The sequence below is a fragment of the Podarcis pityusensis genome (assembly GCF_964106645.2).
Source record: "Podarcis pityusensis genome assembly, chromosome: 6".
Taxonomy (NCBI): Eukaryota; Metazoa; Chordata; class Lepidosauria; order Squamata; family Lacertidae; genus Podarcis; species Podarcis pityusensis.
Genome location: NC_138030.1, coordinates 93,101,848 through 94,191,058, shown reverse-complemented (window position 1 = coordinate 94,191,058; position 1,089,211 = coordinate 93,101,848). Strand labels below are relative to the sequence as shown.

Below are 1,089,211 nucleotides of genomic sequence, written 5' to 3'. Positions count from 1 at the left end.
AGCCTCTTGGGCTTGCCAATCAGAAGGTTGGCGGTTCGAATCCCCATGACAGGGTGAGCTCCCGTTGCCCCTCCCAGCTCCTGCCATCCTAGCAATTCGAAAGCATACTGGCATGAGTAGATAAATAAGTACAGCTGCGGCGGGAAGGTAAACGGCATTTCCATGCACGCTGGCACTTGTCATTGTCCTCCATGCACCAGTAGCGGTTTACAATATGATAATCTTTATTGTCATTGTCCCATACAGAACAACGAAATTGAAAAATCTACATAAAACATTCAAAACCCAACAAGCCTGCTATCCCAGCTATCCCAACCTGATTAGCCCCCTAAAAACTCTGATACCCTATTTTTAATACAATATACTCCCGTAGAGAAACGTTTAAAACCAAAATCGCATTTGGGTAGAAGCTGTTTCTCAGGCGGCTAGTCCTAGTCTTTATAACCCTGTACCTTCTTCCAGAAGGCAGAAGCTGAAAGAGATCATTTTCGGGTTGCACACTATCCTGCGCTATCTCTGCAGCTTTCTTATGGCACCTGGAAGCATAGATTTGATGAAGGTGGGAAGAGTACACCCAATTATTCTCTCCGCAGTCTTTACAACCCTGGACAGCATTGTTTTTTCCCTGGCCGTGCAGCTCCCAAAACACACACACAGACCATAAGTTAATACACTCTCCACTGTACAATGGTAAAATGCCATCAACAGGTCCTTTGAAAGATTGTTTTTCCGGAGGATTCTCAGAAAATATAACCTCTGAAAATCATGCTGGCCACATGACCTGGAAAACTGTCTGTGGACAAATGCCGGCTCCCTCAGCCTGAAAGCGAGATGAGCGCCGCAACCCCATAGTCACCTTTGACTGGACTTAACCATCCAAGGGTCCTTTACTTTTACCTTTTATTCCCTGGTACCAAAGCCTGCCCCACCCATTTCCCCACATTTGAGATCAGAACAAGAGGAAAGCAGTGTAACCATAGTAGTAGTCTTGACAGGATCCAAAATGAGGATTTTGCAATTCATTTATTTGTTTGGAACTCTGAATGCTTCCACCGCATAATAACTCTTTCATTTCAACAAAAAATAGCAAAACTCAAAAACAGCACACAATTCTGTAGTGGTGACTATTTCTTGTTCCAGTCAAAACTGTGTTCTTAAAAGGTACTGCCAGCTGGAAGCCTGATCAATTTTTAACACACATAAATGAGTTAGTAGTTTGGGCGCACCTGCCATTACTGCCTCCTGCCAATTATTGTCCTTTTAAAACCAAATGCTCCGGTAATAATAATTTTTAAAAGCTTCTGTCTCCGTCACTATGTGAAAAGGCCTACAGAAGTGATAAAGAAATTGACAGCTGTCAACACGGGAAAATGTCACAATATGGCTTTTAATCTATTCAAGGCTTTTCATGCTTTTCTGATACTGCAAGGGGTGGGGCACCCCAGACTCCAACATTCTCATTCTCAAGGTAGAAATGCCCAGTGAATCTCTGGGGAAGGGTTTGTAAACTCTCTGATGCATTCCAAAAATCATTAGGACTAAACAAATGTATACCCACTGAGGATTCATGGAATCCTGTGAGCCAGTGTGGTGTAGTGGTTCAGAGCGGTGGACTCGTAATCTGGTGAACCAGGTTCGATTCCCCGCTCCTCCACATGCAGCTGCTGGGTGACCTTGGGCCAGTCACACTTCTCTGAAGTCTCTCAGCCCCACTCACCTCCCAGAGTGTTTGTTGTGGGAGAGGAAGGGAAAGGAGAATGTTAGCCGCTTTGAGACTCCTTCGGGTAGTGATAAAGCGGGATATCAAATCCAAACTCCTCCTCCTCCTCTTCTTCTTCTTTTGTGGTGTTTGCAGCCCAATCAGAAACACGTGTTTTGCTAGACAAGCACAGAGGCTTCTTAAATTTCCTAGAGAGGACCGTCTGTGTGATGACTTCACCTGCCTCCTCTGGTGGAGAATTCTGTAACAAAGGAGGTAAACTTTTATACAGTGGTACCTCGGGTTAAGTACTTAATTCGTTCTGGAGGTCTGTTCTTAACCTGAAGCACCACTTTAGCTAATGGGGCCTCCTGCTGCCGCTGTACTGCCGGAGCACAATTTCTGTTCTCATCCTGAAGCAAAGTTCTTAACCTGAAGCACTATTTCTGGGTTAGCGGAGTCTGTAACCTGAAGCCTATGTAACCTGAGGTACCACTGTACTTCCTCCTGCCTCTGAGGAGACTCTTTTCCTACCATGCTTCCAAGCTAAGCAGATGTGTTTTGCTGAAGCTTCTGCTTTTAGCAATGTTTGTTGACACTATGAACAGAATATAATTTTTTAATTAAAAGTATTTTAGCAACAGCCAACTAATCTAGTGGGCATCACAACATCCTGTGATCAAGATTTTCACATGTCAAATGAACTACTTCCTTTTGTCTTCCCTGAACCAGCTGCCGCTCAGTTTCTGTCAGTGACTCTGCAGGCTGGCAGGGAAAGCAGAATTATCTTTATCTGTTCCACTATTCCCGGTTTTATCAACCTGCTTCATATTTTCCTAAGCCCAAAAGCCTAATGAATCACACGGAATAAAGTTCTCAATTGCTGGACTTTGCTGAAGTTATCTCACTGGTTAGACTTCATGATATTGTTACGAAAGTTGGGTGCCACCCCCTCTCTCTGCAAGTTTCCAGGGGGTTCCAGGCACTCACCCAGGGTCTGTGTTGCTTTGGAGAATAGAGACATGGCAGAGACTGTCGTAGTTTATTCACCTATTTACACCTTCAGTCCAGATCTTGCAGCACAGTTATTTCATGAGGGGCTTGTCACCCACAGTAGTGAAGCCATGGAGTCCAAGACATCTCTCCCAGCCAGCCTTCCACCAAACTGCCCAAGATGAATCTTTCTGTTTTTGTTTTCCCATTCTTCCCAGCACACCTTGCTAAATACTCTCTTTCCTGTCACTTCGAACCCACACCCCATCACCATGGCAACCTCTGTCAGCCCAAGCTCTCCGATAGGCCATCAACCCTTTTGTCATGTTAATGCCTCTATCCCAGGTGAGGCCCTGGCTTGGAAAGTGGCCTGTACTTTTCCACTGACCACTAATCTTCTCTTCAATACTCCAGATAATCAAAATCCTACCATTTATTAATTTCTAGGTTTTAGGGGGGTCCCCCCGAATCTGTAGGTAAAGGTAAAGGACCCCTGGGCGGTTAAAGGTAAAGGGACCCCTGACCGTTAGGTCCAGTCACGGATGACTCTGGGGTTGCAGCACTCATCTCGCTTTATTGGCTGAGGGAGCCGGGTCATGTGGCCAGCATGGCTAAGCTGGCGAACTGTTTCTGGTGAACCAGAGCAGCGCATGAAAAAGTCGTTTACCTTCCCGCCAGAGCGGGATCTACTTGCACTTTGATGTGCTTTTGAACTGCTAGGTGAGCAGGGACCGAGCAATGGGAGCTCACACGTTAAAGCAGAGGCAGTTACTCCTTTTAGCCCAAGGGCCTCTGACAGACACATGCCAGCACCAGGTGTGGCCCATAGTGTGGTTAAAATGCGTATGATGAGACATGATACAGGTACCCCCTCCTCCCCTAGTCCATTCAGGTCATCTGAGAGGGCCTCCCTTCATCCAATGGCCAGTCTGAAGACTGGAAAGAGCCAATCAACATCACCTTCAGAGTGCTGGGGTGCCCCTCCCCAATGCCTTGTCCAATATATATTTGCCAGAGCTGCCAAAATTGGTGGGGGCAGAGAAAAGATTGCTTGGGGGAGGCTGATCAGGCCACCCAACTAGGGATTAACCACCTGCAGCTCTTCATATAGTGCAAAGCCCAGCCTAACCACCAAATGCACACTTTTGTTCTTTTGCAATGCAAAAACAAAAGCTGTTTGGTTTTTTTCAAATGTTCAAGGAAATTGATATAGTTGCTTTCATTTAGATGATTAATCAGGGAATACGCATAGCCAATGAACAAAGTTTCTGGCAATTGCCTATGGGAGTTCTATAGGTGCGGCTAGGAGCAGAGCTGGTAATTATGCTGCTCCCGTTTTATTTATCTGAATGCATTATTTATGCCTTTTCACAAAGTTCCATTCTTTTAATATACTACTGTGTATTAAAGGGACAACCGTTTGAAATCTAATCAGTTTGAAGACTGAGTTAAGAGTCATTTTAAGCGCCATATTTCTCAGTGGGAGCCCCAGTCAATTCCCCCCACCCCACCCCCCAGTATGCTTTTTGGAGGAAATGTTTGGCTTTCTGTTACTGATTTGCAGATCCATTCAAATAACATTGGGCTTGGTTGGGGGATATAATAGAATTTTGTGCATGGGACACAGTCATTGCTGTTCTGCTTTAAGCGGGGAATGGAAAAGCAGACTTCTGGAATCCAAATAAATAACATTCTAGAGCCATTTGATCAGTTCCCCTTTTTCCAACCCCTAATAATAATAATAATAATAATAATAATAATAATATAATAATAATAATAATAATACCTTTATTGTCAATGTACAACCTGTGTACAGTGAAATTAACCGAGCCTCCCCCTCCCCACAAACACTCAGTCTCTTTGCACTCTGTGCTTGTCGCACAACACACTGTTGTAAACAAAAATTTCCCCTTATGGGGTATCCAAGAGCCCATATAGAGTCCTTACATGGGTTCCCTATCGGTAGGAGAGAATAACAGGCCAACCAGAGAATACTGAGAAGCAAAGCAGCTAGTAACCTTGATCTTTATTGATCTGTTGCAACAGGGTGCTCCCCTCACCCACAGGAGAGAAGAGGGACCCAGAAAAATGGCCCTCAAGGCCTTATAAAGACTTTTGAAATTGCCACCCTGTAGATCAAGACCACCCCTCAGATACATCACACCTACATCACAGAAAAGGCGGTCTAAAACAGAAATTTGAATATTGTTTTTCTCCTGTTGTTGTTTATCTCCTGTCTGGCAGGTTACTTGATTGGATTGCCTGGGGAGCCTGGCCATTCTTTTGTAGTGATAAATACTTATTTCCTGGGCCACACCCTATTCATATCTTAAATTGTCCTTAAGACAGGATTTGTGAGGAAAGAGACAATGGGGAGGTTTCCCACTTTGACCTTGCAGAGAAAACATTTGGTCAGTTTAGGAATCAAAATGGTTCCAGGTTGGTCTTCCTGTGCTGATCTATGTACGTGCTTAGTTGGTACACCTATGAACATTATCATATATCTAAGACTATAAAATTCCTATCACAACCCCAACCCCAAAAGTATGCATGAGTAGGTGAAGTCTGCACCTCGTACCACATTGTGCAAACACATCCATACACATATTGTTCCAAACAACACACACCCTTTTCGGGAGCTCAAAGCCGCAGCATATGAAAGCGCTGCCATCTTGTGTGTATTGAGGCATGGGGGGATTTTCATTGGAACCAAGGTGTAGGGGGGTGGTAAAGGTCCTCCCTCCACTCACAAACATTATTGTTCCCCTCTCACCCATGGCAATTTAAGGGGGTGATGAGAGAAAATACTTTGGTGTATTGGAAAAATGCCCAGTTACCGTGATAGACTGATTCTTAAAGGTAAAGGTACCCCTGACCGTTAGGTCCAGTCGCAGACGACTCTGGGGTTGCGCGCTCATCTCGCTCTATAGGCCGAGGGAGCCGGTGTTTGTCCGCAGACAGCTTCCGGGTCATGTGGCCAGCATGACTAAGCCACGTCTGGTGAACCAGAGCAGCGCACAGAAACGCCGTAGACCTTCCTGCCGGAGTGGTACCTATTTATCTACTTGCACTTGACATGCTTTTGAACTGCTAGGTGGGATGCGGGTGGCGCTGTGGTCTAAACCACAGAGCCTAGGGCATGCCGATCAGAAGGTGGGCGGTTAGAATCCCCGCGATGGGGTGAGCCCCCGTTGCTTGGTCCCTGCTCCTGCCAACCTAGACTGATTCTTAGAGGGATGGAAATAGGAAATAGCTAGAGGCCATTCTCACCCTGCGTATACCCTGTAGGATGGGTCATCTCTCCCCTCCCCCCTCCCTGCCAGGAAGTTACACAGCTGTGCCACTGGGCATAAAATAAATAAAAGAAGTCAGGTTTGGTGAGGCAGGGGGAGCTGAATAGGGGAAACACGGGAGAAGAATGCTTTGATTCCTGTGGTATGCAGACGTCCCATAACAATGGACTGAAAAGAAGCATATTTGCTCCACAAAAAAAATGTGATGTAGGTGCAAGCGAAAGTGTTTCCTTTCCACAGTAAACGGCCAGTTGTGCTGGCAGCCTTAGACTTAAAATAAGGAGTCATGTTCAGCCTGTTTCTCCCGATGCCAAAGCAAATGGGGCTAGTCATATGATTAATTATGTGTTTTGAATCTCAAAACCAAATACACATGCTGGGAGAAATTCTCATTGATCTGTTGAATGGAACTTGCATCCAAGTAAGCATGTTTGAAATCAATTGGAGCCAGAACTGTGAACACTAAACAAAAGGAAAGAAATCCTCTGTTGGTCATACCTGCAGGGCCAGTTGGTGCAGGACTCAAATGGGGGGGGGGCTGGTTCTTTACTGCCAGGACCTGGCAAGGGCTGTGGCCATTGGGCAACCCTCATACCTACAGGACCGCCTCTCCCAGTATGCCCCACGGAGGACCTTAAGGTCCATAAATAGCAACACCCTAGTAGTCCCTAAGGAAGTTAGATTAGTCTCAACCAGAGCCAGGGCCTTCTCAACACTGGCTCCGGCCTGGTGGAACGCTGTGTCTCACGAGACCAGGGCCCTGCAGGATCTGATTTCTTTCCACAGGGCCTGTAAGACAGAGTTGTTCCGCCTGGCCTTTGGCTTGGAGCCAATTTGATTCCCTCCCCCTCTTTCTTTTTTCCTTTCTCCTCCTGTGAAGAGGCTGCATCTTAATGTTTTAATGTTGTATTTTAATCTTGTTTTTTAAATTGTATTTTAATCAACTTGTTTTTATTATTGGTTGCTAGCTGCCCTGAGCCCGGTCTTGGCTGGGGAGTATAAATAAAAATTATTATTATTATTATTATTATTATTATTATTATTATCATCTGATTCTAGGCCTGGAGGGATGTGCTTGAAATACAGTGGGCAGTAAGGGTGCGAAACAGTTCTGTGTATATCCCAAATTACGAGGCAGATTGGGGTCATTTGGGAAAGTTCTCACATTTCTGAGTTGGCTCACACCACTAACAAGGGTGGAATCTACGCACATATAAAAAACCATTCTGAAAATGCTTTTTTTTAAAAAAGTGTTTTAAAAAAGACATTGAATTTCCCATGAGGCTCACCATCGCCATCTAGCATCACATTGTATATCGTGCTTTAAACACACTTGAAGCGTTTTATTTGCAGCCGTATAGCTGAGTCCCAGGTGGATCAGAGGCTCTCTTCTGAGTTGCTGCCGAATGAAAGGAAGAGGCGGCAAGGAAACTCCTGCTGGATAGAGATGCTTGCCTCTTCCTGCTGCTTTTCTCAAATCTTTCTGGGAGCTCTGTGCAGCAGGCTGCTGCAAGACGCTCTTGGAGAAGTTTCAAAAAACAGCAGGAAGAGGCTTGGGGCTGACTTTATTTCCTTCCTCTTAGCAACGCAACTAGATCCCTAGGTGAGTTAGCCTGAAGTTGAACGCCAGTGGGAGAAGGCTGGGAGAGGGGAATTATCTGACTGGCACAAACATTCCCCCCCCCTCTCCCCTAGGCTCCAATATTCCTCACTTCAGGCCCTCTCCCCATTTTTTGTCCCCCGCAAGAGCACTTCTTCTTTTTTGTAAATAACTTTTTATTAATTATTTCCAAAAATAATAATCAATAAAATAAAGCTACCATCTAACATTTATAGTTCTAATAAAAAACCCTACTATTTTACAAACCTTCTTACCGATCAGAAGGTTGGCGGTTCGAATCCCCACGACGGGGTGAGCTCCCGTTGCTCGGTCCCTGCTCCTGCCAACCTAGCAGTTCAAAAGCATTTCAAAGTGCAAGTAGATAAATAGGTACCGCTCCGGCGGGAAGGTAAACGGCGTTTTCGTGTGCTGCTCTGGTTTGCCAGAAGCGGCTTAATCATGCTGGCCACATGACCCGGAAAAACTGTCTGCAGACAAACGTTGGCTCCCTCGGCCAATAAAGCGAGATGAGCGCCGCAACCCCAGAGTCGTCCACGACTGTACCTAATGGTCAGGGGTCCCTTTACCTTTTAAACCTCAAGATTTCCTTCCACTCCCTTCTACCGGTTCTTTACATCTTACATCACTCTCTGCATTTTGTTATCATTTTTATTCACTTGGTACACCTTTACATTCTCTACTATTTTACTCTGCTTACAAGTGCTTAATCTAAACATGCCAATGTACCAGATTGTTTACAGTATTTCTGCACATACACAACAAATTTCCCCATTCTTTTTTAAACACAAGAGCGCTTTCGATCAGGAGAAGGGCGAGTGCCACTGGACCAACTACACAAAACAGCACACACACCCTCCACTGTCCCGAGAAAACCCCTTAATCCCAGTTTTATTGCATTTTATTCTTTAGTGGATTTACAAAAAGAAAAACACACACCAATAAATATATTTAAGAAAGGGACAAGATTAGACGTGGATGCACAAAGCTTTTCTTCAATAATCATCATCATCATCATCATCATCATCAAGACTCCTTGTGCTCCGCTCTGCTGCCCCTTTCTTCCCACCCAGGGCAGCCCTGCCCTCTGCCTGCTCCACAGAGCTGGTGCTTCACACAGGGTTGGGCCTCAATGGCAGCAGCCTCTCCTTCTCCAGCAGCCGTTATGAGCTGCCCAAGTGACGAGGTCAGCAGCAGTGGCCATGGAGAGGCAACAGGATGCTCCTTTGCAGCTAGCACTGCCATTGCTGCCACTATTCGGGACAAACTCTGGCTCATCCCCCTCCCCAAGCTCAGTGCAGGTGGAGCTGCCAGAGGAAATAGGGACATTCTGTAATTCTAGGACTTTCACGGGAGAATCGGGATACTTGGAAGGTATGCTCTCCTCTGTTTCATTATTACAGATATTATGCAAATCTGACGTTGTGGGAGAACCACTGTAGTCATTGTTTTGAAATTGGGCAGGCTTTAGGGATGATCATGCTTCCAGTTGTATCCAATTCTGATAAAAACAGAAAAAGTTACAGAATTTGTTTGGAAAAAATCAAACTGCGTGAAACCCCATGGATGTTGTTGTTGTTGTTTAGTCATTTAGTCGCGTCCGACCCTTCATGACTCCATGGACCAGAGCACGCCAGGCACTCCTGTCTTCCACTGCCTCCCGCAGTTTGGTCAAACTCATGTTAGTAGCCCTGGATGTATCTTCCTGCAAAACAGAAACTTTTCTTCAAGTGTATTTACATCTACACCTGTCCGTCTCACCCTGAAGACTCTCAGCCTTCTTCCTTAAAGAGGCAGCACACAATAGAGTTGCCTTCTTTATGTACAAAGCTATTCCTTTCTTCATGTGAAGTTCAAGCTTCATGTGAAGCTTGAAGTTTTAACACAACCTGTCTCAGACTGTTTGTCAAGCCACAATGAGGTTCCTCGCTCAAGCCCAAGAATCTTTGGTCCTTTCTTCACTACTGGGGCAGCTGGTCAAAAAGAAGAGACCATGGACAGTTCAAGCTACCAAGCAGAAATCTCTTAAGTGGCACTACACTAGCTAGGGAGTCAGGTGATCATGGGGAACCAATAACATTTTGCTTCCACAAAGTCTTCATGGCTTCTTGGTGCCCTTCAGTCTGAGCAACAAGTTGATCAGCAAGGGCACTCACTTCCATATTGACTCTTATTAGGCAATCCCCATGCCTGCCTTTTCACCCATCGGCTTCTCACAACTTGTCCTATTGTCTCATATTCACCTCTTGGCCTTCTGCTCTGGTTTTGGCCTTTTGCCTGTCCATAGACTTCACAGCCAGGTGCCCCATCTGTCTTGGCAGCTTGAGCCCTCCGTTATTTCTGGAGCCTGGTTATGTCACATTTGCAGAGTATTTGAGAGTTGGGAATGTAACATAGGGAAGGACCCTGGAAGCTGCATTGTAGAAAGCCAGGTCATTGGTCCATCTAGTTAAATATCGTCAACATGATCCAGCAGTGGCTTTATAGGGATTGGGGCAGGAGTCGTTCCAAGCCCTACCTGGAGATACCAAGGGATTGAACCACCTGGGCCTTTTTACATTCAAAGTATGTCTTCTACAACTCAGCTACAGCCCTTTCAGCAACCCACTTTTAAAACTTAACAGTTATAACTATCTCTTCCTTTTAGACATACTTGTCCCGACTCCAACTTAGAACAATATTCAAATGAGACCACAGAACTGGACTCAATTAATGTGCCATTTTAATAGCTCAACTGTGAGTACAGTAGAATAAATTCAAGGTTGGTTGGTTCGTTAACTGTACAAAACTATAAAGATGCCAGATCACTTAGGTTTGGGAGCTGCTTCTTCTTCTTCTTTTACAATCAAGTGGCATATTTTTTTGCTAAGTAAATACATACATACATACATACATACATACATACATACAGTGGCCTTTTCATGGCATAGCTCTGTTATTCCTTTAATGGTCAGGGCAAAAGAACAGTACGATCCTCATGAAGTTAAGCCCTTTCTTAAATAGGGCTCAATCAATCAATCTTTATTGCAGTCAAAGACCAGACAGCAAAGTTAACAACAACAGCAACAACAACATATGCCACTTCTGCATTGTAATGGTTCTAGGGGTTGCTTGTGCGTAAGCCGGTGCAAACACCTGGCTGGGTTGCCTGAGTGAACCTTTTCTGTCCGGACAGCCACTCACCCATGGCTGTCTCAATCGCTGGCAGAATCCGTCAGTGGGCGTTTCTTAAACTTCTTCCAGCAAAGAAGCTCTTTGACGCCTAGTCTCCTCCTACTCTCTCTGCGCGAAAGCCTTCTGCGCAAGGAGGGCGTAGGCAGCGGAGGACCCCTACTCTCCCTGCTGGTCCCCGGCAAGGAGTCATGGGACCGCCTCGCCGCTTCCCCCATCTGCCCCCCTTCTCCACTGGTGCTACGCTGATTCTCTTCCCCAGAAGATGGGCTGCCTCTCCCAATCCCGGGACGCTCTCTGGAATCCCTCTGGAGCTTGCTCTCTCCCTCCGGCACTGATGGCAGTTCCCTGACATGCATGAAGAAGCAGATGTAATTAAAAATTCCCTATAAACTTATTTACATTAAAAAAAAACACTCCTTCAGCTAAAATCTGTATTCCAGAGATTAAAATTAAATGGGGGTGTTATTTACAAAGGGCAGGAGGGCAGTTGACCACGCTCACTCCACTTCTGCTTATTCCTCAGAAGCACCTCTGAAGGCCTCTCCTGGAAAGGAGAGTTATTTTACCGACTCTCTAAGGTGAGGAGACTGCAAATCTTGGGTTTTTTTAGGTGGAGACACTATGAACATAATTAATGCTTTCAGAACCTTGAGGCAAGATTGCTTTAATGCACTCTGTGCAGGTCTGCCATTAATGACTATCCAAAAGCTTTAGTGACTCACATCCTGACAACAAGGGACAATGCCAGGAGGATATTGTCATGGATCTAGGGTACCAGAGTCTTGTTAGTTAATGGTGGAAATTAATAAACAGCAGTATTTCATTAATATTTGGGACATGAAGGGAAATACAAGCTGCAGAACTGCGGCAGGCAAGAAATTCCTGGGTTAGCTTATGCAAACTAGCCTGGCTGGGTAGCTAAGTGCAGAGCAAATGAGAAACAATGGGGAGCCGGGTGCTGGACTGTTTAAGACAATTGGCAATGCAAAGACCATCCCTCCCTTCTGCTGGGAGGAGTGGACAAAAAAATGAGATTTCAAAGGTTGCCAAGGTGACAGTGGGGGGCATGATGTCACAGGAAAATTTGTCCTTTTTGAAATTTAAATGTACAGTGGTGCCTCGCAAGACGAAATTAATCCATTCCGCGAGTATCTTCGTCTAGCGGTTTTTTCGTCTTGCGAAGCAACCCTATTAGCGGCTTAGTGGCTTAGCGCTATTAGCGGTTTAGCAGCTATTAAAGGCTTAGCGGATTAGCGGATTAGCGGATTAGCTGCTAAAAGGCTATTAAAGGCTTAGCGGCTTAGAAAAAGGGGGGGGGGAGCAAAAAAAAAATCTCAAGACTCGCAAGACATTTTCGTCTTGCGAAGCAAGCCCATAGGGAAATTCGTCCTGTGAAGTGCATTGAAAACGGAAAACCCTTTCGTCTAGCGGGTTTTCCGTCTTGCGAGTCATTCGTCTTGCGGGGCACCACTGTATTCTGGGAACAAGAAGGAAGAAGTAGATAGAACCATATTGGTGCTGGCTGGAGGAGGTTGCACCAAGAGATGGGGAGTCATGACTGACTACTACTTTGGACCCAAGCTTGCTGAAGCTATGAGAGGGGCAAGGAGCAACACGCTTGGGGTATAATGTTCAGCACCCCCTTCACTGAAGACTCCAGGTGTAAGTACGTGTTACAATAAATCACATTTCTTAAAGACACTAGCTTCCACTGTGCCTCGATTTTCCCAATGGAAACAAAACCCTGGGAAAGCTCCTGGAACAATTTTATGGTAACAATTTTATTCTATTGCTCCAGCATCTGCACTTGTCTCTCCTTTGCAAATGAAGCAACATGAAACCAACATTTCATGCATCAAGTTTCACAGGGCACAGTATTTTCTTGAGTTCAGTCTGTACGTGCTTTAAAATAATAATTTTAAAAGCTCCAGTGAATATCAAAGAGAGGATCTTTTCAACTTTTTGCTTCAGGTGCAAAAATGTCTAGGGTTAGAAATGAAAATCAAGTTTCTAGGTTTTATTCTAAGCAACTTAACACACCAATTTATTTCCCACCCCATCCCCAATCTCTTTATGTTTCAGTCTGATTCACTCTGACCAGTTAGGAGGAGAGATATACTGTAAATTAAATTGAAATATATAAATAAAAGATGGTGCAAAACCAGCTGCAGCTCCACAATGATGTCCCAGTCAGATTTCTGCATTCTTTGGTAGGCTCTTTGAAGATAATTCAGAAGCTGCTTGTGTGCTTGCTGGAGCTGAGAGTCCAGAACTTAGCACACTTGTTTCGGCACAACTGCACTGACTGCATTTTAGCTTTTAAACACAATTCAGAGTGCTGACTATTACTGTGGTAATGATCTAGGTGGCTTAAGGCTGCAAAGGGCTTTATAGTTTAATCTAAAACTTAAAGGTAAAAGTAAAGGACCCCTGGACGGTTAAGTCCAGTCAAAGGCGACTATGGGGTTGCGGCGCTCATCTCGTTTCAGGCCGAGGGAACCGGCGTTTGTCCGCAGACAGATTTCCGGGTCATGGGGCCATCATGCGCTTCTGGCGCAACGGAACACCGTAATGGAAACCAGAGTGCACAGAAACACCATTTACCTTCCTGCCACAGTGGTACCTATTTATCTACTTGCACTGGCATGCTTTCAAACTGCTAGGTTGGCAGGCACTGGGACAGAGAAACGGGAGCTCACCCAGTCTTGTGGATTCGAACCGCCATCCTTCCGATCAGCAAGCTCAAGAGGCTCAGTGGTTTATAACACAGCGACACTTAAAACAACTATATTAAATACTGCTTTTCAAACAGTGCAAAACTCTGATGCTCCATAGCATTACTTGTTATTCTCATTTGATTTTCTATGATTTTGGGGGGTGAATTTGTGGTAAGTGTCTGTCCACTTTTCTTTGTTTGCAATATGGCACAAGCTAGATAACATTCAGAATAATTGTTCAATTTTTGATTATGTGGGGAAACTCAGTTTATTTATATACTGCATTTTCCACAAATACTTTGCGCTCAAAGCAATTCTCAGAATATTATATATATTCATATAACATGTACAGTATGTCTAAAAAGATCATCAGGACAAAAAGCACACATCGAAAGAGAACCTTAGAAAGACACAATATAAAATCATTAAGAAGCAAAATGGCCATGGGGTGCTTGCAGCCAATGCTAGTGGGGTGGTTTGTTCCCCCAGCACTCAGACCCAGAAAACAGAAGCAAGGTGTCCACCTCAGAACACAGACCAATAAGTGTCCACATCTGGGCAGCTCCCCCAGCAGCTGTGTGATTCTAGACCCAAGATATGGGCAAGCCTGGCTGGTGTGTAGAACCACCAGTGTAGAACCACCTTGGACAGAACTCTCCCATATATTGGCAGAAACCGAAGAGATAATTTAATTACAATAACAGAATAATCGTAAGAAATGAAAGAATACATTACAACAACCAGGCTCTCCCCACCATGTGTATGTGCGCGCACACACACACACAGCCTATAGCCCCCAACCCCATCAGCCCTGGCCAGTGCAGTAAATGGTCAGGAAGACAGGAGCCACATACATAATTCTTAAGAAGGATGTAGGCAAACTGGTGAGCAATGAAGATAACAAAGAGGTTATCAATTGTTCTATGTATGAGGAAGGTTAATGCATCAGGCATTGTGCATTGGGTCATTCTTCAGGTGCCTTTAAAACACTGAGGCTACAATTAAACAATTCAGACAGAACTGTGCCTGCACCAAGGTCAACAAGCAACTCTGGCTCAATAGGCAGAAGATGCTCTCTTAACAATTGGTCATCCCCTGTACTCAGCCTGGAGGTGTCAACATAACCAAGGTCATCAACTCTGCTACATTAGTCATTTTCTTCACCAAATAAGGAGAAGCCCTTGTAGACACAGGAGGATGAAGAATGCCTGTTCAACTGTTGTCATAAAGAAAAAGTTATTTCCTGACACATCCTTTCTTTCTGTCTTTACTTTTACCCTCCAGAAGCATCTATGTTATAAATTGATTACTGGTATCTGAATTGGTGAGAGCCAACAAGGCCTGCCACTGTGACTGACACCTTGTCTACATGTAATTTAAGCACTGTTGGATCTGTTTCATTAGGGGATGGGGTGCAAAATAACAGTCAACATTTCTTATGAATTTGGGATCTGGCCAACTTTTGAAATTTAGATTTTGAGGTGTAGATTTCTCCCTGTTGCAATTTTCTAGGGTTCCGCGGTGTGTGCCTCTTGAGCATGGAAGTTCCATTTAGCTCTCAAGGTTAGTGGTAGCTAATAGAACTATCTTCCATATATGAAGCCTTGCATTGCAAGCTAAAGGCAAAGTAAATCTCACCTTAGGTTGGACCAGAAAGTTCTACTCCCATTCCCCAAAGATGTACAATATCGACAGTGTGGGGCTTGGGTTCCACATCACCCAGAGCTCCTCTAGGCCCTAGTAAAGGAGTCGAGGGCAGGGCACCTGAGGAGAACCACAAAATGGTGTCACCCACTCCATTTCCCTCACCAGAGAAGAAGGGGAATCAAGATCTCAATCCGGCTCTGCTGCCCGTGTGGATCCTGCCACCTGAGACAGTCACCTCACATTGCCTCTTTGGTCTTGGCCTAGGGGAACCTCCCAGTTATTCAGATAATGAATAACTTCCCCCCATTAAATTGACTGATCTCTTTCCCCCTGGCACTCCCTGAAGTGTTACTAGGTATTCTAAGCTCAGAGAGGGATGTGGATGTGAATTGCCCAGCAACTGGCAAGAGCTGTGTGGTCTGCCCTCTTTCATCACTGCTTCGTTCCCACACTTGTATAGACTAATCTTGTTGTCGTTTAGTCGTTTAGTCCTGTCCGACTCTTCGTGACCCCATGGACCAGAGCACTCCAGGCACTTCTGTCTTCCACTGCCTCCCGCAGTTTGGTCAGGTTCATGTTTGTAGCTTCAAAGACACTATCCAACCATCTCGTCCTCTGTCGTCCCCTTCTCCTTGCGCCCTCCATCTTTCCCATCATCAGGGTCTTTTCCAGGGAGTCTTCTCTTCTCATGAGGTGGCCAAAGTACTGGAGCCTCAGCTTCAGGATCTGTCCTTCCAGTGAGCACTCAGGGCTGATTTCCTTAAGAATGGATAGGTTTGTTCTTCTTGCAGTCCATGGGACTCTCAAGAGTCTCCTCCAGCACTAGAATTCAAAAGCATCAATTCTTTGGCGATCAGCCTTCTTTATGGTCCAGCTCTCACTTCCATACATCACTACTGGGAAAACCATAGCTTTTACTATACGGACCTTTGTTGGCAAGGTGATGTCTCTGCTTTTTAAGATGCTGCCTAGGTTTGTCATTGCTTTTCTCCCAAGAAGCAGGGGTCTTTTAATTTCATGGCTGCTGTCACCATCTGCAGTGATCCTCAGTAGCATGTTGGACGCCTTTGCATATGTATTTGGAAATAGGTCTCAAAGAGTATGTCCTGGCCCTCCCTTTCCCATTTTCAAATCCCAAAACTACCAACTAACCCTGAATTTCCTTCTTTTTTAAAAAAACAAAACAAAAGCCAACAGCCAACAACCCAAAACTCCCCACGGTTTACAGATTTCTGTTTATATCAGTGGGCAGCTTTGCTTTGTAAGAAGTCAAGGTCAGAAGCAAAAGGAGGAGGTGTGGGGAAGAAAGGAAAAACAGAGCGTGTAGCCAAAACTTTTCGTCCTTTCCCTTACATTCTGAACATCTGGTTCCCATGAGCCACTTGGCTAATCCTAATGTTTAATTCTTTGATGTCCCCTAAATCTCCGAATCGTTTCTGTTCCCAGACCTTCCAAAGCCTTAATCTTCACCACTGTCCTTTGCTTCCCAGGCAGAATCAAAGCGCTCTTCTCACCTCCCTCTGCTCAAGTTGATATCTTAGCTTCCTCTTTCTCTTACATTTGAGAAAGAAAGGGGGAAACAGGGAGATTTTGCTGTGCCATTTTTGACATTCTAAGACCGGGGCTGTGATGGTGTTTTACCAGCCTTTGAGAAGAGAATGAGGGGTAATAGGCAGGGTCTCAATGCCCTCCCACCCTAAAGTATTCTGACAGCAATTCTGTTGCTACAGAATGTCCCCTTATGCCTTTTGCCTTTAGGTTGACAACTTGAGGAGCCAAATATTGCTTCCCAGGAGGCCAAACTTGGCCCAAGGCCTTTCAGTTGTTAACTGACCCTAAAATAACAACACTGAGGGGCTCTTCTCTCACCTCTACTGGAAAATGTTGTTATCATGCTCTTTATCTGAAAGTTGCAGCAATAGCCCCTTCATGATCTGCTAGTGACCAACAATGGGGAACAAGGGAACATTTATTTAGGTCTGTATCCATTTGGGGGGGGGGTGGAGTTCTGGCACTATAGAACTATAGATGTCAGGGGTGCCAACTTTAATAAAATATTGTGGGGGCCCAGGTAAGGCCCACCCCACATAATCAACCACATGATGCAGTGCACACACAACATTTGAATGGGAATGCCCGGCCCCCTCAAATGTTTTATTGTGGGAACCAAAGTCCCCACGGCCCCTAGGAGTTGGCTCCTACGACAGCTGTTATTTTTAAGATGCAAGGCCTGCTTCCATACAATCTGTTCACCAAGCGCCTGTTCTGATTTGTGTGCAGGAAAGTTTTATGGTGTTGTATCAAACAAGAGCTATCCCACACTTTCCAAAGTATTTTCCCATCACAAAAAATCCAATGGGGGGCAGGGCAGGTGTTTGCTCCAAGTGGGCAACCTGAATTTGCTGGTATGCACTGTGGTCTAAACCACAGAGCCTAGGGCTTGCCAATCAGAAGGTTGGCAGTTCAAATCCCCGTGACGGGGTGAGCTCCCATTCCTCGGTTCCACTCCTGCCAACCTAGCAGTTCGAAAGCACGCCAGTGCAAGTAGATAAATAGGTACCACTCCGGCGGGAAGGTAAATGGCGTTTCCGTGCGCTGCTCTGGTTCGCCAGAAGTGGCTTAGTCATGCTGGCCACATGACCCGGAAGCTGTACACCGGCTCCCTCGGCCAATAAAGCGAGATGACCGCCGCAACCACAGAGTCGGCCACGACTGGACCTAATGGTCAGGGGTCCCTTTACCTTTAACTGAATCCCGCCCCGAAATATGACTGCTCAGGAAGCAGCTCAAGTCTCTCTAGTCCCCAACCTGGTGCCCCTGAAGACCTTCCTTGGATACCCAAGTATTTGAACACCAGGCAACAGGGGTCCCTGGAGCCCTAAATAACTTCTGCCTCCTAACCCCCCTTAGTGCACCCCAACTTAGATGCTTCTAACTTATTTCCTGGAATCTCCTTAGTTTGCTCTTTCTTTCCTCGTAGCAACCAGGATTCATCCTTCCTGTGGTGGGTTCATCTGGGATAAAGAACACCCTTAGGAGTTATTTCTGTAAATACTACTATTATACAGTAAGTGTAGGTGGATTTTAAAGACCCCCATCCCCATGAAAGTGTGAAAACTTTGCAAAGAACCTTAGGCATGTCTCCTGCTGTGCAGAAGCTAAAGAACACATTAAGAATTCACCATATAGTTAACATACATTACAATGGTACACACATCTACTTTAAAGTAAGTTTATTTGTGTTTAATGAGGCTTACTCCCAGGTAAGTGGGTACAGGATGGCAGCCTAGGCTTTGTATTAGAGTTGGCATTGAAGGAAAGAGGTTTCTTGTGCCTTTAACAGCTGCATGGGAGGCAGAAATCCAAGAACTTAAGACTTCTATAATATGGAAATATAATTATGAGGATAGCTTCACCATGATAGCACTCTCTCTAGTTTTGTGTTACGCAATGCCCTCGACAGCATCCATGTTGTGTTGTGACGTGCTTTCCATGACAATCGTTCCGTGACCGGCACCCACAGCACTTTCTCAAAATTGAAAGCATGGCCATTGGTGCTGAAGGGTTGCACCCCCCAATTTAGAGGTGCCACACTCCATATTCTGAAGTGTATACTTGCCCCCAATCCTGAGCCACTGTTTTGAATCTGACTTCTCTTGTCTTGGTGGACTTAGAGGTTGCAGCAAGAAGGAAGAGAGAGGATGAACCTTGCCCACTGTGTGGCTTGGGTCAGAGAGACCCATTTTCAAATCACTGGGTAACCTGACCATAGTCCTGCTACTCCCCCACCCCTCACTGAGCCTACCTCACAGGGCAGTTGTGTGTGCATGGTGGGGGGAGATATGAACCATTGTGTGAAGTCCTGGGTTCTTTGGAGGGAGGCTGGGATACAAGCACAATAATCTCAGATAAACAAAGTCTGAATAAACAGCTTCTAAAGTAATCTTGGGTATTCCACATTTGCATAAGCTAGCATATAATGTACCCATTTCTGCCACCAGGCCTCTCCCGGCTTGGTACAGTTCCTCTCTCCCCACAGGATTCTGAGTTTTTAGAAGCGCAGGCAACCATAGCCTTGAAAATACCCTTCAAAAATTAAAGGATTGAATTAATGTAGGAAATACTGATTCGGGAAAGAGGCTACGTTTTCCCACTAGTGAAAGTTCTCTTCCTCTGCCATAAAAAGGGCTTATGATTCTCCCCAATTAAAGAGCTGTTGGTGTCCCCTCCCCCGCCCCATGCCACCTGCAAAGTTCCTATTTTTCAGCCTTCACGGGAGAAAGACATCCTGTTTTTGTGTCCCTTTTTGCCTTCTAGAGGAGACTCTATTTCCTAGTCATTGTGGGCTTTTTTACTTTGAAATTTCTCTGGCAAAGGAGATACTTGGCAACTTTGTTAAGACTGTTCCATCAGTCTCCTGGATCCATTAAACCGCACTCTCCTACTGCACACCACCACTGACCCAAGATTACAACAATCATAGAATTATAGAGTTGGAAGGGACCACTAGGGTCATCTAGTCCACCCCTGCAAAGCAGGAATCTTTTGCCCAACATAGGGCTCAAACCCACCACCCTGAGATTAAGAGTCTCGTGCTCTGCCGAATGGCCCATTGTAGGAGCTAAATATTTAACACTTAGTTTTGCACAGTGCTTTTTAGAGCATTCAAAACACTTCACACGTATTATGTCACAGACTCAGCAACCCTGGAGGGTAGGACAAGACCTGCCAAGAAAAACAAAGAACTTATTTATGTATGCTACAACAGCGGCAAGAGTCTTGATAGTACAAGGGTGGATGAATGAGGAAATCCCAACGAAAGAAGAGTGGCAAGAAAAATTGATGAGCTACACAGAGCTGGCTAAATTGACATACAAACTGCGGTACAAGGACAACTGCGACTTTAAGGAAGAATGGGAGCTTTTTACAATTTATCTAAAAAGACAACAAAATGAATTGGACTCCTTGGCAGGTTTTGAATAAACATACACAAATTTATTAGTTGATAACATGGTAGATAGATAATGTAAGGATATGTATAATTTTTTAACATGCAGAGAATAATATGTGCTGAGAAATCAGAGAGAGGAGATGAGGGAAGTCTGGGGGGGGAGGGAGGGTTTGAAGGGGGGGAAAGGGGGAAAAATAACGAATATGATATGTTTTGATAATTTGTTATGTTGAAATTGTTAATAAAAACTTTTTTTAAAAAAAACAACAACCCTGTAGGGTAGACCCCATACTGCAAATTAAGGAATTGTAGAATTGTAGAGTTAGAAGGGATCCCAAGGGCCTCCTAGTCCAGCCCCCTGCAACGGTCATATTTGCAATCCTGGGATCTTGGAAAATGTTTTTATATTGCAAACAAGTAGCATGCCTAACACCAGCTGATAAACTCATGGCAGATTTGAACCAGATCACACACCTCAGCCATTTGGCTACTGTGCTACACCAAAATCAAGGAGACCCACATGAGGTTTAGTGGTGTCAAAACTTTTTTCAAAGAGGGCCATATTTGATGAAGTGAAAAGACTGAAGTTGTTGAGCTTTTTTAGCGTTGAAATTGTTGAGGGTTTTTTGGGGGGATTTTACCCCAGGAAAGAAACTGCCACAGGGGCTACATTAAACCAACCGACGGGCAGGATTAGGCCCCCGGAACGGACTTGCCTGATATTACACACAACAAGTGGTGGTGAGGCATATTTAATGTAGTGCTTTTGTGGACCTGTGATTTTAGAACATGTGCGACCAGAAAGTATATGTACAAAGGTATTGGAAAGGGTAGCATCTGAATGTGTGCACTGAAGGATGAGAAGCATGGATTTGTGTTAGGTGCCCTGGGCATGTCCAGACGACTTTAACCCATTTTAAGCCCCGTTAATGTCTATGGGAGAGTTAGGCACGTGCTCAAACTTCTCCCAATGGGAGTCCACAGGACTTTGGGCTACATTTCGCTGCTCTCTCTTCTCGGGTGCTTGCGTTTCCTGATCGTAGGCTGCCCCTTGCAAACAAGAGCAAGGCTGCATCTGGAACACCCTCCTAAAAATAAATTTAAAAAATACAGCCCCGACCAGCGAACGATGCCCTTCTTTCTCCCTGGAGAGCTAGAGGTTTTGAGCAGTTTCTCGCCGCCTGGCCCTCGCTTTCCTCCTGCCTGCAAAGATCCGTCTGGCTGATGCTTCGCGTTTGCTCTCTTCTCTGCTCTCGACGGCGGGCTCCCTTCCCAAGCCAAATCTGTTTCGATATTTCAGGAGCAGCAGGAGGAGGTGCCGAGAGAGCAGGCCCCCCCCCGCACCCCAAATCTCCCCCCGCTCTCTGATCCCTCTGCGGTCGAGTCAGGCGAGACTTAACCCTTCCGTCGCCGGCCCTATCCCAGCCGGAGCAGCTCTTCGCTCCAAAACAAGGCGGCGGCAGCAGCGAGAAGTTCCTCTCCGCCGCGCCAGGCAAGAAGCGGCAGCCGAGCCGCAGCTCGAGAGAGAGAGAGAGAGAGATCCACGGCCAACCCCCCCGTCCGGTGCGAGGCTCCCGGGCCAATCAGGGCCGCGCAGAGAGCCCGAGCGAGGACCCCATTGGCCGCGAGAGCCGCATCCCTCAAAGCGAGGCGGGCGGCGGCGGAGGGAGGCCGGCAGCCTTGGGCTCTGGGAAGCACTTTCCGCGAGGGAGCCGGCAGGTGAGGCGCTCCGAGGTGGCGTCGGCGGCTTCGGCGGCGTCCAGGAAGAGCCGCGGCCGCGCTCAGAGCCCCAGCATGGGCGGGGGGGCGGCGGCGCGCCGCGGGGCCGGGGCTTGCCGCTTGCCGGGCGCCTTCTCCTCCCCGAGTCGGGGGCCCCTTCTTCCTCCCCCGCGGAGCCCGAAGGGCAGCAGCAGGTAGGGAGCCAAGGAAGGAAGGCAGGCAGGCAGGCAGGCAGGCAGGCGCCGGCTGCCCCGCCACTCCGCCCCAGCTCCGCCGTCCCCGCCCGCCCGCCCGCCCGCCTCTCCCGCTCTCCGCCGGAGGCAACCCCGACGCTCCGCGGGAGCCGCGCCGCCCGGGATGCGGACGGGCAGCGCCCGCGCGGCGGCCCGGCGGAGCCTGCGCCGGCCAGGACCTCGCGGGGCAGCTGCCCAGGGCCGCCGTCGATGCCTCCGCCCGTCGCGCCGAACTTCTCCCGGAAGGCCGTGAGGAGGAGGAGGAGGAGAGCCAGGCGGCGGCGGCGCCGGGATCCCGCGCTCGGCGGCCTCTCTGGATTGCGCCGTGGAGTTGCGCCTCTCCGCCGCCTTCCGCGCCGTCCCTCCAGCGCTGCGGGGTAAGTCTCCAAAGTTCCTGCGAACTCTCCTTCGCCGGGGCTGCGCGGGCTGGGTCCGGCGGGGGGCAAAGAGGGCACGGGGGCGGGGGGCACCTAATGCGCGGGACCGAGGAAGCGACCTGGGCACCGTCGGGGCGGGCAGCGTGGGGTGCCTAGGGATGGCGCACCTGTCTGTCTTGGAGTCCCAGGGATGGTGCCCCCAGCAAGGGGGGGGGGCAGCTGGCAGGGCTCTTGCGCAGCAGCACCTGCGTGGTCCGAGTGCTCCCGGAGAGGCTGGGGATCCGGCCGTGGTAGGGATCGGGCCGCAGTTGGCTGCGGAGGATGGGGGACATGCCGGCGGATCGAGTCCACGGTTAATTGCCGCTCCCGGTTAGCTGGCACCCATCCCCAGCCAGGTCTGTGTCTGCAGGGCATGTTTTCCATTGGAGGTGGGGGTGGAAGCAGGCAGGGAATCTGTGTGTTGGGGGGGGTATCCACCCCAGCCCCATTCTAAGATTGATTCCTATTTGCCATAGGGAAGAAAGAAGGTGCAAGCACTTAGTTTCGCATGGAGCTCAGAGTCAGATGTGAAGGCTCAGTCGTGGCACCTGTAATCATGAGCTACCGAATGTCCATTACCAGGCCAGGTAGCTGCAGCCTCCATCTTCCCCCCCTGGGATGATGGGTTAGGACCTGTCAGGACCTGAGGGTGGGGCATGCTTCCAGGTGAATCTTGAGCCCTAGCATCTTCGGTTGTGGTGAGGGTTTTGGCCATTTTTATAGCTCCCAAACAAATTGTAATGGAAGTTTGGCCAAATGAAATTAACTTTTTCCCCCCTCCCGGAAGGGGCAGTGGCAGAAAGGTTGGTTGTTAGCCCTTGAACATGTGGCAACATGCAATTCATGAGTTCTACATTCTAAGTTTCAGGGCTGCTAATTCCATCTCCTTCCCCAGTATTAAGATACCATGTAAATCAGCCCTTCCCAATTCAGTTCAGAAGACAGAATCTTCCTTCCCCATCAGCTCACCCACCCTGCAGTGCTCTTTGCTGACAAAATAGGATCCACCGAAATATCTGCTTTCAGTTAGAATAAGAAATCTCCCCTTCTTGTCTGCTAAGGAAGTAAAACCACTTGGATTCTACAGATTTAACCATCTTTTGTATCCCTCCTCCACCATGCCAAAAGATCAGATGCCCTGTTCTGAGGAAATCCTGGGTCTAATCTCAGTAGATACCCCTCTGTCCTGAGAACAGCCACCTCCTGAAAACCACAGTTGTGGAGACCATCGATAACAATTCATTCTGCAGGCTAGCAGTGAGCATAGTTGATAAGCAAGTTGGATGAAATGTATATATTTTATTGCCCATACTAAATTTACATCCAACATTGCACATTAGCCCTCTCTGGTTGTCGGCAGAGAATAAGAGAGCAATAAAGTCGCCACGCTTGATGTTAAAATTCTGAACATGGGAGGGTTTTTTCTTGTTTTAAATCAGTTGTTTTGTGTCTGTTTAAAAAGAAGCTCAAGTTGTTGGCATGGCAATGTGAATACAAGCTTTGTGGGTTACAGGGAAATATCCGTTTTAAAGTGGATATTCATATGGTGTTTGGCAGGGCTTGCCGCTGGACTCCATGTAAGTTCCTTTCTTAATTGGTTTGCTCAGTACCAGATCAGCAGCTCTTATTTCATGTAATGTAAGGATCATTTCACACATTATGTAGACTAGGCATACCTGGGCTTGCCACCAAGTGTAGACTTAATAAGAAGAGAAGGCTAATAACCGTTCCCTGATGAGAGACGATATAAATACTTGACAGCACACCAAGAACATCTTAGGTGTATATCTAAAAATGTGTGAAGTGGTCACATTTTGTTAAACCCAGAGCCCTGGTGTTCGCTTAATAGGGAGGTGGCTTGCATCCTTCTACTTTCGGAGGGGATAAATGTAAAATGAGAGTAAAGTACACATAATGACATGGGTTTAGTCGGCTCCAGTGGGCATTTTCAATTAATTCATTAGGCTATTGTTAAGCATAAGTGCTTGCCGTGGTGTGGAGTGGTTGTTTTGCCTCCCTTCAGACCAGGCATTCTGTTAAGTATGAGCTTAATGGAACGAGGAGAGGTGGGTGGCTGTAAAGCTCTCCTGTGCTGTTGCCGGTGGAGGGAGGGCAAAGAGTTCAAATACCCTGGTAGCCAGGATCTCCCAAAGCAAGGGCTCTGACGCCCCCGTAGCTGAGAAGTGGGAGGAGAGAAGATGGCAGATGATGTCAGGGAGGAATTTTGGCTGCCTGCTTCTTTCCCTAGCCGAAAGTATGTGAGAGGGGCAGACAGTGCAGTAAGTCTTGTTCTTGTTTTGTCTCCCCCCCCCCCCCGAGCTTTTGAACATTCATGAGCTATAAGGCAGATATTCAACAGGTGATGTTTTTCAGCATGGAGATGCAGGTGGAGGTGTTGAACTTCGGTCTATTGTGTATCTAGAGTTAAAGGCAAAGAGTGGGGTGGGGAAAACAATATGCGATGGAAACCAGATATTAAACCAGTTCTGCGTGTTATCAGGTTAGGGGTGTTTAATGCCAGGGTTCATATAGGCACAAACTTTCAGCAAGGATTTCGGTTTACCTTTTTGGTGAAATAAATGGTATCCCTTGTTTATAGGTATTGCAGGTGTTGGCGAATCCCTCTAAATAACTGAAGCAATGAGAGAAATGGGTACACACCCCAATTCTGCCACGACCAAATCAGTTGTTTAATTCTTCCCTGTTCCTTAATAGCAAGGGTGTGTGTGTGTGTTGGTTTGTGTTTTTTGTTTTGTTTTTTTCTAGTTTATATTATGCATTTTGTGTATTTATCTTGTATTTGTATGCTGTAAACCTCCCTGAGATCTACGGGTGAAGGACAGTATACAAATTTAATAAATAAAATAAAATAAAAAATAACTGGCCACTTTGCAGTTGAGGATGGATGACCTACGGCTTGTAACAGTGCAGCATATGTGATTATTCATCACACACACTTTGTGTGTGCAGTAGAGTAAAGCTGACCACTCTCTCATGGTTTTCTCTGCTTCCATGATGGCTTTGGAGACGGTGTAACATTTACAGACAGTAATAAAGCCTGCCAGTTTGACAGAGAATTCCTTATACGTTGTTGAATCTGGTCTTGTGCCCCAAAAGCATTGATTTATCTGAGGGTAGGTGCCCTCTTTCCCCAAACTGCACAGGCCTGTGGTCTTTGCAATGTTGTGTGATGCACCCCTTCTTTTTCAATTACCCATCCTCAAACACAGATATTCCCCCTCTGGCTCTTTCTCTTGTACAGTTTCTGACTGCTGTTCCTCACATTCTGGCTTGAAAACTGCTGGCTGATCCAGCACATGGGACAAATGTCTCATCTGCCAAATAGATGGACTGGGGCCTGGTGTTACCATCAGTTGGACTTGTTTGGTTCCAAGGGCCACATTTGACCTCGGTGCAACAAAGAAAGCTAATTTTTGACCTTGGTGCAACAAGGAAAGCTAATTCTCAGGATAGTTGCAAGAGCATGCAAACTGCACAGACCTCTATCACAGCGTTAGAAGCAAGAGGAGGAGCACCCCCATACCTTGATAACCTTGTAGAACGGAGAGCCCTGGGTGGAAAGGCTCCTCTCATCCTTGCATGACATTCAGCACCTGCCAAAATTCCTATTTCCCCATAGTTATTCATTCCCATACAAATTCTCGTTCTGCTGCATCTCTGATTGGTTCACTGGTCCTTTACAATGGCAGCCTCTGTTGGGGCGTTGGCTATTCTGACACAGTCTTGCATTGGCCCTGATTGGACGATTCAGGCACCCCAGATGTGTAAATGCAACAGATGCCTACAAAGAAAGGCTGCTTGCTGTATCTCCAATAGGGAGAGATGCATATATTTAATGGGGGCTCTTGCAAAAACAGTGGTGCACTGAAGGATGGACCTTCTTACACACTCCAGAAATATTTTCCCCAAGATATAAGCGTATAGCATGCATTCAGTTTGAATTGAGAAACAAATAGTTATCAGTTATCTGTACTCTATGAAAAAGTGCACCAATTGTTCCCTGGCAGTTTATGGCTTAGGTCTGCTGAATTACTACACCAAAGTGTGCTTACTCTTCTCTAGGTACAGGGACCAGATGGATGCCATTTTTGGATTTCAAGAGGTGGGGAGCCACATTCAGCAAGATCCAAAGGCTTTGTTTTGGATACATTCAAAGATGAACTGCTTAGTCAGTATATAGGACCATTTAATTCATTATAGCAATTGTGACTTAACGGGTAGATGAGAGATATAGGTGATTGTGGTCTGAAGCATCAGGGTGGGGTAGGGTCTGCCCACACCTTCAGTGGTACCTCTGGCAAAATGTAGTGTGTGCACATGTCTCTTTTTGTAAGCATCAGTCTCTTGTCAGTCTTAAATAGTCTGGGCTTCTCAGCTGTGAAAGGTGCAATCTGGATAATAATAGTACAAGGGTGTCTAAAAGTCATAATCAGGTTGACAATGACAGCCCCAAATGTCAATAATAATAATATGCTGCTGCTAGATTGTTACACACACACACACATTGTATTACAGATTTGGAGCTCAAGCCACGTGGAAATTCTACTGCACAGTTCTCATCGAACAGAATGGGAGCAATGCAAAGTAATTCTCACTCAGGACAATGGAGCTTGTGCAGGAGAACTCCCTTGTGGATTGGTGCTTCCATCGCATGAACACCGGAAAAATGGACAGTGTTAAAGAGGAGCTTAAATGTGCAGATCATTAAAATACTGGCCTACAGACCTGGCTGTTCATATTGCACTCCCTTCCACCTCCCAGTCAAATTACGCATCAAGAGAACTCGGGTTCTGCAATTAATAGAAATGATATTAATCAGTCAGATGTACAGTAAGTGCATCTGCCAATTTTACATGGGACCGTTTTATTTATGCTTTGTTTTGAATCCCCTATCTTTGACACCTTCCAGCAAAGAGCACAAAGGGGTAGAAATCTATGTAGAATCTGGATAGTCAAGCGTTCTACAGTTGGAATGTAATTATGAACTTAAGTAGCCCCTTCACCTTGAACCCTGGAGCTTTTTAAGGCTCTCCTAGGGGTGCAGACCTTGGGCCTGTGGGCCACAGGTGAACTTCCAGGCCAACTCTTGGGAGTCCCTCCAGGCCATGCCCACCCCCCCGCCCCACCCAGCTATGATCCTCACCAATTTGGTTCAGCCACCCTCCCCAAGTGCTTTTGCTTGGCTAAATTTGTGTCTTTGAACTGTGATGACAACATGCCTCATTTGCCAGGATGGAGTTACCTGTTCATAGGGTCTCATGGCAACATATGAAGCTGCCTTGAACAATCAGTCCTTTTAGCTCAGTATTGTCTATTGTGTCTGGCCCAGTATACCTGAAGGAGCATCTCCACCCCCATCGTTCTGCCTGGATATTGAGATCCAGCACTGAGGGCCTTCTGGCAGTTCCCTCACTGCAAGAAGCGAATTTAGAGGGAACCAGGCAGAGGGCCTTCTTGGTAGTGGCGCCCACCCTGTGGAACGCCCTCCCATCAGATGTCAAAGAAATAAACAACTATTAGACTTTAGAAGACATCTGAAGGCAGACCTGTTTAGGGAAGCTTTTAATACTGGATGAATCTTTGCATTTTAATATTGTGTTGGAAGCCACCCAGAGTGGCTGGGGAAACCTAGCCAGATAGGCGGGGTATAAATAATATATAATATCTCCAGGCAGATGCTCCGCCACTGAACTAAGACCCTTCCTCAAAAGGACCTCTACAGAAACACCTGGTTTTCGTACAGCTGGAATGTTATATTTCTTGCTGTGTCCACAGTTTGGCCTGGCCCAACACTTGTCTATGCCCCTCCAGGACGTTATCCATGAGGGAATGTCACCCTCAGGCTAAAAAAAGGTTTTCTGGCCTTGTTGTAGACTTAAAAAAATAAATGCAAGTGTGAGGATAAGTAATTGGATTTTCTGCTAATCAACATTCAATTTTTGGAGAATTCATATTGTGGGTCATTCACTAGATAGTGAACAAAGCTTGTGAGATAATGCAGGTGGCAAACAACTCTGTTTATTGCATTAGTTTATTCAGCTGGGACAGGAGAAATCATATAAAAGTTTAGCTTTGAGGCAGACAAAACAGAGACTCCCTACAAACTGTAGTTGTTCTGTAATATAGGATGCCAACAATGGGATCATGTGCTCCCTGCCTCCCCCTCTAGAGTAAATCCCCTCTATTCTCCACCTGTTTGCACTGTCTGTTTTTTCTCATCCTATGTGCACCATGGACATGCTTTTAAATAGCCCCTAGTCTCTGGTGCTCATCTTTGGAAAACCACACTTGGCCCCAATTTTCTCCCTTTTAGGGAGTGCCTTCTTAACATTTTGTTAGGGTAAGTTGCTAGCGTTGTGTTGTTCTCCAGGGTTCTGCTGTGGGGTCTCTATATCTGCAAGTGGGTTGGGGGTCACTGAGTTGACTAGAAATAGTGGTGCTCTTCAGGAATCACATGGGGTCTCAAGACAGAAAGAAGAACAAAAGTGTTCTCCTTTGCTTTCTCCAAAAGGAACCCCTTCCCAGATGAGAGGGAGCAAGAAGGATGTGGCGGGAAACTCTGGTTCAAATGTTTGCTTGCACCATCTCTCTTGCAGGATTGTGCATAGATAAAATAGCAGGCAGGGAAACCACTCGTTTATTTATTCATTCCATTTATACCCTCCCTTTTCTCCAAGGAGATCAAGGCAGTGGACATTGTTCTCCTTGCGCCACTTTCCTCACAACAACCATGTGAGGTTGGGTAGCTGGAGGGACCATGATCATCCAGTGAGCTTCATGGCTGAGCGGGGATGTGAACCTCGGTCAGTCACACTTGACTCTCCCACCTGAAATCCTTAGAAGAAGGGAGTTTAGGAATACTTACCATGAATGCTTAGGGTGTTGGTGTAACTGCATGTGCTCAGGTGCTGGATTTAATGCGTTGGCATTAGAAGTGCATGCTACTCTGTTGGCAGGGAAGAGGCAAGGCCCAGCATTATTCCCTCGCGCTCAGGCTGCTGGTATTTAAATGAACTGGCATTTTTCTTTCGGAAGAGGCAGCTCGGAAAGGCTCCATCGCCTTCAAAACAAGATGTTTACGGAGCATTGCCAGAGGGCAAAATAAATGAGTTTCCTGCGTCATCCAACTCCTTCCTATCCTCTCTCAGGAGGGACCAGTAATTCGCTGTGGAGCTTTCCATCCCCTTGGGGGAGGTGTCAGGAGGCCCGCTGCTCCCAGGCACGCAAACAAGAGCCACGGCAAGGCCAGGGGAGTTCAGGGTTCCCTGGGCTTTCTAGGATGAGACGCTGCTCCTCAGTTCATCCTTGGCATGATGAGTGCATGCGTATAACCTCTCTCTCTCTCTCTCTCTCTCTCTCTCTCTCTCTCTCTCTCTGTCTCTCCACACCCCACCACTTTCCCTCTCTTTTGGAAAGACAGCATATCTCTGTGGCCCACTGTGTCCCTAAAGCTGTGTTTACATTACTGCTTGCCCAGGCTGCAGCACACTCCCATTGCTGACGTGTGAAACTGCACACGCAGACATTATCCATCAGCATCCTGTAGCTTCTTGAGAAATACTCCTGTTTGATGTGCTCAACCACCTTCCACCAGTTAGAAAATGGAAGCCACAGCTAAGGGCTGGTCCACACTTCTGCTTGTCTCTTGCTTAGAAAGTATGGGTCTGAGCAAGTTTTTCACTTGACCCACTCCTTCGCGATAGATTGGAACAAACTTATTTTCTTTTTTCAATTTACACCTTTTTTGGATTATATTTTACATGCATTCATCATTTTGCCATAATCTTATATGGACTTCCCAACCTATCCTTCACTGACATCCCCTTTCACCTTCCTTATTTTGCTACATCTCTTTTCCTTTACCCTCCTTCTTCATCCCTTCCCATCACTTACCTCGTCCTGTCTACTGCTGGTCATAGGCTCATCCTACTTGCGAGTTCACCTTCATGCTGTCTTCCTTTAAATATTCTTCAAGGCATTCCCACTCGCTTCTAGATTGGAAGAACTAGAACTTCAGTCCGGGGAAAACTTGGATGGCCATTTGCTCTGATTGAGTGCTAAGGAGCGGTTTTCCATGGGGGGAAGTAGCGGGACAAGAGGAAGCATGGAAAGCCATTAGTTGAGTGGTGTACATTTTAGGCAGCCATTGCGCATTGGCAGAGTGCAGCTTCAGCGAACTGAATTTTGATTCAGGGAAATGAGAGGTAATGGGCATCAGGGAAAGACATCTCTGCCCCCTCCTTCTTGTCTGTTGAGCAACGTAAGATTGCAGTGGTGTAGGGAACGACCTTCCCAGCTTTTCAAGCTACACATGTGTATCACATCTTCAGTCTCAAGAGCGGGGGGCAGAACTTCTCTGTCATGTGCAGCCCAATGTTATGCATGTTTCCCCCAAAGTAAGTTCTGCTGGTTTGGTTTGCACATTAAGGTCAACGAGGGTGGACTTTGGCAATCTCTCTTAATATGGCACCCTATGTGAGGCCAAAAATGCATATTTCAATTTTTTACCCCCTTAGCTCAGCATCCTGTGGGGGGAACCTCACGCACCACCACCCTAGATCCAGCGCTGATGGTGGGGCTCACTGGGGCGCTGGGTAAACGTGCTGACTTCCAGAAAGAAGACTGGAACTGTTTTGCTGCTTCCCAGTTTAGCTCAGCAGTGTGTGTTATCCAAAGATGGAAGCTACAGATTGTGTTTAACGATGACAGAGTTTAACTGCAATCTTGAGGTTCAGATGACACACAAAGCCAAACCTTGGCTTAGCTAGAAGAATCTTCAGTCTCCTCCCTGACGAATATGTTCATTCACACTAAACCACAGTTTGACTTGATGAATGCAGCCACTGAGCTCTGTGGAACTTATCATCACAAAAGTGTTCATAGCCTCCCAGCAATCCTGCAATGTCGATTCCTGCAGTGCTGTTCCTGTTCTACAACGAGGAACTGAGGCTGGAGAAAATGTGGCCAGGTGTGAAAAAGGACAGGCTCTGTCTTGATACTTGCATAGAAGACATAATTTCAGCAGGTATAGCTTACACGGCAAAATGCACTTTCTGGAATTCCCTTTTACACAAGTATTAGGCTGAGCAACAGCCTGTCCTCTTTTGGACCTTACAACCCTATTTTGCTTCTTAAGTCTTTGGGGGAGCTTGCTGGGAAAGCTCTTTGGGTGACTTTCAGGGGTCCTCCAGGGCTTGAGGCAGAAGTCTTTTCCAGAGCTACCTGGAGATGCCTGGGACTGAACACCTTGCAATAAAATTCAACAATGGAATGAAGAGCGTAGATTTGCATCATCTTGATGGTTATATTTATATAGTGCCCATCAATCTGCATGACACATTACAGAGCTTCGTAAGCAATAAAGAAATGGACCGGTCCCTGCCTCCGCAGAACCTGCAATCTAAAATGAACGCTGAGGGAGGGAGGGAGGGAGGGGGTAGGAGAGGCAAGAAGATGAAAGGATGATTGTGAGCAAATGCAGTTACAGGGATTTAAGCTTAATTACAGTTGGAGAGGAAGGTTAAGGAATTAAACCAAAGGCCTAGGGATAAAGATGGGGTTTGGAGGGGGGAGGGGCACCTCATCATGTCCAGAGAATGAGTTCTTTGCAGAGGAGGCAACAGTGGGGAACAGGCAGAATTCTGCTACAAAGGGACAACAGTTGGTTAGCCAAGGATATCAGAGCAGAGATGCGCAGAATTACAAAGGGAGGCAAGGACTAAGACAGGGTGGAACTTGGTCTCCCGTTCCTTCTTCCAAGCGAAATATGGGGGGCAGGTAAACCCCACCTCAAATAATTGATCACAAGACGTGGCGCATGCACACCATTTGAATGGCAATGCCCATCAACTTGGGGGGGGGCACCCCACAAATATTTTATTGGGGGGACTGAAGGGACCTTGGTGTCATGGACTTGGCTCCTATTCTGCCAAGGTAGCCAGGGTGGCATGGACGAGCTGAAACCGTTTGACCGTTGCAGCAGCCCTGTGAGGCAGGTTAGGCTGAGAGAAAGGGGCTTGCCCAAGTCCATGCAGTGAGCTTTGTGGCAGCATCAGGATTTGAACTCAGGCCCTTCCTGTTCCAGCTCTCTATCCATTACACTTCTGTAGCTTTTTCAGTTAATTCCAGTTGCAGAATTTTGGGGATTTACGTTCCATTTTAACAAATAGAATAACCAAACTTTCCAAACCCATTGGATTCTGGAGTTTCTGCTGCTGCATCTTCTGCTGTAGCCAATGTGTAGCCCTTGTCTTGCCTTTAATAATACCTAAGTGCTGCTCTGATGAATATATTCTACCACATTACAGGGCGAACTGCATTGCTCAAAGCGGTGAGTTGTGCACTGTAATCCCAACAAGTCTTGTGAGCTTAGTTGGGTCTCAGGAACAATCCTTGGGAAAGCTGGAGCAAGGCGCATGATGCCATGCCTTTTGTCGACCAGCAGGGGCCAGCCTTCCCTCTCAGTCTGTGCGCTCTTGCTGTGTCTAAGCATGTTTTTCTGTTAGGAGTTTGCTCAGAAATTGTTTCTTCTGGAAGAAGCAGAAACCTGAAGTGGGTTGCTGAAGCCAGTCTTTAGCCTTAGGCAAACAGCAGACTTCTTCCAGTCCTTTACTGTCTCCCATTCTATGCATCCTTTCTCAAAATGAGGCTTCTTAAAATTGGACGTGGCAATTTTACAAGAACTTGAGACAGTGATACCATCCCCATAACCATTCATAGCATTTGTGTAGCTCTTTATAATATACAAAGTGCTTCATATACCTTGCACAACTTACATAACCTACTTGCAATGGAGGTGGGTTTTCTCAATCCCAAATGGCTTTGGGGCAAACTGAGTGGCTTGCTTAAGGCCGTTGAATAAGTTCATTGCAGAAATCCATTTCAAACTGAGGCTGCCTTAAATCATAGTTTCTTAGCTGCTATACTGTACCAGGTTTCATTTTCTGGACTTGCTGTTGGGTCCTGTTTCTAGTGCTGAGACTCCCCTCCAAGTAGACTCCATTTTACACCACTCAGTTGCATGGAGTCCCTCAACTCTCCACGACTCTTTGCTAGCTGACTGCAAAATAAAATAATTTGAAGGTTAACTTACTCGACTGCAGAAATGCAGATCTAGAGCTTGGCTGGCTGAATTCATATTGTTTAGCCTTTTCTTGTCTGCCCAACACCCGTACCCCCCAATCTTGCAAAGGCACAGGTAGGGTGTGACCCTCAAACACTTAAGCACCCACTAACCATTTATGAAACAAGCTCTCCTTACAACTGAAAAAGCCCAAGGAGATGGCCTCATCTTCTTCCATTGTGCATCCACAATGTTTTACTATCAGTCTTTGCATAGGTTGTGCTGTGTCTGATAAGTGGTTTGGTGCAAAGAGTGTTCGCACTGTTTTAGTGACAACCCTACTTCTACCTCCTGAATTAACCCATGAAGAACCAAATGGCTTGGTAGTGCAACAAGGGTGGGGTCACATGGCTCAGGTGCGCTTGCCTGCAACCTGGATATGAGCACAAACTGGGCGCCACAGACAGTGTCATGGGTCAAGAGTTCTGTTTAAATAATGCGAGCTCACGTAACGTGCTTTCGCTCGGACACTCGAGGACGGCAGCATGCCAGGAAGACCCAGCCTTGTTGTGGCCTTCTCACTGACCTGCACAGTTAAGCACATTCAACCACTGGAGGAAGAGAAAACCAGAGCTACATGATATTTGAAAGCAGCAGCTGGCAGGATTTTTCAAATAACCAATTACATATATTCAATATGTGTGGCAGGATCCTAAATTGGAGGAAGTGGATGTACTTCCAGAAGATGGGACTTGATTCTCAGAAGGAGCACGGAGGCCTCTAAGGAGAGCTACTCAATTGGACTTCCATTGACTTTTTCCTTTCAACCTAACATACTGTCAGTACCTAAAAGAGACCTTGAGAGCCAGTGTGGTGTAGTGGTTAAGAGCGGTAGTCTCGTAATCTGGGGAACCCGGTTCGCTTTCCCGCTCCCCCACATGCAGCTGCTGGGTGACCTTGGGCCAGTCACACTTCTCTGAAGTCTCTCAGCCCCACTCACCTCACAGAGTGTTTGTTGTGGGGAAGGAAGGGAAAGGAGAATGTCACCTAAGGGTGGAGGTAGAATTCAGTAACAGCTAGTTTTGGTGTTTGCAGGGATGGGGGTTACGCCTCTTCTCCTTTGCAGGAAGCCTTGGTGCAAGCTGAATCCTGCAAAAGACCTGAAAGGGTCTAATTTGAATGACTCCTACCTCTGCCTAAGAATCTTACCAGATGCAGAGAAAGATTGCTTTAACAATAGCCTTTCCCTCCTCCTCCTCCTCCTCCTGGCCTTTTTTTTTTGTTTTGTTTTAACCATCTAACCTATTTAGGAGTTATGAGGAACTTGGGCATTCCTCTAATAAATGTTTTGGATTTTTTCTTATGGGCCAGCATGGCCACATTTGCTTTTTGTAATTGTTCTTGGGGTTTTTTTTGAGACCTTTAAAATAGGGGGTGCCCGAGGAGGAGGAGACACAGCGCTGCTGTTGGTGAAACAGCGGGGGGGGGGAGGGAGCTGCTTGAATGCTGATGGAGGGAGGCTCATCTAGCAAGGGAAATGAGGAGGATAAATGCCCTCTGGATGTAATTTGCCCAGTTCATGTTGGTGGCAGTGAAGAAATAGGTATAAAAGGAGCAGTTGTGGATGCCAAGATCCAAGTTTGGGGCAAGTACTGTTAGATGAGAGAACCCCAGGAGAGATTTAAAATCACAAAACATGCAGCAAAGTAAAGCGTGGAAACATGGGCTGTTAAACCTTTAAAATATGCTGTGGTGACTTCCAAATCTTCCTTCTTCCCTTAGCATAGAAAAAGACCATTTGTTTAGTAAGTTAAGAATGGTTGACTTACAAACTCTTCGAAGGTTAGATTCATGGGCTTTTCCATACAGCACTCAAAAAAAGTTGTGCAGGCAGTAAAACTTGGCATAGTTACAGTTGTGAAAGTTCCTAAATTATTGGTATAGGAACTCAAGAGTAACTTGTAAGAGCCATGAGGTCTGAGCTTGGAGCAACTTCTCTGATAGCTGGAGGGAACAGAGGTTTGATTATCTAATCCCTCCAATGTGAGCTAAGCTTGGCAGGACAGTTTACTCTACGGTTTTAACCCCTTCATGCATTAATTAGACTTAAGCATGTTGGTTATATGAGGCTGGTTAATCCACAGTTCATGCATCCTGTCAACAATTTCTTTCTCTCCATCAACCCCCTTCATAACTGCAGTCAATTTTAAACAGCAGAACCTAATACAGCGGACCCTCTGGATACAAACTTTATTTGTTCTGGGGGTCCGTCCCCACCCCAAAAATAATGTTAATAGAGGCACGCTTCTGTGCATGCGCACAGCACGAATGAGCACTTCTGTGCATGCATGCACGGTGAAACCCAGAAGTATACACTTCCGGGTTTGCCGTGGTCGTAACCCGAAGATTCTGTATCCAGAGGGATACGTAAGTAGAGGTACGACTGTAGTAGTATAAAATGAACTTCTGTCAGGTGGTTGTAGCTGTGGCAACTTTTTCATGATGCCTTATTTGCCTTACGTGGCAAACGTGGGGGGCCAATCAGGTGGGTTCTTCTTTCTCGCGTCATTCCCAGACAGGCAGTTTGGCCCTGTCCTTGCAGTTGCCTTGTTGCCTGCGGACCTCTGCCGCATGGGATTGCTTTGTGCAAAAGTTGCTGAATGGCCTCTGGGGGAGTTCTCCTACACAAGCCTTCTTCATGAGGCAAGACAGGGAGGCCATTAAAGGTGGTCAAGTGGGAGACAACTCTGAATAGGGTGCAATCCATCTTATCCTTGTACAGTATTCCGGTGGGCTGTACCTCTCAAGTTAAGGTGTGTAGGGTCTGTGTGCAATTTCGGTTTCTCCACGAGTCACCAAAATGTCTTGGGTAAGGAATCTTCAAGTTCTCCTCAACTTTTTTTCTTTATCTTAAGGCTAGCTTTGGGGGCCATTTCAGCACAGGGGAAGACTGCTGCTTCCCCCTCATAAATTTAAGTGGACAAGTCAGAACTCTTTTTGCTTCCTTTAAAATTCCTTCCAATTATTATCCTGGGTGCGACTCTCCCCCCCTTTTTAAAATTAGGAGGCAGTTCTAAGCTGTAATTTTCCAAAAGCTAGGTATGATCCTGCTTCCTTTCTGAAGGTGATAGCACTGATATCCCTGGAGATGTACAGTATACCATGGCACCGCCTGGATTTCCAATTATTAAGGCATTAGCTAATTGTCAGGGCGATTAGCATTGATTTTTGTCATGCTACATCCATTTCCTGAATCAGCTTCTGCAGTCAATTAAGAATACTTTAACCAGGGGCCAGACACCTTGTTGGACATGCAATGGACTGGAAACCCAGCTTGCAAAAAGAAGGGAAGCGCAGTGCGTGCCATTAACTTTATTGCAGCAAGGTGAATTTATACCGCCACAGGCACTGTGGAACAACTGCTCTTGTGCCCCTTGAGGCAAGAAAGGTCTGGCTTCTAGTGTCTCATTTTCCAGCCTATCTCTAGAATTGCCAAGTTGCAACTCAGAAGTCACGCCTGTTCCATTTAGCAGCACTGCTGCAAGAGAAGATACGGTAGTTTTGCTATTCTCTCCTGGCTTAGTTGCTCCACCCCAGACAAACCATCACTGTACAGCTGGCGAGTGAAGCCCCATTCACTTCTACTGTGTTCCTTTCGAGGTGCTATAGCTCTCCCGCCCTGTGGTCACTGTCCTATCTGCAGAAGCAAAGTGGGACGGGAGGGTTTTACTGAGGATGAGGCAGTTCCTGGGGCAAAAAGGGGATCAGAGGGTTGTCCCTTACACATCACAAAAAAGAAGGCACAGATTTGCCCCAGGTTTGTATATGCCAATTCACAAGCACATATGCATATTTAGAAACAATCACCATAAATTGAATAGAAATAGAATACATCTCACCTCTAGTGGGAGAGGCTGGGTCCAGTTGACCTGAGTGCCTGCTCAGTCTGTTGCTCAAGTGCTAAGTACCGATGGGAAACTTCAAGTTCATTCCCCCCTTGCTGGTTCTGCCTTCTGATGGTCCTTTAAATTGGACTTGGGCCTGACAGCCTTTCAAATGAAGGACCGTCCTCTAATAAGTAGGGCACAGTGTCATGGCTGCCCTAATGTGACCGGCAGCAATGGCAAACTCTTCCATTGCACTAGAACTAGTTAAGGTAAGTGGCAGTTGGACCTTCTGATCCTTCTTCTTATGCCTGCTATGCTGCCAAAAGAAGAGTCCTACCTGTTCCAGACTGGGATGTGGGTGGCACTGTGGTCTAAACCACTGAGCCTGGGGCTTGCTGATCAGAAGGTTGGCGGTTCGAATCCCCGTGACGGGGTGAGCTCCCGTTGCTCTGCCCTTGCTCCTGCCAACTTAGCAGTTCGAAAGCATGTCAAAGTGCAAGTAGATAAATAGGTACCACTCCAGTGGGAAGGTAAATGACATTTCCGTGTGCTGCTCTGGTTTCTCCAGAAGAGGCTTAGTCATGCTGGCCACATGACCTGGAAAAACTGTCTGTGGACAAACGGCTTCCTCGGCCAGTAAAGCGAGATGAGCACCGCAACCCCAGAGTAGTTCATGACTGGACTTAACTGTCCGGGGTCCTTTACCTTTTCACCTTTTCCAGCAGGTGGAATGAAATGCAGAATGGGAGAAGTTGTTGCTGTACCACTTTTCACTGCCACCGAGCTGTTAAAAAGACAGATGAGATTTCTGGATTGTTCTATTGCATTACTTACACGCATTAGCGTCTTTTTAGTATTGTCGCAACGTTGGTGGGTGGACCCAGTGATGGAGGAACAGCCAGGTTCAGATAGTGTGGCCAGTGCCACCTGGCCTCAGCTAGAGCTGCAGACATGTAATCATGGGCAGAGGGGCAGCTGACCTGCTTGTTTGGTCTGGGCAGGGGCAAGAAGACTGGCACTCCCCTCCATTGGATAGCAGCAGCATTCCACGTTTTCTTCTAGATCCTTGTTTTCTCGTCCTTGTACTTTTTGTGCTTTCCACCTCATGGTCTTGAACACCCAAGAATCTCAGATGACTTTGCTTTTAGGAATACAAGATGCCACCTGCTTCTTCCATTGCTCTCACCAGCATTAGCTTGCACAATAGTTTCCACAGGCACACCCACCCCTTTCTGGCAAGCTTGCACAAGAATTTGTGTGTGGAGCTGTCAGCCGATATATTCCTACCCCCATCCCCAGGAAATAAACTAGATATGAGGAAGGTTCAGGATAATGGTCCACACCCGTGGAACTATAACATCTGGCTTGAAAAATTAAACGCAATATATTTGCATGGCTTCCCTGAGCTAGGGACTTGATCTTTCTACTCACCAATATTAACTGCACTGCTGAAATTGCAGTGACTAGGAATGGCTTTTTTGGCTGTCATTTAAGAGTGTTATAGTGCTGTAGCAGTGCAATGCATTAAAATAACATGCATCGCAGTGATATAACACCTTCATTTAAGTGGTATTTCAGTTTTTGTTTTTGTTTTTTTAAAAAAAGTCTGAAAGGAAAGTGTTTCAGCACCAATTAAAAGATCAATTAAACATATCTGTGAGGTGGAGAAATGGCACCCACTGCACTAGTGAGAAAGAACATATAAAGAGCCCTGCTGGATCCGGCCAAAGGCCCATCTGGTCCAAAATCCTGTTCTCATTGTAGACAGCCAAATGTCTGGGGGAAGCCCGCAAGTTTTCCTTTGTCTGCAGGAGGCATGGGGAACCTGTGGCTCCACAAGACATTGTTGGATTAAAACTTCCGTCATCCCTGACAGCTGGCTATTGGGGGGTCAAGTCCAACAGCAATCATGTCCTCACATCTGCCCATCCTACCTGTGATGTTGAAAACACCCCACTTCCTATAAACCCCGAAGGATCTGTCATTGTGGGTCCTGAGAGTCGGTGTATCCCACTTTTGCTTGCAAAACAAAAGAACGTGGAAACAAACAGCCTGCTTTGATTTTTGGCCCGAGTTACAGTTGCTAAGGCAGCTTTAAATGAATCCAAAAGTTGCTGAGGCAAACCCTTTGTCAGAGGGTTGCTGCATATTCAAATGAAACCTTATTCAAAGAGAATGCAGAAGTGCATTCTTCAGGGTCGAGTCAGGGCTTTGTACTTGGGTAAAACAGCCTGTTTTGAAAGTGTTCTCCGGCCCCTGCTGGGATGCTCGGCTGGCAGCTCTAGAGGGGGGTAGGTGTGCATGTGATGTGTGAGCCCCTTTTGAGTCTATTTGCCTACCACAACCAGTCTGTAATATTGGTGTTTTCTCTCCCACTGCCTCCGGAGGCAGAGTGATTTCATTTTGATTATTTGGCTGACAACACACAACCCGATGTGTGTGTGTGTGTAATATATATATATATATATATCGCAGCTTCAGGATATATTTCCTGAAGCTGGGAGTTAATTAGCAGCTGCCGGGTAGGAAGAAAGCACACAGCTTGAAAGGACTTGATGATTCAGGTCTGCAGGATTCAGCAATTTGACATTCTAATCCGGCTATTTTTCACCTTAAAGCCCAACCAAGCCAGCAATGAGGTTCTTTTATTGTTCCCCGGCTGCTGCGTTGTTCAACCTTGTCTCTTTTCTGAACTCAAGTTGGGCCATGTGTGGAATTGAAGGCCCTCTTTCCCACAGAGTTTGAAAATGCTGGAATTCTGAATTCACATGGAGTAAGCCAGCTTCTGGTGCCATCATTGTTCCAGTCCCTGGAGAAGGTGGTGCTGGCATTTCATCTATCTGGTTGGTTTCCATTTTTGAAGGTTTACATCTTTTGTTGCGCAATCAGATATGGGATTCTGTTGATGTACCAGCCCTAGAGGAATGGTGGGACCTCAGTATTAATGCCATGATTGCTTTGACAGGGGTGACTCAGGACTTTGTGGCTGCCATGAGAACCATGCAAGTATCACAACCTGTCATTGCCAAACCCATGCAGAAGGACACATTCTTGGCTTTGTTTTCTTAACCGGATGGGGCTGGTGGTCTACAACTGTACAGGAGAAAACAAGCCTGGTTTTAGGAGGCATAGGGCCCCCCAATATTTTTTTTTAAAAAAAGAGTGGAGCAAAGGGCAAAGATCCACTTGTAGATATAAAGGTAAAGGTAAAGGGACCCCTGACCATTAGGTCCAGTCGTGACCGACTCTGGGGTTGCAGCGCTCATCTCGCTTTATTGGCCAAGGGAGCCGGCGTACAGCTTCCGGGTCATGTGGCCAGCATGACTAAGCCGCTTTTGGCAAACCAGAGCAGCACACGGAAACGCCGTTTACCTTCCCGCAGGAGCGGTACCTATTTATCTACTTGCACTTTGACGTGCTTTCGAACTGGTAGGTGGGCAGGAGCTGGGACCAAGCAACAGGAGCTCACCCCGTCACGGGGATTCGAACCGCCAACCTTCTGATCGGCAAGTCCTAGGCTCTGTTGTTTAACTCACAGCGCCACCCGCGTCCCTACTTGTAGATATATTCAGTATTTAAAAGGCAATATTTAAATGTGGAGCTGCCCTTGGGTCTGGTCTGGAAGCTTCAGCTAGTGCAGAATGCTAAGTCTACTAGAGTGGTGATGGGAACAGACTGTCGTCCGCACATGACATCCAGTTTTAAAAGACCTGCCCTGGCTTCCCATCTGCTGCCAGGCTAGGTTCAGGATTCTTATAGAAACCTGCCTTGCAACACAGCCCACTGAACCTACTCTTAGGTCTCCACAGTACTAAAAATATGTCTCAATGGTCATTATGTGTTGGCCACGCAATTGATGGGTGATTTCATTTCTAGCAGTCTAATCTATTTGCTTCTTCTTTCTCCAAATGTCATCAGATGCACTGGATATGAAATACAAAATACGTTTGTATTGTGATATGAAACGAGCACAGGATTTCCATTATGCTAAAACCCACCAGTAGCTGCAGATAAATGCCTCCAAGCAACAATTGTAAAAGCCCAAATCCTAGCTGCAGCTCATCTCTCCTTGTCATGGGTATAGTTGACACCTTATCCAGGCAAATTATGAGTAGTCCAGCCATTTGCCACATCAGAAGGACAAAAGAAGGTCATCAGTGGACTTTATAGCACCCGCCTTCCTCCTTTAAGCTAGAACTGCACATAAGAGCTTCAACCCCCCCCCCCCAAAAAAAAGGGCTTGTAGGAAAATAATGTTTTCCCGCTTATACAAATTTGTGCTCTGATTTCCCCGTGCCAAGGGAAATTCCTTATCTGGCATCAAAACAGCGTAAGCATCACGGCAGTGTAAATTGCACCATACTGACGGAAGATGTATTGTTTCATTCAGCCCTCCAAAGTGGTGAATGCATCATCTGGGGCTTGTCATCCATACAATATTTATTGTCCTCCATTTGGGATTCTGCTTCTTATGAGAAGCATATGGACAAAGGATTTCTGTAATGTGTTTCCCACCCATTGTGGACAAGACTTCCAAAATAAGAAGGGCTGGATCCAACAAAGTCATTGCATTAGTGCAGCAACTTCCACTTTCGCTATGAAACTTCCTTTCTCCTTCCACATCTTGGCTGTGAGTCCTGAAAGACCTTTTCCCTGCCTTGCAGGCTTTTTTCTTCATCTGGCCTGGGAGGGTGGGGCCCAGACTGACTCCAGCTACAAAAGCTGAGGCTGCTGAACAGACTCTTGGGATGGGGTATTGTTTGGGGGGAGGGAGGGACTTGCTGCTATTAATTGAAATTATTAGTTTTTGTATATTTATTTTAGAGCTTATTATGCTTTATGTGGGGACGCGGGTGGCACTGTGGGTAAAACTTCAGCGCCTAGGACTTGCCGATCACATGGTCGGCGGTTCGAATCCCCGCGGCGGGGTGCGCTCCCGTCGTTCGGTCCCAGCTCCTGCCCACCTAGCAGTTCGAAAGCACCCTTAAGTGCAAGTAGATAAATAGGTACCGCTTTATAGCGGGAAGGTAAACAGCGTTTCCGTGTGCTGCTCTGGTGCCGGTTCGCCAGAGCAGCTTCGTCACGCTGGCCACGTGACCCAGAAGTGTCTGCGGACAGCGCTGGCTCCCGGCCTCTAGAATGAGATGAGCGCACAATCCTAGAGTCTGTCAAGACTGGCCCGTACGGACAGGGGTACCTTTACCTTTACCTTATGCTTTATGGGGAAATCGTTTGATTTGTGTATTTTTTTATGTTTTATTTCTTGTTTATGACTACTTATGTTATGTTGTAATTATGTATTTTTTCATGTTGTAAGCCTCCTTGAGCATGGTTTGAACTATGGAAAGGCAACACAAAAATAAAATTATGTATGTATGTATGTATGTGACTCCACACAAACCTCAAATCTGCTTTGGAGCATTGGTGGGACCCTGAGAGCAAAGGGCGGGGTGTTCAAAAGAAGGAAAAGTTCCATTGCATGAGTGGAAATTGCTCTGCTTCTGCAGTGTCTTTGTTAAACACAGTCCAAAGAGTCCATAAAAATCCAAAGACGTGTGAAGTGGGCGAGGGTACTGCCATAGGCTATTTTTTACCACCTTCAGCTTCCTTAAGTGAAACTTCGTTGGACTGCAGTGGCTGTTTACTGCCTTTTGTTTTTCTTTCTAGTAGCCTTCTCCGTGGAATTCATTGCGGGATCGGGAAACACAGCCACAGGGGGAAGGTGTCACTGTGCAGAATGCTCTGAGTGGGGGGGGGGGGGACTGGTGTTGGACCTTGAAGGCGTCTTCACAGAACTTGCTTTGTCGGGGGTGGCCACTTTGCGGTGGACATGTGGTCCCATTTCCCACATCTCACACACTTTGCCTGCTCTCTGGCCATGTTCTTCCAGCTGCCTGCACTGCAGATGGTGTTTTGGGAGTTGCACTGCCTTTAGAGAGGCAAGAAACATGTCAGCGTGAGGTATAGCAACACGACAGAGGCCTAGTTTTCAGGGTCAAGCTAGACCTGTGAAAAGTTTCTGGACTTCTTTCTGTTTTGTTTTGTTTTGAACTTAAATGCAGCTTAGAGGAGATGCCAGGTTTAGTGGAGGGGTGGCGCAGGAGTCAATGTTTGCCCCTCTCACTGTTTTACTGTCAAACTCACTCTCCCAAAGCTGTTTCTTAAGGTAAAGGTAAAGGGACCCCTGATGGTTAGGTCCATTCGCGGACGACTCTGGTGTTGCGGCGCTCGTCTCACTTTACTGGCCAAGGGAGCTGGTGTTTGTCCACAGACAGCTTCTGGGTCATGTGGCCAGCATGACTAAGCTGCTTCTGGCGAACCAGAGCAGCTCACGGAAACGCCGTTTACCTTCCCGCCGGAGTGGTACCTATTTATCTGCTTGCACTTTGACGTGCTTTCGAACTGCTAGGTTGGCAGGAGCAGGGACCGAAGAATGGGAGCTCACCCTGTCGCGGGGATTCAAACTGCCGACCTTCTGATCGGCAAGCCCTAGGCTCTGTGGTTTAACCCACAGCACCACCCACTGTCTCTGGGAATACAGCTTATGAGAGAGGAGATATTGAGTAGACCGATAGCAGGAGGGGGGAAAGGTTAAGTAGTTCCTCTCCTACCATTCCTTGATTTAAATTTACAGCCTTCCAATATCCCCCCCCCCCCCGATTAAAAATGTCAGAAGACTTTTTGGCTTATAGGTTCAGATTCTGGGCATCCAGGCTGTGCAAATGAGAGATGGGCAGACCCTATGGAAGCAAACAGTAATGCACCTAACCTGTGAGCCAAGCTTGATAATGCGCAGGAGATGAGTGAACTCCCATCATTGTTTTATCAGAAAAAAGCCTTCGGCCCCTGCCCTGAGATTCATTTCAGCATGGAACCATTTAGGAAGCTCGTCTGATATTGTGGGTGGGTGTGGGTGTGCCATTTAAAGAGGCCATTCATGTTGCAAATCAGAGGCTACTTGTCATTAATCCCTCAGCTGAGCCTGAAAATAGGGATCTTTCAATTGGCATTAGAAAGGGCATTTGCTGCTGAATAGAAGTTACTTGTGATGTTAGTAGCAGGATATATTAAATGTTGTGTGGAGCCTTCCGTTGTAGTTCCACTCCCAGGTAATTTGCATGAAAAGGCTCTGGTGTGGGAGGACGGTCCCCGCACCCTGCAGTATTGCCCCCTCTCCCACATGCAGAGAAGTTCTCCAGTTGTTCGACCAGAGCTTCTTTTCCCCAGAGACGAAATGTGGGACCATGTGCGTGCAATGCATATGCTATTACCACTGGGCTATGGGTCCTTCCCCTGCCTCCCCACCTGATCCTGCTCTTCCTCAACTCATCCTTTTCTGCCTGGTCCTTGATTGTTCCTCAGCTAGCCATCGGGGAGCTCTCTCCAGCAGGCTGCAGCTTACGTGCCATCTGTTGGATTTGGCACCCTCCTCCTTTGCCTTTCAGGCTCCCCTTTGCAGAGATGGCCATACCTCCTGGGGACGGGAGGCAGGGAGGGCCAGTGTTTGCTGTTCTCTTCTTGTCTGCCGGATTCTCAAGTGACCGAGCAGCATCCAACATGATGTCGGAAATATCCGAAGCCTATTTCTAGGAGAACAGATGGGCGTCGTGCTGTGACAAGGGAGAAAGTGCAGCTGGGTGAACAGGAAATATAGGATTTATATAAAAGAGGATAAAAATATATGTATTAGAAATAGTAGAGCGACAGAATCTAGATGCTGCTCTTCATTCTTTAATTTTGACTTGAGGAGGCCAAATTACAGCTCCAAGAATCTGGGCTGGAGTCTGGGGAAAATGGGGACACTCTAAAAACCATACTAATAGGCTGAAATTAAGGAAAGGAAATGCATAAAATGGCTATCAGGAACCATTTCCTAGCAGTCCAAGCCACTAGACCGTGGAATTAGCTCCCTGGGGAAGCAGACGAATCCCTGTTGCTACAGTCGTTTAGAACTGGACAAGTGGAAGCAGGAGGAGAGAGCAGCGCTTGGGGACCAATCCTGCATTAGCCACAGGAGAAATGGATCAGATCGGGGTTTTTGTTAACCTCTAATTTCTGCTACCCCACCCCTGCTGCTTCCTATTAGTCTGAAATGAAACAAAAATCATTAGCAGACAGATTTTTTTTGTCACTGGGATTGGGACTCGCTGGGTCTGAAAGTGACTCAGAGTAGCGTGAGAGTTGATGTGTCATCTGGATGGACCTGAGTTATGAGTCTGCTGGTGCTTGTTCCACATTTCACCTGCGCCATGAACTCAGTGGATGGCCTTGGGAAAGCCTTGGGGATTCTCACAGTTCCCCACCTGCAATATGCGTGCAATAATGCCACCTACTTTGCAAGGTTGTTGTAAGGAAGGCAGTGAACATGAAATGCTTTGCGCTCTCTGCAGTGCACTTGGTTCTTACTGTATTGAAAGCAGAAGGGGCAGAGTTGCATATGGTTGGGTGACTCGAGGAAGAGGGACAGGAATGCGGTGCTCTTGATAGGGACTGCCAGCAGGTGCATATTGTCCAGCAAGGTACCTTGGGTTAAGAACTTAATTTGTTCCGGAGGTCCATTCTTAACCTGAAACTGTTCTTAATCTGAAGTACCACTTTAGCTAATGGGGCCTCCTGCTGCCGCTGCACTGCCGGAACACGATTTCTGTTCTCATCCTGAAGCAAAGTTCCTAACCTGAGGTACTATTCTGGGTTAGTGGAGTCTGTAACCTGAAGCGTATGTAACCTGAAGCGTCTGTAACCTGAGGTACCACTGTATTGTGCTTGAAGGGTAAGTGGAACCCACATATTGACCGTATTTACACAAATCTAATGCGCCATCAAATCTAACGCGCACCTCAATTTTCAGAACCTTGAAACAAAAGAAGTATTTGCTGGTGCCATTAAATCTAATGTGCACGCTAATTTTCATGACGTAAATTGGCCAAAAAAGTTCACATTGTATTTGAGTAAATGCGGTATTTTGTTTGTTTGTTTGTTTGTTTGCTTGTATGTGTTTTGGCAGAGAGAAGAATGGTCACATGCCTAAACAGCGGGAATTCAGCCTGCCTGTGTGCAGAGGGGCCTAAGCAGATGGGGAGCCTCTTAAGCACAGTAAGAGGGAGAGTTGGTGTCATTGCAGTCCTCTTGTCAGCCCAGAGATCTGAAGCCATGGGAGCTCCCCCACCCCTGTCTGCCCCAGAGCCCAATGCCCCCTCCTCTTTCTCCCCATTCAAATATTTACACACTCTCTTCCTGCCTGGAGTCTGCATCCATGTGGCCTGACCACGGTCCTTTGAGCTTTACTTGCGAGCAAGTCACACTGTGGAGCTTCCTCTCACATGAATGTGAATAGGATTGCAACCTTGCGGTGCTCTACTTAGTACCTGCCATTACCTTCGCCTCTCGCTACCCCTGGTTTTGCCTTCCACCAGCTGCTTGGCTTTTTGCCCCGTAGCCTCTGGGTTCACCAGCTGCCACTGGCCCATGGCCCTGTGAGAAAGCTGAGGGAAAGAGGTGAAATTGGGTAGTTCTACCAACAAGGTTTGCTGATCCCGCCTGTATTTTTGCTGGTCAAAAGAATGCAGATCACTGCATTTAGTGGGTTACCTAATGTGGTATGACGATTCAGTTGTGCAACACCAATTTGGGGTTGTTGTTGTTGTTGTTCAGACCAGGAGAAGTGGGGCAGAATGGAGCTACATCCAAAACCACTTGACAGGGAGGAAAGTCTGGGGTAGTTATTATTAGTTTATCCTGTTTTGTTGTGTCCGCTCCAGGAAAGATTCTAGCTTTGGATTCATCGCTGCCATTCCAAACCTGTAATGCCCAATGCCCAATGTTGAGGCTTTACACTCTCTTTCACCTGCAGCTTCAGCAAGTACAGAAGGGGCCTCTGTGGTGGTAGAGCCCAGCAGAGGAAATGCCTTCCCACATCTGCTCCAGTGACGCAGATCAGTGGCACAGACTGTCCTGTACATTTTGTCTAAAGCAAAAACTGAAGACAATTTTGAAGCTTCCTGGCTGTGCAAAAGATTCAGGGGAATTTCAGAGAAGCGAAAGGAGTTTCTGTAGGACTAGGAAATGCCTGAAGTGTGTTGGAAGGATTGCGCATCGCTACTTTGAACAAGCATGTCAAACCAACTGCTTTTCAAGCTGGTGCTTTGTAGTGGCCCAGAGGCCGAGAGACAGAGATGGATGTAAGAAATCCCCTTGCTCAAAACCTTGCCTCGGCCATAACCCACTAGGCGGCCTCTCGCTGGCCTCTGGGAAATCATTCTCTCACAGCTCCCATTTGCAAAATGGGGATAATAATAAGATCGCCCTACCTTACAAGGTTATGCAATGATAATGCACATGAAATGCTCTAAACACTTTCCAGTGATATATACACACAGACATAAAGCCAAGTGGTGGTGATTTTGTCCTGGAATTGGTGCAGGGGGGCAAACGTTTTCCTTGTACCCCCCTCCCAATTATTTTTAAAAATTCATATGTTCTAATCTTAACATTTCCAAGTCCTTTGGAATAGGATAGCTACCATTTTCTGGTGTGGGAGACTTAACTGCAATGTTCCCCTATGACAAAGGTGGCATTGGAAGTCTCTAGGACTGCATCTGTTCCTGGTTATGCAAAATGTGAGGGCCCTGCCTCCAGGCACCATCATTCAAGTTAAATACTGTATGGTCTGTGCATCCTCCCCCACGGGTCTATGTGGTCAGTAAAAGAAGGAAGTTCCAGCCAAGTGATTTGGAGCAAAACAGCGGTCAGTAGAGCATGCAGTGGCAAAGCAAGGTCAGATGGTACCCGGTGTGGAAAATTTATTGCCACCCCCCCCACACACACACATTGAATTTTTTCACCTGCAAAAATGGTTTGACTTTATTTCATACTTTTGGGGGGAGCCAGAGTTGTTGAGCCAATGGGAAGCCTGCACACACCAAACCCGCCCATGAGACCATTATCTTTATTGTTGCACAACAGGTCCCCACAGAAGTAGGAACCCCGAGCATGGGGTGACACCCTCTTTTAAAACTTCCCTCTTTTCCCCCAGAATCCACTTAGAGCAGCATTATTGATACATCATCACTACATCACTAGCATGTCGCAAATGATGCGGGTGGTGCTGTGATCTAAACCACAGAGCCTAGGGCTTGCCGATTGGAAGGTCAGCAGTTTGAATCCCCGCAACGGGGTGAGCTCCTGTTGCTCGGTCCCTGCTCCTGCCAACCTAGCAGTTTGAAAGCATGTCAAGTGCAAGTAGATAAATAGGTACCGCTCTGGCGGGAAGGTAAATGGTGTTTCCGTGCGCTGCTCTGGTTCGCCAGAAGCGGCTTAGTCATGCTGGCCACATGACCCGGAAGCTGCACACCGGCTCCCTCGGCCAATAAAGCTAGATGAACGCCGCAACCTCCGAGTCGTCCGTGACTGGACCTAATGGTCAGGGGTCTCTTTACCTTTACCTTTATGCAATTTTACACACATTTTGCTTACCAAGCAAAGCTAAATCATATTAACCTAACCAAAATATCTTTTGAATTTCCAAGTCATGTCACAACTTTTTTAGAATTTTCAGAATTTGAAAGCTGAAAAAGGCAACATGGCCTACTGCCCCGCAGTAGCCTTTTTACATCAGAGAACATGCATGTTACGGTACTTGCTTTTGTGTAACTGTTGTCCTGTCTAGTCTGGCCTTAAGGGGCTGAGCAAGCTGGCAAGACCCTGCACCCTGGGAGCCAGAGCGGCAGTCATTTTTAGCTCTCCTCATCAGGGATGTGTCTTGCCACCCTACCCACCTGTATTCCAGGCTTTGAAAAGCTGAACTGTGCTGTTAATGAGCTGCCAAGCAAGTGTTACCACCAGCCAAGCAGTTCTAAGATCTATAAATAAAAATTGCAATTTTGAGGTGCTGGCTGGCTGGCGGTTTTCCAAAAGGCTGTATACACTGTATGCATCTCCTCTCTGTGTGCACAAGTGGAGAAAGGGGGGTGGACTGGTAAAATGGATGGGGAAGAGGGCTTTAATGGGGGCTCCGGTCAAACAAAGGAGACTTTTATCTTGGTCCTCAAAAAGGGCACATTTTAAACCAGGCAGAAAATAGATCTGGGGGTGTGTGTGTGAGAGAGAGGTGGAGATATTCATAGCAGGGTGATGTATGGTAACAGCATTTCATGTGGTTGGTTTTTTTTTTAATGGCCAAACCTTAGTGAGCATCGGCCCAAAATGTAGGTAATGCTGAGGAAGAATGCCCACCTGTGGTCTGAATGTGAGGTCGCCAACTTCTCTGCCATGCCAGAACGGTGTCCCTGGATTTCAAAGAGCGGCAGTGGGAGAGAGGGAGGAAGCACCCAGTGGACTTGGCAAGCAGTGGGAAGCCCTAGAGGCGGAGGAGCACAGACCCAAGTGTCTTGCCTAAGAAGCAGCAGGTAGCAATTTTACTTCCATCACTGCTTAATTTAGTTATATATACTGTTCTGTGTCATAATGTGTTGTTTAAATCGGGGCTGAATGGGAGACTGTGGATCTGGTTCGCAGCACGGTTTTAGCTGATCTCTGCTGCTAATCCTGCCATGTTCAGTGTGGCTGTTGTTGCTCAATTTAACTTACAGTGAACACAGTTTTCAAAATGTATATTACAGAAATGAGTGATTGCACACTTCAAAGTTGCATCTATATTGGCTTTTGGACATAATGTCACAGCCACGCCTGAGTGCGCCCTAGTTGTGTGGACATCACAACTACATGGGTCTGACCTATTAGAGAACTTAACCACTCATGAAAGCACTTTGATTGGATAATGTTTGCTTCTGGAAACTTTACAGAAAGATGCTACAAGAGGTTGAAGTGTGAAATGTACCGTGTAGTTGTTTTCATGTGCAACTTCTGCAGCTGATGTCAAAGATAGCTGCTGTTCTGGTTTTTAGTTTTTTGCTGCTTTTTCCTGGAAGCCTTTTCCTCCATGCAGATTTCAATGAACCCCTTGCTTCCTTCTATCATGACAGGTTGTGTGGCAAAATATATTTCAGCCTGGAAAACAATGACTCTGATAATGCCGGAGCTCAGAAAAAATAACCATTCAATCTAGCAAACACTGAGAAAGAATAGGAATGCTATGAATAGCACAAGGATTAACAGAACACAGCGTAATGGTTTTACTGTTAAATGAAATATAAGTAGCGCTCTCTCTCTCTCTCTCTCTCTCTCTCTCATGTGTGTGTGTATTAACCCCCCCCCCCAGCAAACATCAGACAATCGCTTAGCTTAGCCTACCTCACAGGGTTGCTGTGAGGATGAAATGGGGAGAAGGAGAACCATGTACACCACCCTGAGATCCTTGGAAGATAAAGATGGTGCATAAATGTAATTAAAAGCAACAACTCTTTTGCCTTTATCATTGTGGGACACCACAAGAAGCCTTTTGCCATGCAAAAGAGTCTTAGTCCTGTGCATTCTCTGCTGCCCCTGTTCTAGGGCAGTGTTCAGGGATGCTATTGCATGGAGAATTCAGCCCCAACAGCGCCTTGGACTTTTCTTTGTGCAGCTGTGCATGGATTTTATGCCAGCGTGCCAAAGGCTTTCTCTGCATTGATCCTTGCACAAAGGGGGACAGGGGCCACAGCTGAGCAACAGAGCTCATGGCTTGTGTGCCAAAGATCTCCGGCTCATCTGGTAGCATCTCCAAGATACCAGGCGGCAAGGATGGGCAGGACCTCTGGGTGAAGGGATGCAGCTCAGTGAATATGTGCATGCAAAACGCCCCTGGTTCAACCCCTCAGATCTCCAGGTTGGGGTGGGAAGAGGCTCCTGTCTGAAATCTTGGAAAACTTCTGCCTGCCAGGCTGCCCCAACCTGGTACCATGTGTGTGCAGCTGATGGGGGCTGGTATTGCAAGCATTGGAGGTTGCAAGCCTTGGGGGAATATTCATTTGCCTACCGATGCCAGAATGTCTGTGTTATCACCTACAACCTTTGTGGGTGGCCAATGTTAGGAATGTAGCCATCTCTGTCTGTACTTTCTGCATGTGCTTTACTTTTCTGATTACATCCCGTCCCACCCCACCCCCACCGCCAACCATGTGCTGGTGCACAGCAACACACTCCTGCGACTCAAGATAACACTTCAGGCACTTTAGGCTTAATGCTCCCAACGTACAAACGGCGAATTTAAACAGGTACAGGCAGAGCCTTGGGCAAGTGATTGTCAAAAGCCATGGGATGAATTGCAGCAGTTTAAAAGCAACATTTATAAAGGTCATTAGTAATTTTGAATGCTCAGTTTAACCTCATAAAGGGACTGGATTTCCAAGGTACCAGGTTTTGTGAAAACCTCGGTTTTAACTAGACTGTATTGCTAGCAGTAGTATAATAAGAGTGGGACAGTACTGGCCATGGTTGCGACCCGGACAGGGGCAAAAATGTGAAACATCACATGTTATAAAGGCATTAAAATAAATACTGTATTATTCTGGGTTCACTATGGAATAATATTGCATATTTTCAAGATGTAGATGAAAAGCTAGGTACTTGGTTGCTCAAAGGCTTAGTGAGGTCAGGAGTTCAGACTGCATTGAATAATTGCAGCTGCTATAAACTCTGAATACTGGTAGTGGGCAAGGAGAGTATGAATCAGGGCAACTGCTTTAGATTCCACAGTGGTCAGATATCTACCTAGTAACTTGTGAGCAGGAGCAGTCTTTATCAGCAGTGCAAACTTCAGTTTTCAACAGCAGAACCTGAAAGTTTCCTGAGTATTTGCAACGTTTAGGCCACTGAAGATGTCAACAAGGTTGAATGAAACACCTGACAACTAGAGTTACTGCTCACTATTTAAGGCCATACTCATTATTTGACAAAATGTTCTTAATGTGTTAAAATTTTTGGCATTGTAAACAATCTAGTTTTATTTGCTTTTGAGTCCTTTGTGCATGAGGGGCTTTAAGTAAAGCATTTTAGAATCATTCCCCCCCCCCCGACTTTCATATTGTTTTCTAGATTCCATTGGTCAGGAACATTTATCCCTTTGTTTTAGATTCTGGGGGAGGTTATCGAATTGGGAGTCTGTTCTGGATGCAGACATTTGTGTCCTTTTCCTGGGGACCTGGATCCAAAGAGCTACTTCCCATGGGGTGCTTGTGCTCCTTTAGTGGATTTTATTATTTTTTTGTCCATCCCATACCACAAATTGCTTTTGAAACCCTCAGATTCAGGAGCAGTTTGCCACAAGTCACAAGAGCCTGTTGTTGTTGTTTAGTCGTTTAGTCGTGTCCAACTCTTTGTGACCCCATGGACCAGAGCATGCCAGGCACTCCTGTCTTCCACTGCCTCCCGCAGTTTCGTCAAATTCATGTTCGTAGCTTCGAGAACACTGTCCAACCATCTCGTCCTCTGTCGTCCCCTTCTCCTTGTGCCCTCCATCTTTCCCAACATCAGGGTCTTTTCCAGGGAGTCTTCTCTTCTCATGAGGTGGCCAAAGTATTGGAACCTCAGCTTCAGGATCTGTCCTTCCAGTGAGCACTCAGGGCTGATTTCTTTCAGAATGGATAGGTTTGATCTTCTTGCAGTCCATGAGACTCTCAAGAGTCTCCTCCAGCACCAGAATTCAAAAGCATCAATTCTTCGGCGATCAGCCTTCTTTATGGTCCAGCTCTACATGACAAAAGCAAACCTAAATGGTGGGAGCTGCCCTCTGGGGTCTCGTGGCCTCTGCACCCTCCTGGCATGATTCACCCCCCCAGTGGCCTTTTATTTCCACTCTCCCCTAGTTTCTGATGTAAATCTTCACTCAGTCCTTCCCTGGCTGGGATGGGGGCGGAATTAGGTGGTTTGCCTCTAGTGCAGAAATGCATTGGACCAGCCCTGCAGACAATCCATGGGGCTGACTGTGGGAGCTTGTATGGGTCCTCCTTACGCATGCAAGTGTTTTTTGCAGTATCCACATGATGTCCAAGCATCAAATTGCCAGCCTGCACTTCTTCCCCCTTTTATCTGTTTTTCCTCCTTTTGCGAGGAAGCTAAAAACAACATCATTCAACTCTTGCCAGTGACCTGTTCAAATCATCTCAGCAGGCTGTTTGCATATTAAGCTAGCAACCTGTTTCTAGTCCACATACATGTAGTTTATACTGTGTTCTTGGCAACGCACAAGTGTTAAAGGATTTAAATGTCTGAAAATATCTATGACTAGGCTTTATGCCTAGGCAAATTGTCCAGCAAGTTATAAATAGTTATCATCAACAGACTCCTGAACAAAAGCTCAATTTTTCTTCCTTAGGACCAGATTTTCAACTTCCCATTAGGTTGCCAAAATCAATGGCCAGATGATCAAATTGCTCACTGGGTTGTAAATCACCCCTTTAAATGAAATAGATTGCGGTAGCTCCTTCCTGGTCCTGGGTCCCGGTTACAATTAAGATGGCAGCAGATACATATTAGACTGAAAATAATGATAAGAAGGATGGTCACTCTGTAAGGAAAATGCAAGAACTGTAACACTCTGATGGGGATGTTCATGAATATGAGCAATCGCCCGTGCAAAATATACAATGGAGACAAATGGGGGGAGATTAAAATAATAAATGTTAATGATGCAAAAATAATGAGGCTGGAGTATAATGTGCTGTACGAGGCATAAGAGTAAGACAAAACTATAAGTAATGAAAAGCAAAGTTAATCCTATAGCTTAATTGGAAATAATGCTCACTTCTAAATCTTACACGCTTTGGTTGTCGGGCTCTGTAGGGTTGCTACCAAGTTTCCCAGACTCCGGGTGGGCGGGGTATAAATAATAAATTATTATTAATTATTATTAATTATTACTACTTGTTCTTTAATCATCAGTTGGGCAAAGAGAAAAAGCAGCTGGAACAGGTAGTTGTGGGGCCATCTCTTAAGAACAGTGGGGTGAATCTTTGGTCTGGGGACCAAAGGCAGGACTCCCCCAAGCCAGAACTCATAGTGACCCTCCTCTGCACCCCCCGTGGGTACTTTCGCCTGGCCGGAATGTGTGAAGAGATACCTGTGTAGGAACCTGTTGCTTCTGCATGGCTGAAACTAGACTCTGCCAGTCCCTGGCCTGCAGGGCCCCCCCCTCCCAGAAAGGTTGCCCACAAAGAAAGGTGGTCCTTGTGCTCAGAAAAGTTTCCCACCCCTGCCTTCAGCCATCAAGGTGATTGTCCCCATTAATACCATCTGTCCATGGAAGCAGAAGGGGGGGGGGGGAGGGCAGGGCGGAGAAACATTTGCCTCTCCCAAGCAGGCCTTCTTTCAGTCCCACCTGGGCCTGATGAGGTCATTTCTCTGCTCAAACAGAGCTGGTGCTAACTTCTAGTAGGGAGATGAGACAGCAACCCCACCCAGCTCCAGTAGCTCTGAGGTGCCATTTCATAGAATCATGGAGTTGGAAGAGACCACAAGGGCCATCGAGTCCAACCCCCTGCCAAGCAGGAAACACCATCAGAGCACTCCTGACATATGGTTGTCAAGCCTCTGCTTAAAGACCTCCAAAGAAGGAGACTCCACCACACTCCTTGGCAGCAAATTCCACTGTCAAACAGCTCTTACTGTCAGGAAGTTCTTCCTAATGTTTAGGTGGAATCTTCTTTCTTGTAGTTTGGATCCATTGCTCCGTGTCCGCTTCTCTGGAGCAGCAGAAAACAACCTTTCTCCCTCCTCTATGTGACATCCTTTGATATATTTGAACATGGCTATCATATCACCCCTTAACCTCCTCTTCTCCAGGCTAAACATGCCCAGCTCCCTTAGCCGTTCCTCATAAGGCATCGTTTCCAGGCCTCTGACCATTTTGGTTGCCCTCCTCTGGACACGTTCCAGTTTGTCAGTGTCCTTCTTGAACTGTGGTGCCCAGAACTGGACACAGTACTTCAGGTGAGGTCTGACCAGAGCAGTATACAGTGGCACTATTTCTTCCCTTGATTTGGTGGATTCCGTCGGCTTCCACAGCCCATGAACCAGTCCCTAGATGTGATGGAGCAGCATCTCAACCCCTGATGTTCCCGGGGTGGTGCGTTGGCCCTACTTTGGCAAGCAATAGTGAACTCTCTCTTTTTTGACCCCTGAGGAAACACAAAGCTGGTGGACAATTCAGAGGAAATTATTACTCTCCACTTTGGCCTTTTGCTCCCTGGCTCACTCCACCCAACCCTTGGCTTCATGGGTTGGTATTCAGGTAGCAAGGACAGGTCATGAGAGTTCAGCCTGAAGTTTCAAAGTTTTAGCCTTCAAAGGCAGAGATAAAATCTCAGGTTGAAGGCTGGAGCCATAGAAGAGAAGAAGAGCTTGGATTTGATATCCCACTTTATCACTACCCTAAGGAGTCTCAAACCAGCAAACAATCTCCTTTCCCTTCCTCCCACACAAGAAACACTCTGTGAGGTGGGTGGGGCTGAGAGACTTCAGAGAAGTGTGACTAGCCCAAGGTCACCCAGCAGCTGCATGTGGAAGAGCGGAGATGCGAACCCGGTTCACCAGATTACGAGTCTACCGCTCTTAACCATTACACCACACTGGCATCCCATAGGGACGGCATGCTCTTCTCTCCTTGGTTTGAGGGCTTCTGTTTTTGCTCTGTCCTCGTGTTAGTAAAGCCTTTTCTCTGAACAACCAGGCAGAGCCAATATTTGTCCTCAGCCCCACCAGGTGCTGATCCCAACGAGTGCTGTACCCCCAGTGAGCTTTGCTCCCGCCTAGAAGTTCCCACTGCCTGCCCTAAGAGGTACCACTCATAAGTGTGGGGCTATGCCTCTGGCAACCATATACCCTGGACCTTCATCCTGTGGAGGAACTAGCTAGTTGAGAGGGGTCCCAAGTGGTGGAGCTTCTGGAAGGTGTCAGGAAAAGCTGGAACTATGCCAGCAGTTAATATGAAGATACGTCTTTTGTTAAGTTGGGGCTGCTCTGCACACCCTTTCTATGGATCATATATCATGATTTGTGGTGTTGAGGCTATTCGTGTGGCTATACACGTCCATTTCATTTGTATCAGCCGTAGTTTTTGTTGCACAGTAGCACAAGAATGCCCCTCCAGATGGCAGAAATGTGGAAACATTGGGCAAGTGTAACAAAACAACTAATAAATAAAATGGAAAGGCGTGCCGATGTCCCAGTATAAATCCAATGGCCCAAATAGTGTTTCTTGACTGAGTATGAGTGTGTTTTAATGGTTTGAGTAACAACACATTGTTACCGTATTGTTAAAGCTATGGTTTTCCCAGTAGTGATGTATGGAAGTGAGAACTGGACCATAAAGAAGGCTGATAGCCGAAGAATTGATGCTTTTGAATTATGGTGCTGGAGGAGACTCTTGAGAGTCCCATGGACTGCAAGAAGATCAAACCTCTCCATTCTGAAGGAAATCAGCCCTGAGTGCTCACTGGAAGGACAGATCATGAAGCTGAGGCTCCAATACTTTGGCCACCTCATGAGAAGAGAAGACTCCCTGGAAAAGACCCCGATGCTGGGAAAGATGGAGGGCACAAGGATCAGGGGACGACAGAGGACGAGATGGTGGGACAGTGTTCTCGAAGCTACGAACATGAATTTGAGAAATTCTGGGAGGCAGTGGAAGACAGGAGTGCCTGGCGTGCTCTGGTCCAGGGGGTCACGAAGAGTCAGACAAGACTAAATGACAACAACACATCCTGGAAAGGCTCACAGCCCTTTCTCTTTGTTTCAGGGGAACTGTCAGCCCAAGGAAGGATGCCTGAATTATAGGAATAAGACACGTTCTCCTACCCTCTCATTCCAACAGCCCTTGTGCTCACTAAAGAGGCGACTTGGGGCTAAGATAGAGAGGACTCTTCTCCAAAGGAAAGGAAAATGTGTTTTAAATCCCTTGGAGGGCTGTGAGGTCAAACCTAGGAATAGCGCAATCCTTTCATCTAGGCCTGCTGGTAATTACAGAGATGCTGATCAGGAAGCTCCATTTTGCACTTAAAATTGCAAGCCGGGTTCAACTTCTGTGCACGAAAGATTTCCACATTGGAATTGTGGGGCTTAAAAGACAGAGTGAAATCTCTCTGAGTTTATGAGGGAGACCATTAATCGCTCTGAGCTGAAATTTAAATAAAATCTGAGCCTTTTGAGATTGTCTAGCAACTGTAACAGGCTTTCCTTATAGCAGAAATGAAGTGAATTGGGTTGTCCATACCCACGCAGGAAAAACGGCTGTTGCTGTTTAACTGTCTTTGTGGGTCTTCTGCTGCGATGTCATGGCACCAAAGGGTTTTTGTGGACCCCCAAGATCTCACTCTGCCCTCCCATTTTAATTAAATATATATATATATATATATATTTTAAAAAATATATAGTTCCCATAGGTATCCCACTGTGCCCTCCAGAAGACCCCCTTAAAAAATATTTTAAAAATAGTATTATTATTTTTAAAAAATGTTCACCATTGCTCTGTTGTGATTCTTTGATGTCAAAACATGATTGAGCCCCAACCCCACCCACCCAGCTCTCCACAAAGAGGTGGCAAAACTTTGGCTTTTCTACTGGACCAGCAAAGCACCACCCTAGGAAGCCCAGTTGTCAGCTGCCAGGATTGTGCAGCTTGTGAGTTTATTTCCTTTTCTCCTCGGTGGCCGGTGCTGCTGGGCCCTCAGGGGAGAGATGATCACTGCTGTGTTGAATTGTTTGTCACATTTTCCGTTTGGCTGCCTCAGAGTCCCCAGGGGAGTTCATTGCGCCAGGGCCCACAGGAGGTGAGAGCCGCTCCCTGTTTGCATGCGCGGCGGCGGCAGCAGCAGCAGGAAAAACAGCAGGGCGAAGCTTCAGCTTGGAATGAGCTGTCTCCGCCAGACAGTGGTTCTCTGGCGGTGGCAGCATGGGTTTGGTGCCCGGAGCGCAAGGCAGCGTTCTGGTGGCAGCACACAGGTGACAGGCTCTTAATGAAAAAAGGGGTCCCTAGGCATGGACTTTTTAAGGGAAAAAAGAAAAAGGCAGCAGTTTGCGCTTGACAGAAACAGCCATGTGCGGAGGGACGGGGCAAAGCCCTACAGGTCTCCTGTATCCATCCTCTCTCAGCAGGCTTGGCTGAACAGCATTTAAGAAGGAACCTGGAAGTGATGTGGAGAGTCTCCCAACTGTTTTTGTGTTTGTTCAACTTTTAACACAGCCCATGAAAGATTTGGCCAGAAAGATGGTGCATATGTGCGTATGCTTGCTGGCTTGCTTAACCCTTTCCCTGCAGCCGTTTTTACAATTAAAAATCTCCCTCACCATCTGTTTTCGCACCCACGCGTAGATTCTTCTGTGGGGAGTAAAGCAGCTTGGAAAAGGTGATTTTAATAAGGCGGACAACCCACGAGGAATTTTTTTAAGCCTCCCCCTCTCCCCTTGCTACTCTGTTTATATTTGAAGCCAGCTTGGCCAATAATGATAGGGGAAAGGCTTTGAGGTGGAGCCCAAGACATCCGGAAGGCCTGCACCGGTCTTCAGAGACCTACATTGGCTCCCAGTACGTTTCTGAGCACAATTCAAAGTGTTGGTGCTGACCTTTAAAGCCCTAAACGGCCTCTGCCCAGTATACCTGAAGGAGCGTCTCCACCCCCATTGTTCCCACTGAGGTCCAGCGCCAAGGGCCTTCTGGCGGTTCCTTCACTGCGAGAAGCCAAGTTACAGAGAACCAGGCAGAGGGCCTTCTTGGTAGTGGCGCCCGCCCTGTGGAACGCCCTCCCACCAGATGTCAAAGAGAACAACAACTTCCAGACTTTTAGACGACATCTGAAGGCAGCCCTGTTTAGGGAAGCTTTTAATGTTTGAGGCATTACTGTATTTTAATATTGTGTTGGAAGCTGCCCAGAGTGGCTGGGGAAACCCAGCCAGATGGGCAGGGTATAAATAAAAAATTATTATTATTATTATTATTACTACTACTACTACTACTTTGGCTAACCCTGCTGTAAAGTATTTAGCCTACTCATACCTCTTCCCTGATTGAATGCTAGAAAAATATTTAATGAAAGCTGAGATTTCCAGGATCCCAACTTTCTGTCCTTGATGTCCCATTTGGCATTTGCACCCCGAGGCCATAGCACAGGGGTCAGCAAACTTTTTCAGCAGGGGGCTGGTCCACTGTCCCTTGTGGGGGGCCGGACTATATTTGGGCGGGGGGAAATGAATGAATTCCTGTGCCCCACAAATAACCCAGAGATGCATTTTAAACAAAAGCACACGTTCTACTCATGTCAAAACACCAGGCAGGCCCCACAAATAACCCAGAGATGCATTTTAAATAAACGGACACGTTCTACGCTGATTCCCGGACCGTCCGCAGGCCGGATTTAGAAGGCGATTGGGCCGGATCCAGCTCCCGGGCCTAGTTTACCTACCCATGCCATAGCAGAATGGAATACATGCAGCCTGGTTCGTGGCCCACCTGGTCTGGCTGGCCTCAATTATTGGCTATGTGTGAGTGCAAGCCCCATTTTGAAATAGCCTTAGAAATTGCTCCCTAAGCTGTGCGTTATATGAAATAGTTTCTCTCATCCTGTACTTGGCTGGAGCTGGACCAGCCAGCATGTGGCAGGTCAAGGTTAAGGTGTGTTGGCTGTGTGGTCAGGAGGAGACTCGCAGCAGGGATAGGTGGGGATGTTGGAAGCCAGTAATAACACCCGGTGGCAATGGCCATGTTGTATGTGTGTAGGAAGAGAAGGAGCAGCAAGGGGTAATGAAGGCTTTGATGGAGATTCAGCGGAAGAGCCAGGTGGGGATCCAGAAATGAAATAGCAGGGAGTGCATTGACATGCATTAGTAGAGTCCAGGACTGAAATGGCAGGAGGAGTGGGGTGGAGGGAGGTCATGAACAGCATGCGCTAGCAGAGCCATTTGAGGTCCTTTATAAGAGAACAGCAGGACAGTTACCAGGCACATCCAAAATGTATTATTAGAGCTTCATGGGAGCCAAGGACTGGCATTTTTCTGTGGGCTTTTGGATCAGGTCTATGCTGCACAGCCAGAGGTTGTGTGCAAGAGAATTGGCTCCGGGATCAGCCTGCCATACATACTGTGCATGACTCAAGTGCAAAGTTAATGCAACATATGGAAATAATACCTAGTGTTCCAGCAACTGTTTTCCACCCACTTCCTCATAGTTCTACCCAATTCCGGGGCATCTTGGCTGGCATTTATTTAAAGAGGAGCCATGTTTTCCATGGAAGTCCCAGCACTCTTGTGCCCCCTGGCTCTGCTCCTATGTGAGTCAAGTAGCGGTTAAGAAACAGCTCTTCCTAACCTGCCTTGGAATTCTGTGTTGCCAGGGGCATCTTAAGCATATCCGGCGCCATGGTGCAGAGCTCCCTCTGGCGCCCACCCACCCTCCCGTTTCCCAGAGTTTTTTTAGGGAGGATGGCACTGCCGGCAGGGCTGGAGGAGGCGGGCAGTGGTTGGAGGGCAGCTCCTCTGGCGGGGAAGAGGCGGAGGCTGGACCCAGCACCTCCCGGCTCAGCTGGACGCTTCGTGCCACGGTGGCCACGGCAGATGGAGGCTCCGGGTGTGGCGCTGCTTCGGTGCGGCATGGCGGAGGCGGGCGAGGGTGGCGAGCTGATGCCGGGAGGTGCCGCATCCAGCCTCCGGCTCTTCCATGGCGCCCTCCAGAACTTGGTGCCCTGTGCCACCAGCTCTATGGGTAAGACGGCCCTGTGCGCAGCAGCTCCCCTCCCCTTCCCCACCCCAAATTCCAGGACTGTACCAGGCTCTCCTCAACTGCAGCCCTCCCCCCTCTGACTCACTCTGAATATGGCTAAATCAGTGCCATCCTCAGGACAAAGGGAGATCCTGGGGATGGGGTGGGGGGGTGGGGGAAATCAGCTCCTGCCTTCAGGCAAGGCAAGGCAAGGAATTGCATAATGGATTTCTCTGTTACCTACAGGGAAAGGTTTTGTGCGCACTCATTCACAACAAGGCTGCTGCACAGATCAATGTAGGCTTGTATGCACCCCAAGTCCGCCCTTATAGTAATAGTCTGCCAACCGAAAAGCAAGCCTTGGAAGGTGTGCTGCTCTTGCTATATTTGCATTCGAATGGCAAGCCACATGCTGTGATTGACATGTCTTGTTTCTCGCACTTTGAGCGGTTTATTACGGAAGGTGGTGATGGAGATCCTGTTTGCAGGTTTTGCATTTACTCTTCTGGCAGAGCTCTGCTTGCTACCCCCCCCCCCCCCCCGTGATGCTTCTTGCTCTGTGGGGGGCCTGCTTCAACCAAGGAGCCCATAAAGGTTAGTGGGCTGTTTGAAAGCCAGACTACAGCATGTGAATCAATTAGAGCTGATTGTAATACTTCTTTGCTGAAGCAACATGGCTGAGTAAAACTAAAGAATATTCCACTGGGGAGCAGGAGTCAATTTTCGTTAAAGCGCCTTGATTCCCCCCCCCCCGCCCTTTCCTGTGAATAAAATGGAATGGGAAAAACATCATTTTACAATAACATTTGCCCAGTGATGTGCATGTAGCTGGGTCAGAGTTTAATAGAATTGTTTATTTATTTCTATCCTTCACCTTCAACAGGGTGGCTAGCAGAGTAACAAGAAAGAAAACAGAACAATAAATAAATATTAATAATAATACAAATTAATGCACTAACAGCAGATTGAAAACAATGAACTAAAAAAGCAACAGTCAGTTAAAACAGATGGTGTTCATAAAAATCCGAGGGCCTCAGCAAACTTACTGAATGAGTTCTGAGTGAGCAATGAATTAATGTATAGTATTTGGAACTGTTTTACAACTTTGGCATGCATTTCTTTAATAGTAGCAGGAATTACTGGCAGTGGAAGAGCACTTGGGTCTTGCACTGATAAAAAGTAGGAAACAAAAATAATGAACAAAGAGAATGAATTACAGTACATAATCATAGAGCAACACATATGATGGATCGCAATGAATTTAATAACCAAACAAATGAAGTTGCAATAGCAGAATTAAATTTACCAACTACATTTTTTAAAATAAAATTGCTCATCACTACCAGGTCTTGATTTAGTGTCTTCCTTAGCTCCCAGTTTGAAACGTTAAAAAAATCCAAAAACAGAATGGACATTCTGAATTTTAAAAATAACATGTAACGAATCAGAACAGATTTTTAAAAACTAGTTAATTTTTATGAAATACTCAAAAACATGATGGTTTATACCTGCAGGAAGGCTCTGATAAACATTTTCTCATTAATATCTCCTGACACATTATGTTGTACTTTCTCAATTGACCGAAATTTTCTGTATCATTCGTTCCCTATTTGGACAGAAATCTTCCATGACAGAGATTACAGTTCTGCACTCGAGCAAATGTGGCTTGATGAAACCGCTAATCTGATCAAAAGTGAAGGTGAGGCAGCTGTTGGGGATGGGGGAACCAAGCCACTCTTTTCTCCTGAGAGCAGCAAAGAACTGTCAGGCCTTCCTTCTTAACCTGTCAGCTGACTAAACTGGCTCCTAACAGCATCAAACTGTTTGGACCAGGGACAGAGAGCCAGTGGGCCTCTCGTTGGGTGTGGTTGGACTCTGACTCCCATCAGCCCCACTCAACAAAGTCAACGGTCATGGATGATGGGGACAGTAGTCCGACAACATTGTTCTCCATCCCTGGTCTAGAGTTGGAGACCTTTTTCTGATGTACAGCTTGCTAGCCACTGATTCCGGACTGAGAAACCTCTCAAGGCAGCTGCTCCATGCTGCCCCCGCCCCCCACCGGCTTTTGTGCCAATGCCTGCAGCAGCTTTTGTTTTAATATGCAGGGATTTGCTCAATCTCGTTCTTCCTTTCCATTTATCCCGTGTTCTTAAGAAATTGTGTTGCTGTTTTTCTCCTGCTACTTTTCCCCAAAGCAAGCCTGCATACCAATTAAACCAGAATGGAGTGGCAGCTATGCTGCTGCTATTCTGGTACAACCTCCATGACGTCCTAGACACATATCCAGCCCAGAAAAGGATAAGGTAGGATAGGATAAGGTGAAATCGTGAAATCAGTAGAATGGAAATAAACCTCATAATGGGAAATTAAAAGAAACTTTATTGGATGTTAATGACAATATGAATTAAAATGTAAAATACAATCAAGGTAACTAATTGTATCTGTAAATGAATATAGACAAACAATAAGACATGTATAGGGACTTGGGTAGTGCTGTGGGTTAAACCACAGAGCTTAGGACTTGCTGATCAGAAGGTCGGCAGTTCGAATCCCCGTGACGGGGTGAGCTCCCTTTGCTTGGTCCCTGCTCCTGCCAACCTAGCAGTTCGAAAGCACATCAAAGTGCAAGTAGATAAATAGGCACCACTCCAGCGGGAAGGTAAACAGTGTTTCCGTGCGCTGCTGTGGTTCGCCAGAAGCGGCTTAGTCATGCTGGCCACATGACCCGGAAGCTGTACGCCAGCTCTCTCGGCCAATAAAGCGAGATGAGCACCGCAACCCCAGAGTCGTTCACAACTGGACCTAATGGTCAGGGGTCCCTTTACCTTTACCTTTAAGGCATGTATATACAGAAATATTTATTTGTATATAGACACTGTACAGATAAAGTTGAAAGAAGAACAACAATATACAAAATCGATAAAGACAATGTGAGAATCTTAGAGACGACATAAAAAAGCCAGAAGAAGGAAGGTGGGAAGTCAACTTGGAGTAAATGTAAATGTAATGTGTATATGTATAGTATGTAATAATAAAATCAATAAAGATTATCTTCAAAAAAAAAAAGGAGGGTGGCGGTGGCAAAGCACACCCTGCAAAGAAAACACGCCACATGGTAACACCACCAGGGCCCACTGGTCACGGGCTCTGTGTGCCACTTGTACGCCAGGGTAGGAGAATGCCAAGGCAGCATGTCTCCAGGGCAACTTCTGCCCCTGTCCCACGTACAGCTATCACTGCAGCGCCTCTCCCCAGTGGGGAAATAAATACAGGAAAAAATCAACAATTTGGCAAACACAGAATCAATTCAATATTGCCCCCTCCCCAAATGAATAAATGTAGGCTTAAGAACAGAAAGCAAAACAGGTGTTAACCAACAATAAAGTTTGTGGTGCTGGCCTTGCCGCACTCCAAGGAGTCTGGCTTAAATGCAGTTCAGAGGGGAGGACTCAAAGATGACATACAGCTGGCTCCCATATCCCTACTCCCGAGGAGACTGACAGCAGCAAAAAGCAAATGTCAGGGAGGGTAATGATGGCAAGTCTCTTCCCCAGCCTCCTGGAAGTACCAGCTGCTGGTGCAGGTCTTCTTGCAAGCAAAGAAACAACAGATGTGACAAAGTTATAGCCCTTTTTTGAAGGGCATCAGGGGTGGAGTAGGTACATCTTGAGATTGCTAGCCTGTCACCTGAGTAGAGAGTTCCGTTCAGATTTTAAGCTGCTAAAGCAAGGGACTATTCCCACCCCCAATCTAACTCTGCCTATGCACTGCATATTGATGGTCCATATAAATAAATGAATAGTAGCAGTGATGGTGGTAAAGGTCCCAGAATTCGTTCTATTCTTGCTCCTGTTTTTTCTGGAGTGGGTGGGAAAACAAAACGTTTGTACTTTGAGGAAAGAACAGAATCACACACAGACTCGGAACTAAAGACTCCTGTGAGCAGATTTTCAAATGCTTCTCATCTACAACCGGGATGAGATTTATACGCGAAGCAAAGTTGCTATCACACCAACCTCCTTGAAATAATCTACACATCTATTTTAGTTCTGAAATAGAAGTTGAATTCTGCAGGGGGCAGGGAAATGCTGCCCCAGACTGGGAGTGAGAGATGCTCCTTCAGCTGTTTGTTTATATTGTGTTTGTTTGCTTTGTCTGTCTGGGATTTATTTATTTTATTTGTCTAGCTGGTTTGGCAACTGGCGCTGTGATCCTGACAAATTATTCCCGTTGCTGTCAATCAGCATTTCATTTCCTCAGCAACTGAGGCCTTAGAACAAAAGAAATAAGCCCTTCGCTTTTGCAGGGCGCGTGATGCGCAGAATTGGGGTTGACAGTATTTTATTTTTAAAAAGGCTGGTGCTCTGGGAGGTGGGGGCATGGCAGGTGCCCTCTTGCAGAACAAGTGGGGCATAACTAAGTGACAGATGGCTGGCAGGTAGAGAGGACTCTGCCCCAGAAGAGGAAGAGAAGCCGCTTGTGATGGATACATGCTGGATAAATTTGGGGGTTGTTTGAGAAATGCAGTGGTTCTGTTGCTGTGTCAGGATAAGCAAGGCTTGAGACTACCAAGTGGCTGGGGGCATCTCAGCCCACATACATGCAATGGATTGGTACCGACCAAATCATACTCAGGGTAGACCCAACAGAATTAATGGACCCAAGCTAGTCATGCCATTGAGTGTCAATGGGTCCGTCCTGAGTTATAATATAGGCTTATCCCAGGGGTTGGCAAAGTTATTGTGGCTTGGGCCAGTTCACGGTCCTGCAGACACCGCGGTGGGCTGGAGTGCATGCGCACGCATGCTTAAACGCTATTTCCAGCACAGAGGAGGTGTGCACAGCTTCCCATTGGCTGCAGGAGCTTCTTGCAGCCAATGGGAAGCCAGCCAGTGTTGCGGAAGGCGGTCCCCCCTCTGCTCCACACTGGTTTAGTGTGGCGCACTGGAGCCAACTGAGCAGGCAGCGGGGGTCCATGGGCCAGTTAAACGACCCCCATGAGCCACTTGTGGCCCATGGGCCTTAGGTTGCCGACCCTTGGCTTATGCTATAGGCCTATTAGAAGTGGAGCTGCTAATTTTCAAGCAGCCACTGCAGTTGTGACCTGTTTGAAGAAGCTGCTGTAGCTGTGCCTTTAAGAACAGCTGGTGTGATGGCAATCAGAGGTTTGTGCATGCTGAATGGGGAGTGGGACTGTGCCTCCTGGCTTCTGCCTAATAATCCAACAGCCAGCCCCCAGGTGCTCTGTACTATGCCATCAGAAAAGGCTGCCTTTACCTACCTGCTTAGTCCGATATGTGCATAGATCAGGAGGTGGGGCCACTGGGGGTGCTGATGGATGTTGGTGGCAGGACCGCCCCTTCCATGCATTCCTTGAATCCGTGTGTGAGGGAACATCTTGAAAGTCCTAAAGGCCATCTCTCATGCTTTGAAAAACTTCACCTGCCTATTTCTGAGCGCCAGGTTGCTCTTAAAAGGCAAGAGGCCAGGCCAGGCCACACACCTGGTCAGTTGTCAGCCTAAATTGTACAGATGACTGAGTTAAATGTATGGGAAGTGTAATGATGCTTCGAGCTATGCTGTGCAAGTGCTTAGTGCTTGCTATGACCTGAGGGAGCATTGCCTCAGGTGTCTAGCCTGGGATATTTATATTTATATGGAGATGATGCAGATGAGTAGCAGAGAACTTGGTTTGCATGTGGGAGCTCCTGGGTTCATTCTCTGGTAGTTCTAGTTAAAGAGTCTCAGGCACCAGGCTGGGACGATTGTTGCTGAAATCCCTGGAGACCTGCAGTCTCTAGGAGGGGCTGGCCATACAGGACTCAATGGTCCCATTGTCTTGGAGAAAGTTGGAACAGGTGAGGCTGGATGGACCAGGGGGCTGGCTCAGTATAAGACAACTTCATACATTCACTGCAGCTCTCTTTCAGCTGTAGCACCTGAACCCTCTTAGGGGAAAAAGCATAGGAACATTGGCACTTTGCTTCTACCCTATCTTTTTACCCCAGATGGTCCCGCATGAACAACAAACTCACGAAGCACTTGCAGTATGGAGACCACAAGGGCAAGTAAGCACTCCACTTGGGATCTATGTGCTTTAGTCAGTCAAGCCTGGTGCCCCCGGGAACTTCAAAGGCCCCTAATGGATCTGACCCAGCAGTGCTGCCACTTGCTGCCCCTCGATGGCTGTTTCAGCAGTGGGCATGCGCCAGTCCTGCTTTTGAATGGGAGTGAAGGTTGGCTCCCATCTGCCCTCCTCAGGTGGCAGAGTTCCTCAGGTGGTAGTTGGACCCCGTGTTGTTTACTCTGTTTTTATTCTGCTTTTAAGAGAATGACTGTCTCCCAAAGTGGCTTACCTCAATAAAAAGGGGATTGACCCTACCGAAAGACAAGCTGCAAGCGTTCAGCTTGGTGGGTCACGAGGTTGTGCAGCTGTGCCCTAGGCATTGCTCAGCACCTTGTTTGGATAAGTCATGACCCATCTTCTTTTCCTTGTGCCTTCTCAGTGCAGGAAATCCTGAAGGAGCGCCGAGAGGGAAGGAGTGGTGAGAGAATGAAGAAGCCAACCGAGCAGGAGAAGCATGAGGTGGCAGCGCAGCGCTCAGTTTAACGGGCTCTGGCTGATGGTCCCATGGGTGTCCTCAGTATTGGTCCTGACTCTGGGGTGCTGGGGGCTGGCTGCAGCTGTTGCTACACCACACGAACAGCATGCCTCCACACCCTCCTCCAGCCAAGTGCCACTGGACTGGCTGCTCACTGATCGAGGACCATTTCACCGCGCCCCAGAGTATGTTGACTTCATGGAGCGCTTTCGGCAAGGTTTCGCCACCAGGTACAGGATCTACAGGTAAGCCAAAGAGACGGGCCAGGATTCAAACCTGGGCTCATGGTTTGTCCCACTTCAAACAAACCATTAACTTGGCTTGCTGGGATGGGACAAACCATAAGCCCAGGTTCACACATCAATGCTAAACTAATCCACGTCTTGCTTCGTTCTGGGCAGAACCATATCAGCAGGAGGTAGAGAGAGCAGCAAAGTGTCTGCAGTTTGCTCTCCAGGCCCCAACACACTTCCTTGCTTGTGGCACTGCTATGTGCAAATTAGGCCATTCACTACAATAGCCCCCTTTTCCTTCCTAAGGGGAAAAATTGCATTGTGAGTAACTTGGCACAAATGATTCACCGAATGCCAATGTGGAGGGGCAATATGGTGTCTTGTAAACAAGGCATGGAAGTCATAGGGATAGGAAGGTTGCTTAGTCCCATGCCAGACCTTTGGCCAGCCAGCTCAGCATTGTCTACACTGACCAGTCACTTGTCACCACACATCTCACCTTATGGACTGAAAGGGCTTACCGTAGATTCCGGCATATAAGACAACTTTTTAACCCTGGAAAAGAGTTAAAAAGTCAGGGGTCGTCTTATATGCCGGGTATGGGTGGTGCGGAGCAGAGCCCCCCCCCCCCCCGCTGCGGCGGCGGCTCCGAAGCAGCCGCAGGGGCGGCGGGCTCCGCTCCGTGCTGGGCGGCTTTCTCCTGGCGCGGAGCTGCCCAGCGTATTATGCGACTGGGCTTATAAGACGAACCCCCAAATTGCAGCTGCCAATTTGGGGGGTCGTCTAATAAGCCCAGTCGCCTAATACGCCGGAATCTACGGTATATAGAAATGGATTGAGTCCCTGTATTTCTAGACAGACTTCATCCCAAGAGGATTTCAGGGCAGCAGACAGCAAACCAGTACAATATTTCTTCACGTTTAGATTAAACAGACACAATCTCAGTTCGCCCCTAAACAAACTCCTAACAAATCAAGGTAAAAGGGGTTTTTTGGAGGGGGGCAATGAAAAGCTGGTAATGAGGGGAACAATCTGACGGGAGTTCACAATTGGGACACAGTGACAGAAGAAGAAGACACAGCCTTGGGTCCCCACAGAACATACCATTGATGCAGGCAGGACTTGAAGGAGGCCTCTGGTTCACTTAAGTTAAGAGGAGCTGAAGGAGGAGATTTTGCCCTGTGCTACTTTGTGGGAGGGAAGTGTGTCCTTTGGATATTCTGCCAGGTACCAAAATGTGTGAAGCTGGCCCTGATGGAGATCAGACGCTAGTCCCCCTGTGAACTACAACAGAGGGACAATCAAGTTCTCAACTTCTACTCCTTTCCCATCATTTAGGCTTATGTCCTCCCCCTGTCCTCACATCTATGGGTTGGTTACTTCACTACATTTAGGGATGATGGAGAAATATGTTCACATTTTAATGCAAATCTGCTTAACTTGCATATCCCAAACCAATCACAAACTGAAATGCAGCAATCCTTGAAAAGCCACACTTCTCTGAATTGTGTGATGAGGTTCTCCAATCCTGTACATATTTGGGAAGAGTACGTACAATAGTGCATGGTAGGGGAAAACATACAAAAATGCATTATAGTAGGAAAAAAATGTTTTTAAAAATGTGTGCATTAGACAAAATGTGTACAATGGGCAAATCTATCCATTCCTAACTACACTGCGGTTTAGTGGAGATTTTTGCTGGAAGGGAGAAGTCAGCAGCAATAGCCCAGAGGCAAAACCTGTCCTGGATAGCATGATATTATGTTGCTAGGCAGCCCCAGCAGCAATATGCCCCTTTCTTTGGATCCAGGAAAAAGGTTGGCTCCGACCAAACCGAACCATTATGGCAACTCAGCCACAGAACTGAAGGCCAGCAGAAGTTAACCTTTTAATTGTTCCATCTCAGTAGGGTTTCAGATGCTTATCGTTCATATTGATAAACGGGCACTTCCTTAAATCTGGACTGGGTTTGCATTTTGCTTCTGACTTTTGGCCATGAACCTATATAGAGGAGGTGTTTCTCAAACCTTTTGAACTCAGGGTCCTCTTCTAAACTTACTCTACTCACACCCTCTCTCAGCAGCAGATTCTCTATAGATGAGCTTGCAAAGATGGTTGCCTCCAATGCTCATACACCTGCTGCTGTGAAATTGAGATACTCAGCTCAGCACTAGCCTTAGGAGAGGAACGGAATACAATCTTGTTGGCCCGTCTTAAAACCATACATAGGGAACCACCTTAACAAAGCTGTAGCTTTTCCCTCAGATAATGGGGCAATGGAGATGTTGTCACTTCTATAAATCCATTCTGTATCTGTATGGATCCCCTTATTGTCTTTGCTGGTGGGAAAGAAGCGTACTACCAGCTTCAGGATCTTATCCCTTCCAGGAGTATTGTGTGCACACAATATTCTACAGCAGCTTTCCCCATCCCTGCTATCTAGGGATGATGGGAGTTGTAGTTCAGCAACATCGGAGGAACCAAGTTTGAGAAAGTCTGCTCTACAGCGTGGTTGGGGAAATTCAGGCCTGGGGGGCTAAATCTGACCCTCGAGGCATCTGAATGTGGCCTGAATAAATCTCCCCAGGCTGCACACCCTCATTCTTCCAGTTTTGCACTCTGAATGCCTCAGCCTGGTCATAATGTGAACTCTGATTGTGCCCTTTGCTTGCCTAGAGGGAGGATGGAGAGGGGTGTGAGACTGTACGGTGGTCAAGTTGACATCCATTGCCCTGCCTGCTTTTGTCCCTGACAGCATGTGGCCCTTGGAAAGCTGCCCAGAAGGCACTGTGGCCCTTGGGAAAGGGCTCCATACCCCTGCTCTAGAGACGATATCCCGCTAGGGAGGTTCATCTGACAGTATGAGAACCACTGCCACTGGGGAAAGGAGGGGTGATCTTTGAAGCCCTGTGAGAACAAAACGAAACAAAATGCATGGGTTGGGGGAGGCTTAAAGTGTAACCCATGAAATGCCCCCATTTGGAATGCTGTTTATCAGACTCAGAACTGGCATAAAGCGCTGCTGGGCAACAGCTTGATTGTCAACATTTCAGAGATTGGCTTGAATAGACTTCATGGTGATGTCACTAGGAAAGATTGTCATAAATATTTCAGTGGCTGTTCTCAGAGAAAATGAGCAAAGCCGGTTGTACGAGGCAGGATCAGTGGTTCAGTTGGTTTGTTTTTGTTTGTTTTAATAAAACAACAACAACAATGGGTTATGGTAGTTTGCTTGCTTTACTCACTTGACTTTCTCATTTTGGCAAGCTGCAACGGAACTATCCAGGCATCAAAATTAGATTGGAAAAGCAATCATTTTAGATTGACAATTCCGTTGGTGACAGGGGAGCTGTCAGCTGTGCTCCCTCCTAGGAGGGATTTAAAAATTCACTTTTATTCTCGTGCCTGTCACCTCTCTGTGCTCTTAATTGTGGTGGCTGTTTTCAGTGCAAGCTACTTCCGTCAGGACCCTAAAATACAATGACAACGGAAAAGCTTGCGCCAAAGTACTATTAGTAACAGCAGTAACAGAAATGTAATGATAAATAAAACATAAAATAAGGATCTTTTTGTGGACACTTCCATTTGAACAAACTGATTTAAGGTTCTTACAAAGCAGTATTGAACAGGCACTCACAGCCTGAACTGCAGGAGGAGAGAGACTGGCTGGACCAAATATAACAGAGGCGCAAGATAGCAGCAACGCAGTTGGCCTGGCTGCACATGAGATTTAAAAAGGTAAAGGGACCCCTGACCATTAGGTCCAGTCATGGATGACTCTGGGGTTGCGGCACTCATCTCGCTTTAGTGGCCGAGGGAGCCAGCGTACAGCTTCCGGGTCATGTGGCCAGCATGACCAAGCCGCTTCTGGCGAACCAGAGCAGCGCACGGAAACACCGTTTACCTTCCTGCCGGAGTGGTGCCTATTTAGCTATTTGCGCTTTGACGTGCTTTCGAACTGCTAGGTTGGCAGGAGCAGTGACCGAGCAACAGGAGCTCACCCCGTCACGGGGATTCGAACCATTGACCTTCTGATCAGCAAGTCCTAGGCTCTGTGGTTTAACCCACAGCGCCACCCGCGTCCCTATGCACATGAGATTTACCATATCAAAATTAGCCCTATATAAACCTAACTCTGACTTTTGAGAATATTGCCGGTATTATATCATCATCAGTGCTGGTTGATCCCTCTTCGCCATTGAGTCATTTATTAAGCAGGTGACATCATTACCATGTTTTCAACGCCTGCTTAAAAAAAATTGTTTAGGCAAGTCTACCCCGATATGTAATTTTATTATCTATATTCATTTGAAAAAGTGTTGGTTTTATCTATATTTTGATAATTTGATTATGTCTCCTTGTTTATAAAGTTTTATTTCATTGGTATTTTCTGATGAGGTTTTTTGGGGGGGTTATTTTTTGTTAGAGGGTTGTTGTTTTTAATTAAGTGGTATATAATTATTGCTCAATAAATACATTTAACAACACACATTAACTTATTAAATACAGTGGTAGCTTCTTCCAGGGGTGGGGGGTGGTACACCATTTTGTGGTCCACCTCAGGTGCCAAAATGTCTTGGGCCTGATTCTGCCTGATTCCACCAGGGGCTGTTGGGCCACTGAAACACTAGCTTGGTGTGCCAGATCCCTAGGGTTTGCCCTTGATAGCATAAGCTACTCAAGTGATGCTCCAAATTTTTAAAAATGATACACACTGGTGGGCACCTGAGTTGTTGAAGGAATGCACCCTGTTGGTGTATTTGCAGAACATACAATGTCCGCAGTGATGGACTGGAGCTCCAAACTGGGTAAACAGTTGAAATGAGGGTTGAATATGTTTGCCAGCATGAATCGACCAGCCTTGAGTGTCCCTTGTCCTTTGCTCTGCAGTTATAGGTTTCCTTTCACAGCTTGGTACGTCTTGTTGCAAATGCCAATAGTTAGGCATACGGCATTGCAAACATTTATTTGCGTAACCGAAAGGCAAAGTGCAAGTGTTTCTATTCAGAACATTCAGAACTTTCTGAAGAAGAGTATTTCTTTCTAACCTCCTGAACTTCAAATTTGGCTGATGTGATATTCTTAGGATAGCCACAATTCAAAATAGGATTTTTGGAATAGTCTCTGAATTGAAGTGCCTAAGCCAGGGGTGCCCAAACTTTTCTCAAAGAGGGCAAGATTTGATGAAGTGAACATGTGTGAGGGCTGACCAAAGTTGTTGAGCTTTTACATATACTGCCACGGGGGCTGGATTAAATCAACCAGTGGGCCAGATTACGCCCCCAAAACGGACTTTGGACATGCCTGACCCAAGCCAAATAAATTGTCCAGAGGTTAACTGTGGCTGATGTGACTAGAAGATCTTAAATAGGAATTCATTTCTCTTGGAAGCACCTGCCTCCCTTGATCACTAGATCATCCACAAAAGCTCAGTCTGCCATCATCCTACAGAGGCTCAGATTGGAAGGTCACACTTCCTTTGAGTTGACCTGTTCAAAAAGATTCCTTGTTCCTCCACTAGATGATAACCACACAATTGATACAGTACCACCTCCCAATATAGTGCATCTCTTGATGCTCCAAGAGAAAAGGTCTCAATGGTTAATTTTTCAACTCTTGTAGAACTGCTTTCTGTAAGGAAGCCAGGACTGCTAATAAAATAAAGATTTACAGGGAGATAAATTAAATGTGCAGTTAAGATACTGCTTTGGGCATCTGGAGGAAATGGCCACTGTGATTATTATTTTTGTGCCAGACTCTGGCACTGTTCTGTTTAGGGAAAGGAGACAGGGCTGTGGATGAAACTGGGAGGCACTGAAGCTGTTCCAGTTTAGATGGTTTTCCCAGATCAGAAGCTTCCATTTTGAATTTGCTTCCATGGGAAGATAATTCCAGGGTATTTATTTATTTAGTTACAAACTTGCAACACTATTTAAAATCACAGCAGGATTAACATTTATAATGAAATAGACATTCCATAACTACTTCAGTATTAAAACTCAGATATACATTAACCCCTAAAAGCCATCAAAGGGGAGGGGAGTCCCAAGGTCCTCTTAAACATTGGCAGGGATGAGGCCTGCCAAATCTCAGAAGGAACTACTTCCAAAACTGTGGAGCCACTGCTGAGATGACTATATTATGAGTACACATCAACCTGACTGTCTTTACCAGTGGGCACATAAACAAGCCCTCCAATGCCAAACTCAAGGAACAGACTCATGGTGGGTTGGTGGGTTTGGGTCAGGTGGCTGGTCTCCTACCATTCAGGGCTTTAAAGGTTATAACCAGCAATGGCAATGGCAGCCAATTCAGTTGGTACCATTTTAGGTGTAATATATTCCAGTAGCTCAGTGCCAACCAGCAGCTGAAATCTGTACCAGCTGACAGTCTCCAAAGGCCCCACCACTTAGAACAGGCTTCCTCAAACTCGGCCCTCCAGATGTTTTTGGCCTACGATTCCCATGATCCCTAGCTAGCAGGACCAGTGGTCAGGGATGATGGGAACTGTAGTCTCAAAACATCTGGAGGGCCGAGTTTGATGAAGCCTGACCTAGAAAGCATAGCACTTCAGAAAAATCACAAGCTATAACTAAGATTAGTTCTTGGTATATTTCTCGTAGTTTGTCTCGGGGACAGAAACCGTAAGCCTGGGTTAGACAAACAAGAAAAGGATAATTCTGGTTTGGTAATTACTGTTGATCAGGATTCAGAAATGTTTAACACTCAACCTTTTCAAATTGCACAAGCTTCGTTCTCTATAAATGTCTTTCCATGTTATGTCAAAAGCTCAAGGCAAATTGCCCTGTATCTATGTTTCATCCTCACAGCAGACCTGTGAGGCTGTCAGTGCCTTGCGGCAAGAGCCCAGTTTGGTGCTTTAAAAATACCCTGCTTCTAAATATTGCAATTTCATGTATGGGAAGCTTCAGATTTGGAGAAATATTGGTTACCATTTTAGCTTTAGTTACAGGGCCGTTTTCTTGGAACAGGAGTTAAAAGTTAAATGGAAATAAAGAAGTCAGTGGAGGGCATTAGCCACAGCAGTGATGCAAAGACAAGCATAAGCCTGTCTACTTAATAATAACAGTATTTATATTTCACCTTAGAGCGCACAAAGCATTTCAAGTATCTTGTTGTAATCCCTACCATAACCTTGTAAGGTAAAGGTAAAGGTAAAGGTAAAGGTAAAGGTAAAGGTAAAGGTATCCCTGACCGTTAGGTCCATTCGCAGATGACTCTGGGGTTGTGCGCTCATCTCTCTCTATAGGCCGAGGGAGCTGGCCTTTGTCTGCAGACAGCTTCCAGGTCATGTGGCCAGCATGACTAAGCGGCTTCTGGCGAAACCAGAGCAGTGCACGGAAACACTGTTTACCTTCCGCTGGAGCGGTACCTATTTATCTACTAGCACTTTGACTTGCTTTCGAACTGCTAAGGTTGGCAGGAGCTGGGACCGAGCAACGGGAGCTCACTCCATCGCGGGAATTTGAACCTCCGACCTTCTGATCGGCAAGCACAAGAGGCTCAGTGCTTTAGACCACAGCGCCACCTGCATAGAATCATATTATTAACCCCATATTGCAGTTGGATAAGCTGAGGGGGTGGCTTGCCTAAGGAACCTTGTGAGTTCCTGGCAAGGCAAGATGGAAACCGCAGGCATCCTGATTCATTGCTATTGTTGCTCAGCTAGTACACTACATCAGCTCTCAAGCACTATTAATCAGGAGGAACCTGATATTTTTGTATTTCTGTAAACATCTGTGTCTGAGCCAAGCAGCAATGCCCTGTTAACCAGGTGAGGCATGGAATCCGTTCCTTGTTCTGTGACTGTCTTGCAGCTAGGAGCGAGACAGCAGCCAAGATGGGTGGCATTTGGGGACTTGTCCCAGAAGTTCCCTGCTCTCCTCTGGGAGGAAGCAAGTGCCAAGATCAATCCCCACAAGCCGAAGAGAGAAGGGAACCTGCTGTTTTCTGGCATCCAATACAAGCATCAGTAGTGGCTGGGGATTGTCTCAGTGCATTACCTCATTGAGGGGAAGCAGACTGAATGGTCCTGAGGTGGTGGTTGGGGCGCGGTGTGCCACACCGGTCTGCTTTTCTCTGCACTGATGATAATAATAAAAATAATTGCACCGGCAGTCAGAAGAACTAGAAGTCCCTGGACAGCGTGTAAAATGGCAGAATCATTGATTCTCTGTCCAGATCATTTTAGTGAGTGATTCCTGACGTGGTGGGGCAGAGCCAGAGAGCCAACCTCCTGCCATCTGCGTTGCTTTTGCTCACTTTGATGGGGCTGGGGTGGAGCAGGGCAGCAAGGAGATTGGGGCTGGGGGGGGAGGCACACACACTGGTGGAAGCACCAGTTTGGTTCTGCTGGTGCATCTGTGCAGCCTTAGCTGTGTTTCTGCTCTGCTCTGCTCCACTCCAGCCCTATCTAGGTAAGGTGAAATATCTCCAAAGTTGGGAGGGTGGTTTCATGGCTCTGGTCAACCTTCCCAGATGCTACTGATTTTAGTTGAAAGGGTGTGGCAGGGCAATCGGCTTTGACCTATCACTTACCTTTTTCGACACATCTGTGGAACGATAATTTCAAGCACTCTACGTGAAGCTACCTTTGAAAGTGACTCGGAAACCACAACTAATCCAGAATGTGGCAACTAGACTGGTGCCGGGGAGTGGCTACCAGGACCACATAACACCAGTCCTAAAGGTTCTTCATCGGCTTCCAGTGCATTTCTGAGCACAATTCAAAGTGTTGGTGCCGAACTTTAAAGCTCTAAATGGCCTTGACCCAGTATGCCTGAAGGAGTGTCTCCACCCCAATCACTCAGCTCAGATACTGAGGTCCTCCTCTGAGGGTCTTCCACTGGTTCCCTCACTGCGAGAAGCGAAATTACAGGGAACCAGGCAGAGGGCCTTCTCGGTAGTGGCACCCGCCCTGTAGAACACCCTCCCTTCAGATGTCAAGGAAATAAACAACTGTCTGACTTTTAGAAGACATCTGAAGGCAGCCCTGTATCGGGAAGTTTTTAATGTCTGGTGTTTTATTATGTTTCAAAATATGCTGTAAGCTGCCCAGAGTGGCTGGGGAAATCGAGCCAGATGGGCGGGGTATAAATAATAAAATTATTATTATTATTATTATTATTATTATTATTAACCACCAGACCTGTAGGAGGATTGTATATGACCTAGCTAGTTTTCTAGTTGTAGTTTTGCCTATTAAAAAAGAATGGGTAGAATCCCATATGATTGACTGCCTCCATGATTTAGAATAATGAAGGGCAGATGAAGAATTCCTGTAGCAGGAGGACTTGTCAATTCTGTTGTTAAAGTGTTGGGCTAATTACAAACTGGCAAGAACCTGTTGCTTTCATAATGAAAGTTAAAGCTATCATCATGTAAAATATATTGGATATATATTGGATATCGCAGTGGGTTGTTCTATTCATATGTTTTAATCCTATTTTGAGGCGTGTCCCGGCTTTTCCATTGCATTGTTATATGACTGATGGTGGCCTTTGGCTAAGCAATAAAGATTTGACATCTGGGGTTGGTGGATTCGCATAATGCGTAGACTAAAGCCCTCTCCAGGAGTTACGTTTTTAATATTTGTTTTTAATATTTGTTTGCTATATGTAAGTCTCCTTGAGCCCTTCAGATATAAGGTGATGTGTAAATAAAGTAGCAAAAATTGTAAGAATAATAAAGAAAATATGTGTGAAAGCAGCAGCAGGGATGGGCATGTCATCACTTGGTTTTAGTTTCTGTCACCTTCCAAATTGTTCAGAGTTCTAAAAATGGGAGGAGCCTCCATGGTAAGGTTACCAGATTTTTTTTCAGTGAATCTGGGGACACAATAAATAAATAAATAAATAAATAAATAAATAAATAAATAAATGTTTGTTGATGCTGCAGTGATGGCGTTGGCAGAGGGGCGGCTGCCACCTTGACCTCAACCACCACGTTTCCCCTTCCTCCAAGGTTTCTATCTCCTTTCTTCATGAGCCTGAGCTCATGTTGTTGGTTCTTTGGTGGTGGTGGTGGTGGTGGGGAAGTGGTGTGCAGTGGGTCAGGTATGGTAGGCGGAGAAGGAGGGCCGAGAGCAGCGGCACTGGCGAGACTCAGGCAGTGCGATTCCTCCCTTCCTATCGGAGCAGCCCCAATCCCATTCCTACTTGCGTGCAAGCAGGAGTGGGTGGGGATCCCTCAGCTGGGAAGGGAGGCTTCCCGTTGCCTGACTGAGATATCCCTGCCCCCTCTTGCTTGCACGCAAGTAGGAGTTGGGAGGCTGTTCCGATAGGCAGCACAAAGCCTCCCTTCACAGCTTAGTTGCTGGGGGTCAGAGAAGATGGAGGCAGCCCAGAAGCTGCATCTTTGAGCCCCTGCACCACCATCATAGGGGGACTTCCGAGCAGCTCCTGAAGCCAGCCAGAGCCAACTGCTCCGGGCTGCTGAGACTGCCACCGCTGCATTTCCCCAGGACATTAGATGAACTCCGGGGACATTCCAGGGATGGAATTTGTCTGGGGACTTATTCGCAAATCCGGGGACTGTCCCCAGGAAATGGGGACGCCTGGTAACCCTACTCCATGGACACAAAAGTGTCTCCCCCTCCCCCCGGTGCAGAAAATCACCACCTGCAAGTTGGACGGCAGTAGACCTCGCAACAGAGTGTCCTGACATTCAACCATTCCATGGAATATTCAGTCATAAGGTAGTGGCCTCCTTCAGGATGGTCTGTCCCTGGAAGGAGTAAATAAATTTGGTGATGCTACATGTATCAGCTGCATCTGTTGGTGCTTTTATGTTCCTATCTCTCCATGTGCTGGTGAACTTGGGGGGGAAGTTACAACTAGAGGCAAGAATCAGCATGACTGGTGGAACAGCAATGTTTGCAGTGCAAAACGAATACCCCCCCAAAAAATGTCCAGAAGACAGCTTCCCCCACCCCCACCCCCACCCAAAAAACCCTTGCTAATAATGACTGAGCATGCTTAATAGCTACAGAATATTGAGTGACAGCTAGAAAAGAAAAAACAGAATGTGTATGTGTGAGACAGAGAGAGATAAAGAGAGGGAATTGGAATACTCTGCTTGCAGGGAATGGCTGAAACCCTCCCTTCAGTCCCTTCTTAGAGCACTCTTTTTAGGGGAGAAGACACGCTGCAACATTTTGTTTTAGGCCCCTCTTGGGTCTGGGTTACTGTGTTCTTGGCCGTAGACTTACTGGGCAACCCACATGAGCTAATGAGGAGGCCATTGATTCAGCCACACTCAATCATGGTGTTTTTTTTTTTGTATTTGTCAACTTCCCTAAAGGGCACTTTATTTGCCCTGCTCAAGTTTTGTTTCCAGCCTCCCCCACTCTGCTGCTCTTGTTTGTGTAGGTTGATGTGATTTGGCATCATTTGCAGATTTCTAGCCAGTGGGAAGGTAGAGGCACGGGGGCATCGCAAGTCATGATGGACGAGCTTCTGCGGAGTTCTGAGCCTGGCAGTTTTTCACGGTTCTTGCTCACAAGCTGCCTCGTTCTAATCAGCCCTGTCAATTCCTCACTTTAATGAGCATCACCAAAGCCCACCTGATTATTCCTGAAAGAATGGTGTGTTTGGCCCTTCCCCAGCTTACGAAAACCCTAATAGCCAGGATGTGGCTTGGGGAAATGAATGCACACAGGGAGGAAAGAGATGCTGAAAGGCAGTGCGTCTGACAACAACAACAGCATCGCTGGCGCCAGTGCCTGAGCTGGGTCTGTTCTCTTAAGCCCTGGCCTTGAGAGAGTTGGGTTCTCCCCGCACCTTCTCTGCCTGCCTGCACACACACACCCTTTCTGCTGTGGGATACCCACACCCACAGGCTCTCTTGAGAGGCTTCTGGCGACAGAAATGGGGCAGGAAGAGTCAACTCTGTCGGACTAGAGCGGCCTTAATCTTTCTGTTCCTCTGCAGCAGGCAGGCTGCTAACCCTTTGTGAGTGGGGTTTTTGTTTGTTTCAGAGAGACAGAAGCGCAGGTGAACTTAGGCCAGCCTTAGCCACTGCAGATTCCTCCCTTTCTTAACCTTTGCCACAGCCTTTTAACAGGGCAATGCAATACTTAACTCAGACCAACACTGCTACTTTTTGATGGTCTCATTTCTCTCTCTTTCCCGCCACAGTTTTCCTAGTGGCTTGTTCAGCAGTGAGTGTTTCCAGGAGTTGAGAACAAAGGCGTTACACTAGGGTTGGGCACAGCTTTGGCAACTTTCTGTGGTGATGTCAGAACTGACGTATTAAAACCCAAGAGTCCTGTTGGATCCAGCTGGGGCCTTGCCTAGCCCAGAATCTTTTTCCATCCCTGGCTCTGTTGTTTTGAGAAGTTCAAGGGCAGGGCAGGAAGGTACCAGCCCCCTCCCATGGTATCTGGGATTATAGGTTATGTATATGCCAGCAGTCACATTTGCATGTTGTTGCACACATCAAAGAGGGGGTGGGGATATCTCCACACAATGCACATTACCTGTTTGGTTTCCCTACATCTGGAACCAACTCCTCCTCTTCAACCTGCCACCTGCACATGCACAATGACTATCTGAAACACGCACACCTCAGCTTCGCTGTGAAGTGAATGTGGCTCATGTTTTCAATGGGATGGAAGCTGGTTTCAGGCAAATGCATTAAACAGCAGTACACGCAGGTCTCTCTATCCGAACACAGAGCATTCTCAGGAAATAGTTTGTTAGACAAGCTTCTTCTTCTTCTTTGGCGACCACTCGTGGCCAGGTAAGATTGTCTTCCATGAACACGGTCTTAACAGTTACAGTGGTACCTCAGGTTAAGTACTTAATTCGTTCCGGAGGTCCGTACTTAACCTGAAACTGTTCTTAACCTGAAGCACCACTTTAGCTAATGGGGCCTCCTGCTGCCACTGTGCTGCCGAAGCACAATTTCTGTGCTCATCCTGAAGCAAAGTTCTTAACCTGAAGCACTATTTCTGGGTTCGTGGAGTCTGTAACCTGAAGCGTATGTAACCTGAAGCGTATGTAATTCTGGATCCACACGTTCTTTCATAGTGGGGACATAGGTTTCCAGGCGGGAGTTGATCACTGTGAGGGTTTGCCAAGTGTGTCTTCTTCTTAGCATGCTTTTTCCTTTTGTCCTGAGTTTGAGCCTCTTCAAAGTCCATGACACCTTTGGTAAAGACTGTTCTCCAATTGGAGCGCTCGCAGACCAGTGTTTCCCAATTGCCAGTGTTTATACTAAAAGGAAAAAAAAAGGTTTGCTTTGAGTGAGTCTCTAAACCTCGTTTGTTGACCACTAGTATTACACTTTCCATTTTTAAGTTCAGAATAGAGTAGGGCCTGCAAGACGGAGCTGTTCTGCCAGGTCTTTGATCAGGGTCCAGTCTGACCCCCCTCTTTTTACAAGACCTTGCATATACAGTGGTGCCCCGCAAGACGAATGCCTCGCAAGACGAAAAACTCGCTAGACGAAAGAGTTTTCCGTTTTTTGAGTCATTCCGCAAGACAAATTTCCCTATGGGCTTGCTTCGCAAGACGAAACGTCTTGCGAGTTCTTGCGAGTTTGTTTCCTTTTTCTTAAAGCCGCTAAGCCGCTAAGCCGTTAATAGCCGCTAAGCCGTTAATAGCCGCTAAGCCGCTAATAGGGTTGCTTCGCAAGACGAAAAAACCGCAAGACGAAGAGACTCGCAGAACGGATTAATTTCGTCTTGCGAGGCACCACTGTAAGTGGCCTCTCTAACTTTTCTCAGTGGCTCATACAAATAACTGAGCCTGGTGAGCACTTAATGTTCCCAACCCTTATAGTTATAAATTGTGGGCTTGCCATCTGATTTATTCTGATTTTAAGCTGATTTTAAGCTGATTTTAAGCTGTATTTCAGTCAATTGCTGGATTTTATGTTTTAATGTATTATATACTTTGATGTTAGCTGCCCTGAGCCCAGTTTGGCCAGGGAGGGCAGGATATAAATTTATTATTATTATTATTATTATTATTATTATTATTATTATTAATTTGGAAGACAAATAAAGGCATTCTCGGGAAATAGTTTCTTAGCTGAGGATTCACATAGCAAGTCTATGATTTCCATTTATTCCTATGGGAAAATTTCTAATGCATTCCTGACCACAAAATTTTAACCCAGTAAAACATTCTGAAACCTTGCAAAAAGCAAACAAGGAAGGAAAAATCTGTCTTATTTGTCTGATCTCTCCCCCTTCCTCCCACCACACAAAAACTTAGGATTGTTTAAGCTGCTTATTTGGTCTGAGTACTTCATGCAGTGCCAACAAAGGTCCGTATAGGGAAAGCCATGGTGTTCCCAGTAGTGATGTATGGAAGTGAAAGCTGGACCATAAAGAAGGCTGATCGCTGAAGAATGGATGCTTTTGAATTCTGGTGCTGGAGGAAACTCTTGAGAGTCCCATGGACTGCAAGAAGATCAAACGCATCCATTCTTAAGGAAATCAGCCCTGAGTGCTCACTGGAAGGAGAGATCCTGAAGCTGAGGCTCCAATACTTTGGCCACCTCATGAGAAGAGATGACTCCCTGGAAAAGACTCTGATGTTGGGAAAGATGGAGGGCACAAGGAGAAGGGGACGACAGAGGACGAGATGGTTGGACAGTGTTCTTGAAGCTACCAGCATGAGTTTGACCAAACTGCGGGAGGCAGTGGAAGACAGGAGTGGCTGGCATGCTCTGGTCCATGGGGGCACGAAGAGTTGGACACAACTAAACGACTAAACAACAACAACTACACGCAGGTCCTGCTGTTTGGATATCTGAATCTGAAGTATGTATAGTGAGGTTACTCATGTTTGGATAGCTGAAATTCCATCTAACAAGTGTTGGGATAGCAGGACCTGCATATATTTTTCAAGATAGATATGTATTGTGGCTAACACAATGTGTAAATGGCTCCAAGCAGCAGGAGTGGGAGCACACTGGAGCCGAAGTAAATGATAATGTGTACCCAGGCATAATGTCTCTGAGCACCAGCCCACCATTGGTAAACTTTCCATTCCCAGTCGCCTCCCCAACCTCCTCCTGTCTTTCACTTATTGGTTATCATGCAGAGCACTCAAAAGAGGAATGGAAACACAACATTTGAATCGGTGAATGTTGAGAGTCATCTAAACGTCATTGTCAATGTTTTATTGTGTATCCAAAAGTGGGGGAAACAGATTAATCTGCAGCTGGTTAGCATTCACATGTGAATGTCAATAATCACTAAACTTTGTACATTCAGTATAACATACATAAATAGGTGTGTTTATCTATTTATTTAGATTTATATTCCATCTCACAGGATGGGTAACAACAGCAAAATAATAATAATAATAATAATAATAATAATAATAATTCCATCAGATCTCTCCACTATTTCCCAATCTATATTTAAAAGGATTTTAATAAGATTTTGAGGGTTTTATTCTAATGCACTTTTTTTTAAAAAAAAAAGTAAGTTGCCCTGAAGGATTTTTAGTGAAAATGAGCAAATAGATAAACCCACTGTACTGGCATGGATTCAAAACGGCAGATACTTTTCATAGCAGGATATTGACTGGTCCCTTGTCAATGATGCACCAGACTTAAAAAGAGCTCTGTTGCGAGATTCACCGAATAGATTGTATTGGTTAAGAGATATGCTCATTTTGTTGCTGCCACTGCCATGTGGTAGTAACTATCAAACTATGTTGTATGAAAAAATAAATAAACCCACCTTCTGTATTGTGTGTGAGCACACTGGAGATGCAACGATGCAGAAGAACTGCAGTTTGCACAAAGTTTGTGCCCAGGACAAATCTCAGTGACTTGAACAGAAACCAAAATTGGTGGGATTTAATTTTTATTCTTAACATTTTAAGAAATAAGTTTTCCAGGTTGAAGAGTGAATTGTGCATTCAGTTATAATTAAGTAAAACATGTTCCTCAACTACCAGGTGTTTGGAGAAACTGGCTTAAGGGTTTGCAATCTCACAACTGTCATTTGAGCCTAAACTCTGCTCCACTCCACTTTTAGCCTGGTTTAAAACTTAGTTTGGCAGCTGCGTGGGTGGCATGCTCAGAAGTCTTAGGACTCTGTGTTATTGCTGGCTTTGCCAGCCATGCGCTATACTCCCTTGCTTCTCCTCCATCTTTCCCAATCAGACTTAATTAAAGTGTTTGCAAGCCACAGCCTGGTTTTAATTACAGTGAAATTGTCAAGATTAGAATGAAATTGGCCGATCATTGTTTACAGCTTCATTGTTAGGGGACACAGCAGGCTGCTGAAATCATCTCCATGCCAGCCATCATAGTGTGAAGAATATGTGAAGCCTCTTAAGTGGAGGTCTGGTTGGCACGTAGCTCATGACTTGTTCCACAGGCAGCAGATGTTAAACTGATATGTATAAAATTGCTGAGTGTCAACACGTTTATCTTTGGCCGAGATCTCAATACAAAGAATGGCCTGATAGGTGGCCCAAAACAGGTACTGCTTTTGTTAATTACATTTTTGCCTCACCGCTCTTCCCTCAAGGTGCCATACGCAAGGTACGCCTCTGTCTCCCCAATCTCAGTGCAATCTTGTGAGACAGGTCAGACTGAGAGAGAGCGAGATTGCCCCAAGGTCAAACTGAAGTAAATAATCAGAATTTAAAGTGAATCATCTGGAGTAAAGCCTATATTTTGCACACAGGAAGACTTAAAAACTAAACTCCGAAATGGCTCTCAGTGTAAAAGCTGTTTCATAAATGGGGGCCTTTTTTTATAAGCCAAGGTCTAGTGTGAAGGAAGATACAACTCCAGTCACAGTGGTACAAGTATCCTTAAGGTGTCAACGTGCAAAAAGGGCAGCAGGGCTGCTGGGCTTCTAAAGGAGAAGAGATTTTGTCAGGTTGGCTTCTTGGGACTTGGTGGTGATGGAAATCCACATAGTCTGGTTTCATGCAATGACCAGACTCAAATGGAACTGTACTGATAATGGCAGAAGTAGACACAATTATGAACCTGGCAAATAGAGGACTACACATTCTTCCCCTGCCAGTTTCCCCATCCCCCTCTCCAAGACAAAAATGGTTCCTTTCAGGTGGGGTAGGAGTAACTAGCAGCAGAGAGGTATCACTAAAATGCAGGAAGCCTTTCGGTTTCTCCTTCACTGTAAATTATGTTCCTGAGCTTGCTCAAGAGCCTAATTTCCCACCAGGCAGCATGGAATTTGCAGTTTCCATTGTCTCCTGAGTTGAATCAATAGGCAGCGGAAATAGCAAATCCCATGGTCTCTAGTCATTGTTTTCTTCCTGTAAGAACCCAAGAGAGCAGGGATGGGGAAACTTTGCCCCTCTAGATGTTGTTCAGCTATGTTTCCCACAGTCCCTGCCCGTTGGCCATGCCAGGCGGGACTGATGGAAGCAAAGCAGTATCCAGAGCATCACCTTTGTAGCTGAGGAAGAACTGCATCAAACCCTTTAAAAGGCAAGCCAATGTCTTCGTGGTTTAGCTTGACAACCGTAACATAGGACGAAGCAGATGTGTAGTCGTCTTGTTGTTACTCTTAAGTGGTTTTGCTTGCTAGCCTATTTTATCCTGCCTTGGGGGAAGGAAAAGAGTAGCCGTGCAAATATATGCCCTTTATCCCCTTTTATAATTTGGGGCACTTTATCAGATCTACAGATTGCCAGTATTTACTGTGGTGTATAGACTGCCTTGTATAAATCTCTCTAATGTCCTATCCATCTGGAAAGCTGGTTCATACAGATGGGGTATGGATCAGAAATATTCCTTGAAGGAATAGGATCAAACTGATGTGAACTGAATTCCTCCAGCACTCTTGGCCTAGTGCCACTATGTGTTTCTACAAGCTGTTGGCATCATTCATTTCTGGTTGTAGCAATCAGCGTTGCTGTCAAGGTACTAGGCACGAAAATGAAGTCTTCAACAGAGTTGCCATCACATTTGTCTGAAACAAAAATATTGATGGGAATTTGGAGGTTCCTGCTTAGGCAAAACATCCAAGGAATTCCTAAGGAAGCAATAAGAATGTTTCAGTAAGACTAAGGAAATTTATTGGTAATGGTGTTTCATACATCTTTACCTAAAGCCAACCAAAAACACAATTGCAGGTTCTCAGTTGAACTGTTATTGTGAATGTTATCTTCTGCCTCTTACCAGCGTTGCATGTCCTGTTTGGGCTGGTGAAGCAACTCTCCACGCAGTGGGGAAAATGATAATAGCTGCAAAATTTAAATGTCCAGGTGAATTTGGAGGTTTCTGCTCAGGGGGAGCAGATGAGGAATTTTGAGGGAAGGGGGGGGAGGAAAGGAAAACAGAAAATAATTTAGAGTGTGGCTCTATGTTTATGCAGAAAAGTCTAATTGAGCTCAATGGGACTTAATCCCTAGTAAGTATACTTAGGTCTGTAGTCTTAACTGCATTTTTTTTCCAGGGTGTTTTCTGTAAACCCCTGGTTTTCAGAACACTTTGCATGTAATATTTTCAGTTGCTGTTGTTTATTGTTGTTTTCCGGAGATGTCTGTACTGTCAGGTAAGTAAAGTGTGTGAATTGGTATTACATGTTTGTGTGAGTTGGATCCCATCTTGGAAGCATCATACATACAAGGGTGTGGTGAGGAGTATTAGCATAAGAAGCTGCCTTATACTTGGTCCATCTAGCTCAGTATGATTCATTTGATTCAGAACAGCTTTTCAGTGTCTTTGGCAGGGCTCACTTCCCCCTCTGGAACATTTTAAATTAAGCCTGCAATCTTCACACTGCAATACCTGTGCTTAAGATTGGGTTCATACAGAAACGCAGAACACTCAGAATATTGTGCAGAATTCTCTAGTGCATCAGCCTTCTTCAGGCTTTCTGTCTTTGTGTTAGGGAAGTCGGTGAAGGAAGAGGTGGACCGTAGAGACTAGTGTGCAACTTGGTCCCCATCCCTCTCCCAGTCTCACTTAGAGCAGGACTGGCCTGAGGTGGACTGAGGCAACCATCTTGGGGGGGGGGGTGGAATCCCAAGGGCCAGCGCCCCCCCCCTGCCACCGGAGGAGCGAGGAGAAGTGGTGGCTTCTGGTGAGATCTTGTGAGACTCTTGCAGATATTGCCACCGCTTCTCCCTTCTCCTGCAACCCTACCACTGTTGCCACTGGGGAAGCAAGGATCAGTGGCTGCATCTTCTGGGTTCTTTTACTCCTGGAGGCGCCTTGTGTGTTTTAGAAGCCTGGAAAATCAGGGTTCTGAATTGTGTCAAGGAGCCCCCACATGCATAGGAGGCTCCCCACTTTGGGACGTCACCCTCCAACTTGTGAGGATGGCTGGAGTAGTAATGGAAGTGGAACTAGTGTGCTCGCCCCTGTTGACCCCACTCCCCATGTGTATACTTAACTCACGACAGACAGTCTGTATTTGAGTTATCTTCAGAGGGTCCTTTATCCCCTTATTCCTAGATGCTGGAAACGTGCTCCTTCTTTATATTAGGAAAAACCAGGCCTGGATCCTGGATACAGTTATAATTGTGCTTACTTTGCCATTACTGTTTTCTTGGCTTTCTCCTCCAGAGAATTTGCTCGCTGGAAGGTGAATAATTTGGCATTGGAAAGGAAAGATTTCTTCAGCTTGCCTCTGCCCCTGGCTCCAGAATTCATCCGCAACATTCGCCTTCTGGGGCGTCGGCCCAGCCTCCAGCAGATCACCGAGAACCTGATTAAAAAATACGGGACCCATTTCCTGCTCTCTGCCACACTTGGAGGTGAATGCTCCCCTTTCTTCCCATGTGTTTTCTCTCTTAAATTCAAAAACTATAGTCTTTAGCCACATCGCCCGAGTACCTGAATTAAGTGTTGTGTTTTTATATTAAAAAAATGTGTTCCAGGCACACCGATATCTCTGTACTACTGTAACAGTTTTATTAATTTATTCATTTGTTTAATTTATGTCCCACTCTTCCTCTTCAAGGAGTTCAAGGTGTGTATCGGTTGTGAGATTGCAGATTGTCAACGTGGGAACAAAAGCTCCTCATCGTGTGTACTCAGAATTAAGTTGCATTGAGTTCAGTGGGGCTTGCTTCCAATTAACAGCCTTACAGTCCCATGCACTGTATCTTTACTCAGAAGCGGGTCCCATTATACAGTGGGGAGGGGAGTTGGTTACTCCCAAGAAAGTGTGCAAAGGATTGCAGCCAGGCAGTTCGATTCCATTGTATCCATTGTACAAAATGTCCTTGCTGTGCCAGCGCCTAGGCTGGCACCCAGTGCACAGTTGATCATACGATGGCAACCATCGAGCTGCAAGCAGTATGCCTGGTGGTAATGCCCACAACCCTCTTGAACAGAGTCTACGACGATAGTTTTGCGACCCTACAAGTCATGGCACCTTCCCCTGACAACAGTTACAGTCATACTACATCACCTGTCCCCTGGTCATCATAGTGCCACATCTCAGCAGACTGACACGCAGCCCACAGGCAGCAGTGCCATGAGTGTGTCGCAGGCAACTCTTCACAGCTTCGTCAGCAAGGGGAATAAGAAAAAGAAAGATCAGGCTGAACCTCTCGGGAGGCCTCTGTGCTGGCACCACAGCTCAGCAACCAATAGTGCTGCTCATACAACAGGGTTCAAATTGTTCAAATTCCTCTTCCCAGCCCAAGCATTATGGCCACACACGTATTTTCAGCTCAAGGCAGAACTGGCATGGAGAAGCAGCCACACATTTCAAAGCCTGACGGAAACAAACATTGACTCCAGAGTCTTTTACGCAAAGGTCAACATGGCCCTTTTGCAAAGTTGTGCCCTCCATATGTTTTGGACCCAACTACCAAAGCCAGCCTAGACCGAAGCTTAGGGAAGGTGAAGTCTGAAATATCTCTAGGGCAGCCGGTAGGGGAAGGCGGCCAAGAGCCCTACTCTTCAACACAGCTTCCGGATACTACTGATTTCTATGCACATATATTTATGGGCACTCAGTGGGGAGGCCATGTTGAATGGAAAAGTGCAAAGGTGGATAAAACTGGCCTGGCATGGGGAAAATCCAGGCTCCCCACACTCAAGAGCCACTCCATGACTTCTTAGTCACAGAGGCGGGCATGTATCACTGCCATCCTGGCTTTAGTGGGTGCCCCGCCCCATCCTGCACTTGCTACCGCTGGTCATATTTTGTTTTGCTTATTAAAATCTATATACCATTTTTCATACATAATAGCCAAGTGGTATACAAAAAAAAATACCAAAAATAATAATAAAACTCAAATTAAGTCAATGGTAGGAAACTAAAAGGAAATGAAATCCAACTGGCCCTGCAAGGTCAGGAAAGGCCTCCACGAATGTGTTTTCTTCAAGTACTGAAATTGCATTTGGAGCACAGGCAGTTCCACAGGAAGGCTGCCGCTACAGCAGTGTTTCTCAAAAAAAGTTCTCTGGGCCACACTTTTGGAATAAAAATTGGCTCACACCACACCAAATTTTTAATTGATAAAAAATACACCTGAAAACAAAAAGAAACAACTCCTAGCAGCACTTGATTTATAACATAAAACACAACTACTTAAAATATCATCACAGGGCGTCCGGAAAGTATAAAATAATGCAGCTACATAACAACATGAATCCTTCGTGAACTATAATATTGGATTGTTCTTGAATCTTCCTGCCACATCCTTTGAGAAGCGCTGCAGCGAACCTCTGCAGGTCGCAGCCTTGCCAGGTTGGCCTCATCCGACGATCTTGGTGGGGTGAGAGGCACTTTGTCTGGTAAGCTTGATCCCCAGTGCATTGTGTGCACCAGCACAGGCAGATTACAAAGAGGCCCCCTTGGCTCTGTGGGACAGCACAGACTCCACAAGCCCAAGGACCAGGTCTTCCCACCACTAACTCTCCATCAGACCAAGCACAAGACTGTGGTCCAAAGCAGATGAAATGTTTACTTACCATGAGAAAAGCCACAATGGGCAGTCACAGGAGTTGCTTAGTCTGTTCTGTTTTTGTACAGCCCTCCCAGCCTTCCCATAACAGCCCTGCGCTGAGAGAAGGCACATTGCCAAAGGTGAGGGAGCTCCATGGATGAGCTGTACCATCCTGGCTCTTTGTGGTGTTATGGTGGGCTGTTTCTCTTTGCTGAAGCCACCCGCACCCCTTCTCAGTCTTCCCATGTGTCTCCCCACGCCTCTTGTCACACCCAGCAACTTTGGGAACCTCACGTGGGGCGTTGGGGTCCGCTGAATCGCCCTTTCCCCATAATCTGGCAACAAAGTTCTCACACTAATACAAATTGGCGTGAAGACTTTGTTATTATTGATTAAAGCCGTAGTTCAAGGCAGGGCTTAAAGTAGTGGTATGGATTTTTAGAAATCCATAAGTCATGTCTACTAATAGCAACAAAACAAGCTTGCCAGACAGCTAAAGACAATTAGTGACATTTTGCTGTGCAAGTGACCAATTGGCTTAAATAATACCTCCTCACTTGCCAAGGCTGCTTTTTCCTCTCCCCTCCTTAGTCTGAACGTGTGTTTTCTGTGTTTTGATCTTCTGTAGGTCTATTAAAAGTCCACTGTGGAACTGCTGTTGACACCCATATATAGAATTAGCATGTTCAAGTTATAAATGGATCTGATTGTGTGTGTGTGTGTGTGTGTGTGTGTGTGTGTGTAGAAATTGCCCAGAGGCAGGAGGATATCCTCAGTTTTAAATGTGTTTGTGGGAGGGGGGCTATTGTTTTGTTGTTTTTGTTTTAATTTTTTTTTTTATCTTGTGAACTGTCCTGAGATCTTCTAATGAAGGGCAGTATATAAATCACAATCATAGCCATAATCATAATCATTGTTAATTTATTCAATGAGAGTTGGCTTAAATGGACCTTCCATAGAAGACACCTAGGGTGCTTTATAAAGCTTGAAGTATGGGCACCAACAAGCATTATGGGGCTCAAGACCAGGAACTGTGTGGATCACGAGTTGGTTCATTCCCCCCCAGTGCCACCAAGGGGACTGGTCAAAGGAAGGAATGGCCAGCCTTGAGTTGGAAGGGATCACAAGGGTCATCTAGTCCAACCCCCTACAGTGCATGAATCTTTTTGCCCAATGTAGGGTTCAAACCCACAACCCAGAGATTAAGAGTCTCATGCTCTACTGACTGAGCTATCTATGTTTCTAGAACACTGCTGGAACAGCCTGAAATCCTCTTGATCTGGAGAGTCAGGTGACAAGCAAGGAGCCAATCAGATGCCAGTCCCTGATACAGAACTTCTGGATTTGCCGCGTTCCTCTGCCAAAATTATCCGTATAGTTGAGGGAGGACACCAGGTTTATTAATTTATTAAAACATTTCTATCCGAAGGAATGCAGGTGGCGTTGTGGGTTAAAGCACAGAGCCTAGGACTTGCCGATCAGAAGGTGCTGTCACCTTTGTGGGGCTAAGCTTTGACTCACCTGCTAAAGGTATTTGCCCACCTGTGGACTCCAGATATGGACTGGTGACCATTGAAGGACTTGAGCCAGGGGGAGTGAATTAGCTTTTGGGAGATTGTGGGTGAAGCGAGTCCGCCGGAAAACAAAGCCGTGAGCCTCACATAACAGACAAGGAGAGGCAAGGGGTGATCGTGATGGGATGGTAGTCAACTTTTCAACATTTTCCAGGGACCTGGCTCTGGTTGAAGCTCTCCTGTGAGATGTGCGTTTTGTCCCTTCGTTAAGCTGGTGATTGGACAGTCACCCAAAAGGGACACTGAGCCCAGAGCATCTGAGTCCTGATGGGCAGCTCATTAAACACTGTGCCTCATGCCTTTGCAGGAGAAGAGTCCCTGACCATTTTTGTGGACAAACGCAAGCTCAGTCGGAAAGCGGAAGCCAGCGGCCTGGCAGGAAGTGGTGGGAGCAATGCCACCGTCTCCTTGGAAACCCTGCACCAGCTGGCAGCCTCATACTTCATTGATCGGGAGAGCACTCTGCGGCGCCTCCATCACATCCAGATAGCAACAGCTGCCATCAAGGTAACCCTGGAGGCGAGCCAAAAGGCAGGGGGATGTTCCGTAGCACATGAAGCCGTTGGCTTCCAAGGCATCTCTGTGTAGAGCGTGTTGCTGCAATCTAGGCCTTGATTGGGTCACCACTTCAGCATCAGGGGGAAAAGAGAGAGAGCAGAATAGGCCACAGATTTGCATAAAACGTGCATCTGCTAATTTATATGTGAAGGTGTAAATTTAGCAGTGATAACTATGATGCAGTGCCCCCTATGCAGCTTCCCAATTCATCTGATTCTTCCTCTTCAAGAATAATAATTTAATAATATTTTTAAATTTATATCCCGCCCATCTTGCTGGGTTTCCCCAGCCACTGTGGGCGGCTTACAACATATAAAAACCCCACAACAAAGCATCAAATATTAAAAAACAAAATATCCTATACAAGCAACAAACAAACCAATAAATCAATAGAAACCCATAATAACAATAACAATAATAAACAGTTCACAGTTATACCCAAATTAAAATAACCGCCAACCCCAACTAAGCATTTAAACAACATCAACCCGACAAAAACAAAACAGAGGAACCAACATTAGAAACATTTTAAAACATCTTCGAAAGAGGGAGGAGATTGCCCCGGTTAAGGTTCCATATGAACAGGCCTCTGCTGTTACTGGGAATGAGTGGGAGGGGCCCATGTTTGCTCCTCCCCCTCATGCACACCATCTTGGACTGGTCTTGCTTGAGAAGTTTTGGCTAAACTTAGGACTTGTAACAGGGGTGATTTGCGGGGAGCAAAATTTTGCATTTGAGGGGGTTTGCTATTGGCGGCAGCCGCTGTGGCCAAAAATGGTGGTAGCACTGGGTCTTGTCCCAGGGCTCACTGCCTGTCATTTCTCAGAATGAAACTCAATCATGAGGTAGTTTGCTTCCTGGGGAGTGGGGGAGATGGCAACTCTCTCCGTTAAATGCAGGGGGGGCTTGTGCGGTATCCATCCTTCCTCCCCACCCCAAATACTCTGCAGCAATGCTGTCTGCTGGGAGGCCACTGCAGAGGAGGTCTGAGGAAAAGAAGGAAAAGAAACTGCACAGCTGACAACAACAACAACAACAACAACAACAACAACAACAACAACAATAATAATTTATTATTTATACCCCGCCCATCTGGCTGGGTTTCCCCAGCCACTCTGGTTGGCTTCCAACAAAATATTAAAATACAATAGTCCGTCAAACATTAAAAGCTTTCCTAAACAGGGCTGCCTTCAGAGGTCTTCACACAACCGATTACTGAAAAATTGCCTTTCTGTCCTATTTTTGCTGCTTGAAATTGGAACTGCAGGTTGGGTGTGTGTGTGTGTGTGTGTGTGTTTGTTTGTTTGTTTGTGTGGGGGGTGGGGGTGGGGGGTAGAGTATTGCATTCCAAGATATGAGTATGGGCTGTGAGTATAATAGAGAGGAGGTTTGGCACTGGTTATTACTTATATCACAGTAAACACAGTATATACAGAATGTCCTTTTTGTTGTTGTTGAGGGTGGTTTATTGTGCGTGGCATAAGCAAGATACATACCACAAGGGACCCTTGGAGGATTCACAGAAAAACCATCTCACGCTTTTGAAGGATCCACATCCATCAGGACACGTCGTCTTGTATGAGGGATGGAGCAGGTTTCATTCTTGCTGTGAAATTGTCCCCATTAAACAGAGGAAAGTGATGGGGTTGTAGGTGCTTAGCACACCGCCTGCCCCTGTTGATCGCAGGTATAGAGGAGCATTCAAGCCTGCTCCTTTCTATGTCATCCCATTCCAGATTTGGTTCCTCGGTCACATGACAGTGTGGCAGGATATTGGAAAATGGGAGGTATCCTAATCATGACCTCGTTCTTTGAGTGCAGATCGTTATGTAACCAAAATGGCACCATCTTCCTATGAGATGGAGAGATCAGCAGGGCTTGCAGATGTGCAAAACATATGGGGGGGAGCCCAAAGGGCAGGGGTCAGCAGTTGTTTGACCCTGCTAGGGCACTTGCTGATCAGCCTCACCCAAGACTGCACCCCAGAGCCAAAGTCAAGAAATCCCTTTCCCAGCCCCACTAACTGATTTTCTTTTCCTTTTTTGGGGGGGGGCAGGATTCCAATCCCCCAGCTCCCTCCAACAATGTACTGCAACAGTCAGACTCAGACCAGAAAAGGCGCTTGTTTTCCTGTTCCATTTCATTTTGTGCAACAACTCTGCTTTTATCTCCCCCCCCTTAGCCACTCTCCCCCTGCCTGCCTGCCTGCCTGCCTGCCTGCCTGCCTGCCTGCCCACCCGCCCCATCACATATGCCTGGATTTTAATTTGCAGGTTGCTTAAGCAAGGCTGCCATCCCTGAGATCTGCTACCCAGCTCTGCAATTATAAACCTATCGCTTTAGTCAGCCTTCCCCTCTCCCATTCCACTCCCCCCCCGCCAAGGAAACAGGAGGGGCAGCAAGCAGGGAGTCAGACCACAATTGGCGCCTTTGTGCTATTTGTGGGAAATCGGCCATGCTAATGATGGTGAGCTTTCATGGGGGGGCGGTGGCTAGAGGCAGGGCTGTTCTCCATCAGCAGGCCAATTACTGCACAATTATTCCTCCTTTTTAGAAGCAAAGTGGCCTCTTGCATTCTCATAAGCCTGGAGTGCTTGGCTCAAGTTTTACTGTTTCAAAGCGCTCTCTCTCTCTCTCTGTTTTGTCGCATTTAATGTCACTTTTTGTTGGATTTCTGTGTTTATACACCCACCCACAGTTTGAGGATGTTGAGGGTAATTCAGTGTAAACAGGGCCAGCTCATAAGGTTTCAATGTCCAGTGTAGAAAATCCAAATGTCCTCTCCCCCGCTAGTTGAACATGGGTCCCATCCACCAGCAATGTTTTGCCTGCGAGGCTCAATTGAAACAAACATGAGCTGTGCAAGAATCCACACTCTTCCTGTGCTTCTCCCATTCATTTTGATGAGACTTGCACAGGAGAAAGTCCTGGTGGATTGTGCCCACTGGCACATATCTCTCTGTCTCTCACTCTGCTGGCCTTAACGGCACACAAAATCTGCTTCCATGCTTTGTCGTAGGACCGCTTCTGTGTGCAAAATGGCTCAAACCATACGAAACTCAAACCATACAAAAATGCAAATCAATGTATACAAGCAATTATGCCTGGCTTAACCCCAGCTCCCGGCAAGCCAGCCTAAATAGTAGTTTCAAAATATCGCTGGCTAAGCTTCTAAAGATTGCATGATTTCCCTCCATCTGGAGCTTAAGTCTTGTGCACGTGGAGATACACACTTTCGCCTTCTTGGAACGTGTTTCTATCTCTGCCTCTCTGTTCACCCCATTGTTTGTGGCTTTAGAGATGACTACTAAAATGTGAGGTGGCTAGGCTGAAGTCACGCTAACGCTCATAGTTAACACACACACACACACACACACACACACACACTTTCTTGGAGGACTTGAATGGAGGGTTTTTGTTTAAGGACCAAAAGAAATGCAGTTGTGAGGAGGGGGTGGTGTGAATGTGAGCAGAGCAATAGAGGATCTTGAAAATACATGGGGTATTTCTCCACTGGGAGAAAACCAGCCTTTGGGGAGGGTGAGGGTCGAAGAGAACATTGGGAAAGGGCTCTACTTTCCAGGTAGAATGGTAGAATTGTAGAGTTGGAAGGGACCATGAGGATTGTCTAGTCCAGCTCCTTCAGCAGCTGTCCCATATGGGTATCGAACCTGCAACCTTGGCATTACTAGCACCAAATTCTGTCATCAAAACATATGCACACAATTCAATCTAATGTTCAGAGCAGGTATGTTAAGGATGGGCAAAGGTCCTTTTATCTTTGCATTTCAGTTGTTTATGGTAAAGCTGCCCTCTTCTATTGCTTAGGTCACTGAAACCAGAACGGGGCCACTTGGCTGCAGTAACTACGACAACCTGGATTCTGTGAGCTCTGTTCTTGTCCAGAGCCCTGAGAACAAAGTTCAACTTCTCGGTAAGGATTTTTCTCCTCCCACCTTTCTGGAATTGCATCCACATTATCCACTGGACACTAACTGGACTCATCTTCTAACTTGCTCACAAGGTGGAAATAGCAATCCTAAGTTTAAATGCATTTGTCTTGGTGTGTTGCTTGTTCCTGGCTCACAATCTTCACCTCCTTTCCATGGCAGAAGGCCTCAGAACGGGAACGGAGTTAGATCACTCTGCACCCTGAGTTGGAGGCTTAAGCCCAGCTGCCATGGCTAGAACTGTTTCCTGGCCCAAGGCAGATTCTGCATAGGGATCCCTTCATTTATATCTAACTTACCTTCAGCTCTGATCACACTCAAAATCAATCAGCGGATGCGCCTTTAAGTCATGGATCATGCAGACTCTTGCACGCCTGCTGACCACCCGGGTGAGTCATATGACTGCACCACATACACAGAAACAAAGTTATTTGAATGTGTGTGTTCTTTCATTGAAGAACACACAGTGCTTGTGTATGTTACAGGGGTAAATTGGGGTTAAATACTGAGGATTCTGCATATTTTTATGAAGATGTGGGGAAAATCCATAATCAATAAGAATCAACAAGAAGTTTGGAATATCATCCATTCAGTGCTTTTTAAAAACAAACAAACACACTAATGGATGCTATAGAATCATGGACCAAAGACATGAAGTACATCATTTTGTTAATATGTGTTGCCTCCAGTAAATTTTGTATATTGCCCATGCAATGTTCTGTCAGGCAACTGGACTAGTTTTGTCTACTCTTGCTGAAGATAGCATATTCAGACAGAGGCCATGTCCAGGACTTCTCCCTGAGGTCCATTTTAGCCAGAGAAGCTGGAGCTTGCCTGTGCCTGTGATCATCTGCTGCTCTGCTGTGGAAGTCAGAGTCCTCCCTTGGTTCACTGTCTTTTGATGTGTGCACAGTCACCAGGGCTTGTCCTCAGTCTCCAGCCAACTCACTTTAAGCATGTGCAGGTGTGGGAATTTTCAGTATACGCACAAACAGATAAAACTCACAAATCAATGGAGTTATGTTCTTTTGCAACATCTAAAGGGCAGATATCATGAAAGAAGCCATTGTTCCATAGGGTGTTCCATAGGTCGAAAAAATCTGCTAGGGAAGTGAGTGTAGCTCTTCGGTTTCCATACGGGGTGCCAACTTGAATAAAATATTGTGGGGGCCCAGGTAAGCCCCGCCCCACGTAATCAATCACATGATGCGGTGCAAGCACACCATTTGAATGGCAGTGCCCATCACCTTTGGGAGGGCCCCTCAAATATTTTATTGGGGGGTCAACACCCCCTTGGCCCCTAGGAGGTGGCTCCTAAGTTTCCATAGTACCTGTTTTTCCTTAATGCAGATATGGCTGAGCTGAGGTCTGTAATGTCTCTGCCTACTTTTCGCAGGCCTGCAAGCCCTGTTGCCCGAGTACTTGCGTGAACGCTTTGTGGCTGCTGCCTTGAGCTACATCACCTGCAATTCGGAGGGGGAGCTGATATGCCGAGAGAATGACTGCTGGTGTTACTGTGGGTTCGGTTTCCCACAATGTAACTGCCCTGAGGCTGACATCCAGGCTATGGAACAGAGCCTTTTTCAGATCCAGGGAGTTTGGGAGAACCACAACCAACAGTTTCGGGAATCAGGTGAGTTTGGGAAACGTGGGTCTCATGGGGAACGGCACGATGGGTGGATGATTGCCCACATCCAGTTGACTCAGCAAGGAAGGAGGATGACAGGTGACTGAGGCAAGGAGCCATTCACTGTTGCACCTCTCTTGTGAACAGCCTGGCAGAGAATGCAGATGAGCCAGAAGACGAAGGAAGCGGTGAAGGCAGGCCTTGTGGGATGCCAGCCACTGCAACAACCACAAGAAGGGCAGGCAAATTTACTAAGTGAACCAGAGAAGACTAGGAAAATGAGGGGAGGCAAAGATTGGCTGAGTGTGTGGTGATGGAGCTAAGCTTGAAGATAAACGTCTGGAAAGGGAGAAAGACAGCAGGAGGAACTGGAAGCAATTTTGGGAACCTCCTTTAAACTCAGTTGAAAACCAGAACCTATAGTTTGTAAAAAGAGCCAGCTAGGAGGTGCTTGACCATTGATGGTTATTGACATCTGGAGGTCAACCAGCTGAACCTGAGGGAGAGTGGCAGTTCTGGGGCTCTGAGGACTTCCTTAAGTAAATTAGCAGCAGTGGCTTTTCCTAAACTTTTATGTTAGAAGAAGGTAGACACAGCATTATTTTTTAGAGTCGTGGGGCTAATTCAAATGTGTCATCAATGTGTTCAGTACAAATAGATCTTTTCCAGTCCCCAGGTTAATTCTGCATATTTCCAGCATGGTCAGTTAGGAAAAACAAAATGTTCATGATCATACTACAAGTAAAACAGCTGCTGAGAACAGCTTAAACATATAACCACTAAATCGGTGTATTATAAAACCAGAAATAAATTGATCAGAAGATAAGTATGAACCTTATCAAGGCAAATAAATAGATAAATACACATGCAAAGCAGTTATTTTAATAATAGCCAAAGAAGAAGAAGAAGAAGAAGAAGAAGAAGAAGAAGAAGAAGAAGAAGAAGACTCATCTGCTGATATAATTTTCAGTAAAAAAAAAAGTGCTTTAAAGGTAGCTGAAATCATGAAGAAAGTCTGCGGGGAAAACACTATTGGCTGACAGGAGTGTTTCATCACCCCTTTGTTCCTGCAGCTACTGCTGAACGTTTGAAACTATTTTGTTGGATTTTTAGGCCCACCCCCCCACCCCCGGTCCTTTCATAGCTCTCATGTCACCTGTTAAGCTCTTAGGTGAGCAAATTGGAGAAAGATGGTGACTGTTCCTCCAGCTGCTGTTACTCATTGGGCTTCCTCTAGTTTTTCCTGACAAATCTGCTGTCACTTTGTGTGGAGCGCAAAAGTCTTTTTTGTGTGTGTGCTTTTCAGCAGGCTTTTTGAGGCTGAGAAGTTTTCAGCCCTTATTTTGGTGGGAGATATGGAGGGGGCCAGTAGTGATGTATGGAAGTGAGAGCTGGACCATCAATAAGGCTGATCGCCGAAGAATGGATGCTTTTGAATTCTGGTGCTGGAGGAGACTCTTGAGAGTCCCATGGACTGCAAGAAGATCAAACCTCTCCATTCTTAAGGAAATCAGCCCTGAGTGCTCACTGGAAGGACAGATCCTGAAGCTGAGGCTCCAATACTTTGGCCACCTCATGAGAAGAGAAGACTCCCTGGAAAAGACCCTGATGTTGGGAAAGATGGAGGGCACAAGGAGAAGGGAACGACAGAGGACAAGATGGTTGGATAGTGTTCTCGAAGCTACCAGCATGAGTTTGACCAAACTGCAGGAGGCAGTGGAAGACAGGAGTGCCTGGCGTGCTCTGGTCCATGGGGTCACAAAGAGTCAGACACGACTAAACAACTAAACAACAACAAATGAAGGGGGCACCAAGGAAGCCCTTCTTCACCCCCGCCACTAAGGATCTGGGGAGGGTGGAGAGGTGGAGGACAGAAGGCAGGAGAAGGCACTGGTTGTACTGGGTGAATGCAAGACTTCTGCAGCTCCCAAGAAAGTGATGGCACAGTCATCAGGTAAAGGCAGGAGAGAGGCAGTAAAAGTGCAACTAATTAGCAATAGCTGGAGCAGAGTTCCACTTCCCTCTGTTCTAAAAGAATTCTACTTGCTCCTTCAGGGCTTGCAGGATTTTGAGGCCTGACAGATGACAGCAAAGCTATAAAAAATGAAAAGAAAGTAAGAAAGAAACCCAATAGAAGGCAAAATCTTAGTGATAGCTGGGGAAACAAAATGGGGAGGTCCTACCAGCCAATGCTGGCAAGGAGGAGTAGAGGCTGCAATCTGTGATTTTGCAAGGCTAACGTTTTCTTGGAAATGGTGAATTCTAAAGTAGCAATCCTTGTTCTTCTAATTACTGAGTATGTGATTCAATGGTACTATGGGGCTGAAATAAGTGGCATAGCGTGGGTTGCCGGCGCCCAGGGCGGGGCAAGTGTTGCGCCGCCTCCAATGGACCGGGCAATGGTCCCTTCACCAACCAGAGTCTAATCAAGGGAGTCTCTCCTTGCAAACTCATCCCAACCTGGGAGCAGAGATAAGGCACAGAAACACGAAAACAGGAACACCACTGTGTTGCCTCGCCCTCCTGCCTTTGCAGTGAGGCACTCTGGGCAATGCACGTGGCTCTGGCAGTGCTTTCTGACCTTCCTCTTCAGTGGGCAGCAGCGGCACCCTCCCCTCCCTCCCAGCTGTCCCAGGGTGTCCCCTCACTGGCCATGAGGAGGAGGAAGAGGAGGAGGAGGAGGAGGAGGAGGAGGAGGCAGCGCCACCCCAACCCCAAAGGCCCAGCCTGGGCAGAGCTTGCTTCCCACAGCTCTGGCCTCAATGAGGGAACTTGTTGTGGGGGCAGCTGATTGCGCCCCCTCAGAAATTTGCACCCAAAAGAGTCATGGCTCCCTTGCCCTCCCATGCTATGTTGTGGGCTGAAATGAAAATATGAAAGCTAACAGAACTTGCCATTCCTTTCCACAAACAGAGGTTGATTGGAAAGAGATAAGAGGAGTACAGGGAGACAGTGGACAACCCTCCATCACGGAAGAGTGGAGCCTTGCAAAAGGCACTGGTTATTAACATAATCCTCACACTTTTTTCGAAATTAATCTGGGTTATGAGTGGGGCTGGGCTGAATTCTTAAAAAAAAACATTTGACCTGTAAATTTCTACTTTTGTTTTTAAAATGGTATCTTAGTTTTCTGTTATTTATATGGTGCCATCATTTCGCGAGGTGCTTTACAGAGCAACAGTGGCGGGGGATTGGGGGAGACAGGCCCTGCCCCTTGGAGCTTACAGTCTTAAATTCAACACAGGAGGGAGCTGCAAAGCAAGGTGGATGGAAGGATAACAGAGGAGGAAAAAGAATATATTCAGTTCAGTTGCACATATTTGGGATGGGCTGATGACATTTTTATTCACTGTAAATATGGGTTAATCTAAAAACAAAGTTAGTCAATACTATAGCCTCAAATACAGGATACTTACAGAGTTTATAAAAAGCATGCGGACATCCCAGCTCCTAAAACAAGAGACAAAATATTGGATTCATCTTCAATAACATTAATCCGACAAAAAATGTTTTTCCAATAATTTATTTCCCAATACTGTCTGAATTTCCAAAGAATGTCAAGGTGATGGTGTGATATATATATATATATATATTCTTCCTTTCCTACAATCTAATATGGGATGTCAGATTTAATAAATCTGTTGTAAGCCAGCAGTTATTTCACCACGGCTGTATGGCTGGAGATTAACGCTGCCACCCTGTGCACATGGGGACTGTCAGCGGCTGAAGGAGAGGCAAAATAAGTCAAGGCTTCGCAAGTAGAGGCAGGCAGCCTGTAGCTCTTGCCTCCCAACGTGTTTGCCTGCAATCTCTTCCTGTCTCCTCTGCTGGTCTCCATGGGCAGAGCCCAGCTTATAGGTGGCGCCGGATGCAGTGTGCCACGTGCAGTCAGCTTCTGAGCCTATGCATACAAGATACAATCCAAAGAGCTTAAAAAACAGATGAAAACAAAACAGAAAACAGCAGATACTGTATATTTGGGAGGGGGAGAGACACACAGAGAGAAACAAAAAAAGATGCCTGTTCACCCAGCTGGGAAAGTCTGTCGGGGCAAAAATTTCTTCAGTTGTTTCCAGAAAGTAGATGTCTGTTGTGTCTTGACAAGGAACGTTGCAGCAATTGTAAAGAAATGCAATGGTTTTCCTAGAATCATAGAATTGGAAGAGACCATGAGGGTCATCTAGTGCAATCCTCTGCAATGTAGGAATTTTCTTTTGCTCAAAGTAGGGCTTGAACCCACAGCCCTGAGGTAAGGGTCTCCTGCTCTACAGACTGAGCTACCCACTCTGTTCTATATTTGCTATATAATTTAATCAGTCCCCCCCCCCAAGTATTTCAAAATACGAAATATTCTGAAATAGCAATTAATGGGAAACAACCTTGCGTTCACTTCTGTCATCCTCACTGTGAGATAGTGGTTTAAAGACACAGTCCTTCTCCAAATGGAGCGTTAGCAGGGAATATATATATCACTGCTGCATAATTTGCCTCTGAATAACAGATACCAAAATGTACTGGGAAACAACAAGTAACTGCGTTCACACCTACCTGGTTTTGCCTGTTGCAGTCTAGGCTGATGATGGTTCAGCCCTCTATTTTTGCATTTGTCCCCTAGGGTACAGCCAGGTCGTTCACACACCCTCAAGCGCCTTCTGCGTCTTTTTCTTGGAGCATCTAAGGCAGCCTTTCTCAACCTGTGGGTCCCCAGATGTTGTTGAACTACAACTCCCATCACCCCTAGCTAGTGAGGCCAGAGCTCAGGGATGATGGAAGTTGTAGTCCAACAACATCTGGGGACCCACAGGTTGAGAACCAATGATCTAAGGGCTTACTCTCCCCAGGGCACCACCTGCAGCCCTTTTTTGCTTCTGCTGAGAGAGTGCACTGTGGGTATGTCACAAGGAGTGGCATGGAAGAGTCTCTGCACAGAAGAAGCATGGATAGGGAGAGGAGGGCTATGCTGTAGCTCAGTCAAGCTCCTCTGCACCCTGTTCTTTCTGAAAAGGGAGAGAAGGATTAGAGTCCCAGGTGACTCATAGAACCATAGAATTGTGGAGTTGGAAGGGACCCCAATGGTCATCTAGTCCAAGCCCCTGCAATGCAGGAATCTCAGCTAAAGCATCCATGACAGATGGCCACCCAACCTCTGCTTAAAAACCTCAGGAGGGAGATTCCACAACCTCCTGGAATCAAATGATAAAACTGCCCCATTTCCATTGTTACTCGAGTTTGCTATGTGCCAGGGATTTTTTTCCCTTGGAGGAGCCCCAAAGCGATACAGACCAGGTCAAGATTTACCACTTGGTCCTCTACCTTCTTAAAGGAGTGGTGACTTTCCAGGTGTTGAGTGTTGCTTTCCAGTGCTCTCCTTCCTGCTGACATCCTGTTCTGTCTTGGCAGAGGAACTACAGTCCCTGGTGAAGAAGTTCCCTGTGGACCACTTCTTGAACTTAACAGCCATCTCCCAGTACTGGGCAATGGATCCTGATATTCAGCACCGCTATCAGAAGTTGGGCAGCACCTTGAAGATGCTCTCCAAGAAGACCCATCGGATTGTCCGGCGTCTTTTCAATCTGGCCAAACGCTGCCACAGGCAACCTCGCTTCAGACTTCCCAAGGAGAGGTCTGGTATATTTTTTGGACAGCTTTGCTTGGGCACAATCCAGTACAAAGATAGATGTGCCTCCAGCCCGCTATGTTCTGTGTGCTGAAGCATGTCTAAACTCTGTCTGGATTGTGGTCGTTTTCTCTTGGGGTTCAAGTGGGAAGGATCTAGTATCTAATATGGAATCTGAAGCCCCCAAGAGGCTTAGTGTTCTACATGTTACACAGACTGGGAAGGAGCTGCATACATGCATGTATATACATACATACAGATAGATGATAGATAGATAGATGATAGATAGATAGATAGATAGATAGATGATAGATGATAGATAGATGATAGATGATAGATGATAGATGATAGATAGATAGATAGATAGAGATAGATAGATAGATAGATAGATAGATGATAGATAGATGATAGATGATAGATGATAGATGATAGATGATAGATAGATAGATAGATAGATAGATAGATAGATAGATATAGATAGATAGATAGATGATAGATAGATGATAGATGATAGATGATAGATAGAGATAGATAGATAGATAGATAGATAGATGATAGATAGATGATAGATAGATAGATAGATAGATAGATAGATAGATAGATGATAGATAGATATAGATAGATGATAGATAGATAGATGATAGAGATGATAGATAGATAGATAGATAGATAGATAGATGATAGATAGATAGATAGATAGATAGATAGATAGATAGATGATAGATAGATAGATATACACATATACACATATACACATATACACATGCACACACACATCACTGCCCATCTGAAGGAGCCAACAGCTCCCCTGTTTCCTGACATGCCCCAAACTAGGGATTGAATTATGCAACCCAGGAGCTGCGTATACCTCAGTTTCATTTATTTCCCGCCCACAACTGCCAATGGTAGGGTTGATTTTTTTTATTTTTAACAGGAGGGCAGGATCCTGGCCACCCCACCCTGCACCCTCCTCCCCAACTTAGTGAGTCTAAAATAATAATTAACAAGAGTAATTGTTTCTTATTTATGCAAAAGTGCAATGTGAACATTTTAGCTCAAAGCCTGCTGCTCACACTTATCATTTCCTTTGGATCACGACTGATTCCTTTTTCCTATATGCGGCACAGAAAGGCAGGGAAAAAGGGGCCAGCTCCTTCTCATCCCTAGAGCAGGCTTCTCCCATAATTACATAAAGGGATTTCAGGTGACTGAGTTCCATCAAACACTACCAGCCACTGGCAACTTGCCAGTTTACCACCTGCGGAGAAGGTTTCATAATTACAGAACACATGCATGCATCCCTCTCAAGTGGAATTCCAGCCCCCTGGTTTTCTATGTGGAAAGGGTGTATACTTTATGCAGTACTAAGGTTTACTGCAGAAGGATTTTGCTTTCTTTTTTTAGGGGGTGATTGAAACATGGGAAATGGTTCAGACTAATTATACACGTCTTTGCTGTGTTGATGCAAAGTTAACTTTTCATCTGCTTTGTGCCTTCTTCTGTCAGGCCCTTGACCTACTGGTGGAGCCATGCTCAGTCCCTCCTCTATTGCAGTGAGACCTCTGTGCCAGGAACGTTTGTGGAAGAAAGCCACAGCTGCAGCTGCCCCCATGACCAGCCCTCCTGCCAGGGGACTATCCCATGTGCCTTGGGCGAAGGACCAGGATGTGCCGCCTGTGCAGAGGACAACGCCACCCAGTGTGGGTCCTGCAACTATGGCTATGTGCTCACCCTGGGACTGTGCCGCCCAGAGGTGGCTGAGTCCCTGGAGCACTATATAGGTTTGGAGACTGACTTGCAGGACTTGGAACTCAAGTACCTTTTGCAGAAGCGGGACAGCCGCATTGAAGTGCACTCCATCTTCATCAGCAATGACATGCGCCTGGGGACCTGGTTTGACCCCTCCTGGAGGAAGAGGATGCTGGTAACCCTGAAGAGCAACAAGTACAAGCCAGGCTTGGTCCACCTCATGCTGGCCCTCTCCCTCCAGATCTGTCTCACCAAGAACAGCACCCTGGAGCCAGTCATGGCAATCTATGTCAACCCATTTGGGGGCAGCCACTCAGAGAGCTGGTTCATGCCCACCAATGAAACTGGCTTTCCCGACTGGGAAAGGACTAACGTGGATGCCTCTGGCCAGTGCCAAAACTGGACCCTCACTTTAGGCAGCAAGTGGAAGACCTTCTTTGAGACAGTCCATGTCTACCTGAGGAGTCGCATCAAGTCTCTCAACGACAGCTCAAACGAAACCATATTTTATGAGCCTTTGGAGATGGATTCTTCCAAGAACCTAGGCTACATGAGGATCAATAGCTTGCAGGTTTTTGGCTACAGCCTGCCCTTTGAGTCTGATGCCATCCGGGACCTTGTCCTCCAGCTGGATTACCCGTATACTCAAGGCTCTCAAGACTCTGCTATATTGCAACTGATTGAGATCAGGGACCGGGTAAACCGCCTCTCTCCACCTGGGAAAACCCGCCTTGATCTTTTCTCTTGCTTGCTCCGGCACAGGCTCAAGCTGGCCAATAACGAGGTAAGTCGCATCCAGTCCACCCTGCAGGCCTTCAATGCCAAATTGCCAAACCCAGTGGAGTATGAGACTGGTAAATTGTGCAGCTAGCCTTGGGAGTGGGGCAGGGCTGTTCTTGTAGCTCCCGGAGGGGAGGACTGGGGAATGAGAAGCTGAGACTTCCAAAGGCCTTACTTTCATGCCAGCCGTGCTCTTCGGCGAGACAGCCAGCTGCCAGCCTGGAAGACTCCAGCGTTTGCAGACTCTGTGGCACCAAACCCGGGGATGAGATGCGGCACAAATCTCTGGCACGACAGCAGCTAAGAAGAGACCAAATGGCAGGGCTGCTGCTGCAAACGTCTTGCTTCAGTTGCTGAGGAGTCTGCCTTGCATCCTCTCTTTTCTTGCAGGCTGCGTTTGTGGAGCATGCAAGAAAATGTACAGGCCGACGAAGAAACCAGGAGATGGAGACATAGAAGGGAGAGGGAGAGAGACATGACCGAGGGCTGAACTTGTGGGAATGGCACTAAAGACTTGGCCTTTGTGATCTGGTCAGCAGCCCTTAAACACACGGAGAGAGGAGCAGCAAAAGGATTGAACGAGGATTCTGTCAAGTGCTTCGAAAACACCCACTTAGGAGAACCGTTCTTTGGCCCTTGCCTCCCCTGGCGCAGTTTACTTTTGTATTGTTTTTATGGGTGTTTCTAACAATGTCATCGCCTTTACATTCTCCGCATTACTTTCTAAAGCTGCCACCCCAAGCACGCTTTCTTGGACATTAGTGGAAGTCCGTTTCTCGCACCAGTGAAACTTGCTCCTCTTTAAGGAATGAGTTTAAGAACACAGTGCCGAGCCCTGATTTCAGCTGCCTGACCACCACCTGGGGTCCACAGTTTTGCTTTGTTTCCTGATCCACCCCTTTGGGGTGAGATCTTTTCAGTAACTGGTGAGTGGTAGCGTTTGGCACATGAAAAGTGTACCTAAATTGCCCCTTTCTCTCAACCATCCCCAGGGAACACGTCACCCTCTTCTGTTCCATTCACATCACATGGTCCTGTCACACAAAGCTAATTTCACCAGGGGGGAAATACACTTTTGAAGAGTGTTCCCAGTGGCACACAGGCAGTTTTTAAATGGGTATTCAGAGCCCAATGGATGATTGGCCTTTCAAGCATTTATTTATTATGTATTGGTTTTAACTGATTGGCTTAAAAAAAAAAAAGTATTTCTGCTTTTGCATTTTTTAAAATTTGAGTGGGATGTTCATTTTCAGTTGACTCCTCCAGCTGAGTTACACATCTTATCCAAACGTTTGTTTTAATATATTTTGTAAGGGGTGGGATGAGGGAGAAATTGTTATGTTATGTTTTGGTTTGGTTTGGTTTGGTTTTTTTGGAGGGGGAAAAAGGGAAAGCAGTAAACAAATCAAAATAGACTAAATGGCTTCTTTAATAGATGGAGTGTGTGTGTGTGTAAGTGCAAAGACATCTGGGTGCAAAGAAATAGGTCTTCTCTTCTTCTTTGGCGATCACTCGTAGCTGAGTAAGATTGTCTTCCATAAACACGGGTTTTAACAGTGAGTCCCTAAGTGACTGTGGTGGCCAATTCTGGATCCACATGTCCTTCTACAGTGGAGACATTGGTTTCTGGGTGGGAGTTGATCACGGTGTGGATTTGCCAAGCGTGCCTTCCTCTTAGCATGTTTCTCCCTTGCTTCCTGAGTTCGAGTGTCTTCAAAGCCCATGACACCTTTGGTAAAGGCTGTTCTCCAACTAGAGCCCTTGCAGGCCAGTGTTTCCCAGTTGTCAGTATTTATACTACATTTTTTTAGATTTGCCTTGAGACAGTCTTTAAACCTCTTTTGTTGACCACCAGCATTACGCTTTTCATTTTTAAGTTTGGAATAGAGTAGTTGCTTTGGAAGATGATCATCAGGCATCCGCACAACATGCCCAGTCCAACAAAGTTGATGTTGAAGAATCATTGCTTCAACACTGGTGATCTTTGCTTCTTCCAGTACACTGATATTAGTTCACCTGTCTTCCCAAGTGATGTGTAAAAATCTTCGAGACACCGTTGATGGAATCTTTCGAGGAGTAGTATGATATGATAGAAATATGTAGTATGGGGTAGATGTGTTTGCAAATTTACACTCATACAAATGTTTATTCCAGCAGTAACTTGGGCACTGAGGCACCTCTCCTCTGAACTGTCAGTTTACTCCCCCCTGAAGTAGTAGAGATGAAGTTGTTGCTGGAGTAAACTAGCACCATTTGAATGTGGGAGCACAACTTTACCTTTCCAGGGAACTGATACTGAATGCTGGGCACTGGGTGAAAAATGTAAAAATGATGATAAGGGAGCTAGATAAATATCGTCTCACACAGTGTATCCCACTATTTCACCAAGAAGATCAAAGGGCCATTTTTTTTTAGCCTCAAAGCAACCTCTCTGGTAGTAGGTGACATTGAGAGTTGGCAATTTATCCACAACCATCTGGTAACATTTTGCCAAAGCAAGTAAATGAATGTTCTAACAGCCACCTGATCAGCTACAGTTTTATGGCATGTTAAAGGCCTAATATGAAAAGCCAATGAGAGTTTTGTGGGAGGAAAAAACGAAACCCTGTGACCCATTAGTGTGGGGTACATAATAAAAGAATTAGCAGCATGCCAAGATTCAAAACACAGGGCTAAACTCACTCTCCAGCAAGAGAGAGCCCTGAGTAGCAGTAGAGTCACAAACACAGTGGTATAGTGTTAGGAATATAGGTTGCTTGACCCTTTTATCCCATTTAGTCCACTTTCAAACAGTGCTCCTCTCTTTCTACCCCTCTTGCAATGAAGAGACCACACATTGTTAAGTAAGTTTTAAAAGCTGTACTTACAAAATTTTCCAAATGTCAGATGGATGCATTTATTCAAGCAGCAGCAAGGAGAACACAGGCAGAATATTATTGAATAGAAAACACAGAAACATAATTTCAAACACATGCTCTGAGCTTGCAAGCTTACTTAGGCACAATTACATGACATAGAGGGAGAGGGAACAGGAAGAGAAGGCTTCACTTCCTCCCTCATCAGAGAAGAGGGAGTGTGACTTAGCTGAGTCTAGGAATCCAGCTCTGTTGTCTTAACCCCTTCATGCACTAACTAGCACTCCTGCATATTTATGTTTGACTGCAATCTCCCACAAGCCCCACTCCCAATTGATTTTGTGGCTTGTCTTACTCCCTAACCACCACAATATGTAGCAGGGGCCAGAATGCAACCCTGCTGTTCTGTCCTGTCTTCTGTACTCTGCTGTATTCCTGCAAGCTAAACTTCACCTTCTCTGAGTTGAAGCTGAAATCCCTGAGAGATGCTGAGATTAGCAATTAAACTGCTCCCTTAGCTGATGCTGGAGGACCTAACCATCTCATAAGAAAACATACCTGCTCTCTTGCTGCATATCCCGGTTATTCCCCCTCTAGTACACACAGCTGCTACGGTGTGTGTGTGCCAAGAATGACCCGCTGCTGTGACTTTGCCAGGCAGCTGCACACTCTCATTGTATCCTTGTAATACACACTTGCTGCTTGTTCCAGCTACACCCCAGGAGAACTCACCTGCCTGCCATGAAATTGAACACAGCACTGCATCCAATTAAAATTCTCTAGGAGTGCCAGGGGGGTGGGTGTTTTTTGCACTGTTTGCAGAACATGTTTGTGTTAACAGTCCAGGTTTATGCCATGGAATCATGAAGTATCCTGATAGATCATCACAGCCGTTCAGTTTCCTATAAACAAAGGGTGCATTGTAATTAAAGCAAGCCTCATAGCTACTTGGCTTTTTCTTGGAAACTACCAGGTAAGGGATTTCACACCCTCTTAAAAACTCCATTGCTGAGGTTTTTTTTTAGCTCAGGGGTGGCCCAGGTGGCAAAATGAGCCCCTACTCAAGTTCTATCCAGCCCCCTTTAATATTTTTCACTTCCTTGGAACCACACTCACTTTATTCACATGTTTACTAGCTATGTTTTTTTACTGGAATGCTTGTGACTCCTTCTGTTGCATCCTAGCTCGTGGAAGTCTTTCCTTCTGCATTTGCTTTTCCTTTTCCATTTGAAGCCCTGAAATAGTCCAATGTTACATGCTGAACTTTCATGCATCAGTGCTTGTGTCAGAACACCAACCCACAGTGGGCAACGTCAGGCAAGATTCAGCCTGCACACTGTCACCCAGATGTGGGTGGAAAATGCCAGGAGACCAGTCGTACCAAACTACCTTGCACAATAGGTCACAGTGGATCAGGTGATACTCTCTGACCCACTGGGAAAGCTTCCAGGTCCGGCTTGCTGAGATCTGCTCTTGCCATACACAGGTCTGCCTCTGTCCCAAAGCTCAGTCTGATTGCCTAGGAAAAATGTTTTGGGTGGTCCCAGGGTGTTAGATACCTTCATGTAAATCCCTACTTGGAGAGCCTTAAGTGTTGATGTGTGTGTGGATCAAGGTTTGTGTTTTCTTGTTCATGTTTTCTTCTCCATTGGAAGAGAAGCTGGGACTTCACTGATTTCTCTTAACATTTATTTCAAGTGGGTATCTATCAATCTATCATCTATCTATCTATCTATCTATCTATCTATCACCTATCTATCTATCTATCTATCTATCTATCTATCACCTATCTATCTATCTATCTATCTATCTATCTATCATCTATCTATCATCTATCTATTTATCAAAGCTGGCAGGCTGACTGTGACAATAATAGAAATATGATTTAGACATAAATTAACACAATAAAGCATAAAGCCATCACAAAGCAGCTAAAGTATTTCTAATACTGAGTCCAGTTCTGGGCACCACAATTTAAGAAGGATGTTGACAAGCTGGAACATGTGCAGAGGAGGGCAACCAAGATTATCAAGGGTCTGGAAACCAAACCTTATGAGGAGTGCTTGAAGGAGCTGGGTTTATGTTTAGCCTGGAAAAGAGGAGACTGAGAGGAGATATGATATTCACATGGAAGACGGAGCAAGCTTATTTTCTCCTGCTCTGGAAAGTAGGACTCAAACCAGTGCCTTCCAAGTTACAAGAAAGGAGATTCCGACTAAACAGCAGGAAGAACTTTATGATGGTAAGAGCTATTTGATAGTGAAATGGACTTCCTTGGGCGGTGGTGGACTCTCTTTGGAGGTTTTTAAGCAGAGGTTGGGTGGTCACCTGTAATGGATGCCTTTAGTTGAGATTTGTGCCTTGCAGGGGGTTGGACTAGATCATCCTTGGGGCCCCTTCGATTCCATGAAAAAGACAAGAATCAAGACCCTTAAATGTTCCTTGTGCCCAATGGCATTTTAGAGGAGAGTGTTTGCTTGCTTGCTTGCTTGCTTGCTTGTTTGTTGCAACCCTCCAAAAAACCCACCAAATCAGGTCTTCTCTTGAGAGGGCGTTCAACTTCCAAGGGATTTGTGCAGAATGCAGTACTCCTGCATAGAAGAAGGAAGGAAGGAAGGAAGGAAGGAAGGAAGGAAGGAAGGAAGGAAGGGCGGGCTTCAGGAGCTCTTACTGGAAGGAGCTTTCATTGGGATGGAAATTCTTTCAAGCCTGAAGGGTCTTGCACGCCTTTCCTCCAACCCACTGAGGAATACCATTGCCCTGACCTCACTTTGCTGAGTGCCCACAAGACAGGAACACAAGAAGCGGCCTTATGCAAAGTCAGACCTAGCACAGGAATGGGGGAACCTGCGGCCTTCTAAAAGTTGTTACTGCATCTCCCATTGGCCCCAGGCACGAAGACCAATGCTCACGGATGATGAGAGTCGTAGTCCGCAGCAACTTCTTCAGTTTACCTGTCCCAGATCAAGCTCACTATTGTCAGCACTGATAGCAGCAGGCTTCCCAGCCTTTCAGATGGGGCTTTCTTAGCTCTGCCTGGAGATGCTGGGGATTGCAACTGGGCCTGATCCATGAGCCCTTCCCAAAGGAGACCATGAGTAGCACAGAACAGGTGCAGCTTTCAGATAGTGAGGGTTGGATCGGGCTGCGGAGGCTGTGGGACTAGTGATGGGTGAACTCCAGGCACAATTCAGATTAAGACTGGCCATGCCAAACCATGCTGTGAAATGTTAGCTGCCCCTGCCCCCGCCAGTTTTAAAATGCATTCATTACTGTTGCCTCCCTTGAATCCCTAAACCTGCTTACCTGGTGGCTGATGCAATTCAAGGTTGGGCAATGCCGTGTGTGCTTTGCAAATCGATGCACAGCTTGGCTAATACAATTAATCATTTTCTTGAATCAGTTCCTCATCTTAAGAGGATTCAGTATAGTTTCAAAAGTGCTGCAGAAATGCTTAACCCCAAAGTTGCTGTATTATTAGCTTCCGAAAAGGCTTAAGAAGCCCATGGACCCAGCCGAGGGTGAGGCTAGGTCTTGAACCTACATTATCATAGATGATTCCAGTAGGCACACTTTCATTCCTTTGCTTGGGACAAAATAATGCACCAAGTAGGCACGAACACAGTGCAGAATTGTTTTATTTAATCAGAACACAACAATGGAAAATTTAAGCTATAGCATCTGCAGTCAAATTTTTAATAGTCCTGGCTGAACCATAGCAAGATATCTATTTTTATGTTGAGATGACTAAGCAAACCAAATTTTCATTTTTAAAAATATAATCAGACAAGCTGAGGGACTGCATGGATAAGACAGTGGGAAAACTTCCACTGCAAGTTGCAGAATAGTGTGAGACTAATGGATGAGCTCCTTGTTCCCTGGGCTCTGCCTCTCAGTGTAGGGCACTGACCTCTAGAGAGTAAGCCCAGGTGAGTTCATCAAACCCCAAACCTGAGTGGTGTAATGTGCAGCCAAGAGCAATCATTTTACTTCTTCCATGACATGTCTGGACTTGTTTTAATGGAGGTGGGGATTGGGGCCTAAGAATGCACACCTCACACTGCACCTTCCCTGCCCCTATCCTGAGAAAAGCATAAAGCTATACAAGGCTGTCCTGAAGGGTGTCCAGGAGGGGCATTTAGGAGAGAGGAGGAAATGCTTCTACAGTGGTAAGGTAAAGGTAAAGGGACCCCTGACCATTAGGTCCAGTCGTGGCTGACTCTGGGGTTGCGGCGTTCATCTTGCTTTATTGGCCGAGGGAGCCGACGTACAGCTTCCGGGTCATGTGGCCAGCATGACTAAGCCACTTCTGGCGAACCAGAGCAGCACACAGAAATGCCATTTACCTTCCCGCCAGAGCGGTACCTATTTATCTACTTGCACTTTGAGGTGCTTTCGAACTGCTTGGGTTAAGTCTACAGTGGTACCTCGGGTTAAGAACTTAATTCGTTCTGGAGGTCCGTTCTTAGCCTGAAACTGTTCTTAACCTGAAGAACCACTTTAGCTAATGGGGCCTCCCGCTGCCACTGCGCTGCCGGAGCACGATTTCTGTTCTCATCCTGAAGCAAAGTTCTTAATCTGAGGTACTATTTCTGGGTTAGCGGAGTCTGTAACTGAAGCGTCTGTAACCTGAAGCATATGTAACCCGAGGTACCACTGTACTCTGATCCTCAGAACTCAGAACCTCCAGCCTTAGAATGGCAATGTAACACCGAATGCCAAATATATGCTAGGGAGTTGGGGCAGAAGGAGGGGCTCTGCTCAGGTTATGCTTGTGGGGTTCATTCATTCATTCATTAACAGTATATGTATTTAATGTCAGTTTTGGTGCAGATTAAAAAAAAATTGCAGCTTAATGTGCAAATGGAAGAGAACAGATTTATGGGCAAACATACAGGAAAAGGAAAGAGAAAGAGATTCATTCATCAAGCCCTACAGCTCTACAACAAAATGGCTTCATAGTATCGTATCTCAAGGAGGCAGCCCTACCATTGGTTGAGCAAAGGTGAAGCACATGTTTTGCCTTTTTATTTGATTGCATTTAAAATTTACCTCTCATAAGTTATCAAACGTAAAAAGTTGGGTTAAGTAAGTATGGTAAGCACTTTAAGATCATTTGGCATTACCTTCTTAAAGATAGATCAAAAAGCAAAAGCATTGCAGCGGGTTGGTCTGGATGACCCTCCAGGTCCCTTCGAACTCCACAGGTCTATGATGAAGGTATTCCACCGTTGCCATGCTTGAAGGCAAAAAGAAGGAAGACTTATCCTTCAGAAAAGAGGCACCAACTTCCATGTCTTTCTGGACAAAACGGAGAGTGTGGCAGTTCAAGCACAGGAAGGCTTTGTGATGGCCCTTAAGTCTAAGTCCTTAAAGTACCCCAATTTCCCAGCTTTTGGCTAATTCTAAGTTGTAGGTGGTTGCAAATGAATGGTTGTCTAAAGGCTTTGAACTAAATGCTTTTCCATCTGAACGACTTTTACAGCCTCCTTTTGTTGGCAGAATACAGCAGGAAGAGGCCAATGTGAATCTATGGAAGAGAGAAATAAGTGCTATGCTGTTAAACTGTATTCAGAAGTCCGGCATCTTAAAATGCAAGGCTGCACCATCACCCCTTCGCACATTGGTGCTACCTGACACCAGCTTCTTTAGTTGGGAGATATAAACAGTGTTTTCATGTTCCCTGTTTTGAGAAACGAGATCAATAAGAATACAGCTGAGACATACTCTCAAGCAAAGTGTTGGTTGAAGAGGAAAAAACAGGCATAAAAGGAGAATTTCTGGATGCCAAGATCCAAGTTTGGGGCAAGTCCTTTTTGGTGGGAGAATCCCAGCAGAGATTGAAAATCACAAAATATGCAGCAGTAAAGAGTTGGAATATAGGCTGTTAGACCTTTAAAATATTCACTCCTAAGTTCCTTCCAAAGTATCCATTTGAAAGAAACCACACATTTTGTAAGTTTATAAAATGGTTTACTTACAAACTCTTCAAAGGTCAGATTAATGTGCTTCATAATAGGTTGCACAGGCAATGAAACTTAGCTGTTACAAAGTGATGAAAGTTCCTACATTATTAGTATAGGAATTAAGGAATGGCTTGTTAGAGCCATGGGGCTTAACCAGCTCAGAACCTCTTCGCACACCGAGCTTCTCAGATTCCTGGGGGAGAGAGGAGGACAAAGACTAGTTCCTCCCAAGGTGGAACATAGCTAAGCCTGGCAGGACAGCTTACTTTGTGATATTAACCCCTTCATGCCTTAATTAGACTTAAGCTTGTTGGCTATATGAGACTAGTTATCCCACACAAAGGATGGTGCAGATAGACTGGTGATGGGAAACCTGTGGAGGTTGATGGACTATGGCTCCTATCAGTCCTGACTACTGGTTATGGTGGTTGGGGCTGATGGGACTTTTTTCCAACAATATCTGGAGAGAACATCATTTCCCTGATGTAGATAGATTAGTGGTGGGGAATTTGTGGCTACCCAGATGTTGTTGGGCTCCAACTCTCATCAGCTCCAGCTACTATGGGCAATAAGAGTTGTGCTCCAGCAACATCTGGGAGGCCACAGATGCCTCACTGGTGGTGTGGAATCTGTAGATAGCACTGATCCTGCTCTTGTCCTTTTAACAACGGCCTGATGTGCAGAAATTTTCCATCTCCTTTATGTTATGTTAGGAAAAGTTTCATCTGCAAGTCTCTAAGACACAAGTGGAGCCCAGGTAGTGGTTGGGAAAGCAATCCTAGACCTGGAATACGGATATTCATGAGCTGAGCAACCTGAAGCTGGCACAATAGCCGAACATGCCCCCTGCAAAAAAGCAACTCAACACTTCAATCAAATTTTCACCCTAGTTCTTTTATTGAACACCAGCACAATTTTAGCTTTGTATGTCACCTTGAGCTAAAACTCAAATTGTAAAATACAAACAAGCACAGAGAGGTGTTCTGTCACCACTGAATCCCATCCTTATTTTTGGCATGTGCGGAGAAAGGAAGAGAATTGATCGAGATTGCAAGGGTGGGCGGGGAGTGCCCACCTTCTTTTGCAAGAGGGAACTGTAAATCTGTGCAGGAAAATTTGTCTGAACTTTAAAGTTGCTTCATGACCTGCAAAAATCCTCCTTCCCCAGGCACCGTCTGACCCAGCCAATCCGGGAGACCCTTTTAAGTCTGCCTGTGAGCTTGCGGGCTGCTGTGTGCTGGCTTTGACCAGCGGGGGTTATTCTTCATCCACTTAGCCCAGCTCTTGTGCTGTATGTTTTAACATGCTAGGGAAGTTAAGCCAGCCAGAGCCCCAACATCTGCTGCCAGCTGATATGATACATCTCTTGATGACTGTCAGAGCTGCTGCTGCTGTCGGCATCACTATCCAGAGAATAAATTTTATGGTGGGATATTATGGACTCAGGGAGTCAATTTTGCATGCCGTTTAGGGCAGCAGAACAGGATTTGAGGAGCTCTGGCTCGTGAGGCACAATTCAGTGGAAAGTTCCTTTGGACAACCGCCCCATTCCAGCACCTTTGTGCAGTCCCCGTTCATAGAAAGGGGGCAGGAGAAGTTCTCCCTGACATGTCCCATGAAGGCGAAGTAAAACATCCCCACAATCTTTATACAGAGGTAAAGGTAAATGGACCCCTGACCATTAGGTCCAGTCGTGACCGACTCTGGGGTTGCTGCACTCATCTCACTTTATTGGCTTTATTCCGGGTCATGTGGCCAGCATGACTAAGCTGCCTCTGGCGAACCAGAGGAGCACATGGAAACGCCGTTTACCTTCCCGCCAGAGTGGTACCTATTTATCTACTTGTACTTTGACGTGCTTTCGAACTGCTAGGTTGGCAGGAGCAGGGACCGAGCAACGGGCGCTCACCCTGTCACGGGGATTCAAACCACCAACCTTCTGATCGGCAGGTCCTAGGTTCTGTGGTTTAACCCACAGCGCCACCTGCGTCCCTCGGGTTAAGTACTTAATTCGTTCTGGAGGTCCGTACTTAACCTGAAACTGTTCTTAACCTGAAGCACCACTTTAGCTAATGGGGCCTCCTGCTGCTGCCGCGCCACCAGAGCACAATCTTTGTTCTTATCCTGAAGCAAAGTTCTTAACCTGAAGCACTATTTCTGGGTTAGCGGAGTCTGTAACCTGAAGCGTATGTAACCCGAGGTGCCACTGTATATGGTGGGTTTTCATAGGATCATGGAATTTAAGAGGTGGAAGGGACTTGGTGCAAGAAGTCCCTGAGGCTGCAATCCTGAACATGCTTATTACAGATAACGTCTCATACAACTCAGAGGGACTCCTGGATAGACGTGTCCAGGATTGTGCCATCAGTAGCCTTAGACAAACAATTCTGTCTCTTCCTCGGCCTCAGTCCCTCATTTGCTGATGGACATTTTGCTGGGAAGAATGTGCCATTGCAGTGACGAACAAAGTGAATACCATTGCGATCTTTGGAATGCTTGGATTTATTTCCATTCAAGAAAAAAGATATTCTTAACAAAAGCTGGTACTGTAAAAAGTTACCCTTCATGCTTTGTTTCTTATTCGGGGGTGGGGGGGCGGACACAATGATAGGCCACAATGATACGTAACCTCTGCACTGAGGCAGAAACTGGTAACTACTGAAACTGCTAGAGATGGCCCCCTGATGAGAAATCAGCAAGGAGAGTGGATGCCTGCAAGGCTCTTCTCCTCAAAGAATGCTTTTAATGTTGCTTCTTAATTTCTTTGAAATAATATCAAAGCAGCAAAGGCAGGCAATTCGTTCTCAGCAAACATTATTTGGCTGTTCTCTAAAAGCGATGATTTAGAAATTGCACTAGGTGGCTGCTGGGGTCAGACCGCTGCTGTGAGAAGTTAAAAAACAACAGCGCTGACCTCTGAGCCACAGAACAAAAAGTCTACTTGCTTCCAGAGATTGGCAGCATCTCTCGGGCCAGACTCTCACCAGCAGCAGATGAGGTGGTAAAACTAGTGCTTTTTCCTGGGGCTACTCAAGTGTACGGGACGCGGGTGGCGCTGTGGGTTAAACCACAGAGCCTAGGGCTTGCTGATCAGAAGGTCGGCGGTTCGAATCCCCACGACGGGGTGAGCTCCCGTTGCTCGGTCCCTGCTCCTGCCAACCTAGCAGTTCGAAAACACTTCAGAGTGCAAGTAGATACATAGGTACCGCTCCAGCAGGAAGGTAAATGGCATTTCCGTGCTCTGCTCTGGTTCGCCAGAAGCTGCTTAGTCATGCTGGCCACATGACCTGGAAGCTGTACACCGGCTCCCTTGGCTAATAAAGTGAGATGAGCGGCGCAACCCCAGAGTCAGTCACGACTGAACCTAATGGTCAGGGGTCCCTTAACCTTTACTCAAGTGTACACAGTACTGACACCTCCCCACCCCCATGTTAAAAGTGTGGCACTTACTGTAACAATTTCATGGTGAGTACCGGCACCTTTCCCCCTCCCCCCCCAAAAAAAGCACTGGGTAAAACTATGCCTGGCAAGGGCAGCCCGTCCCATTTCACCGCCTAAGGCAAAATGGTAAGGTGCCACCCCCAGCTCCACCCACCCACCTGCCAAAGCGTCACTTATCTCACCAGAGGAATGAGAAGCAGCACAGCAGCAAGATCTCACACAAAGCCCCGCGAGATCTCACGAGATTTCGTGGGACTCTCATGGGAGCTCACCTGAAGCCACTCCCGCCATGTCTCGATTCTTCATCAGGTGAGGTGCCCTCAGGGATTCCGCTGCCCACAGGAGCTGCTTCAGTCTGCCTCATGGGAGGGCTGGCCCCAGACTCTGCATGGGAGGGCTGGCCCCAGACTCTCCATGACCTTCTAGCTTTTGATGCACCAAGATGTTCTTTTTCTTTTTGAACGGGGAAGGTAACAGGTAGCTAGCTCCTCATATGCACTCCTACTGTCTGAAGTGGTACAGACCACAGAGCAAGACTGCCACCTCATCCAGGAAGTATTTTTTAAGGGAGAGGGGAGGGTTCAAGGCAGTCAAAACAGGATGTTACCTACTTTTAAGGCATATTTTAACACCAGCTAGTTTAATGGGTAAATGTAAAAGTTATACGCCTTTTCCCCCTGACATGGTATTGAAGGTAACCCAAGCAACATCTTACTTTCCTCGTGAATTATATATAGCTGTTAATGCAAAATCAGTTCATGCTGAAAACATGTTTTAATTACATATTTTATGTGCAATATATGTGCTTGCTGACAGTTTACAAAACACAAATTTACAAAACACATGGCGTTGTATATGTTTGCTCAGAAATAAGCCTCCCTGAGCTCAGCGCAATGAGGGGCAGAGACCTAGGAAAAGAGCTGTGCATTGCACTAATAGGTCTTGAAGAACAAAAAGGGGACATTTTGCCCTTCACCGTAACAGAAAGGTGTCTACCTGCTCTACAAATTTCTGAGATGCAGGAATTTAGCAGGTGATGCTTTTCTTGGGATGGGAAGTTTCAGTAGGCCTGCTCTGAGTAGGACTTAGTCAGATGCCACGCAAAGCAGTGGGAAAGCTTCTCTGAGAAATCCCCACCCGCCACCCAGGCTGCTTGCTAAGGCCGCAGGAGCTGGGCCACTGCAAAAGAGCTGGCAACCCAACGCCCAGGGGCACCATAACCATTTATCCATCCACGTTTCCATCCCACTCGAGGTGGACAGGAATCAAAAGCAACTTTTGAGGGAAGTGACTGGCTGATTAGCTGAGCCGTGTGCCTGACAGGCTGTGGAGTGAGAGGGAGGAGAGGCTGGGAAGGCGGATTAGCCACCCCTCTCTCCCAGGAGGGGGTCTTGACAGCACTGTCAATAGACGAAACCTGCCAGTTGACAGCTTGCAAGAGCGCTTGGAGAGTTTCTGCTATTTCTTCACCTCCCCATCTCTTTTGCGGCTGTTGTTGTAGGTCTCAGAACCTGACTGGAATGTTAAGAAGTGCTTGTTACAAAGCTTGAGTGGTTCTATTTATACTTGCTTCAGCTCTCCGCCCTGCCTCTCTGATGGCAGCTGCCCCAATGTCCAAGGGAGAAGAAGCTGCTTACCAAGGCAGGCTGATGGCCACATGCGAAGAAACACCTTTGACTCAAGACTCTGCAGGGAGAAAGAGAGACGCCCTTAGCACAGCATTGCCAGATCACAACGCAGAGATTCTCACTGTACCTTTACAATTAGCCTCTGAATTGGGAGACGGAGGCAGACACAGCTCCCCACCACACCTATTCTCTCTCTGCTCCTTCCACCCAGCAGCCAGTAGACAGAAGGACTTGAGGCGGCAGCTGGGTGGGGTGAGGAAGAGGATGAAGGGGAACAGCTGTCTTGCCTCTGATTAAACACTGAATTTAAAAGTGTAGCACAATCCATGGTTTGCGAGGGATCTGGTAGTCTAACCTCAGGGTATTCTTAACAAATCTCCTGGGCTGATAAATATTTGAACATGCATTGATGCCTACTCCTTCTAGACTATTTTGCGGATGGGATTCAACTGCATAATGGCAAGTTCAGGTTGCACAATTGAAGTGATTTGGTGCTATTTGTACGGGGGTCAGACAGCGGAATATGGATCCCTATGTCCCACATGTGGGGTGAATAACAAAAGGATTGGCTGGGTGTTTGGATTCAAAACATGGGGCTAAAACAGGGGTCAGCAAACTTTTTCAGCAGGGGGCCGGTCCACTGTCCCTCAGACCTTGGGGGGTGGGGTGAACTATATTTTGAAAGAAAAAAAAATACAAAGATGTTATTTTTGTTCCAAACACTTCAGGTATTGGACAGAACGGAGTGCTTTCAGAAGTGGCAGAGAGACATTTCTAAATTTATCTGGCAGGGCAAAAAGCCCAGAATTAAGTTTAAGATTTTAACCGATACGAAAGAAAGAGGGGGCTTTGCCCTGCCAGATTTAAAGTTGTATTACGAGGCCGCAGCGTTCTGCTGGCTAAAAGACTGGCTACTTCTTGAAGACACTGACGTGTTGGATTTGGAAGGGTTTAACAATGCTTTTGGATGGCATGCATACTTATGGTATGACAAGGTTAAAGCAAATAAGGCCTTTAAGAACCATATTGTCAGAAAATCACTGTTTAATGTCTGGACAAAATATAAAGACTTGTTGGAAAATAAAACTCCAAGGTGGCTTTCACCTTTGGAAGCTAAGGCCCGAAAAAGACCCAATATGGAGGCTAAATGGCCAAAATATTGGGAAATACTAGAAAAAGATGGAGACAACTGGAAATTGCAGAGTTTGGAGAAAATGAAGGATAAAGTGTGAGACTGGCTACATTACGCTCAGATTAAAGAAGTTTTTAAAAATGACAAGAAACTAGGGTTCCAGGTGGAGAAATCGAAACTAGAAACAGAATTGTTAGAACCAAAGACTAAGGTACTTTCAAGGATGTATAACTTGCTGTTAAAATGGAATACACAAGATGAATTGGTTAAATCGGCTATGATAAGGTGGGCACAGGACATTGGGTATAACATTATGTTTGAGGACTGGGAAAGGTTGTGGAGTACTGGATTGAACTTTACTGCATGTAATGCTTTGAAAGAAAATGTAATGAAAATGATATATAGATGGTATATGACCCCAGTCAAACTTGCAAAAATTTACCACCTGTCTGATAATAGGTGTTGGAAATGTAAAGAGAGTGAAGGAACATTCTTCCACCTCTGGTGGACCTGCCCTAAAGTGAAGGCGTTCTGGGAAATGATTTATAATGAACTGAAAAAGGTATTTAAGTATACCTTCACAAAGAAACCAGAGGCCTTTCTTTTGGGTATTGTCGGCCAAGGGGTGGTAAAGAAGGACCGGACATTTTTTATGTATGCAACAACAGCAGCGAGGATACTACTTGCAAAGCACTGGAAAGTTCAAGATCTACCCACACTGGAAGAATGGCAGATGCAACTGATAGACTACATGGAACTGGCTGAGATGACCGGCAGAATTCGTGACCTGGGAGAAGAGAAGTTGGAGGAGGATTGGAAGAAATTTAAGAACTATCTACAAAAACATTGCAATTTGAGTGAATGCTAAGCAGGATGCTAGATCATAAATAGATTGAGCACCACTAACTTAGATGATTTAAGAAAATAAGTGAGATTGAGAAAATATAACTCTTTTTGAGAACTATAAGATTATGAATATATAGAAGGGATATAAGAATGCAAATAAGATAATAAATTGCTGGTAAAAGTTATAACGATGAAAGTGGGAGCGGGAGATGTGAGGAAGTCCAAAAAAAAATGTGAAACTATGTTAAGATATTTGTTATATTGCCTGTTACATTTATTCTTATTCTAAATTCCAATAAATATTATTTAAAAAAAATGAAAGAAAAAAAATAACGAATTCCTATGCCCCACAAATAACCCAGAGAGCATTTTAAATAAAAGGACACATTCTACTCATGTTAAAACACCAGGCAGGTCCCACAAATAACCCAGAGATGCATTTTAAATAAAAGGACACATTCTACTCATGTAAAAACATGCTGATTCCCGGAGCATTCGTGGGCTAGATTTAGAAGGTGATTGGGCCTGATCCAGCCCCCGGGCCTTAATTTGCCTACCATGGGCTAAACTTACTCTCCAGCAGGAGAGAGAGACCCCAGTAGCAGAGTTTAAACACATAAAAGTCAAGAAGCAGTATAGCGCTGGGAATATAGGTTGTTAAACTCCATAATCTCATTTAATCCCAAAACAGTGCTCCTCTATTTCTACCCCTTTTGCAATGAACAGACCACACACTGGGCTCTACCATCGCCATCGATCCCCGGCATTGAATGTGTTGGCCTAGTGTGGGGCTCTGAGGTGAGCTTGGCTGTCTGGCTGGTGTACCGGCCACCTAGCGCACCAGCAGCCACCCTGTCAGGCCTACTGGAGGCGGTGGCCGGCTGGGCCTTGGAGTTCCCTAACCTATTGGTATTGGGGGACTTCAACATCCATGCTGATGCCACTCCCTCCTCACAGGCTCTGGACCTGGTGTCTTCCATGGCAACACTAGGGCTCTCCCAGTTTGTTTCAGGCCCCACACATCAAGCAGGCCACACGCTGGATTTGATCTTTGGCGTAGGTATAGATGTGATCATGTCTCCTTCAATTAAGGTGCCATGGTCTGATCACTACGCTCTGAAAGCCAGGATTGACTTTCCACCCCCACCCTGCTTAGGTGGCGAGCCGATTTGGGCTCGCCCGCAGAGGCTGATGGACCCTGATAGATTCCGTCAAGCCTTGCGGGACCTTGCTCCCCCTGGCGACTCATTGACTGAGCTTGTTGAGGGCTGGAATACCCAGCTCCTGGCAGCCATAGATGAGATCGCACCTAAGCGCCCTCTGCGACTCCGCAGAAACCGGGCTCCCTGGTTTACCGAGGAGCTTCGGAAAATGAAGCGGGACCTCAGACAGCTAGAGCGAGTATGGCGGGGTGCCCGTGACGGAGCCTCAAGAACATCTTATAGGGTTTTTATGAAAACCTATGAGATGGCGGTGAAGGCCGCTAAGAAGTCTTACTTCTCGGCCTCCATTGCATCCGCTAGCTCTCGCCCGGCGCAATTATTTAGTATAATTAGGTCTTTAACGTCCCTTGAAGGACAGCCAAATTTAAATAACAATCTGACACACAGCTGTGAGGCATTTGCGAGCTTTTTTGCGGAGAAGGTCCTGTTGCTCCGCCATGACCTCCCTGCCAATTTGGATACAATAAAGGAACTGGAGGCCCCTCGACTGTCCTCGGGTCCAGTATTGGACCACTTTGATCGGATATCCCCAGCCGATGTGGACAGACTCCTCCGAGCTGGAAAGCCCACCACCTGTCCTCTTGACCCGTGCCCGTCTTGGCTGATTAGAGCGTGTCCAGACGAGGTGCGGGCCCCCCTGGGGGATATCATCAATTTGTCCCTTGGCACCGGGATATTTCCAGGGGAATTGAAGGAGGCAGTGGTGCGCCCGCTCTTAAAGAAAACATCATTAGATCCCTTAGATCTATCCAATTACCGCCCGGTTTCGAATCTTCCATTCCTGGGTAAGGTGATTGAGAGAGCGGTTGCTGAACAGCTTGGTAGGTTTCTGGATGAAACATCGGCTCTGGATCCATTCCAGTCTGGCTTCCGCGCTGGTCATGGGACCGAGACGGCTCTGGTCGCCCTAACAGATGATCTCCGCAGGCAGCTGGATCGAGGCGGGTCGGGGCTGCTGATTCTTCTAGACCTGTCAGCAGCCTTCGACATGGTTGATCACGAACTCCTGGACCACCGCCTTGCCGACGTGGGGATCCAGGGCACAGTCCTTCAATGGCTGCGCTCGTTTCTCTCTGGTCGGGGACAGAGGGTGGCGCTTGGGGGGGAATTGTCATCCCGCCACTCCTTGGTGTGTGGAGTGCCTCAGGGTGCGATACTCTCCCCGATGCTTTTTAACATCTTTATGCGCCCCCTCGCCCAGCTTGTCCGGAGTTTTGGGCTGGGTTGCCATCAGTATGCCGATGACACCCAACTCTATCTGTTGATGGATGGCCATCCTGACTCGGCCCCAGACACACTGACCAGATGTTTGGAAGCTGTGGCTGGATGGTTACGTGGAAGCCGATTGAAGTTAAATCCTTCGAAGACAGAGGTCCTCTGGCTGGGACGGGACGATATGGGATTGGGGGGGCAACTCCCATCTCTTGCGGGGGTGCAATTAGTGCCAGCACCGTCCGTTAAGAGTCTGGGTGTAATCTTCGATACCTCCCTCTCTATGGAGGCGCAGATTACAGCTATAACAAAGGCGGCATTTTTTCATCTCCGCCAAGCTAAGCAGTTGGCCCCTTATCTCTCTCGCCCTGACCTAGCCACTGTGATCCACGCGACGGTCACCTCCAGACTGGATTATTGTAACTCGCTCTACGTGGGGCTGCCCTTGAGACTGACCCAGAAACTCCAGCGGGTGCAGAATGCCGCGGCAAGACTCCTTATGGGGTCTTCGCTGCGAGATCACATTCATCCGGTACTATACCAGCTGCACTGGCTCCCGGTGGAGTACAGGATCAGGTTTAAGGTGCTGGTTTTAACCTTTAAAGCCCTATACGGCCTAGGACCCTCGTACCTACGGGACCGCCTCTCCTGGTATGCCCCACAGAGGAACCTACGGTCTGCAAATAAAAACATCCTGAAGGTCCCAGGCCTCAGAGAGGTTAGGCTGGCCTCAACTAGAGCCAGGGCTTTCTCAGCTGCGGCTCCAATCTGGTGGAACGCTCTGTCACAAGAGACTAGGGCCCTGCGGGACCTGACATCTTTCCGCAGGGCCTGCAAGACAGAGTTGTTCCGCCAGGCCTTTGGTCAGGGCCCAGCCTGACTCCCACCTCCGGCAACCTGCACAGAACTTTGCTTAACGGTTGCCATTAATTTGATTTTAATTAATTTTTATAATGAAATGTTTTAGAATGTTGGATTATTTGATTGTTTGATTATTTGTTTGTTGTTAGCCGCCCTGAGCCTGGCTTTGGCTGGGGAGGGCGGGATATAAATAAAATTTATTATTATTATTATTATTATTGTTTAAAATGCTTTACTTACAAAATGTTCCAAATGTCAGAGTCATGCATCTATCCAAGCAGCAAGAAGAGCAAAGGCAGAATACTCTCGGATAGAAATTATGGAAAGATAGCTTCAAACACGTAGTTTGGAGCTCACTTTGGCATGTTCCATGACATGGAAAGAGACAGAATAGGAAGTGAGCGCTTCATTTCCTCTCTGTCAGAGGAGAAAGCATGAACCAGCTGGAATCCAGCTCTATTATATTAACCCCTTCATGCACTAACTAGCACTCATGCATAGTTATGTCTGACCGCAATTTCCCACACTATTGCGCAATAACAACACCTCAACACCTTCCTTCACTTTTGGCAGTAAGAAAAGTGATATAGAAATGCACTGGGAAGTATGGGGTAGCAATTGCTTAACACAATATTGTGTAGCACCCCTGCAAGTGAAGAAGAATGAACCTCAAAAAACAGCCAACATTTTATAACCTACCTGCAAACTTTGAGTAGATAAATCAGGTTGGATGCTCCATAACTGGGTTGTTTGGAAGCAACCCAAGAGTGAATATTTTGTGGAGGATCAGCTTCAGAGGGTACTGAGGTCAAGGTTCCAAGACCAGGACTGGAAAACAACCCACTTCCCCAAGAGCACAGCACTTCTCGTAAGAGTGTCACTGCTGGATCAGATAAAAAAATGGTCTGGTCCAGCACCCTGCTCCTAAACAGATAGTTAAACAGATGCCCTTTGGAATGCTACAAATAGGAATCAAAAACTGGGCAACTGCCACCAGTCCGCGACTCCCGAGCCTCCCCAATCAGTCAAAACAAAGGGGGGGCAGGAGATTGGGGGAGGCTCGGGAGTCACGGGCAGGCAGTGCGCCGTTGCCCAGTTTTTAAAAAACTCTGCACATTTATATTTCACAGGGTGCGAAATAAGGGCTTTGCACCTTGCCCAGCAGAGAAACCGCACGTCTTGTGGCCCTCCTGGACAACGCCCGCCCGCCTGTGACCTCCGAGCCTCTCCCGTTCTGTCAAAACAAAGGGGGCAGGGGGCAGGAGAACTGTTGGCAGTGTAACTACCAGGTAACACTTGGCAAACTACAACAGATAGACAAAATAATTGGTCAGTACAACTTGTAGATTGGAGTGTCAATCTAACACCCCCCCCCCCCTTTCTGAAATATTGCAATTACAAAAAGCTGATAAACGTATGAATGTAAGAGTCATATTGCAAAAACAATATGGGGGATAGGGTGGCTTTAGCTAAAGCCTCCTTAGATCTGTCACCTTCAGCTGGCTTAGATGGAAGGTACAGAAATATGCCAGAGCCTTAAATCCTTGTGGTTTAGACCAAGCTGAAGACCTTCCACGTGGGATTCTATACTTTTATATAATGTTTCGAGAGAGCAGGGGTGCCCAAACTTTTTTCAAAGAGGGCCAGATTTGATGAAGTGAACATGCATGAAGGCCGACCAAAGGTGTTGAGCTTTTTTTTAGGATTGAAGTTGTTGACCTTTTTTTTAGAACCCAGAGAAGGAACTGCCCGTGGGGACCAGATTAAACTGATCAGAGGGCCGGATTAAGCCCCGCAAATGGACTTTGGACATGCCTGCGAGAGAATGAAATCTGAGACAGATTTTCAGGAAAGTTGAGTTTCATATTCTGGGTGGACAAGAGAAATATAAAGCTATGGAAAATGTATGTTTTCTATAGGCAGAAATTGAGAAGAGACAAACATTCTTAAGAGATAATGCTGTCAAGGAGATACAGAATTTCAAGTATATTCTGGTTTTACATACTTATATTCAGATTTGCATCACTTATGGTTTATTTCATTTTAATCTTTTTAATAACTTTCTCCCCTTTTACAGGACAATGTGTGATAGTGAGGGGCCTAAAAAGTGATCTCATGGTATAATTGAAGATATATTTAGTATGCCTAATGGTATGAATGGAGATGTGCATGTCCTGAAGATAAAAATAAAGATGAAGATAGGGCTTGTTTGATTCTGAAGAAAACAGGAAAGATGGACTGTTGAACTAGCTAATAGAATGTACAAAATAGGATGGACAAGCAGGGTGTGCCAGATGCTTGGATGAGTCAGAGGACATGCAGAGGACATGCTCAGACAAGTCACCTCTGGGTTGACCCAGAGGAAGAGCTGGGCTGGTTTTGTTTTGTTTTTAATGTGTGTGCCTGGCCCAGCAGACAGCAGCCACTGTTCTCAAAAGACATGTTGGGACAAATAACTACAGTATTCATAACTATTTGGGGAATCAGCATGATGACAGCTATCATCTAGTCCAACCCCCCGCAATACAAGACAATACGGGGATCAAACCTGAAACTATATCATGGCTGGGAAGTCCCTGGCACAGTTGCATTACTCACCTGCTGCAGAGGTAGCCGCCCAACAGACTCTTATGAAAGACTGATCACCTTTCTTAATGGGTCCAACCATCCAGTATGTATGAATGAAAGGAGTGAATGAGTCCTTATTAGCTATTACCTGTTAATTAATAAAGGGTTGTATTCTGAAGAGATTTGTGTCATTCTGTCTTTCTTGAAAACGCTCTGACCTAAAAGAATCTCCTGTCATCGATTTTTATGACAATAGGCCAAGGAAATTCAGCACTGTTCATGTTATAATTCATTTGTGCCCAGGTTAATTATTCATTATTATTTCTGCTACCTTGTCTTACTTCTGTACTGTTACTTCTATACTGTTTTGCAATGGTCTTGGGACTAGAAACAAATAAAGGAATTGGAATTGGAATCGCTTGGCAACCAACCCCCGCTTGCCAGCCACAAGATTATTGCGGCAGCTTCCTTCATCAAAATCGTGCAATTTGTGTTTTGTTTTCCTGTTGAAGACTGTTTAATGGCAAGAGACGCATGGAGGATCACACACAGTTTGATGCATTAGTATTTCCTTCTTCCTGCTCTTAATAGCCTTCTGTTGTCTCCAGTGGAGCCATTCCTTAACCTCTTGCTGGCCTACATTTGTTCTATTTTCTGCCACCCTCCAAGTCATGAGAAATTCTTTCGCCCGGTCTCTTGGATTCTCTTGGAGATTGCCGGTGGCATTTTTAGTATGAGAGAAATTTGTGCTCTCTGGCTTAGAGGCAGGTTTTTCTCCCCCCTCTCCCAGATTTTCACAAATCCTCAACACGGCTCTGCAATGGGACTGAGATAAAGCACACCATCAGCTGGTTCCTGTGTGAGGTAACTGTTGCTGGACTGTACCACAGCAGACTTCAGGGCCAGAGGTGAGAGGGGTGTCTAATGCCTGGTTGCTGCTTTATCTAGATTCACCTACTGCCCCTGCTGCATGTAGGCTTCACAACTGACCAGCAGAGGGAAATCACTATTTTAGCTAGCATGTGTGTGTCATAGAGTAAAAACCAGCCAGGAGCATGCTCATATACAGGGGCAAGGGAAGGGGTGTGTGGTGAGTGCAAGCCTCCCTGGGTGTCACCACTGGGGGGGGGGTTGACAAAATGCCGGCCGGCACTCACTACTGCACCTGCAGTGCTCCCGAGACACACATCTCTCATGGGAGAGACGCAGTGGCTTGGGCGCACACAGGCTCCACGCTGTCCAAATGGTCCACCCGCTGCCTCCCCCCAGCTTTAGGGTGGCTGAGTGGGAGGAGGGAGGAGGACTCCGGAGGCCCCGCGGTGCGCCCTGCCCCTATGGGCGGCTCACCCCACCCCTGGGCGTGCTGCCCCAGGTGCCTGAGCAGCTTCCTCCGCCACTGCTCATATAGTGCACATGCTTGAACCTTGTATCTCAGGTACCAGATCACTGTATTCACTACCATTGTACATGCAGTTCCCTACACAGGTTTCACTGTGTCAAGGAAGGCAGGGGATCCAAAGTCTAGCACTGAGCAACATACTAGCAGGATTGGTTTCACACTCACTTTTCCATGCATTGCCCCAGGATGAACTCCCAGCCCAACCCAGATACCAGAATTCCTGAAATCGAACATGGGCAAGACTTCTGGTATGGAAGCAAGAAGCCTAGGCTTAGAACCATGCTGCGCACCATGCAACAATGTTGCGTCCTTTGCCAGCGCCTGGGGCACATGCACAAATGCACATATGCCCACTGGGAGGGACCAGGGGCAGAGTTTGGAGGGTGAACGAAACCTGGCACGCCAACCCAGCCCTTGCCAAAATAAATAAATGTATCAAGGTCTGTGCCCATCACAGCAGCATTAAAAACACAAGGTATCTACTGGCGCAAGTCTTCCTTGTGTCAGATTCCCAGCATGTTACGTTCCTAACCAGTTACTGCTGTTGGTGTCATTGGCATGTGGCTAACTGGGGTTCCTGTGCTAAGCAAGTTGTGTTGTGCCCCATCCCACGTTTGTGCGGGGAAAACATAGCATACTGTGCATAACATTGACGGGATCACCCTCGTATACAAAATGTGATCAAGGTCTCCAAGAATTCTAAGGATGGTAGAGAGGCAGGACTTGTTTTTGCAAAAGCCAATGGTGTTTACATGGTTCATGTGCCAACATGGAACATTGCCTCCTGTGCTATGTTACACATAGGGCAGAGAATCATAGGCCTGTTCACTGCCTTGCAAAAATGATCAACACCATTTCAGTGAATGGATGAACGGTGCCTGTAGCTTCTCTCCAATGGGCAAACCAACCTGGCTGTTGATGCAGAACACACCTGGCATTTAGATATGTGGTCTTTGCCACTAGCAGGATATTTTTAGACTATGCACCAAGCCCTTTGCTAAGTAATTATTCTGTTGAGCATTGTCAGCCAAAGTTGCTTTCTCCCCAGCGTAAGAGCAGCTTTATGGAAAGATGAACTCTAATCTCTGTGTTTTCCTCCGTGGCAGTGAGCTTGAACTAACCACTTCAGTACAAATTCCCCAGGTTGTTATTTCATATTATGTTAATGCAAGTTCTTACAATATTGACTGCAAAGAGCTTCACAAAAGCCTGCACACCAATGGGAAATTCTTCTCAGGGTGAATGAGAGAGACGCTCAGATCTTTTTGATCTGGAACAGATTCCTCTGTTCCAGGAGTGACCCTGGCTTAATCCGTCTTCAGTTCAGCTAGGCCCTGTGGATGTTCAGTGTCAATAAGACAGGCTTCTGCTATGCTTAAAGCTTTGGATTGTGCCTGTAGAAAGCAAGGGGAAGCCTGGCAGCTGTTCGCTTTTAGTTTTGAAAAGTTCAAGCAGCAGTGGGAAAGGGAGGCTGTCAGTCAGCATTTTTTGCATGTTTAGATATGTTTAGATATCACACACACATGCTCCTCACACTAAGCCACTCTACAATATCTGTGTTGCTGTTTCACTCGCATATAGAGGATGGATTTAGATAGATTGTTAATGATCAATTCTTAGCACTGTTGACTGCAATGCATTGCGGAGAACCTATTGTAGTGATTCGAGGAGACTTTGACTGGTTCCCCATTTTGCTTCTGGGTGCAATTTGAAGTGGGTTATTTTTAGAAAAAGAAAATAAATAACCGCACAAACCATCAAATTATGCACGGTGGAGAAAAGGGACTATTATTACCCAGATGCTCCTAATACTTCCCACACCTGCATAATGTTTTAAAGAGATTTGCACAACTGCAAGTGATGCGTTAACCACCATGAGTCGTTTGACCCCCAGTTTTCTAAAAGGGGTTTTTTTGGGACATTTCCTTGTTCAGGCAAGCCTGCCAAGCTCTTTCCCAGATGGCCTCTAGAATTACAACAGCATGTTTTCATTTTGTTAGGCATTTGTGCTATTGCCATTACATTTTATTTCTTATTTGGTTATTTTGCTTATTGTTATTTTATGTTTTTGAACATTAGCAGGTTTTATGGCCGTACAAGCTGCCTTGTGGGGAGGGGTTTTTCTTGAGTCTGAAAGGCAGGATGGAAAATTAATTGATGTGGTAGCATGCAAGCCTCCTTCCCTATTAAGAGAACTCCTGGCGTATGTTGGGCACATGCCAAAACAGGCAACGGCTCATAGGCAGGTTGTTATGCGGCAAGTGGGAAAATATGTTGTCCAGGGTCACAAACCATACTTCCATAAGTCTAAGGGAGGTTTGGGCAGGTGTGTATGTATCTATACAAATATATACACACGTACAAACATCACCGCCATGTGAAACATATGGGAGTTTAAAGCGCAACTTGTGAGATGGCACAGAACAGAAGGGGTTGCAGTTCCAAGAACAGAGCAGTGTCGAAAACAGCACTGAACACATCTAAAGCCACTCTTTGGGTCCTGACTATGAATGTGTTGTGGCAGATCTTGGGGTCTCAAATTTCACCGGCACCCCGTGGGATGCCAAAATTCGGCACCCCTGTGTCTCTCTCGCTCCATTGTAAATCATAGTTGTGGCGCCCCCAGTGCCCCCCGCCCTGAGGCTCTGCACCCAGTGCAACCAAACCGGTTGCACTCCTCTACATCTGCCTCTGGCTATGGATCCATCTTGTAATTACGCTGATGCTCACATGCAGCATGAAGTGGTATAATCCTGGAAGATATTTACCATTTGATTCTGCTAAGTGAATAAACTGCCCTTGAGCGGTGCTTACAAGAGAGGGAAGGCGAGTGGGGTGAACCCTTGCATGAGATCTTTGGTGTTGGTCGGCGTGTGTTATTTGCCTGTGGCAGCAAAGCCTGCTCGAGGTCTCTGTGGAGGCTCAGAGGTTGTACAGAGTGGGTTGAGCTCTCCATTCTCATTGGCAGGGCCGGCCCAACCATGAGGCAGAGTGCAGCAGTTGCCTCAGGTGGCAGAATCCCACAGAATGGTGCCCCTGAAAGCACCCTGCCCACCCCGCCAGGGTCATGCAGCTGTGGCTTCTGGTGAGATCTTATGAAACTCTTGTGAGGAGGAGAAGAAGAAGGAGAAGAAGAGGAGGAGTAGGAGTTTGGACTTGATATCCTGCCTTTCACTCCCCTTAAGAAGTCTCAAAGCGGCCAACAATCTCCTTTCCCTTCCTCCCCCACAACAAACACTCTGTGAGGTGAGTGAGGCTGAGAGATTTCAAAGAAGTGTGACTGGCCCAAGGTCACCAACAGCTGCATGTGGAGGAGCAGGGAATCAAACCCAGTTCACCAGATTATGAGTCCACCGCTCTTAACCACTACACGATGCTTGCTTTCATGGAACTCTTGTAAGATCTCCCAGGAGCTGCTGCTGTGTGACCTCAGTAAGCAAGGCGGGTGGTGTGAGGGAGGGGTGGCACCTTCCTGTTTTGCCTCAGACAGCAAAATGGGACGGGCTCCCCCATCTTCATGGTCGCCTCTTCTAGCAGCTTCTTCAAACCCAGCCTAGCTACAACTGCATTTGAAAGCTTTGTGCTATAAGGCTTACAGGGAGACTTGTTGAGTCATCTTCCTGGATTAGATGAACTTGCACACTTCCTGAATGGGCATTCAAACTTTTAGATTGGACTCTCTCCTCCCTGCCCATCTGTGCGGATAACACGTTTCTTATTAAGCCCTGCAGTGGGCACAATGTATTCTCTGCAAAATACACGGAAAGGGCAGCCCATTGATCGGGATAATTTTGGTTGCTGCATGAAGGCAGACTCAATAGCAATGGCAGCGACCTCAGGCTACGGGGCCATTCATTATGTGCAGGGTTGAAATGGCTCCCTTTTTACAGCCGCAGGGGGAAATTTCCCTGTGATGAATCACAATGTACTTAGGTAGCTTCTCCAAGAGGAAAATCTAGTTGTTGCTACCAGGTATAGAAGAAAGGGATCCGGATAAAAATAGGAACTCGTCCCAACCTTATCATTTGTTTTGCACTGCCTGATGTGAAGGGGGAGCAGCAGGAGGTGAATAACAGCCTTCTGACTCAGGGTGCAACATCCCCTTTGAGCTTTTGTGATTTGTGTGTGCAATTCGATTTAAGTGGTAAAAGGAAGTGAGATGGAAAACAAACTTCCACTATATTTGATATAGGCCCTGTCTCTGATGATACCTGATCGTTAACTGTAATCAGTCTGAATTTAGAGACACACCCATATAGGCTGGGAGACAGGAATTGCAAGAGGAGCCCTGATCAGAGACATAACGTTTCCCAAGCCAATGCAATGGTGGAACCTCTAGCGCTCAGCTGAATTGCAGGCAGGGGCTAAAAATGGCACTCCGTGAAATGTGGCTTCCTTTTTAGGAGTGGCTAAAGGGATGCGGGTGGCACTGTGGGTTAAACCACAGAGCCTAGGACTTGCCGATCAGAAGGTTGGCGATTCGAATCCCCGTGATGGGGTGAGCTCCCATTGCTCGGCCCCAGCTCCTGCCAACCTAGCAGTTCGAAAGCACGTCAAAGGTAAACGGCGTTTCCATGCACTGCTCTGGGTCGCCAGAAGTGGCTTAGTCATGCCGGCCACATGACCCGGAAGCTGTACGCCAGCTCCCTTGGCCAATAAAGCGAGATGAGCGTCGCAACCCCAGAGTCGGCCACGACTGGACCTAATGGTCAGGGGTCCCTTTACCTTTACCTAAAGGGAACTATTTCCCATTAGAGGGCAACCAGTCTCCCACATCACAATCCAGGCACACTTCGTTGAATATTTGAGGCAGAATATGGATGTTGGTGTACTGCAGATGGGTGACGTTGGCAATCCAATGTGCCTTGCTCTTCGTGTTCTGCCATGGCTTGCCATTCATACTGACCAGGGCTGGCCCTACCATTAGGCACCAGAGAGGCAGCCACCTCAGGTGGTAGATGCTGGGGAGTGGAACAGAGTTGTCTGTGCCATGCAGCCCACCCTCCATCTTCTAAGCTAGCCTGCTGACTTCAGATGCCATGGAAGACACTGGCCCATCGCTAGCATCAAAGTAAGATTCAGCTACCAATCTGGACAGCTTTGAGACGTTGCATGGGGGAGGGCACCACCTTGTTCTTTGCCTTGGAAAGCAAAATGTCTTGAGCCAAATCTGATAACCCCACACAACCAGTACTGAATCTGCAGTGCAGTGTGGGAAGGCAAGCAGTGTTGGCTCAGTTGCCTTCCTCAGTGGCAATGTGTCCTCTTTGCCTGCAAGTGAAGTAGCAGAAGAGGGAAAGAAAGGCTGAAGAAAGGTGCAAAAAATGTATTGAAGAGTGAAATGTGGGGGGGTGTTTTGCTAGCACTTCATGCTCCCTTGAAACAGCAACTTTCACAGCAAGGAATAAGATCACCACCACCATCATCATTTCAGGAAAGAAATCAAATCAGCACAGTGCCAGGAAACTATTCTCTTTTTAATTTTATTAAAAGTCATTATTTTTTTGTGATGGACAAACTCCTTTCAGCTCAGTTTGAAATTGGATCAGCAGTTACAAGTTTTATTGGAGAATGTGCCCAAAAATAATAATCGTTTCCCCCACAAGACCTCAAAATTGTCTTGCAATATTATCTGCACCTCATCACATTGCCGTATCATTTTTAACTGTCCCTAAAAAGTGTATATACGTTTCTTTCAAGAGAAAACTGGCCCCCGTTTGTAAGGTTCTAGCCCACAAAATCCCCTGAGCAGTTACACTACAGTAACTGAGCTTGTTTAACTGAAGTATGAGAAGCTACCCACCCAGTCACACACAGTTTGATGCTAAGACATTGCCTTGGACTGGATAATAGAAGTTTGTTCTTTTAGTATAATGTATTATGAAAAGTCTCAATAAATTATTATTATTATTATTATTATTATTATTATTATTATTATTTATTTTAAAAGGATCGTAAGCAGAGCAAGCAGAAGGAAACTCTCACAAACGGCGCTTTGTTATCCACTCCCTCCATCTAGGCCCCTCTGCTTGTTTCAGGAGCCAACTGACTGTGGTAGATTAATGGGTATCATAATATTGAAGTATTAGCCTACTAAAGCTTGGAGTGGATACCTTTGTCTTTCCCCAATGAGGCAGCTGTGAGGACTGAAGGCCCCTTCCTGCAGCTGCCTAAGTCCTCTCCTTTCCAGGGTTTTCCCCAAGCAATCAGAGACTACTTCTGCCCACAACCAAACTCCCCGCTGCTCTTTTCACTTCTCTGCTTGTTCTGGGAGACCAGTGGGGAGGGAAGCTGGTCACAGCAGGAGGGGGAGACTCCTGGGATTCTTCAGCCGCCTGACAGCTCTTTCTCCTGGCTCCCCTTGCCTCCAGCTCCCTGAATCAGAACTGCTCTCTGCCCCAGTCGCCTCTTCAGCTTCTGACACCAGTCTGCTTCCTCTTCTCCCTCTGACCACTCACTGTGACTCTGAGCCTTCTCCCCCTGGGGGTTCCCTTGGGGGTTCACCAGCTGCTGCCTCTTACCACTCCTCTGCAGCTGTCCAGACATGACATCTTGTCTGCAAAAGCCTTTCAAGAGGGCCAGGCAACCCCCCCAGAAGAAGCACATCACTGGGTACAGATTGCCTATTGCAGTGGGGGAATTGCTCAGAATGAGGTGCAGGCATCTGTGGTGGAGCATTTGCAAGATGGTTTTGCCCCTCATTGGGCAATTCGCCCAGCAACTCCCAACACCCTGCCCCATCTTGCTGAACGGAGTCCCTCTGACCATCTGGAGGGGCTGTGTGGAGAGAGGAACAAAGTCCCCTTGCACAAGCCTCTTTATGTGGCTTAGGATCTAGCCCCCAGAAGCCTCAGTATTAAAGTAAAAATTCCTTGCTTTTTGCTGCAGCTTCAATAGCAAAGGCATCTAATTAGTATTCGGCAAGAAGGCTTTTAGGAGGAAAGGTGTTGACCTCATCATAAACTTTAGGGAATGGAACAGTAGGCGAAAAGCTAACAGTAATGATAGAAGAGCCTTTACATAAAGCTGTGGGTCATTTGCGCTGAGTGCCTCCCTCTGTTTGTTCAATTTAAATGGATTGACCTTTGGTGCAATATGGGGTGGCTGCTATTTTTGGCTGGAAAGACAAACCAGCCAACGAGAGAAAGGGGACAGACTTGGGGTTATGGGGAGGGGGGTTAAACAAGATTTCCAAGTACCATTTAAATAGGCCTCAGATCACACATAGTTCATTCCCCCCCCCTTTTTTTAAAGTGTGATACAGTGGGAGGGAAGAGCACCAAGTTGATTAACGCTTTCCCTGTAGGCCATTGCTCTTAGCAAAATAATTCCCACTATGTGAAATTTTCCCACCAGAGGGAGTAAATACAGGATTTCCTATGGGGAGGGTATATCATTGCACATTATGGCTGCACTGAAACTGTCAATCATCTATCTCCCCACAAGCCATGGCTGCGGTCAGTTTCATGACACCCACCTAATCACTGCATTTCACTTTTCAAAAACCCCCACAGATTGTCAAAAGGCACAAGTGGACTTCATGTTCTCTGAGCCAAATGATGGGCTGTGTTTGCATTTGCATTGGTAGGATAATTTTTAATGGTTTTAAAACTAAGTGAAACTCAACTTTTTCCCACATGGAATGAGTTCTGAGACACAGAAGGAACATGGATTCCTGTCCTTGCTACTAACTTTGCTCGGGGGAAGATGCACAGATATGCTACTACCTAATTACAGCGATGTCAAAATCCAAGATTTTTACACTGTTTCCTGCGGACAGCTACCACTTCTGCCCTGAAGGAGACAGAAACAGAGAGAGTGTGTCAATATGAACCAGGAAGTCACATCTTCAGACAATGGGTCTGTCATTCTTTCCTTTCTCTGCGGATAAAAGGAAGCCATTTACCTTCTGCTGTGGGGTAGAACAAAGAAGAAGGGCTTGCTATCAGATTGGCTCTGGAATCCATGGGGAGTGGGTCTGCAGCTCAGGGGTGTAGCATGTGCTCCTATAGGGGTCCAAGTTCAACCCTTAGCATATATCTCCAGTGAAAGGGATCCCTGGCAATCTGCCCCAAATATTGGAGAGTTGCTGCTAGTGAGCATGTCCAACACAGGCCTAAATTGACCAAGGGGATGATATTATTTAAAGTAACTCCTTCTGTCCAGATCCCAGAACACACAGGTTCCCTTAGCAGGCCCAGAGGCAGAAGCAGCTGGAAGCTCCAGCACAGAATAGTCAAAACCTGTTGTTGTTTAGTCGTTTAGTCGTGTCCGACTCTTCGTGACCCCATGGAACAGAGCACACCAGGCCCTCCTGTCTTCCACTGCCTCCCACAGTTTGGTCAAACTCATGCTGGTAGCTTCAAGAACACTGTCCAACCATCTCGTCCTCTGTCGTCCCCTTCTCCTTGTGCCCTCCATCTTTCCCAACATCAGGGTCTTTTCCAGGGAGTCTTCTCTTCTCATGAGGTGGCCAAAGTATTGGAGCCTCAGCTTCAGGATCTGTCCTTCCAGTGAGCACTCAGGGCTGATTTCCTTCAGAATGGATAGGTTTGATCTTCTTGCAGCCCATGGGACTCTCAAGAGTCTCCTCCAGCACCATAATTCAAAAGCATCAATTCTTCGGCGATCAGCCTTCTTTATGGTCCAGCTCTCACTTCCATACATCACTATTGGGAAAACCATAGCTTTAACTATACGGACCTTTGTTGGCAAGGTGATGTCTCTGCTTTTTAAGATGCTGTCTAGGTTTGTCATTGCTTTTCTCCCAAGAAGCAGGCATCTTTTAATTTCCTGACTGCTGTCACCGTCTGCAGTGACCATGGAGCCCAAGAAAGTAAAATCTCTCACTGCCTCCATTTCTTCCCCTTCCATTTGCCAGGAGGCGATGGGCCCAGTGGCCATGATCTTCATTTTTTTGATGTTGAGCTTCAGACCATATTTTGTGCTCTCCTCTTTCACCCTCATTAAAAGGTTCTTTAATTCCTCCTCACTTTCTGCCATCAAGGTTGTGTCATCTGCATATCTGAGGTTGTTGATATTTCTTCCGGCAATCTTAATTCCGGCTTGGGATTCATCCAGCCCAGCCTTTTGCATGATGAATTCTGCATATAAGTTAAATAAGCAGGGAGACAATATACAGCCTTGTCGTACTCCTTTCCCAGTTTTGAACCAATCAGTTGTTCCATATCCAGTTCTAACTGTAGCTTCTTGTCCCACATAGAGATTTCTCAGGAGACAGATGAGGTGATCAGGCACTCCCATTTCTTTAAGAACTTGCCATAGTTTGCTGTGGTCGACACAGTCAAAGGCTTTTGCATAGTCAATGAAGCAGAAGTAGATGTCTTTCTGGAACTCTCTAGCTTTCTCCACAATGCAGCGCATGTTTGCAATTTGTTTCTCTGGTTCCTCTGCCCCTTTGAAATCCAGCTTGCACTTCTGGGTGTTCTCGGCCCACGTACTGCTTGAGCCTTCCTTGTAGAATTTTAAGCATAACCTTGCTAGTGTGTGAAATAAGTGCAATTGTGCGGTAGTTGGAGCATTCTTTGGCACTGCCCTTCTTTGGGATTGGGATGTAGACTGATCTTCTCCAATCCTCTGGCCACTGCTGAGTTTTCCAAACTTGCTGGCATATTGAGTGTAGCACCTTAACAGCATCACCTTTTAAAATTTTAAATAGTTCAGCTGGAACTAGTCAAAACCTAAGTAAGCATTATATATGCAGCAGACAGCAAAGCTGCCTTTCATGTGGAGGATGACCATAAGAATATAAATCAGTGTCCGAATATATATGTGTTTGAGGCAGTGTCCTATGTTCCTAAGCATGGGCACCCAGGGAGGCTGCATAACGTTGGCCACTAGATAGGCAATTTCTAGAACAAAAGAAAGGATCCTTGCAGACACCTCTCAATCACCTCAATAAGAGTGACAAAACCGCTGCACCCCACCTATGAGAATTTCATTGAGATTTCCCCTCTCCTTTGGTGATTTTTGAATGCAATTTCTCTTCTCATTCATTGATAGAGAATGGTAAGAGAACTGCAAGGGAAATTTTAGCACAGTGCTCATCTTCTCTGCTCCACCTGTGACAAGTTCTTAATGCAGGAATCTTGCTCTGAGACACATTAAGCTCAACTTGTTATTCTCGATCCAGTTGAATCTGTAAAAAAAGCAAACAAAGAAACGCCAAGCTGTATGCATTTTTTAAAGACACACAATCAAGGCAAACTCTCCAACAACTTTGCATAATGCATGGCTAGGACACCTATCCATTAAACATGATCTCTGAGAGCAACCTTGGAGAGGCAACTTTGAAATGGAAGGGAGAAAATGTCACCTCAGGGAGGGGGCATGGAGGAGGAAAGCAGAATTGGGAAACAGAGAACTAGGAGGAAAGTGAACTTTAATTGTACTAGAGTGTTAAGTATATATATTTTTCCAAGGAAGAGTCTGTTTTTATTCATCCAGCTGCTTCCCTATGCACAATATCAATAACCTCAATATAGAGGATGCTGGGACACAGCTCATGCTACAGGACCATCTACCACTCTTCCACCAACCTTTATCTGGGCCTTTTTGTTCATCTGGCTGCACATAACCTCACTTTCCCCCCATCTTCACAAACTTACAGCCTTATCTTTCATTGGCTTTGAACATGCCCACCTGTCTTGTCTTCTGCAACAAAGGTGCTTGTATAGTAGCTCCTGTCCCTCTCAGCTTTTCATTAAGATGCTGCACACCTGGCAAAGCTAAAAGTGTATATTGCAAGGTTCGCCAGGCTGTCAAGATCTGGCCTGTTCGGGATTGCTTTAAAAAGGCCTCAAAGCTGTACAGAGACAAAGAATGGACCAGCGAGGGGCAAAAAAAGAATACACATGCCTGTTCTGAAAACAAACTACAAGGCACAAAGTGCTGAATATCGTGGGAACAAGAAATGATGCTTAAGAACGCAAGAAGAGCCTGCTGAAGCAAGCCTATCTAATCCAGCATCCTGTTCTCACATAGCAAGCATGGTTGGTAACACTTCATAGCCCTCTTCTCCTTGAATCTGTCTAATCCTCTTTTAAAGCCGTCCAGTTTGGCCATCACTTCCTCCTGGGGGAACGAGTTCCATAGCTTGCCTATGTGCTGCTTTTATCTATCCTAAAGCTTCCAACGTTCAGCGTCATTGGATGTCCACAAGTTCTAGCCCAGGCACCCCCAACCTGTGGCCCTCCAGATGTTTTGGCCTACAACTCCCATGATCCCTAGCTAACAGGACCAGTGGTCAGGGATGATGGGAATTGTAATCCAGAACATCTGGAGGGCCGAAGGTTGGGAATGCCTGTTGCAGTGTTTTGCTTATTTGGATAACGGTTATTGGCGAGTGCAAAGAGATGCTTGATGGTGCAGGGGACATGGGCCAGGGTCCAAAAAGGGTGGATAATATGACTTCTTAGAATGACAGACATAAAGCAATAGAGTCAGCAAGTCTCTTAACAGGTTCTGGGCAGAGGGGGAACTCAGTTTGAGTTCTGACAATGGCATCCTTGCTCACAGCGATATCCATGCGTGTGTGAGAGAGATTTGCCTGGCTGGGCACTGCTTGACTCCTTCATGAACCCAGCATTCCCAATTCACCCCCAAAAGGAAATGGTTTCCTCTGAATCAAAGGCACCAACAGGGTTCTTCAGAGTGTTTGAATTTTACTTCTCTGGGAAAAATAACAACAACAAACCCACAGCTAATGGCAAGCAGGTTTCTGGCAGTGCTATGATCTCCTTCAGCATGCGATTTTCTCTTCTTCTTCTTCTTTTTTGAAAAATGTGCTTTTGTAATGGCAGGTTTTTGACATACAGTACCAGAGGTGGATTGACACTAGGACTAAGCCAAAAGCTATTTATTGTTTTTCACAAACATTTTGACAGTAGGGAGGGTGGGTGGAAGAATGTCACCACTCCTGGCATTTCTTTCATCACTCCTGGCAAAAGAAAAGAAAAAACACGTTGCTTGTTCATTTATATTGCGATCTGTTGCCCTTGCTCACAGTTGCCACAATTTCCCCTCAGTAACCAAATATGATTAGTTGTTAATCTTTTATTTACTGACGTCTGTCAGAATTACTATTAGTCAAGATGAGGATGCGGGAATGAGAGCACCATCTGCGAGAGAATGGATAGCTAAAATCTGGGACTTCGCATTCATCTATATGAGAGGGTCAGCAGCAAGAAAATGTCTTTATGGAGATATGGAGTCTCTTTATAAAGTACTGGAGCAGTAAAGAACCCCTAAATATTGATCTGAATGCTTGATTTTAGAACAGAATGTTTTTCTATGTTCAGTTCTAGATAGCATTTTTACTTTTACTTTTGGCATTAAACTGCTTTGGCCGCCTTGTATGATGGGAGAGAGATGGGGGAAATGTGTCTCTGTTAATTCTTCTCAACCTCTCAGTGGCTTTCAATACCATTGACCATGGTATCCTTCAGGAGTGGCTGTCCAAGTTGGGGGGGGGGGGTGGCACTGCTTTGCAGTGGTTCTGGTCCTACTTGAATTGAGTTTTCAGCTCTGTGGAGCCTTCAGTGTGGAGTTCCACAGGGTTCGATCCTATCCCTTATGGCTAGGCTGTTCAACATCTACGTGAAACCACTGAGTGAGGTCATCCAGAGGTTTGGAGTATGTTGTCAGCAAGATGCTGATGACGCTCAGCTCAACTTCTCCTTTACATCTGCAGGTGAGGCAGTGGAAGTGCTGGACCTTGCCTTGCCTCGGTAATGGACTGGATGAGAGCCAACAAAATGAAACTCAATCCAGATTAGCCTGAGGCACTGTTAGTGGGTGGTTCCCTAGACCAGATGGGTGGGAGATGGCCTGCTCTTGAGACTCTCAGGTGGCCTCAGCGGCTCAGAGTGCCTTCCATCAGCTTTGGCTGGTGGACCAGCTGTGCCACATGTAGGATAGGTTTAGATATAAATCTACAGATTTAATCCTCAATCATTCTCTCACAATCTTTCCCCCCACTCTTTCTAGGCACAGAAGGAGGGTCAGGGTGGTTTGTTTTTGGGTTTTTTGCCTCAGAGCTTTCCCTGCTAAAACCTGCTGTTTTGCACTCAATCAGAGTAAGTATCAATTTGAGTTTCCCACAGATTACAGTTTGCTTCGAATCAGCTTTAAAGAGTGGGTTTTAAAGGAGAAAACTCTCTAGAGCAAAATGCGGGGGGGGGGGGGGCACTCAAACACGGAGCTTTAAAACGTGGACCATGCCCGGAAAGAGTGAATGAAAGGTAAATGTGGATACGGTATCTTTCAGCACAAGCTCTCTGCATTTTTTTGTGTTCAAAAAGCAGCAAATGTTAATCAACCACTATTTTAAAAATGTTTCCTTTCTTCTTTTAGATGCCATGGCCGGACCTGCGCACCCTCTGTGTTTGCAAACCTGCAATGCTTAGGTTTTTGCTTTTTCCTTAGCTCCAGTTTACATTCATATTTGCATAAATTAATAATTTATCATTTTTATTGACATGTTTTAGGTGGATAGTCCTTTATTTTGTGCATACAGTCATACCTCAGGTTACAGACGCTTCAGGTTGCGTGTTTTCAGGTTGTACACCGCACCAAACCCGGAAGTACCGGAATGGGTTACTTCTGGGTTTCGGCCCTTGCGCATGCATAGAAACACTAAATTGCACTTTGTGCATGTGCAGAAGCGCTGAATTGTGACCCGCAGGTGAGCAGACACACTGCAAACACTGCGGGTTGCAAATGTCCCTCCCGCACGGATCACGTTCGCAACCCGAGCACCCACTGTATAAGGTAAAAAGGTAAAGGACCGCTGGATGGTTAAGTCCAGTCAAAGGTAACTATGGGGTGTGGTACTCATCTCGCTTTTCAGGTCTAGGGAGCTGGCGTTTGTCTACAGACAGCTTTCCGGTTCATGTGGCCAGCAGAACTAAACCACTTCTGGTGCAACGGAACACCGTGACGGAAACCAGAGCGCACAGAAATGCCATTTACCTTCCCACCGCAGCGGTACCTATTTATCTACTTGCACTGGTGTGTTTTTGAACTGCTATGTTGGCAGGAGCTGGGACAGAGCAATGGGAGCTCACTCCATCATGCAGATTCGAACTGCTGACCTTCTGATTGGCAAGCCCAAGAGGCTCAGTGGTTTAGACCACAGCACCACCCACGTCCCCCATTTGTGCATATATTGCAGACTCTTGCTTGATGTGAAATGCAGAATAAGCGAGTCTTCTTCAGCCCTCCAGATTTTGGGGGAAATGAAGCACCATGACAACTACTGTTGTATCATCTCTGCCTTTTTACTGCTGGCTAAATTTGCCCTCCCCCTTGCCTGTTGTTTTCCCTGCCTGTCTCCTTGCTTTGCCACATGTCACTTAGGGCTCTCTGTTCTGTGCCTCGCTGGAGAGCTCAAATAAAAAAGGGCAGAGCAGGAAGTGGGAGCAAGAGAGGCTTTTGAGCAGAGATCTCATTAATCACAGCTCCACTTGCGCCAGGGCCTGCCATAATGGACTCACTGTCTCTTTGGAACACAAGAAGCCCCCAGGGAGGGAAAGGTGGCTGGATAAGAGTCCTCAAAACTTTTATAAAGGTCCAAAAAAGAGAAGTGTGTGTGCATGCACACACACACACACACACACACACACACACAGCTGCAAATGTGCTGAAGTTGCGTATGACAACCTGAACAGCAGGAAAACACTCATGCCTGCCAATTAACAAGGAACTGGAGCTAATTTGCCACCTGTACTGCACTTCTGAGTTTGTCAGGGAGAAGGGGTGGAGGGAAGAGAGAAAGAAGCCAGCAAGCCCTTCATCTTTGCTCACAGCTTCACAGGATGTGTCAGGCAATGCAATTCGTGGGGGGTGGGGAGGAAAGAGAGTCTCATAACAACAGCAACAGAAAAAGCTCCCTACATACCTGACACTTCCAAGGAAGCCAAAGGAATACACCTGGAAAAAAAGGGGGCAAGTTTTACAAACACAGGAGAGAGATTATTGAAATCGAGCCTTTGCAGCCCCGATAATTCCCTTGTTACCTGTAAATGCTCTAATGGCCATTTCTGCTATTTGTAAGAAGGGCATTGAGACAAATGTGTTTAATTTTGTTTCTTTGTTTGCTGCTTCTATCATACACTCAAGAAACAGATTAGAAACTTTCCAGAAAATCAAACTAGTGAGAGGCTGACTCACCCAACTTTGTGTCTGAATTAATTTAGAATAATCAGAGTAAGATACATGCCTTGGATAGTCGGGAAATGTATGCATGCTCCAGATTGGATCTGAAGTAAGCTGAGTTCCTAGGCTGTGCTATGTTGTGTGCAAGCAACGTTACTGACATACGCCTGGTTCTATGAAGCACAACAGGGTCAATGCTTGCTGTACAATTCCACGGATCCCTCTGCAGGCCAGGGAATGGGGATGCCAGTCCAGCGAATTCCATGGCAGCAGGCACAGGAACCCCTCTGGCTGAGCATGGCTGCCACTGTTTTCCCAGAGTGATTTCCATGGTCTGCTTGCCACCTCAGCTTGCTGTTAATAGTCTCTGTCCTGCTTTTCAGTTTTGCTGGGGGCAGGGGCACCATGGGGGGGGGCAGGGGCAAGGCCTCCCAAATTTCCCTTCAATATTCTGCAGTCTGTGGCAGGCCCCATTGGGACTTCCCATGGCCACAACAGGCCCCTTCACGCCTACCTACAGCCACAGTGGACCCTGCTGGGCCTCCTCCCAGCACATGTGTCATGCGCACTCCATAACCCCCAAAGTTGGGCAGAACCCGGCATGTGTAGCTGCCGATCTGAGTCCTGTTTTGTGCAGATTTTTTGAAGGGATGCACAAAAAATCTGCATTTTAAGTACAGTGGTACCTTGGGTTACATACACTTCAGGTTACAGTCTCTGCTAACCCATAAATAGTACCTCAGGTTAAGAACGTTGCTTCAGGATGAGAACAGAAATCGTGCTTCGGCGGCGCAGCGGCAGCAGGAGGCCCCATTAGCTAAAGTGGTGCTTTAGGTTAAGAACAGTTTCAGGTTAAGAATGGACCTCCGGAACGAATTAAGTTCTTAACCTGAGGTACCACTGTATATGGACTTTTAATGTAATGCATATTTTCTATGGTTTTTTATGCTCGCCCACCCTGCATATTGTTTATGTAAAATACATATTTGGGTTTGCACCTTTTCTGCACTGAAACTGCATTGCAAAATTCAGAGACGAGCATAATCTGGCTGGGAGTTGCTTCTCCAGCTGCAAGAAAATTCAGGAGTGTCAGATTGGGTCAGTCCACAGCAAATCGGGTCCTCCCTTAAAGAGGCCTGGACAACCAACACCCTGCGTTGTGGGTGGGTACGATTGGTCAGCCACAACACCCGATTGGTAAGTCCCTTGAAGCTGGATACAATCTGGCCAATGGGACGCAGTCCAAAAGGTTTGAGGGACCTATTTATGCCCATGCACATGATCCAGAGCTTCCTCTTTCGGTGTGTGCATTTGGAACACCCGCCAACCTCTCCCTAATTTTAGGGCTATTGCGCTTGACCTTGCTATGCCGATGTGTGTTGTCTGTTGTTGGGACAGGGGCACGGCAGGAATCTTCCCCACTTGGCTGATTGGCTGCTGCCATTTGGGTTTCGCAAATCGTCACAACTTGTAAGGTTGCGGATAGGCTCTGGTTCAGATGATAGGGATGGGAGAACGCTTTCGCCATCCCTATGTGGAGGGTATTCCATTAAAGGAATCCAGGGACTCGATGGTTTGGTCAACCCCTGTGAGGGGGTTGTGCCCGTGCCTGAGTGCAGGGAGACATTTGGGTGGTGGAGATAGCCTGTTCCCAGCTTTCCGCTTATCCAGGTGTTCACCCTTGGCTGACCTATGCTGGTGCCCTGGGTCAGCGCTACCTGCATGGCAGGGAGCTAGTCGAACCAGAGCCTATGCAACCAGTCACTTTCTGTAATCAATAAAGTTGTGGCCTAAATTCTGCCAAAAACCAAACCAAAATTTTGAGTCAAGTGTGAATTTATTTAGGGGGGAGGTTTCTGGGTCTGAACACGCAAAAAGTCAAGTGGATGAATTCCTCCTCCATCCCTATATCCCGCTCCATTTTGAGAAGCCACACAGCTTGCCCAGTTAATCATCCCTACAGTGTATTCATCATATTGTTTACCTAGCAACACCTATCTCTCCAGTTGTCAACAATTAGCTAATCGCTGCTCATTCATACTTGATTACTCTTAAATGCTCTGGCTGGAGCTCATGTCCCATCTTTTCTGGAGTCACCTCAACTTAAGAGCACTTAATGAAGATCAACCTTCATTAGAAAGGCAAAATGGGAAAGTTGTTTTAATATATACTTCTGTGGCGTGGCTTAGTACAAACCCTTTCTCTTGTCCTCTTTATTATCAATAAGTCACAAGCAATTGGGGGGGGGTTCTTTCCCATCTCTAAAGGCATTATAAACTGGGGCTAAAATTATGTGGGAGAATTCATTATATATTCTGGAAAGTTGTTTGCCTATCCACTGTGCATTTGGACAAGGATCATAACCAAATTCTGCATGATGGTTCCTGAGACTGAGGAGCAGATTTTTATCTATATTTGGATATCATTTTTAATCAAGATGGTGGGCTGAACCTTTCAAAACTGTACTAATTTTAAGCACTAATTTCAAAACTTTGAATTGGACCCAGAAACTAATTGGTAGCCAGTGCAATCAGACCATAATCGGTGTAATATGCTCAAACCAGTGAGCAACCTCACCGCTGAATTCTGCACTAGCTGAAATTTTCAAACTGTTTTCAGAGGCAGCCCTTAGTATAACGCGTTGCAGTAATTAACCTCAAGGTTACCAGACAATAGACAACAGTAGTTAGGCTAGATAAGGGCACAGCTGGTCCACCAGCCGAAGCTGATGGAAGGCACTCTGAGCCACTGAGGCTACCTGAGCCTTGTGACAGCAAAGGATCCAGGAGTACCCTCAAGCTACAAACCTGCTCCTTCAGAGAAAGTGTAACCCCATCAAGAGCAGGTGATCTCCCACCCATCTGGTCTAGAGAACTACCCACTAACTGTGCCTGTCTTATCTCAATTGAGTTTCAGTTTGTTGGCTCTCATCCAGCCCATTACCGAGGCAAGACACTGGTCCAGCACTTCCACTGCCTCACCGGCAGATGTAAAGGAGAAATAGAGCTGAGTGTCATCAGCGTATTGCTGACAATGTACTTCTAGCCCACATGTACGAGACAAAAGTAATTAGGCTGTGAAACCTTTTTAGCAGAGTAAAAACCCTTATAATTTTTGCAGTTTATTAAAGCTTAGGCCTGTTATCCTATTTGTGGTCTGTAGGCCTTCCCCACTTCACCCCAAAACAGAGAATGAGCCCCATGTTTTTAGTAAAATAAATTGAAAAAGAGTTCACTTACATTTCAACGAAGGCAGCAAATACAGCAAAGTAGTGTGCAGAGAAATAAGTTACGATAAAATAAAAGTTGGTAGTCTTAGCTAACATAGCTGAAAACAGGGACTTTAGCCATACATGTCTGGTCAGGTTGGAGGCATAGTAGAAAGATAAGAATCACAGGCAGAAGGAAATATAAAGGATTGTCTCCTTTGTTACAGGGTTCCCACCCAGAGGAGGCAAAGGAAGAGAGGGTCCTCTCTAGAAAGTTCAAGAACTCTCTCCTGTGCTTGTCTAGCAAAACATGCATTTGGGCTTTCGGCTGCACACGCCACAAAGGTAAGTGTGGATAAGCCCGTAATGACATCAATTGGAAATAATCCGTAACTACAGTTTCAAACTACATTAGGACATAGGTTCAACTCCTTTGGGCTACTGTAATCTACACGTGCCTGCCAGCACGTGTAGACGCAAAGTCAGAAAAGCTAAAGCACATAATGAACTCAGGCTTGCTAGAGAGGTCAAAAGCAACAAAAAAGGCTTTTATGGGTATGTTCGTAGCAAAAGGAAGAACAAAGAAACAGTGGGGTCACTCAGAGGAGAAGATGGTGAAATGCAAACAGGGGACACAGAAAGGGCTGAACTCCTCAATGCCTTCTTTGCCTCAGTCTTCTCCGATAAAGAAAACAATGCCCGACCTGAAGAATTTGGAGCAAATGATTCAGCAAAGGAAACACAGCCCAGAATAACTAAGGAGATAGTACGAGAATACTTGGCTAGTTTAGATGTATTCAAGTCTCCAGGGCCAGATGAACTGCATCCAAGAGTATTAAAAGAACTGGCAGATGTGATCTCAGAACTACTGGCAGTCATCTTTGAGAATTCCTGGAGAACAGGCGAAGTCCCGGCAGACTGGAGGAGGGCAAATGTTGTCCCTATTTTCAAAAAGGGGAAAAGAGAGGACCCAAATAATTACCGCCCAGTCAGTCTGACATCAATACCAGGGAAGATTCTGGAGCAGATCATTAAGCAAACAGTCTGTGAGCACCTAGAAAGGAATGCTGTGATCACCAATAGTCAGCATGGATTTCTGAAAAATAAGTCATGTCAGACTAACCTGATCTCGTTTTTTGACAGAATTACAAGCCTGGTAGATGAAGGGAACGCACTGGATGTAGCCTACCTTGATTTCAGCAAGGCATTTGACAAGGTGCCCCATGATATTCTTGTAAAGAAGCTGGTAAAATGCGGTCTTGACTATGCTACCACTCAGTGGATTTGTAACTGGCTGACTGACCGAACCCAAAGGGTGCTCATCAATGGTTCCTCTTCATCCTGGAGAAGAGTGACTAGTGGGGTGCCACAGGGTTCTGTCTTGGGCCCTGTCTTATTCAACATCTTTATCAACGACTTGGATGATGGACTCAAAGGCATCCTGATCAAATTTGCAGATGACACCAAACTGGGAGGGGTGGCTAACACCCCAGAGGACAGGATCACACTTCAAAACGACCTTGACAGATTAGAGAACTGGGCCAAAACAAACAAGATGAATTTTAACAGGGAGAAATGTAAAGTATTGCACTTGGGCAAAAAAAAAAAAAAAAAAAAAAAAAAAAAAAAAAAAAGAGAGAGAGAGAGAGGCACAAATACAAGATGGGTGACACCTGGCTTGAGAGCAGTACATGTGAAAAGGATCTAGGAGTCTTGGTTGACCACAAACTTGACATGAGCCAACAGTGTGACGCGGCAGCTAAAAAAGCCAATGCAATTCTGGGCTGCATCAATAGGAGTATAGCATCTAGATCAAGGGAAGTAATAGTGCCACTGTATTCTGCTCTGGTCAGACCTCACCTGGAGTACTGTGTCCAGTTCTGGGCACCACAGTTCAAGAAGGACACTGACAAACTGGAGCGTGTCCAGAGGAGGGCAACCAAAATGGTCAAAGGCCTGGAAACGATGCCTTATGAGGAACGGCTAAGGGAGCTGGGCATGTTTAGCCTGGAGAAGAGAAGGTTAAGGGGTGATATGATAGCCATGTTCAAATATATAAAAGGATGTCACATAGAGGAGGGAGAAAGGTTGTTTTCTGCTGCTCCAGAGAAGCGGACACGGAGCAATGGATCCAAACTACAAGAAAGAAGATTCCACCTAAACATTAGGAAGAACTTCCTGACAGTAAGAGCTGTTCGACAGTGGAATTTGCTGCCAAGGAGTGTGGTGGAGTCTCCTTCTTTGGAGGTCTTTAAGCAGAGGCTTGACAACCATATGTCAGGAGTGCTCTGATGGTGTTTCCTGCTTGGCAGGGGGTTGGACTCGATGGCCCTTGTGGTCTCTTCCAACTCTATGATTCTATGATTCTAATCCTTTGCACACTTTTTTTGGGAGTAAGCCCCGTTGAACACAGTGGCATTTACTTTTGAGTAGATATACATAGAATTGTACTATAACTTAGCACTGTTTCGTTATTTTATCATGATGAAAATATCTTAGGAATGCTAAAAGTTCCTAAAATGGAAGGAGTCTGGCATGGAGCTGTGCAGTGAGCTTTTATTAAAGACACCCCGGGTTATACCCAATGGATCCAGTTGTAGATCCAACCCCAGCCCACATTCCCCACTCTCTCTTGGCATCGCCAGCCTTTCTGGGTGTTAAGGAGATAAAAAGGGAAAAGGTCCGTGTTTGCTGTCCTGAGATCCTAAAAGGAAGGTGCAGAAGAATGCAATGGGGGTACCATTTTTAAATGATCCTGTGTACAACAGAGCAAAACAAAAACCACAAACATTAAGCTCTTGCACAATGAAAGCTAGCAGGACAGGGAGAAATGTTCTTGCAGAGCTCTCTTCCTGGCTGTGATGTTGCTCCACGTGAGGCATTATTAATATGTCTTCCCCTCTCTGCAAACCAAAGTGGTACTGTACAATATTCTCTCTCTCTCTCTCTCTCTCTCTCTCTCTCTCTCTCTCTCTCTCTCACACACACACACACACACACACACACCATACTGTACAACAACATTCCCACCTGAGTCTGCTGTGCATATAGATCCAGCCATTTTCCCAGGAGCAAAACAAAGTTCATCCAGCCTTGGGCAGATGGAATAGTCTAAGATAGAAGCAGAATCCAGAGGCAAAATGTCTGACCACTGCATAACGAACGGGTAACAACTGGCGGCATTTGCTGCACTACAAATTGATTGTCTGGAAAGGCCCTCAAGGGAATCTGAGCAGACCCCTCATCAGAGGGAGCAGCAGCTAAAACAAAAAAGGGTCTCAAGAGAATTCCCCAGAGACCTTTTATTTCAAGTGTTCTTTTCTCCAGCCGTGGAAATTCACACGTTTCCAGAAGCTTTGAAATAAAGCCTCCCGAGCATTCCTTTCTCAAAATTATTTGAACATTACTAGGGTAGAAGGGGCACGGCTCCACCAACCTCAGCCCGCCCTTAGCCAGCCCCCACCTGCCTGCTTTCTGACTTACATCTAATCTCAGGGGTGTCACTGCCTATTGTCTTCCTCCTCTTGAGTCTGTGTTGCCATTACAGTGGTGCCTCGCAAGACGAAATTAATTCATTCCGCAAGTCTCTTCGTCTTGCGAGTTTTTCGTCTTGCGATGCACGGTTTCCCATAGGAATGCATTGAAAATCAATTAATGCGTTCCTAGGGAAACCGCCTTCAGACCAGGTCCGGGGACAGTCTGTCCCCGGACCTCTTCTGAAGGCTGGGGGGGGGGGCAAGGGCTTTTCTTCCCACCCCCAGCATTTTAAAAAACCCCGGGACAGCGGAGGACTTCTCCGCTGTCCGGGCGATCTTAAAATGCTGGCGGGCAGCATTTTAAAATCGCCCCGGGACAGCGGAGGACTTCTCCGCTGTCCGGGGCGATTTAAAAGCCCCTGGGAAGGCAGGCAGGGGGGACAAAGACTTTTGCCCCCCGCCAGCCTTCAGAAGAGGTCCTGGGGAATTCTCTTGAGACCCTTTTTTGTTTTAGCTGCCGCCCCCCGCCCGCCTTCAGAAGGTGTTCCCTCCCCCCTGCCCGGCTTCGGAGCACCGTTCCGAAGCCGGGCGGCGGCGGCAGGTGTTCCCTCCCCCCCGCCCGGCTTCGGAGCACCGTTCCGAAGCCGGGCGGCGGCGGGAGGTCTTCCCTCCCCCCCGCCCGGCTTCGGAGCACCGTTCCGAAGCCGGGCGGCGGTGGGAGGTCTTCCCTCCCCCCCGGCCGGCTTCGGAGCACCGTTCCGAAGCCGGGCGGCGGGGGGAGGTCTTCCCTCCCCCCCGGCCGGCTTCGGAGCACCGTTCCGAAGCCGGGCGGCGGCGGGAGGTCTTCCCTCCCCCCCGCCCGGCTTCGGAGCACCGTTCCGAAGCCGGGCGGCGGCGGCAGGTGTTCCCTCCCCCCCCGCCCGGCTTCGGAGGAGCCTTCCGAAGCCCGGCGGCGGCGGGAGGTGTTCCCTCCCCCCCGCCCGGCTTCGGAGGAGCCTTCCGAAGCCCGGCGGCGGCGGGAGGTGTTCCCGCCCCACCGCCCGGCTTCGGAGGAGCCTTCCGAAGCCCGGCGGCGGCGGGAGGAGGTGTCCCCGCCCCACCGCCAGGCTTCGGAGGAGGTCCGAGGACAGTGGGGAAGACGCGCTGCGCTTCCCCGCTGTCCCTGAGATTTCCCTATGGGCTGTCGTCTTGCGAAGCAAGCCCATAGGGAAATTCGTTTTGCGAAGCGCCTCCAAAACGGAAAACCCTTTCGTCTAGCGGGTTTTCCGTCTTGCGAGGCGTTCGTCTTGCGGGGTACCACTGTATAGCACTTGGGGGTGGGGTGGGGGGAACTAGAATGAGTTTGCTCTGGCTTCAGCTACTGTTGTCTTCTGCCCCACCAGTCGCAGTGGGTTCCAGCTACCACGGCAGCCAGCCACGTCCAGGAAACTCCATCTTCCCCTCCCTCTCTCCTCAAGAGCCAGTCAGCATTTCACGGGCCATGTTTAGCGTTTATTGGGATGTTTTGGGTTCCTCAGTTAGGCTCCTTCCAAATATTTTTTTATACTTCTGCAAACCTTGGGGTTCCCCCCTCCCCAACCTGCTGATACCTCTCCTCTCATGTATATATGTTGCTGTTTTGGCAACATAAGGACTTGAGGACATCATCATCATCACTACTACAGTATATATAATATAATATATAATATATAATAATGTATATATAATATATAATATATAATAATGATACCTTATGATGGAGGCAATGGGTAGATCTGTTTTGAAGAAACCTTCCAACTTGTGAAGAAGTGGGAAATGTTTTTTTTTTTCCATTTTGGGGTCTGAGTAGATGAAGTAGATAGTTGCTATTGAGGATATGAACTGAAGACAAAATTCGGTTTAGATCCGACTTTGGAAAGTAGGCTGATTTGGCCTAGAGTGCTACAGAGGGCACTCGCTTTGCCTGGATCCAGAAGTTCACTTTCAAGGCTTCATATGTCTCTCCATTGTCTTGTGATAATGTTTTGACAGTGATGGGTGAAGTTTACAGGCACAGGAACCCTTTCTGGGTGGATGAGGCCTACCAGATCTCGTACAATAATTGTGTTATCTTTGGCAGAATTGGAGGAACTCTGAAAGCGTAGTTGTTCTTTTTAGGGGATGAACCCTACCAAATTTCAGATGGATAGATGCAGGGGGTTCTGTGTGAAAGGATGCTTTAGAGCTTGGAAGGGGAAACAGGATATGTTCACTCACTCCCACTGTGGTTTTCTGGAGAATTTGTTTGAAAATGGCAGACCTGATAGAAATGACCCTAGGTATGTAACCTGCAAAACCTCAGATGGATAGGTGTGGAGGTTAAGGAGCTATGATGAATGAATGGTGATGAATAAAACTGTTCATTTTTGTTCTATGCTTAAATTTGATTGGAAGTAAAAAGAAAAAAAAGAAGAGTTCCTGAGAGGAAGTTAATTATAGAAATGATTAAAATCCAAATAGATTTGTTTGCTGAGAAAGTAATCACATAGGCCTGGTTTCTACAAGTAGACTAGAGCTAGAGCTGTCAGTCACAAATTGACACCCCTTCTGTCCCTTCTCCCTGCCTTATGTTTTCCTTAGATGGGGAACTTGGGGGGGGGGCAATCCATCCCTTTTAATAGGAACATTATCTCTGTACCCCTCTGAATCTCCAGACTGATCCCGGACCTTCAAGAAGTCAAGAGCCTGAATTGGTTAAGGCTTCTTTGAAAGACACCCCATTTACTTCAGACAAGCCCCGCTTTGGTTTGGGATTTGTCTGAAATGAATGCACACCCCTCATCAGGGGAAAAGTGGGCAGTTTCTGTGCAACTCCTGGCGGCGGTTGATGTCTTGGCCCATTCTAGTCAGGCATGGGAGTGTCTGGCATGGGAGGCTGAGGCTGGAAATGCTTGAGGAATTCATTCACTACACATGTTGAAGTGAATTGACCAGAAAGATGCCCCCTCAATTAATTGTGGTTCTGGGCCATCCACTCCTCGCTTCATTAGTGAAGAGGATCTTCATTTACAGTCTGGGAGCAGAAGAGAGAAACTCTACCCGCTCTTCTGGACCTTTCCTTGGCTCCTGGTATCACCAGCTGTTACATCTATCTGGGCTCACTGTCAGACTGCTCCAGTTTTCCCTAACCATTTGAACTCAGATTACTTTAGCTATGTAGCTTGCGACTACTGTAGTTGACAGTTGTCCTGCCAGACACCTATGTGAAGCTGTTGGAAGAAGCTTGCTTTGGGGTTAGAAGTACAGTGTAAGCAGTACGTTGGTGACAACCAACTCCACTTTTTCCATATGCCAGCTAGTCCAAGGGTGGGTGCATGAGCTTCCTGCTGAGCCAGGACGCACAAAACACTTGCTGGCACCCAGAGTAGCTGCCAGGGCACCTTTCAGCCTGCCCTTTTTCCTGCTACCCACAAGGATCCACCAAACTCACCTGGGGCAGGAGAAGGAAAAGGTGGCAGAGGCAAGGGTTTTGAGCACCTGTGTTTTGCATGGGCTTGCATGGAACATATGCAGAACAGGAATCCTCTGTTCCTGCTTGAAGGGTAGAGTCTCTTTGGGATGAGCAAAGAGACGCATGTATATGGTTTCTTGCCACAATTACTGGAGTTGGTTTCTTTCCTTATTTCTGGGGCAGGATTGGTTTTTTGTCTTTTTCTGTTGAAAATGCGCTTTCTGTAGACAAATGCCTCTATAAACGTTATCACTTTTCCTAAAGTGTTGAAAGCCGAAGGAAAAGGAGGGTTTCATTCAAAGTCTTGTTTGATGACTGGCAAATAGGTGAATGTATGAATCATGAGACTAACAGTTAATTAACAACTCTAATAAAAATTGAAGAGGACAATTGAAACAATGGCCAGAATGAGAGGAGCTGTGAAGCAATATGTGACTCAGTGTTAAATATATAAAAATGCAGTGAAAATATGGACAGGCCACCATTTGGGTTGTACTCCTCCTGGAGGAGGGGACGCGGGTGGCGCTGTGGGTTAAACCACAGAGCCTAGGACTTACTAATCAGAAGGTCGACGGTTCGAATCCCCGCGATGGGGTGAGCTCCCGTTGCTCGGTCCCTGCTCCTGCCAACCCAGCAGTTTGAAAGCACATCAAAGTGCAAGTAGATAAATAGGTACCACTCTGGCAGGTAGGTAAACGCTGTTTCCATGCGCTGCTCTGGTTCGCCAGAAGCGGCTTAGTCATGCTGGCTACATGACCCGGAAGCTGTACGCCGGCTCCTTCGGCCAATAAAGTGATATGAGCGCCGCAACCCCAGAGTCGGCCACAACTGGACCTAATTGTCAGGGGTCCCTTTACCTTTACCTTTACCTCCTGGAGGAGCAAAATTCACAGTTTGGGATTGCAGTTAGATCTGCCTTGAGGAAGTATCCTCAGGTATCCTCTGTAGCTCATAACCATTTCAGCTTTAGTTGGTCCACCTACTGCATCTGTTCCTGGGAAAAGGAGATGCGGCCATCTCGGTTGTATTACTGCGGTGCATGCCATGTGGGGCTGCCTTTGAAGACTGCAAAGGAACGATACTTAATACGAAACACAGCAGTTTGGCTGCTAACTAGTACAAATAATAGTTTGTTCCCAGGCATAATTCAGAGAGCAAGTTTTGACACAGAGCAAGTTTTAACACAGAAAGCTCTAGAAAGGGCTTGAGACTCTGGTATCCAAAGTACCTCCTGTTCCTCCATGACCCCAAACTCACATTATCACAGTTTGGTGGTCATGCTAAACAGGGTCTTCTCTGTCATGGCCCATCACCTAGTTTTGCTGCTCATGGCTCTGTTTATTGTGCTTTTCATAGGCGGTTGTGATTCCCCCCTTTATACTATGAGCTAACTCATGACCCCTTGATAAGAGGTAAAGCAGGAATATGGTCCAATAAATAAATCAGCGGTAGCGTTTAATTTTTAAAAGGTAGAACATAAATCTTTTGCCATATTGAGGTCATAATGAGTCCACAGAATAGATTGCTATAGTCTTAAAGGGTTGCGGTTGCCCAACTTTATTTATTTATTTATTTATTTATTTATTTTATCGTGGTTCAGGCTTTTGCTCTCCATCATCTTCTTCCGTTACACAAATAAAAAATACCGTAACTTCAGAGAAGACAGCCCTGAAGGGCCAGTTTGTAAAGAAATAAGGCTAGAAAACGGAGAGAAGTTCTGTCTTTCATATATACAGCTATCAATATTAAACAGACGTAATTGGTGCCTTTGGGATACCATTTTTCCCCCCACTCTCAAGGAATTTCTAATGATTAATGCATGCCTGAGGTACCGCCAGCTTAGTGCGAATTCTGTGACATGCCTGGTGTCCAAATTGGAGGCCATTAATTATTCTTTTTATTGCGGACAAAAGTAAAGGAAAAGCTGTGCAAAAGATTTTTCTTCTTCTTCTTCTTCTTCTTCTTCTTCTTCTTCTTCTTCTTCTTCTTCTTCTTCTTCTTCACCTGCCATTTGGTGCTGCTTTGGATGATGTCACTGGAATCTTGATGCATTCATCCAAGTTTCTGTGTGAAAAAGAGCTTCTTTTCAAGGCGTTATCATTATGGCCGTCCCACAGTTGAAACATTTCTGTTAATATATCAGCGGCTTTTTCTGTGATTAATTGACTGATTATATTTAAAGATATTTTCAGGTGTCAGGTCAGGGAAACCAGGCCTGAGGATACGGCACAGGTTGGCAGGCTGCGGACACAACAAATAGCCTGGTGCACACATAGTCAACCAAGTGATGATCTGCAGTGATGTCCAGCCCTGAGTGGAACTGAGAACCCAAACAACGGGAAGTCAGTAGTTCCAGATTCCCCAGGCAGGCAGAACAAAGCCAGACAAAATATTGTACCTTGAATTAGGAGCAAGAACCATAGATACTAGCACTCCTGCAGATGAGGTGGTGGCGTTTGGTGCAGGATTAAGATGGGGGGTGGTTTCACATCAAGTCCAAGAAAGTTCCACCCCCCTCTTGACACCTGTCCTGGATCTGGCTGCTCTTAGTGGTACTTCGCTCCTCTTTGCCCTTGCTTCCACTTGGCATGCAACGGTCCCCCAGCACACCTTGCCCCGCCATCTCTGCGGCACCTTCACCAAGCATGGCTTGCTCTGCACTCCCAACATCCTACGTCACTCCCTGTGGGAATGTTCAGGGATGCAGGAGAGGATATATTGTTTGATTATAGCCTTTCCAACTTGTGTTAACAAGTTCACAATTTAGCAGAGTAACATTCCCCTTTTAAACTTACAGTGGATGCGTTTGCTCAGGCTCGCTAAAGCCTCTATAATAACTCTTCTGATATTTTCCCAATATTCCCTCATAAAAGATAAGACACAACAGAGTCTTCTATAAAAGTATAAAAAGAGTTTAGTCACAGTCTGTTCACAATCAGATCCCAGAAAGCAGACTTCGCTTAGAAAAGTATCATACACCTGGAAACTATCTCATAAGGAGACAGTCCTTCTGTCCTCTCTTGGTGAAAGCCAAGAGAGCATCTTTGGCTAAGCAGATGTTGCTTCTTCGATGCATGTAGTCCAAGAAGAGAGAGATGGCTGCCCTGCCCTGTGCTTTTGTCGTCACCTGCACAGGTGAGGCCACACCCACCTCTAGTCACATGCAGAGGAAGTCTGTTCCAGCCCAGAAGGAAACAGGAAGTTTACCTGCTGGCTGGACAAACATTCCTCCCCATGTGTAAACATGTTCACTCTAGGAATGTTGTACTTGACTGCTCTTGTGTTTCACATCCCACACTCCCTTGGTCCTCACAATACTTCTCTTTCTCCTGCCTATCCTGGACAGTTGTGCCGACACTTGGGGTTGCATTTTCTCTCCTTAAATAGGGCACTGCTATTAGGGCAGATTCCAATCTGAGTTAGCTACAGGTGCAGGGACTGTTCTTCCAGTCCCATCTTAGCCTGGCCAGGCACAGCTGCGAGCATTTATTCAATAATAATAATAATAGTACATTTTATTTATATCCTGCCCTCCCCAGCCAAAGCCGGGCTCAGGGCGGCTAACAACAATAAAACAGTACAAAAGTACAGCACAAACAACACTCTAAAACCATTCATTATAAAATTAATTCAGGCATTCCCCACCTTTGTTTAGCTATCATTCTGCACAGGCTGCTGACGGCATTCATGCAGCCTCTCACTCCTTCTCCTAAGCATGCCTATGGACCAATCATTAGAGTGTTGCAGCCGAGGTGTGACCCAAAGACCCAGACAGGATGGACCAGGACCTGAATTCGTCTTCTGCCTCAGGAGCTGCCATTGGTGGAGGACTCTGTCTCTGAAGGCCATGACAGGTAACCTCTCCCCCAGCAACAGTTGCTGAAATGGAGGCTGTCAGTTAGCCCAAGAGTCTTTTCATGTGAAGGCCGTTTCGGATTACCTGTAAAGGACTCGGGAGCACAGGCCCATGACACCTATTTATGTATGCTACTTTATATGTGAAGATTCCTCTGGGCAAACTAAGATGGACAGTGGCTTCACTGTAAGCAAATGAATAAGCGAGGAAATGGGACTGGAGACTCAGGGCCTGCTGCAGAAGACCATGGGCCAAGCCACCCTCAAGTTCCAAAGTCTCAAAGTTAGGATCAAGGTGACCTTTCCAAGTGTTGAGAACAAGCCCAGGAAATGAATTCCATATTTCTGCAGTGTATTGGTGTGTATTTGTATGTCTGCGCCTACACACCTTGCAACAATTTTCAGGGGAAATAGGTAAGATTTAGATGACCTCTTAACAAGCCATTCATATATTTCTTCCTTTTTCTTTCTTTCTATGATCTCTTCCTTACTCACTTTCATATTACAAATTATGTACATTCTGGACCAGACTTCTTGTAACCTTAACTCCATCCACCCGCCCACAATGCCGTCATTATTAGCAACACTATTACCAATGGTATCATTACTGTCTACTGGCATTAGGCATTTCTTCAGACCAGTTGCCAACTACTAATTATGGGAGGCTATTAGGTGGGCGTTAACTTGCTGGCTCGATGAGATTTGGTACAATAAGATTTGTGGACCCTTCCCCCGCCCTGCTTAATTGCATCAGGCTGCTGCTCACAAACGCCAGGGTGTGAGTTCATTTGCTATATTGTGCAACACTTCAAGCAGTACTTTGCAGTGGCAGGCACTATCCATCTGGGCGATCTATAAAGCTGCATCTTCTCTGTAGGTGCCTATGAGTTACCTACATGCGTCAAACTGGAGGCAGTTCAGTTCATAAAAGGGAGGAAATCGAAACACTCACCTTTGCCCTAACTATGGGGCAGCATAAGGGGAAAGGCTAAAGCTACCATCTAATGCACAGGGATCTCCAGGCATTAAGGGTCCCATCTTACACAATGTGGGGCTGCCCCCTACCCTTTCTGCAGAAGGCACAACCACCTGTGTTGAAGGCCTCTTCACACATAGAGCTGTCTGCACAAAGGCTTCAGTGTGATCCAGAACCCCAACCACACAGGATTCCAGGTCATGGAGAAGCGTCCATGCAAACGGCTGTATTCACAGAAGTCCCCCAGTACAGACCCCTGTGCTGTTTGTGTAAGGGCTATACAGTATGGCTACTTGGTCTATGCACATGGCCCACACTGACTAAAATGGGAGCATTACTGCCTAAGAGGGTTTAAATCTCACTGAAAGCGCTTCTTAGCAAGCAGGGATATGATGAGGCCAAACCAGTAACTCCTCCAAGGTAAATGGGATTGCAATCCTATTCATGTCTATTCAGGAGCAATCCCCATTGATTTCAACAGGCCTTATGCCCAGTGGGTTAAGAATGACAGCATGGGTGCCGCAGAAAGGGAGGTGAGGCATGCAAAAACTCACAATATATACTGTAGCTTTTGGTAAAATTTTATTTCTGGCCTTGCCTCAATTTGGTGGGCAAGTGCAACAGGAAAAGGAGGCAGACATAATAGTTGATGTGGCCTGAGCTTGCTCTGTGTACTGATTCAGAATAAGACGTTTCTTTAAAACCATCTCTGTGCATGTTCAAATGCACTGTGCACCTTGAAATGCAGGGGGAATGATCACGGTGTTGGGTAATTGCTGCTCTGCCTCAGGTGGCAAAATGTTTGGGGCCAATGTGGTCACCTAAGGGATTCATCTCCTGCTCTGCAGAGGTATCAGGATGTTGGCCGTTGGGAGACACACACGCGCACACACACACACACACACACACACACACACACAATGTTTTCATCCTTAAAAGTTACTTCCTAGTGGAAGAGCTGTGCCTGGTCTGTGCTCTTCAACCTCTCTGCCAGCCAGCTCTCTGCAGCCTCTATCTTATGCTAGGGGTAGACAACAGAGCGTCTCTGGATATTGTTGGACTACAACTTCCATTAGCTCCAACCAGCAGTGGTCAAGGCTGATGAGAGCTGCAACATCCAGGGGAGGGGAGCAGCCATGTTGGCGACCTACTGTCCCCAGCACCTAAACATTCAAACAGGGAGGTAGGAGCCAGGGGTCTGGGGCCAAAACCCGTCACGGCTGTCAAATGCAGCCTCTTCCCTGCCGTGCTAAAGTTTAGTAAAGCAAACCGTCTGCTGACTCTCTGGGTGAATCATTTGCTGTTGAATGTTTTTCTTTTTGTTGTCACTTTGATTATTCTCTCTGCTCACCCCCCGCCCCTCCCCAGCTTTTGAATGCTTTAATTTTTTGTTGCTATCTGTTTTGGATTATTTATGGAAGAAAAGTGGGACACAAACATTCAGAATAAATGAATAAGTGTTACATCATGTCACACTACGAGGGAGAGAAGAGAAGAGCCATCAGCTCCCCACGTCAGCTGAAACGCACAGATCCAGCCAGAGAGAGGGAGACCTTGCCGCTTCTGTCCCCTAACCCTTTTTAAAACTAGTACCTGCCCCCACCTCTCCCTGTCCACCCCCCACCCGGTTCCTTTGACTCTTCTGTCTGAAAAATTTAACTTGCTCTAGGTTACATAATGGGCTCCTTTGGGGAGAGAGGATTCATCTGGTTGGTTTGAGTGTGGAACAAGCTGCCAGAATGAAATAATAATGGCTGGTGTACACAAAAACCCAATTAAAGGGAGATGGCAGTTAGCAGAGGGAGGAAGTACAGCGAGTTCCAAGCCGGACACATTTTTATTCCTGTCACACACCTACGAGCCGCTCCCTTTCCAGAGCCAGCTTCAGTTCCAGTCCTGAGGAAGCCCAGCACCAGAATCTAACCATCAGCAGAAATCTGTTTGGGCTGAGGGGGTCTCTGGGGTTTAAAGAGGCCAGTTGGGGTTTCACTTACAGCTGAATGAAAGAATCCCCTCTTTGCCAGAACCCAAAGTGAAACCCAGCAGTGAAACCCATTCTTAATTATATCATGTCACAATAAGACCTTTGGGGGTTCAGAGTGGTTTATCTTAACACAGAGGGGTGATTGACATGACTTCCAAATATAGCTGGCACACTTTTATTTAGTTCATTTTCTAGCCAACGTCCATCAAATTCTCCACAAAATCTACCTCTGCCAACGCTGAATATCTTCTAAATGTTTGAAGCAAATGTGGGAGTTCCTGCTCTTACAAAACACATAATGAATTCCTAAGGTAAATACCTTCAGTAAGACTAGAACGATCTGGAGAGTGGGTGCTGGGGGTTCGAAGGCTCAGCAGTATTATTTGATTGTTGACATGCGGAGGTACTTATTATTCATTATTTTGTGACTGATATTCTTTAGTACAGTATTTGAAAACTGACTTGAAATGTTACTTATGCTTCATCGTTGACATGTACCAGTAGAAGGCTGTTGCAGCATTTTTGCTTGTTGCAGCAGAAGCAACAAAGATACATGTGAGGTGGAGGTGTCTAGTACACAAAAGTCGTAATAAAACAATTTCTTCCATTTAAGGACATGTATCAATGACAGCTCATGTTTCGTGATATTTGATACCCAATAGAAACCAAACAGGAGACTGTGCAACAAGGGTAAAACATTCAAATATCATATTTTGAATTCACATTTTCTAAAACAATAGAATGCTCCCAAATGTTTCACTTCTGTCATGTAGAATTAAATCCTCATCCTATTATTTTTATTGGATTTGTTTTGTAGCAAGCAGCAAAGATGGTGACTTCAAGGAAGAGATGTATGTTTGTGGAATGGAGTGCCTAATCTTTCCATGGGCTTTCATAAAGCTTCGTGACAATTGGTATATATACAAACTGGGTGATCTTCAACTATTTTTTTCTTAGTAGAGTAGACCAATTGAAATTAATGGACCTAACTTAGTCACGTTCATTAATTTCAGGGGGTTTGTTCAGAATAAAATTTAGCTGAATGCCACTCAATGTCTGCCCTTAGTTTTTGCAAAAACAGAATCATTGTGCGACACGGCAGGTGGCTGCATAGAGAATCCTCACCAAGGCTCAGACTGGAGAGAAGACCAAGCCTGGGTGCGATTAATTTGGCCTTTCCCTCTGGATTAATAAATGCTATAATGAATTTAATCCTAGACTCCTGAGTCATTTTAATTTTTCCTTGACTGGACAGTTATGTGTCTAATGGAGCAGAACAATCACTAGACAAAGTAAGAGGGAGCTGGCCGCTGGGAGTGTGTGTTCAATCACAAATGGCAGCCACTCTGCACAAACTGCCATTTCTGCCTTAATTATTGAACTAGGGTTTAATTACTCCCCTGATGACCAAACTGCTATACTCCAAAAGCAGGAGATTTAGGCTTGGATGTTTTTACTCGGTTGCATTATGCACCATTATCTCACGCCACCACATTTCAGAAGTGACAACAGAGACCCTCCTGCATACTTGTGGAATTATTCTGAGCCTCCTCCACTATTACACAGCCCCAAAGGCTGCCTCCTGTTTGCTATGCTCATTTATTTTGCCGTAGCCTGTCCTATACTGGCTTCTGATGTTGGGAGTAAACCCTCTATCCAGTTTCCTTCTCTCCACTTAGCTGGCAGTAGCAGCTGGTGGTGCCACCCTCACGAAACTGGCATTACTACAGCTTACCTGAATGGCGCTGGGGTGAGGTTGTGCAGACACACTAGTGGAACCAACCCTTGCCAGTGTGTCCTGGGCAGCTCTAACCTTGCTGCCACCCTGCCCCACCCCAGTGGCGTCCACGTAAGCCACAGTGATTCTGGTGTCATAAGAGCGGCTCCACTTACTGCATTGGCCGCTGCTGGTAGCTAAACACGCAAACTTTTAAACCTGGCATTAGATGGCATTACACCCTGCTGAAAGTAAATGACATAATAATCATATAGAGGACTTAGCTCTCCACATGCCAGCCTTTATGTCAACAAACAGCACCATCCATGCACAAGAGGTACCAGCAGGCTTAGGAACACCTAGGGGTTTGCAAAAGCACAAAACATATTTCGACTCAGAGCCGTCTTTCCCATTGGGCTTAGTGGTGCATTGCGCCAGAGCCCTGGCCTTTCAGGGGCGCCCCAGTGAGTGGGGGAGCTGTGCGGCTTTGCCGGCGGCTTCCCCTTTCCCTGCATGCCCGCCAGCTGCGCCTGGTCAACCATATGGCTGGCAGGCGTGCAGCTTGTCTCCCAAGCTTCCGTGGTGGGAGAGCGATCCCTGCAGAGGCTTAGGATGGAAGCTGTGCCCCGCCAACTATATGGCTGGTGGGCTTCCGCAGGAGGAGAGCGATCCCCGCAGAGGCTTGGGAAAAGGTCAACAACTCTGGGAAACAGGGGGTGGGGGTGGAGAGATCTTTGCACCACCGCACTGGCTATGCTTAAGACGGCTCTGTTTTGACTAGAACTAGACTAGACTAGACTAGACTAGAGGTGTGGTGGAGATCCTAAACAGCCCAGTGAGAACTGCGCATACTCAGTGACCATAGAATCCTGACTCTTAGTGGGGAAAATGGAAAATTGTGTGGACATGGCAACGGAATGGTGTCTTTGCAAAGGAGACGAACAGGCTGCATACACTTCATGCCTAAGAAAAACACTCCAAGCACATTCCCCCCCTCAAAGAATTGTGGGCACTGTAGTTTGTTAAGGGTAGCTGGGAATTGGAACTACAGTGCCTAGAATTCATTGAGGGGGAAATGTGCTTTGAGTATACTTCTTGCCATTCCCACAGTGGGCCTCCTTTGTGCCACGTGTATGGCAAGCAAGCAAGGGACCAATCCTGCCCTTCCAATGCTCTCACATCACTCAAAGATGGCTTACAGCAGATGAAAGCAATAAAACCAAATGATAACTGTATACAAACCAATAAAACAAAGACAGGCACAGCAAATAAAAATCATCTAAAAATGAGGCATTCCCCCCATTATTTCCAGCTCATGCCGAGTGCCTGTGAGTATGCATGCTTCCTTGAATGCCATAGGTATACGGTCTGTTTGTGTACCTCATGAATGATGCTCAGATGGGCACAGCGTGTGGCAGCATATGAATTTAGCCCCCTGCACCCGGCTCCAAAACTATGAGAGCCTCATAAATGAAATGAGCAGGGAGAAAGAGATTACATTTACCCATCATTTCAGCCCATTGTGTTGCTTGAATGGTGAGTCAATTTTTAAAACTGTTTTCCTAGCCTCAGGGCAGCCAGCCTTTTGAATTAGCAATCAGCAATCCCCACCAAAACGAGCCTGACACAAATGAGTATGCTTGGTGCAAACACTGCTAAATCAGTTACTCTGTTCTTGTTAATTCTTTTCTTTTTGCATTTCTGTTTCTCCCTCTGTTAGAGCAGCTTTTTGTTAAGGAATCCTAGAAGGCTTCCTGTTCAGGGCCTTGGTGCTCTGTGACCAGGGGGCAATTTCTGATTGGTCCCTGAAATGCCACTGGGGGACAGTAGTCTTTATGACTGATTTGTGGACATTTAGGGCCAGGCTGCATCCTGGTAGCTCCTCTTCTACATCTAAGTCACCCATGGAAACAAGAGAGGAGGCAGCAGCAGAATCTCCAACTCATTTTTCCCCTCTCCATTGATAGTTCACCGGTGAGAATTTTCAGTTTGAAGGAGGGGGGGAGAATAAAGAGTGTGAACAGGCGACAGCTCCCATCCTATTTTTGCTGCTATTGCTGCCCATTTTGCAGCAGCCAGTTACTGAACACATCCCCATGGCTGCAACTTCATCCCACAAGTTCTTTGGAAATGGCACTGCATCTTAATGGGGTGGTAATTTAGGACAACAGTTGCTACCTGTCAGTGGGAAGACCACTGCCTGGACACCACTCCTATTTCATCTGCCTCCCCCCTCCCACCTGCTTGAATCATTAAAAAAAAAAATCTAGAATCTTTTCTCCTCCTTTTGTAATACTTAGTACCATCCAATGGAGTTTTGGGCAAAGAAAAGCAAGTGTGGATGTGGATGGCTTTAAAAGAGGTTTTGGCAAAATTATTGAGAAGAAGAAGAGTCTGGATTTGATGTCCTGCTTTATCACTACCCAAAGGAGTCTCAAAGTGGCTAACATTCTCCTTTCCCTCCCCCCCCCACCACAACAAACACCCTGTGAGGTGGGTAATGCTGAGAGACTTCAAAGAAGTGTGACTGGCCCAAGGTCACCCAGCAGCTGCATGTGGAGGAGCGGGGAAGCGAACCCGGTTCACCAGATTACGAGTCCACCGCTCTTAACCACTACACCACACTGGCACACTGAGAATAAGACCACCAATGGCAACAGGCCACAGTGGTTCTATTTCTCTTCCACCCCCTCTCTGGCAGAGGCATCATGGCTCTGAACATCAGTCGCTGAGAATCACAACTCATTCCAGGACAGAGTGTATGTTCTATTATGTTCTATTTGTAATATTGTTGTCTTCTTTTTTGTAAGGCATCTAGGGACTATTTATCGATGGGTGGTCATAAAATAGCAACAGCAGCAATAACCACAACAAAATCTTAATCTGAAAAAACAGTTCATTATAAGATAAATTAATCAGGCTCCTGATGGCTTCTGGCAATTGAAGGAATCAGGTTAGGGTGGAGACAGAACTGTGAACATATAATTTCATCCTGTCTTTCTTTTCTTTTCTGCATATGACCCGGTTTTCCTTCCCCTTTTCTCTTACCCTTATGCATTTTGGCTTTATTCCTAGAATGGAAATCTGTGGACAGAGCCTGTCTTAAATTCTAATTCTGGAACAGCAGTTAGAAATCTCATTAATATTTTTTTCTAGATCAATTCAGGACTTACGGATACTTTTGGGACTCTTTGCATGCTGCTGGTGTCATTGTGCAATGCAAATGGGCAACCGAAGAAGCCCAGAGGCATCTTATTGATTTATATTATTATTATTATTATTATTATTATTATTATTATTATTATTATTATTATTTTATAAAATTCACACACCACTTGGTTGTAAAAACAAACAGACCTCAAGGCGGTTTACAAAAGGATAAAACAATAAAACCGAGAAAAATTCACAACCTTACTTCAAAACATTTTTGTTGTTTAGTCGTTTGGTCATGTCCGACTCCTCGTGACCCACTTCAAAACATACAAAGGTACAAATATTAAAACAGATTAATGTTACCTCAGCTTTCTAAGCATCTGGGGAGCCTTGTCAAAGCAAGAATGTTTTTAGCAGGGGCCCGGGGGAGGGGGGAACCCTGCTTGATCTCCATAGGCAGGGAGTTTCAGAGTTTAGGTACTGCCACACCAAACAATCCAGTTCTTACAAATGCAGAATGAGTATCACAGTACATGGTGCCACAGTTCTGACAGTCGCAGCAGTGAAGTACACACACGTGGAGTAAGTCAATCTCGAAAAGACTGAGCAATTTGAAGGTTCTTAAACAGAGGCTGGATGGCATCTGTCATGGATGCTTTAGCTGAGATTCCTGCATTGCAGAGGCATAGCTGTCAATGTTTCCCTTTTCTTAAGGGAAATTCCCTTATTCCGAATAGGATTCCTCGCAAGAAAAGGGAAAAGTTGATAGCTATTTGCAGAGGGTTGGACGGGATGACATTTGGGGTCCCTTCCAACTCCACAATTCTGTGATTCTATGATTTCAGCCCTTTGTGGGCCTGTTTTCAATGTCTGGCTATTTAAGCAAAAAGTCCAGCATGGGCACAAATGGGCCTCCAGAATCATATTCTGGATTTCCAGATTCCAGAAGCAAGGCTACCACAAATGTGCCCCTATACCAGTCCCTGTGCAGTGAATGGCAGAAGGAGAGCAATGAATGACCTTAGCGCTGCCATTTGTACATCTTCCCAGTTGGAAAAGATGGAAATGAGAGAGAGCTGAGCTACATGATGAACAGAATCACGTGGTGTAACTCTCGATGAGCTGGATCACTTTAGCGCTCATTTGGGATTGCGTGTTCGAATGCTTCCTCTGTAAAAAAAAAAAAAAAAAAAAAAAAATTCAAACAAGACCCCGGTCCCCACCTCTGGATATAAAAAATGGGCAAGTCAAGATATTAAAAACTGACTCAGCATTTCTGTGCAGCTCAGAATCTCAGGAGACCATCCATGTTATCATGTTTTTTTGGGGGGCTGCCCCTCTTATCCCTCTTTGGACGGTTCCAGTGTCATCAGGGCCATTTTGAACAGGGCAAGGAAACAGTGGAAGCAGATGCACAAGGCACCTTCGTATTATTGTTCCATTTGTTGCGGATATTGTGAAAACTGGCAAAGTGCTCCCTGCAGTCCTTTGTGCAGATTCTATTGCTTGAGACAATTGGATTTAAGTTTTCTGTCTTGCTCTTTCATTCCCCATTTCACCAAAGTGCTGCAGGCGACATTTTTCTCTCTCTTCCCCCTCTGCGCGTGGACGTCCTGCATTTTCCAAGTTAGTTTTCCATGTTGTTATTGCTAACCGAGCAGTCTAAAATTATAGCCTGTTGAAGTGTCTGGGCCTGGAGAGTTGAATGGGATTCCATAAATCTTTGGCCATACGCAGGAGCTTTGACTGTTTAGCCGATACTCGGCCAAACGGTCTGCTGAGCTAAATTGCCGTGTCTCTCCTTCAGCAGAGCTGCCTTGATGAACACCGGCTGATGGTCTGGCCATCCCCTCTGGGAAATGGCTCGACTTTTATGAGTTGGGGCAGCAGACATTTCTGGATGGTGGGCTCAGTGACTGAACTGGAGATTACCCCAATTAGATTCCACTAGCATTTATCTACCAGTCCTGCCAAGCACTAAAAGCTGTTTAATGATCAAGGGGCTCAGAGAAAAGCACTTCAATGTTCTCTCCACTTAACACATAGATATCTCCCCACCACCACCACCACTCCCTGTGCGCATAGTGAAGGTTTCTCTTTGAAAAAAATAATAATATATTTGACCAGAATCTCCCTTGACACTCTCATCTACTTCTTTGTGGTTTCTGAACGGCTGATTACCAGAATTCACAGGCCAGAAGGATCAATACCGTTGCGAAGCAAGTTGTAGGTCTTGATCTTTTATGCAACAAATCGAGCTTTATGTTGCTTTGGTTCCACCCAGGACTGAGATGAAATCCTTTGTTTTCTTTTTTCAGCACCCCCTGGGAGAGGGCTTGCTTGCTCATTTACCCTGGCTTCTTTCTTTCACTCAATTGTCCACACTAGCTCTCACTGATGTCATCACATAATCAAATCTGGCTATGAAGCATTATGAACGTATCCTATTCGTGGTGCCATTAGTTCCAGAATACCCTGGTGACTAATCCAGGAAGAAGAATACAGCTAGGAAAAGAATGGCACTCAATGGGATAGAAAAAGGGTGACTATTTAAAACACAAGCAGTGTGTGCTTTGGGAAGTATTCCCATTACCCCAGAAAACCCTAGTTTCTACCTGAAAATCAAGATTGGGGAATACTCAACAAAGTCCTAATTCCATGAGAAAGGCTATTTCAGGATTTCCCAATGTGATAAAGGAACATTTCATTTTCTTCCACCGAGGAACCCAAGACAGCTTATATGGAATTCTAAGGCAGTCTCCCCTTCAGGCACTGAGCAGACCCAGACTTGTTTCCCCTCATGCGCCTTCAGAGAAGATCCTGGAAGAGTGAAAAATGTGGAATGGAAAAGAAATTCAGTGCAGATCACATTTCACTGCAGACCTACCTAATTCACATTTCAGTGCATGAACTGAAGCACCGCTATCCAAAATCCGCACGTCTCTGAATTTCGTAACACAGTTCTCAAAATAAAACAAAAATCCAGACATTAGAAAAATGTGCATTAAAACTTGCATATTAGTGAAAACAGCAAACAGAAATAAATATTAGGAGAAATTGATTGGAAAAAAAATGAGTATATTAGGCATAATCACATACAAATGTGTGTATCAGGAGAAGTGTGCAGTAAAATTCAGGTGAACTTCCCTGAAGACTTAAAAAAATATATTCACAATCTAATGTGGAAACATCAAGAAAGGAATTTAAGATTAGAAAAAATGAGAACTGAGAGAAATCAAAACTGACAGATGTGTCCATTCCTACCAAAGCTAGTTCCATGGAATTGGGGACATGATATGCTATGGTGAATGAAACACACATATATGTTTGACATTTTAAACTCTTGCACATCTCATTTCCCCAAGCAGAGTCACATGCTAGAAACTGTGAGAGCCAGTTCCAAAGACAGACAATATGGTACCAGCAATAAAGGCCCCATTCACAGATAAACTCCCCTATTCCTATGAAAAAAGAAGCTGAGAGCCACCCTGGGTGCACTTTTCCTTGCAGAATTTACACAGAAGTAGGCCTGTAACCTAGTCTTTCAGATTTATTGTCACCTAAGCTGTAGTCAACAATGTCCCCAAATTTCAGCAACTCCTCCATCCATTTCCTCGATGACTACAGTCTAATGCATACTAATAATACATATAAAAGCTGTTCCCCACAATTCTGTGGTAGCAACTTATTTTTAATTTGCTCATTAACTCTTGGGTTCCCTAACATTGCGACTTCTCCTGGAAGTCCTTGTGTGCTTAGTGAATTTTTGACACAAAATGGACCAATCTCATTTCTTATTCCTGACTTTATTCCTCATGTCTGTTACCTAGAACACCCATTCCGAACCAAAAGGAGAGTAGAACTAACGACCTGTAACCCAAGTTGTGCTTTTAGTCTCACTCTTGCCAGCCCTGCTCACGACTTGGAATTGCTAAACAGACTCTTCCCTGACTTACATGATGTCCTACATCCAACGTGTTGTTTATTTTCCACAAAGTCCTGGTGCCCAAGGGCAGAATTGTGTTATTGTTATATACCTGGAGGTTGTCAAAGCCATTCTGCATTAACCTCAAAGCCTTGTCTCTTCTCTGCTGGCTCTGACTCTTGCTCTACGTGAGTCAAGAGATTCTGCTCCTTAATCATTTCTGGAGGGTTTCATGGTCAGATCTTTTGATCAGATCTTGCATCATCCCAAGATCTTTTGATCAGATCTTGTATTTCTAAGTCATTTCTAGGGCTGCCAGCAGTCGTGGCAAAGCCTAAGAATGGGTCCCTCTAGCCTGCCAGCATGACAGGGCAGTGATTTGTGGGTTCACGATATTTATTATTGTTGCTGTTATTAATAAAGTGCCCTCATGGTACGTGGCACTTTTCAGAGTGGCATAATCAAGGTCCTGCTTTCTGTGGGAGGGAGGGAGGGAGGAAAGCAGCCAAGAGTGTGGAAAGATGATACATCCCAAAGTCATATTCCATGCTCACCTTTTGTTCATAGGTGCTGAGGAAGAATGCCCTCCTCCCTCTGTTCTGAACAGATCACACCCAAATTTCAAATGGACCTGCCTCCCAAATTTTGACATCTACTGCCTCATGTGCAGCAGTCAGTGGCTCACTTCATCCTTGGCTGCTCTATTCTCCTACATCTCTGCCTTTCTTCTCCTCTCACCTTCTTATTTTTTATTTTACAACCTTATGCCCCATTCTCCACATTTCCACATCGGTTTGTGATTTGCTTTTTATAAAACAAGTTCTCATGAAAATCCACCAGCATTTTCTGTGAATTTCTCCTAATAGGCACAGTTTCGCAAAACCATTTCTCCTGAAACAATGCATTTTGTATGTTATTTTCATGAATATGAGCATTTTTTGGTATTCGTTATTATTATGAATAATACTTATTTGTAACTTACTACGGCACAAAGGGAGTTGAGAGCCAGAAACTGTGGGATGAAGCAAGAAGCAAGCTGGAGGTAAGACTGGAGAGAAATCAAAGGATGCAGAGATGCCTCGGAGTTCAAGGTGGCCTTGTTGCTCAAGCAAGATGTATTCCAACCCTTTCTGGGCAGGAGGATGACCAGCCAGGGTAGGTGGGTCTGACCAGGACTTCAGGATGCTAAAATGTCTTGGTAGATGCCACCAACATATGGTCCAATGGCTCAACATACAAGACAGCTGCCCACAGGTTTTAGCTCTAGATCTATGGTTATTTTGCATCGTTTTGATTGATGTCTTTTTATGTATTGTACTTTTATATGAATGTGTGTTAATGTCGTTCTCCACCTTGGAGGCCTTTGGGCTAAAAAGTGGTAGGCAAACGAACCACACCATGTATACTGTGGCTTTTAAGCTGTAAAATTGATTTTTTAATATATTTTAATTTTAATTTTAGTGTAAATGCTCTAAACTGCCCTGGGAGCTGAATTGATGAAGGTCAGATTAAAAATTTAATGAATGAAGAAGCAAATACAAAAATACCAAATAAAATAAGGTTCCCAGTTCAAGACTTGGCAGCTCCTGACGTTTCCCCTGGGTCCTAAAGCACGCCTGATTTCCATGGCTCTCCCTCAATCCTTCCATTCACCTACTTCTTTTCGTGATGTGAGGCACCATAGCCATCCCACAGGAGATATGGGAAGGGCAAGGGTTCATTTGTATGTGTCTCCTGTTTGGTAATTTTTTGTTTCTCTAAGCAAGAAATGCAAGCTTAATACTCTCTGTACTCTTTGGTATTTAGATAAAAAATGCATCCCCTCCCCCCCTCAAAGGACCCCGTTGCTGTGGCAACCAAGCAAGAGGGTGCAGGAAATGCAGCCATCACAGTCTGATGTGAATTTCAGACAGAGGGATTGCTGGAAAGGTAGAGAAGACAACTGTAATGAGGCCACTGCAAGTTTAATTGATGCCTCTTTGTCTAGTTTTTCTTTGAGTGGAGAAATGGAGCAAACCATCACTGGAAGACGGCGAGGGGAGTATTAACCATGGTGTATTTCATTGCCACAGACTGGTCAATGCAATCTGCTTTATGCATCAGAAACATCAGAAACATTAACCTTAAACTGCAGTCTTCCCTCAAATCGGAACATCTGCCATCAATAGGAACTGCTCTGTCAATGCACTTTGCTTGTTGATGTGCAAATGTGAGGGTACGTGGGCTTGTTTACTGTCCTGCATGCAGCCATATTTCTCTCTTGGGTCCAGGTGGCTCAGTCTGTGGCATCTGGAAACAGTGCCATGTGTGCCTGCTGGGGCTGTGGGCTGCCCCAGAAATGGGAAGTCAGGAGTTTGGGGAGTGCGAACAAGGTCCCGAGTTGTGGTTGGCAGCCAGAAATGGAGAAGAGAAAAAGATGGAGCCTGAAAGGGGCACTGGTCTTGAAAGATTGCAGGCTAATCACTGAGATGACTTGAACAGTGCCTGCAAAATGGCCTATCCTGGGACTGCAGGCCCATGGCAAAGCTTTCTCAAGAGGAAAGGAGGAATGGCTCAGCAGAGTGTAAGAAACTGCGGAATCATACCAAAAGCCCAACTAGTCTAGCATCCTGAACTCACAGGGACCAAGCAGAAGTTTTTGGGAAGCCTGGAAGCCTGCCCTGAGTGCCAAAGTGCTTTCCTTCCTTTGTTATTTCCAGCAGCTGGTGTTCAGAAGCATACTGACTCCAACACTGAAGGTAGAAACGTTGCGATCATGGCTAGTTGTCATTGATAGCCTTGTCCTCCATGAATTTCCCTAAGCTCCTCTTAAGGTGATCCAACTTGGTGGCCATCACTACTTGTGGGAGCCTCTCAAATATTGCATGTTGCCTGATGGCTTTGTGTTGGCTGTCTGAATAAGCACAGACTCGTGTGTTATATCTAATTTCCTGGGACTGCATGATACTTACCCATATCAAACATCCATGTGCGTGCATATTTATAGAGCAAGGCCGGCCAGCCCCAGGAACACTAAGATGGCCACATCTCCACGCTGTTTTTGCCCCCTTTCATGGAAGGCATTTTATAAAAATTCAGTGTGCATCATTTATTCATTTGGATACTAATTTATTCACTTGGTTTTCTAGCTCACTCCATTGCAGGCTGCAGGCTGCAGTTTCAAACTCCAACACAAGAATATCTGATAAGATCAAGTCGGAAGATGATAAAGTGCTAAAACAGCCGAGCCATTAAATGCATGACCTTGGTTATAAACGCTGGCCCCAATAACAATGTTCTCCAACAGTTTTGAAAGATACTCAGGACAATCTCCAGTATATATCTTGGAGGAGGGGAGGGTGTTTGAGGCTGCAGAAATTGCTGAGGCTGTGACTCTTGGACACCAGCATGTGCTGCACTGCTCATAAGAGCAGATCTCTCCAGCAAGAGAAGAGAAGGACTGAGAAGTGGAAGAGTAACATGTAGCTCAATCTTTAGACCAAGGCTTTGGGGAGTTTTCAGGCAAAAGGAAGTTCCATGTTTTTGGGGAGGAGGACGCATGGAGCAGTCATGCAGATGATATCTCTATGGCCTGGCGGGTGTTTACCATGGGTCCAGGCAGTACAACGTTAGACTCACTTGACTAAACGTTTCTCCTATGGATGGGGCAAGACTTTGAAAGAAGAGGACAGAAGAGAGCACAGACTTCCACAAAATGTGTCCATGCTAATTTATATGTGTACATGCAAATTTAGAAATGATTGCCCAAATTTAAATAAAAAAAGAGTGCCTCTTACGCTCCCTCCTGCTCTCTGTTCTGATGGTTCTCTGTCTTTACCTTGGAGTTGGTCTGGGCACTGGCGGAGGAAGAGGAGTGCGGGGGGAGTACACCGCCCCTGGCAGCGCGATCCTGGCAGGGTGCCATTGTGGCTGCCCTCCCGCCTGCGCTGGGCACCCCGCCCCTGCAGGTGGCACACCCCACCCCCAGGATACAGACCACGCCCCTGCGGGTGGCACGACCCGCCCCCAGGATGCATCCCAGCCCCACCCCTGCCTGCTCTCCACCCCCCGGTGTTGGAGCATGAAGCTTCGCCACTGGGTCTGGGTAGCCCTTCAAATGCCTAGAAAGGATTGTCTTCTGGGAACCTTTCAGATAGAGGACTGCCTTCTGTAAAGTAGGGCGCATGGCCACCCTATGTTGAATGGTCCTTCTGAGTCAGGTGGAATCACCTTTGAGCTGGACCGCTCTTGGACTTGGATTCCCACTTTGTTGTGTCAGGCAAAGCAGACCGCCTCCGACATTTCCCTGCCCCCACTTCCACCTTCCTCAAGGGGGAAAAGGTGAGCACCCACTGATTACCACTGATTGCAGATGGACTTGATAGCACTAGTGATGAGTCAACTCGACTTGATTCAGAATCAGTACAGTAATTATAAGTTTTCTCGGGGAACTTTTTTTGGATTCTTTTCTCAACCGAGCTGTCATATTGACATGTGTGCAGCATTGATTGTGAACCCTGTCATATTCCGACAATGGCAGAGAGGCACTTGGAAATTCAACCCTTTCACCTTACTAAGCAAGCATGCTCACAACACAGCTGAGCATCAAGAGCAGGACAACTTCACACTCCAAATCAGGGTGCTTATGAACTTTGGCAACATCTTTGGATAAAACAGCAATAAGCAAGTAGAGTTGTTGTTGCTGCTGTTTTTTTTAAAGTGGAGTTATAGCTGAAATTGATCTCAGAGGTTACCAGGCCCAACTCATGACACCGTGGGTAAGTATGATATACTAAACCCGACAGATTCTTATTCAGCCATTCTTTTGAACATTTCCAAGGAAGGAGATCCCACAGCATCTCTACGAAGTGATTATTTTATGGATTTCTAACCTGCCTTTGAGACTGTATATTCAATTTTGCCTGTGCTTAAAATACTTAACGATAGCAAAATCTTTCTTCTTGTGATGGGCAGTTGATGTTCTGTGTTTTTCTTTGCATTCTTCAGAGTACTATAGTCACATAGTCAAAATGGAGGGGAATGGAATATTTTGCATGCATTTCAAATTGGCTGATGTTATGGATTTGATTTTGGATTCTTTTCCTGATTTTGCTTTGAATTTCTAGACGTACTTTTACGGGGCAGTATTAAAATACTGTGTCCCATCAGTGCAAGGATTTCTACTTGTGCAATGAGACTGAGGCTTTCCCACCTCTTCTCCCCACCGCATGCATTCTGTGCCCTGCCTAAATCTGGTTCGGAGGGTGGGGGGAACACATAGAACAGATTTTGGGGAGTTCAAGGGGAGAAGAGGATGAGAGCTGTTGGGATACTGCCAGGGAGATAAAGTCCATCATGGCCCCAAGCCGTCTGCCGGACGACCCATCGATCTCCCGTAGGCACACAGTATCAGCAATTAGCGACATGAGTTTCTAGAAAATAGCTTGCCACATTCCAGAGCTCATGCACACTCTATCAGCAGATAATTCACAGCAGAAGTTGCACGCAGGAGAGCATTATTTACAAGTTTTATTCAGCGTTGATCAGAACAAAGAAAAACATGACTGCCTGCATCAGTGTCTCCAGACACAGAGAGAAAACGAAAGCAATAGAAAACATAAACATCCTGCAAACAGGAAATGCACAGACTCTGTGACTCACAAAGCCTGCTCCCTTTTAAGGTGGAACGGAAATATCCTAACAAGAGCACCTCATTGCACAAGAAGAACTCCTTGCCCTGATGGACTGAGAGACTTGGTGCTATTACTGGATTCCACCCTTGGACTCAATTTTTTTTTACCCAAACATGAACCTACATATATACTCCTAAAATATTTATTATAGCATAAAGCTTCAAACTGCATATAACGCCCCCCAACCCATCATTGTTTACATTCACATGAGAAATTCTGCCCTCTGATTAATTTAAGCCCTAGTCAACATTCCTTTCCTACTTTCTCCCCTATTTTTCTCCAGGCTAAGTAATTTATTGATTGATTAATTTATGCACACCATTTACATGTCATACCATAACAAGAAGTTATTTCGCCAGCTTACAACAAAAAATGAAAAAATAATTTCCAGCTAGTATTCCTATGTTACAATGTTGCATGATGCAGCACAAAACTTAAGCAGCTGAACACAAAGTAAATTAAACACTTTTACCAGTTTACTGTAGAATCAAGAGGTCAAGATGCGTTTTAAAAGCCTGATTTTAAAACGGTTGCGTCAATAAAAAAGGTCTTCATTGGTGCTGCAAAGACACCAGAGTACCAGCCAATTTGGTTTACCTGAGCCACCTGCTGCATCTCACCTGGAGTGGGAACACAACAAATCTCAAGAGACAGGGGCTGGGGGTTCTGACCAGCAGTTTCATAGACCTGCCCCCTCCGTTTTAGCTCAGTTTAAAATTATGGTACATCCTTTGTTTTCTTTGATCTACACTGTGCTGCTTTTGCTTTTACATGTTTTTATAATCACATAAATTGTTTTGCATGTTTTAAATTGTATGTTTATAATGTTACAACTTGCCCTGGGAACTTATAGTGAAGAAATCTTAGAAATAAATTAAGCAGTCGGAGGACTTTATAGCGGAGGTTTGAAATGGGAACTTATAAGTGGTTTAGAACCCACACCCTTAATTTCCATTGGGCACACATTCTCTCTTATCATCCACATAGGTCTTGTCTAAATTGTATGACTTCCCATTTGTCAACTCCTTGAATAATGGTTTTCTATATTTGAATTCTGTCTGAAATGACTGTGGTGTAGTTGATCATAAAATTTAGATCTCAAAATTTAGTAGTTTACTGAATTTTCAATATACATTTGGACTTTGGCAAAAGTGCTGATCATTTTTCGGGAACATTTCTGACAGCATTGAAAAACTGCTCCCCAGCACACCTTGTGAATATGTTCACATATTAATTTAAACTGCCATTGCTAGCCCTTATTTGGCCCCGGCTGCATGATCAGGTAGCCACTGTGATTTTTATTTACTGGTGTCTGGGGTTGCCATCCTTTTGGATATAGCATTGTAACTGCATCCTGTTCACTGTGAGATTCTCTGATCCGATGGAATCCTCCTGGTGATTAATTCAGGAAAAGTAAGATGAAGAAAAGGTCCATATAGTAAAAGCTATGGCTTTCCCAGTAGTGATGTATGGAAGTGAGAGCTGGACCATAAAGAAGGCTGATCACCGAAGAATTGATGCTTTTGAATTATGGTGCTGGAGGAAACTCTTGAGAGTCCCATGGACTGCAAGAAGATCAAACCTATCCATTCTGAAGGAAATCAGCCCTGAGTGCTCACTGGAAGGACAGACCCTGAAGCTGAGACTCCAATACTTTGGCCACCTCATGAGAAGAGAAGACTCCCTGGAAAAGACCCTGATGCTGGGAAAGATGGAGGGCACAAGGAGAAGGGGACGACAAAGGACGAGATGGCTGGATAGTGTTCGCGAAGCTACCAGCATGAGTTTGACCAAACTGTGGGAGGCCGTGGAAGACAGGAGTACCTGGCATGTTCTGGTCCACGGGGTCACAAAGAGTCAGACACGACTAAACGACCAAACAAAAACAACAACAAGATGAAGAAGGCAGAATAGCTGGTGATGGGGACAGGCACAGGAGGAGAAAAAACTCTACTTAAATAAGATTGGGGAAAAGGATGATGAATCCCTGTAGTACTGATATTCAAAACAATGTGCTTGTGCTTCTACATACATACATTTTCTTTTGCATTATTTACCATTGACATTATTAGTTGGGAAAATGATTACACTTCTTTAATCCAATTTTACAGCACATTGTTTCCACTTCCTTTTGGCTCGGCAGGGGTTCATGCTGGAGCTTGGATACTAAAGGAAGGTTTGTTTTAAAACTGCTGGGAATTGTGCCACTGTGAACAAGTATTTAGAAGTTTCCAGCGAGAGCTGAAAGAGAAATACACCCAGACACATACAGTCCATAAAACTGCAGTCTGTTTCTCCTCTAATTGGTAATAAATGTAAATGTTTAGTTATGCCTGGCTGGGGAGCTATGAACAACACATCTGTCTGGCTGTTTTCTCTGTCTTCACAAGGACTGCAGCGTTTATGCCATCTGTAGCTGAAGGTATGGAGAGCGAGCAGGCAGCCAGCAGCTGGAAGGATAAAAGCCAGTTTATATGCTTGAAAGAGAGATGGATATTGGTTTTGGGAGGTGAAGAGGAGTGAGAAACACAGGAAGGAGGAAGGGGGGGGAGGTGGTTCTGGACAGTTAAAGACCCAGGGTAGGAGCCAATGGAATCAGAAGAGACCAGAGCAGACAGTGAGATCAAGGAAGTGGAGTCCACAATGCTCTGTGACATGGAGAGTGGTTTTCTTCAGGAAATGATGGGAATGCTAGTGCATTAATTGCCTTATGTTTCCAGGACTGAAACTGATACTGAAAACAGATTTTTTATTTTTTATTTTTTAGGAGGGCTAAGCTTTGATGAATTCTGGATCTAGCTAAGTCCATGTGTCAAATACCGTATTTTTTGCACCATAACACTCACTTTTTTCCTCCTAGAAAGTAAGGGGAAATGTCTGTGCGTGTTATGGAGGGAATGCCTATGGGTGGCGTGCCTACGGATTTTCCTCCTCTAAAAACTACGTGCGTGTTATGGTCGGGTGCGTGTTATAGAGCGAAAAATACGGTATATGTGATTTTCCACTTCCAGGGCAAAAAATTCTGTGGCAGATAGATGTCCCAAACACACAGCAGGTTTGAGAATATAATTGTCAGGTTGCCCCCACCTCTCCAAAAAGAATGGCTAGATTTACAAGGTGATGTGCACTTAAGTGAATTGTGCATGGGTTGCATAACGATTCTTATCTATACTATACTGCTCCGAGAGGTATCAGTGTTCTTTAATTAGGGGCACTATGGGCAACTGAGCCTGTTGCAGATAGCAATGTCCATATGATGAGCAACTATTATGTGAGTCTGCATTGTAAAGGTACCATAGCTGCTTTTGTGCATGAGTGCTCCAAATATACAACATCATTATGCAGGAAGGCAAACATATCTGTACAAAAGAAGGGAAAATGTAAGTATGCTCCTAGCTCTAGCCATGAGCCAGAATCCAGTGGGTTAACAGGCAGAGCTAATGTTATAGAGATAGGAAAATAAAGTGAAATAGCTATTGAGAAATAAAAATTTCTACAAGTTGTTTATGGACTGCATTGGTGCATTCTCTAGTTTTAGTTGTTATATATGACATAACTTCTGTCTGTTGCTGTCCTTTGTGCTGAAGACTGCTTGTTCTGTGTGGTATTTGTAAGATCACCTGACCTTTTTATGTAGTACAGTGGCACCTCAGGTTACATACGCTTCAGGTTACATACGCTTCAGGTTACAGACTCCGCTAACCCAGAAATAGTGCTTCAGGTTAAGAACTTTGCTTCAGGATAAGAACAGAAATCGTGCTCCGGCGGTGTGGCGGCAGCAGGAGGTCCCATTAGCTAAAGCTAAGGTTAAGAACAGTTTCAGGTTAAGAACGGACCTCCAGAACGAATTAAATACTTAACCCAAGGTACCACTGTATGTCTGTTTCCTGCATCTTCTTTTATGTGCATCAGTTCCACAATATTGAGAAAGAGTCTGGTTAACTTATTTTTTTGTTATGGAATGTCTAGATACTGTTTTACGATATACGATATACCCATTTATTTTTATTTATTTATTTATTTATTTATTTATTTATTTATTTATTTATCTTTATTGCCATTGTCCCATGCAGAACAATGAAATTGAAAAACTACATAAAACATTAAAACCCCCCTAAAAACTCTGAAACCCCATTTTAAAATACACAGTACTATAGAGACCCCTTATGCTGCGTTTAGAACCAGAATTGCATTTGCGTAGAAACTCTTTCTGAGGTGGCTAGTCCTGGCCTTTATAACCCTATACCTTCTTCCAGAAGGCAGAAGGTGAAAGAGAAGCCTATGAGCGGCAGGCATAATGTGTCGCTTTATAATTTGAGCACTGATGTACATTTTGTCTTCATTCAGTATTCCTGGTGGCGAGGCCTGTTGAAATGTAACATTTCTAGTTTGCTGATCTCTAATTGCCTCTCCCACACCACTCTTATTCTGACATTGCTTTCCCTTACTTTGAAGGATGGGTAGATTCTTCCTGTTGGGCTTTGAACTCCTTTTCTCGATTCAGTCTGAAATCCATATCTTTATTGATCAAAACACTTTTCTTAGTGTGACGACTGCTTGGAAGAAAGTGTAGTTGCTGCTTTTGGACCCTGTCAGGGGGCAGTCCTGGGAAATGTTCTGCAGACAAGTTCTATGAAAAAGAATGGTGTTTGCAATTATTTCAGCCAGGAGCGCGTAGAGAGCTGATCAATCCTTCTGCTTGGGAACATAAAAGAGGATCACCTGCTGAGGTCAGGAGTGAAACATTCCCAGTGGGAGACAGCTACAGCCTTTGGTTCATTAAGAGGAGAGTGGCTGCGCCTTCTGCTGCGGCATCTGGTATCAGCCACTTCTAGATCAGGCCATTGGGCCAAGCCTTCATGGGAAAAGACATTAGGGAATCAATGCCCTTGATTGCTTTAGCTGGACTTTCCTGGGTTTTGCACTGTTCCAGGTGCGGTCCAGTGCAGAGTGTTAAATCACAGAGCTACAGAAGTAATTCCATAAGCTATGAGCTGTGAGAAGAAAAATTGGCACAGTGTTAATCAGGATGTTGTCAAGAGTGGGAGGGCTACCAGTGCTTCAATTTTTTAAGACTCAGCCCGGCACAGAAGTTATGTTGTCTGCTCTTTCATTCTGCAATCTGCAGCTGCTCATTGGTGAGGGAAAGGCACTCTACACTTGTCCAGAGGTGATACCTATGCTACAGTTTGCTTTATATCTGCTTCTTTAAAGGAAGAGCATGACTGGTGTTCAAATTACATATATACGACCCCAATTTCCTTCCATTTTAGCCAACCCATGTCCCCTGTAGCTGGAGTGGGGAGAGACATCACAGAAGGTAAACTCATTCCTCTGCTGCCCCCTGTAAATTGAACAGTGGACACGGTCTGCTTAAAGGAAAATAAATAGTCACTAGGAGTTTAGTTGCTTACCAAGGATCACTTTCCATCTTACATTTTCAGCTGCATACATAGAGATGTTTTAAGTAGACGCCTATAGAGAGGATGTGCCAGACATGTGCAATCAAACTCACCAGTAAACTGATAATTCGCTATGGTGCATTTACTCCATGCGATGGGAAATGGCCTCAAGTGGTTGGCTTGGAGGTCAGCTATTCAAAGGAAAGGGGGAGTGAGCCACTGAATCACTCTTGTATGGAATGACTTGGGCTTCTGCTCTTAGCAGCTATCCATTAGTATCATCTCCCACCCAAAATGATGAAGAAACTACACAAATTAAAAGAGAAAATAATAATAAGTAGAGTGAGGATGCAGCTGTGCCCAACATGTTCCCAGCTGGGCATGATGCACACCTTGTAGTGTTTGTCACTGTAACTGGCTTGTGCACAGTATAATGTTACATGGGAAGATATTTGTAAGATGTAAGGCATAGTGAGCGCAAGGGGGTGGGAATGAGAGAGGGAGAGAACATTGGAGTGTGCCTGTATTCTTACTGGCTGAGAGTGAAGTGTGACAGATGAGGTGGGTGGGGAGAAAGAGGGAGGGAGGGAGGGAGGGAGGGAGGGAGAAAGAAAAGGGTGGCTGGTGTGGGTGCTGTGGTGTAGTGGTTAGAGTAGGACGGATCAGATAGGATGAGGATTAAGAATTGATTTGATATAGAAATATTTGCATATCACTTTTCCAACAAATGTTGAGCTTGCGATAATCACATTAACAAAACAGCAGGCATTGCAATCACAAACACATACCATATTAAATACAGCAAACAACAAGAAATTCATCAAAATAGTTAATGCAATTCAATAAGGTCATCATAACTCATAGTTAGATAAGATAAAACTTTATTTGCATTAGCCAATGGCCATAGCAACAGTAAAACATTACAGTATGCAGAGAAAAGGAAATTTGATATAAGAGCACAATTTAAAGTCCTGAATCATAGCATTGCAAGGATACTTTCTGATCACATGCATTAAATCCAGGAAAAAAATATGGACTAGCTGTGCCCTGTTGGTTACCAAATGCATGGCTTTGCAACACTGAAATGGATAGAAGGCTCACTCACTGTAGGTGAACTTACATTTACAAAACTATTTGGGGTGGGTGGCCAAGGTCAGAGCAGGCTGGTGGTCAGCTTCAGACGTGGTTGGAGGAAAAGGATTATCTGGACCCATAAGAACATCTTATGGAATGCAAACTTCCCAAACACAGTTACTGAAAAGAGTTCCTATAAGAAGCCACTCTGGGTGCAATCCTCAATGAAACGAGAAGACTTTTGCATAGCAGCACTGCTAGGGGGACTGCGCATTAAGTGTGCAGTCCTGGTAATCCTTAGCTCCATAGCGGCTGGTAGCAGCTGGTTTCAAGCACTCTTCATCTAATTCAATGAAAACGAGACATTTGAGTGAATGAAGATAATTTAATAATGAATGGCTCTAACTTATCGGGAAAGCTCTCCATTCCTTTTTGACAGCCGCTGCCTCTAAGTGCAATTTAATAAGGGACTCGCAGTCATTTGGCATGGAAACAAATGCTTACTGCAAGGAAGACGACCCAGCCATTCCCCAGCAAGCTGACACCATTTCCAAAGCAGCACAAACACAAGGGTGTGTGTAAAATACCCTACAGCGGTAACAAAACCTCATCCTCCGTAGTTGAGATGTGATTAAATATAAAATCAGCTTTGAGAAATCCTGTGGCTCATAACAAACAAGGCAGATGTCTGCCAACGAGACCTGGTGTTTGCAACTCTGAAAACTGGAGATGCCTGAAAATGTCCAGGAGGGAATTCCCACTACAGGTTAAATGTGAGTTCAAACTGGCCTTTGCTGGCAGGATGGAATTCAAGGCTCTATATCATTTTCTTCATTGGTCTGAGGGCAGGACAAGATCTGAGTCTTGACTTGAAGGGTGTGCTGAAAATTGGATCCCTGCGTCAACTCCTGCGCCACCTCCCAAAATGTTTAGGCAGATTTGCCATGTTCCCCAAGCCTTCGTCCAGAACATCTTTGCTGGCAGGCCAAGCACAACAGAGCACTACTGGTGACTCTGACTGAACCTATAGATAAAAAAGGAAGAGTTAGATGCTAAAGTCTCAAAAAATCAGAAGCTTAACTGACAGTAGATGGGTGGCGCTGTGGTCTAAACCATTGAGCCTGGGGCTTGCCAATCAGAAGGCTGGCGGTTCAAATCCCCACGATGGGGTGAGCTCCCATTGCTCGGTCCCTGCTCCTGCCAACCTAGCAGTTCGAAAGCACATCAAAATGCAAGTAGATAAATAGGTACCACTCTGGCGGGAAGGTAAACGGCATTTCCGTGCGCTGCTCTGGTTTGCCACATGAACCAGAACCTGTCTGCGGACAAACGCTGGCTCCCTCGGCCAGTAAAGCGAGATGAGTGCCACAACCCTAGAGTTTTCCATGACTTGACTTAATGGTCAGGGGTCCCTTTACCTTTACCTGACAGTAACTCATTCTTTCAGTGTGGCTGCCTCTGCTCTGCAGAACAGCATTTTTGTCAAGATGTGACTGGTGCCCAGAGGCATAACTGGGGTCCCTTGCACCCTTGGCAAGGAGCTGTAACAGCCCCCCCAAAAAAACAATTTACCACAATAGCCATGTTAGAAATTACTACATTTTACATGCAGCACTCGAGGCATCTGAGATGAGGGTGAGACGAAGAGGAAGGGTGAAAAAATCCACATGCCTTTGTGCCGCAGTTTGAGAAGGACCAGAAGCTTCTCCTGCGTTTGATCTCGCTGCAATAGTATTGGTGTGTCGCCACACACTCATGTCACACACTCTATAGTCTGAGAGGCACTTTTTGCTTCCCCCGCCCTCTGATATCCCTCTGTAGTTTGTGGAAACAAGTGAAGGCATTTTTATTTTGACAAGCTTTTCCATCTAGATTCCATCTTGCGTTTGTTTTGTGTTGTTCTTAAACCTATACTTTGATGTTCTTGTACTGTTTTAGAAACTGTTTTTGCTGCTTTTAAGGATATGTTAGTAAATTGCCTTGGAGCATATACCTGGAACTGATGCACAAATAAATTAGATAAAGATGGTGATAATGAGTTTTCTAATAGCATGTAGGGAGTATTTGAAAGTGTGTGTGTGTGTGTGTGTGTGTGTGTGTGTGTGTGTGTGAAGACAGGAAGCAGCATAGATGTGGTTAGGGCTATCAATTGATTTAAAAAATCTTAAATTGATTGGCCTATTCAGTGATTAATCAATTAAATGTAAATAAGTTAGCATGGTTCAAAAACCACAACTGTCTTGTGGATATACTGAAAAAAGTGCACAATGACTTGTGATTTATTGAACACATTTACCCTCCCTTTTTTTGGTAGAAAACAGGGCTGTCTTTAATACCTTCTTTTTCTTTCCGCATAACAGTAACACAGTAAAGCCAAACAAAACTTTTAGTGCACCCTTAACACAGCACAACAAATTAAAACTGGCTCCAATCAATTAATTAGATAAAACTTGATTAAGTTACTATGTAAACCAATTAAAGTTTGCAGCCCTATCAATACTATTTTTGAACAGCCATGGAACGCAGCACAAATCCTTTCCCCTAATCTTGTTCGCAAACTGTCATATGCAGGACTGAACATCTGATGCCCAGGAGGCTTGGCTAGGGGGTCTTGTGGGGTCTCCAGCCTCTTCAAATTGTACTCCAATAACCTCATATTTGTATGACCTTTCCCCCCACCCCCTTGCTAGCAGGACAGTCCTAGAGAATGGAAAGTGAGGCCGATATACCAAACCCTCTGCTATTTGCAGCCACACATCTCCAGGCATGCCCTGATAGCAGGTTCGAGGCAGAGGAAGGAAAGCAAAGGCATGGCAAGGTAGGCATGTCAGGGTGTTCCAAGAATGGGGGGACAGGAAAACTTTGGACAGGAGGAGGAAGAAGAAAGACAAGGTGTCCTGAAGAGTGTGCCCCTTCCACCTAAGACATTAGTCCTCCTGCCTTTCATCATCACCTTATCCATGGAAAGTAATGGCATCTCCTGAAGATGTTTCAGTCCCAGCCCTGCACAATCCTTGCAGCTGCTCCACCTTCCCTGCTCTCCACGACCCAGTGCTCTTATGTAGCATCACCTGCAATGGAACCAGGAAGTGGAAGAAGCAGCCTGTGTTAAGATGAGGAGGTTCTGTTTTCCTTTCCTTGTGCTCTCCTGCTGGTGCCTATTTTCTCTTGATGGTACTTCAGGACACTCTTTAGTTGATTTAACCCAGGCAACTGTTGGTTGGGGTTGCTTTCCTTCTTACTCCCTCCTTTCTTGTCCATCAGTTTTCTTCTTGTTATTGTTGTTTAGTTGTTTAGTCATGTCCGACTCTTCGTGACCCCATGGACCAGAGCACGCCAGGCACTCCTGTCTTCCACTGCCTCCCGCAGTTTGGTCAAACTCATGCTGGTAGCTTCGAGAACACTATCCAACCATCTCATCCTCTGTCGTCCCCTTCTCCTTGTGCCCTCCATCTTTCCCAACATCAGGGTCTTTTCCAGGCAGTCTTCTCTTTTCATGAGATGGCCAAAGTGTTGGAGCCTCAGCTTCAGGATCTGTCCTTCCAGTGAGCACTCAGGGCTGATTTCCTTAAGAATGAATCATAGAATCATAGAATCATAGAGTTGGAAGAGACCACAAGGGCCATCGAGTCCAACCCCCTGCCAAGCAGGAAACACCACCAGAGCACTCCTGACATATGGTTGTCAAGCCTCTGCTTAAAGACCTCCAAAGAAGGAGACTCCACCACACTCCTTGGCAGCAAATTCCACTGTCGAACAGCTCTTACTGTCAGGAAGTTCTTCCTAATGTTTAGGTGGAATCTTCTTTCTTGCAGTTTGGATCCATTGCTCCGTGTCCGCTTCTCTGGAGCAGCAGAAAACAACCTTTCTCCCTCCTCTATGTGACATCCTTTTATATATTTTAACATGGCTATCATATCACCCCTTAACCTCCTCTTCTCCAGGCTAAACATGCCCAGCTCCCTTAGCCGTTCCTCATAAGGCATCGTTTCCAGGCCTTTGACCATTTTGATTGCCCTCCTCTGGACATGTTCCAGTTTGTCAGTGTCCTTCTTGAACTGTGGTGCCCAGAACTGGACACAGTACTCCAGGTGAGGTCTGACCAGAGCAGAATACAGTGGCACTATTACTTCCCTTGATCTAGATGCTATACTCCTATTGATGAAATTGATGAATGGATAGGTTTGATCTTCTTGCAGTCCATGGGACTCTCAAGAGTCTCCTCCAGCACCAGAATTCAAAAGCATCAATTCTTCGGCGATCAGCCTTCTTTATGGTCCAGCTCTCACTTCCATACATCACTACAGGGAAAACCATGGCTTTAACTATACGGACCTTTGTCGGCAAGGTGGTGTCTCTGCTTTCTTCTTGAGGAGAGTCTTTCCTGAATGGCCACCCTGGATCTCCTCCTTCTCAATTCTTTTGTCTTGCTTAGCTTGAAACGTTTTTCCATGGCACCATGTCTTCCAGCAAATGTCTCTCTTTTGTCATTCCCGCTCTCTCCATCCTTTGGGTGGGGAAGTAACTGGGCAGGTTCCCTTCTTTCTGCACATGGCAGTTATCAGCCTCTTTCCTCCTCCTTCTGTCTCATCTTTTGACTTTGATGCCCTTCATTTTTGCTCTGTGACAGATTCAGAGATGCAGCAGTCCTTCTTTGCTATTGTTGTTTGTCTTAATTTCTCACTGATTTCCTGGTTATCATCTTTCATGTCTTCTACTAACTGGAGTTAGGGAAATTTAAATATACATATTGATTACATTTACAATCTTCAGGTGTAAAATTGCCTCTGTTTGTTCAGCTCTTCAGCCTTGTTCCTTTCCCTGCCTGAGCAACAAAATTTGTTAACCACACTCTTCATTTTGTTAGTTCAGCTGTATGTTCTCCTTTGGAAACGAACCCAGTTACCCAGTTACTGTGATGCAAGTTACCATGGTGATGATCACTGCCCCTTCCTCCCTTTCCTGGCACTCTGCTACAGCAAGGACCCTGGGAATATAACTTTTCCAAGGTACCCAACATCCTCAGCATGTCTGCCCTCCCCTTTTTGTCTTTCTCTTTTCAGCCAGTGCTCTGCTGTATTTTCATTTCATTTTATTTTTGTCTCTAAACTCTGGGAAATCACTTCTGCTAACCAGCTTTCAGATAATCAGACTTGCTTCCGTTCTTTTCAGTCTAATGAACAGAGGCGCCAAGTTGCATTAAAATTGGGGGTGGCCATCATGTGGGTGGGTGGGAGATACATTGGCCTGGCGTCTCCCACCCACCTGATGCTCATGGTCCACAGTCTTACCTCAGTGAGGCCTCCCCCTCCTCCTTCATGTTACCTGCTGAGGCGCTTGGTCGTGTTCCTTCGAAATTGCCAGCGCACCTTCCCAGAAGGTGCCCTGGCGATCGTCAAGTCGCTTTGCTGCTCTGTGTCCCTGGTGGAAATTGCCAGTGCATAATATTGAGGGGGCCCAGCCCCCTCCTTGAAATTTTTTTTGGGGGGGGCTCAGCCCCTTGGCCCCCCCCCCAGATGGTGTCCCTGCTAATAAAACAGATATGCTTTCTGTTGCTGCTGTTCTTCTGTCTGTCACAGGTGTGGGGAACCTTTGACTCTCCAGATGTTGCAAAGCTACAACTCCCATCACCCCTGGCAGGCATGAGCAATGGAAGGGATGATGGGAGTTGCAGTTCAGCAACATCTGGAGAGTCAAAGGTTCCCCACACCTGCTCTTTCATGTCCCCCCCCTCTAAATTTAGGAGTCTCAAACCTCTGCTCCAGCTCTTGGTCCATTTTCATTGCCCTTTAATAATAATAATAATAATAATAATAATAATAATAATAATAGTAATAATTTATTATTTATACCCCGCCTATCTGGCTGGGTTTCCCCAGCCACTCTGGCGGTTTCCAACAGAACACCAAAATACAATAACCTATTAAACATTAAAAGCTTCCCTCAACAGGGCTGCCTTCAGATGTCTTCTAAAAGTCAGGTAGTTGTTTTTCTCTTTGACATCTGGTGGGAGGGTGTTCCACAGGGCGGGTGCCACTACCGAGAAGGCCCTCTGCCTGGTTCCCTGTAACTTGGCTTCTCGCAGCAAGGGAAGTGCCAGAAGGCCCTCGGCCCTGGACCTCAGTGTCCGGGCAGAACCTCTTTTGAGGTGTGGGAACAGTACACATGGGGTGGTATCAAGTGCTAGTCCTACTCAGAGCAGTAGACCTATTGAACCAACTTACAGTCATTAATTTCAGTGGGTCTACTCTGATAAGGATGCAACCCATTATTCCAAGTATAGTTGCACTATAGTTGTGTGAAGGTATTACACAAGTGACAGCTTTATTCTCAACTCTTTTTCTGAAAATTCATAGCAAAGAATCTGCCTTTTAAAATAAAAAATCTGCTGTATCCGTACATTTCTTTTCATTTTTTATTGCATTTGCTCCTCCTCCCTTCTTGTATTCATTTAAAAATTATTTGTCTATGTTTGGCACTGCTGCTCCTGCCTGTTTTTAATCACTTTTTTCCTATAGCCACACATGCCAAAGATCACATCTGTTGCCCTGTGCCTCCATCTGTTTAATTTGGCAGCGCCTTATCTTCGGAACTCAATGCCCCAGGACACTCATATGACCCAGTTGCTCTCACCCATTAAGAAGGGTGTCAGAACATACCTGTTTCACATGCCTCTTCCAATTAATGGAGATATCTTCTTCCTCCCTAAACTCTTCTCTTTTAAATCTCTGTGTTTTTTGTCTGATTGATTAGGCTCACAGTACCTTGATTAATTTAAAACTTGGTGGCATTTTGATCGTGCCTAATAAAGGTCACTGTAGTCGGGTGGCTTTTGGGTTTTCTACTTTTGTGCTACTGCTAAATACAGAACAAAGATCAGTTGGAAAATGTTGCTGTTTCCTGCTCCAGGGGTGGTTGAGGACAGCGTGGCATTTTTCAAGGCAGCAAGTGGCGCAGAGTGTGTTTGAAGCACCTGCCCAGTTGGCGCCATTTCCATGCATGGCACTCAAGAGAGTCCATAGGTGCTATACAGAAGTGGTGAATGATGTGTGTTGCTGCCCTCTGTTGCCCAGGACTGGGATTCCTGGAGGTTATTTCATACGCTGTTGACTTAAATTCGTTCTTTGGAAGGCAGGAGACAAGACCTGCTCCATCATCGTGTGTCATGTGGTCCTATTATTCAATGCTCTGAGAACCTGAAGTGCTTATAGAACAGTGATTACATAATCACATGAGCACTCTTCCAGAGTATTTCTCATTACAGTGGTACCTCAGGTTAAGTACTTAATTCATTCCGGAGGTCCGTTCTTAACCTGAAACTGTTCTTAACCTGAAGCACCACTTTAGCTAATGGGGCCTCCCGCTGCTGCCATGCCACCGGAGCACAATTTCTGTTCTCATCCTGAAGCAAAGTTCTTAACCCGAGGTACTATTTCTGGGTTAGCGGAGTCTGTAACCTGAAGCGTCTGTAACCTGAAGCGTATGTAACCCGAGCTACCACTTTATATCTATTTGAAAAAAATATTGGTTAATGAAGAAATTGCATATCTTTCTACTTACAAGTGTTGAACTAATTGGCTGATGAAGAATTCAATGAAACAGTAGTTGTTATCCGGAAACACTCTTCAGCAGAGTTCAGAGTTGGACATCAGAATTGGACATTTGCTGATTATACAAAGCTTCACACCTTGCTCTCCGCCAGGTAAAGTCTGGCACCGTGATTCATTTAAGGACTTTCAGATACTTTCAAAGACTTCAGTTTGTTTGTTCTGATGTTTTGAATTATTCCATAAGTTGTCCACATTGTTATTGTTTCTGGCCATCGTGTTGCTTTTGATATTGCGTGCTTATAGATTTGGCATACAAGCTGGGACTGGTGCGTTTTCTTCCACTATTGATTTCAGTGTGGTGTAGTGGTTAAGAGTGGTAGACTCATAATCTGGTGAACCGGGTTTGATTCCCTGCTCCTCCACATGCTGCTGCTGGGTGACCTTGGGCTAGTCACACTTCTCTGAAGTCTCTCAGCCTCACTCACCTCACAGAGTGTTTGTTGTGGGGGAGGAAGGGAAAGGAGAATGTTAGCCACTTTGAGACACCTTCGGGTAGGGATAAAGCGGGATATCAAATCCAAACTCCTCCTCCTCCTCCTCCTCCTCCTCCTCCTCCTCCTCCTCCTCCTCTTCTTCTTCTTCTTCTTCTTCTTCTTCTGCTTCTTCTTCTTCTTCTTCCTCCTCCTTCTCCTCTTCCTCTTCTTGACTGCCTTTGCAGACATAGAGGATGATGCTTTGAAAGCAGATGGCAATGCAGATCCAAGTTGCCCCCCCCAAAAAAAATTACTATCCATTTGTGGGTAACAAAACAGTGTGTTGGCAGTTTTTCAGGCGTGTGTTGTCAATTTGGGGTGCATGAGGACAACTGGCCACCACCAGAGGAGCCCCTCTTGGCAGTCCCCTCCCCCAATGCTCCTCTGAGGGATGTTCCATCATTACCTGGTGGCATTCTGGGGCAAAATTGGCAGCTGTCAGCTGTCAGAAGAAGCACTTCTTCTGCTGCCACAACTGTCATCATGGAAGATGTATCAGTGATGAAGAAAAGCAAAAGAGGGTGAATGCCTTCACCCACTTTCATCCCATTCAGCCAAAATTCTGGGATATATAGATAGAGATGTGGCCCAAGCTTAGCAGAAGGTCTCAGGTTCAGCCCTCAACAACCACACTTAAAGAATCTTAGGCAGCTGAACTGGGGGAAATCTTGTCCCGAGACTGTGGACTGCTGCTATTGCTCAGGGCAGACAAAGCAGAGCTGGACTGAGCTGCAATGTTTGGTGCCATGTTGAATTGGGTCTTGTGACTTTTCAGATGAGCCTGACTTGAAACGATGTTCATACCCTGCTTCTCCCCCACTGCTCCATCTTCCTTGCCCATTCTCTCAAGTTTACTCCCAAACCAAACCCCACCTTAAGCTGGGGGAATTGTGCTGGGCTTTTCCTTTGGTATTGTTGTATCCATACCAATTTTGCCCTCTCATGGGGGGCGGGGCATGATCAAAATGTTCACCTTCCCAAAATCAGAACTATATTTTAGTCATGTTTCTGAAGCTGACCAGTGCACCGTTGTGGCCTTTAACGAAATCATACTTCACATTCCGACTCAAGATTATATCTCATCTGCATGATCCATAAATCTGGACTGCAAACTTTTTATTTATTTTTATTTTGCCAGATTAAAAATAAACTGGAGTATCCCATTGACTTCAAAGGAATGTAAGCATCCTTAACTGTGCGTTAGACTGTGCCCATGTGTAATAATGAAGTTTTTTTTGCAAAATTACACTCCAGGCAGATTTCAGAATTTTATATGCTTTTTTATTTGAACAGCTTGAATTTATGCTGTTGGAAAGCTGAAAAGTTATAAATAGAAGCATAACCTGCCAATATCAAGATATACTAAAAAGACAGGGAAACATTTCCTCATCCGAGACATTTTGCTGAAAATGTTTAGTATTTTCTCCCCCTACCCACTCCAACCTGTTTCTCAAAGTACAAGGCAAGCGAGGCCTTTCTGATTAAATCCCGGCTCTGTAATTAACGACGGAAGAATTTCCTTGATGGATCACAACAAGCGACCATCTGGACTAACGTTCCGTTTCCAGCAGTGAAAGTTTGGGAAGCTCTAAAGCAGAGAGCAAAGGACCTTTCCCTTTGTTGTCTGTCTGCTCCATCTGGCATTCAGAGGTATACTGCCTCTCTACACGGAGCTCTGTTCAAATATCAGGGCAGGTAGCCGCTGGTTGAGTTATCCTACACAAATGTGAGGATTAATCTATCCATTGCAGATAGCACCAATTACAGGCAGAATGTGTGTGTGTGGTGTAGAAACACGCATTTGCTGCTGAAAATAGGCAGTGAAGGGATCTTGGGGATGGCTAGGAAGCGACTTGCAGCCTGATCCAAGCTCTCCGTATGACCAAGTTCCTTTATACTGCATCAGATATTCACAGATCAAACTCAGCACCGTCTCCTGTGCAGAGCACCAGCTCCCCAGGGACTCACAGCTGAGATATTTTCAAGCACCTTTCACTTGAGATGCCATGGGCTGAACCTGTGAGCAAGCAAAGCCATGGCCCAAATTGCTGTGAACAAGCGTTACAGAGTTTTGAGGCCAAGGTGGAGGTTCTTGGTTGGAAGAACCACCTGAGGAATTTCTTTTCTTTTTTTTTATAAGACATTTATTAAGATTTTTTAAAATATTACAATAAAAATGAGAGGAAAAAAATGACAAAAATACAAAATAAAAATAGTTAAAAACACACAGATTTTCCATTACTTATTTTCCTTTGACTTATTTCCCGGACCTCCTCATACCTCCCTTTTTTGTATTCCACTTCAATCTGTTGGTTCAGCAAATCCTTTAAAAGTAATAATATTAAATTTTTACCTATTTATAACCCTTTTTTCATATTCCCTTAAAGCATTACAGCTGGAAACCACTTAATTACTATCCAACATCATTCTAACATTCATTAATTTTACAATATTTCTGTAGATAATCTTTAAATTTCTTCCAATCTTCTTCCACCGACTCTTCTCCCTGGTCTCGGATTCTGCCCGTCATTTCTGCCAGTTCCATATAGTCCATCAGCTTCATCTGCCATTCTCCACCTGAGGAATTTCAAAGATGGTAGGATGCGTTTTTAAAGGATCAAGGACAAATCTTAAGGGTGCTCCGCACTCGCCCACAAACTTAGTTGATAAATAAACTATCGTCTGTATTGGATGGTGGAAAACACAAACCTTCGGCTGATCTGTCTCAAAATAGCACTTGCCCTTTTGAAATAGCATCACATTGTTGGCTCACATTTAATTTATGGTCCCATGGATATGCCTTGGCAGCACTCCTGCTTAGCAAATTATTCCACATCTTGTATAAACTGGTGTGTCGTTTGGCATCGGCAGGTAGGGTTGCCAAGTATTCAATTTTGCCGAAGGCATCCGGAAAATTACAAGCATGACCTGAATCAGGGACCAAGCCTTGGAGCAGCCAGGGAATGTCTCAAATGCATGTAAGATGTTGAGCTGTGGAGGACGGGGAGAGAAATAATGATCAGTTGGATTATTCCAGTTCAACTGACAATTGGCTTCTCTGTGACGATATTAAAAAACTATTGCATAAGGCAGTCACCTCCTTGGTAGACGTAGCTCTGAATGGAAGGACACGCAGATGTCCCAGGTTCAATGCCTTCCTTCTCCAGGTAGGCCAGGAAAAAAACTCTGCCTAAAACCCTGGCAGCTCCCTAAACTAGGGGTTGCAGGTGGAAGGTCACACCTCAGTGAAGAGCTGGAGCTTCAGATTAAATCTACTATTCTTTCATTCATATTGTGTTAGAAACTTAACCAGAGACTTGTCCAATGCATATTGCTTACAGCAAAGCCAAAACAAAAACAACACTCCATTTCAAGCCACTGTGACACGAAATTCACGCTAAGATTTCCAACTTGCCGTGTGATAATTCGGTTTATCCCAAAGGAGCCCAGAGCAGAGGCACATTAGCATCAAATGTAATTGCAAAGTTGATGGTTGGACGAGGGTTTTCGTTAACAACATGCATCAACACAAAATGCGCTTTGGACCACGATCTTGTCGTCATGTGATTTGGAGCAATCAAATCCATCTTAATGGATGTAGCTCTTATGAGCTGGAAATTGTGTCCTTCTGCCGATATCCTAAAAGAATAAGCAGCAACTGAGTAATAGCCAGTAGACTGTTCCTGCCCCCTTCCCTTAGCTAAAGGGAGGGTGGTAGAAGGATTATTAACTATGGAGGTTATGTTTATCTGAAATATACTTGGAGTCCTGTAGTGATTTCATGCTCTTTATTGCAGCTTGTAAAACAGTGATTGACTTGCCCCCCAAACCTCAGGCTTTTATATACATTATTTACACAATGAGTTCCATCTGATTGGCTGATTCTGCTTCCCCCCTGGAGCCTGATTGGTCTTTTCCTGCAGGCCAATCTGTTGTTGCATTCTAGGATCCTACTTGCCTATTGTTCTAGGACCCAAGCTTAGTACATAACATTATCCCAGTTTTTTCAATGATCTTGCAAGCTTTTGTACTCCTTCAGAATCTCTTGGGAGAGACAACAGAGGGACAAGAGAAATGAGTGTGTGCACCACAAGAAACAATGCCTGAAGACATTGCCTGGCTCCAACCTGGCTCTCTGAAAAGAATCTGTGTAACTCAGAGATCCATGTGCTGCTACACTGGCTGGGGCTAAACTTCATCACATACTGTAAATAATAATAAAAATTAAAGTCATTTTCCAAAATAAAGGATGGATGTGTCAACCAAACATACAACATCAAAATAAAATATACAGCCACAAGTAAGGCTGTCAATAGTTTTCATTTATACATATAAATAAAGATTAGCCTTGGCTGATCAAAACATGCTCTGCTCTCTGTTGTGCATGAATTGTTGGAGCGGTTAGTGATGTTCCCCCATTAAAATATATGAAGAACGGAAACCACATTTCAGGAACATTGTCTTGTTGAATAACCTCTCCTGCCACTCTGCTCTAATGTGTGAGCTTTCATGCTGTCGCGGGCAGCCAGATTCTGGAAAACCAGCCCTGGATTGGAGCACCATTCATGGCTTTATATTCTATTCATGGTTTTATTTCTATCCTAGGAGTTGCCAGCAAAAAGATAAGTCAATCTTTATTCAGAAGAGGATTTTGAGCATATTTAACCACAGGCAACAAAGCTAACAGGGGTCTGTTAATGTTGTATAATGTTGTCTGGCACGTTCCTGAACAATTGTAGCAAAAACTCAGTGACTACAGGGGCAGGGCCACCAATAAGAATAAGAATAAGAATAATAGTTTATATGCTGCCCATCTGAATGAGTTGCCCCAGTCTCTCTGGGCAGCTTCCAACAAAATATTTAAAAACAAAAAACCTAGAAACATTAGAAAACTCTCTGTACAGGGCCATCTTCAGATGCCTTCTAAAAGTCATTCTTATATCCTACAGTGATTCTCTCTCCTGGCCACCTGGGCAACAGTCAGGGGTCCAGGTCTTATTCAGTCATGCAGGTCATGCAGGTAGTTCATATAGCTTGCCTGACCCACATAGGATACCAACTCTGCTCTAGAATGGAACTTCAGAACTGTTTCTCATTCCACTTTAACTCCAAGCCCAAGCTCATCAAGGTTGGAAGCAAGTGCATTTTGTTTCTGGAGAGAGCATCAAACAAAAATCTTCAAGGACAGTCGAGGGCCTGTTTGTACCTGGCTGGGATGCGAGCTTCACTGCCAATGTTCTGATCTGTGCCACTTGGAACCAAATAACATGATGTTCCCACATTTCTTCTGTTATTTGTTATTGTTTTCCATTTCCACAGAGGTATCTGATCCAATACATGCCCCTTTATCACGTTGTTTGAATGTGCTGGCGTTTATTCCATGGGTAGCAACAGAGATGGTCTCTTACTCTTCTTTCTTGAGAATGATTCCATTTTTGCCATGGAATAAACCTTGTGAGATACACAAAGGTTTGCTGAAGCCGTGCCAAATGTATGGAAATCAGGGATAAAAATTGGCATATTCTCCATCTCCACTGATTCCAGTTCCAGAGCACGCCTATTATAAATTTTGAAGTTGGAACAAATTCTGCAAGTTGGACAATTTATAGACGATGTGTCACTTTTCCTGCATGCAGTATTCTGCTGTGCAGCGAGTTTTGCTACTTTTTATTTGAGACATTTGTTCCAAGATTCCATGCTGCTTCAGATTCAGGGGGGGGGGGGGGGTGGATGACGACCCAAGGCCTTCATCACCACACATTATGGAATTCCCTGCAAAACACAGTAAGGACATGCTTACATGGCTTCAAGTAGGAATTAGACAGATTTGTGGCTGATAAGTCTGTCAAAAGATATAAGTCATGATAGCCCAATGGAACCTTCCTGTTGAGTTGCAGTGCACCTCTCAATACCAGGAGCTGGGAAGACAATTACCTTCATGTCTTGTTTATGTAGGGACGCGGTTGGTGCTGTGGGTTAAACCACAGAGCCTAGGACTTGCCGATCAGAAGGTCGGCAGTTCGAATCCTTGCGACGGGAGCTCCCGTTGCTCGGTCCCTGCTCCTGCCAACCTAGCAGTTCGAAAGCACGTCAAAGTGCAAGTAGATCAAAAGGTACCGCTCTTGCAAGAGGGTAAACAGTGTTTCCATGCGCTGCTCTGGTTCACCAGAAAGCGGCTTAGTCATGCTGGCCACATGACCTGGAAGCTGTACGCCGGCTCCCTTGGCCAATAAAGTGAGATGAGCGCCACAACCCCAGAGTCGGCCATGACTGGATCTAATGGTCAGGGGTCCCTTTACCTTTACCTTGTTTATGTACTTTCTAGAAACATCTGGCTGGTCAGCAGGATTGCTGGTCTTGGTGGATGGAGGGTTGATCTGATTCAGTGGGGCTCTTCTTATAATAGTTAAGTGAAACCTCTGACTACCAGTTGCTGAGGGAGAAACATGGAATGGTTGTTGTCAAAGCATCTGATGGGGTGCTGTGGGAAACCAGAGACTGCATTTGTGGGACACGCACAAAACACAAACACTCCTATACTATTATCCTACCCCGTCCATTCTAAAAATAATGTGGTGTAAGCAGATGCATCCCCTAGAATCTAGAAAACTAATCCAGACCCTTCACTGGCACTTAGGTCCTAGTGCATGGTTTTGATTGTGGAGTCTGGTCCAAGCTGGACCCACAGCGGGTGGACCACTTAAAATCCAGTATCCAACCTAGATTGTGCCAGAGACAGAATGAAAAATTAAATATATTGATGATATAATTTACAGAAATCAACTAAGGCCTCAGATGTATGCACATTTAACCCGGGATTGGGCCAAACTGAACACACTGGAACATAAATGCACTAGACTGGGCTGTAAGTCACTCCCACTGAAAAAAGAGTGAGCACTGTATCATTTGCAAATACTTCAAGTACCATTTTGAGCTGGATTACCAGATGCAACACAGGAGGTAATAATAGTCTTCTATTTGGCATTGGTTTGGTCTCTGCTGGAGTACTTGCACTGAGACTGAAGGACTGGGCCTGTGGATTTTAAAAATAAACTGGAGAGAATTCAGAAAAGAGGAATCTGCACAGCTGGTCACTAAGGCAATTGAAGGAAGAACACACAGCTGTGGATTTATGTTGCAGCAAAGGAGAGCTTGTGCTGGATACCAGGCGATGCTTCCTAGCTGTTACAATTGGGCAATGGAAGACTTTATCCAGGGGAATGGTGAGATTGCTTCAATCACTGAGATTTTTCAGAGTATTCGATTCAGGGATAATTTGGGTCACAAGAATCTTGTTACTGCACTGCATTAGATGGCCCAAAATGTTTTGGATCTGTAATTCTGTAGCAAGAATTGACACAACCCATCCAGCAGTTCATCCAGCCAGTGTGGTGTAGTGGTTAAGAGTGGTAGACTTTTATAGAGTGGTAATCTGGTGAACCGGGTTCGTGTCGCCGCTCCTCCACATGCAGCTGCTGGGTGACCTTTGGCTAGTCACACTTCTTTGAAGTCTATCAGCCCCACTCACCTCACAGAGTGTTTGTTGTGGGGGAGGAAGGGAAAGGAGAATGTTAGCCACTTTGAGACTCCTGAAGGTAGTGAAAGGTGGGATATCAAATCCAAACTCTTTTTCTTCTTCTTCTACCTGAAAGACTCCAGAAACCCAGTGTTCATCCCATTCCTCCCAATGGTGATAAAGCGGGGTATCAAATCCAAACTCTTCTTCAGTTCTGGGCGCTCTTCCTCATTTCAGAAGAGGCAGGAGAACTTCCCAGTTGAAGGTATCTATCTCTCTATAGAATTTTAATGATGTGTACTTCACTTGTTGATATTATTAAAACAATATACAATGCCTTTTTGTATGTTATTTTTCACTAATATATCCACATGTAATCATAGTATTATGCATTTCTGCACACATTACTTGGCTGGAGATTTCTATTGCAAAATTCAGATCCTATTTTTAATCCACCAATAGAGATCACATTTGGCGTGCACACAATGGGTGAGAAAGTTTAAGTGTTTCAGTAGTTCTCCCTGAGATCAGTGTTTCACTTTGCCTGGATTGTGTATGTGTTACAAAGTAGGATCCATCCAACCATGCTATTTGCTACACTAACATGTAGACCTGATTCACTCGTTATGAAAGGACTTGGTGCTGTTACGGACTTCGTGCTGCTCCCCACATCTAACGATGCATCTTCAGCTGGGCTCATCACCATTTATCACAAAAATCTCCATTAAAGTTTCTTTAAATAAATGCACCACTGCATTAACTGGAATTGGGTGATAAAGTTTTTTCCAATCAATGCAAGTTTCAGTTTTAAAATTAGGTGAAATTTAAATTAATGGTTACTTGACGGTAAACGAGATCCCTCACTTCCTGGTCCCGTGTAAATCAGTCATTTCAGAAGAAACACCATAAAATGCATGAGTACTGCTCTGCCTGAGTCAACTGAACCCAATGGCTTTGCCCATATGCTCTGCCCCATCCCTTCAGATTGACTAGACAAAACTGCAGCACTAGTTAGAAGGAGGACTTAACCCTGCGGCAGCATGCAGTCCATGTGCTTTTATTTTCATATGCTGCCTTGAGTACCTTGGTAGAACAGATGAAAAAATAAAATAGTTTCTCCCTATTCCAGTCTGATCCTTCCTACCATTTATATAGCACTTACATATTTGCAATAATTTGCCCTCACAAAACCCTTGTGGGATAGGTCATTGAGGTTGAAAGACTGTAGCTTGCTAAAGACTGCACTCTGAGACGTGGTTCTCGCATGCGTGCACATCACTTGACCTCTCATCACTTGATGAGTAAACACTTGGGCTTGCTTCACATGGTTTTCATGTGTGTTTCTTATCTTGTTTACGAATGACAACAGGATGTGTGAACCGAATCCATTGAAACATGTGTTCACACTAGGTGATATGAAATAAGTCTGTGCTGAATTACATAGATAGGGCCTAAGCCACTCATAGGGATGTGGGTGGTGCTGTGGGTTAAACCACTGAGCCTCTTGGGCTTGCCGATCAGAAGGTTGGCAGTTCTAATCCCTGCGACAGGGTGAGTTCCCGTTGCTTGGTCCCAGCTCCTGCCAACCTAGCAGTTCGAAAGCATGTCAAAGTGCAAGTAGATAAATAGGTACCACTCCGGCGGGAAGGTAAATGGCATTTCCATGCGCTGCTCTGGTTTTGCCAGAACCGGCTTAGTCATGCTGGCCACATGACCTGGAAAAACTGTCTGCGGACAAACGCCGGCTCCCTCAGCCTGTAAAGCGAGATGAGCGCCGCAACCCCAGAGTCGTCTGCGGCTGGACTTAATTGTCAGGGGTCCTTTACCTTTACCTTTTAAAGCCACTCATATATTTTTAGATGAAAACCATCACCTTCAAGTTGTGCCTGGGAAATAATGGGAGATCAATACAGATCCTGGAGCACATGTGTAATATGTTTTCAGCAATGGTAGCATTCTGCACCAATTAAAGTTTCTACATGCTCATCAAGAGCAGCCCCACATTACAGAAGTCTAGCCTGGCCTTGAGTTTAAACAGGCATGAATGATGCTCACTAGGTCCTTGGCAGTGTAGAAAGCAATGAGGACCAATTATACACAGGGTACCATAAGACTTTAACTCTAGCTGGGAGATTTCACAGGTTCAGATTACACAACTTTGCTTTTCAATCTCTTAAGACTTTTTTTATCAGCCGCATTGAATTTTATTAACAGGGGTACAGCTTTTTTTTAATGAAGTACGGCCCTTAGATCCTCTTTATATTGTGTAATCTCATATCTCCAACTCTTTATCCAAATGAAGCATAAAGCATTTACAGCTGTATTCTCCATCTCGCCAACTGGGGAATGCATTCATTTGCAGTAACACGGCATTCAATGGAGTAGAAAATAAGCTCAGAAAATTGCTCTCTCTGTGAAGCTCTATCAATAAATTGGAGAAACCCATTTGGATTCAACTGACCGATCTCTTTGGTTTGACAAAAATTAATGTGGCCAGCCATCGGTATGAAGTTAGCAAAGCAGAAGGCTGTCTCTCAAAGTTGCAGCCTGCTCAGTAAACATTCATGCCGAGAGGATCAGGAGTGTAAAAATTAGGACTACAGCAATTTATCATTGCCATCGCCCTATATACTAAATGGGAACTCAGTTTCCTTATTCTAATTTCCTATGAAGTAGAATGGTGCCCCAGCCACCCTCACACACACAGGTGGGAGATATCAGCAGGCTTGGGGGTCCAGAAGTTCAGCCCAATGAGGACTAAGCATGGAATACTGGGCGGCTGTTTGGGGAGGGTGTGCAAAATGGGGTTGTGGTGATGGACTGGCTGGCACCAGGAACAGGAGCACTCTGGACTACGGCATTTAGTTGTTGGGAACACTTGTACATACTATGCCAAAACCTCATTGTGCATGCACAGGCTTGGGGAAAGCCCATAGTGTGTAGAATTGGAGGGGGGTCTTTAGAAAAGCCACATTGCTAAGCAGGGTACCCTGTAAAAACGGCAACAACATGCACAATAGCCATGGATCATTAAGTCAGTCGGAAACAAAACTGATCAGTGGTGAAGGAATCAGCTGGCTGGCTGAAAGGGAATGGTGAAGGGGAGATTATGGTCATAGTGGCCCTTGTTGTTGTTGTTTAGTCGTTTAGTCGTGTCTGACTCTTCGTGACCCCATGGACCAGAGCACGCCAGGCACTCCTGTCTTCCACTGCCTCCCACAGTTTGGTCAAACTCATGTTGGTAGCTTTGAGAACACTGTCCAACCATCTCGTCCTCTGTCGTCCCCTTCTCCTTGTGCCCTCCATCTTTCCCAACATCAGGGTCTTTTCCAGGGAGTCTTCTCTTCTCATGAGGTGGCCAAAGTATTGGAGCCTCAGCTTCACGATCTGTCCTTCCAGTGAGCACTCAGGGCTGATTTCCTTCAGAATGGATTGATCTTCTCGCAGTCCATGGGACTCTCAAGAGTCTCCTCCAGCACCATAATTCAAAAGCATCAATTCTTCTGCAATCAGCCTTCTTTATGGTCCAGCTCTCACTTCCATACATCACTATTGGGAAAACCACAGCTTTAACTATACGGACCTTTGTTGGCAAGGTGATGTCTCTGCTTTTTAAGATGCTGTCTAGGTTTGTCATTGCTTTTCTCATGGTAGCCCTAGAAGCTTCAAAATGCCTCTGATCAGCTGGCTGGCAGGCAAGACTAGCTAACTGACAGAGAAGTCCAGGAGTGCAGAGGGAGAGTGGAAGACATAATGTGTCTCTTCCTCCATTGCCCCATTTCCCTCCTTCTCCTCCTGCCTCCAACAGAAATAAGCAAAGAGGGTAGAGGACGAGACCCATACAAAAAGGACAGAGGAGAGCATCTCATTGACCCCAAAAGTATGGGAACTCTTTTTAGAGATGACTAGGATGTGGGGCAGTGGGGCCTGAAAATACCTAACCCACCGGGGAATTCTGAATGTTTGCCTAGACCTCTGCCCCAGGGCTCTTCATACATCGAGGAGGTGAACACGTACAGGCACATGCAGGGGTACAACCCAAACATTTCATGCCTTAGATAAGGGCAGCTTGAAACCAGCTCTGTCAGATCAGGGACATAGAGATGGCCACATACTCGTACGGCACATAGGACAGACACAGGCCACCCTAAAACAAACTTTTAAAAAATGAAATAAAATGGTTATCCAATTTGTATTGTATTAAAAGGTGGGTCTCCTGGGAAAAGGGTCTGGACTTCCAGCAAAATGGGGGCAGGGGCACCTGTCACTTTTAGATGATATAAAATAGGTGTTTAAAATAAGTATTTTTCTAACCCAGAATGGTTCTTTTAACAAACTAGAGGGCTTTACAAAGTACTTGAGGTAAGAGGTTAATTGGAGCCCCCTCCCCCTTCTGTTCCTTTCTTGAGCCGTGGTTTTGCTGTGCCCTACATTCCTGAATTCTGGCTTATCTTGGGGGGGGCCAATTTCTAAACATAGCTCCAGAATTGAGGCTTGCACATTTTGCTTCAATTCAGTTCATTTGCACACACACACACACACACACACACACACACACCCCTCTGGTGTTACCTGTGCACATAGGTACTTTGATATGGTTGTATCAATATCAATATTATTTTTCTGTGCTGTTTTACTAATATGCTTATCTGAACAGTACAGCACAGCATCAAAAATGGCTCAGTGCTATGATATGCATCTAGATATCAAGATCCAGATCTCACTGAGTTTGCTGGTTGTTGTGCTATATCAAAGTGCACATTCACATTAATTGTGTGTGTATGTGTGCAGCGCCCGCACTGTGGGGAAACATGACTGCACTGAAAGCTACAACAAACAGTTCATGCAGAGCCCCAGCAACAAAATTTGAAAAGAAAAAATGTCACAGAGAAGAACTTATGCAATGGGTTCCACTTTGGAAACAAGACCAAGTAATTCAGAACTATCTAGTCATGTGGAAGTTACATTTTTTTAAAAATCTCTTTTTAGCTACTGTTGGTTTTAATCTTTTCTGGAGTAATTTCAAATACCTGTTTTTTAACTGTTTCTCTGTTGAGAATTTTAATGCTTTATTTTATATTTTTGTAAACCACTTTTTACAAATGTACTTTTTTAAACAATCAAGTGGTATAGACATTTTGTTAAATAAAGAAAAATAAATAAATAACTCCCAGGATAGGGCAGGGGGAAAAAATTCAGATGAAAAGGATTTGGGGAGCTTGGGATGAACAGGACTCTAACACTCAGCACGGGCTCTGGGCAGCTGAGTGTAAGGAGAGACAAAAGCAGCAGCAGATGAGACAAAGCTGGTTTGTCTACAACATCTAGTCAGAGCTGGCAGCAAGCCTGGGGAAAATATCTACCTGGAAACTCATTTTAGTCCTGCCTTATATGTGAATAGTGAACACATGAAGGGGACGTCTAGAAAATGCCTGGCCTGCCCCCACCCTTAGATGCCAACGCAAGCACTAGCTGATGTGTGGTTGGTGTGGCTGATTACATTTTGGCCAGGGGTGTGACTGGTATGTGCAGTGGCATTTGGGGGGGGCAAACTGGGCACCCTCTTGGAAGCCCCCCCCCCGCCCCGCACACATTCAGCAACCCCCTGTACTGAAAAACTGAACTACCAAACCGCAATCCATTTGAAAAAACCACTGACACTCGAACTTCTGATACCTCAACATAGTTCTTTTCTGAATTAAAATTGGATTAAAATTAAAATTGCTATTCCACTCTTTTCATTCCGAGAAGATTTACTTTTAGATCACATGAGACTAAGAGCTAGCCACTTTCAGAGAAGCTCATTCCCTGTACTTTAGTGTGTGTGACGCTGGGTGCCTCACCATAGTAAAGGTAAAGGACCCCTGACAGTTAAATCCAGTCACGGACGACTCTGGGATTGTGGCGCTCGTCTCGCTTTACTGGCCGAGGAAGCTGGCATTTGTCTGCAGACAGCTTCCGGGTCATGTGGCCAGCATGACTGAGCCGCTTCTGGCAAAACCAGAGTAGCGTACGGAAACGCCATTTACCTTCCCGCCAGAGAAGGTATTTATGTACTTGAACTTTGACGTGCTTTCGAACTGCTAGGTTGGCAGGAGCAGGGACCGAGCAACGGGAGCTCACCCCATCACAGGGATTCGAACCGCCGACCTTCTGATTGGCAAGCCCAGAGGCTCAGTGGTTTAGACCACAGCACCACCCGTGCAACACCTTAGGGCAGGTCATGTTGCTGTGCCTCTGCCTAGAGATACCGGATTTTTCGCTCTATAACACACACCCGACCATAACACGCACATAGTTTTTAGAGGAGGAAAATCCGTAGGCATGCCACCCGTAGGCATTCCCTCCATAACACGCATAGACATTTCCCCTTACTTTTTAGGAGGAAAAAAGTGAGTGTTATGGTGCAAAAAATACGGTATTTGCACATTCCCATCCAATACAAAGATGCAGCAGAATTACCCATTTCCTGTGCTCCAGCAGAGGCTCATCAGAACAACATACTGCAATACCAAATCATTGCATCCAGGCGTGCCAACTCTAGGAAGCAGAGATGTCTTCAGCCCCCTCGATATTTTCAGGGGCCCGGCGTGACATTGCCCAAGGCTAGACTGGTCAGGTGATGCAGTGGGAACCAACACTGTGCCAGCCAGGGCAGCCTTTGGCTCAGCCACACCAGTTCCCGCAGGCCGCATGACTTCTGGCCAGGCCATGCCAGACCCCACAGCAGCGAGAGTCATGCATGATGTCGTGTGTCACACATGTGATATCACACATGCGTGCCACGTGCCGCTGCTCCCCCAAGTATAAATCACACATTATACTTAACTAGAAAGGACGCTGCAAAATGGCACAACTTAAAACAAAAAGCAACACAAGATTTAAAAGAAATATGCAGAATATGAAGTTACTGATTCTTGGGAAAGGAAGCGCTTGCCAACTTTACAAGCTCCACATATCAACCCTGCGCCTCTGATTTTATCATACGGAAGCCCAGCATCGTACAGAGATTGGGCACTTCGGGCTCAAAGAAGTCTTAAATCAAACATATTTAAACCTCATGGCACACTATCATCCTGTTTATGACATTCACTGTTGCAGAGTTTGGGAATGACTGTCGTATGTAGACAATATAGACCTGGATTAGGGATTGGGTGACCCTGCACATGTTTTTAGACTCCATGAGGCCTGGCCATGATGGAGCAATGAACAGGCAATTTCAAAAGGCTATGGCAGGCATAGGCAAACTCGGCCCTCCAGATGTTTTGGGACTACAACTCCCACCATCCCTGACCATTGGTCCTGTTAGCTAGGGATGATGGGAGTTGTAGTCCCAAAACATCTGGAGGGCTGAGTTTGCCTATGTCTGGGCTATGGCTTTAAAATGTTTTTATAATGTTTGTTTTTAGAAGCCACACACCAGCTTTGGGGGGTGGGAAGGAAATCATGAATCTAAACAAATAATGAAGAGGATGATAAATGCATTGACTTTAATAAAGTTTTACCACTGACTGGTCTCTTGCTATTAATTAATACATTGTTGTAGTTCTGTTTGGGGTGATACTTGGGTTTATTGGGTGGAAATTTATTTTAAGCTCTGAAAACAGGCCATAAAACTGGAAATATGTTTTGAAGCTTAAGGCTAATTGCCTCAAGGATCCCGCAGGGACCCATTGGGAGCCTGTACTTTTTCTTCCTTTAATTCCCTCCATTCCTTAATGATGTGTCCAAAGTTTATAATACGATAATAGTACAATTATAAGAAGCTAATTTTGGGCTTTCCACTCCTGCGGCTCTTCTTCATAAATTTGGGAGGTTTAACACTTAAGAGATACTTATGTGTGATTCTACATCAAACAATTATGGTATAGAGAAAGGCTGCAAAACTGAAGCTGAATTTGGGAGGAATGGGATGAACACTGGGTTTCTGGAGTCTTTCAGGTAGAAGAAGAAGAAGAAGAGTTTGGATTTGATATCCCGCCTTTCACTCCCCTTCAGGAGTCTCAAAGCGGCTAACATTCTCCTTTCCCTTCCTCCCCCACAACAAACACTCTGTGAAATGAGTGGGGCTGAGAGGCTTCAGAGAAGTGTGACTGGCCCAAGGTCACCCAGCAGCTGCATGTGGAGGAGCGGGGAATCGAACCTGGTTCACCAGATTACGAGACTACCGCTCTTAACCACCACACCACACTGGCTCTTTCACACAGGTAGCAGCTGAGAAGGCTCATCTAGAATGTGAACCAGTTCAAAATGGAAATAATAATAATAATAATACCCCACCCAAGTGGAATAACAGGGGCTGATCTGCTTCAGCACAAATTCGATGTTGGGGGAGAAAGGTTTGTTAAGCATTATAGCACTTCAAATGCTTTTGAAATGGACATGTATCAAAGGTATTTAAGAAAAAGGTTCTAGCTGGGTGCTATGCATGACTGCCCTTTGCCTCTTAAGTGACATGATCACTAGAATAAAGTGACAAATTGTCTCATTTCAGACAATGCAGCACGAAATAAAAGTTGAAATTTTTGTAAAGCGTTCCTGACAAAAGCGTTTTCTTTTGTAAAAATTGTCATTAGTGCTTTGCTTCAGTCAGTCTAAGTGATAGATTCACCTTAAAAATTATCTACACACCGGCACCTATTATGAAACCTGAACTCCCAACTTTACATTTGTCAGGTTCATTAATTGTTTTAACATTTGTTAGGGGGGCTAGGCCAGTACATTTCTGCTGGGGAGCTACTTGAATCCCTGAACACAGAATAATATCAAAATAAAAAAATCCTTCCAGTAGCACCTTTAAGACCAACTTAAAGGTGCTACTGGAAGGATTTTTTTATTTTGACTATGGCAGACCAACACGGCTACCTATCTGTAACAGAATAATATCGAGAGAGTGAGAGAGGTTATTTGCTAGCCTTCTCTCTAAAATGCTATTTTTTTCTGTGTTCAGGGACATTTTAAAGGATCATTAAAATATGTGATCTACCCAGAGCTGATAAAAAATGTCCTCCTGAAATTCTCCACTCTATGGAGGCTGCACCACCAATTAGCTTCTGGGCCCAATCCAAAGAGCTGGTTTTGACCTATACACCCTAAAACCAACTCAGGACCACAAGACCTCGAGGTCCACCTCTTCCCAGATGAACCACCGCAGACCCTGCGATCATCACCTGAGGTCCTTCTTTGGGTGCCTCCTCCACAAGAGGTCTGGAAGGCAGGGTCAGAGGAAGGTGGGCAGTGGGGGCGGTCCGCCCCAGGTGTCACCACTGAGGGGCATGACAAAATGCCAGGCAGCACTCACCGCAGGGCCTGCAGTGAGCCACATGTCTCTCCTGGGAGTGACATTTTGTGACAGGAACTGTGAGAAGGTGTCAGGGAACTGGGGGCTGAGAAGAGGGAAATGGTGGGAAAATACAGAGATAAGCCACCGATCGTAAGTAGTTGCACCTCATCAGAGGGGGAGGATGACGAAGGGATGTCAGGAAGCAATGAATCAGGGAGGGGGGAGCAATTTCCGGGGCTTAGCTCTTCACGTAAAAGAGCAAGGAAAAGGGGAAGGCTCCGGAAGTGGCTATGCTAGAGAAAACGAAAGGAACATTCAGTCTCTGCATCTGATACCGAATGAGCCGGACGTGCTCTGAGAGCTCTGTGTGTAAATAGGAAAATGGACCTAATAAACCTGTAAAACTGGCTGGAGGCGTGGACTCTTATCTCTTCTAGCACCCACCAATCATCCTTGACAGAAGGGGTAGTGATGACTTGTGAAGTTCTTCATTCCAAAGAGTTTCCTCACCACCTTGACAGTCTGGTGTTCTGGAAGCAAAACATGGGCCAGGTCTTTAACATCAGCCGTCAGGAGCACTTCAGCCGTTTTTGAGTTTCTGCCCTGTTTTTGAGTTTGTTTTAAACAGCTTATCTCGTATTCCTTTGTAAGTTTTTCTTAAAACCTTTTTTGTAAACTCAGGGAAGTGTTTCAGCCCTGCTCTTGAGTTTGCTGGAAATCATTGAAAACCATTTAAGGTTTATAATGTTCTCTTAAATAGGGCTATGTTTAAAACTTGTCATTGAGGTTTTTATACCTTTTTTGTAAACTCAAAGAAGCGTCTCAGCTCTGCTCTTGAGTTTGTTTGATATCACTTAAAATCATTTAAGGTTTAAAATTCTTTATTTCCTTCTGAGGAAACTGATTAGTTCAGTGAAACAAGTTTTGTAGCTGGCATCTCGTTAAGTCTTTGTTTAATTCTAGGTTAATTTTGCCAAATTCTTTTTTGATTTTTGTTATTCAATTCTATAGTCAATTACCTCTTGTTTCAGGGATTTTCACGGAAATTCTTTCGTTTTGTTTTGTGTAATTTCTTCCGTGACTGTCTTTTTTTCACAGGTGGATGGGCCAGGCAGGGACACTTTAAGTGAAGCTGACCTTCACTCAGGGGCGTAGCAAGGGGGGGCGGTCCGACCTGGTGTCACCACTGAGGGAGGCTTGCCTCACACCTTTATTATACACCTTTAGGCACCAGGCGAAAATGTTCTTCTTCAACCAGGCCTTGGGCTGATTAACATGCAATGTCCTTTTAAACGTGTTTGTGGGAGGGGAGTTATGGGTTTGTTTTGTTCTTGTTTCTATTACGTATTTTGTGCTTTTGTTTTGTATGTTTATGCTGATTAATAATAATAATAATAAGGGCCAAACTCCTCCAGCCAGCCATCTTCCAATGGCTGTGATTCTCTGCCCTTGCTAATGCTCTGTAATGCCATGATGTAATGTAATTCTGAGGGCCTGCAGGGGGTGCTATTTCTACCACTCCAGATTGCCCTCAGAACATTGGTATGTCACAGGGGAGGGGAACCTCATGCCCAGCGACGAAAGGAGTCCCCCCAGGGCTTTCTATCCGGCCCTCAGAACTCTCCCCGGGCTGCACCCATCACTGGCCCTGCATCTCACCTGAGTGGCTTTGCCTGGCTGGAATGTGTCCTTAAACCCACAAATACCTCTTGCTTGGGTGGCTGCAGGACACTAACTTACTGTACAAACAAATTACCGTATTTTTCGCTCCATAAGACAAACTTTTTTCCTCTTAAAATCTAGGGGGAAATGTCTGTGTGTCTTATGGAGCGAATGTGTGGTCCCTGGGGCTGGGGGGTGGGGAACCCGGGCTTCCCTCGCCAGCCCCAACAACCTCTGGGAGCAGCGGGAAGGCTGCGCTCAGCCTTTCCACTGCTCCCCAACCTGCTCTTTGGGGATGGCGGTGGCTTTCCCAGGGCTGGCGGTGAGGGAAGCTCAGCTTTCCCCACTGCAAGCCCCACAAGTGAAAGGAACCCAAGGCTATCTGGAGAGCGAGAGGGGTCAGTGCGCTGCGCTCCGGAGGCTTCAGGTTCCTTTCGCTGAAGGGTAGGTGCCCCTTCAGCTAAGGCGCAGTGCCCCTTCAGCTAAGCGAGAGGAGAAATGGAAGGGGCTCCATTTCTCCTGCCGCTTCGCTGAAGGGGTGCTGCGCAGAGAGGGGGAACTTCCCCCCCTTGTTCTCCCCCTCTAAAACAAAGTGCGTCCTATAGAGCGAAAAATACGGTACATCCACATTGCCTCACCCACTTTTGCCTCTGGCCCTACCCATGTGGCCCCCAGAAGGGAGTGTGTGGCCCTCAAGCTGAAAAAGGCGGCAGGCCTCTGCTGGGGTGGGTGCCTGTTTAGGAGGCAGATTCCCCAAGGAGCAGTGAGCAGTGAGTCCACCCAAAAAGTAAAAAGGAAATGAACGTGAAGCCATAGCCATCACTGCTGAAACTCTCAGCAGCCAATAACCAAAATCACTTAACCTGGCTCCCTCCATTTGCTGCCTGCAAACAGGCCAAGATTCCCATTCATTCCTAGCTGGGATGCCAGTGTAGGAAGTTTCCATGTCCTTTGCCTCCTTCCCATGGTTCTTCTTAAGAAGTATTACTGGGGTAAAGGTAAAGGTACCCCTGCCCGTACGGGCCAGTCTTGACAGACTCTAGGGTTGTGCACCCATCTCACTTAAGAGGCCGGGGCCAGCGCTGTCCGGAGACACTTCCGGGTCACATGGCCAGCGTGACGAAGCTGCTCTGGCGAGCCAGCACCAGCGCAGCACACGGAAACGCCGTTTACCTTCCCGCTATAAAGCGGTACCTATTTATCTACTTGCCCTTAAGAGTGCTTTTGAACTGCTAGGTGGGCAGGAGCTGGGACCTAACGACGGGAGCTCACCCCGCCACGGGGATTCAAACCGCCGAGCATGCGATCGGCAAGCCCTAGGCACTGAGGTTTTACCCACAGCGCCACCCGCGTCCCCCAGCATTACTGGGGTAAATCCAGCCAAATGAGAGCAACTCCCAACTCCTTCAGTAGCACACAAATCAGATGTAAGAACCCGCACTGAAACAAAAAAAACCCTGTCCGAATTACATCAGCAGAGATGGTCCCTTTGGCGTTACTGCGGTGTCGTAGTTAGTACAAGTTCTGCTGGCTTCATGCCTTGGCTCAGGAAAGAGCACTGGACTGTAGGTCACCCAGATGTGCAGGGAGATTAGTCTTTCTGACATAGATTCCTCTCCCTTTGCTTCCTATTCGTCTGCTCTCGACTTTACCCAGCTCTGATTAAGCATGCAGTTTAAAACGGAAAAGAGAGCATCGCTGGAGCTGCTGCTTTGATGATGGCAGGGTAGCGCCTCTTTAACAAGTTGGTTTTTCATTTATTTGCCCAGTAATTGGGGAAATATTCACATTGGTGGGCTTATCTCTCTTAAAAATGCACGGCTGCTGCTGTGCCCCATTCTCTCTTCACCTTCAAGCTCACATCAAATGTGGGACAGAAAAAGGCCACCTCGCGTGGCCTTCAGTAAAACGCTGCTTCCCCGCCTCCTGTTTTTCTTTTAAAACTTTGCGGTAGCCTATCCTGCGCTGATTTAAAAGAATGGATGGTGTTTGCCTCTGTGCTCTTCAATGATGACAAGATATGGGGAAACTATAGGCGACAACCTTTCCTGAATTTAAATGTCTGATCTGCAATAGGCAAAACTAGTTCATGCAGGGCCAGCCCAAGACATTTCACGGCCTGAGGCAAACAAGAACATGCCCCCCTGCCAAGCAACCTGTCTCGCTTGTTGAACAGTCCCCAGGTGATAACTATCACCCCCGTGATCACAGGCACATCCTCTTAATCATTTTTTAAGTGTACTTGTTCAGTGTTTTCAAGTGCACATTGAGAAGTGGGTTAGGCTTAATATGATTTCTAGAGTCTGTTCCAGCCCTATAATGCTATGATTCCAATCATAGCAAAAGCCCCAGATCTTTGCACTGTGACAGTGCAGTTTAAAGTAATAGTGAGGGTTTTTACGCGGGTGGGGGAGAAAATCCCCATGCATAGAATTTGTCTGAGGGAGTTTAAAAAACACTCAACCCCCCCCCCAACCTAGCCTCCGTGCCTGAAACAAAAACCAATGGGACTGATAATATTCAAAATACAAAACTAACCTTTTTATTACTTTATACTCATTATTGAAAAATAAAAAGTACAAAATTGCAAGTGCACAGAGTAAGATAAGACACAAAAAAGAAGAAACAATAAATAGTACTCATGCATACCCTGCAACATTTGTCCTATTCAACAACAACAACAATAATAAATAATATTTTTATTTATATGCCAACCATTAAACATTTAACAACATGCCTATACAGGGCTGCCTTCATATGTCTTCTAAAGGTTGTATAGTTACTTATTCCCTTGGCTAAGGGGTCGCATAACTCCATACCCTCCAACATTTCTCCAATGAAAATAGGGACATCCCACGGAAAAGTGGGACATTCTGGGATCGAATCAGAAACCGGGACAGCTGCTGTAAATGCAGGACTGTCCCTGGAAAATAGGGACACTTGGAGGGTCTGCCCATGTAGAAAACATGTACAGTGGTACCTCGGGTTACATACGCTTTAGGTTACAGACTCCGCTAACCCAGAAATATTAACTTTGCTTCAGGATGAGAACAGAAATCGTGCTCCAGGGGCACGGCGGCAGCAGGAGGCCCCATTAGCTAAAGTGGTGCTTCAGGCTAAGTATAGTTTCAGGTTAAGAATGGACCTCCAGAACGAATTAAGTACTTAACCCGAGGTACCACTGTACTGCAAAATTAAGCCTTTCTCTGACAAATGGAGCTATTAGAGCTTAAGAACAAGTGCAGATATTGTCTTATTCTCATGATGTTCCTTCACCCTTTAGAATCTTGAGCCGTTCACCAAATCTTCCCTTTATTCGCGTCTTTATGTGGGCAAAGGAGGAATGCAAACAAGAAAGGCAGAAGCAGGGCATGGCGTATCGGGAGGTATTTGTGTGATACCTCTTGTCTGACTCAGTCAAATCAGCTGCCTTTATGATTAGCCGGGATTGCTTCTCCACCAGCACATAACTATAGCCAGAAAATTGCAAACAGATTCCTGAGCTTTAATTGCCACTTACTTTGTGGATGATTACTATACCTTCCTGTTTGGCTTCGCACCAGAAGGAAACATATGGGTCTCCATCGAAAACCTTTCAGAACGAGGGGAAAGAAGAAGAAAGGATTAAGAGCAGATCTGAAAAGAGATTTGTGCAAGGAAAGAGAAAAAAGAACGAAAGAAAACAGGTGTGAGGGTGGGGTGCGCGGGAGGAAGCCAGTTTCAGGGCTAGAAGGTGTAAGCTGGCAGCGGACTCAAGGAATCAATATAGCTTAGTGCCAGGCAAGAAAGCAGCCCACTGTGGTCTTTATGAAGGAAGGAATGCGGAGAAGAACAGCCAAACAAAGTTTTAAAAGACCAGTGGAATATGAAGGCTATCTAGGCCCCAATAAACTCTGGGATTTAGATGCTGTGAACATGTAAGCAGAGCAATTTCGTTGGCCTTTTACAACTTAGGTAAATAATTTATGGAAGCAGTCCTCCTCCCCCTCCCCCATCATATAAAAGGGCCATAAAAATATATTCATCGTATAAAAAGCTGTGCTCTTAACAACAAGTTGCAAACTTGTGTGTCTACTCCTGATCACATAAAGCTGGCAGCTTGAAGGCTTCAAACAGCTCCCTCCCTCTTCTTACAGGGTGTCGAGAATCAAGAGCAGTGTTTTAAGTGTGGAAATTGGCCTTCAGTTCTCATTACATGTGGGAACTTCATGGATTACTAACTCCCCATTAGCAATTGCATGCCCTTCCAAGTGAAGCTCTGCCTGCAAGTGATGCTTATTAATTAAGTCTGGAGCTCTGTGGAGGGATTTAGGGCACTGGTTAAAGAAAAGAAGTTTTAGGGATGTAGATACAGGAGGAGGTCAAGTCACAGGGCCCTAGGATCAGCCTTGCCAGAATGCTGGCAATCTTTTCTTGCCACCTGGAGACCTAGCAAATTATGGACCAACCAGCTGTTCCCCATACCAATAGGGCAGAAGTGGGTATAACTTATGTTGCCCAGACCACCATAATAACCTACTCATTCCACTGTCACACATGTGCAAGCTCTCTCTCTCTCTCTCTCTCTCTCTCTCTCTCTCTCACACACACACACACACACACAAAATTGGGGAAGAGATGTGTTTAAAAACAGAAATCACACTTCCTCCCCTTCCACTCTCATTCACACACTTGTGCATATATGTGCCCATCCTTACACACACAATTGGTGAAAGAAAGAGGGCAGAGGGAGAGAAACACACACACACACACACACACACACACACACACACTCTCACACAGAGTTATAGCCCATTATTGGCGTAGAGAGCAAGATCAGTTCACAGAGTGGGCATGATAGGGAATAAATCCTGACACAGACACTGTCTAAATGGATTACAAGGCAGTTAGCTTAGCTGCATCATCAAAATCGTAGTACTTGCCATATCCATTATTAATTTCCAGGGCTGGCCCACTGGGAAACAATTTCTGTGGCTCAAAATGCCCTCCATTTCTTTCTTTTGGGCACTGAATAATTGGGAAAAAATGTTTATCTGTTCATGTATCAACATGCCCTTGATTTTGACCAAATTCTGATTGAATATGTGGTATAGGGCATGATCACAGTCTTTCTATGATCCCTCATTGGCTGATATTGGTCATGTTGCCAGTCCAGGAAGCACTGATGTCTCTCCCAACTGATTTCCCTGAGCAGCAGCACCGTATATCCAAATAAAATGAGTGATAATGTCACCACCCCAGTTCCTAATTGTCTGGGACCATCTATGTAAACATTTTAGGAATGAGATAGAAGCAGTAACTAGGTAGAAGGACATCACTGATGCTGCCGTAGCTAAAACAGACAGTAACACCAAACAGAATTTTTAAAAAGTGGTGAATATTCACATTTGGGGTGTATGGGGTGTTAGAGGAGGAGGAGTACCTCAGCTCCCACCTGTGACTCCTAGACGTTGTCAGCATGCGACAGCGGCCACATCACAGGAACAGCTTTGACTGGCTTGCTAAACCAGGTGAGGGGAACCAAAGGGTCTCAAACCCTTGGTTAGTTAGGGACTTACCCTGCATGCGAAGACAGGCTCCGGCAGATTGAGCAGATGAGACCAATAGTGGGTCCAACAGTCAAGAAAGCAGTTTCTGCACATGCTGTAGATGGAAATGAGGGGCCGATGGGGCTCAGAGCCCATCTAGAAGAATGAAAACTCTGATCACAAACCTCTGCTGCCTTGTGGGATATCTTTGGGAGAAGAAAAGGAACCCTACACAAATCCGGACTGGAGCCTCTAAGACGGTTGGATGGTGTCTTGTATTTTTTAATATTAATCTTTATTGGTTTAAAATCAGCACACACACACACAAAGAACATTTAGAAGGGAAATTTGATCTGCACTAAATCTTGTTTGTATTTTTTTCCCTTATTTCAATTCAATAGATATTTGAAGCATTCTAAAGTTTTTATATGGGGACACTGTACTTTTAGATACTGTCTATGCATCTCCCACTCCTCTTTAAACTTTTGGGTTGACCAATCTCTATTTTCCCCTTGTCATATATGCTAATTCCATATATTCTAACAGTTTTACTTGCCACTCCTCTTTTGATGGAATTTTATCTCCCTTCCACCCCTTAACAACCAGCATCCTTGCTGCCGTTGTAGCATATAAAAGATTCTTCTTTTCTTTCTTGGGATATCTGGTGCCATTATACCTAAGAGGAAGGCTTCCGGTTTTTTGTTAAACGTTATCTTGAACAATTTTTTAAATTCATTATATATGAGGTCCCAAAAGTTTTTTTTATTTTCCTGCAACCCCACCACATGTGGTATAACGTTCCCTCTAACTCTCTGCACCTCTAGCATAAATTCGAGTTGGTTCTATACATTTTTGATAGTTTACTGGGGGTGATGTACCACCTGTATATCACCTGGATGGTGTCTTGTATGCTTCCTTTTGGCAACTCCTGCAGCTCAGCTGGTGTGAAATGTCTTGCTCTGCTTTCCTTTGCATAACATCAGTGAGGCAGAGAGCAGGGTCTTGTCATCTGGGCAGCCCAGCCCCTCCATACATACCTCCTAGGCTTGCACCCCAGAGCAAAAACAACACAGTTTGACTTCACACCTGGGGGAGCACTTCATTGTCTCTTGAGACAGATTGTTGCCAACGACAAAAAAATTATCACAATCAAATTGTTTTCTGCCCCTTGGAAATAATTTGTTTTCATAAAGAATGGCAATGACTATTTTGTATTTTCATATCTAATTATTGGGGGGGGGGGGAGAGAGAACATACAGTGGTACCTCGAGTTACAGATGCTTCAGGTTACATACGCTTCAGGTTGCAGACTCTGCTAACCCAGGAATAGTGCCTCAGGTTAAGAACTTTGCTTCAGGGTGAGAACAGAAATCGTGCTCCGGCGGCACGGCGGCAGCGGGAGGCCCCATTAGCTAAAGTGGTGCTTCAGGTTAAGAACAGTTTCAGGTTAAGAACGGACCTCCAGAACGAATTAAGTACTTAACCCGAGGTACCACCGTATGGGACAGAACGGCTTATTGATGAGTATGACGCAGGGCACAGACAATCCTTCACATGAACAATGGGAACCTTTGCCTTTGCCTTTCCCTTCCCAAGCTCAACTGCATAACCCTAAAGGTAAGAAACTAAAAAGAAAAAAGACCATATCATAAAAACAACCAAATTATCTTACAAATCCTATTACTTTGTGTCAGAGCTGCTTCCAGATCCTAGCTCACAGAGGATCACGCTAGCCAGCGATCATTAAATAAAAGTCTTTATTGAGTTACAGTTTCCATTCTCAAGCTGCTGCGTGCAACTCTACGTCTCATGGTTAGATCGGCGAAGCTCCATCTGAGTCTCCGCCCCTTGTACACCAACTTAATATCCTAGCCTTGCTCCACCTTTTCCGCCTGACTGTTCTTCTCTGGGTCCCTCTGCCCCCCGGGGTCTCTTCCTTCCGGGATTCCTCTGACGCTGACGCTGACCCCCCTGACTCTTCTCCCTCCTTTCGGCGGGCTTTAGGACCTGGCTCCCTTTCCGGGCTGCCTACTGCGCCACCTTCCTGTGCATTTGAACTTGGCGCGCGCGCCCAACCTTCCACCTTCCGTCTGACCGTTTCTTCGCTCCCCGATGGAGGTGTGGCCACTCCTGACTCGTGCCCTCCCCCCTGTTGTGAGCTGCCAGCGCTTGATCCCTGGCGCCCTTCCTCTTCCCTGCTCTCTGGCGGTGACGCTGGTCCCGATTTCCAACTGCTCCCCTCTGAGTCCCCTCTGGCTCTATCTTCCTGGGGTGTCCCCCTAGGCTCCCCCCTTGCCCTGGCCACTGGTGCTCCTTTCTGTGAATCTTCTGATTCACTGGAAAGACTCGGAGATCTCGGGTCGTCGTCATCACTCATCTTTTCTTCTGCCTCCTCCCCCTCGCTCTCTGTTTCCTCCCTTGCCCTTGCCTCTGCTCCTGAACCCCTGACACTTTGGAAGTCGAGTTGCTTCTGAGATTGGCAACCCTATAAAAAGCTACCAAATTTTTTGTCAGATATTCTCTTCGTGCTGGAACTTCTTTTGGAAAGACTGAGAGGGGGAGGGAGGGAGGAGTGAGTGTGCGCACATGCCAGTTCTTATAGCTCCTTTCTAGTTCTGAGCTCCTGCTGATGCTGTAAATTTTAACAATCTCGTTTTTATAACCGTAGTCTGTACTGTGCTCCTCTGTTCTTTTCTTTGGTGTTATCCCCCAAATACCTCATCAGGCACTCAGGCCACAGAAGCTGGTTTTAATACCTGTCTGAACTATTTTTTAAAAAAAATAGAAAAAGGTTCCCTAGTTTATGCCATCTTGGAGATTTTGATCATGTTCCTTCTGTAATATTTAATCTCTGCCAGTGCTGCTGAGTTTATGGCTCAAAAACTCTGGTGAGCAGGCGAGCTCTGAGTTCTGGAACTGTGCTGAATACAGCAAGAGAAATGCAATCTATATACAGCTAGAGAAACATGTGCTTTAAAATTCATAGCCCATTCTGTAGGGCTGGTTAAGCGAGTGAGCTGCAAAGCTGGTTCAAACGCTACCTCTGTCAAAAAAAACCCACCAACAACAAAAACAAGACACACCACCCTCACCAGGTTGCTGTATTCAAACCATCACCCTCCTAGTCAAAATATTCAGCTGCAAGCCGCACTTGGACCTGATCGGGTGACAATATGACAACCAAAATATTCTAGAGTACAGAAAGGAGCAGGTGGGGAAATGCCATGAAATTGTCCAACTTTCTGTGCCCTAACCTGGGCTATTCTGTCCCCATTGCAATGGATTTCTGTAGCTAGGAGGAAGGCAAAGAAGCAAAGGGGGAAATGTGAACTGCGAATTCTGAAGGGCAAAATGGAAATCACTTTAGTGCATCCTAGTGCAAAATTAGATGCAAACTTCCAAGTGCATCCAAGCGCAGAGGAGTAAAAGTGGTGTATTCACAGAACACAACCCAGCTAAGGCATCCCAAAAGCCAATACCACTCCCAGAAACATGCAGTGATCCACAGAACCATAGGCTGCCCAGCTCACACTTTGCTCACAACTCAACCATTCTCACTTGATGTGCAGAAATTAGCAGGTGATAATGCTCACCTCTGTGCTGGGTGTGGGGAACGGACTTCACCTTCACCAGGTTGTTGTTGTTTGGTTAGCAGGCAACTACGGTACGTAGCATTATGCAACACTGCACAGACATCACTCTCAATATACTCTGAAATGATGGAGTGAAATTTTCATGTACCTTTTGTAAAGTCTGATTGCTGATGTGAAGAACTGTATGGTTCATTTTTACCAGGTGCCTTCTTAGGCTGCAAGCTATAATCGATTTTAATGCTGCAATCTTGCATTAATGCCGCAATGAATCCATTGAAGCTTGAACTGCATATTTAAAAAGCATATTGGTTAATCAGGAATGTCGCATGCCTTGTGTAACAGACTCTTCAATAGTGATATCATATTCTCCCACCCACCCACCTCAAAATTACTCTTGCATGAACAAAAGAATTCTGAACTTGGTTTGCAGATACTGAAGTCACAGGAAATTAAGGGTGACTCAATGGATTATTTTAAAAATTAATCTTTATTACCTTCCACTCTCAGGCTGCTAATAAAAAAAAAAATCTGTTTCAACAGCCTCTATAAAAACTTGTCTACAAAGCAGAAGGATGGAGGAGAGTCGATATTAAATAAGACTCAGGATAGCGGGTTGTAAGAACAATGTAATTGGGAGAACATCGCAGATTAAATGAAAATTTGCATACATTTGAAATCTAGCCAGTTTTGACAATCAGGGACTTAGCAAATCGCCCTCAAATTGCTAGCATATTTCTACCCTTTACCAAGAAGAAGAGCTCAAATATTACCCCAGTGTATACCTTCTGGGAATGGCTGGTACTTAAAAGAACATTAATATATTTGAGTTTGCAAAGCTACTTTTTAAAAACTAGAAACTCACAACTTATTACTGAAATTTCACCAGTCAGCCTCCTAAACTGTGAAATTTACCTCAAGCCTGATTCATGACAAAAAATCATGAATTAAATTCTGAAACTCTAGTTTATATTTCACATTTCTACGAGGAAATCAAAATTTGAAACATGGAATGATAATTTCTCTCTCAAATTTTCTTGTTCACCAGGTGTCCTGCATGACATAAAAGCATAAGAGTATTGGTGAATCAGATCAATAGCATAATCCTATACATGTCTGTGCAAAAGTAAGTTGCACTCAGTTCAGTGGGGCAAACTATCAAGTAAGTTGGCATAATTTGAGTTAGGCTGGCATGTTGGTCAGTCAACTAGGCAAAAAAATGTCACTTGATCCTCTGACCATGGAAAAATACTTTTGAATATTTAGTTACGCTTTTAGTTTCATTTTGATATAATTTGCTACGAAGTGCAGAACCACCTAACCCTGTGGCAATCAAGGGTAAGCATAGCGGAATAAGAAAGCTTTGCCTCTGGCTTCCTGCTCTAATCTTTAGGCACCAGGCAAAAACATCGCCCCATAGCCAGGCCTTTTAAACTGGGTGTGGGGAGGGATCGTTTTTGTTTCTTACTGTGTTGTGCATTTCTGTGTTTTATACCGTAAATCGCCCTGTGATCCTTGGAAGAAGGGGGATATAGAAATTTAATAAAATAAATAAATCAGTAAAGAAATAAGAAATAAGAAGTAGGTTCCCTTGGAGCCCCAGACACACGGTGCAGCTGAGAAACAGGAGCCCTGAAGGAATGGGGGCCAAGAACAATCTAGCCAACTCTGGAGATAGGTTTCCATATGTGGCTTTGGTTTTGAAAAAGGGAAAGCTATTGCATCATGAGGACTATCTATCTGTCGTGGGAATTTGGGGGCGGTCTCTAACTGTACAAGGGATGTAGGTGGTGCTGTGGGTTAAACCACAGAGCCTAGGACTTGATCAGAAGGTTGGTGGTTCGAATCCCCGTGACGGGGTGAGCTCATGTTGCCAACCTAGCAGTTTGAAAGCACATCAAAGTGCAAGTAGATAAATAGGCACTGCTCAGGTAGGAAGGTAAATGGCGTTTCCGTGCGCTGCTCTGGTTCGCCAGAAGCGGCTTAGTCATGCTGGCCACATGACCCGGAAGCTGTACGCCGGCTCCCTCGGCCAATAAAGCGAGATGAGCACCGCAACCCCAGAGTCGTCCGCGACTGGACCTAATGGTCAGGGGTCCCTTTACCTTTACCTTTACTCCAACTGTACAGTTTAGTAATTTTAACATGGTCCCTGAGGGGCAAAGGCATTTCCTTTAGGTTAGTTTCACCTTCCAACCTGTTCATTAGCAGTTGTTAGTCATGCCCAGGCAAGTACCACAAGAAGCCTTGACTTGGCTCTCATAAAATCTGCCATCCCTGCTCTAGTGGGTGTTTGTGGAGTTCTTCCAGGTGAGAAATATTACAAGGGCGGAGGGGAATTTTCTCTTTATCCATGTTGATATTGATGCACATTTTACTATCTACCAAATATCCCCGCCCCTTCTGTTTTTCTCAGGTAATTATCATTTCCCCCTTCATTGTTCCCATCTTGTATAGTCCTGTTACATTTTCTCAATATTCCCTTTCCATGATCATCTTCTCTTTATTGAACCAAAAGAATCTCTGGAAGTAACCAGTGAATTATATTTCATTACTGAGAGTGCAGTGAACATGAATGTAAATACAACAGCTATTATATGTTCTACAATGGTTCTTGATACAGAGAGAGAGAGAGAAAATGCTTTATAGATGGACAGAGAGTCAGTGTAAGGTCTGTCTTAATTTAGATATGGGAATTATTTGCCATCTCAACAGGCTGGGTAGAAAAAGCCATGAAGCTTATTACCTGCGCAAGAAACATGCATAATTTGCCTCAACATGAAATGTGAGTTTATTAAGCTAATCCAAAGTGGCTTCAGGCAATTTTTTAGTTCTTCCTCAGTTCCCTGATCCATAAAATGGGAACAACCACCTAGTTGGAGGGGATAGGAAACCTTTCTTCCATGATGGCAGAGTTCAGCCTGACCATGACCCCAAAGGGGCCATATATGAGGAAGAGATGTGAGACCCTGAGATCTTGTGCAAATTCTTTATAAATGACTTGGAAGAAGGAATTGAGGTGATGCTCATCAAATCTGCAGAGGACACCAAACTGGGAGGAGTAGCTAATGCCACAGAAAACAGATTAGGGACTGGTAACAGATTGGAGAACTGGGCCCAAACTAACAAAATGAATTTCAATAGGGGCAATTGTGAGGTTCTGCATTTAGGCAGGAATAACCAAATGCACAAGAATAAGATGGGGAGCACCTGGCTTACTAGCAGTACGTGTGAAAAGGATCTAGGGGTCTTGGTGGACCACAAGCTTAACATGAGTCAACAGTATGATGCAGCAGCAAAAAAAGCTAACGCTATTCTAGGCTGCAGATCAAGGGAAATGATAGTACCACTCTATTCTGCCTTGGGCAGACCACACCTGGGATACTGTGTCCAGTTCCAGGTGCCACAATTTAAGATGGATAGTGACAAGCTGGAATGTGTGCAGACGAGGGCGACCAAGATAATCAAGGATCTGAAACCCAAGCCTTACGAGGAACAGTCAAGGGAGTTGGATATGTTTAACCTGGAAAAGAGGAAACTAAGAGAAGATATGATAGCCATCTTCAGATATCTACAGGGCTGTCACATGAAAGCTGGAGCATACTAATTTTCTTTGGCTCTGGAGGCTCAGACCCAAACCAGTGGATTCAAGTTATGAGAAAGGAGATTCCGACTAAACATCACAAAGAACTTTCTGAGAGTAAGAGCTGTTTGACAGTGGAACAGACTCCCTCAGGACGTTGTGAACTCTTCTTCCTTGGAGGTTTTTAAGCAGAGGTTGGATGGCCATCTGTCCTGGATGCTTTAGATGAGATTCCTACATTGCAGTGGATTGGACTAGATGACTCTTGGTGTCACTTCCAACTCTAGAATTCTATGATTCTAAGCAGGAATCCAGAAATATCTACTGTTGCCGTAAGGAGTCCTATGGACACCTCACTGTACCTGGGCCCCTTCACCTTCAAGAGCTAAGGTGGCACTGGGCCCTGCAAGAAGTCCTGAGCCCACAAGTAACTGCTCAGGGTTCTACTGACAAGGAGGCAGAAGCCATGGAAGAACCGGGATGCAGATGATGTCCAAATGCCATTGAACTCCAGTTCCCAGCAGCCAGCAAGGCCAATAGTCAGGGACAGGAAGAGTTGAAGTCTAATAACTCCTGGAGAGGAACAGGTTCCCCACCCCAGATGCAAACCTTCCAGTCTCCTCTGGGATAACAGTTCCCTAGAGGGCTCCCATAGGCAACTTCAAGTCTGGGTGCACCAACCAACACCCTTAAATTAAGGATCTGGCTGGATTTGAGCAATTGCCCCTTCTGCAGCAGAACCCCACCCCTGCATCCTCCCCCATCTCACACCTTCATTCAGCTTTAAGCCATCAGGGCAAATAAGTATACAGATGTCAGTGGTGCTGTTGGTGCAGGTTTGATGGGCATTAGAGACTGCTTGCTGAGCATAAGCCTGAGATGCACAGGCCATTCCAGCTCAGGCCTCTGGTTGTAAGCAAGGCACCTCGTCTTGTCCCTCCCCTCCCCAACCCGGCGTGAAGGGAGGAGGTGGTTTTCTGAGTCCCTCTCTTTGACTTTGATTGATGGCACTGTGCTGGATTGCCAGTGAGGTAGAAAATTAGAGGGAGATCGTTTCAGATACAGGCCCATCCAGGCTGTATGCTGTGTCCATAAATGTATACAGCTCATCCCTCTGGGAACTCTCCCTCCAGCCTTTAACCTCATTATTCACAGTGCTGAACTGGAAAACAGGCAAATACCCCTTCCTTCCTTTTTCTGTTGTTTTGTTGTTGTTGTTGTTGTTGCTGCTGCTGCTGCTGCTGCTGTTGTGTATGTATTTGCATCTCCTCCAAAGGTGTATGCCTCTCTCTCTCTCTCTCTCTCTCTCTCTCTCTCTCTCTCCTTGGTAAAGGTAAAGGTAAAGGGACCCCTGACCTTTAGGTCCAGTTGCAGACGACTCTGGGGTTGCGGTGCTCATCTTGCTTTACTGGCCAGCGTACAGCTTCCGGCTCATGTGGCCAGCATAACTAAGCCGCTTCTGGCGAACCAGAGCAGCGCACGGAAACGCCGTTTACCTTCCCTCCGGAGCGTTACCTATTTATCTACTTGCACTTTGACGTGCTTTCAAACTGCTAGGTGGGCAGGAGCTGGGACCAAACAACAGGAACTCACTCCATTGCTGGGATTCGAACTGCTGACATTCTGATTGGCAAGCCCTAGGCTCTGTGGTTTAGACCACAGTGCCAAAGGTGATGCTAATATATGGTTGCCATGAAGGTCTATATGCTTATCCTCCCCTACGTAAAATCCAAATATTCTCTGTGGCGTGCACATTCTCTGAACAAGCATCATGGTTGGGAATATCATCTGAACCATGAAAAAGTGACTTCTATAAGTGGAAGAGAATGTGCAGTCAGCTGTGCAAACCTATGCATGTTTACTTGGAAGTAAATTTCATTGTGGCCAAAGGGGACACATGTAACGTGTAACAATGATGCAAATCTGTGCTATATTGTTGACACAGATGGAATGGGGAGCACAGTCAGTGGCTGGTAATGATACCCATGTATTGTAGAACAAATGATTTAGATCTGCACTCTGAAAGCTGTATATTTGGATAGCAAATTTGTATGAAAGAAGAAGAGGAGGAGGAGGAGGAGGAGGAGGAGGAGGAGGAGGAGGAGTAGTTTAGATTTGATATCCCGCTTTATCACTACCTGAAGGAGTCTCAAAGCGGCTAACATTCTCCTTTCCCTTCCTCCCCTACAACAAACACTCTGTGAGGTGAGGGAGGCTGGAGAGACTTCAGAGAAGTGTGACTAGCCCAAGGTCACCCAGCGGCTGCATGTGGAGCAGCGGAGACGCAAACAGCTGCATATTCCTGTATTGCAGAAGGTTAGACTTGATGATCCTCAGGGTCCCTTCCAAATCTACAATTCTATGATTTTATCAGCATGCAGTGCCAGTATGTAGAAAAGTGGAAGTACTCTCACATAACACAGCTTCCCACACATTTCCTTTGGGAATGGTTTTATTGCTAAAAAGTAAAGGCCAGATGCCTTTCCAGCAATGGCAGGATTCTGTCATTAGCACCCATCAACTCCAATTGATAGCAACTGAAATGTCAAGAAGAATCTGTCATCACCCCCCCCCCTTCACTCCTGCTTCCTTTCCCTGGTGTGATTGTCTATCTTGCGGTTTCTGCATAGGATCTTGTATACTCAGAATTCACCCATATAGACTGTAGCTTATGTAAATATGTGCTACCAGTTATGAGAAGTGTTATCAGGACATCTCTGTCAACCCTTGCCTTGTGGACCGAGTCCTACAATAGTTCATACTTGAACAGAACAATAACAGAGAAATGTTTTTGAAAGTCTTCATTTTGAGTCCACGTATACTTTTGCACTGCTTTGCAAATCAGTTCAGCCCTCACATAAATATGCACTGTACTGGATGAGGGACTTGCTTCATGGGCAAAGATTCTGTTCCTTTAACAGTGTTATTCAACAGGTTAGCTTTTCTCTGCAATGGCATCTTCATGCCTGCAAAAACTGTACCTACTGAATTTCTGACAACCAAGCAGCAGTTAAAAGAATATATGCCCTAAAAGCATGTCAGCCTTGCATGGCATAATCTATTTTGGAAGCGTATTTGTATTTTCATCATTTAGGGGAGGGGAGGTGAGAAGGGACTGCAAGGAGCCAGTTTTCATAAAGGTTCCTATTAAATTTTGCATATTCAGAACTGCATAACACATTTCAGACTGTGAACTCATACAGAAGAAGATTGATGACACCCACGGTGAATGCCTTACTGTTTGCAAAGAAATTAGGCAAATCACATGAGCTGGTACGGGTCAAGGTTTGTCCATTGCAGATCAAACACCACAGAGGGAACTTCCATCCACCTGACACACACACACACACACACACACACAATCACACAACATGACCTTCAGTGACATCTCTGCACATGTCCACCTTTGAGTCATCAAATGCTGCAAATGTTTGTCTGAATCAGGCCTATGTAAACAATTGTATGACAAAAATGTTTCAGTTGCTTTTCTGACAGTAATCCAATGAAAAGCATGTAATCTCTCATCTATAGTCCAGAAGTGGACGGAAACCCACTTGATAATGCTGCCCAATTTGGCTACTACTGACTCTGTGCCTACTTCAAAATCTAAAAGGAATCTCCAGCGTTGCTAATATAATGATTTATTATATTTTTCTTTACCTCTGCTTCCTGCCTCAGCCATATGTTCCAATTAGTGATAGAGACAGATTTTTTAAAATGGTAGTTTTAGATTTTCAAACAGAGATTGGTCCTTGCTTCTTTGTCCCAATGTAACTTGCTGCAATCTGAGACCTTTCGCACTCAGTATAAATAGATGAAAGCATGGATTCCATCTCTTGCAGTGTTACATCTGGCAAATGCAGCCTTGTGTGGGTTGGTGTCAGGATTTGGACCAGGACTGCAGTGCTGGGGGAGAAGACTATGGTACGGTTTTCCTGGTTCTCTTCCAAAGTTGCTATTTGCTCTGCTGGGTAAAACAGGCAGCTTTGCATATGCCAAATTCTCTCTATCTCACTGATTTTGATGGTGGCAGCAAAAAGTGGGGGGAAGACACAACACTGGGGTGGGTAGAGCCCAGCACTCTGGTGGGGATGCAAATTTGTCCCCTTTGAAGAGCAGAAAGGGACATTTCCCTGCTGAAATACAAGAGGCCTCATCAGGGCTGGCATTCCACTTGCACCTGCTCAGGTAAGCTGAACTTCTGGTGTCATTGTTTCACCTGTTTGTCAACTGTTCTATTGTTATGCTCTTTAATTGTCTTACTGTATATTTTAAATTGGGATGTATCCTTGCCCCAATGGAATTGCTGTTGCGTATTTTAATTACGTACTGATTTTACAGATCCATGTTGGCATACACACACACACACACACACACACACACACACACACACAATCTATAATTAAGAACAGCAGCTCCCTAGTCTCAGGTGATCAGCTGAAGAGGGGGAACTGTGCACATGTGCACTAGGTGTGAAGTAGTGATCTACTAGTGCATGTGAGAAGGTGTGTTTGAGGGTGTTAGGTAGCCATGCCCACCAGAGGCATGTGGCCTCCAGAAGGTTGCTCCAGGGTGAATGTGGCCCTTGGAGCAAAGTTAGCCACCCCTGTGCTAGTGATTCCTTGAGTTAGGAAGCTTTACAGAGCTAAATTAAAAGACACCTGCTTCTTGGGAGAAAAGTGATGACAAACCTAGACAGCATCTTAAAAAGCAGAGACATCACCTTGCTGACAAAGGTCCATATAGTTAAAGCTATGGTTTTCCCAGTAGTGATGTATGGAAGTGAGAGCTGGACCATAAAGAAGGCTGGTCGCCAAAGAATTGATGCTTTTGAATTATGGTGCTGGAGGAGACTCTTGAGAGTCCCATGGACTGCAAGAAGATCAAACCTCTCCATTCTGAAGGAAATCAGCCCTGTGTGGTCACTGGAAGGACAGATCCTGAAGCTGAGGGTCCAATACTTTGGCCACCTCATGAGAAGAGAAGACTCCCTGGAAAAGACCCTGATGTTGGGAAAGATTGAGGGCACAAGGAGAAGGGGACGACAGAGGACGAGATGGTGGGACAGTGTTCTCGAAGCTACTAACATGAGTTTGACCAAACTGCGGGAGGCAGTGGAAGACAAGAGTGGCTGGCGTGCTCTTGTCCATGGGGTCACGAAGAGTCGGACACGACTAAACGACTAAACAACAACAACAGAGGTAGGATGCTGATGCTGATGCTGATGCTATTTATACCCCACCCTTCTGGCTGGGTCCCCTAAGCCTAAGTTATTGGGCTGCACAGCTTCAGAGTGCTATGGGGCTTACCCATTAGTCGCTGGAATCTTTAAAATGTGCTTTGCTTTGCTGGAGTTGAAGTTAGTGCCTAGAACGTGGACAAAATAATAGACTGATTTTGCAGCTCACAATGTTGTGAGTCAATTTAGAACTGGGGGGGGGGGGGAGATCAGATTTTCTCCCTCTGAGAGATCTCTAAAAATGCATGTAATTGGTGACCCATTTCTGATTCGAACTGAAGGGAGTTTGCCCATCGCTTCTTCTAACCAACATGGAGACAAATGAAGCCAGATGGACGCACACACAGGAGACGTGTTCTGACATACATTTCCCTGCTATTGGCCCTTCTGCTAGGCACAAACTGGAAGAGGCAATCTGATGAACATTTAAAACATCACTGACCGTTTTATCCAGGTGGATACGTCCTGTCCTTGTTTACACCCACTCAGCCTCCCCCACCCCCACGAAAAAAAGAAACTGCACTCCATGGAGTTACTCAAGTATAGAACAGAACCAAGCCACAAGAAAGACCTCTGAAAGGCATCTTGGCATTTGGAAAAAGCGACGAGAGAGGGAGACGGATGAATATACAGGGCAGCGTAGCATGCGGGTCTGCTCAAATCAATCAGATAGAATGGAAATCTATGGCACAAAGCTTGCAATTACACACATATCCCTTTCAGGAACATTTGTTATGGCTGCTTTTAGTGTCAGCGCCGCTGCTCGGGGGGGAAGCGAGGGATCATTAGCAAGGAGCCGTCAGCAGAAATGCTTCCCTCGCCGACCCTTAGGCTCCGCTGTTCCTCAGAGCTGAGCGTGCAGGAGTTCCTCAGCCAAGGCCAAGTGGATTCTGTCAGGGGAGGCAAATCTTTGGCTGTGGCTACTAGCCAGGGCTATTTTTCAAAAAAATAGGTACTGGAACTCACCACAAACACCTCCCCCATTCTCAGAGGTGCTGAAACTGAGCGGGGGGGGGCTGTTATGAGTGATGGTGGTGAATGTCAACACTGCCCAGTATACCTGAAGGAGCGTCTCCACCCCCATCGTTCTGCCCAGATGCTGAGGTCTAGCGGCGAGGGCCTTCTGGCGGTTCCCTCATTGTGAGAAGCAAAGCTACAGGGAACCAGGCAGAGGGCCTTCTCCGTGGTGGCGCCTGCCCTGTGGAACGCCCTCCCATCAGATGTCAAAGAGATAAACAACCACCTGACATTCAGAAGACATCTGAAGGCAGCCCTGTTCAGGGAAGTTCTTAATGTGTGACATCTTAGTGTATTTTTGGTCTTTGTTGGAAGCCACACAGAGTGGCTAGGGAAACCCAGCCAGATAGGCGGGGTACAAATAATAAATTATTATTATTATAAATATGCAGGTGGCAGTTTTGGAAAGGGAAATGGAAGGGAACAGCCTTCATTTAGAAGATGCCTGATTCAGCAACAGTCGCTGCCACCACTGCCTGGCATGTCAAAGGCCTGATGTGAGGTGGTGAGGCCCACTTCAGACTGGGCATGAGTTTCAACGAGTTGCTGCTGGCCTGAGGGGAGAGAGACTTTCTGCAGGCAATGGCTTTCCCACCTGCTCTGCCCCCCTCCAGCCCCCCGGGGAGCCTTTCCCAGACCATGATTTTGAGAAGAGCAAAAGCAGCTGGGAAGAAAGGAGCTGAGGGGTAGGTTTTTTTTAAATATAAAAACAAAAATATTTTTATAAGTTGTGTGTCCTTGTTTCTCAATTTGATCCTTTTACATGATTTTGTGGTATTTTATGCATTGTCATTTGCTGGTATTTTTTATTGATTATAAATTCATAATTCTTTATTGCAATTGATAAGTGTAAACTGTTTAATTATTATTTGATGCTGTTTAGTTTTACTGTTTACTATTGGATTCTAATGGATTGTTGAATTTTGCTTTATTTTATATATGTTGTTTGTTTTTAAAGTTATTGTGATTTTTTGTATTGGATCAGATTGTTGCTATTAATGTTTGATATTTTATTATTATTTTTATGTGTGTTGGAAGCTGCTCAGAGTGGCTGGGTATAAACAACAACAACAATTGCTACTACTATGATTATTGCTATTATTATTATTAGATCCAAACCCAAATTAATTAACTTCTCTGAGCAGGTTCCATTTCAAATCTAGCTCAGGAAACTGGCCCATCAAAAGCTGGTGACAGCCAGGGCTGGCTCAGCCAGTAGGCTGCCATAGGGGGAAGATGTGGTGGCCACATGGCCTGCCCTGCTGCTCTCAGATGGGGTAGAGCAGGTATAGGGAAACCTTTGGCCCTCCATTTGCTGCTGAATTGCATCTCCAATCAGCCCCAGCACAAATGGCCCATGGCCAGGGATGATGGGAGCAGTAGCCGGAGACCATTGGCTGTGAGTCTTGCTGGAGCTGCCCCCTGCCTGGCAGGCTGGCCACTTCCATCTGACCCAGGAGGGTGGGGTCCAGACTGACCATTTGACCATTTCTTAACCTGAAACTGTTCTTAACCTGAAGCACCACTTTAGCTAATGGAGTCTCCCGCTGCCGCTGCCCGATTTCTGTTCTCGTCCTGAAGCAAAGTTCTTAACCCGAGGTAATATTTCTGGGTTAGCGGAATCTGTAACCTGAAGCGTATGTAACCCGAGGTACCACTGTAAGTTGTTTTAAGGAGAGAGGGAATTGGCTGCCCTGGGAGTGGGCCTCAGCCAAGAGAATGGCTGGGGCATATTCCACAGGTGGGGGGGATGCACTGAGATACCCAATCTCAGTGATCATGGGCAGGAGGAGGAGTTATGCAAGGACCAGAGCATGTCATTACTGAGGAGGCAGGTTTAGTCGTTGTCTGGAGACTATCCCTGCCTCAGGGTCTGGTCTTGACCGGAAGGATACTGGAATCAACAAGGAAGACCCACATGACCTTAAGGTGCTGCTGTGCAATGCCAGGTCAATGATCCACAAGACCACTGCCATTCATGACTTGATTACAGATGGAGATATTGACCTGGCATGTGTAACAGAGGTTGGACATGGCAGATGGGACTGCTTCTCCGCTAGGTCGTTGTTTGTCTGCCAGGTTTCTCTGACACACAGCAACCCAGGGCATGTGGGTGAAGACAGGGGTTGCTGTGATTTTTACAACGTTATTAGTTTTCACCAGGCATCCTATTAAAGAGACCCAGTACATGAGGGGACATTCAAATATTCAATACCCTGGTCTGCAGACCAAAATGATACAGGTTAGCATAGTGACATCAGGCTAGGCATCCAGCTCTAGACAACATGGCTACCTGGCTAGGTACTCATCCCATTGGTGTAGGAGCCAAAGTCCTACATATTCAAAGCAAAGACTGATCTACTGCTAACTTCTTTTAGGCCCTGGTTTTATATATGCTGACACATTATGGTGCACTCCACCTCCTATCTTCAACATGAAGGGGTATAAGCAAAGGGAAAGTGTCATATGCCTTTGGTGGCCAGCAAGTTCCAGCTTTAGCAAAAATTGAAGTGCATTTGAGGGAATCCTCCAAGGAATGACAAGGAAGGGTGCAAGGGTTTCCTGTGGAGGAAGGGAGTTCCATACAGCCTTCTCCAACCTGGTGCTCTCCAGATGTTTTGGAATACAACTCCCATGAGCCTCAGCCAGCAAGACAGTGCATGATGAGAGATGAAGGCCAAAACATCTGGAAGGCACCATGCTAGGGAGGGCTGCTATAGAGTTTCAATGATGGTGAACTCTGAAGTTAGTCAAAACATCCACAGGAATTCTATTTTTATTTAAACAAATATTATCAACAGGATTAGAACATTCATCAAGAGTAGGCATCCCCAAACTTGGCCCTCCAGCTGTTTTGGGACTACAGTTACCATCATCCTTGACCACTGGTCCTGTTAGCTAGGGATGATGGGAGTTGTAGTCCCAAAACAGCTGGAGGGCTGAGTTTGGGGGTGGCTGATGAAGAGGGTATTGCCCACTTCTACATATTGTATTTTTTCAGGTGTCAGATTTTTGACCAACTCTAGAAAAAGTTATTGCAGGATTTGCTGTATTAGATTCAAGGTTGGCCAATGAGAATTAAGCTTTTTTACACTATGAATGAAACATATATTTCAGTTATGTTTGCTCTTGCTGCTGCTAAAGCCAGGTCTGGAGTTTTATCAGCATGCATGGTAAATCTTTAAAGGGTTTCTTTAGCGAGTCATTTGTGGGTTTTTATGTACTTCTGGGTTGTTTCATTTTTAATTCTTCCTTTGACTTTCTTGGTTGAACAAGTAAACAGATACATATGTATTACATGATAGTACACTCACAATCAGGCTGTCTCTGGGCAACCAGGTATTCTCCCAAATGGCCTCTTCTTAATGCCTCCCTAAATCAATGGGAGATCAGCAGCAGAAGCAGCAAACATTAGGAGGAGAACTCTCCCTTCCCACGGAGCAATTTGTATTCAGCACCAGCCATTCGGGGTTGGGGAGGGGAGGCTTCAGTCCAATAGCACATTTGTATATTCACTGAGGCGTACTCCTAGCTCTGCAGACTCTTGACAGCTGCAGATAGCAAGCCCATTTTTCATAAGGTGAGTAGGAAAGGAGGGAGGGGGGAGAGAGAGAGAGGGAGGGAGAAAGAGAGAGAGAGAGAGAGACTGTGTGTAACCAGTTAAAGGAAGACAGAGTAAACATTACCTGGAAATGGCAGTGGCCTCCAAGCAGTCATGCAGGCTGGAATGTGGGAGAACAGAAGAGGAATTAACTCTTGGATAATGAAATATATATTTCATGTTCACGAAAGTGGAAGGTTCATTCATGTTGGTGCTAGCAGCACCTGTGAATCTTTCAGTGGAAATGATAGCATGGAGAAATGGGGAAGCAGAGCGGACTTTAAAAGTCAAATAAATTAATGGCAGAGGAAAGGATAATCACAACATTGCAGCTTTTGTGCTGTATGCTATTTTTGCTGCGAACAAAAGTAATCCAAATGGATTCAAAAAAACCGCTGCTCTCTTTCAAACAAACTTCTGCTTTTTGCTGAGTGGTTTTCTCAAGTTCTGCATGGAAATGGATCACCTCTCCACCCCACAAAGCAGGCATCTTCAACACAGTATCTTCAGCGCAGGGACTCTCCATTTGTTGCAACCTCCTATCTCCATCTATCTGCACTCACACATGCACATATAACCCAAGCATTTATAGTTGACCCAAACTTGTTCCCCGTCAACTACATCCAACCCAGCCCTGCAATGGGTTCCCATGGTAGCCTTTTAATACATATTGAACCTGACTTACTGTAGAAGAAGAAGAAGAGGAGGAGGAGGAGGAGGAGGAGGAGGAGGAGGAGGAGGAGTTTGGATTTGATATCCCGCTTTATCACTACTTGAAGGAGTCTCAAAGCAGCTAACATTCTCCTTTCCCTTCCTCCCCCACAACAAGCACTCTGTGAGGTGAGTGGGGCTGAGAGACTCCAGAGAAGTGTGACTGGCCCAAGGTCACCCAGCAGCTGCATGTGGAGGAGCGGAGACCCGAACCTGGTTCACCAGATTACAAGACTATCGCTCTTAACCACTACACCACACAGGCTCTGCAATCCTTTTGACCCAACTGAACATTCGGAATTATAAATTTTGGTGCATACAAATTCTGGGTTAGGCTACTGAAATATACTTGGAGTCGAGTGTGAATTTCATGCTCTTTATTCAGCTCATAGTAGCAATGAATGAAACTTTCCCCAAAACGTCTAGCTATATATACATTATTTACACAATGGGCCCCGCGTGATTGGTTAATTCCGGGCTGCTCCTATAGGCCAATCAGGTTGCAGATTCACCTCCTCCAGAAGCCTGATTGGCTGCTCCTGCAAGCCAATCAGGTCGCTGATTCACTTCCACCTGGATTGGGTGGCTTCTGCGGACCAATCAGATTGCTGCATTCTGGATCCTATTGTTCTAGGATTCAGCTCAGTACATAAGAGCTACAAAGTACCAGACTGTAGATTTGGATTTTCATCCCTTTGCTATGTATTGATATTACAGGTGACGTTAATGCATTGTCTCTAAAGCCAGCCTTGCTTAACAGGATGGCTTACAGAATGTCTGCAATCACATGCAATCTCTTGTCTGTTACAATCAAAGCTGCTAAAAATGATTACCTTGTGGTTTGCTGCCAGTTGGGCAGGAAACTGGTCTGGCCTGCTGCTGTTGCTACTGTTCCCTGCACAGAAGTCTGATATGCAGAAATCAGAAGGCAAAACCCTTCATGGTTTACAGCTAAACATCCCCACTTGTTGCTTACAAATGTTCATGGATCAAGGTGGCCTTTAAAAGAGACACCTGCAGGTGTCGGTTCAAGAGTTGGGAAGCGTACCTGCGGTTTCCAGGTACACTGTTCTTTGGGAACCTGTGGTCATCCTGAAGTTCTTGGACTCCATCAGCCTCTTGGACTCCATCAGCAATGGATTGTGGGAGTTATAGTACAGCGATGGATTCCTTATAACCACCTGGACTATAAGGTGGTGCAAATATTGATTTATAAGCCAGGACATTTCCTGGGAAATCACAACCATTCCCAACTTTGGGCCAGTCACCATGTCTCAGCCTAATTGTGCAGCTAAGATGGGAGAGGGGAAACATGTATACTACCCTAAGCTTCTTGGAGGCAAGGAGAAATATAACTATTAAAATGCAGTTGTATAACATTGTTGCTGAACTCTGGAGCTTTTGCAATCCTTGAGTATCTGGTCTCTGATTCTTGATCTGATCCCATATTTTGAACCCCAAATCTGTATGACAAAGTAACTCTAAATATTGTATCCCAAAGCAGTCACATTGATAAAAATAGCAAAAGCAACCATTTTCAGCAGCGATGAAAAACAACTTCACTTTCGACTGCATGATGGTACTTCTTGTAAAACTGTTCAATTAGTCACTTAACTTGGTCCAGTATATAACTACAGTGGTACCTCAGGTTTAGTACTTAATTCATTCTGGAGGTCTGTTCTTAACCTGAAACTGTTCTTAACCTGAAGCACTACTTTATCTAATGGGGCCTCCCGCTGCCGCTGCGCCACTGGAGCACGATTTCTGTTCTCAATCCTGAAACAAAGTTCTTAACCCGAGGTACTATTTCTGAGCTAGCGGAGTCTGTAACCTGAAGCGTATGTAACCTGAGGTACCACTGTAAACCTGGTGGTACTGAACCGTATTATTTACAACTATCCAGGGTTGTGACATCATCCCAATCATTGTGTGGTCTTTGATTAGGTGGCACTGCCACCTAATTACTACAATTACAAGTATTACAATTACTGCAGGAAGCACAAAGAATCAGCAATGAAGGAAAGCAAAGGCCAAAGTGTACTGAAAGTTGGTGAATGTTTGGTGGTGAAAATGTCTGCTTTTCTCGGGGGGGGGGTGTTATACCAAATTATGCTACTCAAACTGTGCTCTTCTGAAATATTTTGAATTTGCTTACACTTAATTTTATTTTGTGTAACTTATAATTTGATATTGAGTATGTTAGGTTAGGGACGCGGGTGGCGCTGTGGGTAAAACCTCAGCGCCTAGGACTTGCCGATTGCATGGTTGGCGGTTCGAATCCCCGCGGCGGGGTGAGCTCCCGTTGCTCGGTCCCAGCTCCTGCCCACCTAGCAGTTCGAAAGCACAATTAAGTGCGAGTAGATAAATAGGTACCGCTTTCTAGCAGGAAGGTAAACGGCGTTCCGTGTGCTGCTCTGGTGCCGGTTCGCCGGAGCAGTTTCGTCACGCTGGCCACGTGACCCGGAAGTGTCTGCGGACAGCGCTGGCTCCCGGCCTCTAGAGTGAGATGAGCGCACAACCCTAGAGTCTGGCAAGACTGGCCCGTACGGGCAGGGGTACCTTTACCTTTACCTTTTTATGTTAGGTTAGAAGCAAGATATAATTAGAAATCCCTGTTGTACTGTCTGCTTAGCAGTGTAGCTTTCATCTATTTACCATAGTCTTATTTCTTCTAATCCTGAATTTATTCTTATTTGATATCTTTGGTGGGGGAGGTGGGGAATTCTTCTGTTCTGAAGCCTGACATCATCTCAGAATGCACAGGTAGAAGCATCAAACCTGCACAATAAATCAGCAAAAGAGAAGATGAGGGCTTATACACAGGACTGTGAGAAAACCAGTAATCTGTAGCAATGGGCGCCCATCGGGTGAAATTGTCAGTCAATCAAAGGATAAATGGGGACTGGGCAATCAGTAAAAGAGACAATTCTGAGAGAAAATTTGGAGCAACCTCTATTAAAGAAACTTAGCCTCTGGAAATGGAAATGGAACATTTGAACAATATGCTTAACAGGTAGATAAAACAAATCAAGAGGTGTGCATGAGAAAGGAGCAGGGTATACTACTCTGCACACATTTTTGGCTACTTGAATCTCATTAGTTTCAAGGGGATTGCAGCCATTTTATCCTAAATTGTAGGCATTTTGGGTGGCATTCAACAGAGTTTCTCCCAAGTTATTCATGTTCATTAATTTCAATGGGTCTACCCTGAATAAATCTTAGTTGTATACCACCCATTGTATATTTGTTTTAATTCTACTCAGGCACTTGGGATGAGATGGAGTTATAATTAACTTATCAAACAGCAAACAGTAGGAACCATATTCCTCCCACATCCCCTGACTAATGGGGGTAAATTTGGGGGAACCCCTAAATTGTCACCCAGTTCATATAATTCAGTGCAGTGCCTAGTACAGGCTTGTAAAGGTTATTGAAGGGCAAGTAGCCCAAGAAGACACCAAATTACACATGCCATGTGGCAGAGAAGAACATATTGAGCTAGAGGGCCTTCTAATAGATTCCAGATGCAAGAAACAGCTGCCTGTTCCATGCATCAAGGGAACGGCTGAAGATAAAATATCAGAGGATGTACACAGGCAGTCGATGCCCATATTTAGGTTGATTTTGATAAAATGAAGCAAAGATAAGTGGATGCACACTAGCTCAGATCTCCCTTCTGTCTTTCTTATTTCTGGCAATAACACAGTACAGTGAGGAATTCCATTGATACAAAGCAATTGGAGCTTCTAAAGTGTCAATATTAGCCAGAGATGGCCAGGCTAACCTTTGCCACCTGGGATTCCTGAGCAAGCTGCTCTTTTTCCTGCTTTCCACTTTCCCGATGGGTAGCAAATTTCAGTGCAGCATTTTAGAGCAACTGAGGCCTAAAAAGTACTTTTTGTAAAATCTTACAGTACAAATATAGGGTTAGTAGTATGGTAGCAGCCATAATAATAATAATAATAATAATAATAATAATAATAATAATATATTATTTATACCCCGCCCATCTGGCTGAGTTTCCCCAGCTACTCTGGACGGTTCCCAATCGAGTGTTAAAAACAATATTAAATATTAAAAACTTCCCTAAACAGGGCTGCCTTCAGATGTCTTCTAAAAGTCTGGTAGTTGTTTATCTCTTTGACATCTGATGGGAGGGTGTTCCACAGGGCGGGCGCCACTACCGAGAAGGCCCTCTGCCTGATTCCCTGTAACCTCACTTCTCGCAGCGAGGGAACCGCCAGAAGGCCCTCGGTGCTGGACCTCAGTGTCCGGGCTGAATGATGGGGGTGAAGATGCTCCTTCAGCTATACTGGACCGAGGCCATTTAGAGCTTTAAAGGTCAGCACCAACACTTTGAATTGTGCTTGGAAACATACTGGGAACCAATGTAGATCTCTCAGGACCGGTATTATGTGGTCCCGGCGGCCACTCCCAGTCACCAGTCTAGCTGCCGCATTCTGGATTAATTGCAGTTTCCGGGTCACCTTCAAAGGTAGCCCCACATAGAGCGCATTGCAGTAGTCCAAGCAGGAGTAGTCAAGCACCAATAGCAGCATTACAAGGGTTGAGACAGCAGCATCAGTTTCCCCAAAGCAGGTTGCTTCACGATAGCCAGCTAACTGTAAAATACAGGGCTCTTTTGCTTCCCCTGAGTAGGATCAAACTGCAAAACTTGTTCCTTCAAACCTAGGGAGGTGGCAAAGCACACATTTCAATGGTTTGGAGGACCCACCAGCTGTCAATTAAACAAGAACCTTCAGCTAGCAATTCAGTGTTGTGCAGTTACTGACTCACACTTGCATGCATGAAAGGGTTAACCTAAGCCCTGAGCTCAAGATAGCAGAGTGGCCCCTGCTCCCAACCGCTTCTCCGTCTTTTTCTCTTCATGTTTCCTGGAACAAGTGAAGAAGGAGCCATGGCCTGCAAGTGAACTGAATCTCTCCAAAAAGGAGATTGGTGACCTGCATATTTTCTAACTCAAAGATTGCATAATCCTTTTTGTAAGTAATTTGGAAACTTTTTTTTTGTCTTTATTTTACTGCCAGCAGATGCTGTTGCTCTTAACTTCTGAAAGTTTGATGAGCAAAATATTCATTTATTTGCAAAGCTAAGTGTCTGTGATTTATTCTAGTCTAAGTGTCCCCATGAGGGGAAATGTTTGTTTAAATGTGGATATGGGCAGATGTAAATCTAACCAGGTTTTAATGTGCTTGGAGCAATCGCCATTGTGTTAACTCTACTACTGGAGAGTAGGAAATAGAGGTCCCAGATGTGTGGAAACAAGTACAAGACCAGAAGCTGATGCTTTCTATGTTTGAGCTCAAGGAGAAACAGACAAATTTGAGAATTTGGGGAGTATCTGAACTAGAAAAAGACTCTTTGATAGACTATCTTACAGAGGAATTTGCAGCTTATTGGAACCGGGATCTGCAAAAAGAGGAGTATAAAATTGTGAGAGCCCTTAGACTTGGAAGAGGAGGGAAGAAGGAGAAGAACAGAATAAGAGACTGTTTGATTACACTCCGATCCAAAGAAGAGAGGGATAAAATCTTGAGTTGGCATTACGAGGAGGCCTTGGCAATACACCAATTTAGAGTGGAGATATTTAAAGATATCCCTAAATATCTTTTAGATTTGAGATTTAACTTCAGAGATCTGGTTGAACTGTTGAGAAGGAACAAAATCAACTTTCGGTGGGAATTTCCTCAAGGCTTATCCTTTAGTTTTAAAGGAAGGAAAATAAAGATAAGATCAGTAGAAGATAAAACAAAGTTCCTGTATAACCACGAAGAAGACCTACAGAAGGGAATTGGAAAAGAGCCAATAATACCGGAAAGAGGATCATCAGACAGAGGATTGGAGCAAAGAGTACGGGAGAGAGCATCACCAAGAAAAGATACCCTGGACATTTCAGCATTGTCCTTTGGACTGGACTCCCCTGTTAACGAGCCAACGTTACCACCAACAGAAGAGGAGCAAGCTCTGGGGGAAGTTGGGGGAGCACCAAAGTAGCCACAGGATGGCGCTGCAGGCCTTGAGTTGGAATGTGAATGGCCTCAACAGTTCGGAAAAAAGGCGAAGAGTGTTTCATTTATTGAAAAAAGAGTAATTGGACTTGATTTGTCTACAAGAAACGCATGTGACAAGGTTACACAGGAAATTATTAAGTAATAAAAAATTAGGCCAAGAATTTATCTCATCGGATAAAGTTTAAAAAAGAGGAGTGGTTCTTTATGCAAAGGAGAGCCTATCACCTAAATTTGTCTTTAAAGATGAACAAGGAAGATTTGTAGCAATTGAAATCCAAACACAAGGAGATAAATTTTTGATAATAGGTATTTATGCACCAAATGAAGGGAAATCGGAATTCTTTAAAAAGCTACATGAAATCTTGATGGACTATTTGGACTACAATATGATTCTGATGGGAGATATGAATGGTGTAGTATCCACAAACATGGATAAGGCGCAAAGACAAATAATTACTAAGGATGGAAGACTACCAAAAACATTTTTTGACATGACTGAAAATATGGACTTAATTGACATTTGGAGAATGAAGAACCCTCTGGGAAGAGAGGGAACTTTCTTCTCTGAGGCTAAAATGACATGGACAAGAATTGACCAAATCTGGGTAACTAGAGGATTGGCTCCAAAGATTAGCAAAGTTGAAATCTGCCCTAAGACCAGCTCTGATCATAATGCTGTGAGGATGGAAATGAAATTAACGCCAACTGGTTCCTTTAGATGGAGGATGAATGACTTTTTGTTTAGGAATGATGAATTTACTAAAAAGGCCCAAAAAACTTTGAGAGATTATTTTGAGATAAACATGAATACTACAGTGGAAAAAAGAGTAATCTGGGATGCAAGTAAAGCCGCCATGAGAGGTTTTTTGATACAACAGAATGCAATTAAGAAGAGAATGCAAAATGAGAAGAAAGATAAATTTTTGGAAAAAATAAAGGAAGGAGAGAAGAAACTGAGGGTGAAACCAAAGTCTCAGGAGATTTTGAAAGAAATAAAGCTATATCAAGTACAATATATGAAAATGAATCAGGAAATAGAATGGAAGATTAAACAGATGAGACAAAAGACATTTGAATCGGCAAATAAGTGTGGGAAATTGCTGGCTTGGCAATTGAAAAAAAGACAAAAATTAAATACCATTACAAATCTGGAAGTGGAAGGAAAGAATATACAGAATCCAGTGGAAATCAGAAAGTGCTTCCAGAGGTATTTCAAACAACTATATACACAAGAAAAGCAGAATGAAATGGACATTGATAAATTCTTGAAAATAAATGGACTACAAAAAATTTCCCAAGAAAATAAATTAATGCTGGATTACAAAATAATGGAGCAGGAAGTAGAAGGGGCCATTCAGAACTTGCAATTGGGTAAATCTCCAGGACCGGATGGACTGACTTCTAGATACTACAGAACTTTGAAAGAATGGTTAATACAACCTTTAAATGAAGTCTGTAATGAAATATTGGAAGGGAAAAGGGCACCAGAGTCGTGGAAGGAAGCTTACATCACACTTATACCAAAATCAGAGACTGAAAAGACGCAGCTTAAGAACTACCGCCCCATATCACTGCTTAATGTGGATTATAAAATTTTTGCAGATATTTTGGCCAGAAGATTGAAAAAGGTGTTAGCAGAAGAAATTCATAAAGACCAAGCGGGTTTTCTCCCAGGCAGACATTTGTCTGACAATACAAGGAATATAATTAATATTTTAGAAAAGTTACAAGTGAAGATTAATACTAAAGCAGTTTTTATCTTTGTGGATGCGGAGAAAGCCTTTGACAATATTTCCTGGAGTTTTATGAAAAAGAACTTATTGGGGATGGGGGTTGGTCAAGGTTTTGGAAATGGTATAGGTGCAATTTACTCAGAACAAAAGGCTAAATTAATTGTGAACAATGTAGTGACGGAAGAATTTAAGATTGAGGAAGGAACACAACAAGGTTGCCCAATCTCTCCATTGCTGTTTATATCGGTCCTGGAGGTTTTGCTAAATATGATTAGAAGGGACCAGTTGGTAAAAGGTATCCAAGTGGGAACCAAACAGTATAAATTAAAAGCATTTGCGGACGATTTGGTATTGACTTTACAGGAGCCAGAATCAAGCACTAAAAGAGTATTAGAACTGATCCAAGAATTTGGTCAGGTAGCAGGTTTTAAGTTGAATAAGACGAAAACTAAAGTTTTAGAGAAAAATCTAAATGAGTTTGAGAGAGATAAGTTCCAGAAGGAGACAGGATTGACATTGGTTAAGAAAGTGAAATACTTAGGGGTTAATATGACTGCTAAGAATGTGAATTTATTTAAGGATAACTATGAAAAATGTTGGACGGAAGTGAAAAAGGATCTAGAAATATGGTCAAATTTGAAGTTATCGTTGCTAGGCCGAATTGCTGTGATAAAAATGAATGTGTTGCCAAGAATGCTGTTTTTGTTCCAAACATTGCAAATTTTGGACACAATGGATTGTCTCAAGAAGTGGCAGAGAGATATCTCTAGATTTGTCTTGGCAGGGCAAGAAGCCTCGTATAAAATTTAAAATATTAACAGATGCCAAAGAAAGAGGTGGATTTGCCCTGCCAGACCTCAAACTTTATTATGAATCAGCCACATTTTGTTGGCTGAGAGAATGGATGCTTCTTGAAAACACGGATGTGTTGGATTTGGAAGGTTTTAACAATGTATTTGGTTGGCATGCATATTTGTGGTATGATAAGGTCAAAGCACATAAAGCGTTTAAAAGCCACATTGTTAGAAAAGCACTGTTTAATGTTTGGGTAAGATATAAGGATTTGTTAGAAAGTAAAACCCCAAGATGGTTGTCATCAATGGAAGCAAAGGCTCAGAAAAAACTCAATATGGAGGCCAAATGGCCGAAGTATTGTGAAAGTTTGGAACAAGAGGGAGACAGACTAAAACTGCAAAGTTTTGAAAAACTAAAAAATAAAGTGCGAGACTGGCTCCATTATTATCAAATAATGGAAGTTTATAATGGGGGGGGGGGAAATAGGCTTCCAAGTGGAAAAATCAAAATTGGAAACAGAATTGTTAGACTCTAAAGTTAAGAATTTGTCAAGAATGTATAATTTGCTGTTGAAATGGAATACACAAGATGAAATGGTGAAATCTGCTATGATTAAATGGGCACAAGACGTTGGATATAACATTATGATGGCTGACTGGGAAAAGTTATGGACCACAGGTATGAAGTTTACGGCATGTAATGCCTTAAAAGAGAATTTAGTGAAAATGATTTATAGGTGGTACATAACACCAGTCAAGCTTGCAAAAATCTATCATCTGCCTGATAATAAATGTTGGAAATGCAAGGAGACTGAAGGTACTTTCTTTCACCTTTGGTGGACATGCCCAAAGATTAAGGCATTCTGGGAAATGATCTATAATGAAATGAAAAAAGGTATTTAAATATACCTTCTTGAAGAAACCAGAGGCCTTTCTCCTGGGCATTGTCGGCCAATTGGTGCCAAAGAAGGATAGAACTTTTTTTATGTATGCTACGACAGCAGCAAGAATACTTATTGCAAAGCACTGGAAGACACAAGATCTACCTACCCAGGAAGAATGGCAGATGAAGATGATGGACTATATGGAACTGGCGGAAATGACTGGCAGAATCCGAGACCAGCGAGAAGAGTCGGTGGAAGAAGATTGGAAAAAATTTAAAGTATATTTACGGAAATATTGTAAAATTAATGAATGTTAGAAGGAAGCTGGAAAGAAGGTATATGGCTTTAGTAGAAAGGTTATTAAGAATTAAGTAAAAATAGATTGATTATGGGTAAAGGTGTAAAATTTAAGGCTAAATTGTGTTAAGATAAATTACGGAACTAAATTTGAGAAAGGGAAAGGACTTGCTGAAACAACTAATTGAACTAGAACACAAAAAGGGAGGTGTGAGGAAGTCAAGGAAATAAGCAAATGAAAGATAAGGAAATGAAAATATTGGTTTTTTTCCGTTTTTTTCTCTTCATTTAATGTTTTTGCTTTTTAAAAGTTTTTGTTTTTCCTTTTTTTAAATGTCTTGATGTATTGTAATTGTTGTTGTTTTTTACTGTATTTTTTTCTTTTTTATTTACTTTTGAAGTTTTGTAACTTTTTATTGTTTGTTTTTCTTATATCTGTATTTGTTAAACCCTAATAAATATTTTTTTTTTTTTTTTTAAAAAGAGAGAGTAGGAATCTCTTCCAAACCTCTTGCTCAATATACAACACCCTAGCTCTAGGGACAGGAGTGAGGAACCAGGTTCTCCAGATTCTTCAGGATAACATTTCTCACCATCCCTAGTCATTGACCATGCTGGTTGGGGCCGATGGAAGCTGGAACCCCACCCAAGTCAGGTTTATCTCCTCAGTTTCCAAAGTAGAGTAGTACACCGTATAGCAGCATTAAAGATATTCTTAGCTTATGATCAGTTGCAACAATGCAAATATTTCTAATATGATAAAATGTTCGGCAGCATATGATGCAAAGTGTGCCCTGGGTTCAGACATGACAAACAGTCCAGCAGGAAAATCTCCTGCACAAGAGTGTGTTTAGCTCTTACACATTTCTATGGGGTTGCACCCCTCTCACTAATTTGACCCAAGCTGCGGTTGTCACAAATGAAGTATTTATGAACTGATTTCATCTATAATGATCCCAGTGCAACATCCCAATCCTGCAAAGCCAATGTAACTGCCAGCTGGTACCCTTCCAAGTTTGTTTGGTTTTTTTTAATGATATTTATTAAAATTTCAAAGGATACAAAAATTACACAAAAACAAAACAAAAACAAAAAGTAAAAATACCAAAAAATAAAAATACAAGAAAATAGAAAATACAGAAAAAAGAATAAAGAAAAAACAAAACAAATTCATTATTTTCAGACCCTTAACTGTCGTTGCCTTCTTTCTTAGACCTCCTCCTCCTCCCTTCCTTTGTATTCTAGTTATTAATTATCCCAGCAAATCCTTTCCTTTCCATGTTTCAAAAAATTCTATCATTACATTACCCTCGACTAATTTAGTCCTATCTTTCTATAATAAAATAAACCTTAAAGTTTAAAACTTAAGTCTTAACCTTACCAGCTTCTTCTGTTCATAATATTCTTTCATAATTCTTTATGCATCTTTACTAAAGCCAGGTAATTTCTTCCAACATTTTTCTATCATTCATCAACTTTGTAAAACATTCTAATAATAAAGAAAAAGAGAAAGAAAAATATAGACAAGTCCAATCTTTATCCAACGTCCCTTCCTCCTGGTTCCGGGATTTGTCAGTCCTTATTCCTCAGTCTAACCCGGTGACCTTATGTCCGAGGCCCTCAGGTCACTTCCATGGCCCTTCCGCGGCTCTTCTTCATACTTATAGCTGTAATTTCCCTTATCTCCTCGTAATAACTCCAGCTTAACAACGTTTCTTGCTCGTGGTAACTCCAACTTAGTAATGTTTTTAACCCTTCTCGTCAGATCAGACCCTTTTCCGTATTCATCGCTGCATTCCATGTAGTATTTAAAAGCATGTTTCAAGGGCCCTCCAAAGTTGAGGGCCCCCACAGTCCCAAACATATCGCAGCCCATTACCATATTTAAAAAGTCCAGACATCCCAACATAGGGGGGTCAATCCTGGTACCCTTCCAATCCTGGTACCCTTCCAAGTTTGGCCCACTTTTTCAAAGCCTTGCAGATGAGAAAAGGGGTTGTATCCATTGTTGTGAACTTCAAAACAGCCCTTGAGAGCCAGTGCAGAGTAGTGGTTAAGAGCGGTAGTCTCGTAATCTGGGGAACCGGGTTCGTGTCTCCGCTCCTCCACATGCAGCTGCTGGGTGACCTTGGGCCACTCACACTTCTTTGAAGTCTCTCAGCCCCACTGAGTTTGGATTTGATATCCCGCTTTATCACTACCCAAAGGAGTCTCAAAGTGGCTAACATTCTCCTTTCCCCTCCTCCCCCACCACAAACACTCTGTGAGGTGAGTGGGGCTGAGAGACTTCAGAGAAGTGTCAACCAAGTTGCCAACCAAGGATGCACAGAACTGCTTTCAAGTTTCCATAGACATCTGGGTGGCCACTGCGAGAACAGGATGCTGGAGCAGATGGGCCATTGGTCTGATCCAGCAGGCTCTTTGCGTTCTTAAAATTGGTTATTGAATGTCCCTTGGGAATGATATCCTAGATCAATCCACATTGTTCACAAGAGTTGTATAGCCCTTCTGAATGAAAAGAGCCAGAACTTGTCAAGACAAAGAGGGCAAAGGGGCTGCAAGGAGACACATGACTTCCCTGCAAGAATCCTGGGAACTACAGTATGTTAATGGGGTTGGAAATGGTAACTCTGTGAGGACAAAACTACAGTTCCCAAGATTCTTTGGGGGAAGTCATGTGCTTTAAACCTATGGTGTGATTCCGCCTAAGGAAACTATGCTGCAGCAATATTTCAGAAGGCTCTCCTTGATCAGTGCTAGAGCAAGGCTTAAGCCAGGGATGGGGAACCCGTGGCCCTTCAGGTGTTGACAAACTACAACTCTCATCAGCCCTTACCATTGGCCATGCTGTCTGAGGCTGATGGGAATTGGAGTCGAACAACATCTGGAATCCAACAACATCTGGAAGGGCACACATTCCTCATCCCTGACTTAAGGCTACCTGGTCCCCATTCTTAGACCTGAACCCAGTGTCCCTTTGCTTTGCGTGCAGAATGCTTCCTGTCTGCAGAATGTATTCCTCACAGCAAAGACACTGGCTCATCCACTATCCTTCACTCACCCTCTGGCCTTGGTGCTGAACAGAACACAGGGGGAAGTCGTAGTTTCTGGAGAAACTTTCCTAGCTATCAGCATCTTAATAAGAAATGTGAGTTGGCAATCTGACTGCGAAGGAGTCAAGAGAGGAGAGAGCGATGTGCTCCATTCACTACTGCTGACAGCTTGTTTCATGCAGAGATTTCAATCACATGCTGAGGAGGGGAGAATTGTCCAGTTGAGTTTTATCCATTTCCTTATAGGACTGCCTGTAAAGAAAAACAAAACAACAAAACCCCATCTCTTAAAACGTGATGGTTTAAAGCATGCTTTGTTCTGCATGTTGCATTTGTCTCTGGGGATGCTTGTCTTCAACTCGCAGCGAGTGCTAAGTAGAATCTTAATGAAACGATTCGCAGAACTCAGCCCCTCAGAGTTGATTCAAAGTTTACCTGTTTCTTTTCTTGAGATTAATACTCACATATGAAATAGAAGTTGAAATCTACCACCAAAGCCTGAAAATATGAAGGGATCATGCAGCAAAGAGCTGCCGTATGTGTTGGGCTTCTGAACAGTGGGGTGAGAAGCTCTGTCTTCCTGTGTGCTTTCAAAGCCCAGCAAACTTTTCTCCTAGGATGAGAGAAATGGTAGGGAGAAGGAGGGGGTTTCACCCTTCCCTCACTCGTCTCTCTTCCTCTCAAGCCTACCCCTACCAAAGACCCAACCCACCCCCCAAAAACCCCAGCTTTCACACCAGCAATGGGACTAGGCCCATGTTTCTGTGTCAACATAAGTCTGGAGCCTGGACAGTGTGTGGGGTGGTGGGATTGAAGACAGAAAGGGGAATCAGAACATGTAGTTCATCTGGAAAAAAGAAACACCCTCACTCTAAGATTCCTATATGAACAGACATTTACAGGTGGTTTGAAAATATATGGCAACTTCCAATATATGCACATGCCTATATTTACATAGGGCTTTAAACATATTTTACTTTTATGTAGAGTGTATCTGTATTGTGCATTGTTCTTTTTGATATAGTCACGCTGGTGGTGCTGTGATCTAAACCACAGAGCCTAGGGCTTGCTGATCAGAAGATCAGCAGTTCGAATCCCTGCAACGGGGTGAGCTTCGGTTGCTCTGCCCCTGCTCCTGCCCACCTAGCAGTTCGAAAGCACATCAAAGTGCAAGTAGATAAATAGGTACTGCTCCAGTGGGAAGGTAAACAGTGTTTCCGTGCGCTGCTCTGGTTCGCCACAAGTGGCTTAGTCATGCTGGCCACATGACCCGGAAACTGCACGCCGGCTCCCTCGGCTAGTAAAGCGAGATGAGTGCGCAACCCCAGAGTCGTCCGCGACAGGACCTAACGGTCAGGGGTACCTTTACCTTTACCTTACAGACTAATTAAATTAATTTTATTCTATTAAGGTATGAAAGGAGGGAATTGGTGCTGGGTGACCTCCCCTCTGCAAGGCCCTTATTCCCTTCTGATGCCTTGAATGCTGAAACATGCAACGCTTGAGTACTCAGTATCAGGTACCCTGGAAGCCAGACTTAGTTGGGGAAGCTTTAGCTACTTGAGGTGAAGGAAAAACTGGCACCCCAAGCTCATTCTACATATAGATGACAAATTGATTAGCAGTTGTATCTTACTTAACTGGGGCTGAGTGGAAGTTGCTCAGAAAAGTAATTTCTGACACATGCTCTGCCCTCAGTACCTAAAAGCTGCCCACTCACCACCCCACTGGGTGTCTATTTGCTACATGTTGCAGAACGTTGGGTGGGCAGGAACCTCTAGGGGACAGCCAGGACTATGGCAGTACCTCGCAACACCTGCTGCCTAGGGCATATGCCTCATTCAACCTAGTTCTGATAGGGCCAGGATCACTCCAAACAAAACAAAACAAAACACAACAAACCCTAAATGGGTGTGCCTACCTTTCCCCTGCAATCCTCTTCCATCTTCCCCAGGCAACATCAACGACACTTTTCTATGGGGGAGGAAGTAACAGACAGATGTGAGTTGCTAACTGGGATAGATACACACCCCATAAGTCTTCTGACACATCCATAAAATTTACCCATGAATTCAAGCTCATGGGTAGCAACATAGTGGTTATATCATCAAGGGCAACTCCAAGTGAGTAACTTGCTCCAACACAGACTGGCAAAGCACTAAGGCCCCAGGAATCTCTTCCTCCAGTCTCCCCAAATCCACCTCTTTGGCCTAAGACTGTGAATCTATAGGAGACAAACTTCTGATCTGAAGGCAAGCATTTCTTCACCTTTATGTAGTCTCCTTGTAGGAAGCACTTATTTCCCCTTGTTTGGGTGTGGGTGGGTGACATCTACAAGAGTCCCGTCTCAAGCTCTGCAGACTCCAGACCACTGGCCTCAGGTTCTGAGGGTTCTAGACTACAGACTATAGACTACAAGCATCAAGAACCTTAATTGGTAGTGAAGCAGCCTGAAACTTGGCCATCTTCTCTGCCTCTGACTTTCAGCATGATGCCAGGGCCATGCCAGTAAGACTGCGTGTTTGTGTGGAAGGAAGGAAGGAAGATAGATGAGAGAGAGAGAGAGAGAGAGAGAGAGAGAGAGAGAGAGAGATATTCTGGGGAATCCAACTTTTTAACCACTTTCCAGATAGTGCACCCTATCTATATGCATGGAATCACTGAAGGCTAACAACCCTGACCCTTCAGAGTGAAAGTTGTCTGTGCTATAAATTATTATGTCTAACTGACAGGAAAGGTAAAGCAAAATGGGAAGTGAGAAGAATGGAATGTAGCAAAAAGAAAAAGGCCTGGAATGTGAATGAGGGTGTAACAGTAGTAGAGGGATCAAATAAAAGGAAGAATGGCAGGGAAAATGTCCAGAGAGTCTTTAGGAATGTGTGCTGCTCCCTGGCTCCCCTTCACAGCTCTCCTGGCAAACAGAAATGTGCTGATGCTATGCAAACAAGGCCTGGAGGAAAAGGGAAGATGCTAATGGATCTTCCGACTGAGCTATAAATACACAGGTGGTCAAGGTTTCGCAAAGAGGCATGGCGGGGGCAGGGAGGAGCCAGAAGAGTTTTTCTTTTAAAAAAAATATTAGAAGAATTTCATTTATGAAAAGATGGTGTGACAAAAAGAAAGAAGAAAGGGAGTGAGAATGAAAAAGAGAAAAAATATTCAGTCCATTCATTAGTATACAGGCGTAATTAATCTTATTCTCCTAATACACACATAGTTATCAATAACATATTCTGAGTAAACTCATTCCAGATATCATTGTATTTATCCAAAGAAAGTCTGAGTCTATAAGCTGTCCATTCATATGTTGCCAACACTGTCATGTTGTCAAGCCATTGATAAAGTAGAATTGTATCTCTGTTCTTCCAATTCATCAGTATCAGTCTCTTTGCCACCATTGGGGAGCCAGAAAAGTCTTTACCCTTGATGGTGTATAGTCAGAAAGTTTTCAGCTGTGCAAGAACTAGGGGCGTGAGCCCTTTTGCGTCCCTCAAATATTTTTGGGGTGGTCCCAGCTCTCCCTCCCACCATGTCCCAAAAAACATGGAGGCAAAGCACAGAGCTGAGCACAGTGGTCAGCTCTTCCTCCTCCTCCTCCTCCTAGAATCATAGAATCATAGAGTTGGAAGAGACCACAAGGGCCATCGAGTCCAACCCCCTGCCAAGCAGGAAACACCATCAGAGCACTCCTGACATATGGTTGTCAAGCCTCTGCTTAAAGACCTCCAAAGAAGGAGACTCCACCACACTCCTTGGCAGCAAATTCCACTGTCAAACAGCTCTTACTGTCAGGAAGTTCTTCCTAATGTTTAGGTGGAATCTTCTTTCTTGTAGTTTGGATCCATTGCTCCGTGTCTGCTTCTCTGGAGCAGCAGAAAACAACCTTTCTCCCTCCTCTATGTGACATCCTTTGATATATTTGAACATAGCTATCATATCACCCCTTAACCTCCTCTTCTCCAGGCTAAACATGCCCAGCTCCCTTAGCCTTTCCTCATAAGGCATCGTTCCCAGGCCTTTGACCATTTTGGTTGCCCTCCTCTGGACACGTTCCAGTTTGTCAGTGTCCTTCTTGAACTGTGGTGCCCAGAACTGGACACAGTACTCCAGGTGAGGTCTGACCAGAGCAGAATACAGTGGCACTATTACTTCCCTTGATCTAGATGCTATACTCCTATTGATGAGGCCCAGAATTGCATTGGCTTTTTTAGCTGCCGCGTCACACTGTTGGCTCATGTCAAGTTTGTGGTCAACCAAGACTCCTAGATCCTTTTCACATGTACTGCTCTCAAGCCAGGTGTCACCCATCTTGTATTTGTGCCTCTCCTTTTTTTTGCCCAAGTGCAATACTTTACATTTCTCCCTGTTAAAATTCATCTTGTTTGTTTTTGCCCAGTTCTCTAATCTGTCAAGGTCGTTTTGAAGTGTGATCCTGTCCTCTGGGGTGTTAGCCACCCCTCCTAGTTTGGTGTCATCTGCAAATTTGATCAGGATGCCCTTGAGTCCATCATCACTGCCATGTCACTGCCCCCATCGGACTCATAATCTAGTGCCTCTGGCAAGAAGAGAAAGCTCTGCTGATGCATGAGAAACTGGACCAGTCAGGTTAAAAGTCGGCAAGCTTTTTATCTATAGGCCTTCCTACCAGTGCATTGGCCTCATGGGTCTCATGAGTAAGCAGCAGGCGTCCTTTATAATGTGCATTGCTGATGATTTGTGCTCATGATGCTATTGGGGTGGTTATATGTGATCATACTTTCAGCACCATTTGCACCTACAAAAGTTTCAGGGCGGTTATGTTGCTTCAGCTGCAGCCAGTGCATGGGCCATAGTCTCCTGCTAAAACCCTGTAACTTTTCATACTACAAATGTTCCGTTCTATCTATCTATCTATCTAGCCCTGCTTCTCTTGTGCAGTTGGCCAAAAGTGCCCCTCCAGCTGGCAATAATGGAGAAGCACTGCAGAACAACTAATAAAACAAAAATATGCACGGCCAGCTCATAAACAAATCTACCGCTAACACACCATTATTGCATCAATGACATGTTACAGAGTACACTCACAAGAACACAATCTAGTCCGAAAGGGTCCTTGCTCCATACATTTTGTTTCTCTTCTTGTCTTGATCTCCGCTCTAAACTGTTCTAGTTTAAGCAGGCAAAACAAAGCAAAAATGAGGAGGTGAGTGGATTCTTTAACAACTGGGCTGGGCTGCAAAGTGCTATTGCTTTGCTTCACAGCTGTTTCCGGCATCTGGCCATGCCAAGTGCTTAAGCTTTAGCAGCTGACATGGTTTCCTTTGTTAGCAGCTTCACGCTTCTGTTCGCATCCGTCACAGGCAAGGTCCAGGCCAGCACAGCCCATCTGGGTGTGTGGTGTACTTCATCTATGTCAAGTTCCTCCAGCTAATGAAAATACTTCTCCAGAGTGAAAACTGTACTTTGCAATCCCAGCCTATCTGTGATTGAAGTCTAAACTCCTTGAAATTCTTGGCTAAAACCTAAATAGCACTCCAAGATTAGGATGATAGATGCTTCGCTCCCCAGAGCTTGACAGTTAATGGTTCTGAAAAGAAACCTCCAGATGTTTGCTGTGTTGGTGTCCTGGAAATCCATTTCACCTCCATGTGTGTTCCCTGTGCAGCCTGGGAACCAAAGGTTCTTCTCCCATGATTCAACCCTCCCTTCATCCACGAGGTCACCGTGTATCTCCCAGCCTCCGCTTCTAACGCTGAAGGCTCGCCTCCTGCTCGCCAGGTCTGCAGCCAATTAGAGGGAACAAATGGCTCTGAATGAGCACAGGTGGTAGCCGACCTCCTGCTGTTGGGTGTATGAGAGCTGGCTTCTCATCAAGATGGAGCGCAGGTGCTTTGCAGTTCATTATCATTAAGAGAGGGAAGTTGTGGGAGGCGGAAGATGGAGACAGTAAAAGGCGCTGGAGCCACTGGGTGGGAAGGGGATGCCAGGGAGGAGGAGGAGGAGGAGAATACCTAAAACATTTCCATTTTAGACAATTGACTTTGTTATGCCTCTGTGCTCCAAGGTGTTCTGTGAACCCCTGAAGCAAATATTAGAGGGGAGTAATGGATGGTGTGTTAAATCTGGACATGGAAACACAGCTTCAGATTCATGGTGAGCTATGCAGGCCTTTTTTGCACATCGCAGAGGGAAAACTGCAGGTTTGCTGAAGTGGAGCTCTCCTCAACCTGGTGCCCTCCAGAATGTTTTGGACCCCTAGCAGCACCTGCCAGCATGCCTGGGAGCTGTAGTTCAAAACATCTGGAGGGCACCAGGTTGGGGGTGGCTGCTGCAGTGGTGAAGGTACCAAATTACAAACCAGAAAAATTATCCCACTTCTGAGCTCATCTCTTAGGTCACCCACTCTCTCTTAGTCCCCACTATGCAATACTGGCCTACCTTGCAAGGGCTCATGCAAATCATTGCAACAAAATAATAATAATAATAATAATAATTTATTATTTATACCCCGCCCATCTGGCTGGGTTTCCCCAGCCACTCTGGGCGGCTTCCAAAAGAATATTAAAATACTATGTTACATCAAACATTAAAAGCTTCCCTAAACAGGGCTGCCTTCAGATGTCTTCTAAAAGTCTGGTAGTTGTTGTTCTCTTTGACATCTGGTGGGAGGGCGTTCCACAGGGAGGGCGCCACTACCGAGAAGGCCCTCTGCCTGGTTCCCTGTAACTTGGCTTCTCGCAGTGAGGGAACCGCCAGAAGGCCCTCGGTGCTGGACCTCAGTGTCCGGGTAGAACGATGGAGGTGGAGACGCTCCTTCAGGTATACTGGACCGAGGCCGTTTAGGGCTTTAAAGGTCAGCACCAACACTTTGAATTGTGCTCGGAAACGTACTGGGAGCCAATGTAGGTCTTTCAAGACCGGTGTTATATGGTCTCGGCGGCCGCTCCCAGTCACCAGTCTGGCTGCTGCATTCTGGATTAGTTGTAGTTTCCGGGTCACCTTCAAAGGTAGCCCCACGTAGAGCGCATTGCAGTAGTCCAAGCGGGAGATAACCAGAGCATGCACCACTCTGGCGAGGCAGTCCGCGGGCAGATAGGGTCTCAGCCTACGTACCAGATGGAGCTGGTACACAGCTGCCCTGGACACGGATTTAACCTGTGCCTCCATGGACAGCTGTGAGTCCAAAATGACTCCCAGGCTGCGCACCTGGTCCTTCAGGGGCACGGTTACCCCATTCAGGACCAGGGAATCCCCCACACCTGCCCGCCTCCTGTCCCCCAGAAACAGTACTTCTGTCTTGTCAGGATTCAATCTCAATCTGTTTGCCGCCATCCATCCTCCAACCGCCTCCAGACACTCACACAGGACTGTCACCGCCTTCACTGGTTCTGATTTGAAAGAAAGGTAGAGCTGGGTATCATCTGCATACTGATGAACACCCAGCCCAAACCCCCTGATGATCTCTCCCAGCGGCTGCATGTAGATGTTGAAAAGCATGGGGGAGAGGACAGAACCCTGAGGCACCCCACAAGTGAGAGCCCAGGGGTCTGAACACTCATCCCCCACCACCACTTTCTGAACACGGCCCAGGAGGAAGGAGCGGAACCACTGTATGACAGTGCCCCCAGCTCCCAGCCCCTCAAGACGGTCCAGAAGGATGTTATGGTCGATGGTATCAAACGCCGCTGAGAGATCCAGCAGAACTAGGAAACAGCTCTCACCTTTGTCCCTAGCCCGCCGGAGATCATCAACCAGTGCGACCAAGGCAGTTTCAGTCCCGTGATGAGGCCTGAATCCCGATTGGAAGGGATCCAAATGGTCCGCTTCTTCCAGGCGTGTGTGGAAAATGTGTGTGGAATGTCATGCACACTCTAAAAGTGCAAGCGAAATACCAAGTACTGTGATTGCCGTTATTCTTCAAGTCAGCCAATCCTGGCGCACCAAAACGTAGGCCAAGCTGCATGTTGTCACATTCACACTTTACAGCATTTAGTTGCAAACTTAAAATATTTCAGATGCATATTTAAATACCTTGGCCAAGTTCTTCTCTTTTAGCCAGACCAGTGCTTAGTTATCTACACAAACAGGTGCCAGGGGGTGAACTGTCCAGTCTCCTGCAGATGGTTTGCCATGTGATCCTGGCTCTGCATTTGATCTTTCACATGTGTTACTCATGTGTTATTTGGAGTGTGCTCATGCCTCTTTCCTCCAACAGCTGTGTGTTGCCCCATTGAGTGAGCTCCTGCTTGTGTAGGGCTTTCTCAGGATTGGTACACTCAGTTCCTCAGGGGCACCTGCACATGAGATGGAGCTTGTGCATTGTGGGTTTCATAATAGCTCTACACAGGGCTGCCCTTGAAGCTGTCCCAGAAACTCCAGCGGGTGCAGAATGCTGCAGCGAGGCTCCTCACGGGGTCTCTGCCATGGGAGCATATTCACCCAGTGCTTTTCAAACTGCACTGGCTCCTGGTGGAGTACAGGGTCAGATTTAAGGTGCTGGTTTTGACCTTTAAAGCCCTTCACGGCCTAGGACCCTCATACCTATGGGACCGCCTCTCCTGGTATGCCCCGCGGAGGACCTTAAGGTCCATAAATGGCAACACCTTAGAGGTCCTGGGCCCTAAGGATTGTCAGATTAGCCTCAACCAGAGCCAGGGCCTTTTCAGCACTGGCTCTGGCCTGGTGGAACGCTGTGTCTCATGGGACCAGGGCCCGCAGGATCTGATTTCTTTCCGTAGGGCCTGTAAGACAGAGTTGTTCCGCCTGGCCTTTGGCTTGGAATCAACTTGATTCCCTTCCCCTCTTTCCTTTTTCCTTTTTCCTTTCTACTTCTGTGACGGAACTCCTATTTGGGGACTTCCCTGGCTTTTTTCTGGTCCACGTAGGACCAGTCTGGATAGTTGGCCTTGGTGAAGATTTGACGTTTTCATCCCCAAAAAGTTTTTGATTTGAGTTTCTACTGAAATGAGGCTGCATTTTAATGTTGCATTTTAATCTTGTTTTTAAGTTGTATTTTAATCAATTGTTTTTATACCTGGTGTTAGCCACCCTGAGCCTGGTCTTGACTGGGGAGGGCGGGGTATAAATAAAATTTATTATTATTTTTATAAAGAACTACAGGTTGTTTCAGGGAGGAGACACAGCCCCATCCCAACAATACACAGTTATGCCTTAAACACAGTTAAAAGAGTGGAGCTCCTCTCTTCTTCCTGCCTTTTCTCCTTTGAAATATATGTTCAAAAAGAAACAAAATGTTGGTGATGGAACAGGTGGTGAAATCCACTTTCAGTGGCCTAGGGTGTTGTTAAACACTCAGTGTGGGTTGCCTGATTGGGTGCTGTGACAGGCTCCTTTTGCGAGGAATGCTGGATCATTGCCCCTAAATTGGCACCAACTGAATGAATCATAGAATCCTTGAATTGTAGAGTTGGAAGGGACCCAAGGATCATCTAGTCCAACTGTACAGTGGTGCCTCGCAAGACGAAATTAATCCGTTCCGCGAGTCTCTTCGTCTTGCGGTTTTTTCGTCTTGCGAAGCACGGCTATTAGCGGCTTAGCGGCTTTAAGAAAAAGGAAACAAACTCGCAAGAACTCGCAAGACATTTCATCTTGCGAAGCAAGCCCATAGGGAGATTCGTCTTGCGGAACGACTCAAAAAATGGAAAACTCTTTCGTCTTGCGCGTTTTTCGTCTTGCGAGGCATTCGTCTTGCGAGGTACCACTGTACTGTAATGCAGTATTCTCAGCTAAAGCATCCATGGCAGATGGCCATCCAACCTCTGCTTAAAAACCTCCAAGGAAGGAGAGTCCATCACCTTCAGAGGGAGTTCGTTCCATTGCTGAACAGCTCTTACCGGCAGAAAGTTCTTCCTGATGTTTAGTTGGAATCAACTTTATTGTAACTTGAAGCCTTTGGTCTTACCCTTTGGAGCAAGAGAAAGCAAGTTTGCTCCATCGTCCATGTGACAGCCTTTTAGATATTTGAAGGTTGCTTTCATATCTCCTCTCCGTCTCCTCTTATCCAGGCGAAACATACCCAGCTCCCTCAACTGTTTCCACATCCTTGATCATATCCGTCGTTGTCCTCTGCACACTATTACTTCCCTTGATCTGGACACTTTACTTCTGTTGACACAGCCTAGAATAGCTCTTTTCTTTTTCTTTTTCTGCTGCTGCTGCATCACACTGTTAACCCTGGTTAAGCTTCTGGTCTACTATGACCCCTAGATCCTTTTCACATGTACTACTAGCAATCCCAGTGCCCCCCCCCATTTTATATTTGTGCAGCTGGTTATTCCTGCCTAAGTGCAGAACCTTACATTTGTCGCTATTGAAATTCATTTTGTTAACATGTGCCCAGTTCTCCAATCCGTTAAGGTCATTTTGAATTTTGACTCTGTCTTCTGTAGCATTAGCTACCGCTCCCAGTTTGGTGTCATCTGCAAATTTGATGAGCATCCTCTCGATTCCTTCATCCAAGTCATTTATAAAGAGGTTGAACATCAAGGGGTCCAGGACAGAACCCTGCAGCCCCCCACTTGCCACTTTTCCCCAGGATGACAAGGAACCTTTAATGAGTACTCTTTGGGTTTGGTCAGCCAACCACCTAACTGTTGTCCAGCCCACACTTTACCAGCTTCACCATAAGAATATCACAGGGGACTTTGTCAAAAGCCTTACTGAAATCAGGATACAGTACATCCACAGCACTGCTTTTCACAGTGATTAACGTACCTGCTTCCCATAGTCATTTGCATTTTTTGCTCTTTGTGGAGGTCATCTAGCCTGCAGGCACCTCTTTTTATTTCATTATTTCCTTCTGAGCCCCCTACCCAACACCCATCCCGACTAATATAACTAATAATGTCAGAAACCACATCTGTGCATCATGCAAAGACTTCATGATCTTTGGGAGAGCCCCATGGAAATGCTACTCTTGATGGCCCTGCCTCAAGGAAAGAAATTAAGAAAACAGGAGGGGTGGATGGAGCTTTCTAATTATACGCAATTAGCTCTAATTAATGCTCACATACTGTGCCTGGCACTCCAGAAGTGGAAGAGTCATGCCGGTGACTTTGCAGCCTGCTACTTAAACAGTCTGGTGTCTCCTTTGTGTGTCTCCTTTGGCAGCTTGGAGCCAAATTAGCTGACCTTCAGGGAAGGGGGGGAACCAGTTAGCAGAGGACCCCCCCAAAAAATTGCTCTTAAAGAGTTTTAAAACACACACACCTTATGCTCTTCTGCAACGTTTGGTCATGATTACTTGGTATCTTAAGGCACGTGAAAAGACACCAAGAGGCATTTGAACAGGTGACCACTTTTGCTTATGCTGGAAAGTAGGAGAAACATCGCTATAAGGTTACAATAGTAGAAATAGTATTTGTCCAGCCCTGGCGAATACTGAATATCATTGCATATCAACTACTGCATACAAAAATCAAATAAACAGAAAACATTCTGCAAAGATTTGAATACTAAGAGAACTTCCAAAGAATAGGCAACATCCAAATCCACAAAAAGAGAACTTTAGGCTGGAAATGACTTTTTTGGGGGGGTAGAAAGCCAAGGCTGCATTCAGGAGTGTGAGGTATTCACTGAGAAGAGGGTTTTCGTGTGTGTTTTTAAATTTGCATTTTATTTATTTGTTAATATTCTTATATTACATCAGTAAACGTTGTCATATTACAATACAGGACTTATTATAATATACTTTCCAACATGTATACATAAATTATATACAAATTTTATATACCTAGAAAGAAAATGAAACAAATAAAAGAAAGAACAAAGAGAAAAAACAAAAACACCCCCCCCAAATCATATACATACCAACACACTAGACTTTTTGTCTATCCCGTTGTATATTCCTTTTTTACAAATGAATGTACTCTTATTATTGTATATTTCTTTACATATTATCTAATGCATTCCTATATCAATATGTGCTCTTAGTCTTATTTCTCAACTCAGTCTCACTCCAATGTCAATCAAATGCTAGCATAGATAGCAAACCTCTACTGTATTTTTGAACATATGGTTTATATCTATCCCACTTTTCCATAAATTTTTGTTTTGAATTGCCTCTCAGGGTATTTGTTAACTGCGCCATTTCAGCAAATTATTGTAGCTTGTAATGCCAGTCTGTTATTGTCAGGGCTTCTTGTTCCTTCCACCCCTTTGCCACCAAAGTCCAAGCTGGGGCCGTTGCATATAAGAATACCTCCCTAAAGGGCTTCGGGATGTCCCTGCCAATGATGCTTAACAGAAATGCCTCTGGTCTTTTAAAAAAATTATTCCAAACATTTTTTTCAACTCCTCATAAATTAAGCCCCAGAACACTTGGATCTTCCTACATGTCCACCACATATGATACATGTTGCCATTAGTCCCACCACACCTCCAACAAGTATTCACTAAATTTTTATACATCTTCGATAGTCTTGAGGGGGTGAGATACCATCTGGGCTGCATCTTTAACATATTTTCTTTGATGTTATAACACGCCGTAAATTTCATATTTGTTCTCCAAAGCTCTTCCCATTCGGTCATGATTATTGGACTTCCAGTGTCCTGTGCTCATCTAATCATTGTTGCCTTAACCTCCTCCTCCTTAACTTCCCATTCCAGGAGGAGTCAATATATTATCAAAATTACCCTGATTTTATTATTTATTAATTCTGTTTCGAGTTTAGAGGGCTGATTATCAAATCCAATCTTTTTATCTTGTTTAAATATTTCATATATTTGATGGTATTCCAACCAACCAGAAAGCTGGTCTTTTATCTCCTCATATTTTCTAAATTTAATCTGGCCGTCCTCTTCTAACAATAAAGCATTATATGTTATCCATTCTCCTTTCATGTTTTTCTTTTTTTACCACATTTGATTCAACTGGCGAAATCCATCTTGGGGTTTTGTTTAGGACCAAGTATCAGTGGGGTGACAGCAGTCACGAAATTAAGACGCCTGCTTCTTGGGAGGAAAGCAATGACAAACCTAGACAGCATCTTAAAAAGCAGAGACATCACCTTGCCAACAAAGGTCCGTATAGTTAAAGCTATGGTTTTCCCAGTAGTGATGTATGGAAGTGAGAGCTGGACCATAAAGAAGGCTGGTTGCCGAAGAATTGATGCTTTTGAATTCTGGTGCTGGAGGAGACTCTTGAGAGTCCCATGGACTGCAAGAAGATCAAACCTCTCCATTCTGAAGGAAATCAGCCCTGAGTGCTCACTGGAAGGACAGATCGTGAAGCTGAGGCTCCAGTACTTTGACCACCTCATGAGAAGAGAAGGCTCCCTGGAAAAGACCCTGATGTTGGGAAAGATTGAGGGCACAAGGAGAAGGGGACGACAGAGGACGAGATGGTGGGACAGTGTTCTCGAAGCTACCAGCATGAGTTTGACCAAACTGCAGGAGGCAGTGGTAGACAGGAGTGCCTGGCGTGCTCTGGTCCATGGGGTCACGAAGAGTCGGACACGACTAAACAACAACAACAAAGTATCAGTGGAGAAGCTGAAGTTTACATGCTGTATGGTTGACTATAGTATGGTGAGCTAGCATCGTAAAGGGTTGGGGCATCTCTCTGTCTTCTTGTATCTTCATAAGGTTTACTTCTAAGGCCAGAAGAACTATATTATAGTAGATCAGTTTGTGATGTACCAGTATATCTTAAAGTTAATGTAGCTAGTGTGCTTATGCTTGACTTGTGCCACAAGACAATAAAGACTTTATACTTTGTATTGAACTGAGTGGGAAATGAGTTTTCTGAACTGGGAACTCTAGGAAAAGGGTCACTACTGGAAAGCAAGAAAACTCTAACGTTTTGCTGGAAGACTCTGCAGGAGCTGTGCATACTCTGCAGATCACACTGGTCAAAGTGTGGTGTAGTATCAAGAACAAATGGTGGGCCCAAGTCTAACAGGTTATGGGCCGACTGACTTCTACAAGTCTAACAAGCCGTTGGCTAGAGAAAAGTGTTTTGGGCTTAAATATGCTTCCATTGTAGATACAGTTACTATGGGACTTATTAGGAGAGCAATAAATGGAATGAATGAACTTGGAGACAACCTCCGCCTCCAGCAATGGAGTGCTTTCTCCCTGATATGAAACTACCCCTCATGGTTCTGATCAATGCTATTTCCCTCTGTATCCATCATTATGAATTTTCTGCCACCTAATTAACCCAGTGCTAGAAGCCTTAAAAAATAGTTTAAGCAGTGTACTGTGAAACTCTCCTGTTATCAAAATACAACAATAGTGCTCTGTTGAAAGACGAAAAACTTACTGCCCTTGCCACTTCTCATTTCAGCTGCTTTCACCCGAAACTCCAGGCATTAGCCATGAATTGCTATCCTTGAACCCAAAGCTTTCTAATCCAGCAAGGGGTGTTTTTGTTACTTTCTCTTTATGGGTGCATCCACATCCATTGATGGAAACCCTCTGGAAGCCCCTTCACTGGTCAGGTGTAAAGTTCAGCAGACAAAATTTCTCAAATGACATTTTATCCTGCAAAAATGTCTGAGTTTTTTCTTTTTCTCTCCTTGCTCCCCAAGAAAAAGTATGCCACTTTGAAGAACATTAACTGAACATTTTTTTGTGGCAGATGCCATTTTCCTCACCTCATCATGCTGCAGAATGACACTAGGTCTGGTCGTTGTGGAGGCTGCAAAATGCAGGTTGTCAGCACTGTTGCTCATTCTACCATTTGCAGTGTCGCGCACGTGTGCGCGCACAAACACACACCTCTTTAGGGGATAAAAGAAAGAAGCTGTGCTACTGCCATTGCTGGTGGTGAGCATTGCCTTCAAGAAATTCCACCCCCACCCCCATTTCTGTGACCACAAGAAGGACAGAAAATTTCAAGAGGCCATTTGCAAACAGCTCATGACACCAGCCTCTCCCTTGTAGTTACTGGCCTGATACTGGTTTCGTTGGCAAAAGATGGGGAGAGACACAGGCAGCTGGTGTGGGAGAAGAGGAGGATAAAAAGTCAGTGAGAGAGATCTAACTGGAAACAAGCATGAAGACCAAGGATGGGGCAAGTTGAAGGAGTATGCAGAAGAGAATGGGAAGCCTGCATAGAGATTTGCGGAGAGCGACCTTGACACATCGCCCTGCTTGTTTTAGAAATTAAGCCTGCTCATTCCATTCAATCTGCTTTGTTGCCTGCTGCATTACACCGAACAGAAGCATTCCATCTGAAATTATGCCAGGGGAGTGAATGAAAGGTTAATGCAGCAATTAAAAACAGTATGAATATTGCAGTGCTAGTATAGCTCCCTATCCAGCAAACAGGTCTAATTCAATGTAAGCCTGTTAAACGTGAGACAGTAATGAGTTCAGCTAATTGAGTGTGTGCTGAGCAAGTCAGCAATCTGCAAGTACTCTCAAAAAGCTACAAAACAAAACCATCCCTACATTGCTTCCTACCTATAAAGGCATAAGGATTTTTTTAAGGAGTCGGGGACAAAAGGAAGGTAAGACATGGTGAATACTGCTTATCTACCTTTCATAAAGGTGCCTTGCATACTGTGGGGTGTAAAAACTACAAGAGGACCCAACACCAAGTTCCTTCTTGGGCTCCTTCCTAGTCAAAAGGTTGAGCACCCCTTGGACGCTACCTGCCAGAGGTTTAGAATCATATGGAAAGCACCAAGCTTTTCCCATCTCCCCTTCTCATCAGAGGCACAGCTAGGATCCCATGAGCATCAGCATGCCCCTCCACCACCCAAAAAAATCACTTTGACACAATAGCCACATTAGAAATTATTACATTTTACATGAGCCAAGTACTCAAAGCATCCAGAGTGAAGGCAAGGCGGAAAGCCTAAGGAATCTGTACACTTTGAGCTACAGTGGGCACAAAGTATAGGAAGCTTCTCCTGCGTTTGATCTTGCAGCAACAGTGGTGGCGCAATGCCACACACGCACACACAGGTCATACACGCCATAGCCTGATAGATTTTTTTGGGGGGGGGGGGTTGGAGCCAGTTTTGCCGACTCCCAGATACGCCTCTATTTCTCATCATGATGGGACAAAGGGCTCAACTGCATTATGTTGCTTGCTCTTGACCACAGGGTTTTTCTTGCAGCAACGGTCAGTGCTGGGGAGGGATGGGACCCTGGCATGGTGGATCGTGGGGCTTCAGCCCTTTGCACCATGAGATCAGAACAAGCAGCATGATGCTGAGCTGGCAGCTGGACCAGGAAGATTTTCCTCTGGAAAAGTGCTGAGAGCCTGATTCTGGCAGCCTCACTCTCTCCACAAGAGTGGTATCCGAGTTCACATTAATTCTCTTGTTGACTGCCAAATATGAGTTATGTCCTTGTGCAGTGAAATAAATAAATACACTCAGGATTGGGCAGAAGTACCACCTGTCCACATAGACACAATTGGAGCGTTCCAACAGCTATGGGGTGGATTGTGGCACCTCTGTGGGCCACCGCCTGGACCAATTTGGGACATGATTGCACCGATTTCCAATGAGATCTCGTGGAAATCATGCACGATTCTGAGGAGTGTTTGAGAACTCACACGGTTTTGGTGCAATCTCACCTAAAATCAGCACCGTTGCCCAGTTAGCTGCAAGGCTATTGATTGCGAAAAATTGGAAAAGTGGTATAATACTGGCAAAAACAGAGTGGCTTGCCAAATTATTGGAGTATTACATTATATCCAAAACAATGGGAGAAATTGGAAGGATCTCAAAAGAGTAGACAGACAAGGACTGGAAGGTGTTTAAAGGATATTTGCAAAATCATATTGAAAAATCAGAACTCCTATTAGAATAAATAAGTTCCGTTATAAATACTGAAATACTAAATAAGATGGATAACAACGTGTAACAGAAAAAGTAGTAGAAAGTTGGTTTAAAAGTGTGAAAGAAAGTAATAGAAGTGGAAAGAAATTGCAATTGAGTAGATTGGAAGTCTAACACAAGGGCGGGGTGAGGGGTGAGGGGTGAGGGGTGGTGGTGGTCAAAGGAATTATGTGTGGGATTGAGTGTGGGTATGTATGAATATTTGTATGATTGTATGAAATGTATGTTTGTCTGTATATTTGTAATATGTATGTATCAATGTTGAACTATTTTAATAAAATAGAATAAAATATTTTTTTAAAAAAATAAAAATAAAATCAGCACCGTCGCCGGCAGCGCTTCCGTCAAGCAGTGAAATGGGGTGCACCATCCCTGACCCCACCATGTAAGCCCTTACTGGCACTCTGAATTGGTGCAGCCCAGAACAGCTTTACTCCTTAATATGAGGAACCAGGGTGAGTTTGAACACTTGGAAGTACCAGTACTTGCAGGCTAGATTTACATGGCATGCAGATGGTGAATATGTGAAACGTACACTCTCAGAATACAAAAGCACATGGCTATACACAGCAAATGACTGAAGACAAAGGGCATGGTTGTTCGGATCTCCAACAGCCCACATGGAACAAAGCCATGAAGCAGCTGTTAACAACCTTTCCATCCCTCCATGACCTTCATCACATATGTGTAATGTGGCTCTCAAGCTTGCAGGGGGCCAATATGTATTTGACTGTAGTTTATGCTACAACCAGAAACCTCTTACTGGGCCTGTGGGGATACTGCTAAAAGATGAAAGGGAAGCAGGCAAGGGTGTTCACATCCCATCATGCATTTTCTGGCTGCCATCTGAAATAAAAGCATTTCATCACAGGGTGTCACCCATTCTTTATCGTGCACAAGCACACCCTTCCATTATTATTATTTTTTGCATGCTGCTGCAAAGTGTCTGCTCTGCAGTCTATTGCAATAAACATGCCAGAGTAATTAATGTCTTTACAACTTATTACAGTCCTCAGATAATTAATCACAAAAGCTAAACATGCGGTCTCACCCTCCTAATGTGTTAATGCTCTAATTATTATGCCTCAATTAAGGGGAAGTCAGTGCTCCTTACGTACAAGTGCATGTTTAATAAGGGCGCTTGAGTGCAGGCAGGCTGGGGAGGAAGGAGGAGATATGCACGAGGAGGGGGAGAGGGAGAGAGGGGGCCATGTGATTCTTAATGAGGTTTCATGCGTGGCTTTAGGCAAAGAACTGACAGCCCCGATCTTGAATCTCACACTTGGCTGCGTGTGGAACTCGGAGCCATCTGCGGTGCCTTTGCACTCCGTCTCCCTTGCCAGGATATTTTTAGGAGTGGTGACATTTGTGCGTGAAGAAGGTGGAGCCTGTCAGATGAGCTGTAAAACGCCAAATCTGGTAGGGCTGCGACTCGAGGGGGGTCACTGGTTTGTCCAGGCTGCCTACCAATCAGGACTAGGCCACTGTTAGGCAGAACCCAGTTTTCTATCACTTTGTCTCATCCACCCATCCTTATTATTATTATTATTATTATTATTATTCATGCGTGCTCTCAGGTAGGCTCCGCCCCTTTTACTATGCGAAGAGAGGACCAGAGTGAAGACTGCTCACTCACGGTCCACTCTGCTGGCTCCGCCTCCCCCCGCCACAGATGGGTTCATCTGAACTGAGGTTAGATGGGAATCTCAAAGGGCTGTGATGTGGGGAGGCAGACCAGGAACTTCTGCTGGTGTCTCAGGGATTGGGGGTGCCGCACACGGCCATGCAAAGGGTGCCCCCCGGTTGATGGGAGAGCGGTTATTATTATTATTATTACTATTATTTATTAAATTTCTATACTGCCCTTTATCCAAACTTTTTTTTTTTTTACACTTATTCCCCACCTCCAAGGAACTTCAAGCTGATGTACACGGTTCTCCTGTTCCCCTAGTTTCCCCTCACAACTCTCCCCCACCCCCATAAGGTAGGTCAGGCTGAGAGACAGCAACTAGCCCAGGATCACTGGTTCATCAAATCACATCAAATCATGGCTATGTAGGGATTTAAACCAAAATGCAGCTACCCACTGAAATCCTTGCCTCTGGGTTTTGCAAGGCAGTTCTCCAGCCAAATGTGGGATGCGGGTGGCGCTGTGGTCTAAACCCCTGATCCTCTTGGGCTTGCCGATCAGAAGGTCGGCGGTTCAAATCCCCATGATGGGGTGAGCTCCCGTTGCTCGGTCCCAGCTCCTGCCAACCTAGCAGTTTGAAAGCACGCTAGTGCAAGTAGATAAATAGGTACCGCTCCAGCGGGAAGGTAAACGGCGTTTCCGTGCACTCTGGTACTCGTCATGGTCCTCTGTGCACCAGTAGCGATTTAGTCATGCTGGCCACATGACCCGGAAAGCTGTCTGTGGACGAACGCTGGCTCCCTTGGCCTGAAAGCAAGAGGAGCGCCGCAACCCCATAGTCGCCTTTGACTGTCCAGGGGTCCTTTACCTTTAACTTTTACCAACCAAATGTGTATATGTAGTGTGTGAAATGAGAAATTGAGGGTTTCTCCCTCTCTGCATCAGGCCTCAGACTTGCTGCATGTTCAAGACCTATTTCTGGTTGTGTGAATTTGGCCAGAGTTGTTCGTCTATGTGGTGTACATGGAAGTGGTTTACCCACACATGCTCATTTGATGACAGCAGGATCAATGGGGATTTGCATGCACACTATGAATGGGCCATCACAGATCAGACACCACAGAGAGAGGCTGATATCACCTTAAACTCTGACCTCTTCAATAGAGTCACTTCACACATTCTGCTGCAAGTCATTGGGTGTAAACTGAATGTATGAACTGGTCCTCAGTGGCTGGAAATGCTGAAATTTCAGACAGATGGAGAACTATAGTAGTATTTTGGTAACAGTTTCAGAAATCTAAAAATGACTTTTGCTGGGAACTTTATAGCTGCCATAGTACAATCATATTATACAGCTGGAGGATTCACTTCAGCAGGCTCAATCCTAGTATGAAAAATATTTTAAGAGGTCAAACTTAAAAGGTTATTTTTCAGTGTGGGGACTGAAAATTAACCCTCCTCCTCCCAAGAAGCCAGTAAAATGAAGAAAAGACTCCGGCTGGGCTACAGTGGGGAAGCAGGCACTTGGTCAGTAAACAGAGCCTAGTTGGGCACCTTTTTTATTTAGGGGACCATCATTTGAATTGAGTGAGAGCTGAACACTTGCTCTGCCTACTAGAGTGGCCAGATGAAAAAGATGACAGTGTTTCTGCATCCTTAATAGTGCAGAAACCCTAACAAAAATAAGTAATTTGCCTTTAGGATCACACCTGGGGACTGGAAAATAGCCAATGTAACAACAGTTTTGTAAAAGAGAACCAGGGGATCCTGGAAATTACAGCCTAGTTAGCTTAATGTCTGCTCTGGGAAAACTAGTGAAGAATATGCTCAAATATAAAATAACCAAGCATATAGAAGAACAAGCCTTGCTGAAGTAGAGCCAGCATGGCCTCTGAAAGGGTAAATCCTGTCTCATTAACCTATTAAGAGTTCTTTGAGAGTGTCAACAAGCACATAGACATGATCCTGTTGACATAGTGTACTTGGAATTTCAAAAAGCTTCCAACAAAATACCTCATGAAAAGTCCTGAGTAAACATAACAGTCACAGAATAAGAGGTGGGGGCCTCTTGAGGATCAGGAACTGTTTAAGTAACAGGAAGTGGAGAGCAGAAATATATGGACAGTTCATTCAGTGGAGGTTTGTAGAAAGCACATTCTTTTGGTTTCAAGAATATGCTTGAAAGTATTGTGCAATACCTGTTGAAATGGCAAAAAAACAATATGGTTGGTGAATATCCCAGGTGACCTCAGGGGCAAGGAGGGGAGGGGGAAAGGGTGAGATTGAAAAAAAGTCACAGAAACGACTCTAAACATTAAATAGTGCCAAATGCCCCCCCCTTCCCTTTTCAATAACATTTTAGGACAAGCTGAGTCTTTATGAAAGGAATGGCCTCCAGTTGAACTGCCATGAAACTGGGCCGCTGATACTAAATATCATAAAGGTCACAGAACAGTTTTTAAACAGATCTCTGGGGAAATGCTGAAAGGAGCGAAACATCTTTATTCAGCCCACCTACAACATGCCATGCCGTGTTACAATTTTTTTTTAAGTACTTCCAAGGCAATGCTGAGGTTTTGTTTGGTTTAGTTAAGATGAGAATTCAGCAAAATTCTGAGAATTGGGATCTCTGAATGATGGGTGTTGCACAGGTTGCACATCGGTTTGGTAAATGTGTATTAGATATGTTCACATTAAAGTGTTAAGCCAATGAATTTCTTCCCCGTCCCTAGTCTGAGCATGTTATGGAGTCATCTTGCGGAAACTAGGCAGATCTAGGTGTGCTCTGTGCCTGAGGAGGCAAGCTTGAGGAATCTGACATTCGCACATTTGCAGATGGAATATCCTGAACGTGAACGAGTGAGCAGATTGGAGCTTAGCTATCACACAGATTTTGCACAAATGTTACAATGGAATTCTCAGCAGGTTGATAAATAAAGGTGTGTGTGGGTGTGTGGGTGTGTGTGGAGAGAGAGAGAGAGAGAGATTTAAATACATATTGAAATAATATTTAAATATGTATTTTGGAAGGATTTAAAAACAAACAAACCTCATATTAATGCAGAAATGGAACAGAATGAAAGCTGAACCATCTGCTATGGATCAGAAGCAAACGGTTTTGCCATTCTCTTTGGGCAAGTGGGAGACCACTTGGGTCTCCCATGTATGTGGGAAAATGATGGGGGGGAAGATAGAATATAAGCATACGAACACGAACTAACTGGTCATATTTTCATTATGCATGTGAGGGACATCCAGCGGTGGTGAAGCAACCACTGCCTCCTGCCCCCCACTCTGTTGCTGCATGTGGGAGGCAGGAATTTTTTAATTTGCTCTCTCACTGACTGCAATGGGAGGGAGCTAACTATGCCAGCCCCAGGTTTGGCACAGCGCTGTACCACTTCTGTTCAGGAAGCGAAGAGGATTAGGAGAAGGCCTCTTCATTCCATTGCAGCATCCCTTGTTTCTCTCCACTCCAATGGCAGAACAAAGACACCAGCTGAGCTTCCTGAAGGCAGGTCAGAGGATTCCTCGCAGTGAAAGCATTTCTCGTCCTCCTCCTCCTCCTCCTCCTCCTCCACCCACTCCAGCAGCAGACAATGGTTGAATGTGTTAGGCTGTGGGTTCTAGGCCAATGAAAAGCTGTAATGGTACCATTCTGCTTGGGCCTGCTGCCCTCACTAATCCTCTGGGAAAGACGGCACCTGGCTTTTCATCTGGTGTCTTGAAAACCTGCTGAAAATAAGTAGACGCTGAAAAGAATATGCATGATTTAATATTTTTTAATATTCCATACACGGTGCCCATTTTGCACTCCCTGTCCAGGTTGCCCCTGTCACCATTCCCCTACCCTGGCCATACTTCTGACAGACCCAAGCCTTAAATCCTGGATTAGGGTCCTGGTGGCAAGCCTGCAGCCTTTCCTTTATTTCCATGAAAGTTGCGAATTGAATTCTTTTCCCCTACCGCAGAAACGCTCCAAAATTCTCCATGCAGTACAGTGACAGCTGTGAAGCCCTCTCTAGTTACACCATTAATTTTATCCTTGTTTACCAGCATTAATTTTAATATCCTTCTTGGGCACTAGCGCTCTGTGACACCAGTTGGAGCAAAGTCCTGCTTCATTTGCCTTCTGCAGGACGGTTGGGTAATTATTTTGTTTGCTGTCCCCTGGCACTGAGACACACACATGTCTGTGCTTTGGCTGATCATGTGTTTTGCTTGGGCCAAGACGAGCACAAGTTCTGCCATGGCTGCGGCTGCAGTAATAAAGCAACCATCTCACCCAAGAATGGGAAATTCCCCGTGATTTATTTGCTTGCTGACAGGACATAGTTCTTTATCCAGTTTGAACAACTTAACAGTAGATGGTACCAAGTAATCTATTCTGATAACAGAAGGCAAACTGTTCTGGGTCTGAGGGGGAGGGAGAGAGAGAGAGAGAGAGACAGAGAGAGAGAGAGAGAGAGAGAGAGAGAGAGAGAGGGAGAGAGAGAGAGAAGACAATGTGATCTGTTTTACCAGATCTGTGAAATATCATACTGTCCCTACTTAATAGGAGGGTTCTCATTTTCTGCTACCTGTCCCTGGTAAATCACTGTCCTAATTTATTTCCCTTATTGCATTTTTTAAAAAAGGAAATGTTGGGGATGCATTTTCAAAGATCTATGTGTAACTCATGGGCACCAGAGTTCTGTGCTGGTCACATGTTTCTGTGACAATCCAAATTAAAAAGGTGGAGCTTCTTATTCCTGCCTAGCCAGGGAGATGCCACAATGCCACACAACAAATCAGATTTAGCTACCTGACACTGTTAGAAAGCAGTGAAAGCAGTGCTTTCTGTCATCACTCTCCATGGGTTGAACACTTTTGCTCTTGTTCACAGTCCCCCTCTCCAAGAAATCACCCCAAAAGAAAGGGACTTTTTCTGCCGCTGGTGAAAACTTTCACAAGTGCTCTTCTGACTTTGGCTCAGCCAAAGTCTCCATCCTTTCTCTTGAGTCTCTAGAATTTAAATATCTGTTGGAGGAGACAGATGCATCTTGATCCACATGTACATAAGCACAAAATGCCAGCGCCCCGACTCCCACTCATCCTCCCATAATTGCCTCTCCGGACAGTAAATGTCTGCATTGCAGCTATTCTGCAACAGCTTTCCATTGTTCAGCATCCTATTTGACATTCTTAGGGGGGGGGTGTACAGTTTCAAAGAAAAGTCTAGTGGTGATTTTACTTACCCCTGATTCAGCAGCCAATACACAACAGGCTTTTGCACTGAATATAAAGCAGTCCTGGGCCAAAGTATAGAATCCAGTTTGGGATTTTTTGGAGGGTTTTTGTTTTTTTCCAGGGACAGGGTAGAAAAAGCACCCAAAGGCTTGGTGATCTTCAGGGGGTGGGAGCATCTCTCCCTTTCTTTTACCAAGAATGCCCTTGGGAATGACACTAATTCATGGCATAGCATCATTCTCATTGGGCTATTCTCAATAGTGAATGCTTCCTAGAGTTCCCTGGGAAGAGGAATTGAAGGTTAAGCCACTCTGAGAATGATAGCTCTGCGAGGGAATTAGGGGGTCTCCTAACAACTCCAGCAATTTGGAAAACTCAGCAGTGGCCAGAGGATTGGTGAAGATCAGTCTACATCCCAATCCCAAAGAAGGGCAGTGCCAAAGAATGCTCCAACTAATGCACAATTGCACTCATTTCACATTTCATGGCCACTGGTCCTATCACCTCCTGGCAAATAGAAGGGGAAGAAATGGAGGCAGTGAGAGATTTTACTTTTTTGGGCTCTGTGATCACTGCAGATGGTGACAGTAGTCAAGAAATTAAATGACACCTGCTTCTTGGGAGAAAAGTGATGACAAACCTAGACAGCATCTTAAAAAGCAGAGACATCACCTTGCCAACAAAGGTCCGCATAGTTAAAGCTATGGTTTTCCCAGTAGTGATGTATGGAAGTGAGAGCTGGACCATAAAGAAGGCTGGTTGCCGAAGAATTGATGCTTTTGAATTCTGGTGCTGGAGGAGACTCTTGAAAGTCCCATGGACTGCAAGAAGATCAAACCTATCCATTCTTAAGGAAATCAGCCCTGAGTGCTCCCTGGAAGGACAGATCGTGAAGCTGAGGCTCCAATACTTTGGCCACCTCATGAGAAGAGAAGACCCTGATGTTGGGAAAGTTTGAGGGCACAAGGAGAAGGGGATGACAGAGGACGAGATGGTTGGACAGGGTTCTCGAAGCTACCAGCATGAGTTTGACCAAACTGTGGGAGGCAATGGAAGACAGGAGTGCCTGGCATGCTCTGGTCCATGGGGTCACGAAGAGTCGGACACGACTAAACGACTAAACAACAAATAACAACTCTCATCACCTGTAAACAAATTATAGTTCCCAGGATTCTTGAGGGAAGCCATGACTGTTTAAAGTGGTATGAAACTGCTTTAAATGCATTGTGCAGATAGTGCCTGGAGCCCCTCCAACATAGCAGTCTGTTTGTACAAGGCAACAGTCTGATGCCTTCAGGACAGGAGGAAGGAACCCTATGTCACTCTAGGTGTTGTTGGACTACAAGTCACACCATTTCCCCTATTTGCCATGGCTGGAGCTGATGGGAATTGGAGACCAACAAACAGGAGTAGGTAGGGCGAATTCCAGCCGGGGTCCCAGGAAAAGGAAGGTAACCCACATTCTCAGAAGAACAAGCTATGTACATATTTTTGCTGCTGCTGCTGCTTGATGGTTTTATTGTTTTGAGATTTGGTGGAGCATTTTGTTTCATGCATTATACTGTCAGCCTACTACCTTTTTAAAAGTGTTGTTTGGCTTTAATTTGTATGTGTTCTCTGCCCTGGGAACTTTGGGCTACAAAAGTTCCAAATACATCTTCGCCCCTCCTGTACAAGGTCAATTGCAGGGTGTGAAAGTGATGCCCTTCTGCTTGTCCCCGGTATCTGGTGTTTTCCATCATTTAGTGGCCCTGTGTTGTGGTTGTGCAATTGATTTCCCATGTACTTCAGCTGGATGTATGCAAGGGTACATTGCTGCAACACTGCCACAATATTGCAGGGGTTTGCAAGTTATTGGACCCAGCCTACCACTTTAACCTATAGTCCTTTGTTGGTCGTCAAATAAAAGTAGATATTGTGCTTCTCTGAGTCATTATAATAGGGTTAAGATCCCACTGGTTACAGTATTTTAAGTCAGTTTATTTTCCCACAGATACCAGAGAGGGAATCCATTTAAACCTTGTGTTCCTTGTGCTGAACGTCAGACAGAGGTACATCTGATATTTGCTTCTTTGCGTCAGAAACACACCTTTTGCTTGAGAAACAGTGGAGATGGGAGAGGCAGCAACCAATAGCACAAAGGACTGGGACGAGTTTATCACTGCAAACAATAGTGTGGTGAAATTAAATTCCTTTCCTGTGCGTGAATTGTGTTCAAGTATTTCCCAGTCTCCTTACATTTTCAAAACATTGCTTACATTCTTGGGCAGAAAGTAGCTTTAATAAGGCTTTGCTTAGCTGTGGTTGAAACAGGTGGGATCCTTCTTTGGCTCATGTTATATTGTCAGGTGGCAGTGAGTTTGAGAAAGATATCCCTGGGCTGTCACCTATTAAAGCATTTTGATTGATTAATCATCTGTGTTTGGATTAATTTGTGTCCCTATGCAGGCTGCTTTTGTCCATGGAGTTTTCTTGGCAGGGATACTGGAGTGGCTTGCTGGTTCCTGCTCCAGGTGGATCATGTTTAGTCAAAACTCTCCACTATGACCTGTCCGTCTTGAGTGGCCCTGCACAGCATAGCTCATAGCTTCTCTGAATTATTCAAGTCCCTTCGCCACGACAAGGCAGTGATCCATGAAGGAGGAGACTCTTGAGAGTCCCATGGACTGCAAGGAGATCAAACGTATCCATTCTGAAGGAAATCAGCCCCGAGTGCTCACTGGAAGGACAGATCCTGAAGCTGAGGCTCCAATACTTTGGCCACCTCATGAGAAGAGAAGAGTCCCTGGAAAAGACTCTGATGTTGGGAAAGATGGAGGGCACAAGGAGAAGGGGATGATGGAGGACGAGATGGTTGGACAGTGTTCTTGAAGCTACAAACATGAGTCTGACCAAACTGCGGGAGACAGTGGAAGACAGGAGTGCCTGGCGTGCTCTGGTCCAGGGGGTCACGAAGAGGCGGACACGACTAAACAACTAAACAACAACAACAATGCAGGCTAACTTCATGTAGACCCCATTACACACCGTGGGACTTACCAAAAAGTCGCACAGTGTAGGATAACAGAACATTGCCAGCAGCTGCATGGGAACAGAACAGTGAGTTTCTGCAGTTAGTTGGAAATATTCAAGCAAATGATCATCACAGGGGAGCTGATACTGCTTAAAGATCAGCAATGCTGAGTCCTTGATGGCTCCCCCATGCTGAACTTCTGTGCTTGTAATTAAACAAATATTACAAGTCTCCTGTGATATTTCTCTGTAAAAGGGAACTAATCGTTTTAAAGGCTGCCAAAACAAGATCATTGATATGAACGAATGTTTCATGGATCTAGTCCTCAACATTTTGGGCTGTCACTCTCTAGCATGGCTAAGAAACAGAATGCAGGATGAGGCTACAAAGATAACAGTAGGTTTCATTCTTAACAGCTGGAATGAACGGCTGCCACTCATTCCTATGGAGAAAGTAAAATGCTGTATTTGGATCACAACGCAGTGGAGCCAAAGCTTGTCATGACAACAGAATTCCTGCAACACCTTTGCCCCCGCCAGGCACATACATCCTTCCCATCATAGGTGATGGGCATTTCACAAGTTTCCTTATAAATCTCAGACATCATCTTCCTTAATTAAAGCTCAGTGATGGCACAGGTTATTAGTTCTGGGTGATAACGCCATTAATTCCCCACATTACAGCTTTATTGCAGTAGAATTTAGCTCAGCACCACTCCATTAGCTGCCAACTGGTGCCCTGATCCTAAACATTAGTGTCACTGTTTCTGCCAGCATTAAGGCTTCATTGTCGGATGTTGCAAAGCCATTGCTATTGTCACATGTGCCATGAAAACATTGTAAAATATTTGATCTATTGGGACAAGTTGGACTATAAAATAAGAAATAATGCAATCCCTTTAAATGATAGCTTACTCTGAATTTCCCCCAGATGAAACACAGTGCCACAAACCTGAAAGAGTACAAGATAATTCACTTAGAAAAAGCAGTAGGGGGAGTTGTTGAAGTTCAGATTTTAAACTCATCAGGACAGAGATCTGTCTGTTTTGCACATACCTTGCTGGATGTGAAAACAAAGAAACAAATGTTGATGAACACTCCTCTTTCCTTATTCCATCCAGCTGCCCCAAACCTGACAGTGTTGGATTAGGTTTATGAAATTCCTTTGGTTTGCTTCTCAACCTGCTTTAGGACTGCACTGTAAAAACGCAAAACATTATTTAAAAAAAAATTGATCACATATAAAAATGACCTTTACAGAAGGCAAAACACATTTACTGGAAGATACAAAAATCCAGGGGTGAGGGGGAAAAACCCAGGCAATCATTAGCAATAGCAACACTAAGTATGTATGTGGCACTTTAGAATGTTTAAAGGTACTTTAGAACAATCCTGGTAAGATAATTTGCTGTATTGTTGTTGTTGTTGTTGTTGTTGTTGTTGTTGTTGTTGTTTATCCCCATCTTGCAGAGAGAAAACTGAGGTGCAAAGAGTTCCTTCCTTAAGGGTGCTTTAGTGAGTTCATAGAGGTAAGATTTGAACTTGGGACATCCTGGATTTAAGCTTTTCTCTTTTTGGTTATTATGATCCTCTGATACATGAAAAACTGGTACATGGTGACTGGAACCTGAATTATTGAGAAGCACAGAAAGCAGATTTCTTCTCCTCATGTGCTCCTGGTCGCAGGGCAGACATTTTGGCAGCCGAGATGAACCACAAAATGGTGTCCCTCCATGCCAGGGAAGAAGCGGGGAGTGAAGTTAGATATTGGGAATGTGCACTCTGTGTGTGTGAAATAAACCTTACCCAAAAGTTAGGTCTCCATGGGGGGTGAAGGATCACGTTCTGAATCAGGCTGAGTGAGTGCAGAGCCCAGGAGACCCCAGAAAACAGCCCACCCCTACATTTCCTTCCCGGGATGGGAAGAGACCAGCAGTATCTCCTATTCACTGAAAGGCTACTCTAGAGGTGGCATGGGGGGGACGGGACTCTAGATCCAGCCACCAAGGAGGATGCTGCAGCCGTTGCTGCCACGGGAAAGTGGGTGCTGCATTCCTTGGAGACTGGACTTGCTGCCCCTGTGGACACTGGCGGAGGAACGGAGGGGGCGGGAGGAGCGCACCACCCCTTGCACCATCAGGGAGAGGGGTACCATTGCGGCCGCACCCCCAGACACGCACTGTGCACACCCCCACCAAACCGAGCAATACGCCCCCGTGGGCAGCATGCCATGCCCCAAGGATGCATGTCATGCCCCCACAGGCAATGTGCCATGCCCCCAGAGTGCGCACCAGCACACCACTGCCTGTGGAGCCTCCCACCTGAGGCAATTGCCTCACCTTGCCTCACGGATGGGCCGGCCCTGTTATCACCTCTCTCCCACCCCCACACCTTCAGTTTGGATCCCAGAGAAGCTCGCTGGCTCCTAAACTTTGCACCCCTGGCTGGACCTGAGTCGTTTATCAGTTGTCACTCTGGAGCTATTGGCACACAGGGCAACAATTTTGTGTGTGTGTGTGTGTGTGTGTGTGTGTGTGTGTGTGTGTGTGGATGCCACTCCCTCCCAGCTTCAGAGCAGGGATATGATCCAACACCCTGGGGCCGAGGTCCCTTCACCCTCCCCCAATAAAAAAATTGAGGGGGTTGCCCCCCTCAGTGTTGATGGGCATTGCCACTCAAATGGTTGCATGCCTTGTGTTCAGTTATGCAGGGCGGGGTTCCACCCCACCCCACAGTCTATTCAAGTTGGCACCCCAGCCCCACGGATTGCAACAGGGGAGGAAAGGGTCCATCTCTCCCTCTCTGTCTGCTGTAATCCCAGGATTGACTGATTGATTCATTTATTTGAAAGATGTATAACCTGCCCTTCATTAAGCTGATGGAGGCGGGGTGCAACAAAAACAACATGACAACCTTTCTAAAACACTGACAGCAAAAATATTAAAATGCTTTAAAAAATCCTTCAAAATAATTGTATTAATTATAAAAATAACCTCTCTCTCTCTCTCTCTCTCTCTCTCTCTCTCTCTCTCTCTCTCACACACACACACACACACACACACCTGATGCTGTTTGCATTTTTTAACACCTGCATTTACCTGTGAGTAATTTCGACCTCTGTGTGCAGGACAGAAATACAGTAGAGGCTCCCAAACAGCATTCTTATGTGACGTGAAACAAGTGTGGGGTGGAGGGGACCACTGCCTCCCCCCTGAATGACACCTTATTCTACACTATCAAACAATTCCATGATCATACACACCACAGCTGCCCTATATGTTTAAAGAGAATTTAAAGCACATGGTTTCCCCGAAAGAATCATGGGAACTGTAGTTTACCCCCCCCCACCACCACTCCCAGCACCCTTAATATACTACAGTTCTCAGGATTCTTGGGGGAAGACATGTGCTTTACATGTACGACATGGATGTGCAAAGCCGTTAATTTCAACCCACCCCTCGCTATGCTTGGCCAGCTTCTCCCATGGCTCTAAACGTAAGTGGCTGGTGTGTTAATGAGGCATCATCTATGAGCCATCAGAGGATCACGGGCGTGGAAGAAGAAGAAGAAACTCCCCAAGCCAGCCTGTTCAATTCTTGTCTCAAGAGTCAATTAATAAGTTCTCATTAAGCCAAAACAAACATAATGGAAACCGTGACAAGAAACATAACTTACAACTGGAAAGCAGTTTCCACAGGTATTTATTTGTTCCTTCAGGCCAAGGTCATATATCTCCCACGTGGACCATAGCTATTCTTGGGCACTCAACGCATGCTGATTTCACCTACTAGTTTTCTGATCCATCTTCCTGTCCCATTTGGAAGTGACCAACTTAAAAGTTGCTCCCTGCCCTCCCCTTGCCTTTCATGTTGTTGTTGTTTTTCATTTTCTCCCTTTCAGGTCATTTTGCAGACTAGACGTCCTCTGGCTTTCCATACAGCTTGCCTACCGTTATCCTACAGTTTGACCTTATGCCATAGCTGTCAAAGTTTCCCTTTTTTTAAAGGGAAATTCCCTTATTCTGAATAGGATTCCTCGCAAGAAAAGGGAAACGTTGACAGCTATGCCTTATGCTGTTTTATTTAGAAATAAGTCCTAATGAAATCTAGTCCTGATCTTCATGGAATCGTAGAATTGACTAGAATTCATCTAGTCCAAGCCCCGGCAATGCAGGAATCTCAACTAAAGCATCCATGACAGATGGCCATCCAACCTCTGATTAAAAACCTCCAAGGAAGGAGAGTCCACAACCTCCTGGGGGAGACCGTTCCACTGTCAAACAGCTCTCACTGTCACAAAGTTCTTCCTGATGTTTAGTCAGAATCTCCTTTCTTGTAACTTGAGGCCATTGGTACTGGTCCTACCATCCAGAGCCAGAGAAAACAAGATTGCCCCATCATCCTTAGGGCTGCCCTTTAGATATTTGAGGATGGCTATGATATCTCCTCTCAGTCTCCTCTTATCCTGGCATAATAATAATAATACTAATAATACCCTTATTGTCATTGTACAACCTGTGTACAATGAAATTAAATGAGCCTCCCTCCCCACCCCCCAATACTCAATCTCTTATTGAACAACACACTACCTCGCAAGTCAATTTCGCTATGCTATTTTCCATTCAACAGCCTAACAGCCCATGGATAGAAGCTATTTTTTAGCCTGTTGGTACAGCTGATTATACTTCTATATCTCCTGGCCGAGGGTAGAAGATTAAAGAGGTGATGGCCGGGGTGTGAGTCATCCCTGAGAATTTTTCTCACTCTCCTAAGGCAACGATCCCTTGCCATGTCATCTAGGGAACTCAAGGGACAGCCCAAGTCTCTGTAGAAACTTTCTGTCTGTGGCTGTCAGGCCAGCATACCACACTGTAATACAATATGAAAGGACGCTTTCTATTGTGGACCAGTAAAAGGAGGTCATCAATTGTTGTTTAACATTATTGTTTCACAAGACCCTAAGGAAATGGAGTTTCTGTTGAGCCTTTCTCTCCACCTGAGTTATGTTGATTTTCCAAGTGAGGTCACTAAGGTAAACTCACAGGAATTTAAACATACCCAACTTCCTCAAACGTTCCTCACAAGACTCCCCTGTACCTTGTCTTCCCTCTTTGGCCTGCCAGCCCATTTTTATCCAAGCCCCACCCCCCAACTGGCATCATATATGATGCCATATATGTTGGGCAGGTAGAGATGTCACTGGGCCAAAGGAGGTGCTTTGCAGAGCCCTGTGGACAGACTGGTGAGCAGCAGTTGGCAAATGTTGATCTTGAAGTAGACCCTCCAAGTGTCCCTATTTTCCAGTGACAGTGATTTAGAGACTCCATCCCAGTTTCTGATTTGATCCCAGAATGTCCTGTTTTTCCTTAGGATGTCTCTGTTGTCATTGGAGAAATGTTGGAGGGTATGGAGTTATCTGACCCCCCTGAGCCACCTGAAGGCAGATAAGTTTTTTAAAAATGTTTAATGTTTTATTTTGTTTTTATATATATTGGAAGCAGTCCAAAGTCGCTGGTGCAACCCAGTCAGATGGGTGGGGTGTAGATAGCAAAATGATTACTATGGAATGGGATGTCCCAATTTTCACTGGAGAAATTTTGGAGGGTTTGACACAAGCACTGACAAGGATCAGCTGATCACTGGGGTTTGTTTGTTTGTTTGTTGCAATAAATGTTATTTAAATTTGAAAGAAAATATGCAAAGGTTAATATCAAATATCTTTTTATGAACCAAAAGGAAAGAAGAAGAAAGAAAAAAAGAACTCCTGATTCTTTGTTTGTCAGCTTTTTATAGAAAATTATTAAAAACACCCACTCCTAGACAATGCCCAACAATTCCACTTTCTATAAACCAATATTTTCTTCAGTCCTCAAACCCAGATACCATAACTTCATTTTCTTTTCCATGCAAAAAGTCTATCAGCATTTTCCAACCTTCAGTAAATTTTGACAATTGTTTTTCTCTGATTAAACCCACCAGCTTTGCCATTTAAGCTAAGTTCAATAGTTTTAACAACCATTCCTTCGTTGTAGGTAATGATGAATAATTCCATCTTTGTGCATATAAAAGTCTCACCCCGGTGATGATCTGATCATCAGGGTTTGCATAGCACTAGGCGTGGAAGCCCTGGACTTGCATAGAGCCCCATACAGACGACCACGAGCTGATATTTGGGACTTCCCTGCACTGTGCAAAATACCACCTGATGTCTCTGGTGTCTCAGGTGACTGAAGGTGTGTGCCCCTCCCAGCTGTCAAACATGGCCCATGGGGTGTGTGGATTCCCAGCTGGAGAAGATCCAGAACACCTCAAAATGCAGTCCCAAAATGTGTTCTGCAGCCTCCTTCCCAACCAGGAAAAAGGACATGGCTATAAATGCAGGGCAATCAAAAGAGGAAGGAGAGGGAAGCCTCCTGCCAGGTGACGTCAGAAGTGAAACATCAATATTGGCTTCTGTGCTTTGTAAATCTCCCGCTAATAAGGCTGCACTGTCAGAGGTAGATTTTAATAACAGCTATGGAGGAATAATTGGAAGTGTAGCCAGCTGATGTCCGCGACTGGAAATAAATTAAGCTCCCCTCAGTGTCCGCTGCCCACATGCCCAGCGCTGAAATCCAGTGTCGGGTACAGAAAAGAAGTAACAATAGATCACACAAGAAAGTGGGCAGCAGGATTGGATTTTCTATAAAGCTTATTTAATTCACAGTATGCTATACTGTATGCTATAGGTATGCTATAAAGAAAGTCCCCAGCAAACGGGGGCCACTACTGTGGTATACAATTATTCCAAAATGTTGGTCTTTGCACCCGGAGCCAGGCCCCTCCATAGCTTTATACAGTCCAGAAGATGGCGGCATGCCCTTCACAGCTGAAGCAAACGTGTTTAGACCACGCAAGATGGTTGCAATGTACACAATAGCCTAAGGCAGTCATTTGCAAGTCTGGGAGAGAGCAGCAGCAGCAGCAACGGCAAAAGTAATGAAATAATTCAAGAGTCCTCTGAGCCCCCAACCCCTGCTCATACAGAGACTGCCTGCCACTGGTCTTGTCTCCTTCCATTATTCTCGAAGCAAATGAGTCTGCTTTCTCTTGCCGCTGGTTGTGCAGCACGAAGGATCATGCAGTCAGCTCTTCATAAAGAGGCAGCAGAAACTCCTGCTCATAGAGGAGGTTGCCCAGTGCATGAGCCACAGCTCTCGCAGTCTGCAGCTTCTGCGTTGCCATCATAGTGGTGTTGGTGGTAAGATGTCAGGCAGCAGAAACCAGGCTCAGACTCACCCCTTTCCTTGATGCGCCTGTCACTCCCAGTACATCGTACAATTTCAGCCTTGCCTATTGTCTTCTGGGGCAAAAGGAAAAACGAATGAGTGCTGAGCCAAGTGTTCACCAGGTTCCATTTTGCCTTAAATTACAATCTCATGCTCTTTTTCCCAAGGCTATTTATAAGTGTTCAAAGCCACTTATTTTCCTTCCTCTGCCCCTGTGATGTACTGATGTTACTAAGGGAAAATTAGAAGTCCGTTAGAAAAAGGGCTTCCTGTGCTGGCCTCATGGGAGATCGTATCCAAATGGGAATCGCCTTCAGCTACCCTGAATATCTAAAAAGCAAATGTTTGAAATAATAAAAATTAAGTAATTGTTTTTCAGCCATTGTGCAACGATCCCAGGAGAAATTGCCAAAAGAGGGAAGAGCACATTTTTTTAAATGAAGTTTTCACCCCCAAAAAAATCGCCCTTCATATTGGCTCAACCCTATAATGAATACAGTAGGGACAAAGGGAGCTGAAGTCAAAAGCAGATGGAAGCAGGTCTGTGTTCTCTGTATTTCTATTTAGATTATACACTCTTTGGGGTGTGTGCTTAAATTGCTCAGGCAGCAGTATTTAAATAACAAAACAATAAAAATACCAAATGCCTGAACATAGATCATAAATGAATTTGCTCCCCTCAAATCTCCTCTGATAATTTCACTGTTGGTTATCCTATTATGGGGTGTCTTCTGAAGATGATAGTATCCGCCTTTGATGTGTATCTTACATGCACAATGATATTTGACTCCAGTATATGATTCTGGATGCAACTGACATGCTTTTTATATTTGACAATATCTGATAATAAATTAAAATTTACCAACATTTGACAGCTGACATGCAATAGAGGTTTGCATTTGACAGCTCATATATACCGGTAATTAGTATTTGCTGATGAATGGTAGCTGATATGCAATTGTGGTAATATTTCTTTTCTTATGCCATAATAGTGTGTGAAATTAACAGCTTCTTAGACTTTAATTATATTTTCTTTGTTGTAATGCAGATATGCCAATCTTTGAACACGCATGCTTCTTTCACTCCTATTGAAACCCCCAACAATTCCCGTTTTCTCCCATTCAATATTGTTTGTCCAATGTGACTCCTGACAAAACCAGATGCAAATAAGTCTAAAGCACACACATTATGAACCGGGATATTAAAAAATCCACACTCTAAATTCAGATTTGAATTCTCGTTTGGAAATGTCACTTTCAATATCCAAAGGGGCAAATGTTGGTGATTTTTTGTTCTTTTTTGGTAATGCGTAAATAAGCATTTGCCCCCAGTCCTCATCTGTACAACTGCCTCTGTTGGTTTGCGCAAAAGCTAGCAGAGGGGATGCATTCGAAGCCAGGCCTGAGAAAACGGGCCAAGGATATGGTGCCAATATCGTTCAGTCCAGCAGTGGTGCTCAAATTGATTTCCTTGCTGTGTAGCTGTTTCAACCTATTTTCTTTGTCGCTGATTAAACCGCTTTCTACAGGAAGCTGAATGCCCCAATACCTTCATAATAACTAGAGAGCAGGAAGGGATTAGTTTTCCCTCCTGCAATTTCTCGGCTATCCATTTTGGAAGGCTTTATTTAGGCCAGGCGTAAATCTTAAGGGATTTACGATTGCAGGGGGCAGAAATGCCAACAGCTGCGGTCTGCTGTTGTAATCTTAACCACTTTATATATAAAAAAAATTAGCTGATAAAATTGTGAGAGACTTCCAACCTTTTGCTTAGGCATGTCTTATCAATCATTTCCTTTTAGTGATTAGCTCTGCTTGCTACGGTCACCAAGGCCCTGGCCCCAAGATCCCAAGAAGTATTTGAAAGATGTGATTTCACAGGGTAACTTATTTGGCTATGGATTTGTGAGGAGGAGGAGGGGGCCCATCCTGGAGGGGCAACTGGGAAAGACGCAGGAGAAGGCAGAAGCACAGTTTTAACTTAGGACTGAACCAAATTATCACCAAAGCCAATGCTTTAGAACAAAAGCAGAGTATGGGATACGAACTGTCACCTGGGGGGGGAACCACCCCCAAATGTGCCTTTAAATGTGCTGCTTCCTTGCCTGTCAGCAAACTTTGTAAGTACAGAAGAAGCAAGTTGCAGAACTGCGGGTGGAAAGAGGGAGAGCTGTCCATCTGCCCAAGCCAGCCTTTGCCCAAATGGCACCTTAAAGTTGCTGTGGACTTCAACTCCCATTTGAGCCAAAGAGATGCGAGCTGTAAGTTCCAAACATTTGGAGGGCACCAAGCAAAACTGGAAAGAGCTCCAGTTCAAGGGGCAAGCTTTGTGCACGTGCAGAGTTTCTCCCTTTAGAGTGGGGTCCAGGTTTGCAGCCCATGAACAAACAGCTGGTGGTTTGGGCTTGTGACTAAAACTATTCCACTTAGATTATACTGAAGATTCACTTACACTGGATTTATCATTAATTTCCCTCTTGAGACTGGAAGGTTGCTTTGATTATCAAAAGTTTGATGATCTGGCCAACTAAGCTTGCAGGTTGATATGGAACATAATCCACTGGGACAATCTCCTATTTAAGCCCCATTGAAACAAAAAGCAGTAGCCTCTCTCTGCAAGCCACCACCCCCAAACCATTCCGCCCTGTGGAATACCCTCCCATCAGATGTCAAAGAGATAAACAACTACCTGACATTCAGAAGACATCTGAAGGCAGCCCTGTCCAAGGGAAGTTTTTAATGTGTGACATTTTAGTTTATTTTTTGTCTCTGTGGAAGCCGCCCAGAGTGGCTGGGGAAACCCAGCCAGATGGGCGGGGTACAAATAATAAATTATTATTATTATTATTATTATTATTATTATTATTATTATTACATGGGTGGAACAAGGAGCAAACAGAGCAAAGCTGTTAACATCACACGGCTCACAGACTGTAAGAAGTTGTGTTTGTGTCCGGGATTCAGATGAAAAATAGGGAAACTGTTTTGAATTGGCATAATTTATATACGTGTTCAACAATAACAAAAAAAATAATAATCCTGCCTTGTCAAATATGCACAGTTTGACAAGAAAATAACAACTCACCAAGATCCAGTTCAGCCTTACAAAATAAAAACTGAGGAAAAGGAGGAGGAGGAGATGATTGCTGGGCCAGTCAATCATCTGATATTTCTTTGGCGTGAGCTTGATCCTGTATTCCGGATTCTCCTCTAAATCATTCCAGTTTTGGAGGAGGCATGAGTTTTGCTACGTGTGTCTGTGGGGGATTTTAATAATAATAAAAAGGAAAGCAATGATGCTCAAATGCCCATGTTATGAATGGTGCCCCTCAGAACCTTTTCTCTTCATGCTACAACATCTGTCACCTCATCTTTATGTCAGGCAAATGTAATGCAAAACGCATCTCAAAATGAATATCACAAGTAGCTGAGATATTCCATTTTTAATTGCTTTTGGAGAGAAGAGGGCTTACGCAAGGTATTTGTGCAAGATCGGTGCTTCATTTGCGCTGAGCCTCACTACGATTTAGCAGCGGGGGCTCTTTCAAAGCCCTGGAACTTAATCTCTCATCCTGCATATTTTACTAGGACTCATTTTCTCTGCACCTGTAGGCTTCTTTGCATAATAGATTTATATCCTATTTCTTCTGGGACATGCAAGGGGCTGAGGCACACCCAAGAGCAGAAGTCACAAGAGCAAATCGTATAGAGTTGCCCACTGACCCGTGTCAAGCTGCGCAGCAGCGAAGACTGTTTGTAACGATGAGAGATCTGTGTCCTGCTTTCCTGGGCAACATAGGTGCCGGGTTCCACCCAACTTTAGGGGGCCATTGCGCACGTGTGACATCATATGCATGACACATCAAGGGTGACATCACACTGCAGGAGCAGGCTGCAAGCAGAATGGATCTTGCTGGTGTTGTGAGACAGATAAGGCTCTCATTTTATTAGGAAGAGATCCTAGACTGACCTTACTGTGACTCACCTGGACAGCAACAACAACCCATCAGTATAGGTGAGAACTACTACAATATATTAATACAATTGATATATTGATACAAATTGATAGCAGGAGATATGAGAATCATCCTCTGGCAAATAAAGCTGGAGCTGGAAGTCCTTTGGCAGGAGCAATGGGAAACATAGGCTGAATCTGGCTCCTTCTTCAGCTGCTGGCCAGCAACTTCAAATATTGCCTATATGACCTGGGTAGGGATGGAGCAGAAATTCAATTCAGTTCATAATTTAAAAGCTGAACTTCTCCAATGTGTGCTTCCCAAACCCGTAGGAGAACTAAAACACAAGCATCCTTCAAAATTCACACTCATCTGAATATGTAATCACACAGGTGTTACAAAAATGCATAGATCTGGAGGGAATGTAAATAAAAAGGATAAATAGTGAAAATAGCATACAGAAACGCACCATGTTGGGGAAAATTGCTGGCACAGATCTGTACGTCACTTAAAACTGCACACAAATTGCTGCAGAAATGTGGGGAGCAGAATTTCTGATTAGAAAAATGAGAAACTGAGAGAACCAAAATTGACAGATACTTCTATCCCTAGTTCTGAGTGCCTGAACAGGAAAGTATCCCTGTTCAAGAAAGCCATAATATGTATAAATATATCATTACTAGCAGCCGTTGGATTCAGTTCTTTAGACTGACCACCAAGTTTAACTTTTGTCCTGATGGCAATGCTTGTTATAGTTGTTGTGATATAACAAACAAACAGCACTTTGAGAGGTTGTCTATACCTGGAAAAAAAACAATATGCAGTATTTTGGAAATATATTCACATCACATCCATGTTTTACCAGATTCCATTCCGTATGAATGGATGTCCACTTGCACAGCGTCCGGGCATTAGGGCCATGCGTTTGTTTCATAATGAATGAAAAACGAAAACAAATGGGTCTGTGTCATTTAATTTGTTACTCGTAAAGAAAGAAATGCCAGAGTGACAAATGAATTTGAAATGTTATGAATTTATTATGTGAAGTGTTCTCTGAGCAGCCGGAATAGCTAAGGTCTAGAGAGGAAGGGGATGGGGAGGGAGGAAAAAAGCGAGTAACCTTGGTCCTGCTTAAGCACCAATCTCTGCTCACAAAGAGCAAAATAAGTAAACAACCTCCAAAGGGGTTTGTAAGGGCTCCAGGGACCACCAGGCAAGCCTAGCAGTGGTTCTGAACAGAACCAGCCCACCATGAGGCAGACTCAAGTATCAGCCTTGCGGTGGGGGGGGGGATGGACAGACCTTCCTGTTTCACATCAGGTAGTAAAATGGGATGGTCCACCCCTGTTCCTGAGTCTTGGGAGAAGAAAGCCATGGATGCAGACATTTTAGAAATAGACTGCCTGGTCTCTTAACATTCCCTTCCTGGGCAAGGTGGCTGAGAGAATGGTAGCCCGCAAAGTGCAGGTGTGCCTTGAAGAAGCAGGTTCTCTAGAGCCATTCCAGCCTGATTTCAGGCCCAGTTTGAGCACCTTAGTTGCCGTGGTTGGTCATCTCTATCAGGTGAAAGACAGAGAGAGTGGGACCCTGTTAGTTATCCTTGATCTCATAGCGACTTTTGACATTGTTGACCAGGGTGCACAGAAGCCTAGGCACCAAGGAGTCTTCAGCCCCCCATAAAATATTTGAGGGGGCCAGTTCCCCCCAAAGTTAATGGGCATTGCCATTGACATTGTGTGTATGCACTGCATCATGTGATCTAATTATGCAGGGTGAGGTTTACCTCCCCCCCCCCCCAATATTTTATTCAAGTTGGCACCCCGGCCATAGTGTCCTTCTGAAACAATCATTGTGGAATGCCCCCCCCCCAAGTGAAGTGTGTCTGTCTTCCTCATTATTAACATTCAGGAGGAATTCAAGAATATTCCTGTTCACCCTGGTACCCTATGGCTAAAAGATACTGTGCCTAGCAACCTTGAACTTGTTAGCACTTACTTCTTCTTCTTCTTTGGCGATCACTCGTAGCCGAGTAAGATTGTCTTCCATAAACACAGTTTTAACAATGAGTTCGTAAGTGACTGTGGAGGCCAATTCTGGATCCACACGTCCTTCCACAGTGGGACATAGGTTTCCAGGCGGGAGTTGATCACGGTGTGGATTTCCCAAGCATGCCTTCCTCTTAGCACGTTTCTCCCTTTCGTCCTGAATTCGAGTGTCTTCAAAGTCCATGACACCTTTGGTAAAGGCTGTTCTCCAACTGGAGCGCTCACAGGCCAGTGTTTCCCAGTTGTCGGTGTTTATACTACATTTTTTTAGATGTGCCTTGAGACAGTCTTTAAATCTCTTTCGTTGACCAACAGCATTACACTTTCCATTTTTAAGTTCGGAATAGAATAGTTGCCTAGCAACCTTGAACTTATTAGCACTTGTTATATACATACGTACATACATACACACATACTATTTCTTTGGTGTTTTCTTGTTTGCCACCCTGGGCTCCTTTGAAAGGAAGGGTGAGATGGAAATTTAATGAATGAATGAGTGAATGTCAGGGATTGGGAAGGCTCCAAGGGAGTGGGTGGAAACATTAGTGGTGCCAGAGGCTGATCCAGGAGTAGCGATTTATGGGCTTTCATGCCTCCCACAAGGCAAGATGTGCCAGGAGCAGAGGGGGTGTTATGTACTAAACTTGGATCCTAGAACAATAGGCAGGTAGGATCCTAGAATGCAACAACCTGAGGAAGTTTATCAGCCTATTAGACTAATAGGATACTAGGATGCAACAACTGATTGGCCGGCAGCAGCAGCCCAATCAGGCCCCAGGAGGGAAACATAATCAACCACTGAGATGGTACTCATTGTGTAAATAATGTATATAAAGCCTGAGGTTTGGGGAGGAATTCAATCACTGTTCCTATGAGCTGAAATAAAGAGCATGGAATTACTACTCGACTGAGTATATTTCAGGGGGAAACAGTGCCTGAAGGGAGGTTGGATAGCAGCGTCCCCTCCAGCACTGTCTCCCAGAACTAGGAGGGGGTTGAAGAGGCAAGCGCAGCAAGAATTTCAGTGTAGGAGTTGCAGGATGCTTCTGTTTGCACCGTCAAACTATGGTACTTGAGTTTGTGTGATGACATGGTTGCTCCAACAGCCCACCTTGGAGCACAAGTTCAGAGAGGGGCACCAGCTGCCAAACCACCAGAAGCATTTTGTGTCCATCTCAGGAACTATTGTAAGTTCATGGTTTGTCAATAAAGAATAAAAGTACCATACGTCTGTCCTTCTTCGGCTGAAAACCAAGAATCTGTCTAACCAAGATGAAGGGAAACTTCCTAATCCAGAAAAAAAAAAGTTATAGATTCTCCTGCCCTATGTTCCTTGAATTATTATTATTTCAAAAACAGTGACATTTTTGTGACAAAAAAAGAAGAGGCTTCCTCATATGCCTTGGGTATTTAATGCAAATGGCCACATTTACATGGAGCACCTGAAATATTTTGGAGGAAGTCTTTTTTTATTGTTGCAAAAAACCATATACCATCAGCCCTAGAAGTCTTCCAAGCTAAACCCCCAGCACAGCTACTATACGGGGCTCAGATTTGGACTGGTAACCACCTTAGCACTTTGGAAGCTATTCAATCAAAGTTTCTAAGGCAGATTTTTTTCTGTACTGCCATGCATCCCAAACGCATCATTTAGACTGGAGGCAAGTCTCCCTTCAGCAGAAGTATGGACTTGGCAAAGAACTCTTAACTTCTGGCTCTGCCTAAACTCAAATCCCCCTGGTTTACTATCCCTAGTATTTCAAGACTTCCATAAAAGTGCCTGGCTTAAAACTGTCTATCAAAAACTTCACTCTTGTGGCCTATCCCCACAACACCTACTCACTATGGGCCCCACTAAAGCAAACAGTCTAATTGGTCAACATCTAAGAGATATCGAGCATCAGAACAACCTGGCCACTATAAGGAAATTCTGCCCTTGGTATGTTCAGTATCCACCTCTCCATTTTGATTCTCTGGCCCCATATCTGCACAAACTTATTATCCCAAAATACAGACGTGCTTTTACACTTGCAAGGCTGGATGTTTTGCCATCTGTGGTACTTGAGGGTCGATTCCAAAAGATCCTGCCTGTCTTTGCCCCTGTGGAGATGGTAGCACCGAAACAGCGGCACACATCCTCCTGTCCTGTTCTCTCTACAAAGACCTGAGGAACGAGATCATCACCCCACTCGTACTAACCATCCCAGGGCGCTCAACTACTGCCACAATGTCCTTTCTTCTATCAGATCAAAATGAGCAGATAACAGCAAAGGTTGCTAGGTTCATAGCAGGGACAATCAGAATAAGTGACTGCTGATTCAGGACTTTAGATTGTGCTTTTATATCAAATTTCCTTTTCTGCGTATACTGTAATGTTTTACTGTTGATATGGCCATTGGCTAATGCGAATAAAGTTTTATCTCTCTCTCATTGTTGCAAAAATGTCAGTTGGATTGAATGGCGATGAGGACTAGCAAGACCAAGAACCAAAAGTGCGTAGGAGGAGGCAGCTGTGGTACCAAGAAAAAGAGCAGCAATCAGGGCATCCAAGGGTATCCAAAAGCATTCGAGACAAAGGTAAACATTTGCAAGGCGAGTATGTTTTGGGTAGTTTGTTGGGCTGCGTCAAACACGCTAATTTGTAGGAGAATAGCGTAATTCAAGACGATGTGGTGCCCTGTGCATTTGTTACTGCTCAGGGATATTCCTTATGTGAAGCTCAAAAGTTGATTGCCTATTTTGCATGTTCCTCAGAGAGTCCCTTCTCCTATGCAATAGTTAAGGTTGGCAGAATAAGTTCCCCTCTTCAAACCGTGACCCTTTCAAGATCTACCACAAGTTTATTCTCACTCGTACTGTTACCAAAGCAACTTGGATTTTCTGCAGATGCAGTCCCAGGTTAGGGACAATAACATCTTTTTGAAACTTCTGCTTCTGTAGTCAAATCTCCAGTCATAGACCTGCTTCAAAGAGTGCTGCTCCTTAATGTATAACTCACAGCAGCCTTGTTGTAGTTAATGTTCATCCTTGGATTATTTTATATTTAATAACTTGTCCCCTTGCTTTTATTCACTCGTCTGATGGTAATCCAAAGTCCCCATGGCAGGGCTGACTAATCTTCTCATTTTAATCAGCAGAAATCGGCAGTATTCTCAACTGGTTCAAATCTGTCTACCTGCTTTAGGCTGCAAATATTTCAGCAATGCTTGCTTGGGCTGGCTGAAGATCAAGGGTGATGCTTTTCTTTTAGAAAGAATATATTTATGATATGCATTTTTAAAAAAGAAACAAATACTTCTGCAAAAGCCTGTTGAATAAAATGACTAAGCAAGCCAGTCTCCCATGTCATGTAGAATAATAAGGAAGTCTGTCGCATAAAAATGAACAGTGAGTTAATCCCACATGTATGTCTTAAATCTTCTTCCCTAAACTTGGAAGGATGTTCAACACAGAATTAAAGAGCCCTTTTGAAAAAAATAAATAAATAATCACATCTGATCCTCTTTCTATGAATTTGCACTGGCACTAGCAAGATGAGGTTTACAGAAGAGGGGATTATTCTTTTGAACTTGGTCTTTGCTATCAACAGAGACACACTGAATCAGAGGGCTGAAGGGAAGTGGATTATTATCTTGTCAGACCGTAGGGGGTGTCAGGATTCCCCCCCTCCCCATTAAACCACATTCACATTATGCCACAAGGCCTTTCATCCTCCCATTTGAGTGCAACACAGAGAGAGGAGGCACACAGCAGGTTCCTTCAAGAGATGTCTGCTCTGCCATCAATGATACAGCAGACCCTCCAAGGGTCCCTGTTTTCCAGGGACAGCCCTGATTTAGAGAAGCCGTCCCGGTTTCTGATTTGATCCCGGAATGTCCCGCTTTTCCTATTTTCATTGGAGAAATGCTGGAGGGTATGGAATTATCTGACACCCGAGCCATCTGAAGGCAATCCTGTGTAGGGAAGCTTTTTTTAAAAAAAAATGTTTAATGTTTTATTATGATTTTATATTTGTTGCAAAGTGCCCAGAGTGGCTGAGGCAACCCAGTGTAAGGTGTGTGGGGTATAAATAGTAAACTTATCATTATGGAATGGGAAGTCCCTGTTTTCCTCAGAGAAATGTTGGAGGGTATGGAACACACACCTGGGTTACTGCAAGTGCCAGGGCCTCGCCCAGGGTCTGCCTCAAAGGTGAGGTCCAGTGCTCCTTTGGTACCCAGAATTGACTGAGCACCTTCCAGACTTCCCCACAGATAAAAATTGGGAGAATGCACAGAAGAGCAGCCCAGGCCTGAGTCCAATTTATAGCTTCTGTGGTAGGAGCAAGGAGCAGGCAAAGTGAAGTGGCTGCCTCCGGCAGCAGAATCCCACTGCATGACCCTGGTAAGCGAGGCTTGGGTAGGGGGCAGGGGTAGCACCTTCCCATCTGCCCCTGGCAAGGAGGGAGGGGCCAGACAGCTGACCTGGCATGAACCCCTTCCTCAATTACTTCAGTGGATTCAAATGCTGTCAAACAAAGCTACCATACTTTTCCGTGTATAAGATGAGGTTTCTTTACTATAAAATAATCTTTAAAAAGGGACGCGGGTGGTGCTGTGGTCTAAACCACAGAGCCTAGGGCTTGCCGATCGGAAGGTTGGCGGTTTGAATCCCCGTGACAGGGTGAGCTCCCGTTGCTCGGTCCCTGCTCCTGCCAACCTAGCAGTTCAAAAGCACATCAACTGCAAGTAGATAAATAGGTACCACTCCGGCGGGAAGGCAAACGACATTTCTGCGCACTGCTCTGGTTCATCAGAAGCAGAAGCAGAAGTCATGCTGGCCACATGACTCGGAAGCTCCCTCAGCCAATAAAGCCAGATGAGTGCCGCAACCCCAGAGTCGTCCGTGACTGGACCTAATGGTCAGGGGTACCTTTACCCTTACCTTTTTAATGTTAAAAAACAGGGGTCGTCTTATACATGGATATTGCATAGGGGAGACAGGTGATTGGTTGTCAGCGGTGAAGGGCTGCTTTGGCTTGGCTGCTGCTGTGGTTATTGAGTGGGTGTGTGGTTGCTGCAGCAAGTGCTGCTGCAGATTGGCTGACACTGCGGCAATTGGGCATGTGATTACCGGCTGCTGTTGGCGAGTGGGGACACGCTTGCTGTCTTCAGCAACGTGAGCCATTGTCAGCGTTTGCCATTCAGGTCAGTGATTTTCGGCACCCCCCCCCCCAAAAAAAGGCTCAACAACTCTGGGCCATTTCCCCCCATTTTCTCAAATTTGAGTCCCCAAAAATAGAGGTCATCTTATACATGGGGGCATGTTATACATGGAAAAATATGGTAACTCCCTGGCTTAGACTTCTAAGGTGATGGTTACTACACATTATTAAAAGCAAGACACTTACCCTGAATAACCACAGATGAGGGTTAGAAATTGAGGACACCCAACAAAGCTGAGTGGCACTAAATTCAGGACAACTGGGCATGCATTTAATTCCCCACTTTCTCCCCATTAAAGTGTATCACATTCACGGAAGCCAAGAGAGACTCTGTAAGAGTTCTCCATTTTACTTTCCAGGGAGCAGGGAGCTGCCACCTCTTATGCTGAAGAAAGTCACAACGGATCAAAGCATTAAGTGAGATTCTGCACAGTGTTCAGTAGATCAGACAGCCCTTCTTTAGCTGCTTTGCAGGTCCATGTGCAACCCTTACTGACATTTGGTGATACAGTCAAGAAATGCACCAACCACTGGCCCAAAGACCTTTTTGTCTCTTGCTTGCTGGACGGTTTGCTAGCCCAGGGTGGAGAAGGGAAGTAGAATTTCCAAATAGTTCTTCCCCACTATGGCTGGCACTGTTGACAGATGAAGCCACACGGCATTTCCCAGGAGTCAGTAGGCTAACGTTGTGAACTGGGAGGGAACGTCTGGAAAACAGATGGGCTTTATCTGAAAACTCATCAAGAAAGCTCATAAATAAATACTGAGCTGTTTCCAGATCAAGCTGAGGGCAGTTTGCACATCACAAAAACAATGGGAGTTTAAATGCTTTTTCCAGTTTATAAACTGTTCCCGTGATCAGGATATGGCCTGAGCTTCAGGGGAGGGGAGAGAAGGTAAATTGACATGGAATTGGAATTCATCCGAACCTTCCCAAGAAAACCTATCGTAACATGGTGGATTTGATCTATATCCATAAAACATATTGTCTGAAACAGTCCAGAGTTATAGGTATTAATATGCAAATAGTGGTTTCCCATTTTAATATCTCAAGGTTATTCTGGGTGCAATCAGCAAAATGCAAAGGAGCTTTCAGCAAGAGAAATGAAGTGCGCGCACATGCATGTGCTCTCTCTCTCTCTCTCTCTCTCTCTCTGAGCCCAAGAGAAGCCTTCTATTCAAGGGCCAGTCACAAAGGTTGAGGTAGTGAAGCCCATAACTCAGCAACTCGGCAGTCAAGAGAGAGTTATAGACCCTTTTGGAAACACGGCGTGCAGGAAATGTATAGCCCGATGCCACGGGGTATGGAATTAATTTCCAGCTCATCATAAAAAATGCAGGGCAGGCACTGCTTACGAGTGCATTTAAAAGCCCCTCGCTTCCAAAAGGAATGCAGCAGAAGAAAGAAGGACTCCTTGGTTAAAATTCTGCATGGAGGAAAGGTGGAAGTTCGGGAAGTGGGTGGGACTATACTCAGGGAAGAAAGGTGCATGGTGTAGGGAAAGGAGGAAATGTGTTGTGCTTCCCAAAGGCTGAATCAGGTTGACCACAGTGCAAAATAAGCTCCTAGAATCATAGAATCATAGAGTTGGAAGAGACCACAAGGGCCATCGAGTCCAACCCCCTGCCAAGCAGGAAACACCATCAGAGCACTCCTGACATATGGTTGTGAAGCCTCTGCTTAAAGACCTCCAAAGAAGGAGACTCCACTACACTCCTTGGCAGCAAATTCCACTGTCGAACACTGTCGAAGCTGCTGAAGTAGATAAAACTTACCGTATTTTGCGCTCCATAACACGCACCTGACCATAAGACACACCCAGTTTTTAGAGGGGGAATGCAAGAAAAAAAATATTCTTTAAGGGGTGCGCTTAGCAGAGCCTGTCTGCATCCCAGGCTCTGCTCAGTGCTCCCTTTCACGAGCTGCGTGGAGCATGTGTGCGGCACTTGTAGGCTTTTCCCTGAGGAAAAGGCCCTTCTCCCTCCTCAGGGAAAAGCCCCCAAGAGCCACACACACGCTCCGCACGGCTCTTTAAAGGGAGCGCGGCTCTTGGGGGCTTTTCTGGGAGGTGGGGGAAGGGACTGAGGGGCTAAGCCAGAAGCTAGAACAGCAAGAGGGAGCGCTGCGCAATGATCCCTCTTGCTGTTCTGGCTTCTGGGATAGCTGCGCAGCCTGCATTCGCTCCATAAGACACACACACATTTCCCCTTACTTTTTAGGAGGGAAAAAGTGCGTCTTATAGAGCGAAAAATACGGTAGGTCAGATCCAGCTGGGCTCTCCTTACAGTCATCTGACATTTACTCCAAGCCTGGTCTCAGCTTATCGGGGAACAAGCATCACCATGAGAGCACACAGCTTTGCTTGGCAGGGGGTTGGACTCGATGGCCCTTGTGGTCTCTTCCAACTCTATGATTCTATTATCTATGATTGAAATACTGAATGTTACCCAGCAGAATCCTGTGAACCTTTCACGATCAGGTTTCTGGTGCCCATGAATACAGAGTAGGGAAATGAAAATTCTTAGGAGTGTAGCATAATTCACACATATTATTCTGAGGTTCACATTTTACATGGGGAAACTCGTACCTGAAAAGCCATCCTCTACAACTACAAGCTGGGGGAAACTCTCTGCCTGTAGATCTTAGAAAGTCTGTGTACAGAGTGTATCCACAGCAGTGACCAGAGGAGGGATGACTGCTGAAAGGAGTGCCAATTTGCATAAAATACTGGGAAGCCCAGGTAAGCCCTGACCCAAATAATTGATCACGATACTGGGAAGCCCAGGGAAGCCCTGACCCAAATAATTGATCACATGATGTGATGCACATACAGCATTTGAATGGCAATGCCTATGAATTGGGGAGGGGGGCAGGCTCCTCAGATATTTTATTGGGAGGCCAAAGATCTCACCAAAGATCCCTCGGCCCCTAGGAGTTAGCTCCTTATGGCTGCTGGAAGGGGTGCAGAATGAATAAACACCATGGTGCACTTGCATCAGCACAATCAGGCACCTTCCTATACCCTAGCTGCAACAAAACATGTCTCTCCCATATTGGTCTCCTACAGTCACAGCAGGTGCTGTAAATCTACAGTAGTTTGACTTCACCTTCGAAGACACACTCTTCAAGACTGTCTCCCAAGACTGATGGATGCCAACCAACCAACCAACCTGTGCACAGAGTACTGGGCAAGATGGATCAGTGGTCTGGCTCAGTTTGAGGCAGTTTCTCATGTTCACAGGGCTTCTTGTTGGGTTAGTGTTGTTCACTCTGCTCAGGACTGCACAGTTCCACCAAGGTGAAGGATGTTGTACCCAACACAGAACATAGCTTCCTGATTTTGCTGGTTGAAGGAGTGATTGTTATTGAAAAACTCGTATATTTCAGACTTGGAAGGTCATGATAATATATTTGGCTGGCACGCATATTTGTGGCATGAAAAGGTGAAAGTTCATAAAGGATATACAAGCCATATAATTAGGAAAAAATTGTACAGAGTATGGGGTAAATATAAAAATTTATTGGAGACAAAAACACCACTTTGGCTTTCACCAAAGCGGTGAAGAAGAAAAAGATGGTGGAAAGCTGGATAATCTATAGAAATTTGTTAAGAGAGGAAGGTGGAGAATTAAAATTAAAAGAGTTTAAGGATTTGTCAGGAATGTTAACCACACGGATGCAATATCATCAGCTGAATGAAGTATTTAAAAAGGATATGAAATGGGGGTTTGGAGGACAAATATCTCAACTAGAGAAAGACCTGTTAGATTGTAAAGTTAAAGTGATGTCTAAAATGTATAAGATGTTATTGGAATGGGAGACAAAAGACAAACAAGTGAGATCTTCAGTGATATATTGGGCAATAGATATTGGTCATAATATAGAAATGGAGGCATGGGAACAATTTTGGAATATGGATATAAAATTTAAAGCATGCTACAGTTTAAGAGAAAACTATATGAAAATGTTATATAGATTGTACTTAACACCTAGTACATTGGCAAAAATGTACAAATTAAAATCGAGAAAGTATTGGAAATGTAAGGTAAGAAAGAAGGTACCTTTTTCTATATGTGATGGTCTTGCAATAAGGTTAAAGCTTACTGGGAAATGATATATAATGAATTGAAAAAGATGATCAAGGTAACATTTGTAAAAAAAAAAAATCAGAAGCTTTTCTTTTGTGGATAATGGAATTAGAGCTACCTAAGCAATACAGAAATTTATTCATGTATACAACTACAACCGCAAGAATGATATTTGCCCAAAAATTGAAAGAATAGGAAGTTCTGACAAGAAAAGAATGGTTAAAATAATGAAATATGCAGAAATAGCAAAACTTACTGGAATAATTAGAAATCAAGACAACAAACTTTTTATTAAGGAAAAGAAATAGAAATGATTTATTGAATATTTACAAATTGTAAATAGATTTAGACATTTGAAGGACTACTGTAAAAACTTGCAGTTTTAAAAACACATATAATAATAAAGGAATAAAAAGAATAAGACAAGATAAATTAGGATATGCAGGGAAAGATGAAAATAACTTTAAGGAACTGCAGAAAGAGGGGGAGGGATGATGAAGCTTAAAATGTTAGAAGTATTGTTGAATGACTTGTGGAATCCCAATTTTCACTTTTTAAAAAGTACAACTTCCTAGCTCTTATGGTCATGAAGATATGCTTGAAAAGTGTGTGGACAATTATCTGCTGGAAATCTCAGAAGGCGTGAGGTAGGGGCAAGGAAGACTGAATACAATTTCCGGCAGCTACAAATGATACTTGGCTTGCAAAGCTTCTTGCCTCTCATGTGTAACAAAACTGGAACAGTGCAAATTGGAGAATGAATTATGTAAAATAAGGCAAATTATGCACATTTGCTCAATTTGCATAATTTATATAGGTTGCAGAATTCACTTTCCCCCCATTGCACAGAATTATAATATCTGTACACACAGCCCTGACTATACTCCGGTACTTATTTTTAAGTTTCTCTGTCTTTGCAAAGTGCCCTGAGGATGGTCCATTTCCCCCTTTTAATCTATTGTCAGCAGAAAGCACTTTCCCCATTTAGCTGATGCCGACTCCATCATACATTATCCTCCTATCATCTCCCTGAAAATCTATATTTCCCTAAAAACAACACAGCCAAAAGTATCGTACAGATTGTTCTGTGCTACATTTTGCCTCTTGCTTTGTTTACGGGGGAAACTCAAAGATTTATAGGCATGGTGATGAATTATAGAAAAGCATACAAACATGTTTTACGGATCCGTGTGCTGAGTGCCCAAGACCCATAGACATCTGGAGGAATTAGTTGCCGGAAATTAATAGAGTTTGTCTTTTGCTTGATAAGCTCCGGGGGCTGGAATGAATTGTGGGAAGAAGAAGCCATTTGGGGCTGTTTGCTCTTCCTTGCAATGACTCCTGGGGAAAAAGGGCTGTGAAGGTGGAAACATGGACAGAACCTTCTTGTGCACTTTGAATCTGAATCTGAAACTGGCAACGGGAGCCATTCTTGGTGTTTCAGTTAGAGAAATTGATAAAAACTCTATGCTTACGATTGCTGCAAATTTAATTGTATTGTTTTATTGTTTGGTAGTTTGCTACCCTGGGCTCACTTGGGAGGAGGTACAAGATAGAAATTTAATCAAACAAATATATTAGAGGACAAGTTTGACTCAATTCTTTGGTTGCTGCCAGCCTCCTTACCCAAGTCAACAGTCCTAAAGGAAGGAGCACAGCAAGCTAGTGGATTCCCTCGCCTGACAAGAAGAGTTTGGATTTGATATCCCGCTTTATCACTACCCTAAGGAGTCTCGAAGCAGCTAACATTCTTCTTTCCCTTCCTCCCCCACAACAAACACTCTGTGAGGTGAGTGAGGCTGAGAGACTTCAGAGAAGTGTGACTAGCCCAAGGTCACCAACAGCTGCATGTGGAGGAGTGGGGAATCGAACCTGGTTCACCAGATTACGAGTCCACCGCTCTGAACCACTACACCACACTGGCTCTTCAGAGAGGGGACTCTAAAGCAGGCATGGCCAAACTTGGCCCTCCAGATGCTTTGGGACTACAACTCCCATCATCCCTAGCTAACAGGGCCAGTGGTCCCCAACTCCTTCAGTTGTTCCTTATGAGGCTTGGTTTCCAGACCTTGATAATCTTAGTTGCCCTCCTTTGCTCACATTCCAGCTTGCCGACATCCTTCTTAACATCCTGTGACATACAGAACTGGATACATTATTCCATGTGTGGTCTGATCAAGGCACAATAGAATGGTACTATTACTCCCCTTGATCTGGACACTACTGTTGAGGCAGGCTAGTTTAGCATTAGGTTTTTTTTGTTGTTGTTGCTGCTGCTGCATCACACTGTGGACTCGTGTTAAGCTTGTAGTCTAAGACCCCTAGATCCTTTTCCCATGTACTACTGGCAAGCCAGATGTCCCCATCTTCTATCTGTGCAGCTGGTTCTTCTTGCCTAAGATTAAATCCTTGCTTCCCGTAATAATGGTCTTTGCTACTTCCCAAACTACTTTTTCTGGAGTTGCCCCTGGCTGAGTGAGTTGGAAAGTCTTTGCCTTCAGAGACTGTACATTGTTTGCTTAATCGTTTATCTAAATCACTTATTGGTCACATGACATTCAGAATACACAGTGGCATACAGAATATAATGCATAAAAAACAATGTAAAACAATGCCATAGTATTTCAGTACAACTTCCAGTGACCAATAATGTATCTTGGCCAACATTAATAAACTGAAAATTACATTATGTTATGCCTTTCTTCAATGAGCTCAAAGAGAAGAAGAAGAAGAGTTTGGAGTTGATATCTCGCTTTATCACTACCCTAAGGAGTCTCGAAGCAGCTAATAATCTCCTTTCCCTTCCTCCCCCACAACAAACACTCTGTGAGGTGAGTAGGGCTGAGAGACTTCAGAAAAGTGTGACTAGCCCAAGGTCACCCAGCAGCTGCATGTGGAGGAGCAGGGAAGCGAACCCGGTTCACCAGATTATGAGTCCACCACTCTTAACCACTACACCACACTGACTCTATAAGCAGTATATATGGTTCTCTCCTCTTCACCTCATTTTATCCTCACAACAGCTAAGAAATAGTAGCTGACCCCAAAACAGCTAATGACCTTTATGGCTGAATTTTGTACCTGGGTATCTCCTGTTGTGGTCTGGAATCTAACCGCACGGACTCTCATTCTAAGCGAAAGAATTGCATGATTACTATCAGCATATCTCTTCTGCTCAAGGACTGTTATCCCCCAAGATCACCCCCTCATTCACCTTTAGCTTGACTTTTATGGGGTTAGAAAAGCAGACGGGTTTGCAGAGAAATTCAGAAGATATTCTGCGCAGATACTTGGGAAAAACACAGAACAAGTATAAAGCCACAATATATTTTTCAGTTTTTTCTAAGTATCTGGAGAGAATATATTTTGAACTCTCAGCTAACCCATCTGCTTTTCAAATGGAGGACCCTTTGCCTGCAATATGCAGCCTGGAGCATATTGCTTATAATGGGGAGGGGTGAGGATCCTGCTGCTGTAGTCCTCTTCAGAGCTTAGAGGAAGGGAAGGAGGTGAGGGAGGTGGTGGGGCACAGCCACCAAAGCACTGAATTAAAAAGATTAGTATTATCATCATTACAGTATATTGTGTCCCGTGAACAGCTTGTCATAGAACTGCGCTTGGATGTATGGAACACACTGTGGCAATTAATAGTAAAGGGAGATGGGAAAAGGTTTCTCTCAATATTTTCTGTGCTTAGAACTCTGTACCTAAGAAAGGTTGCTCTCAAATACTATCTGCAGTAAATTCCTGTGCTAATCCTGTGCTAATCTTACTTCTGCAAATTTTGGCCAGACAGTTAGCACACCGCCAGTGACTGCTTGCAAAATTTGGCTGACAGGTCAAAAGTTCGTTTCCTGCCTAGCCAGCTAGCAAGAAACCGCTGCTGTTAGCAATAACTAACCAGACCTACTAAATTTGGCTGGCGGGTCAAAAGTGCAGATTTAACCAGGCCTGCTAAAGAGGCCCCTTTTCCTGTCTTATGCTTACTAATGCAAAGATAAGAAAAGACACGTGTACGAAGGAGAGGGGAAGGAATGTTTAGCAAGCAATAAAATGTGTTTAGCAAGCAATATAGATGTGCCATGTAAGGGAATAATTTGAGAAGGTATGGGAGGGGGGAAGAGTGCTCAGAGAGTATAAGAAAGTTTGCTGAAGTGTCTTGCTTTACAGCCAGTATATTTTCAGGAGCTATCCAGCTGGTTGTCTCTGTGTACAGATATTGTCTCTGTGCACAGATTTCAATAAACTTTTTCTCCAAAGAAGATTTTGCTTTCCTGGTACTTTTGTTCCCTCCAAGGTCCGGGGATGGCGTGGCTGATGGATCCCTAGGTAAATAAGGCTTCATTTCTTTGGGGGCTCGTCCGGGATAAGCCCTCTCCCCAATACGGACCGGAGGGCCAGGCTCAACCAAGGTGAACAGCTCAGCAGCGTTTGCAGGCTCCCGTGCGCACCCCACCTGTTTCGTGGGGGGAGCCAGCCACACTGTCCTGCAGTGGAGACATCTTGTTGAGGGAGAAAAACAAAGAGGACGGCGCCGAGGGGACAGGTCCGCAGCGGAAAAAGGTAAGCCCAAGGGAAAGGGCGTGGGCCCCCAAGGAAAAGGGGGGCGAGGTCTGATCAGCCTCACCTGGTTGGGCAGTAGAGTGCCAGCCACCAGGAATAAGGGGATTGGTTGCGCAGTAGAGTGCCAGCCACCAGGAATAAGGGGATTGGTTGTGCAGTAGAGTGCCACCAGCAAAAATTTGGAACAGAAGAAGGAGGGAAAATTATTTTGGTGTGTTTTGAGTATTGCATGCTGAAATTATTTTGGTGTGTTTAGTGTGTTACATGTTGAAATTATATTGGTGTGTTTTGTATGTTGTATGTTGCATGTCAAGATACTCTAGTGGCTGAATTGTCAAGTGTGGGCCAGGGCTTAGTGTCCCCCTTGGCCGAGCGATTGTAGGTCTGTTGTGTGTGAAGTATCTGGAAGAAATGGGTTCTGGCCAAAGTAAAAGTACCCCTTTGAAATGCTTTTGGGGATTCAAGCTGATGAGAGGGGAGGATGAGGGCATTGTGTAAATTAGATTGGCCCACCCCAAAATAACAAATTGGCCGTCCATCAGGACCCTTGATTTGCAACTCATTAATCCATTATATCAGAACATTTTGAATGTCCACCCTGATCAAATCCCCTACATTTCCACATGGAAGACCAATGTGGAACAGAACCCCCCCCCCCCTGGCTGAAGTCATGCTGCCAAAAAGTCTCAGGCAGCCGTATCTGCTCAGTCAGGAAGACAGGAGGACAACCCCCCAGTCCTCCAGGATTCAGAGAGGGAAGAAGATAAAAGTTTTGATGCCCCACCACCTCATGCCCCGGCAACAGCCCTGGCACCACCCCCGCCACAGGGAACAGATGGCCCAGCCCCCAATCCCGTGGACAATGCATTGGTAGACCTGGGCGAGGATGGAGAAAGGGAGGAACGAGAAGAGGATGGTGAGGATGATGAATTTGTAAAAAGATTAGTTAAGTTGATAGGTGATAATAAGAACAGGCAGAACGTTTGAGAAAGTATGTGGAACCTTATGCAGGAGAAGTGGACGTCAGTCCCCATATGTTAAAAACAGCGGGATGTGTAGGGGAACAGAGAAGAAAGTGGCAGAAAGAGTGGGGAAGGCAGTGAAAAGAGTGACCCTCCATAGGGCACATAAAACACAGGAGGAGGGCGCGGCCAGAGTGATGCCTCTCCATAGAGTGTATGACCCTCCGGCCCCCACGGGACCTAACGGGGTGGTGCCCAATAGAACTTATACAGTTCAACATGTCCCCTCCTCTAGTGCAGATGTTTGTAATTGGAAGAACCAAAACCCTTCATTTGAAGAAAACCCTGCCAAAATCATTAAGCTGTTTGAGGGAATTTTTTTTAAAAACATACAACCCCACTTTTTATGATGTGCAATATTTGATGGATGCCCTGCTAGCTACAGAGGAGGAGGATAGGCGAATTCATGCTGAAGCCCGAGCACACATGAGAGCGCAGGGGGCAGGAGATCAAGCTGTTGCAACAGGATATCCTGAAACTACACTGAATTGGGATTATCAGACCATTGAAGGGCAAAATACCCTCACCACTTATCGCCAGAATGTCTTAAGTGGCATGAGGAGGGCAGCCAGAAAACTCACCAACTTTGTGGAGGCCAGAGAAATAGTGCAAGGAACAGAGGAGGCCCCTGGAGCCTACTTAAAGAAGCTGAAGGAAGCCTACCGCCAGTATATCCATGCCCCTATCATAAAAACTGCCTTTGTAGCCCAAGCAGCGCCCGATATTTGCCGAAAATCCAGATGGGCCACACCCTGAAATGGATGTTAGAAAATAGCCCAAACCACTTATAATCAGAGAGAGGAAGAGGCCCAGAAGAAAAAAGGAGAAGTACCAGGCAAAGAAGTTGATGGCCCTGAAGACGGGAGGTCCACCGTTAGAAGAAGAAGAGGAGGGCGAGGCCGCTTAGGAAAGAGTCAGCGTGCCATCTGCCGAAAGGCACCTATTTCCTCTCCCAGGCTAAAATGAGGAAATGTCAGATGCTACTACATCCGCGTTAGAAATTCCAAGTCACCACAACCCTCAACCCAGCTGCCCTATTACCGGTAGGAGTAGGTGAGGAGCCCACGCATGATTGCATTGAAGTAATGGATGAGGTGTATTCTAGCAGGCCTGACCTTAAAGATGAAGCAGACCCCCAGTGGCCATCATGGTTTATGGATGGAAGCAGCTTCATTGAGACTGGACAGCGGAAGGCAGGTTATGCAGTGGTAGCCCTGGAAGACCAGGTGATCGAAGCAAAGTCACCCCCGCCTGGAACATCGGCCCAGCTGGCAGAGCTAACTGCGCTTACCAGAGCCCTGAGCCTGGCAAAGGGACAGATGCCCATGGAGCCTTATGGAAAGAAAGAGGTTTGCTTACCTCCAGAGGAAGCCAGGTGGCCCACCCACAAGCCTTGTTGAACCTTCTGGATGCTGTATGGGAGCCCGAGGCAGTGGCAGTTATCCATTGTTATGGACACAAGACTGGACCAGGAGAAGTGGCCAGAGGAAACCGATTGGCAGACAGAGTGGCCAAGGAAGCAGCCCAAGAACTGGCCCCCGCCTCGGTTATTGGAGCACTGGTCCCAGAAGAAATTTTAAGCACCACTGACAAGCCAGCTTATACGAAGCAGGAAAGGGACACTGCAGACGCTCAGGAGCTGACATTGTCCAAAGAAGGATGGTACCTTACCCCTGATGACAGGATATGGATTCCAGAGTCCCTTTCTCGGCAGGTTACTCAGAGATACCATGATTCAACCCACATACGACCAGATGCTACAACCAAGCGGCTGGAGAAATGCTTCTATATAGCCCACCTCTACCAACTGGCAGCCCAGATTTCCAGGAAATGCCTGCTGTGTCAAAAGAATAACCCCAGAACCGGACCACTGGCTCCCCCAGGGATTCAGCATAGTGGAACTGCACCTATGGAAGATCTTGTTGTGGACTTTACTGAATTACCCCGTTGTGGACTACACCGCTACCTGCTGGTGGCAGTGTGCACCTACACCGGATGGGCCGAAGCATGGCCAACAAAGACTGAAAAGGCATTTGAAGTAACCAGGTGCCTGCTTAGGGAAATCATCCCTCGCTATGGATTGCCAAGGTCCATAGGATCTGACAATGGACCAGCATTTGTTCATGCAGTCCTACAGGGACTGGCAAAAGCGCTCCAGATCAACTGGAAGCTGCATACTGCTTATAGACCCCAGAGTTCTGGAAAGGTAGAGAGAATGAACAGGACTCTAAAGAATCAGCTGTCCAAGCTGACACAGGAAACCGGGTCTAATTGGGTGACCATGTTGCCCTTGGCATTACTCAGGGTCCGCAGTCTCCCGTCAAAGCGAACCCACCTGTCACCCTTTGAAATTGTGCTTGGGAGACCGGTCCCATATGTCAGAATGTTGTCCCCACATGCTGGTCAGGATATGCAATTGAATAATTAAGTCCAGATATTCTTCCGAGTTTTCTTTTGTCTCGACAGGTGGACCCAGGCTCGCAACCCCTGTGTGTTGGCTGCATCAGTTCGAGCCAGGTGATGAAGTGTGGGTAAACGATTGGGCACGGACGCAGCTACAACCGTGCTGGAACCTTATACCGTCCTGCTCTCCACACCCACCGCCGTGAAATTCGCCGGCATCACCCCTTGGGTCCACCACACCAGAGTGACCACTATAGATTGAACTGTGCAGTTAAATCCTGATTAACCCCTTCGGCTGACCATCTCCAGACCCTCCGCTGATGACCGCTCTGCTGATATCACACCGGAAGCTGATATCTCAACGCACAGCTGAAGAAATGGATGGGAGGGACGCCCGCGGGCAGCGTCCCCAACGTGAAAACCCGTGCCGGGACTGATCCAGGAAGTCCACCAGGACATTTAATACTTTCATAAGGACTTTCTCTTTTCCTTTTTTTTTTCTGTTATATTCTGTATTGATTTGCTCTATGCCCCACAGCCCTGACCCTACCGAGCCATACCGCCCTTACTGGCCTGCTGGCCTCTGCTACGACTGGTTCGTCTTGCCGGTGGTAAGAGATGGCGTGCTCATTGACTACTGGAAACGGGTTTGATGAGGTTACTATACCAACCTCATCTGATGGACCAGGTTCTAATCTTAATCCAGGCGTTAGATGGGACGGAACCTATCTTAATGCAAGTATTGCAGGGGTGGGAGCCTTAACCAGGTGTGCATTGAAATTGCTAAACAAGTGCCAGTAAGAATTGCCACCCCAGGATTTCAGCTTCCATATGCTCTGGTCAGTAGGGAGGCAGCACGAGAGTTCAATCCACCCAACAGGGTTAGTAGAAAAGTTGACCCACATAGTGGGAGCATCAGCTCACCGGTGGGCTCTCATCCTTGAGGCTCAACAGGTAATCGGGCACAAATATCAGTGGGCTCTTCAACAATGAGCACACCCCCTGAATATTGCTGGGAGGAACCATGGAGTGATTGGGGGTGGTGGATGGGAGTTATTTCAACTGCCCTTGCCACATGGATGTGTCTCTTTTTCTGCTGGCATGAGCGTCATAGGCTCTGCGGGAGACGACGACCCGATCCTTCTATCCCCTTGATGATCCTCCTAGTGTTCCTCGTTCTCCTAGTTGCAGGAGACAAGGAAGGTGCTGCACCTGGTGAACATGGTCAGATGGGGACTAGATTATTGAGTAAAATATCACGAGGAGAAAATTATCATAAGATGTGGAAAGACAATATTTATATCAAGGATATGTTTAAGTTCACCACAATGTTAAATCTCTCCAATTGTTGGCTGTGTATGCACATGCCACCTTATGCTAAATGGCCAGGTTTGATGCTACATGGAATTCCCATTGGTAACATCTTCAACATAGGGAGGAGTTTGTGTGCTAGTTCATTTTCATTGCTGTATGTTTATCCCAGATAATAATGTCAGCATTTCGGCCACAATTGACCACATGGAAACAATGATAGCTGAAAACCCGCTAAAAACTACAGAAGGTGATCCATGGAATTGGTTATATTCTTGGTTGCCCGATGGTGGATGGATGGGGAGGATATTTAGTATGGTGATAGGCCCAATAATGCTTCTATTGCTTTTTTGCTTTTGTATTCCCTGCTTGATGCAATGCTTGCAGAATATGATGGGAAAGATGATGTCTCGCATGATGGGACCTCGCGTGATTGCTGTAATGAGAGAATATAGACCCCTACCTCAGAACGAATCTAAGTAATAGATTGTTCAAAAGAAGAGGAGGGAGTAAAGGGAGATGGGAAAAGGTTTCTCTCAATATTTTCTGTGCTTAGAACTCTGTACCTAAGAAAGGTTGCTCTCAAATACTATCTGCAGTAAATTCCTGTGCTAATCCTGTGCTAATCTTACTTCTGCAAATTTTGGCCAGACAGTTAGCACACCGCCAGTGACTGCTTGCAAAATTTGGCTGACAGGTCAAAAGTTCGTTTCCTGCCTAGCCAGCTAGCAAGAAACCGCTGCTGTTAGCAATAACTAACCAGACCTACTAAATTTGGCTGGCGGGTCAAAAGTGCAGATTTAACCAGGCCTGCTAAAGAGGCCCCTTTTCCTGTCTTATGCTTACTAATGCAAAGATAAGAAAAGACACGTGTACGAAGGAGAGGGGAAGGAATGTTTAGCAAGCAATAAAATGTGTTTAGCAAGCAATATAGATGTGCCATGTAAGGGAATAATTTGAGAAGGTATGGGAGGGGGGAAGAGTGCTCAGAGAGTATAAGAAAGTTTGCTGAAGTGTCTTGCTTTACAGCCAGTATATTTTCAGGAGCTATCCAGCTGGTTGTCTCTGTGTACAGATATTGTCTCTGTGCACAGATTTCAATAAACTTTTTCTCCAAAGAAGATTTTGCTTTCCTGGTACTTTTGTTCCCTCCAAGGTCCGGGGATGGCGTGGCTGATGGATCCCTAGGTAAATAAGGCTTCAATAGCACAATTAAAACAGAGTGCCATTCACATATTCCAAGTTTTCAATCGACAGCCTCTATTCAGAAGTTTTGTTTCATTTTAAAATTGCTCTGTCCCAATGGTTTGAAATTAGGAAGATGCAGAATAGTCTCCATTTTTCAGGTCTTCAGGGTAAAAACTAGGGGGGGGTTTTCCATGCAAATTTTTCCAAGGAGGCACTTGTAAAGGTAAAGGGACCCCTGACCATTAGGTCCAGTTGTGACTGACTCTGGGGTTGCAGCGCTCATCTCGCTTTATTGGCCGAGGGAGCTGGCGTACAGCTTCCGGGTCATGTGGCCAGCATGACTAAGCCGCTTCTGGCGAACCAGAGCAGTGCACGGAAACACCATTTACCTTCCCGCCGGAGCAGTACCTATTTATCTACTTGTGACGTGCTTTCGAACTGCTAGGTTGGCAGGAGCAGGGATCGAGCAACGGGAGCTCACCCCATTGCGGGGATTTGAACCGCCAACCTTCTGATCGGCAAGTCCTAGGCTCTGTGGTTTAACTCACAGCGCCACCTGCGTCCCTCAAAGAGGCACTTAGATGGAATGAAAAGATGAATATTTAGACATTCTTGCTTGACACCATGCTTCCTGGCAGCACTTGCTGCTTTGACTCCATTCTTTTCTGGCTGCTTCTGTCCATTTCACATTTTTCAATATTAAGTACAATTCTCCACATTTCCACATCTATTTGTGATCTTTATAATATTAAAAAGACCTCATGGAAATTCGTTAGCAAGTTGTTGTTTTTTTTAATGATATTTATTAAGGTTTCCAAAAAAAGATTACATATATAAGAAAAAGAAAAATAGAAAAAAGAAAAAATACAAAATACAGAAAAAATAAAAGAGACTTAAAAAACAAATCAATCTTTCCATACCTTACATTTCATTTACTTGTTTCCCTGACCTCCTCTCGCCTCCCTTTTTTGTATTCCAGTTCAGTTAATTAATTCAGCAATTCCTTTCCCTCTTTATTTTTATCTTAATCCTTTAACTTAATATATTATAACTTTAGATTCTCACCTGTTAACAATCCATTTTTACATACACCTTTATAACATTGCTGCTAAAACCACTTAACTTCATTCTGACATCATTCTAACATTCATTAATTTTGCAGTATTTCTGTAAATAGTCTTTAAATTTCTTCCAATCTTCTTCCACCGACTCTTCTCCCTGGTCTCGGATTCTGCCAGTCATTTCCGCCAGTTCCATGTAGTCCATCACCTTCATCTGCCATTCTTCCAGAGTGGGTAAATCTTGTATCTTCCAATACTTTGCAATAAGTATTCTTGCTGCTGTTGTGGCATACATAAAGAAAGTTCTGTCCTTCTTTGGCACCATTTGGCCGACTATGCCCAACAGGAAGGCCTCTGGTTTCTTTAGAAAGGTATATTTAAATACCTTTTTTAGTTCATTATAGATCATCTCCCAGAAAGCCTTAATCTTTGGGCACGTCCACCAAAGGTGAAAGAATGTACCTTCGTTTTCCTTACATTTCCAACATTTATTATCGGGCAAATGATAGATTTTTGCAAGCTTGACTGGTGTCATGTACCACCTGTAAATCATTTTCATAATATTCTCTCTTAAGGCATTACATGCCGTAAACTTCATACCTGCGGTCCATAACTGTTCCCAGTCAGCCATCATTATATTATGTCCAACATCTTGTGCCCATTTAATCATAGCAGATTTCACCATTTCATCCTGAGTATTCCATTTCAACAGCAAGTTATACATCTTTGACAAAATCTTGGTTTTGGGTTCTAACAGTTCTGTTTCCAATTTTGATTTTTCCACCTGGAAGCCAATTTTCTTGTCCAAATTATATGCCTCCATTATCTGATAATAATGGAGCCAATCTCGCACTTTATTTTTTAGTTTTTCAAAGCTCTGCAGTTTCAATCTGTCTCCCTCTTGTTCGGAAATTCGTTAGCAATTGAGTGCAAATTTCTTCCGATATACACATTTTTGCAAAGCTGCCCCCCCCCCCCACAATATAATGCATTTTCCTATGTTCTTGCCACTACTATATATGCAGTTGTATGTACACTTTACCTTAGTATATGCGTTTTTGTAAACATAACTTGACCAGAGAACTGGATTGCGAAACCTGGAGAAGTGTGAATTTTTAAGGATGACTTGTTTCAGTCCACATAGTGTTTGGGAAAGCGCAAATTAGGTAGATTCACTTTTAAAGGGCAATTGAAGTGAGTGCACAAGCAGTTGGAGGCTGGCAAAAGTGCTCAAATATTATCACAGTAAGGAGGAGGCAGTGCTGAAAATTTAGTGAAAACTAAACCAGGTTGAGGTGTACTTCTCTCCTGCCACTTATGCTTCAATTCTGGCTTATTTAACCTGCTATTTCCCACTTTGAACATCACAGGAAACTTTGGTCTAAATAAGCCCCAACAGGAGTACCGAGGCCAGGAAGGGAGGGACATGCAAGCACACAGCTGAATCTTGGGCCAATGCACCATGGTTTACTAGCCTGGGATTATTATATCTAACCTGGCCTGTCTGCAGTTTCAGTTCAGCCCTTGTCTGAATGCATGGGAACTGTCCACCACCTCACATAAAGCTGAGAGAAGTAGAGAGACACCTAAAGCTGCCTTCAGTATCAAGCCAGATCCCTTGGTACTGCTGCAACCATCATTCTCAGTCCAGAATCTTCACTATTGGCTAAGAAGCTTGAAGTAAAAAAGTCAAATGCCATAGAATGCCAACCATTTGCTAATACGCTTAGCCAAAGCAACATCTATTGATCCTGATTGCCTGGAATTGCACTTCAAAAGGCCTAGGTGACATTTCCAAGGAGATACAAGATATTTTCAAGTCAATTAGAGGCATCAGAGGATTTGTGCAAATGGGTCACGTTCACCTTAAAGGAATGTCAGCAGAGGATAGGAAATGAATTAAGCACCTTTTATATGCTGGGAAACAAATCCCTTAATGGCCCAGAACATCAGAAAGGACACCGGGGTCTTCCAAGGCGCACTGGAAGTGTTTCTGAGGAAATCACTACATGCTTCTCCTGCAGGGCTGTTTGTGCTTTAAAGGGAACCAGTGCTGACCTTCCCAGCAGATGGGAGCTGTCCATGGTACTAAAATGGGGATTGAAGCACAACTCTGTCTGTACATTGGGCAGGCAGAGGTGTTGTTCCCCTTCATCCCAGATGTGTGGGGTCTCTATTAACTCAGTCGCAATAACCAGGACAAGTGTTGGTTAACCAAAGCACAAAGCAAGCCTTGGGCACAACAATGATTTATAGATTAAGGTGATATCATTGGATCACAACACAGTAGGCATTTGGGAGTGCTGGAACCTTTCATTGATCTCTCAACAGAGTGTACCCCACTTTGAAGGAACACATAGCTACGTTTAGCAGGAGGCGGCAATTTCTCTCTCTCTGTGCACCCACTTGGCTTCCAACCTTCTTACTCTCTTGGTTTTGCAGGAGAAACAGTGGGATGTCTCTGGGGAGTGCAAGGTGGCTTCAGTTACCCTCTTTGGTGAGCAGAGTGTCTGGGAGACTGAGCTGCAAGTCTGAAGTCCTTGATTTGCATCTTGCTTCTGCCACAAACTCATCAGCATCAGTGAAAGGGTCTGGGGCACAAACAGAATTAGAACCAGTTTTATGTTTACTGACTTATAAGAATAAGGTACCTGCACATTTAAGAGAGCTAATACTGTATATAATAGTTGCCACCGGGCTCCATTATGCAAAATATTGGAGAAAGTCTAAAATTCTGTGAGCATGTCATTGTGGCATAATGCCTATATAAGAGGTAACAAGGGTTCACAGAAGCATAACAAATGTATACACAATATATACACAATTGGGAAACTTTTATTAATTTTTGGCAAGAGCTCGGAGGGTGGCAACACAAGAACAGGGTTTTTCTGCAGTACCTCCCTGTTTCTGGAATGTTTGTCTGGTGCCTTCATTATACATCTTTAGGCACTAGGTGAGAACGTTCCTCTTCAAACAGGCCTTTGGCTGATTCACTCTCAATCTCAAACCTTTATTGTCATATAGAAAAAATTCTGAAAGGCTCAGTACAATAAAATCACTCAGCAGAATCCGCATCTAACAAATATAATACTCTTGTATAACATTCACGAATTCTCACTGCATGTTGCAGAAACCCGGCTACTATCTAGCTTTGGCTGATTAATATTCTACAGCCTTTTAAATGTGTTGTGGGAGGGGCAGTTTTCGTTTTGTTTTGGATTTCACTATCTATTTTGTGCTTTTATCCTGTATTTTTATCTTGTGAACCACCCTGAGATCTTCGGATTTATTAATAAATAATAAAAAATAATAAGAAGAAATTATCTGCAGTTAAACGGGGTCCTCGTGTTTGAAAAGATTGGAACCACAGTAGATTCCATGCTCCCTTTATGTTCAGTTTGCAATGCATTGCTCAACCTTTTTACTGTACCTCTCTCTTCCTTTTTCACTTGGAAAGCAGAGAGGAAGGAGGGAGCTTGTAGATCCTTTGTGCTCCTGCTCCCTGGAAACCTGTTAAATGGGCACATAAATATAATATGCTCACGCAGTGACTTGTCTCGCCCCAAATTAATTCTGTCTCTTGACTGGGGAAGAAATGCAGCTTGCACCCTGTATAAAATGGTTCCCTTATAAGTAATTCACTAAGGGAAAGGAATATTGCATTGGCAGAAAAACAGGATATAGATCTGGTAAGTAAATAAAGTAGTTACTAAATATCTGACACTCTCTCTCACTTTACAGGCTACCCGGAATTTCACAGCACTCTGGCTTGTTTCATTAAGATGCCTCCTTGATTTCAGAGCTGATGGTTATTCTTGGGTCTGGTCGAGATATGTCATTCATTTTTAATGGTGAAGATCTCATTCATATGAGTGATGAGTAGCAAGCCATCCTCTACCAAAGAAGGGGAAAAGATGTTGCTTGTGTATGTTGCTTGAAGGCCTGCAGTGCTGAGCCCTGGGAAGAAGCCCCACCAGAAAAGGGTTGCAATTCGGAGAAGATGCACAAGAGAAATACAACCTGCTCCTTAATCCCTTATCCCCATGTAAGAAAACAAAATGAAGTGCTTCTATCTTCCACTTCATCCCAGGGCAGGGCGGAGCTGCAGGTGAGAATTTCTGGTCCGTGCATGCAGGATTTCTCACCTGTGGCCCCCAGCTTTGCACACACACGCATGAGTCCTTTTAGGGGCCCCTGACATCACATCTGCACCAGGCTCCAGCCATCAAACCTTTGGGTGGTCCTGCAAAGCTGGGCACGGCACAGTGGCAGGTGGGGAAGATGCAGCTAAGGCACTCCTCACCCAGGATGCTATTTTTCCTAGGGGCAGCACTGGCTGGAAGGGTGGAATCATGGAATGCTAGGAGCTGGTTTTTGCAGGCACACGTGAGACTTGCCACAAAAGTTGCATTCTGTGGCCCCTGAGCACACACAGTCTGCATTGGGCTGTTTTGCAGGAACTCTCCCTCCTTTAGTTATGCCTGACAACAAACCCTAACTATTGAGTTCTTTTGCCCCATCTTTTTGTGCCTGCCAAACAGCCATGTCATGATTATGATAATATTTTATTTTCTTGCTAATTATGCTGCTTTAAATGTGCATTTTATATTTGACTTCACTTAGCAATTTTTTATTATTTTTTATTTCTTGAAATGTTTACGGGTGTGTTTTTTGTTAACTTTGCTTGTGTTGAATATGCATTCTGTAGTTGACCTCCTTTGTAATGTTTTATTTTGAAATCTTTAAGATAATATTTTAGTTTTCTGTTAATTATGTTGCTTTGACTGTATACTCTATATTTGACCTTCAGATTGTTTTATTGATGTTTCATTGATGTTTTAATATTCTGTAAACCGCTTTGAGATTTTTCTTAAAAATATAGAAATGATATAAATAAAATAATAATAATAATAATAATAATAATAATAATAATAATAATAATAATTGTTTTAAAAAAACAACCTCTGGATTCTCCCAACCATATTGTGTGTGTATACATCTGCACATCACACCTGAGCAAATAGAAATGGTCGTGGTGGTGTTAATGATATAGATGTAAGATGGTTTAAGGCAATTCTATCTTGGTTTAGATAGCAGAATCACTTACAGTTTTCTGCTGTGTTGGAAGCAAAATCCCTGCCTGCTCAGGGACACCAGCTCAAGTATAATTAAGACCCTGGATTTTGAAAGGAGTGAATTGACCCAATTTATAACTTACGTTTGAGGTCATCTCTTTCTCTTTCTTTCTTTCTTGCTTGCTTGCTTGCTTGCTTGCTTGCTTGCTGCATATCAGAGCAGAGAGAACCTGAACACATGTCATCCTTCCTGACTTTGAGACAGACTTCCAAACATCTTTCTAATTTGGCTTTTTGACAAAGGCATTTGCCCACTGATTTGGCATCTAGAATCAGCATTGTAACCCAGAATTCCATGCTGGCACATACCCTACACAGGGCTGCATAGATTAAATATTAGCAGCAGCTGAGGGCTCAGTTCTCCTTTTCATGATCAGCTGAAATTTTCTAAGCAAGCACAGCTTGATTTTGGGGGGTTGAAACATTGGAAGGGATTCTATCCTTTCTTTAGCTTTCTGCCACTGATTTGCCTTTTCAAAAAGACTACGAAACAATTTTATGAGTCTGTGAAATGTGGTCACTGTGAGAGTTTGCACTTGTTTTCCATTTTACAGCTTCTGCCCAAGTGTATGAATGAACTGTGGTAAGAAGAGGGGATCTAGAATGTAAATCTAAACTGATTCCAGAGACCAAACTAAAACCAAACCAAAAACTAAACACTTGGAAATAATCCCTGTGGAAGTCAGTGTGAATACACCATACCTTTAAAGAGGCAGCGGGAGGCCCCATTAGCTAAAGTGGTGCTTCAGGTTAAAAACAGTTTCTGGTTAAGAACGGACCTCCGGAACGAATTAAGTACTCAACCCGAGGTACCACTGTACTGCTGTCAAGCCAGGTGTACCCCCTTCATCCCCAGCAGGCAAGACGGTTGAAAGCCAGGCCCATTCTGCTGAGTGGAATCACTTGCTCTCCTGCTCATGGTTTCTATGGTTCCTTCATCCAAGCAATTGGTACCTCCTCTACTTCGGATTCTGTCTCCTTGCTTTGCTTCTGCTTCTGTGCTAGTCCGACAGAGAGGGATGGAGAGGAAAAGATCTGCCTTCAGACCCCGATGAAATCAATAAGGAGTTGTTCTTTCAACTGAAGACGACAGCTTGTGTTTATAAGCCTGCAGGCTGCTTGTGGAATAAATAATTCTTCTGACGAAAAGCCTGTAGGCAGAGGGTCTAGAATCCCTTTGTGAGTTGAGAAGGAAAGCTTTGACATACATTTCCCTGCAGAGATTCTGCCAATTTCCCATGCAACAAATAGAGAAGCAAAGAATAGTGACTGGTGTTTCAGGTCAGAAGGTCTAAGATTTTGGCCATATCTATACCGCCCCCATTGTTCAGCCCGGACACTGAGGTCCTCCTTCGAGGGCCTTCCGCTGGTTCCCTCATTGCAAGAAGTGAGGTTACAGGGGAACCAGGCATAGGGCCTTCTCAGTAGTGGTACCCGCCCTATGGAACACCCTCCCATCAGATGTCAAGGAAATTAACAACTACCTGACTTTTAGAAAACATCTGAAGGCAGCCCTGTTTAGGGAAGTTTTTAATGTTTGATTCTATTTTTAATATTCTGTTGGGAGGCTCCCAGAGTGGCTGGGGAAACCCAGCCAGATGGGCGGGATATAAATAATTGTTGTTGTTGTTGTTGTTGTTGTTGTTGTTGTTGTTGTTGAATTCTTAAAATGGTTTAATAGAATTTTCTTAACCCCTGGAAGCATTGGGAACAGTAATACTGTGCAGGGAGGGGTCTCTAACAAATGATTCTCAGAAGCATCACCAAAAAACCTCCCAGGATTCTTTGATGGAGACCAGGACAGTTAAACTGGTATAGAAGTTACACAGATACAAATTTGTAGTGTAAATCAATATTGTCTTTGAGTTTTAGAAGTCAGTCTGATTGTTGGTTGGGAGGCTTACAAGACCAAAAAAAATGTTGTTGTTGTTGCTGCTGCTGCTGCTTTCAACACTGTAGCATTTGCTTGATGAATTCCTCTATCGATTGCTGTAAAATCATTTTGTAACCCTCTATGGTGAAAAGCAGTCTATAAATATTGGAAATAAATAAATTTCTTGTGGTTATTGTTGGCATCTGTATGTCTTGGGAGACAATAGGAAAGTGTGCCTTTGAGTCAAACCATTGGAGAGTTACAGCACCTGCTGTGGCTGTAAAGACAGATAAGGGAAAGACATGTTTTGTTGCAACTGGGACAGATGAAGGCATCCAGTTGTGCTAATGTTTCTTCCTTCTGCGCTCCTCCCAGGGGTCATTGCTCCTCTGGTCATTGTTGTGGATACACAACCTGACTGACTGTCTCCAGACATTGGGGTTGTCTGCAAGGGATTCCCACATGGTGGAGTTGATGTTGCCAACCTTCATGTCGTGTTTGCAGACATCTTTGTAACACAGAGTGGTCTGCCAATGGGCCTGGTGCCTGAAGCCAGCTCCCTGTAGAGTACATCATTGGGGATTCGGCAGTCTTCCATTCTGTGAACATTTCCAAGCAAGCGTGGACGTCACTGAGACAGAAATGTGAACATGCTGGAGATGTGGGCAAGGGAGGAGCATATCTCTGTTTGAGACTCTGCCCTGCCATGCGCTGCCCAAAATCTTCCTGATGCAGCACATGGGGAAGGCGTTGAGGCATCACTCCTGTCAGGTGTAAGTTGCCCACATCTCCCTACTGTAAAGCAGCTTGCTCATCACTCAAGCCTGGTAGACTCTCATCTTGGTATTGGTTGTAAGTAACAAATTAGGGATGCTCAGAAGCCCACTTCTTCAGCTTCTGATGCAAAGACCTGCCTTCATTTAGCTGCTGAACTACCCTGCTGGGCATTCAGAAGTTTGTGCATTTGATACCAAGTGAGGACTCCCTCAGTGTGGGAGTGATGCTCCACCTATGCTGAGGCACACCTTGCACCCGGCATGCAACAGTGTGCCCAAGAGCCTTCCACCCCCACTCTCCCTGAACTCTAGCCTCTTGGCCAGAAGACAGGGTTTCCCCCTGACCCTTTGGAGCTATGGAGGTAAGGCTCCGCTTGTGCTGAGGCACACCTCACACCCGGCATGCCACAGCGTGCCAAGGAGCCTTCACCCACGCTCCATGAACATGTGGCTTCTTGGCTACCAAACAGGGTTTTTCGCCTGACCGGTTGTCCTCTCACAGATTTGGTTACTAGACCTAACGCTTGGCTGGAGCATGACAAGGGGACGCAGATGTAATCCAGTATCGGAGAACATTTTGGGGAAACACCTGCTAACACATGTATTTGCTGGTGCTGGAAATGTGCTTAGATGGAGATACGTCATGTTCAGAGTGGTTTCACTACTGTTTCCAATTTTTGACTTCTCTTAATAAAAGGAGCCTCTGCACAGCTAGTCGGCAGCCTGCTTGAAGCATGCTTGCCAACTTGCTCCTGCACAGCTCACCTGCATCCAACCTCCCATCTCCTCCATTATTCCTACACCTCAGATTTCAAAATTTATCACATTCATAATTCTAATAATTTCTAATTTAAAAGGCTTCCGGCTTTCAGGTCCCCCAACCTTTATATCTTATAGAAGAGCAGCTCAAAAAATGTTGGGCTTTCCATAGATCATTATTTGGTTGACTTTCATAGAATCATAGTATTATTTAGTTGGGAGGAACCCCGAGAGTCGTCTGGTCCAACCCCTTGCAATGTAGGAATCTCAACTAAAGAGCCCATGACAAATGGTCATCCACCCCCTGCTTAAAAATCTCCAAGGAAGGAGAGTCCACCACCCGCAAAGGAGCCCATTCCACTGTCCAACAACTCTTACTGTCAGAAAATTCCTCCTGGTGTTTAGTTGGAATCTCCTTTCTTGTAACTTGAGGCCATTGGTACTGGTCCTACCATCCAGAGCCAGAGAAAACAAGCTTGCGCCATCTGTTGGAAACAGGGGTGAAAAGCCAGCTGGCTTGGCCCCAGATGGAGCGTCTCACCTCTCAGTCTTGCCGCTGCAGAGATCCATCAATCATCCTCGTCCAGGTTTAGGATTAGGATTAGGGGTAGGGGTAGGGGCAGGGGTAGGGTTAGGGTAAGGGTAAGGGGAGGGTTTAGGGTTAGGGTTAGGGGTGGTTAGTGTTAGGGTTAAGGTTATGGTTGTGGTTGGGGTTGGGGTTGGGGTTGGGCTTGGGCTTGGGATTGGGGTTGGGCTTGGGTTTGGGGTTAGGGGTAGGGGTAGGGGTAGGATTGACAGTAGGATTATGGTTAGGGTGAGGGTTACGTTTAGGGTTCGGTTAAGTTTAGGGTTAGGGTTGTGGATAGGGTTAGGGTGAGGGTTGAGGTTAGGGTTAGGGTTAAGGTTAGGGTTAGGGTTAGGGTTAGGGTTGTTTTGAGGTTCGGGTTCGGGTTGAGGTTCGGGTTCGGGTTAGGGGTAGGGGTAGGGGTAGGGTTAGGGTTCGGGTTAGAGGTAGGGGTAGGGGTTGGGTTGGGTTGGGTTGGGTTGAGGTTAGGGTTAGGGTTAGGGTTAGGGTTAGGGTTAGGGTTAGGGTTGGGTTTGGGTTTGGGTTTGGGTTTGGGTTTGGGTTTGGGTTTGGGTTTGGGTTTGGGTTTGGGTTTGGGTTTGGGTTAGTTTTAGGGGTAGGGCTATGGTTAGGGGTAGAATTAGGGTTAGGGGTACGGTTTGGGTTAGGGTTAGGGTTGAGGTTAGTGTCAGGGTTAGGGTTAATGTTAGGGTTAGGGTTACGGTTAGGGGTACGGTTAGGATTAGGGTAAGGGTTAGGGTAGAGGTTACAGTTAGGGTTATTGTTAGGGTTGGGTTTGGGGTTTGGGTTGAGGTTAGGGTTTGGGTTGTGAATAGGATTATGGTTAGGGTTACGTTTAGGGTTGGGTTAAGGTTAGGGTTAGGGTTGAGGTTAGGGTTAGGGTTAGGGTTAGGGATGGGGATAGGGTTAGCATTGAGATTAGGGTTAGGGTTGAGATTAGGGTTAGGGTTTGGGTTAAGGCAAAAGTTAGGGTTGGGGATAGGGTTAGGGTTACGCTTACGCTTAGGGTTGAGGATAGGGTTAGGAATAGGGTTAGGATTGAGGGTAGGGTTATGGTTAGGGTTGAGGTTCGGGTTACGGTTAGATTTTGGTTAGGGTTAGGGTTAGGGTTAGGGGTTGGATTGAGGTTAAGGTTAGGGTTGAGGTTACGGTTATGGTTACATATAGGGTTAGGGTTTATGTTAGGGTTAGGGTTAGGGTTAGGTTTTGGGTTAGGATTGAGGTTATGGTTAGGCTTAGGCTTAGGGTTAGGTTTGGGTTTGGATTTTGGTTTCGGTTAATTTTAGGGGTAGGGCTATGGTTAGGGGTTGAATTAGGGTTAGGGGTAGGGTTTGGGTTAGGATTGAGGATAGTTTCAGGTTTAGGGTAAGGGTTGGGGTTGGGGTTAGGGTTAGGGTTAGGGTTAGGGTTAGGGTTAGGGTTAGGGTTAGGGTTAGGGTTAAGGTTAGGGTTATTGTTAGGGTTTGGGTTTGGGTTAGGTTTTCGGTTAGTGTAAGGGTTAGGGTTAGGGTTAGGGTTAGGGTTAGGGTTAGGGTTCGATTTGGGATTGGTATTTGTATTGGGGTTGGGTTTTGGTTAGCATTAGGGGTAGGGGAAGGGGTAGAGTTAGGGTTAAAGTCAGGGTAAGGGTTAGGGTTGAGGTTAGGGTTAGGGTTAGGGTTAGGGTTAGGGTTAGGGTTAGGGTTAGGGTTGAGCTTAGGGTTAGGGTCATTGTTAGGGTTTGGTTTGGGATTTAGGTTGAGGTTAGGGTTAGGGTTAAGGCTAAGGTTAAGGTTAAGGTTAAGGCTGGGTTAGGGTTAGGGTTAGGGTTAGGGTTAGGGTTAGGGTTAAGGTTAAGGTTAGTGTTAGTGTTAGGGTTAGGGTTAGGGTTAGGGTTAGGGTTAGGGTTAGGGGCAATGTTAGGGTTAGGGTTAAGGTTAGGGTTAGGGTTAGGGTTAGGGTTAAGGTTAGGGTTGGGGTTGGGGTTGGGGTTAGGGTTAGGATGGGGTTAGGGTTAGGGTTAGGGTTAGGGTTAGGGTTAGGGTTGAAGATAGGCTTTTGGCTAGGGTTAGGGTTACGTTTAGGGTTGGGTTTAGGTTAAGTTTAGGGTTAGGGTTGAGGTTTCGGTTAGGGTTAGGGGTAGCGGTAGTTTTTTACGATTAGGGCTAGGGCTAGGGTTACACTTAGGGTTGAGGATAGGGTTAGGGTTCAGGTTCGGGTTGAGGTTTCGGTTAGGGTTAGGGTTAGCGGTAGTTTTTACGATTAGGGCTAGGGCTAGGGCTAGGGTTACAGTTAGGGTTGAGGATAGGGTTAGGGTTCAGGTTCGAGTAAGGGTTAGGGTTAGGGTTAGGGTTAGGTTTGGGTTTGGGTTTGGGTTTGGGTTTGGGTTTGGGTTTGGGTTTGGGTTTGGGTTTGGGTTTGGGTTTGGGTTTGGGTTTGGGTTTGGGTTTGGGTTTGGGTTTGGGTTTGGGTTAGTTTTAGGGGTAGGGTTTGGGTTAGGGTTGAGGATACTTTCAGGGTTAGGGTGAGGGTGAGGGTTAGGGTTACATTTGAGTTAGGGTTAGGGTTAGGGTTAGGGTTAGGGTTAGGGTTAGGCTTACGGTTACGGTTAGGGTTAGGGTTGAGGTAGGGTTAGGGTTAGGGTTAGGGTTAGGATTTGATTTGAGTTGGGATTGGGATTGGTTATTGGTTAGCATTAGGAGTAGGGGTTAGGGTTAGGGTTAGGGTTAGGGTTAGGGTTAGGGTTAGGGTTAGGGTTAAGGTTAGGGTTAGGCTTAGGCTTAGGTTATGGGTTAGGATTGAGGTTATGATTAGGGTTAGGGTTAGGGTTAGGGTTAGGGTTAGGGTTAAGGTTAATGTTAGGGTTAGGGTTAGGGTTAGTGTTGAGCTTCGGGTTAGGGTTAGGGTTAGGTTTTGGGTTGAGTTTAGGATTAGGTTTATTGTTAGTGTTGGGTTAGGGTTAGGGTTAGGGTTAACGTTAAGGTTAGGGTTAGGCTTAGGGTTAGGTTATGGGTTAGGATTGAGGTTATGATTAGGGTTAGGGTTAGGCTTAGGGTTACGGTTAAGGTTAATGTTAGGGCAAGGCTTAGGGTTATGGTTGAGTTTAGGGTTATTGTTAGAACTAGGGTTAGGGTTAGTGTTGAGCTTCGGGTTAGGGTTAGGGTTAGTGTCAGGGCTGCCTCAAGTCTCAGCTCACAAAAGACCAACGCCAATCTCTTCTTATATACAAAAGTGTTTATTGCAGTTCATTGTTTGCTTCACATCCGAGGCGCGCAGCCCCACGTCTGTTACGCTTAGACCGTTGAAGTCCCCTCTGAGTCAGTCCCTCCCCTGCACCAGTTTAAGAAGCTTGCGCTGCTCCACCTCTTCCTCTCTTTCCTTTTCCGCAGGGTCTTCCTGCCCCCTGGGGTTTCGCCCCTCCTGGATTCCCCTGACGCGGAATCCCCAGACTGCTCTTCCCCCCTCCTGCGGGCTTTAGGACCTGGCTCTTCCTCCGGGCTCCCTGTACTTCCGCGCGCCTCTACATTTGAACTTGGCGCGCGCGCCCAACCTCTAACCTTCCTTTTGACAGTTACACTACTCCCCTCCCCTTCCGGGAGGGTGGCTTGCTCCGACCTCCCTCCCTTCTCTGCTGCCGGAGCTGCTTCCCCTGATACACTGGAACCTCCACCCCCTTCGCTGCACTCTGGCGGGGAGGCTGGTCCTGACGCCCAGCTGCCACTTTGGGATCCCCTGCTGGCCCCCTGTTCCTGACACGTCCCCCCTGGGGCTCCCCTGGCCCTGACCACCGGCGCCCCCTTCTGGGAATCCTCTGATTCGCTGGAAAGACTCATGGAATCTCTTGAGTCATTGTCATCCTCTTCCTCGCTGTCCTGGGATTCATCCCCATCGCTCTCCATCTCCTGCCTACCCTGTGCCTCTGTCCCTGAACCCCTGACAATTAGGTTTTGGGTTGAGCTTAGGATTAGGTTTATTGTTAGTGTTGGGTTTGGGGTTTGGGGTTTGGGTGGAGGTTAGGGTTAGGGTTAGGGTTAGGGATAGTGTCAGGGCTGCCTCAAGTCTCAGCTCACAAAAGACCAACGCCTTTCTTTTCTTATATACAAAAGTGTTTATTGCAGTTCATTGTTTGTTTCAGATCCGAGGCGCGCAGCCCTACGTCTGCTAGGCTTAGACCGCTGAAGTCCCTTCTGAATCCGTCCCTCCCCTGCACCAGTTTAAGAGGCTTGCGCTGCTCCACCTCTTTCTCTCTTTCCTTTTCTGCAGGGTCTTCCTGCCCGCTGGGGTTTCGCCCCTCCTGGATTCCTCTGACGCGGAATCCCCAGACTGCTCTTGCCCCCTCCTGCGGGCTTTGGGACCTGGCCCCTCCTCCGGGCTCCCTGTACTTCCGCGCGCCTCCACATTTGAACTTGGCGCGCGCGCCCAACCTCTAACCTTCCTTTTAACAGCTACACTACTCCCTTCACTACTCCCCTCCCCTTCCGGGAGGGTGGCTTGCTCCGACCTCCCTCCTTTCTCTGCTGCCGGAGCCGCTTCCCCTGATACACTGGAACCTCCACCCCCTTCGCTGCACTCTGGCGGGGAGGCTGGTCCTGACGCCCAGCTGCCACTTTGGGATCCCCCGCTGGCCCCCTGCTCCTGACACGTTCCCCCTGGGGCTCCCCTGGCCTTGACCACCGGCGCCCCCTTCTGGGAATCCTCTGATTCGCTGGAAAGACTCATGGAATCTCTTGAGTCATTGTCATCCTCTTCCTCGCTGTCCTGGGACTCATCCCCATCGCTCTCCATCTCCTGCCTACCCTGTGCCTCTGTCCCTGAACCCCTGACAGTTAGGGTTAGAGTAAGGGTTAGGGTTAGGGTAAGGGTTGGGTTTGGGTTTGGGTTTGGGTTTGGGTTTGGGTTTGGGTTTGGGTTTGGGTTTGGGTTTGGGTTTGGGTTTGGGTTGAGGATAGGGTTATGCTTAGGGTTAGGGGTTCTTTTGAGGTTAGGGTTAGAGTTGAGGTCAGGGTTAGGTTTGGGTTTAGGGGTATGGGTAGGGGTAGGGGTTGGAGTAGGGGTAGGGGTAGGGGTAGGGGTTAGGGTTAGGGTTAGGGTTAGTGTCAGGGCTGCCTCAAGTCTCAGCTCACAAAAGACCAACGCCTATCTCTTCTTATATACAAAAGTGTTTATTGCAGTTCATTGTTTGCTTCACATCCGAGGCGCGGAGCCCTACGTCTGTTACGCTTAGACCGCTGAAGTCCCCTCTGAGTCAGTCCCTCCCCTGCACCAGTTTAAGAGGCTTGCGCTGCTCCACCTCTTTCTCTCTTTCCTTTTCCGCAGGGTCTTCCTGCCCGCTGGGGTTTCGCCCCTCCTGGATTCCTCTGACGCGGAATCCCCAGACTGCTCTTGTCCCCTCCTGCGGGCTTTGGGACCTGGCCCCTCCTCCGGGCTCCCTGTACTTCCGCGCGCCTCCACATTTGAACTTGGCGCGCGCGCCCAACCTCTAACCTTCCTTTTAACAGCTACACTACTCCCTTCACTACTCCCCTCCCCTTCCGGGAGGGTGGCTTGCTCCGACCTCCCTCCTTTCTCTACTGCCGGAGCCGCCTCCCCTGATACACTGGAACCTCCACCCCCTTCACTGCACTCTGGCGGGGAGGCTGGTCCTGATGCCCAGCTGCCACTTTGGGATCCCCCGCTGGCCCCCTGCTCCTGACACGTCCCCCCTGGGGCTCCCCTGGCCTTGACCACCGGCGCCCCCTTCTGGGAATCCTCTGATTCGCTGGAAAGACTCATGGAATCTCAAGAGTCATTGTCATCCTCTTCCTCGCTGTCCTGGGATTCATCCCCATCGCTCTCCATCTCCTGCCTACCCTGTGCCTCTGTCCCTGAACCCCTGACATCCATCCCCCCCTCGAAGCCCCCCCTTCCCCCCTCCCGCTGCTCGGGCGCAGGTTCCGGGAGCTCCGTTGTAGCGGGGGTAGATGCTGGATACAGTTCATCGACGTCGATCTCCTCTGCTTCCAGTTCAGTGTATGCGTGCTCGAAACCGGGGTCCTCCCCCAACACATCCAAACCCTTCCCGCCCCCTGTTACTTCAGGCGATGCTGCTTGCCAAGGCCCCCTTCGCCACCCCACTTCTGGTTGATCGTCCCACCAATAAGAGCGGTCCGTGTCCACCCCCGAGCACGATCCCCTTGGAGGGCTCGATTCCGGCGTGGTCTCCTCTGCGGAGGAGAACCCCCGGAAGGTGCTGCCTGAAAGTGTGGGCGTAAAAAGCCAGTCGTCAAAATACTCCTCTGGCATGGGCCTGTGTGGGAAGAGTGCATGGAACTCGTCTTTAAGAAGAGGTTCCTCCAGAGCATAATCTGGCACCCAACTGTTGGCGCTGGCCGGGGTACCTTCCCTGGCGAGGAGGTATTCCACTCCCTCCTCCCCCCATCTCGAGTCCAGAATTTCCGTGACCTCGTTGAGTGTCGGGGTCCTCGGTGACTTCCCCCCCCCGGTGACTCTCTACGTGGGTCTGGTGCCGTCCCTGGCTCCTGAAATCTGTGTGGGGCCTTGTAGGGTGTAAGCACCGACCTATGAAAGACCGGGTGCATTCGGGAACCTTCTGGGAGGGTCAACCGAAAAGCTACGGGATTGATCCTGCCCTCAACTTGGTATGGCCCTAGCTGTTTGTGTCCTAGCTTCTTCTTAGCTAACCACTTGGCCGGCACCGCCTGGGCTGCTAACCATACCCAGTCCCCCACCTGGATGTCTTCTCCTGCCCTCCTGTGCCTGTCTGCCTGCACTTTGTAGGCGTGTTTAGCTAGTTCCAAGTGCCGTCGTAGCTCCTCGTGGACCTCCTGCAATTCTGCTGCTAAATGCTCAGCTCCCTGCGACTCCCCCTGCGTCGTTGTCTCCAACGCCGGGAAGGTTCTGGGATGTCGCCCATTGTTGGCGAAGAACGGTGTCACCCCCGTTGACGCGTGCTTCGTGTTGTTGTAGGCAAACTCGGCCATCGGCAAGTAGTCCACCCAAGTTGCAGGCTTTTGATTGGCGTAACATCGCAGGTACTGCTGCATGATGGCGTTGACCCTCTCCGCTTGGCCGTTGGTTTGCGGGTGTCTCGCCGACGCTAAGTTGATCTTGACATTCAGGATGCCCAGGAGCTTCTGCCAGAAACTGGAAATGAATTGGCGACCCCGGTCGGACAGGATGGACCGCGGTAAGCCGTGCACCCGGAACACGTGGTCTATGAACAGCTTGGCGGTCTGTTCCGCTGTTGCCACCTTCGCGCAAGGAATGAAGTGCGCCATCTTGGTGAACAGGTCTACAACCACAAGCACCGCCGTCTTGCCCCGCGAACTGGGCAGATCAGTAACAAAGTCCAGCGCCACCCTTTCCCACGGCTGTAGTGGCGTCTCCAGCGGTTCCAGCAATCCCGCTGGCTTCTTGTGCACTGGCTTGGACCTCTGACAAGTGTCACACCTGGCGACGTAATCCGTGACCTCTCCCCGCATCTGGGGCCACCAAAAGTCTCTGGCTACTAAGTCCGCCGTCTTTTCTTTGCCGAAGTGACCCGCGCTGGGTGCGTCGTGTAACTGCTGTAAAACCTTCGCGCGGAGATCGTCTCCCGGCACGTAGAGAGCACCTTTGCGGGTCAGCAGGCCGTCGCGTATCTGGAATTCGCCGTCCTTTGCTGTCCCTCTTCGCACCTCCTCCATCTTGGATTGTGCGAACGGATCCGTCTGTAGCGCGCGTCGTACCGCGTCCAGGTCCACGGCGGCGGAAGCGCACGCCCACGCTTGCGGTGCGAAAATGTGCCTGGCTGCCACTGGTGCCGCTTCCTCGAGATACTGCGGTTTCCTGGAGAGCGCATCCGCTATGACGTTGTTGTCTCCCGGCATATACTCTATCCGGAAATCGAAATCCGCAAAGAACTCCGCCCATCTCATGTGCCTCTGGCTCTGGAGCTTCGCCGTGCGCCAATACTCTAGGTTCTTGTGGTCCGTGCGGACCTGCACGGTGTGCTTGGCTCCAATAAGGAAGTGCCGCCACGCCTTGAAAGCCGCGTGGATGGCCAACAACTCCCTGTCCCAGATGGTGTAGTTCTGTTCCGACTTGCTGAGCTTCCGGGAATAGAAAGCGCAGGGCCTCCAGTTCCCTTGCGGATCTTCCTGCAAGAGGACGGCCCCCACTGCTCTGTCAGATGCGTCAGTCTCAACCCGCATGGGCCTGCCGGGATTCACGTGTAGCAGCTGGTCTTCGGACGCGAAGAGACTCTTAAGTCTCCTGAAGGACTGCTCCGCCTGGTCCGTCCAGGTGAACTTTTTCTTCTTGGAACTGAGGGTGTCCGTGATAGCTGCCGTCTCTTTCGCGAAACCCCTGATGAACTTGCGGTAAAAGTTGGCGAAACCGACGAACCTCTGGACCTCCTTCCGATTGCGCGGGCTATTCCAGTCCAACACCGCGCGGACTTTGGCGCTGTCCATGGCTAGTCCCTTGTCGGACAGCCGGTAGCCCAGGAAATCCACCTCCGTCACGTCGAACTGGCACTTCTCCAGTTTGGCGTAGAGTCTGTGCTCCCGTAGCCTCTGCAGGACCTCCTTTACGTCTCTCTCGTGAGTCTCCTGCGATTCTGAGAAGATCAGAATGTCGTCGAGGAAGCATACGCACTTCTTGTAGAGGAGTCCTGCTAGCACGTGGTGCATGAATGCTTGGAAACAGTGGGAGCCATTTTGGAGACCAAACGGCATAACTCTGTATTCATAGGTGCCCAGCGGCGTGAACATGGCCGTCTTCCACTCGTCACCTTCCCTCATGCGTATTAGATTGTATGCTCCGCGTAGATCCAACTTGGTGAAGATCCTCCCCTTCCTCACCGTCGCGAGCAGGTCGTCAATCTTGGGCATGGGGAAGGCCTTGGGCTTTGTCATCGAGTTGATGGCCCTATAGTCCACAATGAGCCTTTTTGGGGGCGTGTCCTTCTTCTTCACGAAAAACACAGGACTGCCTCCCACGGCCTTGGATTCTCGGATGAATCCCCGCTTCAAATTGTGATCTATGAACTCCCGGAGTTCCTGCATCTCATCTTCAGACATGGAATACAGCTTCGCAGTCGGCAGCGTCGCCCCTGGTAAGAGGTCAATTGCACAGTCGTAGGGCCGGTGGGGTGGTAATTGGTCAGCTTCCTTTTCGCAGAAGACCTCCAAAAACGCCTTGTACTTGTGGGGCACTGCCTGCACCATGCCTAGATGCAACTGTTGCCCTTCCTCCTGGCCCTCCTCCTCCTGGCCGGTCTGGATGCAATGTTGTGCGCAGTAGGACGAGCCAAAGGTGAGCTGCCGCTGGTACCACGCTAATGATGGGCTGTGTCTATCCAGCCAACTCATGCCTAACACTATAGGCGTGTCTGACAGTTGGGTGACATTGAAACTGATGACCTCGCGATGATTCCCAATTTTCAGCAGCATGGGTGGCGTCTGTTGTACCACTTGCCCACCCAGCAACTTTCTGCCATCTACCGTGACGACGTTCAGAGGCAGCGTGGCTGGTAGTAGCGCTATGCGATGCTGCTTGATGAACTGCATCCCCACGAAGTCTGCGTTGCTCCCTGAGTCAATCGTAATGGGGACTTCCAGGGTGAGTCCATTAGGTAGCTGGAGAGTAGCAGTGAGCTGCACCACTGGCTTGGGTGGTAAGGGGTCTGTAGGCTGCAAAAGCGCTGGGGACTGCTTCACTGACTTGCCTGGCGGAGCCCCAGCATCTCTGCTTCCAGCCAGGCATTCTCGTTTCCCTGAAACTGTTCTCCTTGGAACGCTTCCCCTGTTACTGTTGCTAAGGCTGCAGTGTGCTTCTGAAGCCTCTGGGGACACTCTTTAGCCATGTGCTGTGCACTGTCACAGATGTAACACTTCCTGGTCCCTCTAGGAGGCTTCGCCTTGACTGCTCCGGACGCTGAGGCTCCGGCAGCTGTCTGAGCCTTTGCACGACCCAGCTCCATTGGTTCCTCCCCTCCCTTCAGCATAGGCGAGGGATTTGTACGTCCCAGATCCCTGGGAAGAAGAAAAGGAGGCGCTCTAGCTGGTGGGCGGACGTGACGCCCCTCCTCACTGTGCCAAGGGCGTTCTTCGTGGCGCACCCCTATCGTGAGTGCCCTCTGCACGACGTCTGCTAGGGTTTGAGGTCTGTCTCCCCTAGCCAGCTCATCTTTTACTGAGCCATGAAGCCCCTCCCAGAACAAGTCTCTCACTGCCAGGGAGTCCTTTTCCCAGCCCAGCACATTCAGCAATGCAAAAAAGCGAGAATGGTACTGACGCACTGTAGCCTTGCCCTGCCGCAATCCATGCATCTCCTGGCGCGCCACATCAACGTCAACGGTAGATTGGAAGCAAGCGTCCATGGCTTTGATAAATTCGTCAGAGTCCCTGCGGGCAGGACCATCTTCGCGCCACAAATTGCGTAACCAGGCTCTAGCTTCCCCATGCAAATGGGACACAATAAAGCCTACTTTCTCCTCCTCATCTTTGAAGTCTTTTCGAAGCAAATGCAGCGCGTATACGACGTCTGCTCTGAAATTGGGATAATGCTTCAGGTTCCCATCGAAGTGGGCTACTAAATTGCCCCCCCTCCGTCCGAGTCCGATTCCCTCTGATCTGGACCCCGGGAACCCCTGTTTGCACGCCTGATCCCACCTGGCTTGCAGATCCTGGCATCGCGCTTCTGCTTCGGCAACTGTCTTCTGAGAGACCCGTACTGCAACGGAGAGTTCAGCGACTGCGTTTTGCAGGGTCGTTATCTGCTCCTCAGTAGTCATGTCTGCCAAACTTCGTGAGCTTTGCAAAAAAAATTTTTTTGCGGTTTGTGAGAGGGGACTTACTGTCAAGGCTGCCTCAAGTCTCAGCTCACAAAAGACCAACGCCTGTCTCTTCTTATATACAAAAGTTTTTATTGCAGTTCATTGTTTGCTTCACATCCGAGGCGCGCAGCCCTACGTCTGCTAGACTTAGACCGCTGAAGTCCCCTCTGAATCCGTCCCTCCCCTGCACCAGTTTAAGAGGCTTGCGCTGCTCCACCTCTTTCTCTCTTTCCTTTTCCGCAGGGTCTTTCTGCCCGCTGGGGTTTCGCCCCTCCTGGATTCCTCTGACGCGGAATCAGACTGCTCTTGCCCCCTCCTGCGGGCTTTGGGACCTGGCCCCTCCTCCGGGCTCCCTGTACTTCCGCGCGCCTCTACATTTGAACTTGGCGCGCGCGCCCAACCTGTAACCTTCCTTTTGACAGCTACACTACTCCCTTCACTACTCCCCTCCCCTTCCGGGAGGGTGGCTTGCTCCGACCTCCCTCCTTTCTCTGCTGCCGGAGCCGCTTCCCCTGATACACTGAAACCTCCACCCCCTTCGCTGCACTCTGGCGGGGAGGCTGGTCCTGACGCCCAGCTGCCACTTTGGGATCCCCCGCTGGCCCCCTGCTCCTGACACGTCCCCCCTGGGGCTCCCCTGGCCTTGACCACCGGCGCCCCCTTCTGGGAATCCTCTGATTCGCTGGAAAGACTCATGGAATCTCTTGAGTCATTGTCATCCTCTTGCTCGCTGTCCTGGGATTCATCCCCATCGCTCTCCATCTCCTGCCTACCCTGTGCCTCTGTCCCTGAACCCCTGACAGTTGGGTTTGGGGTTTGGGTTGAGTTTAGGGTTAGGGTTACGGTTTGGGTTACGGTTAGGGTTGTGGATAGGATTATGGTTAGGGTTAGGGTTACGTTTAGGGTTGGGTTAAGTTTAGGGTTAGGGTTGAGGTTAGGGTTAGTGTTAGGGTTAGGGTTAGGGATAGGGTTAGCGTTGAGATTAGGGTTAGTGTTTGGGTTAAGGCTACAGTTAGGGTTGGGGATAGGGTTGGGGTTAGGGTTGAAATTACGGTTAGGGTTACATATAGGGTTAGGGTTGATGTTAGGGTTAGGGTTAGGGTTAACGTTAGGGTTTGGGTTAGGGTTAGGGTTAGGGTTAGGTTGGGGTTAGGGTTAGGGTTAGGGTTAGGGTTAGGGTTAGGGTAGGGTTTAGGGTTAGGGTTAGGGTTAGGGTTAGGGTTAGGGTTGAGGTTAGGGTTAGGGTTAGGGTTAGGGTTAGGGTTACTATTAGGGTTTGGTTTTGGGTTTGTGTTGAGGTTAGGGTTAGGGTTAGGGTTAGGGTTAGGGTTGGGGTTGGGGTTGGGGTTAGGGTTAGGGTTAGGGTTAGGATTACGGTTAGGGGCAGGGGAAGGGGAAGGGGTAGGGGTAGGGGTAGGTGTAGGGGTGAGGTTAGGGTTCGGGTTAGGGTTGAAGTTAGGTTTAAGGTTTAGGGTTAGGGTTAGGGTTAAGGTTATGGTTAGGGTTATTTTTAGTGTTAGGATTGGGGTTTGGGTTGAGGTTATGGTTAGGGGTAGGGGTTTGGTTGAGGTTAGGGTTAGGTTTGGGTTTTGGTTTTGGTTTTAGGGGTAGGGTTATGGTTAGGGGTAGAATTAGGTTTAGGGGTAGAGTTTGGGTTAGGGTTAGTGTCAGGGGTTCAGGGACAGAGGCACAGGGTAGGCAGGAGATGGAGAGCGATGGGGATGAATCCCAGGACAGCGAGGAAGAGGATGACAATGACTCAAGAGATTCCATGAGTCTTTCCAGCGAATCAGAGGATTCCCAGAAGGGGGCGCCGGTGGTCAAGGCCAGGGGAGCCCCAGGGGGGACTTGTCAGGAGCAGGGGGCCAGCGGGGGATCCCAAAGTGGCAGCTGGGCGTCAGGACCAGCCTCCCCGCCAGAGTGCAGCGAAGGGGGTGGAGGTTCCAGTGTATCAGGGGAGGCGGCTCCGGCAGTAGAGAAAGGAGGGAGGTCGGAGCAAGCCACACTCCCGGAAGGGGAGGGGAGTAGTGAAGGGAGTAGCGTAGCTGTCAAAAGGAAAGTTAGAGGTTGGGGGCGCGCGCCAAGTTCAAATGTAGAGGCGCGCGGAAATACAGGGAGCCCGGAGGAGGGGCCAGGTCCCAAAGCCCGCAGGAGGGGGCAAGAGCAGTCTGATTCCGCGTCGGAGGAATCCAGGCGGGGCGAAACCCCAGCGGGCAGAAAGACCCTGCGGAAAAGGAAAGAGAGAAAGAGGTGGAGCAGCGCAAGGCTCTTAAACTGGTGCAGGGCAGGGACAGATTCAGAAGGGACTTCAGCGGTCTAAGCCTAGCAGACGTAGGGCTGCGCGCCTCGGATCTGAAGCAAACAATGAACTGCAATAAAAACTTTTGTATATAAGAAAAGGAAGGCGTTGGTCTTTTGTGAGCTGAGACTTGAGGCAGCCTTGACAGTTAGGGTTAGGGTTAGGGTTGAGGTTAGTGTTAGCGTTAGCGTTAGGTTTAGGGTTAGGGTTAGGGTTACGTTTAGGGCTATGGTTATGGTTACGTTTAGGATTAGGGTAAGTGTTCGAGATGAGGTTAGGGTTAGGGTTAGGGTTAGGGTTAGGGTTAGGGTTAGATTTCGATTTGCGTTTGGGTTTGGGTTGAGGTTAGGTTTAGGGTTATTATTAGGGTTGGGTTTGGGGCTTGGGTTGAGGTTAGGGTTAGGTTTAGAGTTAGGGGTAGTGGTAGTGGTAGTGGTTAGGGTTGGGGTTAGGGTTAGGGTTAGGGTTACGGTTAGGGGTAGGGGAAGGGGTAGGGTTGAGGTTATGGTTAGGGTTACGTAAAGTGTTTCGGTTGATGTTAGGGTTAGATTTAGTGTCAGGTTTGAGGTTGAAGTTAAGGTTAGGTTTAGGGTTTGGATTGAGGTTATGGTTTGGGTTTGGGTTTGGGTTTGGGTTCGAGTTTGGGTTTGGGTTCGGGGTAGTGGTTAGTGTTAGTGTTAGGGTTAGAGTTATGGTTAAGCTTCGGGTTAGGGTTAGGGCTAGGGTTAAGGCTAGGGTTAGCATTGCGGTTATGGTTAGGGTTAGGGTTCTGCTTAAGGCTTGGGTTCCAGACCCTTGATAATCTTGGTTGCTCTCCTTTGCTCACATTCCAGCTTCTCAATATCCTTCTGAAATTGTGGCGCCCAGAACTGGACACATTATGCCAAGTGTGGTCTGAGCAAGGCAGAATAGATCAGTGCTATTACTTCTCTTGTTCTGGACACTACTTCTGCTGAGGGAGTCTAGAGTAGCATTAGCTTTTCTTTTTGCTTCTCACACTATTGACTCATTTTAAGCTTATGGTCTACTAAGACCCCCAGATGCTTTTCACATGTACTACTGGCAAGTCAGGTGTTCCCCATATTATATTTATGCAGCTGGTTCTTCCTGCTTTAGTGTAAAATCTGACATTTGTGCCCCTTGTAATTCATTTTGTTAGTTTGGGCCTAGTCCCTTAAGGTCATCTTAGATCCTGATTCTGTCTTCTGCATTATTAGCTATCCCTCCCAGTTTGGTGTCACCTGCAAATTTGATGAACTTCTCCTTAATTCCTTCATCCAAGTTATTTATAAAGACATGGACCTAGGACAAAACCCTGAGACAGCACCCCATTTGTCACTTTTTTCCAGGATGATGAGGGTTAGGCTCGTTCCTCCGCCGCCGACAGCAGCAAAGGAGGAGGAGGAGGAAGGAGCAGCCCCAAAGGACCCTCACTTGAGTATAAGCCCAGGGGGGCTTTTTCAGCATAAAAAATGTGCTGAAAAAGTTGACTTATACTCGAGTATATACGGTATGTGTTTTAGCAGCTGGTGTTGACATCAAGCTGGTTACCTGGGTCTTCTTTTTTCCCCCTTTTGGAAGATGGGTACACCATTTGCCCACCTCCAATCTGCAGGGACCTCACCTGTTCGCCAAGAATTTCTTCAAGGTGTCTGTCAACCACCAAAGGCTAATTAAATAAGAGTGAACAAACCTATACCACCTAATGCTCTGTGTGTGTCTTGTATGTGTCCCACAAGGTTAGAAAACTGAGGCATCACTGCAGAATATTGTAAAGATCTATACCAACCTTCACCAACCATTGTCTGGAGTTACTGTCTGCGGGCCGGATTTAGAAGGCGATTGGGCCGGATCCGGCCCCCAGGCCTTAGTTTGCCTACCCATGATCCACACTAATCACTTGACCAGCAGAAGGAGAGTGATTGATCAGCTGCCTTGGACTCTAGAAGTTTAGCAATGCTTTAGGTATAGGAGGGAGGCAAAACAGTGTTTTGAGCAGCAGGTGTGAAAGAACTCTAGTCTACTTTGCCTATGGTTGCTCAGGTTTCTGAATGCTATTGTGTGCACATACAGCTTTCACAACTGATCGCTGGACCAGGTTGGCACCTTGACAGTGACAACTGCATATCTAGCTGGCCATCAGCCAGCTTATCAAGAGAGCAGCAGCAGCATAGCTTGGCTGTCATCCTATGACGTGTTGGGCAGCCTATCAAGGGTATTTTTTTCCCTCTCTTTCTCTCTCCCTCCTACCACCCGCTGCTGTATAGAAACTAGTCATGGTGACCTGACATGGTGGATCCATTTCTCACTATAGCTCCTGCACTCACAGGCCAGTGACAAGGTTAATGCAACCTGCTCCTAAAGAATGCTGATTTGTTGCTAAGGGGATGAATGCCAGGGAAATAAAAGACAGGAGTGTTCACAGCTCTTAGTCCTGTCCAGTATGATTGCCACAAGAAAGGAAGACATCATTCAGAGCAATAGTTTTAAGAATCAGGAAGGTTTTATACCATGCCTGTGAAGGGAAAGAGGAAGAAATCCAGCACCCAGCTTTGCCTAGATGGTAGGATTGCTTGTGTGGTTTTTCTCTTTGCAAAAAGCACACACAGAGCGCTCGGCTCTTTTTTACAGAGGCTTTTTGGTTTTTCATGAGGACCAGTACAGAGAGAAGGTGCACATTCAGAAATAAGGTCCACACACACCCATGCAGGGAGAAAACCCACCTTGTTGCACTCCCTGGACCACGGATTCTCTTCCAGGAGCATCTTTGAAGCCCTAGTCCACAACAGATTCAACACCGTTTCCCCAGCTCTTAAACCCTTATTCCTAATTGCAGTGACGTGTGAAAACGTCACTGTGAGCAAAAAAGCTAATACAGTGGTATCTACTGGCAGAGGAAGAGGAGTGCGGGGGGAGCACACCGCCCCTGGCAGCGCAATCCCGGTGGGGTACCATTGCGGCTGCCCCCCCACCCGCACTGGGCACCACGCGCCCAGGAGATGCGCCACGACCTTGTGGGCAGCGTGCCACGCCCCCGGGATGCACACCAGCCCCGCCCTGCCTGCTCTCTGCCCCCCGGTGCCGGAGCATGAAGCTCTGCCACTGGTGGTATCTCGGGTTACAAACACTTCGGGTTACAAACGCTTCGGGTTACAAACTCCACTAACCCGGAAGTAGTTACCTCGGGTTGCGAACTTTACCCCAGGATGAGACCCAGGCACCAGCCAACTAAGACTGTGAACAGCAAGAAATAGGCATGGAAAAAGTAACAAGCGTCAGAGAGCATGCCATCTGGCATAGGGCTGTTGCTTGGCAGACATTTCTGATATTTTGAATCACTATGAGTTTGTGTTGAATTGTATTAGTTGTTGGATTAACTTGTCACTGGAATAAATGCCATTGAACAAAATTCCCAGCCCTACCTGGAGGCACTGTAAAGTGAACTATGGATTTTTTGCATGGAAAATAAAGGTAAAGGTAAAGGGACCACTGATCGTTAGGTCCAATTGCGGACAACTCTGGGGTTGCGGCGCTCATCTTGCTTTACTGGCCGAGGGAGCCGACATACAGCTTCCGGGTCATGTGGCCAGCATGACTAAGCCACTTGCGGTGAACCAGAGCAGCGCACGGAAACGCCGTTTACCTTCCCACCGGAGCAGTACCTAGTTATCTACTTGCACTTTGACGTGCTTTCGAACTGCTAGGTTGGCAGGAGCAGGGACCGAGCAACGGGAGCTCACTCCGTCGCGGGGATTCGAACCGCCGACCTTCTGATTGGCAAGTCCTAGGCTCTGTGGTTTAGACCACAGCGCCACCCTGCATGGAAAATAACTGCATGCAAATAATGCCCTTCTTCCTCGGCAGCAACACCTTTAGCTTAGGTATATAGATGCACCACTCACACATTCTCTTTACTCCCCTAAATGAGTCTCACAAAGTGTGTAGATCCCATGAGGACAGGGCTGTCTCCAATTTCCCCCAAAACTACGCTCTGCTTGCTAACTGAGATGCATCTGGGCTGGAGCTCAAATGACTGACTTCTCCAGAGAAAACAAATTCCCCTCACACAGAAAAGAAGAGGGAGAAGGGTTCTAGTCTACCTTTCTCCATGACTTGCCAGCAGTTTCCTATGTGCATGGATCTATCTATTTCCACTGATGGGTATTCAGTTAGGTGAACCTTCACCATCAGCCTGAAGTTGTAGAGTTCAAGCACAGGTTTATTATCGCCTTAATTTAAACCCCACCAGTCTACTACCCTTAGTAGCACAAGATTGTCATGAGAGCGCTTGGACTTAAAAGTGCCAACCAAAAGCTTTACTTTTCTGGTTTATCATCACAACAGTTATTAACACTGGGCTTCAGTAAGGCAAATAATTTAATTAGACAGTGCCTATATGATATCGAGCGACAGAACAATTTGGCCACAATAAGGAAATTTTGTCCATGGTATGATTATTTTCCACCTAGTCATTTTGACACTTTGGCACTCTATTTGCAAAATTTAACAATTCCAAAATACAGACGTGCTTTCACTTTCGCATGATTGAATATACTGCCTTCGACTGTACTTGAAGGTTGATTTCAAAAAATTTGCTGGAAAAACGGTTATGTCCATGTGGAGATGACAGTACTGAGTCAGTGGCTCATGTGCTTCTGGCTTGCAATCTTTATAAAGATTTGAGGAGTGAGGTTATTACCCCTCTATTATTGTCTGTGCCAGGTTGCTCAACCATTCCTGCTGTGTCCTTTCTTCTAGCAAATCAAGATGATCAGGTGACAGCAAAACCTGCAAGGTTTTTAGCAGGGGCAATTAGAATAAGATCTATTACTTGATTATTGATGTAAACCTCCAAAAAGTATTTTGTATAGTTAAGTTTTTACCTCTATCTTCAGTAGATTTTATTTTATTTTATTTTATTTTATTTTATTTTATTTTATTTTATTTTATTTTATTTTATTTTATTGCTATGGCTAGTGGCTGATGCAAATAATGATTCTTCTTCTTCTTCTCAAAGATAGCCAGGATTAAGCCATGATGATATTTGAGCCTCCTTGATTTCCTGGTGCACTTCCTTTCTCCAGTTTAGCTGACTACTTGGACCAAAGCACAGCCATGTTTGGCACTGCTGGTGGTTGGCTTTTTGTGGGTTTTTAAAAAACCGCTTCACAGCTGAAGGTCGGCTTACACAGGCAGGCAGGCGTTCATTGGAAATGTTCAGCCAATCTATCTCAGCTAGACTTAATCAATAACCTAATAGATGGTGGACTTCCTGACAAGGAAGAAAAAAGTCAGCAGGAAAGATGTGGATTTGCTGCCTTCCTAGCTACTGTGCTGACCTGCTGCTAATGTCCAACTGGGCATAGTAAACTTCGTTTGTAGATTCCTGCTTTTGTCTTGTCCTCACAGCGTGTCAGGGCTGGTGCTACAGCCTCTGAGTTTGTCCTTCTTACAGTTCACATAGGGCTGAGTCCCATGTTCTCCTCCTAATGAGAGGGAACGTGTGATTCCCCCATCCCAAAACACAGATATTTCCTTTAAAATGTAAAAATCCACCCAGATGGACATGTTGGCCCGCCAAAAGAGGATATGTCTGGGTTTTCCCGGACGTATGGCAACCCTAGATTCTGAGCACTTATCTGCCTCTTCTGGAATCCCAAACAAAAGGAGCAGACTTCCACCTGCAGGTGAAACAAAGGGCTAGGGTGACTTTCACAGCTCAATATGGTTTCCTCTTATCTCCTCATATTCTCATGAGAAAGAGGAACAGCAGCAGCAACTACATACTGACCCCTAAGCAGCAGTGCCTCACATATTCTGACAGTGGACAAAAATGCCTGATTAGCATGCCAACCATTGGTTCATCTGCATGCAAACTAAGTGCTCTACTGCCAGGCCATGTCCCTCCTCCAAATCTTAAGTGGAGAGCAGCAATTCCTACCCAGTAGTCAAGGTGCTGCTGTTTTAGCCCCAAGACAACCACAACAGTGCTAGCTGTGATAAGTGGGACCTGCAAGCAGATGTTGCTGTGGATCCTCGCTCCCTAACAAGGAAGCTCCTGCCAAGAATTCCAGCCAGCCTGATGATGTTGGACTACAACTCCCATGTTCCCTTACCATGAAGGTGGTCTCAGGGCTGGTACTGGTGCAAGCTAGGAAGCCACAAGTCTCTGCTGTAAGCTGCAAGAGGATCAAGCAGGCTAATGCACCTCAGCTCTATTTTATTTGTATTTATTTTTCCTCATTTGAGAGACACTGAGCGTACTGGAAGCCATTGAGGATCCTCAGACTATCACCACTGGGTTTTGTGTTTGCTAGTTTGCTCAGTGTTTTGTGCCTCAGAGTTTCTCAAAGTTTATGAATCCCCCACCCACATACCACAGTCATGACACTCCTGCACAGTGTGCAAAGATTCTTGCACACAATAGTGTGTTTCACAGAGTCTGCAGGATGTTGGAATGTCCCCACATTCCAGGATCCTGCTCTATTGGTGTCATTTTTCTGCTTAGACTGCAGCCTCTAACTAGAGAGTAAGCCACATTAAACACAGTGGGACTTTCTTCTGAGGAGTCAGGGTTAGGATTGCAGTGAGAGTCCTAAAATGCTGGCAAACACACATTCTCTTGCCCCCAGTGCACTGCTGCCACTGCCAACACCACCACTAAGGTGAGCTGTTTCCTCTACAAGCTGGAATCCTAACCCTATTTTCCTGGGAGTGAGCCTCATGGAACTGAGTGGGACTTGCTTCAGAGCAGATATGAGTCCTCAAGCACCCAGCACCACTATTGTTTGTTTCCTGTTTCGTCTCCTGTTATGTACTGAAGTTCTCACCCTGGGCCAGGAGGGGGATACTGTAGTTCAGGTCCACATATGCAAATAAGGGATTGAAAGTGACGTTCAGTGATTGGATAGTTACAGAAAGTTGTTACAGTTACGTTGTACTGGAGCTCTATATAAGCAGGCTGGCTGAACCCTTCAGTTCAGTTCTGTTCTGACCTGTGAATAAACAAGAGCTGCTTGGAGAATCACTGTGTCGTCTGATATGTTCACCCACAACTTAACATCTCCCATGGCAGATGTGGAGATAATCAGCATAAAAGAGAGCCACACAGAAAATCCAACAGACATTCAGTTAAACAAGAATAAAAAGGACATTCTATACAAGATCTCAAAGTAGCTGTCATATTACAAAAGAATTTCAGAAATAGACTGGAAAGAGAAGTTGCTGAATTGCAACTTATTACCAAACTTAAAACCATGGAGAGACCTGGTCTGAATAGAGACATTGGATTCTTATCTCATGATAAGATAAAGCTATTTTTAGCAATCTCACCACTTGCTTTTTCCTGTAAGACCAATTGCAGTCATTAACAGTCCTCAACAGCTTTACCACACCTATCAGCCAATTACCCATTCCCACCACCCTTCTGAGTAATACCCCTCCCCACCCTCTCACTATATATAAGGGTCTGGTGACTTCTGTTTCAGTGTATCTGAAGAAGTGTGCATGCACACGAAAGCTCATACCAAGAACAAACTTAGTCGGTCTCTAAGGTGCTGCTGGAAGGATTTTTTTATTTTGTTAAGAATAAAAAAGGCAAGGGAAGCAGAGCCAAATGAGAAAATCCAGGTTAAAAGTTCATTCTGGAAATTGGTATTGCAAGATCTCCTGTGCAGAGGAGAAAAGTGGTCTGTTTGATCTTTTTAAAAAATAAAATAAAAAAGTTTTGAGATTGCTTTTTACAGGCATAAGTGCCTATCCCTAGCTGGAGACTAGCAGCACCCCCTCTCCAAGAATTCAGGTAACCCCCCCCCCCCAGTCTCTTGAGAGGTTTGCCTCGGAGAGCATGAAGGTGACAACCATCTCCTGCAGTTTTCCCCAAACATTTGGTAATTGGAGATTTAAAGCCAAACAATTCAATTTAGCTTTAATGCCTTCTGGCCACTGAGAGACTTATCCTCCGATGGATTTGCCTAATCCCTTTTTTAAACAGGCCATTTAAATTAGTGGCTATCACCATGTTCTGTGATAATGAATGTTATAATTATGCGCTGAGTGAAGAAGTCCTATCCCCACATCCCCTTCCTCTGTGAGCCAGGATTCCAAGGAGATGCTCTCAGGAAAAACAGTGCATCACATCAATTCTATCCTCCCAGGGTTGAAAGTGTAAAACGGCACAAGGGTTGTGTGGAGGAGATCATCCTGTCAAGGGAAAATATTTCCCCAAGCTCCTGATAAGAAATTGTCATCTTGGCCCCATCAGCCCTAGACATTTAAAGCAGTATCATACCAATTTAAACAGCCATGTTTACTCCCCTTTCCATGAATCTTGGAAGCTATGGGTGACCATAGAATCATAGACTTGTAGTGTTGGAAGGGACCCCAAGGGTCATCTATTCCAACCCCCTGCAATGCAGGAATCTCAACTAAAGCACCCATGACAGATGGCCACCCAACCTCTGCTTAAAAACCTCCAGTGAAGGAAGGAGTCCACCTAAGGCAGTGCATTCCACTGTGGAACAGCTCTTAGTGTCAGAAAGTTCTTTTATGAGTTTATATTTTAGAAACATTGCTATGAATACATTAATAAGTAGGTAAGGTAGTCTTCCGCCACCTGGCACACTCCACATGTTGTAAACTACAGCACACCAATAGTCCCAGCCAGTGCTCAGGGATGATGGGAGTTGCGTGGTGAGTTCCCGCCCCCCCCAGTCGAAATAAAGACACATGACACAATTATTTAAGGTTAATGGGCTAAATATGGCCACAACTTTATTGGTTACAAGTGATGAGCGGTATTAGCTTAGGCATTGGTCCTAACCGACTATTTCCGACTTCAGCCCATCCGCTTGAAGTCCAGGAAGGGTTAACCACCAGTAGGGGGAGTCCTGCTGATGCACAGCAACTAGGAACTCCCCCAGGGTCACCGCTAGGGGGCGTGCCTTAGGCCCTCACCTCCCCAGGCTTCGGACAGGGCCACGCCCCCCGGAATCCTTTATCAGACTACCCTTCAATATGTGGGGCAGGTGATGGCGCTTCCTCCCCTCTTCCATCTACATAATAATACCAATACCAATGCCTAACCGCCAATACCAAGGAAGTTGTGGCGATTTGCTACGAGGTAGGCGAAAAACCAAGTGGCTGGTGCCAATTTGCCAAGTGGAAAAAATTCCTACTAGGCCCCTTAACGGCGACCAACCGAGGTCCATAGCAAGGTCAAAGACGAAAACCTTAAAGGGCGGGAGGGTGGAAAACTGGAGCAGCTGGAGGTGGCAAAAGAGGGAGATCCCCGACCGCGCCTGTGTTAAATAGGACAGGCCATGCCCCCCAAGCCAGCTGATTGGCTGCCCAGGGGATGACGCGGCCGGGGATTCTCTCAGTCGCACGGAGGGGGCGTGAAGCCCGCAACACCACCTCCTTTTGTAGGCGGAAGTGGCTTTATAGTCCAAAACATCTGGAGGGCACCAGGTTGGGGGGGCCTGGTTTAAGGGCAAAATTTCATGCACAGGACTTGTGTAACTGCTTCTTCAAAATGGGGGGAAGATCAGTTTTTTATTTTGTTTTGTTTTGGACAGGCATCAAATGTGAAATCTCAGGAGGTGTCAATTGTCAGAACTTGTCAATTAATAAATGCCATTGTACATCACCCTTCTATCAAATGCTGCCCAGTTCCAAACACAATTGCATGTCAGCTATCAAACGCCATCAAATATCAACTATTGAAATCAAATATCAGCTGTCAGATGCTGGTATCAACCACCTGATAGAATATTCAACTGCTCTGAAAATATTTAACTGTTACCGGAAAAATCCAAGGGCTCCCTTGGACAAAAAGTAAAGACACCAACCAGAGTAAATTGGAGCAAAACAGCAGCCTGTAGGCTTGGCCTTTATTGAACTGTTGCAACAGGGTGTTCCCCTCACTTGCAGGAGAGAGGAAAGACACAGAAAATGGTGTGCAAGACCTTATAAAAACTTTTGAAATTCCCACCCTCTAGGTCAAGCCCACCCCCAGAAACATCATGCATACATTACAGAAAGGAGGGGTTGAGGGAGGAGTTGTGGTGGTAACCTGAGTATCCTGTCACCTGGCTGGTTCCCCTCTACCCCTCCCCATGAGTCATTTTCTGAAGACAAAAGGTAGTCGCAGTTTCCTGCCCCCTGAGGGAAGATCTGATCATTGTCCTTTGTTCCAGTCCATGCTGAATCCACTCCCATATGCAAGTTCTTTGTGATCTTGATGGTCTTCTGTCTAGGACCATCAGGGTTGGCATAGCAACTGGGCAGGGCTCCTGTGGATGTGCTGGGATCTTCAAGGGATTATGGCTGGCCTGTATCAAACCCATTTTGTAGTCCTTCCTTCATGGAGTAAAATAAAAGTGGAACAGTGCAAATCCGATGTATGGTTGATTTTCTATGAATTTATAACAGAAGCGTAGCGTATGTAGTGTGTGAGTGTGTGTGAAGTTTGTACAAACTGAATGATGGGGGGGGGTTTCCTGCTGCAACATCAAACTTTTGGAAGACAATTTGAGTGAGCAAAAAGGAGTCCTTTTCATATCATTAGCAAAAAAAGGTCTCGGCAAAACCTTTCATTTCTGACTCAGGCCTGGCAAATATATCCCTCTGTAGTCTTGAGGCTAGACTCCTGTAGAAATCCACAGGGCCTTTTGATTTATGTTCAGAAGCTGCCGTTGCTGCCAAACTCAGCAGTCAGCTTTGCAGCAGGAACCCATCCCTCAGATCATGCCTGTAGTTTAAGGTTGTCTTTCAGTTAGGAGAGCACCCATATGATAATGGCACCTTAAGCTGTGGGAGAAATTCAGGGTTGTGCTATGTTGATTGTTCCACAGGTGCAAGCATTTGAGACTCCTTCAGGCAGTGATAAAGCAGGATATCAAATCCAAACTCTTCTTCTTCTTTCTTCTTGGCAGGTGGAACGATACCCATTCTCCTCTCACTGTGCACTGTTCTGTGGGTTCTCCCCCCAACCCAATTTCAGGGGGCTTGGGGCACATGGGGGAAGGAAGCAGGTAAACCACAGGTACAAGTGGAAGTCCTTGTGTGGGCTTCTGTTGACGGGACTTGTTAGGTGAATCTCGCCCTACGTGTTCAAGAAGGGACACTGTCAAGGACTCTAGGGAACAAGCCACAAACCTCAGACTCTGAAGCTTGGAACCAGCTTAGGGAACTGCCCAGCTTTCTTCAGGTGCAGAAAGCTTGTGCAACATCAACCCCTGCAGGCAGCATGAAGTCTCTTGATTGACCAGGCCCAGGGGAAATGCAAGGAACGTGTAAAACCTTTATGTCAAATCCTGTAGTAGTTTCAGAGACACACATGCTCAGAACTTCTCTTATTTTATCACATTCCATCTGCTCTTACCATATTATCAGACTGTTGATGCTGTGGATTGAAATTGTTTTTATTCTACCCCATCTTGGGATCGCTTCACGAGGAAGACTGGGCTACAAGCTATTTATAATTAAATAAATAAGTAAATGTGCACGTAGACTTCGCTGTTCAGCTCTATAGCTTTAAAAGGGGTTGTATTTGCCTCCAGCCATCACAATGGGGGCAAGGGAAACATTTACATAAATAAGTAAGCGATGGAAAAATGAAGCTCAGTAACTAAAGGAGGCAGCCACCGTCCTACAGGGATGAACAGCATTTCTTGCTCAATTACAAAGAGGCATTATCTAGTGAGGTAGATTTGCCGCTTCTGGCTGTGGCTTCACACCAAGTGCAGCAGAAATAAGCATCAGATACTTAACTAGGGTGCCTGTCTCCCTGGAGTGCAAGCAAATTACCAATTAGCCAAAGGCTGCTTGGTCAGAGATGGGACTGGTCTCCGCCACAGGGAGCACCTGCTTGTTGGTAATCTAATGCACATGGAGACAAATTCTTTATCCAGACATAATTAGAATGGGAGGGGGTGTTTGTTTGGTTTTTTTACAATGTTGCTGCAGTAAATGGGAGAGATAGGCAGAGCTACACATTACACTCAATGCTAAGAGCCCTTTCCACACACATTAGAGGAGGCAGGACTTTACTCTGCTGGCAGCGCACATTGGAAAAGGATAAGAACAGCTGTATGCACTTAGGCCTTCCAAGAGTACGAGATGCCTGCACATGCAAATGCAATACAAGTAGGTGCCCCTTTTCAGATGCCTTACTCAGTGAACATATGGCACAGCCAGGGCCTGTAAGATACCATTTGCATGTGAAGAAATGCATGAAATGCACTGTAGCTTCTGCATCATATAAGCACCAGATCATGTCCTGTTTTGGGATATATGCTATTGAACCAGATGAGGACAGGGCACATTGCAGAGGCTCAGCCCCAGAATCTGAGCCCTAGTACAGTGGTACCTCTGGTTAAGAACTTAATTCGTTCTGGAGGTCCGTTCTTAACCTGAAACTGTTCTTAACCTGAAGCACCACTTTAGCTAATGGGGCCTCCTGCTGCAGCCACACTACCGGAGCACGATTTCTGTTCTCATCCTGATGCAAAGTTCTTAACCCAAGGTAATATTTCTGGGTTAGTGGAGTCTGTAACCTGAAGCATCTGTAACCCGAGGTACCACTGTATATCTGTTGGGAATAAAAAGTGGAGTTTGAGTAACCACAAGTCTTGGTTGACCACAAACTTGACATGAGCCAACAGTGTGACGCGGCAGCTAAAAAAGCCAATGCAATTCTGGGCTGCATCAATAGGAGTATAGCATCTAGATCAAGGGAAGTAATAGTGCCACTGTATTCTGCTCTGGTCAGACCTCACCTGGAGTACTGTGTCCAGTTCTGGGCACCACAGTTCAAGAAGGACACTGACAAACTGGAACGTGTCCAGAGGAGGGCAACCAAAATGGTCAAAGGCCTGGAAACGATGCCTTATGAGGAACGGCTAAGGGAGCTGGGCATGTTTAGCCTGGAGAAGAGGAGGTTAAGGGGTGATATGATAGCCATGTTCAAATATATAAAAGGATGTCACATAGAGGAGGGAGAAAGGTTGTTTTCTGCTGCTCCAGAGAAGCGGACACGGAGCAATGGATCCAAACTACAAGAAAGAAGATTCCACCTAAACATTAGGAAGAACTTCCTGACAGTGAGAGCTGTTCGACACTGGAATTTGCTGCCAAGGAGTGTGGTGGAGTCTCCTTCTTTGGAGGTCTTTAAGCAGAGGCTTGACAACCATATGTCAGGAGTGCTCTGATGGTGTTTCCTGCTTGGCAGGGGGTTGGACTCGATGGCCCTTGTGGTCTCTTCCAGCTCTATGATTCTATGATTCTATGATTCTAAGCCAACCAGAACCAGAAATTGAGGTCCAAGTGTTGTCATTACAGCTGTTAAGCATGGACACAGGGTTAGACTTTTTCCATTAAGGGGAGGGCATGCCTGCTCTGTTCTGTGGTCCTGTCTCTTCTTATGTTCTTTTGGCTGTGGCAGCCATTTTGTGTTATGTCACATTCCCACAGCAGCTATTTTGTGACTGACACCCACCCAGCTTTTTCTCCAAATACCAAATGTGTAAAGGTAAAGGTAAAGGGACCCCTGACAGTTAAGTCCAGTCATGAACGACTCTGGGGTTGCGCACTCATCTCACTTTACTGGCCGAGGGAGCCCATGTTTGCCCGCAGACAGTTTTTCCGGGTTATGTGGCCAGCATGACTAAGCTGCTTCTGGCAAAACCGGAACAGCACACGGAAATGCCATTTACCTTCCCGCCAGAACGGTACCTATTTATCTACTTACACTTTGACATGCTTTCGAACTGCTAGGTTGGCAGGAGCAGGGACCGAGCAACAGGAGCTCACCCCGTCGCGGGGATTCGAACCGGTGACCTTCTGATCGGCAAGCCCAAGAGGCTCAGTGGTTTAGACCACAGCGCCACCCGCTAAAGTCCACTGTACACTGTACACTGATCCAAATGGCTGGCGACCCTTGTTAGCCATTCTAGACCTGAGGCATCTATCTTTCTATAGATAAAGCATTGCAGGATTTTATTATATTTTATTTTATTTTTGTTCATGAAGGAGGAGTTGGAGAAAAACTAATCATTGCTTGGTACTAGAAGCTGTTTGTTTGTTTGTTTGTTTGCTTGCTTGCTTGCTTGCTTGCTTGCTTGTTTTTAAGTCTGATCCTCAGCTTTATTGTTTGGGAGTTTCTCCTCTCTTTCTGCTGTTTTCCCCGTACTTAAGAAGGGTCATAGATGCGAACAGCTGGGGAAAACTCTAAGCAAACAAACCGTACCAAGGGAGAATGCTTCCTGGGGCACACAATGCCTTTAGCTCACACATGATTAGCTGAGTGGAATGAAGGTGTAAAATGCAATTACTTCTCTCATACACAGTTCCCCAGTTTTATTTTATTTGAGGGGGGAGCAAGAAGATGCTACAGATGTCAGCCATGATTTACTCCAACACATCATCTGACTCACAGCAGGTATAAATCTCCCATACCCAACACAATCATGTTAAGATTTTAAGTGCTCCTGGTATGTGTGTATGGGGAGCGGGAGAAAGTTCTCAAGTGCACACACCCCTCTCCAGTCCAGAAGCACCAGGGTAAGAAAACAGCATTCCTCTCAGTACACTTGAAGCAGTACAATTGCTGCTAGAGATGGAATAAAAGAAAGGGAGCAGAATTTGTTTATATCCTCCTTGAAAACAGCAGCAAGATTTTTTCGACTCCATCCACATCCTTCTTTATTGATCTTTGGGCAATTTCAGAGCATCAGCACTATTGTGGCTCAATTTCAACAACATGATTCACTCCATAAAGAAATATAGATATTTCTGGGTAAACACTCCAGGCACAAAGATTGTTGGACATTGCTAAATCCGTAGTGGGCAGAGAGTGTGGTGGGAGATTCACCTGAAGCTGGTAGCATTGAGCATGGGAACACGGTAGAGGACTGTGCAAAACAGGGGTGGATTAGAGGCACTAGAACAGGGATCAGCAAACTTTTTCAGCAGGGGGCCGGTCCACTGGCCCTCAGACCTTGTGGAGGGCCGGACTATATTTTGGGGAGAAAATATCAACAAATTCCTATGCCCCACAAATAACCCAGAGATGCAATTTAAATAAAAGGACACATTCTACTCATGTAAAAACACACTGATTTCTGGACTGTCTGCAGGCCGGATCTAGAAGGCGATTGGGCCAGATCTGGCCCCCAGGCCTTAGTTTGCCTACCCATGCACTAGAATGAACTGTGCTCAGAGCCAGGATCCTGGTATTGGGAGCAGCCCTGGAAGAATTTGAGCAAAGCAGCCCTTCTTGTCCCACTTCCTGACCCCTTCCTTTCAACAAACAGGGGATGCAGAGAAAAATGGGAACATGGGAAACTGCCTTTGGTCAGACCATTGGTGCATCTGATTGGCCACAAACCACCGCTGGAAGGAAAAGGCCAGAGTGAAGCTGCAAAGTTTAAAAAATTGAACCATAAAGAATACATATCACTCAGGCACCTCTTAATGGTTTGATAGCAAAGAGCAAGAGACAAAACTGCTCCACCCCTCCATTCCAATTATGGAGGTGATGTAAAAATTGGGTTTGGCTTTTGCTGCACCACTCCCCATGGGGCTCTGAGTCCCCTAAGTCCACGATCGGTCAGAGAAGAATGGATAGAGGCAGGATCCAGTGGAAAGCAAGGCAGCTATTTATTTTTCTGTTGCAACAGAGTTCTCTCTTTTCCTTCCGAGGAGGGAGAGACCCTGAACAAAATTGTTTACTTCCCCCACAAAAAGCCCCTAGACCCATTTCTCTGCAATTTGGTGGGCTCAGTGCAGCTTGGAGGGGCCCTGTGCCTTTATGTTTTGTCCACAAGGAAAAAAATTACAGCCATTTTTATGATATGATGAGTTTAAAGGGAGGGGGCTACCCTGATTAAATGCACTAGGATTTAGTAATAGAATTAATCAAGGTTTGATCAAACTGCCAAATGCAGAAACCCCCGGATTTAGTTCTGCTACGAAGCCAAGCCAGCTCAGCAGAGCTAGCTGGATGGTCCATTAGCAAGGGACAAAGGCCCGTGATGGTCCATCCAGGGAACCCTCAAAGAGCAAGGCTGTGTCAGCCAAAGGGGAGCAGATTCGCTTCTTTTCTGGGCGCTAGTGAGCAGAGGGAAAGGCCAGGTTGAGGGTTGCAACTTTGAATGGCGTAGGCTGGGGGGAGTTCCTTAGAGCTGGTTAGCAAGAAGGAGAAGGAAAGGCAGAATTGCACGTGAGCTGGGGATGACGGATGGAGGGTGGCTCTTTTTTTCTTTTTACTGTCCTTTGAAGCCAGACCCTCATGGGATGTGAATGGTCTGCAATCCCTCCATCTCAGGGCAGGTTGTATATGTGTGTAAATAAAACTGTTATGTACTGAAGTTCTCACCCTGGGCCAGCAGGGGGATACTGTAGATAATTATGCAAATGAAGGATCGAAAATGACGTTCAGTGATTGGATAGTTTTAGAAAGTTGCTACAGTAATGTTGTACTGGAGCTCTATATAAGCAGGCTGACTGAGCCCTTCAGTTCAGTTCTGTCCTGGCCTGTGAATAAACAAGAACTGTTTGAAGAATCGCTGTGTTGTCTGATATGTTCACCCACAACTTAACAAAAACCATGTATCGTAAAGACACCAGTCTCTGTGGCACCTTATTCCCCAAAGGAAACACAAAGTCTGGAACCCCTGGAATCTCACGTGTAGCAATTGTCTCTGTTACAGGGAAAGGGAACCACGGAGCTTCATTTTATACAGATCAGCTCACACCCCAGAACACATATCCAATGGAGAGAGCGCAGAGCAACTCGGAAACATTTGATTTTTATTTTTTAAAATGCAAGATACAAATACAAGATGAATTCTGAGGCCCATGCACACTTCTTGGGCGTGGGGGGGGGGTTCCTTCCCTGCAAAAGTTTGCACTATCTATGCAGATACCAGTGGCAGAACTAGCCAGTTCCATGTCATGCAGGGAACAGGGCTAGTTGACATGGCCCTACTTAGGCATGGATAGAGGACATGAGCAGCTTCTCCTGTTTACAGCTTGGGGTTTTTCAGCAACTGAATGTTGACCAAGAGCGCAGCTTTAGTGAGAGAAACGAAAGGTCAGTTTGTGTGGAAGAAAAATGATGTGACAACAGCTGCAATGGGAGGAATGCCCACAGTGTGTCTCATGACCTGTCGCTTCATGTGTATGTGTTCTCATGCAAGCACAAACATTGGCTATGCCCATTTTTGCTTTGGTCATGCCCACCGTTGGCATGTGGCCCTTGGAGGCTTGGCTAAGAGCATATGTGGGCCCCAAGCCAAAAGGCTAACTACTCCTACTGTAGGCAATTTGACCACACACTCTACCTTCTGGCAAGCTGGCAGGCAGTTGCATAGCTAGCCGCTTGGGTGCCTGGTGTGCGTCCTACAGCCGGGGACAGGGTGAGCCTCCCATGGGGGCGGGGTGAGCTGTGTGGAGCCTCTCCGCTGCCTGCCCCTCAGCTGTAGGGCGGCTGAGGGAGAGGCGGTGGGCAGATGCAAGCCCCACGCTGCCGTTTCAAGCAGCACTGAGCCTGCAGGCGCCCAAGCCACCACGTCACACCCAGGAGAGATGCATGGCTCGGGCACACTGCAGGCCCCACGGTAAGTGCCAGCCCCCATGGTGTGGAGCCCAGTGCCAGCCACGTTTTGTTACGTTTCTTGACTGAACTAAAAAGTCTTGTGAGCCCAATTTTTTTTAACTCATATTTTTGTCACCCTCCTCAGTGATGACACCCGGGGCGGCCCGCACCCCCGCACCCCCCTTCCTCTGCCACTGCTGCCAGGACATTAGTGAAATTTGGTTCACTCCTACTGCTTTGCTTCTTCTGTGGGTGACAAAAGGGAAGGGGCATTTTATATCCCACAACACAGATGGCAGCCCAAGTGCTGCAATACTGCCAGAGATTAGTACTGAGTAAGAAATTAACAGGTTTGAAATCACAAATCATGCCTTAACCAACTGGAAAAGATGAATCGAGCAACTTAGTCAAAGCCGAATGAAGCTCATTGCAGTGCTAAAAAGGTATGAATTGGAATTTGTCAAATGTCTTGGATATGAGACGTTCATTTGATAAGCACGTTTCATGGCTGCCAGATAATGTATTAGAGGGCTGAAATGCTGCGTTATTTGAATTCAGATTGTGCAACATAGTTCTTTGTATATAACATATTCTCAGTGAAATGCTTTTGTGATTGTTGGAATATTTTGCGTATCCATCAGGTATTTGGCATTAGGATGCTATAGAGTTTTTGTCCTTCTTTGGCTAGCTGAAATCGCCTCCTCATTTCACAGCTCCCTTTGAGGGGAGGCTGGGTGATTTTGGGGTGGGTCCATTTCTGCTTACCAAATCTTTTCAATGCTCTATGGGGGGGTCAGTTTCCCAGAATGCTGCGTTCCAAGGATTCTCTCCCCGCCCCCTACCACAACGCACTTTAGAATGGGACATTTTGGGAATTCTAAAACTGTTGGCCACTAGTGTTGAAGAAACTGAAAAGTGTGTGTCCCTCCTCCAAAAAGTGAGAGAGAGGTGGAAGCTTTGCTCCCTTCCTTTTTGCTCGGCCCTCCCCATATGTGGAATGAACTTTCAGGCTTCCATAAAGCTTGGCCCAGCTCTAGTTGGAAAACTCTTGAAGATCAATTAACATTGAAAAGTAATTATGTCACCAAAGGCCAAAACTGCCTTTTGTCTGGCCTATGGGGAAAGGCTGTATTTTTGTTTTGTTTTTTTGAGATTGTGCTTTCTGTTGTTGTAAGACACCTTTAGTGTTGCATTTACACCACAAGACTGAGATATAATTGTATAGACATATATATCCTTAAGTTTTCTTCTAATAGGAACAGAAGTGAAATACTACACAAGACCATCCTGCTTTCAGGCTGACCAGGCTGCATGTACATAAGTTCGAAATGCCTTACCCCCATGGTCTGCTTGAACACAATGCTAAATGCATCGATGGCAAATCACATCGGCACTTTGTTTTGTTTGTTTAATAGTAAGATCAGGGCAGCAGCCCAAATTTCATTGGAATGTTTCCTCCCCAGGTATGATGCTGATTAAAATAGACCCATGCTACACCTGGCAAAGGGGACGCGGGTGGCGCTGTGGTCTAAACCACAGAGCCTACGGCTTGCCGATCAGAAGGTCGGCAGTTCAAATCTCCGCGACGGGGTGAGCTCCCATTGCTCGGTCCCAGCTCCTGCCAACCTAGCAGTTCGAAAGCACGTCAAAGTGCAAGTAGATAAATAGGTACCGCTCCGGCAGGAAGGTAAACGGCGTTTCCATGCACTGCTTTCTGGTTCTCCAGAAGCGGCTTAGTCATGCTGGCCACATGACCTGGAAGCTGTACGCCGGCTCTCTCGGCCAATAAAGCGAGATGAGCGCCGCAACCCCAGGGTTGGTCACGACTGGACCTAATGGTCAGGGGTCCCTTTACCTTTACCTTACACCTGGCAATAGAAAAAAAGCTCCCATTTGTGCAAGTAGAAGAGGCCTATTTCCCTGTTGTTAATTGCAGTGTAGCAGGGCTGGGGGAGGCATTGGGAACAAGCAGCAGCTATCCAGGGTTTCAGACAAATGTTTCTCTCCTAGCCCTATTTTGAAGTAGGGGGAGAATCAAACCTGGGATCTTCTGTTGGCGAGGCAGGTGCTCTGCCACTATAGTCAGAAAGCTTCTCTGAGTTTTGGCAAAAGCTCAGGGATTGCAGAGTTATATTGCTTCCATGGCACATGAGCTTCCCTATGGGCCACTTCAGGGACTACACTTATTTGGGGAATTAAACATCAGCCTTGAAGTCTTGTCTTATATAATCCAGCTAAACTGCGTTTGGTGTGCAGGACTTTGAGAGAGCAAGAACAGGAGTGGAGGCGGAGGTGCAATTTGGAGAAGTAGTTGAAAGCTCACAAAAACATGGGGGTGCTTTTTGACAGCAACAAAAACGAAAACAAAGCTTTAAAAGATGGTTTTAACTCAGTTCTGTGTGGGCCAATTCTCGATGGTTTATCATAAGGAGGGAGTGATATGGCACATCAGCGCACACAAGCCAGCATTATGAGCCAGGAGAGAACATTCAGAAAACTCAAGCTTTTTCCTCAACATTCATCAATTGAGCCCATAAATACAGAGCTGGAGTCTAAACTGAGCTGTGGAGAGTTCACCCATCACTATCTGGAACCTTTTAAATATCACAGATGCTGTATTTATTAGGTAGAACTTCTAAAAGCTTTTTGCTGCATTTGGCTTGGCAGGTTAACTTTTGGCAAGACTAGAGCAGTTTAGCCCAGTAGAGACATCTTGATAATTAGCAGAAAGAACCTAATTCAAGGAGGCTGGTTGGGGTGAGGAGATTCACCCTGATGGGGATTCAGACTCCATGCGATTACTCCACACGAGCACACCTCCACTCCTGACCTGTTGCACAAACTGTACAAACTGTGACTATTGAGACAGACAATTAATTACTAAGACTACTCAGCATGCATGTCAGAGGCACACATCCCTTTGCTTAGAAAGAAAGTCGGGTTTGTACAGATAATCTTGATTTTGCTTGCCAGTTTTACCGGGAATCTTAGAGGGCATTTAGAGGGGAAGATCAAGAGGCAGAAGGAAATTGTGCTTAAAAACTTTCCCAAGATGAGGGAAACGTGCTATTGGGAACGCAGGCTTCCCTTGTGAGGTCTAAGCCCTGTCAAAGCGTTACAGTTGACTGTCCTCACAGCAAATGAGGACTAGTGCAATAAGCTCCACTTCTTATGTTGCCATCACCACTGTCTTTGAGTTGGAGGCAAAGTCTGCAGCAGGGACTGAAGTCTGAAGTCTCTTCTTCTCCCTGAACATTTTAAAGGTAAAGGTAAAGGACCCCTGACAGTTAAGTCCAGTTGCGAACGACTCTGGGGTTGCGGCGCTCATCTCGCTTTACGGGCTGAGGGAGCCGACGTTTGTCTGCAGACAGTTTTTCCAGGTCTTGTGGCCAGCATGACTAAACTGCTTCTGGTGAAACCAGAGCAGCGCACGGAAACACCATTTACCTTCTTGCTGGAGCAGTACCTATTTATCTACTTGCACTGGCTTGCTTTCAAACTGCTAGGTTGGCAGGAGCTGGGACCGAACAGCAGGAGCTCACCCCATCGTGGGGATTCAAACTGCCGACCTTCCAAGCCCTAGGCTCAGAGGTTTATACCACAGCATAACCCGCGTCCCTCTGAACTTTTTATAACCCTGCAAAACTGGGGTTCTACTTACTTAGGCCCTTAAAATATACTGCTTCTTTCATTTTAATCGAATATATCCCAGGAGCAGAACCGTAAACACTGATGAGAATCCTGCCCTCTTTGCTGAAACCTCTTCTTCCTCTTTCACTTGAAATTGGAAATAATAGCCCTGATCAGCAGGGGCAAAGTGAAGGAACAGGCCAGCCAATAGAAGTGCCATCCTTCAATTTTATTGTATGCATACAGGCTACAGAGTTAATTTGAGTAACGTACAGTCTTCAGATAATTTGCTATTGACTCAAGAGTGATTTTAGCTATTCAGTCCATTTGCTATTCACTTTACAAGCAGCAGCCAAAGCTATGGCTGTTTCTTTCTGTAACGTAAAGTCCGCTAATAGAAAATTGATAGGCATGTTCTACCAGGGGTAGCCAACCCCTTCAGATGCTCTTGAAATGAGCCCCAGCCATCATGGTCAGGGGTGAACAGGGAGGAGGGAAGCCACCAGTGGGAAGGTCTCAGTTCAGCTTTGGAAATCACAAATGCTACATGCCTGCATCTTTGAGAAAAACAAATACAAAATTCTAATGCTTCAGAGCTTACGCCAAAGCAATTAGGTAATTAACAATACATATCAAAAGAATAAGTGAACATGTAATATTGCTGCCCCGCAAGACATGCTAGTAGGGCAAGTATACTTAAAAAAGAAATAAAATGAAATAGCAATGAAGAGAGGTAATTAAACCAATCCAAAAGGGAGCAACATTAATCATGGATCCATAAAATCTTGACTGGAGCTTATTCATTCCCTCTATTTCTGATGTCCAGGCTTTGAGTGTCAGTTGCTTGTGGGGCCAAAATGGCACCACTGACCCACAAGAGCGACTGGAATAACCCCAAGCACTGCAGAAGTACAAATACTTGTGGTGGGGATCCAAGGCCCCCAAACAGACCAAGAAGGACTGTGTGCTTAGTGGCCAGATAACAGAATGGGGTGCTGAATGGGAAACTGAGGGAGCAGGAATGGAATTGTGTGGCTGCAATCCTCCACGCTGCAGCATTTTGTTGCAGGGTCCACTTATCTAAGTAATCAATGATCCCCAGGCTTGTATTATTTCTTTATATCCATGGCTAAAAACTGTTTGGTTAACCAAAGTTAGTTGTGTACATATCTTATTTAATTTGCATCTGATGTATTCATGTATAAAAACATGCGCTAGCTTGCTTAAACACACATGTGTCAGTCATCGGGAGGCATAAGAAGCAACTAGCCTTCTGACAGCTTCCTTGCCTAGCTGCCTGATAGCACCCTTACAAGCCACAAGTAGCCAGGAGAGTAGCTGTTTACAAGCCTAGTTTTGCCCAAGGGTAGTGGTACATTGGGACACAGGTGGCGCTGTGGTCTAAACCACTGAGCCTCTTGGACTTGCCGATCAGAAGGTCAGCAGTTCGAATCCCCGCAACGGGGTGAGCTCCCGTTGCTCAGTCCCTGCTCCTGCCAACCTAGCAGTTCAAAAGCACGTCAAAGTGCAAGTAGATAAATAGGTACCACTCCAGCGGGAAGGTAAACAGCGTTTCTGTGCGCTGCTCTGGTTCGCCAGAAGTGGCTTAGTCATGCTGGCCACATGACCCAGAAAAACTGTCTGCGGACAAATGCAGGCTCCCTCGGCCAGTAAAGCGAGATGAGCGCCACAACCCCAGAATTGTCTGTGACTAAACTGTCAGGTGTACTTTACCTTTTTAGTGGCACATTACAAGACAGGGAAGGGGCTGACTGCAGGCAAACTTGGAAGAAAACATTGGGACAGAAGGCTCCTAGCTTGGGAATGTAAGACAAACACACACACACACACACACACACACACACACACACTTGTTTTGACTACCACCCCATTATTTAGCTGATGTCATAAACCGATGCGCAGAAGGACCACCGTTCCAAAAACATAGCGGAAGTCGGGCAAAGGCTGCTTAAGCAACAGGGGGAAAAGATCCAGGATTTTCTTGCAGCAGGAAGAGTAGTGTGCTGTGATGATCTTGGAAGGGATTTGCATAAGAGGTTGATATTTAGGTGGGATTGAGTAAGAAGAATCAATAACCCTAAGTAGTTACTCCTGGGCACAACTGTGCCGTGGAGGGAGGGGGGTTGGCAGCAGTGGTGGAGCTTCATGCTCCGGCACTTGGGGGGCAGAGAGCAGGCAGGGGCGGGGCTGGCGCACGTCCCTGGGGCGTGGCACACAGCCTGCAGGGGCGTGGCGGCCAGCGCGGGCGGGAGGGCAGCCATGATGGCACCCCACTGGGATCCTGCTGCCAGGGTGGTCCACTCCCCTCAGACCCCTCTTCCTCTGCCAGTGGTTGGCAACAGCAGGGCTATCGCTACTTGATGGTAGACTAGATGACGGGCAGGTAACCATTCCAAGAACTCTCCTCCGGCCTTCACCAGAGCTCCCACCTGAAGGCGCACCTGTGGATCCATGCAGGGTGCAAAAGAAGTCAAGATTAAAAACCAGGACAGATCTTACTGCCTGGAAGTGCACTGCCTGCTGCCCTGAGCAAAGGAGAAGCCCTTTCCCAGAGAGAGGATGTCATCTGCCACGAGGTTGGTGCTCAGCAGCAGTTTCTGATATTTTGAATTACTTTGTTGAATTAATTTAATCATGTGCTGAATTGGTTGTGGTTTGCTTTTATTTACTCCCCCCCCCCAAAAAAAATATTAGTTTTCTCTTATAACACAAAGACAAAAACACAAAAGAAAAACATTACGTTTGACACAACATAAAAACTTAACAACAATAAAAACACACAAAATAAAAGAATTTTTTCTTCTTATTATTCCCTGGTGTATTTACATTGCTAAAAGACTTCCTCGACACCCTCCCATCTGGATTTCATCCTATTACATATTTAGCAGTTCCCAATTTCATATTTATAACATCAGTATCTTCTTTCATTACAAACTTCTTAACCTTCCTTCCAATTTTCATCCATGATAATCTTTATTATTAATCTTTTTCTATCCCTTAGCTTAATCTGTTACTTCTAGGGATTTCCTAATTATCTTATATTACAGTATCTCACTAAATATTCTTTAAATTTCTTCCAGTCTTCTTGTGTTTCCTCCTCTTTCTGGTTGCGGATTCTTCCAGTCAGGTCAGCCAGCTCCGAAAAGGCCTATCATCTTCATCGCCATTCTTCTATTGTCGGTATTTCTTGCAATTTCCAATTTTTGGCTAATAAAAGTCTTGCTGCTGTAATGGCATGCAAAAACAGTCTAACATCCTTCTTGGGCAATTCGGGTCCTGTTATTCCAAGTAGAAAGGCTTCTGGTTTCTTAATAAATGTATTTTTTCAACATTTTTAAAAATTCATTACAAATCTTTTCCCAGAAGTCTTTCACCTTGGGACACGTCCACCACATATGAAAAAAGTGCCTTCTTTCTCTTTACATTTCCAACATAAATTATCATTAGTGTGGTAGATTTTTGCTAGTTTCACCGGGGTTAGGTACCATCTATACATCATTTTCATAATATTTTCTTTTAATACAGTACATGCCGTGAACTTAACCCCTTTCTTCCATAACCTCTCCCAATCTTCCATCATTATATTGTGACCCACATCTTTTGCCCAATCAGTCATAACAGATTTAACTTGTTCATCCTTTGTATGCCATTCCAACAATAAATTATACATTTTAGAGAGATTTTTAACATTTGTATCTATCAATTCTGTTTCCAATTTGGATTTTTCAGTTGCAAAACCATTTTTCTTATCAAGTTTATACAATTCATTAATCTGAGGATATTGTAGCCATCCCCCCAGTTTATCTTTAATTTGATCAAATGGTCTCAGTTTTAATCCATCCTTATTTTCATTATAAATCATTATATCTCAACCATTTGGTCTCCGTATTCAATTTTTTCTGGGCCTTGGCCTCCATCGGTGATAGCCACCTGGGTGTTTTTCTTTCTAGGAGATCTTTATATCTTATCCAGACATTATAAAGAGCTTTTCTAATTACATGATTCTTAAACCCTTTATGTGCCGATATCTTATCATACCATAGATATGCATGCCAACCGAATACATTGTCAAAACCCTCCAAGTCTAACACATCCGCATTCTCAAGTTGTATCCAATCCTTAATCCAGCAGAAGGCCACCGCTTCAAAGTAAATCTTTAAGTCTGGCAGGGAGAATCCCCCTCTTTCTTTTGAATCCGTTAATCATTTATATTTATTTCTGGGTTTTTTCCCTTGCCAGATAAATTTAGATAGTGTCTTCTGCCATTCCTTAAAACATCTTACATTGTCAATGATAGGTATTGTGTGGAATAAAAACAACATTTTTTGCAATACATTCATCTTTATCAGTGATATTCGGCCCATTATAGACAATTTTAAATTAGACCAAATCTCCAAATCTCTCTTAATTTCATTTCATAATTTCTCATAATTGTCTTTATAAAGATTCAAATTTTTCCCAGGTAAGTTCACACCCAGATATTTTACTTTTTTAACAAACACAAGGCCCGTTTTGTCCTGGAGGATTTTCCTCTCCTCATTATCTAATTCCCCCCCCCCAACACATTGCTTTTGCTTTTATTTAATTTAAAACCCGCTACTTGTCCGAACTCCTGTATCAGATCCAGGGCTTTTATTTACATGCTATTGTGTTTGTTAGTGCAGTGATTGCGATGTTTGTTGTTTTGTTAATGATACTGTGATTATTGAGAGCCGCTTTGAGCTCAACATTTTTGGTTGGAAAAGCGGAATATAAATATCAAATCAAACCTCTAGTGGCAAGCAGATCCCACCCTCCTTTGAATATCCCAAAGAGGCAGAGAGGAAAGGCGATCTCCAGGTTGCCACGCATTACGAGAGTAATGCGTGTGGCAGTCACACAGGGTCCCCGGACGTTTCACCGTCTATTGATCCCTGTGCCACCACTTTATTTCTTGCTGCCACCACCCAGGCCCTACCTGGTACAATACTGAGTCCAGTCAGGGTTAAATTGGAACATAAACTTTTGTTTATTTATTGCAGTTTAACAAACATGTGGTTTCATAAACGGTATTGGTCCATTACAATCATAGGGTGCCTATCCAGTCCTATAACTTACGCTACCTGCTCTCACTCACTAAACCACCTCTCAGATATTTACTTGTCTTCCTAGCCCTTAACTGTTCCTGACTCAGCTTATTTCGCTACACTAACTCAACCTACCCACAAACTCCATCCCAATTCAGTCCCACTCCAACCAACCACCCAACTCCCAATGAACTCCCCCCCCAGTTGGTTTTATAGTCCCTCTGACTCCACCCCCCTGGGTTCTGATTGGGTAACCTGTTTAACTATTTCTTCTCCAGCACTCTCATATGTTAACGTCACATAGTGTGACACATAGGCACTGGGAAGTGGTCCTGTTAAGATACTGAGACAGAAGTGAGTAGATGGAACAAAAGGAGATATCAGTAGTAGCAGAGAAAGCAAGAACAGGAAAAAGGACAAGGCAGGAAATGACATATATGCAGTACAAGCAAAACGCTGCCGACTTCCAAAATGACATTTCACCCAACTTTTATCAATCAATTTATAGCACTGACAAAACGTTGTGGGACGTTCCAGCAAAATATGCAATTCACTTTTACCACTGCATAAAGGGAGGGGCGGGGATACAGCTAGCACTCAGCAGAAACTACTCATATCTGTCTGAAATTTGTTATCCCTTCTTGCAGAAATCTTCCCATGAACATTTCCATTGCCTTCACTTGTCCTCTGATAAAAGCATCACTAAGTCAACTGTATTTGGCTATGTGGCCTTGTGACACCGTGACTGGGTGGGGTCAGACATGTGAAAGAAGGAATGATAAGCAGCAATAGTAATGAGCAGGACAAAAAAGGGCACAGGTGTTTTGCAGGGGGGAAACCAGTCTGCCAAAATTGCTAGTTTTTACCCAAAAATGGAAAGTAAAGAATATTCAGCATAGCTCTGCATACACCCAAGGCTGGTGGGATGAGGAGGCAGATGTCAACAAGGGGAAATATCGGGGGCAGAAGGAAGGACCCCCAAATAAATGGAAATAGTACAGTAACTCTCTTGTAGACATGGAAGTGTTATTTGCCTTCCATATCTCTGGTCTTTCTAAGCTACACCAGAATCACTGCCAAGCTCAGAAATCTTGTTTCCCTTCCTACGTCCAAAGAAAAAGAGAAGAGAAATTAACACAAGCACTTAAGGCTACAAGACGCTTTGGCAGCCCTGCCCTTTGACCCTTCCTCAAACCCATACATTATTTAACAAAGAGGAACATATAAATGAGATGGAACAATGGCTAGAGAGCCAGGGTGTGAGATATATATATATATATATATATATATATATATAGTTTTTCAAACCTTTGCCCATTAGTTTTGTTTCTTATTTAGGACATGGCATTAATCATGCTAATATTTTACAGCCTGGCTTCACACTTTAGTCATTACTTTAATCAAAGCCATCAGTGTAGGAAAGAACAGGCTACCAGGTGGGAATAGTAGCTGTCGCTCGCTGTTAATTACTTTGCATTTTACAGCAATCAGCAGCAGGGGCTGAGATCATAATAAATTCATGACTTATGGGCCCATAAAATCATTACCGTAGGAAAATACGTTTTATCGGGGATTCGTCGGGCCGCTGTTCAGAGACAGATTTCTGGAAGGAAGTGACACCCATGAAATTAAACCAACCCTTGCAGTCAGCAGAAATGCAAATGTTGGCACAAACAGAGCCAGGGCAGGTTTGTACATTGGGGAATAGGGGCGGGGGCGTGTGGATGGAGCAGGAGCCCAAACAGCTGGGAAGAGTGGGCAGGTGTGGCTGGGAGCCAAGGCACACGAGGCAGGAGAAAGGGAAACGGAAGCTGGGAAGAGAGAAGGACAGAAAGGAAACAACCGATATGTCATGGGAGAGGCGGGGACTGCAGTCAAGGATGAATACAGATGCAATGTCTTACAGCGGTGAAGGTGATTTTGCATCTCCTCAAGGAAAAATACATTTTTCTGGTCCTGGGTGAGGCTTCAAAGTTCAACTATTTACAAAGGTTTCCACTACTTGGCTGGCAGTGGAGAGTGTCTATTGGCCAGCACCAGTAAAATCACCAACCATCCTCCCCGCACTGCATACACAAAATCCCCAGACCTTAATTTCTAACTTATAAAATAATACTTGTATATTGTAATACGTGCTTGTAAAAAGCACTTCAGTTGAAGTAATGATGAAGTCAAATAGTCTCTCAATTAGGTCATTTATTTGAGAGTGGCTGTGATTTAATTAATTTTAATTTTAATTATTTTTAAATTAATTTTATTAGGTATTTGCTTAATACCTAACTTATTGTCCAGGTATGCAACTATATTGGGGTGGGACCTGGAGTCTGAGCACCTACAATGCAGGAATGTTACTTGAGGGCTTCACCATTTCCATGATGTCTCAATGAACAGGTTTTGTTGGGTAGATGGTTGATTCATCTCCAGGAAGTTGAGCACATAAGTCATCCATATAGAATTGCTTTTAAATCTTAAAAAAATAAAATGATTACCTGTGAGCAAACTGGAGTAGTATGTTAGAAATGGCCCCAAGTCAGAGCCAAGGGTGCAACTACCTTGCTCTCTAAACACCCCATTGTGTGTATCTGAAAGTGGCTACAGTTTACAGATACAGCACCCCAACAGCTGAAACTGAAACTTCATAATAGTTTACTTCCTAATAGTAGTCAAAGGCAACAGCTGCTTAGGACACTGTCTCAAGCAGTGACAGATGGAGAAGAATTAGTGATGGCAGCCGAAAAAAGCATCCCTCAACACACTTCAGTCAAACCTGAGGTCACCAGAGCAAACCCAGGTGATTTCCCCTTAATAGAGGCCAACATCAGAGCCACATACTTCTCATTAGGTATGGCTTCCTCTTAATAATTTGTGTAGCAATGTCAAATTACAAATAATTGCCAGAATAAATGCAAGGACAGTAAGTTTACACTGTTCAGTCATTCTTGCTTTTGAAATAATATTGTACTTCCCTGCTCCTGGATAAAAGGTTTATTGCTTCCTTAATTGTTTGCTTGGACTCTAAATGTTTTGCCGCTGCATCCTCTGTGGTATTAAAATCAAGAAGAGGGACTGGTGAATATTAAGGCCAATTGTACTAGGAATAATCTGTTAACAGTGTGTGGTGGAGTTTTGTATTTGTAATTATTGTACATTGCTGTAAGCATTAGCAGAGAGGAGATACCTAAATTGTCATATGCCTGGAACTCCCTGTCCCAATTCATGGGAAGCTGTGAATACTTCTTTTTAAACTCCCTTGGTTTTCTCTGAAGCTGACATCCTTAGTCTTGACCCCATAGCTGAAGCCCAGTACAGTGGTACCTCGGGTTAAGAACTTAATTCATTCCGGAGGTCCATTCTTAACCTGAAACTGTTCTTAACCTGAGGTACCACTTTAGCTAATGGGGCCTCCTGCTGCCGCCGCGCCGCCAGAGCACGATTTCTGTTCTCATCCTGAAGCAAAGTTCTTAACCCGAGGTACTATTTCTGGGTTAGCAGAGTCTGTAACCTGAAGCATCTGTAACCCGAGGTACCACTGTACATGTAACTATTTGCTCACTTTTCCCCCTGGTTACCATCATCTCTCTTCCAATAATAATAATAATAATAATAATAATAATAATAATAATAATATATTATTTATACCCCGCCCATCTGGCTGGGTTTCCCCAGCCACTCTGGGCGGCTTCCAACAGAACACTAAAATACAATAACCTGTTAACCATTAAAAGCTTCCCTCAACAGGGCTGCCTTCAGATGTCATCTAAAAGTCTGGTAGTTGTTTTTCTCTCTCTCTTTTTTTTTTTTAATAATTTTTTATTAAGGTTTTAAACAGAAAAAAAAGAAAAACAACACACACAAAAAACAATACACAATTTAACAATAAAAACACAAAACATAACAATTAAAAACAAACTCTCTTTTCCATTCCCAATTTTAAATTACTTATTTTCTGGACTTCCTCATACCTCTCTCTTTTGTATTCCAATCTACATTATTTGTCCAGCAGTTTCTTTTCCACTTTTTTAAACCCAATCTTTAGTTTAATAAAATATTAAAATATATAACTTCAACTTTTTTAAGCCTAATCCTTATTCTTAATGTCATATACCTTTAAATTTTTCCCTTTTATTATCAAATTTCCATTTCTTTAAACATCTTTAATCTTGATCTTTAATCTTAATCTCTCCTTAACTTTAACCTGTACAGCTGGAAACCACTTATTTTCAATCCAACATCATTCTAACATTCCTTAATTTTGCAGTGTTTCTGAAGATAGTCTTTGAATTTCTTCCAGTCTTCCTCCACCAACTCTTCTCCCTGGTCACGGATTCTACCAGTCATTTCCGCCAATTCCATATAGTCCATAAGTTTCATCTGCCATTCCTCCAGCGTGGGAAGTTCTTGTGTCTTCCAATACTTTGCGATAAGTATTCTTGCTGCTGTTGTTGCATACATAAAGAAAGTTCTATCCTTTTTTAACACCATTTGGCCCACTATGCCCAGGAGAAAGGCCTCTGGTTTCTTAGGAAAGGTATACTTAAATACCTTTTTTAATTCATTATATATCTTTTCCCAGAAAGCCTTAATCTTTGGGCACGTCCACCAAAGGTGAAAAAATGTACCTTCAGTTTCTTTACATTTCCAACATTTGTTATCGGGCAAGTGATAGATTTTCGCAAGCTTGACTGGGGTTATGTACCACCTGTATATCATTTTCATAATATTCTCTCTTAAGGCATTACATGCCGTAAATTTCATACCTGTGGTCCATAACTGTTCCCAGTCAGCAAACATAATGTTATGTCCAACGTCCTGTGCCCATTTAATCATAGCCGATTTTACCGTTTCATCTTGAGTATTCCATTTCAGCAGCAAGTTATACATTCTTGACAAATTCTTAGTTTTGGGTTCTAACAATTCTGTTTCTAATTTGGATCTTTCCACCTGGAAGCCAATTTTCCTGTCCAATTTAAATGCCTCCATTATCTGATAATAATGAAGCCAGTCTCGCACTTTGTTTTTTAATTTTTCAAAACTCTGCAATTTCAGTCTATCTCCGTCTTGTTCCAAAATTTCCCAATATTTCGGCCATTTGACCTCCATATTGACCTTTTTTAAGGCTTTCGCTTCCATTGGTGACGCCACCTTGGGGTTTTGTTTTCTAACAAATCCTTATATCTTAACCAAACATTGAATAACGCTTTCCTGACAATGTGGTTTTTAAATGCTTTATGTGCTTTGACCTTATCATACCATAGATATGCATGCCATCCAAATACATTATTGAAACCTTCCAAGTCCAAAATGTCAGTGTTTTCAAGAAGTAGCCATTCTTTCAACCAGCAAAAGGCTGCTGATTCATAATAAAGTTTGAGGTCTGGCAGGGCAAATCCACCTCTTTCCTTTGCATCTGTTAGTATTTTAAATTTTATTCTAGGCTTCTTGCCCTGCCAGACAAATTTAGAGATATCTTTCTGCCACCTCTTGAAACAATCCATTTTATCCACAATCTGCAAAGTTTGAAACAAGAACAACATTCTAGGCAATACATTCATCTTTATCGCAGCAATACGGCCTAGCAGTGAAAGCTTCAAATTTGACCAAATTTCTAAATCTTTTTTCACTTCTGACCAACATTTTTCATAATTATCTTTAAATAAATTCCCATTTTTTGCTGTCGTTTATCCCCAGGTATTTAACTTTCTTGACCACTGTTAAACCTGTCTCATTCTGAAACCTCTCTGGTAGTTGTTTTTCTCTTTGACATCTGGTGGGAGGGCGTTCCACAGGGCGGGTGCCACTACTGAGAAGGCCCTCTGCCTGGTTCCCTGTAACCTCACTTCTTTCAATAAGGGAACCGCTAGAAGGCCCTCGGCACTGGACCTCAGTGTCCAGGCAGAACGATGGGGGTGGAGATGCTCCTTCAGGTATACTGGACCGAGGCAGTTTAGGGCTTTAAAGGTCAGCACCAACACTTTGACTTGTGCTCTTCCTACACTTCCACAAACGCCCATCCACATCTCTGGCTCCAGTCTAAGCGAAGGCTTAGGACCAGGCTATCTGAAGGACTGCATTCTCCCGTAAAAACTTGTCTGGGCTCTGAGATCTTCTAGGGAGGCCCTTCTCTCAGTCCCATCACCCTCACAGCCCACTTGATGGCGATGAGGGAGAGGGCCTTCTTGGTGGCTGCCCCCAGGCTTTGGAACGCTCTTCCAAGATAAGCTAGACTGGCTCCCTCCTTGTTTCCCTTCTGTCGGCATCTGAAGACCCTCTCGTTCCAACAGGCTTTGGGGAGCTGACTTTTTTTAAAAGAAAAAATAGTGCTGTGCTGTTTTTACTATCTGTGTCTTTAATAGATCTGTTTTTATGTTGTTTTAACTCTATTATAGTTGTACCACTTTAACTATTAATTTATATACGTTTTAGCCCTCTGTATTTTATCTGTGTCGAGTCGGAGGGGAGGCAGAATATAAATCAATATAATAATAATGCAGAGATAGTAGGACTAGTCAAGTATAGGTCATTAAAAATAATAATAATCTGGAATCCCACTGATAAGCTGTTTGGTGTGGAACTGAATCCAGCTGCACCCCACTCTCCATATTGGTGAGATTACTTTGGCTTTTAAAAAGAATTACACTAGGGTTACCAGATGTCCCCAGTTCCTGGGACAGTCCACGGATTTGCAAATCTGTCCCTGGACAAATTCCGTCCCCGGATTTGCAAATCTGTCCCTGGGAAACGTGGCAGCGGCAGCCTCAGCAGCCCAGAGCCAGCCTGGTAGTGCAGTTAGCTCTGGCTGGCTCCATGAGCTGCTTGCTGCCCACTGCCATAGCGCCCGCCATTTTTCCTTGCTGGAACTTCCGGCGAGGAAAAATGGCAGGCGCCACGACCGTGAGCAGCTCCTGAAGCCAGCCAGAGCCAACTGCGCTACCAGGCTGGCTCCGGACTTTCTGACTGCCACTTCCGCCGCCACTGCCAAAGGGGAACTGGGGACGTCCGGCGGTACAGATCCCCTGCACCCTTCCCCCTTTGTTTTGACTGGTCGGGGGAGGCACGGGAGTTGCGGGCGGGCGGCTGTTGCCCAGTTTTTTAAAAAACTCTGCACATTTATGTTTCACAAGGTGCGAAAGAAGGGCTTTGCACCTTGCCTGGCAGAGAAACCGCATGCCTTGCGCCCCTCCTGGGCAACGGCCGCCCACCCGTGACTCCTGAGCCCCCCCCCCAATCTGTCAGAACAAAGGGGGAAGGGGGAAAAAGATGGGGAAGGTCATGGTCAGGCGGCACGCCCCTGCCCAGTTTTTTAAAAGCTCTGTGCATTTATGTTTCACAGGGTGCGAAAGAAGGGCTTTGCACCTTTATACAATAGGCAGGTGTGCTTGGGCCCAGGGTCTTTTGCCTCACCACCCGCACTACTGACTCTGGTAACCATAAATGACACAGACAGAACTCTGGCTGTAGGCTTCGGAAATGGAAACACAACACGCCTTCTCTGGCACTTGCAATTTCCCACCCAGTTAGGAATATATTTCATTGCCTTCCCTGTTGTCTGCATTTTTAGTCTGTAAGCTCTAAGGGGCAGGGAACACTTTTATCATTTTAACCCCCTCCCTGCTGGCATGTTGCTTCTCAGTTAAATCCTATGCACATAGATGGCTCTGTATAAACAACAATAAATGTTTTAAATGCTTGATTTTTTTTTTTAAAAAAAACCTTAGCAAAGTCCAGTCATCTTTGGATATTTGTTTTGGGTTGTTTGTCCAAAGTGGGATGCTCTGTTTGGAAGTGCTCTGAAAGGGTTAACTGTCAAGCCTTTCTCTGGTTGAGAATATCAGTAAAAATGATGATGGTTTGCCAGGGTTTCTCATCTCTTCCAATTACACTGTGCAAACACAGGACGTTATTTAGTGTTATTTAAGCATGAAATTATAACAGATCATTGGAAAAATAACTACAGAAGAAGGCTCTAAAAATAAATTGGCATCTCTAGTTCTAGCTGCTTATTAATGTCTGTGGAGCCCAGACAGAGCCAAGCTGCAAAGGATATCAAAGGAGGCCCTGCTCAGCTGCCTGGAGAATCCTGAAGGGTAGAGGAAGAAAAACTGCTAATTGTATGTGAAGCAGAGTTCCTATTTGCCTTTGGGAATTGGGCAATGGGGGAGCTAGTATCTAAGGGCTGCCCCATCAGGCATGTACAGTATCTCCACCACTTGATTCCTGCAACACTGTCACTTTGCATATGCAAATGGGCAGACAGAGGGTTGTATCCAGCTAGGTTTTACTCATGTTAAACCTATTAAAAATAATCCACCTGAGCTTGCCATTTCCACCGGTCTGTTCTGAGTAGGCCTAACTATAGATACAACCCAAAACTTTTATATTGCCTCCCAATACAGTCAAGTCACATCTTCAGCTAATAGTTAATTCCTTAACACTTGATGACTGACAGCAGAAGGTGCAAAGTTGCTCCACTGAAAATTGTGTGTGTGTGTGTGTGTGTGTGTGTGTGACGTCATGCACCACTTCCACACCACAGGTGGCCCCTTCACCCAAGTTGCAGCCTTTTCACATGAAAAGCAGATGCCTATAAGTCTGGCTCTTACTGCTGAGAATGTTGGGTGCTCCTCTGGAGACAGGCAGAGAAAGCCAGAGGGAATGGTAGAGTCCAGGGGTGAAATGGGAAGGGGCAACCTTGAGCGTGCTCCTCCCACCCACCCCTGCCAACCCTCCAAAGCAGAGGTTGGCAACCTAAGGCCCATTGGCCAGAAGCAGCCCATGAGGGTCACTTAACTGGCCCATGAGCCTCCCCCGAACTGAGCCGCCTGCTCAGTGAGTCCCCACGCACTGCGCTAAACCAGCACGGCACGGGAACTCTCTTCCGCAGCTCCAGAAATTGCTTCTGCGCATGCCCAGACACCGTAAATCATGTCTGCACATGCCCAGACACCCAAAATTCTTTCTGCGCAGGCGCAATTTTTGGCATCTGGGCATGCGCAGAAGCGATTTCCGGCTCTGGGGACATGTGCAGATGCGATTTCCGGAGTCACACTGCGCTGGTCCGGCCCACGGAGGATCTCTGCAGGAGTGATCTGGTTCATGCCTGGTAAGCCTTGCCAACCCCTGCTCCAAAGCCCTTCTGCGGCTTCCAGGTTCCAGCAATATCTCAGCTGCCTCACGGGTGAATTGGCCCCTTTTTCTCCATCCTGTTTGTCTGTGCTTGTCGGGTCTCTGCTTAGCACCTAGTTGGTGCTGCTCCCTCTGCTCCCAACTCATGGAGAATATAGGGTAGGGAAAAGGCAGCTAACAGCAAAAACAATCCCCTCCAGCATCTTCAGAGTCATCCTTAGTTGGTTTTACTAAGTGCAATTCCACACTTCCCAGTTTCCTTTCCCAAGTTGGGTCGTCAATGATGCCCCAGAATGTGAATCCCCTGGTGTGGGGGAAGGTGAGGTAGCCTGAGCAAAGTGAAGCATACCTCATAAATGAGGCTCCAAAAGAGGAACCATGGACGGCCATTCATAAACTGAGAACTAATGCACAATGATGACTAAGTGTGCAGCTGCCAAGTTTGCAAACCCAAAAGTCAAATCTAACTTCAGCCTCAAACTAGCTAACAAAGCCAGTCTAATAAAGGGCCAGGGATTGCAGAATAGTGGATCCACCACTATTTCTGAAGTCCTGCCAACTCACATGGGCAGAGAGGTCTGATTCGATGCACACACACACACACACACACACACACCATGCAATTCTTTTTGCTGATCTAGCTCCATTCTGTTTTAGGCAAAGGGCTTTCAATTCAGCAAATCCGAAGGAGCTCCTCTGCCCAGTTTAGAATTGTGCCTAACTGATATGTGGTGGGAATGTAGAGAAATTTTTTAAAAATTGGGAAATGATATATAATGAATTGAAGTAAATGTTTAAAATAACATTTGTAAAGAAACCAGAAGCATTTTTATTAGGGATTGTAGGACAAGACCTGCAAAGGAAAATAAAGAACTTATTCATGTATGCTACAACAGCAGCAAGAGTCTTGATACAACAAGGATGGAAGAATGAGGAAACCCCGACAAAAGAACAGTGGCAAGAGAAATTGATGAATTATGCAGAACTGGCTAAACTGGCATACAAATTGCGAGATAAGGACATCTGTGACTTCAAAGAAGAATAGGAACTCTTTGCAAACTACTTAAAAAGACAACAAAATGAATTGGACTCCTTGGCAGGTTTTGAATAAGCATACACAAATTTATTGATTGTTAATATAGTGGACAGATAATATAAGGATTTATAGAATTTTACAGTATGCAGAGAATAATATGTGCTGAGAAATCAGAGAGAGGAGCTGAGGGAAGTCTCCGGGAGAGAGGGGGAGGGTTTGATGGGGAGGGGTGAAGGGGGAAAATAATGAATATGATATGTTTTGATATTTTGTTATGTTGAAATTGTTAATAAAAAATCTTTTTTAAAAAAAGAATTGTGCCTAACTGTATTGTATGCTTTTCTCTGTATTCCTGTATTCTTTTGCTGTTCAGTTAACCAAAGCTGCGCCATTATCGGCAAGTGAGGAGAGCATGCAATGCACACAGAGCATGTAATGCACACAGTAGTAGCCCCCCACCCCCACCCCATTAACAGAGTCCAAGTATGCATCCCAGTGAAAAGGAGAGGCTGGTATAGAATCAATTAGGCTGGCCAGAGCCATCTGGAAGATGATTTAGGAAGACACCTTGATAAGATAACGGGAGTTTCTTAGGTAGAAAACAGCTCCAAATATGGGGTGTCTAATTGGAAGGCCAGGTAAAGAGACATGAGATTTTCACGCATTGCTGTAATCAATAATATTGCAGAAATGATACGGGCACAAGGCTTCATGTATTTGGAATGCTATATAGTGTAGCCTTATTGGAGTTCACCGATTGGGTCTGCGTTGCTCCGGGACAGGAGGAAGGAAGTCAAATGACACGGAGGTTGATTCAAAGAAAGAGTTTATTCTGCTCTCCGGATAGCAGAAGGCACTTGCGTGATCAAGTCCACAGCAAGTCCAAAGAAATGACAAGTTTCATGCAGTATATATATCCTCCAGGCACCCTCTCCCTCCTTCCCATATAAATCCAACCACGTCAGCCTATGTACGCAGGTTGACATCACAGATGTTCTTGCTCTGGTATTCTTAACCATTAAAGGGAATTCCTTCCTGTACTTCTGACCATAAAAGGATCTTCCTCTTCCTACTCTTATCTTGGAGGAAGAGGTCGTCATCTCCGAGAACACGTTTTTGGCGTTGTTCCGGACTTAGGTCTGTGCATCTTTTGTGGTCAGCACATAAGATAAGGCACAGATGTGTCTTCTCTGTTCCGCTGGTGCAGTCAGGGTCATTCCTGCCGTCACAAACTGATAAAGGAGAGGGCTCTGAGCACAGCCGGGTTTTTGTTTATACATTGACTCAGAGCTCAAGTTAATGGATTTTAGCTAAGGAAAAATAGGGATTTTGGTGCAGTTTCAAACTGCCTGCACAGTCAGCTTTGGGTTTGGGAAACCCATTCCTTTAATAGATGCCTTGAATTATTTCACCCCCTGCGCAGCTTTTGGAATTATCCTCTAGGACCACCATTGTTCGTACTGCAGTAAGCAATAAAGCTGATCTTTACATGACGCTGCTGTCTTTATTTTGGCTAAAGAGTACCGGCGTATTTCCAGACACAAGAAGAAGAAGAAGAAGAGGAGGAGGAGGAGGAGGAGGAGGAGGAGGAGGAGGAGGAGGAGTTTGGATTTGATATCCCGCTTTATCACTACCCTAAGGAGTCTCAAAACGGCTAATATTCTCCTTTCCCTTCCTCCCCCACAACAAACACCCTGTGAGGTGAGTGAGGCTGAGAGACACAGAGAAGTGTGACTGGCCCAAGGTCACCCAGCAGCTGCATGTGGAGGAGCGGGGAAGCAAACCCGATTCACCAAATTACGAGTCCACCGCTCTTAACCACTACTCCACACTGGCTCCCTGCCCACACTCCAAAACTCTCCGTTTCGGGGATTTCTGTGCCCTGCTGCCCTACAGCTCAAAGACTCTGCTGCGGTGGAATCCCTCCCTCTACTAGGTACATTCCTATCTATTGGCAGGTGCTGGTGCAGATGAAAGCACACACCACCCTCAACCCCCTGCAAGGTGTGGGATTAGGATCGGACTCCAAGAGAGCTTCGGCAAGACACTGTCTCTCAGCTTCACCCCACTGCCTCCACATGACTAACTATCCTGGTCTGTCTTACCAGGAGGTTGCAAAAAACGATGGGCATGATAGATGTGGAATACTTGAAATGTGCCATATAAAATTTTTGAACCCTGGGGAATTCTCTTCATCTATAGCTTCAACATTACAGATTTATTCAGTAATAATAATTTATAACCTTCTGGTTTCTAAGAAATATATTGTTTGGCTGCAAAGCTTATGGGCAAGTGGTTTGCTGAAGAAATGGCTAATAGTCAGAAATAACGCTGGCCATTCAGCACTGATGAATACGCCATTCAGTTTAAGATGCTACATATCAAAGGATGATAAGAAACCATAAAGTGTTTAGAAATGAGCTGTAAGAAAGATATATGGCCAAAACACAAACCTTGGGTGTGAAGGTGGGGGAAGGTGATGCCAATGGCATTAAAAGCAGGGCCTTTTTCAGCCAGAACTCAGTTTTGGCACCTCTCAGGTGGGTGCCATTGCCTTTATAAGAGAACCAGGGAGGGGCTCATGGTGAATTCTGGCACCTCATTTTTTTTGGGGGGGGGGGATGGAATCCACTGCTTAAAAGTTATTGTTAATTGTGCACCACGTTCAAAAAGTCATGTTGCTTGGAAGCAATGACTGGTGTGGGTTAAAATGTCAACCATATTTTATTATTATTATTATTATTATTATTATTATTATTATTAAAGATTTTCTTGTTTTACAGAAGTATGTGTAATGTCTCTCGTATTTTTTCCATGTAACATTTTTACAAATCAGTTTCATTTGTTGAGACATTGGGGGGAGGGTGGGGAGGGTGGGGAGGGTGGCGACGTTTCTATTTTGCTTAATGTATGTAGGGTTTGGTGTCAGCATTGCTTGTGCAGGTTCTCTGCTGTTCATTTGTGTTCCTTTGGTGGTGAGAGAGGTTGGGGTTGGCCTAGGGTGTGGTTGTTTGTTTGTGATTGGCTGTGGTGATCTTTGTTTTCGTGTGTGAGTGGGGTGGGTGAGTGTTTTGGATCAGGTTAGACAATAATGACCATTGACACCACAAAGAACTCATAACCCACCTGCTTTCAGCAGCCAGAAACACCATAACCAGACACTGGAGAGACCTGTCAGGAGTAAGCATGGACCAATGGTACCAAATAGTATGGGAAACAGCCCTACTAGAAAAATTAACCAATGAACTGAAACTGACACGGGGACAAACAGAAGAAGACGCCTATGGCTCCCCTTTATCACATACACAGCCCAACAAGACAATGACAGTAATCCACCAACAGCATACAAGTCGACCATTTTTATTGGTAACTGGCAGGAATCCAGTTACTGGTCAGCGCCACCCACGTCCCTTGTGACAGATTAATGCACTATTAAAATATAGGCCTATGCTATGCCATAGCTAATGACCCTCTCTCCTTATCAGAGCTGGCCCAGCCATTAAGCAGGATGAGGCTGCTGCTCAGGGCCGTCTTACCCATAGGCGTTAGGGGATGCGGGGCACCCAGGCACCAGGCTCTCAAGGGCGCCAGGCTGAGAGTCCGGGGCCCAAGAGTTGAGTCCGGGAAAGAGCCCGCCTGTCGGTCGGAGCGCAGCAACAGGCTCTTCTGCTGTGGGCAGTTCTGCGCCGCGAGTTCAGGGGTGACCAAGCCAGCTAGACGCTGAGGCAGCCGGCTGGCTCTGCCCTCCTGCGCACCTGCGACTGGGCAACTTGGGGGGGGGGTACCAGGCGGATCTTTGCACCCCGGCGCCACATATGCTTAAGGCAGCCCTGCTGCTGCTTCGCGCAGAAGAAGCTTCCCAGACTACCACTTTTGCCAGCAGCGCCAATTTTGAGCAAGATCACATCCATTTGGGGTCTTGCCCAGGACTGCAGTGCCACTTCTCTGCCAGGGGTAGATGCAGCAGAGCAGGTGGCAGCAGTAGGACATAGCACCCCTGCTCCTTATAGTCTGTTCTCAGTTAATTTGCCTAACCCTTTGATAAAACCATCCTAGCTCATGGCCATCTAGCCTCTAAGCCACATCTTGTGACAGTGAATTCCATACATTAAATATGCACCAGTGCACTGATTGTGTGCCGTTGGACAGGTGTGGTTTAATGTTGGAGACAAAATTGTGCTGATGGAAGGATCAGCCAGGTTGGAAAGGATCATTTGAACAATGGCCATTCCTGGGTTCTGTCACCAGTACTGCTGAAACCCACGAGGCCCAATCCATACATTATCACAGTGATGCACAGCCACTTTCCTGTGGTTCCTTTTGATGCTATGTCCTGCAATCTCTAGGCAGAGGAACCATGAATGGCACAGCACCTTCCTGTCCCAGTCTGAGCTCTCCCTGCAGCACTGCTCCTACAGCTAGAAGCTGTGTCTTCTACCTGTGTGGTTCCTCTGTCCGCAGAGAGAATAAAAATGCTGTTCCCGTGCAATTTGGGTCACACTAAATTGCTGCCATGAGCACACTTTGAAAGACTGGAGCAAGAAATTAGAGACGGGGGTGAAGTTCTCCTCCCGCGGAAATATGGACCAGAAGCTCTGGTCGGCGTGGGCACATTTCCAAGAAGGACTTGCTTCATTCTGGCAGCTTCCAGAACCATCCAGACTTAGCGTCACTAAAGCTTTTGGCATCCTTAGGTGGTGGTGACGTCGCTTCCACGTCACTGTGCATGCGCATGAGGCCCAGAGCAGTCCAGACATCCCTTAAAATATTCAAAAGCTAAGAGACATGAAAAAAGGTTTGCAACTGGGTAAAAGCTTAATGGTAAGGATTTGCTGAACTAACAAATTGAACTGGAATACAAAAAAGGGAGGTATGAGGAGGTCCTGGGAAATAAGTATAGGGAAGATAGGTTATGGAAAATTAATGTCTTTTTAACTGTTTTATTTGGTATGTTTTCTTTTTTCTTTTTTTATCTTTTTGGCTATATTTTAAAAACTTTATTTTTTTTCTTTCTGTATTCTGTATTTTTTGTATTTTTTGAAACTTTAATAAATATCATTAAAAAAAAAAATATTCAAAAGCTTTGCTTGCAGAACAGATGGTGAAAAGAATCATATAGACACATTCACAAGACATATGCTTATCCAAGCATAGGCTCAGCTTCTTTTAGGAAATAATACAGCTTCCTGCTTTCAATCAAAACTTCCAGCTTTGCACCCACCCTGTGCTTTGCCATATAGGCCAGGCAGCTGCTTGAAAAAATCCCCTTTCTGTTTCAGTCCTTCTCTCTGTTTAACTTCAGAGACCTCATTAACTGCTGCACTGCTCTCATTCTCCTATTCTCGGAGAAAGAGCATTGACACGGTTTTTCTCAGCAGTGTCAAGAGAAGCTTCTTCATGCAGCAATCTCTCTCGGCTGTGTTCATAATGGCTTGCTCACTCACAGCCATCTTCCCACACTGTGTCATCACAGCAAACTCATGTACACAAAATGGGGTCTCTGACTTGGTACTTTACATGTGACCAAAGCTGACCAACCGCATGAAAGCTACTGGAGAACATACTACCATTAGCTATCGAACCAAACCAAACTCAAAGTGCTTTCTTTAAACACACAGCAATATACATTCAAACATTCCCATTTCAGCAAATTTGAACTACTATGGGTTAAACCACAGAGCCTAGGACTTGCCGATCAGAAGGTCAGTGGTTCGAATCCCCGCAACGGGGTGAGCTCCCGTTGCTCAGTCCCAGCTCCTGCCAACCTAGCAGTTCGAAAGCACATCAAAGTGCAAGTAGATAAATAGGTACCACTCCAGCGGGAAGGTAAACGGCGTTTCTGTGCGCTGCTCTGGTTTGCCAGAAGCGGCTTAGTCATGCTGGCCACATGACCCGGAAGCTGTACGCCGGCTCCCTCGGCCAATAAAGCGAGATGAGCGCCGCAACCCCAGAGTCAGCCACGAGTGGACCTAATGGTCAGGGGTCCCTTTACCTTTTTGTTGTTGTTTAGTCGTGTCCAACTCTTTGTGACCCCATGGACCAGAGCACGCCAGGCACTTCTGTCTTCCACTGCCTCCCGCAGTTTGGTCAAACTCATCAGGAGACAGATGAGGTGATCAGGCACTCCCATTTCTTTAAAAACTTGCCATAGTTTGCTGTGGTCGACACAGTCAAAGGCTTTTGCATAGTCAATGAAGCAGAAGTAGATGTCTTTCTGGAACTCTTTAGCTTTCTCCACACTCCAGCGCATGTTTGCAATTTGGTCTCTGGTTCCTCTGCCTTTTCTAAATCCAGCTTGAACTTCTGGGAGTTCTCGGTCCACATACTGCTTGAGCCTTCCTTGTAGAATTTTACCCTTTACCTTTACCTAACAGGCAGATGGGCACAATATCACTAAGCCCTCACCATACCAGAGACCCCCTGAGCACAAATAGAGAGGTCTAGACATGCTTGGAACAGATTGAAAGATCCATTCCACAATCCATTCTGGATTTTTGGCAGAGTAAAATGGATTCTTTTGCTTTCTGGAACGGAAACCAATAGATGCCACTGTGTGAACGAAGAGCGGCAATGGTTAAACTGTGTTGCGATCTTGATAGATGCCACCAAATTCTGACCACAGCTTTGACCACTTCCTTTTCTCAACATCTCTTTGCTCTTGGTTTATGTTTATGCACTTGCTCATGATTGCAAATACCTAATACATCTGGAAAGTGCTTTTTTAAAAAAAAAATGTTTAGGGGTATGCGCCCCCCCCCCAGAAAAAAGCACTGCACCTGACCCAAATATATATATTAAGTTGTATGACAAGCTAGTAAGAAAAGAATTGCAGTTTCAATGTCAGCTAAAACAATCTTCATTCCCTCTTGCTCTCTTCCTTTTTTTTAATTTGCAAAGCTCTTTGAGCTACTGGAGTGAGCTGCTTTCATATTTGAAGTTCATCCAGAAAATCCTTTGCAAAATATTTGCTGAAGCACAGTAATGCCAGAGTCAGAAGGGATTAAAAGTGTCCCTCCCTTTCCCTCCCCCCCCCCTCCCAGGACTCCCTTCTTTATACAGTTTTGCAAATAACAGCTTAGGTCCTTCCGTACATCTTGAAATAAAATAATACACACCACTGAAGATGGGGCCTCTCTGCTCTGTTATTGCAATGCTTCATTTGACATTTTGACTGTTTCAATTAGTGAACAGAGGCTTGCTCCCGTTAATCCAAAAGGCAGACGACGGCTGAAAGCAACCCCCTCTCTTCCCACCCAGCCCTTGGCAGCTGCAACATGCAAAGCCTGTCTCAACAGGGGATACCAGGCTGATGCTGTCATGTCCAGCATGTGTACAACCAAAGCCTGCGATGGGCTCAGGGCGAAGCTGAAGGGGCTGGTCTATAGGAAGTAAAACAGCAGAGACCATTCTGTGTGTAACTTAATGGGCTAATTTAATTCTGCTATCAGCAAGTCAGCTAACCAAGAGGGGGGTGGAGATGTTGCTTATCAGCCAGACAGAGTGGCATGATGTTCACTGTGGTAGCACATGCTCTGATTGCCCGTGCAATTCTAAGGAGATTTTCCTCTGTTTGTTTTAGTTGGATATCTAACCTGCTGTGTAAAAGGCCTGAGCTAAGAAAGACAAAACCTCTTTGTTTCTTTCTCCTTAGATTATACGCTGTTTTTGTGCAGTTACCTCAGTAAAGTGTTATCAGGGTTCATTTTTTCACTGGACTCCATCTGTGTTATTTATGTAAGAAGCATTGCCCTCACTGTAAATAGGGCTCAAATGGAGGAAGGCTCAGAGCAAACATGACTGATCGCCGGTGGGAGCTCCATTTAGAGTCAAGTGTGTGGAGATGATGACAAGAGAAGTACTTCTCTGCCGCCAACATGTCTGTACAAAGCCATCCAGCAGAGCTCTTAGGAATGATTAGGTGTCTCCCCCTCTCTCAAGCTAATAACACAGAACCTTCAAAAGCACACGGTGACCTCTGATCAAGGCATTTCGTGGAGAAAAATTGTTCAAATTTCCTCTGTCTTGGACATCATCTAGGTTACAGTCATTGCAAATATAGGACGTTCTCAGGGACTGGTAGAATTGCTGGTGCTTGAATGACTTCCAGTTATTGTTGCCTGAGGCATAGACAAGCTGCTTAGAGTGGTTCAGTCCGTCCTTTGTCCGCAGACAGCTTTCCAGGTCATGTGGCCAGCATGACTAAACTGCTTCTGGCACAACAAAACACCTTGACGGAAACCAGAGCGCACGGAAATGCTGTTTACCTTCCCACCCCAGCGGTACCTATTTATCTACTTGCAAACTGCTTTCAAACTGCTAGGTTGGCAGGAGCTGGAACAGAGCAATGGGAGCTCACCCCATCGCGCGGACTCAAACTGCACACCTTCTGATAGGCAAGCCCCAGAGGCTCAGTAGTTTAGACCACAGCACCACCCGCTCCATGGGGAACATAGCCAATTGTGTGTGTGTGTGTGTGTGTGTGTGTGTGTGTGTGTGTGTGTGTGTATGCACGGTTTTTCAAAAATTTACATACAGATTACAAAAACACAAATCACATACATTTCCAGTACAGTGGTACCTCTGGATATGAACGGGGTCCGTTCCGGAGCCCCGTTCGCATCCTGAACTAAACATAAGACGTGTCTGCGCGTCTGCGCATGTGCAGGTCACGTTTCACTGCTTCCGCGCATGCGCACGATGTCATTTTGAGCGTCAGCGCATGTGCGAGCTGCGAAACCCGGAAGTTACCCGGAAGTAATAATTCATCCCAAAGCTACTTCAACCCGAGGTATGACTGTACACATATATTTGACTTCCCTCCCCCACTTTTGTGGTTTCTTTTTCATTTTAATTTTAATACTGCATTTTCCACATTACTCCATCTTTAAGTTACTCTTTACTTTCTCTTAGTAATATATTTAACTGCTTGTTTTACATTAACCCTGCTTATTTGCATACATGAGTTTTCCAAATAGTCCACAAATTTCCCCCAATCTTTAATATATATTTTTCTTCCTGGTTTCTCATTACACCTGTCAACCTCGCCATTTTGGCATAATCCATTAATTTAGTTAGCCACTCTTCCTTGGTTGGTGCTCATAGTAGGCCAATTCTGAAACATCTGCATTGACTTCCAGTTGGTACTCATTTGAGGGATCCATCCCAGCACTTCATCGCAGATGGTGATCCATCATCTTCTGGGCCCAGTGTGTGTGTGATATTTAATATCACTGCACAAAAGCAGCCCATATTACTCAGATATTGACATCGTAAGGTGGCATGTTAAGGTGCTTTGGAAGTCAACCTGTCAATAACTTTGTTCCAATCTCAATGACTTTCAACAATTCAAAACAACTGTTGAATAAAACCTAAAATATCTCCCGCTGAAGGTTTTTGTTTGTGTCTCTCCCAAACAGCTGTTTTGCATTGAGTGTCATTCACACAAAACACCAAAGATTTCCTTCTGAGCAGCTTCAGTGTTGATCTCCTGCTGACTACATTTTTAAGGGCCTTATGTACAGCAGATTTCCAGCCTAACAATAAATAAAACATTATAAATAGCCCCACCGAATGGTTGTCCCAAGGACACCGATTCTTAGAGCTAGGTACTTACCTCTGTTTTTAGTTGTCACAGTGAATAATTGAAAGTGTCTAATTGATAACATAACAGCACTTTTAGAATGCCAAAACCTTGGCCTTCGACAAAAGGGTCAGAAAACAAATGGTGGAAGTATATTTATGTGACCCACAGCAAAGTACAAAGCACGCACTACACACTAGTATTGCTGCATCTTTTGATGATCTTTCAGCACATCACAATGTTACTGCAAAACTGTTTTGTCTAAGCTCATATTTTTATCCTTCCTTTCACTCAAGTATCTCTTATACAAATGCAGAGAGAGAGAGAGGGTTTTTTTACAATACAAATCTTCTCAGTGCCTTAAACAAGCTGGTGATTAAAAGGAGAGAGAGCTCTTACTGCACTTAACAAGCACATTGCAAGACTTTCATTAACATGGTTAAGAAAACACTTTCCACGGGTGAATTTGTCATGCTGGTTTCTTGCAGTTTCTCATTTTTTTTTCTAATCTTAGCATTCATGTACGCTTCTATTTCACACACACATACACACACACACATTCTCCCAGGAAAACTCGCATTTTAGCACTGAAGTGGAATGAACGGCGCTTGGGTTCTCCATAGATTGCCATTTGTTCCGATTTAGCACTAAAGAGCAGGTTTCCCAGGGGAAAGCAGCAAGGCAAAGGCAAAACAGCTTGGACCTGTGCCACAAATGGGAGACTTCCTGGACCCATGCTTTCTAGGCGCAGGACAAGTGGAAGTGTGGCCGAGCCCTTAATTTCATCCCCCCGCATTTCCTTATCACTTTGCTATTTAAAAAAAATAAATACAGTCCTTATGAAAATTTATCAGCATTTTAATACACAGTTCTCCTAACATACACATTTTTGTATGCAATTTTGCCAAATATATATATATAATTTACATGCAATTCCCTCTTACATAATGCATAGTAATATATTTGTTTCCCTTGATATTCCCTTAATATGCATATTTCCCCCTAATATCAGAGCCACCAATGGAGGGGCAGTGGGTACACATGTCCTGGGCAGCAGAAGGCCAAGATTCTTGGCTTCTGTTGTTTTAAAAAGCAAGTCAATTGGATATATATAAGGATAGGATCACTGTGGGTTAAACCACAGAGCCTAGAGCTTGCCGGTCGGAAGGTAGGCGGTTCGAATCCCCGCGACGAGGTGAGCTCCCGTTGTTCGGTCCCTGCTCCTGCCAACCTAGCAGTTCAAAAGCACATCAAGTGCAAGTAGATAAATAGGTACTGCTCCGGCGGGAAGGTAAACGGCGTTTTCGTGCTCTGCGCTGCGCTGCGCTGCGCTGCGCTGCTTTGCCAGAAGCGGCTTAGTCATGCTGGCCACATGACCCGGAAGCTGTACGCCGGCTCCCTCGGCCAATAAAGTGAGATGAGCACCGCAACCCCAGAGTCGGCCACGACTGGACCTAATGGTCAGGGGTCCCTTTACCTTTACCTAATCACTGTTGCTGCTAAGTGCTGTGGGAAAGAAGGCTGACCGCCCCCACCTGGGACTTTTTAAAAATATCTAGGACTTTAAATTCTTAACCAGTACTGTGATTTTTGTCCATGGAGTTTTCTTGGCAGGGATACTGGAGTGGGTTGCCAGTTCCTGCTCCAGGTGGATCACATTTGGTCAAAACTCTCCACTATGACCTGTCTGTCTTGGATGGCCTTGCATGGCATAGCTCATAGCTTCTCTGAGTTATTCAAGCCCCTTTGCCATGACAAGGCAGTGATCCATGAAGGAGCCCTGAGTCCTCACTGGAAGGACAGATCCTGAAGCTGAGGCTCCACTACTTTGGCCACCTCATGAGAAGAGAAGACTCCCTGGAAAAGACCCTGATGTTGGGAAAGATGGAGGGCACAAGGAGAAGGGGACGACAGAGGACGAGATGGTGGGACAGTGTTCTCGAAGCTACCAGCATGAGTTTGACCAAACTGCGGGAGGCAGTGGTAGACAGGAGTGCCTGGCGTGCTCTGGTCCAGGGGGCCACGAAGAGTCGGACACGACTAAACAATAACAACAACATGGCTTTGTCTGTTTCAAATACATTATTTAGCCAAGAGAGCACATTTCATGAAGTTTAAGGTGGAAAGCATGAAAGACTCATTCTGAAGAAGTGGGGGTTTCGGTTGAATGTCGAATAAAGTGAATCCTGTGCCAAACCCAACCCACGCCCCCTCCATCCTCCCCCCCCCCATAAGATAGCTGGAAAATGCACATCTTGGGATAACATGAAGCTAATAGGGGTTCTGTCAGTTCCTGTGAGGAGATGTGCTCCACTAACACGCTGGCTCTGGAAGAAGTATGTTCCTCCTTAAAGGGGAACAGAGGAAGTGTGAAATGTTTCAGCCTCCTGTTTCACAGTGTAGCAAATCCTCTTATTTCATGGAAAACAACAACCTAATTTGCAAAATTCCTATTAGAGCGTATCGTGCATGGTTCTGTCTTGAATTATAGCTAGGTAGGCATGAGATCAGAATGTAACATTAAAGTGTAGCCAATATATTTGCTTTAATTCAATCATACAAGGCTGGTTCCTTTCTTTTTGCCCTTCTTTCTTAAGTGAAAAGAATACGTGTTTGGTGCTCTGTTAATTGAAATGTTTCTCAAGGTGCATCTGAAGACAAACGGAGAATAGGCAGCTCTTACAGTTGACAAAGGCTGTTGTAAATAGTAATGGTTTGCACTGCAGCAAGGTCTGTTGTACTCCAGCACTCCTAAAATATTACAACGGGCAGGCAAAGTGGCCTTGTGGATTGCCTTCCACTGCAGCAGTGCGAGATCTAGGGCCTAGATTGCAGGCAATCTGGTTTCGTTCACCATCAGCTGAAGAAAGGAGTCCTTGTGCAATCGCTGTCCAGATTGCAGAGCTATGCTGGAAATCAGGAACAGGTTTGTACTGTCACAAAACCAGGATGCATATACACTAGCCTTTTTGCCGTTCAAAAATGTGTTGTTGTTTTTCTCACACTGGAATTGTTCGTGCTCATCCTCAAGATGCCATTTGCAATCTAGATTGAGTCTTGATCTTGCTGTCCGTAAAGGTGGTTGTGGTTGCTGGATACACATTGAAAACCCTTCCCTTGACCAGCTTATCCACCCCTTTTCCTCCCAGGTTACTGAAGGAGGATTGTCATGGTCTTGGCATATGCCCACCCACAACATCATGTGGACACAACCCCCATTCCTGGGACTGCCTACATCTGTTCCCTAATGGACACACTGCAAGGTAATGTAGAACCAATCTGCAATTATTCCCCCCCTCCCTCCCCCCACCAAGAAGGAAACCAGATTCTCAAGAAGTGCTTTTTTAGAGTCAAAATACATGCAATGGTTCTAGATTCTGTGTAGACTCTATAGAAAGAGAGGAAAAAAGGAGTCAGTCTCCTTCAATTCTAGAATGAAATGTGTGTTCACAGTCACAGGCATTTTTATACCCGTGCTTTCATTTGAGCCATTCTTCCTCAAAAATAAATCAGAATTGTTGCATAACTCAGGTGTGTGGGGCTACAGTTGCACCTGGCTGTCTAGACCCTACTTGCTTACATTCATTTTCTCCAAAGGACCTCGGAATGGCAGTTTGGGTGGAGAGTCCTGAAATATTTTTTTCAGATCCCTTGTGAAGAGGTAGCCAGGAACAGACCTGACTCTTAGCCTTCACTAGATCTGACACAGCCTGCAGACACAGCCCCTGCCCCAAACTGCATATCAGGGGTGGGATGGGATGGGGGAGGGGAGGCCGGCAGAGAGCAGCAAAAACAGCAGCACCAAATGAAGGAAACTGGGGGATAACAGGGGTCAGCAAACTTTTTCAACAGGGGGCCAGTCCACTGTCCCTCAGACCTTGTGGGGGGCTGGACTATATTTTGAAAAAAGAAGAACGAATTCCTATGCCCCACAAATAACCCAGAGGGGCATTTTAAATAAAAGGACACATTCTACTCATGTAAAAACCAGATTCCCAGACCATCCACAGGCCGGATTTAGAAGGCGATTGGGCTGGATCTGGCCCCCGGGCCTTAGTTTGCCTACCCATGAACCTTGGAGGCAGAAGAAAAAGCCAAGATAAGGCAGATTTGAAGTGGGGGTTTCTAAAACAGAGGGCAGCGACTGCACAGTCCTGGGCACTGGAAGGACCCTGAGTGCATAAACGTAAAACTTTACATGGTAATTAAAACCGCACCATTAAGCCTCACAGGAATCAATAGGACAAGAAGAGACTCAGGCCTCCTCACACAAAGGAGTAAAAGACTCACCGAGTCACTTCTGCAAACTTGAGTGGACTTGGGACTCTGAAGGGGTCCTGTCATGCTGCTCTATCCTTCAGGGGCCATAGGTTAAGGACAGTCCTATTCCTCTCCCTCACAGAGCTATATGTCTCTAAGAGTTTCCTAGGAAGAGGTAATCAATGCAAAGGTTAGCGAAAGAGGGATCCATGCCCAGTTCGTTATGACCACCAGATTATGGAATTCCAAATTGTGTGTGTTGTCTCCAGATCAGAGAGGGCAGAAACTCTGCAACTGAGTTTTATGCGGCTGACTGAAATTGTTACCAATAGAGTGTGTGTGTGTGTGTGTGTGTGTGTACTTTGGTTGTAATCCTATGCCCATCTGTTTGCAAACTGGTCTCATTTCAGTCAGTGGGACTTCTTTTTGAAGTAAACATGGCAAGAACTGGTCTAAGCCTCTATATATCACATCCTCTATCCACCACACGATTAGTTATTTAATTTGAAAGTGAGGGATGCAGTTCTGATGTTTATTTGTTAGGGTTAAACTTGCCCCAGCTGCACTCTAAACACATTTTTTACAGTCTGGCAGTGATCTTTGCCTATTAAGCATTTCTGGCTTCAGAAGAACGCTATTGATTTATTCCACTTTTATAGCTGGAGGTATTTATTCCTATTTGCTTTCATGCTTCTTCATTCTGGTTAGGAAAACAACAAGAGCAACCAAACAACAGAAGTGGGTGAAAACTGATGATTCATGCCTTTTTCTAGCTGTGAGGGAGGAGAAAGCAGGTGATGGCAGTTCAGATGGAATAAACGACTTTAGGTCATTCGCGTACTTTATTCTTAGGTTGCAAAAAAACCAAAAAACCAAAAACAGTTAAGGGATTGTAAATGCACAGGTAAGCAATGCACATATGAAAACCCCTTCACATTATGGATGAAAATCACCATGCCCTGCTGCTGCGTATTCTCGTCAGCAAAGACAATTAATACAGCACCGGCTGGCATTCATTAATGACTATGCAGCAATCTGGCATCTACGCAAATTCTTAACATGGAATTCAGCCTCTGGCCTCTAGGCCAGCCCACCCACTGGGCAAATGACATATTTGCCTTTAGCAGCCACTATTTAGGAGATTCCATATGGCAGCCAACATAAGCATGCCTTATTTTCTCCCACTGGCCATTTTGCGGAGTCCAGGAAAATGAATGAAACCTAAGCAAACACAAAGGGTTTCCCTCATCCTTGCAAACTGTAAAATGGATGGCTAGTAAAGAAGAAATGAGAGCTGAAAATTGTTGATTTAAAGCAGAGTCTCGTGCCCAGCGGAAGGATGAGGAGTACGTGCTGCATACTCTATATTGCTTTATTTACAGTTCAAAGCTGGTATATTACAGAAAGACATCTTGCCTCTGCCGGAGCAGAAAATGCATCCTCTCTCCTCGACAGCTCGGAGAGAATCACACAGTGAAAAACAGGAAACCAGTGTACGTCACATCCAGTCTCCCTTTCCCGTGAGAAACTCCAACAGTACAGACTGTGGAATGTAAACACCTGTCTCGTGACAAGCCCTTTCGCTGCACAGTGAAGGAAAGCAGAAACCAACATCCTCCCCCTTTCTGTGAACATCACTGGGCAGCGTGTTTGTACAATATCAGTACAAACCCAACTTCTGCACATAGGTACAGTGTTGATCCCTTGATACAATCTTGGACAATACATCAGCAGGAATTTCATTACCTGGCACATAGGACACCGTTACGAGTCCCTTCTGAATACATTCCCTAGCATGCTGCAACTTTAATTGCAAGTGCTTTGTGCTTTGCTTACAAGCTTCAGACTTCAGCAAAGCCAAACATGCTTTGTTGTCCTGGTAAACCTGGATTGGACATTTGACAGGAATTTTCATATCTTTGCACAATTGTACTAACCATTCACAATCCTTAAGTGAATACGATAGTGCATTCAGTTCGGCTTCACAAGTACTTAAACTAACTGTTGTTTGCTTCTTGCATGACCAATCAAACAGACCTTGATTGTACACGTAGCAAACTCCAGACGTACTTTTCCTGTCTGTAGTGTCACTTCCAAAACTTGCATCTGCAAATATCTCAAGACCACCAGACTTCTGATTGTTAAATCTCAGTCTGTAATGCATAGTGCCTTTCAAATACCGCGCTATGCGTTTCAGAGCTTTCCAATCCTTGACACTAGGATTGTTGACTTGTCTGCTTAGCAAATTACAGCTAACAGCAATGTCTGGTCTTGAACATCTGGCAATGAAGTTTAGCTTGCCTAGCACACTTCTGTACAGTGTAGTGTCAGAAAATGCTTCTTCAGTGTCATCTACCTGATAACCTGTTGTCATCGGTGTGTCTACAGGGTTAGCATCCATCAGATTTAGTTTGCTTAACACATCAGCAATTTTCCGTGACTGGTGTACTAGAATGTTACCATCTTGACCTCTCTCTATTTCCAGAGATAGGTAGTTGTTTACCTCACCAAGATCTTTCATGTCAAAGTGCTCTTTCAGTTGAGCTAGGGCGTTATTGTACATTGCGACATCTTTCCAAAAGAATAATAAATCATCAACATAAAACAAACAGTACAGTTTCTTTTGCCCCTCCTCTTTGACAAATACACATGGATCAGCTTTTCCTTGCTGAAAACCTAGAGAAAACAATACTTCAGTGAGTTTTGTGTGCCAACACCGTGCACTTTGTTTGAGACCATAAAGGGATTTCTTCAGAGCACAAACAAATCCCTGTTTTACCTGTACGCCATCAGGTGGAAGCATATAAAGTGATTCATCCAGAGATCCGTACAGAAAAGCTGTATTAATATCATGGTGACTAATGTGTAGATTTTCCTCTGCAGCTAGCTTGAGCATAAGCCTAATGCTTTCATATCTCACTGTGGGTGAATAGGTCTCGTGATAGTCTTCACCTGGTACCTGTGCAAAACCTCTGGCTACCAATCTGGCTTTGTGTCTGACTATCTTGCCATTTTGATCTGTCTTCGCTTTGAAGACCCATTTGCTTCCAAGCAGTTTCATTCCTGGAACTACTGGAACTAGCTCCCATGTTTTGTTCCTTTCTAAGGAATCAAGCTCAGCCTTCATGGCATTTAACCATGGCTCAGCTTCCTTTGAATCCAAACCCTGGATGTCTTGGAAACTTGAAGGTTCAAATACCTTCTTGGAGCTTTTAACAGCTGTTACTGCTATCGTAGCAAACTCATCAGCAAATCTCTTTGGAGGTCTGCCTTTTGTGGCTCTCTGTGACCTACGAATTAGCCTTAAGTCTTCAACACTCTCCTCTTCCTTCTTAGGAGAAAAACGACCTACTGTGAACAATGGTTCCTCCAATTCTTGATCAGAGCTTTCAGAGGGTCGCATAGAGGCTTTCGCACTCTTGAAATCCTCTGAATCACCCGATTCAGTTTCAGATTCAGACTCAGAACCTTCATCAGTGGGTGTGGGTTGTTGTGGTTGCTTTTGACTATCCTCAGTCTCATCACCGTCACCAGGATAACATTGGAAAATTCCCACATTCTCCCCCCACTTTGCATTGTACTCAACACTTCTCGTGAGCTTAATTGTCTTAGAGTCAGTCATCATTATTCTGTAAGACCCTTTCTGATAACCTAGAAAGATACCATGCAATCCACGCTTGTCTAACTTGGAGTTTTGTGGTGAGCGAACCCACATGTCAGAACCAAAAATCTTCATGTGTTTGATGTATGGCTTCTTGCCAAACATCTTCTCATAGGGGGTACAACCAATCGCTGAAGATAACCTGCGATTGTAACTGTAAACAAAACACGAGAGAGATTCGGCCCAATAACTCTCTGGAAGATTGGCATCATGCAGCAAGGTTTTTAACCCTTGAAGCAATGTCTGATTTGCCCTTTCCGCAAGTCCATTCTGCCATGGCGAGCGAGGACTAGACAAATCGTGTTGAATTCCTTTCTCAGTCAGAAAAGCTTCAAACTGCTGAGAAGTGAATTCTCCCCCGCGATCACTGAAAAGAGTCTTTATCTTCTTACCATGCACATTTTCCAACCAAGCACAGAATTCCTTGAACCTAGGAAAAGCCTCCGATTTCTGCTTGAGATTGTACACAAAAATATATCTAGAAAATGCATCAATGAGAACCATGAAGTATCTATTTCCACCCAAAGAGGGCGCTAGTGGTCCAACTAAATCAGCATGAACAACCTGGTATGGTTCCGTAGCTTGCCTACTAGACACCTTACCTTTCGCAGCCATTTTCACCTTGTTTGCTGCGCATGCTTTGCACTTCATGTGGTACCTGCAGGGTTTAATAGTCATACCTTCAACCAAGGCAGGCATTTTAGATACTGCCTCAAAATGCAAATGACCAAATTTTCTATGAAAATCGTGAATACATTCTGCATGCAAACTTTTGTTAGAACCTGCAATGCAACAAGTGTCATCCTGCACAACATCATCATAATACAAAACAAACAAACGATCAACATATTCAGCATGCAATACATAATCATTTTTCTTTGTGATGATGCACTTCTTGTTCTTGAAGGATACGTCAATGTTCCGCTCATTCAGCTGTCCAACGCTGAGCAGATTATGTTTGGCGTCTGGCACGTAAAGCACATTCTGTATCGATAAGTCCAAACTGTGAAGAACAACAGTTCCGTAGCCTTTACTGGGAATAGTGTGGTCATCCGCCTGGTGAATCGCACCTTCCTGCGGTGTAAAAGACACAAACAGTCTCTTATCATTGCACATGTGGTGGGTTGCCGCTGAATCAACAACGAAGAAAGATCTAGACGTCTTCTGGACCTCTGCAACCTTTGGAGTGAAGCGTGAAACCATAGCCTTGTGCTGCGTTGTCCTAGACACCGGACCTTTGCCTTTGCCTCGGCCTTTTCCGCGCGATGAGCTTTCGCTGCGCTGTTCTGTCTTGGCCCTGGGATATCTGCATTCCCTCTTCATATGGCCTAGACGTCCACACGAGTAGCATTTCACTGCCTTCAAAGCTTTGGCGCCATCTGGTGGTTCCACTGCACTATGGGATGACGTCTGTGAAGACTCCCCCTTGCCCATGCAGCTAGCACCCCGGCGATCTGCTTCATTTAAAATCACGGCAGTTACATAGTCCACTGTCAGCTGAGCGGTTGGCTGCACAGCAATCTGGGTTGCAACAGACTCCCAACCTGAACCCAAAGATTGTAGTATCATGAAAGAATACACAGCCTCTGGAAAGTTGAGTCCTCTCTGTTGCAGCTCATGTCTCAGATTTTGCATCTTCATCAGATGTAAACGCACATCTCCACCTTCAGCAAGAGCCATATTATGCAGCTTGTTAAAGTAAAACATAGTGGATCCAGCTTCTGTCCTTAAGTGAGCTTCTCTCAAAGCGTCCCAAATTTCTCTGGCTGAGGTCTTATCACGCAATAGACAGAGCTCTTCTGGGGATACTATCAATGTAAGAGTTCCCCTTGCTTTGGAATCCTTAGCTTCCCATGCATCTGTAACTGGAACTGGGGGGGTTTCTGTAATCACCTCAAACAAACCCTCTTTCCGCAGAATTGCCTCTGCATACAGAACCCAGTCCGCATAATTTTTCTTGTTGAGCTTAGGAATCCCACAAGCATCCTGAAGGGCCATCATGACTCTGGCATTAGCCTTCAGCGTCATATATGCTGCTTTAAATCTTGCTGCGTCACTGCTGCAGCTGCCTTATTCCAAAAGCGCACTTAAAAGTTACTTGCGATTTCCCCAGCATAGTAACTTGTGCCTGGGAGCCTTTTGCCTATTCCCGGCAAAACGGCTTTGAAAGTTCAAAGTCCAGCCATAAAGCCATTAACTAGAAGCTGGCAGGCTGCCCGGAGCAGTAGCACATACCTCATCAATCACCTTTTACGCGCAGAGCAGATTCCGATCCGACCTGTCCCTCTGCATTCCGATCCTTTGCCGGCACTCCGATTCGACTTCTGGGCCCATAACCACGTGTTGATTTAAAGCAGAGTCTCGTGCCCAGCGGAAGGATGAGGAGTACGTGCTGCATACTCTATATTGCTTTATTTACAGTTCAAAGCTGGTATATTACAGAAAGACATCTTGCCTCTGCCGGAGCAGAAAATGCATCCTCTCTCCTCGACAGCTCGGAGAGAATCACACAGTGAAAAACAGGAAACCAGTGTACGTCACATCCAGTCTCCCTTTCCCGTGAGAAACTCCAACAGTACAGACTGTGGAATGTAAACACCTGTCTCGTGACAAGCCCTTTCGCTGCACAGTGAAGGAAAGCAGAAACCAACATAAATAACCGAGCTATGCTCAGGGTGAGGACCTGAAAACATTAATTCAAAATGATCTTTAGGTGTCCAGAAGGGGACATAAAAAGCACAAGCTGTATGAGGTGCCGATGTGCTTGGAATGTGATCCAATGTATGGCCTTAAAAATACTTCATAAACTACATTAAATAAAAGCTATGTGGATACTGGATGTGTGTGTGAATATGCTAAACCTGTCTATTACGATGTGAATCTGAACACACATCAAGGTGGGAGTGTGGTGGCCTTGCTCAGGCCCCGTGACCCTGCCCTGCCTTAAACCTTACACATGTTTTGCATAAGGTCTGATAAGGCCAAAGCTTCAGGTCCCAAACGGATAAGGGCTCTTTGGGACTCCGCTTTCTGACACTTTAGTACTAGTGCTTTACAGAACCAGTCTCTTTATTTCTGCAGAGTTTTCCACTTTTCTGCTCCACTGAAATGGTACAGAGTGTTTGAAGTGCCCTGGCTTTTAGGAACTGCAAGCTGACTGTTCCTCTAAATGCAGGTGCTGCCCTTTTGCTCCTAGTGGGCGTGCACAGCCCCGTCTTAAACTTAACTCACACCCCCTCTGAAGGGGCAGCTGTGTAATTTGGGGTTCTCCTGGATCCACTGCTGTCATGTGAGGCACAGGTGGCCTTGGCGGCATGCAGTGCTTTTTATCTGCTTAGACTAGTGATGCTAAACAATGACCCTGGACCCAGCTATACAGCTGCAAATAAAATGCTTTAAGTGTGTTGTAAAGTGCAATACACAAATGAGACACAAGATGGCGACAGTGAGCTATGGCAAATTCAATGTATTTTTCAAAACGTTTTTTAAAAAAGCATTTTCACAGCATTTTTTATATGTGTGTAGATTCTACTCCTATCTGGACTGAGGTAACTTGGTTACAGTAATCTGCTCTGGCAACCTCAAGATTAAACTACTGCAATGTCCTTTATATGGAACTACCCTTGAAAACTGTTTGGAAGCTTCAGCTATGCAAGAATTATTATTATTATTATTATTATTATTAGCCGTCCATCTGACTGGGTTGCCCCAGGCACTCTGGGTGACTCCCAGCAAAAATAGTAAAAGCACAACAGCACATACTAAAAACTTCCCTGACTCCATACAAGACCTTGTGTGGAGTCAAACCACTGGTTAATCTATCTACACTGACTGGCATCACCTATTCAGGGTTTCAGACAGGGGACATACGCAGCCCTACCTGGCGATGCCTTCTGCATTCAAAGCGGATGCTCTACCACTGAGCTATGGCAGAATGTGAGCCCCAAACTCTTGACAATTTGAGGTAAACAGATCATATAACACCAGTTCTGTTACAATTACATCAGCTGCTGAGGTGCTTCTGAGCTCTGTTCAAAAGGCCGATTCCTTATGGCTCAGAACCCTAATAACTTATGAAACCTCTCCTACATTACAAATGTGCCCTGGACCCTTCAGCTGAGTCTCTTCTCTGAATCCCTTCTTTGAGGAAGACAAGGGAGAGGAACCTTCTCACTGTGGACCACCCTCCCTACTGAGGTTTTTTCAGTGTCAGGTATTTAAAAAAGTATTTTTCCCAGTCTTCTGGTGGACTGTGGTGTTGTTATCTACTGTCAATGTGCTATCAAAGGTTTCTGATATTGCAGGTTGCTTTGTGTGTGTTTTATGAACTATGTGTGATCTTTTTTGGTGAATGTGTTCAGGATAGATAGATAGAAAGATAGATAAATGATAGCTGTAAGTCACTAGGAGACCTTTGGGGGAGTCACAAGCAACTAATAGGTTTGATAAATAATAATAAATATACATGTCAGCTGGATAAGAGTTTGCAATTCCAGCTGCAAATGCCCAGGTGCAAACTACATCAGATAATATCAGAAAGAAGGTAACTTGGAGACCATTGTCTACACCAATAGAACAATATCTTTATCTGAAATCGAATCTGCTGGATGGCTGCAAAATCAGTAAGTAACACCATCTAGTAAGTAACAGCTAGTTTTATTGCTGTTAGTGGAAGCCTAATTTGCACTTTGTTTTTATAGCAGTGGCAGGCAAAGCCTATCCTAGGGGTAATTATTAATGCATTGTACAAAACCCCACATCGATAAATAAGGGATAGACCCATAGCAACAGTTGGCTCAGGTTCCAGGCAGGAGAGGCCTTATCACCAGCCCAACTTACCCTTCCCCCTTCAAGATGACTTGAGTTGCCTGGTAGTTTTAAAGTCTGCAATAAAAATAAAAATAAAAAACTAAAGCCCATAAACAAACTGGGAACGGCAGCTCTGACTGCTGTGGAGGTACAGCTTGCACTGTAATGAAATTTCAGGGCAGGAACTAAATCAGCAGCTGACTTCAGCTGGGATTTCACTCATGCAATGGCTGAAGCAGGAATCAGCCAACAGGGTGATAAGGTGTATCAAATAGAAGAAGACTCCACTGAAGCCAGCTTTTAAACCCCAATTTAGAGAGTCTGCAGGGTCATTTTGGGTTGTATCCTGGTCTAAACTCTGAAGACCAATCCAGTATGTTCCCAGTGCATGATGAGGTCATCACCACCCAGAGGCCACCAGCTTGTGATGGCGATTGGGGGGTGGCAATGCCACGTGCGTGATGTCAGGACATTGGGAGGAGCTGGGGCGGGGCAAAACACGATGGCCACACAGCTCAATGGCCAGTGGCTCTTCCTTCGCCTCCTCTTGGTGCCACCACTGGCAGGAGAAGTTGGCCACTGGAGCTATGTCGCACTTGGTTCTGCACTTCACCTCCACACTTTCTGGACATTGAGGGCCCCCCCAAAAAATATAGGGGTGCCAAAAAGGCTTGCCCCCCTGGAGCTGGAGCCCCTGTCACTACCACTTGCCAAAAGTCTCCAGAGCTGTTAGGCAATTCGCACTGCAAAGGAGGCCCGGTCCACCCTTTCTCACAGCCCCATCAAACACATGCAGATACACACACACACAATGACATTTCACAGGTGAATATAAGGATGTTCCTGTGCATTAGCGAGTGAGACTAGTAGCAGTCTAGAAGCCCAGTGCCCTGTCCGAACCCCTAGGTAAGTGGAAGTGAGATTTGGTATGCTCATAGCTCAAGAGACATTGATTATTAAGACATTCTGAAACAGGTGATCACATCTAACCGTCAAACTGGGGAACACAAAGTTTATAACCAAGGCCAGCATTGCATCGCAAAGCAAGCCAACAATTGGGGAGAAAGGAAACTTTGGACAACAGCTCAAGGGTTTGTTTAGCTCACAGAATGCAAGCTCCCTTTACATGTGAACTGTCACACAATCTCGGTTTCTCTTTAGCTCTCCACGCTTCACGATGAAATAAATATACAGAAAGCAGGTTTCATGATTCTCAATTCTGATGGATATCACTTCTTTTCATATTTGAGGGCAACAACTGCAAAAGGTGAATTTTGCACATGCCACATTTTTCACGGTCTTGACAGTTTGGGAATGTGCAGATCCTTCTCCTTTCATTTAGTCCAAAGATGCCCCAAGACGCATGCAGAGTAATCATATTGCAGAGTAGCAGGAAGGCAACAAGTCAACAAGATCGGAGGCCTGGTGTGTAAAACATGATATAACTACAGAGTTCCAACAAACAAACAAGCAAACAAACAAACCCTGGTTCTATAGTAATACCTCAGGTTCTGATAATGTTTCTTTTTTAAAAAAAAGAAAGAAAAGAAACCTTCTTCAAATGTGCTCCACTTTGTTAAATTCTGCCTCCCTCAGGGCTGTTGGGCCAACTGCATTCAGTTCCTCCAAAACTCTGTGTATGTTGATGAGCCTTGACCTATATTATTAGTTCTGACCTTACATTATAATATTTGACCTCTGAAAAGGCTATTTCAGTGTCCTTTTAAATCGAGCTTCTTGTGGTCTTTGCTGCCTCAGCCCCAGATGCATGGACATTGGTGTACCTTGGACAGATCCTGCCCTGTATCCTCATAGGACTCTGCCTATGTGCCTTCATTTCAATGTTTAAACATTCATTGCCTGCCATGTCAATCCCACCCCGGCTCTCTCAGCCGTGCTTAACTTCCGAAGCGCCACCTGACAGTGATCTGTGGAGCTCGCTCTCTCCTGCCGGGTGCAGTTTTATATCATCTGACTTTGAGATAGTTAAAAGCTGCTAAAAGCAAGTCATGCATGCAATCTGCTTGAAAATCTCCCGTTCCGTGGGTTAGGTGGATCTTAAGCGCTGTAGGTGCTCTCCTCCTCCAGCACAGGGGTATTTTAGCAGGCCTCCACTTCCAACAGCAGCCATCCCACTAAGACGTAGGGAGCCTGAAAAGGTATTCTTTCCCAGATCAGCTACCCCATAGGCATAAGGACTATGAGGCACAAGTGTGGGGAGGAGGAGCCTCAGGACACGGGTGGCGCTGTGGGTTAAACCACACAGCCTAGGACTTGCCAATCAGAAGGTTGGCAGTTTGAATCCCCATGACGGGGTGAGCTCCCATTGCTCGGTCCCTGCTCCTGCCAACCTAGCAGTTCGAAAGCACATCAAAGTGCAAGTAGATAAATAGGTACCGCTCCGGCGGGAAAGTAAACGGCATTTCCGTGCACTGCTCTGGTTCACCAGAAGCGGCTTGGTCATGCTGGCCACATGACCCGGAAGCTGTACGCCAGCTCCCTCGGCCAATAAAGCGAGATGAGCACTGCAACCCCAGAGTCGGCCACAACTGGACCTAATGGTCAGGGGTCCCTTTACCTTTACCTTTAAGGCAAGGAAGCCGTAAGCGCCTCTTCTTTATTTTTTGAATACTGACAGGTTTATCTCCATGGGTGTGCATACTTTTCATTGAATGTCAGGAGGAAGATAAACAAAGCAAAAACAAAAAACAGAAACTCACATCTTAAAAAATAAGATAAAATAAGTAGTATTATCCATACCATAGCATACAATAAAGAAACCCTGGACTCATCCAGAAGCTTGCTACAAAATGGAATTGCCAAGTCAGGAGCATCCCACACCCTGATATTTTGGGGCCCAAACCTGAGACCTGGAGGCAAGTGCTGCTGGTGTCATAGGAGGCAAGCCACGGCGATATCCCAGAGGACTTTGAGTCAGCCCTGGGGGTCTGGCAACCCCAGTCCCTATTTTCTAGGGACAGTCCCAGATTTACAGAAGCCATCCCAGTTTCTGATTTGATTCCTGAATGTCTTGCTTTTCCTCAGGACATCCCTATTTTCATCGGAGAACTGTTGGAGGGTACGGAGTTATGCAACCCCCAGACCAAGGAGTTACGTAACTCTACAAGCTTTAGAAGGCAGCCCTGTATAGGGAAGTTTTTTAATGTTTTATTATGTTCTTATATATGTTGGAAGCCACCCAAAGTTCCTGGGGCAACCCAGTCAGATGGGTGGGGTATAAATAGTAAAATTATTATTCTTATGGAATAGGACACCCCTATTTTCATCGGAGAAATGTTGGAAGGTATGCAACCCTGCTATACACTCCAAGAGAGTGGGGGTAGAATTGATTGTTAGGACAGGTAAATGTCTAGGTGGGTGACCCAAGCTAAAACCTTAATGTCTTCCAGTGCTTGGGAGGCTACCGGGAAGAGCATAGCAGCAGCGAATACAAGTTGAGGCCTAGAGAAGGGAGGGAAGTTTGTAAAGGGGTGAGGCTGGAATGAGCTTGGTTTCACATCTCAAGCCACAGAAGCCGTGGAGCAGTTTGATTTCAAAGCCCCTGAAATGGAGAAGGATTGTGTTAGGTACTTCGTCTGATTTTGAGAAGACTCTGGTTTACATTAAGCTATTCTATGGGCAAATCAAGCTGATAACACCGTCTAGCTGGACAGACCATTAACAGACCTTCTACTGCATTCTTAATAGTAACAATAATAATTATTTATACCCTGCCCATCTGGCTGAGTTTCCCCAGCCACTCTGGGCGGCTCCCAATCCAGTGTTAAAAACAATACAGCATTAAATATTAAAAACTTCCCTCAACAGGGCTGCCTTCAGATGTCTTTTAAAAATAGGATAGCTGCTTATTTCCTTGACATCTGATGGGAGGGTGTTCCACAGGGTGGGCACCACTACCGAGAAGGCCCTCTGCCTGGTTCCCTGTAACCTCACTTCTCGCAATGAGGAAACCGCCAGAAGGCCCGCACCCTGGACCTCAGTGTCCAGGCTGAATGATGGGGGTGGAGATGCTCCTTCAGGTATACTAGACCAAGGCCATTTAGTGCTTTAAAGGTCAACACCAACACTTTGAATTGTGCTCAGAAATGTACTGGGAGCCAATGCAGGTCTCTCAGGACCGGAGTTATATGGTCCTGGCGGCCACTTCTTCACTTGACGTTTGAAAACCAGCTTGACCCCTGCACCTATTTTCAAGGTGGGATAAAATATGGGGAACCTATGGGCATGTGATACATTGGGATAGCACGATGAATGGCATGCTCATTTAGGATACAGTTCTGTGCTTCACATTCAAGCAAGAGCTATACTTCAACACCTGCTCTTAATGAGATCTGGAGAAATTGGGGAGCCAGTGTGGTGTAGTGGTTAAGAGCGGTGGACTCGTAATCTGGTGAACCCAGTTCACTTCCCCACTTCTCCACATGCAGCTGCTGGGTGACCTTGGGCCAGTCACACTTCTCTGAATCTCTCAGCCCCACTCACCTCACAGAGCATTTGTTGTGGGGGTGGAAGAGAAAGGAGATTGTTGGCCACTTTGAGACTCCTTAGGATAGTGATAAAGCAAGATATCAAATCCAAACCTCCTCCTCCTCCTCCTCCTCCTCCTCCTCCTCCTCCTCTTCTTCTTCTTCTTCTTCTTCTTCTTCTTCTTCTTCTTCTTCTTGTCTTAAGTGCTTTACAGCCTTTAGTTCCATTTGTTCACACAACAGCCCTGTGAGGCGGGTCACTACTGTAGCAGAAGCTGACAGTACCTATATTCCTGGCACTGCACCAGCTAACTATATCCCAGAGACTGGGAACAAGAAGCCAAAACGATGACGGAGGAAATTACGTGAGCTGTCAGCGTTCAAGCCGACTAAGAGCCCCCTGCCACTAGTTCTCTTCTGAAGCCCAGAAATAGTGAGTTTGGTTCTTTAAGACAGATGGAAGCTGGTGTTTACTGCAGGCATTGTTTTCCTCGCAGAACCAAAGGGATAGCTCTCTCAGTCTGTGTGTGTGTACGTTGCAGTGTGTCAGATCTGAAAGGCTGTGCTTGCAGATTGCAGCAAGGATGGTAATGAAGCATGAAACTGCCTTCTTTGAATAGAATCTCCTCCCCCCCCCCCCGCTCCCAGCCACCTTTCCCTTCTCCCCCCTGGGCAGTCGGCCACCAGTTCACATCCCAGCCCACACACTTATTTATATTTTTAATTAATGGGAAATTTCAGCCTCCATTAGATGAGAAGGGCTCGGTAATGAGCCACCAATGCATTAGGTGCCACTACAAATATTTCACCCTCTCTCCACTGCGGACGTGAGCACAGGATCAAACAAATGAAAGCGAGGAAACAGTTTCTTTCTTTATTACATTTTATTACATCTTTATTACATCTTTTGAGGTAGAGTGGACAGGGGAAGCGGTGGTAGAGTCACGTTTATTATGCGCAGAGCTTGGGATGCAAGCACATACCACGCAGCCAAGGAGGTGGTGTGTTGCAGAGCCAGCGGAGAGAGCTCTGGACTGCGGGAAAGCATCCAGAGCCTTCCCGCCTCCGACGGACACTGGAGATGCGGAGGCACCAAGTCCCAACTCCACCTCGCTTATCTCCCTGCTCTCCCCTCCCCGGACTCTCCCAGGACTCTCCGCCTGGCGCCCTCCACTACTTGGCACCCTGGCTCGCTGCGCCACTACGCCCAATGGTAAAGACGTCCCTGTTCAGAGGCACGCTGCCTCCGACAGTTGAGGTAGAACATTCAGTTGAGGTACACATCTTAAGGCACATTTTGGAGAAAGTGCTCCTGCAAGGTCTTTAGATACTAACACCAGCAACTTGAATTGGGTCCAGTAGCTCATAGGATGCCAGGGAAGTGCTTTCAGGATTCGTATTATAGGCTCTCACTTTGCCAGCCCACTTAAGAGCCAGGCAGCTGCATTCTGCCCTTCCTTCTCGCCTCCTCCCTGCAAATCCTGCTGCAATTCTCCCTTCTTTCCCACCGCTCCCCTCCCAGAACTGATGTAATCGAATGAAGAACGATTCCGTAAGAGATTCAGTACACCATATGGCCTGCTTCAGTTCCAGTTCACAGGGTGTAGCAAAGTTAATGGGAGGCTCTGAATTAATGGCTGGGATCAGTAATGGGCTGGATGTGGGCTAACAAGCTGAAGATTAATCCAGACAAGGTGGAAGATTTCTGGTCAGTTGAAAAGCTGATGTGGCCGGGGTGAGGTGGAGAGGCTGTTGGGGACGTGGCTGCACTGTGTTCTTGGGGAAAGAGGCCCGTGGCTTGGTGGTGCTCCTGGGTCCAGCTTTGCTCCTGGATGGTGAAGTGGCAGCTGGTGCCCCAATTGCCCCCTTTCCCGGAGAAGGCAAATCTGACCACCTTTGTGCATTTTGAGAATATCTTCAAATTGGATGTCAGCTACGGCAACATCAGCTGGTGCAGAATTTTGACTAGAGTATGTTTTTCGAATAATGGGACTCTAATATTTTGTCATCTTCATCAGTTCCCCATTTGTTTCAAAGCCCAAATCACAGTTGTTGTTGTTGTTGTTTAGTCATTTAGTGGTGTCCGACTCTTCATGACCCCATGGGCCAAAGCAAACCAGGCACTCCTGTCTTCCACTGCCTCCCGCAGTTTGGTCAAACTCATGTTCGTAGCTTCGAGAACACTGTCCAACTATCTTGTCCTCTGTCATCCCCCTTCTCCTTGTGCCCTCCATCTTTCCCAACATCAGGGTCTTTTCCAGGGAGTCTTCTCTTCTCATGAGGTGGCCAAAGTAGTGGAGCCTCAGCTTCAGGATCTGTCCTTCCAGTGAGGACTCAGGGCTCCTTCATGGATCACTGCCTTGTCGTGGCAAAGGGGCTTGAATAACTCAGAGAAGCTATGAGCTATGCCATGCAAGGCCATCCAAGACAGACAGGTCATAGTGGAGAGTTTTGACCAAATGTGATCCACCTGGAACAGGAACTGGCAACCCACTCCAGTATCCCTGCCAAGAAAACTCCGTGGACAAAAATCACAGTACTGGTTAAGAATTTAAAGTCCTAGATATTTTAAAAATTGCCTCCTTTACAAAATGTTAGCAGTTCTGCATCCCAGGAGGCAGAACTCCCTTACATTCAACAGTGGCATTGGAAATAGTTGTTGCTGGTAAATGTCTGTCTCGAGAGGTCCATAATTTCATCACTTGTCCCTAAATGGCATGTCAAACTAGATGACAATTGTACCATCCTCTAAACAATGCTGGAAGGGAGAGCCCTGTCTCATATACCTTACCTGCTGCACTTCAGGGAGCCGTGGGGCAGAAAGCAGAATGGACCCCTGCCAAAGATCTCAATGGAGATAAGGTCATACATAAGGAGATAATCTTACTCTTTTCTCTTCATTCCTGTGCTCCAACTACAACACCATAAGTTGATAAAGTTAAAGAAATGAAGGTGAGGATAACCACAGATTGTATCCCTTGTAAAGGTAAAGGGACCCCTGACCAATTAGGTCCAGTCGCAGACGACTCTGGGGTTGTGGCACTCATCTCGCTTTACTGGCTGAGGGAGCCGGCGTTTGTCCGCAGACAGTTTTCCGGGTCATGTGGCCAGCATGACTAAGCCGCTTCTGGCAAAACCAGAGCAGTGCATGGAAATGCCATATACCTAAGAACCCCTCCTCATTAGAACCGTCGGTTGAACTGACCTAAGCAGGATGATTAAGGTCTGTGTGGAGATAAACTTTAACCAAAAGTATGCTTTATGGAGACCGAGAAGCAATAAGAGCTTTTGGGAATGGTGCAGCAATTAATTCGGAGTCGCCATCTTGCCAAAGGATTTATAGCCGGGAGGAAGAACGGATTTGTTTTCAGACTGCATTCCTAGTGAATCTCCTCAGAGGTTTTGAGAAAGGAGGCAGATTGGTGAAGATTAATGACGCTAAGACTGTTTTGATGTATGGAAGTGATGTTATATGGAAAACGTCTGGATATGGCTACTGGATAAAAAAAAATAATCCACGCAGGATTACAAACTGTTCTAACCAGCTTGCGGAGACTATCAGAGGTCACAAAGAGAAAGGAAAAATATATGAAAATAACAACAAGAGATGTGGAAAAATAATAAGAAAGGACTGGATAGTACTGTGAACATCATAAGGTTAGATTTGTGGACATTAAAACAGCAGTAAGAAGCAAGAAGTTGATTGGATCCCTTCGGAACTTGAAATATGGGAACCCCCAACAAAAATTTAAAATTCGGCTGTGTAATTTGGAATTTATGTAATTTGGTTTGATTTGATGTGATTGGTCGGTTAATAAAAAATTATTCTTAAAAAAAAAAAGGAAATGCCATATACCTTCCCGCCAGAGTGGTACCTATTTATCTACTTGCACTTGGATGTGCTTTCAAACAGCTAGGTGGGCAGGAGCAGGGAGCGAGCAACGGGAGCTCACCCCGTCGCGGGGATTCGAACTGCCGACCTTCTGATCGGAAAGTCCTAGGCTCCGTGGTTTAACCCACAGCGCCACCCTTGTAGAGTGATGTAAAAGAGCATCCTTGAATTTGCTGCTATGAATAACACAAGACCAAGGCCCTCTTAAACTAAGGCTATTTTAGTAGAACTGTGGCAGGTTCTGAGGGGATTAGGCACCCCAATGTTTCTCCCTACCACCATCATAAGAGCCCAGGAGATGTGGAATTAGAGACCTATCCCATCACTTCTCGGTCATGGTGCCTGGGCTATGGAATTCTTGACCTCAGTAGGTCTCTTCACAACAGGGAGCGCAGTGCTATTCTGGCATGCTTTGGGCATGATTAATAACTAAGTTGCTTCTCCTTTTGTTTACTGTGATGTTGTTTCAAATGCAAGAAAGCACCTTCTATTAGTTTTTGTTTCATTGTCCTTGCATCTGAAGTGCAGCAGGTAGATAAATGGCACCTGGACTTTGGAATTTGTAGAATACATTTTTTTTATTAAAAAAAAAACTTGGCATAAAAATTACGTGTGTGTGTGTGTGTGTGTGTGTGTGTGTAAACTTTATTCATCTTTAGTTTGTTAGCTGCCTTGAAAGTCCCATGTGGGGACGGAGAGGGAGAGAGAAAATACATTTTGGCTTAGTCTGAGCTTGAATGTTCATATTTAAATATGCAATTAAAATGTATTTTATCACAAAACAAGTTGTTGTTTTTTAAAGTATGTTATTGATTTTCCTGAGAAAACAACAGCAATATAGAAGCAGGCGAGTTATTTATTTATTTATTTATTATTAAATTTGTATGTCGCCCTATGCCTACAGGTCTCAAGGCGGTTCACGAGATAAAATCACAATATAAAACGCAAAATACATAATCAAAATAAAAAGTTCCCCCAATCACAGAAGTGCAAGCAGTTGAAAAGCTTTTGAGGACATCTGAAGTAGAAGAGATTGGAATCCACATGGCAGAGGACAGAAGCAGTCCAGAGTCTCAGAAAAGCAGATGAAAGACGAAGACCTTGTATATGTCCCTTAATGTATTCCCTGAGTGGGCTCCCACTGGCAAATAAAAGTCAAAGGATTTTGCCTTTCCTTTGACCAATTTTATATTGAACATCAATTTTTCTGCAAGCGCAATATGCAAAAGTCTATGGAGCCATTGCTCAAAGGTTGACCGCCAGCTTCCAGGTTTTTGACGTTTCTAGTCAGGCACCCAGTAACATGTAGGATAATAGCATTTTATGTACTAATTCTTCCGTGCCCCCTCCCATACATTTAGTATCACTTAGTGTGAAATCATCTGGCGTATTGCAGAACTGTTTTCTTTAAATATCAAATTTCATTATGCAGCTATTTTTGGACAATCCCAAACACACACACACAAGATCCTTGTTGTCCACGTAACCTACAGCAATTATAATTTCTACTCTTCCTTACATGTGCTAAGCTTAGAGGAGATCACAAAACAAGTATTCAACCACATATTTTATCTCTATGTATTTCTAAACATAGTGTGGTGTAGTGGTTAGACCAGGACCTAGAGTTCAGATCCTCACGCAGTCATGAAACTCACAGTGACCTTGGATGAGTCACGGTCTCTCCATGTAACATATCTCACAGGGTCACTGTGAGGATAAAATGGGAAGAGGGAACAATGCACATTACCCTCCCCTCCTTGGAGAAATATGCTATATACATTTAATATTGAATATTTTATCCTAAAATATGCAATTTTAATGCACTTCAGTATATTTTTTTCCTGCAGAAAACCGCACAGCAAAGTTCAGAGAAGTGTGAAATTCAAAGGATAATTACATTCTGATCCTCGCATTAGCCTGGGAGGTGTGGATCAGGTCAGTTCACATCAGAATCCATAGAAATTAAACTCTTCAAGCATCCCAAGTTGAGTGTCTCTTGGAAACAAAATGGTGAGCAGAGGAACTCTGAGCAAAATGGTGCAGACAGTGTAAGCTTCTACCGGATAACATATGCTAAAGGCTTGATTTGCCTATGCAGCCTGAGCAATTAACTCCAGCACCTTCAGCGCAGTAATGGCCAAATCGAATTATCTGTGTAAATGCATAGGGAGTCAGCTCCAAGGTAGCAATGAGGTTATTTTCTGCAGGTAATAATACAAGCCTTACATCTGTGGGTTCTTTTTATCTGTTTATGTGGGCAGCTCTGTTGACATTCATTGTCAGCTGGAAATCTCAGTGGAAAGATTTCAGAATTGTTCACTCATTACCTTGGCTCTTCTTGCCTTGAGTCATATTGAGGAAATGCAGTTGAGTTTTGGAAGAAGCGCGGAACACGCACGCCACATTAACACAGAATAAACAATAGAGTGAAAGCTTTAATTTGTTTGCTGTCATTTGTCTCATCAACACATTGCTTTCATATTTTTTTTAGAGCATCTTTAATCAGCAAGGCTCCTGTGGCAGCAGACTTGTATACAGTGGAGAAATCATTGTGCCCGGTATTCTCAGTTTTAGTTTTGTCAAGGGAGACAGATCCACTGCAGGGCTCTTGCTACCACCAAGCCTATCCTGGCCCTTTGTCCATTATGCTAATGTGTAGGGAACACTATGCAGCAGGCAGCGGGGCCGACTTGAATAAAATATGGGGGGGGGGATAGGAAAGCCCCACCCTGCAAAATAGATCACAAGACACAGCACACGTACACCATTTGAATGACAATGCTCATCAACTTGGGGGGGGACGGCCCCCTCACATATTTTAGGCCCCATGGCAGCAGGTGCCAGTCTCCTCATACTTGCATTGGATTCCATCACACAGCCCAGCCCACTATTGATTTCACACATATGCCAGTCATTCACCCAGAGAGAGAGAGAACATCTGTCAGATGCCTAGCAAATGCTTGGGGATGGGACCTCTTCCACTCTCTGATTTCAGGCCAGAGCAAGAGATGCCTGCGAGAAAAGGGAACCCGTTAATTGAGCATTTCTCATACTTCTAAAATTGAGTTTGTCCCTCTTCTGAATTTATTCAAATGTGCGCATTCAGCCTACTGCAAATATTAGAGTACTAAATCAACATTAGCCTTAGAAAGGGGCTCACATTAGCCTCACAGAAAGCAACAACACTGGAAGAAAGCATCAACTCTTGCCTAGACAATTTAACTTGTTCCAGGCATTTGCAGTCTAGAGAACAGAGCGCCGCTGTTCAGATGAGCTCCTGAAAGCCAACAGCAGCAGGGCTTCCAGAGAGCAAAGGTCTGGGGGAACTGAGAATAACTATGCCACAAACCAGGCATCCCCAACCTTTGGCCCTCCAGATGCTTTGGACTACAATTCCCATCATCCCTGGCCTCTGGTCCTGTTAGCTAGGGATGATGGGAGTTGTAGGCCAAAACACCTGGAGGGCTGCAGGTTGGGGATGCCTGCCACAAACCTTTCATGGGACTTTCACAGCACTCTTAATCATTGCCTTAATGATTTAGAATCTCAGCAAAGACGAAAGATCCTGAAAATTATTGGCCTTGAAAACCCACCAAGCCAAATATAGCTGACAGATTACTTGTAAACAAAAATGTGCCCTTTTTCCCTTATGGGGTATCCAAGAGCCCATATAGAGTCCTTACGTAGGTTCCCTATTGGTAGGAGAAAATAACAGAGGCCAACCAGAGAATATTGAGAAGCAAAGCAGCTAGTAAGCCTGATCTTTAGTATCTGTTGCAACAGGGTCCTCACTCACCACACGCAGGAGGGAGGAGGAACCCAGAACAATGGTGTGCAAGGCCTTATATAGACATTTTAAATTCCCTGCCCTGGAACTCAAGACCACCCCTCCATACATCATATATACATCACAGAAGGGGTATAACCCAAGACCACCCCCCACAAACATCATATCTGCATCACAGAAAAGGTGTTGTTGTTTTTCCTGTCTGCCAGGTTATCTGATTGCCTTTCCTGATAGTCTGTCACACATTAAAATGCTGGTTACTCAATTCCTGAGACAATGGGAAGGCTCCCTGCCCCCACTCCCTCCTTGCAGAGAAAAAAATTGGTCAGTTTGGAAATCAAAAATGATTTCAGGTCGGTCTTCCTGTGCTGATCTATGTAGGTGCTTGGTTGGTACACTTATGAACATTTAACATATATCTAAGACCTCAAAATTCCTATCACACTTGCAACAGGTATTCAAAGAGGTGATGTCTTGGCCTGCTCAACATCAGTTTGACACAGAACACCTTTTCAACATGCCAGTGAAAAGGTGAAAGACGGGGGCTCCCTCAAATGTAGTAATTGTCAAGTTTGTGCATGTTCAAGATAGAGATGAGCTCTTACACAAATCCCGCCAAAAATCAATGGAAGCCCCGGTGAAGTGGGAACAGAAAAATATTTCTCTTTCCGGACTTTTCCAAGGATGTGATTCAAGCACGCTCTAAATTTGATAATGCAAAAGCCCTTGCTAGGGCAAAGAATGTGAAATGTGAAATACTACATTCAGTTCCCAGCCAAGTTTTGTATTCAATCTTCAGGTCAAACTCACAAATTCAACCAGTCAGATTTTGCAGAGGTATTCCTCACTAAAATTGGTGAAAACACTGGAATTGAAGCTTTGAATGACCCCCTTAACTAACTAATAAGAAGATATTGTTCTGCCAGTCTGGGCCTTCCGCCAATAGATTGGAATGTAAACAAGAGAATGTTTTATATCACCTGTTTATTGACTAGTGAAGCAGCAAAAGTCACCACCGCTTTTTGAATAAAAATACTAACAAGGAGGAGGAGGAAACTGCGAGCTCAGCCTACTCCGGAAGTAATGATTTTTATTTTTATTTTTCCATTTGGTTTATTTTTTTCTGTTTTAATTTTTCTTATATTTTCAAAACTGGTTAAGTTGGATAATCTGTTTTATTATTTTCATTATGTAACATTAATGTGGTAGGAGATTTTTCTCGGTCTCTTCTTATTTTTGTTCTGTTTTTTGTGTGTTCACTTTTTTATTCTTTATTCCCCCCCCCCTCTTTTCAACAAGAATAATAATGAAATTGTTTGGTTATGGCTATTATTATGTATACAAAGCCAAATTATACAGAGAGATATGTGTAAGGTATTTGAGGTGTATGAATGGCAGGTTTTATATATATATATATGTACATATACAAGACATGTATCAATGAATATTGGATTTATAACCAAGATAAGAGGGGCCAAAAGGAAATTAATAATACAATATGTAGTTAGTTAGTTAGTTAGTTAGTTAGTTAGTTTATATGTAAAAGGGCTGAGAGATTCCAAAAAACAGTGAGTAATTCTGCAATACTTAAAATCTTTAAATACTGATATCGCTTATTTACAAGAGACACATGTCTTGGAACAAGACAAAAAAGTGTTAATGAAGGATTGGGTAGGAAAGGTATATACTACAATTTTTATTTCTAATGCTAGAGAGCTCACTATCTTGATATGAAAAAGACTGAGGGTGGGTATGCAACAAGTTATTAGTGATGAAAATGGACGCCATTTAATTTTTTGTGTGAAAATTGCCGAAATGGTAATAATACTAATTAATATATATGGGCCAAATGTAGATTTCCCAGATATGTTTTATCAATGTTTTAGTCATCTGAGTCAAAGTACATATAATAAACTTATAATAGGAGGCGATTTCAATGAAATAATTCATCCTAATCTGTTATTCCAAAGCCTGGCAATAACCTAACACAATGTGCCAACTATCACCCAATTTCTTTGATAAACATTGATACAAAAATCTTAACAGCTATATTGGTAAATAGACTGCAAAGAATTATACCAACTATTTCTAAAAATGACCAAACAGGATTTATAAAGATGACACAAACTGCAAATAACATCAGGCTGGTAGTGGATTTGATCAATTTTAACAGGAACATTGAAGATTTAGCTATACTATCTCTAGATGCAGAAAAAGCTTTTGATAAGCTCCACAAACAATATATGGAAAAAGTACTATTAGACGTCTTTAAAAATTGGGAAAGAAATGGTTGTATGGAAGAGGTGGATGAATTTGGGTATATTAACGTTAGACCAGCTGATAAACAAAGAGGATGAAATTTATACATATTCCATTTTAAGAGACAAATACAGATTACCTACAAATGCTCAATGGCAATATCTCCAGATAAAACACTTGCTAACCACCATCTATGGACCAGCAGCTTTTACAGCCTCAGAGACCCCAGAACTATAGAAGCAGTTGGTTCATTCTTGTGCAACAAAGAAACCGGCCATCAACATATATAAATCTTTGTTACTAGTAAAGTAAATATACAGGTATTAAAGTAGGAATGGAATAAAGAATCTCATTTTTGGCCACACAGTGGGAAACTGTTTTAAGTGCTATAACAAGGGCATCACTGGACCTTAAATTGAGACTCATACCAAAAATAATAATATTTAAAATATACTGGACCCATTATGTTTGTTTTTAAAAAGGGCTAACTAAGGTATCTAACTGTTAGAGATGGAATAGAAATAATGCTTCTCTAAAACATGTTTTTTCATTGTCCTATATTGAAAGATTTTTAGCAGAAGCTAAGTGAAACTATCAACAGAACTGTATGGAACAACCTTACATTTACAGAGCAAAATATCCTTTTAAATTATTTGCCCAGCACATGGAACCTTACCAAAGGACAATACGCGTGGACTCTCTACACCCTTCTTACCATGGCAAAAAGACTGCTACTGATGAACTGGAAAAATAAAAATGCGGCTCCCTTCTATGATTAGATTGAAAACTTATACAGACTCACAACGCAGATTTGCCATGGACAAATTCAATGATATTTGGAATTCGTTTTTACAAATACTGCAATAGGTTAAGATCTGGTGAAGTACAATAACAACTTTGTAAAGTATACAGTTTTGGGGGTTTTCCCCTCCCCCCTTTATTTTCACTTTTATACCTGTGCTGTTTCTCTTTTTCTTTCTCTGTCTTTTATTTACATCTCACCATGTTAAGTGCACATATAATTGTGTACTTTTAAACTTTCAATAAAGATGTCTAGATTTTTAATTTTTTAAAAAGAATACATGCTTCCACAATGGGTTTTTTTAAAACAAGAAGAAGAAGAAGAAGAAGAAGAAGAGTTTGGATTTGATATCCTGCCTTTCACTCCCTTTAAGGAGTCTCAAAGCGGCTAACATTCTCCTTTCCCTTCCTCCCCCACAACAAACACTCTGTGAGGTGAGTGGGGCTGAGAGACTTCAGAGAAGTGTGACTGGCCCAAGGTCACCCAGCAGCTGCATGTGGAGGAGCGGAGACGCGAACCCGGTTCCCCAGATTAGGAGTCTACCGCTCTTAACCACTACACCACACAAAAAAAACACCTTAATGTGGAACATGCCTTTCCCTGGGCCTGAGGATTCATGACTGCCTCAGTCACAAGTGTGCAAGCAGGAGACTTGATTAAACTTGATTGTCCTTCAACCAAGAAAGCACAAAAAACACAGTATATGTTCTAAATAAATAAAACCACATACCTTTTGAATACTGATGATTGCTTCGGGCATTTCATCTGTGAGCTATAAGGAATTTAGAAGAGTGAAATTTATTTTGCAAAGCAAATGGAAAAAACCAGGGCACCTTATAAGGAATGGAAACAAACGTTTCAACACCCTCGTTATGCGATACCCATAATGAAACCTCATGATGCAATGCGAATGAACTGATGGATGTGTATTCCAAAACAGGGAGCATTGCAAGAAAATACAATGGACATACACACTGTAACCCATGTGGCAGTTTCATCATGACCTACGCCACATGTAGCATGCATAATGTAATGATTAACCCATTGTGCAGGAGAGCTGTCAGTAACAATGCACATTTGGTATTATTTTTAACTGGCCAGATTTATTTCCAAGATGTCCAAAGAACTACTCCAAACTCTGAATTTAGTCTGGGTCAAGATGTAATCAATGGAAGAGAGAAGACACACAGGACTCAGACATCATTGCAGCATCAACACCACAAATCACATGCTCTTGGTCTGCCCACATTTCTTATTACTCACCAGAGGCAAAGGAGCTGGCGAGGAGCATGGCCAATTCATGTTTTGAATCCTGCAGAATGGCCTGGTGCCCAATACACCTTGTGATCAGTGATGACCAGCCTGGGTGACAAAAGCCTACAGGCCCATAGGGAAACCCTGCCTCAATCCAGACCCATTTTAAAATGGACAGAAGATGCCAGATGGAATGGGGTCTGATCTGAAACGGGCTCTTTTTCTGCCAGACCTCCAGAACTGGACCAAAAAAATAATAATCTAGTACAAACAGCATTTCCATGCTCTTGGCATTTACCATTACTCTATAAATATTTCAGGCCCCATTGCAGAACCTTCCTAAACCCAGCTGCTGTTTCTGACAACAGCCATGAAAACAGGAGCACAGCCATCCAAAACAGTTTATTAAATGGACCTATTCCCAGATTAGCTGCAAACCAGAGGGGATGTGAGAGGGCATGAAGCATGCTTATTCAAGGATTAGAGCAGACAGTGGTTTAGGTGAAACACAAATGACTGCAGATTGGGAAGAATAGAGCCAGCCTCCATGGCTTACCCAGCAGGCAGCCATACCTTGCAGGGGTTTTTATTTGCCTCTTCTGGCTCACAGAACAGAACCTGTCCTCGAAGATGAGAGTGGAGGCTAGATTCATGAAGCCTCGGGGAGCTATAATACATCTGCCTGATTCATCTCACAGATGTTTATAAACCCATTGGAAGATTCCCCTGCCCCCGCCATTCCCATCCTCTCTCCAAGGGAATAACTCTGTTGGTGTGTCCTTTTCAGACACAGAGATCCCAGTTTCTCTTAAGGTGTGAGCACAAACTGTAGAGATCAACATTAGGAAAGGGATCAATGGTGCAAACTCCGCTGCTTCTGTCCGTAGAAAGAAAGGCTGCATTTTTGCCGTAAAGGCCTTTGAAACAGCTTCATTGCAGAAAAGGAGAATGTCCCTCTCTGAGCAAGGCTGCTGAAAGCAAACCATAATGAAAATAGTACCAGACCATTATTTTTCAATGTTGTCACAGCTGTGTTCATTGGTCACTGTCAGTGACAGGTGACTGAGCTCCAATGGAGTATCATTTGGGCCACTCTGATGGCCCGTTTGGGGTCATTTATTTGATTTATATTCTGCGCTTTCCCGAAAGCTCAGAGTAGCTTGCAACCATTTTCCTAAATTTTAATGGTCACCCAGGGTCGTCTTCAGCCATTCCATCCACAGCTTAGGAGAGGAGGGTGCAAAATTGGAAGCTGCTTATTTTCAACCAGGGCACTTTGTAATTTGCTTTTTCCAAATGCATTTGCAACAAAATGTAGTATGCTACAAAGAGGACTGCTGAGTGCCTCACATGCAGATCCTAAACTAGTTGCAGGCAACTGGTAACATAACCCTGGATATATTCCTGTGATTCTATACTGATTTGACATTGAGTTTTATTTTATCTGTATTTAATGTTGTTGTTTTCATTATTATTTTAAGACAGCAGGGAGAGATTTTTCCACCCAGGAGCAAAATTCCCTTCTGAGCAACCCTCTAGTGCCCTCAGGCCAGGGGTGCTCGTCTGTTAACAGGAGATAGTTTCATGGGCAACATTCAAGCCTGTGTCACACAACCCACCCACCCACTCCTGAACCAGTCAACCACACAACCAGCTGCTTAGTCCACTTCTCACTGCTCTGCACAAAATGTGTTCTGGGCTAGCAGATTCATCACAGCCAAATATGTAGCTGTCTATCAACTGGGTGAAGCAAATTCAGAGTGATGGGAGTGCATTGAAATCTCTTCAATCAGAAACAAACCAATTTTTAGATTTTATATGTCATTTCTGTGTCAAAGCAGGGCAATCTGACAGGCAGGCGGGTGACTGCAAATGGGGCCATCTCGCTCCGTCTTTGAGGATCAGAGCGGCAAATGTAGCTTGGGAAATTTGGGTCTAGTTCTTGATTGAAGGAGGCCACTCAAGAAGGGAAAAAATGAGAGCCAGGAATTACAGGAAAAGGGAGTCAAACACATACTTGCTGTTTGATTTTGCTACGTTATTTGATATGGGGTAGGTTCCTTTTCCTCCACCACCTCCTTTTAAACAAAGTTTAGTATTGCAACTGCTACAGACAGTCCTTTTCCTTCTCAAATACGGATGGCGCTTCCCTGTGAGGAATAGCCTAAGTATAGATCGTCATGGGTGACAATCTACAAACACCTTGCATCTTATTTCCTACATGGAAATGCTTTCTGTATAGCAAAAGCCTAAAAGGAGCCTCTTCACCATTCCGACAGAGATTATGTGGCACACCCCTGCCCTCCTTATTCTTGTCTTTCTACATTTCCCAGGGTCAGCAACTGGTATTTTATGGGGAACATAGCTTGAACTCTGATTCCTTTGCTCCCTGTTGCTGATCGCTATATATCACTATATAGATATAACCATGTAGTTTGAGGTAGATAAGTGGAACTAAATGCAATTTAAGGACTGAGTTAAAAAACAAAAAATAGCTTCACGTTTTTCTGAGTGTCGGAAAGCCACACATTCCTCTAAAAAAATTTCAGGGAACCAACAAAAGGGGGGAGAGGGAGGGGGAGGAAGACACACAACCCCGAGGTGCAATGCATACCTCCCAATACTTTGCCAGAAGGCAATGGAAACAGCACCCAGTTACTAATACAACTTAAAGGTAAAGGGTAAAGGGACCCCTGACCATTAGATCCAGTCATGACTGACTCTGGGGTTGCGGCGCTCATCTCACTTTATTGGCCGAGGGAGCCAGCGTTTGTCCACAGACAGCTTCTGGGTCATGTGGCTAGCATGACTAAGCCGCTTCTGGTGAACCAGAGCAGCGCACGGTAATGCCGTTTACCTTCCCGCCAGAGTGGTACCTATTTATCTACTTGCACTTTTGATGTGCTTTCTAACTGCTAGGTTGGCAGGAGCAGGGACCGAGCAGCGGGAGCTCACCCCGTCACAGGGATTCGAACTGCTGACCTTCTGATCGGCAAGTCCTAGGCTCTGTGGTTTAACCCACAGCACCACCTGCGTCCCTACAATTTACTTTGCAGAATTGTTCTGGGAGCTGGAGGGAACAGGCACAAAAGAGTCCTGAAGATTAACCAAGTCAGCCTGGTCACCACAGCCAACCAGATGTTTAGGGGAAGCCTGCAATCGGGACCTCAGCCCTCTCCTCCTCACCCAGCAGCCAGCATTCCGAGGGATGCTGCCTCCAATAGTTTTGCCCCTTGCTCCTTGTGGCTGCAGACTCCCCAGGGCAAGAGAATCAAAAGGGAAGTAATAGTGCCACTGTATTCTGCTCTGGTCAGACCTCACCTGGAACACTGTGTCCAGTTCTGGGCACCACAGTTCAAGAAGGACACTGACAAACTGGAACGTGTCCAGAGGAGGGCAACCAAAATGGTCAAAGGCCTGGAAACGATGCCTTATGAGGAACGGCTAAGGGAGCTGGGCATGTTTAGCCTGGAGAAGAGGAGGTTAAGGGGTGATATGATAGCCATGTTCAAATATATAAAAGGATGTCACATAGAGGAGGGAGAAAGGTTGTTTTCTGCTGCTCCAGAGAAGCGGACACGGAGCAATGGATCCAAACTACAAGAAAGAAGATTCCACCTAAACATTAGGAAGAACTTCCTGACAGTAAGAGCTGTTTGACAGTGGAATTTGCTGCCAAGGAGTGTGGTGGAGTCTCCTTCTTTGGAGGTCTTTAAGCAGAGGCTTGACAACCATATGTCAGGAGTGCTCTGATGGTGTTTCCTGCTTGGCAGGGGGTTGGACTCGATGGCCCTTGTGGTCTCTTCCAACTCTATGATTCTATGATTCTATGAAGTTTTAGCAGAGGATTTTAAGGAGGGTGTGTGAGCTGTACAGTTTGTTAAGTATTTCTATTGTTTTACTTGATTTAGGGGAGCAGCTGCCCCCCCCTCATGGTTACACCCATGTTTGGCTCATCCTTAGACTATGAACCTAAAACCAGAGGGTTGGCTTTCTTCTCTAATGCGGTCCCTTACACCACAGCTGTAATCTGACTTGCTTAAAGCAGAACCCGGAGAACCTGCAAGATGCTGTCCGCTTGTCTGGGTGCTGAATGTTAATCTCCCCCTGACTTCAGAGAGTAAACTAAATGACATTGCCTTACAGTGGGTCTCACTCTATCCTTCAGAACAGTAATACCGCCACCTACAGGCATGATGCTAAACTGGTATGGCGAAAACGTTCACAGAGCTACATTCGTTTTCGGCCCTATGTACTGTATATGTGATAGAAAGACTCATGATCAATATGCTTAACCTTAGGACAGATTGCTCCATTTGTGGAACCTTGCCACATCCCAGACCTGTATACCTTATCTTATTGATGATAAAGTATACTTATTTATTAATCAAAGTCTTTCAGGTTTCCAAAGCAACTCCAAGCAGCTCACAAAGACTAAGGATATAGTGGGAAACAAACTCAGAATTAAAACAGGATAATCAGCTAAAAACAGCTGTGAGTTCACCAGATTAACGAGCCAAAAAATGAATCAAAAAGAAAGAAAAAAGAAAGGGGGGAAAGAGTAAAAGAAAAAGTGCAGATACAGAAGAGCAATTCCTAACTTCCAAAATATTCTAAAGCATGATTCCTGAACCTGGTGTTATCCTGATGTTTTTGAACTACAACTTCCATCAACACCAGCTGATACCATACTCTTATATCACACTCACTGGGAGGGCACCCAGTTGGTGAAGCCTGTTCTAAAGGCATTGTAGAGGTCTGGTTCCTCACCATTTCTGTCCTAACCTATGGCAAATAAGAGGTGCCTACAATCAGAAGGAGCTGCTCCACATACCAGCAATGACATAAGCGAAATGCCAAGCCTCTCCCATGTCCTAATATTCCCCAAGGAGTATGGCCTAGTTGGTAAAAGACTGATATGAAACAAGGGATATTTACAGTGCATACTTATGGGAGACGTGAGGCTATTCTAAACCACAGGCTGCTAACCACAGGCTCCCACTGGTTGTTCTGGACTACAATTCCCATCATCCACAACCACTGGCCATGTTAGCTGGGGATGATGGGAGCTGGAGTCAATAACACCTGGAGAACAATGTCTCCAAGTGGCGAGCTCTGCTTCCCCCTGCCATGGGACTGAACAGCAAACATTCCCATATCTGAGAGGACACTGTGCTGTCTGCTCAGCGATATCATTGGTATGAACATTAAAGGTGCATTGCTCCCTTCCTTGCCAGCCCAAATCACCAATCCATCAGACTTGCCTTTATTTGCACAGGCCTGCGCCTCCATTTGTACTGTCCTATCTTCGGTTCTGTTTCATGGTCACTGTACAACAGGGATAGTTCCCAATCTGGTCCTGTATACCGTATATGAGAAACAGTTTCTATCCAAATGTGATTTTGGTTTTAAATGCAGTGTAAGGTAGTCTCTGTGTGAGTATATTGCATTCAATTATGGGGTATCAGAGTTTTTAGGGGCTAACCAGGCTGGGAGAGTTGGGATAGCAGGCTTGTTGGTTTTTTAATGTCTGATGTAGATTTTTCAATTTCGTCGTTCTGTATGGGACAATGACAATAAAGATTATCATATCATGTGTGTGTGAGAGAGAGATAAATAGGTGTGTATGTTTTGGCCTTGTCCACTGGGCACTGCTCCACCTGCCATCTGATTTTAGCCTCTGACCACTTTCCTCTGAGGGAATTGGGCCCTTCCTCAGGCTGTTAGTGGGACTGTGGGAAGTGGCTCTTATTCTTCCTGAGTGTCACTCGCCCCAGGGAGAGCAGAGACCTCCCTGAAACATCTTCCTGTCCTCTTGCTTTCCCACCAGAGTCCTGAATCTACTGCTGCAGCCTTCTCTGTGTCGCCCCAATGTGCCTGCAGCATGTCATGTCAAGCATGTCAGGCCTGACAGAGAACAGACACAATCCAGCCAGCTCAGAAATGCTTCAAGGCAGCATTGGAGGTGGCTGGCAAGAGCACAGGTCATTGCTTCTCCTGAAAAAGGTTGGTAGCAGACTGAACCAGATAAAATTCAACGAGAGGAGCTCTTCCCCAGGCACAGAGGTTTGTATTCAAAACAAAACAAAACACACAGCCAAGTAGCAGACGGGAAGCTGGTTCTAAATATTGGCCCATGCACTGGGCACTGATACATATAGGAGGGGCCATCACCAATGCAGGCCTCTCCAGGTGATGGAGGGGGTGAGGGGCTTTGGGCCACAAGTGATTGTTTTTTTTTTGGAGTACCTATATTGACAGTTATTTTCAAGTAACAAAACTGTACTTAAAATAAGCTGCTTTTATTTCTGTCAGGGTTTATTCTGTCTTGGTGTATTTATCCACAAGATATAGTTCTATTCTCTCATGTCTATAGACATTAGATCACCTAAAGTATCTGTGTAAATAATACGTTCAGGGCTGGCCTTATAATTAAAGAGACTGAGGCAGCCACTTCAGGCAGCTGATTTGGGGGGTCATGTAAAGGCAGCAAATGGTTAATGAAAATGATAAATTATAAATGATCACCATCATTTATTTACTGTATTTTTACTGCCAGGGAGGGGATCAGGCACTTGTGGGATTTTCTGCCTCAGGTGCCAAAATAATTCAACCGGATTTGACTTGGAGGGGTAGGGTGCCATTTGATCCTCTGCCTCGGGCAGCAAGATCTCTTGGGCAAGTCCTGGGTATATTTTCAAAATGTTGATTGTAAAAAATGAAATTAATGTGGTGTGGTTGTTTTTGCAACTTCTCCTCGAAACCATCCCAGGGCAGGCCTTTGAAGCTGGCTGTGAATCACTGTCACTGCAAAAACCCAAAGTTGGACCCTTAAGTAGGGAAAAGAGATGAAGGGAGGCAAACACATGTTTTACTAGCAACAGAGGGATCCAAACTTCAACCTTCACAGTACTTAACTATAAAAAAATGGAGTGGGATGGTAGCGGCCCCTAGCTTTACAAACACAATTTACCAGGCAATCCTAACTCTAACTGGGTAGCAAGATGGCAGAGTAAAGGAGTATGTTGACTGTCCTATACGTTGGCTCAGCCCAGACCGGGGGAGGGGGGAGAGTCAGATTTTTCGCTAGGCTAGGTAGCATACCTGGATCGAAAGCCAACAGCACCCTGACCCACAGTGCCCCATTTTGGGGGTCTCTGCTGGTTACCGCTGGCAGGAAAACTGCTGGTTATAGCTTCCTACCCAACTGGGTGAAGCCTCTGCCGTGGTGGAACACACAGATACCTTCTGCCAAAAGGAGCCAGCAAAGAAGGGACTGTGCAGTATCCTAACACTCCCGGTCATCGAGAGTGTGTGTGGTAGGCAGATTTAGGAATCCATTGTCAGGCAAATTCACAGAAGGTAGGCTTGCATCTTAATATCAGCAAGACAAAGGAGATGGTGTTGGACTTTAGAAAGCCCAACAGAAACTCTATCTCCTCAGAGTATTGCGGAAGAATGATGTAAATCAACATTTGATGATCTCTTTCTACCGGTCAACAATAGAAAGTGTCCTTTCATACTGGTATGCTGGTTTGACATCAACTGATAGGAAATGCCTACAGAGGGTGGTGAATACAGCACAAGATATTATGGGCTGTCCCGTGAATCGGCTGGATGAAATAGCAGAAGAACGTTGCCTCAGGAGAGTGAGGAAAATTATCAGGGATGTTTCACACCCTGGCTGGCACTTTCTTGATCTGCTGCCCTCAGGCAGAAGATATAGAAGCATGATTAGTCGCACCAACAGGGTAAATAACAGCTTCTATCCATGGGCTGTTAGGCTGCTGAATGAAAAGATAACAACAGGGCAACTGACTTTTGGGTTTGGTGGGTGTGCGTCAGTAAACAAGGGGAATTAAGATTAAGAAAGTTGTACAAGTGACAATAAAGTATTTCAATTTATCAATGGCATTGGCCAAGAAAGCTATGTGAAACCTCCATGTGCAGCGGCAGCATGGTACCATAGGCTTGGGAGAAGAAACAAGATGGTTGCCACCTTCTCACCTTCTCCTTGTGAGATTCTGGGAGCATCTGAGTGGCTACCACCAGAAACAGAATGTGGGGCTAGATGGGCTGAACGAGTGGGGCAATTCTCAGCTGCCCACCATACTTGGCTTACATCGAAAGGGTGTGTTAGGAGACTTCCTGGTTATATTAGGGAAACTCTACATATATGCTGTGCATTCGCATCTAAGCACAACAACCCTTCAGGCAATGCATCTCTGAGGACCATACTCCATGCTACACACTTTGGGGGAGATGTGCTTAAACTGGCCAGTTTGGAAGAAAAATCAGCTGGAATGTATTACTGGAAGAAGGAAGGCCCTTCCCCAACCAAATCACCACTTCTCAGACCTTCATCTCCTAGAAGGTGTCAGTGAAATCAGGACAATATGGGGGGCCTTTAAAATAGACAGATGGAGCTCTTGAGGGGATGGAGCCTCCAGCAGAACTATCATGACCAGGCTTTAAAATTCTGGAAGTCGCACAAGGCTGGTGCTGCGATAACTTGCCTTATATCATCTGCAGGAGTGCTAGCCATGGTCCTGAATGAATGTCAATAATTGCTGGGCCAGCCTGCAGTATTGTCTTGAGTCCTGAACATGCCCTGGCCTAGATCAGCACCAGCTAGCCTTCTCACATGAGCCATTGCTCCTGTGGGATGATAGAATCCCTGGATGGATCAGAAGAATAACTTGTGCTGACTTGGCATTCTTTGTTCATTTAAAATAAAAATGTCTCAAGGTAATCTACACTCACATGCAGTTCATTACAGGGCCTTCCTCTGAAAAACTAGCCTTTTTTAAGTTTTGCCATTTGTGCACAAAATTATACGCAATGGGGCAGACTCTTCTGCTATTAATTGCAACCATCCTGAAGATCTTTAATACTAAGCAATTGGAGGAGGGGGAATTGCAAACTTCAGAAGTGGCAAGAATGAACAGCAAACCAAGACCATATGACACAGTTTAAAAAAAAAAAAGATTACCATACTGTGCCAGGTGATTTCTCTGATATTACAGGTGGAAAGCGGGGTTAGAACTCTGACAGCAAGCCCAGTAAGGTGGGCAACAAAAGTAGGACTAAAAGAGGGAAGTGCTGGAAAGTGGAGATGGCCACTGGGAGAAGCCTGAGAGGTAGGACAAAGTGGGAGAGAGAATGGGAAGAGAAGAAAAGTGCAGAAACCTAGGAGCTGCAGGTGTCCCTCTTTACCCTGGCCTTCTATAACAAAGGACCCAGCCTAGTTCTGTGACTGTAAATCGTATTAAATGTTTTTGGTTCTGAATTTTAATCTGCCCTGGGACGTTTTCGTGGAGGGTGAGTAATAAATTTTAAAACAAACAAACAACAGGTGGTGATGACGAAAGGAAGGCTGACACTTGCAAATTGATCTGAAATCAGCCAAATATTGGGCTGCATGCCTCTAAGTAAGGGTCAGTCCAGATGTTGGGATGTTTGCCAAACTGCGCTTGTGAGTTTGGCTAGAAAGTGGGGAGTGGGGTTTAATTTATTACCTGATGGTAGCTGAGTGAAATGCACACCTCCACCCCCCGCCTTAACATCCCTGTGCTCTGCTGCTTGAACATTTTTGGCCCTCCATTATCGGAACCAGGCTGGATGAACAGATGCAACCCATGTGCTTGGGACTTGGTGTTCAGTTCATTTTTTTCCTTATTACATTATCTCTTTTTCATATGGAACTCTCTTTCATATGCCATTTTCTTGTCAGCTCCACCAAGATGTAGTCCATCCCTGGAGCTTTGTTTCTTTTTCATCAGTTCCACACTTTGGACGACTTCATCAAAGGTCAGTTCCTCAATTAAGGGCTGGATGCTTTCAAATGTCTAGTTGCCTTCATGGGATGTCTTTATCATTATGCTGACAATTCAGCAGTTCATTAGGCTATTCCCCCCCCCCCTACTCAAATTGTGTTTCTTGTTAGTAAGAAGGTTGCAATCATTCTCCCCAGAGACTTATTCTTGCTGCAAAGTGTTTATAATTGTAACTGATTTCCCCACTCCCTAAAAGATACCTTCAGTGTTCCCCATTCTTAACTTCTCCTTTGGCATTAGTCTAGCATTTCTTTCAACCAATAAAGATTTCCCTTCCTTTCATTCATCTACACAGGAGTCCCAAAAAATCTACCAAAACTTTTCCTTAACATTAACCACTTCCCTTCAGGCTATTATCCAATACCAGGCAGCCTATGAACATCAGTTATTTTGATCCTTTTGACCTGAAACAGGCTCTAGATCAAATTAGGTAAGAGTGAAGAGATCCGTGACCAGATCGCCCAGTCTTCCTGTCTTTTCTTAAAAGCAGCCATAGGGGGTCCCAAACTGGACTGAACCGTGGTGTTGTGGGTTGGTCATATAACCTTTCCCCCCAAGTGGTAGGGCAAACATCAGCATCATGAGGATGATTTCGATCAGGAAAATGGTGCAGGTGAGGGTTTTTAAACCTGTCCCCAATTTGATGGAAGGTGGTACAACATGTGCTTTAAAGAAAAAATAGAAATATTAGGCAATGCAATTATGGATCATCCGTGTGTTATCCAGTCCCACCATAAGAAATAGATATCATATTCTAATTACACAGGTGACACTGTGTTAAACTTGCTTAGATGGTTAAGTTTTGGTGCATTTTGTCTTGGTGTACAGTTCTAGTAAACTCACAGAGGAAAACTGACGGTCAGGTTGTTCCCTCCATGTCTTACGTGACACACCACACACAGTCCAATTGTAGGAGGCACATATATGTATGACTCATGCCATTTTAACAACTTGGCTGTCATTACAACCGTACAAAGAAATAAAAACCTCCAATGTAATTTCATCTTTTTGGCACATGCCCACTGGGATGGGCTGGGTTTGACAATGCTCCATATTTGATTTATATAAGGTTCTGCCCAGCAACTCATTTTACAGGGACCATATTTTGAACTGAGCAAGGACTCGTGGGCCAGCAACACTGGCTCTGCCAACTCAAGCTAAGACACAAAGGGCTATTTCACCCCCTACTCTTTGGCAGGGATGGAGGCCAGCCCTCAAGATGTTGCACTCCACTTCCCATCTGCTCCAGCAAGCATGGCCAATGATCAAGGACCACAGAAGTTGTCATTCAGCAACATCTGTAGAGCAGCTGGTCCCCTGGCCTGGCTTTTCAGCATGAAGAGCAATAGACGACTTGGCAGCTCCTTCTTCTCATTTGTCCTGTGTTGGCTCACATGGCGCAGGAGTCAGCAACTGAGATGCATAAGAAAGCAAGAAAACTTTTTTGCTATTTAATAGGAGGTGGGATCTGAAGAGCACCATGCCTCTTGTTTCAGCTTGGGTGAAAGCAGCTGAGACGCTTTCTAAAAGACCCCTGGGGAAATTTCTGGGGTCTAAATTTGGCCATCGGGACATTGGCTATTGATTCCCAAGGTAAGGCAAGACTGGAGTGCATCTCTATATTCTCAGTATGAAACTGGACTATATCACCTTAAAGGAGGGTCCTAGCTTCTCCGTCACCTGGTTGAGGTTTTTGGTTTAAATATTCCAACCCTTCCCCGGCGCCATCACCAAGGAAATAAAGCATGCACCAAGTGAAAGATCCACTGCCCTTGGCTGGAAAATGGCCTTGACGCATTCACAAACACTCAGCTCAAAGGCAGAGGAAAGGAGCCTGGAGCTGCAAATTACTAATCAATGCTAGGTAAGAACAATAAAAACCTAATAATGGAGAGCCCATCACATCTGTCCAGCAGTAATTGGCTTTGACAAAAGGCCTCCCCCAAAAAAGTGTCAGGGCTTTGGTGAAGGGCTCAATGGTGCTAATAACCTGAGATAACCGGAAGAGTTCTCTGTCCTGTTGGAAGGCAAAAAGGGGAGAGCAACAATCACCTAATGTACTCCTAATTGCAATTTGCATATCACTTGCCTTAGTTCTCTCTTGCTCTGGGATAAAAGGGCTGGCTTGGGCTTTGGACTTTGCTTGATTAACATCCTGCTGTCTCCAGGAATCTTTTGAGATCCTGTGGTATCCTAAGCCTAATTCTCAGTGAAGTAAGAAACCTAAATCCCAGCTACATCAGCTGCAGCCTCAATAACTGAGTGTGCCTAATTACAAAAAAATAAATAAAAATAAACAGATCCCTCATATAGAAAACTAGCATTTCAAGGGGAAAGCTAAGGCAGTGCCATGAGTTCATTGGGACGTGCATGGATTGGCAGACTCAGACTGAGGAGGAAGCAGAATGGGAGTTGGGGGATGAGCTTGAACCCAGGAAAGATGGAGACCCTGTGGGCTGGTGGTACCCATGCCCAGGAGATTGTCCACTTGCTTGTTCTTGATGGGCTAGCAGACTCAGTTATTGCAATACACCTTATGGAGGGCAACCTTTGGTCCTGGCTGGAAGCTCCAGCTGGTGCAAAGCATTGCAGCCAAGCTGCTGGTGGGGACAGACTATTCCCAGTATGCAACTCTGGTGCTCCAAAGCTTGCACTGGCTGCCCTTACACCCCTAGGCCAGGTTCAAGGCTCTTGTATCAATTTATACCTTGGGTCCAGGATACCTCTTGGATCACCTGATCCCTTTTATCCCAGTACAGTCACTGTGGTCTTTGGACGAGTCACTGTTAGTGGTCCCCATGGCTTGGCTGCATGGCTTGTATCCCCAAGCAGCCATGTGTTCAATATTTAAGGCCCAGTTTTGTACAACTCCCTTCCATTGGAGGCCAGACAGACCCACTCCTTTTTGAATTTCTGGCACTTACTGAATACTTTTTTTAAAATTGCAACAGGCTTTTATATCGAACTCTAATTTTACAGTCCTAACTTGTTTTTAGTCCCATTGTCTTGGATTGCTTGTACACCACAATTAAGCAGTGTACAAATTGTAGAAATGAATAGGTAAAACAACCCTGGCTTTATTTATTTATCTGTTGCATTTTTAGTCTGCTCTTTCTCCCAAGGAACTCAAGATAGTGGGGCCACCCTATTTTATTCTCACAACAATTCTGAGTGGTGGACTATGCTAAGAAATGGTGATTTGATCTACACCATCATGTGAATTTAATGGAAGATTTGAACTGCAGGCTTCAGGTCACTGTCTAGTAATCTGCTTTGTCATGCCTTACTGATATACCTTCGATTTCTTGCTGCTTGTCCAGGTCTTATAGGCAGGGCGAATTGAGTCAGCCACCTCAGGTGGTAGAATCCCCCACAAGTGCCCTGCCCACCACTGCTGCCACCCGAGAAGTGAGGAGAAACAGTGGCGTCTTCTGGTGAGATCTCACAAGATCTCACCTTTGGCAGAGACAGCAGGAAGCACTTTTCCATTCCACCTCAGGCAGCAAATTGGGATTCATCGCCACTGCTGATAGGTAATGCTTTTATTGTGCAATTTTGGTTTGTCTTCTGATATTTATCAGATACATATGGCTTCCAGCCGCCTATTCCACCAGTTCACAAAGCCCCACACCTGCTCAGCAGCAGCAGCGGCAGCAGTTCATCAGTTGAATTCAGACCATTCTTTGCCTCTGAATATGAATCCCGCCAGGCTCTTTGAAATGAATGTGACAAAGCAGGATATGCATTTTTAAAGGAATAAATTGAGACGCAGACCCTAGTATTATTCTAGATGAGAGTCTGAAGCTGAGAGATAGCCTAAGGCCATGGCTGAGCCAAGTTTCGAACAAGAGTTCCCCCTGCCTTCTGCCCAAGCCCAACACACAAACTACAGAAGAGTGCTGCAGGCACACCCCCCCCCCCCCGTGTAGTACAAGTCATTGCCCAGAAGGGATTGCTAGGTTCTTGCAATGACTTAATAGCTCTGTTCAAACTATCTGTATTTAAGAAGGTTACAAGTTGTACTTCTCAGGCACATATTTTCAATATGTGTCTGAAGCCCCGTACCGTAAATATTTTTAGTTTCAGTAATTGTCCTTGTAGCTGTAACCCTGCCTCATAGAATGAAAGAATCATAGAGTTGGAAAGGACCCCAAGCGTCATCTAGTCCAACCCCCTGAAATGCAGGAATCTAAACTATAGCATCCATGACAGGTGACCATCCAAGCTCTGCTTAAAAATTTCCAAGGAAGAAGAGTTCACCACCTTCTGAGTGAGTCTGTTCTACTGTCAGTCTTACCATCAGAAAGTTTCCCCCCAGAATCCCCATTCTTGTAACTTGACCCCATTGGTTCAAGCCCTACTCTCCGGAGCAGGAGGAGAAGAAGGGTTTGGATTTGGTATCCTGTTTTATCACTACCTGAAGGAGTCTCAAAGAGGCTAACATTCTCCTTTCCCTTCCTCCCCCACAACAAACACTCTGTGAGGTGAGTGGGGCTGAGAGACTTCAGAGAAGTGTGACTAGTCCAAGGTCACCCAGCAGCTGCATTTGGAGGAGCGGGGAAGCGAACCTGGTTCACCAGATTACGAGTCTACCGCTCTTAACCACTACACCACACTGGCTCTCAGGTTTGCTCCATCTTCCATGTGACAGCCCTTTAGATATTGGAAGATGACTATCATATCTCTTCTCTTTTCCAGGCTAAATATACCAATGCTCCAAAACTCTGGATGACCCCAAAGATGGGGGATAAAATCAAACCCTGAGGAACCCTACACTGAAGGCTCCAAGAGACCAAAGAGCACTCTCCAAGCATCACCCTCTGGATACGACCATCTAAGTAGGACCAGAACCACTGCAAAGCGGTGCCCCCCACCCCTAACTCAGACAGCTACTCCAGAAGGATACGATGGTTGATGCCACTGAGAGGTCTCTGGAGATCGTCATTCAGGGCAGCCAAAACAGTTTCTGTGCCAAATCTGAGTCTAAACCCCAACTAAAATTGATTTAAAAAATCAGTTGCATCCCAGAGCACCCAGATCTGGTCTGTGACCACCCATTCAAGAACCTTGCCCAGGAAGGCAACTGGCCAGTAGTTGCTCAGATTCTGCAAATGTGGGTTTGAGCCCCACATTGGATGAAAGATTCCCCCATTTCCAGGGGTTGGACTAGATTATCCTCATGGTTCCTTCCAACTATATTCTATGATTCTATGGTAAGCCAGTTGGATGGGGGGGGGGTTAGGATGCATATATCAACACTGACTAGTAAGAAACACACCTTTCTAAATCTGTGGCCCTATTACTATGGAGCAAGCTCTCTGACCAAATTGCATTTCCATCCTACTTCTTGCAGCATTTGTTAGGCAGACAAAAATCCTATTACACAGCAGAGTCAAGGGATCATGGGTCCAGCCTTTAGGCAAACACAATCCTATTACAAGACAGATCTTGACTCCAGCCTTTATTTACAGAAATCATTATTCTAAGAATCCCTGAGGAAATCATGACACCAAATGCTACAGACCAAATTCCTCCACGTACGAGGGAAGAGTCTCTGAGCAAGTCTTGTCTGAGCACCATAACACCACCAGTGACTCCTCTGCTGCGGATTTAGGGGAAACCAGAAAGAGGAGCGATTGGTTGTTAACAGAGGGAGACGCATATAGCAGAAGTATCATTTCAGTTGCCTTGGTCAGCAAATTCAAGCATTGCCAGAAGCTGCTGCAATTGGATGGGAGCTGTCCTTGTGTGCAAAGCCACTGAACTGCAGGCGGCAGCTTCTCAGAAAAGGACCCTCAGGACCTGGGGCAAGGACCAATGTCTCCATGTGGCTCCACCCTTAAGCGCAGAGTTGTTCTTATTGCTCCAACTTCTGCTTTGCTCTCAGTCCTACCCCTGGCTTGGCCTCTGCTCCTGACTTGCTCTTGGGTGCTGGTTATTGGCTTGCCCCACAGCTCCTTGCTCCCAGATCCTGGCTCACTTCAGACTGCTGCCCACTGTCCACACCTGACAATCAAACATCATACTACCGCAGCTTATAACGCAGAATGGCAGATAGCAGTAATCTCATTTAAACACACCAGGTTACACTACTATCTTTCAATGATTTCCCAATATTTTTTATGGTTGGACCTTACTCCAAAACCATATGAACACTTTTAATAAGATTTATATTGTTCTCTGCATTCCTGTCCTAACACTGATATTTAGCAACATTAACATATATGCCCTATCTCAGTCCATTAAAAGGAGATTTGGTGGTTTTTTTTGCTTCCATTTATAACTAATAGCTCTCCTGGCTGCCATTAACAGCAGGTACTTCATATTAATAACTAATAGTTTTCCTGCAAACATCTAGACATTTGGAGGTGCATCAGATTTTTTAAAATGTTTTTCAGTAGCGTGGTGTACAACAGAACATTTAAACTTAGTGGGTTCAACACCAGTGGCAAATTCAAAACACAGAAAATATTTCTCAAAAGTTCTGTTCCTATGGGTAGGTCTATAATTGCTTGAGTTAAATGGTTCTGAAAGTTAATGCTTCCCCCCCCCCAAAAAAAGTTCAAAGTTCAACAGATGCATTGGTGCAATGGCTTTTGGCTGCACTTGACTCGGCTCCAGTCAGGTCATGTGTTCCTTACCACATGAGGCATCAGAAGGCGAGAAAGAGAAAGAATAAAGACAGGACCATTTTACCCATAGGTGCGAGGGGTGCGGGGCACCCAGGCGCCGGGCTCTCAGAGGCGCCAGGCTGAGAGTCTGGGGCCCAAGAGTTGAATCCAGGGAAAAGGCTGCCCATTGGAGCACCACAGTGGGCTCTTCTGCTGCGGGCAGCTCTGCGCCGTGAATTCGGGGGTGACTGAGCCAGCGAGACACTGAGGTTCTGCCCTCCTGCGCACCCAGGACTGGGCAACCTGGGGGGGCGGGCAGATCTTTGCACCCCGGTGCCGCATATGCTTAAGACAGCCCTGAAGAAAGAGCTCCTCCTTCCCTCCTTTTAAGCATCCCGCCATGGTTGCAAGATCATACCTCTGTGCCTTCCAGTTTCTGAGCGAACTGGACCAGGGCAAGTCATGAATGACAGCATGCACTAGAGAAATTTAAATGACAGCTTCTAGGAGGGACAGGCAGGTTAGACAGAATCAATGTGTGGATACCTCTAGCACGGTGTGTGTGCTGTTGCTGAAGGGAAAGATACAACAGGCTGTACATAAGGATAGACAAAGGAAATGCAAGATACAGTATGCCCAGTGAGACTGATTTAGCTTTGCTAGCAGCCTACCTCAATGGAGTTGTGTGAGAGTTCCCTTCCCCCCTTCCCCATGGAAGCCAGTAATGTCAGATTTGCACAGTGTTAATAGTCATGGCCATAAATCCTTGCCACCTAACAACCTTTCTACACATTCAGACACACCTTTGTTCTTGCATCTTTTATCCCCTGCCTTCCTATCTCTGTTCATCTCCTCCTTGAAGTGTAGATTGGAAGCTGCTCTGGGCAGAGAATTGCCTTTTTTCCTGTTTCATAGCTGCATGCACAAATATGAATCGGGTGGTACGATATAGTAAGTCAAAGCCCCAATAGGGATACTATGCTTTTCCCAGCCCGAAATAAACTAATGCAGATTGAAATCTGCCAGCCTGTTTAACACTGCAGAAGCTCAGGCAGGCAGTACAATTCAGCAAAACAAAGACTCTATAATGGAGCACTTCAAAATGCTCTAGAATTGTAGGCAGTTAGTAAACACATCATTAATGGAAGAGTCGTTCCTGACGGTGTTGGTGAAAGCAGAATTACCATTACAGCTATTTGTAAACAAGAGATGTTCAATGAAGTATGCTCCCCTTTATAAAGGTATGCAATTTCATGGTGTCTGGAAATACATAACCAGTTTTTATCTTGGCACAGCAGAGAATCAGCTGCATTCCCCGGTGTCTGATGAAGAACCCTCCATAACTGGAAGCTATGCACCCTATACTTAGATTGCACTTGCGCGTCAGACTCTGTCAGAATTTCAGACAATTTTTCAGGAATCTTAGAAGACATCAGACTCTTCCCTGGATTACTGAAAGGTTCTTCAAGGTCTTTCACAATCAACCTAATTGCACAAAATAAGGAAGGATGTGCAGTAACAAGCCAATCAGCAGACAGGGAGTTGAAATGAGCCCCAGTTGGAACAAGGGATGAACAATACCTACATGGCCTCAATGCCTTTCAGCTGAGAGCCATGCACAGTTGAGTCAGGTCTTTGTGCCTTTAAAGGGGAACAAAACAAAGTAAAGCTAGGATTTGAGATAATATGCAAAATAATTCAGAAATCCCCGCCTTTGCAACAGCTATATCTCTACAGATAATTGGCAGACGCAAATGCTGTCACTTTTTGTCAGGGAAGCAGTATGAAGAATAATAGGAAAGGCTCTCAAAGATCTATTTTTGCAATAAAAGCGAGTCACTTTACTTGCAGGAGGTAGCTGTGGATGCAAGCTCAGCTGAGTCAAGGAAGCCTGGATATAAGGGGGGAAATCTCCTTCAATCCTACATAGCATCATGCACACGTGAAGCTGTCTTTCGGTTCTTCCGGGGGGGGGGGGCGCTTATGTTACAAACAGGTCACTAAGATCCATTTTTTCTGTGTGCACAATTGGGTGAAGTTTACCATCTTCAGACTCCACTTATTAGTTAAGTCTTGATAGACTGTTTCTTTGCTGTGTTTTCTGTCCCCTTCCCTGTTCTGGGAATGTACACAAGTTTTTTTAAAAAATATCTGTGTACACACAGAATTCCAGATCTTGCACAAATTGATATTTTTATGTCCTGCACCACAAACAGGGCCTTTTTTTTTCCAGTCACAGCTCACTGGAGCTTAGCTCCAGCACCTCTCAAGTGGTTGCCATTGTCATTCTAGAGAACAAGGGAGAAGTTCATGGTGAGCACTGGGACCTCTTTCTCTATAAAAATAGCACTGAACACATATGTATTGTTTTTTAAAAAAATATTACCTCTGCAAGGTACCGTATTTTTCGCTCTATAAGACGCACTTTTCCCCTCCTAAAAAGTAAGGGGAAATGTGTGTGCGTCTTATGGAGGAAATGCAGACGGGAGGTTCTGCTCAGTGCTCCCTTTAAAAAGCAGCATGGAGCATGACGGGCTGCCCTTCTCCCTCTTCTGGGAAAAGCCTGCAAGCGCCGCACACACGCTCCACGTAGCTCATGAAAGGGAGCACTGAGCAGAGCCTGGGATGCATACAGTTAAAATCTGGTTTTCTGTGTAGACAAATGAACCACATGGAAAAATTATATGACTTCTGAAGTTAAGCATTTTAAATGGCACAAGTCAGGTATCAAATTTATTACTGTCGGCTTCCTGCTGGATCTGGAGACTAGCAAGTCACCAGAGGCTCCCAAATCCAGGAGATGCCATCCCATATCTCACCAGGATCAGCCACTGAGCTCATATGAAACATCTTGTATTTCTTCATTAAGCCTTCAGATGACTGGAGCTCTGAATGGGGTCATGTTCACAAATTCTGAATATTTATTACTTTACCTACCAAATAGCATAGAAATTTACTTTCTCCCTGACTCATGGAGAAAACTACTATTGTGTCTGGTAACTAGCATTCCCTGCACCTGGAAAGCTCTGTATGCTTGTTCCAGCTAGGGGTGCGACGGGAATCTGATTCAGTTTACATTTAAAGCTTAATCTATCAAAGCCATACTTCCTAAGCAATATGAGAAGCAAAACACAGCCGTCCTTTATAATTTGCACTTATTCATATATTGTGATGCATTTCCCCATTGTTTTGTAAAAATGGAAATATTGGGGTAGATGTGCATCAAAATGAATATATTAGTGAAAATAATATGCAAAATAGCAAGCATTCTTGCCATGAAATTTTCCTAGTAGACATCAGTCAAAAATGTGCTTCATATGATAAATTTCCACTAACATGCTGAAGAATTTGCTTTTCTCTCTCTCTCTCTCTCTCTCAATCAAATGGCTGGAGAAATGTGGAGAACTTAATTTAGGAAAATGAGAAACTGGGAGAACTGAAATTGACAGGTCCTTTCACCCCTCCTTATGGCCCAAGGCCAGGAATGTTGAGGGGAGGCACCATCACTCATTGGTAGCAGACAGGTTCAGTCTTTGGCATCCCTAGTTAAAAGGATCAGGCAGCAGGTGTCTTACGGACTCTATGCACCTCAACCCACGTCTTATGCACTTGTTCATGTAAGTACCACTTCAGGGATCTTTACAGGAGGCAATTGTGCAACACAGATTTTATTGCAATGGACCCAATTACTTTAAGATGCCGATACTGTATTGCCTTGGCTGCCTAGTGGGGTTAGCAGGAACCACACAATTTACTACAATTAGAATATTTATTCACCCTAGACAGCTTTGCAACTTGAAGCACTGGTACAGAAATATAAAATAGCACAGTGGCTCATTTTTAGAAATTATGCACACGTTATCTGAAGCCATGTTATGTGGACCATAAAATGAAACTGGTCCCTTTGCAGAGGCAGAGATAGGCGTGGGAGATAATGCCTCTATATGGGGCAGAGGCACAGCCTCTAGGAAACCAGGCAGCAGGCAGTGGAGGCTGAAACAAAAACTGCTGGAATTTGAACTAAAGGAAGATTAAGGAAAGAAGATGGAGAGGCAGGAAAAGCTGCTAATAATAATTAGCTGTACCAAAGAAGGGGCGGCAGGCAGAAGTGGTGACATGCTCGCTGCCACAGTCCTGACTAATTTGAAAGAAAAACAATAACATAGCTGAAAAACAGGTAGGAAGAAGAGGCAAGGTCAAGGTGAAGGAGGTTGATTCCTGCAAGCATCCACAGGGTCAAAACAGGGATGGGAAAGAGCAACATGGAACAGCCTCCTGGGAGATTCCAAAAAAGCTGAACACAGGGAAGCCATCTCCTGGACAAAAGACTATTTTGGAGAAGAGTGTGGTATAGCCCTGGTAGGGAAAGAGTGAGCTGGTGCAGAAATCTGGGCAGATGGCTGACAATGGTGGGAACGAAGAGGCATCTAGTTCAGGAAAAGGCCTTCCTGAAAGCCACACACTTAGGAAGGTCATGGCTGGCTGCAAGGGACATTTAGAGACAACAGGCACAGCTGTCAGTATATCCCAATATGCTTTTGCCGCCAGAGAGTGGCAAGGTCACAGGGGGCCTCTGCTCAGTCAGAACTTGCTGCTATGTGATTGAGATTTCCCTCAGAGGGAAAAGTGGAGCTATTTCCCAGGAAATGTACATTGAGACTTAATCCAATTACCAGGGGAAGGTGCTTGCTGGAGGCTGCCTCCATTACTGTCCATAGTTAATTAATGCTAAGTAAGGACACCTGCACATATTGGATATGGTAGAAGTTCCAGGGACTAATTAAACATGCACTTACAAAGTCCATTATGCATACTGGCAAGAGCAAGGAAATTCCTTTGCCCAGCAACTACCATGAGGAGGATATTTTCTGGGAGCCAATAGGGCACCCCCTGATTCTTGGCTTGAACTACCATCACATCCCTTGATTCTTTGCAGTAATACGATACCCACTCCCTAGAGCAAAGCCAAAATGAGCACATAGGTTCAACTAGAACTTTGAGTATGTCTCAAGACTAACTTCTTGGTAACAGGTGTTGGGCGAGGGGGCCTCTCTCTGGTTGACACCCTTAGCGCTGCTGCCACTTCTCTAAGACAGTACAGTGGTAACTCAGGTTACAAACACTTCAGGTTACAAACTGCTAACCCAGAAATAGTACCTCGGGTTAAGAACTTTGCTTCAGGATGAGAACAGAAATTGCACTGCAGCAGCAGTGGGAGGCCCCATTAGCTAAAGTGGTACCTCAGGTTAAGAACAGTTTCAGGTTAAGAATGGACCTCCAGAACGAATTAAGTTCTTAACCCGAGGTACCACTGTACTGGACTAGGTAGACAAATAGTTAGAATCATAGAATCATAGAATCATGGAGTTGGAAGAGACCACAAGGGCCATCAAGTCCAACCCCCTGCCAAGCAGGAAACACCATCAGAGCACTCCTGACATATGGTTGTCAAGCCTCTGCTTAAAGACCTCCAAAGAAGGAGACTCCACCACACTCCTTGGCAGCAAATTCCACTGTCGAACAGCTCTTACTGTCAGGAAGTTCTTCCTAATGTTTAGGTGGAATCTTCTTTCTTGTAGTTTGGATCCATTGCTCCGTGTCCGTTTCTCTGGAGCAGCAGAAAACAACCTTTCTCCCTCCTCTATGTGACATCCTTTTATATATTTGAACATGGCTATCATATCACCCCTTAACCTCCTCTTCTCCAGGCTAAACATGCCCAGCTCCCTTAGCCGTTCCTCATAAGGCATCATTTCCAGGCCTTTGACCATTTTGGTTGCCCTCCTCTGGACACGTTCCCTGGCCTGAAGTTTGCCCTGGCCTGAAGCATTTTCTGGGTTCCTCCTCTGCTCAATTAAAAACTAATTCCCAAATGAATTCATGTAGGATTGCCTGGGTCTTCAAGTAAGTGATCTTGCTTAGTATCCTTGCATGTACCCAGAAATTCAGACGGTCTTTTGTCTTTTAGCAGACATAATTCTGCATTACCAAAAGGCATGCAGGATGCATCGCCAAGACTTTAGGATTATGCTCCTCATTTGTCAAAAGGCTCGATTTAGTTGCAACCCAATGTATTTTAATCGTTAAGGCAACCAGTTACTATACAGGCATGGTCAGGAAATACAGGAATTTCGAAATTAGAAAGTTGATTGAAATGAGTGATTGATTCAAATTCAATTGATTTAAATCAAACCAGTCTACCAAGAAGCCCTCCTTCTAAGGCTGATCAGAAAATGTCTCTATTGATATTAGCATTCACAAAGCTATCCAGCAAGGCAAGCACTTAGGGAAGATAGTGACATAGATAAGAGCTGAGTGGCCAATCAAGCTAGCTTTTCATCTTGTGTTGCTAGGGCAGGCAGTTAAATCAAGAGTACGGCTACCACCAGTGTGGATAACAAGCTTCATCCAGGTTTTACCACCCGCTCCTTAATCAACTGAGCATTAACTGTTTCCACACGTGGGTGGTGCAATCTGTGGTCATGTTCTACAAAGGTGGGAAGGACATTAGAGTCCTGGTGAGGATAGCATCAACTGCTGCTGCTTCAGCTTGCAGAGGAGCTGTTTACCAGCTAAAACACTTACTCAAAACAGAGAGCACATGCTCTTGTAACTGAAAAATGTACAGCAGGAGAACTCAGCTCTGAAGTGGACAGAGATCAAGGTCTTTGGGATGGAACTAGCCCATGGATAGGCAAACTAAGGCCCAGGGCTGGATCCGGCCCAATTGCCTTCTAAATCCAGCCCACGGATGGTCCGGGAATCAGCATGTTTTTACATGAGTAGAATGTGTCCTTTTATTTAAAATGCATCTCTGGGTTATTTGTGGGGCACAGGAATTCGTTCATATATTTTTTTCCAAAATATGGTCTGGCCCCCCACAAGGTCTGAGGGACAGTGGACCAGCCTCCTGCTGAAAAAGTTTGCTGACCCCTGAACCAGCCCCTGGTCAGGGATCAATATACTCAATTCCCAGTCCAGTGTAATCAATCAACTTGAGAAATATTGTCCAAGATATATTGTAATGTATGAAGTCACACGTGGGTATGGTTGCGGGGGGGGGGGTGTTCAACAGTCAAATATTCATGTGCCACCTGGCATCTCAGTTTCCTAGTTGAAGCAGTGCTTAAGTGGGTATCACAGGGAACATTTGCACCAGCCCTTAGAAATGCCTAACTTCAGCTATATGTTGTTCAGCATTTTATGTTGTGCTCGCTTCTTAACCCATCATTTAATGTGCATAGTTCCCCATCCTTGGGGGTAGCCAGTGTACAGCCTTCCAGATCCCATGAACTCCTGAATCTGATCAGCCACAGTCAGCAGGGCTAACGGTCAGGGATGGTGGGAGTTGTAATCTGCATTGGCCACCCATGTCAACAAGTTATTAGCAGTTCCCATTGCAGAATCCATGTACAGTGGTACCTCGGATTGAGAACTTAATTCGTTCTGGAGGTCCATTCTTAACCTGAAACTGTTCTTAACCTGAGGTACCACTTTAGCTAATGGGGCCTCCCACTGCCGCGCAATTTCTGTTCTCATCCTGAAACAAAGTTCTTAACCCGAGGTACTATTTCTGGGTTAGCGGAGTCTGTAACCTGAAGCGTCTGTAACCTGAAGCGTATGTAACCCGAGGTACCACTGTACCCTTGACATTTTGGTTGTTATTTATTCATTCAATGTATTCACCATCTGAGTTCAAGGTTACTCAGCAATAAAAACAGACAATACAATCTAAATACAATGATTTACCTATTAAAAACAATAATTAGCTAAATTACTACAAGTAATCACATAAATAATTGAACCCACCTAAGCATGATCACCATTAAAATTAGTTCAGTGAATGTTTCCCTCACCACTATTGCACAACAGCAGCAATGCCCAGGAGAAGAGCAAAATCTTTGCCTGGTGTTGAAACAATGTTAATGTGGGCACCAGGTGAGTCTCTCTGGGGAGAGCATTCCATTAACAGGGGCACCACGGAACTCTCTTGCTGAATGCCAGCCACCTGCTGAAGTTTTACTAGTTGCACTGCATTAGATCTGGAAATGATTTGAACTTATAAATCTCATATTTGAAGCTGGAATTTCAGGAGGTTTAGGTTTTACTAGGTGGGACTTGATTTCAATAGCTGAAACTGGGATTTCAGTTTCTCATGTGGGTGTGTGATCTCAATGGCACTGAGCAGCATCATGTAAGGATGCCAAGGAACTGTGCCAGATCTGACATGAACGTTGCCGCTCCACTAGCACACACAATTATCCCAAATCTTCCTTGCGTCCAATGTAAAGGGTGCACATTTGTTTTGTAACAAGTGAAAAACAGAAAGGAATGGAGCTCATTTGTTATGAAGTGGATGCCAGAGTAATAAATGAGCTCCAAATGGTGCTATTTATTTGTTTTCTTCTGGCAGCTAGAATAGATCAGATGAAGATTACAGAGAGGAGGAGGATAAAGTCCACTTTTAGTTAAATGTGTTTAAAGCCAAAGTCCTGGACATCAACTACTGGTCACAAAGGGGGGGGGGGAATCTCATGGGGATTTTTGCAGGTCTAAAGACCAGACGGCAAACATATAACCTACTGAGGTTTGAGGATAAAGGAGCTTCTCAGCCCCAGAGTTTCTAAAACCAAGCTCTGGGTAACCAAGCCCAATAAAAAAAAACAAAAGGTGCCATACATAGACTCTTCTGATTAGGTCTCTTCTGTGCTGTCTTCACCTCTTTAGCTTACAGTTAGATGTGCGGACAACAGAAGACTCCTAAAGATGCCTCTGGTGTGCTCAATGCAAATGACAACAGCACCCAGTGCATCTGGGATGAAGAAGTCAATAAAACATGGAGTGGGGCCTGTCTTAGCTATAATAGGCTTTGCTTCTGTTTTAAGGTTCAGTTTAAGAAGGCTCCTCGGGGCTTCCTTTGTCTAACTCTGGGGCTGAGCAGCTTCTTTCTCCCAAGGCTTAATAACATAACTGAACATTTCCCTTTGGACTATAGAGGTAGGATCTTTTTTTCTGCAAAGGACTGCTTTACCATGGTGGTAGCGAGAGAGGCTGATGTCAGTGCTGGGAAGGCGAGGGGAGCCAAATGTGGGTGGGGTAGCCCCTTCTCTGTCACCACTCTTTCTTGCTCCTTCCCCTTCTTTGGCCTTACCATCAGCCTGACGAAGACCAACATTCCAGGTCAAGACCTGGCCAGCACTCCATGCATGAGCATTGGTGATCACACACTTGAGATTTTGTCTACCTGGGTTCCACCATAACCAGCATTGTCTCCATCAATACTAAGCTGGACAAACACATTGGCAAGGCAGCTATGGCAATGGCTCACCTCTCCAAAGAGGTGTTGCTAACAAGCAATACCAAGATAAGAGTCTACCAGGCTTGAGTGTTGAGCAAGCTGCTTTACAGTAGGGAGATGTGGGCGATTTACACCTGCCAGGAACGATGCCTCAACGCCTTCCACATGTGCTGCATCAGGAAGATTTTGAGCATCACAGAGTCTCAGACAAAGATGTGCTCTCCCAAGCCCACATACCCAGCATGTTCACACTCCTGTCTCCATGATGTTTACGCTGGCTTGGTCACATCCACAGAATGGAAGACAGCAGGATCCCCAAGGAGGTGCTCTATGGGGAGTTGTCTCCAAGCACCGGGCCGGTTGGCAAACCAACTCTGCATTATAAAGATGTCTGCAAATGTGAAATGAAGGCTGGCAGCATCAGCCCCATTTGGTGGGAATCCCTTGCAGATGACTGCAGTGCATGGAGACAGACAATCAGGCTGTGTATCCATAGCAGTGACCAGAGGAGGAATGACCACTGAGAGGAGCGCAGAGAGAAGAAACGCCATGGTGCATCTTCAGCAGCACAGCCAGATGCCTTCAGCTTCCGAGTTGCAACAAAACATGTCTCTCCCATATCGGTCTCTACAGCCACAGCAGGCGCTACAACCTTCCAAGAGTTTGACTTCACCCCAAAAGGCACACTCCTCCATTGTCTCCTGAGACAGGTGGATGCCAGCAGTAACTTCTACATACTGCTTGGGGGGCGGGCACAAGAGCCCCCCATGCACAGAAGTTGTGGAAATAAAAATCCCAGGCCCGGCACATCTGTAGCCTGATGTCTAGCTTGAGCCTTACCATCAAGGCAATTTAGCAAGATTGTACCAAGGATCTGAGTTTTTCTCCATTAGTTACCAAGACGAGTGGAAAAAATATACATATATCACAGGGTCCTTAGAGTAGAAAAGAGCTCTTCCATCTACCCCATACCAAAGCAATTCTAATTTAAAAGGACAATGGGAAAATATCCCTTTGGAGAAGATGTTCAGCATCTTCTGGCCCTTCTCTGGATCAATGAATCTTCCTAATTAAAGATTTTTCTACTTGAAGAACAGGCCAGTGGGCACCGTGGCCTTGGGGAAAGAAATTCAACGATGCAAAGCTGCACTTCAGGAGGGGGGGGGAATCATCTCTATAGCTTAATATCTGCCATGTGACCCTTCAGAGAGGATTTGAGCCAGTGTATCACTTCACTCAATGGCATAACAGATGCAAAACAGCTGGATATTGGCTAATTACCCTTTTTACATGCTCAGCCTTTTTCAAGGGATTGTGTTCCCCTTACAGCAGCAAATCTGTGTAATTCTATTCCCCTCTTGTAGCAGCAAAATGTATGTGTGCTCACTCTTGTCTTAAGCACACTGGCATATACTTGAAAAATAGCTTGCCTGTTTCCATGCACGATAATAACATCTTTGGATAATGATGTTCAGCCTTTAAATGGTGCTTAATATTCTCCAAAGCACTTAACAAACACAGTTTGTGGAATCCCACAATATTTCTGTAAATTAGGTTAGTATTGTTACACTCACTCTGCAGATGGTTGGCTGAGGTTGCCAGATAGCCACCTAATAAGTTCGTGGCAGAGGTGAGATTTGAGAGCAGGATCTTGGCTAGTCCATTATACCAGCTGTCAGTCATTATTGCAATGATGAAGATGAGTGCCATCAGTGTACACAACACTGGGAATTTTTGTTATAAGGCAAACACATGTCTTTCTGGGCCAGGGCTGCTGCAGGTTGTCATCCAGAACATCTGAAGGGCACCAGGATGGGGAAGGCTGAGCTAGAGTTTTGAATTCTGGTTGAGAAGTTTGCTAATTCTACTAGACAGAGAGCAAGGATATTTGCTACCATAGATCTATTTTGTCCCTTCCGAGATAAATACCAAGCCAATAACAAATCTTGAGCTTGTTAGACAAAACAATGCAGTGTAAAAAGCTGCTAGCTACTAAATTAGATGTTGCTTTATGTCATTCATGAGTGATGGGTGGTTCCAGTGCCCCCCTCTCAAGACTGAGCTTAAATGTCCTATGTCATCACAGCATGGTATAAACTTAAATGTGAAGGGAAACTGAGTGCCACAGGTGCAGCCTTAGTTGTGAAAATACATTGCAGACTTGCACTAGGACACACAGTACTAAAAGTTCCATGAAGTCAATGGCTGCATTCACAAATATAGTATTATGTGCACAAGCAGCAGCAAGCCTTTGGCTCAGGTATACCCATCTCCACCTTTGCCACAGCCACAAGGAAGAGATTAGACACTTTTGCTTCCATTTTCAGTTAACCATGGCTTCTTGTTGTGTCCAAACCAGAACAAATTGTGGTTACCATTAACTATGGTTTAGGGGAAACAAGTCAACTTTAGTTTGTAGTTTCCTTAAATATACTTAAAACTGTTTCTCTAAAAAACATAGTTGACACTAACTACAGTTCTTTATTTGGACACAACCACAGCAGCTAGTTGAAAACAGAAGGAAAAGTTTGTAATCTCCTCCTTGTGGCCATGCCAGCAGAGGAGAGGGGATGAGGAATTGCACAAAGAAAGCCTTCGATCGCCTCCTTGTGACCATGTTAAAGGGGCGAGGAAAAGACACAGTGAAAGAAAGCAGGAAGGTGGAGAGCCATTCTGCTGTTAGAGCCAACACTAAAATGTAATTTCTTGTGGAAACGAAATGCTATTTTAAAGTAGCCCAGAATTTTGAACCACCTTCTCAAAATATATGTTGCTTTTCCCTTGTTACTATTTTAAGATAATCAGTCCGATAACAATGATACCAATGGCCCCAAAACCACCTTCCAGAAAAAGGAGGAGAAAGCAGAAAGTTCTTAGATCAAGTAGTCAAATAACATAAGGCAAAGTGCTGAGTATAGAAGGAGGAGAAGGGGGGGAAGCTTAAAAATGCTTAACAAAGATAGGAGCCAATATGTTGCCCTGGGGTGGGGACCACTCTGGATTTACACATTGTTTCCCCAAACCAGGCGAGGAGAGCTGATGGGTCTCAAACCCTCAGTGAGTTAGGGACTTCCGCTGCGTGCAAAGACAGGCTCTGTCAGTTTGAGAGGATGAGATCAATGGTGGGTCCAGCAGTCAAAAAGGCGGTTTCTGCATATGCTGTGGGCTTTAGTTGGATACCACCTCAGTAGGTTTCAATATGCCGCAGAAAGTGAGGAGGCTACTACAAGGTTAGGCATATATCATATCACCAGAAGCATTGGGGAATAAATTAATGGCCTTCATTGAGAGGCAAGTTGCTCACTTGATTTATTCATTCACTTACCTGAAGGTAAAACAGTGTAAGTTTGCCTCCTCTGTGGTTTTCACGCCACTTATTTTCTTGACCATTCAAAGCAGAGCTTCAAGCAAATTAAGGGCTTATTCCCTCATTGAACTCAGTGGGGCTGCCGTCCAAGTAAAAATGCGTAGGATCACACAGCCCAGCTGTTCAGAGGGATGCTGGCTGCCTCAGTGACTCTGTTTTACAGGGAGAGAGTAGAGCAGCCAAGATCTGAATCAGAACCAAGCCTGTTTCAGCAGGAGCTGAATGTGAGATCTGCCTGGAACTTCTTTCCCCTGCCAAAGCATCCCAAAAGATCCTCTGTGGGCCTTGCATGGCATTAAGAATCAGTTATATAAGTGGGAAAGGATTCAACAAGCACCACTTTGCAACTCTGGAGGACCCGGCATCTGCGTCTTTAAAGTCCTTATCCTTTTTTCCAAGCTATTTTAAATGTTGTTGCCTTGATTGTGCCTGGATGGGTGACAATTGCTTGGTGAAGAGCAATTGGGGGGGCATTTTTTTTATTTTATTTTTTTTACGGCTTAGCTGCTGAGAAGCACAGATGTTGCAGGCTGTGTCACGGCAAGGTGCTAAAGGCTGCACGAAAATGTTAGAGAGCATTAATTATCTTCTTGCAGCTGTTCCTTAACCCTCTGTGACTCGCCTTTTCAGTTACTGCCACAATAACTGTTGAGGAATGGAATTCAAGCAGAAGGTTTGACAGCAACGTGGAGACAAACTAAAGGTTAAAATGGAAAGAAAAGCACCATCCAAACACTTTTCAAGATGCTTTTTTCCCTGAGATCCATTTGGAATTCAAACCCCTGCGGGTATGAGTGGCTCTTCACCCAAATGCTGGCAGTTTGATGAGGTCTAAACCTAGTGGGAGATTGAATGATGGAGCTGCTGAGAAGATTTTGCTGTCTAAACTGCAGGGCAGCATTCCCCAGACTTCTAATAGCTGAGGCACACTTTTTCTGAATTAATACTGGAGGCACACTTTGCCCTTACACCCTCAACGCTTAACTTTCTTTATTCATTTATAAAATTGTTCATTCCCAAGGCAACTTATATAGCTACAATAAATAGTAAAACAGAAACAAAAAACCAGACCATTTTAAAATCAGAGCAACTACTGCAAAAGCAGCCAGCAGACAAGTTATGTCATGACCCCCAAGCTCAGCAGCGATGAAGATGAGGAATTGGGGGCTGCAGAGTCTCCAGCTAAGGAGCCAGTTGAGGTGCAGGGCTCTGAGTCTGCCTCTGGAGATCAGGAGACCACTGAGTCCTGATGGACATGAGCCTCCAGAAGAATCTCCTATGCCTGTGGTCCCAGAGGCTGGACCTTCATGGACACCTTCTCCTGAGGAACTAAATGCCTCCCACAGGACCTCACCAGTCCAATGGTGCAGAGAATGCAGCAGGTGGGAAGCTATGGAATGGAGGAGAAGGCCTCATCTTTGGGCCAGAGGGTTGTCCTTTTAAAAATTTAAAGTTAGAAGCAATGAGGAGGAGGGGGAGGGAACCTGGAAGAGGTAACCTGGCAGGAGCTTTAAAAGGCTCATCTGCTCTGGACCTTTATTGGAGCAAGCGGCTCACTGGGAGCTATCCGTGGTGCTGGAGGCTCTGAGGGATCCAGAATCAAACCAGAATGTGACAGGTTAAAGCTGAGCCATTGAAACATAATGAAACATCTGGGGGAATCAAACTGACCTGAATGTCCAGTAGAATGAAAACATTTTTCTTTCTCACCAAAAAGCTAAAATAAACTGAGGCCAGGTCTCTACAATCAACTCTCAGATAGCTCCCATTCATTTCACTTTGCAGGAGAACTTCCTGGTAGATTGTGCCTGGTGACTCTGAAAATAGGCCTAAAGAACCAGGAGGTTTTCTGTTGGGTATTTTAGGACAAGATGTGAAGAAAGAATTGAGGACACTATGTATGCGACAACAGTAGCAAGAATTTTAATAGCACAAAACTGGAAGACGGGAGAAATACCATCCAAAGAACAATGGCAGGAAAAGCTGATGGAATATGCAGAATTAGCAAAATTGACAGATAAACTGCATGAAAAGGATAATAGTGACTTTGGAAAAGAATGGGAACCTTTTGTAACATATTTACAGAAACAATGTAAAAGTATGGACTCTTTGGCCGGGTTTAAATAAACATACATAATGTAATTAGAGAGAACAAGAAAGATAACAATGTGATAATATACTACTATATATAAGCAGCAGAATGCAACAAGCAGTTTGTTGTTGTTTAGTCGTTTAGTCGTGTCAGACTCTTCGTGACCCCATGAACCAGAGAACGCCAGGCACTTCTGTCTTTCACTGCCTCCCGCAGTTTGGTCAAACTCATGCTGGTAGCTTCGAGAACACTGTCCAACCATCTTGTCCTCTGTCGTCCCCTTCTCCTTGTGCCCTCAGTCTTTCCCAACATCAGAGTCTTTTCCAGGGAGTCTTCTCTTCTCAGGAGGTGGCCAAAGTCTTGGAGTCTCAGCTTCAGGATCTGTCCTTCCAGTGAGCACTCAGGGCTGATTTTTTTCAGAATGGAGAGGTTTGATCTTCTTGCTGCCCATGGGACTCTCAAGAGTCTCCTCCAGCACCATAATTCAAAAGCATCAATTCTTCGGCGATCAGCCTTCTTTATGGTCCAGCTCTCACTTCCATACATCACTAAACAAGCAGTTTAACAAACCAGAAATGGAAATGGAGGGAGGGGAATTTATAAAACAATTGTTTGGTTAAGTTGAATAATATGTATGAAAACCAATAAAAACTGATTTTAAAAAAAGAAAATAGGCCTAATATTACCTTTGGCAGCAGTGAAACTAGGCTTTATTTCACACAGGTCAAAGATCCCGTTTCACACCCCTCCCACATGCCCCCCGGGGCAAAATACCTGGCTAGCCCACCCCCACCTCCTACCCCTATAGCTACAGCACTGCCTTTGGATCAGGGATCGAGACATCTAAAAGAGACTGGGATGTCTATTTCAGGACAGGGGGTGGTTTTGTATCAGTTCTGTATGCTTTTCTCAATGTTGTTGGTAGATTTTGGTTCTGGGTAGCATGAAAATAGACTATGGTGACCTGAAAGTCTCTTGACAGAAGGAACCCTTCTCTACCCTGTCACATGCTCCTGTCGTGTCAATTGGGATTTCAGTGATTCTTAGGCTTAGGCAAGGGGGGAGTGCTTAGCGTGGAAGATTTGGCATGCAAAAACAGAGGATTTTCTTGCGCTGCCTCTGACCTTCTTGAATGCTTTATACAATCAGGTAGGAATGGTAACCCTCTTGGGGCAATAGGTCCTTTGCCAGTCTTGCGGACCCCGGTAAATACCCAATCATTCCAGACCTGCACACTGCTAAAAGGGGTAAAAGCGAAGATATATAGCTAGTTTATCTATGCTGGAACTGTCAAGGATCAATGTAGATACATTTCTCTACACTAAGACCTAATTTTCCCCCATTTGCCTTGATTTGCTGTTCCATCCTTCCCATTTTCTTGATTTAATGTCCAATTATTTCTTGTCCTCTTGCCAGCAAAAAATAATATTTCATAAACTACCCTGTGTTTCTTTTTTGGACACTGCTTTAAATGTGTGACTAATGCCTTGTGCATCACAAAATTTAGAGGATTTTAGTGGATGCCTAACGATGAATTTAGCATTTTTCACATCATTATGACTGGGATTTGGCATTTAGTAGTTGTAAGTTAAAGCTGTAAGTGTTTCTGTGGCTTCCAGTGCTCAGAGGGCTGTGGGTAGTACAAAGGGCAATTAGTGGCAGAACAATGGAAGCAGAGCAGGGTTGCAAAAGGTGTGTGACTTGCAGCAAATGGGCAAGTTTGCCTGACTTTTCGCTGTTAAACAATTGCAGCATTGAAAACACTCCCTCCACCTGCCTGCTGTTCTTCCCTGAAGTGAAAAATAAAAAAATCTCAGGAGGGACTAAGAGTGTTTTTTGTTTCATACTAAGGATAAGAATATGTCTAAAATGTATAATTTGTTGTGGGAGTGGCATACAAGTTAAATCGGTTATGACTGATTAGGCAAGAGATGTGGGACATAATATAATGATGGAGGATTGGGAGAGGCTATGGAGGAAAGGGGTTAAGTTCACGGCATGTACGATGTTAAAGGAAAATATTATGGAGATGATGTATAGATGGTACTTGACCCCTGTAAAACTAGCAAAGATTTATCACAATTGTGATAACCTTTGTTGGAAATGTAAAGAAAAAGAAGGTACTTTTTTCCATATGTGGTGAACTTGTCCCAAGGTGAAAGACTTCTGGGAGAAGATATATAATGAACTGAAAAAAATGTTGAAATATACATTTATTAAGAAACCAGAGGCCTTTCTTCTTGGAATAATAGGTTTGGAATTGCCCAAGAAAGATGTTAAATTATTTTTGTATGCCACAACGGCCGCCCAAATATTACTTGCTAAAAATTGGAAAACACAAGAACTACCAACAGTGGAAGATTGGCAGATGAAGATGATGGACTTTTCGGAGCTAGCTGATCTGACTGGAAGAATCCGTGACCAGAAAGAAGAGGAGTTGCAAGAGGACTGGAGGAAATTTAAGGACTATTTGAATAAATATTGAAATATAAAAAAATAGAAATTACTTGAAAGAAACAAATAGGCCTAGGATTAAACTAAATTATAATTAAATAAATGGGATTTAGAGTGTTAAGAAAATGTTAAGAAAAAATGGACTATAATTGGAAATTGTTTTAGTTTAATAATGATATTGGAAAGCTGTTACTTTTAATTACAAGGAAACTCAGAAGGGAGGGATTTGAGGAAGTCAACCAAGATGTTTAAAAGGTTGGATTTGTGAAGAATTAAGTTTGTTGTTATTGTTTATATGTTTATTGTTCCCTTTTTTTCTTTTTTTTCTTTTTTCTTTTTCTTTTTCTGTTTTCGTGTATCATTTTGCTTTGTGGTTTGTGTTATCATTGTGGAAAATCTAATTAAAAAATTATTTAAAAAGAGTGGTTTTTGTTTTGGTGTGAAAAGGATGAGCACCCAGTTCTGATCATGAAAACAGATTCTCGGGCTGACCATGTGCTCAGAAGTATCTTTTACCCTTTCTTTAATTCTGTGAATGTCTGTCTTGCTAAGCTCTGTACAATTGGCTGCAGTTGGTGGTTCTCAGGGATCTAGTGAAAAATAAAAATAAAAACAAAGGAAAACCAAGCCTGACATGTGCCCATCTCTTGTGTGGAAGAGGGAGGATACTATATCCCCTGTTTTCTGATATCCATCCCTGGTAAAACTTTGTCTCAGCTGTGTGTTTTTTAATGTTGTTTGTACGCAGCACATGTTTACTAGAATTCCCATTGATGGAGTTTAAACCCACTCCCTTGCTCTCTAGAAGCTGACGTTCTGTGTGGGAAGCAAACGCATCTTACCTCTAGGTTCCATGTGTGTGTGAAATACAACCTGCCATTTTCTGCCACAGAACTGGTGAGATTCATTTGGAGCAGTGAAATATGCTAACATATCAGGAGACAATTACATCTTTCCTAATATGTTTCTAATGGGATTGGGGGCAGGGGTTTCCTGTGGGTCGCCTCCAAGCCTGTGGTTGGGTATCTGTGAGATGGGAGTTTGTAGCTGGACTGCTCAGGCCAGTCTCTTTGTTAAGGTAAGGGGAATGGCCGGGTCTTTTAGGCATCCATTTTCCTGTCTAAATAGCTGGTCAAGTACAGAAGTTTTGCCATAGAGACAACTGGCAAGTGATGCTCTTTCAGGATGAAGAAAGACCCCCCCACCCCCATCACCTGGGTGCAGGCAGAAGAACAACAGCCCAAAAGCTAACATTTGTTCTAGGCTGCTCTGGAGCTGTGCTCTTAAAAGACAAAAAGCTTGACTTGTTCTGTGTGCTGAATTATTGTTAAATATACTTATTAGCTACCCATTACCAGCCAGTCCCAGAGTAAGTTACAACTGTTTAAAATTCAGAATTAAGGAGAGTTAAAATATACTACAGTCGTAAGAAAAGGGTGGATCCTGAAAACACACATCTCAGGTGCCAAAGGCCAGGATAATCCAAAATTCTGAAAACCCTCCCTAGAACCCTAATGGGGAAGCAAGATCTGCTGACGCATTAATGCTTCTGGATTTTGAAAGTGTATAAACTTTTATGAATTAAATAAATAAATGCTGTGAGCTCTTCCATCCTATGTTCAGGTTGTCTTCATGTGTAAATAAAGCCATATATCAGAATAACGTAACAGTCTTCTATGACCTTCATTCCAAGGGAAATGACTCCTGAGTAAGCGGTGGAAACCCTGGGCTCTCTTGCAGCTCAGAGACTGGGGCGCACACAACAATATCAAATCAAAGATTATAAACACCCAAGCCCACCCCAGCTACTGCCTGCATGTGCATTAAGAGAAGAAAGGTTTGTGTGGATTTCCCCCGCATGACTTTCTGTCCTCCAATTTTGGCAACTAACCCAAATAATAAAATTCTGTTCAGGCCAATAATATTCTTGCTATGCAATGGTCGTAAGAAAAAGGCTGAGCAAAAAAAAAAAAAACCCAGATAAAGGGTGGGCCATAGCATTCCCATGAATACTATAAACTGCAGATAAGCTCACTACCATAAGCTACAGGAATATCTGTGTCTTCCACAAGGCAATAAATCAGATGATCTGCATATTACCTTTACTTTAACCTATGTGTCTAATTAATATTTTTGTGTAATCTGGACATGTGCCAAGTCCTACACCAACAGAAGATCATTCCCCATTTGCACTTCTGGTAATACATCAGCAGAGCAGTCCCAGTGAAGCATTAATACATTAGTACTCTGCACCCTTCTGCCCAGAAGTTATTTCACCTGCTTTCCAGGAGACAAGAGCAGCAGTTAGTGTTGACAGGCTTGTACTTCAGCATCGACCAGCTTGTCATAACCATGAACTGTAAAATACACTCTGTGCCTTATATTCTGGATGGGGTTGTAATTTTGTTTTCTCTTTCCAGACAGAATGCAAAAGAAAGCCAAGGAGGATTGGGGATGAAGAAGAAGAAGAAGAAGAAGAAGAAGAAGAAGAAGAAGAAGAAGAAGAAGAAGTCTATGACATGTAAGAGAAATCAAAGCCAACACCTCCTGCACAAGTCATGTTCAGATCACACATTTTCAGAGCAAATTCTGAGGAATCCTGGCCTTTTTTAGAAGCTTATCAGCAATCCTTTATTGATGAGAATGCCGGCTTGTCTTCCAACAACTATTATGGCAATGATGAAGACTAGGGTTGGCTTGCATTATCAAGGGGGACTATAGCCTGTGTATACTATATAGGTTTGAGTGCATTATACCGGCCGCACCATTACTAAGTCCATAATATGATTAGATCCACTGAATTCTCAGATAAGCTGGCATGCTTCTACTTGGCCTCCCACGTGGTAACTTACTCTTGATGTTCAAAAACTCTCTGAGTGGTTTTGCAGAATGCCTGCTGTAAAATGAGGTAGGGGCTTGCAAACACACACTGCCTGATCCCCTGTGGCAAGTAAGATTTTTCTCCAAGCGACCAGGCAAGTACATGTTAGCAAATTGGTTCTGTTTTCTTATAGGCCACAAATAAATATCACAGCATGTTCATTCAGAAAGCTAGTAAAACATGCAGGCTAGTAACTTTTGGCACTTATTTTCAAGGTAACTATAAAAGTACTTTCCTTAACACCTTCTCCACAAATATTCAGCAATGCACATAAAACAGGGCTTCTTAGACTTGGGATAATTTGTGTTTGTCAACTGAGATTTAAAAATCTGGGATGGAAGAAGTCCTAAATAAAAAGATAGGAGAGTGGAACCATAAAGGAAGATACATTATTCCTTTCCCCATATCATTACAAAAGAGGCAGACAGAAGACAAGAGAGAAATACGGTCGAGTTTATTGGATTCCCCAAACGGGGATCTAGTGCTGAGAACTAAAGACGAGTTGATTAAAATCCAATTTCAAAGGTTATTAACTTTTGAATTAGAAATGTTGCTATGGCATGCTGGCTCCGGCAAGTTATTTTTGGCCTGAGGCAAACATCGTAGGTGGCTAGGGACTGGGAGTTTTGAAGGCATCTGATAAAAATGGAGAAATTGCCTCCAGGTCCTGCTCATCCCCACACCCTCCTTCCTTCATATCTCCTGAGGGACAGCCTGATAAAGAGAAGTTTCCCTTTAGCTTAGCTATTGTGAAGGAAATTGACTGGCATCGATTTTCTACTTTATTTTGGTAATGCTGCAAAAGATACAACTCTATGGTGGAAAGGAAAAGAGTTGGTTTGTGGCTTCCTGGGAGTAGACGGATGTCTTGTCTGAGGTGCAGCATTTTAACTTCAGCCTGCCAACATCACTGTTTCACTGGTCTACCTAGAGCAGGGATCGCCAGCATGGTGCTCTCCATACGTTATTGGGCTAAAAAATCCCATCAGTCCCAGCCAACATGGCCAATGGTAGGAGAAGATGGAAGTTGCAGTCCAGCAACATCTGGGGGGCAACACACTGACTACCTCTGAACTAGAGCAGGACATAGGGGCACCTACCATGGACACAACCTTAAAAGGGACACAAAACTGGCACCCAAAGTCATTCTATTAATTTTTTTAATAAATAATTTTTATTGAATGATTTTATGTTACAAAAAACAATACAGCCATACTACCACTAAATATAATTAGAAATAAAAATTACAGACATCAATATTTAGTTTGCTATTTGTTATTTACTGTCTTATTTCCTCCCAAATATTGCATACAAAAACACATATGTGCAGACACCCACACACCCACACCCGCACACACAATGATAATAATGAAAGTAAATATTTTTTCCCCTTTTACCTTCCAAAATCTTTTCTTCATTTCTTCAGCTTTGACTTCCTGTCAAGTTCCTTTGCATATATTTTATCTTATATCTGAATGTACACAAAACAATAAACCTTTCTATATAATTTTTCCAATACATTCTGAAAACATTCCATTTTTTGTTATATATGTGTAGCAACAATGCTTTTGTTTTAACATGTGTTTTCTATCTTCACTCAAGCTCCAAAATTCTGGGAAACTGCAGCTGTTAAGGGCCACACTTTTAAAAGACACATCATTCAGGCGATAATTATATCTGAGCCAATGGTTGTTTCTAACTTCACCACTACCTTGGAGCCGGCTGGCTTTCAGCAGAGTGCTGTGTCTAAGTCCCAAATTTGTCTGTTCACTAGAACAGACACAAGCAGCCTGTGCAGCTGAAGCTACCAGGCAACTACTTATCCTAGACAATTCCCTCGACCTAAAACAACAACCCAATTAGCAAAACATGCCAAAAAACAGAGAAAGACGTTTCCGACAAAACACCCCAGCAAACTCTGCAGAAGAAAAAACGCAGAATGCCTATCAACACACCAGAGTTTCTCATCAAGCATTTAACTTTTCAAAAGGAGCAATTTCTTATCGTTTCTATCCCCAATTCAACATGTTCTTTATCAAATTTGTTATCCTGTATTGTCATTTTCAACCTGTAAGCCATAGAACCTAATGAACTTCAGATTTATCATTACAATAAAGGTAAAGGTAAAGGACCCCTGACAGTTTAGTCCAGTCGCGAATGACTCTGGGGTTGCGGCACTCATCTCGTTTTACTGGTCGAGGGAGCTGGCGTTTGTCCACTTCCGCAGACAGTTTTTCTGGGTCATGTGGCCAGCATGACTAAGCCGCTTCTGGCAAACCAGAGCAGTGCACAGAAACACTGTTTACCTTCCCGCCAGAGCGGTACCTATTTATCTACTTGCACCTTGACATGCTTTCGAACTGCTAGGTTGGCAGGAGCAGGGACCAAGCGACAAGAACTCACCCCATTGCGGGGATTCGAACCGCCAACCTTCTGATCGGCAAGTCCTAGCTCTGTGGTTTAGACCACAGCGCCACCCATGTCCCCTATCATTACAATAGTGGAATGCGATTCAGGTGATTCACCCTTAACAATAGGGCTACGAGAGTGGGCTTGTAATAAACTAATATAATATACTTTTATACCTCTTTCTGCTCCTTCTCTCCCAACCCTCTCCTTTTCTGATCCTCTGCCAGCCACACTCTGTCATTTTCCAACTGACCATCTGTGCCTGACATTCACTCTCACGCCACCCAACAATTAATTCAATCCCCTCCACTCCTACTTAAAATTCTCTCACACTGGACTGGACTGGACTGCACTGCACTGTAAATGTTATATTTCAAATTGAAGACATCCAACAGGAAACTGGCAAAAAAAAGAAATAGAATTACTCAGCATCTATGGAATAAGAAAATAAAGAAAGAATAAATAAGATACTATCACAAGATGGTAAACTGGTTTAAATTGCTAAAATAAGTATCCAAGTAGAAAAATATTTCTGTTTGATTAAACTTCAAGCATTATTGTGGTTAAGTTGCAGGCCTAAGTATAAAAAAAGTTCTAAATAGGTTAATACTAACAAGAACGAAATAAGAACAAAATTTGTCTTAAATCTAGCTAAGCCCTATGGTGTTTTCATTTCAGTCGCAATGACTACCTTGGAGACTTTACCCTTTGGGAAAACAATAACCTGCAATATAGAAACAATATAGTTCTCTGGAAATGTATGTATTCACACCACTTAAGACTGTAGTTTCCATGCCTTGCACCACGAAGTTATGATAGAAATAAAAAGGATAAAATCATTTAAAATCAACCAGAAAATTTGAAGATTGAATCAATCCTTGGAATATAATTATAGTAATAGGAAACCCCCAAAATGTACTGGCTTGACTAATGGTCTGAGCAACCCTGGGGTTGTGAATGCCAAGCCCAGAGCTACACCCCAGGTCAACCAGTGGACACTCTACAGCCCCCAAATCATTGGAATGTTTGGGGGCATATCCATGGAGAAGGAGGAGGAGGAGGAGGAGTTTGGATTTGATATCCTGCTTTATCACTACCTGTGATGGCCTGGGAATCGGATTCAGAGGCTGAACCTGAGGAATCCCAGCCTGCACAGGAGTCCCCGCCTCCAGGGCCAGCTGAGCCAGGGCAGGGGCTTGAACCTGAAGGGCCCTCACCCCTCACCTGTGCCGGATCCTCAGGAGCAGACACCAGCTGAATCCGCTCTGGCTCTGGAGCTGATGGAGGACCCATTGCCTCCAGGTGCTCCACTCTCAGCCCCATCAGGGGAAGAGGAGGTTGCCTCTGGGTCCAGTAACCTTCCAGCCTCTCCGGAGCTGCAGAGGCTCAGGGCAGAGAGGCGGAGGGAACTAAGTTCTCGCAGGAGGAGTGCTCACCTTAAGGCCAGGAGAAGTGAGTCACCTGTGGACCGGGGCCGCCCTATGCCTCAGAAGACATAAAGGCCAGCCAGCCCAGTCCCAGGCTGCGGGAGCAACATCGTTGGTAACCTGTTCCTGCCTGCACCCTGACCTGCTCTCCTGCCAGAGTTCCTGACCACGCCCGACTCCTCGCTTTGGACCTTGCTTCGCCCCTGACAGACACCCTCCATACCCTCGACCTAGGGCCGGACTCAGACCACGCTGCATGGTAACCCCCCCCCCCCCGGTACCAACACACTACCCTGAGGAAGCTCTCCCACCCCCCTACCTCTGCCACTCAAACCTGACCACAACTCCACCCTGTTTTCGGGGACTCACAGGTGGAATTTTGCCAGTGCAGCAGCTTAGCGCACCAATCCTTTGCACAGCACATGGAGGCATTTCCAGCAAGAGGCAATGGTCTCCATTATGGAAGTTTTCAACCTCATCCTGCTGCCCCATGGCCCGCAAACCTATAGGTATAGGATTGCACCCTAAAGCTTTGTTGTTGTTTTAAAAATCACAAGACAAAAATACCTGAGAGAAGAGACAACATTTGACCTCATAATAATGGATAATAGTAGACATCTAGTATTAATAGTAAACATCTGTTGGGCTTCTGTTGGGAGATGGAACAAGTTAAAAAATACTTGAGACAAGGGGACAAGATGCCAGACTGAATACTGATTTTGAAGTTTGTATGCATATATATACAAACTTCAGGAATACTTATGTACTTGCATACACACACACACACACACACACACATATGCAAGTACAGAAAAAAAAATCTTCATTTTGCACTAATTTGAGAGAGAACTGCTACAAATTCATGTCAAGAATTTAGATAAAAGATAATCTTTCAAAAATATAACTGGTACTTATAAGTCACTCTGTTAGCAGTGAAAACAAGAACAGGTGCTTTTTGTGCTCAGTGTTCATGCTAATCAGAGCAGAAATTTCAGTTTCAAAATGGCAACTTATAACGTAATGCATTTTCTATGCGATTCTGATCCCGTTGTATTTTTATTGACTAAACTGGGATCTTGTATGCTAAATACTGAAGGCTACAAAGTGTGTGTAGCATTAATTAATGGGAAAATAATTTTCACGAATGCACAGTACAGGCTAAGTTGAAACTTTATCGACAGGGACAATAAACTTTTTATTTAAAAGTAAAAGTCAGGTAGGTACAGAAATGGCACTTCCATGGGGATCCACACCTGCCAAAGGATTTCTCACAAGGGCAACAATGCTTTCTCCAACCTTCCAATGTTGGTAGAACTAACATCCCAACAAGTACAGCTTCCACCAGGCAGCAACTAGCAGGTCAGGCCCAGCCCAGATGGTGCTGGAGGAGGCAGCGCTGGCAGAGCCCGTATCTTTAAATGCACAGAGGAACTGGAGCTAATAGGTGAAGGAGGAAATAAGAGACTTAAGGCACCTTCAGCAAGGCATTTGACAAGGTTCCCCATGATATTCTTGTAAAGAAGCTGGTAAAATGCGGTCTTGACTATGCTACCACTCAGTGGATTTGTAACTGGCTGACTGACCGAACCCAAAGGGTGCTCATCAATGGTTCCTCTTCATCCTGGAGAAGAGTGACTAGTGGGGTGCCACAGGGTTCTGTCTTGGGCCCGGTCTTATTCAACATCTTTATCAACGACTTGGATGATGGACTCAAGGGCATCCTGATCAAATTTGCAGATGACACCAAACTGGGAGGGGTGGCTAACACCCCAGAGGACAGGATCACACTGCAAAATGACCTTGACAGATTAGAGAACTGGGCCAAAACAAACAAGATGAATTTTAACAGGGAGAAATGTAAAGTATTGCACTTGGGCAAAAAAAAATGAGAGGCACAAATACAAGATGGGTGACACCTGGCTTAAGAGCAGTACATGTGAAAAGGATCTAGGAGTCTTGGTTGACCACAAACTTGACATGAGCCAACAGTGTGACGCGGCAGCTAAAAAAGCCAATGCAATTCTGGGCTGCATCAATAGGAGTATAGCATCTAGATCAAGGGAAGTAATAGTGCCACTGTATTCTGCTCTGGTCAGACCTCACCTGGAGTACTGTGTCCAGTTCTGGGCACCACAGTTCAAGAAGGACACTGACAAACTGGAACGTGTCCAGAGGAGGGCAACCAAAATGGTCAAAGGCCTGGAAACGATGCCTTATGAGGAACGGCTAAGGGAGCTGGGCATGTTTAGCCTGGAGAAGAGAAGGTTAAGGGGTGATATGATAGCCATGTTCAAATATATAAAAGGATGTCACATAGAGGAGGGAGAAAGGTTGTTTTCTGCTGCTCCAGAGAAGCGGACACGGAGCAATGGATCCAAACTACAAGAAAGAAGATTCCACCTAAACATTAGGAAGAACTTCCTGACAGTAAGAGCTGTTTGACAGTGGAATTTGCTGCCAAGGAGTGTGGTGGAGTCTCCTTCTTTGGAGGTCTTTAAGCAGAGGCTTGACAACCATATGTCAGGAGTGCTCTGATGGTGTTTCCTGCTTGGCAGGGGGTTGGACTCGATGGCCCTTGTGGTCTCTTCCAACTCTATGATTCTCTGATGAAGGAAAGACTGACCTTCAAACTGGAATTAGAAAAATAATAATCCTTAGCATTTATATAGCATATTTGATGTTTTTCAGATACATGCTCACTGAAGACCAAACCTTAGCCCAATATGAGGTTAGTAATATTGGTCTGAGCCAGGCCAGTATTACTAACCTCATATTGCACGTTAAGAGCCAGGACAGAAGGGGATTGCCTATGGCAGCATTGTGAACACTAAAGCTGATGCAAGATTTGAATCATGAACTTCCTGGCTCACAACTCATGTGATCAACCACAGTGTGACACTTGCTCTCAAGTGCTCATTGGGGCATATAATTGATAGAGAGTTGCAATATCCGCAACAGGGGTGTGTGTGTGTGTGTGTGTGTGTGTGTGTGTGTGTGTGTGTTAAATACACAGAAAAATCATATCAGGAATCTTCTTTGTCTCACTCACTAACTGGGCTTTCATCCCACCTGCTTCCTTCCCTAAGAAATATAGATATTTCTGGGACCAGAATCGATCAGAACAAGTTGCAGGAAATGTCTACAGAGTTCCGCACTTAAATGTCAGAGATATGTTAGCATTTGGAAGACACAACATGTCAGAGTAATCATGTGAATTGGCTTCAGAAGCAATTATCAGAAATACTTTGTCACACATTTTGTTTTCGTTTTTTAGACAATCAAAGATGGCTAACTATAAATAGCAAAATCAAATAACACTGTCTCCTCTGCCTCAAAGGAAAAAAAAGCCAACCATAAAATCCAGATTATAAACAGCAGCAATAAAAGAGCAATCATCCTTTAAATGCTCAGGAAACTAAAACAGCTTTGGTCTGGCTCCTAACATATGACAAGTTGGTGTCAAAATACATTCCTAAAGAGCATGTACCATTAGCAGGGAGCCACAACAGAAAAGGCCCTAATCTCAATTGGCACCAGCCACGCCTTTGAAGAATATCTCAAAAAATAAGGTGGTTCATATAGGATCAAATAACCTCAAGGTAAAAAAAAAAAGGCCATAGGGAGACATATCTCTATATATTTTTCTAGATATAGATATGAAAGGAGAGAAAGATGCAGAGGACCCAACAGATGATTTCTTCATATAACACAATAAAGCAAATTTGCCTGGAGGTGGAGAGGCTACTGGAAGTTGGTTTCTTGTTTCTAGGTGAGGTTTGACTAGTCATTATGTTAGCGTAGATTAGAAACCTAGCACTCTGGACACAACCACAGAATTACAATCACTGAAGATTCAGGACTTTGTTGAACAGACATATTCACATATCTCTTGTCTTACAAGCATGCACACACACACACACACACACACACACACAGCTCTCATTTCTCCAGAGAAATGGGCCTGCTCTGCTTTCTTCTGCTACTGCTAAAATATTGATTGTGGAATTTGAAAATTTGAAATGATTTAGGAGTCCCTGGATGGGAAACGTAATGTACTGTGCTGGCTGTATTATGAGCCATCCATCACCTGTCAGCAAGCAGCAAAAAAAGTGACAGAATCAATACAAACGTGTCTGAAGATGGTTTTAACTCATTTCCCTTTCCCTCGGGCAAAGATTGGGAAAGGCAAGGGGAACTTTAATGCTAAATACAGAGCCAAGCTAAGCGAACAGGACACATCACAGAGTTTTCCCCTTGTTCTGTCTTTGCACCCACAACACAAATTAGCTCTGTTCCCAAGGAAAGCAAGCAGTTTTCTCTGCCTGGATGGAGGGAAGCAGAGGCTTCTAGTTATCTTAGCATGCCAGGTGCAAGAGAGCTATCAAAGTCCTGCACAGTGAGAGAAACACGCCACTTCTCAGAAGTATAAACCTCAGCCCTATTTTTATAGGGTAATCAGGCTGTAAACTGAATGTGTCGTCCCATACTGGTGCCTAGAGAAAGCCAGTTGGGCAGTGGTCTGGAAAAGGTAGCAAGAGCAAGGGGACCCACAGGCCTGGAGTCTGGAACAAGGGGGAAATCAGAAATCTTAGCACCCTGGACAGTTCCCATGGAAAAGAGACGCCTTTGTTCTGACAAAAGCTCCATGTGCTAATTTTGTTCTACACTTTCAAGGCTTTAAAGCTCCATTTCCGAGCATCTCCCCCTCCCCATCATTGTTTTTTTTGCACCAGAGCTTTCTATACAAAAACCTGCTCAGGGGTGGACTTTGGTAATCATTCATAATATTTCGCCCTGTGTGAAATTTGGCGCTCCCAAATGGATCTTCTCAGTTATGGATCTTCTCAATTTTGCACTCCCTCGGCTCGGCACCCTGTGCAGGGGAACTACCCAGCACTTGACCTGCTCTTTGAAGCTGAAGAGCAACAAACAGCAATTCAGGTTTTTCGAGGACTGCTGCTTGCTCCCATTCAGCGGTAAAGAGTGGACTTTCACAGGGGAAGCTCCAGAGCAAGAGAGAGAGAGAGAGTTTGGACACAGAGCTTTAAAGCATGGACCATGCCTGGAAAGCATGGAGGAAAGTTAAGTGAAAAGCCCTGACAGGGACAATACAGACCCTGGAAGGGGCAGGCCTAAAGCCAAGCAGTCCATCAGCTGCTATTAATGCTCATTAGGCAATTCTGTCTGTGTTCATGTGCCGACAGACTGGGACATGAGAGCTTTGGGCTAAAGATACTGCTCTGTTGGTGGGGTCCAACTTAAAGATCATGGTCAGTGGAGGTCCTACCTTATGGGTGCTGAGTTTGGAAGATTCCCTGAGCTCAGGCTCAATTGTGTTGCTAGGCTGGTGCTGCTCCTGTGCTTCCGGATCAGTGCCTACGTGTGTGCTGGAAGTCTGGGTCATGGCCCTGGAAATAAATGTTCTACATTTAAATCTGATGCTTAATCTGATTCCCACATCCATCCATCCACCACCACCACCCTGGTTCTTTTGGCTACTCTCACTTGCTGAATGGGCCACTCTTGCTGCATGAGGGCGGCGATAACAGGACATGGGGATGGAATGGACATGGAAAGCAGCAGCTATCGCATCTCTCTACTCCGTGGGAGATTTACATGTAAAAGCAAGAATTGCCAGATGGCAAGCTGGCAACCCTGTATGGAAGTTGGAACATAGCGATCCTCGTCACAGGTCCAGATGTTGGGAGGAGGTTTCAGCACAATTGGGTCCAAGTGGCAGCAAGCAGTACAGTGGTACCTCGAGTTACAAATGCCTCAGGTTACAAACGCTTCAGGTTACAAACTCTGCTAACCTGGAAGAGTTACCTCGAGTTGAGAACTTTGCCCCAGGATGAGAACAGAAATCGTGCGCCGGCAATGCAGCAGCAGCAAAAGGCCCATTAGTGAAAGCACGCCTCTAGTTAAGAACAGTTTCAGGTTAAGAACGGACTTCCAGATGCTACAACAGCAGCAAAAGTCTTGTTAGCAGAAGGATGGAAGAATGAGGACATCACAACAAAAGAACAGTGGCAAGAAAAACTGATGAGCTATGCGGAATTGGCTAAATTGACATACAAACTGAGTGATAAGGACAACTGTGACTTCAAGGAAGAATGGGAACTTTTTACAAATTACCTAAAAAGACAACAAAATGAACTGGACTCCTTGGCAGGTTTTGAATAAACATCCACAAATTTATTAGTTGAATACATGATAGATAAGGCAAGGCTATGTACAATTTTATAACATGCAGAGAACAATATGTGCAATATGTGCAAAGAGAGGGGAGCTGAGGGAAGTCCTTGGGGGGGGGAAGGGGGAGAAATAATGTAATTGATTACTTGGACTGATAATTTATTATGTTGAAATTGTTTAATAAAAATATTAAAAAGAAGAAGAAGAACGGACCTCCAGAACGAATTAAGTTCATAACTAGAGGTACCACTGTATTTAGGGTTTACATGCCTGTGAATGGTTCAAGTTCCAAACAGGCAGATTTTCAGAGAGAGATAGAGGGAGGGAGGGAACAGTGTGGAGAAATAAGAACTGGAACTGCCCAGGGCTGGCTGAGGGGCCGCTGAGCTGGCTGGAACAGAGAGTGCCACAGGCCAAGTCTGCAAAAGTGCAAAAGAAGAAGTGGCTCATGGGAAGGGAAGGAGCAGGTGGTCCGGTGCAGGGATAAATGTATCAGCTGGAACCACAACAGCGTCTCAACAAAGCTGGTTGCACCTAACCCTGAACAATAAGGTTGGGGGATGAATCATTTATTTATGTATACATGTATTGGTTCCTTTTCTTTAAAAAAATTCATATTGACTTACATTGCAAAGTGGGGGGGGGGAATCAAAAGCCAATTAAAGGAAAATTAAAAACTACAAAATAAAAACAACTGAAATAACACATATGAATATGAAACACAAGATAGAAAGTCCAACACAACCCACTGTAAATCAGTTTAAAATGCAGTGTTTGGTTTTGGTGCTGTTTTTAAATTATCCAGCTAGGAATGCCTCTCTCTCTCTTTTAATGATGTTGTTCTTATGCTGAAATAAGGTAAGACCTAAAGCTGAGCGTGCACCACAACCGCAAAATCCCTGCCCTGAAGACCAGCAGAACACACAATAGAAAATGAGGTTTCATGGAACAAGGAAGCGTCATAAGACCGTAGGGTAGAGGAATCAATGTATGGGATGGGGCAGGAGTATCGAAACCTAGGCAAGGAGGACATCCCTTCAGATCTAAGGATGCTTCCAAGCAAGATGCTGGGCTTAGGCTCTACATCCTAAAGAGATCTTGCCTAGAGATCTACAATTCTTGCCAACATGACCAAAAGAATGTCAAATTGCACAAAAATTCCCATTTTGAGCAGCCACGGATATAATTCATTCTCTCACACACACAGTGTCACCAGCGCATGCCACCCTTGCCTGCTTCAAGTTGGATAGGGGGCCATGTGCTGAGATTCCTGCATTGCAGAGGGCTGAACTAGATGGCTCTCTATGTCCCTTCCAACATGAGATCTCTGTGATCTCATGTCTGCCCAATGTGGCCGCACAATCCATTGGGAAATACTCCAATGAAAGCACTATTGACATGAATGGAAGAGCATTGCTGTGCTCTTGCGCAGTGGCGTCGCAACGGGGGCGGGGAGTGGGTCGCCCCGGGTGCCATGTCTGGGGGAGATGACAAGGCACCCCACGGGGGCTCGGTGTGCCACCGCACCGCTGCAGCCACATGCAGATGATCCCGGCGCCGGTGGCAAACCGCCATGTACAGCACATATGCAGCATCACACACATGCGCTGTACGTAACGACGCCACACATGCACTGAACATAGCGGTTTGCCACCGGCGCCGCTCGAGCGCCGTATGGACAGAGGTGGGATCCCTCCATCGCTGCTACAGCCACATGGTGACGCCCCACATGCACCCTACGTAGCGACACCCCGCCCCGGGTGTCACAATGCCTTCACTCGCCCCTGCTCTTGGATAGCTCCTGTTGGCTTCAGTGGGGTTTGTGCAGGACAGCATCCCAGTCTCTGCAGCCATTTAACATCCTCTCTTGCAGCTCTCCTCCATTTCAATGGCGCTCACCCAGGAGAACTTCTAAGTGGTTTGCGTCCTTTTGCTTTCCAATTTTTGAACAATATGAAACTGTTGGGAAAGTGCCATCCCTCTACCTGTAGCCTTCTATGAATTATAAATTTAGGTAATAAATTAGAGATGGGATTAAACACATTAAGTCACCCAGTCCATACCCCCAGGGGACAATGCAGGACATTTTCCCGCAGTATATCCTGCTGCATTGTGTCCAGCCTAATTTTTAAATGTCTCAGAGGATGAATAAGAGTGCTCAAAGGCAATGTGCAAAATAGGATCACAGGCCAACTGAATCTATCTATGAAATTTAAGAGGCTAATATATCAGCTTACATCAGGCTTTTTGTTTCTCAAGTTTTAGACAAGCAGCTTTCCGGTCCTGCGAAGTAGAAGGGCCCGTGACAAGGTTGCCATATGTACTTTTTTTCCAGGACATGTCCTCTTCTTCATGGGTAGAGCCCATCCTAGAGATCCATAGTTAAAAGCAGAAGCTGGAAAATGTGTCCTCTTTTTTTGCTCTTCAAAATATGGCAACCTTGCTCACCTTCTGCTGAAGGTAACTAGTGTCCTGAGCACACCCAGCCAAGGAGGACGAACGACCACTAGTTTAACTCTTTAGTGACAAAAGTTCATCCTTACAGCAGCTCCTGTGGTGTAGAGAACACACACACACACACACACACACACACACACACACACACAACTTCCGGTGGCTATGAAGCTGGCATTAACTGTCCAGGCTTGGGCTCCAACTGAACAGTTGGAGCAACAGTAGGACCATGTCCCCTCCCTGGGCTTAAGTCCCATAGCTGACTGAGTGCATACAAGCAACCAACAACTTCTCTTACATAGAAGCACGACCACCCTGCCCCTCGCTGGATTCTACCGCCTCGCTCCTCTTCAGTACAGCAAGATCTCAGGGCAGTTCACCACATAAAGATGAAAAAACACAAAATGCATAATAAAAACAAAAACAAACCAATAAGCCCCTTCCCACAACGCATGTTAAAGGGTAATGGATGTTAATCAGCCAAAGGAACGTTTTCACTTGGTGCCTAAAGGTGTATAATGAATACAAACTGGGTGACAGCACGGAAAAACAATGCTAATGTTACATACTTATAACCAGTGGTTTTTTTTCTTAAAAAAAGTTTAGTGGTATTCTCATTTTCCTACTCATATTGAAATACTGCCCCTCAATGAGGCCAAACTTAGATTCACAAAATGTTTAGGGGTATGCATACCCCCAGAAAAAAGCACTGCTTACAACTCTACCAGGACTTTTTGGGCTTTAATAATTAAGCAGTAGGGGGAATTCTGGCAGTTACTACTTCATATAGAGCTGCATCATCTATTGAAATTCCTCGTCTTGTTTCTCAAGCTCCATAGCATCCTCCGGTACCCAGAACTCTTCTAAGTGATGAAGGGGGCATTACATCTTCTGGACTAGCTAAAATTCTCCAATGCCTGTTGTGAGCCTTTGAAGGTCTAGGTTGTGGAGGTACTGAGGCTAATATCTAGACCAGGGGTAGGCAACCTAAGGCCCGCGGGCCGGATGCAGCCCAATCGCCTTCTCAATCCGGCCCATAGGCAGTCCGGAATCAGCGTGTTTTTACATGAGTAGAATATGTCCTTTTATTTAAAATGCATCTCTGGGTTATTTGTGGGGCATAGGAATTCATTCATTTTTCCCCCAAAAAATATAGTCTGGCCCACCACATGGTCTGAGGGATGGTGGACTGGCCCATGGCTGAAAAAGGTTGCTGACCCCTGATGTAGACTCAGTCATGGGCTGGATGGGAGCTGCAAAAGTAAAACAATGAATCCTGATATGACAGGTGTACAGTGGTGCCCCGCAAGACGAATGCCTCGCAAGACGAAAAACTCGCTAGACGAAAGGGTTTAGCGATTTTTGAGTCGTTCCGCAAGACGAATTTCCCTATGGGCTCGCTTTGCAAGACGAAACGTCTTGCGAGTTCTTGCGAGTTTGTTTCCTTTTTCTTAAAGCCGCTAAGCCGTTAATAGCCGCTAAGCCGTTAATAGCCGCTAAGCCGCTAATAGCCGCTAAGCCACTAAGCCGTTAATAGCCACTAAGCCGTTAATAGCCGCTAAGCCGCTAATAGCCGTGCTTCGCAAGACGAAAAAACCGCAAGACGAAGAGACTCGCGAAACGGATTAATTTCGTCTTGCGAGGCACCACTGTACTGTGGATTCCTAGGGCTGGTAGTTCCCAAATGTGGGAAGTTACTGTATTACCTGTCCTGGGTGGGGTGGCACTGTCCGTAAGAAGGATGTGTGCAGCTTGCTCCTTGATCCAGCATTGTTCTTTAAAGTACAAGTGGCCTGAGGCAGCTTTTACTGGCTTCAGTTGGTTCAGATAGGGAATATTATATTAATTCTGAAGGAACTACAGTACCTGCATTTTCACTATCAAACCCAATTCAATGATCTGTGCTTATCCAAAAAGCCCTAAACACTTTGGGCCCCAAATATATGAAGGGGTGACTGTTCCCATACAATCCTGCCCATGCCTTAATATATCATCATACTCCATCTATAGGAGAAGTACAGTATGCATGTCCCAAACAGGTAGTCTTCTCTGTGGTGGCACCCTGGTTTGGGAATGTTCTCCCAAGGGAGGCAGACCTGGCACAGACACACTATTTCTGGAACCAGGTTAAAACATTTTTACTTTTAAAATAATATTTTCATTTGAACAAATGATTTTAATCCTCTCAATTTTATTACATTGTGGTTTAATGTGTTATGTTTTAATATCATATCCTATGTATACTTCCCTGGGGCCCATTTTTGGATGCAGGCATGGTTTAATTTTTTTAAAAAAAAATTCAAAATCTTTCAGTCTTCTTATACCCATCACCACTAAATACAATGGGACTTACTTCTGAGTAAACATACTAAGACACAGAAGCCTTGGCCTCTTTTGTATCAGGTCATCATTAGGTCTGTTCAGGGATGCTGCCCCCGCCCCCAGCATGGAAGAAAAAGAGGAGACTTATCAAGCCATTGGTGAGCCTCTATAAAAGCCAAATTGGGGGGGGGGGGGGCTGACATGATAATCTGGCTGTTGCAGCAAAGGCTCTTATAGCACCTTGAAGCATAAATATATTTATTGAATATATGGTCACTTAATCGGTCTATATCATAGTGGCATTGAATTATGACTATTGTGCTATTAATGTATCGAACACTCTCTTTTTATAAATCACCTTGAGTACAACATATTTGTGCTAAATATGGTATATAAATTCTTCTTTGGCGATCAATCGTAGCCGAGTAAGATTGTCTTCCATAAACACGGTTTTAACAAGGAGTCCGTAAGTGACTGTGGAGGCCAATTCTGGATCCACACGTCCTTCCACAGTGGGGACATTGGTTTCTAGGCGGGAGTTGATCACAGTGTGGATTTGCCAAGCATGCCTTCCTCTTAGCACGTTTCTCCCTTGCATCCTGAGTTCGAGTGTCTTCAAAGCCCATGACACCTTTGATAAAGGCTGTTCTCCAACTGGAGCGCTCGCAGGCCAGTGTTTCCCAGTTGTTGGTGTTTATACTACATTTTTTTTAGATTTGCCTTGAGACAGTCTTTAAACCTCTTTTGTTGACCACCAGCATTACGCTTTCCAAACTGACTATGACAATACAGCATGCATACAGAGAAAAGATGGGGACTTTATTGGCTTTCTTTTCTTACAGTGTTCAGGCCCAAATATCTAGCTGCACTTGGCTGGGTAGGGAACAGGGAGCCATTCATCTGGCGCTCAGTGCCACGTAATCCCATTAGCTCCTACTGGCCATGGCTAATCTGGAGCGTAATCCACAGGTAGCTCCCCTGTGCTAGCTTCGCCGAAATGAACAGGAGTCTTGCAAAATTACTGCTGTGTTCTCATTCACTCCAGCAGGGTTTGTTTTCACAGAGGCCCTTCCTGGTGGATTGTGTGCCCCTGGAGGATTTCAAAGTCAACAAGAGACAATGTGCCATGGATCCTGGCTTAGTCTTGCAGGAGCAGGGGCTGGGGGCAATTGGCTAGCCAGTCCAAGCAGGGATAAAGCAATCTTGTTGGAACAGTCCGCATGACCCCACTTCCACATTGCCGCCGCTGCCACCAATGATCACAGCAAAACCTTGCTATCTTTTGATTTATCTGGCTTTTAATTCAATAACTTAATACAATGGAGGGGGGAGGGAAGCCAGGAGCCTGCTGGGAGTAGATAGGGGCTTTCATTCTTTCTTTGCTGGTCTGCTTTATTATCCCTAATAGGCTTTATAAATGTTTTCCAAATCCAGCAGCAACGGTTTATTTGCTGCCTAGCATAGCATGTAATCTTTTCTAGAGGTGGTATTGATCTTGTTAAAAGTCTCCCGGCCATTCAAGTCCTTAAGCAATGCCTTCTTAGCAGCCACTTTCCCGTGACAAAGTGGTGTGTCCTCTTGATACCTTGGCCAGCGACCAGCGAGCAGGTGGATCGGGTGCTGCGAGAGGAGAGGAAAGTGGAAGGTGTGCTTCAGAAAGCCAGGCTTTTCCTGGTTCAGCTCTGCTTCGCGCAAGCCGGTATCTCTTAGATCCTACATCCACTCTGCAGCGTTTAGAGGGGTCTGCGTGCAATAAAGTTGGCCACCTTTAACAGGTTGCTGTCTATTTGGATTTTATACCCCACACTTCAAATATATTATCAGGCAGCTTACAATAAAGCATTATAAATACCACTCAATGACACATTAAAATTAAGCTAAAAGCAGCAATCCTATGAAAGCACCTTGGAAACAATCTAAATAAAGCAAAAATGAAAAACTTTGAGGAAATAAAAAGGTCTTTGTCTGGTGCTGGAGGGGCATTAGAGTGAGTTCCAGGAGAGTCTCCCTCACCTCAAAGGTTGGGGAAACCTTGAGGAGACCTTTTACTGCAATAAAGCGCATGACATGAACTTTGCAATCCCTCTGAAAAAGTGCAACAGGAGTATTAAGAATTCTTGCCAGTCCCTGGAGCAGAGAAGCCCTTGCGGAGCAAGAAGGACCATAGCTTTATATGCATCCAGTGGCACAGAGCAATGGGGCAATTTTCCTTTGTTAGGGAAATTGCCTGCTATTAGACCGGAATGGCAGATGTTTCCTTAATGGGAGGTGATGGTTGGGAGAAATATGAAGAACAGCACTTCTGGAATGTGAAAAGCCATTAGAGCTTGGAGGATGTGAAAATAGCAGCTTCTACAGGTGGTTTAGACCAAGAAAAATCACATGGGCGCCTCACTAATAGGGGATTCTTATGGGACAAGGCAGGGGGAGTCCAGTTCTTCAGCAGGAGATCAGCCCTTGTTTAGCCCATTTCCTGCTTTCCTACACCAGCTAGTTGCTGTTGCTGCTGCTACAGGCAGCTGGTTAGTGTTGCTTTGTCTTTTCAGCTCTGAAAGAGAGAGTCAGTGAAAGGGAAAGAGATGTGCAAAAGTCTAGGCAAAAAATATCTGAGCTGGAAATGTTTGCAAGCTAGCTAAGCTCACACAGGTTCGGGGGGGTGGACTTTGGTAAGCGCTTGACTAGCTGGACCAATTATGGCTGAGGTCACGCTTGGTTGCAACTTCCCTACAGTCAGGGCTGGATTTAGGTTTGATGAGGCCCTAAGCTAGTGAAGGTAATGGGGCCCTTTATATGTCCAGCTGTCCTTTGTCAACAACAAATTGTCGCTTTTTTAGGAATAATTTTTTATTAACCGACCAATCACATCAAATCAAAGCAAATTACATAAATTCCAAATTACACAGCCGAATTTTAAATTTTTGTTGGGGATACCCATATTTCAAGTTCCGAAGGGATCCAATCAACTTCTTGCTTCTTACTGCTGTTTTAATGTCCACAAATCTAACCTTATGATGTTCACAGTACTATCCAGTCCTTTCTTATTATTTTTCCACATCTCTTGTTATTTTCATATATTTTTCCTTTCTCTTTGTGACCTCTGAATGAGGAGGGGTTCTTGTAAATCACATAGAAGGAAAGTAAAAAAGGTTCCCCCCCCCCCATTCAGCCCCGTTGTCAACATACCCCGCCTTTGGTGTATCTTCAACATAAAATATTCCTGTTTCTCCAGCCCGTCGTCTTCTTTCGCAGAGGTCACTTAAATTAGCAGACTTCACTCCCCTTCTTCACTTGAAATATGTGCATTTGCTTCTTTTGTAATTAATTATTCCAAATTGCTGCAACTAGTGCGCGATCAGAGACAGTGTCCAGGAGAGCCGAGGTCCACACGGGGGCATTCTTTCAAATTAGGGGGTGATTTATGGGCACAGCAGGCAAGGGCAGTGTTCCCCATTTCCTTGGGGCAACAGGGGAGGCTGCCTACTCCCATAACAGCCTCTTAATTACCCCGTGTGGGTCGGAGAGATGGTATTGTCGGCCATCTTCCAATGCGCCCCCTAGTGGCCCCCCCAAATTGTCGCTTTTTTGTGTGTTGAATATATGCTATATGGTAATTTATGGACCTAATAGGTATCCAAAGCCATTTGCACATGCAGAATGTAGGCACCCTATATATAGAAATGAGCAAACCGGTGATATTTTAGGGAGCAGGCTAGCAGGCGGGGCCCATGACTTACATCAGGGGTCAGCAAACTTTTTCAGCAGGGGGCCAGTCCACTGTCCCTCAGACCTTGTGGGGGGCCAGACTGTATTTTTTTGGGGGGAAATGAACGAATTCCTATGCCCCACAAATAACCCAGAGATGCATTTTAAATAAAAGCACACATTCTACTCATGTAAAAACACCAGGCAGGCCCCACAAATAACCCAGAGATGCATTTTAAATAATAGGACACATTCTGCTCTTGTAAAAACATGCTGATTCCTGGACCATCCGCGGGCTGGATTTAGAAGACGATTGGGCCTGATCCAGCCCCTGGGCCTTGGTTTGCCTACCCATGACTTACATCATAGGAGCCTACACAACACAAAACACTGTTGCTGTATGTAGGTTTCATTTTATTTGTTTTTTATCTTATATTTTGAAAGTGTACATCCAGGGTTTCTTTTCCTTCAATTTTTTTGCGGGGCCCCAAGAGAGTGGGGCCCTAAGCTGTAGCTTCTTTAGCTTATATGTAAATCTCACACTGCCTACAGTTGTGAAGCAGAAGCAACAGCCAAAGTGGACCAGTAGCTGCACCTAATTCAAATCCCAGCTATGAATGGAGTTTCTGGTTTCCAGGAAATCTGAATCCAGAAGATGGAATTTTTCGAAGTGCTGAAGGCGAAGGCAGTGTGACAGGCACTGCTGTTGTCTGTAGTGGTGTAGCCAGCCTACTGATGTTTCTGGTATACAGTTGTGTGTGTGTGTGTGTGTGTGTGTGTGTGTGCTTTTCCAGGGTCTGTAGCATTTTCAAAACACTTGCCACCAGTGCTGTTTGACTAGAGAAAACGACAAGACAAAAGAGATGTGTGTGCCTATTATTAATACACTGTACAGTCAAAGCACATTCTTTCGCTCAAATAATTCTAGGAACTGTAGTTTACCACTCAGAGGTTTACAATTCCCAACAACATTAAGGTGTAGTGTGTACCCAGAGGGTGCTGCCTCCTAGACCCTAAGCATTTTCTTGAAAATGTTTGCACCAGTCACTACTTTCAGGCTTAATTCCTTATCTGGAACTGGAGGCAATAATCCCCCTATCAAGGGCTGGTGTGTCAATTGAAAAGCACTCTGCATATCAAACCAGAAGGTGTATAGGGAATGGAAAATATTTAAAGAATATTTAAAATCATACTGTATGAACAATAAAATACTTGCAGAAACAGAGTGATACTGGTAAGCAAGAAATACATAAAATATAATATTGGCAAATATATATATATAGTGTATGTATATATATATATACATATACAATATATTGATTGTGTGTGTGTGTGTGTGTGTGTGTGTGTGTGTGTACACACACACACACACACACACACACACACAAAACAAAATATGAATCTGTGCAAGGAATAAAGATAATATAAGCAGTATAATGAGAATTATTTTTTAATCTGTCATGTAAATGTCATATATTGTATTTGATTATGTCTGTTTCTTTATCTTTTCTTACTTTATTGTTTCTATTCATTTGTAGTGTTTTCTGTTTTGTATGTTATGTAACTCAATAAAGATTTTCTAAAAAGAAAGAAAGAAAAAGAAAAGCACTCTGCATGTTAAAGTACAGTAGATGTTTATGATTACTACCATTATTGAATGTTCTATGAGTTGTCATTTTGCTAAAAGAAACAGAAGAGTTCTGATGATTTTTAAAAGGGTCCATTAAATGGGGAAATATATTTTTTAAATCTGCTTCTTCTTTTTTTGGTGCCAAGGTTTTTATTTAGTTCCACCTCCACATCCAAATTCTCATACACGCAAACACACACACATATATGCAAAATGAGTATAGAAACCATGCGCTGTCAGTTATCTTCCCCACTTCACCTCCTAGGAGGTTTCTCCTGTCAATCATACGTACTGCCAATGCATGACAAGTAATCCTCCTCCCTCCAGCCCCCAGATCTTCTAACAACGGTTCCACAGGTGGAATTACGAAGAAGCCATTTCTGCCAGATCATACTTCAGTGGAAACAATTCGTAGTAGTTTTCCTGGACTGCACCACTTTGAGGTGCCGATTGGGGAATTGCATTTCTGAAGGCTTTGCCATGAGGGTGAGGGAGTGGGGTGTGATTCCCTCGCATACAGAAAAATTGTATAGCGGCAAGATGACTAGATTGCAACTTACATCTTAGAATTAGCCAAATTGACAGACATAAGACGACAAAAACCAAAAAGTGAAGTAAAAAAAGAATGGGAGTGCCTAAATGAATACCTCAAAAGCCAAGGTTCGAGGGCAGAAATCTGGCTGAGTTTGGAATAACCTTGTGAAGTGAAAGGATAGGAAAGAAGGATTTATATCTAGATGTTAGGATAGAGACGATAAAGAAAACAGGAAGACAGGAAGACACAATGAGAGATAAAGGAGGTGCTGCGGGATTGGTGGAAGTCAATGTCTTGTTGTTGTTTTAGTGTTTATAATATTAACTTGTAAGATATGGATTTGTTTTTTGGTTTTCGTTGTTTTAGTTTTCGAATGTTAATTTTAGTGTGTTGTGTATTATTATTTTTTGATATCTTTCGTGTTGTGTGGAAAATACTAATAAAATTTAATAATAATAATAATAATTAATAAATAAATAAAAGATTACATCTTACTCCCTGGTGTGCGAGTTTTCTAAGTGCAGTGCTTTTTGAGGTGGGGGGGTGGAGCATTTGGGTTGACAAGAGCAGTTGAACACGCCGGACCCTGGTTGCCTTTGCATCGCCCCAGTCCAGAAAAGCTTTTCCACCTGAGATCTTGTTGCAGGTTTAAACCATAACTGCGATGGGTGAAGGTGGGAGAGAGACCTTGCATTTACCCTCTGAAGATCCTGCTGCCCCCATTGTGTCAGTGTTGCTCTCAAGCTCATCTGTCATGGGGTCAGCTCCTGCTGGGGCGCAAGGGGTTGCTCTCTGCACTGCTGGAATATTTATCTCCTCTGGCCGCAGTGCCGAGACAGCTGACAGTTTGATTTGTTATCTCACAAAGCCGGGGCCAATCTTTCCCTCAGAAGCGAGGGGAAAAACTGTGTGCGGAAGAAAGGAGTTGCTGCATGAGGCAGAAAGAAGGAGGGCTCACCAGACATTAAAGGTAAAGGGACCCCTGACCATTAGGTCCAGTTGTGACCAACTCTGGGGTTGCAGCGCTCATCTCGCTTTATTGGCCGAGGGAGCCGGCGTACAGCTTCCGGGTCATGTGGCCAGCATGACTGCCGCTTCTGGCGAAACCAGAGCAGCGCACGGAAACGCCGTTTACCTTCCCGCCAGAGTGGTACCTATTTATCTACTTGTACTTTGCCGTGCTTTTGAACTGCTAGGTTGGCAGGAGCAGGGACCGAGCAACGGGAGCTCACCCCGTCGCGGGGATTCAAACCGCCGACCTTCTGATTGGCAAGTCCTAGGCTCTGTGGTTTAACCCACAGCGCCACTCACGTTCCTCACCAGACATTGGCAAATGGCTAAACTAGGTACACTTTTAAAACAGAAGCACCAACAACCCGTTTTCTCCTCAGCCACATTCCCCTGTCATTCCTAGGGCCTGCGCAAGGCCTCCTTTCACAGCGTAAGGGCTGGCCCCTATTTTCTGCATGCTGTTCCTAGAAAATCACCGCCCCCGATTCTTCTTTTGCAAATGCCTTTAAACAAATATTATTTGTTTATTGCATTTCTATCCCGCCTTTCCTCCAAGGAGTGCGAGGTGGCTTACATACTTTGCTCCATCCTCATTTTATCCTCTGAGGTAGGATAGGCCAAAAAGCAGTGACTGACCCAACATCACCTAGAGAGCTTCATGGCTGAGTAGGGATTCGAAGCCTGGTGTCCCAGGTCCTAGTCTGACACAATACTATGCTGTCTCTCTTTGCATACTTGTGTACTAGCTTCATGTTTCAAATCCCAGCCCCAAAGTCTTTAGCAGTTAAATCTTCCAGAAGGCTGTGGCACATTGGCTCTATGCAAATGCACACATGAGCACTAGCATGTCACCAGGTGCATTGAGTGTCACTTGAGACACTACAACTACCGGCCAAGGAGATTCAGTTTGAACTGTTGATATCATTAACCAACAGAGCTCCCTGTCTGCTTCCAGACAGGGGCTTAATTTGCAAAGGGGACACTGAGACATTGCAAATGGATTGCTAGAAACAGGGTTGTCTTTTTTCCCCCTCGAAATTATTATAATTATTATTATTATTATTATTATTATTAATACCCCGCCCATCTGGCTGGGTTTCCCCAGCCACTCTGGGCGGCTTCCAACAGAATATTAAAATGCACTAACCTATTAAACATTAAAAGCTTCTCTAAACAGGGCTGCCTTCAGATGTCTTCTAAAAGTCTGGGAGTTGTTTTCTCTTTGACATCGAATGGGAGGGCGTTCCACAGGGCGGGTGCCACTACCGAGAAGGCCCTCTGCCTGGTTCCCTGTAACTTGGCTTCTCACAGCGAGGGAATCGCCAGAAGGCCCTCCTTGCTGGACCTCAGTGACCAGGTAGAACGATGGGGGTGGAGATGCTCCTTCAGGTATACTGGACCGAGGCTGTTTAGGGCTTTAAAAGTCAGCACCAGCACTTTGAATTGTGCTCAGAAACGTACTGGGAGACAGTGTAGGTCTTTCAAGACCGGTGTTATATGGTCTCGGCGGCCACTCCCAGTCACTAGTCTAGTTGCCGCGTTCTGGATTAGTTGTAGTTTCCGAGTCACCTTCAAAGGTAGCCCCACATAGAGCACATTGCAGTAGTCCAAGCGGGAGATAACTAGAGCATGCACAGATTTTACCAGGTAAAGGGGTGGTACAGGGTTCCAATCACATCATGAGGGTGCTGGGGTGGGGGAGGAATCTTGCACACAGGAGGAGCACCAAGCCCACAATAAACACCTGTCTGGTCAGCGATGGTTTCCAAATGCCTCTTTAACCAGAACCAGGACAATGCAGTGGTTAGAGTGCTGGACTGGGGCCCGGGAGAGCAGAGTTCAAATCCCATTTCAGCACTGAAATCCACTGGATGACCTTGGGCCAATCGCTCACTTCCAGCTTAACCTACCTCACAGGGGTGTCGTGAGGATAAAATGGGGAGGAGGAGGAGAAGTATGCTCTATGCCACCTTGAGCTCCTTGGAGGAAAGGGGGGGTATTAATGCAATGAATAATAAATGAATGAACCATAAAAAAGCCAGCTTTCGTCCCTGGCTTCTGATTCTCAGCGTCCAACTCACAATGCAACATTCAGGCAATATTCAACCCCAGAGAAGAAATATTGAGGGGGGGGCAGCAGGTGGAGAAATTGCTTCCAGGAGGGAGGAGAAGTACAGGGGTTGGTAGCAAGACACCAAAATGTATGGGGGAGTGGGGTTCCATATAATAATAATAATAATAATAATAATAATAATAATAATAATATTTTTTATTTATACCCCGCCCTCCCTGGCCAGAGCCGGGCTCAGGGCAGCTATCACCAGTAAAATTACAATAAAAACATAATGGGGGGGTTTAAAATACAGGCTAAAATGCAATTTAAAATGCAGCCTCATTTTAAAAGTAGCCCATGAATCAAAACCGTAAGGGGAGGGAAACCTAAGGGTCAGACTGAGTCCAAACCAAAGACCAGGCGGAACAGCTCTGTCTTGCGGGCCCTGTAGAAAGATGTCAAGTCCTGCAGGGTCCTTGTCTCTTGTGACAGAGCGTTCCACCAAGTCAGGGCCCGTACTGAAAAGGCCCTGGCCCACTAGAATGTCAGTCTACTGACAGATACCTTGAGGATGGGGACAGGATCCAATCTGGTTCCTCACAGAAGTTAGGACAGAGCATGGCAGAGAACGTCATCTCAAACGTCATCTCAGAAATGAAATACATATTGAATAATGAATAAAAGGGCAGCTCCTTGGATGACTGCTTTAGCATTTGCTAGCATTGTATAGTTGCCATGTTTACTATAGCAATTTTAAATTGGAGTGCATCTTATATGCATATGGGATTTTGAATTTTTAGCCACTTTGAAAGCCTGGGCTGCAAAGTAGAATAAAAGGGGGGGGGGAATTGGAGATAAAATGAATTCACTGAGTGGTCCAGAGCGAGTCATTATCTCTCCTCAGCAGCCTTCCACATCATTCCTCCCCCATTTTTTATTGGGTTTCTAGACTGGTAAAGAAAAAGCATTTATATGCGTTGTATATGCATTATAACATTGTGACACTAGATGTGGCACTGTGGAGTTCCATTTTTTTGCCAACGCAATTTCTCACACAAAGTTTACGTGTTTTTGATGTGTCTCGATCCAGCCTTGGAAAAGCACTCCATGAATGTGAAGTGTTGCTACACGAAGGATGGCTTCTGGCAGCTGCATTCCCTTGAGAAAGAGAGTCAAGTCTGGAGAACCCATTGTAGCCAAGGTTGGTTCTCTAGGTCAGAAACAAAAGTGAACCACAGGAGGTCCCATCTTGAGACTGAGGCCCAAGGATGAACTCAAAAGTATCCCTCCTTTCCTCCACAGCATCCTTTTCTGTGCACGTCAGCTACTCCTGCCATGGGCTTGCAATGGGCTTCTGCAGATCATCACTTGCCATCAACCTATCTGGTCCTTCTTCTGCCATATGAGAAGCTGAGAGCCCAGCTAAAAGAAGGGACTTCAGGAAAACGCAAGGCATGACAAAGAGATAGCATCCAAGCCCTTGGCAAAGAGCTAATGTGGAGAAGGAGGGGGAGCCTTAATGAATTCTATTTGGCTCTAAATCGCCTGACACCTTTGCTAAGCCAAGTGTAATTAACGTTATTAATGTTGAGACCACGAGGTCCTTGCCCAGGCCTCTCACCTTTGGGAAGCCTGGGGTCCAGCACCGCTTAGGGTCATTATCACACAGAGTTCTCCTCCTGCCCAGCCCAAGAAACAGAAGGCGAGCCCTCAGCCATCTGGCAGGGACCTCTCCAGGTGAAGGAGAGAAATGACCGCAGCTCGAATGACAGCCAAGGACAAGACAGCCAGGCCATTTTCATTGCTCCATTAACAGGTAAACTTCTCTGCTCTCTTTCATGCCACGCATCTTGCGTATACGATGTAGTTATAACAACTCTTCTGACATGTCCCTTTAGAACAGAGCTGTCCACCATTTCAGATGTTTTAACTGATAGATCATCTCCTTTTTAACCAATCAATACATGTAAATAAAATTTTGCATTTTATCAGAACTCCAGTCCAGATGCCTTTGAGATATTGAACAAGTTGAACAAGACTGACACTCACTGTCAGAAGGAGAGGCTGTTGCCAATATTTTATTTTTCATTCCTTATTAGAGAAACAGAGAAGATCCAAAATAGCCTCGCCAATTAAACACATGTGCCCCACCAGCTCCTCGCTGATTAATCGATGAAAGCATTAGTTGATAAATGTACCAATTAAACTTGGTGCCTCTACTCTGGACAACTGACTAATGGATAAAGAATGCTACTAAGACACACATTCACAATCCGCCTGCTGCCCTACTTATTTGGCTACGAACAATTCCCAGGCGACTCAGCATATATGTAAGAACTGCCCCACAGGCTGAAGGCTTTAGCTCATTTACAGTAAGACAGAAAGCAAAGTAGCACAAGCACAGCTCCTCTTAACTTATTAATGGCAGTATAGAAGGAAACTTCGACAGGGCTGAACTTGGCCTGCCTTTGCGTTACAGGCTTGTCATAACAGCTCACCCGGGCTGCGAACAGCATACTAATCCTTCCCAGCCTTCTGACAGATATCCTGCTTACGTGAGTCTGCAGAAACAGAGGGGCTTATCAAACACCCAGGGAGTGGAGGGGGTGCCAGAGTACATTTCCGACCTGCCACATGCTGCCCAGAAGCTGTGAGTTTGATGGGATTGTCGTGAATTGGAACAATATGTGCAGCTGTATTGTCCACCCTCCGAATGCTCGATGGCCAGGAAGGCCATGGGTGCCACATCTGGAAGAACATTTTCCAAGCGATGTTCTGTTTCTCTTACAAAGCTGAAACGAAATCAGGCGCTGGGGGTGGAGGGGACTCCATTGTCCTTGGTAGACTAGAGTGTTGCTCCCAGGAGCTTTAATTAACTGCCTATCTTGTCTCACAGAGCTACAATGTTTGTACATTTTCATGAGAAGCTCCTCTGGTCTCCTTTCATGGGCAAGGAGCCTAATCCCCTTGCATGCTTCAATGTCATATCAATTACCCATTCGATATTGAATTATCTCCATCAGAGTATTAAGCTAATGAGATGCGCTCAAGACTCGCGCACCGGGAATACCAAATGCAATGTACTCCCATCTAGAACTTGCACTCATTTGTTTTGCTATGTAATTAATGCCAATTAGTGTGTGTTCCTTTTCCCTCTTACACAACAAATCTAACAGCACTTCCCCTCCACTCTCTGAAATGTCTTTTTGGCTTCAAGACAACTGAAGAGATTTTCACATTGTCTGTCTATAGGTGTGTAGTGTTTGGAGGGAGGGAGGGACTAGGGATGGTTGAAGAATTTGATTCCCTTCACTCTTAACGCTGAATGTATCAAATCTGCACTTTCTGGAAAAATATGAGAACCGGAAAGTGCACACCCCCTTCAAAAATTCACACTTTCTGGATTTTCAATGCAGTTATTCAACCAAATGATGTTTCAAAAATTGTGTTAGGGGAAATTGTATTAGAGGAAAATGTGTATAAACACAAATATATTCATGAAAATAACATACAAAACGGCATTATATCAGGAGAAGTTGCTTGCAGAAAATGTGTACATTAGTCACAGCTGCAGACAAAAAAATGTGTCAGTTGAGAGAAATTCACAATAAAATGCTGAAGAATATTCATGAGGATTTTTTTTTTAAAAAAATCAAATTGCTGCAGAAATGAAAATCCAGCCATTTCTCTTTTGTAACGCAATGAAACAACTATGAGATCTCTCCGGATACGGATGAACATGAAGCTGTTTGATGCCTTTCTCAGCCATTTTAGCCTATATTGGTTGCTCTAGTCCAGGGGTCAGCAAGGTTTACCTCGCCTGGGCCGGTTCACTCCAGCGGAGATCCCTGCATGGGCGGGATTGTGTGTGGGCGTGAGCGCACGTGCATGCGATTTCTGGCACCTGCGCAGACGCAATTTCCGGCACCGCCATCTGCACAGATGTGATTTCTGGCATCTGTGTCTGCGCAGACGTGATTTCCAGCACCGCGGACATGAGAGCCCATGCCGGTTTTTCTGTGCCGGTTTAGCACAGCACATGGGGACTCACCAAGCAGGCGGCTTGTGGGCCAGTTAAACGACCACCGTGGACCACTTGTGGCCCATGGGCCTTAGGTTGCCTACCCCTGCTCTAGTCATTTCCTTGACTGCTTTCTTCTTCTTCTTTGGCGATCACTCGTAGCCGAGTAAGATTGTCTTCTATAAACACGGTTTTAACAACGTGACTGTGGAGGCCAATTCTGGATCCACACGTCCTTCCACAGTGGGGACATTGGTTTCCGGGTGGGAGCTGATCACGGTGTGGATTTGCCAAGTCTTTCCCAGTTGTCAGTGTTTATACTACATTTTTTTAGATTTGCCTTGAGACAGTTTTTAAACCTCTTTTGTTAACCACCAGCATTACGCTTTCCATTTTAAAGTTCGGAATAGAGTAGTTGCTTTGGAAGACAATCATCAGGCATCCGCACAACATGACCAGTCCAACGAAGTTGAAGTTGAAGAATCATTGCTTCAACACTGGTGATCTTTGCTTCTTCCAGTACACTGATATTAGTTCGCCTGTCTTCCCAAGTGATGTGTACATTTTTTTCGGATGTGTAAATTTTGTCGGAGACACCATTGATGGAATCTTTCAAGGAGCTGGAGATGGCGTTCATAAGTGGTCCATGTTTCACAAGCTTATAGTAAGGTTGGTAGTACAATAGCTTTGTAAACAAGCATTTTGGTTTCCCTGCGAATGTCCCTGTCCTCAAACACTCTGCACTTCAGTCGGGAGAAAGCCTCACTCGCAGGGCTCAGGCGATGCTGGATTTCCTTGACTACAACCTTCCCTCCACTCCAGGAATTATCTCCATCCCTTTAACTCTTCCCTTTCCAAATAATTTGCTCTTAGGTCTGTCCCACACCCCAAATTGCTGTCACAATTCATATTGCAGTGAGTGGGGCAGAACTTTCAATCCTTCCCACCTGGGAGAAGAGAGGATCGAGGAGGATTGGAAGAAATTTAAGAACTATTTACAAAAGCATTGTAATTTGAGTGAATGCTAAACAAGATGCTAGACTAAAATAACTGAGCACCACTAAATTTAGAAGTTTTTAAGAAAATAAGTAAGACTGTGAAAATTTAGCTCCTTTCGAGAATTATAAGATTATGAAATATAGAAGGGATATAAGAATTTAAATAAGATGATAAATTGCTGACAAAATGTTACAACGATGAAAGTGGGAGCGGAAGATGTGAGGAAGTCCAAAGAAAATGTGAAACTATGTTAAGACAAATGTTATATTGTTTATTATGGTTACTTTTATTGTAAAACCCAATAAATTGCTTTAAAAAAAAAAAAAAGAACTTTCAATCCTTCCCACTAGCTTCCAGGCAGGAGGGTCTCTGCCACTTACCAGAAGGAGGGAGGGAGGCTGTGGGGAAGTTAGTGCATCCACAACACACTGAATTCTCCACCACTTCACCCCTCCCAGTAAGCCCACTACTAAGGAAGCTAGCACTGAGGTCCAGCCCCATCAGACAAGCCACATCTTGCTCTTTCCCCCACCCCAAAGGCCCCAACATAAATCACCTCCCCTGATATTTGGGGCTGGGAAAGGGGAATTGATCACTTGACTATATAATTTGGGTTCCAGTATTTGGGAAGCAGAGTTTGAAGCAGAATAGCAACAACTGGGTGCTGCTAGCTCACCCACGTCTAGAAGCATCCCTTGTGAAATATATACCCAATCAACTGCTGCACTCTGCAGAAGGCCCTCCTATCAGGAAGTCTGTTCTGCACAATATAGGAATCAGTCCCCTAGTGCCTTTGGAATTCCCTCCCCCTCGAATATTAGGCTGGCACCATTTCTGTTGTCTTTTTGGTGTCTAGTGAAGACCTTCCTCTGCAAAAAGTCTTTTAAATAAAAAATATTTCCCTGTCCTCAACTATACTGCCATTGTGTGAGGAGGTGTGTGTGAATCTGAATTTACGATATGGTTTATATCTGTAGATCATAGCATACGTATAAGATTGACATAACTAATATGACATGACCTTTGGTGACCCTGGATCAAGCCAGATTTCAGCCCCCTGCTGAAAGGCATTTGGGCAGGCATAGGCAAACTCAGCCCTCCAGATGTTTTTGGGACTACAATTCCCATCATCCCTCACCACTGGTCCTGTTAGCTAGGGATCATGAGAGTTGTAATCCCAAAACATCTGGAGGGCCAAGTTTGCCTGTGCCTGCTTTTGGGCATATCCTGAGTTCATGCACACCTGACCTAATCTTTTAGATTAAAACATGCCAGTTTAGTTGGTAAGTACAGGATATTCAACTCTCCAGTGGGATCCATTCACACATTGGTAGGGAGAGTTGAAGGCAGATAGAGATGCCTAGGTTCAGGTAATGGTTCACCATCACAAGTCATTGTTAAGCAAACGGGATGGCCAGTTTTAACCATTTCTCACTATCCTGGAAGGAACTATGGACATTGTAGAAATCACTCAGCCTGCTCCCCTCTCCACTGGTATGACTTGGCCAAAAGGTATAAAACCCTATTATAGATTCAAAGGTTGGTTAGCTCAGAGCTCCACCAGGGCAGCACTTACCCAGCACTCCCCAGGACTCAACACACATTTGCTTTAACAACAGGTATACTTTCCTTCCCCCGCCTCCCTTCTTTGCACTTCTAGTTTCTGCTTATGCTTCTGTAGGCCTTTTAGAATAGTTAGGGAACCTTTAATCAAGGTGTGTATGCATTGTGATTTGCTACCTACTTTAGACTGTAACTTTCCTGTCCGAAGCAGCATTTATATATATTCTGTCACTCCTATTCTATATATTAAACCAAGCTTTTTTATTTCTTTGTGTGAGAGCTTCTTGTGGGCATAAGAATAAGGGTTAATACACATGCATAACCACTGCATGTCATAACTCTCCTAAACCTCTCAGCTGTGTGTATATGAACACACATGAATTTTAAGATGCTTTGGGCTGTTTTTATTGTTTTATCTTATGTGTTTGCCAACCTGGGCTCTTTTGGGAGGAAGGGCAGGACATAAATTTAACAATAAGATAATAACACTAATAATATTAATACTATAAATAAGGGGGATAACTCCCCACCCATCCCCTGGGCTCCTTAGTAGGAGGGCAGAAGACAAAGGTCATGAATGAAATATTAGGAATCCTGTGAGTTGTGAGCCTAGATGCCACATCTTCCCATTGCACTTCACCCACAAGCCCATGAAGGGGCCGTGGGCCAGCAGCTGTCTTGGCCACAGTCCCCACCACACTGCAGACCATGGGGTCAATAGGGGTCAATAGTAATGGCCTGCTTTATAGACTTGATTTAAGACACAGTTGTTATCTTCAACTAAAAGCTGCCCTGAGTGCAGGGGGACTTGAGAGAAAAGCATTGTAAATAAATGATAATAATAAATATTGAAATAATGTATGCAGAGTGCTTCAGACGCTCAAAAATGCGATAAATTCTTATTTTCCATGTATTTTACCTCCGCAAGAGCTGTTCGTGGCGAAACTGCTTACTGCTAGAGCATCTGTTTCTTGGGCTAGTGCCATTGACTTGAGTTAAATACATCTAAATTTCTAGACATTGCACAGCTTAGCTTCGATGAAACATTCTCATGCAATGGCTCCAGCAGTTGAGTGACATGATGGGATAGGCCAGGAACCAAGGGCTGGCATTTTTCCTCATCCGTTGCTTTCTGCACAGACTCAGCCTTTTCCACTACAGATGTTGCAATACCTCAAGGACTGCCTCTCCCCATAGGAACGGACACAAACCGTGCAATCATCATCTGAGGCCCTTCTTTGTGTGCCTCCTTCCAAGAGAGTTCCAGAGGGTGACAACTTTATTATCATTAATAAATAAATGGGGGGCGCTGGTGGCGCTGTGGTCTAAACCACTGAGCCTTGGGCTTGCCAATCAAAAAGTCGGCGGTTCAAATCCTCGCGACGGGATGAGCTCCCATTGCTCACTCCCAGCTCCTGCCAACCTAGCAGTTCAAAAGCACGCCAAAAAGTGCAAGTAGATAAATAGGTACCACTCTGGTGGGAAGGTAAATGGCGTTTCCGTGTGCTGCTCTGGTGTTGGTGTTCCATTGCGCCAGAAGCAGCTTAGTCATGCTGGCCACATGACCCAGAAAAACTGTCTGCGGAGCGGACAAATTCCGACTCCCTCGGCCTGTAAAGCCACAACCCCAGAGTCGTTCGTGACTGGACTTTACTGTCAGGGGTCCCTTTACCTTTAATAAATAAATAAATAAAAATGGTGGTTTTCTGTCCAAAGTGCAAGAGAATGAGACTGCAACTACCAACTGCTGCAAGATGGAGTCCAGCCCACTTCTGAGTTCATACTGCCCTTGGGTGATTCTTCTTTTGAGTGAAGAGTGCTTCCTTTCACTCAAAACAGGCAGGATGATCAGCTAATAGGAGAGCAGTGGCAGTGGTGGAACAGATGGCTTGTCCACACAGGGCTTTATTGTTAGTCTGAGGCTGTCTTAGTCCAAGATTTCTGGGCATTGTTCACATGATGTTGCCCTTGACCACAACCCATCCCTCTTTTTTTCTAGAGTGAATTCAGGTTTCACCAATCCTGGGAATATCTGAAAACAAAGCAAAATGCAAACACGATCCACTTAGGCCCGGCTATGGGGTACACTGCTGCTGCTTGCCCTCATTTTAGTTAGGGTGGCACCAGCAACATCTATGCAATTTGTGGGATTGCATTCGCAAATCGAGAGTTTGTGTTTGTTTGCAGAATGGAAAGACATGAGGAGCCTTTCTCCTATTTTCCTATTTTCTAGTCCCTCACATGCAAGGACCCACATAAGAACATTGTAGTAGGGATAGGGGAAGAGAATGGCTTTGCTGGAGGGTGGAGGCTTGTTTGGAAGTCCAGTCTTGCCCCACACAAAGCAGTGACTTGGATCTCTTATGACTTAAAGAAGTAAAGCTATAATGGCTTTTTGTTTTGCTGAACTGTGGATTGAGCTTGGAATCCTGCCCTTGTGTGGAGGCAAGCCTGCCTGGAAACAAGCAAAAGGCACCCTACACAATGGTTACGGAAAAATCTAGGTGTGAGGCTGCTCAGTCACCCAGCTCGTCGGGCAGAAACCGCGGGTCCCTGCAGAATAAAGGAAAGAGTCCAGCCACCAACCGGAGCAAATAGCTGTAGACCAAAGTTTATTGCGCAACAGGTTCATAGAGGAATTTTGAACCCTGAGGATGGAGTGGCAATGACTTTTAAAACTTTCCCACCATATCCCAGAATACAGTTTGTACAGGATCACTGACACATCATTGCTACATCACTGACATGTCACAAAAGGGGAGGGGTAGACAGGGGTTACACTAGTTCAACCTTGGCAAACGTGTCCAGACAAGAGCTTGGTACAAGATTAACATAAGCAGACATGTCAGGGCAAGACTCAGGTATAAGATTAGCATAGGCAAACACCTCTGAAGTCCCACCACCCAAAGTACAATAGAACTTTCTTTGCATGTCTGGACCCCTTGGCAAGTCTGGTGATGGGATTAGGCTTTCATTGGCCAGCAATTGTCACCTCTGGGAACTTCCTGGAGTCCTTTTTCAAGGGGAAAACAGCTTTAGAATGGAGGAAACTGGCAAAGAAGTTGATTTTATATTATTTTTAAAGCTAGGTAGCTTCCCTGAGCTGTCAAGTTGAAAGGATGCATTCAGGCATAACTTTTAACAACTTTAAACATGCCCCCCCCCGGTAATTTCCATAACAACAATGAACCCAAACCTCCCATCACCAGGGCAGCTGTCCTGTAGGCTCCCTTGTTTAACGAGGTTGTTTTTCTTGCCTTCTTTCTTACACCCCCTCCCTCTCCATTGTTCAGGATTTCGTGCTCTTGCTTCGGAGACTCGGTTTGAACAATACGCCGCAATTTCTTCCTTGTTGATGGGGAATCACAACCCGTCAAGCCGAGCTTTTGAGAAAGTTTTGCTACTAATCAGCGTGATTAGCTCAGAGTCCACTCTCCAAAGAAGGGTCACGATCGGGCCTCGGCTTGCAGCACGGCAAACTATGCTCGCTCGCATTTCAAAGCTCTTGCCCCGCTAACAGACCACTCTGCACGTATCTGGCTGAAGTGTAGCACACGCCGCCGAGCCGAAAGGAGTTCAGTGGCCTTGACAACTGGCAGGCATAAACTTTTATGTGTCAAGCTTTCCGTGGCAAAGGGCTATTATTCTCTGGCACGGCGAGAGCAGCGTGCGCTTTTTACAGAGCAGAGGCCCCTCCTTTTGCATCGCAGAGCTCCATGGCCCGGGGATATTATGTGCATTGTACCAAACAGCAGAAGCCAATCATACATTATTCTGCGAGGCGACAGCGAAGGAGCACCTTGACAAAGGACAGCTGCTCGTTGACTTCAACAAGCTTTGGAATCCTTCCACAAAGGGGAATTTGGCAAGTACGGACCAGAAAAAAAGGAGGAAGTTGCTGAGGACTCATGGCTTTGTCTCAAGACATGTCCTAACGAAGGGAACCGAGTGTCGATTGAAGACTGCGAGAAATGCCTTCCTAGATCACACCAAGATCCATCTAATGCAACATGTTGCTCCCTGCTGTCATAGCACGGGAACAACCTTCTCCAACCTGGTGCCCTCCAGACGTTTTGAGCTACAACTCCCATCAGCCCCACCCAGCATTGCCAATGGTCAGAGATTATGGGAACTGCAGTCCAGAACATCTGGAGGACACCAGAGTGGGGAGGGCAGCATAAGGACCTAAGAGCCCTGCAAGATCAGACCAAAGGTGAATCTAGTCCAGGACCCCATTTCACATAGTGACCTAAAGGTAAAGGTAAAGGGACTCCTGACCATTAGGTCCAGTTGTGGCCGACTCTTGGGTTGCGGTGCTCATTTTGCTTTATTGGCCAAGGGAGCCGGTGTACAGCTTCCGGGTCATGTGGCCAGCATGACTAAGCCACTTCTGGCGAACCAGAGCAGCGCACGGAAACGCCGTTTACCTTCCCGCCAGAGCAGTACCTATTTATCTACTTGCACTTTGACATGCTTTCAAGCTGCTAGGTTGGCAGGAGCAGGGACTGAGCAACAGGAGCTCACCCTGTCGCGGGGATTCGAACCACCAACCTTCTGATCGGCAAGTCCTAGGATCTGTGGTTTAACCCACAGCGCCACTCGCATCCCCATAGTGTCCTACCAGATGCCTATAAAAAGCTCACGAGCAGAGCCTGAGTGCAATGTCGATCTCCCATTACAATTCTTTTCTCTTGAAGGTAGTGCATAGCCATCATGGCTGGTTGGGTATTGATTTGTCTAATCCTTTTTTAAACACCACGCTCACAATGACATCTTCTGGTGATGCATTCCAGTTTCACTATGTGCCACGTAAAGTACCGTATTTTTTGCTCTATAAGACTCACTTTTTCCCTCCTAAAAAGTAAGGGGAAATGTGTGTGCGTCTTATGGAGCGAATGCAGGCTGCGCAGCTATCCTAGAAGCCAGAACAGCAAGAAGGATTGCTGCTTTCGCTGCACAGCGATCCCTCTTGCTGTTCTGGCTTCTGAGATTCAGAATATTTTTTTTTCTTGTTTTCCTCCTCCAAACACTAGGTGCGTCTTGTGGTCTGGTGCGTCTTATAGAGCGAAAAATACGGTACTTCCTTCTTGTCTCCAGCATCATGCCTCACTTCCCCAGAAGAACACAGAGGTATTGATGGTTCCCCCCCCCCCAATGTTTGTCTAGGCAAACTACCCATCTCTACATTTGACTCCATTTATGACTAGAGTCACTGAAAGCCTTGTTCTCCTTGAATTTGCCTAACATGGCATATGCAGAGCACTCAGGTGAGAGTTGGGCAAGTATTTTCAAGGGAGGCAAAGGTGATGTCATAGGATCCTTGCTCCCAGGGAGAGGTGCTGCCCTGTCACCCTCCTGACTGGGGCGTCCCTGCTGCGTACTTGGATGGGGCAGGGGGGCACGGTGATCACACCAGTGCCCTGGTAAGTGACATCGCTCTTGGGAAGGCAATGGTTTGTCACCACTCCTTTCTGCGGGGTTTGTTTATTTTGCCCCACTATTGTCTCTGTCCAGACAGGTTTGGAGATTTTTAGTACAGTACAAAAATAAGCCAAACAAGAAAAATGTGTGCACCTACCACAAGTATTGATTTCTCTACAGCACCACATCCACTTCTGAAAAATTCTTCTTTCTTTTGTCTCCTGGCTTGCAGATGGGGAGCATTGGGGGGGAAAGAGCTCATATCATGCAATCCTCATAACCAATGTCAAACAGTGGCGTCCCCAGAGGGATCTCACGATATTTCTCCGCTTTCATGCTTGCACGCAAAGGCATTAGCAGAAAGAAGATAAGAAGGAACCAATAGGTGTAAGATGTGGTATTGAACAGATTTCCCAATGCGTTTTGAACATCCATGTTCTTCTTCAGGGAAAACAATCAGGAATACAAGTCTTGGAAACAGCATTCAATATAATCCAGCCTCTAGCAGACCTGTGGCTAAACTGATCACCTTGTTCAACATTTAAACACTAAGCTCATCCTAAAGAAGCTGTTCTCTTAAATCTAATAATTGATTACTGATTAGATGCTGAGTAGTTCCCCCTGCGGAAGAACAAAGGTATTCGGATGCTTTAGCTGAGTTTTCTGCATTGCAGGGGGCTGGACTGGATGCCTCTTGAGACCCCATCCAGCTCTATGATTCTATGATTCAAAGCACCCCCAACCCACACAGATTTTAATCCAGGTGTTCTCCCTGCCCCTTTTGCTTGAAGAAAGCTATGGTTTTCCCAGTAGTGATGTATGGAAGTGAGAGCTGGACCATAAAGAAGGCTGATCGCCGAAGAATTGATGCTTTTGAATTCTGGTGCTGGAGGAGACTCTGGAGAGTCCCATGGATTGCAAGAAGATCAGACCTCTCCATTCTGAAGGAAATCAGCCCTGAGTGCTCACTGGAAGGACAGATCCTGAAGCTGAGGCTCCAATACTTTGGCCACCTCATGTGAAGAGAAGACTCCCTGGAAAAGACCCTGATGTTGGGGAAGATGGTGCAAGGAGAAGGGGACGACAGAGGACAAGATGGTTGGACAGTGTTCTCGAAGCTACTAACATGAGTTTGACCAAACTGCGGGAGGTAGTGGAGGACAGGAGTGCCTGGCGTGCTCTAGTCCATGGGGTCACGAAGAGTCGGAGACGACTAAATGACTAAACAACAAAAAGGAGGACTGAGAGAGAGAATGCACCCCATTGGATTACAATCCTCAGGGTCCCTTCCCACTCCTTGATTCTACCATTAAAATCTGTGTGGGTCATGTCTGGAAGCAACAGGAAAACTAATCCAACTATGTCCTCAAGCTGCAAGCCTCTCTTCTGCAGGAGACTTTTGCATCAAAGAGAGAGAAAGGCGACACTAAATTTTGTTGTGATCTACCACTGGTACAGGATTTTGATACCCTGGGCAAGGCATCACTGGCCAGACTTCATCAGTGCTTCATTCACTACTGTTCCCTTAAGGAATTTCCCACCTGCCAAGCAGGGCTCCCAAAGTGGGGTGATGAATGGTCCCAAGGCACCATACGTGCACATTTTATTAAGGAACAGGGTTGTATATTGAATGAGATCATTAACTGGGTAAGATGAAGGATCTTCTGAGACTCAGGCCACGTCACAGAACTAGTAGAGAGGCAGAGGCCATTGAGCCTTAGGGTTCCCCTCCCCAAGGAATAATTCCAAATTAGCCAAGTGGCACAGTGCCTTACACGATATAAATCTGTTGGATGACCTGTTTATTGAGCATGTTTATTGAACATTCATCCTGATTTATTTGCAGGGAGGTCATTCAATGTTGCATCAAGCAATCTCGTTCAGGTCTGCACAAACTAAGGCCCACCAAGCCAAACCTGGCTGGCTTAGGGTTGCCAGGTCTCATGATCTAATCTGAAATTTCAGGGCTTCCATTTCCTTCTCAGGATATCAAGGGAAATAAGTAAAATCTGATATTAAGCAGCCTAAGCCAACTAGAGACAGCCTCTCTTCTGCTCAGATAGGAGGTTTTAGTCCCAGTTCTTTACTCCCATGATCACCAGCCCCCACTCCTCAGCCACCAGGTATGGCCAGGATCTACTTCCTGAACTTCCAGATGCCTGTAGTTTTCACCATGCCCTCACCAGGGGAAGGATCCCAAACTCAATTCACAGTTCAACCCACAGTTTTACAAACCAAACAACCAACCTGATAAAGGTAAAGGTAAAGGTACCCCTGACCGTTAGGTCCAGTTGCGGACGACTCTGGGGTTGCGTGCTCATCTGACTCTATAGGCCAAGGGAGCTGACGTTTGTCCGCAGAAAGCTTCCAGGTCATGTGGCCAGCATGACTAAGCCGATTCTGGCAAAACCAGAGCAGCTCACGGAAACGTCATTTACCTTCCTGCCGGAGCGGTACCTATTTATCTACTTGCACTCTGACGTGCTTTCGAACTGCTAGGTTGGCAGGATCTGAGACCGAGCAACGGGAGCTCACCCCGTCGCGGGGATTCGAACCGCCAACCTTCTGATCGGCAAGCCCTAGGCTCTGTGGTTTAACCCACAGCGCCACCCATGTGGTCCTTTAAGTCCTAAGAGACCTAAGCAAAGGCAGATTCAGGGCAGCTCAACTGGTCCCACTGCACTGGGACGCCACCACTGAAATTTGAAAGACCAAAGTCTGCCCCCGACCTAAGCCACTGCTTGTGGGGCACGAAGAGCTCCAATGGGGTTGCAAGGTGGTTCCAGAAACCTCCACCCCCCAGGAAAATATTTCTATGTGTCCCTTTCCCAGTCTTCAGTGATTGGATTGAATCGGGGAAGCAGAACAGGGTCCTTCTTCCCTTCACTCCATAAACAAATTCTGGCTTATCTCTCCACACCTTCACTCAGATCGATCTTTCTGGCGCCAAATTAACAGAAGAGAACACAAACAGCAGTAGTCTGCCAGTCAGAAGCAGATGTACTTGGGGTTTTGCTATTCTTTTTTGAATTCCCTGGGATGGGGGCAATCCAGCTTCGCTCAACAACAAAATGTGGATTAGATTCTGGTTGAGGGCATTGTCATGGGAACAACACCCAGAAATATTGGTGAAGCCCAGTGTGGACAAGCCCTCTGATGGGCACCATCTCTTCTCCCCACCCCCCCACCCCACACCTCAGGTCTCTGGGTCTGGGTTACCATGCCCTGGCAACCCAAAGCCTACCAAAATTTTGAGGTTTGCCCTGCCAGAGCCTCTATAGTGCCACTGCTTATTCTGTATAAACAAAAACAGAAAAACCTGCAAAAACAGAACCTGGGGGGGAACTTGGCAGGTCACAACACACTGCTGGTTCTCTGTGTTATTCCTTTTTCTTTATAAAACCCCCCAACTTATATTGATTTTCACTTACAGATGAAATAGATATAAAAAACAAAAGAAAACAAAGAGAAAGAGAACAGCATCAACAACAACAAAAGCGAATACTGCGTGAAGCTCTCCGTGTTATTCCTGGTGGGTCATGCGATGGTCAAGTGTCTGCCCAAAGTTTATTCATGCACAAAAATGAACTGTAACTATCCAGATCAGAAGGAGCACTCATTTGAAAGCAACTGCACAGCTTGTTTGCAACCTGTACAGCACATTTCAGACACACAGACAAACCAACAAATAATCTATCTCCATGGCCGGGTTTATGCTTTTCTTGTTAAATGACAGGCACCGCCAAAAAGTAAGAATCTGCAATTACTATTTAAAAACAGCGCAAATAAGATCTGCAGTTCAGAGAATATTTGTCACCCCTGGAATGCTAAAAGCTTTTTTTTTTTTTTACTGCTGATGTGCAGCCAACACAATACATTCACCTGCCGAAGTAAGCAGGCTGACTGAACAGGACATGCTGGAGATTAAAACCTTCCAATCTCCGGTTTCACAGAACCGCTCAATGCCCAGTAGCAAGTCCGATGAGCCAGACGGCATTTCTAACAAACAGCTATGCAAGGAAAGCTCTGAACAAAGTTCCTGCCACCCAAAATTTAAAGCAACATGCCAGGGCTATAGTTTCCCCTCTCACCAAGCTACAATTTCCAGCACCCTTAACAAACTACAGTTCCCGGGATTCTTCCAGGGAAGCCATGTGCTTTCAAATGTGCATTGCATGTGCTTTAAATTTGTGGTGCAGATCCAGGTGCCATCTATCACGGCACCCCCTACTTCCATTAGTAGGGTAGATCTTGGTGGGCTGTGGGGGGGGGGGCACATGTTTCAGTTTTTTAACCCACTGTTTTGTGCAAGTGTGGTATACTGGAAAACATATATCTCAAAAATAAAAATAAAAACAAGTTTGCCATGCACAGACCTTTGTGTATGCCCACAATGGACCTCAGGTTTCCGGAATTCAGAGAGGGTGGGGAAGTAGTAATTGAATGCAAGGGACAACACCACACAGTGCGAGTCCTGCTCATTATGTGGAAGGGAAACACTTCCATTTAAATCACTCGTGTGGACAAATTTGCTCAAAAGTGCACAGAGAGAAATCAGATATGTGTGATCCACATGTGCAGTAATACTCTGGTGTGTATGTCATTGCCTAAATAATGCATCTGTTGAGGGCACAGCTGTAATTTCCCTGCATTTTGGAGCTACACAGAAAACCTTTAAGCCCAAAAGGTTTTTTGTCAACTGAATATTTTTACAGTCTGTGACTCCAGGCTGAGTGTGGCTTGCCCCTCCTGATCTTAACAGCAGATCCCAAAAGCATGACAGAGGAGAGGATCAGGGTGTGTGTGATCAAAAGGGGGAGATATACAAAAATTCCCACAAATCAAAGTATCTGCTTTATTGAACAAAATGCCTCATACCAAGCCCAAGGCAATAATATTAAGTGGATAGATGAGACTTCCCTGACACTTGACAATGGCAAGTTTCAGTGAGTCAGGGCAAGAGATTTCGGGAGGGTCAAACCAAAATGCCAGTACACAGAGCAGGGTGGAGAGAAGGTGGGAGAATTTAAGTCCATGTCAATGAGTCCTCCCTGAGTCTATGTCCGTTGGAACACACCACAAGAAATTAGAAAGATCCATAAGGTAAAGGTAAAGGGACCCCTGACCATTAGGTCCAGTCGTGGCCGACTCTGGGGTTGCAGCACTCATCTCGCTTTATTGGCCGAGGGAGCCGGCGTACAGCTTCCGGGTCATGTGGCCAGCATGACTATGCCACTTCTGGCGAACCAGAGCAGCGCACGGAAACGCCGTTTACCCTCCTACGGGAGCGGTACCTATTTATCTACTTGCACTTGACGTGCTTTCGAACTGCTAGGTGGAGCAGGGACCGAGCAACGGGAGCTCACCCCGTCGCGGGGATTTGAAGCGCCGACCTTCTGATCGGCAAGTCCTAGGCTCTGTGGTTTAACCCACAGTGCCACCCGCGTCCCAGAAAGATCCATACTTGCAGTTAATCCCATACTAAATACTAGCAAGTCACATCTGACTTTTGCCTTTCTCAGTACTCATTCTTTTTTTAAAAAAAAATAAATATTCATGTGTATAGCGTATCAGTTTGTGGGGAAATCGATTTAAAAGGGAAACGTTTTGGGCAATTCTTAGTTTTTACTGATACAGTGTAGAGGTGACCTTTAATAATATACATTTTAAGGTTTCAAGTGACAACTCTGACTGTATTAGAATGAAGGATGGACTAACCATTACATTTGATTTCTAAATTCACCACACACCAAAGTTCACCAAAAGTATAAAAGAAACTACCCAAGTTTCCTTGAAGACAATGAGCTGTACACACAAGCAACGCTTCTACCCACTCAGGAATATCTTGCATTATCAAGCTGATTTTCACGCGGCTCACCCCCACCTTTATTCTTCCCTCTCCCCCAAATAATGATGTTGGGAGAAGTTACCATAGCAACACTGCAAATGTGAACTGAGGTCACATCCAATCCATACATTAACGCATTCCTATGCCATGTTAACAGTTATGGTTTCCAATTCTGGAAACTGTAGTCTCTTGAGGATGCTGAGAGCCACAGCTCCCTGAGGGGTCTCCTAAAAACTCTCAGCACCCTGAACTACAGCTCCCAGGATTATTAGGTAAAAGCCAGGATTGTTAAGGTGGAATCAGAGTTCTTTCAATGCCACAGTGTCAGTGTTACCTGGTCTATAATGAGCAGGCATCGAAGCTGTGAATAGTGTTGTTATTGTCCTCACTCAAGCTTGTGGAGACAAGATTTCTTCTAACTATCACATTTGTATCTCAACTTGCACCCAGAGTTCAAGGTGGCATGCATGTTTCCTCCCCATTTTACCATCAGAATAACCCTGTGAGGAAGGAAGATAGGCTGAGAGCTAGTGATCATCATGGCCGATTAGGGATTTGAATATCGGTCTTCTGTCTTGCTCATTTTAAATTTGCACACAAGCTCTTGCAAAGAGCACTGACTTGATACAACAATTTGGTTTTTGGGGAGGCTGCCTTTGCTTATCATAACTGTCAGTGATGATCTCTTAAGGAGAATTTTATAGCCTATTAGATTAAGAAGATCCTACTAAAAGTCAACAGCAAATTGCAGCAGGTAAGATATGGAAGTGTGCAGGAGAGAGATTGATCAGCTGTTACAGACAAATGATCTCGTTGAATGCACGGGGGGGGGGGCAGGTTATGGGGGGCAAGGAGGAAAGGATACAACTGTGTGAAAGCACAACTCCCATGAACCCCAGCCTGCTAACTGGAGGGCACCAGGTAATTAGAGAGCGGGATGGAGTGAAGGAATACATGAAAAAATACGGTTCCGAAATTGAAATATTAATAGAGAATGTGTAAAATGTGCAGGGGTAAGCAAGAAAATAATAATAGAATCGATTGAATAATTATCAAATTATAACAACACAACAAGATGGAAGAAGTAAAATATTGAGATCACACATGGGTGAAGGGGAGTGGGGGGGTATATGGGAACCTATAATATCATTTATAATATAATTTGTTAATTGTGTTGCATTTACATATAGCAAAGGGAAGCCTAGAGCAATTAGATATATTTTAATTTAGGTAATCTATGTAATAGGCTTATGTTAGAAAATGAATATAAATTTTGAATTTGATGTTTGTAATTTATTTGGTTTTGAAATAAAATAAAAATAAAAATTGGAAGGCACCAGGTTGGGGAAGATTGGTGTGTACCAATAGTGACTCATGGAACTAACCAGTGATACAGGAAATCCCAAGAGGGGGTGGGGAAAGTGTGGTCTGAAACACAAGGATATGCTTCAGGGATGACTGGTATTTCAGACCACACAGCTTTTTATGGTGCGCTTCCCTACCTTTCCTAATATTGACCACAGAACATGTCTGCAGGGCGGCATATGGCCAACGTAACATTTGTCCAGAATCTATGCCTGGAATCCTAGACTTGGGAGCACGCCATGCTAGTGTGTCGATGCTGTATACACGGACACTTTAGTGATCTTGGTCAAACGTGATGCCCGTCACATGGAGCCCCACACAATAAACATTTTTGCGCAACAAGCATTACCTTCACACTGGTCCTCGTGAGACTTTGGATTCCAGGAAAATGCACATGCAAAACCACTGTGGTAACTTTCCAGTTTAGATGGGAGGCATCTGATCATCAGCTCTCTGTCCGACGGTGAGACAGTCCAGCAGCAACTATTTGAGCCTTCCTCTTGGTGGGAAGGATGTCTAAATAATGTTCTATGCCAGGAGTAGGCAACCTGAGGCCCAAGGGCCGGTTGCAGCCCAATCGCCTTCTAAATCCGGCCCGTGGATGGTCCTGGAATCAGTGTGTCTTTACATGAGCAGAATGTGTCCTTTTATTTAAAATAGGACCCAACAAGGTCTGAGGGACAGTGGACCAGCCCACAACTGAAAAAGGTTGCTGACCCCTGTTCTATGCTCTTCATTTTGGGGAGGTGTATGCTGTATGCCCCCAGGAGCCAAAGTCGCATCACCTTCTGGTTTTTGTTTTGCAAACACTTAGGCCTATCCACATTTCCCAATGGGCAGCTGAGCTGTCTTCTAAAGCAAAGAGAGACACCTTCTGTTGGACGAAGAGATGGGCAGGGTTTCGTCTGAATGGTCCTTGAAAGGGCTATTACAGCGAGGCTTTATTCTCCACACAGTTTCAAGTCTTTATTGATCCTTTTGCAAGGGTAATGCTTTCCAGGAGCCCTGCGGTCTTTTTCTCTCTCAGCTTCAGCTGCCCCATTATGCTCTGAGGAGGTAGGTGTTTGAAGAACACAGTGAATAATGAATAGGTAATGGACATATCCCGTTTTATGCCTTCAACCTCTTTTGCCGAACTGTCACTCTCTTGCCCTTGCCAGCCCCACCACCTTCCTCCAAACTCCCTCCTTCTCCTCCACCCCCCCCTTGGAATATTTGCCCCCGCCAGGCTCTTTGCAAAGGGTTATGGGTGGCGCATCCCTTTGAATGGGCTGCGCCAGGAGTGGGGAACTGTTTTTCTAGCCTGAGGGCTGCACTTCCTCTGGGACCACATGCGAGTGGTGCACATGGTCAGAGGCAAATGTGGGTAGGGTAGCAGGTGTGACTTTTACCACTAAACAGTAGGCCACATTCCAGCCACACGCAAGTCGGAGATTTCTACACACACTTCTCTCCATAGCTGTCAGCTTACAGATTTGAAAATAAGGGGCCAGCAGCCTCGAAAATAAGGGATCAGCAGCCAAAATAAGGGATTTTCCAAGCACAGGTATGTTCAACTACTGAGCCCCACCGAGCCAAAGGCAAAAAGCCCAACCAGCAGCCAAACGAAGCCTCACGCGGTGGTTCCCACAGCGCAGCAACCCGGCAAAGGGGATGCAGCAAGGAAAACCACCATCACCTCCCCGCTGGGAAGTGCTGAGCAAAGGCGAGTCCCCAGGCAACGCGGCCGATTTGATCAGCACAAGGCATGCAAGCTCCACCCCCCAGTCGTTCTTAGACTCCTTATTGGGTGAGCAACGCAGCCAAGCCTCACAGTTGGAGCCTCCCTCCTCCCTGGCTGGCAGGGAGGGAGGGAGGGAGAGGAGCTGCTTCCTTTGAAACCCGGGAAATTTAAGACCCCGTAATCTGGTGAACCGGGTTCGCTTCTCCGCTCCTCCACATGCAGCTGCTGGGTGACCTTGGGCTAGTCACACTTCTCTGAAGTCTCTCAGCCCCACTCACCTCACAGAGTGCTTGTTGGGGGGGGAGGGAAAGGAGAATGTTAGCCGCTTTGAGACTCCTTAGGGTAGTGATAAAGTGGGATATCAAATCCAAACTCTTCTTCTTCTTCTCTCCATCAAGACAAACAAGTGGTTTCAATAACACTTGAAGGACCGGGTCTAGCCAGGCAAAAGCACTCAAGGAAGGCACATAGCAGCGCCAGTGAGAAATGTGGCTTGCAGAGACACAAGGCCTAGAAAGAGAGGGCTGGATTTGGCCCCTGGGACTCAGGTTCCCCACCCCTATTTTCAATTGGAAACAGCCGATATGTCCGTGCCCTAAGTTGTTTTTCAACACACTAGAATGAAAGCTGCAGTCCTGTGCACACCACTTACTTGTGTGTAAGTCCCACTAAATTCAGTGCACTTCTGAGTAAATAAGCAGATTTGAGTAACCCGTTTTCCATAAATAAATATAAAAGACAGTTAATTGTGTTTAAGGGAGCATTAGGCTCAATAGACTCAAACCATGTCATTTGAATGGGATTTTTTTAAGAAGCTTCCTTATATAATCTAGCTAGCATTTCAAGGGTTGCATCGGAATGGTCTTAGGTGCCTTTAACTAGAGGTGCTATTTTTCGAACTTGGGGTTTTAAGCGTAGAAACCACGTGTTCTTTCCCTCGCACGTACCTTGCATAGAATTAAAATGTAAGAGTGCCATCGCACAGCCCCCATGGGAAGATCTGTAGAGCTGCATCATTTGCATGAAGTCAAGGCAAGATAGGAGAGCAAAAGAGAAGACAGCTTATATAATGCAAGTGGCCGTGCCATGGGAGGAATGCCGAGTGGGCGAAAGGGGTGGCTTAAAACACCAGGAGAGGTCTGACTGGACTGGAAAGGAGGAACACTGAAGGCTTTTTAAAAAAAAGTTTTAACAGAAAGAAATAGCTTCTATGTTGTACCCATTTCTGCCAATGCTAAAACACAACACAACAGAGCATTTCCAAAGTCCCTTCTCAGTGTATTCAAACCTTTTAAACCAGGGGTCAGCAAACTTTTTCAGCCGGGGGCCGGTCCACCGTCCCTCAGACCTTGTGGGGGGCTGGACTATATTTTTGGGGGGGGAAATGAATGAATTCCTATGCCCCACAATCCGGCCTGCAGATGGTCTGGGAATCAGCGTGTTTTTTACACAAGTAGAATGTGTCCTTTTATTTAAACTGCATCTCTGGGTTATTTGTGGGGCATAGGAATTCATTCATTATTATTTTTCGAAATATTTCATTATTATTTTTCAAAATATAGTTCGGCCCCCCACAAGGTCTGAGGGGCAGTGGACCGGCCCCCAGCTGAAAACGTTTGCTGACCCCTGGGCTATGAGATGGTGACTGGCCCAAGGTCACTCAGGGAGCTTCATGGTTGAGTGGGGATTCGAACCCTGGTCTCCCAGGTCATAGTCTTGCACTCTAACCATCATGCCACACTGGTTCAAATCTCTGCCGCTGCTTATAACCACCCTTCTTCTCCAAATCCCTCCTTTATTCAAACTTCTGCTGTTGGTTAAAACAGCCACTTAAAAAGGAGGGATAGGATAGGATGGGGATAGGAGATGAACACGAAAGTGGGGATATGAACAGGGCTGCAAAATAGGAGGGTTGTCTGTTTCATAATTTGGCGGAAGGTGAATAGGGAGCTTAGTAGTTTAATGGGGTGGGAAGAGGAAACTGCAGTGAATTTGTTATGTACTGAAGTTCTCACCCTGGGCCAGCAGGGGGATACTGTAGATAGTTCAGGTCCACATATGCAAATAAGGGATCGAAAGTGACATTCAGTGATTGGATAGTTACAGAAAATGGTTACTGTTGCGTTCTATTGGAGCTCTATATAAGCAGGCTGGCTGAACCCTTCAGTTCAGTTCTGTTCTGGCCTGTGAATAAACAAGAGCTGTTTGAAGAATCGCTGTGTCGTCTGATATGTTCACCCACAACTTAACAGAATTCATGTGCAGGGGTAGGTTGGCAAGAGTAAAGCACAAAGGGACATAGCTCCTAGTCTAAGATTAAAAAGAAAAGAAGACTTGTTCCCCTCCCCTTATTTAGTGGAACAGAGGACCCACTCTAATAAATTCCATTTTCCCCTACCCCCTGCAGCTGCAAAATGCCCATTGTGTTGCATTTCTGCAAGCTGTGGAGTTTCAATTTGTACCACATCAATAATGCAATGGAGTACTTACTTACATCAGCGAAGGCCCTGGTGATCCATAATTTTTATCCACCGGATTCAAGTGCTGCTCAGCTACCAGGTGAAAGGCTTCTCCCCCCAGGACCTCCTACTATCAACATAGATTAAGGGATGTTAAGAGCATCCGGCCAGCCACCTTGCTTGTTTAGCAGGGTTCCTAATTAACTGTAAGTTTTAAACGCAGCTCCCTGGGACATTGGAAGCCTAGTTCTTATGGAGGCAATATATCTATGTCTGGGGTGTACCAATGGAGATTAGAAAAGGGTTCTCAGGTAGGAGAGAGAGAGAGAGAGAGAGAGAGAGAGAGAGAGAGAGAGAACAACCACATACTTCTTTACACACACTCATCTGCTATTATGTCAGGGGAAATGGCTAAAATATTATCTCTGACATCTAGGTTTCTGTTGTGGGATTGTGGTTCTCTCTTTTTAAAGAGGAGCAAGCCTTTGATACAAGTCCTTACCTGCAGCCTAAAGTGAGACAGCTGAGGGTCTGATGCCAGGGATTTTTCTTAGCTGCAACTTCAGATCTTTAACAGGAAACACCGTGGATGAAGTGTGCATCTGACAGAAGCACTGGAGAAGGGGTTTTGCTCCAGGCCATTAAGACCCCGGCAATATCTCACGGTTTGGCTGCAAGGCACTTTGATCCAGGACAGGGCATTCCTCCAACTGCTGTTTCCTGCCTTGGCCCTGCCCCACCTCTATGGGGACTTCCCAGCGCAGGTGATCATCCAGTTTCTAGAGGCCCTCCAAAGCCAGTTTCTCACACCACAGTTTCTTCGGTATTCTCAAAAAAACTTGTATACAAAGGTAGAAGTTTCACAAATTTCATATTGCCAAGACAGTCAGAGGAAAGCTCATAATAAGTCTTCCGCTCTCTTGGGGGTTCATGACATCCAAGATAGATTGCCCCATACTATTTCAATAATGCATATTGATAAACAAGCCGAGTTGTACCTCCTCCATGGAGAGAAGGCGGGAGATCCTATGGGGGTGCAATTTTTACATCTATTTTCAGTAAATGTATTCATATCTTTCAATTTATTCCAATTAGGGGCCCTTGAAGAACATGATGAATGATTAGGAACACTAGGTAGCCCAGCCCTCCTGGAAATGGGGCAGAACGTGGGCAATTATTTTTATTGCTTTTTAATGTACCATGGCTGTAGCCAATGTGGTTGCTGGGAAGTTTTTGGCATTCCCAATTCAGAAAACTTGCAGGAACAAAGTTTCAGTGGTTAGACTAGGGAAAACAATGTCTGCTAGTGTCATAACCCAATTCACAACCCTGATCCTTTTTCATATAAATATGGGTGTTAATTTCAAGCTGTGTTGAAAGCCACTTTCCCTTCAGCAGATAATTAGTTAAAAAGGAATACCTCCACGATGCAGAAGTTTGTGTCTTCCCCGTAATTAACTTCCCAAATCTACAAGTCTCAATAGCTTCAATGGATCTATTGACTGCAATCACTGTCCTGGGGGAACAGCTAAGGATCCAGCCAGAAATGTGGTGGGGAAATCCCAATTTGGGAGAAAGACAGGATATAAATGCACTAAATAATAATATCTGAAAGCAAAATATGGCAGGGGAGGATGGAGGCTTCTCAGAGTACTCAGTAAGGGGTGGGGTTCAAGGCAAAGGAAAATGGGAAGCATTGACAATGTTGTTTTATGTTCTCCAAATTTATTCTTGCCAGCTTCTTAAAAAACCTCAAAGACCCATTCCCCTTCTTCTGACTAAACCAATCACATATTCCACTGGTTTTATTCTCCAACCCTGACTGATTGGTTTGACCCGCAAATCTCAGGCGCTAGCAGGTAGCCAGCAATCAAAATCTCCATGTCTTCACTTGACACAAACAGTTGCATCCCCATTAAAAATGTGATAATATTGTATAAATGACTCCTAGGCCCTGTCACATATTCCATTCCAATAGAAAAGAAAATAATATTTATCCATTGTATCTGAAGAGTTTCTGTTAAGGATGGCCATTTCATGATATAAACTATGCCAAGAACAGCGAAAGTATTAGAAAAACTTTAGGACAATGTCATAAAATGCAACTCATTTCAATATTATACTTTTATTAACAACTTCACATGCAGAACAGAATGGAACGGCAGCTTCTGACCCAACCAAACCAAATGCACAAGACACGCATGACTGGATGACACTGATGCAATAAGCATCAAAGCATCCACAGAATCCACGTTCCGATATCCATTCTGGGCCAGAAAGAGTCTTCCAGAAAAACAGCCCCGGAACACAATGATCAAGCTATCCAAATAACCCAAATGCGCCAGTCGCGCACAACTGGATGGCGTTCATGAAGTATGCCACGCAACATCCACAGAAGCAAATTAGCCATTCTGGGTCGTCAACTCTATTCCAGTTTCTGATGCAGCCAAATGAACCAAATTCATGGGTCATACATGACTCAATGAGGTTCCAGCCCCGTTCTGCTTATTGGAAAAGGTGGGTGGATGATAACACACTTCCTGGTGGTATTGGCATCCGCTTCCTGGTGGTATTGGCAATATTTAGTGGTACAGATTTCAGGAGCAGTGAAAAGTTAACAAGCCAAACTTGCAACTCTTTCAGCCAGGCCATTGTAATTGCACAACTTGTTCTGCTGTCATGTCTGATGAAATGTGCTGTCCCTTGAACTGTTTTATTGAGGTGATGACGGCAAGCATTGCCATGCATTGTTATTTTTCTAACCGTGTCTCCTACCTACACAGCTCTCAAACTGCACGACATGATTAGGGGGATAGTGGTGCTTAATGGTACTAAAGCAGCTTCGTAAAGAAAACCAAGGTCATTGTAAATTGCACAGGTTTTATTTAGTCTTCTTAACTCTTGTCCCTCAGTTCATCTTGCATCTCATGTTTTCCATTTATTTCTCATACAGAATAAGAAAAAATGCAGACTTTTTCCCATTGAAAAGAAGCTGGAAATTCTAAGGACAGTTACTTTGTATTATTTTTTGAAATGTGAATTTCACTGAAAATATGTTTTAATGTTTCTTACTTAAACTGAACAATCTTTATAAGAACATCTTTATAAGAACTAGATTTTTTGTTAACGCAAAGTTGGTTCTTTGAAAAATGTGATTGTATCATATGTACTGTATTTTTCCGTGTATAAGACACCACCTATTTTGGGGGACTCTAAATTAAGAAAACACCTTTCAGCACTACCCATATATAAGACAAGCCCCAATTTTAAACTAATTTTTTTGGTAAAGAAACCTAGTCTTATACACGGAAAAATACGGTACTTTTGCCATAGAAATGCTTTGTTTAAATAAATGGCTTGTTTTCATTTCTCGTTTTCTTATGCATTTTGCAATAATCATTCTGTTTGCTTCTTCTAGTACAGCATTAATTCATGCAGCTACAGCCAAAGTGAATTATTTTTCTCTAAAGGAAAAGTTAAGAAGGAAAGCTTCACAAACACTTTGAGCAATTATTGCAGGCGTGTGAGGCTCTTCAGCACCACCAAGCCAATAAACAAAAAACAATTAGGGCCAACAACACAACTGAGGATCAATGAGCGAGTAAACTTTTAAAATAGCCAAATAGTAAAACAAAGTACTAACTCTGTGTCTCCTCCCCCTCCTCACCATTTTTTGGCCTTTTTCCCACTCTTCCACTCCTGCCAAACCAGCTTTCCCCTTCGTTTGTCATCTTTTGCCAGCTGAGCAGAACACAACCCAGAAGCTGTCCCCCACTCCCCAATTTATCCTAACCCCATAATTCCTGCAACTATCCCAAAATTCTGCAGGTTAGTTTTCTAGGGATACCTCTACAGTGTATTGATGGATTCATTTTAAAAATGCCCACAAAACCAAAAAGATGCTAATCTCTTTTAGTCCACCCACCCAAAAAACAAATAATTATAAAAGGTAATTGGCACAAAAAAAACCAACAACCCTGGATCTATTTGTTCGTAATTTGGCTGGTTTCTATGTTGTATGCCATTTCCATATAAATTGCTCATAAAACAATAGGAGCAAACAAAGGAATAAGGGAAAGCCTTCTGTTCCATGCCTTGCTTGTGAGCTTCCAGGGGTACCTGGCTGGCTACATCTCAGAATGGAGTGCCTAGTTGCACATGCCTTGGTCTCACCCAAATAGGCAAGGTTTCTGCTCTTGGCCAGAAAACTGCCGAATGAAATTTTCCCCTTGCCATGCATAGCTAGGCGCAGCAGATGAACAGGTCCCTGGAGGTGCCATGCCTGGCGTAGGAAGCTCACCCTCAACAAATTTATGATTACAGTGGTACCTCGGGTTAAGTACTTAATTCGTTCTGGAGGTCCGTTCTTAACCTGAAACTGTTCTTAACCTGAAGCACCACTTTAGCTAATGGGGCCTCCTGCTGCTGCCGCTGCGCCGCCGGAGCACGATTTCTGTTCTCATCCTGAAGCAAATTTCTTAACCCGAGGTACTATTTCTGGGTTAGTGGAGTCTGTAACCTGAAGCGTATGTAACCCGAGGTACCACTGTACTCATGTTTGTAAACAGCAGTAGCCCATAAAAATCCAAGTCTTCTCATGTGTAAACTAAAGCCCAAGAATTACACAACTTTGAGAAAACATCTGAAGGCTTAGGGAAGTTTTTAATGTCCAACATTTTATTATTTTTTATATCTTGCTGGAAGCCGCCCAGGGTGGCTGGGGAAACCCATCCAGATGGGCAGGGTATAAACAATATTATTATTATTATTATTATTATTATTATTAATTATTATTATTAACTCTCAAGGAGTAGCTGCACACCAAACTATTGGGTTCTTTATTTACTCCACAAATTAAGTGTAACAATAGGAAGGATGGCCTAATGTGTGCCATCTGAGACCCATCAGTTGTAGGGGAGGGCTACTTTTCTTATGTAATCCTCTCACCTCTTCACTGGAAGAAAGTAAGGTTGTGGTCCCGGGGGTCTACTAGTGTTCACTGCACACACTCACACCAACACACACACAAAAGCCTGGATTTCAATTTCGAAACTGTTTTTTATTTAAACGTGGGGGGAAAGGGACAATAACTTGCAGCATCAACTGTTTTGTATTAGAAAAAACAAAGAAGGGTGATAACACAGGGTTAAAGGGCAACCCAGTAGTCTAATATACTCCCTAAAGTCCAGACATGACAAAGAGATACGTCACATGGGCAATTGGGAACCTACAAATAACTCTACGAACGGTGCAAATTTCCCTACTTTTCCCTGCAAGATTCCTGTTGCGCTTGCCCTCTGCTTGCAGGCTTTCCGTCGGCACGTGGTTGGCAGCTGCAAGAATAGGATGCTGGAGTAGATGAGCCTTTGGTCGGATCCAGCAGGGCTCTTCTGAGGTTTTCTGAAACCACTCCAAGTAACGTTGTTGTCTACTTACTGCTGAGTTGGTCCACGTAGGTCTTCCTTTCTCAGGCATGCTAGGTTGGCCAGCCTTCTCAGTGATTGAGGTTTTGGAGAAGACCTGAGAAAGATGAGGCCACCACAATACCAAGCCCTCTCCACGTGCATGTGCATAGCAGTTCTCACAGACCGGCAAGTCCTCAGACAGCAGCACTTCAGCCAGGCAGAAAGGAGACTCAACTCAGGAGACACCATCTCATATTCACCTCCACCCAGTTCACGGGCTTGTTACTATTATTCTGTTTTTTAGTCATGTTGGATTGGGATCACAGTCATTCATTGGGCAGTGGGAATTACATCCAACCAAATGTAGTTTTTGCAGCCTGATCGTTTTACACGAGTCCGTGTACTCTCAATTCACACATAAGTTGACTTATTCCCAAATGATTAAGCTGTTTCAGGGGTTCAGCCTCCTGTAGTGCGTCCAATCCTGGGCACATTTGCTCAAAATTAAGTGGTTTGCACCCAAGCAAAGGATCATAGGATTGCAACCCCAAAGTGTGACCCTAGGCATATTTACTTAGAAGTAAGTCCTATTCTGTTCAATGGCTTTTGTCGCGAGTAAGTGTATGTAGGATTGCAGCCTCAGCACCCCCACTTTCATGGGAGCAAGCTTCATCGGACTTACTTCTAAGTAAATATCCACAGAGGTCAGCTGCATGCCTTGTAAGATTTATTCACACTAAATAGACGTCAAGTGGGTCTGAAAGTATGGCAGCAGCCATCCTAAAGGAGGAGAGGTTCCCCATTCCCCAAAAGGAGTCTCAGTTATTCTTCCTTATGACTGGATCATGACCAGCTGTGTCTACTGGCCATGGAGAGAGTCAACTCCACCTTGTTTTTCCAGAGCTTCTCATCTCCTTGAAAAATAGGGCTGCAATCCTTACCCCACTTCAGTGGGAGAATGTCCCATTCTATAAAAGGAAGTGGGAGTCATCCTTTATTTCCCTTTTGATTAACTTCTGGCCTCCCCAGGGCTGACCTGAGATACCTTTCCTTTTGTTCTTGTTGCACATGAAAAGAGTTGCACCTGAATAGCACCTGCTTAACAACACTTTAAACAAACAAAAAGGGGGGAAGGTATACCTTCACCCCCTCAAACTTTTGATTATACTCTTTGGCTACAGAGCTGCAATACCAGAGGATGAGGGGAAGGAACGGGCAGCCAGCTGCCTAACTCAGATCGGACTGGTTTTCTTCAGGCAAGCGGATGGTTTCTGATCTGCCAGAGGGCAGAAACATCTGCGTAGTTAATACATACACACACGCACATATGTATTATTGGGGATGAGGTGGGTAGCGTCGCTGAAAAATCCTTGGGCCGGTGCCTGAGGCTGCTGGCGTGGTAACCTGTTAAAGAAAGAATTAAGCAGAATTTCTATCGCAAACCCTTCAAAAATAATGCAGCCCAGAAGCACATGGAATTAATTAAATAAACATTTGCACATGCAACCCATTTGGATACAAAGCCTCCATTTTCATGCATTTTATAGTCATGGATTTTGAGATGCTTAACAGAATTTTAGACACGCACCCTCTCAAATAGTCTTAGCTCTCCCTCTACATGATGGCAGGGCCAGCCTTCAGCACAGCTCTACACTCAAACCAGCACCTGCATCAGACGTGCTTCATGAGCTTTGACAAAGGACCTTTGCAAAATGGTAACTGTCCATGAAACCCAAAAACCTACAATGGAGAGGTATCATGGTTCTTATCCAAGTGTAACCTACACGTGGATAAGCAATATAGCTCCAGTGAGAAAGAGCAGGAAAGGCAACCCCCGCCCCATGCGCTAACAACAGGCTGCCGCTTGAACAAGAGAGCTGGACTTGAACACACTTCCCCAACTTGGCTACTCCAGTTGTTGTTGGACTGAATGCCTTATCACCCCTATGAGTCAGGCTCTCAAGGAACTTGATAGCCCAAACAGGGGTCAGCAAGCTTTTTCAGCAGGGGGCCGGTCCACTGTCCCTCAGACTTTGTGGGGGGCCAGACTATATTTTGGAAAAAAAACATAAAAATGAATGAATTCCTATGCCCCACAAATAACCCAGAGATGCGTTCTAAATAAAAGGGCACATTCTACTCATGTAAAAACACCAGGCAGGCCCCACAAATAACCCAGAGATGCATTTTAAATAAAAGGACACATTCTAATCATGTAAACACGCTGATTCCTGCACCGTCCACGGGCCGGATTTAGAAGGCGATTGGGCCAGATCCGGCCCCCGGGCCTTAGTTTGCCTACCCATGGTCTACCCTTTGCAGAAGGCTGAACAAGGAGGGATACCTGGCCTCACCCAAGAAAACAATTCTTACATTGCTGCTGCGGTTGTTACCATCATTACTAGAGTTTATTTCTTTACAACATTGCGGGAATGCACATGCGCAGAAACCATACCTGAGCAGGACGGTAAAGTGGAACTGCCCCTCCTCTTGGGGGTGGAGGCACATGATCAGGGATGGAGAAAGTAGCCTGAAACATGAAGCAGAAGAGCCAAGGCGTGAAACCCAGCGAAGATGCCAGGATCCGTTGTTGGGGGGCGGGCAAAGGAGGAAGGGGGCAGCAGAACCACCAGAAATGCAGGGCATTATATTGGGAGATAAGTGGGTGGTGCTGTGGATTAAACCACACAGTCTAGGATTTGCCGATCAGAAGGTCGGCGGTTCGAATCCCCGCGACAGGGTGAGCTCCTGTTGCTCTGTCCCAGCTCCTGCCAACCTAGCAGTTCAAAAGCACACCAGTGCAAGCAGATAAATAGGTACCACTCCGGCGGGAAAGTAAAGGTTGTTTCCGTGTGCTGCTCTGGTTTGCCAGAAGCGGCTTAGTCATGCTGGCCACATGACCCAGAAGCTGTACGCCGGCTCCCTCGGCCAATAAAGCGAGATGAGCGCCGCAACCCCAGAGTCGTCTGCAACTGGACTTAATGGTCAGCAGTCCCTTTACTATATTGGGAGAAATGCTCTCAAGGCAGCTGGATTTGCACTTCTGTCAACACAGATTCAGAGGAGCAGTTTTCCAAAGTTGAGGCCTCTCCTCACAAGGAACATGTTATTCCTACCTCCACTTTCTCTCACCTGGCCTCCAGCATCTGGAAACATGGAGCCTTCCCTGCTGCTATGGCCCAGTGGAGTTTTGGCCCCTGTGACGAAAAAAGTGCAATGAGATTATTTCAGTTTGTACAAGGGGGCCTTACCACTCCCCACAAAAGCTTCTACAAAAGACTGGGGGATCCCTCCAGAGTTATTTGTGGGGTCCTATGGGCCACAGCAAGGTTCATACACAAACAGCCTTTATTACCACCCATCAAGAACACATTCTGCAACGCACACAGGAAGATACTTACGAAGAGAGCTTCTGGGGAGAGGGTTGACACCTGTGGGTGGCAGGTGAGGAGCAGCTGGAGGAGGAAGTAATGCAGGCCTTGTCTCCTCCACAGGAGGAAGGGGTGGTTGTGAAGTCACCTGCTGCTGCAGAACGGAAATAACATATCAGTGATGGAGCCAGGTAGAATTTACCCTCAGTCTACCTTTGTTAGGAGGGACACAGGTGGTGCTGGGGGCTAAACCACAGGGCTTGCCGATCAGAAGGTCGGCGGTTCGAATCCCTGCGACGGGGTGAGTTCCTGTTGCTCGGTCCCTGCTCCTGCCAACCTAGCCGTTCGAAAGCACGTCAAAGTGCAAGCAGATAAATAGGTACCACTCCAGCAGGAAGGTAAACAGAGTTTCCATGCGATGCTCTGGTTCGCCAGAAGTGGCTTAGTCATGCTGGCCACATGACCCGGAAGCTGTACACCGTCTTCCTCGGCCAATAAAGCGAGATGAGCGCTGCAACCCCAGAGTCGGCCACGACTGGACCTAATGGTCAGGGGTCCCTTTACCTTTACCTTTGTTAGGATCCCAACAGATTCCCCCACCACTTCTTTTTTTAATGTATTTTTTAAATTGATCACTCAGTACTAGATCCTGCACTTGACTTGGGGGACTGTGGTTTCCCTAACTTGTTTTGTTTTGTTTTGTACTTTCACAAACCTTGTAGTACATGCTGATACCTCCCTCTGGTTTCTTCATTTGCCTGCAACCCTGTTAGCACTCACCAACTGAGCTTGCTATCAGGGGAGCTGGTCATTATTTTTTTACCACCATCACGAAAACCTATGACAAGCCACATGCCTGCAGGATCACCATAATGACACAGGGAATTGGGAACAGAATACAGGATTTGAGAGGCATCTTTCAGAGGAGACAACCCTGGAAATATGAAGCAAGGTCCTATAAAGTGGTTCGCCGCCCCCCCCCCCCCAACTCTTGGATGTCGCTGAAGTTATTGGCAGGCCAGTATAGAATCATAGAATCATAGAGCTGGAAGAGACCACAAGGGCCATCGAGTCCAACCCCCTGCCAAAGCAGTAAAGGATTATTCAGCCTGTTGTAGCAATTGTAATGCACTGTGATAATGCTATATGATTTTTAATTGCCTCTTTTATGTCATATATTGTATTTTGCTCTACTACAATTTGAATCCCACAGAATTCAAATTGTAATACGATAAAACACAACGGAGGAAATACAAGAAGCGGTTAAAAAAAAGTACAATTGGAAATCAATGTGAATATTTAACATATGGATGCGCCATTTCCCGTCTACAACCACAAATCCACAGTTTGGGAAACCCTGGACTAATAAAACTGAGAAGTCAGAGTTCCAGCAGATGAACTTCAGTAACCTGGACAATTCCCTAATCCTTTTCCATCGCTCCTGTTCGCTCCTCCTCTGGCATTCCTGAACTGTGCCCCTTCCTCCTCCTTTATTCTCTGTCATAGAATCATAGAATTGTAGAGTTGGGAGGGATCCCAAAGGTCATCTAGCCCAACCCCCTGCAATGCAGGAATCTCAGCTAAAGCATCCATGACAGATGGCCATCCAACCTCTGCTAAATCACCTCCAAGGAAGGAGAGCCCACCACTTCCTGAGGGAGACTGTTCCACTGGCAAACAGCCCTTGCTGTCAGAAAGTTCTTCCTGATCTTTAGCCGTAATTTCCTTTCTTGCAACTTGAAGCCATTGGTTCGAGTCCTGCCCTCCAGAGCAGGAGAAAACAAGCCTGCTCCATCCTCCATGCGACAGCCCTTGAGATATTTGAAGATGGCTGTCATATCTTCTCTCACACTCCTCTTTCCAGGCTAAACATATCCAGCTCCTTCCATCGTTCCTCATAAGGCATGGTTTCCAGACCCCTGATGATCTTGGATGCTCTCCTCTAGACACTCTCCAGCTTGTCAACATCCTTCTTAAATTGTGGTGCTCAGAACTGGATACATTATTCCAGCTGTGGTCTGACCAAGGCAGAATAGAGTAGTACTATTACTTCACTATACTTCTGTTAAGGCAGCCTAGAATAGCATTAGCTTTTTTTGCTGCTGCATCACACTGTTGACTCACGTTAAGCTTGTGGTCCACCAAGACCCCTAGATCTTTTCCACATGTACTGCTAGTAAGCCAGGTGTCTCCTATTTTATATTTGTGCAGCTGGTTCTTCCTTACTAAGTGCAAAACCTTACATTTGTCTCTAATGAAATTCATTTTGTTAGTTTTAAAGCCCAGGTCTGTTGCTGTCTGTACGTTTCCGAGCACAATTCAAAGTGTTGGTGCTGACCTTTAAAGCCATAAACGGCCTCGGCCCAGTATACCTGAAGGAGCGTCTCCACCCCCGTTGTTCTGCCCGGACACTGAGGTCCAGCGCCGAGGGCCTTCTGGCGGTTCCCTCATTGCGAGAAGCAAAGCTACAGGGAACCAGGCAGAGGGCCTTCTTGGTAGTGGCGCCCGCCCTGTGGAACGCCTTCCCATCAGATGTCAAAGAGAAAAACAACTACCTGACATTCAGAAGACATCAGGGATGTTTTTAATGTGTGATATTTTAGTGTATTTTTGGTCTTTGTTGGAAGCCGCCCAGAGTGGCTGAGGAAACCCAGCCAGATGGGCAGGATACAAATAATAAATTATTATTATTAATTATTATTATTATTATTATTATTATTATTATTATTATTTCAGTCCTTGCCAAAGAATTCTAAATGCGATGTGAATTATCGAACAGACAAAATCTACGCAAAATTTCTTCCTCCACCCTTCTTTCCTTTCCACTTCATTTCTGATACTACAATTTTAAGTCCACCAATGTCTCATGACACCAACACACAACAGGCGTTTATGAACTACACTCCTTGCGTGGATCTGTGGCAGCCATTTTCAGGCTGTGCACCAGAGAACCCTGAGGCCCCATGGATGTTTATCAGTGTGCAGACCACAATGGTAGTTGTTAGGAAATGCTGAGGAACTTTGGGTGTGGGGTTCTTCTGATAATAAAATAATAATAATAATAATTTATTATTTATACCCCGCCCATCTGGCTGGGTTTCCCCAGCCACTCTGGGCGGCTTCCAACAGAATATTAAAATACAATAGTCTATTAAACATTAAAAGCTTCCCTAAACAGGGCTGCCCTCAGATGTCTTCTAAAAGTCTGGTAGTTGTTTTTCTCTTTGACATCTGGTGGGAGGGCGTTCCACAGGGCGGGTGCCACTACTGAGAAGGCCCTCTGCCTGGTTCCCTGTAACCTCACTTCTCGCAGTGAGGGAACCACCAGAAGGCCCTCGGCGCTGGACCTCAGTGTCCGGGCAGAACAATGGGGGTGGAGACACTCCTTCAAGGATACAGGACCAAGGCCGTTTAGGGCTTTAAAGGTCAGCACCAACACTTTGAATTCTGCAGCAAGCAGAAAATTCCTCTTAAAGAGATCCTGCATTACCTGAGAATCTGGAGCAGCAGCAGATGGTACCTTTTTGGAGGGTTCAGCTTCTTTAGAGGGTTTCGATCGGAACCAACGGAACCAGCCAGACCCAGAGGCCTGGAAAAATAGAAAGGGTGGGTTCAACACTGTGCTATTGCAAATGTTGCATCTGTATATCAGCTTGCCAGACAGAACAACCCACCCCCTTTCCCTGAGCTCTGCTCTGCAGGTTCTCCAGGTCCCTTCAGAGGCAATTTCAAAGGGGTGGAGGAGAATGTGGGGGGGAGCCCTGTTACACAAGCAGAAGCTCTTGTACAAGACTTCCGCTGGCAGAGTTTGGAAGGGGAACCCTGCCCAAAATCTGGAGTGAGAGAGCTGGTAGCTTTTTCTTCCTTCAAGAGAGCTAATAAGCACCAGAGGAACACAGAGAGGCACCAAAAACCCATGTAGACAGTCATTTGTTTGTACTGCAAACCCTGATGTTTTGCAAGGCACACATACTTTAACAAATAAATAAATAATTTCTTGTTTTGCTCTGCCTGAACACAAGAAATGTCCCAGATTCTTAACTCAGTTTCACATATGACACCAAGAAGAACATGTGAGACGTGTTCTCCCTCTCCCTCCCTTCTCTCACACACAAACACACACACACACACACACCGGTAATACAGGACAGAATGTGGAAGACAAATGATTGTGAAGTTCTAGCCATAGATTTTATGTTCCAATTATAAAAGCACAAGTCTGTGAAAATACCCTTAGACTTTGCGAGAGAATATCAAGCAGATGAAGGAAACCCCAATCGCACCTGTTGGTGACACAGGAATATAAGCAGTGCCTTACTGGATCAGACCACGGTTCATCTTGCCCACTACTCAGCTTCCAACAGATGCCATTTGGGTGCTTCCTCCGGGAAGCCTCCAAGCAGGGCACGAAGTTCTGCAGCCTTCAGCTGTTGCCCTGCTATCTGCCATTCATGCTGCCTCTCAACATGGAGATTCCATTTAGCTACCATGGCTAATAGAATCTCGTTGCCTCATCCTGACAATGGCTGTTGAATTCTTCTTTTAAAACCATCTAAGCTAGCAGGTAAGGGACGTGGGTGGCGCTGTGGGTTAAACCACAGAGCCTAGGGCTTGCCGATCAGCAGGTCGGCGGTTCAAATCCCCACAACGGGGTGAGCTCCCGTTGCTCAGTCCCAGCTCCTGCCAACCTAGCAGTTCGAAAGCAAGTCAAAGTGCAAGTAGATAAATAGGTACCACTCCAGCGGGAGGTAAACGGTGTTTCCGTGCGCTGTTCGGAAGTGGCTTAGTCATGCCGGCCACATGACCCAGAAACTGTACGTCGGCTCCCTCGGCCTATAGAGCGGGATGAGCGCGCAACCCCAGAGTCATCCACGACTGGACCTAATGGTCAGGGGTACCTTTACCTTTAAGCTAGCAGGTATCACCATATTGTGCAGCAGGAGACAGTGTTGAGAGGCAGAGGCACTTCCCTGACCTCCCAGCTGGTGAGTCACTGCTGTTTACCAGTGTGCTGGGCCCAGGGGTTAACCCGAGCAACGCGGTCCAGGTCCAACGCGGTCCAAGGATTCCGTGAGGAGTCAGTTCAACATGGCCAAGGCAAGTCTCAAGGCAGGAAACCAGGCTAGGTCGGGCACAGGGTCTCAGGCAGGTTCCAGCAAGCAGCAATGTTGCTCCCGCAACCTGGGGTGGAGCCTGACAGCCATTTATCTTTGTCAGGGTAACGGCCGGTCCTGATCCCCCGGTGACTCACCTCCCTGTCTCACCTGAAGGTGAGCACTCCTCCTGCGAGTACTCAGGTCTCTCCTGCTCTCAGACCTGAGTCTCTGCAGCTTGGGAGACGTCGGTGGGTTACTAGACCCAGAGGCCGCCTCAGCCTCCCCTGACCCAACTGGTAGTGGAGCAGCTGTAAGTGATTGCCCAGCTGAAGGCAACAAGGTAATCCCCGCATCTGGAGCCAGGGCAGGCTCAGGCCCCTGACTCGGCCCAGCTGGCACTTGTTGCAGGGGAACCTGTGCAGACTGGGACTCTTCAGGGTCAGGCCCCAGACTTGGTTCAGATGCCGCCTGAGGCAGAGGATCCGGTGCAGACTGAGACTCCTCCGGTTCCGAGTCCGAGCCTGAGTCCATCACAACCGGGCGGAATGAGATCAGCTCCGTGAAAATGCCCTACTGAGCCACTCTGGCGTTCCTGCCAGCGCATTCACACTGCCCTGTCCTCCCCACCATCTCTCCCCTCCCACTCCAGTAAGCGGCAGTGACTCAGCTGCCGGGAGGTCTGGTAAGTGCTTCTGCCCCACGCCCCACCACACCGTCTGCTACTGGTATGTTCAGGACAAAGAACCCCATACATTAAGACTACAAACCCTATGCACACTTACCTGGCCACAAGCTAAACACAGCGAGAGTCACTTCTGAGGAAACATGTATAGAACTGGGCTGTACTTAAAGGCTGTGTGAAGTTCTATATGAATGAATTAATTGCAATCCTCCCAGCCACCTGAAAGGTGAATTAGACCTTGATCGTGGCTCTAAATCCAAGAGGACATGATTCTGTCCTTCCTAATCTGCTGCAAAGCAGAAATGAAATCCTGTGGGCCTGGGCATATTTTTCAGACATCGCAGGTGCCGTTCTCAGTCAGATGCCTCACCTTTGCTTCTTTTTGTTCCGTTTCATCCTGTGTTAGCTTCTCTGATGTGGCTTCCTCCCCTGATGCTTCTGGGAGCTGTGGGGAATCCTCAACCATGGATATTGTGGAACTCTCAGAAATGGTCCGGCTCCGGGCATTTAAAGTGTTCTGGCACCAAAAAGAAAACATGGAGCAGGTTCTCTTCACTGAAAAAACTTCGTGGCTTCATCTTACCGGTTTATACTGTAACCTTATCCCCTAAGGGCCTCTCCTGACATCACTCACCATCACAAGAGTCCTGTGAGACAGATCAGTATTTCTCCTGTGGGAGCGGAAAGGGCCAAATGAGGCCGGAACATGGCAGCCTCGGACAAGTCACAAAGGAAGTCCTGCTATGGCAGAGTTGGGACATGAGCCCAAGTTTCCTGAACCCACTTACTTTTTGAAATTGCTGTATAGTTTAAAGAAAAATTAAAATGTTGTGTAACAATTAAAGCAACAGCTCTCCCCTGGCATTCCACTAGACCACATAGCTCACCGTTTGTTTATTTAATAAAATAATGTTTGATTGTCCCGCCTGGCCTTTGGCTTGGAATCTACTTGATCCCCTCCCCCTTTCCTTTTTCCTTTCTCCTTCTGTGATGGAACTCCTATTTGGGGACTTCCCTGGCTTTTTTCTGGCCCATGTAGGACCAGTCTGAATAGTTGGCCTTGATGAAGATTTGACGTTTTCATCCCCCAAAAGTTTTTGATTTGAGTTTCTATTGAAATGAGGCTGAATTTTAATGTTGTATTTTAATCTTGTTTTTAAGTTGTATCTTAATCAATTGTTTTATATCTGGTGTTAGCTGCCCTGAGCCAGGTCTTGGCTGGGGAGGGCGGGGTCTAAATAAAATTTATTATTATTATTATTTATTATTATTACTATAATTATTATTATCACTATGTTGCTATTATTATTATTATTATTATTATTATTATTATTATTAACCAACAACCTCAAAGCGGTTTACAAAAGATTAAGAGCAATACAGTACAATCAAGAAAAATTCACAACCCTACTTTAAAACATACAAAAGTTAAAATACTGAAACAGATTAAAATTCCCTCAATTTTCTAAGCATTTGGGTTGGCTTGTCCAAACAAGAATGTTTTCAAGCAGGCACAAAAAAGAATCAGATAGGAAGAGGCCCCGAGGGTCATCTAGTCCAACCCCCGGGGTAATGCAGGAATCCTGCCCACAGCCGTCCCTGGTGGGCTCAAACCACCAACCTTCTGGTTAGCAGACAGACGCACTGACCCACTGCGCCACAGGAGGGCAAGGGCAGCGACACGTTAGCTGAGAAGTGTAGGTGCATGTGTCAACAAGAACAAAGCAGTAATAAGAAGATGAGCCCTGCTGGGTCAAACCAAAGGCGTATCTCCCCATCTGAGAATCTCACAAGCAGGACATACAGGCAGTTGCCCTTTCCCAGTGGCTTTAGCCATCATGACTAGCAGAAATTAAATTCATTTCACATTGGAAGCAGAGGTTTATCAAATTTGGACCTTCCAAAATAATATGACAATTGAAACACAACGGTTCTTCGAAATTCATACTTTCAAAATTCATCCAGATTTTGTGATGCAATTCTCCAGCCATCCAAAGATCACAAAAGTGATTGTATTAGGTGAAAGTGTGCATAAAAACCTAACATGTTAGTGAAAGTAACATTTAAAAAACAGGTCAACAATGCATATGAAGTGGTGCTTATTAGGAGCAATTTGCACAAAAATGTTGAAGGATGCTCGTGAGCAGCTATTAAAAGGAAATCCACCAATTGCTTCAGAAAGGTGGGGAACTAAATTTAAGATTGGATTAAAATGAGAAACGGAGAGATCTTTCCACCCCTAACAGCCACTGTAAGTAAGCCTTATCCTCTGTGGATTTGCCTAATCCCACTTTAAAGCCATCCAATTTATCACCATATCTTGTGGCACTGAGTTCCATAGTTCAGCTACCCCCCCCCAAACTCTCACCTGATGCTCCGGAATGCTCTCCTGATCACCCAGGAAGTGGTACGGGCCACAGGATTCCGCGGTGCCCCCTGCAGATTACACCAGAACAGGTTTTATTGTACCCACCAGCCAAGATCTGGAGTTCAAAATGGCAAGAGCTGTTAGGAGGCAGTTCCCTGGAAATGGCCTCTGCAGCCAAAGTGTCCAGGACACAAGCACTGCCAGGTACAAACAAACAAAGGCAGAAGCAGGAAGCGAACTCTTACGCCTTTCCGCAAAAGCAGGGACCTGCTTTTCCCCCCGCCCCCCTCCCAATCCTAAGCATGTCTGCTGGGAAGCAAGTCCTGCTGTTTCAATAGTGCCTGGTTCTATGTTGAGACAGGGCTCCTATGCCTTTAAAAAAAACCAGCCTGAGAGGTTGAAATTTTACGGGTGAAGCGTTCTCCATCATATAGACCAGGCACAGGCAAACTCGGCCCTCCAGATGTTTTTGGCCTACAACTCCCATGATCCCTAGCTAACAAGACCAAGTGGTCAGGGATGATGGGAATTGTAGTCTCCAAACATCCGGAGGGCTGAGTTTGCCTATGCGTGATATAGACTGTCAGGCAGCTGTTAAATGCTTAGGAGCCCCTCCACCTGCAAAAGAGGAGCGACAATCATTTGTACATTGTTTTAATTGTCTGTTTTAACCATATCTGCACAGCAGTTTTTAATGTTGTGAGTGTCCTCTATTTAAGAGGCTTTTTACTCTGCAGCCTCTTATAGTTGTTTTAACTATGAGTATTTTAGTTCTTTTGCTCTTACAGTTGTTTTAACTGCGTGTCCTTGTTTGTTTTTAGTTCTTATTTGTTTAAATTATCAGTTTTTTATCCATCCACTATCCATGTCTAATCGTGTATTTTATCCAGATGTTATATCCTATGCCTTATCGGTTAAAAAATCCTAACTGCTATTTTATTTATATGCTTTTTTTAATCCTGGTCTGAGACTGTAATAAAGTTCATTCATTCATTCATTCAGGAGCCCCTCAACCTGCAAAAGAGGAGCGACAATCATTTTCCAGAACCCTGATTTATCACTGGTTCTTTTGCCCACCCTCCGTCTCCATCATCTTAAATATATCTGTGCCCCCCAGCAGGTGGGGAGCAGATGCAGCAGGACTGGAGACAGAGGAAGTGGAAAAGGGCATGGCTTGCCTTATCTCCCAAGGCCACCAAAATCAATAAATTTTTTAAAATGCAATATATGGTTTCCAGATGGAGACCAGGGAACTAGTACATGCACACACCATCACAAATCATTTCAACCGTCTCTTAACCTGGTGGTTGTTGTTGTGAGGAGAGGTCTGCTGGATGTCCTCCAGGAGGGGAAACGTAACCGTGGTCACTTCCTGGAAGACAAGTCTCCACACCCGCATCAGTTGTATCTACAGGAGGCCCAGGATAGAAATGCCTTCTCTGTCCCACATCGGGCTGGTCTTGAGCCGAGTCCACCGGTGGCAGGTAAGTCGAAGGATGAGGCTCCAGCTCCTTCAAGCAGCCTTGGCTTTGTGCAAACTCAGAACGGGGAGCCAAATCTGGATAATGTAAGATTTGATGGATTAGATCAGTATATCCCCCATTTCATAGATGGCCTGCACACCCGTTCAAACTCCAAGGCTACAAATGAGGTACTTTAAGCAGGAATGCCAATAGCTATTAGATCAGAACAACTGAGCAGCTGGATCCACCCCTCTTATTATTCCCACTTACTGTTTCCAGCAGAAGCCAGTCTCTTAATAAAGCATGAAAGAGAGGGGCTTCTCCTTTTATTTGTCCACAGCATCTGGTATTCAAAGGTATACTGCCTCTTACCATGGAAGATCCATTTAGCTACCTGTTAAAGGTAAAGGTAAAGGGACCCCTGACTGTTAGGTTCAGCCGTGACCGATTCTGGGGTTGCGGCACTCATCTCACTTTATTGGCTGAGGGAGACGTGTACAGTTTCCGGGTCAAGTGGCCAGCATGACTAAGCCACTTCTGGCGAACCAGAGCAGCGCACGGAAACGCCGCTTACCTTCCCGCTGGAGCGGTACCTATTTATCTACTTGCACTTTGTCGTGATTTCGAACTGCTAGGTTGGCAGGGGCAGGGACCAAGCAACGGGAGCTCACCCCGTCGCGGGGATTCGAACTGCCGACCTTCTGATCGGCAAGTCCTAGGCTCTGTAGACAACCCACAGCGCCACCCGCGTCCCTTTTTAGTTACCTGTTAGAAAGTTACCTGTTAGAAAGCCTATATTCCACAAATAGGCTTCAGTTTTATTTTCAGCTTTAAAAAACAACAAAACCTTTCAGAGACTGGGACTGAATATCTGGGAACTTTAGTAGCTGATCCTGTTAAAACTCCTCAGAATCTTTAGGTTTGGACAGTAGTGGAAAAACCCAGCTTGACAGATGATCCAGCTAACATTGCAATCCTCCCCATAAGACCCACTGAACTCTCCTGGGCTTTATGCAAAAGCATACAGGAAGCAAACAGGCCTTCTGAAGGGCTTGTAGAATTTAGATCCCTTGCCCAATGAAGGCTAGAGACAGGAAGAACAGAATGAGACCTTCAGAAACAGCCACATCCGAGCCCCTTTTAACCTATTCCGATGCATTTACTGCCTGAGAAACAGAGTCCACCTGTTGTTCAAATTTCAGGGCATCCACACTGTCCAAATCGGAGACAATGGGCCTAGAACCTAGATTACTTTACCTGATCAAAAAGCTTTACACAAAGAACACCTATCGCATAAGAACAACACCAGGGAATGCAATGGCAGATCCTGTTGTTATAAACAGAGTAGTAAAGCAGGGCTGTGTACTCGCTCCCTCTCTTTTTAATCTTTTTCTTAACGACCTCGCTTCTCTACTAAAACAGGTGGATGCCCACAGCCCAAAACTCAACCCATCAAGCATTCCCATCCTTCTACAGGCAGATGATATGATTTTGCTTTCACGGACAAGAATGGGCCTAAAACGTTTGTTAAATTCCTGTACTGACTATCTGTCCAGAATGAAATTGTGCATGAACTTTGATAAAAAGCAAAATAGTGGTTTTTGGGAATTCACGCAAAAGCTATAGCTGGGTATTTGGTGGAAAACCCATCCAGCAGGTATTCAAATTCATCTACCTGGGAATCACATTCCATCATAGGCTTCTATGGTCCTTGCACCGTGCGACGGCAGTAAATGCCAGTAAGATCTCTATGCAGACCATAATGCGTTTCTTTATAACAAGAGGTAATTTGCATATCCCCTCTGCCCTCAAGGTCTTCAACGCCAAAGATATAACTCAGTTGCTCTACGGAATTCCAGTCTGGCTGCCAGGGTTTACCCAGCTGGAAGAACAAGTGCAGGCAGCTTTCCTTTTTAAGATTTTTGCTGTCCCACGTTGTGTACCCTATGCAGCCTTGTGTCTAGAGGGAGGTCAACACAAGGTAGAGACCATAGCCTGGGCAAGATTTCTTACACGCTGGTTAAACATCTGATTCACAACAGATAAAGATCCTCTCCCTAGTGAACTTTTGCTAGATCCCTTTCTTTCCCCAGGGCTACAACGGTTTAACATAAAGGTACAGCAACTTGGGCTGTCAGTGGAATTTTTGCGATCAATGTCCCCACCATCTGCAAAGGCTGTAATAAAAACTAGGTTGTGGGACATGGAACGCCAGGAACTAACAGCAGCAGCAGAGAAAACATGTTCCCCTCTTAACTTTCAACTTTCTTGGGCGCATGAAATTAACCACAATTATCTTGAATTTTTGCTTAATCCTCAAGAAAGAAGGGCATTTTCGCTGGCCAGGTTTAATTCAAATCCTTCAAACCTCCAGTGGGGAAGGTTCTCGGGAATGGTGGAAGGAGAAAGAATTTGCCCATGTGAAGACCATCAGGTGGAAATTCTTACACGTATGGTTCTTAAATGTAAAATATATGTTGATCTCTGCCAGCAGTTCCTAGATCAACTCTGCATCCCCAAATGGAAACCAGAGTTGGAGGTCATACATTTTCTATTATTGGGGAATAATCAGGAGCTCACCAAGTTAGTGGCTAAATATCTTTATCTGGTTTTTTGTCGTCGAAACGCGTTGCAGACGTGTGATCTCCCTGGAGACCTAGAGATGTCATGTTAGACTGCTTTGCCTCTTTCATTTGACAAATGTTTTGTGTCACTGGGAAGGTGGGAATTCTGTATTGATTTGCTGTGGATGTTTGTATGTGATACCAATAAAAGGTTTGATGATGATGACTAAGGATACCAATAGGCTTCTGCAAGTCATACTTCCAGGGAAGTCTTTGAATCCAATCCAATAGCAGAAAGGAACAGTCTCAGATGTGCCAGAATAATTGTAAAAGGGATTCATTTAACTGGCCCCAGTGCAGCTGTGTCTTCCTTTCTGTGAACACCTGCCACTGTTCATCCTTTCGTTCTTTTACCTGGTGTTGATCCACTGGTTCTGGGAAATTCCGGCTGGGTGCAGTTGGCATTGCAAAGACTTCCTTCCTCCTTAAATGAGATGAGAAGGAGAAGAAGAAAAACAGGTTAAACAGAGCTTGGAGCCAAGTGGGGGCAGGTCTGGGGCAGCAGGCAAGAAGGCGGATGAAGTGCCAACAAGGGACAAGTCACAGAGGCCACAGACAAATCACCAGGGCTCATCGTGAACAGTCTTCATCACCCACCATTGGGAGGAGGTGGGACTGGAAGAGTTTGGATTTGATATCTTGCTTTATCACAACCCTAAGGAGTCTCAAAGTGGCTAACAATTTCCTTTCCTTTCCTCCCCTTCAGGTGTATCTGAAGAAGTGTGCTTGCACACGAAAGCTCATACCAAGAACTAACTTAGTTGGTCTTAAAGGTGCTACTGGAAGGATTTTTTTTATTTTGACTATGGCAGACCAACACGGCTACCTATCTGTAACTCCCCCACAACAAACACTCTGTGAGGTGAGTGAGGCTCAGACACTTCAGAGAAGTGTGACTAGCCCAAGGTCACCCAGCAGCTGCATGTGGAGGAGCGGGGAAGCGAACCCAGTTCACCAGATTACGAGTCCACCGCTTTTAACCACTACACCACACTGGCTCTACATATAACTCTATGTCATATATATAGTCAGAACTCTACATAGCAACCCCAGTTACATCCCCTGAACCGAGTAGCACATCCAGGGGATCACCCATCTTCTGCCCTTTAGGCGGCAGTTCCACAGATCTCTGCAGATAAATCTTCTGTTCATCAATGCAAAATGTATACGCCACACTCTCCGACATCAGGATGGCATCCGATGTGGTATTAAACCACGAGAAAGCGACGCAAAGCCAAAACAAGTGTTTTCTGAAAGCAGCCACGTTGCTGAAGCCGAGGGGGGGAAACCAACGGAGGAGAGGCGACACTGGTGAGTGCCAGATTCTGCCGTCAGCGTGACAATGGAGGCATTGCCTCACCCGTCTGTCATGGGGAATGGTATTCAGAGGAGTACCATCACCTGGCAACAGAGACACATCCCCTGGACTTCCCAGAGACGGCAACCATGCGGGAGGTGGAGCAGGAAGCAGGAAGTCCCTGTTTTCTGCCTCAGATGGTAAAGCAGGCTTTGGGTGCCATGTGCCTCAAGTTGGGAAACAGCTGCTTCTCTTCAGCTTAATCCAAGTGGCCAGAAAGAGCTAGATCACAAATCAGCCCATCGACACCCCACCCAAGAAGTCTTACCTCCCACTGCCGACATCTGGTTCGGAGCTCTGAAAGCCAACCCGGTTCCCAAATGGCCTCTTGCACAGACTTCTCCAGCAGGCAGGGGTCAGAGAGTTTCAGGCGCTCTGCCAGCTGTGCGATTGGGAAGAAGCGAGGAGAGGAGCAGTTAGTTCAGAGGATCCAGAGTCACTGCTCCAGTCAGCAGAGGGCTCTTTAAGTTAGGTGGCAAAAGAGGATTTTTTAAAGGGGGGAGGGGGGAACCAAGCAAGAACTGTTAGCTCTGCCTTCAAGACAAAAACTCTTCTTTTGATAATACCAAGGGGGGGAAATCCTGATCCTCTCAGCGCCATTCTAGAAGGCCAGTTGTGGTTACTGGGAGCAGAAGATGGGATGTTGGTGAGTGAAATCATTGGTCCATCTAACTTAGCCTAACCTATTGTTTTTTTTATAACACACTGACATGGTGCTTAACTGCATTCTAGAAGGCTCCACTGCCTGTTCACCTGCCTTCTCCAAACATTCAAGCTGTGGAGAAAAATGTGAGTGCAGCAACATCTTTCTCCACTGGCCTCCCCCCCCCCCCCCCCGCCCCCAATCTCAGCAATTGTGTGGATTGGGCCAGAGAGAATGTGTGTGTCACAGCTGCAACATCACCTGTGCAGTGCCACAGAGAACATCATCCAACAGCCCCCCAAATCTGACATGGGAATTGGATCTGCCACCTGCCTATACCTGGTGACTCCACTACCTAACACCTCAGAATGTCCCAAATGGCACAGAACTCAAATGCCCCACAGAACTCAAAAGCAGCCATGGAGAAGCAAGACTCGTCTCCACAAGAGCTACGCTTGCTAAATTACTTCTCTAAATTGCAGCGCTTATCCCACCTGTGACAACTCTCTCCAAATTCAGCAATTATTAGCAGGTTGTTCATGTCATTTGCTCCTCGCGAGAAACGTGTTTCTTGGAACATGTCGAGGCCCCTTCTCAAATTCCGGGGCTTTCAGCCATTCGTGTTAACGTATGTGCGAAACACAGATTAGGCAAATGCGATTATCATTAAATGAAACATTAGAAAGGAATTAACAGATCAGCCTGTAACTAACTGAGCTACTTAAGCCCTGTGCCACATTTGTAATTTGTGCTGTTTCTGATTTAGCCGTCTTTCCTTCCATTTATTCTGAATATTTATACAGCTGAATCCACCATGGAGGGCAAACAGAGGTTGTTTGCTACGGACTGACATAATTTCAGGTCTCCTCCTCAATCAGCTGCTGAACAAGTCCGCAATGAGGCTGACTCCCAAGCAAGACCCCTTCTTGGGATACAAGGGTTTGGCTTCTCAAAGCAGGCTCATGTCACATCTGAGCTGGGTTGCTGGAGCTTTTTCTGTGCAGGGCAGCCCTAGGGAAGTGCTTGGAAACATGGGCTGGTTCAAAACACGGCAACCAAGTCCTTAACAGGAACTGGCCATTGTGAGCATAAACATAAAGGTAAAGGGACCCCTGACCATTAGGTCCAGTCGTGGCCGACTCTGGGGTTGCAGCGCTTATCTCGCTTTACTGGCTTCCGGGTCATGTGGCCAGCATGTGGCGAACCAGAGCAGCGCACAGAAACGCCATTTACCTTCCCGCTGGAGCGGTACCTATTTATCTACTTGCACTTTTGACGTGCTTTCGAACTGCTAGGTTGGCAGGAGCAGGGACCGAGAAACGGGAGCTCACCCCGTCGCAGGGATTCGAACTGCCGATCTTCTGATCGGTAAGTCCTAGGCTCTGTGGTTTAACCCACAGTGCCACCCGCCTCCCTTCATGTCCCTCTTGGGACATGAAGTTCATTGTGAGCATAGCACACCTGTAATCAGATCCCTCCCCATAAACAGAGCTAAAGGAATCAGGCACATAAACAGGTGTGTTCCAACAAAAGACACCTGTATCCACATATATACTGTATTAGTCTCAATATAGGATGTGCTCTCCCACACTTTAATCTGGTTTGCATAAAACCTGTGCGGCCTACAATTGTGCTCCTATAGCACAATTGGACAAATTTGAAGTTATCATTGTTAGGCCGAATTGCTGTGATAAAAATGAATGTGTTGCCAAGGATGTTGTTTCTGTTTCAAACATTGCAAATTTTGGATAAGATGGATTGTTTCAAGAAGTGGCAGAAAGATATTTCCAGATTTGTTTGGCAGGGCAAGAAGCCTCGAATAAAATTTAAGATATTAACTGATGCCAAAGAAAGAGGTGGATTTGCCCTGCCAGATCTTAAACTTTACTATGAATCAGCTGCTTTTTGCTGGCTGAGAGAATGGCTGCTTCTTGAAAATACTGACGTGTTGGATCTAGAAGGTTTCAATAATGCATTTGGCTGGCATGCATATTTGTGGTACGATAAGGTAAAAGCACATAAAGCGTTTAAAAATCATATTGTTAGAAAATCATTGTTTAATGTTTGGATAAGATATAAGGATTTGTTAGAAAAGAAAACCCCAAGATGGTTGTCACCAATGGAAGCGAAGGCACTGAAAAAACTCAATATGGAGGCCAAATGGCCGAAATATTGGGAAATTCTGGATCAAGATGGAGACAGAATAAAATTGCAGAGTTTTGAAAAATTGAAAAACAAAGTGCGAGATTGGCTCCATTATTACCAAATAATGGAGGCATACAATTTGGACAAAAAAGTTGGTTTCCAGGTGGAAAAATCAAAATTGGAAACAGAATTGTTAGATCCAAAAATCAAGAATTTGTCAAGAATGTATAACTTGCTGTTGAAATGGAACACTCAGGATGAAATGGTGAAATCAGCTATGATTAAATGGGCACAAGATGTTGGGCATAACATAATGATGGTCGACTGGGAACAGTTATGGACCACAGGTATGAAATTCACGGCATGTAATGCCCTAAGAGAAAATTTAATGAACATGATTTATAGGTGGTACATGACACCAGTCAAGCTTGCAAAAATTTACCATTTGCCCGACAATAAATGTTGGAAATGTAATGAGACTGAAGGTACATTCTTTCACCTTTGGTGGACATGCCCAAGGATTAAGACATTCTGGGAGATGATTTATACTGAAATGAAAAAGGTATTCAAATATACCTTCCTGAAGAAACCAGAGGCCTTTCTCCTGGGCATGGTCGGCCAATTGGTGCCAAAGAAGGATAGAACTTTTTTTATGTATGCAACAACAGCAGCAAGAATACTCATCGCAAAGTATTGGAAGACACAAGATTTACCCACCCGGGAAGAATGGCAGATGAAGTTGATGGACTATATGGAACTGGTGGAAATGACTGGCAGAATCCGAGACCAGGGGGAAGAGTTGGTGGAAGAAGACTATTTACAGAAATATTGTAAAATTAATGAATGTTAGAAAAATGTTGGAATGAAGTTATACGGCTTTAGTAGAAATATTATAAGGAATTAAGTATAAATAGATTAATAGAGTATTAAAGGAAAAAATAAGGTTAGAATGTGTTAAGATAATTATAGGATAGAAAACAGAGGAAGATGGAAAGGAATTGCTGACACAATTAAAAGAAGTGGAATACAAAAAGGGAGGTGTGAGGAGGTCGTTGAAATAAGTGAATGAAAGATAAGATATTGAAATTGTTTGATGTGTTTTAAACCGTTTTTGTTTTGTTTTGTTAGTTTAATGTGTTAGTGTTATGTAGTGTTTTTGTATCGTATTGTATTGTTTTTGTAGTGTTTAAATTGTTGGAAAAGTAATAAATATTATTTTCAAAAAAATAAAACCTGTGCGGCCTACAATTGTGCTCCTATAGAAATAGAAACCGTTATTTAAGACGAGACCTTGGGAGCCACGTGGAATTTCAACATACTTTGGTAGTTTTTGTAAATGGATGACCCACTCCAGTTGTCCAGGGATTTATTTATTGTGAGACAAGTAGCACTGGATGGTGCCAGAGATTGATTATATACATAAAATTTCATTTCAATGGGATCTCATTTTAGGGGTACAGTCTATATTCAGGGGAGGTTTCTATTCAAAACCAATACTGTACTAATTTAGGGGTTGGAATAACTGCTGGCATAAAGCAGAAAAGGGAAGGTGAGAGAACAGCTGGACACAGATTCGTACCTTAAAAACGGTAATGGTCAGAAACCAGTGGAGGCTGTGTCACACTTCAAAAGAAAACTCCACTGTGGAGGTAAATTTAGACATGAATAAATGAATTCTGACACTATGACACTTGGGCTTGGGAAGGACGGGGCATGTCTAGCTCACTGTGGAAAGAGTTGGTCCCTCTCGCATAGGAGCATTCATCTTGCCAGTTCATCACCAGTTTGGAATAAGGATCAAGCTCTCTTGCAGGGGTCAGCAAACTTTTTCAGCAGGGGGGCTGGTCCACCGTCCCTCAGACCTTGTGGGAGGCCGGACTATATTTTGGGGGGGGGGGGAATGAACGAATTCCTATGCCCCACAAATAACCCAGAGATGCATTTTAAATAAAAGGGCACATTCTTCTGATTCCTGGACCCTCCGTGGGCCGGATTGAGAAGGCGATTGGGCCGGATCCGGCCCCCAGGCCTTAGTTTGCCTCCCCATGCGAGTCTCTTGTGACATGAAGTGCATAGCCCAAAGCCCACCTTGATCACTTGCTCCAGGAGGACAGGGTACGTGTTCTGCTTCTGAGCAAGAAGCGCAGTCGCTGCCGCTTCGCAGTAATGCAAGGCCTGGGCAGGGAGGCCACAGTCCACCAGGCGAGAGGCATAGATCAACTTGTAAACCTGCAAAAGACAATTGGGGGGGGAGGCTTATACAGATTGCAGGGGGAGAGGAGGAATGAGATGCATTTGGGGGCACTCTGTTCAGGTTGCTGTGGGGAGCTGAGTCAATGAAAAGTAATTAGATAACCCTCTTTCCACTTCTGCAGGAGAGCAGCAGTCCCGGAAAAGTGGCAGGATTGATATTTGGGGCAGACCTCATCAAAATCCAACTATTCTGGACAACAGCCATACAAGAAATATGTAAAATAACTAAGCAAGTAATAGACATCACCCCAGAATTGGCCCTACTAAACATCTTCCAAGACAACAATGCCCATTTACACCACAAAGAACTCATAACCCACCTGCTCTCAGCAGCCAGAAACACCATAACCAGACACTGGAGAGACCTGTCAGGAGTAAGCATGGACCAATGGTACCAAATAGTATGGGAAACAGCCCTACTAGAAAAATTAACTAATAAACTGAAACTGACATGGGGACAAACAGAAGAAGACGCCTTCACCCGGGTATGGCTCCCCTTTATCACATACACAGCCCAACAGGACAATGACAATAATCCACCAACAGCATACAAATCAATATGGCTAACCTGATCCAAAACACCCACCCACCTCACTCACACACGGAAACAAAGATCACCACAGCCAATCACAAGCAAACAATCACACCCTAGGCCAACCCCAACCTCTCTCACCACCAAAGGAACACAAGTGAACAACACAAGCAACGCTGACACCAAACTCTACATACATTAAACATAATAGAAACACCGCCACCCGACCCCACCCCCATCCATCTTCCCTCTCTCCACCCCCCCTTTTCTTTTTTCTTTTTTTTTATTCTCCCCCTAATGCCTCAACAAATGAAACGGAATTGTAAAAATGTTACATGGGAAAAAAAATACGAGGCACTACACTTCTGTAAAACAAGAAAATCCTTAATAAAATATTTTTAAAAAAATAAAAAAACAGCTCATGCACCTGAAGGCCAGCTTACATGTTGTTAAGTTCTTTTAAAGTGTTTACAGTTAAGTTAGCTGTAGCGTACTGGCTAGGAGACAGCTGTGGAACAAAAAAACTCTTATCTCTTAACCTGAAGATAGTGTTATGAGTTCGGGGTGGGGAGCAGAGGCCTGGACCCACTTCTAATTCATGGATCCGGAATGAATTCAATTCCTGGAATAGCCAGTCTAGCTTCCTGGTGAAGTAATGGCCCTCTAAGTATGGGCCATTAAGGTAACAAAGGACGTGGTTCTGTGCCAGATATCAGATGGTTAGGGCTTCCTCCCTCAACTCACTGAGAGTTAGAAAGCCAAAAGCCAGAGTTGAGAGTTGAGTTCTGTGAGCTATAAGTTGGAATCTGGCAGGCTGCAGCGATGAGATGCCAATGCTGTGAGCCCCTTCACTGGAGGCTCAGGTGGCTTATATGTGTAAACAAACCATATATCATAAAGACACCACAGTCTCTCCTGTGCCGAATCCTGAATAAGCTCCTGGATCCCCTGGAATCTTGCAGGGCTTGGAGACTGGGCAACAATAGAAAGGCAGATCACTCTTAAAAACCTGTTTTGCACGTCACACTAACCTAGATGAAGGGGCTTCACCTGGGTGATGTCTGGTCTAAGGACTTTGTCTATAAACCCTTATTTACTAGCTCTTAATAACTCAGCAAAATTTGCCAAGGCAAATTCACTTTGTGCATTCGGTTAGCTTGATTCAGCTACCACAGAAGGAGGCTGCCGGGGGTGTGAGTGTGATATAGAGCAGATAAAATGGCCAGAGGTGAAGAATAAGCAGCCCCTCTCTCCCCATTCCCGACCCCAATCACTCATCCTCTGCTCAAGATTGCAGCTTCCACAGCGGCTTTTGATCTGCCGAAAATGTCAGGGGGAAATTATATGTGATTGAGCATCAAGCATCCTTGGGTCCTTTAAAATCCTGCCAAAGGCCAGGCAAAGAGGCTTGGTTTCTCCTGCCCTTGCGATAGACAGGACTATTTTACTATTTTAATCATGCTTTTTAAAGGGCACTTCCACAAATGAGGCTTCGGCCTAGTAATGATGTATTGCATTCATCCTACAAACTGAATCAGGTTGTATACCAGGGCCAGCCCTGCTACAAAGCAACTTAGCTCTGTTCTTCAGCATTACTCCCCCAAACCCTGCCAGTTATGGGAGGCAGGAATGGGGATTAACATTGACCCCACCCCATAACAGCTATCCCAGATAATAAGGGGTGGGGAGGAAGGAGGGAGCATAGCACCTGCTAAGTGGGATTTGCTTGATTCAGATTGTAATGGCTATTGTACAAGATGCTCATTCACATAACAAACGCCTCTCCCCTGCTTCACATTCCACATTAAAAATGATCGCACACTGATAGCACAGGAAAAGCTCAAAGGTATGAGACGTCTCAAAGTGCAACTTTGGCCAAGTACAGATCAATATCCTAAACTGGCCTTACGTCAGGTTAGATCAGAGCTTTCCAAACTTTTCGTGTTGGCGACACACTTTTTAAGGCATGAATCATTTTGCGACACAGTAACTCCATTTTACAGTGGTACCTCAGGTTAAAGACGCTTCAGGTTACAGACGCTTCAGGTTACAGGCTCCGCTAACCCAGAAATAGTACCTCAGGTTAAGAACTTTGCTTCAGGATGAGAACAGAAATCGCGTGGCGGCAGCGGGAGGCCACATTAGCTAAAGTGGTGCTTCAGGTTAAGAACAGTTTCAGGTTAAGTACGGACCTCCAGAACGAATTAAGTTCTTAGCCCGAGGTACCACTGTATTAGCAAACCAGAGGTTAAACTGACCCCTTTCCAGCCCCAGGGGGAGCGTTTGTGCAACACACCTACACGCTGCAGCCGACACACTAATTGTCGCGGCACACAGTTTTGAAAGCTCTGGGCTAGATCATTAGCTCACACTTCTTATTGGCAGCAACCCACCCAAAAAGACCTCCTGGTCCCTCCAAATGGAAGTTGCTGGGGACTGAACCAGGAGCTTTAAACATGGGGTGCAGGTGGCCCCTATAGCCCACCCCCTAGGGGAAACTTTGTTAACCCTGACAAGGCTCAAGACCCAAAAGCTCTTGTTTAAAAAGCATTTTTAGAGATGATCCATTAAACTTCAATGAGCTCCGGATGTTCTTAAATGACTGGTTGGAGTCAGAGGGCATCTGTTACCTGGAAAGAGGGAATGAAAGCCTGGGGACTCCTCAACAACTGGCAGTACTCCAAGATCTCTGTCCTGCGGATGCCCTCTGTCCTGGCAAACTGGGCAAAGGTCTGGCTGAAAGGAAGAAACGGACAGAGAGTCAGGGATGGAAAGTGAACAGCATTCTCTAAAGCAGCCTCTTAGATTCCGGTCCCCACATTTCCATGTCACTCTGTGGTGGTGGAGGTTTTTAAAAAAAGCCCTCGTGAAAATTCACCAGCATTTTAATGGGCATTTCTCTTAATGCACCTGTCAGAGCTGCTTCCAGATCCTAGCTCACAGAGGATCACGCTAGCCAGCGATCATTAAATAAAAGTCTTTATTGAGTTACAGTTTCCATTCTCAAGCTGCTGCGTGCAACTCTACGTCTCATGGTTAGATCGGCGAAGCTCCATCTGAGTCTCCGCCCCTTGTACACCAACTTAATATCCTAGCCTTGCTCCACCTTTTCCGCCTGACTGTTCTTCTCTGGGTCCCTCTGCCCCCCGGGGTCTCTTCCTTCCGGGATTCCTCTGACGCTGACGCTGACCCCCCTGACTCTTCTCCCTCCTTTCGGCGGGCTTTAGGACCTGGCTCCCTTTCCGGGCTGCCTACTGCGCCACCTTCCTGTGCATTTGAACTTGGCACGCGCGCCCAACCTTCCACCTTCCGTCTGACCGTTTCTTCGCTCCCCGATGGAGGTGTGGCCACTCCTGACTCGTGCCCTCCCCCCTGTTGTGAGCTGCCAGCGCTTGATCCCTGGCGCCCTTCCTCTTCCCTGCTCTCTGGCGGTGACGCTGGTCCTGATTTCCAACTGCTCCCCTCTGAGTCCCCTCTGGCTCTATCTTCCTGGGGTGTCCCCCTAGGCTCCCCCCTTGCCCTGGCCACTGGTGCTCCTTTCTGTGAATCTTCTGATTCACTGGAAAGACTCGGAGATCTCGGGTCGTCGTCATCACTCATCTTTTCTTCTGCCTCCTCTCCCTCGCTCTCTGTTTCCTCCCTTGCCCTTGCCTCTGCTCCTGAACCCCTGACAGCACCCATTTTGGCAAAGTAATTTCCCCCATTTTGTATGTTGTTTTCACTAATATACACATTTTTTATGGAAAGCTTACCCTAGCATACGCATTTTGTACACATTACTTGGCTGGACTGCTGCACTGCAAAATTTGGAAAACCACAAATTTCAAAGGATGGCTGTGTTTCAGTTTTGAAAAGCGCAAATCTAGGCAGATTTTGTCTTTAAACGAGAACCAAAATGGATTTCTCCACCCATCCCTAACTTATTGAATCCAACAGGACTCATTTCTGAGTAACTACTGGCTAAATTTTTGGTTATTTAACAGGGGAGGGGAGGACTGTAGTACTTGGAGACTTAGGGAAGTTAAAACAAGAAAAGGGAGCCGGGACCGAGCAACGGGAGCTCACCCCATAGCGGGGATTCGAACCGCCAACCTTCTGGTCGGCAAGCCCTAGGCTCGGTGGTTTAACCCACAGTGCCACCCGCGTCCCTTTCTGGCTAGTGGTACCTGCAGCCAATCAGAAGGAGGCTAAAGCTGAGCACTCTGGTGGATTTCTGAGGCACTGCATCACCCAACCTCTGGTCCAGCGGAGCTTTTCATCACATGCCCCCATCCCTAACACACTGAATCCAACAGGAGTTGTTGAAAGGGCTGAACTGCAAGCCTTTCTTCCAACGCCTGGAGCTGGCAGCAGCCACTGAATTCATTTCAGTTCATTACTCACCCACCCATTAACTGGTTAATCAGTTAGGCTTAAACAAATCTGCAAATTACAGAGACTTCAGTAGATCAGCCCTTCGGATAAGTGAAAGGAAATGTCACACAACCTACACTTAATAAACCAAAGCTAGTTGCCATTGCTAGAATGAAATAATATTTTTAATTCCCACCCACCCTCCATTACATTCCTTACTAAAGTAAGACGCAAGAACCAAAATAGCTTTATAAAACAGCCTTTAAAAATAAACAAACGTTTCTGTGGCTTATAGTCCCACCAGTTTGCCCTCGCTAATTGGAGTTTGTCTGCACAACTCAGAGAATTGTGTGTTTATTTTTCTGTTCCCTGGTTCAGAAGAGGACGAAGCAGAAGGTACGGCTTCTCCTATAGACCACAGACCATGTCATGTCCTTTTATGCCACCCCTACTACCAAGATGCTAGTATAACGATTATTGCCCCCTTGCTTTGAAGAATGCCCAGGTGATCTAGATTGGAATTGTCCAGTTTGCTTCTAGAAGATGGAAGACCAGAGATTACAGCATTAGTCGCAAAATTTTGCACGACAGCCTATAAAATACATCAGTCATTCTTACCTGCTGGATCTACATAGACTTTTTATCTCTCTCTTAAATTATTAACTCTTCAATTTTGCTTACTTGCTATTTTGTTTATTTTATCCGTGTTAGGATTTGTTGTATGAAATAGAGTCCACAAGCACATTCCAGGCAGAGGGCCTTCTCAGTGATAGCCCCCGCCCTGTGGAACGTCCTCCCATCAGATGTCAAGGAAATAAACAACTACCTGACTTTTAGGAAACATCTGAAGGCACCCCTGTTTAGGGAAGTTTTTAATGTTTCACGGTTTATTGTGTTTTTAATATTTTGTTGGGAGCCTCCCAGAATGCCTGGAGAGGCCCAGCCAGATGGGATAAAATATTATAACAACAACAACAATAATTTGAGAACCTCATCATCAGTCCATCAACTAACGCACTGGTTGACAAATCTATTAATTAAACCAATTTTAAAAACCACCTAGCCGTAGTAAATGCAGAGTTAGCAGAGACCACAGTCCTTGCCACTTTCTTCCTTCTCTAAAGAGATGGGCATTTCCTTTTTCTAATTCTAAGCTAAGAGGTTTCACTGTCTTAAGGCACCACACCACTCAGCTAAAACTGGCTGCTTCTTTCTGTTGTTGTGCAAAATACCAAGCAGGCTGGGGGTGGGAGGGTTTAATGCTTCAAGTCAGATGCCTGGAAAGAAGTCTCCCACTCCTCATGGTATCATAGAATCGTAAGGTAAAGGTAAAGAGACCCCTGACCATTAGGTCCAGTTGCGGACGACTCTGGGGTTGTGGCACTCATCTCGCTTTATTGGCCGAGGGAGCCAGTGTACAGCTTCCACGTCATGTGGCCAGCATGACTAAGCCGCTTCTGGCGAACCAGAGCAGCGCAAGGAAACGCCGTTTACCTTCCCGCCAGAGCGGCACCTATTTATCTACTTGCACTTTGACGTGCTTTCGAACTGCTAGGTTGGCAGGAGCAGGGACCAAGCAACGGGAACTCACCCCGTCGCGGGGATTCGAACTGCTGACCTTCTGATCGGCAAGTCCTAGGCTCTGTGGTTTAACCCACAGCACCACCCGCGTCCCCATAGAATCGTAGAACTGTAGAATTAGAAGGGATCCCGAGGGTTATCTAGTCCATCCCCTGCAATGCAAGAATCTCAACATGATGCAGTCCCTCATCCAGTTTGAACCCGTACACATAGCACGCTTGGCTTTGCAAATGTCCTGGCAGTTTTGTTGCTGAACCTGTTGCGGTTTGTTTCATTCTTCCACACTTAGCTAAAGAAGGTGTGTTGCAGCTAGAGGTGTATTCTTTCAAATTTTGAACTGTGTAAGCCATCCTGGAGTCAGAGATAATTTAGGGCAGTATCTGAATGCTTTCAATAAATTAAACATTGGCTTTCCCTTCTCGTGCTTGTTGTTGTTGTTTAGTCGTTTAGTCGTGTCCGACTCTTCGTGACTCCATGGACCAGAGCACGCCAGGCACTCCTGTCTTCCACTGCCTCCCGCAGTTTGGTCAAACTCATGCTGGTAGCTTTGAGAACACTGTCCAACCATCTCGTCCTCTGCCGTCCCCTTCTCCTTGTGCCCTCAATCAGGGTCTTTTCCAGGGAGTCTTCTCTTCTCATGAGGTGGCCAAAGTATTGGAGCCTCAGCTTCACGGTCTGTCCTTCCAATGAGCACTCAGGGCTGATTTCCTTAAGAATGGATTGGTTTGATCTTCTTGCAGTCCATGGGACTCTCAAGAGTCTCCTCCAGCACCAGAATTCAAAATCTCCAATGCCATGCTGGTTAAATCCTTCCTTCCTTCCTTCCTTCCTTCCTTCCTTCCTTCCTTCCTTCCTTCCTTCCTCCCTTCAGTGCCTGCTGAACCAAGCCAGACTTGGCTTCTCTGCTACAATAGAGCTTGCTTGGAGAAAAAAAGGAATGAAGACCAAGGGAGAGGGAAGGCTGGGATAATAAAGAACCTTGTTTTCTCCCTTTGAGCTCCCCATCACTGATAGCATTCAGAGTTTATATGCGTCGGCGAAAGTCTGAACTTTGCACTGAAATCCCTTGGAGGAACACGCTTACCTTGGAAGCAATTACACGGAGGCCTTTAGTATGGAAAATAAGAAAGCTAAGTTTATCATAGCAAATATGTGTTTGATGGTAAAGAGCTCCTAGTTTTATTTAACTATGTTGGAAAGGCAAGAAAGAGGCTCGCTGATCTCAGCAGAGACACACAAAATGCCTCCTCTCCCGTGGTGGGTCAAATAAGAAAGGAGGAAGAACAGGAAAGGAGAGCAGCAACTCTGCGTGGTATCAGTTTAACACCAGAAGGAAGCGCAACACGGCAGTCTAGGACGTCTGGAGGTCCCCCTCTCTACATTTCCCCCTCTCTACAAACTTCATTCGCCTTAATACAAGCTGAGCTGTATCCTAACCTTTCCAACTAAGAACACATTTACTGCACAGCAGTCATGAGACATTTGTCCAACAGTCTCCATGGTTCTACTTCAAATGTTCTAGATTCAGGTAGGTAGCCATGTTGGTCTGACGCAGTTGTTGTTGTTTAGTCATTTAGTCGTGTCCAACTCATCGTGACCCCATGGACCAGAGCATGCCAGGCTCTGGTCTGACGCAGTAGAAATATAAAAAAAAAAATTAAAAAATGTCCAGTGACACTTTAGAGACCAACTAAGTTTGTTCTTTCTTGCACACTTTCAGTGTATCTGAAGAAGTGTGCATGCACACGAAAGCTCATACCAAGAACAAACTTAGTTGGTCTCTAAGGTGCCACTGGGCAATATTTTTATATTTTATATATATATTTCTACTTCAAATGTGGTGGCGCTAACTGACGTTTGTTTGTGTGGGTTTGAAATATACACCAAGATTATTTCTCTCCTCATACTTCTCTCTCAGACCTCGAGCTGAGAGGTCAGCTTGGAGCTTCTCTCTGAGAGAATGCAAAAATAATAATTTATTATTTATACCCCAAGCAAGTGCGGCTGCCTTGTTCTGCTCCAGACTAGTTCGTTAAACTACAACTAGAAACTTTTCCATCCAAGTTATGTATTTCCCATGCTAAGCAGCTAACCTACAAGCCAAGGGTTGCCATAGGTAGCTGAACCAGTTAATCCCAGTACAAAGCACAGCATGGGAGGTGGGGAGTGCCACAACAGCTGGGCGGCTGCTGGATCCCCTCTGGCAACAGAAGTTGAGGCTCAGCTTTGAGGTGGCAGAAAGTCCGATTAGATTTCCTTTTAGAGAACTGTTGTGTCCCTCCCCACCACCACCAAATGCCCTGATTCCAAAGGAGCTACATTCAACAGCACCACAGTTGTCAGTTACATGTGTTGCTTGAAGACGCAAGGCTTGTTTAGACCTGTAATTCTAATAAGGAGCGAATGGTTTAAAGGTGAAATGAATCGTTAAAATCCTTTCCTTTTTATCTAGCCAGAGCACCATTAGCATAAGTGGAACTGTTGGCTCTTTAAATTGGATTTTTAACCTTAGCGGAGCCTCTTAAGGTGAATGACTAAATCGTTTGCAGCCGGCATGTCTCACCTTACAAGAAGCTGACTTCTTGGGGCACTTTAGAAGACGCAGAAAACCCAAACCTCTGTCTGTCTCACTGGTCGTGGAAGCACGTGTACAGAGAATCATAGGATTGCAGAGTGGCAGCTGGCATGTGGCAGAAGCCAGGACTGGACTGTGACTTATGTGTCTCACTCAACAAATACAAGATTTGACAGGTGACGTGCAATAATGTCAGCCCTATTGTGCATACACCAGTTTCACAATATCAGAAACAGGGCACACAATAGCAATGAAGGTTAAATTGCCAAATGTTGAGTTCAGATTCAGCGAGGGGGTGGTACTGAATTTAAGCCTATTGCAAAATTTCGTTTTGGTTCTACTCTGACTCCAGCGAGAGTAACTTTGGTCCGGCTGTGGAATGTTGCTGGCAAGGAGACCACAGGCATCTCAAGATTTGCTGGTTGGATACTGAAGTGCCATCTCTCAGCTTCGGAAGAAGCTAAATTCCATAAATCTAGTTTCCCATCCAAGACTCCTAAATACTGCACAGCGGGCAAAGTGAGCTTTAGTTCATCCCGTAACTTAAGATTAGTTTAGAGCTACAGTGACCTCATGTGGCCAGGTTGTGGCATTACACTCCACGCCCACAGCTGGTATTTCCACAATGCATGTCAAGCCCATATATCTGGCTATCGATGGAAATGTCACATTAGGCCTTGGGGCAGGAACTTGGAAAATAATGAATAGGTGTAGGTTTGCACAGGCATAGTGCTGTAATTATACATGCATAGCCCTAGCCCTCCCACTCAACCCTATCAGAAAGATTTCTTTTCTTTTTTCTTTTCTTTTTTCTTTTCTTTTTATAAAAAAAGGATTGCTAGAGCCAGTTCCTACATCCCTTCTACAGTCATACCTCACGTTCCGTTTGCTTCGTGTTACCTTTTTTCAGGTTGCGTCCTGCGGCGACCCGGAAGTACCGGAAAGCATTACTTCTGGGTTTCACCGCTCGCGCATGCGCAGAAGCGCTAAATCATGCTTCGTACATGCGCACAAGCGCCAAATCGCACCACGAACCTGCGCAGATCCGGCGCTTCAGGTTGCGGGCTTTTCATGTTGCGAGCGGGACTCCGGAACGGATCCCGTTCGCAACCAGAGGTACCACTGTATTATCATATCAGTTGCCACCATGCAGTAAAAATCAGTTAGCCTGGCAAAAGAGGATAGCGGATGATGCCTCCTCAAGCAGCAGTTCGCCATATACAGTACCCAACATGACATTGCACATCAAGGGGCACAAGGCAAAGGCGCAAGAGCAGGCCAAGCAAAGTCCTTCTGCCTCACCAGTCTGTACCCCTTGCCCTAAGCCAGTCTCATCTCACAGCCATGCCCTCGCTGGAAGGGCTTAAGGACACACCTGCTCTCCCGTTTTTGAACCCCTGCAACAGAGAAGGAAACTTGGCTGGCTTCAAAGCAGCATTGTAATGCTGAGCTAATGTGCCATTTTGAATGCTTGAAGTGAGCTACAGAAATGCCAAGCGCTGCTAATTAAGTTGGACCTTTCCGTTCTCACTCACCTCTGGCTACTGCCCAGCAACACCATGCGGTCTGTTTTGACTCCGTAGTGGCCAAAGGGGACGTCTGCCACTAGGTAGCAGAGGTGAGCAGCTTCTGTTAATCCTTTTCCAGCTGGATAGGTAAAAAGAGGAGCATATTGCATCATGGAAGGATAAGAAGAGATTAAAAGGTAAAGGTAAAGGGACCCCTGACCGTTAGGTTCAGTTGCGAACAACTGTGGGGTTGTGGCGCTCATCTTGCTTTATTGGCCGAGGGAGCCGGCGTTTGTCCACAGACAGCTTCCGGGTCATGTGGCCAGCATGACTAAGCTGCCTCTGGCGAAACCAGAGCAGCACACGGAAACGCTGTTTACCTTCCCGCCAGAGCGGTACCTATTTATCTACTTGCACTTTGACGTGCTTTCAAACTGCTAGGTTGGCAGGAGCTGGGACCGAGCAACGGGAGCTCACCCTGTCGCAGGGAATCAAACCACCGACCTTCTGATCAGCAAGTCCTAGGCTCTGTGGTTTAACCCACAGCACTACCCGTGTCCCCTAAGAAGACATTACAATATGCATTATACCAAAAGTGCTGCAGCCTACCCCTGCTGTAATACAGGGAATGCGGGGTTTTGTTTTTGAAAAGGGTTTTCCCTCCCTTACATCTCTAACACTGATAAAACACAAGCACAACACCCAGTTCGCAAACTCCATGGTGAACGTCAGCATCAAAATCCACAGTGGGAAGCAGAACCCAATGTGGCTGTGGCTAAATATTGCCCAAGGTGACCTTAGCGGTCCTGAGTCAGTATCTCCAATCAGTCCAATAATGGAGCTGAGAGACCAGGGGTCTCCTGGTATAACCCTCCTAGCGAGTGTTGTCGCTTTTCATCATTGAGCCTGCATAGCCTGTTTTGCTGCATAAGTTTCTCCAGTAACACTAATTGCCACACAAGCCCTACAAAGGTACCAGATTTTATATAAATGAACAACAGAGGGAGAAACGCCCTCGGTCCAGAATACCTGAAGGAGCATCTCCACCCCCACAGTTCTGCCCAGACACTGAGGTCCAGCTCCGAGGGCCTTCTGGCAGTTCCCTCACTGAGAGAAGTGAGGTTACAGGGAACCAGGCAAAGGGCCTTCTCGGTAGTGGCACCCGCCCTGTGGAACGCCCTCCCACCAGATGTCAAAGAGATAAACAACTACCTGACATTTAGAAGACATCTGAAGGCAGCCCTGTTCAGGGAAGTTTTTAATGTGTGACATTTTAATGTGTTTTTAATCTTTGTTGGAAGCCACCCAGAGTGGCTGGGGAAGCCCAGCCAGATGGGCGGGGTACAAATAATAAATTATTAGTATTATTATTATAAATGGAGGGAGAATATGGGGTAGGTGGGATCCCCATGGGAAGAACGGTGCTAGTATCCAAAGTTAGGCCTGGTCCCTGTCCCTGGGGTTCTTCCCTAGTGGGCCCCACCCCTTCCTCACGATTCCTCCGTTCCTATGAAGCTGGAGCGGTGTGGGAAGCAGCCACGCTGCTCTCGGGGCTTAAGAACAGGAGCTGGAATTGTGGGTCCTTGGTGGGTCTCCTCACCCAGTGTCTCTCCCATGGTGACAATGGCTCTGGAGTTCAGATCTGCCTCTCCCACTCGGTTGGACAGGATAGCAGCCAGATGTGGCCTCCAGTCGCCCCATTTCTCATCGGCGCAGCACTGCATTCGAAGAGGGGAGGGAGGGAAAAGGGAGGGAAGAATCAGGGCGCAAAATACATGAAACATTAAAATGCATTAAACTTTGCTCAACGTTTAAGAAACAGAAGAGATGTTTCCACATGAGATTGCCTTTCAGATTTGCCTCGCTTCAGTTCACAAGTTCAGCAGAGAATGGAAAAGAAAGGAAATGCTTGAGTCCTGGAGCAAATCCAAGGCTTTTGTCCTTAGGAGAATATTGTAGCTATAAACATATATACCAACGCTGCTGCCTCCATGCTAGCATCCAACAGATGAAGGACTTTGTGCAACGCCGTCAGCATCTGGTGCCGCTGTGGAACTTTCCTTTGCAGGACAGGCCCTGCCATGAGACAGGTGGGAGAACCTGCCTAGGGCAGAAGCTTCAGAAACCAGGAAACTTGCTCTGCAGCAAAGGCAAATCGGGCAGTGGAGCATGACAGTGCCCACCCCCCGGGGGCTCAGGAGCAATGGAGCAAAAAGGAGGCATTGCCAGAACAAAAGCCAACCGCTTGCCCCCACTGCCTATTCCACATGGACCTATGCCTAAGCAAGAGAACCAGGAAGGGATGGCAAAATGTCATCCCTCACATTACGCTGTGCCGCTCTCCGTGCCTAGCAATCAAGCGGCAGCTACAGAAAGCTGAATCAGGGTTTCACCTTGGGACAGGGTATCCTGGCTCTTAGGACAAGGTTCTTGGGCCTACCTGCCCGGTTTGTCCCTGTCTCAACCCCCAGGGCTTTTGTGGAACCATGCCCTGTCATGGGAGAAGAGACAAAGCCCAGCCAACACTGTGCTGTGCTTTCCTTTCCACTGGTTCCAGCAGAAAGAAAGATGGCGGTGTCTACAGGCAGAATGCTGCACCGGACGTATCTGGATCAGGGCGACCTCCCACGGATGCTGGAGCTTGGACTGGCAACTTCTGGGGCTGGGCCATGAGACTGTGTGCATGCAGGCGTGGAACCCCTCCTCAGGCACAGAAGGGGGCTGCAAGTGCAGCATCAGATCGTAGGACTGGCGGGCAAAACAAAGCTGCTTCATTAGTCAGGATTTTTCTAACACGCAGAAAAGCCTGCCCTTCAGCACTTGCCTGGTCAACAAAGCAATGCCTGTTGCTTTGTCCTTGCTCAAGTGCCTAGTCCCAGGAACCGGCTGCAGGGACATACACCTGGAAAATGCCAGCCTGCTCCATCCTGATTCCTAACCTGGGCTGGAAGAAGCTGGGAAATGGTGGCCGTAGCTCCGCCTCAATGCTGTTGATTGGCTGATCTACAGAACAGCATCTGGTTTTGCATAAATGATATTCTTAAATGCTCCAAGAGCTTTGGCCAGGACGCAAACTAAACAATAAGCAAACAATCCCCCTTGTATGAATGCCAGGTTTTGGCACATGAGGTGAATTAAATTTGCCCATTGAGCTCTTCCATGCCCTCCCTCTTCTCTTCACAGCATAACAGAACATCACATTCAGACTCGCCACCATTCACCCTTAGGACACCTGCATTTTAACTGTTTGTTTGGATGGATGGATGAATGAATGGAATCTAGGAAATTAGCTAGATACCATCTATCCAAACAGCTAAAATGCAGGTTTCCTAAGGGTGAATGGTGGGAGGCTGGTGTTCATACACTGTAAGAGCAGCCTTTTGTGCCAGCAGAGTCTTGTGGACACTTAACTGAATGGCATGCGGGAAACAATAACAGCGCCTAACTATGGAATTAAAGCACCTTCAGGTGGCAGCCTTTGCTTTTGAGAGGCAGCAGGAGGGGCAAAGCAGAGGAGAACACAGGGGGGAGGGTGGGACTGGCCAATAATTTCTCTAGAATAAACCTCCTTAAGGATGGAGTGGGTCTTCACCAAGAGCTGACACAGGGCTCTGCAGAGTGCCAGGGTGGGGGTCTCAAAGCAGCGACTCTAGCAAACAGGAACAAGCAACACACAGCGCCTTGGAAGCCACCCAGAACTGCTGTCCTGGTCTCTGCTTTGCTAGAGTGCTACTATTGTAGGTAGTTAGCTACCAGTTCAGCAAAGATCAGGTGACAAGGGGCCAAAGAGGTTTCCACCTGGTCCTATCAAGCTGCTGTCTGGGGCTTGGGCTCCTTAGTCTAAACTGCCCTGGGGTTGTGTATCCCGGACCACCAGCCCTGACAGGTTCAGATGGCTGATCCTAGATGCAGACAAGAAACTTAGGCAGAAAAGGCGGCTGACATCAGTACCAGGGATGCCTGAGGTATCCTTCCAGACATGAGCTGGAAAAGCGTTTGTAGGGGGTCATTGAAGGCCAGAGTGCTAGTGAACCTGCAACGAGATGGAAGAAAGCATTTTTAATAGACTTGGCAAGCGATGAAATGCTTGGCTGGTCTAAGACATTCTGTTGCCTAAATTGACGGACAAGGTGGTGCCCTCATTCATACATGCACATGCGCACGCACACACACACAGAAGTTGACTGACAGTTGAACTTTTGCATTGCTTTTCCACCACACCCGAGGACAACAGCTAGCTTACAAGAAGCAGAGCGCAGGCCTCATTGCACACAAAGCTCTGTCCTCCAACGTGACCCAACAGTTTTCTGCACACACCAGCATTTGCTGCCTCAGTCTGCCTAATGTTAGGGCCGGCCCTGCTGAAATCCTGAGAAAAGTGCACTGAGAGATTTTGTGGTAGTGGGTGCTACATACCCACTCACGACCCAGCTATAGGTCCTCGGGTCCATCTTGCTTGATAGAAAGAGAGCGTGGCCCCACAGATGGTTCCTCATGGCCCAATCCAGAGCTTCCTGCAAGAACCAATAAACAGCCAGCTCTCGACATTCCATCAAACTCCCCTGTATTCTGCCACACTCCAGCGTTGCTAAGAAACAGAAGCCAGTAGAAGGGACTGTGCAGAGAAGGGCTGGCTTAGTGGTCAGAGGCCACCATTGAGTTCCACAGACAAGACATTGGTCGACCTGAGGCAGGGACATCAATGATGGACAGAAAGTCCAAGAGAAGCACTGGGAAGAAACTGGAATGCTCTATGTCCACTCCTTCATATGAAATTATGAAGCTGGCACACAGTACATTGCCAAGATGCTAACGTGAATGCCAATGAACAGGTACCCACATGCCTTTGTGGTGGCCCTGTGCCAAAATACAACCATTCTGGATTTAAATTTTTCAAGGGACAGGTATACATTTACCCTTTCTCTCCAGGTGGCACTTATAAGTTTATTTGAAAATGGAGATGTACCTTCTCATTGTAGAGAGCTGGTGTCACATCTGCTAAAAGCAGCCAGGCCTGTTATCACCAGACACTGGAAAGACTTAGTTGGGGCTAACCTTTTATCATGCTTCAAAAAAGTGTGGGAGACAGCCTTACTGGAAAATCTTACACACCAATTAAGAGTGCCAAGAGGGCAAAGCAAAACAGAAATTATTTGTGATGTGGTACAATTTTATTATGTATGTTAATACATACGTATGTTAATAACACAACTTAAATCCACATCCAGCACCCAAAAGACTATGGATGATTCAATAAAATATATTTGACAACCCTGCCCCCTCCCCTCTCTCTCTCTCTCTTTCTCTTTCCTATGTACACCAATATGTCTATTCAACATACAATGCTTTAATCTTCTCGTTATAAGAACTGTATAATGTGCTTTCACCAGTGCCCTTTGTTTTTTTCCTGTATTTAATAACTTTTTGCTTTATTATTTCTGTATTGCACAATTTTAAACAGGTGCTCTTTTACAGATGTGAAAACCTAAGTGCTTCTTAAAATTTAACAAGAGAGTTATTTACAAAACTAACAAATTATGAAGATGCCGTTGGGCATCAGACCATTGGATTGTCTGCCTTGACTGCCAGTGGCTGGCCGAGGGCACAAGCAAAGGTCTTTCCAAGCTCTGCTACCTCAAATCCTTTGTACAAGGTCCCAAGAAGAGAACCTGGGGCATTCTGTACCCAAAGCACAACCAAAGTTAACAGTTTTTACATAGTGCTTTGCTTTTCAATGCTACTTACAAGCAACACTGTAAGGGAGGCCACCACTGAAAAGTAACAGGCATGCACTGATTTTTGCTGGTGTGAACGTTGCTGTAGCAGAAGTGGCTTCTGTACTGCAGTGATTAATTTGTGATGGCTCAGACACAGGAGAAATCATTTGATGCAACTAGGATATGTGTATGTGTGCGACCCAGGCCTCTTTCTGTGCATTAAACCCACAAAACTTGCCACAGAAGACATAAGCTTTCAGCTTACTTTTTTCCTGCCGTAAAAGAGGAGTTTGGTGAACTTCTCTACTCTTTGCTCTGGTGTGGCGGCACTTGGGACAATCTCCCCCGTGAGAAGATCTGGAGTCCCACAGCCCTGCACTGGCCACTCCTCATCCGTCAGGTTGATCAAGTTGGCTGCTGGCTCTTGCCTTTTGTACCTTTCCCGGCGCCGGATATCCTGCATCAGCAGCTCAGCTGTATCTGAGCCCACCATGGACTGCAAAGGGACGAGGAGAAAGCACAGCGGCTACAGGATTCAGACGTAATTGCAAACATTGCAAATTTTACAAATTTACCTAGTTGGACAACAAACAGCTCAAACTCCTGAAACTTGCGTACTGACACTACACAAATTCTCAAATTGCTATGCGTTCTTTTCTTAACAGCTTGCATCTTTAATTTATTATTTATTTGCATAACGTTTTATGGGTCTTGACCGTTGAAAAACAGGATAGATTGTTAAATAGACATGCATATTGCATGGTGCCAATTATGTCAAACCCTCTCCTTAAAAAATGGAAATAAAGGTGACATTTTAACACTTCTGACATTTTGAATATAAAACGTAGGATCGACAGTTTCAAGTTCATGCTGCACATGATTCAAATTTATTTCAGGTTTTACCGGAAAAGGCCAAAAGGTCTGCCTGGCATTATACCCAGACCTCAAAGCTGAACACTTGAGAAGGAAGAACAAATACCATGCCCTTTCTTCTAGGGTTTTGGGGAAAATAAGGGTAACGTAAGGACACCAGACATTGAGAAATCCTCCCAAAATCAATGGAAACCTGCACTCACTTCCCAGAGGTCTGGGTCCACACTGCACGTACAGACTCCAACACCAAGGAAGACATCAGATATCAGTTGCAAAAGTGATTGGGGAGGGATAAAGGTGAAGTCTAAGCAGAGGAAGTTGGTGAAAACGTGGGCCACAAAGGGGTATGCTAGCCAGGCTCTCTAACTTATCTCTGCAAAGATTCGCCCCGTAGGAGATACACACCCCGTTCTGCCGGCAAAGGAGGAGGAGGAGTTTCCAAAGCAGGGCAGAATCTCTGCTTCGGCTGGAGTCCAGGTCACAGGCCACAGCTGCTCTGCGCTGACAAAACGTCATCACGTCCACCTTGTGCAGATCCTCCCTGGAAGAGCAGAAAGGGGAGCAAGGACTTTCAGACCCATAGGTGGCCCAGATCTCGAGGACTGGGTAGGTTTGGAGGTTTGGAGGGCTGCGGAGGGCAAGATTCCCCATCCCTGCTATATAACATTTCCAAAGGCTTCGACGTGACCCCTCCAAACTGAATGCACTCACACACTCTTGCTGAAGCAAGTATCATCCCACAACTCTCCGGGGCATTTCCCCCGTCACTTTCCTTACTGCAAAAAGTCCAATTCTGCAAGGAAGTTGGCTTACTGCGCAAGACCTCCCAATCAACTATAACTGTGCAACCTGAATGTGTAGCTACGTGACTGAATCTGTCCTGAAACCAGTGACTGAGCACCCTTCTCAACAACTCAGCAATCAATGCAATAATTTGAATGCATAAGCAAACCCTCTGGCTTTTGCCCAGGAGCTGGTGTGAGGAGAATCAAATAATAACGACAGTTTAAGAGAGCATTCACCATGACAACTACTTGGGGGAGGCGGAGAACTTTTATTTCCACCTTCCCTCACCCTCAACTTTTTATTCTAATCCCATATCATTAGAACACTGTGACCAGTACAACATGTTAAAATAGCCTCCTGCAGCCCAAATGGCAGAAATGAAACACTTTCTTCAGGCTACTCTAGTGCCTGAAACAGAAAATCCAACCAGCACCCTTCCTCTGATTGACAAAGAACACAATTCACTGGGCAGTTTTTCTGTCACAAGAAAACAAAGAAGAGCCGCAAAGGAGGAGTTGTGTGCTCCTATTCATTTCAGTGGGGCTTGCACAGCTGAACACCCTGGTACACAGCGCCCCATGAGTCAGATCCCCTGACTCCCACTTTGCTGCCCATCAATAACATCCAGAGCCTGTTGCCTGGGACGTCTCAGCTTGCTTCAGAGTAGGGCTGCCTCAGGGCTACGGTGGAGAATGAAAACTTAAGTTGTACTCTTTCAGAGGTCATGTACCTGATTAGAGGTCCTGGGAAGGCTCTCAATTCTTCCTGCTCAGCTGTATCATGTAGGATCACCTGGAAAACAAGGAAAGAGTCAGTGAGTGGGATTCAGATAATTGTCTGCACTCACTGTAGCTAAAGTGGTTGTAGAAAGTATGCTATGTTGTGCTTGTTTTAGGCATCTAGGGTTGCATAAGCTCTTTGAACATCTTCCTGCCCTTGTCTCTCTTCCTATGGCACACAATCAGGCATCTGCCAATTCAGCTTTCTGGTTTTATGCATATCTGAGGGATCAGGAGTGTGTGTGTGTGTGTGTGTGTGTGTGCACGCGCGCAAGCAAGCTGCCATTGGCTTGTGCAGTTTTCTGGGTTCGTGCTAATCTGAGGGATTAAAAGGAAATATATATATTCTTCCATTCAGAAGCACACAGGAAATAGTTACAAGCACAGCCTGTATTTTAATACTTTGTTGGAAGCCGCCCAGAATGGCTGGGGAAACCCAGCCAGATGGGTGGGGTATAAATAATAAATTATTATTATAAGAAATGAAAGAAAGAAGTAGTAGGCCTGAAAAGAGGAGTACCAGAAAGTGACAACTGACAACTGCCCCAAAACACCAAAACAAATAATCTGCAATCCCGAGGGGAGTTGTTTGGAGCCCAGTTTCCCCCAATTTATCAAATTATCCCCATTTCAGGTAAGCCCACATATACAGGGGCAAAGCATGGAGACTGGTGTCATCGAGGGATGTGGGCTATGCAAATAAAAACAGTTACAAACACATAGAAAATGTCTCTGTAGACAAGCCCTAACAATATTATTCAGTAAATCAGCTGAAGCTGAAAGGTAATGGCTTATCTGGGGCAACCTAGTAAATTTATGGTGGAGAGATTTGAACAATGATATTTGTGACCCCTTAATAACTAGAGTAGCTATTTCATAGGAATCCCCATGGCAAGGGGATCACAGAATAGGGTCTGCAATATGAATTCTTCCAGCTGCCTGCAGAATCTCTGCTTTCTTCCTTTTAAAAAGAATGTTTCTACTGATTGCGATGAACCTTGAAATGGATTTCTGCCAAACAGCTGGAAATCAGAGGGTGTCTAGAAGACGCTTTAAGCAAACACCAGGGGACAGGCTGATGTTGGGAGGTGCCAGCGCAAAGAAGACATTCCCAAATCCACAGATAAAGGAGTTGTTAAAACAAGGCTCATAGCTGACTGACAGCAAAATAAAACAACGAGAGAGGTGAGGCAGGAATGAAAGAGTGAAGTCAAGACTCAGGAGAAAGAACTGTCAAAGCAACGGAGGGCAGATTTGCAACAATCATCTCACTTCCAAGGGGCAAGTTAATGTTTACCTCCAGGCTGTGCATTTTGACAACAGCAGGTTGCCCATCTGCTGGGTGATTAGGACATCCTCGGACCAGCTGCCCCCCAGCTCCAAAGCACACAGGTACATGAGGGACTCGAAACTTCAGAGGTGCCACAGGGTGAAGAGGAACTGGCAGGTCTTCTGCTAAATGACAAGACCGGGACCGTTAGTGACTTGTCATTGGCTTAGGCCAGAGGCTGATCCCAGACTGACAAGAAAGCAAGCTGGCTAAAACGCACATCAAATAAGCTGCTCAGTGAACTGTAAATCTGAAAGAAGGCAGGAAGAATAACTGCCTTGTCATAGGGGGTGACAGTGAAGGGAACAGAACTCAACTCAACTCAACAATAGAAAGCAGAAAAGACATAGAGGAAGCTTGGCAGGGGATTGGACTCGATGGCCCTTGTGGTCTCTTCCAACTCTATGATTCTATGATTCTATGATTCTAAGCTGATGGGGTAACACAAAAAGAGTTTGGTCAAGTTCAGACACATGTTGGGCAGCTGCAGTCTTTGAATTGGGAAGGTGGGAGCTTTACAGGCAAGTGTTGCCCCTGCATCACACATTACTGTAGATCAGGGCTGTGGAATCTGGCACTCTCCAGATCTTGTTGGACTCCTACAACTTCCATCCATGCCAAGCCAGTGCGTCCGATGATCAGTGATGTTGTGAGTTGTGCTTCAACCACATCTGGATGGCTACAGGTTATACCTTCCTTGTTTTAGATCATGGGTCAGCAAACTTACTGTGCCTCGGGCCGGTGTCTCCAGCACCGATCACATGGTGGGCCGGAGGGCGGGGAAGCGCATGCCCATATGCGTGCGCACACGCTATTTCCGATACACTTCCGGGTCAGAGGAGCACTAGAAATAGCTTGTGCACATGTGCATGGGCCTCCTTTGACCCGGATGTGCACTGGAAATAACGCTTGCGCATGCGCATGCACAAATAACACTTGCGCATGTGCACAAGCTATTTCCGGTGCTCCTCCTACCCAGAAGTGGGTAGCGGCGCAGCACCAGTAAGAGCAGGCGGTGGCAGTGGGCGGCGGGGGTTGCCGCAGGCCGGATAAACGAGTCCCTCGGGGCCTTATCTGGCCCACGGGCCTTAGTTTGGGGATCTCTGTTTTAGATCCGCAGGGAAGGGGGAAGATGCACAGCCATGACCCCCACCACACAAAGATGGGGGCCATCCTGTAAGTGACTGAAGTAAACCTTTGTTTGACATGCCTCCTGCCCGACTCTGAGCCCCAGACTAGAAGGATGCCTGTCGTTCAATGTGTCTAAACAAAGAACTGACTCAGTCTCAAAGGAGGATGTGATTTCACAAGCAAAAAGGGTACATGGATGAGAAGTACAGATCACTACTCCTGTCAAACCTTCCCACAGCTTTTCTCCATCATAGTTTTTGTCTTCAGCTGAGCTCTGACACCAGTTAGAAAAGAACTTGGAGGTAATTTACGGGCAAATGGAGGGTTCTGTCCAAATCTGCTCCTGCACCATCCTTCTGCTTTTAAAACTCTAACCTCACCCCTCTTTTAGGTGATGGGAACACTCCCATGTTTAGACAAATAGCATCATTTATTTAAGGTATTTCCACCCTGCCTTTTGGGGCAAGCCCTCACAAGGTGTCCTACAATGCAAATGTTGAAAAGAAAAGGGCTGAACATGCACAATTAACAACACCAGATTAAAAACCTATATAGGGGGTCAGATTGGAGGGATGAAAAAAATCCACGCAAAGAAAGAATGCACAGTGGTAGCCCTGATGCTAGCCTCAAGGTGTTGGCAAATGCCTTGGTCACCTGTACACCAGATGTTCCTGGTGTTGGAATACCTTACCTGCCTGAATGGGGCTCCAGTCCTTGGAGGGAGCTGCTTCGTAGTGGCTGGAGGGATCGAACATGTACTGGCTAAGCTCATAGCTACTTGAGCTGAGGCCCGATTCCTTATACTTTTGGAGCATGCTTGGTTCCTCAGGCAATGGAACCTACAATGGAGAAAAGGAGCGGGGAAGAGGCGGAATAGAAGGAACGATGTTCTTGACGAAAGGAAAGGGAAAATGAACTGCAACACCCTTTACAAAGAACTTTAAAGCTGGCATTTGCTTTCTAAGGCTCTCAGGCCTATCCAAGTAGCACCAGCTGGGATGAGGGAAGAAGAAAGGATACCCTGGACAAGCCCCAAAGCTCGCACCTCATGCGCTGGAACACTGGTGTTCTCCTGGAACTTCCACTGGAATTCATCCTGAATCTGTCCTTGTTGCAAAGGATAACTGTAATTTATATCATAGGAGCCATCTTTCTTTGAAACGTAATTGTCTTCGTAGGACTCATGCCTCTTAGACCTTATTGAAGAAGGGTAGCAAAAGGGGGGGGGGGGAGAGAGATTTTGTTTACAAATCTGTTGGCTGCACTCTCACAGAGAGCTCATGCATCTCCCCACAGGAGAGCATGGTTATGCATTAAGGGCACATTTGCGCATATTTTGAGGCTGTTTGGGATCCAGGGTCTTACTCTGAGTGAAAAACAAAAACGGATCTATTAAAGATGACCTCTTAACTTTTCTTTATTGAAATGTTTGCAGTGGTTGGATTTCAGATTTGCTGCAAATAACAGGGCAACATATCTAGTTCTCCAGGACCTACACAGAAGAAGAAGAAGAAGAAGAAGAAGAAGAAGAAGAAGAAGAAGAGGAGGAGGAGTTTGGATTTGATATCCCGTTTTATCACTACCCTAAGGAGTCTCAAAGCAGCTAACAATCTCCTTTCCCTTCCTCCCCCACAACAAACACTCTGTGAGGTGAGTGAGGCTGAGAGACTTCAGAGAAGTGTGACCAGCCCAAGGTTACCCAGCAGCTGCATGTGGAGGAGCGGGGAATCAAACCCGGTTCACCAGATTACGAGTCCACTGCTCTTAACCACTACACCACACTGGCCTGCAGAGTGCGCATCCCGGGACTATATTCACCTGGCAAAGGTCTCAGGAGCCTCCTGTGGGGAAACGTGCTTCCCTGAGGCACACTGCAAGAGCAGAGAGTCACCAAGTGTCCTTCACAGACACTGGATTAAAGAGATCTTAGTCATTTCCCAGTTGGGTGGGTCAGCTCATGGGATTTCCTTACCAAACTGGAGTCCCATTGTGATGCTCTGCAAAGCCGCTGCTTTCTACCCGATGTTGATCTCTGTAATAGTTCTGGTCCCAGTAATTTGTACCTTCGCCCCAGGTATCTCTCTGTCTTGGATCTACATACTCAGAGAAAATAAAAAGGAGCAGCTCTACCTCCAGGCATCTGCAACATTTAAAAACTGATAAAGCTACCTTGGAGACACCAGATACGATTGCCTTTTGTTGTCAAAGGGGCTATGTTTAGAAACAATGTACCGTATTTTTTGCTCTATAAGACTCACTTTTTCCCTCCTAAAAAGTAAGGGGAAATGTCTGTGCGTCTTATGGAGCGAATGCAGGCTGCGCAGCTATCCCAGAAGCCAGAACAGCAGGAGGGATTGCTGCTTTCACTGCGCAGCGATCCCTCTTACTGTTCTGGCTTCTGAGATTCAGAATATTTTTTTCCTTGTTTTCCACCTCCAAAAAATAGGTGCGTCTTGTGGTCTGGTGCGTCTTATAGAGCGAAAAATACGGTACATCTGATTACAGGAGGCCATTAAAAGTCATGTACACCAGAGGGTTTTTTACACATGTGAATGCACAAACATAGGCAACATGTGTGCACATACTTGCACACCGGAACTTACAAATGTTTGTTCATTCTTAAAATTTCTATATTGCCCCTCATCAATGATCCAAGGTCTGTTCACAATAATACAAAACAATTCCAATAAAACCATATGAAAAAGTGCCAGAATCCACAGTAGAACAGTCAGCTACACCCCAGGCGCCAGGATTATCAATTCACAAATGCTCGGAGGAACATTTATAATTTGTTAGGCTCAGTCAAAGGTTCACTCAAAATCTACCTTTAGATTAAGAAAGGTCTATGTACGACTGAAGGGACGCGGGTGGCGCTGTGGGTAAAACCTCAGCGCCTAGGACTTGCCGATCGCATGGTCGGCGGTTCGAATCCCCACGGCGGGGTGCGCTCCCGTCGTTCGGTCCCAGCACCTGCCAACCTAGCAGTTCGAAAGAACCCCGGGTGCAAGTAGATAAATAGGGACCGCTTACCAGCGGGAAGGTAAACGGCGTTCCGTGTGCTGCGCTGGCTCGCCAGATGCAGCTTGTCACGCTGGCCACATGACCCGGAAGTGTCTGCCTATAGAGTGAGATGAGCGCACAACCCTAGAGTCTGGCAAGACTGGCCCATACGGGCAGGGGTACCTTTACCTTTACCTTTATGTACAACTGAAACCTGGCAGGGGCAAAATGGCCTTCCCCTCTCCATCTGACCCAAGTTCACACCTAAGCCATACCCTCTGTCCCCTCACCACCCTTTATATACGCCTGCCTTGAGTGTTTTTTGCCAGATTAAAATATGTCCTTGGACTCTGATCCTGCTTTTGATTGCCTGTCTGAATGGAGAAGGGTGGGTGTGGGTGGAAACTAACCTACTGTGTAAAGGTAAAATTCACACTCGTGCCCCGCCCACTTTAGCCTCTGGTTCTGCCTTCCACTTGCATCTGGCCAGTCTCTAGCTCTCCTAGAAAGAAAGTTATGCAGCAAAATGTGCCGGTACTTTCTAAGCAATTTCTGTGAAATGAGAGTGGTGTTGGCTACCACGTTTATTTTTTCTGAGAGAGAGATCTCCATAATCAGGACCAGCACAGCATTTCACATGGTAAGTATAAGGTTGCCAGGGGCAGCTGTCTCTCTAACTCTATGTCATGCCATGCTCCCAGTGGCAGCCATTTTGTGTTATGCCATGCCCACTACATGGCAGTCATTTTGTAACTGGCACCCCCAGCACTCTCTCAAAATTTGAAATGTGCCCACTAATCCAAAACGGTTGGCAACCCTTGTCTTACTATATTGTATCCAAATTGTGCATGGTGGTTCCTCAGATTAAGGAGTGAATATTCGCCTATGTTTGGATAGTGTTGGACATCATTTTAAATCAAGATAACAGGCTGAACCTTTCAAAACTTCTAGATTCTATCCACCGATTTCAAAACTGCACTGATTTTTTGGTTTCTTAAAATTCCTGCATAACTCAAGGTATAAATGTATTAGTAAATAAATAAATCTGGGACTTCCAGGGCCTGTAAATGGGGTGACATTTAGGCTCAGAACTAGTTCTGAAAAAGTACTGAGAATTTTGAGCCTTCGAGACAAAAAAATCACATTCTTGCTGAGATGGACTTCTTTTTTTCTTTTTCTTTTTTTTAAAAATCCAGAATTTATCAAATGAGGAGGGTCATTGAACACAGCAAATGAGACAATGGTAAATCTAACCACAGAGAATTGTTGGGCTGTGTACATTTAAAGCATGTCTAAACTACATGAGTTTCTCCAAAGAATCCTAGGAAGAGTAGTTTGTTAATAGGGGTAAACCACAGTTCACACAAATTATTTTCTGGGTTGGGGAAAATAATGGGGATTCAATGTGGTTTCAGTGTGTGGTGTGTACGCAGCCTTTTACAACACAGAGCCATGAAGGAGAGACAGAGGCAGAGAACAAGCATGGCGTAAGGAAGGCTTTGAATATGTACAGACGCACACACCACCAGAATGAATTCCAGAATTCCTCTTCAACCCAGTTCCATCAAGTATTTTTAAACCAGTTTTGTTTCTGTGGAGAATGCAGTACCTCTCTCACTCTGCCAAGTTTGGGGGTATCTCTGGTAGTCGTCATGCGCATAATCTTCCACAAAGGTCCGGTGATGGTCTTCATAACCTTGCCTGAAGCGTGGCCCAAAGGAGAGAGAGCAGAAAGGGAGATGGAGGAAGCTGCTTTGGGTAACTGTCTAAATTCCTCGTTATTTGTGAGGATAAAAAAATCAGGAGGGAAATGCTGTCAGAAACAGTTCCAAAAACTGCTATGGAAGGTAATAAATGAGCTATAATGACCACTTGGTAATTGAAATGACCTTCTCTCCCACTTCCAGCTCTGTATTTGATCATTGAAAAATATGAATACAGACCACAAATAAATCCCTTGATGTTCTACTTACTTTACCTCACCGATGCAATGAATAGCTAGCCTGTCTATAATTCACCAGGGTGAATTGTGAGAAGAGACAAGGCAAATGAGATCAGGAACGAGAGCAGGAGCAAGTTACAGGATAAAGAAGCAGTGTGACTACAACAGTAGATGTGATATAGGAGATACAGAGGCCCAAATCAGATAAAGCAGGAAATAATGGTTTCTGCTATGTAAACAAGCTGCAGCAAGCATAATGTTTGTATACTCCTCTTCTTTCACAAGCTTTCAATTTCAGTTCTGAACTAACCACGGTTCCCCATAGCATCCAAATTAAGGGAACTGTGGTTTGTTTCAGACTATGTTTAGTGAGAACTAGTTGGGAGCAAACGGTGATTTCAGGACCTGTTTGTTTTCTCGAACAATAGTTTAAATCAGGGTTAGCCAACATGGTGCTCTCTAGATCTTGTTGGACTCCAACTTCTACCAGCATGGCCAGTGATTAGGGATGATGGGGGCTGTAGTTCAGCAACTTCTGTAGGGCTAATAATAATAATAATAATAATAATAATTTATTTATACCCCACCCATCTGGCTGGGTTTCCCCAGCCACTCTGGGCGGCTTCCAACAAAATATTAAAATACAATAGTCTGTTAAACATTAAAAGCTTCCCTAAACAGGGGTCCCTGCGGATATCTGCTAAAAGTCTGGTAGTTGTTGGCTAAGCAAACAACAGTTTCCTAATTCGGGCATCACTGAGAACTGTGGTTTGTGTAAACCTGGAAGTGAAAGCTTCCAACTTCTCTGCAGATGCATTAGGGGAGGAGAGAACAGCCAAAACTCATCACAGCTTGTTCATATAGCGGGAAAACATAAGGCCTGAGCACATGAGGTCTTAAACGTGAACAGTGCCCCCCCTCACCCCCCCCCCAGCATCCTCAGACGCATAGGCTCCTCTTTAGACCTCTGTCAAATTAGCTCGAATATCTGATGCATCTGATTGAACATGCAACTGGAAACACTCCTAAGAGAAGAGATCCTGGTCACAGGGAGATTACTAAGCACATTCAACAAAAGACGCGAGGAAATGCTCTGCAACCTTTGTGCTAATTACTCAAAGGTCTAAAGCGTACCAAACGTGTACCCAATGATGCTGGATGGGACCCAAGTGTGAACCCCTACATCATCCATGCTGGAAACGCCTATAGTTATCCAATGTCTGAATCAGGCCATTGTTTTTCCAGTGATTTTTAAAATTATTTGCTGAGGTGATAGGGAGCTCCAAATTAGTTTGGAGTAGTGCAGCAGGAAAGGGGCTGCGTAATTCTTTAGTTGGCATTTTCCAACTAAAAATCCCACACACAATCTCCTTCTTTCACCCCAGCAGAAAAGATCTGCAGATCCAGTAGATTTCCCACACAGAGAGAGAGAGAGAAAGCTACTAGAGGGATCCTGTAAATGAGGAGATAGTTATCCCTCTCTTCCTCCTTTGGAACTACTTGGATTAAATGCTCTGATTTGGAGTTCCACACAGCTGCATTAATATAAAAAAACAAACAAACATTGGAACTGAAGTGATAAATGAATGTTTGAGGCCCTCTGTACGAAACAGAGAAGGGCTAGGAGACTATATGGAAGAAGAAGCTCTGCTGATCTCTCTGCAAAGTCCCCCAATCCTTCTGAGTGTTGTCTTTCTCAACTCATCATCATCATCATCATCATCATCATAATTTATTATTTGTATCCCGCCCATCTAGCTGGTTTTCCCCAGCCACTCTGGGCAGCTTCCAACAAAGATTAAAAATACATTAAAATATCACACATTAAAAACTGTCTGTTTTCCCCCAATAATAATAATAATAATAATAATTTATTATTTGTATCCCGCCCATCTAGCCAGGTTTCCCCAGCCACTCTGGGCGGCCTCCAACAAAGATTAAAAATACATTAAAATATCACAAATTAAAAACTTCCCTGAACAGGGCTGCCTTCAGATGTCTTCTAAAAGTCAGGTAGTTGTTGTTCTCTTTGACATCTGGTGGGAGGGCATTCCACAGGGCAGGTGCCACCACCGAGAAGGCCCTCTGCCTGGTTCCCTATAGCTTTGCTTCTCGCAATGAGGGAACCGCCAGAAGACCCTCAGAGCTGGACCTCAGTGTCCGGGCAGAACAATGGGGGTGGAGAAACTCCTTCAGGTATACTGGGCCGAGGCCGTTTAGGGCTTTAGAGGTCTTACCTTGAATATGACCGGTTGGGATAGCCAGTTTCATAATACTCTGCTCTGGAGTTTGGCCTCCTATAGTCCTGGAGTCTTGGGTGATGGACAGCATGGTGGTATTCTACTCGAGCATCTGGCCAAGGCTGAGGCCTAGCCCAGGGTTCATGGTGGTACAGCCACTCACTGCTGTGCCTGGATTGAGGCGGTGGAATGCCATGGGAAACTGCCCTCCATGGGCCCCTCTCGTAGCCTTCCATGTGGGGAACATGTCTCCCTTGTGGCTGGGCCTGCTGCGGTGGGACCCAAGGATCCATCTTGGACTTTCTGCAGGGCCTGCTTTCGTTCAGATTTCCTTACCAAACCTGCTTCGGCTTCCTGCAAAGATAAGCATAATTGTAAGAGAGGTGACGCAACAAAAACAGCCCGTCTTTAAAATATCCCAAGGTTTCCATGCCTCGTGGTTCTCTGCAGACACACATTAGAGCACATGGGCAGTAGCCTGCAAAGGGCTCCCGTGTAAAAAGCAAGGAAGCCCATTGACAAGCTCAGTGGCAGGGCAGGTCACAGGTTCAATACCCGGTGTCTAAATAAATGCACTAAAATTGTATGACTTGGTGCAAAAGATGGGTCTGTGTAAACACGTTGTATTTTACTTTGCTTTATTTTGAACACTGAGTTTGTTCAGAGGTTGACATTTTAGGCACAGAGTTCTGACAGACTAGGAACACTGAATGGACAGCATTCAACATGACTGATCTCAACATTTAACAACAAGAATTACAAAGCACTTTTTCTAAGTCCTCAGAGAACTTCACATACACTATTTCAGCATCTTACAGCAGTCCTGTAAAACTGTGGCTGGCATACGACCAACTAATAAATTCATAACTGAAGTGAGAACGGAACTGAACACTTAGTTGCTCTCTCAACTAGTACATCCCTGTATTCAAAACACCACCTGTGAATAAATCTTAAATGCCATGTTCTGTAAGAACAAAAGGTATTTCTTCCCCTGCTGGCCCATTTTTAAAAGTAACCCATGCCCCCTATATTTTGCACTACTCATCTTTGTCAACCCATCTGCAGCAAGTCCTAACATCTGACCCTGCACAAATGGTACTGACTCAATTTGTTTTTGCTTTTGTTTCACACCCACCCTCTAGGCAGAGCAAACCGAGTTTCAATGGGATGTTCCAGGATAAATCCTGGGGTGAGCAACAATATTCCCACCAACACGTGAGCTTGTTTACACACACACACAAACACACAGACACACCACACCTGTTTAAAAGTGAGACCACCAGCTACAGCTCTAAATGCCGGCCTCAGTCCTTCTCGTCCCGAAAGGCAGCTGTCAAAGTCCGCCTGCCACATCACTTGATGGCTCACTAACTCTGAGCCTGCGCTGGGTCAACGCTCCCTGCTTCTTCCTGTGCCAAAGTCCCAGCCAGTTCCATGGCACTGATTAAGCCGGGCAAAGGGCTTGCTTGCTCAGAGACAAAGATACCTGTGGCTGTTTGTAAACGGCAGAGGGAAACAAACATAAAAGGCAAAAGAGTTTTCCGTATGTAGAAACACCAGGGAGCAGGAGAATTTGAAAACCCAGTATAGGGATGGCATTAATGTTCAGCATTTCTTTTCTTTTTTTCAAAAAATTTTATTGGTTTTCACAAAATTATAAACAAATAAACAAACATAAATCATAACCTTATTAATATTACACTTATTAACATTGTCAAGTGACTTCCTCGCTTCCCCTTGGTTGAATTTCAATGCATATCCTTTTAACGGTTTTCCAAATCATAGTTCTTATAAATTTAACTTGAACATTAACATCCTTAAATCTTTTCATTTTGAGATTGAACATATTAATTCATCACTTAGCTTATATAAAATCCTAAGCCAATCAAGTATCTGCAAGCTGTTTCCAATTAACTTAACATATTTAACTAAATAATCATTAAATTTTGTCCATTCTTCCTGATACTCCTCCTCCTTCTGGTCGCGGACTCTTCTGGTTAGGTCAGCTAGCTCGGAAAACTCCATCATCTTCATCTGCCATTCTTCCACCGTAGGTAGTTCTTGCATTTTCCACTTTTTAGCCAGCATTTCTTTCTTTCTTTCTTTCTTTCTTTCTTTCTTTCTTTCTTTCTTTCTTTCTTTCTTTGCACTACAGTCTTTTGCCTCACATCTTCAAACATCCTCCTGCAGGCACAAGGGCCCAAAACAACAACTTCTTTTTTGGTACTGAAAAGTGAATTGCTCCGAGAAGGAGCTGTACAGAATGATTCCCTTCCCTGAAAGAAACTGTTCCAAAGCAATGTGCAGCAGACACTGGTGAAAAAGCATTGCATGCCGCAAGACTCTGAACCACGCTTGGCCCGTTCAGAGGAAGTAAGCCCTACCAGACTTGGCATGTCATCCCTTGACATATTTTTGACAGTAGTCCACATTGTATTTTGCAGTTTGTTTGTTTTTTTGTATTATTAATTGAATTTATATACCACTCTACAGTGTTACCTCAGGTTAAGTACTGAATTCGTTCTGGAGGTCCGTTCTTAACCTGAAACTGTTCTTAACCTGAAGCCCCACTTTAGCTAATGGGGCCTCCTGCTGCCGCCGTGCTGCCGGAGCACGATTTCTGTTCTCATCCTGAAGCAAAGTACTTAACCTAAGGTAATATTTCTGGGTTAGCGGAGTCTGTAACGTGAAGCGTATGTAACCCGAGGTACCACTATATATCCAAAGGTCTCAGGGCGGTTCACATAAAAAGTTTCCATCCTTCCCGCCCCCCCCCATCTTCACTAATGTAATCATTTAAACAACTGGTGCTTACACACATACACACCCTGCCCCCCAGCTAGACCTTTCTGTGCTTAAAAATCTACCAGTCAACATGCCAACTTGATTTAAGCATTTTAGAGCAAAGTTTTACACAATTCCTGCGAGGGTTAATTCCTTGGGATGCAGCTGGAACAAAACGCAAACCAGCCTGCAAGTGACTTTAACGTACAAAAGGAGGATTATTAGAATCCAAGGCTACCCGCCCACCTCCAGAGAGTGATCAAGTTTCCTAAACACGTTGACAAGTTGCATTTCATGCATTCTGCTTTTTCCCCTGTCTTTACAAATTTTGAAATTGCGCCCCCCGCTCCCTTGCTCGCCTTCTTCTTTGAAATGACTTCCTTTATTTATTGCTAATGCTTTAAAAAAAAAAGGTTTACTTACACCACCTATCACTAAAACAAAGTCTTTGCTTATGCCTCTTCATCCCATCATGACAACAAGCTGTGCGTCTGTCTGGCTTATTAGCATAGCCACGCCCACAGGCATTCCCCGCCACGTCAGCTAGTCGGAACCTTCCAGCTGGGATCCTTGCTTGCCGCCGGAACCTTAGTTACGCGCACTACAAATAAGGGAAAAGATCGGTGGCCGCATAGGCACCGCCATATAGAGAAGGTCACTTCGCTACTGGACAAAGCGCTTGCAAAGCGTTTTAATGCCCCTGATCGCTCCCAGCATCAAAGCAGCTGTACATATGTCAGCTATGTCTTGAGATAACTGCACCAGATGCATTTTTTTAAAAAAGAGAGGTTTTATCCCCATGGAGCGTTGATTTCCGTGTTCTTGTTATTTATTAAATTTGCATGCCGCCTTTGATCCGAAGATCAATAGCTGTAGGAGCTATGGATGTTGCACTCTTGCGTGCAAATACATGAGAACAAGTGGAAACTGTAACAAAACGTTGCAGTGCAGAGTGCTGCCTCTTCAGGATCTAAGCCACTCTATTCCCCACCCTCCGCACCTCCCTTTCCAGGCGCAATGTGTGTTATCAGTCTTCCTTAGGCTGTTCGTTTGCAACGTTTTTGTAGTTGTGCAACACCAAGCCTGCTGATAATAATAATAATAATAATAAATTTTATTTATATCCCGCCCTCCCCAGCCGAAGCCGGGCTCAGGGCGGCTAACAACAATCAAATAATCAAAAAATCAAATAATCACACAATCTAAAAATATTTCATTATAAAAATTAATTAAATCAAATTGATGGCAACCAATTAAGCAAAGTTCTGTGCAGGTTGCCAGAGGAGGGAGTCAGGCTGCGCCCTGATCAAAGGCCTGTCGGAACAACTCTGTCTTGCAGGCCCTGCGGAAAGATGTCAAGTCCCGCAGGGCCCTAGTCTCTTGTGACAGAGCATTCCACCAGATTGGAGCCGCAGCCGAGAAGGCCCTGGCTCTAGTTGAGGCCAGCCTAACCTCTCTGAGGCCTGGGACCTTGAGGATGTTATTATTTGCAGACCGTAGGTTTCTCTGTGGGGCATACCAGGAGAGGCGGTCCCGTAGGTACGAGGGTCCTAGGCCGTATAGGGCTTTAAAGGTTAAAACCAGCACCTTAAACCTGATCCTGTACTCCACCGGGAGCCAGTGCAGCTGGTAGAGCACCGGATGAATGTGATCTCGCAGCGAAGACCCCATAAGGAGTCTCGCCGCGGCATTCTGCACCCGCTGGAGTTTCTGGGTCAGTCTCAAGGGCAGCCCCACGTAGAGCGAGTTACAATAATCCAGTCTGGAGGTGACCGTCGCATGGATCACAGTGGCTAGGTCAGGGCGAGAGAGATAAGGGGCCAACTGCTTAGCTTGGCGGAGATGAAAAAATGCCGCCTTTGTTATAGCTGTAATCTGCGCCTCCATAGAAAGGGAGGTATCGAAGATTACACCCAAACTCTTAACGGACGGTGCTGGCACTAATTGCACCCCCGCAAGAGATGGGAGTTGCCCCCTCAATCCCATATCGTCCCGACCCAGCCAGAGGACCTCTGTCTTCGAAGGATTTAACTTCAACCGGCTCCCACGTAACCATCCAGCCACAGCTTCCAGACATCTGGTCAGTGTGTCTGGGGCCGAGTCAGGATGGCCATCCATCAACAGATAGAGTTGGGTGTCATCAGCATACTGATGGCAACCCAGCCCAAAACTCCGGACAAGCTGGGCGAGGGGGCGCATAAAGATGTTAAAAAGCATCGGAGAGAGAATCGCACCCTGAGGCACTCCACACACCAAGGAGTGGCGCGATGACAATTCCCCCCCAAGCGCCACCCTCTGTCCCCGACCAGAGAGAAACGAGCGCAGCCATTGAAGGACTGTGCCCTGGATCCCCACGTCGGCAAGGCGGTGGTCCAGGAGTTCGTGATCGACCATGTCAAAGGCTGCTGACAGATCTAGAAGAATCAGCAGCCCCGACCCACCTCGATCCAGCTGCCTGCGGAGATCATCTGTTAGGGCGACCAGAGCCGTCTCGGTCCCATGACCAGCGCGGAAGCCGGACTGGAATGGATCCAAAGCAGATGTTTCATCCAGAAACCTACCAAGCTGTTCAGCAACCGCTCTCTCAATCACCTTACCCAGGAATGGAAGATTCGAGACCGGGCGGTAATTGGATAGATCTGAGGGATCTAATGATGTTTTCTTTAAGAGCGGACGCACCACTGCCTCCTTCAGTTCCCCTGGGAATGTCCCGGTGCCAAGGGACAAATTGATAATATCCCCCAGGGGGGCCCGCACCTCGTCTGGACACGCTCTAATCAGCCATGACGGGCACGGGTCAAGAGGACAGGTGATAGCATCCTCTGCATGGAAAGTGCCATTTTGGCGGCACGCATAAGGCTGTTATTAGCATGTGGGACCGTGCAAGAAAATGCTGCAGCGGGAAGTGTCTCAGAGCAGAAATATTTGCATGCCCTTTAAGCATGTAATCCTGATGTGGAAGACAGGAATGTAGTGCATCAGCCTGCAGGTAAATGGACACTTTTGTGATAAATGAAAACACTCCCAGCCAAATTAAAAACTAACGTGGCGAGGAGGAGGCTGGAGAGACCCTTTCCTCCTGACGGGCTAGCTTTTTACTTGCAGGTAATTGTTTTATTACATGATGGAGGAGTCGTTCTGAAGGAGGTGAGGACAGGTGACCCCACCTAGGCCCGAAGTCACCCCCCCCCCGCGCCAAAGCAGGCTCAAAGCTTCTCAAAGCTTTTCAAAATCATTTTCTCAGCAGCTAAAAGGCATTAGCTAAGCATCAGAAGCATTTTGCTCTGCTGTAGCAAAGGTCGCTTCTCAGGTAGGTAGCTGACCTTGCCAAAAGGTACATTCAACTTGCCACTTTTCTTTCCGGGAACTGTGCCAATAGAGCAAGAGAAAAGAAACATATCTTGGACACGATGGAACGAACGCAAGGCTTCTCATCCCCCTTTCCTGTGGAAGTAAAGGATGAGATTCCCCTACTACTCCGCCTGGGGTCTCCAATGTGGTGCACCCAGCCTCCACTCACACTATTCCTATGTTGGGAAATTTGGGGGTGGTTTGTGAGGATGTTATGTACTGAGTTGAATTGGATCCAAAATGCAACAGTCTGATTGGTCCTAGAACAATAGGATCCAACATGCAGCAGCCTGATTGGTCCGCAGGAGCCACCCAATCCAGCTCCAGGTGGAAGTGAATCCACAACCTGATTGGCCTATAGGAGAATCCCAGAATTAGCCAATCACGTGCAGCCCATTGTGTAAATAATGTATATAAAGCAGATATTGTGGGGGAACTTTCATTCCTCACTACTATGAGCTGAATATAGAGCATGAAATCCACTCTCGACTCCGAGTATATTTCAGGGGAAGAGCTGTTTGGGATATTTCCTGCTTGTGAATTATTGGGGTGTGTGTGTGTGTGTGTGTGTGTGTGTGTGTGTGTGTAAAACACATGCCTAAAGCTTTAAATCTGGGATGGGCATGGAAGTTCCGAGATCGGCCACCAGGTGGCACTGCAGGCCATGCTCCAGCTGCTGCTACAGGTACCAGTTAGTCTCGCATTTTCAACCTCTTCCTCCTCCATTGCACTGGCTAAATGATTCATTGCTGGACTCCTATCGCTGAGGCCAAATGTACCTTTGTTGTTGTTGTTGTTGTTTAGTCGTTTAGTCGTGTCCGACTCTTCGTGACCCCATGGACCAGAGCACGCCAGGCACTCCTGTCTTCCACTGCCTCCCGCAGTTTGGTCAGACTCATGTTTGTAGCTTCGAGAACACCGTCCAACCATCTCGTCCTCTGTCGTCCCCTTCTCCTTGTGCCCTCCATCTTTCCCAACATCATGGTCTTTCCCAGGGAGTCTTCTCTTCTCATGAGGTGGCCAAAGTATTGGAGCCTCAACTTCACGATCTGTCCTTCCAGTGAGCACTCAGGGCTGATTTCCTTCAGAATGGAGAGGTTTGATCTTCTTGCAGTCCATGGGACTCTCAAGAGTCTCCTCCAGCACCAGAATTCAAAAGCATCAATTCTTCGGCGATCAGCCTTCTTTATGGTCCAGCTCTCACTTCCATACATCACTACTGGGAAAACCATGGCTTTAACTATATGGACCTTTGTTGGCAAGGTGATGTCTCTGCTTTTTAAGATGCTGTCTAGGTTTGCCATCGCCTTTCTGCCAAGGAGCAGGCGTCTTTTAATTTCGTGACTGCTGTCTCCATCTGCAGTTATCATGGAGCCCAAAAAAGTAAAATCTCTCACTGCCTCCATTTCTTCCCCTTCTATTTGCCAGGAGGTGATGGGACCAGTGGCCATGATCTTCGTTTTTTTGATGTTGAGCTTCAGACCATATTTTGCGCTCTCCTCTTTCACCCTCATTAAAAGGTTCTTTAATTCCTCCTCATTTTCTGCCATCAAGGTTGTGTCATCTGCATATCTGAGGTTGTTGATATTTCTTCCGGCGATCTTAATTCCGGCTTGGGATTCGTCCAGCCCAGCCTTTCGCATGATGAATTCTGCATATAAGTTAAATAACCAGGAGGACAATATACAGCCTTGCCGTACTCCTTTCCCAATTTTGAACCAATCAGTTGTTCCATATCCAGTTCTAACTGTAGCTTCTTGTCCCACATAGAGATTTCTCAGGAGACAGATGAGGTGATCAGGCACTCCCATTTCTTTAAGAACTTGCCATAGTTTGCTGTGGTCGACACAGTCAAAGGCTTTTGCATAGTCAATGAATGTACCTTTACAGAGCAAAATATCCTTTCTAATTATACGCCCAGCACATGGAACCTGACAAAGGGGCAATACGAGTGGACTCTCTGTGCCCTTACTGTAGCCTTTTTAGCCTCGGGTGAGAAGAGCTTTGCTCCCGGGACGGGGAAATGGGAGTCAACAGACACTCAAGGAATAGTTTCAGAGAAAAAGCTTTATTTCTACCATCCGGCTGGTAGAAGGAGCAAGTGTGATAACTCACAAACAAGCACGGCTTCACAGTCATTTGCACAGAGCATATATTCCCCTTCCAGTTCCCTCCCCTTTCTCCTCCTCTTCAAGAGTCCTGCCCCATGATGTGTTTCCTGAGCATGAACAGAAAGCTCCTGTCTTGGGACTCTTTTGGACTCTTCCCAGGAAAGGGGGATGAGAAGCCTGGCGTTCCATCGTGTCCAAGATATGTTTCTTTTCTCTTGCTCTATTGGCACAGTTCCCGGAAAGAAAAGTGGCAAGTTGAATGTACCTTTTGGCAAGGTCAGCTACCTGAGAAGCGACCTTTCTTACAGCAGAGCAAAATGCTTCTGATGCTTAGCTAATGCCTTTTAGCTGCTGAGAAAATGATTTTGAAAAGCTTTGAGAAGCCTTGAGCCTGCTTTGGGGGGGGGTGACTTCGGGCCTAGGTGGGGTCACTTGTCCTCATCTCCTTCATCCCTCTTCACCTCTATATTCCACCAACTCATTCGCCCACATGCGAAGTGGAGGAGCTCCAGCGATTTCACATCGGCTGAGCACTCAGCCTCTGTGCACGACTTTTTGTCTGAATCGTTAGTGGAAAGGCACACTTCTGTTAATTGACGGAGCAGAAAACAAAACATTTCCTATCCACTCTGCCATGGCTCTGTAATTAAAAATGTTCCTCTGGGCTATATAGTATAGCCAAGAGACAATGGCACTGGAATATCCATAATTCACGAGGATGCATTATTTATTGGATTGCTTTGAATTTTAAGATTGGTTTAAAATGGGAATAAAACACTCCACATGCAGTTTATGTGCAGCTTGGTGGTGGTTGTTTAAAGACCAAAACTCTAGATTCTTGGTAGCTTATGGAATTTTTTTTTGGGGGGGGGGGGGAGGTTTTGTCTTTCTCTGTGTAACACCACTGCAGCAAATCTAACACACACACGTATAAAAACATACAGAAATTGGCATCCTAAAACTAAGCACATGCCTGGATCTCAGGATGGCTGAGAATAGCTTCTGAAGACGGCTTAGGAACCAGAGGAGGACTTGGCAGAGCAGGGGGTGGGGGTGATGTGGAGGAAACCCAGTAAAACGTTTTCAGTTGATGTAAAGCTACTGCAGGTTTTTGCTTAATCTCACGGGGCACGTTGCTCATGCAAAAGAGAAAACATCCTTGTGACCAGATGACCAAAGACGGGTTCCAGATTGCCATGTGCTGGACTGATGTGATGTATACGCTGAAGCACTTGCAGTTGCACCCATGCTAGGTCATATTGCTGTAAGGCAGGGGTGGGGAACCCAAAGGGGGCCCCCAAGCCTCTCCGTCTGGCTCTCGCGACTCTCCACAGGCCAAGGCCCCTTCCCAGCCACCTCCTCTACTGGCTTGGCTTTGCAGCCACCTTGGGAATGTTTTCACCTTGTCTCCCTGAACTCTGGTGGAGGAGGATGTTTGTGTGTGTACAGTGGTACCTCAGGTTAAGTACTTAATTTGTTCCAGAGGTCCGTACTTAACTTGAAACTGTTCTTAACCTGAAGCACCACTTTAGCTAATGGAGCCTCCCGCTGCTGCCGCGCGATTTCTGTTCTCATCCTGAAGCAAAGTGCTTAACCCGAGGTACTATTTCTGGGTTAGCGGAGTCTGTAACCTGAAGCGTATGTAACCCAAGGTACCACTGTATATAGAAACCAGGCTACTGACTCTGTTTTGTGTGGAATGGTTTTATATGTTTTTATTATTGTACAGTTTTTATAATTAGACACGGCTATTTTTCTAGAACAAGAGTTGCCGGAACTCAGTGGCGTAGCGTGGGGGGTGCCAGGGGTGCCGGCCGCACCGGGCGCAACTTCTGGGGGGGGCGCGAGTCCAGAGGGAAGGGGAACGCCCCTCGCTCAGCCCGCGCATCCCTCGCCCGCCGGCAGCTTCTCCTCCTCGCCTCGCTCAGCGCCGCCGCCGCGGATGCCGCCCAGACCCCCCAGCGCCCAGGGCCATTTCCCGGGGAGCCTCCTCTGGCACATGCCCCGCGCAGGAGGAGGAGGGGGAGGCGGCTCCGGGATGCTCCCTCCCGCCCCGGGAGGCAGAACGCAACGCACAACACACACACACCCTGTCGCCCCCGCGGCAGAGCAAGGCAGCCAGACGCGGAGCAGGGAGAAAGGCTCGGGCTCACCTTGGGGCAGCCTCCGGAGAAGCGAGTCCCGAGGAGGAGGAGGAGGAGGAGGAGGAGGAGAAGCCGCCGCTGCCGCTGCCGCCGCCGCCGTGCGCCCCCAGCACCGGGAGAGAGGCCGCTGGCCGCCCGGCGGGCCGTGGTTCCTTCCTCCGTCGGGCGCCCAAGGGGAGGGGGCTTTGGCTGCCTCGGCCCGCGGGGGCTCCACAAATAATAAATTTAATAAATTCCTTTTTTTAAAATAAGATATTTATTAAAGTTTTCAATTTTATACAAAGAGAAAAATGCAAAAAATAGAAAAAATATATATTAAAAACACATAAAATTCACAACTTATTTTTCAATAACATATTTCCCTGACCTCCTCATACCTCCCCTTCTTGTTTTCTAGTTCAAATTATTTGTTCAGCAAATCCTTATCTCATAGCATTACCGCTAAATAACACCTTATTTTCTATCCAAGTTCTTGAAACTTAAACTTTTACTTTAAAAAACCATTTTTTCATAACCTTTTATACCATTACAGCTAGAAACCACTTAACGTAATTTCAATCCAACATCATTCAACATTCCTTAATATTGCAGTATTTCTGTAAATAGTCCTTAAATTTCTTCCAATCTTCTTCTGCCGACTCTTCTCCCTGGTTGCGGATTCTGCCAGTCATTTCTGCCAATCCCATGCAGTCAATCAACTTCATCTGCCATTCTTCCAGAGTGGGTAAATCTTGCGTCTTCCAATACTTTGCAATGAGTATTCTTGCTGCTGTTGTAGCATACATAAAAAAAGTTCTATCTTTTTTAACACCAACTGGCCAACCCAGTGGCGTAGCATGGGGGGTGCAGGGGGGGCCGGCCACACCGGGCGCAACATCTGGGGTTAGGGCAAATCCATGGGTTAGGGGGCGCAAATCCACAGGTTAGGGGGCGCAAATCCATGGGTTAGGGGGCGCAAATTACTTGCCTTGCCCCGGGTGCTGACAACCCACGCTACGCCACTGCCGGAACTCGCCTTGAATGGGTGATGCTTGAGTTGGCCAATGTGTCTTCTGGCTTAAAAACCACAAAACCATGTGGAGGGCAGTAATACAGAACTGGTTCGGCTCTCAGTCCATGGGACCTGCCTTCCATTGCATAGTCGCAGCAGGTGCTGTAACTCCAACAATTTGACTCCCCGCCCCCCGGCTCACTCTCCCGTTGTCTCCTGAGGCAGGCGGATGCCGACTCACTCACAGGTTGGCAGAGCAGCAGTGGAGGAGGAAATGAGGATTACTAAAGTTCACAACACCAGTAGACCCGGTGCCTTCTCCATCCTGCAGTACACCTGGCTTCTCATTTGCCAGCCTTGAGATGCATACAAAACAGGGCAGCAGAGGCAGCAGCAGCAGTGGAGGTAAAGGGTTTTGCCGGCAAGTCACTTTGGCAGGTGGTTGAGCCTTTGTCTTCTACCCCTCCTTTCTTCTTAGTCTAGCACAGGCATAGGCAAACTCAGCCCTCCAGATGTTTGGGGACTACAACTCCCATCCTCCCTGACCACTGGTCCTGTTAGCTAGGGATGATGGGAGTTGTAGTCCCCAAACATCTGGGAGGGCCGGGTTTGCCTATGCCTGGCCTAGCAGCAGCAAAAATAGGTGCTGAGCATGCCACTAGAGACAGCTCTACTCTGCTCCCTTCTGTACTGTTCTTCCTCCAAAGCACTCAGAGTGGTTCCTAAGCAGGCAGTCTCCCTTGCAGGCAACTTAGAGGGCCAGAAATGTCTCATTCTCTAGGCTTGAATACTCTAGGAGTGTAGTCTGGGCTTGTACACATGCCAGCACTGCTGCTGCTGCTCCAATATTTTTTGAAGATGGCAAGAAAGCTGGGCGAAGAGCAGGCAAGGGTATAAATACAACACTGTTGGGTTCTGACAGGTAGAAGCTATACGGATACCACGGATTCAGCGGCTGGGCCAGCACAGTGTTCCTATCCCCTCCCAGAATCCAAAACTGCCTTAGTGGCTTAAGTGAATCATTTGGCTTTCATGGTGGCAGTCTCCTTCCTCTTCAGCAGGATGGAGCCAAGGGTGGTTTCCTCCAAAAAAAGACAGGCTTAACTAACGGGGATGACCACCTTTCCTGTAGACTTATGCTGCGTCACGTGTGCAAAGGCTTCATTTACCTGAAAAGAATTCAAACACAAAGGCACGAGAAGTTTTGCAAAGATGCCAGTGTACACATATCTCTGCAGCAACGCTCAAGCATTGTGCACAACAAATGAAGAAAGCAGGTCACATTTACAAACATGCACTCAAAGCGCTAGAACATCAGGCCCCTTTGAGGCTGCGAAACAGCTTTTTAGGGCAGCCAAGTACAATCCTTAATCGTTGCCAGTTCAGTTAAGTTGTGGGTGAACATATCAGACGACACAGCGATTCTTCAAACAGCTCTTGTTTATTCAGAGGCCAGAACAGAACTGAGCTGAAGGGCTCAGTCAGCCTGCTTATATAGAGCTCCACTACAACGTAACTGTAGCAACTTTCTAAAACTATCCAATCACTGAACGTCACTTTCGATCCTTCATTTGCATAACTATCTACAGTATCCCCCTGCTGGCCCAGGGTGAGAACTTCAGTACATAACAAGTTCCTTTTGGCTTTATGCTAAAGGGCCACCCAGATTTAAACAGGCTAGGCAAGCCAAAGGGTACCACATTGTTCCTGGGACATCTGTCACTGAAATGGCCTTGCCTTGCTTCTGTCTGTTTAAGATGGTTTTGTGGTTTTATTTTGCCCTGTCATGCATTTGGCTATGTCATCTTTTATTATTAAGAGCAGTATATAAATTAATAAATATATGAAATGTATACTAACCAGATGGCACAGCACTTGGACTTCTTCAGATATTGGCCACGAAGAAGCCAGAATTATACAAGGTCAGAAACAAACCCCCTCAAATAGCACTTCTCCAACCTGGTGCCCTCCAGACGCTTTGGACTACATTGTGCTGGTTCCCACACAGGTATCCCAAAATATAATTGGCCAATTTGGGGAAGGGGGGGATGTTTGGAGATGGTCTAGAGCTCACATCCAGGTAAACCCTCCAAGATGGAAGGGCCCTTGTAGGTCATCCTATGGCATGTGGGAAAGCTTTTCACGTGAAGAGGATGCAGGCCCCAGGCCACCTGTGAATGTCTCCTTGAAGATGTCCCCACCAACGGTGTCAATGACCACATCGGCTCCAGATGGCGACAGTGAGCTATGCAAAATCCAATGTATTTTTCAGAAGGTTTTTTAAAAAAACATTCTTGCAGCATTTTTTATATGTGTGTAGATTCCATCCTCCTTCATGGATCACTGCCTTGCCGTGGCGAAGGGGCTTGAATAACTCAGAGAAGCTATGAGCTATGCTGTGCAGGGCCACCCAAGATGGACAGGTCATAGTGGAGAGTTTTGACCAAACGTGATCCACCTGGAGCAGGAACCGGCAAGCCACTCCAGTATCCCTGCCAAGAAAACTCCATGGACAAAGACAACAGGCATATAAAAGTTATGACGCTGGAAGATGAGCCCCTCAGGTCGGAAGGCGTCCAACATGCTACTGAGGAAGAGCAGAGGACAAGTACAAGTAGATTCAGAGCTGATGAAGTGGCTGGGCCAAAGCCGAAAGGACGCTCAGCTGCAGATATGCCTGGAAGCGAAAGGAAAGTCCAATGCTGTAAAGAAAAATATGCATAGGAACCTGGAATGTAAGAACCATGAACCTTGGTAAGTTGGATGTGGACAAAAATGAGATGGCAAGAATAAATATTGACATCCTGGGCATCAGTGAACTAAAATGGACGGGAATGGGCGAATTCAGTTCAGATGACCATCACATCTACTACTGTGGGCAAGAATCCCGTAAAAGAAATGGAGTGGCCCTCATAGTCAACAAAAGAATGGCAAAAGCTGTACTGGGATGTAATCTCAAAAATGATAGAATGATCTCGATACGAATCCAAGGCAGACCTTTTAACATCACAGTAATCCAAGTTTATGCACCAACCACTGGTGCTGAAGAAACTGAAATTGACCAATTCTATGAAGACTTACAACACCTTATAGAAATGACACCAAAGAAGGATGTTCTTCTCATTATAGGGGATTGGAATGCTAAAGTAGGGAGTCAAGAGGTAAAAGGAACAACTGGCAAGTTTGGCCTTGGAGTTCAAAATGAAGCAGGGCAAAGGCTAATAGAGTTCTGCCAAGAGAACAAGCTGGTCATCACAAACACTCTTTTCCAACAACACAAGAGATGACTCTACACATGGACATCACCAGATGGGCAACATCGAAATCAGATTGATTATACTCTCTGCAGCCAAAGATGGAGAAGCTCTATACAGTCAGCAAAAACAAGACCTGGAGCTGACTGTGGCTCAGATCATCAGCTTCTTATAGCAAAATTCAAGCTTAAACTGAAGAAAGTAGGAGAAAACCATTGGGCCGGTAAGATACAATCTAAGTCAAATCCCTTATGAATACACAGTGGAAGTGAGGAACAGGTTTAAGGATTTAGATTTGGTGGACAGAGTACCTGAAGAACTATGGGTGGAGGCTCGTAACATTATACTAAACAGCAACTAAAACCATCTCAATGAAAAGGAAATGCAAGAAAGCAAAGTGGCTGTCCAATGAGGCCTTACAAATAGCGGGGGGGGGGGGGGAGAAGGCAAGCAAAATGCGAGGGAGATAGTGAAAGATACAGGAAATTGAATGCAGATTTCCAAAAAATAGCAAGGAGAGACAAGAAGGCCTTCTTAAACGAGCAATGCAAAGAAATAGAGGAAAACAATAGAATGGGAAAAACCAGAGATCTGTTCAAGAAAATTGGAGATATGAAAGGAACATTTCGTACAAAGATTTCCATAATAAAAGACAAAAGTGGAAAGGACCTAACAGAAGCAGAAGACATCAAGAAGAGGTGGCAAGAATACACAGAGGAACTATACCAGAAAGAAATGGATGTCTCGTATACCCCAGGTAGTGTGGTTGCTGACCTTGAGCCAGACATCCTGGAGAGTGAAGTCAAATGGGCCTTAGAAAGCATTGCTAATAACAAGGCCAGTGGAAGTGATGATATTCCAGCTGAACTATTTAAAATTTTAAAAGATGATGCTGTTAAGGTGCTACACTCAATATGTCAGCAAATTTGGAAAACTCAGCAGTGGCCAGAGGATTGGAGAAGATCAGTCTACATCCCAATCCCAAAGAAGGGAAGTGCCAAAGAATGCTCCAATTACTGCACAATTGCACTCATTTCACACGCTAGCAAGGTTATGCTTAAAATTCTACAAGGCTGGCTTAAGCAGTATGTGGACAGAGAACTGCCAGAAGTGCAAGCTGGATTTAGAAGAGGCAGAGGAACCAGAGACCAAATTGCAAACATGCGCTGGATTATGGAGAAAGCTAGAGAGTTCCAGAAAGACATCTACTTCTGCTTCATTGACTATGTAAAAGCCTTTGACTGTGTCAACCACGGCAAACAATGGCAAGTTCTTAAAGAAATGGGAGTGCCTGATCACCTCACCTGTCTCCTGAGAAATCTCTATGTGGGACAAGAAGCTACAGTTAGAACTGGATATGGAACAACTGATTGGTTCAAAATTGGGAAAGGAGTACGGCAAGGCTGTATATTGTCCCCCTGTTTATTTAACTTATACGCAGAATTCATCATGCGAAAGGCTGGGCTGGATGAATCCCAAGCCGGAATTAAGATCGCCGGAAGAAATATCAACAACCTCAGATATGCAGATGACACAACCTTGATGGCAGAAAGTGAGGAGGAATTAAAGAACCTTTTAATGAGGGTGAAAGAGGAGAGCGCAAAATATGGTCTGAAGCTCAACATCAAAAAAACGAAGATCATGGCCACTGGTCCCATCACCTCCTGGCAAATAGAAGGGGAAGAAATGGAGGCAGTGAGAGATTTTATTTTCTTGGGCTCCATGATCACTGCAGAGGGTGACAGCAGTCACGAAATTAAAAGACGCCTGCTCCTTGGGAGGAAGGCGATGGCAAACCTAGACAGCGTCTTAAAAAGCAGAGACATCACCTTACCAACAAAGGTCCGTATAGTTAAAGCCATGGTTTTCCCAGTAGTGATGTATGGAAGTGAGAGCTGGACCATAAAGAAGGCTGATCGCCGAAGAATTGATGCTTTTGAATTCTGGTGCTGGAGGAGACACTTGAGAGTCCCATGGACTGCAAGAAGATAAAACGTATCCATTCTTAAGGAAATCAGCCCTGAGTGCTCACTGGAAGGACAGATCCTGAAGCTGAGGCTTCAGTACTTTGGCCACCTTGTGAGAAGAGAAGACTCCCTGGAAAAGACCCTGATATTGGGAAAGATGGAGGGCACAAGGAGAAGGGGACGACAGAGGACGAGATGGTTGGACAGTGTTCTCGAAGCTACAAACATGAGTTTGACCAAACTGCGGGAGGCAGTGGAAGACAGGAGTGCCTGGCGTGCTCTGGTCCATGGGGTCACGAAGAGTCGGACACGACTAAACAACTAAACAACAACAACAAGATTCCATCCTAGACGCGGCTACTGGATTCTTCCTTCTCATTTCTTGCTGCCTCTTTCTCCTGCTTGCCTGCCCCACTTGTATACAATAGTCTATCTCCCTGATTGATTTCTTATTTAGCCAGCATTTTGCTAACTTTATTGTTCCCATAGTAACAAAGCACCGACTCCCTGCCTGAAAAAGCAGCCATTTTATATTATAGCCACCAACAAAATCAGAACATTTCTTCACGCTGATCTACAGTATTTACATCATTTGGTGTAACAGCTATATCGGCAAAAGATCCGAAATATAGAGCAACAACCCTGAACTTTACTCAAAATGCTGCGCTGATCTGGTTATTCCCCTCACTATACACCAGGGAATGTCTCAAGGCAGCCAGCAACTGCAACAGGAAACTGAATTTTGTTGGCCAGTCATAATAAGGTTTAATCGCACTGATCTGTGTGCCTCCTCCACTTACCCTGACTGCATCTTTGCTCTCCGTTCAAGGGCCAGAATGGCTGTGCCATAGGAGATGGGCAGAGTGGCAGCATCTTCATAAGCCACTCCAGGTGGGATCATCCACAGGAGCTCCACAAAAGAGACAAACAAAAATACCAAACTTCCAAAAAAAGGTCTTTCTTTCCAAAGGCCTTTCCCACCCCTCTGGTTTTTTGTTTTGAATGTTTATTTTGCTCAGACGGTCATTTACCCTTGCTAGATTCAACATGCTGCCATCTGCCTTATTGCAGGGCAGATTTGAGGGTAAACCGTACGCGGAACGAGTCTGCCCCTGCGGCTTGATGGAGGTAGAAACTGTCTCTCATGCCTTGTTACGCTGCCGTTTCTACGGGGATATACGCTTGGTATTTATTACCCCTGCTATACAAAAATCTCCAAATGAATCCAAACTTCAATGTCTAAAATCCCTGGTAGAGGACAAGGATCCTGAGATCACGTTAAGGGCAGCCAAATTCTGTGCGATTGCCATAAAACTTAGGGAACAAGCTGTGCTATCATAATGATTAAGGTTTTAAATGATAATTTTAGGTTATATGTTAGTGACTAAGTTTTAATTTATATATTTTTTAACTGTTGCTATATCTGTATTGTCCCTGTTCTACCTAATTGCAAATTCAAATGTATCCCTATCGTGTTTAATGACTTCCTTGATATTGTATGTGGGCTGGAACTGGTCTGTGACCGAAATAATAAAATTCATTCATTCGTTTATTTTGCTCTAGGTTAGGACTTTCTAAATAGATAAGCACAAGTTCAAGGTTGCTGTCTATGGTTTGTCACCCTGGTCTTCAGCAACAAAGAGGTCCGGGGTGTTACTGTCGGAAATCAAGCCTTTATCGGGAGAAACTGGCAACTCTCCCAGGCACCCGGCTTGGTCTCCTGTTGACCTCCCTGGCTGCATTCCCGAGCAAGATCCAGGCTAGGTCTCGATAGGCGATTCTTCCCAAACGTGGGAAGAACACACCCCCTCCCTCCTGCTCCCCCGGCAGGGAAAAGGAGATAGACAGAAACATATTTACATGCTTTTATTTCTGTCTTTGCAGCATTACAGAAAACATGACTGCTCACTTCAAACTCCAGCAGTCGAGTGACAAAGACTTTCTGTACTTCCTGTACATACGTAAGAGGAAGAGCTCATATTACACTCTGAGCTAATTCCGGTGAACTGCCCTGTGAGCTGGCTGGAAGGCTGTTTCCCACAGTCAGCTCCAACATTCCCATCATGTGATGTTTTCAAGCTAGCAGTTTGCAGCTGCATTGCATCCATATCGTAACAGTTACAGCCACACCCTTGTTCATAAGGCACTGTACCAGAAGTCACAGAGTACCAAATTTTTCCGTCTATAAAACACCCCCATGTATAAGACGCCCCCTATTTTGGGGGACTCTGATTTAAGAAAATGGCCTCAGCACTATCTGTGTATAAGACGCCCCCGAATTTTTGACATAATTTATTAGGGAGGGAAACCTAGTCTCATACATGGAAAAATATGGTAATTTCACTGCAGTTGAAGCAGTCCTGCAGTTGAATGCCAACCCAAAGTTGCACAGACAACCCCCTCTTAACACATCTGGAGAAGTGAGGTAGCTTCAGCCAATATTTTGATGGATTAGACATCTACACGCTGCAACCCTAAAGAATGATACTTTGGGGGCTTGTTTTCAATTACCTTTTGATCTGCAATGTACCGTATTTTTCGCTCTATAGGACACACTTTTTCCCCTCCAAAAATTAAGGGGAAATGTGTGTGCGTCCTATGGAGCGAATGCAGGCTCCTTGGCTTCAGCGATAGCAACGCGAAGCCTCCGAAGCTCAGAGGGAGCGCTCCCAGTCCCACCAGAAGATGCTGGGGACTGAACCTGATGCCTTCTGCGTGCTAAGCACTTGTTCTACCACTGAGCTATGGGCCTAGCTCACAATATTGCTGTCAGGATAAAATGGAGAAGGTGGAGGCTGAAGTGTGTATGGTCTGTGGAGGAAAGGTGGGATAGAAGTATAAGAAGGAATAAAGTATGTAAACTAGCCTATAAGTGAATAAACTACAGTATATTTTTAACTTACTCTCCTAATAATTTGTATATAATTATAAAAGTGGTATATCAATTTTGTTAAATAAAAAAAGAGGAAATGTTCAGACTTTCAAATACTATGTAATGCCTGATCGTTCATTGCTGAAACTCCCAACAGCATTTTCATGCTCTCAAACACCTGATGAAGGAACCATTGTGACATAACCCATTCAAGCAGAGTGAAGGGGCAACAGGCTGTCAACAGTGGCAGTAGTTGGGAGCTCCCAGCTATTGAAAAGCCACATAGAGTCTTTTCATACTGCCTGAGGAATTAATCCCTTATTTAACGTTCATAATTGCTGGATCGATTTAACAGGACTGGAGCTAACATTTGCTTGGATTTGACACCATTGATAGGGAACTGCCTGCTGTGTCCTCCGTTTTGAAGTCACCCTGGTCTTTGGGCCTCCAGCACCTTCTTCAGCATGTCCAACCCATCTAAGAGGCGTATGATACTGGTGTTCCACTGGGTTAGGAAGAAGCCCCTGATAGAGAAGCCATGCTCTACCATCTCGGCCAGACCTTCTGCCTCTGCACCGGCTTGCAACACTCCTCACATTTCACCCTACTTCACGAGGAGCAAGACACAACCCGCTCCACTCAGGAGGTCCAGCAGGCGCAAGGTGCCGCGATTGCCGAATCTCACCGACCCCAAGTTTTTAAGATCTGTCATTGGCAGCGTTGGCCGGAAGAAAGCCCGCAGGCGTGGCAAGCAAAAGAAGACTCCAGCGGGAACAGGAAAAGGGGTGAGGGCTAGGCTAGAGGCAAGAAGGCTCCAAAGCTATTTGCGGGGTGGGATTGCTTTGGAAGATGCCTTCTCACAATCTCTACCCTTGAACATAAGAAGTGCCTGCTGGATGAGGCCACATTGGCCTGTCTAGTCCAGCATCCTGTTCTCACAGTGGCCAACCAGAGGCCTGTGGAAACAAGAGCATTCTGTATTCCCTTCCTGCATCTTCCAGCAACTACTATTCACAAACGTTACTGCCACTGACTGTGGAGGTAGAGCATAGCCATTGTGCCTAGTGGCCATTGATAGCCTTCTCCTGCATAAAACCATCCAAGTTGCAGTTTGTAAAGGGTGCTACAAATTGTAGCTATGCGGTAGAAGGGTAATCTACAGTTTCCTAGGATTCTTACAGGGGAGAAGCAATAATGCTTTTAATGTATGGTGTGTACACAGCCTCAAATTAGCTCCACCAGCTCTGTAATACTAGAGCAAAGATTATAATGCATATTGTTGTTGTACTTTTATAAATATTATAAAACCCATTCCTGCAAGCCATGTAGTCTGGAATAAACTCAGTCACCCCTCCCATCATTAATTGTTTCTACTAGGTGGGGAGGGGTGTTGGATCTTCTTCCCTGCCTTGAAGAAAGGCACAGGTCAGATGTGTGCCCAGACCTGGCCACGCTTCGCAAGAGATATGTGTTGGTTCAAGGTGGCCACGCTGCCTGCAACTTGCACTCCTTCCTGATGTGTCTTCCCCAAACCCCTTCTGTCAGGGAACTGCCATCAGTGCCGGAGGGAGAAAGCAAGATCCAGAGGGATTCCAGAGAGCGTCCCGGGATTGGGAGAGGCAGCCCATCTTCTGGGGAAGAGAATCAGCGTAGCACCAGTGGAGAAGGGGGACAGATGGGGGAAGCAGCGAGGCGGTCCCATGACTCCTTGCCGGGGACCAGCGGGGAGAGTAGGGGTCCTCCGCTGCCTACGCCCTCCTTGCGCAGAAGGCTTTCGCGCAGAGAGAGTAGGAGGAGACTAGGCGTCAAAGAGCTTCTTTGCTGGAAGAAGTTTAAGAAATGCCCACTGACGGATTCTGCCAGTGATTGAGACAGCCACGGGTGAGTGGCTGTCCGGACAGAAAAGGTTCACTCAGGCAACCCAGCCAGGTGTTTGCACCGGCTTACGCACGAGCAACCCCTAGAACCATTACACCTTCTTCCAGAGGCTGTGTTGAAGTTTTCCATCATGTGGAACACAAACTCGCGGAACTACCTCGAGGCTCAGGCAGTGGTGGAAACCCTCCTCAAGCATGAGACGCCAGAGAGCCTCTTGAAATGCGAAGGGATCAAAGCAGCTGTGGAGTCTCTCCTACCATACACGGCACTTCCAGAGGCTGGGCCGGTTACTGCAGGCCTCCATGTTCCTTGATTTCATGTGACAAAACATGAAGTTGCCTGACGCCGCCAAGTGGGACGAAGAGATGGACACGTGATGAGCTTTATTTATTTATTTATTATTCATTTTATCGAGTACAAATTAGAAAAAAATACAAATATACAAAAAAAGGAAAATACATGTAACCAATAGAAAATTAGAAAACATTTTACCTCTTCTCATATTTACAATTATTTGCACCTCTACAAAACAATATTCACAATAAAGAAAAGAAATGAAAGGTAAAATATAAAAGAAAAGAACAAGAAGAAGATAAAGAAAAGGAAGAAATAAGATCAAGAATGAGAATTTTAAAAGTAGGTAAGTATTCACTATACACAGTCATTTCCAATCTATATTTATGGAAGGGGCTCCGTTTCTCCTGCTGAAGGGGCGCTGAGCAGAGAGGGGGAGAATTTTTTTTTCTTGCGCTCCCCCTCTAAAACATGGTGTGTCCTATGGTCGGGTGCGTCCTATAGAGTGAAAAATACGGTACTCCTCTGCCAGAGCTTTGGTATTGGCCACACCAATTACACGACCCCCCTAGTCCAAAAGCCATCAATGGAAAGCTATCAACACACGAGATAAAGCTATGCCCTACCATTTCTCCCCGCAAAACAGTAAAACATCCAGACATGTTGAAAGCAGCGCTCTTGACCTGACAGCAGCGGCTTTGCAATCATTTTGCCAATCCCCCTGGTTCTAATCCAAATGGCAAACTGGGATATGGGAGCTAACAGGATCTGTGCAAGCTGCACCACCCAGGGCAGCAACTAGGCCCCTGAACTATTTGATACCTTTGCCTTGCACGACTCCATGCCTCTGCTTCTGGCCTCCTTAAGTGCGACAGAGCGAAGTCCGCCCTAACTGAAACTGTTGCACAAATATTATTTATTTAATATAAGGCTAATATTGCTTAATGTAATGAAACTCGTTAAGCCAGTTCCCTAAAAACAATTTTAAAGAACAGCATTCAATAAACTTTCCTTGGGGGGGGGGGAAATAGATTAAAAATGTGATTCAGTCTGGTGAAATGATTTCCATTCCAAACATGGGACAAATAAGGAAACATGAGTCATTTCTGCCAGAATTCTCTTGACACCTCCAGCCCCTGTTGGGTTGAAATAAACGACAGACGAATGACAAGTGTCATATGGGAGGCATCTCCCGAGCATGTCTCGGGAAGTCCCTTTTATTGAATATTACAGCATTGCCACATATGTGCTTGTTGCTGATTGGTTAACACAAATACAATGCAAGGGTTGCATACAGGCATTAATCATCAATAGATTAAAGGTTGGGAAAGGGAACACATGGTTGGACAGGTATGAAAACCTCCTTATTAAACTATTACTAGTGATTGATATTGCAAAACTTAAAAGAGCATAACTGTCGCATTCCGTAGATGTGGTCAACCATGCATTAAGAACAGGTCAGGGTACAATGTTTGATGAACTCAATGTGAACTAAACATTCTAGGGTGGATGAGGAAGGAATGCTTCAGCTCAGAGCGGTTTGCCAGACTCATGTGCAGAAGCAGAACTTCCCATCAAGCCCCAATGAATTCCTCTTGCCTCCTTTAGGCTGTTGACAGCCTCACCGGTCTCCATCACATCCCCAGAAAACTCCATTCCTAAAAAGAGAACATCAGGAATAGTGTTGCTGCATATATTATCTGTTGCTTCTGCACCTACTGCGAGCTTCATTCAATGGACCGAACATACAGAATACAGATGCTAACAATGAATAACAACGGTGAAAGAATCCTTTTTTCCTGACTGCATTTTCCTGCCTGCCAGTACTGCAAATTATAGCACACACAGTACATGCTTGGGCATATCACAAAATACACAACTTTAATAGAAATCAGTGCTGAGGGATGACCAGAAGATGTCACTACAAGCACAATAAAGAGAACGTTGAACAAAGTTTTTCAAAAATGGACAGAAAGGTTGAATTATTATTATTATAATCCCCACCCCTCCCAGAGCAGAGCTTGGCGGGGGCTGACGGACAAGGAAACAAGTCAAGTAATGTGCAGCAGGTAAAAACATCCTTCCCCCGCTCTCTGCTGAATAACAATGTAAAAATGTGATAAGCCACTTATGTATACATGTGGCGGTTGCAGCCCCTCTCTGAAAGAAAAATGGTGTCCTGTAGAAGTCAGGGGGCATATATTTTGTTTCTCCCTCCATTTCCATTTCCTCCATATTGTCACTGGTCCTGCCCCCTTTTTTATTTGTGTTTTTATTCATTAAATTTATATATTGCCCTTCATCTCAGGGCAGTTCACAGTGTAAAAATGCAATATAAAAAAACCCCCAAATACATCATTAAAATAAGAACAACAAACCAATAATTCCCCTCCTCACCCCACCACACAACACATTTAAAAGAGCATTGGATGTCAATAAGCCAAAGACATAAAGGTGTGCAATGAAAACACCAGGTGAGCTTCCCTGGGGAGAGCACAAATGAGGAGCCACCGCAGAAAAGGCCCTGTTTTCATGTTGCCACCCTCTGGACCTCTCGTGGAGGAGGGACATGAAGAAGGGGCTTAGATGATTATCTCAGGGTTCGGGTAAGTTCTTTTCTTAAACGAGGATGCACTGGTTGCAATCCTGAGTCTAGTTGGGATGCCTAAAATATTCTTGTATACTTTCCCAATCACCGGTGATCACGGATGAGTTAGAATCATTTATTTATTTAGGAAATAATTACAGAGCTCTGCAAGCAGTGTAGTAATAACTTTGTAAATTTTAAAAAACAGCTAAAATCCATAAACCAGTGGAATAGACATAAAAATATAATCATTACGAACAAAGGTAACATTAAAAAAACTATTAAAACCTGTGTAGACTGGGGGAGGGGACGCGGGTGGCGCTGTGGGTAAAAGCCTCAGCGCCTAGGGCTTGCCGATCGAAAGGTCGGCGGTTCGAATCCCCGCGGCAGGGTGCGCTCCCGTTCCTCGGTCCCAGCGCCTGCCAACCTAGCAGTTCGAAAGCACCCCCGGGTGCAAGTCGATAAATAGGGACCGCTTACCAGCGGGAAGGTAAACGGCGTTCCGTGTGCTGCGCTGGCTCGCCGGATGCGGCTTTGTCACGCTGGCCACATGACCCGGAAGTGTCTCCGGACAGCGCTGGCCCCCGGCCTCTTGAGTGAGATGGGCGCACAACCCTAGAGTCTGTCAAGACTGGCCCGTACGGGCAGGGGTACCTTTACCTTTACCTTAGACTGGGGGAAAGTAGCATTTTTAGCAGGCATCAAAAGCAACATAGCAAGGGCACCTGTAAAGTCAATAGGCAGAGAGTTTTACAGCAGAAGTGTTGAAATTTTATACAACTCCTCACCAACGCACATTATGTGGCAATTGTAAAAGTGCAAGTTAGGCAGATTGGAGCGATCAAATCAGCATGTACGGGGCATGGCAATCCCTTAAACGAAACTGGTCCCAAGCTGTTAAGGGCTTTATATACCCATATTAAAGGTAAAGGGACCCCTGACCATTAGGTCCAGGTGTGGCCGACTCTGGGGTTGTGGCGCTCATCTCGCTTTATTGGCCGAGGGAGCCGGTGTACAGCTTCCGGGTCATGGGGCCAGCATGACTAAGCCACTTCTGGCGAACCAGAGCAGCGCACGGAAACGCTGTTTACCTTCCTGCCAGAGCAGTACCTATTTACCTACTTGCACTTTGACATGCTTTCGAACTGCTAGGTTGGCAGGAGCAGGGACCGAGCAACGGGAGCTCACCCCGTCGCAGGGATTCGAACCGCCGACCTTCTGATCAGCAAGTCCTAGGCTCTGTGGTTTAACCCACAGCGCCACCCGCATCCCTTTCATACATAATGCCCATATTAGAACCTTTAATTTCACCCAGTAACAAATCAGCGGTCAGTGCAGATCTTTGAGCAGTTTTGCCAAGAGGCCTGGCCGGCAAACATTTCTAACCCAAAAATGAGGTGGTTCTTTAAATCTTTTTGGGTTACTTATGTACCACAAATGATTCATAGAAGTTGCTGGTCTCATAAAAAGGAGTATTGTTGGCTAGTACCTTTTGTCATCTTACTTGCAAGACTGGCTCATATCCCACTGACCTCTTTTAAGCAATACAGTGGTACCTTGGTTTATGAACTTAATCCATTCCGGACGTCCGTTCTTAAACCAAAGCTTTCTTAAACCAAGGCGTGCTTTCCCATAGCAGCGGGGGACTCAATTTACAAATGGAACACACTAAACAGGAAGCGAAACATGTTCTGCTTCCAAGGCAAAGTTCACAAACCAAAACACCTACTTCTGCGTTTGCAGCGTTCTTAATCCAAGTTGTTCATAAACTAAGCTGTTCTTAAACCAAAGTACCACTGTTTAACATATTCAGGACTGGAGTTTCTGCAGCTGAAGAAACGCTGACTAAGGTCTGTCCAAACATTCCTGCAAGCCCTAAAAAAAGATTTCACAGCTCCCATAGGGAGCATGTTGTACTGCTTGAAGTTATCATTGTTCCATTCTGGCTAAATATGTAAGCGAATAAAGCGCTAAAATTGGGTGAGCAGCAATCACAAGACTGGGACAGCAACGTCATATTGCATCCCCAGTGCAAACAAACAGCATTTGTGTTCAAGAAATAAGTACAGATCTTTGCAACCACTGTTGCAAAGGCAGCTACTCACTGTCATGGAATCTGTTCTTCCTCTGCATGCTGACTAAGAAATAAGTCGCTTCAAGTTCAGTAGGGCTTACTTGTGTGCATGGGACTGCAGCCTCAGTGACCTTTTTTTTCTGCAGAAGGCTTTTTTGTTTTTTTACCCTCCTCTGCTTTCATACCAGCTTAATCAGCCGGCTTTAGCAGGAGATAACACTCATCTCCATGCTGTGAAAAACAAAAAGTGCCACCAAATGATTCCTATGAATCAAGAATCAGTGGGAGCCACAAGAAAGGGCAGTCTTTGTTTCTGGTTAGCTGGCAGTCCTACTTCATAGTTGCATTGGTCCAAAATTCTTATCTGACTAGTGCACTCTCTTAGGATGCTATTAGGATGTTTCTTATACTCTGTGTGTAACCTAAACCTCCTCTCCTGTGTTTCTTCTTCTGACTTCATTATTTCATGCCCTATCCTAAGCTGCTGGCAGTTACCCCCGGAGGTATATAATGACCTAGAAAGTGTGTGTTTTTCTGGGAGAAAGGGAAGCGTTGAATTAAAATTCTTGTAGAAAATGTTGCTTTAAAATCCAGTGGCTTGTGGTTGTTGTTTACTCATTTCTCCATCTGATCCCTCACTGGCCTGGTTTGCACATCACGGTGCACTGGAATACAACTTGCCATCACGACTCCTTAACCAAGACCTGTAACTATAAGGAAAACCTTGGCTACGCATTGTGGCCATGGAGGAGAGACCCTAACTATGATCCCAGGCTTGGACAATACGCTAGACCAAACCAAAAAAGCCAGGGTTGGGGCAGCAATGCAGATCCAATCTCCTCCTCAGGAACCAGCACGTTCATGAATTTGCACTGCCGTGGTTTGGTTTACCCTGGTTTGAGGACACAACCAGTCCCTCAGACATGCACAAACATACTATTTAATATTCACTCGTGTCATACTAGATTGATTTTCAGCCAGGCATTAGCGAAATGTTATCTTTCCACAGGGCTAATATTACAGCACTAACTCACAACCCTGGTGCTGTTTCAGCTGTTCAAGGTTCAAAGCACTATTAGGGATGAGTGACTGCCCTTTGGACAGTTTGTAATCAGAGTTCCACAGGTAGAGAACTCACAACCACAGGGTGAAGGTACTCCTGTTATTGCAGGAGTGAGGAAACCATGGCAACGACGATCTTTTCCATGATATGAAAAGCCCTGGACCACACAAGAGGGGCCTTCACTGCAGCATCTCCCCAAACCAGTGCTAACCCTTAGGAAACTGTGCCAATACTTTTATGGGTCGTCACTGGTGCATCCAGGGTTTCCCACAGCAGTGCAGAAGGACTGGATGTTGCTGCAGTAGCTCAGATGCTGAAAAGGCTAGATGAGGATCAGTCCTCAGCCGGAGAAACACAGCAGCTCAGGAAAATTTCTACAGCTGCAGTACTTATAAAACTTTATTCATCTTAGCAGGGTTTAGAAGCCCACACTATACTGGGAAACATCGACGCCTCCTCCCAAAAGGCTTTCCCCCCCCCCCCCATTTTACAAAGGGATGAACAGAGACTTGCATAATTCTACTCAGTGATCCCTGAAAGATCTGGACCCACATCCCACAGGCCTATACTGACCACTGGAATCAAAACATGTATCAGACCCTTACAATTCACCCCCCTCAAACCTCTAAGGTCTGTGAGTTGCCAACTGAAAGTCCAGCACTTTCCCCGAATACCCAGGGATAGGCATGCTTTAGAAAGCCATGCAGAATAATCTCATAGTTGTGTTGGCAGTGAAAATGCTCTCTCTGCAGCAAGAGCCCAATTTGCAGTCCAATTTTTAAAACCATGTAAAACAATCTGGATTTTTAGCTCACACAAAGCCCAACAAATGGTAAACTTAGAACATATAACCAACATACACACTTGTTTATTTTGAACTGCAAGAAAAACCACTGTCTGATCTTTTCAGCAGCAAGATGCTTTTCCATTTTGTGGGATGCAAACTAGTATTCAGCGGTGCTTCACAGGGCAGCCAATTTTGGTTTATCCTTGTCAAGAGTGACGATCTGTGTTTGGTAGATTTGCACCACATGCTTCCCAGCTACAGGGGCACTTTTGTAAGATGTTTTTGCAAAGATCGAAGTGTGGAAATAATGAGTGTATTATGGGCAGAAGGTAGCTGAAGGTCAGGGAGATGGATGTGGTGGCTGGTGGGGGGGTCAGTGTGGGTGCAGTGGTCAGTGTCTGGGAGATTTGAAGTGAATCAGAAAATATTTTAGACTCTGACCTAACAATACCAACAAAACAATATCCCTCCCAGTTATGTTGCTGAAACGAAGAAGGGGAGGTACCAGAGTGGATTTTCATAGGGAAGAACCATCAGTCTCAGTCAGTTCTAGTACTCAGAGCTAGGTAAAGGTACCCCTGACCATTAGGTCCAGTCGCAGACGACTCTGGGGTTGCGGCGCTCATCTCACTTTATAGGCCAAGGGAGCCGATGTTTGTCCACAGACAGTTTTTCCAGGTCATGTGGCCAGCATGACTAAGCTGCTTCTGGCGAACCAGAGCAGCGCACGGAAACGCCGTTTACCTTCCCGCCAGGGCGGTACCTATTTATCTACTTGCACTTTGACATGCTTTCGAGCTGCTAGGTTGGCAGGAGAGTACTCAGAGGTAAATTATACTGACTCCAGGAGCTTCTTGTCCTTTGCATCAGGCTCGGCTTGGTGGATGTCAAGGTTGTAGTAAGAAAACAAACAAAGTGGGTCTCAGAAGCCTGAAGTCTGCCCACCCCTGGCATATACAACTGATTGTGCCCCTTCTGACCTGTGCGCCTGGAGGGACCCCAGAGCTTGTGATCTCGCTACAGAGCAAGCCCTGCACACAATACACCTAACCCAATAATGTCCACAGGGATTCCGGCTCTGGGATTAGACCAGGGTATGTTATTTATTTAATTAGAGACTCATCTGAAATAAAAGGGTTTTGTTCTTCTCTTTGTACCTTCAGGAGACAGTTCACACTACTATTTACACATAATAAATCAACAAATGCCTACTCACCTGGGCTGAGAACTAATAACGTCAAAGCAACTAGGCAAGCAAATCTTTCCACACACAAAAAGAGAAGACTCTTTCACACCCAGCTCCCTTGTTCAGGCTATCCCTGCACCACGCTGTGGGTGGGCTAGTATCTATTTGTGCGGGCTAGCAAATTCTTTGGCCTGTTTTCAAGGCTTCTGTAAAAGCACTTCCTATGACGCAAACGCACTCTCATCTATTGTAGGATTGCCACCCCTAGGGAGGCCAGCTGGGAAACTTACACAACTTTATCACATTTTTTTCGCCCAGAGAACTTGCTTAAGGCAGTCAGTGATGGTGGGATAACAAATCTGTTTCTCGTTTTGACATCTGATAAGAGGCTTGAGGAAAGCTGAAAATGAACAGAACCCGAGACTATAAGCAGGGGTAGGTGGGAAGCAGAGTTGCCTGAGAAAGCAGAGAATGGCTTTGAACAGAGATCAATATCGTGTTTAAATAGGACGGCCACCTTTTGCCCCGTAAGCGGAGGTTCCAGATAATAACCCTAAATCTACACAAGCTGGAACACCCTTTGATATCTCAGAGCCCTCTTCACCTGAACAACCTGCCAAAGTACCTGTAAGAAAAATCCTCTAAATGCCTCAAGCCTTGCCGCTCCTTTACCTCATGTGGTTGCGGTGAAGAAGACAGGATGTCCCTGACAACCTTTTTCAGCTCAGCGCAAAGCGCTGCTTGGTAGGTCCTCTGGGGCTGCCGGGGGACAAGGCTGCTCAGACGGGATCCAGCCGTTCTCGGCCAAAAGCTTTCCTCCTGCAACACTAGAATGGGTACCAAAGTCACAATGTCATCCCGCATGCCACCATGCTAACTCCGCATCCACAATTTTAAATATAAACACCATTAATGTGTCCAACGTTTGTTGGCACATAAACATTCCCAATTTCAAGTTTGGCAAATGTCGACGACCTAACACAGATGCAACGGTGGTACTTCGGGTTAAGTACTTTATTCGTTCCGGAGGTCCGTTCGTAACCTGAAACTGTTCTTAACCTGAAGCACCGTTTTAGCTAATAGGGCCTCCTGCTGCCGCCGCGCCGCTGGAGCACAATTTCTGTTCTCATCCTGAAGCAAAGTTCTTAACCCGAGGTGATATTTCTGGGTTAGCGGAGTCTGTAACCTGAAGCGTATGTAACCTGAAGTGTATGTAACCCGAGGTACCACTGTATCTCTAAACTGTGGTAAGGGGAGTCTCTTCCACAATCCCTACAGAATCCTCCTCATTCCTTTCCCTGGTTGGGGTTAACTATGGTACGATGTCGCACATGAATTGATACTAGCCAGAGTTAGCTTGAACCAGGGTTTGCAAACCAGTTCCTTACCCTGATTTAAAAGACACCCATAGCAGTGAAGACACTGTACAGTTCAAGCTCATCTCGGAAAGGGTAGGGAGCTTCTGCACAGCTAGGCAAGGACAGGAGAAAGTCCATGTTGTTGTTGTTGTTGTTGTTGTTATATGTCACCTTTCCTCCTAGGAGCTCAGGGCAGCAAAGACAGTTCTCCTTCTCCCCACAACCCAAGGTCACCCAGTGAGCTCCATGTCAAGGCGGGGGTTTGAACCCGGCTCTCGCATATCGCATATCCTAGTCCAGCACTTTAACCCCTACACCGCAATGACTCTCAGTATTTGCATAGCGCAGGGTGTCCCACATAGCATGGTCCAGTGACGTGCCTATATCAGGCTTCAATCATAAGTTCCAGAAACAACTCAAAAACTTCCAAAGTTTTGCATCACAAAAAGATAACTGATTATTTGGGAGCAGAACATTACTAAGGCACTACCCAAATGTTGTGTTTTAATTGTTGTAACCCACCTAGGGGACCTTAGTATGAAGGATGGATAATTAATTGTAATAAAAGTAACAGTAGTGGTAGTAGTAGTAATAATAATAATAACTAATTAGTGCCCCCTCTAGGCATAGCTAGATGGAATCACCGGCCTCTGATCTATGAGAAAATTTTATCATAGATCTTTCCTTTGCATAACTTGTCTTACTCTTAGTTTGGAAAATATTCAGCCCTCTGTGGCGTTTGCCCTCCTATGTGTGTGACATCATACTGGGTTCATAGGGAAAGAGTTAACTAATTGTAAAATGACTAACCAATGGGAACCCGGGGGGCAGAGTTAACTGTGTATAAGGTTTAAGCACAGAGGGGTTTTTTAGTTTGTTAGAGTTGTTGAGAAGTCAGTCTGGAGTTAGAAGAGACAGAAAAGATAAGTCTGTGGGTTGGGCTAGTCTGGTGTGAGAAAGTGAGAGAATTTGTTAAGAGGAGTCAGTCAAACAGTTGAGATAATCAGTCAGAAGGTATTAGGAAGGTATAGGTCGGTAAAGAAACTAAAGTTAAGATACTGAAAGGAATGTTATCGGAGAAACCATAAACTTGTTAATGTCTGTAAAATAAACTTGTTGGGGGGTTTTTTTGGTTCACTTTTAACAACTGACTGGACTCAGTGTTTTACCCAAGAGTAACTGGTTGGTGGCAGCAGGGAAGCGAGCATAGTGGTGGCACAGGGATCAAAAGACTGTTCGACGTCCGGGGACCCTGTGTGATCTCCACACCCTCCTTCCAGCTATCAGGAAATACATATCGCTGCACAAAGCCTTGTCCTCTACACACCAGCAAATACATTGCCTGGAAAACTGGTGCAACAGACTAACACGGCTTCCCCCTCTGGCATGTATGGCTTCTACAAGCGTCAGTCGCTAACATTGTTAAGTTGTGGGCAAACATATCAGGCGACACAGCGATTCTTCCAAAGCAGCTCTTTATTTGTAAACTGGAACAGAACTGAACTGAGGAGCTCAGTCAGCCTGCTTATATAGAGCTCCACTAGAATGCAACAGTAACCATTTTCTGTAACTAGCCAATCACTGAACGTCACTTTCGATCCTTCATTTGCATAACTATCTACAGTATCCCCCTGCTGGCCCAGGGTGAGAACTTCAGTACATAACAAACATCTTCTCTATTCTCTTTGGCCGGTGTTTTCTTCAGACACTATAAATGGGGGCTAGGAGAACCCATTCCACGTTCTACAACAAAGTTGCCTACTATTACAGAATCATGGAATTGTACAGTTGGAAGGGACCACGGGGTTCATCTAGCCCAACCCCCTGAAATTAAGTGCCTACTGAGCGCTTTTAGAGCGGCTGACTGCATTCTGAAGAGAGATGAGAGGGCCCTTAGTTGTAGTGAGGCTGACTCCCTTCCGTTGCATCGTGCACGCACCAAATAAATGGGAAGAGAAGCAAGTAGCAAGCCTCCAAATAATGATGACCACAAAGCCCCCAAGCCAACCTGGGGACACACAGGGACAGGAGGAGGAGGAGCCTTGTTGGGCCACAGCGGACGTCCTTGCAGAGGTTTCCGCCAGTGGGACTTACTTGTGGAGAGCCAGGGCGGTCTAGTGGTTTAGAGTGTCAGACATGTCTAGCCCAAAAATGGAAACAAGAAGAAGTACCAACGAAAGAAGAGTGGCAGGTGAAGATGATGGACTTTGCAGAACTGGCAAAGCTGACAGGAAAAACCCGAAACCAGCAAGATCAAGCATTCCGAAAGGACTGGAGTAAATTTATACGATATCTGAAAGATTATTGTAAGCAATTAACATCACTAGCAGGGTTGTCTGAAGACTTGAAATGAGAATTTTTCTACCCTTCTATATTTATTTAAAATTTTGAGTTGGAGGGAAGGAAGTTGACAGGCTCCAAAGAACCAGGGACATCAAGTGGAGTGTTATGATGTGAACATACAGTGGTACCTCGTGTTACATACGCTTCAGGTTACAGACTCCGCTAACCCAGAGATAGTACCTCAGGTTCAGAACTTTGCTTCAGGATAAGACCAGAAATTGTGCTCCGGCGGTGCGGCGGCAGCGGGAGGCCCCATTAGCTAAAGTGGTGATTCAGGTTAAGAACGGACCTCCGGAATGAATTAAGTACTTAACCTGAGGTACCACTGTATATTGTTGTTGTTGTTGCTGTTTAGTCGTTTAGTCGTGTCCGACTCTTCGTGACCCCATGGACCAGAGCACGCCAGGCACTCCTGTCTTCCACTGCCTCCCGCAGTTTGGTCAGACTCATGCTGGTGGCTTCGAGAACACTGTCTCACCATCTCGTCCTCGGTCGTCCCCTTCTCCTTGTGCCCTCCATCTTTCCCAGCATCAGGGTCTTTTCCAGAGAGTCTTCTCTTCTCATGAGGTGGCCAAAGTCTTGGAGCCTCAGCTCCACTGTATATTATAAAATGGAAAATAAATAAAAATTGTTTGTGTGTGTGTAAAATAGAGTGTCGGACACGTCGGCCCAGGATCTGGGAGAGCAAGGTTCGAATCCCCCCTCAGCCATGAAGCTCCCTGGGTGAACTTGGGCCAGTCACCATCTCTTAGACGCACCTACCTCACATGGTTGTTGTTAGGCTGGAATGGGGAGGAGAGGAGAGCCCTGTATACAACAACCCCGAGCTCCTTGGAGGGGATTCAGAGGGGCGCTCACGGGGGGAGCAGGGCTGATGCTAGGGAAGGGGGAAAGCGACAGTGGGCGGGTTCCCGAGCTCGCACCTGCCGCCCGGGAGCGCGCCCGGCTCCCCCAAAGCGGCGCAGCCCCGGGGACCCGCTTCCCCTCGCCATCGTCGCGCTGCGGAGCAAGTTGAGCCCCTGCCCGGCGGGCGGATTCCCGGCGCTGCTTCGCTCCTCCTTCTCCTCTTCCTGAATCCAGCGGATCGGACGGAGCCTTGCTCTCCTTCCGCACCAGGAGCCTCCCTTTCTCCGACGGGGAGAGGAGGAAAGGTCTCCTGGAGAGGAAGATGCGCTCCTTTCTCCCTCTCCCCCCCGGACACCGCCTCCCCAGCCTTGCAAATGCGGGTGCCAAGCAGTGCCGGATTTACGTATAAGCTAAACAAGCTACATACTTGTCTCTTCTTAGAAAGTAGAGACATCACCTTGCCAACAAAGGTCCATATAGTAAAAGCTATGGTTTTCCCAGTAGTGATGTATAGAAGTGAGAGCTGGACCGTAAAGAAGGCTGATCGCCAAAGAATTGATGCTTTTGAATTCTGGTGCTGGAGGAGACTCTTGAAACCTCTCCATTCTGAGGGAAATCTGCCCTGAGTGCTCACTGGAAGGACAGATCGTGAAGCTGAGGCTCCAATACTTTGGCCACCTCATGAGAAGAGAAGACTCCCTGGAAAAGACCCTGATGTTGGGGAAGATGGAGGGCGCAAGAAGAAGGGGACGACAGAGGACGAGATGGTGGGACAGTGTTCTCAAAGCTACCAGCATGAGTTTGACCAAACTGCGGGAGGCAGTGGAAGACAGGAGTGCCTGGCATGCTCTGGTCCATGGGGTCACGAAGAGTTGGACATGACTAAACAACTAAACAAACAAGCTATAGCTTAGGGCCCCATTCTCTTCGGGGGCCCCCAGAAAATTAAAGGGGAAAAATGTACATTTCCAAAATATAAAATAAAATAAAACCTACATAGAGCAACAGTGTTTTGTGTTGTGTAGGCTCCTATTTGTTATGTGCAAATGGCTTTAGATACCTATTAGGTCCATAAATTACCATATAGCATATATTCAACACAAAAAACAGCGGAAATTTGTTGTTGACAAAGGACAGCTGGGCATATAAAGGGCCCCATTATCTTCTGTAGCTTAGGGCCTCCTCAAACCTAAATCCAGCCCTGGTGCCAAGGACCGATCTTTCTGGGTCCCCCCCCCACCCCCTCTCTCATCCAAAAGCTCTCGATCTGGCCTGTCGCTAGCCCTAACTTTTAAAAATGCAAATAAATGGGATCCTATTCACGGATCTCCCGTGTCACCCAGATTTTGCAGTGGTCCGGAGAGATTAGTAGAAGGATCCCAAGGCCACCTCTGGCAGGAGGATTCCGGTGGGGACTTTGCAATGTCAAAGGGAGGCATATTCAAGAACCCAAATAGGTCGTCACCCACCCACATTTGCTAGGCCTGTGTACTCGGTAGAGGAAGTTAAGGTTTGGTGGGGATGCGGGACAGGGCCTTCTCTGTGGGTGCTCCCAGACTCTGCAATTCCCTCCCACGAGAAGCCAGACTGGCTCCCTCCTTGTCTTTCTGCTGGCGGGTGAAGATTTTCTTCGCTTTGGGGAACTGATTGCTTCTAATGATAGGACTGTGCCCTTTATTTTTAAATTTGTAATCTGGTTTTTTTATAGATCTTATATATTTACATATAGCTTTAATTCTATTACTGTTTAATTGCTTTTTTAATTGTCTCCCCACCCCATGTTTTTAGCCGTTCCTATTTTATCTGTGAGCTGCCTTGAGCCCCTGTCAAGGAAAAAGGCCAGGTATATATGAACAAATAAATGAATAAAAATAGTTGGTGTGTCATGTACATTTGTTACATAAGACGACAACTTCTTATGTTCCTTATCTTGTGAACTACCCTGTGATTTTCAGATAAAGGGCAATATACAGATGTAATAAATAATAATAATAATTCTATTAGGCTTTTTCCAGATGGTGCCACCTGATATCGCAGGATAATTTACTGGTTTTGTCTGAGGTGGCAGTGGCTCTTCAAGATCTTAGAAGGCATAGATCTCTTCCAGCCCTGATACCTGAGATCCCTTTAAAATGGGGAGGCAGAGACTGCAGCAGGGCTCCCCTGTCTGTATGCAAAGCATGTGGCAGAGAAGTTGAGAAATCCTACTCAATTAAATCTCCCCAATGGAAGCAGCCCCTGAATTGCCCACCGTCTGCAAGGAGGGGGTGGAATAAAATTGTTATTGCCTGAAAATGCTGATACTTGAAGTCAGCAGGATGTACAACATGCATGTCTGAAAGCAAGACTCATATGTGAATCTATCAGTTTTTCAGTTATCTGAGGGCGGTATATAAATTTAATAAATAAATAAAAAATAAACAACTTACCTGACTGGGGAGAGCTACAAGAGAGTTTGAGGGGTACATTTTCAAATGGGTTTGTATCCTCCCAAGAAGGCTAGATAATTTATGGTGCTATTATAAGCCCTTCCTACTTTGGTCTGTATGGAGAGCTTTCTGAAAATAAATGGCAGTTCTTCATGTAGCAACTTTCTTTTCAAATACAACGTATTGTTCATTTGTGCCCCCGCCCCTCCCCCAAATAGTACACTAAGCATTTATGGCAAGGCCAGGATTCAGGGGTGTTTCTAGATCAGGCATAGGCAAACTCGGCCCTCCGAATGTTTTGGGACTACAATTCCCATCACCCGTAGTTAATAGGACCAGTGGTCAGGGATGATGGGAGTTGTAGTCCCAAAACATCTGGAGGGCCGAGTTTGCCTATGCCTGGGCTAGACTGTGATCTGTGTCCCAGAACAGACAAAATGTTGGGTGTCACCTCTAACCATCATTTGGCCAGTGGAAGAAACATGATGTCATGAAGTGCTTGACGTGTACATTTAATCAGAGTAGCCATGTCCGTCTGTTGTAGTAAAAACAGCAGTGGGCAGTGCTCGAAAACTAACCACTATATTGTGCCATAAACTTTCAGAGGACACTTTGTCAAGAAATACACATGTGGCTCCTCTTCCTCCCCCCCCCCCCCAGCATTTGGAGAGGAAACTGGAAAGAGCAAACAGCGATGAGTTTCAAAGCCACCCGGCAGCCTCTTTTGAGAGGTAGAAATTGAATGTCAGAGAATATATCCTGCAGACTGCTGGCAAGAGATGAAGGGGCAGAGCAGCAGCGATGGCAGTGACTTGGCTTTTAAATATTTAACCCTCTCTGCCACCAGCGGGGCTGCACATCAGCCTCCATCCCTCATCAAAGAAGCTATTCATCTCCCCTTGGAGATGGCAAACCTTGGTATCCTGGTCTTCAAGTCACGCTCTTGTCTGCAGATGCCTCATGGAATGACTAATATCTGTGACTGACTTCCCAAGAAACTCATGAGTCAAAAGGTTCCAGAAACAGCTCTGCTCATCACTGATCTTTCTCTAGGGAACACTCTTGAGATGTTTCTGAAATAGTAAGCAAGCACAACAGCAGCCTAATGACCGGTTGCTTAAACACAAGCATGGTGGTAATTTGAGAGCTGCTGTGCTTTGGGGGTCTCTTACAAGCAAGGAGCCACTGAAGAGCAAACCCCAAAGGCTGAAGGTGTAAAGATATAAGCTCTGCTGCAAAAAGGTATGGATGCTGTGAGCCGCTACCATCAAATAGCATTCAAGGTCTATTTGTGCCTACAGTCTTCAGTCAAAGGGATCCTGATGGGATCCTAATCATATGTCACACTGGTTGCATAAGAATGAAAAGTGGTTAAAATATGTATTTCTGCATATTACTGTCATACGGGGTGGGGGGAGCCCACTGACATTTCACATCCTGTCGACTGTTTCACTTAGACCTGTCCAGGTGTTATGTTCACCATCTGAGGCATCAATCAGTATCCAGCTTTTGGGATGTAGCCAGTTGGTGGCCAGAGACAGTTCAGTCGTGGTGCCCTGGGAGGTTTACCTGGGGTGCAGACATTTCAGTATGCTTACGAGCAGCTATTACTGTATCCACTGGTTTTAATTTTTCATTTTCCTGTTTTGGGTTTTTTACATGAGTGACATTTGTATTGGTGCTCTTGCAGCGTCCCTTTCTGACGTCTGCTAAAAATGTTCTTGTTTAGACAAGCCTACCCAGATGCTTAGAAAGTTTAGGTAATTTTAATCTGTTTTAGTATTTTAACCTTTGTATGTTTTAAAACATGGTTGTTTTTCCTCAGTTTTATTGTTTTATCATTCTGCAAACAGTTTTGAGGGTTTTTGGGGTTTTTTACAACCAAGCAGTGCATAAACTTTATGAAATAAATAAGTGTAAAGCTGTAAAGGGAGGGGGTTGATGATGGGGAATTGGTGGCGGTGGAAGTAAGTGGCGTTGATGAGCGAAGCAAGCAGGGGTACAGTCCCTAATGCCCTCATATTTCTGCTGACTTCCTTAAAATGGCATCTCCTGGAAGAGTCTTCAAGATCCATTACTTTAAACCAGTGGTAACCAACATGGTGCCGTCTGGATTTTGCTGGACTGCAACTCCCACTCTTCCCGACTCCTGGGGCTCCCATTGGCTGGGGCTGATGGGAGATAAGAGTCCTAAAGCAAGTGGAAGGCCCATTGGCCAGCCCTGCTCTAGACCCTAGTTCCTGCAAGATCCATTCCTTTACACTACATTCACTGCAAAAATAACTTCTGCCACAGATAATGGATGGAAAGTAGCTAGAATTATTATTATTATTATTATTATTATTAGAAAGAACAAGCAGCTTAGGAAACGTAGGAACTGCTTTAATTGGGTTAAACACATAATGCTTGTCAAATATCACCTTCACAATATATAGCAACAGACCTCCAACAGTTCCTTACCAAAACTGACTTACACGTTTTTGCAGCCTGGCTCCAAAGAGCAAATTTAGTGTGCCTAAGGGTTTGAGCCTGCCCAGTGGGATTTCTGACCTTGAATGTGTCACGTCACAAACTTCTTTGGGAAGTTTCCTCAGATTCAGAGGAGGTTTGTCATGTTGCCTGGCTGGCTGGTGTTCAAGAAACAGAAGCATATGGAAGCAGACATGCAGGGATTTGATTGTTTGTTGAATTTTAAAAATAATAATGCGCTTTTCTTACTTCTGCTTCACTTTGAACCTGCCTTTGCCTTTCCCAAACCACCTTAGTTTCCTACTTGCTACTTGAAATGAACCAAGTCTGACATATCCAACTGTTGAAACTGAAATTGTAGAAAATACTCCCCCCACCCCAATATTAATCTGCAAAGCACCACACTATAGTCAAACACTTATAAGTAATAAGAAGAAACACAACATAGTCCTCACAGTGGACGGTCCACATTCAAAGCGCAATAGCTGCTTGTGGATTTGGTTGGTTAAAATGTTGGATATGTGAACAGGACAGTTTTTGCTTCTTACATTCAAAGAATCTCAGGCATGTCGCTTGCTTGGCTATAAATGGGAGTTGCCTGAACCTCCCCACTTCATTTCTACGAGCGTGGTGGACCTCCAGTGCAGAAGGACAGTTGAGCACAGAATAATGAAGCCACCTCCAATTTCTAAACCATCCTTTTACTAGTTAACATGCTATTGTGTCCCTCACAGCCGCAAGGTCAGCCCTTTCAAAATACTTGCCTTTGTTTATATCTTTCTCAAAATCACAATAATTATTACTGTTACAATTGTTCACTAGCAGCAGTATATAGAGCAGTTTCATGAAAATAAAGCATCATACCTTGATTTATAAGCATCATAGCTTGATTTATAGCACAATGATATGCTTTACAATCTTCCTCTGAAAATACTGCCTTTGTCAGTCTGGACTGGCAGTATTCTGGCAAAGCATGGGAGGAACCAAATCCAGGTCTAGTCTATGGCCCAGAATGAAACTGTATGTGGAATCATCGTTTTAAGGGAGCAGACATGTAGTCCAATGAATGTTTACTCAGAAGTAGGTCCAACTGGTTCAGATACATGCATCCCACCTAAGTATAGGATTTCAGCCATAGTGAGATGAGTTCTGAGTTTGGTTCTTCCCCAGAACATATGAACAAAATAAGCACTTTATTTTTGAATCTGCCAACAATTACCATGCTTACTAATTTCAAGATGGTGATGTTTAATGGGATATAACTGAGCACACAATGGAGTCTTTTAATAGAACTTTAATAGGTGCAGGTTTGGTATTCAGGTAAGTTTTACTCAGAGTAGACTCACTGAAATTAATGCACAACAGCACAAGCCTACCCATGTCTGTTCAGAAGAAAGTCACACTGAGTTCAAGGGGGCTTAGTCTGAGGTTAGCATAGGCCCTGGGGCCCTGGGTGCTCCAGCACCCATTAAGGGGCCGGGCACCTACCATTTTTTGTGCAAATTTAATTTGATTCTTTAAAAGTTGCAAATTACAATGCTTATATGATCAACTAATCTGTATATTAACAGATGTATGAAGCACAGGTGTTCGAAGCAACAACAAAAGAAGTTTTTTGTTCAAACCAAAAATAAAATATGGAGAGGAAAACACAACCTAACAATTTAAAACAAATGGAGATACTACTCACTAGGGTTATGCTAATCTAGTAAAGTTTAGTACTGTATTCTTTTACATTGAGGTTTATACTGGGTTATAAAGCACCAGATTAGACTGGAGGGGTCCCGTTCCAACTGCTTCCCAGAAACAAAGGAGCAAAAAATGTCAACAACAACGAAATATAAATAAACCAGGGGCATTTTATATATCTAATGGGTTGCAACCTTTTAATCTGACAAACTATGGGTAGTTGAGCCATTCCTGTGTCACTACAGCATAAAGCATTCTATAATAATGGGTTATCTAAAATAATAATTACCACAATTATTAAATACAGAGGTGGAAAACAGGACAGTAAGCCACGATAGCTCTTTATTATCCAACACAACAATTTCAGCCCACAAAGTGAGAGCGGGTATGGCAGCAGGCAAAACAACAAGGCTATGGTTATCTAGCTGGAAGACATCACCAATTTGAATAAATGCAGGTTAACAGCAACATCCCTATGTGGGGCCACTTCCAGATGAAGTATTTAGTTTCGCAGTGAAATGCTGTGCCTGGTAATTTATAATTAATTCATAATTAACAGGGGCTCCACACAATACAATCATCATTCTGTGGCACTCCCATGCTTCCCCAGTGTAGCTTTTATCTGTATTCTTAATGCAAACAAAATCTGACTTGGAAGGAAGGAGTGGAAAAGAAGCACAATCCGTCCGCAGGTGCAGAAAGCAAAGTGTGGAATTGAGGCAAGGGGGGAGGAGGCGACTCCCAAGGAAGGTGGATGGTGGGCTGGAGACAGACAGCCTCTCCTTTCCCTGCCTTGCACATCTGGCTGAAGAGCCATTTCATGTCTTGCAATGTCTTGTCTTACACAAGTCCTTTCCCTAGGAGAGCATATTTCCAATACCCTCCCTTGCTCGCTTTAATTAGCTGTGAAGGGCGAGGGTTCAAAGGGCATGTCACTGGATGCACGCCCAGAAGCACCATGCCAACATCATTAGGCTGCAAAAACTGAAACCGATCAGACAACACAGGGCTTGATGGAGCACTGGAAACCTCACCTGGGATCGCATTGGTCATGACATCTAGCTCGCTACAGAGATTGTCCTCAAAATGCCTAGCAAGCAACTCACAGAGGGTATTTGAGGTGTCCCGGATATCCAGCAATATAGGCATCAACAGCTTACGAAGCACCCTGAAGAACTCTGCTGGCTGATTTATTGAGGACACAATGGATGCAGGAAAGTAAACCTTACCTAATGGTAAGTTAGGTGTTTAGTACTTGAACAATGGCAATATTGGCAAGTGATGAGGATGGGGAGAAAAAAAGGGGACTACCCATGCCCCTGTAACTTCTCTGGCCACACCCCATGACTGGCAGCCCTGCCAGGTTCACTGGACATCTTCCACCATTGCATGGCAGCCATGGCTGACAAAAGCTGCAGTCCAACATTTGGAGGGCCTCAGTTTCCCCACTGCTGTGTTAGGAAATTACTGTGTAATATGAGGCTGATAAAAGCAATTCCCTACTCCTTGAAAAGAGGAGGAAACGCCTTAAGAGGTTGTTCCATGTATATAGTGTGTTGCGGTCATCTAACGCAGATGTTACCAGAGAATAGACAAGAGTAGTTAGGCTATCCCTGTCCAGATAGGGGTGTAGCTGGGCCACCAGCTGAAGCTGATGGAAGGAACTCCGAGCCACTGAGGCCACCTGAGCCTCATGTGACAGCAATGGATCCAGGAGTACCCCCGAGCTATGTACCTGCTCCTTCAGAGGCAATGTAGCCCCATCAAGAGCAGCCATCTGGTCTGTGGAACTGCCCACTAACTGTGCCTCAGACTTATCTGGACCGTGTTTCAGTTTGTTGGCTCTCATCCAGTCCATTACCAAGGCAAGACGCTGGTCCAACACTTCCACTGCCTCACCTGCAGATGTAAAGGAGAAAGATGTCCCCTGATACGTATCATAATTTAGAGTTTTTTAAACAAATTTGGTTTATCAGCTCCACAATGGCCAACTGTGCTGATTTGGCAAGGCAGGGCAGTTTTCAAATCTAATCTTACATAATTGGTGTCCTGGCAAGGGCCCAGGGCTCAGTGGCAGAAATAAGAGGCTTTTCAAAACTGAGCTCATGCTCTATTGAGAGCAGCTCAACATTGGCAATGTCCTTCCTTCAACTATTGCCTGCAGCAAGTCCAGGATGTCCCCCTGAAGCCACCTCTAAGCTGTTCCACACAGCTGCTCCTGAGAGAAGCAGCTGACCAAGAAGAGAGCCACTCCAGCTCTAGCTATGTGTGCCAGCCTATCTGCCTGCAAAGCTGCGATAATGTTGTTGTAACACCATGTCAACTTTTCTGGCTGAGTTTAGCTCACCTGTTCAGTATTCCATCTTGTGCTTCAAAGATCAAAATATCAACGTAAAATTTGATACACACAATGCAGGACACATTCCAAGTTCAAATGCCAGGTCAATTCCCACTTGTTTTCAAAGGAGTAGGGGAAGCAAAATATATTGTAAAGTTATACTTGCCTTGTTGGTTTTGGAATGGAGATTAATATGTGCACATTCAGGACTCCATTCTGAGTTTAAAGTTCAAAGCTTGACCCTTGCTTCCATTATGAAAGGAGTCAAGGAAGATGTAGAACACACAAAAATGTGCTGTCTCCCTTAAGTATGGTGAGATCACAAATGGAAGGGCATTTGGCAGCCAGTGATATTTAACAGTTGATGTTCAGCATATGTCAACCTATTTAGGTACTGATACTATTCCACCCCTAGCGCCACTATAGGCAAGACAGTCAAACACGTACCAGGCTCTAGATCTGGGGTAATAGATTCAGGGTGCCTGGGCACCCATAACTTCTAGAGTTAGTGAATGTTAGAAATTAATAAATGGTGGAATGTAGATAATATGAGGATTACTGAAGTGAAGATGTCAGGCCAGTGAAAAATACAGGCTAAACTTCTTTTCCAGACTAGGACCCCACCTGTCATAGAAGTCCTTTTAAGAATTAAAAACAAAAACATAAAGCAAGTAATTAACCCATCAGTGTGACAGTGGTGGGGAGGGCATGATGTCACACAAGAAAAATGTGTCCTTTTGAACTTTAGAGTTGGGGGATGAAGCGGGAAAACTCCATGAGCTGCTGTGAAGGCCAGAACCATCTTGGTGAGCTGGCTGAAGGAAGGCTGGGTAAGAGGCACAGAGATTTATCAGAATCCAATCCTGGGCTGCTGTGAAGAAACGAGCTCCTCCTGAGATATGAATGCTGTGCGTTCTCTCTCCATTGAAAGCTTCAAGTGTAAATATGTGTAAATAAATCATATTTCAAAGGCACTGCAGACTCCACTGTGTCTCGTTTTCCCTGGTTGAGTGCCAAGGCCCCTTGGAATCTTGCACAATGCTAGGCAGAGATTGGGGTGGCCACTACCAAGACTATATTCTAATGTTGCTTGAAGTCTTAGCTTTCATAGATCGCAGAGGGGGGAAATCACACAAGGGTTAAAACTACTAACCACATTAAATAAATACCCCTTACCACAGACCCTCCAAGTGTCCCTATTTTCCAGGGACAGTCCCGGAATTGATCCTGGAATGTCCTGCTTTTCCTTAGGATGTCCCTATTTTCATTCGAGAAATGTTGGAGGGTCTATATTCTATAGTCCAGCCACTGAGGTTCCACCATCTGGGTGGGTGGGTTATGGGTGTGATCACAGAAAGGAACTCTGCAAAATTATGAAGTGAGCTAATTGAGACTGCCACGTAAGCAAACATCTCCCAGTCCAAAATCCCACTTTTTAGGAAGGTAGAAGACTCCAAGCCAAGATAGGTAAACTGGAGTGCTTGGTCTTATATGATGGCATTGATACAGTGAGCACAATGGAATGAAGAGAAACAGTGGGACACAGTTATCTCTGGTTATAAACTCTATAGGAAGGGCAGGGAAGGATATAACAGAAAGGGTGTTGCTCTGTATGTCAAAGAGGGCATTGATTTCAGCAAGCCAGAAATCCCCAAAGCCACAGTAGAAACAACCCAAATGTCACAAATGCAAGAGCAAGCTTTTCCAACACGCTTAAGATGAAGTGTAGGAGGAGTTGTGTATCCTTAATTAGATAACCCTTGGCTTGATGCTAAACAAATTTCAAGTTGCTACTGCGACAAAGGGTCAATAACTATGCATGTTACTTGCCACAAGAGAGACATTAATTGCACAGCTGAAGCTTTGTGTCTGCTTCTGAGGCAATGCAATCTGGACCACTTTGGTTGATTAGTAAAATACAGATTTGTAAGTAACAATAGGTACAAGACATATAAAAAAGTTTGTTAACCACCCTAAAAAATAAAATGAGCTGTAGATAATTATAAAAGAAACCCCTCAGGTATTCCATTTTTGTCCTTGCTGAACCCTGAACATGTATCAACTGAAAGAGACTGCTGAGTTTTTTGCACTTAGTTAAAACCATGTTTTTTCAGGTCTTTGCTTTATTAATGTTTCTCCGTTTTAAATTCTCTCAAGGATATTGTGTAATTTATTTAATTTTAAATTTCTGAGGTTCTAAATTTTGGAGATTGATGTTTTAAATCAAAACTTTTTCATAATTGTAATCTGCTTCAAGACCCAGGTAGTGAAAAGCACTGTGCTCCCTTCAGTGCCTTCTAAAAAACGTTCTTGTACAGGCAAGCCTATCCAGATGCTCAGAAATCTGAGGTAATTATAATCTGTTTTGGTTTTGCTATGAGTTTGGGGTGCGGGAGTTGAGACTCCTCTAACCCCTGGACCCCAGCAAGTGTTAAAATATACGCTTCCCGCGTTGATCCCCTGGGTGCTGGGCTATGAAGAGAACAAAGGAATGGGGGCTCTGTGCGAGATGACAAATGGGTGTGCCCCTCCCTCAATTTAAGAAATCCTAGAAGGACACAGCTAGTGGGTGAAGCACAGTTGAGGGGCTGTGATGTGAACTAAAGGAAAAGCAGCAAGCCAGAGAGAGAGTTTGAGCACGATGCTTGATTTCTGTCCAAATCGAAGGCTGTGGGAGAAAGAAGAGCTTTTTTGGGGTGTTGATGCTGTGAGCCCTTCCATGGCTGGCTAAGATTTTATAGATGCGCAAATCAAGCGAACTTTGGCGATCACTTGTAGCCAAGTAAGATTGTCTTCCATAAACACAGTTTTAACAGTGAGTCCGTAAGGGACTGTGGAGGCCGGTTCTGGATCCACACATCCTTCCACAGTGGGGACATTGGTTTCCGGGCGAGAGATGATCACAGTGTGGATTTGCCAAGTGTGCCTTCCTCTTAGCACGTTTCTCCCTTGCGTCCTGAGTTCAAGTGTCTTCAAAGTCCACGACACCTTTGGTAAAGGCTGTTCTCCAACTGGAGCCCTCGCAGGCCAGTGTTTCCCAATTGTCAGTGTTTATACTACATTTTTTTAGATTTGCCTTGAGAGAGTCTTTAAACCTCTTTTGTTGACCACCAGCATTACGCTTTCCATTTTTAAGTTCGGAATAGAGTACAATAGTACCTCAAGTTAAGCACTTAATTCGTTCCGGAGGTCCGTTCTTAACCTGAAACTGTTCTTAACCTGAAGGACCACTTTAGCTAATGGGGCCTCCTGCTGCCGCCGCGTCACTGGAGCACAATTTCTGTTCTCATTCTGAAGCAAAGTTCTTAAACCGAGGTACTATTTCTGGGTTAGCGGAGTCTGTAACTTGAAGCATATGTAACCCGAGGTACCACTGTAGTGGCTTTGGGAGACGATCATTAGGCACCCGCACAACATGACCAGTCCAACGAAGTTGATGTTGAATAATCATTGCTTCACCACTGGTGATCTTTGCTTCTTGACAAAGACACCCGTCTCCTCTGCGCCTCGTCTCTGAAGGAAACGCAGAGAAGCGTTGCCTGGATCTCCCTGCAATCTCCCGCAGCAGCATTTGAACGTGTGTGTGTGAAAGCTATGGTTTTCCCAGTAGTGATGTATGGAAGTGAGAGCTGGACCATAAAGAAGGCTGATCGCCAAAGAATTGATGCTTTTGAATTATGGTGCTGGAGGAGACTCTTGAGAGTCCCATGGACTGCAAGAAGATCAAACCTCTCCATTCCGAAGGAAATCAGCCCTGAGCGCTCACTGGAAGGACAGATCCTGAAGCTGAGGCTCCAAGACTTTGGCCACCTCATGAGAAGAGAAGACTCCCTAGAAAAGACCCCGATGCTGGGAAAGATGGAGGGCACAAGGAGAAGGGGACGACAGAGGACGAGATAGTGGGACAGTGTTCTCGATGCTACCAGCATGAGTTTGACCAAACTGCAGGAGGCAGTGGAAGACAGGAGTGCCTGGCATGCTCTGGTCCATGGGGGCACGAAGAGTCGGACACGACTAAACGACTAAACAACAACGTGTGTGTTTTTAATGGAGGGCTGTGAAGTTTCCTCTGCTTTTACTGCCTCGTCTTTTTGTAAACCGTCTTTCTAACAACCAAGCGGCGTATAAGTAAATAAATAAATAAATAAATAAATATCCCAGCTAAGCAACAGCAGCCGCCGCCGCCAACTGCGGCGAACCAACTACGAGTCCCCAGGCGCCCTTCTTCATTTGCATACAGCCAATCCACCCCCTCGGGGCGCCCTCCTTCATTTGCATACAACCAATCCGCGGCCTCTACCGCGAGAAGGCTGGGGGGGGGGAGTGCGCGTCCGAGCCTGTAGGTGCGCGTCGATGGGCGATTGAGTGCGCCTGGCCGAGCTCCCCCCCCCCCCCGCCCGTCCTCTGCCTGCCCACGCCGTTGCCTCAGGCGGGGAGCCCGGCCGGCTGGCTCGGCGATCCATTGCTCGCGCCTCCCTCCCTGGGAATGCCGCCCGCCGATGCCGCCGGGTCTGAGGGAGAAGCGGCGGCGGCGGAGCCCGGGCGGCGGGAGCGGGGAGGCGGCGCCGGGCGCGGGATGGAGCCGGCGCGGGGCGGCGGCGTGCAGTGACCGAGGAGCGGGGCGTCCGGCGGAGGGGAGCAGCCGGCGGCGGCGGCGGCGGCAGGATGGAGCCCGGCGCGCCCTCGGCGGAAGCGGCGGAGGGCTGCCTGGAGCGCCTCAGGAATTCCCTGCCGGGGCCCGCCGACCTGGCCGGGGCGGCCAGCACGCTGGAGAGGATCCTGAGGGAGTCGGTGTGCCAGCTGCAGGGCTGGCTCCGCGTCTACGGTAAGGAGCGGGGGGGGGATACCCGCCCCCCCGAGCCCCTCACACGCCCCCTTCGGCTCCCCCTGGACGCGGTGTCCCCCCCTCTCCATCCCCCCCCAATATCACCTCCTCCCGGTTCTCCCGCCTAAAAGGTGGGTTTTCCCCTTCCTCTCCGCCTGGATGCGACCTACCCCCCCTCTCTGCCACCCCCCCGACTCACGGATCTGGATCCGGGGAGGAGGTGGGAGATACTCTATTTTCTCTCTCCACCACACACCCCCCCCCCGCTATTCACATCTCGCACCCCATTCATAACCCCGTATTGTGAAGCGCCGCCAGGTAAGTATACAGCCGCCGCCCCCTGCTTGGTTTCAAAGATGGAAGAGTTGGCACTCCAGCGCCGATCTACCTGGAGACGCACCCCCCCCCGTCTGTTATCTCAGGTGTGTTTCAAGGTGTGACTCCAGGGTGCCGCTAACCAAACCCCTCACACGCCCTGGACCTTTTTTTTTTTTTTTTTTTTGCATTGATACCTCCCCCCCCCCCATCGTATCTTCTCCCTCTCATAAGCACAAAACAGCTGTTGTGCGTTCACCTTCAGCAGCCTGGGATGCCTTTAAACCTTTTATTAAGATGATGTGCCTTTGCTTTAGGGCCATATGTGAGTCTTCTTCCTGGACCTTTCTTAACGCCATGGAGGGCAACGCTGATCCTGATATTGGCAACTTAACCGTCAGGTTTCAACCCACTGGTTTGGAAACACTTGACCCTGCGCTCTTTCCCAGCACAGTCTTTCTAATGTTTTTCTTTTCCGTTTTCAGACAGCTCCTTTTTGTATCTGCCCCAAGGTTGCCCCAAGGCTGCTTAAGACAAATGTTGACTGGCCAATAATAGTGATGCTTCTTTTATTTTGTATCATACTTCTGGACTGACTAGTGACCTTCATATGAAGTATCTTCCCATGGTTGCTTATGGCAAAATTTTGTTTGGAACTTCTGTACTGCTAACCCTGTTGTATGAAACCTGCTTCTCTACCTTCCTTGTGGCAATATCCAATAATGTCTTTGATAAGCATTTTGATTATTACGGATGTACTCATTTCTTTGTGTCCATGAAAATTTTCCTCTGGGCAGGTACTGGCTTGGCTGCATATTACTGCCTCAGAACATGGACTGATCACCAACCAAAGGGTTAAGAGAATTCCTTAGTGGAAGCTGCTTTTTATGGAAATAAAAAGATAAAAAAAAAACAAAGTAACTTCTTAGGAGTGTGTGTGAGAGAGATACCCACCTCCTGGCACTGCTTCTTCCTAGCTTCCTCCCCACCCTTTTAGAAAGAGCCGACCCGTTAATTTCAGAAATCATGCTTGCAGAAGAACAGATTAGGTTGCAGAATGTGCCGTTGCATACAGTCTCATCGTCTGATCTCTGGGTATTTATTCCAACAGACCCAGCAGCAAGTTGAAATACTGATAAATGAGCAAAAATATCACATGTTCATGTCACTCTGAACTTCGGGAAATTGCAACCACAATTGGATTGTTTATGGTTGAACACATAACTAATATCAGTTTTAAAGTTGGACATCTACTCGGAAATAAGCTCATTAAGTTCAGTTGTGTTTACTTCTGGGTAACTGTGCATACTGCATGACTGCAGCCTAAATAGTGGCTTATTTGTTTTTAAATTCATAGGCTTTAAACAACCAAGCCTGTAACTTGAACACATGTGCTGACAGACCTTGGGCAAAACATTTCTGCATTGCAGGGGGTTGGACTAGATGGCTCTCAGGATCCCTTCCAACTCAACAATTCTGTGATTATATGACAGGAAACACTCCTCTCTAATTATTCAATGTATTCTAAAATGTTAAGAAGCTGATAATTATTAGCAAACTGCCCTTTGTACTAGTTTTGAATAAGTCAAGTACAGGATGCTCAGTTGAAAGCTCCCCAGGATCTAGATGTGGAATGCTATCATTTTGTAATCGGTATTTAAGTCCTTTGTGCTTGCAAGAAGTCAAGAAGAGAAGCAGTGTGAGGAAAGCTTCATTTTCTTCCCTTTCCAGCTGGATTTTGGATGACTATTAATGAGTTGCTAGAAGATACTGACATTGTTCATCTTGTGGTTTTGTACTTACTGACTTGCATTCAACTGGCATCCTTATTTATAGAAAAGGTTGATGAGAGCCTGGAAAAAGGATGTTAAATTCTTTAGTGATCTGGCTGATGTACAAGACACAGTGTTATTTCCTATTTCTTTTTCAAATCCTCCTTGGTATGTAACCTCCCAAAATAAATCTGTATCAGTACGCCTTGCCTATTCCCAGACTCAGCTTTTTTTAGCCATACTGTGCGCTCTATTATAGAAATATATTGTGACTCAGTCTTAAAACAAGACAGCAATCGGGGCTGGGCTGGGTTTTTTTTTGTTATTCTGTACCTTCATATTTTGTTCTAAAGTATTAATTTACTGGGTAGTATTTTGCTTCTCAGTGAACTATTGATTTCCTTGTCAATTAAATAGTTTGCTAATAAAGATCTTTTGCTGAGCGCTTAAATGTTGCTGGGCTTCTAGGCAAATTTTAAACTTAAGTGTGGACAGTTGTTGCCAAGTTGGCCGTAGACAATGAGGAAGATGAAATGGGTAAGCTGATAATTTTTATTGGACTGGCTTCTGTTACTATGAGAGACTGTGTGCTAATATGATAAATGTTGCTAGACAGTGTGCTTGAATGATATAGGCTGCTAGACAAACTGCCATCTAATAAATCTGTAAAATGCCCATCACTATAGCAGACAAAGTTTATTACATAAAAGTGAATGGCCATTGTTGACTTCTGTAGAGGAAAGTTAAGGCGCTGCAGTAAGTGATTGGCATTAAGTTAGGGGAAGACCTGATGTTGAGGTCACTTGTGTCAGGGTTGAGGTTTCAGCTTCACAGTGTTGGACATCATAGCACCTTCCTCTTTTTTAAAAAATTGGCTCCCATTTACATACATGGAGAAAAGTAGAGATGTTGCTGTTTAGTCATGTCCGACTCTTCGTGATCCCATGGACCAGAGCACGCCAGGCAGTGCCTCCCGCAGTTTGGTCAAACTCATGTTAGTAGCAAAGTAGAGGTAAAAAGGTAAAGGACCCCTGACAGTTAAGTCCAGTCACGAACAACTCGGGTTGCGGCGCTCATCTCGCTTTACAGGCCAAGGGAGCCGACGTTTGTCCGCAGACGGTTTTTTCTGGATCATGTGGCCAGCATGACTAAGCCACTTCTGGAGAAACCAGAGCAGCGCACGGAAACACCATTTACCTTCCCACCGGAGCAATACCTATTTATCTACTTGCACTTTGACGTGCTTTCGAACTGCTAGGTTGGCAGGAGCTGGGACCGAGCAACGGGAGCTCACCCCGTCGCGAGGATTCGAACCGCTGACCGTAGACTCAGTGGTTTAGTGGCCGTAGACTCAGTGGTTTAGACCACAGCGCCACCCACATCCCCTACAAAGTAGGGGTACTGTTATTAAAAGTGCAGAATATGTGGGACAAAAGCTGTCTTCTACTCAAGACATGCAATTACTACCTTTGCCTTCATTGTCTTACAAGAGGTTGGTTGGTGCCACTGACTACTTCTCTGAAAGAAGAATACGGAGATGAGCCCTGAGGGGTCCATGTACCAGCAGGGCGTTTACTTGCCTAGAAGTTCATTGTCTCCATTTCTGGTTCATTGTTATGTTTGGTGTTTCCTCTAGTGATGTGTGTATCCCTTGAAGAGAGCCCCCTACACCAAAAGTCCAGTGTAGTTCCTATGGGAGCATGCCATAAGAAGAAATAGCCTGGAGCTTCTCTTGTGTAGAACAAATGTTCTCAAGTGAAACCCTTCACACTAAGGTTTGCATATTTGCCAGAGAGGGCACAAGTTCTTCCTTATTATTTTTTCTATCACCGTGTGGGTCTGAACGGAGATTTGTATCTTCTCCTCATACCTCCTCACCAGTGCTCAGAATACAGTCATACTTCGGGTTACAGACACTTCAGGTTGCATTTTTTCAGGTTGTGGACTGCCGAAACCTGGAAGTACTGGAACGGGTTACCAGTGTGGTGTAGTGGTTAAGAGCGATAGACTCGTAATCTGGGGAACCGGGTTCGCGTCTCCACTCCTCCACATGTAGCTGCTGGGTGACCTTGGGCCAGTCACACTTCTCTGAAGTCTCTCAGCCCCACTCACCTCACAGAGTGTTTGTTGTGGGGGAGGAAGGGAAAGGAGAATGTTAGCCGCTTTGAGACTCCTTAGGGTAGTGATAAAGCGGGGTATCAAATCCAAACTCTTCTTCTTCTTCTTCTTCAGCGGATGTGCATGCGCAGAAGCGCTAAATCATGCTTTATGCATGCGCAGATGCGCCGAATTGCAACCTGTGCGTGCACAGACTCACCGCTGAGGGTTGCGGACACTGCAGGTTGCGAACGTGCATCCCACATGGATCACATTCGCAACCCGAGTGTACAGTGTACAGGGTTTCCTGTTCCTTCTGTTAATTATCACTGGGATTCACTCTCCCTAGGGCCTTAGTAGCCTGCTGTAGGTTTACATAGGCTCAGTTTCCTCTATTTTCCTTTGTGCTTTGGCTATACGTTCCTTTGTTATGAGCAAGAATGTGGGTTGTCAGGCAATGTCCTAGTTTTTTTTGAGGAAGCTTTAATTGTTGTTTCTTTGCCTTTGGGGGGGGCTTACTGTAAAGTCTGAGTCCTTCCTGCTTCCTAATATAGTATGTTAAACAGAAATGAGAATCTGTTTGTTTGATGAGTTTGTATGTGCACACACGCCAAATATGTCTGCTTTAAGGTGCAACACTGAGAATCCACATAGGGAGTGATGAATACTCCAGTTAGCTACATGTAAAATGTTGATGAAGTCATAGGATTTTTGTTCAGCAATAGACTGTAATTAGCTAACCAGAAGATAAAGGCTGCTGATGTAAGCTGCACAGATACAAAAACATTTCAACTTTAAAAACTATGAAAAAATACAATGATTTTTCAAGCATGATTGGGCTAAGAAGTGATTCTGTAACCCAAAGGCAACAAGTAATTATTTCCGGTTAATATCAAAATGAACTACAGAAATGGCAAGTTCAGTTGTTTAGGGGGAAATAAAGTATATGCTTCCTTTCCACAGTATCCTGTTTTATTTAAATTAGGTTGAAGTATATATATATATTCAGATCATTTTAATCCTGTTCTTGTCTTGCATAGAGTGACCTGGATATGTTTCTGTGCATTAGCAATCAAATCAAAACAATTCCATGCTGGTGTACAACTAAATGTAGTTTTTAGTATGTGGATATTTATAGAACGGTGGAGCTTTTTGTAGTTAGTGAGTAAGTATGCCCACTGAGCAAAGGGAAATGGTCTCTAAGTCTGACCTTTGCGATCTGTATTTCCCAGTAAATATTGGGAATGGCTAACACCACTCTGTGCCATGAATGACTCTGGAGGGGAAGCCTGTCTTGTGTAAGAAATGCTAAGCATCACTCTTCTAACATTGCAGTCAGGGGATCTATTAATATAATAGCCACCCATGGTTCAGTTTTCCCCATGTGTCCTTACAGATACAGAGAGTGGATTTTCCAATTGTTGCAATTGAAAGGTACTTTGCTCAAAAATAGCTTGGTTAGAAGAAGCAGTTACTTAATTTGAAACGAAATTGTTGGCCACTTCTCAGAGCTGATTAATCTTGTATATGTGCTAGGTACTGTGTGCTTTTCAGCTTGCATCTGTCCAGGGAGCTCATTCAGGGACTCCTCCAGTTATAGAGGCTATACAGCTTGTATTTGTAGGCACTGGGAAATGGATTTGCAAATAATGCATCATAATAACCAGCTGCGGTGATAGGCTGGCAGTGTGACCGTGGTGTGTGTGCAAAGGAAGGGCTTCACTATGGGATGTGCTTTCAATGTGACTCCAAGGTCTTTGCTTGCTCTCTCTTCAGTAGGAGCCCTAAATCAACTAAACATGTTTTCCCATTTCACCAGTCGCTCTTTTATTTTTTCTGAACTTTGCATGATTGCTGCCAGTGATTGAATACACAAATGACTGGCTGATGAGTATGATTGTGAATACTTAAAAAGCTACTGCTTTTTTCCAAGGTTTGGAAAAATCTGTTTAGATGTCACAGGAAAGAGGAAATTCTAGATAACTGTTTGAAAAAAAACACAGAATAAAATTTGCCAGAATATCTTCACAAGCTCCACATCAATTGAATGGATGTATTTCTAGTCTGCAACTAGATGCTTAATGCTAAAACAGATAGCTATCACTATCTAATAGAAATTACATTTTAACGCAAATTTTGTAGCTACAAACCAAGCACAGAAAGGATTTGCAAAAAAGTTTATATTTGTGATCGTTAAGAAGCAGCTCCTGGATTTTCCACACAACCCAAGTCTCTTTCAGAAGCATTCATGCATATAAGCCTTATCCAGATTGCAACAATGCAAGGAGAATACCCATAACAAGGAAGTAATTCCTGAACCCTACTCTCCAAAATGTTTGAATCACACACAAACCTGAAAAGTTTACTATTCATGCTCCCACCAATTGATGTGAAGTTTGTGGAGATATTCTGGCAAATTTTACTCTGTATTTTTTTGATTCAGTATTGTTTTTATGTTTGTATTACAAAACCAACATATAATGCAACTTCTTGGAGTTCTATTGGCATTTAAGGGGAGGAGAGTTTGCAAAAATATTTTAAATAATTCAATTATATTATCAAAGAATGTTTTATGTAGCAGACAATAAATCAATGATATAGTAACTGAACATAAACACAAATATTCTTAGACTCCCATAATTATGAAGAGATGATCTAGAAGTAACACTGCCTCTTCAGTCATAGACAATACCTTGGCAAAGTAGTACAGTTGGCTCAAATGGGCATATGTGAGAAAGAACCTTTCTTGCCAATTTAAAGATTGGCTGAGTGAGCCCATTAGCTCAAAACTATCCATGCAACCTAAAAAAAAATCCAATTTGCTTCCAATTTTGACAATTTCTCATTTCTAAAATTAAGTGGAGTGGCACAGCGGAAGCGTGCTGGGCCCATAACCCTGTTGTTGGAATACTGCTGGGGAGACGGGGGCATCAGGCAGGCCCCCAACTGGCTCCGGACGATCACCGGTCTCCCGTGGAACAGCATCAGTCAGTCAGCGACACGAGCCTCAGATACATTTAGAGACCCATGCACGCTCTGTCAGCAGTGTGTGTAAAACACCCCACAGCAGAAGAGGCGGACAGAGAGATGTGCAAGCAAAATGTACAGCATTTTATTCAGCATAGCTCAGGAGCAAAGGAAAACATGTCTGCTTGCCTTCGTGCCCAGCAAAACAGCAGCAACAAAAAAGCTATATACAAAACGGAAGTTCCCAGCGAGAGCTGGAAGTAAACAGGCATGTGACACACAACAGCCTGTTCCTTTTAAGGTGGAACGGAACTATATCCTAACAGTTTTATGCCCTAATGAGTCATGATTGAAGCACCAGACTAAAAATAATGTTTTATATATATTTCACACATGCATCTTGACTGTCTTGTAGCCAGACAGTAAGCACTGGGTTAACACAAATCAAAATAAACATACATGGCTGGCAAGGAGCAGTTGCTTATATGTGTCACAAGTTATGTTCAGAATCACATCCTTTGAAGCAGAAGAGGGGAGATTAATTTTCAAGTAAATGTTTTAGAAAAAAGTTAACTATATAGTTTATGGGTCCATATCTAGGCTGAAGTAGTGTTTATCAAAGCTCACAAATAGGGCTGTAGAATATAAATATGTGGTTAATGGATGCTCTTTTAGCCATGCTCATTTACTGGACAATTCCTCCTAGCTAGATTGGTTTATTGGGCTATGATGCTTCAAGAGTAGGGTTTTGCGGGGGTTTTTGTCAGCCTTCTGAAATCTAGGAAAACTATTCAGTTTGCTACCTAATTTTCCTTGTGTACTGAAAACTCTGGCATGATATGTTACGCTTCATGGCTGGATCTGCTTGGTTCCCTTTTATTACTGTTCTTCGTTTATGCCTCTAAGTATAGAAGTAATTAGTCTTGTGTCTTTAAGAGGATGAACCACAGAGAACATTCAAGCAACTTTAAGCTTAATCCTTATAAGACATACAAGTGTTAGAGTTCTTCGTTAAAGCAGATTTTTTTTCTTGTCTCTCTGCTTAACATACTGAAAGGCCACCAGTATGTTGGTCTGCATTTAGTATGATTGCCTTCTTAAAGATTCAGTGAAACAAACTTTTTACCTCTTTTTTAATGTTATTTGCTGTGTTTAAACCACTGGAAGAAAAAAGAAATGGGACCATAACCTAGTCATACATTTTCATGTCATGGTTGCCGTTCAAATGGTATATTTCTAAATTCAGCATGAATTAACTCAACTTTCATTGTTGTCTTTTGTGAACCATTGTTAGTTGATCACAAGGCTGTTGAGATTATTACTATACAGTGGTACCTCGGGTTACAAACACTTCGGGTTACAGACTCCGCTAACCCAGAAGTACCTCAGGTTAAGAACTTTACCTCAGGATGAGAACAGAAATTGCAAGCCGGTGGCCGCGGGAGGCCCCATTAGCTAAAGTGGGACCTCAGGTTAAGAGCCCAACCCATATTGGTAAGGAATAGTGCTCAGCTGAATATGTTACCAGGCTTTCATAGGCCCCATTTTTTTATGGGGGTGGGTGGGATTTATTTGTGGAAGGGCAGGATCAATTTTCAGAGTCATGGGCTTACTATGATTAGTGGCAATGGCTGCCCGCGTTCTTTTTTAAAAGTGGTGTGGTGGCTGATGGCCCAGTTAACGGTGGTCTGGCACATCATTATGTTCCTGGGAATAATAATAATAATAATAATAATAATAATAATAATAATAGTGCTGTGTAGGGTGAACATGGCTGGTTGTTGATAGCAGAGCCATCACTGTTTGCGGTGGACAACCAAACTGTGCTTTAAAAAGAAGACGACAAGAAGCCCCAGCCATCACCACATGTCCCAGTAGGGGTCCCACCCACAAATTGGAGATTTTCTTCTTGCCTGTGCTGCTTTCCTCTCTTCCTTTTGCCACTATGCCTGATATATTAGGGTTGTGATATGTGCAAGAGGAGAAAGAATACATAACTTGCCATTCAGTACTTACAGTGAGTTTTGCATTTATATATTAATATTTGTTAGTCACTTTCCTCACAAATGTGACCCAAAGCGACTTTATGGATTTATAGTGTACTTTTAGAGTATTCAGATCATTTCACATGCATTATATCAGTAATCCCTTCAACAGGCCTATCTACACGATCCCACATATTTGTGGGCAGCAAAGGCTGAGAGAATAGTGACTTGCCTAAAACCAGAGAGTGGCTGAGGTGGGATTTGAACGGGGAACTTCCCAACTAAGACTCCTATTCAATATACACTGGCTCTTGACTCTTTTTATTCTGAGGCCATGTGAGCCATATGCACCCTGCTGTAACTTTTCTTACAGAAGCTTTTCCTTTGTGACGATAATAAACATGTGCATGGCACAATTTATGCATGTTGTAAGTTATAAAAAGCGTAGTAATCCTGGAAGCCTGGTTTTAATTTCCTTTCTTTGATTTTCTTTCACTGGAGAAAGTTTCCAAATGATGTGGTGTGAAGCATCTGACCATGATCTACTTCCTTTTAAAATATGCTCAAGTTGTAAATTTTCCTTTTGTCACTGATATTTTAGAGGAGCCACAGGATTGACTTGATAGCTGAATGTTTCTTTGATTCCTGTTCCTCTATGCTGTAATACATTTGAGAATTGAAACTATCTGTGTACAATTCTAACCACTCACTCAAAGCCTTATTTGGCTTTTAGCTATATGTGACTAGTTCATTCTTCAGTACATCAGGCAGATTTGGTGATGAGTACTGATGCCACAGCTCCGGAAGGGCCAAATTAGATGGGATGGTTGCAGTTTTGTACTTTTGAATGCAGAACTTCCCAGTTATGTAGAAAGAAGGGATGGGGATCTGATTTTAACAGCAAATGGGGTGTGTGGGAGTAAGAACCTTCCTCCTGCTTCTCCTCTCCTTAACAAAGTCCTGAAGTGAAAAGCACTTGCAGAAGAGCTGGAGAGAGAGAAATAACAGGCGCGCTCAGGGTTCAGCAGACCTCACCATGCACCCCTTCTGCTGCTAATTTTAACTTCCACCTCTCTCTTTTCTATGGGGTCAGGGCACTTGCATGTTTCAACACAGCAAGCTGCCACCATTGTGCATGCTTTGACCAAAAGGGAGGAAACGCCCTACATTTGGAAAGGAATATTTCATTGACTGCATGCTGAAACAACTTGGATGGTTTATCAAGAGTTGAGCAATTTGGATCTATCCCTGTGAAGCCATCTGAGTCATTCCAAATGACCTCTGTATTGGTCAGAATTAGTAACTGGACTTTTTCTTTGGGGAAATAAAAGGCACTATATATATATATCAAACTCTTTTACTATGTGGTTATTTCTTAAATAGCGCATTCCTCTGTGTGAAATGAGGTAGTATTATTCCTATTTGAGGAAGTAGAGTTTAAATAAATTTAGCAACTGAGAAAGATCACACAGTTAGGTGCTGGAATCCTGTAATATTTGATTATGCCTATATCCAAAGCTTCATTTTTGTAACAGTTAACAGTAAATATATTATGACTGCCCCCCCCCCCCCCCCGTAGTGCCATTTTATGGCAATGCTCCCTTTGGAGGCAAGTAGCAGCTTCTGTATGTGGGATTTCTGGTGGGAAAACAGAATGGGGAAGGAAGTTAATCATCTTTCCACCTGACATATTCAAGAACCAGATGAACCCTTCCTTCCTGCACAGATATTTAAAAAGAAGAAAACAGTGAAAGAGGTGCTGTGTTTTATATCTTACCTTGTTTGGCTCTTCTGATGGGCTTTTGAAGTCAAGTTTTCCCCCAACAGAGCATGCTGTGAAGCTAATCCATTTTTCTTTCATCCCCTCCAGATAATACACTGATAATGAGTTAGTACTCTGCTTATATTTAAAGTTGGATGCATTTTTGTATCTTTGGTACATTGGAGATTCATTTATTATACTTTCCTCTGTTGAACACCAGAGAGTGAAACGGAAGCAGCCTTGGGCAGAGATTATTCTGAGAGAGAGGTGCTTCCTGCATCCCTGGCATCTCTTCATCAGCAGTTGAGATCTGCTGCCAGTGGGTAGCACATTCAGGTTGTATTCAGCTTGTTGGAAGGGTTGACTAGCAGCAGTTTTCCTCATTTGTTGGCATTCCGTGTAATGTCCTTTAATGCGTCGGGGCAGAGCAAGAAAAATGAAAACTGTTGAAAAGGGAACTGAAGGTTCAGTGAGTGGTAGATTTCTCAGACCAGCTGTGGTTCTGTGCAAAGCTGGCGAAGCTACCATGTTTCTTGGGTTTCTTTCACCATTTGAAGAAGATGAAACCCCTCAGAGTAGATGCACATTAGACAACCAGTAAATATTAAGCTTCTTGTAGAAGGATTTGCTCAAAGAAATGAATCTGGGAATGGCAAATATGTTTCCTTCTCACCATGTTTGCTTGGGAATCAGCAAATACTTGGTGGGTTCTTTTGTGAAATATTAGATAGAAGGCAGCAATGTCCTCATGCTGCCTAGCAACTTGCCACCAAATTAGGACAGGATGCTGGTGAGAAATGGGCATTGGATTAAAAAGTCTTACACATAGTAGTCTTTTTTTCCTGGGTAGCTTAATTCTACTTCTCACAAATACTACAAGCTTTTTTGTGTTCTGAATATGGCTGGATTACAGATGAGGAACCTGGAGCCCAACAACATCTGGAGAGCTATAGTTCCCCATCCCTGAGTTAGTTGCTTGCATGGTTTTCTATACAAACAGAAGAGGTAACCTATGGATTTGTTGTCTATGCATCTTACAAATGCTGCAGTAATTGAAGAGTCACTACAATCTGTGTATAAATTTGGGGTTGTTTGCAATGTGGTTGCATCTATAAACCATGGTTTAGCATGATGTGAATGAGCTACAGTGAGCTTTGGATTTATGCACTCCTGTATTTCCTCCTGTGTGCTTAGGAGGGGAACTTAAGAGGGGTGTGTGTGTGTGTGTGTGTGTGTGTGTGTTCTTGTTTAAACTCAATTTGACCTTGTGCCTGGTTCATGGTTCATCGTGGTTCATTGTTATCTATAGTCCCTTTCACATAATGCAACTTCATACCGTGGGTTATGAAACTGGCTTGATTGAACTAACCATAGTTGGTATAAACAGTAACCCCCAGTTTGAGCAAAATGGCAAGGTGGCTTTAAAGGAAACTGGAAGTAACTGCTACTGAAGGCATTCTCCTGGCTGTGCAGGGGGAGGATGCGGGCTGGAGTCGTGTGCAAGCTCAAGGCTCATTGTGGCTCATTTACGTAGTGGTAAGCTGTGCTTTAGGGCTTCATATGCGTGCAGCCTTTATGTCCAAGTCTGCAGCTGTCATTTCCATAGAAACATAGTCTCTTATGTGCACATTTAACTTAATGAAGAGGTAACCTTTGATGCATAAATATATCCCTTGTTGAATTACAGTATACTGCTCAAACACACTTATATTTACGAAATGCCCCATTACTAGAGTTATTGTACTATGTTAGCATTTTCCCAAATATATACCAACATATATTTACAGGTCTAGGACTGTATTTAATACAGGAGGGTGGCATATTGACTTATTGTAATTATTCAAATGAATTCCATGTAGCTGCTATTGTAGATTTTGTTTAACACAATATACCTCCCATCTGGGATTAATGTATTCTGATAGAGCTTAGGTTGACTTTGGAAAATCCTTGGTGACCTGTGAAATTATTCTTCCCTACCCACCTGCCATTTTGAGAGCCTTTGTATTTGCAGGGCTTCAGCAGTGGTAGAGACAGATTTGCAATAACGAATCTATGAAGATTTTTTCTCCTCTTGTATGTTTCTCTCTGGAGGTAGAAAGCACTGTCTGGGAATGTGCTGTCTACATTTGCCTTTGATTTGCCTACCTTTGGATTAGAAGGAAGAACAGCTCTGTTGTTGCTTTTTTACCTTTGTGCTTCGTGGAAGTTCACCTAAATATATTCCTTATAGCACAGTTTGTGAACTCTTGATATCACTTTCCCCCCAGAGGCTGATGGAATATGTGTGAGACAATAACAATCCGTGTTCAGATTATGGGAATCAAGGTGGTGGGTTCTTGGTTGAATTGGCTCTGCCCTGTAGCCTTTGTCCACAGCTGCTTAGGAAGCTGTCATAAAATGTAAGGCGACCAAGCCCCCTCTGCCCCCCGTTCCAATAAGTTGAGTCTTTATACCAGCCCAATTGGGGCGAACGATGCATAGAAGCTTGTTGCTAAGAATGTAAAGATTGTAGGGGGAGGATTTTAGTCTTTGACTCTAGATACAGCAGAAATGACAGGTGTTGTTGTTGTTGTTTAGTTGTGTCCGACTCTTTGTGACCCCATGGACCAGAGCACGCCAGGCAATCCTGTCTTCCACTGTCTCCTGCTATTTGGTCAAACTCATGTTGGTAGCTTCGAGAACACTGTCCAACCACCTCGTCCTCTGTCATCCCCTTCTCCTTGTGCCCTCAATCTTTCCCAGCATCGGGGTCTTTTCCAGGGAGTCTTCTCTTCTCATGAGGTGGCCAAAGTACTGGAGCTTCAGCTTCAGGATTTGTCCTTCTAGTGAGCACTCAGGGCTGATTTCCTTAAGAATGGATAGGTTTGATCTTCGTGCAGTCTCAAGAGTCTCCTCCAGCACCATAATTCAAAAGCATCAATTCTTTGGCTATCAGCCTTCCTTATGGTCCAGCTCTCACCTCCATACATCACTACTGGGAAAACCATAGCTTTAACTATACGGACCTTTGTCGGCAAGGCGGTGTCTCTGCTTTTTGAGATGCTGTCTAGGTTTATCATCGCTTTTCTCCCAAGAAGCAGGCGTCTTTTAATTTCGTGACTGCTGTCACCATGTGCAGTGATAATGGAGCCCATGGCAGATAGAAAGCTTCATTGCGAATCTGATGGAACACTGACAATTGGGGGCCTGCTCTGTGGTAGTAATGATAGTAACGGTGGGAAAAATATCTTACTTGGCTGCTACCATTGCATTTGCAGTGTGTATCATCACTCTTTAGTTATTCCAGATGGCGAGGGGCTTGTGGTGTCTTGACTCTTAGGGGGTGAGGAGGTGCCCTTTGTATGCATGCTGTTACCAGTTTGCAAAACACTGGGCAGATGAAATTGCTCACATCTGTTCTGATTCAGTCTTCAGGTTGATAGTGGAGTCTGTAAGTATTTCAAAGTCATAGTTTGTCCTGGATCTGTGAGTATGTTCTTGTTTGTTCAGCCTGCAAATGTTAACAAGACGACTCAAAAGTTTGAGGCTGACTTGGTTGCTGCACCCAGGCTTAAAACAGTTTTAGGAGTTCCTATATAGGCCACTTTTTTGCATGTTGCTGAGGGCCATCGTGTTCAAATGGGCTTTTTCTTTAATATTTGTCTATCGTGTATGATGGCTCTGTTTTTGTGTTTGCTTTTTAAGTTTTTTTATTGCTGCTTTTTATTGTTTTTAAAATGTAACTTTTGTATGCCATTGTAGGTCCTCTTTCAGAAAGAGTCTCAGGAAATGTAGGAAAATAGAACTTAATATAATTGAAATCTTCAATGGCTCCCAGGTTCTGGAAAATCTAGAACAAATCAGGAATAAAGACTGAGGCTGCAGTCCTGTACAGAATTACCTTGGATTAAGCCACATTCAGTTCAGTTGGACTCCTGAGGAGTGCTATACAGAATCGCACTGTAAATGCCAATGTGATACAATAAAGTATTTGTTCTCCATATAGATTATTCTCTCCTTTGTAGTTTGTAAGGAGGAGGGTAGTGGTGATGAAATCTATGGAATTAAGTGTTCTCACAGTGCTCTGGAAGGCTGGTTAAGTACAACAGTTGTACTGTTGCTCAGACTTCATTCAGGCATACTTTCTTTATACGAACAACTTTGGAATCTTCTACGGAAGAACATAGTAGCAGAGGCAAGGGTTTATCTAGTCTGGCATCCTGTTTCCAGTAGTAGTAAGCCAGATACTTCCGGAAACTTAATGCAAGCAGAATGTAAAGACATCCTTCTCCCATTACTCTCTCATTTATAGAATCATAGAATTCATTTCTAAGTGTCCCTAAAGGGTCTCCTGAAAGAAAGCAAATGTGGATCTATAAATCAACCATTTTATTAAATATGTGTCAGTTAGTTGAAATATCAGACTGCCAGACACTAACTGATTTGCACAACACAACTTTCCAAGAACACTAGGTTCTCTACTCTGCCCAGGAGATCCTCAGCTTGAGATACAACAGTGATGCACACCAAATATTTAAAGAATCCTGGGAACTGTTGTTTGTTATGGGTGCTAGATCTGTGAGGGGAAAGGTACAGTTCTCAGGATTCTTTGAGGAAGGGGGGAAATGTGCTTTAAATGTATGGTACATACACAGAGCCTCCTTTAAACCCCCATTCACAAATACCAAATCCTGCTTGATCAGGCCAAAGGTTCTTCTACCCCGAGAGCCTGTCCCCTAAACTGGTGCCCATAACCATTTCCCCAAGGTCACTGTCATTCTTATCTACGAGCAAAGTATTGGGAACTTTTCTTTGATGAGCCCAAGAAACTAATCACATTCCCCCTTTGTTAAGATTTACATTATATATGGTGTGGAAAACAATCTAGAACCTGCTGAAATCTTCTATACAACTCTAAAAGGCACAGAAACCCTGTCCTGTGTTGCATCTCATTACCCCTACCCCTTTTGTTGATGATGTGATTTTTTTTTCTTAAAAAAACAACCAGATTTTAGGGTTATTGAAATTTTAGTATATGGGTAATGTTTATTCAGAATAACTGACATTGATCTGAAGGTAACAGCAAGGAGATTGGGAAATGAGGGGCTTTATATGTAGTTTCATTGTCACGAACTGAGAAAGTTGCAGATCTCTTTGATCCGTCATGGCTTTTGCTGCTGCCAATAGCCTGACTGGAAGAAAGGTCATTAAAAGGCCCTTCCTTTATTCTCCCACTAAGTTTTCTGTAGTGACTCTGCTGAAAACTGAGTCATAATCTTGTGAGTTTGTGGAGAGTCCCCTCTGTCCTGGGTGTGAGCACTCAGCATTTGTTCCGAACGCTTAAGAACTGCATGCTTTCATCCATTTATTTAGATTTCATGATTTCTTGGGTATGCTAGTGATGTAGATATTTGTTGTCTGGTGCGAGGCTGCTTTGTGCAAGTGATCACACGTTAACCTGGTATGGTAAGTGGCTTTTAGAAGTCCGCTGATCCCTGCCCCCCAAAGGAAGACTGAACCATGTCTTAGAATAGCAGTGGAAAACACTTGCTTAAGGTTTGTTGCCAAGGGTACGGAGGGAAGCTAATGTTCACTGTTGCTGTGGAGCAGTCAGAAGAACACTCCTCTGCTGCTCTTGAAATGAATTGTCAGGTGCCTCTGAGTGGATATGTTCACTCTTGAGTCCAAGTGGCAGATCCGTTGCTTGGGGTAAGCCACTCAGTGTGAACAGGATGTCCTTGACTGAAGAATGCAGACTTAAATTCCTAGCTCTCATTAGATGCCACCTTTTAAAATATGTATTTAATTTTTCTCCTCATCATTGCTTTTATCTTTGAAATATTATTTATTTCGTTTGTATACGGTTAATATAACGGAGTTTCCTGGGGTGCCTTGATTTCGTAAGTTTAATTATCTGAACCAGATGTGGGAACCTGTGGCCCATTCCAGAGGTAACGCTTTTCTGATTAAAAGATAGATAACATGGGTAAGGTGTCTAAACTTCACATTTACATTTCACGGTGTAAGCTACTTATGCTTTTAACTGGAGTATAAGGAAATGTGACACTTTTTAAGAGAGCAAGCAGTACTTTCTCTTGCACCTATTTTTAGTCCTCTCAAGTGGGAACATAACTGCATAGTCTTCAACACGCCAAACATGCATAAAGCAATATACTGGCCCATGTTGTAATGGCCAACTATCTCTTCATACAATATCTAGTCTATCAAAATATCAAAAAATCCAGGTTGTTATTGTTGCTGGTTGCTGGCACCTTTTTAAAAATCTTTAAATCCAAAATATTAAAGCTGCTTGCAAGATAGAAAAGTGTTTTTTTCAGATAGATAAATGCATATTTACAAAAGATGACTTCCAGTGTTGGGCCATTTGATGAGTTAGATTCAAAAACTAGATATGCAAGAGAAAGTTCTCAAACCCCCAAATTAACAACTTGTTGTTTTTTACCTTTTTCCAGATATCAGCGTGTGCTTGCTAAATGTCAGAATTAGAACTACCTAGCTAGCTGCCTTCAAAGAGATTTGAAAATTTGCTGTAAATTTGTGGTTAATAGCCTGAAGTTAAACTTGAAATGATAAGGCTGAGGAGAGAACAGCTGCACATAGTAGTTCCAGTAAATGACTTCAATAGCTTTTTGCCTGCATCTGTGCTAATACAGCCTGGCCAGTCTAGGTCTGTGGCCTTTCGTCAAGTGTTACTGTTCCCACCCTCCTTATTTAGAGTTTTTAGGAAAGCAGCTTTGGTCTGTGGATGTCAAAGCATAATGTGAATTGTGTGCACGTCTGTATGGGGGCTTTCAGGCTGTTAAGCTCTTTTGTCTGAGACCAAAAGTCCTTGTGCTTTTCAGTGTCTTTATCAGAAGAGAATAGTGGCAAGCAGAAGGGATGCCCTTGCAAGTGATTTGGGAACAAATGCAAGAAGTCTTTATATACAACAATTGGCTAGAATGTGCTTGTAATCTAAATGCTGTCTTGGAGGTCTGGAGACAGTCTAGACACTGCGGGAATTTCGTTAGCTGAAAGGTTACTTTTTTGTGGAGTTGCGGCCTCCAAAATAAGCATATTATTCACATTATGAGCTATAAAGTGGTTTTTCCAGTTTGTTAAGATGAGTAAAGGTAGAGTACAACCAACACATGGAGGAAAAGTCTAATTGTAGTTGCCGTGAAAGTTTGGAGTTTAGTCAGTATATTGCCCTGGTGGTTTGAGGAATTCTTTCTCACACCTGATTTGACTGAAGATTGTCCCCCTCCTGATATTGTCAATGAATAGATGGATGTTAAATGTGCTTCACAATTTGGCATATTGAAATACAAAGCAGAAAACAAAAATTCTAATTCTCAAGATTCCTATCTGTTAATTGCTTTTACATACCCGCCAACATTTCTCCAATGAAAATAGGAGCGTCCTATTCCATAATAATAATAATTTTACTATTTATACCCCGCCCATCTGACTGGGTTGCCCCAGGAACTTTGGGTGGCTTCCAACATATATAAGAACATAATAAAACATTAAACATTAAAAAACTTCCCTAAGCGGAGCTGCAATCAGATGGCTCAGGGGTTGGAGCCATACACTCCAACATCTCTCCGATGAAAATAGGGACGTCCTAAAGAAAGGTGGGACATTCCTGGATCAAATTAAAAAATGGGATGGCTTCTGTAAATCTGGGACTGTCCCTGGGAAACAGGGACACTTTGACAGTCTGCTTTTATAACTTTTGTAGCCTTTCACAAAACTTTGGGTCTGTAAATCAAAGTATTAGTCTAAACTGAGCTTGTATACCATAACTAACAAAAGCAATTGGTTCTTGCAGTTTTAACAGTAGAAGCTACTACTTTTAAAATCAAATGTGTATCTAGTGCTAGTAAACCCCAAGGTGCCTGGTTGTCTGCACTCCTAAAAATGTGGTGCCGATGCCTTAGAGTCTGAAATTATTGTTTAAGCCTTTTATAAAGCAATGTTTTAAAATTTATCCTCATCTGCAGTTTGAAAGTGGCATATGCTATTTGCTAGTGAGTCCCTCTGCAGCTCCTCTCTTTTATTCAGCCAGTGGCATTTGCCTTTCTTAGTCATGCCAACAGCTGGAGGATTAATCAGGCCAAGCCTATACTTTACCATTTGCTTCGATAATACTCTGTGCAGCCTATACGTAAGAAACTGATGGCAGGTTTGGCTGCATAGAAAAGGTTTCAGGAGTGTACATTGGAAGTACGGGGGGAGCCAAGGCCTGCAAGAGAGTGAATGGCCGCTTTGGAGAGGTTGCACTCTTATCTGGGAGCAAATCCTACTGAGCTCTGTAGAACCTATGAGTAGAAATATACAGTAATGCACAGCTAGGATGCTGCCTAAATTTCTTTTGTTACTTCCAAGAAGAACTTCAGATTTTTAAGGTTGAGGGCAATCCATTTTCCTCTAGCCTTAGAATGAAAGTTCTGAATAATAATAATAATAATACCACGCCCATCTGAGTGGGTTGCCCCAGTTTCCACCATATACAAAGACATAATAAAATATATAAAACTCTTTTTAAGAACTTGAGAAGCAATGGACCATAACTTGTGCCATAGGCAGCACTTCCTAGCGGCCCAGGTCCCTTTACCTTCCCATAAAATATTTGAACTCCCCCCCCCCCCCAGTTAATTGGCATTGCTGCCTTTCTTTTTTTCCCCACGCTTGGACTTCATTTCCCAACAAGCCGTGTAAAGGAACTTGTAAAAGGGTTGCTGGATGGCAAGGGAACTGTGATTGGGCAAAAACCTCCAACCTTGTTTCTCGTTTCTTGCGGCCCTTGTGATTGAAGCCAGAAGGGATATGTGCTGGGAGGGAGCCGAGGAAATCCTCGCACCTGAACTTCCAAACAAGAAGAGGAAACTGAGATTTGCATTCTCTGGCTACTTCTGTAAAGTGTGCGTGTGTGTTTGCCTGTCTGCCACACATACTTTCAGCAGCAAGAGAAGCCCCCATTGACAGTCCCAGCTGCTGGCTCCTCTCAGTTAAATCCATCCCAGACTCGCAATTTCAACCACATAAGACACCCTGGGGGAGGGGGGACATTGTCCAGAGCTCCGCCATTTACTTTCAAGTTTCTTTTCTGCTGTCCCTTCTTCCTCCTCGCCCTGCACCCTCCATCCCATATCACCAACCTTGTGTAGGCCCTGCAAATATTTCCTTCAATTTGGCACCTCTGACTTGTCCCTGGACACACAGTAAGTTTGCTCTTTCATCAACATCAGTGTTGACTTTCTTAAATAAAGCCCAAACATAATTGTATGAATAACATTGTGCAAGTGAAAATTCTTGTGCCAACATGTTCTCTGTTGTCCATCCTATTTAGCACCCTCCATAACCTATTGTTTTCATTTGACTCTGCTTTTACTTTGTCAGTAAACAACAATCAGTCTCTAGTTTCCAAGAACGCAGGAAATGCAGTTGCTAGGAACAGCCTTTAGTTCTTGAGGACCTGCGGCATCCTCATCTAGTGAGTGTGCTTGCAACTTTGTAACACTAAATATTTAAACAAAAGCGTTTGAAGTTAATGAATGGCAGGCGTGCCAGCTTGCCACTTGCCGCTGCGAAATGTGCTCATGGCAGGCGCAAGTGATGTGAGCATGTCGCATGGCATGCGTGCTCGGTGTGCACACATGGAATACAGTCATACCTCAGGATGAAGTAGCTTCAGGTTTCACTCTGTGGCGACCCGGAAGTAATGGAGCACGTTACTTCTGGGTTTCGCCACTCGCGCAGATGCTCAAAATGACGTCACGCGCATGCACGGAAGCGGCGAATCGCGACCCGCACAGACTCGGGTTGCGTTCGCTTCAGGATGAGAACGGGGCTCCGGAACGGATCGCGTTCGCATCCAGAGGTACCACTGTATTGAGAGGGCCTGGCCACCACTTTGAACATAAGGCGGCCCCACCTAGGTGGCACCCCTGATGAATAGGGAGTAGAGAGAAAATAATTAACAGTAACTAGAATTTGGAATGGAATTGTTGAAGAGAGTTGGGAAAGCGTGGAGACTCACTCAGCAGGACAACACGGGTGTATTGATGTCTCATTACACGGAGCTATTGTGGTGGCATCAAAGCACGTGTGTGTGTGTGTGTGTGAGAGAGAGAGAGAGAGAGAGAGAGAGAGAATGAACCTTAGGCTAGTTGCACTCTCTCAGCTCCTCCATTAGGTTGTTATGAGAGTAAAATATGGAGCACAGTTTGTACACCCCACTCAGAGCTCCTTGGAGAACGGGTGGGCTAAAAATGCAATTTAAGTATGTTTGAATGATTATGAACTAATTTAGATTATTATAATTTTAGTTAGTGGCCTAATTTTTACCATACTTGATGCTTTTGATTCAAATTGTTAATTTACATTCCCAGTGTTTGTAGGAAAGCATTTGTGGGCAGTCTGCTAATCTGGGGAGCTTCTAGCCTGTGCTATGGTGGGACCTCTCCTGTTGCTCTGCTAGCTGTGCGCTTGATAGACTTTTTTTTTTAAGCACACTTTCTAAGCACTGGCAAGCCTTGTTAAGTTGTTAGCTGTAACAATAAGAAGCTCCTTTGCAATACGTGCACTCCCTTTGTAAATAAAGTGCTGTCTCTTTTCTCCCCCACCCCTCGTGCAGCATAAATTTAGCTCAATGTGCAATAACAGTCTGCCCATCTGTCTTTCAAAGATCACTTTAAAAGAGAAAGGGGGGAAGGCTGGGAGCTGTTAGCAAGCCTTGCATTGTCCTTAGGGAGAAGATCGTATCTACGTGTCGTGATATTTGGAAAGGATAGCTTAAGGAAAAAACCCGAAACAAGCAAACAAAACCTCTTCTCCTCTTGTTGTGATGTCCAAGATTTTACTTCTGGGAGGAGAAATCCTAGAGCGCTGTACTGAAGCCTATATTGTCTATATCAACAGGAAGGTGTAGAACAGCACAGTTAAAGTGATCAATAGGAATTTTGGCTCTGCTTTTAAATAAGCTTTGTGTTTCAAACTAAGGGGACTCACTTCTGACTCTTCCTCCATGCCAAATCTCGACAACATCGCTAGTTTGATTTCTCCTACAGTAATCTCTCAGAAGCATTCCAATATATCCAATAGTTTTCCATACCACGATCTACAGCCAAAGCATATTGTTCCATGTCAAATGTTCTGTCCCCACGCCCTTCAGTGAACTTTGTCCCTAAACAATGGATACTCCTTAAATAGCCAACTGGGAATACAGTTCTTCCTGACCTGCTAATGGAATTTCTCTTAAATGAATCTGCTTCCTCTCTCACTTAGTAACTGAATGGTTTTGTAGATGAAATTTAGTCTTTGACAAGATACAGAACTTGTCATTAAAAGTTAACAGTGCAACCCTGTACACATCTACTCAGAAGTAGACTTCACTGAATTCAGCGGGATACTCTCAGATAAGTGTGTATGTAATTACAGCCTTAAAATGCTTCTGATTAAGCACACAGATCTTGGATAATTCATTTCCCTTCATTAATTATGAGAGAGGCTTATCCATGTATGTTTGATTCCACACATGCATGCTAAATTACACAGGCTCATTTTGGGGCTTTGTGGCAGAGGCGCCTAAGGGCTGGCCCCATATATTTTGCAGCCTAGATGCATTGCATAAACTGAAATTTGCGTCCCTTTTAATGTTGCATAATATTCTGCAGCATAATTTTCAAAGCACATACAGTCACACAAAGTCCAGCAAATAAACAAGATGCAGTTTACCTATGACAGCACAGTTCATTATTGCACAAAAAGGAACTAAGTTCACTTTTGCTGCAAGTTAGAAATCTGCTGGAAGGCAGGGTTATTTTTTGGTTACTATTTTTTAAATTGCCCTTAGGACATTTTTTAAAAAAAACTTCCACATAATTCTGTCAAGCATATTCTTGCCTACAGCAGTTGTTTATTCCCACCAAAGCTATTTTTCCTAGAATAAGCTAAAAATATATCTTAGCGGGTTTATCTTGTTGCTCCTATTATTTTCACTTCTTGATTCTCACTTCTTGGTTTTTTTAAAAAATTTTATTTCAGCTATTGTTACTGTTTCATTTCTACAGAGTGGAGTTGTTTTGTGATAACAGTACAGTGGTACCTCGGGTTAAGTACTTAATTCGTTCCGGAGGTCCGTTCTTAACCTGAATCTGTTCTTAACCTGAAGCATCACTTTAGCTAATGGGGCCTCCTGCTACCGCTGCACGATTTCTGTTCTCATCCTGAAGCAAAGTTCTTAACCTGAAGCAATATTTCTGGGTTAGCAGAGTCTGTAACCTGAAGCATATGTAACCTGAAGCGTATGTAACCCGAGGTACCACTGTATAAGCCACTTGGAGAACCACATATAATAAGTCCTTATGTTGGAAGTTGCCCAGAGCGGCTGGGGCAACTCAGTCAGATTGGCAAGGTACAATAAATAATTTATTGTTGTTATTGTTATTATTATTATTAAGATCACATCTTTATAAGCTTTTGGTTGCTGGTTTCTTTTCCTTTATTCCAGTTGATAAAGGGGCTGAGAAGAATTATTGGAAGGGTAGTTAGAAATACCATTTTTAGCACCCTTCTCGTCCTCTAAATTAGAAAACGCAGCTTGGCATAATTTAAGCCAGCTGTACATCATTTCAATCACTCATACATCTGCTAGCTTTTAACTTCAGCAAGCAGAGGTGTTCTAAAAGTAGGGGAAGCTAGAAATCTATTTTTTTAAAAAAGATATTTATTAAAGTTTCAGATAAAAGGAAACACATCAATAAAAACAAGAATTTAAAAGTAAAAAGAAAAATACACAATACACAATACACAATACAGAAAGAAAAGAAAAAAGAAAAAACAGTTAAAAACAATTCCATCTTTTCATCACTACTTTTGAATTTACTTATTTTCTGGACCTCCTCATACCTCCCTCTTTTGTATTCCAATTCAGTTTGTTTGTCCAGCAATTCCTTTCCCTCCTTTTTAATCCCAATCCTTAATCTCAATATAATATGACATTAAATTTTTACCTATTAATAGCCAATTTTCCATTCTTTTAACCTTTTTAATCCTAATCCTTAATCTTGATCTGTATATAACTTTAAAGCCTGTACAGCTAGAAACCACTTAATTTCAATCCATCATCACTCTAACTTTCTTTAATTTTGCAATATTTCTGTAGGTAATCTTTAAATTTCTTCCAATCTTCTTCCACCGACTCTTCTCCCTGGTCACGGATTCTGCCAGTCATTTCCGCCAATTCCATATAGTCCATCAGTTTCATCTGCCATTCCTCCAGTGTGGGTAGCTCTTGTGTCTTCCAATACTTTGCAGTGAGTATTCTTGCTGCTGTTGTTGCATACATAAAGAAAGTTCTATCCTTTTTTAACACCGTTTGGCCGACTATGCCCAGGAGAAAGGCCTCTGGTTTCTTCAAGAAGGTATATTTAAATACCTTTTTTAATTCATTATATATCATTTCCCAGAAAGCCTTAATCTTTGGGCACGTCCACCAAAGGTGAAAAAATGTACCTTCAATTTCCTTACATTTCCAACATTTATTATCAGGCAAATGGTAAATTTTTGCAAGCTTGACTGGGGTTATGTACCACCTGTATATCATTTTCATAATATTCTCTCTTAAGGCATTACATGCCGTAAATTTCATACCTGTGGTCCATAACTGTTCCCAGTCAGCAAACATAATGTTGTGTCCAGCGTCTTGAGCCCATTTAATCATAGCAGATTTCACCGTTTCATCCTGAGTGTTCCATTTCAGCAGCAAGTTATACATTCTTGACAAATTCTTAGTTTTGGGTTCTAACAGTTCAGTTTCTAACTTTGATTTTTCCACCTGGAAGCCAATTTTCTTGTCCAATTTGAATGCCTCCATTATCTGGAAATAATGAAGCCAGTCTCGCACTTTGTTTTTTAATTTTTCAAAACTCTGCAATTTCAGTCTATCTCCATCTTGTTCCAAAATTTCCCAGAGAACTCTGGTTTCTCTTCAGATTGTATAAATCTTTCGCCTTTTACTAGAAATCTATTTTGGAGGCAGGTGCCTCTTATGCGTTAGTATTGCAAACCAATGAGCATGATTTTAAGAAAAATCAGTATATACAGTTTGTAAACAAACAAATACAAATGCTTGGGCACAATCAGTGGGGGATTTTCTCCACTTAAATAAAAGAGGTTCAGTACAAAATCATTCATTATTCTTTGCCTTGTGCAGAGGTTCCCTATGGGTTCTACCCTTATTAGAAACCTCTTTGAATGATAAAAATTATGAGTGGACTGTGGACAGGAAGCAAAACAATATAAGGTAAATATCCTTCTGATAGCATAATAACAAATACCGTATTTTTCGCACCATAGGACACACCTTGTTTTAGAGGGGGGAGAACAAGAAAAAAAAATTCTCCCCCTCTCTGCCCAGCGCCCCTTCAGCGAAGCGGCAGGAGGCGCTGCGCAGAGAGAGGGAGAATTTTCCCCCTCTTGTTTTCCCGCTCTAAAACAAGGTGCCGTTTAAGGTGCGTTCAGGCGGCTACCTTGGAAGCCTGGAGAGCGAGAGGGGTTGGTGCACACCGACCCCTCTTGTTCTCCAGGCTTCAGGTTCCTTTCGACCTGCTCTTTGGGGCTGGCGGGGGGAAGCCCACCACCAGCCCCAAAGAGCAGGTCAGGGAGCAGCAGAAAGGCGCAGCGGAGAGGCTCCTGCCATAGCCGCGCGTCACCTCTCCAGCCGGGAGAGGGTCGCGGGGCTACGGCGTCTTCGCTCCATAGGACGCACACACATTTCCCCTTCATTTTTGAAGGGGAAAAAAGTGCGTCCTATAGAGCGAAAAATACAGTAATTTAGATTCCAAGTTTGGAGTGGGAAACACAGTTTAGGGATGATTGAAAAATAAATTGTGGGGCCAGAGAGATAGCCACGCAGTCCTTTTTACCTCCAGAAATACCAGTGCTTGGCAGGACTAGCATCTGTACACAGCACTTACGACCCCGTATTTCACATCTCTCTAGTGAAAGCTTCACATCAAAATAAGAGTGGAATTAACATTGGGTTAGGGGATGCGTAATCTGTACCTGAACAGGGAAATTCATATTGAAAGCTTAATGTGGCTATTTCAACAGCAACTACTCTGGGAATATTGCCAAGAGAAGAGATCTACTCTAATGACCATGTGCGATTTTGTAGCCTAGAAGCAACAAAGCCTTTATTTTACTATGCCTAAACAGGCCCATGCTTCCTCCAAGCTGCAAATGAGTCTAGAGCAGTAGAGGAAGACACTGATCTAACTTGCAGGGAGGGATTAATTTCACTGTCACTCACAACTTTTTCATCAAAACATTATGGGTAGAGTCCATAAGTCCTTTTGCTTGAAGCATACCACACAGCTCCCCTGCTCAGCTGATCCATGCAGATCTGCTGAGGGGTGGTTATTGCTCTCTCTGCTCATCAAATGGAAAATATGATCGTCAAGTATGTGTGTGTATTTTTCCTGCCTATCAGGACATTGGCAGGAAGTTTTAAACTTTTCCACCTAACCCAGTACTGTCTCTTTTTTAATTTCCCCCCTCTTTTACTGCCATTGCCAAAATCAGTAGTGTCTTGGGGTTGGGGGCGGGGTACAAAAATGCTTTGGGAACTGGATGAGGCACCTGGCTATGAGGTTATCCACCCTTGCTTTAAATTAAAACATGTAGTGTAGAAAAAATGAGTTATATCCTTATATCTGGAATATAAGGGATAAACCTTGAGTTGTCAAAGCACACGAGCTCAAGATTCTAATTTAAATAGCTTTTTAAAATTAAGGTTTAGCATCAGGGAAGTGTAAGATCAGAACAAAACTCGCTAAATATCCTACATATAACACAGTCCCAAAGTGAAGTTCCAGACTTATATATATAAAAGGCCCATGGATCACCCATGAATGCTGCAATGGCAAGCACATGTTCAAACATGTTTCCTACAAAATTTTAGGGAACAAAATTTCATTTTAACCCTGAGATGTGGGGCATTGATTGAAGAAGATGTCTTCAACCAGGTGGGACAAGCTCTCCTTGATCGGATTTTCTTAAACCCTGAAGTAACTAGAGGAGGAATGACCACTGCGAGGAGCATAGAAAGAAGAAGCACCATGGTAATAATAATAATAATAATAATAATAATAATTTATTTATACCCCAGCCATCTGGCTGGGTTTCCCGAGACACTCTGGGCAGCTTCCAGCAAAATACAGTATGGTGCACCCATAACAGCAAAAACAGATTCCTTCATCCGGCCCACCTGCAATAAAGCATGTCTCTCTACAGCCGCAGCAGGACTGTAACTCTCCAGTAGTTTGACTTTACTCCTGAGGAGCACTCTCCCATCATGTCCCGAGACAGATGAATGCCAACAACACTACTATAAGACACATGAAGTTTGTCAGGTATACAGCGGAATGTTGGCTATTATCTGAGCTGGTAAGTATTAATCTGAGAGTTTTCTTAGTTTCTGGCTCTGTGCAGGAAGTGGGGAAGGCATTTGAATCAGTTTAAAGGTGTAATACTTGGTATGTGCCAGGAGACAGAATGGAGAAGTTGCTGAGGTCAGATGGAGATATTTTTAAGGAGATGGGTGCTGTGTGGGTTCAGCGCATCTTTGCATTTGCCACAGATTTTTGGCAGTAACCACATTCACATTTTAGACCATAACCGTTGAGACCTGATCAGCCTCTGCAGAGGAGAGAAGGGAAGCTGCGTTATTCCATTGCCTCTGCTGAGAGAGAGAGACCAGTCTCTGGCCTTCCCTCAGCTGTCATCTAGGGTCGGCCTTTTCATCAGGCTACCCAACGTATAACTTAAAGAACTTGCTTTTTCCCTTGTGATCCCTTTTAGATCATAAGCCTGAAGGCGGAGACGGCCCTGCTACTGATCCTTATACGCCACTCTGGAAGCCTTTTTGGCTAAAAGTCAAAGTGAAGCAGCTTTTAAATAAAATAGTGAAATATTATTATTATTAATTTCTTTTCTATGCTGCTTTATGTTTTTAAGTGAAAAACTTAAAGTGGTTTACAGCAAATAAAACAACACAGAGTAAAGCATTACTTGCTCCACAAGTTAAATATAAAGTATACATTCAAGGAAATGTAGCTAACAGGAAACTAAATATTAAAGATTTCAAAATAAAACATTACAAAGGAAATCAATAGCAGAATGCACATTTAACGCAGCAAAGTTAACAAAAAACCCTTAAACGTTCAAAAAGAAAACATTGCTAAAGGAAGTCAAATATAAAGTGCACATTTAAAACAGCACAATTAACAAGAGAATAAAATTTTATCATAAACATAAAACATAATGATTTTAATGGGCTCTTTATGATGTGGTGATGGGACAATAAAAAGTGGGAACTTTCAAACCAGAGATAACTGAGTTTTTCTTTTTTAATTACTGAATTCTGTAAATACATTGATTCAAAATCGTACATCTTACGCTGTACGGAAGCATCTCTCATTTGAGATGATCCCTGTGAAAAACAGATAGCTTCTCACTAGTCCTTGCCATATGGTAGGCCTCTGCCCTGCCCTAGCAGTATCAACATTAAATACCACCGATTCAATAGTAGCCCTAAAGCTTTGCGTAGCTGCTGTGTTAATGGAGTAGTTAATCCATGCAATTAGGAAACTCTGGTGGATAACTGCATTATGCAGCCAACTGAGCCCTGAACATTTGCTTTTGCTGTTTTTTGTCACTTGTGGCAGTCTGCTGTGTTGGTCTTTTTGCATGGTTGGTTTTTAAGTGTACACCTAACTTATTTTAAGTGAACCATGATTGATACATTTCACACACAAGACAGAACAATGATTCCACAGCTTCTAGGTTTGAATCTCAACTCTGCCATGAGTTCACTATTATTTATTTATTTTATCAATTAGATTTATATACTGCCCTTCATCGTAAGATTTCGGGGCGGTTCACAGAATAAAATCCAGGGTAAAAACAAGTAAAGAAGTAAAATAAAACAGCAAAACAATACCCCCCCGCCTTCTCACAGACACATTTACAAGGCTGTAGAATATTAATCAGCCAAAGGCCTGGTTGAAGAGGAATGTTTTTGCCTGGTGCCTAAAAATATATAATGAAGGTGCCAAGCGAACCTCCCTGGGGAGAGCATTCTGCAAACAGGGAGCCACTACAGAGAAGGCCCTTTCTCATGTTGCCACCCTCCAGATCTCATGTGTAGGAGGCACACAAAGAAAAGTCTCAGATGATGAACGTAGAGTCTGGGACAGTTTCTGTGAGGAGAGGCGGTCCTTCAGGTATTGTCCTGAGCCATTTCAGGCTCTATAGGTCAAAACCAGCACTTTGAATTGGACCCAGAAGCTAATTGGCAGTGAGCAAGCTGGCCGCCAAATTCTGCACCAGCTGAAGCTCCTGAACAGTCTTCAGAGGCAGCCCCGCATACAACTTGCTGGAGTAATCTAACCCAGAGGTTACCAGAGCATAGACAATAGAAGTTAGACTATCCCTGTCCAGATAGGGGTGTAGCTGGGCCACCAGCTGAAGCTGCTGGAAGATATTCTGAGCTACTGAGGCCAACTGAGCCTCAAGCAACAACAGAATATCCAGGAGTATCCCTAAGCTACGTCCCTTCTCCTTCAGAGGAAGTGTAACCCCATCAAGAGCAGGTGATCTCACAGCCATCTGGTCTGAGGAACTGCCCACTAAGTGTGCCTCATTCTTATCTAGATTGAGCTTCAGTTTGTTGGCTCTCATCCAGTCCATTACCAAAACAAGACATTGGGGTTCAGTAAGGAGACCCCTGTTTCCCTCACAGAGCTACCATTCTCAAAGTTCCCCGGAAAGGAGGAGCAATGCTTAAACCATTCTGCCAACTGTAGCTGTTCCAAAATATATAGGGAGCCTCCCCGGGATAGTTTATTGTTGCACATTGTGTCTAAATTTATTGCTGTACATTGTTTTAATTGTTATAATTTTCTGTTTTAACCATATTTGCACATCAGTTTCTAATGCTGTGAGTGTCCTCTATTTCAGAGGCTTCTACTCTGCAGCCTCTTATAGTTGTTTTAACTGCGAGTCTTTTAGTTCTTACGCTCTTACAGTTGTTTTAACGGCATGTTTTTATTTGTTTTTAGTTTTTATCTGTTTTAATTATCAGTTTTTATCCATCCATTATCCGTGTCTAATCTTGTATTTTATTCAGATGTTTTATCCTATGCTTGTTTCTTTGTCCTTATTTGCTCCAACATTTATCAGTTTTAAAAAAACAAAACCCTAACTGCTATTTTATTTATACGTTTGTTTGTTTTTTATCCTGGTCTGTGACCGTAATAAAGTTCATTCATTCATATAGGGAGCCTCCACAGAGGCTTCCCAACTCACAGAAGACAATGAAAATTAAAGGGGGGGGGCAAAGCTACTGTGCTCGTCCCTGCTGTCCCTTCTCACATGTTTTCATAGCACCTGAGGAGGGTCAACTTGAAAGAGGCAAGGCAAGAAAATCTCCTAACCAAGGCTTGCTCGGTGCAAACACAGTGCTGAACCGGGATGAAAGCAGACTACATTTTGCAAAATTGCTTCAAACCATGATTGTGATTTAGTACCGCTCAACTCTGGTAAAGAAAAAACAAAACATGATTAGGCATTACATCTGCACAGACCCTGTGTGCTTAAAGGTCCGCTAAAATAGACTTTCATTGCCATTGTGAATTCAGTAGTAGTTGCGGCTGGAGTAAAATGCAGTAGCCAAGGTGCTATTGGGTACCCTTGGGTGTTCGTCTAAAACAGCAACTCTGAAACTATTGTCCTGGTTTACTGGTTTACTCCCCCAGTCCAGATTTAAGGTGCTTATGATGACATTTAAGACGACCCTAAACCACTTACGTCTCAAATATCTGTGAGAATACCTCCTTCCCATTCTGACCTGCCTTAGTGTTCAGGTCTGCAGGGCAATTCATGCAAGTGGTTCCTGCACCTACTGAAGGTTGGGGGCCTCTGGTTGGGTTTTCTCTATTGCGGGTGGGGGTGGGCGGGCAGGTTTCCCCCGCCTATGGAATGATCTCTTGGTAAGGTGGATTTCACCACTCTTAATATTTTCCTTTTGGCAGCAGGTGAAAGTGTACCTCTTTGCTCAAGCCTTTGGGGAATGATGAAGCGTTTGGGGAATTTGTGTTTTGGTTGCTGCTGTCCTTTAAAGGTTTTTTCCCCATTTTAGATTTTCCATTTGATTTTTTTAAATGCTGTTTTTGTTTGGTTGTTAGTGTGATTTTGAGGTTCACATATTTCTCCCTTGGGAACCTTGAGTGAAAGGTGGCTTATAAATACTTTAAAGAATGTTTTCATTGTATTTATTTATTAATTAAATGCATTTCCTCCCAAAGGAGCCCAGGATGGCAATTACACTGAGCAGTTTTATAAATATATTGTTGCAGTTATTGTTTTCTATACTTACTTTAAGTTATGGGGCCAAACACATATTGAGCAAGGTTAATTTCTGTGTTCAAATAATCTGTGCTTCTTTTTTATCCTCTGCTTCCATCAAGAAACATGGGGTGCCCCTCATATGGCCCCTCATTTCATCCTCTCAATAGCTCTGTCAGGTTGGTTAGGCTGAGAGATGGTGATCAGTCCAGGTAGCTCAATGAACCACATGGCCAAAACAAGTATTTGAGCTTGGCTCTAGAGATGTAAAATTTATGGCAATTTTTAAGCCATGTTTGTTGTGGGAAGAGAGACTAAGGATTTTTTTTTAAAAAAAACAACAACCCCAAAAACACACAGTACTTTACCCCCATTCATTATAAATATCAAAAGTCATTGCGTTACTTTGGAAAAATAAAATGCATTATATATAACTTTGTTTACCATACAATTATGTCTAATATATTAAAATAATATATTAGAGTTTATTCAGAAAATTACAAAGTGAATTAATTCTTGAATGTTTCTTGTTACAAATGGAGTTACAAGCTGCTGTAAGGAATATAGCAACTCTGGTTTTGCGGGTTTATGAAGCCCCCAAAATACCCCCAGAAACCATCAATATTATAGCAATACAATGCTTTTCAGAGTAAATAATAATTATGTATTTTCTAGACCTACACAGTGTCAGGCGGTCATAAAGCACTAATTTACAACATAAAAAGAGTTGAGGGGAAACAAAACTCGGTGAACACCACATGAAATTTAATCTGTCTCTTTTTTTCCTAAGTTATCACTGTCAATTTCTGTTCTATGTATCTGTCATCATATTCATCATGGAGATCTAGAATCTGAAGGTTTGCCCAGATTGAAACAAGCTTGTACCCTTTCACATATGAGCTTATTTCTTGACTTGGTGTATTTTGAAACATAAACCAGTTTCTTCCACATGCTATAGAAGATGGAGGAATCTGACGTTGGTAAGAAGCAGCAGGAGTTGTGTGGGGCTGTCTTGTGCAAAGGCCTTGCCACCATATTGCAGGAGGGATGTATTTGACAAGAGTCCTAGACCTCACTCCTTGACCAGATATCTGAAAATGTTCTGCACTCTGCAGCATTTGAAAGTCCCTTTCCAGCATCAACCCTGAAGCATGCTGTTTTTTTCCCTTTGCAATCCAGTCAAATGCGAAAGCTGTGCCGTCATCACTTACATTTCTGCCTTTGAATTTTGGATCCAACAGATTTGAAGCAGCATGAATCGGACGGCAATAAAGTTACGTTCTTCTGTGCTTTCTCCCTCTCTCATCTCAAAGTCCTTTGAGGCCTAGTCAAGGCGACAGAATCAGATCCACCAACTATGCCAACGAGAGGAAGCAAAGGCGGCTTCCTTCTTCCCTTTTTGTGTGACAATGGCAGTGCGCCTTAGAGTTAGAAGTGCATCTTGCCTGTCCTTGATGTGCAGGTCTTGTAATGATCTGATACTGTACTGTACACAGTCTTACATAAAAGACTTCCTGTTACACGGTTTTAGAAATAATTTTGGGGGACTGTGTATAGGAATACCTTCTCTTCAACATTTTGGTCAGCATTCTAATCTCTCCCCCCCCCCCCCATAATCCTTCCATTAAAAAAAATAATAATCAAAAAATTAAAAGTCCCCCTCCTTTCCCCCCAGTTTTTTCTTCTTCTTGGCCATCTCTTCTTGGCCCTGACTCTTGATTACCATATTTTTCACCCTATAGGACGCACTTTTTCCCCTCCAAAAATGAAGGGGAAATGTGTGTGCGTCCTATGGGGCGAATGCAGGCTTTTGCTGAAGGCTGGAGAGGGAGAGGGGTCGGTGCACACCGACCCCTCTTGCTCTCCAGGCTTCAGGAAGCTATCTGGAAGCCTTGGGAGCCGGTCTCCCAAGGCTTGCGGAGAGCTGCCTGCATCCTGAAGCCTGGGGTGCGATGGGTAGCGCGCCCCGGGCTTCGGGCAGCTCTCCACAAGCCGTGGGAGCCCGGCGTGACTTCCCGCTGGGTTCCCTAGGCTTGCGGATAGCAGCCTGTTCTGGGGGCTGGGGTCGGGGGAAGCTTTTTTTTCTTTATTCCCCCCCCCCCCAAAAAAAACTAGGTGCGCCCTATGGGCCGGTGCACCCTATGGGGCGAAAAATACGGTACTTGTTGAATATAATAGGAAATGCCATGTGTCTATTCTAAATTGAACTTGAACTATTAGAGTCAGTCTTCCAGAATTACATTATATGACTAGTGGGAAAATTCCCTGTTGCACGAAGGCATCCTCTTACTGGCTGAGAAATGAAATCTTGTTACTACCTTATATTTTCAGAATACAGACATCTTGGGAGGGGAGAACTTTAGGTGAGGAGTCCAAAGGCTTGATAGTAACTCTTTAGGCTCTGTTCCATCTGAGAACAGTTTTGTTTGCTTCCCTTTCAGATGTAAGACCTGTTCACCCGCTCTCTTGCTTCTTTGTGTGCTCTTATGGAACAAATTGTATCATTTAAAAGGCCTTCTCATTGTCCATTTTAATGGAAAAAGGCAAGCTTGTAGCTTTTGGTTGGCCTCCAATAGGTTTCCTGTTTGCCTTGTCTTTGATTTGCTCTCCTAACATTTAATAGAGGTACAGTAATTAGCAGAGTCCTTGCAGCCTGAGGTTGGAGAATGTGCAGTTGGCACACAATGCCCTGTGCCAGCTGCAGATTCTTTTCAGCATCTTGGTAAAAAGATTAATTTGTGTAGTGTTCTCCTTTCTTTTCTCCCCCCTGAGCTCTTTCTAAGGCTGTTTCCCCATTTCTAAGTTTAGTCTGCTGTGGCTGAGGTTTGAAGAATACTGTCCTCAGCTTTCTGTTTCTTCTTTTGCATGCTTATGGGGGAAACCTATCTTGCAGTTAAAATGTTTTAATTCTGAAGACAAGACACAGATTTTAGTTTAACAACACCGTGTTTTCTCCACTTTTAAGTGTTGGTTAAAAACATGGTTGTGTTTTGCCCGAAGTTGCATTGACCATTTAAATATGGCTATGTTGAATGATAATGTCTGCTTTTGAAGGGCAATAATTGGGATGTTTCTCAGGAGACTCCCAATATTGGACTACCTTGATCAGATGGCACAAGGAGAATGCTTCTGTCTTGCTGATGTTTCCTGCCTTATGCCATTTGTTTTAACACTCAACTGCAAGGTTAGGCAGTGTGCAATCTCTGATACACTCTCATGCAACCCACAATGTCTTTCCAGAATGTTGAGAATTTAGGCTTCCATTTAAAGAAACGAGTTTTTACTGTAGATGCTGCTGTAGGAATGGGTTGGGGGGGGGGAAATCCCCAGGGAAGCAAATCAAAGCAAATTTCTTATAAATTGCAACTAGTATGGTATCTGTTCTTAAAGATTTTCCTAGATTGACTCAAGGTTTTTTTTTCTACTGGAAAATAACTTCACAATAAGAACTTTGTGCAGTATGTGGATATATCTGCCAAGTGTCTCAATGACCACAATGCACATATTGTTAATTATATGTAAGTGAAACATGCAAAGCAGCTGCAGCCCCACATTATATATTTATGATGCAAACACTTGGAACGATCCAAGTTGGCAAGCGCTTCCCTGAGTTTTGCAGTGTACATTTCATTACTGCTGCTTTAATTGTGTCGTGCATTCCTTCAAGAATGCAATTAAGTGGTGTCTTAAAATGATGTCTTCTGATCTTACATCATGCGGGGGGGGGGGGGGACAGCAGCAAGCATACCCTCTACAAATGAGCAGTTCTGATCAAATACAGTCAGGCAGATCAGTTTTGTTTTTTAAAATAATCCCATATGCATCTATTTATCAATCTACCTTATCAGTGGCAAGCTAATATGGTCTGTATAATACCAGTGTATTCTGTATTATGCATCACGGCAAACTGTAAGCATTACTGACTACAGTTTTTTTAAAAAGAAAAATGGATCCCAACTTGACAGAAATACAGACTTGCAGGAACCAGTTTATGAAAATCTGCTGATCTCACTTTTCCCACAGAAGCTTAAAAACATTGTTTTGCTCGTTGAGACCAAACACCAGGCCAGCAGCCAGGGCATGAAGATGATGACTATCCCATAGTACTTTTAAAAACATATAGTTTAAGGCTTTGTTAAAGATAGACTAAGAATCATTTATAGCTCTATTATGTATTTTTTTTTTAACTATCTAATTTTTTAAAATATCTTGTACAAAATATTGATTTCTTAATTCTGGCTTCAAAAAAATAGGGGTCGTCTTATACACTGAAAAATACAGTAATGTTTTGAATGCTCCCTACATGCTATTAAAAATTATGAATTAATATTAATTTATAGCAGTAATCATGTACTGAGAGTTATTAAGAAAGCATGGGTTTAGACAAGAACAATTGATGTGTAGTTTTCGAACTTGATTTCTGCTGAGCATCTGAAATAATTAGGCATCATCACAATTGTGGCTTTTGTGCTATCAGCTGGGGAGCACAAGGCACTGCTTGGCTCACAGCCGGAGCATGTTCATAGAGAAGTGCCACTTGTTTTTCCAGCGTGAAACTAGTTAGATGCAGATGTTATTACTTTTGTGCTGCTGCTGAAATTTTCCCTTGTTGCTGCTCCTGTAGAAATAACAGAAGTTAATTATTCGTCGCCCACATGGAGGTGCTGGTTCATTGCCGTTATTGTATGCGCGCACACACCCCTTAAAATTTGTTGTTGTTCTTTAACTTTCCCCAGAGCACTCCCCCCCCCCCCATGCAATATGAAAACTTGTATTCCCACACAGTGTCTTTGCATTATGTCCATTAGACTCTCCTTGCATTTTGGGCTTTAAACTTTGATGCATGGTTCTTATGCCGGAAAGTATGTGTCTGGGCCATGGGTAGTGGGTAGGCAAACTGAGGCCCGGGGACCGGATCTGGCCCAGTCCCACAAGATCTGAGGGACAGTGGACCGGCCCCCTGCTGGAAAAGTTTGCTGACCCCTGGCTTAGGACCTGGGTAGGCAAACTAAGGCCCGGGGGCCAGATCCGGCCCAATCGCCTTCTAAATCCAGCCCGTGGATGGTCCTGGAATCAGTGTGGTTTTACATGAGTAGAATGTGTCCTTTTATTTAAAATGCCCCTCTGGGTTATTTGTGGGGCATAGGAATTGGTTCGTCCCCCGCAAAAAATAAAAATAAAATATTGTCCAGCCAACCACATGGTCTGAGGGACAGTGGACCGGCCCACGGCTGAAAAAGTTTGCTGACCCCTGGTCTGGGCCCATTCTACATCCCGCTTTTCTAATACATCTGTAACAAAGGGAACGCTCCTGAACATTTGGCAGGCTGTTGGATACACCAAGCTTACAGAGGATCAGATGTCCCCCCCCCAAGGATTGATTGGTCTCATCAGTGTGGGTTATTTGCAGTTATTTTAAATTGCTTTAGGACTAATGTTATTTATCTGATGCAAAGTTAATTTTACATGTCTGGATTGAGCACAAAACACTCAGTGCTCAACCACACATTGACCATAGCAACACTTTGTTCTCTCACTAATACAGATATATACAAACTAGGACTGCCTTACGTCCAGAAAAATGATGTCTGGGCAGATTTTTGCTGAATCCGGTGTATTTATTTTTAAGAATTCAAAAAAATATATATCTAAGAATAGCGCCCAAACAAATGTTTTTGAGGGAGATGTTTTCAACAACTTTGGCGGGGGGGTGGAAACCTCAACAACTCTGTCCAGATTTTCACTTTTGGGAATATGGCAACGCTAATATACACAATTCTTAACAATATAGTAATGGCATGTTTAGTATTCTTGAACCAGTTCTTTTTGGGGGTGGGGTGGAGGAATCAGATTCTTAGAAACCAAACTCCATCACGCTGGCAGTGTGGTATACTCAAAGACTTCACTCAATCTAGACACATTACAAGCTTTTCAGTACCACCAGTTTTATCATTATCTTTCTAAGGGGACCAGCCCTCCATTGCTCATTCCCTCACCAGGAGTTGTAAATATCTTCATAATTATTGGCTTTAAAGCTGCTTAAGTCATGTCTCCTCTTTTCCCAATGACCTAATGTTTTTCATCTTATCTCATTGGTAGTCATCATTCTTGCTGCTTACCTCATTCTTTATTTTTCCACCTTACCTTTCTCATGGGTTGCGAGGAATTTGATTTCATATAATGACATACAACTGTTTTCCTTTTTTCTCTGACTTTGATCTTAGAAACGCAGCAAATCCTATTGCCATTATTATTATTATTATTATTATTATTATTATTTATACTCCTCCCATCTGACTGGGTTTACCTAGCCACAGTACTGTACACATAGTAAAACATAGTACAGTGGTACCTCAGGTTAAGTACTTAATTCGTTCCGGAGGTCTGTACTTAACCTGAAACTGTTCTTAACCTGAAGCACCACTTTAGCTAATGGGGCCTCCTGCTGCCGCTGCGCCGCTGGAGCACAATTTCTGTTCTCATCCTGAAGCAAAGTTCTTAACCTGAAGCACTATTTCTGGGTTAGCTGAGTGTGTAACCTGAAGCGTATGTAACCTGAAGCGTATGTAACCTGAGGTACCACTGTAAAACGTCAAACATTAAAAACTTTCCAATACAGGGCTGCCTTCAAATGTCTTCTAAAAGTTATGTAGTGCTTTATTTCCTGGACATCTGATGGGAGGGCATTCTTCAGGGAGGGTTCTGCTTGTGTGTCAATTGTATGAGTGCACCCTAATTTTTTACAACACTGGTCAGCAAGTAACTTTTATACGTTGTGTCATTTTTTTTTACCTGACTCTCATCCAATGGTTCTTTAAATCTTTCTGAGAGTAACCAGTAACATTACCTTGCCAAGGTGGTGAAGCAGCTCTGCCAAAAGGTTTCTTGCTGTTCAAACTGCAGGAGAAGTCAGAAAGCCTCTGCCTGTTTCTTAGTTTTGAAGGTGTTGGCTGTGTTTAATTGAGCGTGTTTTTGCAACCAGGAACAATTTCTGGGGGGCTAGACAGACGCTCTGGAGTTGTTTTTTGCTGCCCCTAGTGATTTTACTATTATTATTATTTTAATATTTTTGTTTTACGTTTTTCCAGTTTTCTGATTACATATCATGTTTTCCTATTGTGCATGGTTTCTATACAGACTTCCCAACTTAAAACTCAGAGGCATACTAGATATACCTTGTTTTTGCTGCATATCAGATACGTTATTCACCCAATTTTTCCTCTTTCATTCCTTCGTTGTAGTTAGCTGCTGTCCTTTTTACCATAAGGTTACCCCAACTTGAAAGCTGCTTTTGATATCATATCTTTTTCAATACTCCTCAAAGCATTCCTACTCACCCCTTGTGGTTCCTTATTTTGGCTGCCATGTTTGCTAGTTCTGCAAATGCTGTCAGTTTATGCAGCCGTTGTTCTTTTGTAGGGATTCCTCTTTCTTTCCAGTTCTTAGCATATACTATTGCTTTTAGTTTATTTTAATGTGTTTTTAATTTCTGTCTTTTACATTTATTTTATGCTGTGTTTATGCTGCCATGGAAATTTTCTTGAAGGGATGATATACATTCCTAAGACGAATAAATTTGAGGACAGAGTTAACCTTCAGTTGTTTATCCTCCATTACTGTGGTTATCTCCATTTGAATGCAGTCTCTCTCTGTGTCTCTCTCTGTGTCTCTCTCTCTCTCTCTCTCTCACACACACACACACACACACCAACCACATCTGTGTTTGACTAGGTTTCAGTCATCACTGTATCAGGGAGATGTTCAAATTGTCGGGGCACATCCCAAACCCAGTATTTACTTCTTCCTGCAGCTAGAGGCGAATATGCATGACAGATGTTTGCCAGGTTGAGATCAATGATGTGGGACAGTCAGTTTTTCAGTGCTTTATGTTTCCACAGAATTTTTTTTCCATTTCATAAGTTCATTAGTAACACAGAATGGAAGTCAGTTGCAAATAAATTAATAGGTAAGCCTAGCAGTTTATTAAATACAAGTAAAATAAACTCTGCGGGTGGCGCTGTGGTGTAAACCACTGAGCCTAGGGCTTGCCAATCGGAAGGTTGGCGGTTCAAATCCCTGAGACGGGGTGAGCTCCTATTGTTGGGTCCCAGCTCCTGCCAACCTAGCAGTTTGAAAGCACGTCAAAGTGCAGGTAGATAAATAGGTACTGCTCCGGCGGGAAGGTAAACAGTGTTTCCGTGTGCTGCTCTGGTTCGCCAGAAGCGGCTTAGTCATGCTGGCCACATGACCCGGAAAAACTGTCTGCGGACAAATGTCGGCTCCCTCGGCCTGTAAAGCGAGATGAGTGCCACAACTGGACTTAACTGTCAGAGGTCCTTTACCTTTACCTTTTTAAAATAAACTTTAAAGTTAGGGCATCAGAACATTTTTAATGCAATTGGATCCCCCCCCCCCCGGTGAAAACTACCCCATGAAAATTACTCCAGTTTCTTTTTTCTGGACATCCCATATCACTGGTTGAGAAAGTAACATCTGAACAGGACTAAGTAATTATTGGCTTTCCCGCCTGTGGTGGCCCCCCTCTGTTAGTCCACCCCCCCAATCTGCTGACTCTAATTCTGCATATACTACAGCCATTTAGGTCTATTCTTCCAAGAATTTTGATATAATAGACATGCTTAACTGTGACTGCAGTACTTGCTGAAGCTGTGACATACCAACTTTGGGTTCTGTGCCAGTAGCAATTTTAAAGTTATTATTAACTCAACGTTCATAAGAGTATACACTGTATATGTATACTGGTATTTGTAAATATTAATTTTTCAAATGACTTATGGTTTTGGCAACTACTGCAGGGGCCAAGCCCCATTTATGTTTGTGGTGTCCTATTAACAATCAATATTAAAAATGTGGTGTTCACAGTGCATCGCTGATGGGATTTGCATATTAGTTCAAGCATTTTGAAAAAATAAAATAGGAGGTGTGTCTGAATTGGGGGGGGGGCGGATTGTGACTGGATGCTTTTGTTATTGCAACTGTAACCTAGTTTTCAGGGGCCATGTGGTGCCTAGCTTGTCTACCTGAGTTTCCAACATTGCACCTGGCTCCATGTTTGCTGTAGCATTCTTGAAAAAAAAAAGTACCTTGTATGCAGCTGGTTAAATTTTGTGTGTCAAATACATCTGGAAAAACATGTCAAAGTAGTGACAGAACAGTAGGCAATGGTATAAAGGAAGTGAAGTTTGTTTCCCTGGGGTAGATTTCTTCTCCTGACTCATTTGTAAGTGCTAGACTAGATAAGCGTTGACAGTTCCAGGAAATATATTTTGGTAGAACAGGTTCATAAAACTGCTGTCTCTCACAAATCATCACCTTAAAAGCTCTCATTATTGGAGAATCATTTGGGAAATTTTGACATTGGCAGGGTTGACTCTTTGTAATGATTTTCTCCGTCTGTGCAGCAGGTCAGCGCAGTGGCCATCACAATTCAAGGAAGATACTGGCTATGACTCAGAAGAGCCACAGCAGGATGAAAAAGAGTTTGACAGGCAGGTTCCATTAGAAAAGGTTTGCAGAGCTAGATATATTTACCCAGCTTCAGTGGCATGTCTGAAGGAGGACAGAATTGCTCATATTCCCGGGTGTCAGAACAGAACGCCAATAAATTGAAATTATGGAATTGGGTTAAAATTTACAAATGGATGTCCCCAAATGTGTGCACTCGGGCTGCACCTAGTTCTCTGGCAAAGAGAACATCCAGGAGCTCACATTCCCTCCTCTAAGCTCCCATTTTTCCTCACCTTTCTACTTATCCATGCCCAGCTTCAAAAGCCGTATGATCAGATACTTCAGTCCCTCTAATGTCACACTGTTGTCATAGCCTAAGGTGTCTAGGTGTCATGGCCTCCAATCATCATTGGCTTACCTTCTCTGGTGTCATAATATCAGATTATAATAGATTTCCCCAGGCTTTAAAAGGCATAAAGCCACATGGCCAATGGGGTAGCCAGGTCTGTATTTCCATCTCTGTAGGCAACAGTTGGTGATCTATAAAAGACTAAAGAGCAGCTGACAATACTTATGACAAGAGTTTTCAAACACTCTGTTGGTATAACAATCTTGACATTTTGGTTTGTCTTAAGAAGAATAAGAATAAGTCAGTTAAGTTTACCTCCATCTCTTTCCAGAGTTCCATTCAACCCCTGATTTCTATTGTGCTTTGGAGGTTAAAAGTGTCTTTGTGAAGCACAGTGTAACATCTCAGGTGAGGGAAGGGATATGTTGGGGTGGGGATAGCAATGATAGTGAACATATTTGGGCAGCACCAGTTATATTTCATTGCACTGTTAAATCTGTTTTTCATATGTTTGCGATTTTATTATTGTATTTTTTACTTAGGCCGTAAATTGCTTTGGGACTTTTTAAGTGGTAAGCAATGTATACATTGAAAAAAAATCTAACCGAAACCTAGCATTTGTGGACCTGTGGTCTTGCTGTTTTATTGCCAGAAGGAAGCTGTTCCTTAAGCTTTCTGTGAGGTAAGAAAGCTTAAAATTCTCATTTTGGGGGGCTTAATTGGAGGTTAGCAATCCAGTGTGTTAAAACACTGTTAATGTTACAGTATTTGGCAGTCAAATGTAGAAATATACAGATTTGTATAGAAAGAAACTAAGATTAGGGTTCTGAAATCAGCTTTAAAACATTAATACTCTAGGGAGAAATCTTGTTAAACTCTTAAGATTATTGGTTAAGGATTACATTAGGGGGATTTATTTATTTTTAATTGAAGGATATTCTGCAGCTGGCATGTATACCAGTTGGAGGCTTTCAAGTTGCAGTTTTTCCTCCCCAGCCACTTTGCAATTAATTCCAGAATGATGTACGACTGTAACACGTTACTGAAAGAATATAAGACACAAAGCTTGATTCATTACTTTTGTGCTCTAGACAGTCACATTATCGGTGTTTTGAGAACTCTTTCGTTTTAAGAACGTGCCTGATACAAAATAACACAGAATTACTTCAGGAAATGGAAAACGAATAGAGCATAGTTCAATGGTGGAAAATGCATTTTACAAGTACAGTGGTACCTCGGGTTACATACGCTTCAGGTTACATACGCTTCAGGTTACACCCAGAAATAGTGCTTCAGGTTAAGAACTTTGCTTCAGGATAAGAACAGAAATCGGGCTCCAGTGGCGTGGCAGCAGCAGGAGGCCCCATTAGCTAAAGTGGTGCTTCAGGTTCAGAATAGTTTCAGGTTGAGAAGGGACCTCCGGAACGAATTAAGTACTTAACCCGAGGTACCACTGTATAAGGTACTGAGTCAATCCTTAGACCTCTGATTGGAGGATTTCTAACTAATAGTTGCTCTGTATTTTGACACCCACAGGCTAAAAATATAATTTTTCTATCAGTAACACTCCCAAAATGTAGGGCCTACTAGTTGTGTGGCTTAGAGCCCACTCATATGGAGGTTGATTTCCTGAAATATTCGACCTTTTCTCCAAAGAGCTTAGGGTAGCATGCAAAACGTATGGATCTGTTCACAGCTGTCCTGCATGTAGCATGACGCTGCGCCCATCTTTCCTTTGGGATTGTGTCCTGAGGAGATTAATTAACACCTAGCCCCTTTGCTTCTGAGACTGCCAGTAGTGGATTGAATTTGGGCTGGGGCTAACATTAGAGACAATAGCCACATGACTAGAGAAAATAGGCCACCATCTATTTTCTGCAATGGTGAGCACTCAGGAAAAGTTGCCTGTTGTTCCATTGGATTGGGTGGAAAATGCTACACTGTTCACAAGAAGTACATTTAATAAAGGTAACGGTAAAGGGACCCCTGACCATTAGGTCCAGTCCCGGACGACTCTGGGGTTGCAGCGCTCATCTTACTTTACTGGCTGAGGGAGGTGGTGTACAGCTTCCAGGTCATGTGGCCAGCATGACTGAGCCACTTCTGGTGAACCAAAGCAGCGCACGGAAACGCCGTTTACCTTCCCGCCGGAGCGGTACCTATTTATCTACTTGCACTTTGACGTGCTTTTGAACTGCTAGGTTGGCAGGAGCAGGGACCGAGCAACGGGAGTTCACCCCGTCATGGGGATTCGAACTGCCAACCTTCTGATCGGCAAGCCCTAGGCTCTGTGGTTTAACCCACAGCACCACCCGCGTCCCTATGGCAAATGCAGGTGTTGGGACACCAGGCTACAGTATAGAAATTCTGGGGGTCCAGAAGAGCTGCTGTTTTCCCAGCCCTTTTAGCTTACTTTTCTTCCCTGCTTCTGTCTCATTTTCTAGTTCCTGAAATCTCTGTAGTTTGTCCTTCCTTATTTCATAGCAACCAGGATGCATCTGTGGTAGCTTTTAACATCTGAAAACCCAATCTGCATACAGTGTTCTAGGCACAGAAAATCGTTTTGGCAATTCTGGGATGGATTATGGCCTGTTTTATATTTTGGCTAATTGGGAAGCCATTTCTAATTACACTTGTAGAAAATGTTCTAGCATAGGCTTTTGATAATATATTAGTAAGGTTAAGAGCTATAATAATTCTAGCACTCTTGTACACTTTTAACAGAATGGTGTCATTATTTTGCTGAGATTCCTTCCTGCAGAATCCTGATTAAAGCTAGTGTGCTATTCTCCCTTCTCTGTCCAGCTTCCTGTTTTGCCACAAGAAATCTCATGCTACTGGCAGTTCTACTGTGGCCTCGGTGATATTCTTGTTTTCAGAAGTTGAGTCAGGTTTTTTTTTTGGTGGTTCGTTTCTGCCTTTGGTCAGTCCTTCAGCCTCTCTGTGGGAATTACCAATGCATACATACCCAAGGACTGATGGATAGTTTGAAACGCTTCCAAGCACATTGGCAGCCTCCAGGTCCAAGGCATTGCACTGCATTTTCAGGTTAGCTAGGATTCCTGTGGCCTGCGTCAGTCTCTCTGGCAGGAGTGTGGAAGCTGCCACGAAAAGAGAAGCTGGAAACTGCTGCACACTAACTAGAGTTAACAATCCGTATAAGAACCCTGGAGCTTGCTGAAAAAGAAACCTCTGTAATCTTTTCTGAAGTTTTCTTTTAGGCTTGGTAGCAAGGTTTTGTGCATAATTTAGATGGGGCCGCAGCCATTACAATGTATTCATTTCTGTTTCAACCGCATTTCTTATTGCCAAAATGGAAAATGTTAATGAAGACCCCAGTTTTCATCTGTTGTTAAATCTGAGCCTGTTTTATCTGAACTATATCAATCCGTAATATTGATCTAGACTATATCTGTAACTGTATCTGCAACCAAGAGTATAATTCAGTACCGTAATGTCAACTTTTTGTTACATATATTTACAACAGTATTTAGATTTTAACAGAAAATAGGTCAATAATATAGAAAAGAAACTGAGCAATATAACCTAATATCTAATGAATATATTCACGTAAAAGAAAAAAATTAATGATTTCCCCCTCAATCTATCTTAAAATCTACCAGTCAGTTTTGTATATTCTGTTAACATTTCACAAATGGAAAATAGGGACGCTCTGTACTAGACTGAGTTGGACAAGGGATGGAGTCTTTTAGCTCAGTTGCCTGACATAGCAGACAGTGGAGAAGCCAAAACAATCCACACTCAGATGTGCCACAAGCAGGACGTAGGAACGAGAACTGCCGTACATCCAAAAAGTGCTCCAGTTGACACAAGCACTGAGACAACTACAGTCCATACAACAAATCAGTACATAAAAGATGCATGTATGCCCTGCATTGCCTTTATTTCATTTGGGGGATATTGATCCCTTTTAACAGCAGATGAACACAGGGACATAGGAATAACAGACATAGAAAGATGTGTTGTAATACTGATTACTGATTGTTGTATACATGAAATGATTAACCTGAGCCCAGAGCTCAGGTTGTAAGTGGGTGTGGCTTAGCAGGCTTTTAGCAGCTTCTGCTCTCCCTCTGTCAGTCTTTTTACTTAGTGCTTCCTGGGACAAGCAAGGAGCCATGCAGCCAATGGCTCCCGGCTGCAAGGAAAACCAAATGACCAGAATCTTTCCAAAAAGGGACATTTAACGCCTCCATCTTTGCACGATCCTTTTTGTAAGGAAACCAAGGAAACCTTTTCCCATCCTTATTTTACTACCAGTGAATGGAGACTTCTTTGATGCTCCTCTGAGTAAAACATTCAATTATTTGCAAAGATAAGTGTCTGTGATTTATTCTAGCCTAAGCATTTTTGTGGGAAACATTTGTTTAAAGGTAAATGAGGGCAAATGAAGATCTAACCAAGTTTTAATGTCCTTGGCACAATTGCCATTGTGCTTAACTCTTCTACTGGACAGTAAGAGCTCTCTTCCAGAGCTCTCTTCCCAACAAGATCAAGCACTGGAACCATTGCATGGAATTCTTTACAATACGAGGCTTCCTCTAGCCTACTGTTGCCTCTGTCACTCTACACATTTAGAATTAAGTAGCAGGGCTTACAAGTTTGTATTTCCAGGGGTTGGACTAGATGACCCTCAGAGTCCCTTCCAACTCTACCATTTTATGGTCTACCTCTCCCCTGTGTCCCAACCACACAGCAAACCACAACCAGAGTTCACAAGTGTTCTGTCCCCTCCAATTCCAAGCAAAAATTTTATTTTTACACCACACTTTCTTTTACCCCGTTCCTTCTGACAGTCGAGCTGTCTTTGCCTATTCACTTTTACCACCCCCCCCCTTCTGATTTCTGTCCTGACTTCAATAGGTTTTGCTCCAGGAGCATCTTCAGTACTGATTCCATGAAACAAAAAGTACCTTTGAGCATGTGCAGAGTGCTGTTACCTCACAGTTGCAATCTTCAGGTGTTTAACACTCAGGAGCAGATGCTTCAGAATGAGGAGATAGCCCACAATCCTCTTCCCTCCACACTCAAAAATATACACCCCGCTTTCCTATCTCTGGCCTCCTCCCTTGCTGCAGTTAAATAAATACATTTCTTTCCCTTTCACTATAATAACTTACCAGCAAAGTGGAAGAATGCCCTTCTAAATTTTTTAACTGTCAATATTGATGCAATTTATTAATAAGAGAGAGATTGGAGGGCTGAACCAAAAATTTCCCTAGTATAAATTCCTTCTGCTCTCCACTCCCTTCAGACTACAGTTATAACTCCAGTTCTTTCTTATATTTCTGTGTTTTGAAGCAAGTAGATCCTACTTGGCAGACATTGAAGCCATGTTGTTTATTGGTCTCTTTTTGGTAACACACAGGAAGCTGACATAGCAGGTCAGAATATTTGTTGATCTGACTGAGCACTGGACTACTGTGATTAAGGCAAGACACAGAACTGCCAAGTTCAGTTCTTTGCAATGCTTATTACATTATGCTTGGTAGAAGACAACGAGAATGGCGTGGTTGCCTGTTGAGTCTAGGGAGTCTGTGGTGCAAATTTGTGCAGTTTTAAGTCAGAAGCAGACTTTTGGGGATGACTAACTTCCCCAGGTTGGTCCCCGATCAAAGTTGGGCTTTTGTTGTAACAGCATCTGGAACCTTTCCTGCTTTTAAGTCTCACTGGTGCTCCCAGTGGATTTGTCCTCTATAACATAATTTTCCGTTATGACTTCATTTTCCATTAACACAACAACGTGGAACATCTAGCAATAAAATGTCTGGGATGGCAGTGGCGCATGATGTCACAGGCAAAGCCAGAGGCTATTGTTCCACACGGTTCTTTCAACATTATGGTTTCGAACTCGGCAGCACATTCATTCGGAATGACGGATAAACTTGCCAGGGCAACCCCCAAAAATGCTGTGTCCCCTTCCCACTGCGTTGCCATGTAAGGTCCACAGTGTTCTTTTCTGCCTTGTCTCTGCTACCAGCACCAAAATACTTCAATTCCTTCTGACTATTGATGTGCATTTTCAAGTGTTGTTCTATGATGTGTATTTAAAGCCTAACTTAAATACCACTTCCGACAAAATTCTATTTTGCTGCTCTTTCTGGTGATTAGAGTGCTCTTGCTATGCAATTTTTTTACGTTGTCAGAAGTAGCCCCTCTGTAGAAGGAAAATCAATTTTATAGTGAGTGAGGCCAGGGTTTTGTGCTATATTTTTGCATTGCTGTCTGTCTCTCTGTCCCTCTGTCTCTCTGTCTGATACAAAACAAAGAGCCTCAATTGCAAAGGCTGCACTTGTATGCAAATCTAGTTGTCAAAGTCATACCATGTGGCTCCTCTTTGAGAATCCTCATACCACCATATACTGGATGGGGCTGTTGCTTCAGTCGCCAGTGTGGAGATCCAGTGTGGTGTAGTGGTTAAGAGCGGTAGACTCGTAATCTGGGGAACCGGGTTCGCATCTCCGCTCCTCCACATGCAGCTGCTGGGTGACCTTGGGCCAGTCACACTTCTTTGAAGTATCTCAGCCCCACTCACCTCACAGAGTGTTTGTTGTGGAGGAGGAAGGGAAAGGAGAATGTTAGGGTAGTGATAAAGCGGGATATCAAATCCAAACTCTTCTTCTTCCAGCATCTTTCTCAACACTGGCTTCCTACTCTGGCCTTGTCCTTGATGCTGCTTCCTTCCACTATTTTCCTTATGAGCTTCCACGACATCATTTATAGGCTTGCCACTTGGACTCTTTGTCCCAGAATGACTCCCAAGTCTGTAATCCTCCCCAGCTTTACAAATTACCCCACATACAGGCCTTTGAATCCATTTCTCCCCAGTTTCCTTTCTTTGAACGCTGCTTTAGTAGACACCATCCTCTTCGTTCTGTTCCCCTAACCGGCTCGCTCTGCAAACGGAGCGGAATGCATCCCTCTCTTCCCACCCTCTTAATTTCCTCTTTTTTGATTCCCGATAAAGCCCACACCATCCTTGGGGCATTTCTGTCTTTTTTAAAAATAATTTTAATTAAATTTTCATTTTATAAAATTTAAACACATCCTCATTATCCACTTTACTTCTTTTGCTCTTAAGAGCTTAACGACTTCCCCGCCCCCCTTGCCTCTTGGTTTTCAAAGTTCATCTTTATGGCATAGCATTTTCCAATTTAGGTTTCACTCATTTAGAATATCACAATTTTAAAATAAATATGAAATGGTAAGAACAATTATCATTACAGTCATAACTCATGTTACGTTTGCTTCATGTTACGTTTTTTCAGTTTGTGTCCCGCAGCGACCCGGAAGTACAGTGGTACCCCCGGATGTGAACGGGATCCGTTCCGGAGCCCCATTCGCATCCTGAACAGAATGTAAGACACAACTGCGCGTCTGCATGTGTGTGGGTTGCGTTTCGCCGCTTCCGCGCATGCGCGTGACGTCATTTTTACCATCTGCACATGCGTGAACGGCGAAACCCGAAAGTAACACGCTCCGTTACTTCCGGGTTGCAGCGGAGCGCAATCGGAAAATACTTATCCTGAAGCGTATTTATCCCGAGGTATGACTGTACCGGAAAGGGTTACTTCCGGGTTTCGCCGCTTGCTCATGCGCAGAAGCGCTAAATCGTGCTTTGCGCATGCGCACAAGCACCAAATTGTACCAAGCACCTGCGCAGATATAGTGCTTCAGGTTGCAGACTTTTCATGCTGCGAACGGGCCTCCGGAACGGATCCCGTTCGCAACCAGAGGTACCACTGTATAAGTCTTCTTACAAGCCTGCTAGTGTTGTTAGTTGATTACAATGGTTCTTCAGATATTGTATAAATTTGCTCCAGTCTTTTTGGAAAGCTTGATCACGCTGGTTTCGGATTTTTCCGGTCAGCTTCACCAATTCCACAAAGTCCATCATCTTCCCCTGCCACTCTTCTTTGGGGCATTTCTGTCTTATCCCTACATGTCAAAGGGAGACAAGTGCTCTCCAGCCTGACCTTGTTCACTGTCAGTGGGGTCTTTGGCAGGTACGCACAGAAGTGTGGCATAGTTGTCGCTGCCTCCTCACCCATGTCTTCCTTGCTTCTTTAAAACACATGGAAACAGCAGCCTTTAAAAAATACCATGTGGGGCCCGGTTGGGTGGGCAGGCCATCGGCAGGGTGTGCCTCACAAGCCACAGGATATGGCAAGGCTTTTGTTGCTTTGTCTCCTGATCTCAACACTGAGTTAGGAGAGAAAGAGCTCTGTCTGCTCTAGGGATGGCTCTGTGAAGTACAGGCAGCGTTGCTTGAGCTCAACACTGTCGGACTCAGCATTAAGGCTTGGAGATAAAGGTAAAGGTACCCCTGCCCGTACGGGCCAGTCGTGTCCGACTCTAGGGTTGTGCGCCCATCTCACTTAAGAGGCCGGGGGCCAGCGCTGTCCGGAGACACTTCCGGGTCACGTGGCCAGCGTGACGAAGCTGCTCTGGCGAGCCAGCACCAGTGCAGCACACGGAAATGCTGTTTACCTTCCCGCTATAAAGCGGTACCTATTTATCTACTTGCACTTAAGGGTGCTTTCGAACTGCTAGGTGGACAGGAACTGGGACCGAAAGACGGGAGCTCACCCCGCCGCGGGGATTCGAACCGCCGACCATACGATCGGCAAGTCCTAGGCACCGAGGTTTTACCCACAGCACCACCCGCGTCCCATTAAGGCTTGGAAATACTGGTTTTTTTAAAAAAATCCCCGTGTCTGCTCTTAATCTCTCTCTAAACAGCAGGTAAAGTGGAAATGCTGTCCTGTTCACAGAATGAGGGTTCACCTGCGTGTACCCTTAATAATAAATAGGACCCTGCTTACATGTGACCATCAGATACGTGGCTGACCATCAGTGAGGGCCCTCAAGCCCAAAAATGTTTGCCAACCCAATGCAGAAAGAGTAATCCATGTCTCGAATCTATAAATTTTGTAAGTTTTATTTATCTATTTATTTGCCTATTTATTTATTTTGCTTCATAAAATTTATACGCCACATTTTGTAAAAACAAACCACAAACCACAATGTGGATTACAGAAGACCAAACAGTAAAATGGAGAAAAACTCGCAACTACACTTTAAAATTTACACAAGTTAATTACCAAAACAGATTAAAATTACCTTGGCTTTCTCAGCATCTCGGTAGGCTTGTCTAAACAAGAATGTTTTTAGCAGGCCCCAAAAAGAGTACAGCGAAGCTGCATGCTTGATCTCATTTTCCCATTTTAAATTTACCTTCACTTTTTGTCATGTGCCAACTAATAGGTGTTAAAAGTGACAATGGATGTTGTTTTATATCTTCCCACCTTCTCCACACTAATGTCTAGCATCATCCTAATTATTTCTCTAATACGTTGATGTGCTTGTAAACAACACGTTTTTCCAAATGTCAACTACTGTTCCCTGCTGCTGTTCTCAGAATAATTAGTAGAGATAGTGAAAGTTTATACTAAATGTGGGAAGACTGTTGTTATGATTTTTACGTGGTTGTTTTATTATTATTATGCTGTGTAAATTATGCTTTTAATGTTGTACCCCATCCTGGGATCTTCGGATAAAAGGTGATAGATAAATTTAATGATGATGATAATGATAATAATAATAATACATTTTACCCCACTTTTCCATTGCATGTTTACACTCTTCAAATTCCCTCACTATGATACAAAAAGCCATTAACCTACCTTGACTAATCTTGTGTCCTCCCCACTAAACCCACCATCTTTTTCAGTGTCCTCTCCTGCCATTCTCCAGTTTTCTATGGCTACTTGCCACTTCTGTAGATTATTACCATGAGCAGATACAGTGCCGGAAGCAGAGGAACATGGAGGCTTAGAACAGGCATAGGCAAACTCGGCCCTCCAGATGTTTTGGGACTACAACTCCCATCACCCCTGACCACTGGTCCTGTTAGCTAGGGATGATGGGAGTTGTAGTCCCAAAACATCTGGAGGTCCGAGTTTGCCTATGCCTGGCTTAGAAGAACATGTGATCATTTCATGTATGTGGCTGGAATCTGCCATAGAAATCTTGCTTGTGATGTTTCCTAGCATGCTTCTTCCTGGACAAGAGATACTGAAGCACGCAAGAGTACCCAGCGGGTAATGCACCCCACCTAGGTGTGTATGTGCTGCCCCATCCCACTCAACATTATCAATTGCCCTCTTTCTTCTGTCGCAATGTGTTTGAACGCTGTCTTTCATCTGTTAACTGGAGTGTCTCCTTGTTTACCTTTGCAAAGGAAAAAAAAAAGCCAGCCATCTTAAAAGGTTGCTCAGGCAGCGGCCTCCCGAGAATGCAGAATACTGTAAAGGTCCTGCACAATTTTTAATGAGCAGATTTAACTGCCACAGCTAACCTCTTGCCTCGAGGCATCTGTTTTATGCTGTTAATAAGGTCACAACTATCATCAGATTTGAGTTTGGGGACCTAGTAGTATTGAGCAGAATACAAAATACAGGCACACATGGCGTGGAAGGAGGAATAGGCGTCCATAAGCAACTGAGGAAGGGGAGAGTAAAACAGACTTGTTTTGAATTCTATATGCGATACTCAAGAGATAGAAAGTGGAGCGAAAATTCCAGGGGCAATGCCACAGATTAATGGGATGGCATCTGAAATTGGAACATGTCAGAAGTGAAACTTTATCTTCAACAAATTCTGCGATTACAATAAATTGTGTAAATGGGTGTAAATTACCAGTTGTTCCAATCTGCTATGATGATGATTATCCTTATTATTTATTCCCCAGCCAGTCTGGGTGGCTTCCAACAAAATACTAAAATACAGTAATGATAACACCTTGGAAATATTTGGAAATACTTTTGGGAGGAAATTGTGGTTCTTTGTCACATGATTAAGATGGAGGGTTACAAAACTCAGTAGCTTTCATAAATAGTATGATTGCTGAATTTTTTGGGAGTGTGGGGGGGGTTAATCCTTTCCCCACTCATACTTCTTCCCAGACATCCATCTTGCTCAGGGTTCTTTGAGGCGGATACTCAAAGATATGCAGAACTGAGTGCTCCATTCTGTGTTTTCTATGATCCCAGGGCTGCAGTTTTTAGATATCCTGTCTATATTAATGTGTGATGGTTAATACATGGATATAATAATGGCATCCAGGACGTCACCTGCCCAATAGTACAGAAACAGAAGCTGAACATGAGGTCCGAAAGAGGATTTTTCAAGGAAGACTTTTGATATTTACACACACCATAATTATTCATTCAGATGACTGAAAAGTTTCCATTTTAAGCTGTAATAAGCTGAATTATAGACCAGTATTAACTGTACTTCTTGAATTTTGACATCATGTTGGCCACGGCATGTCACTTAATTTTGTTGGTTAAACGCTTTTGAACGCATGACACCATTTATTTCAATAGGGCCTTTGGCTATCAACCATATATTTGGGGCATGGCAATTTTATTGGATTCAAGAGGGGAAAGATCTGAGTGTACATGGCAGCTAAATATCATTTGGAGACAGTGTTATAGCTTCCTCGCTTTCTATATATAGACAGAGATTATTGTGCAGATGTTGCTTATGGACAGGAAGTTTGGCTTTCCCCTTCCTACTTGCCGTCTAGGGTGTGTTTGAAGTCAGCTGTACAATGTCCTGCTGGCCTGCTGTGCTTCGCTTTTAATAGCGTATGTTTGATATGGAGTCTGCTTGCATTGGCAGGCCTCTTATGTTTGATAGGCTCTACGTGGAGGATGTGGCTTGTCACGACTGTATGAAATAAGGAAAGGAGCTCGGATGAGAAGCGGTCTGTTTTTAATTTTTATTTGAGCAAGACAAAATCCTTACCCTTAACACTAAGGCGTGCTTCACATATGACATTTCTCTTACCTGGACGCATACTGGTAGGGGCTGGGAGGTGGGAAATAAACATTATTTCGGACTGTTGTGACAGCCAGTTGACCAATCAAATATTGTTAGATTCACAGTGAAGCCACGAATGCCACTGTGAATGTAGCACAGGCAACCCCAAACTTGGCCCTCCAGATGTTTTGGGACTACAATTCCCATCATCCATGACCACTGGCCCTGTTAGCTAGGGATGATGGGAGTTGTAGTCCCAAAACATCTGGAGGGCTGAGTTTGGGGATGCCTGATGTAGCATGTCACTGATCCAACCTTGTTATGTTACACATGTTATGTTGTTATGTGCCTGGAGGCGGTTGGAGGTTGGATGGCGGCTAACAGATTGAGGTTGAATCCTGACAAGACAGAAGTACTGTTTTTGGGGGACAGGAGGCGGGCAGGTGTGGAGGATTCCCTGGTCCTGAATGGGGTAACTGTGCCCCTGAAGGACCAGGTGCGCAGCCTGGGAGTCATTTTGGACTCACAGCTGTCCATGGAGGCACAGGTCAAATCTGTGTCCAGGGCAGCTGTTTACCAGCTCCATCTGGTACGCAGGCTGAGACCCTATCTGCCTGCGGACTGCCTCGCCAGAGTGGTGCATGCTCTGGTTATCTCCCGCTTGGATTACTGCAATGCGCTCTACGTGGGGCTACCTTTGAAGGTGACCCGGAAACTACAACTAATCCAGAACGCGGCAGCTAGACTGGTGACTGGGAGCGGCCGCAGAGACCACATAACACCGGTCTTGAAAGACCTACATTGGCTCCCAATATGTTTCCGAGCACAATTCAAAGTGTTGGTGCTGACCTTTAAAGCCCTAAACGGCCTTGGTCCAGTATATCTGAAGGTGCGTCTCCACCCCCATCGTTCTACCCGGACACTGAGGTCCAGCGCCGAGGGCCTTCTGGCGGTTCCCTCACTGCGAGAAGCCAAGTTACAGGGAACCAGGCAGAGGGCCTTCTCGGTAGTGGCGCCTTCCCTGTGGAACACCCTCCCACCAGATGTCAAAGAGAACAACAACTACCAGGCTTTTAGAAGACATTTGAAGGCAGCCCTGTTTCGGGAAGCTTTTAATATTTGATGTATTATAGTATTTTAATATTCTTTTGGAAGCCGCCCAGAGTGGCCGGGGAAGCCCAGCCAGATGGGCGGGGTATAAATAATAAATTATTATTATTATTATTATTATTATTATTTAACTTTTTTTTTTAAAGTGACATTATTAACTAATTTGCTGTTGTAGCTATCATAAGTATCAGATATATTGCTTCGTGCTAATATTATTTATTTATTACAGGTTACATCAATTATTTAAAAATAGCTATTCTTTGTTTTACTGGTCGTTTGACCCTAATCCTCTTTTGACCGTTCAAGGTGTCCAATTCTAGCAGATATTCTGTTTCAGAATAGGTCAAGATGTCATGGAAAGTCACTGTTGTCTTAGATTTTCAATGTGACTAAGTTTTAATTTATATATTTTTTAACTGTTGCTATATCTGCATTGTCCCTGTTCTACCTAATTGCAAATTCAAATGTGTCCCTATTGTGTTTTATGACTTCCTTGATATTGTATGTGGGCTTGAACTGGTCTGTGACCGAAATAATAAAATTCATTCATTCAATGTGTATCCTGCATGTGGCAAAATGGGTGTATTCACTACCTTCCCAGATGATAGGGTACATGTCTTTCCAACATCCATGTGAGGGAAAAACATCCTGACACAGCCATTAATTGGCCCCAGTTAGCTTGTTCAAAGTGAGCAGAATTTAGAAGTACTGGAGAAATGGAAGTTTTAATAATAACTGCAAAGAAAAAGAAGGCAGAGGCGGCTTTTGTTTTTAAAGACTGCTTAAACCACTTTATTCTGGTGAAAGATTACTCAGAACAGCTATTTAATTTACATATACATTTATTCCAGTTTTTATCGTATGCTCTCTGCATATGTTAATTATTAGTTGCTCTGTTGTTACAATCAGTGGTGGGGGTTTTTGAGGAAAAATAGATGCCGGTTCGCACCACACACCAACCAACACCCCTGCCACTCACCCCCCCCCCACCTTTGCCTCTTCCTCCTCCTCCATCACTGCTGCTTCCTGCGGAAGGCACAGCCTCCTGTTGGTGCTTTGGTGCAACGCTTACGATTGCCAAAGCTCCTTCCAGGAAGGTGCCTGACGATCATAAAGGTTGCGCCAGAGCAGAGGCACTTTGGCACGACTCTTGTGATCACCAGAAGGCGCTTTGACGATCGTAAGGGTTGCACCAAAGCACCAACAGGAGGTGAGGAGGGGGAGCGAGCGAGTGGGGGCAAGCGGCGGTAGCAAGATGGTGGCAGTATGCCATAGTAGTAGTAGTAATAATAGTAGTAATTTATTATTTATACCCCGCCACTCTGGGCTGCTTCCAACAAAAAATTAAAAATACATTAAAACTTCAAACATTACAAACTTCCCTAAACAGGGCTGCCTTCAGATGTCTTCTAAAAGTCAGATAGTTGTTTATTTCCTTGATATTTGATGGGAGGGCATTCCACAGGGCGGGCGCCACTACTGAGAAGGCCCTCTGCCTGGTTCCCTGTAACCTCACTTCTCGCAGTGGGGGAACCGCCAGAAGGCCCTCGGAGCTGGACCTCAGTGTCCTGAACGAGGTGGGTGGAGGCGTTCCTTCAGGTATACTGGGCCGAGGCTGTTGGTACCGATGTGTACCAACAGAAAGAAAGCCCTGGTTATAATGAAAGTTAATCATAACAGAAAAATGGGCCTAATAAATAAATGCAGTGGGAGCAGTTGAACTCACACTAATTTCATTTCTTCATTTTCCATACTCTCTTGGATAGCAAATGTGATAAAACTTAGCAATTCCTATTTGGATTCCTTTTGCACAGGACCAGCGCTGACTGTTTTTCTGCCTCTCCCTTATCAGGTTTCTCTGGATAGCGTTCAATTTGCACAGCCTGAGACTGTGTACAGGATTTTTGGAGAGGTGAGACGGACACACTTGCGCTCCACACTTGCCCTTCCCTGCTATTTTTAGGGCAGCTGGGGAAGAGGGGCTCACCTCTGAGGCAGTTGTGGTAATTAATGCCTTGCTGAAGGGTTAAATTAAACAACTTTGCTAATTTTTGAATTTTTTAGCAAAGTTCCTGAGTGTGTCAGATGTTGATCCATTTCATTATGGCTTGCAACTTGATTTCGGGATTGAAACTTCCTTAGATGCTATAGTGATGACCTGTGCCAGGAGAAAGATGAGGAGTGTGACCCTTTTGTTTTGTCAAAGAGCTCTCAGTGCTACCAGCTGTAATGAGCCATGGTTCCCTTTCAGAACTGCTTTGCTGGCGTAGGGCAGGGATACAGTGTGCAGCTTGAGGGTAGGTCTGAGAAAATACTTCTGGAAGATATCTACTCTGCTCCATGGATGATAGTTTGCATAGGCTACCACTGGGATGCATCTTGTCTTCTACATTGTTTAACTTCTAGACTGAATCCAACTAAGGGGAAAGCAGAGTAGATTTTTAAAGAATAAAATCTGATTTTTGATTACTTTTTTTTTAATTGTACACAGAAAGTTTCTCTTAAGGGTTTAATGGTTCAATGTAGCTCCCCATCCCTCATCATTCGGAGCCCAGCAGGTTAGTAATTTCTGCCCTAAGCTTTTGAAACCAGAGCATAGTGTATAGAAATGGTTTATAAGTATTATAGATAAGTCAACCCTCTCCTATTCACCTAGAAGATCTCTTAACAGTCCTTGCTTTATAGCCCTTTTAGGTTTTCCAGTAGTGTTCCTTTTATGAAAATAAGGTGAATGATCTGTGCATGCTTTCAGAAAAAAGGAAACCAGCATCACTGTGTACTCAGGTACAAAAAGGTAATAAAATTGCTTCCTGGTAATGTTTGTGTTGCATAAGCCAGGAGCACGGTTTGGTACCGGATGTTCTACCATTAGCTAAATCTTAAAAGGGAAGTGCAAACTGTACAGTTCAAGTTCTAATTTGACCCATGAAACAGTGGTATAAGAAACTGACCCTAAGCTATATGTGTATGCAAATGAATTTGCATGTACTTTTTGTGCTCTCCCTCCTTCCCTTCCTTCCCATGTCAATTTTCAAATCATATTGATGTAAGCTAGAGGTGCGGTAAATATTCACATGTTTCAATAATTGGGCAAACAATGGTATTTTCAGGCTCTCTCTCTCTGTGAAATGATTCCAGAAAAAATGCTTAAATTATGTGACTTGCGACTCTTTTTAGTTTCTGTTTACTGCTGCTGTTTCCTGCTGTTGCTTCAGTACTGTTGGTGCCATTTCCCCCCCATGTTGGCCATTCTAGCCATTTGGTGAGCCATTTGCATAGATCATGAAGATGCTTCAGTTCTACATAGGCAGGTAGATTTGGCTAGTGATGATGGCAGTGAGAGGTAGTAAATTAAGAGTGAGGACAAAGCTCTTGGATCATCATTGCCATTGCTCTCAGTAAACAAAAACATTTGCTCTCTTCTGGAGTAACCTCTGAAAAACTATTAGGTAGAGCTATGTGTGCTTTTTGATGTGTAACCCGAAATGTGAAAAGCGTCCCTTCCACTTCAGTCATCCTAGTGCATAACATTGCCTTAATTTTGAAATGTAATATGACACTCATGTGTCATATTGAGAAAGGTAATAAAAACTTTTGCATCAAAAGGCCAAAAAAATGAGGCTTGGAAATGAACATCCAGTATCCTTCCCTATTTCACCTAACCATTATATTGTTCATATATCATCATATTTTACAGAAGTCAAAGTGAAAGACAGAGAATCTATGATTATGAGAGATCAGAGAACAAAATAATAAAAATCATGATTGAAGACTGAACTAGGCTTATCCTCCCATCTGTCTCATTAAAATACTTAACTGTTCTCTGTGTTTGTCTTCCTGAAAATCAGCTTAGCTTCCTGATTTGTGCAGAAATGTTGAGTTGCATCTGTGACTGCTTACAAATTGATCCAGTCTGTGAATGTGGTTTCCAAGAGATAAATGTCAGAATCACTCTTAGAAACTTTGTTCTTTGTACAACACTCATCCGAGACTCTTTTGCCTTACATTTCAGCTCCTAAAGCTGGTCAATTCTCACTCAAAAGACCTTTTAATGATGATACTAGCAAAATAAATGTTTTAAAAAGCAACACTCCTCTTGACCTTATTTGTTCTTATGTAGCTTGTCAGGTCTGATTTTTTCTAATAACAATAAAAATAATGGTATTATTTATACCCCGCCCATTGGTTTCCCCAATCACTCTGGGCGGTTTACAGCAGATCTAAAAACATAATAAAAACATCAAGCATTAAAATCCTTCTGATAGAGGACTGTCTTCAGATGTCTTCTAAAAGTTGTGTAATTCTTTATCTCCTTGGAGGGCGTTCCACAGGGCGGGTGCCACTACCGAGAAGGCCCTCTGCCTGGTTCCCTGTAACTTCGCTTTTTGCAGTGAGGGAGAAGAAGAAGCTACAAGAAGAAGCATCAGACCATTTAAGGGATCATCTCTTGACTTTTCCTCAGGTTTTGAGTTACTAATGGTGTGCTTTAGGGACTGGACTCTAATAATTTTCCATTAACCTATGACAGCCTTTAGGAATCTTACATCTGGGCACTCCACAATTTTAGCAACATCACTGCAATCAGCTTAGGCAGGTGTGTGGCAGATGAATGTGCAAATAGTTTAGTTGCCTTGGTGAATGCTTAACTGGAATGGAATGGGGGACTCAAGAGACCGTCATCTTGAAAGTGCTTCTGTGCCAGCTAGTAAACATGAGCCATGGACTATGGACTCTTCTTCACAACCATAGAGAAAGTTATTATTTAATCAAAAGGCAAAACGGTTGTGGCTTTTTGGCTTTTTCCAACCCTGGACACATTAAAACTGAAAAAGTGAACTTTGCTTCCACCTCTCTTAATTATTTCCACTCAGCTGCTCTACTGTCATGAGTCATCTCCATGTGACAGCAGATATGTGTCTCTATCGTTTGGCTGTCCTAATCTCAGCACCACCTTTTAGTATCGTCACCAAAAGCTTGTACAGAAAGAAGGGATTTATCTTGACTTGCCGGAAGCTTCAGTCACGACTGGATTCATGGTTCCAGGTTGTTCCAGTGAATACCAAATCCTGCTTGCTTGCTTGCCTCCAGTTCCACTTATAGCTCCTCTGAGTTAGCAAAGACATGGATCTATATTGACCCTGTTCTCATACAAAAATAATGACTTCATTCTCTTTGCTGGAAACTGGCAGTAAGTATTTCTTTCCATTATTATAAAATGCTTGGATAGAAACATCAACAATGAGCCATGCATCAGACAGCAGACTCCCTTGAGAACTGAAGATACCAGAGACGGATTCCAGCCGTGATGATAAATACTTTGGCTACCTGTTTTGAAACACTTCTAAGCCATGTTGGGGCTATAAACTGAAAGTACTATAGTATGAAGCCCAGCCACTGTTAAAGTAAGCCAAAGTCTTTCCTTACTGTTCTATTTTCAGTAGGTGAAAGCAACAAAAGCCAAATCCTATGCAGGCATGCTTACTTTTTTTGGCGGGGGGTGGGGTGGGGATTACTGAAGTCAATAAGATCTCAATCAATCTTTATTGCGTCCAAAGACCAGACAGCAGAATTAATAACAGCAATGTATACTACATCAGCACCAAGGAGCGGACACTGTAAATGAAATTAAAAATTCCCTATAAACTTATTTACATTAAAAATAGCACTCCTTCAGCTAAAATCTATGATCCAGAGTTTAAAGTCTAACCTTTTAACCATTTCCCAAATGCAAGAGAACTGCTAGTACATGGGTAGCCAACATGAAACTCTCTAGATGTTGTTGGACTACAACTTGCATGTTACTTGATAATTAGTCATTCTGGCTCCAGGGACACCTGGAGTTTGTAAACAATATGCACAATTTGTAAATGAGTCTTTTGACTGAATGAATCACAAATATATGTGGGATTTTCTGTGTGGCAAGGGGTAAGACTAGATAAATTGTGTATGCAAGTAACTTCAAATCAGATTAGGACAGCCTCCCCATACCTGGTGCTACTCCTGCTATAGAGTTATAATCCAAAATATTTGTTGGGAAGCAGGTTGAGGAAGGCTGGATTAGGAGATGAAGAAGGAGAAACCTGACCACCTGTCCTGTTAGCTAGGGATGATGTAGTCCCAAAACATCTGAAGGGCCGAGATTGCCTATGCCTGGAATCATACAACCAGCAGCAGATACTGGATGTTAAATGAAGCTGGTTTTAAGATGTCAAAGTCATGCTGATCTAGATAAGTGTGTCATTCAACTCAGTTATTTGGGAGCATTGGATGAAAAGAACAACATCCAAGCCAAGCTTCAATTATAGGGAAGGGCCACTGGGGGAGGAAAGTCTCTTTGTGCTGTCTCCTACTAGCACAGTTATTTTGTTGAATCTAGCCCCTTATTTTTTATTACTTTATACACTGCTTATATGCCAACATGACTTCTAAGCAGTATATAGTCATTTAGAAAAGATAAATGATATAAAATAAAATCAGTTATAAAATCCATACATCATTAAATTAACATACAATAACAATTCCATCAGAGCATTAAAACATCCTTAATTCATAATAAAGGAAGCCAGTCAAAAAGCATGACAACTAAATGTAGTTAAAATACAGCTAAAAACAATAAAATCAGAAGTTCAGGATCAAGGGAATGCTTGCTAAACAGCTGTGACTTCAGGAACTAGTTGTGTGCCAATATTGATGAGACCTCTTGTAATTCAGCTGGGAGGGCATTCCGGAACACTAGTGCCCAAAATGTAAAAGCCCTTTTCTTTGTCACAACAAGTCAATAATGAATTATGGTCAGCGCCAGGTTCGAGAAAACTTCCAGAGAAAACATACAGCACCTTGATGAAAAAAGTATAGGAAACTGTAAACAATTGTCCCCCAACTATCCCAGGCTTTGTTTGATGTATCTTCAATTTCAGTTAAATGAAGAGAGTTGAAAAAATATTTCCTTTTGACTTACTCCTACAGCCGATTTTCATTTTAGAAAACAGTGACAGCATGAAATGGGTCTCATCAAACGACTTCCCTGCATGCCACAAAATTGCTTGCATTTTGTAGTTCCTGGATTGTTGCCAAGTTTTTTGTCAAGTTCTGAAACCAGGCACAAGACAGTTGATTGCCTCCTAAGCCTCATCATTCCATCTTGTGTCTTCTAAGTCTCCATCTACATATGTTGGATCACACAGCTATAGGGATTTCAGTAGGACACAAGCAAGATCTTTGAAGGCAGGGAGGTGGCTATATACAGGCTATAATGTAGGTTACAATACAGGCTATATTGGGTACATCCTAAGAGGATCTGAAATATGAATATTGGTATTTCTCTTCTTCTTGTCTATGGCCAGAGAACTGGCTTGCACTGGTTGAGAGGCCAGAACCACTAATCCCAATTGTAGAGATTTCTAGAATGTCCTGTTGGCAGTTGAAACGAGTTTTCCAGATGTGGTGAAAGTAGCAACGGAGCAAAGAAGGAAATACTTTCTTCGCTTTGGCAATCTGGTAACTCCTTGCTTCTCTCCCTGAATTCCCCTGTGTGGGTTCTAATGGGACTGCTGACTGAGGAGGGAGAACTGGCAAAGCCAGTGGTTCTCAAAGGGTGTGTGGCAGGAGAGAATGGCAAATGTGTTAGGAATCAAAGGCAATCAATGACACATTTAAATATTTCAGTGCAGTATAGTATTGAAATCTCTCTTTTTAAATTATTTGCAGAATATGGATAGATATCTTTTCAAAATCAAGCACCGCCAGGAGTTCTTTCCTTTTGTTTTCCAATGCATTCCTGATCAATAGAAAATTTGGTTTGGTGCAAGCAAGCAAATTTTAATTCTTAAAATGTGGCCTAGAGAAAGAAGTTTGAGAATCGCTAAGCTTTCTGAGATGGTAGCTGGTATATTAATCATGCCTTGGTTAATGAATGTTTTGACCAGAAATATGGTGACCATTCTTCCTGACTGCTTCACTTAGAAAGTACCAGTTGCCAGGCTCAGTTTTTCAGTTGATAGTGGTTACTGAGCACTTGATAGGAGCTCATCATTTTCTCCTAAGTTATGGTTTCTCTGAGGGATGGTGATTCATTGTGATAGATTAGAGAGAGCCTATTGATTAACTTTAAACTAATATTGCTTGGCTAATAGTCCATTGAAGTTATGTAATCGAGTGAACAATTCATATAATATGTTTGTCGAGGGTGCACAATGAGATGGTTATATCGAATATTCCAGTCCTGCCATAGATGCTCAGATAATATAGCTCCCCAGAGAAGAAAGTATACCAAGCGATTCTTCTGCATATCCCACTTACATCCAAAGCCCACCCCCTTGGTTATGTTTGAAGGTTCCTGAATATCAAGTCAAGAGTAGTCATAGTACCAGGTGACCTAGACTGTCGTCAGTCTTAAAACTCCTCTGGGGGTGTCTTGCAGCCACTCTCAGATTACCCCTCATTTGGGTTGTGGCTTCCTCCGCAAGTGAAGCTGTTTTGTCCAGAACAATCTATTAAACAAACTATTTTGATAATTTCTTAGTGTACAATGGTAGTGGCAGCAGTTGCCTGTCTACATCCACTCAGAGATTAAATTTAGTTGGCCTGAAAAGATTGTGAAAGGCAACTAATTCTTGCTTCTAAAAGCAGTTACACCAGAGCACACATGGGAATACATAATTTATTTCGATATAAGCTTGTATCAATTAAGTGATTGATTTAATAAGGTAGCTTTTAAAAGAAAACCTATTAATATTAATGCAAATGTAATCTTGTCTAAGGCTTTGCCGCCAGGCTTGCTTAACAAAGTCATATGGACCAATTTTCATGCATCATTGTGTGATGCTGAGTAATCCAGACTAAACCGCAGCGAATATGGATGAGACAACAGTGAATCACTATTAGGATACTTGGAAGAAAAATTTCCCAGCAGCAATATGCCAGTTTTATTTCTCTTCCGTTTTTGATTTTCTTTTTCTGACTCTGATGAATTGAATTGACTTTTGTTCAAACTTTTCCTTTTCCTTTAACATAGAACCAGTAGAACCAACAAATAAAAATATTTTCTTAAAAACTAGAAAAGAATCTTTAATCTTTATTAAACATTTTAAAACTTCCCTATACAAGGCTGCCCCTGTCGCATAACTCCATACCCTCCGACATTCCTCCAGTGAAAATGGTGATGTCCTAAGGAAAAGCGGGACGTTCCAGGACAGCTTCTGTAAATCTGTGACTCTCTCTGGAAAATAGGGACACTTTGAGGATCTGAGTTAGCACTAGTAGGACTGTGACATTTCTCGCTATCCTGTAAATAGCCCTGAGTTGATTGCTGGTGGGAAGAACCAAGTGACCCTCCTTTTAGGATACAAAATTCAGTACAGTGGTACCTCGGGTTAAGTACTTAATTCGTTCTGGAGGTCCGTTCTTAACCTGAAGCACCACTTTAGCTAATGGGGCCTCCTGCTGCCACTGTGCCGCCGCTGCACGATTTCTGTTCTCATCCTGAAGCAAAGTTCTTAACCCGAGGTACTATTTCTGGGTTAGGGGAGTCTGTAACCTGAAGCGTCTGTAACCTGAAGCGTATGTAACCCGAGGTACCACTGTAATGTGCACTCGCACACACAAATGAACTAGTAAGGATTGTTACAATATCATTGGCAATGCTGATTTATCCTGTTCTTTTTCAGAGTAGGCTATGGCACTGCCTAGTCCGCCCTCTCAGCATTCTGCAAGCAGAAGGCCCCACATTCAGTGGGATCTTTTTCTGTGCCCATTTTCTGGTGGGAGAGGGAAACCAAATATAATGTGTGGCCTTGCTTGAAGAGAGTATCTTGGAGGCTTCAACAGCATCACTATGCAACTGATAAAAAAGCGATAGCTTAAGAATCTGTGATGGATTGGTCTTTTTTTATTAGTTTGCCAAACTGCATCATTCTTTCAAATAACCAAACTCTTTTTTTATTATTATTCTGCAAGGTTTGCCAAGGGCCTGTCAGCCTTTCCATTTGAAACCCCATATTTTCTGGGGTTTGTGAGCACATTGTTTCAATCTGCTCTGAAACGTGGCTTGTGCCGATTAGCAGATATGTTTTCTTAGCAAATTTAATATGGTAAGCTGTTCCTTAACTTGTTGAGGTGGCCGTTTTTCTTTTACTTAACTAGATAGGGGTATTACTTTCCAGTCTACTGACTCCAATTAGATTTATGAAAACAAAAACCCTGCTCACTTTAAAAATATGCACATTCCCATGTTTCGTTTGCCACAAGATTTGGCCTCAAGAGTGGTCTGCTTCTTTACTTTGGTCAGTGATTGACTAAACACCACCTACCTCCCCTCGCTTAACTCCTCCTTTGTGCATATTTTCCTTTAGTGTATTTGCAGGGTTCTTCGTTTCAGCTGCTCTTTCCTTTCCTCTCCTTCAATTCATATGCATCACTGGAAGAATTGCTGCATTGAGTCCTCATGGATTTGGCATTACTTCTAAGTACTATTCTGGATCTGAAGATAGGGATGGTAACAACAACTATAGATTAAATTGTTCAAGGGCTGAACTATATCCAGTCCCTGTTGCTTTGAAGCCCTCATCTTGATGCATCCTATTTTTATAATCAAGACTCTTGTGGGTGTCAGTTTAGTTCTACTTGATCTTATGTGGAAACTAAAGGTACTTTCACGGTCTATTTTTAATTCATGGTTACAACATGAGAGGCAGAAGTACAATTTGCCCGGCACTTAATTGGTGGGATTTTTTTTCTGTTTTTTCTTCTTTTTGTCACTTCCTGAAAGTCTGCAGCTGAGATCTGAAACCCAGGAACTGAAAATTAGCACCACAAGCTGTCTCTTAATCACAAGAGAGAAGGATCTGTATCCGGGTGCCAACTGTGCTTCACTATAAACACAGAGTTGATGTAAGATGATGTAGAATTGAGTCTGAATGGTACCTGTTCAAGAAGAACGTTTGCCACCGCTGGAAGGAAGTTGCTTGGATGGTAATCTTAACAAGTAGGAGCATGTGCACCGAAGTAAGTGTAAGGTGAGGTAGCTGAATGTGAAAGGTGGAAAATGAATGTGTTTAAAAAGCGCCCTGGTCCCCCTGCACTTTTTCAGAGATCCGTGTCGGTGCAGGATGGTGATTGTACAAAAGTGAGAGCTAGTTTGAAGGACTACCATTGGTGCTATCAAGTGAAAAGCAAGAGGACTTTGGAAGAAGCAGATTCGGATTTAGGGAAGCTGCTTGGAACTTACCGATGGCAGACTCATCCCAGACTTCCGTGGAAAGTGGCCAAGAGGCCAGATGCAGCAAGGACTGCCGAAGAGCCTTTGACAGTGTCCACGTTAGTCGCTGACAGTCACCAAGAAGACCCAGAAGAGAAGGCTGTCATGCCAGCAACAAGGCCATTTCGGGTTCCTTTCTGCAGATCTTTATCTGAACCTGCCCCACACTGGAAAGAGAGGAACACAAAGCCACTTCTGCAACCAGAGTCTGGGGAGCAGGACAATTATTTTGTCCGTGGCTTCTTTTCTACAATCTCCAGCAGCTTTTCTAAGGTGCTGAATCGGAAGGGGGAACAGAATGCTGCCGTGACAAATGAGGGAGTGGAGAGTAGTCAGATGGATTTGACTGAAGGTATTATTTTTCTACTTTCCCTAATATTCTGTAAGGGTGAGTGAATTACTTGTTTCATAGGGACTGTGTTAGTGTGCAGTGTCCTGTCCCCGTTCCCCCCACCCGAAATAGCCAAGGTTTTTCTGCATTTCCATTGGTCATTTTGTAAAAATAAATAGTATGAAGAAGCTGATTTGTGTTCTCTGATTGGGGGGGGGGGGCAGCTAGCCTTTCCTCTCCAATGTATTAGCTTATCAGTAGCTGTTTAGTGTTGACCTGTTTGTGTAGCACAGGCAATAACCCTTTTGCACAGATTCAAAGCATGCACGACTGTGCATTGCCACAAACCCAGAAGTGGCAGGAAAAGGGGATGTGGATGTAAACATGCTTCTACGTACTCTGCCGTCACACACAATAACCTGGAACCCCACCCCCACCCAAACCTAGGGTTGCATGTACAGTATATACTGAATACACAAAGTAATACAATTTAATGGAGTCATATCATCTAGTTGTGTAGTAAGAAGGTGAGTTTGTAAATATCCCAGTTTGTTATTAATCAGCATAAACATGGTTGTTTAGATCGAGGGATTTTTACCTGGGTGTTAAGCTGTTACAGCAAAGGTGATTGGTGCAAATGCTTGTCAGGAGTTCTTCAACCTTTTTAGTGCATAGCTGTCAACCGTCCCTTATTTGGCGGGAAACTCCCTTATCCCAGCACTGTTTCCTGCTGCTGTCCCGGATTGATGATGTCCCTTAAATTTCCCAGGTTTCATGCTCACCCGGCTCGGGAGGGAAGCAGCAGCTCAGGGTCCTCCGCCGCGAGAGAACAAGAGAGAGAGAGCGCATGAGCTACCGCGTCCCCGTCTCTCCCTTTTCCCCCTCAAGGGCGCGTCGTGAGGAGACGGGTGGCGGCAGGCGGTCAGGCAGCCACTCTCTTGCAATACTTCCGCTGCGCTGCCAGGGGAAGCCAGAGGCGGCAGCGGCAGCTGAGGAGGCGGCCTGAGGGAGGAGGGGATGGGGAGGGACGCAGAAGGGCGTCACTTCAATGGCTGCCGCGGCGCCACAACCACCTCATGCCGGGCTCGCAGGTGGTGTGGGCGAGATCCTCCCTCCCTCCCTCCCTCCCTCCCTCTCTCTTGGGCTGGGAAGGGCTGATGAAACTCCTCGCACCAGGACGACGGCAGCCCCGACGTGCTGCTTAGCATACCCTCCAACCAGTGCAGCATCTTAATGTAGTGATTTGCTCCTTTGCATCCCTTTCATAACTCTATTTTTATAAATCATTTGTCCACTCATAGTTCAAATTTTTACTACAAGTTTTCTGTCAATCCTACCAATGTATGTAACTCTTTACAAATAGCTTTTCAAATAAATTATAAACTTTCCCCATTCTTTAAGAGGCCCTCTTCCTGGTTTCTAATTCTGCCTGTAAGCTCTTGATGTCGTTCATCAGTTTTGTCTGCCACTCTTCTTTGGTCAGAGTTGTAGACCCTTAGGATCATCCAGTCCAACCCCCTGCAAAACACAGTCAGTGTTAGCCAAAGCAGCATGGGTCCATCAGTGCCGGATTTCTGTATAAGCAAAGCAAAATCCCTTATTTTGGCTCTGGTCCCTTATTTTTGAGGCTGGGGGTCCCTTATTTTCAAATCTGTAAGTTGACAGCTATGTTTTAGTGTTTTCTGTCACATTTTGCTCCTGCCACTATGGGGGAACACTAATGGAAAGGTTTCTGCCGTGATTCAGCAAAACTATAGGCCCAGCTTAGGGAGAGCCATATATATGTACAGTTAAATATTTTGTTGAGCTTTCTGCTATCCTGTAGCAACTTGGACTGCAAAAGAGGCAAGATACAGTTCAGCTTAAAATGTTCAGTTGAGAAGAAAGCCGTCTCATTCAAACTGCAAAGAAACAATTATTAAGCGTTTCTCCCTGTTTTCATTGAGGACTTGTGCCATCAGGAACAACCAGTAGCCCTTGGCTGGGTTAGGTCCATGGCCCAGTAAACATGCTGCTCTCAATTTGTAAAGCACAATAGCCAACTAGGTGATACACAACAAAATAAGGAGCTAGTGGGTGCAGCAGCTTATAGCACCGCTTAAAGTGGTGGGATTTTTAATTTTTCACAATATTTTCAATTACTATTCTTTCCACATATCTCACTTAATGTTGTTTTTATAGAACGACATGGTATTGTTTGGAGTCGATGTGTATGCTTATCTCAGACAGTTAAAAAAAACAAAACAGGAATCATAGTTGAGTGTGATAGCTATCTGCACAAGAGTATTAGAGCACAGTGTGCTAAAGGAGAGCAGATGCCTGGCATTTGTAATGACACGATGACATTTAAAGCTTGCTACTGGGAAGCCAAAGGCACAGAGGGAAATAATGCTGTCTTTAAATTGCACACTAGGCGCTGAAACTGAACCAGTTCATCATGTGAGATTTATGGCTTTGTAATCAGTCAGCTAAACTGATGCATGCTAAGATGCCAAGCAGAGGAAAGTTGTAAAGGTTTGGCCAGTTGGGATTGCGGTCAGCAAACATTCTAATCCCCAACTCTGGATTTCAGATAAATCTTCTCCACTGGTAATTTTAAAAAGGTTCCTTAAAAAGAGAATCAATCTAATTTGAACTGTTACTGATTCAACTGTGAAAAATGGCTGTAAGGTCTTCCATTTAAAAATCCCCGAATACTTTCGATTATCTCATTCAACTGTTGGAAACATCTGGAAACCATTGAGTCCATTGCTGGACTGGTCCTCTGCAATCAAAAGTCCTCTGATTATTATGAGCAGCTATGCTGACATGGGCATTTAAAACCTCTTAATCACAGTCTCGTGTGCTCTTGTATTGGGTAACCCTACAATTACTAGAAATAAAACAGTAACCATCAAAACTAGACACTTAAGCTGCACTTGAAAGTGATTCTTTTTGGCTGTTTGTTCTCTGCAAAACATTATAACGCCCTCCCATCAGATGTCAAGGAAATAAACAACTATATGACATTTAGAAGACATCTGGAGGCAGCCCTGTTTAGGGAAGTTTTTCATGACTGATGTTTTAATGTCTTTTTAATCTTTTGTTGGAAGCCGCTCAGAGTGGCTGGGGAAACCCAGCCAGATGGGCGGGGTAGAAATAATAATTTATTATTATTATAATTATAAATATTGCTAGGACTTGCAGAATAATTTTCTGAATTCTGAGTGCAGAAGGGTTTGTTTTTTTTAATTAACACTTTTAGAATAAAACAAGCAAGATATACTAGCAAAACCATGGGGGAGGGGAGAATGCTGGCAAAAGGAGTATGATGGATTGCCAAGGTATCATATACTGATTTTGGTTTTGTTGTAATTTGTTTAAACTTTTTTGTAATCTGTCCTGGGAACCTGTTGAAAGGCACAGTATATACCTGTATGATAGGAGATAAATATATGTGTACAGTGCCATTTGCTGTCAGGCAAAAACTTTTGTATAAGGCAACCAGGTTTGTAAGAATTGGTTCACTATTTGCAACAAGTTGTTCACTCAGAGATAAATACTGCTATCTGATCCTCAGCCCATTGATATATAGAGGGAAGGAGGTTGCAGACCAAGCCTCTTCTTGGCTGTCACGAGGCCTCGAAGAAGCTAATCCCAATGACCATCTGACAGGCCCCATATGACAGTATGTGAACATCTGTAAAATTCAGTTCTATTCAGAAACCAAAGGCGGTGAAGTGCAGACTTCTGGCCCCCAAAGAGGCATTTATAGGGAAGCTCCACATCATTTGCACTGGAGAACCTTGTCCATTGCACACAGATGCCCAAGTAGGCTGTTGTTAGGAGCCGGAGTCAGGAGTAAATCAGAAATAAATTAAAAAAAACCCACCAGCATCAGTGAACTAAACTCTTTATTCAAAGAAACCAAAACAGAGCAGGCCTAGTGATTCCACCAACTCTTCTCAATAGGTCTTAGGTCTTGCCCCAATGAAGCAGTTGAGAGGACTCAAGTCCCCACCTCCCCACCACTCTCTAAGGCTCCTCCCCTGGTTCCTTGCCTAGCAGTCTAAGGCGCTGTCATCTTGTCTCTTGTTGCTCTGCCCTCTTCCAGGGGGAGAGGGGAGCTGGTCGCAGCAGGAGGGGGAGACTCCTTGGATTTCTCAGTAGCCTTCTTCATCTGTCTCCTGGCCCCCCTCCTCTCCTGCTCTCTGTTGCAGCCTCTTCCTACCCATTAAACCCTGTTGCCTGTTCACTGTCTGACACTTCCTCCTCCCACTCTGCCCCCTCTTCTCCCTCTGACCACACCCCTCATTGCCCCACCACCAGTCCCCTGGCTCTGAGCCATCTTCCCCTGGGGAGGTTCCCCCAGCTGTTGCCTCCCACCAGTCTTCTGCATCAAGCCAGTTCATGACAGCTGTCTACACAGTATTTCAGTGCAATGTGAGGAGTTTCCAGCGGATCCTGAGTTGACAATCAGTATTTGACAAACTGCAGAATTCAGATGTCGAGCTCTAAAAGGTTTAAAAACAAAAATGTGATAGCTGGGATGCTGAAACCTAAGTGCTGAGCAACAAGGATATGAAGGAGAAAGGGGGGCTATTGCATTTGTGGATCTGGAACAGTGGTTCCCAGTTAGCAGACCCAAGCCACGGACCATTTACTTCTGATTTTTTTTTGATATCTCTACAGTAGTTTGTGTCCTCTACTGGGTCTCTACACTAGGACCTGCCTGCAGCTGTGCAAGTTGGGCAGGCAGCATTGAAAACACCTACTGCCCCAGCTAGGCAGGCACCAGTTGCTAGGGCAGTGCTATAAAGCCTGCCCTGGGTGCCTGCCCATTCACCAAAGGAAAGCACTAAAGGGAGCCATCTCCTTGGGGGTGGCATTTGGGGGGTGGAACGAGGGCATGGGCCATCCCATTAAAAAATTACTGTTTAAATCGGAATGGGGCTTTTAACCCCATTGGGTGGGTGTTGTTTTTTTGGTTGGCGGGGCACCAGTTGGGGACCACTGTCCTGGAGACATTTTATAAACTGCTGCTGGCAATGCATCGCTGGACTACATGGATCCTTTGATGGATCCACCAAAGCTGCTTTTATGGTTTGCACAGAGAATGTGTAATAGCGGATGGAGTCTTGTGTGTATGTGCTCCTCTGATAGGGAAGTGGTGCAAAACATTGTGTAGTTTTGCCTTGTGTAAGGTGGCAGCCACCCACCCACTCTTCAGAAGGGGTGTGATTGAACAATGATGCACAGCTGCTAAAACTACCATAAATTGGTTTTATGTGGTCTTAGGAAATACGGCTTCCAGATTCAAAAAGGGGATATTGGGATTCAGCCTGTTTTGGAATGCTGGGATCCAGCCTATTTTATTTTATTTTATTTTATTTTATGTTCCTGTTTGTGAAGGTCCCATCTAATCTGAAAGCTGAAAAAGAAATGAGATAGCATTCAGCAAGCAGGTTCATTTACACAGGTACCGTATTTTTCGCTCCATAGGGCGCACCGGACCATAGGGCGCACCTAGTTTTGGGAGGCGGAAAACAAGAAAAACTTATTCTGAACCCCAGAAGCCAGAACAGCAAGAGGGATCTGGCTTCTGGGATACCGTGTGGCTGTTCTGGCTTCTGGGATAACCGTGCCAAGCCTCTTCAGGGCAGCGGGATGAAGGCTCCCCCTGCCCGAAGAGGCTGCGCAGGGCTAAAGCAGAAGCCAGGACAGGCGCGTCGCTGAAGGGGCGCTGCGCCTTCTCTCTCTGCTCAGAGAGGGAGAAGGCGCAGCGCCCTTCAGTGAAGCTGGAGAAGGAACAGAAGGAGACCCTTCTGTTCCTCCTCGGGCTTCGCTGGACAGGCGCGCCGCTCAAGGGGTGCTGCGCCTTCTCTCTCTCTGCGCAGCGCCTCTCCTTCACAGGAGAGGTGCCGCACAGGGAGGGAGAAGGCGCAGCGCCCTTCAGCGAAGCTGGATAAGGAACAGAAGGAGACCCTTCTGTTCCTCCTCTGGCTTCGCTGGAAAGGCGCGTCGCTGCGAAGCGGGAGAAGGAACAGAAGGAGACCCTTCTGTTCCTCCTCGGGCTTCGCTGGACAGGTGCGCCACTCAAGGGGCGCTGTGCCTTCTCCCTCTCCACACAGCGCCTCTCCTTCACAGGAGAGGTGCTGCGCAGAGAGGGAGAAGGCGCAGCGCCCTTCAGCGAAGCCGGAGAAGGAACAGAAGGAGACCCTTCTGCTCCTCCTCCGGCTTCGCATGACAGGCGCGTTGCTGAAGGGGCGCTGTGCCTTCTCTCTCTCCGCGCAGCGCCTCTCCTGTGAAGGAGAGGCGCTGCGCGGAGAGAGAGAAGGCACAGCGCCCCTTCAGCGAAGCCGGAGAAGGAACAGAAGGAGACCCTTCTGTTCCTCCTCCGGCTTCGCTGGAAAGGCGCGCCGCTCAAGGGGCGCTGCGCCTTCTCCCTCTCTGCGCAGCACCTCTCCTGTGAAGGAGAGGCACTGCGCGGAGAGAGAGAAGGCACAGCGCCCCTTCAGCAAAGCCGGAGAAGGAACAGAAGGAGACCCTTCTGTTCCTCCTCGGGCTTCGCTGGAAAGGCGCGTCGCTCAAGGGGCGCTGCGCCTTCTCCCTCTCTGCACACAGAAGAGATGCTGCGCAGAGAGGGAGAAGGCGCAGCGCCCTTCAGCGAAGCTGGAGAAGGAACAGAAGGAGTCCCTTCTGTTCCTCCTCCGGCTTCCAGGTCAGGTGCCTCGCCGCGAAGCCGAGGAGCCTGCATTCGCTCCATAGGACGCACACACATTTCCCCTTCATTTTTGGAGGGGGAAAAGTGCGTCCTATAGAGCGAAAAATATGGTACATTTTATATTATAGCTTGGTTGGTAGAGCACGAGACTTCATCTCAGGGTGATGTGTTCAAGCCCCATGCTGGACAAAAGATTCCTGCATTGTTGGGGGTTGGACTAGATGACCCTCGGGTCCCTTCCACCTCTGCCATTCTATGATTCTATTCTGTTAACCAATCTGTTAGAATCATAGAATTGTAGAGTCGGAAGGGACCCCAAGGGTCATCTAGTTCAATCCACTGCAACACTTATTTTGCTTCCATTGGAGGAGGGGGTGGCCTGGAGATCAGCAAGTGGGTGTCACCCTCTTGTCATGGTCAGATCACTTCCTTGTGAAGTTTTGACTTACAGCTCTGATCCTCTTCTGCAGGAGTGGTGGACAGATTAAGATGATGTGCCTCCAGAGACTAATGGAATCCAGTGAATTCTGAATGCCCTGGAGGAGTTTTCAGTAGACAAAGCAGATGACTCTGTTGAAGGCATTGCCATGCTGTGTGAATAGCTCTGGACATCATTGCCCCTGAGTGTCATTTCTGGCATTGTGGAACCTATTCTGAACTTTGGTGCACCAGGCAACTAAGGCCAGACAGCTAGCACGCCAGTGGCAATTATATGAAACCATGGATTAATATCCTGGCTGGTTCTGGAGCCGTTAGCCATAGTTTCCTGTTTTGGATGAATCAGGAAACTGTAATTAATGGAAGATTTCCTGTTTTGTTTGCACTGGCTACAGAGGGGATGTACTTCAAAGGGGCTGCATTCTCATGGATGCCCTATAGAAATGAGTGACATTCCTGGAAAGTTGCTTCCCACATCCTGTAGGAGTGTTCCATCATGCTAGTCCTACCTGAAGTCCGAAGTGATACAGCCCAGATACAGGTATCCGATTGCCTCCTCAACAAGATCTAGACAGAAATGGTGACAGAATGTTTAAAGCTGTAAGGCAACTCGGGAACCAACTGATCCTTAGTTCATAAAGGGAGAGAACATTTTGAAGTACCTTTGAAAGAGCTTGTTTCAGTAAACACGTTCTGAAACCACAAGCCCCTGTAAGAAGCTGTAGTGGCCGCCTCAATATAAAACAGGATGAGGAACGAGACAAGCAGGGACAGCTTTGGGTCTGTTCCTCCGTCTGCCTCATTGGAACTTTCCACTCTGATCTCTATTTTGGTTTATTTAAGAATGCCATTGAAACCAGAAAAAGTTCCAAAATGCATGCTACTTTAAAAATAAATAAATCGTTATTTCATTCTCTTTTAAATTCCAGGTAATGTTTTCAACTCTTTCAACAGATTTAATATTTTAATCCTGCCAGGATCATGGGAAACTGGAAACAAATGAGGTTATATCATATACCAATTCCTCTTGGCCAGAACAAGGCAATTTCTCTATCAGTAATGTGATGATGGCATTTCCTGGAGAATGTTTTCCTCCTGCTGCTTCCTCAGGACAAAGCAAAGACAAAATTATGAACACTTTAACATCATTCAGAGTCAGCTAGGCCATTTAATCAGTGTATGCTGTCTCGCTTGACCTTAGCTGGACAGAGTGTTGCTGTGGCAGGCAGTCTTGCTTTCCTGGAGTTCTATTTACAGATTTCTATAAAGCCAACATACTATTTTTAAGGCAATCTGGCAACTGTACTCTCAGCTTGTCACCACCTGGGTATATTTCAGTGAGGAATCTTCAGACTCACTTTGTGACATCATTGTACACTTGTGTTATTTTAGATTTTTGTATGTTCGTAGTCAAAAGAGGCTATAATATAAATTTTACCGTGTAGTTTTGATGCTTTTAAGCTGCTTTGTTTGTACTCCACACTCAATATTTAGTTCTGTAACTCAGAAAGTTGTAAAATGCTGCTGTGTAAATTGTAGTTACTATATCTGGTTGTAACTGGAACCCCTTTCTCTGCTCAGAGAAACCCTTTTGCAACCCTTACTAGAATACTGTATGCATAAGAACCAAGACTTTCCATGTATATTCAAAGCTTTCCTTTTAACTAAAATGGCTTTATTAAGGAAGTTTCAGTTTCCTCTTAACACTTGGGATGAGCCATAGAACTGACCACCATGAACTCAAATGTCAAGAGGAGAGAAATTATGCTGTCTAGTGGATGAACAGTTGTTGTCTGTTGGATGGACATTTAGAAGTGTTGCCATTTCTACCACGGACTCCTTGCCTGGTCTTGGATAAATTACAGCAGCTCTGACTTAGCTCTCCATAAAATAGTTGTGAATATGAACACAGATTGCCTGATTCAGCAAAGAAGACCCTTTCTTTGGGAAACAGGATTATACATGCATAATGATGCAGATTCATACTATGGTGCTTATTTGAATCTAATTCAATAGGCTCTCTGTCTGGTTTTGCACCATCAGTGAAAACATGTATACCTATCCAGAGCCATTAGATTTTGTATAGGCATACCTGAACCCAATTGGAGATGGCCAGGTCAGAGCTAAAGTAGAGGTACCCATAGTAGATCGGACAGGTAAGGAGATGATAGAGAAAGAGAGAGAGAGAGAGAACTCTATGTCTAATTATATTATGCTTAGAAAATGGGCTGGCTATCTCTCCTGCTCAGCTAAACACATTTGCTGACCAGTGTATTCCTGCACTCAAGCATACTGGGATCTAGTTTGTTGATCATGGATTTACTTACTTGCATTTACATATGGAAATCCATTACAAATGAAATTAAAACTAATTTTAACACTTTACTATAGCTTAGAAGAGAAGTGTGGTTGCCTAGGCACTATGTTGAGAATTATGAAGGATGGAACACTTTTTGAAATTACTTTTCAATTAAGCCCTTCTAGGCTCTGGGTGGTTTAGGATGTTTTGCTCTGAGGAACTCCAACTACTTGCCCAGTTCCATTTTAGCACTCAGTGATTACCTGGCAGGGTGTGCAGGGGTGGGCAGCTAGTATTAACACACTTAATGCTTTTACTGAAAAGAACGGCAGTGAAATAACTAGCAATTACGGATACTAAAAATAATCAGAGGTATATTGAGAAATGTCAAAAAATCCACCCACACTTGTTATCCCTTTGCTGGAATTATATTTGTGATTCTTTTTTTCCCTCTGGTGAGGGGGAGTAGATTGCATTCTATCTATATCAGAAAAGCTTTTGAATGCTGTGGTATTTCAAAGTTGGGCTGATTTTACGACTTTGTGAAGATCTACATTTGTGTTCTTAAGCGGGGGAGGAAAAAGAGAGAAGACAGATGTGACCATCCAGCTCCATACTTCTGACTAAGGTGCCCTCTCCCTTCTCCAACTGCCACCGCTGGTCTCTCTGAGGACCCTGAGGAGAGCTCTAGTTTTTCAAAAGTTCTGCCACCCCCCTTGCAGTTTGTCATGGCTGGTTTATTGTATGGCTTTAATTATATTAGAATTTCAATGTAAACTGCTTTATGAGGTCTGCCTGAAAAGCTGTACATAAATATCTACAAGACAATAAAGTCTATTTAGGTTTAAAATCAATGCATACTTGACTGTATTTTGGACCAGATGTTTTTAGGTATTGGCTTAGACCTTTTTTTGTATTTAATGCCAAACAACAAGTGATAGTCAACTGAGAGATGAAGGCTGCCTCTCTTAGATCTGCTGTTCTTCATAGTTTCAGGCGTGATTACTTCATGTTGAGGCTACTCTGGCTGTACATTCAGTTGAAGTTTCCTTGTACTGACGCTTTGCAGACTCAACTCATTCACTCACTTACTCTCCTTGTCCTCTCCCTTGTGTTGAAGTTTGTCATCAAAGGGGAGAAGCATTTTGATACAGCAACGAAGAATTCATAAGGAAACTGAATTTTGTCCATGTTCTTCCTGACCAGGGAAGCCTGGCAAAAATGGAAGTTTTGGTTATTACCTTTAAAGTCCTAAATGGCTTGGGACCAAATTACTTGAAGGATGGGCTCATCCTGTGCTAATCTCTCCATCATATCGTATCAGCTTTTGTGCCTCTCTTGCACGCACCATGGCTTTCTGAGGTGCAGTTTGTTGCAACATGTGACAGGGTTTCTCCCGGGTAGGTTCTTGTATTATCTTCCTCTCTGTTTGTGCCCACTGGCAAATGACTACTCATTCATTCATTCAGTTACATTCGCATGCTGTCCCTGTAAGATAACTTTTGGGGGGGTGGCTTACAATGAATAAAAGCAACTGAAAGACAAAGTAAAACATAAATCCATTCTTTAAAAAAGTGAGAGGAGACTACATAAAAGCAAAACATGTCACACTTCCCACATTAAACAGGTTTAAAACCAGAGGACCAGTTTGCTTAAGATTTAAAAGACTGGCATGAACAGAGAGGTCTAGTACCAAAAAGACCACAAAGACTATCCCATAACCAGGATTCTACTACTGAAGAGGCCCTCTCCCTGGTAGTTTAAGCAAACTTTGGATTGTGAGGTTGCCTTATTTAATTTATTGTACAGTTAGTTTTTCCTCTTGCTCTTTGATTCTGCATTTAGTCTGGAAATGGTACCTCCTCAGCATGCACATTTAAAGAAGTAGCTACTGTTTTTCCTTTTTGCAATTAAATATGAATGTAAAAGCACATGATCGAAAAACGTATGTCTATAAGTTTATTTTCTGTTTGTGTATATATTTTGATTCTCCTTAAAAAAAATTTTTTTAAGGAATTGTGTTTGAATCATAGAATGTTATTGTTTTATGCCTCTTTATATTTTGCAAGCTGCTTCAAGCATCACCTTTTTGGACGGAAATAGTGGGGTATATCTTTGTATCTTATGTATATCTTTGTAAAAGTAAGTAAATTTGTCTGGCTGTAGGTTGTCTGAGGACAAGTCAAGAAACCACAACTCTGCACACAGCTTTTCCTGTCTTAGTTTGTAAGGTTCACAGATATGGTCCGCCTCTGTGGGAAAGTTTCTGGCTCCCTGGCCCTGCCTGTAACCTGCAGGAGAACTAGGTTCTGCCTTATAAATTTAAGGAACAATGTCCATGCCATTAAAACATGAGTTGAATTGTCTCACCCCTGCTGCCTTTTAAATTTTAGTTCTGTGATTATAACTGTGCAATCTAAGGAGGTGTTTCATTCTTCTTTCAACCTCGTGGCATTTAGCAGTTAGGAATAACCTCTTGTACTTTGAAGGGCGGAAAGTTTGGGAGGAGTAGATTACATGTGGCTACAGAAGCCCATTGCTAAAAGGTGCTTATAGTGACCCCCTTGCCTTCTCAGATACAGAAAGCGAGTACATACACACCCCTGCAGGTGAAAGTAATTTACAAAGCTTCTGGGTATATATCAGTTTTGAAGTGTGTGAATCGCCTTAGAAGTGACAAATGGAACCAGTGCACTAAAGTCATCCTTGCAGAAGACCCATGAGTGCTAGTTTCAGAGGAAAATGCCCTTTTCCTAACCCCTAGAACAGTGAGACACTTTTATTTTCTGAATTAAAGTAAAAAGACATGCATCACTCTTCCATCCAGAAAGGCTTGCTTTGAGAGTAAGTGCTTGAACACCCATCCCTCAGAAGTGTATGCTCCCTACGTTTCTACAGGAGTTACAAATAGTTGGTTGCACTGTGATTAGAAGGAGTTAAGAGCAGAAACTCTTGTGGACACACCAGGCCACCTCTGAAGGTAGATCATTCATCTGTATCTCCATCATACTTAATGCAAAAAGGATTCCCTATTCCCAGAGTTCAGTTGGAAGGAGACAAGGACAGAGAGCTGAATCATGAAGGGGCAGTGAGCTCCTCTTCCCTTATTTCTCCTAAGAATATATCTCTCCTTATTCTAACTTTGATAATTCCACTTCACTGTGGAATTTTCCTTGTAGCTTTCTGTTTGTACAGCCTTGTCCCCTTCAGTTTCTCTTATTACTTGGTGGATTACTAGAGAAAACTGTGTATTATGGAACATTGCCCATAAATTAATCACCAGAAGAGCAGATGTTTTATTGCAGTTCAATGAACGGAGTTTTCAGAAACTTCTTCAGTGATCCCAGTTAAGATGACCAGAATCATAGGAAATATGAAAAGTTCTGAATTCACTTGCACTAACTAAAATGGCTTTTGAAGACAGACTAAAGATTTTTTGTGCCTGCATCAGTAAATATCATATAAATCTTACTGCATTATGAGATGCATATTTACATTATTATTATGGTTGCTGTGGAAACAAAATTCAAGAGGTGCCTCTGAAATGGCTGTGTTTATATACAGTGATACCTTGGTTCTCAAACTTAATCCGTTCCGGAAGTCTGTTCCAAAACCAAAGTGTTCCAAAACCAAGGTGCGCTTTCCCATAGAAGGTAATGCAAAACAGATTAACCCGTTCCAGACTTTTAAAAACAACCCCTAAAACAGCAATTTAACATGAATTTTACTATCTTAATGAGACAATTGATCCATAAAATGAAAGCAATAATCAATGTACTGTACTATAAAATAAATAAGACAGTATTGTAGATGATAAAAATTAAAGTTAATTTTTCTTCCCTGCACTGATGATAGTCATTGTTTGGGTGGGGGGGAGCTTTTATCCATTTCCGCAGTCACACAATCAAACAATCAATCGGTAGCTGAACTGGGTTCCACACAGTCACAAAAACAAAAGAACCAAAAAAGCTTCAAAAAAACCAACGCAAAATAAATAGCAAAAACAAAAGCGCCAAGCTTAATCTGTTCTGGAAGTTCGTTTGACTTCCAAAATGTTTGAAAACCAAGGCACAGCTTCTGATTGATGCAGGTGCTCTGGAAACAATTGCTGACAGTGGCATCGGATGTTCGGCTTCCGAAAAACATTCAAAATCCGGAGCACTTACTTCCGGGTTTTTGGCATTTGAGAACCAAGGTGTTTGAGAACCAAGGTACCACTGTATTGATAAGGGAGGGGGGAGGCTATTTTTTTTCATTAGAGGCAGGAGAACAAAATGTCCAACCGTCCTTGACAATTCATGTATAGGTTGTGTTGTTTTAAATACAACTTGATTGCATAAAAGATGCCTCATCAGAAGATCTCAGGGCTATTCACAAGATGATGTTGTTGTTTAGTCGTTTAGTCGTGTCCGACTCTTGGTGACCCCATGGACCAGAGCACGCCAGGCACTTCTGTCTTCCACTGTCTCTCACAAGATAATATACTATTAAAACAATTATATGATACAATACCATTAACAAGTATGATACAGTGTAATAACAGTAGGGAAGTGAATTCTAATGTACAAAACAACACTTCTGCAATGAGACTGGGTGGCTGGACAAGGGATATTGACAGAGGTAAGGAGAGAGACTGTACAATTAAAAAGGAAGAGTGAGCAGAGAAAACAGCAATTCTAACCTTCCCCCCAAAGGAGGCATATTACACCTGTCCTTTAAGCCCTAGATGAAAGCTGCTTTCCTTGACTCACCCCAACCAGAAGTGATTCTCAATGAGCTCCTTTGAGCTTGGCTTCTGGGTAACTGGGCCAGATAATCTTTTAAGCCTTTCGTGAGTTTAATACTCATCCTTGCTTTGAGAATCCCTGGCATTTCACAAGTTGACAGACGAGGCCATTTAACAGATGAGAGAAGAGCAAAATCTTTGCCGCCTGTGCTGAATAATGGCTAAGTTAGGGCCACTTCATGTGGCCATTTTTGAGCTGGATTAACCTCCCTGTTGTGACTTTTTGTCTCTTTTAGTCATTATGTGTTCTTGAGAAATCGGCTTGAGTAGGCAAGGTTGCAGTCAGTTACCATGTCCTGTAACAAATCAAAATGGGGGTGACATTGCATGGAAGCGGTTTCTCAAGGCCAATTCATAAATTTCAGGGAATCAGCACAATACTTGGTGACATAATTCCCTCTCTCAGAAATGATGAATTGGCCTAAGTGGGAGGTGTCCACTAAGTGTTCTAGGAAGAAGCATTCTGAAAAGTTTGGGTAATTGCATATTATTTGAAGGAGATAATTTGTGTCTCCACATGGGCTCACAAATGTAGACTACTCTTGGTAGCAGCCAAAATATACGGTCAGTTCACTAATCTCTCCGTCACATCACTTATCTTCTTCCCTTCGCTTCTTTTTAATTCCTAAGGCCCTCATCTTCCCTTGGCTTCTGCCTCTTTGACACATCCCTAAGCTAAATAGTTTGCCAAATAATTTCTTCTATAGTTTTGGGGCATAAAGGGGATCCTTTCCCAAACACTTGTAATTATTTTTTTAAAAAAACTGGAGTGCCAATTTAAAACATATTTTATAAAGCAGAGCAGCTAAGCAACTGCCTCTCAGCTGGCTTGCAGATGGTTGAAGAAGATGAGGTGAAGCTAATTACTTTTTCATTTTTCTCTTTGTTCACATCCTGTAGCAGCCTTGTTCAGGAAGCGGAATGAAGGTAGTTTAGCTTTGCGTGCTTTTTGGTAACCTCTTGATCAGTGTTATTAAAAATAGCACAATGAATTTGTATTGGAACTCAGGCTGAGTGAACCCTCTCGCCCCCAGTATGCGGTCCAGTGGGCAGGTCACAGATGTGGGGGGAAAACATTTCAGCATTTATGCCAGGCAGATGAGTTTCTAGGCAGGGATGCTGAACATTTGGTTCTGACAGTTTCTAAAGTGGTAAGAAGTCCTCTTTTTACCTTCAGCTTTTTTGTGCCACCTTCAAATACAACATGGACCAGTTATTCTAGGGTGTAGTCATTTAGACCAGGCATAGGCAAACTCGGCCCTCCAGATGTTTTGGGACTACAACTCCCACCATCCCTGACCACTGGTCCTGTTAGCTAGGGATGATGGGAGTTGTAGTCCCAAAACATCTGGAGGGCTGAGTTTGCCTATGCCTGATTTAGACTATCTGGAAAGTTCACCTCTTAGCTGATAGTGGTGCACACATCTACCCAGGTCTATGTGATGGTAATTGAAGTCACCCATTTCTACAACATTTGCTCCTTTTGATGCTTCCCGTTCAGTTTTCATCTCAAGATCACACTTAGAATTTTGGTGGGGGTGGGGAAGGACTGGCAACATAGTGCAAAATTACTTTTGGGGCTGGAAATTGTCGTCCATATTTTGTATCCAGAGATGACTGTTTGCTGCTGGCTGTTTGCCATGCTGTCAAGTTCCAGATATGCCTGCTATATCTGCTACTTCTTTTTTGCTTTTAAAACCAAGCATCCACCTTGCCCATTTTGCTCCAGAGGCTTCTAGAAATGGCACCTGTAACCATTCTCTCCCTAGGTGTCATTGGCATGTATGTTTCTTTGACTTCCATGAATGGCTGTCAAGTCCCTCTTGACTTCCGTTGTCTGGTTTTCCCCCTGTCTTCATTTGGTCCATTTTCACCCTCATCCCAGCCCCTGTTGGTTTTTTTCCAGGGAACAGTTTAAAAGCTGTTCTGCCATATTTTTTATTTTAGGCTGGTTCTCCTTTGAATGGAATCCGTTCCTTTTGTGGATCATATCCGCAGGTCGTATTTGTTGCAGACTTATGTAGCTTATGTTGTCAGTACAGGGGTACCTCGGGATGCAAACGGGATCCGTTCTGGAGCCCCATTTGCATCCTGAACAGAACGTAAGACGCGTGTGCGTGGGTCGCGTTTTGCCGCTTCCGTGCATGCGTGTGGCGTCACTTTGACCATGTGCACATGCGGCGAAACCCAGAAGTAACGCACTCCGTTGCTTCCGGGTTGCCACAGAGCACAACCCAAAAATACTTATCCTGAAGCGTATTTATCCCGAGGTATGACTGTACTTAAAAATGAAATCTATTTCTGAGTAAAGTTGTTATGTCCTTGTTTTTACTTCCTTTCACTGTAACATAGCCTAACAGTTTTGACTTGATGGTACAGTGGTAACTCGGTTTAAGAACAGCCCTGTTTACGAACTATTCGGTTTACGAACTCCGCAAAACCAGAAGTAGTGTCCCGGTTTGCGAACTTTACCTTGGTCTAAGAACGGAAGCCGAACAGTGGAGAGGCACTGGCGACGGGAGGCCTCATTAGGGAAAGCGCGCCTCAGTTTAAGAATGGTTTCGGTTTAAGAACGGACTTCCGGAACGGATTAAGTTCGTAAACTGAGGTACCACTGTATATTGAGTTAGAAGAAGTGAACAGTTGGACTTCGAAAGGTGAATCTTGGTTCAAATGAATCTTCACTTGGTTGCCAGTCACTAATCCCTTCAATATTTTGTGTATGTTATTTTTACTATCATAATCATGTAGAAGATAACTTCGGGGTGATTAGATGGCAAGGTAACACTATATTAATGAAAAGGATTCCATTCTCTCTGGTGCTTCCAGCAGAGAGGATTGTATGTACCCCATTATCTCTTGTCATTTTTGATTTCCTATATTAGCTGGCCAGGAACATAAAGCAATTCTCTCAAATTACTATAGTGAAAAACTATTACTGCATCTCCCTTTGTCATTCCAGATAGAAAATTTAATTTGTCTTCCAAGATCTTGCCGTCAGCTAATCTATGTAGTTTTTAATGTTCCACTTCACAATGAAAACATATATTGATCTTACAAGAACTCTAGAATCTGAATGTACCTTATCAAAACTCCAGCTTCCTCAAATGTGTTTAGATTTCTTAACTGGTAACCCTTGTTTAGTGTTTTTCTAAAAAAATAAATAAATTGAATTTATAGAAACAAGAATCATGGCAGCAACTAATTATTCATTATTCATTTTACATCTTATGTCCTGGTTTGAGTTTGGCGTAGTAGATCTTTACATGCACATAAATTATGTTCTCTCCACAACTCAAAAAAATTCACTTACTGTTGGGATTAAAATATAAAGAACAAATCACTGCAGCAATTGGAGATTTAATTGGATGCACTAATTCTCTATTTTTTCAGATTTTGAGAAAGTTGATTATCAAATATATTTCAATAGTACAGTACAGTTGTACCTCGGGTTAAGAACTTAATTTGTTCTGGAGGTCTGTTCTTAAACTGAAACTGTTCTTAACCTGAAGCACCACTTTAGCTAATGGGCCGCTGCGCCACCAGAGCACGATTTCTGTTCTCATCCTGAGGCAAAATTCTTAACCCGAGGTACTATTTCTGGGTTAGCGGAGTCTGTAACCTGAAGCGTCTGTAACCCAAAGTACCACTGTATTGCAAATATTCTTTTAAATTGATCCATAAATGAACTTATCTATTAGATGCTTCTAGCACTATACCAGAATTTAATGTATCATGTTTTTAGGTATTCTCTGTCTGTCTTTCTCACTGCATCGTTAAATAATTGGTCCAATGTGTGCATTTAAATAAGGTGGATGTTTTATTTGATAAATCAACTCAAGTTGTCACTGTTCAGGCTATTTCCCCAGAGAAGGAAGGCTTTACAAGGTGTGATTAAGATAAAGTAAAGCAATAAACACATTTTAACCTGTTCGAAATTTTCACTGGCATTTACTAGTGGCATCTAATACTGAACTTCTTATTGGGATCGTTAAATTTCTTTAAAAAATAAACAGCAGTAATGTGCAGGTTTCCCAGTTACACTTACTTTTTCTGGTGCTCTAAAACTAAGTATCTCAACCCTTTTTAGTGTCTTCTCATACTCTGATAGAAAATAAAAAAATTCCTTCCTGTAGCACCTTAAAGACCAACTAAGTTAGTTCTTGGTATAAGCTTTCGTGTGCATGCACACTTCTTCAGGTATCTGAAGAAGTGTGCATGCACACGAAAGCTTATACCAAGAACTAACTTAGTTGGTCTTTAAGGTGCTACAGGAAGGAATTTTTTTATTTCGACTATGGCAGACCAACACGGCTACCCATCTGTATCTGATAGAAAAGTTTAGTGCTCATAACTCACTTGTTAGGTAGTTATACAAATTATTTAAAATTCAGATGCCGCATATGCCATTTCTGTGACCTTTTCTTTTTCAATAAGCTTTTGAAAATTACAACTTTGGGGTTGATGGTCGCTTTTTAAAATGCATTGGGAGTAGCACCTTGTCCATTCATCTCATTCATTAATAGATTTTTAGAAGAAAGTTAAGGCAGACTGCTTTTGTTTCAAAAAACATACAAATTCTAAGGAAAACCTATTTTAAAATGAAACTTTGGTGGAGTTGAGACAAGTTCACGCTGAACCATGCCAATAAGATGAGAAACTGTTTTGTGAAAAACCTCAAACAAGAACAAACCATTCTCTCCTCTGATGCCTATGAGCCCACTAGACATGACAATGGGAACCACAGTGCAGTGGTGCTGGTGGGGTGTAAATAGAACTATTGCAGAAAGAAATATCCACAATTCCACAAAGCTTTGGGAACAGCCTTTGTTCTCATGAAAAGGGTCCATGCAAGCTTGTTCACCCATCTCCATTTACTACTTCAAAAAGCAATTCATATAACCTCTTGCTAAGAGCATGGTTGAAGGATTCAGGGGAAAGCTAACATATTTGTAAGTAAGTCTGTTTGGAACCCTTCTGTCATTTTTAAAAGTCACTTTGGGAGAATAATATAAGCAAAACCTCCCCACGCATCCCAGGAAGAACCCAGTTCTTGTGTCAATAAAACATGCAGAAAAGAAAGGAAGCAGAAAATGGCAGGTACAGCAGTTGGGACACTCTTGAGAGGCCAAACTTCCATAAGCCAAGCACACCCACCCATCCAAATCCAATCAAACCAATTTCTGGAATAGGGCACAAATAATCCCCAGGAATAAAAAAATAGTAGGCATAGAGCTGGTAGCAGCATTTCTCTAGCCAGTGTGGTGTAGTGGTTAAGAGCGGTAGATTCGTAATCTGGTGAACTGGGTTCGCGTCTCCGCTCCTCCACATTCAGCTGCTGGGTGACCTTGGTCCAGTCACACTTCTCTGAAGTCAAATCCAAACTCCTCTTCTTCTAAATGACTAGCAGTGCATTGGACAATTACATAGGTGCCCAGGGTGGTGCCAGCAATGTATAGGATTACTCTCCAGTCTGCTTTAGAGACTCAAGACTATCAGAGATGTCGAAGGCAGCTAGCAAGGAAAAGGGAAGGGTATGTGTGGAGTGGTCCAGGGGAGGGACACCACAAATCTTGGTCCATAGGTCCCATGCACTACCCCTTTTTAAGGCCCTTGATCAAATAACAGCACCCGATATTCTGTAATAAATGGATTGGCAATGATTTACCATATGTTGCTTCACATACAGCAGCTAGTGAGTCAGTACTTCAGGAGAGTAGGAAGCTATACCTTCCATGGCTTTGGAATCGGCGCCAGCTTAGTTCTTCCTTTAAGGTTTCTAATTAGCTACTCTTGATTTTCCTGGTCTGCTCCAGTGGTTCTCACTCAGGAACTTGATGTCTGAGGCTTAAGTTGAAGACAGGGGAGATGGGCACTGGGTCCAGGTGGGTAGGCTGAAGGTATCCCATAAAGTAAGAAGGGTGTCACGGTCTGGTTTATGGGTGGTCAAAGTCCCGGCTGAGAACGTTGGGACCTGGAGCAAGATGGCGGGGTGGGAGCAGGAATGGGAATCAGGAAGCCAAGGGTCTGGGAGCCGGGAGTCAAGAAGCCAAGGGTCCAAGGATCAGCAAGCAAGGAGTCAAGACAGGAAGCGTGTTGCTGTGGCAAAGAGCCAAAGGGAAATGCTGAGCTTATATCCCTTTCCGGCTCTTGCCACCAGGTGCTATGAGTTACCAATCAGCCTCACCTGTGCAGCTGTGCCTTGCCTCTTAGGAAAGCCCCAGTCCTGCGACGCCTTACCGGTCAGAGGCCCGGGCTCCTGCATGTACTCCTGACAAAGGGATTCTCTGGAACAGGCATACTGAGCCTGCCTTGTCTTCCCTTGGAGCTTTGATGAGACACCCCTGTCCCCCTGCCCCACTTGTCTGACCTCAGGTTCTGCACTGAAATTAGGGGCACTTCCTGTATATTACGGGGGTGACCATCTGTCTCAAATGGGGTTCTGAGATCAGCACTCCTGCCTCTTCCAATCAGACTGTTGGGAGCTAAGGTGTTAAGCTCCCAGCTTCCTCCCATTAAAGTGAAGGGAGCTAGTACCAATTATTTCCTCTGCAAAAAGTAGGGTTGGCCCACTCAGGACTTGCATGCTGGCCTCATACACTAATGCAATCTTCCTCCACACCCACTTTATACTTCCTGGGTCCTGTTAGTTCTCCTTCCCTGGAGCTCGTCTTCTTTCTCTTTCCTCCTGCCTACCTGCTGGGTTCATTTATATAGGACTCTTAGCCCTGCCCTTCATCATGCTCCATAACCTGCAGTTTATCCCATTGGAGGAACCTAGTCCTGAAAGCACTGGTGGTGCCAACACTGCTGGTGTCATGCCAGTGGAGGGACGAGCATTGAGTTTGCAGTGGGTCAGGGAAGGCCATGTTTTAAAAGGGTTTGGTGTTTTTTTTAGGAAATAGAGACATGGGATAAAGACTCAGAAAGGGGCAGGCGGGGGGGATGAAAGTAAGTTGTGCAATTAAGAGTAACGGGATAGGTAAGTCAATTTTAGAAGTAAGGACCAGAACTTTGAAGGCTTGTGCAGGGACTTAAAGCACTGGGAAACAAAGGCATTGCAGTGGGAAGGGGTTTAAACACTACCAGCTGGCAATATAGCAGGAAGTAGAAGGCCCAAAATAAGAGGAGCGTGGCTCTCAATGCTTTTGAATTACTTAACATTGTTTTCAGGGTCACCCGGTAATGTTTATTTCTGTATTTTTCCTGTACGTACTTCCTAGAAACCGGAGTTGCTGTGGGTGTGGATTCACCACCACCTAGTGGTGAAGGTTTGCTTAAATGTCACACTGCTGCTTTTTGCAAAACTCTTCTGTAGAAACGAATCATAGCTCTGACTTTTCGGAATAGTTTGTAAAGATGCTTTGAAAACTAAGATACATTCATTTTTTTCTGTTTCATTTTTCAGTGGCAGCCAACCACCGTGTCTGTCTTATAGTTCCTTCAGTCTCAATAGCCTACCTTTTTTTTTCTTTTTAGGTTTTATAGCCCCCATTTTGTGATTGCAGATGATGGCTGGAACAAGCTGTGGTGGGCCCTCAAGCTCATATTCTCCCTTCTCCTTTTTTTAGATCATGGCTTGTTCTCAGACCATAAGCAAACCACTGTTTCCTGAGTCCAGACATCAGTGAGAACTGTGGTTTTAAAATAAAAGCATTGCAGTGGGGAGGCGTTTAAGTGCCTTCACAAAAAAGGAGCAAGAGTGAGGAGAAGCATGCAAATCTGAAGCTTGCTTTGGCTCATTCTTGTAGGGGAGAAAATGTGGTTCCCCATTACATCTCAACAGAGTCGATGCCTTCAGTGATTCTTGGTTAATGTTATAAAGAGATCCCATAGCAAGATAGTAACTATGGTAAAGAAGTTGGCGAGAACTTAACCACACTGCTACCACGCACCTTTATATTTCCAACTAAGAAAAGAGCAGCTGTTTCCTGTTTATGGGGAAATTAATTATCGTCATTATTATTCCTATCTGACTGGGTTGCCCCAGCTACTCTGGGCGGCTCCCAACAAAAAATAGTAAAAACACAATACAACACCAAGCTCTAAAAACTTCCATAAACAGGCTGCCTTCAGATGTCTTTTAAAAATCACATAGCTGTTTGTCTGTTTGACATCTGCTGGGAAGGGCATTTCACAGGGTTGGCACGACTACCGAAAGGCCCTCTGCCTGGTTCCCTGTAACCTCACTTCTTGAAGTGAGGGAACCACCAGAAGGCCCTCAGAGCTGAACTTCAGTGTTTGGGCCCGGGGTGGGGGTGGAGATTCTCCTGGAGGTATACAGGTATATACTCATCCTGACCCTGCTCTGTTGAATTAACTGCTATAAAGGCTTTATACTTACTGATAAGTTGCCAGAAGGCTTTTCGGGATTATTTTTGTTTTTTGTTCTTGAATGCAGCTTGTTTAGATAGTGCTGTGGATACTGTATTGGCATTGCTATGGTTTTTAGCTTCTCAATAAGCTGATGGGTGGTTTAGTACTATGTGTACTACGGTGGTACCTCTGGTTACGCACGCTTCGGGTTACGAGCTCTGCTAACCCAGAAGTAGCTGCTCCTGGCTGCAAACTTTGCCCCAGGATGTGAGCGGAAATCACGCGCCAAAGGCGCACCCGCAGCGGGAGACCCCATTAGCGAAAGCGTGTCTCAGGATAAGAACGGTTTCCGGTTACGAACAAACCTCCGGAATGGATTCAGTTTGTAACCAGAGGAACCACTGTAATTGGAATCAACCAGTGAGAAACATAATGCTTACTTACTCTGCTTCCTCTGTCCTCGTGTGTAGCCAGGAGGAGCAGTTTTCCTGTGTTTCACAGAACCTTGGTTTGCTGTTGTGATAAACCACAATCTCTGGTTTGTATGCACATCCTGGTTAGATTCAAAACAAGCAAACTTCACACCATGGGTAAAAGAAAAAAAAAAAACTTGTTCAACTCACCAGAGTTTGTGATAAAGTCATGATATGTCTTGACCCCGGAGTCAGATTCCTCCTGGGGTGGGGGTGGGGAATCACATGCAGAGGGTTCCATTGCCAAAGCCCCAATGAGACGAGAGTTCTGTCACACTCATCCACCAACGCTGTTCCATTGAAATAAAAGACTTGCATTGGGCTGGGTCCATTTAACTGAAAAGGCATTTTCCACTGCAGGCAGGGCTAGCAGTTGGGATGCAGCTGCCGCTATTACAGGGCTCATTCTTCGTTTATTTGTCTGCTGAAGCTTTGCTATCTGTTTGCATTCAGCCTGAACCTGCCCAAAATCTTGCCACAGAGCAGGACAGATCTCTGATTCATACGAAACAAGAAGTTTGGGATTCCATGGAAGTGGAGCTAAATGGTTTAGCATTCTGTCCATTGGGAATAGTTTTCAAACTGCTAACTTTTTTTTTTTTAATGCAACAATGAAATTGCTCCATAGCATCGTTTTTTGGGGGGATGCAATCCTAAACTCCGTTGGACTTAGTGGAATGTATTTCTGATTAAGCATGCATAAGATTGCTGTTAATCTGATAACTAAACTCTTTTAACATAAGACTCAGCTGAGTAATTTCAACCACAATGAGCAAAGTGATTAAAATGTTTTAATATTGCTCCTTTTTTTCCCCCAGACGTGAAAGGACCACCAACCCACAGGCTGTCTTGTGGCCAGTCCCCTGATTCGGAAACTATAATATGGGAGACCAAGTACTCCATTCTGACGGACAGCCAACTTGTGCTGCTGAACAAAGAGAAGGAGGTGAGAGAAAAACTATGCAAGAACTCCCTTTGTCTTAGCAGTTTTGGACCACAATGGCACTTGAATAGCTTCTATTTGTCTTGCATGTGTAGTGGGGGAAATCTTTTATTCTCATGAATGGAAATAATCAGCCTTCAGGAGGCTTTGTAAATCGCTTTTGAAACTTTCCCCTTTTCCTATAACTTCATGCACTTAATGCAGGATTGCTCAAACTTTTTGAACTCTGGCCCTTTCTAAACTTACCTCCTGAGTAGAGTTCCTTGATCACCAGCAGTATCACTCTCTCAGCAGGCTACACAAGGATACCAAATCCTTGTGTAAGCAGTCCTGCTGTGCAAGGATATTTGGACTGGGCAGAAGCAGAAAAGTGTCCATATGGTTTCTGCCTCTCTGCAGTGTCTGTATTTAGCATAATGGTTTGGGCGGCTGCACCTGCAGTTCCCCGTAACATCACTCTCTCCCTGTTTCCCTGATTCATAGAAAATCTCAAATGTAAGGGCTAAACATTGCAGTTCAATAAGTAAAAATGTGTGTTTTTTAAGCGGGCTCAGAAACTGCTAAACAGAACCATCTGTATTTGATCCTGTATTATGTTCTGGTCTAATTAAGCACTTTTCCATCTTCGTTTGCTTTAAGAATTCTTTGCACACTGAGTGTTCAGAAGATAATTTTGGGTCATGTTCTCGGCTGCATTTGGCATAACAGTGGACATCTGTTGGACTTCCCTACTGTCATTCATGAATTGTTGGTACCTAAAATGTTTCCAGTGTCTCCCTGGACTTTTCAGTTTGCAGGGGTAGATGGGTAATCACGTACAAACCCATTTTAGAGGAAATTATCTGATTTTACAGAATATTCTTATCAAGAAACCACAATGTTCTTCAAAAAATAATTTTGAAATTCTCAGCTGTGGCTTAGCTAAGTTGTTTGTCGTACTTAAAAGGCCCCAAGTTTTAAACTAGAGGATCATGTATAATTATATGGGAAATATTTGAATGGCTGTCCATGTTGTCTGGGAACCCTAGCCTTCAGAACTGGTTTGTCAGTTGATCAGCTATCACAAATGAATCTCTTTTTTTAAAGTCAGAAGTTTAAACAGCAAAATAAGAATCTATTTATTGTCGAGGCAAAATTTGCAAGAGGCTTTAAAACTTTCCTATTTTGAGTTACATCATATTGTCATTGACACAGATGCAAAATAAGAACAGAAAATCTGGCAAAATCCAGAGGGGAAAAAAGGAAGGAAGAAAGAGATCGTGGAGGTTTCTTTATGACTCTCATTTACAGGGGCATGGCTGCTTTTCAAAAAGAATGTCATTACATTTTCACTTAAAATACCCCAAGAAAAAATGACCACAAGAGTTGTTGCCTTAAGTGAATCAGAGAAAAGATTCAACTTGAAAAACATTTTGAACTTCCTTCAGAAAGAAAAGGTTTATGTCATGTCTGGTTTCCTTTCTGTTTTTTTAAGCACTATGAGCTGCTTGACCTGGGACTCAGTTATACAGCTGTAAATAAAACATTTTAAGTGTGTTTAAAGTGCAATATATAATGTGACTCTATATGGTGATGGCGAGCCTTATGGAAAATTCAGTGCATTTAAAAAACACTTAAAAAAAAACATGTTCAGAACAGGTTTATATGCATGTAGATTCCACTCTGGTTCCAAATACAGGAAAAAAATTACAGTATTGTATTAAAACATGGAAGGTGTATGTCCTTTAATGTCTAAGCAATTCAAGGAGATGTGTCATTGAATGAAAACAGTACATCTTATCAAATGTAGTTCAAAGCCAATTTGAAACACCTGCTTCCACTTTTCAGTTTTGTCCAGCAATAAATTTTCCTTGTTGTTGGGGTTCACTGGATGTTTGCATCCCAGCAGGTGACAGGATCGTGGCAACCAGCCCTTGGAATCAAGTTGTCCATCAGGTGGGGCTCAGTTGAGCAAAGTGGGTTCCCTAGGATACAGGTGGTTGCAGCCAATGGCATATCCTTGGGCTCCTTTGGGGGAAAGAGGAGGGGGATATAAATCAAATGACAAAGCAGCATAAGCTGGACATCACCCCAAAACCATGTAGATATTATGATGCACGAGCCTTTCAAGGACGGAGTTGAGATGGATGAGAGCAGGCAGAGATGATGACTACTATTGTAGTACGAAGCAGGTAAACATGGAGAAACTTTTATTTAAATCCATTCTTTCAATTCACCAGAATTCTGTTCCTCCTCTTTTCCTCTCAAAGCTACAGGCAATGTGCATGTTTTCATAGCTGTGTAAAACGGCCTCCATTCACATTCCCTTTCATGTAAGTTTTGCCTCTAATGTCCAGTGATTGTCCTCTGCACACGCTGTTTCCTTGCATTTATGGGTGTTTGAAAAATCTGTGCAGCAGTATCAAAATTTATTTTTTCACGTCTATCAATATTTATGAATAAAGGCAAGCTGAATGGCTCCAGTGTATTTCAGCAGATGAAAAGAAGCTGAGCTTGATGGCCGAACGTTTTCGCATGTTGTTAGATGGAGCAGTGCTTCAAGATCTGTTTGTAGTCCTCTTTGGGGTCATCTGTAGAGGTTAGCTATATACTTTGTGACAGCTGTTTGCTAATTCTACAGTTGTGATGAGGTGTTACTGACACAGATTGCTCAGAGCGGTTGCAAATGCTGTTACTCTAAATTATAAATCTATTGTATGTACAGGAAGGAGAAGGAGTAGACAGTATTATGTTGATTTGATCTGCAGGGATTCACTGGGTGCATTATTCATAGGTGTTAAAGAACCTACATCTAAGTAAGTGCTTGTAGCATTTTAACATCGTCGTGATTTCTGGGTGTTACGTTCTTTCAGAGGAGCATTGGCCTTCTCCATCCATTGCAGCAAAAAGCAACAAAATCCCACTTTGCATGTTAAACCAATTTAAAAAAATAGATCAGTCTGTTTGTTATGTCAGCATTCTGCCCTTTCTACAAGAAGCTCAGAGCAGGAATTAAACTCATGTCACTATGAGATAGGTTTGGCTTGGAGACTAACTTGCCCTGAAGCTCAGAGCTTGAATCTCCTATCTGCCATATCTCATCCCTGCACTCTAGCACATTATATCATACCGGCAATAAAACTAGCACTAAGTGTAGTTCTAAAGGTAAGATCTGAATATTTCTGCCACCTTAGAAAGAGCATACCACTTACGAACCAGGGAATCCTGAAAAAAGAGTGGATATATGGTGCTGATAATTCAAGGTTGCAGGTTTAATCCCCTATGGGACAACTGCATCTTCATGCATTTCAGGTGATCCTCAGGATCCCTTTTAACCCTACAATTCTATGCTTTATCTAAACCATTTGCTGAGGATTTCTCACTTGGGGAATTACTTCTGGCACATATAGCCAAAGCAAGCTTACCTGTAGATCAGAATAGCAGGAAGGCCAGTTCTCTTCTCAAAACGCGTGTGGCTGTTCTATGGCCAAGTTATTCCCCTTTCCAGCCAAGTTATCCCTCTTTGTCTCCCATCAGCATGTTACAAAAAGGCTCGACCACTCTTCTTTCAGCAGCTTCGAGAAGGTTGGCAGTAAAAAACTTAGGTCACTAGAGAGGAATAGGTAAGAGGGGGTTATTGGTAAGCTATAACCCATACGGGGTTCACTGGACATCCAGTTACTATTCAGATATATAAGAGGACAATAGACTTCTGCATTAAATTTTCTGGAGGGAGCGTAAAGCCGGCTCTGGCCAAGCCCCAACTTCCACCAGCCCTGCTCCATACCCTCCTTGAGTCCTTTTGCCTGGCTCTGCTATGTCCTTAAACAGTGTGATAATGTCAGGGGTGGGTGGGTTTTTGTGTGTGTGGACCTTTTTTTCTGCTGGAACGTGGTCTCCTGTGGAAAGGCAAGGGTTTTGCATCCTTTGCTCCACCTACTTGTCCTCTGGCCACGCCCATGATAGATGTCAACCGTCCCTTATTTGGTGGGAAAGTCCCTTATCCCAGCGCTGTGTGCCGCTGCTGTCCCTTATTGATGATGTCCCTTAAATTTCCCGGGTTTCAAAGGAAGCAGCTCCTCTCCCTCCCTGCCGGCCAGGGAGGAGGGAGGCTCCAACTGTGTTGCTTGGCTGCGTTGCTCACCCAATAAGGAGAATGACTGGGGGGTGGAGCTTGCATGCCTTGTGCCGATCAAATCGGCTGCGTTGCTGGGGACTCGCCTTTACTCAGCACTTCCCAGCGGAGAAGTGACGGTGGTTTTCCTTGCTGCATCCCCTTTGCCGGGTTGCTGTGCTGTGGGAACAACCGCTTGAGGCTTCGTTTGGCTGCTGGCTGGGCTTTCTGCCTTTGGCTTGGAGGGGCTCAGAAGGTGAACATACCTGTGCCCTGAAAATCCCTTATTTTGGCTGCTGATCCCTTATTTTCGAGGCTGCTGGTCCCTTATTTTCAAATCTGTAAGTTGACAGCTATGACGCTCATGTTTGGCCTGGGCTCCACCCACCACTGGCTGGTTGCCCCTTGAAGGTTCTCTTGGGCTGAGCAAGGTTTCCCACACTGGGCATAAAGAGGTGGATGCCTCATCCATGTAATGCTTAAAAAGAAACTTTACAAATGAAAAAGGAATCTAGCCAGTAACTTTCAAAAATATTGAGAACATACACGAATATGAGAAACTTTATATGTATCTCTAGATGTGTCTGGATAGAGAGCTAGTATGCTGAGTCCTAGCCATATCTTAAAAGGTAATTGCAGACACGGTCATGAGAGTGTTCAGCTGGAAAGGAAATATCAGCAAAAACTCCAAGTGCAGGGGATGAATAATTGACAGGGCCAAGTGGAATTTCTGCGCTGGGCAACCAGAACTGCTCCATCAGCTGGCTTGGAGCTTCTTGGAGGGTGAAGTCTCCCTTCTTGAAAACAGAAACTTAAGAGCAAGGCATGCTTTTGCTGACAATAGAGGATTGATGAGAAGGAAGATGGGCAAGCAGCGATACTGCATAATTTAGACGTGCCACTCCTGGTTTATGACCTTGCAGATCTTGGTTTTACAAATACTTGGCCCGATGAAATTTGCTGTCCAAATCTTTCTTAGTGCATTGCATGATTTGTTCCAATGCCTAAAGGAGGAAGAGTGGACATTTTTTTTTTTTTAATCCCTCCCCCCCAACTGAGTCCGTAGACACATAACTATGCTTGTAGGACTCTGTGACTGAGGAACCGGAGAACAATCATGGGAACTGGGCAGAAAGCTGAGCTGAAAGTGTGAATTTCAGTCTGGAAAACTGCAACTAATGTGAGAGAACATGTACTAAATCCATATATGTCAACATATTGGTGGTGGTTTTGTGCCCCTGGCTGAGCATCTGTCCCCATTTCCCACCCACCCAAAATTACGATATGCCTGTTGCAACGTCTTTCTCTGCTTTCACTCTAGCTCTTTGTTAGCAGAAAGTACACTTGGGGCAATTTATAACTCTCTCACAAGAGAGACCATCCCTTGGTCAGAGAGACAAGGTCCCAGATTTCATCCCTGGCACTGGGATGCTTTTACCCACAGAGTGGCTTACACCTGCCTATTTCATTTTCTAATATATTCAGTTTCGTAGCGGGAGTGCATGGAACCGTGGGGGCATTGGAGAAAGTTGGGAGAGTTTTTCGAGACACAGTTGGAAACGATAACTTGATGCATTGCACATCTGACAAAGTGAACTTTGCTCCACAAAAGTTTGTGCTGTGATAAAAATGTATTAGTCTTTATGCTGCCCCAATTCCCTTTTTGTTTTTGCTGCAACAGAGAAATACAGGATTTCTTCGGACCTTTAAGCTGCATTGTCTGTGGAACTGTGATGCTTGCTTCCTTTTGCCATGTACAGTTTCAAATAAAAACTAGATTGCAGATGTGTCCAGATATCATCTAAATAGCCCTCAGTTTTGACAACCAGTGCTATGGAATCGAGGCATTAATTCTGGGCAGGAAAAGTTCTTTATTGCTTCCAGCAATTTATGTTGAAAAAAAGAAATTTATAACCTGCCTGTGTCTTTTTCGTGTGCAGATGGCTGTGGAAGGAGGGCAGGAACAGGCATCAGAGCCTTCCAAAGGGCGTTGCCTGCGGCGCACCGTGAGTGTTCCTTCGGAGGGTCAATTTCCTGACTATCCACCAGAGGGAGCTACTAAGCTTGGTAAGCTATACCAGTAGAACAAGCAATGTACCTTTTGAAGCTAAATTTCCATGAGAAACTGCATTCCATTGCAGAGTACTATAATCTTCCTGTTTGAACAGACAGCACTGGAGGAGTGTTCCAGTGAAGACCACATAGCAATGACACTGTCGGTTAATGTTGGGCAGCTCAATAATTCCAAAGTGTTTGTATTTATCTGAATCCACGAAGTTTCTCTTACGTTATCCAGCGCCGACACAACCGTTTGCTCCTGAAGCTGCTGAAGAATCCTGGAATTTAAAACTGTTTATCCCAATAGCACGGTATCTTCCATGGGCAGTTTAAAGTGACTCCAACTACTTGTGTGAGCTGCCTAGTTTTGTTTTCATTTTTATTTGAGCCCTTGGCGCTTGCAAGTAATAAACCGAAACCTGTGCTTTGTTCTGAGATTTCCACTGTTTTGTCATAGCACCCCCACTCAGTTTAACATAAAAAGTTTTACTAAGAGTCTCTTGGAAACCAGTTCATGATAAAATCATACTTTTTCTGCAGAGGAGGGGGGCTGTCCCCCTTGAGAAGCGCTGAAGGGAATGGGGAGAGCTAAGAAGCAAGAGCTTGGTGTAGCCAGAAGTCCCCAAGGCTTGTCGCAAGAGTCTCATTCTCTCTGTCTTTGGCTTGGGAGTTGGTGTCTTAAGTACCAGAGCTCTGGCTTCAAGCACCATATATAATAATAATAATAATAATAATAATAATAATAAACAATAATTTTTTATTTATATCCTGCCCTTCCCGGTTCAGAATACCAGGCTCAGGGTAGCTAACAACAAATTTAAAACACTTAATTGATGCAACAAAAAACAGCATAAAATACAGTATAAAACGTGAATAATAAATTCAGAATTCAAAAGTCAGTTTAGGGGAAAAATCCATCCAATAAACATTAGATGATCACCAGGGCTAGCTGGCTAAGTTAGTCCCATTTGGGCCAGCGAGGAGACCAGGGGAGAATTAGCTGTGGGATCCCAGAGCGGGTAATCTTTATAAAAAAAGGGAGGGAGGGGGGGAGGGAAGGAAGGGGAATAAAAGATCAGGCTAAGTTCAAATGGAAAGCCAGGCAGAATAGCTCTGTCTTACGGGCCCTGCGGAAGGAAGTTAAATCCTGCAGGGCCCTGATCTCAGGGGACAGAGCATTCCACCAGGTCGGAGCCATCACTGAAAAGGCCCTGGCCCTGGTGGAGGATAATCTGACTTCCTTAGGGCCCAGGACCTCTAAACTATGATTATTCATGGACCTTAAGGTCCTCTGTGGGGCATACCAGGAGAGGCGGTCCCGTAAATACGATAAACCATGTTTTATCATTGGCGAGCCAAACTTGACATAATGGAAGGGGTCATGGCTGGCTTGTTCATTCTCATCCCTGTGTTCATTCATTGCCTATAGACAAGGGCTGAATGGAACACAGTGGTGGGGGACAGCAGTTGCATTTGTTTGTTCCCATGTTTGTCCCATTTATGTACAGAGTGAGCAGACCTCTGTTTTTTAGCAGCATGTTTTGTGCCTGGGTGAGGGGAGATCTATCCCGGAAGCATGCCCTGAAAGACAAGGTAAAGGGACCCCTGACCATTAAGTCCAGTCGTGACAGACTCTGGGGTTGCGGCGCTCATCTCACTTTATTGGCCAAGGGAGCCGGCATACAGCTTCCAGGTCATGTGGCCAGCATGACGAAGACACTTCTGGCGAACCAGAACAGCGCACGGAAACGCCGTTTACCTTCCCACTGGAGTGGTACCTATTTATCTACTTGCACTTTGACGTGCTTTTGAACTGCTAGGTGGGCAGGAGCAGGGACCAAGCAACGGGAGCTCACCCCGTCACGGGGGTTCGAACTGCCAACCTTCTGATCGGCAAGTCCTAGGCTCTGTGGTTTAACCACAGACACACCAAAGACAAGGTAGTCAGTTGTTAAACAAATAAAGCAACAAACCTACCCCCTCCTGTGCCTTACCTTGCCACCCTCTATTGCTTTGTGTACTTTTCTCCTCAGTGATACACTTGTCCAAAGCAAGATATAAGCTGGGCTGGCATGAGAAGTACCAGAATATAATGGCAGAGGAGGGCACACTTTTTGAGTTTAAATATCAGGTGCCACCACTGGCTGTGTCAACAGAGCAGGGACAAAGGCATCGTCCAATGTGTCTTGTTTGGCCCTTGGAGGCTGGTCACCTAAGGGAGGCCTCTCACCTGTTAGCTGACAGAGACAGGTGTATATATGCCATACCTGTATGGTCTGCCTATGGCTTCTCACACGAGGACTCTTTGTTGCTCTTTCTGAGAATACTTTGCTGAAATGACATCACTGAGTGACTCACTTGAAAAGAGCTCAAATATATATATTTAAAGGACACTCTGATCTTTTGGCAGCAGCATAGATATTAGTGATTTCCTGTTGACGGGAAGAATGCATCAGAGGTTGTTTGTCAGTTTTGCTCTTCCATCTTTAATCAGCAAATTATGTGGCTAACAAACTGTACTTGTGGCTTAGTGATTAGCATTTTGCAGCTACAGTCATAATGACACTATTTCTGAAGCACCTGCCTTGTGTTTCTCGACAAGGTGCTAATCTCAGAGCATTTGCAGAGACGTAAGTAGGTATTGTTAGGAGAAAGAAATGCTGTCTTGGCTTTTGAAGGAGATGGGAAATGACAAGAGGTACAACAATTAACAAGTGAGGCACATTGCTAAACTGACAAATGAAATTAGGATTCAAGGGCATTTGATTCTACCTCTTCTACCTCACAAATTAGTTGATTGAAATGGAGGGTGGGCAGCCATTGTTCTCAGTGAATTGTACCCAAAGCATAAAAAGGTAAAGGTAAAGGGACCCTTGACCATTAGGTCCAGTCGTGACCGCTCATCTCGCTTTATTGGCCGAGGGAGCCGCTGTACAGCTTCTGGGTCATGTGGCCAGCATGACTAAGCCGCTTCTGGCGAACCAGAGCAGTGCACGGAAACGCCATTTACCTTCCCGCCGGAGCGGTACCTATTTATCTACTTGCACTTTGACATGCTTTCGAACTGTTAGGTTGGCAGAAGCAGGGACCGAGCAACGGAAGCTCACCCCGTTGCGGGGATTCGAACCACCGACCTTCTGATCGGCAAGTCCTAGGCTTTGTGGTTTAACCCACAGCGCCACCCGCGTCCCTACCCAAAGCATACCAGGAGACATTTATATTTCTATAGCCCATAGATAACCTGCCTGGAGGCTGAATGAATGCCGTCCTAAGAACTTTAACCTCCTTGCCCATTTTGTTAACGTGTGCAACCAAAGTGGGGGAAAGCCCGCTGGCATGACGGGATAGTCCATATTTTCTGCAGCATATTTCGTATGGAGTATATTGGGGCTCACCAACTTTCTTAGAAATTTGGAGGGGGGAACCTATTGTGGACACCACCACAAAATGGCCACCATGGGATCATGGCTTAATGAAAAAGAACAAATAACTTGAGTATAAGACGGATGTGGGGATCTGAGCTCAAAACGCTCTTTTAATCCCATATTTTTCTACCGCAAGCTGTAATTCCATTTCAAAGAATGCAAATATTGCTCAAGAAAATGAAAGGCACCCAGTTCTGCTATGGCTCTGGCTTCTCCCTTTCCTATTCCCCCTTCTGTGCTTTCCTTTTAGCCCTACCACTAGCCCTGTTTTCTGCCCTCCTCCCATAGTTCTGGCTTCTTCTACCTTTCCGGCCTCCCCTTCCATGAGTTCTCTTTTCAACACCCCTCCTCCCGCTCTGCTGCACAGCTTCACCACCACCCATCTTTCTTTTTTTACAACCAGTCCAAAAGCCTGCTGCCATCAAATCAGAATGGAAGCAGACATGTGCAACAGAGGGTCTAGCAAGGACCTACAAGTGACTGGAGGAACTGCGCTGGGAGGCCATTTTAATGGGGTGGGTGGGGTTTTTTTGTTTTGTTTGTTTTGCTAATTTGGTGCAGAGGGGAGAAATAGCCCGATGAGTACCAGGGCAGCCCTTTAGCAGATGCCCTGGCATTTGTGCACACTGCATTGGAAACCCAGGACTTTACAGTGGTACCTCGGGTTAAGAACTTAATTCGTTCTGGAGGTCCGTTCTTAACCTGAAGCTGTTCTTAACCTGAGGTACCACTTTAGCTAATGGGGCTTGCTGTGCCGCCACCACATGATTTCTGTTCTCATCCTGAGGTAAAGTTCTTAACCTGAGGTACTATTTCTGGGTTAGCGGAGTCTGTAACCTGAAGCGTCTGTAACCTGAAGTGTCTGTAACTCGAGGTACCACTGTACAATGCATTGCAGGGCAACTAATACAGTGGTACCTCGGTTTACGAACTTAATCCATTCCTGAAGTCCGTTCTTAAACCGAATCCGTTCTTAAACCGAGGTGCACTTTCCCTAATGAGGCCTTCCGTCGCCGGTGCCCTTCCACCATTCGGATTCCATTCTTAGACCAAGGTAAAGTTCACAAACCGGGAGACTACTTTGGGTTTTGCAGAGTTCGTAAACCGGATAGCTCGTAAGCAGGATTGTTCTTAAACCGAGGTACCACTGTATATCAGATATTTTAAAGGGACTAGATTTTGTAGGCAGCACTGCGGCAGTGCAAGGATGGAAAGAACACATCTCTGGAAAATAAAAGATTGTGAACGATGGCCGAAATATATAGCTTTGAATTATGCTCACTGTTTTTCCGATAGTTTAGTTAGTTTAGGTTTGCTTATTTGGGAGAATCTCCTTGTTTGAAGGGTATGCTTCGCAGTGAGCTGAATACTTAAGTGTCCCCCTTAAAAATGACAATGAGAGCTGATCCCGGGGAAGGAGAGCGATGGAGCTGGACGTGACTGAAGCGAAAAGGAGAAACAGATGGCAGCCAGCAGCATGTGCTAACAGCAACAGCTGCACCCAAAATAGCTTTGGAATGGACACCAAATGCTGAAAGCACAAGAGGATAGACCAAATTGCTAGGATAGAAACTGTAATGCAGAATTTCCAGCGCCACCTTCGTATGTGTGCACATGTAATCTATATAATTGTCTTGTTATATTTTATGAAGGGTGGTGGCAGAACTTACTGCTTAGGGATCTTGAGCTAGATTTATTATATACCGTACATTATCCCAAATGTAGTTCAATGGCCAAGCTGTTTCATTTGGAGTCCTGGATTCAAAACCCCTGTTTAGACGTGAGCGTGACAGTTTATAAAAGCCCCGGTATGGCCTTTGTGAGACTGTAACACTTCAGTCAGCATATGGGGCGAATGGGTTGCATGTTAGAATGCTCTACCAGAATGAACAAAATGTCTCTGAACCTAGAAAGAAAAGGAAGCAGAAAGGCTAAGCTAGAACCCTTTCCATGGCCTGAATTCGAGATCAGACATAAATATGAAACTAATAAAAGAGTATGCTTTCCGTTGATCCATCTCAGTAACTGATCACAATATATAAACCTATGCAGCAAATGCACACTCAAACCCCTATAATCCATGACCATAATCGGGAAAATTACCAAATTGCAAACAGTTTGCGTTTGCTTCGTTTGTAGGTAATTATTGCACATCATAGTTACAACTGGGGCCTCTGTGTTCACCACCCTTGCAGCTGTCTCTCTTTCTTTTAATTACACTTCTATCTTCAAGGGACAAGGATCTGGGACATTCTGATATTCTGGTAATCAATATAGTTCTCTGGTCCTCTTTGGGGGGGGGGGGAATCTTGTTACACTTTTTGAACTTGTTCTCCATGTGGAAAGGTTTTGCTTTTTAATCCTGTTGTACATTATGAGGAACTTGTTCAGTATTTGTTGCAAACCACCTTAGAATCATAGAATTGTAGAAAGGGGCCTGAGGGTCATCTAGTCCAGCCCCGCTGCAGTGCAGGAATCCTGCTCACAGCCGTCCCCGGATGGGCACAAACCAAAAACTTTCTGGTTTTAACGGCCAGGCACCCCAACCCATTGTGCCACTGGGGGCTCCTTGTGTGTGTGTCTTGGGGGAAAAAAGTGGGGGCCATAACTTTTTTTTAAAAAGGTTACTTCCTAATCCACTAATTTCCATAGTAAATTAATAGCCTTTTTGAACTAGTCTTTTTAGTGCATCATTTACAAGGCCTTCATATTCTGAGTATTCTGTTTTTGAAAATCTATAGGGTTTCTGGGTGGTGTGGTTATCCCCCAGAATCTATTGAAAGTGCAGCTTAGGGGAAATATCTTCCTAATAATGGTTTTGGTTACCAGGAAAGAAATACTGTGCCATGCTGAAGCTGTAATTAGTAACAACAAAGCCTGCTGTTGCTTCTCTCTCTAATTGGAAAGAAGGCAAAACATGGTTTGGGGGAGTCCCTTGTGTTTTGGAAAGCTGTAATTGTTGCAAATGAAGGAAAGTCAGGCCTGAAATGAGTCCTTGGGAAGAGAAATTAATGACCATGACCTGTTGAGAAGTTTACTTTTTCTGCATCTTTGCATATGCCAGATTTTAGTGTTTGTTCATTAGGGACTATCAGCTCTAGCAAAAGGCAAGGGGAGCGAGAAGAGGCACTGGGAATCTTCTAAGTGCCTTAAGATTTGTTAACCCAACTGGCACCACGGCTGAATATCCTTCAAAATGAATGAATACTAGATTCTCACACTCCATATACAGATCTTTTCTTTGGTTAGAGATGGTTTTTTTACTTGTTTCTTATTGATAACGAATGATTTTTATTATTTAGGTTTACAGATCTCAACTCTGCTGTTCTTAATCCAAAATGGTGATTTCCCCCCACCCAAAGTAACTCTTTAGCTCAGGCATGGCCAAATTTGGCCCTCCAGCTGTTTTGGGACTACAATTCTCACTATCCCTGACCACTGGTCCTGTTAGCTATGGATGATGGGAGTGTAGCTAATGAATCGAATATCCATGGTTGTAGCCAGTCATACAGTTGCAAGGCTCTCATTTATTTCGATTAGGCTTACACAGGAGGTATTTCTAGTAGATTGATAATGCTATTTGGATGCCTAAGTCTTGGGCCACCCCTTCTGATGGCAAAATATTTACTTGTGACTTGTTGAAGAATTTCTGTCTGGCTAGAGAGCTCTAAATGAAATTGGCTCCCAGACCAAGAGGGGAAGCATCATTGTGAAGAAGAGTCCTATTTTAACATATCTTTATGTCTTCAGCGATGCCTTGTTGTCTGCTGCCCTGCCATAAGGTTGAATAGCTTCTTTTGCCCGATAAAGTACAGTGGTACCTTGGTTTTTGAACAGCTTCGTTCACAAACAACTTGGAACCTGAACGCTGCAAAACCAGAAGTAGGTGTTCCGGTCTTCGAACTTTTTTTCAGAAGCCGAATATGCTCCGTTTTGCGTCCCCTTGTTTCCTGTTGCGCTGCTATTTTGCGTCCCCCCATTGTAATTCAAGCCTTTCGTTTCCGTGTTTCCTGTTGCGCTGCTAATTTGCGTCCCCCCATTGTAATTCAAGCCTTCCGTTTCCGATTGCTGTGTTCTGAAGTGATATTTGGAGCTTATATTTGGTGCTTTTGTTTTTGTTATTTTGCATTTTTTGTTTTGAGGCTTTTTCAGTTACCGTATTTTTCGCCCTATAGGACACACTTTTCCTCCACCAAAAATGAAGGGGAAATGTGTTTTCGTCCTATGGAGCGAATGCAGGCTTTCGCTGAAGCCTGGAGAGTGAGAGGCGTCGGTGCGCACCGACCCCTCTCGCTCTCCAGGCTTCAGGAAGCTATCCGCAAGCCTTGGGAGCAGCAGCCTGCAGCCTGAAGCACAGGGCGCGCTGCGGAGCACGCCCCGTGCTTCGGGCAGATGTCCGCAAGCCTTGCGTGCCTGGCAGAAGGTCCCGCCTGGCGCACAAGGCTTGGGGCGGCAGCCTGCAGCCCGAAGCACAGGGCGCGCTGCGGAGCATGCCCCGTGCTTCGGGCAGATGTCCGCAAGCCTTGCGGGCGGCAGCCTGTTCTGGGGGCTGGGGTTGGGGGAAGCCGGTGCGTCCTATAGGGCGAAAAATATGGTAATTTGTTTTTGTGACTGTGTGGATCCCAGTTCAGCTACTGATTGATTGATTGATTGATTGACTGTGGAAATGGATAAAAGCCCCCCATCCAAACAATGACTATCATCAGTGCAGGGAAGAAGAAAAAATTACTTTAATTTTTATCATCTACAATACTGTTTTATTTATTTTATATTGCTGTACATCAATTATTGCTTTCATTTGATGGATCAATGGTCTTGTTAGATAGTATAATTCATGTTAAATTGCTGTTTTAGGGGTTGTTTTTAAATGTCTGAAACGGATTGATCCGTTTTGCATTACTTTCTATGCGCCTTGGTTTTGGAACGCTTTGGTTTTGGAACAGACTTCCGGAACGGATTAAGTTTGAGAACCAAGATACCACTGTATTGTTTTGCCCTTGCATCCACATCTCTGTTATAAGTTGGCTGTTCAAGAGCCCTTAACATCTAACAGAGACAGAGGGGGATTTCATTCGGAGAAACAAAGTATTCACACTCTGCTTCCTTCCCACCCGTTTCTCAGTTGCTCCAGTTAAGGTATCAGGAGTGATTATGTGCATGTGATTTCTTGTTGATTTGCGCTTACCTAAGGACCTAGAACTTGCCGATCAGAAGGTTGGCGGTTCGAATCCCCGCAACGGGGCGAGCTCCCATTGCTCGGTCCCTGCTCCTGCCAACCTAGCAGTTCAAAAGCACGTCAAAGTGCAAGTAGATAACTAGGTACCGCTCCGGCGGGAAGGTAAACGGCGTTTCCGTGCGCTGCTCTGGTTCGCCACAAGTGGCTTAGTCATGCTGGCCACATGACCCGGAAACTGCACGCCGGCTCCCTCGGCCAATAAAGCGAGATGAGCACTGCAACCCCAGAGTCGTCTGCGACTTACCTATTGATCAGGGGTCCCTTTACCTTTAAGGACCCTAGAGGCAGTCACGAAGATTCCCCACCTGACTATGAACAGAATGGGTCCACCCATTAGACAAAGGGAATGCCTTGCCTAGCTGATGGATGGAAAGCAGTGGTGGATCACATTCCTTTTGCCTTCCTGCCATTTCCTCCTGCCTGAGGACCTGCCTGCTTCTGTTTGACAAGCTGGCTACCTAACTGATGGGCTGCCTTCTGCCTCTTCCACTGCTACTCGCCAGGCAGCAACAGGCTACTAGGCTTCTAGAAGTGTTGCCGCCATCTGTCTGCCATAGCAAGAGCGAAGGATCCTTCCTCGCATTGTTGATGCCATGGGAGAGCTCCATAGTTTATTATAGCAAAACTGACCAATGTTTTTCACTGCAAAGGTGGCAGTTCCTAGGCACTCTCAAGTCTTCACTCTGAGGAAAGAGCCCTTTCTTCTTCAGAGTGAAATGGCTTCACAAGGAGGAGCTGGTGTGCAGAAAGGTGATAGTGGCTGGTCTATCTTGCCTCAAGTGGCAAAACGTCCTGTTTTGGCCCTGACTGTAGGAGAACCCCTAAAATTTGAGAATGTATTCATGGAAGCTGATTGAACAAGCCGTTTCTCCCTCATCCCACAAGCATAGAATTGAGAAGTCACTTCCTTTCTATAGAAGGATGCCCTTGGAATAAGGGAGCAGCTGTCCCTCATGTTGATGTGAGTATGCTTGAAGTTTGGGACTTATCTGGATGTTCTTAATGTACAGATCTGCTGGCATAAGTCATGTATCTTCCTGAGCTTCCTCAGGAGGTGGATTCTGCAGTGAGTACTGAGGGGGAGACACTGGGCTTGCCACTTCTCTTCCCCCCCCCCCAATGGTTTATCTTTCCTGGACATAAAGTGATTTCATCCTAATGAATTGCAAACCAGTTATGAAGCTAGTACTTGGTAGTAAATTGGAAGCTTGGTGGGTGGGAGATGAGATATTAGGACTTAATGTGTCTCTTCCTGTCAAGATCATCACAATACTAGGCCTTTCTTGTTGGAATAGAGGTACTAGCTGTTGTGCACATTTTTTAAAAATTTTACAGAAGGAGAGGAAGTGGCAAAGCATTCTATGAGTAGTGCTTGGTATTGAAGCTTCCCTAGATGAATGCAGTATAAAACAGAGGCTGTAGGAAAAAAAATGCTGAATTCTAGTTTAAATTCAGTAGAGATAAGGGACCCTGTGGGTTCTAGGGAAGGCTTCTGAAGGCATATGTTTGTCTGTGGGCGTCATGTTGGCAGTGGACATTCTTAACAACAGAGGCCCATTTTCAGCTTTTGAAACTGCTTCTAGGGCCAATACTGATAAGACCAAGTGTTGTGTTGATGATTAATTATTAGCAATCTCAATTAAATCCATATTCAATTTTATTAAAAACCAAGGCAATTAAGACTGCAGTTGAAGAATCATGGAATTGTAATGCAGGAATCTCAGCTAGATCACCCATGACAGACAGCTATCCAACCTCTGCTTAAAACCTCCAAGGAAGGAGAGTCCATCACCTCTTGTTCGAGTCTGTTCCACTGCTGAACGGCTCTCACTGTCAGAAAGGTCTTCCTGGTTAGTTGGAGTCCCATTTCTTGTAATTTGAAGCCATTGGTTTGGGTCCTACCCATGTGATAGCCCTTTAGATATTTGAAGGTGGCTATCATATACCTTCTCAGTCTCCTCTTTACCAGGCTAAACAATATCCAACTCCCTCAACCACTCCTCATAAAGCTTGGTTTCCAGAACCTTGATCTTCTTGGTTGCCTTCCTCTGCACATGTCCCAGCTTGTCAATATCAGATGTGTTTGAACAAGGGCTTAAAGAAACATGTGTCACAAAGATCCCAACTTCAGGAGTTGCTGTACCGCTTTGAGGACACAACTAGACATGATCCGTGAACATGGGCATGATCTCTCACATTTAAAAAGGGGGAAGCATGATATGTAGTATTTTAAACCTATACATTAAGGCACATTCTGTTTTCAGGATGTTTAATGGATCATTTTCCTTACAACCTAAAAAATCTTAGCTGCTGCTTTCTGTCTTTGCACACTGAATGTAAATCCAATTTCTGTGAATTTTGCTGTCCAAGGGAGAGAGGATAAAACTGAGTCATAGTCTTGCTGAGCTGCTAGATCCATACTGCTTTGCTTTGCTATCAGGTGACCAGTCAGCTATATAGAAATTCTGCCTGGCTGCTAAGGGCGAGAATCTTTTCAGTTCTTGGAAGAAAAGACAGCAACAAAAAATGACTGATTAAGTAGTACTCCGGTGCCTATGTCTTGGAATGTATGCCCAAAATCACTTTCTGCAAGCTGCTGCTGAGCTCTCCTGGCTGGAGAGATGATTGCACCAATGAAGCCAACAGTTCACGCATCTCCAGGTAAAAACTAGACGAGAGAACAGTAACCTAAAAGATGCCTAATAATAGATTAGTCGCCAGTATTTCTGAAGTTCAAGGTGCTGTGCAGCTGGAACAGTTGAAACTCAGTTATTCTACTTATTCATTCCAGGAGAGATTAATAATAAATACTTAATGCTTATTAATGCTATGGATGAATAATAGATTTTATGTGTTGGTGCACTAGGATAATGACCTCTTTAGTTGTGTAGTGCAGTTAAGTCTTAAAATGATTGACTGTTGGAGGGCTCAGACTTCTCCTTGAGCAGAATTGAGCCCTTTTTATCTGATGAGATATCAGCTGTGAACCTCGGTTATTCAAAGAATCTGCAATGCACCAATTGGGTTAAGTCAGCAGAATACATCTATTTTGGATGGGAGAAGGGAAAACTTTTGAAGCAGTTCCAATGAAACAGATGGAGTTATCAAATTATCTCAATCTTTCACATTGGGGGTCTATTTGGAAGATAGGTAGGAGTTGTAGGTTAAGATGCCTGATAAGTCAGACGATTCAAGTTAGTTTTTTCTATATTACCTTTCTGATCTCTGGTTAGCATGGAGACAAAACCTCTAGCTTTTGTTAACTGTTGAGGGATGATCCTTAGAATCCCTACTTTATCCAAAAACTGTAATTCTCAGAGTTACTGGGGGAGAGTGATTGATCATTTTCAAGTATTTGGTTTAGATCTATGCCATAAGCTGAGAATGTTGTGGCCTATGGAACACATCATACATTTAAAGCACATGTCTTCCTTGAAAGAATCCCAGGAACTATTGCTTTTCCCTAACAGAGCTACAATTCCTAGCTCTTTAAACAAACTACAGTTCCCAGAATTCTTTAGGAAAAATCACATGCTTTAAATGTGTGTTGAATGTGCTTTAAATGTATTGTGTGAATTTGCCTTGAGTCACAAATATCTGAAATGAGATACTGAAATTCTAAAACTATAATTTAACATCTAGGTAAATGGTCTTGTTTCCGGACGCCAGCAGTAGGTCTGACCTGTCATATGTATGCTGTTTCATATACAGTGGTGCCCCGCAAGACGAAAAACTCGCTAGACGAAAGGGTTTTTCGTTTTTTGAGCTGCTTCGCAAGACGATTTTCCCTATGGGCTTGCTTCGCAAGACGGAAACGTCTTGCAAGTTTGTTTCCTTTTTCTTAACACCGTTAATACAGTTGCGACTTGACTTCGAGGAGCAACTCATAGAACGCGGTGTGGTAGCCTTTTTTGAGGTTTTTAAAGACTTTGGTGATTTTTGAAGCTTTTCCAAAACTTTCCCGACACCGTGCTTCGCAAGGCGAAAAAAATCGCAAGACGACAAAACTCGCGGAACGAATTAATTTCGTCTTGCGAGGCACCACTGTACTGAGTTACTTTTTAAACTGATGATATTGTATTGTAGAACAGTTACAGTTTTTCATTTATCTTTAAACAAAAGAACAAAACTTCACTGACTTTTAAATCAGTGAAGGGGAGGCTCTTGCAAAATGCAACAGGTATAGTAGAGATTACAGCATTGAGTAATAGTGTGAGGAGGAATTGAGCAGGGGTGCTTCATATGGGAATCCGGGTATTCCAAGCAGTTCCCCGATTTGCATCTGTAACGGTGTGTAACCTCCAGGGTCCTTGCCACCCCCATATTATATTACATAGAGATGGATAACTTTCTTCCTTTAAAATCTGTGCAGTTGAAATTAAGAATCACGGCTCCAGGTCCTGTGCACCTAATGCCAAGTTTGGCCCTAGAACAAATTTATCTGTTTAAAACGTAAATCCCTGTAGAGCAAGGATTAACTGGAGTATGGACACATAATCTTAACTCTCAGTACACTGGGTCCATAATCCCTACATTTTTATTCTTAGAAAAGCATTTACCATCCCACACGAAATAAATCTCTTTAGAAAGGTTTTTAAGTTTTTGTCGTTTGAACAGGTGGCTTGTTCCTTTTCTCATAAGTAAATGCAAGACAAAAAGATTAACACCCCATTTCCAGAGAGCGACCCCTCCTAATTTCTACCCATGAATTAAGGGATAGAACAAGTTGATGCCTTGCTGATGAAATTAGGCAGTACCCTACATCTGATTTATTTTAATAGATACTTGTTGCTAAAATAGATCCTGTCTCATGCAGATGACCTTGTTTTTCAGATTTTCTTCTTAAATCTTCATATTAGCCAAGTGCACTGTTTAACTAAATTGAGTTTAACTAAGGTTAAATATTTTAATTGATTGGTTGATCAACTGATGTTCTAGTTGATTACATCAGGAGCAAATTTTAATTGATGGGTCAAGAGTCAATCGTGCACTTCTATTTTAAAGAGTCTTTTGGCAATTGTATATATTATGAAATGAATAAGAAAATGTTAAAGATGACCTTATAACAATGAGTAGTACCTTTACCTGTAAGTTACCTGATATTTCAGTGCCTCAAACAGGAATCCATTTCCCAGCCCTGGCAATATGCACGTTTATTAAATCTACCGTATTTTTTGCACCATAAGACTCACTTCTTTCCTCCTAGAAAGTAAGGAGAAATGTCTGTGCGTGTTATGGAGGAAATGCTACAGGTGGCATGCCTACGGATTTTCCTCCTCTAAAAACTACGTGCGTGTTATGGTCGGGTGCGTGTTATAGAGCGAAAAATACGGTAATTGATTTAGCCAAAAGATCCAATGGCAAATGGGACTAATCAAAACAGTCCTTTGATTGATGGATGTTAGCCAAGAGTGGACGAGGCAGGGGAATGGATCCAGCTGGTGGATCTGACTGCCTATGAACTTTCAGGTGGTTTAAACAGCCACTGGTTTAAATAAAGTTGATTAAATCAGCCTAAAATTAAAACAAACCATTAAAAAGGATAAAAACACAGTCCTGATGAAAACTACAAACATTTTTCTACTGAATTTGAGTTTAATCATATACACACTTTCCCTCTGGAAAAATTCTGGGATGTTTTGTTAAAACACAGTCCTGATGAAAACTGCAGGTTTTTTTCTACAGAATTTGAGTTTTGTTTTCTAGACACTTTCCTCCCGAGGAAACTTCTGGGCTACTTTTTAAACTAGAAATGCACTGTCCTTTTTATTATTTACTGTTACCACAAATCAAAAGGGAAGCTTATTTGTGGAGTATTATGTGAAATACTGAAGCAACCAAGTAAAAGACCATGTAAATAAAAAAATAAAAAATAAATAAATAAAATTAAATTAAAACAAACAGTTTGACGAACAATTCGAGTCCTTAGTTGGAGAAGGCAAGGCAGAACATGTTAGCTATCTTCATACAGTGGTACCTCAGGTTACATACGCTTCAGGTTACAGACTCTGCTAACCCAGAAATAGTGCTTCAGGTTAAGAACTTTGCTTCAGGATGAGAACAGAAATCGTGTGGCGGCAGCAGGAGGCCCCATTGGCTAAAGTGGTGTTTCAGGTTAAGCACAGTTTCAGGTTAAGAACGGACCTCTGGAATGAATTAAGTACTTAACCCGAGGTACCACTGTATTAGGAAACAAACCCATGTAACTGGCTTGTAAATTGCCACTGTGCAGTGGCAAGTAAAGATCACCTTTAGCTGATTAGGGGTTGCAAAACCAAACCGTGACCCTATTGTGGTCTGCAAACTTCCAATGAGCTGTCCTGAACTCAACCAATTGGAAGGCTGCATCATGAATGTGCTTGATTTTTGTGGAAGACCCTTTGTTGCCCAGTGGTAATGAACTGAATCAGCATGGCATCAGCATAGGTTTCAGATGTAAGTCCTACAGACATCAGTTAGATTCATTCACGATCAATTGTGAGTGGAGTTGCAGCCTTAAACCGTCTTTATTTATGGAGTTGGGTCATAATTCAGTGGTAGGGCACATATTCAGAAGGTACCAGGATTGTTCATTAGCATTCCCAGTTAAATAGGTTTCAGGTAGCAGTTCTGAGGAAGGCCTCTACCTGAGAGCATGTAAAACCCTTCTAGCTAGAGTTAGACCCATGGTGTTCACTCAGCGGAAAGCAGTTTCGTATGTTCATATATTTGGTAATCCTACTCAGTGGCTTGAGTGATATCCTGACACACACTAATTAATCTTTGTAGCGCCTCTAAGCATTAGACGTTTTAAAAAGTTACTGAAGCAAGGTGGTTTTTATTGGATTTTGAGATCCCGCTGCATCCCTAAGGATTTGGTTAACATGCTTTGGAAACATAAAAGCTCAAGCATCCCCTTAATTATGAAACAGCTTAAACATGAGCTGGAAACTTGTTCCACCATGATTAGAGGATAGTTTTATTTTTTAAAAATACCAATACCTTTACCTTGACAATTACTCTTTCTATGTTTGGAATGTGTACAAGAATATGGATTGCTATAGATTATATCAGCAGCTCACTTGGGACATCACTTCCTGAATAGAAACATAAATGTTTGAGTCCTTGGTTCATGAATTGGTTTAAAGAAAAACAAAGGGGAAACAGGACAGAACAGAGTTAGTAGATAACATTCAACATGGCGTAGCTAAACATCTAATCAGTAGCCATTGTGGTTGTACTTATTTATGAATAATAATAATAACTTTTCCTCTTATAAAACAATATAAAGTATTGGTATAGTAATGAACGTGGGAAGGGGCTTCAAAATGAAGATAATAATTTATGTTTAAAGTTAAATTGAGCCAAAAATTGAGGCAAATGCTGTTGGGGAGGTGGTGTTGTTTGGCACAGCTTAGGACACAGTTGGAAAAAAGCTCTTGCTTAGTTGACTGTGCTGAGCAAAAATTGCCTCCAGGACAGGGGTAGAGGGTCCCAGTGCCGTCACGTGGAGGGAAACTGGTGCCAGTGCTGCTGGTAGCTGTTGGGAGAAGAATCCCCTTACTTGCAGAAGGCTCAAGGTGCTCTTAACCAGGCGGCAGCATCCCTTTGCCTCCCGTGCCATCAACTAAGGGGATTGTGTCCCCCTTGTCCCGTCCACCCCAGCAGTGACATCTTCCTCCTGCCCCATAACTCTCAGCATTCCACATCACCAGCCATGACTGGCAGTCAAGTGGCTAGTAAAATATTTCATGGTCTCAAAATTTCTGCAGACTTACTTGCAAGGTTGGCTTTGGGGTCAGGATGTATTGGAAATGGGAATGATGGTTCTTTTCATTCTACGCTTTGGGGATACCTTAACAAAAAGCTGTGAATCTCAGATCAAGGCCTTGGGAAAGGCATCTCGCACTCTTGAACCATTGTATGCGCTGTAGCCCGCCATACTTTTAATAAGGCACAAGTACCCTGTATTTCAAGCAAGAGAGAGCAAAGGGAGTTTATACCTTTCCCTGCCTGTAGGATATGCAGAGAAAACTGCAAATAGGTTCCTTTCATCAAACCAATGTAATATATAACCTTTGATTATGTCCTTAAGGCTCACCTTTTATAGCTATATCACGGATGTGCAAAGATGGACATTTCATAAAATGTTTTAAAATGCACATTTTATTCTAGTCTGGGAAGCTGCAGTGCCAGCAGCTGCAAATCTTGTCAAAAGCTTTATGAATTGGATTAAAAACAAAACAGGGGAGAAGTGAACTTGAATGAGAGAGAGCACAAAGACCTTTAAAAAAAACAAAAAACCGTGAGCAAAGGGAGGCTACCACCATTTTGAGCTGCGTAAGTACTTCTGTTCCTGAATGGGATAGTTGTTCTCTTCAGCAGTTGTAACTTCCTTCATAGGATTGTTATGGGGCCACAGTAGCATAACTGAGCTCTTTGGAGAAATGACAGGATGCAATTATGGTAATAATATTCCACACTTCTCCAACTGCTGATGTCAGCAGGTGATGTTGGGGGTTTTTTAGTGACAAAGCCCTGCACTTGCAGGGAGAATGTTGCATCCTTTCCACAGAAATGCTGGCTGAAGGATAACTGTCCAGAGCTTACACGGAAGTAAATATCTGGAGATCTTGTGATGAGGTAGATAAATCATAACCGTAAACTCCTTCAGAGGATCTCTGTGTTGCTCCTAATAACACTGAGGATTTTTATAGTGCACTTCCTGAATATTCAAATTACTTCACATACATTATCCCAGTGGTCTTCTAATTGGCACAGCAGGCCAAGAAGCTCAGAGTAAGCCAAAATGCTTTCATGACATTGCATTTGCCCACACATTGCAAGTGCTTCGAAAAGTCTTGGAACATAATTTCCCAATTATAGCCTGAAATATGTTATTGAAAGAATTTACCACTGCAGTAGAGGGGGAAAGCAGGGCAAGTGTCCTTGGGCAGCTGCCAGTACATGGGCTCTTTTTAATCCACCCACCCAAGTCTGGCATTACAAGTACCATCTGGGTCTAAAATGCCCCCAGAATGGTGCCACTGTGGAGCATTCTGGGAAAATAAAAATGGTGGACATATTAAAATGGTGGCGCTGTTGCTGCCTGTTCCATTGCCTGAGAGGGACCGCCAACAAAGGAGGGTGCCCACCAGAGGGCACGTTGCCCAGGGCCCCATCAAACCAGAACCAGTCCTGAATAAGAGAATACAGATTTTGAGAAGCAGAATTCCAATTATGTTATTTGGGTCAGGATGAGTTCTTCTTCAAAGAGGAATCTTTGAATCATAGAATCGTAGAGATGGAAGGGATCATGGGGGTCATCTAGTCCAACCCCCTTCCGATGGAGGAATCTCAACTAAAGCATCAAAGACAGATGGCCATCCTACTTCTGCTTAAAAACCTCCAAGGAAGGAGAGTCCACAAACTCCCGAGGGAGACCGTTTCACTGTCAAAGGTTCTTCCTGAAGTTTAGTCAGAATCACCTTGAAGCCATTCAGAGCAGGAGAAAACAAGCTTGTTCCCTCTTCCATGTGACAGCCCTTGAGATATTTGAAGATGATTATCATAACTGCTCCCAGTCTCCTCTTTTTTAGGCTAAACCAGTGATGGCCAAACTTGGCCCTCCAGCTGTTTTGGGACTACAACTCCCATCATCGCTAGCTAACAGGACCAGTGGTCAGAGATGATGGGAACTGTAGTCCCAAAACAGCTGGAGGGCCAAGTTTGGCCATCACTGGGTTAAACATACCCAGCTTGTTCAACAGCTGCCCATATGGCTTGGCTTGTAGACTCTTGATCATCTTAGTTGTCCTCCTCTGCACACATTGAATAAATGTTTTCTGTAAAATATCAAGGTACAAAGACACGGGGGGAAGCTATAGCTCAAGTGGTAGTGTGCATGCTTTGCACGCAAAAGGTCCCAGGTTTGATCCCCGGTATCTCCAGTTAAGGCTGGGAAAGACTTTTTCCTGACACCCAAGAGAGCTGGTGCCAATTAGGGTTAAGGGTACTGAACCAGATGGGCCAACAGTCTGACTTGGTGTAAGACAGTTTTCTAAGTTTCTATGCATTTAGAAGGGCTGATATTTTTGAGCAGCAGAGCTGGAGCCTTTGATATGCTCCAACATGAGTGACAGCCTCTTCTCTGGAATATGTAACATGAACACACCAGGTTTGATGATCTCCATCCCTGAGATAGCAGGAGCAATTACTGGCATTTGTAGCTGGCCATTAGCTGTTGGAATGCTGTTTAAATGCCAGGCACAGCCAATTAGGCTTGGTGACAGATAGCAGCGCCTGGAGTGATGTGGGAACCAAGGCCCAGTCAATCTGTCAAGTTCACTCAGTACACCTTAATGGTGCCAAGTTTTGCCTTCCTAGCATGACTTGGAAATTGTGTGAATTGAGGTCGAACATTCTCTCCCTCCTAAGGGACAATTACATATGATGCCCATGAAATCGGCCACAAGAGTCACTGGGTAACTTTAGGCAGGTCAGCCTTTCCCATTCTAATCTACCTAACCGGTGTGTGTGTGTGTGTGTGTGTGTGTGTGTGTGTGTAAGGATAAAACGTTCTCTGGAGTGCCTTGGAGGAATTTGCAGGCTGCAAATTATTAATATATGCCCCCTATGATCAGTTGGAATATTTAGGAATTATGGGAAATGCCTAATTAAGTGGAGCTTGCAGCAGTGAAGCCTCTGGCTGTGATTGCTTGAGCTAATATGTGGTAGCTCAGAATATTCTGTAGTTTTAGGGAGCAGCATAATGTGCACTCCCAACTCTCTAGAGGAAGGGAATTTTTGGCTGGGATCAAAACATCACATTGGGTGCAGCCAAGGACTGGGAAGAGGTGCAGGGACATGAAGTCTAGAGCAGGAGTCAGCAACCTTTTTCAGCCGTGGGCTGTCCCTCAGACCTTGTGGGGGGTTGGACTATATTTTGGAAAAAGAAAAAAAAAAAGAATGAATTCCTATGCCCCACAAATAACCCAGAGATGCGTTTTAAATAAAAACACACATTCTACCCATGTAAAAACACGAGGCAGGCCCCACAAATAACCCAGAGATGCATTTTAAATAAAAGGACACATTCTACTCATGTAAAAACACAAGGCAGGCCCCACAAATAACCCAGAGATGCATTTTAAATAAAAGGACACATTCTACTCATGTAAAAACACGCTGATTCCTGGACCGTCCATGGGCTGGAATGAGAAGGCGATTGGGCCACATCCGGCCCCTGGGCCTTAGGTTGCCAACTCCTGGTCTAAAGGAAAAGAAGCCCAAAGAAGGGTGTAATGAGCTAATAAAGAGGAACCCAAGGAAAAGACCTGTTGGAGAGCAAGGCCTGAGGGAACGGAGAAAGGGAACTGCAGCAAAGGTTAGTCATAGACGATGCTCTGAAGAAACTTACCATATTTTTCGCTCCATAAGACGCACCCGACCATAACACGCACATAGTTTTTAGAGGAGGAAAATCCATAGGCATGCCACCCGTAGGCATTCCCTCCATAACACGCACAGACATTTCCCCTTACTTTTTAGGAGGAAAAAAGTGAGTGTTATGGTGCAAAAAATACGGTAAGTCCTGTGCATTCATGTTCAGGAGATGCTAAATAACAGAAAGAGAGCAGAAAGTTTTGAGGTGTGGTTTGGCTGCAGGATAGTAAAGTGGGACAAAATAGCCAGTGGTCTGAAAAGCAGGATCTTGAGGAAGGGCATTGGGTGGAGAAATTAATCTGAAGAAAGGAGGAGAAAGGAGAGCAGCCCAAAACAGTTCACAAGAGCCGGGTTGTGCACTATTGTCAGGAAAGGGAGGAAGCCAAGGCGGGGATTCTGCACACTGTGGCTTCTGCTTTCACTAAGGTATTTCAGCCTCGCAATTCTAAGGGAGAATGAGGTTCATAAAGCAGTAGATGGCAGTTTGGACTGAGTTTCATTTATTGATCTGAGCCAACCAGCCAATTCTTTGGCTGCAGATGCTGTCTTTGGTGAGTTTCCTTTCCAGGCGCAGTACATCTTGGTGACACCGCCATCAGTTCTAGTCTCAGCTACAGTGGGTTCGTGGGAACCAGGTCGCCGCCCTTTCTGAACCTGTGTTTCCCTTCTCTCATAAACTAGTCACATGTCTCCTGTCTCTACATTATTTCTCCTTTGCTCTTTCTGAAATCATCTGTAAATAACAGTCTCTTTGGTGCTTTGCACAGTTGCTTCTGTGACAGATTTTTATTTAAATTAAAGATGATATGTTTGCAAGGGAGCTTTTATATTTAACTATTTAGAACAGGGTTTTGTTTTTGTTTTCAGGGGGAACTGAATATTTCACCAGCAGTCTACATTTTTTCCAACCTGTCCAAATCAGCTTGTTTGCTTTGCAATATCTGGAATGAAGCTGTGAAGCCTTTGTCTCTCACCCACCCCAGTTTTCTGTCATCACTAGGTTTGTGGAAAGCCATTTCTCTGAGGTGGATCACTTTGGGAAGCTCCTGTGGTATTTCAGGAATCTTTCTGTTCTTTGCAGGTTAAACAAGTTTAGAGCCTCTCAGATTACTAGAAATATGTTCCATTAACACTGAAAACACAAATGAAGCTGGAGTTTAACTCATTCCTAATTGTGGGCAGCAACATCATTTTGGGAAAGCCTTAGTAATGAAAGCATGGCATGTGGATCCCATTTTGTATTCCGTCATAAAAGCAGAATATTTCTCAATTGTACAATGTTAGATTTAATGCTTTAGCGTAAATAGGAATTACTGCCGAATGTGTCGAGAGAGATCTTGTAAATGGACATTCTTTCTGTGGAAATGTGCCATTCGCAACAGAACTATAAGTTTTCTGAGATGCTCAGAGAATAGTTGATATATTCAATGCCACATTGAAAGCACAAGGTGAAGAAAATGTTACTTTCCATTGGACCTACTTCTCTTGGTTGAAGAGTATGCTAACTGCATAGTCAAGGGCCAAAATGAATATTAAAAAACGAATATGTACAATTGAGTTGCACTAATTCCTCCTTCAAATAGAATGAGTCACTCAAACCCTGTGTATTCCTGTGCTTGTGCGTGTATGCAAATGCTCGGGGGGGGGGTGTGTGTGTGCCAAACTGGGTCTTTGACCTGGGTGGAAAAAAGCCAAGTTTCGCCCCTGATTTATGTTTCATTATGCTCCCACTGATGACATCAGAACCATACTGGAGTTTCTGAAATTTGAAGAGCTTGGAGGGAAATTCACAACAAACAAACAAACAAACAAACAAATAATAAAAAACCAGTTTGTATTAACTGAACCCAATTCCAAATTGAGGCGACAGGAATTCACCCATCAAGTTCAGTCCCATCTCCACAGCACAGCAGCTTCTGCAAATGTACTTCTGCTTCTGCAGCCCTAATGATGGTTTTAGAATTCAGAAATCACTCTGAGCCCATAATTAAGCTTCAGGTTGGTTTTGTTTTGATGAGCGTTTGAGAAGGGGGTGGAGGTAACTTCCAGCTTATAAATGTCTGCTTGGTTAGCTTCATAGCAGCATGCATTCTGCATCCCAAGACTTGTCCGGAGGCTTTTTCCCTGGGATTTTCCTTGTGAGCAGTAGCAGAGGGTGGGCTCGTCAAAGCTGCCGTTCCAACTTCTGGCAGAGGGGAGGGGGGGGGAGTCTGAGGGCACAAGGGCTGTTGCATAAGTAGGAAAAGAACAGAGGCTTATCACAAATCTACATTGCGCTGTGGGGTGGAGACATGCACCACAAGGAAGGAGAGATCGTGTATCTGCTGAATCGGAAGGAAGAAAATAGGAATATCCTAGTTTTGAGGACGTGCAGGAGGAGCTGCCAGTAGTGGGAAGCGTGTGCACAGCTTGTCTTCAGCCCATGATTAAATTACAGCGCCAGGCAAAGGGATCTTTCCTCTACGCAGTATCTCTCTGCAACTCTGGATAGGCAGGTGGGAATTGTTGTGGGGTTCTTTTAAATGGTTCAGACTTGATGTTTTGTTCTCTGCAGTGCTATTGTCTTGTCTTTAATGTAGTGCATTAGCAGCAACAGACTGGAGTGTAGAGGCGCTTATTTCCCCCCCCCCTTCTCTCAGCATATTAAAAAAAGGATGTTTTTGTCCCATATGTGCAGCAGCAAGATCGTAGAACACCCTCCTGTTCCTTGACTTCTTCCCCTTGCTTTTTAAAAGCTCCCGTTCAACACCTGACAAGAAGCAGAGTGGGTGCCTGTGTTCACTTGAGTTGTTTGCTTCCCTGAGTTGCGGGGAAAGTGCCGGATGGGAATAGTTCTCCACTTGCCTCAGTGTCACGTAAAACTTTTTGTCACTGAGTTTGCCTTCCTGTCAGAAGTCTGGCGCTCCTCATTTTGGTATCCACTCCGTTCAGATTGGATTAGATGGCATCGTGTTACACGGACTGCAGTTTCTCCGTAGTTGAGCGGCAGTTTAAAGGGAGCTGCTCTTTCATTAGCTCATGTTTTGGCTGCCGGACGCCGCCTTCTCTTACTCACATGCGCACACCCCTTTGGGGAGAGGAAAACGAAAAGTCCGTCCCTGTTAGTTTGCCTTGGTTCACACACACACACACACACACACACACACGGGATTCCGGCACTCTCCTCTGCCGTGGGAGAGAACGAGCGCAAGAGAAAGGGTAGCTATTGTTCGACTGCCCGGAGCCAGGGAACTGGATAGAGAAGCTTGGCCTCAGTTTTCGTCCTGGCTTTTCTTCATTCCACACTGTCCAAGGCAGAGGACAGACAAGGAGTGTGGCTGCCGAAAGTGGTGCTGTTAAGACGGGGGCTGGCATGCCGGCAGGACCATGACTGAGGCACCGGCAAGGTCACAGCATGCAGGTTTCAGGTAAGGTTCCCATCAGCAAAAACTTTAGGGGCATACCAGAAAGCCTGTTGAGGGGCGGGGAATGTTGCATTTTTCTTTCATAAAAATAGGTGCTTTCCTATACCATCTGCCTTGTATCAAACAGCTGTTTCCCCCCTTTTATCAGTGACTTTCATATCCTAAGTGAAAAGTAAAGAGAGAAGAGCCATTGCTCCCTTTCTGCTCCCTTTTGAAATCTGAAAGTGTTTTGATATCGCTTTCCAAAGCCTACTCTTGGTTTTACAAGTAGCACCAGCAGCACAATCCTATGCATATCTGCACACAAATAGATTTGCTGGGTTCAGTGGGACTTACATTTAGGTGTTTATAGGATTGTGGCCTTAACTGTGTTATACATTTGCTAAATATGGAAGTTGGATGAGTGAGCTACAACAGGTACAGTTCTGGTTCAGTATGAAAACAACTTTTATTCTCCTTTCAGTACGTCATTAACAACACATGAGAGTTTCCAGAAAGAAGTTACTGCAATTAAATAGTGTGTTTACTTATTCCAGGCCTTTTAAAAGAGAGTTATTGGCCTAAAGCTTCATAGAGGCTGGCATATAAGGGCAAAAAAATAAAATAAAATAAAATCACTATTTTTACATGTAAAATACTTGCAGTTGTGTTTAAAATATGCAGCCCGCAGCTGGCATGATTAACATGTAATCAGTGTCAAATTGTACCAGGCAAAGCTTCCTGCTTTTCTGTGAAAGTGGAAAAAGAAAAGCTGTCCCGGAAACTTAACAAGTTGCTTATAGTTTGTGTTCATGTTGTGAAGTCTCCTGTTAAGCACTGTGATCTTCTAAAATACACCCTGGTTGGTCCCTGTGAGATAGATCAGAATTTATTTTTCTGTGCATTTTGTGCTAGAAAGTTAATTCAACTTATGCTAGATTTGTAGAGTTAATCAAGGTGTTTTTTAAGGTAATGGCAAAATGGCTGCCCATGCTATGTGTTGAAATTGCTGCTATTTTCTGAGTCAAGCTCATATATATTTATGGGTGAAAAATAAATGTAGAGCTTGCTGAAAATGAGACCCTCTTCCTAATAGTTGGAGAGCAAGGAATGTTAAGAAGGGGGAGATAGTCACCTGACACAAGGTCATCCTGTATCAAAAATCCCCACTTATCTTTCAACTCTAGTTTTCCAGTACATGCCTGGTGGTGACCTTTGCTCCCTGGCTCCGTCACTCAGCCATCAGATTTCCTTCTCTGCCCTTTCTCTCCAAATGCCCTCTTTGCTTAGAATTGCCTCCCCGAACACCCAGATGCTGATGCTTTTTTTCTGTCCATCAGATTCCTCCCTAAAACATATATTTCCAATGTAATCTCCCTAGTCCTCATCCCCTACTGAAATGAAGCCCTAGTACACGCAACTGAACACACATTCTTCCCTTCCCTTCCTTATCCTCATTCCTATCTTCCTCCCCAACCCCCATTAGCCTCTCTCTCAGCAAATTTTAAATCACAGGTGAATAGCCTGTGGCCCTAGGACAGCATGTGATCTTTGGTCTAATTTCATATGGATGTCAATGGGGCAGACGAGAGAAGAAAGTGTGACCCCACCCTCTCGCTTTTGTCTCCATCCCTAACCACTGCCAATATACGGCCCCAAGATATCCCTGAAGAAATTCAGTCCTCCCCACTCCCATTTTAGATTACAGGGCAGGGACCTACCTGACTTGTGTTTTTAAAGCATCATGGAGCATACTATATGAACAACAACAGTAAAAATATGCATTCATTTAATTTCACGTATGAGTCACTTCCTACAAAACATCTCAAAGTGATTTGACAATAAAAATGTATGTGAAAACAATGTTAGATCCAATTACAGTTGTTGTTGTTGTTGTTGTTGTTGTTGTTGTTGTTGTTGTTGTTCAGTCTTTTAGTCGTGCCCGACTCTTCGTGACCCCATGGACCAGAGCACGCCAGGCACTCCTGTCTTCCACTGCCTCCCGCTACTCATGTTTGTAGCTTCGAGAACACTGTCCAACCATCTCGTCCTCTGTTGTCCCCTTCTCCTTGTGCCCTCCATCTTTCCCAACATCAGGGTCTTTTCCAGGGAGTTTTCTCTTCTCATGAGGTGGCCAAAGTATTGGAGCCTCAACTTCAGGATCTGTCCTTCCAGTGAGCACTCAGGGCTGATTTCCTTCAGGATGGAGAGGTTTGATCTTCTTGCAGTCTCAAGAGACTCCTCCAGCACCAGAATTCAAAAGCATCAATTCTTCGGCGATCAGCCTTCTTTAGGGTCCAGCTCTCACTTCCATACATCACTACTGGGAAAACCATAGCTTTTACTATATGGACCTTTGTTGGCAAGGTGATGTCTCTGCTTTTTGAGATGCTGTCTAGGTTTGTCATTGCTTTTCTCCCAAGAAGCAGGCGTCTTTTAATTTCGTGACTGCTGTCACCATCTGCAGTGATCATGGAGCCCAAGAAAGTAAAATCTCTCACTGCCTCCATCTCTTCCCCTTCTAAAACCTCCGCTTAAAATGCTCATTTGGAAAAGTGCGGTGCCTGTAATTAACAGGAGGGAGTTCCAAAGGGTAGTTGCCACCACACAAAGGCCCTGTAGCTAGATCATATGCAGTGGACCTCCTGATGAGGATGCGTGTCTGCAGGAGGTCCTCTCCTACAGAGCACAGTGGTCAGTTGGCTATAGATGGAGTGAGACAATCTTTTGGGTGTCCTGGTCCCGAGCTGTATAGGGCTTTGCGTATCAGGACCAACTAATTGAACTTAGCCCAGTAACTGATTGGAAGACACAATGTTGTTGTTGTTGTTGTTGTTGTTGTTGTTGTTGTTGTATTTATTTATGCCCCCCCTTTCTCCAAGAACCATGACTCAAGGCTGCTCACAAAAACTAAAGCAAGCATGGCCAAAACACAGGAATCTAAAAATATCTCTCCCATCCTTCTGGCAGAATTATGGCCTGCCAAGCAGGTCCCTCCTGTGTAGCTATTAAAAGCAGGTGCAAAAGACACATGCTACATGTCAGCATGGCTGAATGTGGTCACGGAGGCAACAGTTGACGCCTTCAAACGTAAGCCCTTCATTTTCCTTTAATAGCCTTTCTGGCTGCAAAGTCGTTGCTGGCAAGTTGGAAAAGAGGGCAGACACCATCACTTGCCTCTATGCCATAGGCCAGGAGTTCTCCAGTGCGGTGAGCCTTTTTATGTTTAGGAAAAACCTGATTGCTGCAGGAGGGGAGCAGCTAAAGCAGAGTTCGCTTCTCTTGTGGAGCGAGAAGGACTATGGTCAGTGGCTTTCTATGAGGAGAACAAGGAGGGTCATCTGGAAAATGCACCCAGCGCAGTAAGCCATGATGCTAGGTGGGTACAGGACCCCATTAGTGCCACTGACTGAGAAGGGGCAGTACAATGTATCTGTCCTCTTCCTTGGAAGAACCTTACTGGAGCGCAGAATCCCCTGTGGTCTGCAGCAAACGTCACAGCTGGGTATAGAATGATAGGACAGGACTTTAGCTGTGGGGTCTTAAGAGCTAGAAATAAACACAAGAGAGTTAGGGTTGAACAGGGCAATAACATGTTATTATTTCAGTTACATGTTCTTAGATATAGTTGCAGTGAGGTTTAATAGATTTCATAGAATTGTAGGGTTGGAAGGGGCCATGAGGAGTCATCTAGTCCAACCCCCAGCAACGCAGGAATCCTCCCCACAGCTGCCCCTGACCTCTTGCGCCTGAGGCTTTTAGCTCAATAATCCGTTCAGTAAAGGTAAAGGGACCCTGACCATTAGGTCCCGTCATGACCGACTCTGGGGTTGCGACGCTCATCTCGCTTTACTGGCCGAGAGAGCCGGCGTACAGCTTCCGGGTCATGTGGCCAGCATGACTAAGCCGCTTCTGGCAAACCAGAGCAGTGCACGGAAACTCCGTTTACCTTCCTGCCGGAGCGATACCTATTTATCTGCTTGTACTTTGACGTGTTTTTGAACTGCTAGGTTGGCAGGAGCAGGGACCGAGCAATGGGGGCTCACCCCGTCGCGGGGATTCGAACCGCCAGCCTTCTGATCAGCAAGTCATAGGCTCTGTGGTTTAACCCACAGCGCCACCTGCATCCCTCCGTTCAGTAGCTCCATGCAATAGTTCAGTAGCTCCATGCAATCCGTTCAGTATGCAGTCCGTTCAGTAGCTCCATGCAATAGGTTAGTAGTTGTTGCTTTACTAAGACTGTTCAGTTGGTTAGTATGTGAGGTGAGTTTTGAACCAATGACGTTGCAGGTGATAGATTAGCCACTATACAACATCAATGCCGTGTGATTTATTTTGGCTTTTTAATGTTGGATTATTTAGTTTGCCTCTCAGGTTAATTATAAGAGCAAGTGGAGAAATGAGATATAATCCCTATTCAAATTTGTAAAATAAACAAGGCACAAACCTAACTTCAGGGAGAATGATAAAAAAAGAAGCAGGTAGCCGTTGTGAGAACTTTCACTTTCTCAACTATCCATTCTGTGTGCTATTGATTGCATGTCTATGGCTCTAAATTTTAGGAGAAAGCAGATCCTTATCCACACACCCACACTCACGAACTCTGCACTACGCTGTCCAAGGACTGACATTTGGCTAATTGGTGCTTGGGAAGTGCCTTCAAGCCCCGCTTTTACCTGCCCCACACCCGGTGGCATAGAGGGCTGGTGTGCCTGGCTCGACTGAAACAGCTCAGTGGGCCTCATTAGGAACGTGAGCAGCTGGTTCTCCATCCTGATCGAAAGCAGCAATAGGTAGAGCTAAGAATGGCAGTAACCAAACCTTGTAGCATGTTGAGCATGTATATAGAATACAAAAGAGAACAGCACGGTTGTAGTTACGTAGATTTTCAGCAGCAGATGAAATTCCCTTTTCTGCACACTGAGGCTCCATCCCCTTTGCTTCTGGTCACCTTATGTGTAAAGTTTGCATATTGGCAATTTCAACGTGTCATCTTAAATTCTATTGTTGTTGTTTAGTCGTTTAGTCGTGTCCGACTCTTCGTGACCCCATGGACCAGAGCATGCCAGGCACTCCTGTCTTCCACTGCCTCCCACAGTTTGGTCAGGCTCATGTTGGTAGCTTCGAGAACACTGTCCAACCATCTTGTCCTCTGTCGTCCCCTTCTCCTTGTGCCCTCCATCTTTCCCAACATCAGGGTCTTTTCCAGGGAGTCTTCTCTTCTCATGAGGTGGCCAAAGTATTGGAGCCTCAGCTTCACGATCTGTCCTTCCAGTGAGCACTCAGGGCTGATTTCCTTCAGAATGGATGAATAGATTCTGTATTCTTCCTTAAAACACCTCTAATATATTGAACTCAGATCCAGAGTTATGATGGCTATGCAGTCAAAATGGTGCTATTGATAAACAACAGAGAAGTATCGGCAGGTTCAGGGAAACCCCAAGATTTATTGAAGTACCAAAAAAGAAAATTAGAGCTAGCCCTCCTGCCCTCAAGGACTGAGCATACTCAATAGCCACAGAACACTAAATATCCGTTTCAACACTTGAGTGAAGGAAGAGAATGGAAAACCAGGGAGGAGACAGAATGGTTCATCCTGAAAGAATGCATTGCTGGCTAGAATACTGAACAGAAACAGTCAGCACTGCAATATTATGTTGCAGGTCTCATTTGCATATAATGTGCATTGAAATGTGTGGGGTGGCTTTTTTCCTACCTTGGCTGATAGCATATTCCTCTTGTTAGACTTTTTCAACTTAGTCATGTGGCTTCTTGGCAAGTACTATCTACTTTGGGACATACAATTTCAGTCCCACCTTTAAAAGCTCCCTCTCCAGGGGACATAATGGCAACCTCTGTTGTTTTGAACAACGTATGGGTGGGGATTATTTTAACAATGCTGGCCCTACATTAGCCATGTTACGACATAAGGCCACTCCTTTTCTTTCCTGCCTTCTCCTGAACTTGCTTCTTGCTCAACAGGCTGCTTGCTAGTCATTTTTGTTATGTGGGCACCTGTTCAAAAAGAAGTGGAACTATGTCGGGCAGGTAACATAAAGTTAATGAAGTGGCCCTTAACAATTCTCAAAAGCAATGGTGAGTTTCAGTGGTGAATTTCCAAACAATTAAAATGACCTTTGCATGAAGAGGCTGTGTGGTTCCCCCACTTTGCCTTTTCTTGGTCAGTACTGCTGGTGCCCCTCAATAGCTGAAGGTGCTCCAGACCAGCTGCCCCACTCAACTCGACCCACAATCATTACTTGTAAGAATGCTTCTAAGTCAGTAAATGCAAATAAGCTCATCAGTACAAATGCTCCCCTTGACAGTCCTTTTCCCAGAGGAGTCATTGAGGAAGCATACCTAATTTGACTGACTTTATCAGAATGCATAACTGGGCCCAGTGGCTTGTAAAGCTCAAATTTCATATGCAAAACTTGAGGCAAACCTGGAAGTGCTACGAAGGGTGCCCTGAGCCAATCCTGGCTCCCTGATTAATGCGCCTGTGTGCTGTGCTTGTCAGGCAGTTAGCACTCTGAAGTCGATCGTGCAATAGGAACCAAATCTGACAGTCAGCCTATCTGACTTGGTATCGTTGGTGCTGACTGACAGCAGCTCTTCAGGATTCAGAAGGTGTTCTTTTCCAGCCCTTCCGAGAGACCCTGGGACCTTCTTGCAAGTCAGATGTTATTCCCCCGAGTAAAAGGTTTTTCTCTCCATTCATTATTATGTGTTCCCTTAACACACCATGTGTCATCAGTCACATCAGTCACTATATTGTTTCCACATGGGAAAAGGGAAGTTGAGGGAAGATGTTTTGCCTAAGGATATATAGTGAGCCCATGGAGCCATTCACCCATCAAAAACCACTGAAAAAGTTCCCCATTGACGGACATATTAAAGAATTAAAACAAACAGAGCCACACAAAAGAGAATTATCCACACCTCTTAACACAGTGAGACTGTGTTGGAATTTGAAATAATTGTTTCCTGTCTTTCAAGTTATTTACACACACACACACACACACACACACACACACTGCCTTGAGTATTTTTGCCTAATGCACTGTCCTCATGCACCTGACTCAGGAAGGAGTACACACCGGAGCATAACTGTGGAAACTGCAAACTCTCACCAGCATTTTGTTGATTATGATATGGAAGTGGTTTAATTTGGTAGTACTGTTACCAGCGACCATTGCAAAAAGTGAATTCTCTCTTAGTCCCTGTGCTGTGATGCTGCCTCATGGCTAGTGAAGACATTACGATTGATGGCGTTAAGACAGACACGGCATTTGCTCTTAATTTTCTTTTTCAGGGAGCTGCTCTGCTTTAGGGAATTAATGACGCAGGCTGTGCCTTACCAATCTCTGCAGCTGGACCAATTGCAGCAGAGCAGAGGAGGAGCTTCGCACTCAGCTGATTCCAGCAATCCTCTGATTTCCTTAGTATCTGAAAGGATCAGGCAAGGACAAGGGGTGGAGCAGGACTGATGACTGACATAACGTATTCCACCCTCAACTTTGAGAAATCTGCCTGGCTCATGCAGAACAAGCAAGCTAGTTTGACTTGTTATGGGCATGTTAACCAACTTCAGGTCCTATTATTACCCATCAGCTCCTCAATATATTTTACACAGACGAATTCTTTATTGAGGAGCTGATAGGTAATAATAGGACTTTCAGATTACGAGAAAGTGAATGTCACTCAAGGCAGCATAATACAACAGCAGTGGGGCCCTGAAGAACATGGAATGGGTCTTAAGCTATTCTGTCTGTTACAGGTAGACAATACTATTTCAGGGGCATTATAAAGCGCTTCTTAATTTCCACGAGGGCTAGAAACTTGCCTACTCTTTCTTTCAGGGTCTCCCCCCAGCTCAGATTCCCAAAGGAGTTGCACATCTTAGTGTACATGCTTCATGTTCCATATTTGGCAGAGTGGCTGATGTAAATGCAGATTTCCTTCTAGGCCAGGGGTCGGCAACCTAAGGCCTATGGACCACAAGCAGCCCACGGGGGTCGTTTAACCGGCCAACGAGCCGCCCCCCGAACCAAACCGAACCAAGCCGCCTGATCGGGGAGTCCCCGCGTGCTACGCTAAGCCAGCGCAGCACGGGGACTCGCTTCTGCAGACACCAGAAATCGCACCTGCAGAGATGCAGATGCCTGAAATCACGGGCGCGCAGGCGATCCGGCCCACGGAGGGATCTCTGCTGGAGTGAATCGTCCCAGGCGAGGTAAACCTTGCCAGCCCCTGTTCTAGACCTCCTGCAGGATAGTCTACATGTAAGAAGACATCATGAGATATTTTAGTTCTAACTGTCCATCTTGTTACTGGATGGTGGGAGAAAGGAGCCCCAGTGCACTAAACACACCACTTTCCTCCAACACTCAATTAGCTTCAGGAATTATAATAAGAATGACTTCCAGTGGTGTTCCTATATTGATTATGCATATTGCCGTGAAAGAAGTCATTGACTACAGCAAGGCTGGTCAATCAAAGGCATGTCTCTGCATCTTGTGGGTCTTTAATGCTTCGAATGCTAATGCCCTTTGATTTTAGTAGTAGGATTCCTGGTTTTTGTGCACACGTAGCGTCTCTTTCCATGCCTCTTAGGGCTCCAGTGTTTGCATACATTATGAATGATAATTTTGCTAGAATACTTTCTAAAACACTCAGACCCAAACTTCTGTGAAGCTTTGCTTATCAGGAATGCGACTATAGGGTAGCCAAAGCTGTTTAGCTTCATAGGTTGTTGCTGTGCTGTAATTGTATGAGGTGACACATTTGACAATTGAGGAGATAAAAGCAGACCCATAAATGTAATAAGTTGTGCATTCATATTTTGGAATAAGATGTCCATATTTATTTCAAATATTTAGCCTAGATTATTCTGGGAAAGTTGGTTATCATTTGGTTTTTCTTTATCTGAAAGCTTTAGAATTAGCAAGGAAACACCATAATTGAGCGAGTAAAGGAGAAATTGTAAATTTACTTTCCCTTTTCAAATTATTTCCATGATTCCGTGAACTATTAAGTGCCTCCTTTCAAAGAGACATAAAGCTGCTTTGGCTAGTTTGCTTTCACAACCCTTTATGACTTTGAAAAGGCAATTCTTTTTCTAAGTCATAAATAATGTTTCTTCTCACAAGTTTTAAGGTCAGAGAAATATATTTTGTTTTTCTAATATAAATTTACTGCTGTACATTTTCCAAAAAAATAAATAAATCAAGTTCATATATACATCTAACATTTCGCAAGAGTGAAAACAGAGTAGCAATTTGAAGAATTGAAAGTTGGAAAATTATTAATTCCTATATATCCAGCACAGTGTTAGAAGGGTAAGATCCTGTGAATTAAAGCCTGGTTTGTCAAGCTTCTTCCAATAATACACATAACAGGGAGAAAAGATATATTTATTTATTTAAAGTGGTGTATACCAGTTTTAAGGCGGACCTCAGAAAACAGTGTTTGTTAAATTATTAAAACAATTAGAATCAAATACAAAATAAACAGAAAGCAAACACCACTTTGTCTTGAAGAAAGTGTGTCTACTAATTCTTCCCTCCTCTCAGGGCGATGTTCTTAGGGTTGCAGTTGCGAGGAAGGGAAAACCAGAGACTCCTGGGAGGGTGGTAGTTCGTTAAGCTGTTTCTTTCTCCTTCTTCCTTCTTCCTGAATGGGCACAGATCAAGCACAATTCATTTATGTGTGCATAAGACAGTCTTCCAAAGTTAGTAGCCCACAAAATAATTACTGGCCCAACCTTCTTATGAATATTGGTCATTTCATGGCGCATCATCTACCAGGGAATTGAGGAGAGAATCCATTCTTATTGCATTTACAAAAAGATCCTATAATGGTATGGGGTTGCTCGTGCGTAAGTTGCCGCCTCTCCTGGCTATGTTGCCTTGTTAAACCTTTCAGTCTGGGCAGCCCTTCACTTCGTGGCTGCCTCAGTCGCTAGCAGAATCTGTCAGTGGGCGTTTCTTAAACCTTTTCCAACATAAAAGTTGTTTGACGCCCAGTCTCCTCCTACTTTCTCTGCGCGGAAGTCTTCTGCGCAGGGAGGGCGTGGGTAGCGGAGGACCAGTGCTCTCCCCGCTGGTGTCCGGTGAAGAGTCCGGGAGCCCTCTCGCCGATTCCCCCATCTGCCCCTCCTTATTCCTGGTGTTGCACTGAATTGCTTCCCCATCTGCTGAGCTGCCTCTCTCCCTGCTGGGCCCTTCTCCAGCATCATTAGAGAGCCTTCCCTCCGCCTCTAGCTCCGATGTCAGTTCCCTGACAGATCCATACCTTCTTACCTAGATATAAAACCTTCCTTCCTGCAGGCAAACTGGCAAGTAGTATTAACACACTTGGTTGGACCACCCTGGCCTGGGCTGTTCCTCTTAAGGGCAGCTTAATGACAGACATTGACTCTACGCAGAAGGCAGGCCTATCAAAGTTTTCATTAACACGTTTTGGCAGCTCAGCTGCTCATTACTGTCATGTGATCTGAAGATGAAACATTCATAGCAGGAAATGGCACAGGACATTGGCATGTGATTTACCTTCACTCACAAGAAACTGTATGGGGGAAATGGCTGCCCCTATATGTATTTGTTTATTAAAAATATTTGTATACTGCTGTTCAAAAAAACATGAGTTCATTTAAAAAGGAGTTTTCTAGAGACATTTCTGCACCAGTTTCCAAGCTTAGCCTCCTCTCCTTGCTATGGACCAGCTGATCAGCAGGGTATTTGGGTATCCCCTAGTTTGTCCTGTATTTCCTGTGTCAATAAGAGTTTATTATTCTTGTAAATGTCTGCTAGGTGATTTAGCCTTTGTGCTGCGTGATGTGATGGAATAATGGGTGATAAACCAAGGAGATTAGTGGAGTTGGGGACAATATGCCTACTTTTTCTTTCCATGCCTTAAAAATGGATAGTGTGAACCTATTTAGTGTTGTGGAGAGGTTTTTTTCAGCTTGTTTTGGAGGAAGGGTTATGCAGCAGGGGTGTTTTCAATGGTATCTAACTCCAACTGATCCAACTGTCTCCTAGAATGTCTGTTATGATGCGTGTTTGGTTGCCAAGGTAGTAGTATTCTATATTGTGAATTCCCCATCCTCAGTCTGAGGTCAAAAAGAACAAGTAGTTGAGACCTGTTCTTTAAGTTTTGTACGATAAAATGAGTGGTTGTAATTTGTTCGGCCACATACTGAGATGGTTTGGTAGACGGTGGAATGGAAGGGTTGAGAATGGGTAGGTTAATTTTGGAAGGGTGATCATTTTGATCGTGGCTGTTTTATCTGAGAGAGTGAAGTTAGTATTGTTCCATCACCTCAGGTCTTTGTTAATTTGTCGCCACGGGGATTTTTAATTATGGAGGTATAATTTGTTGAGGTTTCTGGATATTTGAACCCCTAGGTATCTGAATTTGGTACAACAGAGTTTTATCTTTATTTTAGGATATGAGGGAGTGTTGAAACACATTGCCTCAGATTTAGCAAACTTCATTTGTTGGCCTGACACCACTACAAAAGTGTTGAGTTCTTTGGCTAGGTGATTGCTGTACTAATAGGGTATGGTGTCGTGACCATTAGGCCTGCAAAGAGCCCTAGTTTATATGTTTTACCTTTTATTTCCACTCCCTTGATATTAGGGGCTGCCCGGAGTTGGATTGCTAGAGGTCCTAGGGCCAGGATGAATAGGAAGGGAGGCAGCAGGCTTCCCTGTTTGTGCCTCTTTGGATTGGTATAGCGTTGGTGTCCATATTGTTAATTTTGCATTTAGTTGAGGCTTAGCATTAGATTTGTTTGAGAGTTTGTAGGAAGTTGGGACCAAAGGTTATGCTGGGTAATACTGATAGTAGGAATTTCCATTCTAAGCAATTGAAGGCTTTAAGGATATCTTATGGACATGATCATCAGTGGTTTTTTGGCTATTTTGCTATGATTATCAGATTCAGTAGTTTCCTAATGGGGTCTGTTATGTTGCAACCACAGGCAAAGCGGGCCTGATCTGGAGTATTAGTTTGTGTAGGAGTTTTTTTTAAAGCAGTTAGCCAAGATTGATGTGAATATCTTGTGGTCTTGATTTATCAGTGAGATTGGGCAATAAGATTCTACTTTGAGGCTATCTTTGAGTGGTTTGGGGATAGAGATAGAAATGTTTGATTTCAGAAGCCTTGGAAGCAAGAGCTGAAGTTTGTTTTTAACTTTCTGAAAGTTGCATATATGGAAATTGTGATTTGCATGTGCTAATTTGCCCTATGGGCCTATTCTCTGGTTCTGTTAAGGACCCAACAGGTGCCTTTGCTCCTGCATTGCATCTGTTTCTCCCAACACTCAGTTGGGATCTAGTCTATTGAGATACTTAGAACTATATATGAACTGGCAAGTAGCCCTCCTTGGGCAGAGAAAGAATTGACTACTGTGGCTGGCAGGCAAATAAGAGGTCTCTATATTGTTCTGGTCTGGTACGAACACTCAGAACCTCCCCTGCAACTCCCCTCAGTTCCAGAGGACCTCTATCCAGCCATGTCCATTTACCCAAGGTAAGGCAGCAGGGTCCGTATAGTAAAAGCATGGTTTTCCCAGTAGTGATGTATGGAAGTGAAAGCTGGACCAAAAAGAAGGCTGATCGCCGAAGAATTGATGCTTTTGAATTATGGTGCTGGAGGAGACTCTTGAGAGGCCCATGGACTGCAAGAAGAACAAACCTATCCATTCTTAAGGAAATCAGCCCTGAGTTCTCACTGGAAGGACAGATCCTGAAGCTGAGGCTCCAATACTTTGGCCACCTCATGAGAAGAGAAGGCTCCCTGGAAAAGACCCTGATGTTGGGAAAGATGGAGGGCACAAGGAGAAGGGGACGACAGAGGACGAGATGGTGGGACAGTGTTCTCGAAGCTACCAGCGTGAGTTTGACCAAACTGTGGGAGGCAGTGGAAGACAGGAGTGCCTGGCGTGCTCTGGTCCAGGGGGTCACGAAGAGTCGGACACGACTAAACGACTAAACAACACAACAAGGCAGCAGGGGGTGGGTGGGTGAGGGATGGTGGGCCAAGTCAGCCTGGCCTGGTTGGGGGGGGGGAGGTTGTGTCACGTGTGTGATGTCATGCACGTGCAACACAAGCCTGCCCCCCCCAACTTGGTGCCTCTGCTGGCCCATTAGCTTTTTAACTTGATCCTTTGAGTTTTTAAGTTACCATATTGTTCAATTAAACCAAGTTTTTAAAATTGCTTCCTGACTACTTCCGGGTTGGCGCCATCGCCGAATGGCGGACTCCCTCCGAGCTCCGGAGGGAGTCGGCTCGGCAGGGGCTGGGTCCTACCGCGCCGGCGACGCGGGGACCCTTAAAAACCACGGGCACGGGGCCCGTGGACATGGGGACTCGGCTGGTACCGTCAGCGCCCTCCCGACTCGTGAAGGAGCCTTTTTAAAGGCTACGGATCGGGTGCCTGGGAGTGGCGTGGTACTTTGAGTCTATCGCTTCCCCTGCCGAGTGCAGCCGCATGCCATTCGTCGGAGAGCGCTGGCTTCTTCCATTTGAAATTCGGACATTTAACAAAAACCCGTGAGTAATTGGGTAACCGGGTACAAAAGGAGGAAAAAAAAAAGGAATTTTTTTTTTTCGGATTCGGCACGAGCGGGGGGGGATCTAAAAAGGAAGTCAGTCCCCTCCCTGATTGTAAACATGCTAAAACAAGGACTGAGAAACCAAGATCAATTCAGAAGTTTATTGCTGACTAAAAATACCAAATTCCACGATGGAATTACTACAAGAATTGTGCTGGAGGAGAGTCGAGGGTGAGAGGGAAAAGGCAACCCCCCCCCCGGGAACCGGGGCGATTCAGAGAACCTGGCGGAGAGAGATGGAGAGTTTGACAGCTGTCAAAGTAGCTGTCAAATCTTGAGAATATAAAGAGGACTTTGCTACAAGTATTTTGCTGGTTAATTTTGATACAATTGGATATAAATATGGATATAAAATGTCGGGTGGAAAAAGAAACAACAATTTGACTTTTGGATGAGAGGACACAAAGTTATTGCAATCCCTCTAGAGGGGCTTTGGGACATTACAAGCGGCGTATATGGAAAACTACTCTGGGATGTGTACTACTGGTCTTAGCTCCTGGGAAAGTAGCAAAACTGAAATATTTGTTTTGTCTACAGAGGTGACAACACAATAGAATCTTTCTATTTAAGTAAGCTCCTGAATAACAAACCTCTGTAGAGATACTAGATTTCAGAATAAGAATGGTTTTGCAGCTGAACAAGACAGAAACCTGAGAAAGTAAGAAACAAAAGAGTAAAGGACCAACTACGCCACGGCAAGAACAATGGGAGGAGTAACAATGATCAAGGGAAATTAAAGGCCTCGATTAGACTGGACTTTTGAAATTAAACATTATCAAAACAAGTAAATTTAAAGAAAACCGGCAAGATGAATTGAGAAAGTTTGGCTGTGGACTTGAGACCTCCAGGCCGACAACATACAGACTGATGGACATAGGGAATCTAAACCGGGGAAGGGAGGGGGAATTCTAGAATCCAAAGGCTATGTAATCAACTTCTGGAACCTTCTTCTATTTTCTATCTTTTAATTTTTTTTTTTATATATAACTTTGGTATTTTGATTTAACAAGTTTTGGGAAAAAAAAAGAAAAGGGGGAATTCGTGGAAGGAAACGGGGTAGATTTTGGGGAAAAAAATCTTTGTTCTATTTTGTTAAAGGTGAGGAGTGATGTTAAGATTGTAATTTAAATTGGCTATTAGGCATAACATATTAGGTTAAATTGGGAATGAGAACTTGTGGAACCAACGTAGGGAAAGGGGAATACAGTCGGGAGGGGAAGGAGGGAGTCCCAGAAAGAAGGTTATGAAAATAAGGGTTTAAAATTGGTCTCTTTTCTTTCTTTTTTTTCTTTATCTTTTCTATCTTCTTTATTCTGTTATTATTGGAAATTTTAATAAATATGATTAAAAAAAATAAATAAAATAAAATTGCTTCCTGACTGAAACTGAGACAAGTTTGAAGAAAGCCTGTCTCTGCTGCAGAGGGAGAAGTATATTAGGATAGCCCTGTTCTGGGTTCTTGGGGAACTTATAATAGGAAAATATTACTGATTACTTATATACCTGTGGGTATAGGGTGGTATATAAAGTCAAGAAATAATCATCATCATCATCATCCACTGTCAGAAGAGGGACACTATCTGAGCTTCAGTTCTGCATTGGCATTTCCTCTTAATTCAACACTGTGCTTTCTCTCATCCCCTCATTAACCGTGAACTTTGCATGTTATCTGCTGGATGCCACCACCACTGGAGTTTGGCTAGCTTGGATGTAATTTCTTTGCTTCGCCGTTCCTCGCTTGTTGTTTTCTTAATTCCTTGCCACTAAACGTTTGGCAGCAAAATAAGGACGAGAAGCAATCTGTAATTGGGCTGCTGTAATTGGGCGTATCATTTAGCAAAATAGATTTATTTTGCATTTGATGTTGGTTTGCTTAAAAAGGAGTAAAGGGGGATCCTGCTCCTTTAAAGAAAGCAGTTTTTTTCTCGGAGCGTCAGCCTGGTCCCGGAGGACAAAGGCGTTTTTGATTTGTGAGGCCCCTCATTTGTCAGGGCTCGTCCTTGCTTGCATTTGTACAAACCTGTGAAGTGACCCTTTAGGTCAGATAAAAAATATCTTCTCAATCCCCCCCTCCCCCCGATTCCGTGTCGCAAGGGGACCTAGCAAGCACCCGTTGCACAGCTGCAGGACCAGCACACGCTCCCTAGATAGGGCAGTCTTGTGATGCTCTCTTCTTTTGTCAATTAAACGGACTCTCTTTCCGTAGCTATGGCTCTTTTGATTCCTCCTAACAGGACTCCTTTCTCCTGACCCCTCTTCTTTGTTCTCCCGAAAGGGTGGGGGGGAGCCCCATTAACCGAGGAGGGCGAAGTTGAGCTGGGCTCGCGTTGGCTGCTTCTCATTCTGATGAAGAGGAGCTGTTCTAATATCCTTAATGCTGCTGTTGGCAGTTGGAAACAGATTCCATTATTGTTGATCAATGCAGCCGCCATGCGGGAGGGAGGGGGTGAGGGAGGAGGGGAGGGGCTCTTCCTATTCACAGATTGATCAACCTGCCATTGCATGAGCAAATGCGTTGCAAGAGAGGCTTGGATGCTATTGTAATAATAGCTGGGGCAGGAAAGGGGACTGGTGGCGATTCAGCTCCCTCTGGTTGTTAACAGGGTTTTTAATGATCTTTAAGCTTTTTTTTTTTTTTTTTTGGAAAAACAAAGATACTGATTTTTTTATCTTACTCACCCTTACCTCAAAGGAAGACAGTCATATATTAGACTTTATTATGCTGGGTGGCTTGTTGATCTTTCCTTTTGTTTTTCCCCTTTATCTTCTCAAATGCTATTTTCTCATCTCAGGCTATAGGCCCCCTCCCCATCACATTGTTTTTGTTCTTCCTGCTTGAGGTGAGAAACTGGCACCCAATTTTCTTTCCTGCTCCTCCTCATGTCTCCTTCATCAGAAAGGTCTGTCAGCTAGGGAGTTGGGAGCAGGGCCAAGCCCGCCATCCTTTTTTCCGTTTTGTTCAGTCCAGTCAATAACTTAAGTACTGGACTCCCAGGATCATCTGCATTTTCCCACCCTCCCTCCCTTGATTCGTTTGGCCATTGTCTTCTGTATGGAGAAGTTTTCTGGCTGGAGAATGAGTTTCCTTTCTCCTGGAGATGCGGCCGAGTGGCTGGATAGCAGCACAGAAGATGAGCGAAGCCTCCTGTCATTTCTTGGTACGGTAGGCTTGGAATACTACTTTCTTCAAACATTTAATTGACATAGACTTCTTAGATGGGTTTCGTTTTTCATCCTGGAATTGTCAGAGGAATGCATTTAGTTGCACTCTGTGATGAGGCGTGAGTTCTAAAGTTTGCCGCAAGTTAAAAGATCTCTGTTAAACAGATAAAAGCTGGAGTAATTTGTGTGTATCACAGTAATTGCTTATACAAATACACTTTCTAAAAATATTTGATTGTTCTGTTTAGTCTGCAAGTTTATAGATCACTTGGCCTACTGGAATCTGACTAACTAGAACTCACTAACCTAAGAGGAACTATTTTTAGCAATGTATCGCACAAGGTACCTATCACAGTTTTCTCTCTAAACTTTTCTTTGCAAAGCACCATGTACATTGGATGGTTTCTATAGTATATCGTGAAAACCCTGGAGATCCCATTAGAATGCCAACCATTCTACTTCTCCAGTATGACTTCATTCTGAAATTCAACTCAGATGCAAAATAAATCAGTAAAGTAGCAGATAAAATGGTTTGTGACCTTTGAAGTTTTGCTTGTTTTCTTCCTGCCCTTCACTAAGCATTGAAGCAACATAAAAAACTGTTTAAGCTAGTTAGCGAGAAGTTAATATAAAGCAGAAAGTTGTTCACTTTACATTTTGTGCTGTAGAGCTTAGGAAGTGTGGTCCAACTATGTAGCTCTTTCTCACAATGTCCAGCCAGATGTTTCTGGGTCCTCACCAGGAGGACATAGGGATGGCCTTTTCCTGCTATTTTCCTCCTCAGGACACAGAGGGATGCTGGCTGCTACCTTCCATTGAACTGTAATGACGAATAAGCTATGGGAGAGTCTATTCTCTATTCCTTTGTCTAACCCAAAGCCATCAAAACTTCCTTTTGGTATTTTACATTTTGGCTCCTTGGTGTATGTAGAACATGGCTTTTGAGTTTTATTACAGTTTTGAGTTGAACTTTCAAGAAACCTTGCAAATTATGCATGTGACAATGTTTAATAGAAGTTGTTCATAGTGTTGCTTGCGGTGACGGTGGGGTTGTCACCCATATTGCTTGCTTGCAGAAATACATACCCCTTGTTCATGTTAAATGCACCTATAAAGTCATTTGGAGTATATCCATATGGTTCCAGAGTGTGTTACCAGGAGCAGTCCCATCACCCTATAAAAATTAAGAGCTGTGACAATACAATAAATGCTGGGATTGTTTCGTTTATATGCTAAATCCTGAACTCTCAGGTAGTTTGCTATCTTTCTCATGTTTTTTTACCAAAATGTTGAAATTTGTTTAAAAGAGATTAACAGGAGCAAATACCCATGGGCCATGCAGAAGTCTCAGCATCCCCAATTGTTTACCCAGTTCTAGGCCATATTACAATTGCATGGTATTGGTTTGAAGCACAAACATGATGGGTACTTAAATGATACATTTCTGTAGGTCAGCAAGTTTGATATGCCATAATTGTTGGTTGAACTTCCAAAATTTTGGTCTCTTGAAAAATTGTATTTGGCAGTTGTTTTCATGTCGTATTTCTATAGAAGTTAACCTTTTAGTCATTTTTTACTTGTTTATCCTATCCAGTGTTTTTTCCAAGGAGCTTATGATAGCATACGTGGATGTTTCCACATTTTTTAAATCCTCTTCAGCGGTCCTAAAATTAGATTAGGCTGACCTGACTTGAGTGGGTTTGGCCCTTCAAGCCAAACGCTTTTTTGATGTGTCCAGATCCAGCCTTAGGTATTTGTATACTCAAGGGAAGATTGAAAGGTTCCTTCTCGCTTGCCTCTGTGCCAAATGTTAGAACCTCTGAGCCATCCTGCTTGCTCCTTCAGTTTGCAGGGCCCAGACAAAGGCATTTGCCCATTCTAACACCATACCAACAAGCCATCCACGGCTGGTGTCTCTAGGTCGCTTCCTCTAGTCTAAAGCTATGAAGATCCTTGGTTTTGGACTGGATTACAACAGGGCAGTTCCTGTTCACCCGCCTCATGTTTTACTTCAGCTGCTCCTATATCAGATTTCTCAACCCATTTCTTCCTCCTGCTGTGGCGATCCTTTGAACACTGTTTGGTATTTCCCGACCTCCTCTCTGTAGACTTTAGACCAGGGATAGAGAACATTTGCGCCTCCAGAAGTTGTTGGACTCCAACTCCCATTAGCCGTGGCCACCATGGCCAATGGTCAGGGATGATGGAGCTGTAGTCAAGCCACAACTGAAGGGCCACAGGTTTCTCATACCTACCTGGGACCTTTCATCTTCCTCCTACCACCCTGTTTTCCCAAGTAAAAGAAAGCATGTCAGTTGGTTAGAGTGTGGTGCTGATAACATCAAGGTTGCAGGTTTGAGCCCCATATGGGACAGCTGCATATTCCTGCATTGTAGGGAGGTGGACTAGATGAACCTCGGGGATCATCTACAACTCTACAATTCCAACTCTATAATTCTATGATTCAAAATGACTCTGGGAAGTGAAAGCCCCTTTCCTCTCCTGTTTCAATAAAAAGTGCTGTATTATGTCCAGTACAGATGTAAAACTGCCCCAAAAGTAACTATATTTGGGAGTGTACAAAAATGATTGTGTGCTCTCTCCCTCTATCTAATATCTTATGTCTCCTTTAATTGTGATTTAGCATTTTAGCTGATAAGGGAGCTCCTGAATCAAGATTGGAAACCAAAGAATGGGCCAGAATAATGGGTGTGGGTGGGTGTTACAGTGGTGCCCCGCAAGACGAATGCCTCGCAAGACGGAAAACCCACTAGACGAAAGGGTTTTCCGTTTTGGAGGTGCTTCGCAAAACGAATTTCCTATGTGCTTGCTTCGCAAGACGAAAATGTCTTGCGAGTTCCTGCAGGGTTTTTTTTCCTCCCCCCCCCCTTTTTCCCAAGCTGCTAAACCGCTTATCAGCTGATGGCTAAGCCGCTTATCAGCTGATCTTTAAGCCGCTTAACAGCTGATGCTAAGCCGCTTATAAGCTGATCTTTAAGCCGCTTAACAGCTGATACTAAGCCGCTTATCAGCTAATACTGTAGCGCTAAGCGCTAAACCTCTAATGGGCTTGCTTCGCAAGACGAAAAAATCCGCAAGACGAAGAGACTCGCGGAACGGATTCTTTTCGTCTTGCGAGGCACCACTGTATATCAGGGCAAGGTAGTTACGCTGTCAGGGCAGCTCTGTCCTGCAATGCCATTAAAGTCAAGCAAAAGGACTAAAGGTTCCTAAACCAGACCACCAGCTTACAGGAAATCCACAGGCCTGTTAGCTGGATGTTTGATTGATGAAGACTTGTAGTGTATCACTTTATGCTCTAAGGGCTATACTCTAACGGCTAAATGTGATTTTCATGTTTTATCACTGCCTTTCCGGAAACTCATTAACTGTAAGGTTGTAACACTTTGATTTGAAGGAAGCCTCTTTCCTCCTGACTTGTTCTTGAAGAATTATTGAATGAGTGTGCCACTGGTGCAAGTCTTATCTCAGCCACGAACTCCCCAGGTACTTTTAGGCAAGCTCTGAGCCTTTACTTCATCCCCATCTGCAACATGGGGATAGTAAAACTGACCTACCTTGCAGGGATATTGTAAGAATTTCTGAGAAGACATATGAAGGGCCATGAATACTCAAAAAGTTCTGTATAAATTCTGTGGGTTTTTTGCCCTAATATATATGCTAAAAAGAAAGGGCTGCTCTGTAATTCGTCTCTGAAGGCCTTTGCCATTTCATGAGCTTGTTTCAATATACAAATGTTATTTAACAGCTAATCAAAACATTTGCAAATACTAATATTTGCCACATAATAGATTTCCACAATATGAGTGTGTGTTTGTGTGCATGCATTTGCACACACATCTTTGTGTACTGGTGAAGAAGGATCCCATTCACATTTCAGCTGTATAGAGAGAATGGACTAAAGGTTTTAGGCTCCTGTTGATTCTCAGAGACAGTATGATCTGTGCCGTAGTGAATGAGTCATGCAGTGAATTGTGGTAATTTAATATTTTAAGATGAAGAGGTGCATTGATTTTTGCAGCAGGTGAAAATAGTGCAGAAGCACGATGTTACATGCATTGGGAGAGGAGGGCAACAATCTAATTTTGGCCTGGTGGCAGTAGTATAGATTTTCCAGCCAACTCAGCAGAAAAGCCATTTTAAGGGCACAGAAACAGCAGCTGCAGTATTTTCAGCAAGTTGATGCGCAGTTAGAAGCACCTGTGATGGCTAGCACCAGCCTTCTTATTTTGCTATGCCTGGTCCATCAATTGCAAAGTTGAAGTTTATCTCATCTCTATCTGGATTTATCTTCTTACTCTCTTTAATAAAGTTTCTGGCCTTTCTGAAATCAGAAGCTTGCAAACTGGCTGATCTCTAGGTCACTTATTTCTGGTAGGTGGAAGTTGCGTGGACAAGTGTGGATTTTCCTCTTCCCTCCTTTAAAACAAGACCTCCTCCCCGCCAAAAAAATACAGCAGTCTGTTTTTGACAGGCGGATCCAGACTTATGCTTCTTCATGTATGACTCTGCAAAATCCAACAGACTGTGTTAAATTACTACAGATGCTTTGATAAGGAGGAGCAATTTTCCTGAGTGAGCATATAGCAGGACTAGCCAAGCCTCACTGCAATGCTTGACTGTGCCGAAACTGGAGTAAAAGCACATCTTTTACTTCCTTCTTTTCCAAATATGCTCTATCTTTCTTTATTTTTTTGCCTTTTTTCTATTTGTTTTTCTGAAGAACAAATGCCATTTGTGATCTTATCCAGCGTACTGCCTGCAAAGATATGGGCTTCTTTTTTTAACTATTGTGGAAAAGAAGGCATCATTTTGGAATAAAACCAGCAATCTCTGCAAAGGATTTTGAGAGACTTAAAAACATAGTAATCCTGAAAGAAGGAGCAGACAGTCCATGAGTTGTGGAGAGAGATACTGCCCTGTTTTTATCACCAGTTTATGCTGAAGGATAGTTACAAGTGAAGGATCTCTGTTGCAGACTACAATTTTCCATCCTGCATGGAGAAATCTACCTCTTCAGTTTTAAACCTATGGCATGGTTGACTTTGGAATATCTCCCAAATGCTGCCTTTTACCCATTTTTTTGCAAGTTTCTGGATACAGAGTTAACATTGTAATTCACATTTAAACAAGAAGAGACGTATCCTCTGGTGTGAAGCTCTTCACAGTTTGTCAGGATCCAGTTTTCTAATGCCATCTCTCATCATGTCAGATTTCCCCCCCTTTAAGTCTTCATGGGTGCACCGTGCCATAGAACTGGTAAAATCAGACTCTGTTATGCAAAAGCATCACAGAAGGATTTGTTGGTGGGAATCTTGTCGCGGTTATTTTTCGGTGAAGAAAACCTCCTTTTCTGGAACTCGGCTGGTTGCTCCTCTCCTTTGACTCGGAGGATCAGGATGGATAGGGAAATAATCTGAAACTGAGGAGAAAGCTGGCTGCTGAGTGTCTGTTAATAGCTTGAAAGTAACTGATGAGGAGGATGTGCGTTCAGACCGATTGATTGAATAGCTGCAGTCTTCTCGTGCATTTCCTCCTTGCTCTCTGCAAGCTGTAGCGAGGGGAGGGGGAAGAGTGGGAAAAAACCGGCTTTCTCTTAAGTGGAAGTAGCACGGATCCCAAGGGCCAGGAGGCCAGAAATGGAACTTTGAGCTGCATCTGTCTCCCGAAAGGAGAACAGCGGGAATAAAAAATGCCAGCCGTCGGCGTCATAGTTTACTCCCTTCCTTTTCAATCCCGAAGATAACAATGGACTTTTTCTTAGGATGTGGTTTTCTCTATTCTGTGCTGAGTGTCTGTCAGTTAAGCTGCATTCCTTTAAGCTTAGGTTTGTGAACTGGAAATGGGCAGCAGTTGTGATAAAGGTATCTTATCTATAGTTTTCTCTGTGAAAAAATGTACATATTGATCCTGTCGTCTTTGTTTAGGCAGATGTTGTGATCACAAAGTCATAGCTTAGGTCATGCTGTCAGAACAAGGAGAAAGTGACCTATTTTTTCTTATCTGCAGTGGTTTTCATATTATGCACCATCAAGTGTGTGAATCTTTTGGTGGCCATAGGTTACAGTCTTGTTCATGCATACTTTAGAGGAAATACTATTTAACTCAAGACTTACTTATGGGTAAACGTGCATAGGTTAGGGCTGTTACTGTCTGAACTATGAATTATGACCATCCCTATGATATCGAATCTCAACCTTTAACAAATTATGTTCAGTGCAGTTTATATCAGGAGCATCTCCTTATTGTGCTTGGCAGAATTAACTCCCTTCATGCCTGAGTACTTTTCAGTTGCAGATAATATGTGTGCTGTAACTTTGCCAAGTGAGTACTGAACAGAGCAGAGTCTTCTGAATTGCTTGCGATGTTCGCTTTGCAGACGAGAGTAAAGTTTCCATAACCTGTAAATAGTGAGAAATGTATCTGCCTGCGGGTAATGATCTTTCATTTTTCTCACCTTTTCCCCTTCCCCTCTCCAGAGGTCCCAGCAGAGAGGTCTCCTCGCAGACGGAGTATCTCAGGGACAAGTACATCAGACAAAACCAACCCCATGGACCCATCAAATACATCTCCATTCAAAGTGCCGGTAAGTATCCTTTCCTTGAAAGGGGAGGGGTCCCAGCTGAAGGTCAGGGTGACTAAAATGGCCTATGAACAAACAGCATTCCTTATCAATTTGGGGTTAAGAATTCAGTAGGCAGCCAAAAGGCAGACGTATTGTCACAAGTTGTCTGATTAATATTTATCTCCTGATAGACCCAAAACTTATCCCTGCCTTTTTTTTAATCCTTGACCCAAAGTCATAAATGTCTTAAACTATATGATAAGGCTGCATGTGGATGGATCTCTGTTATACTGAAATACTTCTGATATCACTGTGTTGACTGTATAGTAGATAGTGAAGCTCTTTTCCAAATAAAAAACGTGTAGTTGGCCCAGGTTACATACTTTAGGAAGATGTCTGTTTTTTCACCATAAGGTGATGCGAAAAGGACAATCATGAGACCCATACACACCTTTCCATACTTCATCAGAGGGTCTTCTCCAGGACACCCCGCCTAATGAAGTGATGTGGGTGACATCTATGGAGAGGACATTTTAGGGGGTTGCTTTCTGCTTATGAAATGCTCTTCTCAAACAGGCTTGCCTGGTACCTGCACTATGGTATTTTAGATGCAACAACCCATCTGTTCCCTCAGGCCTTTCCATTGCAATCCATTGGGTTCTTCAGATTTTTGCTCCTATTCGCCCCCCCCCCTTACTGAGTTTTATGCTGGTTTTAATTATTTTATTTGTTTTAGCTGCTGTGTGTTACACTGCTTTTAGCTGGAGTTTCTGATGTGATTTATTTTATTTTGGCTTTAGTGGTTTTATTATGAATTGTATTTTGTATTTTATTCTGTGTAAACTGCCTGAAGAGGTTGGTTGGATGAGTAGTACGCAAATCAAATCAAATCAATAAATGAGGATATCCTGATTTGTGCTGGCCACGCTCATAGATGCCATAAACTTTAAAAATCAGGTTTGCAAACTGTAACCCTTCAATTCCAAAATATATTTGCATTTTGGGTGCATCTCATGGCTAGTATCTGTGTGAAAACTCAGACTCAATGAGGAATGAGACCCTTCATTTGCCCAACTGGGCAAAAGGGCCTTACTTTCACAACAGCAATAAGGGGGGGAATCTATTCAAAGTGAGCAAAAAAGCAATGTGGATTTCAAAGGCAGAGGAACTTATCATTTCAGGCTTGCGTATTGGCCTTCAGTTTGCACAATGAGCCCTAATATTTGGTTATAAATTACTTGGGTTTTGTAACAATTAATCCCAAAAGCCGGGAATTTCTTCCCATAATTTGTTAACAATTGATGAATCAAAATTGTAGCACAACTGCTATAATATTTATGTAGCTTTTAATGATGATGATGATGATGATGATTACTACTACTACTAGAAAAGGTGACTCAGTTACTGCACAAATCAAGTTAAAGCTGACATGCTTTTTAAAAAGTATACCTTTAAAAAAAAGAAAAATGTAGTCAGCCACAATATTCTGGGCAGTAGTTTTATGATCCACTTACTGGTCTGCAAGAAATAGGCGAAGGGTCCTTTTGTTTACTTAATCCCCCAGCCTGTCTTACTTTCCCAACCTCTTTTTCCTCTCCCTCCTATCTCCATTCCAATTATTGAGAATAGAAAGTTTCAGCTGACAATGGTTTCAGTTCTATTTATGTTCTTAACATTAGGCACTTTTAAACTATTATACAGAGCCATCGTGGATTGTTTTTAGGAAGAGACTATTTTGAGTTTTGCTTTCATTGAAGTGGATCAGCGTTTAATGAGCTTTAGTTATATAATCATTCCAAACCTGGCATAAACTGTATGTTTGAGCATTTCCCTTTTCCTTTTTTTTTAAAGTATTAAATGAATGACAGATCTATCCCAAACAGATTAAACACCGCTATGTCAGCATTTAGGTGATCCATGTTATATGCATTGTCAGACTGGAGAGAGAGAGAAGAGTTCACACTGCAGTAATGGGTCCTACTCTTCCTCCTATTTAACCTTTGAGCAACCCTGCCGTAATCATTTGTATATTCTGGGATCAATATTGTACAGTTAACACAACAATAATTTATTGAGGCATGGAATCAGCTGCATTTCCTAATCTCTTCACCCAGGGAAATTTGTTTTAGCATGTATTTCCAAATGTTTATTATCAAATACAAACAATGTTTGACACTTGAGGGCCCGTTCAAATGACTTGATTTCCATTCACAGAGAGTTGCCTGCAAGAACTTGGCCCTTCTGGTTTGATGGGATGGTTTGCTTGCTGCTATTCCAATGATTATCTGTAAAATTAAGCATTGTATGAAAGATAGGCATGTGCTCTTGTGTGTTCTATGGTAACATTTCTGTTTGTCAAGCAGGGTCACCTACAACTTTCATGCTACTCTACAAATTCAGTTTGTGCCAAAAGGAAAACATATTTTCCTATGGTTTGAACAGCTTTGATGTAAAAAAGAAAAGGATTTCTGATATTCACATTGCAAGGAAGTCCAGAGCCAGTCTTCTAGGACTTATAGCAGAAGACTGCAAAAAATTAAAAAAATAAGAAGCTTTCATAGGTGTTTCAGTTGCTGTTGCAATTGGGTTTCATATTTTGTCAAGTTTGCACTTCTAGGCAACAGAGACATGGGGGCAGGCAAATGATTTTTAACTCTTTACTCAAGTATTTGGTATAGGATTGGCTCAACTTTTAAACTATTGGCTCCATGGAGTAGAGCCCTGTTACAGTAAAGTTATCCTCAAGGAGGAGGAGGGCTTACATGCAAAGTGTATTCAGACTTTCAGATTCATTTACATTCTCTCATTTCAAAATGTGGTGGAGAACACTGGATTTTCCAGGCTTGGCTTGGCTTGTGAGCTAGCAAGATCTGGGTTCACATTGTAGCTCAGGTCTGAGGTTTATAGAGGAGTCTTTGGTGAGTTTCTATGTCCCTGCCAAAGTTTTTTTAGAGAGCTGTTGTGAGGATAAAATGAAATTACCATAACCTGCAGAAATTTGCCCCTGGGTGGGATGGGATAAAAATGTAACAAGCTGAACTTCAACCTCTTCGTGCCCTCACTTCCTGGGTAAAGCATGACATAATGCTCAGAAACAGATTGGCGGTTTCAAAATAAAGGCGTTAGAGATATGTTGCGTTCAGGGTGCGCCTGTGTGTGTGTCTTTTAAAAATGCAACCAGGCTATTTTAAAAATTCACTTCTGAATAGAACATTCACATCCAGTACATTTTCCGCAGTTGTCCGTGTAGGAGCCAAACAGTGGCATCCATACAGAGAAGGCGACTCAACTGTACAACTGTTAATAGGCCTTTGTCCAGCGCTTGGAATTTTGATTTACAGTTACATAATGTACTGCAAGTGAAATGCTTTTTTCCTTGCTCTTTTTGGAAGGAACTCTTCAAAGAGCTCTCTGGCTGCCCATATTTAGAGGCTGACAGTTAAAATTCAACTTTGCCCTTCCATTTAAATATTTGAGGTTACTATTTTTTACCAACTTACTGCATGATGAATATCCACTGATCAGCTTATACTTGGCAGTTTATGCTTACAAGGGACGACTCAAGAGTCAGATCCTGACCTCATAAGAGCATAAGCGCCTGCTGGATCATGCCAGTGGCCCATCTAATCAGCATCCTTCTCTCACTGTGACCAGCCACATGCCCACCTGAGCAGAACACCACTCCCCTCCTGTGCTTCTAGCAACTCTCATTCAGAAGCATCCTTCCTCTGACATAGCTCTCATGGCTAGTAGCCATTGATAGCGTTCTGCTCCAGGAGTTTGTCTAATCATTTTTTAAGAACCTCAGTGCCAGAGCCTGCCCATTGCCTCATGACTTGCCAGTTGTGCCCTCCTAGCCATGCCATAACCTTTGGGTTGCACTGATGCCAACACCAGCATCTCCTTGATGCCAGGAGACAGAAAAGTCCAGGAATGCTGCAAGCAACCACACACACACACCCCTTCTGAAGGAGAAGGGCCAGAGGAGGTGCTGAAGGATATTTTAAAAAGAGATTAAAGGCTGATACAGTGGTACCTCGGTTTACGAACTTAATCTGTTCCAGAAGTCCGTTCTTAAGCCAAAGCCGTTCTTAAACCGAGGCCCTCTTTCCCTAATGAGGCCTCCCACTGCTGGTGCCCTTCCACCTTTTGGCTTCCGTTTGTAGATCGAGGTAAAGTTCGCTATCCGGAACACTGCTTCCGGTTTTGCAAAGTTCATTTACTGAATAGTTTGTAAACAGGGCTGTTCTTAAACTGAGGTACCACTGTATTTCAAAAATATAATAATGATGCACTGGAAATAGAAAGGAAAGGGGTAAGTGAGAAAAGCTGTTTAAGGGGAATGAAGTGAATATAGAAAAGCCAAGGAAATAGCATGAAAAACTGACAGGGTGTTGAGGGGGCGCGCGGGGTGTGTGTAGAGTTAAGTTTGAAAGAATAGGGTAAGAAACAACAGGAGATGGATCAAGATACTTTAAGAGGCATGCGGGATTGGAAAGGGGAAAGTGTGAAATGAAAATCATTTTCTACTTGGATCTTTTAGACCAGCAAATTCTACATGAATGATGCTAAGACACAATACCCCCCAAAGCAAATAGCACAAAGGAAGCTGAGCTATGGAACTCCTTCCCACAGGAAACAAAATGGCACAGAATTGAACAATTTCCAAAGATGTGCTGGATGTTGATAGAAAAGGATGCTAGTAGTTTCCTGCTGACTTTGCCAAATTCTGTCTCCCATCTGCCGCCAGATTGACAAAGGCTGGGCAAAGGAATTCCACTGGTGGTTGGTTGTGAACTTTGAGCACTCCCCACCTTTTGGTCTTGTGCCATCATGAGTAGCATCTGAATAAAAACCTCTGTCGGTCAGTTTGTATTTTGCAGTATGTCTTCAGATATGCTGCACTGTCCTGTACGCAAGAAGTCAGAAGAACCGAAGACATGTTATTTACTTTCTTGTTCCTACAATTTTGTTCTCTACTGTAAATTCACCACAAAATATTCAGATAATAAGCAGTTTTCTCTGTTTCTTTTGATCAGAACTGCCACAGTCTAATGGACCATAACATTGGGAAATATTTCCTGACATGAAGCCTCAATTTTCTTTTGTTAGGCCAGAGCTACTCATTTGTTTCAGCTTAGCATCTTCCTCTTGCTTTGATTTCATGCTTTTCAGATTGATGGCAAGGCTTAGTTTTACAAAGCAGAAAGCAACCTTCTCAAATGAAACTTTCTAGCTTTTGAATTATTTGTGAAGCCCTTCCATGTATTTACTCCAGCTCAGTGACCTTGAAGTTCTGTGCTGTAGGGGGGCTGCTGAACATGAAATCTTGTTATTGTCTCATAGATCAGCAAAAACTTTCCACCTTCTTTGTGACATACCTTTCAATGTATGAGCAAACAGTGCATGTGTACCTTAATTTTGCATGTTGATGCTGACAATTGTATGTCTATGCTGCCTTGTTCACCGAACCCAACATTCTTTTTTCTCTGTTCTGTGCATTTTTTCATAATTTTCTTTGCTGTAAAACTTTTCCTACCTGTGTAAAATAACACTGGGTAGGGGTGGGGGTAGCTGACTTCCTTTAATAAATCCTATTTGTTGCAACCTTTCAGATTCTTAAAAGTCTCCGCTTCTTTTGAGAACAGAGCTAATGCTTTTTGTTAACGGCCTTTAAATATTTTACCACTAAAGTCTGCAGTTTATACTGAGTTTTTGGGGTGTCAATTTATGAAGAGAACCAGCGATCACTTCTCTGATTGCCTGGTAAGGCAATTGCAGTTTTAAAAATAAAGTTATTGAATAGCCATACCAGCAGGAGCTTAACATCACTTTGCATTTTTGAAATACCTTGAGGCGTAAAAGTCATACAGGAATTTTGCCTGTCTCTTAAACCTCTTTCTGCAATGATATCATAATGCCGGAGTCACCAGTGCGACACCTGTGGGTTTGCATGGCCCCACAGAGGCCATCCTTGGTATCCATGGGGGTCACATCTCCCCCCTGAAATTAGGCTTGAAATAATTTTTTTTTATTGTAGCCAACAGAATAGGTTGCGGTGTGTGGCTGGTTGTAGTGTGAGTGTGTAGTTCCTATGGCAGTACAGTTGGTCCCTTACCTTTCCCGCCCCGACCTGGCCACAGTGATCCATGCGACAGTCACCTCCAGGCTTGACTACTGTAATTCGCTCTACGCGGGGCTGCCCTTGAAGCTGTCCCAGAAACTCCAGTGGGTGCAGAATGCTGCAGCGAGGCTCCTCACGGGGTCTCTGCCATGGGAGCATATTCACCCAGTGCTTTTCCAGCTGCACTGGCTCCCGGTGGAGTATAGGGTCAGGTTCAAGGTGCTGCTTTTGACCTTTAAAGCCCGTCATGGCCTAGGACCCTCAGACCTATGGGACCGCCTCTCCCGGTATGCCCCACGGAGGACCTTAAGGTCCATAAATAGCAACACCCTAGTGGTCCCGGGCCCTAAGGAAGTTAGATTGGCTTCAACCAGAGCCAGAGCCTTTTCAACTTTGGCTCTGGTCTGGTGGAACGCTCTGCCTCATGAGACCAGGGCCCTGCAGGATCTGATTTCTTTCCGCAGACAGAGTTGTTCCGCCTGGCCTTTAGCTTGGAGCCAATTTGATTCCCTCCCTCTCTTTCTTTCTTTTTTCTTTCCCTTCTCCTCCTGGGATGAGGCTATATTTTAATATTTTAATGTTTCAATATTTTAATGTTGTATTTTGATTTTGTTTTTAAGTTGTAATCATTCAACTTGTTTTTATTATTGCTTGTTAGCCGCCCTGAACCCGGCCTTGGCTGGGGAGGGCAGGGTATAAATATAAATAATAATAATTATTATTATTATGGCAGTTTCCCTGGTTTGTGAATGGGCCCATGTGTCCAGAAAGGTTGACAACCCCAGTATAGTGTGTAACCAAAAATAGGTTTTGTAACTAAAACCAGTTTTCACCCTGGAACCCGTTTTCAGTGCCAGAGAGCCAATCTTCCATTTGCATCTTAGCAAGTATTTTCCAGACTCCTCGATAGGTTGCCAGAATGCCTCTAAGCATGTACAGAATACCCTACGGCACACTAAATTCACAGTAGCTGGTTCCCACATATTTAATATCAGGGAACAGACTTTGGAGGAAATTAATGGAAGCCATGAACTTTTTTTGGTGCTGCGTCTTAAGCACTTACCTGGTAGTGCAACTATAGCTGGGGTTAACCTGTTAGTATTCTGGGCCCAATAATATCTGCTTAAAATTTACCTAGATGCAAACAATGTTGCATTCTGACCTGATCCTTCCTCACAATAAACATATGCTTACGTATTTTTAAACCTGGTTAAAGCTGCTGAAATTAATATTCCAATTTACATAACGTGTAATCTTTTTTATGATGAAACATTTGTGTCTCAGATAACTTACCTGTATTTTACAGGATGATTATGTGCTACATGACAATGGAAATTCTATTCTTGTTATGCAGTGACCCTGCTGCGCTGTAGAAGAATAGTAACATCATTTTTTCCTTTGGCTTATGTATTATGAAACAGGGTGAAGTGAGGCTCAGCTGTTACTTCTATTCCTAAGCTGCATTTTAATTTGTTTTACTCTTCCTTTGTGCGCAGATATATCCCCCTCTCCCTTTTCTATTAGATGAAAATGAAAGATAGAATGAAATATAATTGTAGTGTTTTTCTTTGCTGTTTCCATCCTGCCCTTCTGAAATTTGTACAACCTCCCTTTCTTCTTTGCCTCTGTGCATTGAACAGGCATGTTCCAAAGAGATGCTTACATTGCTTTCTCGTAACCGCTTTCTAGTTACCTTTTTATAAACTTCGAGTTAGGTTGTTGCATATCAGTATATGTCCATAATTCTTCTCCTTTTGTCTAAATATGCTACCATACAGGTGTACCTGGTGAGTTCCATCTGCTTCAATTTGCCTGATCAGCTAGTTTTGCTAGATGCCTCCTGTTGTCCCCCTTTAGTTTTGTAGAATCCAAGAAAGTTGCCACTGAGTGGATTTCTTTACCTTGCAATTTGTCCTTCTATTAAAGCAGGAGCGGGTGGCGCTGTGGTCTAAACCACTGAGGTTCTTGGGCTTGCTGATCAGAAGGTTGGCAGTTCAAAATTGCTCTGTCCTAGCTCCTGCCAACCTAGCAGTTCGAAAGCACACCAGTGCAAGTAGATAAATAGGTACCGCTGCGGCGGGAAGGTAAATGACATTTCCATGCACTCTGGTTTCCATCACAGTGTCCCATTGCACCAGAAGCGGTTTAGTCTTGCTGACCACGTGACCCGGAAAGCTGTCTGCGGACAAACGCCGGCTCCCTCGGCCTGAAACGAGATGAGCGCCGCAGCCCCATAGTTGCCTTTGACTGGACTGAACCATCCAGGGGTCCTTCACCTTTACCTCTATTTAAGCAGGGCATATCACTGTACCTTCTTATTTCTGGTCCCCAGGTTCATTTCCTTGCAAACTAGTTACTCTCTCTCCCCTGCCCTATTCTATAGCGTTCACCTCTCAGTGGCATCTTCTAAAAAAGAATTCTCCTTCTCCAGCATGCACGCTCTGAGACCAAATAATTTTCTACGTTGTAGTGGCTTTGGTTATTCTGGCATCCTGCTATTTTTATTGTCATTGTTTCTTGGTTTATTATTTGGTTTACTGATGTCTTACAGTTTGAAGAAGACGCATAAAAATTATATTTAATGAGGCAGGGTAGAAATATATTAGTTTTTTAAAAATTGGGGGGGGGGGGGGATAATGTTACTGCCGTCACCAGCTTTGTGGAGACGTAGCCCATCTCATGGGAGTTTTACAGAGAGTTCTTGCTGGTGTATAGGACCTGTTTCATCTGGGTTTGGGATGCCCCTGACCATAGACAGCTTGCAAGCCGATTACAGTTCAATCCAATGCATTTCCACCAGGAAGTAAGCTTTGTTGAGTTCAATCGTACTTAGGTACCGTCTTTTTTGCTCTATAAGACGCACCAGACCATAAGACTCACCTAGTTTTTGGAGGAGGAAAACAAGAAAAAAAAAATATTCTGAATCTCAGAAGCCAGAACAACAAGAGGGATCGCTGCGCAGCAAAAGCAGCAATCCCTCTTGCTGTTCTGACTTCTGGGATAGCTGCGCAGCCTGCATTCGCTCCATAAGACGCACACACATTTCCCCTTACTTTTTAGGAGGGAAAAAGTGAGTCTTATAGAGCAAAAAATACGGTAAATCTTACCCATAGAAATTGGTCCCAGGTAAGCATATACACAATTATTGCAGCCTTAGTTAATTTTTAGTGCACCTGCTAGCACGTTTTGTTACTGTGGAAGACAGGATGTATTTTTATTGCTGAGGAGCAAATTTACAGAGTCATACCACAAGAGAAACTCAGTTTTTAATTTCCGTGCTTCAAGTATCTTGATTAGGCATGTTCAAGGTTATCTAAAGCTTATGCATTTGAATCAAAATTAGTATAGTGGCTAAAATTGAGGTTGGGATCTTGCTTCTGTTATACATCTGCCGGGTAGTTTTAGGAAAGCCCCTCTTTTTTGGCCTCAGACCCCACCCTACTGTCATGTGGAATAATGCTGACCTAGCTTAAAGTTCTTACAAGGCTTACAAAGGAATAGATGGGAGACATTTTGAACACTCCAAAGCAGCCTTTGCCAAGCTGGTGCCTTCCAGGTGTTTTGTATTACAGCTCCTATCCCTGACCTTTGCCCATAATGACTGAGGCTTGATGGGAGTTGAACGTCTGGGGAGAACCAAGTTAGTGGAGGCTGCTCTAAAGTACAATATTAAAACTAAGCCTAGCATCATCAAATAATCATAAGAAAAATAATATTCCTTGCTGTCACCTTGTTCATACAGCCTCATGTGTACCTTGACCTTCCCTTGTATAAATGCCTTTGTTATTCTAGTCTGCTTGCAACACTGTGCTCAAGAGAGAGCCTAAAGCATTTATTGATTATCTGTTTTTTAATGGCACTTTTCAAAGTCTGCACTAAAATGTCCAGTGAACTGGGTTGATTTTTGATGCTATTCACAGCTACATAAAAACTGCTCTTAACAAAGCTGCCATTTCATTTTTAGGAAACCCTACTTTAGCATTTTTGTTCTTTCCACCAGCATTTTTGACAAGAGATCAACAGCTCTCTGTTCTCAAATGAGCTGAATTTTTTATTATTCGTTTCATCATTGTTTTACCCCATTTTCCTACGTACAGTTTCCTCAGGATGAGTTACAGTAACAACATGCTTTTGAAACTATATTAATTAAAGCAAAATAATTTAAAATGCTTAAAGCAAACAGAGCTATCTGGGGCATCTGTTGAAAACTTTAAAGTTTTAATTTATCGTGATTTGAAGGTAAGGTTTCTGTTTTCTTCACTTGATAGCCAATAGACATCTAGTGGAATTAGCTTTTAGTAGTGTTGAAGCTCGCAATCTGTAAACAGAAGCCCTGCTAATAGGCAACAAATAATTAAATTAGTCAAATCCTCCTTGCTATACTAATCTTTCTACATGAAAAGTAAAGACAATTTCATTCAGATATCATTACTGAGTCTATGAAGCTTATTGTTTTTCCAACCTAGTGCAAGGTGTACATGTAAACACTGATGGCAAGATTTTTATTTCTCTCATAAAATTTATATATTGCTTGATGGTGAAAACAAAGCAAAAGCTCAAAGCAGCCTTCCTTTCTCTATGATGATGATGATACCACCCTTCATCCAAAGTTTTCAGGGCGGTTCACATGATAAAAACCCCAGTTTGTAATGTCTTCTTGTCTGATGCACGAGTTTTTTTACTGAGATCAGGAGAGTAAGCACATGCTTAAATATATATATATATATATATATATATATATATATTAATAATAATATATACCCCGCCCATCTGGCTGGGTTTCCGCAGCCACTCTGAGTGGCTCCCAACAGAATTAAAAGCACAATAAAACATCAGGCATTAAAAACTTCCTTAAACAGGGCTGCCTTCAGATGTCTTCTAAAAGATGGCTAGTTGTTTATTTAATAATAATAAAATTTCTATGTCATCTTCCATCTGCGGATCACAGGGTAGTTTATAAAGAAAAGTTATAAAGAGAAGTTTTTGCCTGGCACCTAAAGATATATAATGATGGCTCCAGATGAGCCACTCCACAAACAGGGAGCCACTACAGAAAAGGCCCATTCCCGTGTTGCCACTCTCTGGGCCCCCCATGGAAGGGCCTTAGATGATGATCACAGGATCTGGGTCGGTTCATAGGAGGAAATTGCGGTCCTGAGCCGTTTAAGGCTTTATAGGTCAAAGCCAGCACTTTGAATGGGGTCTGGAAGCTAATTGGCATCTAGTGCAGTGGGGCCAGGATGGGTGTGATATGCTCAAACCCTCTTGCCCTGTTGAGCACCCTGGCTGCTGAATTCCGCACCAGTTGAAGTTTCTGAACCATCTTCAGAGGCAGCCCCACTTCAGTGCTCCAATCTAGAGATTACCAAAGCACAGATGACAGAAGTTAGGCTATCAGCCAAAGCCGATAGAAGGTGCTCAGCGCCCCCAAGGCCACCTGAAGTAATCTAGAAAGAGATGTCTGTTTATTATGAAATTCTTTGAAGGAAACAGGAGCTGATGGTGGCGCATAGCCTCTTCGCACCAGCATCTCACACACGTAGGCTCAGTTTGCCTGTAACACAAAGCCAAACATGAATGTGCTTTGCTGCTGCTGCACTGCTGTGGGCCAAGCCATGATTGGGCTTAGCATGTCATACAAACCTGGAATCGTGGTTTGTCTCCTCCTGGCAAACCATGAGCTGTAAGCGAAGAAGAAACCTTGGTTGCAGCTCATGATTTGTCTTGGTCCGGGTTCAGAGGGTACGTTAAGCCATGGTGATTTATTTATTTAAAATATTATCCGGAAGCTTTCTGGGCAAATTTATTCATGTGAAAGCTTTCTTGTGTGAAACTGCTTTGTTCAGGTGTGTGACTATGGTAGGTAGCAAAAACGGAAATATTAAATATGGCCTTCTGATAGTTTACAATAACATGTTAAATTGTCGGTGCTCAATATTTCAAAAAGGTATCTATGCTGAGGTTTGATGAGACATACATTAATTTAAATATAATCGATAAATTGGGGCAGGATCGCAGACTTGCTTCCTACTCCATCAGTCTTCCAGTTAGCATCACTTGGAGTTTATGCCACCCTGAGTGTTTCTGCGTACATTTATAGTTTACTCGTGTTTAATTAAAAAGCACGCATTACCGCATCAATTATTTTAGGTGTTTGCTGTGGCCTTGTTGTTGACAGGAAGCGCTTGTTTCCCTTGGGTTCCTCCTTAGTGACTTTAAAGCACAGTGTACTCTCTACCTTTTCCATTGGACTGTCTGAATTTGTGCCTGGAGCACAAGGTGAGGCCTGTCTGTCTGATTGCCATTTGTCTTAGTTATGTTGGGATGAATTTAGACTGTGAGTTGAGGAACCTCCCTGTGGCCTTCATAGTGGAATATTTTCTGACAAATAATTCCTTTCACGATTACCAAGTTGATCATTACTCAACGACAGGTTTCCTTTACAAAGAAATCATAATTTGAATTGATTCACTTCTGTGCCTTTTTCTTTTAGGGCTTCTTCAGTAAACGGCTTAAAGGGTCAATCAAAAGAACGAAGAGCCAGTCAAAATTGGATAGGAATACCAGCTTCCGTCTTCCATCCCTTCGACCCACTGAGGACAGGTAAGAACCGTCATGGAGGGTCGCTCCTCTTCCCTTCCAGACATTTGGCAAGTTGCATTAATCTGTGGATATGCTCATATTGTGTATGAAACCAGGAAGTCACACTTAAAACAAAGGTTACTTATCTTGTTGTTTTCAAAATATTTGGCATAGGTTGCAATTCACAACCCACTTACACTACTTACAGCCCCATTTAAAAATCAGTGTTCTTCTTTGTAGTAGTAGTAGTAGTAGTAGTAATAATAATAATAATAATAATAATAATAATAATAATTTATTATTTATACCCCGCCCATCTGGCTGAGTTTCCCCAGCCACTCTGGGCAGCTCCCAATCGAGTGTTAAAAACTTGTAGTCTCTCTGCATCTGGTTTCTGTGCCTGTGCAAAGCTTATTTATAACAGGGATCAGCAAATCTTTTCAGCAGGGGGCTGGTCCACTGGCCCTCAGACCTTGTGGGGGGCCGGACTATATTTTGAAAAAAACATTAAAATGAACGAATTCCTATGCCCCACAAATAACCCAGAGATGCATTTTAAATAAAAGCACACTTTCTACTCATGTAAAAACATGCTGATTCCCGGACTGACCGCGGGCTGGATTTAGAAAACGATTGGGCAGGATCCGGCCCCCGGGCCTTAGTTTGCCTAGCCATGATTTATAACATCCCAGAGCTGAACAGAGCTTTGGCAGGAAGCCTGACTCTGGCGCACATGCTCAATGGGTGTGGCTCCATGTTTCCATTCGGTTCCTTTCAACTACTGCAGTATTGCTTGGAATGTTTTCAGTGTCCTCCTCCTCTGAGGAGACTGGGCTGAGTCTGGCTACATTTCCTCCCATTCACACCTATAGCAGTGGTCCAAATGGCATTGCTAACTTGTTTATTTCACTTTCACTTGAGGAAACCAGTGGATCATGGACTATCGAATGATGAAGTGATAGATCCCGTAGTTATTTGAATCCTGGGTATTTAAACCTTCTTTAAAGAGGGTTTAATCTTCTAAGAACTGGGAAGATCCCTTGTTCAGATAACTGCGGTATCTTCCACCTCACCTCTTCCCATGGCGAGAAGAGCATGGTCAAGGACTTTCAATCCTATGGGTTTATTCTCCTCACTTCCCAAGACCATTTGGGCTGAAAATATTGTCACACAAGTAACAATATTGTGGCATGCTTATTTTCATTTTCTCATTGGGGCCAGTGTTGCTATTTGCAGTGGTCATAGTGTGCTGCCTCAATCGATATCATTATCTTCTTTGCTTAGAGAGCAGCAAAATAAAATCATGGTGACAGAAAAGCTTTACAGACATCTAACTGCCTTGTTAATTCTATGATTTGTGGAAAGCCTTTCTTCCGGATATGACTTTCAGTGGATAACATTTATTCTTTAATCACTGTAATAATCATAGCAACTATAGTTTCTCCTGACCCCCTTGTTTTGGTGTATCTTATTACTGGACTATAAAGATGGATTGCACATGATCTATTTTGTGGGCTCTGCTGTGTTAGGTCCTAGATAGTGAGAGACTCAATCGCTTTGTGGGGGACAACCAGCTCAGGGGGAGAGAGAGTTCAGATTTTGTAGGTAGCTTGAAAGAAAGCTGTGATTTGGGAGGAGCTCAAGAAAAACAATGTGTGTTTTAGGAACTGATGCCAGTTTATAGATTAGCACTGCTTGCATGGTTGCTTGTCTGTCCCCACAGGCTTAATGTCCATATGCAACAATAAACACATACAAGAGGGAACCTGTAACGATTGATGGCAGAGCTGGGCAGAGGGAAGACAAAAGTTTTAAATGATTTGTTTCCCCAGCTGGGTTGGGCAAACACAGAGGCTTCTCTAAACCCACCCTCTCCCCATAACAGTTGGCTTGGAAACAAACAGAAGCTTGCCTCTGAAAATCCCAGTTCTTTCTTTCCCTCTCATTACTTCAGAGGTGTGGGTTAAACCACTGTGCCACTTCGGCTTGCTGATCGAAAGGTCAGCAGTTCGAATCCCTGCAACTGGTGAACTCCCATTGTTCAGTCCCAGCTCCTGCCAACCTAACAGTTCAACGCAGTGCAAGTAGATAAATAGGTACCGCTCTGGCGGGAAGGTAAATGGCATTTCTGTGAGCTGCTCTGGTTTCGCCAGAAGCGGCTTAGTCATGCTGGCCACATGACCCGGAAAAACTGTCTGCGGAAGTGGACAAACGCCTGCTCCCTTGGCCTTTAAAGCGAGATAAGCACCGCAACCCCAGAGTCGTTTGCGACTGGACTTAATTGTCAGGGGTCCCTTTACCTTTAGCTTTTTACTTCAGAGGCTCAATGACCAGAAGTGGGAAGGAAGACTGTGTAGACCAGGCTTCCTCAACCTCGGCCCTCCAGATGATTTGAGACTACAATTCCCATCATCCCTGACCACTGGTCCTGCTAGCTAGGGATCATGGGAGTTGCAGGCCAAAAACATCTGGAGGGTTGAGGTTGAGGAAGCCTGGTGTAGACCAAATAACTATTTTATGGAGCTTGAAGGATAGTTTGAAGACTTAAATCCCCTGCTGTTTTTCTGCAAGGGTTAGTGGTCTCCTCAGTCAATCGAGACCCTCTCCTTGGTTGCTCCCTTCAAATTTGGCCACATGTGCCAAAAAATACAGGTGATATACGGCATCTTAAGTCTAGAGTGTACTCTCATCCAAAAAAAAGACTAACACCTGTGAGCTTTCTCCCCTTTCAGAGTGACAAGGAGAACACTGTACATTTTTTTCAGACTTAGACCTTCAGGTCAGTGTTTTGTTTTGTTTTTAAAAGCCATTGCATTTAAAAGCTGATAACCTGCTTGGCTCAAAAGCCCTTTAGGACAATAGAAAAGAGGAAATCTTGAGCAGACACTTTTGTCCATATTGCAGTCTGAGCTTGTTCGAAGAATTGAGTTACCTAAATCCCAGAGAGGACGTAATATGAGAAATGACAAGCGCCTTTACCCTCCCTGCTGGCACATTCCTACATCTTTCAGGTTCCTAGTCTCCAACTACTGACACAGCTCATTGCTACAGCCCGTTAGCAGTACATAGCACTTGCTTTGGTCCAAATAAATAATTGTGTTTCAGAAGATACTCTTCGCCTGTTTCAGAACTTGCTTAGCCTACTGAGTTAAGGTCAGGACTGGGTCTCAAATCCTGATTCTCCCTCCCCCTCCCTACTGCTCCCCTCATTCCATCTCTAATACAACAAGGGGCCCTGGCAATTCTTTTAAATGGTTTATTACTGTATTTATTACCCGCAATGAGGGAAGCAGGGGAGGGAACATGCAAGTCCACGGCCTGCTCTTGAGCTCTCTTCACACAGAATCTCAACAGAGAAGTCCTATTTGAGCAGGTCATATATTTCTGTGCCTAACACTATGTAAATCAATATTCAGGGTTGATTTACATTAAGCATCTTAGTTTTCCTGAATTATTATAACAGTGATAATGAATTTTCACAATATTGAGGATTTTTGGGGGGGGGGGAGGCTGTAGGAAAGAGAAGACGCAGAAATAGTTGTATTGCGGAAAACCAAACTGGAATGTAGGAGGGAAAGATAGGTAGCTTTAGTTACGGGACAGATCAGCTGTACTGAGCAAGGTTCAGGAACGAATGGTCACAGACCAGATCCAGCTGCTCTCAGAGGACTCTGGTTTTCTAGATCCATTTCCATTGGGGTTTGGACCTGGTTTTGGCACAGAAACTGCTTTGGTGGCCCAGTATGATGACCTCAACCTCTCAGCGGCTTTCAGTACCATCAACCATGGTATCCTTTTGCAGCAGCTGTCCCAGTTAGGGCTGGATGGCCTTGCTTGGCAGTGGTTCCAATCCTACTTGAATTGTCATTCCCAGAGGGTTTTGCTTGAGGAGTGTTTTTCAGCCCCTTGGAGCCTTCAATGTGGGTTTATGCAGGGTTTGATCCTATCCCCTCTGCTGTTCAACATGTACATGAAACCACTGAGTGGAGTTTTCTGGAGGTTTGGAGTCCGTTGTCAGCAAGATGCTGATGACACTCAGCTCCACTCCTCCTTTACATCTGCAGGTGAGGCGGCGAAAGTGCTGGACCTTGCCTCAGTAATGGACTGGATGAGAACCAACGAACTGAAACTCAATCCAGATAAGACCGAGGCACTGTTAGTGTTGGAATTTAGTATTTCAATTTTAAGGAGCAGAAAAGTGACCACTTTAGACGCAATCCAGAAAGAAGTGCTCACAGCTGGGATTTAAGAAGTTGAACAACCTTTTATGCCGTGTTCAGTTTTCACTGTTGCTGGAACTTCGTAAAAGTGGCTGTTTTTGAAAAAATACAAATCCATGAAGGCTGCAAGGGTATAGTGGGGAGGGTATTACTACAAATAGTTTCATCCTAGGAGACAATCTGGCTATTTAATTTCGTTTATTGTCAGATAACAGCTGGCGGCTGAGCATGCTGAGCTTTTCTCCTAGCTTCTAGCATGAGGGCTTTAGCTTGTAGTTATGAGTAACCTGATAGATGGCATCATTTGTGAAAGTCATTAGGGTTGGAGTTTTGAGTAGCGTAGGGAGCTCACGTTCCTTCCTGGAACATCTTGTTTAAGCTTAATGCTTTTATCTTGTTTAATATTAAAATGTGCATCTGTGATTCCTTGTAAATCTCCATTTTAAATGCTGAAAATAGTTTCTTTCCTTTCAGTATTTTTGTAACTTTTATACTTTTTTTTTTTAATCTGATCAGTTTGCACTGTTGTTAAAGGATGAAAGACATTTGTCTATAATTATTTCCCCACAAGCTTTGCTGGGGTTTGGTATGGTTAATCTTTTTCCAAATGCTGTCACCAGTGGGCATCCCTAGCTCAAGACTATCATTGTCTGAGGCTCCACAAATGTCATTTTATAACAAAGCAAAATTGCCTCAGCATTTTCTCTTATTCTGAACAGGAGTTGGGGAATAGAAAGCAAAACACAAAATAGATCAAGGGAGGAGCAGAGCCGCGAATCCTATCCTTGGAGGGGGTGTCAGGGAAGCCCCGGGCCCTGCGAAAATAATAGGTTGCTGCTTTCACCTCTTCAGCCAGCATATATGGGAAATAATACAGTAGGACATAGTGCATTGTTTATAAGGGGGTGGTCTGGTGGAAAGCCAGTCGGCCTCTTGATCCAAATAAAAAACAGCTTATTTTTTAAATAGTGATTTCCCTGTTTCGCCTGTGTTTTTAAAAAGCATGCTGTGAGTTTTACACAGTCTGTGGTAGGCAAGCTGTGCAAAGAAGCAACAGCTAAACAGGGCTTTGCCTATAAGCAGAGTCCTTTGACTCCATAGTGGAGTTTGGGGCTCAAATCTACGCCCTCCAGTCTATAGAATCTGAAATGCATTTGTAAATGTCCAGACAAAGATAGCCATTTATAAACTGTAGCATTAAGCTACAGAACCACCTCAGGCTTCTGTGGAAACTGAACAGTGAAGAAGACCGATAAGATTGATTATTGGCATCAGAAGAATCCTGTTTGGATAGTTGGCGGGGATTTGTGTGGGGACGTAAAACTCTCATCTGACAATGGGAAAAATTACAGTGGTACCTCGCAAGACGAATGCCTCGCAAGACGGAAAACTCGCAAAACGAAAGGGTTTTTGGTTTTTTGAGTTACTTCGCAAGACGAATTTCCCTATGGGCTTGCTTCGCAAGACGGAAACGTCTTGCAAGTTTGTTTCCTTTTTCTTAACACCGTTAATACAGTTGCGACTTGACTTCGAGGAGCAACTCATAGCACGCGGTGTGGTAGCCTTTTTTGAGGTTTTTGAAGACTTTGGTGATTTTTGAAGCTTTTCCAAAACTTTCCCGACACCACGCTTTGCAAGACAAAAAAAACCGCAAGACGAAAAAACTCGCGGAACGAATTAATTTCGTCTTGCGAGGCACCACTGTACTTCAGCTTCTGTACTGGTACCAGTAAAGTAGCATTCTTAACACTATGCCTGAGGTCTGCAGCAGTTTCTCTTGACAGCATGCAGCCTGTCAATCCATTCCCAAAGTGCTGTGCTAGTTGCCTGCACAAATGGCTCCTCTTTGGGAAGAAATTGATGGGCATATGTGGAAATGACGCCCAGCCCAGGAAGTACCTCTGGCTGAAGAGGCTGGATGTTTTCCCTGCATTCGTGGTCTGATCTCTCTTTAATGTGCCTGCCTATCAGGCCAACTCCTTGGCTACCCCAGCTTTGTCTATAGCTGTTGAAATGCAACTTTTCCTTTGTTTCTCAGTGTCTGGCAGCAAAACAGAACTCACTCATCCTTTGTATTGTATTCAGCAGCCTGTTGCTGTGACGTCCCCAGAAAATAGAAGTTTCTCTCGTTTACCCAATCTTAAGATCAGTTTGCCACATGTCCACGTCAGTTTGTAAAGTTTCTTTTAAGTCCTTACAAAAAAATTGTCAGCATTTTAGCGTGTGTTACTTGCAATATGCACACTTTTGGATGCGATTTTGCCTAATAAACACACTTTTGCAAGCAGTTTTCCTTAATATAATGCATTTTTGCATATTATCACAAATATATTCGTGTTTATGCACGCTTTCCCCTAATACATGCTTTTTGTACATTTTTTTGATGGTGGTGAGCTGGATCAAAAGATTCAGAGGTATGACTTTTAAAGGAAAGTTTGTTTCAGACTGCATATTGTTTCGGAAAGTGCGAATTACGTAGGTTCATGTGAAAATTCAAACTGAACAGAATTCCCTTCCCACCCAGTCCCTACATGTTATATTACCTCTTCATATGTTCCATCATCCGTTGCCAAATTTAGGCTCCCCAGAAATAAACGATCTTATTGCCAAGAACCACATATGCTTATGCACAAGACACCTACCATTTTTTTTTTCTTTTTCCCTATGGAAGGAACTCTTCCATCCTACAAGCCACAACTGGAAATTCCAATATTCTTCTTAAACATTTTCCTGAACCCACTGAAGGCCTTTGATTCCACAGCTGTTTCAGGAAGGCCGTTGCATAAATCTACACCTCTAATAGTTGAAAAATGTTCTTTCAATTTTCTGTCTATATTAGTTAATGACCAGTTTGTAGCCACTGGCTCTTCTACTTAGAGACCATTTTCACTGGCATTGCATGTGTTTGTTTTAAAGGACTACTTCCAATCAGTCAAGCAAAAATCCATATTCTACAAATTACTCACATGTATCCATAAGGTGGGATTCTGTGCTAGTTAATAAACATGACTAACCTAGGTTCCTTAATTCAATAGGTCCCCTCTTAGTAGGACTTAGTTGACTACAACCCATAGAATTTGGGTTTCCTGCCTGGAGAAACTAGACTTGCTTAATACAAACCTTTTTGACTTTAATTCATCAGAAGACCAAAGTGCAAACCCTGCCTTCTTGCCAGTGGTGCAAAAGGGAATTGGGTCTTCCATTCCTTCAAAGTCTCAGGCCCACATCATGTATTACAGTGGGTACAAGTTTATGATAAACTTGTAAAATGTGAAGCATCTACATGCACACTCCCCCACCCCCAGATTTATACTGTGCAAGCAAGTCGGAGAGCTGGGGGCAAAGTTATTTTTAAAGTATTTTAGCAGGCTATAAATGGAGGAAAGTCAGATATGTAACCATATCACAAAATAGAAAGAAGCTGTACTAAACCTGGACCTATTTTAGAGTGTATGAAGTTGCTGTCACATATTATGTTCCAGGTTCAAGAAGAATCCTGTAGGCATGAATAGTTGTTTGTTTTTCTTTTTTTAACGTATTTTTTATTAAAGATATATTGGTTTACAAAAGTATGTGCAATGTCCCTTTTTTCAAGTTACATTTTCTACAGATCAGTTTCATTTGTTGAGACGTTAGTGTTAGTTGTTCTTGTAGTTTTACTCTACTGTTGTAAAAAAAAAGAAAGAATCTCACATGCTATGCAAAGCAGCTTACAGAAGTTAAAACCCGCATTAAAATTAGTAAGCTAAGCAATACTAACATGATAACAAAAGTAACAGTAAAAGCAGATCTTTTAAATGGCAGCAGAATTTAAAGGCAGGCTGCTAATAGACTAAAATAATATATTAAAAGTCCTATGAAATAACAATCTTAATGAATATTTGAAAACTAAAAGGAAAGAGGCCTGGTGGGTGTCCCCAGGAAGAATGTTCCAGTGTCTTGGTGCCACTGTCTTACACACCTGGCCATCTGATCTAATGCAAGCGTGAGACCCAGAACCATAAACCTCTGAGATCAATCTTAACTGGCTGGCAGGCACATGCAGAGTTACTAAGGCTGTCCCCAAACTGTCCCCAGACTGTAATGGCTAAAACCAGCACTTTAAATTGAATCTGGAAACAAAAAGGCTGCCATTGCAGTAATAGCCTTCAACCTTTTCAACAAGTGTCCCACGTAATTAGATGGTGCCACTGCTGGCATATACTACATTGAGGGCTGGCCAGGATGACTGGCCAGTTCCTGCAGCTGCGATTCTTATGTAGACTGATAACCTAGGTGGATCTTGGTTCTGTTCTTAAGCAGGGAGCATAGGTGCCTGAGCACCCACAAAATTCCCCATGAAGGGGCTAGGCACCCACACATTTTGGTGCCAGGACCATGCACAGTGCATGGCAGCCACAGCCCTGGGCACCCATGGTCGTAGGGCAAGTTGGCAGTCCTGGCAGGGGCACATACTAAGGTTCAGATTAGTTGTGCCTTGACTGTTAAGATCATGGGTAGGCAAACTAAGGCCCAGGGGCCAGATCCAGCCTAATCGCCTTCTAAATCTGGCCTACGGATGGTCCAGGAATCAGCGTGTTTTTACATGAGTAGAATGTGTGTTTTTATTTAAAATGCATCTCTGGGTTATTTGTGGGGCATAGGGATTTGTTTATATATTTTTTCAAAATATAGTCTGCCCCCCCACAAGGTTTGAGGGACAGTGGAACGGCCCCCTGCTGAAAAACGTTTGCTGACCCCTGGTTAAGATAGTCTGTACAAATATTCTTGCTTTGTGATCCCTGCATATGACTGCCTCTGATCCTCTGAGTTCAGTGCCAGAGAGCGACACAAGCAGCAGGTCAGGGTGTCTGTCTGTGCCACAGAGGCAGTTATGTGGACTTTGCCTTTTCTCAGAGAGCGTCGCAGCCCCCTGATGCTGCAGTTTGTGGTCTGCACGTGGTCATCTATGCTGCAGACCTCAGGCGGCAGTCATCAAGAGGGAGCAGGTGCCCAAATGTGTACGGTTCAGGTCTGAAATAAGCTTGCAGGAGGAGAAGAGTCCTTTTTGCAAGCTTTGTTTTTGTTTTTGACTTTCACCGAACAGCTGTTCCCAGCTATTTGTGTATCACAAACACTTTCGTATGCAGTTTCTAGTGTCTTAGAAATCCCCCTGCTATTCCAAGTCCCTCTCAGCAAATTATCCTCCCAATAATACGCCGTGAAGTCTGATGCTGGCTGACATGCTCCAGCTTGTGCCTTGGGCATATTTTGAACGGTCTTCTACTCAGTGAAGGATTCTTTTGAGATGCATATAATCGTTTTACAGAATCAGTCACAATATTTGCCCTTTGCTGCTTGTTGTCCATTGCATTATTGTTAGCCCTCCAGGGCTCCTATATGCATCTTATGCACGCCGTTAAGAGTGCCAAAATATTAAAACTATCTCTTGAGTTTTCAAAGTGAAGAATAATCGACAAACAACCAGGCGACAATTCTGTAAAAACATATTTAGCATGTAGGGAGGGAGTCAGCTGATATTGCCAGTTTGGGATCAGGGACTGCAGGCTTTTCTAACTGGCCCCCTAATCCTTGACCTTAGTTTTGTTTATCATGGGCGGGAAGGGGGGGGGATGAGCGGGGAGAGAATGATGGTTGAGACAGGTTGCATATGCTGTCAGTGGATATAGTTAAAGCTCTGTGGACAGCTGGGAGGGTTTTGCTGTCCTGGGATTTACTGCCACGTGGGAATCCTCCTGATTTAGTAAAAGTCATTTTATGGCATTATCAGACAGCTGTAGCTCGTCAGAGAATTCTCTCCCTGGTTCCTGAGAATGGCCTTTCCTGGGCTCCACCACACCAAGTAGACAACATGGCTTTGGGATTTGTCGTGAAGCGATACCGCTGTGCCCACACCGCTGCATTCTACTATGGGTGGGTTCCTTCATTTAGAATGTCATGTTTGTAATACAGAGAATAATGGCTAGTCAACCTAAGAAACAAATATTGCAGGCTGTTCTCCCTCTGTTGTTTGTCGGGATTCTAATCCTAGTTTACAGAAAATGACAATATTGGTGCGGGTCGATTTGATCCTGTTTGAGCTGAAAGGAGAGGAATGTGCTGATGACTTGCCTCACATTCAGCAGATGCTATTTCTGAGCACATTGTGTTTGTGTTTGTGTGTGTGCCTGCACATGCGCACAGGGAAGGTTGTCGTAGTTCTCCACTTGCGGTGTATTAATATGTGCATGCAATTGCATAAAGAGGGTTTGTGGTACAGTGTTATAGGACTCTGTCAGTCTTTGAAACAAAGTCTTGCTGGGTTTACATAGTTCTGACATTTACATTTTTCTACATCTTTGATATAAGAGACAATTGTAGTATGTGCATATGTTTCTGAGAGAATGTCTAAATTGTAAGACTCCACTCTGGAGTTTGTGGGTGCTTCAAGGTAGATGCAAATATTGCAGTTCTTCCTTTTGTTTTGTCTTTGAAAAGGAATACGAGTAGTTTTGCATGAAGGTTTCAGTAACTGTTTTCTTCTGAAGGGTGAGGAAGGAAGTCATGTCCCTCCTTCCACAGAGGGTTTTTTCTGTTAGGAACTGCTCTGTCCTTGTTTTCAGCTTAGTTGGATCCGGCAGCAGTGTAACAAAATGCTTCTCAATAACATGTAGCACATTGTTTCCAGGCAGGCAGAATGGGGATTCCATCCTATGGAGTACCCTTCCATAAATAGCTGTTGGTGCAACCTGATAGGTGCAATATATCTGTTCGGTAAAATGGAATTGTTAGTAAAGAGAAGCTACGCCTGTAATCCTGAGCAGTCCCACACAATATATCAGTTTAAATGAGCTGCAATATATATTGAGAATGTTTCAGGAAGGCATATGAAACCAAACATACCAAACTGAGTTTAGGATCTTTGGCTATATATTGGTTTTTAAATGAGAACCGTGCCTTTCATTCAAACCCAGAGGTTATTAAATAATTTAATCCAGGCGGATGTCTCACGTCAATTTTTGCGTACATAAGTAGTTAAATCTCTAGGGTGGTATTCAGCTGCTTGACTTGGGCACATTAACTTAGTCAAGACTTTGTTCGTTAATTGCAGTGGGTCGAGGAATATTTCCTAGGCAGAGGGGGGTGTTTGACCATTTGATATTTAGACGGTCAAGCAGGTTATAATGTCTGTAAAATTGAGGCTGGTGCTGAAAACATAGTTTGTGCCTTTGGTTTAAAAAATGAGGCCTTTGAGGGTTCAGCTCAGCAGCCCCCAAATTTCTGGCACTTAAGAAATCTCCAGTATATCCCCATCAACTTTGTCTGAAAACAAAAGGTATGTTTTCTCTCCCAAAGATGTGCCATCTTGTTCCAGCAGCTTTTTGCACCTTCTTTTGAAAGGGTATGACTGATTCACCTAGGAATGTGTATCTGCATTCTCTTCCAACTAGTAACTACGCACAACTGGGGCTGGTCATGGTTGAAAGTCTTGTTTGGTCGCTCTTAGAGCGCAATGAAGCTGCCAGCAAAGCCCAGTTAAAGCAGGGAGTGTCAGCCGGAGCACCTGAGCGAGCCAGGGAAATGCAAAGCCTTCGTTTGCCATTAGTGATGTCATCACCTAGCAAAGGGTTGCAAACAGGCACAACAATGCACAATAGAGCAGAAAGCAGGGTTTTCCCCATGAACATTCCCCACCAGGGATTGCCAGCTTTTTAACTGAAGACTGAACCCCACCAAAAATCAATAGTGCAACCTGCTTTCCCAGTCTTATTCTCACCATGCTTTATAATTCCCATTTTGCAGATGAGTAAGCTGAGGCTGAGGGAGGAAGTTGCTGAGGGCTAAGCAGTGAGTCCATAAACTGAACTGAGATTTGAATACGGCCTTCTTTTGGTCTGACCTGAGACAAATCAAGCTGCGTTAGGGCATGGGAGTGTAAGCATCTCTCTACTAAAAGGGCAGCTGAGAAAACAGTATGTGGCATTTTTAATCAGATATATGAAGTCTGAGAGGAACCTAACTGTGTGAACTAATGCACCCTATCATTAAATGTCCTTTGATTCTTCCCTATAATAAGATGGTGGGTGAATTAAATTGTGCATTTTGTTGTTTAAGTGCTAGCACCTATGTCATATTTGCTTCTGAGAGATTTCCAATCCTTATTCATTATTTTTCAGAGCAAAGCCCCACATCCCATAGTAATCACAGTAATTGAAACATGTACTTTGGAGTCTGGCTTTTAAATAGGTCAAAAGCAGCAGGAGGACTGCATAAGCAGAGGGCAATTTGATTTTTAACCCTTCTTTCCCCCCCTATGCTTGAATGCTAGACTAGGCTGCTCAGGCAAGTATTGGATTGCCTGAGGGGCTTCCTCTGGCCTCGGTTCTCCACTCCGAATGGAGACTGAATGGAACAGAGAAGTGATGTTTGATTGTGTGCGTGGCTGAAATCATCCATTCTGGAGTGAGAGAGCTCTACAGTGGGGCAAGCATCCATTCAGCAACTTGGCTACAGCACCCTCCACCTTGGTTCCCTAATGCACAGGGGTGTTTCCTTACCATCTTTGCTGTGGCTGGCAGTCTTTTCCCCCAACTGGCTGGCAGTGGGCTCCTTCTCCTGAGCCAGCTGCTTGGGGAGTTGTGGTTTTGCAACCTGTTTTGTGAGTGCAGCTGTGGAGCAGCAAAGGGATGTTAAAGTATTTTCCTTTACTAGATTGAAAGGAATGCTTGAAAGGAGGGATGGGAAAACTGTGGCCCTCCAGATGGTGCTGGACTGCAACTCTGACTATTGGCCCTGTTTGGCTGGGACTGGCCAGAATTAGAAATCCTCTGGAGAGGTTATGAGAGGCTTCTTTATACAACAAATTAGTATCAAGAAAAAATTTAGAGAGAAAGGGGGAAAAGAGATTTTAAATCAGATAATGGAAAACGGAAGGGGGGAAAAATCTGAAAGACTCAGATATAAAGATGTTACAAAGCCAATTTGCAATGATAATTAACCAAGACGTGGAATGGAACATAAAGAGAATGAGACAGATGAATTTTGAACATGCCAACAAATCAGGTAAATGGTTGGCATGGCAAATCAAAAAAGAAAAGCCCAAAGTACAATAAATAAAATAATATTGGATGGAAAAGAAGTAGAAAACCCGAAAGAAATCAGAAGAGGATTTGTCAACTTTTATAAACAATTGTATAAAAAAACTGGAAAAGAGGACATGCTCTGGCACCGGGGGGGGGGGCAGAGAGCAGGCGGGGCGGGGTTGGCACGCGTCCCGGGGGTGTGGTGTGCTCCTACAGGGCGTGGCAGGTGTCCTGGGGGTGTGACACACCGCTTGCAGGGGTGTGGTGCCCAGGGCGGGTGCGTTTCCTCCGCCACTGCCTATAGAACAATTAAAGTGTTGGTACAGTGAAAAAGAACCTATTTACCTGTTCCTGGCCTCACTGTATGGGACCAACTTCACACTACTTACTATCCTGTGTTGGTAGGTTTCGATAATCAGATATCCCCTTCTGTCAGGTTTATGCTGCACTTGGATAGCTTATGAAAGGTTAATTATCCTAGCTAAGTGTAATTGAAATAGGGATTTGGATGGTTAATGGAGCTGTTGAGAAGAAACAGATTTGTGCAAACATCCCTCTCCCCCCCCCCAGCCTCCTTGCCACCCTATATGCCTGCATGATCTTCCTGTTTACAGTAATCCTGCTTGCCCGTGATTAACTGCCATCTTTGCAGAGAGACTAAGCGCCACTCATTTTTCCAGTACCTCCCCGCCCTAATACGGGAAAGGCTCTTTTAATCTACCATCATCAATGGTCATTAGAAAACAAGTGGAGTGGCTTTGAGTTATTATCTCTGTGCTCCAAAGCAAGAGGGCAGGGCAAATTGCCTCTTGTTAATTGCAGCACTGGGATGTCAGAAGAGATTTCTGTTTTGTGGTAGGATCAAATTATTGTTATTTTCTAGAAAGATAACTCTTTGCATATAGTCCATTGCATTGTGAACTAGAACTATTTGTAGACTAAACAAATATGAAAGCAGCTGCTGCTTTTCCATCTCTGTGGTCTATTAATATTGGATAGAGCAATCCAACCATGATCTGCTGTGCTGGAAGGGGTTTGGATGGGATGGGAGTGTTGCTATGCCAGCCCCCACTGTTCAAGTTTTTAATATGTGACATTTTAGTGTATTTTTCATCTTTGTTGGAAGCCGCCCAGAGTGGCTGGGGAAACCCAGCCAGATGGGCGGGGTACAAATAATAAATTATTATTATTATTATTATTATTATTATTTTTCATAGAATCATAGAGTTGGAAGAGACCACAAGGGCCATCGAGTCCAACCCCCTGCCAAGCAGGAAACACCATCAGAGCACTCCTGACATATGGTTGTCAAGCCTCTGCTTAAAGACCTCCAAAGAAGGAGACTCAACAACTCCAAGGGAGCCCCACCAGCAAAATGCATCCATCCAAGCAGGTGGAAACTACCACTGGGGCAGCGGTCAGCAGGAAAGCCCCCAAAGAGTGGAGCTTTTTGTTGAGCTTCTTGAGCCTTTTGGGGGAAACCTAACCCCAAACGTGGGTGGCTCTGTGGGTTAAACCACAGAGCCTAGGACTTGCTGATCAGAAGGTCGGCGGTTCGAATCCCCGCAACGGGCTGAGCTCCCTTTGCTCAGTCCCTGCTCCTTCCAACCTAGCAGTTCGAAAGCACGTCCAAGTGCAAGTAGATAAATAGGTACCGCTCCGGCGGGAAGGTAAACGGCGTTTCTGTGTGCTGCTCTGGTGCCGGTTCGCCGGAGCAGCTTCGTCACGCTGGCCACGTGACCCGGAAGTGTCTGTGGACAGCGCTGGCTCCCGGCCTCTAGAGTGAGATGCGTTTCCATGCGCTGCTCTGGTTCGCCAGAAGCGGCTTAGTCATGCTGGCCACATGACCCGGAAGCTGTACGCCGGCTCCCTCGGCCAATAAAGCGAGATGAGCGCCGCAACCCCAGAGTTGGTCACGACTGGACCTAACGGTCAGGGGTCCCTTTACCTTTTAACCCCCCAAAATAGTGATTTTAAACTTTTTGAGCTGTTTCCGCTACTTTTTCCACCGCCTTGCCATACATCCGGGTTTTCCCTGGCATTTTTGCCAATTCAGCAAAATTCCCGCCAATGCCATTTTTTCACCCAAAACCCAGAACTTGTCAGGAGTTTTCCTGCCTTATGCAGTCCCATCGAGCCAGATCTGGGCCTCTTCACTGAACCCACCTGGGAACTGGCACAGCAAACACCTTTTCTTCTCCACCCCAGCTAGCATGGGTAGCAGAGTTGTGGAAGTGGTGGTGGCTAGGCTACTCCATCAATCCCTGCTATTTCCAGCAGGAGCTTACATCCACCACCAAGTCGTGCTAGAATTGGAAGATGCAGTTGTGTCCCATCTGTAAAATGGGCACAGTGATGGGTTTTTAGTACAATAAGGCAAAAATGACACTGTTGAACCTACAAGATGGGGATAATAGTAGGAAGCAGACAGAATATGGATTCTGTTGCTGACCTTGTGTGGAGGAGCCACTGCTGCTATGTTGGGCTCATCCAGCCTCCTTGACTCAAGTAGCTCTTCACATTTTTACGATGGTCATAGCACCCATTTCAGCTTCCCCTTCCTGTGGCTCAGTAGTGGAGGAAATTCCTTGGGCACCTGGGGCGGTGTGCCCAGGGGTGGGGTGAGCCGCCTATAGGGGCAGGGCGCACCGCAGGGCCTCTGGAGTCCGCCTGCCTCCTCCTACTCAGCCGCCCTACAGCTGAGGGGGAGGCAGTGGGCGGACCGTTTGGGCAGCACGAAGCCTGCGCATGCCCAAGCCACCATGTCTCTCCCATGCCCCACGGTGAGTACCGCCTGGCATTTTGTCACCCCCCCTCAGTGGTGACACCCGGGGGTGGACCACACACCCCTTCCTCCACCCCTGCTGTGGCTTCCATGTCTGTGCAACAAGCCATTTAATGGATGTGCCTTCTCATTCTCCCTCTTTACTGTCTCTCATCATCTGGGCCCTATAAGCTTCTCATCATCATCTCTGATCTCATCCATCCTGTTTTCCTTCCCACCCATTTGATCTGCATTCATTGGATTCTGTGTTTTGCCTGCCGCTCTCATCTTGCCATCTTAACCCAGATGCCTCAACTTCCCTCCCTCCACTGTATTGTAAGGGCTTTGCTTAAGCATCTGATAGACAGCTGTAAATCTAAATTAATTTAAAATATTTATTATAGCAAACATAAGCTTCAGTCAGGCTTTTCCCACTTCAGACTTCAGGTTGTGGTTCACGTAACTGAATCCTTCTCCATGTACACACATTTCCTGCAATAAGAAAACTAGCATGTCAAGCAGAAAGCATAGGCTGGAAACTTACCATAACACCTAATAATAATAATAATAATAATAATAATTTTTATTTGTACCCTGCCCTCCCCAGCCAAGGCCGGGCTCAGGGCGGCTAACAAGCGATAATAAAAACAAGTTGAATTATTACAACTTAAAAACAAAATTAAAATACAACATTAAAATATTGAAACATTAAAATGTAGCCTCATCGCAGGAGGAGAAAGGAAAAGAAAAAAGAGAGGGTGGGAATCAAATTGGCTCCAAGCCAAAGGCCAGGCGGAACAACTCTGTCTTACAGGCCCTGCGGAAAGAAATCAGATCCTGCAGGGCCCTGGTCTCATGAGGCAGAACGTTCCACCAGGCCGGAGCCAAAGTTGAAAAGGCCCTGGCTCTGGTTGAAGCCAGTCTAACTTCCTTAGAGCCTGGGACCACTAGGGTGTTGCTATTTATGGACCTTGAGGCTCTCCGTGGGGCATACTGGGAGAGGTGATCCCGTAGGTACGAGGGTCCTAGGCCGTGAAGGGCTTTAAAGGTCAAAAGCAGCACCTTAAATCTGACCCTGTACTCTACCAGGAGCCAGTGCAGTTTGAAAAGCACTGGGTGAATACCGTATTTTTCGCCCTATAGTAAGCACTTTTTCCCCTCCAAAAATGAAGGGGAAATGTGTGTGCGTCCTATGGGGCGAATGCAGGCTTTCGCTGAAGAGCGCCCCAGCGCCAGCCCCACAGGAGAGCCCCAGCGCCAGCCCCACAAGGTCCGGGGACAGCTGGGAGGCGCAGCGCGTCTTCCCGCTGTCCCCATACCTGATCTGAAGGCGGGCTGCGGGGAGAAGAGTGCTTCTTCCCGCTGCCAGCCCCACAAGCTCCGGGGACAGCTGGGAGGCGCAGCGCGTCTTCCCGCTGTCCCCGGACCGGATCTGAAGGCGGGCGGCGGGGAGAAGAGCGCTTCTCCCCGCTGCCGGCCCCGCAAGCGCCTGGGGGGGAAATAAATTTTTTTTTCTTTATTTCCCCCCAAAAAAACTTGGTGCGTCCTATGGGGCGAAAAATACGGTATGCTCCCATGGCAGAGACCCCGTGAGGAGCCTCGCTGCAGCATTCTGCATCCGCTGGAGTTTCTGGGTCAGCTTCAAGGGCAGCCCCGCGTAGAGCGAATTACAGTAGTCAAGCCTGGAGATGACCTAGCTTCTTTACTATGCAGGAAATGTTTATGTGTATCGAAGTATTCAGTCCTGTAAGACCCACCTACAATCAATGAAGTAGGGAGAACTAGGCTACGCTAAGCCTTTATGTGGTCCTACTTAAAATTAGTCATATGGGGAAACGTTTGATACAAAGTTTTTATTTTATGTTAACTTGGGTCCGTTTCACAAGATCCATCACATGGGAGCTGCTGGTTCACGTGGTGAACTGAAACAAATAGGCTGGCCACCGCCTTGCGACATTCTCTGCTCCGTGTCAAACTGTCATTGGAGTGTGTTTGTGATGATCTGGAGACAATCCTTTGCAGTGGTGGCTGATTTGTAAAGGAAGCCCTTAATTGTCAGACAGCTCTTAGTGTCCATTGTCATATGAGTGTGTCGCTTATGGGTGGAGAAAGCATCCATTTAAAATATTCGTGGTTTAGATTTAAAGCATACAGTAGATCGTTCAAGACTCCGCTTCCGTCTTGACCAGATGAACCTGTTCACATTGTACAGTGGTGCCTTGCAAGACGAAATTAATTCGTTCCGCGAGTTTTGTCGTCTTGCGATTTTTTTCGTCTTGCGAAGCGCGGTGTCGGGAAAGTTTTGGAAAAGCTTCAAAAATCACCAAAGTCTTTAAAAACCTCAAAAAAGGCTACCACACCGCGTTCTATGAGTTGCTCCTCGAAGTCAAGTCGCAACTGTATTAACGGTTTTAAGAAAAAGGAAACAAACTTGCAAGACGTTTCCGTCTTGCGAAGCAAGCCCATAGGGAAAATCGTCTTGCGAAGCAGCTCAAAAAACAAAAAACCCTTTCGTCTAGCGAGTTTTTTGTCTTGCGAGGCATTTGTCTTGCGAGGTACCACTGTAGTGGGTCTGAAACCTTAGAAAACAGTGTTCAGCAATAGTGGTGTTTGCCTAGGAAGCAGAGCAGATTTTAGTGGAGGATTCGGCCTGCATGGGGGGATATGATAAATACCCCCCCCCCCATGGGAGAAGGACTCATATGTGAGGCAAGATGGATAGGGCTTTTCTGATGTGCCGTTCTTCTGCCACTCAAATGCTGACGTGATGATTCCTCCCTGGATGTAGGTGTCTGGTTAACTTGCCGAAAGGGAGGGCAGGGACTCCTCCTCCCCCCTGAAAGGTCACCTTTGCTGTGTTTGCAGAGAGTGCTCCCTGAGCTCTGCTGACTGCTGCTTCTCCCTGCTGTCTTCCACCTCTAATCTCCTTATAGATGCAGCACCATGGCAACAGGCCCAGGGCTGAGTGAGCTGGGCACATACCAGGAACCTTGTTTGTGTCACCTGAGGGACAGGATGCGGAGTGCGAAAGATGAAGAGGAGAAGAGGGATGCCTTAGCCTGTGTGGGCAGACGGGTTTTCCTCCTGGCTCTTCTCTGAGGCGCACCTGTGAAACTTTAGAACAGAGCCATCGGCAGCGTGCCCGCTTCTGGATTGAGTCATTGCTGCCTCTGCAAGGAGGAATTCCTCTTCTGCGGTGTAGTCAAAGAGGAGGAGGAGGAGGTGTGGGGGTACCAAGGCACATGGCGCCGCTATGATTTGGGGCTGCACCGTCAGATGGCTATACAATTGCTTCATGTAGGTGTGCTGGATTTGTCAGAATTAGTGAGTTATTTGTATGTGGGAATTTAGCAATACAGCTAACGGTTATAGAAATATGTTCTCTATTGCTTATTGCTTTGGCTATTCCCCAGTATATCCCTCTGGTGTAAACCTGAATTTGGAATAGATGTGATCCTTGGCCTTCAGTCTCAACTATTTGCTATCCTTTGCGGGGGGCAGGGCAGGGAGTCTGGCGATTGGGCAGAAAAGGGCTGCCTTGGCAGGCTGGAGATAGTCAAATGAGAGGATTTTGTTAGATTTGATTTTTAAATTTAATATTTTTGATGCACTTTGCCTGTTCGCAGCTGGTGATGAAATCTACATGGTTGATGTTTTAGGTTTCATTGGTACCTGTGCAAGGTTGTCATCTTGCATCTAAAAACCTTTTGTTGTTTCCTTGCAAAGACCCCTCAGGCTGAACCCCCCCCCCATTGCCCTGCACCCCAGCATTTATTGCTACTATATTTTGTGTAACTTGAAATGTCAGCATTTTTCCTTTTTAAGAATTTCTAAATCAGAGTTCTCTATCCCAGGCAGGAATGAAGCAAAGCAAATTCTCCCAGATGCTTGTGGGCTTTTTCTTAAACACGACTTGGGCAGCAACCGTGTAACATTCAAGCCTTGGGGAGGGGGGGGGAATGCTGCTCTCATCCCCCCCCTGCTTTTTTTTAACTGCTCTTGCTCCTGTGCCTTCTGAGTGCTTGACACTTGGAAATTAATCAAGTAATTTTATCTGGAAGGAAGAATAATAATAATAATAGGAATTGCTGTTCAAAGGCATAGGAACAGTGCCAGTAAGAATTGCCAAACCTGCAAGGTAGGAACGGTGGGTTTCAAATGATTTCTTTATTTGTATTTTTCCTCCAATAAAAACTAAATATGTGTTTAAGAATTTAAAATTGACTGATATAATTTATAGGATCCCTACAAAAGGACATTGTTTAAGTAAGAGACAACGGAAGTTAAAAACTACAGCTGTTACGCAACAAATCTCAAATGCAGAGAATTAATCCCAGGGAATAATTTTTAATCTCAGAATAAAGGGGAAATCATCAAGAAACTATTCTGCTTCTGTTTAAATGTCAGATGAGAGCATGAGGACAGTTGAAATGTGATTTATTTGTAAGGGGGGGGGGCTTTAGGTTTGCTGGAGTGATAACGATCCAGAACAAGGAGGCTTGTGGCACCCTAAAGAGTTTGGAATTTTTATGTAAGGGAGCAGTCAGAAACAGAGTATACTACCCAAGATGTGAAATGGCACTTTCCATTCTATTTGTTGTTGTGTTAAAGATAATTAATACCATGCCCTTCTCTTGCTATGGGCAGTTTACCAGAAATGAAAAATATTTTTTCAATGGGGGCTCTGCCCTAGCTCACTCTGCACGTCAACCCCCTTGCCATTTCCCCAAATTAACCACCTAGAGCTTCCCCTCCCCAACAAAGAACTACAGTAGTACCTCGGGTTAAGAACTTAATTCGTTCCGGAGGTCCGTTCTTAACCTGAAACTGTTCTTAACCTGAAGCACCACTTTAGCTAATGGGGCCTCCCGCTGCCGCTGCACGATTTCTGTTCTCATCCTGAAGCAAAATTCTTAACCCGAGGTACTATTTCTGGGTTAGCGGAGTCTGTAACCTGAAGCGTCTGTAACCCGAGGTACCACTGTACTAAACTCCCCTTTCACCTTTCTGAAGCCACTTCTTTTTTCTATTCTGCATCCCCACGTTTCCATCTTCACCCCATGCCTATACCTCCTTCCCCTCCTTTTGTGTGCCCCTCTGCATCTGCCGATGTTTTAAACCACCGCTTTCTGCCTCTCCGTGTCCCTGTCCTCTCGCTCCCATGCCACGGCCACTGCTGCTGTGCAACCTGCCTCCTCTTTAGCTCCCCCCCCCCCCCCCACACCTTGGCCTAATGCAAATCCAGGATTGGGATGCAGTACTACAAATCCTCCAAAGGATACAGTGGTGCCTCGCAAGACGAAAATAATTCGTTCCGCGAGTCTTTTCGTCTTGCGATGTTTTTCGTCTTGCGAAGCACGGTCCGTTGCAACTGCGCCTCTTCAAGCGGCTTAAAAAAAAAAAAGCGCAAGACGTTTTCGTCTTGCGAAGCAAGCCCATAGGGAAATTCGTCTAGCGAAGCAATGCAAAACCGAAAAACCCTTTCGTCTAGCGAGTTTTTCGTCTTGCGAGGCATTCGTCTTGCGGGGCACCACTGTATTCTTATTTTTATTATAGATAAGGAAAGCATTGAAATTCTGCGGGGAAATGTCAAAATCCTTCCCTTAAATGAAACCAGAATAGCGTGCATTTTATTTTCTGTGCATGCCCTCCCCTTCCCATTTTAGGCACATCTCAGCTTCACTGGGGGTGCTCTTCAGCATCCTTGTCAAGTCACCGCAGGGCAGGCTGCCTTTACTTCTGTTTTCCAAGCGCATACAGAGGATAAAGCAACAGAACCAGTTGTGCTCCTAGGACATTTGCATAGGCTTCTGAATATTTACAAAGTGCCATCTCTGATAAGATTTCTTTCTTTCTAGGAAGCGGTCTTCTATCAAATGGGACTTTATGGCCATCTAGCCCTATTTGTACAACTCTTTGTCTTACCCTGACAGACAGCAGCTCCCCAGGGTCCTAGGGTCTTCCCCTTCACCTACTGCCTAATCCTTTTGAAAAGAAGGTCCCTGCGGTTGACCCCTGAGTCCTTCTGCATGCAGATTGTGTCCTCTGCCAAGCCAGCCAGCTAGGATTCCTCATTCATAATGGAATCCGCTGCTTTGAGCAAAGCTTTTTGTATCTTGGCTTGCTTCATTTTACATGGGATGGGAAGGAAATGGATGGAGTCGGGGTTAATGCACAGAGCTGGGATGTGGAATAGTCTTTGCATAAGATGAGGCCTGTTGTGCTAATAAAGGTTGTACAAAGAAGAAACTGCATCCCAACAAACTAAAAGATGTGTTGAAAGTTGATTGGGATCCCAAAAAATTTTTAGCTATTACAAGCTACTATGAATAAATTTGGTCTACGAACCAATTTTATATAAAATCTAATGACAATTGAAAACAGACCTACAAAAGAACTGAAATAGAAAGAGTTTGTACTGTCAAAATATCCACAACGTCCCTATAATAAAACCTGTTTGGCATCAAAGCAAATGTGACTTTAGAAACAATAAAACAAATTTGCTATACAGTATACAAATCCAAAATAATACCACCAATTAGGATTAGTAATAATACTTATCAAGCCAGACAGAAGAGACCAAGGATGTGCCATAATGTTTGATGGCACATTAGCTGAACTAATTGGCAATACTTGCTCCATTTGAAAGGGCTTTGAGAGGCCACTTTAGCTGAACAATGCCTTCTTACATTCATGTATGACACTCAAAGGCTAGATAAATGTAAACCCCAGTCGATGGTGTTGCTTTTTGATTTGTATATATAAAAATTGCTTGGATGCTGAAAAGTTTTATGTACATAGTACAGAGAACATTGAGGAAGACCAAGGTTGAAACACTTTTTAGGTTCTGTTACACTTACTGAGTCATAACTAGTTCACATTGTTGATATTTGGTTTTGCTTCTGAAATAAGTAGGTACATATTGTCTGTTTTTAATTGTTATTAGGTTAAATATATTTTTCCACATGCACCAAACTTATGTTATTTTCTAATAGTTAAAGTTTATGATACTCTTCAAGTCCAAATGAAGATTTTCATGCTGTTCATTTTATGCAGGGGTGTGTGTGTGTGTGTGTGTGTGTGTGAAATGTCTTATGCAGGGCCTGTGAACATGTCAACTTTGGCTTAGCAATGAAGAGTGAGCTGCAAGATTCCTCCTTGGCTGCCCTTCCCCTTTCCTGGATGGCAGATTCCCACTGCTAGCACTATTTCTCTTTATTTACTACATTTGTACTCCAGCATTTCCCCAAGGAGTTCAGGGTCATGTACATTACCTCTTTCCCTCTCCCCAAATGCTAAACCTTGCATCATCCCTTTAGGTTGAGCAGGGCCGTCTTAAGCATATCTGCTCCTGTGATGCAAAGATCCCTCCGGCACACACACCCCAATTTCCCAGAGTTGTCGACCTTTTTTAAGGGGGGGACCCAAAGCTGCCCCGTGCTGCTCGCACTCAGCCGGGTGTCAGCTCCAACAGCGGGATCATGGTGTGGGGCTGGGCAGCCGGGCGCAATGGGGGCAGCATGGGAGGCAGGCGGGGGTCTCGTTCAGGCAGGGACAGGCAAAGCAAGCTGGGCCATCCGTGTCGCCGCAGCAAAGAAGCGCGCTCACTCAGCGCAGTCTCGCCGTCCTTGCTTGGGGAGGAAGGGGGGAGGAGAGAGCGTGACTGGGAGGGGATTGGGCAGGGGAAGGAAACGCGGTTCGTGTGAAGGAGTGCAGGGGGGGCAGCGGGAGGAGGCAGGCTCTGTGCAAGGCAGTGGAGAAGCAGGGGAAGGAGGGAGGGGCACTGGGGGCAGCAGTTGCAGCGTGTAGCCTCGAGTGCAGGTATCTTTTGAGGTAGAGTGGACAGGGGAAGCGGTGGTAGAGTCACGTTTATTATGCGCAGAGCTTGGGATGCAAGCACACGCCACACAGCCAAGGAGGTGGTGTGTCGCAGAGCCAGTGGAGAGAGCTCCGGACTGTGGGAAAGCATCTGGAGCCTTTCTGCCTCCGATGGGCACTGGAGGTGCGCAGGCACCAAGTCCCAGCTCCACTTCGCTTACGTCCCCGCTCTCCCCTCCCCGGACTCTCCGCCTGGCGCCCTCCACTGCTTGGTGCCCTCGCTCGCTGCACCACTACGCCCAATGGTAAAGACGTCCCTGAGGCCGAGTGAGAGAGAGTTGCCCCAAGATCACCTAGTTTGCTTCATGGCTGACTGAGTCATTTGTACCACTCCACAACAGTGAGTTAACCCTGGTTAGGAGGAAACCCTCAGCATGAACCATAATTAATGTCAATGCTGCTTTAACACTCAACCATGACTAATACCAAATTCAGGGGGCGGGGGGAAGCCAAGCAAAGTATTGGCCAGTGAGAGAAGTTAACAATGAGAAATAGTAAGCTTCTATATAATTAAGGCATTCGCTGCTCAGTGAGACTGTATCTTACATCAGATGTAGTAGGGATTAGGAAAGAGTCCTGCAGGCCACTGCTTGGGTTGAGACCCACCCAGCTGTTACATATATGTTCTTTCTGTCATATGTGAACACATGGGTTTGGAAATGGGATTCATGGGATTCATGGGTAGGTTGCTGGCTGCATCTTGATTTTAGTTTGTTTTAGAGTGATTCTTGTTGTGATTGTCATGCATTTTACTGTGCATTGGTTTTATTACTTATCAGTGTGTTCTGTTGTACAGTGGTACCTCGGGTTAAGAACTTAATTCGTTCCAGAGGTCTGTTCTTAACCTGAAACTGTTCTTAACCTGAAGTACCACTTTAGCTAATGGGGCCTCCTGCCACCACCACGCGATTTCTGTTCTCATCCTGAAGCAAAGTTTTTAACCCGAGGTACTATTTCTGGGTTAGCGGAGTCTGTAACCTGAAGCGTCTGTAACCCGAGGTACCACTGTATTTGAATACATACACATACCCTACATATTTTGGGAAATGGTTTGTTGATTGGTTCTCTGTGCATTCAGACCCCTCTTGAGATACCGTCACCAAACTAGGAATGAAGGTTTCTGAGACGAGGGCAACAATCTCCAACGTTTTGGATGCCAGGCGCCATTTTGATTCAATATGGTGAACTAAATCGCCTGTGTTTTTATTGTTGTTGGGTTTTTTGCATAAGTTTGTCTGCTTCTTGAGATATCATTGCCAAACTTGGCACGAGGACTCCCAAGGTGTGTTTGTGGAGGGTGTAGACTTCATCACCATTTGGATGCTGGGCACCATTTTGAATCGAGTTGGTGGACCAAAGCGTTCCTTTGGCTTGCCTTCATCCGATTTTTGGTGTGACAGTTCCAAAATCACAAATTACACTATCCATTTAAAAATCACATTTTTATTTTTTTTTGTTTCTAAAAATTACTGGGCAGTGCCAGGCACTCCCTGCTGGTATACACATATATAAACTATGGTGATTATAACCAAGTAACAGACAAGAGTGGGTGGTAGTGAAAATCTGGATTGCTTACCCGGATGAAGGAAGTTAGTCTAAAAGAGACACGAGATCCAGGAGCCCGTCACAAACTACAAAGCTGCCAGCCCATCAGAAGCAATTGCAGAGACCCTCTTAAGGCTGGCTTCTGCTCTCAGTCCAAATGAACTTTCTGTTGCTTTTTAACTTAATAGGTTGACAGCCTGTTTTCTCTTGTCATGAAAATGATTTTAGATTTGACTTTGGTTATATATTTCAGTAGTTTAACAATTTTGTAGTTAAGGAAAACATATGTGCGTAATTTTATTTCTATGCTGCCTTTCCACGGTTCAAGCCATGCTCAAGGCTGCTTACAACATGAAAAAAATATACACTATACACTATATACACTATAACAAATGTAGTTATAAACAAATAAATAAAACATTAAATAATCCACAAATTAACTGAACAGTTTCCACATAAAACACAATAAAATCGAAAATAAAGATACAAAAAAATAACAGCAACAAACCGCCCCCCCCCCGGGAAAAACCAAAACAACACCCCATCCCCAACAGCCTTAGTTTTTGTAGCTGGAGTCAGTCAGGGCCCCGCCCTCCCAGCCTAGGTGGAAAAGGCCTGCAGCCAGGGAGCAGGTCTTGCAGGACTCACTGCCAAGATGGAAACAAAATGTGTTAAATTTGCCCTTGGAAAGGGAAAAGCCAGGATGATGGTGTAGTTAAGGCAATAGTGTTGGACTTGGGCCAGAGAGCTCTAGGTTCAAATGTCTGCCATTTTGCTAAGTCACATTGAGCTAGTCATGAACATTCGCTCATTTCTACCAGGCTGGTGTGCAACCCCAAGAAAGGATGAAGGGGGGGGCAGGGCGTTACTGCCTTGCACTCTTAGCAGGGGGGTCCAGAGCAGCTTTTTTCATTCCTTTATAGCAGGCACATCCAACAGGTAGATCGTGATCTACCAGTAGATCACTGGATGTCTGTGGTAGATCACTGGCTCCCCTAAAAAAAGCTCACCCAAAAATTTCCTCCTTCCTAAAATAAGATCAACAACTTTGACCTGAACCCCCAAAAAGGGGGTAGATCACTGCCAGTTTTTAACTCTGTGAGTCGATCTCTTGGGAGTTGGCCACCCCTGCTTTATAGGATGTATAAATGAATTGGGGGCAGTTTAAGATGTATCATTTTCACATTATAGCTGAAATATATGCAGTTCCCAGGGAGATATGCTGAATCATATCAACAGCATTGTTACTAGCAGAATTCTCTGGGTCCTGTAAAAATAAGCAATGTTTGTTTGAGATGTTAGTATATATTATTTATTTTTGTTAGCATTATAAATCCAGTTGTAGATCCCGAGTACTTAGCTGGTAGCTGGAGAAAGTGGGGTGTGTACATGTTATGGTTGTGTTGAGTTGTCTAGTTTTATTTTGCCAACAGGCCAAATATTTCTGAGTTTCTGGATCTGCCAAATCTTGTCTGGCATTTGTCAGGGGTATCTTATTTCTAAAACCAACAATTGGAGTGAGGCACCTTAAAAGCCGCTTTTAAGAAAACTTTGTTTTATGAACCGCCTTCTTTTTTTGTGTGGTGTCTTATTTCCACCCCCTTTTGGTCTTTGCACAGGTCTCGTGGTTTACCAAAGCTGAAAGAGTCCCGTTCTCATGAATCTTTGCTGAGTCCAGGCAGTGCTGTGGAGACATTAGATCTTGGGGCAGAAGAGAGAGTCTTCGTCAAGCCACTTCATAGCAGTATACTGGGACACGACTTCTGCTTTGAGGTAAAAAAAAAAAAAAGCATATGTATTCCTTTGTTTCTGGGGGGGGGAATATAAGAGTAAGAAAGGGGGGAGGAACAATTGATTGCTTAACCGACTTGGTTTGGTTGCTTATCTCACTCCTTGTAATTTCATAATTGGATGAGGAAATTGGTGCCTGCTTGGGATTTACCATGAGAAGGGCGTGGACTATCTGATCATCAGATGACTCTCAAGTTCTTGGAGCTACTGCCTTCAATCCTTCAACAGAAAGAAATATTTTCAGCTGCGGGGCTGTGTAAGAGTGGGAACTTAGAAAGGCGTTACCACTTCCCGGACCATTTTGAGCATTGCCCCACAGTTGAACAGTCTTTTCACCTGCGAGGACTGAATTAGTATTATAGTTCCAGATCAGGAACTATTTTACATGTTTTGACTGTACGGGTCATGATTAAAGGTAAAGGACCCCTGACAGTTAATTCCAGTCACGGACGACTCTGGGATTGTGGCACTCGTCTCGCTTTATTGGCTGAGGGAGCCGGCGAACAGCTTCCGGGTCATGTGGCCAGCATGACTAAGCCACTTCTGGAGAACCAGAGCAACGCACGGAAACGCCGTTTACCTTCCCGCCGGAGCGGTACCTATTTATCTACTTGCACTTGGACGTGCTTTCGAACTGCTAGGTTGGCAGGAGCAGGGACCGAGCAACGGGAGCTCACCCTGTCGCAGGGATTCGAACCGCTGACCTTCTGATCGGCAAGTCCTAGGCTCTGTGGTTTAACCCACAGTGCCACCCGTGTCCCATGATTTGTAAGGGGCAAATTGTGCTTGGGGTAGTCCTGCTTTCCACTTGCTTTTTGCAATATTTCCTGGCGAGTGTCCTGAGAAATGGGAGGCACGTACAGTATGTGTGGCACAGTAGATCAGAGCAGCTGATAACAGGCAGCCTTGGCTAGCCATTGTCCCCCTTTTCTTGACTCAAACTTACTTAGAGACAGGGCAGTTCTGGCAGTGCCACTTCCTTCCTTCCTTCCCCACCCCCTCCTGTGTGTCACTTTCTCCCCGTCTCTTTCCGGCACCCAGAAGGTTGCAACAGCAACATCCCAGAAACACTCTAGAAACTAAAAAGAAGGGAGGAGAGACGCAGCCCCTGCCACAACTCCACCTTTTCCACCAGTACTTAGTTTGAAGGAGGGTGAAGAGACAGCTGCTGACAGGCAGCACAGAAGCCCAGGACCAAATTTGCAGTGATTCGGCCTTTGTCCTGTAGTGAGATATTTTGAACTGGCGTAGTTTTATATTTAGGGTTGCCCTACGTCAGGCATAGGCAAACTCAGCCTTCCAGATGTTTGGGGACTACAACTCCTATCATCCCTGACCACTGGTCCTGTTAGCTCGGGATGATGGGAGTTGGAGTCCCAAAACATTTGGAGGGCCGATTTTGCCTATGCCTGCCATATGACCAGAATTTCCCAGACGTTGCTGGGATCCGGCTGTCAGAACCAGTGTCCAGGTGAAAATCAGCGGAATATCTGGGAAAATCCAGCCATATGGCTGCTCAAGCCGGGTTGGAGGGGATGTGGGCGGCGGCAGCAGCTGCCCCGGCGGCTCCATGACCTCTTTGGTCCTGCCTGGGCCTTCCCCAGCAGCAGCAGCGGCCCCCAACAGCTGCTCAAGCCGCGACGGATGGGAAGGCCCAGGCAGGACTGGAGAGGCGCAGATCAACGAGCCTCCCTGTCTGGGCCCGATCCCAGGCGCGACCTTGCCAGTAGCTGAGGGCCTGAGAGGGAAAGGCGGCTCATTGCCTGGAGTCACACAATCCCCCCCAACACCAGCAAGCAGGAGCCTTGCACAAACAGAGTCGCAGCAAACTGCATAGCCAGAGCGGGCGCTGGAAAGGAGTGGGGCAACAACGGGAGAAAAAACTTCCGTTTGGCTTCCACCTCAAGGGTAGGTCTGTCCGGGAAGGCCATTTTCAAAAGATGGCAACCCTATTTTTATTTCAATTTCCGCCCAATTTATACTCCATCACTCGTTACAATTTGCCTACTCAAATCTGAATATTTTGGTAAATGCCCGGTTGTCTTCTGCAGACACATTTCATCTATTTGATAATATTTGTTTATAATATTACATTGATCACATTTCTATCCCACCTGCCCTCCAAGGAGATCAGGGGGATGTTACACAAGGTTGTTCCCCGCTTCCCATTATAGCCTCACAACAAGCCCTTGAGGTAGGTTAGACTGAGAGAGATGCCATACCTATGCCATACCTTTCAGATCCAAACAGGACCTGCGTACTTACAAATCACATAAACCAAAGATTTGGTGGAAATTTGTAAAAACCAGTTAATCAGAATATATAACTAAAACAGCAGCAGTCTGAACTAATACAAATTGACTTGATTGGGGCGGGGGACAACTTGGAGGAACGTATTTAGCTTCCAAAGTGTTCCCAAAGCAGCAGCCGGCCAGTCTCCATAGTCCATCCCACCATTGTGCAACTCGCACAAAAAGTCCATGTCTCACATAGGAATAATAATAATAATAATAATAATTTATTATTTATACCCCGCCCATCTGGCTGGGTTTCCCCAGCCACTCAGGCTGGCTTCCAACAAAACAGTAAAATACAATAACCTATTAAACATTAAAAGCTTCCCTAAACAGGGCTGCCTTCAGATGTCTTCTAAAAGTCTGGTAGTTGTTTTTCTCTTTGATATCTGGTGGGAGGGCGTTCCACAGGGCGGGTGCCACTACTGAGAAGGCCCTCTGCCTGGTTCCCTGTAGCTTGGCTTCTCGTAGCGAGGGAACTGCCAGAAGGCCCTCGGCGCTGGACCTCAGTATCCGGGCAGAACGATGGGGGTGGAGACGCTCCTTCAGGTATACTGGACCAAGGCCGTTTAGGGCTTTAAAGGTCAACACCAACACTTTGAATTGTGCTTGGAAACGTACTGGGAGCCAGTGTAGGTCTTTCAATACCGGTGTTATATGGTCTCGGCGGCCGCTCCCAGTCACCAGTCTAGCTACTTAGGGAGAAAGTTCCTGCAGCAAGACTGCCTTAGAATGATAATCTTAAAAGGCAGTAAAGGTAAAAATTGATAAAGCTGGAGGGAGGACTATGAAAAATCTGGTAGGTCGGCCTCTCTAGCATCGAAAAGCTAGGGAATTCAGCTCCCCCCCCCCCCCCGCACCCTCGTTCCTGCTTGATGCTTTTGTGATTCAGGACGCGGGTGGCGCTGTGGGTAAAACCTCAGTGCCTAGGACTTGCTGATCGTAAGGTTGGCGGTTCGAATCCCCGCGGCGGGGTGAGCTCCCGTCGTTCAATCCCAGCTCCTGCCCACCTAGCAGTTCGAAAGCACCCCTAAGTGCAAGTAGATAAATAGGTACCGCTTTATAGCGGGAAGGTAAACGGCGTTTCCGTGTGCTGCGCTGGTGCTGGCTCGCCAGATGCAGCTTTGTCACGCTGGCCACGTGACCCGGAAGTGTCTTCGGACGGCGCCGGCTCCCGGCCTCTTGAGCGAGATGAGCGCGCAACCCTAGAGTCGGTCACGATTGGCCCGGACGGGCAGGGGTACCTTTACCTTTACCTTTAATTCTGTAAATTACTGTCTGTTACTATTCCAGCGCATAATGTATGTTACCTTTAAAGAGACAGCATTATTTCAAGCACCCATAAGCTATTGAGAAGTCCATAGTGTTTTGTTTCTCGTGAGTTGCAATGAATGGATTTAGAAGAGCTGTATTAACCTGGCATAACGTCATCTACTAACAATCTGTGCAAACGTTGGAACATAATGATAATCTTTTGTCAGGCAAAATGATTCAGTACATTATATACTGGCATAGTGTTAGCCTTCTTGTGCAAGTGTGTGCATGTGCAGTCCCAGAGACATAAATTAAGATAATGTAATGTAAAAACTTGTGCACAAACGTTGGTCTGTTCTTGCTTCTCTTTCTGGTTGTCCTGGCAACTTTGTTTTGCTGGCGGAAACTCTCAAGAATTATTACAACATACTTTGCATTGGTATCTCATTAGAGGGGAACATGTTTTAGTTTGCTTCAGGCTTTGATTTAATGTAAATACCTATGAGAAACCTGGGTTTGTCTGCTGAGTGAAGTAATTCTTGCAGAAAGAGCAAGCAGTCCTGCAGACATCTCTACTTGTATAGCAGTTCGGTTAGCATGGGCACTTTGCTTTGCTCCTTTAGTATGGTACAGTACTTCAAATTAATTTCAGAGCAACTAGGATCATAAAAGTTGCTCCCCTATATAAGTGTAATGGTTCTAGGGGTTGCTCGTGCGTAAATCGGCGCCACACTTGGCTGGGTTGCCTGAGTGAACCCTTTCTGTCCGGACAGCCACTCGCCCGTGGCTGTCTCAATCGCTGGCAGAATCCGTCAGTGGGCGTTTCTTGAACTTCTTCCAGCAAAGAAGCTCTTTGACGGCTAGTCTCCGCCTACTCTCCCTGCGCGGAAGCCTTCTGCGCAGGGAGGGCGTGGGCATCGGAGGACCCGTGCTCTCCCCGCTGGTCCCCGGCGAGGAGTCATGGAGCCACCTCGCCGATTCCCCCATCTGCCCCCCTTCTCCACTGGTGCTACGCTGATTTCCTTCCCCCGAAGATGTGCTGCTTCTCTCCCTCCCGGGACGCTCTCCGGAATCCCTCTGGAGCCCTCCCTCTCCCTCTGGCTCCGATGGCAGTTCCCTGACAATAAGGAAACTGTCATGGTCCAAAATAATTATTTGGCCATTTTTACTTTTTATTTTATTTATTTCATTTAGCAGCTTTTTACACAAAGTGATATTGGCAGCTGATGTAGTAAAATAGCATCCAATGCATAAAAACAAATTCTTGAAATAACAAGAAAAAAACCCTACATCATGGAGGGAACAGTACTCAAGTAACAAACTTGCAGTTTTGTGTAATATATTTGAGCAGAACAGGTAATCCAACCTTGAGCTTTTCTGTTTCCCTTTCCAACTTGTTTGTTTTCTTTTCTGTTGTTTTCCTTGTGTTGTTTTAACCCTATTTTAACTTTAATTTCTGTCATTTAGTTGCTTCCTTGTCATTTAATAATCCAATCAGATGTCTAGTGCAAAACTTGGCAACCTGGGAATATCAGCATTCTGTGTTTGTTTGCTTTTTGAAAGCGTGTTTCTAGTTGTTTCTCTTTTGGAGAGAAGTTTAGAGGGACCTTTTCTTGTGAATTGGATGGGGAGAGGGCGGGAAACTGCACCCAGTTTACCATATTTCAGGCGTGAACCCTGCTCCCTCCTGATCTCCATGCACTCCTTTGATCCCCCTACATTTCAAATCCATTTTTTCTGAAAGCTTAATATGTGAAGGCGAATTAAATAATGAGTACATTTCTGTATGTGCATACATGCGTGTTTATACATGTGCACGCTTCCTCTGCTTTCTTAATTTAGTATTGGCAAGTATTCTAGAATTGTTTGTTGTAGGATATTCAAGATTTTCATGCCCTTCCTTATTTTACATAAGTTGCAATTATGAGTTTAGCTCCTTTTAATTTATTTATTTTTTAAATTGTTTTAGGTAACTTATTCCTGTGGCAGTAAATGTTTCAGCTGCTCCTCAGCAGGAGAAAGAGACAAGTGGATGGAAAACCTGCGGAGGGCAATTCAACCAAACAAGGTATAAGGGAAATCCAGTGGTTTAATGCACCCGGGGTAATTTCTTTCTGGGCCAAGTGATAGATCTCTCCCATTCTTCCCCAAACAAGCACACCCATTTAATTAAGTTGATGGCAGCAATGCCATCAATGCCCCAGAGGAAAACTCTTCAATAACACAAAATGATACTCGATTCCACTTTGCACAAAGGTCTAATAGATACACATGGTCTTCTGTCACCCTCATTAATGCTTCTGTTTTCCAGGAGACTTGTCATGGTTTGTCTTATTGGAAAAGTGCCTGTGAGCTCTTTCTTTAGCAAAGTGGCCAACAGACAGAGGCTAAGAATTTTGAATTTTGGTGTTTGCATTAAAAATAGAATGTATCCACTGACAGAATCTGTCATCAGCTGCTAGATTGTTGGTCCTTCTTTCCAATCCCTCTTTTACAACATGAATAATGGTACTATCCACTATAGAGATCCATTTAAATCTGGCTTCCAGCTAGCGCTTGTGAGATAAACTGCCTTATTTGTTTCTGTCAAATTTCGTCTTGAGCTGCAGTGCTACCCATTTCTCTTGGATATAAGTTCAAGCTCCCAATTATGCTTTATTAAGTCCCAAACAGCTTGAGTCCAGAACAATGTAGAAAAAAAACATCCTCTCCCATAAAATTATTCATAGCGGGTTCTTCTGGAGGGCTATTTTTTTTGCAGGTGTTTTTAGTACTGTACCCTTCCTAGAGTGAAAAAGGATACAAACACCCTGACCATTCGCCATGCCAGCTGACTGATTGCCATTGTAGCCCAGACCATGGTTGATTAATTGTTTTATCTTATATGTGTTTTGTGTTTTATGCAAACTTGAGGACAGTTTCTCTCCTTCGCAGCATTTAAATATAAAACCACTGATAATAAAAGTTAAGAGCAGCGTAGAACAAGAAGTCATCTACACGTTAGGTATTTGCCCCTTGCAATGAGGTTTGCCTCGGGTAAACTAAATAAGCCTTTTTCTCTCCAGGACAACTGCCGGCGAGCCGAAAACGTGCTCCGCCTTTGGATCATCGAGGCAAAAGACCTGGCCCCCAAGAAGAGGTACTTTTGTGAGTTGTGCGTGGACGATACCTTATTTGCCCGCACAACCAGCAAAATGAAAAACGATAATATCTTCTGGGGAGAGCACTTTGAGTTCTCTGGCCTTCCACCTGCCCACAGCATCACCATCCACATCTATAAAGATGTCGAAAAGAAAAAGAAGAAGGACAAGAACAACTATGTGGGTCTGGTCAACATCCCCATAGCTGCTGTGACTGGTCGGCAGTTCGTGGAGAAGTGGTACCCCATCAGCACTCCCACGCCCAATAAAGGGAAGACAGGTCCATCCATACGGATAAAATGCCGTTATCAGACAATTACCATCCTCCCCATGGAGCAATACAAAGAGTTTGCAGAATTTGTGACCAACAACTACACAATGCTATGCTCTGTTCTGGAGCCAGTCATCAGTGTCCGGAACAAAGAGGAGATGGCCTGTGCTTTAGTGCACATTCTTCAGAGCACTGGCAGAGCCAAGGTAAGAACATGCAAAGCTCTTGCCCCCCTGGGTCATTTTTAGTGCTATTGAAAGATGGTGGCAGATTGGGTTCTGCCAAGTAATTAAACTGATTCTTGGTTGTTATGATCCTGAGAGCAAAATTTGTCTCTACCTATAGATGTCTTGAAATGGAGCATAACGCAAAGACAGTGGTCAGTGTTTTAAAGAATAATTAAGGCTGTGGTCCTATACATACTTACCTGGGAATAAAGCCTATTGAACTCAAGAAGTCTGACTTCTGAGTAGACACATTGGATTGTGCAGCAAAAGTATTATTTTAAGAAGAGAGGGTCAATATACAAAGACACCTGCTGCTTTAAAAATAAACACACTGACATTAAAAATGTGTGTTTTGCACTTTAGATCCCTCCTTCCTGCATGGGACTTAAGGTGAAATGGGTGGGTCTGCCCCATTCAGGCACTACAGTGAAGTTGCTGTATTGCACACTTTTTCACACTAGGCACCAGAAACATAGCGCAGGAGTCACCTAATGCGTCCTGTCAATAAAAGCTCTGTGCAAGGACGTCTGAACATTCAACATAGTGAAGCATTGAATTCCTCCTGTACACCCAGTCTTTACTATTTGAGCATTCTATCAATCAAACTCATTTTTCTTCTGTCTGACCAATTAGTGTGAGAGTTACAGGAACTATTTGCTGAACCACCATGATTCATAGCTATCATTGCTTCCATAATATTCCCCTGAAGTGATGAAGAAAAGTGACCTCAGATTTTTTGGGTACAAACTGTGCACTGGTTATATCAGCATATTGTTGCCCTGCCTTCTTAACATTGTTACACTACAGAATCATTAGAATTCAAATTTTAAAGACTCAAGTTTTAAGAAGAGAAAGAACATATGAGGATTTTATGATTTAATTGTTAACTGTGCTCTTCCTCTCTTTGCATTCCACTGAGCACCAATAATTGTTAATAACATGGATAAAGCAAAGTAAATTTTTGTTCATATTACTAAAGTTACCAAAAATTATATTAAGCTCCCTAGTATAAAGTGACATCCTTAAATATATTTAGCAATTGAAAATATGCTTTGCATTAAATCTTAGGCCAAACTGCTGCATTCCCTCAAAGTCAGAGGTGACTCGTTTTTACTGCATGTTTAAGAGGCCTCCATTGCATTATTGTTGGGCTCTGACAAGATGTTATAAGCAAATATGTCTCCCCAGACCCAGGGAGATGTATAGATCTAATCCTGAAGGCTAATCAATGCTTTCTTTGAGATAACTGGCATGTTAAGCTCCCAGAAAAGTCAAGACTTTTACAACATAATCAATGATGATTCCCATTCCCCAGGACATGGTCTTGAAGATGCATGATGTTCCAACCTTGCTGAAGCTAAGCAGGTCTGAGACCAGTTAATGGCCTGGTTTGCATGTCACGTTAAACCATATTTTTTATGGTTTAAACTAAAACCTGTAGTTTAATGTGAATGAGCAGTTGCTGGTGCACACTGCTGAACAGTTCTTGCACTGTTCCTCCCCTAATCCTCCTCCTACTGTACTACTAGGATACAAGCCAGAGTATCGCTTGTTGTGATGTCTGAACACAGACTTGTGGTTTGTCTAGAAACTGACCATTTCCTCTCGAAATGAAAGGCAGTAGAGAAGTTATTTTAATGAAAATAATACTGCTTGTGGTTTGTTTGCATAGAAGCAGCAAACCATGTGCTTGTGTTCACATATCACAGCATGCCAGACTGGCTTGGCATGAGGAGGAGAGGAATGAAAGGAACATCTGGGAGCCTTAAAGTAGTTTTGTACGCTGCACGCTCACAGTCTCCTAATTGGTATTTAACTTTGGTTTATTGTGACGTTTAAACCGGGCCAGGATTGGATTGGAGACTGCCTGAGTATTCCATATGCAAAGCCTTGTATTCCAAGATGAATTAAAGGCAGGATATGCATTTAAATAAGTAAAGAGAGAGAGAGAGAGAGAGAGAGAGAGAGAGAGAAGAGAGCTTGATAAAACAATATCTGAGTATTCCTTTGGCCTTTGGGGAGCAGTGAGTGACATGTCAGGGTTGTGCTCTGGCTTTGTCACTCAGGCTTTAGAAACCTTGGAATACTCTCTCACCCATTGCCTTGGCTTTTCACCCGGCTGCAGCCCTTTCTCTGAGATCTGAACCTGGCAACCATTTTCCAGTGTGGCCCTGGGTAACCGTTTACAGAAGGCACAGGATGGGAGGAATTGCTCCTCCTCCGTATTCCTCAGTGGTGCTTACGTTTCTGACAAGCCTGCAGGCTCAACACACTGGCATTTTATGAACCTGTGGTGGGGAACCTCCAACCTATTGGCCTAATCAGGCCCCACTTTTCTTTCTTTCCCCATTGAATGTAGCAATTCTCTTATCCTTCTTATCTAGTCCATCCTACCCACCCCTGCTGCACATTTTACCTTGGGTTAAAACACCTTTCTGTTGTCCAACCGCTTCTCCTTCAGGACTTCTTGACTGACTTGGTGATGTCCGAGGTCGATCGTTGTGGGGAGCATGATGTGTTGATCTTCAGGGAGAATACACTTGCCACTAAAGCCATTGAAGAATACCTCAAGCTAGTGGGACAGAAGTATCTGCAAGATGCTCTCGGTAAAGGAAAAGCAGCTTCTTCATTCTTGTACTGACATGCTTTCGCAGAAATAGGGTCTTTGTTCATTCTGTGGGTTAAAATGTTTCTACAGTGGTGCCTCGGGTTACAAACACCTCTGGTTACAAACACTTCGGGTTACAGACTCCGCTAACCTGGAAGTAGTACCTCGGGTTAAGAACTTTGCCCCAGGATGAGAACAGAAATCGCCAGGGGCAGCCGTGGGATGCACCATTAGCGAAAGTGGTACCTCAGGGATGCGGGTGGCGTTGTGGGTTAAACCACAGAGCCTAGGACTTGCCGATCAGAAGGTCATTGGTTCAAATCCCCGCGACAGGGTGAGCTCCCATTGCTTGGTCCCAGCTCCTGCCAACCTAGCAGTTTGAAAGCACATCAAAGTGCAAGTAGATAAATAGGTACCGCTCTGGCGGGAAGGTAAACGTCGCTTCCGTGCGCTGCTCTGGTTAGCCAGAAACCGCTTAGTCATGCTGGCCACATGACCCGGAAGCTGTATGCCGGCTCCCTTGGCCAGTAAAGCGAGATGAGCACCGCAACCCCAGAGTAGGCCATGACTGGACCTAATGGTCAGGGGTTCCTTTACCTTTACCTCAGGTTAAGAACGGACCTCCGGAATGAATTAAGTTCGTAACCAGAGGTACCACTGTATTTGATTCAAATTTGGTTGTCGGTGTTGACTGTGTGTGTGCGCGCACGCGCATGCGTGCATCTGGTTATCATCTCCTTTGGTGTACCTATATTAGGAAACTTTCTGATGTTGATTAAGTGGCATGGGGATGCCAATGTTCTCACAGTACTGCTTCAGTAACATCAGACTCCTCTAGTGAATGGAGCCCACCCACAGTGTGGTTCCCTTCCCACACTTGCCTTCTTGCAAAACCAGGACAACAGCTCCACCCATGTGGCATGAGGTAGCTGATACTACCAAAACAGCGTGGGAAGACACGCAATGAAATAACTCCCAAGTTGTTAAAACCACACCTTAGAGGCAATCCAGAAGGCCTGACCTGGGGAATATTTCGTACTCTTCAGAGTGAATCTGGGGTAGGAGGGAATTACAACTCTCCTTAAAATCAAACTTTTAAGGATCCAGACATATGGGACATTTGCTGAAATTAGGCAGACAATTATACTTCATTGCCCCTTTGGAGTTCACTGGGCAACTACGTATGTAAAGTTCCCCAGTATGAAACTGCACAAAAAACTATTCATTAAACAAAATTTCAAGTAAAGTGCATCCCTGTTTTCTCCTACGTACACATTTTTAAGTCTTTTCCTCATTTTCCAGTTACCAACTGTACTTACTGTGTATGTTTCTCATTGTGGTAATAATGAATTTCCAAGCAAACTAAAAATCTGTAATTCGTTTCAATCCAGGTTTTAGAGGCACAATCTGATGGGAATCTCTCTTGCACCAAACCCATTGAAATGAATGGGATTTGCACAACAGCTTGGTAGGGCAGGATTGGCAACTGTGGAAGAACAAATAGTGCTCTCATCCAGCTCCCATTCATTCAAATGGAGATTGTGTAAAATAGATTCCTGCTGGATTGCATCCTTTGGCTCTAAGTCTTTAATGTCTAGTAATTATATGAAGTTATTTTAAAATTAGCAGTTTTTAATATGTGATTCAAGATACCACTGGGAGAGATAAGATTTTAAATCATAGACATCAGCATCAAAACTGCTAATTAGGATTCTGCAGCTTTTCTTTTCCAAAAGCCAAGACTGCTTCCATTGTAATTCTTTCTAGAGTCCTTTTCTTTTCACTTGGATCTCACAGTATAATAACAGTTTGATTAAAGTGTGTTTTAAGAGCACCTAATTTATCTTGACTATTTAAAATAAATCTTTAAGGCTGCCATCCTGTTTCCACTGACATGTGATGGGAGTTATTTTTGAATAAACATATATAGGATAGCACTATGTTAGTTTTAGGCGTTTATACACTATAAACTGTTATGTGGTTCACTATATTTTCACAGGGGGAATATGTTTGCATTCGTGGCCTTTTTTAACAAGCCTATTATAAGGCCATTAAAGAAAGTGAGGTATTAAAGTCAGAGTATTAAAGTCACATTCCTGGTGGCATAATAGTATCAATGATATCCTGAGTCGGGCTGACAGGTTCCTTGAGGTTAGTCCAGTCTGAAAGGAGCTCTTGGAAACAGATTGACAGTAATCGTTCTATGGAAGATAGGCTTATCTAATGCGGACTCTCAAGTCCTGAGAATATTTTGTTTCCTCCATAAACACACACATACACAGTTTACATCCCTCATTGTCTCAGAGAAATGTATTGGCACGATTGGCCAAACACACAGGACACAGGCTGGTGTAGAGCTGAATCTTCAGAGCTTAGGAGTCAACTCTTAGGGGCCAAGGTCCCTTTGCCCCCCAATAAAATATTTGAGAGGGCCAGGCCCAACAAAGTTGATAGACATTGCCATTCAAATGGTGTTTGTGTGCCACATCTTGTGATCAATTATATGGGGTGGGGCCTACCTGCCCCCCCCCAATATTTTATTAAAGTTGGCACCCTTGCTTCAGAGAATTGACTGGTGGTAAATCGTGCCACTGTCAGGCACTTCCCAGGCCACGTTCCCCATTTTCCTCTTCCTCTGCAAACAGGCCTGTTTCCTTGTCTGGTCTCCAACCTCTCTCACAAAACACCTGACAAAATATCCCAGTACCCTCACAAAACACCTGACTATAACATTCTCTATTTAATCCCAAAATGCGCACTCCATAGATGCTATGGAATGCAAATATACCCATTACCATGAAGCTTTCCAAATGGCACTTCCAAGCAGAGACCTCACATATGGGGTACGTCAGCCTGTTAACAAATTGAATAAGTACTGCAGCATATTGAGGCTTGGGGGGGGGGACCTATTGTGCCATGTGTCTTTCTTCCATTTCTCCTATACCATAGTTCATTATCTGCTGTGTTGAATCACCTGTGTTTTCCTTGAATGCTTCTTTTGAACGTTAACTGGATCTTTCTGTTAGTAGTTATTCCAGCAATGCTCCCAATTGCTCTATTTCATGCTCTCAGAATGTCCTCCTGTTTCTTTAGTTACCCAATTTCAGCTGCTGGTGGCAATGTGCTCTGTTGAGCACGTAAACGTTCATTTCTCTTGGCTGCTCAAAATGTGCTTGCTTGTGTTTCAAAAAATAGTTCAGGGTTGTTGTTTTTACCCAGTTCAAAGATACCTGTGTAGAGAACTGCAGATGAAAACAACATTGGGCCCATGGGGGGTGTTTTTCAGTAGCTGCTGCAATGTGTCTGGTTTCCAATGCTGCTTTCACCTCTCAGAAAAACCACCTTGAAGAAGTATTAGCCTCTCTAAAATAACGTAATGGGTGAGTTCAGTTTACAGAGATGGGACTGGGTCCAGAAAGAAAGCTGGGAAAGGTAAAAATAAAAGGGATCCAGTAAGGAATTAGGGACGCAGGTGGTGCTGTGGTCTAAATCACAGAGCCTAGGACTTGCCGATCAGAAGGTCGGCGGTTTGAATCCCCGCGACGGGGTGAGCTCCCGTTGCTCGGTCCCTGCTTCTGCCAACCTAGCAGTTCGAAAGCACGTCAAAGTGCAAGTAGATAAATAGGTACCACTCCGGCAGGAAGGTAAACGGCGTTTCCGTGTGCTGCTCTGGTTCACCAGAAGTGGCTCAGTCAGGCTGGCCACATGACCCGGAAGCTGTCTGCAGACAAACACCAACTCCCTTGGCCAGTAAAGCGAGATGAGCGCCACAACCCCAGAGTTGTCCGCAACTGGACTTAATGGTCAGGGGTCTCTTTACCTTTACCTTTAAGGAATTAGGGATTACTTCCTGGGGCTCAGATGCGTTTGATGTAGCAATAGCCTCCCTTGTCTTTTGAACTCTCAAAGCAAAGAATTTAGAATTCACTAAAAATCTGAAACACACATCCTTCAGATTAAATGTTCAAATGGTTACTTTGCTCAAATGTGTTCTGCAGAATATGCAATTTTCAGTTTGTATTTTGTGAAGCTGTGTAGCAGTAGCCTTGGATCTTAAATAAAATAGAGAATCAGCACATGATTAAAGGCAGTTAAGATAACCTGTAAGGAGAGAAGAAGCCATTTTCTTGTTGCCAAAATCTCCATGTATGCCCTTCTGTTCAGTAGGAACTGCAAGACTTACTCCTATTTTTCTGTGCAGCAGTGAGGTCCAGAAACTTGCTTAAGTTTTTGGGACTTCCAGATTTTTGTACTACCACTTACTGACAGAGCAGAGAGACTGTGCTGCCACAAGTCCCAAGTTGGATCTCCACAGTTACTGCCATTCTCCAATGAGCAGCAGAGAACAGAATGCGATAAAGAGAGTGATTCTCAATTTTGGTAGGATAATCTGTGCCCAGGAGCTAACCTTGCGCACTAACAAAGTCCTACAACATTACGGTTGTCACTGAGTCATAACAAGAAGCTACTGGCCTTGCCCTGTTGCTTCTGCTAACTTCATTCCTGAAAGTCAATGTCCATATTCACTATTCATCCTTAAAATTAATGGGCTAGTTGCAAAAATCACAGACACAGAGATAGTGAGGGCAGAGTGCCTTAAGCTGTTTGACCTAGTTTAAATAAGTGAAATTATACATGAAGGGCAAGGTGAACGCTGACTTACTGTAATCATTGTTTATCCTTTTCTGTAATGAGAGAATCAAATTATGTGCCACTGAAATTAAAGGGCAGCAAAGGAATGTTTAGGTTTTTTGGCAAAACCCATAAGCCAAAGCAGTTGACAGACATAAGTGGCATGGTTTTAATTCCAAAGGGGATAAATAATCTTCCGATCACTACTAATCTGTGTCTAGGTCATATGACATAAGGTTAGTTTAATATCATTCTTTAGAAGATAAGCTGATTGCTGGAGGGGACAAAGAGGTTTCTGTACCCCACCTTCAGGGAGAACGTTGGCTTCATTATGAATCAGGGAAGAGGAATGAAGTTTCTGCATCCTTTGTAGAATTTGGCCAAACATCAGTGATTTGACACACTTTGGTCAACCTTACGCTTCAAATCAGGGTGGGGGAGTGAGTGGTGTCATCATCTGTGGAACTATCAGCAGAAATTTTGTAGGTAACATTTCAATAATGTCTTGCCACCCGACTACTAGGTGAATTTATCAAGGCATTGTATGAGTCGGACGAGAACTGTGAAGTGGATCCCAGCAAAAGTTCTCCGAGCGAGCTAGCCGATCACCAGGCCAATCTTAAAATGTGTTGCGAGCTAGCCTTCTGCAAGATCATCAACTCCTACTGGTGAGTTCAGGGAACGCTTCTCCGATGATGATTTGCTTATTGGGGTGGTTCACCTTAAGGAAAGTAAACACAGCCTGCCTCTTCCTTTAAAGATCAGCAGGAATGATTTCACCAGGGATTGCATGCTGTGAGCTGAGTATGCAGAAAGGACTCCACAGACACGGTCAACCAGGAACTTCATGTCCCATTGAAGCGAATTGAGCTTACCAGGAGTGGGCTTCAGTGGGTTCTTCCTGGTCCCATTTATCAGCACAGGGCAGCTTAATTGAGATGAATTAGCTTTAGAGGTCAAGTGGAACTGTGACTATGCAACTGGATTTTTGGTAGGTTTGTGATGGGTAAAGTGAGCTTCCTTAAAGCTGAGCTGACTGCTAGGGGTCTTTAGCAGTTCAAAGGAAGAATACAAATCGTTTCCCCCACTAATACACCAAAAAGGATAACTCAGCAGCTACTGTTCCACTAAGGTTCTAACAAGGCTAGCCAATCAAATACATACAGAGGCCATATCTGTCTTTGTCACACTCTGGTGTAACAACAAAAACCAAAACCAAACAAGCAAAAACAAAGATAGAACTATGCAGATCAAAATATGGTTTTAGCCAGACAACACCAGACAAAAAAAATCTGTGGGGGGCACAAAAGGGGCAAAGTATATTTCTGGGTGAGCAACCTGTGCCCCACATGTTACGATATCTGAAAGAAAAATAGCAGTATATGTTAAGGACAGGAGTCCAGCAATGTGAGGGGGCAAGTGAGGAGTGAGCTCCCTATTGGGAGGGGGGTTGTGTCCCATCCCCCCGCCACCCCCCCCCCAGCACTGCCCATAGTTCTAGGCAGTATTTGTTTCACAGGACTTAATCAGAGGCTAAATAGACTTGAACTGGCAAGAATACTGTCTTGGGTGGGAGCCTCCCCGCTGCAAGAAGCAGGCCTAAGGTCATGGGGTGCATTTACCACCCACCCCAGCAGTTTCCCCGAGGACACATCTTTACCTTCTCTCAGAGTGAATGGCAGTTTCTAAAAGATAAAATAAAGCACTGCGGGGGACATAGTTGAGGTCAGCTTCAGTCAAATATCTTTTAAGCCTCCCTAATACAAGGAAAATGGTATCTGAATCTCCCCAAATACAAAACCAAACCATTCATAACCAGAAAAACAATCTTTGTTGTTGTTGTTGTTGTTGTTGTTTTGCTCTGGATAACAGAAAATCAGTGTCCTGCAATTATGCAAGTTAGAAGGGGAAATATTTCTTCTTGATAGATAAACTGTATCTTTAGTTTCTCTTTGTTCTGCTATTTAGAACATAAAGCATCTGTTTTCTGTTATTTAGTTTTGTTTTTTCTTCAGTTTATAGATGCTACTTAAGGGTATTACCAAAAAATAATGTTTAATAAGTTTTAAAATTTTAAATGTCCTAGTTTCATCACTGGACAAGTCAGAAACAGATAGCCTTGCTGAATTCAGCAAGGGAATTATCCACACGATTCTTCTAAACACTGTTCCCTGCTGGAACAAGGATAAGTGGAGGTAGAAGAGACTCCCAGACATTCAAGCTAATATTGAATGAAATTCTGAATCTCCTAGAAATGTTGTGGAAGGGAAGAAGCTTTGTTGATCTGAGATTTGGGGACATAGCCAGCACTAGTTAGAGTAGACCCATTGAAAGTGATGGACAAGTACAGGGAAGAGCAAAGTGGCTACATGTCCACCTCTGGGAGCCCACATGCGCCATAACTTGCCTGTCTGTGCCATGCACAGATATAAGGCAGCTTCCTATTTTTGGAATCAAATGATGCTCAGAAATGGGCTGTGAGCTGGGAAGAACCTCCTAAGGAGAGATCCAGCCTAAATTTGTGCTTTAATTACAATGAACGGCATAACAATGTGAAAGCTATAGCTTAAAAACTTAGCGGCATTTCCTGCATGTGGAATACCAGCCCATAATGTCACAAGGGCTGGTGGTGCAATCAGAAGGACAGGTGCTTAATTTGTCAGAATTGTACACTCTAGGACAGGATCTCTCCCAATAGGTATGTCATACCGTAAGTATGTTTGTAGATCAGGCAAATTAGCATGTCATACACACATCGCCTCACAAGGTGGGAGTTGGCTGGTTTGCGTCGCCCTCCTCACTAAATGAGGGGAGAGCACTGAATGATGAAATTAGATAGGCAAATGTCTTCATCTGACCCTGCATTTCTGCCAGCGGCCCTCTCCTTCCTCTCACTGTATGACCCTGTACCAAGCCCAGTGGCACCTAGGGCTTTGCTGGTTCAGCTTGCATACTTAATGTCCTTGTGCGGTTTCATTCATTTCCAGTGTCTTTCCCCGGGAGCTGAAGGAGGTGTTTGCATCGTGGAAGCAGCAGTGCCTCAACAGGGGGAAACAAGATATCAGTGAACGCTTGATCAGTGCCTCGCTTTTCCTCCGTTTCCTCTGCCCAGCAATCATGTCTCCAAGTCTCTTCAACCTCATGCAAGAGTACCCTGATGACCGCACCTCTCGGACGCTCACGCTAATTGCAAAGGTTATCCAAAATCTGGCAAATTTCACAAGGTAAGTGATATTAGAGCAAAAAAAGAGCAACTAGGGCACATCATTGCGGGTTGTGTCATTACTTATGAATGCTCTGATGGCGACAGCTGCTGACTTGCCTTAGCTCTATCAAAGTATATGGGAATCCGTTTTCATATTGAAATAACATGCTTGAAATTGTACCGGCTTGAAGGACACACTTCCCAATTTCAGCTCACTGTGCTACAAAAAAGTGGCCATTGGGACCTAGGATTCGGCTCTACAGATAGAAGAATCTCACTAGCCCTGTTACTTTTGCGATGGCAAAATAGTTTGGTTGCATTCTGGGTTACGGTTTACATCCCCAGTCTTGCCCTAGATGTTGGTGTTACAAAACTAATTCATCTCCTACCCCAATGTGCCCTTGACTGCTTTACTTCCCCCCCCCCTCCAGTAATTGGAGATGGCGCTCCCCTAAGGGCAACTCGCACATTGATTAGTCTGGCACCACTGACAGGTCCCTGCAGAGATGTGCAGTGCGTCCCATTGTAGTACACAAAACATCACCGTAGGGCTAACTTCAATGCCCCCCCCTGCTGCATGCACCCCACACATTGTTATAACTGATATTTAGCTTGTTTTAAAAGGTCAATCTTAACACAACTCGGCAGACATAAATTTTGCAAAGGGGAAAGCATACTGAACTGCCTCAAATGGCATTGGAGTTTCCTGTTTTCCAGTATGGTTTGATGGTCCCACGCACTGATGCTAGTAGCCCTGTGGGGCTAGGCGAGGAAGAGTCAAGAGTCCCACACAGGATGTATAAGTAGTAGTTTTCTAGGAAGCAACTTCCTTATGTAGCAAAAATGGACGTGAGAATATACACCTTAACCCGCTTCTATGAAGTTTTTCAGGAGTATCAAACTACCACATTTTGTATCAATTAACAGATAAACAAGATACTACTTTGGTTTCTCTGACATCAATGAGAATATAATTAAAATCTGCCTATTTCAGCTTCATTGAGTTCTGAGGTGGATTTTGAACATGCAGATCCTTCTTTCTGAAGGCCCCCAGCTACATCTGATGTTAAATGCGTCTCTGCATCTCAGGTGTTTTTCCCCCTTTTGTTTTTGTTTTAAATGCAAATTGCATTCCCTGGGGCTGTCTGGTTATTAATACGTTCAGAGCAGCAATGGAGATCTAACCTTACCTTTCCTTGCTATGGTCCTAAGGACTATCCCACATTTTAAAAAAATATTAATAATTCTATACCACTTTATATTTTTAATAAAAAATCTCAAAGCGGTTTACAGCATATTAAAACAATAAAACAATAGCCAGGCGATGTTCCTCCGGCCTCATGAGGAGCCTCTTCAGTGGGGCTGGTGAGTGTGGGCCTCGCCCCCTAGGCCAAGTGGAAAGGGCCACTTCTGAAGATGATATTTTGCAAACCTCTTTGAGGGTTTTTTCACACTCAAGCAGTATATAAATTTTATTAAATAAATAAATAAAAGTATTTGCATTGTGGGGGAATCTCCCATTAACTCCAAAGCGGACTTCCCTTGCTTGCTTTGATCCCATTAATTTTTCAGCCTCCCTTCAGTTGATGCTATCTGCATTAAACAAACAAACAAACAACTCTTCAAGTTAATGTCAAAGCTTTGGCTCTGAATTTCCACGCATACAGATTGAAATGGAGCAAAAGTACTCAGATGCAGTAACTCGTAGAGAGTATGATGATGATGATGATGATGATGATGATGATTTATACATACATACATACCCCGCCCATCTGGCTGGGTTTCCCCAGCCACTCTGGATGGCTGAAGGTTGCTTGCCTGTTCATTATGTAGTTTCTCCAAATATAATCTCTGGTCGTTTTTTGAAGCCTATAAAGCCTGCTTGGCCAGAGATAATAGCAGAACACAAATAAAGAAGCATACTGTGATGGGACGATGAGCTGCTTGTGCGTAAAATCCAAGTCCCTCAGAGTTTGGTCAAGTTTGCAAACCTCTGTCTGTAACGGAGCCCCTTAAACATGGCTCTGTCAGTCGCTTGCAGATTCCGACAGTGGTTGCTTTCGGAATCGCTTCCAACATAAAAGCTCCTTAACGGAAACACGTCTTCTGGACTCTCTGCGTGACAGTTTCCGGCGAGGAGTGGGTGTCCCTACAGGAGGTCCTGAAACCTCCCCACTGTTTTCGCTGGAAGTGTCTCGGAGCCATCCCTCCTGCTCACTTTCCCTCAGCTCAGCTCTTCTCCCCCTACTGGTTCCCTCTTCAGCTGCTGAGTCTCTCCCAACCTGTGTGAGCCCTTCCACCTCCCTTCCTTCCGATGGCAGTTCCCTGACACATACATACCACAGGGACGATCTGAAAAGAAACCAGAGTTACCCACAGGTAACACTGACTTTCTCGTGCTATCTTCAACTTTTTCTAAAATGAATTATTGTCAGCAGCCATAACTAAAAGGAGTATTGATATGGAACCTGTGGTTTAGTCAGAGAAAAAAGTAGTAATTACAGTCCTTTAATAAGTTAAGGAAATCACAGATTCCCTTGAAACTGTTCCCATCCATCCCCAGAAAAAGAAGTTAATTCTCTCTCTATCTCTTTCTCTCTTTCCTCTTTATGAAAATCGAGATTTGGGAACAAAGAAGAATATATTACATTTATGAATGACTTTCTCGAGCATGAGTGGGGCGGCATGAAACGCTTCCTGATAGAAATTTCTAATGCGGACACCATCTCCGGCACTCCAGGATTTGAAGGCTTCATAGATTTGGGACGGGAGATCGCCGTCTTGCATTCCTTGCTGTGGGAAGTTGTATGTCAGCTGGACAAGGTAATCTAGGCTGGAGGTTGGGGAGGGCTGGCCGGATCCGTGATAGTCCCCTGGTTACAATAATTCTTACTCTATAGGAGCCAATACTCCATGAGAAGTTAACTTTAAAATAAAGAAAAGTCATTGACCAGCCTTTATTCCACACATGACTAAAGGTTTGAGGTGGTGAGAACAGTCAATAAGGAGCTTGAGTCAACTGCATGAATTTTGTAGAACCTCAAGTGTAGTTTTATTAAGCTGTTTACATTTTTTAAAATCCTCTACTAATTCCGATTGAACAGCTTAAGCTATTCTTTGTTTGGCCTTTACATTTTAAAACAAATTTGGGCTCTCACAAACATAATCATGGGCTTTCACCTTAGATGATGCAACGCGCCATGCATAATGTTGAAAAGGGGAAGCCAGGGTGGGGTGGGGAGAACATAAAGAGGATGGCAGGCGGGGAAGGGGTGCACCAGTCATGATTGCCCTGGACCAAAAACACAGCAAGAGATGCTGTTCACATTGGTACATGGTTTAGCTGTGTTCAGTAGCTACTGCCCATCACTCTTGCAAGTTTTTGCTGTCCATAATTCTCTATAATTAAACTACTCCAGCTAGACTTTTCCTCTGAAGGAACAGATTGTCAGGGAATTGTTTCGGTGGTGATGGTGGGTTATTACTCTTTGAAGAACTGAAAAATTACTGTTAATTGAATTTGCTGTTGGCACTGCACACAAGTATTTTGTACAGGAACATTACGTTTGCATCTTGTGTTTTTGTCAAAATGTGGAGTTCCCTGCCTCTTTTCCTTTCTCCATTCCTCCACACATCCATATTTTGCATTCATGAAACCCACATATTTCTGGACAAATTTTCCTTAGGTAGGTTATTCCTCCCAGGCCACTGGAATGACTTCATGTCTTAACGTAATATTATTTCCCGTGTGCATGAGGCCCCTTAAAAGCAAAGCATTTGTCTCAGTTGTTAATGAAAAAGTAGGCAAATACAAATTAGCCAAAACCTAACATTAGAGACAGGTGTGCTCTTCCTTTCCAGTACAGTGATGCTATGGACTAATGGGATGGTAGTCCAGCTTAAATGGCTTTTTGCTTTATTTCTTCACAATAAGTAGTGATGATCAGGCAAGAGGATAAGGCCATAAAGTTGGGGACCACTTGGGATTCAATAAAGGAAGTGTTTAATTATATTTCTATCAGTCTAGTTGTTGGTTTTTAAATTTAAAGATAAGCACAATGGCCGTTCACCACAGCTGCCATTTGCAATAATGCAATTATCTTATGTTAATTAACTGCTGTAGTAGAAGAGGTAACCACAGTAGACTTGCATGCTCCCAGGGCCAGCTAATTGGAAGGAGGCATGCTCAGAGCAGGAACTCACACAGAGGCACAGCAGCAACCTCCTCTGCGAGTTGGCGCTTGAGATTCATCAGAACCTTAACTGGCTTCTCATGACACACTGGCAGTTGTCTCCTGGCACAGTGGTGTGCCCTAGATTGCAGTTTCGGAATTACTGTTCTATATGGATTTTAGATAGGACTTCCTGGACTCTGCTGTGGACAGAAATGAATTTATATCCAAGCCAGAGTCCGCTCAGAGGCCTCTAAGCTCTGGCACAAATATGCAGCTTGCTTTTAGGCTATAGATATTATTGCACACTGATGAGTTATTTGTCATCATTGGAAGTATAGTTCCTGTGTGCAGAGAGGTTCTGAATCCATCGCACAACACAGCAGCTTCCAAGCAGGTTTTACCCTGCCCAGGATCAGGCCATCCACACCTTCCAGTTGCCTCCACCATGATAGCCAGGTAGCAAAAATGCCCTACCTGTTAGAGACAGAACAGAACCCACTTGGAGTCCTCACTCTCACGCCTGTACACAACATCCCATTTTTTTAACAGTAAATGATATAGAGCTCAGGGAGCGTGCATAAAATTAACCTGGTCTATTCCAGTTAAGCTAAACATCAGAACAGGTGAATTCTACCTATTAATGATTACAAACAGCAAATTCATAAAGAGGTTAAAGGCAAAGACTAATTAAATGGATATCTTTAAACACAAGCACTGCACTTCCGCACATATTCTTTTAGTGCTCTTGCAAGCCTCCTGAATGCAAATCTCCCCGTATGTCAGCATGCATTTCCCTGACCACAGGACACTTTTTGGGGGGGGTGGGGGGCTGGAAACTTCTTTGCAGTTGAATTATTCTCTAGTTTTCTAAATCCCATTTCAGTTGGTAGCAATTGCAGTTGTTCCCCCCAGTCCCGTTTCTACTACCCTTCCCTTTGAATGCAGTTTGCTTTGCATGACAGTTTTGTGTTGGAATGGCAATTAGTCTTGTTCTGTTGAGCATGACCTTTTTATTTTGGGGGGTCAGTTTTTAATTTCTATTTCCTTTTCTTTCCTCAATGTCTGCCGCACCCTGTTTCGTCTCCTCCATCCGTCTGGTCGCCGTGGTTCCGCTGCTCCATAACAATGCATTGTGGTCCTGCCCACACCCACACACAAATGCCACCTTCTTTCCTTCCAACTTCCACTCTTCCACCCATGTTCATCATTGTTTTATTTTTTTTATTAAAAAAAAAACACATTCAAAACAAAACAAATACTCAAATGGCGGGTGCCACGGTGCTTATTGTCGAATCAGGGTGAAAATTCCTTCCTACAGGCAACGGTAGAAAAATTGGGACCTTTGCCACGCATCCTCGCAGATATTGCCAAGGCCACAACAAACCCCACGCCGATCCAGCAACAATTGAGACGCCTGGCAGATCACAACTCAAGCCCCAACGTCAGCCTCTCCTCGGGGCTGCAAAAAATCTTTGAGGACCCTATTGACAGGTACTCAGCACCGAGCTATCTCGGGGTTATATGGTTGTCAGGAAGACGCATTGCCCAGGGAAATAGCGGGGAGGTCTTGGCTGTGCTTATACCTGGGATGAGGGAGCCTGTAGACCTCCAGTTGTTGAACTCCAGTTCCCATTTTCCCTAGCCAGCATGGCTCACAAGTAGGGATGATGGAAGCCATAACGCAGAAACATCAGGAAAGCCATAGGTTTTCCCATCACTGACTTAAAGTGATCATTTTATAGACTGAGAAGCCTTATGCTAAACCCCTGGTCCATGTAGCCTGTTGTGGTCTACTGTGACCAGCAGCACATCTCCAAGTCAAACATTCCCAGCCCTGCTATCTGATATCCTTTCTAAGTGAAGGCGGCAGCAATGGATGCTGGAAGGATGCACTCTACCATTGAGCAGCAGCTTGTGACCAAAGTGTTTGACCCAGAGTAGACCTTGGTCAAGCTTGTATCTCAAGGACTGGGTTTCCCATATTATATTAACACTTAGCATGCATATACTGCTGAACAGTGCTCACCGTTATTATCTCAGCAGTGCTGACTACAGCCCTGTAAGGTAAGCGTCTGATCATCCCCACCCAGATGTGAAAGTCACCGTGCTACACTAGCTCTCGTTCTGTAATAGTTCCTTTGCCATAGCAATGAGTAAACGGTGCGTTTCCACATTTTCTCAAACTCGTTTTAATGCATAGTTGTAAATAGCCAATTGCCTGTGGCAGATAAGAACTGTCTTCCAGCAACCAAGCAGGCAAGTTGTGCCAGAGAGCTCTGTTTATCATGCTTTTTAGGCCTCAAATGAGTCAGATATGTACGGATAGGCATGATTTATTTGCAAGGGTTTGTTTATTATTCCTTAACAAACTTTACCCTTTTCTCTATGTCACCAGTAAGGTTAGAAAGCTTTTCTCCCACCATCACTGTTCAATACATGATTGTGGGCGATGGTATTCTGAGTAGGCAGGAACGAAGGCAGAAAGAGTGGAGTCTAACCATGTGGGTGCCCAAGGTTTCCATACTGGTGGCAAGTCACCCTAGGAATGTCAAGGATATTTCCTGGGCTTAGCTCACAGTATGAGGGTAGAACTTTAGCTTTGGAATCCGAAATTGGATTCATTATCAAGTTATGAGATAAATACAGTCAAAACAATCTCTTTGTAGCTGAAAGGAGAGGGTATTTGGGAAAGTGAAACCTCATGTAAACGTTCTGTCAGTTTCACTTAAAACTTAAGCTGTTAGCTAGCAAACGGGAGCTCAGGTCTTTAGGTTTAGGGGATCAAAACAAGTCTCAGGCTTGTGAATTCCCTTTCCCTCCCTGCCTACTATACAGGAAAGGAGGGCAGTGGAGGCTTCCAGTTCCACAGTTTGAGCCTGATTTGTATAAGCTAACTTTAGTTAGAACAAGCCACAAGTAATGCAAAACTGTTCTTTATTCAAAACTGAAATCGAGGGCTTTCCGTGTTCTCTTCCCATGTACAAAGGAGCAGGAGAGTGGGGAGCAGATGAGCCCAGAGGCTTGCAGCAACTCGTTTATGATAACCTAAACAATGGCTTAGGTGGTTTTCTGAGCCTGGCCTAGGCGATACTGTTCCAGTGAACACGTGGGTTTTGTTTCGTTTGTGGTTGTTTTTAAGAAAAGAGCTGCATTTTTCTGGGGCACAGCTTCTGTTCTCACCAGACATTGGTACTGTTTCTGTTCAACTTCACAGTGAGGTCAAATTGAAGTCGCCACCCCTGGAAAACGAAGGGTACTTCAAAAGCAAGTTGTTGCTGATTCAACAGTCATCGTCACGCAGTGTGACTTACTCCGACAAGAGTGACGAGACTAACATGCCCAATGTCCGAAGCATATCGCTGATGGATCTCCAAGATCCCAATGTTGTGCAGTGTGATTCCGGGTCCGTGATGCACGATGCTCCTGTTCGTTTATCCGGCAGCCAGCTTTCCGTCATCCAGGTGGCGAACATCAAGCAGCTCCACAGCACACCGCAGAGCACCCCTCAGGTCAGGAGGCCTCTGCACACCCCACTCAGCCAGCCGGGCCCTCTGCAGGCCCTTTCCTTCCAGAACCCTGTTTACCATATGAACAACCCCGCCCAGGCCATGCCAAAGGTGTCCATGGACTCCAGCTTGGAGAATCTGAGTGTCACCAGTTCCCGGAGCCAGAATAGCGAAGACCTTAAACTCAGCGGGCCGAGCAACAGCAGCATGGAGGACTTCACCAAACGCAGCACACAGAGCGAGGACTTTCCCCGGCGGGGCACAGCACTGGACAAGCACGTGCCCATGGTGTTACCTCGCCAGAACAGCACTGGGCAGGCCCAGATCCGCAAAGTGGACCAAGCGGGACTGGGTGCCAGAGCCAAGGCGCCCCAGTCCCTTCCGCACAGCGCTTCTCTGCGAAGCACAGGGAGCGTGTCTGTAGCATCTGCCACAATGGCAGCGGAGCCTCTTCAGAACGGCAACCGGTCCCGGCAACAATCCTCGTCCTCCCGGGAGAGCCCAGTTCCCAAAGTGCGTGCCATCCAGAGGCAGCAAACGCAGCAGGTAGGACCATAATCTGTGCTGGTACCTCTGAATTTGAGGCTACTTCGTGTGTGTGTGTGTTGTGCATTATAGAAGGAACAGGGATCAGTTTGCGTAAGTGGCCAGCCTACAACTTGGGGACCATGAAAGGCTCAGGAGTAGTAGTTTGTGGGACACCTGGACAGGAACAGGCTGGCCTGCAGTCCTAGGGAGGACATAGGCTGGCCTGCTTCTTCAGTGCCAAGCTGCTAGACTGCAAGAAAGTGACTCCAAGGTATGTGGGTGGGGACGCCTCTGTGCCGTGGTCCTCATAAGATGGGCACTGCCTCATTTTTGGTCCTGGCTTGTGGAATGATTAACGAAAAGGTCGGCTCCCAGTGATAGAGAGCAGGGGATGCGATTTGCAGTTCATAGAAGTAAACAACTTAAAACACTACTAACACTTTAAATAAAAATGGGCACACAGTTATTTAAAGTGCATATGTGAAATATCTATAAAGAGAAGGAAATGCAAGCCCAGGAGAGAAAATCTTTTCCTAAACAAACAAACCCCTCAGAAATTGGGTTTGTGGGGCGTGATAATTGCTGTGATACAAGGTTGTTGTAAGGATTACTGATGAAAAAATATTTTGAATGTTCCAGTGCAATATATAAATGTAAAGTACTGACTGATATCTTTTGTCAAGGTCAGATTTTCTAGGCATTCTTGTTTATGCAATTAAAAAAATCCAAGCATTGCTTGTGCAGCCGTTTTGACTTACGTCTGACTCTTAGTTAGTCATTAGGATATAGTTGGTTGATTTTGGCCAAGAAAGTGCAGGTGAGTGGTGTGTAGAGCCACAAAATAAGAATTTCCCATTTGAAAATCCAGCAATCGCTTGCCCAATTCATGGATCTTAAAGGGATCGTCGTGAATGTGTGTTTTTGTTCACACACCAATGCAGTTCTTGCTGGGAAAAGCCCTGCCTTGCCATAACACCCTCCAGAGGTGCGTTTGTCTCCTTGGGGGTAAGTTACTGGAAATAGCTGGAAAATAAACAAGCACTTACTTGAAGACAGAAGAGGGAGGAGGAAAATATGCTTGTTGTTGGGTTTTTCAGGAGCAATGTCTTACTGTCAGTGATGCTTCTATCATGCATATGATGTCATGCTGTCATAGGATGGCTTACATATGGAAAGCACATAAGCCCAGAGCATTTAAAACAAACTTTTCCGAGTCTTACTCCTTCTACTGCTCCCCAGGCGCATGTATGTCTCAGGATTTGCTTTTGACTTCCTGGGCTCTGTAGACACCATGTGTTTTGAGTACATGACCCCCACCCCCCACCCCCAGCAAAAGAAATCCTGAAAACTGTAGTTTGTGAAGGGTTCTGGGAATTGTAGCTCTGTGAGGGGTAAACTACAGTTCCAGGATTCTTGGGGGGGAGAGCCATGTGCTTTAAATGTATGGTGTGTACACAGTCTAAGTGAGTGGTGCTTGCTTAGAAAATGGTGTTGAGAGGTGTCCTGAGACCCCTTTCCCTTTCGTGACATCACTTTCACTACAGCCAGTAGCCATTAGCCTGACCTTGCAAATGCCTGCTCAGATTTCCTCTTCTTATTTCTCCCTTTTCCGCTTCAAGTCTTGTAGATTTTAATCCGTTTGTAGTTTGTTCAGTGCCTGCAGAAGTAATGAGTATCTCTAGGCGGAAGGGGAGATCGTTTAATGCCAGCAGATATTGGTAGTTTATGCCATGGAATTCTCCCCCCAAATGTGGCCAGTCTCTTTGTGGGCAAGTTTGATTGTCCGATTCCCCTTTTCTTATTAATGGTTGTTTGTTCCCAGCGAGAGAGGGGAGCCCTTTGTTGGACTTGAAGAGTCCCATGTGTGTTCTGTATTCCTCTTGAGTGAGTAGGTGGGGAACAAATGCAAACAAGCAGCAGCAGCAAAATGCCTTCATTAGAACCAAGCAAGAGTCCGAGCAGAGTAGTGAGCCTTTGAGTTTCACAGAACGCTTTCAGGCTGGACGTTAAGCAAAAAAAGGGGGGCAGGGAGGAAATAACATTGCTGGCAAAGGTGGAAGCCCTGTCTGCACTATGCAAAAGCCTGGAGATGAGGTTCAGGAAGCTCTTTGCAGATTAACTTAATTGTTTTGATGTAAACCAATGCAAGTAGATCACAGGTCAGCACTGAATCATGAAAGCATACTGGAACAAAGACGCAATGGCTGCTGTTTCTTTTAAAATACAAAAGCCAGCAATTATTCAAATCTACCTCTAGCACTAATTGGAACTCATAGGTCCCTTGAAAGGCAGAGAGCAGAAGTAGAGAGAAGCATTATAATCCTTATAGTAGCAAAGTAAGTGATTAATTTTATGTGAGGAATGGGATTTTCAGTAATCTCCCCCCCCCCCAGTTTCATCATTTAACATGAGGACTGTCTTGCTTGCAGCCTATGCACTTTAAATGAGTTTATATAAAACATACATATGAAAAATAGATGTTTTATAATGCTATAGTTACTCTTATTAGGATAGGTTCTCATGATGAAGTAAGTGAATTGGGCAACTTCATGGAATTAGGTTTCTGCTGATGGAGTGGGCCTGTTTCATCTGTTTGCTGCTTATTCTTTGTCCCTTTGCAATGTTGTATTCTGAAACTTGAAAGTTAACGTGGAGACAGGCATGGTATTTTAAGAATAATCTCAGCGGTTTCTTTCACATAACTGTTTTTATTACAAATGAAACAATATCAGAAAATCAAATAGTATTTAATACTTGATCAGCCCTTCATTGTAGTGTAGCTCCTCCCTCTGCCTTCATGAAAGTGTCTTAAAGTAGATTACCTGGCCATGTTAAATCAGCACATGTACATTTATTTTAAACATTCAGGTTTCAGATTATTTTTTGAAAGGTGTAAACAATTTTCAAAACCATGCAAACTGACTGCTTCAGAGATTGCAGAATGCATGGAGGGAGGTTGGCGTCACGCGCGCTAGCCAACTGACATCCTCTACCGCCAGCTTTTCCTTTCTGCAAACAGCCACATTGGGGGGAAATTCTGAACTGGTTTTCCAGAGCTCATCTAAGAAAGGAGGAAAGTAGATTCATACCAAAGGTGGGAAGAGTGCCAGCTATTCTAAAAACGTCACAGCTGTTGTCTTAATCATAAATGGGATGGCTGTGGTTGCATAAGCCTAACTAATGCAGTCTAATCTGTTCCCTTCTGCACTCTCATCTTCCTTGGAAGAGTGGCCAATGATCTTCCATGATAAAAAAAATTCTGGCGGCTTTTCTAAGCAAGGCATATTAACTGCAGCAGTCATTCTTTTTCCTGGACAGCAAGGGAGCTCATGTTGCACAGTCTCTCTTCCTTGTACAATGCTCCCTGCGGGACAGTGGAGCACAGTCTCAAACAGTAGCGCCTGCTTGGTGTATAGGGTTGCAGTTAAAGCAGTCAGATGTGGTGTTAAGAAAGAGCTTTTTGCCATCTGCATCTTGTCTTTCACAGAAAAATGACCGTCTTTTCTTGATTGCTTTGTATTGTGCTCCTGTTCCATACTTTCCTGAAGCAGAGTGTGATATGTCTTGTCAGCAGCTGACAGACCTCAAAGCATCCTCTGAGCAGGGTGCTTCACTGTGATTGAATATGTGGATCCTATTTATACCACAGTCTGTCTTCCGGCAATCAGGCAGTCCAAAACTCTTCTCTTCTAGTAAGCTAGAATTGCTATAAATTGTGATTTGCCTGGATTGAAGGAGAGGCCGGGAGACTGTCACTGCAAACCAGGTTTAAGTGAAGTAAAGTCCAATGAAAACTAGAGACCTTGAGCAAGATGCCCCAAGCCTGGCCAGGTCCAGCCTGAACAGATGTTGAAACGTAGGGTTGAACTCCTCCACATTGTGATATATTAAAATGGAAGCAGCACTACAAAACCCACCCCACAGTGTTGCATTTCAGATTATAGCAAAAACATTATTAACTGATAATGTTGCATGCATCTGTCGATGGAATTAATAAAAATACTTTCCTTTACTCCCTTCACGTGGGAGGAGAAACAGAATGGGCTCTGTTAATGTGATTCCTTCATGCACATTAGTGGAGTGGGGCACAAGCACACTCTGGAGAACAGGCTGTCTCGTGCCGCTGCCAAAGTGTGGGTGCAAAAGTGTCTTGGCTCCAGGTGTCGTTGAGTGTAACCTGTGGCTAGGATAGCTCTCCTTCTGGCAAACAGTGAGATAGGGAGCCTCTCACACTCCCGTGTTCTGCTTGCAGATTCATTCACCTGTAGACTCTGCCACAATGTCGCCTGTGGAAAGGACAGCTGCTTGGGTCCTCAACAATGGGCAGTATGAAGAAGAGGAGGAAGATGCTGATCAAAACCAAGATGAAGCAAAGCACGCGGAAAAGGTAGTGGCTGCATGCCAGCTCTGGGTCCTAAACGGGTCTGCAAGAAAAGGGAAACACCTGAAATTTCCAAGTGCTGACGACACCCAGCTCTATTTCAGTTATTAAACAACTGGATGCTGTTGTTGTTATATAATATCAGTGTCTGGAAGCTGAAGTCAGGCAGATGTGGGGTAGCCAATAGAGGCTGAATCCAGACAGGTGAACAGATCTCTTCAAGTCTTGGGCAGAGCAAGGGCATTAATGGGGGAATTGCCCAGGGGGCTTGAGGGCTCCTTCCTCTGTTTTTCAGTTACTGGTGGGGTTTTTTTTACAGTGTGCCCTGAAACCATCGCCTTAATTTCCCATCTATACATACGCAAATTGGACATGAACATGTTCTCTCAGACCTTCAAATACCACTAGCACAGAGTAGGTTTTTCTGTGATTTACAGAACGATAATTTCTCTCAGCTGGACAGCTTCAGAATCTGGCAGTTGTTTTTGATCCAGCCCTGCTTTTTTGCTAACAAGTTATTGGTTTCACATGGTTTTCAGGCTCATCGCTTCTTGGGCACAGAGCCTTGCAATGCAAATCCATGCTTTTGGAACCTCCGGGCTTGACTACTATATCATGCTCTGCATAGGGCTGCCCTTGAAGTCAACTTGGAAGTTTCAGCTAGTGCAGTATATTGCTATACATCTCCTTATGATATGAGGCATTGCAAATGCACCCAGCTGGTTTTGTTGCACCTGCACTGGCTGTCAAGATGTTGCCAGTGCAGTCCAGTTCAAGGCACTGTGGTTTGCCTGTATGCAAACAGCCTGGGTCCTATTTTATCTCAAAGAGCATCTCCTTATGTCATCTCCCGCATCATCTTCTCAGGCCCTGCTTCAAGTACCAACACCCATGCAGAGTGAGAAATGTCACAGGAGCTCTGGAAGGAAATTCCCCCTGGTGTCCACCATTTGCCCTCTGTCAGCCCTGCAAAATACATCTCTTCCGTTTGGCCTTTGACTCTGCTCTATAGCTGGTCTCTTCTGGCGTTTATTTGAGGGTTGCTGTGGGTTTTGTTTTTGGTCTTTTTAGCAGATTTCTTGCTGTTTTTACTTTACTTTAATTGAACACCCCCTTGAATACTGGAAAGGGAGCTAATAAATGCTTTAACTAAACAATGTCCATTCTTTGCCTCCAACCTGCAGTATGAACAGGAGATAACCAAACTCAAAGATCGCCTGAAGGTGTCGAGCCAGCGGTTGGAGGAGTATGAGCAGCGGCTCCTGGTGCAGGAGCAGCAAATGCAAAAGTTGCTGATGGAATATAAGGCCAGGTTGGAAGACAGTGAGGAGAGGTTGCGAAGGCAGCAGGAGGAGAAGGATAGTCAGATGAAGAGCATCATTAGCAGGTAGGGTGAAAGGGTCTTGTCATGAGTGGGAGAGGCTGGAAAGTTTGAAGGAAGGAGCAAAAAGACTTCTATGAATTGCAATCTGAGCTTTCCATCTTCACATGTGGGCAGCTCCCTTGTGAAATGTAACAGTAGCTTGCAGAAGAGGAAATTACCTTTATTTAGCACATAGGAACCAGAGACATAAGGGAGATGAATCGCTCAGCTAAGGATCGTGCAAAGAACCTGCAGCAGATTGGGGGGGGGGGTGAGCCAGGAAGTCAGTTCTCCATCATCTACTGTGTTCTTTAGCTAGAGCCCACTGCATAAAGCAGACAGGGGGACCTGAGTTCAAATGCCAGCTCATCTTCTCACATGTCTGTGTGTGAGGGTGTTGCCTTTGAGTTCAGACCTTCCTCTTTCCTTCAAACAGCTCCTCAAAAGACTTGAAGCTTGTTGGCTGAGGAACACAATGTGTTGGGTTTTTTGTCTTTTAAGTCAGTTGCTGGGTTGAGAGTTGTTTTTCTGTGATGCCCCAAAAGCACAGCCAGATCCCTTTCTTATATCATTTGCCTCTACCGTAGGTTGATGGCTGTTGAGGAAGAATTGAAGAAGGACCATGCCGAGATGCAGGCGGTTATTGACACTAAGCAGAAAATAATTGACGCACAGGTAAGACTCGAAGTATCCTTGCTTATAGGCGTTGCTCCCACTATTCCACTTCCTGTGACCAGTCACTGATGCACTGAAGCAACTTCTGGAAAATGCCCATGGCAGCATCTCAGTGGGGCAGGCAAGAACTATTCCCTTGTATAGAACAGGCTTGCTGTTGCTTTAGGCTCCCTGGATTATGTAGGGTCAAAGCATGTACCCTCCTGACACTCAAAGCATCATTAGGTCACTGCTCTTGAGTGCTCTTGGAGACGCAGACAAAGCTTTGGCTTGTGACCTTGGGTGACTGCAGCTTGGAATGGTACCTATTGTGAAACGTCCTCCTTTGGCACCTGCCTTGGTTGGCGTTGGGAGAAATGGAGCTGCATGTGGGCGCATGTATTTTCGCCTGTCTTGCCTTTTCTGGAGTGAGTTTGGGAGTTTTTCCTGGGCTTCTGTTGGCTCTCTGCTCAGCAAAGAGAAAAGAGGATTAAGCCACACAGGAAGAGAAATCACTTTGATCTCTTCTTGTGTGCTGTGCTTGTGTGGAATCCCCCCTGCCCTCGGAGCACAAAGTTATTTCTCCATATAGAATTTATCATTGCTGGATAATCTTTGTCTTTGTGTCTTTCATCATCAGCCATACACCTCTGCTTTACCCAGCATGAAAAGACCGTAGTGCACAGAAGCATTCAAGGTAGATGTTGGTGGCATGTGTGGCCTGGAGAATCGTGTGGTTTAGAGAGAGTCCAAAGGCCACATTTGGGCCCCCAGGCCTAAGGTTCCCCTCCCCTTCTGTCACGGAGCCAGCTGGGACAGCTCTCGAGTTGGAGGAGGAGGAGGAGGAGAGAGAGAGAGGGGCTGGTAGAAGAGGCAGCCTTGGAAGGAGGTGGAGAGCAAGGGGAGGCGGAGGCACGGCTTTCTGAGGTTAGAGAGCACCAGCACCACTCCACCAGCTCCGACACAGAGGGAGAGAGGGCACCAGTTCTATCCACCCAGGACAGGAGAGGGTTAAAGCGTAGAGAACAGCGCCGATGTCTGGGATTGCCTGGGATCTGTTACAGACGATTCGGATGCTTGAAGAGATGCTCTGTACTTTGTAAATACCCGTATTTTTCGCTCTATAAGACGCACCAGACCACAAGACACAGCTAGTTTTTGGAAGAGGAAAACAAGAAAAAAAATATTCTGAATCTCAGAAGCCAGAACAGCAAGAGGGATCGCTGGGCAGTGAAAGCAGCAATCCCTCTTGCTGTTCTGGCTTCTGTAATAGCTGCGCAGCCTGCATTTGCTCCATAAGACGCACACACATTTCCCCTTACTTTTTAGGAGGAAAAAAGTGAGTCTTATAGAGCAAAAAATACAGTAGTTTACAAATAAAAGACTGTTAATACAACTCCGGTCAAGCCGAGGGATTTATTGCGAAGGGCTAACCAACCCCCTTTGCACCTGCCCTCGAGCAAGCAGCTTGCCTCTTGGCTACTTTTCCCAGCTGTTCCATGATGATTTCTAAGTTCAGATCTAAGCAGAAATGCCTTGCTATAACTTACGCTTTTGAACAAGTTATTGCCTGATCTCCTGTCATGAGTGCAAATCTTCTCCAGGGAACTTTTCCAGAAACAAGGATTTGTTTTTTTGTTGTTGTTGTTGTTGTTTTTTTTTTGTTTTTGCTCTTGGGCCACAATCTGTACAGGCAGAAGGGCTAGTAGTTTCTAAGTACTTGTTTGCAAGACTGAGTTAATTACACGGCAGCTCGATCAGAGCCACTTGCCTAACTTGAGGAATCAAACAGAGTGTTTTGGGCTGAATGAGGTCTGTTTCTATGGCCCCACTCCCAAATGATTTGTGACAGAAACATGCTATTGGTTAAAGCTCTGGACACAAGTCCCCAGTACTTAATCATTTCATGGGTTATTCTCCAGAAGATGGCTGAGGGGTATAGGAATGCATCAGAGCTGCCTCAGTTTCCCACAGCAACCAAGAACCTGGCTGGAGCCACCATGACTGTATGAGAGGCCATTGCAAGAGGGGTAGGAAGCAAAAGCCCTGAACTAGGTCGCTGCTGGTTTGCTGAAGTGCATGTGGCCATTGGTTTACCCTCCCTCCCATGTGCTCTGAAGCAAGGAGCCCTCACCCTCGTAGCATCAGCTTTTAGGATGATTTGCCCCAAATTTCACCCCCCTGGCACTTCTTGTTTCTTTAGTCAATCTCTTTTTGCTGGATGGGGAAGGGGGACCCTGGATGTCACTTCTACACACACACATCCCGCACCTCCATGAACTCGCAGAGCTTCACTGTGCACTGAGCTTCCATTTGTGATTGCAAGTGACATCACTGCTGTGTTAAATTACAGGTCTTAAATGGGGATGAGATAATTCAAGCAGGCAAGTACTCCCAATCAGTTCTCTAGCTGAGCACCCCCCTGCCCTGGCCTGGCGCACTCACCTCCCCCTACACATTCCAGCTCCTGCCACTCCCTGCGCCTCATCCAGAGACAGTTTGGAATAAGCTTGGATTGCCCCTTGCTTGCTTTTTGATGGAGGGGGTGTCGTCAGCGCCCCCTCCCCTTGAACTCCCAAGCTCACGCCTTTGCTTTTGAATTTGAATCGCCACAGAAGGGACAAATGCACCCATGTTCATATGCCAGCGGAAGCAGGGTCAACCTTAAATAAGAGATCTTGCTGGATTATTTCAGCAGCAGTGAGAGCTTTTCATCTGCAACTTTGCAGTCATTCTTTCTGAGTCAAGTATGGTGTACGTAGGGAGCTCCTCTTAATATAATTTAAAACTGATTCAGAAAAATGAACTAGATTAATTATAAGGATGGCCATGAGGCAACTGGAAGTTGTTTCCCCCAGATTGATTCCCGTAGGAAATCACGTTTAGGGCTTTTTGAGCTGGACACCAAAATGTGTCTTAACATAATCAGACCCCCCCCCCTCCCCGAATCCAGTTGGTGGAACCTGGATTCTGAAATTCTAGCATCTCTAGTGCTGGGCATTCTCATTTGGTGTCCGAGACTTTGGCTTGGCACCTTTCAAAGTACTGTTTTGTGATAGATATTTTGGAATTATTCCTTTTATGGAGAATGAACTGATAGATTTTGGCAGGGAGAAGGACACCAGTCAGGAAGGGAGCTGATCTTAGGCAGGCTTCCTCTATGTATAGACAGATTGCTCCCTCTAAAAGTTTTACCTCTGCAAGCCTTAAAAAGTGGGATAGTGTCTTCACAAATGCATCTCTTATGTGTGCTGCACATACTCCTTATGGATCGCAGTGCTTTCCCATGACCGAGAGCTGTTTTGGACATGATGGGGAAGTAAATGAGTGAAAGGCTCCCAGCAGCCCAAACTACCCAGCCCATGAAGGGTTCTGAATTTAGCAAGAAATGTGGAAGCTCTCGCATGAATGTTGGTAACTGTGAGTTGCTTCTCCTGAAGCCCAGATGCATACATCAGCAGCAGACTTGCATATCGAACCCTTTGTCCTCCAGCGCAGGCTACTTTTCTCAGAATTTCAGGCCTCAGATTACACAGAGCAGCCACATTTGGTAGGAAGTGCTGGAAAACCCACCCCTTTGGCTAAGGTAGTGCTTTTGGAAGTGACCTTGCCACTCCTGCTGTGCCCCCTCCATTGCCATAGGGCTTGTGCCCCGCCCCACCAGCAGAGTTTGGGCAGCAACTGCAGACTCCGCGTGTCTCCTGCCTTTTGTCTCCAGAGGGAAGTGACGTGTTCATTCCTTCATGTTTGTGCCCTCTGTACATTGTTCTGCCTTCCCTCATTTGTGTTGAGCCCTACAGAGCCCTTGCATGTTGCATCAGTTCCTGTTGAAACAGGAATGCCCAAGCACATCTCGTGGTTTTTCCACTTGAAGGCCGGCCAGCCTGACACGACTGCCAGTTTTTGTTGGAAGTTAAGGTTAAACCAAAGCAAGGCCTTGTGCCTCTTTGATTTGGTTCTCCCCTGCCAGGTAGTACCAGAGATTTACATGTCCTCCAATCATGTTCCCGGCCTTCTCTTGTCTCTTTAACGCAAAAGCCCCTAGTTTCTGAATCAAAACCAGAAAGGGCTTTTTGATTCTGCAGAGTCCTGGAGTAACTGAGCTGGAATGGGTCTAAGAAGCCAGGCGCCCTGTTTGGTTTTTGTGTCTTATCAGTGCCATCTTCCCCATCACCCTACCATCACTGCCACCCTTCGCACAAACTTCCCCCCTTCTCCCCCTTCCCCCTTCCTGTCATGCATACTTCCTTCCCTCCAGCTTCGGGCTGCTTTCTGTCCCTCCCCACCCCCACCCCCCGCTGCCCCTGTGTTGCTGCTGCACCCTCACACTGCTGGCATCTATCCGCATTTATAATTTTCAGTGTCCCTGGGGTGTATTGCAAGCCCTCTCTCAGTGGGAGGGTGTCTCTGGAGGGTCCCAATCCATACTCTACCTCCACTCTAGAATCCTCTTTCTCATATCCTCCTGCTGCCTTTTTCTGTTTTCCTCTGTTCAAAAATTAACCCATTAAATCTCCAGGAATCTCCCTGCTGACTTCTGCCTCTGTGATCTTACATGATCCACCACTCAATCAGCTTTTAAACGTGGCTAATTGGCAGCTTCCACAGGACAGATGCTGGGCAGCAGAAAGAGGCAGGCTCGTTCTGTTCTGCTTCAGAGCCCTGGCCAGGCTGGATCAGCCTATGGCGAAAAAGCAACAGCCCTCCTTTAGAGAACTGCTGCTCACCTTGAGACCCAGGTGTTGCAGGTTGTGAAGTCATTAAGGCCTCGCTGCAGTGAAGCCAGGCAGTTCTGATCTGAATCAGTGTGTTTTGTTGCAGGAAAAAAGAATCCTGTCTCTGGACTCAGCCAACACGCGGCTCATGAGTGCCCTAACGCAAGTGAAGGAGCACTACAGCATGCAGGCTCGGAACGGCATCTCCCCCACCAACCCCACCAGGCTTTCCATCACGGAGAACGGTGAATTTAAAAACAGCAGCTGCTAACTGCAACTTCTCCCACCTGCCAGTTGCCAGCTCCTCATTTCTCCCACCCACTCCAAGCCTGTCCACGCAACAGCCTCAACGTTCCCCAAGACTGCCTGCCTGCCTGCCCCGGAGGCAGCAGAAATACTGCACAACTAGAGCTTGTGGAAGAAGGTCACACCAAAACAGGCTCTCTCCTCTCTTTCCTCCCTGCTCTTCTCTTCTGCCTTCTCTTCTGACCTTCTGTACCAAGGTCAGAATGTCTTTGGGAAGGGGCTTTTGGCGAGGCAAGATGGCGGGAGCCACAGCAGCACGGAGCTGCTAAGGGCAGCCATCACCGACTGCGCTGCCTGTGGCTCCCTTTGATGGGGGGGTGGAGGGGGAAGGCGAGATCCGCATCGGCTGCACCGTTCCCTTTGATGGGGGGAGGGGGGAAGGTAGGATTGCCATCCTGCCTCCCTCCCTCCCCCCTTCAAAGGAAGCCGCGCAGCCGATCCCACCTCTTCTCTGAGGCAGGCAGCAGTGGTGGAGCTACCTGCACCGGCACCAGGAGCGGCGTACATCCGGGGGTGTGGCTAGTGTGCGTCCCAGGGGGCGTTGCGCCCTGCCCGCGCCAGGGGGTGCACGGCAAGCGGCGGTATGGCCGGCGAGCGCCAAGCATCTCGGAGATGCACAGTGAGCAATGAGCGCCCCAGGGGCAGGGACGGTCATGATGTCACACATCCCCAGCATGGCCCCCAGGGCGGCCTCCCGCCCCCACCTTCGTCCGCCAGTGGCAGGCAGGCAGGCTTTGGGGCCATTGAGGCAGCTTTGTGCTGATCTTGGTCAAGCCCCTTCCCCAAACCATTCTGATCTTGGTGCAGAGAAATCTCTATCCTTCCAATAACTTAGATCCCAAAAGTGTTGGGAGGAAAGAGCGGAGACAGCGTGTTTTGGTGTGACCTTCTTCCACAAGTCCTTTCACAATCTTTCTGCTGCCTCCTGGGCCTTAACAAGAAGGTCATCTTACAGGACTGTTTCCTCCCCTTTCCTTTGTTTCGTTTTGTTTCGTTTGCAATGTTAGCTTTGAATAATTTATTTTGATATGGTTTCCCCCTTAACACAATACCTTGTTTCCCCGTTCCCCTCTCTAAGCCTGTATTTTTATGCCAGTAATGCTGGACCACTTCTGCATTTCATTGTCTGGGTTTGTTCTAAAGAAGATTTATTTTTGTTCTGTGAATATTTTTGAACAGTTTCTTGTATATGTACAGATATAGATACATTTGAGGTCTTTTATTGATATTCCTACAAAGAATTACAAAATAAACTTTAACTTTAAACACTTTGGACTCAGCCTGTGTCTGCACTGATGAAAGATGGAGCCGTGTGAGTTGGGGTGAGTGGAAATGTCCTAAGAAATCTCAGAAGGAAACTTTAGCTGCTCATCCAGGCTAGAAATTGAAACGTTGAGTTGTTGAACAAACCATTGATGAAGCCTTGCACTTTTATGACCTCAGGATTACAGGGCCCATGAGCGAAAGTGGCAGGTTTTGTGCATCATTCGAAGCAGATCCGAGTTTTCAATGGAGTTGGTGCACAGCTCAAATTCTGTTAGACCCTGCCATGAGGGGGTTTGCCTTGGGTGCCAAAATATCTTGGCTCAGCCCTGCTCAAGATAGATTCATGGTAGTTTATGGCAAAGCAGTTCCATGTTTTCCTGGAGGAAGTTCAGTTCAGCTTCCCACGTGGTTTCAGTCTCAAGTCACCTTGAAAGATGGACAGGTCCCGGACGCTCTCAGCATCCTTCAGCTATTCATGGTGTCCTGCAATGCATTGCTAATATGGGGCTGGATTTATTTAGGTGATTCTCATCTTTCTTGGGGGCCAGTGCTCAGAAGGCACTGCTTGCTAAGAGACTGCTGTTCTGTCCTGCAGCCAGCAGCTTATGAGGTGCCAAAATGATCCACTTTGTCTCCCATACTGTTTTAATATGTACATTAAACCACACTGGGTGTGGTTACTTGGAAATGTGGGCTTAGTCACATTACATGTATGCTGTCTCCCTTTTCATTAGGCCCCAGGGAGCCTATGGATGATATGAACCCATGTGTGAGGTCGGTAGTGGAAAGAATGTGGGTGACCATATTTAATATTTTGTTATGGCTGCAAGAGTGGTTTGCATAAAACCAATATAATCAATAGTTGCCAGTAAAAGCAGAGTACAAGACTTCAACATCTAAGGAGTTGTTAAAACTCAGCATAGGAAAAGCATACAATGGGAAGCATGGGAAGCCCTGGGCAAGAAAGAAGATCAGGAAAGGTATTCAATGAACAGGAGCTACTATAGAGAGAGCCCTATTTCCAGTCTCCATCTGCCTTCCTTCAGTAAACAGGGGACACTGAGCAGGGCCTCTGAGACTGATCTGAATGACTTGGGCATGTTCACAACATCCAGCACAAGGCAAAACATAGAATCAGAATCACAGAGTTGGAAGGGACCCCTGAGGGCCATCTAGTCCAATCCCCTGCAGTGCAGGAATCTTTTGCCCAATGTGGGGCTCAAACCCACAACCCTGAGAATGTCTCAAAAATGCAGCATTAAAAGGCCTGGGCATGCTAAAAGGTCATAGTGTTGGTCTGGGGCGGGGCGGGGGGTGTCAGCTGGTCCAGGAGTAGGTATGCAGTCTGTTTTGAACAGGGTTGCACACTCTCCCTTTAAGCAACTGGTGGGGGAGGAATTTTATCAGGAGCTTTACTCAGAGTAGGACCCTCCCTTCTTTCCCTTCACTATCCTGATTGCGATTGGGCCCACCCATGCCTATTTGGAAAAAGAAAGGAAAGAGATGGAGAACGGGCACTCATGCAGCTATACCATGCCTAGTTTTGTCCTTTATTTTTCATCCTAGTTTTTGGTCTGCTTTGAGCAGGGGTAGGCAACCTAAGGCCGTGGGCCGGATGCGGCCCAATCGCCTTCTCAATCCGGCCCATGGACGGTCCGGGAATCAGCGTGTTTTTACATGAGTAGAATGTGTCCTTTTATTTAAAATGCATCTCTGGGTTATATGTGGGGCATAGGAATTGGTTCGTTTCCCCCCAAAAAAGATATTGTCTAGCCAACCATATGGTCTGAGGGACAGCGGACCGCCCCACGGCTGAAAAAGGTTGCTGACCCCTGGCTTTGAGGTTGCCTGAAATTGCACAGCTCCAGGATCTAAAAAGATGTGGTGACACCTTGTGGCAATCTAGGTGAAATGCACTTTGATTTCCTCACCTTTTTTCATTAAAAAAATGATGTTTCAGGGGTATATTGTGTAGAGCTTTACAAGCCCTGACTAGCAAGCCCGTGGCCAGGGATGGTGGGAGTTGTAGCCTGACAAGACCTGGAGAGCCACAGATTTGCCATCCATTCTATACCTTGTGCCCATACAGCAACATTCACGCAATCTGCTCTTGTGTTGTGTGTTACATCGTAATTTCTACACTTGTAAGTACTTTCTTTCCAAGAAGGGATATTGAAAAGTTTGAATTCGCCACAGCATATAAGATGAACACGCTCAAATTGTGATATGAATTGGTCCATGGATCCCACTTATAATAAAAACTGATTTGTCTTAAAAGTCTTATCATTTTACTTGTCTTACCATTTTATCACATTTTAAGTTATTTTACAGATTTAACAATAGAGAACTGTTGGTATACTTTCTGAAATACAGTTTTGATGATGACAAGCCCATGTTTGGAACTTCTTGGACATAAGTGAGGTTGGGTTAGAGTTTGGCTTTGCAACCTTTCTTACGGGTTAATTATTTGGCATGACATGTGCTTGTTGCTCATTTCTTTCCCTCCCCCTATTTTGAATTAAATTTGCAATGGCTTTCTATTAATCCAAAATATACAAAGTCGCTTACAAAATCATTTTGTTGCGTATAAGGAAAATAAAACAGAATATAAAAGTTAAAGATCTCGAGAGGATATGGTAATAATAACAAGTTTCACCAGTACAAGAAAGTAGGATAGTCAGGTTAAAGCAGGTAAGTAATTCTGATTGCTAACACCCCCTTGATCTCTGTCCCAGTGATCTGGAAATGCATCAGTCCATGGTTCAAAATGACAATGCAGTTTCTCTCCTCTGGGTCCAGGTGGCATCTGAGTAAAGGCCTTTCCTAGGTCTACTTGTTCTCTTTATAGGTGACCCATGTCAAGTGGAAGGTGCCTTTGAGAAAACCTGCCAACATCTGTTGCACCTGGCACATTAAAAAAGAAGGTGAAGTATTCCAAGAATGGAGTTTAACCTAAAGTGAACTTTTCTGTGAGAGCTTCAAATATTTGTTTATGCTTTTCCCGTATACAAAGCTATCACAGAGGAAATATCCTCGCTAATTAGTCCATCCTTTTATGTGTAGTAGAAGATCCCCCCCCCCACTGCCTCAAATTCCAGTAAACATAGTTTTGAGAGACAAGGTATGCCAACAATTGCCAGTCTGTGCAGAAATTAATAAGGAAATAGAGATTTGGGCCACCACAATTTATAGTCAACCTCTCCATCAGAGTGTCCTCTGTCAGCCATCCCAGCATCCTGTCTGGCCCCTGCAACGGTGCAACAGGACTTTTCCCCCTGGCGCCATTGGGCCTGCCCTCGCTTAAATATAGTGCACCCCCCTCACAGAACAGCAATTCCACGAATTCCTACAAACTACCCCAGATTATCTTGTGGGGGACTTGTGTGAGGGAAAACTTAATAATTTGGAGTCTCAGGCAGGATTTGATCAAATAAACAACAAAGTTTATGACACAAGTGGGTAAAACATAGGATACTTCAGATTATGATGCTATTTCACTTCAGTTCTGTCTCAGTTGTTGTTTGCCGCTTAATACTTTGGTTCTTAAACAAGGTGGTATTTTCTGTCAGTTACACACCCCTTGGACAACCCTGCTCCTGAGGTCCTCCAAGTAACAGACCCAAGGAGTCTCCACACCCCTCTTAACTGGTTTGGGAGTCTTCTTATTGTATTTTAGTGTTTTGTTGGAAGCCGCCCAGAGTGGCTGGGGAAACCCAGCCAGATGGGCGGGGTATAAATAAAAAAATATTATTATTATTATTCTCTTTTTGGAGCAGAATCTCTCCCCTCCTGACTGGAATGAGACCTAAATAGACTGTATTCTCACAGCTTCTCCTGGCTCAGCCTCCCAATTAATTCCTGGCCTATTACTCTTACAGGACACCACACACTGTCCTTCACACTAAGCTCAGAGACTCCTTTCTCCAGCTTGTGATATATTCCTCAGAGAGGATGTTTCTACCCAGAACCAACTGTCTCTCCTCTCCCATCCCGACTCCCAACCTAAAGAACTGTCTCTCCAAATCCTCTCCTTTTCAAACCCCTCTCCTGGAACCCCCGCCAATCAGAGGCTGCCTTTCGTCAACCGTTTGCTGGCAGGGAAAAAGAAAACACTTGTTGACCTAACCTGCCCCAGCAAAGCAAACTTCCGCCACAGCCCCAAACTTCATTTTGGCACAATAGAGTGTTTTGTGTATTTTCCTGGGCTGGGCTCAGACCAGCTTTTATAGAAATGAATAAGGGTCTACGTTGTCTACCCTAAAACTGGACTGGATATGATGTTTGAGCATTTTAAAGAGGACACTGCTCAGGGAGTGTGGGGCTTTCCTTTGAGGTGATCCAAAACTTAGTTTTTACTTTACTCACTTATATGTATATTAAGTAGATGAGCCATCTTACTGCACTGGCGTGGAGACGCCATATTTAATGGGTCTTAATGCCATCCCAGGGGGCACAGACATTCTTGGGTTTTTTCAGAATATAAATTGGGGTGGCAGAAACCTCCTTATGGGCTATATAGCACCCAGTTCTTCATTATTACATACCTGGCCGATTATTAGCATGGGAGAAGGATGCTTTCATAAACCAAAATTTGTGATCAACTACTACCAGCGGTTTCTCTCACTCCTCACCTCCTTCAGAAGTGCCTGATTCAGAGCAGAAATGGTTACTGGGCCAGGTGAAACCAAGTCCACTTTCACAATAAGGTACATGGCATCTGTATGGAGAGCAGCAGCAAGAAAAGCAAGAAGATTAGTTGCCAAGTGGGATGCCTTGAATTAGAGATGCCACACAAGGTAGTTTCTTCCCCCGCCCAGACGTAATTTTCCACTCCTGCGTGCAATAGTGTATTTGTATAAAGCTAGGTGTATGTTGTTCATACACCCCTGAGATTCTTTAATATGGGGTTATTTGAATAAAGAATGCTGTCCCAAATACCGTATTTTTCTGTGCATAAGACAATGCTTTTTGCTTTTAAAAAGTGAGGCAAAAATTGGGCGTAGTCTTATACACGGATAGTGAATGCAGGGGGGGGGACATGCGATTAATGGCAGCAGCAAACTGGAGGTTGGCAGTGGCGATTGGGCGGGTGATTGGTGGCTGCAGCAAGGCCTGCTAGCGATTGGCTGTGGCAATTGGGCAGGCGATTGGCGGCACCGGCAAGTGGGTGGGTGGGCTGTTGGTGGCGGCGAGTGGGCAGATACCGTATTTTTCGCTCTATAAGACACACTTTTTCCCTCCTAAAAAGTAAGGGGAAATGTGTGTGCGTCTTATGGAGCGAATGCAGGCTGCACGGCTATCCCAGAAGCCAGAACAGCTAGAGGGAGCACTGCACAGCGCTCCTTCTTGTTGTTCTAGCTTCTGGCTTGGTCGCGGGAAGCCTCCACAGGGCATGGGGAGCCTTCATCCCTGTGCCCTGAAAGAAAATACGGTAATTGGCAACTGTGGCGAGGTGCGCGATCGGCAGTGGTGTGGCAAGCGATCGGCAGTGGCGGGCAGGCAGGTGAGAAATTGGCAGAAGTGACCTCCCCCCACCCAAAAAAAGCTAAACAACTTAATTTCTTACTTTGGGGTTAAAAAAAAATAGGGGTCATCTTATACATGGAAAAATATGGTACCTGGCTGGGAGTTGGTGGTCCCAGAATCCCCCTCAGGCTGTGCAGAATTCCCAGAACTGCCTCCAAAAAAGCCACCAATGACAGAGCTCATCCCACTCGCTGCACCTCCAATGCTATCGGCAAAGCTGGCTCTGCTTTTGGATCCCGCCTCACTGCCAGGGATGCTTCTCATTCCTCTTCCAGCATCTAGCCCAGAAAGACATTGAGCAAATGGAACCAAGGTTACTTGCCGCATGGTTTTATGTGTTGACAAAAAGAAACATACTTTGCGCATGCATGCACACCCACACACAAGGTACTATTCTGAGTGCTCAGAGTGCTTTTGGAAGCTTCCCAAAAGTATTTGGCTGCCCATTGTTAGGGCTCATCCAGACTTCTGAAAGTCCTGCCGCTTTCCATGGGGAAACCCAGTCTTGACCACTGAATTGAAGGAAATGGTTGTTGGGTTTTCTGGAGATTAACATTTGCTCCGATTCAGTGCTAAAGAGTGGATTTTCCTGGGGAAGGAGGAGGGTCGAACAAAAAAGCACCCTGACATGCCTAGAGAGCTTTGACGCATGTGTTCTAGGCCCAGGACAAGCACAGGATGAGACCCTCGGAGCTCATCTTCTAAGCCAGTTACAGTATCCTGGGAAGCTCTTGTCATCCCTGCTACTTTGGATGGTGCCAAGGACAGTGATTTGTTCAGCTTCTTAATTGCCTTTCACAGCACAACAGTTAAAAACATACACAAAATGTAAAACATATCAACCATCAATAATTGAACATAACAGTATTAAAAAACAGCACCATTCTCAAAAGGGAACTCAAAAGTGTCGCCAGCAACTGGCTCATCATATTCCATCCAACATCTGGGGAAGAGGAAAGGTTTACTTGTCACCAAAAAGAGATGGATGTCAGGACATTAACTGCTGCCACCCTCCGAAATGCTCATGGGGGATTTTATAAAGTGAGGAGTGAGACAGGGAAATCTCTATGGATGCATATTCTTGAGGTCTCTGAACACACGCCACCAGGGATCCACTTGTCAGACGCTGCTGTTTTCTAACTAGGGGGGGAGGATATTATTTCCACCCACTCTTGTTTTCCTGGAATTAATGAAGTAGAAATTGCTATCTACTTTCAAGCACAACAGCTTGAACACTGTGCAGTGTGTTCTCTTATCCCTGAACATAATTTTTTACTTTGAAAAAAGTTGTGTTCTTTGTGATTATATAAGCATCAACTGAAGGACTGAAACTACTGAATGAATGAGGTGGCTGCAATGAACACATTGCATTCAATCACTTAAGAGTTGTGCAAAATTACAACAGAAAACAAGGAATTGTAGCTAGTTTTAGTTAGAATTTAGGTTACTGTAAATCTAATGAAGTGGTCATGATTCTGAAACAGTTTAAATTCTTTTACTGTGATGCTATCCACTCTGAGAGCAAATTTGCCAAAGACAAAGGGTCTGAGCCTGTGGCCCCCTGAAAATTCAAACATCCCACCCCCACAAATTCAATTTCTGGGGAAAATATTAGTGCTTGGTGCTGAGAATATTCTGATCTTGCAGGTAGACATCTCTTTTGTATTACCTGTGCAAACTTCAGGTATTGGAGAAATGTAACAAATGCATTTTCAGTCCCTTTTAGAATACCGAAGGAGTAATGAGAGAAGCTGCAAAACCTTGACTTTTCTAAGCAAACATCTAAATCTATTGGCCAAAGTATGGACATTTAAAAGGGGGGGGGGGGGCAGGGATGTCTACTACCCTAAGCCTAATCAATCATGTATCCCACTTAAGATGCAACTTCAGACTCTGTCCCATTCCAGTCCCAGAACTTGTTCCCACAAAACAATTGTACCTGCCAGAAACAGCAAGATGGTCAGCAGCTCCCAAAACCTCGTCATGTCCATCTCCCAGTTCAGTCAGAGGGAAAGACAGGAGACAGGAAGGCGGGGTAGATGCGTTAAATATAACGTGTGTGATTTGACTACTGGAGCCATGCCAACAGACAACTGCACGGGGCTCTCTCTGGCAAGTGCCACCACCACCAGCCCATTCCTTGCATCTCCTCCACAACTCACCTGAGCTGTCCTGTTCCTCAAGCAAGGCTGGTGGTTGGCAATGCTTTCAACAAGCATTTCAAGGAGGGGCATTGTGGCGTGAAGAAGCCATGCAGTGCGGCATCGCTGAATGCTTTAAATGGTGATTGCTGCTTCCTTGAAGGATGGCGAACAGCTTTGGGTAGTGGGTGGGCTGTTCCAAGACGACTCTCCCAAAGTCTGACTCACAGGTTTGGAGTCTGATAACTTGTTCCCTTCTCCCCACTCAGAAATGTATACGGGCAGTTAGTTCCCTTCTGGGCACTCGGTTCCGTCTCTCTGTGAGCAGCATCGGAAAGCAATGACAACTGCACAACATCCCTTCCCATCTTTTTGCTTTTGCCCACTAGACTGTGAGGGCAGGAACTGTCTTGTTTTTAATTCTCCGTATTGTTGTTGTTGTTTAGTCGTTCAGTCGTGTCCGCCTCTTCGTGACCCCCTGCACCAGAGCACGCCAGGCACTTCTGTCTTCCACTTTCTCCCGCAGTTTGGTCAAACTCATGCTGGTAGCTTCGAGAACACTGTCCCACCATCTCGTCCTCTGTCGTCCCCTTCTTCTTGTGCCCTCCATCTTTCCCAACATCAGGGTCTTTTCCAGGGAGTCTTCTCTTCTCCTGAAGTGGCCAAAGTATTGGAGCCTCAGCTTCAGGATCTGTCCTTCCAGTGAGCACTCAGGGCTGATTTCCTTAAGAATCGATAGGTTTGATCTTCTTGCAGTCCATGGGACTCTCAAGAGTCTCCTCCAGCACCATAATTCAAAAGCATCAATTCTTCGGCGATCAGCCTTCTTTATGGTCCAGCTCTCACTTCTGTACATCACTAATTCTCCGTATAGTGCCTAGCAAATTTTAGGTGCTGTATGATCTCTGATATGTATTATTTAGGGCTACCACTTGGAGCCAGCGTCTAGCAAGTAATCACAGTCACTAGAAACCATCCTTTTAACTCACTACAAGATTATATTAGCATCTGCTTTGCTTGCAGGAGGTCTCTAGTTGAATCCCCTGGATCTCAAGGTGCAGCTTGGAAGGCCCCCTGCCCAAACCCCTGGACAGCCACTGCCAGTCAGTGCAAACAGTACTGAGGTAAATGGACTGCTTGTTTGACTCAATACAAGGCAGTTCCCTAGGCTCCTATATGGCTGGTATTTGGCTCCTATTTATTCTCTCCCACAGTCTATACTCTTCGGTCATGAATATTTATAACTCTGCTAATCTAACACAGCCTTCTTATTTACTTTTCCTCTTATTGAGAAATTGTCAGCCCTTGTTAATGGGAAGTTCTGGACACTTATTTGTAGGATAAGTGACAGAGTGTTCTATCCTTGCTTATGTAGAGAGAGAACCATGCATTGCATGTTTATTTTGCATTATCTTAGCCTTCAGGGTTTTTAAAAAATATTTTATTAAGGATTTTCTTGTTTTACAGAAGTAAGTGTAGTGGCTCGTATTTTTTTTTCCATGTAACATTTTTACAAATCCGTTTCATTTGTTGAGGCATTGGGGGAGAAGAAAAAAAAGAAAAAAGAAAGGGGGGTGGAGAGAGGGAAGATGGATGGGGGTGGGGTCGGGTGACGGTGTTTCTATTATGTTTAATGTATGTAGAGTTTGGTGTCAGTGTTGCTTGTGTTGTTCACTTGTGTTCCTTTGGTGGTGAGAGAGGTTGGGGTTGGCCTAGGGTGTGATTGTTTGATTGTGATTGGCTGTGGTGATCTTTGTTTTTGTGTGTGAGTGAGGTGGGTGGGTGTTTTGGATCAGGTTAGCCATATTGATTTGTATGCTGTTGGTGGATTATTGTCATTGTCCTGTTGGGCTGTGTATGTGATAAAGGGGAGCCATACCGGGGTGAAGGCGTCTTCTTCTGTTTGTCCCCGTGTCAGTTTCAGTTTATTAGTTAATTTTTCTAGTAGGGCTGTTTCCCATACTATTTGGTACCATTGGTCCATGCTTACTCCTGACAGGTCTCTCCAGTGTCTGGTTATGGTGTTTCTGGCTGCTGAAAGCAGGTGGGTTATGAGTTCTTTGTGGTGTAAATGGGCATTGTTGTCTTGGAAGATATTTAGTAGGGCCAATTCTGGGGTGATGTCTATTACTTGCTTAGTTATTTTACATATTTCTTGTATGGCTGTTGTCCAGAATAGTTGGATTTTGGGACACTCCCACCACATGTGGAGGTATGTGCCTGTGGAGGTGCACCCTCTCCAGCATTTTGGTGAGGTTCCTGGGTGTATTCTTAGCCTTCAGTTTAGCTGCAAACCAATATCTTGTGCCGCCTATATTTTATCTATTTCGTTCTGCACCACTGAAGCCACCTGAACCTCAAGTGACAGCAAAGGATCCAGAAGTAACCCAAAGCTACGTACCTGCTCCTTCAGAGGCAATTTCCCATCCATCTGGTCTAGTAGTCTGTTCTGCACTTAGTTTCAGTTTATTGACTCTCATCCAGTCCTTTACCGAGGCAAGACACTGGTCCAGCACTTCCACTGCCTCCCCTGCAGATGTGAAGGAGAAGTAGAGCTGAGCATCAGCAGCATATTGCTGACAGCGTACTCCAAACCTCTGGATGACCCCATTTAGCCGTTTCATGTAGGTGTTCATCTGCATGGAGGCTAAAATCAAACCCTGCGACACTGAATGCCCCATAGGGCTGAAGAGAACTCTCCAAGCATCACCCTCTGGGAGCGACCATCCAAGTAGGACTGGGTCCATTAGGATACCATGGCTTAATGTATCAAAAGCTTCTGAGAGGTCATAGCTGGTTAGGGTTGCTTTTAAAAATGTTAATTTCAAAATAGGAGACTTGTTTTAATTGTTTAAATTGGCTGTTTTCCTGACCAACCAGCCTACCATGGGCTTAGTTACGAAGAAGTATTGAAAGCAAGCACATCTCATGCCTTTACCAGATGCTCCTTTTTTGCCGTGTCTTCTGGTATATCCAGCTAGTATTACAAGTTTGTCCTGGAAACCCCATCTTTTAAGCAGTTTCCTACACTAGTGGATGCGGGTGGTGCTGTGGTGGCTTGCCGATCGGAAGGTCGGTGGTTCGAATCCCACCGAAGGGGTGAGCTCCTGTTGTTCAGTCCCTGCTCCTGCCCACCTAGCAGTTCGAAAGCACACCAGTGCAAGTAGATAAATAGGTACCGCTCCTGCAGCAAGGTAAACAGTGTTTCCAGTGTTCTGGCTCTGGTTCGCCAGAAGCGGCTTAGTCAGGCTGGCCACATGACCACATGTCTGCGGACAGACATCGGCTCCCTCGGCCTATAGAGCCAGATGAGCATTGCAACCCCAGAGTTGTCCGTGACTGGACCTAATGGTCAGGGGTCCCTTTACCTTTTACACTAGTGGAAGCTAAAACATACCACAGTGTTGCTTTTTTCTCTACTTTTTTTTTTAAAGAAACCAGATAGAGGATGTCCACCCATCCTCACCTGCGGATGAAAAAGACTTCCTGCATTTGTTATGGAAAACTGACTCCTGTTCTAAACCCTTGCTCTCTCGTGGGTGGAAATGTTTGTGGAACATGTTGTTGTTTTTTCAAATAGGGAAAATAACCAGAGGATGCCATGAGCCAAGCAAAAGCCAAACACTGCCTCTTCAGCTCCAGTTTGCATCTGCAAACATAGCTCTGCAGACAGCAGAAAGGGAACACCTCTAGAATGTCCATGGCTTGTGAGGCCCATTGGCCCAAGGGAGAACATCTGCAGCTTTGAACAAGAAAGGTATTCAAAGCAAGTTGTTTGCTTCCGTTGGCATGGCCCCAGAGCCGGACTTGGGTACATAGCTCCAAGGCAGCAGAGGCAACGCTAAGCAAAGAAACTCCATCTGCTCTGTTTAAAAACAAATTAGATAAATGGGCCAGTCTGGAGGCTTACTCTTAGTGGCAATCTTTGTTGATTTGCTAGAAAACTGATTGGGGTCGATATTGCTCCGATCTTGCTCTAGTGTGAAATATGGAACACTGAAATTAATTTTGATGCAGATAAGGCAGTGAAGCCCAACAGCCGGAGAGCAGCAGGTTGTTTCTGCCAGGGTGAAAGACTTGGAAGTAGCATCTTATGCTTTCGAAGTACTTAGCTCTGTCAACGGTTAGTATTCTCTTTATATGGAGCGGAAAGGGACTGGAAACAGCACACTGGGATTTTGAGTTCCCTTTTGTAAGCCTGTGCTTGTTTGGATATTTACAGCTCAGCAGAGGCAAACCATTTCACCCAAGTTGGCACAACCAAAGCCTACTTCAGAAGCATAAGATGCTCAAAACTACTGGTTGACACGACAGAGGAACAAACAACACCCTTTGGATCATGGCAGTTTTGATTTCACAGGCTGTGCCTTGGTAGCTTTTAAACATTTGTAGCTTTGAGCTTCTTCGAGTTCCTTGAGCTTACTAGAGTTGAGAGATGTTCCACTACATGATCTGAAACTTCTCAAAAGAAAATGGGATGGGATGCAGATGGTAGCAGGACATTTCCTCGCTCCTCCCACCAGATGGAGCCAGAGCATTTCTTACTGCTCTGTTTTTTCTTGTTACAGCTCTTTCGCAACACACTTTTCCCCAATCTGTTTTGCTCATTAGTTGTGACCCTTCCTGGTTCCCTACTAATGCTGGTTGTTCACTCTTCTCACATTCCGTTGAACCAGGACCACACATTTGTATTTCAGATCAAGTTCGTGTAAAATAATAATAAATAATAATAATAAAGCAACTTATGAAGGGAGCCTCTGACACGCCCCATCCCTCTTTTCGGCAGAAGCCAGGGAAATGCATGAGCTCTGCTGCTTCCCTTGGGGGTCTTGTTCGCTTGCTGCTACAGACTAAACTTCATTTTAGTGACTACCAAACAAGAATGTGTTCCAGGCGCCTGCATCACCTTGCTATCAGTGCTATATTTGCTCTGAGTACATTCTCAGGGCAGGGGGAATGCACATTGCGGGTGGGTCGATGGGTGTCACAACAGCCCCCTGAGGTGAGTAAAGGGAGAAGCGACGAGACACAGCCAAGAACTCGGCCTCCTACGCAGAAGTAAGCCTGAGTAAGTGCCAAGAGACTTCCTCACGCGTGAGGGTGTTGCTGCCTGCCTGTGCCAGCTCACTTGCCTGTGTGGCTGCCTGCCTGTGCCGGCTCACTTGCCTGTGTGGCTGCTTGCCTGTGCCGGCTCACTTGCTTGTGTGGCTGCCTGCCTGTGCTGGCTCACTTGCTTGTGTGGCTGCCTGCCTGTGCTGGCTCACTTGCCTGTGTTGCTGCCTGCCTGTGCCGGCTCACTTGCTTGTGTGGCTGCCTGCCTGTACTGGCTCACTTGCCTGTGTGGCTGCCTGCCTGTGCCGGCTCACTTGCCTCCACCGCCTCCTCAGTGCACAGGGGAGGGGGGCGCCTTCTGGGACGGGGCTGTGGGCGCCACCCAAGATGGGGGGGTCTGAAGGTGGGGAAGCCCAGCAGAAGCCAGTTAGGCAAAAAGCAGGTTTGAGTGCCAGGAAAATCAAGATGTGACCTAGGCAGTGTAGGAACAGGGAAGGTGATTTTTGAGATGGTGCATTGATTTCAGATGTATTTATTTCAGACATATTGATTTTTTTGCTGCTGTTCTTGCCCAGTCAGTTGTTACTCATTTGTTGTACAAATCCATTTCCTTCCTGATGTGAGTGCTTTTGCTGGAATATTAATTTCCCCAGCATTCAAGCGCAATTTCTTCATAGGAAAAACGTGTTTTCCATCCAGTGAACTTGCAGCCCACCTGAACGCTATTTCTGCCTTGGTTTCTGAATGCTGAAAGCTGTGGCTGGGTGGCAGGTGGTTGTTCTCAAGGTCTTGCTCACCTTTTTGGAATCTGGACGGCTGTGCGGACGCCACAGGCTCCGGCTGTTTCTCTCTCCACACACACACACACCAGCAGAAAGGAAGAAAACGGAGTGGGGAAGAGAGGTTCTTTGCATTTCTTCAGGGTCCACGTAAAATTTGGGTCCATTAGAATTAAAATGGATATCCCTGAGTTTGCAGTTTTTCACATGGCGTCCCCAAAAGCTACCTTCACATTGCAGCTTATAGTGGCGGATCGGACGGAAGCAAACCTTAGATTTGGTTATTTTGCCAAGGCTTCTCCTCAGAAACCATCATAAACCCATAGGTCACCTCTGTGTTCGCATATGTGTTCTGTAATTTGTGGGCTGTTTGGTTGCAATTCCCATTTCCAACTTGGATGGCAAAGGCAGGGGTCAGAAGGCTACCAGTGGCTACCAGTGGCTACCAGTTCTTAACCCTTTCCTCTACCCCACTATTTTCCTCCTGACCTTCCCATACAATATACATGTTCCATGTTCCATAAGGAAAGATAATGAGCATATACATATTACAAGTACGGTAGATCAGCTGCCCGGACCGTAATTAAACAGGAACCTACTTTAAAAATATAATTTGACATAGGTCTAATTGTGGTCTAGGCAAATGATTTTGAATATTGTCAAAGCTTTTTGAAACTGCAGAGTGAAGGGAAACAAAGTTTGCTCTGAGCAAACACACGGAATCAAAAGCTCCGGATTCCAGACTTCTGAAAGCATTTTGGCTTTTCATGGAAACCTCTTGAGGCAAGTTCAACTTCATTAAACTAAGTGCTCTGCTAAAAATAGCGCCGGCCCTGCCGCTCGGAGTTCACAGTTCTAAATGCGAGCCAAAAACTGTTGTTTGACAGAGCAGCAAACTGCAGTGATGCACTAAGTGTGTGACTTTATCCAAACAGTTGTTAACCAACTTTTAGGTGTAATCTTTCATTTAGCAGCTCTCTCAGTCTACTAACAGACCCTTGCACTTTGTAGATTAGCTATGAGTCCTGGGGTTCTGCCTTTGGATATGCAAAACAGTAAAGAGCTTGAGCAGGAGCCCTGCTGACCTTCATGTGCCTGGGATGGAAGCAAAATGCTTAAGAGCCTGAGAATTGGCCTCCAGGAAGACCTGAGCCATGGCAAAATTAAATACCGAGGCTGCAGGGTTTATTGGGCTGGGTTTTGTTGCTCTGATGGAAGAACTGCTGTGTCAGTTTTGTCACTGTCTGGTTTTAGTGCATTGGTACAGAATTCCTCACAATTAGGTACTTTGTCATAAATGAAAGCACTAAATTTACTATATGTGGATCAATACATAAGGACCATTTAAATTTATTGTGACATGACATTGCAGTGTTTTTAACAGCATGGCAGGGCTCATATATGGCTCAAAATGAAATGAATGTGGTTCATAAAGTTGTTGTTGTTTAGTCGTGTCCGACTCTCTTGGACCAGAACACACCAGGCACTGCCTCTTGCAGTTCAACTCATGTTAGTAGCTTCGAGAACACTGTCCAGCCATCTCATCCTCTGTCCATAGCTGTCAACGTTTCCCTTTTTTAAAGGGAAATTCCCTTATTCCAAATAGGATTCCTCGCAAGAAAAGGGAAAAGTTGACAGCTATGCCTCTGTCGTCCCCTTTTCCTCTTCCCAACATCAGGGTCTTTTCCAGGGAGTCTTCTCATGAGGTGACCAAAGTATTGGAGCCTCAGCTTCAGGATCTGTCCTTCCAGTGGGCACTCGGGGCTGATTTCCTTCAGAATGGAGAGGTTTGATCTTCTTGCAGTCCATGGGACTCTCAAGAGTCTCCTCCAGCACCATAATTCAAAAGCATCAATTCTTTGGCGATCAGCCTTCTTTATGGTCCAGCTCTCACTTCCATACATCACTACTGGGAAAACCATAGGTTTAACTATACGGACCTTTGTCGGCAAGGTGATGTCTCTGCTTTTTAAGATGCTGCCTAGGTTTGTCATTGCTTTTCTCCCAAGAAGCAGGCGTCTTTTAATTTCATGACTGCTGTCACCATCTGCAGTGATCATGGAACCCAAGAAAGTAAAATCTCTCACCGCCTCCATTTCTCCCCCTTCTATTTGCCAGGAGGTTTGAGCCATCATACAACTGTAATTTTAAGAAATGTTGGACACAAAAAAGATGCCCGTGCACAGATGTTTGATACAATATTCTTCTTGCATGCAAAAACCCTTCACGACAATTGAGCTGTTTTTCACAAGAGCATTCAATTTACGCCACATGTGAACAACTACTTCATTATCATTTCTGAGACATGTCATGTTGGGGGGATGCAAAGATGTCAGATGTCTCTGAGCAACTACAAAATATATTACGCCTACATATGGCATGGGGCCACAATACAGTAGAGCAAATTCTCTGAAAAGTGTAGCCTGGGCAAAGTGAGGAAAGTGAGTGCAACTGCATGTTGCAGCGGTTGGACTTCTACCAGGAAACTGAAAGGACTGCTGTCATCAGACTGGGAAGGAAGATATCCCTGATTTTCATGTTTGAAGAAGTTAACATACAGTATTCTCTAAGACTTACAAACATTGTGTTGGGCCATAAGAAAAAAAGTACCATCCATACCATAGCCAGGCAAAATCTTTATAAAGACCAACCAAAATGTCATTTAGAAAGTGAGCAAGAGCTCTCCAGGCAGGAAGTGTGTTGTGTGGCTTGTGTCATGACAGAGACAAAGTTCCTAGATGGCACTAGACCTAGGTGTGCATGGGTGGAATCAAGAATTTCCTGTAACTCTTCTGTTTTGTTTGAGAGACAATGACAGCTCTGATGTGTCCTCTAAGCCTTCCATGGCAGTGAGCATCAGACAAGCAGCAACATGATAGCATGTAATAAGAGCTTTCTTGTGTTTATAAGATGCTGCAGTGTTGATGGATTGTGTCTGTATCCACAGGAACCTCTAGCAGATTAAGTTTATTATTTGGCAAACACATTCAGGCCTTAGTTTGGTGCATTTGTGGCCCCAGCTAGTCTGGGACAAGTAATTAACATCAGGATTTACACACTGCCTCTTGGGACACACACAGCTCTATTAATTTCACATGTCTTTAGCAGACATATTACTTGCACTTTTGCACAAGACACAACTAGGAATAGGTAGATAATTCCTGCATTACCTCGCCAAAAGCTGCTAACCAAAGAGGAGTTCAGCTATATATTTCTCTTCAATAAGGATGGAAGGACCTGTCTCTTGTGGTTCACTCCTCTTGTCATTTTCCAGTCCTCATTTACGGGACCGTCTCTCCTGGTATGCCCCGCAGAGGACCTTAAGGTCCACGAATAACCACAGTTTAGAGGTCCCGGGCCCTGAGGAAGTCAGACTATCCTCCACCAGGGCCAGGGCCTTTTCAGTGATGGCTCCGACCTGGTGGAATGCTCTGTCCCATGAGACTAGGGCCCTTCAGGATTTAACCTCCTTCCATCGGGCCTGTAAGACAGAGCTATTCCGCCTGGCCTTTAATTTGAATTCAGCCTGATCTTTTATTTCCCTTCTCTTCCCTCCCTCTCCCCTTTTATGACGATCACCTGCTCTGAGACCCAACAGGTAATTCTCCCCTGGCCTCCTTGCTGGCCCAAGTAGGACCAATTCAGCCAGCTAGCCCTGGTGATTATCTAATGCTTATTAGATGGATTTCCCCTAAATTGATTTCTGAACTTTGAATTTTATTGTTATTCATGTTTTTATACTGTATTTTATGCTGCTTTTACAATTAACTGTCTTAAATTTGTTGTTAGCCACCCTGAGCCCGGTTTTTGAACTGGGAAGGGCGGGGTATAAATAAAAAAATATTATTATTATTATTATTATTATTATTATTATTACTACAGTGGTACCTCAGTTTAAGTACTTAATTCATTCCAGAGGTCCGTACTTAACCTAAAACTGTTCTTAACCTGAAGCACCACTTTAGCTAATGGGGCCTCCTGCTGCTGCCGCGCCGCCAGAGCACAATTTCTGTTCTCATCCTGAAGCAAAGTTAACCTGAAGCACTATTTCTGGGTTAGCGGAGTCTGTAACCTGAAGCGTATGTAACCTGAAGCGTATGTAACCCGAGGTACCACTGTATTTCAGTTCTCTGCATTTCTGCAGTGAAAATTCATCAGGAGTTTAGTGTGAATTCAGTTTGCACTTTACACGCAGGGGAATTCCCTAACTCACTGAGGGTTTGAGACCCATAGGCTACCCACACCTGCTTTAGCTGGCCAGTCGGTGTATTGTTTGGGGAAGTGCAGATTTGATAGATAAGGCTTCAAATGCCAGCTGAATGGATTTCTCCTGCATGCCTACTCTTCAGTTTATTAATCTCCCAGGTGTGTTGAGACAGAAGTCTAGCTTCTGTGAGAGGTCAAAGGACCAGACGCAGAGGTGGACAGGGCTTCTGTTGTTGACTTCAGACCCTCAGACCAAGAAGCTGCCGCATGGTCTTAGCTTTCTACTTAGTCCTTAAGTGAGATTATTATTGTTCTCCCTTGTGGCAGGGGAGGGAAAACAGATGTCAACATTGAATACGGCCCTTCAGGCCTCTGTCAGCATGTAACTCTTAGTTTCTAGTATTACTCTTAGCAAGTGGCTTGCCAGTCTTTAAGCCTCAAGTACAGCTGCCCAAATTCTCCGGTTGATGTAGGAATCTATATTCAAGAATGGGCAGAACTTGCAAACCTGTGAACTTGCAAATCAAGTTGTTTTCCTTTTAAACAACAACTTTAAATTAGATTTGCCCTCTGTGGCTGCAACAGCACTTTGTCACTGAAGCGGTCACACTTCCACAGTGATACTTTTGGGACCAAATCTAATTTGTCACTGGAAGATTCAGCCCTCCAGTTCTTGGCTCAGATGGCTGTTTTAAAATATTGGATAATTTTATTTTATTTTTTAAATCATATTTATTAAAGTTTCCAGAAATATAGAAATACAAAGAAAAAAGAAAAAGAAAAAAAAGATACCTAAAACCTTGCTTTCATTGCCTACTTTCTGGGACTCCCCCCCTCCCCCTCCCTACTGTATTCCCCTTTCCTTAATTTGGTTCTACAAGCTCTCACTCCCAATTTGAAACTTAATTTGTTTAACCCACTATCCAAATTGAATTGTACAAATCTTGCCACCGTCCCACATCATTAACAAGAAAAGAAAAAGGATTTTCCCCAAGATCCACCCCAGTTCCTTCCACGAATTCCCTTTTTTAAACACGTCCAATCAAGATAAAATGACATACGTAAGTTATATAAAGAAATAGAAAATAAAAGATATAAAAAGATTCAAAAGATGGTTACACAGCCTTTGGATTTCAAATCTCCCCCCCCCTTCCCCGGTTTGAATTCCCCATGTCCATCAGTCTATATGTTATCAGCCTGGAGGTCTCAAGTCATGGCCAAATTTCTCCCCAATTCCATCTTGCCGGTTTTCTTTTAATTTATTAATTTTAATAATATTTAACTTCAAACGTCCAATCTAACAGAGGCCTTTAATTTCCTTGATCTTTACCACTCCTCCCATTGTTCTTTCCGTGTCGTAGTCAGTCCTTTGTTCTTCTTATTCCTCACTTTCTCAGGTTTCTTGTCCTGTTCAGCTGCTAAAACGTTCTAATTCAGAAATCTGGTATCTCTACAGAGGTTTGTTATTCAGGAACTAAAACTTACGTCCAGTCCCTTCCTTTCTTCAATAGAAAATTCTATTGTCTCCTTTAATGTAAATACCTCTGTAGACAAAATACTATTTCAGTTTTGCAGCTTTCCCAGAAGATAACAAGTCCTGTGTGAATCCCGGAGTATTTTTCCACTTACGACCGTTCTTGTAATGTCCCGAAACCCCTCTAGGGGGATTGTAATAACTTTGTATCCTCTAATCCAAAAGTCAAATTGTTGTTCCTTATTTTCCGACAGTTTATATCCATATTGTAGCAAATTGTAACAAAATTAACCAGCAAAGTCCTCATAACAAAGTTCTCTTTATATTCTCCGGCTTTGACAGCTACTTTGACAGCTGTCAAAGTCTCCGTCTCTCTTCACCAGGCTCCGCGAATCGCCCCGGTTCCCAGGGGGGGGGTTGCATTTTCCTTCTCACCCTCCACTCTTCTCCTCCAGCACAGTTCTTATAATTTCCCATCGTGGAATTAATGATTTTTATCAGGAATATACTTCTCTTTCGACCTTGGTTACCCAGTCCTTGTTTTGGAATGTTTACAATAGGGGGGGGGGGATTGACTTCCTTTTTAGATCGCCCCCGCTCATGCCAAATCCGAAAAAAAATTCCTTTTTTTTCTCCTTTTGAACCCGGTTTCCCAATTTACTCACGGGTTGTTGTTAATAGTCCAAATTTCCAATAGAAGAAGTCAGCGCTCTCCGTCGAATGGCATGCGGCTGCACTCGGCAGGGAAAGCAGAAGACTCAAAGCACCACGCCGCTCCCCGGCACCCGATCCGAAGCCTTTAAAAAGGCTCCTTCACGAGTCGGAAGGGCGCTAATGGTGCCAGCCGAGTCACCCATGTCCACGGGCTCCATGCCCGTGGTTTTTAAGGGTCCCCGCGTCGCCGGCGCGGTAGGACCCAGCCCCTGCCGAGCAGACTCCCTCCGGAGCTCGGAGGGAGTCCGCCATTCGGCGATGGCGCCAACCCGGAAGTCCCTAAAATATTGGATAAATTAATGGAGTAAAACTATTCATGAACTGATAATCATGCTTATCAATTATTATTAGCCATAACAGCGAAATGGAACCTCTTTACACAGAGGCAGTATACTGTATCTCTATAACCAGATGCTGGAGAGAGACAATAGGCAAGAGACATTCTTGCCTTTTTATGAGCTTCCTAAAGGCATCTCTCTGGCTGGTGTTGCAAACAGAATGCTGTACCGGTGGGATTTTCATTCAATCAATGAGGCAGTTCTTTAAGAACTTGCAAATCCTGCATCCTCATTCCTTTATTCTTTGTTGAGAGGTGCTGTATGAAATAACTACTGCTTCCGTAAATTGCAGAACAGAGGATTACCGTATTTGCAGGTTATATGTGGATGGAATGGGAACAAAGCAGTCACAACAGAAAAGGGGGGAAATGTATGTGAACTTGTAGATTTGAACATATTGCAGTAGTTTTTTGTTTTAATGAGAACATTTAATAGTGTATTGGGCCAACTTTTGCTAAGGGATTGCACCTTATTAAGGCTCTTAACTTCTGTGTACACGTAGCAGTAAGTAGGACTTATGTGTGCACATGTAATGGGACTTCCTCTCCCACACCTGCCATAAGGAAACCTAAAAGATCAGGTAAGGGAAATGAATTATTGCCAAAAGGAACTGCGAGAAAATGGTGGCACACCTGGGATCATCTGGTTTTTAGTCTGTGCCAAACATCAAGTGTTCTACTGATTTTTATCCCCAAAGAACACTTTGTTTGTGCTTGTTCTTGAAACCACAATAAATTAACTAGTGGAATTTTAACTTCATCATGTTCCAAGCTAATTGTTTTGTCAGTAAGAACCAATTTCCATTACTGCTACTTTTGAAGGGTAAGAATATAGCTTAGACATCTTGCAACTCCCTCTTATAAATGTAATTTAGACTTGAACACTGCAATATATTAATTAAATGTGAATTTCACTGTGAATGTTTTTCAACTTTCCTTAGAGCCTACTGAGAAAAACCCCCAAGAAGTATCTATTTTATTAGAGACAAACAAAATATCCATAAATATTCAAAATTTAGGGTGACTTTCCAACTGCACACTGTATATCAGATGCTGTTAGATTTTTAAAATGTTGTTTTATATACTGACCAAATATTAAAGGCAGTTTTGTTGGCCCATAAGAAAAATTCCAAAATCCATATTAGGGCAATACCTCTACGTGTTACACTATCGGTTTTTAAACTGCTTTCTGGTCAGAAAGTCCTAGAGTCCTAGGAGTTACTAAATGATAAGGCCATTAATGCCAAACAGATTCCCCACCACTGCTGATCTTGTCTCCTGAAGCCCAATTCTCTGTGGTGAAGCCCAATAGTGCCCCACAGGAATGCATTTATTTTAACGCATTTCTATACCACCGTTCATTAAACTATATCCCAGGATGGTTCACGCTGCCTAGGTCTAGGGTGAGGAAGTGGACCTGGTGGGAGGGCCTTTGTTGACAGATGTGCAGGGTCCATCACGTGGCGTCATATGACGAAAGATGATCTGAAGTTCTACCTGCAGGAGCAGGCACAGATTGAGCTCCAGTCTCAGCGCGGCAGTCCCACAGGGTTCAGATGGGTCTCTGCTCTTTAAAAGGCAGCAAGCACTATTGCTTCATATGCAGTTCATCAACAGCAGCTGTATGTGACAGCCTGAACAAATCTCCTTTTACTCCTGGAACGGAACTGCATAGTGGATAGGAAACCTTGTGCAATGCCTGTTCATTTCCATGAGACTTATGCAGAACTGAGTAAGGGCCATATCAGGCTGCCTTCAATCTGCTGTCCTTAATGTCCCCCCCCCCATCACATGCCTGAGGCAGCCACCTCACCTTGCCTCATCAGTTCTGAAAGAGTCGGCAGGTTTTATGCAAATTCCTTCCCCATGATCCGACAATTTCTTGCCCCTGCCTCTTTGGTTGATGAGATTTTCATTTTCCCCCCTCTACCAAGAAGAAGATAAAGGGAAGAGACAGAAGTTTTCCTAATATCCCTGCTGGGACTGTTTCACTGTACAGTGGTACCTCGGGTTACATACACTTCAGGTTACATACGCTTCAGGTTACAGACTCCGCTAACCCAGAAATAGTACCACGGGTTAAGAACTTTGCTTCAGGATGAGAACAGAAATCGTGCTCCGGTGGCGCGGTGGCAGCAGGAGGCCCCATTAGCTAAAGTGGTGCTTCAGGTTAAGAACAGTTTCAGGTTAAGTACAGACCTCCAGAATGAATTAAGTACTTAACCTGAGGTACCACTGTATTCTATGTTGGCATTTGTATCTGCATTGTTGTGGGTCAGTGTCCCATTTGAGAACATGTTTTCCTGGGTTCAGGTTACAGTCTGCTGCTGTTGACAGATAACAACTGCGTCGCTTCGCCACACTGAATCATTTACTGGATGCCAACTCATCACAGGCTCTGGTCTCTGGAGCATCTGTCTAACCTGCTTCCTTGTCATAGGCCTCTCCGCCTCTTTGGGCAGCGTTGCTTTAAATCATGAGTAGCCAGTTGCCTCATAGGGCTGGGTGGGGAGGGGAGTTGCTGGAAGAGCAAGCTTCATTCAGAATGAAGACGTCTTGAAGGATAATGTCTGCTGGAATCCAATTGCGCTAAAAATGAATGGACCAGAAGATGCTGGGGCTATAAAAGAAAACAGAGAAGCCTTCTGTTTGCATCTAAGCCATTTAAGAAGACTCTGTGAAAGCATGACTGCATGAATGCTAATGGTACACTTAAAAAGTGTTTTTATTGCAGATTCTGCCTTTCCTCAAAGCTCTTAAATCTTTGATGCTACAGAGCAAAACTGGGGCAGTAAATGAAGAATCATAGCATGGAATTTTTAAAAAGCCGGCAAAACAACAACAATAGCTCCAGTCATGCTCATGATTAAGCCTTAAATGCAGTTTATGACTGTTTTGGATTCTGGCATTCCAAATAGGGGAATGGATGCAGAAAGTAAGAAAAGTTTTTCTCTATAATGCAGCAAAATGTTTCCCCCCCTGTGGATTTTTTCTTTCCTTGTGCAACCATGCTCATGCCCTTGAATATATCACATTCGCTACTTTTAAAAGCTCTTATAATGTTCACTTTGCTATCGCTCTCCAGTTGGTGTGCACACACTCACTGGATTCCAGCCTTTGGTTCGTAAGAGCTAGTATAACATCACAGCTGAACGACTGAAGTCTTTGGGCAGTCTTTGATTTGAATGCTGTTATGGATGGTGTCCCTCCACTCCAATGCCAACCCAGCAGAGTAGCTCACTAGCAGCGGATGACACACCCTACTCTCTCTTCTTGCTATCTGCCCCTCTGTCACCTAGGGCAAGGTGTGCAGGATTCCCACTACTTTATGGTGTTCTACTTGGGAGTAGGAGGACAGCCAGCCAAACTCCATGTCTCCTGCCTGGCAGCTTCCACCCGTCACCCCTTTTTGATCTCCAGGGCACTTTAAACCAGTGCAGTTCAACCAACAGGAGAGGACGAACAGCCCTTAAGCACATTCAGAAATCAGTCCAGCCGGAGAAGCCTAATTAAGCAGTTTATTTAAGTGGAGTGGTATTAATGAGTAGTAAACAACTGACCCGGAATATTAGCCAGTGTAACCCTATGCTAGAAAATATAACAGCAAAACCTCCTCTTCAGGTCACTTCTGACCCTGTAGTCTCTGGCGTTGGTTGCACGACAAGGGATTAAAGATAAAGGGTTGTTGGCAACATTCTGTTTTTAAGGGCTCTTGACCTGGGTGGGCACTGATTGACAGGTCACTCTGAGCAGCCAAACACAAGGGTTGCACATAGCCCAGAAAGTGGGCATAACACTTTTGCGGGACTAGAGGAGGAAGAAACCCGAGTGACAGTGACAAGGAGATGGGAGACTACCAAAGCCATAGGAGCCATTCCTAGAGGCCAAGGTCCCAAACAGCCTCGGCCCAGTATACCTGAAGGGGCGTCTCCACCCCCACCGAAACAAAATAAAAAAACTCCTTCCAGTAGCACCTTAGAGACCAACTAAGTTTGTTATTAGTATGAGTTTTCATGTGCATGCACACTTCTTCAAATATGGCAGACCAACACGGCTACCTACCTCCACCCCCATTGTTCAGCCTGGACACTGAGGTCCAGCTCTGAGGGCCTTCTGGCAGTTCCCTCACTGCGAGAAGTAAGGTTACAGGGAATCAGGCAGAGGGCCTTCTTGGTAGTTGCACCTGCCCTGTGGAACGCTCTCCCATCAAATATCAAGGAAATAAACAACTATCTGACTTTTAGAAGACATCTGAAGGCAGCCCTGTTTAGGGAAGTTTTTAATGTTTGAAGTTTTATTCTGCTTTTAATGTTCTGTTGAAAGCCATCCAGAGTGGCTGGGGAAACCCAGCCAGATGGCCGGAGTAGAAATAATAAATTATTATTGTTACTATTACTATTATCAGGTCCCTTTGCCCCGCCCAAATGAAATATTTGAGGGGGCTGCCCCTCCACAAAGCTGATGGACATTGCCATTCAAACGGTGTGCATGTGCCACATCTTGTGATCGATTATGAAGGGCGGGGCTTACTTGCTCCCAGTACTTCTTTAAATAGAAAAATAGTTGCCCATCCTCTTTATGAAGTTGTTACAGTAAGTGCCACACTTTTGACAAGAGGTGCCAGTAATGCATATCCGTGAGTACCCCCTGAAAAAAGCACTGCCTGCCCCCCCCCATATTTTATTCAAGTTGGCACCTCTGATCAGAGCATTAGATCACAACCTTTCATCAGCTTGTGTGTGAAGTACGTTGTCTAACTTTAGGGAATGGAAGCTAAGTGAACTGGATTCTTATAATAGCTAATTATTTTCCTATTTGGGGTCCATACAATTGATTGTAGGAGACAGCTGCGACAATTAAAATGCTATGTCCCAAATCCAAATCAGGTTACAAGCACTTGGTTTCACTGCAGCTGAATCAACTGAATGATTTCAGGAAGGGAGGGAGGAAAGTAAATAAAAACACAGTGGGAGAGTGGAAAGGAAGAGCTCTGAAAAAGTGGCATGGAGTTGGTATCATGGACCAATGGACCCAAATGATAATACTATGCCACACACATTGAAGAGCTAAGGGTGAAAGTTCTTGCCAGAGACTGTCTGTCTCTAATTAATTATACCACTCAACCGCAGTTCTGCAACCTGTATAACCTGCAGTTCTGTTGTCTGATGTATTATATTAATTGGGTTTTCATACTGATTTTCAAAATTCTAAGCAAGTCATAGCTTACTTTAAATAACTAACCCATGACCATGAATTAAAGGAACAGGTGTTTTTCCACAGTAGCTGGTTAATCACTGCTTGAGACTGGAACCGTATATGAGAACAGATGGGAAGGATTTAAGCAAAAGGACAGATGCATTTATATTGAAGAGCTTGGAGGATAAATCTCTAGAATTCTTGTGGCAGACACAATCTTTACTTTGTTTACTTAAAATGGCGATCCATTGCTATGTACAACTGGCAAGAGCGATTGTCTTTGGAATCTTGCCTTTACAGATAGTTCATAAATCCTATTATACATAATTCTGTTAGTCCATTATGTATACCGCATATGTCTTCAGAGATGCCTCTCTCTGCAAGTTTCATTAAAGGATCAACATGATAATGGTAGTTTTCAACATGCAAGTTTGTTTGACAACTATTTTTCTGTGGGGCATTATTCACAAAAGTAACACAAGGCCAGTATGTTACATATTCTGGGCACAAACAGCTCTCATGGGTGTCATGTAATTAACATATTAACAAATATGTTGGTTAGACATACACTTGATAGCAGTGAACTCATTACTGAGCTGATAGCTGATTCATGCATGTGTATTCATAAGGATGGGGGAGAAATCTGACTCAGTCCACCTTTTAATTCAAGCCTAATTTGCATTCCCCCAAGCCATATGGGAAACTAAACACAACTTTTCTCCGAAATTTGTATTCTCCAAATTTTGCAGTGCAGTTCTCAAACAAAAAGTGTGCAAATATTACACATATATTAGAAGTATGGCGTTGAATTTTGGGGAGCAGAGATGGGCTGACTAGTTTTCAGCTGTCAGCGCTTTTTTTTTCTGTCAGCAGAAAAAATTATGATAGCCAAGATGAAGATCTTGGTGTCCCATTCCCTCTTTGAAGATAGGGAGATAAGGGATAACCTTACATGACCTGATGGAAGCCATTCACCTGAGACAATAAGTTTTCAGATGTGGAGGAGGGTCTTAGAGAGAGGAACCCCCATTGTACCCAGACACAACACAATAGTTCTCAGTGTTAGCCTTCAGGGCATCAGATCAGCAAAAACCTTCCTTATTTTAACTGTTTTTGAGACTGGAAGCAATTACGACTTGGGTGATCCATCTGCCAATTAATTATTACCCAGAAGGCAATTTGGCTGCTGGCATAATAAGAGGCATTAATTAACAGGCTGAAAAACAAAGCAAAAAGCTTAGCTTAATTACTGGTGATTAAGAAAGTTTACAAATGGATAAGGATGCTCTGGTTTGTCAAATACCTTCATCTTATATTACTTTTAACTTTCTATCTGTGTGGTGCTAGTTATAAAAGTGAAACTGAATCCATTGGTGTGGGAACAGAATGCATTGTTTACTTAAAGAGACAGACACAAGTTTTCAAGGCAGTGTTAAGGGGGAGACAAAAAGAACCCAATATGAAAAAGACACTGTTGAACGCCTCACTGATTGTTGGTATAATCTGACAACTATTGGATGAGCAATTGAAAGAGCTCAGAGCTGAGATGCTAATCTGGGGAAACATTGTGTGCATATGTTGGGAGTAGAATCAGCAGGATTTACTTCCAAGCAAAATGAAACTCTGATTTCAGCAGGAGACAGGCCAGGCTGAAATTTGGCTAAAATGTGCCCAAAGTGAGATGCTTAAGTACAATTTCCCCACCTCAGTGAAAATACATCTACATTTGAGATGGCTATGTACATATTTTTGATACAGAATGTGCCAATTTTTATTTGGCCAATCTTTGTAGTTTCCAAAGTCTTTTTTACCAGGCGTTGAGAAAATTTCCATCGAGTTATAATATTGCATCGCTTTTAGTAAAGGTAAAGGGATCCCTGACCATTAGGTCCAGTCATGACCGACTTTGGGGTTGCGATACTCATCTCGCTTTATTGGCCGAGGGAGCCGGGATACAGCTTCCGGGTCATGTGGCCAGCATGACTAAGCCGCTTCTGGCGAACCAGAGCAGCGCACGGACAAGCCGTTTACCTTCCCGCCGGAGATACCTATTTATCTACTTGCACTTTGATGTGCTTTTGAACTGCTAGGTTGGCAGGAGCAGGGACTGAGCAACGGGAGCTCACCCCATCGCAGGGATTCAAACCGCCGACCTTCTGATCGGCAAGTCGTAGGCTCTGTGGTTTAACCCACAGCGCCACCCGCGTCCCTGCAGTGCTTTTATTAAGTGTTTAAATGTCACAAGACATACAAAACATATGGTAATACAAGGAGAGACTCAAGAAAGGGAAACACCTTAGGTATTTTAAAATTAAAGAGGGGCAACATGAGATAAAATTTTAGCATTCTAATCTGTGTAGGGTACTCAGCCTTCTTGGGCTAAAAGGCAGACTAAATCCAAATGAAAGTAAACATAGACCACTTCTAAATAAACCTGTTTTGAATTGTTACAATTATCCCTCGCCTCAATATATTTTTAAAAAACTGATTATGGCAATATCCTGTATTTTTTAAAAAGCCAAAACACTGGTGGGGCAGTATATTTTCCTAATAGCATGCCATGGATATAATTACTGCTAACAAGTCTGTCCAAAATGCCTGTCATTTTTAAATAAGTAGAATCTACTAAGACATTTGATTAAAACAAGGAAAGTGTTTCAGTCTCATCACACACTATTGTGATTTCTAAATCTTAAAAACAAGAAAAGTATATAGTTCTGTATTTCAGCCTCATTATTTTTAAACTTTATTAAAGGTTCTAGGAAAACACTATTTATGGACTGTACACACAAACACACACAAAATACGATGTAAGCTGAGCCTGCTAATTTTATTAGCACTTCACAAGGGGAGCAGTGAATCATGAGGCACAATATAAAACTTGTTATCTTGAGGGTAATGCGAAGTAAATGCAGTTTAGGGTTACAAAAACCCAGACACATTCAGGGCACCCCTACCCACCATCCCACATCTCCGGCTCCTGCCCCCTCCCTGCCACCAATACTTCCTCACTCACCCCATTCCCATCTAACCTACCATTCTCCAGTCATCCTCCTCCATAGCCCTCCGGGAACATTGGGAGAAGTGGAGCTGCACTCTGGGCGCTGCAAGCCAGGTGCTGCCTTCTGGAAGGCCGTGCCAGCCTTCCAAAGAATGTCACCCCTGGGTGTGCCACCTGCCCGCGACTCCCAAGCCTCCCCCGAGCTGTTGAAATGAAAGAGGAAGGCTGCCGGCAAAGCTGTGCCACACTCCGGCGCCTCTGTGCTGGCGGCCTTCCCCCTTCGTTTTGACAGCTTGGGGGAGGCTTGGGAGTCGCGGGCAGGTGGCGCACCCAGGGGTGACATTCTTTGGAAGGCTGGCCCGGCCGAATGTCACCCCTCTCAGCGATGATACCCGGGGCTGTTGTGTGTGGACGATACCTCATTTGCCCACACAACCAGCAAAATGAAAAATGATAATATCTTCTGGGGAGAGCACTTTGGGTTCTCTGGCCTTCCACCTGCCCATAGCATCACCATCCATATCTATAAAGATGTCGAAAAGAAAAAGAAGGAGGACAAGAACAACTATGTGGGTCTGGTCAACATCCCCATAGCTGCTGTGACTGGTCGGCAATTCATGGAGAAGTGGTATCCCATCAGCACTCCCACACCCAATAAAGGGAACACAGGTCCATCCATACGGATAAAATGTCGTTACCAGACTATTTCCATCCTCCCCATGGAGCAGGACAAAGAGTTTGCTGAATTTGTGACCAACAACTACACAATGCTATTCTCTGTTCTGGAGCCAGTCATCAGTGTCCGGAACAAAGAGGAGATGGCCTGTGCTTTAGTGCACATTCTTCAGAGCACTGGCAGAGCCAAGGTACCCCATCAGCACCCCACCCACGCCCAGTAAAGGGAAGACAGGTCCATCCATCCGGATCAAGGCTCGCTTAGCATCCTTCCCACAAGACGGAACTCGGCCTCCTCCTCCTCCTCCCTCTCCTTAAATGCGAGCCCAACATCTGCAGGGAGAAAAGGGAAACTCAGTTTCAAAGAAAGATGTAAGAAACAAGGCGAAGGGCGAGCTCGCAGCTTAGCTAAGAAAGACCTTGACAAGGTCTGGAACACACGCCAAAATTAAAATAAACGGTTTTTATACTATAATAATAATTTATTTATACCCCGCCCATTTGGCTGAGTTTCCCCAGCCGCTCTGGGTGGCTTCTTACAAAACAGTAAAATACAATAACCTATTAAACATTAAAAGTTTCCCTAAACAGGGCTGCCTTCAGATGTCTTCTAAAAGTCTGGTAGTTGTTGTTCTCTTTGACATCTGGTGGGAGGGCGTTCCACAGGGCGGGCGCCACTACCGAGAAGGCCCTTTGCCTGGTTCCCTGTAGCTTTGCTTCTCGCAGTGAGGGAACCACCAGAAGGCCCTCGGCCCTGGACCTCAGTGTCCGGGCTGAACGATGGGGGTGGAGACGCTCCTTCAGGTATTCTGGACCAAGGCCGTTTAGGGCTTTAAAGGTCAACACCAACACTTTGAATTGTGCTCGGAAATGTACTGGGAGCCAATGTAGGTCTTTCAGGACCAGTGTTATGTGGTCTCGGCGGCCGCTCCCAGTCACCAGTCTAGCTGCCACATTTTGGATTAGTTGTAGTTTCTGGGTCACCTTCAAAGGTAGCCCCACGTAGAGCGCATTGCAGTAGTCCAAGTGGGAGATAACCAGAGCATGCACCACTCTGGCCAGGCAGTCTGCGGGCAGGGAGGGTCTCAGCCTGCATACCAGATGGAGTTGGTAGACAGCTGCCCTGGACACAGAACTGATCTGCGCCTCCATGGACAGCTGTGAGTCCAAAATGACTCCCAGGCTGCGCACCTGGTCCTTCAGGGGCACAGTTACAGATAGGTAGCCGTGTTGGTCTGCCATAGTCAAAATAAAAAAAATCCTTCCAGTAGCACCTTTAAGACCAACTAAGTTAGTTCTTGGTATGAGCTTTCGTGTGCAAGCACACTTCTTCAGATACACTGAAACAGAAGTTGCCAGATCCTTCTATATAGTGAGAAGGTGGGGAGGGGTATTACTCAGAAGGGTGGTGGGAATGGGAGATTGGCAGATAGCTGAGATGAGCCTGCTGACGACTCTTAACGACTGTAATGGGTCTTACAGGAAAAGGCAAGGGGCGAGAAGGTGAGAAATGGCTTAGTCATGTATAATGGGATAAGAATCCAATGTCTTTGTTCAAACCAGGTTTCTCCATGGTTTTAAGTTTGGTAATGAGTTGCAATTCAGCAGCTTCTCTTTCCAGTCTATTTCTGGATTCTTATCCCATTATACATGACTAAGCCATTTCTCACCTTCTCGCCCCTTGCCTTTTCCTGTAAGACCCATTACAGTCGTTAAGAGTCGTCAGCAGGCTCATCTCAGCTATCTGCCAATCTCCAATTCCCACCACCCTTCTGAGTAATACCCCTCCCCACCTTCTCACTATATAGAAGGATCTGGCAACTTCTGTTTCAGTGTATCTGAAGAAGTGTGCTTGCACACGAAAGCTCATACCAAGAACTAACTTAGTTGGTCTTAAAGGTGCTACTGGAAGGATTTTTTTTATTTTGACTTCAGGGGCACAGTTACCCCATTCAGGACCAGGGAATCCTCCACACCAGCCCACCCCCTGCCCCCCCAAAACAGTACTTCTGTCTTGTCAGAAGTACAGTGGTACCTCGGGTTACATACGCTTCAGCTTACAGACTCCACCAACCCAGAAATATTACCTCGGGTTAAGAACTTTGCTTCAGGATGAGAACAGAAATCATGCTCCGGCAGCACGGCGGCAGCAGGAGGCCCTATTAGCTAAAGTGGTGCTTCAGGTTAAGAACAGTTTCAGGTTAAGAACGGACCTCCGGAACGAATTAAGTACTTAACCTGAGGTACCACTGTACTTGTCTTTTATACAAAGGGAGTTTATAAACCCGGACACGTTGAGGGCACCTCCACCGCCCCCCATCTCCGCCCCCATCTCACCTTCCTTTCTCCAGTCCTCCTCCTCCTCCGGGATAAGCGGCGCGGAATCCGAAGGGGGCGCCCGGCCTCCGCTGCTTCTCTCTCTCTCTCTCTCTCTCTCTCCGAGGCCGTTGGCCGCCGCCATTGTGACAGTTAACTCCTCGCGGTGGGAGGGAGCTCTCTCGCGGCAGCGACCAATCGGAGCCCGCTGTTCACCAACGCCGCTCGCGCTCACAGCCTCTTAAAGGGGCCGAACAAAAACAGGGCCGGACAGATCGCGCCTGCGCGCTTCCTTCTCTTCTCCCGCTTTCCCATCCAGCGGAATTCCAAGAGGGAAAGACGCGCGCGCGCGCGCGCATGCGTCCCTCTCTTTCCCTCCCTACCTTGCGCGGGGGAGCGTGCGCGTGCGTGCGTGCGTGCGTGCGTGCTCCGGGAGACGCCTCCTCCTCCTCCTCCTCCTCCTCCTCCCCCTCCCTCCCCTCAGAGGATAAGCGGCCGCCGGTGCTGAATGAGAGCGGCTGAAGCGAGCGGGCTGAGGCGGGCGAGGAAGGGAGGGAGGCGGCGGCGGCGGCTAAGCTCGGGCCGGGCAGCTCGGCTTCCTCGCCGCGTCCCGCGTTCGCTCTGCCCGCTCCTCTCGCGTCTCGTCAGCAGGTGAGTCGAGGGCGGCGGCGGAGGCGGCAGCTTCTCGGGCACCGGCGGCGTGTGGGCGAGCAGCGCCTTCCCTCAGCCGGCCCCGGGGGCGCCTCGCCGAGGCCCGCAGGGATGGCCAGGCGGCGGCTGCTGCTGCCGACGCCCACGGCTCCGGCGGCGCCCGCCCTCCTCCTCCTCCTCCTCCTCCTCTCCGTCCCCTTTCGCCTCCATGCCGGGCGGGGGTCTCCTTCCCGCCGAGCCCGGGAAGTCTTCCTTCCTCGCCGCGCCTCCATTGAACTCCTCCATTGAACTCCATTCAACTCCCTTTCCTGTGTCGCGCCCCCCCCCCCCTCCGGCTCCATTGAACGCCTCTCTGTCACCCACCCACCCATTATTTGCCCAGCGAGCGCATGCTCTTCTTGCAACGCCTCGGGGGGCGGGGGCGGCGAAGAAGAAGAAGAGGGTGGTTGGGGTCTTTGAGGAACTTTCCACGCCTTGCTTGGCATCTTGTGTTTCGTATCTGACTTGACCACATTGCCAAGTTTATTCGAGCTCTCTCTCCCATCAGCTGCACAGATACAAGTCCAGAGCGAGTGTTGAGTCGCTTACTTTGCATGGCTAGGTGAAGCCTGATCAAGCTAAAATGGTCACAGCAAAGGCTGCCTAGGGCTTGGGACTCGTCAAACTCCAATTTAGGGTTATACTGACAAATTCTTGGTTCAGTTCTGTGTGCTTTTCTACTCTATGTACCGTCACGTTGGACGGGTTGTTGGCCTTGCTGAGTTTGGCCAAAAATCTAATGCAACCAACAGTCTTCTTTTCTATGTACTGAGGATGCATGTGTAAAATAAACACACTTGTGCATTCTACCTACTCACTTACCCACCCAGCCACCCTAAACCCATTTAGGTGCCTTGTCATGCATCTGTTAAACTGGACTCTGGCCTATGAAATTTTAGGCCAGAATGAATTGATTTGCCTTTAAGATGCCAGAGGAATCTCTTACCCGTATTCTGTTGCTGTTTTCCTTGCTTTGTTTTGGAGCAGGGTTAGAACTTGCCTTCCCTTAATTTGTGTTTAATTAAAGCATACATGTGCATGCCTGGAGCTTTCTCTATTCTACATGGACTAGCAGGCTTTCTAGTTCTCTCCTCTCCTTACCATGAGACATTGTCATTCCTATGCCGGAGCTTGAGGTGAGTCACAACTCTATCATCCGTGTTAACTATGTAGGAGGTGAGGGGTTTGGATATGTCATGATAGGAGTGCAGCCTCCATCCAACCCGCCATGGAAAAATTGACCAAAAGAGTATTGCTATGCCTTTCAAAGGCAGAGTAACTAGTGGGATTTAGAAGCCATTCCAATTTCTCTAAGCTATTTGCTGTGCGGTAGCTATTTTTACTAGAGGATAATTTTGAATAAGAAGTGGCAAATGGTCAATCCCTGCTCAGTTGCTGTCCTGTCAGAGTGCACTTGTAGTACATTCGGTGCACTTGCCTTCAAGTGCTCCTTCTGCTTCTATTTTGGCAACTGTGGGGTCTTCGTTGTATTACTGAGGGTTGGATTTGTTGCAGAGACCACAAGTTGCTAATATGTAAAAGACAGCTGTAGCTGTAGTCTCAGGTAAATAGAAAAGAGAGAACAATTATATATTTTTTGAACTAGCTTCTGATTGTTTAATAAGTTTTGGAGTTATGTTTTGCAATAGGGAATTCTAAACAAATTTCCCACAGGAGCTTCCTTGATTTGGTGCCTTGACACCTTGCTTTTGAAGTGTAGGACACAAAACACCAGGTGTAAACAATATGTTGCACTTGATTTGGCACATACCTATACTGAAGAAATTGCCTCCACTTAATTTTGATTCACCTCATTTTGACAAGTACATTACCAGGTGGAGCCTTGTTCACTCTGGCTACCATACAGCTTTTTAGGTCAGTTGTCCTTAACTGGTACTGGAGAGATCCCAAAATACCTTGTAGAACACCTTGCTTCGCCAACGAAAGTATCACCATTTTGTTTTTTCTCTGCATAACTTGCACAGTAAAAGAGCAAGAGGGCCTGTTGGAACAGAAGCCATGTTTGGTTCTGCGCTTTTTGTGTGTGGGTTGTCTGGTTGGTTATACAGGCAGCACAGCATGAAAATGAGCACTCTCAAAATACAGCGCAACTAACTATTAGTGGGTTTTTGCACACCCCGTTCCCATGAGTATTGCTTTATTATTTTGGTATTTTTTAATGGAATTTGTATGAAATATTAATGTATTATATGATTCCCCCCTCCCCTGGTATTGTGTGTATATATATTCTTTTTCTGTCAGATGCTTGGAGACCTCCAGGTGACAAGCAACTAATAAGTCTAATAAATGAAATGTAGTGGAGCTGAGCAGCTGCAGAGAGCAATGGAGATAATGGAGGCTCTTCAGACATTAGCAGTAGTTCTGAAGGCTGAAGATTAGCCCACTAGACCTCTATCTTTCACACAATAAGCAGGATGTGTGAAGTATGGGAGGGCAGTGGCTTCTCCTCAAGCATGTGCTCTTTAATGCACCAGAGTGATAAGCTTGAATTTCCTGAATTTCAGTGCATGTGTCAGGACAGAGCGTCGTTTTAAAAATATATATGCTGTAGACCTTTCAGTAAAATATTCCCAGAGTGACATTACTTTTAGTGATTGAATACAGAACCACAAAATAATAGTTATTCCATATTAAATAATACAGAATAATGGAATGTGGTTCTGTGTAGGTGCCGTTTATATTTTCTTTTTTCTCACTTGGTGATTGTGTTATTGTGTGTGAATAGCGGTAAGGGTGTAAAAATTCTACCCACAGCAGTGGAAGTGTTTTTAACAGAACTCCTTCTCCCAGTATAGAGTGAGAAATACATTACTGTACTTGCAGGATAGAAAGCAAAATTCAGCATGGATGAGAACTGGTGATGTGTGCTTTCAGTGATGGTTATATGTACCGTATGTATTGGGTGCCTGAGGTGAATGAACAGGTTTGAACATACCACTATAGGGAAAACTGCATCAATTGAAACTTGCATCAGTGGAGCTTGTATCTTTGTGTGGGATTATTGGGGCTTGTGCTTTTGTGACTGGGATCATGAGGTACATGCAAAATATATCTGGGTTTGGATTAAAGTATCCTTATTTGAGAACCTGGTGCAGCTCCCTCCCTCTGTGGGAAAGGCACCAGGAATTGCCACCCACCTGCATATTGGCACAGGTAGACAACAGAACCTTCTCTTTCTGTTCAGACTGGTAAGGTAAAGGACCCCTGGACTGTTAAGTCCTGTCAAAGGTGGCTGTGGGGTTGCGGTGCTCATCTCGCTTTCAGACCAAGGGAGCCGGCTTTTGTCCGCAGACAGCTTTCCAGGTCATGAAGCAGGTGCACCAGGGTTACAGTTCTGACAGCGAGGAAAAAAGCGTGGATGATAATGGAAACTAGAGCTCGGCGCCAGTTTCAGTGTCATCATCCACCCCTTCCCATACTGTGACTAGGAAAAGATGCTGAGGAGCTGTTACCTAGTGCTTTTGAAAAGCAGAGATCAGCCAGGTTGGAGAGAATTGAAGTTGTGCAAATGCCTGTGCCTCATCAAAAGGGGGAAAGGCTACTACTGGGGAATTTGGATCACTGTGTTTCCACTAGAAGCAGCAAGCAGCTTGCATAGTGGGCAAAGAAACATTCATTGGAGTAGTGCCTTTGGGCATGACCCCCAAATCTGCCATTCATTGCTGCTGTCTCAGGAAAGGCATTCTTCTGCAAAGGGCATCAGTTTCCACATTAAGTGACCACCATGGCAGGAGTGCTGCTGCTCATGTTGGCTTGTCTTCACTGACAATGCTACGTAATGGCATCATTGAACCAGTGCTTCCCATGATCACTACTGCTTCAAAACTCTCCTCCCATGCTGTCTTCCATGGCCTCTTGGTCTACATTCCCCTTTTGTTTTGGTTCAGTCCTCCTGTTGTCTCCTAACTCTTAGTCTGTCTACACCAGCACAACCAGCCAGTCTTGCAAACCTCACAGATCACAGGGGGCTGAGAATGGTGCATTTTAAAAACTAGCAGGGTGGTGGAGTGTGTGTAAATATTGAGCTGAACTGGGGTATTTGAATTCTTAACAATTTGGTACTAAATTTGCAGTTCCAGTTCTAATATAAATACAGAAATGACTTTCTCTCCATTCTCCTGTTAGCAGCTTTAACACAATCAGTTCACAGAACTTCACCCTTAATTCTGAAGCGGGTTTCATGGTTCAAATTGAGAGGTATAAATAAGATGTGACTATTTGGAGAATATGATGTTGAAAGAGGACTGTACAGTATGCAACTGATTGATGCTATACCATAATAGTAGAATATTCTAGTTTGGTTGCAATAACCAACCACCGTTGGAAAGAGGGCTATAGGATTTACATTGTTCTTAACGTAGCTCTGAAAAGTTTGTACAGAAGGGATGAGCTCTGTATGTATGTATGTGATTGTATAAAGTTGTGTCAACACAAGAATGGGTTATCAAGAGGCATGACCTCCTAAGGCACTGGACTCCCATCACCCCAAGCCAGTCTGGGTCAGGGATGATGGGAGTTGGGAGACCCGCAACATCTTGAGAGCCACAGGTTTCCCACTCCTGCCCTAAAGTAAGATTATGGTTCAAAATATATACCATATTTTTCGCTCTATAAGACGCACCAGACCACAAGATGCGCCTAGTTTTTGGAGGAGGAAAACAAGAAAAAAAATATTCTGAATCTCAGAAGCCAGAACAGTAAGAGGGATCGCTGTGCAGTGAAAGCAGCAATCCCTCTTGCTGTTCTGGCTTCTGGGATAGCTGTGCAGCCTGCATTCGCTCCATAGGACGCACACACATTTCCCCTTACTTTTTAGGAGGGAAAAAGTGAGTCTTATAGAGCAAAAAATACGGTAATTGGTTTGTATGCTTACTTCATCAAATACAAATTGTCAGTGTAAGCTAGCCTGACAATTTAAGGTGTTGGCATCGTTGGGAAAAAAGTTCTTTATACCCCCAGTTTAAACAATGTTTTTTGGCATAAGTCAACTTGGTGCCATTCATATGTTTTAGACTTGAACTTCCATAAGCCCCAGCCAGCACACAGCACATTGAATTGGACAGGAAGCTAAGAGGTTTACAATCTGTAGAAACCCAATAGGGCTAAATGATGATAAACATTTACCTCTGGGGGGCACTGCTTTCTAGGACAAAGTGGTGATTGACACTTGGATACAACCTTTGCTCTTTAATGTTTAAAATTGCCATTCTACATGTAAATAAGGTTTGCTTTTGGGAGATAGGAGGTACATTTGAACAGACAATGTCCTTGATTTAGCCCATTCTAATCAGAGTATCAGGGGATTTAATTTCCACTTAAAGTGAAAGTACAAAGTCAGGGTTAACAAATATCCAGACCATAAGAAATAAATGCTGTGTTAATTTAATAGCTGATAAGTTGCTGTAGGGCAGTGTTTCCATGGAGGAGCCTTTTGTAACATGTACTTTCACTTTCTAAACACTTCTTACTGGTCTGAGAGAGTAAGTTGATTTTCTAAGGAAAAGTATGTCAAGCCTCGAGTGCTCACTGAGCTGTGATACTGTAATTGAAATTAATAACTTCCTATAATGTCATTGACTGTGTTTTATTGTATCACTTCCAAAACAACAAATCCAGAAAAAATTGGAGAATCTGAGGAGATGAGTATTCATGTATGTGTACTTTTTGGAAGGAGACATTTCTGTGATGCCAAAGGTATAATTATGAAAGATGGAGATAGTACATAAGCTAATCTTGGTTTTCATGGATACCAGTGCAGACTATAAGATTTCAACTGCCTCCATAGTTTTCAGAGGCAGAGGGAGGATTTTTTTTCTTCCCCATTAACCTTTTAATTTCTTGTTGGTTGTAAGACGGAATGTAGTAAGGTCCCCTTTGCAACCTAGTCTTTGTTACCACAATGCATTTCCTGACATAGAAAAGGCAATATGTGTTTGAACGGTCACATCTTTTCCTCTTCTGCCTTGTCCAGTGTGGTTTCTATAGTCTTTATTCCTTTGGAGTATTTGTTTTCTTAGTTCTTATTTGTTTTCTTAGTTCTTCGCCTCATTGGGAAGCATTGTTTTTCCACAGACTTTATGAAAGTAAGGACTTCTATATCATGATTGTGCAGGAAATTAATTAGAATTTGCCAGTTCCCCATAAGAATTGAGAGATTATAGAAGTACTCATTAGATCTAAGATTCTAGCCTTGCTGACCTAAAGGGGGAACTGTCCTATTTTTGCCCTGAATCAAGTAGGCAGTATCTAGGTCTAGCTGTAAATATCCTGAACCAGTTCTTCAAACAAACAAACAAACAAACAAACAAACAAAAACAAACAACGGGGTGGGGGTGGGGTGTGTGTGTGTGTGTGTGTGTGTGTGTGTGTATATATATATATATATATACACACACATACACACATGGAATGCCTAAGGGATCCCAGGAACATAAAATAGATTGGATATCCTTCTCTGACATTGCACTCTTCCCTGCCCTCCACTGTCACAGAAACCCCTGAAGACCTGACCTGGCACCTGAGTTCTGACATCACGAGCCAAAAAGAGCATCCTTGGGATGACTTGGAAGCAGCTTGGATCTGAAGCTGTCCCAATACCCTGGTATACCCCTAAAACAAAATTTAGACCAGTAATTTACTTCTAATTGAGAAGTAAATTACTGGTCTAAATGGGAAATGTTTAAAGAGAAAATGAAGATGGAGTCCAAGAATGCTATCCCAACATAACTGCATATTGTTGCGTGACAACATGGCATCAGAAATCACCCTGTGTTCTGGTGGCTTGCTACTTTTATCCAGCAATGTATGTTGTTGTATATGTTTATGCACTTCTCTTCAGAGTAGAGAACAAACACAGTTGAGGGAGTCCAAGTGCATGTGCAAATTCACCATTAGCTTGTATCCAGGTTGGAGTTAGTGTTTGCTTTGTATATACATCTTGATTCAAGTTAGAGTGGATTATTGGCTCTGTAAGAAGTATTTTGCTCCACCTGATCTGTCAACGTGTCTTTTTCTTTGACTCACCAGGGTGCAGTGACAGTTCTAGACAGAAAAACAAAAGTGAGGTGGATCTCCAAAGATGTTGTGGATTAGTTCATTTCTCAGATTTTTTTTATTGATATGGAAAAGGATGAATTGATCCACAGAAAAATGATTCACAAATAATCCATTAAGCAAAAAAAACAATAAATATCATCTGATATAGTACATTGCTTGAGAAAAATAAGAATATAGGCAATGTTCTTAATTTTACAAAACTAATTAACTGTAGGACTGAGCATGATTCTGTTCTTTATCATTCCAGTATATAATGAACATATACTATTATGCAATAAAGCTTTTATTACTCCATCTGCTCTCTCTTTTCTTAATAATAAGCTTAAGTATATGCATCTCATTGCAGATTATTTATTTATTGCATTTATATCCTAACTTTTCTCCAAGGAACTCATGGTGTCATACAGTTATCTCCCTCTTCATTTAATCGCCACAAGGTTAGGCTGTGAGGCAGTGACTGGTTCAAGTGACCCAGTGAGCTTCCTTGCTGTGTGTGGATTCAAACTCTGGTCTCCCAGGTACAGTACTAGTCCCACACCCTAAACATCTAAACCTCCATGATGAAACTCTGTCTCTGTTTAGTAGCTAATTGGCATTTTAGCTGTTGCTTGTAGATGGATAATCATCCTTCTGCATCCCATGTATTATATTGCCAAATCACACAACTATTGTGCCAGATGCCACTGTATCCTATCAGTTCTCTAATACTCTAAAATTACTTCCCAGTACCCCTTTGATTATTCACACAGCCCCCAGAATATGTGCAATATCTCCTCTTGTGTTTATGCCCCTCCTACACCATCACCTTCTCTGGGTATATTTGGATTAATCTGGGTGTTAAATATCACCTTAGGTCCAGGGACCCTCTGGGTCAGATTGGGAGTGGGTACAGTAAGGAGAAAGAGAACAGGAAAGGGAAGTCTCATCTTGGGAGTAGAGGTCCATTCACATGATGTTGGTTATTGCCCATGATTTCTTTTGGAGCTATAAAAGGTAAAGGACCCCTGACAGTTAAGTCCAGTCGCGAACGACTCTGGGGTTGCGGCGCTCATTTCGCTTTACAGGCCGAGGGAGCCAACGTTTGTCTGCAGACAGTTTTTCCGGGTCATGTGGCCAGCATGACTAAGCCGCTTCTGGCAAAACCAGAGCGGTGCACGGAAACGCCGTTTACCTTCCCGCTGGAGCGGTACCTATATCTACTTGCACTTGACGTGCTTTCGAACTGCTAGGTTGGCAGGAGCAGGGACCGAGCAACGGGAGCTCACCCCGTCGTGGGGATTCGAACTGCCGACCTTCTGATTGGCGAGCCCAAGGCTCAGTGGTTTAGACCACAGTGCCATTGGAGCTGTAGCCCACGTCTATTTCCATCTTAATAATAATGATAACAATAATAATAATAATAATAATAATAATAATAATTTATTATTTTTACCCCGCCCATCTGGCTGGGTTTCCCCAGCCACTCTGGGCGGCTTCCAACAAAGATGAAAAATACACTAAAATGTCACATATTAAAAACTTCCCTGAACAGGGCTGCCTTCAGATGTCTTCTGAATGTCAGGTAGTTGTTTATCGCTTTGACATCTGATGGGAGGGCGTTCCACAGGGCGGGCGCCACTACCGAGAAGGCCCTCTGCCTGGTTCCCTGTAACCTGGCCTCTCGCAGTGAGGGAACCACCAGAAGGCCCTCGGAGCTGGACCTCAGTGTCCGGGCAGAACGATGGGGGAGGAGACGCTCCTTCAGGTATACTGGACCGAGGCCGTTTAGGGCTTTAAAGGTCAGCACCAACACTTTGAATTGTGCTTGGAAACGTACTGGGAGCCAATGTAGGTCTTTCAAAACCGGTGTTATATGGTCTCAGCGGCCGCTCCCAGTCACCAGTCTAGCTGTCGCATTCTGGATTAGTTGTAGTTTATATCCAGCATTTCCTCCAAGAAGCTGAAGATGGTGTGCATGCTCCCTACCCATTTTATCCTCTAAACAACTTTGTGAAGTAGGTTAGGCTAAAAGATAACTGGTCTAAGTTCAACCAGAGCAGAATTCACCTAAAGCAGTCATGTCCAAAGTCCGTTTTGTGGGCCTAATCCGGCCTGCTGGTCTGTTTAATCTGGCCCCTGTGGCAGTTTATTTCCCAGGGTAATTTGGCCCTTCACTTCATCAAATCTGGCCCCCTTTGAAAATGTTTGGACACCTCTGACCTAAAGCGACCCATCTGCTGTGCAGAAGGACTTCTGCTTACGCAACAGGGCTTTTTACTTCCCACAGCCACAACACCCCATTAAATTGGCTTGGAGTGGAGAACTCAAGAGTAGCATGAGTGGGGAAGACACAGGGGGTTGTACATCCACAAGCATTTCAGCTTGCCCAGCGGAGTGATTGCTTTAGCCTGATGTTGCAAAATTCTATTTTCATTCGCCTTGGTAAGAACTTTACCAACTATCTAGTTACTTTAATTTTATTACTATTTTGAACATTTTCTTTGGGAGGCATTTTGCTTCTCTGCTTCATATTAATACAGTCATACCTCGGGTTACAGACGCTTCAGGTTGCTTGTTTGCGGGTTGCGCACCACGCCGAACTCGGAAGTACTGGAACGGGTTACTTCTGGGTTTCAGTGCTTGCGCATGTGCAGAAGTGCTGAATCGCAACCCGCGCGTGCGCAGACACGGCACTGCGGGTTGCGAACGTGCCTCCCGCACAGATCACGTTCGCAACCCGAGCGTCCACTGTACTACTCCATATTTAGTTACGACTCTGAGTTAGGAAATAGTACAGAGCTAGGTTTTCTTTATACTAGACCAGGGATGGGGAACCCTTTTCAGCCTTTGAGGGCCACATGCCAGTGGTGGAAGGGGTTGGAGACAAAAGAGGACAGAGTATCAGGTTTTTAAGGCTTGATGTTTTTATTATGTTTTTAGATATGTTGTAAGCTGCCCAGAGTGGCTGGGGAAAATCAGACAGATGGGCGGGGTATAAATAATAAAATATTATTGTTATTATGAATGTACATTTTTCTTTGCACAGTAAGCTAGTTTCTGCACAGACACAGTCACTCACTCACTATCTATCCTCCATCCAGGCAAGCAAAATGCATTATCAAAGTTCAAGGACACATTCCAGCAAGGCAAAAACACTCTAGGATAGTTTTGCTGAGGTTCCTCAACCCTGTACTTGTTTTAGATTGATTTTCTGTTGCATTGTTTTTTTAAAATGTCACTGTTTCTTTTTGTACAGAATCCACAGCATTTTAAATGTGCTGATTATGCCTTGTTTCATTATTGAAGCTTCATTATGCATAAACCAGGTTGTCATATGATTTAGCTTTGCAGCTAGATAATTGCATTTATGGTTTTGAAATCCTAAGCCTTCTGCTCTTTTTGGTTTGTAAAGTGTTTTTGGTGCTATCCTTGGTCTTTTCCCAGACCAAAAGAAATTAAGTAAGTTTTGCCAGTTGTTAAAAATTTGGAAAGATATCAGCAGTGGAATGAGTACAAACAAAAGCTTTGGAAGAACATTCAGCTGTAAAACTGGTAGTCATCTATCAATATCTTTGTCTTTTCATATAAACTGTCGTGGTTAATTTTGACCATGTAGTTTACATTCTAATATATCCTAATTCCTAAATATGACAGATCTTTGGAGAATTAGATATTGTGTGAAATCATATCTTAGCTTTTTGTAGGTAACCCCCCCTCTCATTACGATTTTTAAAGGTTTACCTTGTATCCTGAAGTATTTCTGAATTTGTATTATAAAGTTTCAGGTAAAATGTTTCTGGGTTCATTTAATAACAGTAACCCTGGGGGATGGGGTAGTTCATATTTGTCTTCGGCATTCCGAGAATTGTTTATGAAAGAGAAAAAATAAAAAATCGTATAATAAAGCAATAAAATAACAGCATAGCACAGGATAAAAACTCCAGAGAATCAAATTCTCTAACTTCCCCAGTAGCAATTCATATGCTTTAAAAGTTTAGTGAAGAGATCTCTTTCAACAACATCAGATGCTGGCATTAGGAAGTCGTATTTCTTTGGTATTCAAGTTATTAAGTTCAAAGGGCCAACTCATACTTACACAGAACTGGGGAAAGCAAAAGTATGAGAATCCTTGTGAAAAGGGGGCTCTTGGATTTTTCTTACGGTGACCTCTGAGATGGAAAAAGGAGTTGCAAATTCCTTTCACTTCTTTCCCTCCTTAAATGTAATGTCAGAACAAGCATTTAGAGGCCCCAGTCTTGCAGACAGAAACTTTAGCTTTTCAGCCCCCACTCCCCTTTGCCTCTCTTTTGCTGATTGGCTGCAACAATTTCAGGAAGAAACCATTGAGAGAAGGTGAAATCCTACAGTAGAAATGTTTCCATAGGAAACAGTGGAAATTGTGGACTCGTTATGCAAACACTCACCTAACAATTGTAAGCAGGACCTGCGTGTATACACATCCATGTTTTGTGTCATGTACGTATAAGAAGGAGTTTCATCAACACTGGGAGCTGTGTTAATTAAAAAGCAGAAATTTACTATAAAATCTAAAGTTGATCAGAATGAGGAACAATCTTCTTTGCAGTTGCTAGTGCAACTAGTTTGCGCTATAGGAGATGGATAAACATAGATGACTGAACCTCTCTGATGAACATCAGTTACTTTAAAACTATCAACCTGCCCTTGAGTTAAGAACTTAGAGGGAAGACCTGTTGAGCTTACTGCAATTGAATGAGATCTGCTACATAGCCACTAGGGAAAGGGTTTTTTCTCGGTTCGTGCCCTGGTTGTGGAATTCCCTTCCCTCTGAGTTTTCATTGCCAGCTCAAAATTTATTTGTTTGCTCAGGCATTTGTCAATTAGGTGGCTATTGTTTGATTCTGTTTTAATTACTGTTTTATCTGTTCAGGGTGGTTTGTCTGTGCTTGCCCTGTGAATTTGGTCTTGATGAAACTATGATGTGTTTTTATGGGTTTTACTGTACCCCAACCTGGGATTTTTTGTTGATGAAGGGTAGGTTTAAAATGTTTTTACTGCCAGCTTTCCCTTGTCTTTACATTTTTATTATGTTGGACCTATGTTTTATTTGGAGACGGTAGGCCTGTTTCTTTAGGCATATTTACGAACTATTCAACCTCTCAAACATATGGATAAAAAGACATCAGTAAGAAAAAGAGCTGACAGCATTTGTTTATGGTAGTGTTTTGCTGGCTCAATTTAAACCCTGTTCAAACTAGGGTTTTTGATTTTGGTTGGGAGAACAAATGCAAACCATGATTTGCCTAAAAACTGTTAATGCAGGAAAATCTACTGTCAGGCATCATACAGCAGAACCAGAAGTAAGTCCTATTGAATTCAGTGGGGCTTACTCGCAAGTAAGTAGTGTTGGAATTGCAGCCTCAATGACCTTACCGTCCTGCTTTTTATATTTTTAAAAGCCCAATCAAAACATCTGGCTACATTTCTGAACAACAACAAAAGTTTCATACTTGGGGTAGATTGTCAGTTATCAGGAAGTGATATCCTTGCACGTCTGTCTGGTAAGGTAGAATGAGTTAAGAAAATACATAATTCACTACAGTCCTTTGCATGTCTACTTTATATGTCTCATTGAGTGGGACTTGCTCCCAGATAATTAAGTATTGGATTGCTGCCTAACAGTGTAGCACTAGACATGCCTACTCCCAGATACATGTGTTTAGTAATAAAGTCCCAGTGGCATATCTCTTAGCCTACAATATATGAGTAGCCTTATTAATTTGATCAAGATAATATAAAATAAATATAATTCGGTGGGTTGTATTCAATGAAGACATTACGCGGGCAAAACAAGCTCCACTTGTGCAACAGAAATTCCACCCCCCCCCGTACTTCTCCCCCCCCCTCGAAAACACCTGCCCCGAACAAATTGCAGGGGCAGGAACGGGAAACTCAGGAACGAGGAGCACATTCCATTCGTGCATTGACTTACTTGGATTCAACCCTATATCTTTGACAAAGTTTGCTTCTTCGCTATCCTAGCATTTCCACTATCCAGATGAAAGAGACAGTAGTAAAAATCAACAAGTCATTTTATAAAGGATGCTCAATCATATGTGGTATTACTCAAATAAAAGTTTTAAGTACAGTGCATGAAATTATGAAATCTCAATACCGTTGGGGCTCAATCAACTGCTAAAAAGAAAAAAATCAGTATAAAATTGTATGTTGAGGTAGTGTTATTACCTTTTGTTTTTTTGTTTTTAAACACTCTTGACTGTAAAATTCATCTTTTATTCTCTAAGCTGGAACAGTTCCTGCCTGTTCTCTGCCTTATCAAAGAAATACACCTAAAGTCTCTTGCAAGAAGCATTGAATTCACCAATTGTAATGAATTTTGGCTGATTTTAGGCTGCTGTTAGCAAACAAATTATTTAACATGGCCTTGGCATAAAATATTTTCATAGCCTTCCTCTTGCATTTAAATATACAGTATACCAGATTTTCAGTTTGTTCAGCTTCTGCTGTGCAGGGTTGAGACTATGTTAAATTTTGTTGTGTCTGGTTCAGGCTTTGGTTGTAAAAAGGTCAAGAACCTTTTCCAGCCTCATGGTCACATGGGCAACCTTCCAGGGGCCGCACGCCAGTGGTGGGCAGGGCCAGAGTCAAAGCGGTAGGCGTAATCAATGTAAATTTTACTTTTGTATAGCAGGCTTGACTTCTACCCCCAATTGGACTCCTCTTTAACCCCCATCCATGCCAACTAGAGTCCTTATCAGAATTCCCTTCACCCCCCCCCCAAAGAAAAATGTGATGTAAGGCTGATGAAGGATGTGGTTTGAGGAAAGTCCCAACGGTGCTATGCATGATGTTCTGCATGCATATTGGGACACTTCACGGTTTCCTCTTCTGGCTACTGCCCCACAAATGTCTTCTGGAACAGCATTTTATGAAGTGCAAAGGGATAGCACACCTCAGTGTGTACACTCATCGGCTTTTCTGGTTTTTAACCAGAAAATATATTCATAGAACTTGAGAAATCTCTTTGTATTGTGTTTTTAAATGTACAGCATTTTTGTACAACATTGTGCAACATTGTGCAAACATGCAATTTGATTTCACATTTCTGTTTTGGATTTGTTATTTATGAGTTGGTATTTGTTATCTTTTCTAAAGATAACAATTGTATGTGGTTTTTATCTTCCAGAACTGAGGTTTCTCTGCCAAACTGGGATGTGGATATTAAATTGAACCACTCACATTAGGAAATAGATTGGATCCACCCTATTGGCTTTTGCACTACTTATGCTTCCTTGATGGATTGCTGTCTCTATTTCAGAACTGTGAAAGCTTCTCTGCTAGACCATCACTTTGTGGCACAGAACAGCTTGTGCTTCCATGTTTCCAATTATGAAGAGATTAAATGTAAAGTACATACACATAAATTTCTCTCCCTTTGTGGTTTTATTTATTTTACTAGGTGTTTTGTTACTCAAGCATAATGTGACTTTTCTTTTGAAACACCAACATAATTTTATGTTTATACAGTATATAAACATAAAGTACTGGCTATTTTACATCCAGGATTAAGTCAGTCTCATTTCTCATGCCGTAAACTGCTTTATGCTTTCTTAGTGGTATTACTCCATTTCTGGTTCTTGACACCCGTTGGAGCCGCCTCCACTCAAAATAGCTTAATCCCAGATTCTTTGCTATTATTGAGAGTGTAATTTATAACAACTTTTTTTAAATGTAGGAGAAATCTAGAAATACATGCACCTCTGAAACAAAGTGTTCAGTTTGCCTTGGAAATAAGTTACAGCACAGCTTAATTTGGCTGTTTTGGAAGCATGAGTTTCTGTGTGAAATGAGATATTTAATTACTTTTCCTACTAGAAATAATGGAGAAGCTGGTCATATTAAGGGTGTTAAAACTGTGACAGCCCAGTTAGCATTCTCTTATGCTCTCTCCCAGTCTCAAAGGACTGAAGAGAATGGGTATGTTGCCCACTTGCCTCCTGGCATGCTGTTCAGGAGCCCCCCCTTGAAATGAAACAGTCCACGTCTGGGTTGGAAATGGTGCTAACCTTATTGGATGCAGCTATCCCAAGGTTTGGCATGGCATAGGGGAGCCTACTGATTTTGGTCAGCCTATGTTCTGGGTGCCCACTATGCAGGCTGGCCACCTTTTTGTGGGCTGTTTTGGGGGTCCCTGCAGACAATGAGGATGTGTGATGGATGCAGGCTGATAATGGTACTATAATGTAGCTAGGAAGGTAAGTCACACCCTCAAATCCTGCTGGTAGTGTAGGGATGAGGCATCTGCTGTGGCTCTGGAAGAGCAGGTGCAAGAAGACTCTTTTGGGGCCGCTACTCGATAGATGAATTTGAGGTGACTCAGTGGGACCCGCAGCTGGGGAAATGTACATTTCTTCACCTGCAGAATATTACCAATCAAACCCTGTAAAGTCACCAACTTAACATGTGCTTGGGCATTTAAAAATTTCAGATATTTTCTAGGCATGCCGTTTAACTTTTTACCCGTGGTGTAAATTTGCTTACTTCATTTATGTTGTACAATTTGATGATGGAAATATAGGATCTGGGAGTAAGAAACCAGGCATTTTTCTATCGAGAGTGCTTTCCTTTGACTTATGGGTTCACCACTCTTTCACCTCTTTCTGCCAGACATGTTCATGATTTAGTTGGCAACCATTGGCATTCTATATGAATTATCATAGGTTTTTTTTGTTCCTGCGTTAGATGACAGACTTTTTCACTTTTTCACTGCCAGCTGTACTTGAAAAATATCAGGTGTGTCGTTTTGTGAAGAAACCTCAAATTTTTGATGATCAAATCCAAGAGACTTCTAGACAAAAACCCACCTACACATTAAGGGACGGTGCAAGTTTTTGTACTTGAAGTGCCACAGTTTGTTTAGGCATAAATTTTGGATTTGTAGGTTGTTCATTGTCCAGTATATAGCCACATTTGTTTACGTAGTGCTGAGCATCATTGGCCAGTTGATACTGTGCTTGCATTATTTAAATGTTAGAGAACTTTTGGCTGCTGAGCACAAAAAGGGTCATGTTGAACAATTCAAACTGTGCAAGTCTGGTGCATGTATTTATAGAGTAAGCAAATTGTGATTAGTATTGTGAAGGGTTCCAGAGTTCTCATTGGTGTTGAAAAATGCCCACCTGAGGTTTTGAGTTACTTATTGTAAACTGCCCTGCTACGGAGTTTCTGAATCATGTAATCTCTGAAGAATGACTGACCCTGCAGAATGTTTTTGAAAATACTAACTTAGGTTTGGTGCTGTTTAAACATGTTTGGAGGCTGATGTGAAAATCTGGTTTCTGATGCAGGTATTTAAGCTTAGCTGCTAACAACAACATGAGCTGTCCTATTGCTTCTTTTGTTCTGAAGGGAGATTTGTGGTTCCCCTCCATTTTAAGATCTTGCAGTGACTGATGTAATGTCTTGTTGATCATTGACCTGTGGTCATCAAAGTGGAAGGAAAGGGAGTTAAGAGTGACAAAATACTGAATTTTAGGTAAACAAAAATGCATTTGAGAGAAGGTACTGACAGCTTTTTTTTTATTGTGCAAATGGCTCAGAGCAGAAGATAGATAGATAAACTTTATTTGCATTAGCCAATGGCCATAGCAACATAAAACAAGCAATATATACACTTAAAAAGGCAACAATGGGTAAAAAGGACAATCAAATGATCAAGTTTATCGTTCAGATAGTGGCCTTTAATCTCATTGCACCCTCCATAAACCTGGCAACCTTTGCTGTTGTCTGATCATTTTGACCTGATAACAGAAAGAACAATGTGGCCGCAGATGAGCGGCCTGGGATAGTAAGTAAGAGTGGGGGTGATGATCTCATTCCTCAGATCTTTATAAAGGGGACAGGACAGGGGAACATGAGTCACTGCTTGCAGATTACTATCTCCACAGGGGCAGAGTCGTTTCTCAGTTGGAATCTTTTGGCACCTGCCCTCAAGTACGGTGGAGGGCATTACATCCAATATGGCCAGTGTGAAGGCACGTCTGTATTTTGGGATAGTTAATTTATACAAATATGGTGCCAGGGAATCAAACCGAGAGGAGGAAAAAAAGGCATACCAAGGACAGAGTTTCTTTATAATGGCCAGATTGTTCTGTTGCTCTAAGCCCTTCAGACGCTGTCCAGTTAGCCTTTTTGCTTTAATAAAGCCCATCGTGAGAAGCTGATGTGGGTGGAGTCCACAGGAGAGGAATTTTTGGTGCACAATTTTGGACCACACACTTTTATGGGGGTCTTGTGTCACTAAGGGCAGTAGACCGGGAGGATTTAGATTTAGACAGAGCCAATAATTAAGAGTAGAAGGGTTAAACTGCCACCTGTACCTGGTTTAAATGATATGAGAGCCCTTGGAGAAAATACTTGTGCAACTACCTTCCCCCAGATTAAAGTGTGACTGAAAGTGCAATATGAGATGGGGTAAAGTGAATCTATATGTATAACTTGAAAGGCTTTGCGAGTACAGTGTTTATAAATTTTAAGTTTGAGAAGTGCTATGATTGAAAGTGAAAAGCAAACTTTTAGGCTAGAAACATTGTGGGCTAAAGTGTAATATAAGGTATTGTCCTTAATTATAGTTACCGTATTTTTCGCCCTATAGGACGCACTTTTCCCCCTCCAAAAATGAAGGGGAAATGTGTGTGCATCCTATGGGGCGAATGCAGGCTTTCGCTGAAGCCTGGAGAGCGAGAGGGGTCGGTGCGCACCGACCCCTCTTGCTCTCCAGGCTTCAGGAAGCTATCCGCAAGCCTTGGGAGGGCTGCGTGAAGTTGCGCAGCTCTCCCACGGCATGTGGAGAGCTGCCTGCACCCTGAAGCCTGGGGGCGCGCTGAGCTCAGCGCCCCCAGGCTTCGGGCTTTGCGCAGCTCTCCCACGGCTTGTGGAGAGCTGCCTGTTCTGGGGGCTGGGGTCGGGGGAAGCTCGTGCCTGGGGGGGGGGAATAATTTTTTTTCTTTATTTCCTATTTTTAATTATTTTGCAGTTGGCATGTCGTAAAAAAATCAGATGAAAGGTAGTTAAACATCCCCAATACAGGAAGCACTATACAGCAAATGGTACATTGATGAATCAGGAGGCGTTGTCATTATCCTAGCGAAGCAATCTTTCTTTTGTTACAACAATTTAATTTCTGACTTATTTATAGCAGGGGTTTTCCTGTGTGTAGATCCACCCTAAGAGGGAAATCTTGTTTTTTGTTTTTATTAAAGCACATCACAAATGAGGCATTCAGGAAGGAATATCACCACTGGGCTCATGTGTGTTGAATAGCCTACTTTCAGGAAGTTGTGAAAGTAAGACACCCCACTCTAGATAAGAGGTTCTCAAAGGGCATGGCACACCACACTGATGTGACAGGAGAGGATAGCAAATGTGGTGGGAAGATTCAAGGACAATCAAAGAAACATTTAAACATTTCTGTGTAGCGTAATATAGTATAATATAATATAGGAAAAGACAGTACACCACCCGGGACATTCTGTTTCCTCTGCACACTACTGCCTCTGTCCCATTCAGCAGAGAGTCACCTACTACCACCACATGCCTCTTCCTCTGGGACGTGGCAGGAATCTTTCTATCCACTGTCCCTTCCAAAGCCTCTTGGAATCTCCCCCTTGCGTATTGGAGCCTATCTGGATATTGTTGGGATAGGTTACAAAGGCAGGAAACTTATGGCTTGAATACTTCCTACTCCTTCCTTTCAGCTTGCCTTCCCCAGAGTGCATTCCCTTTCTCTGATATCATCTCCATGGAAGGTAGCAAGTGGGTTATCAGCATACTTATCCAGGGTCAGTAGCCTTGGATCTGAAGGGGTGAGGTCAAGAACGGGAAAAGACTCCTCCAAGTCCATCTCCTCCTGTCTCTTTCTCCTCTGGGGAATGGCTGGAATCATTCTGTACACTGTACCTTTCACAGTACCTTGGTGTCTTCTGAGGTTGCCAACTGCTGTCCTAGCTCCTCTGGCCCAGAATGCTGCTGTTCTGTGTGCCCAAGAGTCTTGCCCTTGCACAGCGTAACTTTCCACCCTGCTCCAGAGGATTTGAAGAACAATGTCCACAGGATCTCCTTCTTGGTCTGTCACTGCCATTGCCAGTTCAGACCCCACCAATATAAGTGAAGTGAGTTTTGTTTGTTCGCCCTAATGTGAATCTCTTTAAGCATGCTTAGATTGAGGCACCCCCCCCCCCCAATTTCCTCTAAACAAGGAAACTTTACTTATTGGTTTTGGAACAAGTCAGTATATTAAACCATAGAATCTGAAGGTAGTTAAATATCCTAGCTTGTTCTGAATGTGGCAGCCATAGTTTCCTAGTTTGAATGAAATGGGAAGCTGTTTAATTAGAGATTACTTGCTTTGATTGCTTCATTCCATGAAGGAAGAAACAAAGGGCTGCATACAAATCTCAGCTTAATAAGATCAAATTTAATAATATGAATGTGACCAATATCTGATTAAAAATAATTACACTGGAAATCACTATGAAATAGGACCAATAAAAGTTTGTTGGGATTTGTTCTCAGCACAAGGTGGCAGCAGTGCATTAAGTAGAAGGCAGACCAAATATTTTTGTAAATCTGCAGTCATCAAAGGTTTACATTCTCATTTTAAAATGATGTTGGCTAAACAGCAGCATGAATATGCATTCTGTAAACTGATGAAAACAAGCAGCACTCTTAAAATAAACAGCTTAATGCATTAATAGTCTCCGATTAGCTAAGCAATTGGTGATAATCAAGCTAATGTATTCCTTTATTTCGATCTCTTTAAAGCTATTTATTTACATCACAAACTGATTTCCTGCCAAAGAAAATCCTATTCAAAGCAGCAACCGGCATTGTAATGAGACTACAACATAATATATCATACATGTGCTTAAATACAGAATAATTGTGCACATAAAATGAGAGTCAGCAGCTGCCAAATTTCTGTCGGAATATATGATTTATTTATTTATTTTACTAATTTCCCCATTTGAGAACAGAAGAAGTTTGGCAGCCATTTTTTGGGAAGGGCCATGCCATAATTGTAGCATTGCAGCCTAAGATACACTGTTTCAAGCAGCAACAAAAATGTCAAAGGAAGAATCAGGAGTGCAGCCGGCTCCTGATTTTTTTTCTTTGAAATTGCAGTCACCCGGTATCAAGACTTGTTAGGTGGCTGGCTCTGTCCACCTATCAAAGTGATCCACCAAAGATTGGCCATCTCCACTGGTTCCCAAACCCCTATTTTTCAGAATGTAAACTGGACACTATGTGCATTTAATATAAAACTGGAAAAATAAGACAAAAGCCAACCAGTCCACGGGTTAACCATTCATTCACAGTTGGAATGACATTAGAGTTGCAATAGTTATTTTTGAATCTTTTTCCATAAAACATCCCAAAGCTATTTAAGAATAACAACTTTTATCAAACCAATTTTATAAGCACATATATGTTATTGAACCTTCAGGTTTTGTTTAATTTAATTCAGGGGTGAGGAACCTTTTTTTGGCCTAAAGGCTGCATTCCCTCTTGGCCAACCCTCTGGCAGCTACATGCTATCATAGGGCAGAGAATCTCTCTTTTCCATGGATGAGGTAGGAATGGGAGCAGAAAGACCAAGAAGCTGGAACAAGATCTCACCCCCTTATCCCTTTCTCTGTAGCAATTCTTCTGAACCATCAGAGACTTTTAAGATTTTCTGTCTTAAATTAAAAGCACATGTAGTATTTATACAGATGGAATTCAGGTCCTCTACTATTTTGGCACAAATACTTCACTATTTGATAGTGCACTCAAAAGTGAACTTTGTCTCATGAAATAACCAATTAGTTCTAATTTGCTGTTGTGTATCATCCATATATCTTGCCACAATCTTCTGAAGGGTCAACTGGATTGCAAGGGAATCACAATATCAGTTGCATAATATGGTATATGTAATAATAATAATAATAATAATTAATAATTTTTATTTATACCCCGCCCTCCCCAGCCAAGGCCGGGCTCAGAGAGGCTTACAAGCAATAATAAAAACAAGTTGAATGATTACAACTTAAAAACAAAATTAAAATACAACATTAAAATATTTAAACATTAAAATATTAAAATATAGCCTCATTGTAGGAGGAGAAGGAAAGGAAAAAAGAAAGAGAGGGAGGGAATCAAATTGGCTCCAAGCCAAAGGCCAGGCGGAACAACTCCGTTTTACAGGCCCTGTGGAAAGAAATCAGATCCTGCAGGGCCCTGGTCTCATGAGGCAGAGAGTTCCACCAGGCTGGAGCCAGAGTTGAAAAGGCCCTGGCTCTGGTTGAAGCCAATCTAACTTCCTTAGGGCCCAGGACCACTAGGGTGTTGCTATTTATGGACCTTGAGGCTCTCCGTGGGGCACACCGGGAGAGGCGGTCTCGTAGGTACGAGGGTCCTAGGCCGTGAAGGGCTTTAAAGGTCAAAAGCAGCACCTTAAATCTGACCCTGTACTCTACCAGGAGCCAGTGCAGTTTGAAAAGCACTGGGTGAATATGCTCCCATGGCAGAGACCCCGTGAGGAGCCTCGCTGCAGCATTCTGCACCCACTGGAGTTTCTGGGTCAGCTTCAAGGGCAGCCCCGCGTAGAGCGAATTACAGTAGTCAAGCCTGGAGATGACCATCGCATGGATCACTGTGGCCAGGTCGGGGCGGGAAAGGTAAGGGACCAACTGCTTGATGCGGCGAAGGTGGTAAAATGTCGCCTTGGCTGTTGCTGTAACTTGCGCCTCCATGGAAAGGGAGTACTTGATTGAAGTCTTCTGTAATCCCATAGTTGGACAAACATTCCTGCCCCATGTTACACTTTGGATGATCTGTTTGACTTTCTTGATTTATGGAACCATAAGCTGCTTTTTAAATTTTCTTTCAGGAGTGATGACTCTGAAGATGAATCATTAAAGCCATCGCTGCAAATGTAGGGCAGTAAATCAATGGTGTGGACAGTATGGACCTAATGAATGGGCAGCCCAGCAATGTTAATATTGCAGCTACTGCTTCAGAGGTAAGGAGTCAGCAATAGTCAGCTTAAAAAAATGCAGGCGCATAGTACATGTATACAACAGTGCAGCTTGAAAGAAGAATGTATTTTGGTACGCAATAAGTTCCTGTTCTTTGCTGGAGTATTTTAAGCAGGGATCATGAAAATTTTAAAACTTGGAAAGGGTGCCTCTGAAATTTGGTACAGTCTAGGTAAATGGGATGTTTTAGTGGTGCTCCCCCTTTGTGGAATGCCCTCCCTAGGCAAAAATGCCTGGCGCCATCACTGTCAGTCTTTAGAAGCCAGACAGAGATGTTTTTATTTACCAAGGCCTCTCTTTCGGCTTTTGAGCAGGTATGCATTCATATTTTCAATTTTGTATTTTTGTTTTCTTAGAAGAGTAGCAGCTCGGAGTCATTAAGTGACAAAGGTTCTGTTGAACTGAAGAAAAGTTTTGATGCAGTGGTATTTGATGTTCTGAAGGTTACACCCGAGGAATATGCAGTAAGTAATTAATAAGTAAATGTTTTGCTAATTTAATAGTCTTGCAGTCCAGTCCTTTAAATGTTTCCTCAGAAGCCCCATTAAGCTTAGTAGGAGTCACTCCCAGGTAACTGTAGAAGAGTCCAGCCTTATTTAATTTTCTCTCCGCCTGTCTACACCTAACTTCTCCTCTCCTAATGTTTATTACATTCAGGGCTTTTTTTTAAGCCGGAACTAACCTGAACTCAGTTCCGGCACCTCTTTTCTTGATAAATAGCATGATCACATTATTTGCCAGATTCTGCTGGAGGACATTCCTGATAGGGATGCTACCTCCTCCTAGATCAGGCATGGGCAAACTTGGCCCTCCAGATGTTTTGAGACTACAGATTTAGAAGGCAATTAGGCCTGATCCAGCCCCAGGGCCTTAAGTTTGCCTACCCATGATCTAAGCCTCTGCCACTGTAGATTTTCTCTTTTACAGGAAGCAGAGATGGCTCATTGTAGAGTCGAGGAACAATGGGAGGGCACACCATTTTATGATGGCCATTTTTCTAGTATTTAATAATAAAAAGCTGGCCCAATCTTGAAACATTCATTTCAAAAGGACACAACTCTTACTTTCCTTATCACCTTTTTTTCAAAGGGCCAGATAACACTAATGGATATTCCTGTATTTAAAGCTATTCAGCCCGAGGTAAGTTTTTCTAATACAACCTTTCGATTTTAAATAAATCCAAGCCAGATTTCCTTATTATGTCAACCCATGCATGTATTCTGGAACTAAATATGTGTGCCAGTGTGTGTATGCATGTACAAATAATTTGTGTTTCATGTTACATAATTTTAAAATGGTACCTAGTGGTGTCATCTGGAGTAATTTGGTTGACCAGTGGTTGGTAGGCAAAGAAAGAAAACGGTACAATGAAGTATACTTTTGCTATTCAGTTATTATTCTTATAGATGGTATGGAATTGAACCTCTAGGGAGACAGGTAGATATTTTTTTTTTAGTTTTTGTAGTTTTCCTGAGTGAGTTTGAATGTTGAGAAAATATTTAATTCATGTTCTAAACATTCCATGATAACAAAGTGGAAGATTACAGATACAAGGACACTGACGTTATTAGCCAGCCATAATTTGTGTTGACCACTAATTATTATGCTCCTCCAAGTCATCTCTGCTTACAAGAAAGCTTGGAGCAGGGTAGGAAAGTATTGGATATTTGGCCGAACTTTTGATTATGATGGGGTGGGGAGCTTTTTCGGGCTGATGGCTGCATTATCCTGGTGGAAAACCTCTCAGCGGCCAAACTCCATTAGCAGGTGGTGCTCAAACAAATGTAGGTATGGTCAGACCCACAATCACACACATTTTCAGTGAGAAGAAAGGCATATATTCACTTTGTATATATATTCACTCAAGTTTCATCTTCCATTTTCTATGGACTGATTTTACAGGCACATTTTCTGTCTTGACTGTGCAAAGTAGCAGTGACATGAAGGTAGTTGTTTCTAAATGAGAAATAATTGTACAGTTTTTTTGCAAGAATTTCTAAACCATTTTTTTTTGCATTTCCTAAAAGTATAAACTATTTTTAAAAAAACTGCATTCACTAGCATGCATGTTTTATTTTAAAATGACTTCTGCTCTCTTTCTCAAATGAAATCATGCACAAGTGGGTTAAATAAATGTGTTTTGTTTTGGGGTGTCCAGTTTGATAAAGCTATTCCTGCATGAATAACTATTCAGTTTAAAGATGAAAATGCAGTTCTTTCGTAAGCATCCTTTAATGATGGCCTTCAAGCGGCTGTGAAATGAGCAGTTGCTTAACATAACAAATCCAGCCTAGGCTGTTTTGTTTTCTCTGAATATGTCCTTAACGTGCCTTACTTTAAGGATTTGCAATATTTGTGGTATACTTAATTGTGTGTACCTATTTAAGCACACTCCAGATCAAATTAGCGTCTTCCAAAAGGAGTTTCTTTTAGGAACTAACACTGTACCACAGTTTGGTAAATACTGCTTTCACACTAGATTACAGAAGGGTTATTGTAACAGCCTGGCAGATATAAAATACATCATAGAGGTGGTTTAAAATAATTGTTAATGTTTTATCATTGAAATTAATGAACACTGCTCCTTTAACAAAATTAGTCCTGAGCAAAATTGTTTATCTTGGAATTATTGTTGCACTGTCTAATTACTTAATCATTTCCTAATTTTAGAACATATCTATCAAATCAGCAAAAATTGGCATCCAAAGCATTTTTACTAATAAAATCTGCTTTTGAGAAATAAACTTGAAATACATATGCATTAACATTATCTTACAGTTAGCATTGGACAATCTGTGAGGTGCTGCAATCCTGTGTTCAGTCTGGCATCCTAGTAAACACAAAAAATGACCAGAGAATGGAAGGTGTTAAAAAGCAGTTGTAGGGATATAGAGCAGGAAAGGTGGAGCAGCAGGTAGGACCTGGAGGGAAGCATAAAGCATTTGCAGTAACCAGAAAAAGAGTGTGAGTGACTGCTTTTATCTTGTCTGAACATCTTGGCTGCTGTCCCAAGGGAGCTTCCACATAGAAGCCTCCACTCCCCAAGCTGGTAGCTTCCTTGCAGGTAGTGCCAGCAATTAGATCCTGGTGCAGAACTTGCAGTGGCTAGACCAGGCATAGGCAACCTTCAGCCCTCCAGATGTTTTGGCCTACAACTCCCATGATCCCTAGCTAACAGGACCAGTGGTCAGGGATGACGGGAATTGTAGTCCAAAACATCTGGAGGGCCAAAGGTTGCCTATGCTTGGGCTAGACCAGTGGTAAAGAGAGTGCTTTGCTTCCCTAGCAAGTATTTTTTTGATATTTAGAAGCTCCTGAGTCAGACCAACCCTATACTCTGAGATGTCTTTACAGGTGACGTCCACACCCTCTATTCTGTGGGGACATGTTGCATCTTTGACTTGTAAGCCATAAGGTGTTGAAACAATTTAAGTCTGCTATAGCTAGCATGTTGAAAATTATTAACTTGATGCTGATTTTGAATCACGTTCAAAGCTTAGAAGGATTTTTAAAAATAAATGTTAGAAGTGTAAGATATGAAAGAGATTATTAACTTAATGTGCAAGCACTTCATGTCCCCATTAATATCTTGGGATGGAATATAATTCAATCAGCTTCACAGTAACAAGTAGTCTGGCACATGCCAGTATCCAGTCTAATAGGTAGCTTTGGGTTTACAACATCAGTGAATTGGGTGGGTCTAGGCAAGTTTTATTTTAATTGTGATTGAAAACATGGCCCATATGACTATTTTCTTTTAAGCACATACGAATAAGCACTTTTTGTGTTTTGGGTTAGCTGCCCATTTGTTGAAAATCTGACACGTTAAGAAAATATTGTCAAGCACCAACAAATACCAAGAATCAGCAGCCATATTTCAGCTTCTGTTAATGTAGCATTCATTCCCAACCATTCTAAGCATTGCTAAATTCATGGGGCATCCTTTATTAAATTGATTGGATCTTTTGACTGAAGGGACTTCAGTCATCTTATGTTCACTGCTGAAAAAGCAGTGTCTGGGTGTTGTACTAAAGTAATTTGCAATTAACTTCTTGATGGTTTTTAAAACTGAGTATGGTGCTGGAGGGATGTGGGTGGCGCTGTGGAGAGCCTAGGACTTGCCGATCAGAAGGTCGGCAGTTCGAATCCCTGCGACGGAGTGAGCTCCCGTTGCTTGGTCCCTGCTCCTGCCAACCTAGCAGTTCGAAAGCACGTCAAAGTGCAAGTAGATAAATAGGTACCGCCCCGGCGGGAAGGTAAACAGCGTTTCTGTGCACTGCTCTGGTTCGCCAGAAGCAGCTTAGTCATGCTGGCCACATGACCCAGAAGCTGTACGCCGGCTCCCTCGGCCAATAAAGCAAGATAAGCGCCGCAACCCCAGAGTTGGCCACGACTGGACCTAATGGTCAGGGGTCCCTTTACCTTTACCTTTATGGTGCTGGAGGGAAAAAGAAAAGCAGGCTTGATTTAATGCCAAAGCAAGGACGACAAGCTCTCCTACAACTGTCCAGGACTTCCACAAGTCCCAATGGCAATAATGCAGCAAGTTGACCATCCCTGTGAAAAACTAAAAGAAAAACCCTATTTGTAATTTAAATGTGTTGTTTCATAATAAACATTTCGGTGATTAGCATTAGCCCTTTTTCGTATTTTAATTATTGAAATGCTTAATTATTTAACAATATTTGACCAGTCAGTTTGACTGGTTTGATACCCTGCTGTGGATAACAAATATGGAATATGCAGTTGAGAGTAGAAGTGGGCGTGATTATTCACTGTACTGGCTACTAAGTCTTGTTGTGTGCTAGATCCATCTTCACAGTGTTCTTTAGATCATTTCACAGCCTGGAAGGCAGAGATGTAGAGATATTGTGATCAGTTTTCTTGGCTTTTCTTGTAGTGTGTTTTAGACACACTTTGCATTATAGAAAAAAATTTCTCCCTCCCCCCCTTTTTTTGGAAGCACATATCTCTTCGGGGGGATAGATAGCAAGGAAGTGTAAATGATGCCATTGTGATGAGATGATGCCAAGTGTCCTGAGGAGAATTTTTTGGTAGTCCATAGGTTGTAGCTCAGTGGCTCAATTCACATATAACAGCTCCCCATACTTTGGCCACTTCTACCAAAGCTTTGGGCTTGTATACCTCCCCCTCCCACTTTTGCATTCTTGGATCCTCTCCTTCATTTACTTGTTTGAAGTGGATTTCTAGTTATGGTCTGTAGACAGCTTGCAAAGACCATAGTTGGCACAATTTAGATGCAACTGAAAAGTATTGTTTGATCAAATCAGGAAGTGAAGGAGGGGTGTGTGATTCTGAGGTTTCAGCACAAACAAAACTTCGCCGTTTTGTATGAATCAAGCTGTTGACAATACTGTTTTCCTGTTTTGCATCAACTGGACATAATAGATGCAGTTATCAATTCTGGCATTTCACAGCTGGAAAAATCAGTGGGCAGTGCTGACGGACACAGTTGGACAAATTTAAGTATTCATGACCAGGTGACAGCTCAGTAGCTATTCCTGTCCCAGGTGGTCAGTTCTGTACTTAATGGTGCATTTTCCCATTAAATAGTCTACAGTATTAAAATATTGTAGGAGAAAGTGTCAAGCCAAATCTTGCTCCATGTTATTTTACCTTGCAAGCTTGAAGGGTCTTATGCGGTTGTAACTTATTAAGAGGAAAGGACTCACATTTATATATCAGAATTGCAGTCTTATTGGCAACCATTAGGAAGAGTGTTATTTTGTGTTTTATTTGATGCACTGTGTTAACAGCGCTGATGATGAAATAAGAAATTCCTACCTTGTTTCAAAATGTGGGTAAACAGTTACATCAGCCTTAAACTATTTCTCACTGTTAATCCAGGAACTGTCAAGCTGCGGTTGGAATAAAAAAGAAAAATACAGTTCTGCACCAAATGCAGTTGCCTTTACAAGAAGATTCAACCATGTAAGTTTTCAGTTTACATGTGGCACCTTTGCTGTATACATCAAATCATTCCATTTACATTAAGCTTTAAAAGACGCAACTTATTTCTTTCGTTAAATGTTGCTGTGTATTTGACTGCGTAGTGTTTTGGATTTCCTCTCTGGCTGCATGTATGATAATTAGCTGTTTTAAAACTGTTTTGAAACTTTATTCTTATTAAGCTAGCTTGTTGTTTACATCCCTGAATTGACTGTGTTTGGAGAATGTGCTGAAGGAATGGGCAGAAGATGCATTGGGATCTAGCATTTTATATTAGATCAGCAAGAATTTCTGACTCCTAACTGTTTGACAATATCAGAAACATGAAGGCCTATTCGTTTCTTTTCTCTAAACTAGACTGTTAGGATTCCTGAACAGTAGTCTCAGGTGTAGGTATGGACTTGTATATGCAGGTCACCCCACTATATGATTCATGGAGCACCATAGCTTTTCAGCCTACTATGTTTTGAGCTCTCCGAAATACTGTTCTGTATCCCTGCACTTCCATTGCGAGGTTCCTTCCCCCACCCATTTAAATTATCATTATTATTATTTTCATCTTCAGCTCCAGTGGTAGGTTTGTTCCAAAACAGACCCTCTTCAGCTCCTGTGTCCCTACCCTTAAAATTAGTTTAGAAGCTGCTCTGCTACCTTTTTTAATTTTAAGTGCCAACAGTCTGGTTCCGTCCCTTTTCTATAAGCCCAGGTTGTTCCAAAATGTTCTACAGTGCCAAACCCCTCCTCCCTGCTCCGCTGTCTCATCCATGCATTGAGACTACACAGCTTTGCCTGTCAAGCTGACCTTGTGCATGGAATTGGTAGCATTTTGGAGAAAGCTGCATTGAAGGTCTTTGCTTTCAGCATCCTACCTAGCAACCTAAGTTTCATTTCCAAGACCTACATTTCCCCATGTCATTCATGTCAACGTGCATCATGACCACTGACCCTTCTGCTAGGCTATCTAGATGACAGGTGACACCTGCAACCTTTGCACCAGGCAAGCAATCCACCGTTTGGTCTGCATGCCCGTTATACACCCAGGGTGTTGATTAAATGGGAAGTGGGCAAAGGATGGTGAGTTAACTGGGGGTTACCTTCCTGGGGTAGAATAGTGGGCTTTTATTTTTAACACTTTCCCAAAGTTGGGGTTTAGTCTAGTTTTTTCATTTACCATAGCCTCTCAAGCTTCCCAATTAGGTAGAGCTGAGAACGAAGTTCTACAAGTTTACCACCCCTAGGTTTTAGCACCTGATCTATAAGTCATTACAGGATTTAGCTACTAGCACATGGTGCCTTTATTACTCTAGGCTGATGTTTTAATTACCGTATTTTTTGCTCTATAAGACTCACTTTTTCCCTCCTAAAAAGTAAGGGGAAATGTGTCTGCGTCTTATGGCGCGAATGCAGGCTGCGCAGCTATCCCAGAAGCCAGAACAGCAAGAGGGATTGCTGCTTTCACTGCCCAGCGATCCCTCTTGCTGTCCTGGCTTCTGAGATTCAGAATATTTTTTTTCTTGTTTTCCTCCTCCAAAAACTAGGTGCGTCTTGTGGTCTGGTGCGTCTTAAAGAGCGAAAAATATGGTACCGTAACTAACAAAGGGCTCATCCACAGTTTGGTTTATCCCGTGCTTCACTGGCCATGCCTTGGTGGCCCAGGAGTCTCTGGGATATGGCAAGTCTCAGCATCCAATTACAGCACAACACTACCTAGAATATAAACGCTCCATGTGCTAACTACAACTTCAGTGACAGTTTGCATGGCACGTGTTTGTGCTGCACACAGCCACACCTTCATACTAGTGTATGCTATGGACATCATGCTAGTGATGCTGGACTCACCAAGATGTACCATGGTGACTACAAACACAAGACATTTTGCAGAGAATATATGGAACTTCATACAAAGTTTCCCTCTACAGCTCGAGGCAGGGCCGGGATCTTTGCTAAAATTGCTGTGGTTTCATACCCAGTCAAGGAGCTATTGGCAGCATATACTATGACGAATACATCAAAGGGGGCCTTGTGGACAGGGCCTCTTCACAAGGTATAGCCAGAGAAGCAAGGACTGTATCCCTCTGTAGCCAGTCCCATAAGGAACTGCATTATCCTCCTTGCATGGGGGGCTCAGAGGACCACTACTTAATAAGGGTTCCCTAATAGTGGCCTGCAACCTTACAGTGGTGCCCCGCAAGACGAATGCCTCGCAAGACGGAAAACTCGCTAGACGAAAGAGTTTTCCGTTTTGGAGGTGCTTCGCAAAACGAATCTGCTATGGGCTTGCTTCGCAAGACGAAAATGTCTTGCGAGTTCCTGCGTGTGTTTTTTTCCTTTCCCCCCTCTTTTTCTAAGTCGCTAAGCCGCTTATCTGCTTATCCGATAAGCTGATAAGCTGCTAAAAGCCGCTAAAAGCCGCTAATAGCGCTAATCCGCTAATCCGTCAATGGGCTTGCTTCGCAAGACGAAAAAACCGCTAGACGAAGAGACTCCCAGAACGGATTCTTTTTGTCTTGCGAGGCACCACTGTATTTCAGGTGGTTTGTCTTTTAAGAACAGGAGCAGGGGTTGTGAACAATGGCAGCAGTGACTGTTCTGGGATGGAAGTGACAGGAGGAAGCAACATGAAAGAGGTGGAGAGAGGATTAGGAGCCAGAAGTGCTCCTAATTTTACTGATTTACAATAAAATACTACAATTAAGATGCTGACTTTAGCAGACAATACCAAATTAGAAAAATATCTGCCGCAGAAGCTGTGTGTGTGTGTGTTCATTAATTAAAGCCATTCAGACATATTATGTGTTGCTCATTGTTAACATATCTATTGCAAGAGTGGTCTGACTTTTTTATGTCTATTAGAGCTGATGAATTAGTGCCTTCATTCTAAATGCTTTCTATTTTTAATATCTATTAAAAATAAAATGGTATGAACAGCTTCTCATAGCTACATCTCACTGCAGGTACAGTCAAGGTCAGGTACAGTGGTGCCTCGCAAGACGAAATTAATTCGTTCCGTGAGTTTTTTCGTCTAGCGAATTTTTCGTCTTGCGAAGCACGAAATCCCATAGGAATGCATTGAAATTCAATTAATGCGTTCCTATGGTCAAAAAAAGTCCAAACAAAACCAAATTTGGTACAACAAGAGTTTATTAAGTGCCCTTTAAAGTCACACATACTGTAAAGAGCATTTCAAAAATTGAAGGAACAATAAATTCAAAAATTGAAGGAACAATAAAAATCAGAAAAATTCAGAAAAAAACCCACACAAGCTTCCAGATTCTTGCAAACCCCTCCTCAACTGTTCCCCCAGCCACCCACCACACAGAAATTCAAATCCAGAATTTTTTTTAAAAAACAGCAGAGTGGCCCAATGGTCACAGAAAATCAGAAAAATGCAGAAAAAAACCACACAAGCTTCCAGATTCTTGCAATCCCCTCCTCAACTGTTCCCCCAGCCACCCACCACACAGAAATTCAAACCCAGAATTTTTTTTTTTAAAAAAACAGCAGAGTGGCCCAATGGTCACAAAAAAATCATAAAAATGCAGAAAAAAAACACACAAGCTTCCAGATTCTTGCAAACCCCTCCCCAACACCAAGTCCTTGAATTCCAAACACCCCAACCCAAAATCCAAAAACCCCAAAAAAAGTTTTAAAACTTTAACTTCCCAAATGGCTGCAAAAGAAGTTTTGGAAAAGCTTCAAAAATCACCAAAGTCTTCAAAAACCTCAAAAAAGGCTACCACACCGCGTGCTATGAGTTGCTCCTCGAAGTCAAGTCGCAACTGCACCTCTTCAAGCAATGCACCCTGTATTACTGTAACGGTTTTAAGAAAAAGGAAACAAACTTGCAAGACGTTTTCGTCTTGCGAAGCAAGCCCATAGGGAAATTCGTCTTGCGAAGCAGCTCAAAAAACGCAAAACCGTTTCGTTAGCGAGTTTTTCGTCTTGCGAGGCATTCGTCTTGCGGGGCACCACTGTATTGAAATATGCACATTCCATGAGACATAGATTTTCAGACAAATAATTGACACCAGTGTAGCAGCAGTTCTCACACAACATAGTTAATTCCAGACAATGGGGCTTTTCTTCACAAACTGGAGGTGAAAGGTACAATATATGTAGAAACTGCAATTTGCATCACCTACTTCCCCTACTTCAAAATCTGAGTTTAGAGGTTACTCATGCACTTTAGCACAGCTTCTACAGATGTGAAAGTAGTTAACTAATTAGCCATGGAAATACTAGAACCCTCTTGACATACTACAGTCTACTGCACAATACCCCTGCTAGTTTTAAAATTCAGAATGCTCTTACTAAAAGCCATCTGTAAGCCATTTACTACTACCATCCTTGCCAAATGTGAATACTGTTACACTTTTCGGAAGAGTGGAAGAAAATTGGAAGATGGTATTCATTGTACTGTTTATATTCAGAAATAGTCTTGAAGGAGAGTGATTCCAGTAGAAAAAAGTGAACAAAAAGTAGAAAATAAATGATTTTACGCATTAGCAATTGCTGTATATTCAAGTGGAATTCACACCTTTTTACAGAAAGAACAGGTTGCTTACTTAACAGCTATGGTTGGATTCTGTGGCCGCATAGACATTGTTTTAAAACTTTGGAGAGATGGACTAGTGTTCTAGAGATCTGTCCACCTGGACCCTCAAGAGGGGGGCTCCTGCCTTCCTGGATGGCTCCTGAGGGGCTGCATGCAGTGACTATATGAGGAAGTTTCAGAGACGAACAGATTAAACTTTTTATTACAGAATGTTTTCATGATGTACAGGCACTGAAGCAGAGTATACCTTACCTCTGAAAACCAGGTGCACACAGAGGAAGTTTTGACGGGGTGTGGGGGTAATTGGTTTGCTTTCGTTCTTGTTATTATTCTGTATTTTGTGTTTTTTATCTTGAATTTTTATGTTGCGAATTGAGATCTGTGGATGAAGGGTGGTATACAAATTTAATAAATGATAATGATAATAAGTAATAAGTATTAGTGGGGACTAACATATAACAGGGCAAGCAAGTCATTTCCAAGGGAGGGAGACAGCAGGTCTTGCTTATAGCAGCTGTGCTAGGTGCCGTTTGATTTTTGTATACTATTTGAATTCTGTCGTATCACTACTATTTGGCATTATGGGCAGCAGCATTTATTTGGTTCCTCTCAGTTTTCATGCCATATTGCACAGTTAAGTTTTCAAATAAATGTAGGATGCATATAACATACAGGGGCATGATATTTTAAAAAAAAATCTTTGCTCTAGGGTGATAGCATACTATGGAGGATATTGCACTGTACTTAACTAACAAGGTGAATAGCAAGAGCTACCAAATCCCAATTTTGGTGTCAATAAAAATGGTCCATTTAGGTACAAAGTCAAAATGGCAGTCAGAAAGTAAAATGGCTTTGCAGCGTAAAATTGCCCAATGCAGTGAGTTAGCTCATTTGTACAGGCTACATATGTTTCCTGGACCAATGGCATATACTTAACTTGTTTGCTTATACTTAATGAGTCGGAGCATTACAGGACTGGAGGATGTTATTCCAGGGGAGTGATATTAGGAATCCGGAATCAGCAGAGTTAAGGGGCGGTAACAAAATATTTTCCAGGATATTCATAGATAGCCCAGCAATGTAGTGGGAGCCCCAAAGGCCCACCAAGCTTTTTTTGTCACAGTTTAGGTCAATGCTTTGTGGTTCCCAAACAAGTAACCTGGGTTCCATAGAACTCAACTCATATGTTGCTGGAATAGAAAATTTTTCTTAAGGGATTGTATTCCCTCAAGATTCCTAATTCCAGCTGTGGAAAATAACAAACACAGGAAAGACATAATGACACAAGGGGAAGAAAGCATGGAAACAGGCTATTTAAAGGTAGAGCAGCCTGTCTTGAAGTATCCCATGGAGGTCTAGCAGCAGGCTGAACTATTGGCTGGCTGGGTGGAACAGATGGAACCATTGAACAGCTGGATTGAGGAAGACAGAACAGTGTTGTTTCATGGTGGAAGATAATTAAATATTTGGTTTCCAGGGTAGGGGATGCCCAAGATGAAAGGTGATTGGACTGAGGATTAGGCTGAATGGAAGGAGTACTCAAAAATAATAGTTTTATGTGTGGTTGTCACTGCACATAAAAAAAATACAAGTTTCCTGTCACAGACTGATTGGACAGTCCTAGGGGGGAAAGGTGATGGTCAATACCTAATCAGGGCAGAGTGTCCCAAGTGCAGACCATATTTCTGCTTGAGTAGCAGGGAGATGCAATTCTTTTACTAATTGGATAAGTGTGGACTGTTTAGGGTGGGCTGTGTTGCCCCCTATGATTCTGCTGACAGAAATTGAGCAGGGTCGCTCCGTATGTAAGTACCATTGCCTGACTTCTCACAACACCCTGAATCTCATTTTTTTCCAGGAATTAATGCAGAATTCTGAAATTCTTGACTCTTTATATTAAATCCAAAACCAAAATTGTAGAATACATAGAACATACCTGCTGAGAAAATATGTGTGAGCAGGAGTGTCTATTTGTTCAGGGATTCCAGTGCTCAAAAGGAATTCTTCATATAGCGTAAATATCAGCCCTGCTTAGTACTGCCACTGTATTGGCCTGGACATTGAGATTTCCTCTAGGCATTCTCAAGAGCCTGTGCACACCCAGGATGACTCCCACCCACTCAGAACAATGACACATCACCAATTTATTCAGAAAGGCCGTTCAAATCACTTGAGGTGACAGGTGTGCAAGAAGGCAGCAGTTATTGCATGATGGCAAGTTCAGAGTCCCATTGTGCATGTGTGCTTGTTACATTAGTCACTGGAGTCTAGCTGCTGTTCTAAAGCCATAAGAGACATATTTCTCCCTTGTCATTTTTTCCTTTTCAACAGTACATTAAAGCACAAACGCCTCCCTTATATAAATTTTTATGCTTTGGAAAAGCTTTCCAACTTTAAATTATTTTAGTGGTAAACTTTGGGTTTTGGTTTGGAATTCCAGAGTCTCTGTGGCATCAACAGCAATGCAGAACTAAAGAGAGGTGAATTCCATGGCTGTATTATATATAAACAAATGTGAGGCTCTACAACTTCATTATGAGATAAACTAGGTAAACACTTGATTGGAGTGACAAATCCAGCTAAATTTCTGAAGAAACACATTCCTACATTTATTGGAAACTAAACTTTACAATTCTCTAAAAGATGCAGACTTCAATGTCGAGACTGTTTCTCACCACATGCTGTGTACAGTCATACCTCGGGTTACAGACGCTTCAGGTTGCGTTTTTTGAGTTATAGACCACCGAAACCCGGAAGTACCGGAACGGGTTACTTCTGGGTTTCGGTGGTCACGCATGCACAGAAGTGCCAAATCGCAACCCGCGCATACGCAGATGCGCTGCTAAGGGTTGCAAAAGTGCATCCCTCATGGATCACATTCGCAACCCGAGCGTCCACTGTACCTGAAATATGTGTTCAAATAATTCCCTGTTGCTCAAATCAGCATGTAAGTTTTAGTACCTCCTAGGTTCTTGATTTCCCTTTCTCCCTTAAATTCACAGTGCCTGCTTTGTTGTTGTTGTTTAGTCGTTTAGTCGTGTACGATTCTTTGTGACCCCATGGACCAGAGCATACCAGGCACTCCTGTCTTCCACTGCCTTCCGCAGTTTGGAACAATGTCCAACCATCTCGCCCTCTGTCGTCCCCTTCTCCTTGTGCCCTCCATCTTTCCCAACATCAGGGTCTTTTCCAGGGAGTCTTCTCTTCTCATGAGGTGGCCAAAGTATTGGAGCCTCAGCTTCAGGATCTGTCCTTCCAGTGAGCACTCAGGTCTGATTTCCTTCAGGATGGTTGGTTTGATCTTCTTGCAGTCCGTGGGACTCTCAAGAGTCTCCTCCAGCACCATAATTCAAAAGCATCAATTCTTCGGCGATCAGCCTTCTTTATGGTCCAGCTCTCACTTCCATACATCACTACTGGGAAAACCATAGCTTTAACTATACGGACCTTTGTTGGCAAGGTGGTGTCTCTGCTTTTTTAAGATGCTGTCTAGGTTTGTCATTGCTCTTCTCCCAAGAAGCAGGCATCTTTTAATTTTGTGACTGCTGTCACCATCTGCAGTGATCACAGTGCCTTCAGTAAAGGCTAAAAGTCAATGCCAAATTAGATGGGATGCTCACCATATAGTTTGCATTTGTGCCATTTTTATTATTAATAGCAATACTCTATTGCAGTGCTTTTTTCTAAAAAAAAATGTGTAGGGGTACTCATATTGAAATACTGCCCCTCAATGAGACCAAACAGATTCACAAAATGTTTAGGAGTATGCGTACCCCTGCCCCCCAGAAAAACACTGCTTTATTGAATTGGGGGTGTTGTGTTTATATAGCTAACAATAAAAAGAAAAGTAAAACAAAACAAGGGAAAGGGGGGGAGGAATGGATCAGTATTCACAGCTTAGGATCATTTTCAGTTTACAGAGGTATATTACCTGTACATTCAGTGTAGCCTTGTCAGCCTACTGATTTATATAATATAGCCTACTGATTAATAATACTTACTACTTTATTTAATCTATTATATGTAGCTAGGTTATGTATGGTGAATAAGGATAGGCCATCTGTTCGTTGTAGGCAGCACAGCAGAGTGGGGATAGCCCTTTGCTCCTGCCACAGTCCTGAGCAGAATCGGTCACACCCAACACAGCTGCTATTTCAGAATGCAAAGAGCAGCTTTCCTCCCATTGTTGATGACAGGCATTTGGGGAGGCATTTATTGAAACTGAAATTTGTATAGGGGTTGAAATTGATATAATATCAATTTCATGGTATGGTAGTAGTAAGTTTGAATTAGTTATAGTATTTAATATTTTTAAGTATTGGTACTATGTATACATGTTACACATTTTATCTTCTTAGTAGGTTCACTATGCAATTCTTGTTAAATATAGCCTGTTAATATAATTAGATTAAACAGCAAAACTTTAGAAATGCTCATAGTAGTGAATGAATTTGCATGTTTCTGGTAACTAATTAGGCTGCTAACGAAAATCAGTTTTCATAATGTGAAAACACATGAGAATGCCAAAATCCCCAGTCTTATAACAATACCACTTTTTATTTTCTGTTTTTATATGTATTATTATCACTTTCTTTTTTTTAGGTAAGTTTTTGGGTAGTTAGAGAGATTCTTCATGCACAGACATTAAAAATACGAGCTGAAGTTCTGAGCCACTATATTAAAACAGCTAAGGTAAGAAACTTTTGTTCTGGAGCCTTTATCAGGGTTGATAGAGACCTAGGTTTACAAGTATGCTCAGTAAATATTTGGCTCCATTAACATATGACTAGAGGAAATGTGTGGCCCTGTTAGTTATATGAACTCTAACCTGGAATATTTGAACAATGATTCAATGATGATGATTCCTGATTATACTTTGAAAGAGCAATCAAGGTGTTAAGTGTAATATTGCTAATTCATTTGTTTGGGGTATGGTGTGGCAAGAATATTTTCTGGGACATGATGCAGATAAATGATTATTTTCCATCCAGTGGCTAGTATATGACTAAGTCAGGAATGCTACATCACTGCCCATGGGTGTTTGGATTGGTGACTTAACTATGGTTTATTGGCCAGTGTTTAGTCTATTTCAGACCAGGGTCACACACAAAGCTTATCTATTAGGTCGTAGTCATGAAGGTATGCTTTTCAATTACACCTTTATCATAATTATTTGGAGAGGTATAATTTTCCTCCGTTTTTCAGTTTTTTGTTCATGATGCTATTTTGTAAAATAGGCTGATAATTTAAGTTGTGGCAAACTCAATACATTACAGTACTAGACACTAAACTGCTGTTTCGTTCTGTTCTCAGAAACTCTATGAGTTGAATAATCTACATGCTCTTATGGCTGTGGTGTCTGGATTACAAAGTGCCCCCATCTTCAGGTTGACCAAAACTTGGGCGGTGAGTGAACTCGGGTGTTAACACTGAGTTAGGGATTTGTGCAGTGGAAGCGGAATGATTATTAATAATAATAATAATAAAATTTTATTTATATCCTGCCCTCCTCGGCCAAAGCCGGGCTCAGAGCGGCAAACATCATACAAGTAAGACAATGCATAAAAACAAGCGATCAATAAATTAAGATACATCCCACAATTAATTCAAACAAATTAGAATTAAAACTGGACAAGTGGCAATCTTCAGGTTAAAATTGAAGGCAGTTACCAACTGTTTCCACTGATATTATAAGCACCTATGAGTGGGCTGGGAACCTCCTTTGTGCTTGAAAATGAGTCAGACTGAACTCATACCAAAGCCCTGGCGGAACAGCTCCTTCTTGCAGGCCCTACGGAAAGATGTCAAATCCCGCAGGGCCCTAGTCTGTTGTGAGAGAGTGTTCCACCAGGCCGGGGCCACGGCCGAAAAGGCCCTGGCTCTGGTCGAGGCCAGTCTGATCTCTCTGGGGTCCGGAATCTTTAGGATGTTGTTATTTGCAGACCGTAAGGTCCTCCGTGGGGCATACCAGGAGAGGCTGTTTATAGGCAGCTCCCCGTTTACAGGTGTCCAGTATGTGTGCAACTGTGTATACGGGCATCGCACCGAACCTGGAAGGGACCTGGAAATGTCATAAAGATGTCACTGAAATGTCACTAAAAGAGCATGATGGGGACGGGGCGGAACAGGGTGTCTGTAGGCTTTTTAAGGGGGTTTCAATTATACAGACACGTGTGTGGGGCCCGCATAAATGGGGCCTGCCTGTAGTTGATTTCACATAGGATACTTGTTGCACCATAGGAGCCAACTCCTAGGGGCTGTTGCGACTTCGGCCTCCCCCACAATAAAATACTTGAAAGGGCTGGGCCTCCACAAAGTTGATGGGCATTCCCATTCAAATGGTGTGTGTGCGCACGCGCATGGCATTATATGGTCGATTATGTGGGGTGAGGCTTACCTGGGCCCCCACAATATTTTATTCAAGTTGGCGCCCTGGTGTTGCACATAATATAAACTTACCTAAATCCCTTCAGTTCCCTTTGAAGTCTATCCTTATGAGTGACCGTTCATCTTCACTTATTCCTGACGGTCTGATCTGAAAGCACAGATGTTCTGCTCTCTCAGAAAGCTTATATTATCAACGCCCTTCCTTCGTGTTTGTCTGTTTTGGTTCTCTGTTAAATAGACTCCTAGCGAGTGATTCAGTGCCCCTTCTGTTAATATTCATTCAACCGTTCTGTAATTTGGCATCCTTCTGTAAACATTCATTTATCATCCCAGGTGAGAACTATAACTGACTCAGTGGCTGTGTGTACGACATAATAATTCTTTTTGAGGTGTGTGTGTGTGTGTGTTACTCTTTCACTCTCATGGAGTCTACCCCTTGCTACAGCAGTTTGTGCTTTCAGGATGGTTTGAAACGGTAATATTATTGGGTGACGCCCAGTGGTACTGCCTACTGACAGGGGAGGGAAAGCATTTCTGACAATCTTCCATCTCCACTTTTCAGCATCGTCCATGTCAAGGGTCAGCAAACTTTTTCAGCAAGGGGCCGGTCCACTGTCCCTCAGACCTTGTGGGGGGCCAGACTATATTTTTTGGGGGGGGGGGGGATGAATGAATTCCTATGCCCCACAAATAACCCAGAGATGCATTTTAAATAAAAGCACACATTCTACTCATGTAAAAGCATGCTGATTCCCGGACCATCTGTGGGCCAGATTTAGAAGGTGATTGGGCCAGATCCAGCCCTCGGGCCTTAGTTTGCCTACCCATGGTCCATGTCTTCCTAAATCTGCTTTGGTGGGTTCCCCCAAGCCTCTGGAGAATGAGTGCTGTCAGAGGGGGGGGGGGGTTGTCAAATACTTTTTTCTTCCTTGTCCTGCTGACAGTTTCCCTTCTAATCTCAAACATTAATACCACTCTGTAAATTGAACCGCATAGTTGTTCCAAAAATTATTTTTGTACCATAGGCCCACAAACTGTGACTGGACTTGGTGGTGTTAGTTTTTACTAGCCATCTATGAAGTTCTGCTATGATAGCTCAACAATATATCAGTTTACAAATGCATCTATTTTCTGATGATTTTTTTTTTAATTCACACTGCTTTGACTGTATTGTTAGCTGCTTAGAGCAATTCATATTGAGACTTGATAATTAATCCTTTAATTAATTCAATTAGCTGAAGGCACAAAACATTCTTTCCCCCACCTCTGGCTACTATTTAGACTTAAAAGAAACCCTGTATTGTCAAAGTACTAATCCTGCGTCATCAAACTACTATAGTACTATACAGTATAGCACGGCTCAGAACTTTTCACAATTAAAATGCTTTCAAATTGTATATGATAAAACAGTTGTAACTTTTCAGTACAGTATTTCCTTATGCATAGTACAAAATAATTGTTAACTTGTTTGGGGGGGGGGGGGGAGAAGCCACTGGTTTCCTAATAACTATGTTTTGGTTCTTCCCCTCTCCCTAAAGCTACTGAGCCGAAAGGACAAAACTACTTTTGAGAAGCTGGAATATGTAATGAGTAAAGAAGAAAATTATAAGAGACTTAGAAACTATATAAACAGCTTGAAGATGACTCCTTGCATTCCTTATTTAGGTAAGATGAACGTTTTAACTTTGTTTACTTATATCATAAAAATATTAGTACCTGTATGCAGTGGAGGAGGAACCCTCTCCAGCACCTGGGGTGGGATGCCAAGGGGCGGGGCGAACCACCCGGGGATGGCATGCGCTACGTCTGTACGGACTGCGCATGTGCGACGGCTGTATGGGCTTCCGCACATGCGCACTCCGTACGGGATGCCGCACATTCGCAGTTCGTACGGGCTGCCTCTCGCATGGCGTCCATACGGGCTGCTGCGCAAGCGGCATCCTGTACAGACTGTGCATGTGCGGCATCCTGTACGGAGTGCGCATGCGTGGCATCCATACTGACTGCATGTGCCCTCGGCCGCTCTACAGCTGGGGGGGAGGCAGGGGCCATCTTTTCACACACACCCCCGAGTGGCACCCGGGGCAGCCCGCCCCCCACTTCGGACGCCCCTGCCTGTATGGACCCTACGTTAGGCCAACTCCTTCCTTTCTTCCTTCCTTCCTTCCTTCCACCAACCATAGGGGAAAGGGTGGGGGTAAATGATGGCGGCAGCATTTTTAATGGCTTTTCAAGTATCCTCTGTTTCAAAGAGCACAGCCAGGAGAAGAGAGAGGAACCCTCCTGAGGTCACAGTGGAGGGGCTAAATGCAGCTGTCAAGGAAGGCATATACAAATGTGAGAGGGATGTGAATATGACCAAGGGATTTTAAAGTCTCTTCTCATCTTAAAGATTTGTGGTTGTGGCAGCATTATTGATCTAGCAGAGGTTGTCTGTCCACATTGCTATGTTACTGAATAGGGGAAATGCTGGCTGTTCCTTCTTTTAAAAAAAACAACCATGCAGAATACAATTATTTCTTTGGATTGGGGGCTGTGCCTCATTTTGTTGGAATTGCATCCAGTTTACCTTGGCAGCCACATTTGTGGCTTCCTGTTTGTTAAGAGCATAGAACAGAGCAGGAGGGGAGTTTTTTAATGTTTAAATTCATTGACAGTTACCTCAGTGTGGCATGAGATGCTCTTACAAAGCTCCGGCATACAGGAAGTTTGTCCAGTCTTACTGATACTGCGTATGATTCAGTGTCACACAACTGGACAAGATTTGTTTCCTTCCCTTCCCTGCAGCTTCGTGCGCAGAGAAGGTCCCCAACCCTCAGATTGTGGCGGGGCTTAAGTACCGTATTTTTTGCACCATAACACTCACTTTTTTCCTCCTAAAAAGTAAGGGGAAATGTCTGTGCGTGTTATGGAGGGAATGCCTACAGGTGGCATGCCTACGGATTTTCCTCCTCTAAAAACTACGTGCGTGTTATGGTCGGGTGCGTGTTATAGAGCGAAAAATACGGTAACTGCAGGGGAGGAAAGGGAAGAGAACTCAAATGCATGAACAGATCGTCATTATTGGATTGCACCCATTTTTTTATCACCATATGCTTTGTTCCATATGCATATCCTTTAGAACAGAGAAAAATACAACATTGATTTAGAACCCAACAAAAATCACTCCATGTATTGCTTTCTCATCCTGTTTTGCTCATAAACCATAAGGCAGCACAGCTGAAAATCAAGACGCTGTTATAACGAAGAAAAATAATTTCACTTCTAAAATGCTGCATTTTTATTTAATGCTTAATGTGCATGTTTTTTCCTGGGGCAAATAATATTTTTTATATGAAAGTCCTACATACATTTACATCTTCTTGCTGTGTAGTCGCCCACTGAATGTTAATTTTGTAGTAATCTGGCAACTTTCATATTTCTTGCATTGGTCAATATCTTAAGAGGGGGACCGTGTGCATGTGGACAGTTACTCTGTGCATGCAGCGTGCATGTTTCCATGCTGGCTTTCTCCTTCTGGGGGCAGCCCATTATACTTTATGGAATGCCACTTGAGATGCTACTGGGGTCTTGGCCCACCAATATTGGTTTCACTTGTTAGGGTGTCAAGGTCTTTGATAAGCAATGACCCTTCCTTGGATGGGTTTCTTTTGCTCATGTCCTTGCACAAACAGAAAAACCACCCCTTTTTGCCTCCCTCCAAATTATCCGTGGAGAAGTATATTTCTCTTTGTAGTGCTGAACTTTTTGTGCTAGTCATATCAGAAGGGCAGGGGTTCTTATTTCTGGTGAGCAGACAAGTTACTTTATGGAACTGAGGTGAGAATACTATGGTTGAAAAGTCGCATTCAAGAAGCCATTTGGGTACGCTCCTTCTTCTTTAATTCGAAGAAGTGAACCAGAAGTTTTGAAGTTGAGTATAGCTAGGGTCTTGCGCTGTTTCATTAAAACAGTTCTTAAAAAATCATAATATACAGTCGTTTTGCATGTTTGTAGATACAGTTTTAGGAATGTGAGCAGTATCTGTCAACCACTCACATGAGCTTATTGGAATAACTTTTAGCCAAATGTTTAATAGCAATGTATTCTAAAAAGAGATTTCAGTTTTTAAAAAAGAATGAGGTTTTCAGAGTTGAACCAAGCGGAAATTACTGAGGGTATTTCACACTGTGCTCTTGACAACCCAGCTGCTGTTTTTAAAACTAGTTTCTAAAAACTCAGAATGGTATGTGGCACTGTCAAAATAATGCAAAAACAAAATCCACATTCATCTGGCTGCTTGAAATACTTTTCTGCTGCTCCTGATTGCTGGAAGTAAGATTTAATGAGGGGAGAACACCCAAGTTTTAAAAATGTAGTTCAGATACATTTTGGCCTTTTCAGTAACCTGTAACTGTTCAAGCTTCAGAAATTCAGATTAATAGGCTGTGATCTCCAGACCTCTCTCCAGTCCAGCGCCTTCTTGTCTACTCTCTGTTGTGGAGGGAAAAAGCAGCTGTTGCAAGTGTTTCCCCAACACGAAGGAATTAAATGAATAAGAACCACTTCCCAGTCATTTTGGCAACCCTAAAGTACCAAATCCAGTACTATCTAATTATTTTATGGCAGACAGAGCATTTATTAAGAGATTATAGGAAGGAAGGTCCCCACTGTAGCCTGTCCAGTTACCAGTTATAGCTTAAACAGAGTAGGGTGTTTAAATTGAGTAAATGTCAGAATTTTAAGAAACCTGACAAATAAAACAGTTGCTACTCCATGAATTTCACTGGGTGAAATCCAGTGTTACACCAAGAAACGCACAATAGCTTCCCCTTCCCCCTCCTCCCTCACACTTCCCAGTCAGCTCCAGAGGTTATGCCAAGATGCTAAATCAGGGGTCAGCAAACTTTTTCAGGAGGGGGCCAGTCCACTGTCCCTCAGATCTTGTGGGGGGGCGGACCCACTACCTCCCGAAAGCACCCCCCTCCCGAAAGGCACCGCAGCCACTGATGCTGCCTCGTCGTCTGCAGCCTCCGCGCCACTGCCGTTCCTTCCCACTTAGCCGCTTCCTCCTGCTCGGCCACCTCAGCAGGAAGGAAGGGGCAGTGCCCAGAAGCGTCCGTGGCTTCTGATTGGCTGCAGGAGCTTCCTGCAGCCAATCAGAAGCCGTGCCATGTCTGTCACGGAAGTCAGTCTCCGTGCGGCGAGGCCTCTGCACTGCGCCTGTTTAGCGTGGGGACTGACTGAGTGGGCAGCAGGGTCTGCAAGGTTGCGGGCCAGATTAACGAGCCCGGTGGGTCATATCCGGCCCGCGGGCCTTAGTTTGACGACCTCTGTGCTAAATGCATTACTCAGTTAGAAGTACTGCTGGACCACCAAGTTATTTCCAAGTAACATGTTTGGTACACTCTGTAGAGTTAATAACATGAACAAATTAGTTGGAAAGTCCCTTAGTCAGTTTAGCCTTAAACTCCGTGCATGGCCTTATCTTTCGGACTGAATCCCAATCTGCAACACAGGCCTAATAATAATATTAGCCTGCCTCACAGTATCATGAATGGGTTACTCAGAACCTACGTGAAGGATATTGAACACTTAGGGGAAATGCTATATAAATACTTGTTTTATTATTATTTTATTCATATTTAGGATTAAGGTTTAGGCATGATGCCCTCCTATCCGAAGGGCAGCAAAGTTCACATGTCCTGTAAAAGCTATACTTAATGATAGTTACCATTACTGTTTTAAAATAAGAATACTTTTATTGATGCAAAATGCGCCTGCAAAACCAGAGTTGCTCTCTAGTTCATTGTCTGTTTTGTGACTTGTGTGCCCACATCTCAAAATTAGATTTCCACTGGAAGTAATCCTTGAAATAAAACTTAAATAGATTTAAATCTATGAAAATGAATTGAGTTGCATGCTTCACACAGCAGCAGCATCTTGTACTTCAGTTCCAAAGTTCAACTATTCTGCATCTGTGATGTTTTCTTGTAGCCTGCAAAATTGTTAGGTTTAATTACTGCCACTAAATCCCATACACCTTGTATTAACATAAATTTATTTTAAATGCAGAATCCTGCTTCCTTTGTGAGCAATTAGAACTTGCATAATTATCATATACAATATCACAGTAAGAAATGTTTAAAATAATACTTTGTAGGGCTTGCAAACAACTCAAAATGTAACATCAGTTTGAAGTTCAAGAGAATATTTTGGAAATGTTTTTGAGCATCTCAATCAATGGGTCTGATCATCATCTGAACGGCTTTTAGCGAGTATGATCCGCCTCTGTACTCAGCCCAAAAAATCCCATCCTGGTGCTTGCTTCTGTAATGTCCTCCTCTGTACCAAACTCCATTGAGGTTAGAATGAGCACAGGCATTGTACCACCAACCTCCTTTGTGAAAATGGGCACAGTTTCCTGTATGAAGAAATGAAACGTTAAGTGAAATTTCACGGCAGAAATAACTTACTTTAATAGTCTTTGTATTTTGAACCAATAGGAAGCTTAAGCTTGCAAGCACATTTCTCTCCTAGCTGTGATCTTGCAACATTCCCCTGACCTCAACCCCAATTTAGTAGAGTGTGGCATCGCATCGCTGAGCAAGTAGCTTCTTCTCCCATTGGAAATCAGAGTCAGGGCTAATTTTAAAAATGGTCCCATGTCTTTTGGTGAAGAAATGGTTCTGTCTTCATTGGTCAACTTTGAGCTTTCCCTCCCACTCCTCTCAGTCTCTAAAGTAAGACAAGAGAAAGTGGAGATATTTTGTGTGGTTTCCTTAGCTGCAAAGTCTATGGATCTGGTGGCACTGCCCATACCTCTCACTTTGCAACTTACAGCAGAACAGGACTTGCTGATATAGGGTCCTGTGTTAGCCAAACCTACCATGATTCTTTGTGCCCACATAGTAATAGTAATAGTAATTTATTATTTGTACCCTGCCCATCTGGCTGAGTTTCCCCAGCCACTCTGGGCGGCTTCCAACAAAGATTAAAATACATAGTGGTTGAGTGGTGCTCCTTCCTAAGGTCTTGGCATTCTGAAGAAGTTGTAGACTTCTAGGTGTTGCAAACCAGGTCTGTGAGGTTGCTTGAAAGGGCCTTCACCATGCAAATAAAATGTAAGGGTCTTGCTAAGGAATGTAAAGGTCTCTGTTAAGGAAATTGTGCCTTTTGCATGTTGATCTTCTAGAACAAGGTCATTGTCCTTGTTCAAGAGACAATTGACTGTTCTGGCAGTCATTCTCAAGACCTAGGAGACGTGTTCCTACCTCAGTATTCTCACTTCAGTTTCTAAGAGAATAGTACTGCTATGTATAAGCTTCCCTAATAGAGCTCCATGATGTGTGTGCTCCTTCTTTGTGGGGAATAAGTGAGGATCTGTATGTACTTGCTAATATGTCTAGTGTTCATAGAGCTTTTCCTACTTACAATTATTTATGAGTGTTTCAGAACTGAGAACCCTGTCACAATATTTGTGCTTTTGCCCAAAAGCATCTTGAGTATGGGGATGTGTTGTACTTGCCTATTGCTCCTTACTCTAGAAGGAATTATATCTCACTCTGAAACAGGGTCCACTCTTGTCTTGAGAATACCTTTCTACCTTTATCCCCTTTGCTTCAGTGGAAATTTCACAAAGTTACTTGCAACAGGTTTCTTTGATCCGGTAAAGGTAAAGGTAAAGGGACCACTGACTGTTAGGTCCAGTCGCAGACGACTCTGGGGTTGCGGTGCTCATCTCGCTTTACTGGCCGAGGGAGCCAGCGTTTGTCCCCAGACAGCTTCCGGGTCATGTGGCCAGCATGACTAAGCCGCTTCTGGCGAACCAGAGCAGCACACGGAAATGCCATTTACTTCCCGCCGGAGCGGTACCTATTTATTTACTTGCACTTTGACGTGCTTTCAAACTGCTAGGTGGGCAGCAGTAAGGAGGATAGAATCCTGCCTTAACCATTGCCATGCTTTCCTGCTCAAAGGATAAGATACGGGGGGGGGGGGTTAGGTTTCATTCACCCATTTTGTCCCCCTGGATTTTAGCTCTAGTTTGAGTCTTAAGGGACGCGGGTGGCAATGTGGTCTAAACCACTGAGCCACTTGGGCTTGCCGATCAGAAGGTCGGCAGTTCAAATCCCTGCGACGGAGTGAGCTCCCGTTGCTTGGTCCCTGCTCCTGCCAACCTAGCAGTTCGAAAGCACGTCAAAGTGCAAGTAGATAAATAGGTACCGCCCCGGCGGGAAGGTAAACAGTGTTTCTGTGCACTGCTCTGGTTCGCCAGAAGCAGCTTAGTCATGCTGGCCACATGACCCAGAAGCTGTACGCCGGCTCCCTCGGCCAATAAAGCAAGATAAGCGCCGCAACCCCACAGTTGGCCACGACTGGACCTAATGGTCAGGGGTCCCTTTACCTTTACCTTTATGGTGCTGGAGGGAAACAGAAAAGCAGGCTTGATTTAATGCCAAAGCAAGGACGACAAGCTCTCCTACAACTGTCCAGGACTTCCACAAGTCCCAATGGCAATAATGCAGCAAGTTGACCATCCCTGTGAAAAACTAAAAGAAAAACCCTATTTGTAATTTAAATGTGTTGTTTCATAATAAACATTTCAGTGATTAGCATTAGCCTTTTTTCCTATTTTAATTATTGAAATGCTTAATTATTTAACAATATTTGACCAGTCAGTTTGACTGGTTTGATACCCTGCTGTGGATAACAAATATGGAATATGCAGTTGAGAGTAGAAGTGGGCGTGATTATTCACAGTACTGGCTACTAAGTCTTGTTGTTTGCTAGATCCATCTTCACAGTGTTCTTTAGATCTTTTCACAGCCTGGAAGGCAGAGATGTAGAGATATTGTGATCAGTTTTCTTGGCTTTTCTTGCAGTGTGTTTTAGACACACTTTGCATTATAGAAAAAAATTTCTCCCTCCCCCCCTTTTTTTGGAAGCACATATCTCTTCGGGGGGATAGATAGCAAGGAAGTGTAAATGATGCCATTGTGATGAGATGATGCCAAGTGTCCTGAGGAGAATTTTTTGGTAGTCCATAGGTTGTAGCTCAGTGGCTCAATTCACATATAACAGCTCCCCATACTTTGGCCACTTCTACCAAAGCTTTGGGCTTGTATACCTCCCCCTCCCACTTTTGCATTCTTGCATTGAGTATAATACAGTACCTTCCTTATATTCTGTGTCTTATATTCTTCAGAAGTTACTATGAACCTGTACTTTGCAGTCTTCTTTAAGCCCCAAATCTTTCACTAGATTTGGATAAAGGCAAGTCCCTACATGTTGAATGCATGTAGTTTTATGTATTTCTAGCTTTGAATGTGCCCTTACATAGTGTGAATGGGTAATTTCTGATGGCAGAGCAAGGCTTGCTGGCCCCATATTTATTCTGGCATGGTAAATAGTAGTTCTCAGGATATGAAGGTGCGTTTGAACATTTGCTGTGTGAAATTAACGTGGTTTTACCATTGCCAAAAGTAACGTGCCAGTTGTGCATGTTTGAGTCATCGTACATGAAGATGCTTTGTGTATGAGCTTGAACATTAGAGGATAGTTTTGTTTGTTTTCTAAATTTTGCTTCACTTGATCAGAATTATTTCCTCAATTCTTTCTTGTAATAAGAAACAGTAGATTTATATACTGTTGTATTTCCTACCTGTGTACATATCTCTGTCTCGGTCCAGTGTTGTAAATTGTTTCCCATTGTGCCATATCATGGAGTCACCAGCATTCCCTTGATAAGTGCCTAGACGCAATCGATAGAATTCGTTTTCTGGTTCCAGTCGGAAACTGCTGTATTCTGCATAGACTTTCTTATTACTCCAGTCTTCTAATTCAATCAGAAGTCTGTAATTGTCCTGATTGGAAAGTAAGTAAATATTTTCCAGTCCCAGCCAGTATTCTCCAGCAACATTTCCAAATCCTTTCTGTTAAAACAAAACAATTCTGATTAGATTGCCTTGTAGTTCAATTAGAAAGTTATTTATTTACTGTTAATATATCACATAACTATAAGTGGTGTCTTTAAACACTGGGATAAATTTCCAATCAATACTGAACCCTAATTGATGGGAGAGTTCAAAGAAAGATGTGTATTGTTCATCTTCTTCCCTTTTCCTTCGTAGTATCTAGCACAATTCACCTCATGTCCTGCTGTATGTTTCCTTGTACCACCTCCCGCATCTTTGGCTGGTAAGATGCTCACAACATACATTATGTTGTACCAAATACTATGGGGAGAGGTGGCTCAACTCACAACATTCATTATGTTGTACCAAATACTATGGGGAGAGGTGGCTCAACATGGACTGCCATTTTCAGAAGAGGGTGGTCTTTGTTCTGCCATTGGAGCAGACCTGCCACAGAATTCTACCCACCTCCATAGATTTTGGCTATGCTTATTCAGTACATCCAATTCGTGAACACCACGCATGATTCTAGGCTGAGTTCATAATGGTTCCTTCTCTATGCAGGGATGAAAACAGAACCCATATAAGATACTCCTTCTGAACCAGCCAGGGTGTCATGTGGGCACAGGATTGCCCCACTGCATCTTCATTCTCAGACTGCTTATCTGCTTTCAGTTATTTTTTTGTGATGGTAAAGATGGTTACTTATTCATATGGCTGCAATATTTATGGCTGCAGTTTGGTTAATACATTATTATTAATCAACTTAAATGGTACTCCAATTAATCAGGAAGCAGCTTTTAAACAATTTATTTGAATCCATGTGTTTTTTAAAACTGCAGATAGCAAATTCCATCTTAGAAGGGTCATTTCTTACTTTTTTAGAGACTAAGGGATGAAATGCCTCCTTTATCATCTAAAAATACGTGTTTTCAGTATTTCTGCTTTTTGCTAATACACAGATTTAATTTTTTAATGAACTAAGACTAGCAGCTAACTAACAGCACAATTCTATGCATACTTATTTAGAAATAGGTTTGTTCAGTGGAACTTCTTAGTATGTCTAGGATTGCAGACTAAGAGTTTTTTAACTGAATGACTATCAAATTTGTATAACAATTAAAATGCTTAATAAGGAATTAAAATATCATAATCTTAAATATTGACAGGACAAAATGGAAGGGAAAGGGATGGACATAAAGTGAGATTATGGCTGCAAACCTATACATGGTTATCTCAGAGTACGTCCCACTGAACTCAGTGAGGCTTAATTATGAGTACACATGTAGAGGATTGCCCTAAAGGCAGACTCTTTGCTCCTTCCTGGTCACTTTTCTATTGCACTGTGCTAAGCCATGTGTCAGAGAACTGCCATCAGTGCCGGAGGGAGAGAGCAAAAGCCAGAGGGATTCCAGAGAGCGTCCAGGGATTGGGAGAAGCAGCCCATCTTCTGGGGAAGAGAATCAGCGTAGCACCAGTGGAGAAGGGGGGCAGGTGGGGGAAGTGGTGAGGCGGTCCCATGACTCCTTGCCTGGGACCAGGAGGGAGAGTAGCGGTCCTCTGTTGCCCACGCCCTCCCTGCGCAGAAGGCTTTCGCACAGAGAGGGTAGGCGGAGACTAGGCGTCAAAGAGCTTCTTTGCTGGAAGAAGTTTAAGAAACGCCCACTCACGGATTCTGCCAGCGACTGAGTCAGCCACGGGTGAGTGGCGGTCCGGACAGATAAGGTTTACTTTGGCAGCCCAGCCAGGTGTTTGCACCCAGACAGGGAGATAGTTGCCTGCTTGCGCATGAGCAACCCCTTAGGAACCATTACACCATGGTTTGGCTTAGCCTGGTGTCCAAACCTGTAGTTCAGCTCTCCTGGGCAAGCCATGAGCTGTAAATCGTAGGACAAAGCTTAGTTAAATCTTGTAGTTTGTCTGGAGAGTGCTCAGCCACAAGGCTCCCTGGCTTTGGATGATATGCTAAGACTTTTCTCAGCGCAACAGCAAAACTACCAAGGCAGAGCAAAGTGGGAGCCCAAATGCTTGTTCATTTGCACTAAGCCATGGTGTGGCTTAACATTGCACGTAGAGGGGGCCATTGTTAACAGCTTTGACATAAGAATTCTGAAGCAGGTACAGAGATGCCTCCAATGCACACATGCTTTAAATAATTCTGAGGAAGGAACATATAATTTCTGTTTTACAGTGCACCATAACTTGTTGGCTGCCTGAGTCTTTTTTAAAAAAAGATTACCTTGTAATTGTCCCAGTTTGTGAAGAAGTTCACAGAACCATCTGTTCTTTTTTGTATAACCGTCCAGCCCCCAGGATCAAGGCTGTTCTCACACCATAATTGCACAGGTCCATGGCTGTTTTCAGGCTTGATCATATAAATCCCGCTGCTGGAGTAGCCAGCTTGTTTTGCTTCTTGACAATCTTTGAATGGACCTTTTGAAAACAATTTGAGAGTTAAAAAATACGTCAGAGTTCTGTAATGGTGCTTACTTACATTGATAGTAAAATGTTTTGTAAAAAGCTATTAAGCTGACATGCATAAAAATGATCCAGCATAAGATACTGTTATGCTTTCACTTTGACAACAGTAACTACGGCTTGTTTTTCTTAATGCTCATTTGCCTAAAACTAACATTTGCAGGACCAAACTTGCAAACTGTTCTAAATCATTACAGATTTTCCTAATCAGAAGGTATCATTTATTTCACATGCCTAGGGTAGAGAGGTAGAGAAGTGCATAGTAAAAGTTGCTGTAGCATAGTGGCTTGCAGGTGTGGAAAATCATTTTTAAAACATTTTTAACTTGTACTGAGATAAGTCACACTAGTCCATCAAGTTCAGTGGTGTCTACTTTGACCAGTAATTGTTTCCATGTTCTAGAATAGCGGTCTTTCTCAGTCCTGGCACTTTATTCCTTTTTCAGCTTGTGTTGCCAGGAGTTGAACCTTCAATTTCTGCATGCAAATTCTTGAACTATTCAGTCTGGCTTCAGGCCCAGAGGTGATCACTTTGGTTGATGACCTTTAATTGGAGAGAGACAGGGGGAGTGCAACGCTATTGAGTTTCTTAGATTTCTTAGCGACTTTTGATACCATTGCCCGTGGCGTACTGCTGAAGTGGGTTGGGAGTTGGAGGCACAGCGATGCAATGATTCTGCTGCTTCCTGCCGGACAAGCTGCAGAGAATGATATTGGGAAGCTCCTGCTTAATCCCTTGGCAGTTGCGCTGTGGGATTCCACAAGATTCAGTTCTGCCCCCAATGATAATTATGAAGCCGTTGGAGGTGCTCATTGTGGTGGGGCTTGGTGTCACCAATATACAAATGACACCCATCTCTGTCTCTACATGCTATATATGTCAGATGCTGTTGTACTGGACTGGATGATCCAAGGATCTTCATTGGCTACCTATATATTACTAGGCCCAAAGTATGGTTTGATTTGTAAAGTCGGAATGACCCAGAACCAAGGTACCTCCTATTCTTCCTTTCCCTTTACTGAGTGGCCTGGGCCTGTGTTTAGAAGGAAAGTCTATTTAATGTCCCACTGTTGAACAAGGCTCACTATGCAATGACATAAGGCAGGACCTTCTCTATCGTGCTGCAACAACATTAATGAGCTTCTGATGTTTGATGGACGCATACCTCTTCTTTTAGGCCTATGAGTGATTTGAGTTGTTTGATTTCAATCTGATGAAATCAGTAAATCACCAGATTTACTGCTCTTCATTTGTAATAATTTTACATTGGATTTTATCCTATGTGTATTTTGATATGTTCTATTATAGTTTTATAATTTTATTGGAAACCACCCTGGGAGTTAATAAAGTAAAGTAAAGTATGTGCTCCTGCCACTGAGCTATAGACAAGCTTCCCTGCCCCCTTCCCCAATGTTTCCCAGCTTAGGTAGAACATTTTCCATCTTTCAAAGTCCAGGGAAGAGAATGTCTCAAACGAATGCACAAGAAGATTGTTTCACTAGTGGTTTCAAGCCTCAAATTTCCCCTCTCCTGCTGCACATGCCTTTCCACTGGGAAATATGAGAGGGGGCAAAGCTAAGCAACGTCTAAAATACTTTCGTGTTGCCTCCTGCCTGTTAAGCTCTCAATTCATTTGAAGGAAGTTTCCAGATCTTATGAATATAATTCTATATATTATTTCAATTATAGACATTTATATTTCAATTATATATATTATTTCAATTATGTAGAATATTAACAGATTCAAGCAATGAAAACAAAGAAACAAGGAAGTGAGACTTAACTTCTTTTCAATTCTTAGGACTTATTAGCCCATGTCAGATTATTTTGTACCCAGTTTTTCGTGTTTCAGAAGAAGAACTTCATAAAACATTGGGGTGAACAGCTCTGCACAAATGTCTTCCACCTCATTGTAAATTTTCCATGTGGGTAAAACTCTGAGGGTATGGAAATTCATCTCTTGTTGAAGGATTTTTTTATTGATCAATTTATGGAGAAGTAAGTTATAAATAGTTTTGCAAAAGCTATTCATAACTTGTAAAGATATCCTTCTAGCCTTAAATAAATGCCTTTGCCAAATTCATTGTGACATATATCATTTACGGTGGTCACACTGGTCTCGTTCCATTTTTCTGTTTCCAGATAGAAGTAAATATCTATATTAAGCTTTTAAGGAATTTTGTCTCAGGATGGTGAGGTTCCAGGCGTAGTTTTGGACCTAAATTAGCCCTAATGCTGAACCCCACCAGCAGTGCTGTATGTCAGTTGAAATAGGCTCTTCTTGCCAGCTTAGGCCTCAAAGGTTGCCTTTCTGAGGGAAATACTGAGTGCTAACAAGTTTTGCTAATGGGCAAATGGATATACACATGCACCACTGGCACACTTTTCTAACAATATTCATTATTAACTGAAGTATATATAGTAAATGTTTGGTATTCCTGCACTGAGTCCCATTTCTACCCTCTCTTTTCATTTTAGGGGACCTAAAATGGTATTGTTTATTAGATTTCCTTTCCCAACAATGCTAGAGAAATAGGTAGTTGTGTTACTTTGGTTACAGTTCTGCCCACACCAAGGTGCAAGTAAGCGATGTAGAATTTAGTGGGCCTTGTTTACAAGACACTGTGCACAGATTCGTTTTTGAGATCTGCCTTTTTGTACCCAATTTCATATATTCACACTTACGCAGCAGTCAGATTCTAAGATGTTTGCTATGTTAAAATGTGAAAGGGCAAGTGTTCTCCAACACCATGGCAAAAGTGTTGCTTTGTTGCTGTATGATTGGGCAGCCTTATACCTTGATTAATAATTAATAATTAGCTCTGTTCCCAATGTGTTACATATTATGCAAATAATTAAGTACATCTAGTATTTCATTTGCACTGTATCACTCTTTGTATCAGCAGCTGTTCATTCAGTATGTGGTTTTTCTTTGAATGCTGGTCAAAATGGCCAGCTGTGACAGAAGACAAAGCTAGGCATTTCTCTGTGGAAGAATATAATATGCAAGAAGAAATGATTTCACGGATAGAAGAATTTTAAAATGTAGAGTTTTGAATCCTGGCTGTTGCAGAAATGAAATTTCTTCCAGATGTATCATAAATCATATCATTCATGGGTACTTTCTACAGCTCTTGTAATCCCCAGGTGATTTTTCACAGTTAGCTAGTAAATTATCATCAAGAATGTGCTGAATGAAGCAGATTGTTAGCTACAATATTCTCTTCTTCTACCCTTTACAGAAATAAATAGTTTATATATATATCAGTATCAACAGGTGTCATTATATTAAAAAATATTGAACCATAATCTTCCATTACTCCTTAAAACATTATAGCAGCTAGATAGTTACCTTTAGAGGACAGTAATATTGATCTCTGTTTCAAATTCTCTCTTAACTTTGTTGTCCATATAATCTATATCAGTTGCAGAAATGTCAGGCCTCTACAAATGGATGATAGTTTTAGTCCTGTAGCTTACAATTGTCTGAATAATTTGTCACCATTGAAATAAATTTAGCCTTTTGTTTTTAGAAAAAAATAACTTGAAAGCTTGATTACATAGCACACCCTCAACAATATTTTGTAGATTTTACCAGGGTAGAAACTTGCAGTCATTGGAGCCATTGCCTGTATACATAAACATGTTATACAAACAAACCTTTTGCTGTGAGTAAATGGTCTCAGACACTGGACTGAGACCTACATTGCCTACAGTGTGCTGCTGGAATGTAACTGCTTAAAGCTGCTAGAAGATATGAAGTAGGTAAAGGCGGCGGGAAAATGGCTCATGCTACTTTCTTTAACAAAGAGCATGACAAAACTACAGTCTCTTAGGTCAGAACACTCTTCATATAGTTCATAGCTGTCAACTTACAGATTTGAAAATAAGGGACCAGCAGCCTTGAAAATAAGGGACCAGCAGCCAAAATAAGGGACCTACAGCTTCACCTGTTCCAGGCACTCCAGTCTTCCTGTCTTCCTGCAGTCTGGTCAAACTCATGCTGGTAGCTTAGAGAACACTGTCCAACCAACTTTGTAACCAGAGGTTCAGCTGAATAGAATCTGAATCACATGCACCACAAGGCCTATGCAGCCTCAACTTAAGATGGCTCCCCGGCCTGGCTTTGCACTGCAAAGTTTGCAGCAGCACATGCAACAAAATGGCGTCCAGCATTCAAAAAGCCCCTCAGCTTGCATTAACTAGCAACACACAAGGCATGCAAGCTCCACCCCCCAGTCATTCTTAGACTTCTTATTGGGTGAGCAACACAGCCAAGCAACACAGTTGGAGCCTCCCTCCTCCCTGGCCGGCAGGGAGGGAGGGAGGGAGAGGAGCTGCTTCCTTTGAAATTTAAGGGACATTTAAGGGACATCCATCAATAAGGGACAGCAGCGGGACATGGCGCTGGAATAAGGGACCCGTCCCTTCAAATAAGGGACACTTGACAGCTATGATACAGTTCCATAAGTTGGTCAGCACCCTTTTGAAAAGGTTTCATTTGGTCATTCCTAGCTGAAAGAAGCAGGTTTGTGGGACAAAGGCTTTCGGGTGAAAACTGGCCATCTGAGTGTAAGAGCAATGATTTTTGGCTTTGGTTTGTGTTTTCTTCACAGTCACCAACCAGAAGTCTTCAGATTGTCTGAGAAGCCCCCACCCCAAAGGTTCATAGTTAATAGTTCTAGAAATAGCAGTAGATGTCTTACCTTCATTGATTAAAGTTAACGGTGGGATCCTGAAAGGGCTTTTTGTAGGAGAAGTAGCAGGATCAGGGGGCGGCCTTACATCTCTGTCTCTAGGGTAGCCTGGATCTCTTTGAATTTCATTACTTCCCAGGAGTCCAGGAGTGTATTGTTGACTGTTAGGAATGTGGTGAGGCACCACTTGAACTAAAGGAGGAGAGCCATGTGTGTCCTGGCGAGAGAATATCCGCAGACATTGCTCTTCCAACAGTGAGATGACGACTGACTGATTATTTACAAGATCAGTTAGTGTTGCATATTTCACTTCCAGTTCTCTGTACCTTGTAGTCATTTTCAGCATTTCAGTTGTGACATTGAGGATTTTGTTTTCCAGCTGGGAAAGCTCAAGGGAATTGTCCCGCTTGCGGATTATCTCATGCAGAAGTTGCATGTACAGCTGAGTAACCCTGGAATTCATGTTGCGGCTCTCTTTTCTCAACAGTTTTACTTCATTTACTATATTCCCATCCACATCCACCACTAGCTGCAAGAGATCAATCTCTCTCTTTTGTTTGGATAATACATCCTTCAGATTCTCGATGTCCATTCTAGTAATTTCATCTTTTTTGTTCTCTGGCCCTGGCCCTTTGGTATTGACACAAATTGGTCCGGTTATTTTTTGTTCAGGGACAATAAATGTATAGCCACACTTTTTCCCTTCCTCTCCCCCTTCTGTAGAACGTGGGTTTCGTCTGAGAGTGTTTTTGAGTTTCAGCTGTTTTGTGCAGTGTCCATTTGGTAGTAACAGAAGTAACAGCAAACTCAAAGTCCATGAGAATGCCTTCATTTTCAAGTAAGCTAAATGGAAAAAAACAAAATTAAAAAAATTATTGTTAAGGTCCTTTTATTAAAAATACTATGAAATCCATCGGTCACCAAGGATAGAGAACTAGGATTTCTGTAGGATATTTACTAAGATTTCTGTAGGGTGTTATCCCCTCCAAACTTAGTCATACTGTATTCCCAGTAAAAAAAAAATAAGAGGGGAAGGAAATCATGTTATATATTTGCACCACAAATAGATTAGTCAACTAAAATATGAGCTATTGGGCAGTAGTAATGCTATAAAACGTGACTTGGAATGGCTTTAAAATGCAGGAGAATTCTAATAGATTGACAACTACTTAGAGATAATACTAGTAATAGGCTTCTAGGATTCTATGAAGGTGAATCTAAAGGCGACCTTGCAATAATTCCTTCCTGGATTCAGCAGCCTCTCCTTCAGTCTAATGGTTGCTATATGGTATCTCGGTAGATTTCCCCCATTATTCAAAGCACTAAGACCATTTGCATCACCATTTGGCAGTGTTGCATTGGAGTTGCTTCAATAATAATCAATAATCTAGTACTTCAGGGCCAAAAAGGCAAGTAGCATGATCTTGAGGCACTTCTGTGGAATAGACGAAGACCATTGCTTCCAACCGATTTGCTTCATATTTGCAGCATGTGAAGTAGTTCTGGCTAACATGTGTATGTGTAGATGGGCAGGAAAGTATAATAAATTGTTTGTGGGTTAATCACTTTGGGGGACCTGTTTGCAAGCCCAGCATGACTAGCCACTTCCAAGCAGGGAAGCAGAGATCTCCCAGGGTGAGAGGCTTGGAGGAAGAGGCAAAGGCTGCCAGGTGAGAGTCTTCTCTGTATGGGATAAAAGTTAGGATATATCTCTGAGAGAGGACTCTGTATTCTGATAGCACTTTTTCTTTTCAACTATTTCTTGTTTAGATTAGGTTTTTATTGTAATGGCAGATATAATTATAGATATATATAGATATGAACAATTGACCATGAAGCCATAGCTATAATGCTATCAAATTTAATTTTTACAGTCCCAAATGATGAGATTGGCAAGGAGAAAGGTGAAATGCAAAGGCAAGAGGGTCAAAATGTAGAATAATTGGGAGTTATTTAGAGCCACAGTAGTAGCTCAGCAAGAATGTATACCATGGATCAAGAATGTACCACCTTGCCAAGAGGATGATTGCATGATTAACAAGCAGAGTCAAAAGAAGCTATTAAAGACCAGTTTCCTTTAAAAATGAAAGTCTTATCGAAGTGAGAAGAACAAAACTGAACACAAACTTTGGCAAATAAATATAGGCGGACCATAATGGATGCTAAAAAAATGAATTTGAGGAGCACATTGCTAACAACAGATCCCTGTGCTGGAACTAATTATCACAGGAAGAGAGCCTGAAGAACTGAAACAGATAGTGCTGACAAGAGACAAAGGTCTAGGCCTTATTACACCTTTTAAAAATGACAAATTCACTGGGTCCAGATGACATCCACCTGAGAGTCCTTAAACAACTTAAATAGAATTGCTGGTCTTCCAGTAAAAATATATAAATAGTACCTGAGACCAGCCTCCATACTTGAGGTTTGCAAAGTGGCCAATGTAACACCAGTTTTTAAAAAAGGATCCATGGAGTTTCCTGGTAATTACAGGCTAGTTAACTTAACATCTATTCTGGGAAAAGTGGAAAGTACTGTTAAAGATAGAATGACCAAGCATATAATAGAATAAGAAGTCTTGCTAAAGCAGAACCAGCATAGCTTCTGCAAGCATTCTTAGAGTTCTTTGAGTGTTTCAACAAACATATCTAGTTTGCTTCCAGCTGAGGCTGTCTTCAATACTTAATGGGTTTATGAGATACTACTACCATAAGTATTAAGATGTTCCCTTCTGGGTACTTGGAAGATAATTTCTAGACTTTTCGAAGACTAAGGGTCTGGGTCAAGCAAACACCAGTTTTGACTACAACCTATCACTTATAGTAGCAGCTATTGGACAGATCCATTTGCCCATGGGTGTACATTATACATACTGTATTCAGACATGAAAGTACTTTGATGTATGCATCAAATAAGAACCCATGGGTACAGTGCTTAATGTTTTTCATGGCTTTAGGCATTGGTGACTTCAAGGAAGCTATTGCTTATGAACCCCTAAACATTCCATCATAAGAGAACTCCCTCATTTTCCCCACATAAAATCTCTGAAATTTTCCTTATGTTTATTTCCCTTCTCTGTTCTCAGATAAGTGGAACCTGCAGCAAAATGTTGAAGTGCTCCTGTTCAGAATGCTCAGTTCCATTTCCCCTCCTGACAGATTTTTTGTCTCCCTTCCAACAGTCAATCAGTATTCTGTGGCCAATAAAAGATGATCAGTCCTCATTGGAAAGTTGGTTGGAGGGGGGAGTCCTGTGGGATTTCCCCCTCAATATTTTTATTCTTTTATAAACCTTGGGAGTTCCCCCATGCCTCCATATGTATGACTGGCACCATTTTGGTTCAACTAGCACTCAAAGAATTAAGATTGCTCTTAGTGCTTATATAATGGACACAGCGCTGCTGTGTGGCTTCCTTCCTCAAGTGCCTTGTCAGTGTGAGGAAATCCATTCTGTAACCCTGTTTTCTACCGTGTGCTTAATTTATTAGTGTATAATGTATGTTATCACTGTGTGTCCTGCAAAGGTTCTCTGCTCCAATATAGAAAAAACCTCTGCTGCATCACCCAGCCTCTGCTTAAAAACCTCTACCACCACCTACCAAGGCAACTGAGCCTTTATGTCCTGAAGTTAACCTACCAAATGTGAATTGTTCAGTAAGGACTCTCCTCCTGCAAGAGAGGGGAGTGGTTGTGGTCGGGAGCCGGACTCCGCCTCAAGCAGGGGGCGTTAGCCCTTTTCAGTAAGGTACCTTTTCAGTAAGGTACTATAAGCCGTAACCTTTTTTGTTGTTGTTGTTGTTTAAAAGCGGTTTTCTTTAGGGAGCCTGTACTGGCAAGTGAAGCCAATGACAAGAACCAGGCAAAGGCACACCTTCAAAGGTTCTAAACGTATAAATGTGCAGTGCTCAGGAATGGTTCCCTGATCAGAAACCCTGAATTGTCCACCCCAAGCCCTGCCTTATTTCTTCCCCCAAACATCAAGCAAAGAGGGGGGGTGGCTTAAAGAAACCAAGAGGGGTGAGGTTTAAGAAGCCTACGGCACCCGGTATTCCCAGGCGGTCTCCCATCCAAGTACTAACCAGGCCTGACTCTGCTTAGCTTCCGAGATCGGGCGTGTTCAGGGTAGTATGGCCATAGACTCGCGACGGTACGACGAAAAGTGAGGCCAGAAGGCTGGTGCCGCAGCAATTTAGGCTGCTAAACACGCCCCCTCGCAGGCACCTGGTTGGGTGCCTGCCCGTGGGCGTGGGCACCATTTAGCATTAGGCTTTTTGGTTTTTTCGCCTACCTCGTAGCAATTGTCACAACTTCCGTGGTATTGGTGGGTAGGTTAGGCATTGGAATAATGTGTTGTGGTGTGTCGAAGGGCTAGGTGTGGCCATCGCCTGCGCCTTCAATTTTGGGTATTCCGTTAAAGGAATCCGGCGGTCGTGTATTCTGTCCGATGCCTGCGTGGCGGGAGGCCATGGCACGACCCTCGGTGACATCAGGGGAGAGCTTATAGTTGGATTAGCATCAACAGGCTCCACCTACTGGTGAATAAACCCCCCTGTTTTAGACTCACTCCTCTCTGAGGGGGTGGAGTCAGCTGACATAATCCAATGCCTAAGCCAATACCTTTTCACTTGCTGTAATCAATAAAGTTGTGGCCTTTTCTTGCCCATTAACCTTATATCATGTGTCCTCGTGTTTTCATTCCACTACACGGGGATCAGGTCCTCGAACCACAACACATTGTATTATTATGGAAACAAAGCAAGCCAGTGTATTTATATTTATTACTTTCTCAATTTTCTAGATGAGTTCAGATGGGTATTGTGAGCAACACTTTACTTAAAGCAACATAACTACTTCTTTAAAGGCAATTGAGGAAACTTGCTTTTTCTCACTGAACTTTCTATACATTAATTAGTAACAAGTAAAGTTTTATTTTTAAAGCAAAGCCAGCCTAGCTGAATTGACATAGTGGAACAAAGGCATCTGCTCAAGATTGATTAATTTTCACAGTACTGTCTTGTTGAAACTGTACCTTTCATAAATGGGTTGCAAGGGAATGTTATTTTAGCATCTTTTGACATGTGTACAAAAAAGTCATTTGTTACTTGAATGGTGGTTTTCATATTAACATACAAAAATCTTAGGTGTGGACCCTAAGTTGCAATGTACGTCTCTTATTCAGTCTGCTATACACACAACCATTTCAATTTCTCATATCTTTATGCCACTGAATCTGGCAAACATTTTGAATATCCCAATCCTTGCCAGAATATTGTAGTCCAAAATAAACTGTAAATTGCAGACATTTAAGTACAGAATCCTAATCTCAGTAGTGCCATGTTAAATTGTGTTAATCACATGTGTGTTGACATCAAAGCTTGGTTAAGAGTGTTGATTTTTAAGTCTTCTTGGGCAGAAATGGTTCATCTCACTTTCATAGTACTGGAACTAAATTGATCCTAAAATTCATAGGCTGCAATCCATGGACACAATCATTTTGTACTTGCATTCCTTTTCCAACAACTGCTGTTCTTAATCCTACACTATCAGGTGGAGTTTAGAAAATCTGTTCATAGCTAGGTGCAGTTTCATGTTCAAGAGGAAATGTTTGGGAAGACCCAGTCTATGTCCTACATTGATTATTTGTTTTGTTGTTTTGTGTTGGTTATGCGAAAGTACATTCTGCTGAAATGAACTGGGCTTCTTTCCATATGATGGCAGCTATCCAACAAATGAGTTACCGCAAGTACAAACATAGGTTTCCCATTGTCAGCTATGAAATAGCCAGTATTTGGATTTCTTTATCTTTCAAAGATTACAGTGAGAAAAGTCCCTGAATCACAGCCAGTGTCAAAGTTGAAATGAGCATCTACTGCAACTAAATAGCAGTAGTTTCAAGGAAACTAATGTTGAAAGCTCATTTTTACTAACAGCAAAAATGTGTGCTCTTGTATTAGCATATTCCAGACTTAATCGGCATATTTTAAAGAATATATTCTTTTAAATCACCTTTAAAACCACTATTAAAGTACTTAAATGTTATGGAGTTTAAATAACACAGGAACCCACATTTTAAAGTACGGCTAATAAAAAACTCCTGAAATGACTTCATAGTAATTCTTGGAGTCATTAGTAGTTGCTTAAGGCTCCGAAATTGCTTTTCATATACGAAATGTGGAAGTAAACTGTTGTCCATTTATTACCATCAGTGCTGACTGTGTGAATATTGGTGACCCTAGACCCTGAGACAACCTTGTTCCCCAGCTAGATGTCCTAATGAATTTAGGAACTATGCTGCATTTGTCTGAATAAACATTTGATAATAATTTGAGCTACTGTCTACTACATGTATTAGTTTTATGTACTATGATAGATTCTAAAATGCAATCATTTTAAGAGCTAGTTATTGAAGCCAGGCTGTTACTTTCATGTGCAAATCTACTCCACTGTAACATGGAACATCACTGTTACTGTGAATCCAGGGTTCATAGTCAGCTGTTGCTCTTTGTGATGTTCAGTGTAGATTACAGCTTTTGGGTAATCTTCAGCTATACGCTTTCAAAATTAATACTTGTAGCTGGATCACTAACAACTTACGCTGGGTTTACTTTTTCCCATTCAGGGCTGGTCATGCAATTTTTTAGTTTTTCAAGCAGTAAATTCCTTCAGGTTAACACTGTCATTAGACAGTAAAAGCTATTCCATGAATAAGAAAGTGTTAAATGGCAATGGAAAATCCAAGTTTTAATGAGAGCCCCTGATCAAAATGTCCATTTGGGTGTACAGCAGGAATAGTGATTTATCAATAGGAAAAGTGCAAGTTAAGGCTTTAATTGTAGATTCTCCTAGTAATATATTTGGGGAGAAGCCTGTGACACTATATCAGGGGTACTTCTTGATTAGCTTCATTTTCTTTTAGGAGGACTATGCTAAGAAATCCTTTTTGTTGTGCAGATCAAGCGGTACAATTGGTTTTTCATGATCACCATCAGCCAGTTTTTCTGAATGTTGGTGGGTGGGGGATTTCCTTCCCTCTTGTATAAACATGAAACAATGCAGTCAAGAACATTAAACCTTATACTTGTAATGGAGCACTCTCAAAATTTATTGGATTCAATAAAAGAAAAAACTAAACTGTGTGCATTAGTATGTATGAATTTTGGCGGCACATAAAATGTAGCAGCATCCATATGTAATCTACAATCTGAAATAACTACAGAAAAGTTGTGTGCCGATTGACAACAAAGAAAATGTATAGACACCAACCTTGTAATGGCTTTTTCTTCTGAAGGAGCATAAAAATCCACAGACCCCTTTTTGTGTAGATTCTCCTCCTGGTGCCAGAACAATTGTCTGGCAATCTGCGACGTTCTAGGGAGAACGGCTGCTTTCTCTTGCCATATATTACACCCGAGTACGTATCACCCCATTTGGTTTAATAAGAGAACCACATATCAAAATCATTTTCTTCTGCTCCAGGAAAGATGGAGATATTTTGAAGCTGCTTTGCCTTGCCTTTGCATGCTGAAATGCCCTAGCCAGCAACAGTAGACCTTGCTTCCATATACTGCACACTTGGGTGTGTTTCTTAAACAAACGCATGCCTAGACTTTAAGCAGTCAGCCCATATATGATGTCACTGGAGAACAGGAGGCGGGGGAAGACTCCAAAGGATTTCCTACCCACAACCTTTGGAAAAAGGAGAAAACTGGCAGGGGGGAAGGAGGGGGAGAGGGAGGGGGAGAACCACAGTATGAACAAGGAGAGATTGTCTGCTGGTTTAAGGGAGGGCAGCAGATGGAGAAACAATAAGAAAAGTTTAGGCAATTGCAAAATATTTCGCTGTGCAGCCTAAAGATCTCTGTCGAGTTGTTGCAGTAGTAAGCTTAGTTACGACTGGAGATTGTCAGGCTAGTAAACTCACTTTTGTGTTCCCAGAAATGGAAGAAACAGGCTGAGTGAATTTAACAGTAAAATGAAGCAGTTACAGTCCCGAAGAATGCAGACCAGAATGTCACCTTCAATTCTTTAAGTTTAAGTTTAATAAGAAACAGTTCTTATTAAATTGCAGTGGTAATCAATAAAATAGAAGATAATGTTAATTCTTTTTGTGAACGTTGCATACATGGAGAAATATGTTGGAAGGGAGAGAGCTGGACTTTTCTTTAGTACTATAAGAAAGAGTCACATGCCAGTTAACAAGTTTTACAGTATTTTGAGAGGAAAATAAAACACTTAATTTTGATTAATAGCAATTATCTTAATGTTTTATTCTAAATATCTATGTAGGCAAGGTAAACAATTGCATGAACTTCATGCTAGAAACCTGCAAAACTTACATGTAAATTAAATTAATTTTACCATTGAACTTACCTACATTGGCTGCCATCATTCTGCCAAATCTTTAAACTCAACAACCAGACAGAGATAATGAACAAATTCAAGGCACCCCACCATGTCTCAGAGGTGCTCCCTTCTGCATCGTTTTCTATTTAACTACAGTACTTGAATACTTCAAAAGCTTAAAGTTCTGCCAGTACAATTTATGAAGATCGTGTTTATTTAGAATCAGTGCAAATCAGAGCAGTTTTTAATTATCTGTAGCAAGCATTTATTTTTACAGTATGGCATATAATAACTCTCAGAATGTAGAAGAGCAGAGCAAACCTTATTTTTAAGTACTTTAGTTCCCCAAGTTAACTTAGATGTAAGCAAACTCGCCAAATCACCATAGATGCATTTCTAAGAATAATTACTTTAATTCAGAGAGTAAAACTAAAGCCTGACTTCATGTCGGACTGGCAGTATACAATTGCAGCATTGTAGTCAGTCAGGCAGTGAGGACTGGTGACGCTTTGTTTATCCAACCAATCTAGTTCGAAATTTTCCTAGGAGACCTTTTGATATAAGGTTAGCACTTTGGAAGAACCTTATTGTAACATTGAAGCCTTGGAAGAATATTTTAGGGCAAAGGGTCAGTTCAAAAAGATCACTTCTGGCAAGATCAAGTGGCGTTCAAATCTGTCAGTTTTGGTTCTTTCCCTTTCTCATTTTTTCAATCAGCTCATTAGATTTCTGCATCACTTTGTGATTTTTTTAAAGTATTCACAAAACTTCTCAAGCATATAGTGCACAGTTATCCTAATATGCACATTTTTGTTTGCAGTTTTCCTAATATACATAGTTTTATAGACATTTTTTCTAATATGCATTTTTTTGTTGTTTTCACTAAAATTTGCATTTTATTTACATTCCCCTAATATACACATCAAGGGACGCGGGTGGCGTTGTGGGTTAAACCACAGAGCCTAGGATTTGCTGATCAGAAGGTCGGAGGTTCGAATCCCCGCGACGGGGTGAGCTCCCGTTGCTCGGTCCCTGTTCCTGCCAACCTAGCAGTTCGAAAGCATGTCAAAGTGCAAGTAGATAAATAGGTACCACTCCGGTGGGAAGGTAAACGGCGTTTCCGTGCGCTGCTTTGGTTTGCCAGAAGTGGCTTAGTCATGCTGGCCACATGACCCGGAAAAACTGTCTGCGGACAAACGCCAGCTCCCTCAGCCTGTAAAGCAAGATGAGTGCTGCAACCCCAGAGTCGGTCACAATTGGACCTAATGGTCAGGGGTCCCCTTTACCTTTAATATACACATCACATTTTTGTTTGTTTGCGAACTTCATTGTAAAATTCAAATTCAAGTGCAAATTAGGTAGCTTTGCTTTAAAATGCAAACCAAACCACATGATCAACCATCAAACCCAATTCTTTGCCACTTGATAATCAGGGAAGGAGTTTTGCTACTTGATAATCAGCTCATTTTCTGAAATTCAGAATATTACTGACATCCCTTGTAGGTTGGGGTTAAGTATGTGACATTCTTTCCTCCCTCTCTGGCATCACTTTTTTTGCTGAGACAAACTTAATAACATTCATTGAATTAACTCTGTGCTACAGTAGGGATGTTTTTGCCAAATTGTCCTTCAAAAACGTCTTAAACAGGATTTTTAAAGTCCATGTACAATTGCTCATGGCAATTTCAGAATATTATAAAATATTTCAGAATGTTATTTTATACTAAGATATAAAGTATTTTACTCAGTTCTGTGACTTCTTGACCATGTGCTATTATTTGTAAGAACTCAGCTTCCTCTAAATATGACAACTTTAATTTTTACGCCATGACTACATAACAAGACCTAAAAACGTAAATGTGGTTTATCTAGAAAGTTATAAAAAAAACCTGGATGTAGCAAATACTATTGATTTAAAAATAAGGTTGAAGGGAAAAGAAATGCCCATTAACCAAATATTTTTAACCTGTTGATTTGTAAACATGCTTTTAAATATGTGAAACCTTATAGCCTAGTAACAGCATTCAGTTTTCAGATATGGCAAAGCTACATCTTCCTCATATCTTCAGTGCCTTGTCACTTGTTCTCCAGCTTAAAGCACAACGGAAAGGATCTGATTATGGATTCTGTCCAACACTGGACACACAGAGTTGTGTTTACACAATGGACTTTCCCTCTCTTTTCCTTGCACACCCTTAAAATCTGCTCTGGAGGGTCCTCCAGCACAAGTGGTGGAGAAGAGGAATGTTCCGTTGTGCAACGGAAAATCGGCTGTGCCTCTGAAACAGCAGCATTGGATACAATGCTAAACATTTTGTATTTTGTTGACCAAGACAAAAAAAACTTTTTTTCTTTGTGATTTTATGTTGTCCAGGTATTTATCTCTCAGATTTGACATACATTGACTCGGCATACCCATCGACAGGGAGTATTTTGGAAAATGAGCAGAGATCAAACTTAATGAATAACATACTCAGAATAATTTCAGACTTACAGCAGTCATGTGAATATGGTAAGTTGCTATGCATCCATACTGCAGCATTGTAATTAATCACTGAATAAGGTTCTCTGAATATAAAATCCATTAATTCTAATCACCTTATGTTCTGGGGTCAGCTACCCATCAAATGCAAGAGTTCCCTCCTAACGGAGCATAACACTCACAAGGCAAGTTTTACCCAACTCTGGGGACATTTGGAGTGGCAGAGCCAACACCTCTTCCAAAGCCCTACTGGCTCTGGTTAATTACAGCAGAGAGAGGAATAGTCTTTTTTACCCTTTCCCGTGGCAGTTCTAGGGTGGTGCAAGAGAAGGACCCAGATCAGGACCCTCACCTGTCCAATGGATCCTTGACTGACCTCGCTCCACCTCACCCTCACAATGTCCCATTTCAAAGCCTTGCACTTGTTTACTGCTGGTGGCACAGTACCTCCAAAATAACCTGAGCCTTCTGTGGGTGGAGCAGGGGCTTCCATGGTAGTGGAGGAAAGTAGAGGCAGGTGAAAGGACACCTAGAGCACAGATCAGGTGTTAGGCATGCTTCCTTAGTAATAGTAGTTTATCAAGTATATTATTATATACTTAAGTGATGTTTGAAAATCTGTTTGTTTATGCGGACCTTTGGGACAGAATGTTTGAATTCCACCCTTTGTTTTGCTGCAATAGACTAATCTGGCTACCCCTCTAGGAGTTAGTACCACAACAGAATAACATCCATTGTCCATTATAGTGTGTTCTTCCATACATTTGTGCGGTTAATCTACAGTTCCCTGCTTTGGTTTGCATTTGTTTTATCTTTTTGAAGGATGGCATAACGTATTTTGTTGCCCAGAAATTAATGGGGTGTGAGAAGCATGAGGTGTTAATTGCGTATTTTAAGGAATTAATAAAATGTAGTGAATCTATGGGATTGGATAAGCAATTAAAAAAAAATACATGTGCAAAAGTCAGCTCTTGATAAAGGATGCCAAAATGCTGATTACAGTTTGCTTGCTGTCTAGATATTCCTGTGTTGCCTCATGTTCAAAAATACTTGAATTCTGTTCAGTATATAGAAGAACTTCAGAAGTTTGTGGAAGATGACAATTATAAGTAAGTATAAAATCGAGTAAATTAGAATATAACAATTGTTTTTGCTTTCAAAGCTAAGTAATATTTCATAAAGGTAAAGGACCCCTGACAGTTAAGTCCAGTCGCAGACGACTCTGGGGTTGCGGCGCTCATCTCGCTTTACAGGCCAAGGGAGCTGGCGTTTGTCCACAGATAGTTTTCCCGGGTCATGTGGCCAGCATGACCAAGCCGCTTTTGGTATTTCATAAAGAACAAGAAATGAAGGCAAGAGCAATCCCTTAGTTTCATGACCATTTGGAATTTTTGGGAGCTCCTTGAATTGTAGTCTGCCTTGCATCTCCCTTGATTGTAATTTAAAGATAAGCCATAGGTAGCAACCAAAGTCTTCAAATAATCCATGGGAAAATGACTTAAGTTAGTCCTGACTAACTTACATGTTTCAATTGTTTAATAAAAGTATTTTTAACCCATTTTCCCTCTAAATAGACCCCAGGGTGGTGAATAGTATATGAATACATGAAAAAGCATTGTCTACCGGTTCCCACCTATATTGCGTTATAAGCAAACCTTTTTGTGGTTGTTTCTAAATGCAGGCTTTCATTAAAGATAGAACCCGGAACAAGTACCCCACGTTCTGCTGCATCTCGTGAAGATTTAGTAGGTAAATGTTTACCAGACAACAATAAAGTTTAAATATTTTTTAACATTTCTTTGTTTCTAAACTTGTCTGTTAAAGGTGTAAAAACAGTCAGTATCAAAGATGTCCTGAAGAATATACACTGGCCCAGTGCTTTTTAAGTCTTGCAACTATTATACAGTGGTAGCTGGTTTCAGCTGTTCAGTGATAACTTAAACACTGGAGGTACTTCTTGTTTCTTAATAAGAATAAAACTTAAAATTGAAACTTACCTGGGATAGCTCAGTTAGTAGAGCGTGAGACTCTTAATCTCAAGGTTGTGGGTTTGAGCCCCATGTTGGGTAAAACATTCCTGCATTGCAGGGATTTGGACTAGATGATCATCGTGGTCCCTTCTAGCTCTATAATACTATGGTAAAAGATAAAGGGACCCCTGACCGTTAGGTCCAGTCGCGGACGACTCTGGGGTTGCGGCGCTCATCTCGCTTTACTGGCCGAGAGAGCTGGCGTACATGTTATGTGGCCAGCATGACTAAGCTGCTTCTGGCGAACCAGAGCAGTGCACAGAAACGCCGTTTACCTTCCCGCCAGAGTGGTACCTATTTATCTACTTGCACTTGACATGCTTTCGAACTGCTAGGTTGGCAGGAGCTGGGACCAAGCAACAACGAGCTCACCCCATCACAGGGATTCGAACCGCCGACCTTCCGATCAGCAAGCCCAAGGCTCTGTGGTTTAGATCACAGCGCCACCCGCGTATACTATGAACTGTGATTAAAAACTACATACTAACCAAACACTAAAAAACATGTTTTCGACATTTAAAAAATGCCAACAAATTACTTGAACGCATCTATATTGAAGGTGACATCAGTGGATGCTTTACATTTGTGTGTATTTTGAGAAGGATGTTCTTGTGGACTTCCATTATTCGGTAAAAAGCGATGAGCATTCTAAGGAGCTCTTGCTGTGTTCTTTTTAAAAAATGGAGTTGAGGTAGTCAGGAGACAGATTTAGGGATAGAGAGCTGCTGTGTCTAGAGCTTAGGAGAGAATTTTTCTAGGAATTCATTTCCAACTTTTTACAAATCCCTCCATCTGAATATTCTTTCTCTAGAAGTGAGTCAGTAATAACATAAAATATCCATACCTAATAGTGTGTGCATTTTCTGTGTCTGCAGAATAAGGCATTTAGTACATTTCAGGAGACATTTTTCATATTTGGAAAATCTTCAGATTGCAGGAATATCTCCCAATATTACTATTAAGGATGTCCACATACCATACAGACAAATGACATAGGCCAATTACTGAAATATCTCTTACATCTCCATAGTATCAGCTAAAAGAATGTGTTAAGCATGCCAATTTTCACATGCGTTAGTTCTCTAGTTTTCACAAACCTATTTCCTTGTCTGACTTCAGTTTGAGGAAACTAGTTACCAAAGGCTTACTATGTTCATGCCAGGGCCAAAAGTCTGTTTTGATATTTCAACAACATTTAGTGTGTTTTTAAAATAAATAAATGAATACCAGTAGGAGCCAGTAGGAGAACACTTCAATCTCCCAGGACATTCAGTACAGGATCTCAAAGCAGCTGTCTTATTACAAAAGAATCTCAGAAACAGACTTGAAAGAGAAGTTGCTGAATTACAATTTATCACTAAACTGAAAACCATGGAGAGACCTTGTCTTAACAGAGATATTGGATTCCTGTCTCATTACATATGCTAATCATCTGCATACTATCCCTTGCTTTTTCCTTAGGACTAATTGCAGTCGTTAACAGTCGTCAACAGGTTTACCATACCCATTTAGTCAATCACCCATCTCCTACTACCCTCCTGAGAAAAACCCCACCCCACCCTCCCACTATATATATATGGGTCTGGTGACTTCTGTTTCAGTGTATCTGAAGAAGTGTGCATGCACACGAAAGCTTATACCAAGAACAAACTTAGTTGGTCTCTAAGGTGCTACTGGACATTTTTTGAATATATTTAAATAAACACTTGTTATATAAGAATCCATGTATTTTTTTAATTATCAACTCTAGTTTGGGCATAGAAATTGGGGGGTCATAAGTGTGATAAGTTCACCTAAAATTTGTCGTGTTCGCCTAAAATTTGTTCTCTTTCTTTTTTCCAGGTCCTGAAGTGGGAGTTTCGCCGCAAAGTGTTCGAAAAAATGCTACAGCTGAAGGAGCATTGCTACCACCGACTCCTCCATCCCCAAGGAATCTGATGCCACACGGGCATAGAAAATGTCACAGTTTGGGATACAAGTTAGCATTTGATTTGAAATTCGGCTTAGATGCTGTGTGTTGTTGACACAATCCCCATATGTTAGCCCTTTTATCCCATGATCCCCAATCTTATTACTTAAAGAATAATTTGTCTTGGTACCTTTTTGTCGTTTTGTTTTAGCATCTAGCGGCCTGCTTTGCATGTATCATTAGAGCCATGGTGTAAAATAAGCCAGGACACCGTGAATGAGCAGTTTGCAGTTGAATTTTTTTCACAGGCCTGTTTTAGGTTCATTAGGGTGGAGCTAGCTCGCCACCAGCCCCATATGGAAGGCTACCAGGGATTTATAAAGTCTCCCGCTTTTGCAACCTGTGTGGGCCTGCAGAAGCCTGGTGTCCTATCCGATTCTTGGCAGCCACAGTACATAACTGGTGGCTGTGCTTGGCCAGTTGGACCACAGTTTGTGCAGTCTTCTCTGTAGGAATCCTGCTGCCATTTGAAATATCCCTTTGTGCCTCCTGAGCTGATCTAACGCAAATTAGCACTTATTTATTAATCACCTCAAAAACTCATGAAGACACCATTAGAAAGTTCAAGACACAGGGAGGGTTGCTTTACATTTACTTTTGAAATTGCTCCCAAATTTTCTAGTGTTAACGGCAAAATCTACACACAGCACCATGAATTGTGAATGGTGCATGTACCAGGGAGCCAATCCTTTATTGCTAGTGTTGTTGCAGGGAAAAGGCAGTCATTTTAAAAAGAAGGTGTGGTAAATCACTGTGTGATTATTTTGCCACTTAAACATTCATACTTTTTGTGCCCATGTTCAAAATGCGTGAATCCCCTCTGCAATAGATCCCTGTCGTACACACTTGGTGTACTCTTTTGTTTATATACTTGCCATGCTGTGTTGGATTGTTATCGTGGAGAACTAGAACATGAGTACTAGAAAATGTATTACCTTGATACGTAAAATGTGTTATGTCCTAAAGTAGTTGTGCATTTTGTTTTTATCTCCTTTGTTCTTTTTGTAGTTTTATTCATAAAACAAACACAGCAGAGTTCAAAAGCGCAACATTCCCCAATGCAGGACCAAGGCATCTGTTAGATGACAGTGTCATGGAACCACATGCCCCATCCAGGGGACAGGCAGAGAGCTCCACTCTTTCTAGTGGAATTTCAATAGGTAAGATGTTAAGCCTACTGAGCAGTGAAAGGTATTTCTAGGCTTGTATCCAAAAGTATTAGAGGGATCATTTTTTATGGTACTGGAACAGTTCCACATAAGGCTTTTTTACCCTAAGAAAAGGATAAACTCTGAAAAAACTTCAATATAAAATGTTAATAATGTGTTTCTTACTAATAAATTTTATAATCTGGAGCCTGAGTTCATGGCTCTCCTCAAACCCCCATCAACTGGCTCGCCAGTATCTGGTCTAGTGACCAACTCCCTCCTGCCCAAAGATGGAAATACCCAAGTGAAAGTGCTTCTGAGAAATTTCTGAATTTTGCTTTGCTCACAAGGCAGCAGCTCTGGCCATGCATGCATCCTGTTCGGTCTTGGTCTTCTCTGGACTGCCCCTCTTATGGGTGGATGGCATGCTTGATGACCCTTGATGAATGCACCCCCAATTTTACTTTGCAGCCAATTGTTACCTGTCCCATATGTGATGTTACATATGATGTCAGTTGTGGAGCCAGTGGTCATGGTTTGGGAAAAACTGCATTGTGGGTCCAATTCACACCCCTGTTGGGCTTGATCTTGCATATGAGTCAGAGGTCCCCATGCTTGCTGTCACAGGCTTTGCAAATTTGCGTCTCTTCAGTTCTGTCAATGTAATTAATAACAGCTGGCTCTATAATAGTCATAACATTGCTGCGTGTGTCAGTTGATCTATCCTCAGCGCCAAATCCGGTACCAAGCATTGATACTGCTGCTGGCGCTGTGGTTTAAACCACTGAGCCTCTTGGGCTTGCCAATTGGAACTTCGGTGATTCGAATCCCCGTGATGGGGTGAGCTCCCATTGCTCTGTCCCAGCTCCTGCCAACCTAGCAATTCGAAAGCATGCCAGTGCAAGTAGATAAATAGGTACCGCTGCAGTGGGAAGGTAAACAGCGTTTCCGTGCGCTCTGGCACTCGTCGCGGTCCTTTGTGCACCAGTAGCAGTTTAGTCATGTTGGCCACATGACCCGGAAAACACCGTACAAACGCCGGCTCCCTCGGCCTGAAAGCAAGATGAGCCCATAGTCACTTTTGACTGGACTTAACTGTCCAGGGGTCCCTTGCCCCTTTACCTTTACTGCTGCCTCTGTACTGATAAGTTTGACAGTGTCTATGGTGTTCCATGCTGTTCTCAGGGTTCCATTAGTATCAGGAAAGACCCTGGACGTGAGGCACCAAGCAAAGAGAATAAGATCTAAACGGTTGCCTTCATCCTTCCTTGCTGAACTGAAGAAGAGTATAGAATAAGAGACTTAAAACTTTCTTGTCTCCTGAATGCCTCCCTACCCAGCCAGTAACTGCTATTCTGCCAAGGACCTTCCCTCTTCTGGTTTTAGAGAATATGTGGCAGCTGTTTCAGAATTCTGCTCCAGGTTGCTAATGACACTCTGCTAGTTACTATTTTTTATGTTTCCAAAGGAAAATACAGCTGGGGGCTTATTCACACGTCCTCTCATCCTGCTGCTTCCCCCCAGGAAAAGCTGCTCTTTAGCGCTCAATTGGAGCAAATGGTAATTTGGGTTTCCCCTGAGAAAGGAGCAGGGCAAGGGTAAAACCACTTGGAACTGTGCCTAGAAAACGCAGGTCAAGCAGAAGACCACTCTGACTCAGGCTTTCTAGGCACGGAACAAACAGAAGTGTGGGCAAGCCCTTGCTTATCTGTTTCAGAAGAAGTTCTCTGGGTAATATCTCTTTGAGGAAAGCACAGTTGTAACCTAAGTAGGCCTTCTTTTTATTTTAACTTTGCAATTCAGGCTCCACTACAGTGTAGCTCATTTTGGCGTCATGTACATATCACAGAAATATGTTATGTTTAATTGCTTTGGCTATAATTATTTCATCATTTTTTCTATTATCAGAAATCATACGTTGTTTGGCACTAAATAAATGTGGTACTTGTAAACATTCATAAACAATATGTATGTTGCCTTAAATTAATTGGGGGTTTATCATTTATCATAACCATTTCACCCTTTGTTCACATCCTGCCTGTCATCGCATCGCATTTCTATTTCTGCTGTAACCTTGCCCAGACCAATTGACGGCCAAACCACAATCTGCGCTCATATGTACTCTACTGGTCACAATGTTTTTAGAAAAATAATCTGATTTTTTTGTTTTCTCTAACTTGAAGATTTTAGAAGCGTCATGAGTAAGAATCTGCATGTATCACCATTTTTACCCCTTTGTAACAAAGACTTCATTTATAGTTTTTGAATGCACAAATCCCTGAGATGTATTAGAAATTGCATGAAAAATGCAGGTTCTGTCTGGGCTGGAAGATACTTACGACTTGTTTTGAGTGCAAGCTGAATTCAGACAGATTTAGGGGAAACACTTCACTCCACAATTGTAGTGCTATAATGATTTGCCTCTCTCATTGCTCAGAATTATATTCAGTTCCTAAACTGGCTTCATTTCCATTCCCATATTCATCATGGCTCCATTGTCTTAATCTTTAAAGCCTTCAGTGACCATTTATTTCTCTGCCTTCGTATCCCCATATGCCAATGAGCTTCACTCCTCCACCTTAGCTAAACAGGGGCCTCCTGCTCTTTTCAATGTCCATACTTTCTCCCTTCCTGCTTTTAAGTCTAGGGTTTATGGGAGCAATTCAACCTTGTGTGGTTGCAAACATTCCATCAGTGCAAGCTTATCTGCTTGTCCCAATGGAACAATCTTCCTTTTCCTTTCTCCGTGCACTGTTCTTGGGGTCCACCCAACCCCCTCCCCAAAGCCAATTTGGAAGGAGGAGGGGAGAGGGAAGCCCTTTTGCATGGACTTCCACTAGTGCAACCAGTGAGTTGAATCTAGCCCTGTGTGTATCACCACCTTTTCCTTCAAATTCCTCCAAGCTTACCAATACCATCTTTTTAGGAAAGCCTTAACCCCTCATCCCTACCCATTGCTTAAACTTAGCTTTTAGCACTCTTGCCACCACTTCATGCTGCTTTCTTGTGTTGTCTCACCCGTTCATTTAACGACAAGATTGCACATGCGTCAGCCACATCTCAGCATAGGGACTTACCCTTTTGTTACTCCATGAAGTTCAATGCACACTAATAATAAAGTGCGTATCTGTTTTGGCCTTCAGTTACATGTTCATACGTTTATTTTCTACCCTTAAAATATATCTTTTTCTGGGTGGGCTTACACAACTTCAGAATAAAATTTAACACCCTCTGAATTCAGAGACACCTATCTCTTCAGTGAGTGTGTTTAGAATTGTGGCCTTTTGTTTGAAAAGAAGAACCTATACCTCTTTTGCTTTGATGGTCACATAGTAATGTTGCTTTGCTATCTTTTTTTTTTTTTTTGCCACTGTGCAGGACAAACATGAGTTGTTGCATACATTTTTGGAGTAGTTGATGTGCCATAATTCACTGGGATCCAAAAAGACTTTAAAGCCCTTAGTGGGGTTCTGAGTGGTGAAAGTGCAAGATACACATTTATTAAACACATACACATGTTTTCCTTTCTGTGCAATAGAAATTTGGCTTGGTTTAAATATCATATTAAAATTCTGTAATTGAACTTTTGTGGTATTCACCTGGCATTGGAACCACAGGGCATGTATTTTCAACATGCATGTACCAGAAAGTAAGCCATTTAATTCTTTTTACTACTATCTCCTCCCCCCTTTGTACAAGAATTAAAAGAATCCAAATTTTTCCTCTTTTTTTCAAATATAATTTTATTGATTTTCAAATTTTAACAATTGTATAATACTATAACATAACAACCATTATATCATTTGCTCTGCCAAGCATCCAATTTTTTCCTCTGGGAAAGGGCAAGAAGCTTTAGCCATATGTGATGTTTGCCCCCCCCCCCCCTTGCTGATTTTCAAATAAAATACTGGGTAGGTTTTATTTTAATAAAACATAATCAGAATTAATCCAGCAAGGGACACACACTTTATTTTGCCTTTAGTGCTTCAATTTCTAACAAGATTGACAACAGCATTTTGTAAAAATGAACTATATTAGAAGAGCAGCAGCAAGAATACACAACTGTACTTCTTTTCCCAAGTGTTATGAACCTGCATCTTCCATTTCCTCTTATAAAAGCTGCTTTATACTATTTATCTTTATCTTCTAACACAGAGATTGGCTCAAATAATAATATTTTTAATAGCACTTTATTATGAACGATTCCGTTATGATTGGCAAATAAATCATAGAATGAGAGGATTATTTAGTTTAAACTCTTATTCTGATTTTAGGTAGCAGTGATGGTTCTGAGTTGAGTGAAGAGACTTCATGGCCAGCATTTGAAAGGTAAGAGAAGCCACTATATCTCTGTTTTGTTCAAATGCTTCACAGATCACAGTTCTTCTTCGTTTCCATGTAGAAGAATATGTGCAAAATATGCATGGAATGTGTGCTCATCCCTAAGTAGTTGTTTTTTAGTCAGGGAGCTCTTTTGAGGTTCTAAGCTTTTCTTACGTGAAATAGAACAGAATAGCATGTGAAGCAATCCTAACTATATCACACGACAATATATTTCAGTGGTATGGTGTCACTGGACTTTTGCTTCAAGAGAATTCTGTCTAACATCTGTGCCTGGTCAGGCTAGCTGCCACTCCCAGTTGGAAAACTGTTAATATCTATTGTGTTATGGTTCAGTGCTGGAACCCATGGGTAAAACAGCAAGGCTGGAGGCAAGGCAAGCTAGTTGAAGGCTACTGGACCACAGACAGCTCCAAGTGAGCAACCTATCTTTTATGTCTCTGTCTGCAGACTGCCACCTCCAGGTTCCTCCCCTTTGAGAAAACCTTGAAAGGCCAGCCCTCTGGCATGAAAGTGGGCATTCCTCCTTTGTTCCATAGCCTTCTTTTTATGCTGCCAGGTATCTGGTTCTTCTGGCTCAGGGAAGGGTGTCAGTTGAGATCCTGACTCTGGTCCTAATGGCTCTGGTGGTCTGGGAGGTTCCTCTATGAGTTCTTGGCCAATACCTCGGATGCAGTGCTCTTCCTATCTTATGCAGTCAGCTCTAAACACTCACCCAGACCCAGATCCCCATCTGGTGCCCCTGCAGCCTCCAATTCTGTGTCTAAGTCATTGCTGGATCATGCCAAAAACAACATCCAGAACTGAGGAGAGACAGCTCCCAATTCCTTCATAGCCTGAAGCCTAGAGTCGTCCCCTAGAGCGCTAGCAGCCCTGCAGTGCTTCCTGGAATGGCAAAGGGGCTTTCAAGCCCAATATCACATGTTGAGTGTTGTCTGCCCCTTGGATGTACATTGTCCTCTTCTACAAGAACCTTCTATAACTCTTCACATTTTATTGCATAGCTTCAACTTGACTTAGACTTGGGAGTTCAGAGAGGGTGATGCAAGCATGGTCAGGAAGCTAGTAAGTTGGAAAATACAAGGTCCAACAAGGTTGAACTGGAGGCTTTCTATGTGCCACTGTGACAGCTCCTAAGGGAACTGCTCCTACTAGTCTTAGCGGTACTGCGGTACTGCTATTGTGGATGTCCGGAAGGTGGTAGTGCTATTCACAAGGAGCCAGTCAATAACCTCTGGCCCCAAAAAACTGTGGCCTGTGCAGTTTGTTGCTTAGGGGCAGACTGAGCTGTTCATAGACTGCTTTTCTCCTCTGAACCACATGACTGCATTCAGGCCACCAACCTTGATAGTTAATATTTCTGCATGGTGACTTACAGGCAACAGTTGATTTATGAGATCCCAGCTAAATATCAGGAAGAACATTCTGTCAGTAAGAGCTATTTGACAGTGGAACAGACTCCCACAAGAGGTGGTGATGTCTCCTTCCTTGGAAGTTTTTAAGCAGAGGTTGGATGACCATCTGTTATGTATGGTCTAGTTGAGATTTGGACTAGATGACCCAATTCTATGATCCTATAAGATCACAATGCTTTGTGCCCTTCACATTTCTCATATTGGAATAAACTCCCTATTGCATGAGAAACATTTTTGCCCAAGTAATACCCTATGTATCTATCTGTTGCCTGGCCATTCTTGCAGCTAAGGGACTTTCTGACCAGTTCTGAAAGTTGCACTGAAGAATTGGCCTGTATTAAGTCCTTTATTATCAAAAGCAGCTTCCAAGTTGGAAGTGCTTCAAAGATATCTGCAAGTCTTGTCAATGTGATTTATCCAAAATGTTATGTTCTATTTGCACAATTCTACCTTGCCTATGAAAATGATACAGTATTTATAAGTATATCCTGGTGTTGCAGTCCCATCAAGTGACATCTTAGACAGGAGCAATTGATAGCTCACCCTGTCGCGGGTGGCGCTGTGGTCTAAACCACAGAGCCTAGGGCTTGCTGTTGGCAGTTTGAATCCCTGCGATGGGGTGAGCTCCCGTTGTTTGGTCCCAGCTCCTGCCAACCTAGCAGTTCGAAAGCGTGTCAAAGTGCAAGTAGATAAATAGGTATCACTCCGGCAGGAAGGTAAACAGCGTTTCTGTGTGCTGCTCTGGTTTCGCCATAAGCGGCTTAGTCATGCTGGCCACATGACCTGGAAGCTGTTTGCGGACAATGGCCGGCTCCCTCGGCCAGTAAAGCGAGATGAGCGCCGCAACACCAGAGTTGTCCGTGACTGGACCTAACGGTCAGGGGTCCCTTTACCTTTACCAAGGTGAAAAGAGGTCATTTCCTCTTTTTTGACACTAACCTGTGATTGATGCTTAGTGTAACACACTTAGACCAGGGTGGCTTTTCCCCTGAAGCCACTAAGAGCCTGGCAAAACAAAAAGAGGTTTGAGGAATGGACTTCTTATATCATTGGTTATCAACATCTGAGAGCTAGGAGCCATTGAGAACATCTGCTTTATGAGACCTATGAGACCCATGGGAAAGTGCACATGAAACTAGTGAAACACATGAAACACTTGGAAAAATTTTTGTTGAAAAGCAGTACAAAATATTTGAAATATTTAAAAAATATTTAGAATTGAATAATTAAAAATATTTGAAACACAGCACATAACAGTTATTATTTGTGAAATTGTAGTGTGACTAAGGCACATTGCTTTGTTTTAGTGACATTCCCTTGCACTCAACATAATTTTAAAATGTGCAAAAGTGCCTTATGCTCTGCCACACACAGGTATATATAAAGCAGGTACCTTGCCAGAGGCACAAGCCCAAGGGCAGAGCCTGTAAAATACTACAGATCTTTGTTGTTGTTTAGTCATTTAGTCGTGTCCGACTCTTCGTGACCCCATGGACCAGAGAACGCCAGGCACTCCTGTCTTCCACTGCCTCCCGCAGTTTGGTCAAACTCATGCTGGTAGCTTCAAGAACACTGTCCAACCATCCCATCTTCTGTCGTCCCCTTCTCCTTGTGCCCTCCATCTTCCCCAACATCAGGGTCTTTTCCAGGGAGTCTTCTCTTCTCATGAGGTGGCCAAAGTATTGGAGTATTGGTATTGGTATACAGATCTAGCAAGAACTAAGGAATCACACAATAGTAGCTCTTTGCTTAAAGAGTGAGACTATGTGTGGTTCTTTGCTTTGTGGAGGACATTGGAAGTACAGTGTATCTGTGTCAAAACTATTATTGTCGTCGTCCCCCCATCCCCGTCCCCCCAGCTTTAATTAAAATAAATAAATAATGTTTTGAATGCTTTGAGAGTAACCAACAGGCAGGCCATATCATGGTGTGGTTGTGAAAGCATATGTGCATTTTTATTTAATTTTACTAAATTTTATTTTGCTAATTAGTAATTTTTATGTTTCTTCCTTTTCCACTACAATGGACATCTGGGACAAATAACCCAGATGTTTTGATAAAGAAACTATTACAGAAAAATCCCATTATAAGCAAAGTAGATCAGACCATCATTCTGAGTTAAAAGCGTGTCCTTTTGAATATGCTTGTTGCATATTTGGATCATATTATGCTGCTGTGGGAATGTCTAAATGAAGAGGTGTTGCAGTTGTGCTAGCTAAGGTATTAAATATTACTCAGAATAGACCCATTTATTTTCAGTGTTCCAAGATTGGAAGAGTCCTTGAAGGTAGATTTATTTTTGTCAGGGGGGTAAACAATTCACTCTGGCTTCTGAAATGTGTGAAACAGTATATATATATATATATATATATATATTTAGCCAAAACAGTAAATAAATTGTTTCAGTGTTAGGAACTTTACTCACAAGTTTTCCAAATGTAATCACTTCATTTTAACTTCTGAGGATTTAGCATCCTCTCTGCAGCCTCTCTCTGTGGGTTACAAAATTTCTCTCAGAATACTCTCATCTCTTCTTATTAAATAAAATTTCTCCCTAATTTGTATATTCAATTCTGCTCATATTTCTTTGCAAAGTGCTATTACAAAAACTGCTGGCGTAATTTGGAATATTTATTTATTTTATTTCATAAAATGTATACACCACTTGATTGTAAAAAAACAAACAAACCTCAAAGTGGTTTACAAAAATAGAGCTTTTAGTGTCATCAGCCCAATCCAGTGGAATACTCCACTGGTAGAGATTGAGCAGGTGCCTTCTGTTTCAACCTTTAAATGACTGCTGAAAACCTTTCTATTCTAGCATCCTTACATAGGCAATTAAGAATACATCTTTCCATAATTGTTAGTAGATGGTCTCCAATTTTATTTTATTTTATTTTTATGTGTTTTTACTATACATAGTTTTTATTGCAAACTGCTTTGATGTTTTTATGATCTAGTGATCTATAAATATTATTAATAAAATAGGCTGCCTTATGCTACCATCTCTAGACTCTTGTATTAATTTACAAGACCCTTAGCAACTTGAGTCCACTTGACTCCTAATACACTTGCCCAGTCATTGCAGTATTTGGGGGAGTCCCTATTAGTAGTTCCCCAATGGCTCAGATAGATGCATAGCTCATATCAATCAGGAACCAGGCATTCAGAACTGTCGGTCCAATTCTGTGGAACTCTCTCCTACCCAGATTACTCAGGCCCCCTCCCTGTTGAACTCTTCACACTTCGTGAAGACTTTTTATTTATTCATTTAAGCAAGCATTTTAAGTGCGTTTTTCTGATTTTTAAATGATTTTGTGCCGTATCCCAATTGTACACCACTTGGGAACTTGGATATTAAGCCATTTATACATTACAGAAATGGATGTGGTTGAACCTGCCCCTCTTGGCTGGTGTTAAATCATCAACCATTTCAGTTGTTGATAAATACTGTTTCTTAACCAAAGGTTGTAAAATAATTAGTGAATATTTAAGATAGTAAGTATTGAAGTTGTATCCAAATGAAATTTATGGATCTGGTTGTATTTTTATCATTTTACTCAGCTGTATTGCTCTTGGGAATTGTGCTTTTCTTTTTAAGCTCTGAAGTTGTTTAAAAGTAAAAGTGCCATTACTTGAAATGATATAAGCTCAGCCTTGCGTTTGATATTCATTTAAAATACTGCATCTTGTGATACAAGCAATTATGTAAATAAGTATAAACATTTAGGAAATAAACTAATAATTACACATAAAAATAACACTAATTTATCCGGAGGGCTTATCCACACTTGCCTTTTGCCTGCTCTTTGCAGGCACAAGTCCATGCTTAAAAGCTCTGTGTCTGAGTGTGTGTGTGTGTGTGTGTGTGTGTGTGTGTTTGCGTGTTTGCATACTTTCCTTGCAAGAACTAGGCAAAACTTGAGGTATTATTCTCCGGGTATTTTTCTGCAAAATTGTAGTAATGGCTTCTCATAATACGTTTTAAGTGTTTAGCAATGTAGAGTTCTGTTCTGCCTTTTTAAAAAGATAAGTTTTAAAGCAGCTTTTCTGATTCTCAAACCGTTCATGGGGATGCCAGGAAAAATGCCAAAATACAGTGGGTGCTCATATTAAGAACACATGTCCAAATAAGAAAGTTGTTTTTTCTCTATGCTGTTGGTCACAGAGCGAGATGTAGTAGCAATGTGGCAGAAAGGGAGCCTGTTTGCAGTGTTCTGACAAATGATAATGACTGTGAATTTAAAAATGTGTAATACATACAATTTATAATGGAATTCAACAGGAACAGATTATACCATTCTCTTGGTCCGGTGACAAGAATGGCACGAAATGGCTATCGAGGCCACATGAAGGGCAGCAGGTACCAGCCCCTTGTGTTCAGGGGTCAGACTTTTTCCTCTGGTGTTGGTGACTTGGTTGATATTGAAGTGGGTGCAATCTGACACTCCTGATCTTTCTGGCTTCCTTGGGCAAATCATGTCAATGAACTTTCCCTTTAAAAATAGGTCTTCCCTCTTTTGTGTCTTAATCATATCTTTATAGAATGTGGCTGGCTTGTTCTGATCTGCAAATTTCATTTCTTAAAGTATTGCACTATTACCTGGAAAAGCCTTGATGTGTTTTTAAAGTATTATGTTGAAAGTAATTGGGGTGGCAAGAATGATGTTGGTACCTGAGCGCCTTAATATTCAAAATACTTTCTTAAAATTTTTGCATTGGTGCCCTCCCCCGTCTGGGTCATATATTTTAATAAATTGCATGAACATCAGTTATTGGCTTCAACCCATTCTGAATGGCATTTTATGCAAAACTGCTTGGAAGCTTCCATACACGTCCAGCTGTTTTACATTCCTAATTAAACTTCATTCTCTATAACGCTGTGGCCATCCAAGAAACCTAGCTCAAACAACCATAAAAATCAAGCATCGTCTGGAGTTAAGATACGCATTGGATGCCTTGCCAAAACTGGTGGACTCTTGACAGGTTCAGGTTGTTAGATCTGTCAAGTTTACACTTGACAAACAGATGAAGAGTGAATGGAAGAATTTTTCCAAGATGCTTCAGAAATTCTCAGACTGTCTCTAGAGAGCTGAAGGCTGTGCCCACATAAGCTGCTTGGCATGCACTGAGACACACACAGTTGCATCAGTCACATTTGTCCTCTTGAAAGCTGGTCAGCTGTTCACTACAAGCCATGTAGAAACAGATTAAATTAACTGCTCTGGGTCAAGCTTTCTGCTTCCATGCTTCTTCTGTCACTGTTTTCAAACACATTGATGTGGTATTGTGCATGTATTTAGCTCTTGCTTTTTTCAGTTTCTGCAACTCAGAATCTTAACAAATCGCCTTTCTACCAGGTCTGAATAATTAAAAATCACACGTTTGAGATGAGTGGGGTTTGGGTGTTTTTAATGAAATTGAATCTGAACATTTTGCTGTTTAGGATTTATTGTAGTTGTATTATTTCTATCCGTAATGTTGAAAGTTATTTTTATTTAAGATTTATTTGCTGAACTGGAGGGCATGTTACTTGTGCTTCTGGAAGAAACATCCATTGAAGCAGCCAAAAGTCATAGCCAATGACTTTTTCCACAGTGAAATCCAATAAATGACATGGCAACATTAACGCAGGTGTTAATTTCAAGTTAAATCATGCTTGGAGAACTGCTATTGGGATATTTTGTGTATTCCCGTCTTTTACTCATTCTTCTTTATAGTTCTGCAGAGTCTGAGGATTTAGCTGTTCATTTGTATCCAGGAGCTGTTACTATTCAAGGCGTTCTCAGAAGGAAGACTGTATTGAAAGAAGGCAAAAAACCGACAGTAAGACATTGAATGAATTGTTTAAAATGTTTCTCAGGTCCTTTTAGCAGTCAGTTGGTTGAAAGACAGGATAGAAATAAATCAAATAAAATTGTGGCATCGCAACTCACAGCCAAGTCAAATGATTCCTGGAACCCTCCTGTAGATGCTGCTTTGCCTTTGCCACTGCTGCATTCTTGAAGTAGCGCTGGGGTAGACAACCCATAACGAGCAGTTATGAACGCATTTGCACACATCCTTTGTCTAGGCAAGGAGTTACTGAGCACAGAACATGGTCTCTTTCTTTACCCCATTTTCTTGCTTTGGGCTGCATTCATTTAGAGGTAATCTGTCAGGGGTCACATGTAGACATGGCCAAAGTCAAAACTGGGTGAGGTTATGTTATCTCTTCTTTCTTTTTTCCTCTCTTATTCTCTTGCTCTTTCTCCCTGCCTTAACAGGGAGGATCCCTCTTGCAAGTCTCCTGAGCTGTTCACTTGCAGAGGGGAGAGCTTTTGATATTAGGCTGAGGGATGCCCACCCCTGTTGTAGTAGTAGTTACCACCATCCTAGGGACCCCCCCATTCCATCAGGTCCGGTTGTTGCAGGTCTTAGGAGAAGCCGCTACTATTGAGAAAAACATCTCCACATTTATTGAATCAGCTCTCATTACTGAAAACCAAAGCTGGCAATAATAAATATAGCTGTTTTGGTCATTTTAAATAGGGATGCAAAGGCAAAATTCTTAGAATTTCAAACATGTTACCATGGAGGCTACTGTGACAACCTTTGAAATCACCAAAACATTTATATTTATACTTGCTCTAAATTTAGATAATGAATAGGTTTCTTTTTTGCTTAATGATTCTTGCATACCTTTACCGTTTTTCCCCCTTCCTTTTTTTACTAACGTGGTGCTAGCTTGTTTAATTTGGGCGGTCAGTATTTGGTTGCATCTGTGCTTCTCAAATTAAGTAACATTTTTTTAAGGAAATGCATAAGTACATTTTGCCTCCAGGCCAGTTTTACTTGATTAGAACATTGTATGGATTGTAACGAGACAGTAAGGACAAAAAGGAAGCATGAGGGGACTTGCTGAAAGAGAGTATGGTGGCTTGTGTTTCCCTCCATAAATCGTGGTGCTTCTGTCGGGCATTAGTGTGGAAACCCAGCTTTTAGAAAGGAAGTTCTCTTCTTTGTGTGTTTGCCCCACATCACATTGCTCTCCCTATTTTCTCATAGTTTTCTCGTTCCTAGACTGAGAAGAAATGTGGATTACCACAAAATGTGGATTACTTACCAAGGGGTCTGTCTTGCTATGCTGATTTGCCTTTGAGGAGGCTCGCTGCAGCAAAGTTCGGAAGTGATTGATTTATACAAAGCATTTGTTTTTGAAAAAGTTGCCGGACCCATTTCTTTAGTGATCTAGGCTGAAAAGTAGAACGTCATTTCAGTCTATAAGATATTGTTGTATTTTGTTTTATTTCTTGGAATGTCTTTGTTTTGAAAGTATTGCCCTGCTCAAGACCCCTTTGAAATGGGCTGGGGCGAAAAAATCTGAAGAAATAAAATGAAAATGAAACTGCCTTAGTCTCTTAAAGGTATTAATCTAATGACACTTTGCTTTTGCAGGTAGCGTCTTGGACAAAATACTGGGCAGCGCTGTCAGGAACTCAGCTTTTCTACTATGCCGCAAAGTCCTTAAAGGCGACAGAAAGAAAACATGTATGCAATGCATTGTACTACATCTCCCATTGATATATGTGATCTTCATCCAGAGGGATAGATAGAATCAAACAGATATTATAGATATTTTAATATGCAACATGCATTCTCTTAATTACCTTTTCATGCTCTTTATTCACTGCTAGAGATGATAGTTTAGCTACCTTGCTTTTTCCAGGACAGTATTTTGCCTTTTTTCCCCCGACAGCAGGATTAACATTTTTTCTTCTCTCCTTTCATTGGGAACACTGCAACTACAAACGTTTTCACTGCTGCTTTCTGGTTAACCATTGCTGCTGTCTGGATACTTGCTGCTCTGCCTACTTTTCTCCCTTAGTTCCCTCTCTTAGCCTCTCCATCTTGATTTTCTGCTGCCAACTCAGCTGAACAGCAGTCTTGAAAAATAATTCCAAACTCTGTAAATCTTCCTACTTGAAATGCTCTGGAAGCAGCCTTCTGAGTTCAGCTGGATCTGTCTTAGTATACAAAGCTTGCATACCATGCACAATGTATACTGTAGCTATTAAACAATGTAAAGCAGCCATTGTGATAATCTCCAGTCTGATGATTCTGCAATGGTACATTTCCTTGGCATTTAAATTTTTCAGGTCTCTAAAGCATGGGTACTAAAGTCACACTCATCCCAAAATGTGTACACAAACTGATTTCCTCAAATTGAGTCCTGTTCGTCTCTGATTTCAAATGGCCAATAACTTTTATTTGAAGCAGAGCATTGTAAGAAAGAAGTCTTCAATTGATTTCAGACAAATTGAAAAGCCAATTCCTATTGCCAATTCTGGTAGTAGCTGTATACATCCTTTATGTCATCTGTTTTTCACTCATGCAAAATCAGAATTCTACATTATGTTTGGACTGGAGAGGCAAACTTTTTAAATGTAACATGTAACATCTCTGTTCAGCTTTTAACATCTATTTTGCATTAATGGTGTAAAAAGCCAGTGCTGTTTGTTCTGTGTTGCAGCATTTAATGCATATCTTGTGGTTTGTTTGTTTTTTCCTCTTTCCATTAACGTGGTTTTGTTCGTTGCTTCCTGCTTTCCTTCAGTTCAAATCTACACCAAGTAAGACTGTATCTGTTGTGGGATGGATGGTCATGATGGCTGATGACCCAGAACATCCAGATCTCTTCCTGCTCACAGATTCTGAGAAAGGTCAGTGACTGAATATCCTTGGTAGATTCCCGTATGATTGTGGACACTGGGTGATCTTGGGACAATGGGATTATTGCCTTTTTGCCACTAATTATGGAAGCAAATGAACCTCAGGAGAATAAAATGCATACAAACACTGGTCAGCAAAAGAAAATGTGTACTATAGAAATATTTTATTGTCTTTTTGGACACTTTGAAATGTTTTGAGGGAATTTTTCCATATTTTAAAATGTAATATCTAACGTTACAGTCCAAGATTGGATTTTAGGGTGGCTTGCAGATAGTTAAACCATTCAGGAAAAATACTATAGAAGCAGAAACAACCACATTAAATAAATTAGCTCAGAACTGTTCCCAAATATTTGTGTGACTTTTCCAGTCTGCTTTCCAGGGCCTGTTGGCATTGCTATTTTTGAAGTTAAACTTTATATGAAGTATTTCTTCCAGAATAGCATTGTAGCTGAAAAGAATTTAAATTCTAATTACTAAATTGATTCATGGCTCTCTTATCTCCTCAAGGAATGTCTCAAGGAATTACCTTATTTGAAGAAGAAAAAATCTGTTCCCCTTGCTTTTGAGAAGTAGTAGGGGAAATTCTGACTGCAAGTGATCTGAAAGCTAGAGTTCTTAAGCCTTCCATACTAGTGGTTTCAATGCTGAATCCTGCAACCTTTAACTTGCCTTATATACCAATGTGATTTACGCATTAAAGCCTTGGACAGAACTGGGGTTGTGAGTTTGAGTTCTTCATCATGCAGGACAAGTCAGGGCAGATGTAACAGTTACTGCTTTGCCCATCAAGCTCTCAACCCCATATTGTCAGAATCCAGAATGTGAAAAGGTAGACTGGATGGGAATTACCTAATCAGCTCAAGAGCTCCTGATTTGTATGCCAGGAATTTGAACCTCAGGAGGGTCTTAACTGCTCAGTGGATAGCTTCTCCCTCCTCTTTTGAGTAGAGATCTCACATTTTCAAGGGTTCTATTGCATGAAGTGAAATATTAGACATGTGATTACAGCACACCTTACTTGGCAGGTAGATATTTTCATTTTTGTGTTCATATCAATTTACCATACTTTTTGCTCTATAAGGCTCACTTTTTCCCTCCTAAAAAGTAAGGGGAAATGTGTGTGCCTCTTATGGAGCGAATGCAGGCTGCGCAGCTATCCCAGAAGCCAGAACAGCAAGAGGGATTGCTGCTTTCACTGCGCAGCGATCCCTCTTGCTGTTCTGGCTTCTGAGATTCAGAATATTTTTTTCCTTGTTTTCCTCCTCCCAAAGCTAGGTGCGTCTTGTGGTCTGGTGCGTCTTATAGAGCGAAAAATACGGTAAATAAAAATGTCTGTCTGGCCTTTCAAGCACCATACACCCCTCAGGGCCATGTTGGGTGGGATTCTTTTAAAATATGTGGTATCTTTCAGATTACGACTATACATTAACATGCATTTTTCTATTTCCCATTTCTTGCATTCTTTTATTCATTTTTAAGAGCTTAACTTGAAGTCTGTTATTCGTGATAGAAAGTTCTCCCTCTTTTTGTAATTTAGGGAACTCATACAAGTTTCAAGCTGGTAACAGAATGAATGCAATGCTGTGGTTTAAGCATCTGAGTGCTGCCTGCCAAAGCAACAGACAAAAGGTGAGGGAATTATGGCCTGCTTTGGCAACTAGCAATGAGTGCTCAATATTATTAAACAATTCTGTACAAAAGTCAGTCTTCAGTCTTGCTCTGAATAACCATTGTTCAGTTCTCATAAAGGTCTCTTCTAATAGCTCCTGGCGTTGCTGAAGATAGGTAGCTTCATATATCTCTAATTAGCAGCTTAAAACAATGAGTGCATGTTAAGTGCATGTAAAAATGAGTTCCTGGTCTGCATTTATTTCCCCTGGGACACATTTAAATACACAAGCAATCAAAAATGCAGCATTAGGGCAATGTGTCACATTTCCTCATACAGTCCAAGAAATAAATGGCTCCCATTGATTGCATTAGAGGAGTTTTTTAAAAAATAAAATAAAAAATAAAGTCTGCTTTGAGGGCCTTGAGCAAGATTATGAAAACAAAGTTAAAGATTTACATGAATCACCATTTTCCAAGGAAAATTAAGAAGTAATTCATAGGAATGGATAGGTATATAAATATATATCGTTCATAATTGTCAGATTACGATATTCAACTTTTTTCAGATTTTATGCCATGTGAAACTCTGCCTTACTACCCACTCATAATGCCCTCCACGATTTATCTCTAAAAGTTCACCATTGTATAACTATTGTGCCTTTGAATCCTGATTCTGTTCTGTAGCATGCAATTCTAGAAATCATGCTTTGCTTTATATATGTTTATGTTGTTTTTATTCCCTCAAAATGTGCTCCACTTACATGGTTCTTTAATTTTAGTTTTCTTACATTTATATTTTGCTTTTCTGCCACCATGTAACCAAAGCAGCAAACTTTTGACTCCAAGGCAGTCCCCCATCCAAGCCCTAACCATTCCCAGACCTGTTCAGTTTCAGCAAGGTACTGGCCTCATGTGCTGTCATACTATACCCTGGGACCCCCAACCCACTTGTTTCAGATTTTGAGGCTGCAGGGAGGAGGAAAAAATGAGGAAGGGGTCCCATTGCATTTGCACAAGTCTATTCCACTTGCAGACAAACATATCTCTAGACTTACTACAGCTGAAAAATGTAGTAGTATAGTTCTTTTCCATGAGCACAATATCAATATTTTTTGCTAGCAAACGTCACTCCTTACTACATACATATCCAGCACTCAAAGGAATGAGTTGTAAACCAAGGCCAAGACATCCAGAGCGGATAACCTTTACCCTTCTGCCACTTTTGTGAAATTTGAAAGTTACTATGCCATGTTAAATGCATATCTTTTCCCAGTGTCTGTATAAAATACCTAAGAAGTGGCTCTGCTCAATTTAGAAACAATCTTTCAAAAAATAATCAGACCTACACAGATATTAGGCATTAGATTACATTGTGAGTGGGGAACTAGATCCAGTCAGATTCCTAAACCCCCATCCCCCTCAGGCCAGCTTTGACTGGTAGGTGGGGCCACCCACATGAGTCATCTGCTATCATAGTGATGCTAAACAATTGACATCTGTCAAAGTTTAAAGGAGGTTGCTATAACTGCCAATCAACTGATTTACTGCAATCTCCTTGAAGTCGTGCATTCAGTACCAGTCAGCTGATTGGCTCTGGGTGCGCCCCTTCAGAGAGGCTTGTTATAACTTCAGACCAGCCTTCAAACTCTGCTGAGGGAAAAATTATTCGAATTCAAAGAAATTAGGAAGGTTGCAACTGGTTGTGCCTCAACTTTGGATCTCACTAGGAAGAGCAATCTAAAACAGTGGTACCTTGCAAGACGAATGTCTCGCAAGACAAAAAACTCACTAGACGAAAGGGTTTTTTGTTTTTTGAGCTGCTTCGCAAGACGATTTTCCCTATGGGCTTGCTTCGCAAGACGGAAACGTCTTGCAAGTTTGTTTCCTTTTTCTTAACATTGTTAATACAGTTGCGACTTGACTTCGAGGAGCAACTCATAGAACGCGGTGTGGTAGCCTTTTTTGAGGTTTTAAAAGACTTTGGTGATTTTTGAAGCTTTTCCAAAACTTTCCCGACACCGTGCTTCGCAAGACGAAAAAAATCGCAAGACAAAACTCGCGGAACGAATTAATTTCGTCTTGCGAGGCACCACTGTAATGGATTCTTACAGTCACTTCTTTTTTGACCTTATGGAAATGTGTAGCTCTCCAGTGGTAAAGAAAATAACTTTTTGATTGCCCAGAGAACATCTGTTATTTCTTCCTTTGTCCAGGACTGTCTATCATTGAATTTATGCTCTCATAGTAAATTATAGTTCGGAATATGATGAGGAGCATCCTTTCATTTTTCGTGGTGCGATTAATGGCTGAGTGACAGTCTCAGCAAGGCTAATAAATTGGCTTCTGAATAAGATCACTATTTAACTGCAAAACAACAACACCCAGTCCAATAACATTTATTGTTACTATCTTATCAAGAGACACAGGTGCTCTTCCGAAATAGTCATGGATTGACTCCAACTCCAGACTGAGCAGGGGGAAAGACTAGCCCCTTATATTCTGCCTAATTCAGGCCACAAATCCTACTAGCAAGCAAGAAAACAAAATAGACATTTGTTTATATTTTTCCTCACATGCAAGCCAACTTGTACAGTAGTGGGCAAGCTCCAGCTCACAGGCCTTTGGAGATGATACCCAAAATATAAGATACTTTAAGGTTTATTTTTTAAAATATATATATTGGGGAAAATATAGATTGAAAGGCATCTATTAGTGAAAATAATTTACAAAAATTATATTAGCAAAAAATAGGAGAAATGCGCACTAAAAATGCTGGTGAATTTTCATGAGAACTTTTAAAACTAAACACCACAAACTGATGTGAAAATGTGGCAAACTGAATTAAGATTTTAAAAGATGAGAAACTGAGCAAAACCAAGATTGACAGATTTCTCCATTCCTCGCAGGAAGCCATTGTTTCCTTTTTGCACCAGAGCTGAGCTATAACCTAGAAATCTTACAAAACCATTGCATATGTTTTTAGGTTCCTGCCAACTTGATGACTTTTGAGTGACAAACTTCTTCAAAACATGAACGAAGATGACACATTTGAATGCTGTCTGCCTATCTCCTAGTTTGAGGATGGAGGTTCTGGCGGAAACATGCCCCAGTTATACTTCTGTGCCAGAACAAAGATGGTAAACAGAGTTTCAAATCACTGAAGTACTGAACAAAAAACATACTAAGAATTCAGGGGATGGAAGTGCAAGAGGAACTGCCATGGACCATGTTGCTGCTTAATATTTTCTGAACCGACCTGTGGAAACCACTGCCTTAAAGAATGACAGGAAACCCAACATGAAACACCAAATACTCTGTGTGTGTGTGTGTGTGTGTGTGTGTGTGTGTGTGTGTAAGAAAGAAAGAAACCTCTGGCGTGCTTAGGTTAAATCAGATGTAGCTCATTCGCATTTGTGTTAACTTTGTTAACTTTGAATTTAAAAGTCCACCTTTGTTTCTTTGTAAAAGGAAACCTCGTACTGCTTAAGGGTTGTGTTAATGGGCAGGTTTGCAAGGACATAGCTTGTGTGTTCTTGAAGAATGTGCAGTTACTATACTTGTATCCCTCCATATCATTTCTTTGGGGGCTCAGATAATTGGCATCACTGTTTTATTTGTTTATGCTTAGAATGTGATAAATGTAATATATGCAAGTTTATTCTCTTTTCTCAAAGCACTGTCTTTGTGGAACCTAGTACTGTATATGGGGATTTTCTTTCCAACAAGTGGCACAACAGCTGAACATTAAAACACCACACCCTCCTTTTTCAGAGTTCTTGGTTGTAAATTTCCTGATAGAAATAGTCTGCAGGATTTGGTAAAGCAAGCTCTGGGAAATATCATCAGGTCAGAACTGAGCCTTTATTCCTCAGTGTATTTTCAAATGGGTGACACTCTTTTATTTCCCCAACAATGCATTGTAAAGCTTTTCAACAGGCCTGTTTACCGTTTAAAGCCCCATCTTTTGTTGCATTGATAACATTTTACAAGTGACAGTCTTACTTCACATCTCTTCTTGCAGATTGAGACGCACAATGCCTGTATTTGTAGTTTGGAATTCTGAGTTACACTGAACTCTTCTCTATCAGATATAGAAATCAGATCTCCGTAGCAAAAGCTCACAAAATGCAACTCTCAGCATAACCAAGACAAGTAAGAACTTGACATGAGAGAAGGCCTTGATAGAATAAAAATTTAAAGAGTGGATTATTTCCTACATGAAAATTAAATGTGCAACTACACTTTTTGACCACTTTTGTGGAAAATTATTGCATTTCAAAGATGCGTCTCTCTTTTCTCTTCTTTTTTGCATGTGGTTCTTTTCTGAAATGCTTTGAGGCTTCTTCAGAACCTTCCGATGATGGTAATCAAATGAAAACAAGGCAAGTAGGAATATACCACAGCACTGCAGTCTAGTTAATAAGAGAAAAGATTGTATTCATTCTGCAGATTATCATGCGTTAGCTCTATGCTTAAGTTTATTCACAGATGAGTAACAATCTTTTTATTTTTATCTGCTTCAGAGTAGAATTTTGCTGGCTCATACTTCCAGAGCCCAAATTTTCCAAAGAGCTTCCCCCTAATTAGTTAGAATAGGGCAGAAACTGGCAGCCGTCTGCAAAGGAAAAGAATAATAACAACATGAAAGTTGCTCTGAAGCTGCAAATATAAGTTCATCTTTCTAAGTGATTGACGTTTGAATCTGCTCCTTTTTTCTTCCCATAATAATATTAACAGGTTTTGAATATTTGCCCCATGAGGAATGAATGTTCAGTTCTGACCTTGTAGTGGTGTTATGTCACTTGCTTGTTCTGTGTCACTTAGTTTACATGTCTCCCACAATAACCCATGTTGGGTGTTTCGTTAAAAAAGAGAGAGACATCTTCATAGCCAGCAGTATTACTGTACAGAATTTGCACAACTTTCCTTTTTAAAATTACTACATGTTTCTTTTCAGAATAAGCTTTTTTAAAAAAAAAGAAATGAAAAACAACTTCAACACAACACTATAAATGTATGTACTTAGTATTATGGAAGGTAATCCTGTGGAATTTTTATTTTTTTAAGAGAAAGAGTGAAAACAATTGTGTAGATACATTGCAGGCTAACCATATTTGTTCTTCATGTTTTTATGAGTAGAGAGATGCAACTGGGAACCCCTTTATATGATGCAGGTTTGCAAAAAACAGAGGGTCAATTCACATCACATTTCCCCCCGTGGTACTTCATTAGGTTTGTGGCACACTAAACGGGTCTTTGTGAGATTTTTCAATATTCTGTCCAAATTATAGCACAGTACATTAGTTTTGAATTAGTTTTGAAGTCTTTTAAGGATATGGTTAGCTACAATCTAGAAAACCTTTTGTAGTGCTCATGAGACCAATTCATTACATCAAAATCTACGTTAAATGGAGATTTATTGTTTTTGTGACTGCAGCACATACACAATGATCCCACAAATTAACTCAAAACCAAACCGGGTTGACAGCCTTTTCTTATATCCATACAGCAAGTTTCAAAAGATAGGAAAGACAGTATTAAAAGCTGGCAAACAGTCCTGACTACCTTTTGCCAATGCTTTTATCCAGCTTCAAATATAATATATTTATCAGAAAGCTTTGATTGAACATGAAACTGCTTTCTCTGGTTTATGAGAATTAGCAGAGAGAGTTGTGACAATTTCATAGGTTTCAACTAACATGATTGATACATTACATGGACTTAGATTGTCTTAATATTACGCACAACTACTGAGCCATTCCAGTTTTATGAGGTGGTCAAATTGTCAAAAATAAGCTTTTTACATCTTTTTACATATAGCCACATGTTACTACACCCCTCCCCCTGTTTACCAAAAATTTGAGGTAAAAAAAGGAGGCTTGATTTATAATATTTCTTTTATAGTTTCTTTTGTAAATGAATAGTCTTTTAAATATACTATCAGTAGAAAGAACTATTTAATTACTACAGTATGATTCAAAAGGCATTGTGTTAAATCCTGTGATGTAAAATTTCACACCACAGTGCTATGAATTCCATTAAATTTATTTACTTTGAAACAAATGGCTTTTAAAACAAGGCTCCCATCCAAAAAATATTAAACCAATCTGTGTCTGAATGAGGCATTTTAATCGCTTGTTATCACAAGTAACCTTTAAAAATGTTATGCTACCTGTGTGAATTTTAACAGTAGCAGGAATTGTTTGTCAAATTTATTTGACAGTGATAAATTGAAAACACTTCAGGTTTTTCCTATGATCTCAGATACTGGTTGCTAAATATATATATATATTTCTATGTTTTTATTATTCCACCTAAAACCAGTCAAGTAGTCTTAGTATCTTGAATAAATGATGTTTTGATTTTAACAAAACGATTCACACTATAGTTCACACTCTGAGTTATGTGCCGATTTCTGTGAGCACTTTGTAAAAATGAAATTAATTGTGCTACAGTAATTTAGTTTACAATTTGGTAAGATGTTTAATAAGATGTTTTGAAGTTTCCTACAAGGAATGTTTAATTCAAAAGAGTAAAATTCTCCTGTTAAAATCTAAAAAAACACCCTTATTAAGGTTGAAAACATACAACAAATACAGAATACCTTCCTCCTACTGTGCCTGTTTTTCACACTGCTGTTATCAACACCTTGATTAGAGAATCTCTATAGCACTCCTTAACTGAATTTATCAAGCTTAAGTTCAAATATATCAGATTTCTTCACTTTCCATGCAATAAACTTTAGGGATCAGTTGTTCCACATGGTGTTTCACTTAGTTTTTCACTCATTCTACCATCCCGGATAATTTTGTTCTTGTCTTGCTCATTTGCAATTGGGCAGCAGTGCGTAAGTTGTTTAATGTCATCAGACTCCTTTCCTGGCATATTTCAGCAAAAACAAATCTTTGTAATGAAACCACAGGTGAGGACAACTTCACACGTGACTTTTTCCTTCATGGAAATTACATCAATGTACATGGGAAAATCTGTGGCTTCAGGGGAAATTGATGCAAGCACTGTGCCTGCATCTTGAGTCACACATTTTTCCCTACATGGAGATTGTAAGAAAAATGACCCTGAAATTGCTTGCATAAATAGTTTGTGGGTCACACCTGAACTGTAAATGCCTGTTGCGAATGTTGCTATTAGAGACACACCACCACCAGTTATAAAGACTGGTGTAAAGAATATTGTGAAGCAAAACTCGTAGTTTACTTGCTAACTTTGAAACACATTCCTATAACCCTGTGTATTAGCCAGGGATACACAAATCTGTTTCAAATGAAGCTCAGTCATGAGGTGATCTTTCCAGTTGCATCTTTTTTTCTCATTGTTTTGTACATATTTCTCTTTCATTCCTAAGTGTTATTAATCCTGATCTACTTTTCTCACTTGGTATGCTGGCCGCTATGAAAAACACTAAAACTGGTACTAAATAGCCAGTTTTCATTTCCCTGAAAAAATTACCCTTTTTAATAGTTTGCTGTTTGCAAGTTGCTCCCTTCCTTCCATTAAAAATGGCTTGTGTCTAAGGTTAAACGCTGCAGTTAAAATGATAAGCAGATACAAAATGTCCCTTCAAAGCAGAATGCCATTTCCTGCCCATCATTGGGCACAACATATCTGCATAAGATGTTTGCCAGTGCCTTAATTACCTGTTTGAAGACCAACTGGGCTAGCGAACCATCACTATTCCCATGCATTACCCCATTCATGCAAATTGTGTTTTGTTTTGTTTTTTGAAGGAGCCCCATGGAAGCCTCCTTGAAGCTTGAATAGTCAGTATAATAACTCAGTTGTTCTTGCCTTCCTTTTGCTTTGAAGTTCAGTATTAGTATATAGTGGACCCGGTGGTTTTGATTCATTCCATTCTCAAGTTTTTTGAACAATAGTATAGAGCTGATTTGGATGACAATTCAGACCTTTGCTAGGTGGTAAGGTCCTATGGTAAGCTGGCCAGGCCCAACTCTCATCAGCACCATTGGAGTGAGTGAGCCCTTGAGTCATTTAAAAGAGCAGCTCTGGATATCACACAATATGGACTTTTAAGCTAGTTCAACCTAATTACGAACTGAGCACTCCATGATGCTGTGTGTTTGAAATGTCTCTGTCATACTAGCAACCTAAGGTTTTAAGGTAGACCAGGTCACATCTGATCTCCCGCTACCTAAATATAAATAATCTCTAGAGCATTTCAATATTTTCATTGGGTTTTTTTCAGTCACCTAACGGCACTCGTAAAGAAATCAGAACATGCCCCCCCCCCCAATTTGGTTTATTGTGTTATTTGAACTCACTCGTACAGAAAGCATGTTCCCTTTTTAAAAAGTATATCAATGTATGGAAGTCATCAGGAAAAAATCCTATGCAAAACTTGGTAAGTAACGTAACACATTTGTCTTTAAGCTTTGATGTACTGGGGTTTTGAGAAACAAAATTAAACTTGAGTAAAACTAACTCAATAAATAAAACTGAAGGCTATGTTCATGAAACAATTGTTATTTCTTCAGATATTGAGGAAACTGTTATATTCCCCCCACAGCCCCACACCCATGTGAATCATAACCGAATATATTTTTAAGTCTAAACCTCAGATATGATAGTGCAAGCGGTTGACAGCTGCAGGTTGTGAAAAGTAAATGTTCACATCTAGAAATGGATATTGCAGTATCATAAGAGACTCATTGTGAAAGGTTGTGTACAGATGAAGGGAGCTACTGTCCATATTGGGATAGTTCTTGAATCTTGGCCTTGCTGAACAACCAACAAGCCGAAAATATTTCTTTTGTGCAATGGAGAAATAAGGAGAAAGATGTTTTCCTTCTGGATTGTTCAACAATGTCCAAATTCAATAACTACTATTATTCCTGGAATCCTGAACTACAAATTAATTTATTGCTTATGCTACTCATAACCTACCGCAAGTTAATTTATAGGAGGGGGAGAAAGAAAGAGATGCAAAGTCCACATTATGCAAAACACAAGCCATTTTTAATGAATCTTCTTCCCTGTTGACCTGAAGCACCATTTTGATTGAGGTTGAATGCACTATGATCTCAATGAGTGATGTGCAGTTTCGCTGTTCCTTGTCCTTTTTCCTCCCGATTTTTAATACGAGTGTGTGTGTGTGTGTGTGTGTGTGTGCGTGTGTGCATTTTGAACTGCGTGTTTGCATTAGCTATTTCAACATGGCTACAAGTATGGACTTAAAAATAGAATTTTCCTACTGAAATAAATAACTTAAAATTTCAACCATGTGCATTGTCGTTTTACATACTCACATGTCTATTGCAGCAAATCTTGAGTTTGGAGCCAGCTTTCTCTAAATGGAGTGACACCTTGGATCAACTGAAATTTGGCAGTAACAAGCTGGCTTTCAGAAGAGCTGAGGCAAAATGGGAATATGCTATTGCCAATAACTAAAATGAGCAAATTGGTTGGGGTGTTAAACAGCATAGCAGAAAAGCATGATGTAGCATCTAATTAATTTTCTAAAATATTATAAGTACTAAACTCTCAAGTCTCTTCTAGCTTCCTTCATAATCTTGAAGCAAACTTTAAAAAGCATTATCTTGGAGCACTTATGCAAGATACCCCAAGTGTTTTGAGTTTCCAGGGCAACAAAGTTGGGAGCAGCTAAGAGTACTTTTCTACAGGGCAATCCTCTTCCTTAGGAGAAGCAGCAATCTTTCAGGTATTTCCTCCCCAAGCAATGTTGGGCTTTCATTAATCAAAGCCCACCCTCTAAATGGTTCCCAAACAGCACCAGAATATTGTACCCCGGTTGTAATATGGTCAGTGAGTCACTTGTCACAAACTTTTCACAATGTGAATTTGTTGAAATGAGCTCTTGGAGATATCGCTGTGATTGACTATAAGCAGTGACTGGCATTTTAATCTCTCAAGTCATATACCTGAGATATATGACAAGGAAAAATCTCTGCACCCATCATCTTACTGATGGCACAAAATCCCATAGCCAGATAAGTGTGTTAAGGACATTGAAATCAATTGTATGATTTCCAGAGGATAAAGACGTCGATCACATTTGTGGCTTCCCTGTTAAAAACAAGGAAAATCACTGCAAAGCAGTACTGGGAATGTTTTTGAGATCCCACAGTTGCCTCATCAACACCTCTTGGTCATGTTGTTCAATTTACCGTATTTTTCGCTCTATAAGACGCACCAGACCACAAGACGCACCTAGTTTTTGGAGGAGGAAAACAAGAAAAAAAAATATTCTGAATCTCAGAAGCCAGAACAGCAAGAGGGATCGCTGCGCAGTGAAAGCAGCAATCCCTCTTGCTGTTCTGGCTTCTGGGATAGCTGCGCAGCCTGCATTCGCTCCATAAGACGCACACACATTTCCCCTTCCTTTTTAGGAGGGAAAAAGTGAGTCTTATAGAGCAAAAAATACGGTATTTGGTCTCCTGACAATAAACGATCAAATACAGGTAGTGTTACCAAGACAAACACAGCAAGAAAATAACATATACATGATATACATGCACACAAATTGAACCTTTTAAAATGAGCATAAAACACAGACCATTTGGACTCAGAACTCATCTTCATGACGACGATGATGATAACAATATGTTTTAGGAAGTTCTAATACTAGCAATAGGGTGCAATTTGCCAGTGAAGCTGCTTTGGAGAAGTCCTCCTGATGATTTTAGCTAAGGAAAGGAATGGAGAATCTTTTTGGCCCTGTGGGCCAGATCTTTATCTCCCCACCACACCCATGGGCAAACTTTTGACATTTGGGCAGGCCCACTCACCTGTCAGTCATCTGACGTCATGTGTCAAGGAGCCATCAAGCAAATGGGTCATCCACAGGGCAGGAACAACTTGAGGCGTGAAATGCAATTAGCTTTTATTCACAAAAAGTAACAACACAGCAGAGTTACTCAGGCTCGACTCGTTCAGCTCGAGATGTTGCTGAAACTGACTACTGGTTCTCCTTTGGGCTTGTCTGGCCTGTTGCTCAGCAATTTGCAGGACTCTCCTAGAGTGGGGGGTGTCAGAGAGGGAGGAGAGTCAGCAGGTCTGAGACTGTCATGTTGCTGGGTAGCAATGGCAATCTCTGGCTCCTCTCTGAGTGTGTGTTCACACTGCAACTCTCAGCCTCTAGCCCTGTCCTGGAAGGGCCTCCTTCTGACCCCCACTTGATCACTCAAACCCTGATTCCAGCACCTCCCAGCTTATTCCATCTCCCAGACTGCTCCCACCACCATGATCTGAGGTCACCATGATCTGAGAGCCAGTGTGGTGTAGTGGTTAAGAGCGGTGGACTCGTAATCTGGTGAACCGGGTTTGCTTCCCCGCTCCTCCACATGCAGCTGCTGGGTGACCTTGGGCTAGTCACACTTCTCTGAAGTCTCTCAGCCTCACTCACCTCACAGAGTGTTTGTTGTGGGGGAGGAAGGGAAAAGGAGATTGTGAGCCGCTTTGAGACTCAGTGATAAAGCGGGACATCAAATCCAAACTCCTCCTCCTTCTAAGTCGTCTTCGGTGTCATTCCTGGGGGACTCTAGGGTAGACAGCGCTTGCCACTCTTCCTTATCCAGTCAGTCCCTGACATCATGTCCAGTTATTGATAGGTTTGTGAGCTCATCCACCTGTCAAAGCTGATCCCCAGGGGTAGGTTTGCTTTCACAGCATGTTTCCCATAGGGGATGCGCTGGCAAAAGTAGCACCAGCAGTATTAAACCTTCCTCTCACCAGCTACTGAGTGAAAGGTTCAGTCCTCCTGGCTGGTCTGCTTCCCCAGCAGGACTGAACCCTCCACTCGGCAGCTGATGAGAATCAAGCTAAATAACTAACATATTGTGCTATTAATCTAGTTCAATGCCAGATGTGATTGGGATTTCCATTCCCATACATGGTATGGGATTTATTTATTTGAATACATGGACACATACATAGGATTAAACTGAAAATAGATATAGACAGTGGTACCTCGGGTCAGGTGAGATGTTGTGTTAAAAGCACCACCTAATTACAGTGGTACCTCGGGTTAAGTACTTAGTTCGTTCCGGAGGTCCGTACTTAACCTGAAACTGTTCTTAACCTGAAGCACCACTTTAGCTAATGGGGCCTCCTGCTGCTGCCGCGCCACTAGAGCCCGATTTCTGTTCTCATCCTGAAGTAAAGTTCTTAACCTGAAGCACTATTTCTGGGTTAGCAGAGTCTGTAACCTGAAGCATATGTAACCTGAAGCATATGTAACCCGAGGTACCACTGTATGTGACATAAAAAGTCATCCTCAGTCTTTGCCCCTTCTTATTGAAAAACAAACCATTTTTATACTGTTTATCTTCACCAATAAATATACAATCATATGAACCTACTGAAGGCAAAAAGGTTGAAACTTTAAAAAAAAAAAAGTTTTTTTGATATTTATTCAAGGAGAAGCTGCATTTAAGGTAAGATGAACATATTCTTGAGAACATGGAGTCACATGATACTCCATGCCAATCCTTCTGTGCTGTTTCTCTGCATTACACCATTTTAGAGTACATTCATTTAGCTCTTGTTAAGAAATTAGGTGCATTAACATCTGGCGCGGTGGGTCTAAAGCTCCTTTCTACCTTATTTCCCTGATAGTACCATATACCTCTACACTCACTGTTGGTTTTTCTTGAGTTTTGGGTGTTCTTTCAATGAGACACAGCAGAGTTTTCATTATTTCCAAATTATGGAACTTTTTACAATCCTGTAAAGTATTTAATACTGCTAAACAGTAATGTGGAATTAATTTGTCTGGGGGGCTCTGTCCATTTTTTCCAGGGATTTCTTTCCCTCATAAAACCATTCAGTTCAGTTCACCGCAGCAGAAGTTGGTTGTCGGGTTTTCTGACAAGACCTGCTTCCAAAACATACGCACGGCTTCTGTGCTTGCAGACAGTGTCTGGGGCACACCTGGGTCACCGCAGTTCAGATGGTGTTGCCATGGGAGACTGTAACTCTTTCCTGAAACGTGTGTTTTTCGAGAATCTCAGGGGAGGTCTTTTTCCCCTGTCTTAACTTCTCTGCACATAACAGCCTTGGTTATTTAAATTTGGCATGCTGTTCTCCTTTGTGCAATAGATAGATTTATCGCTTGGTTATCCCAGCCTTCTGCTAAAGGAGCTGAGGGCACTGTATCTGAAGGTAGGTGATTATTCTCCTAATAATCTTGTGAGGACATTTCATGTTTAGTTAAAACGACTTTGTCAAAACCATTCTATGATGTGGAGATTTGAGCCCAGGTTTCCCACACCCAAGTCCAACCATTATTGTACTATACTACACTGACTTCGTTGACTGCAATAGTAGCCAGGGAGAACTAGCCAGGCATAATAAATTTAGAATAGCAGAGCGATGGGAGTCCACGAACTGAAGTGAACCCAAGGCGAGTTAAACCGTGGAGTGAATTTGACAGCAGGGTGAGGCCAGGGCGCGCTACTCTGCCCCTCCTCTCCTTGATCTAAACAAAACCTCAGCTTCTAATAACTTATGCATTTGGAAAGCCAACAAGGTGTATACGGTTTCCCCAGTGTTTTGCACTGTCTGCCATATGAGCAACTGCCTGCCTGTTGGACAAAAGCTGTGAGGGTGTCCTCGGTGCGCCGAACTCCTTGCTCTCTGGAAACAAGTTTGTTCCCTTGAGGCCACAATGGCTGGCCTAGAAAGGATCTCAAGGAAGGAAGGTTTCACTCTGAGGAAGAGAGAAACAATCCCTTAGAAGGGACCCCTTCCTTGGAGCATGGGCAGCTGTCCTTTCATGCCAATGGTGCTTCTCTGGAAGGCTGGGAGGAAGAGGGATCCTGGTGGTGGCTGATTCAATCATTAGGAACATAGAAAATTGGTATGTGGTTGGCCTATGGACTGCAGGGTGAGTTGCCTTTCTGGAACCTGCAGCAAAATGTTGTGGTGTGGAATACTCCTGTTTGGTGTTACAGTCAGCCTTCTTTTGATATGCCGCTCCATCCCACCACCTCTCACCTGGTTTTCAATCCCGTCTCCCGCCAACAGCCAGCCTGCATCACATTGCCATGGAACATTATCAGTCCTCAAAGAGCTGCTTTGGCAGGTTCCTTCTCCCTTTCAAGGTTTTCCCTAAATATTTTTGTATTTCCCCAGTGCCACCGCCACTCCTACTGATACCTTGTGTGCTTTTGTTGTTTAGTCGTTTAGTCGTGTCCGACTCTTCGTGATCCCATGGACCAGAACACGCCAGGCACTTCTGTCTCCCACTGCCTCCCGCAGTTTGGTCAGACTCATGTTTGTAGCTTTGAGAACACTGGCCAACCATCTCGTCCTCTGTCGTCCCCTTCTCCTTGTGCCCTCCATCTTTCCCAACATCAGGATCTTTTCCAGGGAGTCTTCTCATGAGGTGGCCAAATTATTGGAGTCTCAGCTTCAGGATCTGTCCTTCCAGTGAGCACTCAGGGCTGATTTCCGTAAGAATGGAGAGGTTTGATCTTCTTGCAGTCCATGGGACTCTCAAGAGTCTCCTCCAGCACCATAATTCAAAAGCATCAGTTCTTCGGCGATCAGCCTTCTTTATGGTCCAGCTCTCACTTCCATACATCACCACTGGGAAAACCATAGCTTTAACTATACGGGCCTTTGTTGGCAAGGTGATGTCTGCTTTTTAGGATGCTGTTGGTGCCATTTTTCGTTATGTAAGAATCCACTCTGAACTTCAGGAATATAATTATATATGCACATTCTAATCTCCCTTTGCCACTTACTCATCCCCCCCGCCTCATGCTGTGTCAATACTGCAGTTCTTTGCAGAAACGTGTCCTTTTAAATTCTTTTTTCTCTCTGTACTATGCAGCAATAGGCATTGGAAGAAGGGGCGCATGGGAAAGCTGAAAGAGGTTTCTCTGCTGTGGGCCCCAGCAAAAAAAAGCTTGGATGTAGGTGCTGAGGAAGGAGAGCATACATTTGTGAATTCTTCAATAGTCCTCCATAAGTCAAATAGCTTCCAGTTTCATTACTACACTGATTCCTTCGGAAAACATCTGGAGTTTTAATGCTTTTTTCCCTATCGCTGTTAAATATTTTTGTTTTGTTTTGTTTTCCTACCCACCCCTTGCTGTTTGGAAGAATTCATACAAAGTCAGTCAGCTTCGAGGGAAAGGAACCATGAGGTCTGTCAAATGAATAAGAGGAAAATCTTGCATGTTGGAGCACAGGAGGAAATAATGTAGACGGTTACATAACATAACCAGATATTTCAGCTCTTGGGTAGGAAAAGAGCTGGGTGGGTGCAGTTTCTTCACCCATTGCATAACACCAGAAGGGGGTGCCTGGTTAGATTAATGAATAGCAAATGCTTGAAGCAGGCATTCTGTACACCACAGGCTAATAATGCAGTAACATAGCAGTTGAGCCCTAAATGAATGCTTAGCTGTTGGCCAATTGATGAATTAAGTCATGTTGATGTACCTTTTTTGATGCCAGCTCAAAGCTCTCTGCACAATAGGAGAGATTAATGTTTATAGCTGAAGCTTTACGCCTCGGGTTGGGGGATCAACAACACTATTTGTGAATAAATATAGTCATTACTGGGTTAGTTATGGATGTCTGGTACCCATTACATGGGAACAAAACAAGCTTGCGACTATGGTATCCAGTAAACATTTCCTAAACAATGCCGTACTTAAATCAAGTTCTTGTGCTGTTCTTTGTCCATCTACCCTGAAGTGTACAAGAACTGTCACAATAAAATAGTTTCCTGGCTACTAATTCAGAACCTGGAGAAGCCACTCCTTACATCCCTGCATGCCAGTAGATTCCCGTCAGCTTGCTGGAGTGGAAACAGACAATAGTTTTGAAGAGAGTAGATGGTTTGAGAGAGGCTTAGCTTCCCTTCATGTATATGCACATTTCTTTGTCCCCTTCCGCCAACCAGGTTTTTGAAGCAAGGCAAGACCCTGAACGATCTGTAAGCAGGCTTAATTGTGTGAGATAAGCTTTTTCATACATGACTTTTTTTACAGTGTACAACTGGAAAACGTAAAGTTGAGCAGTGTACAACTGGAAAAAGTAAAGTTGAGTAAAGTTTGGGAATGTGCTTACTGTACAAATACACCCATCAGAGAGTGGAGATTGGCTGCAGCTCCCTGCAAAGTGTGCATTCGGAACCAAATCCAGGTTTCATCTCAAATAGTTTAGAAAATGCCCCCTATTCATATTCACCAGCTTTCAAAAACAAACTACAAAATGACTCTTGCGCCTTTGCAGTTCAAGTTGAGATATCATAAAACACAGTTTTCCTCTTCTCTCAATCATCCTAAGGCACCCACATCTAATTTTTTGATATCATAGTGAAGAAGAAGAAGAAGAAGAAGAAGAAGAAGAAGAAGAAGAAGAAGAAGAAGAGGAGGAGTTTGGATTTGATATCCCGTCTTCCACTCCCTTTAAGGAGTCTCAAAGCGGCTAACGTTCTCCTTTCCCTTCCTCCCCCACAACAAACACTCTGTGAGGTGAGTGGGGCTGAGAGACTTCAGAGAAGTGTGACTGGCCCAAGGTCACCCAGCAGCTGCATGTGGAGGAGCGGAGATGCGAACCCAGTCCCCCAGATTACGAGACTCTTAACCACTACACCACACTGGCTCTCAAGTGATCTTGTTGATGTCTCCAGGGTTCATAACATGCTTTAGTTCAAAAGGAGATGAAGAGTGGCAGAAAAACCACAAAGGCCGTAGACATATGAGAGTCCTGAGAGGAGCCTCCTGAGTCACCACAAGGTGTGCAAGCCTGCTGCTAGTGGTTCCCTTTTTTGCCTTTTGCCCAGGGGATTATTGCAGGACAAAAGAAATGTGTGCCTCTATCACAGGCAACAATGGCTCTGCAATACCAACATCAACCAAATCTATTATAGACTGTCTCCAGCCTTAGTCATTTCAGTTCTGGACCCTACTGGTTTCAATTAACTGCACGCACATGGCGTCTGGAACCAAATCCTGAAATGTCTTGCCTTGAATTTAGTGTGTGTCTATTTTAAAAAGTATGAATATCTTGGGAGTGGGGGCAAACCACCCACCTCCCAATTCTCCTCTGGCTTAGCAGGGATTCAGCACTGCCAGCTGATTCTTCTTTTCCATCTACAACTCTTCAGCTGTCGCTCCTTTTTAGATGGAAATAACTTTGTTTTGAATAAAATGCTGGTGTTGCTTGTGAATTTTAATCCCTCGGTCCTCAGCCCTAATAGGGAAAAGGTGGTGTTAGGAAGGCTTCATGGCAAGAGAGCCCCGTGAAAACACTTTCAAAGCAATCCGTCCATCTCTAAAGGCAGTTTAGTAACATGGTTAGGTTGACATTTATTTTTAATACTGCTTTTTGACCAAAGACACACACACACAAACAAACAAACAATTAGTAAATAGTAAAGGGACTCCTGACCGTTAGGTCCAGTCGTGGACGACTCTGGGGTTGCAGTGCTCATCTCACTTTATTGGCCGAGGGAGCCAGCATACAGCTTCAGGGTCATGTGGCCAGCATGACTAAGCTGCTTCTGGTGAACCAGAGCAGCACACAGAAACACCATTTACCTTCCTGCCAGAGTGGTACCTATTTATCTACTTGCACTTTGACATACTTTCGAATTGCTAGATTGGCAGGAGCAGGGACCTAGCAGTTCAAAAGCACATCAAAGTACAAGTAGATAAATAGGTACCTCTCTGGCAGGAAGGACGATTACACAATATTAAAATAAAAATGATGTTGGCACAGTCTGAGAGTAAGCTGCTACTGCATAGCAGAAAGGACAAATCATTTCCATGCCTCTCTATAGCATCCCGCCCACCACTGCTGCACTGAAATCATTGCAGCCTGGCCAGCTTGCAATTTCCACACAGTACAAAACATAGTAGTATTAAAGGGGATTCGTGTTACCTCATGGCCATCAGTGTGAGAAATTGCAACGAAAGCCTCCCCTCTATTTGTCAACTCCAACCTGCAACTGGAAGCCAACTTGTATTGCGGGGTGGGTGGGGGTGGATTGAATGTATAGTGCAATATATTGTGCTATAGGGTTTTCTTTTCGGGGGGGGGGTAGGGTGGTGCATGTGGTTCTCAACCAAACCCTGTGCTTTAGGATCTGAAAAACTGTAGTCTGCAGTAGAAGGAACTGCTGAACTTATCAAACCAGGTTCTTTGTTAAGTCAATGGCCCTAGCTGGACCTGCAAGTACCTTTTTTTTTACTTTTGTAAAGGGTTCAACATGTCACTATGGAAACAACTGGCAAGTGGTGGACTTTCAGGAGGGGATAAGCCTCCTCCCTGCTTGCCTGGCTAGATGCCACACCACATCTTCCAAGGGGTGGGAAGACAATAGACCAGGGACCTAGTTTTTTAAAAAATCTGGTGTGGATCTGGAAGCTGGAAAGAGATACAGGGGCTGGACTTGGTCTCTGTGCCAAATTCAAAGCTATGAACCTTGGAGTCTCTTGCTGCTCAACAACAAGAGTGCCTGTGACAATAGCATGGGTTTTCTGTCTCTCTCGCTCTCTTCTCGGCCCCATCCACGCTCTTCCTTCTTATCTTTCTCTCTCAAAAAGAAGGTTGTGTTAGGCATGCACTAGAGGTTGCCCTCTAGGTGCTGTTGGACTGTGTCTTGCTCCAGCCAGCATAGCAGATGCTGAGAGGTTATATAAGCCGTTGTTCAACAACATGTAAGATCTCCAAAGAAGCTACAGCCAGCTTGCTCCCCTTGCTTGGCCCAGCATGGTATTCCATTCAGGGCTGCAATCCAGCATGAAATCACCACTCTTTCGCCTTCTTTTTCAAGCACACAACTATGATTTGTTTTGTTTTGTGGCTTTCATTCCTACTTGGAATCCTCCACAAAATGGTTGGACAATGCGGTCAACTGATTCCAATGCTTCTCTCTTTTTCTATTTCAGAGAGAGGGAGCAATGCCCCCACTGGGGAGTCCCTGGCCTTCCCCTGTCTGAACAGCCCAGGGCCAGCTTCCAAGAACATTAAATTTCAGCCGCCTTTTCCACTTGGAGCTTGGTTAGTTTTGTATCAGGCCCCCGTCCTCCACCCTCCTTTTTCTTCTCCGGGTCTTTAAAGCAGGAGGCACTCCAGCCAAAATATTCGTCATGTTTCCAAACTTCCCTGCTGCTTGATTTATATACTGAGAGGGCTGAGGGAAAGATTCCAGAGCCACGTGCTGAGTGTGAACGAACTTACCTGCAGATGTGCAGCCAGCCAGGTCTGCTGGTGTGCTATGGCCAGTTCTGCCCAAGTCCAGTCATCCATGCTGGACTCTCAGCCGAATGCTCTTGGTTAGAATGGATGTGTCACGATTTCGTGCTTGTTGAGCAGAAAACAAGAAAACCCAAGGTCCTCAGCATGCCGGACTCTGCACTAGGCACCAAGTTACTTCTTTTGACAGGGCTCCTCACTTCCCCAAGCAGTAAGATGTTTTAGGGCAGTGCTCCTTAGGTTTGGCTTCCTTTGGAAGAGAAACATACCATGTCTATGTAGAAACTGGCTTGTTGATGCATTTTTCTTCACTTTGCTGTCTCATCATTGTATTAGAGAGAACCACCCCACCCCGGCCCTGAGTAAGAAAATGTAAGATTAAAATGCTTTGTGAAACTTGATCATTCTTTTTCTGATGAATGGATGGGGGGGGGGCAGGCCGTGGGTGTAGAAAGCTCCCTACTTTGAAGCAGAACTGAGCAGGAGTAAGTGTGAAGGAAGACTAGAAGTTTTGCCTTTACAGTGGTACCTCGGGTTAAGTACTTAATTCGTTTCAGAGATCCGTACTTAACCTGAAACTGTTCTTAACCTGAAGCACCACTTTAGCTAATGGGACCTCCTGCTGCCGCTGTGCTGCCACCATGCGATTTCTGTTCTCATCCTGAAGCAAAGTTCTTAACCTGAAGCACTATTTCTGGGTTAGAGGAGTCTGTAACCTGAAGCGTATGTAACCTGAAGCGTATGTAACCTGAGGTACCACTGTATATCTTCTTCTGTCCCCTGCAGAAAGACATGTTTTCATGTCCTGATTTTCTCAGTTTCATATAATGCATTTTTTTTAAAAAAAGAAAGAAAGATATAGCAGCTCTTATATTTTTATCTGTCCTTGTACACAGATCACAGTGCTTAAAGCATGGGTAGGCAAACTAAGGCTATATTTTGGAGAGAGAAAATGAATGAATTCCTATGCCTCACAAATAACCCAGAGATGCATTTTAAATAAAGGCACACATTCTACTCATGTAAAAACACCAGGCAGGCCCCACAAATAACCCAGAGATGCATTTTAAATAAAAGGACACATTCTACTCATGTAAAAACATGCTGATTCCCGGACAGTCCACGGGCCGGATTGAGAAGGCGATTGGGCCGGATCTGGCCCCCGGGCCTTCGTTTGCCTACCAATGGGTTAGAACATTTCTTTTCTGACTCATGCGACATGATTTTTTAAAAAATTCTTTTTTTCTGTTTTCTTCTTGTATAAAGAAACAGATAAAAAGTAATACCATTGTGTATCCTTCCCACTGGATAATGTATAAAATAAGAAGTTGTATGAATCAGACTTCCAACTGCAGCATGAACACAGATTCCCGGTACAGGCTACATACACATTAACTGCTTAAAACACGGGGAGGTAATTCACACACACACACACACACACACACACACACACTGCGTTGCAAGACACATTTTTACTTGCTGTGTACACCATTGTCTGATTACCTGATTTGTTTCCCTCTGCCTACAACCCCCCAAACTCCTGTTAAATGAAGCCACTAGCTGCGCATGTGCAATGGATGTCCAAAATGTACACACCTCCACTTAAGAGCAAAGTGAATGTGGCTTCCATTTTCAAATTGGATTGGAGCTGGTTTGTGGGAAACCACATCCAACTGGACTGTTTTCCCCAAGAAGCTACAGGATGCAGATGGTTTGTGGCTAACACTGTGTGATTGGGAGCTCACTGGAGCAATGTTTGTGGAGTCAATGGTAATGTTTATACAGCCTCAACGTGACTTAGCAGTGACTAACCAGGACTGTGATTTGGGCGTTGCGGTGAACAGCTTGGTGAAAATGTTGACCCAGTTATGTGGCAGTTGTGAAAACTGCTAACTCCGCGTTGTGGATTGATAACAAAACTACTTCTGTCACAATGCCTTCTATAGGCCTCCAACTGCGCTTGGAGTACTATGAACAATTCCAGTTGCTACACCTCAAAAAGGATATATTTGAGCTGAGGAAGTTTCCGAAAACGGCAATTGAAATGACCAAGGGGATGGAGCCACTCCGTAGGAGGAAAGATGAGTAAGAAATGGCATGACAAGAGATGGATGAAATGATTCATGCCGTAGAAAATGTGGGTAGGCAGAGGTTTTTCTGCCTCATAATAGGAGAATCCAGGGCCATTCCATGAAAGAAGAACTTTGCATGTTACATAAACTCTGGCATTTGCTCCCACAAAAGTGGGTTAGACAAATTCATGGAGGATAAAGCCAACGGTGTTGGTTCCTGGGGATCACAAGTGGGGAGAGTGCAGAGGCTTGTGGGCTTCTCGCAGGTATCAGCTTGGCCACTGTGAGAACAGGATGTGGGGCGAGGTGGGCCTTTGGCCAAGTCCAGCAGAGTTTTCGTGTATTCTTCCTCGACCCATTCTGTATCTTCCTCACTGCTTGGAGACAGAATGGCAATTTGGTTGTTCACTGCTTTCATTGATTCTTGAGGGTTAGCGTCAGCATTTGTCACTAATGGAAAACGCCGTCTTACAAATAAGCATTGCCACGTACCACCATGTTCAAAAATCATGGGCAGAATTCTTAGCAGCTCAGATCACATTATGCTCAAACATCACATGTTCAAAAACCATTTGCTGGCTCTTCCCTTTGCCTCCTCTCTTACTTTTCATCTTTGCTCCCCGAGGGCTACTTTCCCCTTTTATTCCAGCAATGACTTATGTAAGTAACCGAAAAGGAAATTAGGAACAGGCCAAAGCTGGCTCCGTTTTGTTACTGAGAGTGTGTGATCTCAGCTGAAATATTTTTGTTACTACCAAATGCTGACGTTCCCCCTCCAGATTGGCACTTAACCGCTCTAAGTTCAGGGGCTGTGTCATAAACCTATTCCTCCAGCACAAAATATTAATCAAAAAACAACATTGTGTAATGAGGCCTGCAAACGGTAATCAGTGAATCAGCTAAAGATTCAGTTGATTGATATACAGGAGGCATATTGCATGTTTTTTCATTCTATTTTAGTTCTAGTCTGTTACTGAAATAAGGAAAAATAATAGCATGCATATTAGAGTGCTGTAGAGTGTTCAATATTTCAAATACGTTATCATATTGGAATTCTTACATCAGTCCTGTAAAGGTAGCCTTTACAATTATCATCTCCACATCGCAGTTCGAGAGCTATTTGATTAAGATAATTCCCAATTTGTAGCTTTTCTTAGCCCAGGGATGGGGAAACCTGTGGCTCAGTCCTTTTCCTTACAGTGTGTTAAAGGCCTTGCTGAATCCCAAAATGGTTTTTGACCTTCTAGGGGGACATGACTTTCACTGCTCGACAGCTTCAAGAAAAAAGCAGAAAGCAAGCCCAGCCCCTGTATATGGCATTTATTGACCTGACTAAGGCCTTCAACACTGTAAATCGTAATGCTTTGTGGACAGTCCCTCCGAAAATCAGCTGTCCAGATAAATTTGTGAACATCCTTTGGCTCCTCCATGATAATGTGACAGCAACAATTGCAGATAACAATGGCTCTCAAAGTGAATCATTCACAGTGGGGTGTTAAACAGGGATGTGTTATCACCCCAACCCCATTTATTACTGCCATGATCCTACACATTGTTGAAGGGAAACTCCCCACCGGGGTAGAAATCATATATCAAACAGATGGAAAGGTCTTTAACTTGAGTAGGCTGAAAGCAAAAAGTAAGGTTACCATAACTTCTGTTACAGAGCTTCAATATACTGATGACAATGTTGTGTGTGCCCACTCACAGGATGACCTCCAAACCATCCTAAATAGTTTCACAGAAGCTTTTGAAAAGCTTGGCCTATCACTCAACATCCAAAATACCAAAGTACTGCAACAACAAGCACAAAACAAGCCCTCTGCAGCACCATAAATCCAACTCAATGGTGTAACACTGGAAAATGTCAATCACTTCTCCTACCTCCTTTCCACAAGGGCAGACATTGATGCTGAAATCTAGCATCACCTGAGCTCTGTGAGTGCAGAAACGTGCTAAGAAGAAGGCACATTTGGCAAACCCTCATCGAGATCAACTCCTGCCTGGAAACCAATGTCCCCACTGTGGAAGGATGTGTGGATCCAGAATTGGCCTCCACAGTCACTTACAGACTAACTGTTAAGACCGTATTCATGGAAGACAATCTTACTTGGCTACGAGTGATTGCCAAAGAGGGAGATCATATTCACCATCTCCTGCAAGATCACTAGAGTTGGCAGGTGAGGGTTTTTTTTCCTTAATTGTGCAATTTCAGATTGTTTAAGAGTAAAAGAGGGTGACTTGATACCGTGAATTGTTGATTGTTAGCCAAAATGATTCCAAGGGAGGGTGGTGAGTTTAAACAAATACTGTCCTGGAACTTTCATATATTTTGCTTTTGTCTATAGTGGCACTTAACCCTTCAAAATCTCTGGCAGGTAATATTTCCTTGTCCTTTCCCCACACAACCTAGGTTAATGTTTGCTCCTGTTTTACAATCAATGAAGGTAGAAATATCGATAACTCTTAGCATCTATTTGGTGACTGAGTGTGTTCAGAGCACTTCCCAAACATTATCTTACTAATCCTAACTTCTCCCAAAAAATGTAGGTCAGTATTATCGGCTCCAAATTGCAGTAAGGGCCCTGAGGTGAGAGGCTAAGGTTGACTGAGCAATGGCTTGCCTAAGACCACTTAGAAAAATTAGCTGAGATTTTATATAGCTAGCATATAAAACCATTATTATTTTTTTAAAAAATATAACTCATGATTCATTCAATGCCCTGGTTTGCATGCAACACTAAGCCAAACTACGGGTAGCATAAATGTGCAGGCTCCTGGAGACGGGCTCGTGGCCGCTTTGCTCTTCTCTAATCCTGCTGCTGTGAATTAGGCTATGGTTTGGCTCTCCATGTCATCCGAACATCCTCCAGACAAACCACAAGTAAGCCATAGAACAGGCCTTGCTTATGCTTGTGGTATTTCCAGAGTGAGACAAACCATGAGCCCAGGTTCAGATGAGTCATTGAGTCACACTATGATTTAGCAAGCAGCAGCAGGAAACAGAAGAGAAACAAAAGTGTCGGCCATCTCCTCTCTAAACCATGTTCTGGCCTGGTATTGCATGCAAGCCATATTGTACTCTAGGCAATTTGGGTGTTGCCAATTAGCATGGTTCATTTAGGCACCTTCTTAAGGGCTTTTTCTTATTCATGAAGTCCTTTTCAGGGTCTCATTGTTGGATATTGTTCCTGTTGGTTTTACGAATAGATTTGATGTCTTTTCCCTATTCTAGCTTTGTGTTTTGTATTTCATGTTTATTTATTTATTGTACACTGCCACAACATTTTCAAATGGTGGGTTGTTTACAAACAAACAAACAAACAAGCCCCTTCCTTCTTAAGAGGGCCATATAACTCGGAATCATTTGTGCATCTCATAATTAACTTGCTCTTATGGCACAACTCGGTCTTAACTGAAAAAGTTCATCTCTAAAAAGTGCTTGAACGTGTCTTTGTTTAGCAGCCAATTTTTCTGAGTAACTGAAGCCCAGAGTCTTTTCAGGAATGTAACCCTAAGTGTATAGCTAAGTGATATCTTGGTCCACGTGATGGGTGACTCCAACCTCCGACCTTAATCTTCCAAAACAAGCATTAAAGGGCTCTTGAGACTTGTCACCAAGACTCATTTTTCTGGGCTTGTACATACATCTCAAGGGGCAAATTAATATCTAAACCAGGAATGACTATATTCTGTTACTTGGGTCGGCAAACTAAGGTCCGTGGGCCAGGTCAGGCCCAATTGCCTTCTACATCCAGCCCACGGACGGTCCGGGAATCTCTGCGCATTCTTTCCCTCTGCCTCCCTCTCCCTCACACGGCAGCGCTTTTCTCCTCAGGGACAGAGCAATCTTGTCCCATGCCAGGGGCCATCGACAGTGGGAATTGGCTCGCCCGCCTGCCCGCCTCAGCAGGGCAGTGCTGTGAAGGGTGCGTGTGACGTTTCCCTCCTGCTCCTCCTCATTCCGCCCTTCCTTCCTTCTCCGCACCCCTTTTCCGTGCCGCTTCCTCATGACCTGTGATGGCCTGGGAATCGGATTCAGAGGCTGAACCTGAGGAATCCCAGCCTGCACAAGAGTCCCCGCCTCCAGGGCCGGCTGAGCCGGGGCTGGGGCTTGAAACTGAAGGGCCCTCACCTGTGCCGGATCCTCAGGAGCAGACACCAGCTGAATCCGCTCTGGCTCCGGAGGTGATGGAGGACCCATTGCCTACAGGTGCTCCTCTCCCAGCCCTGTCAGGGGAAGGTGAGGTTGCCTCTGGGTCCAGTAACCCTCCAGCCTCTCCTGAGCTGCAGAGGCTCAGGGCAGAGAGGCGGAGGGAACTGAGTTCCCGCAGGAGGAGTGCTCGCCTCCAGGCCAGGAGAGGCGAGTCACCTGTGGACCGGGGCCACCCTATGCCTCAGAGGAGATAAAGGTCAGCCTGCCCAGTCCCAGGTTGCGGGAGCAACATCGTTGGTAACCTGTTCCTGCCAGCACCCTGTCCTGCTCTTCCAGAGTTCCTGACCACGCCTGGCTCCTTGCCTTGGACCCCGCTTCACCCTTGATGGACAGCCTCCATACCCGCAACCTAGGACCGGACTCAGACCACGCCGCATGGTAACTCCCTCCCGGGACCAGCACATGCGCTTTCTTCGCCGCCGCCTGCCTCCTTCATTCCTCCCATGACGTTCAGGTAGGTTGTTGAGGTGGCTGAAACTTGCGTGTTGGCGGGCAGCTCTGTCTTCTTCTCTGCAGTGCCTCTCAGGAAGCAGCAGCAGCAGCAGCAGGTGGTGCGTAAAAGCTCCAGCGACACCCCAGTTCCCCTATCTCCGTCCACGGCTCCTCCGCCGGGGCTGCTGCTTCTGTCTTCGCCAGCCGACACAGCCTCCTACCCCTCCACGGCGCCTGGCTGACTGGAAAAGCCCAGCTATTGGGACAACAACTGGGACAGGTAAAGTGAAGCATCTTCAGGCCTCTTTGCGAGCAGGTGAAAATTGTTCATTCCCCCCCCCAAAAAAAATTATAGTCCGGCCCCCCACAAGGTCTGAGGGACAGTGGACCGGCCCCCTGCTGAAAAACGTTTCTGACCCCTGTTTTATTACCCACTTTCAACTCACATAGAACTATGTCACTATTTTGTGGATGGGATTCGCTCACAATACGACAAGCATAGGTTGTGTAATTCAAGTGGCTTTAGTGCTTTTGTGGGGGTTTCTTTCTAATAATTTTTGTGATAAGGAAGGTGGCAGGAAAATGCACTGGAAACTGTGAAAGAACAATTGCATGACACAACGTTGTATAACCTCCCCACAAACAGAACAGAATGAATGTTCGGTGAACAGTTGATGACTTTTAACTCTCCTGCAATGTCTGTGCAAACATTCTCGTGAACGCTCACTAAATCGGTTGTCTGGAAGCGATTTGACTCCAGCTCAAAAGTGAGAAATGGTATTTCATAACTGATTTCTAAGTATATTGTGAATTGTACTTAAAACTGAGTGGCTTCAGTTGAGGAAAAGGCAGCCTTTGAATCTAGTCACGTTCTGCTGTGAGTTATAGCAGAAGGCTGCGGTATAGTTTCGTGTGGATTCTAGGTCACTTGTCTCCGGCAGTGAACACTTCTTGTGTCTGTTCTTTCTAATTGTTTTAAATTTATACCATGGCGTGCTTGGACTCCCAGTGGTCCACTGCTGCTGCTGCGGCTGCGGCTGCTACCCTTGAGAGCAACTAGGCTATCTCCTCAATCTGACTGCCCTGTACATTTTTTCCTACAGACGCTTCTGAGACTGAAATTTCAGCTCTGATTCTTCACTGAGTGAAGAGGTGGCTTTTTCTGGCATTAAAGCCAGGGCTTTTGAAAAAGAAAATGGTGATAAGTCATGCTCTGCTTCTGGCGCGTTCACAGGTATACTGTTTCCATACACAAAGGTTCTGTTATAATGGATGGTATTCGGCTACGTCTTACTCAGAGTAGACCCATTGAAATGAATGAGCATGGCTGAGTTGGGTCCATTCATTTCAGTGGATCTGCTCCAAGCAAAACTGAGTTGAATACCACCCAACGGATGGCAGTTGTTGATCAAACTATTTTGCATTCGTTTGCTCTAGCCCTATGGTGGTAATAAATTTCATAAGTTAATTATGCAACTTCCTCCCTTTTGCTTGTCACTGCTAGTTAACTTAACAGAGTGACCGCCAGTATATGGGAGAGAGAATAATTTTCCACTACGCAATCTCACTCTCTCATTCATAAGAAAGAGCACCACAGTCTGAGAGTGAAATTGCATTAAATACATTTAAAATTGCAAGTGTGTGTTTGATTTCTCCTTCTCCATCTTTAGTTGGGGAGCCATTCAGTTATGGGTCACTCTAAGCCAGTGTTTCTCAAACTTAGGCCCCCAGCTGTTGTTGCGTTACCAACTTCCTAGGAGGACCAGCGGTCAGGGATGATGGGTGTTGTCGTTCAACAACAGCTGGGGACCCAAGTTTCAGAATCACTGAAGTCTAAGCCATGCTATGACGGCTCAGGACAGCAGCTGGGCTGGGGGGCTGTGTCGGTGATCCATGGGTGTTCATTACCATTGCTGCCTTTATTGCGTTCGCATTCTCAATAAGGGATGGAGGTTTTCATGTGCTCAAAGGTTGTCTTTAACATTTGCAGGAATGTCCTGTTGTTTTCACTTAAATAAATCACTAAATGAAAAGGGTGGGGAAAGGGAAAGGGGAAAAGATACCTCATTGTCAGTGATGGACGTACATTTGGGCCTTGAAGCTTGAACTGTTGTGGGGGAGGGGCCTTCACAACCAGCAACGAGGTCTGGGTTACAACAATGAGGTTGCTCCACAACAGATCACTTTAAAATAATTAACTACCACACCTCTGATTTTGATTGGATTATATAATATTGCATGAAGCACATTTTACAAAATACCAGTTTTCTGGTTTATTCTAGCAGCATATTCATGTGCGGTTGCATCATACGAGAGCTTCCTTGATGTGCCATTTTTCTAGAGACAGCATGCATAAAGATTTTAAACACTCTTCAACAGAACAGCCGATTTACCACGACGCTCCACTTTTGCAACATCTGGGTTACTAACTCTTCAACTTTGGGATTGTTGAAATATATACACACACAAAATTAACCATTTGAGTCGTTTAAGCAATGTGGACCGAAGTCACTTCTGGGATCCCTCTGGGATTAGCAGTCCTGAATGTGAAGCTCTATTAGTTCCGTAATAGACCCACCCCTACACATCGCTTTGAAGTGATTTCTCACCCCTTTCTTTAGAAACTGGAACAACAATGATATTTAAAGAAGCTGGCGTCTGTGTCCTTCCTCTCTCCCCAAGGTGTTACGCCTCTGCTCAAGTCCATCTTTGACCCTGGAAGAGATCCAGTTTCCCTTTCCAGCAGGGGATTTCATTCAAAGCACTGCCAAAAAGGGGGGGCTTTCAAGCTGACTTTACAAGCCAATGCATTTCCTGCGGATACTTATTCCGTCTTGGAGAAGCTGCCGCTACTTCTGTTTTGCCAATGGAACATCTAATGAGATGTCTGTTTCCACAGCGCAGTCACTGCTATAATGTTTGGAGGACTTGGTCCACTGATTCTTGCTGAGACACAGTAATTGCTGGGCTCACCGTTTTAAAAAAAGAAAATGTTCCTATTGAAGATTTTCTCAGGTTACAAAAGTATCGGTACATACATCGTCTCCATGTTCGGATCATAAAAGTCCTTTCTACAGATCAGCTATATTCAATGTGAGATGACAGCCATCTTGGCCCCTGCCCCCCAGGTGTGGAGGAGGTGATGGGGCAGAAAAAGAAGGGGAGTCTGTCTCAACAGGCAGGATGGGACAAAGGTAAAAGCAAAAATTCTTTGGACCTATGGGAGTGGCTGGGCAGCCTGGGCTCATCGTGGATTGGCTGGCAGGCTGGGAGCGTCAATGGCGCCCTCTGGAGGCTTCGTCCCGAGCAAAATTCCTGGCTTAACACCATTGGTTTGGGCGCTGGGCGCTTGCTCTAGTAGCTGCTATGCACCTCGCCTTTTCTCGGGGTGCCAGGGCCAGTAAACGGAAGCCACAGTGTTAAGTTGTGGGTGAACATATCAGACGACACAGCGATTCTTCAAACAGCTCTTGCTTATTCACAGGTCAGAACAGAACTGAACTGAAGGGTTCAGTCAGCCTGCTTATATAGAGCTCCAGTACAATGTAACTGTAACAATTTTCTAAAACTATCCAATCACTGAACGTCACTTTCGATCCCTTATTTGCATAACTATCTACAGTATCCCCCTGCTGTCCCAGGGTTAGAACTTCAGTACATAACACACAGCTAATGTTAGAAGACTTTGCACGCCCAGGGGCCCAGGCCATGGGCTTGACCATCACCACTGAAAGGGTCATGGGTCAGCAGGGCTGGGGGAAATCCCTCAGAAGTGATCCCCAGGAGCCATTGATCTAAGTCCGTTTCAGGCATCTGGGAACCAGCTTCACTCTCATCTATGCCGCAGCAAAGGTGCATGGAAACTATTACGCAAAGGCCCTGACTATCATGGACTGAAGCCCAGTCTCTGCAGTTGGTAGGTTTGTCCAGAGCTTTCTGCCTTATCACATGGAAGCACCTCATAGAAGGAAAATTTTCCTCCTGTTTTCTGGTGAGCTGGATTTTTTTGCCATTCCATCAAAGACAAAACCCTCAGAACTTTACTTCGATGACAAGACTCACAGGCCTTTTTGGTAATTAAAAGCTGCTGGCAGAGACAAGAAACATGCCTTGCTTTCTGTTTCTGTTTCATTTTTTTTAAAAAAAATGATTTAAGTTTCTCTATGATCTCTAATGAAGACCTGAATTTTTTGTCTTCTCCGCCTTCCTTTGCTTATGCAATGAAAAGGGAAATGGGAGTACTTGTTTTTTACATTAGAAAGTGTGTGTGTGTGTGTGTGTGTGTGCGCGCGCGCGCGTGCATTTAACAGTCATTTTCCTTGGCAGTCTCTGGATTTCTGTACGAAAGAATTACAGAAAACGTAACAGGGAGAGGTTGTTCCTTCTAGGTTTTTCAGATTTAACAATTTGCTTGCAAAAGAGTTTAGAGCCTCTCTCAAGGCCTGTCCTTAATTTCCTTCCGAGCACATGTTCAGTTGCAGTATTCAGTTCCCCACCACCACCACCCCCAGTCATGGAACATTTCTCAGCGGCTAATTCACACATTCGTGTTCCTTTCCTGCAAAGTGCGTGGCAAGCTGATCCCGCCTTATGCAAAGGAGGTGAGAGAAAACAGGGCTTGTGTGTGCTATAGATGCTTGCAAAGAAGCTGCAATGGCAGGAGTCGGCCTTGTTGCAAAGGTCACCCTGGGATGCCTGGATGTTTTCCAAAGATGTTACAGCTACTCATCATGAGCAAGAAAAAGGGAAACAGGAAGCGGGGCGACTACTGATTAAAGATGCTGGGGAGTCGAGAGTGGATTTCATGCTCTTTATTCAGCTCATAGTGGTGAGGAGGAATGGAAGTTCCCCCAGAATGTCTGCTTTATATACATTATTTACACAATGGGCTGCACGTGATTCGCTAATTCTGGGATTCACCTGTAGGCCAATCAGTCTGCAGATTCACTTCCACCTGGAGCTGGATTGGGTGGCTCCTGTGGACCAGACTGCTGCATTCTGAATCCTGTTGTTCTAGGACCAATCAGACTGCTGCCTTTTGGATCCTATTCAACTCAGTACATAACAGGAGCCAATGCATAGTCTCCAACTGCCCCAGAAATGCTCACGAAAACTCTTAAGCCATCACAGCTTCTCACTTTGTCACACAGAGACCCAAATTCCCAAGGGGCCTTTCCTTCAGTACAGTTCCTTCAACGTGTTACTGGAAGTTCAGATCCGTGCATCCTTCCAACATGTTTCTCAGATCTATGCCTCCCGGCTCCCACCCAATATGCCGCCACTTCCTGTTTTTATGAAAACAAGATCTGGGTCACTTGAATACCCCTAATAAAGTATTTCACCTTTTCCCTGTTCCTCAGTCGGTCAGGTGCTGCTGCTGCATCCCTGCCCTGGCCTCTGAGGAGGAAACTGAAGGATGGCCACAGACCCAGGACCTACGGATGCTGGGGTGACCCTGTGGGAGAAAGTGGCTGTGCTGGCGACAGGGCTGGGCACCTTCCAGAGCCTTCTGGAGTGGAAGAAGAAGCTGCAATTCAAAGCCCGGGCTGGCTAGCGTCCCTATTTTCATCTGAGGAATGTTGGAGACCATGCCAATGCTGAAGCCACAGGGAGAGAACTGAAGAAAGAGCAGAAAGCGCCAGCTCCTCCTGGGTCCTGTCAGTGTGGTGTAGTGGTGAAGAGTGGTGGACTCGTAATCTGGTGAAATGGGTTCGCTTCCCCGCTCCTCCACATGCAGCTGCTGGGTGACCTTGGGCCAGTCACACATCTTTGAAGTCTCTCAGCCTCACTCACCTCACAGAGTGTTTGTTGTGGGGAATGAAGGGAAAGGAGATTGTTAGCTGCTTTGAGACTCCTTAGGGTAGTGATAAAGCGGGATATCAAATCCACACTCCTCTTCTTCTTCCCCTTGCAATGACCTCTCCATGCAATGTGGAGGGTCATCCAGACAGAACTTCCTTAGCTTCTCATGTCACCTCAAAGCCCAACGCTTTTCCAGTCAAGTTGCTTCGTGCATTTGGCTGGCAGCCCTCAAGTGGGAGGAACTGAGCACTGGACCTGCCTGAAATTTATAGCATTATTATTATTATTATTATTATTATTATTATTATTAATTCAACTTATACATGGCCCTATACTCGGAGGTCTCAGGGCGGCTCACAACATGACCTTCTATTTTGCCTTTGCCAAACAACAAGACTTAAAAAAGAAAGAAAGAAAAGTAATTAATGAATGTCAGTCAGTCAAGTTTATTGCTTATAGCCAAAGGCTGCTGCAATGTATACAATGCCATTCAATAAAATATATACTAGTTTGATACAAAAACTTAAAACATTTACATTGTCAAAACATGACCTAATCTGCACAAAACTATAGAAACTCCTTAATATACAATTTGAAACATTAAACAATAAAATTTATACGCTAAAATCACCACGGGGCCACTAATATATTAAAAGTAATATTAAATAATACAATAGACAATTATGTACAAAGTTTAGTGAGAAAGATGCTTGGTGTAGATGGGGTCAAATAAATTCATCTCCTTTACAGTTGATAGCTATTTCGGCTATACAATTTTTTCTAATTTTCCTGGCGGCAGTTGCAAAAAGTGCTACACGCCAGGTCACATACTTACCAATGTCTGCAAGAAAATATAGAATTGTTAAGTTGTGGGTGAACATATCAGACGACACAGCAATTCTTCAGATAGCTCTTGTTTATTCACAGGCCAGAACAGAACTGAACTGAAGGGTTCAGCCAGCCTGCTTATATAGAGCTCAACTACAAAGCAACAGTAACAACTTTCTGTAACTATCCAATCACTGAACGTCACTTTCAATTCCTTATTTGCATATGCAGACCTGAGTGAAAACTATCTACAGTATCCCCCTGCTGGCCCAGGGTGAGAACTTCTGTACATAACAAGAATCATGTCAGAAGGATTCTGGCCAGGGGACCTTATCATTACAGGTAATTAATGAATGTGCCACCTGCAAGATTTAAGGGCAGACACTGCAGCATTTTAAATTAAATTTCTACTTAAGGTACATTGCTGCTTGTTCTCAGGAAGAGTCTTTCTGGGATTATATAATGGACTAACCAACCTAGCATCTTCTGAAGAATTGCAGCAAGGATTAAGCTGTCAGTTGGAACCTGAGCCAGGCGTCTTCTCACTGATGGGCTGTAGTCTACTTCTGCCTGCCCTTAAGACAACATACAGCAAAGCTTAAGAAGACATCATTCATACGGTTAGCAACTGTGTGCATAACTTTTAAAAGTAAAACTGTTTCTTTTCATGCAAATGGTGGCTGCAGAGGAGCACCACGTAGGGCTGCAACAGGAAGTCAAGGGTTAAAGGCCACTGCCTCCAGCCTCTGGTTCAGGCTCCCACAAATGCTTTTTTCCTCTCAGAAGTCATTGAGTCAATTACTAAGAATTTGGCTCCAAGTCCCAGGCAGATTCCACTGTGCAACAGGCAGGAAAGTTGATCCTATTCCATTTGTGGCTCCTGAACCGAGTATAAACATTTCCTGGGCAATGGATGGGTTTCCATCCTTTTAACCTGAGGGGAAATGTTTTCTGTACATTGGAACTCCCACAACTGGGAGAGAAACCTATGTGATAACATCGCTTTAATTAAGAACAGAAGCAAGGGGAGGCTTGGCGGCTTTTTCTGGCTCATCCATACAGCAGTTTACGGCAGAACCCTTCGTGAATTCAGTACGGACAGAAAAACCTGATCAGACACCAAACTCGGTTTGGCCCCCCAAAACGCACCCTAGACCAGCCTTTCCAAGATCTGCTGATGGTCTAGCTCTTGGGCAGATTTCGCAGCTGCTGTTAGAGCGCAGACATGTTAGAACCAACACTGCAGAGATGGTGACTGTGACGAAGCCAAGAAGCTCAGTGCGCACACATGCGACAGTTGTGTGGGTGAACTGTAGACACATCTGGAGTCTTTGAAGTTTCCACGGCGGCGGCAGCAGAGAGGGAAGGAGGGAAGGAGGGAGAGAAGGAGCAGCAGCAGCTTGTGTCTGGCTGTCAGAGCTGCTCCAGCAAATAAAACTTCAAAGGAAGCTCCGGCGGGGCATTTGGCGTGTCTGAATGCTCCCCCATATGGGGAAACAAACCTCTTGGAGATGCCTAGTAAACAATGAAGATGGGACTCCTCCTGGACATGTTGCTTTTTTAAGCCCAGGGAGTTTTTGTTTTGTTTTTCCCTTAGGAGAGCATTTAAAACTTGCAACCCACCCAGCCCTACCCTTTGTGAAGCCTGATGCCGTGCAGGCCAGGAAAAGCTTTCCCACTTAACCGAGCTAAGTCTACAAACTGGCCCTGATTCAGCATTCCACTGCCTGCTCTCCTCCTGTCCTGACTAGCAATTCCGAAGCATCTCCCTTGAGGGGCAGCTTATTTCCTGTTTAGATTGTTGTTGCTAGGCAGCACGTTCAATCCCACCCCCCCTCACCACCGCACATTAAATTTAAAGCATTTGAACGATCCCTTCTGCTCTTTTTCTTCCAGCCTCACATCTGTAATGGGTTTTTGATCTGCCAGGATTCCCAGGTCGCTCCATCCATCCTCAGCTTTGCAGAAGGAAAAGCAACCTGAGAACTTTTGCGGTTTGCACGGTTCTTTTTGCTTTTCTTCTCCCCCAGCTCCTCCTCCCCCCCAACCACGACCACTTTCCATCTGTAATTCATTCTCTCTCAAAGCCACATCTATTTGTTAGGGAAAGGGTGATGGTGGTTAAAATGAAGTCACCCTTCTCACTCTCCCACCGCCCAGTAAATAGAGTGGGGGGGGGAAGGGAGGGGGAAGTACAGGTGGGAAGCAAATAACTGTTGCAGGGCCTGCGAGGCTGGGCACAATCCCAACATTGAAAGCACATGGCTCCCCCCAAAGAACCCTCAGAACTGGAGCGGCAATTCCCAGCACCTTTAAGTTCCCAGGATTCTTTGGGACAAGTCATGTGCTTCAAATGTGTGCAGCCATCCCTCCGGCCATATAAACACAAAGCCCCAGAGCCGCTCTAATGTAAGGCTTTCTTAACTTGGGAGTGGGGAGAGCAGGGCCTGTTATGTACTGAAGTTCTCACCCTGGGCCAGCAGGGGGATACTGTAGATAGTTTTCACTCAGGTCCACATATGCAAATAAGGGATTGAAAGTGACTTTCAGTGATTGGATAGTTACAGAAAGTTGTTACAGTTGCGTTCTAGTGGAGCTATATAAGCAGGCTGGCTGGACCCTTCAGTTCAGTTCTGTTCTGGCCTATCAATAAACAAGAGCTGTTTGAAGAATCGCTGTGTCATCTGATATGTTCACCCACAACTTAACAGGGCCTCTCAAGGGAGACAAGCCCCATGGGTGCTGTTAGATACATAAAGGACCCAGAGCACAGGCTTGCAGATGACATAAATTTGCATCAGCGCATAGGCTGCCTCTGGGCAAACAAAGATGGCAGGTAGCTGAGTGCAACGGAGCGGTGCCCTGTAAATAAAGTTTTTTAAGGTGAGGGGAGAGGCTAGAGATCTTGGCCTGGCGCAGAAGACCTTGGACCACCCCAACCATGCCCCTGGCACATCCTTCTGTGATGCCTCTTAGTACGTGTTTTGAGTTTCTGACACCAAGTGTCCTATATTTACTAAATGTTATGTACTAAGCTTGGATCCTAGATCAATAGGCAAGTAGGATCCTAGAATGCAACAACTGATTGGCTTGCAGGAAAAGACCAATCAGGCTCCAGGGGGGAAGCAGAATCAGCCAATTAAACGGGACTCATTGTGTAAATAATGTATATAAAAGCCTGAGGTTTGGGGGGCAATTCAATCACTGTTTTACAAGCTGCAATAAAGAGCATGAAATCACTACAGGACTCCAAGTACATTTCATTAACAATCTCAGATGAATTCTGTGAACACCATCATTCCGTGATGGATGTCCCCAGTTGCCAGACATACTGATGTAGCACAGAGCATCGTACAGGGAACAACAAAGCAGGATATTCAAATCTCACCTCTGTTATTAACTCACCATCTGGCCTTAGGCATCTCGGAAGATGGACTATGAGGGATAGTAATATTGAACCACCTTATAGAGATGTTGTAATGATACAGTACCATATGTGAAGTGCTTTGAACTGGCTATCTTGTTTAAGTTATTGCATTTCTTGCTTTTTTGGACGTTAAGGAAAGCAGCACTCATCAGTCGCACTCTAAAGTTGACTTTCACCATATTTCTGGCATCTGCTGTATCCAGACTGGGGACATTTTGGCTGCAAACAATCCACTGCAAGTGAGGAGAGTTGTGCAAAAGCACTGCCCTCCATTCATTTCAATGGGGCTTACACAGAATTTCCTAATTTACAATATTTATATACCCCCTACCACCCATTCCCCCAAATAAGAGAGGTTCTTTGCATAGCTAAGTAAAACTTAAACCGTAAAATAAAAAAGCAGGACATAATACTTGGAATATGAAACAAAACAAAACCCACAGCAGGATGCAGAGCAAAACTGCCATCTGAGGAACGGTGCAAAAAATCTAAAAAGCACCAAAAGTTGTTGTTTTAACTAAGAGTGGAAAGCCTGGGGGAGCAAAAAAGGCCTTCACCTTGAACCACAACTTAGATGCCAGATGAGCAATGGAGTTTACATGGGGGGGGGGTCCAGAAGTCTCATCGTGTTTTTCTAAAACATTCTGTAAAAAGGTAAAGGGACCCCTGACCATTAGTTCCAGTCGTGGCCAACTCTGGGGTTGTGGCGCTCATCTCGCTTTACTGGCCGAGGGAGCCGGCGTACAGCTTCCGGGTCATGTGGCCAGCATGACTAAGCCGCTTCTGGCAAACCAAAGCAGCGCATGGAAACGCTGTTTACGTTCCCACTGGAGCAGTACCTATTTATCTACTTGCACTTTGACGTGCTTTCAAACTGCTAGGTTGGCAGGAGCTGGGACTGAGCAACGGGAGCTCACTCCGTCACGGGGATTCGAACCGCTGACCTTCTGATCAGCAAGTCCTAGGCTCTGTGGTTTAACCCACAGCGCCACCCGCGTCCCAAAACATTCTGTACCTGCCCATTATTCTTGTTCATCCCACTAACTGGGCAAAATGGAAGGCTGCTCCACTTTTTTATATGGATTATTATAGCCTAGATACCTTAGAAGGTGTGCCTACTACCTTCCAGCTGCAAATTAATAGCTGGGGGTTGATTAGATGACACTCGCAGTCCCAACCTTACAATTCTATGATTCTATGATTCTAAGTGAGAATATTGCTGCAACCTGCTGAATAGAGTTGTGTTCACGTTTGGAGTAACAGAAGGTGCCTGTCTGTGTAGTTGTGGGTGATACTGTTCTTAACCACTCGTAAAAATTATTTTGGCAAGCGGCTCCTTTTCCAAGGGCAGTAGGAATGCTGTGGATCCACGTAGACCTTGTCCATCACGGATGTCGTGGGCCATCGTTTAGAGAGCAATTGCAACAGTGCAAAACCATGTCCTTGGGGAGAAGGTGCAGCCAGTACATTCCTTAACATAATAAGATTATTAATATGCCCCTGCAGGAGTAGAGATGCCAGGGGTGGCCTGGAGATTGCGCTCTCCTTTTGAAAGAGCCTTTTCCAGTGACATCTCCCATCATCCCTGACGGCTGCTGGCCAGGGCCGACCAGAGTTGTAGTCCAAAACATTGGGGTGGGGGGGAGAGGTTGGGGAAGCCTGTCTCGCATGGAGGGAGACCCAGCAGCTTGTCCCACAGAAACCTTTTGTCTGCCCCCCCCTCCATCAATCAGTCAGCTTCAGCAACTGACTGGCTTGGAGAAAACATCTCCCCCTGGTATTCTTGCTTTGTGAAGGTCTCGCTCTGCCCTGGACCATCGGGGACACTCAGCTATGTTTTGAAATTGTTCCTCCCTCGCCCCCTTTTCCTGCTGGTCTGTTACCCTGTGGAATTTGGGCTTCTGAAAACTTTGGCTTGAGAGTGGGGGGCAGAGAGAGCACATCTGCAGAGTCTCTTCTAACGGGAAAACTGTAGGCAACTTTTTGCAGCAGGGAGGGAGTCTATTCTTCAAAGCGGTCTGGGAAGTCTCTGAAGATTGTCCCCACTCTATGACTCCAAACCGATCTCTGTATAGTATGTACACCTTCCTGCTAACCCTCATGTGATGAATGCTCCTTTTGCCACATTATTCCTGATTTACTGACACAGCTTTTGCCCATCTGGTGCCCTGGGTCTAAGGAGTGTTGTAAATCCACAGTGCAAGCTGGCAGGGTGAGTGAAGCATGCCATTTAAGCAAGATAGGGATGCAGGTGATGCTGTGGTCTAAACCACTGAGCCTCTTGGGCTTGCCGATCAAAAGGCCGGCGGTTCGAATCCCCACGACAGGGTGAGCTCCCATTGTTTGGTCTCAGCTCCTGACAACCTAGCAGTTAGAAAGCACCTCAAAGTGCAAGTAGATAAATAGGTACCACTCCGGCGGGAAGGTAAACGGCATTTCCGTTGCGCTGCTCTGGTTCGCCAGAAGCGGCTTAGTCATGCTGGCCACATGACCCAGAAAAACTGTCTGCGGACAAACACCGGCTCCCTTGGCCTGTAAAGCGAGAAGAGCACCACAACCCCAGAGTTGTCTGCGACTGGACTTAACTGTCAGAGGTCCTTTACCTTTTTTTTAATGTAAAAGATAAAAAAAAAGTTTGCATAAATATTTCTTCAGCAACAAAGAACAGCAGGTTTTCATGTAACACCTTCTGTCCACTTGAGCGCTTTTGGAGTGACTGCATGCACAGAAAGACACAGGAAAGTGACCTCTGAATGAGTATCTTTCCCACAGTGGATTCTAAGGGATCCAACCAAACTTGTCTTGCCTTTCACATCACCGTCCCTCCTCAAAGGATGGCGCCACCTGGTGGAAGGAGTAGCAACAGAGCTTTTCGATCTACGGCATTTTTTCATTAGGATGTGTGTTGGACAGATGCAGGAAAAATCCCTTTTTATTTTCTATATGTAAGACTTCCGGGGCCTGTTTCCCTCACCTCTCCTCTCCACACACCTCGTTTTATGCATCTCTCGCACATTTATGTACCTCCCAATCTAGCTCTAGTGGTGAGAAACGCACGGTAGGTTTTGCATCCCTTTCAAAGCACTTCCAAGTGGAAAGGCTGAATTTTCACCCCAGTCAAAAGCACACTGGCATGCATATCTGAGGGACGCGGGTGGCGCTGTGGGTTAAACCACAGAGCCTAGGACTTGCTGATCAGAAGGTTGGCGGTTTGAATCCCTGCGATGGGGTGAGCTCCTGTTGCTCGGTCCCTGCTCCTGCCAACCTAGCAGTTCGAAAGCACATCAAACTGCAAGTAGATAAATAGGTACCCCTCCGGCGGGAAGGTAAACGGCATTTCCGTGCGCTGCTCTGGTTCGCCAGAAGCGGCTTAGTCATGCTGGCCACATGACGCTGTACGCCGGCTCCCTCGGCCAATAAAGCGAGATGAGCGACGCAACCCCAGAGTCAGCCACGACTGGACCTAATGGTCAGGGGTCCCTTTACCTTTACCTTTATGCATATCTGATCTGTTTGCCTAAGCTTCCCAAGTCAGCCAGTAATCAGTGTATGTAAGAGACAGACAGACACTGGGCCTTCAACAAGGGCCACAGATGCTGAGCTTTCGTTTTTATTTTTCAGAGTAATTCTCCAGCTCTCCTTGAAAGCGAGCTAAGAAGCAAAATGTGCAGGTACCCTTCTAAGTGATTTCTGTCAGATGAGCCAGCCAGGTTGCTCTTAGATTTCAGTGTTTGTTTTTACAGTGGGTGAAGTCAGCTTGCCCTTCCTTTTTGCTCAGCAGTCAGGATGCCTCTTTCCTGGGGCCGGTTCATCTTAATTCTCTCACTTCCTAGAAGTTATTTACTGGAAATACTAACACACAGGTAGTGCAGGGGGATGTTAATGAATCGATTAGTGAGGTCTGCCAGAGGAGGTCTTCTAAAGAGGAGGTCATCATCTGTAAGATATAATAATTAGAGTGTTTGTTTTTGTTTGAAAACTGTAGTAGCACTGTGTATTTTGGCACTCCCTCCCTTATATATGAGGCAGGCAATATATTTCCTGCCTTTCTGGTGCTTATTGAAGACTTTTAAGCCCTTTAGGTGGAGATTATTTATCCTAGCCCATGAAAAAATTGTGTATGGATATGTTCTGTTGTTCTATTGCCAAAAAGCTTCAGGGTGTTTTATGGGAAGCAATTGATAAATTAAATAATATTTATACAGCGGTACCTCGGGTTACACACGTTTCAGGTTACATACGCTTCAGGTTACACACTCCACTAACCCAGAAATAGTGCTTCAGGTTAAGAACTTTGCTTCAGGATGAGAACAGAAATTGTGCTCCGGCGGCGCGGCAGCAGCAGGAGACCACATAGGCTAAAGTGGTGCTTCAGGTTAAGAACAGTTTCAGGTTAAGAATGGACCTCCGGAATGAATTAAGTACTTAACCTGAGGTACCACTGTATTGCAAATAACCACATATGTGGCATTTCAAAATTATTGCGTCTGCATTTTGATTTTACCCTCACAATGTCATTGCGAGTTTAAAGTTTTTTGTTAGTTTCTGAGGAGAAACTTGATATCTATGGGCCACCCTGGCTTTTGTGAAAAACAGAAGAAAGGAAGATTTGGGTTAACCAGTTTGTGTGTCCGCGCGCAGCAGCCAGTCCATTTAAAAAGAAAAACACAAAAATTGCACCTATCAGCTGCCTGAGAGGGAAGGGACAGTAGGAGGGACTGAATCCAGCCCCCCCCCCCGGTGAACAGCTGATTGGCAAGACTTCAGCTTTTTAAATGGGCTTCCAGGTGGGACAGGATAATTCTGGGTATTCTGTTAATTTGGAGGGAGAGGGATAAAATGTTGGCCTTGTTCCCATTGCCCTCGCATCTTTTTTAAAAGTATAGGCTAGCCAAATTCAATGCTCTTTTCTTCCGGTTGTTGTTGAGAAGGGATAAAACTGATGGGAGTATGAACCCATCTCTGAACAGCGGGTTGGGTGAGGGTTAGAAGAGAAAACTAGGCTGAGGGAGTTGGGGGGGGCACATTTTAAAAATGTGTATAACATTACATGAATCTGGGTTTTTTGTTCCAGCTAAACTTGCCAGCTGGAGTTGCGTTCTCCCTGATTTCAGCCTTGGAGTATGATGCTGTTTTTAATGATTCCCTTTTTCTGTCTTTCAGTCTCTCGGTCTCCTTCCTTCCCTTCTTTTTCTTTTTCTTTTCAAAACTGACTTAGCCGGCCTCCACTTGGAGGTACTGACAGATTCCAGAACTGGTGGTTGTTCCATCCATGGGAAATCAACCTGAACCTTACGCACACCTGGGTTTCATGAAAACCATCACCAGTTTCCCTGCATGTAATTACTGAATCCCCTTGTTAGGTCTGGAAGGAGTTTCTGCGGATATTTTTTTTAACCCCTTCTAACAGGGAGAAAAGAACTCATTCTCTCTCTCTCTCCAAAAAAAAGTTTGAGCTATCCAATTCTTTGGTCACTTGGCTGTTTCCCCGTCTGAATGATCAGCTGGAATATCTGATAGCTGATATAGAATCATAGAGCTGTAGAGCTGTAAGGGACCCAAGGGTCATCTAGTCCAACCCGCTGAAATGCAGGAATCTTTTGCCCAACGTGGGACTTGAACCATGACCTTGAGATTAAGAGTCTCATGCACTACTGACTGAGCTGTCTGAAGTGTCAGACAGGGTGTGGGGAGACCAAAACCAGAAGTACCATTGTGATTTGTGGTCATTTTGAGGACAGAATCAGGGCCAGATTTAGGTTTGATGAGGCCCTAAGCTACTGAAGGTTATGGGGCCCTTTATATGTCCAGCTGTCCTTTGTCAACAACAAATTGCCGCTAATAGATACCTAATAGGTATCTAAAGCCATTTGCACATAACAAAATATGTACACCATAGAAGCCTACAGAACACAAAATACTGTTGCTGTATGTAGGTTTTTGCCGGGACGCGGGTGGCGCTGTGGGTAAAACCTCAGCACCTAGGACTTGCCGATCGCATGGTCGGCGGTTCGAATCCCCGCGGCGGGGTGCGCTCCCGTCGTTCGGTACTCGGGTGCAAGTAGATAAATAGGGACCGCTTACCAGCGGGAAGGTAAACGGTGTTCCGTGTGCTGCGCTGGCTCGCCAGATGCAGCTTGTCACGCTGGCCACGTGACCCGGAAGTGTCTGCGGACAGCGCTGGCTCCCGGCCTCTAGACTGAGATGAGCGCACAACCCTAGAGTCTGTCAAGACTGGCCCGTACGGGCAGGGGTACCTTTACCTTTACCTTTATGTAGGTTTTATTTTATTTGTTTTTATCTTATATTTTGGAAATGTACACCAAGGGTTGTTTTTTTCCTTTAAATTTTTTGGGGGCCCCCAAGAGAGTTGGGCCCTAAACTATAGCTTGTTTAGCTTATACGTAAATCCAGCACTGGACAGGATGATAACATTTTTTCTGCAGTGACAGTCAGGGGTGTGTGTGTGTGTGTGTGTGTGAGAGAGAGAGAGAGAGAGAGAGAGAGAGAGAGAGAGAGAGAGAGAGAGAATGACTAGAAAACACAAGGTAAATTTACATGATCTTTGCCAAATCTGCTATGGAAATGGCTGAAAAGTGCTGCGAGACATTTTGCTCTTAGCTTAGATTTATTGATGCAACACAAACCCATGTTGATTTGTGGGAAGACCCCAGCTTTTCAAAGAGAGCCACCTAATAATAGATCAGGGAAAGCAGGTTGGGTGGATGAGAAACCCTTTGAATACAAGTTTTGTGTGTGTCCAGTCGATGTGCAACTGCCGACAAGTGCACCGCTTTCAGCCCTGGAAGGGGCAGGGAAGGGCTGAACAGAACCAGCTGATACGCACTGTTATGTATTGCGGTTCTCACCCTGGCCACCAGGGGTATTGTGTACTGTATATAGTTTTCACTCAGGTCCATGTCAGTTAATTTAGGCGGGGAACCCTGGGCTGCTGTTGTTACAGTGTTGACAGCCGGCTGCCTATAAAAGCAGGCCGGCTGAGCTGTTTGCTGTTCGGTTCAGTTCCAGCTTACAAATAAAGAGCTACTTGGAGAAATCTCTGTGTCGTCTGCTATGTCCACCCACTATTTAATATACACAATGACCTGGAACGCAAATTCCGCGCAAACGGGGAGTTGCCTGTATTAAAAAACTGCAGAAAGCACTAAGTAACTAAAAGTAGGGGTGGGGGAGAAGTTTGATTCCATTCACATTTAAAGATGAACCTTCCTAGTTCCATTTCGAAAACAATAAAAGACTAAACAACAACAACAACCCACCCTTCAAAATTTGCACTTTTCTCAATTTTGCAATGCAGCTTTCCAGCCAAGTAATGTGTAAAAAAACGACGCACTGCGATACTACAATAACATGCATTTATTTGTGAATATAGCACACAAAAATGCCCTTTTATAGGGAGAACTGCATTGCAGAAATGTGTTTATTAGGCAACATGTACACAGGCATGTGCATGGTTGGAGAAATCATTAAGATTAAAACTAGGAGTTGGAGGAAATGAGGGAAACCGGAATTGACAGATTAGCTCATCCCTAAGTAGAAGCTGCCTGAATAATTAAATGTGTCAAATTATGTTTTCCAGGAAGATTAAACTTTCACAGCTTCTGCAATCGCCACTACTGAGAGAATAAGTTGCTCCCTTGCTGATTGTGGTATTTGAGTATTTATTATGTTTTGTATCACTTTTACAGCCCAGGCTTGTACACAGTTCCTGGTAATACTTTTCTATAAAAAGGTGGCATGATAGGATCAGATATGGCTTTAGCTGAAAAGCTGGCACAGCAAGCTAGCCAGAGGGCAAATCAAACATGGAAAGTGTTTCCACATATGTTATCCCTTTCTTCCATCAACGCCCATTGCAGAGAAGTCTTGCAGAATTTTTTCAGCGGAGGTTCACTTACCCAGGGTTCCGCTTCTTACTTTTAAAGCCTGACAAATGGATTGAAGTTAATGAAATTGCAGTATTTTTGAGAATGTCAAAGAACTCCATACAGACGCTGTATATTGAATGGAAGTAAACATATTTTATACAGTGGTACCTCGAGTTAAGAACTTAATTCGTCCTGGAGGTCCGTTCTTAACCTGAAACAGTTCTTAACCTGAGGTACCACTGAAATATACTTGGCATCGAGAGTGGATTTCATGCTCTTTATTCAGCTCATAGTGGTGAGGAGAAATGGAAGTTCCCCCAGAATGTCTACTTTATATACATTATTTACACAATGGGCCCCACGTGATTGGCTAATTCCGGGATTCTACTGTAGGCCAATCAGGTTGCGGATTTACTTCCACCTGGAGCTGGATTGGGTGGCTCCTGTGGACCAATCAGACTGCTACATTCTGGATCCTTTTCAACTCAGTACATAACAATCACTTTAGCTAATGGGGCCTCCCGCTGCTGCTGCGCGATTTCTGTTCTCATCCTGAAGCAAAGTTCTTAACCCAAGGTACTATTCCTGGGTTAGCGAAGTCTGTAACCTGAAGCGTATGTAACCCGAGGTACCACTGTATTGAATAGAATTAAATATATTATTTGTGTTTTTATTATTAATTTTAAAAACAGCAGATAAAGGGAGGGGAAAAAATACAGAAATAATACCAAGCGAACAGGTAAGTCTTGCAACTGAAAAGCAATATCCCAAATTCCATGGACTGCCCACCCCAAGCACTCCATATATACTAAAACATCAGAGTTAACACTTCCGGGTTGGCGCCTCTGGCAATGGCGGATTTCCTCCAATCGGGAGGAACCCGCTCCGTGGAAAACAGGGTCTGAACCGCCACGGCGAGGCGGAGACCCATTAAAAACCACAGGCGGGAGAAGCCTGTGGACGTGGGATTCAGCTGGCACCTTTGCGCCTCCCCTACTCATGGGGAAACCCTGTTTTGGGGATCCGGAGCGACGTGGGGTGAGTGGCACGGTGCTTTGAATCGACTGCTTCTTTCACAGAGTGAAGCCGCATTGCTGTTGCCGGAGAGAGCTGACTTTTTCCTGTGGACAATTGGATTTTAAACAAATGCCCGTGAGTAGAACGGAAAATTGGACTATGAAATTTCTTAATTTGGCACCGAAGCGGGAAGGTCTAAACAGGAAGTCCGCCTTCCGCTTTTGTAAATAGATTGAAGCAAAGACACGGCAAGCTAGAGTCTGGAAAGTCGTTTGTAAAGGATTAAATTTTCATCATTTAAAATTACTGAACCCCCCTTGGAAGCAGGAGAAGAGGGGGGAACCTTTTTTAGACTGTCTAAACCTGCAGAAGAGAGAGTAAAGAAAGGTAAATTTCCACCGTCTTGAACCTGGGAGCGGGGTGTCAGGACAGACGTTTTGGGGAAGTTCATTGACTATGGACAAACGTTTTTGACAGATAGTCAAAAGAAGAGAAACATATTGATTCCATTGTTCCCTTTCGCATTTAAAAGGAACAAAATATCGACAAAATATCCGAAAAAGGAAAACTTTGTTGCTAGATTTGCTTTTTTTTAAAAAAAGAGGGATACAAATAGAAATTGTTTCCCCTAGAGGGAGCTTGTGAAACTGTTATTAAAGTCGAACTGGGGAGCTTTGCAGCTGTAGAGATTAAAGACCGGGCTGCACATGATTGGCTAATTCCGGAATTCTCCTGTAGGCCAATCAGGTTGTGGATTCACTTCCATCTGGAGCCGGATTGGGTGGCTCCTGCAGACCAATCGTACTGCTGCATTGTTCTAGGACCAATCAGACTGCTGCATTCTGAATCCTATTGTTCTAGGACCAATCAGACTGCTGCATTTTGGATCCTATTCAACTCAGTACATAACAGAAAACTTCAGAAATTCATACAGACATGTGAGCTCAGCTACTCAGCAGCCCCTCTGCCTGAGTGATAATCCCTGGCATCCTGATACCTGACTGCAGGACAGGTAGCCATTCCAGAAATAACAAACCCAGATGAAGACAAAAGGGTGTGATTAACTTGGCTGGGAAACAGGGACATGTAAATATCTTTTTTGTTATACTTGATGGGTGTTTGGTGGAGGACAAGGGAAAGCATGGGGCAGGGTCCAGGATGCTCAGATTACTGCCACCAGACCTCCCCTTTCATGATGTAACCGTGATGTATTACTGATGTAGTTTGGGGGGGTGTAACATGGGGATTAACAGCTAATAAAAGTTGGGGGGCTCTTTTGTTTGGGGCTTCCATCTTGTTCCACCTGGTGGCAGGTGGGAGTCCTGTCGTGACAGTCTTCAATAAAGACCAAGTCTACTGGCTGCTGTTTTGCTCTGGTATTCCTGGCTGGTGTCCTTGTTTTTTGTCCAAGGGAGCCCTCAGATTTCTCCATTAACAGTATACAGCCATAGAAACAGTAATTTAATCTAGTTGTTTCCAAGACATGAGCAGCAGGGTCTTTAATCGCATTTTTTATTTGATGAACAGATCTGTTTATTCAGCCACGCGAAGGCTGATTTTTATCTGGATACAATCAGATTTTAAACTTCAGAAGACTAAATCTAAAGATTATAGCCTTTAAGGGTGTAGATTTGTAATTTGGCAGGGGTTTTGCTTAGTCTGCTGCCACGTCGCTGCTTTTGTCTAAAGCCATGTATATATCCTGTTTAGATTTGCATAGAACCTGTTGTGGCGCAATTTCTTCATGTCTGGGCTTAATGAAAATATACAGAGCGGGGATCCATTTCAATAAGATGCCAACTGTTTTCAATTCCCCATTTAAGTTTTGGTGACTTGGCTAGGTGGAAGGTACCTTGGGGAACATCTCCTACTACAAGAGTCCTTTAGATAAAGGCAAGGGAGCACATGGGCAAGAATAGGTAAAGGTAAAGGGACCCCTGACCATTAGGTCCAGTCATGGCTAACTCTGGGGTTGCGGTGCTCATCTCGCTTTATTGGCCGAGGGAGCCGGCGTACAGCTTCCGGGTCATGTGGCCAGCATGACTAAGCCGCTTCTGGCGAACCAGAGCAGTGCACAGAAACGCCGTTTACCTTCCCGCCGGAGCGGTACCTATTTATCTACTTGCACTTTGACGTGCTTTCGAACTGCTAGGTTGGCAGGAGCTGGGACCGAGCAACGGGAGCTCACTGCGTCGTGGGGATTCGAACCGCCGACCTGATCGGCAAGTCCTAGGCTCTGTGGTTTAACCTACAGCGCCACCCACGTCCCTCTATGGGCAGGAACAAATGACCACAAAAACCATGAAACACCAGAGTGATAGAAATAAATGCTGACACACTGAATAATGGAGAGCTGCAAAAGCGTCAGGTGAGATGTTGCGTTAAAAGCATCACTGAATTAATGTAAATGAATATTAAGGAGAGCTCTGCAGGATCAAATCAATGCCCCCACCCCCTAAATTTCCTCTAAATTTTAGAATTCAGTCTGTTGTAAATAGCTGTTTGGTCAATAGCTAAAAGTGGGTTGGGGGGGCGTGCTCTAGCAATTATAGTTTTCCTTAAAATGTACTTCAAATTTAGCTGAAAACTGCACTTCCAGAGAGAGACTGACCATGTTCCCTGTTGCCTGACAGGATTATGACATCACCATTGAACAATCCAATATCGGTCTTCAGTGATTCAATTGTTTTTGCTCTCCTTCTTGCTTTTAACTTCATAGCTCATCTGTTACCTGGCAAACCCCAAAATCCTGTCAAGCCCTTAAGCTGAGCAAGCTGAAGTTTTTCATATGGGAGGAAGATGGGGGCTCTGTTTCTCTGACTTTTGTTGATCATCTGGACATAACCTGAGGTTCTCTTACCTTGCTTAGTGATTGTGACAGAATTTAGGAAGATGCTTCATCTATCTCAATACGGTTTACACTGGCTGGCAGCAACACTCCCAGGTTCTGGGCAGGGGACATTCCTAGCCCTAGCTAGAGGTGCCAAGGACATTCTACGTGCAAAGCAAATGCTCCACCATGGTATCTTTCCCAAAACCCTGCCTGTCAGTGCAGACATTATTGAAATAGATGGTCCGACTCACTATACAGTAATGCAGCTTCCTGTGCGGGTGGCGCTGCGGTCTAAACCACAGAGCCTAGGACTTGCCGATCAGAAGGTCGGTGGTTCGAATCCCCACAACGGGGTGAGCTCCCGTTGCTCGGTCCCTGCTCCTGCCAACCTAGCAGTTCGAAAGCACGTCAAAGTGCAAGTAGATAAATAGGTACCGCTCCAGAGGGAAGGTAAACGGCGTTTCCATGCACTGCTCTGGTTCACCAGAAGCGGCTTAGTCATGCTGGCCACATGACCCGGAAGCTGTACACCGGCTCCCTCGGCCAGTAAAGCGAGATGAGCGCCACAACCCAAGAGTCGTCCGCCACTGGACCTAACGGTCAGGGGTCCCTTTACCTTTACCGTCACTTTCTAGGCCATAGAAATATTGCTTTAACGCAGCAGACTTTGAGAGCAAAGGATCAGAGTGCAAGGAGAGGCAGGGGACAATGTGTAGACTGAAGTGTTTGGAGTCTCCCTTGTTGCAGGCAGAAACCCTCTGAGGTGGAGGGCACTGAAGGAGATGGGAGGAGAGCATTGCGAGGATTGAAGCTCCTTTCAAGTGTTAGCTTAATTTTGGTGATGAGAGGGCAATCCTCACGAGAGGGCAATCCTCACCTTAGGACACATCTTGGGGTCCAAAAGAGGTTCTAGAGATGTTTGGGGTGGTGTTTGAATTTAGCCAATGCTTTTCCATGGTTTCCCCCCCCTCCCCCTAAAATCTGCCCCAGAATCCTGGTTTGGAGACAGGCTGCAGTTGATGGTGGTAGTAAGACCATGCTCTTTTCTTATCACACAGACAGATGCCAACAACTACAACCGCTGCACATATTCCAGATTGTGCTGCCATAGAAAACACATTTTATGACTGTGGTATTTTTTTTAAGGAATATTCCCTTAAAATAAAGGAACTGAGACAACCAGACAGACTAGAGCAGGGGTAGGCAATCTAAGGCCTGGGGGCTGGATCCGGCCCAATCGTCTTCTCAATCCGGCCCACGGACGTTCCGGGAATCAGTGTGTTTTTACATGAGTTAAATGCGTCCTTTTATTTAAAAATTCATTTCTGGGTTATTTGTGGGGCCTGCCTGGTGTTTTTACATGAGTAGAATGTGTGCTTTTATTGAAAATGCATCTCTGGGTTATTTGTGGGGCATAGGAATTCGTTCATATATTTTTTCCTCCAAAATAGTCCGCCCCCCCACATGGTCTGAGGGACGGTGGACCAGCCCACGGCTGAAAAAGGTTACTGACTCCTGGACTAGAGAGAAATCTTCAGATTAAGGTATTCATTCAAGAACAAAAAGCAATGCTATGCATGAATACACACAAGGTTTGTTCCTTTTAAAGCTGGGAGCGGGCTTTTGGGTTGCAAAATTAAACTTCAGACTTGCTGCTGAGTCAGGCCGATGTTTATCTGGTCGCAGAGGTTTACTGGCCACTGTTGTAGGCATGGCGATAAGGTGAGGCTGCATGCAATTATGACAGTCTTGTGTCCTGTGTGACGTCACAAGCAGGATACGCCTTAAGTCTTTGCAAAGGGAGAGACAGTTAGCAGTCAGACCAGAGCTTCATGCTGTCAAGTTGAATCACAGCAAGAAGTGATGAAGAAGTTTAAATGAATGTTAGAATGATGTTGGATTGAAGTTAAGTGGTTTCTAGCTGTACTGGTATAAAAGAATATGGAAAAATTGGTTTTTAATATGGAGAAATTTAATGTTATAATATATCAAGATTAAAGATTAGGATTAAAAAGGAGGGAAAGGAATTGCTGGATTAACAAATTGAATTGAAATACAAAAGAGGGAGGTATGAGGAGGTCCGGGAAACAAGTAAATGTAAGAGAAGTGATGAAAAGATGGAATTGTTTTTAACTGTTTTTTTTTTCTTTGTATTTTGTATTTTTCCTTTTTATTGTTAATTTTCTCATTAATGTGATTTTTCTTTTTTTGAAATTTTAATAAATATTATTTTTAAAAAACAAATAAAAAAAGCAAGTGATGAAGAAGTTTATTTTAGGTCTATATTAACTTTTACCAAAGGACAAATGTCTTGGAATGGTTTGTAGTCATTTTTTATGCTATGTTCTGCTGCTGTGGTTTTGTAACTGGATAGCTGTAGGAGCACAAAACGAAACATAAAAATCAACACTTTTTTTCAGAGTTCGAAAGGCGGCTGCATTGCTGTACCCACTTAATTGGGATAGAATAGGTAAAGGTAAAGGGACCCCTGACCATTAGGTCCAGTCATGGCCGACTCTGGGGTTGCGGCTCTCATCTCGCTTTATTGGCCGAGGGAGCCGGCGTACAGCTTCCAGGTCATGTGGCCAGCATGACAAAGCTGCTTCTGGCGAACCAGAGAAGCGCACGGAAACGCCGTTTACCTTCCCGCCGGAGTGGTACCTGTTTATCTACTTGCACTTTGATGTGCTTTTGAACTGCTAGGTTGGCAGGAGCAGGGACCAAACAACGGGAACTCACCCCGTCGCGGGGATTCGAACCGCTAACCTTCTGATCGGCAAGTCCTAGGCTCTGTGCTTTAACTCACAGCACCACTGTCAGGTGCAAAAGAGAAGAGGGCTCCTTCATCTTCGATAGTTGCGTTGCGTAGAAAAGGAAATTTCAGCAGCAGCAGCTTTCAATCCCTCTGACGTCTTCTGCACAACTATTGAAGGTTCAGGAGCCCTTTCCTCTTTGGCACCTGACTACCCTACTCGGGAGTAAGTTCTACTGAACCCTGTTGGATTTACTAAAGAACACCGAGAGGGAGAGAGGCGCAAGATGATACATGCCTTGGCAAAGCTCTGTTTTACCTGTTCTACCTGGAATGACAGCTGGAAGTCAAGAGTGGCCCTACAGAGCCATCTGCTGAGGGAAACTGATACTGCAACAATAGCTGAAAAATGCAAGGCCAATGTTCTCTAGAACCCACCTCTTCCCTGGAAAAAAGATATTTATTCATTCATTTGCTTAATTATTTGTTTGCTTGTTCATTTCTAGTGCTGAAGGGGAATAGAAATATGGTAAAATTAAGGAATGTTAGAAAAACGTTGGAATGAAATTACATGGCTTTAGTAGAAATGTCATAAGGAATTAAGTATAAACAGATTAATAGAAAATTAAAGGAAAAGTATGGCAAGAATGTGTTAAGATAATTATAGAACAGAAAACAGAGTAAGATGGAAAGGAATTGCTGAAACAAATAATAGAAGTGGAATACAAAAAGGGAGGTGTGAGGAAGTCGCTGGAAATAAGTGAATGAAATATAAGATATTGAAAATGTTTGAGGTGTTTTTAAATTGTTTTTGTTTGTTTTTGCTTGATTTGTTATTTGTATTGTTTTCTCTTTTTTTTTCTTTTTCTCTGTGTTTGTAATGCTGTGTTGGAAATTTTGAAAAAGTAATAAATATCATTTAAAAAAAAAAAGAAGGGGAATGGCAGACCCTTCACTGCCTGTGGTAAAGGTAAAGGTAAAGGGACCCCTGACCATTAGGTCCAGTCGTGGCCGACTCTGGGGTTGCGGCGCTCATCTCGCTTTATTGGCCGAGGGAGCCGGCGTACAGCTTCCGGGTCATGTGGCCAGCATGACTAAGCTGCTTCCGGCGAACCAGAGCAGCACATGGAAACACCGTTTACCTTCCCACCAGAGCAGTACCTATTTCTCTACTTGCACTCTGATGTGCTTTCAAACTGCTAGGTTGGCAGGAACAGGGACCGAGCAACGGGAGCTCACCCCGTTGCGGGGATTCGAACCGCCGACCTTCTGATCAGCAAGTCCTAGGCTCTGTGGTTTAACCCACAGCGCCACCTACACTTACACCTTTTCTTTCTTTTTTTGGTGCCCAGACACTGATTCCCTGTTTTGAAGCAAGCTTGTTTTTCTCCTGCTCTGGAAGGTAAGACCCAAACCAATGGATTCAAGTTACAAGAAAGGAGATTCTGCCTAAACACCAGGAAGAACTGTTATCAGTGGAACAGACTCCCTCAGAAGGCAGTGGGCTCTCCATTGCAGGTGGTGGTGTTTTTTTGCCAGAGATTGGATGGCCATCTGTCATGGATGCTGTAGTTGAGATTCCTGCATTGCAGAGGGTTGGAATAGATGACTCTCAGGGTCCCTTCCAACTCTACAACCCTTTGGTTGTTATAACACAACCCAAACAGTCTTACTATAAATTGGACTCTGGCAAGTTTGTTGGGGGGGAGGAAATCCATAACTTATAGGGAGTTGTTGTCTGGGTCTTAATCTGTGCTCAGGCCTACTGGGGCTTTGCATTGAAGACTGCTTTCAGTTTTGGTTTTAGTCTCGGAGCATGTGTTCTTATTAATTCTTTGCATCTATATGCCACCTTTCTGCCTAGGCACCAAAGGTGCTTTGCAATTATAAACTGGTAAGGTGAATGAAATAATATGCTCTTCAGAGAAAGTAAAAAAAAAAAAAAAAGGTAAAGGACCCCTGGACAGTTAAGTCCAGTCAAAGGTGACTATGGGGTTGTGGCGCTCATCTTGTTTCAGGCCGAGGAAGCCGGCGTTTGTCCACAGACAGCTTTCTGGGTCATGTGGCCTGCATGACTAAACCCCTTCTGGTGCAACGGGACACTGTGACGGAAGCCAGAGCACACGGAAACGCCAGTTACCTTCCCGCCGCAGCAGAACCTATTTATCTGGTGTGCTTTCAAACTGCTAGGTTGGCAGGAGCTGGGACAGAGCAATGGGAGCTCACTCCATCGCAGGGATTCGAACCGCTGCCCAAGAGGCTCAGTGATTTAGACCGCAGCGCCACCCACGTATGTATGGAGTTAATTTCACTCTAAAGTTAGCACAGTAAAGCCTCCAGAGTACACATGCAAATCAGAGGTTGGCTCATTAGGGCAGGGTATTGGTGGTTACAAAAACCACAGTAAGTATACCTTCATCATGACCAGCAAAAATGTCAAAAACCTGTGAGCAAGCTTTCTGAGCTGTCCAGAATTCTTCAAACTAGATGATAATGAAACAAGTGGGGTCACAGGATAAAAAAGCTGGGAATGAAATCTGCAGCTTATTAAAATGATCAAATGCAAGAGGAGTTGTGCACAGGAATAAGGTTAGCCTCTGCAAAGTGCTAAACAAATTTCAGGTTGCGGCATAGATTGCTGAGTCGAAGGAACAGTAATGGCTACCCCTCTCATTCAAAAAATCTAACAGTTACGGAGTGTGACTTCAAAAACGACCAAACCCATAATGTTTCCTCTCGCTCTATTATTATTATTATTATTTCTGAGTGAATGTGCATAAGATTGTGTTTATCACACAGGCCCAGCAAGACTGGTCAACTTTGCCTATGAGCTGATCTCCTGGATCCAACACACAGCAATTCTGCAGCAGGAATGTTGAAGTAGAAAGGTGGTTTTTTTTACAAAAAATATGTGTTAAAAGTTGGAAAACATCTAGAAATAGAAAGTTGGAAAACCACTGTGCTATACTGACCTGTAAACAGATAGCTGTGGGATTCTAGTCTAGTCTGTTTCTGAACCCAGTTCCCAGTTAAGTTTTAAGCGATCCTGAATTTTAAGTACTGTATTAACTTTTACTCACACTTGTAATTCTTTTTATTATTTCCTCATATAAAAATGGGATGAAAATAACAGAGACAGCAGTGCAATCATGTACATGTCTACTCAGAAGTAAGCCTCGTTGAGTTCAATGGTATTCACCCTCAGGTAAGTGTGTATAGGGTAATATCAACTGCAAATTTATATGAGTACAGTGTAGCTGAAAATAAACTTGGCTTAACTAAATTAAGACAATTAAGGAAAGTACATGACAGTTCTTTACAACAGTCTGTTTATGATCCCTACATTTATGGCTTTGATTTTAACAGCATCCTCCCCACCCCCTCTGTCTCCCATTCTGCAGTTAAACCTGTTTGCATATGGAATGTTAATTTTTAGCCTTTTCTCTTCCTAGTGTGTACTTTGTAGAGACACTTGTTCAGCCCCAGTTCACATTACTCACTATTTGTTTAAGTAGGTGTGTTGTATTCTTGCATTATAGCATTTCCTGAAGTTGATTAGAACTGCCGTTGCATCTGGTTGGAGTGATTCAGATCCACCCATTCACTGCTCTTTTAACCTCACTGAATAGGCGCGGACAGGGCAGATAAAAGGTAAGCACTCCATGCAAGAACAGGAGGCACCCAACTTGAATCCTGAGCTACATATGGGTTTAGTGAGAACGAAATGCAGCTGTTTTCAATGGGGCATATTTCCTGGGAACTTGCAGTTTTCATAGGCCAACTATGCGCAGACTTCAGAGGGGCACAGTACTGACTTTTGAGCGACAGAGTTTTATACAGATTCGTTTTGTTGTTTGAAACGATATAACATTTATATTTTGAATAATTTTATCTTTTTTGAAGTAATGCATTAGAACTATTTAAAAATGTATATGTGAATTGTGAATCCCAATTCACAAAGCTGTTCCAAACGATCTGTATGCTGAAACGTTCCTCTTTTGTGTTTGTGAAAGATAATCAAGAGTTTGTTGCGTTACTCTTGCAATCTAAAATAAATCCAGCAGTTTCAAGTTTGGTGCTTTTCATTTTTTTCCTACAAGACACCTATTTTTGAAAATTGAAGTTGGCAATTTTGGGGGGAATGGTAGTGAGGGACGTAGGTAGCCTTGATTAGGGCGCAAAATAGTCTGGCAGCCGTATTACTTATGAATACAGGCACTGCCAGAAGATGAGCTTGGAATAACCGTTGGTATTCCTGCATGAGACTCTTAACCTCATGGAGCCTTATTCTTATACGGGCAGGAGAGAGTTAAAGAGCAAGTCGGCGACATCCCCGCCCCCTTGCCAACGCACATGTACGTGCAGAAGGGAGGGGCGGGGAAAAAAAGGAACGTCACATAGCGCAGCTTTCTATTGGTTGAACGGAAACGACTCACACGCTCATTCGTCCGCGTTAAACAGGCGACGCCGCGGCTTCTTTAAGAGACCCTACGCTCTCGCGACGCCTTTTTACGCCTTAAGGCGCGAGAGCAAGCGTGCGATTGGTCTTGGTCCGGGGAGGGGGGCGTGGTCTCTCCGGACGCTTCCATTGGCCGGCGGGTGCGCGCGGGGGGCGGGGTGGATCGGAGGGCGAGCTGGGCGAGACCATGTTGTGCGTGCGTACGGGGGGCGCGCCTCCGAAAAGGGTCGTTGGCGGCGCCGGCAGCAGCAGCAGCGCCGGCCGGCCCAGTGAGCGGGAATGGCGCGCGGGCGCCCGTGGGCGGGTGAGTGGGAGAGCGGGCGGCGGGAAGGGCGCGCGCGGCGGAGAGGAGCCGGGCCCGGCGCCCTCCCCCCCCTCCTTCCCCTCAGCTCCCTTCGCGCCCTCCTTCCCTAGAGGGACCCATAGACGGACCCATACATGTGGCAGGAATGGGGGGGGCGGCGGAAAGGGCTGGAAGGTCTCGAGCGCCTCGTAGGTGGAGGGGCTCAGCTCGCCCCCGCTGCCATAATTGGGGGGGGGACCTTTGGGGGGGCGTCGGGGGCTCCGCGCAGGGTGTGGAAGGGAAAAAAAGGGAGGTGGAAACATGCCCTCTGAGCATGTGCCGAGCGCATGTCTCCTCAGAGCGCGCGCAGTAACGGGGGGGGGGAGAGTATATGGTTTTAAAGTGTGTCGGCTGGAAAGCGTTTGCTTTTAGAAAGAATTGGGCTGGTGGGAGCCGGTTTTTTGTTTTCCTTCTCAGAAACTGAGCAGAGAGGGCTTAAAATACGCTTGCGCGCCAGAGAGGAAAGATTTGTACTGTAGAACTAAACATCAGAAAAGTTAGAGAGTATCTCTCGATAAAATGTTAAAGCGGTGAAAAACTTAATAAACTGGAAACAGGAATTAAAGCGTCCACCTGCTCACAGAAATAATAATAATAATACCAATAATAATATATATATAATAATAATACAGTGGTAGCTCGGGTTACATACGCTTCAGGTTACAGACTCTGCTAACCCAGAAATAGTGCTTCAGGTTAAGAACTTTGCTTCAGGATGAGAACAAAAATCGTGCCACGGCAGCAGCGGGAGGCCCCATTAGCTAAAGTGGTGCTTCAGGTTAAGAACGGACCTCCGGAATGAATTAAGTACCTAACCCAAGGTACCACTGTAATAATAATCACTTAAGGGATAATAACATAAATGTCACTTAAGCTTCTCATGCATGTACCTCAGCTGAGAAGGTCCTCTGTCCGCTTGCTGCCCACCTGCACCTGCTGAAGCAAATTTTAAATACATGGGCATAAGACATAGATGTGGGACATTTTTGAATGCTCAAAAACCAGTTTTGAAAACGCTGTTCTAATTGGCAGAAGCTTTTTGGCACCAATATTTCTGGGTCAAGTGTAATGAGGTGTGATGTCTGTACATTACCGGAAGCAGCCTATTGTTAATTCCCTTTTCTAATCCCACAGAGTTCCTGCCGGTCTAGAAGGGATGGCGTATATGTGCTAGGGAGCAAGATTAAACATTTTGGCATGAACTGCTGTAAAGCTGAGAGAATGGTACAGAGAAATTATAGAAATCTTTGCACCATTGAAACAGGAACGACTAATTTTGGGCCCACATTATATTTTCCAATAGAAACATTTCTGTCTACATATTCTCCTAATTGCAGTTCCAGTCACACATCCGGCCTCCTTCAGTCGCTGTTTTATACAGGGTTATCAAGAAGTACATGTCACGTAGAGAGTTCAGGTGTACAGAAGCACTGAAGACTGACTGAAAAGCCTATCCATTTCCACACAGCGACATCTATTTTTATTCAATTTTTATTCTTCCCTCTTGGATTTCAGTCTCATTAGATCCAGCATTCTCCCTCTCCCCCTGGCTTTAATGGCAGCATTTCCAGTGTGCCACCCCCCCCCAAATGATTATGAGAGCATACAGTTTTGCTGTAATTTTAAAAGCAGCCTTTTTGTACTGAAAGTTTAGTGCAGATTGTTTGAAATGAATGTGGATTTCCCCTCCTCTCTAAATTTTAGCATAGATCTCATCTATACAAGCCTTGTTCTTTTAGCAGTTATTAATATTAGATCCTTCAGTAACTTGTCTGGAAATTAGATAGGTTTAGAAATAAGAGAGCAGTGCTAGGTAGCACCCCCTCGCCCCCCCTTTTGTATTGTACTCATTCTTTCTTTTGGAAGAGTTACTTTTGTTCATGGTTGCTGAACCATGGGAGAGAGAATTTTATCTCTTCCTAAACTTAGGAGACTGGGCTATGCTGTTGCAGCCATTTCACCTGTATGGGAAGATGGCATATCTTGCATTACCATCCTGGTGAGTGGTAAAAGTCTGCACAGTTTGAATCTCTTTAATGTGTATGAGATTAACTGAGAAGAACCTGCCCAAAACTGAATATGGTTTTATTTAAAAGAGGGGGACTTTTAGTTGAAAGATGCCACAGAACCAATTCATTATAAAATGCCCTTGGGAGCCCTACAAAAAAAAGTGGTGCTTGTACAGTGGTATTCAACTTGAAAAGGTCTAGCAATTCTCCTTTTCCTGTTTCAAACAACAGACGCTTGTTTCCCATTCCTGTACCTCTTAGTTGTCCATTGCATCTTATTTTGCCCTCACACATTAGTAGTTTAAATGTAATTATCTAACCTTATCAGCTGCCTGTGGTCTGAAGTGTAAGAATAAGCGAGGCGGTGCTCTAAGGAGTTTACAATCTGAATTTTGCCATTAGTTGCGGTGGGGAGGGAAGAGACTGAGGCAACGGTGAGTACAATGTATGTGGTTTAGTTTACTATGAGTCAGTAGAGGTTGAAGACTTTGAAATAGAAAACTCTACTAATTGGGTGAATTAGGCTGGCAAAAGATGGCACAATCATATTCCTGCACAGCAGTTGACTGCCAGCTCTTGTCTGCAATGTCTACAAAGATGTTTTGTAGGAAAGCCGTGTAGCCTGTTCTTAGATCGACAAACTGCGCAATGTTTCTTCTCCAGGTTCATTTTGGAATGACTAATGTCACCACCTCCCTTGGTCTTTGGACACGTTGCATATAATTCCTGAAACTGCTGTGTTTGCTCATAGATGCACAAACGTTTTTTCATCTGACTGGCTTAGTTTTCAAATTAAGTGTTAATAAGAAGTAGGAGTACCCTTCAGTCTGTAGAATGACAAGTGGAAGTGTATCTTTGCTTAGTAATAACACTGAGCTGAAAATATCTGTTCAGCTTTGTTCATTTCAAGCTTATGGGTGAGCTGTGGGACAGCACAGCTGCCTAGATTCTTATTCTTATTTCAATGCAGCACCCCTTCAGAGATTTCTTTCCAGCTTCCTGTGAACAGTGCTTTGTGTCCAGAACTTAGTTGAAAAATAGAGACAGTCCTGATATTCACACGATTTGCTCCAATGTTGAGCAAAAACATCCTGCCTAACATGCAAATTTCAATCTGAAAACTTAGGGGGAAAACAATTCTACTGTTCTCTAGATTAAGTTGTCTTGCTTATTGTGTGGAAGAGCTCCATTAAACTATGAACAGCTTTGTGGGTTGATGGTGGGGTTTTTTAGTACCCCAAAAGTAAAATGCTTGTTCAGTAGTTTAAAAGTTCTATCTCTACAGCTCTCCCAGAGGAGGAGCCTTTGGAGCCAAATAATCTCTCTTGTGTCCTCAAGTCATTCCTGTTTGCTTTAGTGGCTAAAAGAGATTCCCTTGTGTTGTTTGGGAAAGCCTTAATGACCTAGGGATCTTTGGCAGTGGGCAGGGTAGTATTTCCATAGTTCAGAAACATCCCACACCTTCTTGGTTGGGCAGAATGTCCTGGGAATCTAGGCAGATAAGATCATAGCTTGGATTGTTCAACAAAGTAAAATAGTAATCTTTCACCAGTCTTCCCTAAGTAAATTGGATATCTTGTTTTCCCTCATTTAGAATGCTACATACTTTTCTATTTGCTCCATCCTAAAATGATGGGGAGATTAATTTTCCTCACGCTTTCATATCACTGTGAATTTCTGAATTCTAAAAATCAACAGAAGAATTCATGTGTCATTCAGTTCTCCATATTGCATAGCAAGTAGTGTTCTGGCAAGTTGTTACCTGAAAATCTGAAGAAGTCAACCTTTTAGTAGATGCTGGATTTAAAAACTGGCTGTTTCTGCCGATGCACACAGTGCAAGTACTAGAAATCAGTAGCATATGTTCTGCAGGTATAGGAGATCATGCCTAAGGATGTGAAATTCAACTTTCTTTAATAATTCACAGGTGTACCAGAAGCTGCAATGGCAACATTTGGTCAACTGAAGCAAAGATGGTACTTGTACACTGCCTCTCGATTTGCTTTGTGAGAGACTTCCTGTAGCCTTTGGAAGAACACATCAGGAGAGGACTGCTTGTCATCATGAAGTTGAAACAACGGGTGGTGCTTCTGGCAATCCTCCTTGTCATCTTTATTTTTGCCAAGGTTTTCCTCATAGACAACCTGGACACTTCAGCAGCTAACCGTGAGGACCAGCGTGCCTTTCATCGTATGATGGCGAGCCTGCGGGTGGAGCTGGACCCACGACTTGACCACACTCTGCAGTCTCCCTGGGAGATTGCCGCCCAGTGGGTGGTGCCACGGGAAGTGTACCCAGAGGAGACGCCAGAACTGGGGGCAGTGATGCATGCTATGGCTACAAAAAAGATAATCAAAGCAGACGTGGGCTATAAGGGAACCCAGCTGAAGGCGTTGCTCATACTGGAAGGTGGGCAGAAAGTGGTCTTCAAACCCAAGAGGTAAAAAGGTCATACTGGATGAAATATATTGAGTGTTCCCCTTGCCCAACTCCATGACTTGCTTTGGGGTTTCCCAAATGGGGAGTACTGGTTATCATTCCCCAATGGATGGGTAAGGACAGATCAGGGAAATGGATAGCTGATTATTGAACTCTTCACCACAGTGCACGTGTATGGGAAAAGTGGGATTTGAGGTGACCATGCTAGCGTCACCTTCCCTTTTCCAGCCTCTGATTGGCTATGCCCAATATTGTTCCAGTGTTATGGAGCTAAATAAGAAGAAGCTGCAAGGAAGTGCCTAGCCTATTGCCTGTGAGAATCGGCTCTTGTCTTCCTGGCCTGGAATGTGGACCATACAGCAAGTCCACTGTCAATCAATAACAGCTCTAGTTAAAAGCTTCCTTGCATGTGTGGCCATGTGATCAGCTGCAAGGGAACACGTCTCAAGTAATGTGCCATCTTGATTCAGAAACTCAATATGCTTGGATTTTGCTTCTGTAGCTTAAAGGGAAAATCTAGCATTATGACCCAGATTGTCTGTCTGCTTGCAATTTTTAGATATGCCAGAGACTATGTGGTAGAAGGAGAGCCGTATGCTGGGTATGACAGACACAACGCAGAGGTGGCAGCCTTTCACCTGGACAGGTGAATTAGAATTCACTCTTCTTGGAAATGGATAATAAACCTATAAACACCTTCTTAAACTCTGAATAGAAATTTTGTTTTTAACTGAAAAATTGTGAGGAAATAATGGTCTCCTGTTCTGTACCTAATTTAGTTATATTGTCATATGAGTGCAACAGGCCGTCATGGTTTTCTTATGTAATTACATTTCTAATGTGAGGTTCAAGCTGTTTCTCTGAGTAGGGCCAAATTGCTGCAAATGAGGCAGGCCTGTGGAAAGTAAACATTGCTTCCAGGTGACTCAGGCATGGAAACTGAAGGTTGAGATGACTAATGTAGGTATATTCAAGCAAGCAGGTGGTTTTTGTGTGTGTGTTCCTTTAAAGTAGACTGGTAACGTTTGTAGACTTGCTTGTAAAGCTGCACTGAAGCAGTAAAATTTCAGAGCATGTTCTGAAGGCACATGATGCAGCCATTTCTCTGATCAGTGCCTGAATGGAATACCATTTGGGAACCTTAAATATTCCAGCTTGACTTCCGTTATGGATGAAGGGTGGGATACAAATGTACTAAACAAACCTTTGTGGAGGAAAAGTATTTTTTTCTGAAGAAAGATCCCTCCCCCCTCTCACATTTTTTGCCTAGTCCTCACAAATGTCAAATGAATCCAAGCATTATTTACTTGAGGACTTTATTTAAAGCAGTATTTGGGGGCAGAACACTGTGTACAGCCGCTTCAGGCCTGGTTCCAACAGCTAAACAATTTGTTTTGAAGCTCAAACCATTTTTAAAGCCTAAGAGCAAATCCATTATTGTTCTGCTCTAACCCTGCTTTTCGTACTGAGCATCACCCACCTGTGAAGTGTGGATGGTGACCCTGCGTATGCAATTTTGGAAGTTTCAATGCAGCTGAGACATTATCGTGAAATTGTCAGTCTCTTTTATAAGTTTTTAATTTGTGGAATTTTCTTCCTTAGATATTTGGGAGGCGACTGGATTATTCCATATTGTCTCACTTCCTTCTTACTTTTCTTCCCCAAACAGAATCTTAGGTTTCCGACGAGCCCCTCTAGTGGTTGGTAGGTTTGTGAATCTCCGCACAGAGATAAAACCTGTTGCCACAGAACAACTGCTAAGTACGTTCTTGACATTAGGTAGGTGACAAAGTATATTTCGTTAAGACCTCTAAAATAAAATTGAAAAAAATCCCAGCAAGGGGCATGTGGAAGTTAATTGCTGTTGGGAAAGCAGGCCTAATGTTCTGCAAGCCTCTTAGGCTCAGTCAGATACAGTATTCCTGATTTCTTGTGCTTAGGAGATTGTGAGTGTGCAGCGGGTTTGTAGGTTTCCTTCCCCTCATATATACAAATTCTTCCCCTTCCAGTGTGCATTGATATTAATACTATGATAATGTATTAAAGTTACCTCTGGTTATAAATTCTTGTTTGACAACACTATGATTACTATGAACATTGGTAGAATCTAATACTGCACCTTAGGTAAAGGTAAAGGAACCCCTGACCATTAGGTCCAGTCATGGCCGACTCTGGGTTTGCGCGCTTATATCGCTTTATTGGCCGAGGGAGCCAGCGTACAGCTTCTGGGTCATGTGGCCAGCATGACTAAGCCGCTTCTGGCGAACCAGAGCAGCGCACGGAAATGCCGTTTACCTTCCCACCGGAGTGGTACCTATTTATCTACTCTCACTTTGACGTACTTTCAAACTGCTAGGTTGGCAGGAATACATACTGCACCTTAGTTGGTGCTAAAAAGAGAAGGGAGCAAGGAACATGGCAGCTTACAGCACACTCCTGGTCTCCTAACCACAGGGGATTGTAAACAGCTTTTTCTGGACTTAATTCACAGATGGTTCAGTGTGAAGGATTCTTATCTGAGAGAATATTCTGTTGAGAAGCATTTTTTCCATTGCACTTCTTTCTCTGTTAATTGAGTTAGTAGTATTCAATGGTAATGTCAACAGATGATTTAGAAGCATCAATTCATTCTAAAAAAACCCCTCATTTTAAAAGCAATGAAACTGCTATAACAAGTTTCAGGAGGGGTGTCGCACAATTTGAGATCCCTAGCTTTGTTTATGGAAATGTGTCAGAAAAATACATTAATTTACATACTTCAAAGAAAGTATCTGCTTTTTCATTCAGCTGGGCCTTTAGTTAATCATGAGTGGAAAGATGGCTTGCTGTTTGCCTGAAGCCTTTTTTCAGCCCATTGGGGTGAGGGAGGAGAGAGAAGCGGAGTTTTCTCTTGAGCAAATGAAATGTGTTAATTTTAAAACTTAAAGATTTTAAGGTATCTCCTAGAAAGCTTCTGAAACATCCATAAACATTTTAATACTATTATATCAACTTGACAAGAGATGGGTTTTTGCTTCTGCTTTCTTCTAAGGAAATAATACTTGCTTCTATGGAAAGTGCTACTATTGCCGGGAAACAGAGCCAGCCTGTGCTGAAGGGGACACCATGGAGGGGTCAGTCACGCTATGGCTGCCAGACGTTTGGCCGCTTCAGAAGCATCGACACCCATGGGGCAGAACGTACAGGGAAGGCAAGCTGGCCAGGTATAGAGCAAAATACTGTTTTTTTCTTTGCCATGTCTGTTGGTCAGTCCAGGGAATGGGCAGTATTTGTAGATGGAAAGGAGGGTATTGGCCAGTTTTCCTGAAACTCTGTTACAGCTGAGGCCCTCATGAATGGTATATTTTGTATATGGATTATGTTGTTATAGCCCCTAAAGTTATCTGGTGGAGAAAGGATTCTGAGAATGTTGTGCAAAGGACAAAGGGTGCTGGAAGTACAGATGTGAAGGATTTTAAGAGATGATGGGAAGAAACAATCCATTTTGTTCTCTTTGTTTTCCTTCCCAAAGAATAAGTAGAGTTTAAGTTCTTATAACTTAAATTAAGTGGGTAGCAGTTGTCTGTGTATATGTGCATAGTGTACAATCTAATGTTTTGAGACCTGTTTAGTTTGCAACAGTTAGGCTCATTTCTGCATGTGAAGTAAACTGGGTTTACAAGAGCACATTTTGTTGTTCCCTACTAGGCAAAGACAAATCAGCCTTTCCATGTTTGTACATTTTCATACATAATTCTGTTCCATCCCATTTCAGCATTAATCTGTGGTAATTCTTAATTTGCATTTGAACATGTGTTTCTTAACGTATCTTCTCTCAAAATAATGCATTTCTAAACCTATTTTACCAAAATACAGTTTAAAATATGTTGGGAAATTCAGGAAGTGTGAAAGATGGTGGTTATCCAACTTCCACTTTAGCCTGAAATATGTAATTCAGGTTAGTGTGCATCAGAATTTGCAAAGCTTGAATTTGTCAAGCATCCCTATTCCACATCTCTTTCTCAGACTCCTCTTTTGACTATGATTGGTTTTGTTCATCTTTAGTGATTACATCAGTACTTTAATTTGGATTCCTGATACTCTCGTTTCCACTAAAAATAAATAAATCCACTTCTACCTGCCCCTCGTGCTTGGATTATGGCTGAAAACCATATCAACAGCATCTGCTGTTCACTGTAACGTTACAGATTTCAAGTTCTCCTTTGTGATGTTCTCTCACTTTAATGTTCTCTCTGTAATGTAATGTTCTCTCACTTTCCTTACTGTTTTTCCTCAAATATTACTGCACCTTGCAGAAACAACCAAATATTGGTATGCACTAAGCCTTGGGCAAAATAAGGCAATTTGTCCTCTTTTTGTGAATTTGCCTTGAATTATTAAATGAGAACAGAATTGTCAGAGGGGAAGGTGGATGAAATTAAGAGCCTAGGTTAAAAGAGGAGATATAGTAAGAACCTGTGAGGAAAAGGCAAGCTGGTAATTAAAGGCAATTTTCTCACACACCATAGTGGGAGAATATTGGCTTGAAAGCTAACTGGACATTCACCAGGTAGGCACTGAGCCAGTTTGACTAGCTTGGCAGTTATATCAGTCTGGACCCTATTTTTCAGATTATGGAAGTTTCTCTTTAATGCCTCTGACAATGCATGGTTATATTTTAAATGAATCATAAAGCTTTCTCCATGTCTGCTTGCAGGTGGGAATATGATGAGAGCTACTGTGATGCTGTAAAGAAGACCTCGCCCTATGACTCAGGCCCGCGGCTCCTCGATATCATAGATACAGCCATCTTCGATTATTTGATTGGGAATGCTGATCGACACCATTATGAAAGCTTTCAGGATGATGAAGGGGCCAGTATGCTAATTCTACTTGACAATGCCAAAAGGTGGGAAATGTGTCAACATCTGTGAAATTTCTCCCAAGCTAAATGACAGCCCTAAGGTTAGGAAAGATTTGCATAAATTACCATTGTACTGTGGGCTCTCGCTAATGCAGCTTTGTCCAGCCTAGTTCCCTCCAGAGGTTTGGGGCCACATCTCTCACTTTCCCTGACCATTAGCTATGCTGGCTGAGGCTGTTGGGAGTCCAAAATGTATGGAGGGCAACAGGTTGGGCAAGGCTTTTAAGGTAGGGAACCAAAAGTGAAATTTTGTAAGCCTGCTATTGCTAATGCATCTGATTCCCTTTAGGTTTGTGGGTTATTTGAAATGTCAGGGACTGCTGAAGTCCTTAACTCTGTGGTGTGGAGTAGGGTAGAATTTTCCAGCAACTTCACTGAATTTGTATCCATTTGTTTTTCAGCTTTGGGAACCCTGTCTTGGATGAGAGAAGCATTTTAGCACCTCTTTATCAATGCTGCATGTAAGTAAAGGACAAATAAGTTATTGATCTTTTATACTGTATGCACCTTGCAATCCCCGCCCCAAACATCCTGGGAGTGTGCAAGTCCGACAAACCAGGGCTGCCTCAGTACGTTAAGAGAATGGTTAGGATAATGAAGAAAAATGCACGTGCTTTGCAGACTCTTACTACAGTGTCTTGATGATCTGCAACTTTTGTTTGAGACTGAGATGCTGGCTGCACATTAAACTTGTCACATCAAAAGAAGCTATTCCTCTGAACCCCTAGGATCAAGGAGCTGCTAACGGAGAGATAAGACAGGATGGAGCAGCTCCATGATCTCCCTCCAGCTTTTTCTTCCTGTCACTGAGGGAGTCTTCAGAATTGTTTGCAGTCAGAGCCTGGCTTACATGAAGCTGCTTTTCATGTGACAAGAGTCACATGTTGTCAAGCTCTGTGATTCCATCTGAGCCATCCACATTACATGTAACTTAAGCTTTTGATGAGAGAAGTGAAGAAGTAACTGCAGGGAGGAAAGAGAGGCAAGAAGTGCAGTAATTAGTAGGCTGAGTGGGCTCAAAGCTTAGGAACTTTAAACAGGCGTGTCTGAGGTTTTTTGGCCGTGGAGGAAATCAATTTCTGAGAAGTGCTTTAGTTTGCAGTATCGTTATCATTATTTTATTTGTATTCTGCCTTTCCAGAGTTAAAACTATAGACTGCTCACAACATAAAAAGATTTACATAATTAGAAGCCAAAGTAGTAGTAATAAGCAATACAGTGGTGCCCCGCAAGACGAATGCCTCGCAAGACGGAAAACCCGCAAGACGAAAGGGTTTTCTGTTTTGGAGGCGCTTCGCAAGACGAATTTCCCTATGGGTTTGCATCGCAAGACGAAAGCCCATAGGGAAATGCTGGCGGTCGGGAGCAAAGACTTTCGCCCACAGCCGGCCTTCAGAAGAGGACCTCTTCTGAAGGCCGGCGGGGGGCAAAAGTCTTTGCTCCCCCCCGCCTGCCTTCCCCCCCGCCTGCCCCGGGCGATCTTAAAATGCTGGCGGGCGGGAGCGAAGCGTTCGCTGCCGACCCCCAGCATTTTAAAATCTCCCCGGGACAGCAGAGACTTCTCTGCTGTCCCGGGGAGATTTTTAAATGCTGGGGGTCGGCAGTGAACGCTTCGCTCCCGACCCCCAGCATTTTAAAATCTCCCCGGGACAGCAGAGACTTCTCTGCTGTCCCGGGGAGATTTTTAAATGCTGGGGGTCGGCAGCGAACGCTTCGCTCCCGACCCCCAGCATTTTAAAACGCTGTTCCGAAGCGGGGCGGGGGGCCGGGAACACCTGCCCCAGCCGCCCCACTTCGGAACGCTGTTCCGAAGCGGGGCGGGAACACCTGCCCCAGCTGCCCCACTTCGGAACGCTGTTCCGAAGCGGGGCGGGGGGGCCGGAACACCTTCTGAAGGCGGGCGGGGGGCGAAAGTCTTTGTCCCCCCTGCCTGCCTTCCCAGGGGCTTTTAAATCGCCCCGGACAGCGGAGAAGTCCTCCGCTGTCCGGGGCGATTTTAAAATGCCGCCCGCCAGCATTTTAAGATCGCCCGGACAGCGGAGAAGTCCTCCGCTGTCCTGGGGTTTTTTAAAATGCTGGGGGTGGGAAGAAAAGCCCTTGTCCCCCCCCCCCAGCCTTCAGAAGAGGTCCGGGGACAGACTGTCCCCGGACCTGGTCTGAAGGCGGTTTCCCTAGGAACGCATTGATTGATTTTCAATGCATTCCTATGGGAAACCGTGCATCGCAAGACGAAAAACTCGCAAGACGAAGAGACTTGCGGAACGAATTAATTTCGTCTTGCGAGGCACCACTGTAAATAAAACGCGCCCAAAAAGTACACAACCAAATTGAACAATTTTCACATAAATATCAAGGTGTAAAAAGATACAGAAAAATTGTATTCACAATAGCAACAAAGCCCTCTAAACAATACCCTAACCCAAGAGTGCACACGATTCCTAGCTTGCTTTTATTTTTATTTTATTTTTTTGCATAACCTCCAGTCTGAGCCACAGCAGGAGAGGCTTGCAGTACAGTTTTAACTTACCACCTCCTTCATGCCCTACACCACTCCTTACTAAATGTCCACATTATGCAATTATGAAATTCAGAATAAAGCTTTCAAATTGAACAACTTTATATAAAATAAATATTTATGTAGATTATTTGCACAACTCATTTTCTGCGTAGGTCTACTGTATTTATTGCATTGGTATTTTGCCTTTTCTCCAAGGAGGATTTTATCTTCTTGTTCCTATGAGGTTAGGCGGGAAAATAGTGACTGGCCCAAGATCATCCAGTAAGCTTCATGGCTGAACCCAAATTTTCCCATTCCTACCGCCCCCCCCCCCACACTACACACTACTTTGTTTGGAGTGTTTTGTGCAAAATATGAGCAGCTGTGCTTATAGTTCTGTGTTATCATCTTGTGATATGCGCGTGTGGACAGGCCCAAGTAGACTGTGTCCCTCATCCTGAAGTCTGCAATCAAAACTTAGGTTTGCCATACATTCTCTCATTTCTTTTGCAGTATTCGAGTCTCCACATGGAACAGACTGAACTACCTGAAGAATGGGGTGCTGAAGTCTGCCTTAAAAACTGCCATGTCTCATGATCCTATCTCACCAGTTCTGTCTTCCCCTCATATGGATGCCCTGGATCAGCGACTCCTGAATATCTTGGCTACAGTAAAGCAATGTACAGACCAGTTTGGACCAGACATTGTACTGGTAGAAGATAGGATGACACTTTCCCATTTGTAGCTTCAACAGGTGTTGGATCAGATTCTCTCTCTCTCTATTTTTAAGAAAACAATACGAAAACAGCACAATTGGTTTTGCATGGCTGTGGGCAGGATGGGCTGGAACTGAAATGCCAGACTTCCTGAATTGAAGGAGAAAGCAGCGGCATGATGGTTTTGCTGAAGACAAGGAACTTGCCTTCAGGTAGCCCCACATCATGTTTTGGATGTCCATTGCTGGCAGTGGATGTTACACTGAAAGCACTCCTAGATTTCTTAAATAAGAAATTGGAAGTAGGCATTAAGACAGACTGATTCCAGAGAAGAGCCACAGTCCCCTCATCTAATCCAAATATGGTTTCAAGATTATAGCCCAATTCATAGTTGTAAAGAATGGGCTGCCTGTGCTTCCTTGCTGGCTACCTAAAAAGAGAGCATGAAGACAAGATCAGTTGTTGAAGGGATCCCTTATTGCTTCTCCTGACCCTCATGCATCTCATGCATTTTTGGCTGGAATTTTCTCAAGAGCTCCGTGAAGGATCGTGTTATTGTTAGCAGCATTAAGCAAAATCCTTTAATTCCAAAATGCTAAGAAGAGAGACTATTTTAGATTGCTAATTTAAATCTATACTCCATCCGCAAGGCTGAAAGGATTTGGGACTACATGATGCTGCAAAGACTCAACCAGCCATGAAGATCAAAGATTATTGTGCAAACCATTGTTTTGTTACCACACAAGGATTCTTGCCAGTATTCTACTGATACGGAATAAGCCTTGTGGTTTTTTTAAAGGAGCAGATACAATTGAACCAAATAATTATTCTAAAAAGTAGGAATGATTGAGATTCATTGTGTTCTCTCTGTATTGACACCCCTTCATGAGACGAGACCAATGGGGTTTGTTGCTAAAGTTTGCAGTTAATTTAAAAGATGGATACCACCAGAGACTGAGCAATGGAATATTTTCTGACTGGTGTGTCACTGCTTTTGTAAGTAGTTGCAGGTTCTGTGCCAGACAGTATACTTAACAGTATCCTGTCATTTTTCACCATTAGCCTGGAATTGTACAGTGCTTCAGGAAACTTTAGGTGACTTTTTGAATGATAAGCCCAATTTTTCTGGAAATGATACCCATCCACCATATCGGAGAGTAATTTGTAGAAGTTTATCTCATGTGTCAGCTCTGACATGTAGCATTCTTATGCATTATTCAGCAGACTTTATAAGAGACTTTATCAGATTAAAGTTCCTGGATTGGATGCCTTGGAAGCCATGTGAAACTAATTTAAAGGCAAGGTCTGACTTTTTCAGTTAGCCTTAGTTTTTTTTTTGGCAAAAGCTTCAACTTCCTGCTTCCAGAGTAACAAATGGCAGGGGGATGCATTTTTTTCTTCAAAAGTATTTTAAATCTTTTGTTCTTAGTCCATGTCAGTAACTGTTTGAAGGCAGTTGCCTAAACTGCAACCTGGCCTAAAAAGCAGTGGCAATCCCTATCTATTGCAAGCTATCTACTTCAACAAAGAGAACATTGGCAAATGCAATGGTTTCTGTCAAGCTGGCTCAGCTAATCATTTTGAGTTTCTACAGGTGATGTCGATTTCTACCGTGAGGGTCACTGGCTACAAAAATCTTTTTGAAACATGGCATGAAGGTGTGATCAGGTCAGGTACTAAGGTTAAATTCCCTGGACACTTCCAACATCAGCTGTTGTAATTACGTTGTGTGCAGAAAAAAAATGGAGTAGTACAATTAGTGAAGGTAACCTCTTGCAACTTGGATGTCTCCTTATTTATCTTTACACAAGCAGCAGCATACCAGTATGAAATTAAACAACTTTTCAAGCTGATGAAGACTCATTTCTGTGCAACCAGTAACAGAGACAGAATTAGCTTTGAAGCACCAAAATATTTGAAGGAAGTACTGCAGTCCTTTATCTTTGCCTGATTTGGCAAGTGGTGTAGAAGAAACCACACATTTGTATTTTGGAATCTGATGAACTGGAAATGTCACTTAAGAGATTAAAAAAAGAAACTAATTTATTAAGAAGTTAACTTATTTATGTAGCAGCTGGAGCAGAGTGCACACACCTCTTGGACCTGCCAGAAGGTTGCCTTTGGGAGTGGCTGCAAATGGAAACTATTGGAAGAAAAGAACTCAATATAATCTTGATTCTGTTATGTGTTTTCCCAGGTTCAGACTGCATAAAGAAGTATTATGTGAATAAATTTTTTAATAAAACTCTGGGTTGGGGTTTTTTGCTTCTCACACCATGCTAGTTTCAATGGCAACTTACCTAGCTCTTTTTAGATAGGAGTTGCCAACATAGGATAGCGTGCAGTCTTGATGTGGTCCTTCGGATGTTGCCTTTTAGTGGTGCAGGAGGTATGGCAATGTGACTCCTTCACACACTAGTATTGATCCAATTTCTGCCAGGAGTGGCAGAGGCGCTCTGTAGCTTGAATTAGAAACTGCAGTTTCTGTGGTCAGGATCTACCTTAAAGAGCTAAGAGTGTGCCATGTAGAAAAGACGGTGTGCAACATCAGCGCCTACAGACCTAGTAAGAACTAGAAGTTTTTACTTCTGCCTTTGTACCGCCAGAGCATTCCTTAGGCTTCCTGTGCTTTAGGCTTCAATTACCATCTAAACTACTGCCTCCAGAGACTCAGAGCTGGTGATGGAGTTCCAGTGTTATCAAGTAACACAAGGAGGACTCAATTCTTCAGTCGCTACCTTGTACTGTTGGGTGGATTCATCCGTTCACGAATTATGTTCGGAGAACTGTCCAACAGTGGCCTGGCTAGAAACTAAATGAAATATGGCAACCAGAAAAAGGGGCATATCTCTTGGCCGTGACTCCCTGTGACCATGCAAATGACAGAATATAATTTTGCAGTCTTGCAAAGTCTGCCTTGTGATGCATTCCCCATGCAAACTTTGGCCTGAACTAGGTCTCCATCTTTAGTTGATGAGGGTAGAAAGAGTTGCGCTTATATTGCATTTTCTGAAAATGAGTAGAATCAAATGACTGCTAATGGGGAGACATGGTAGATATAGGAAGCTGTCTCAAAAAGTAATTATTGACTTGTCAATAGGCCATATCCTGCTGCAGAGCCAATGCCTGATAGTTTTTTAAAAAGGTTTAGTTTCAGTATAGACTTCTTCCTTGTTGGCTTTAACTGAGGTTACTTAAAGGCTTTTATTTTCTGAGTCTTTAGAGTACTTTAGGCTGTAGTCCTATATGCATTTAACTTGAGAGTAAGTCCAATTAAACTCAGTGGGACTTACTTTTGAGTAGACATGTATGGGATTGCACTGCCAATGAAATTTTGTGTTTATGTGGGCTGACAGGATAATATGGAGGGTCATCATTGCCTGGAGAGATTTCATATGCTTCAAATCTTATGAGCTTATCTTATGGCTTAGCAGGTATATGGTTCCAGGGGCTTGTATCCATATTTTGCTGAGGTGTCCTCCTGCACTATGTGCACGATATTAACAAATAAAAACTCATATTTGTTGTAAGTTTTACTGTCTCTTGACAAGTGCACAATAGCCATGTGTGGATCTGCCACCACACTTTTTATCAACTCTCCCATGCACACAGATCCCCCCTATTTCCATGTATTAGTATCTCCCCTATTGTGCAGCCCCCGTTGCACACACACTCCAAGCTGATCTATGTATCTATCGTATCTTTAAGATAGGTAGAATCTGAAGGGCAAGTATGTTAGCAAAAATTAAATTCAGTTGATGGATGTTGTACGTATATGGGTGTTTGCTTGTTAATAAAATACCTGTTCTAAATTCTTGCATTGAATCTGGGGCTTCATGTTGAAGATAACACATGATACCAGGAGTTAAATACATGATTGTAGGAAGATACTATGGAATATTTGAGGACTTTGCATCCTTCATCTCTGTCATATAAGGCAACTGAGGAATGGAAGAGAGAGAAGTTTAAAAACAGCCTCCCCACCCTTGTCAGTGCCTCTCCTTTCTCGCTGTACTCCAACAATGGCAGAGATTTAAGTAGAGCAGGGATGGTGTGACACTGAGTATTTTTGAATTATAAAAACCCAGTTTTAACAAGGAGGAATAACAGAATGAGTACAACACAAAAAGCTGACACTGAAGTCTTTCCGAATGCCGTTCTCACTGCCCTGAAATATTGTTTTAAACAGCCCCTCCCCTGTGTGTTCCCTTGCTCGCTCATGTCTCTGCCATCGTTTGAAAACATTTTCCTCTCAGCATCTCTAAATCCCTGCTTTATTCAGACCTCTGCCACTCAAAACAACCACTTTTTCCTTTTCAGTTTTCCTTCCTTTGCAACTTTCCCTTCTTTCATTCCTCAGCTGCCTTGTGAGACAGAAAGGATGTGGAGCCCACAAATACTTCGTAAAGGTAAAGGGACCCCTGACCGTTAGTCCAGTTGTGGCCGACTCTGGGGTTGCGGTGCTCATCTCGCTTTATTGGCCGAGGGAGCCGGCGTACAGCTTCCGGGTCATGTGGCCAGCATGACTAAGCCGCTTCTGGCGAACCAGAGCAGCACACGGAAACGCCGTTTACCTTCCCACTGGAGTGGTATCTATTTATCTACTTGCACTTTGACGTGCTTTCGAACTGCTAGGTTGGCAGGAGCAGGGACTGAGTGACGGGAGCTCGCCCCATTGCGGGGATTCGAACTGCCAACCAGTCCTTTTCTAAAACCTCTGCCATTGTTTAAAGCTGCCACTTCCCTCAGTTTCCTCCATCCCTGCTTTATTGAAACTTCTGCCATTGTTTTAATAGCACTTCCCCACCATCTCTCATTTGTTGGAAATATATCTCAGCCTTTCACTAGTTTCCAGAAGATCTAGTTCGTATTGTTATTACACAACGCAGCAGTGCATTTTCCTCTCCAAATACCTCATGGCTATTTTCAATACCTGGAATTTAGTTGGTATAACAGGTCTCTGCCTCCTACAGTTTCATAAGGCCACAGTGATACCATTTGCCTTGAATTGAAGCCTTCAACTCAAGTCCCAGCCCATTCCCAAGGTAACTCTACAGTATATTTTTGTTGTTTCCATCAAAATCTCATCAAGTCACAACCCTATTCAGCACCAGATCAATTAAGCTTTCAGTCATCCCTTCTATATCCTACTCTGAAGTAGCGAAATCGGCATATCACCCATGATTCCATTGTGGAAGGGCTGTAAATCAGTGGTATTACGATTTTATTAATTAGATTTGTCATTCACTATCTTGCCCAAAGCAACTTACAACCAAGCAAACAGACAATAAACCCCACATAGATGCACTGTGGTAGAGCATCTGTTTTGCATGAAGATCCCAGGTCCAATTCCCAGCATCCCTGGATAGGTCTAGGAGATTCTGGCCTGAAACCCCAAAGAGTCACTGCCAGTTAGGGATGGGGGACTTCATCCTGAGGGCCATATTTCCTAGTAGATAACCTTCCAGGAGTTATATGCCAAGGGTGAGGTAACATGCAACTCTATAGCCCTGTCACACACAAGTCAAAGTTTTCTACACACACATCTCTTCAGCAAGGACACCTTCCATCTAGCCAAAACATAATGTGAGCCAGTGACGGTGTGGTTTGGGGAGGTGTCACCTGGGAAGAGATCAGCAGGCCAGTCTGAGACTTGGGAGGACCACAGGTTCCCCACCACTGATAGACCAATGTTCATCAAGGGGTTTGGACCTGGGTGCTATCAATACATCAATCACATTCTATGTCTCTAACAGTGGAATGAGGGGAGTCCATTTGGGCTCTCCACTGGTGCCTGCATGCTGCAGTGAGCTGAGACCGAAACCCAACAAGACTTCAGCCTCAGTCCAGTAAACCTGAAGGAGCGTTTCCACCCCCATCATTGTGCCCACACTGAGGACCAGCTCCGAGGGCCTTCTGGCAGTTCCCTCGCTGCGAGAACCAGGCAGAGGGCCTTCTCAGTAGTGGAACCCGCCCTGTGGAACACCCTCCCACCAGATGTCAAAGAGAAAAACAACTACCAGACTTTTAGAAGACATCTGAAGGCAGCCCTGTTTAAGGAAGCTTTTAATGTTTAATAGACTATTGTATTTTAATATTTTGTTGGAAGCCACCCAGAGTGGCTGGGGAAACCCAGCCAGATGGGCGAGGTATAAATAATAAATTATTATGATGATTATGTCTTTGTGGGTGGGTAGATAATTGAGTTAGGACGTTAGGTAGAAATCCTGTTCTCAATGAAGGTCATACTCCACTTGAAAAAGCACGTTCATAGTCTCTGAAAACTCATAGCTCCATCACTCATTGAAGGCGTAAGTTGTCTCTGTGGCTAACAACACCCGTGATGAACTTCACCCATTCCTGGACAGGGATATAATCAACCTGCCAAGTAGCAGCAGAACCACCCAACACACTGCCTCGTAAGAGCCAAACCAGGTGGATATTGTGGCCAATGTGATCAAAAGCAGCTGAAAGGACTGCATGAATGAGCAATATTGCCCTTCCCCTAGAATAAGTCATATTTTGAGGTGACCAATGTATTTTCTAAACCAACATCACTCTTGAAATCAGATTGAAATGGGGCCAGAAAATCGGTGACATCCAAGAGTTCCTGCAGTTGCTTAACCACCAATTGTTGAACACCATATTTCCCAAGAAGGAGCTACGTGTGACCAGTCCTTGGGGTCAAGGAATGAATATTAATAAGAGAAACCAAGACAAAATCCAGCAAAAGTTAGTTGCAAGAAGACTTTTGAGACAACTTGTGGCAAAACATTTCCTGGACTGTCTGCTGGTAAGGGAAACATATAAATGAATGCTCAGCCATATGAAGGAATAAACCCTCCCTGCAGATAGAAAACCAGATGCAAGGGGGAAGGACTCTGGACAACTTTTCCCTCCACCATGCCCATTTTTTGTAAAACACCCCCCCCCCAATGCGGTAGTATGTGGTACAATCCAGAAAGACTTCTATATGAGCAGCTCTTGTTGGGAGAGTCAGTGGAATTTGGGCTAGTTGTGATTTATGCTTTGCTGGATTATGCCCAAAATCTTCAGTTCCCAGAAGCACTGATTTGGGCACATAAAGAAAAGGCTAACATATCATATCAGTCATGAGCTAAGCATGGTCATACCTGAAGTCAGCCAGACAAAATGATTATGTTCAAAACATAGCTTGTCACCTGTGAATAAGTGATTCTCCAAGCGCTTTCTCCACCTCCTCTCCCACACTGATCTTGCGCAGTGAAATCTTCAACATGCCCTCTGGTATCAATGTGGCTGCTTTGAAAGCTGAGCAAACATCAAAAAATTTACATTTACATTCTGCTTGATGAAGAGTGCCATGTAGCTCCAGAGGTCTTGAGCTGGGGTCCTGCTGAGCGGGGTCTTGTTGCTGTTATCGATACTACTTTTTTGTATCCTTATTTTTAGCTGTTCTTATGATTTATGTGCTGGGATGCGGGTGGCGCTGTGGGTTAAACCACAGAGCCTAGGGCTTGCCGATCAGAAGGTCGGCGGTTCGAATCCCCGCGACGGGGTGAGCTCCCGTTGCTCGGTCCCTGCTCCTGCCAACCTAGCAGTTCGAAAGCACATCAAAGTGCAAGTAGATAAATACCGGTAGGTACCGCTCCGGCGGGAAGGTAAACGGTGTTTCCGTGCGCTGCTCTGGTTCACCAGAAGCGGCTTAGTCATGCTGGCCACATGACCCGGAAGCTGTACGCCGGCTCCCTTGGCCAATAAAGCGAGATGAGCGCCGCAACCCCAGAGTCGGTCATGACTGGACCTAATGGTCAGGGGTCCCTTTACCTTTACCTATGATTTATGTGGACATTAGTCAATTTTGTGTACTTTTTGAAGTGTTTAACTTATTGTTTATGGCTACTTTTGTAATTATGTTTTTTTCCCCATGCTGAAAGCTGCTTTAAACATGGTTTTAACCAGTGCTTTTCTTCTAGAAAAAAACCTGTGCTGGTACAACAACCCTGAAGCTGTTACAGGAAGTGTCAGACTTTTAACCAGTGTTTTTCTTCTAAAAGGTGCCGGTGTTGCGTACCGTTCAGCACCCCCAGAAACGCCCCCCCCCCCGCTGGTTTTAATTACAGACAGGTGGCATACAAATAAAATGGTGATAATGTTTACACAAATATAGGTAAAGGGACCCCTGACCGTTAGGTCCAGTCGTGACCGACTCTGGGGTTGCGGCGCTCATCTCGCTTTATTGGCCGAGGGAGCCGGCAGACAGCTTCTGGGTCATGTGGCCAGCATGACGAAGACGCTTCTGGCGAACCAGAGCAGCGCACGGAAACGCCATTTACCCTCCTGCCGGAGCGGTACCTATTTATCTACTTGCACTTCAAATCTCCTATTACTATCATCCATTAAAATAAAACAATTTAAAAAAAACACACAAACCAAAAGGTGGAGCACACAAAAACATTTCAAGAAAGGAGAAGAATATGTTTCTAACCTCACCCTCTATTCTCGAATGGATTTTATGTTAGAAAGTGCATTAAATAAATACTTTAATTATTTTTTTAAAGTGTTTGGCTTTTTAAAAATATGGCATAATAAGAATACTCCCCCCCCCCCAATACTTGAGGGAACATCTATTAGGAATAATGATCAAATGTAGTTGACTCTTTATCCCGGCTATCCTAGGCGTCATTTTAAAGTTCGGTTCCACTGGTGAAGCGGAGGCGCGCGTGCGCGTGCGCGGGACGGGGCGGGGCTCCGCCTCCCGTTGAGCCGCCGACGTCGCGGGGCGGGGCCGCGGACGGGAGGCGGAGCCATCGCCGCCCCTGGAGGACCGGAGGTGGGAAGGGTGGGCGAGAAGGAGCCGCTCTGCCCCTCGCCCCCTCAGCTCTGTGGTCAAGATGGCGGCGGCGGGGGTTGAGGGGGCGAGTCCGTGAGGGCCTGTCCGGAGCGCGGTGGCGAGGAGGAGGAGGAAGAGGCGGCGGCGGCGGCGGCAGGGCAGCCCTGTGGGGAAGCGGGCCTGGGCGGGCGCGGCTGGAGGAGCGTCGCAGGCGGCGGCATGTGAGCGCGAGGCGGCGGCCGAGGGCTGTGGCGGGGGCCCGAGACGGGCGGGGGACGGGGATGGGCCAGCAGGTGGGCCGCGTCGGGGAGCCGGGCGCCTCCTCCGCGCTCCAGCAGCCGGCGGCGGCGGCGACGACGCAGCAGCAGCAGCAGCAACAGCCGCCGCCTCTTTCCCAGCCCCAGCCGAGGGGGCTCCGGGGCAGCGCAGCCAGGCCCGCCGGCCGGAGGCGAGAGGTGGCCGCCCCGCGAGGGGCCGAGAGCGGCTTCAATATCTTCACCCAACACGGTAAGGTGGGAAGGGAACGGGGGGGGGGGGTTGAGGAGGCTGCCGCAGATGCTGGGCGCGGGTGGGTGTGGCGCTGAGGCGAGGGCTGGGGGCGGGGAGCGAAGCCTCCTCCTTTTTTCCGGGGGGGGGGGGACGGGCAGGCACACCCGCCCCCGCTCAAAAAAACACAACAGGAAGAATTGCGCTCTTGCATCAGACAAAGGTCTTCCTGGTCCAGCATGTTGTTCCCAGCAGTGGCCTGTTAGATGCCTGGAGGGGAGGGACCGGCCAAGCAGGAAGGCAGCAGCCCTTCCCTGTTGTATGCTCCCCCCCCCAAAAGCACCTTGTCCTTGACAGGTATACTGCTCTGAACCAAGATTGTGGCTCCAGTTTAACTGTTTCTGGGCATATGGGTAGGTAACCTCTGCGGACCTAGCTCGTGCTTGACTTTAGGGTCTCTCGAGCTTGTGAGCCATCCCCCCATGGCTGCAAACCGACCTGGCGAAAGCTTATTAAATGTATTGGTCTTCTAGGTGTTCTTTTTGTTTTTGCTGCGGCACACAACAAGGCTGCCTCTCTGGAATACATAGCAGTTTTTGTTATTCCCCTGGAATATTTGTATATACGGTCGGCTTTCATGTTTTCTACACACTTGAGTGAGTTGGTTGTTTAAGGGCATCTAAATGTTCTGGTGCTACAGATGTAGGTCAAAGGCGTGCATCCCTTTAGAATGGCCTGTGTTAGTAATGTTGCTATAGTGGTGAGATATGTTTTAGAAATTGCAACAAAATGCTTTGCTTTATCTGCAATTGGGCTGTTTTCCACAGCAGGCTTTAGACCCTCCCATTTTGATTTTGTCTCTGTGTGTGTGCTTCCTGCCAACATATATATCTTCTGGTTCACCTTCACCCTTGCTCTGGCAATTGCTGCCTTTTCTTTTCCCATCTCCTGATTGTCGTGATAAAGTTAATTCTGGTAAGGATGAACCTCATCCTAAGGTGCCTGTCACAAATTGTGGCAACTGAGATATGCATTGCATTGCTTAGAAGGTGCCAAAGATGTTACATTATTTCAGAACCTTATGGTCACTGTTTATCAGGGTTCCTTTCTACATTCTTTGGTGACATTGTGATGGCAGCTCTGCTCTTAGGGTAACAGTCTGCTCTGTGATGACCTTTACCAGCAGAGATGAGGGCAGAAGAGAACTGTGTGTGTCCTCTCTTGAGGAAAAAGTCAGCATCTGTAGCTGGGAGGCTGTGGGTATGTCTGTGAGAGATGCAATGCTATTAAGAAACACATTGCATATCAAGGTAAAAAAGCAGTATTGACTACTTATATTGTTATTGTTCTTTCATTATCTCCTGACAAACTTAATGTTGCATGGTAGCAACTTTGCAGTATAATGAGTGGTATTCAACTGAGTTTTACTCAAAATAGACACATTAAAATGAATGAGCATGCCTAAATTGGGTCCATTAATAGCAATGGGTTTACTCTGAGTAAAACTTGGTTACATACCACTCATGAAAAGCTGCAGTTAGTCTAAAACAGAAAGCCTCTGAACCCCTCCTTAGGATGATTACCAATTTATCTTAATTTCAGTAATTTGTAATACTACTTGTGATTTTTACCACATTTGACTATAATTTCTTTTAAGTTCATGCGGTCATTGTTGCAAATGGATTGATTGAGATCCATATGTATGAACTACTTTAGCTGGATAGGAAGTACCTGACCAAGGAGTTTGGTTATGTTTATGGTGATGTAGGCAGAATACAGCAGGTTCTCTAGCTTACAACTATGATTTTAAAAGTTTCTATGTTATATAAAAAAAATTCCATGTGGAATTGACACCTGTGGACGTCTGTGCTTTACACATTGTTTTGGGATATGCCCTAGAGAAATTGCTAAATTTGTGTTGAGTGCTGGCCAGATCCGCTCAGCTCCACAACTATTCTCTTCTGCATGAAATGGAGTAGAATACACCAAATGCTCTGATCCTGTGTGTACATTTCAGGAGAAAGTGAGCATTGGTGGAAAAGTCACTTTAATAAAACTTGCCCAAGGTTCATTGAGGAACCTTTTCATAATTTCTTGGGTTCTCTGGAACACCCTTTGAAAAGTGCTAGGAAAAGAGGGTGTAGCTGGTACAGGATTTGCATAGCCACCTCCATACGGCAAATATGCTTTGCGTGGAAGGGGAGATGCTGGTGTAACAACTGCTGTATCATATACCCACTTAATGCAGAGTGGGGGTGGGAAATGTACCACTTGGAAAATCCCCCAAACAGTGCAAAAATAGCAGGAGCACAAACAAGGCGCACCAATTGGGGAAATGTGCCAGCAATGCCGCCTACACAAAGAGGGAGTGAATTAACTCGCAGTGATGAGGACATGTTCCGGAACACCTCCCTGTAACGCACACAATGATGCCACAGTGCCCCTGCTCCATGATCCCCAGTGGAACAGACAAAAATATCCCTGCTGCTCCCAGTCCCCAGGCATATGTACCAATCGGGATTTGAATCTTCTTGGGCTGCTCAAGCACTGTTTTTGAGCACTGGACGTAAAGAGAGGGCAGAAGAAGCCACACAACACAGCAACAGCATAGCTTCCTTGGCTACTAATCATGAGCCCATCATACCTTCTCACCTGCTGAGGCCAGCCAAATTCAGCTCTTCCTAGCATGTGGGGGGGGGGGAATCCCCATCCAGCATGTGGCAAAATCATAGCCTTTATTCCACACTATCTAGGGTGTAATGGATTCTGAAAAGATATGTGCAGGGTTGTTAACCAGCAGGGCATCTGTGTCTTGGGCCTTCAGACAGCAGAGTAGCAGGCACCAGCTCTTTGTTGCCTGTTGCATACCTATCTGTCTTAAAGCTTTCCAAGGTGCCGGTTCCTGTCTAGAGTCAGTAAGGATGTCATTGTCCATGGCAGAACAGGCAGGAGGCATTCCAGTCACTGCTGATCATGGGGTGGGCCTTCCTTGTGATCTATGTGGAGCTGGGTGTGGCCTGTGGAGAGTAAAGGGAAGAGATTGAAAGGGTATCTAGTAATACCTGGAATAAATAGACCTTGAACCCAGTGTCCGAAACTCCCATGGTTCTGGGCGCATTTTGCGACAGGGAATTTCATTAGCGCAAGCAGTTTCTGAGCTCTGGGAGCAGTACTGCGCCTACGATTTCAGATTAAAACTGCAGAGTGGAAGGAAAGAGGGACTTTTTTCTGCCTCCCTACTTCTAGCTACTGTCTGAAGACTGGAAAAGAGACTAGATCATGTGAAAAACGAACACAATATTTTAGCTGCAATTCATTCACTTTCAGCCTTGTTGGTTTTTTTGTTATAGAAAAGCGCGCCTAGACATTCTGTTGTTGCGCCCATAACCTAGGTTTAAGGTGCCATTTAGCTCCTAGCTTGCATATCTCAGTTTCTAACACTGCTGAACCTGCATGCACAGGTACAAGAGAGAGTAATAAATGGTGCTTGGCCAGTGGTCATGCCTTAGCCATCCCCCCCACCCACTGCCCCACACACATCAGGGAAGTGGAGAGTGCACTGCCTTCTGAGTTGGTGGTTGCAATTGAACTCTGGCTGTTCAGAAACAACTGGTATAGCTGCATGCTATACACTGGGGCTGTGATTCCTGAATGGTTCCTCCAACACTGGCAGTAATGCAAGGCACCAGGGCTGTGAACTTGCAAAGCAAAAGTACTCCAAAGTGTTTGACCAGCTACAGTTGGATTGGAGGGCTTGGCCTTTGCCAACAGAGATCTTACCTGCATGTGGGGATGATTGTTTCTTCTGTGTGGAATACTCTTCTCCCTATTGTATGAGGTAAAGTATTAAAACCATAAAGCAGGTGGAGGCAGACAGCTACAGCAGCTATATTTTGCATTGACTGTATCACCTTTCCTTTCTTACTTGCTTGTATGGGGTTCTCTGTCTGTGCACCCCAGCTGTCAGATTAGAGGAAGAAGGGCTGTTGGGTGTTTGTGGCTGGAGTTTCAAGGCAAGGTGTCAGCACTCTTGGCAGAGAAGTGTTAGTAATGCAGTCAGGTTTTCACGTATGTTTTGGACATGCTCCACCTGTAAAGTCATGGTTTTTGCTTGTACTCACAATAAAATGTTCACATGGATTGTTGTACACAAGCTACGTAGGGGTATAGGCTGAGTACTGGGTAGGATGCTGTCCTTGAAACTTCAACCAGAGTTGTGGGTTCATTTCAGCACTAGCCTCAAGGGTGAATAATATTGTCTTCATGGTCAAAGAGTAAGTTCTGAAGTTTCATTTTCATTTCACATTTGTACCCTGCTTTTCCTTCCAGAAAGAAGCCCAAAGTAACTGACAATTGCCGCAGCACAATCAGTGCAAAAATATCAGAATTACCAGTAGTATGAACACAACAAAACAGATAACTATAAGGCTGCCTAATACTGTGCCAAAGTCATATTGATAAATCAGCCAGTAAGTTCCAAAGAAGCCTGTCAATGACCTTAGTTTGGGCCAATATCACTGCAGTACTTAACAGCAACCGCTGACGTCTTGTATATATAATGAAACAACTTGCAGAACAGAGGATGTGATGTAGTGGTGCCTTTCAAAGATTCTGAGATGGTACCTACTTCATTCTAGTCTTAAATTTAACTCATTTCAGGTTTCCTGTAGAGTAGCTGTGTTTATTGCACCAAGATCAATAAAAGGTTTTGTGGCACCTTAAAAGATTAGCCATTTTTGTTATGGTGCAATGCTTTATCAGATGCATGAACTGGATTATAGTTCATAATAAAATGTTATTCTTCAAGGTGTGGCACACAAGGCTTATTTATTATGCATATTTATGGCCTGGCCTTCATCATTGTAGAGCTCAGGGTTAGACAATAATACAAATTGCATATCCCAAATTACTTAAACTAAAAATAATTAAAATCACCCATCAGCAATAAAAAATAAGAGCAAGTAAAATAAATGTTAAAACTGTAAAGCTCCTGAGAACTCCAGGTTGTTAACACAGAAAATTTAAAACTAGTTAATTGTGAGGAACAGAAGATACCTGGACGCTTCTCCTTCATGCAAGTTCATCTTGCACACTATATTTTTAGATGAACATCTACAAATGTAAAGCATAAATTCATAAAGTATGTATTTAGAAAACATCCATGATACAGACACAAATTTAAGGGAGCTGTGCAGTTCTCTTGAGTATATAATTGAATATATATACTTAACTTCAAACCTGTCTGAAGGATGGAATCCATTTACAGGATTCAACTGCTGAGTCACGTCAGCGGAAGCCCTGCTTACATGACAGGATTTCCCTGCTCTCCTCCCCCACCATGTCCCTGAATTTGGCCCTGGGGAATCGAAAGATTCACATGGGGGAGGAGAGGAGGGATTGTTTCATAGGACAAACTGATGCTTGCACAGAAGGAAATATTGTAATAGTGCAACATTCAATGTATTGCTACCCTGCTATTCTGCTTGTAACGTATGCAAGAGACAGGGAAGAATTTGCTTCCATTTCTGGGAACAAGTGGCTTCCTTCCACTCTACTCAGAAGGGTTGTCTTCAGCATGTATATCATCCTAGGGTTACTCTGTGGTCTCTTTATGTACTGTGATCCACTGCTTGGCTCTGCTGTAGTGTTCCCAGAGTACTGTATTTTCCCATGTATAAGACGCCCCCTATTTTTTTGAACCCAAAATTAAGAAAATGAAACCCTAAAATAGAAGTGAAAATCTGGATGATTGCCGGTGGCAAGTTGTTGATCTTTTTCAAGGCGATCACCCTCAGAGTTTCCAGCATGAGGTGCATGCAGTGTACCGTGGTGCAGAAGCAAAGGCAGCGACTGGGGGGCACCACACGCTCCCCCTCAGTGGCAGCTGCTGCTGCAGGGAAGCAGGATGCCAAGGAAGAGCCAGGGGAAGGCAGCGGCAGGTGGGAGTTTGAGAGGGGAAGAGGGGGAAAAAGGAAAGAAGGGCAAGGAGAGGTAGCTGAGGCAGTTTTCAGTGGCGGCAGTGGCAGCTGCTCTCAATCCGGTGGTTGAGCCAGTGGGGGCTTCAGGATGCGAGCCCACTCACCAGCATGCAGCCTGGAGGGGGGGGATAAAGGGGGGACGGCAGCAGGAGGGTCCGCCTCAGCCCGCCCAAGCCAAAATCCCGGACATATGCTTAAATATTTTTAAAATTCCCCCAGATGCCCATGTTCCGTGTACAAGACGACCCCCAATTTTTTACTAATTTTTTAAAGCAAAAAACCTCATCTTATACATGGGAAAATACGGTATTTCACAGGTAGGAATGTAGAGCATTTCATCTTTTCCACTACTGTATTGGGGATGTCATGCATCCTCTTCTGTTCACATGCTGGGTTCTTAGCTCTATCCTTTCATCTTGGAGTTTGTTGATATTAGCTGGAGAAAGTAGCTTATAAGATTGCTTCCCAACATCTTTCACTTAGCTTTACAGGTGGGGCATAGAGTCTACAAATACACAAACACAGAAACCTTAAATGGAAAGTGTGTTACAATGCCTTTATTGGGACCAACTAAAAATCACTATATTGTGCTTTTTGTTTAGTATGTCTTTGTATAGCTATTATGCATCATGTAAGCACTTCTGTCACATAGAGCCAGGCACAACTGACTGCATGTTGGAACAAAATAGCTTGCTTCCCATCCCACCTGTCTGCAGCTGAATTCTTGTGGACCTGCTCAGCAGCTATTAAAGCACTTTACAGGTATATAACCAGTAGTATATGGTTCTGTTTACCAAAGTGTTTTCTCCTACTTTGTACTATTTCCCTCATTGACTTGTCTTGTTTGAGATAATGGAAACTAGTTTTACATAAAAGGTGTTGGTTACGATGGCTAGTGTTTTGATGGAACTCAGTTATTTTTGCTGGAAGTTGTATAATAATTTAAAGATGCTGCTTCTAAGCTGTAGGACTAGATTTACAGCTTCACTTTAGAGAAATCCTGGCTCTTCTGGATTTGGCTGTTGAGCATGGTTCTATCTTAACTAAAGCTAGTTAATGCCTCAGACGAAAACTTTGTCAGCTGGGAGAAAATCTATTATGTTGAATGCTGTTCATGCTGTGTTCTTGCATTTAAACAGTTTTAATTGTCCTGGGCACCAATCCAAACCTTGGGTACATTCAGAGAGCCAGAAAATCACTTTCAGTGGCCGGGGAATTTCTCTTCCCCCAGTTACAATCTAGGTCTGCACCCCTTATTGCACCTGCAACTTCTTTTGGTTCTGGTGGCCTGATCCGCACTACCCAAAAATTCCTGTTTTAGATGGCAGCACAATTAGGTACCACTGAACCTGAAGAAGGTTCTGAGACCTGATTGCTTACAGATAATGGTAACTTGCTAGGCTAGATCCCAGCATAAGACCCAGAGCTTCCCAGTTCACTACTTTGTGTATGCTCTTACGTAGACCCCCAAGCCTATGGAGCACTGATACTCCAGGCTGTATTCTCAAAACTTAAACATAATTATTTCAGTTTCTTTTTAAACAGTAGTGGTGAAATAAGCATTACTGGACAGTTCAGCTTGTTGACTTTTTGTGAAAACTGTGTTTATCCATCCAACTGTGTGTATCCATTTACTCAAATGTATTATTCCCAAAACAAGGTTGTGGTGCAAGCAATAGATAAACCTTTTATGTGACTTTTTGCCACTTGTTTAATAAAGATACTTTGCTGTGTGCTTAATGCAGTGGTACCTCGGGTTACAGATGCTTCAGGTTACAGACTCCGCTAACCCAGAAATAGTACCTTGGGTTAAGAACTTTGCTTCAGGATGAGAACAGAAATCGTGCAGCGGCAGCGGGAGGCCCCATTAGCTAAAGTGGTACCTCAGGTTAAGAACAGTTTCAGGTTAAGAATGGACCTCCAGAACGAATTAGGTTCTTAACCCGAGGTACCACTGTACTTGTAATCCATTTTGAATGAAATGCATGGCAATTGTTGTAAGATACTAAATAGGATATGGCTGAGAAAAAGGAGCTTTGATGTGGTTGGCCCAGCAGAAGCTCCTTGGCAATAATGCTGGGTGCACATCCAAGTTTCCTTCCTGGACTTGAGGCTTGATGTTTGTACAAGCTTTTCATACAGCAGGAATTGACAGTTTCATGCCTTTTGCGGGGACGGGGATTTTAGTAGTATTTGTATATGTGAAAGTTAAACAAGATAACTTGAAGGGTAGGTTTAATAAGGTCTTCCAAAAGCAGTCTATTGTTGAGAGACACAGTTAAATCATGCCTATGGACTAAAGTAGCTAAAAACAAAAAACACATACACCAGCGTGCATATTATTACAACCTTTAATATGTATCAATGGGATCCTTTCATTCTTTATTTTATTTTTTCTGACATTGGTATGGAAAAATATGCTGGCAATAGGTTTTGGGGCTTCCCGCCACTTGCTAGTGCAGCATCATAAAACTTTTAACAGTAAGACATACTGATGAGTTTGGCAGGGCATGCATTTGGTTATCTGATTGTGGTTGCACACACCCAGGTAGTAAAGCTTATTGACCTCAGTGGACCTTGCCTTTAACATGTGTAGAATTTTGCTTTTAGGGTAGGAAATAAAGCTGTTTTTAAGTTAATTCTTGCTAGTTAGCTTTGACTGTTGAACAGTTTTCTTAGGAAGGATTGATTTTCCCATTTTTGAGCTATGTACACCATACATTCTTGTAAATAAGTGCTGATAAGCTCCTGCCCACCTAGCAGTTCAAAAGCACGTCAGGTGCAAGTAGATAAATAGGTACCACTGTGGCGGGAAGGTAAACAGCGTTTCCGTGCGCTGCTCTGGTTCGCCAGAAGCGGCTTAGTCATGCTGGCCACATGACCCAGAAGCTGTCTGTGGACAAACGCCGGCTCCCTTGGCCAGTAAAGTGAAATGAGCGCCGCAACCCCAGAGTCGTCCGTGACTGGACCTAATGGTCAGGGGTCCTTTACCTTTAAGTTCAATAAAAGTGTTTATAAAGGCCTTTAATGTGTTCAAACCACTTCACATACACAGTAGGTGAATATTATTGGGAGCTGAGACTGGTGGCTAGCTTAGTCCATGGCTGATGTGATTTTTTTTAAAATGGAACTTCTTATATTGTTACACAGCCTCTAACCAACTTCTTTTGCCTTGTAAGTATAGGCTGTAATAGGAATTGTACAGTTTATCCTGTACTCCAAAAGAGCCCTGCTAGATCAGACCAAAAGTTCCATCCAGTCCCAGTGTTCTGTTTCTCTCAGTATCCCGCCAAATGCTTCTGGAAAACACATCACAGGCTTGAAGGGCAATAGTCCTCCCATGCTACTGGCCCCCTCTCAGCATCTGTTTCTCAGTAGCATGCAACCTTTGAAAATGAAGGTTCGGCTTAGCTATTTGGTTGCCAGCTTCTACGCTTTTTCTAGCTCTGTGGTACCCTATTGAGATGAGATGACCAGAACAATTTGCTTTATTTCAAATCTAGCTGCACTGTAGAGTCATATAAAGGGCATTATGATACTGGCAGTTTTATTTTCAGCCTCTTTTCTAATAATCTCTATCTTTTTCATTGCCACCACACGCTGTCAACGTTTTCAAATTCTTGAGCCATCTTTGTCAGGCCCTAATGTGCATCACCACATAACTACTTACAGGAACCTTGCATGCCATTTTGTTGCTTACAGATCTTGTTTGGAGATATCTTTTATTGGTGTCATCTAATTTGGAGTTATCAGCAAACTGGACCATTTCACTGCTCATCCTGACTCTGATCACTTCTTATTTTATATTTGTACAATTGAAGTATTTTTAAAGGAAATAACTGTCTATATAGAGTCACCTTTCCATGGGAACACAAACTGAAACTACCAGCTATGTGTGAATTCACGACTCCCATCTTAACACAGCTCACATAGGTAGTCTGTTTACTTGAGCAGTTTAACACAAACCAGTGAACAGTACATTATCAGGACTCCCATTTTGCCCATCACTCTGGTATGCGATCAGGCTGCAGACAAGCTATAGATGCTTTCAATCCACTCCCAGATGACAGTGCTTGTTTGACAGATTCAAGGCAGCAAGAAATTTTGTGGTAAGTGTGTCTATTGATAAAGTTTGTCCAAAGAGCTTCTCTCACGCAGACTGTTAATGAGGACAGGCCTGTTCAGGCTTTGGAAAGTCTCAAAGAAAATTCCATAATATTTTTATTTGTTGTCAAATGCAGGGGTCCACAAATCTGTGCACCAGAACCTGTGGTGTGCGTGAGACCCCTTCTCCCTTCAGATCCATGTTCACATTCTTAGTTGTGCACCTCCCGTTTTCACCTTGTTTTCCAGTTTGTCTGCTGCTGATATATACTCATATATCAGTTGCTTCCACCACCACCTCTTTCTAGCCCCTCTTGTTGCTAGCCAGTGCTTCGTGTGTGAGCTGCTTCTCTCTCAACACATCTCATACACCTTCCAGTCATACCCAATTGGAGAAGAGATATCTGCAAGATAGGCAATGATAGTTGTTGCACAGAGCATCAGCTTGTGATGGAAAGAGAGGAGGTAGTGGCTCACATGATCAATGCACTTGTTGGGAGGAGGAGGTAGCTGCGCAGGCAGAAGGGTAAAGAGGCAGGGCTGGAGATTTTCCATGAGCTCTGGAGAGAATTTCCCAAGTGTGGCATGACATGGACTGTCCTCAGCACTCTCCTCCTGAGCTGATGAGGGGGAGAGGAAAGGGTTGTCTTTGATTTTAGCATTGTGCTTCAGAGACTCCTTTGAAATTCAATGTTGTGTCAAAGACACCCCTGTGGGCATGATCCTATCAAGGCCAGCCAATTTTTTTGCATCTCTGTGAAATGTTACTCATTACTTTTTCTAACTGAACTGTTACAGGCACAGTACAGTGGTACCTCGGGTTACGAATTCATTCTGGAGGTCCATTCTTAACCTGAAACTGTTCTTAACCTGAGGTACCACATTAGCTAATGGGGCCTCCCACTGCCACTGTACCGCTGCTGCACAATTTCTGTTCTCATCCTGAAGCAAAGTTCTTAACCCGAGGTACAGTTTCTGGGTTAGCAGAGTCTGTAACCTGAAACATCTGTAACCTGAAGCGTCTGTAACCCGAGGTAGCACTGTTGTTCTATAGTACTACTACTTTAGCATGGCCATGCAGAGGAAGGTAATCTTCCATTTTAGATTAGCTGGAGTTTGTCATGATGTTTGAACCCAGGGGAGTTCATGAGCACAAGGCTTGCTGTGGTTCCTTCTCACAAAGCTAAGCCATGATTTAGTGTTGTGTGTAAACACAGCCATTGTGATGGTTATGGGGTCACCCACTTCTTTTCTGGTGATAGTAAACTTGTATGGAAGCAGATAGATGCTGACCTCATGGTTTGACTTTTAGCTGCAGCTCATTGTCCCCACTGTTGGGCAAAGGCCCACTAGTTGAATAATTTATAGAGCTTTGAATCTTTCTGTCTTACCTTATTGGAAAAAGTAAAACATAAAAACAAGACTATTGGAAATGTGCTTAATTCAGAATTTTATATTAGCAGCATAAGGCCCTATAAGGAGTCATGCATCTTTAAAAGTCATAAGGAGACTCCGTCCACCTCTGCAAGTGGATGGTGTAGCCCACCTGCCAGCCACTTGATGGCCCTTAGGCGACCCAACTTCAAAGGACAGAACTGGGAGTGCATTTTGAGTACGCTCCTGATTCTTTCCTTTCTTTCTTTGCAGCCTGCCTTGAACTTAAGCTGGGCTTGAAAAGCAGATTCCTATCAACTACAAACCCTGCTTTTGACAGGGATTGGTTGCACATAGCAGTTCCCAATTGAGGCCTCCTTCAGTGGTGGTTCCCCGTTTGTGGAATGGCCTTCCTCGTGAGGTGCCTCCGTCTCTCATCATTATTGACTTTAATTTGGTGGGTGAGAGATACTTGGCTATGGCTACCTTGAAATTAGTAACTGAAATATGTCATTGCATTTGAATGTTCTGAAAGTTTTTTTTTGATGGTTTTTAATCATTTTTCAGTGTTTCAAATACATTTTTTATTTAAATGATATGGTATCTGGTTTGCGGCAGGTAGGAGGTAGGTGGGAATTAGGACATCTGACAGGTGTAGTATGACCTATGGGCCAGAGGTTACCCACACCCAACCAATTCTAACCTCTTCTAAGACTAGCGTCTCCATCATCAGAGAATGTCTATTTTAAGATTAGTGTTGGCAATCAATTACCTTATTTTGCCAGAGCAGTCCAGCATGCTAGATGATGAATGGTGCTTTACAGGGGCAGCCAGTATGGTGCCATCCAGATGTTTTTGGATTCCCAACTCCCATCGGTCCCAAGCAATATAGCCAATAATCCGGGATAATGGTAATTGGCATCTAGCAATATCTGGAGGGCACCACAAATGCCAGCAACCACGTTGACTATGTATAATGTTTTCTCAAGTATATAGGGGGCATTTTACTAAGTGCTTCTTCTGACCTTGACGTCAGAACAGTGATTGTTCAAAACCACGCCTGTGTCCTTTGTTTATACAAATTCTCCTGTTCAGCTTCTGCATTACTATGAAATAGCTAATGGTTATTGACTTCATTTCGGTGTCATGTATGCTGTACCTACCTTTAGCCGGCCACCCAGTTATTACCTTGACGAATATAACCATACAGATCAAATTGTAATTAGTTGTGGGTTGTTGTTTTTTTGTATGGTCTAAAGGCACATGCTTGCTAAAGCTAAGCAGGCCTGAGTCTGGTCAGTTCCATAGTGGGAGACCTCCAGTTCCATGATAAAAGATGGAATTTAAATATAAACAAACAAGTAAATAAAATACACCATCATTTAAACTGAGAGTTGAAACTGGGAGGATTTAGATATGTAAGCGTTTACTTCATGTCATAGAGCAGGTGAGAGATATTTCAGAAGTCAGCAAGGAGTTGCCACTGGCTTACAATGGCACTCATCACAATAAGTGTTTATCTTTTGATCTGTAGTGTCTGGCCTTGTGGTTACACAATGGCTCAATTTATTTAAAAAGCTAGTGCTATTATGGTCTCTAAAGATATTTCATTTAGAATAAATGAGAAGCCAGCTACATTACAGATCCCTTGAGGTTTGTTTCTGGCAGTACTAGTAAACCACTACACAAAGCTTTGTTGCATTAGCAATCTCTGTTGTGGAAATCTCATAGTTTCTGAAGTTTTAAGTTTATCAGAGCTTCCTCAAAATATGGTATCTCTAATTATAAATAATTATAATGGCTTTTTTTAATCAGCCCAACTGGCAAAGTTTAATCCAAACTTGTTTTTATAAGGTGTCTTCTGATTCTAAAGATATGGAATCAGAACCCACAGTTTTCTTTCTAAGAATAGAGTTGCTTTTATTGGATTTAATTCAATTGATTTTGGGCAGTACACATTATGCTTCTTTCTTCTTTTCAGGAAGTTTTATTCTGGTTAATCTCCAGAATACTGCATGCAGATTACCTTGATCCTAAATATGCTTTAACTTCAGTGTGGTAATAGTAGTTTATTGGTGTTTTACTGATACAGCAGTGATATGGTCCACTCTGGTTTCCTTATTGGCTGTTATGGCACATTTTAAATTGGGTTGCAATTTTTCATCTGACAGCTTTAATTTAAGCCACATCATCATATTAAAATTGTTTGCCAAGTTTGAAACAGAGGGTGGAATTTAACATCACACTGTGGTAAACATCCCATCAGCACAAGCATTGCAGCTTGTCAGGCTGAACAGGCCCCCCCACTCCAATGCACTGTTCTGAGGGTTTTCTCAGTCCCCCACACCAAACCAGTTTCAGGGGGAGAGGAGAGAGGGGAACCTTGTTGTGCTAGCAGAAGCTCTCCCATAGGGCTGACAGGACCCATAGGAAGCAGATCAAAGACTGCATATGAGAATTTGAACATTTGGGACAGGATTCACCTAATGAGCAAAGGAGTCAGGAGAAAAAGTTGCAATCCTGTATTCACCCTTCATGACCTATCTCTGAAATTTCACAAGATGAAGCAAGCTGTTTTCTTGTGCAGTGTGGACTCTTCTCCATTGTATTCCAGGCACTCCCTCCATATTCAAATAGGTGTTGTCAGAATATTCACTCAGTTCTCCATTGCTTTGCTAAACACTTTTTATCTGGTCTGTGCCTGTATAATAAAAGTTGCATTTGATATTTGTATTTGTTAAACACAGTAGAACTAAGGAGACTTCCCCTATAACTCTTGCAGTTCAGAAACTTGTGGGTCTCACTGAAACTGACTGGAATCCCATTTCTGTTTTTATACTGCTGCTTGGGAAGCCTGCGAACAGCAGTAACAGCAGGCAGGGTCATTCTGGCATATGGTTGCTACTGCAGGTAAAGGGAAAGGGACCCCTGACCATTAGGTCCAGTCATGGCCGACTCTGGGGTTGCGGCGCTCATCTCGCTTTATTGGCCGAGGGAGCCGGCGTACAGCTTCCGGGTCATGTGGCCAGCATGACTAAGCCGCTTCTGGCGAACCAGAGCAGCGCACGGAAACGCCGTTTACCTTCCTGCCGGAGCGGTACCTATTTATCTACTTGCACTTTGACATGCTTTCGAACTGTTAGGTTGGCAGGAGCAGAGACCAAGCAACGGGAGCTCACCCCGTCACAGGGAATCAAACCGCCGACCTTCTGATCGGCAAGTCCTAGGCTCTGTGGTTTAACCCACAGCGCCACCTGCGTCCCACTACTGCAGGTAGACGGACACAATTTCCTGAGTCTTTGCTTGGACTGATAAGGCTAAGAGCAGAATCCAAACACTATGGAAGCAGCAAGGTTAAAAGGAGTGGTTCAGCTAGCACTTCATTTAAAGATCTAGTGCGGGCACCCCCAAACTCAGCCCTCCAGATGTTTTTGGGACTACAGCTCCCATCATCCCTAGCTAGCAGGGCCAGTGGTCAGGGATGGTGGGAATTGTAGTCCCAAAACATCTGGAGGGCTGAGTTTGGGGATGCCTGATCTAGTGCTTGTGCCAGTCAGAATGGAAGGGGAAGGGCAGTGATTACACCTATTTTTTCTGCACCATCTCTAGTCTGAGGCAACAGAAAGGCCTATATTGCCAGAAGCTAGATCAGCTTAGAATCCAGCAGTTCCTTGGCTGGCCCAACTCCACCTCCCGTCTCCAAAACACTGAAGGGAATCCTCTGGAACAGTACAGAACATGGCCTAAGACATTAGCAGAATTCAGGAATCCTTCCACACAGAAGCATAAAGTGCAGGATATCTTTGGATCCGCTTGTAACAAGATTTCTGTGGAGAACCAGCTAGGAAATCAGCTGGGCGGATAGTCTTCTTCCACCCATCCCTTACCTAGGGAACATTATATTTTGACTTAACTAGATTTATTATTGCACAAAAGATGTATTAATTTGCAGATTTGAGAGAGCTGTAGAAGTAATGGTTACATGATTGTAAAACTACTGAAATACAATGTATAGGTAATTGCTCCCTTTTTCCACTAGGGGATGCTGCAGACCTTAAATAACATGCCAATGTGCCATTTATAGAAGCCTCTTCACATATGCATAGGAAATTAATGATAGCTGTAGTTGGGACCCCAGAGTGGTACTTGGTCTTCTATACAGGTAGATAAATAAAAATTGGGGCACGGGGGTTAGAATAGTTTGGCTCGTGTGCCCCTATCCTAGTGCCGAGAGAGAAAACACTGGCAAAACCCCAGAGTTGTGATTTTAATGCTGCTATGGGAACGACCTTTTAACAGTGTTCAATAGAAAATACTTTGGGCGTATTTTGAAACAAAGCCCTCTTTTTTATACCAAATAGTTCTGTGCTTGGTTAACTTTTTGCTTTAGGCAGATGTGTCTGTGCTGTAATGCGGCCTTAGCAATTCTAGACTATCAGACAGCATGTTGTAAGCCAGTGATGAGGGGTTATTTGAGACCTCCACCAAAGTGACAAGGGACGCAGGTGGCGCTGTGGGTTAAACCACAGAGCCTAGGGCTTGCCGATCAGAAGGTCGGCGGTTCGAACCCCCGCAATGGGGTGAGCTCCCGTTGCTCGGTCCCTGCTCCTGCCAACCTAGCAGTTCGAAAGCACGTCAAAGTGCAAGTGGATAAATAGGTACCGCACCGGCGAGAAGGTAAACGGCGTTTCCGTGCACTGCTCTGGTTCGCCAGAAGCGGCTTAGTCATGCTGGCCACATGACCCGGAAGCTGTACGCTGGCTCCCTCGGCCAATAAAGCGAGATGAGCGCCGCAACCCCAGAGTCAGCCACGACTGGACCTAATGGTCAGGGGTCCCTTTACCTTTTACCAAAGTGACAGAATATAATTTCAACTACAAATCAAAATGATTGCAGGTGTTTCCTTTGCGCCATTTGCCACGTTGTTTAAAGTTTGGAGTCCCTTTCAGGTTGCATGAAATAACTTGGAGGAATATGTAGCCCCAGGAGATTTTGGGGTTCTAATTACTAAAGGAAGCTGCCTGATAACATGCAGGTTGCTGTGATGTATGTCTATCTTTTTACAGTCTTTGCCCTTGGCGTGGCTAATCTGTGGCCCTCTAGATGGTGTTGGAAGCAGTCCCAGGCAGTGATTAGGGATTATGGGAGTTGTAGTCTAGCAGCACCTGGAAGCCCATCCTTGGTCTGGCACAAGAGATATTTAAGGGAGATGTTCAGAGAGCAGAACTATGGGATACCAGTGGAAGAGATACACAAATTCAGCAGACTTTTGAGGGGAAATCATTGGGCTCCATAGCTATTACCAGAGTTATTCTGAAATGAATCAAGCTTCAACAGGAAGAGGCAGAATCTGTGCACAGTGATGCTAATCCTCTCCATGGCCAGCAGCAGCCTTCTTGTCTCCTTTCTGACATCATAATATACTGCCATATTGCGAAGTTTATCTGGTATTACACTATGATGTTGTAAAGCAGATATTGCCCAGATATTGCGCAGATCCATACTTGCAGTTTAAAATAATGTGGTACAAGGTTTTCAATTATAAACTAAGTGCATCTGTGGAAGCGACTATTTGGATGTTTTGAACCTGCAACCGACTGGGAAAGGAAGGGGCCTCCCTTTCTCCTTATTTAGTGGAGACACAATGAGGCCTCTCCTCTGCCTTATGCAATTTTAATTGCCTTACATTTACCTTCCTCTTGTGAGATCTCGGGTGCATCCCTGGGAAGCGCTGCGAGGCAGGTTCTTGTCTGATTTGTATGCATTTGGAGATTAGCATGCCTTATTGTGTTCTCTGCTTCTCTGAAGTCCCTGTATGGGTCACATATCACCAGCCAAAAGTACTTGGCCTGCTAAACTGTTTTGTAATAAATATTTGCTGATCAGAAGAGAAACAATAATTAGAATTGGGGGAATTTCAGAAACTTCAGAAGACTCCAGAGCACAGGTTCAAATCAAATCAAATCCGTTTATTGTGAGGACCATGCCTGTACACAAACATCAACACAACAATAGTTAAAAAATATTAAAATTCATTACATACTACGCCAACAAAACCTTCATCCCACAAAATAGAAAGAGAGGGAAAACAAGCAACGAGTTAGACAGACGGTGAAGGGGTCTTTACATTGTCATCCATAAATCTTTCCCTGGCTTTCATGGCCTTCATCACAAAAACCGCTACCACATGGGTAATACGTGGGTTTGCATCAACTAACAAAAATTTTACTCTATCTTCAGGATTGGTTATAGAGTTGGGTATAATTTGCAGCAATGCGTCTCTAAAGCCCGAGTAGATGGGGCAATAGAGGAGGTAATGTGTAAGATCCTCTTTAATTTTCATAAGGCAAGGGCATAAACGATGTTCTACTTACAGATAGGTAGCCGTGTTGGTCTGCCATAGTCAAAATAAAAAAATCCTTCCAGTAGCACCTTTAAGACCAACTAAGTTAGTTATTGGTATGAGCTTTCGTGTGCAAGCACACTTCTTCAGATACACTGAAAACAGAAGTTGTTCTACTGGGGTTTTTGTGAATCTACCGGTCAGATATGCAGTTGGCAGTGTTTGAAACCGTGCCATAGTAAAAGCTCTCCGAAGGGTGGGATCAATGATCTCCACCAAGTAGTTGGCACAGATTTTGACTGCTTTTACTCGGGGAAACCAGTAGGAAAACCCAGAGTTTTTTATCTTTGTGGAGTCCAAAAAGGCGTCTTTTTCAAAGATCCATTCCCGAACTTTATCAGGGCTCCACAATTTGAGGGTATTAAACTCAGGTAGATTGTATCTGGATAGGATATCTAGTAGGTTTTTATGCCAAGTAGTATTATTTTGTAATGATGCAAAGGCTTGTTTAGCCAAGAAGGTGTTCGGGGCATCTGTGAGGTTGGTGAAAAAACGCAGGAATCTTAAGTGGGCCCTGGCAGACACAGAAGGTAATCCTACTTCCACTCTTAGGAGAGCTGCCGGAGTACTCTGAGAGAGGCCTAGAATTCTTCTGAGGTAAAAATTTTGGAAGATTTCAAGCCGTTCTAACAGCTTCTGATTCCATCCCCAGAGTTCTACTCCATATAGCATCTGGGGAATCACTTTTCCAACAAAAGCTTTTAGTGCCGGGATCACCAGTTGCCCTCCCCTCGAATAAAAAAAGCTGAGCAGAGCACCGATTGTCCTACGTGTTAGAAGGGCTACAGTCTTGAAGTGGGCAAGCCAGCTAGATGTAGCTTGGAAAGTGATACCAAGATATTTAAAAAAAAGACACTGTTCAATTTTGTGTTCATCTAAAGACCATCTAAATGTGTGGCGAGCTCTAGTAAATACCACAATTTTTGTTTTGTCATAATTTATCTTTAGAGAGTTTTGGGAACAATAAGCTGCGAGCCCCTCCAGCATGCTATGTAGGCCCCTTCGAGTAAGTGCCATGACAGCCATGTCATCAGCATATAGTAATATATTCAGGTGTTTGCCTTCCAGGGCAGGAGCTGATGACTTATACTTTGCCATATGTTGAACAATGTCATTTATATAGAAATTAAAGAGGAACGGCGCTAACAAACAGCCCTGTTTAACCCCTTTCCCCAGTGGCAGTGGGTCAGTATAGTTGCCTGACATCCCAGTTCTGATTTTAACTGTGGTGTCTGAACATAACTCTCTAAGTATTTTGAGGAGTCGTCTATCAATATCTGTTTCATATAGTTTTTGCCATAATTTGTCCCTACAGATTGAATCAAAAGCGGATGTGAGATCTACAAAAGCCACAAAAAGTTTGCAGAGCACAGGTTAATGCAGCATAATGACAGATCTCTGGAAGACCCACCTTCCCCGCATTTCCAGAGCATTTCCAGTGAACTCTGTTAGAAGTGTAACTCTTAGGCACTTGGTGCCTGTGCTACTGTGATGATGGCTTGCAAGTGTTTGTTTTCTGCTTTCTGACCCTGTATTCCTTGTCCGATTCATAAATACTTGCAGATATTGCATATAGCCAGTAGATGATGTTCGACTATGTGATTTGCTTGAGAGGAGAGAGAGGGCATATTTCAATAGGAGAGAGTTGCAGGACAGAGCATCCCTGCTCCTGAATTAGTGGTGGTTGTGGTGAGATGCACGTGTCATTCCAGTCGGCTGGGGATCAAGGGACCCTCACTCCTACCTTTGTTAACGTTAGATAATTTATAGCAATTTTAAAAAGCAGGCAGTCAGTTTCACAAATGTGTTCCCTATGGAATATTTGACTGCTACCAGGTGATTATACAGTGGTACCTTGGGTTAAGTACTTAATTCATTCCGGAGGTCTGTTCTTAACCTGAAACTGTTCTTAATCTGAAGCACCACTTTAGCTAATGGGGCCTCCTGCTGCTGCCGCGCTGCCGGAGCACAATTTCTGTTCTCATCCTGAAGCAAAGTTCTTAACCCGAGGTAATATTTCTGGGTTGGCGGAGTCTGTAACCTGAAGCGTATGTAACCTGAAACGTATGTAACCCGAGGTACCACTGTATTGTCAGTTTGACTGACCAGAATAAGTCCCTGCTACCAGGGCAGAGAAGAAGTGATGTATTTGGGCAAAAGAGAGATTACTGAGTATTGAGGGATAAGAATACATTCTGCTCTTGATGGCAAGGGAAAGGCTGTGCTGAATTTCTTCAAATTATAGGGCAGGAGCAAAGGAGGACATAAACATTTAAACTGAATTCCTTTAATTGCTTTTTACTAGGAGAAGGATGTTTCTTAGTGTATTGACAAGTACATCTCTTAGAGAGACTTTGCTTCCCTGGGAAACCAAGGAAGGTATGATGTCATTGACTTTAAGTGGATGCGAGCCTTTATATAGAAACCAAGTAAACCTTGCATTTGCTCTTTATTAATGATAGGTTTTCCCCTTCTTGCTCAACTGAGATATATAGACATCTGAAACTTAAGACTGTCAACTCACAAAGACAGATGTAGTGGAGACAAATGTTAGTGGGGCCTCCTAGGACAAACAGCTGATGCTGTCCTGACCACTCCTTTATGGCATTCCTCCTACCACTGTAGCAACAGGAAGGAATGATGTAATAAGCAGCCATGTTCATCTCTGTGTGGGAGGAAAGCTCTTAAAATAACAGTAAGTGGGCCCTTTCCTCTAACTTGGTATCAACTTTGATTGTTTCTTCCACTTGACTTGTGAAGGAAGCTGGTTGAGTGCTTAATGTTCCGCCTTACTGAGAAGTAGGCCACAATTTCAAGTCCTGGTCTGTGCTCCTTGACCTGCAGGAAGGCCAGGAGGAGCCCAGGCGTTTAACAGATGTTGAGAACCATGATGGTTAAGTTAAATCAAGACTGCTCTAAGTAACTTTCCCATTTTGCAATTTATATATTTCCCAGGCAAGTATGCATATTAAAAAGTTGCCATAACAAATAGTATATGTTGCTTTACAACTAAGCTTTTACACAGTCTGGTTGTAGACTTACTTGTGCAGAACACTTGTCTGTAAACAGACATGATTATGCTGTACAGAAAGACAAGACAGATTCCTGTCTGGCTCTCTGTTCACATCAAGGATACTAAGCAAGGTCATTTATTTGCAGACTAAAGCTACAATCATGTGGATTCTAGCTTTATTTTACATAGTACCTTTGTTTCTTCCTGCTGGTTCAGTGTTTTGTCTTTTCATTGATTTTTGTTTGTTTGTTTCAGTTGAAATTGATTCCAGTATGTCTGCAAGCAGTGCTTCTAAGTTCCTGTGAACCATCACCACTATTTTGTTTTGGAAAAATCAAATACTGTATTTTTCGCTCTATAAGACACACTTTTTTCCCTTCAAAAATTAAGGGGAAATGTGTGTGCGTCTTATGGAGCGAATGCAGGCTCCTTGGCTTCAGCGATAGCAACGCGAAGCCTCTGAAGCGCAGAGGGAGAGCTGCCCCCGCACTCTGGAGGCTTCGCGTTGTTTTCGCTGAAGCCGCCTGAAGCCCCCGCTGCAGTCCGGGGGCTTCAGGCAGCTATCCGCAAGTCTTCGGAGTGCAGCAGGAGTTCCCGCCGTGCTCCAAAGGTTTGCGGATAGCCGCCTGAAGCCTGGAGAGCGAGAGGGGTCGGTGCACACCGATCCCTCTTGCTCTCCAGGCTTTGCTTCGCTGGAGAGGCGCTGCACAGTTTTCCCTCTCTGCGCAGCGCCCCTTCAGTGAAGCGGGAGGAGAAATGGAAGGGGCTCCGTTTCTCCTGCCGCTTCGCTGAAGGGGCGCTGAGCAGAGAGTGGGAGAATTTTTTTTCCTGTTCTCCCCCTCCTATGGTCCGGTGCGTCCTATGGTCTGGTGTGTCCTATGGAGCGAAAAATACAGTAGTAGTGATGTCTGCATTGACTTGCATGGGGGAAAGAGAGGCTGCAGCCCTGGAAGGTTTTGGGAGGGGAAAACCCACTCCTGCCAAGAGGGTTCTTGCCAGGGGGTTGCATTTATAGAAAGCCCTTGACCTTAGACATCGGTATTAGGGCAGGGCGATGTATCAATATATCGTCCAAAATCAGTTTGAATTCCACATCATGGTAAAGGTTTCATAATATGAACATGGAAATATATTGCAAATTATGGTGTGTGCTTGTGCTATGTAAAAAATTGTGATGTGGGAAACACCATAAAGCCAGTCATCATTTCTCTTGTGATTCCTGCCTCCCCTGTTGCTCTGTGCAATAAAAATAATAGTTGTAACAATATGTTAAAGGTAAGAAAAATATATCTGTTTTAGACCCCTAAATAGTAGCGGTTGCCGGGACGTTACCCCATTCGCCTCTACATAGTTCCATCCATATTTCACACATTGTGATATATTGGCATATCACAATATTTAGCTGATAGAAAACCAGATTACTCAGCCCTAATCAGTTTGTTTTACTGAGTGCTTCCTTTTACATTGTTTGGAGCAGACATGTTTGTAGGGTAGCAATTCACTCTAAACACAACTTCAGCTAATGCTATTCTAGGTTGCATCAACAGAAATATAGTGTCCCAGGGGAAGTAATAGTCCCGCTCTATTCTGCCTTGGTCAGACCACACCTGGAGTAATGTGTCCAGTTCTGGGCCCCACAATTTAAGGATATTGACAGGTTGGAACATGTGCAGAAGAGGACAACCGAGATGATCAAGGGTCTGGAAACCAAGGCTTACGAAGAATGGTTGAGGAAATTGGGTATGTTTACCCTGGAGAAGAGGAGACTGAGAGGGAGATATGATAGCCATCTTCAAATATCTAAAAGGCTGTCACATAGAGGATGGAGCAAGCTTGTTTTCTCCTGCTCTGGGGACTTGAACCCAAACTAATGGCTTCAAATTACAAGAAAGGGGAGTCCGACTAGAACTTTCTGACTGTCAGAGCTCTTTGACAGTGATACCTGCTCCCATGAGAGGTGGAGGATACTCCTTCCTTGGAGATTTTAAGCAGAGGTTGGATGGCCATCTGTTATGTATGATCTAGTTGAGATTCCTGCATTGCAGGAGGTTGGAGTAGATGGCCCTCAGAGTCCCTCTAACTTTACAAATTATTATTTTATTTTATTCTTAAATTGCTTTGTGATTTTTCATAGGAAGCCACCCATGAATGAAATAAATCAATAAATTCTAATGTTGAAGAACTGCCGTGCTTCCTAGTCATGAAAGTGGATTAGAATTCTCACCACCCCTAAGCATACTCTGAAATGGGGGGAAGCATATGAGATTCCAGAGTTGGAAGACTTGCCAGTTCCTAGATTGCCTCCCTTCCCCATATGACTAGCTATGAAAAATATGTTTTTCTGAATCCTTGTGACTTCATTGTGTGCACTGCTGCCCCACCTCTGTTATGAGTCAAAGCAGTTGTGCATGAATGCCATCTTTGTTACCAGAGTAGATTGTCAGAAATGAATAAGGGGGGGGGTGTTTCCAATATTCTTCTGTTTTGCAGTCTGTGAGGTTTTCTGTTACCTTGGACACGTGGCAGCTGCTAGTATCATGCTTGTGAATAGAGTCCCTTGTCCTTGGCTGAGTAGCAACCCTGTAGCTACTACCCAAGCAGAGTGTGTCTCTGTATTTATCGATCTGAGAGACACAGCTAGCTTAACCTCATTGCAACTCCCCACCCCAGAAGTGTTCATTACTGGTTGTGAACATCTGGAGAGTCTAACTAACTAAGCTAAGGCTAAATTCTCAATGCTTTTGCTTATCATTGTCCCTACAGGTGCTTTAAAAAAGAATTATTCACATTTAGAGTTTCTTGGGCACAAAAGAAAAACAAAAAACCCTGAATCCATTCATGCAAATTTCTTTAAGCATATACTTTGTTCAAACAGAAGGGGGGAAAGGTTGAGTTGAACTTGGAAATTAAAAGGTAATTGACTGGTGGGTGTTCTAAGCACAATTCTATCAGTTTTGTGATAGGCCCAGTGATCCTGCCTAGAAATGGAGACTGCCTCTATGTTTTGATATTGGGCTAAAACTGAGCGGCCCACCTGTCTTAAGTGCACAACTTTGCAAGTCTCCCCTCGTCCCCTTTTAAATTCTTGTGAGCACAGGGAGATTTGCAAATGTGTATGTGGAGGTTGCCTTGAAGTGCTTCTCAAAAGTGTTAATCTTAAAAAACAGAATAATTTAAGCCCTCAGTGCTTACGGAGAAGATGAAGTACATTGTACACAACAACAAAGTAAGAGTTATATGCAGAATTTAACCCTGTTCTCCCACCCATCAACACCTGTGACATCTGATGAGTGGGTGGGTGTAGTTTAGGGGAATTGACCTCTAATAATAATAATAGTAATAATAATTTAAATAATTTATTATTTATACCCCGCCCATCTGGCTGAGTTTCCCCAGCCACTCTGGGCGGCTCCCAATCAAGTATTAAAAACAATACAGTGTTTTTAAGGCCAAAGTGAACCCCCGACAGGTCAAGATTGGCCCGCAGGCCAGAGATTCTCCACCTTTAGTTTAGCATGATGTGAATAAGCCTAGGTAAGTCCTGGGTTTGTATGTTTCTCCTCAAGTGTAGCCAGAAGGAAGAGTTTGAAAGCTCCCACTTAACCATAGTTTGTTCTGTTGTCTAAAGCGGGCTTATTTCGAACAAAACATACTTAATGCTAGTGCTAACCACAGTTTATGAGTTCAAGTAATGTAGAAACTGCATCAGAGGAGGACAGGGTTGTGTTGATCCCCAGACTCACTTACGCTTGTGCCACAAAACCATGGTTTTATCTTTCCTTCAGAAAACTTTCTGTCTTCTGAATATTGGTATAAAGAATGGACATCATAGAATCATAGATTTGGAAGGGATCCCAAGGGTCGTCTAGTCCAACCCCCTGCAATAACTTAATTATGCTCAGTTTCACATAAAGGAGCGTGGTTTCCATCTGTGACTCTGGGGAGTTTTCATGTTATGGTAGGGGAGGGTGGAGGAGCTCATGTGCACAGCCACTAACTAACTCTTCATGGTTCACCCTGACAGTGGCAGGTGCTTTTACAACACATACATTTTTTCCTTCAGCTCCAAGTTACAGAAGAGGCTTTCTTCCTGCTGCTGTCAGCTGTTCAGTTCTTACCCCTGCTGTCTGAGTGTCTTCAACAGCTTACCACTGTGATTCTGCACATTGTCCATTTTGCATGGGCAAGAGTCGCTGTCCAGTCTTGTCATCACTTAACATTATTATTATTATTAATACAGAGATGTAATTAAGAAAAAACAAATCTGCTTGGGTGATCTGGGATGGAAGTAGCTGAACCTCAGAAATGCATCCTTTCCAGACCTCTTGGCGAATAAAAGTAACTGACTCTTTTGCTGACACTGATATAATTAATGCACTAGCTTTTTCTTTTGAGCCTGAAGAAGAGCCAGGAAGTAGAGGAGAAAGTGAGTTTGGTGTGCAGGTGGAAAATAATTCCCTTTTGCAATGAATGATTTATTCCTTTGCCTATTCTGCTAGTTGAATGAGACACTTCCATACACCACCAGATTTAAGGGGTACTTAACCACCCACTGTTGACTGCCAATCCCATTATCAATAAAATGAGATTCTTTGCATCCATTGTGAAAGCCAAGTGGATGGGATAGCTGGGGCCAGGAGTCTGTCCTTTGCAAAAGACAAAAAATATCACCTGGTTGCTTGCTTGGACTCATTGCCATCAGTAAATAAACTTTTTTGCAACAGAATTGATCTAGGAATATAACTTGAGACTAAATCTTGGCTCTTCAAGGATAGTTGTCAAGCATGCTGACGTGGTTGTCCACGTGTTGGAAAAAGTGTGTGTTAATACGCATTGCTCAACTATGCTGTGGAAAACATTCCTTCCCATCAAGCAATCTTAACTGTCATCCAAGAATGAATAAGCTTTCATTGTTACAGCCTGTCGGTTCCAGACACGTTTCAATTTGCGGTTTGTTCCCTGCCTTCTAACTGTTGGAAAGCATCACATTTCTTGAAGCTTCCAGTTGCTGAAAAGAGGAATGCTTTGCTCACTTGCGTCGCCTCCCACGCCAACAGTCCTGCTTTCTCCTGTTGGCCCTTATCCCCTTTAGTAGGAGTCACATGTGTAGCATGCCGTGTCCCGGGGAAAAGCATTCTGATTTGTGCTAGGCAGTTGTGTGTTGGCTTTCAGTAAGAAGCAACATGATCCTGGGGACAGTTCTTCTTCACTCAAGCAGTTTTGGCAAAGAGAATGCTGAGCCACTGTGTTCCTTTTCTGAGGAGGCTTCAAAACCAATTTTATCTGATTTGAGAGGTATGTTTGGAAGGCAGTAACTGCATATGACTGTACTTCACCTCCGTAAGAACTGGAGACTTAAGTTGCTCTGGTTCTTGGAATTAACACTGTGTGGGGTTTGATTTTTAGATTCCCGTCTTTGGGGGTGCTAACAGGCTGCTTTTGCTTGATGTTTGTGTTAGGGTGAGAAGTAATCTCCAGCCAATTGGAGACTCATATTGGAGGATGCATAAGGAATGAGGAAACTGGGAAAGCACAGCCTGTTCACAATAAAAAAGGATGTAACTTGGCGATGCAACTGATGACGGAATTGCATTTCCCCCCAGTGTGATATGCTGTTGTAAGCAGACAGCTGGTTTTAATCTCTAATCTTTTGTGGGAGTTGGATTTCTTCATTGCCTTACTGTAGCTGATGAAAGCAATGCGTGCATGCCCTCTTGCTAACATTATCATTAATGCAGGGGAGCGGTTTAGCTCCTCAGTTGTGGATAGCATGAACATTCCTGAAAGTAATACCTAAAAATCAGCTATAAGAATGCTGCTCTTATGAATGCATTCAAATGGTAGTTTTAAGCGCTTCTATTCCCTCAAATTCTTGATCATGACGCTGCATAGGATTAGAAATGGCTTTTTGTGAGCAGTGTTGCTTCACACTCTGAAACAAGCAGCAGCAGCTGGCATGCTGCTGCCCCAGCTTCCTTTTGGGCTTCATACCTTGCTTTCATGTGTTCTTCTATGGCAGAGCTGAACATGACTAGGCTATAAGAGGCTGGTTTGCTAGTTCTTGATATTGGGAGCTCTAAAATGGGGATTGGCTCTGTGCCTCTTTTGCATCAGTGCTGATGCTTCCTTCCTTCATCCATCCATCCATCCATCCATCCATCCATCACATCTCTTCACTGTTTCTTGCTTCTACCACCATCAGAGGAATTGAGGTGTTTGCTGAGCAATCTTTCCATTAGGTTAATCTTCAACAAATGTCTTGTTCAACTCACGAATGAGCTGCCTGACCTTGGTTGAGTGTGTCTGCCTTCATGTTCTGCTCTTACTTGAGGGCGGTGGTTTTCAACCAGTGTGCTGCCGCACCCTGGGGTGCCTTGAATGATGGTCAGGGGTACCACGGGCAACACTGGTCTCTCTCCCTCTTTCCTTCCCTCCCGCCTCTGATGCCCTCTCGCATCTCTCCTCCCAAGGCTTGCACAGCTGTTTGTTGCAGCAGCCCTGGCCACAAGCTGTGCAGGCAAATGGTGCCTCTGGGGCTGGTCAGAGGGTGCTGGTTGCCAGGAGTTGAGGCAGTCTTGGAGTAAGCAAGCAGGTAGGCGAGGGAGCCCAACTGACCAGTCTGTCAGCCCTTGCTGTTGGGAATGGACAGACAAGTCCCAGGCCCCTGTGGGGCAGTTTGAGGAAGCACCTCCCTTTGAGGTGGGCAGCTCAGAGACCAGGGGTGGCGGCAGCAGCTGCCCAGAGGACTCCCAAGGAGAGGGGAGAGGAGGCCGAGGGAACACTCCGCATGGGAGGGTGTTCAGAAAAGGGTGAGAGGCTGCCAGCTCTGCAGGCAAGGGGTGACATAACTGGGCTCCTGAGCCCCATGGGGGTGCCGCAGAAAGAATGTAGTTGGTCAAGGGGGCCGTGGACTCAAAAAGGTTGAAAATCTCTGCTTTAGAGTGTTTTCACTTACATGGCAGTTGAATGTTTTTGCTGTGGTGCCTGATTTAGCCATACAGTTGTACCTTGGTTTTTGAACAGCTTAGTTCTCGAACGTTTTGGCTCCTGAATGCCACAAACCCGGAAGTGAGTGTTCCGGTTTGCGAATTATTTTTGGAAGCCGAACATATGACTGGGCTTCCGCAGCTTCCAATTGGCTGCAGGAGATTCCTACAGCCAATCAGAAGCCACACTTTGGTTTCTGAACATTTTGGAAGTCGAGCGGACTTCTAGAACGGATTCCATTTGACTTCCAAGGTATGATGTACCTGTATATCAAATGGGGCTGCTTGTTTACTTATTTTTATTTTAATTATTTTAGCCCCATCAATTTACATGGGGCTTTAGTATACAGTACAGTATGACAGATCCCTACTTAAAGGATTTGCAATATTTTTATTTTGTTCAAATTGACAAAAGATCAACTGTAGCTATAAAGGGAGGGGGGAAATCTGTGTCTAATCTGGTTCAAAGCTGTACTTCCCTTTGAACTTGAAATTTAATTTGATGGTTTAAGAGGTTCAGGCCTTAAAGGAAAGGGAAAGCTGAAGCTTGCTTTGCCCAGCAAGAAATTTGGGGAGCTTGGCATATCAGTAATGAAACAGTTCTGAGGTTGTGTTTATGGTCTCATCAACCAATGCGTTGGCTTAGATTATTGCCTTTTAAAGTATACAATCACGGAGAGTATTTCTCGAAATATAAATAGCCCCCCCCCCTTTCTTCTTGACCTGTTTGAATTAAATCCCTCTCCATATGCTGTAAATGCTTGCTGCTGGCATCCATTTGTCTCCAAAGACAATGGAGTGCACCTCTGGGGGCAAAGCCAATCTGCGGGAGAATCACAGCACTTGCTGGGGCTACAGAGACTGGTAACTCATAACTGTTGCATACTGTGTTGTTTTTGCTGCATTAGCAGCAGTAAAGTGACCTCTCCGGGGTGCATGCCTGAGCAGTATCTATGGAGGTCCTGGGCTGCCTCACTGATGTGGTCAAAATAAAAGCAGAGCAATACATTTGGCACCAGCTTGGCTGCATGCTGTAAATGACACTTTTGTTACCGCCTTACCTGGACTTGTGGTCATGTGACCTCAGGAGACGTAATAGGTAAGATTGTGGCTACTTTGCCAATTGCCTGAAGCTCTGCTCAGTTAGCTCTTTGGTGCCTGCTTTGTTATTTGGCAAAGGCAACTTATCCAGCTGGCAAAGAAAGCAAGTGCCCCAGGCAGGGGATTTTAAGTGCTCTTAAGGGTAGCAGAACAGGAGAAATGTGATCCACGGGCCCCAGCTCTTATCCATTTCCCTGGGGCTTGTGCACGATAATTTCCTACCAAGTCATGCTTCATATTAGTGAGCAGAGGAGGTGTCCTTTACATTCTTTTGCTTCAAGCACCAAAATCTCTTGCATTACTATTGTTGCTGAGTTACACTTAAAAATATTTGTTTCCATTTGCTGCTCAGGACCAAATTCAGTGTGTCGTTGGATTTTAAATATGAATACTAAACAGACATATTCTTTCTTTTTCCTCAGAGGCTCTGCACCGCCCCTATGGTTGTGACACAGAACCCCAGGCACTGAATGAAGCCATCAGGTGGAGCTCCAAGGAGAACCTCTTAGGAACCACTGAGAGCGACCCCAATCTTTTTGTTGCACTTTATGATTTTGTAGCAAGTGGTGACAACACACTGAGCATCACCAAAGGTAAGCCAAACCATCTTCTGGGGAGGGGATGCATTGCAAAGATGTATGATCTTGTTCTGACTCTGGGGCAGCAGTACAGTGGTGCTCCTATGGAGACTGAGATGTTGCTGTTGCTGTCCAGTAAGAGAGAAGAGTCTGTAGCACTAGGAACAATATACAAGGTGACTTCACTACACTTCTTCTGGCACACTTACAAACCACACGCAAACATGCTCCTCTCACACCTCTCCCTCTCTGTCCAAGTTCATTTCTCCCTGTCTCTCGCAGATCACACATACAGAAACAAGCCTCCCCACCCCCACCCCACAGACCACACATGCATCTGTCTCTCCCTCTCTGCCCAGTGCATTCCTTTCAATTACACACACACAAAGCATACTTGAACAACCCCACACACATTCAGAGAAGCCCCTCCATGGGCAAAGTAGGTGCCTGCTTCCAGTTCCGTGTGGCCAGCAGAAATCAGAGGCGAGTGGGGAAGCTGCCCTGCCTCTCCCATCCACCCTAAACATCCTTGCAAACTAACCAGAGTACAAAAGCACCAGCTCTCCCAGCTCAAGCAACTGCTCTGCACTGCTGTCTCATTTCCAGAGGGAGGGGAGCAAGGAAGCATAACTGGAAAGCAGTGGTGCCAAACGGAACTAAGGGAGTGACACTGCCACCTGGTTTTCCCAGTCAAGGCTCCTGTGCCTTCGATAGCTGCATGCAGAAATTAAGAATCCCATATCAGGAAAATAGCTAGGGAGAAAAGCTGACACTCCCTATTTTTGTTTTTGTTTGTATTTGTAATTTTTAACTTCCATACTTTGTAATGTTTTGTTTGATGCTTAGAAGTGTGGTTTTTTGGGGGGGTGGGATATAAAGAGGTAGGGTTTTTTATGGAAATGTAAAGTGGTATAGAAATGATGTAAAAAAAAGAAATTACTTGAGGATTGCTGTGCCTGCAGGAACCACAGATGACCTTCGCATGTGCCAGACTGGTGACCCCCAAATTTCTGCCTTGTGGCCATACCTCTTCAAATATCTGCTAAAGTTTGTCCTGAATACTGTTCCTACAACCAGTTATATAAAGGACAAATATGTATGATGTCTTCAGTCATGTTTAAACCACAAGGACAGATACGTTTCTTAGTTAGGGTAAAAAAAATTTTGACAGAAAGGATTAAGCTGCCCAGTCCCCTGAGAAGACAGGAAATTGTTAATAATCTTTTCGCTCCTCCCACATCCGTGCTGGACAGACTCCAGTTTATTTCCTGTCTCTAGCCTGAGCAGGTGGCCTTTCTTGAGTACTTTGTTCCGTCATTCCTCGTTTTTTGGCAGGGCAGATGAAATATGATCAATCACACTTGACCCACTTGGAATTTTCTCCTCTTGTGCTTCAGGTGAGAAGCTACGTGTACTGGGCTACAACCAGAACGGTGAATGGAGTGAAGTACGGTCCAAGAATGGTCAAGGGTGGGTTCCGAGTAACTACATCACCCCAGTGAACAGCCTGGAGAAGCATTCCTGGTATCATGGGCCAGTGTCACGCAGTGCAGCTGAGTATCTGCTGAGCAGCCTCATTAATGGCAGCTTCCTAGTTCGGGAAAGTGAGAGCAGCCCGGGGCAACTGTCCATCTCACTCAGGTACGAGGGCCGTGTTTACCACTACAGGATCAATACCACCGCGGATGGCAAGGTAAATCCTCAAGGGATACCCATTCTTTTTATAAAAAAGGTTCTGCCTTCATTGCTGTTTGAAGTAAAGGCACCTGGAAACGGCCAGTTGCCGTTGCTTTAAGCGAAAGATTCGCATAGATACTTTGCACTGTGATGCCAGACCTTACCCAGCAAGTGCTGTGTTGATGGGTCTCTGCTTGGCCCCTTGCTCCATGCTAGGAACAGCAGACGCCATGCATGGGTCCCCGGAATGTCTGTGTTAAGCCACAGCTCAGCGTTCGCTATGAATGTGAACGCTCATAGTTCCTCAGATCATGCCCTGGAACACAGAAGGGTAGGAAACCTTCAGCACATAGGCCTAAATAGGCCCACCACACGTCCCCATTGGGCCTGTGAGGCTGTTTCATCTAGTCCAACTCACCTGCCCTACACTCAACATTATAGATGATGTCGTCAAACATGGCTTGGGTGAAAGGGGCTTTATCAGCAGTGCCTGCATTCATCCTTTCTGCCTAGGCATCTCAAACCATGTGGGCAAAAGCTGGTCACCTGATGTCATTGTGGTGTCAGGTGATGGAGAGAAGGGTGGCACACCTGTCATACTTGTCCCATGGAGGGGGTGTGTGTGGAGATAAGGATCTGGCCACTGGACAGGTCCAGTGCTCCACAAGGGACGTGGGTGGCGCTGTGGTCTAAACCACTGAGCCTCTTGGGCATGCCGATCGGAATTTTGGCAGTTCGAATCCGCATGACGGTGGTGAGCTCCTGTTGGTCTGTCCCAGCTTCTGCCAGCCTAGCAGTTCGAAAGCACACCAATGCAAGTAGATAAATAGGTACCGCTGCAGCGGGAAGTGCTCTGGCACTTGTCACAGTGTCCTCTTGCACCAGAAGCAGTTTAGTCCTGCTGGCCACATGATCCAGAATGCTGTCTGTGCCCAAACGCCTTACTAGTTCCCCACTCCTGCTCTGGAGGATGCTCAAGCAATGTGTAGATGGGGGTAGCCATTGTTGTGTCTGTGGACAAACACTGGCTCCCTCGGCCTGAAAGTGAGATGAGCGCTGCAACCCCATAGTCGCCTTTGACTGGTCTTAACCGTCCAGGGATCCTTTACCTTTACCTTTTTTACCTCCAAGTGTTTTTGGACCACATCTCCCATTAGCCCCAGCCAACATTGCCAGTGGTCAGGAATGATGGGGTTTTTAACACAGCAATATCTGTATTAGCCACCCCTGCTAAATGGTAATTAAAGAATTACAGTGCAGTTGATCTCCTTGTTAACAAATGTGGCCTGTACTACTATGCTGGGATAAGCACAGTCGAACTTGTTTATATCCCACTCCATTCCAGGAAATAATATAACCTTGATAATAGTAGAATGACTCTAATTTATTTCTATAATGTTGTCTCAAGAAGCCATAGCGAAGCTCACTGGGTGGTGGCCTTGGGCCTAACCTACCTCACAGGGTTGTTGTGAGGATGAAACAGAGGGGAGGAGAACAATGTACACCACCTTGAGCTCCTCGGAAGAAAAAGAGGGTATATAAATGCAATTTTTTTTTTAAAAAATAGATTTTTTTAAAAAAGCATAATTTTATTAATCTAGATTTCCAAGAGAGCCTACAAAAGAGAACCGTAAAACAGATCAAAAACATCAGAAACAAAAGCAGTTATTGTAGCAACAGTAAAAATGCAAAAAGCTGTAGATATAAAATCAATTAAAATCCTGGGCAATTTTTTTTTAATGCCTAAAACGTGGCTCTCCAGGCAACTCAGTCCGATGGCAGCATATAAGTAACAGTAATTCTTATTAAGAAAGTCTAAATTGATCTTAGGAAATGGAAGGATTTTTTAGTCTTTCACGTGTTAGTTTGCTGCTTGATTTTATGAATTTTTGCACCATTCTTTCACTTGGTGTGGAAGACAGTGAAATCTGAAGCAAGGGAGAACAAAGACATCAGAGGCTATGTGATTCTGAAGTCTTTCCCACCGTATTACTGGAGCAATATATTTGGCAGACTCTTACATTGCATATTTGGACCAAATACTTAAAAGATGCTCTTCATGCTGCAACTTTTAAAAGTACTTTTCCAGGGTCAAATCCTCAGCATATTGGTTTTTTTGTAATCCAGCTAGACACAGTAGCAGACATAATTGCTTACCGAACTGCCTTTGAATCTTGTATCTGAGAGATTTGCAGTGGAGTGATTTGACTATAACAATCTTACAGTAAAACATTTTAAAGGACATTTCTCTGATCATTCTTAAATGAGAAAATATTTCATAAGAGGATTTTTGTGTTTTCTTACCTTCCCATTTTTCTCTTTCATGCTTCTGGGGAAACCCGAGTTTTCCTCCCCGGCCCCTTTCTGGACATTCACATCTTCTTCCTTCTTGTCCGGTTCATACCAGCTCTTCATTCCCTCTTTAACAGGTGTATGTGACAGCCGAAAGCCGTTTCAATACTCTGGCGGAGCTAGTTCACCATCACTCGACAGTAGCTGATGGCCTGGTGACAACCTTGCACTACCCAGCACCAAAGTGCAATAAGCCCACAGTCTATGGAGTCTCCCCCATCCATGATAAGTGGGAGATGGAGCGGACTGATATCACTATGAAGCACAAACTTGGTGGAGGACAGTATGGAGAAGTGTATGTTGGGGTATGGAAGAAATACAATCTCACAGTTGCTGTGAAAACACTCAAGGTATGTTGCTAAGGAGTTGTATTTATATTTTAAACCTCGTTTGATCAGTTTTTATACTTATACAGTGGTGCCTCGCAAGACGAAATTAATTCGTTCTGCGAGTTTTTTCGTCTTGCGAATTTTTCGTCTTGCGAAGCACGGTTTCCCAGAGTCTTCAAAATCACCAAAGTCTTCAAAAACCTCAAAAAAGGCTACCACACCGCGTGCTATGAGTTGCTCCTCGAAGTCACCCTGGGTATTAACAGTTTTAAGAAAAAGGAAACAAACTTGCAAGACGTTTTCGTTTTTCGTCTTGCGAAGCAAGCCCATAGGGAAATTCGTCTTGCGAAGCAACTCAAAAAACAAAAAACTCTTTCGTCTTGCGCGTTTTTCGTCTTGCGAGGCATTCGTCTTGCGAGGTACCACTGTAAGTCACTTATAAGCCAATTTTGGCATCAAGCAGCTGTTGACATCCGTCTGTCTCAAGAGACAATGGAGTGCCCCTCCAGGGGTGAAATCAAACCATGTTGTTTTTTCTGCATCAGCCGCACCAAAGTGACCTCCCCAAGGCACAAGACTGGGCAGTGTGCCTGGAGGTCCCAGGCTGCCCAGACGACAAGACCCCCCTCTCAGCCTCACTGATGTGGTCCAAAGGAAATCAGAGCGATACGTTTGGCACCAGCTTGGTTGCAGGAGGTGCCAGAAGGAGACATACAAGGCGCCATCCAACTGCTTAGAGAGACCACTCCGGATTTTTGTAGGGTCCTTAGCCCTTTCTTCTCCCAGAGATACCTTGCAAGACAGCGGATGTTTAGGCTCAGAGTTTTCCTTCTCCTAGATGGGCTACCTTCCCAGGTTGACGAGCACCATTGGCCCATCACCTCTCTCGACAGCATGTGCAGAAACCACCCTTTTGACTGCCAGACCCACTCTTGATCTCATTCACTCAATCTGACAGAACCTGTTTTTGTATACAGGTGAAGTCCCTAACCCACCGAGGGTTTGGGACACATGAGCTACCCTCATCTGGTTTAGTGACTAGTCAAAGCTGTTCCCGGGGTGTGGCCCGTTGTTGCATGCTGAAAGCTTCTTGGAGCCACAGTTGAGCTGAATGCAGGGTGGGGACCAAAGGTGCACAAACCACCCGATGTGTCCCCCACCAGAGGTCCTGCCCATCTCCTAACACCCCATACCCTCTGCATCATGCAGTATATTAAATAAATAGAGAGTTAGTGTTATTTGAAGGTCTGCCTGCACCCACATGAGATCACCCATGGAGGCCCCAGGACTCACAGTTGGTAGGTACGAGACAGGGCCTTCTCAGTGGTGTTGCTATCGTGAAACTCCCTTCCATGGGGAATATACTTGCTTCCTTGTTATACAAACTGTAAGATATTAGCTGTTTACACCTGCTTTTAGCGGATTAATTTCAGGCTGGTCTAGGCTTTCAGGTATAATTTAATCAGATTAATATTTTTGGTTAGGGTTTGCTTTCTGTTTTACTGCTGGTTTTTAGATTGAATTGTTGTATTTTTGAGTCTGTGTGTTCTTTTTAATTTGTTTTGTGATGCTTTGTACAAATACCTGCATTACTAATCCTACCTCAAAGCTTTGTGTGACAAGTTAGCAAACATTTTCAGTAACTTGAATCATTCCTTTTAAATTGCATTCCCTTTTAATTGTTGTTTACTCTTCTACAGTTGTGTTCCTTTTTTTGGCAAATGCCATTGAAGTCTATTCCATAATTTCTATTTAAATTAATTGCAGTTGTTTTCACTTTCAGGAAGATACAATGGAAGTGGAGGAATTCTTGAAAGAAGCTTCTGTTATGAAGGAAATCAAGCATCCAAATTTGGTGCAGTTATTAGGTAAATGCACTAATATGACCATACAGTAATGTGTTTTGCTTTCCGTTTTAGTTCATTCACAGTAATACTGTTGTGCTAAACAAACCTGCCCTTCAAGAACAGTTGGAGTGTGCCTTCCAAATTCTGTTTACTTTGGCAAGTTTGAACAAAGCTCTAAGTGTGTAAAACCTACATTTTGTAAGATTGTACCTGTCTTACCCATTGGGTATAACTACCTTGTCTCTGGACGGCCGTGCGCTGGAAATAATATTGCCATTCTGGCTATGCGCCTAAAGCAAAACACACATGGGTCCAAACATTGTAGTTGTATTTTATGTGAGCTAATAGCCTCTCAGAGATGTGTGGGATAGGGGGAGAATGGAGCAACTTCGTCCCCCCCCCCCCTTTTTTTTTTAAAAACTTCCTGAGAACATTAAAATGTTTCCAGTGGAAAAATTGGAAACCTGGAAGGGCACTAGAAAAAAATCCTGTGCCTTATTTTCTTTTCTGGAATGAGTGAAATGCTTTGTAGTGCAAAGCTCTACACATTTTGAGTGAGTGATATGACAATTTTTTTTATGTTAGGCAGTTTTCAGAATTACTGTTAGGCTGTTTCAGAGGAAGCAGAATCCACATTGAAAAGGCGCAAGTGAAATAGGATTGGGAGCTTGACGGTCCCTTGCCCCCACTTTATTGTTGTTTGGTTTTGTTTTTGGCATGCATAGTCTAGTGACTGCTCCTACATAATCTGAATTCTTCGCATGTTCTGATCCATTAAGTTCTACACTTCCAGTTTTGTATGTTGATATTTCTCACAGTTCTTGTGATTTACATTGCCATAGTAAGGCAAAATGCAGAAATGCTGGGAATGCAAAGAACTTCAACGATCAGTACTGCACCCCTTATGAAACAGATGCTTGTGTGGTAGGGCTTGTATGTCACATTCCACTTCTGGGCCAAGGAATTTTGTCTCCACTGAGACACAATGATCCATTCTAGAGCTGAGTTTTTAAATGGCTTGTATAGTGTTGCAAAGTACTCTATAGTCTTGTTTACCATAGAATAACTGGAGAGATCACGATTGTTCCCACTTTATATAAGGAGAACTGGGGCGAGGTTATAGTGATGTATTCATGGTCTCATACAACCAGTGATCATCTGTCCTAAGACCTTGAAGTTGTGTATAGTTTCTTGCAGGGTGAAGTGTCAAACTAAATGGATACCAGGTGGTGGCAATATGGGCAACTGAAGTTCTTTGAACAATGAAAATGGTCAGATCCGTACTTCACCTAGCCCAGTATTGCCTCTTCTGACTTCAGTGAATCTCCAGGGTCTTGGGGAGAGGTTTTCCCCAGTGCTCCATGTAGCGTGAGATGTTGAGGATTGAACTTGGAACATGTGCTCTGTCACTGGCCTATGTTTTTATTGAATCCCTTCCTCTCCAGCTCAGTTTCAGAGTTCTCACTGTTAGGGTGAATGCGATATCTGGTTCTGCATACTAGCTTACTGCACAGGAATGAGTTCACTGTGTCCCACTATGTTCAAATGGTGTTTATCTTCATCTAGGTCCTTAGCTGCTGCGATAAAGTTTAGTTAGTTTTTGAGTTGGAGATCATTTTTATTCCATTAGCAATAGAGAAGTTGCATTTTAATGTGTCTGTGGGATTAGTGGATCATGCTAGATGTGACCTTGTTGCAACCAGTTGTGGTGACTTCTTTGTGGATGAAAATGGCAGGACATTCCTGCAGCGGAAAGAAGGAAGGAAGGAAGGAAGGAAGGAAGGAAGGAAGGACAAAGCCTGTTTGTCCATTTGTTTGTTTTCCGCTTTACTACAGTCCCAGTTCTGAACTAGAGGCACTGCATAGTCACTGCATAGGAACAGCCGTCAGCATAATATCCATTCCCTGAGTGAGGAAGCTTTTAATTCTGGAAAAATCCTCCATGTTTGCCTCCTCTGTCAGGCTTAGTGCCACTTTAACCATGTTTCTTTTTATTTCCTCGGCTGATTATTTCCTTGTTCTGTTTATCCAAATCCTATTGTGTGGAAATCCTTCCCTATGACACTGTGGAAATAGGAAAATCAGTGCTTACCTTGGAAACTTGAACATAACCACACACACCCCACACACCTTATCTTAATACTACCTGCTGTTCCAGCATTTGGGGGACTCTCTGCTTCAGTCGCATTAGAAGATTGTACCTACAATAAGAGATAAACCTTACCAGACTCTACCATCCTCCTGCCAGGTGTGTGTACTCTGGAACCCCCGTTTTATATAGTGACAGAATACATGCCGTATGGGAACCTGCTGGATTACTTGCGGGAGTGCAATCGGGAGGAAGTAACTGCTGTTGTCCTGCTGTATATGGCTACCCAGATATCCTCTGCCATGGAATACCTGGAGAAGAAAAACTTCATCCACAGGTTAGCAGAATGTCTTGACTTCTGTAAAAGGAGGGTGAGAGTGTGGGTCTGGGTGACCTTCCATGAGGAACTTGGATAAGATCTGATTATATGCTTTTAAGGAGAACTCTTGCAAGTCCTGCTCATGAGGCAATTGCCTCCTTAACAGAATAGCTTTGTGCCAGCTCTTCTCTCTAGACAGAGCTTAATATATTTCAGGTTTTCTAAACAATCCTGAGCTTCTAGCTTTCATGTGAGGGGAAACATAGCAAGTTTCCTCTGAGAAAAAAAAGTTTAAAATGTTAAATATCTCAATTAAATATTTGAAGGCTCAGACAAGAACACTTTGGGCAGCAGCGGTGAATAATTTGTTACCTACGCAGCTCAGTGTCTCTCCTGTGATCATACCATCTCCCCCCCCCAAAAAGAAAGAATTCTCCACATCCCCCATTTTCTCCACTCCTGTATCTTTCGTCACTTAAGTCCTTGCATGGAAATGTAAATCCTGGTATGGCAGGACACTAGAGTAAAATCAAGGAAATTTACTGTAGTACTCATATTTTCTTGTTGTGTTTCAGTTTTGCCTCTCCTATGAATTGATTTGCATATGCTTTTGTCCAATAGCTGTATCTCAACTGTTCTTGCTTTGATGTTTTAAGAATTTCATGAGTCCCTCAGAGAATAGCGACTACAGTTTGTATTCTGAAAGGGCCTTTGTTTTGGGGTACATTCTTCTATTGCAGTAGACTGTCATCTGTCATCCAAATTGCTGCCTTGTTTGGCATGTTCAAGAGGCATGAATTTGGAAACTAAGCCTCTTTAGACCAGAATCAAATAGTATTCAAGTACCTTTCTATTTCCCTGTTCTCTGATTTGAATTTCAAAGCTTCGCATAAGATGATTGCTCAGCATGATAGCATAGTAAGATTTACTGCACTCAGCGGAGACTGTCACTGGCTGTTTAGTAGCAACCAGAAGCTGATTTACTGTAGCCCATTTTCATGCTTGCAGTGTACTTAATTAAAAGTGTTCCATGTCAAAGGAGGGAGTGCCATTTATCTTGGCAGAAGCTTTGGCCTTGTTGCAAAGAGTACAACTTGGTTACAGTGCTTCAGTGCTCTAAAGAAGTGAAATAATGAGGCACAAATACAGACTTTGCACAGCTCACATTCTTTACCACCTCTCCCCAGCTGTGGATTCTGCATTCAAAATAAACTGTGCAAATTTATAGCACGCAATTTGCACAGCATCCTTGTCTTCATTTTGATTGCTTGAGAGACCACAGTGAATATGTTACCGATGCATCCCTGGGTGTTATAAAACATGGAGGCGAACAGAGAACAAGCATGCCAGGCACCAAAGCTGTACCTTTCAAACGCTGAAGCATTGATCAAGCTCCACATGTTAGTAAACAAACCTCTAAAACCACAAAGGCTAAATATGTTCCTGTGCACCCAGTGACAACCAGTTTTGAGCTGTAAAATCATATTCACTTATGTGTGCCAGAAGGTTTAGGGTGAATCTTGATGGCACCAGAGGTCGTCATTCTGCAGTGTCTTTGTTTACACAGAGATCTAGCAGCTCGCAATTGTCTGGTTGGAGAAAACCACGTGGTGAAAGTGGCTGACTTTGGATTAAGCAGATTGATGACTGGAGACACTTACACAGCTCATGCTGGAGCAAAGTTTCCTATCAAATGGACAGCCCCAGAGAGTCTGGCCTACAACACATTCTCAATCAAATCAGATGTTTGGGGTAAGAAGGAAGAACATTGCTCTTATGCATGGAGTTCCTATGTACATTTAAATGTGGGCTGCCCTGGTATTCTTAGAATGAGCTCTAATCTAATACAGCTAGAAATGTATTTTGCCCGAAACCTCATAGTCAGGTTGTAGAGAACTGTTGACACCACCTAAAGGTAAGACCTTTTCGCTTATGGAGCACGAGCCAGTGGGGTAGCTGGGGCTGTCACAAAGAACATTGTAACATTGAAGTACCTCTTATCTCTTAAAAAATCATAAACCTAATTTTTCTTATGGGTGGGAAACCTTTCTACCACATTTTGATTAAAATCTGTCTGCCAGTGGCTAGTTAAAATTACTTTGTGGCTGTCCCTGCAATATAACCTGAATTTGAGGCTTAAGAACCTACAGTAGTACCTCTGGATGTGAACGGGATCTGTTCCGGAGCCCCGTTTGCATCCTGAAGCGAATGCAACCCTTGTGTGTGCGGGTCGCGATTAGCCATTTCTGTGCACGCTCGTAACGTCATTTTGACCGTCTGCGCATGCGCGAGTTGCGAAACCCGGAAGTAACGCATTCCATTACTTCCGGGTCACTGCGGAGCATAACCTGAAAATGCTCAACCTGAAGCAACTTCAACCCGAGGTATGACTGTACTCTGATTAATTTAGATTGCCACATCAAAGAACAACAGCCCCAAATCCTACAAACTTTGCTCGGCGTGCAATTTCCCTCTACTTTATAAGTAGTAGTTCTAAAGAAGCTGCTTTTCGCCACAGTTTAGGAAACACTGGTTAATGGTCATGAACTGTCCTTCCTTGGAGGTATTTAAGCAGAGGTTGGGATTCCAGCATTGCAGGGGGTTGATGACCCTTGGGAGCCCTTCCAACTCTACAATTCTGTGATTCTATGAAATGACAGGAATATCAGGTTAAAATTGACTTTGTTTAACTTGCAGCCTTTGGAGTCTTGTTGTGGGAGATTGCCACCTATGGAATGTCACCTTACCCTGGCATTGACCTCTCTCAGGTTTATGATCTACTGGAGAAAGGCTACCGGATGGAACAACCTGAAGGTTGCCCCCCAAAAGTCTACGAACTCATGAGAGCATGTGAGTATTGCGTTCTCATCTTTACTTTTAGTAACAAAACGTAGATTGAGACATCGTGAGAACATGCAGGAGGACTGGCAGTCGTGCTGATTTGCTATAACAGACAGGTTGCATATAGAGCTGGGAGTAAGTCTGTTGGCATACAACCAGTCTCTTGTCCAAAATGCAAGAGAATCGTTACCAGCTGACATCTTATGTAAAAAATCAACTGAAGCAAAAGACGGGTCCATTGACACAAACATCCGCTTAGGGGTTTGTGCAGACCCCATGTCACTTAATACAACAGCATCAGTGTTGTATGAAGTAGAATCTAGGGGATTTCCATTAATTTATTTGCCTCATGGTGACACAGGGGGAAAATCTTGAAAAAGACAATTCTGACAAAAACCATGGGGTTTGGATCCAAAGTTGCTTGCGTAAAAGGCCAAAGAAGCAGAGAGCCTTCCTTCTCCTCACTGCAACTTCCTGAGCCCTCCAAAAAGCGTCTCTGGAGAATTGGGAGCCCCTTCGCAGCAAGGACTGTAGTAGGGTGGGAGGAATTGCCAAAAAAACCACCAGGCATTCCTTATTATTCTTTTCAACTTTTGTAAAGTTAAACACAAACAACAAATGAAATTTCTTTGTAACCAAGCATGTAGACCTCTGGATATTTTTCAACTTGCAGAACACTCTGGCGACTGCTCTAAATTCCGAGGCACCAGTAACTTGCCTTTTAGGCGTACAGTACTGTGTCCAGGGACGCAGTTGGCGTTGTGGTCTAAACCACTGAGCCTAGGGCTTGCCGATTGGAAGGTCGGCGGTTCGAATCCCCACGACGGGGTGAGCTCCCATTGCTCTGCCCCAGCTCCTGCCAACCTAGCAGTTCGAAATCATGTCAAAGTGCAAGTAGATAAATAGGTACCACTCTAGCGGGAAGGTAAACGGCATTTCCGTGCGCTGCTCTGGTTCGCCAGAAGTGGCTTAGTCATGCTGGCCACATGACCCGGAAGCTGTACACCACCTCCCTTGACCAGTAAAGCAAGATGAGCACCGCAACCCCAGAGTTGTCCGCGACTGGACCTAATGGTCAGGGGTCCCTTTACCTTACTTGTGTCCAGTAGGGTGCAGTATTATATCTGGTATTACTTACCAAGCAGGAGACAACATTTCAGAAGCAAATGGAAAGGCTGTTTGATGCCAATATGATTAAGAAGTTAAGTCAAGCAAGTAATAGGGAGGTTGGAGCCTGTTTTTATCAGATACTCTTCCATTGCCAAGAGATGTTGAATTCAGGGTGGTTCGTCACTTTTTAACAAATACAATCCAGTTTTCATAATACCAATAATGGATTGGGATTCAGAGGTTTAGGGCTTGCAGAAGTCACCAAACATAGGATCGTAAAATCCTGTATTATAGAACATGGTTTCATTTGCATGTCATGCTAAACCATAATTTATTGCAGCATAGTAAACCTTGGGATATGGCCAGGAGGAGGGATTTAGAAGCTTTTCCTTCTGCTTTGCTTGCCATGTTGTCAAGACATAGAACTTTTTTTCTGCTTCTATCATGCTTTAGGCTGGAAATGGAATCCCCTAGACAGGCCTTCATTTGCTGAGACTCATCAAGCCTTTGAAACTATGTTCCATGATTCTAGCATCAATGAAGGTGAGAATCCTTTTTCCTTATCTTTCAACTTTCTACAAATGTTTACTTCTAAAACACATGATGTTTTCCCTCACCTTTCTAGCAGTTGAAAACTTATGGGGGCGTTTCTTCAAATTGACCTCTGGATTTTTACTGGAAAATGGATTCTTAAGTTGTGGTTTGGCGTTGTGAGGATGAGCAGCTGTAAGCCTCAGGATCACACCTCTGTGTGCGTGAGGGGAGAAGCTTTAAAACATCTCACATTTGTGAACAAATCATTTTCCTGTTAACAGCTGAATATGGGAAACACTGGTTTATTTAAACTACTTAGTTCATAAACCAGAATATTAAGTTACAGTCCTGATGCTGGTTTGATAGAACTAACTATGATTCAGATAAGCCAGTTTCCTGTAATGTGGAGACAGCCCATTTATCCACAGCCAGAAATGGAAAATTTTAAAACTTCATCCTTCATGCATAAAGAAGAGGAAAGCACACACACAGCAACTCATTCTTTTAACACAAAATCACGGTTTATGATTAAATCTGCTGGGCCAAAGTAAAAAAATCTTGGGGTTGGAAGTCGGCGAAAGGAAGAGTTGTGCCACAAATAAACCCTTTTCTGTTTCTTGTGCATCATGACTTTCTGAAAAATTCAATTTCCTGGTGGCTTCAACCTAGCTTTTCTATCTAAAATTCTAGTATTCATGTTTGCAGAGATGTGTTTAAACATGTAGCCAGAAGCTGTGAACAGCTCCACTTTAAGATCCCAAATGGATGTGACATGTGATAAGATCTCCCATTGTATTTAGTTTTGTTTAAGATGAGTCATAAGCAGGGAGCTATAATTGAACCTGCTCAGAGTGCTATTACACATGGATGGAGGTACATGATATGTGCAGAGAACTCTGCAGGAGGAAATGCAGTTTCCACTGGTACTGCACCTCCGTTTTGTGCTTCTGCAAACCTCTCCACCCGCCTAGCCCCAAGCCTCATGTGCACAGTGCACACCCAGGGGGGGGGGGGGAGGAATCCCCTTGCATTAGTGCTGATCCTTGTGCTAGCACAGAAATTTAGTTGAATACTGCCATTCATTGAGTAGCTCCTCAGTTTTCCCCTGCAGAGCATGCACTGAGTTCGGACAAAAGAGTCCCAGCAGGCCTGGGCCACCACTCTGGGTGAGCTGACCATGGTTTTGTAGAAAACCCAGAAGCAACACTGGAAGGAAGCTTGAGGTTACTTGTACTGCTTCTTCCCACACTTCTGAGTCCTGTGCACATATCTCTGGGAAGATGCAGGTTTTCTTTTCTGTGACAGAATGTGCATCAAGCCAGAGGGAATATTCATATCTCTTCTTACCTTCCCTGTGTTGCACGGGACGACCCAGAGTAGTCCACACTTTTTCCCACTGCTGCTTCCATCCTCTGTTCATTCTCTCCTCTGATTTCTGTGTACCAGGCAAGATAGAAAACTTGAGTAATAGGCACTGTTTGCTTCTTGGTGAAAGCTTACCTCTTGTTTCCTACAACAGTCTATGTTGCTGTTGTGGCATTTTGAGACCCTTAGTTAGAACTGACCCCTCTCTATACTTGAATTCAGTCTCTTCCTAGAATCTCTCAGTGATGTTTCTTTTTCCCTTGTCCAGTGCCTCTCGTTAGCACCCAGGTCTGCTTTCCTCTTCCTTTGCTGCTCTCTGTTCCAACTATTCCCCTGACGTTTCTTACAGAAGTGGCAGAAGAGCTTGGAAGGACAGCATCTTCTTCATCCATAGTTCCATATTTGCCTCGTTTGCCCATGCTTCCTTCCAAGACCAGGACCTTGAAAAAACAGGCTGAAAACAAAGAGAACATTGAAGGAGTTGAGGAGGTTGTAGAGCATTCTGCTTCCAGCTCTGCACCAGGTATGCTTGGTAAGCAAAAAGCTTTGAGTGCTGTGACTTCATAAGTGATTTTTCTAATATTCAGACTTGGGCTCCTGTAGGGCAGTGTCTCGAAGAAAGGCCTAGCCGTGGGCTGGAGGCACTTTGCTCTTCTTCTCAGAATCAGTTCTTTCTTCTGCCTTTGTGGTAGAAGGAAACAGATTTGTAGCTTTCTACAGGAGTGGCTGGTTTGAGCCAGCTTCATAGCTGTGTCTCCGCCCCCCAAATAATCCATACCAGAGTGAGCAAAATGGGTAAACGTTCAGTCAACACTCCATGGCTGCAGTCCCTGAAATTTGTCAGAAAACATACGTGGGATTAGCACAGGCAAAATAGGATGCAGGTCATTGCAAGCTAACTTTGCAACATGAACTGAAAGTGTAATGCAGGAAGAAGTTATTCCTTTTCCTACATAACAAAATTGAAAAGGCTGTAACACTCCGTTTTGAAAACTTTCTCCAAATGAGGGCAACTAAGAATAAGTCACTTTGTAGGTATAGCTGTAATTCATTGCTAAATGTAAGGGTTTTAGCAGCATAAATGTGTAAAGTTGTCTTCTTTATAGAGCCTACCACAAAAGAGGTGAAATGAATGTTTCTCAGTACACACAGCTAGGAAGTGCTGACCTAAGAAACGGATTCTAAGAAAGAACTATGCGAAAAGGGACTGATTCTGCTCCATAGATGTCTTGGATTGTCTGAGAACAAAGCAAATTTAATATCTTCCTAGTCTCACTGAAGCTCTTAAGTCAGAAGTAGAGAATCTCTAACACTCCATATGCTGTTGAACTCTCATCAGCTTCAACCAGCATGCTAATGGTCAGATTATGGAAGCTGTAATCTGGAAACACCTGGAGAAACATCCTTGCAGTCTCAGATGCAGTTTGATGGGGTGAGGCTGCCCTGCATTCAGCAGATGGGCCACTGATACAGCTCCCATACTGCTAAGGAGATATTACAGGTGTCTTACAGACATTGTAAGATTTTCTCTCCTGAAGGGCAAATAGCTTGCAGACATGATTTTAATTGGGAAAGTAGCATGGGGGGTGAGGCCTAAAAATCCTCCTCTTGCACTGTGATTTATTTCAGGGGGGCTGCAGCTGTTAATATATATGTTTTTTTTTAATTCTAGGAAAGCCCAATCATGTCTAGTTGCAGCTAGTAAGCAACTATTTGCAATAAGCCCACACATGGGTGATATAGTACATTGCATAACTTTGTACAGTCAGAATCCCAACCTTCATAAATACCTGGCAGCGTGGTGGAAAGTGTCTTCTCTCTCTCCTTTTCTTTAGGTTTTATCAGAAGCACACAGCAGACCAGCGGATCCCCAGCACTACCTCGCAAACAGAGAGACAAGTCGCCCAGTGGCCTGTTGGAAGACACCCGGGAGACCACCTTCACCCGAGACAGGAAGGGGGGCTTCTTTAGCTCTTTCATGAAGAAGAAAAATGCCCCTACGCCCCCAAAGCGCAGCAGCTCTTTCCGCGAGATGGAGAACCAGCCTCACAAGAAGTATGAGCTGACGGGTAACCTTTCAGCCGTTGGTCCTCTGCAACACATTGATGGGTTTTCTTTTACCGCCTCGCAGCAGGATGGAAACCTTTGCTCATCTAAGTGCTATGTTGGGGGATTCACGCAGCGGAACTTCTATGGGGATGACGGCGGTGGCGGCGGCAGCGGTGGCGGCACAAGTACTGGCAGCGGGTGGTCAGGCATCACAGGATTCTTCACGCCACGGCTGATTAAAAAGACCCTGGGTTTAAGAGCCGGGAGGCCCACCGGTGGGGAGGAAGCGTCAAAGCCTTTCCCCCGGTCCAACTCGACATCTTCCATGTCCTCGGGTCTCCCTGAGCAGGAGAGAATGGCCATGACCCTTCCCCGAAATTGCCACAGGTCCAAAGTCCAGCTGGAAAGGACAGTCTCCACCTCCTCTCAGCCCGAGGAGAACACTAGCAAGTCCAGCGACCTGCTCTCTAAAAGGTGCGAAGAGGTTCCCACTCTGACCAGAGACAGACCAAAAGCCAAACTTCTGCCCAGAGGTGCCACGGCTGTTCCCCTCAGGACCCCTTCTGCAGATGCGGCTGTTTCTGAAAAGGACACTCAGGGGCCAACAGCCACAGCGAGCCTGAAGAGCAAAGAGAAAAACAGTGGGACGCGGCAAGGGTCCCTAGAAGGCGAGGAGAAGTCAGGCTGGCCTTCTCCACCCAAGGCTGCGGCAGTCCTTCCTGTCACCCACAACCACAAAGTGCCCGTTCTCATCTCACCCACTCTGAAGCATACGCCAGCAGACGTGCAGCTGATTGGCACAGACTCTCAGGGGAATCGCTTCAAGCTCTTATCTGAGCACCAGGGCACGGCTTCCAGCGACAGGCCCAGGCGGATAAAACCAAAGTGCGCTCCCCCTCCACCGCCAGTCACGAGGCTCCTCAACCAGCCACCCACTTGCTCAGATGTGACAGAGGAGTTGAATAACGGGGCGTTGGTACAGCCTGGGCAGGAAGCCAGCGAGGGCAGCAAAAAGGTGGTGGTGGCGGCGGCACCTGCCGGTGGAAAAGCCGGAAGGCCTATAATGCCACCACCTCAAGTGCCTCTGTCATTGTCTTCCACCTCACCTGCCAAAATGGCCAATGGTACAGCGGGAGCCAAAGTAGCACTGAGAAAGACCAAACAGACAGCTGAGAGAATCTCCGCCGACAAAATCAGCAAAGAGGCTCTGCTGGAGTGCGCAGACCTCCTCCTGAGTGCCATTGCCGAGCCCACCACAAACAGCCACTTGGTGGACACGGGGCACCAGCTGTTGGATTACTGCTCAGGCTACGTGGACTGCATCCCGCAAACGCGCAACAAGTTTGCCTTCCGGGAAGCTGTGAGCAAACTGGAACTCAGCCTGCAGGAGCTGCAGGTGTCCTCAGCAGCTGCTAGCGTGCCCGGAGCAAACCCTGTACTTAATAACTTATTGTCTTGTGTTCAAGAAATCAGTGATGTTGTCCAGAGGTAGCTACTGTTTATAATCGCCCAGTTAGGAGGAAAGAAGTCTACACCCAGTGGAGGGAGAAGGGTCAGGATGACTACCTTCTGGTGTTTTTCCCCCACCTTGATACTTTGGAAAGGAAAGACTGATACTTGAGTGAGTTTTATGTGAAGTACCTCAAATCACTGAGCTCTCATGTTTACAGGTTCATCTCAGTACATGGGGCAGATGGGGAGGGGGAAGCCAAGCTTCATTTGGTGGGTGGGGTGGGGGTCAGACGGTTTGCAGCTGAGTGAGGAGGGCAGAATGTCAAGAACTTGCCCTAGCCAGAAAATGGGGAGCTTATTCTCCGATTCCCCTTCCAGAAGGTAGGAGAACCAAGAACAGGGCCTTGATTTTGGGAAGAGCCTGCTGATCTCCACAATGTTGTTCAGATGACCAGAATTATTGGAGAGGGGGTGGGGTGGGATCCCTTTCTGCACTACTGCATGTTTTGACCTTCTGGGATTGTGAGAGAAAGGTTCAGAGGCTCCATTGGAACGGAAGTGGACTGATCTTCCCAAGAGGGAGAGGGTTTATTTTGGGGGAAGGTCTGTGGAGCTGCTGGAAGTGGTGCGTCCGCTCACCTGGCATAACTTCCACAGTGCATTTTGCTGCTGTAGTAAAAGTTGCAAAAAAAACCCCTATCCAATATACACATCCCTTTTTTTGTCATCCTTCTCACATATTTTACTATCCACACATCCAGTCCTTCACAGCTTCTTCCATGATGGTTGAGCTAACTTGCCACTGGATCAATCTCTCTCACTCCCACTCACTCACTCACTCTCACTTGCACGCACACTCAGACTGGCTGTCATCACCCTGGTAGTGTAGCATGGGTATCTAACCTGGCACTCACTTGAGTAGTTTGGGCTGTAGCACAAATTTGCCAGCATGTGTCCAAAAGCTGTAATGTCTGTTTTTAAATGTTGATACAACATTGGCCCCCTCTCCTTTGATAAACCTTGAGGGGCCACCCTGGATTAAAGTCACTGCAGAATGCTGCTGTTGCTCTCTACATTCCTTTTATATATATATATATATAAATACTTACCCTAATCCAGCTACTTTTTTGAGGGAACCAGAAACCTGAGCTCATAATGTCTCCTGTTAGAATTACAATTGGGCTCCTTTGGCAGTACCTAGTCAGAGTAATTACTTTACCATCTGTATTTTATAATAGGACCTTTGCCCTATTCAGAATTACGAGATACTGTTTGCTTTTCCTAGAAATGCCCTGAATGTTTAGCGTAATGGGGCGAAGGTATCCAAGAGGGTAAAATTGAGTTTGGTGTCTGGGAGGAGGCGAAGAAGGAGCCCTAAAGTAAGAATGGTTCTCATCACACTCTTAAGCGTGAAAGATCTTAGCAAATTTGGGGTTCAGTTGAGATCAGGGTGAGGATGGTGGAGGAGTTTGCATGCCGTTGTCCTTCCTGTAGATAGCATCACAAGCTTGCGATTGCCTTTTTCCGGCTATCCCTTTTTTTGAGCAGGAAGCATTGGACATCCATATGGATTGGACACTACTGGTATGGTTGGGTTGGAGCAATGCCCGTGCCATCATGCAGACAGTCGATGCCACGTAATGTAAAGCAGGCCTTGGTTTCTGTCTTCAGCTGTTCTTTCCTGTCCTAGAAAATTCCCAGATTGTCTTGATATGCAGGTGTTATCCACCTGCTGGACTTAGCCGTTGTAGTATGGTTAAGGTCTGCCATATGCTGCTATTCCTGTGACATCTCTCTTATAAACACAAGAACATGAAACCTGTTACCTGATATAACACATAGAAATGCTTCTCTCACACAGCTATAGTTCTGTCGTTGCTGAACTGAAGCTTTGAGAGAAGTTGAATTGCCCTGGCAAGGTGTATATCTCTTAGGCATGGGAAGAATTCTGGCTCTCAAAAATCCAGCAAATGAGTGCAGCACTTCCTTGTGCCCCCAGAAGGTATTTGGCAAAGGAGGGAAGGCATGTAGTTCTTGCTGGGGACTTGTATGCCCCTTCTGCCCCACAAGAAAATTCAGCACAGGATCTTCCCATCATTTGTTAGCAGCATTGGTCTTAAATAAAATAAAATAAAAATCAGGGTCTGGTTTGTTTTGCACCTTAATCTTTTTAAAATGCGGCAGTTTTCCTTTTACAAGCTTGAGAGATGGAATTGTATTGCTATGCTGTTTGTTTTATATTGAACCTCCAGTGATGGTGGAAGGGTGCAAACTTGCCGCTCGTTGGGGCATTCTCTCCAAAACTCTGATTTTGATTCCTTCTCCATTGGCTGCACTAACTCAACAACCACCACCACAGCATAAAAAGCAACTTCTCCCATGGCTTAGCCTAGAACTAGATTGGCAATGAACTCTGACAAATGGCCCTTGCTGCTCTGATGAGTGCATGGCAATGGAAAGGTGAAGGGAACCAGTTTGTTTCATAGTCTGGACTGAATAAATCAAAAGTGGGCAAATAGAGGTGAAGAGCCTGGCCAGACATTACATTCATCAAATGTAAAGTTGCCGAGAATAAACCAGGTTCTGATTTGCTGAGAATATTGAAGGATTCTGCAGATTCAGGCAGAGAAAGACTTCGGCAAGCACACAGGAAAGCAGAAGACTCTAGGCAGGCTTCTCCTCCTTGATTCTCTGCTGGTCTCTCCCCTCCCCACCCAGCAGTTTGGAAGAAGAAGCTAGCACTAAGCAGAGATGAGTGACCAAAGGAGAAAGGAGACCAGTGGTTCATTGCATCATAAGATTTGGAGGGAGCCTTGTATACCACCTGGTCCAACCCTACTCAATGCAGGAAGCCCAGGGCAAGAGCCAAGAGTCCAGCCTCTGCTTAGAAACCTCCAGAGCCTGAGAGTCTACCATCCCCCTAGGTAACTATTGTCAGCCTGTCCTATTAAAGGAGCTTCTTCTGACGTTCAACATAAGTCTCCCCTTCTGTAACTAAGCCTTGCCCTCTTGGGCAACAGACACCAAGTCTTTGCCCTCTTCTGTGTGACAGCCCTTTAGGCAGGGCTCTTTTACCCCCCAGCTGGAGCTCACCGGCCCCTCTCAAGAGGGCACCGTTGCCACTCTTAAGAGAACAAAGGAGAAGTTCATGGTGAGCTCTGGCACCTCTTTTTCTAGAAAAATAGCATAGCCTTTAGGTATTTGCAGAGTGATACAATATTCCACCATAGCCTTCGCTTTGTCAGGCTAAGCGCACCCTGTTTCCTTAACCTTTCCTCATAGGACATCTTTTCCAGACCCCAGCCATCTTCACTGCCATCCTCTGAACCCATTCCAGTTTGTCTCTATTTTGCCAAAACTAGCCGGCGATCCAGTGCCCGGGGGCCTACTGTTAATGCCTGCTCTGGTCGCCTTTTTGTAGCATTCCTCAGAGGTCCAGTGTCCTTTTTTTCCTTTGGCATAGGCACAGCTGTCAGTACCCATCACCTGCTCCAAGCTCCTTTCCATTCATTGCTGCTGTCCGTGGTGACTACTCGTATCACCTGCTTCCATCCTGCCATAATGACCCCCCCCCCCCTATGCTGCATCAGAACCAGGGACATGGGGAAGCCAGAATGTTGAGCAGTGGTGAAACCTTTTCATTCTAAGCCACTGGACTTTGCAAGCCTGTGTATCCATCCCTAGTGGTGCAGTATTTTGTAGAAGAGAGCCCTGATGGGACCCTAGCAAGGGCTCCTCCAACCTAGACATCCTCAGCTCTCAAAATCAATCTCCATTGAATTTCTTTGAGAAAACACTACCTAGCCTGTCTGTGTTGAGGAGCTTCAGGATTCTTAGCAGCCAGGGCTTGGCTTAAATGTGACAATTTTTTAGTTGATGAGTAATGCATAGCCTGGTTTTCAGATACCTCTGTGTGTTGAAGCAGGGGCAACCTAGCAAAATTTTATTCCGGGTGTTGTTTAACCTTTGCATAGACAATTTTTGAAGGGGGTGGACCCAAAATGTTCTGCTCCAAACAAAACCACAGTCAGTATGTGTTAAGTTGGATAACAGAAAGTAGGAGCACTGTTGCAACTCCCCCCACTTCTTGTTGGCAGGGTTGTCTGCAGGCCCAGGCCGAACTCTTGAGTAGAGAATGCAGCCATCATCTCAGCATCTTGGTCCTGTGTAAATATATGTTAAAGGCACACTGTTGTTATGTTCCCTATCTCAGGTACCTTCTGAAGTGGGGAAACTTGGAAAGAAATACATTTTGGATTGCACTACTAACCCCACAAGCAGCAATACAGCAACAGGGAATCTCTGAGGCTTTAGCATAAGGTTAGAAATGGCCATCTTTAAGCTTTCTTGAGAGGTTATCTGGCTGTTTCCCCCAGCCAGATTGATGCATGTTGATCATGTTGAGGATGATCCGAGTTGCAGCACAAAACATCTGGAGGCTGAGGGAGGCTGTTCTCCAGCAAAGCAAGAGGAGGCCAGAATCCTTTCTAGCAGCGCACCATTTTGAACTTCTCACTCTACCTAGAAGTTGTGCTCTTGGGAAAGCCATAGCTGAAACATAGGGAAATGGACTATGTTTCAACTACAGTACAAGCTTCCAGAATTTATTATGATTTATTGGGCATGCTTTTAGCCTGCCGTTCATCTAAGTAGATCACAGAGTGTGCAGTACACAAACTACATACAATTACGTTCTATGATATTACATAAAATCAGGGTGGTGGTGGTGGTTATAAACCAGTTAAATAGGCATCAGGTTACCAGTAAGAACAGGAGAGATTCGAAAGTACACTTATCAGCAGATCTCACAAATGAACTTGTAGATGGCTGCAGTTGGATGTCGCCCATAGTTCATGTGCAGACAATAGCACAGGGACGCCAACCTTGTCTTAACTTTATTTGGGGGTTGGCTTGTTTTAAAATCATCCTTGATGCCTGATTCTTCATTCTGATTGTTTTCTTTCCTCCCCTGTCAGTTTTGTTGCTGCTGCAGGACTTGGGGGGACAAGAGTTCTTGGAAAACTCAAGAGTGGCTCCTGTCCATTTTGAGTGAAAACGCCACACACCCGTCCGATTGCTACTTCAGCTTTCCAGAACTAAACTTGTCCTGAAATGGCCCTGGGGTTAGCTGCTACAGTTATTTTCCTCCCAGCCACAAACTTTTTTGGTGGGTGCAGGTGGGGGCTGACCAGTGGTGTTGAATCCCTCTAAATAATCCACATCAGAGCAATTTGATGTAGAAAAAGATTAGGGTTAAACATTAACCTCCATACATTTTTTCCCCCTCAAGCCTTTTTCAAAAACTAGTTGCGTCTTCTCTCCCCACCTCTTTGAACTTTGCTTGGGTTGGTTCTTGGTTATCTTCCAGTTGTGGTTTGGATAGTTGGGTGCATCATAATTTAATGACTCAAAACTGTGAGGACAGTTGGGAAGGAAAGATGGCGCATGCAGCATGAATGACCCTGCTAAAAGCACATGAAGAAGTATGAGGCCCTTGTTGGAGAAAGGAAATAGTGACCTGTTCTTTGCTCCTTCTGCCCTCGGGGGAAGAGAAAATCACAGCATAGCATTTCTGGGATCCCTCTTTTGAGAAAACTGCTCCTGGTCACTGTAACACTACAACATGTGGGTGTCTTGTATACATGGACTGCCTCCTTATTGACTTCAGAGTTTGCAAATGTAGGGCAGTGATGCTAATCGCAGCATTCACAGATTACTGTTTTGTTTTTAATTATAACTTCTTACAACGATCCTAGTGGCCAGTTTCCCTTGGAATTGTAAGGAGTGAATCGGTATCCAAATTCAAGTAGTTTCTTGCACAATTTGTATCCAGTTGAAAATAGACTTTGCTGCACTTTTGATGACAGTAATTGAAGAGGGAGGCTGCTGCACCCACTTGGCTTTGGTCCATAAATCAAACTCCCTGTACCCACAAAACACAATGCAAGATTGTAACATGAAAACAAACCAACCCATGGCTGGTGTCGTAAGCAGGCATCTTAAACACAGTGCACAGGGGGCCCCAGCCAAGCAGGGAAGATTCTTGAGCCTGTGGACTTGTAGAATAGGGAGGAACATATTCCTCCTTGCCAACTAAGGACTGGAGCTTGCAGGAGTACTTTGCCTGATGTTGCTGGTTTTATAGCAAGATTGTAGATACTGTACATGTTCTCTAAGAAGGTTTCCACGTGCACCGGCATGTTATGACATATGCGCTCTTCCTGTGGACTGTTTCATAAGTGTTGAGTTCAGAGATTTCTAAAACCTCCTGTCTGTAGTAGGTTGTCAAGCACTAAGCTTGCAAAGCATTCCAAACAGGTGATTTCCTGGCAAGCAGGCAGGGTTTGCGCAGTCTCCAAGGTTGGCTGAACAGTGGCATCAGTGGTGGTGAAATCCTTGCTCCCCTTCTCACAATTCTTACTGCGTGTTTGCCAAAAACAAAAAAGGCCTTAATTATATACCCTTAGCCCCTTCACCCGGTGTGAAAAAGCAAGTTGCTGCTGCAGTAAGGTGGACCATTTCACACAAATAATAGACTCTAATGGTAATTCTGCTCCAGTTCTATACCACTTCGGGATTCATGTGGGGGGTCACAGATTAATAACTTTCTAAACAGACAAAACTAGTATTTTGGGGAAATGGGTTCATGCTGTCCTTTCTGGCATGCCATTTTCCTTTTCCTTTTATATGGAAGAGCGTGCGGAGCTCCCCTTCCCCGTGATCCCAGTGGTACAGTCCTGGAGATGCTTTTTCCACTTGGTTTTGCAGAGTACAGTGGTACCGCTAGTTACGGACTTAATTCATTCCGGAGGTCCATTCTTAACCTGAAGCTGTTCTTAACTAGAGGTGCTTTCGCTGATGGGGCCTCTTGCTGCCGCTGTGCCGCCGGCACACGATTTCCGATTTCATCCTGGGGCAAAGTTCTCAACTCGAGATAACTCTTCCATGTTAGCGGAGCTTGTAACCTGAAGCGTTTGTAACTCGAGGTACCACTGTAGTATAAAGTGGCCCTTAGGAGTAGTCGGACTGACCAAATAGACCCCTTATGGCTCCACCTGGGAGCACAGAGGCCCAGAGCAGCTAGCAGCCGCCTCTTTCTACAAGGCACAGCGATGGTTTTTGAAAGCTGGGCTTCAGAAATGTCCACGGCGACTTAAGCATCGAGCATTCTCAGAAACGACCACTTTCTGCCACCCATTCACAATTCAGTTCTGTACTCAACGGACTCTGCACAGCTCGTTTTTAAGTAATACTCGTGGGATGAAACGGTGGCCTTTTCCATATTCCAGAAGGAATGCCTAATTTCTCTGCAGTTGCCTAAGGAAAACGGACCCGTGTGTGTGTTGTGCAAGAGTCAGGCTTCCAGGGTGGGAGGGAAGGGTTGCGGGGAAAGATGTTTAAGGATTCTACTCAACTCGAGCACTCTGTTAGTTGGATTAATAGTTGAAGTCACTGAGGAGAGAAATGGATGAAATTGAAAATATGCTGATCACACGCAAACCCACACTACTAGTGTTGTTAATTGTTGTTTTTGTTTTTTTTATTGTTGTAATATATTTGGGTTTTTTTCTAATTTAAATTTTCACTATTGCCTGACTGTGAACTGCAAACAGTGTTAACTTGATGTAAATAGGGGCCTTTGGAGGAGGCGCCTCTGCCTGTCGTTCCACAAAGATTTTTGCCAATTTGCATTTTGTTTTGAATAAAAGTTGCAATATTTTATTGGCAAATAAAGGTTGACACATGATTATTATTTTTAAAGTGTGTGGCTTTTAAGAGAATAAAGATGGAGAATGTGATGAAGACCCCTGCCCCAGTCACAGACACGTAAGTTTGGAAGGGGGGCTTTCTTGGCAACAACATTGCTTAAATTTGCTTGTAGAGGTCAGAGTAGATGTCAAATTGAAAAACAGGTTGACATTGTATAACCAAGTTATCCTATATTAAAGACTGAGGAAACCGTGTTGTTGTTGGCTAAGCTGCTCCTAGTGCAGGCATCTCCAACCTTCGGCCCTACAATTCCCATCATCCCTGACCACTGGTCCTGTTAGCTAGGGATCATGGGAGTTGTAGGCCAAAACATCTGGAGGGCCGCAGGTTGGGGGTGTCTGTCCTAGTGTCTTGACAGCATCAGGGTGGGCAGTGTGGCACAGCTGCGGAGGAGGTGGTAGGGCTCACAACTCTCATCATGGAGATGGAGGAGACAAGAAAGCAGGTTGAGGGGATCCCCCCAACCCGATCCTCACTAGCAGCCTGTCCCAATCCCAGCAGAGGCCCCCCACATTGTGCTGGAACCCTCCCTTGGGTGATCTGCAGACACTCCTGTCTGCATTATCCTGACGCAGCCAGCCCATGACACTTACGTTGGTGTGGTAAGAATCGGGAAATTCCTTTAAAATAGTACAGAGATGGTACTTGTCTCCATAGGTCTTGAGAATGGTGTGCAGCTCAGTAAACCTCCAAAGTCTGAGTGGCTGTGCAGAGAGGTATATTCTTCCACATGTGATAGAGGTGCCTAGCCAAACAGAACTTGAAGACTAAAAGGTAAAGGGACCCCTGACCACTAGGTCCAGTCGTGGCTGACTCTGGGGTTGTGCCACTCATCTCGCTTTATTGGCTGAGGGAGCCAGCGTACAGCTTCCGGGTCACGTGGCCAACATGAATAAGCCGCTTCTGGCGAACCAGAGCAGCGCACAGAAACTCCATTTACCTTGCCACCAGAGCAGTACCTATTTATCTACTTGCACTTTGTGGTGCTTTCGAACTGCTAGGTTGGCAGGAGCAGGGACCAAGCAACAGGAGCTCACCCCGTCGTGGGGATTTGAACCGCCAACCTTCTGATCGGCAAGTCCTAGACTCTGTGGTTTAACCCACAGTGCCACCCGCGTCCCTAACTTGAAGACTACTACTAACCAAAAAGAAACCAGCACAATGGCAGGTGTGACTGTTGTTCTCTTTTGTTTGTCACAGAAAATCCTCTGCGCAAAGAAGCACTAATGTTTTGAGTAGTGACAGCACATCATAGGTTCTACAAATAATATGCCAAGTCCACAACTGACCATTGGTATTTTCAGATATGGAATCTATATCCATTTTTTAGAAAAAAGACAAAGTAACTAAGGACATAACATTAGAGACACATAAATATGCTCTTTCATAATATGACATTGCTTTATTTCATATGTTGTAACCCCCCCCCCAAAAAAAACTAAGCAACCAAATGGGCAACTGGCAAAGGACACATCAAGTTGCAGAATAGAGGTAGGGATTGAATATCCATATGACTGGCCATTGGGCTTATATTCACACTGTATGGTGACCACAAATATTGTTCTCTGTCTATATTTTAGTGTTATCTAGAAAAACAATACTGTACAAGCAAGTTCTTAAAACAGCAGTATGGGGCCCTGATCCAGTTCAGGCCCGCCAAAGGAGTAAGCACTTTTCTTCCCCCACCACAGCACTGCTGTTTGCACTGATTTAAAAATCAAAACAAAAAACAAGTGGGGAGTTCGAAGCACGAGATTTAAAAAAGTGTCACCATATCTAGCCAGTCCTCAAGCTGTCAAAATAAATGTGCGATGTCAATATCTTTTATGGGCCACCTGAGTCTGCAAATTATGTCACCTGCTGTTGATTAGGGCTGCTCTTCCTTAAAGACTTTTTGTTTGTTCATCCTCTCCAAAATCCTGTGCTTTTTTTTTTTTCCAAGAGGGGAGCTTTTCTCAAAAAGCAATGCTAGTATTTATCTTATCTATCATGCTGTTCCTTAAGGGAGTTCAAGACAGCATAAAGAGCATCCCGTGTTACCCTTGCAAAGTGCGGTAAGTAAACCTGAGGCCTCCCTGTGAGTTTCCTGACTGGAAATCCCAGTTTCCATGACCCAGGTCTGGCCAAATCATCACACTGGAAGACCTCTGCTCAGCATTGGCGCATGGGACATTGGGACACAAACACCTCATCAGTCTCAAACATTTCCGATTTGCCAAGTCACCCTTCTCTGAACAGGATGGAAGTTGTGTGCTTATTTTTCATTTGAGGTTTTCAACCATAAAACTGTGCCAAAGGTCCATAAGTCTAGTGGCTGAGCAGCTGGACACACTTCTGTGTGTAGTATTGCAAATCCTCTTCACAAGGATGACAACGTTGGAAAGTATCTTTGACCCTATAGACCAAAGTGTGGTTACTCTGCATGTTGTGTCATATTCTTCTCTTGCCTTTGTTGCATGTGCTTTTTTATCTTTTGGCAAGCAAACCTAGACAGCAAACACACAGTTTTCTGTGTGCAGCAGTCCTCAAGTGTAATAAGCAAATACTGCTGTAGTTTACCTGGAGGACATTCTTTCCACATCTGGGGGAGGCAGGACAGTGGGAGGCAAGCAGAGACAACGATCCACCTGCCCACCCTTTCCAGTCCCCCCAAGCTCCAGAAAGGGGCCCAGTAAGGCCAGCTCAGCATGACTACAACAGGGGGGTGTCTTAGGGCCTAGTGGCTCCTCTCCTTTGCCCATCTCTGGTCCCACATAACAACAGAGAGGTGAGTGATAGAGACGGTATCCAAATGCCATACAATTTGACCTCAGGATCGGTTTGCCCCAACCTCTCATTCCAGAAATCCAGTAAAACATCAGGCTTACTGATGGACCACTCAACACTTGTTGGACATCAGAGCCCTAGGTTCTGCTCCTCTTCTGGGAGATCTGGAATATCTTTAATCGCATCCTTGGTGCCAAACAGCATGGAGACATTTGCACAATTCTAGACTTCAAATAACTAAACAAATGGGTAAAAAAAAAAAAAAAAACTGTTCAAAATTGAAACAATATGGTCAACCATAGAGGCACTAAAAGAGGGTGACTGGATGGTATGTAGACCTCTCTGAGGCTTGTCTCCACATTGCCACCAGAATAATTACCTAAGGTTTGTCTACTACAGAACCTTCCCCTCCGGGATGTGGTGATGGAAAGGTTCATATCATGACGAGAGCGTGGAAAAGACCTGCTCTGCAGGTATCCTGAGGATCTGATGTTTCTGGCTCATCTACAAGGCCTTTTGGTGAGCGCCTACAACCTAGTGCCATGCGCAAGACTTCACTCCAGGTTGCTGCAGCAAGTGCTCCCCTTTCAGAACTAGATCATCCAGAAAGAACAGATACTACTCTCTATGCCTCCTACGTTGAAGGAGGTGCTACACTGCTAACTGCACCCCCATCATTTTTCAGGAGTAAGTCTTCAGGAGCCACGGAGGCTGGTTCTTATGACAGATGCCAGTCATTACCTGAGGAGCACACCTGGAGGAGCCAGTGATTCAGGGCCTCTGTTTGGATGTTCTAGGATCAGCACCTGCTGGTGTGGACCTACAAAACTGCTGCCCATGCCTATGTCAACAAGGAGGCCAGGACCTGGTCAAAAAAGCAGAATTGAGAGGCAGAAAAACCATTCATGTGGGCAGAAAAGCATCTAGCGTCTTTGAGAGCAGAGTATTTGGCCAGAGTCAACAATGTGGTAGCAGACTGGCTCTGCCACTCAGTGGTGCCAGAGGTGCAGTGGCAATTGAACCCACAGGTTTTCGGCCAAATTGTGGAGCATCAGGACATGCCAATGCTAGATCTGTTTGCCACGTCTCAGAGTCTATGTTGTCCCATTGCAAGCTCTGTAGGAGCCATGTGCCAAAGTCACCATGGCTGAAGAACCAGAAATGGGTAAGTCCAAAGCCAAGCGGCAGTTCTTGCGACAACTATTTTTAGAACGAATTTGAGTTAACAGAAATGACGACCCTGGAATTATTTTTACAGTTCAAATAATTTAATGTTGTTTATAATAATTCATAATTAGAAACTAGTAGTGGTGCGGGTTTTTTCACCTTTTACTTCTGTAGAAGGGATAAACATGGATTTGTTGCTTTTACAATGATAAGTTGTCTGAACATGTTAATTCTGCCCCCTCCCCGCGTTTTCCACAAGTGCCTCCTGTAGCAGAATGCCTGACCACCTCTTCATCTTGGGGGCTATCTCAGTGCACTTTCCAGCTATTGTACTTTGAGGCTTTTAAAGCTTCTCTGTCAAGTCATTGTTGCCCCCCATTCCTGCTGTGGCTCTCGCACTTCGTCTGTGCTCAGGAAAGCAGTTGGATTTTCCAGCCCTATGAGAAGTAAAATGCACATTTCTGTTCTAATAAGCTAGAACCATAATGTGCTGGTAAAGCAAAGAGACCAACTAATGACAAGCTATTTTCCCTGTCAAGAGAGGGAGAAGAACCAGAGTGATGGAAGAGGACTTGGACGATTGTTTTCATCTTGTAGCAACCAGCGCTTGGGCCAGGAGTGTGTTTTTCTGTTCATTTCCCAAGTATGTGTGAAGTGCTGACCCAATGAGCAAGCTTGTATGCCTGGGCTTTCCATAGCCATGTCTCAACTTTAATTGTGGTGAGCCCTCTCTCCGTCTCACTCAACCTTGCAGCATTAAGACAGCCTTCTTAGAGCACTGCAGTGATTCTACAGCTCTGCTTCACCATGAGAGCAAGAGGGACTTTTCCAGTGCAGAAGAAAGGGTGATTTGGGTGGTTCCTGCTCTTTTATTTTTAGCAAGTGCTTCAGATGCAAGTTTTCAAGAATGAGGAAGCTGCACACCACAGCAGACTATGGCACAGAGCAGTCGTTTTATTACAGTCGTTAAGAGTCGTCAGCAGGCTCATCTCAGCTATCTGCCAATCTCCCATTCCCACCACCCTTCTGAGTAATACCCCTCCCCACCTTCTCACTATATAGAAGGATCTGGCAACTTCTGTTTCAGTGTATCTGAAGAAGTGTGCTTGCACACGAAAGCTCATACCAAGAACTAACTTAGTTGGTCTTAAAGGTGCTACTGGAAGGATTTTTTTTATTTTGACTATGGCAGACCAACACGGCTACCTATCTGTAAACAGAGCAGAACAGTTTGCAAAAACAACAACCACCTAATAAAAGGTTGGCACCAAATTATTGAGGGTCTTGAGGGCACTAAAATAGCTCAAGAGGAAGTTAGATTCAGTGCACAAGCCATGGGTTAGCCTCTCCTGCTGCTCACCCTAAACCAGAAGAATAGTTTGGATTAATTTGCAAGTTTTCATTGTGAGGAAATGAAATTGTACCAGCCTCACCCACCAGGCATGCTTAGGCTGCCTCTAGGACTGGTTGATATCCATGCATGGGTTAATGTTTGCCCAGGGCTTATGTGTGGAGGCTTGAAATGTTAGCTCATTTCTAAATTCCTGTATCATTCTGGCCTGTGTTCCTACCTGCTAAGCAAGCACTGCATCTCTTTCTGGTGGGCTAAGTAGTAGGATACACCTGCCCAATGTGAGGCTGCTGCACTCTCTAAAGTATGTCCAAAGTGGGCCAGAACAACCTCAGGATGCCAAGCTTGACCACCCTGTGCTTTGTATTGTGGCAGAAATGGGTAACGGTGCCAAGTTTTAATTCATAAAGATGCAGGTTTGCAAAACCAGTGAACGCTGGCTCATGCAAACAGTGTTTGCTTTTTATCTCCCATTGACTAAGCTTTATTGCTCAACTTCCGCGCTGAGCTTTTGGCACTTGTCGCTGCCTCCCACCCCATACCCATCCAACACAAACACAGACTTTGAGTTGAGTACACCCTGATGGTGTCCTGGATTTAAGTCCCTTAGCAGATTAAAAATCAAAAATTGCAAATGTGCATTCTCCATAGTGTACATATATACAGGGAAGCACATTAGCCAAAACGTTGCAGCAGATTACTTGCTGCAGTATCCCCGCATCCTTTAAAAGCCGATTATTAAGTACTGTGAAGGTAAGTACTACCTCTCCAAGTTCAGGGCAAGTCCCCTCATTCATGCAATAACTCGGAGGCATTTCTTGCATTGTAAGCAAATATTCCAGCTCCTTATTCAGTCACACCCCTAAAGGGGCAGAGGAGGATGTCATGTCTCCTTTCAGATAACCGCCAAAAGAAATCTTAGTCTTCAAGACAAAAAGGAAGCAGCCTTCAACTCTACTTGCTGCTGTAGTTTCTCTGCCTCAGGACCTGCCTAAATGCCCATCATTTATTCCAAAGCAGCACATGAAAATGTCCTTTTTAACAGCACCATTGATGTTGATTCCTGCTGCATAGTGTCTACTCATTGGCAATGTCTTCACTTGCTGATGCATGTTCCTCCACAGGCTTCAGAATTATTGCTTTTCCCCAGTCCAGCAGCCCCCACATTGTAGGGGATTTAATGCCCGGTGTCAGTGAAGTAAACACCTCTAGCTCCCTGTGGAAGAGGAAGTAGAGCAGGTTGCATTGCAGCCCTTTGTGCAGCCAAACTCCGACAACATCAGGGAAGGAAGTAGTTTATACGCTGAGAGACTGACTTGCAGCCCTGGGCTGAGAAAAGTTTCTCCTCCTTGGGGACGAACACCATCATCCTTGCAACCTCATCCAGTGCCTCTTCGGTGAACTGAAGGCCCCGGGCAAGGAAAGCATCTCTGGCACACAGCTTCACGTGGCGGAACTCCAAGGGCAGGAAGGGTACCAGGAAGTCTATGAGATTGTCTTCCAGAAGGCGGTTGTGGGCATAACCCTCATCTGGAGGAAAAGAAGTGGAAGGGGTGCATAAGACAATTTCCCTCCCTTTCCTCCAAGGTATTGTGTCTCCAGGTTGCCACAGAAGCTGGCTAGGAAAGACTGCTGCTTTCCTAGCTGAGTTGGGCATGGGCTGTTTGTACAGGAACATCAGCGTATGTGGCCTTTAGTGGAATAACAAAACAGATAGAATGCTGTCCCAGGAATCTTAACAGTCTAAATTTTGGCAGCAGGAGGAGACAAGGGAAGGGGAAGAGCAGGAGAGACAGTGGGAAGGAAGCATAAAAAGTAAAGGTAAAGGGACCCCTGACCATTAGGTCCAGTCGTGACCGACTCTGGGGTTGCGGCGCTCATCTCGCTTTATTGGCCAAGGGAGCCGGCATACAGCTTCCGGGTCATGTGGCCAGCATGACTAAGCCGCTTCTGGTGAACCTGAGCAGCGCACAGAAATGCCGTTTGCCTTCCCGCCAGAGCGGTACCTATTTATCTACTTGCACTTTGACGTGCTTTCGAACTGCTAGGTTGGCAGAAGCGGAGACCGAGCAACGGGAGCTCACCCTGTCGCGGGGATTCGAACCACCGACCTTCTGATTGGCAAGTCCTAGGCTCTCATAGAATCATAGAGTTGGAAGAGACCACAAGGGCCATCGAGTCCAACCCCCTGCCAAGCAGGAAACACCATCAGAGCACTCCTGACATATGGTTGTCAAGCCTCTGCTTAAAGACCTCCAAAGAAGGAGACTCCACCACACTCCTTGGCAGCAAATTCCACTGTCGAACAGCTCTTACTGTGATTTAACCCACAGCGCCACCCGCAGGGAAGGAAGCATGGATGTTAGCAATGCAGTTAACATTTCCAGTGAATTTATAGCTGCTCCAGCAAGCGCTGCTTTATCTAAAGGAGCTCTTGACATTATGTGTCAGTAAAGGTAAAAAAAGGTAAAGGACCCCTGGATGGTTAAGTCCAGTCAAAGGTGACTATGGGGTTGCGGCATTCATCTCGCTTTCAGGCCGAGGGAGCAGGGCTGTCTTTAGCATATGCGGTGCCGGGATGCAAAGATCGGCCCAGCCCCCCCAAATTTAGGGCAGCCTGGAGGAAGAGAAACCTGCACCGTGGTGGGCGGCGGGTTCCCCAGGCGGGAAAAGAGCGGAGCTGACCCACCCCCGGCGCCAGGGGAGGGGTTATAGCGCGGCCCTTCGCCGGCCTGAAGGGTCCGTCTGTTGGGACGGGCGAGCAAAGGAGCTGCCCCTTTCCAGCAGGCCGGCTCTGCAGGGCAGGGAGGGGAGAGGCTGAGATGGGACTTGCCTCGCTGTCTATTCTGCCTCCTGCTCCTCCAGGCGCAGCTTCTCCCAAGGTATCTGCTGCGCCAGTGGCTGCTGCTTTGATGCCAAGCCCTACTCGGACTTGGCCTGAGGCACTGCTGCTGCGAGGGGTGGTGATGGCCCCCGCTGCTGCCGCCCCCCCCGACCTTCTCCGCGGGAGCCACCACTTTCTCCCGTGCTCCTTCCTTGTCCTCCTCCCTGGGCCGGGGCTCCGGGCAGTGGCAGCGGCGGCTGTTGCTCGGTCTCAGAGTTGGTGGTGGCGGCGCTGGAGATGGAGGCACCGAAGAGCAGGCGCCTAGCACCCCCCAGAATTCGGTGCCTGGGTGCCCTGCACCCCTTGCACCCCCAGGTAAAGACGGCCCTGCAAGGGCGCAGGCCTTTGTCCACAGACAGCTTTCTGGGTCATGTGGCCAGCATGACTAATCCGCTTCTGGCAAAACAGAACACTGTGACGTAAGCCAGAACACACGAAAACACCGTTTACCTTCCCACCACAGAGGTAGCTATTTATCTACTTGCATTGGCGTGCTTTCGAACTGCTAGGTTGGCAGGAGCTGGGACAGAGCAACGGGAGCTCACTTTGTTGTGGGGATTATGTGTCAGTAGACACTGGCTGACCACAGCATGCGTCCTTGACAGGATATGCCATCTCCTTGGATTTTCAGATGCACACTGAAACCAGGGATGGGAGAGTGCAGCTCCCATCAGCCCCATCTCGACGAATTCCGCAACCTTGGAGCTTCCCCACCCTTCATGTAAGTCATTATCACATGTTAAGAATGTGTTTTTACAACAAATGCTTTGATACAGGTTCACAATGCAGTGTCTACAGGAAAATGTTGGTTCTTTGGTGATGCGTGAAGCAGTCCCTTAGAACCCTACGGGGAAAGAGAACTTCGCAAATCCTGCCTACTGTGTCAGGATCAAGGGGCGTCTCACCTGTGGACTCCAGCAGCTCCGTCCGTAGGTACTGTTCTAAGGAATCCATGGTTATTTCCTCTCTGGCTCGACCAGCGCGCCAGAAGTCAAGCGCCACCTCATTAATGATGTTGCTGCCGGTGTTACTGAGAGGGAAGAGAGAGAATTATTTTTGAGTTGGACCGACAGAATGAGGAGGCCACAGCTAGGGAAAATAACTTTGCCACACAACCTGTTCTGCGTTCAACCATCGTGACAAAGGTCCCAAACCAGGGATCAGCAACTTTGGGAAAGTCCTAGTTAACTTCCATGCACAGATGTAAGAATAGAAGGTGCTATAGCAGGTTGCATGGGGCGGCTACATCTCTTAAGAAAATCGCCAGGAGCTGTCTGTGTAATAATTTATGTTGGAAATGGTTGGTCTCCTGGCTTCACTTGGGATAGGAGGCATGCCCTGTTCCCTGGCTTCAGTAGACCCCTTCCCTACCCTGAAGGTCATGGAAAGTCTAGCATGGAGCACATAGGGTGCAGAGGTGGAGCTAGGCTCCCTTGCGAGCCTTGGCAAGGAGAGCGCATGGGCAAGCAGGCAGGCTCCTAGCCACTCTGAGCCAGAGCGGAGAGGCATGATTTCCCCCTGCCAGGCCTGTGCCCTTGGTGGTGGCCAACCTGACCACCCCCTGCGCAGAGGAAACGAGAACCAGCCTACGCAATGGTACAGCTAGCTTGGCCTGTGCTCAGAGCACTTAACGTGGCCTGCAGGTGAGAAAATGAAGGCTGAAGGGAGTTTTAAACCAGTAATACCTTGTTTGCACCTTCAGCCATTGCAATACATCCCCCTTTGTATTGGGGATGCAGCCAGGAGGACAGAGGACATGGCAGTGATATGGTTCCACTGCCCCGGCTGGAGGTTGACTTAGTCCTGGGCAGCTGCACGTCAGCAAATCCCCAGCTGCGTTTGCAGGAGAGGCTGCACAGCATGCAACTCTTGGCCCTACCCCCCAAAAGTCAGCAAAAAAACCTGGCACAAATCCCAATAGCTTCAAAGTACCAGACATCAAGGGACAACAAGCTATCAAAACAGACATTTCCACATTCTTTTTCGTAGATAAGGATGAGTACCAAGAGCAATTCAGATTTCAGCGAGAGTAGGTAAAGTTCTCAATGAGATTCAAAGGCCTCGCCTTGGATACGGATTCAGAAAAGCAGTTTCTTTTGAGACTGATACAACTCTTCCCCCACCCACCCCAAACTGGGAAATGCATGTCCTTCCCCTTGCATATTTTGGGATGGAACCCACTGGATATTTCACAGCAGATATTGCTTATTGCATCAAACTGCTAAGCTGGCCAGCACTGGAGGTTTTCCTCAGGATCTGCAGCATGTCACCTATGGCAGGGAGAGGAACTGCTTGTGACAGATGGATGCATCCCAAGGTTTTCACCTGAATAAGCTTATAAACTTCTCTTCAAACTCACATATTGGAAACTCACATATGGAAAAAGAGACCCCTCTTTGGTACATCGACTACAAAAAAAGAGGGGAGGTAATCACCTAAGGAATAAGAAGATGGATCTCCGGTAATCCACTGTATCAATGCTGTCGTAGTGATCCATGTAGGGTTTTAAGCCATCTAAGAGGTCATTGTGAAGCTTCTCTGCCTCATCAAAGATGAACAGTGACTGCTCACACTCTTGGACCGTCCCACTGATCTGTTTTGCGAGCTGAACCTGAGCGGCCAAAGGAGACAGGAAATGAATTTAATAAGATTGATTCCCCACCTTTTAGGGCAGGGTGAGGAGGGCCTTTGGTTCTCCGGATTTTGCTACACTCCAGTTCCTATCGGCCCCAGTCAATGGTCGGAGAAGAAAGTGGTGGTTGTCTAGCAAAATCTAAAGGACTGCAGGGTCTCCTCCTCCCCTGTTTTAAGGAATAAACCTTGCATGGCCAGTTATTGCAGTACAAGCTATCAAACAATAAAAACTTGAAGCCAATAAACTGAGCAACTAAAAAGAAAGATAGTCATGTCATGAAGCCAGCATAAAATCATAAATAAAAAGCTGAGTGGCACAAAATGGTTTTAATTACAAGACACATCACCTTGGGGGTGGGATGTAGGCAAATGCAGACAAAAGGTGATTTGGGAGGGGAGGGAGGCTGCACTGTAAGGTTAGAATTCTGCCACAGTTCTATGATGGCACTTTACAAAAGTTAAGAATTGAGGAGCAAAGAGGGACACTCATTCAACACTGAGACATCAAAACAATCAGTACACTGGTTAATTATCTTCTGAGAAAAATTCCCCTCACCTTGTAAATATCCACATACTTGGAATGAGGGAAGTGAAATGGTGAGATGAAGACTTTGACACAGTCGCTTTTCAAGCCATCCTGGTAAAGGTGTTCTGCCATTATCCGGGCCACAAAGTTCTTGCCTGTGCCAGACCAGCCGTGGAAGGAAAGGGCCAAGGCTTTCTCTGGCTGAGGGGTTTCCAGGAAGCCTTGAACAGCTTTCAGGACAACATCTTTTGCTAAGTGTTGCCCGTGGAGTCGCCTGCCCAGCTCCAGCTCCAACCCTGGTGGTGAATAAAAGGGCAGGAAATCCTTTGCATATCATTTTTTGGTTGAGAGAAAAGGCACAATGGAAGGAGGGCAGTATTGCTAGAAATTCATCCCTTAAGAGGAGGTCTCTGGGTGCAAGTGTGTGATGATTCCATAGAACTGTAGAGAAGTCACAAACTCCACCTTTCAAAGACCTTCATCTTCCTTTAAACAAGTTACACCATTACTGCTGGGAAACTGGGCAAGGGCAGGTGAGCAGAAAATAGGCTTCCAGTGGTTAGTAATGGTGTTTCTATGAGTTTTGTAATCTCTTGAGTTTACCAGTGATTAGCAGCAGGAGGATAAATGTAAAATAGTTAAAAGAACAGCAGCAGACTAATTCATGCAAAATAAGAGGAGATCTGGCAAATTTGTATAATTCCCCCAGCTTTCTTTGTCACAGAATCATTTGTATTGCTAGACAACTTGAGATATTCAAAGGGGTATCTGTTCTGTCCTAAAAAGATGAAAGACCACAACAGGCTTCATTTGAGAATCTCCACTTTGGGTTTTTTAAAATGCAATTGAATTAGGGCCCATTGCTCCCAGTGGGACAAAGTTAATAATGAAAACCTTGTCCCTTTATTTCCTTGGGATTTAATTGCAGCTGATTTCAGCTGAATTGGAGCCTTTGTGTTTTACAAGGGTTATTTGTAGCCACAGAAAGCTCTGAGGAAACTACTCACTTGTTGGCCAAAACCTCAACAGCAAGTTCACTGCCATTCCCAGGCTGTTAGGATGTAGGAGGCAAATGGTAAACCAGGTGTGCTTTCCCAACCTGATTGGCAATCCAGCCAATCAGCGTACAGGAGTTAACATGCAACACAATTAGCATTACCAAATCAGCTGGGCTTTGTCTTTGAAGCCCAGTCACAACCATAGGTTCTTCCTGAGTTTGCACAACCATCTTTTCCCTCCACTGCTGCAAGCCCCGTTGAGTTAAGCCAAAAGCAGCCTTGCTGCTTTCATAACATCAACTGGTTGACGTTCCTGAGTGTGTGAGAGACCAAGAGTACATCAGCCCACATCAATATGTGGCGCAGAAGGCAAGGAGACAAATGAGTGTGGAAACAACTTGTTTTGTGAGTCAATAAAATATTATTTTGGGGGTGGGAGGAGGGAAAGATTTCATGGGGAGGACGCAGAAGGGATGAAAATGGTTTTAATTCACCCCTCAATGACTTGGCAGTCTTTGGGCATGGGGTGGGGGCTTTTTCTAAGTCCTACCTTGCATTTTGATGGATGAGGAGAAGAGAATGTTTGTGAGTGCTGGCTAGCTAGCCATTATCATGTTTTGTTTTATTTGCGTGACATGATAAAATGTGCCAGCTACATACAGGCAGAGACTTGATACTTATTTCATTATCTATGGTGGTTCTTTTGTGGGGAGGGAAAATAAATAAGGGGCTTAGAGGGAGAGAAGCTGGACCATAAAGAAGGCTGATCGCTGAAGAATTGATGCTTTTGAATTATGGTGCTGGAGGAGACTCTTGAGAGTCCCATGGACTGCAAGAAGATCAGACCTATCCATTCTGAAGGAAATCAGCCCCGAGTGCTCACTGGAAGGACAGATCCTGAAGCTGAGGCTCCAATACTTTGGCCACCTCATGAGAAGAGAAGACTCCCTGGAAAAGACCCTGATGTTGGGAAAGATGGAGGGCACAAGGAGAAGGGGACGACAGAGGACGAGATGGTTGGACAGTGTTCTCGAAGCTACCAGCATGAGTTTGACCGAACTGCGGGAGGCAGTGGAAGACAGGAGTGCCTGGCGTGTTCTGGTCCAGGGGGTCATGAAGAGGCGGACACGACTAAACGACTAAACAACAACAACAGAGGGAGAGAAATAGAATCATAGAATTGTAGAGATGGAAGGGATACTGATGACCCTCTAGTCCAACCCCTGCAGTGCATAAATTTGCAGCTGTTCCATACAGGGATCGAACCTGCAACCTTGGCGTTATCAGCACCACACACTAACCAACTGAGTTATGGAGGCTTGGTTGGCAGGGTGAGGAAACAGTTTTCAAAAAACGGCAGGCCTCTCCTTCAATCCCTCCTTATCAGTGAGAGGAGGATTCCCTTTATATTTGCTCAACAGAGGGAGAGAGAGATGGCAGGGCTTGTAGTGTGTTTGATCCTGAGGTCAAGGGCTTCTGGAGGAAAGCACCTCCCAAAATCTATTTAGCTGGGAATTGGCAGGGCAGGTTACTTTGCATGTAGTCAGTCCTAGGCAAATGCTCCTTACTCGCCCACCCTCCAGTTTGTCGTGCAATGAGGAGAAACCTCTACTGGAGCAAGGGAATCCCTGATTTTGCACAATGAGAGCAGTGGTCTCTTCTTGCAGGCAGGAAATACGGCAAAAGGGTTCAGGTCTGGAATCTCCCCCCCCCCCCCAAAAAAAAAATATGCTGGTGCTTCCTCACAATAGAGTTCTGTCTTCCTGTGCAACTCTATAACATGTCTGCGCAGAAGTGACCCCCACTGAATTTAGTGGGACTTACTTCCATGTAACTGGGTATGGAATTTTGAATCTTTCCTATTTTATCCCGAAAATGATAGTCATAATTTAAGATTTTTTTATATAATCCACAGGTTTTAGTGAGAGAGGCTGGGTTGTGCTTAATTCTTTCATTGTGAGACTCAAAATAGACGTGGGTATCCTATGAAACAGCCATCCAGATGTAGCTGAACTACAACTCCCATCATTCCTGATCACTGACCCCACTGGCTGGGGCTCGGGTTCAACAACATCTGGAGTACATCTGCATTTCTGAAAAATGTAGTTTTTCTTCACCTGTAAGAGGCTGAACATTTCCAGCTGAACATTTCCAGGGTGCCTTTTATCTGCTAGGCTTCTTTCTATCTGAGAGTTATTTTGGGGACTTAGAACTTCTTACTCACCAGCACTCACAGGATTAAACAGAGAAAATTAGAGTTGCAGTTTATGCTGCTATCCTAAGCCCCACTTCCTTGGCACTTTCTTCTGAGTAGACATGACTTTTGTGGCATAAAAACCCACTCTAGCCAGAACACAATAAATGTGTTCATTATTTTTGTTGGGAGCAAATGTTTTTCTATTTACACTCTTCATTAATGATGATGATTACCATTACTATTGTTGTCATCCTCATTTTTGGTGTAGGAGTGTAGCCTTAACATGATTTATTCTCAGACAAGTGAAATAAACCAGCGCTTGCTTTGTGGCGTTTCTAGCTATTTTACAGGACAGACTTAGCTGTGTTTACTAATGGAATTGTCTGCATCTTATTCTGAGATGAGCTCCACTTGTACTGTGGGTCTTACCCTCATTTTTATGTTGACATCGGTGTTAAGTATTAGTACGACTGCAATGCTTCAGTGTCCAGACTGTCCTTGCAAGGCAGGATGGGGAGGAAATCTGACCTCCTTGGCCTTGCACCTATGGCCTTGCCCCTGCCCACCCCAACCCCACATGACCTCCTTAGTGGCTGGGCTGCCCCAGCAGCTCTGATGGGCACCAGGTGCCAGTGTCCCGAAGGCAGTTCATGCAGGGCGTATGTGAAATACGCAGGGTGCCAGGTGAAACACAGTCCTCACCTGTGATGTTGTTGGTCACTCTGCAGTCTCCCGTTGCGCAACACTTGCCAAAGCTGCAGTACCAGCTGGAGACGATCTCCCTCACCATGGGCAAGCTCCACCCTAGGAGAAAGCCAAGCCAGTTTTGGGAAAGAAAGCCGGGAGCTACCTCAGTGCCCACGACTCAAGCAGGTCATGTCTGTCCACCACCCACACCCCTGCCCTGCATTCATCCTCACAACTATTTTGTGTAGTTGGCCGTTCTTGATGGAAGAAGTGTGTCTGAAATGGGCTTGCCCAAAGCAACCTCTGCCACTGATGCACTCTCCCCACCAACTTCCATTGATGGTACCAGAAATGGCAAGGGTTTGAGGGCAGGCGCGAGAGACACTTGTCTGCTCTTGCCTTTTTCCCCAAAGCTTTCAGCTCCACTCCCTCGGACGTCCTTGCTAGCACTTCTGTTGGATGCCGCACTGTGCTAATAAAAGGCATCTAGGGCTTTCATTATTAAGAAGCAACAACACATGTGAAGACCTCTGCTAGTCCAGCAAGAGACTCAAGCAGTCTGTAGTTTTCCCATATCTGTGGGTGGCCTCCCCCACCATCCAATTATTTATCATCACAGGTGTTTGAGAAGTATGACAACTAAGAATGGCCTGTTCTGGCATGCAGCAGGAGGAGATGGGAATGCCCTGCCAAGGACTTTACCACTTCAGGCTACGGATGAGGTAACATACTTTAAAAAGTGTGCACCTGCTGCCTGAAGTAGTAAGACCCACTCTACACAGGATTTTGCCACTTTACTCTCCAGCTTGTGCAGCCTAGCTCAACTGAGGAGACTGCAGTGCAGAGCCCAAGGTAAGGTGAGATTTGGATGGTTCAGGATTCTATATAAACTTTCTTAGCCAGATTTATTTCTGTAATCCTTGCATTCAAGGGAACCTACAAACCACTACAAAAATCATAAACCTGTGTAATAAAAGGCATCCATTAACAGAAAAAGAAGACTATATACTAAAACTTGCCTTTTCATATGCTCTTTTAAATTTCTGCTAGCCACTTTTTGGAGGCAGGAGTGATATTATCCAGAGCCAAATTAGGTCGTTGTTTGCTTACAGTAATCACTGCTCCCCTTATAAAGTGTGCAGTGCAATGTACAATATATGCAAAACAACATCAGGATGAACATATGAAAATGATTAAAAGTCAGGTTTTAAAAAGCAACGAACCCCTAACCCCGATCATAATACACAGCTCTGAAACACAATACTCACAGGGAGACTAGCACGCAGTGCAATGCTAGAAGTAAGTCCCACTAGGTTAAAACAGGACTCACTACAGAGAAGTGAGTATAGGATTGCAGTCTTAATATGTGGCTCAAAACTAAGAATTGAGAGACCGCTCAGACCATCCACTACATGCACACATATTCTTCCTTGCTCAGTGAGCTAAATTCTAAGAAGCGGTAGCTGCCTCTTTAATCTGTGCAGTAGCAACTGTCGGGGAAGAAGAGGAAAGGCTGTGACATCTCTTTACCTTGGTGTTCCACGATGACCGTGCCTCCTTTTTCTTCCTCTTCTTCCTCCTCCTCCTCCATCATCACTGTCCTCATTCTCTCATTCTTCTCTGCCACTTCTTCTTCGCAGTCCTCCTGCCACAGCCGGCAGGCCAGGAGCTGCCAATATCTCCTGGACAGGGCCCTCATGGTCCCCAGGTGATTCCTCAGCCGCTCGTAGTGTTCACTGCCCTGCAAGGCTGAGCTCTGAGCTGCGTCTCTGCGCTCCCAAGGCTTGCTTTGCCTTGCCTGCCCCTGTGCTCCTGTCAGCAAAAAGCAGAGGCAGAAACACAGCAAAGGGCTGTGATGCAAAGCCCTGCACACCATGGCGCTGGGAAGGAGGGTGACAGGAGCACATTAGCCACAAAGCCGGTTCCCTTCGCCTTGTTCTGGCAGCTGCTGTGACCAAACCTAGCCCTGCAGCTACTTAACTTCCTAATCTGCTTGCCGGGAACAGTGACCTCACTTCCTATCTGCTTCCCATTGGGGTTTCCTTGGGTACAGCCTGTTTACTTGTGACGACACACGGACACTGAGGAAGGACCTGCCTATGCAAACACAGTTGCAACATGCTTTCTAGCTAGACCACTGGGAGAGACACACAGCAAAGCTTAAGTCAGAGAGGAAATGCTCCTGTAATCTGTTTCCCACAGGGCAACGATAGAGACATGTGACAGCTTTATTGTATTTCTTCGGAGAATCAGCGGGGGAGGATGGATTGAAGCCATCATCATTCCCAAGGTATGCACACTCCTTTCTTTTGCCTAGCATCTCTATTCAAAACCCCGAACAAAAATCAACGAGCACAGACAAAGCTAAAGCGAAGAGGACTAAGGTCCATGACAACTCCTGCCAAAATCAGTTTTAGGCTACTAGAAGATTCCTTGTTGGTTCTGCTGCAACAGGCTAACACAGGGGCAGCCAAGGTGTTTTGTACTGCTATGAGTTAGCGAGGGAACAGGGCCCCTTCCCCACCGCAACCCCAGGTGCAAGGTTTTCCCCTCTAGATTCTTGGGTGTTGGGGTTTTAAGCAGAACTTTTGGGTGTTGGGGTTTTAAGCAGAACTTTTGATAATCATGGTGAGCAAACAGGCTAAGCTTGTTTTTCCGTCAGGCAGAAGGAGATGGTGGTTCTGCCACTAACACATAAATGAAAACCATCAGGGCAAGAACTTATTCAGATGAGAATGCTGTAAACCAGGCATAGGCAAACTCGGCCCTCCAGATGTTTTAGGACTACAACTCCCATCATCCCTGACAACTGGTCCTGTCAGCTAGGGATGATGTGAGTTGTAGTCCCACAACATCTGGAGGGCTGAGTTTGCCTATACCTGCTGTAACCTCTGCAGCCCCTCCACTGAATACTCCAGGTGCTAATATGTGTAAAATAACGCATATTTCCTAAAGTTTTTCCCAAAGGAAACACAACCCTGGGTGAGTGCCTGGGACCCCTTGGAATCTTCCTACTGCTTGGGAGAAATTTGGGGTGGTGCACCACCTTTGTAACAGTACCACACCTCCCACCATTTCCCTGACCACTGGGCTTGCTGCAGATCACCCTCTGGAAGATTCAGTCTTCAGGTTGTGTTTTCTACAGATCAGTTACATTTATTGTGTGATATTAAGTGTTGTGTGCAGTATAAGGTTGAGAAGAGGGGGGTGGGGTGGCCCAGGATGTGGTTGGTTGTCTTTGGTTGGCTGCAGAGATTTGTTTGTGTGTATGGGTCAAGTTAGCCATATTGATTCACATGCTGTTGGTGGATTCTTGTTGCTGTCTTGTTGGGCAGTGTATGTGCTAAAGAGGAGCCATACTGGGGTGATGGAGTCCTCTTCTATCTGTCCCTGTGTCAGCTTCAGTTTATTGGTTAGCTTTTTTAGTAAGGCCATTTCCCATACAATTTGATACCAGTGGTCCATGTTTACCCTTGACAGGTCTCTCCAATGTCCGGCTATGATGCTTCATGCTGCTGAGCGTAAGTGTGTTATGAGCTTTTTATAGTGTGATTGGGCATTATTATCTTGTAAGATGTTCAGTAGGGCCAGTTCTGGGGTGACTTCTAATATCTGTTTAGTTATTTTGCATATTTATTGTATGACTGTTGTCCAGAAGGGTTGGATTTTGGGGCATTCCCACCACATGTGGAGGTGCAGCCTCTCCAGCATTTTGGTGAGGTTCCTGGGCATATCAGCGCTAGTTTCTGTGGTGTTACTTTCAGAGTAAGTTCTTAACTTCTGGCTGAGATAATGTAAATGGCAGCACTGGAGCGAGTCCTTTGTTTGCAGACATGCTGATATGTTGATTTTGGCTGGCTTGCTCACTGACTCAGATTGTTGGCTGCTGCATATATCTGGAAGGGATATATAACACACATAGATAGACTGTATGACTGCAATGGACGTGATTCAATTTCAGACTCTGTTTAAGAAGGTATGCTAGCCTGGGGGAAAGGATATAAATTGCACACTGTGTTCCTACATTTCTGCTTGCGCTGCAAGCTGCTCCATCTGTGGCCGTTAACCCATTTACAAGGAAGAAGTTGGACTCCTGAGGTAGAGAGTCACTTGCCATCAAGATACACTCCGTTTCAGACCACCTTTTCCCTGTAAAACTGAGTAGAGAGAGGCATGAATACTGACATGTATCTGTTTTGAAATGGTCAGTAGATTTGGGAAAACGGCAAGACGAGGGAGCACTGAAGAATAGGGAATAGTGTGAGGACATTTGGTCGGACTGTTTTGTTTCTTTTTTAGTGCTCTGTGTTTTGCTTTGAGAATACACCCGAGTAGAACCCCCCGAGCCCCGTTTCCCCAGCCCGCACCTTTTTGGGGCTGCCTCTCCCCTCCTCCCTGGCCAGGGCTGAGCGGAGTCGGGAGTCTGGCCCCCCTGGCCTGCTGCCTTCCGAGGGGCTCTGGATCCGGTCCTGATCCCCCTTCTCCGCTCTCACCTCCGCAGAAGGTTCGTGGCCTCGGGGCTGCCGGAGGCTCAGTCCGCCCGCTGCATGGCGACCCCGCTGTCCTGAGAGGGAAGGGCGCACGTGTGAATGGCCTCCCGGGCAGCTCCCCTTCTCCCTTCCCTCGCCCCCCCCGCCCCGCCCGGAGCATCTCGGGGGGAGAAGCGGAGGAGAAGCGGCGCCCCCTTTACCTCTCTCCGCGCGCTCCCCGTCGGCGTCTGTTGCCATGGGAACCGCGCCCCTCTGGCAGGCGTCCCTCTCAGCGCCTGACAGGGCAGAGGCCGCTTCCGCCCAGAACTTGCGCCAGGCGCTCCCTGCTTTCATCCCCGCTATCCGCCCGCTTCTCTCCCACGCGCCCCATTTTAGAAAGGTTGTTTTGTTTGTTTTGTTTTAAGGCACCGAGTTAGACGCCTTGACAACGGCGATAGGAGCCGGGAAGGGTCCTTGCCCTAAGAAGCAACGGAGCATGCGCGCCAGAGAAGGCCGGTCCGCCGCGCTTGCGCCCAAGAGAGAGAAGAAAGGGAGGGGCAGTGACGTGTCCGCCTCCCTTCCAGGCCAAGGACACGCGCGCAGAGGGAGGGGTCCCTTTTATAGTCGCTGAGTCCAAGCAGAGCTGCCAACTTGTCCCTTTTCTTGCGAGGAATCCTATTGGGAATAAGGGGATTTCCCTTGAAAAAAGGGGGAAGTGGACAGCTATGGTACGAATAGTAAAACCCAATTTAGAAAGTGCTTTGTGTCCCCTTGCCGGTCAGTAGACTAGCACACTGAACAGACACACTCCACGTCTCAATGCACACCACAGATGCGCATAGATGATCATGATGATGATGATTTAGATTTGTAGCTGACCCTTCATCCCAAAATCCCAGGGCGGTTCACAGCAGAAAAATACAAAATGAGAATACAAAATACACCATAAAACAAAAACATAGAATGGAGAATACAGTGGTACCTCAGGTTAAGTACTTAATTCGTTCCGGAGGTCCATTCTTAAGCTGATACTGTTCTTAACCTGACACCACTTTAGCTAATGGGGCCTTCCACTGCTGCCGCGCCGTCGCCACGCAATTTCTGTTCTCATCCTGAAGCAAAAGTTCTTAACCCAAGGTACTATTTCTGGGTTAGTGGAGTCTGTAACCTGAAGCGTCTGTAACCTGAAGCGTATGTAACCCGAGGTACCACTGTACCACACTTTCAACCAGTTCGTTGTCTAGGTGCAGTACATCAAGGCTAGAATGAATGCAAATTTAGAAAGTGCTTTGTGTCCCCTTGCCGGTCAGTAGAGCCCATGGCTGTGAATGCAGCTGACAGCCGAGGGGCGACTTAAGGAAGGCGGAGTGGCCCTTTCTGGGATCGGAGGGGCTGGAGAAGATCGCTCCTGCTGCAGCCCCACGCCTTACCCTACTCAATGTCGCCACCCCACACTCGCCTGCGGTCCCCTAATTTTATGAGGGGGTAATGCCATAACTGCAGCATGCAGTGGAAAATCTTTCCTGAGACCTGCCTACTGAGCAGTTGTTGCTTTTACTAAGATCGAACAGATGCCAGTCTTGATGTCTATCAGTTGTAATTATGTGAGTCTTGCCCAGGGATATTTTTCTGGAAAGAGAGGTGCCGGAACTGGCCAGGATCGCCTTCTTCGTTCCCTTAGAATTGGCCATGGTGTCCCTTGGAGCATAGCTGCCAACGTTTCCCGTTTTTTAAGGGAAATTCCCTTATTCCGAATAGGATTCCTCGCAAGAAAAGGGAAAAGTTGACAGCTATGCCTTGGAGAGGTGCCAGAACTGAGTTCTGGGGAGTTCCAGCAGGAAAAAGGCCCGGTCTTGCCCCCTCCCTGCATTTGACAAGGCAGAGAGCATGACCCGGGTTGCTTTTGGGACCCTCCTACCCTCCAAGCGCAATAGAGATAAAACACAGGGTATTGCTGGGTCCTCCAGGGCTCTGCCCCACCCTGTCCCCCAAACTGCAGTGTAGGGATAGCAACACTGGAGGACACACCAGGGTTTTGCCCTGATCTCTCCACTGCTATTCACCTCACCCTTGAAACCTGCAAAAATTATCAGCGGGTTATCTTTAACCCTTTTCACCATAGCCCACCCCCCAACCTCCCATTTAGGGATAGGTGACTGGTTTATAAAGGCCTACTCTTCATGCTAGGTTCTGCTGTGAATCCAGATGGACCCTTAGATGGGTTACATATAAAAGCATCTATCACTTCTGCCTGGAAAAGGGGAATCATCGCAGGGCAAACTCAGCCTGTTTGGTGGGCATCATGGGAGCCTACGCCTAAGGGCGAAAGTCCCTTCACTACCCCCAAAATTTGAGGTGGCCACCTCCACCCCCCAGTTGATGGGCATTCAAATGGTGTGCGTGCACCACATTATGTGATCAGTTTTGCAGGGTGGGGCTTACCTGCCCCCCCCCAATTTTATTCAAGGCGGAACCCCGGTGGGCATAGAATGCTGAGTGTGTGGGGAGGGGAGCAGAGAAAGAGAAAATCGAAGGGGAAACTAAATGATAATGGCTGAAGCCCTGCTGGACTGGCACACTGAACAGCACGCTGCAACATTTTCTTGCAAATCCCACGTCTCAATGCACACCACAGATGCGCATAGATGATCATGATGATGATGATTTAGATTTGTAGCTGACCCTTCATCCCAAAATCCCAGGGCGGTTCACAGCAGAAAAATACAAAAAGAGAATACAAAATACACCATAAAACAAAAACATAGAATGGAGAATACAGTGGTACCTCTGGTTATGTACTTAATTCGTTCCAGAGGTCCATTCTTAAGCTGATACTGTTCTTAACCTGACACCACTTTAGCTAATGTGGCCTCCCACTGCTGCCGTGCCGCTGCCGCGTAATTTCTGTTCTCATCCTGAAGCAGAAGTTCTTAACCCAAGGTACTATTTCTGGGTCAGTGGAGTCTGTAACCTGAAGTGTCTGTAACCTGAAGCGTATGTAACCCGAGGTACCACTGTACCACACTTTCAACCAGTTCGTTGTCTAGGTGCAGTACATCAAGGCTGGAATGAATGCAGGCAGACAGACAAGTTTCATGGATAGCAAAATATATTTCAATTTCTGTAGTACAGTATAGATCACATAATCCCTTGCAAGTAACAGAATAGGTCACAACAGACAGTTCGATACATTTTGGAATCGGTTAACAATTCTATAGCCCACGATCAACAACCTTCCCTGACCCACAATGTTCTCCCTATTACAAAAGATGCAAGTGAGGGTTGGGAAGACCATTTCAGTGTCAGGTACAGTTTGTCCTCTTCTCACCACCATCTGTGCAAGAAATTTTTTCCATTGCTCACTCTGAGAAAGAGGAAAACTACAGCCTTGCAATCCAGCACCTTCCAGATTAACAGGATGCCTCGTCGCAGAGGTACAAAGGTTACAATCAGTTGTGTAGATCATTCGCAAGAGATCTGCAACCATGTTGTGCCCATTCAGTTTACATTCACAGATTCAGTCCCAAAGCATGAGGTTGATTACAATTAGTATACTGATCTTCCCACACGTCCCCCTTAGAAAAAAGTACACGTATTTCCCAAAGACAAGATAATTTGATAAAATTCTCAAATTATATTCTGAAGATGGAGGTTTGGGGGGAGGGGGGGTTCTCTTTAAACAAGCAGCAGAAAAGGACACAATGCGATGAAAATTCTTTGGGTGGATCCCGGCCATCTTATAATGACAATTACAATGCCATCATAGACAATTTAAAAACAAAAGCAAAAAGCTTTTTGGAATGGATGAGTCTACCATGTTAACACTGATTTAGCGATACTACAATCTGCACATATAGTTTGTAATGTTCTAGGAACAGAAATCTCCCTCACACCTCTATCTAGAACCTGCAAGTGAGTAGCCTCTAAAAACAGTGTGTTTGTTAAGGGTACTTATCAGACTCCTTCAGAGCTTACACAGGATGTTGATCCAAATTCAGATGCTCGTATTTCCTCATCTTTCTCCAAAAGTGGATACTGTTTCAGTGAATTTTTAAAGTTTTGAACCACATTAAATACTGTACTTGACGTTTGGCATCTTGAAACTACTGTTCATAATATTCAATCCAGGTGGCACTTCCCCCAAAATCCACAAAAATTATCAATGGCACACCCACCTTAGTCAAATAAACATGGAACACATGGCTTAGCTAAATGGCAATACACTTGGGTCATATCAAAGTACTGATTAAAATTAGCACACTTATCACGTAAGCTGTTTTCTTCAGTATAAATCAGAATTAAGTTTCTTTTTAATTTTTGCTGCAGTTAGATGGCATGAGAAAAGCCGCCAACACCTAAAATTTACTAGGGCACCAAATTTAGGACAATACCAAGGACATCAGCTCAAGAACACAAAAAACTTGCATTTCCCCTATGTGCCTACGCTAGTATATAGCACCCACTCCTTTGCACTCTTAGAACATGTCAGAAATGCACTTTAGGGCGGCTGAGAGAAAAGCTCCAGATTATAGACTACACAGTGAGCAGTCAGCAATATAGGGGTATTGTTTTTCACAATGACACAGTCCCTCCTTCTGTAGCTCTAAGCACACCACCCACCCAAGGCTGTCTCACAAAGTAAACCAGCGTTTTCAGTGGAGCAGCATGATCATTGCAAGCCAACACACTCTCTAGGTTCTTCAACACAAACTGCATTTGCCCTCCAAATCGCTGTAGTAATCATCAGTGAGGAATGCAAGAAACCTAAAACTGGACATGTAGCAAAGGCCACCATTTCGCTGCTTATAAAAATTTAATCCACAAAGCACTGTGGGGATCCCCCTGATCAAAACTGGCAGCCTATTGTTAAAGCTCCCCAGCCCTATGCCTCAATTCCAATCTGCATTGGGGCTCAACAGATGCTATTTATTTTCAAAAGAACTAATTGCATAAACAGCATCAGGTCCACTTGTGTCCTTAGCTAGAGAGCAGGAACCCCTGAAGACACTGGTTCTGGTTAAAATGGGAATGATGCAGCCCTTCGTAGCAGACAGCACCCACTTTTGGTATAGAAAACAGTCCCACGTGTGCACCAAGGCTTCTGGACCATGGGCCACTGTGTGCATTGCGGTGCTGCCAAGGAGAAAGCAGCAAATAGCCATCCTTGGCAGAGAGAATGCAAGTTACTCACAGTGCAACATGTTTGCAATTTAAGTTGCACCTTAATTGTGGTACTCAATTTAATGCTGCCTGTTTTACTGGATCAGAATCCAAAGGGCAAAGTGAGCCTGGTAAGGAAAAGACCAACCTTTACTGCTCATATTATTAAGAGGCTAAGTATCCAAAGGAAGATCCTAACACCTAAATGGTACACTTCAGCCAGTGAAAATTTATTCAAAAGGGAGGGGGGAGGGAGGAAATAAAGCTTGAAAACAAGGCAAAAAGTTATGACGTACCTTTCGTGACACATAAGAATCAGTAATGTTATCCTTCAAAGCAGAAGTTAACAGATTCCATATATCCTAGGCCAATTTACATTTCAACAACTATTTGTTGTAGCAAATTAAAGGTTGTGGATGAATCAAAACTCATATGCTTACATTAAGGCTACTTCCACGGAAAAGGGTGTAAAACATCTTACTGCTTCTCCAACCAGGTATCCACAAAGTCACATACAAGTGGCAAGTGAACTTGGCCCTCCAACAAGAATGGTGTCCAGTAACACACATTTCCAGACTCAAGCCCTCCTCGCTTTGGCCGTGGTTTGGGAAAGGTAAGAAACCCCAAGTCTCTCTCCCACTCTCCTTACCTTTTCCACACCCCAACGCAAATAGCCCTGCATCTCTGCCTATACTTGTGCTGTTGCAACAAGCAAAAGAATGCATACAAATACTGCGCAAGTGTCCCGTTTCAAAAGGCGATTCGGAAGGACGGTTACGGTCAGACAGGCAAGCCTAAC

General features: G+C 44.4%; 10 protein-coding genes and 6 long non-coding RNA genes across 49 annotated transcripts; 8 read left to right on the top strand and 8 right to left on the bottom strand.

Moving 5' to 3' along the window:
- Positions 1 to 22,219: 22,219 nt before the first annotated feature.
- BRINP2 (BMP/retinoic acid inducible neural specific 2) lies at positions 22,220 to 107,044 on the top strand. Of its 2 annotated transcripts, none has more exons than XM_081012129.1 (8): positions 22,220 to 22,421; positions 67,560 to 67,900; positions 87,431 to 87,621; positions 91,651 to 91,850; positions 95,730 to 95,835; positions 97,248 to 97,484; positions 102,879 to 103,101; positions 104,602 to 107,044. In XM_081012129.1, exons 2-8 carry the CDS (start codon positions 67,635 to 67,637, stop codon positions 105,713 to 105,715), a joined length of 2,337 nt encoding a protein of 778 aa, XP_080868255.1. In that variant the 5' UTR covers positions 22,220 to 22,421; positions 67,560 to 67,634; the 3' UTR covers positions 105,716 to 107,044. The 2 variants fall into 2 exon arrangements, with proteins under 2 accessions (XP_080868255.1, XP_080868256.1); XM_081012130.1 differs by lacking the exon at positions 22,220 to 22,421 and adding an exon at positions 24,722 to 24,739.
- Positions 107,045 to 137,618: 30,574 nt separating this feature from the next.
- Positions 137,619 to 523,625, top strand: LOC308480697. Its single transcript, XR_013988240.1, has 2 exons — positions 137,619 to 137,762; positions 521,951 to 523,625. It is a non-coding gene; the product is annotated as an uncharacterized lncRNA (long non-coding RNA).
- LOC308478889 lies at positions 472,359 to 473,198 on the top strand. The gene is made up of 2 exons (XR_013987356.1): positions 472,359 to 472,439; positions 472,872 to 473,198. It is a non-coding gene; the product is annotated as an uncharacterized lncRNA (long non-coding RNA).
- SEC16B (SEC16 homolog B, endoplasmic reticulum export factor) lies at positions 491,433 to 545,441 on the bottom strand. 7 transcript variants are annotated; one of them, XM_081012099.1, is made up of 26 exons: positions 545,356 to 545,441; positions 542,146 to 542,502; positions 539,576 to 539,667; positions 536,939 to 537,059; positions 536,012 to 536,162; positions 535,658 to 535,805; positions 533,803 to 533,960; positions 532,457 to 532,518; positions 531,346 to 531,481; positions 530,333 to 530,563; positions 528,767 to 528,864; positions 528,302 to 528,383; positions 525,951 to 526,068; positions 524,378 to 524,489; positions 516,964 to 517,069; positions 513,637 to 513,777; positions 509,029 to 509,142; positions 507,758 to 507,827; positions 504,617 to 504,874; positions 503,317 to 503,384; positions 501,319 to 501,465; positions 498,661 to 498,759; positions 495,201 to 495,324; positions 494,932 to 494,996; positions 494,255 to 494,329; positions 491,433 to 493,203 (listed from the first exon to the last, which is right to left on the bottom strand). In XM_081012099.1, the coding sequence occupies exons 2-26, from the start codon at positions 542,439 to 542,441 to the stop codon at positions 493,132 to 493,134; spliced, it is 3,144 nt and encodes a 1,047-aa protein (XP_080868225.1). In that variant the 5' UTR covers positions 542,442 to 542,502; positions 545,356 to 545,441; the 3' UTR covers positions 491,433 to 493,131. The 7 variants fall into 7 exon arrangements, with proteins under 7 accessions (XP_080868225.1, XP_080868224.1, XP_080868227.1 ...); XM_081012098.1 differs by lacking the exon at positions 545,356 to 545,441 and adding an exon at positions 543,409 to 543,660; XM_081012101.1 differs by lacking the exon at positions 545,356 to 545,441 and adding an exon at positions 543,409 to 543,660 and having other exon boundaries at positions 495,201 to 495,321.
- A 9,086-nt stretch (positions 545,442 to 554,527) lies between these two features.
- Positions 554,528 to 572,355, bottom strand: LOC308479551 (quinone oxidoreductase-like protein 2 homolog; the record flags this gene model as incomplete). The annotated part of the gene is made up of 8 exons (XM_081010254.1): positions 554,528 to 554,772; positions 555,604 to 555,647; positions 559,551 to 559,660; positions 560,660 to 560,701; positions 562,308 to 562,384; positions 564,311 to 564,362; positions 565,394 to 565,519; positions 572,164 to 572,355. The coding sequence occupies 8 exons, from the start codon at positions 572,353 to 572,355 to the stop codon at positions 554,630 to 554,632; spliced, it is 786 nt and encodes a 261-aa protein (XP_080866380.1). The 3' UTR covers positions 554,528 to 554,629.
- A 17,258-nt stretch (positions 572,356 to 589,613) lies between these two features.
- On the top strand, positions 589,614 to 810,885 carry RASAL2 (RAS protein activator like 2). Of its 15 annotated transcripts, none has more exons than XM_081012034.1 (19): positions 589,614 to 589,788; positions 679,276 to 679,403; positions 685,434 to 685,560; positions 732,307 to 732,413; positions 745,010 to 745,119; positions 772,187 to 772,340; positions 777,876 to 777,974; positions 778,972 to 779,523; positions 782,006 to 782,150; positions 787,308 to 787,452; positions 789,772 to 790,008; positions 792,611 to 792,812; positions 795,462 to 795,655; positions 797,379 to 798,216; positions 802,451 to 802,585; positions 803,764 to 803,966; positions 804,530 to 804,617; positions 806,950 to 806,980; positions 809,418 to 810,885. In XM_081012034.1, the coding sequence occupies exons 1-19, from the start codon at positions 589,629 to 589,631 to the stop codon at positions 809,558 to 809,560; spliced, it is 3,798 nt and encodes a 1,265-aa protein (XP_080868160.1). In that variant the 5' UTR covers positions 589,614 to 589,628; the 3' UTR covers positions 809,561 to 810,885. The 15 variants fall into 15 exon arrangements, with proteins under 15 accessions (XP_080868160.1, XP_080868162.1, XP_080868161.1 ...); XM_081012033.1 differs by lacking the exons at positions 589,614 to 589,788; positions 809,418 to 810,885 and adding exons at positions 654,548 to 655,463; positions 805,237 to 805,293; XM_081012023.1 differs by lacking the exon at positions 589,614 to 589,788 and adding an exon at positions 654,549 to 655,463.
- LOC308480677 lies at positions 644,621 to 655,217 on the bottom strand. The gene is made up of 2 exons (XR_013988220.1): positions 655,082 to 655,217; positions 644,621 to 646,274 (listed from the first exon to the last, which is right to left on the bottom strand). It is a non-coding gene; the product is annotated as an uncharacterized lncRNA (long non-coding RNA).
- Positions 660,854 to 664,265, top strand: LOC308480658. The gene is made up of 2 exons (XR_013988196.1): positions 660,854 to 660,900; positions 663,513 to 664,265. It is a non-coding gene; the product is annotated as an uncharacterized lncRNA (long non-coding RNA).
- Positions 718,420 to 719,466, bottom strand: LOC308480656. Its single transcript, XR_013988194.1, has 2 exons — positions 719,324 to 719,466; positions 718,420 to 718,694 (listed from the first exon to the last, which is right to left on the bottom strand). It is a non-coding gene; the product is annotated as an uncharacterized lncRNA (long non-coding RNA).
- A 2,621-nt stretch (positions 810,886 to 813,506) lies between the features above and the next one.
- On the bottom strand, positions 813,507 to 842,595 carry LOC308480602 (uncharacterized protein). 3 transcript variants are annotated; one of them, XR_013988126.1, is made up of 5 exons: positions 842,322 to 842,595; positions 820,952 to 821,080; positions 816,502 to 816,687; positions 815,428 to 815,600; positions 813,507 to 813,787 (listed from the first exon to the last, which is right to left on the bottom strand). XR_013988126.1 is itself a non-coding variant. In XM_081012351.1 (5 exons), exons 1-5 carry the CDS (start codon positions 842,443 to 842,445, stop codon positions 813,713 to 813,715), a joined length of 600 nt encoding a protein of 199 aa, XP_080868477.1. In that variant the 5' UTR covers positions 842,446 to 842,595; the 3' UTR covers positions 813,507 to 813,712. The 3 variants fall into 3 exon arrangements, 2 of the variants coding, with proteins under 2 accessions (XP_080868477.1, XP_080868478.1); XM_081012351.1 differs by having other exon boundaries at positions 815,515 to 815,600; XM_081012352.1 differs by lacking the exon at positions 820,952 to 821,080 and having other exon boundaries at positions 815,515 to 815,600.
- Positions 842,596 to 842,786: 191 nt separating this feature from the next.
- On the top strand, positions 842,787 to 940,410 carry RALGPS2 (Ral GEF with PH domain and SH3 binding motif 2). 2 transcript variants are annotated; one of them, XM_081012198.1, is made up of 20 exons: positions 842,787 to 842,951; positions 864,976 to 865,107; positions 865,480 to 865,587; positions 866,213 to 866,263; positions 870,992 to 871,075; positions 880,251 to 880,340; positions 880,962 to 881,054; positions 883,574 to 883,700; positions 909,823 to 909,960; positions 910,949 to 911,039; positions 911,612 to 911,679; positions 913,803 to 913,938; positions 914,938 to 915,089; positions 919,352 to 919,406; positions 925,119 to 925,196; positions 926,554 to 926,659; positions 928,271 to 928,363; positions 929,430 to 929,535; positions 931,085 to 931,176; positions 934,142 to 940,410. In XM_081012198.1, the coding sequence occupies exons 2-20, from the start codon at positions 865,051 to 865,053 to the stop codon at positions 934,169 to 934,171; spliced, it is 1,755 nt and encodes a 584-aa protein (XP_080868324.1). In that variant the 5' UTR covers positions 842,787 to 842,951; positions 864,976 to 865,050; the 3' UTR covers positions 934,172 to 940,410. The 2 variants fall into 2 exon arrangements, with proteins under 2 accessions (XP_080868324.1, XP_080868325.1); XM_081012199.1 differs by lacking the exon at positions 925,119 to 925,196 and having other exon boundaries at positions 842,790 to 842,951.
- ANGPTL1 (angiopoietin like 1) lies at positions 887,620 to 906,721 on the bottom strand. Its single transcript, XM_081012246.1, has 5 exons — positions 906,369 to 906,721; positions 899,116 to 899,949; positions 894,171 to 894,364; positions 891,679 to 891,949; positions 887,620 to 888,438 (listed from the first exon to the last, which is right to left on the bottom strand). Exons 1-5 carry the CDS (start codon positions 906,397 to 906,399, stop codon positions 888,251 to 888,253), a joined length of 1,518 nt encoding a protein of 505 aa, XP_080868372.1. The 5' UTR covers positions 906,400 to 906,721; the 3' UTR covers positions 887,620 to 888,250.
- A 44,384-nt stretch (positions 940,411 to 984,794) lies between the features above and the next one.
- FAM20B (FAM20B glycosaminoglycan xylosylkinase) lies at positions 984,795 to 1,001,249 on the top strand. Of its 3 annotated transcripts, XM_081012275.1 has the most exons (9): positions 984,795 to 984,843; positions 985,178 to 985,289; positions 990,377 to 990,889; positions 991,448 to 991,534; positions 992,558 to 992,667; positions 993,920 to 994,091; positions 995,585 to 995,776; positions 996,193 to 996,252; positions 998,802 to 1,001,249. In XM_081012275.1, exons 3-9 carry the CDS (start codon positions 990,513 to 990,515, stop codon positions 999,031 to 999,033), a joined length of 1,230 nt encoding a protein of 409 aa, XP_080868401.1. In that variant the 5' UTR covers positions 984,795 to 984,843; positions 985,178 to 985,289; positions 990,377 to 990,512; the 3' UTR covers positions 999,034 to 1,001,249. The 3 variants fall into 3 exon arrangements, with proteins under 3 accessions (XP_080868401.1, XP_080868400.1, XP_080868402.1); XM_081012274.1 differs by lacking the exons at positions 984,795 to 984,843; positions 985,178 to 985,289 and adding an exon at positions 986,271 to 986,401; XM_081012276.1 differs by lacking the exons at positions 984,795 to 984,843; positions 985,178 to 985,289 and adding an exon at positions 986,569 to 986,589.
- Positions 1,001,250 to 1,008,097: 6,848 nt separating this feature from the next.
- On the top strand, positions 1,008,098 to 1,065,000 carry ABL2 (ABL proto-oncogene 2, non-receptor tyrosine kinase; the record flags this gene model as incomplete). 6 transcript variants are annotated; one of them, XR_013988113.1, is made up of 13 exons in its annotated part: positions 1,008,098 to 1,008,323; positions 1,037,684 to 1,037,854; positions 1,039,237 to 1,039,532; positions 1,041,946 to 1,042,218; positions 1,043,981 to 1,044,065; positions 1,046,293 to 1,046,470; positions 1,048,020 to 1,048,204; positions 1,049,150 to 1,049,302; positions 1,050,857 to 1,050,946; positions 1,052,571 to 1,052,834; positions 1,054,138 to 1,055,972; positions 1,063,566 to 1,063,630; positions 1,064,231 to 1,065,000. XR_013988113.1 is itself a non-coding variant. In XM_081012057.1 (11 exons), 11 exons carry the CDS (start codon positions 1,008,098 to 1,008,100, stop codon positions 1,055,841 to 1,055,843), a joined length of 3,537 nt encoding a protein of 1,178 aa, XP_080868183.1. In that variant the 3' UTR covers positions 1,055,844 to 1,063,556. The 6 variants fall into 6 exon arrangements, 5 of the variants coding, with proteins under 5 accessions (XP_080868183.1, XP_080868182.1, XP_080868181.1 ...); XM_081012057.1 differs by lacking the exons at positions 1,063,566 to 1,063,630; positions 1,064,231 to 1,065,000 and having other exon boundaries at positions 1,052,652 to 1,052,825; positions 1,054,138 to 1,063,556; XM_081012056.1 differs by lacking the exons at positions 1,063,566 to 1,063,630; positions 1,064,231 to 1,065,000 and having other exon boundaries at positions 1,052,652 to 1,052,834; positions 1,054,138 to 1,063,556.
- A 3,890-nt stretch (positions 1,065,001 to 1,068,890) lies between these two features.
- Positions 1,068,891 to 1,083,613, bottom strand: TOR3A (torsin family 3 member A). 3 transcript variants are annotated; one of them, XM_081012262.1, is made up of 8 exons: positions 1,083,474 to 1,083,613; positions 1,083,277 to 1,083,347; positions 1,080,314 to 1,080,595; positions 1,078,799 to 1,078,900; positions 1,074,932 to 1,075,197; positions 1,074,177 to 1,074,352; positions 1,072,647 to 1,072,771; positions 1,068,891 to 1,070,387 (listed from the first exon to the last, which is right to left on the bottom strand). In XM_081012262.1, the coding sequence occupies exons 3-8, from the start codon at positions 1,080,480 to 1,080,482 to the stop codon at positions 1,070,137 to 1,070,139; spliced, it is 1,089 nt and encodes a 362-aa protein (XP_080868388.1). In that variant the 5' UTR covers positions 1,080,483 to 1,080,595; positions 1,083,277 to 1,083,347; positions 1,083,474 to 1,083,613; the 3' UTR covers positions 1,068,891 to 1,070,136. The 3 variants fall into 3 exon arrangements, with proteins under 3 accessions (XP_080868388.1, XP_080868386.1, XP_080868387.1); XM_081012260.1 differs by lacking the exon at positions 1,083,474 to 1,083,613 and having other exon boundaries at positions 1,083,277 to 1,083,467; XM_081012261.1 differs by lacking the exons at positions 1,083,277 to 1,083,347; positions 1,083,474 to 1,083,613 and having other exon boundaries at positions 1,080,314 to 1,081,071.
- Positions 1,083,614 to 1,086,343: 2,730 nt separating this feature from the next.
- Positions 1,086,344 to 1,088,318, bottom strand: LOC308480663. The gene is made up of 2 exons (XR_013988202.1): positions 1,088,195 to 1,088,318; positions 1,086,344 to 1,086,891 (listed from the first exon to the last, which is right to left on the bottom strand). It is a non-coding gene; the product is annotated as an uncharacterized lncRNA (long non-coding RNA).
- Between the last annotated feature and the right edge of the window lie 893 nt (positions 1,088,319 to 1,089,211).

Excerpts from the sequence above, each read along its gene's own strand:
- BRINP2 (XM_081012129.1), top strand. The coding sequence starts at position 67,635 with ATGAGGTGGCAGCGCAGCGCTCAGTTTAACGGGCTCTGGCTGATGGTC. Across the intron at positions 97,485-102,878 it reads CCAACAGTTTCGGGAATCAG|AGGAACTACAGTCCCTGGTG; the intron begins GTGAGTTTGGGA and ends CTGTCTTGGCAG. Across the intron at positions 103,102-104,601 it reads TTCAGACTTCCCAAGGAGAG|GCCCTTGACCTACTGGTGGA; the intron begins GTCTGGTATATT and ends TTCTTCTGTCAG.
- SEC16B (XM_081012099.1), bottom strand. The coding sequence starts at position 542,441 with ATGGATCCTTGGGTCCCACCGCAGCAGGCCCAGCCACAAGGGAGACAT. Across the intron at positions 536,163-536,938 it reads CACAATGGGACTCCAGTTTG|GTCTAAGAGGCATGAGTCCT; the intron begins GTAAGGAAATCC and ends TTCTTCAATAAG. Across the intron at positions 528,384-528,766 it reads TATAGCTGGGTCGTGAGTGG|GTTCACTAGCACTCTGGCCT; the intron begins GTATGTAGCACC and ends ATCTCGTTGCAG.
- RASAL2 (XM_081012023.1), top strand. The coding sequence starts at position 654,899 with ATGAATGTGTTTAAAAAGCGCCCTGGTCCCCCTGCACTTTTTCAGAGA. Across the intron at positions 777,975-778,971 it reads GGGCAATTCAACCAAACAAG|GACAACTGCCGGCGAGCCGA; the intron begins GTATAAGGGAAA and ends TTTTCTCTCCAG. Across the intron at positions 803,967-804,529 it reads ATGAAGAGCATCATTAGCAG|GTTGATGGCTGTTGAGGAAG; the intron begins GTAGGGTGAAAG and ends CCTCTACCGTAG.
- LOC308480602 (XM_081012351.1), bottom strand. The coding sequence starts at position 842,445 with ATGGCGGCGGCCAACGGCCTCGGAGAGAGAGAGAGAGAGAGAGAGAGA. Across the intron at positions 821,081-842,321 it reads GGAGGACTGGAGAAAGGAAG|GGGAGGCAGTGGAAGTGCTG; the intron begins GTGAGATGGGGG and ends TCACATCTGCAG. Across the intron at positions 815,601-816,501 it reads GACCACCAACTCCCAGCCAG|ATGCCATGTACCTTATTGTG; the intron begins GTACCATATTTT and ends CTCTCCATACAG.
- RALGPS2 (XM_081012198.1), top strand. The coding sequence starts at position 865,051 with ATGGACCTAATGAATGGGCAGCCCAGCAATGTTAATATTGCAGCTACT. Across the intron at positions 915,090-919,351 it reads TTCTAGTGGAATTTCAATAG|GTAGCAGTGATGGTTCTGAG; the intron begins GTAAGATGTTAA and ends TTCTGATTTTAG. Across the intron at positions 931,177-934,141 it reads GCCAAAGCAACAGACAAAAG|GTTCCTGCCAACTTGATGAC; the intron begins GTGAGGGAATTA and ends ATATGTTTTTAG.
- ANGPTL1 (XM_081012246.1), bottom strand. The coding sequence starts at position 906,399 with ATGCTCCTTCAGAAGAAAAAGCCATTACAAG. Across the intron at positions 894,365-899,115 it reads GTTAACTTTAATCAATGAAG|GTCCATTCAAAGATTGTCAA; the intron begins GTAAGACATCTA and ends TGTTTTCAAAAG. Across the intron at positions 888,439-891,678 it reads AGACAGAGATATGTACACAG|GAAACTGTGCCCATTTTCAC; the intron begins GTAGGAAATACA and ends TTCTTCATACAG.
- FAM20B (XM_081012275.1), top strand. The coding sequence starts at position 990,513 with ATGAAGTTGAAACAACGGGTGGTGCTTCTGGCAATCCTCCTTGTCATC. Across the intron at positions 995,777-996,192 it reads CTACTTGACAATGCCAAAAG|CTTTGGGAACCCTGTCTTGG; the intron begins GTGGGAAATGTG and ends TTTGTTTTTCAG. Across the intron at positions 996,253-998,801 it reads CCTCTTTATCAATGCTGCAT|TATTCGAGTCTCCACATGGA; the intron begins GTAAGTAAAGGA and ends TTTCTTTTGCAG.
- TOR3A (XM_081012260.1), bottom strand. The coding sequence starts at position 1,083,433 with ATGCTCCGGGCGGGGCGGGGGGGGCGAGGGAAGGGAGAAGGGGAGCTG. Across the intron at positions 1,074,353-1,074,931 it reads AGTATGTGGATATTTACAAG|GTTCAGCTCGCAAAACAGAT; the intron begins GTGAGGGGAATT and ends TTGGCCGCTCAG. Across the intron at positions 1,072,772-1,074,176 it reads TCCATCTTCTTATTCCTTAG|TAACACCGGCAGCAACATCA; the intron begins GTGATTACCTCC and ends CTTCCCTCTCAG.